Here is a 1,086,322-nt window from a genome sequence, read left to right as displayed (position 1 = left end):
GGGCAACGAGCGGAGCCGCACCTCGGACTCCGGCAGCAAATCCGGCAGCGACAGCCGCTCTGGGGCCAGCCGGGAGCTCAGCCACGGGGCTGACAGGTGAGAGGGGCCCGGGGGGCTCCCCTGCCCTGGGACTGTCCCAGGTGCGTCCCCAGGTGCGCTGCCCTTGTTTCCACACTGCTAATCCAGAGTGTGTGCCTCCTGGGATGTTCGTCCTGCCGGGCATGGGCGGGCAGAGCTGCTCTGGGTGGGGGTCCCTGTCTGTCGGGGGCTGTGCAGGGCCCCCAGCAGGAGTAAGCAAGTGGCCCCTGCCCCCACGAGGTGTGTCCCCAGCAGGGTGGACGCTGACAGCCCGGGTGACTGCCGGCGGGAGCTGAGCCTGGTGTCGGGACTGATGCGCGGGGCCAGGGTCTTCCTCATCAGGGAGGAAGCTCAGCACTTCCTCAAGGAGTAAGTGATGGAGGCAGGTGCTCTTTGGGGCTGTGGGGGCTTCTGGGGGGCAACCTGAGTCCTTCCCTGGCTACCTGGGCCTGCACCCCCGGGATGGGAAGGGGCTGCGGTGACCCCCATCCCTGTGCAGGTGTGGGCTCCTGAACTGTGAGGTGGTGCTGGAGCTGCTGGGCCGGGCGCTGGAGGATCCCAGTGACAGCGTCCGCATGGTGAGCACAGGGGGCTCCCCGGGGAGGGCTGGGGGATGTTTGGGGGCCTGCCTGGCTCAGCCACGCTCCCTGTTCCCACAGAGGTCCATGTGTGCCATCTCTGCCCTCGGCTGCTCCGACCTGCTCTCCCCGGAGCAGATCTTCACCGTGACCCGGCAGCGCCTGCAGCACCTCAGCCAAGGCAGCCCTGGGCCTGTGGCCAACCGAGCAACAAAGGTGACTCTGGGGACAGCCCTGTGCCCAATCCCCAGGGTGGGGGCTCCTGGGATGGGTTTGACAGCCCTTGGGGGACACACAGCTCTTGGGAATGGCTGCGTGTATGTCCCAGAGGGGTGGGATCTTTCCCAGGAGCGGGGAGCCTGGGTGGGGTGATGTTCCCTCTGAGCCCTGGGAGGGGACACTGGGGACAGTCCCTCTGCCTGGGAAAAGGTGCCAGGGCCAAGCCCCTTTCCCGAGCCGCCCTCACTCCGCCCATCCCCTGTCCCAGATGCTGCGGCAGTTCGAGGCCCTGTGCCGGGCCCAGCCCTCCCCGAGGGCCCCACGCCCGCCCTCAGCCCCCTCGGTGGGCTCGGCCGAGGACCTGCTCGTGGACATCCCGGCCCTGGCGCACGAGAGCTTCCTGACCCCCCTGAGCCCGGCCCCGACCCCTGCGGCCCCCACGGCCCCCGCTGAGGAGCCGGGGGTGGGATCGGAGCCCCCCGGGCAGCCCGGGGCCGCGGTGCCGGCCTGTCCCTGTGAGCAGGACGGGGGGAGCAGGCTGGCAGGGCACACGGCGGCCCCCAGCCTGTCCCTGTTCGCCGGCATGGAGCTGGTGGCCCGTCCCGGTGCGGTGCTCCGGCCACACTCGCCGCTGGCGGAGCCACAGACGCCGTCCCAGCCCCAAGATGGGGGGTCGGACATGGAGGGCACCCGGCAGCCATCGGCCTTCGCCTTCCTCAACATGTAGCTGCTGTCGGGCCCCGGGGGCTGGGGGGCTGTGCCCCCCTCCCTGCGGGGCCTGCGCTGTCCTGGTGCCTCAGGGGGACACGGGCTGTGAAATGGCCGCAGGGGCCAGGGCTTCCATCAGGGGACAATGCCCCTCTTGCTGTCTGTGGTGTTCCAGGGCAGGCAGAGGGGTACGACCTCTTGCTCCTCTGAGCCGGACGGGGGTGTGGGACCCGCTGGGACTGAGCTGGGGGTGCTTTGGGGACCCCAGCACGGCCATGAGCGCTCTTGGGTGGCCCCCAGCTCCAGCCTGGGCTCTGTGGGGGTGGGGTGGGAGAAGGCACTGTCCCCATGGGGCCGGGACCCACCAATAAACCCCCACTCGGGTCTGGGAATGTGTGGCTTCTTCCTGCGCCGCTGATGGAGCCTGGCCCATAGCTCCTCCTGGCCCGCAGCCCCACATTTTCCTATAGCCCCATGGCCGCCCAACAGCCCCACAGCTTTCCCCCTACCCCACTGTTCTCCCCCACCCCACGGCCCCTCTAGTAGCCCCATGGTTTCCCCTCTTCCTCCCAGCTCTCCCCTTACCCCAGAACCCCCTAACAGCTCCACTTTTTCCCATGGCCCCCCAGTACTCCCATGACCCCCCCTGCCCCATAGATTCCCCTCTCCAACCCACCTCCCTCAATAGCCCTATGACTCCCCCATCTTCCACGGCTCCCCCCTCCCCATAGCTCCCCACTAGCCCCAGTCCTCCTCTCAGCTCCCCAATATTTCCATTTTCCCCATTTTCCCCCCAAAAACCCCATGACGCCCCCCGCCCACGTGGGCCAAGCCCCGCCCATTTCCCCGCCTTCCGAAGCCACGCCCCTCTCCTTCCTCTCACCCCATTGGCTCACTCCCGCTAATCCCCGCCCCCCTCCGCCAGCCGCGCCCCCGCCTCCATCCCTCCTTGTTCCCGCCCCCTTTTTCCGCCTCAGCCAATCGCGTCTCTTCCCCCGCCCTTCCCTCCCTTCCCATTGGTCGCTGGCCGCCGGCCCCGCCCGGTGGCTGTGGCCGGAGCGCGGCCGTAGGTGAGGGGCTGGGGGGCGTTTAATGGCGGCCGAGCGGGGGCCGGGGGAGCGCAGGGAGTTCCAGGGGGAGCTGGGACAGGGCCAGGGCCTCGCTCTCGGCATCGCCCCCGGAGCGAGGGGGGTCTCACCCGCGTGTGGGTGCGTGGGGCCCATTGCCGTGGTCGTGAGGGGTTGGGATCTGGCGATTTGGGGCGTGGGAGAGCTTGGAGGGTTTGGGGTCTGGGCTGGGGGTCTGCGGGGATTGGGAGTTGGGGGGTTCTGAAAGAGTCTGGGTCATGAGGGGCTTGGGGCCTGGGGATATGGGCTGGGGTCGTGGGGTGCTTGGGCCTAGGTGTTCTGGGGGTCCTGGGGAGGGGTCTGGGGCTTGGGGGGCTCTTGGTGGAGGTCTGGGACTTGGGGGGCTTGGGGCCTGGGGATGGGTGTCCTAGGAGGTCCTGGGGGCATCTGTGCACTGGGAGCTTGGGCTTGCACCTGTGGCTGGGGTTCTGGGCCTTGGCAGTGGGGGAATTTTTGGGGTCTGGGTTTTGGGAGCTTAGAGGAATAGGTGTGCGACCTGGGTGATCCTGAGGAGCTCAGGGATTTGGGAGCTTAGGGGCCAGGGCTTGCCTCTGGGTCATAGGGGGGCTTGGGGCCGTGGGGCTTCAGAGCTAGGGAGTCTGAGCTTCAGGGCTTTGAGGGGCTCGGGGTGCTGTGCTGGGCCTGGGCTCCTGAGCCCTGCTTTCCTGCCGTGAGCCCAGCGGTTTCCATGAGAGCCGTTTGTTTCCCCAGGCTGTGGAGCCAGAGGCATTGCCGAGGGCTTTGGTGGAGCCCTGAGAGGGGAAGCCAGGGCTGCCAGGGGAGCGGGTTTAGGGGCAGTGTGGGTAATAAATGTAAAGAAAAAAGTGATGTGGTCTTTTCCTGGCTTAGCAATGGGGCTGGGGAAATGCAGAGGGGGAAAAGGTGGGAATGTGCTGCCCCGAGCTGGGAGGGGGCCCAGCCCTCCCTGTGCCCCCTGAGAGGGCAGGGACAGTTCCAAATAAACCCTCGGCAGGGATTGGGAGCTGGGTGGGCGGAGGATCCCCTGGGAGCTGCCCAGGTGGTTCTTCAGCATCCCAACCTGATGTGGGGTGAGCTGAACCTCCAGCCTGCACAGATAAGGCCGTTCCGGGCCCGTGTGATCCTCTGGCAGCCGTGGGCTGTGTGGAGTGAAGGAGCCCGGGATGGGGAGCAGGGCTTTTCCCTCCCTTTCGTCCTCTGCTGGAATCCCGGCCCATAAATGGGACAGCAGCTCATGGGCAGCCAGAGTGTTGGGTGAAAGCAGTGAGGAGTTCACCCGGAGCCTCTCCCGGGCTGTGCTTGGGGTTATTTGCCATGTGGCAATTTGGAGGAAGGTGTTTTGTGCTGTTGGAACAGTTCCAGCACCGTGTGCCGGTGTTTGCAGGAGCCAGAGCGCCTGGTTCCGAGGCTGGATGCTCCATGCCTTCCCCTCTCTCTGCGCTGTGCTTCCAGGGCTCCTTCCTTCTGCTCCAGCATGAAGAGCACCCGGAGCTGCTGCTCCGTCCAGAGCTCCGATGTCGCAGACCTGATCCTGACGGGGCTCCCGGCGCCGGTGTCGCGCCGCCCCGGCAGCGCCTCTCCTGCCAAGCTCATGGCGCGCTCCGTGTCCGTGGCTGCCGACAGCAAAGCCAAGAGAAACGCCCCGGTGAGCCCGTGTCCTTCCCCCCGCCTGTGCCAGGGCAGGGAGTGCGTGCCTGGGATTTGGGATGGCTCCGTGCATGCCGTGGTTCCCCCAGCACCAGCCCGGCTTTGTTCTGGCACCGCCCTCGGCGGTCGCTGCTCGTGGTTCTCTGCTCGATGCAGAACAGCAAGTAGGGAGCGTCAGGATTCCTTCTTTTCCCTTCCTTGCCCTTCAGCTCCCTGCACCAGTTTCCGTCTGGAAACTGCCGATTTCCTGGTGTCTCCTGCTGGGATGTCAGGCCCAGCCTGCCCCTCATCGAGCACCCCCTGTTCCTGCCGCTCCTGAGTGGGGGTTCCCCAGAGAATGAGCCCCAGGTGCTTTCTGGGCTCCGTCAGGATCCAGCAGCAGACAGTCTGTGCTCCATGCTGAGTAATCCCTTGGCAGCATTCCCGTGCCCTTGTTCCCGGGAGCTTGTGCTAAGGAACGTGTTCCTGCTGGCTCAGCAGCGCCCGAGCGAGGTGTCATTGCCCGCTGCCTCAAGGAGAGCTTGGCAGCCCTGGGGCAGCGAGAACTCCGTGTCCCGCTGGGTGAGGGGGTGGGGGAGCCTGCCTGTGCTCCTCCTGAACGTGGCTGCTGGATTTATCCCTGCTCTCCGCAGGAGGATGCGGGATCCCGGGCCATGAACAACCTGCGCAGGTCCAACAGCACCACGCAGGTGAACCAGCGGGTGAACAGCTCACACAGGTACAGCTCCAGCCACGGACGTGTGTCCATCCATCCTGTGGGTGCCCCTGGGGGACACCCCACCCCTGTGTCCAACCTCCCTGGTCCTGTGGGGGAACAGGAGCCTTTCCAAAATGTACCCTGAGTTCTGTTGTGCACACCAGGAGTTAAAGCCTGGCCCTGGAAAACCAAGGTCTGGGGCTTTGGTTATTTTTTTGAAGAGGAGGTCCCTTGTTTAGCGTTTCATAGGATCACAGAATGGCCTGGGTAGGAAATGACCTTAAAGTCCCATGCAGGGACACCTTCCACTAGACCACATTGCTCCAAGCCCTGTCTAATCTGGCCTGGGACACTTCTCTGCCAGAGAAGTGCCCAGCTTCTGTGGGCAACCTGTGCCAGGGCCTCAGTGTCATCACAGGGAAGAATTTCTATTCAGGGAAATGAAGTGTATTTCTGTGGCTGTCACAAAAACCATTCCATTTAATTCCAATAGCCCTCATGGACCCACCAAGGCCATAACTGGGCTGTGTGAGGAGACAAAAGCTCTCTGTTCCCAATGCCTTCTGAGTTGGGATTTTCTGTTCTCCTGTTGGTCTGTGCCCATCCCTATCACCACATACCACCCTCAAACCCAAAGCTCTGTGTAAAAAGGAGTTATTTGTGGATTTTGTGGCCGTGTAACAATTCTCCAGCTCCTTTGTCCCCTTGTGTCACACTGGAGTATCCAAGTGCCCTGCATGGCCAGAGCGTGTCCTGTGGCTGTGAGTTATCCCAGAACCCCTGTTCTCTCCTCTCTGCCTTCCCTGGGTCTGGCTAAAGCTCGGAGCAGACAGGAGACTTCCTGGCCTTCTTTGAGAGCGATCCAGGAGGAAGGAAGAAACTGGCAACTCTGAGCAAAACTTCCCCAGAAAAGAAAACCACGTGGAATATCCTGGTGAGGACAGCAGGCTCTGGGAGTGGGTGGGCCAGGCCGGCTCTGTGCTCCTGGTGGTATTTGAGGGGGTGGGTTTAGTAGCCTTATCCCTGCTGACTCTGTGGCAGGATGACCAGCCCCGGGCATTCCCGGGCCCCTCCGGCTCCCACGGCCTCGAGCCGCCCGCGGGCATGAGGAGGAAGGAAGCCACCGTGCTCCTGGCTGCCAACTTCACCGCCAACAACAGGTAGGACAGGGGGTCCTGAGCGGGGGTGGGCAGAACTGCGTGGAGAAAACACCTGGAGAGGGGAAGGTGCTGCTCCTGATGCTCCTGTTCTCGCCACACAAGGAGCAACAAGGGCGCGATGGGCAACTGCGTCACCACCATGGTGCACAACAACTACTCCACTGCTGAGAAGGGCCCTGCTCCCAAGAGCTCCAACCAGGCTCCCAGTTCCCTCAAGTGAGTGTGGGGGCTCTGCAGCTGGGCTGGCCACGGGGTCGTGTGTGGCACAGGACAGGGCTGAGTGGCTTCACCTTCTGTCCCAGCAATGTCGTCAAAGCGACCTCGAACGAGGACGGGGAAGGCAGCAGCAGCTTCGTCAAGTCTCAGAAGAATTTCTCCAGCAACAACATCATGACCCGTAACAACAACAGCAGCAGCAGCAGCAGCATTCCCCGGAGGAGGGAGGTGACCGAGGAGGAGGCCGAGAGGTGAGGGAAGGGGCAGGAGGACGGTGCCAGGAGGAGTGAGGAGCTCCAGGGGAGCTTGTTCTTGTCCTGTGGGATTTCACACGGGGGAAGGGCCACTCTTAGTGCACCTGCAGGTCCCGGTGCTGTGGGGAAGCCGCCTGTGCTCTGCTGCCCCTGGGGCCATGCTGACCCTCCCTCCCTGTCCCCACAGGTTCATCCAGCAGGTGAACCTGGCTGCTGTCACCATCCAGCGCTGGTACCGGCGGCACTCGCAGCGGCACAGGACGGCGGCTGCGGCTCTGGGGCGCCTGATGGCTGCCAAAAGGGAGGTTGGTCCTGTGCCCTGCTCTGTAGCCCAGACCCTCTGACACGCTGTCCCGCTGGCCGCGCAATTCGGTCCCTTTAGTCACCAGACCTGGGCTGTGAGAGTCGAGGGGGTTCTGGCTTTGCATCCAACCAGCCCCTCCATGGTCCAGAGAGCTGGGGAGGGTCCTGTTCCCTCAGAGCGCTGCTGGCTGTGTCCAGGGATTAGCCTGGGCTGGGTTCCAGCCGGAGCTGAGGTCCAAGGGCTCAGCACCACCCGGCTCCAGTTCCCCCAGCCCCCTGCCTGGGAGCAGGCAGACACTGGCAGTAGCAGCACAAGCCTCCCGTAATTGCCATTGTCTGGGCCACACTGGTGGCCGGAGAAGGGATGCCCCATCTCGGCTCATCCTAATGAATCCCTAATGAGGTGGCTTGTTAGAGTGATGACGTTTCACAGCTATTTGTGTTTCTTTGTGTTCAATTATTTATCCCAGTAATGAAAAGCTCCCTTGCTCTTGTATGTGAGTCTATTTTTAAGCCTTGTCTCCTTGGTGGTTGCAGACCCAGATGATGACATAATAATAATAATAATAATAATAATAATAATTGCATTGAGGATCTAAAGAAAATGAGCTGCTCCAAAGTGGAGCTGTGCCAAGGGCTCCTCACCTGCACAGAGGGGAGGATGGAAAGCCTGGATATGGGGTGACTCAGGTGTGGGTGCCCCTCACACTTCTCAGTGGTGGGTGCTGGAGAACTCTCAGTAACACTTGTGATCCTCCTTTCTGGAAGGAAAGGCAGCAGCGGATGGAGGAGGGGAACATCCTGAATTTGCAGGAGAGGAAGGACGAGGAACGCCGGAAGATCCGAGAGGAGAAGGCGCGCCTGGCCCGGCACGCTGCCATCCAGGTAGGGCCAGGGCCAGGCTGTCGTGGCCTGTGTGACACCATTTGTTGGCATCATCTGACGAGGCAGCGAGAGGCCTCTCTGCATCTCCAAGGGCTTGGCATGGGGCAGGATCAGAGCCAGCCTTGGAAATGGAGCGCTCCCTCTGGAGACGGAGGTGCCACAGAGCGGTTTCCTGCTGTGCTCCTGCCAAGCCTTGGCAGCTCGTTCTGAGCTTGAGAAGACAGTGCTGGTTTCCATGTAGTGCTCAGGAAAATGGTGCTGTTGAGACAGGGAGACTCCAGGCTCCTTGGAATGGCTGAGGATGTGCGTGCCCTGGGAATGGGACCCTCCTCAGGAGCAGGGTTCCTCCGGAGAGGGCCGAGTACTGCTCCACGTCCCTTGGCAGGAAGCAACACGTCATTGTCACCCTGCTCTTGCAGCTGGTGGTGCAGATGGGCTTGGCACAGGCTGCAGGAGTTGGCAGTAAAGCTGGGGATGTTTTAAACCCCAAATTTTCTTTGCTCTAATTGGAATCATGTTCCATCGGGGGGGGATTGGGGGAGACACAGCAGTGAGCAGCTGGAGGATGCAAAAACGCTGCCACAGCCTTGCAAACACAGGCTTGTGCCTTCCCAAAACTTCAGGGCATCGATGGCTCCTCTGTCCCTGCAGGAGCTGCACCAGAAAAGAGCCCAAAAGGCCTCGGAGATGCAGCACTCAGCAGAAGAGCTGGTGCTGGTGAAGGAGAGCAGGAGGGTGCCCAAGAAGAAGCCTGGTGCCAAACCTGCCTCAGCCAGGAATGTCAGCCCGGCCAGCAGCCTCACCAAAGCCAACAACACCGGTGAGTCCCTCTGGCGTGCCCCAGAGTTCTGGGAGTGAGGGGAAGGAGGGGACAAGGCGCTGTTTGCTCTGAGGAGCTGCTTCCCAGGGGCTGGCTGGGGCGAGTGTCCGACAGCAGTCTGGTTCCTGTAGAGGCCAATTCCCCCTCGGCAGCCACGGAGCCGGAAGGAAGCGGCCTGGCAGCTCTTGGCTCCGTGCCCTCACAGGACCCCGGGGCAGAGGACAAACTGCAGGTGGGTCTGGCTGTGCCTCCTGGGGGTCCTGACAGCAGCCGCTCTGCCAGCGTGACAGCAGAGCCTTTGCTGGTTTCTGGGGAGACCCAGAAAACTCTCTCACTCTCTCATCTTCTCCTTAGGATATGAGCTCCAGGGAGGTGGCTAACGAGGGCCTGGAGACAGCAGTGACTGCTGGCAGCAGGGCTCCGTCCAAGGTCACGCTCAATGAGCTGCTGGACACACTCCGGCTGCTGGAGGAGGAGCCGGAGCTGCTGCCCCCACCCAAGCTCCTCAAGAAGGACAGATATGCCTGGATGGACAGGGTGAGCCGAGGGATGGGACTGCTGTGTCCATCCTTGGACAGTGATGGCTGCCTGGTGAGCAACGGCTGGGCACTGCCAGGGAAGGTGGTGGAGGAGCTTGGAGTGAGTGATGGAGGAATTTGGAGGTGGAGATGGAGGAGTTTGGAGGTGATAGAGGAATTGTTTGGTGCGTCAAGGGCTTGGACATCTGCAAGGAACAGCAAATCCATGCAAGGGCTGGTGGTGGGACAGGGTTTAGCCCAGAGGATGAGGCTGGTTACTGGGCTGCAGTGGGAGGACTGGGCTCCAGTGGTGGAGAGAAGCCAGCACCTCTTCTCCCGAGCTTTCCCCTGGGTGCTCATTCACCACGGTGAATTCCCAGCAGGAGCCCAGCTCCAATTCCCTGACTGCTGATAACTTGGAGAAGTTTGGGAAGCTGAACCACTCGCCGGGGGTCCCCGAGGATGGGGCTCTGCTCTCAGAGGCCAAGCTCCAAAGCATCATCAGTTTCCTGGATGAGATGGAGAAGTCGGAGCAGGAGAGGCCCAGGTCGGCTGCCTCGGCCACGCAGCGGGAGGTGAGTCCATCTGTGCTGTGGGACTCTGGTGGGAATCATCCCCATCTCCCTGTCCTCACTCCAAGTGGTTCCACCACCTTTTCATCATGCTTTTTCTGCTGTGGCAGGGCTTCCTTTTGGAAGAGGAGCTGGCTCACGTGGAGCAGGTGTCGGCTGTTGCTACGGAGGTGACAAGCTCCATGATGAGGCTGAAGCTGGAAGTGGAGGAGAAGAAGAGAGCCATCAGCCTGCTGCAGACTGCTCTGGTGTGTCAGCCTTGCATGTGGTTCTCGGGGATATGAAGCATGTGATCAGGGTTATCCCTTGATTTTACAGAATCATGGAATTGTTTGGGTTGGAAGGGACCTTAAAGATCATCTAGTGGGGAGCCCCTTCTCCTGGGGCTGAACTCCCTTCTCCTCTGACGGAACTCCAGGGAGGCTGGATGTTCCTGCTGACAGGGGTGGGAAATGTGGGCACCAGGGCTTTGCTTTAGCTCTGTCCCTCATTTTCCTGGCCTGATGGTGATTTCCATGTTGTGGCTGTTTGATCCCTGCTCCCCACAGACTCAGCAGCGGGAGCTGACCGACCGCCACGTCAAACAGACCGAGAAGGAGCTCGGCCACCAGCTCAGGCTGCAGAGGGAGCAGTATGAGGCAGCTATCCAGAGGCACCTGGCCTTCATCGACCAGGTAATCCCTCATCCCAGCTCCTGAAGGCAGAGGCTGAGGTGGCTGCACCTGCCTGATGCCGGCCCCTTCCCCTGCCCAGCTCCTCGATGACAAGAAGGTGCTGAGTGAGAAATGTGAGGCTGTGGTGGCAGAGCTGAAACAAGTGGACCACAAGTATGGCCAGAAGATCACCCAGATGCAGGAGCAGCACGAGCTGGTGAGGGGACAGGGAAGGTGGGGGGACATGTGTGTCCTGATTTTTCTCAAATGGGGCCTCTGCCCGGAGCAGTACAGTCTCTGTCACCTCAGTGGGATCTTGACACTCCAAGGAGCTCTTCCCTGTGCACAGGAGGTCCCTGTCACCACGGAGCTTTGTCCTGGCTCCCCAAAAGGCTCCCGTCCTCTGCTGCCCAGAGCCAGGAGCATGGCATTGACCAAGGGACAGTGTAAGCTCCCAGGCTCTGCTCAGAGAGATCCTTCCCACACATCTGGCACAGGGTGCCCAGAGCAGCTGTGGCTGCCCCATCCCTGAAAGTGTCCAAGGCCAGGTTGGACAGGGCTTGGAGCACCCTGGGCTAGTGGCAGGTGTCCCTGCCCATGGCAGGGGATGGAACTGGAGAAGCTTTAAGGTCCCTTCCAACCCAAACCATTCTGTGATTCCATGATCCCATGTAAGCAGAGCTCTCCCAGGCTGGGGGTGACCGGGGTGTGATGCTGGCACAAACCCAATGCCATGGAGGAATTTTGCTTCCCCTGTGGATGGAGACAGCTCAGCTCGCCCCATGCCAGGCCTGGTAGGAAGGCAGCACCGCTGGGCTTCTCACAGCTCTGCCATCCCGGTGCCTGCTTGTCCTTGACCTTGGAGCTGAGCTCATGCCTGGCCAGACCGTGGGGGTCCCTTGGTCTCCGGAGCAGGCTCCGACCCTGTGGCACGCTCCTGGCCAGTCCCTTGGCATGTCCCTGTCCCTGCCCCTTGAGCTGTGTCTCCTCTCACCACCACGGACTCCTGCCCAGCTCCGCCCTGCCCGTGGCTCCCACAGACACGGCTGTGTGGATTTGCCTCTCCCCCACATTCCCCTTCTCTCTCCATCCCCTCCTTTCTTTCTCCCCAGGTCTGGCGCACTTTGGGCCCCTTTTGTGAGGTAAATGTGGTCTTTGCTCTCTTTTGTGCCTTGCCCTCTGTTCTCGTGCCCTGACCTGCTCTGGCCCTGCTCCACCCCCTGCCAGAGTGCTTTCCGTGGCAGGGAGAGGGAAGGCTGGAGAGGAAAGCACCATCACACAGGGACGGATGGGCTGCCCCGCATGCAGGGACCCTTGGCAGCCCCCAGTTCCCCTTCCCTCTCCGTCGGTGCTCTCATATCTTGGCAGTGAGCACTTTCCCAAGGGGATAGAGGAGAAGGCACTAGGAGAGTGTGTGGCCACTTCTCTGGGCTGGAAGAACACACCTGGCCAGGGCTGTGCCTGTATCCATGCGCAGCTCCACAGCTTCCTTCCCAACAGCCCGGCTCCCAGGCTCCCAGGGCTTTTCTCTCCCAGCTTCTCTGAGGTTTTCCCATTTGCTTCCAAACAGGAGATTAAGAAACTGAAGGAACTCATGAGTGCAACTGAGAAAGTCCGACGGGAGAAGTGGATTGAGGAAAAAACCAAAAAGATCAAAGAAATCACTGTGAAAGGTACGGGCAGGCTCCCTCAGCAGCAGGTGGAGCCGGGACAGCACCAGGGTGGTCCAGGACAGATTGGGAAGAGCTCCTTGGTGTGGGCAGTGTCTGCTCCCTGTTTTTGGTGGAGCAGATGCCAGAGGGCAGGAAAACCCCTCTGTGCTCATCCCCCCTTCTTACCAGCCCCTTTGAGCCGGCCAAGGGCAGCGGGGTGGGATCTGGGCCGAGCCGTGACCGCCCTTCCCGCTGTGCAGGGCTGGAGCCGGAGATCCAGAAGCTCATGGCCAAGCACCGCGAGGACATCCGGCAGCTGAAGCTGCTGCACGAGGCCGAGCTGCTGCAGTCGGACGAGCGGGCAGCCCAGCACTACGGGCGGCAGGCGCAGGAGCTGCGGGGGCTGCTGGAGCGGGAGAAGGAGGAGCAGAGCCAGCGGGAGCGGGAGCGGGCCCGGCAGAGGTGCGTCACTCCGGGCTCAGTGCTGCCTTGGGGCTCACAGCTCTGGGGTGCTGTCCAGCATCAATCTGCTGGTGAGATCCCAAAATCTGGAGCTCCGTGGGGAGCAGCCCCTTTCTTTTCACCGGCCTCAGGTGGGCGATGCCCCTGAGCCAGGAGCGTCCTCTGGCATCATGAAGGGCAGGGTGGAGAAGAGGCCGAGTGCTCAAAGGCACATCCGTGGAGTGTCTGTGCCCCGCAGGTGTGAGCAGCAGCTGGAGCAGGAGGAGCAGGCACTGGAGCTGCAGCGGCGCCGGCTCTATGCCGAGGTGGCCGAGGAGAAGGAGCGGCTGAGCCAGCAAGCAGCCAGGTGAGCAGGCTGGGGGCCTGGGGCTGGCGGCAGCCCTGGGGCCGGGCTCCCATGGGAAGAGGTGCTGGTGTGGATGCTGGGAGCTGTGTCTGTGCAGGCAGCGAGCGGAGGCGGAGGAGCTGCGGCGGCAGCTGGAGGCCAACAGCTCGGCCCTCACCCGGGCGCTGCGGGACGAGTACGCCAAGGAGAAGGAGGAGCAGGAGAGGCGGCACCAGGTCTGGTTCCCCCTCACCTCCAGCCCTTTGGGCACTGGCACCACCAGGCCTCGGACCCCGCCGGGGCAGCGCCAGCAGCTGCTCCCAGCCGGCACAGAATGCTCCCAGGGCTGAGCTGTTGTTTTCCCTTCTCCTCACAGGCAGAACTGAAGGTGCTAAAGGACCAGCTGGAGCTGGAGAAGCAGGCCTGGGAGGCCAACTATGTGAAGAAGGAGGTAATGGCAAGAGCTGTCCTCCGGAGGTGCCACCCACGGGCTCTGAGAGGGATTTGAGGCCGCATTTGCTGTCCCTGTTCCCAGGAAGCCTGGCTGCTCTCTCGGGAGCGGGAGCTGCGGGAGGAGATGAGGAAGGAGAGGGACAAGGAGATCGAGCTGGTGATCCAGCGCCTGGAGGCCGACACGTCCTTGGCCAAGGAGGAGTGTGAGAGGGCAGCAGAGAACAGGTGAGGGGGAAAGGGAGGAGGGAGGGTCCAGGTCCTCCAGGGGCTGGTCCCTTTTCCCTGTCCCCTGGGCATCTCTCCAGTGAGCTCTGGAGCAGTGTTAGTGCAGGAAGGAGCAGCTCACAGGGACAAAGTTTACCTCTCACCTGAGGAAGCAGCCCTGGATCTCCCATGGGGCAGCTGTGCCCTTGCTGCTGTGCCCTGGTCCCTCCTGCAGCAGGAAGGGGGCTGGGATGATCCCTGCAGCAGCGGGATGAGCCAGGCTGCCTGTCCTTCCTGCCGGTAGGATCAAGAGGATCCGAGACAAGTACGAGGTGGAGCTGCAGGAGCTGGAGCGGTCGGAGCGGAAGCTGCAGGAGCGCTGCAATGAGCTCAAGGGGCGGCTGGCCGAGCTGGAAGGGGAGAGCGTCCGGCTGCAGGGCCTGCTGAAGCACAAGGAGCAGGAGGTGGAGGAGATCCGGAAGGTGAGCAAGGAGCAGAGCCAGGGCCCTGCCTGGCCCGTGCCTGGGTGTGCGGGACCAGCTGTCCCAGGGGCACAGAGGCCTGACTGAGGTGATCCGGCAGGAGTTTGCGGACAGGCTGGTGGGGACGGAGGAGGAGAGTTCGCGGCTGAAGGCAGAGATGGCAGAGCTGAGGGCCCGGCAGCAGCTGGAGCTGGACAGGCTGGTGCGGGAGAAGGACCGGGAGCTGGAGGAGGTTCACAGGAGGTGAGGGAGCCCGGGTGTGGTGCAGGAGCTCAGTGCTGCATCCTCAGGAATGGCTTCCAGCCCTGTCCAGGCAAACCGGGCCGAGGAGTCTTGCCCGAGCCGGCTGCTGCTCAGACACCCTGAATCCTCTGTTCCTTGTCGCTGCTGGCCTGCTCTGTGCCATCCTGTCCCCAGGGCTGTTCCTGTCCCTGCCTGCAGAACAGGAGTGCCAGGAGAGGCCAGTGGAGCACAGCTCTGTCTGTGTTCCTCCCTGGCAGGAGCCCTGGCCAGGATCGGTGTCACCTCCTGGGGGCTCTCCGAGGCTCACACACGATACCTGTGATGGCAGCCACAGTGATCTTCTCCAGAGGGGCAGGGCCCAGGGTCAGGGCACAGCCACAGAGGCTGAGGGCAGCTGGGACATCCCTAAAACACTATGATAATTAGGACTTAGGAAGCTAATGTGCCTTTCTTCCTGTAGACCAGTCAGTCCACACTACCCAGCACCCAGCAATGCAATAAAGGTGCTGCCAGGTGTGATGGCACCCGGAGCCCAGCTTTGGCTGGGGGAGAGGGGCTGAGCTCCCGGGGCTGAAAGCCCGGTGTTTGGCCCCCCATGTCCGTGTCAGGGTGAAGGCGGCGGTGCTGAGGAAGGAGGAGAGCATGAGCAGCCTGCGGAAGCAGTACGAGGTGAGTGAGGGCTGCCCCGCCCTGCCCGGCTGCGGCTCTGCCGGGCACCGTGAGCTCTCCCCTGTGCTCCTTTGCAGGCGGCCGTGCAGAGAGCCAACCTCCTGGAATCCCTGCTGGAGCAGCAGCGGCAGCTGGCCACGGAGTGACCGTCCTGCCGGGCAGGGAGCGGGGCTGGGGTCAGGGTCAGGCTCTCCCCTCCCTCTTCCTTCGTTCTCCACAGCCTGGTCCCAGTGCGGTGGCCGTGCTGGGACACTTGGTGGCCTTTAGATGTTTGGGAGTTTTGTTCTGATAATAAATCTCTGCTGGTTTCTACAGCTGTTTCTGTACCTGTGCACGTCAGTGCCAGGGCACGAGTGGCTCCTGCTCGAGGTCTGTGCCCACTCCCACCTTCCCGACCCCATTCGTGCATCCCAAGACCCTCCCTTGCTCCGAGGGTGCCCAGCATCCCTATCTAGGCCTTGCTTCCCGTTCTAAACTGAAATATCCAGTAGGATGCAGGGAGGCAGAGCCAGGGCAGGATGTGATCCCACAGCCTCTGCTACCTGCAGCTTCCTCAACACCCCCTGACAGGGCCGGGAAATGCCTGGGCTGGGCCGGTGGCATCTGTTTCCTCTCGGCCGGGAGCATGCAGCCGCTCTGTTCCCTCCCCCGGGCCGGGGCTCGGAGCGGGGGCCGGCAGATGTTTTCTCAGCAGAGTCCCGGGTGTTTCCCATCCGTCCTGCTGGTCCTTGCGCTCGGCTGGAGCTTCGCCCTGCCCCGTGGCAGCACTGCCAGAGCCCCCACGGTGACATGGAGCCGCAGAGGAACCCTCTGTCACCCCAGGAAGCTGCACAGGGGCTCGGCCACTTCCCGACGCTGGCGTTTGTCCCAGCGCGGGCTCCTGGCTGCAGCTCCCGGGGCCGATGTGATCCCAAGGCAGCCCACGGATGGCCCAGATCCCTGCCCGTGCTTTGGCACTTGATTTGGGTGTTGTGGGGCACGAGCAGTTCCTCCAGCTCCGGGGCAGGGACACAGAGGGTGGCTGGGGTCCTGCACAGCGGAGCCATGCCCGTGCGCTCTCTGTTCCCAGGCTGGAGCGCTCATCCCCGTGTGCCGGGACAGGCCGGGCACGGCGCTTGTTCCGCTGCTGTTGCTTTTCCAAGGGGTGTCCTGAGCGCCGCTTCGGCCCCCGCCCTGCACAGCCCCGCACGGGCCAGCCCGAGCCTGTGCCAGCGGCTGCGGCCCCGGGAGCTCTGGCGTGGCAGAAGGGGGCTCAGCCCCCTCGTTGCCCGTCCAGGAGGGCTTGTGCCTGTGCCCCGTGGATCCGGGGTAGGAGCCAGAGCCCCGTCCGGCATCGCCGCTGCGGGGTGAGCACCCACCCCCGGTGCCCGGGGTGTGCCCGGCGCTGCTCCCGGCGTTGCTCCCGCCGCTCCCCGGGGCTCCGTGTGCTCCCGCATCTTCCCGGCCCCTCCCCGGCATCGCCCGGGCTAATTTCTAGGCCAGTGCCCGGTTCAGGCATGAATAAATCAGCGCCGTTGCATAACGAACATGCTGATTTTCACCGGATGGCTGCGCCCGCGCCCACCGCCCGCACCCCGGGGGTCCCGCGTGCCACGAGCCGTGTCCCCGTCCCTGTCCCCGTCCCTGTCCCCGTCCCTGCCGAGCCGCGGCACGGCGGGCGCTCAGCCAGGCTGGCGGCGACTGTGCGGCCGCTGCGGGCTCTGCCAGAGATCCCCAATTAAGGAGCCCCTCTCCCCCCGGCTCCCCCGGGATTAGCGGGACGAGCGGGGCCCGTTGGCCGCCCCGTGGCCGCGGGGCCGGGAAGGAGGGAATCGCGGCTCAATCTGCTGTCTGCCCGGAAGGGGATTAGCTGCAGCCCCAGACAAATCAGCCGGGAAGCCGGCGCAAGTGGCAGGATCCGAGCAGGGTAATCTCCCTTTGGGAAGGATCTGTAATCTCCCCTGCTAATTGGGGCGGCGGCAGCGGCACTGCCCGGACCGGGAGGGGATGTCAGGGGACCGGTGCCACCCTGTGCCTCTGCCTGGGGTTGGATCAGCCCTGCCACCCGCCCCGACCTCAGGGCTGGACCTGAGGGGCTCCCTTGGGCTTTGGGCCTCGATTCTCCTTTGGGATTTTCTCTTTTACAGCCACATTGGAAATCTGGTGGGAAGCAGGACAAGCGACAGGGGGCACAGGGCGGGCGGTGGGTTTGGGTGACTGTGACAGAGCTCAACCCTCCTCCTGGATGTGTCAGGTGGGGCTACTGGGGGTGTCACCTGGGCAAGGAGGGTGCTGGGGCATGGGCTGCTGCACTCGGTGTCCCAGCTGAACTGGGGATTTCAGGTCTTCTCGAGGAGGGCAGGGTGGCACAGCAGGGCTAGGCCGGCACACACTCCATTCTCATCCCCCTATCCCATCCCTATCCCACTGCCACCCCCAGGCCATCTCTGTCCTTCTTTCCCATCTCATCCTCACTTCCATCCCCCCCAGTCCTCATTCTCATTCCCATTCCCATTCCGTCCCATCCTCATCTTCCTCCCCATCCCACCCTCTCCCAGACACAGGAGGGAAGGAACACTGGGCACTGGAGCTGCCACCCCCAACACAACATCCGGGTGATTTCACCCCCTCCCACTCACCGAAGCCCCCCTGCCCCTTGCCAGTGCCAGGAAGGCCTCAGCTCATCCTTGTCCCACCCACATTGGGACCAGCTGAGCATGTTTGGGATGCTGGGGATGGCTGGGCCCAGTGGGTGCCCGGTGCAGGCGGGTGGGTGCCCGGTGTGGGCTCGGCACAGCTACCCACCCCCGTCCCGCCTGGCCGTGACTCAGCCGGTGCCAGCTCAGACGCACGTGGCCACCCACTCACACAGGACCACGGCCAGTCCAGAGGGCAACAATGGCACCAAAGCTCCGAGAGACCTCAAATGCTCCTGACACACACAGACACTGTACCAGGTCAGTGCCACCTTTGCTCGGCTGCTCTGACACCCAGGAAGGCTCATGGAGGAGCTCAGGGTGTCCCACATGTGGGGTCATGGCCTTTGGGCATCCAGAAGGGACCAGGGACCCAGTGGGGAGGGGAGCAATGGGGTGCACCCCAGCCGGGGGTCTCCAAAATGAGTGACGGGGCATCAGCAGCCCCCTGCTACCCCTGGCAGAGGCACTGGGGGATCATGTGGGACAGAGCTGCTCTGGAGCAGAGAAATGCGGAGGCAAGGGAGAAGGGAGAAGCTGGCTCCAGCGTGTTTATTCTCCCAGCAGCCGGTAATTTTTCCAGGCCTGTATCTATTTGTGGCGACGTGACATGTGCAGCGTGGTGCTGTTCTGTGCAGGCTTGAAGGCTTGTAAAAAATTAATCGTGTACGCAAAATTTGGCTTTAAATATTCAAACTGGTGGTGGGGATGTGCGAGCCCCGTGCTCAGAGTTGAGCCCAGCAAGGGGTGGGACAAGGGCCTGGATGGGGGTTCCCAGGAACGGGACGGGACAGGATGGGACAGGACTGCCCTGCCATGACCCTGGAGGAAAGTCCAACCTGGGTCCCAGGTGGACTCTGTGACCAGTGGCACTCACAGCTTCACCAAGCTCTGGTTGGGAGCTGCCAGGGGTTGTGGGTGAAGCCGTGGGATGTTCCCTGCCAAGGAATTGGGACTCCCAGGTTTTGGAGCATCCTGTGTTTGGAGGGCACACTCCCGTGTGCCAGGGCTGTGGCGTCGAGCAGACGAGGCCGAGCCATGGGCCCCACAAGGGGCAGCCTCCCAGCCCAAAGGGGACCCCACACCACGGGCCTGGCTGGGGGGCTCTGCTCCCCCTCGGGATGGGACTGGGGGGCTGCAGACTGAGGCCGTGTTGGGGCATGGGGGCAGAGATGGGGTGCAGGGTGTGTGGGAGGGGGGCTGGCGGGGGGTTGAGGGGCTGGCTGGGGGCAGAGGTGCTCATCCCGCCCCTGTTTCCCATCCCTGTCCCCATCCCGGGTCCCGGGAAGCCGGCGGTGCCCGGGATGGGTCAGCACCGGAGCAGTTCCTTACTTGAGGGGTCCCAGCCCCGCTCCCGGGGGATCCCGTCCCCACTCTGGGGGGTGGCTGCCCTTGAGTGGTCTCGGCCCTGCTCGGGGGGTCCCGGCCCCGCTCCAGGGTGGCGGCTGCCCCTCGGGGGTCCCGTCCCCGTCCTGGGTGTCCCCACGGACCCTATCCATCCCGGCGGGACCGCGCGGGGGCGGCGGCTGCGCATCCCGGGGGGGGGGGGGGGGAACGTGGGTCCCGGTGCGGTCCCGGGGCTGCGGCTCCGCCACCTGCCGCCCCCGCCCGCCCGGTCCCGCTGCTCGGCGGCGGCGCGGCCCCTCCCCGGGGCACGGGGCGCGGGGCCGCGGGGCCGCCATGGAGGAGGAGCCGCCGCCGCCGCCGCCGTGCCCAGCGCGGGGCCAGCGGCAGCCGGCGGCCGTGGGGCTCCCGCCGCCGCCGCGCCATGGGCCGCTTCCCCGCCGCCGCCGCTGCCATGGCGGCCGCCTTCCTCAGCCCCAGCCTCGCCTTCAGCTCCCACTTCGACCCCGGTAAGTGCCGCAGCCCCGGGGCTGACGGACCCGCACCCCCTCCCGCGCGCCGAGCCTCCCCCGGTGCTCCGCCGTGTGCCCGGCTCGGCTCAGCCCCGCATCAGCTGCCCGCGCTGCCCTCCCGGTGCACCGGGAACGAGCATCCCCGCATCGCGCTGCAGCGCGGACAGAGCATCCCCTGGCCCTCATCACCGGGAATGTGACAGCCGGACCCGACCCGGTGTGGCACCCCTGTGTGATGCTGGGACACCCCGGCGTGGCGGTGGCACATCCCGGCGTGGCAGTGGCACGTCCCGGTGTGGCCGTGGGACACCCCGGTGTGGCGGTGGGACACCCCGGTGTGGCCGTGTGACGTCCCGGTGTGGCCGTGGGACGTCCCGGTGTGGCGGTGGGACGTCCCGGTGTGGCGGTGGGACGCCCCGGCGTGGCGGTGGGACACCCCGGCGTGGCGGTGGGACATCCCGGTGTGGCCGTGGGACACCCCGGTGTGGCGGTGCGGTGGGATCGCTGCCGCAGCCGGGCGGCATTTTGTTCCGCGGACTGGAGCGCGGAGGAATCCCGGGGCTGCGCTGCCTCTGAAGGCATCTCCGGGATTGAAACGGAATAATAACAACAGGGAGGATGGTGATGGTGAGAGGGAGGAAGACGGAGCCGCCGGGGCTGAGCCCCCGCCGCCTGAGACACGCGCCGGCCGGGGAGCCGGGGGCTGAGGGTCCCCGGTCGGGCTGGGGGAGCCGGCGGGGCTCGGTGGGGTGCCGGGGCAAGGCAGCGGCGTTTTGGGGCGCAGGCGTTATGTAAGCGCCGTGTTCCGGCCGCGGCGCAGCTGCAGGAAGATGCTGCAGCCGCGGAGCAGCGCGGGGCTGGCGACTGCGGTGCGTGTTTGGGGCTGCGGCCGCCGCAGCCGCCCCTCACCGCCGCCCCTCGCAGCCTCCTCGGGTCCCTCCCGGTGCGGGGCTGGCACCGCGAGGGCACCGGGACCCCTCGTGGGAGCGTCCGGCGGGCCCGGCGGGCGCTCGGCTCCGGCCCTTTGTTTACCAGCTCGGGATAACGCGTGTCGGGTCTGGCAGCCGAGCGGCGGTGCCGCGGCTCCCGCCGCTGCCGGCGCCTCGTCCGGCACCCCGAAGGCGGCGAAACGGTGCCCGTGCCGGGGGCGGTGGTGCCGGAGGCTCCGGCTGTCGGTGCCGGGCTCCCGCATCCCTCCCCGCTGCCTTCCCGGTCCCTCCTTTCTCCGCTGCTCCCGCTCCCCCGGCTGCGCACGGTCGGAATCCGTGGGGGGATTTGGAAATGAGCCGCACCAGGACTCACCGAACGGGGACTTTGTCCCCAGCCGCTCGTTATTTGCTTCTAAAATCTCGTTATTTGCATCCAAAATGCGGCAGTGCCGGGACGGAGCCGTTTGCCCGGCTCAGCCCTTGAGGGGATTTTGCTTTGGTTTTTGGTGTGGCTCCCGCTCCACGCGAATCCTGCCAGCCTGGGGGTTCTCAGTGCGGGTTTGGTTTAAAAACCCTTCAGCCCTGTTCCCAGCCCTGCCTGTCGCTGTGCTGCCAGGCCCAGGGCTCGGCGCTGCCGTGCAGCTGCCACCCACCAGCTCCGGGAGAGGAATTAGAGGGGGGAACAAACCAGATTCCGGATTTCACGGCTTTGTGGATTTAGTCCATGTGGCAGCAGCTCCTGCCTGTGTGGCATCGTGGCTGCCTGTGCCAGCCTGGCTCCCTTGTTGGGGTTGGCTTGCGCCGGTGAGGAAGTGGGGGAAGCAGTTTGTAGGGCACAATGGCACCTCAGCTGGGACAGGACAGGAGAGGCCCAGGTGCTCTGGTTCTGCTGAGGGGAGCATCTCCTCCTGGGCCCACATTCCCTGGAAATGCATGGCTGGAAGCAACTGCTGTTGAAGCTGGGCCATAGATGGCCTGGTGGCATGGAACAGTGACAGCGGTGTCACCTGGGGTGGAGGTGGCACAGGAATGTGCCAGTGCAGCTGCCCGTGTTCCAGCCTCACCTGCTGCTTTTGCCTTGTCGCAACACCTGTGACAGGCTGTGCCAGCTCTGTCAGGGATTCATTCCCTTCCAGGTGCTGGGGGCTCTGGGGAAGGGGCCCAGCCCCGCAGCCTCGTGGTTCCCATCTTGCTTTCCCCATCCCTGGGCCAGGCCTGGAGCTGGTCCCACACAGAGCACTGGAGCCAGCAGCAGAGCGCGACCAGCGAGAGGCACGGCCACGCTGCCTGCCAATGCAAATCCCACATCTCCTGGGCTTCCCATGGGAATTGGGTGCCCACTCTCCACCCTGGGGAGTCGAGGAAAAGGGAGGGCAGGGGGTCCCCCCAGCCCTGTGGTTTTGGGCCCACCTGGCACCCACTGCCCCAGGCCTCCCAGTGACAACAGCGTGGCGAGTGCTGGTGCTCCATGTCCGGCACCACTGACTGCTCCTGGCACAAGGATGGGAAAGGACTTGGGGGACTGTGGTGGCAAAGGGGCCATAGCAGCCAGAAGGACCCTGGCAACCCAAACTGGGGCCAGGCACCCCCTGGCACCAACCAGGCCATGCAGGGGGAAAGGTGCCTTTAGGACTGAACACGCAAAGGGGGTTTGGGGCAGGGCAGTGGCAGCTCCTCGGGTGGGAGGTGACAGTGGTGGCAGCACCTCACCCGTCTTGCCATATGTTTCCCACTGGGGGATGGCGCTCCGGGCTGGAGGGCAGCAGGAGCTGGGCACACAGGCAGGGGATGTGTGGCACTCCCGGTGCCCACAGGGATGCCCGGATCAGGCAGCAGTGGGGTGGCATGTGGCAAACCCCCTGTCCTGGCACAGGAAATGACGCTGGCCCAGCAGAACAGGGCAGCCAGGCCCCACCTTGCTCAATGAGGGGACAGAGCCAGGATCCTCTTCCCTGAGGGTGCCAATTTGCTCCCTCCTCCTTGCTCTCCCTCCTGCCCCACGCACACGGGCGGGTGTGTTCTGGAACGTTGACACCGATCCCTGTCAAAGCCAATTAGGAGAAATTAATAAGCCAGGGTTGAAAGGGCCCAGCGCTGCCGGGGAGAGCGGGGCTGTGACTCATGGGCTCCCTGCCCGCACTCCCGGCCCTGCCTGGGACACCCTGTGCCAGGGCAGCCCGTGGCTCTGCCCTCCCTGGCGCCGCGTCCTCCCAGCCAGAGCAGGGCTCCGGTGCCCCCCTTGCCGTGCGCCTTCAGCCCAGCCTTGGCACCCCGGTGACAGAGGGGATGTGGGGCAGGAAGGGCACTGCCAGCGTGGTGCCAGGTGTGGGTTAAGCCAAGGGGTCCACATCCAGCAGGGGTCTGTGTTTAGCGGGGTCTTGCCTGGTCCTTGCTGTCTGTAGTCAGGCAGCATCCCAGGTTTTGCCTTGTTGGTGTGACGTCATCTCCATCCCACTGCTGGGCTGGAAGATCCCAGGATTTGGGTCAAAGGGGCAGCTGGGCTGCTCTGGTGCCATGGCTGAGCCTGTTCCCACCCTGTGCTGCACCGATCTGGCAAGTGAAGAGGTGCTGGGGGCCACTGCCTGGGATGGTGGGAGAGTGGGATGCAGGGATGGTGGGATGCAGGGATGGTGGGGTGGTGGGATGCAGGGATGGTGGGATGCAGGGATGGTGGTCCTGGCCATGCGCTGATGCTGCTGCAGGGCTGGGCTTGGCTCCAGATGCTCTCCTGCCCCAGCAAGTGCCCCCTCACATCCCCAGTGGGAATTTCTCCCGGGGCTGGGCTGAACCAGAGGGACCCCACGGGGCTGTGTCGTGGGGCTGGGGGGTGACAGGGGCCCTGGCCTGGAGAGGAGCTGCTCTGTGCTGACTCAGCATGCCCACTGGCAGGAAAATAAATCTCCTGTGGGCATTAATCCCCCTGACAGCCCGGGAAGCACCATCGGAGCGTGGCGCAGCCGTCTCAGGGTGGCCACTGCCATCGTTGCTGTCGGCCAAGCTCTGAGAGCTGCTCCAGGCCCTGATGGCCGGGGATGCTGGGGGGACATGGAGCATCCTGGGATGCCCCAGGGCTGGTGCCAGGCTCATGGTGGAGCTCAGAACTGGCCAAGGGACAGTGAGGATGTGGGGATGGCGGGTTTGGGAGGGCTGAGCACTGGAGTTATGGGAACAGGTCCAGGATTTCCCGCAGAGCCACTGTCCCACAGCCCAGACTGTTGGGGGGATCCCGATTCCCGTCCCTTCCCCTCTGCCAGGAATGTCCACATCCTCCCTGCAGCCTGGTGCCAGCAGCGAGGTTGATGCCGTTTGTTTTAATTACTGGAGTGAAGGAAAATTCCAGTTTGGGCAAACACAGTGAGTGGAACAGCACTGCCCGCCTGGCTGGGCAGGGGGTCCATGAGCTCCCAGGCTCCTGTCCCAGCTGTGCCAGGATGTCCTGCTGCCGGGCCACCACAGCCCGTCACCTTCCCAAAATACCTGTGTGCTTGTGTGCTGCTCACCCGTGCCCTGTGCCCGCCCTCAGCCATCCTTGCTGCCATCCCTATGGCAAAGGAGGGATTTTCCAGTCACCCTGGTCTGTGTGTTCCGTGCCTGAGGGTGACAGGTGATTTGGGCACCACGGACTGACCTGAGGGTGGACATGGGGCACGGAGGTGCCAGGCATCCCCTAACTCAGTGCCCTGAGCATCCTTGATGCCGAGCCCTGCTCCCTGCGGCCCCAGGGGCTGGGGCAGTGGGATCTGGGCTGTGCCAGCTTTTCGGGGCTGTGCTGGTGGGCAGAGCCAGACCCTGAGCCTGGCTTCCTGCCTGTCCCATGGGGCACCCCCTGCCCGTTCGCCCCTCGGCCGCCTCCTGCTCGGGCCCTGCTCCTCCCCGGCCCCGCTCCTGAGCCAGAGCTCCTCGTTTCATAACGGCGCTGAGCGTTTTGGATATAAATAGGCCGCCCCGCTCGTGCTGCCGCTCCCGCTGTTACGTAAACGCTGCTGGGCTCTGCGAGAGCCTCGGCGTGGCCGGTGCCATGTGCCCGGCACTGCCCCTGGCATGGCACTGCCCCTGGCATGGCACTGCCCCTGGCACGGCACTGCCCCCGGCACGGCGTTCCCGGGGTCCGGGGAGGGATCCCTGTCAGGGCAGGGCTGGATGTTCCCCCCGGACACCGAAATCCCTCCCTGTCCCTCAGGACAGCGGGTTTGCCTGGACAGTGTGGGATGGGCCTCACAGCCCCCACTCAGCGCTCAGTTAAAACACCAAGCACGAGAATTCAGTTTCAATAATCAATTTGAGCTTGATTTGCATCTCTTTCATGTTATTCTTTTTTAAATTACAATGTATTATTATAATTCTAACCATTCTATAATCTGGATAGACTATATAATTACATATAAAAATACAATATATGAAATTCCATGTATAATTCTATATATCATTCCATACAGAATACTAATATGCTATATGTAATAATAGTATATTATTACCATATAGTATTAGAATATAGAATATTATTAGAATTGCATAATAATAATTTTATTATCATAATAACATTAGTATTATTTTCCGTGGAAACAGAGGGAATTGTTGGCTCTTGGCTCTGCATCAGGGCAGGCTTTGATGGAGGAACTTGATTTTTTGTCCCTAATCAGGCTGACACGCGTGGTGTGTGCGCAGCAACGCCGGAGCCCGGCCTGTCCCTAGCACAATCCTTGTTTTTATTTCATTGCTTTAGAAAATGATGGATGATTTTCTGTTATTTTCCACCTATTTATTTTTTGCTGCTGTTTCAGCCCAAGATGGTAAAACCAGAATTGAAGGCCAGAATCCATCCTTTTGGTGGAATACGCCACGTTAAAAGATACAGAAGGAGAAGGGATTAGCCAGGCGTGCCTGGCATTCACAATTAACTGATCTATTAATCACCAGAGAGGCTGTCCGGATGGCTCCGGCCCTTCCTGGTGGGAAAAGGTCTCCAGCGATGGGGATAAAGGGTGCTGCTCCCTGCTCCTGCTTTTTGTGAGGGGATGCCTGGATCCTACTGCAAACTGGTGGAGGAGGCTCTGGGTACCACTGCGAGGGGTGCCAGGATCCTGTGGCATCCCAGGGGAGGATGCTGTGGGTACCGGCTCTGTGCCAGCTCCTGGCTGGCACCAGTGGGTACTGCCGGCCCCCACCCTGCTCCGTGGCTGCTTTCGTGGCAGGGGGATCCGGGCTCAGGGGCGCAGCTCAGCGGGGCCATCCTGGTTCTTGCTGGTGCCTCAGTTTCCCCGGAGCTGCGCAGTCCCCAGGCCCAGCCTGCGCTCACACGGCAAATGGCAGCGGGGGGTTTTGTGCCGCCTGGGCGCGTGTGGGTGAGCACAGCGCGCGTCCTGTGGGCTGTGAAATTGCTTCCCTGGAAGCTGCCCATGGACACAGGGATTAACATGATGCCAGGGCCGTGCCTGCACCGGGAGAGCGGATGGGGCTGGGAGCGAGCAGCCTGTGGCCAGAGGGGCCGAGGGACATGAATGGTTGATGCTGCCCAAATCCCATCCCAATCCTGCCCCAATCTTGCCCTGCTCCCTGTTCAAATCCTGCCCGTTCCCTGCCCCAATCCTGCCTGAATCCTGCCCATTCCCTGCCCCGATCTTGCATTGTTCCCTGCCCATATCCTGCCCTTCTCCCTGCCCAAATCCAACCTCTCCCAGCAGGATCTGACATGTTTCCAGCCTGGAGTCCGCGGTGGGCGGCGAGAGGGCAGGGGGGATGTATGGACCATGCTCCCAAGGCTCCAGAGCATCCCTCTCCTCCTGGATGACCCTGCGAGCCCTCCCAGGGCAGCTGGGAATCACCTGTGGGGAAACTGAGGCACGGGCTGTCTTGCGGCAGGTCCTGCAGCGAGGGGCGCGGTGGGAGCGGGGTCCGGGTGTGCCGTGCCCTGTGCCCCGGAGCTGGGGCAGTGCCTGTGCCCGTGGCCTCGCCCGGGCAGGGAGCCCCGAGCTGCCGCCGGCTCTGCGGGAGCCCCGGCTCGGCCCTTCCGCACACGTCAGCCGCCGCCGGCCGGGCGGGCTCCGCCGGGATCGCCGGGATCGCCGGGCGGCCGCAGCATCGCCCCGCCGGCGGCCGGAGGCAGCGGGGCCATGGCCGGCCCGGCGGCCGCGGCCACCCCGGGGACGTGAGTCAGCACAGGCGGGGAGGGACGGGCACGCTCCGGGCGGAGCAGGACCGGCACCGCACCGGGACACTCCGGCCTTTCCCCGTCCCTGCTCGGAGCCGGCGGTGGGGCCGCGACCTGCGCTGGGTGGGCGAGCAACAGGCGGGGGGGGCAGCGCGGGCGGGGCCGCGCCGGCTGCGGGTGCGCGGCGGCTGTCGTGGGGTGGGAGGGCGACCGCTGCACCCCATTGCACCCCGCTGCACCCCACTGCACGCCACTGCATCCCATTACACCCCACTGCATCCCACTGCACCCCGCTGCATCCCATTACACCCCACTGCATCCCGCTGCATCCGGCATCCCCCCTCTTCCTCCGTCGCCCTTCTGCTCCCGGCTGCCAGGGCTGGGTGTGAGGCTGGTGCGGGTGCCCCTGGAGCTGCGGCCTGTCTGCTGCCCCCAGCCCCATCGCCACCGCCCCCCCGCAGTCCCCTCCCGCTGGGCTGGCCGGGGGAGGGCGGGTGGTCCCAGCCACAGCCGGGGTCGCTGGGTGCTGGGTGGCGCTGGGTGGCGGGGGCTGCGAGTGATGCAGCAGTGCTGGGGGATGCACCGAGCTGGCCGTTCTCAGCCTGACTCCTGTGGTGAGGAAGGCCAGGGGAGGGAATGGCTTCGGTGCCAGGGGACCTTGCTCCTGCTGGGAGAGCGGGAGGCAGAGCCTGGGAATGGAGGGCAGGATGTGCTGGGGGCCCTGGTTTCTCTTGAGAGTCCTGGGGTACTTCAGGCTGCACTCAGCCAGCCCTGTGCCCTGGTGCCCCTTGTGTCCTGGTGCTCCCTGCACTCCAGTGCTCCAGCAGCCGCTGCTGCAGGTGCATCTGACCTGGTTTTGGGATAATTTGGCGTCTGAGATGATGCCACACTTCCCATCACTGCACCCAACGCTGTTGTTGTGGGTACAGAGAGGGAAGGTGCCAGTGGGTCATGGCAGTGGTGCTGCTGGTCATGGCTCCCGGGTCACTGGTTGTGCAGGTGGGGAAACAGAGGCAGGAGCAGCTGGGTCTCACTGGCCCGTTGTCTTCTTTGGGAACCTCCAGTTCCCGAGCTGAGGGGCAGCTCAGCTGACGGTCCCCTCGGACAGGCTCCTGTCCCCGTGCTCTGCTCCCCGTTGCCGTTCAAAGGCTCTTTTCAGTGAGTCATTTTCTCTTTTGCTGTCCCACTATCCAGGGAAAATGGTGACGTTGGCGGTACAAAGTGTGTTCACCATGGAAACCAGCTGGAAGGGGGGGCACGCCGCCCCCCGCTCCTCCCAGGTTCGGCTTTGCATCCTGAGCCTCAGAAGATGGCTCTGGAGCTCCTTCCCTGCTCCCTGGCACGGCTGGGCTGTGGGGCCGTGGGCCACTCCCCGCTGTGCCGGGAGCCGGGGTGCTCTGTGCCCACTCCGTGTGGTACCGGGCAGTGCCTGGGAGCAGCGGGTGCTGCCAGTGCCCCCCAGGGCAGCAGAACCTTCCCCAGCCCCCGGTGCCCTTCAGGTGCTGGTCTCAAGGACACACGGGAGCCCGTGGTGGAGCTCTGCAGCAGGGCAGCATGGCCAGGGCACAGGGACAGGGATGCTCCGTGGTCCACGTGCTGGAGCCACGTGTGCGCCACGAGCATCCCCGAGGGGCTTGGCACCGGCTTGGTGACCCAGGGAGGGACCACAGCCCCTGTGGGGGTCTGTGCCCGGGTCACGGTTGAGCACAGGGCACCCGTCCCAGCCGGGCACCGCGGGGCTGTGGGGGTCTCTGGTGACCGGCTCTGCTGGCAGAGCCACGACCTTCTGGCTGCTCCCACCACAACGGCGCCGGTTGTTTGGGCAGGCTCCGGGCGGAATAGTAATGTGGCAGCTGCAGCTGGCAGCGGGGCCTGCTGGGGATGGGCAGCTGCGACGCGGCCACCACCATTGCCACCATGGCCACCGTGTGCCCTGCCGCCCCACGGGACACCGCACAGCTGGAGTGGGGTGGCAGGTGCTGGGATTTGGGGTGTGCTGGTGCCCAGAGGATGCGGTGCCCAGCCAGAGCAGCCATGTCCCTTCCCCATGCCCAGTGGCCCAGTGTGGGGCTCATGGGACCAAATTCTTGTCTTTCCAGCTCCCACAGGTGCAGTGTCCCACCAGCCTTGGGATGCCACCACGCCGTGGCCAAACCCACTGGGGGGCAAACCCAAGGGCTGGAGCTCAGCTGGGTGGGGGTGCCTGGGACCCTTGAGCTGGTACAGCCCCTCTCCACGGGGTGTCATTGCCCCCCTGCATCCATGGGGACCATGCACCCCCCATGCAGGTCCTGCCTGGGCTCTGGGGGGTCCCTCCTGGGCTCCTCACTGAGGGGGGCACACAGACACTGGGACCCCCGCCCGCACCGAGTGCTCCCTGCCAAAGCCTCTGTGAGCCCTGGTGTGCCCCCACATCCCAGGACCCCCACCGAGGCAGGACCCCCAGCACAGCCTGACCCCTCCCTGGTGCCCCCAGCCCCCTGCCCTGACCACCTCGTGTCCCCACAGACGGCACCCCCCTTAGTGAGCTCTCCTGGTCCTCCTCGCTGGCCGTTGTGGCCGTTTCCTTCTCGGGGCTCTTCACCTTCATCTTCCTCATGTTGGCCTGTCTGTGCTGCAAGAAGGGGGACATTGGCTTCAAGGTGAGCTGAGGGGCTGGGGGTGGGTTCTCCAGGCCAGGGCGGGGGGTTCTTCCCAGGGACCTGTCAAGGCATGGAGGTGTCCGGAGGTTCCCGGGGCAGGATGTCCCGGCTCAGGACAGCAGTGCTTGGAGGGAGGGGTTCAGCCCCTCACTGCCTGCCGGGGGCTGCGGGGCTCAGCACACTGGGGGTTGTATCCTGGATGCCAGCTCCTCAGAGCAGGGATCTGTGGGGTTCAGGATCACTGGGGGTCGTATCCTGACCCATCCGTGCTCGCGGCTCCGTGCCGGGCCAGGCCACGCCATGGTTAAGGGCCCGGTCCCACCCGCACGCCCCCGAGGGTGGGAGGCACCCTGACCTCACAGGCACAGAATGTGCCGAGAAAACGCTTTTTCCCTAATTGCTGAGATTTTTGTGGAGGCTTGTGGCGCCCGCGGCGGGAGGGGGTCAGGCTGGGGGGGACACGCCGGGTGTTGTGTAACGTCCCACACCGCTGGAGCACCTCGCCGTGCCGGGGGGGACAGTGACCCCTGGTGCCCCCGCACTGGGTATTTAGGGGCGCGCGGCCCGGCCGGTGTCCCGCAGGACGCGGCGCATGGCACGCGGTGGCACATGGCACACGGTGCGGTGCTGGGGGTGGCGGCAGCGCCATGAGGCACAGCTTGGCAGGGCGAGATGTTCACCGTCGCCTACCTGCTCGCCCGGGCGGCTTTTGGGAGCCGGGGGCTGCCGGGGTGGTACAGACAGGTAACGGGATGGGTGGTGGGGAGCGGGTGCCTTCCCCTGTGGGGGCAGGGTGCTTTGTAGGGCGGGTGGGATTTCGGGGCCCCCATGAGCCCATCGGGGCAGAGAGGTGTGCGGGGCACTGCCAGCAGCGGGGAACCCATGGGGTCAGTTGTCTCCGCTCGGTGTGTCACCCCCTGCACCCCTGAACCAGGAGTTTGAGAACGCTGAGGGGGACGACTACGTGACAGAGCTGTCGGCCCAGGGCTCGCCGGCCCCCCAGCATGGCCCCGAGGTCTATGTCCTGCCCCTCACCAAGGTGTCCCTGCCCATGGCCAAGCAGCCGGGGCGCTCAGGTAAGCCAGGGTGGGGGCAGGGCCCCTGTGTGCCGCCATTGGGGGTCTCTCATCACGGGGCACGGGGTGAGGTGGGGATGCTGGGTCTCCCCTGCTGTGGAGGGACAGCTCCAGCAGAGCCCTGGCAAAGGACAGGCAGCCGAGGTCCCTGGGAAGTGCTGCAGGGTTCCCCTGTGCAAGGGTCCCTTGTCCCTGTCCCCAGGCACGTGTGTGTCCCAGCCTAGGGGAGCAGCGCCGGGGTGGGACAGGACACGGGCACCCTCAGCGGTGACATCCACCAGTCCCGGTCCCGTGTAAACAAGCCTGTGAGTGGGAGAGGAATGTGGGGGGTGCCTGGTTGTGCCCCCTCCGTCCCCTTGTCACTCCCTGCCCAAAGAATGACCACAGTGGGGAGGGCAGAGAGGACCAACAATGGCCCCATTGCTGCCTGCCCTTGGCACGGGCTCCAGAGGGGCTGGACTGTGCCGGGGGGGGCTGGGAAGGGGCTAAATGCCAGCACTGTGCCGGGCTCGGCTCTGCACATCCTGCGGAGGAGAAGGGGCAGGGAGCCAGCTCTGCTGCCATCCCATTTGGGGACACTGATACCCCACGTCCCCTGCTCGTGGGAGGATGCATGGAGAAGAGGATGCCTGGGATGCAGGATTCCTGGGGATGGATGCTCTGGAGCATCCTGGGGTGGCAGAAGGCCTGGCACCAGGTGGCACGGTGAGGACAGCTGGGCTCGGCTGGGACTGGTGGGGAACATAGGCAGGTGGGCAGGGGGATGTGTGGCGGGGGGCAGGGGAACATGCGGGCAGCTGGATGGGCTCTGTTACAGTGCAGCTCCTCAAGTCGGCGGACCTGGGGCGGCAGAGCCTGCTCTACCTGAAGGAGATCGGGCATGGCTGGTTCGGCAAGGTGAGCCCAGGGCCAGGGACCCCCGGACACCCCACCCCGGTGGGACGCGGGGCCCCGGCTGTGCCAGGGGGGCTCGGGGTGTGGATAGAGGGACGAGCCTGTCCCTCGTCCCAGGTGTTCCTGGGGGAGGTGAACTCGGGCATCAGCAGCACCCAGGTGGTGGTGAAGGAGCTGAAGGCGAGTGCCAGCGTGCAGGACCAGATGCAGTTCCTGGAGGAAGCGCAGCCCTACAGGTACCTCTGGGGTCACTCCACAGTGCTGGGAGAGGGGATGCTGTGGGATGGGGGCACATCCACTCCGTGCCACCTTCAGCTGCTGAGCAGAGCTGTGGCTGCCCCTTGGAGGTGCCACCTGAGCTCTGGGGCAGCACAGCTCTGTCCCTACATCGTGGCAGGACCGGGGCCGTGTGGAGCTGCTGGCTGTGGCATGGGGCAGCAGTGAGGTCATGGGCAGAGCTGGGCCAAGGGTGAGGCATGGGGCTGCTCTTGCCCCAGCACAGCTGAACAAATGTCCCTTTGTGACACATCCCGGGCGCTGGGACGTGCTGGTACCCGCTCCCGGCGGCCCCTGTGTCAGCCCCGGTGCAGGCAGAACGATGGTTCCTGGGGGACTGGTGCCATGCCCCTGGCACAGGAAGGGCGATGGTTCCCAGGGTGCTGCCACCAACCCTCCCACCCCAGTCCCAGCACAGGCAGGGCGATGGTGCCCACACGCCCCCGTTGCTGTGCCCCACACAGAGCCCTCCAGCACACCAACCTGCTGCAGTGCCTGGCCCAGTGCGCCGAGGTCACCCCGTACCTGCTGGTGATGGAGTTCTGCCCGCTGGTGAGTCCCAGTTCCCCCAGTGCCCCCGGGGGTGCTGGGCACGGCCGAGCCCCCGCAGCCCAGTGCCGCAGAGGGTGACAGTGGCACTGCCCGCAGGGTGACCTGAAGGGGTACCTGCGGAGCTGCCGGGGGGCCGAGGCCATGACCCCGGACCTGCTGACCCTGCAGAGGATGGCGTGCGAGGTGGCCTGCGGTGTCCTGCATCTGCACAGGAACAACTACATCCACAGGTAGGCTGGCCCGGCGCTCCGGGGAGAGCTGGGGAGGAGTGCGGGGTCTGGATGGGAGGGTTCCCAAGGTGCCGATGTTCCTGCCCCACCACTGCTCCTCCTGCCCAACAATATCCTGGTGCTGAGTGAGTTGCAGACGGAGACTCCAGCATCAGTGATTTTGTTGAGGAGGGGATGCGCTGCCATCGGGGGCCACCGGAGTGTCCCCACCCGAGCCTGGCTCTGCAGGTGAGTCCCCACGAGGGTGCCCCAGTTGTGGGACGGGGACATGGGGCCCCCAGCTGTGCTGGAGAGGGACTCCCTTAGGGCAGCCCGGCCTCGGTGGTCCCTGCTGCAGCGGGGGTCTCGCCCGTGCCCCGGCTGCATGACCCGCCCCGTGCCGGAGCAGCCGCCCGGGAGCCCGGCCCCGTGCCAGGGCTCGCGTTGCCCGGGAACAGCCGCCTTCTGCTTGGCTCGGCGTGTGACGGATGGACGGACGGACAGCGGCGCAGCTGGGGCCGCGCAGGCATTCCTGCTGTGCACTGGCAGCCGCGTAATCGGCACGCCCGGAGCCGGGCAGGGAACGGCCCCGCCGCCGCACGGTCGCCCCAGCCGGGTCCCCGGCGGGTGCCCCCCGAGCTCTCGGTGCCCGTGACAGCTCCGGGTTTGCTTGGCAGTGACCTGGCCCTGCGGAACTGCCTCCTGACCGCCGACCTCACTGTGAAGATCGGGGACTACGGGCTCTCGCACTGCAAGTACAAAGTAAGGCTGGTCGGAGGGAGGAGGGGGCTGGGGGCCGCGCGTCGGGACCCCGCAGTATCCCCACGTACACCCGCCCTGGCACAGACTGTACTGAGCTTTACCCCCACCCCCACATCCTTCCTCCCCAGCCGTGTCGGGGCACCCCTGCGTTTGCTGGGGTGTAGGGGGGTTCAGACCACCTTGTGAGGGACCCTTGGTGCCACCCGGTGTGCCCCTCGAGGACGAAAGAGGGTTTTTTCCCCCTTGAGTGCCCCAGCCCCCACCCAATGGGGTGACACTTCCTGGGCTGGTCTGGACGTGCCCCTCTGCCAGCGATAGCTCCCTGGGGCAGCTGCCAGCACAGCCTGGCGATGCCCACCCGTCCATTTGTCTCTCTGCCCTGCTCCAGTTTGCCCATGGCTCCTGGCAGAGCTGGGATTGCCAAACTGGAGGTCTGGAGGGGCTCGGATGGGGCAGCAGAGGGGCAGAGGTGGGAAGGAGGGGAGGAAACAAGGGACAGTGTGTGCCAGGAGGAGAGTAGGACAGGCTGGGGGCAGATCTGGGGGACTAAGGGGCATGGGGGGCAGTGATGGAGAGTGGGGATGCAAGGGGGGTGGTGCCGAGGCATGGCCGGTCCCTGACGCCATGGATTGACGTTCTCTTCTCGTACTGACCCTGCACACTTGGCAGGACGACTACTTCGTGACGGCCGACCAGCTGTGGGTGCCGCTGCGCTGGATCGCGCCCGAGCTCATCGATGAGGTGCACGGCAACCTGCTTGTGGTGGACCAGACCAAGGCCAGCAATGTCTGGTGAGCAACTCTGGGGGGCACAGGGGCCTGCAGCCTCATGGGATGCATCAGGGTGGTTTTGGGGCCAATGGTCGGGGGCGGGGTGGGGGTCTCCCTGCACCCCCAGCATGGCGCCGTGCCCGCAGGTCGCTGGGCGTCACCATCTGGGAGCTGTTTGAGCTGGGCAGCCAGCCCTACGACCACTACTCCGACCGCCAAGTGCTGGCCTACGCCATCAAGGAGCAGCAGCTGAAGCTGCCCAAGCCCCAGCTGAAGCTGTCGCTGTCGGAGCGCTGGTGAGGAGCCCGAGCCACCCCTCCCCTGCCCCGCGGCGCGGGCGGGGGGCCGGGCTGACGCTGGCCGCTCCCCACGGCAGGTACGAGGTGATGCAGTTCTGCTGGCTGCAGCCTGAGCAGCGCCCCACAGCCGAGGAAGTGCACCTGCTGCTGTCCTACCTGTGCGCCAAGGGGGCCACAGAGGCGGAGGAGGACTTCGAGAAGCGCTGGAATTCCATGAAGCCCAACGGCAGCGCCAGCGGCAGCCACCACGGCCCCGAGCTCTCGTCCTTCCCGCTGCTGGAGCAGTTCTCAGCCGACGGGTTCCCCTCAGACGGGGACGACATCCTCACTGTCATGGAGACCAGCCACGGCCTCAACTTCGAGTACAAGTGGGAGCACACCAAGACCGAGCACTTCCAGGCCCCCCTGGGGTCCCTGAGCCCCAGCAGCGCCGCCCGCTACCACGACCTCTATTACCCGGCCACGACGGCAGGGCTCAGCCTGGGGGTGTCCCCGTCCTGCTACGAGTGCAAGGCGTCCGGCTGCCCCGGGGTGCCGGTGCCCGGCGTGGTGCCCATACTGGGCGCCCACAGCCCCTCGCTGGGCAGCGAGTACTACATCCGCATCGAGGGCCCCGGCGAGGGCAGCGCCGAGCTGGACTACGCCATGTGCACCTACAGCCCGGCGGGCGAGCGCGGGGCCCTGCGCCCCCCGGCCTGCTGGAGAGCCCAGGGCGGCCGCGGCGGCGGCACCTACGACTCCGACGGCAGCCCCACCGTGTCCCTGAGTATGGAGCCGCTGCTGGGCCACGCGCCCGCGGGCGAGGGCTCCTGGGAGTGCGCCGAGTACTGCCCCTACCCCTGCCCCGGCAAGGAGCCGCGGGGCTACGAGCCGACCCCCAGCCACGGGGCCGAGGGCTATCTGCTGGCGGAGGAGCCCCCCCAGCCGGGCAGCCAGGACTGGCCCGTCCCCGCCTTCCAGCCCGGTGTCTTTGTCGACCCGCTGGGCGTCTCGCCGTCGGGGAACTGCGCCTACAGCCCCCCGGGGTACGGGGGGACACCGGGCCCGAGCGGGGTCCCGCCGGACTGCGTGGCGCTGGAGCTGGGCGAGGACAGCCCCCCCAGCGCCCCCCACCCGCCCGGTGCCAGCCCCCCGCCTCAGCGCCATCCCTGGGCCTCCAACAGCTCCTCCAACAACAACATCGGCAGCGGCAGCCCCCGCGAGCCCCCGGCCGGCGACAGCTGGTGCTACCGCCGCATGATCACCTTCCGCGGGCTCATGGCCAAGCCGCTGGGCACAGTGCCCCGCGGGCAGCCCCAGCTCGGGGGGTCCCCGCCGGGACACGACTTCCTCCGCCCGCGGCAGGATCAGCCCCCCGCAATGGCCGGCGGCTCCTCCTCTCCGTGCCGCTCGCCCTCCCCGCGGCGGCAGGCCTGGCACGGCCGTGACTCATCACCCTGCGGCCCCGCGCAGCCCGGCACGCTGGCGGGCAGCCCCGCCGCGCCCTGGGGCCCCGCCGCGGCCCCGACACCTGCGCCGGGGGCCCCGCGCGATGCCCGGCCCGAGGAGAGCTCGGCGGCGGGAAGCCCTGGCCGCAGCCCGCTGTCCCCCGCCGCGCCGGGGCCGGGGGAGGCCGCCCCCACCATGGCTGGCACGGCCGCCCCGAACCCCGGCCCCCCCGGCGAGCCCGGCGCAGATGGCGCCCAGCCCACACCGGAGCCCGCCGAGGCGCCCGCGCCGGTGCCCGCGGAGGCCGTGGCCGAAGGCGGCGCCTGTGCCGCCGGCGACGCCGACCGGACGCCGGACAAGACGTTCTCCAGCAGCAGCTTCCCCAGCGTGGACGAGGGCAGCGACGAGGACACGGCCGAGCTGACCTCCGGCGTCTTCACCGACTTCTCCGGGGAATACACGGAGCGGGCGGAGGCGGCCCCGGCGCTCAGGTCCCTGCAGAAGCAGGTGGGGACGCCGGACTCGCTGGAGTCGCTGGACATCCCCTCCACGGCCAGCTCCTGCGAGGTGCTCAGCCCCGGCGCCTTCGCGCCCGCCGGCCAAGCCCGCGCCCTCGACAGCGGCTACGACACCGAGAACAACGAGTCCCCCGAGTTCGTCCTTAAGGAGCCCCACGAGCCCCGAGAGCCCGAAGCCTTCAGCCAGCTGGGGAAGCCGCCCCCGGGGCTGCCGGGGGGCGAGGGCGAGGCTCCGGGCCCTGAAACGCGGCTGCCCAGTGCCCCGGGGGCCGAGCTGCCCGGCCTGGCCGAGAAGAGCCCCTACCGCGACTCTGCCTATTTCTCCGACTGCGACGCCGAGGCCGAGCGCGGCCACAAGGACGAGGGGGACAGCGATGGGTCCCGCACGCCGGAGGCAGAGGAGGGTCCTCGCTCCCCTACGCAGGACATAGGACGAGGAGAGGACCCGCTGCACCCGCCGGGGGCACCCGGCAGCCCCCCGGCAGCGCCTGGCGTCGCGGTGGCAGTGCCCACACCAGTGGCGGTGGCTTTGGAGGGGGACTGGGTGGGGACAGAGGCCGGGAGCGCGCCGGAGCAGGCACCTGGCACCGAGCAGAGCCCCGCTGGCACGGGGCTGGTGCCGGGCAGCCCCCCGCGCCCTGACACAGACACCTGTCCCCCGGGCTCTGTGACCCCCAAGACTTTCCTCTTGACCCCGGTGCCAGTGAGCCCTGGGGAGCCATCGGCTGTCGGAGGGACCTGCATGCCCGAGAGCGTCCCTGGACTTGGGGGAGCCACAGTGGGGGACAAACAGACTGTGACCCCCGCGCTGGGGCTTGGGGACCTGGGCCTGCCCCTGGAGGGGACTGTGGCGGGCGATGCACCAGGGGGTCCCAGCACGCTGCTGCCTGGGGGCAAATCTCCCCCGGGTCTCTCCCCGCCCCCGGCTGCCCCCGAGCGCCGTGAGGAGCCAGAGGAGGAGGAGGAGGACACAGAAGACAGTGACGAGTCGGACGAGGAGCTGCGCTGCTACAACATCCAGGAGCAGAGCGAGGAGAGCGAGGAGGAGCCGGCAGCTGTGCCCATCGTGGTGGCCGAGAGCCAGAGTGGCCGGAACCTGCGCAGCCTCCTCAAGATGCCCAGCCTGCTGTCCGAGGCCTTCTGCGAGGACCTGGAGCGCAAGAAAAAGGCTGTCTCCTTCTATGATGACGTGACCATCTACCTCTTCGACCAGGTGGGTGCCCTGTGGGGGATAGAGCTGGGTGCTGGGCACGGCCCCACGGCATTTTGGTGGTGAGAGCCATCTCCAGCCGTGCCCCCAGTGAGGTTCCTTCCTGCTGTTTCCCCATCCCCAGGAAAGCCCCACGAGGGAGCTGGCTGAGCAGAGCTTCCCGGAGCCCACCCTGCCTTCAGGGCAGCCCCCCTCGCCTTCGGGGCAGCCCCCTGCCAGTGGCAGCCCCCCCAGCCCCACGGACAGGCTTGGAGCCTCCGACGACTCCTCAGATGGCAACGCCTCGGAAGAGAGTAAGAGACCAGGAGCTCATGGGGCTGGTGGTTGTGGGGTGGTGGGAGAATAGCGGTTGTGGGATGATGGGGAGGCAGTTATCGGGTCATGGGGACAGTGGTTATGGGATGATGGGGGGCCAGTTATGGGGTGATGGGGTCAGAGGTTATGGTGGAACCCTCGCAGTGGGCTCAGCCCCCTCACTCTGTGTCCCAGGTGGTGGCTTTGAGTGGGATGACGACTTCCCGCTGATGCCAGTGAAGCCGTCCTTGGTGGCCTCGCTGCCGGGGACGCCGGCAGAGCCCCCCGCGCCCGTGCCCGCCCTGCCCGCCCTGGTGCCGGCGCAGAAACAGGTGCTGCCCATCCAGTTCTCCCGGTTCACGGTGTCACCCGCCCCGGTGTCCCGGTTCTCCATCACCCACGTCTCCGACTCGGACATGGACTCCATAGGAGGTGAGTCCCCCTCGGGATGCTGCCCTGTGGGTGCCCAGGACTGTCCCTGCTGGGAGCTGCCATGTCCCAGAGCCACGGGACACCCTGTCCTTGTGCCCCGTGGGGACAGTGACCCCTGCGAAGGGCCGGGTGTCCCGCGGGGGGCCAGGACCCTCTCATGGCTCTCTCTGCTCGTTGCAGGCAGCAGCGAAGACGGCGACCGGGAGTGAGCCCGCCGGGACACAGCCGGCATTGCCCCGGCACCAGGGCGGCGCAGGACGGCGGGGCTGGCGCGGGGGCCGCCCGTGGGCTCCCAGACCCCGCCGGGCAGTTTTTAGGCAGATTTTATCGGAAGGAACTCGTTTGCTGCTTCGAGTGGGAGCGGGGCCGGCACGGCCCCCGCGGGGCCAGGCGGTGGGTGACGGTGACGGCCGTGCGCGTGTGCGGGTGGCTGTGAGCGTGCGTGTAAAATAGACACTTATATATATATATATACATATATATATATAAATTATAGCGTTTCAAGGGTAGTGCCCTGACCTTGCTAACATTTGCGGAGTGTCCCCCCCAGTGAAGTTCCCCCTTGGCTTCTTGCCCACATGTGCTCCCCGAGGCGGTTTGTCCCCACACCCCTTCTCCCCCGGGCTGTCCCCTCCCTGTGCCATGCGCTCAGTCTTGCACCTTGTGGCAGCTTGGCTGTCCCACAGCTGTCCCACAGCTGTCCCACAGCTGCCCCACGGCTGCCCCACAGCTGCCCCAGAGGCACTCCACGACATTCCTGACCGAGGGGCCACTGGCTGCTGCCACTCTGGATGTCACTCCCTGTGCCAGAGGTGCCACTGGCTCCCCAGAGTGGTCCCCATGGCTTTGGAGCTCCCCTCCCTTGGTTTGCAGGGATCAGTCCCAGCTGGGGACCCTGGGGACTGGCGGAACCCTTGTCCATTGTAGCAGGGATCCACATGTGGAGGGCTGGTTGTGTGGGGAATATCCCCCACCGGGACCTGCCATCCTGACTATTTTTGTATTTAAACAAAATGATTAAAAAACCCCAACCCCACCCCAAAACCAAAACTTGCTGTTGACTGAACTCACATTGACGCGATTTTAAGTTATTGCTGCCAAAGAGACATATCGGGGAGGGGGGGGGAGGGGGGCGCGCTCATGGTTCTTTGTTCCTTTTTTTTTGTTTGTTTGTTTTTTTATTTTTTTAATTCATTCGAGGCTTAGGATAATTGTGCAATTCCAGCTTCCGGAAGGAAATAGAAGTAAGCGGAGCTGAGCGAAACCTTGAATTCAGGGCTGATTCCTTTTGGGGTCTATAGACCAAACCCTGAGGTGAGAAATGTCCCCCCTGAGCCCCCACCCCTGTCCTGGCTCGTGTGTAGGGGGATGAGGGCACACGGGTGTCCCCGTGCAGGGACACGTGCACAGACAGCGCCCATGTGGGATGGGGCTGGTGCCCGGGGTTCTACTCCGTGCCACAGGATGATCCCACCCTGGGCTGGACACAGCTCTGGCACCAGGACCCACGGGATGAGCGTGTCCCCACCCCAGCCTGGCACTGCGATGGGTCCCAGCCTGGTGCTGGTAGACCTGTCCCCACACTCACCCACCCTTCTCCCACCCCCTCCCACAGCCAGCCCAGCCCAGCCTGGAGCTGTATCCCAGCTGGAGCGCCCTCGGTGCTCAGGAGGCTGCTGTGGGGGGCCAGGGGCTGTTTCTCCATCTGGAGCACAGCCAGGGCCCAAGGAGACCCCAACTCCAGCCCCAGGGTGGCCATGCCACCCCATACCCCCCACTGCTGGTTCCTCCCCCTACTAAGCAATTAGGGCTTTATTTAAGTGTTTTATTTAAGCCCCCACCCCAATTCTCCCAAACTTTTTCCTTACCCTTAACAACAGGGGGGCCACCCCTGCACTGACCTGGGGTGCAGCACCCAGGGGTGCTGCCCATGCAGGACTGGGATGCTCCCGGGATTCCATGCCCACAGCACCCACCCTCCTACCCCGATCCCCCCTTCCCTGCACCCCCCAACACCACAGGGGGGTTTGCTCACCCCCCGCTCCCCCTCGCACCCAGGGGTGCTGGCCCAGCCCCCACCCCACACCCCGGGTTTGGTCTATGGCGCCGCAGGTCCCGGCTCCGGAGGGTGGATGAGGACAGAGCTGTGGCTTGGGTAACTTTTTTAATAGAAAGGCTCTTCTTACATGGTCTATTTTCTCAATACGGGTCATAATTGCTGTATTTTTTATCAGTGCTGATTTCCATACAGCTCCCAGCATGTGTGTCAAATCTCATCGGGCCAATAATAAAGTTTTTAAAATATCTTAAGCCGTTTCCTGCCCCGATCATTGCCCAGCACCCAGGATGGAGCCAGCTCGGGAGGGCCCCGGCCACACTCCGGGGCCAGGCGGGAGCCTCTGGCCAGGGAAAACGCTGCAGGAGGGAGGGCTGGGGGAGGCTGAATCGCTCATAAATTACGTTTTCTCATAAAAAATTATTTCAGGTTACGTCTTGCAGGTGCCACCGAGCCAGGAGGTGCAGCGAAGCCCCCGGGGGCTGGCTGGAGCCAGGGTGGCAGCTTGGGGGGCCCAGGGGGACAGCCCCTGGCACGGGGGTGGAAGAGGACACCGCAGTGGCCGAGGGGACCCCGGGCCTGTCCCCACCCTGGGCTGTGACCACCAGCCCTCTCCCACCCACTGCCCCACATGCCAGCAGAGCCCTTTCCCTCGCCCCTGCCCTGTGTGGCCCCCACCCATCTGCTCCAGCCCTGGGAGAGGAAGAGGAGGCACGGGAGAGGAAAAGGAAGCACATTGTGGAGCAAGGAACCCTCGTGCAGAGCTGGAGCCTGGGCGGTCACAGGAGAAGCTGTTCCTGCAGTGGAGCTGGAAAACCCATTGGAGGGGACACGGGAGAGATGAGCCACCACATCCGACTGGGACCGAGCCCCCTGGGCTGGGGACACTCTGTGCCCGGCCAAGTGCCCAGCCAAGCACCACTGCCCGGGCTGGGGGGACCAGGACGTGCTGCACCAGTGATCAGAAAGTGCAAAATCAGAAATACAACGGAAAAAGCAAAAACTCTGGGTTCAACCCCTCACCCGTGGGAGACACAGTTCCTGCCTGGAAACCCTCTTCTCCCAGTTTTTGGAGCAAGGATGTGACCCTGGTCACTCAGGAGCTGCGGGAAGCGCTGTGGGAGCCACCTTGCTCGTGGGCACCCCCAGCACTAAGCTTAGCAAGTGTGTATATATATATTTATATATATTTATCTCTATCTATCTCTCTCTCTCATGCAGCCCTAGGAATAGAGGAAGAGCAAACAGCCAAGCAAGACGTCCGGATGGGAGCTCCCGTCTGCAGGGAGCAGGGGCACCCCGGCCCCAGGCACCCCAAGGCTCACTCACACACTGCCCTCACCTCCACAAGTGGTTTTTTCCTAGCTTATATTTTACAGCAGTACCGTACTTCCCTACCAGGAAGCTCTGGGACCGGAGCTGACCCCGTCCCAGCGGGGGCTGCAGTGCTGGCACCCACTGCCCTGTCCCAGCCCGGAGCACAGGGTGGGCAGCCGGGGTCTGGTGGGAGCCTGGGAGCTGCCTACAGCTCCCACCATCCCCTGGCTTGCACGGGGTATCCCGGTGTCGTGCCTGGCCTCGGGGTCCCTCCCGTCTGGGCAGGGAGAGCAGGGGGACCGTGTCCCCTCTGCCATTGCTGCCCCACTGGAGTGCTGTGAGCCCACGGAGAGTTGTTCTCCAGCTGAGCCCGTTTCTCCACCCACAGCAAGCTGCTGCTCAGCCTGGGAGCCACCCCAGCTCTGGGACATGCTGCTCTGACTCCGGGAAGTGCTGCCCCCGCGCTTGTTAGCACAGGCAAAGGACAGGTGGCATGGCAGCGCTGTGACCCTCTGCCACCGAGGGAGTCTAGAGAAGAGAGAACTAGGGCACTAGCTTGAGCCTTTGGCTTTCAAAGCAGCAGGATTAATAAATTCCGCCTAAAAATGGAGTCCTGGGAAGCTGGACATGCAGCGGCGAGGATGAGGATGAGGAGGATGAGGAGGTGGCGAGTGCCACATGGGTGCCAGCGCTCCCGGATCAGCTGATGAGCGGAGCCGAGCGGTCATTCGTCACCGTTGGCTTCAGATGGACGTTGGCAAAGGGGTTCCTGTGGAGGAAGAGGAAGAGGAAGGAAGAGTTAACAGGGGGTGGAGGCCTGGAGAGGACAGGGCACCGGCACAGCGAGCGGTGACTGGCGAGACCCTGGGACCAGCAGCGTTTGGGAAGGGGTTAAACTGGAAAAGCTCTGCCTTGTGGAGCCCCCAACCAAGCTGCCCCCACTCCCTGAGCTGCCCCCACTCCTCAGCTCCTCTCCCAACTAAGCTGTGGTGGGTCAGAGATGAGCCGAGCTGCAGTGGGATGTTCTCCTATCTCGCTCTCCTTCGGCCTAAAGCTGGGCATGCCACGGGGGGCCAGGGCTGGTGAGGCTGCTCCAGCCTCCTCCAAGGCTGGACTCAAACAGTTCCCACAGACGGGAGCACTGTGGGATCACCCAGCTCTGCACCGCGCTGCTCTGGGGAGCAGGGGGTTATGGCTTCACCTCCTGGCCACGGGCAGAGCTGGCGGCTCCCTGCAGAGCCCTGTGCTGCCTCTGGAGAAGTTAATATCCAAGAGGAAGAGTGTGGGACACTAAGGACACCTGGATGAGCTCGTCAGAGCCCAGAGAGGCTGACCTTGGGTTTCACCTACCTGGGGTGTCCCCAGCACCCTCCGGCTGCCATTGTCACTTGGCCAGGATGGGGTACAAGGACTGCCTTGGCACGGGGAGCGGTCACAGGAGAAGGAGCCTTACCCCTCTCCAGGTCATCCTCTCTGTCCTCTCCCAGCAGGAGTTAATTCCAGGAGGGTGTGGGCAGCTCTGGGGGTCCTTCTGGCTGCCTGGGGCCATCGGGTCTGAACATGCACCAGGCAAGGAGCCACCAAGGAGCCCCCTGTCCTCCCTGCAGCCCCTCGGTCTTGTCTGCTCCCTCCCCAGGGAGCCACAGAATCCTTCTCCTGTCCCCAGTGGAAGCAATGGCCACAGCCCCCCCCATCAGGCCCCACAGCTGGGCTGCTGGCTGGTCACCCACCGTGGGGGCACAGCCCTGCTCCCCCTGACGTGGGTTCAGGTAAAGTGCTATGGTTACCATGTGCACCTGGACCGAGCAGCTTTGGGATGTCCCCAGAAGCTTTGGAATGTCCTCCCAGAGGAGAAGGAAGATGCTGGGACCTCCACCCCTCTGGGACGGGCACTCACTGTCAGCTCCTGGCCCTCTCTCTGCTACCCCTCACCTCTCCACGTTCACTTTTTCTTTCCTTAAAAGATAAATGACTTTTGCTTAAAAATAGGGTAATTAATTTCACACCTAATTAATGCAGATGCTTAGATCACTTTCCCTCCCAGGAAGCCAAAATAGATTTTCAGGACTGGAGGGAGAGGAAAAGTTGCTTTGATGAGTCACCCGGGGCTCATTTAACTATTTCTGTACTGGCAGAGAAGAGCCACTGGGATGGAGCCTGCAGCTCCAGGGAAACCAGCTCATGGATCAAAGAGAAACGGGGAAGCTCTGCAGTGCCAGCGAGGAGGGTCTCGACTCCTGGGGAGGCTCCTGCATCCCTGGGGCCAGGACGAGGAGGCTCCTGGGACGAGTCTACAACAAAAAAAGCTGCTCAAAAAACTTGCGGTTAGTGCGGACGTGCCCCGCCCCGCTGGAGCGGGCTGGGGACAGCGGCGGACACCGGACACCTACAACCAAAGAGCTGGTTACGGAGAGCGGGGGAAGCGCAGGAGCAGCTCAGCATCCCGGGAAGCGCAGCCGCGGCAGCGGGGCGAGCAGCCGAGCAGCAGAGGCAGCCGGGGAGCCCCGGAGCTCCCGCCAGCGGGACGGGGACAAGCGGTGACTGAGGGAGGGGACGCGCTCGGCCGGGTGCAGCGGGAAGCAGAGCGGTGGCACCGTCCCCGCGCAGCCCCGCGGCCGCACCCGCTGCCCAGCGCACCCAGGGCTCGGCCCCGCGACACCGTCACTTACTAACTACGGGCAGGGGCACCTCAAAACCTGGCCACTTCAACATCGGGGCTGCAAGGGAAACAGAAGGCAGGTTGGAGGACACCGGGACGCTTGATGGGAACAGAAGGTCGTGGTTAAGGAGAGACTTAAGGCCACGAGCCGGTGGCCACCCGGCTCGAGAGCCCGCTGGCCACCCCGCACGCAGCGCCGGCGGGCAGAGGAAACAGGAGGAAAAAGAAGAAAAAGGAGGAAAAGTCGTGTTTATTAAGTCGCTGGTGCTGTGAGGAGGGGAAGGAAGGGCACGGCCAGCCGGGAGCTGTGGGAGTGCAGCGGCCGGGCACGGCGGGGGCTACGGAAGGGAGGGGGCGGCTTCCTTCCCCCCGTGCCGGCCATCGCCGCTTTCCCACCGCCGGGAAAGCGCAGCCGGAGCCTTGGCATGCGGGAGCAGTAGCAGCATCATCCCCTCAGATGCTCAGGGACAAGGCACCCGGCCCTAAAGCAGCTGTCGCTGCTCCCGCTCAGCGAAGCTGTTTAGAGCCGGCGGGGCTGGGCGCGCACAGGCAGCACCCGGCGTCCCCAGGGATGGAGCAGGGAACAAAAACATGGCCTGGGATTGCGCGGTGGGCGATGCAGGCGGTGAGGGCAGCACGCAGGCACGGCAGCCGAAAAAGACACCGAGGCCCAGCTCAATGCAATAAATAAAACTTTTATTCAAACAATAACTCAGTACAGGGCACAATTCTCTCTGGCTTTTAAAAAAAGGTTTTTCAGCACTTTACAATCTCCACACAGGCTTTGCTAGGGCTGGGTTTGTGGTTTTTTCCCCCTCTACATTCAGTCATTCATCGTGAAATATCCTGGGTTAAAAATCCTTAGCAAAATTCGGACATCGATGCAGGAGGGGCTCAGAACAGTGTGCCCGTAGGCGAGGAGATAACCCAAAAACTGGTCCGGGGGGGGTCTATTGCCAGCAATGTCCCAGTAAACAGGCAATGTCAGAGGTCTTAAAAATCACATCAGAAAAAAGCGTGAACAGCTTTGCGGTGGAGACGGCCACGGGCACTGGGAGGGCTACGGCCGGGCTAGTGCGGGAGCGGGACCCCCAGTGCGGGGTGGGAGCCCCCCGGGCACTGCCGAGCCCCCCGCGGGGGCACAGCACTCGCTCAAGCCCGGTTTGGGGATGCGAGCACGTCCTCGGAGCCCCAGCCCTAACGTGAGGTAACAATACCTTGCTACAAAAAATATATATATATATTTATAAAACAACCAGGAGTAACCCTTCCGGGGGGGTTCCCACGGCCGGTGGGACCCCAGCCCAGAAGCAGCCCTTTCCCCGGGGCGGGAGCTCTGTGCCATCCGCTTCTCCCAAAGCCACCGCGGTGGGATGGAAGCGGATCGGGCCGAGGGGGAGGCGCGGGGACGCTGCCCCCTCTCCGGGAACGGCATCCTGGGCGCGGGCATCCCGGATGCTCAGTAACAGTACGGACACCAGAGGCCATGCATATGTGATCCAGTCTGGGAGTTTGGTCCAGGCTCGTGCGGGGCGGCCGGCGCGGCCCCGGGGGGGACAGTGCATCGCTAACATCACACGGGAGGACAAACACCGGGTCCCACTAAGTGACAACTGCACCTGGGCTGCGAGCACAGACCTGGCAGCAGTTTCTGCTCCAAAAAGGCTTCAGAAACAAGGGCACTGTGAACACCAGGGAGGGGTGAGAAGCACCATGGTTTCCTTGAAGATCACAAGAGTTTCAAATCCAAAAGAAGTAGAGTAAGAGAAACGAAAGGGAAGGAAAAAAAAGGGGGGAAAGAAGCAGAAAGCTCTTCCAAGCAGCAAGGGGCCGCCGCGAGCCCAGGTGTCCTCACACCGTTGATACCAAACTGCCACTGCCGCTGCGGAACAAAGCACAGAGATGCCAGAGTGGCCGCGGGCAGCACCGAGCCGGGAGCCCAGCTCCCCTCACGGCACTGCGGGACCCACCACGGACAGGCGGCGAGCTCCACCCAGCCACGGGCTTGAGCTTAGCCCCAAGAGTGAGACGGGGCAGCTTCGAGGCAGAGGGGATGGAGAAGGTGCCGGGGACAGACCCCGGAGTGTGGGCTCTCCGTGGCTTCACTATCCAGGCGTGAGCCCGGAGGAGGTTGGGAGACGCGACTCTCTGGAGGAGCACGAGGTTGGGGACACCAGGGCTGGCCCTGGGACTTGCCCTCCCTGGCTCCCCCCACTCTCACAGGTGAGACCTGGCCCCAACCCAGTCACTGCCAGTCCCCGGGGAGCCTGTGCAGGGACCCCTGCGAGGACACAGCCCCACGGCTTCGCCCACAGCCAACACCAACAGTTCGCAGGGAATGTGACAGGAAGGTGACATCTTACCTGCTGACAGACCTCGTCCCGTAGTCATCGAGACCCTGTGGAGAGGAGGGGAGGAAGCACAGTGAGGGATGTGTGGGCTGTGCCTGCTCAGGTGCCACTGGAGGGTCACATGAACAAACCAAAGTGCATCAGGACCCAGGGCCAAGAGCTGATGCATTTGGAGAGGAAAGGGAGATATGGAGATGGTTGGAGTGGGATTCAGACAGCAGGGAGTGAAGGTCACCACTCTCTGTGGAATTTATCTGGTCAGACATGGAAAAGCGACAGCTGGGAGAGCCCTGCCCTGCCCTGCCCTGCCCAGCCCCTCTGTGGAACAGAGCTCTGGCTGCTGCTGAGATGCTGAGACTGTTGGAAAGGGACTGCACGACTGAGAGACACCAGTGAAATGTTCTGTGGAAAGAGGGGTTGTCTGTATTCACTCCCACCAGAAACCCACAGGGTTTTGGACCATTTTCTCCTTTAGCCGGTGCTGAGCAGGCTTTGCAGGGAGGGACCAAGGGGCAGACGGGACCAGGCCTAGAGAACACCCCTCAAGGACATCCCTCCTTGAGCAAGGGCCTGCCCCGGGATACGACTGGAGCAGCTCTGCTCTCCATGATAAACATGGGACCACTCCAGGGAAGAGGGGGAGTCTCTGGCCTTGGAGCTGGCCATGCACCAGGGATCAGAGAACCACATTCCCACCTGCCCAGGAATGCTCCCAGTCACAAAATACCAACCCCAGCAGCAAATCCTTGCAAACAGCAAGAAGTGGGGCTGTGCTTCCACCCCACTCCCTGCATAGAGGACAGATCCCAGCTGACAAGCACTGTTGAAGGGTCGGTGCTGACTGGCCGTTTCTCTCCCTCCTCATCCTCTCCCCATCTGCCAGCACGTGATGCCAACGCAGCTCACGCCACTGAGCTCATTCTGGTGGGGAGAGCTCCACTACACCAGCAGCTCCTGGGTTAGCTGATCCCATCTGCTCGTGCATCCTCCCTGGCTTGTTATCCAAGAAGCCCTGGGCTTGCTTTGGACACTCTGGAATCCTGTCCAGGATCTGCCCCAGTATCCCCACGGGACCGTCACCGGCTTGAATTGGCATGTGCCAGAGAAAACACTTCCAGCTGCCTGTGAGCAGCCTGTTTCTGGTGGGAGACTCCCATGGAGTCAGCAAGTGTTGTCCTTTGGGGGTTTACGGGGCCATTTTGTGCCACTGGCCCTGCGCCTTGCCCGTTCCTCCCCATCCATCGGCTCCCTGCATCCCTTCACCCCAGGGCAGGTGCTCGGCAGGAGCAGGGCCCAGGCAAGGCACGTGGTCACCAGGCACAAAACAGCCAAATTTCCGTAAATCCCAAGGGAAACATTGCGAGCGTCGGACTTACAGCTGTCGACCTAGTGTAAGGCTTGTAGTGAGCGGAGGGTGCTTGGCAGAGGCCACTGGAATAGTCTTTAATTGCACACCCATAGGGCATTAGGTAGTCCTAAAACAACGAACAGAGGTTGGAGAGCCGCCCTCGGCACCCCCACGCAGCCGCAGCACGGGAGCGCTCCCACTCATCCCATCCCAGCCACCGCAGCAGGGGCTGTGCCCAGGGACTTGCTCCGGCATCCCCCATTCCTAAACCGTCCCCCCGGAGTGGGAGAAGCCGGCGGGAGAAGCTCACCTGGGAGAAGGCGGGCACGGCCACGCTGTACGGCCGCTGCTTGAAGGTGTTGCCGCCCTGTGCCGGGAAGGCCTGGGAGGCCATGCCATAGTCCGGCGGCGGAATGGAGATGTCGTCCTTGTCCAGGAGGTTGCCGGTGCTGCTGCTCTTCCCCTGCTGCAGGCTGGGGGGCCCAGAGCAGAGGCATCAGCTCCATGCAGAAACCCCCAGGCCACCCATCCACTCATTGCAAAAGCCACCCAGAGCCAGCAACCTGTCCACCCCCCCGTGCTGTGAGTTATTCCTCACAAGAATTCCTAATTCCCATCCCAAGCACACAGACTCCCCATCACCCAGCACGATGCTCCTACCTGGTGTGGACCCGCTCGCTGCCATCATTGTCAAGGACCCGTGTGTAGGAGAAAGGAAACCAGCCCCTCCTGAAAGGCAAAGGCGGCGATGAAGCCAAACCCAGGTTTGTCCACGGAGGATCCAGACGAGGCTGCTCCCGAGGACACCCAGCACACTCACATTTTGGTTTTCTCGCTCTCTCCGTAGTGCCAGCCGTCCCGGGCCTCGGGCACCAGCAGCGTGATGAGGTCGCCCTCCTTGAAGCTCAGGAGGGTGCTGTTATCCCCAGCAGCGTGCGAGAAAATCGCCTGCACCCTCGTCCGGCCGTTCCTCTCGAGCCCGGCGGCCATGGAGCTGGAGCGTGGCAGTGTCTTGTTTTCAGCTGGGGGAACAGAGACCAGTGGGTGCCCCAAGTCCTTGACCCCAGGACCATCCCCAGGCACAGGACAGGCCCCGACCCCTCCTTATTTCAGCCCAGGTCCCACTAAAACCTTCAGTGTGACTCACACCTTCCCCCTGAACAAGCAGGATCAGACTTTGGCATCACCCACCAGCCGCAGCAAAGGGAGCAGGTTCCCTGTGCCAGATTCCACATGATGTTCCTCCTGGAAATCCTGTGAAACCCCAGGGCAGAGCCCAGCTCCAGCATTTCCTAACGCCCAGGTCAAGAGGCACGAGCAGCGCTTGGCACTGAAGGGATGCTGTCGGTCACGGTCCCCTTCCCACCAGCACCCCCAATGACCATCCCCACGCGGTCCCCTGCAGCAGGGGCGGCTCCGGGACCCCGGCAGCGAGGCCGGGGCCTCACCTGAGGCGTAGCTGTTTTTCGCTGGCACGTTTTTGCGAACTGGGAGTGTATTGGAGTAAGAGTCACTCAGCTGCTTCTGAGGCTGGGGAGGAGATAAAGATTTGGGCTGTGCTGGCTTCATCTCAGACCAGTGGTTGTACCCATCGCTGTCAGGGCCTGAGACTCCGTTCATCACTGGCACGGCCTCCTGCGCCGACATGCGCTACGGAGAGAGGAGGGGAGGGGGACACGGGAGCGGCGTCATGAGGGCATCCCACTGCAGCTCCAGGGGCATCCCACTGCAGCTCCCCAGTGGGACACAGCTCCAGGGAGAGAGGCAGATCGGAGCTTCATCCTGTTGGGTTTACTTCCCAGCCAAACCAAACTGCTCTGGGGGGAGCAGTGGGGTCACCTCTATGGCATTTTATTGCTCTGAGCTCCCCTGCTGAGCTCCACTGCTCAGCTCGTGCCCCCACATCAGGGGGACACTCTCTTCTGAAGGGTCCTTCATCCCATGGGTCACTCCAGGCCTTTCTCCTGCAGTTACTGGAGTACCTGGGTTCAGTCCCACAGTTCAGGGGCCAGCCTGGACAGGTGAGTCCAGCTTGTGGGTTCCCCAAACAGCCCCTGGGAGCCCCTGCTCTGCCAGAGCTCAGTGACTCCGGTGGGATGAGGCGGGACAGGCTGCCCATCCCCACATCAGGCTCCTTCCCACATCCCAGGATGGCACAGCACGGAGCTGCCCATCCCTGCCATCAGTGACAGTCCATCCAAGGGCAACTTGCCGAGGACAGCGGTGACACCGGCCCGGGCTCATCCCTCTGGCTTTGCTCAGAAGGGCAGGACAGCTTCCACCACAGAGATACTTACTCCTACAAAAGGTGCCAGCTCCGGGGGGACAGGGAGAGGTTTGGCACCAGGGATGGGGTCAGAGATGATGAGGTTGGACTTGGATGTGGACAGAGGGCTGGGCATAATGGTGCCATTGCTGCTGGCAGCCATCTGCTGCATCAGCTGTATGGCGCGGTCCGGGATCTTGTTGGGATCCGAGCAGGATTGCTGCCACAGCGGCAGCTTCTGCGTCAGCATCTCCTTCCCCTGCAAGAGGAAAATGAGGCATGAGGGCACAGGGTGCTCTGTCCCCCTCCCTGGGCAGCACCACATGGATCCAGGGCTGAGCTGATCTGGGATTGATCAATGGCTCTGTGCATGGCATGGGCAAGACAACACACAGGGACATCCTGCTTCAGGATCTGATGGCAGCAGAGCCAGGAAGGTGTCATGAAGAATGGGAAGGAGGGAAGGAAAAGGTAATCCATCTCCCTGTCTCATTGCAAGATTTCCTGTGTGCAGCATCTCCAGGCTGCTGGGAGCTGGGCAGGGAGCCGGGCTCCACGTGGAGCAGGGAAATAAAACCTGCCCGAAAGGTTGGCAGGGCACAGCCGTGCTCCAGGCTGTCCCCACATCCCCAGGGATCAGCTGCTTCTTTTGAGTGCTCAGCCCCAACAGCCTCCAGGCCCCTGCGCTGCATCCCAGCCCCACTGCTCCCTGCCTGCAGGACTGGCAGCCACCTGCTGCCATGCTCCAAGGGGGAAACAGATGGAACCAAACTTGTCTTTGTTCACCCAGAATGTACAAGCATCCCGCTGTGTGACTCAGAGGGGGAAGATGTCCCAACCTCCCCGAGGTCACTCCCCAGTGCAGCAAAGGGTGACCCCATGTCTCTGCTCTGCCTCACCTGGAGACAAAATATGGTCCCGCCTACCAAAACCCCTCCAAATCCCATTTCAAAGCCCCTGCACGTTTCCCCAGCATCAGCCATTGGGTCCAGCCTCATGATCCTGTGGGGCATCCTGCAGGCACCACGGGCAGCAGCAGGCTGGACACCCACCACGTTCTGGACAAGCCACTTCCAAAGTCTCTCCTGCAAAATCCCCCTCCGGTGTGCTGCTGCAGCAAGTTTTTGATTCGTTCCTGCTGACCACCAGCCCTGGGGGGTATTTTCCCCTCCTGCACTACACTCGCCAAGCCAAGCATGGATCCAGCCTGTGGATGCGCCAGGACAGAGCTGACTAATCCCAACTGCCTCTGCTGCTCCAGTGCCAAGCGCGGCGGTGACAGATGGCTGCTGTGAGCCACGGAGGGCGGTGGCGGGGAACAACCAGAACGGAGCACGAGGCTGCGGGAGCAGCACCGGCGCTCCCAGCCCTCGTCTGGATGGATTCTGCTCCAGACCGATGCGGGTGCTGCCGCTTCCCAGGCGGGCAGGGGGCAGCTCCAGCCCTGGTCCAGGAGATGTGGGCAGCCATGGGCAGGGGGGATTTGGAGCAGCTGCTCCTGCTGGGGCATCTTCCCCGGGGTCACCTGCTGGTCCATCACCCCCTCGGTCCCTCGGGCTGCAGGGGCTGCACCAGCCGTGGCTTTTAGGATATCAGTCTGTTCTATGGGATGCAGCTTGAGCCGGGAGCATCCACCCAGCGATGGGGCAGCCAGGACCGGCTCTGGCGGGTCCGACTCACCTTGGCGTGGTAGGTGATGGCGCTCTTGGCCACCGCGCACTGTTTCTCCACCAGGAAGCAGAACCGTCTCCTCTCTTCCGTCAGAGCTGTCTTGTAGCCATCGGAGACGTAGTTTTCCAGCTCCCCTTGCTTGTTGCTGATGGCTTCGATGTACTGGAACAGGGAGAGGAGCAGGGAGGGGGCTGCCGGCACCGCTGCCCACCGAGTGCGGGGCAGGGCGCAGGCGGGGACCCCGGCACGGGACACACACGTGTGCCTGCTCAGCCCCCCCGGCCCGCCCTTACTCATCGGAGCCCCCCACGCAGAGGCGCTGACTCAGCCCGTGGGCTGCACGGGACGAGCTGTACCCAGCGGCCGCCCGCTCACCACCCGGGCTCGGAGGCGCTGGCGGGGGCTGGGGGCTGCCCCGATGGCCCGGGACTGGCAGCGGCCCCCGCAGCCCCCGGCTCGTCCCTGCCAGCGCATGAACCAGTGGCTCCCGGCCCAGGCTGAACGCCTCCGGCACCTCCCCTGCTGCCCGGGCTGTGCCGATCCCTGCCTGCTGCCGGGAAGGGGGGGCTGCAGCGGGCTGGCACGCGGACCCCTCCAACACAGCCACCAGCACCTCTACCGGCAGTGCCTTCAGTCCGTATTTACCACAGGGGACACAGAGATGGTGCCAGCGCAGTGCCACACACTGGCACAGGACCCCCTGGCTGTTCCCTGGTGCCACACCCTGGACTGGCAGACACTGTGGCATTGCCAGTGCCAGCAGCCGGAGGCTCCTCCGCTGGCTCCTGCTCTCCCGACGTGATGGGTGCCAGCACGGCTGTGCCACGCTGGGCTTTGCCAGCACCACACCTGGCCCAGCAGCAGCACCCAGGCCGGGCTGGGGGAACCCGGCTGCTTCGCCCTGTGTGATGGAAAGGTGGCACAGGGGACTCCAGGGACCACAGGGCAGCACCAGCGTCCCTGAACACAGAACACACGAGGTGCCCCCAGCTCCCTGACCTGGCCACTTCCTCCTCCCTTCATCCCTTTGGACGCTCCCAGCTTCCACCTGCGATGTGGCACCAGGAAAGCAGCTCTGAGAGCAGCATCTCTCACCCATCGCTGTCCTGCACTGTGACACCTCCTTGCCACCATCTCTTCCCTAGGACAGTGGCACCACAACGCTAGAAAGCAACGACACCCCCAGCCCAGGCAGGGCTGGACCTGCTTCAGGCAGCCCAAGCTTCTCTGAGACGGGAATTAAACTGGAAATTCAGGGCCCAAAGCAGCTTTGCTGCTTCTTCACAGTTATCAGTTATTTTTAGCATGCTACAATATTTATTAGCAGACACATAAAATGGAGCAAACCAACAAAAGCAGCAAGATTCAGTGACATCCCAGACTTCAAAGGGGGATTATTTTGGGGCTCCCACCCTGCTCTGAGCACCCCCTGAGAGCAAACCCTGTGCAGGGCTCGTGCCGGAGCCAGAAGGTTTTGAGTCTCCCCACATGCACCAACCTGGGCGAGGGAAAGGGGGTCAGTGAGAAACAGATTGAAAACCCAGTTTGCAACCAGCAACCCTGTCTCAAGGAGAATTCTTCCCTCCAGAATGAGAAAATCCAGTGCAAATGCCTGTGGCCAGGAAGAGAAATAAGCGGAGGCAACTGAGCTGATGCCACTGGGCACAGAAGTGGAAGTGATGGAGGTTTTGGCATCACCCTGAAGCAAAGAGACAGGGCACGGCACTTGGAAAGCCGGGCAGCAGCCGGGCTGGGGCCAGCACGGCGCAGGAAGAGGCACAGCAGCGCGGGCACACAAAGCCCCCGGAGGAGTGATGCAGGCGGCCGGAGGAGGATGCGCTCGGGAAGGCGCCGCTCCCGCAGCGGGCTCGGGACGGCAGCACGCCGCCTCCTCCCGGGTATTATTAGCCTGGGAACAGCACAGGGACAGAGCCCAGAGGCACCAGCCCGGCAGCAGTGGTGGGAGCCGGGGGATGGATGCCCCAGTGCCAGCCTGGAGAGCACCCGGCCCCTCCAGCACAGCCCTGCTATGCCCGGGATGGACCAAGTCCCCCTGCCCACACAGCTCCACAAGTTCCTATCCCAGGGGAAGGGGCAGGACAACGCTCCCCCTCCTGCAGAGCCCCATTTCTGGAAGGAAAGCGCAACCCTGACAGCACCTGAAATAGCAGGAGCACAGGAGCACACACAGACCCCGATGCCCAAAACTCATCCTGCTTAATTTACTAACTGGGCCATCAAGAACGAGAAGGTGAGGAGTGAAAAGAGCTCAGCTCCAGCTAATTTGGTTCAGCAGCACGAGGCCCATCCCGCCGCGGTTCCCTGCAGGATCAGCATCCCTGGGTCAGGCAGTGCCATGCCCCGGCACGGCAGGCGGGCACGGCTCCAGCCCAGACACACCACAACACAGGGAGAAACCCTGATCTTAGTACGTGAGAGCTCCGGCTTTCACCAGGATTTAAATACGCAGGTACAAGCCTTATTTACATCCCTGCTCTCAGGCTGGTTTTGCAAGGCTCCTGCTAATTCCTGTGCTCAGGAAAGGCTTGTCTCAGCCAGTCGGAACACGCCGCTCCGCGAGCGCAGAGCCCACGCTCCAAACTTAGTACTCAGAGCTTTATATACTTTATGTAAATATGCTCCGTGTGCCATTGATTTACCCAGAGCCTTGATTTTACACGTTGTTCCATCACAAAATGGCGAGCGACACTCCTTGTTCACGAGGTGGTTTTCAGTTTGGGTTTGCTCAGAATGACAGTGGGCTTTCAGATAACGCCCAGAAAGGCAAATTTAAATAAAAAAAGCCTGTTAAACACGCCAGATGCACGGGGGGAAAGTAACACACAAAGCACAGTGTAAGATCTTGGGACTGCACTCCAAGGAGGAGGAAGCTCTGTCTTACCCAGGCGTGAGGCTTCACCTGCAGCCAGGTACCCACCAGGACCTCAGGGCTGCTGCTCAGGTCCCCCTTCCCCAGGAATGGGGGAAATCTCAGCCACCCCACACTCTGAACCACAGCCAAACACCCTTCTCAGCTTGGCATGACCTGATGCCCTGAAAGGGCTGGGGGAAGGGGCCTCCCTGCCAGGCTCCATGTGCTTGGGCTCAGCAGCCTCCCCAAGACCCCACTGACAAGCACGAACCATTCAAGCTCGGCAGTGTAAATTGAGACCTTGATTGAGGCTGTCAGCTTCAAATTCACATTTTAAGAATCGTCTAAATAAAATTCCCAGTTTGAAGGAGGTAAAAAACAAACCCATTTGTGACCCGAGCAGGCAGGGAGGCAGCCAGCACGGTGGTCGTGCCCAGAGCCAGAGCACACACCAGAGCCACCCAACAGCTCCAGAAAATCTTTTCTGGGTTTCTAGGTTGGAGAGGCCTCAAATAACTCCCCCGTGCCGCCCCCCCCCCCCCGCCTCCCGCAGCCACTTCCAATTCACCGGGAGCCGCTGACCTAATTAGCGGTGTCAGCACACAGCGGCGGCTCTGGCACGGGATGCTGCCGCGGGCCGGGCAGGCGGAGCCGCGGCTCCTGCCCGCTCCCGGGGCACCCCGGACCCCCAGAGCCGGGCACACGAGCGGTGCTGGAGGCACGCCGGGCAGTCCCCGCTGCCAAGCCGAACCGAGTGACCCCCGCGGCTCAGACGGAGAGGCAGGAACGCGAGCAGATGAAAAGGGAGCGGGGCTGCTGCCAAGCCCCAGCTCGAGCGGCCGCTGCCGTCCCGCACAGAAAGCCAGGGCACGGAGCGCTGCCGCCTCCCCAGCGCCGCAGCGACAGCTCGGGGGGTGGAGATCAAAGAGCAGCTGCGAGTGCCAAGCCCCGAGTTGTGTGGAGCACACGCTGCTGTCAGCGCAGGTGGAGCAGCACCGAGCTCCAGCCGTGCCTTTGATAAGCACAGCCTCGCTGGGAAATCAGTTCAGACCTTCCCTCCCAGCCAGGGACGTGCAAACACAGGGAACACGAGCCAAGGGCAACGCTGAGCTCTGCCATAGACATCATCACTACAGATCCTTCTTAGTGTGCTTGGCACTGACCCGCCCGAGCAAAGGACCAGCCCCAGCAAAGGACCAGCCCCAGAGACAAGAGGAGCTGCCTTGGGGTCACCAGCACACCACAGCCGTGAGTTTTGGGACCAGAAAGCCAAGGGGAGCAGGTGGCAGGCACCTTCTACCCAGCAGCAGGAGGGATGCAGAGCAGGCAGGGGCTGTGCCACCACGCCAGCTCCAGCTCTCGTCCCAAGGACGGATTGGCCAGGACCAGCGGCACAGAGCAGGGGGAAAAGACAAAGGAAAGGTCAGGGAAGAGAGAGGACTGTGCTGGATCGATGCAGCAGGCTGAAATACCTGGAAGGGGTAAACACGGAGAGAAGGGAGGATTTGTTTAGGGAATCACGAGGGAGAAAAGCTAGAAAGTAATGGGATAAAATAAAAGTTAGGCTGATCAGCAGGGGAAAGAGCGTCTGAGCCGGGGAACAGACTCAAGGCAAAGCTGCTAAAACCCCACCACAGCACAGAGGCAAAATGAGCCGAACAAGCAGCCAGGGATCCTCAGCCCTGACAGCTTTTCCTCATTCCCAGAAACTGCTCCTTGCGAGGCAGCTGGCAGGCCCTGGAGCAGCCTCGGGGGAGGCTCTGTCCCCTCCTGGCTCCTGCAGCCCCCACACACGACCCAAGTGTGTCACAGAGGGAGGGAGGGAGGGAGGTTGGTGTGTCCAGCCAGGCACAGCAATGCTGGATCTGAGCCCGGGGGTATCAGAGGCTCTTCCACAGCCGGGAAGGAGAGCAGAGCTCGGGATGAGCCCTCACCCAACCTCTCCTGTAATACAGCAAATAAAGCACCAGTCCCACAGCAAGGAATGGCCAGCACTGGTCACCACGGGAGCCCAAACACATTTCCCTGCCTTCTGCAGGGACACGGACCCTGTAAAGCCACAGGAGCCCCCCGGGACCACACAGGCACAGCAGAGCCCTGCACCTTTCCCAGGGAGGGGAAAACCCCCCCTGCCCGGGACAGCACCAGCATCCCCAGCCTGGAGAAGGGACGGCCCCGGCCCCTGATGTGCTGCCCACCAGCCTCTCCCGCTTGGCCGCAGCCAGAGCTCCGTGGGGATGCTGGGACACGGCTGCTGATGGTTATCCAAGGTGATGGCAAACTCAGAGCGGATCCTGGGGAGCCAACCCCAAGAGCCAGGGCACTCCAGGGATGCCGGGCTGCCTTCCTCCCCCAGGAAGGTCTGTCTCCCCTCGTTATGGTCACATCTGCAGCAGCCACAGCCCTGCCCTGCCCTGCTCCTGCCCGGCCCCAGCCACGCTCACATGTGATGTTACATAAAATTCAGAGAGCAAAGCAGCAGGGACTGGCTCCAGCCAGCTCTGCAGGCGCTTCACCTTCTCCTGCCTAAAACATTCCCTCAATACGGGAACAGCCCGGATCAGCAGCTCAGTGCACAGGTTTGGTACCCAAACGCTCATGACACAGCCCTGAGCTGCACAGGCACTTCCAGGGAACACTTCCAGGGATGGGGCAGCCACAGTATCTCTGGGCACCCTGTGCCAGGGCCTCACCCTCCTCACAGGGAATAACTTCTCCCAAATATCCCATCTAACCCTGCCCTCTGGCAGTGGGAAGCCATTCCACCCTGTCCTGTCACTCCAGGCCTTGTCCAAAGTCCATCTCCAGCTCTCTTGGAGCCCCTTTAGATACTGGAAGGGGCTTTTCTTCTATTGCTGGGTTGAGCACATGTCCCCAAACCTGGAGAGAGTGACCTGGAGCTGCTGAGCTTTGAGTCCTTCCCTGTTTGACTTTCACATAAACCTCGTAACCCGGTTTGTGCAAACTCCGCGTCATTTGGAGCTTCCTGACCTACACCTAAAATTATTTCTCCTGATGGGAATATCCCAATGAGGTTTCAATGACAAAAGTTTATAAACCCCCCCAGGTTATTTGGCACAGTGGTACTTAATGCTTAAAATGTTCCCATGGGAGCAGGGGTAGGTGTGGGCAGAGGCTGAGCTCAGCCCCCACTGCCCACCCAGGGTCACCCACTGGCACCTGGGCCAGGCACAGCCTCTCAGGGCAAACACCCAGCCCCAGCACTGCTGAATTACAGCCAGTTTCATCTCAGCACGATGCAGAAATCCAATTGCTCACAGTGCTAATATGATTTGATAAATACTTTGAACCAACATAACTTCATTGCTGAGCTGCTGATTCAATCCAGGTCTCAAACCCATCATGACCTTGATTTCATGGCCTGATCACAACCAGCCTTTAATGAAATTACAGCACTTGAGCTTCCTTGGTGATTGTTTAATCTTAATATTGTTTTCATTCTTCTTCATCAGAGATGTGAAGTGAATGGAATTGGTTTGTTCTCCCGGTTTTCAAAACAGGTCAAGCCCCATCTCAGTCACTCCACAAGGAAGATGAGCCACGTGAGGCAGGCGGCTCTCAACCCTCACTCCTCATGTGGAACAGCAGCTCGGGACTGATCCATAAGGAATAAAAGCCTGGCTTATTGTGACATTCAGCAGCAACAACCCCCAACCACAGCATCGCTCCTGACCAGGACAGACAGGGCTTGGGAGCTGGGAAATCACTGATGGCACTTGGAGCTGATGGTTTAGAGCTACGTGAGTCGTCTGGGCTGCAAACCACGAGGTGTTTTAATTCCTCAGCCACTTAATGCTGCAACACTCATCCTCGTCTGGGAAACTCCATAAAACCAGCACGAGACAGTGGCCAGGTGATGTGGGACTTGCAGACGCGCCTGGACCAGCTCTTTCCATGCAACGAGGGGCTGATGCAGCTCAGGAGAAGCCTCCTGCAAGAGTCTGTGAGCATCACACCTCCTCAACCCCCTGCTGCAGAGCTGCTGCTCCCCAGCCACTGCTGTGTGCAGCCCCTGCTGAACTCCAGTATTTATTTCTGCTCTATAAAGGGGGAACATCTGAATGAAACAGGTGAGGTGTTTGGGCTGCTGCCCTGGGCTCTCTGATTGATCTAGCAGAGTGTGGAGACACAGCCACGCTGGTGCCCTTGCCCAGACAAGGGCTGTCCTCTGCCAAAACCAGAGCCTGGATGGCCCCAAACCTGCTCTCACTTTGACAAATGTTACATAAACCTGGAGGTCCCTGCAGGACAGTCCTGCTGCTTCCACCACGCGTCTCACCCACCCATCTCACTGGCAGGTGATGACAAGATGTGGTCACTCCACAAGTGGTGAAGAGGCAGAACGGAGCAGCTCTGCTTCCCGGAGCATTAAATATGAAGGAAGATGATGACAGAGCATCAGACTCCTGGCTGGCGGCTGCTCCAGCAGCTTCACAGGGATGAGCCTTCAGAAGAGCAAGATGTTATTGCTGCCTTGGAGGAGGTGACACTTCCACCAATAGCAGCTTCTCCCACAGGGAGAGAAGGAACCAGCCACAGCCCATTAGGAGACTCCAGCCAGCCCTGGCTGATGGGTCTGTGGTCCCCAGGCACCAGCCTGGTGCAGCTGTCAGCATTCCAAAACCATCCCCAGGTGCTGGAGCATCTCTGAGGAGACCACCAGGGGTTTGGCAAGTGGCCACAGGGGTGGCTTTGGGCCAGCTCAGCAAACCAGGCTGCTCTGCTTTAACCAGGCTGAGAAAAGCAAAGCCCCACAAAGCTCTGTAGACGCTCCTGAGCCACTCAAACCTGGTTTCAGCTCCTCAAAGCCCCAAACAAGGCTCTCTCCTCAGGCCAGCACCAACACCCACACACTTCCAGGCTGGACCCCAGTTGCTGCAATCCCCCCACTCTCCAATGCCCAGGCAGAAGTAACAGCAGCGTCGGGGGTGGCCCCAAACACTCTTTTTCTGCAGAGGAAACACCAGCTCTGCAGTCAGCAGAGAAGAGAGGGGAACTTCCCTCCCGGCTGCATTCAGCAATTTTAACTTTGTATTTAGATCTAAGGCACGGCAAACCCCCGCCGAGCGCAGCAGAGCAGCCACGGAGTCACGGCATATTCTGACTTGGAACGGGCTCATAGCTCTGTAAGCTCAAAAGCCATCATAAGGCTTTTTCGGAGATAAGCACTTCCTAAATACTTACTGCTGAAAGATTAAAGGGAATGAGCGTCTGATCCCGTTTCCCTGCCCGGAGAGCTGTGCTAACAGGGCTGCCCCACGGATTCCCTCCTCCTCCGGCTCGGGGTGTGGGATGGGGATCCCTGCCCCAGGGTTTGGCAGGACAGGGCTGGCTCTGGCAGCAATTCCCTTCTGTTGTCCCTGTCAGCAGCTCTTGCAGGTGGGGGGAAGAGAGGTTTGATCCCCGTGTCCCCCCACGCCGGGCTCGGGGCCTGACAGGGCTTTTCTCGCTCAGCTGGAATTTCAAAGCTGGGACTTGTGGAGATGCCATGCTCAGAAGTGGTTTCAGCTGCTCAGCCCTGGAGAACACAGCAGAGCCCCCGCCACAGCAGGCTGGACACAGAGGAGTGTGTGCTGGCACCTTCCAGCCCTGCTCTGGCACCTCCCAGCCCCGCTCCGGCTGTGCCGCCCCGGCACCTCCCAGAGCCCTGGCTCCACACAGAACCCACAGGCCAAACCACGGCGGATGACAGCGGCTGCATTCTTCTCCTTCAGTGCTTGTTCTGACCCACAGCACCATTTCCCAAATTTCAGTGCAATTAAGGATGTCACTTCCCCAGCACAAACCTCACTGTAACTCTCTGCTGGAGACTAAATGCCACTAAATGCCATTAAATTGACCCCCACGAGCAAAGTGCCACCAGTGTGCAGATCTCCTTCAGCAGACACAGATCTCTGATGTGTGAAGAAACAACACACACCCCTCTGCCCTGGCGACAAGACGAATTCATCTTCCCCTTTCCAAGCACCACTTGTGCCTCCATTGTTCCGTGGCAGCAGCACTCGACTGTCAGCCAGGGCATGTAGGCGCATCAATTACCCCTGCAAGTCTGCCTGGATCAGCCATGCTCGGGGCAAAGCTCAAAGTGAAGTCTGCAAAGTGCAGAGGACACAAACTCCTGCTGCGGATCCACCGGGGACCCGAGTGGGATCCGCCGGGGACCCGAGTGGGATCCGCCGGGGACCCGAGTGCCACAGCCCCTCGCACTGCCAGGACGTGCCCTGGATGCTCCTCAGTGAGACCCCACCCCGCCTCTCCCTTTGTGGGGAGCTCTGACTCCCCGCCGTGCCCACCCCTCAGCGCAGCCCCCGGAGGGACCCCGGCCCCCGAGCGCGGTGCCCACACGCATCACACCGCGCTGATTCACCGCAGCCGCCCCCAGCGCCGCCCCCGCGGGCGGGGGAAGGGGCACAGGCACGGAAAACACACAAGAAAACAGCCTCCCGGGGACGGTAGATGAGGCACGGCAGGAATTAATGATCCGTTGGGGTCATTCATGAAGGCAAAGGGGAAAAGCAGCGGGAGCGGTGGATGGAGCAGGGTCAGAGAGGGCAGCTCCAGCCGCACTCTGCAGCGTGGCCACGGGAACAGCCCGTTCCCACCGCTGGCTGCCACCCCCTGCCATCCACACCCCCCCAGCCCAGCGGCACCCCTAAAGCTGCCGCGCCCCTTCCTCTAAAGAGAGCAGCAAATCCTTCCCCAGGTGTTTGCCACAGCCCAGCCACCCCACGGGCAGCACCGAACACCCACCCGTGTCCCCCCACCCGCTGCTCGTGCCCCCAGCCCGGGCTCCTACCTGCAGCTCCTTGTCCGAGTACTTCTGCGGGTTCTTGCTGCCCTGGCTCTTCTTGCGAAGTTTCTTCAGCTCTGCCTGGCACTTGTCGAGGGAGTCCCCCTTGCTCCTCTGCTCTGTCTGGTATTTCTTCAGTGCAGCCTGGATGCGACAGGAGAAAGTTCTGAGCTTTGGCCACAGCTCCTGCTGCCAAGGGGTGACAGAAACAAGCAGAGCCCCTGGAAAAGGGGGATCCCCAAGGCCCAGAGAGCAAACAGGGAACAACGCTGTCCTGTGCGTGGTGACATGTGTGACAGTCTGGAACCAGGGGCAGGAGCCGTGGCAGGACACAACGTCCCCGAGCAGGGAGCAGGTGATGGGGGACACCCAAGGATGCCCAAGCCCAGGGTTGTGCCAGACTCACACACACATAACTCACACTCAGGTACCGGGAGTCCAGCTCCACCTTCTGCTCCAGCTGCGTCAGGAGCTCGTTGTGGAAGGACTTGAGCTGCAGAGAGAAAGAAAACACACGGTGCTTGTGGAGGGCTGGCAGAGCCTGCCTGGGGAGCAGCAGATGGCACCAGGGATGGCACTGGAGCGGGGCTGCACAGGCTGAGAGCAGCAAGGGACAGACTCAGAGAGGGCCCAGCAGGGCAGAAGAGGATGCCCAAGCAATGCAGACCCTTCGGAGCTCAGCAAATCCATGTCAGAGGGGCTGGTGTCATCTGGACATGGCATGGAAAAGCACTTGCACCAACAGAGACCCCGGCACACCGGGCTGGGCACTCACCATCTCCTCCAGCTGGTTCTGGATCTGCCTGTGCACCTCTGCCATCTGGAAGAGCACGTCCCCTGCAGAGGCAAGACACAGGAGGGGTTTGAGGCCCCGGGGCTGGGGCAGGCAGCACCCTGCTGGCAAGGAGGGGTCCCCAGCCAGACCCAGGGGGCTCCTGGAGTACCCCCCATGCCCACCTTTGGGGAGCTGCAGTGAGACAATGCTCACCTGAGACACTTGGACAAACAGGGAAACCCTGTGCAGCAGGAAGGGGAGCAAGGATGAGCAGCAGCAGGACCCCAGCACCAGGGGCAGCCCTTGTTCCCCAGGCACAGCACAGGGACAGACACAGCCCTGGCACTCGGTGCAGGTCACAGGACACGGGGCTGAGCCCTGGGGTGCTGCTTGCCTCAAAACCACCAGACCTGTTTGGCCCCAGGGGCTGAGCCAGGGCTGCCACTGTCGTGGGCCGAGGGATCCCCACTGCAGCCAAGGAACCCCAGCTCTGTTCTGCCACTTCCTTCAATTTTTCTTTTCCAGTGCAGGACTCCAGCCCCACACCCAGTGCTGTTCTGGAGGAAGGGCCGTGTCCTGGCTCAGCAGAAGCCCCAGCGTGGCTGGAGCCAGACACACACACGGGAGCATCTTTTAGGAATGGAGCCAGCACTAAGAGCCCTGTCCTGGATCAGAGCGCGCCTTGGGGACAGCCCAGCTGTGTCAGCTCTTTTCAGGGCTGAGTTTGGAAGCTTTCCCTTCCAGCATGGCAGGTTGCAGCTTCCCAAGAGGCTCCCAACCTCTGTGGAGCTGTTTGCAAATGAAAGCCGGCATCTCACTGGGGCAAGGGAACAAGTGGGACCCTCACCCAGCACAGTTGGTGCCAGCCCCAGCTCCAGCCTGGCCCCCCATGTCCCCCCACATGCCTGGGCACGTGGACCATGAGCCACCCGAGGGTCAACACCCCCAGCTGACCAGGAACAACCTGCTTCAACATTTCTTTGCTCTCCTGGCTGGAGCAATTCGTACTTTGCACCATACACCATGTCTCAAGCCCTTCTGCAAACATTAAAATCCGATCCCTTGGCAGGCACCGGCCCCTCTGCCGCAGTGACAGAACCGGCTGTGGCACTGGCTGCTGGCAGGGCCACCATCCCTCTGTGCCCCCTGAGAGAACAGCGATGCCCAGGGCACCCCCACAAAGAGAGAGGTGACCAGATGGCAGAGCCAACAGCTCTGCTCCTTCCCCACAAGGAAACCACGTGCCGAAATTTCCACCGAGCTGGCCGCGACTTTTCCAGCCGGTTCTCCAGGTGCTGAGCCAAGGGGAACACTCACACCCAGCCACCACACACGTCTGCAGCGTCACACGAGAGCAGAGAGGTCCAGGCAAGGGGTCACCACCACAGGAGTGCCAGGAAATCGCTCTGGCTTGGGCTGTGACAGCTCAATGGTGGGAAGTGCCTGAATTCCCACTGTAAGGAGGCCCTGACGTCACACCGAGCTGGCTTTGTCAGGGCTATCAATGCAAGGGTGGCTCTCTCATTATTCCCAAAGCTTGCACCACCCCCCTGTCCCTCTCCCTTCCCGTTTGGCTGGAGTGGGAATCCCTGGAGTGCCGGCATGGGGCTGGCTGGGAGCTCTGGTCACCGTCACTGAGCTCCTGACCCACCCGAGAGCGCGGGGACCGGGGCACCCAGAAATAACATCCATATCCCCAAACCCAGCCCTGGGGACCCCTGCGCTGGGACAAGAGGGCTCTGCCCCCCTCCCACATTCCTTTCCCAGGGAACCGGCCCATTCCCAGCAGCCGGGGCGGCTCATGGTGCGTCTCTCAGCACCGATATCAATCTTTGGGTTCTATTTCTCCTCCACCACCACCCCCTTGGCTCCCATCGGGGCGTTCCAGCCCCACATCAAAGCCAGCAGCGCACTGAGCCTTTCCCACAGCACAGCCTCGCTGTGTGCCAGCCTGGAGAGGGGACACTGCTGTCCCCCCTGTGCTCAGCCCAGCACCACGAGCCCAAGGTGAGCCCCCGGAGCAGCAGGGACGGTGCAGGAAGGCAGCTGGACGCCCGCCTGGAGCCTCATGAGCTTCCTCTGGAGCCTCTCCCCAGCCTCTGCCAGCACTGGAAGCCCAGCTGGGTGGCAGGATTTGAACTAAATCCCCTAAAACCAGCAGCAGCACGGTGTGAATTCCCACAGAGCACCTCTGACACCCCGACAGCCGCACGCCGTGAGCTGCTTCACAAAAACCTACAGACCATGTGAGACTCCGACAGACACCTCGCCCCAAAGCCAACCCAGAGCTGCAGGGATGAAGCTAAACTGTGACTAAGGGATACCACGGCAGCTGGAAAGGCTCAATATCCCAAAACCTGGCTGGGAAAAGAATCCGTGGCACTGTGCCAGGGGTACCACCGTGAAATGCTGGGGGGAGCAGGGCACAGAGCTCAGCGGCACAGGGCACACGCCCTGGCAGCAGCACGGCCGCCCACGCCACGGGCGTTCCGCAGCGGCTGCCAGAGGGATTTGCGAGTTGAACACCTCAACTCCCACTGCGCAGCGGGACAGCAGCTCAGGTCACCCCGTGAGCTGCACCGAGCTGCCAAAACACACATCCTGCAGGTGAAGAACCCCCGGGTGAAGCATCTCACCCACACCCAGAGGTACTAAGAGAGCCGGGGAAGGGCAGGAGGCAGAGCCAGGGTTTCTCCCCTCCCCGCAGGCTGCCGAGCACGCGGGGAGGAGGAGCTGCTGTTTGCGGCTGACTCACAGTATCGTTCTGGGAGCAGAACTATAGGAGCTATTGTGGGCCCTTCCCTTCCACACCCAGCCCACAACAGGCAAACAGGTTGTTCCACATCCCTCCCATCCCTGCTGGCACCACGGGAGCCAGCTGCCCCTCCAGAAGGTGTAGCAGTGGGAACCCAGCTCTTAGGGGGGGTTTGCTTTGGAGTTGCCTGAGACTCAAGGCTGTTTTTTGACCCCCCTCTAAAACAGGATACGGGCCATTTTAAATAAAAATACCAACTATGCATTAATCAAGGAGCCAGATTGCTCAGAGACAGAACATGCTGATGCTGGTGCAGGGCTGGAGCAACCCAGGCTGTCCTGCAAGGGCAGCAGGAGATGGTGGCCAGGGGCCATGGGACCATCTCCCACCAGCCACACCATCACCCACCAGCAGCACCGTGGCTGCCTCAGCTCCCAGGGTCAGGGCTTGGGCACATCCCCTGAAAACCAGCCAGCAATAACCCTGCTCACACAACACCTCGGCGCTGAAGATCGGATGCAGCCAGATTTAAGGCAAAACCAAGTGCAGGGAGAGGTGGCACTCGGGGACACGGTTAATGGTGGACTCGGTCAGCGGCTGGGCTCAGTGATCTCGAGGGCTTTTCCAACCTAAACTATTCCACTGAAAGCTTCTGCAGTGTTTTTGGCTCTTCCCCTCACACCAGCACATCGTGACCCGGGCTCACAGACCCAGGCCAAGCAGCTCCCAGGTGCCAGGGAGAAGCAATTCCAGCCCCGCGCCTCAGCCGGCCGAGGCTCTGATCGGCGAGTGCCGACGTTCCGTGTGACAGCGGGGAAGATCCGTGTGCGGGGAAGATCCGCGTGCAGGGGAAGGAGACGAGTGTGGGGAAACAATCAGCTTCTCCACGCTGACTCATCTCTTTCCTCTCCACAACGGTTTCACTCCTGCCAGCCCCAGAGGACTGGGCGATGTGCTGATAATTCATCAGCGACTCGTCAGCGCTTCGAGCTCAGCGCCGCTCCAGCCCCGCCTGGCACAGCTTAAGGCGTCTTGCATTTGTTTATTAAGAGACCAGGTAAAGCGGAAAGCAGAAGCTTCCCAAGGCACCCCGGCTTGGGTTCCCAGTTCCCAGTAACTGGCTCCCTCAGGCTTGCCACTGACACTTTCACCAGGGGTACATCAGAGACCGGGATGTTCCGTGCCCCCCACGCTCCCCCTGGCTGAGGGCCAGTCCCGGATCTGTACCAGGATGCACAGACCAGTGAGTGTCCAGTGCCCAGCTGCTCTGGCAGGAGCTATACTGGTGGCGCTGGGTTAATTAGCAGAGAACACACCCTCACACGGCCCACCTGGCCCCACGTGATCCGATCCCTCCGGCGCACCGGCGGCTCCAGAAGGGAAGCAAACACCTCCAGGACCTGGAGCTGGCCACACACCCCGCCAAAACCGCTCCTCAAACCTGCCAAGCTCCCCCCATTGCTGATGGACGGCAGAAAGCAGCCCATGGACACACACGGGACCCCTCCATTCCCCCAGAAGGAGGGAGCATCCCTGCAGGATCCTTCCCAGGCACAGTGCCGGGGCACACGGCAGGTGGGAATCCTGGAAGTTGTCACCATCACCAGGGAAGGTGAAACCCAGACGTTACACACATCTGCCACACGTTGGGAGCCCCAGCCAGGCCACATGGTCCTCACAGATGCTCATTTACAACCCTCCACCACCATGTACCAAACACAGGTTGGTGAGAACGAGCCTTGGCCGTCTGCTCCTCATGGGAGGGATGGAGGCAGTGGAAAAGCCCCATCCCGAGGCAGCAGAAGGCTGTGAGAGGACTGCCTTGTATTTCTGCACCCTTAGCAAGCCCATTCCTGCAGCTTCCTTTCTTCCACTGGCACAAAGCTGTCACCCACAAGGTGTTAAGTGCATTGTTAAGCCCAAATTTAAAGGATCGAGCAAAAAGATCTCGGCTCCCAGCCAGGAGCTCACCTGCACAGCAGAGGGACCTCACTGCAGGGACACTCCGCCACAGATCACGGGACAATATTTTCTGGAGTTCTGTGTCATCCTGGGCACTGCTCTGGCTGCTTCCCAGTGGACACCAGCAGCTCCGCTGGTCCCAAACCACACTCAGCCACCACCAGCTCCAGCAGTCCCCGATCCCACTCAGAGCTCCACGCTGACCTTTGGCACCTGTGGGATCTATATCTGCACCTCCACTGCTGCAGGAAGCATCGACCCAAAACAACCACAAATCCAATTAACAGATTAATCCCTGTTCCCAGAGGATCCGGTGCAGCACAAAGCTCCGGGACAGACCTGGAGCTGCAGGGCAGAGCCTGAGCTCAGGGATGCCCCTGGATCCCTGGAAGTGTCCAAGGCCAGGCTGGACAGGGCTTGGAGCACCCTGGGATAGTGGAAGGTGTCCCTGCCCATGGCAGGTGGTGGCACTGGATGAGCTGTAAAGTCCCTTCCCATCCAAGCCATGACGGTGCCACCTCTGATTTTATTGTGGAAATAAAAAGCCATTATGTGCCAGGGGCTCCTTTCAGCTCAACAATGGCTGAGTAATTGCTGCCTGTGCTGCCCTTTCACAGCCTGTGTGTCACCCAGAGCAGCTTCACCCATCCAAGGGGCATTCCAGAAACAACTGCTGAGCAGAATCCACCTCTGGCCCTGGAGGTGTTTCCTGCAGGTGCTGCTCGGCCCCAGCGTCCCGGGGGAAATGTCTCCAGCTCTGCTCACCAGGAGAAAAAAGCCCCTTTCCCTGACTTTGTCATGGCCTAGTTTTCAAGAAGGACAAAAGAAACGACATTTTGAGCAGCATCCAAGGGACCTAAGCAGGAGCTGGACAAGGGCCAAAGTCACCTGAGGACTCGTGCATGAGGCTGGAGCTTCTTGGAAGGGGCTACAAACCACTCCAGGACTGAGCCGGGACAAGCCTTTCCTGGTCAGACACACACTCCTCACACCAGCTCATCTGCCCTAGAGTCACTGCCACAACCATCAAGGGGGTGAAGAACAGCCCAAGGAGCCTCTGTCAAGGACCTGTGGGCACAGACCTAATCCCACCCCTGGACTGGCCAGCAGGGAGCTGCACAGAGCAAAGCGACTCCTCTGCTGCTCCGGGACAACGACAGCTCCACCCTGGACCTGCTCAGAGCATCACTGGGGTTAAGAACACCCCAAAGCCCCGACTCTGCACACCCCAAACCTCAGCAGTGGGGTTCAGACAGCCCCACCAGACACTTGCACCCAAAAACTCAGCCCCCAGAGCCGATTACTGCTCAAGCGCGTGGTTATCGCCACTTCTCCGTTCCCACACGGGATTATCCCGTCTACGCACGGTTCCTAAAATCTGATGGGGAATTCAGGAAAAATGCACAGTGCTAAGCAGCCCCATGGGCAGCCAGCAGCTGAGCCCAGAGCAGTGCTCCAGAGGGCTCCGTGTTCCATGGGACAAACGGGCAGCACCATCAGAGGGCTGGGACACCTCCTGCCCCAGAAAGGCACCAGGAAAGCACCCAGGTTAGGAAAGAGAGGGTGTTGGAGGAAAAACAAGGATCTCAGGTTTTTGTCCATGGAGGCTGGAAACACAAGCTGCAATCCTGACCAGAGCATCCCATGGTCCTGGCTGACATCTTGAAGCAGTTTTCCCTATAAACCAATGGAAGGAAATCCCACTCAGGGAGGGAGCTGGGGGGCACAACATTAATGGAAGCAGCAATTAAGAGAATTCCTGTTTACTGTTCTAAAATGAATTCCCCATCCCTGGCAGTGTCCAAGGCCAGGCTGGATGGGGCTTGGAGCACCCTGGGACAGTGGGAGGTGTCCCTGCCCATGGCAGGGGTGGGACTGGATGGGCTTTAAGGTCCCTTCCAGCCCAAACCGTTTTGAATGAAATAACCCAGAGCTCCTTTCCGGCACTATCGGCATTCCCAGCCCAGGGAGCGATAAGGCAAAGGTGTTCCCAGGAAAAGCTGCACCTCTGGCGAGCACAGCCCCCACGCAGAACATTTCTCAGCCCCTGTTTACACATCTGCTGGGAGGGGGCTGTGTCCCAGCTGTTATCAGCTCCACCGAGCTGCAGCCAGAAATTTTATCTCAACTTTCTCCTGCTCAGAGCAGCTGCCACAGCAAATATCAGCAGGATCAACAGAGCACGGGGCTGAGGAGCAGCTGGAGCCGCCAGGAGCCTGCCTGAGGTGTGTCCACACCAAGAGGGGAAGGAGCAGTGATCTGGAAACATTTTAAACCCCAAAATACTCGAGCCACACATGGGGAGATGGCACTAAGGACATCAAACCCTTGTCCTTTGGCGAGCAACCAGGGCCAGAAGTCGCCAAATCCAGGTTTGAAGTGCAAGCAAACCTGGAGCTGCTCTGGAGAGCCAGCAGGGCGGGGGGTCCCCAAGCTCCAGCCCCCTGATAGGGCTGCCCCAAAGTTCCCTTCCTGGAGGGCAGAGCTGGGTGTCCCTCAGCCCCAGAGAGGCAGCAGCAGCTCCCCGCAGGCTCTGCACAGCCCTCGCGGCGCACACAGGGCTCTTTGTTTTATTTATTAAACAGGAGCAGATTGCTCCAGGCAGCTTTAATCCACGACTCGGTTTCCATAGACACTTACTGCTTTCCCAGCACAACTCCAAGGCAGCAGCAGGGCTGGGGGGAGCGGGGTCTGACACCAAATCCAGAGCCCAGGGGCTGCTCCCCGACTCCTTCAGCCTTTAGAGTCATTCCAGCTCAACCTCCCTACTAATTGCCTGCCCCAGAGAGACGCTTTAATGAGCACTTTGCCATCGCCGCTGAGCCAGAGCTGCGGGAGGGAGGAGGAGGAGGAGGGGGAGGAAGGGTTCACCTGGGACTGCACAGACACGAGAGCAAAGCCCATCTCACTCTGTGAGAGCCTTAACAAAGTGCAGCATCCCAAGGGGAGCGGGAGAATCACCTCGAACCGTGGGGGGAGCCGGGAGGGTCACCTCTGGCTCGAGATGGGAGAACACAGGAGCCATGTCTGGGCAATAGGGAGACTGGGAAAGCAGCTCCCAAAGGATTTACTGGAGAAATAAGTGTGAGAAAGGGGAGGGAGGCACCGAGCGTCACAGCTCGTGACGTTTGCCATCGATTGAGCAAACACAAGTCCCTGGCAGTGGCACAGGGAGGCTCCAGTGCATGCAGGGTACAGTCCCAGCCCCACCACACACGGGGTGACCTCCACCAGCACAGCCCCTGCCCAGTCCAGCCAACCTGCCCCCTCCAGATTCCTCTCTCTCCCTTTCCCCTCCAGAGGCCCCTGATGGGCAGCACAGCCCCACTGCCGGGTCGAAATCTGCTGCTTCTCCTTTGCAAAGGAAGACAAAACCGCCCCTGATGGGCAGCACAGCCCCACTGCCGGGTCGAAATCTGCTGCTTCTCCTTTGCAAAGGAAGACAAAACCACCCCAAAAGCTGCTCTCCAAAAACGCCACGAGCCAAACCCCTGACACTGAGAGTACCAGGGGGTTTTCCAAACTGTATTAACAGTAAATACAGAGACACTTCCACCACTGAGACAAGGCAGGAGCAGCTCCACACTGAGCTTGTTCTCCCCGGCAGCACCAAAGATCCATTTCATTCCTGGCCTGGGAATCTGCAACTCCATTTAGCAGCAAACTGGGGACTTACCCAATTCTTTCGATCCTTGGCTTTCACTGGCCAACTCTCCCATCTTCACCAGAGCATCAAAGTACCCTTTTGCTGCATATGTCATGCCTAAAAAGCACCAAGAAATGGAGGTTACGTTCTCCTTAATGGCTGTTAGAACTTCTGGGGCACTCAGGAGATGCTAGACACTAAAATAGGTATTACCTCAAGGGCCTTAACCCCCCAGGGAAGGACCACACAACAAACAGAGGAAAAGTGAGCAAAGAAAGCTGGAGCAGTGAGATTACAGGGTAATTTAGGATTAAAAAAGGTACATGCAGGACTGTGGTGGTTTTCACTGCAGTGCAAGCATCAGGCTGCTACTGCTGCTCAGAGAAATCACTGCGGAATAATTGAGTATCACAGACTTTCATTATAGTTCAGCCTTGTTTGTTGACATTCCAGCTACACACTTGACTCTAATCAGATAAGCAGGGGGTTTCCTCTAATCACAGAACACGCTGTACAGCCCCAGCTCCAGCCTTCCAACGCTGCCTCTGCTCTGGCTCCTGGGTTCGGCACTTCCTCCAGCTGTCCCCCAGCTCAGGGATCCGAGGGGAAAGGATGACCCAAGCCAAGTTAAAAATTACAGGAAGATCCTTGGCTCCAAAGCGTTTTCACAGCAGAGATGTGAGAAAAACACAAACCCAGTGATCACACTGGGAATCCCAAATGCCGTGGCTGGGGGGAGAGGGCAGCACGGGGTAAACAGATCCACCTCCCAGGTAATTAAAGCTAAGTTATCAGTAGAATACTTCAGAAGAATAAATAAAAAATATAGTCCCAAGGGTGACCCGTTCCCCCATCAGACCCTGCCTCTGCTCCCTTCCCTGCAGGAACCAGCAGGGAAAGCACCCCCAAATCATGAACCCCACTCGGCTGGCACCCCTGGGAGTTGCTGGGAAAGGCTGCTGCCTGTGGGGGTGCCCTGTGCCCCTTCCCCGGGGAGCAGAGTGCAGCGGGCTGGGGTGGACGGGCACTTCCCCGTCACAGCTGGGTGATCCATTAAATCCCAGTTCAAACCAGTGCCCAGCGCTGGCAGGACGCGGCGCCCAGGGCAGCGCCGGCACCCGGGAACGGGGGAGGGCTGAAAGAATCCTCACGGAAACAGCCGGGAGCCTCACCTGGCTCGGGGGAAGGAAAACGCGCTGCAGGCAGGAGCAGGAGCAGCGATCCTTCCCAAAGGTCGGATCCCAAACCCTGGCTCGTAAGAGCATGAGACACCAAAGTGGTTTTCCCCCCACTGGCTGAAGATGATGAGAGACTCTCCCCCACAGGCATTTTCACTGGGATTATTAAAAAATAAAATCCAAGAGGCACGTGCAACTCTGAAGGGAGCAGAGCCCTCCCTGGAAAAACACAGCTCTGGGTTAAGCAAAGCTTAAACCTCCTCAAAACCCAGCTGAGGAGGGCCCAGGCAGTGCACAAAGCCAGTTTAAGTCAAAATAGTCCATTTTGGGGTTTAATCAATTCCTAGCTTCCTTTTGATCACTTAAATCTACACCTCCCTAATGGCTCCCAATAGGATCCTGCATTCCCAATCAAGAGCTGCCATCAAGATTTTTAGGCTTTTTCCTTCGTTCTTCTGGGCAACTTAAACATTTCAATAACACCTCTTTAAAAATCTCAGTTCTCAGTATTTTAAACAAACATTTAAAGACGAACTGTTTGGAGACGTGTTTCGTTACCCTGCTGCCTCCCAACGTTTTCTCCCTGGAATCCCTCCCATATCCACGGCCTTGCACATCCCACCGTGGTCCAAGAACCATCCTCCCCGTTCCCTCCCCACGGGAACAAAGAACTTTTCAACAAAAACCCGAAAATTTTCAACAAAAACCAAAGGTTTCCCAGCTTTCCCCCCTCCGCAGCCTGGCAGCCCCCGGCACTCCAGCACCAACCATGCCAACAGCGCAGTGTCACTTACTTGCTAAGGCTTTTTCATAGGTCTTCCCCATAGAAATGAAATTCCTGAGGCTGGGATTGAACTGCTCCATGATCGTCTAAAGGGAAGAGAACATGGCTGGGATTAGCAGGGATGACGGGAAGTGGAGTGAACAGCTCCATGCTCAGCTCTGTGCTGATAAGCACAAAGAGAGAGCAAAAAATCCTCCCAGCTCCCCAGAAGATGCCCCAAAACCCTCCCCCATCCTGCAGCTTCACTGAGGAGGACCAAGCTGGGTTTGAGCACCACGAGGGACAAGAATGAGGGGGCTCTGCAGTGCCTCAGCACAAGATGCTTCCCCAGGAGAGGAAAGTGAATGCCCCAACCAGAAAAGTATCAGATATGGCAAAAATAACCATAACAACAACTATAAGTGGCTATTTGGGGCAGCCCCAGCCCTCAGACCAACCAGGGAGGTGACCCAAGCTCTGGGGGATGGTGGCAGGTGATGTCCCACTCCTGGGATGGCCACGGAGAGCAGCACCAGCCCAGCCCATCATGGACGAGCAGGAAGGGCTGAAGAGCAGAATTCCAAATGTGCAGCCAGGAGTGAGCCAGAGGGAAGCCACCAGCACCCCCTGAGCTGTGCCAGCCCCGCTGAGGCCACATGCCCGGAGTTACACCTGGGTCCCTCAGCCCTCGGGGGCTCTGCCCACCTGCCCAGAGGGTGGGCTGAACACGGGCAGCGCTGTCTGAGCTTTTCCTGCCTCGCTCCGAGGCCCTCAGTTAAGATAGGGGAAGGAATAATCGGATCAGGGAGAAGAAGAAGGGCTCTTTGTGTGCTTGGCCCCACAGCCACAGCCCGCCCTGCCCGGGCCCTCACCCCGACACCAATCCCAGCCAGCCTGGAAGAGGCACAACCTCCATTCTCTCCTGGGAATCCTCCGGATCAAGTCCAGTTCCAGCCCCAGAGCTGGTCCCAATTCCCTGCCCCACCTTGGGGACACCCTCCCACCAAGGTGCCACCCGAAAATGAGAGTTCAGAGCCTGAATGCCCCCAGGCAGGGATGCACCACGGGCATTCCTGCTGGGAATGGGGGCTCTGCACCCACAGGCTGCTGGCAGAGTCCCACCCCAGGCAGGGGAGGGAAGACAGGCAGACACTTACTGGGAATAAGCTGATTAAGCATCTGTCACCTCATCTGAGGCTGGCCGAACACTATAAAGCTCATTTTCTGCCTGAGGCATTTTTATCCCAGTTCCTGCTGCCCGGCCCTTGAGTCTGACAGCTGAATTCTCTCCACACGTGTGCAGGGCTCAGCCAGAGCCTCCTTGGCTCCAAAAAGCCCTTCCTGGGTCTCTGGGCAGGACCCTGTGTGGGGCACCCATCAGAGGAGTGGCATCAGCCCAGTGCCGGTATTTCAGGAGAAATCCTGTTTATCCTGCCAGGAGCACGAGGCTGGTGGGAGCAGCAGGCTGAGGATGGCTGCAGTGTCCCCAGAGCCTGTCCCCAGCAGCTCCCAGGTCCTCACAGCACCAGCCACAACTGCAAAGGGCAGAAGATGATTGACGAGGCTAATGAGGAGCTGCCCCGCTAATTAAGGCTGCAGGCCAACAACTCAGGGCCCTTGGAAGCTGTTTTGGGTCAGCTCAGAGCAGTTTGGTGGATGTGCTCAGCGTGAAAGGAGAAAATGAATCTGTAGCAACAAGCCAGGAGTTCTCCAGCGTGTAGGAGCCAATTGCACAGGAGTTAATTACCACCGGCGAGGATTGCTCCATCCTGCCCACATCACGTTTAACTCCAGTTGAAAATCTACCTGGGTTATCCCCCAGAGCGGCTGGAGCTGTGGGATCACTGCCCACGGCAGGGACAGGGACACGGACACATCCCCGCTTCTGGCAGATCCCCAGCTGCAGCCTCGACCACACTCCAGCTCAGCCTGAGCTCTCTGAGGCTGAACAATATCTAAGCAGCAGAAATGTTGGCAGAATTTCTGCAGGGAGGAGATTTTTCGGCGGTTTGCAGGTTCAGACCAGTGTTTGTGTACGTGGATGTGCACAGGGATATGTAAATAGTGTGATTTTCTCAGCAGTGCCCGTGTAAACACATCGTCCTGAGCATGAAAACGAGGGAATTAATGATGGAACAGGATCCCCAGACAAAGCATCATCCAGAATTCAGCACATCTTCCCCAAACCAGAGGGAATCAAAGCACAACCCAGCCCTGGCACTGCTCAGGGCAGGTCCTGCTCCCCACCGAGCCAGAAGAGATGTTTTAAAGCAACAAATAGATAAAAGCCCCCAAAGGGTCTCATGGACTGGCTGAAGGAGCGGGAAGGTGACTCTGTGCTGGCCAAGTAAAATTCACCAACCCCCAGGAGGAAGTTTGCTGAAAGTGAATGTTTTTAAAACACTGTCTGGAGCCTCCAACAAAAACAGCCTGGCAGGATGAGAGCAGCGAAAAGGGCTCCTCACTCCAGAGACAAAAATAGCCTTTTCCAAGCCTTCCTCTCACTCCCAGGGTGGGAAGGGAAGGTGACTCCAGAGCCTTCACACCCCCCTCCAGGTGAGAGCCCGAGACCTGCCAAGGAGAAACAGTGGGAAATCAACAGATTTGTGCCATGGAATGGCTCCACAGCATCACCCCTCGCACCCTGGGATGTGCTGGAGCTGCTCCCCTGGCAACACGGGGTTCATCCCCCTCCATGGGGGGACGAGGGGCTCTGGCAGGGCTGTCCTGCAGAGGAGAGGTGAATCCAAGTTTGCAGGACACCATCAGCAAAGCAAATATTCAGCAACATTGTGGCAATGAAAGCAAATCTCATTCTCCCCAGATTTTGCCCCCTCAGCAGCACCCACAAGTTGTTTGCCTTCCACGGGCTGCCTGGGCAGAGTTCAGAAAAACACAGACACAAAACCTGGCAGCCAAGGGTTGAAAGGGCTTTGCTTTGTTCCACTGCGCTGAATTCCCCGGGTAATACCACTCAGCTCTCCGGGATTGGCACGGCTTTATTCAGCTGCCAAAAATGAAACTAATGCAAAGCACAAGGTCTCCAGGACACGGCCCTGCTCTGCTCGGTGGGGGAAGAGGCAACAGAAACAAGGTCCCTTTGCTCCCCTCTGAGCACACTCCAGCTGCAGCCAGGATGCTCCAGTCCCACTGGTTAGCCCGTAAGGAAAAGTTTAGAATCATGGAAAAGAATAAAACATCCCGAGTTGGAAGGAGCTCGCAAGGATCATGGAAGTCCAGCTCCTAAATCCTAAGTTTAAGTCCTACTCAAGCTGGGAGTGGACGTGGCTCAGGCTTCTCCTGCACAACAGCTGAAGGGCGGCATTCCGAACACATCCCTGGAAGTGCTCAAAAACCACATGGATGTGGCACCTGGGGACGTGGCTCAGTGGTGGCCTTGGCAGTGCTGAGGGAATGGTTGGATCTCATGGTCTCAGAGGGCTTTTCCAACCTTCTTAAGGATTTTATGGCTCCCTGCAGGACTGACACTGCACAGGGACCTGGGCCCACCCACGGCTTCCCTGGGTGACCGTGAGGAGCAGGACGGAGGGGCAGCACCCGGGGACTCTCCGCTGCCACTGCCACACTGCAGAAGCAGCTCAGCTCCAAGGAAATTTTGTGCCTAAATGGGTCAGCCCTGCTCCAGGAGCTTCATCATTTCGGTATCAATATTTAATGCCCAGCAAAGCCCAGTGCTGCCTCCTCCATCACAGCTTGTCCTGCCCGGTGCCATCAGGAGCAGCCCTGAGGGTTTCGAGAGCCAAGTTTCTGTCAAGAAGGAGCCCATCTGGACAGGCAAAACCAGGGAAAGAAACAGTCCCCATCTAAAGGCATTTAGATTCTCCTGGCTGTCATGCCAGAGGATGAAGGGACCCAAGTTTCAGGGCAAGAGCTCCGAACATCTTTGTTTCGGGGTCTGGGTTTGAAGAGAACTGGGATGAGGATCCACACAGGGCACAGAGTACCCCAGCACTCCAGGAACACCTGTCAGTACCCTCCAGTGGCCACCCCTGCTAGGCAGGGCCATCCTCAAGTCCTCAGCATTGGGATCTCCACCGAGGAGCCAGAAGGGTCCCCCAGTCCCCTCCCCACAGATGTGGCACCGAGGGGCTCAGCTCGGCCCCGGGCTGTGCTGAAGGAGCTGGAGCAGGAGCTGTTTGCCCTGTGCCCTGCCCTGCAACACGAGCAGCAGCACTGAAACCTTAACCACGAGCAGGCTCAGCACAACAAAGCACTGAGGGCAAAGCCCCATCGCAGGGAGCAGCATCCAGCTGCGGCAGCGCAGGGAGCGGTTTGGGACACCTCCGGCAAGACAGGAGCTGCTGCTTTCCAACACCTCGTAATCCACGTGTCTGCAGGTGTCCCATCTCCAGGGAGGCCGGGAATGCTCTCCCAGTCCACAGGCAAAGGGAATGGAGCAGCATTCCCACCTCAGAGCCCCTGGCAGTGTCAGAGCCGAGCCCACCATGGAGCCCTGGTACCACGGATGGGAGCGGGGCCACCGATCCCTGGAACGCTCAGAGCCCCCGGGGTGCAGCCGACAGATTTCCCACGTCTGGGCTGCAGGAAGCCTCAAGGCAGGGAGCAGAGGGCATGGAACTCGGGGTGGCACAGGCTGGCTCCTGCCTCCTCTGCCACACACATCATCCCTCCACTGCCAACGCACCAAACCAGCCACAGTTTCCCTCCTGAACCACTTGAGGAAGAATTGCTCCCATCCCTCTGGACCTGGAGATAAGGAGCCTGTGATACCACAGTAACATCGATTACAGCCGATGGGGAGCAAAGGACCCTCAGGAATGAGGTCCATGTTTCTGCACGACAATTCAGCTTCGAGTTCGGGGTGTTGTTGAGCAAACACCTCTTCAAATGCAGAGCTACTCGCACACCACTGCCAACCCATCTTCTGCATGAAAAAATGGCTTTAAAATGAAATGGAGGTTGTGCTGTAAATGGCAATAATCTCATCTGGCAGGAGGAGACAGCTCTGTCTTCGGGGGAAGGAAGAATTGCCAGTCCCTGCTTTCTGCAAAAAGACAATCCGGAGCAAGGAATGAGCGGGGAACAGGGAGGGAGCAGAGGGAGCTGCCCGTCCTCGCACCCCAGCTGGCACCCCAAGCCCCGGGGCTCGCAGCAGAGCCCAGCCCGGCAGCTGTGCCGCTACGCCGGGGTCCTGGGAGTGAATCAGCACCAGGGAAGGTGGGATTACGTTGGCGGAAGGTGCCAGCAGCCTCCGTCTCCCTCTGTAATTACTCCCCGTGTGTAGGCAGCTGCCTGTAGTGGCAGCATCGGCTCGGGGGCGGCTGACAGCTCCTCCACCAGCTCATTAGCACAGTCACTCCGAGGGTGAGCGCTGCTTCTGGAGAACGATGACAATGGGCTCCCCGAGCAGAACGCCTCGGGAAAGCCTGCGCGGGAGCGGGTGCCTGGCATGGGGAGCTGCTGCTCCCGCTCCAGCCCCGGCCCCGCTGCTGCCAAAACCCGGGGAGACGGTGGCCGCAGAAGGAGGCAAAGCAAGGGTCGGTCACCCGTCCTGGGTCCCCACGGGCTGGGGCTCAGCGGCATCGTGCCCTTCCTGGGGATTGTCTCCTCCTGCCCATGGCAGTGTTCAGGCTCCTGCACAGGCCAGGAAAGCACGGGGCAAAAAAATACCTGGGTAACGGGGATTGAAGCACTGGGACTGGTTTTGGATTCAGAGACTCCAAAGCTTAAGGAGATCCAGAAGACCCCACTACGTGAGCCCCCAGCTGTCACGCTGGGCTCAGGGGTGCCTGAAGTCCTCAATGGAACCGGGACACACCTGGTTCTTGCAGGCACCACATGCCACACATCTCCAGAGGCCAAGAAAAGCATCGCTGGCTTCAGAGGAGACTTTGCTCTCACAAAGGAACACAGAGCCAGGACCATCCTCCTCCAGCTCCCAGCACCAAGACACTGACTTTGGGTGAACCCACGAGATCTTCACCAGTTCCATCTTCTCATTCCCTGCCTCTGGCTGCTCGCACTGACATCCCAAGGAACTGAAGCGTTCATTAACTGCTGGAGACCTGTGGACTCTTCCCAAGCCCATCTCTGGCTGTCGGGGCCAAGGCACCCCGTGCACCTCCGCCCTTGGGCCAGCCAGGCGCCGATGGAGCCGGCGCTGCCGCTCGCTCCGGGCCGAGGGCTCCGCTCCGGCTCCAGCAAGGGAAGAGCCCAGCCAGCACTCGCCCCTCAGCCCTCGTTTCCTGGGGGGATGGGCTTCACCCAAGCGCAGGTGCTGGGACGGCACAAACTGCCCTGCACGCTCCTGAAGGGCCGTGCCCGGGAGACGGTGACCTGCTCCCCAAACCCGTCATTAGCCCCGTGCTTCGAGGACAACACACCTCAAACAACAACTGAGTCACCGCTGAAGCTGTTCCCAGCCCCTGGCCCCGGCCCCTCTCGCCCTGTTTGCCCAGGTGGCTCCGGGCCCAGCGGTGCTGATGCACAAACACTGGGAGCACCCTCGGTGCCAGCTCTGCCCGAAATCAAGGACAGCCTGCACGGCGGCAAGTCCGGGTCCATGAGCTGCCTGGGATGTCACCAAGATTCAGAGTAGCCAAGATTCTGGGTGCCACGGCACTGCCTGAACAGCTGTTACACCCTAGAATCTCCAAAAACAAGACTTCAGAACTTCACTGCCTTGGTACTTTTTGTGCTACATTCTTCTGTCTTTTTTTTTTTCCCTGCTCTGTGCTCCCAGGTAACTCAATCCAAGCCCTTAAATCACAGGAAATCGTGCAAGCTTCCCAGTTTAACAAACGACATCCTGCGTTACACGTTAGGCTACAGCAGTTTTATTAGTCTTGGTCTCAAGACCCAGCAGAGCAGAAACCGCTTCCTTCGGAGGGAAATTAAACCACGTAAATTATTGCATTTTCTCAGGACACCGGGAGCAGAGCAGAAAGGAAAAACGGAGAGATCCGCGAACTCCGAGAGAGAGATGGGGAAGGCTCTGACGGCTCTGGCTTGTGGCAGAGCAGCGAGCGGCGGCGGCGCGGGGCTGCCCCGCTCCGGGGTGATGCGGGGACAGCGCTGCCCACCCCGCGATCGGACACCCCCACGCGGGCCCCGGTGCCCCGGGGAAGGCCGGGGGTGCCCCCCGCCCCGTGCCCCGGGCTGGCGGGGCCCCTGCGGCCGCTGCCGCCCCGGCCGGCTCCGGGCACACCCGGGGGGCGGCCCCGACGGCGCCTCCGCCCGCGCCCGCTCTGCCCCCGCGCGTCCCGGGGAGCGGAGCGAGGGAAGGGGAAATTCGATAATTAAAATAACTCAGATAACAGGAAAACGCCGAGACGCGGCGCCGGGCACCTGTTGCGGACCCACCTTGTAGACATTCTCGGTGAGGCGGTGCACCTCCTCGGAGCGGGCCATGCCGGGCGGGCCGGGCAGCACCATGGGCGGCGGCGCGGGGTGCGGGGCGAGCGGGGCGGGCGGGCGGAGCCGGGCGCGGGCGCGGGGAAAGCGCGGAGCGGCGGCCGCGCTGCCTTTTATCAGCTCCCGGCGGCCGTGCCCGCCCCGCACCGCCCCGGCCCGCCCCGCACCGCCCCGCGGGGAGGAGCGCCCCGGGCCGGGCTGTGCCGCGCTCCGCGCCCCGGCCCGCCCGTGACGGGAGGGCTGCGAACCCCGCGGGGGCAGGGGGGCTGCATCCCCCGTGCCCCATCCCATACCCCGTTCCCCATCCCTGTTCCCCGTGCCGTACCCCCATTCCACAGCCCATTCACGTCCCATGCCCCTCCTCCACCCCATTCCCCATCCCACACCCCACAACCTACCCTACACTCCTGCCGTGCCTCACCCCACAGCCCACGGCCCCACACTATCCCCATACTTTATCCCACCCCGTATCTCTCGCTGTGCCCCACATCCCTGAGTTGTCCCACACTCCAGCCCCTGCTGTACCCCCACCCTTGTCGTACCCCCCACTCCTGGGGCTGTGCTCCATCCCCAGCTGTGCAGTGGGGACTGGGTGGGTGAGGAGCAGTCGGAAAGGGAAGAGCAGCCGGCGGTTTATGGGGTGTTGGGAAAGAGGGTGCACATTGTCCAGGGAGGCCGAGAGAGCAGGGTTGGGATGAGCCGTCACCACAAGGTACGACTTGGGATTCTCGGGCCAAGGGAGACCAGCCCAGGCAGGAGAAGAGGCAGCCCCTGCCTGCCACTTCGCTGTCTCCAGGCTGTCCCACCACCTGGTCAGCCAGGAGAACCAGGATTCCCATGGGAGGCTCTTGCCAGAGCTCCCGGCTGTCAGCAAAGACATGGATCCCTGTCTTTCGCATCCCTTGGGCCAATGGCAGCGACTTTTGCCCAGGTCCTGAGGGACATGAGGAGCAGGCCCATGCCCTAGAGCCAGTGCCCCCATCCCTGTCCCCTGCCTCGCAGTCCTCCCTGCCGGGACGGCCACTCTCCACACAGCGATCCGTGGTTAAATGGAGCCTCACGGCCGGGCCGTCCCCATGGGCCAAGCCTTCCTCTCCCTCCTCTCTGCTGTGAGAAGCAGTGAAACAGTTAAGCAGCTGAGCATGTTATTTTCCATCCTCTCGATCAATTCCGAGAACAAGGAGCCCAGGTCGATACCTTGGTCCCAAGCCTCTCGCTGCTGTTCCCTTTCCCGCTCTCCCTCCCAGCCCCGGTGACGACCAGGAGGGAACCGAGAGCAGCTGCTCCCTCTGGCTGCATTTGAGTCCCATTTTGGCTTCTCCCTCAGAGGTTCCGCACTCCAAAGCACAGCAAAGAATTTACAGCCCCTGAGAAGGATTTTTCTTGTGTTTCTGGAGTGACCAGTTAACCCTTTCCCACTGGGGCTAAGGAAAGGGAGCAGCTGTGGGAGCAGGACTGCCTGGGAGATGTTCCCAGGGGAATGCCTGGCTGCCTGCATCGCTGCTGGGACACCAAGGTGCCACTTTCCCTGTCCATCCCTCTCCATCCCACGTGGCCAGACCGTGGCCAGCTCTGTTGGGATACCGCTCCCCCAGCCGGACACCAGCAACCTCGCTGGCTTTCCAGTGTCGGTGAAGGATTCAGGATCAAGCATCCAGGAGTAGAGTGCCTCTCCCTGCATCTCCATCACCTTATTTTTAGTTACGTTATGTAAGTTCTTCGCTACGTCATGGATGTGGGGGGTTCTTGCATCTAATTCCAGTGTGACAGCCCAGCAATTCAAACTAGCTGTTCCTCTGGTGAGGAAGATAAAAGGATTTGTAATTTCTGATAATAAAAGAGGCCTTCTGGGACGACCCTCAGAGAATCTCTTGCATCTAGGCCTGCTCTCAGACAGCCGCTCCACTTTCTTCCCATGCTCTGCTTCTCCTTATCCCCTGGAATCCGAGTGCCGAAAACCTTTCTCCCTCATACCTCCCTGCTCCCAGAGAGGCTCCATGCCTGGAAGCAGCCAGGAGTTCATTTCCCCACAGTCAGAGCCACATGGAGCAAATCATCCTTGTCCCTGGCTCTTGCCGTGTCACCACCCCTTGGCTGGCAGCGCCGCCGGGCTGCCCGTGCTGCCCACGGCCCGGAGCTGTGCCCGAGCCCCAGGCAGCGCAGCCGCCCGCAGCTCCCTGGGAATTCTCAGCAGGAAAAACCTGCCGCTGCCTCGTGCCGTAGCGTTTGCTATGATTGCCTTTTTTTTTTTTTTTTTTTTTTTTTCCTGGTTGCTGCTCGCTGCCTTTTTGTCAGGGTGATTCACTCCCCGGGGCTCGGCGGCAGCTGGAGCATGCCCAGGGTAACCATGGTGCCAGAGTCCCCGTGGGTTACCTGAATCCCCGCGGCGCCTTCTCCATGTGCCCTTTTGAAGGCGGGACCATCCAGCACGGGGGCAAAACCCCGTGGGTGCCGTGTGGGGAACCACCACGCCAGACTGGGAACAGCGGTGGGATGAGCAGGCAGCAGCCCCGGGGCTGGCAGCGGCCCCATCCCCGGAGCGATCCCTCCCCGGGGTGACGGCACAGCGGCACACGCGGCACCGGCCACCTCCAGCCCCGGGTGGAGTGAAGTTGCTGTGGCAACAATAACTTATGTAATCCACCCCGCTCGGCTGCAGGTGTGGGGAGGAAATTGTGCTATTTTCGAAGTTTCATTAGGTTCCTTCTTAATTACCAGCGTGGCATCACGCCAGCGCTCCCGGCCGGGCACAGGGACCGAGGGTGGGGACGGGGCAGCGATGGCCGGGACGGTGACAGCCGAGGGCAGTGACAGCCGAGGGCAGTGATGGCCAGGGCAGCAATGGCTGGAGCAGTGGTGTCCGAGGGCAGTGACAGCAGCTGTACCGAGGGACAGTTCGGGCCACCAGCCCCTCCGTGTTCCCAGCTTGTGGACACTCTCCCTGCTCCCGAAATGCCTCCCCGGTGGGTGCGGTGGCTGCCAGGGAGGGACACGGGAGGGAGGTGCCGCAGGGCAGCATAACTGCCCAGGGAGGGGAACGTGGCACTGCAGGGTCACCGAGAGCTGCCACATCCTCAGCGACTCGGGAAGCCTCTGGTGACACGGAGAGAGGAGAAATAAAGGTGGGTTAGAAGCCTTGGTGCATTTGAGTGGGCTGTGTCACTGGCCAGCACAGAGAGGAGGAAGCAGAGGGACCATCATGGTACCAGGGCTGGTTTTTGTCACAGTCCCTGCGAATATGCTTGGAGTTTCCTAAGGAAGATCCAGCTCCAGCTGCTCCGGGTGGTCACTGGGTTCTCCTGGCACTGCCAGAGCAGGAGAGACCAGGCAGGGAGCAGGACGAGGGTGAAGAAGCCGCCTCCATCTCCATCTCACCTGTTTGTCCACTCAGTCCCACTGGCTCCCCGGCAGCCCTTGGCTCTCTGTTCCTCCTCTTTGGTATGTGCTGAAGGGAAAGGCTGAGCCCACCCACCCCTCAGTGCCCTGCACAGCCCGAGCGGGGCAGGTGTGTACCCAAGTGTCACCGTGTTAATGAGATTCCCAGGAATTGCCTGTCCTGTGGTCCCGGGCAGATGGCTTCTCCATCGGAGCCCTGACATCACTGCGAGCACTCCCTGTGCTGTGTCAGGAAGTTTTTATTTCTAAAATAATCTAAATTTTTCTAACATCTGGGGGTCACTGGGGAATCAGCCAGGTGGGTTTGAGCCAAACCAAGCCCCTGCGAGCACAGGACGTGTTTTCTCTGAACACCTCACTCAGTTCCGTCTCCTGCCCTCCTCAGGGGGTCCTCCTCAACCCCAGGCTGTCCCCCCACTTAATTTGAGCACCTCATTAAGGAGCTGGGCCAGCAAACCCCACACGAGTACCCAGGTCCTGGAGCATTCTCCCAAACTCAGCCTCAGCCTCCCCTTTGCAGCGTGGCTGTCGCTCACCAGGATTCCAGCAGGTGCCTCGAACTGACAGTGAGTAGGTTTAGGTTAAATATTGGGAATAAATTCTTCCCCGTGAGGGTGGTGAGACTCTGGCACAGGTTTCCCAGAGAAGCTGTGGCTGCCACATCCCTGGAAGTGTTCCAGGCCAGGTTGGACGGGGCTTGGAGCAACCTGGGCTAGCAGAATGCGTCCCATGAGCTTTAAGGTCCCTTCTAACCCAGCCCACTCCACGATTCTGTCGCTGTTGGCGCTGGTGGAAGCTGGTCCCTGAATCTTCAGAGGGTCAGGACTTAGAAGCTGTCCCTGGGCTGGAGACATCCTGCGTGTGCCAGCAGCTCCCAGCAGTGAAATCCCCCCAAGCGCCACCGGCAAACCGAGCAAAGCCATTTATTGGGGATTAGCCAAGGATGAACAATTCAGGCCCTGATTCTGCAGGGTGGAAGCTGCAGTGCTGGATCCAGCGATTCCCAGCTCCCACCTCACGCCTGGGCGAGTGGGACTCACAAAGTGGGATGGGATGATTTCACTGAGGGGGAAACTGAGGCATGACAAAGTACCTGGCCTCTCATCATCTCAGGGTTTCCCTGATCCCACTGGAAGCAGCATCTGAGCAAGACTCCCAGCAGTGCAAGCTGCTGTTCCCAGGGATTCGCCGACAGTTCTGCTCCCTGATGTGACACCTGTGCCACTCTCTGCCTCGGAGCACCCGGCCCTGCCCACGCTGAGGGCCGCAGAGCCTGGGGACGGGGTCTCATCCCTGGGGGCACCGATGGCAATCCCTAGAGGGACCCCAGGACCTCTCTGCTCCCACTCGCGCATCCCCCGTGGCCGTGGGATGCAGGCGGCAGGGAGGGGGTGTTGGTCGGTGTCCGGGACACTCCTGCTGCCAGCAGCGCTCCTGGAGCTCGGCCCTGGCAACCTCTGGCTCCCCCGTCCCGGCTGGGGGGACAGGCCCTGCCACATGTCCCCTGCGTGTCCCCCGAGCCCGGCCCTGCCCTGCCGGGTGCCATGGGCCGGGCTCGGCCGGCACGGCTGCCGCGCCCGGAGGAGCCTCGGCTCTCCCGGGAGGCTCCCGGGGAGCGCAGGCACAGGGAGGAGCCGGAATGACGGAGGAAACAAGGAGTGGGTGGGAGAACAAAGCGCTGCGGATGCAGAGCTGTGGTGGGGCCTGGGAAGATGGAGGCACCGAGTGGGAATGAGGGATGCAGGGAGGCTGTGGCTGCTGGACCAGGGCAAGGGGCGGCGGGGCTGGCACCGGCCCTGGGACAGTCGTACACATCCGTGCTGCCATCCCTGGGGACTGGGGAGGCTTGGGAGGGCTCCACAGCAAACCCAACCTCTGCCGTGCCCCGCTGGGGGCTGGGGGAGCAGAGCTGGGGGAGCCCCAAAACGCGCCGGGTCCCCGTCGCTGCCGGCCCGAGCCCCTGTCCCTCCTCACCTGCCCCGGCGCCTGTTCCACGAGTGAGTAATGCTGAATTACGGCGCTAAGGAGCTCTCTGGGGATCCTTCGGAATAACAGGAATAGTTTATGCGATTTGCATAATTGGCATGATGGGATTTTGCATCACGTTGCTGAGCTCAGGGAAGCGTCCGGGGCAGAGCCGAGGTGCTGCTGGGGGCTCTGGGCACCTTAGGGGGCTCTGGGCACCTTCCCTTCGTGGGGCTGCCTCCCCCCTGCCCTGCCCTGCCTGGGAAGGACCGGCCAGTCACAGAGGGGTGGCAGAAGGGACAGGATCAGGTCCCACTGCCATCCCCAGCCCGTGTCCCCCTTCTGTCCCTCAAGGTGACCCTGGGCTGGTCGCAGCCCCACAGCCCCCTCGGGCAAGTTTGCCTGTCCCATGGCCACCTCTGATGGCTGTGGCTACCCAGGCCAGCTCCCAGGAAGCAGCGAAACGCTGGATCTCGGGCCTGAAGGACGCGATGCCAAATTCCCACTGCTCCTGTTCCAGCCCCAAGGCCTCCCAGCTCCCTGCACGGCATCTCCAGCCTTCCCACAGGGACGTGGCTCCTCCTGATTCCAAGCACAGCACAGCCCTGGGACTGGTCTCCACTCGTTTCCTCTCTCTCTGATTAATCACGGAGCGTTGGGCTCTGGCTCCCCAGCCCCGGAGCAGCCTGGCATCGCTCTGCTGTGCTGGCTGAGTGGCAGCCACGGGCCGGGGACACAGGCCGGGGACACCCATCACGCAGCAGCGCTGGCCCTCGGGGACACCCGGCGTGGCCACGGCTTCACCCACAACTTGGGGAGCCACATTCCAGCACAGGGCAGGGCAGCCAGGGCTGTTTGGGGCAGCAAAAGTGGTGACACAGGGACAACTGCCAGCTCCCAGTGCTGCTTGCACCCATCTGCCATGGGTCCCATGGCCCCCAGGAGGGGGAATTTTGGCTCCTACGTCAGAGCAGGCCCTGCTGAGGCATTTCAGCCCCTGCCAAGCACCACCATTCACCGGCAGCTCCCGTCTGGCACCACGAGCCAGCAAAGGTCACATTCCCGGCTGCGGCCGCGCTGCGCTCGGACAGACCCGCTTTGTTCCCAGCGCTGCTCTAATTAGGAAATTGCGCTGATTTTTTTTCCCACAGTTGAACTATCAAAACTTGGGCTTGTTCCCTGCCAAAGCCTCTCCTATTGCTCTGCTGGTGACTCAGCGTGACACCAGGGCACTGAAAATATGGAAGAGGGAAGGAGCCAGTGGTTGGTTCCCAGTGTGTCTGAGTGGGCAGTTGGGATGGGGGGAGGGTTGGCACAGCAAGGTTTGGGTGCAGAATGCAGCACCCCAGCGGTGCCCCCAAGTGTGGACAGCACCCAGACCCCTGGGACCCCCATATGGGGCAGGGCAAGCTCAGGGTGTGGATGATGAAGAGGAGGAAGAAGATGAAAGATCCTGACCAAACTGTGCCTGGTCCTGAGGCAGGGTTTGCCAGGGAGGGTGCGGGACAAGGGACACGGTGAGTTCATTCCCAGGGGTGGGAGCTGAGAGGGGACAGGGAGAGCCCCAGGGCCTCTGAGCCCCTCGTGCCAGGAAGCAGCAGGGCCCAGAGGAAAGGCCCATGGATCCGACACCTCCGGGGTTCTCAGCTCCTTGTTTTGCTTTTCCATGGGTGTTCCAGGAAAGATCGGAGGCAGTGGAGCATGACAACGCGTCAGGGGGTGCAGCCGTGTCAGGGGGTGCAGCTGTGTTAGAATGTGCAGCTGTTTGGGGCTGTGCAGCTGTTTGGGGGTGCACTGGCAGCCCCCCATCCCCCAGAGCTGCCATCCAGCTGTGTTGGCATAGAAACTGCCAGGGCTCTGCCACCGCCTCCCGTTACACAATTCCCTCAAAGCCCGGGGAAGAGGCTGCTGAGGAGGGGAGGCAGCTCCCGGCCTTTGCCCTGAACCAGCTTCGTGTCAGCTCCCGGCACACGGACGGGGCGTGGGGGACCAGGGAGGATCCAGCACAGCCCCAGGGAACGGTGCTGGAGCCCAGCGGCTCTGCTGCCTCCTGGACACCAGGGAGTAAGGGTCTATTTAAAGGCATTGCTGCTTGCATAAGGCTGGCTGGAATTCCTGCTCGCCCCCGGTCCCATCCCTCGCTCCCAGGGGTGCGGGATGTAGAACGAAGGCTCTGTGCAGGGCAGCGGTCCTGGCTGGGCAGATCCCATGGGATGGGGCAGTGTCCCCATGGAACAGGAACCATCCCTGTGGAGGGAGTAGGGAATGGGCAGCAACATCTCCCAGCAGAACTGCTCGTTTCCCCCTTCCCCTGCACGGGGCTGGGATCCCACATTGCCACACAAACCACGTTAAAGGCCACGGAGCTGGATCCAGCACTGAGCAGCGTGTTGGGAATAGCAGAGAGATCCAGGAGGAGTGAGGGCTCCGGGAACGCTGAGATTCCCTGTCACTGTCACACGTGCTGTGCCTGCACAGGCAGGTTTGCCCTGGGAATTGTCCGGTGGCCAGAACCTCTCCAGAGCCTCTGGAGAGGGGCCCGGGGCTCCGGGGAGGGCTCCAGGCGCTGCGGGGGCAGCCGAGGCAGGAGCATGAGGTTTGTTCCTGTTCTCCAGGGTTTCATTAACAACGAGCAGCGCTGCCTCCACACTCCTCTAACTCAACATCTGGCCAACTCAAACACAGCTGGAAGAGCTCCGTGCGCAGCCCTCCCGGCGGGAGCTGGCTCCCACCCCACTGCCACAGCTGAGGGGCACGGGGAGTGCTAATTACACACTCCAAACTCGGCACAGCTGCTTTCCCAGGGCCCCGGCAGGGCGGCCCGGCGGGGCTGAGCTGCTGTCGAGGGTCCGCCTGGCGCAGGCAGGGGGGGCCTGGGGCATCCCGCTGCTCCCAGCAGCAGGAGAGACGTAAATCCAGAGTAACAAGGGAGCAGCTGGTGTCCCAGCACGGCTCAGGAACACCGCAGGTGGAGCCTCACCCTGCACCGGGGCTGAGCGTGGGGGTGGTGCTGTGCTGCTCCTGCCAACCGCATCCCCTGTCCCGGTGCCCATTCCAGGGGGGTCGGTCACACACCGGGCTCGGTGTTGGCCGGGGCAGGTGGTTGGGGACGGAAGCACCAAGTCCTCTAGAGGGAGGCAAAACAGGACGGGCCAGTGTGGTCCTTCAGGAGGGAGCCACACGTCCATGAGAGCCCTGAGTCTGGGCACGGACTGGTCATGGATCAGTTTGACAGTTCCAGAGTAATTCTTACAAAAACCCCTCACGTGGCCTCGCTGTAAACCCAAGGATGGGAGGGCAGAGGCAGAGGCTCTCAGAAATCTCAGCCACAGCTGGTTCGGGGCTGTGCCAGGACTGTCCCGGCGCTGTCGGCTCCATCTGAGCCCCCCGGGGCCATCCAGGCACACAGGACCGAACCCGAACGGGATTGTTTGTGCCACACACGGAGCCTGCTCTGAAATTTCCTGCCCACATCTCTCCCAGGGGCAGGAGCAGGGAGGGGAGGGAGGAGGAAGGCAACTCCTGCTCATCCAAAACACTCCCTGTGAAAACACGAGGCTGAAGAGGAGTCGGTGGAACCACTGGAACCAGTTTATTGTCACAGCACAGCACAGAGGTCACGGCCCACTCCCGGCTCTTCCTCCCAAGGAGACCCGGCCCAAGCTGCTGGGGCAGGGATTGGCAGAGGAAGCTGCGGCCAATCTGCTCCAAACTTTCCTGCTGGATCAGTAAATGGCCTCTCCACTGCGGCAACGAATGGAAGGGGCTGCATTAACCCCTTCAGCATCAGCCCCGCTCCCTCTCCACACCCACTTCCACCGGGAGCGCAGGTTCGTCTCTCCCGCTGCCAGGGCGTTCAGCAGAAAGAAAACCAAAGCAGAGGGACTGTGGCACACCCTCCTCATCCCTCTGCCCCCTCCCGCGGCGATGCCAATCCCAGGGAACAGGGTTTTCCCAAAGCACCAGCAGCGGAAGCTGCATTCCCAGGACAGACCCCTTCCAGACCCTCCTGGGAGCGCCCAGTGCTGCTTCCCGTGGATCCACATTAGTCAGGGGCACGTTAAACAACCCGGCACCCGGCTGGCAACGGGCTGAAGGAGCCTTGAAGGAAAAACGCTGCCCAGAAATGCTCCTGCCAGCGCGGCACTGGTGAATCCAAGGCTCTCTCTGGTGGGAATGGGCTGCGTTGCAGCACAGCCAGGACCGAGCAGAGAGAACAAACCACCGTGAGCAGAGCATGATCCTGTCCCTGGGAGGGCTGGGAGCAGGAGCTGGCTGTCCCAATAGCGGCTGGGCTGACCAGACACAGCCTTGGGACCATCCACTGCCCCGGCCAGCTCCAGAGGCAGCAGCTGCTTTGCCAGCACTGTGCCTGGGTTTGTTACAGAACATCACTTAAGAGAAGCAGCAGGATTGCAAATGGGGCATTCCCAGGGCACTCACTGCCTTGGGGACACACGAGGAGGACGAGGGTGCCCTGGCCAATCTTTGGAACACAACAGAGAGCGTGACTCCACCCAGAGCTGCCGCTGGCCCAGCACCACGGGGGAGCACCCCAGTCCCTGGGATCACTTCTTGTCTAGCACCAGATCCCACAGCCCCAGCAACAGCCTCCCAAAGTCTCCAAGGACCCTCTGGTCCTTCTGCTGTCACAGAAATGCAGATTAAGGGTTGTGGCTTCAAGAATGTAATAAATAAAGATCTGCAGTGTCCTGAAGAGCATCTGCAAGCTGGCAGGTGAGCTCTTTCCAAGAGCAGCCAAATCTGCCACCACCTGGCTGCCCAGGCAGCGTTCCAGACCTCCAGCATCCGAGGGAGCTGGCGCTGCTCCGACTGTCCTCAGAGGGGATGGGGCTCCCTCGAGCTGCTCCCGGAGCACTTTGGAGTGGTGATTTCTGGAGCTTCGGGCCCCGTGTCTGGCGCAGCACAAGCCCGAGGAAACGTGTCCGAGCCCCCGAGGAAACGTCCGGCAGGAGCAGCTGGAGCTGAGTCCATGTGATCCATCAGTCCATCTCGGCCAAAGGTGAACTCTGACGCTGGAGCAGAGCCAACAAGGGAGGGATCCTGGCTGCTGACACAGGCAGAAGCTCCTTGCTGGCATCGCAGGCGATTTCTGCCGGCCCAGGGCTGCTCAGCCCCGCAGGGTTCTGGAGCTGGGGCTGAACCGTGGCTGGGGCAAACTCCTCAGCTCACAGCAGATCAGGCTTTGCCCGCCAGAGCCGCTGCAGCAGGAGCAGAGCCGAGCACCCAGGCTGAGCTTGGCCCAAATCAAAGCCCCTTGGGCTGGTTCCGTGTGAGCCAAAGCCGAGCCCAACCCGGAGCTCGTGTGGGAACTCCGCACTCCCGGCTCCGGCGCTGCCCAACGTGCAGCAGGACAGGGACACGGCAGCCCCTCCACAGATGGAGCCAGGAGAGAGGAGGGACAGAGGGACACAGAGTGCTCCACAGGGCTCGTGCTCGCCCAGCCCATGCCCAGCACGAACACCGTCGCTCCGAGCGTGGCATTTCCTGGGATTTGGCCAGAGCAAAGGCACACTGACCTCACCAGAATCAAACCTACAGAGAAAAATTTGGCTTTGGATGTTTTACAGTTGCTGTTTAATCCCGAGACAGCGCAGCTGAGTGAGTTTGGAATTTAAGTTACAAAAAAAGAAAGCACTAGAAAATAATCTTGATACAAGAGCGATAATCAGCTGAGGTTCCCCACCCTGCGCAGGGAATCCTGCTCCACAATCCACCCAGCACAGCTGGGATGCTGCCAAGGCATTGCCTGTTCCCAGCACACGCTGGGAGGGCAAACTGTCCAGGGTGAAAGTTTCGTGGGGGAATCCCCAGCACTGGGAGTTAAGATGCTGCCACCAGCTCTGGCTTTGGCCTGTTCTTGATGGGTGACACCTCTGTGGAAGGAAAAGACACTCGTTATAAAATCAGGGAATGCAAATATCCTGCAGCCATCTCCTGAGGAGGATCCAGGGCTCAGAGTCCACTCTGCAGAGCAGCAAACGCTTGCACAGCACCTGAACTAAGAGAAGTTTGTTATAAATAATCCCACATTCCCATGTGGAAATGCCCCTTTTGCACAGCACTGAAGAATTACAGACTTTCAGAACATGCCCAGCCCAGCAAAGCCACCAGCCCAGGGACAGATCCTGGGCAGGAGCAGGGCCAGCCCTGCCCTCACCCCTGTGACCCCACAGCCCTGGGCCGTGTTTTGTTTGGCCTCGGTGCTGACATCTGAGCCCTGTTTAGGAGTAAACAAGCTCCAAGGAAACCAGCCCCATTCCCCACAACCCAGATTGCTCCTGGGCAGATTCCACACAGCGAAATGGCTTCTTCCAGCTCCTCTTTGCACAAGCACGGAGGTCCAGCTCCTGTGAGCGACCGCTCAGGGCTCTGCTGTCCCAGAAGAGTCTTCACCAGTCTGAGTTTTCAGGTCCTCAGCACCTGATAAACCCCAGTGAGCTCCCTCCCTGCTGGGCAGGACCACCAGGGCCTGTTTGGTCACCTTCTTGGTGAGCTCTCCCACTTCCCAGCTGGATTCCCACACAAGTCCATCCACTGAGGTTCTGGATTGCTCAGGAACACTCAGGGACCGTCAGCTGTGTGGAGCTCGTGGTCTGACATTCCTGGAGCTGTGGGACCCCAGTGATCCTCATCCAGCTGGTTCCAAATCGCTGTGAAGTGAGGTGGGAAGAGCTCCAAGTCATCCCAAGCCTCAGGGAGATCCAGTGCTGTGCAAGGTGAATCCAACATCCACAAATCCCTGCTGCGATGGCAGGATCAGACCTGGGCTGTGGGAGGAAGCCTTGCCTGGCTCAAGCAAGGAAAGAATTCCTTCTGGAGCCTCCTGATGGAACGAGGTGTCTCAGGGCAGGTACAGGATGTGACGAGAACAGCAGATGTCACACAGGGAGCTCCCCAGCAGAATGACCAGACGCCGACGGAACAGAGAGCGGAGCCTCGGGTGCTTCTGGAGCGAGGGCTCGGCTGGGCCTGTCCCCACGCCAGGAGCTGCTATTCCTTCCCATTTCCCAGGACAACACTTACACTGGGAGAGGGTCCCAGAGCATTGCACGGGACAGGAGCATGAGAAGCCACAGCTGAGCAAGGAGAACATACCTGGGACCTTCTCTGGGAGCGGCTCCGAAGGAACTTCTGGAAGCTCCAACTGTTCCTGCAAGGACATTTAAGACAACGTGTCACCCGTGCCACAGACCACGGCTGTGGGCAAAGACTGGGGTGGCAATGTCCCAGATTTCCCCCCAGACTGAGCTCTGAGAGCAGAAAAAGGTACTTTATCTGCTGTTACAAACAGCTTCCTGAAAACGTGGATTTCAATCCCGACACCACCAACCTCACCTGAGTAATAGCATTTAATTCTTCTAGAATGGCATCCTCATCCTCCTCCGTCAGGCTGCCAGCCAGGAGCTCGTCTATTTGCTGTGGAAGAGAGGGAAGGACGTGACATGCCCAGCCTTTGGCACGCTGCACATGCAAGCAGCTCTGTGCAGAGGCAGAGGCTGCTCCCAGCTCCCCCTGCACGCACCCTCTGGTACTCCACAGCATCCTGGGTTTCTCCTATTATCCTTTCCACTTCTTCTATGGACATAACCTGAAGGGAAGAGCCAAAATCCAGGTGTGGGGGGGGCCTGCAGGGAGGCAGCTCAAGCCAGGCCCCTCTGACCTGCCCCAGCCACACGCACCTGGTGCATTTTGTTCAGACACTCATTGCCTATTTTCAGGCCCTCGATGACCTTCATTTCAATCTGGGTGAATTCAATGTCCTGGACCTGGAATGGGAAGCAGAAAGGGAAGAGCCCGTCAGACTTTGGTCAGGCACTGGCACAGGCTGCCCAGGGAATCTCAAAGGGATTTAACAGATGTGTGGATGTGGCAGCTGGGGACAGTGGTGGCCCTGGCAGTGCTGGAGAGCACAGGCTCCATGGGCTCAGAGGGCTCTTCCCACCGAAATAACTCCCTGATTGCTATTCTTAGGCAGACACAGGCTGCCAGGACCACCAGAGAAGCTGCAAGGAAGAATCAGTTGAGCCCCTTCTGTCCTGTCAATGGCACCAGCAGCAGGAAACATCCACACAAAAAGCTCGGCATGGGTGGCTGCACCAGCAGGTCCAACAGCCCTCAAAGTGATTTCACCAGATTTTCCAGCTGTCAGTCCCAGCTGAGACCTCCCCAAACCCAAACACATCCAATTCTGAGATGACAGTGCTGAGACAAGCCCAGGAAGTCCCCAGTGCAGCCATCCCCACTGTGAGTAACGTTTCAGCAATTTCCAAAACACACATTTAACACGGAGCCTGCAGATTCCAAACGCACCACCTCATGTCTCCAGGGAAAAGTCGTGGCACACGTACAATTTTGGACATTTGCCCTTGGACAGAGGGCTAAACACCTGCCAGGACCTGCCAGTTGGAATGGAATTCCACGGGATCCAAGGGGAGCCCCGCCCCGGAACACCCCAAGGCCCTCACTCACCATCCGCTCCAGGTTGCTAATCTGGTTCTCTGTTTTATCCAGAAGCTGCTCCTGGTACCGTTTCTTCTTCAGCAGCAGCATGGCTTTCCTGAGGGACACACAGGGAGGGAAACTCAGCTTGGATGAAGCAAATAAAGCCTAAAAGAACCCCATCAGAGCCACGCTTGTTCTGTGCTTCTGCTAAGAGGGGACAACTTGTGTGCAGCTGAACTGGCAACCCTGAGCTGCTCCTGGGAAGAGCAAGGATGAGCAAATCGGATATTGGGAATAAATCTTTCCACGGGAGGGTGGGCAGGCCCTGGCACAGGGTGCCCAGAGCAGCTGGGGCTGCCCCTGGATCCCTGGCAGTGCCCAAGGCCAGGCTGGACATTGGGGCTGGAGCAGCCTGGGACAGTGGGAGGTGTCCCTGCCATGGCAGGGGGTGGGATGAGATGAACTTTAAGGCTCGCCTCAACCCAAACCTTTCCGAGACTCTGATTCCTCCGACCCAGCGGTGTTTCCTTCCCAGGGACACGCTGGCGGTGGCACCGGCGCTCCCCCCCTCGCCCCCCGGGGACCCCTTTCCCCTCACTCTTTCTTGCCGTCCCGGAGCAGCTGCCGGGCCAGCGCCCGCTCCCGCTCCAGGCCCAGACTCAGCCGCTTCTGGTACTGCCGGAGCTTGTCCCGCTGCTGCTTCAGTTGCTGCGGGAGAGAGGGACACGGAGGGAGCGCGGGAGGGACAGACAGAGGGATGGACGGACAGAGGGACGGACGGACAGAGGGACGGACAAGGGTCACCGCTCAGCCCTGGCAGCTCCAGCGCCCGCTCCAGCAGCGCCGCTCCCCGCCCGGTCTCTCCCCGCCGCCTCACCGACGGCACCGGGGGCCGCTCAGCCCCAGCCGGGCCCCTCCACGGCCGCGGGGACCCGGCAAACCGCACGGGCGCGCCCAGAGCCAGGCCAGGCCGGCCCGGCCCATCCCTCCCGCTCAGCAGCACGGCCCGGCCCGGCCCGGCCCGGCGCCCCCCCGCTCACCAGCACGGCCCGGTCCTGCTCCGTGACGCGGCTCCGCCGTTTCCGCCCGAACAGGTTCCCCATGGCCGCTCCTGCCCGGCCCGGCCCGGCCCGCCCCCGACGGCGGCCGCGAGGGGCCCGGCCCCGCACAACGCGAGCGAGCGCCGCAGAGGCGGGAGCGCGCCGCTGGGGGGCGCTGTGGGGGCGCGCTGGGGCCGGGAATATCGGGAATTACACAGGGAATGGGATAGGAAATGGGATACAGGGAATGGGGTACAGGGAATGGGATACAGGGAATGGGATAGGGAATGGGATAGGGAATGGGGATAGGGAATGGGATATAGGGAATGGGATACAGGGAATGGGGTACAGGGAATGGGATACAGGGAATGGGATAGGGAATGGGATAGGGAATGGGGATAGGGAATGGGATATAGGGAATGGGATACAGGGAATGGGGTACAGGGAATGGGATACAGGGAATGGGATAGGGAATGGGATAGGGAATGGGGATAGGGAATGGGATATAGGGAATGGGATACAGGGAATGGGGATAGGGAATGGGATAGGGAATGGGGATAGGGAATGGGAATATAGGGAATGGGGTACAGGGAATGGGGTACAGGGAATGGGATACAGGGAATGGGGATAGGGAATGGGATATAGGGAATGGGATACAGGGAATGGGGATAGGGAATGGGATAGGGAATGGGATACAGGGAATGGGGTACAAGGAATGGGGTACAGGGAATGGGATACAGGGAATGGGGATAGGGAATGGGATAGGGAATGGGATAGGGAATGGGGATAGGGAATGGGATATAGGGAATGGGATACAGGGAATGGGGTACAGGGAATGGGATACAGGGAACGGGATAGGGAATGGGATAGGGAATGGGGATAGGGAATGGGATATAGGGAATGGGATACAGGGAATGGGGTATAGGGAATGGGATAGGGAATGGAGATGTAGGGAATGGGGTATAGGGAATGGGATACAGGGAATGGGGATAGGGAATGGGATACAGGGAATGGGGATAGGGAATGGGATATAGGGAATGGGATACAGGGAATGGGGTATAGGGAATGGGATACAGGGAATGGGGATAGGGAATGGGATAGGGAATGGGGATAGGGAACGGGATACAGGGAATGGGGTACAGGGAATGGGATACAGGGAATGGGGATAGGGAACGGGATAGGGAATGGGATAGGGAATGGGGATAGGGAATGGGATATAGGGAATGGGATACAGGGAATGGGGTATAGGGAATGGGATAGGGAATGGGGATGTAGGGAATGGGGTATAGGGAATGGGATACAGGGAATGGGGATAGGGAATGGGATATAGGGAATGGGATACAGGGAATGGGGATAGGGAATGGGGTATAGGGAATGGGGATAGGGAATGGGATATAGGGAATGGGATACAGGGAATGGGGATAGGGAATGGGATATAGGGAATGGGGATAGGGAATGGGGTATAGGGAATGGGATAGGGAATGGGGATAGGGAATGGGATATAGGGAATGGGATACAGGGAATGGGGTATAGGGAATGGGATACAGGGAATGGGGATAGGGAATGGGATATAGGGAATGGGATACAGGGAATGGGGTATAGGGAATGGGATACAGGGAATGGGGATAGGGAATGGGATAGGGAATGGGGATAGGGAACGGGATACAGGGAATGGGGTACAGGGAATGGGATACAGGGAATGGGGATAGGGAATGGGATAGGGAATGGGGATAGGGAACGGGATACAGGGAATGGGGTACAGGGAATGGGATACAGGGAATGGGGATGTAGGGAATGGGGATGTAGGGAATGGGATACAGGGAATGGGAATAGGGAACGGGGTACAGGGAATGGGATACAGGGAATGGGGATAGAGAATGGGGATATAGGGAATGGGGATATAGGGAATGAGAATAGGGAATGGGATACAGGGAATGGGATACAGGGAATGGGGATATAGGGAATGGGGATATAGGGAATGGGGATAGGGAATGGGGATATAGGGAATGGGGATATAGGGAATGGGGATGGGGAATGGGGATAGGGAATGGGGATAGGGAATGGGATACAGGGAATGGGATATAGGGAATGGGGATAATCACATAGGGAATGGGATACAGGGAATGGGATACCGGGAATGGGATACAGGGAATAGGGATAGGGAATGGGATATCGGGAATGGGATATAGGGAACGGGATACAGGGAATGGGATATTGGGAATGGGATATAGGGAGTGGGGATAGAGAATGGGGATAATGACACAGGGAATAGGGATATAGGGAATGGGATACAGGGAATGGGATATAGGGAATGGGGATAGGGAATGGGATACAGGGAATGGGATATAGGGAATGGGGATAATAACATAGGGAATGGGGATAATGATACAGGGAATGGGATACAGGGAATGGGATATAGGGAATGGGGATATAGGGAATGGGATACAGGGAATGGGGATAGGGAATGGGATACAGGGAATGGGATACAGGGAATGGGATACAGGGAATGGGGATAGGGAATGGGGATAATGACACAGGGAATGGGATACAGGGAATGGGAATATAGGGAATGGGAATATAGGGAATGGGAGGTATGGGACGGAGGCTGTAGGGGTTGGGGGATACAGGGACACCACCGGTTCTTTCACAGAGTCATGGAATTGTTCAGGTTGGCAAAGCCCTCTGGGCCCACCGAGCCCAACCATTCCCGGCCCTGCCAGGACATCCATTTATCCAACCCAGCCCATTCCTCGGAGCGAGCCAGCGCTCCAGAGCTGGATTTGCACCCTGGGATCGCGGCCTTCCTGCTGCTCCTCGGAGCAGCCACCGGGGCTGGGGCACGCATCTGTCCCCAACACCTCCCCCTGGGACCGGCCTCTTCCCGGGGACACTGACCACTCCCAGAGCCCCGCACCCCAAATCCCACCTGGCTCCTTCCGGGGCCACAGCTGCCCCGGCCCCACAAAACGATCCTCACACCAGGAAGTGTTTCTGCATTTATTTTTTATTAACCATTTATTTGTCTGTAATCATTTTACTCTCACATTACAATCGTGTGGGGGTTTTTATATATTTTTTAAACTTTATTTTTGTAAAATAAATAGAGATAAGTGAACTTTTAAGGTAGGACGCTCTCCAGATCCTTGGTTAAACTCTGTGATTCCATGATTGAATCTCTGCATCAGACCTGTGGAAGCACAGCCCACACACGCTCAGGTAAAAGCCCAACAGCCCCAATTCCTTAAAATCCCACGTCCTGGACGCGGGGCTGCACCGGAGCCTGGCGGAGCAGCCGGGCAGGAGCAGCGGCTCCCACCACGCCCCTTCCCCTCTCGCCAGGTATGTCCTGTTCCTTTCACAAATGCACTGATACGAGTTAAAATTCCATTGTTTTTGAAGCTGTGAATGTTAATGGGTTACGTGAGATCCCAAACGCTGGCCCCACCCTCGCGACAGCCTGGGAGCGGGTCGGGAAGAGGCACAGCTCTGTTAGACCATAATTAACTTTGGGTAACTTAGAAGTGGATTTTTAGGTAGTTTTTAAGTTTAAAGCCTTTGATTCATTATCCTGTGACGTGGCCCTCGGCCTCCCTGACAGGGATGGTGCTTGGGGGGACCCGATATCGACTCCACCGCCGTGGTTTGGGGACTCTCTGCCAAGCCAGAGTCCCGACATGCCTGTGGCACCTTGGGGTGGCCACGGGGCCCCTGCCCGGCGTGGCCCGGGTGCCTCAGCACGCACGGACACGGTGACGAGGGGCAGCAGCAGCAGCGACGGGCCGGACGCTCCGTGGGCAGAGGTGCGGCCGCCGTCAGCACAGGGCCAGAAGGGTTCTGAGCCCTTCCCTCACCACATTCCCTTCAGCACGGCTGGCAGTTTGCTGGGAGCCCGCAGATCCCGTGGGACTGGCTGGAAGCATCAGCAGCAATTCCGGGCCCTCGCAGTGAGTTCTGCGCAGAGTGAGTTCTGCCCCTGGCTGCACCTCTGGGAGGGGACCCGTCCTTCAGCTGTGCTCTCCCTTCCCACACCCGTCTCCACACCCAGCACGGATCCCAAGGGACAAAACATTCATTATTCCGACGTGGAGGGTGCGGAAGATGGAGCAGGCTTTGCCAGGACAGTGACCTGCTGCCTTCCTCCTCCTGGGTGATTCTCTGTGCCCGGGTGCTTCCGTGCCTGGTTCCAAAGGGGCAGATGAGCCACAGCTGTGGCACACGGCGTCTGCAGCTCCAAGTGCCCAAATTCCGGCCCTCACCTCGCGCACAGCAGCTGTGGGGAGCACACAGAGCCCACCCCTGGCTGGGCAGAGCTCCCAGGGCCCAGGCGTGGGTGGGGAGTTCCGTGTGGCACAGGGACATTGGCAGCAGGAGGGGCAGTGCTTGCGGTGCCCCCAGCTCCCCACCAGCGCTGTGGGCTTGGCTGGAACGTGGTGACACCGGTGACTTGCTCCAGGCTCGCTGGGACGTTGGAGATCTTCGTTCTCTTCCTTCCCTTGTCTTCCTCACATGCAGCTTTATGGAGTGGGAACATCCTGCCCTGCTCTTGTCATCTCCCTGAGCCCCTTCCTGCAGGATCCCTGCCTGCCCAGGCCACCAGGTCCCCGTCTGTCCTTGCTTCCAGCGGAGAGGACGCTGCAGGGAGGGAGGAGGAGGAGGTTCATGCAGAGGAGACACTTCCCTGCCTCCCCGGCCCTGCTCAGCAGAGCAGGAGCAGGTACATCCCATGCTCGGGTCGCACTGCCCTGTCCCAGGAATTGGGTTTGGCACAGGGTTGGCAGCAGCTAGAGGGTCCCGTGGAGCTGTAGGTGAGTCCTGATAGTCCTTGAAGAACCCACACTCCAGCAAAACAAGGAACAAAGACTAAAACAAGACCCTTTTCAAGGGCGTTGCCTCATCCAAGTCCTTCCAAGCTCAGGAGCCGTGTTTCTGACAGAGAAGCCAACCACTGGAAACAAAAATAAATGTTCCTTTTCTGTAGCTTTTAGAGGATATAGCTGGAAAACAAAACAAAACCAGGAGATTGTCTCTTCCCCTTGTCAAACCCATCAGTAGCTAAGTCAGAAGAACAAATGTTCAAGTTATGGGGTGCAGCAGCAGCCAACACGAAACATTCAAGTCGATTTCTCTATGTACAGGGAGGCCCTGCCCTGGAGCCGCTCAGGCCGCGCCGGGCGCCGTCATCTGATCCTCTTCTCCACCGAGTACACCGAGATGTAGAAGTCATTGCTGCCGACGGCCAGGTGGGGCTGCGGGAGAGCACAGGGACAAACAGGCACAGTCACAGCGTCACCCCGCCTGGGAGAGCCCCCTGAGGCCACCGAGGCCAACCTGTGACCGATCCCCACCCTGCCAGTCCGGTTGCTCCTCGGACACCTCCAGGGATGGGCACTCCAAGCCTCCCTGGACAGTTCCAAGGCCTGAGCACCCTTTCCATTGACAAATTCCTGCTGCTGTCCACCCTGAGCCTCCCCTGGCCCAGCCTGAGGCCGTTCTCTCTCCTCCTGTCCCTGTTCCCTGGGAGCAGAGCCCGACCCCCCCGGCTGCCCCCTCCTGTCAGGGACTTGTGCAGAGCCACAAGGTCCCCCCTGAGCCTCCTTTGCTCCAGCCTGAGCCCCTTTCCAGCTCCCTCAGCCGCTCCTGGCGCTCCAAACCCTTCCCAGCTCCCTCAGCTGCTCCTGGGGCTCCAGCCCCTTCCCAGCTCCCTCAGCCGCTGCTCTTGTGCCCGACTCCAGGTCCAGGTGTGGAGCAGTGACAGGCACAGGTAGCAGTGACATTCCAGCAGGGACACCCAGCTGCTCCACAGCTCGGCAGGAGTTATGGGCCCATTTCAGCCACAGGGAAAAATTATGGGCACTATTAGTTGCCAACTGCCAACATAATTTCTCTAAATGACTGCAAATCTGCTCGTTAGGAGCTGATGCCTGGGCTGAAAATGAGCATTTCCTGCAGTGAGGGGACCTGGCCCGGCCGGACACGGCTTTGCTTTGCGTGTTTAAAGAGCAAACTGCTCTTCCTATTACATATTAAATATTTGTGAGCTGATCTGCAGGTTTCTAAAATAACTCTTGCAAGTCCCTCCTGTTTTCCCATCCATTCATTGTTTTCTCAGGTTTTCCAGCTCCTCCATTTATTCTCCTCCCTGGGTGAGCAAAGTCCACCAGGCAGATGGGACCTCCCTCCTCCCTGAGCAGCAACCAGATTCTCTCTATAACTACTGCAGAGCCCCTCAGCTGTGAATACTCCAAAATCTCCTTTTGTTCTGCCTCATTCCAGCCTTTATCATCTCAATCCTTTAATTTCTGCAGCTCTCCTGCTTTCCTGACATGCAGCTTTCCCCTGCACAGCACCAGCTTTACGTAAGGCAGTGTGAGAGCAGCCCCAGTGAGACACGGCTGCAGAGCCCAGGCAGGGAATAAACGAGCACATGGAATTTGGGAGTGTGATCCTGCATTTCTCCTGTCACCTCGGACAATTCCTGTGGCCAAGGAGTCCAAGCTGAGCCAGGCTGCAGAGCTGGGATGGGAACTGCACCTCAGCTGGAAGGGCTCAGGTGTCGGAGCCCTGTGCAGCTGCAGGTGTCCCCCACAGACCAGCAGCACCAGTGGCACCACCAGTGTGCTTGTCTGGAGCTGGGCTGGGGGTCGGCTCCGAGCACCGGGCTGGGGCAGCTCCCCTTCCCACTGGGGGGGGTCTCTGTGCCATCCCCTCCTCCCACAAGGACACTGGGACATGCCAACCCCAAATGCCAGCAGGGATACAGACCCAGTGAGGATGGAAGGCCAGGCAGCTGATGGCTCCCACTCTCTGTCCCATGAACCCATCGTAGTACTTGATGTTGTTGATCAGCTCCCCGTTCCCGTTGTAGATCGCAGTGAACTGGTTCATGGAGCCACTGGAAGGGAAGGGACAGAACACGGAGTCACTGGCAATGCTGGGAGGGGACAACACTGCTGCTGCAGCCCCCGGCTGAGCTGTGTGCCAGACCAGAGTGCGGCCACTCCTCTAAGCGGGAGACCATTAAGTGGTGGCCAGAACCACAGTGACCTGTGGTCAGGAAAACACGGAGAGCTGATGCCCAAACACACCCAGGGCATCCCCAACAGGCTCCAGGCCATGGGGCTGTGGAGCAGCTTCTGGTCCTCACTCAGAGCCCAGAAATACAGACACTGAACAGGGGCATCCAGGGTTTCAGTGATGGGTAGAGGGATAAAATTCCTGAGCAGCAAACATGGGAAAGAAGCTGCACTGTTGTGGTGAGGTTAAAAACAGTAAAGTCAACACCACCCCATGAATGATGCCTTTGGAGACAAACCATCCTCTCCAGGGATCATGGAATCATGGAATGGTTGGGGTTGAGAGAGACCTTAAAGCCCACCTTGTTCCACCCCCTGCCATGGGCAGGGACACCTTCCCCTATCCCAGGTGGCTCCAAGCCCTGCCCAACCTGGTCTTGGACACTGCCACGGATCCAGGGGCAGTCACAGCTCCTCTGGGCACCCTGCGCCAGGGCTTCCCCACCCTCTCAGGGAAGAATTTCTCCCCAGTACCCCATCTAACCCTGCCCTCTGGCACTGGGAAGCCATTCCCCCTTGTCCTGGCACTCCAGGCCCTGCTCCGTCCCTCTGATCACCCTGGTGCCTCCTCTGGACTCCCTCCAGCAGCTCCCCGTGCTGGGGCTGCAGGAATGGCAGCAGCACTTACCATGCAAAGAGGTTGGCCTGGGGGTGGATGTCGAGGGCCGTGAGCCCCTTGACGATCTGCAGCACCTTCATGGACTCGGGCATGCGCGGGTCGAAGAACCGCACGTCGCCGTTGACGCTGCCAACACAGTGCCACAGGGTCAGGCTGTGCCCAGCCCGATCCCAAACCCAGGAAGGGGAGCCACAGGGCTGCCCATGAGCCAACCACGTCCACAGGGCACTGGGACAGGGAACGCACAGGGCCGAGTTCCCGCTGGTGCCGTGATTTGATCCCATCCGCAGCACGTTCTGTGCTGAAATAGCAGCTCAGGATGGATCCCACACTGCTGATCCCTCACCGCCTCTGTCGCTCCCAGCCCATCGCTGAGTGTGTCCTCTCTGTCCTGTCACACCCAATACACCCAGCTCCGTGCCAGCCCCGAATTCCTGTGCTTTGCACAGCAGGAAATTGCCTTAGAAACCTCCAGGCAGAGGGGATGTGCTGGTGCCATCCTTTACTCCAAGCGTCTGGACACCAGGATCTCACTCTGCCCTAACATTTGTTTCCCTTGGATTTTGCTGTCAGCTGAAGCAGAGGGAACTGGGAGGAACTGGAAGTGAGGTGTCTCAGCTCCACAACCTGAGCTCCTCTGGGAAGAGCCCAGACCTGCCTTTTGAAGCCCAACATTCCCTCACAGCTCTGCAGCCCTGGGAGCAGCTCCCAGGCTGGAAGGGCTCTGAGGAGAGGGGACCTCAGCCCTGGGCACAGGGACCTGACCCTGGAGCTGCTGGAGGAGCTTATGGAGAGGAAGATTAAAAACTCCAATATGGGAGCTCGACAAATCTGGCGGCTGCATCACATAATCCCCTTTCTGAAAATCTTAATACATTTTTGCTGGCCCATCCTCCACCTCAGGAATGTTCTGAATCCCAGAAAATTATGTTTTGTTTCCATTTTCTAATCAAGAAAAAGAGGCTCTTTGTGTGCAAATGGTGGCTTTGTGACAATAAATTCTGGTCTGCTGTTCCTTAATGGCCAAATCCATTCCTGCTGCTCTGGCTGCAGTATTTACCAGGCAGCAGGAATGGATTTAGGGAATTGCACAGGAATCCTGCCCAGGAACGTGCCCGATAGAGGCACCATCCACCTTCCTCCTCTTGTTCTCTCCCAAATGACCCCACAGAGACGTTGGCAGTAAAGGCCCCCCACCACAAGATATTGTATACCCAGCTCCTGCTTCCCTCCCCTCCTCCCCACACACCTTGTGATTCCAGCACCTTGTTTACTCCCAAACCACACCAACGGCTTCCCAAGGAAAGCTCCACATCCCTTTTTGCCTCCTCTCCACCGAGTTTGGAGCAAGAGTTAATTACTGAAGCAAATGTCAAACTCAGGAGCTTTGCCCTCTCAGCTACTGGAATACCAGGGACAGGATTTAAAGGGAAAACCAAACTGTGGGTAAGGGAGAACATCTCAGGAGCGCAATCCCGTGTACCTGACGCTCATGATGTTACCCTCGGGGTGCTTCTGCAGGTAGGCCTTCACCACCCAGGCCGTGTGCTCTCGGTAGGTCATCACTCGGCTGGGGACAGAGGGACACGTGTGAGCTGAGGAGGACACAGGAGGCCCCCGAGCCCGGGCAGGACGGGCGTTACCATTCACTGAGGGCCATCCTCCTGTCGAACACGCGGATGGAGCCGTCCCCCAGCCCCGCCACGATCAGGGAGCGGTGGGAGTCACAGGACAGGCTGGTGACACAGCTGTCAGCCCCTGTGGGAATGTCCTGCCGAGAGAGCACACAGACACCACGGCGTGGCTGCGGGGCCCTAAACCAAGGTCCTCATCCCCATCCTCACACCCAGCAGCGTGAGGCAGCTCTGGTGCCCCCGAGCCCCACCAGTGACCCTTTGGCCCCTGGCAGCTCTGCAGCCCCGGCACAGCCCCAGAGAAGCCAGGCAGTGCTGTGCCCCCTCCCGTCCCTGCTGTGGCATGGATGACAGGGACATGCAGCATGTCTCATTAGTGACGCCAGACACGGCGTGTGTTGGGGAAGTGACATGGAAAAAGGCAGCTGGAGCTGCAGGGACAGCTGTGCTGGGAACACGCCGGGCACCCATGCTGCCACTTCCCCTTTTTTGCTTCTGGAGGCAAAAGAATTGCTCAGAATAATCCCTGTGCCTGTTGGAGGAAAAACACTTTCAATTAAAACTAGTAAAAAAAGCTGAGCAGCTCTGCAAAAGCAGAAATGACAACCCTGGAATCATGGAAGCGGTTTGGGTTGGGAGGGACCTTAAAGCTCCTCTCATTCCACCCCCTGCCATGGGAACACCTTCCACAGCCCAGGCCCGTGTGCAGGAGCCCCGCCGGAGCTGCAGGAGCTCATTCCACACTTCAGTGCTGTTTGTGCCTCTGTGCAGATTCACCTCTGGAGCCGCTCCAGCCTGGGCTGAGCCGGGAGAGGCACCAGGCCTGGGGCTGCTCCAGCCTCTGCCCACCCCCAGCTCCTCCTTTGAAGCAGCAACACTCAGCAGAAGTGCAAATGAAGCACTTGTTCCTCCAGCTCCAGCCCGAGTGCTTCCAGAGGTGTGGGATTTTGTAGTTCAAGGAGGGAAGCACCTTTATCCGCCTCGATTATTCCTGCTCTTTGTGCTGATTCTCACTTTCCCAGTTACTGAGTCAGGAAGTTCCAATCACTTGAATTTCAACACCCAATCTTTCCAATTAAAAAAAGAAACAACATGTTTTTAGATACTTTCGGTGCAATCATTAATCATCATCATTTAAAAGATTTTCACCTCCTCAATTTTGCTGCTCCCTAATTTGCATAGAAAAAATAATATGTGAAAGTAATTAAGATGAACAGAGGCTTAATTATCCTGCATCGCAGGGTCAAAGTGTCGCAATTAATGTTCATCCAAGGGTAATTAATTTCAAGAAGCTTTGAAAACTCCACTTCCTTTTAATTCCAGCATGGTGCCTCCAGTCTCACCGCCCAGCTGCTTCTCCTTGGAATTTCTGAGAAACTTCCGTGTGACTGTGGCTGACACGAACTCTGGCAGGGCCTTTTCCCTGTTACACGGCACAGAAAGCTGTGGGTGCTTCCACAGGCTTTTACACTATTTCAGTTCCATGTTAATGTGAAATCCAACCTGAATCCCAGTGCCCGCTTCTGCATCCCAGTGCCCGCCTCTGCATCCCAGTGCCCCCCTCTGCATCCCAGTGCCCCCCTCTGCATCCCAGTGCCTGCCTCTGGACTGCACAGCCTCACCTTCCCCGAGCATTGCTGCCCACCCAGAACAGCACAGCAGCTTCCAGGAGAGCCCTGACATGCTCCCTGAGTATCTGCGTGGTTTTACTGATCTTGGAACGTGGCCCTGGGGGAGGGGGCAGGGGGGCAGGGCAGCAGGAGCTCCAGGACCTGGCAGCTCCTCACAGAGCAGGCTCAGGCGCTCTGGGGCACTGGGCCCATGGGAGGTGCTCCGAGAGGGAGAAGGTGCTGGGACAAGCACGCAGGTGTTACCTGTACTTTCATTTCCCGATCCGTGTCCCAGATCCGGATTATCCTCACGTCTCCCGAGGTCATCAGGAGCCCGGTTTCTTGTTCCCAGTCCACCACCATCCCTGCTCCTGAGACACAACAAGGCAGGGATGCAAATCAGCGCCAGCACGGGCAAAGCTGCACTCCTTGGAGCATCAGCTCTCCTGACCTCGTGTTCCAGACACCGTCAGAGGAAACGTAAATTACACACACAGACACCCCACACATCCTCCAGACAGGACTGAATCAGCTGCTCCCAGACTGGAGTCCAAACTGCCTCTGCCCCCTGGTCTGAGTGAGCGCTGAGAGAAGCCGAGCACGGCCGCTCCCTGTGGGAGGGGAGCACAACTTCCAGGAACTGCTGGGGCTGCCAGGGGTCAGCGCAGTGCCCAGCACTCAGGAGAACATTAAATGCTGATCGCAGAGACTCAGCTGGTGCCACCTCACACAGCACGACCTGAGAGCTCCTGGACTGACTCCTTGTTCTGTCAGAAAGATGTGGGAGAGGTTCCTGAAAAAGGAACAGCCAAATCAGGGCTGCAGTAGAGTGAATTTAACAGCTGGTGGGAGCACAAACCAGTTTGCTGCACAGACAGGTAAGGAGGGGGACACCCTGCAGTGACAACAGCTCAAACACCCTCACAAGGAGCTTTTGCTCCTCATCCCTGAGGGCACAGATCAATCTCCAGGGGAAGTCCAGGACAGCATCCCATCCACGCTGCATTAAAAACACAAACAAAAACCTCCGGGAGCACCACAGGAGGGAACCAGAGAAGAACTCCAGGCTTGGTGTCTGTTTCCAGCCCCTCGAGCAGGGCAGAGGCAGCAGCAGCATCCCTGCCTTTCCTTGCAGCATTCCTGCCTCTCAGAGCAGAATTCCTGCCTCAACAGCAGCATCCCTGCCTCCCAGAGCAGTTGTCCACCCTCTCCTCTGTGCCAAAGCGAGTCTCTGGTGCTGAGCAGTGTTTCATAACCACACAACTGGAGTCAGAACCCTCTGCAATGCATCAGGACTGCAGCTCCTGCCCCGAGCACTCAGTGCCTTCAGCACCATCCCCGTGTCTCCACTCCACAACGTGCTTGTCCACAAGGTAAAAACGTGCATTTGTCTGGATTTACTGCCAGGAATTATCCCCAGCAGGAAATTTAAGCCTGCCCCAATATGCTCTTTTGTCACCAAAGTGCCACAAGTACCTTGTACCAGAACATCCATGGTTACAAAGCACAAAGGAAGCAGCAGACATGTCTACGAACACCGAGTTCTCCTCCAGCACGACAGAATGACCTTGTTTTGCACAGCTTCAGAGAAAACATTCTGCCCCTCTCCCCTTCCTAAGCATCACATCCGAGCTGACTCCTGATCTTGCCACATCCATGGAGGAGGTTGCTGTTGTTTATTGACAGTCCCTCACCTCACCGCAGGAAATTCGGGGCTCTGGGCTGATCTGGGAGCTTGGATCTTTGTCTTTAGGCAAATGGATTGTTCCTTCAGATTGCCTGGCAGCTCGCAGGGCTGGAGAGCCCAGGCAAGCAAGCAGGCAGTGATGGAGATGATAAACACCACTCAAGTGTTTGCATTTGTCATCTGTTTACGGCCCATGTGACAGGAGAAACCCGGCAGCTGAGATGGATCTGGCCATTACCACCCCTGATGGAGCTCAACAGGCAAAGAGCTCCGAGGCAGATCCAAAGCTCCCAATTTCCCAGGAACATTCCCCAGTTTGAAGACAAGGTTTCTGTCTGATCAGCACCAAATCCTGCCCAGCTGCGGTTCCAGGGGCTGCTCTGTGCAGGGGGACAGGGAAGAGGAGTTTGGGGACAGAGGTGGCATTTTTGGTGCCTCTCTTGGTGTGCCACGTCTGTCACTGAGGATATTCAGCAATGCCATCTAGAAGGGCAGGGAAAGTCTCATTGAGGGGAGACGCTCTAGAGGGATTGCACAGAGATTCCCATGAGAGACAAGCAGATGGAAAGGACACGGGTTCACCCCCAACCAGGCTGGAGAGAAAGGAGGGAGATGGTCATGGAATCCTGGAATGGTTTGGGTTGGGAGGGACCTTAAAGGTCATCTCATTCCACCCCTGCCATGGGCAGGGACACCTTCCACTACCCCAACGTGGCCCTGGACACTTCCAGGGATGATGCTGGGTATGGGGTGGCTCGAGATCCTGCACCTCCTGCCTTTCTTATTAAAACCTAAATAGTCCAGCTCAGTGATAACTGCTGCTCCCTGGAAGAGAGAAGAGCAGGATCATCCCAAAGCAAGGATCTGCTTGGAGGCTGCAGAGGTGCCCGTGCTGAGCCCTGGGCTGGGGCTCTGCTCCCGCTGCACCCCAGTCATGCCCTGACCAAAAAGGGAACACAACTGGGAACGCTGAACCAGAACTCCAACCTGTCTGAAGAGAAGAAAAGCCCTTGTACAGAAATGTCAGTCACTTGGAAGTGTGTGAGGGGAAGGAAAGCTTCCTCCGACTGTGAAATGTTCCATCCAGAGCTGGCACTCACAGTATGGAACGAGACAGAAATAGCTGAACTATTTCTATGTACAAGCAAAGGTTTGCATGGCAGAGATGATACAGGATTGGCTCATGTTTCCATGCTCAATTCATAGTATTTTGGGATGAGGAGCAAACGGGGGATTGAATACTAATGATCATTTCCTTTTTAATTAACAGAGGTCCTACTCCAGGATGTTACAACTGAGCCTGCAGCCCACCCACCGGGCCTTGGCTCCTGGGCTTGGCACCTGAGCTGCTCCTCAGCCTCTCCTGCCCACAGGTGCTGCTCTGAGCACCTGCCCAGCCCCGGAGCTGGCTCTGAGCTGGCACCCTCACACCTCCTTACAGGACCAAACAGGGCCAGTGCTGTCGCAGCCCCTGACACAGGCCACTGGTGGAATCCTGGTGCTCCCAGAAGCCACGAGCTGCAGAAACCAGCCCTGCACTGCTGCAATGCATCAGGAGCTACGAGCACAATCTTCCCCACAGGAATATTATGTTCTTAGATAATGAGCAACAAATCTTCCACAGCTCAGGGAAAGGAATTTTTAAATGTCTGTGGTGGAGATGTTGTTGTTTCTTGGTTTGGGGTTTTTTGTTTGTTTCTGAGTCTTTTAAAGCCAGCACTGGCAGTTGTGTATGGCTGAGTTTACACACACCAACAGCTGTTCCTGAAGGTGGAACTTCCCATGGCTGTTCCCTCAGGACTGCCCCTGAGCCAGAGATATTTGCCTGGATGAGACAGTTCCATGGATAAATTCCAGTACTAATGTGGTGAAAGCAGCTGCGCTCCCCTGTAACGTCACGGGAACGTGGCCGCTCTGTCCTTGGCATTTCAGTGGAATCAGGAATACCTACATGGAACAAAGTATAAAAGCATCCTGGGTTCTGACTGATCATTTTTTAATCAGGGGCCCTCCTGGTTGGGCAGTGAAGCACATCCCTGCTTTAATTTCCAGGAAGCAGTGGGAGGGTTGGATGACCTCACTCGTCATTAATTTCTACAACATCCTCTCAAAAAGTGTCACCCTCCTCCTGCCAAGGACTCCGCAGTGAGGGACAGCAGGAGCTGGGATGCTGGGAATTCAATTAAAAGAACACAAACCCCTGGAGCTGCGATTTCTCCAATGATTTTATTGCCATAAAATAATCTGCCCAGAACTGCGTCGCTCCCCCCGAAATCCCCACTCCTGAAAGGCATGATGTGGACTCCTGGGAGATGTGGGAAACTTCCCTGCCATTCCCTCTGCCCCTTGGTCTCCAGGATGAGCCTGAGTCTGATCCCTTGACCAGTTCCTGGTGCAGGTTGGAGCTGTCCCCCTGCTCCAGGCCCCATCCAACCTGGCCTGGGACACTTCCAGGGGCAGGGCAATATCTAAACATTGCTGAGGTACTTTGCTGTCAGGAGAGCACTAATTCCATACATTTTTACAGTTCCTCAGAGAGAAGGGGGAATGCTTGTGCTGCCTGTGCCACCAGATGCAGCTGGAGAAGGCTTTTATGGAGCTGCCCTGCCCGTGAGCCGGGGCTGCCATGGCCTGGCAGCAGCGGCATCGATCCGGCTCCGGCATTCCCTCAAACTGCTCCCTGCCCGGCTCACTGAGCGGGAGATTCCCTGCAGCCAAGTCCTGCTAATTTTAGCCTTTGCTGGGGGATTTCGGAGCCAGCCACACATCAGCTCTGCTCAGTCCTGCCCCAGCTCCCACAGCTGCAGAGATTTGCTGAACTCCACTAACGAGCTCTGAATCAGCCCCCGCCAAGAGCTGGGGTGATTAATCAATACAGACACAGCCAGCTCCGATCAGTCAGCAAATATCAATAATTGAGGCACATCCTGAGGTGACGATGTCACCACGAGCAGCCCCGGATGGATCCCCGGGATGCCCTGACACATCCACCACCTGCTCCCTTGGGAAAGGGGGTCAGGATCCAGAGCCATGCAGACCCTGCACAGCCTCTGTGGGTGAAGGCTGGGGACTTCCTTCACCTTCCCTCCACGTGACAGAGTGGAATTTGTGACATTATTAGAGTCCCAGAATCCCAGAGGGGTTTGGGTGGGGCACAGCTCATTCCATTCCACCCCTGCCATGGGCAGGGACACCTTCCCCTATCCCAGGTTGCTCCAAGCCTGTGTCCAGCCTGGCCTTGGACACTGCCAGGGATCCAGGGGCAGCCACAGCTGCTCTGGGCACCCTGTGCCAGGGCCTGCCCACCCTCATAGGGAAGGATGTCTTCCACAGATCCAACCTAAACTTCCCCTCTTTCCTTTTTGGCTGATCTCTGCCAAGGGTCCACAGTTCTGAGGTTCCTGGGAAAGGCTCCTCAGCATCTCCTTTCCACAGGACCTTTACAGCCCAGGTGTGTTCCAAATAAACCCCAGCCAAACCCACAACAGCTTTATGGTGGTTCCCATCTCAAACACTTCTATCCAGGGATGCTTTGAAACCTCCATGGAAAAGAGAGACTCCCAAATCCCCCCACACCTCCTGTGGCTGAGGGAGCTCAGAGAGGCTGACATGAAGATTCCCTTATCCCTTATCCCTGTGCCTGCTCAGGGAGCACAGATTCCTCCCTGCCTCCCTCAGGGCTGTCCCGGACACAGACACAAGGCAGGGCATGGCAGAGGTGGAAGCGAAGCTTCCTGGGAACCACAGGCACCCAGCACTCATCCAGCCACGCCAAAACCCCAAGCAACCCCCAGAGGCGGCCAAGGAGCTCCTGCCCACCCCCCCAGCAGGGAACAGGAACAGCACTCACCTCCCTGCTTGCTTCTGTCCAGATAGATGGACACCCTTCGGGCCAGACCTGTGAGGAGACAGGGAGCAGGGGTTGGTGCTCGGGGTGAGTGGTCAGCCAGAGCAAAAACCAGCTTAAAACAAGGACTAGAAAATTGAAGAAAATTGTTCTCAGATTGAAGAACACGAACGAGAAGCAGCAGCACCCAGAGCAGCACAGGCCTCCCTCACCCACTCCAGCACAGCATTCCTGGGAAGCCAGCAGCCTGTGCGTGGAGCCAGGCTCTGGCTGGCTGACAGCAGCACAGAGCTGACAGCTCGGCAGGAACAAGGAGCCATCCTCTGCCTCAGCTGGGCCCTGCTCTCCAGCACATCGAGGAGAGACAGACGGAAAGGCGAGTAGCTCCTGGGATCTGCACCAACCCGTGGGAGCAGGAGGCTCCTGCCATGGGAGGTCAGGGTTTCTGGGAGGGCAGACAGGGAACCAGCACCCTCAGAGTGCAGACAGCTCATGGGGGCTCCCTTTGCAGAGCTCCTGAACGGGGAGTTCCCCTCAGACATGGACTGGATTTGCCATGAAACCCCCAGACAATGGGAGCAGAGCAGCAAAGGGGCGAGAGGCACCACAGCTCACCCTGGAGAATCACACAATCATGAAATGCAATCCCAGAGAGGTTTGGGTTGGAAGGGACCCTAAAGCCCATCCAGTGCCACCCCTGCCATGGGCAGGGACACCTCCCACTCTCCCAGGCTGCTCCAAGCCCCAATGTCCAGCCTGGCCTTGGGCACTGCCAGGGATCCAGGGGCAGCCACAGCTGCTCTGGGCACCCTGTGCCAGGGCCTGCCCATCCTCTCCTGCACAGGGAGCTCCAGGTGCTCAAGAAGGGACCCAGGCAAGCCCTTCAGAAATCATCTCCTGGGTCCCTTCACAGGCTGGAGAAGGAAAACCCTGCAGGAATCTGCTGGGAGCACTCCAGGAGCTGGGGGGGAACAGCTGGCACTTGGTCATCCTGAGCCAGCTGGGCACACTTGGGCATTTTCCCAAATTCCAGAACCGTGCTGCTTTCAAGGACAAAGCCACTCTGCCCACGGAGCTGTGGCTGTTCCCTTGTCCCAGAGACACCACACTGCTGTGGCACATCTGCTCGTGCTGCTGTGCGAGAGCTCGCACCAGGCCACGGTCCCTGTGCTGCTCCACAGCCTGCAAACATCCTTTTCTATGGAAATTGCCTGAATTCCCAAAGTCTCCTGCTGCGAAAGCACAGCTCCAGAGCACGTCAGGACAATGTTCTTCCTACGCTGCTCAAGAGAAAATGCTGCGTTTCCCCCCTCCTGGAAACCCCAGGAGGCTCAGGAGTTGTGCCTTTCCCTCGGCTCCCTCCACCTCTCACGCTGGAGGTTCCCAGCCCCCGCCTCACACAGGGACCAATCCTGCTTTCAACACACTGATTCTCATTGCAAGGAAATTTCTTCTTGGTGCATCAGTTCTAAACAAGATCAGAAGCAAAACACCTCACACAGAACAAAGAGGGGGCCCAGTGCCGAAATCCAGACCCACCTACCCCGAGTCAGCTCCTCAGAGCAACGAGCTGGGGCCAAGCTGATCCCCAACCCGGCTGTGCCAGCCCAGATCTGACCTCCCAGTGGAAATGTGTGAAAGTTCTGTGCCTGCCCCGGGCTGCTCGGCCTCTCAGGCAGCCCCTGGGTGTGCCACTGTCCATCTCCCATCGCTCAGACAACCCAGGGCTGCTTTTCAAGCTTCCAAAGGATGTATTTAGGTGTTACATATTCCCCTCCCCTTTTCCAAGGGGGCAAATGGCCCAGGAAAGTCATGTTCTGGCTGCTCTCGAGAGCAATTCAGAGGTGAGTGTGACATTGTGACACAGGGGAAAAGCTGGGAGAAGAGGGAAGGAAATCAATAGTAGGAGCAAACAAACTCCAGTAAAACTCCTGAGCTCTGCAGCTTCAAAGATGCATCCTCAGTTTCCTGAGCCAGTGCTGGACCACAGCTGTGGTCTTGGCAGCAGATGACTCTGAAGACTCTCATCTCCACGGGGACTTGCTCCACTTAGCTCTTTTGAAGTGGCTACATTTATTTCTCTCTCCACAAACATATCTGTCCTTCTCTTCTGCCCAATCTGCTGGGAAGGTGGACACCAAAGAAAACGGGCCCCAGACTGCTTCAGTCCATAAGGGAAAGAAAAAGCCAAGGGAAAAAAAAAAAACCAATCCGAAAGAGAACAGATTTAAAAGTTTCCCCAGTCCTGTTTTGGCAGGTGCAACCATGCAGCTCTCAGAGCTCTCTCATCTGAGCCTGTTCTGCAGTGTCAGACCCTGACAATCCTTTCTGGGTGTTAAATCCTGTCCAGAGCGAGGCACAACCAGCACAGGCTCTGCCCTGGCACAGTGCACATGGAAGGGAAGGCAGGACAATGGGACTGGGCTGAGGGAGTTCCAGGGTCAGCATCCTCCCTGCCCAGGATCAGAGGCACGGCCAGGGCAGCCCGGGGGCATTCCCAGCACCAAAAAACAACATCCTGAATCCAAGGATGGGAAACATCAGCCAGCAGCCAGGAAAGCTGGGCTTTGTCAGCACAGAACTACAGAATGACACCACAAAGGGCAACCTGTCACGACTCCTGGGCACGTTGTGCCCGAGCAGAGCTGCTCACAGCAGCCCCTCCTGCTCCTGCTGCCACTGTGAAAGGGCAGGTTCTGCCATTTGCACAGCAGGCTCTGAACTTGCAGCAGCTCCTCATCAGCTCTGGGCACTGCCCTCAGCGAGGCAGAGCCTCGAGTGCCTCAAACACAGCTCCTCTTCCCTGAGAGAAACAGGGACGTGTTAAGGGAAAAACAACACACGCAAGGCAGCCCCAGGAAAATCCAATGAATAGCTGAAAGAGCTGTGTCAGGCTCCTGGGATGAACCACATCAGCTCAGAAATGAGAACTGTCAGCTTTTAAGGTCAGGATGAATGATGATGGTCATCTCATCTGACCTCCTGCACAGCATGGGCCAGGCAGCCTCATCCAGCACTTCCTCCATCAATCCCACAAAGTGCTGATTGAACCACAGCACACACAGAAAAACCTGGAGCCTTGATTAAAAATATTCAAGTGACGGAGAATTGCCATTAGAGCATTAGTACCTGATGGGGTCTGGGAAGGATGGAACATGCACCTCCTGGAATGTTGTAAAATCTCCTTTAATATCCTAAAACCTCCTGTAAAGTCCTAAAACCTCCCGTAATGTCCTGAAACAGATTTCAGGGTTACACAAACTGGTTTTCTGGCTTCATCCCATGTGTGGCTGGATGCCAAGGCTCCTTTTTACACCCTTTTCTGCCCAGTTTTCCTAAAACTCCAAGCAGGCCAATGTCTCACTGTGCTGTCCTTCTGCATGTGCCAGATTTAGACCACACGTTCCTTTGCCACCTCCCGACCCACAATAAACAGGGAAGAGAAGTGCCAAAACTGGAGCTGGGGCTAAAGGAGGTCACGGGTGCCACATGCAAAGCTGCACAAAGGCTGATTTTCACCTTCCCCCCCCAGAAACCTCAGTGGGACCCACCTCGTGTGGTTGGCAGCATGTCTGACAGCCCCTGCCAGGCTGTCACCATCTCTGGGTTCTTCTCCAGGTCTGCAAAGTTCTTCCACACTCTGATGGCACCATCGTCTTGGGGAGCACAGAGAAAGAACACAAAGCAAAGTCACTGCTGGTGCAGCTCCCACAGTTCCTTGTGCACGAGGAACAAGAGGAGAAGCAGAACTGAAGTCACACAGACCCCAAAACTCAGGGTATCGCTTTGAACACTTTTTGTTGGGAGTTGTTTTTCCTCTCTAATTTACATCCAAGAAACCTAAAGCTTTGTTCTACTGGAGCTGTTCTGGAAGAGCTTTTCTCCTCCCCTGAATAACACCTGACATTCAATGTCTCTCCATTTCCCTGACATTCATTTTCTCCAGGATTCATCTCTGTCCTCCTCACGATTGGTGCCGAGAGCCACACAAGTACCCACTCAACACGAAACAGCCCCACAGAAGCAGCAGCAGTGAGGCCCAGCCCATCAGCAGCAAATCTTTCAAGAACATTGTGTATTTTTTTCAATTTGTTTCCCATCTGTGAAACTTCTGTGCTAAGAATCGATAAATTGAAAGAAATATGTCCTAAAGGCCCTCTCAGCTGCCCTTCCCCCTCCCTTAATTACACCCAACCTGTACAGTTGAGCAGGAAGTTGGAGAAGCTGTTGAAAACACTCTGAGTGCCAGGTTTGGAATGGTTCCTTGGGAGAGCAGCAGATCTGACTCACAGCTTTACAGACCAAAGACTGGGCAAGATCTCCTCATGCAACCCCCTCGATGCAACTGGAGAGCTGCTCAGGTGATATATGGGCTAGAGAGAAACTCAGAACCACCTGAGAAGTTCGGTGCTGAAGCTGAGCCCTGCCTGCTCCATGTGGACATAGCACAAGGAACAGAAGTGGAGCTGTCTTTTGGTTGCTGCACAGTTTCAGCTCTGGCCAGCAGCTTGAACCAACTAAAATCACCTTCCTCCAGGTGTGCCACAGGAGGAGGTGACCACGACCTCGCAATGACAAGCAAAAACTCAGCTGGGAAGGGCTTCAGCAAGAGTTGGACTGGTCAGACCTTGGAAAGTCTTTGCAGCCCCTACTTGAGAGATTTCAGTACTGCCAGGAAGAATTTGCAAGTTGATCCTGGAAATGGCCTCCTGAGCTGAGACCAGGCAGGGAGGGGCAGGGAGGGAAGAGTCAGGCTGGGACCAATCCGTGGAGGGGACACAACAAGGTCCAGAACGCTCACCTGGACTGGAATTCTGCCAAGACCCCCCCGTCCTGGCCCCACTGGTGGGACAATGTGTCCTTTACCTGTGGCAGTGAGCAGCAGGGAGCAGTCCTGGCCATTCAGGTACTCCATGGCTGTGATCCGGGTGTACCGAGGGTTCCCGTTGTGGAAATAGTCCAGCTTTTCCCCTTTCTCCCAGTCCCAAAAACTGTGGGAGGAAGAAATAGCACGTGAGTTTTCAGTTCTCTGTGCAAGCTGTAAAGAGAGGCACTCGTTACCCCATTGTACCTCATGGATATCGGCTCAGCCTGGGTTTCTCCTTTGGAGTTTGGCATCATTTGATTAATGACATGTCAGGGAATCATGGAATGGTTTGGACTGGAAGGACCCTAAAGCCCATCCAGTGCCACCCCTGCCATGGCAGGGACACCTCCCACTCTCCCAGGCTGCTCCAAGCCCCAGTGTCCAGCCTGGCCTTGGACACTGCCAGGGATCCAGGGGCAGCCACAGCTGCTCTGGGCACCCTCCCAGGGAAGGATTTCAACACCTCCACCTTCTGAGAGACAACCAGGACAGAGGCCCAGCTGTCCCTGCTGTGACCCCGGGTCCCCAGCCCTCACCAGACACTGTCCCTGCTGTGACCCCGGGTCCCCAGCCCTCACCAGATGCTGTCCTTGTCGGCCACGGCGATGCAGGGGGTGAAGGGGTGGAACTTCACCACGGACGGGACGCCCGGGTTCCTGTTGAGGAAGATCTGATCATCCAGCCGGGAAATGCCTGCGGGACAGGAGGGAGCTCAGCTCACACCTGGGATGTCCCCCAGGGATGGGGCTTGGACAGCCCCAGCTTCCCAGTGCCACGAGTCACGTCCCGCTCATCCTGCCCCAGTTCTCACCAGGACACCCCCAGCACTTCTCTCCTTCCAGGAGCTTCTCAAGCCCCCCAGCTGTCTCAGGTATTGAGGTACAAACCAAGAACTGCGGTGACAAATCCTCCACCCTTCACACTGGCAAGCACAGACAACAAGCACAGCCAAACCCAGGGAAATGCCAGTTTGTGTTGAGGGAAAAACCAACACTATTTCTTCAAAATATAAAATACGAAAATACCTTTTTTTTTCCAATTTAAAATGCAGCATTTCACTGTAGCTTGTGGATTATTTATTTAACCTTCCATTTCAGTTCCCTTAAATTTTAGGTTAAGTTGCAAATGAAAAATGTATTTTCCACGGAGACCTTAAAATGATGGGTAAAGACTTTTCCCATCTTGTCTTCCAAGGAGTTTGCTATTCACAGTGTTGGGACCCCTGACACTGCTGGGTTTTGGCACTCTCTGAATTCATCACACAAACCCCTAAACCCAGGAGAAATCCATTCAGCTCAAGTTTGTTTTAGTATGCATCCATTGAATCTAATTTTCATTAAAAGCTTGTAAGTCTATTTTAATTCTTTTTAATATTTCACATTTTCATTATTTTTTTAATGAATAGTGGCATTTTAGTCACTCAGGTTAAGCAACCAAATATGAACACTGTCTAGAAAGAGATTTAACTTCTCCAGGCAAGCATGAAAAATCCCCTTCTTTGTATTCCAACAGATCTCCCAGGCCATCTCCTGGGCTCCAGGATCATTTCTCTGTTTCTCTGGTTGATGATATTCCGCAGTTTCCCGGCATGAAGCTCCACACTGCATTCACAGGAGCAGCCTCCCAATGGCAGGGCTGAGCCCTGGGCACTTCTCCTTCAGCACACTGCGATTTCCAGCTCTGTGTGCCTCAAAAAGCATCCCTGGGGAGGAGCAGCCCCCATCCCCAGACCTGCTCCCGGGAACGATGCCAGGAGCTCCTGGAATTGTGACTCCCCAGCCTCTGCTGCTCAGGGCACACGGGCAGGGATAATTGAGGAATGCAAATTCCTCAGGAAGCTTCATTAGGTTCCACTTTATTCTAATAAATTCCTGTGCTGAGAGAATTCCAGCCCAAAGCTGCCTCAGAGAGCCCTAAAAAGATGCAATCCCGGGTTCCTGGGGAGCTCCCACTGACGCAGCATGGACCCGAGGCACGCTGGGAGCAGCACACACACCATGCACACAAATATTCCAAATAAATGGGATATAAGGAGTGAACAATAATTTACAGAGCTCAGCAGAGCAGAGAACGTGAGAGACATCCCCGAGGTGTCTCCTGAGCTGGGGGGACAGGTCCAGCAGCCCCAGGGCTGGTCTGCCATGACCATGTCTGTCCCACATCAAACCCTGAGCTTGCAGCTCTGGAGTTTATCCTGCAGCATTCCACCTTCCATCCCTTTAAAAGCAGAACCTGAGCTGGTGACCAGGCCCAGCAGCTGAGAACAGAAAGGTGGGGGAGCACCAGTGACACACCTGCAGCAGCAGCAGCAGCATCGCCTGCCCTGCACTGGGAGGGAACAGGCACCAGTGGGAGCGGCTGCACGGGGTCATCGCTAATTGGGATCATCACTAATTGGAGTTCTACAGTTCAGTGTCCTGAAAAGGGAACCACTCACCCTTCTGGATGATCTTCTGGGCCTGTTTCCTGACGCGGGCGTTGCGCAGGAAGCGCCACTCCCGCTCCTTGCGGATCTGGCTCTCCAGGTCGTGCTCCTCAGGGATCTGCCAGGACAGGAACCCACACAAGCAGAACCAGTGACCACCAGAACTCCAGGAATTAGCTGGGTGCTAATACAGTGTCCGTGGCTCCTGTCCCCTCTGAACACTGCAGGTCTGATCTCGGTACAACACACATTTCTCTCCTAACTCTCCTCAGCAGAGAAGCATCACGTAGCAACCCTGAGATCAAAGAGGGAGCACAGCTCTGGTACAGCCAGCTCAGAACACACTGAAATCTTTCTTTCCTTGCTAATCAAGGGCTGCTGGCCGAGCAGGGCACAGCTACACTCCCAAATCCCTGGGATGCGCAGGTTCCCACCACCATTTACCGGGAACAGCCCGTTTTGGTTCCCTGTTCTGGAAAACGGTGCCCCCGTGTCACCTGCCTTTGATTATACACAAAATTCTCCCCAAAACTGGAGCGTGGCCCTGCAGTCACAGCCACTCTGAGCCATTTGATGATATTTATTCACACCCCACAGCTCCAGGTTTCAGCACTCCATGGCTTCCCCACAAAACCTGTGCTCCAGGCACGAGGCCAGGTCGGGAATCAGCAGCTCCAGCCCGGGATGGAGCAGCCCCAGTGCTGCTCCCACCATGGGTATATTCCCACCCTTGGTCACAGCACAGGATCAAAAGGAATAAACTCCTAAGATCTCACCCCAAATCATGGCAGGAGCTACATGTGAAGTATTTTTCATACTTAAAAAATTATCCAATACTCCCCTGCTCCAGAACCATCCTTGGATCAGGTAAGGAGCTGAGCTACAGGATTCTGATCCAGCTACCTTTGATGCCAGGCGAAGGAGAAAGGAGAAACTCTTGGAGAAGGAAGACAAATGCCCCACAAACAAACCCTATCTCCCCTGAATAAGAAAGTCCTTAAATCATCTGACACTGTTACAAACACTGCCTTCAAACCATGCTATCCTTTGGAAAACAGCTGTTACTAAGCTGGACTTCTGCTTCTTTAAAACAAATAAAAAATAAGAAGCCCACCCTCCACCTCTCCTCCTGGCAAAAAACGCAGCACTTTATTTCAGCACAACACCTATTAGAAAGGCAATGACAAACGACCCCTAATGAAAAGCAATAAACAAACCTGAGCTAAAATACATCAAAGGAGTTTGAGAGGGGAGAGATGACACCTACACCTTAATGAAAATCCAGCTTCGCTGGGAATAAATTAAAGCAAGCGCAGGGAAGAGCCCTTGGAGCACCAGTGCAGAGTTAGAGCATGCAGGGAAAGGCTGTCCTGGGCCCCATACCCACCCCTGTGGGGCTCTGGGGACCATCCTGCCAGGAGGGTCAATGAAAACTGAAGCCCAGCTCTGCTCCCTGCCCCGGACACGCTCCAGTTGCAGGATGGGGACCATGACAAGCCAGCGCTTCCCAGGGCTCCAGCTCCCACCAGACAGGAACCAGTGAGCACCCGAGCCCTCCCAGCAGAGGTTTCCTTCTCTGCCCTGCGTTTCTCCCTCTCCCCGTGGCAGTGGGTGCCAGGAGAGAAGCAGGGAGGACTTGGCACTTGGCTCCAGAGGTAAATCCAGCTTTCCCTGGTTACCACTCCTGCAGCAGTTGCAGGATCTCACTCCTCTCCCAGGACTTCGACCAAGGGCCAAGGCACAGTGCAGCAGCTCCGGCAGGGATTTATCAGGAAGGGCTCCTTATGTAATTCTCACCTTCCAGGATCCTTCCCAGCTCCTGCCTGCATGTTCTGCCAGCCCTGGCAGTAACAGATGCTGGCTCCCGCTCTCCTTGACTCAGGACTTCCTGACAGCTGGCACCGAGGCTTTCCTGCGCCCCGTGGCTCCCAGAACAGCCCTGTGCCACGAGGGACTGCAGGAAGAGGAAAAGCTTTTGCAGAGATCAGAGCCGGGGTAGGGACCTGCTTTTCCTGGCACACGGAGAATTTACAATGCAGCGTTTTCCTTCTCCGTTTATTTGATTAGATAATCAATAAATCAAACCTGGAATGATGGCTTGAAACGGAGCCCCTGATTTACACTGGAAATTAATCCCTCAGTCTTTCCAGCGAAAGCATTCTCAGGGCAAGGTCCATGAAGCAAAACTAAATTCATAAATTAAATATGACTAAGATGCACTCACAGCCATTTTATGTTTATTCATTACAGGAACAGTTGTCTTGTCTTTCCCTGTTTATGAAGGCAGGCAACAGCTCTGAAAAAACGGCTGGAATTAAGCATCAATGTCATCTTTTTCCGTCAGTACTTGGTACACTTTACTCTGCCTTTTTCATGAGGCTGAAGCTCCCAAAAGGCAGCAGCCACCAGCCAGGACTGTTCCTGTCGCTGCAGGAGTAGGGACTGCAGGAACAGGGACTCCATGGAAACTCAGGCAGCACCCGAGCTGTCAGCCTTGATTTCCAGCCAAGAAACTTCAGAGAAAGTTCTCACAGAGGGATTTCTCCCTGGGCCTTCCACACACCAGCCAGTCTAATCCCAGTTACCTGTAATTCCCTGTTAGGACAGGATAACCCCTGCAGAAAACTCCCTCTCCTTGACCTTTCAAAGCTGCTCTGCAGAAGTAACAGGGAAATCAATTCTCTCCTTTGTTTGGTCAGAAAACACAGATTTGGTTCTGTTCAGGCTTCACCCATGGCTGGTGAGGACAGCTCATGGTCAGAAGCTCAGCCCCAGGCAGGGGCAATCCCCAGCCCAAGACACTCAGGGAGCTCCTGCCAGAGCCAGGGCTGTGCCCTGCTCCTGCTCCCTGGGACTCACGGAGCACTCTGGGGCTCCAGGAAACCCCCATTTCCATGCCTCCCCTCCCTGGCTCCTGTGAACTAGCACAGGAATGCTCTGTGTTTTTTACTGCCTCCCCTAAAGCAACTTAGTCTATTTTATGTGCAAGAAGTAGTAGTAAAGCCACCCCTCCAAGAGCTCCCCATGTCCCCACTGCCCCTGCCCGTGCCTGGCTGCCTACTCTGATTTATTTTATTAATAAAGACACCTCTCTTTCCTGGAAAGAGCTTTCCTTAAGGAGCAGACAAATGTTTTTAATAAGAACTAAGAGCTCAAACATCATCTTCCTCCTCTTGTGCTCTGGTCTGGAATCAAGACACTGAAACTCATCTTGAGGAGAAAAAGCCCTGCTTGAAGCTTGGCCAGGCAGCCCAGCCCCACATCCCAGATGTGTCCTAAGGAATTACTCAGTGCTTTCAGCAGAAAGGGAATTTCACAGCAGCTGAGGAAGTGTCAGGCAAACACTTCACTGCTGATTCCCTCTGGAAATCAAGAGCCTGCCCTGTTCTGATATCCTTAAACTTGGGCAATTACCTCACCCCAACACTTGCACATTCCAGGAGAGTGGTGGAGATGGCTCAGCCCCAACTCCCGGATGAGGCAGCACTAAAACCACACAATTTCCTCATTCTCACGATCTCATGGACACAAACATCCGCTGTGGAGAGGCATTAATGGAGCCTGGGCATCGTCCCTGCCGGGCACAGCAATCCCTCCAAGAGATGGAGCACCAAGTCCTGACACCGTTTGGGCTCCCAGAGCACCTGAAGGTTTCCTTTAATGAGGGAGATTTACTGCTTGTCCTGTTTCATACTTAAACGTGAAACCTGAGCTTTGGCTAAAACATTCTGGGAATCTAACAGCTAAAACATTCTGGGAATTTAGCAGCTTCTCTTTCCAGTCACTGATGATCTTTGCCCACCTCTTAAGAGCTCTGGTTTGCGTTTTTCCTGGAACAAGGCTTCAGTTTCTCTCTCACTTCAGGAGATAATTTAGTTACCCAAACAAGTCACTTCTGAAGAGACCTGGATGCAGATTTGTCATTAGAACACTTATTCTCTGCTATAGCACAACTACTTACACTTACAAAAAAAAATGTTAAAACCCAACAATGATGCTCCCCAAGCTTCCCCCAGGCACTTGTGGGCATCCAGCCGCTCTCACTTTGTCCTCTGTAAGTCAAAGGTGTCTGCACTGGAAGCAGAGCACAGCTCCCAAATCCCACCTGAGGACAGTGAGGCAGAGGGTCTGTCCTGCTGCCTCTGGGACACCATGGCCTCCCCCAGGGCAGCCTCCCTCCACCATTTCTCTGCCTCTTTTACCACAGCCAGGAGATTCAGCTGGAATGTCAGAATGAAAACAGCATCTCTTTCTCCAGCCTCTCACTGCCCTTTCTGGAAAAAAGGGCCTTCCTTATTCCATTTACTTATTTTAAAAACCAATTAATTTTAGCTACAATGAAATTTTCCACAGGCAGAGAAGCACAGCATTTCAGATGGAACAACTCTACAGCGCAGCCAGGCAAAACTGGGGGATCTGGATACAGAACCTCTCCTCACGCCTACGCTCTTTGTGGACTGTGCTCCATGGGGAGCAGAGCTCCACCCCTGGGCTCTGTCCCTGGCCATACCCCACTGTCCCACCCTCACTGACCCTTCTGCTCCCTCTGGTCACTTCTTCCCTCTCACTGACAGGCGGTCCCACAGCTCCCCAGAGCAGCACGATCTAAGGAAATCCATCCCTTTGCCTCCCCAGACTGCAGGAAAGGGAAGGGAGAAAGGGCAGGGAGGGCAGGGCCGAGCCCAGGGGCCAGCACAGGCCCCCAGAGTTACCTTCATGACGGGCTGGGCGAAGTACTTGGCGCTCCAGTCGCAGAACCCCGTCTGCACCGCGGCCGAGATGAAGCTCTTGTGTCCCACGGCATCGTCAGCGTCATCGGCTGTCTGCGGGGAGGGGACAGGGCTTACCCACCTGCAGGGCCAGGGACACCCCCAGGACACCCATGCTGACCCAGCCAGGCAGAAAAAACCTCCAACACACTGCCCAGGACAGGAAACTCCGTGCACCCTGCTTTGGGATCAGGTGTGACAGTCACTCTTGGAAAGGTGCACATTCCCTCAGGCGCAGGGATCAGGGCTGGAGCAGCCCCATGGCACCACAGGGAGGTCCCAGGAGGAATTTTGCCACAGTGTCTCAAGGATGTGGCGTGGGGAGCAGCGAGGGTGACTCAGGATGCAGACACAGCTCGTGCCAAGGTGCACGTGGATGAGTGTCTGTCACACAGCACAGGACACCCCACGGGAAAAGGGAAAAGCTGCTCCATTCCCTCAGCTTTCAGCCAGCCTTTCAGAAATACGATCCAGGCTGGTGCTGCCAAAGCCATGAGAAGGGAAGGCATTGCTGCTGCGGCTGCAGCACTTTCTCCTTGTGGTCACAGCTGTCCCTTGTCCCTGCTCTGCTGAGGCTGGAGAGCAGCCCCCAAGGGTCAGGGACTGGCTCTGGGTTATCGCTCAGGCAGACAAATGTTTACAGAAGAGTAAGCCATGGACTCTGATTAGACACATTGCTTAGTGGCAGCAGTGAATAATGCCCTATCAAAAGCTATAAAACACGATTTATCCTGAATAAAATAAATTAATCAATTTTTATTTGGCTGGTTTCAGGAAGCCAATCTGGATTAGCAGCAGCTGGAAGCAAACGAGGGATGCACAGAAATAAACCACAACCAACAGAATGCGGGACAAACCCCAGTGGGGAGAAGCTGTCAGAGCTGACAGGGAGGTCTCCTTACCTGTTCTGGGCCTTTGTCAAACATTTTCCTTGTCCTGGGGAACTGGTGGGAGTGGGGGGTGTACTGGACGCCCACGTTGGTGACGCTGGGGCGCACGGACGCCAGGTCCCGGCTCACCGGCTGCTTGGGCACCTCGTTGGTCAGGCTGGAGCTGCTCGTGCTCGTGGTTGGAGGGGACCCTCTGAGGGACAAAACAGAGGGACAGGCTTTGGGTATCGCTGGACAGGAGACCTTTGCATGTAAATTATGTTATTTTTACTTCGTTTCTTTCTCACAAGATTTGTGTTTCACTGCAGTGCCTCCTCTACAGAAACATCACAGTTCCCACGTCCCCTCCAAAGACCAAACCAACCCCAAACCAAGAGTGAACCCTGATTGTGCCAACTCCAGGCTGAGGGGATGAACCTTAACGTTCTGGGAATCTGTGACGCCTGACTTAAGTCACCCTGACCAGGCACTGCATTTCCACGGGGGGACTGAAGCTTCAAACCATTTGAATTTAAACTGGGCCCTCTGCTCCCACTTGGAATTTTACTGGTGCACACTGGTTACGGGACCAGCAGATCTAACGTGTGGTGTTTTCTCTTGGAGAGGAGCTTTGGGAAATAATCCCATTTTCAGCCCCCAGCTTTGCCCATGCCACTCTCAGTCTCCCTGCAGTTTAGGCAGGGTGTGTTTGCCTAATCAGTTAACCCCGGATTTTATCAGCTCCAAGCGCAGCAGACCCAGCTCAGACGTCAATGGGAATTTGGGCACCACAGCTCAGGGAAGGTAAAAGCAGCCAAAGCCAGCCCTTCCTTTCAGCTCACCTTTACATACCCAGCGGGGCTTGTTACTCTCTGCCCTAAAGGAAAACAGGAGGAAACTCCCCCCCTATTCCCAGAGCTTTCCTTCCTGGACTCCTCACCCCTGCTGACACCAGGAGCCACGTTCCCTGTCCCTGGCACAGTTCCCCAGGATGGGGCCGGGCAGGGAGCACCCACCCCACCCACAGAAGGTGCTGGAAGGCCGGGCTGGACTTACCCCACTTGGTGGATGTGCATCCCCTTGTTGGTGGGGCTGGCGGGGGCCGACTGGGTCAGCGAGGAGGTGTCCAGGATGCGCTGGGGGCGGGCGTTGACCGTGGCCTGGGGAGAACACACGGAGCCTGACCAGCCGGACACGGCCCCGGCACGGCCAGCCCGGGGCAGGGAGGGAGCTCTCTATGGGGTGAGGGGTCAAACAAAGCCCCTGTGCTGCTCCCAACACACGAGGTGCTCTCACTGCTTGGTCAGGCAGAAACACTTACCCGGGAGTGCGTTTGCTGCCTGCAGGGAAATGGCTCTGAGCAACAACCAGCCCTTCCCCGAGCCAGCTGCAGCCAGGACCTACCCCAGCACCCCAAACACAGGACAGGGGGACAGGCTGGGGTCCCCTCAGCTGTCCAGGGCTCCCCACAGCCACCAGCCTTTCCCTCACACACATTCTGAGCTTGGAGCAAAGGCAGCTCAGGGGGGACTCTGTGGCTCTGCACAACTCCCTGACAGGAGCGTGCAGCCAGGGTGGGTCGGGCTCTGCTCCCAGGGAACAACAGGACAAGAGGAAATGGCCTCAAGTTGTGCCAGGAGAGGTTTAGGTTGGATATTGGGGAAAATTTCTTACACCAAAAAGATTGTCCAGCCCTGGCACAGCTGCGCAAGGCAGTGGTGGAGTCCCCATCCCTGGAGGGATTTCAAAGCCATGTGGACGTGGCACTTGGGGACATGGGCCAGTGGTGACCTTGGCAGTGCTGGGGGAATGGCTGGACTGGATGGGCTCAGAGGGCTTTTCCAGCCTAAAGGATTCCGCGATTCTGTGATTCAGCCTCCATCCTTCCATTAAAAACACCTGGACAAAGCAACCTGGGCTGAAGCAAACTTTCCTTTTAAGACTTTTTGATTTCAGAAAGTCTCTAGAGGCCAACACTGAACACTGGGTCCTTGCTGTTTGTTTTGGTGCTCACACAAAGCAGGTTTGGGCATTTTCAAAGGCTCAGGCCGGGAAGGAGAACTGCACCATCCCCATCTGCATCATAAACATAAATCCCAAGCCAGCCGCAGCCTGGGTGAGGCCCAGCAGTGCCTAATGAGCCCGGGGAATGAAGCAGCAGCAGATTCCTTGCAGGAAGGCTGCACGCCTGGGCAGCCCACACACCGGCTGCTCACACCCAGCACAGCCCCAGAGCCAGGAGCCCTTCCGGAGAAACAGATCCACAGCCCTGGCTCGGTGAAAAACCTGAGCAGGACGGTCTGGTCTCGTTTGATAACAACAATCACAGAATCACAGAACAGTGGGGGTGGAAGGGACCTCTGGAGATCATCCAGGTCAACCCCCCTGGCATGGCAGGGCCACCTGGAGCAAGTGACACAGGAACGTGTCCAGGGGGGTTTGGGTTGGATAGGAATTGAGTAGAAATTCTTCCCTGTGAGGGCAGTGAGGCCCTGGCACAGGGTGCCCAGAGCAGCTGTGGCTGCCCCTGGATCCCTGGCAGTGCCCAAGGCCAGGCTGGACATTGGGGCTTGGAGCAGCCTGGGACAGTGGGAGGTGTCCCTGCCATGGCAGGGGTGGCACTGGAGGGAGTTTCATGTCCCAAACCATTCCATGGTTCTGCACTATTTAGTCCCCCACTGCTCTCCAGAGGTGGAAGCCCATTGACAGGTTGCCCAGCTGTTCCCACTGAAGCCCCCAGTCCCAGCCAGGTCCCCCAGACTGCAGCATTCTGCTCAGCTGTGCCAATGGAAGAAAACCTCAGCTGGCCCAGCTCCAAAATGAGGCCTCTCCGTCCCTGAATTTTACAGTAATTAAACCAAAATATTAAACCCCTGGAACATTCAAGTGTTTTACATCACCTGAAGCAGTATTTTTGTTTAAGCAAGAAAAACAATTTTTGTTTGTGTTCACTGATAAAATTCAACCCCCACAGTGGGCAGTGCTTGCACACACTGGAGAGGAGCAGCGCCCACGGCAGCATCCAGCGCTCCCTCCTCCATCCAACAAAGCTGCATCAGCACCAAGGAAAGGTCTCAGGACACAGTTAGCAAAGATCTAATTGTCACTGATTTACATTAGACACCGGCCAGCTCCTGCCTGAGCTCCCAGCAGAGCCTCAAGCTCGGCCGTGGTCCTGCAGCACCGCTCACAGCACAGCCATAACGGGACCAGTAAAGGCCAGGCCAGGATCTGAGCCTTAAAGCCCACTGTGGTGGGCAGTTAACAGCTTGGCTGGTTTGTGTTTTGGGGCTTTTTGTTTCTGTTAGAAAGCCTTGTTAGAAGCCACCCAAGGCAGGTGGTCCTGGCCAAAGCAAAGCCCCCGGCGTGTGCAGCAGCGCCCGAGCCGCGGCACGAGTCCGGGACTGAACACTTTCCTCATGGATCTCACGGCTAAGGCAAAGAAGAACAAATCAGTTTTGTTTGCTGAAGCATCCCCAGATAAAAATCCTTGTAAATGGGAATGCTTCCTGTTTTCCAATGCCGCTGGAAGAGCCGTTGCCTTAGGAAGCAGGGGCAGAGCAGCTGGCCCGGCCACGCAGCGTGAGATGCATGAGACCCATCACGTGAGCTCTGGGACTCGGGTCAGCACCAGCACAGCCAGGCCCCGATTTGTCAGAGTCAACATAGAATTCCTCCCACCAGTCACAACATTCCCTAGGGATATGACAACGGAATGATCACAGTTCTTGATGGCACAGCAGTATCGATACCAGTATCGATACCGATCCACCTCTCTGCTGGCCAGGGAGCAACTCCTGAAAACATTTAAGGCAGGAAACCAGATCTGGTTCCTCTTTATATCCCTTTAACAGTAGGAGCAACATTCCACTTTGCAAAGAGCCTTCCAAACACAGAACTGAAACAGTTTCATGCATCTAGAGCAGAGAGAGGGAAATCTTCCACCTTTTCCTTTCCTTCTTCCCCTCATTTGCCATCTCCAGCCTGTCATTTGTTGTACCCCTGTCTCACCAGGGAAGGGCTGAGCTTGCTGCCCCCACTGCCAGGAGAATTCTCTGTCCCAAACCCAGCCCTTACCACTCATTGGCACGTGCACGTCAAACAAATCAGAGCTCAAGTCAGTCACTATTGTCTCACGAGAAGATGTGGTTTCGAAGCAGAGATCTCTAAGGCATTAAGATGGCAGTGCACAATGCTGGCATCTCTTACTGCAGCCTCAGCTTCGCAGCCCCAGGCTGAGGATCTGGGACTATTCCCTGGAAAGGCCCAGTAAGAGAGTTCCCACTGCAATGGCTCATGGTCTGGATGCTTGAGTGGCCAGAAAGGTTCACACAGAGCTTTCTGTGCCCAGCCAGGGGACGCGCGGGGTGAGAAGATGTCCTGGCGTGGCCTGGCCCGGGCGGGGGGAAGGTGCTGCCCCAGGGGTGGCACCTCCAGGGACATCTTGTCACCCCCAGGATGAGATGGGATGAGGATGGAGGTTTAGGCACCCAGCCTGGGCTGGGGTGAGGAGTGGCAGGGGGTCTGCATGCTGACTCACATGTACTAGTTCACCTGGGTTGGAGAGCCGTTGTGGCTTCAGTCTGCAGGCCAGTCCCACTTGCATTATCTAAATCAGTTTGCAAACGGATAATTTAATGAAGGATACTTAAGGTTTATCCCAGGGACTGATCTAGACAAGTAGACTTCTAAACCAGACCTACTGTCCGAGGTCTGCACCTAATTTATACCCTAAAACAACCCCAGGCCCTCCCCCATTTATTCATTTTACCTGATCGAGATTTCAGAGCAGAGTTTATCATCGTGAAGCATTAAAAGCTCCTTCTGCAAAAGGCAGAGCCCTCCAACGGACCCATCCAGGTCAGTCTGCCTAAGCCTTGTCTAAGCATGAAAAAATCCACATCCAAACACCTGGCAGGCACAGGTGAGCAGGGACAGGCACCTACCTTGTAGGCAATGCTGTTGAGAACCTTCATAGCCAGGTCGGACACGTCGGGATAGGGGTCGGCAGCCAGGTGAAGGAGCACTCTCCAAATTTGGGTATAAACACTGTTGAAGCTCACACCTAAAATAATAAAAAACACAACAAACCCCAAAGCCCTGCAGCACATGACAATCCATCAACTCCAATTCTTTGATCTGATGTGAGAAAATTCATTAGAACTCCAAACAACCCGATGACATCTCAGGGAACATCAAGAGAGGAGCTCAAAAACACCCCACGTGGGCATTTTGTCTCCCTTTTGCCTGTCTGTGAACTCTGCAAGGGCTTGTGAAATCAAAGTGGGAGGAAGCAAAATAAATTAAAGACTCCCTAAATCATCTCCAGTCAAGCTCCTGCATTTCCAGGCTCCTGAAGCAAATCGCCTGGAAAGGCCAAGTGGATAATGTCCGGGTTTCCTGAGCTGAAGTACTTAATGGTATAAACCCACAGTTACTGCATCACATTGTTGTGGTTATTTTTATTGAATTGTTCAGGCCTTTGTACACTCTACAAATTTACTGAATGTTTCAAGCAAAGCTTTAGGAGTTGAGCCTTTGGGAAGCAGCAAGTCCAGCTCAGTCTTTCCTATTGACATTTGTATCAATTCCTCCAATTTGTTATTTAATGAGCATATCAGCTGTTCAGTGTTTCAGCAGAAGGGACTGACAGATTCAAAGTACAAATCAAATTAATAAGCATTTGCAACAACTGACAAAATTCTGTGAACATTTTATTTTGCTGCTTTTGGGCGAGAATTTGTTATTCTGCCTCCGAACCCTGCCGGTGTCTGATCGTGCAACGCCCCGGCTGGGAGTGCAGCCATTTGGACAATGTTAAAGTGGTTGCACTAACAAAAAAAAAGGAGCTAAAACAGAGATTTCAGATGAGTCACAATCAGTGGTAAATGACAGATCAAGCTGTTACTGCTTTTCCTCTCGTGTTTCTGGAGGCATCTAAATATAAAGTTGGGAGGAAAGGGCTCCTTGGTCACCAAGCAGCTCCTCACCTGGCAGAGCCAAACCTGACCCCTAAACCAGAGCAGACTGGGACAGAGCAGTTCTGAGCACTGGCTGAGGGCTGCAACAGGCTGCAGGAGCCCACAGGCAGCCCAGGGGAACCTTCCTGTGCCCCAAGTGCCCAGACTGGGACAAATCACTCTGCAAAGGGCCAAGGCAACGCCCATAACCCAGCTCCTCCCTCTCACCCCACTGCAAAGGGTCTCGCCCTCTCCCTCTCTCACCTGGCATCCAAAGGATGTTCCAAGTGACGTCTGCTTAAATTTGCACCTGGAAATCTCACAAGTGTTTATGAAGGGACCACCTGGACCGTGCTGTTCATGTGCTGGGGGTGACCCACACAGACTCCTGTGGCTGATCCCAACCTTCCCCAGGCAGGCCAGAGCCAGGGCCTGACAAACCAGAGAATCCCACAATGGTTGGGGCTGGGGGGGGACACCTTAAAGCCCATCCAGTTCCACCCCCTGCCATGGGCAGGGACACCTTCCACTATCCCAGGTTATTCCAGCCTGGCCTTGAACACTTCCAGGGATCCAGGGGCAGCCACAGCCTCCAGGGCCTCCCCACCCTCACAGGGGGAGAATTTCTTCCCCAGTATCCCATCTAACTCTGCCCTCTGGCAGTAGGAAGCCATTTCTCCCTGTCCTGGCACTCCAGGCCCTTGTGCAAATCCCCCCTCCAGTTCTCCTGGAGCCCCTTTAGGCACTGGCAAGGCTGTAAAACCTCTAACAATGTAAATGGTTATAAGGCTGTAAATTGTAAAGGCTGTAAACATATATTTATGTAATATTGTATAATATTTATATAATAATATAAATTGCAAAGGCTGTAAATATATAACAATGTTAAATCCTGGAAGCTTCTATTACCAAGGAAAGAAAAACTGGAGGGGGGAAGGATAAAGAACAAGAAGGGAGAGAGGCAAAGTGCTACAAGGTGTGGGAGGAAAAAAGGCTCAGCTCGTGAAGCAGCAGCCAGGTAATGTCTGAGGTGCGCCCAGAGCCGTGCCCAGAGCTCTGCCTCCCACACTCCAGCCTGTTACATAAGGACCAGAGGGAAATCTGGATGCCTTCAATTCTTTAAAGCTCTCAAAAGAGATTAAAAGGAAAGGGAGAGGAGGAAGAGCGAGGGGGGCATCCAGCAGATTTCCCAGGGGCTCTGATAACCACCTCGTTCACAGAGAAAGAAACCCAACGACATTTTTTATACATCTAAGTGTCAGGGAAAACCAAATTTTAAGCAGAACCGTGCCAGTGCAATTCCCCCTTCACCTGGCAGCCTTTGAGGAGAACACAGGGAATTTCTACAGAGGCACTTGGGGCTCAGGGCTGGTGCTCCCAAGGCTGCTCCTTCCCGCTGCCACCGCCCCACTGTAAGTGCTGGTCACGCAGCAGTGACACACCTGACACAGCTCCCTGTCAGAGCCTGAGCTCCAGTCCCTGGGATAAGGGGGGCAGCAGAGGTGGCAGGAGGAGCAGCAGCTCAGTTTCACGTTTAGGACTCCAATGCCCAAACTGTCCCCGAGATGCAAACCAGGAGCCGAGCAGGGGCCGGGCATTAATCGAAGCAGACAGCTCTGTAATTAGTCACACCGACTCCCAGCCAGTTCAGTGCCCCGTGCAGTGTGGACTCATGTTTACAAAATGATCCCTCTCTGCTAAGAATGTCAAAAATAAATTGCCTGCCTTTGCCCCGAGTTTGATTTTCCCTGCACACGTGGGGCTCAATTCACCTGCGAGCCCCAAGGACGGGCTGGGCTCCAGCAGCTCCAGGGAGAGCCTCAGTGGATGCAAACCCGACTGCTGATGGCTTTATTTATTCACTTTGACTTGCCAGGCTGGGACAGGGTTTCTTTCCAATCCCCTGTAAAAATCACTGCAGTGATTTCAAGGCCCGACCTCCACAGATGGGGCAGTTCCACTTCCCACCGGCACGGCAGCAAAAGCAGACCAATGGCTGCTCCAGGGCTGCTGCTCACCTGGCCCCGAGTCAGCTCCTGGGGAGGGCCTGCAACCTGGGATGGGCACGGAGGGACAGGGAATGAAACCTTCAGACAGGCACACAGGGACAGGAGCCTTCGGCTGCAGGGAAATGCAGCTGAAATATTTCAGGCTGAACAGCCCCGAGGACTCAGGGAGCTGCCTCCCCATCAGTGCCAACCACACCTGCTCTGTAAATGTGCATCCCACAAAACCCCCCTCTTCCCAGGAGGGACCCTGGGTGAAGGGGACACCCGAAATCCCCACAGCTCCCTGAGCTCTGCTGGGTGGACAGCCTGGTCCCGGCAGGCACAGCTCAGTCCCTGCACACCTGACCCCTCCCAGGGCCCTGCAGGGGCTCACTCCAACCCCTCAGCAATTCCAGCAGCAGAGCTGGAGCTTTCTGTGCTTCCACACAAGCCAGAAGCAGCTCATGAGAAGGAAGTTCCTCAGAGCAGGTACCCCTGGGCCAGAGCTGGCATCACCAACAGGGAGACAGCCCCTCCGAGCAGCCTGTGCAGCAGGTTTCCACTTCCAAACCCACCCCAATCCCTGTGCCTTGCTGCCGTGCCTGTTACCAGTCACAAACACTGCTGGCTGACCGGCTCCTTCTCGTTATCTCCGTGCATCTAAACACGGAGAGAGTAGGAGGCTCCCCTGCCCCAACACTCTGTTTCCTGCACCTCACTGTCCACCTCCACCTCTACTCTCCCCGTCCTCACTGCAGCAACCTCCGCCCTCACTGGTACTTTGATGCAGATCCTGGGAAATGGCAAACAGTTCTCCACCCCCAGCCTCTCCTGCTGGAAAAGACAACTATTCCCCAGCATTTCATTGCTCCAAGACTTATTTTCCTCCTTCTTTGATCACTCCTTAAGATAATCTTTCCAGTGCAGCTCTCTGTAGGACAAAGGCTTTCATCGTGCAGTTTGGATATGAATAATCAGCCTCGAGGTATGCTAAACCCCATCCCTTTTCCTATCTTAAAACTGAACATTTCCAGGACACCAAGATTAATGAGTGGCTGTATGGAAAAGCAGCAAGGCTCAGCTTCCCTTCCAAAATGATGTCTTTGTTGACTAACCACAAACTGCCTCTTGCCAGCTGGAAAACTGGGCCAGAAATAAATGTCTCTCCTGGTACTGGCCTGTCTGGCCAAGGAGCAGCTGCCAGAGAACACAGAGCTCGGCTGAGAGCGTGTGTTGTTGCATTTGGGGAGCAATAATGGGGACATTTGGCCCACAGTTAGCCAAGGAACTGTTTGTAAAATGGACAAGGAGGAATGGAGAGGTTTTCCTCAAGTTTTTTGGAAGAAGTACGTTGTATGATGCCTCAGTGCCAGTAGAGACTGATCCAGAACAATCCCTCACATGCCAAGTTCCTAAAACAGCCAAGAGGAACAAAGACCTGAGCAGCAGCAGGTTGTGGCTGCCCCCTCCCCGGCAGTGTCCAAGGCCAGCTTGGACAGAGCTTGGAGCAGCCTGGGACAGTGGAAGGTGACCCTGCCCATGGCAGGGGTGGCACTGGATGGGCTTCAGGGTCCCTCCCAACCCAAACCATTCTGGGATTCTGTGATCAGTGAATCAGCTTAGGGAATGCAGAGCACAGAACACAAACTGTGGCCGAAAATTTCTCCTTCACTCTCACAGACTAGATTTCTGCTTCACTTGGAGTCTCCTCACGTGCCCCAAACATCCTTTTCACTGCTCTGGCTGTCTCAGACACGCGGCAGAGGCGTTACTGCAGAGCCAAAGCCCCATTTCCTCTTTCAGAAGACCCAGAGTAGAGCACAACACTCCTTCAGTCACAAGTCTCTGCCCCAGGTGGGCTCTCCCAGCTCCCCTCGCTGGCTGTGGAGCAGCAGCTTGAGGCACGTCAGGACGTGAAGGAACGGGGTTAACCTGGGCTGCAGAGCTGTGGGGGTGGCTGGGGCTGGTGGCATCTCTCCTTGGGGAGCAGGAGACAGGGCTGGAGGATGGTGATGCTTCAGAAGGAATGAGAAAAGCCTGGCTTGCAGCAGGCAAATGGGAAGGTAATGGAATTCTGTGCGAGTCATGAATTTTAAACACTTCTCTAAGCTCTGCGTTTTCAGCTGGGTCTGAGCTCTTTGATGGAACAGGAATGAGAGAGGCCTTGGAGAGCTGCTCTCTCTTTCCAAGGTTCCCCTCACCGTCTCCAGCTCCTCTCCAGAGCCTTTTCCAGCTGTGCTGCACAGCTCTTATGAGACACACACCAGCCATCAAGCAGCCACCAGTGGGAATGGGAAAACTCAAGTCCTACCTCAAGATGGAGAGACATTTCCTAACATCCCTGCCATGCCTCAGAAGATCCAATGTCATTACTGATAATCAAAAGCAAATTAACTGATCAAGTTCCTAATGAACTCATGATTTTAAACTGCCACAGGGGCTCTGTGATTACAATCCCTGAATCTTTCAACTTGGGAGAGCCAAATCACCATTAATTCTCCTAGAAAACAGAGCAGAGAAAATGTTTCTTTGGTCAAGACAGTTCTATCACCCAGGTGATTCCTCCCTGAGTTATTCTCCTTGCACTGATTTGTGAAAACATGGCCCATTTACTGATTACAGAGGAAATATAGAGACTTCCCCCAGCCCTTCCCTGCGCATGCTGCTTTCCCTGGAAGGAGGCCATTCCAAAAGCCAGGTCCTTCTGCATGTGCCTGCGATGTCGTGCCAAAATGGCTCAGACTGTTCAAAAGGCTACAGGTAGTTTAAAGCAAAGCTGTTGTGGCACCCCGCATTTTTGTGCCTGAATTCCTAACAGGATTGTAGTGAGGCTTAGAACTGGAGCCAACAGCTCCCATCCCTCCACTGGAGTGACCCAGCCACACACAACAGCGAGAGAAATTTTTGTGGGGGTAAGATCAGGCAGGAGCCAGGATCCCAACCTTCCCCACAGGCCAGAGGGGGTCCCAGGGAAGGGCAGGAGGGGCTGAGCTCACCTATGAGGGAGTTGAGCGAGGAGTAGGAGCTGACTCGTCTCATCTTGTCGATGGTCTCAAAGGACAGGATGTACTCCTCGTTCTCGGGGCTGCCCAGCGTGCTGCTGGCACTGCTGCTCGTGCTCAGGTTCCCAGGGGAAAATGCAACAGAGCTTCCAGCTGCCGGGACAAAACAGCAGATGCTGGAAGGAGGACTGGCCAGAGAACAATTTTCACCCAGACATAACAGCCCTTTTCTAAATCCTGCCACATTCAGGGAAGGAAACCCCTTACCCAGGGGGCAAAGCCACAATTCCCCTCTTTAATACTGAATGATTAAACACAGAATAGGCAAAAGACTGAGTTAAAAATCCACTTACGCTTGGAAGCTGGAAGGCACATTTTTGGTCCCCAAACACTCAGAAAAATCAATACTAATGACCATAAAATTGCAACTAATTATGAGAGGGCTCCTCATCCAAGCCCTTGGAGCTGGCTAATTTGGGCTGAAGTGCCAGTTCCAGCCTGTGCTGTCCTGCACGTGGTGTTTCCTGGCTGGCACAAGGGGCATGCAAAATGGAAGAACTCTGAAGTGTCTCTTACACTCCTCGTTGAGGCTGAGGTTCTGCAGGGACTTGTTGAGGTTCCTGGCCGTGGTGACAGCGCGGATGTTCCCGTAGGAGCTGACGGAGCGCAGCCGTGGCGTGCAGGGCCCGTCCCGCACCGGGGTCAGGCTCCCGCCCTCTGGGAGGCAAAATGAGCAATTATGGCTGTAACCAAGCCCAGCCACAGCACCGTGGTTATTTCCCAGCAAATAAGTAACTAAAACACCACCAACGTGAACAGAATTTGTAATTCTCTGTCAGGCTAAAAGGGAACAAGGTACAGCAGAGGATCCAGCATGGACCCCGTGTCTCTGCTGTCCAGGCTGGGAGTCTGGGACATCCAACAAGGCCAGGTGAGCTCAGCCTTGCCAGTGCCTCCCAGGGGCTCTGGTGACTCTTCTCTGCAGGTGGTGCTGGGCCACTGCCCAGCCCCTGTGCCAGGACAGTCTGAGGCAGCATTGGCCGGCTCCTCTCTGCTGCTGCTCGTCAGACTCCCCCTGGATTTCCTCATCATCAGGAGCAGTGAAAATTCTGGTTTCCTGACCAAATTTCAGGCCTGATTTCAAGTCATATTTCACCCTGAGCATACACATTCCCACAGCCTCAGAGGAGCTGCTCTGTTCCCCTGCAGAGTGGCTGCACTGTGGTGGGGGGCCAAAGCAGAGCGTCCTGCTTCAGGATTCTTTTGGATAAGGAAAAGCACTGCATAAACTGCACACAGTGTTTATTTCCTGCAGCAAATGGGGAGGAGCTCATTTTCCAGTATGATTCAGTTATTCAGAGAACAGGGAGACTAAACCACTCTGTGCAGAGACAGCACGTGGTCTTGTCTCCAAGATTCTGCAACAGTCCTGTTATCCTTCAGGACTTCCACTGCAGCTTAAATCTGAAGAAAAGGTGAGGTTAGTGACAGACATTTCATTGCTCACATAAAGCCACAGACACAACAAAAGGGATGGGGCCACAGGCTCAGAGCAGAGAGTTCTTCCCTTCCTTGTCTGGCTCTCACGGCAGCAGGGCTGGCTCATGGTGTGCTGGAGCTCTCACCAGGTCAACATGACCCAACTGAACTTTCAGGTGTGATTTGAGAGGGGAAAAAGAAAACAAGCCTGCGTGCTGCCTTGACCAATATCCTTCAGCCTTGAGCTGAAGGGAACCTCTTTGAATGGGGAAGGAGTTTCCTGGTGAGCTACAGCCATGGCTTACGTGGAGACTCAGGGGAGGATGGATTTCTTCCAGTGCAACACCTCACAGGGCTGAACAGACACCAGATCTCCCCACCTTGTCACTCACCATGTCACAACAGGGCTCTTTAATAAATCCCCACCAGCAAGAAGCTCACTGTGTTGGGAAAACTCCTTAAATAATTCTCAAGTACTTTCAGGCCCTACATCTTGTGCCCACCCAAAGCCAAGCCCCCACCTGGAGCAGCTGGGGAAGGTAGAGGGTAATTCTTCTCCTCTTCTATGAACTGCAAGGCCACGGTGCAGAAATTGCTCTCGTACTGAACCACCAGGTGACTCAGGGCCACCACCAGCTCCTGGGGAAAGAGCACAGGAAACATCTCAAGGTTACACAGGTGAGAAGCAAGGGACTGAAGGCAAACACAGACCAGTATCGTTGGTATTACTGGGGGGCCACCCAGGGTGATCATTCTCCCTCAATTCACAAGGGTGAACTGCAGAAAGCCAGAGGACTCTGTCTCACACTTAATTCTCCACAAGCCTTTCCTACCTGGACAGGCTTCCCCCCACTTTTGAGCAGCCTGCTCTAGTGGGAGGCGTTCCTGCCCACGGACAGCAGCAGTTGGGATGAGATGAGCTTTAAGGTCCCTTCCAACCCAAACCATCCTGGGGTCCTGTGACTGATTCTGCCCAGCGTTGTCAAGCTGATGCAGTGTCACAGCCAGCCCTGACCTGGCCCCAGCCCCCAGGACACGGGTGGCTCCCTCAGAGCAGGGGCTGTGCCAGGGCTGGGAGCCCTCAGCCCCCGTGGCACAGCCGGACCCTCCCGGCACTGCCCAGCCCTGCACAGAGCTCAGACCCTCCAGAAGGCACCTCCTGCCTGGCCCCCAGGAACAGCAGACAGGAGACAGAGCTGGCTTTGGCTGATGTCTCTGCGCAGGGATGATCTCCCAAGGAGAGATTTATGAATCTCACCAAGCATTCAGTGTGACACACAGCTCTCTCTTGAATTAAACTGATTAAATGCTGGAACGAGACAACAGAAATGAATCTTTGCCATGCTGGTGACAACTGCCAGGGTGTTGATGTTCCAGTAAAGTAAACACAAGCATGAGGACACTTCAGAACAGCCCTCAAAAACAATCCAGAATGTCAAAAACCATTTAATGTACTATTGATGTACGATGGTGCATCCGAAACTGTAACTCTCCTAAAGCTGGAGAGCTGCTCCGGAGCAGTCTGTGATCCATCCCCGGGGCTCCAAAGGCAGGGAGACTTTTCCCAGAGCTCTCACATTCCCTCCACAACCAAACTCCCTGGAAGTCTGTTGGCTCAGGCCAGCGGTGGCAGGCACAGAGCAGAGCCTGAGCACACCCAGCCCCTCGCCCTGCCCCTACCTTGCGGACCATGGGGCTGCCATCGTTGATGAGCTGGGCCAGCATCATGGCCACGTTGTGGTCGATGGTGGTCGAGTGGTCCGTCCGCTCCGCTGAGTTGCCCACAAAGGTGCCCAGAGCAAAGACTGCAGCACAGCGAACCTGGGGACACAAACAGCCCTGGGTGCTCCCCTCTGCTGCCAGGGGATTTCATTCATCCCCACAAATGGGAGCTCTGGAAACCTGAACTCCTGTGTCAGGTGAGCAGGGAACCTGTGGGGAGCAACAACCCCAGCAGCCTCAGCAAACCGAGTTTTAAGCATTCACACATGCAGGATATGTTTAATGTCCCAGAATACTCAGTGACCTTCCCACGGGTGACTCTTCCAGTCGGTGTTGCCTTGAATATTAATTAACAGGAATAAGGTACACACAGCTCCTGCTGGGATGTGGATCCCTTACAGGAGTGCTGACTACAGTCATCAGGTACAGGCTTATAGGAAGGTAGATGACGGAAAAAAGGAGAAAAATCAGGGAAAACTTTGGAAAGCCACCCCACCTCTGCAGAAACACTGCTCAGAAAGTGGGGAGAATGGGGCCAGGGACGAGAGGAGGAGGATGCAGGACAGAGACTGGATGTGGAGGGGAATCTCATCTCTAATCTCTGCACGTTATCAGAGCCGTTTATCTCAGCTCCCTTCTCCCAGGTGTGTGCACCGGGTCTGACGGGCTCCCTCAGTCACTGCCAGGCCCAGCACAGTCCCTCCTCTTCTGGGAGTGTCACAAAGATAACACACAACCAGTTAAAGATGCATTTTCACAATGAGCAGGGGGAGAAGGGTTTTCATACTTGAACAAAAAGACTAGAGGGTTTTTTGCAACACACAGTGAGTTTTGGGACCACATTTTTAACAATTTCTGATATGCAAGGAAGCAAAAACCATGGCATTTCCTAACTGCAGTGCCCAGACCCCAGGGGTTTGGGGCTCTGTGAACTCCCTCTGCATTTCTTTGGAAGTTCCTCTTGTAGGGCTTGTTTGATTTGCATCACCTTGAAGAAAAAGCAGCAAGATCCTTCTCTGAACCAGACACAAACACAAAGCTCTGGAAGGCCCTGCTTTGTAGGAACTTCTGTCCTTCAGCCAATTCAAGGAGCATTTACCAAAAGAGCTGGATTTTTACCTCTGGGATTGGATCTGAGAGGAGGCTGTAGAGCTTCTCATGGGCGCTGTCTCTCACTCCACACCACCTGGCTGAGTCGAAGTTCTGCCAGATCCTCCCCAGACAAATGGCCACCCACTGCCTCAGGAGCGGGTGGGGATCGTTCAGCTGCTCCAGGCAGATTGCTATCAGGTTCCCTTGCAGGCAGGCTTCCTGCAACACAAACCAAGCTTTTGTTTGGGATGACAGCTTCCCACCTCATCCCCACAGAAGGAGACTATTTCTGAAGGAATCAGGAAGCCAAGAGAAAATAATCATTCAGTGGTTCCAGACAGAATACCAGCAGCATGAAGGGAAAGGCAGCTAGAGCTGATTAAGTAGTTGAGCATTAAAATGTTTTTTGTGATGCATAAAGCTTGGTTTTTCCTCTTTGAAAACATTCCTGGCACCTGCCAGAGCCCCAAGGTTTATGGCTCATTCCACAGACCATTCCCAGCCATCAGGCTGGGACCAGGAACTCTTTCCTTCCCAATCTGCCAGTGGCTGGGGAGGGACTCTTGTCCTTGTCCCCCACTGCCAGGTGCTGGGTACAGAATGTCTTTGTCATATCTCCAGGCCAACTCTTCTGTTAATCCACATAGAAATAACAAAAACCAACGTCCCAGTTCTGTTTCCAAGTTCAGGTTTGGGCTTTAATGCAAGCCAGGACACTTTATCAAAGCAAAGGCATGAGGCAGAGAGAGGTGGGGAGGATGAAGGGAAGAGGCTGCTGGGACTCACCTGCCCAGTGTTGTAGTTGTTCACAATCACAGCCAGGATGAACGCTGTCATCGTCCTGTGCTCAGCCTGAAAACAACACAGACTGAGGGTTCCCCAGAGAACAGGGCAGGGAACAGCTACAGCCCACCCTGGAACGTGGCATTATCCCAAGTGCAGTCTGTGCCATGTTAAAAGAATGAGAAAATTCCAGCTTTCTTTTCCCTTTCTCGGCATCAGCCCTGTTACACCCCAGATACCTCCCCAGCTGCCCACAGGATCCTCCCAACCAGCCTGGCCCTGCTGTGGGGAGACTCCCCAACACCCCTTATGGGAACCCAGCTGCTGCAGAGGGAATTGCCAAAGCTGGGGGGCAATCCCCTGCTCCTGCAGCCATCCTGGAGCCCCCAGCTCCCACCCTCACAGGGACTCTGCTTACAGAACTCCAGGTGAGTTTGTAAAGCCTCGGATGGTTTGGCTCCCTCTGTCACACAGCCCAGCAGTGACTCTCCCAGTACAGCACTGGTGCCACTGGAGGGGGAGGCAGCCCCACGTAGCACCAGAACAGCGGCACATCAGCTAAAACAAGGGAAGCAGCTAAAGAGCTGAATAATTGTGACTTGTCCTTACTGGCATGTAAGGATCCGCCAGGACCGAGAGGAAATACTTGTGTCCATTGTCCTTCACCAGGTCAGCCTGGCACGACTGAAAAGGAAACCAAGAAAACCACAATGAGAACCACAACACACACATTTGCTCCTCCAATGATGTACAAACGTTTCGTTTCCTAACCATTTTTCTCCAATCTTGTTTTCATTTGAGAAGCCAAATAAAGCTCAAGCCCTTCCTGGGGGCTGCCACCCAACAGCCCCACAGGGACGGAGCAGGGAAGCCTCTGCCAGCCCCACAGTGCCACAAACAGCAGCTGGAAATGGGAGCTCCTGCTGCCGGGACGAGTCAAAGGAGCCATCTCTGTGCCACATTAAACCTCCCCATACATTCACATCTCCCACTACACCCAGCCCAGAGTGCAGAGCAGCTCCGGGGCCTTGCCCAGCCCCCGGGGAGCACACGGCAGGATCCTGGGCTGGGCTCAGAGGAAAGCACAGGGCTTTGCTGACACACCAGCTCAGCCTCCAGGCTGACGTTTTGGGGTCACTCCGAGAGGATACACGCGGAGAAAGTGAAAATGGAAGGGAGGAAACCCCGACTTGGCACCAGCTCCCTGTGACACGGCTCTGCCAGAGGCGGGATCATGCATTTTTCATTAGGAGGAGAAGGTGAAGGAAGGAACTAATTGCTGAAAGGGGAGGGGATGGCAAGGCAGAGATGCAAGAGAATATTTTAGTGCTGAAGAGAGTGAGGCTGCTGGTTTTGGCAGACCCAGGAGCAGAGGGCCTGGATTGCTGCCAGGCTGCAGCTACGAGAGGCTTCCCCGACTCCTGTGCCACTGCACGCTCCAGGCTCCCCCTCTGCCTTCCCGGTGTCAGCACTTTGTGCTCCTCACACAGAACCACTCCTCGGCTGTAATGCAGGCACAGGGACACCAGCAGAGGGGAGGCTGCCCAGCTCCACACTCGCTGTGCTGCCTCTGCTGCCCAGTCCCTGGGGCCCACAGAGGGAGGCCATGGCCACAAAGCCAGAGCCGAACCCTCCCTACGGAGATCCTGGGAACAACGTGGGAATCCAGCACCACTGACACCTCCTCTTCACGGAATAAGCAGCTCCACTGTGAATAATAACACAACACGACCAAACCAGGCTGCAGGCTTGGTGTGCAGTTCAGAACTTACAGAAAATACTCTGTTTACAAAGAGCTGCTGCCTGTCCCCTCCCTCAGCAGTGTCCACGGCACTGCCCTGTGGAAGCTGCCCCCTCCTCCCTTCCCACTCCCACCACGTGCTGCTGGAATGAGTGAGTGAAACAGCACAAAGAAACCCAAACTCACCATTGAAGAGTATTTTTGTGTGCTTTGCTGTAAAGCAGAGCCTGCAAACAAGTGAGGCAATGCCAGAGCATGGGAGGGAATGCGTGAGGGGCAGGGGGGTGAGAGCCCTCTTGGAGTGGAGGAGGGCACGACACCACACGGGAATCACACCTGAGCCCCTGACACACAGCTGGGGCTGAGGCACCAGCCTCGGCTGCACCACAGATGAGCTGTTCCAGGAGAGCTCCAAGATGAATAGTTTTCATTTTCTTTGCTTTCCCAAATCCTCTTAGGATGTTAATGAAAATATTGTTATAAAACTAAACCTGACAATGCTGGATCAACAGCAGGAAAAACTTCACAAATTCAGTGCTATTCTCCATCCTGAAATGGAGGAGAGGTACAAAAAAAACCCCCAAAGAGGAAAGATCCGACACCCAGAGCAGTTCAGACATCTACATGGACTTGCAATTGTGCCTGAATTAATGTGTGCACCTCTCCTAATAATTTTATAGTGCTCAACTAATTGCACCCACAAACCACTGAGTCAGAGATACGACTCTACAAATTTATCTGCAATTACTTACCAGCTTAATTACTTATTTGAAACCCCAGCAAGCAGAGCCCTGGCTGAGGCAGCACACTGCTGAGCCCCACAAGCCGGGCAGGGGCAGGAATACTCACACTGTCCACTGCCAGGATCTTGGCCCAGATGAAGACAAGGAGAGGTCTCAGCTCCCGGGCTGAGCTCTGGAGGAGCTTCAGCACGTATGGGAAAATGCCAACGGAGAGGGCCTGGGAGGCAGAGAGCAAATCCCTGTCAGTAAAACCCTGTGAGCAAAACCCTGTGAGCAGCCCCCCCGCTGGCAGCTCAGCCCCCCAGCAGGGCCCAGGCTTTACAGACACAGCTGAGAAATCTGGTAGAAAATAATTTCACACGTTCCCAGTACACAGGGGATTCCTGTGTGTTTGTCTCTTGCTCATTTTGATCTCGAGTGTCACCAGGTACTTTCAGACTCATTTGGTCCATGGAGGCTCTGAGTTAATCCAGCACCAGCTTTCTCTCCTCACAGCCTGGGCTGTTCTATGCTCCACGTCCTCACTTCCCTCAGCTGGGGCCGTTGGCTCTCCCAGGTAAACACGCCACAAAGTTCAGGAATTCCAGCCTTCCCACTGGAAATTAACTCCAGGAGGGAGGTAAAGCAAACCACTAAAATGCCCCGTCACTGAGCTGCTCCACGACCAGCTGATGCCTCATCTTCATCACTTTTATCAACAAACAGCTCCATTTATGGGAGTGCTTTAAACTGCTCCTCTCTTTAATTCTTATTTATGCTCCACACTGTGCTGCCACTTTCCAAACTGCAGAATGCAGCTGCTGCCTGCTCAGAAGAGCTTGTAAAATCCAGACACCAAACAAATAAAGGAGGAGAAGAAAATGATGCAGCCAGTAAGCTGAAAGAACACATAATAAATGTATATGCTTTTTTGGTTATTTGTTTTATATGACAAACCTTCTTACTTGCCCCAGATATTTCCTCCTGCTTTGTCCCTTCCATTATTTTACAATAAACTGTTCCCAAGGAACTCCTCTTTGCTGTACTGGAAATGAACACGGGAATGAATCTGATTAACGCAAACCTCTGTTCTTGTAGGGACACTCGCTCCATTTCCCACACAAACCTGGTCATCTGTCAGCTCTGTGGATTATCCTCCCCACCTCCCTTCCCTAGCTCACCAGCTGTATTCATCACCCCTGCTGAGACAAACGGGAGTGTTCGAGCCCACGTGCAGCTCCCACGCACCAAACTGACAGCCCAGGGCCCCAGGTCCAGGAACCTCCCCAGCAGATCCAGAGCTCGCAGCCGGTGCACCTGGCTCAGCAGCACCTGCAGGGCAGAGGGATGGGGGTTACTGTCCAGGGAAAACACATCCCCAGGCCTGCAGGGCAGAGGGATGGGGGTTACTGTCCAGGGAAAACACATCCCCAGGCCTGCAGGGCAGAGGGATGGGGGTTACTGTCCAGGGAAAACACATCCCCAGGCCTGCAGAGCACAGGGATGGGGGTTACTGTCCAGGGAAAACACATCCCCAGGCCTGCAGAGCACAGGGATGGGGGTTACTGTCCAGGGAAAACACATCCCCAGGCCTGCAGAGCACAGGGATGGGGGTTACTGTCCAGGGAAAACACATCCCCAGGCCTGCAGAGCACAGGGAAGGGCCACTGACAAACCCTGAGTGCGAGGGCTCTGCCAGTGAGGGGTCACACCCTGGGAATGCTCCTTCGTGGAGCTGCTCCCGACACCAGGGAAGCAATCCCTAAGGATTCCAGCTGCCTTTCCCAGCTAAGCTCATGACAGTCCCTGCAGCAGGACCCAAAGGACAGCAAGAGCCCAGCCTCCCACTGCTCCCAACAGCTCAGGAGCACAAGAAGAGGCTTTGCTTTCCTTGGCAAATCAATACCAGAGACTTAAGAGGGAGCAAAAGGTCATGTTGGTCGTTAATAAAAATCTCATTAAAATGGAGTCTGACAACACTAATGAGGTGGTGCTTTACTGGCTTATACCTACCCTGGTGTGAAATATTAACAGATAGACTTGCAGTTCTTAATCTCTTTAACAGATGTAAGATATTGGAATGCAACATTTAATCCTCAGTTTAAATTGAGGAACATCCTTCAGCACGGATCTCAGGGAAAGAGACTCCTTGATTTACCTCCCCAACTCCATCCCCTTCTCAGTGTTTTTGCATGCTGCATATTGAAATTAGATTATTTTTCATGTTTAATATGGAAGAATAACTAAATTACTTGGCTCATGTCTCACACTCTGGATGACTGGTACTGGATACTGAGGTGGTGCAGGAAAAGTCCAGAAGAAAGCAGGGGGATGTGGTAACTACTCCTGTGGTTTCACTCTGCATAGCAGAGCTCAGATCTCAGGACAGGTCACACGAGAAAGGATTTTGGTCATCCTGCCCTAGTTGGCACCAGACTATTCCATAAACCAGCCCAGGAATAACAGGGGCAGCTGTTTGGGATTAAAGCAGGAGCAGAGAGCAGGGCAAGTGAGGCTGGGGCAGGGCTGGGACAGCAACAGGGGCAGGAGGCACAGACGTGGCACAGCTGGGACCCTCCAACCTGCAGAGAAACCAAGGAACTCCAAACTCTGTCAAGAAATGGAACTAACTGAAAAGGCTGTCTGGGTGAAGATACAAACCCCAGCTCCACGCTGCTGCCATCCCACAGGACATTCCCCCAGAGCAATCTGTGTCTGACTTGAAAAGCTGCCTTTTGTCATTGTCCAACCCAAACAAAGCCCTCGGTCTCGCAGGATCTCCCTTTCCCACCTCCCCAGCAGATCTGCACAGTAACCTGAGCCCAAGATGACACACATTCCAGAGCCCTGGATGGGGATGGGGGGGTCAGTGCACAATTCACGGCCTTCTGGTGGATAACGGAAGTGCTCGTGTGCCACCCCACGCACACAGCCCTGCGTCACCGGCATTCGTCTGTCGCCATTCCCAGACCGAAAACGGGGAGTTAATTACATCCACACACGCAAATTAGGGATGAAGCAGGACACAGGGGGATCATTTACATGTAACAGTCCATATTTTAGCAGGCAGCTCCTCACAAAGGCAGGGTGAAGTCAGGGACTGCAGTGATCTCCACAAGCCCTCTGTGCACAGGAGATCCCACAGAGAGGGAACCTCCCCAGGGATCGAGGCCCAGCCAGGCTGTGTGTGCTGCCTGCTCTCTGATGGCTTCTCCGCCTGGGGTCTGAGCATTCCCATGGGGTCAAAGCAAAAGACACCCAAAACGGGTCTGAAACTCCCTCCCGTCCTGGCCTGGATCAGCTGGGCTTGGATTCTAAGTATCCTCAGACCTGTCACCAACCAATCCTATTCCCCTGTACAGTTAATATGCTATAATTGTAACAACAATTACACTGTCCCAGCTCGGTTTTGCTCCAGGCAGGAACGCGGGTTCCTTTGCCAGGTGACCTCTCAGTTCCACTGCAGTCACGCTCCTGCAGAGCCTGCTGGTGCCAAACAACCCATTGGAAAGCAGCAAAGTTGGAGCTGGAGCAAATCCTGCCCACTTCCATTGCAGTGACAGAGACAAACCACACATCTGCTTATCCACCTCATCTCTCAAGGCTTGGGAGACTCAGGAAATTAAAATTTGGTCTTGCAGAGATGGATGGTGCTGTCAGTCACAGACCTCACAGATCCCTGTACAAGGGACTGGGACCACACTCCTTTAAAAGAAAGGCTTTAAACTGCACTGCTGGTAGAGCAGAGCCCACAGGTACCTGGGCCAGGGTTTGTATTTCTGTCAGCACAAACTCCAGGGGAGGGGAGGCCAGAGCAGGTTGACAGATGACAGCTGCAGTCCTGGCCCTGCCATCAAACATCGGCTGAAACGCCGCGTTCTGCTTTTCCTGGATTTACCTCTCCTTTAAACACGTCACCTCTCTCTCGCCTGAGCAGTGCCCACAGAACCCCACATTCCCCTCTGCAGAGCTGCTTCTGTGTTCCTGCAGCAAGGCTTCAGCCCCACATTAAAGAGAACACTTCCCAGGCTGTACCAGGCGGATGAAAAAGCCATTTCCAAACTATTTACGCTGCAGTAACTTCCCCCTTCTGAAAACAGGGAAGATAAAAGTCTCTGCCTGACAGAGCTGGGATACAGAGGAGATGCCAGAGAGACAATGAAGATGTCCTACTCTGAGAGAGGTGGCGACTCCCGAGGCAGCAGAGCCGGACATGGACCAGAGCAGGGGCTTGGCTCAACCAGAGGCACGGGACAGGGCAGGAAAAGCACTTTGGCTTCCTCCACATGGGTCTGGTGAACACAGAGCCAGCTCTCGTTCACCCTGGAGAAGCCCATGGAATTTATGCTCCCGAAGGCCATCGGGTTGGCAGCTCGAGGCTGAGCAGGCAGGGGAGACATGGACACATGGCATGGGCAGGGAGAGACAGGAACACCCCTGGCACAGGCAGGGAGATACACAGACAGCCCTGGCATGGACAGGGACACCCCTGGCACGGGCAGAGACACCCCTGGCACGGGCAGGGAGATACACAGACAGCCCTGGCACGGGCAGGGACACCCCTGGCATGGACAGGGACACCCCTGGCACGGACAGGGACCCCCAGCCCCAGGACTCACCTGCAGGACGATGGGCAGCTGCTCCGGGGGGTTGCGGTTCTCCACGCCCATGGTCAGCCACACCTGGAAGGCCGTGAGCTGCTCGGCGAAGAAGGGGCTGTGCTGGAGGAGCAAAGTGGGAATGCAGGCATGGGTTAACCAACAAGGAGTGAAGCCAAGAGTTTTGACACCTATGGATTTCACTGTTTCCTAAAGCCGTGATTTGTAACTGATGCCCGTTTGCTTGGGGTTTTCTAAATGCAGAAAAACTTCCCAAAGACTGAGCAGACACATGTACCTTTAAATGTGCTAGGAAAAAAGGAGAAGGAAAGAGTAGAGAAACAGGAAAAGTGACCATGGAAGGTCTTAGGGAAGCTGCTCTGTCCCCAGGAGCAGCAGATGGAGCAGCACTGGATTTATCTGCTCTGCAGAGGCCATTCCGCTCCCACGGCAGCACTCGGAGCTGCCTCTGCCCAGTCCAGAGACACAATCCAAGAACAATGAAAATAAATTCCCCATGTCATCCATCACTCTGAGGACGTGGTACAAGCTCGAGGTGAGAATGCACTGACCAAAGCACACAGCGGCTTCCAGGCAGGAATCCCCAGAGAAACAGAAGTCAATGGGGAAGGAGGGAGGGAAGAGACAGAGGAGGGAGAGAAAACCAGCCCAAACCCATCCCTGTATGAGCACTGAGAGCCCCAGGCCCTTCTCCACCAGATTATTGGATTTTCCAGGTCTGAGCAGGCAAGAACACCCCGGGAATATCCAGGAGCGCTTTGTGATGTGCTGCTGACACACACCAGCCCTGAGAGGGCAGCCCAGGGCTGCACCCAGGGCAGGCTGCACTGCCAGCCCCCAGCAGGTCCCTGTGCCTCACCCAGGTGTTCCCAGCCCTGACACCCAGCCCAGCCCTGCCAGGCAGGGAGGAACAGGCTGGCAGTGGCCACAGGGACTGTCCCCTTCTCCCCTTCCCTTCCCTGCTCCCTGGCCAGCACCAGCCAACCTCCCACCAGGCTGGAATCTCGCCCCACTCTGGCTCCCAGCCCCAGCTGCACACTGATGGCTCAACCTGCCTCCATTCCAGCCAAAACACACAATAAACCACATTTGTCAGGCTTGAAAAACAGCTTGTAAATTGTTCCCAGCCTACCCTGAATCGATCTCCAGCTGAGAATGACCACTCGTCTTTGCTGACCTCCTGTCTGATCCCCAGTAAGTCTGTGCCTCTTCCCACCCCAAAACACTCAGAAATCTCCTGAATTTCAGCTCACTTGACAGAGAATGCCCAGCTGAGGGTTAACACTAATAAAAAGGCCTCCAATGATATTGTTAGAGACTGAAAGTAAAAATGAACGTAAGCCAGGAGAAGAAAAAAACGTATTTTTCATGTTCTAAACCAGAGCACAGAGTGAGGAAGGCAAGGGGTGGGAGGATAAAGGCCTCAGGGCATCCTGATCAACCCCCAGCCTGGCAGGAGCCCACAGTTCTCCTCCTGCACTCAGGGCTTTGGAGACAACCTGCAATTACAGCCAGAAAACTTTTGAAGTTTGGTAACACAAACTGCAAAAATGTCACTGAAAATTAGAGAGACATCAGGGTGGAACAGGGACCTGAGCTTATACAGTAATTATTATTTAAAGTTTTCACTTCATGAAATATCAAAGGAGTATCAAGAAAAATCTACTCTGAATAAAGGGATTTAAGGTAAATATATTAAAAATTTTACTTTTCTGCTCTCTGAGATTAAATAAAGCAGAGAAAACCCCCAGTGACTCCAATTAACGGCACTGAGCTTAAGAGAACTCTCTGGACATACCCTCAAACTCTATTTTGTATTTGAAAATAACTCCAATAAGGAGATAATTTTCACACTTAGGCCTTTAATTTCAAAAATCGTGCTGCATGTTGGGACCTTTTGAGTAACAACACCTGGTCAGGTTTGAGCACTGTGGAATGTTCCGAGTCAGGTCTGAGGCACTGCTTTTACTGGCAGCAGTTTCCTGCTCACCCCCTCGGGTGGGCTGGATCATGCAGCAGGGAAGAGTTTGAACTTGATTTCTGTCTGTTCCTCTAAGGGAGAATCACAGAATTCCACACTGGTTTGGGTTGGAGGGACCTTAAAGCTCACCCAGTGCCACCCCTGCCATGGCAGGGACACCTCCCACTGTCCCAGGCTGCTCCAAGCCCCAGCGTCCAACTTCCAGGGATGGGGCAGCCACAGCTTCTCCAGGCAACCTGTGCCAAACATTTACAATTCTTCAAAAACATAAACCCTTAAACTGTACCAGCAGAAGTGATGAGCTGAACTGAGGTGTCAGAGAATGGATGAAACCTGGCCCACGCTTGAGGACACTCCCCAACTTACCCTGAAGGCAGTTCCTTCCTCAATAATTGTGGGTAACTGGGAAAGGCAAATGTCAACAGCAAGGTCCCAGGCTTGCCTGCAGGGAGGGGAGAGAGGAAAGAGAAGGCATTAACAAGTTATCCATAAGGAATAGCAAGGGAAATTGAAATTCTGACCACACAAGAATGTGGACAGTGTTGTCTGACTGGCTTAGAAGTGCTTGATATTCCCTGTTTTCAGGGAGGAATGGGAAAAACACCTGAAGAAATTTTCTGCAGCACTGGAGAATGTCAACCCACATTTGGGCCTTTGAGGTAAGTTTTACTACACAGAAGGAAAATGGTTTAGAGATCAGAGACAACTGCTCTGATCACAAAAGGATTCTGAGGGTCACTCACTGCAGCAGCACACGGAGAAGATGCTGAGCTCGTCACGGTAATTTTAGGTAAGCAGCAGTAATACTGCTACAAAAATGCCCAAAGCAGCCCTGCGAGGTCAGATCTCAAAGGGTTTAAGTGTTATCAGAAAGAACAAACAAAAAATTTGAAAAGAGATTTGAGTAGATTAAAATAAAATCACTTTTTTATGCTTCTAACAACAGGCTGTTGGAAAGCAGTGGAGCCACACAGCCAGCGTTACTCAAACCATTCAAACCTCTGCCAACGTTACTTGAGCCATTCAAACCTCTGCCAGCCTTCTGAACTCAAACCTACTCAACCTTCCAAGGGCTGTTGATTAATGTCAACTGGTGGAAGAGACTCTGCTCAAGTCAAATACTTCAAATGCTTCTCCACCAACTCCAAACCAGCCCTGAAACGACTCTCCAGCCCTTCCAAACCACCCAGCATGCTGCTTCTGCTCTGTCTGCGGAAAACACAAATCCTCCCAGCCAATGGGACACCAACAAACAGGTTTGCCCAAAGTAAAACTTCTCCATTTCCAACCACTGGAACAGCTGCTCCCTCCTCAGAGCCTCAGGGTTACACCCAGGTTGCACACAGGGAACTCACTGGGCTGGCTGAACAGACAATGGCATTAAACACGTGTTACAATAATTACAAGATTCAAACCAAGCCACAAGTGAATGGGAAAGGACTAAACCCCGGAGGGTGGGGAGAGGAAGAGAAGGGAGAACACTGCCACAGTGCTGGTGACAGTGATGGCTGGGGGGAGGAGGAGCAATGACTGACAGCTCTAATATCCCACAGGGAACGGGAAAGGTGGGCACACGGTGGATGTGCTGCCTGGACTCCTATCACACAAACAAGAGATAAATTTGGGAGCAGCAGGGAACCAGGATGGGAGGTGCTGCATCCCACAAGTGATTTGTGAAAGCCAAGCCAGAGATCAGTGCACTCCCTCAGCAGAGACTGCTGTCTGCCAAGTGCTCTGCAAGGTTTGTTTTCACTGCATTTGGGACAAAAAGGGCTCAGCATTCCGTCTTCCCTCCTCACTGCTCTCTCCCGGGAACTCCAGGCCCTCCACCCTGACAGGGTGACACAGTGATGTATCCACGGGGTGACAACCCTGTGAAACACCCCAGTGCTTCAACTGAGTTATGCTATGAAAGAAGGTGTTAAAGAGGGGGTTTTTTAATACCACCTTGAGCTAATTGCTCTGTAGGCACAAAGTTAAAATCTCTCCTTAGCAGGAAGATTGGCTCAGTTAAAGTAAGTGATTTTGCTTATCCCAAAGCCAAGGCAGCACCACAACAGGAATGGTCTGTGGAGGGAACCCCAGCTCAGTCCAATACCCCTTCACTACACTAGGACTGTTTAAATGTTTAATAATTTAACATGAACTCATCAGCTGCCTCTTTGTTTCCCAGAGGTGCTGCAAAGTTTGGACTTCAAGCAAAGAACAGAAGGCAGAGTCCCAGCCCTGCTCAGGGACTGGTTTATTGCCCAAACCCACGAACTGCCAGGCAATGGAAACCCCCAGAAACACTGAGAGAGCAGAAACTCAGCACAGTTAGAGCCTGTGTCTGTCTGCACCCACGGGTACCCATTAGCTGGCAGCTCATGGAGGCTGATTTTCTTACGCTCAAATTTTCGGGGCTGACTCAATGTCTAATGCTTTTAACGCTCACGTCCCATTGTTAATAATGTATTCTTGACGTCTTTCAGCGTTCTCTTCTCCCCTTGGAATGGTGGGCATTACCTGGCACCACACAGGTACCAGGGAACAGGAGTGTTCCTGCCTGGAGGGGCAGCTGAAGGGAGGCTGAGGCCACGTGCAGTCCTGGGGCTCGGGGCAGCTCCTCCTTCTGAACCTCATCTCTGGAGCCATTAAATATTTCCGAGCCCCTCAAGTCTGTTGGACAAGACACCCCACATTTGTTCTGCCAGTCCAGGGCCAGCCATGCCCTGGTGTGATTGAACCCCAGATCCCAGCCCAGATCCCACCTGTGTTGCAGTGATCCCGTCACCTCCCTAAGCTGCTTTGGGCACAGCTGGGAAGCTGCTCAGACACAGCTATTTTTAAAAACCAGTTATTGCTATGAATATTTGGAACAAGTCTGAAATCCTTTTCTTCTCCCAGCACATCCCCCTGCTCCAGCCACAACTTAGAGCACAGGCTTTGCTATTTCCATCCTACATCAAAGTCTCCGTAGTCCGATAATGGGACTTGGAGATGTTAAGACTAACACATAGACACAAAAAATATCTGGTTACAGTGTAATCTGAACTAATCTAATCCTTCAAACGTCAAACAGCCCCAAATACCCCTTCAAACAATCACTTTCTTCTTGCAGAGCCGCCGAGTGTTTCGGCACAGCTCCACGAGCCTCGTTTCCCTGAGGGATGGCTGAGCAGCCCTGATCCATCCTGCACCCTCCCGTGCTGCTCCACCTGGAATTGGGTTGCTGCATTATGGTTTTGTTTTCAGCCAGAATCTCCAGCTCGCTGTATTTGCAGTACATTATGACTCCTTTCAACCCGAATTTCATGGCCTGCAAACACACCACGGTGTTCCTATTAGGGATGGGCTGTAGCTCTTCCAAAGCATAATTAAGGTACTTGGGGTTTAATATATGACCTGTGTCAGGAAATATTTCCAAACACATTATTAGGTCTTTTCAAAGGCCGTGAATAAAAGCAGCTGGCAACAGCAGTAATGCATAAACCCTAATCCATCACAGCAGAGATCAAGGTGCTGACAGAGCTCTGTTCTCATGCACAATAGACAGAGCGACCCGAGCTGAACAGCACAGCCAGCCAATCAATGGATATTAATATTAATGTTAATATTAATCCTGTACTAGAGTACTGCCTGCAGCAGCCAAGACCCTGCAGTGAGAGGCACCACACAAACACAGGCAGCCTGTGCCCCACGGGAAGGGGCTGAGCAGGGAAAATTCAAGAAAGCCAATAAAAGTAGGAAAAACAGAAATAACATGTCAGATTCTGTCCAAGAGGGCACAGCCCCAGAGATCAGCTCTCCTGACTCCAAAGCACACTGCCCTTCTTGGGGAAGGGAAGGGACTGACAGCCCGTGGGTCAAATATTCCCTCCAAAAATGGGAATTCTCACTTTTCCTCAAGTTCCGGCTAGAAAGGATACTGTGATCTCCCAAATGAATTGGCCAGAACACCAACTTGAAAAGATAACACTTGAAAAAGCTGTTTTCAAGAGAGCTAAAGCCAAAGGCAGAGCAGCCTCAGCACCTGTTACACTTGTGCCACATCCCCAACCCAGGAGCCACCCCAGTGTGACCTGGGGAAAACTCCCCAGGCAGGGACAGGGGTAGGTGAAGGAGACAGAGCAGAGGGGGATTTCGTGCCCAAAGGGGCAGTGGGAACCATTCAGGAGGTAAAAATCAATGCTCAAATGACTGTTTGCAGTGTCACTCCCATTCCGTTCACCCCTTGTGATGGCAGCCAGGCTTGCTCCCCAAAACACTGCCTGGGGATCAAAACTCTGGGAAAAGTCTGGATAAAACACCCACCAGAAAACTCTGCTGGATCAGCCCCCCCCCAGAGCCACAGGCCTTGGTTCCACAGGATCCCCACAAGCCCCTGGCTGGAATTTCATCCTTTCCAGCACCCTGTGGCCAACTCCCCTGCCCTCATCTCAACACTGAGCTCATCCAAACTGTAAAATGGGTCGGCAGGTTTCAGATCAGGGATCCATTAGAAAATTCCTGAGTGAAAAGGTGATAGACAAGTGATTATTTTTAGAAAATTTTTAAACGAGCCCTAAATTAGTTTCTAAATCCGTCCTTTCTAAAAGTTCCTAATAACGCACTGAGCCACCTCGGACAAAAGTGGAATTTTCCCCTTTGCTGGATTTGCTGCAAACTGCACGTTTTTTGGAGGGCACTGAATAAAGTGTGTCAATTCCCTGCTCCCTTGCTCTCTACTTCACCAGTGTTTGGGATTGACAAGGAAAAGAGCCCTTTGTGTGACTGTTCTCAAGGAAGTTCTTCTGGTAAATCCTAAAAAGCAGCACCAACGTGCTCTGCTCTGAGGGGCTTCACGAAGGTGTCTCCAGCACCATCCCGCAGCTTCCCAAAGGAATTTCCAGCACCGTTCTGCTCCAGAACCACAATAGGAGCAAAGAAAATGTGTTTCTAGACCCCATTGCACTGAGAGTCTGAGAGAAATAAAAGTCTGAGAGAAATAAAAAATGGGATCCAGGAGCTCCCAGTTTCATTCCTGTGGTTCAACCCATGGATGGCAACACCAGCTCCAAGTCAAATCATATTCCCATAGGAAACCAGAAACACAGGCTTTTAATAGGCTGGCAATAAGAATGAATTACATCCCTATAAGGAACAGAAAATATAGATTTTTAATATGCTGACAAAAAGCAAGCTATAAATAACTCCAGAAATTTACTGGTTTAATTTTGAAACTCCTGCAACACTGTGTCCTATCCTCCTGCACTTGCAAACTGCAGCTGATGGCTGGAGCTCTGCCACATCCAGCAGCAGCTCAGAGTCACCACAGGTGCTCGGGTGGCTTTTCCTGCTCCGCCCTTCCAAGTGTCCCAGCCCCTCAGGTGGCACCAACAGCACAGCTCATCCCATTCACAAATGACTGAAGCGCTTTTCCTCAGAAGCTGCTGACCCAAAGCACTCAGGGACATTGTTTGCAGCATTCAGATTGTTCAGCTGCCCAACTGCTGCCAAGCCCAGCCAAAGGCCCCCCAATTTCCTCCAGGATTTTCAACAATTAAAGCAGCTTTGTGGTACCAGCAAATGCCTTCTCAGTGTCTGCCTGCACCTGCAAAGGCTCCTGGGGCTCCCTGCTGCTAGCCTGGCTCCAGCCCCTACAGAAACCACACCATGGAATCATGGAATGCTTGGGTTGGAAGGGACCTTAAAGCTCATCTCATCCCACCCCCTGCCACGGGCAGGGACACCTCCCACTGTCCCAGGCTGCTCTGAGAATCTGAGCTCCTCAGTGCTGCTGTCAGTGCTACATTCATTCATCATCACCCTCTACATTTGCCTTCCTCCACATTTTTATGGAAGAAACCTACTAAAAGGCTTCTGGAAATGCAGGCAGGTTGAGCCCCCTCAGCTGCCTTTACCTGTCACTCCCTCAGCCTGCAGCAAGGCTCAGTTCTGTCCCCCAGGAGCCCCCTCAGTGCCGCTGCACCACTCTGCACTTGGCCCAGTTTGGTGCTGCTCTATTAATCACAATGAGTAAGAAAATAAAAGCCAGCATTTTTGTTATTACTGTTATTATTATTATTTTTACTATAATTGTTCATGGGACATTGGTTCGATAGGCAGAACTACATTTAAGAGCTTTTTGATAACTGTGCCACCTCCATTTCCATTAATCATCTTAAAAGCAACAGTAAAAGTAGAGGAACTCTACAGCAGGAATTCCTTCTACTTCAGCAGCACAAGTTAAGGACCTTTCCCTCAGGCCTCGGCTCTTCCCACCCTGCACAATCCCAGGGGAGCAGCTTCACTTTGGGAAAATAAAGGCAGCAGATGACCCATCTCTTTGGTATTTGGAGTGAAAGATGGCAGGGCTGGACTGAAGCTTCTGCACCACAGAATTACAGGATAATTATGAATGCCCAGAGCAGAAGCAGCTTTGGAGATGGGTATTAGGCTGCCACAAGCTGTTCCACTCCTGATCCACTGACTGAACCAGGGAAGCGCTGCAGAGATTTAAGTGGAATCATGGAATGGTTTGGGTTGGAAGGCACCCTGAAGTGTCACCCCTGCCACGGGCAGGGACACCTCCCACTATCCCAAAGTGCTCCAAGCCCCAATGTCCAGCCTGGCCTTGGACACTGCCAGGGATCCAGGGGCAGCCACAGCTGCTCTGGGCACCCTGTGCCAGGGCCTGCCCACCCTCCCAGGGGGAATTCCTTCCCAATATCCCAAGTAACCCCGAGCAGTGCCAGCTCTGGAGGCTCCCAGAGCCCAGCACTCACCACATGGCGTGCATGTACGTGGGGGGCAGCCGGGGGCTGCTCACGGGGGTGCAGTTGTAGGACCTCATGATCCTCTCTGCCAGGAGGAAGTTACGGAACAAACTGGCCACGAGCAGGTCCTGCCGGAAGAGCTTCTGGAAAAGATCTGCCAAGAGATTGCAGGAGTCACTACATGCACGTTTCAGCACCTCAGGTAATATGCAAAAAGGGTTTAAGACGTAAAACCATGCTAACAGTTCGTTCCAGTAGCAAGGAATCTCCAGCAGTTCTGCAGGGACATGATGACAACCACGAAAGGGAAGTTCTGCCTTCAGAGCTCCCTCAAAGCACCACAGCTACTCCATTCTACGTTAGCACAATTAAACACTTTCTACCTTGGATTCTTCTTTGCCTTTTCTGGATCAAATCCCCCTTTTGGTGTTTCATTTCAGCTCAGCCTGACTACGTTTTTGGAAAATTACTGAGGGAGAACAGGACCTCTGTGTACTGTTTAATCAAGAACTATCCATCTGTTAAGTGGCAGTTTGGTGTGCTTATGAGAAGCCAAAATGAATCCTAAACGATAGCAAATGTGCTCTCTTCTACAGGGCAGAGAAGAATTGATGCTGTGTGAGCATTAGGAAGAGCAGGGTTGGAGAACTGTTTACAAATTTGGCTGCTTGCGCTCCAGAAGTAGCAATTCAGAGCAGAACAGGGGTAGAGAAATGAGGGATGAAGTTACTCATGGGAAACAAAACTGCCTTACCAGCAAAGAGGAAAGAAAAAGCCTTTATTCATGTTACTAACCAAGGCTGGAAGAAAACAGATTGCTCTGTGCAAATATAGTAAGAAAGAGAATTATTCAAGCTACGACAATTGTGTTAGCACAGAAAAACCCTTTCTGGGTTCTAATGATCAGGTCTCTGCAACACTCTGGGAAAAAGAACAAATAAAAACAAACTAGCTTTCAGATCCATCCTGATCTGTTCTTCCAGTTGCAGGGTTTAATTTTCTCCTCATTTCAGTGTCTCATTGATCTGACTCCTCATGCCCCTCCCCTGCCCCAGCCTCACCTCTGGGCAGGACGTTCCAGGCGATGGTGTCTGTGATGGCTGTGAAGATCCAGTTCAGCTCTCCCAGGGGAGTTCTCCTGTCATTCAGCCTCCCAGGAATCCTACAAGTGGGGGAAATAAAACCCTTAATAAACCCCCCATTGTTCTGGGATACACACATGCACAGCTCTGAGGCTTTGGAGCGAGATCTGGAGAGAAAGGGACTCTTTGCTGTAACATTTCCATGTCACATGGAGACTCTTCAAGGGGTAAATACAGGAACAACAGCCAACACACTCCAGAGAAACACCAGTTTAGCTGGGAGAGTCCTGGGCATTCAGGGATGGTTATGGACAGGGAACTGGGCATGGATCCACACCACAAGGAGCAGTGGGCAGAGGGGATTGGGCCTCGTATGCTGAGACTGGAACTAGAATGTTCTGCCAAGTATTCCCACTTTGGCATTCATTTAAACAGCATAAAACCAGGAGATACAGAACATGAAGGATGCAGAAAAAGCTTTGAAAACTGAATCAGTGCAACAGAACAAGAGATTTAAGGTCATTCTATTCACCCCAGCAAGGAACAACGTTTACATTGGGATAAACACCTAGAAGAGAGAAATCTTGGTGACAACAAATACTTCTCACAAATGGAGGAAGAAAGAAAGAAGAGCACTTCACCACTAGAAGAAAGAGAAGTGATTCAACCCTCATCTCTCCGAGGGTCGAGGCACAGCCAGCTCAGAGGAGCAGGAGCTGCGTGACTCCTCTGAGGAGCAGCCTGAGGACATTCTGCAGTCTGAGACATGCACAGGGTCAGAGAGGACAAACCAATGGTCCCCTCCGGGGTTCACATTTGTTACTCTCAGTACCAACACCCCTGAGCCAACAGCCTGGCTGAAGCACATTCAGTGAAGGAGGAACAGCATTGTTCCACCAGGCTCTCCAGAGCCCAGCGTCTTGTTTTTGTACACTGAAAAAAGTCCTTCAAATTGTTTTCATCCTGAAGCTGAACAAACTTCTCACATGAGAACAAACCAGAGGACCATTAGGCGACCTGATTCCAGTGATGGAAGAGCCCAGGTGACAGCCTGAGACCCAGGATCAACACACCCCATCCCTCAAGGAAGACAAGGGCTGTGAGCAGCTCTTCACTCTCCTCAGCTCCTGCCTCCATCCTGATCAGCTTCTCTAAACACACTTTTGAATGTTTATTTGTTCCTCATAAAAACAAAGACAAGGAAAAAAGAAGGAAAAAACCCACCCAACAAACCGAGGCCTGGGCTGCCTTGTTAATAATCAGACATACAATATAAAATATACAGCCTGGCACCCCTGAGCACTGCTCTTCTCCTCATGAGAAAGTATCAGCAATAGCATGAGGAAGTTTCAGAAACATGCACCAACCTGAGACATCCTATGGATTTAATCCTAATTTAACCCAATTTCCTTTCTGTGACAAGTTTTTAAATATTAGAAGTATCAGGACCAACACAGGAAGCCTTTCTATGGCCACTCACTCTGTGACACATGCAGCAGCACCATTCCTGTGCAGGTTCAGAGGCAGCACATTCTCCTGTATAAATACAGTTCTAAACCAGCTAGAAATTAACATCTTATAAAAAATTCCTGTCTGTCTTGGTATCAGAGGAAAAATACACATCTCTGAAGCAGTGTTTGCTAATGGATCCCCCGGAGCGCGCGCAGGGAACACGAGGCCACAGAGGCTCTGGTGAGGATTCCCCGTCAATATTTGCATTGCAGAACACCCTCTGCAGCAGAGCACAGCTCCCAAGCCAGAGGGGGCTTACTTGGGAACCAAAGGGATCCTTGCTGAGCTTCCCCAGTAAGCCAGACACTCGGCTCACACCACGTGCTGGCAACTTTCACAGCAGTTTTTAGTCAGCAGGAGGAGTTTCTTCATGGAAAGGGTGGTCAGGCACTGGAAGGGGCGGCCTGGGCAGGTTTGGAGTGCCCATCCCTGGAGGTGTCCAAAGAAGGCCTGGATGTGGCACTCAGTGCTCTGGGCTGGTGGCAAGGTGGGGATGGGGCACAGCTTGGACTCAATCTTGGAGGTCTCTTCCAACCTGAGTGGTTCTGTGTGAAACCTCCTGACCCGGCAAGAGCTGGGCAGACAGGACCCACACAGCTCCTGTGCTCAGAGACGTGTGCCCACCACCAAACCCGGGGCTGATCCAGGTGTGCCGTGCCCGGGCTGTGAAACCTTGGCCAAGTCTGAGGACGACAAAGGGCTGGAGGAGCTGCAGTGGCGGCTCCGGAGCGAGGACGTGAGCGCAGCGTTGCCATGAAAACCATCCCTGGGAGCAGGATCCCCGCTCTGCATTCACAACAGGCTGTGCCTGCACTGCCTGAGACCCCGTGACAGAGGTGACAAAGGAGCCACTCCAGCACAGCAAACCTGAGTGAGCACAGAAGGGAACTCCTCACGATCCCATCCTGCAGGGCCCGGCGCTGCCTCAGCTCCAGCAGCGCTGCGGGAGGTTCCAGGGCGCTGGGGCACAGCAGCCCCGTGACACCGGGGCCAGGAGCACCCACTGAGACACAGAAATCACCTCTGACATCTTCCACTGAGTTTTCTAGAAGAAAATCAAGGGGCTGGAAGCTGCCTAACCCAGGTGCAAAGGCAAAACATGAATTATCGTCTTCCACTATAAATAATAAATATTAAATTTAAAAAAGGCTGCAGTATTTCTGAGTTTGGACTAGCACAGGCTTGATTAAGTATCTGCAAAGACACCTCCAGGATGTGGCCCCAGCGCTGCTGCAGGGAGGTCCTGCACAGCACAAGTGTCACTCTGCCTCCCACCACCATCAGTCACTTGTCCAAGAGGCACCAGGGTCGGCCCTGTCTGATCCTGCTGCAAACACCAGCTCTGTTCCTGTAACCCAATGCCTTTCTCCATTAGTTAGGAACCTTGGTGGGCTCTGCCAAGCTGCAATTGCAGCAGCTCTGGCTGCACCAGGCAGGTTGGGTACTTCAGCAGCAATGTTGCACCTTGTTGCAAAGGGAACCTTAACAAGCATTTGGCCTTGTCTGCTTACAGAGCAACAATAATTTTATTTAACCCCAAACCCAGTCAGATCATCACCACGTGGGGACACCTTTTGTCCTCCTGACTTTTGCAAACCAATCATCACTTCCAGTGACTTTGACACAACAAAATCCTCTGAGACCGTGTGCTTGACTTCAAAAAGTCAGCCAAGAGCTGCTGTTTGTGTTAAATTTTGAGGTGGAAGTGCCAAAGGGACGCTTACTCAGTCCCACTCACCCCAACCTGCAGCTCCTGGTCCCCCCAGGCCAGTGCCAGTGATGTCCCCTGAGCCCCTTGGCCACAACAGGCAGCAGGACAGCCTGGCAGAGGAAATCACTGGAAGGGACTGGAGTAGATGGTATTTGATACTGGGATCACCTGGGGAAATGAATTATGCTCCCAATCAGCTGCTCACCTGCGCTCCAACCTCCCATCCTGAAAGAGAGGGCACCAAAGGATTTGTTACAGATTAATTCCTACAGTTTCTCCAGTTCCATCACTTTTGCTGTCTGATCTCTTGGGATTTTCTTTTTCTTCCTCCATCTTTAAACTGGCTCTGACTGAACCATCACCCATCAACACCCAACAGACATGAAAACATTAGCAATTTCCAACCCCTGACATTTGATAATGCTTCAAGTGGAAACAAACATTAATTTCAGTCTCACATTTGTTATTTCTGGTGACTTTTATGGATGTGGTGCTGGTGCACGACAGCCTGGAGCAGGCTCTGCTCCAGATCAGCCCCACCAGGACCTTCCCCACGTCGTGGCATTCAGAGGGGTCCTTTGTCACCAGCCCCGACAGCGAGGGGCCAGAGGGAGCAGGCTCCTCCCCAGGGGCAGTGACACTGAGCTGGGGGCCCAGACACAGCCATTTCCTCAGACTGTCACAGGATCTCTTCCAAGAGGCCCCACCAGAAGCAGGAACAGCTCTTGAGGCTTTTTTTGTTTTCCCCTTCTCGTGGGATTTTTGTTTAGAATTCCCTCCTTCTGCACAATGGGCCCAAGTTAAAGGTCCCAGGAATGCCATGCACCATTCCTGGTCCCCTGAGAGTGGGATTTTGGGAGAGGGAGCCCAATGCAGCAACAGAGGTTAAAGCATCCTTGTACATTCCCGATTCTTGGCACCCAGTTCTGTATTCCCACTACCACAGGTTTATTCCCATAAACCATTCCTTAGGGTTTTTCCCAAACTTTTTAAAAAGCAGGACAAAGCCCAGTTCACGCCACTCAGCAGCCACACCTCCAGCACAGATGACTTGAAGCCTTGGGATCAAACAGAAAAGTCCCCCCAAGGCAGGAGGAACATGGCCAGAGATGCTGCCAACAAAAGGTCTCACGAGGTGGCAGCCAGAAGTTCCCAAATTCCCAATACTCCACCAAAATTCCTTTATACTTCGCTGTCTGGCTCCAGCAAAGATCTTTATTTCTAAGCTAAGGGATTGTTTTGGCTTTATCTCAGAAGATCTGTGATGTAAATGCACATCAGGATCCACCACACGTTCCCTCACCAGGACGTGGGCTGAGCCCGGATAATTGGAAATTGGAGTCCTCTGGAGAAGGTGCAGCTTCATTTAGCCTCAAAGTCTGCAGCTTAATTGCAATAGAAACTCCTTCCCCAATTTTAAAGACAACTGAATTAGAAATTACAATATACACATAGGCAATCCAGGAATTATTCCAGGTCTATCTCGAGACTGTAATAAAAATCTGTGTTTTCTATAATTGATATAAGGAGCAGCTTAAGATGATGAGGTTTAAATATTTGATATCCACAGGAAGCTGCTGCTGGCACCCTTCCCCTGAAGAAGCCTGTAACACACACACACACACACACACACGTGTGCTGTGGCACAGCACAGACCAAGAGCACTGAACAAAAACCTATTTCTGCCAGGAAACCTTTGTTCAAGGAGGAGTTAACACTCAGCAGCACATCCAAGTGCTGTGAGGCTGAGGCTGAGCTGCCTGGCTCAGACCTTCAGCGACCTCACCACTCTTTGATTAGAGATGCTCTTGGAGCAATCGTTAATCAATTAACATACCACAGCCATTGTTTCTGCAGCAGCCTGAGGTGGCCTCAGTCTCCTCCTCATCCCCAAATCTGTGCACACCTCTGGCACTCAGGCACAGCGAGGTCAGCCCCAGGAAGGCTTCCTTCCTGCTTCCCATCTCCTCGAGGCCACAAGAAACCCAAACCCCAGCACATTTTCCCCAGAGCCTTCAAAGAAAGCAACGCCCAGTGTTGAATCCTTTCCCTGAAAACCACTCTGACACCTCTGAGAGACAGGGTCTGCCTCTGCTCTGTCAGTTGCAAGCTGTATTTTTTTTTATTTTGGCCCAATGAGTATCTCCGAAAGACAGCTTTATACAAACTATCTCTTACCTTCCCCAGCTGAGAGGAGATAATTTTTTCCCATCTAAAATTAGCATAATTAAAAACCTTAACACTGCTGATGAACCTGGCTGGCCCAACACACCTGTGTGGAAGGGCTGGCAGCACTGAGGGGCTTTTTGAACCTCAGCTGACTGAAAACATGCACAAATTGCACAGGGAATTGGAGCTGATGTGATCTCACCCCATTACTGATAAGGTGCCACCGGCAGCTCCAGTTCCCCACACCATGCAGCACCTCACCAAATTCCAGGGAAGTCTGGGAACACTTTCAAATTAAGAATTTACACTTCTTATCCAGACTTCTGCTCTCCTAACCCCTTTCAGGACACCCCAATACATACAAAATTTGACTTACTTCTCTATTAAATCCAATGTGACTCCTGGCACCAGCCTGACACTCTTCTGCATGCAGAACCTGGGGAGAGACAGTAAAATAGAACACACTAATTGAGTGTTTAATGACAAGGCTCTGTGGAGAGGATGCAGAAGGAGGGCTCTTTATTGCACTGTTTCTGCTTTAAAATGGTGTTTGGGTAGGAAACTTGGGCATGGCATGATCAGAGCCAAACGAGGCCCTCAGCATTTGTCACCCTCGTGATCCTGTGGCGATTTCAATTGTCAGGTGTCAAAACTGGGCCATTGTAACTGTCAGGGTGACAAGTGTTCCAACACACAGCGGGGGAAAAGGGCTCCCAGGCATCCAGCACAGCCTCCTGGGAGCAGCAGAGCCGGGGAGGATTACGCTGCAGGAATAATGATCAGCGTTGGCCAGGCGTCCCTGAGAGATCTGGCACTGCAGGCAGGGAAGGGAGAAGGCAGGAAAGGGAGAAGGCAGGGAACGGGAGAAGGCAGGGAACGGGAGGAATGCGTCAGGTTCAGACACCTCCGTTATTTAATTAAAAAAACTGCTGACTCCATTTCCTCAGCCTTACAAATCCCACTACTCCAGGAACAGCAGCCCTGGAAATCGCCGAGCCCTGTCAGCAGCGCCTGGAAAATCCCCAAAGCTGCTAAAGCCGGGAGCGTGTGGGAAGGGGGGACGCTGCCGGCCGGATTCCGAGCGCTGCCTCCCTCCTCCAACCCTCCCGGGAACACAGGGCAGCAGTGGGAACACAGCTCCGGGATGGAAACCCAGCAAATCCAACCTGCAATGACTTCCTCCGACAGCGCCGCATTCCCAGCCCGTGTCCCCAGTCCCTCAGGAATCCACTCTCTGCTGTTTAAGGAGGAATTTACCCCTCAGTGTAACCTCAGCTGACATCTGCCCCAACACTGCCCAGTTCTGTGGGACCAGAAGGGCTCCACTGCTCAACAATCCCATCTCCCACATCTCTCCTCACCAGAGGCACATTATCCATGTCCAGAAGGTTTTTCCCCAGGTAAAGGAGAGAACAATTACTTATTAAAGACAAGACATGCAGAGCTCATTTCTGAAATCTTGAGGACCACTCCAGTTTTCCAGTGGCATCCCTTGCCTGAAGGGCATCCATGGGAGCCCAGGAGTGGGACAGGCTCTGGAAAGCTCACGGTCCCCAGGCTGCTTTCCTGATGTGTGCGTCATCCAGCGTAAAAAGCAGCCAGAAAGAACCCAGGAACCTGCAGTGGGATCCCTGTGCAATCTGCTGGAATATAAAATTCTTACGACAGTGCATTACGGAACCACGCAGGGAAATTCCCTCCTAAACAGCCACAGGCAGACTCAGCCTGGCAGAGCCGGGTGCCTGGGATGAGGCTGCAGAGTTTAACCCTTCTGAGGAGAGCAGCACAGCTCTGCACGGTGACATCTGCTGCCTCTAAAGAAGGGTGTCCCTGGAAGTGTCCCAGGCCAGGCTGGACACTGGGGCTTGGAGCACCCTGGGATAGCAGAAGGTGTCCCTGCACATGGCAGGGGGTGGCACTGGATGGGCTTTAAGGTCCTCCCAACCCAAACCCAGAAATGTAGGAAATGGTGCTCAGTATCACGGGAATATTTTGAAACTCAGTGTAGTTTGTTTAAACCAATGTGGGGCAGAGCACTGGATTTGAGTTAACCTCAAAATCTCAAGCAGAAATGCAAAATAAATACATTAGGGAAAAAGCCCACAAAACACTTTAAACAGAACATCAGCAGCCACAGCTCCAGTCCTTTCCTGTGCCCTCCCAGTGCTGGCCGGGCCTTCTGGAGAACAAACTGCACATCTCTAACTCCCGAGGCTGAGCAGCTCCCCAGTGCTTTGTTCCTTGCCGTTTGGGGGTTTTCCAGCACTTTTCAGGATCCCTACCCCTCTTTATGGATGGGACTTCACAGCTCCAAGCCACAAGGCCCTGAAGTCAGCTCAGGCCAGCGCAGCCTTCGCCAGACCTGCGGAACTCCAGCTGTGTGGCTGCAGCTGGTCTGCACCTCCCAGGAGCGATGGAAAGGCAGGCACATGAGTCACCCTGAGCTTCCAGTGGAGCTGCCCGTGCCTTGGACACCGTGAGCCACCGGGATCTGTGTAAAACAGGGCCCCAAACACCCCGAGCGCTGCCCATTTCCTCCCCGGCCACGCCCGCCTCCCGACAGCGCGATCCGCCAGGATTAACAATCCAGCTTAGCTCCCAATTTGCCTCGCACGGAGCTTTATATAGCTACAGGATCTATTTGGAACACGTCAGCTCACAGCAGTCACTACACACAAGGACAATCAGCGTGCACACAGCCAAGTCACACTCCAGGCTCCCGGAATTGCAGGCTGGCATCAGGAGTTCCATGCCCCACATCCCAAGGGCTTGGCTGACCTGTGCTTCTCTTCCCAGCATCAATTTTACTTCCCCTGAAATTAGACAGAAGTGGCTACAGCTGCAGCCCCAATTGATGAGGGATTCTGTCCTCCAGAACAAAATGGGATGGATAAATGTTTATTCAAACCTTCATTTGCCCATAAATTCCATATATGAAACCTCATTAGAGTGCCAGGCTGGAGCTGCACAAATGTCATATTTCAAAAGCAGTTCCACAGGGTTCTTCTGGGTCAGCTCTAGGAAAAGGGCCGAGATGAAGGAAAAGGGAGGTTTTAATGGCAAAGGTATCCGTGTTTACTTTTGGTTCCCAGCTTTAGGACATCAACACACAGCTTGGCTCAAACTCTTAGAATGCAGCAAAGGGTCTGGTTTTGCATTTGTTGTGTTTATTAACATCAGTGAAAACCAATGATCCACAGCAGCACTTACTATTTACAGGATTGCATGGATAAACCCACACCTGCGATAATGCCAATCAACTGGGAACACAGAAGGAGCATAACCTTCATCAGAATAACATTTCTGAGACTGAACACCACACAATCATTGGATTGGAGGTGGGAGGGAATTCTTCACTGTCCAGGAGTTCCCATGGCACCTTCCAGCATTAGCCAGCTGAGGTTGAGGTGTTTAAACCCTTCTCCTGAGCAGTTTTACAAACACCTTTCCTGTCAAACACCCCGAGACACAACTCGGAGAATCTCTCATGCAGGTGTAGCCTGTGGAGAACCTGCCCTGCTCACCCCCTCAGCCATGTTCCCATGGAGATGAGGAACAGAAAATTCCTGAACAGATCACAGTATCCAAAAAAAACCTTTCTTAGCACATCTAACAAACAAAATCCACCAAAAAACCTCTCTTACAGAACTCACATACCCAAACCAGAGCCTGGCCAAAGAACTCACTCAGTTTGCTGCTAATGTGAAACAGAAAGAGTTCAAAGAATTGTAATTTATTACAAATATCTCCAAAGGGCAGTGAGTAACTCTTGGAGCTGTGGTGACAATTTCTCACCACCTCCTGCAGTGTCTGTGGGCTTCTGCCTGTTCAAACCCCGTCCAACAAATGCCCCGAAGTTTTTCCATTCTGGATCAGGCACGAACTTGAGAGGAGCAGCTGGAAGAGCCCCTAGGAATGGACCCTCCGAGCTCTGGGGGCTCCAGACTCCTCCCCAGGCACAGGTCCCTGGTGTTGGGTAGAACACTGCTCTTGGAAAGCTCCTGCTCTCTGGAGCAGCCTTCTCTAACTTTCTGCCTAATTAACTCGGTCTGTCATTCCAGAACATCTTTCCCTGGTTTATCACTCCCTGCCTCTCACTTCAGCACTGTTTAAAGCTCCTGCATTATTTACAGCAACCGCAATATTTGGAATGTGATTTGTGCAAAGGACAGTTTACAGAAAGTTGCACTGCACTGTGTACCATTCCTGCTCTCTGGGGAAGCAGATATTTAATTCCCAGAACAGTAAATCCCTTAATCTGAGCAAACCTAGGTACTGAGCTGGAAACTGAAATGCAGTAAGTAGAAGATAACAATATTTTCACCTTTCTAGCTCTCATTAATAAGCCACTGTCCCCAGCACACAGTTCAAACCCTGCTATTCAGCACTGCAGGGGAGCTCCGGGTCAGGTGAAGCTGCTGGATTTCCAAAGCCCTGCGGTGCCCCAGGCTGTGCAGGAGGGACTGGCACTCACCAGCGCAGCGCGATCTTGATGGGGGTGGTGAGGCAGGAGGTGAAGAGGTCGGCAGGCAGGTCCGGGATCATGGGCAGCAGCTCGTTGGCCTCACACGCTGCCAGCTGGATGCAGTTCTTCATGGAGGGGGGCAGAGGCATCTGGGCAAGGGGGTGGTTGGGGTTAATGGCAGCCACCTGTGGAGAACAAGGGAATTCCCCAGCGGGGAGTCAGGGAAGGTGAGGAAATAACCCAGGAAGAGCTGCCAGTGTTCCCTGGAGCTCTGGGTTTGGAGCTCTTTGTGACTGTGGAAGCACCAGCCACAGCTTTAACTCGTATCTAACAGTACTCAACTGCTAACTCCAAAGTCACTCTAGAAATACCCTGTAGACCAAACCTCAGTCCATAAAGTAAAAATACCCTATAGACCAACATTCCTCTTTTCCAAAAGCACAGGGATTCTCCTATTTAAGATTTTGACTATGAATATGATCTTTGAGACTAATAATTCAGGGAATAAAAACATAATCTTTCCAGCACCTTTCTGAGCCAGGTAAACAAAGTAAACTTCAGCCACCAAAATTTTTTTCCAACATTTTGCATTTTTTTTATTAGGGCAATATATGGAATCAGAAGATCAGAATCCCCCTGGCAGATTAAGGGAACAGCAAACTCCTCTGATCTCCTTGCAGGGAGAAGGGGAACAATTATCCTGATCACTCTGGCAGCCCCTCTGGAGCACCCGTTCCAGCTTTGCTTCACTTTTCATGAATTTGTACAATTGGATAATTTATAATTTTCCAAATGAATTCCCCTCCACGCTCTCATGATGCCGTGAGCACTCTGCTCTCTCCGTTACCAAGGCTTTGCTTTCAATTCCCCACGAGCAGGAACCTCCATCAGGCACCAGGAGTTAATGAAATCTAAGGGCAGAATGAAAAGCTGACACATAACCCTGGAAGTATTTTCATACCCGAATTAACTGGTAGTGTTAACCTGTGCTGCAAGAGCAGCGGTACTAAAGCAGCTGTCCCATGTAACCTCACATATTCCACAAGATGAAAAATCCCAGGGAAGATGGAATTTAATGTTTGTTGAAATAAAGACTGACATCATCACTTGTGCCCATCCCTCTCACTTGGCCAGACTTGCAGAGGTTTTCCTGCACAAGCTCCACCGGAGCAGTGGATCTGCCTCACGGCAGAGTCCCTGGGGCTGCTCCCTCCCAAAGCAGCCTCCAAGGCCTCCTGGAGCTCAGCATGAGCCAAGGGGAAAAGGAAATTGGTGAAGAAAGCAGGGAAAGGGAAGGTGAAGTCAGACCTGTTCAACCTGCTTGGGAACAGAATGAGAAACCAAAACCAAAATGCTGAAGAGAGCATCGTATAAACAAAGGATAAAGGCCCCAAAAATACCCCAGTGGAAGTCACAGGCTGATAGGGAAACTTGGAAAAGGATATTCAGACCACGTTTCTTTGACTTCAAAAGGCATCTATTACCAATTCTATTGATCCCTGTCTGGCAGTTTGATGCTCTTCCCAAGCCACAGACTTGGGAAGTTTCTTATTGCTAGAAAATGTGGAATTATTTTATGGAAAAGAAGGAATAATGAAATGATCTGCAGATCCCAGGCTACCAGACTGTCTTCTTCAGTACAATGGAATTTCCACATGTCAAAGAGTCCCCACTAAAGCATCTCCAGAAACCAGAATTCAGAAGGAAAGGAGTGGCAGGCAGGGACACTTAGCATCTGTTTGGAGGTTGTATTTGTGACAGCCACTTGCCTGATTAATTAATATTCCTTCCTTGAAGTTTTGGGGTTTCTAATCCAGTGTCTTAGAAGCGTGAGAAGTGAACCTTTACAAATGTCCTCTCCCTGTGAGCTGCAGGCAGCAGGGGGGAGGCTGCACAGAACATTCCAACTTCTTCCCTTCCACTTTGCATTTCAGACTTGCTTCAATAAATTTATTGCTAATTCCATTTGCAACCAAAGACAGCTTTTCATTGGGAACACATTCCACACTCTGCAGAACTGGAACCACCAGGACAATCCCTCTGTGGATCAGGTTTTTGTTGTTTCACATTTTCTCATTCACTTCAACAGCACAAAACAGCCCCAGATACCAGAGTTTTGCAACCAAAATAATGATGTCCTGTTCACCTCAGCAGTCATCTCAGCAGAAAAGACCATTAAGGCCCAAATTGATTCTATTAACATTAACATTTAATTAGTGCTTGTATCAAAAATCATTCCAAGTTTAATGGGATAGCAAACTGAACCAGAAAGATCGGAGTGGCAAAGTTATTTGCAAATTAATTTACCTTCCAACATGGTTTTAAACACATTTTTCAGTGTATACAGCAAAGCAAGCTTAAACCTCATTTGTGTTCAGTAAGCCCCAGCAGAGCTGTGCAGCCTGAGCTCTCACCTCCAGCTCCTGCTCTCTCTGTAGTGCAAATTGCTTGAAGGACTTGACAATCAGGCCGGCGTTGGAGCAGTCGTAGACAAAGATGGAAGGACTCCCCATCCAGGTCTGCAGGTCGTAGATGGACAGGGGGATGTACTGGGTGTAGTTCTGCCGGGAGAAAAGCACCACTCCTGTTACCGCGGGGCACAGAAGCACCAGAACCCGAACTGGGTGAGGTAATAAAACACACCCACAAAACGAAACCCCAAAATAAAACCTAGATTGAATTTATTAATGAATACAAATACAGTCAGTGTCTATCAATAATGAGGGCATGAACCCAAGTCAACACAAATGACAAGCAGATTTTACTGTGGCATTATTTGAAACACCCAACTCTAAAAAAAAAAAGCCCAAAACTCTGCCAAGAGTTTTCAGTATCAGATATTTAGAGTTTTGCTACATGCTAACAACTCCAAGCAGCATTTAATAGTCCAATTTTATCCCAAATTTCTGCAACACTGATAAAGGATGCAAAGCAGCTGTCTTTAATTTAACATCAAACATCTTAAACTGAAAACCCCATCAATAAATCAGGATGGATAATTAAGCCCCTGCAGCCCATCAGCGCTACCCCGCCTGAGCCTAACGAGATGCTTCATAATTTTATTACAGCTTTAGCTTCTGTGCAACTTTCCAAATTATCCATTAAAATTAAAACCAACAAAGCTGCCTTCAACAGAGTGAAGTACCCACAGTTCCTTTTCTGTAAATAGGAAGGATCTTGTTCCTTGTCTTCCATCTTAACGCCCCCAAATAACTGGAGGCAAGAGGATAAAAATCAGCCATTTAAAACCAGCTATGAGGAGCCAATCCTGAACTAAGTGAGCTGAAAATATAAACCACAGATCTCTGCCTGCAAAGAGTCACCACCAAATACCCAGTGGCTGCCAGCAAGATCCTTCTCAGCTGCAGGCAGAGGGCAACCTGGTGTTCCTCCAGTCCTGAGCTCGGCCCAAAATCCTCAGGAAAAGCTGTGATGTTCCTATTAACATCAGCAGGATGATGGATGGGATCGTAACTCTCATTTAAATTCAAGAGACTTAAAATAGCTGTAATAAAACCAGTAAACTTTTTACAAAAATCAAATTTTCAAGGACACGTATCAGCATCGATAAAGACAGGAGGGATCATAAACCATGTGTTACATAAGGTAGGGAGGGGTAAGGCATTTCCAAACCCAGCTTTGCCCATATATAACAGTTTGGGTCGTTTCATTAAAATTAATAGGAAAAATTGTTGATAAAAGCCAAAGTTTTAGGGAGGTGGGTGCAGTTTAGGGAGCTGCAAATCACTGCAGGGTGGAATGGGGCACGAACAGCTCGTGCTCAGCACAGCCCTTTCTTAAGGTCACCACTCACGTGGAGCACATTCCAACCCCAGGAAGTTCCACATAAAAAACCTGCTCTGACACATCTCATCACTGACATTTTATGGGCAGGCATTGTTTTACCTTTGTATTTCTACTGCATCTTGCTCCAGCTAAGATTGGATTATAGCTCTGATTAATATTGTGGTATTTGCAACCAGAAGAACTTTATGTTCCAACTCTACCGGGGGGGTCACATAAAACATCACATTTGCTAATGATATGTAAATGAGGCGGTTTGAAGCAAGAAGGGGTGTTAAAGCAGAGCTCTGCAGCACACTTGCTCAGGGTGGTGCTTTGATGCAGCTGCCACGCTGGGCTGGACGCATGGTTTGTTCCCTGGCTTGGGCTTGGAGGAGAAGTCCCTGCTCCAGCACCGCTCCCACCACCCCTCTGTGCCTCCTCAGGGACATGACACAAAGACAGCTCACCTGGAGACTGCCTGTGAGCACATTTCATCCCCAATTGTTTAGTGAACAACTCAGAGGTATTTAAAAAAAAAAGCAGGCCTTCAGAATTTGCAGAGAAGCTCCTTAAAATGCCAGAATAAACATGTCTGAAGTTGGGGGATGTTGATTTTTCATCTTTTTGAAACCACATTGAGATTTTCTCTGGAAACAGTAACTCAACTAGAACATTGCTCCTTACTAATACAGCAGCACTCACAATAAATACATGAAAAATGTTATTGCAGCCTCAACACGTGGCAAAAGGCCAGAAAATGCCAAATGAACCAGTTCCCTGGGACTGTCTCGATTCTCTCTTGGTATGGCCACACTGGACAGTGAGTCAGGGCAGGAACCTACAGTAAATCAGGCACAATTCCGAGTTTCAACGTTCCCTTTCCATCTCTGTGCCAGTAATTTATCGCTTCAGTGCACTGGAGAGAAGCCCCTCGTGCCCCACAGGGCAGGGACAGCCTGGGTGGCCACACAGCCTCAAGAATACAAAGGAAGCAAACTGGGAACCAAACACCTGTGAATATGTCCCAAACCTGGAAAAGTGATGGGAAAATGCGTTCAAACGGAGAGGTACGTATCGGGAAGGAATTCTTCCTGTGAGGGTGGGCAGGCCCTGGCACAGGGTGCCCAGAGCAGCTGTGGCTGCCCCTGGATCCCTGGCAGTGCCCAAGGCCAGGCTGGAGGGGGCTTGGAGCAGCCTGGGACAGTGGGAGGTGTCCCTGCCCATGGCAGGGGTGGCACTGGATGGGCTTTGAGGTCCCTCCAACCCAAAGCAGCCTGTGACTCCACAACTCCAAAACCCAGCTGTGCTCTACCAGAAGCCTTCAGTGCCGTGCTGAGCCGCAGACCCACCTTGTTGAAGACCCAGATCTCGCCGTTGACGGTGGGCCGGGGCACGCCGTGCCCGTTGTAGTGGAACAGCACGCGCTCCTCCTTGGCGTTGCGGCGCAGGGACGTGCACAGCTTCTTCACCTCGTCCACCGTGGGGTCCAGGCTCTGCTTGTACCTGGCCTGGGACACAGCACGGCACAGAGTCATTGCACACAGCCTGTCCCACGGGTGCTGGATGGAAACTGGCTGCTTTGGGAAAAGGGAACACCAAACGTCGACAGTGGGGCTGAACAGACAAAGCGTGTCTGTGGGACTGTCACACACACACCAACAGCACAGGTTGGAGGGAGTTCAGCACAGCTCCCAGCTCCCACCCAGCTCACTCACTTCTAAATTATTAATATTCAAAAAGCCTTAGGAAGGTGAAATCTGTTTAAACATTAGCCAGCCTCAAAAGTAACCCCTCATTTAATCCTCCAATTCGACCTCTACACCTCCAACTGAACAAATTCCCTCTTTTGAAGAGAGAAAATTGTATAGATCGACACCATTCTCAAGACAAAAGGACACAAAAGGCCCAGGAATTGGACATTCACACAGTTGGGTACAAAGGGGGGAAAGTGATGGAGAGCCCTTGGAAACTGCACATTGCCTTGGGAAAAACTGCTGCATTCCCCCAGCTGTGGCTATGGACACCACGTTACCCTTCCCACGAGCACCGAACTCAGAGCACATTGGAGGATGGAGGAAAAATCAAACTGGCAAAAACCCCGATGATTCAAACCCGTTTTAACTTGGCTGAGTTCAAGACACCCAGGTAGGAGCTGGTTTGTCACGCTCAAAAGTGCTTTTTTTTGAAGTAAGGCCAAATAATAACAGAAAGTCTTTCAACTGCCCTTTGAAAGACAAAAGCCTGGTTCTTTCTCTCTTCTCCAGAGCTGCAGAAACTGAAACCCCAGAATCACAATAAAAACCTCCAATGTGATGTACTGAAACAAAGACCCAAGTTTAAGAGCAGGACAAACACACCTCTACAAAACCTGCCATTGGGAGCCTGTTTACAAACCAAACCAGGGCCAAAGTTTGGGATTTTTAGGTTTTTCTCTATGGCAGCCAAAGATAAAAAAGTCTTAAAATGTCACAGTAAAAGAGGATGAAGGACTTAAATTGTTTATCTGAGAAGCCTGAAGAGCAGATACAGTGCTGCTCAATTAACAATCAGAGTCTCCAGCCAGCAGGAGAGGGAACAATGAACGGCAGCATTTAGTGATGGCAACACCCAAGAAAAGCAAGCAAAAGGAGGAAAAATATGAAGCAAGAAGCGGTGATGTGACACCCTCATCCTTTCTGGGAACCTCAGCACTCAGGAAAGCCAAGAGGCTGCATTAATCTTCCCACAGATCCCCCACCTCCTCCTCTCTCCACTCAGGGTAGTGATGAAGACACTGATTTGCAAAAATGTGCCCCTTAAATCCCAGCCTGGCTGCTGGCAGCCTCACCAGTCACCCAAACCGGAGTGCTGGGGAATTTCAGCTTTTTTCCACAGGAGAACAGGCTCATTCCATCCCTCCTCACGTCCCTGGAGCATCAATATTAAACACAGCTTGCAGTTAATGGAGGTGGATTCAGACTCTAAAACTAAAGTCTGTAGATCTCAATTTCCAAACTGCAAACAGATCATTTGGGCCTGGAGAAACACGAGGACAAGGAGCATGGAAAGGAGGGGAGGGAGCCTGTGAATAAAGCACAGTCTGAGTCCTCCTGCCAGCTCAGGACTCAGGTGGGTTTTAGGTATGACAAGAACCAGGTATGTGAGTAACACCCCAGCCCAGGTGCTGCTTTTTTGGTCTTTTTCTTTCCTCCCATCATTATTCCTTTACCTTCCCTGTCAAGGTGCTGATTCCTTCCCCTCCAGTTCCCAGCAGCAGCTTTCCAGCACTAATGAGTGCAAAAGGTAACAGAGCCCAACCAAAACCCGACAGCTCTGTGGGGCTTAACCTCAGCAGCTCCCGTTGTACCACACACACCCCCCCTACACTTTGGGCTGTTTTCCCCCGTTTTTATGAGCCATTGCCCAGCTCCCGAGCGCTGCTGGCCCTGACCACCACGCTGCCCTCCCTGCCTTCCATCAGGTGCTGGTGGCAGGTATTTCCTGCCGTTTGGCAAGGAGCCTGTGCCTCCTGCTGCAATTACAGACAGGACACTCCAGCCTTCAGCTGGGTGATGCATCGGGAGCAGCAGAGCTGTCACAGCCCGGCCGGAGCGCCCTGACGGGCAGGCAGGGAGGTGCTGACAGGGATGGCAGCTGCCCTTCCGTGGGAATGTGATTTCCTGATCACCTCCTGTCTCACTGAACAGCTCCTGTCAAACACAATAACGTGGTGGCCTCATCCAGGACATTCTCATTATTCTGCTCACACAGGCAAAGTTAAAAGTTTTGCTTGTTTATTGCCACACTTCTGTGGAACACTCACTGGTTTATCCAAGCTTGTCCCTGCTCACTTGTGACAGTTAGGATGTTCATTTTTAAGACATTTCACCGTTCAGTGTTGAAACTTCAGGACTGATAAAACACTGTATTGATAAATTTGCGTGAGTTTCAGTAGAAAGAAGTTCTGACACCCAAACCAGGAAAAGAAACCAGTTTGGGGGTGGCACAAAGTGCTTTTATGTGGACATTACCCCTGTTTAATGCTGAAATGGGAAGTGAGATGGTGCCACTCCGAAGCCGTGGTGCCGATCATCCCCTGATGTCCCCACACAGAACGACCTCCCAAATTACTGTCCATTTGTTTCACAAGGGATTTACTTCTTTCAAAGGAAAAATGAACCACCCAGGCGTTCCCTGCTTAGCAGGGCACAGCAGTGACCTCTCCAACACGAGTCTGTCCAGAGGGGAAAAAACCCCTTCAGTGGATTCATCAGCTCCTACCCCACTGGAACATCAGGATGCACTGGCTGCAGAAATTCCCACAGTCCTTGGATTTTGAGCTTAAATTAACGGCTCTGCTTTGGAAACTTCACCTAATTACAGGTTTTCCTTTAATTTTTAATGGGGCCAAGACACACGTCCAACCCTGAGGAGGAGCCCCAGGCAGAGGCCCCTCTCCTGAGGAGCCGGGGCTGCAGCAGCTCCGTGGCTGTGCCAAAGGGCTTTGCTGTCACCTGAGACACCAGAACTGGCTTGTCATCACCTCCCAAACTCGGCTCTGCTCACCCTGCCAGCTGCTGAGTCCAGGAAACTCAGCTCAGGATCAGGTCCCGTGAAAAGGAAGGAATGCAGAGTGCCAGAGGTGACAGTGTGAGAACAGGGGATTGAAGCTGCTGATGTTGCTCAACTCTCAGTGGCAATGGAAAGTTCTGGAAGCCAGGCCAGGCTCCCATCGACACTGGCACGGCCCAGCCCAGCAGGCAAGAGGCTCTTTCGTCAGGGAGATGGATTTCTTCCCCTTGAGACAATATGAGGATAAACCTATTTTCTCATCAAAGCTATGAAACTCCAGTCTTCCTCTTTCATTTTCCTGCAGCCCAGGACCTGAGTCTTTGTTCCAGAAAGACTCCACAAGACTCAGACCACAGCGTGTGTGTGATTCCACGCCAAAACCCCAACCCCCGGCGCAGCAGATACAAAGTGTATGAAAAATGTATGACAAATGTCTCTGCTGGCATCCAGAGCCTGTGCTCTTCACAAGGTATAACATCATCCTCTTCTCATTCAGCAGAACAAATCCTGAAGTCACTCCCCTTTTATCCCTAAGATACCTTACTGAATGTGTTCCAAATTTATCCACAGAAGAAACTACTCCAACATTCAGTATTTTATACTGAAACTGCCTTTTACACCTCCTTGCAGAAGAAGGATGCTCCTACCCAGAATCTATAATGAGATATAAAAGCTTTATTTGGCTGAAGATAGGGTTTTTTTAAACAGCTTCTGGGTGACAAAGAATCCCAAATGCAAATGGCACACACAAGGCACTGCATGTGGTGAGATTCTGTGGTGGGTACAATAAATAAAATAGAGTCACTACAGCTGCAGTGCTTGAGGTTCAGATGCTCCCTCTTGAACTGCCCAGAGCAGCTGGGGCTGCCCCATCCCTGGAAGTGTCCAAGGCCAGGTTGGAGCACCCTGGTTCACTGGAAAGGGCTGGGACTGGATGGTCTGTAAGGTCCCCTCCAACCCAAACCATTCCATGATTCCATACCTGCAGGACATGGACAATCCACTGGACTGGAAGGTTTCCTGTCCTGCAGAACCTCGGAAAGCAGGGCAGGGCAGGATTTCCTGGAGGAACCCAGTCCCACCCCAGTGATCCCAATGCAGAATCCATCACCTCCACATCCTGGGCCGTCCAGCCCATGGCAAAGCCTCCCCACGGTGGATCCCAAATGCTGAGAGGCAGCGAGTGCTGCTCTGCCCTCATCCTTAGCAACACTTTATCCTCACACAGCCAAATCCCAAGGACCATTCCAGGGTGCGGCTGCCACTTGGAGCAGATTTGAATCCCGGTTTCCAAATGCAGAGAAGACGCTAAACCTGTGACGCTGCCATGCACGCAGCCAGCCTACTTCACATGATTTAATTAAAAGGAATCAAAGCAAGCTAATTATTCCAAGAGAGGGTTTTTTGGAACAACGCCCAAATTGGAAAAACTGAAATACAAAGAAGCCTGACAAAGAAGTAAGTGGTTAAAACCCAAGAGGAATTCCACCCGCAGCTTCCAGGGCCAAGGGCAGGCAGGTTCCACACCACCTCTCCTGGCTGTGTGTCTGGAGCCCAGCACACAAACCCATCCCTGCTGCTCAGGGCTCCAGCTCGCTGCTCACCATCCCTGGTGCTCCATGTGCCACACCAATGCCATGGATAAAACCACCCCAGACAGAGATGTTTCTCAGATGCTTGGAACACTAAAAATCCTGGATTAAGTTTTCCTTTAAGAGAAGAGCATAAAATTGAATTAATTCATATTCCACTTTTCCGGAGGCAGCTGCCAGTTTGATGCAACGTGTTCCTGAGAGTGTCTGGAACAAACGGGGGCTCAGACGCATAAAACAGGCACATGTATGTCAAAAATTCACAGCCAGGGTGAACATGTGGTGCCACACAGCAAAGCAACACCACTGTATTTTACTTTTTAAATCTCCTGAACACACTGGAGCATCTAAACAACAAACAGGAACACGGCCAAAAAAAAAAAAAAAAGGAAAATCAAGAATAGGATCAGACAATTTCAGCAAGCTGAGAAGCCCAGAGCCGGTGCAGCCATCCCCAACCCCTGTGGGTGACACAGAGCGAGACCCCCCCCCCAGTTCCCACAGCCCCATCCCATCTCCGGGAACCAAAAAGTATAAACTAAATTAAGTATTGAATTACTGAACATCACCTGTAGATGTTAAATCCCTTTGAAACCACCTGGGTACCAGGAAAGGGGAAAGCAGGAAGAATGACATCAGTGTTTAAAGGAATCCAGAGGAAATCCAGGCTGAGCTCTGTGCTGGGCATGTTGGTGGACTAATAATAAACAAACAGAACCATGAACATCCACTTTGGGGAAGAGCCCATTCAGCATCTCTAATGAGAAGCCAGACTTCTCAAATCAAACCCTTATCTTGTAGAGTTTTCTAAAGAAATCAAAGAGCACGGAGATGAGAGGAAGTATCTTTTTGATATAAGCCCATTTGGATTCCCAGAGGATATTCAGCAAGATCTCAACACAGATTTGGAGGAAAGCCCATATACAAAGACTTGCTGATAAAACAGGCAGGTGGGGGAGAATCCCTAATTTTGTCCATGGAGGGAAGTCTCTGGGAAGCTCCAAGAGGATCTGTTATGCAGCTTGGCTCATCCAGCACATCAACAAACACTCCTGACAGGGAGGGGCAGGAACACTCTGCCGGCTGCTGGCAGAGGCGATCCAGAGGCACTGCAGGCAGACCTTGCCACGGGCAGGGCTCAGCAGAGCTCTGGAAGAGGATTTTCACCACCAGTTGTTTTATACTCACTGATTTCTTTTCCATAACTCCATTACTACAGACTTCTCCCAGTGTTCTGTCTCCATGTGATGCCAGGCTGGCCTGTTTCCAGGCCTGCTGAGGGGGAAGCTGTTCTAGTGAAAAACTACAGACTTCACTCACAAACAAAAATACTTTGTTCTTTGGTTCATCCAAAACGGTGATTAATAACCCAACCCTGCAATTCACTGTGATTTCATTTTAATACTGACTAAACCACAGCTCTTTTCTTGCATCAAAGGAAGATTTAGGATCCTGCATTTACACTGGCTTTGGAGACACATCAAAGGACAGACAGATTTAGAACTGCACATGAACATTTTTGGGTTTGCACAATTCCACAATAAACATCCCCCCCTCCAGGACACAGCGGTGCCAGGACAGGATCCCTCCCCAGGACACAGCGGTGCCAGGACAGGGCTGTCCCCCCCAGACACAGCAGTGCCAGGACAGGGCTGTCCCCCCCCAGGACACAGCGGTGCCAGGACAGGGCTGTCCCCTCCAGGACACAGCGGTGCCAGGACAGGGCTGTCCCCCCCAGACACAGCAGTGCCAGGACAGGGCTGTCCCCTCCAGGACACAGCAGTGCCAGGACAGGGCTGTCCCCCTTCAGGACACAGCGGTGCCAGGACAGGGCTGTCCCCTCCAGGACACAGCAGTGCCAGGACAGGGCTGTCCCCTCCAGGACACAGCAGTGCCAGGACAGGGCTGTCCCCCCCAGACACAGCAGTGCCAGGACAGGGCTGTCCCCTCCAGGACACAGCAGTGCCAGGACAGGGCTGTCCCCTCCAGGACACAGCGGTGCCAGGACAGGGCTGTCCCCTCCAGGACACAGCAGTGCCAGGACAGGGCTGTCCCCTCCAGGACACAGCGGTGCCAGGACAGGATCCCCCCCCCCAGGACACAGCAGTGCCAGGACAGGGCTGTCCCCCCCAGACACAGCAGTGCCAGGACAGGGCTGTCCCCCCCCAGACAGAGCAGTGCCAGGACAGGGCTGTCCCCCCCCAGACAGAGCAGTGCCAGGACAGGGCTGTCCCCCCCAGACACAGCGGTGCCAGGACAGGGCTGTCCCCCCCCAGACACAGCAGTGCCAGGACAGGGCTGTCCCCTCCAGGACACAGCGGTGCCAGGACAGGGCTGTCCCCCCCAGACACAGCGGTGCCAGGACAGGGCTGTCCCCCCCCAGACACAGCGGTGCCAGGACAGGGCTGTCCCCTCCAGGACACAGCGGTGCCAGGACAGGGCTGTCCCCTCCAGGACACAGCAGTGCCAGGACAGGGCTGTCCCCCCCCAGGACACAGCAGTGCCAGGACAGGGCTGTCCCCCCCAGGACACAGCGGTGCCAGGACAGGGCTGTCCCCTCCAGGACACAGCGGTGCCAGGACAGGGCTGTCCCCCCCAGGACACAGCGGTGCCAGGACAGGGCTGTCCCCTCCAGGACACAGCGGTGCCAGGACAGGGCTGTCCCCCTTCAGGACACAGCAGTGCCAGGACAGGGCTGTCCCCCCCAGGACACAGCAGTGCCAGGACAGGATCCCTCCCCAGGACACAGCGGTGCCAGGACAGGGCTGTCCCCTCCAGGACACAGCGGTGCCAGGACAGGGCTGTCCCCCCCAGGACACAGCGGTGCCAGGACAGGGCTGTCCCCTCCAGGACACAGCGGTGCCAGGACAGGGCTGTCCCCCTTCAGGACACAGCAGTGCCAGGACAGGGCTGTCCCCCCCAGGACACAGCAGTGCCAGGACAGGATCCCTCCCCAGGACACAGCGGTGCCAGGACAGGGCTGTCCCCCCCCAGGACACAGCAGTGCCAGGACAGGGCTGTCCCCTCCAGGACACAGCAGTGCCAGGACAGGGCTGTCCCCTCCAGGACACAGCAGTGCCAGGACAGGATCCCTCCCCAGGACACAGCAGTGCCAGGACAGGGCTGTCCCCCCCAGGACACAGCAGTGCCAGGACAGGATCCCTCCCCAGGACACAGCAGTGCCAGGACAGGGCTGTCCCCCCCTCAGGGAGCAGAGACACAAGGTGCAGCACGAGCCTGCTGTGTGATAAGCCCAGAGATAACTGAGCACTGCAAGAAGTGACTGCAGTTCATCCCCACTGTCCATCAATCACAAACCCAATCACCTCAAGCCCAAGCTGATATGGCTACAATAACTCTCAGGTTGGACACATCATTCAAATACAAATTATTCTGAACCATATCCACAGACTCCAAGCTTCTTAATTTCATATTAAAAAAACCCCACCACCTCCTTTTAGGTGTTTTAATTTTAAGCTGCGGGCACATGAAATTACCCTGATGCAAATTCAGGAGGATTAGGCCAAGATAATAAAAACTGCATATTTAAGTACAAGGGAGTGTGCTGGAAATCCCAAATTGACGTTGCAGGCAGCAGCTTAACCTGGTTAACACAGGCCAGGAGAAAACATTACTGATAAAATTATTAGTCATGGCTAACTTGAAAAATATTAATTACAGTGAAGACAAACTATAACTTAGAGATGCTTTAATTTAAATACTAAACTAGGCCAAAGGGAGACTCTTGCCAGTCTGAGGCAAGTCCTCTGCAGGTATTTGGGTGCATTTCAAACCCCTCTCCATCTCCCCTGTGCTAATTCCCTCTGGAGCAGCCCAAGGCTCCTGGGCCAGCTGATGCCAGGACAGGATGGTGGCTGGAGCCAGCTCTGAGCGTGGCACATCCCCTCCCCTGCCTGGAGCCAGCAGAGTGGGGACTTTACCTTTCCTCTGCAGAGTCTCTGACCTTGCTTTCAAGTCCAATGTGAAATGAATTCCAAAGTACCTAATCCTCACTGTGCAGACTCAGGATCCAATAACGCTTCCAAAAAAACGCCTTTGAGCAGTTTGTTCATGAGAACTGATGTTGACAGGGAAGACAAAAATCAGGACAACCAACCTTGAGTTGCTGCTACAATACATCCACGAGACAGGTGTGTTCCTCAGCAGTTACAAGCTGCTTCACACTGCAGGTTTGTGCCTAAGTTCACAGAAATTCCACCCACCAGCCTCCCCTGTTTGGTACAAATCCTTCCCTCTCTGCTCAAATAACCATTCTGAGAGGGCTGTGTAAATAATTGCTTACTTTTAAACAAAGGGAATTGTAAAAGAACTCAAATCTGCTTCTCATATGGCAGATCTGCACCCTCAGCCTGGTGACAGCTCCATGGGTCACATCACAAGGTGCCCTGACAGGATTTTAAGTACAGCCCAGGTCACATCTTTCAAACCTGCTTAGTCAAACAAGGTAACTCCTAAGCATCAGTGTCAGTTTAGTTCCATTCCTTCTCTAGAACCTCCGTTTTAAGAGCTCTTTGAAGTTTCAGGCTGTGCATCTTCTTGTTTCTTAAATATAAACTTGGATATTACTGGGAGCCCAGTTGAGGCTGCAGGACCACAAACTGGTGAATTCTCAGACTGGGTGTCTTTATACCCTGGCCCGAGTGCATTGTGCTCCAGGGAGGAGCTGCAAGGCTGGGGCCCTGCAGGGCAAGAACTTCATCTTCTCAATACTAAATAATTGCTTCGTAATTTCAGTTTTCCTCTGATTGCAAAGTAATTGCTTAATGAAGCAATTTTCTGATTAGAAACACCTTAACGAGTCAGGAGAAGGAAAACCAATCATTCCAAGGTTTATGCTTTGCTAATCTCCACAGGAAAGGAGTTAAAACCAAAGCATCTCGGGCTTTTCTCACTCTGCCTTAGAGGGGAGCAGGAATATAAATAAAATGTCAATCGTTTCCTCTGTTAATCTCCAAGTTTTGCACAAAACTGCTGGTGTCTGTTAGCAAGAAGCTCCCAATGCAGCATCCTTTGCATGTCCCAGTCTCCAACCACTGAATCCCCTCCAGTGGATCCAGGTGCTATTTAGTGGATACAGAGCAGGATGCTGCCAATGGATCTGCAGGAGGCTCCTCCCTGTCCCCCATGCCAGGGATTCACCACTCCCCACCCAACACAAAGACAAGGTGTTTTTAAATAGGTCACCCAGAGCTGGGTGGTAATTACAGAATCATGTTAATCAGCTTTGCCAGGCAGAGCTGCTTTTCTCTTCAAGAGCCTTTTCATATCAGCTCTTTCTTCCCATCTGTCTTGGGGTGACCTTATGATGTGTATCCCATACCGCTGCCTATGCCCAGAAATTAATTTTTGTGCCTTTCTATGCCTCTAAACTGAGCCTGAGAGGGGGAAGGAAAAAACTGAGCAAAACTTTCTCAAAGCAGTTTGCAGCTTGTTCAAGGTCACATAAAGATAGCAGGTTTTTTTTTCCCCCAGCTGCGGCAGGGGAGCGAGGAAGCACCCGGCTTGCTGCTTTCCAGTCAGCTTTTGGCCAGTTGTTTCAGTTTCTTGTTCTCCGGAGAGAGAGACTGAGAGTTGGACTTTGCTTTTCCTTCTCTGGAATTCCGGATTTTCTCCCTTTTCTACTGGACTGCTTGACTGCTGTAACATCAGAGCACATCGGGAGGACTTTCCACCGGGCACAGAGGGCCTGGCCCTGGGCCAAGCCCCAGCTCCGAGGAGACCAAAGGGAGGACTTTAGCAGTTTCCCAGGTTTTTCCTCTACAGCCAAAGATTTTACCATTTAGCATTATTTTCCTTTCCCGTGTGTTTGTTAAATAAATAGTTTTATCTTCTTCACTTTCCTTCGAGGAAAATTTATTTTTTCCCGAACCTGGTGGGGGAAGGGTGGTTGTGCCTTCTCTCAGAGGATATTTTTCTAAATTTGGCCAAACCAGAACACCATCTCAGACAAGCCGACATCAATGGTCACAGAAAAATACCCTCAAAAACACAAATCTTGCTCCCTGCCAATTCTGGCCCCATTTTGATGACAAAGCACAAACCAAAACAGACATGAAGTATAAAACATGTGAAATGATGTTACTGTCAGAAGTGTGGCGAGGAAGTGTGGAAGGCAAGGCTCTGAACACAGGAGTTCAAAATTAGCAGGAGTTCAGATGCTGGGTGATCTCCTTCACTCGAGCACATCCTGCCCACAGAGCTCCTGGCTTGCAGCAGGATGCCAAGACCCACAGCATTTTCCCACTAAACTGACTTTGCAAGTTTGCTGACTTAGTTCCAGAATGCCAGACCCTGCTATCTGCAGTGCATGAACAGCTCAGTTCACAGAACAGCTTAATGCCACTTCCTGGTCTCTGCAGCTTCTGAACACGCTTCCACACAGCAGTTCACGCCTGCAACTATTTTTTTCCTTTTTGTGACTCATGTTTCCAGGAGAATCTCCGAGAAATCAGTATTAAGTACACTACTGCTGCAATATCACAGTTTCCACTTTCAGTGGTGCATTAAAGATTTCTCAGGGTTTTTCTTCTCACTATCAAAAGCATTAAAACATGAGTTGTACGCAGAGCTGCAGCGGGGTACACAGCCGATTCCCAAATCCTCCCTTATCCCTGCTCTAGGAGCCCTTCCATGCCCAGCTGCTCCCAGTGCAGGCAGGCACAGCAGCAGGGTGCTGCTGCAGCTCCGGCTGCAGAGCTCCAGGGATCCCGGCTGCGGCCCAGGAGCTCAGGACTGGCCGCTCCCTGTGCTCGCTCCCGGCAGCAGCAGCAGCACCAAGGAGGTGCCCCAGCTCAGGGGCTTCAGCACAGAAGAGCAGCTGCACTGCAAAGCGTCCTTGGGGCTGCTCTGAACCCAGCCCTGGGCTCGTGCTCTCCCCAGCCGGGCCATGGGTGACGGAGGGCTGGGATGCAGATCACCTGGAGAGCCACCAAAGGGAAAGCTACAACCACTGACCTCATTTTCTCCATATTCCCAAGGCATTAAAAAGTGGGTTTCAGCCTTCACCACAGCTGAAATCTGTGCGATTCTGGCCAAATGACCGGTGCTCCCAGAGGGGTATTTAGTGAAACAGCCCCTGGCTGACAGTGACACTCTGACCACGACAGCTTTTCAGACAGAAGAACAGGAATAACTGAGTTTCACAATTAGACTTGTTGACTGCACTTTTCTTTTTTTCCCCTGAAAAAAACCCTGCTGGTTTATGCTGAAGACAGTTGATCTTTAACAAGACAGCAAAGGATTGATACAGCAGAATTTTGCAGAGCCTGAAATAGCTGCCAAATTCAAGAGGCTGTTGGGAAATGAAAACCAACAAACATAGTCCTCTATGGAAAACCTGGTTTTGTTAAACAAGGTCACACTGTCTTTTTGTTGTTTTTTGTCTTATTATTCATTTTTTCTTACATGTTCCTCCATCTGCAGCTATCTCCTACTGGAGACCAAGTACCAGTTTTCCCATGTTCCCCTTTGGAATTCTACAGTATTTCTTCTGCAGGAGCCATTAGTATTTGCTGTTGTTTCAAAAGAAAAACCCTACAGAAATAAAGGAAAAGTATGACTCACTGAGAGACCAATAATTAGGTCATGTGTTCAATTAGTTTTCATGCTTAAGTAGTTACTCTTTAGGAAATGCTCCCCCTTTGATGTGCAGCAGCAACTTCCCAATTAATTAGGCAGAAAAAAGCAATGAAGGAATGAAACCTCAGACACCGAATCAAAGCCCAGAGATCTCTAATGAGGGGAACAACAGCATCAACAACCGACAACATGCACTAAAAGGTAGAGGCTTTCAGTGATCCATTTCAAGTATCTTGGCTGTACTTCCTTTGAAATTAGGAGAAAACTGTTGGGAAGCAGACTAGAAGAGAGGGAGAAGCAGCCTGTTTGATCAGAAAATCACTGTTTCCTTGAAGGCCCGCTACAAAAGAGGTAATCTATCCATATTGTAGGAGATGTCTCCTCAGAGACCGTCACTCACTGGTGCAGGCAAGAGGCATCACACAACGGGTGAGACTGGATCAGAGAGAAATGGGAAACCCCTTTCTTCAAAACCTGCACAAGGAACAGAAGCAGAACTACCGTGTGCCCATGCCACCCTCAGCAGGGATGCTCCAGCTGCAGGCATTCCCAAACACCAGTACTTGCTTTCAAGCCACCCTTCCCAAAGGCTTTCTAAAAGTTTATTTAATCTTGTCTTCTAGATTTCCCCAGTCCTTTCCCCATCCAGGATTTTCATCCCATTCACAGCTCACAGTTCTCCTTCACCCCAGGGATGCCTGCTCAGGTATAATCCATTCAGCTATAATGAAATCAACTCATTCCAGGAGAGAATTAAAACAGCCCAAATGACTCTCTTAGCAAAAAAGGAGGAAATTGAGAGAAGAAAAAGGGAGGAAAAATTGTAGCACTTGAATTTAAAAATCAATACTGTAATTGACTTTGTTTTATTCAGGCAAGTGGGTGTAAGGGGGAAGATTCTTGGGGATGTGATGTCTCAAGCCCTTGGCCTCGCTGGTGTTGGTTGTTGCACAGAGGGTGCAGGAGCCCTGGAGCTCCTGGTCTGGAAGGGCAGGAGGGGAGTGGTGATGGTAAATCACTGCCTTGCCCGGAGTCAGTCCTACAGAGGCACAAACCTCTCACACTCCATTAAGCTTCTTCTCAGAGGACGCAAAAAACCCCAAATTCCACAGAAGAAGGAAGGCCTCTGTACAAAAGATCCCAGTGAAACAGCTCAGCAGGACCTCAGAACAGCTGGGAGCCACGGAGGAGTTGTGTGTCTGCATCCTTCCCACCTCTCCTAGGAATGGTTATGAACTGCGGGTTTTGGCCTTCCTGGCAGGACTGGGAAAGTTCATCAGTGAATAAAGGACAGGACCGCAAAGAGCACCTGGTGCAGGAGTGCCACAGGGATCTGTGCACCAGGAAAATGCCAACAGAAGCATCAAAATGGGAAGCAAAGGAGGAAAAACTCCTGTGGGTGTTCTGGTCAGTTTAAAGGGAGAACCTGGTCAAAAGCCAGAGCTAACAAAGAGGAAAAAAATCTGTAATTTCATGTATATTTAACAAGCATATACTCCAGACTACTTCATACCAGGTCCTGAGTTATGTAAACTCTGCCTCACCCAAGCCAAGCCTTTGGCTCCGCAGCCCCTTCTCCACGGCACTGCCACAGGGATGGAGGCACAGGGCACTGCATGGCCCAGGGAGGGCTGGGAGCCAGGGCACGAGATGGCCATCAGGAGAACCAGGGGGAACAAAACCTGGCACCCTTCTAAGAAGGCAGGCAGCAATTCCATTCTGAGCTCATCCCACAGGTTCTGTACAGGGATCAGTGCACACGGGGTGCTTCCACACACAGCGCTGGGGCTCAGCTCTGACAATTCCAGCCTGGAGGGTGCAGAGAACTCACTCCTTCCAAGTAGTCCCTGAGCAGCAGAACACCTTCATCCTCCCCACCCAGCTCTGCAGGGCTGCAGCACAGGGCCCAGGGCCCAGCTCCACTGATAAACCGGGACTTGCAGAGCAGTAACTCCTGCTCATAAAAACCCCCACGAGCTCCTGCATCTCCATAAACCATCCCACTGCAGCAGCACTCGGAGTTTGCAGTTCATTAGTCCTGTTTTCAAAGGCTCTTGACTCTTAAGCTAAGGCAAGTCCCTGCCTTTGCAATGGCACAATGTGCAGGGCTGCCAAGAAACAGAATTTACACCCCAACAACGGGGAAGTATTTGCTGCTCCCTGCCAGCACAGCAAAGCCGTGCTCTGGCTGGGCACCTGCTACAGGGCTGCACCTCACACAGGCAGGGTTCTGCAGGGGGTACTGAATGGGGGTCAGCAGCAGAGAAATCCCATTTCAATATGATCAATTCCTTATCTAAATATTTTAAATACAGAGCATGCGGGCAGCCTCCAACAGCAACTCCAAGTATTTTATTCTGGGCAATTCCGTCTCAGCCAAAGGCTCCCCGTTCCCAGTGCTCCCCGGTGATCCAGGCCCTGCCACCAGCCAGCCCAGTTCCACTCAGCTCCTCCAGCCATTTCCAACCTGCCACCCGCAGATTCCCAGACCAGAGGAGCAGTCCCAGGGCAGGTTTTCCCCTCCAGTCAGGCATTACCGGGTCCTGGGCTCTTCACTTTCACTCCCTTTTCTCCTTCCATTCTCAGCTGCTTAAGCAGCCCCTCTGATCCCTGTAATTGAGTCTCTTTCCTGATTACCCTGAGGTTTAACCCCTTCCCTGCCCAGTGAAACTCAAGCCCCAAACCCAAGGGAGTGTTAGTGTAGAGCTGTCTTGGTTTTCCTTCCACTTTTTCACCAGCATCTCAATTATCTCCGCAGTGAATTGCAAGAACTCTTTACTCCTTCAGAGAACTCTTTATCAAGACAGATGGAGCCCACAGCTCTGTCATCTCCTACCCTCTCCCCCAGTACGATCTTCATTTGAGAACTGTGTGAAATGACTGAATATTGCTTAACTGCAGGATTTTGCAGAGGAAACAACAGCTGAAGTGGTTTTTACTCCCGCAGCACACAAATTTATGTAGCTACACAACAATAAAGCAAAGTCTTAAATTTAATCAGAACAAATACTTCAAGCAGTGGCAAGCTGATAAATTATTTAGAAAGGGGCTCAATAAGACCTGGAAGGAAATATCCATCAGCTGTGCAGCCTGGGAGCTTCCAGAAACAAGGAATTTTCATGCTTTACCCCTTTTACAGTTTTCTTTCAGCTAAGGTGTTTGTATTGAGCAAAAAAGGGGATGTTTGATCAGAAGCAGCCAAGGGCTGGCTGGCAGCAATGCTCAGGACTGGTCACACAGGGGTCATCACTGCCACCACCCACTGCCAGCAATTAGCACCACTTGTGATTTCCCAAGGAGGTACCGATGAGGGGCAGCTCCTGTGGAAGGAACTGACAGCCAGGGAATATCGGCTATTTCAGAAGATTTTCATGATTTGCTCTTTTTTCAGACTGCCTGGTTTTTCCCAAATTGTCTTCCTTCCATCCACTCCTCAACCATTCCAAGCCCCCAAGAAACACACAAAACTGGATGTATCAGTATTTATATGAAAGCTCTAGGAAATTCAATAACATTCCTATTGTTCTACTGCAGACAGCACACCAACTTCTCTTTATTACTGCAGAAAGCTCCAGAGCCCTGTGGAGTGCAATAAACCAGGACGTGTTTGCCTTTGCAATGTGTCAGGGGCTGTGGTTTCCTGCAGGAACCAGGGAATCATCCCAGCTCTGGGATTGCCTCCACCAGGCCCACGCAGAGAACCTGCTGCTCCTGACCTGTCCCCCCTCCCCAGTACCAGGGACTGATACAGAGCACAGGAAAGGGCTTGTTTTCACCTTTGCTCCAGGATGCTTTTACTCTCCTGTTTGATTTCAGGCACTTTTTGAATTTTCTGCTAAATTCTTGGGCTGTCGAGATTTAAAAGTTGTCAATGTGCCATGAGGAAAAACGCAGAAGGAAATCCTCTTGTCTTAGCTGTACACTAGTACCTGCCATAAATGCTCCAAGACATAAATACGCTTAGAAACACTTCAGAAAAAAGCCAACCAGGAGCCTGAAGCTCAGAGGAGCAAAGGCTCCGGCAGTGGAGCAGTGACTGCCCAGGTTCCACAGCAGGGAAGCCCCAGGAACAGCCAAACACTCACCCTGGGCTGCCAGTTCTCGTACTGCTTCTGCAGGTTGGCCCCGATGGTCTCCAGAGCTTTCTGAGGCCCCATGGACAGAGGATCTGGGAACAGAACACACAGGAGCATTTCTCACCCCAGCTGCATCACTCAGGTCACTGAGGGATATTTTCGTGCAGGTTCCTTTCATTATCAACTTCAAACCCATAAACACCTTGCTCCTCATGGAATTTACTCGGGGGCAACGCCCAAAAATTCTCCCCAAATTCTTCAGTCCAACAAAAATCCCGTTCCATTACAGACTGTCAAATGTGGAAGATTTCTCTCACTGAGCTGCTAAACACAATTTTGTTTTGAAAGACAGTAGAGGCATTACATTTGTTTCTTTTAATAATGAAATCAGGTTTCTATTGTAAATAATGACAAGAACTCAAATTGGTTAAATATTTGATGACAAACATTTTCTGTTGAGGAATGCAAAATCCTGCTCCATTTGCTTCCCCTGCTTCAGAGATTGTGTGCCATTTGTAATATTTAAGAAGTTAATTTCATTGCTAGATAATTACCACAATCCATACATAGCAGTACAATTCCAGCCCATGTGCTTTATTCAAACACCATGGACATATAATTAAACAATTAACAAGTTTTTTTAAAAAAAACCCTACAAGCTAATATTTTGCTATTTAATATCAATTATTTCAAAAGCACTAAACCAGATCGATGAAGGGGTTTTTTTCCAATTTTTGCAAATATACTTTTGTTAGAAACAAAACGTAAAAAAGTAGGATGAAAGCAGGATTTTGAGAGTTATTTTTCCTTAAGGAATAAGAGCACGTGGAGGGTGCAGCATGACCTGCACAGGGCTCTGCTCAGTGGCCATTTGTCACCAGGGGTGACCAGCTGTGACCCCAGCTCAGGTGTGAACAGCAGCAACTGCACCCCAGAGAGCTCCCCAGACCCTGCACATGTGGCACAGACATTACTGCACCCCCTACTCCCTGCTCCGGAGACTGATGGGAGGAAAAACATCAGATATTTCCCCAATTATCTTTTCCAGAAATTTCAAGTTGGCTGGAAGTGGAAGGAGCACTTGTGTACACAAACACACTGAAAATTTAATTACAAAACTGCATTCAAAATTCTCTTTGCTAATGATAGGCACTAATGACTTTATTTAAATGACTCTGCAATGCTGCTCAGCTCGTGTACCAATGAGACATCAGGGCTGTTCTCTGCACTGCTCTCAGGTACCTGTTTGTGCCTGCTCAGGGCTTTCAGCTGCTTTAAAGCCATCAGCGTTTCTGGGTTAAAAACCTGAGATGCTCTGATTCACAAAGCAGGTAAGGAAAGGTTAGAAAATCTTCAGAAAGTTTTTTAAGAAATGCTGTTTGTGCAGTGATTAATTTGCTCCTGGGGCCTGTCTGAGCCCCAAGCTGAGGATTACAGTGCCCGGCGTGGGACGTGCTGCAGGCTGAACATTCCCAATTCCTAGATAAAAAACAAATCTCTCTGAGAAAGCTTCTGTGTACAAGATAGTTCCTTCTAATATTATTTCAGATTTGTCTCATCTTGATAATTAGACTTTTTTCTCCAAAACCAAGGGAACTTTTAATTTCTTCACAAAAAACCCCCTAGGAATTTAGTGCAATGCTGCATGGAAGTAGCAAACCCAGGTGTTGGAACTGCTGGCAAGACATCCTTGGGAATAATTCCAGGTCTTCTGAATGATTCCAGTTAAAACAGCCCTGGAGCAGCTACCTCAAAACACAGCAAGGTGTTTCACAAACATCACTGCTCTGCTGGGTGAGGCAGAGAAGGGGGATTGAAAGCTTTGCAGAGCCCAGCACTCTGAAGGTGTCTCTGCTCAGAGATTTCCTCAGATATTCATAAATCTAAAATAATTACAGGAAAGCAAAGCAGCTCATTAACAGCTGCTTTTCTCCATGGTATCTCATTTCAGAACACAGCAGGTGAGGGGACCCATGGCAGCTGTCAGAGCTGGACTCTTCATTAACCCAGATAACAATCAGATCCCAGGTTTCCTCCTGCTCAGCCCAGTTTCAAGCCCTGGGAATGCACAACTTCAGGATGAACCCTATGCTGTGACTCGGTGTTTGTGAGACTCAGGGGAGCAGGAGCCTGGAGGCTCTGGGCACTCACCAATCCAGCATTCCAGGCGGGCACAGGGAGTTGTTTTCACCACGTCCGGGGGGTCCACGCCGACATTGAGGCACAAAACTAAGGCAACACTTACAGTCTTCATCTGCAAAGACAGGCAACAACACAGCTCCTGAGGGCAGGAACAGCAGCAACTTCCACTGGGCTCAAACTTCACCACTCCCTGAACTTCTGCAGGGTTTTACCCAACCTCTCTTACCTGCTCTTTCATGTGGACTATTTTAAGCGAGGCCTGACTGATGAAATTTTTCATATTTTTTATTAGAACAGTACTTAGACTCTATGTTACTATTTTTGTTATTATTTCCAGAGCTCATTCTTCTCTTTCTGAGCATGGAAATAGACACCAGTGAACTTCTGCTACTCAAATTAGCCATTGTCCATCTGAAACACATTATTAAAACATGAGACAATGCTATTCAGGGGCCCTGACCAATATTATAATGCAGTGTGTGATCTCTAATATTGAAACTAAAAGAATTACAATGGAAAAACCCCCAAGTGACAAACAAAACCATTAAAAAAATAAACCAACGAACACACACCAAAACAAAGACATTTAGTGCATTTTTTATTTTGTTTTCTTCACGTGTTAGTTTTCCTGGAGAGCCCTGTGAGGAGAAATCCTGGAGTGGCTCCAGCTGCTGCTCCACTTCCCCCTGGCACTGCCCAGGCAGCACTTGGGGTTCTCCCACCTAGGCACCACAAATGCACCCAACCCAAGCACACCCAGCCTCACCTGGGACCCCAAACCTGCATTAAACCAATGACAAACCACCTTGGCCAGCTACAAACACTGCTCAAAAATTATCACATCACATCTTTATGGGTTTTTTCTAGACTCCCCCATGCCAACACCTAAGCCAGAGGAGGAAAACAAAACCAGTGACGAGGCTCTCAGTGATTCCAGGCATTCAGGGCTTGCCTGAAGCAAGGCCACCCACATCCCCACTTCCCCAGGGTGCTCCGTGCAATCCCCAACAGCAGGGGAAAAAAGTCCCAAATTTCACACTTACAGAAAACCCTAGAGCCACATCAATGTGTAATTTATACAGAAACTGGAGCAGCCAGACACCACTCACACCGCAGAGGGGGGACAGGCTCTACACCAGGACAGAAATCCTGCAGTGTTTCCTCACTCCATGGCCATGGCAGGAAACGTGGAATAAAAAATCAGCAAGAACTGTGGTTTATGGCTTCATCCCAAACCATGTTGCTGCTAACAAACCCTGCAATCCTGTAGGAGTTCCTCACACCAGGAATTACCACGGACTAAGCAGCACTCCCCAGCACAGAGATGAGAAGAGGGGCCTGAACAGGAATTCCCTGATCAGGATTTCGAAGGGGCTCCCAGGGAGTGCCCATGGATGGGGGGGAGATGCCCACAGCTGCAGTTCAGCACAGGGACACGTGCTCTAGAGCACTTTATCAGCCTTAAGGACAACCCACAGTAAAAGCAGAGCCACTGGCAGGACCAGGGGCAGCTGCAAGGTGTGGCTCAGTCCTGCAGACCCTTCACCACCCCGAGCAGCTCAGAGTGTAAGAGCACCCAAAACCACCACCCAGAACCACCTGAGCACTGCCCTGCCCACAGGGACACCTTCCCAGCCCCCGCATGCACTGCCAGCTCCCAGGGCCTCGGGAAAGCCAGGGAGCTGCAGGGTGTGCAAGGGCAGGGTGTGCCAGAACCATCACACACTGCCACACACGCACTGAACACCCCCAGGGAAACACAGAAAACTACACACAAAATGACTTATTAGACATAGAAACACATAGATCATTCTTCCAAGAGAAAGCATCCTGCCAAGCAATCTTCTCCATCTCATTTATTTATTGTTTCCCATTTGCAGTCTAATACTGACTTATTTTTCAGTATTTTGCTGGTAACAGCTGATTGGTGGCTTATGCTGAACAGGCTGATATTTATTTTCCATTCCCAGGTTCGGGGTTTTAAATAAGTGCTTCTCCTGGAAAACTGACAGCAAACCCATGAGAGGCACAGGAACTGATCCCAGAGACAAATGGGGTGATTTCCACTCTGCCTCCTCCCCCAAAGAATGTAAAGCATCACACTCCACACCATTTCTAACTGCTAGCAGGGAGCACATCCTGAGACCTACAGCTCATTCCTCTCCCCTCTGACAGCTCCTCCACATCCACCTCCATCCTGAGGGTGAATCAGAGAATGGCCTGGGTGGGCAGGGACCTTAAAGCCCATCCTCTTCCACACCCTGCCATGGGCAGGAACACCTTCTTCCATTCCAGGTGGCTCCAAGCCCCCTCCAGCCTGGCCTGGAACAATTCCAGGGATGGGGCAGCCACAGCTTCCCTGGGCACCCTGTGCCAGGGCCTCACTGCCCTCCCAGGGAGGATTTTTTCCCCAATATCCCACCTAACTCTGCCCTCTGGCAGTCTGAAGCCAATCCCCCTTGTCCTGGCACTCCATCCCTTGTAAAAAGTCTCTCTCCATGTTTCTTGTCAGCTCCTTCAGGCCCTGCAAGGTCCCAGTGAGGTCACCCCAAAGCTTCTCCTCTCCAGGCTGAACACCCCCAGCTCTCGCAGCCTTTCCTCCCAGCAGAGCTGCTCCATCCCTCTGCTCATCCTGGAGCCTCCTCTGGGCTCTCTCCAGCAGCTCCAGGTGCTCCCTGTGCTGGGCCCCAGGGCTGGGGCAGCTCTGCAGGTGGGGCCTCACCTGAGCACAGGGGCACAGGGGCAGAACCCCCCCTGCCCTGCTGCCCACGCTGGGCTCAGCCCAGCTCAGGGGGGCTCTGGGGACCAGTGCATATGACTGATCAAAAAAAAAACCAACCCTGAGCCCAAAAACCTAATAATGCCACTTCTAAACTCTTTTGGAACACACCAGCAGAAACTTCACAGCATATTTAAAGCTTCTTAATACAAGCAGTATGAGGACATTCTCATCTGTCATTAAGACAGTGGAAATTTTCTTTTCCCCATTTCAGGAGTATATCCATCAGAATACATTTCCATGGATTTTTGTTAGAATTAAAAAATGAAGCAGAAGAACATTTGGCAAGTTTGTAAGAAAACCAATATCCAAAATGCTCTGTCAGCAAAGGCTCAAGATCAAACCACAGCAGCTTCTGCTGTGGGCTCTGCACTTTGGAGTGTCATTTGTATGTTAAAAAATGGGATACAACTCCCAAGCTTGTACTGCATCCGATTTAAAGTGATTTAATAACTCCGGGTCAGAACCTGCAATACTTAAATGGCAAAATCCACTCGGTCAAAATGCTCTTCCTGAGACATGATGGCACTGAATTCATCCCAAAGCCCTCAAAAATGGGACTCAGGGCGCAGAGGGAGTTCTGTGTCTGCTCGGAAGAGAAGGTGCATATTAAAGCATTTGACACTAAAATTTACATCTTATGCTAAAGACCTTTCAAAATATTCCTAATTCACCTCTTATTTCATTTAGAGGCCAAACAGATCTGCAGGTGAGTACAGTGCAGTATCTGCAGGTATTTTCAACTAGGAAAGAACCATTATGTTCGGGGTTTGATGGAAAACGTGAAGCTTATCATCCCAGGGAGCCCACCTGATCCCACTGGAGTATCCCTGAAAGTGATTCCAGGCCAGGCTGAGACAGAGACACCCATTTCAGCCTGAGTGAGAAGAGGTCTGTAACTCAGTCATAGAACTGCTTTATATTCTAGTGCAAGTAATACCAAGAACAAGTCAGTGCATTTATGAGAAATTCTGCATTTTGTGGTACATTTCAGGCTGGACGTTTTAGACCCCATTAATATTTGATTTTTACACTGCAATTTGCAAGCTGAAAACTTTCTGCTTAAACATTACCCAGATGAGCATTCAAGTGTCAGAAACCTGCCTGGGTTTATGCCAGTGAGTTCAAATTGCTTCTGGGAGTTAATACAAACACAAGATTAAGTCAGCATTAAACATGAAATATATGCGGCTACGTTATTTTACAGAGATGAGGATGAAGTTACCAACATTAAATACAGACACTGGGACAAATTTCCAAATTCCAAATCCTCATAAGAGTCTCATTTGAAAACCCTCACTGGCCAGGAGGCCCAATCTCCTGCTTGTGCAGGAAATTCATTCCCTTCTTGAAGCCTTTTTGGGACATTTTTCTCTACACACGTTCACAGATTTAATACAAATCTCTTCACCACCGGGCAAACCCAGCGAGGTGTTCCTCAGGTAGCTCCTGACTGTTGGCTCCTTTGGAGATGTGCCACGAAATGTTTCAACAAGGACATCTCCAAAGAGAGCAGGAGCAGCAACATTTAACAAGAGGAAACATTGTTCTCCCTTGAGTTCAGTTCCCTCTGCCACACCAGAAGTTCCTGTTGGCTCTTTGCCAACCTTCCCGATTTAAGTTCCCAGCTGAGAGGTGACAGCTGGTGACATCTGCCCAGGCATCATCCCCAAGGCTCCGGCACCACATCCCGCTGAGGAATGCAGGTCTGAAACCAGCCAGAGAAAAGGCTGAAGGTATTGAACAGGCAAACAAACCTTAACCTTGCACTCAATCACACAACTGCACCCAAAACCAGTGCAAGGCTCCTGAGGGAATGATTCCCAACATATCCCACATGGACACGACTTTCCCCACGCAGGGGAACAGAGCTCCCTGCTGCCTCTTCAGCTCCTGTACCACTTGCAAGGTAAAGCATCTAAAAAGAAGAGCTTTCCGTTTCAAGGAATTTTTTTTAATGTAAAGTTTAAGATAAACAAACTGTTATGTAAAAAAAAAAATCTCTGTGTGCTTCTCCACAGCAATAAAAGCAGTAGAATGCAAAGAACTCCTTCAAGTTAACATTAATAATTCAACAGCTCTGCAGGTTGTCTCCAGCCATCTGTAGCCCAGAGTGGGTTCCTGGTGTGCCAGCCTGCTCTAGATTCCTCGATCAACTCCGCCTGAGGGCTTGTTTTCCTCCTCTAACCTCTGAATTCAGCACTAATACTCTGAACTTTCTTCAGAGCTTTATTGTGCCCAACGTGTTCGTTTGCCCAGTGAAGGCAGCTCCTACACACAGTTCCAGCTCCTCACAAAGCACACTCTGAACTGCTGCCCTCGGTGTTCACTTCAGAAGCACTTCCCAAGCTCGTGGCTGAGTTACTGCTGTCAGTCATGCCCCAGCTATCCACAGCCACTTCCTATTCACCTGCTCTGGGAACAGGGAGCAGCTCCTCTGTGTGACAGCAGTGACATCCACAGACACACTGTGGCCCTCAGAGATCCAAGGTGACCGTGTGTGACCCACTGTGCTCAGGGTTAAAAACGCCAGACTGGGGCAGGCTGATCCTCTCTGTCACAGCGCAGCAGCCCAACAGTGCCTCCCAACCACTCTGGGATGCTTAGAACCAAAATGGTGTTTCCTTCCCTGTCAATCACTTCTCAAAAAAAATGAAAATAACAGAAAGCAAACATTTCACTCCTATGATCTTTGCTTTCTTTATACAACCTGCAAAAGAACCGACAAGAGGCGTCTTCCAGATGTCATTCCCATTTATCTGTGACAAGGGGTTTCCTCCTCGCTCTGTATTTCTGCAGGCTTCTCCTCACCGCTCCACGGCATTCCCACTCCTGTCTAGCACTGGCTTTAAAGGGTGTCCATCTTCCCAGGCACTGACTGAAGCAGCTTCAGATCTTCCTTACAAACCGCTCCTTCAAACCATTCCTAGACGGCCCTCTCAGAGCCTCCGGGAGTCAATAACTTGGGATGCACACGGAGCGTTTGATCAGGAGCCGCCGCCTCGTTTGAGGAATCCCCGAGCCACAGCCCACTGCTGCACGTGCAGGTGACTCCCTCGAACAGGAACTTTCCCCAGCTTACAGGAGAGAGCAGCAGAAAACGATCAGGACAATCCCAAGCCCATAAATTCAAGTGAAGTGTCAGGCTGTGTTTGAAGGCAGCCGGAACAGAACACTGGCCCTGCTTCACAAGGCTCACCCACCCCATCCCTCCGAGGGCTTTCAGCTCCTTCCTGTGGCTGTGTCACGGAGAGGAGAAGGCACAAACCTCGCTGCAGCCTGTGTTCCTGCTGGAGGCTCTGCCAGGCAGAGGGACAGCCACGAACACAGGGCTCCATCCAGACCTGGCTGTTCCCGCAGCCTCCTCCTCTGGGCACTACTCCTGCTCTCCACTCTGCACAGCACTAATTACACTAATTACACCTCCGCTCCATCCCTACCCAACAAGAGCTGGAGGTCACCCTGTCCCGGTTCAGCAAGGATCAATCAATAAATACAAATACAGAAATAACAATACTAGTGAGGCTGCCACTGGCAGAGCCTCTGGGACAAGGAGGTGAAAAGGAACCCTTCAGCCCCCGGGCCTGTCACCCACCACACCCCACACCACGGCCTCACACTGAAGGATGTCATTAACACAAACCCAGCCTTAAGTACTTCATTAGATAATTCGTTGACAGAGGCACCAACAGAGCGTTCTTTAGAGAGGAACAGAGGGACAAGACAAACATCAAATGTACTGGTTTATCAAATCTGGCAGTGCCAGGTAAAGCTCCGAGCCCCAGAGGGATCAACAACCCCTCAGTCACCCAGGCTCTGCCAACAGTCACCTCTGGACAGGCCAGGGGCAGAAGGTCAGCACAGCTCCGAGCTGATGAGCACCAGATCTGAGAGAAAACCACAGCCAAACTCCCCAGAAAACCCACCCAGCCCACGGGCCCTGGACACTTCCATGGATTTCCTGCGCAGGCAGGTAAACTCTGCTTGTCTGAATTAAGCACATTTGTATGCAGTCCTGCTTTAATCTGCATTTCCAGAGAAACCTAATTGTGGATTCCTCTTCTCATAAAAACAGGATTTAATTCTCACTCAGCAAGTTATGAGGCAGCAGGAAAAAAAATGTTGAGGTAAAACTATTACAATCAGCTTTGTTGCTCTCTGCTTATCTTAGAAATCAATATAAATACAGCAAATCTTAATTTAAATATTCTGAATTTAATAGCAACTTGTCAGTAAAACCTGGTGTACTTGGAGTCTTTTTCTTTAAATCAAGTTATATGCTTTGGTTGCTACCGAGGCTGGGAGATTTAATTCAATACACAAAGCATAATTCCAACCCTCTTGTGTTAAAAATATTCTTTAAATAAATAATAGATCAAAGCAGTGTCACTTTGATGGCATATGCAGTCCATGGAAGGGGGAGAGGAAGGATTAAATGTTTTCAGAGCAGCCCTCGTGGAGGAAGGGGCGGGGGACACCAGTGAATTCTCTTATTTTCTCTAGATTTACCACTCATTACTCTGCTGATTTGATTCTCCCCTTATCAGAGCTCTGCCTTCTAAAGAACCTTCAACTTCATATAAACTCTGGGGTTTTTAGAGCAACAAAGCAAGACGAAAAGAAGAGTCATTCCACTCCCAAATCTGTGAATCACTTCCCCTAACTGTAGTAGAGCTCGGATCACTCCCCATGACTCCTCGATGAATAAGGCAAAATCTGCCACTGCCTGGGGCTTTCATGATTCACAGGGGAAAATGCCACAGATTTGCCTGCACTGGGACTGACAGAGCCTTGCTTGGGTCGACCTTGGAGAACTTCTTCATTTAGAGACAGGCTGGGGTGTCTAATGACAGGTAATGGTCCCCAGCCTAGGCTGTGACAAGTTCATTTATCAAATTCAAGGTAACGAGATGTTTTCCACCCTCAGCTCACAGCCAGAGGCACATCCCCTCCAGCCCTCAGGGAACTCCTGCAGCAGCATCCCAAAGGTAAGAGCACACCTGAAGTCCATCAGCCCTGGCTTGTGGAAAAGGGAGGCAAGAGACAAAGGGAGCTGCAGAGAACTGGGGAAGGGGACACAGCCTCACACCGTGGGACTGCAGGGAAGGAGGGGCTGGGCCAGGGGCTGGAGGAGCAGATGGACACTGGGGGCCGTGGGCACTGACAGGGCTGCAGCAGCACTCGGGTCACCGGGGGACAGTGCTGGAAGGCAAGGAAAGAGGAGGAGAGGAAACTTCCTGAAGACAGCTAAAACAAGAAGTAATTAATTTATGATGCCAGAGAGGAAAACAAAGCAGTTCAAGGAACAAAAAGGGGAAAAAATCAACAGCCCACCAGGTTCCACCCTGATGGCACAGGCTGCCAGGTCACCGCCCTCACACCACCACTCCACACTGCTCCATAGGAAAACCCCACAAACCCCAGGTTCCTGGGTTTTCCTCCAGGTGCTCGATTCACTGGACAAACCTGTCACAGCCCAGCTGCCACTTCCAGCCAGGCCATGGGAAAACAGCAGCATGAGTGAGCTGCCCTCCAGCCTCTGCTCACGGACACCAGGTCAAAGCAGATTAGATTTTATGAACTATTTTGCAGGATTAGCCGAACCAAGCTTACTGGGTGGAAATATTTAACAGACATCACCCATGCAGCATTCCAAACCCCATCCTCACCCCCTTCCCTCCCCAGCTGAGGTTCTACATTTGTTATCTCACATTAAGCACTCAGGAGACAGCCAATGACAGCTCGAAAGGGGAATAAAATACAAGACATAAAAAAAACACTGCTGAGATTTAAAAGTAATGAGCTCGAATCAGCTGCTCTTCCTCTCTCAGGTGTCTTTATGTGCTTTTGGTATCTTCCTATGCAGCTGTTCTCAAACAAAAAGTAATTACACACAACAGCAAGCCTGTTCCAAGGATCCCTGATCCAGCTGCCCAGACACAAGCGACACCTGAGCTGCACCACTGGCCCTGGTATGACGTTATTTGGCTCAAGCTGACAGTGAAAGCAAAAGGAGTAAACTGAAAATTCTAGATTTGCTTCTATTTTCTCCTTTTACAAGAGTCAGACTCAGTATCTTGGAGAGTGACCCAGGGCCCAACCCCACTGAGCTCGTTCCCAGAGAGCAGCAGCAACAACCACAACATTCATGGCACAAGAGAGTCCCAGAGGAGGGAACTGCAGCTCCACAGGGGTCAGGGAGCAGGAGCTGGGCTGTGATGTTCAGTACTGATAACAGGCACCTGAAACATTCAACACCAACCACAGAGAACCCCCAATCAACCCCCTGAACTCGAGCTGCTGCTGCACAAGCTATTGATCAGCCCACCCGAGGCAAAGTCATTCCCAAATTAGAAACAGGCAACTCTGCAGATCAGGAAATAAGGGAATAGGAAGCGTCCCAGAGTGGCAGAGGCAACTAAAATAGACAAGCAAGCTCATCACACCTCCACAGTCTACTGGAGAGAGTCTCCTCCTTGCCAGAACCCTTTGGAGCAGAGCACCCAACGTGGTGTCTGTGCTGCCTTTAAATCACACCCAAAATGCCCAGTTCAACCCAGCAATGATCTGCCAAGTCCCATTTTCAGTGCACGATTCTCCTCGTGGGTCAGAACTTCTGAGAAATACAATCCCCACTCTGAGAACACTGAGACTCAGGGACAGCCTGGTCATGCTGCCTCTGCAAAGAAATTACAGCCTGGAGTTTCGGAAAGTTACTCCATCCTATCACAAGGGGATCACAAACGTAACGGAAATCTGGTCACCAGAAAAATTCATAAATATCTATAAACACAAAGGTATGGGTAACACAAGACCTGTGAGACCCAGGGAAGGCTGGAACCCAAAGCAGGTTCCAAGAACAGAACGAGTGGAAATGGTTGCCTAGGACATTTCTTAGGTGCTTTGTTTGCTCTTTACTGAAACCTTTCGGTTGGCACACACATGCAACAGAGGATCCCAGACTCCCAGCTGGGACGTTCCTCTGTCACTCTCAGTGCTGTCAGTTTAACACACACCACGTCCTCAAACACAGGAGAAGCTCCTGCTGTAACACAGGAGTTCCATCTGAAAACTATTTCCCGCCTCCCAAATCCCACAGTCTCTGATTCTCCACACACAAGGACACCTTCATTCCAAATTCCACATGTAGACAGCTCCAGACAGCTGCAATTCCTGCCCCTATTGACCTGGTGCCTGTCCCATGCACCTGCTGGGCTGCAGGGCTCCTCCTGACCTCGTTCATCTCATTGTCTTGCCTAAAACACACCAAGTGCCCAAGTTTCATTTAGAGAGCTTAAATGATGGAGCTGCTCAAAGAGCCCAGTGCCGTGAGCATCGAATCAGTACTTCTGACCCATGTGCAGGTCTGCTTCCCTAACTCCACGTGACTGGGACACAAACTATCGGATCAACACCCAGTGTTTCATCTGACAACAGCTCAGCGCCCTCTGAGCTCTGACTCCCTTTTCACCTGTCCCCCGACTGCTCCTCCTCCAAACCCCATCCTGCCCTGGAGCATTACCCGGTCCTTCATCCTCCAGCTCTGAGCCAAAGACTTGGAGCCTTCGATCTTCTCGCAGTGCCTTTTCTTCATGAAGGCCAGGGGCAAGTTCCAGTCCGTCAGGTCGGACTCATCCTCCTCCCCGAGCCCCAGGAGAGGGGACTGCAGCATCTCAGACTCCATGGGCGGGGAAGCGCCGGGCAACAGGTGAGCAGCGATGTCCAGCCCGGCACCCAGCGGGGCCGGGGGTCCCTCCGGCCGGAGGGGGGGAGGACGGGGCAAGGGCAGCGGGGCGCGGCGCTCCCCGGTGCGCGGGTAAGGACGGACCCGGGGCACGCAGCGCCTTCACCTGGCGCAGGCAGCGGCCCCGGCCGGGCTCGGTGGCGCGGCCCGGGGAGGACCGAGGGGCCGGCGGGGACCGGGCCCGGGGCCTCCCTCGCACCTCTACCCCCGCGGGCCCCGCGCTCCTTGCGGCGGGCACCGCGCCCGGCCCATCGCGGCTCCCTCGCACACCGGCGGGCCGAGGGCGGCTCGGCGAGCTGCGCTCCGGGGGCGGGCGGCAGCGGACGGGACGCGCGTCCCGGGGCGCCGGCGAGCGCGACTCGGCTCAGCACCGCGGCACGGGGGCGGCCATCTTGCCCGGCCCACAATGCCTCGCGGTACGGGCCGCCGCGCGGGACACGCCGCGCCGCGCGCTCCGCCGCGTTGCCCTGGTGACAGCGCGTTGCCATGGTGACGGCGCGTTTCGATGGGGACAGCGCGGGAATCCAGAATCCCAGGATCACCGAGGTTGGAAAAGACCTCCTAGAGCATCGAGTCCAGGCTGTGCCCCATCCCCACCTTGCCACCAGCCCAGAGCACCGAGTGCCAGGTCCGGGCCCTCCCCGGACGCCAGCAGGGAGCAGCCCCACACACAGCGCCCGGCCCGGCTGCCCTCCCCACAGACCCGGTGAGATTCACCTCACATAAAGCTGACAATCGATCCCTGACGCCGAGCTGCTGGCTCGGAGCAGTGGGAGCCTCACACTGGTGTGTCCTGGTGGTCCAAACACACCCAGGCACAGGTACCAATCTGGCCACGCCTGTTCCTGGCCCTCACTTCCATTTGTATCGTGTGGTCATTTTTTCTGGGGCAAAAAAGCAGGAGAGTGGTGAAATTTGACCAGCAGCTGTCTAATTCATGTTCACTCCACGCATGAGGAAAGGCAGGTGAGGTATTTCAGGCATAGATCCTCCTTGCTGTTAAATGGAAGGTTAATGAATATCAAATATTGCTGCTAATGAAGTTCCTCAGTGTTTGCTCCTGGCAGTAATCGAGCCCCACCACATTCATATTTGTAATACTTGAACATGTAAAAATTATTTCAAAGTAGAAATGAAAGAATACACGTGTAATTTGATTTACAGATCCATTAATTTTCATAAACACTTTCTGTGTGTTTACACTCCTGGAATATTTTAAATGCAAAGACCTTTCTTTGCAGTAGATTGGAAGACTGGCAAGTAATGTTTCTTGGGGTGGCCAACATTTGCTTTTGCTCCTTCCCTTTCCTGCGGAGCCGATTCATTGCTTCGTGGTGCTTTGTGCTGATGGCTGATCATAACTGCGTGATTGTTATCAGAATGAGCTGCCAGGCTGCAGAAAATGCTTATGGCTGTGTTTCTGCTAACCTTTAATGAATTCCTCAACAGCAGGCACACAAAATCAGAGAATTACAGAATTCTGGAATGCTTTGGGTTGGAAGGGACCTTAAAAATCTTTTTCCAACCTCCCGCCGTGTCAGGGTCAGAGGTACCAATCCCAACACTCCACCTGAAAAAATCCCAGTCCCTGGAGCGCCCAGGGCGGCAAATCCAGCGCCCGGGGCTGCACAGATGGACCCTAATCCCGGCTCCCGCAGCTCTGGGCAGCGTGTGCCAGGCCCGGCGCCAGCCCTGCCCGAACGTGCTGCGGAGCTGCCGCCAGAAATCCCCGTGAAGGACATAGCTGGCAGCGGGCACAGCGCATCTGCCTCAGTCCCTGCCCGGGCAGGGCGGCTCAGGAGCCTGTTCCCCGCCAGCCAGGCCTGCGAGAGCCGTGTGCTCCCTCATCCCCTCACCACCACGTCCTTCCCGTCACTTCAGGGGCTTCTCTGAGGTGCCTCCACCCTGCCCAGCTCCGCTGCTGGGCTCACCTGCCCAGGCTCCAGGGGACAGGGACAGGGAGGGCTCAGCTGAGCAGGGATGCCTTGGCTGTGGGATGGGAACCATCAGCCCTGCCCTGCTCCATGGGCACAGACAGCACTTCCCACAGGATCTCACTCTGGCCTCTCCACTCCACTGTTCCCGTGGGATCCACCCTCTCCTGTTTATTGCTCCCTTTCCCGGCACTGCTGGCCAGGATTCCCTGCTGCCAGGGCTCCGTGCCAGGGCAGATGTGGTGCCAGTGCTGCCTTCAGGAGCCCCCTTTCCATGCAAAGTCAACCCTGCAGCCCCAGGTTCCGGGCAGAATATGAAATTGCCCCCTTATTCCCAGGGAATCCGAGGACTGGAAACATCATGTCAGGTAAGGCACAGTGAGTTATGCCCTAAACCCAAACTGCAGGGTTATCTTCCAGAAACACACTTGGACACATTCTCCCACCTGTCACTCTTTTTAATGAAAAATCCTCCTATCTCAAGCTCCGTCAATGTCCTTTGTTTTGCCTTATTCAGCCACCTAATTCTAATTCCACTTCTGGGCAGGAAGAAATAAAGATATGGAAAGAAGAATGTTACTCATAAATATCATGAGAGATCTTATCTTTCGCTTTCATTAGTCAAACTCACAGGTCACCAAATGAGTCAGTTGGATGCAAAGGTCTGTTCTTGGAGCCAAAAGGCGCCCAGGCCACCTTTCCTGAGGCTCTGAGGGCAGGTGCTGGTGTCCCCATGTGTGCAGGTGACCACGCTCCTTCCCCACAGCAGCCCCTCAGCCCAGCACTGCTGGCACAGCCACAGCCGGGGGTGTTTTAGGCATTTAGGGGCCAACAACAAGATTTGTTTTAACACTTCAGTCGGGGGAGCTTTACAGCCTAAAGACAGTAGGTAAAATATTTATTAGGAAGAATATCTATTTTTAACTAAGTCTGACTTCAGCTGTATTATTTATGCATGTGCAGCACACAGACTTCCTTCCTTCCTTCCTTCACAGCAAATGTGAGTCGGAGACTCGGGGCTGGGAACGGGAATGGGAGCCTGGGGAGGACGGGATCGGGAGGCAGGTGAGAAGGGGGCGGGTGCTGTTATGTGCCAAATCCAATACACATCAAAACATGATTCACAAAATTGACTCCCCGTCTCGTGAAAGCCTCCCAGTGACCTCCTCTGCGAGACAGAACAGACGCGACTATTCCTGGCTCTCCCAACGCGCTGCCTGCTCACTGCAGGGGAGGAATCGTGTCCTCACACAGGCACCGGCGCTTCCCCGAGCCGGGAGCAGCAGCAATTGGAGCACCGAACCTGTCAGGTGGGGTTTGCTGCGGCGCCTGGTCCCCACCTGCCACAGGTGCTCCCGGAGCAGGGCAGCAGCTCCTGCTGCAGCTCCGGCTTTCCAAGCACAGGGACCGGGGCAGTGGCTGGGGGGAACAGAAAAGTGAGGCTGTCCCCGCCCAGACAAGAACCAGGGTGAGAATCACGGAATCTTTTGGACTGGAGAAGCCCTCAGAGACCATCAAGTCCAACCATTCCCCAGCACTGACCATGTCCCCAGGTGCCACAAGGCCTTTAGATCCCTCCAGGGATGGGGACTCCATCACTGCCTTGCGCAGCTGTGCCAGGGCTGGACAATCCTTTTGGTGTAAGAAATTTTCCGCAATACCCAACCTAAACCTCCCCTGGCACAACTTGAGGCCATTTCCTCTTGTCCTGTTGTTCCCTGGGAGCAGAGCCCGACCCACCCTGGCTGCACGCTCCTGTCAGGGAGTTTTAGGGAGTGAGAAGGTCCCCCCTGAGCCTCCTCTTCCCACGCCAGTTGTTCTGCAGTGCTCCAGCCCCTGATGTGATGGGATGTGCTCTTTTGAGCACAGTCAAACTGCCTTAAAAATATGGGAGACATAAAATGGGTGTAAAGTGGCATCTCAGTTAGCAGCATCCAGTGGGAAGATGACAGGGATTCATGTTCTCTATTCATGTTGAAAAGGCCAGAATAAATACTAGGTCAAAAATCTCTCCTTGCTTTTTTAATGGAAGAAGCACTTTGGCGTCAGGGGGAGTTTTTCACCAAGGACAAAAAGAGAGGGAGAAAAGAGAGGTGATGCAGCTTTTGGAAGCAGAAAATTTGGGAGTTTTATCTGTTCGCTTTGCCTCCACTGAACTATAAAAGGGCAAGTTTCCGGATGACTCAGAAGCTGTAGAGTTTAGTTAATGAGTGTATTTGACACCCTGGGATTCCAGGTAGTACACAAGTTAGAAGTCATTTAGACCGTGAAGCAGCCGCCGCGTTTGACCCCAAAGGCGACTTCAGTTCACAACAAACGTAAAGATTTCTGTGCTCCCGCCGGCACGGGGGAGACTTAAATGACCCCTCCGCAGACTGACAAAAATTGGCTGCTTAATGGAGCTGTTTTTCTCATAAAGCCTGAGCGAAGCTGCGCTCAATACGGTGGGGACGCGATGGATTGGAGAGTTTGGAGGAGCTGTTAATAGAGTTCTCAAAGCGCCCGGCCATCCATCTCCGCGACGCTGCAGCCCCGCAGCTCATCCGTTATCATTATCTCCCTTTGTCTCCTCGCAGGCCGGGTAATTTGCGAGGTGATCGGGCTATGTGTGTTTAACAACACGTGATCGATGTCACCTCGGCAGATATTCTCTGCTTTTCTCATTATTAAGCGCAGAAATGTTTCCTTAAACACCATGTCGCTGTCGCAGATCGGTATCGCCTCTGACTCAGCGACAAAACCACCCCAATGCTCCGGGAATGGGAGCCAGGGAATTCTGCTGGCCTGGTAAAAGCATTCAGCCCAAAAGTCCTGGTTTCTTTTTGCAGCCCCTTGCCAAGGCCACCTTCCCACCGGCCAGACAGGACTTGACACTTCCTTTAGGCTGGGTGGAACGGGCTGGTAAGAAATAATTCAGCATTTTACAGGGATTTCTCATACTGTCTTCACTTGGGGCTTGGGAATCTGGAAGCTATTTCATGGAGCTGCCTGTGGAAATGCCAGCCCAGTGATGCAGAGGCTGCTTTGGAATTGGAACCAGAATCAGAACGGGTTTGGTTTGATGATCTGTGATAAGAGAGGCAACCACCAAGAGATTGGGATCCCACCAGAAGGATCCCAGAATGGAGAAATCCAGCCTGGGTCACTTATGGAGCATTAACCAGTAACGTTGTTTTTGATAAAGGAACCCAAAAATCTCTTCCTACATTTGGGAAATGCAATTACCTGTGGAATCAGTATGAATAAACCATTCCCATTAAATCCATCAGTTGAAACCTTTTCCTCATGCGTGGGGTATCTCAAACCCGGATCCCTGGTGCAGAGTGCCACCCTGATCAACGTCTATATCCTAAGTCTTGGTGGGTTTCATGGCTCGTGCGCTTACTGCTGAGATCCAGCGGGGTGATGAGGCACAGTGTGACCAGTCTGATTACAATTAATGGCAGAGGGATGAACACCCACACAAACTTCTGTCACTTTCGCTGGGGAGTATCCGCCCAGCAGGGAGGTAAAGGCTTTACATGGCCAAACACACACTGTATAAATCTAAATATGAGTTTATAGCAGACTGAGGACTCCCATTCCCCTGCTGATGGAACAGTCAGGCTGTGGCACGGACAACACGCTTACTCCACTTCCCCAAGAGTTCCTGTCCCTGGAAACACTGCAGCAGGGCCAGCAGGCTCTGGATTCACGACTAATTTATTTTGCATTTCCCAAGCAGAAGAGCCTTAGGAAGGCACAGCACGAGGCAATTTTCCCCCAGAGCACCCCTGACAATGTCACCACTGCACAGCCAGGCAGCGCCAGCCCTCAGGAGCGGGGATGGAATTGCAATTCCAGCATGAAAAACCATGAACCAAATGTGCTCCTGCCAGGTGGGCAGGAGCCCAGAGTTCTGCCAGCCCATCTCTCACCCTAACAAGAGCTGTGTTGAGGCTCCCACTGCCATCCCGGGGGGTCAGAGCTGGCTGGACCCCTGCCATCCCCTGCATCTCCAGCTCAGGAAGTGCCAGCTGCACGCAGCAGCCAAAGCGTCTCCAGCTTCACTCAGTGCCTGGAAGCAGCTCCTGGGCCTTTCCAGTCACACTCAGTCTCTCTGCAGCTTCTGGAGCCTCCGACCTTGTACAAGAATCGATGCCCCCCCAGCCCTAATGGAGCCTCTCTGCAAAGAATCTCCGTGTCCTGAGAGACCTTCCCCCACTAAAAGCTGCACGCCAGCTCGGGGTCAGCCCTCACAGCAGCAAACACAGGGAATCCCTGCTGCCTTGGAGTGGTTTTCTCCATCCTGGCTTTAAAACCTTCTGTGCTTTAACTCTGAACCCTCACAGGCATAAACACGAATTGACCCTGGCACAATCAGATCCCTCACCCAGCATGCAGGACCAGAGCTCTGGGCAGTGCTGCCTCTCCAAACCTCACTGTCCCCGCTCCAGCTTCCCCTTGTTTGGGAGCAGAGATCAGCCCAGCTCCCCGATCCCTGATCCCTGTCCCTGTGCTTGCACATCCACCTGTCTGACCCAGGCTGGGCATCCGTGTGCCCCACGTGCACTTGGAACTCCTTCCGGGCTTGTCCTGTCACACATCCATCTCCTCCATCCCAAAGCTGGCCATGGAAGCATTCCCAGTCTCCACAGATGTATTTGGGGTTTGTGTGACAAGGTCTTGGTAGGAGGGGGCTACAGGGGTGACTTACGTGACCCTAGAGGAGCCCAGGCTGGAGCAGGGGCAGAGTGAGAGGAGGAAGGAGCAGCAGAGACATCACGGCATGAACTGCCCAGAGCCCCTGCTCCTCACCCCTCTCTGTCGCTGCGGGGGAGGAAGGAGAGGATTCAGGAGTGATGATGAGTCCAGGAAGAAGGGAAGGGTGAGGGGAAGCTGTTTTAAATTTAGTTTTTATTTCTCATTATCCTACTCTGATTTGATTGGTAACAAACTAATTTCCCCAAGTCCAGTCTGTTTGCCCGTGGTGGTGATTGCTGAGGGATTTCTTCCTGCCCTTATCTTGCCCCACGAGCCTTTTGCTCTATTTTCTCTCCCCCTCAGCTGAGCAGGGAGTGATGGAGCAGCTTTGGGGGCACCCAGCCCAGGTCACCCTACCACAGCCCATTAACAGAACACAACAGAGGGCGTGGGAGAAAAGGAGCAAGAGACTGCAAAATAATAAATAATCATGGAAAAAACTAGGGCACAGCAGTGTCACCGGCTTTTGATGTTTCCTCCTCATCATGCCCTGCCTCTTCTGCCACGAAAAGGGAACACTGCAAGGTGGGAAGAAGCTCCAGAGCAACAGGGACACAGAGCTGTGTCTGTTCAGAAGCACCAGCAGGATTACAGATAAATATTGAAGCTATCAAAGAAGCTTAAGGGATTTAGGAACCCACTCCCCATTATCATCCTCACTGGGGGAGGGGAAGTGATCTCTGCAGACCAACAGCAAACACCAGCACGGTGCTGACTTCTGAAACTCCTCACCCTGGCTGCAAATTCCCCCTCGTTTGCTGGACAGGGGTAAAATGACAAATGTGGGGTTTGTAACACACGGAGTTCCCATTTGTCACCTGTGGGTGCTGCAGAGAGCCCGAGCTCTGCGAGACCCCACAGGCCCGAGCTCTGCAAGACCCCACAGGCAACACTCCCGGCCGGAGCATCCCTGTGCCAGGGCCAGGAGCAGCAGGGCCAGTCCCAGCACCTGGGCAGGATGGGAGGGCCGTGTCCTACAGGGGGGCTGAGATCCATCCCACAGCCGGGGATCCATCTCACAGCCGGGGATCCATCCCACAGCCGGGGATCCATCCCACAGCCGGGGATCCATCCCACAGCCGGGATCCATCCCACAGCCGGGATCCATCTCACAGCCGGAATCCATCCCACAGCCGGGATCCATCCCACAGCCGGGGATCCATCCCACAGCCAGGATCCATCCTACAGCCGGGATCCATCCCACAGCCGGGATCCATCTCACAGCCGGGATCCATCCCACAGCCGGGGATCCATCCCACAGCCGGGATCCATCCCACAGCCGGGATCCATCCCACAGCCGGGGATCCATCCCACAGCCAGGATCCATCCCACAGCCAGGGATCCATCCCACAGCCGGGATCCATCCCACAGCCGGGGATCCATCCCACAGCCGGGATCCATCCCACAGCCGGGGATCCATCCCACAGCCAGGATCCATCCCACAGCCGGGGATCCATCCCACAGCCGGGATCCATCCCACAGCCAGGATCCATCCCACAGCCGGGGATCCATCCCACAGCCGGGATCCATCCCACAGCCGGGATCCATCCCACAGCCGGGGATCCATCCCACAGCCGGGGATCCATCCCACAGCCGGGATCCATCCCACAGCCAGGATCCATCCCACAGCCGGGATCCATCCCACAGCCGGGATCCATCCCACAGCCGGGGATCCATCCCACAGCCGGGGATCCATCCCGCAGCCGGGGATCCATCCCGCAGCCGGGGATCCATCCCGCAGCCGGGATCCATCCCACAGCCGGGATCCATCCCACAGCCGGGGATCCATCCCACAGCCAGGATCCATCCCACAGCTGGCACCTCGCTTTCTCCTACTGCAGGAAAATCCAGACAGAGCTGAAAAACGACTTGAGGGATGGTCTGGGAGGAAAAGCTGCTGGCTTCTCTGACGTGTGTGTGTGCAGACAGGGGGGAATTCCTGCACAAATCAATTCTGAGGCGGCGAGGCGGATGTGGGATGTGGGAAGCTGCCTCCATTCAGCTCCGCTGCCGAGGCGTCACAGCGAACCCTCATTAACTAAACATGACACGGGCGCTGCTCCCGCGCCGCTGCCGGGAAGGAGACGCTCCATCCTCACCGGAGAGGGATGGCTGCGATGGACACCGGCAGCGTCCTCCGCCCCGCGGCTCTCAGCTCCCCCCCACAGCCCCGGGCACACATCCCCCTCGTTCCCTGCTCCTCAGGCATCACCGTCCTCACCCAAAAACCACCCCCAGATGGGCACACGTGGGGCACAGCGAGGACGGGCTGAGGCCTCTCCTGTGCAGACTCAGGCACAGGTTAAAGCTTCACTCCCTACTCAAAAGGCACCGCAGGGGGCAGGAGCCCAACGGGACCCGGGGCACAGCCCAGTGCCAAGCCCGAGCTCCCTCCCGCTCCAGTCCAACCCTGGATTCCTGTGCAGGGAATATCAGCACCATCCCAGGCCCCTTCTGCAGCTCTCCCTGCAATTTTGGCTAATGCCAGCCCGGTCTTCCAGCAGCCAGAATGGTTTCTCTGCTACACTTTTAAGGGGATGCTGCAGTTTTAAACCACAAATTAAATTTTTAATGAAACTTCATAACTGTTGTACCCAAATGTAATGTAATATTGATGGGAACTGTGCATCCAGCTAGCATGAGACTGCCCTAGAAAGCTTTTTAGGATGTTATGCAATATAGAGCTAAATTAATTATTTGTAATGAAAGGATCTGTGTCCCTATAGCATCACAGAGACCTACTGGTACAGAGACCACACTCCCCAGTCTCACTGAGTGTAAATGTCAGGCAATTTAGGCAGAAACTGGCTTGTGAGATGGGAACAATGAAAGCAGGGAAGGGAGAAAGGGAAGAGAGTGAATGTGCGAGAGAGGGAGAGAGAGAGAGGGAGAGAAACAGAGAGGGAGAGATCTGCAAAGAAAGACTGCAGCAAAATGCAGCAAAATTCCCAACTCCTGTCCAAAGTGTGTCTGTCACAGAAGGGAATACTCCATCTCACACTGCACTGGCTGCACCCTGTGCCTGAGCTGCTCTAGTGACAGCTGTACCCTTTAGAAGGCACCAAAGAAAAATACATTTTGCATTTACAGTATTCTCAAACAGAACCATGGAGCAGCTGGGGGCTGGGGGCTGCTTCCCTGTGCCTGCTCCAGCTGCAGAAGGAAAAGGCTTTGGAGATGATGTTGCCCCCCTCACATCTGGGCTCTGCACAGCCACTGGTGTGGTGACCAGAGACCCTGTCCTTGCTGCAGTTTCCCTAAGAACAATTCATTGTATTAAAAAAAAGACAAAACAACCTGGTAGTCTCTGCCCTGTCCTGCTTTGAGCCTGCTGGGGATGGGGTGTGTGGCTGGGGAAGGGGCTGGAGGAGACAATCCCTGAGGAACCTCAGTGACAACACGGGCACAGCCGGCAGCTCCGTGCACAGACAAAGGGAGCTGAGCTTCCTGAAGTGTAGCCATCGATGGTACCCATTTAAAGCTGCCTTCATCCCATAATGGATCGCATCGTTCCCACTCCGCAGAGGAGACTGAAATGCGGAATCAGCATCACCCCACAGGAGATGGTTTATGTACAGCAGACTGCACAAGCAGGAGGGAAAGCTTCCACTGCCTGCTCCCTGGGGCTCCAGCTCCTGGGATTAGAGAGATTTGTCCACTTTAAAAAACTGTCCTTTCTGCATTCGCGATTCTGCTGCTCACGCACAAAGGTTAGTGCGGAGCAGACGGGAGACTCACACCCCTCACCTCTGCACGGGCAGAGGCCACGGGCGGCCAGGGCTGCCAGGAGCACCCTGGGCTGTCCAAAACCATCTTCGTCCATCACAAATACAAATGTGCCTGCTGGCTCCTGTTCAGAGCTAAATCATCTGCGAGGGTCCTTGAGAGCTGTGCTCAGCTCTTTTCAGCTACAGAGCTATAAATCAGCTGCTACTGAGGGCTTGGGAAGAGGCAAAAGAAGAGTTAAAAATAATGGGGGCTCCATTACTCCATTACAGCCACACAGCTCCTAAATCTACAGAAGCAATAACAGATCCTACTGCATGATTCAGTGATTCTGGGCTGGAATCTTGATCATATCTTCTGGTTCTTTCTTTGCATTAGGAGCCACGGGGGTTATTTTGCTTATCTCTTGTAGCGAAGCTTTGTTGTTTTTTCCTATCCAGGCATTTCGTGGTCTCCATCACCATAGTATCCGAGTGTTTATTTTATTGCATTTGTCACCTTGGTCTCATCTCCGCATAATGTGCTATGGATGACAAAAGCTTGCGAGGGAAATTGGTTCAGTGACACACTCAGCTCTGTCAATACCATGCAGATGTGAGCAGGAGTGGGACCGACTCCGCTGCCTCTCATACTGGTTTGTACTGGTGTAATTTTATTGCCTGCAGTAACATTATTTTTGGGTTGTGCTCCTTCCTGTGGCAGAAGGATTAGACCTGCAGGCTTTTCAGCTTTTCCTTTCACCAAAAAGCCCCGAAGCAAACCAGCACAGAAGGGACACTGCTCTGCCCAGTAAACCCCATGGGGTCTGTCCCCTCCTTATCCCCCTCCTGCCCTGTGCCTGGTGCACTGAAATACTGCCCAGCACAGAGAGCCAACAGCAGGGACAGTAACCAGGGCGATAAAGCCAGAAGGAAGAGCCTACTGGAAATGCAGATTTTCCCCCAAAATTTCCTGCAGCAAAGCAGACACTCCAGAGGGGAGCAGTGCCAGAGGTGTGGGCAGCCCCACAGGTGGCTCTGAACTGCACAGGCAGGAGCAGCAGTGAGACCCAGGAGCCTCAGGAAGGCTCCAAGTGACACCCAGGTCTCTTCAGTCGCCCCGAGCACTGGGACAGGTTGGATGGAGATGGCGATGAAGGCACTACAGGATGCCCATGAAGGTGCCCAGAGGTGCTGAGCACCCTGGCACAGCTCTGCCCTCTCAGCCACTTCTGTCCCAGCACTGCCCTGGGTTCCCTGGGCTGGCATAAAGGGCCAGCAGAACATCAGAGAGTTTGCCACCCTGCCATCCTCCTGCTGACAGCCCCAAGCCCCTGGGTTTGGCCATGAAATGCTGCTTTAACTGTACCAGAGCAGAGCTGGATGGGGAAAGAGGCTCCCAAGGGCAGCTGAGCTGCCTTTGAGGAGGAAATACTCCATGCCACGCCAGCGTGTCACAAACCTCCCGTGGCTGGATAAAGACCTGCTACAGGAAAGGCATCAAACCAGTCACAGGTATCGCTGAGAGCAGCTCAGGGAGCTCCAGCCCCAGCGAGGGCTCCTCAGGCCTGCTCCAGGCAGATCAAAGGGGAAAGGACCATGGAGTGGTTGTGTTTTATCTTTTGCAGATCCATGGACTGAAAGCCTTTGTATTTTACTGACCCACTTCACTAATCAAAATTAATTGCTTCATATTTCACAGGATAACTTGGCATTATGTAAATACTCCAGCCATATGTGCTGCTGCAGTGCTGAGCTGAGCTGAGGGGGCCACACTCCTCCATTTACCCCGGCAGGCTGCTTCCAGATCAGGAATTTCCTACCACAATACAATACCCCAGGGAGAAGACAAGGATAAAGTCAACAGGCAGGAGAGGCTCAGGGAGCTGGGACAGTTCCACTCGTGCTCGGGTGCCCCGGCCAAGGGCAGGACGTGGGGAACAAGGGCAGGGGACACTGCTCGCTTGCTGCCCCGGGGCTGAAGGAGAATCGGCCTTGGCTGAGGTGCTGAAGATGACAAAAGTGACAGTTCCAACAGCCACAAGCTATTCCCACCAAGGACAGATCCAGATATTACCTGCAAGGCTCTTTCACTGATTAATAAAGAAGCAAAGCTGCAACTGCTCCCCTGCACTCACAGTGGAGCTGGGCACCGGCACCAGCGGGAGCAGCTGCTCCCCGGGGACACGTGGTGCCTGGGGTCCGTCCGTGCTCCAGCGGCTCCCCCCGGGGCCGGCAGCCCCACGGCTCACCCGTGTCCTCCCCACGGAGCCCCGGGGCGCCCGCGGGTTCCCCTGCTCCACGCGGCACCGACCCACGGGGCTGCCCCGGCCGCTGCTCCCGGAGCGCACCCGGGCACTCGCGGCCACACTCCCGGGACCGCGGGCACCCGCGGGCACCCACGGACTCGCGGGGAGCGCGGGGCGGCCCCTTCCACCCGCGACCCTGCACCGGCAACCCCGCACAGACGTGCACAAGCACAGCGTGCACACACACACGTGTACGCGCACACCCCCGCACACACACCGCACGCTCATCCCCCGCACACGCAGCCCTCACACCCGCACCCCGCACATCCCCGCGCCGCTCCCGGCAGCCCCTCCCCGCGCAGTCTCCTCTGCCCACGCGCGCCGCCCACGCGCGCTCCCGCCCACGGACACACGCGACTCCCGCGCACTCGGGCAGACGGACACACGCGGACACGCGGACACACGGACACCCTCTCAGGCTGACAGAATCACCACCGCACACTCTCACACGCACTCACGCCCCGCTCCCACGCGGGGCCCCCCCGCCGCGGGCCGGGATTCCGCGCTCCGTGACGCCCCGCGCGGCCCCGCCCGGGCGCGATAAAAGCGGCGGCGCCGCAGCGGAGCCGGAGCCGGCCCGGAGCGAGCGGAGCCGAGCGGAGCCATGGCCGCGGGGCCGCCCGGCAGCCGCCGCCTCCTCCTGCCGCTGCTGCTGCTGCTCCTGGGGCCGGCGCTGGGGCCGGCGCTCGGCCAGGGCCTGGGACAGACGCGCTTCATCTGCACCTCGGTGCCGCTGGACGGGGACGTGTGCGCGGCCTCGGCGCTGGGCACCGGCTCGGCCGAGGAGCTGAAGGGCACCGTGCTGCAGCTGCGGGAGACGGTGCTGCAGCAGAAGGAGACCATCATGAACCAGAAGGAGACGATCCGCGAGCTCACGGCCAAGCTGGGCCGCTGCGAGAGCCAGAGCGTGCTGGAGCTGCCCGGCGAGGGAAAGGGCAGGAAGGGCTTCTCCAAGAACACCATGGGCGACCTGTCGCGGCCGGCCGCAGCCGAGACCCTCAGCCAGCTGGGGCAGACGCTGCAGTCCCTGAAAACCCGGCTGGAGAACCTGGAGGTACGCGAGGAGAGCCGGGGAGCCGCACAGCCGGGCACCGGGAGACACGGGGAGCCGGGGCACCCGCGCGTCCCAGCACGGGGAGCGCGGAGCCGGGCACCGGGAGCTGGGTGATCGTCAGGGGAGCCGGGCAACCGGACATCGGACACCGGGAGACCCGCGGAGCCGGGGACGGGCAGCCGCGGAGCAGGGCACCGGGCACCGGGGAACCCGCGGAGCCGCGCACCGGGAGCCGCTGCCCGGTGGTAACAGCCCGCTCCTCTGCTCGCCCCTTGCAGCAGTTCAGCAGGATGAACTCCTCCAGCCAGACCAACAACCTGAAGGACATCCTGCAGAACAAGATCGATGACCTGGAGAAGCAGGTGCTGTCGCGGGTGAACAGCCTGGAGGAGGGCAAGCTCAGCCCCCGCAACGAGTCCGAGGAGCGCGGCAAGATCGAGAGCACCCTCACCTCGCTGCACCAGCGCATCAGCGACCTGGAGAAAGGTACCGGGCGCTGCCCACCCCCGCCCGCCCGCGGGACCCCCGGGCCGGCTCCCGGAGCCCCCCCGCCGCTGGGGACCGGGCGCTGCCGGACGATGCGGAGCCGCTCCCGCGGGCAGATCTGCCGAGCCCGTCCCGGTGCCCACCCCGGGAGCGATCCCTCTCCCCCAGCTCGGCTTTCCCCGTGGCAGGGGTTGGAGCTGGCTGATCGTTAAGGTCCCTCCCAACCCAGACCCTTACTCGGTGACTCCTGAGGCAGCCGGTGCCCGCGGGCTCCGCCGCCGGGGATGCTCCGGCCGCTGCCCGCCCCGGGGATTAGGGAGCCGCGCGGCGCCAGAGGGATTTGCTCCTCGCTGCCGTCTCAAGGCCCGTTACATAACGGGGTGGGGAGGGGGGAACCCCCAAAGGGGCAGAAAGGGGGCCCGGCAGGAGCCCACCGCCCCTGCGCTCCCACAGGCCAGAAGGACAACCGGCCTCCGGACAGGTTCCAGCTCACCTTCCCCCTGCGCACCAACTACATGTACGCCAAGGTGAAGAAGAGCCTGCCCGAGATGTACGCCTTCAGCATCTGCATGTGGATCAAATCCAGCGCCTCCCCCGGCATGGGCACCCCCTTCTCCTACGCTGTGCCCGGGCAGGCGAACGAGCTGGTGCTCATCGAGTGGGGCAACAACCCCATGGAGATCCTCATCAATGACAAGGTACAGCCCCGGGCCGTGGGGAGGGTGCTGGGCAGGGGGGACGGGCTGGGGGCAGCGTGCGGGACCCCCATGTGCACCACCCTGACCCGCTGCCTGCAGGTGGCCAAGCTGCCCTTTGCCATCAACGACGGCAAGTGGCACCACATCTGTGTCACCTGGACCACGCGGGACGGCGTGTGGGAAGCCTACCAGGACGGCACACAGACGGGCAACGGCGAGAACCTGGCCCCCTACCACCCCATCAAGCCCCAGGGCGTCCTGGTCCTGGGCCAGGAGCAGGTGAGGGCTGGGGACGGGTGCGGGGGTCCCTGCTGGGTCGCTGCACCCGAGGGGACGCACGGGGCCACCTGGCCACGTGCCCCCGGTGACGGCGGCTCCTCCGCAGGACACGCTGGGCGGAGGGTTCGACGCCACGCAGGCCTTCGTGGGGGAGCTGGCCCACTTCAACGTGTGGGACCGCAAGCTGAGCCCGGGGGAGGTGTACGGCCTGGCCACCTGCAGCTCCAAGGCACTCGCGGGCAACGTCATCGCCTGGGCCGAGGCCAACATCGACATCTACGGCGGGGCCACCAAGTGGACTTTCGAGGCCTGTCGCCAGCTCAACTAGGGCCACGGACAAGCGAGAGAAACCTCCTCAGCGGGTTCCTTTATTTATTTTTTTTTTCTCCTCCTTTTTTTGCGCAAAAACAACCGAGAACGAAGCCACCCGACTTGTCCCGGGAGCAGGGATGCCCCGGCAGCGGGGTGCCCGCCCCCGGAGCCCCACGACCCTCCGGTTTCTGTCTTGCCAACGTCCTTCAACGCCTGCGTGCCTTGGCCTGGCGCGGCTGCGCCCCCCCCGCCGCCCCCCGGCCCGGCCCCCGCTTCGCCGCCGCTTTCCTTGGGCACCGGCGCCTGAAAAGGCTGCGGGGCCCGACCCAGAGCCCCCTCGGGGCTCCTCTTGGTCCAGCCTGACCCCCGGGAGGGTGGTGCCCCCGGAGCCGGGGGAAGGTTGCAGCCTCCTCCCCAGCTGTGCTCCAACCCGGGCTGGCGACAGCAGCTGGGAGCCCGAGGAGGGCCCGACCCCTCCGTTCCCAGCCCCGGGGAGGAGCCGCCCCCCTTCCCAGGTGAGCCCCGCGCCCCCTCCCCGGCCGGCGCTGCTCCCGAGCACCACAGCCATAGCCCCGGGCTGCGGCGGGCACCGGGCGGGACCCGCGGCGGGACCGCCCCCGGCCCCGCTCCCCGACCTGCCGCACTCAGGTACCCCCGGCCCCGCCGCCTGCAGCCCCCCGAGGCCTCCTACGCGCCGTAGCTGGTGACAAATAGCCTTTACCGTCCCCTCCAGTCCGGCTCCCACTGACAGGTCTGAAGCCTTTCTGCTTTTGATAATACAGTCTCTTGTTTCTCTTACTGTAAAGGGAAGTTTATTACCAATTAAAAAAAAAGGGTATTTTTATGAAGATAAAAAAAAATAGAATTATTAGCGCTCCCTGAGAAAAAAAACGTGCTTTGAGATTCTGTGGGATAAAAAGAGATAAAGAAGCATATTTTGAGATAACAGATGCATTTTGTATGGTTTCCTTTTCTAAACTCCTGGTTTGTACTACAGATTGCAGAAATCACTCCCCAGCCCCCCTCCTGCCCCCTCAGGGCAGCCCTGGGCGGCAGTGGAGGATGAGACAGAGAATTCACCCGGGGCTCCAGAGCCTCACGACCAACTCCAAAGATGCGGCAAAGAGACGGGCGGAGCGGAGGAGTCCGTGCGGAGCCGGGAGCTCCTCCCGGCCGGGGCACAGAGCCGGCCCCGCCTCGGCTGCTCCGCGGACCCGGCACAGGCAGCAGCACCCCCAGAGCGAGACCCCGCACACGGCTCAGGGCAGCAGATCCTCAGCCGTGCTCTTGGTGCAAGAAAAATCCCCAAACCATCGAGAGTTAATTTCAGTTCCTCCCAAGCCCCTGTTCACATCGGCGAGCACAGGCAGAACCTGCTGAGAACAGCGAGACCATGGCACAGGTTTAACCTCCAGCCCCAGGTGCGTTGGATTTGCCAAAAAACCACGAAAGGGTGTGATGTCAACACAGTGTACATAGTGTACAGTAGGGGAGAGAATTAATGTATCTTAATTTGTCATTATTTTGCTAACCAAAGCTGTACATTTTTCCTACTCCTGGCTCTGTCTCCTTTGGGATTTGAAGGGGTTCTGACACCCCGCGCATCTGGCCCGCATCGGCAGTTCTGACAATGCACTGTTTCTACGGATTCTCATGCTTTTTCCATTTTATTGCTGGGATTACATGAATTGTTGACTTTATTTTTACACAATAAAGCGTGAAGAAAGACACCGGCTTCTCTCACATGTGTCTGTTCCCTGAGCAGCCAGTGCTCAGCAGCTTGTCTTTTTCCACAGGAAGGTTTCATGCCTGCATGAGGCAGGAATTTCTGCCCAGTTCCCCTCGGAGCTGGCTCAGGCACTCCCTGAGCCTCTCTGCCAGGCTGTCTCCTTCTCCTGTACCCTCAAACCACGTCTTTCCCTGGTTTATGTAACACATCACACGAACTGATGTATTTTTTCCTCAAGCTGCTGGCTGGAAGTTCCCTCGGGGCCCTGCCAGGCTGGTGCAGGAGACAGTGGCACCCCCGGGGCTCTGCAGGAAATGCTCCCGGTTTGGGCACCACGGCAAAGCCCCGGGACCGGCGGCCTTGGCTCCCTCCCCCCAGCCCCGCTCGTCCCTCGGGAGCTGGGCTGGGCTCCAGGTGCGGTTCCTGGAAGGCAGCGCTCCCGGGGGAATCTGAGCGCGTGGCTCACAGGGTGATGTGGCTGGAGGCCACCCGTGTGCCGCAGACACGGGACAGGCCAGCGCAGGGCCCCCAACGCTGTCCCCGAGTGCTGCAGCTTCCCCCCTCCCGTCCCACACCGGCCACAGAGCAGCCGTGCCACATGAATTGCATCAAAGATACAAGGAGGAAAATCGACATTTACTCCTTGTGACCAGCCCAAACCGACCTCACACAACCGCCCCGTAACGCTCCCATTCCGCTGCAGCTGGGAGCGGGACTTGCGTGGATCCAGCCCGGGGCACGGGCAGGACACGGTGACAGCAGCACCCCCTTCCTTCCTCCAGCAGAGCGAGGACACGGTGACAGCCCCGAGGTGACAGCCCCGAGGGACGCAGCTGGCGGAACTCAGCACAGCCTTCGCCGCTGCCACGTCTGTGGTCAGCGAGTCTCAGCTCCCGGGGGCTGGCGATGGCCACAGGGAGGGTCACAGCAATGGCCACGTGAGGGTCAGTGAGGGTCCTGCGGCCACTTGCGCTGTATCTTCCCAAGAACATCTCCAGTCACTGCAGCCTCTGGTAAAGGTGTCCCTGACTGGTCACCTGCCACCTCCCACACCTCCAGCTGAAAACAGCACCACAGGGTCCCAACCTTCATCCAGCCCCTGCCACCCCCATAAAGCCTCTTCTTTTCCAGAGGAGAGTGTTTGCTCCTGTGGCTGCTCCACGTCCTTTTCAGGATGCCTCAAGCCATAACCATTGGAATGCAGTGAACAGGGCAAGGGAAGGGAGATGCTTCGAGCCAAACTGCAGGGCTGGGACCCGGCGTGTTTTCCACACCAAAAGCCACGGGCAGGAGCAGAGTGATGAGTGCTGGGAGGGGACAGTCGGCATCGGGAATCTTCTGGGGGCAAGAGGAAAGGTGAGACATCAGGATTGTCTCAGGGCAGTTCACTGAGTCCCACGGGGACAGCTGAGTGCGACGTGCCACCCATCCATCACTCACAGAGAGGAGGCAGGGGGCTGCCATGGCTGAGGGGGCAAGACAGGGTGGGCAGCGACAGGGGCACAGAAGGGGTGTTGAGGAGAGTGGTGCAACCACGAGCTGCCCCCTCCCCAGTTCCCCAGACCCCCCTCAAGCGCAGTAGAGATTCAGAGCAGCATCTCTCCAGGCTCACAAAGGCAGCAGCACCGCAGAGCCACCAGCAGCCCCCCCGCCCACCCGTCCCCGGGCACCGCTGCTCCCCAGCCCTCGGAGCAACTCAGCCCTCGCTGGCGACGCAGACGCCGTCCCCTCCCGCCCCCAAAAAGCAGCTGCTCCAAGGACAGGCTGTTGGGTTTCATGTCACTGGGAACAGCCTACATCCTTGCTAGGGGATGCTATTTATACCCAGGGAACGGGTGGCAGCTCCTGCCTCGCTCTCAGCCCCCAGCCGGGCCCTGGCCCTGGGGCGCTGCCACAACACCCTCAGCCCTCCCAGTGCCAAGGCGAGACCCCAGTGCCCACCCGCTGCTGCAGGAGAGGGAATGATCCCCCGGCCAGAGCTTATGCTGCTCTACAACCTGAGCTGCAATAACAAAATGACACTGACAGGCGGTTTTGGTTTTTTCTGGGGTATCTGGCAAACGCTGCTGTGGTGCAAGTGGGGCTGTTCCCCATGCCAAGGCCGTGGGATGTGGGTGATGGCTGAGGGAGCTGCAGGAACCAAGACTCCAGTGGGTAACAAACCTCCCGCCTCATCACCTCCTGGATTCCCCGGGGCTGCAAGGGACCCTCAAACTCCTCTCAGCCCCCCCAAAAGTCAGTGGGTATTAAACCCTCATGGGTGCAGTCAGCTCAAGCAGCGAGAAGAGAGGCAGAGCAGCCCCAGCCAGGGCCATCCCCGTCCCTCCCTGTCCACGTCCCCATCCCAGCTCGGCACTGCAGCAGCTCCAGGCACGACTCGCGTGTCCCAGCGCCGCGGCCGCGGCGGCAGCAGTGCCAGCTCCTGCGGGAAGGAGGGAGGATCCTGGGAGAGGTGAGGAGCAGCCCGGCCCATCAATCACACACCGTCCTGCCATCTCACGCTGCACCAGGAGCTGCTGCTCGGGGCCGGGAGCTGTTTGGTGGCACCAGTCCCTGCGGTGACAGCCAGCCCCGCGAGCGCTGGGATCAGGGAGCGCGTTCCCGCCCCGGCGCACTAAATCCAGGAGCTTTTAGCGCAGCAGAGCAGATGGAGATCTTGGGCTGCGTGAGGACAGGCCCCAGGACTCGGGAGATGGCTCAAAAATACCGACGGGGGCGAGGGAGAGTCCTTAAGGGCAGGACACAGCTGGGATTTACAGCGCTGATCCGGCTCCTCCGGAGACTCACATGGGAGGGAAACGCCGCTCCGGGCACTTTGCATCCTGGTGCCTCCTCTGCGCCCCTCGCTCGGGACAGGTCCTCCGAGGGCTCCAAGGGGTGAGAGGAGGTGATGGGGAAATGAAAAATTAAATCCGCTGTGTTTTACAGCGAAACACCCCCGAAAAACGGAGACAGCGTGTCCTGAAAAGGCCTTTCCCACATCCCTGCCTGCACGGGAGCGCCTGGGGCCGCCTGCGAGCGGAGCTGCCTGCGGCACTGGGATCAGCACCGTCCCAGAGCATCATCACCACGCAGCGCCCGAGGCGTGCGAGGCACTTAATAAATGCCGTTGTTGGGTTAATTAGCAGTGAATGTGTCATGCCGTGCGCCCGGCCCGCGCCGGCGGCAGCGAGCACATGGCTCCAGGAGACCCGGATTAAATATGCATGAGACGGGGAGCGGTGGGAAGAGCCCCCTGAGCAGTGAGGGGCGCTCAGCTCCCCGCCCGGGCAGGGCTGTGCCAGGGAAACCACAGCAACGTCGGGCACGTGGCGGCAGAAATCCCTCTGTGTTCCCTCCAGAGCGGAGCTGATGGGGGGGTTGTACATCCCCCCCTCCCCAGCACGGACCCCAGACAGGGTGGGGCAGCAGCATCCTGAAGGATGACGCTCCTGGGGGCTCAGGCAGCAGCTCCAACCTGAACTCCCCGAGCAGGGGCCGAGGGGCTCAGCCGGCGCTGGGCACTACGGGGAGGGTCCCGGCTGCCAAAGACCACCCGAGGCTCCCCCGGGACCCCAAGCGGCTCCAAGACGCCACGCTGACGCTGGCACGGGAGGAGGAGGAGAGATGGGCAGGGCTGGGGGAACATCCCGGCTCGGGGAGGGGAAGGATCAGATGGATCCCTGCGAGAGGGCAGGGGGGAGCACAGGGACCGGCCGGGGCACTGCAGGCAGCTGGACGCCTACCCGGGCAGCGAGTCAAGGCCGGCAGACCGTTCCGGTCACAGGCGTGAGTCACTGGCTGTGACAGTGTCCCTCAAATGCCACTCGGGAGCCTTTGCTGGCAGAGCATCGGTTCCTACACCCCGAGGCACTGCCCGGGCATCCCGGCCAGCACAGCCGGGACGGGGCTTCCTCGAGCCCTTCCTCCCCCCGGGGAACCCAACCAGACCTGGCCAGGGCCACACGGAACCAGCAATTCCAGAGCAAACGTTGCTTTTCACACCCCGCAGCCTCTCCAAGGTGCTGCTCCCCCAGCCAGGGCTGACTCCAGGCAGCTCCCAGCAGCAGGGAGACCCCATCCCTCCCCCACGGGGGGCTGGGAGCTGCTGGGAACACGGGGCTGCCCCCCCGTTTTTGGTTCTTCTCAGAATCTTTTCACAGCCTTTTCCCGGGCTCCTCCTCCTGCGACTTTCCCAGCTGCTGTCGAACGTCACCTTGACAGCTGCTTCCTCCGTCCTCCCTTTTCATCCCGATGGATTATGGAGGGGCTCGGATCGCAGACTCCGCCAAGGAGTTCTGGGCGGATCCTCCTCTGGCTGGGGATCCCATGAGGGATCCTAACCACATCCCGGGGGCGCAGAGGGGAATAACAACTCCTCTCCCACCGGAGGGTCCCCGAGTAAGCCCCGCTCCGCCCTGGGGGAGCCCGTGGGTGAGCACGGAGCAGAGGAAGACTCTGTCTTCCAAAGCTGATTAAAAATAGATGCAGCATCAAGCTAATTATGCTGATTAATTAGCATTTGTGGAGCAGAGTGGGCACAGGAGGGGGCACACGGGGAGGAGCGGGTGCTGCAGCGGGGTCAGAGCCCGCCCTGTGCTGCCCCAGCACTCCCAGTCCCCCCCGGGGTCCCCTGTGCTGCCCAGGACTGGAGGTACCGGGGCAGCGCATTTGGGGGTCCCCACGCCCCCACTTCCCTCCCTGTCAGCAACAGATGCCAAACTCCACAGCGCTGCTGGAAATTAGGTCAGCGATAGCCTGCAGCAGATTTGAGCATTGCTCATCCTGCCGGGGCTCTGGTGCAAGTGGGAGATGCCACAGGGCAGCCCCACACCAGCGGCCACCCCCGGCCCGGCTGGCAGCGAGGGAAGGAGGGATGGAAAGGTCTGGATCAGCCTCTAAATCCCCTCCTGCCAGGGAGGGGTGAGCAGGGAGGCAGGGCTCCCTCGTGCCGCTGAGTCAGTGCTGGTGGAAGCTGGGGAATGACAGCACCCCCGAACACCCACACACACACCTGGAGTCTCCCCCCAACACCCGATGGGGTGGGAAAACCCCTCAGGGACGCAGCGGTGCTGATTTATTCCTTCTGGAAAGCGGAGCAGGGCCCCAGGTGCCCACAGTGACGGTGCCCACTCCCAGCTCACACCAGCCTTTCCTCTCCAGCCCCCGCAAAGCCTCCCCATGCCCAGGCCCGGGAGGTTTCGTGCACCGGCGTTGGATTTGGGATGGGTTGTGCTCCACAATTGGCAGCGCTTTCGGCTCCCTTCTGCTACCTCCCCAGGCCCCCATATGTTGGTGTCATGAATATTCATGAGCTCTGTGGAAGCATCCAGGGCTGGGAGAGGAGCCCCGGCCCCGGTGGATCCCGGTGCTCCCGGGCTGCCCGATCCCCCGGCATGGCCGGGACCCCACAGCCCCCAGCCCCGCAGCTCGACCCTTTCCCAGCCCCGCCCGCCTCGCACTCCCGACACCCAGGGCCCTTCAAAAGGCTGCAACAGCGGCACCGTCCCAGACACGCTCCTGCTGCGGCTCTGCTCCCCTTTCCATCTGCAATTTCGGGAGCAGCTCCTGCTCCCTTCCCTCGCTGCCGGCGCTGCAGCCGCGCGGGCCCAGCGCAGGCTGGCAGATCCCGGGCAGGAGGATGGGGAACGGCGGCGGCGCGGCGGGGAAAAGGAGCCTATTCCCAGCAAAATGGAACTTATCCACCTGCAGCCGCAGGCGTGAGGAGGCTCCGGGCGGCCGCGGGGACCACACAGAGCTGCCTGACCGGGGGGGCTTCGTCCTCAGGCTCAGAGGGAGTGCCAGGAGACGCCGGGATGTTGTCCCCAAGGGACTGGGATGTCCCTGGCCCCGATGGTGCCCCACGGGCGGGGCAGAGCCCGGCTGCTGCCCTGCTCTGCCTCGGGGCCGCAGCAGTGCAGGCAGGAGCAAGAACCACATCAAATTAATTGGATCCCAGTTTACTGCAAACAAAGAGGAGGCAGGTGACATTTACCTAGCGGAGTAATTGATATCCGAGTAATTTGTTGGAGTAACCTCATTACATGCCAGCTGGATTTCCACACCCTCCCAATCCCACTCATTACAAACAAGGTTTGTGCGTTAATCAGAGCACTTTAATCGCGGTGCTGCCCACCATCCCTCCAGCAAGTTACAAAGCCGCCAGATTTATCACAGACCCTAAACACTCTCCCAAGAACCGCTGGGTATTTTATCAGCAGGCAGTGCTGCTCCTCGGGACAACACCGGACATTTCTCCCTCCAGTGATGGCTCAGGGGCACAGCCGGCTCCTGGCACCACCTCTCCTCCCTTCCCTCTCCCTCCATCCCTGGCCTGGCTGATCACCTCCTCCTCCTCCCCGGCGCAGCCAGGAGCTGTTCCCTCACCAGACGAACGGCTCCAGCCAAAACACGAGCCGGGAGCTGCCGGCAGAGCCTCCCCCGCCCGGCTCGGGGCTCTCCGAGCGCTCCGTGAGCACAACACCACAAACAAATCCCCGCATCCATGCTGGAGCTCCCGGGCAGCAGCGGCGGGCAGTGACCAGCTGGGCTTTGCAAGCAGAGGCACAACGTGCCAGGCAGCCAGTCCAAGAAAAGCAGGAATAAGCGTGTTCCTAAGGAAACATCCTGCATCGAGCCCCCGAGGTGGGAACTAACCCAGGAATTCATCACGGGTTGGTTTCATAGCCTCGATTGGTGTTTTTAAAGCTGATCGGGCTGCCAGGATGGGGACAAGGCACTCCCAGCGTGTCCCCATGGAAGGAACCAGCCCATGTGGGACCCCACAGAGCTCCAGAGCAGCTCCTTGTGTGCCTCTGTCCCGCTCCCCCCAGCCCGGTCCCCCCTGGCCCTGGGTACAGAGGAGAAGGTGCCATAAAATGTGGGTCTTTACTGACCTGCCCAAGAGCTCCTGCACCCTCTGCCCCACCTCCACCTTCCCCTCCGGGGGACACAGCCCCAGCCCGCAGCAGGAGAGATTTGTTGCCCCATGGATCTACCACCTTGCTTTGGGCTGAGCCCTGCACAAGCTGCTCCATCACCCTCATGACACAGCTCATGATCATCTCATTTGCTATTAATTTGCTTGTCAAGAGAAATTCCACTCATTTGCTTTTAATTAATGGGGCCTTAAAATAAAGCTGGGGGGTGGTGGGGCTCTGGCGAGAGGATCAGGGAGGATAAACCAACATCAACAACGGAGGAGCAGTTGGGGTGGAGAACTATCTATAGGACAAAAGGAAGGGAAAAATAATTTTAAAAAAGGACAAAAGGACAAAAAAAAAAGAACAAAGAAACCCTGCAAGGGAGCCATGGTTCCCCAGCTCCCTCTGCACACCCGGGCTCTGCCCAGGAGCCACCACAGCCAAGAGGCCTCAGCTGCCACAGGGGGGGCCAACACTAAAAATGCCCATTTAGAACCAGAGCTGGGGAATGCTCTGAGAGCCAAGGGACACAGCTGCCCCAGCCAGCCCCACAAACACCAAATGCTCTGGGAATGTGGGAAAGGAGCGGGGCTCAGCTGCCTGGGCCCAGCTCCACACCCACTGGGAGCACCCAGACCATGGCTCAGACCTGAAGCTGGACCTGGTTTGAGGAATCAGGAGGGAAACAGCCCCTCCTAAACCCACCCAACCGAGCCAAAGGGAAGAGGAATGAGAGTTGGGGTCAGGGAGGGGGGAAATCCCAATCAAACACTTCCCCCGTCCTCGGCAGGAGTGTCCCGAAATACAAACCCTGAGTCACTGGAGCTCAGACTGCACAGGCAGCACCTACACTGCCACAAGCTCCAGACACGGAGGCGGGAACTCATCCCACCCGGCTTCAGACACCTGTGAGGGAGCTGCTCATCCACAATTCCTCAAAACTCGCAGAACAAACACAGACTTGCATCCTAAAGCATCTCCTCTCCCTTCTCCTGGAACCCCAGATGAACAAGGCAGGTGCAGGGATCCTCCTTCCTGATCTCCAGGTGTCCAAATAAAACAGAGGAAGCAGATGCAGAGAATGTGCAGCAGAACCATTCAGCACCTGGGAGTCAGGAAACCCAACCCCAAACCAATTCTGCGCCAGTTTGTCACCCAGGAGCCATCACTGGGCAGCCACATCCCTGCTCCAGCACCACAGCTCATTCCCCAGCAGCACTGGGGGGGTGACCAAGGCCTGAGACACCTCCAGAGACTCCCAACTAGTCACAGATGGAAACGGTGAAGAGAAAACCCTGCTGGTGACAACAGGAGGATGTACAACCAGTCAGCAGTAAGCAGTTTCCTCTGATTCCCAACAATTTAACACCCAGAAAAGGCAATTTCCAGCAAACAGTTTAGAAAGACAAGCCACGTATGAGTTTATTTCGAAGGACACTCAAGCTCCACTCTCTGAGTTCCTGTTAAGAGGTTTCAAGCATTACAAAGAGATTTTCCCTTCCCAGGGTTATAAACCAATTAGATAAAGACCAAGTTAATCCCTTATTGTGTCCAAAGAGCTACAAGCAGACACCAAACACAGAGATTAGTCCCTTCCTTTGAGCACCCCGCAGCCCAGGCAAACCCCAAGCCGAGGAGCACAGAGCCCCTGGCTCCAGCAGGGCTGCACAGGGGGCTGCCAGGACACTGCAGCACCATCCTCCTCCCAAACCCTCCCCAGGTGACTCAATCCAGAGTCATCTGAGTTTACCTGAACCTGGAACAGAGGAGTTCAGAGCCTCACGCCGAGGGAAGCCGGGGCAGTGATGCAGAGCCACGTGCTTGGACTTTTTATGTTGGTTTTTTTTTTACCTGATTTTTCCTCACCCCCCCGGGCAGAGGCAGCTGGGGGGGGGGCTCAGGCCAGCCTAGGACAGCAGTGTCCCCAGCCCTGGGTCCCTCACGCTCCTGTCGAGGAGCTGGGCTCAGTTCCTTGAGCTTCCACCCAAATCACAGCTTTGGCTGCAGAGCCTCCCCTGACCAGCCCACCCCAAATCTCTCATTGTCAAATGCCAACTAGAAGCACAAAAAAAAAATCACCAACAGCTCAGGGATTCAAAGCACAGACGTTAGATTAAACATGAGGTTAAACCCAGAGCAGGAAGAGCCACAGTCGCACGTGCTGAGGGCTCCCCTCTTCTGCCAGGGCCATCCTGGAGGAGCTCCTCCCCACAGAGCCTCCTCCAGCACAGCTGAGTCAGATAAGGGGCTTCACTCAGCACAGCTGGGGTCAACCTGCAGTGGGAGCGGTGTCACCCAGAATTTGGGACGAGCCAGGGCCCAGCACAGGCCAGAGCAAGCAGAAAACCCAGATGGATTTCCCCGGTGTTCTGCCCATGAGGTCCAGGAAGGAGCTGTTCCCCGCCCACTCTGGCACTTGTGCCTGAATTTGTGACAGGCTTTAGGAGCCTGCCCCCATGCTCAGAGAAGTCGCTGATTTGTGTGGGGTTGGAATGAGGAATGAACTGATCCCTGCTGGCAGCGGTGCTGTGGCTCTGTCTCCACCCTGCTCCCTCGGGACAGGACACTCCCAGGACCAGCTCCAGAGCTGCCCACGGGCCCCAGGGGAGCTGGGTCTATGGCTTCCCCCCTTTTCCCATCCGGGTTTCCAGAGGGACAGCCCAGACCCCGACACAGCAGAGGCAGAACGGGCTGGGTTTTGTCCCCCCCACCCAGAGCAGCTCTAAGAGAAAAGAACTGAAGTTGTACAACAAATTTATGCAAAATTGAGGTTAAAACAGCCCACAGGAGCCTGACCCGAGCACCCCTCCCCAACCCAGGAAAGCATCCTTCCTCCTCTTCAGGCTGGGATCCCACACAGCCACACCCTGATCTCCCAGAGCACGTTCTGCTCCTGCTGCTCTTCAGGAACAGTCAGGAACCACCTGCCAGCCTCAGCCAGGACCCCACACCTTGGGAGAAGCTTTGGCCCTGCAGGCTGGCCGAGGGTCGAGGATGATTTGGGCACAGCAGCTCTTGGCTCTGGGCTCTGCTGGGGCTGCGTCAAAACTCCAGCCTGGGATCTGGGCACTCGCAGTGCTCTGTGCGCCAGGAATGACCTCCCCATCCTCCTGGGATCCTTTCCCCTGAGATGATCCTTCCTTCAGGAAGAGCGGGGCAGCAGGGCTGTTCCCCCCGGAGCTGGAACGGGGCTGCTGCTCCCCAGAGACGTGGGAGGGAACGGGAGAGCCCAGGCTGCAGGGACGGGGAAGCTGCTCCAGAAACAGCAGGAAGGGAGGTGTCCGTGCCCCAGAGGTGTGGCAGGAGACACAGGCCGGCTCTGGGGGGAAATGCCTCAACACCCCTTTGTGAATCGCCCCCTGCAGCTGCCCACGGGCTCCAGGGAGGTGTTGCAAACTCACACGTGAGCCTTTGCTTATACAAAAGATTTTAACAATACTTGAAAACAAACCCTGAGAAATTCACTGCAAGGATTCTCCCTGAGCAGTGGCTGGTGCTGTCCTGAGGGACACAGCCTGGCACAGCTGTCCCTCAGGGTGGCACTGGGCTCCTGCATCCAGCAGGACTCAGCCTCGGTGCAGGAGAGGACCCAGCAAAGAGGAGCTCTGCAGTTTCTTCTGGCACCAGACTAATCCTCCAATTCAGCCTCCTTTTTGCTGCTGGGAACAAAAAAGAGAAAGTAGAAAGTAGGTTTTTTTAAAAAAAAGTAGAAACCAACAGGTACAAACAACTGGCACTTGGTGGCCGAGGAGCTCAGGTACAGAGGGTGTGAGAGACAAGGTCACAACTGGAGTGAGTGTGGGGTTCTGGTGCACTCCCCTCCAAACCAGCCAGAGTGAGCTCCAGCAAACACTGGGGACACCTGGCCTGGCACTCCCAGAGCTGCCCCACGGCCTGGCCATGCTGAGAAGTGCCACCACAGCAGCTGAGAGAGCCCCTTGTCCTGCCCCTGGGTGCACAACTCAAAGAACAAAGGAGCTGAGCAGGATCCAGCACCATCCACGTGTCCTAAGGAATCCACTCACAGAGCTGCCTCAGCCAGCACTAATAATCCCCCACTCCCCCAGTGCCACCATCCCCAGCTCTGCTCCCTCAGAGCCCTGACACACCGGGCTCACCCCGAGCAGCTCTTGGGACAGGGCTCCCTGCTGTCTGCCCAGCCTGGTCCTGGGGCTGAGGGGGCCCAACACTGCTGTGAACCCCACTGGAGAGGCAGCAGAGCCACAGCACGAGGAGCTCCTGCACCTCAGGGGACCTGCCATGGATTTACCCCGACCTGACACCCCCTGGCCCACCTTATGTAAGAGTGGGGGGACTCTGACCCTCCCCAAGACCTGGGGGCCAAAACCAGCTCCCTGCAGGTATTTCTGTTCACCCTCACGTCATACCTGTGGGCGTTAGGGCTTTCTTATGACCAGTGCTGAAAAAAGACCAAATCCCCTCTGCCCTTCCCCAGCTCAGGACACGGCGCTGTCGGAAGCAACGTGTGAGGCAGCGTGGCCACACGGAGCAGAAATCACCTTCTGGAGGCAGCACATGTCCTGATCTCCTCACCCAGCTCACCTTGTTACCCTGCCTGTACCTTTAATGCCATTACTGCAGCTCATTCCACGAGCAGAGCCCCTTTTGCCCACACACCCACCTCTCTGGGCTGGCAGGGAGAGCCTCCAGCCCCTCCAGCGGAGCACAGGGCTGCTTCCGAAGGTACTCCCTGGACCTAATGTCAGCCTGGAACCGAGGAAGAAAATGAGTGAGAAATGGCTGAGCAGCCTGGCTGGTGCCTGCTCTGCTATCCCAGTGTGTCCCATCCACCCTGCTGTCAGCACATCCCACCAGAACACTGCATGGCCCAGTGTTACAGCAAGGCAGGACAGCCTGGGGCCAGGAGAGCACCAACCACATCCCAGGAACTGTTAGACAGCGTTGCTGGGCATTCACTGGGTGTTCCTGCCCCCACCCTGAGGTGTTTGCTCAGCCCTCCAGTGCTGCACGACTCAGCAGCAGACCCTTGATGCCATCACAAGCACATCCCAGGCTCTTGGACAACTTTGAGGACTGGCAGTTGATTTTTACAGTCCTTCAAAGTTTTTTCTCCTTTAGAAACTTCTTTCCCAAACACACTGCTGTGACATTTCCGAGCAGCTGCTGTGCCCACCTCAAAGGCAGAGTGTCTCTCCCCACTTACAAAGCAGGATGTGACCTTCCCAGCTGGAAAAGCTTCACAGTGTCTGGTGATGCTTGGAAATTGGGTTAACACATCCCCGGGGACTGTCCTTGAAGCATTGGCTGCTCTCCCCCCACGCTGCTCCCGAGGAGCCTCTCCTGCAGCCCCGGCAGCCCCCAGGCCCCTCAGCGCGAGCCCCCAGCAGAGGCTGTGCCTGCTGCTGGAACCTGCTCCACAACTGCAGAGCCTCCTGCCAGCTGAGAAGGAGAGAGTTACATAAGGGGTGGTTTGTTTGGGAGATTTTTTTCCCTTCTCTCTATAATTGGACAGTTTCATAACCGAACTGACAAATAACTTTGATCACTCTTCAGGATAAGCGATTACGTGACGGATTTTATAACCAGGGAAGGAGGCTGCTCAATAGTCCCCACGGGGAGACCAAGGAGCAGGAGGCACAGCTACCAACTATTTTTCTAGGGAAGAAAAAGCCCAACCACATTCTTCTGAGAACATCAGCTAATGCTTGATGAGGTAGCAGTTCCCAGGCAGGGCTCACTCCTAACACAGCACTGGAGTCAGCTTAAGGTGGTGATTAACCATGGGCTTATCAATAAAATGGATCACTGTCCTGCAATAATCCTCACAGATTTGGGTTATTTTCAGAGGGGATGAGTGCTGGCTGTGGAATTGGTGCTTTGTCTGTTATCTGAGGGGCTGTGGTGGCCCCTGTGCACAGCAGGCGTGGAGGGGGTGCACCCAGAGGGAGCTGGAGTCTCAGGACACCCGTGACTGCTGTCCAGTCCCAGAGGAGAGGCTGATGCCTTGTCTCATTCTCCTGAGGGCAAGTGTTCAGTGTTTCACAGGACCAGGGCTGGGCCTGGCACGTGGAACGAGGACTGAGTGGGATGTAAATACTGATTGCAGCTGACAAGGGAAGTTCATCCCTCTGCTTCCTCCGAGATCGCTTCTCTCACCTGCACCTCAGCCAGTTCCTTGGCAGCACAACCACACTGTGGGCTGAACACAAACAGACCGCTCCCGCTCCCTGCCTGGATAGCGCTGCATTCCCAGGAGGCACCACATCCCCTAAAGCAGGAGGTCTGAGCTCCCACAGCAGCTGCACTGCACGTGCTGCCCTACACAAACCTCAGCCACAGCCTCAGGAGCTATGGGCAGCTGAGCTCTCACAGACCATTTTATTTCCAGGGCTGCCAGAACTTCCAGACCAGGACCTGATGATCCACAGGTCTCTCCTGACACTGGGAAATCCATAAGCACTGCACCTGTCAGGTCTGCAATTTCTGGAGACATACCACAGCAAAAAGGCCAAGTTAGCCACCCATGGCAGCATTCCCCACAGCCTCCTGCTTCCTGACTCCAGCTCTAGGTGCCCAAGAGCTGAGGCTTTCAGCTCCGCCTGTGCCAAGAGCTGTGGCAGTCACCACACAGAGGAAGCGTGGCAGGGACAAGTCCCATGGAAAGGTTTGAGTGTCCTCATCTTCTGCCACCCCTCCAGAGTAAACACACTCCCCTGTTGGATTTTTCATCTCTCTGTAAGCAAAGTGATAATAATTCATTCCATCACTCTAAGGAAAAGGTCACAGAGAACTGGAAGAGTCTCCGAACATGAGCAAATCCTGGAGATGTCTGGAAGCGAAATGAGGGTGACGAAAAGCTCCGAGACACCTTTTAGATTCCAAAGGGAATGCTTTTCCCTTCCCTTTGAACACGCCGAGCTGCAGAGCTGGCTCGGAGCTCTGCAGAGGCATCTGTCCCTGGCTGGAGCAGGTTACATAAGGAGCTCCACCAGCCTCCTCCGGTCTGGCAGGTGCTGGGGCTGAGACTGGAAACTCCAGCTCTGCTATGGACACCCCAAGGCTCATTTTGCTCCAAGGACTGAGATTTTGGGGTAGTTTTTAAGTAGAGTCTCAGTTCCAGAGAACACTGCAGCTCTGGAGCAGCACCCAGCAGGGTCACCCAGCACTGCCCCGGGCACTGCTCAGGTGGGCACACCCCTGATCCTGCCACAGCAGCGATGCCAATGGGCTCTCCCAGGGCAGTGTTAGGGACAGGGACACCTGGGCAGGCCCTGGCGTCACTTCTGGCTCTGGGCTGTGGAGCCACCAACAGTAGAGTGACCTCGGGGAGAAGGGAAGCACTTGCCAGGCCAGAAGTCCCAAAAGCTTTGAGCTTCTCCTGAGCCTTTCCCCAAGTTCTGCTACGATTTGTAATGAGCCAAGGCTGAGCCTCGGCGGCAGCTGCAGCTCGGTGACGGTGATGCAGTGCTGTCACCTGCTGGCTGGCGGCTCCGTGCGGAGTGCGGCAGCGGGAAAGGCCCAGAGGAGCAGCACTGCGGGCTGTGCTGGGCTCCAAGTGCCCGGGAAAACCGCATTCCCAGCTCCTGGGGATTAACACCACCATCACAGGAGCTGCCTGCAGCAGGAAATCAGTCAGGCTGGGTCTGCAGGCAGGGCTGGGAATGCTGCCGGGCACTGCGTCAGGAGAACGGGCCTGGAAGGACCAGTGAACACCCCCGTGGGCTGGGGGAACAGCCCAGCAGGAGGCTGTCAGCAGCACAGGAGGGGCAAACTGAGGCTCTGGAACACCCCAGGGCTCGGCTGCCCCTGCCCCCGCCTGCCCTCCCCCGGCTGCCCGGCCGTACCTGCCGGATGGGCTCCGGGATGCGGAAGCGGCAGCAGGCCCTGACGAGGCGCACGGCCGTGTCCAGGCTCACCCGGTGGCCCACGGAGACGTAGAGGGGCTTGGAGCTGTTGTTGCAGCTCCGCAGCACCTGGGCAGTCAGAAAAGAGGGATCAGGCACTGAAGAGGCTCACTTGAACACACCCAGAGGGGCAGGGGAATTAGGAGCCAGCCAGACCCCTCAGGTGGGGTGGTGGCTCTGCGTTTGCAGCTCCCAGCCTTCCTGAACATCATCTCCATCCCAGTGTCTCCTCCAGGGACTGTTTGTCCCTTGTGGCCCTTCCCCAAACGCCTCAGGCTGCTCTGGGATGCAGGGAGATGTGCCAGCACAGGCTGACAGCACACACAGGAAGTGTCTTACAGCTGCCTGTTCCTGCTCTGAATCAGACGCTCCCAGACTGATCCTGGGAAGCTGCCAGGGAACTGGCACCTCTCCCAGACTGTGGCTCACAATCCAGGGTGCTGGAGCACCTCAGGTGCCACAGCCACGGATGTGAACGTTCCTGACACCTGAGCTGCCAACTCCCTACAACCACCTGAGCTCTCAGGAAGGGGCCAGCAGTGTCACTGGTCACCTGTCCACAGCTGCCCTCCTGGACGGGATCACTGAGACAGCCCCGCTGTGCAGAGTGACCAGTGGCCAAGTGACAGCTTACCATGCCCAGGACTTTCCCCGAAGTGCCTGTCAGTGGGAATGTCTCTCCTGACCTCTGTAGGGAGCGGACCTAGGGACAAACACACACGAGTCAGGTCATTAGCACATAATTGTATGTGGTGTCCAAATTCCCTTGGGATATTAAAAACCAGAGCTAAATCCCAGCCTGGCCTAACCTGCTCCCTGTGCAGCTCGTCCCTGACCAAGCCATCCACCTGCAGGAGGTTCTTGGCCACTCCAATGCACGGCAGGTCCGTCAGGACTCCCAGGTGACAGGCTGTGCCAAACCCTGCCAACAACCAGCCACTGTAACTGCAGGACACCAGGAACAGGAATCCCAAGGAGCAGCACAGGGACCAGGAGAGCAGGGCTCTCCAGGAACAGCCTACCTCTGGGATGGAGCAGGCCATTCCCATCTACCAGAAGCACCTGAAAAAGCCAAAGCGGAAATGTTATTTCCTGGACACTGAGAGCACTCCAAGGAGCATCCAGGGATGCTGGCTCTGGGAGGAAGGAGAAATCTCTCTTGGTTCTTCACCTCTCCCTTGTAAGGCTCTTCCTGCCTGTGCCTGACCCTAAAGCAGCAGCAGCGTGGGGCTGGCAGCGCCCTGCACACACCGCGGGGCTCCCACTGCCGTGGGAGGCCTGGCTGCTCTCAGCTCCGCATCCCTGCTCCCTGAGGACAGCGAATGGATGCTCCAACACAGCTCTGCCCCTGCCCCTCCCGCCCCACCAGCTCAGGCTCCGGAGGGACAACCCCCTTCCCAGGATTCTGCACCCAGGACACCCCAACTCGGCACAAGGAAAGGACACCACACCTGAGGCTGGAGCTGGGGCTCCTCCTGCTGCAGTCTCTGGACAGCTTCCACCAGGAAGGGGACCTCTCGGAAGGCCAAGAACCCGGCCACGTACGGGGCACTGACGGCCACCATGCGGCAATCCTGGTACAGCACCTGGGGCAGGCACAGACAAAACCTCGGGACGCTGCCCGAGATCCCTGGATGTTCCAGAGGCTCCTCCTCTGGTTCACGCCCCCTCTGCTCACCCCTTTTAAACCCAGGAACCGGTCAAAGAAAACCCCGTGAGGCAGCACAAAAAAATGATTCTTGCCTTGCCCTGCAGAGCACAGCAGGACTTGAGATTCAGTTCATTAAAATCCCAGCAGACAGCATCGAACTTTATTTCTCTGCTCATTAGAGCCTTTACAGTTAAAAATAATTTTTATATCATTTTGAAAGCTGGGAAAGAGACCAAAAATCTTTATTAGTTCAAGTAAAATGACTGTGAGATCCATGACAGGTTTGGAAAAGCTTTCCGATGTCACATCCCATATTATCAGCCAAGAACTCACACACGAGACTCTGCACTGGAGCACTACGAACACCTCTCTCTGCCCACGGGCACCAGCTCCCCTGCACAGACACCGCAGCTGCCTCTGAACCCTGGGAGTTCCCAGCCATCCTACAAAACTCCCGCAATTGGGAGCTGTTTGTATCACACCTTCCTAAACTTCTGCCTAAATCCTTACATAGATTTTTTTTCTGTTTATCTTTCTTGGGAACACACACAGAATCACGGAATGGTTTGGTCGGGAGTGACCGTGTAGCGCAGCCCACACCTTCCACTCGCCCAGGTGGCTCCAAGCCCCGTCCAGCCTGGCCTTGGACTTCAGGGATGGGGCAGCCGCAGCTGCTCTGGGCACCCTGTTCCAGGGCCTCCCCACCCTCACAGGCAGGAATTTCTTTCCAATCTCCCATCTAGCGCTGCCTCAGAGCCCGTGGTTACGGCACGGCCGGACACAGCCCCGGCACGGGGCGCTCCCCGCGGTACCTCGAGAGCCGGGAAGCTGAGCACGACCAGGGAGGCGCAGGCACGGCTGTCGTCGCCCTTGATGTAGGATAAATCCACACCTCCCACTCTCTCCAGCCCGGCAAAACGGGCATCTTCCTGCCACTCCTCGGTGTCCTCCTCCACCACGCTGGCCTTCAGCCGGGCCTGCTCCCTGCGAGACCCCCGGCGCCGCGGTGAGAGCGGGGTCCCCTCCCGGGAGCCGCATCCCCGCGCCCCCGTTCCGCCCGCCACGAACCGCGCCCCGCTCGCTCCCGGGGAGCCCCCAGACCCCAAGCACGGGGCTCTTCCGTGGCTTGTGCGGACGCGGTGCCGGGGGAGCCCCGAGCGGCCCGGTCCCTCCCCCCCCCGTTACCGTTCCCAGCGGCGGCGCCGCCCGGGGGACGCGGCCATGGCGGAGCGGGCCCGCCCGTCCCGCAGCGCCGCCGTCCCCCGGAACGCGCGGCCGAGCGCGGCCGTTCCGGGCCGGGCTTAGCGCCGGGTCCCGGCAGCGGGCGGGGAAGGAGCCGGGAGCGGCCGCGCAGCGGAACTGAACCCCTTTATTGGGGAGGGGGAGAGCAGGGCCCGGCCCGGGACAGGCGGGGGGCCGGGCTTAGCGCAGGGAAGGAGCCCCAGCTGTCAGGGCTCCCGTTTTTCCTTCCTGGCCCCGCCGCAGCGTGGTGCTGGGCAGGAGCCGGTTCTGCATCCCGGTGCTGACAACGCGGCGCCAGGAGAAAGGCAGACTGAGAAACATAAATCCCTGTCCCAGCACGAGGGCACCATGGTTTGTAAAAAAAGTCCTTCATATTCCTCCAGTGGCTCTGGGGCTGTGATGATCCAGGATTCATACGGAGCTGCTGCGTCTCTTTCACCCTCCTCCTCCACGGCCACCTCTCCTCTTCACATCATGTGAACAACAACCCCAAACCCAAAGAACAACCAACAATCCCCAAACGAATGCCCAAAGTTGCAGAAGGCCCGAGGTGGGTGCTGTGGCAGCGACGTTCACTGGCAGTGTCCTGTCCTAACTTTCCCTGTGCTCCCGCTTGAAGAGAGCAGCTGCTTTCCAGGTTGCAGTGGCATGAGAGAGAAGAATCTCATCTGGGAATGTGTCTTCTAGCTCCATAGCTAATTCAGACTCTTTGGCATAAAGGTAAGGCGAGAGTGATTCCTTCAGGCTGGAAGACAGAGCAGAATAGCATTAATAGCTGGGGTACAGCAAACCACCAGTGCCACAATATCAGTGCATTGCACCACCCAAAATACTCAATATACACCATTTAGCAGGTGTATGTGTAGTGAGAAGGGTTAAACAGCCAGTTGGATGCACAGAGCTCAGCCAGGGGAGGCTGCAGGGCAGAGCTGAGCTCTGGGGCTGAGCTGTGCCTGTGCAGAGATAAATGTGCCTATCCCTGAAGGCTGGGCTTGATGATCATGGAGGTTTTTTCCAACCTTAATCAGTTTGTGCTTCTATTACTATTGTATTCAAGTGCCTGCAGAAGTGTTTGTGTTTGTGCCCATGGACAGCAGCTCCTGCTGTGTTCCAGCAGTGTCCCCAAAAGAGCCTGTGTGAGATGGAAGTGACACCTGCCAGAAAAGGGTGTGGATATTCCCAATGCTGCTGGTTGGGCCATGACCCCCAGGACAGGCATGTGCCAAGGGAACTGTTCCCATCATGTGCATGCTCAGAGGCAGAGAAGCTTCGGTTAACAACAGCTCTGGGGGATTTGGGTGTGTAACTCCTACCTCCACTTGGGTCTCAATTCGTCCACAGCTTGGACACGTCTCAGCTTCAGGATGATCATTTCATGGAGCTCTTGCAGGAAGATTTCCAGCCTTGAGTGGACCAGGAAGGTGTGCAGGAGCTTGGCAAGCTCTGGGGTGAGCTCTTCTTTGTAGTCTGGACTGACGTCTGCAAAAGGATCCTAAAAATGCAGCGAGGGGAGAAAAAACCCAAACGCACATTTGAGCAGCTGCAGGCAGAGCAGAGCAGAGCAGAGCAGGTCACACAGAGGGGCTGGGGTTCCATACCCTGCCGAGCCGCAGCAGCTGCTCAGATTTGTGGGCACCCAGGAGCTGCCACAGGGCCACGCTGTGTCTGAGCTGGCACCGCCTGAGGGCCTGGAAGAGAAGCACATCCGTGGCTGTGAGGGATGTCCTTGGAGCCCATCCCCAGCCTGCCCTGCCCAGAGAGAGCTCAGCACGGAGCTCCTCCAGCCCCTCAGCCTGGGTGCAGCCCATCTGCCTTCAATAATCCACTTTTTGATATCACTACAGGGAGTGGGGAAGTGAGAGGGCTCTGTCACACATACTGGGCTTGAATAAGGTCACACTGGCTGGATTTAGCATAAACCAGGGCAGATTTTATCCTGTAAGAATCAGAGCTTTGCCCTCCGGGCTCACCTGCAGCACGTGAGGGTTCGTCTGATCCCCCATCTGCAGGACCTGTTCAATGTAGTCAGTCAGCAGCATCTCAGCGTTCTCACCAGCCATGGCCAGGAAGCCCAGGGTGATCTCAGTGAGGGACAGAGCATCACACACATCACTGTAGGACTGCAGCTCCCCACTGATGATGTTCATCACAGAACTGGGCAGAGCACTCTGAAAACCATGAGGTTGCAGTTAAAATTATTTTAGAGCCATTCCTTTTTCTGTTCAAATTGCTCAAGTCATGGAAGACAACAGAGCCCCAGATTTAGGAAACTGAAATGCTGATCTATCTCCCTTTTCTTTGTAAATCCTGACTGACAACACAAGGCCAGATTGCACATACCCAAGGCATGCTGAGAAATCAGCAGGCAAGCCTTTGGATGGACAAGGCAAGGGACACAAAACCCTTGGAAAGTCAGGGATTTCATGCTTGCCCTGCTTCCTGCAGCGCAGAAACCCACCTGCTCCAGCTTCATCCTGACATCACTGAACAGCTGCTCGTAGTTCCGGTCATGTCTGTACACCAGGGTGGGGATTCCCTGTCAGGAGAGAAAACCATGGATGTGAAGCTCTGGAAAACTGCTCCCACTGCCCTCCAGGCTGCACAGCCCCTGCCTGTCCTACCGTCAGCATGATGAGTGGCTTCCCCTGCAGGAACTTGCTGATCACTTGCTGCTGGATCCTCTCCAGATCAAAGTCCTGCAACGTCTCCCCTCCCTTCTCCATGCTGTACTGACAGTTGGACAGGATCAGAGGGATCAGGTCTCTCTCGACCTCGTAACTGATCAGGTGCAGGTCGGCCACTTCTGAGGGGCTGATCAAGTACCTGCAGGGAGCAAAGGGCTTCTGTTCAGAGGGAGAGGCCTCTGTGGAGCAGGGAAAGCTGATGGTGAGGGAGCAGGAGATGCAGCAGAGCCCAAAGACTGGAAGAGCAGCACACCTGTCATCCTGCTTGGTGTGCCTGTTGACGGAGTGCACGAAGTCGTTGTGCAGCCCGATGAGGTAACTGGCCAGGGCCGTGGAGCACAGGCCCAGCCCCTGCCGCCGCGGCAGCAGCGCCTCCAGCCTGCTGTCCAGGCTCAGCTCAGAATCACAGTACCCTTTAGGCAGCTTAATTTCCCCTGAAATACAGACAAGGAGTGTTTGAGGAGGCCCAGAGCCAGCCCAGGCTGAGCTAGGGCAGGAGAAGGTAGGGAGCCTGAGAAAAGCTGTGCTCTCAGCCTTAGGGACAAACACAAAGGGGAACAAGTTCAGGTGAGAATACTACATGAGGGAAACAAGTTCTTCCCCTTGTACCTAGATTCTTAAAATTCAAAGGCCAAGCTCAGTTTTGAGGATATGCCTCAGCATCACTGATGGGAGGAACCTGTACTGAGAACGAGGAGCAGCGGAGGAGCAGGGCTGGGAAAGAAGCTGCTCACCATTGGTGTCCAGGGAGCTTCTCAGCTTGTTCCAGACAGACAGAAACACATTCACTCTTCTCTCTAACAGGTCCCTCATCACACCTGAGAAACAACAGAAAGATAAATCGATGAAACACCTTTTCCTGGTGAAACTCTGCAATACAGGGATCTTCAGAGCACACCGCTGAACTCCAGGCAACTGCTCAAGAGACTAAACAGACACCAGACACCTTTCTGATGCTATCAAATGGAGTTATTTGCTCAATTTGTTAATATTTTTCCATTATTGTCTGCTCCTGGCCCAGGCCACAAAGATGGATTGGTCCTTGGTCTGATTCTGCATGACCTTTATGTACTTTTCCGTAAGCACTTAAAAACATCAGTAATTGTACTTAAATGCAATAGAAGGAGTTGCCATAAACTTCATGAAAGGAAGGGGAGGACGTTTTTTCCACTCTTTAGGCATACCCTGCTCTAGGGCTGAGCTTAAAATGCCAACATAACCACTGCTGCACTGCGCAGAGCTCCCACCCCTCACAGAAAATCTCCCGTACTTAATTCCCTTTAAAGTCATCTGGTAACTTTTCCAACCATATCCAGGTCTCCAGTTCATTTGGATGAGACTTAAAAAGAAAATGTGAGTTTTCACCTTCGCTTTCAGCTATACAACCCAGCATTTTCTGTTTTATTAATTTTGGCAGAGTCTCCTCACCTGAGTGGGGTTCCCTGAGGAATTCCCTGATGGAGCAGTGTTTGATCTCCGCTGTGTTCTGGAATTGCCTCACCAAGTCTCTCTGCAGAGCCAGAATCTCTGGTAGGAATTTCACCAGCCTCAGCTCAGTTTCCTGGAAGAGGAAAGGGAACCTGTGGGTAAGGCTGTTGGGAAGACTTTTATGGAATTACTTCTTCAATGTTTAAAAGACAACAGTATTTTTCATGTTCATTGTCAAGATCATAGCAAGTACTGAGAATAAAGAAACTGGATAATCCAAACCAATTGCTCCAGGTGACCCAAGCCAGGGCTGGAGGTCCCTTCCCACCCCAACCAGTCTGTGCTTCTGTGCTCTGATCTTTGAGCATCCCAGGCTCTCACCCCTGTGCCACCCCCACCTTCTGCAGGAACTTCCAGAGGAGAGGGACGGTGTCCTTGGCATTCTTTTGCTGCACAACTTGGCCCAGGTTCTCCACTGAAACCCTCTTGCGGCAGCTCCACATCTTGGAGTGGTGTATGTGGCTGTCCCCTGGCAGCTGGGACAGGAATGCAGCTGGGTCCCCATACACTATTTTCACTATGGGGTTGGAAGAGATTCTCTCATCCTCTTGTATCTGTCTGTTTAACTTCAGAAGCTTTTTATCCAAATCCTGCAGTAAAAAAAAAAAAAAAATCAGATATTTTGAAATACCTTAAACTGAGCGAAGCCATTTCTGCTTTTCCAGCTGTACAAAATCATCCCAGAACAATTCCTGTCTCAGACTCCCATTTCCCCAGGTAGGATAAAGGCAGCTGATCCTTAGCCTGCAGCTGTGCCAAGGATGGGTTGGCTTTAGGAACAGCCAGGTGAAAAGTGTACCACAGACAGTACAGCACGTCAGATTTCCAGTGGATTTTGACCTGCTCAGCTACTGACTCTGTACAGCAGATTTCTCACCTTCAGTTCAGGAACAATAATTGTGTTTGCAACAATTTCTTCCCATTTGTTTCTCTTCTCTTTGGTGGAGAGAACATCATCAAACTGCACCAGCCCTGCAATAGGAATATTTCACCTCCCACATCTGCAATATTTCAGTGAAAAGAAAGCACAGATTGACAGGTCCTAGAAGTTAACTGAGTATCTTGGTCCAGCTGGAGAGGGACACCCAAACATCACACACTGATCCAGGTTTCCAGGAGCTTCAGCCAGTCATTCATGTGAAAGATGGGGACATTTATACAACTCCTTCATAATCCCAGAAAGACTGAACAGATTGTCCAAGGTCAGACTATGACAGACTGAAGCTTGGAATACTGACTGGTGCTGTCCCACACTCAAAATACGGGGTATTTACACATAAATCCCTCTGTGCCACGGTGACTCCAGATCCCACCATGAACCCCACTCTGCCATCCCTCTTCTCCCAAAGAACTTCTGGCAGTCACGGAGAGGCAGCACAGAACACAGACTGCCCACAGCACGAGCTGCTGTGCTGGGAGCAGCAGCCCTGCTCGGGAGCTGGAAGCTCTGCCCATCTGTCACAACATTATTTTGTCAATAATTCATTTTCAGAGTTATTGACTGCACCAAACCTTGCAACCCCCATGTACTTGACTGAAAGAAGCTAAGAGCCAAAAATTCTTCCCTCCCTACAGTAAGAAACAAGCTTCAAACTCTCTGTTTTTCTCTTCAGCTCAGCTACTGCTGTTGGAAGTGGTTTATCCGCAAAGTGCCTGCACAGCCACAGCCCTTCAAATACAGCCCCAGGTGTGACAGGCCAGCTGGCTTTTCTTACACTGGCCTGGCTCCTGCTGGGGGGCCTGCAGGAGGCTGCAGAGCACGAGGTGGACAATGTTCATGGTGTCATCCACACTCTTCCCCAAAATCCTTGTCAGCTGTGCCAAGTCCTCCTGGATGTGCTGCTGCAGGAAGCTCACCACATCATCCACTGCCGGCTTGATCATCATCGTCAGGGACTAAAGACAACAAAGGCAAGAGTTGAGCACAGCCAAAAACATCCAGGGAAGCACCAGGCACTGCTCAGTCCTGCCAGGCACCCCCACCTGTGGGATTCCTGCCACCTGGGCCCATCAGGGCAGGGGTGGGTGGATGTGCCTGCATGGAAGTGCAGGAATTAACCAAAATCCCTCCTGGGCAAGGAGGGAGGGAATTTGGGTCTTGCATCTTGACAGACTGCCCTGGTCACTTGGCAATATAATGAAAAGGACCAGCAGCATACAAAAGTTTCCCTACATTTTGTGTGACCACTTGGAAGCATTTTTGGAAGATACCTGAGGGGCTCTGGAGGCTCCCAGCAGCATTGACAGGTGCGTGAGCAAACGGAGCAGCACAAAGACCCCGGGGGACACGCCCCGGTCAGACACTCCTGGGGCTCTTCTGTGCTGAACATCTCCCAGAATGTGGCCAGTTTGAGTTCTGTCTCCATGATTCCTGCAGGAAAGTGTATACATGGTATTTTTTTGCCTTGACAAAACCCACACAAGACACCTCTGATACCCAGCAATGTCTTTTTGACCCATAATGTCTTTGAATGCTGTAAAAGCTGCCGATTCAAAGTGCTACAGGGGAGTGGCAGCTTCCAGCTGGTTTTGTACACAGAAAAGCAAATTTCTGTGGTTTTGCTGCCCAATTACTCGGACATCCCTTCCTAACACCTTCCAGAGAGCAGCATGAAGTGGTTGGTACCTCTGGCCTTTGAAGGCACTGCAGGCAAGTCCTGCATCATTTAGCACTGCAGAGGCATTGAAGCAAAGCATACCTGGATAGCTGGAAGCCCTGCAGGGGTTTGTGCTCGGTGCCTCCAATGGGGGCCCGGCAGTCGGGACAGCGGCTCTTTTCCATGGGAAGGCCACACTGGGAAAAGGAAAAGGAGAACACTGAGTTGCAGAGCAACAGCTTCTCCAGCAGAGAAGGAATGAAACGAAAACCCAAGCTGTAAGTGGTTAATTCAAACCCTGCTACAAACTGGGCCTCTGCCTGATGTTTCCTAATTTATGGTATAAATCTTCAGGGTATTCTAAATTTTACATTACAATGATAAAATGATCAATAATATCGAGTTTAGAAGTGGAACTCTGTGCATCGAAACCTTAAAACCAGTAAACAAAATAGAACAGTTTATTGTTGAAAACTTTGTCTGCTTAAATACCCACCAGTCCCAAATTCTTACCTCTCCCACAGTGCAGGGGTGGCCATTAGGACATTCTGTCAGAAGAGAAACAAACAGAACAGTATTCTAAGACAGATTTATAAAGCCCCTGTTACTCCCTTTCATTGGGACCATCATCCTGGAGCAATAGATATGCTTCAAGATCTAATCAAAACCCCTGACCACCCCAAAGCCCAAAGGACTGACAGACCCACACAGGAAGCCAAGAAATTTTTCAGTGCTGCTTCTCCTTGAGAAACAAGGAATCAAAGCCTGACAGATTGTGCTGCTGAGTGCAGGAACGCTCCCAGCCCCCATGCCCAGCTGCAGGAAGGTCCAGCTGTGGGAAGCAGAGACAAAGCTGGCCAGGAAGGTGGCAGAGTTCTCCTCTCATACCCTGTTCGTGTTGTGCTTGTGCCCCCTCAACCTCCGTGAACAGCTACAGACTGAACAGCACTGGATGTCCTTTGGTGCATCACCCACACAAACTGTCACTACAAATCTGGATTTACCAATGATAACTTGTGCTGAGGAGTGTGTTTGTCCTCACATTTGGAACAGTTTCATTCTCCAAACCCAAGGAATCCCTTCCCCAGCCAGCCAGCAGCACTCACCATACCAGCGCAGAGCGGCCAGTCCCTCCCAGGCCCTCGCCTGAGCCATGATGTCCTCTGGCATTGTGGGCAGAAAAGAGTGCTGAGCAGGGAGAGGGGAAAACAGACACAAATGGATCTGTAAATCAGTTCTTTCCTGTAGCAGTCACTCACTGGTTCCCTGTTCACACTGGGGAACAGAGACATCTGAGAGCAGAGGTCAGGCAGGTGACGCAGATGCAGATTTTCAAATTCTACCTTTGAAAATCCACTCTTAGAACTGTCAATATTGTTGAGACTTGCATGTGCACTCTCCAGCCACGCTGCACTGCATTCCTGATGCAGCCTGGTGTGTACCAGCATGTCTCCTTACACCTTGGGTAGCCAGGAGCAGCAGAGCAGCAGCTCCCTCCCCCCGACTCAGGAGCCAATGCTTTCTGAGCAGGCAGGTCAGCACAGTGAGACCTGCCAGCAGCTTTCAGCCTTGCTCAGCCAAATATCAGCAAAGGTATTTGCTTCACCCTGCTCAGGATGCAGAGGTACCTTGCAAAAATACCAGGCCAGAGCTTGTTGTTGTGCTAATTAACCCCAACAGCACTGAAATAATCACCCCCCAGTACTTCACAGTTCAAGCAGTGAGCTGGAGCATTGCTGTTGAGAAAGGTCCAGCAGAGGATCCGGCAGGCACAGGCAAGAACCAGGGATGTGCTGAACTGCACGTGAGCTCCGTGTCCTTACCTGCATGGTGTGTGGCTGGAAGGCCAGGTTCCTGAGGGGCTGCAGGACAGGGCTGTGCCCGCAGAGCAGCACGGCAGCCACGTGCACAGCCATCTCCACCAGCACCCCGTGCTGGCTGCAGCCCCGCGGCTCCAGGGCCAGGCCGGGCAGGCCGTTCCTCACCAGGGCAACTGCAAAGAGCTGCAGCTCGGGGGAATTCAGCACTTGGGAGCTCTGGATGAACTGAGTCATCGCCTCTGTTTGCTGAAAGCACACATTTGAAAGAGCTAAAGCCAGCAGGACACTGCCCATCCAAGCGAAGAGCAGTGGCAGCTGCTTCCCACGCTGGGTTACCCCGCTTCGAAAACCTCCCCAGACTGCTCAGCTCGGGCCCAGCCCTGGCTGGGGAACAGCAGCAAAAGCTCCTCCACCACTGATTCAGATCCCCTTCATCCTCACCCATGAAGCAGGTTTGTCACAGGCTTCCAAAGGGGAGTGTCCTACCTGCTGCTTGGGATGAAGGCTTGGATCCCTGGCACCGTACAGGGCCGTGACCTCTCGGAAGATGGCCAGGAGCAGGTAGGCAGATTCCAGAGCTGGGGAGCTGCCGGAGGCCTGGAGAAGAACCAAGGATGTGGCAGGGGACAGGCCAGAGCTGTCCCAGCTACAGTGATAGAGTATGCAGGTGGGAAGGTAAAGAAAACGTGTGCTTGAGCACAAACCACAGTGACCTCCCAGCAAAGGCTCCAGGTGCCTCCATGGGAACAGACACTGCCCACAGGGACACCGAGCTGGAGCCATCCAAACCCCAGCAAGGGTCTGCAGGGAGGACTGGGCTGTACCTTCTCGGCCTCGAGCAGCCCCTGGGCCGTGCCCTCGATCATGGCTCGTCCCACGGCGTCGCGCAGGGCCCGGTACCGCTCCCCACACACCAGGTACCGGTCAATGTGGTTGGATTGGCTGTGCTGTACCTGCCAAGGGAACAGCCATGCAGAGCACTGGGGACAATAACCCAGCTGGAGGAGGCAGAAACTCCTCTTCCTCCCAAGCACTGGGGCATTTCAGCCTCCCCAGAGCACCAGCAGCAGACACGGCCACCCAAAGGTGCTGCTGGGACGGACTCCATTCACCAGAAAGCCAAGACAAGTCACCTTCCCAACCACTGCCACTGTGGCCCGTCCCCCAGAGCCACACAACAGTGGGAACACCCCAAAGCAGCACAAAGTGAAAACAAAGAGGAGACCAGAACCATCCCCAGGAGACGCCTCTTCTCTACCTGTTGCAGAATTTCTGCTGGGAACACCCAGCTGAACCGTGGCTCTGTGACCAACTTCTGAGCAAATTCCATCCCGTGCTGGCTGGCAATCCTCCTGACCAGGTACACACGGTGCCAGTCGTTCCTGGCAAGGCTGCAGAACTTCTCCACGTTCTTCAGGTAACGCTGCTTCTCCTTCATCTGCTCTGGCTCTGGAGGGGAAAAAAGAGGTTAAAAAAAAAAAAGAGGCAAAAGCACATTCCACTTTGTAAAACTTCACTGTCTGCACCAGCTGTAGCACCAAGTCCCTTTATTAGTACTGTGTAATTACACAGGAGAACTTCAGAGCCCTCCCTTCCTCAAGTGTTGTCTGGAGCATTTCCTCAGCCAGATTTCAGACAATGATTCATTTCTTCAACAAGGAAGATATAAACTCTTTGATATAAACTCTTAATCCGTTCTAGCTGTGCAGAGCTCTCATTCATATAAAACAATAGGCCTTACAGCAGTCCTGAGACTGAAGCAGCATTTATGCTTTAAAGTTCAATTTAGTGGGCTCTAAATAAATCTCATTTTTAGCATCAGGAGGATAAAATAAATCTCCTTCCACAGGTGTAACTGCCATGCAGCTACACTGGGGTCACCAGCACAGCCTTGCTAGCAGTTACAGAGCCCTTCTAACACCTGGTACAGGGGACAGACACTGACTGACACCCCCAAGGAAAAAGGGACTTGCTGCTCTTGTTCTTGGCCACGCACCAAAACAGGTCCTAGCAGAGCACAGGGCACTGACCGTGTCCAGCCCAGCTGCCCTGCTGGCTTTGCCCTGCATCCAGCATTTCCACCCGGCAGCAGAACAATCCCACTTACTCGTGTGCTGCTGCAAGTCGAAGATCAGCTCTGCAGCTCTGCTCAGGTACAGGCGCACCGCGGCCACGGCCTGCAGGTATTCCACGGAGGATTCCTGAGGAATCTCTCTGCTGCTCACCGGGAGATAGTTCTCTGGAAATCTGTCCTCAGGCAGACTGTTTCTGTGCTCATATCCCAGGCTGTCCTCGGACTTTTCACACATGGAATCCTACAGAGAGGCCGGAACACCGGTGAGTGGCAGAGCCGCCTCGCTGAGCCAGCCCCGCGTCCCCAGGGCACCCACCCTGCCACGAGCACAGCAAACCATCCCTGCACCCTCCAGCCCACTGCTCCCCCTCACCCTAAACCTCTGCCATGTCACCAAACACCATTTATAGGATGTGCCCCAGCTGTCCCACATTCCCCAAGCTTGGCACTGAGCAAGAGCCATGAGCAGGCTGTGAATGACACACGTTCCATGTTCCAAGATGCCAAGCTCCACCTGTGTGTCCCTTAGCAAGAACACAAATGGGGATTTTAACTACAAAGTCACTTTAAAAAAAACTGTACGTAATGAAACCTCTCCCCTGCTGTCACATTTGTTTCAGGTTGTCCAAAGCCCTGAAAGTTATGCAAGGGGAGGAAAGGGAACAATCCAAAAGGCATAATAATTTAAGTTCTGCACAGTAATTTAAGTGTCTGTGGAGACAAGAAGGCAGTTCAGCAGTGGGCTACTGCAATGAGAAAGGCCCTGCCTGCTGCACTCCTGTGCCGGAATTTGAGTCTTAACACTCAGACGCTCCAAGGGAAAGAATTTATGTAACGCTGCAGAGACACACAAACCTTTCCTTGAAAAGCAAGGCTCGTTCCCAAGAGCAGGTTCTGACCAGGTGATTTGATATCAACTCCTTTTGGGCTTTCTAGCTGAACAACTAGTTATGTACACAAGAAACATGCCTCATTTTAGGCAGAAGAATTTCTATTCTTCACTTTTTTTGCTCCTGCAACAGTTTCATGGCCCAGCTCTTACCTCCAAGCAGTTGATAAAAAGCAAGTAGAGCTCTTTTTTGTCATTTTTCTCTAGGAGCTCGTTGTGCTCCACCTGGGACAGGTAGCGCTGCACATCATCTTTCACTTCATTGAAGCTACAGGAGAGAGAGACACCCCCTTACACAGCTGCCATGCTGACAGGACTGCTCCTGCTCTAAATCACAGCAGAGCTACCAGAGACACGTGGGGTCACTCTGGATCCAGCTGCAGGATGGAAAAGCCGTTGTGCCATTTTTTGCAGGTGACATTTGGCTTCACAGCCTGAGCCAGGCTCAGTGAGCATTTCCAGGGCAAAAGGCATCTGATGTGTTTAAACAACTGATTTAGGAGGTGCTCACACCTGAGAAGGGGCTTTTGTGCCCTGCCTGCAAGGGGAGGTGGGAGAGCTGTGGGAATGGGAAGGTCTGTGGAGCAGACACAAGATCAGTCCTGATTAGATCTCCATGAATGAGGAGTTTGGTTTGCTGACCTAGATCAGAGCAACCACTCAGCCACCTTCCAGCACCCAGGCATCCACCCTCAGCACGGGGTTAGTGAGGGACAGCCAGGTAAACCTTGCACAGGCTGCTCACACTGCGCCACAAGCTCCATGCAAGCCAGCCAAGCTGCATGACTAATGCAAAGGGATGAAATCCACCTGTAAGGATTCAAATTCAATGGTGCTCATAGAGGTGAGGAGAACAATCAGATCGGTTTGATGAGGAACAGAGCAGAACCAGGCCCTGGCCTAACCCCCCTCAGCTGTCTGTGCTCACCTGTACTTCAGGAGCAGCTTCAGCATCACAGAGCGGATGATGGGAGTTTCATCCACCTCATCATTAAACGGGGACAGGAATTTTGTGTAGACAGCACAGTGATCTGTGGAGATAAGGGAAGGACAGGTTTGGCAGGTGAGAGAAGGTGGTGACTGATTCAGCTCCATAGGACTGAGTGTCAGGGTGAAGGGAGCTCACCTGAATCTTTCACGAGGCTTCTGTGAACAAAGAGCAGATTCAGGAGCCTCTGGATCACCTCGGGGTCAGGGGGCTCATTGTCTTTGAAGCACATGGTGGTGACCACGTCTATGAAGAAGTTATTGCACCTCTGCCGGAACAGGGCGTTCTTTGCTATGGCAGCTCTGGGAAGGGCAAAAGCAAACACAGAACCACTTCAGCCACGGAGGAATCGAGCAAAAGTCACCAAAGGGAGATACTTTTCCACCTTCTCAATGAGATGATCCTTAAGGTTCCTTCCAACCCAAACCATTCTGTGATTTGCAGGTTTTTACAGAGGCCAAGGCAGTTTTCCCCTTCTTTTGAAACAACAGAACAGACAGGACCTGTTCAGTTCCAGAGGGACTGCAGCAGAGTTCCTTGCCACTCTGCTCGTGTTGACAACCTCAGAGCTGAGAATTTCCTCACAAACCCTCCCCAGCCAACGCTCCCACCTTGCAGAGGGTGGCTGGAGTACCTGAGCTCCTCAGAGACAGTTAACTCCACATCATCCATGGCAACCCTGCAGTAGGGACAGAGCATCTGTGCTGGCACCAGCCACAGGCTGATGCACTTGTGGCAGAACACGTGGTTGCAGGGCAGGCAGACAGGGTCCTTCGGCTCTCCCAGGCAGATGGGACACGGCTCCAGACCATGGCTGTAATCCAAAACCAGCAGTGAACACAGCTGCTTCCATGCTGCCTCCCCAAAAGCCTTGAACAAGATGTTCAGCTGCAGCTAGAGTGAGAGCAGACAATGCACGACAGGCTGGCTCACTGCTCAGCTCAGGGTGCAGAGTCAAAGGGAGTTACTGCTCTTCCTTTGGCTTTCACTCCAGCCCATGCAGCACTGCCAGAAGTGTGCTGGCAACACAGGCAATGTCCCTGCTGGCCCCTGCAGCCTGTCCCAGTGTCAGTACCTGTAGAGCCTGCTGCTGACCTCCTCCTTGCACTGGCACAGCACTGTCATCACTGCAACAAAGGTCAGATGAGACTTCATGTCTGAATCGTGCTGGAAACACTGCAGAGGGAAAGGACAAAGCCCAGTGACTCAGCTCTAACACCTGAGACCAAAACTCCCATGATCAGCAGAAGCAAAGAGGGAAGAGGTGAAATCACAGCTCTGCTCACCTTGGCAAGAAGCAAAGTGTATTTTCTCACTAAGCCCTCGAATTCTGGCATCACAGCGTGGATGCCAAGCAAGACGTGTTCCACGAAGAGTGCCATGGCAAACACCCGGCTCCAGCAGGCTCTGGGGAGGAAAGCAGGATTGCACCACCACAGGGGGAGCTGGGAGCAGGAATGGCACTGCAACCAGGGCAGTCACTGATCTCACTGCTGCTCATGCTCCCCTCCACAGCATTCCTGCACTTCTCACTTGCTTTGCCCTTTGGTTTTCCAAAGGGATTTTTGTCAAGGACAGAACAGATTCCAGCACTTAACCCAGAGGACACAGGGGCCTGGCCTGGAGGCAGCACTGCAGCAGGACCAGCACCACTGCACACACCTTCTCACACCTCTAACTTCTACATCAAAAAAGTAATTTAAAAAATACCAATCACAATTAGCTACACTTTCTTCAAGTAAACTAAACGAGGTCTGTGAGAAACTGGGGTAGCACTCTGGGCTTTCTTCCAAAACACAAGATGCAGTGAAACTCCCCATCTCCTGAGTCTTTATGCACAGAGGATGAAGTGGGGAGATGCTGCTGGTTAACAGGAACCTGAGGAGAGTTTTAAATAACCCCTGAACCCAGATGGAATGCACCAGATGATACTGCCAGATTTAGAGAGAGAATCTACAGGAGATGAGGGAGAAAAAATGCGGTTCTTGCTGCTTGGTATGTAATTGAGGCCAGCAGGAACCTGGAAAGGTTTGCAAAGCCTGAAAAAAGCAGCACCAGAACAGCTTCAGGCTGCTCCAATGCCCCAGTGAACTGCCAGGCAGAGGAGCAGGGCTGTGAGCACAGCTTGGTACCTACTTGAGTTCCCTCAGCAGCTGATGGCACCGACTCGCCCTGCGCTGGGCACCCTCCTCTTTGCAAAGGAACTCAATGGGCATGTGAAGGTTCTTCACTCTCTGCAGCCAGAGCTCAGGGGAGGCTGTCTGCATCTGGCTCTCCAGCTCCTCAGCACACACCATTGCAGCCAGCACGTCCAGAACCTGCACACGCACAGGGCCAAGGGTAACACAACAGTTGCATTTCGGAATTATTTATGGACCTTGGGCTCCCAGTCTGGTTTGCTGCAGCACATGTTCTACTGAATAGTGTCCTACTTGGTTATTTCAAGCTCTGCAGTTCTCATGTTCGTGGCTTGGCTTGTTAGCATGTCCTATTAACTACTGCAAAAGCAGGGCAAACTGTTTTAAAACCTGCTTGTAACAGTAACAGCACAGCAGATCATTCCCAGTTCTGGGGAACCTGAGCCTGTGCTTCCCCCTCTGCTGTCACTGAAATCCAAAGGAGACTGAACGGCAGCTAACTCAGTGCAGTCAGAGCTCCCTGCCAGGGCTGAGGAGCACAAAATGCCTGGGAGTGACTTTACCATCTCTGAGTGTGGAATTCTATATCCTTCCTGCTTCAGGAGGTAGCCAGTCACACTGGGGTGCACAGCCAGGATCCTGGAGAAGTTCTGCAGGCGGCTCTTGAACTGGTTGTATGCCAGGTGGGCCCAGGGCAGGGAGGGCACCAGCTCCTCTCTCCGGGGGGACTTTGCCACCCACTCCTCAATGCAGGACACAAAGGCCATGCGCAGACACTGCAGGGGTGGGAAATGGTGAAAACCAAAGGTGAGAAAGGACTTTCATAATTCATTTTGTACTGGAAATCCCGGCAAAATTCTCTCAAAGACAAGAATCACTTTCCTACAAAGACAGCCTTAAATATGTCAATTTAAGGCACTGCTTTTCTGAGTAAGGTCTGAGTAACCCCAGCAGCCACTCAGTGCCCAGTGGTCTGCTCTGGCCTTCCCCTGCTGCTGGGCTGTCTCAGATGGGGCATTTTCCCCAAGGCAGGACTGATTCAGAAGGACACATTCACAGGCCTCGTACTCTTCTCCCCACCCTAAGGGTTTCCAGGTCCTGCTCTAGACACTGACCTGCAGCTCCTTCTGGGAGGACACACCGATGGTCAAGCCAATAAAGTCTGTGATGTAGCACTGGAAGAGCATCTGCCTTTCTTCCTCAGTCAGAGCAGAGATGAATTTTCCCAGGGCAGTTTTCTGGAAGTAATCCACAAACTTCTCAGCGTGGCCTGGAAAATGAGAATGTAGAGAGAAGTGGATATTGGGAGGAAGCTGGCTTTGACACAGCATCTATCCTAGAGACACTGACACCTAATTAATCACTGAAGCATCCAGCACTCCCCTCATCCAGGGCAGTAAGGAGGGACTCAGGCCAGGCCTTGTCAGCCCAGCACCAGTGTCGTATTTCTGGAATCTCACCTTGTCATTAACTCTTGGAATCTCCACAGCATTTTGAATGCAAGGGCACAGAATAGGTGAGAAAGATGAATGGTGAGAAGCACAAAGAAAAGCTGCCTGCACAGAGCTCTGCTGGCTCACAGGAGCACAGAGGGACTGAAGGTGACTCCAGCTGTGGCTGTAGTTAAGGCAGACATAAAAGCCACACTAGTCGTAATCCACAGTCGAGAAAGGTAGAAAGGTTTTTTTTCTCTATTGCTGTTCTTATACATCTTCACAATTGCTGTGGCCTATTGAGATTGGCTGCTCAGCAAACAATGACAAGGCTGTCTAACAAACAATGACCATTCAGGCAGTAAACAATCAGCTATACAAGCAAAAGTATAGTTGCTACATATTATCCACAAGTTCTCCCTTGTACACTCTCAATGTCTCACAACAAGAACATCTTCTCTCATTGATTACCTTCTTGGCCTTCTCTGTGGGTTTTACTAAAGCTGCAGAATTTCACTGTAATATTCTAACAGGTAAATTCTGACTGGTTTCAGGTCTAATTCTGTGAGATTGTCACTCCAGCTGTCAATCTCCTCATCCAGTGACAAACCAGAGCTCAAAGGGCAGTGGATGGAGATGCTCAAGCCAGGCTCTCACCTTCAGTGTTTTTGATGTACCGAGCCTCCAACCACATCTCTTCCAGGTACTCCTTTATCCTCCAGCTGAAGGGCATCTCATTCCCAACATCAGCAGATACCATCATGTTGTTCTGCACCAGGATTATCTCTGGCTGAGGGCTGGGGGTTTAAAAGGTCATTAATGCACCAGGCTTTTGTCTGGGAAGCACAGTTCAGACAACAGAGGCAAGAGGCTGCAGAAAGCAAACGAGCCCTAGAAGGGGAGGGAACTGCAGGACTCTGATACAGCTCACCCTGCCAGCTGTGGAGCCTTGGCCCTTCCCCAGGCAGCATTCCCTGGGCAGGCTGCGCTGGCAGGACACGGCTGCAGGGGCTGGGTAAGGAGGGGGAACATGCCAAGGGCCAGGGAGCAAAGCCCAGGAGCACTCGGGGCCACAGGCAGGAAGAACAGACTGAACTCAGTGAGCAGTGCCCTGCTGCCCTCGTGGAGCAGCCAACAAACAGAATCCCTCTGCCACAGGGGGTTAGAGCCAGTGCTGGGCTGCTCCCAGTGCTGCCAGCCCAGCCCAGCCCTCCTGCTGCTCCTCCCAGGCTCACCTGTTCTTCCCCACAGCGGCAGGGACACTCAGGAGTTTGGTGTCACTGAAGATGAACATCCACAGGTCTGTCACACACTTTGCTGCCGGCCTGGCCAGCAGCTCCAGGTTGCCATTCCTGTCTATGACAGCAATCAGGAGAGCCAGGAAGGGAGTGATCACCTTCTGGACTCGCTTCCATAGGGTGTTCCTTTGGGGAGAAAGACATGGAGAAACCTGTGAGCAATAACATCAGCAAAGCAGGAGGTGACTGTCCTGAATAACTGCTGACATTTGCATGTGATAGAATCCTAATCTTGCCTTTATGGGAAAAAAATACCACCAACAAAAACCCCCTGCACTTCTCTCACTCCTGGCTCACCTGTACTCCCACTCTTCCTTGTGCATTCCTGTCCCAGTACAGCCCCTTCAGCTCTAAGTCACCCTCTCCCCCAGGAGAGGCTAAAATTGCCTTCTGAGAGTTTCCAGCACAGACTGGAGACTGACACTGCAAATTCTCAGCTTACACAAAGCTGCTCTCTCTGCTGCACAGGTGCCACTTGCAGACTCTTCCTGGAAGGCTGCAGGTGACAAGGCTCTGTCCTCACCTGAAGGTACCTGCCTCCTGCAGAGCACTGAGGTTGGAAGCCTCCCGAAGCACCCAGTTTTTTGGGTGAAGAGAATTTTCTTCTTGCTTCTTCAACAGGCTGGAGAGACGAGCCTTGGTTATCTTCAGGAAAGAGGCTACAAAACAACAGGGAACTTGTATTTTCTCTTCTATTAGCTTGGACCCAAATATGCCACCAAGCACAGCATTTGACAGTTGTTTCAATAATTGGCCGGCTGGGGAAAAAACCAGCCAGCATAGCCAGAGAAAAAGCCACCACTTGAACAGCAGGAAAAACCCCTACATCCATCAACAGACTGGAGCATGGACACACACTCCTGGGAGATGCCCCTTGTCTGCACCATAGCAAGGACCCTTGGGTCCCCAGTGACCTGACTGCCATGTTTTGGTGGTCCCCAGATGCCCAGGGACACTCCCTGCAGCACACACCTTTCAGCTTATCCTCTTTGGAGAAAAGGCCAAGGAGAATCTCAATTCTCTTCCTGCTCCGACTCAGGTCTTCGTTCTGGTCCCGCAGCATCCCCACAGCACTCTGCACACAGGTCCTCAGCAGCACAGTGGTGTCCAGGATCTCACCCTGCCCAGGAAAACGAGGGCATTCCCCTTCAGAGTGCCCCTCCTGTCCCCAGCACACCCCTCTGGTAAGGGTCACAGTGCTCCCTCAAAAGGGCCTGTTGCCTGGCATCCCTGCTCCCGGCTCCCCTCATCTCAGGCTGCAACTCTCAAGAACACGATGCAACCTCCGTGGCCCTTTCAGACTAGCCTGAGACACAGCATTTGTACTGAGGTAAGATTCCTGCAGGGGAAAGATTCAGCACTTTGAGGAAAGAAGTGGAAATAATCACTGTGACCAGGGAAAATCTGCCCTTCCTGGGAAATGCTACATGTCCCTGGTCCTGGGCAGGTCCAGCTGAGGCTGTATGGGGCACACGAGGCAGTGTAAGTGTGGCTGCAGCACAGCGAAACCCTCAGACAGCTCCAGCACACACCTCAGAGCACACACAGCTGGAGTGAGGCTCAGGGCCACAGCTCCCACCTCCAGGGGGAGAAAGGCAACAGAAACTCTTAAACCTGATTTTTAAAAATCAGAAGAATGAAATGACTAAGGAACTATAGGGTCCTTAGAATGGTTTATTTCTTTAGTGATGCTGATTTTGACTGGGCAGTGGGGAGGAGGAATTTGTGTCTGATCAGTAACATTCGTGATGCAAATATTGCTGATAGGTTTCAAGTGAAGGGCAACACAAAAGGTGTGTTGCACCTATGGATGACAGAGCAGAGAGCCACAGTGACAGCTGAGAGGCAAACAAACGTATTCTGAACTGACCTCATGGTGCTCTGGCACTGGTGTTTCAACCTCCATCTCTTCCTGCTGTGCTTCTCCATTCACAGGCAGAGCTGCAGCTAAGGTGTAGAATTTTTATTAGAAAGCAGCAGTGCCCTCCTGCATCAGTCAGATGAGAGTTTATTTTAGCAACTGCATCCCAGAGCAGCAGAACATCTGTCAGAGATGACTGATGTCATTAGCACCTGCATGAGTAGCTGAGATCCACCTCTCAAGCACAGAGACAGCTGCTTGGGCTGTCAGGCTTCATGCAGCAAGAACTGGAAGAAATGTGACACTGAGCTAATGCCTTAAGTTCTCCCTGACTCCTGTCAGGCAGTGTGGTGAAAGGAAAAGGAGTAAGAAAAAGCTCAGGTGAAAGAAAGACCCTTGTCAGTGGTCTCTGCCATGCAGCATCTGCTGCCTCCTGTGCTGGGACAGAGCACTCAGGCTGCTGAGCAGTGCAAATGCCACATTTTTGTCAAAAGAAAAAGGGGAAAATACCAAATTAACTTGCTTGATGACCTGAAGTTGTCATAATGAATTAAATACAAGTTGGGAGCCATGTGGTGATCCCCCCAAAACCAGGTGCTGAGCAGGGGAAGTCATCAGATACATTGTGCCAGTTCCTGTAGTACCAACTCTGGGACCACAGCTCCCCTTTTCCCCAGCACACAGCTCACCTTTGGTTCCACCTGGATCCTCAGAGAACACCTGGCTGATGGTGAGGTTCTGCAGGGCTGTCAAGTCAGAGATCATGTCCTTGGATCTGCGGAGGTCATCTATGTGCACCGACTGCCACAGCCCTACAGGCAGAGAACAACAGGGAATCATTCCCAGCCTGCAGCTCCTTCTTCCAGAAGAGCTTCCCCAGAATTACCTGCCAGCACCATAACCTGTGGGGTTTCATGCAGAGTCCACTAAATCCCACCTCTTGCTGTAAGAGGAGAAAGCACGATGCCCTCAGAACCCCCTGCCCTGCCTGACAGTCCCAAGGTTCTGAGGCTCTCAGAAGCCCCCAGGCCCAGAGGAACCTTGCTGCTGGGAGCAGAACACATCAGCACCTGCTGCAGAGCTGCTGGGGGACAACACAGCCATGGAGTTACCCTTGTGGCTGTGTGCTGCTCTCCAGCTGACTGGAGAGAGGACCTGTATGTCAGCAGGCAAGGCAAGGTGCTCTCACCCAGGACTGCCAGGTACTGATCCCCTGGGGAGTCCTGTGGGACAGGGAAGCAGCTCTGACAACCCACAGGACACATTGAGTCCAGATTTTCATTTAAAGGAAAGTGAGGAAGAGAAATGATTGCCTGAAGGCAGCTGAAGAGTGAGGAGGGGCAGATGGGCACACCCACCTCCATGGAATCCCACGTAGGATGTTCCTCCTTCCAGCCGGGAAAGCTTCATGATAAAGTAGACAAAGACAGAGACCTCTCCCAGGTCTACCTTGTTGATCTCATTAACAACAGTGTACCTGCAACAAAGAGAAAATGCTGCTGGCAGAGCAAAGGCAGACAGAGGTTCATGGCCACAGGTCCCTCCTCAAGAGAGAACACATTTCCTCTCCCAGAACAGACACAGGGGACTCCCACTCCTTCCTCCCAGCTGTGATGCCGAGCTGCCACCTGCAGCTGTGCCCTGAATTACCCCATGAGCCTCAGCTCTTCAGGAGTTCTCAGCCAGGGGCCAGAATTCACACTTCAAAGGGGATTATCTGCTCATTTGACCCAGCTTATCTTATTTTGACTTGGGTTATGGATTATGTGAAACACAATTAGTGCATTTAGATTCATTCTGCTACAGAATAAAGGATTGCACATTCCTGAGTGTGAGATACCCAAACAGCACCAATAACCAAACACGGTGAGGAGCAGCCAGGCAGAACTGAACCACTCCACACCGCACTCACTTGGCTGAGGCGATGAGCTGGGCATCCTGAGAGCCATCTTCAAAGTCTGTCTGAATAATGAGGACTTTATTTCCTGAAGTGGTATCCAGGAAATCCCTGAAGAGTGAAAAGGAATTTAACAGAAGTCACTAAGTGTAAAGACCAAACACTAAAGACCACAGAACCAGTCACTCCACATTAGCTGTAGCTGCTGCAGGAGGAAAGATAAAAACACCAAACCTCATCTCATGTGATGGAGCTGATAAAGTCTGTCCTGAGCCAGCCCACTGCCAGCACAGCCCCCTTTTCCATATGCACCACTCCAAATGCTCTGCCCACACACCTTCCACGCAGCTGCCAGCCTATTCCAAGCAGGAAAACACAGGCCCAGACTCACCGGATGCCCTTCAGGAAGGAGTACTCTGTGTCAAACTGCTGCAGGAACAGAATCTGCGGCCTTTGGGCCCTGCCCTGCACCTCCCTCTCCAGGCAGGCAGCGTCGGCACTGGTGAGCAGCCGGGAGAAGGTGGTGACCTGAGGAAAAAGGGGCAGGAATATAGCACAGACCCACCTGTGCTCCCAGGGGCTGCCAGCCTGCTGCAGAGCTGGACTGCCCCCACCTCTGCACACCCGGGCACCGTGGTGCACGCAGGCGTTGCCATCCTGCAGCCCTGGCAGCAGGAACACAGAGCTGGGCGCAGCTCAGGAGGCTTTGGAGGAGCCCGGGCTCACCTCGGTGAAGGCCGTCTGGGGCCCGGCCCCCGCGTGCACGTGGGCGCGGAGGAAGTCCGCGAAGGACGTGTGCTGCTGCTGCCTGAAGTAGGTGTGGGCCAGGGAGTCTGCCGTGAACACCCCCACGGAGTTGCAGAGGCGGATGACGGCGTCGGGGGTGGCACAGTTGAGCAGGGCCAGCCGCGCCTCCTCCTTGACGCGGGGCAGGAGCTCGGCGGGGCCGCAGGCCGGGCGCAGGCGCTGCGTGCCCTGCAGCACCAGCGAGGCGCAGGTGTTGGCGTGGTAGCCCACGAACACGTCCGCAGGCCTGTACTGCTGCTGGCTGATGAAGTGCTCCTCCGTATTGACCGCCGTGAACTCCTGCACCCACTGCTGCAGCTCCTGCACGGCTTCCCTCTGCCCCTTGTCCAGCATGGTGCTGATGTCCAGGTAGTGCTTCTCCAGCCGGTTGATCAGGGGGATGGGGAAGTGCTTGTACACCACCTCCTTCTCCTCAATGACGATCAGGCGGAACTTGGGGTGCACCCGGCACTTCACCCGGTGGGTGCCCAGCCCCAAATCCACGTACTTCTGCCCAGCCAGGTACACGTAGTACTGGTTGAGGGCATCGTAGAGGCTCTCATAGAGGTTCTGCAAGTTGAGGAGCACAACCATCTGGCCAGTTTCCATGCAGACCTTCACTCGGTTGATGTTCCTGCATATCTGGGTATATTCTTGGTCCTTAGGAAAACTGGAGCCAAAGATAATTTCTGGCTGCTGTCGGGCAGTGAAGAAAGCCTGCTGGAGGATCTGCAGCGCCGCGTAGTTCTCAGTCAACACAAGCAGGTATCTGCAGTCCCCGTCCTCAGCACTGCTGTAAATGTTCTGTCGGATCAGCTCAATCCTACTGATATCATGAGCATGTATCTCTCCTTTTTCTAGCAACTTGGAGGTGAATATTTCCAAGGCATTGACATCATCCTTGCCACCGAAGTTACGGAGAACCACTGCAGCGATGTCCTGAGGTGTGGGCTCACTTTTGGAGCTCTTAGCTAAGGCAAAAAACATCTTTATGAGGCTGTAGTAGTCACGCAGGCCAAAGAACTCCCTGTCTTGGGCCTTGCAAATATTTTCATACGCATCTGCAAAGTGATGGAAATACTGCTCGACCTTCTGCAAAGCCCCTCGTGCTGAGCAGCAAATGCCCTTTGCACTCTCGATGAGCTCCTCTCTGCTGGGGTCCCCACGAGACACAAAGATGCCTCGGTTCATCTTAGCAGGGTCCAAAGCCCAGTTGGAAATCCCGATGAAGCCAACCTTTTTGTGAGGAAGAGGGACATCATCTATGCAGCCATCCTCCAAAAGTGGATGCAAAGTCTTCAAGGGCATTTTGGGAGAGTCTTCTGCCAGCCCAATCTCATCCAAAACCACCACTGATACATACTCCTCCAAGTTCTTCCCTTCTTGGAACCGAGCACAGTGCTTGAAAGTGCCTATGATTCCCTCTGGAGTGGAGAGGGGGCTGCACTGAAAAGACACGAGATGGATCTGCTTCAGGTCCTTGAACAGATCAGAATGAGCTGCTTGGCCCTGCATAGCATCGGCCACGATGGTTTTCGCCAGGGATTTGGAGCTCCCAGGCTTCCCGACAAGAAAAAGAGGGATTTTCAGCTCAATACAGATGACCATCATGAAGACATTTTCCTTCAAGGCCAAGTTCCTTGCGATGGTATCCCGGAGCGGCACCCCACTCAGGAATAAGTCCTGCATCAGGGAGATTTCTTCCAAAATCTTTTTCTGGGTATCGTAAGGCTTTGGGAGGACCTGGCTGATGGCATTCCTGTACGGCTCCTTCCTTTCCAGGGATGCGTGGTAGCAGACCCCAACTGCCAGCACCAAGGACCAGATAACGCTGTTTCTGTCGCCGCTGCCCTTGGGAGCTTTCCTCTCGGCCAGGTACTTCTCCAGCTCCCTCAGCAGCAGCTGGCTGTGCCTGTAAAACCACTTGAACACCTCCATGCAGCGCTCCACGTCCCGCAGGCTGACGAAGCTGCACTCGTCGTCCCTCCGCCTCATGTACTGCTGGGAAGCAAAGAGCACCTCTGTGACCGTCCCCACCTCGTCCCTGGCCATGGGCAGCTGCTCCGCCACGCGCTGCACGATCTGCTGGATGTACATCTTCTCCGTGTGGTTGTTGAGCTGCCCAAAATCCCACACCAGCGGGATCATGCTGGGCGGGAGCGCGTGCACCCGGTACACGAGCTGTCTCAGCGGGATAGATCCCAGCTTCTCCCTGGTGTCATCGGCTTTGACCCGGTAGCCCAGCCCAGCCAGCTCCAGGCGCTGGATCATCCTGTCCGTGTGCTTCCGGTAGGGGTTGCAGGCTGCGATGATCCGCAGGCCAGAGCCAGAGGCCAAAGGCTTCCCCTGCACCGTGCGGTCACACAGAACCTCCTTGATGCTGCTCACGGCCTCCGTCGTGTTGGCTTCATCGAAAAAGAGGACGGTGTCCAACCCGTGCTGCTCCTTGTTGGATTTAGCCAGGGCTTCTGCTTCTCTGATCCTGGCATAGATCATCTCTGCAGTGGTACCTCCATGGACCTTGACAAGCTTCATGTTCTCCACCTCTACTAAGCTTCTGCGTAACTGACACAGGAACTTCACCAGCCTGGTTTTCCCACAGCCTGTTTCTCCCATGATGACGACGGGGATGTTGCACCGGAATCGCATCTCGATAGCCAGGATTTTCAGCACGTTGTCTGTGGTGAGCTCGTACGTCTCGTCGGGGTCAAACACCCAGGGGATCCCCAGCACCATGCAGAGCCTCTCGAGCTTCTCCTCGCGGGGCAGCTCGTCGAAGGGCACGTTGAAGGGAACCCTCTGCAGTACCAAGCCGCGGTACAGCTGGGCAGTCATGATGTCCCGCTTGATGACTTTGCCGTTCAGAGGATTGATGGCATCAATGCGATTCCCGTTCTGCTGGAAATGGAAACCAATGAATGTCATGGACACACGATCCTCATTGAAAAACAAATAGGGATGAGGCTCCGACTCCCACTTCTTCCGGATGCGGAAAGGAAGCAGATCTTCCTCCGCGACGTTCTCCAGGTGGGAGGATTGTCTTCCTGAACTCTGGTCAGAAATGTTCAGGGAGGGCGTCGCAAAATCCCGTGCCATTAAAATCATGAAGCTAACCACAAAGTTCTTGAAACCTTTCAAAGTGTCCTGGACAAAGTTAGGGTTGCAAAAGACAGAAGCTTCACAGTCTCTCAACTGAATGTTGAGAAACCAGGTGAAGTTGCGGAGCTCTGCCCAGGAGGGATCCACAACCCCGCAGTGCAGGAGGAAGAGCTGCAGGCATTCCGCAGGGCTGCCTTCCACCGAGAGCGCCTCGTACTGGAACATGTCCAGGTCACACCCCTGGTCAAACCTCTTCAGGTACTGGAAGGGTCTCTGGAAAGCCTCGCTGCAAAATTCCTCCTTGTCCATTCCTGGGTCCGAAACATCCCCAGAACGGTTCCCAAGTGTCTCCATTTCTAGCACTTCTTTGGGAGACTTGCATGTTATTTTAGGGAACACGTCCAAGAAGTGACACTTCTGGCTTGCTGACATCTGGAGAAGAAAAAAGAAAAGGTCATCACAGAGCTGTAGCCTTGATCTTCATTAGTTTAGTTAATCTGTTCTTAACAGTCTCCTTGCCTAAAACCACAGGCCTGAGGAACAGGAACCAGCCTTTTCCCCTGTGCATCCCTTCTTCCACTTGAAGTGCACCAGTGAATCCTATTCCCTCCTACATTTTCCTTCATGGAATATGAGTCTGGCATCACCTCCAGCCCCTTCTCAGGGCTGCTTCAAAGAAAACGAAACCCAATAAACTGTTATTTATTCCAGTCACTTCGGTTCTTACAGCCGCATATAAACATTCCCCTACTTTAAAACATGCAAATTAGCATGAGGGAGATTAGATTTTGCATTTTTATGTTTCCTATAAATGCTACAGTGGGGGCAGTGAGGCTTGGACTAACAGGCCGTCAGAAATCACCAACCCAAGGAAACCGGACAGGCCTAATTTGCTCTCTGGTGTTAATGTCACTTTGTACAAGAGCAGGGACACCAGCTGTTCTGGGATACAGCACACCCCGAGTGAAACAGGGAACTCCTGTGCTGTGTTTACAGTCACAGGCCCTACAACTCACCACAGCTCATGTACAAAGTGCACACATGTGCAAAGTGACTGAGAAATTCCCAGAAAAGGAGCACTGCTGGTACGTACAGGTCTGGCTGCTTTCTTTGGCACTGGGGACTCCTCCAGGATTTCAATGATGTACAGATGGCACTTCTGCCGTAGCCACATATTGCCATTATTATCTCTCAGGTACTGCAAAACCAGCAGCTTGAAGAGAAACTCTGGAATTCCACGCTGCACCTGTCACAAGAAGAGATACAGAAGCATTTCCTCTTTATTTACCCATCACAACTTCACAGAATCACAGAACAGTTGAGGGTGGGAAGGCTCTCTGTTCAAAGCAGGCCGATGTAGAACAGGCTGCCCAGGGCCACAGTCAGGTTTTTAATGTCTCCAAGGTTAGAGACTCTACAGCTTCTCTGGGCAACTGTTCCAGAGTTCAATTACCTTGATGGTATTTGTGTTACTTACACAATAATTAGAAAACACATGATAGGGAAATGGCTAATCGAGAAACAAGAACTTTAAAGAAAGCTCCTGCAAGGATCCACACAGGACTTGTACGACAAGGCAGCTCTGGGAGGGATGTACTTACTGAGGAGGTGATATCGAAATGGAATATCATGGGCTTTGTCTGGTGTTCTCTCTTCAGAAAAGGCAGGAGGGATTTTAGCACTTTATCTTCATCCACTTCTGGTTCAATTAGTCTGATAGTTTTCAGAAGTTCTGTACAGTCAGGCTGCTCTTCTTGCAGTCTCTCATGCAGCCTCTTCACACACAGAGATTTCCCTGTTATAAAAACCACCACAAGAGTTAAAGCCATCAATATCACATACATCATATTAAGACCATAATAGACAGAAGGAAATAAAATGTTTAAGTATCCCATGCCCTGAAATCCCTGAAGCTTCCTAAAAGGCATTCCAGAAGGAAGTGTAAATCCGGTTTGAGCAGCTGGAGTCCGGAATCCAAGACACTGCTCTTGTTACCCATATGGTTTGTTTTCCTTCCACTGCCTGAGAGAAGCTTTACTCTTTAATAGGACTTGAGTCTATTCTATTTAATGCTGGTTTCTAAAGTCAAACCAGGGGATAAGGTGACTTCCAGCTTTCGCCTCACTGCACTGACCAGTCTGAATCGCTCTTTTTGACCAAGATACTTAAATCTTGGACACAGAACCTGGCAAGGTGAACCCCACTCGGGTTTTGAACTCAGCAGAGCCCACTCTGCATGTGCCACCTTACCCATGCCGGCTCTTTTGGAAGACACCATCCCAACACACATGTGCTCCTTGAACACGGACGCAGCAGAGTTGGAGGGCTGAGCGACTCGGAAGTGGCGCTGCAGGTACTGCTGGATCTCTGCTCGTGACCTCTGGGGAGTCATGTGCACTTTGTAGTGGCTGAAGGCAGAGGGGAGGTAGCTGTTGTCCCGCTCGCAGTTGCACAGGATGATGAGGCGGTAGGAGTTGTTGTAGCGCTGCAGGTGCTGGAACAGCTCCTCTGCCCTGCAGCTGACGTCGTAGCTCAGCTCATCCGCGTAGAGCATGGTGTAAATCTTCTCCCCCCCGTGGCAGGGAATGAGGCACCTCCGCAGGAACAGCCCCACCTGCTCAGCACTGGTCTGGGGCGTGCACAGCAGAACCTCATCGAAGGTGGGAAGGGGCTGCTCGGGGCTGTTCATGTAAATGGCCAGGGCAGAGCTGAGCACCTCAGAGCGAGGGCAGGTGATGAGGTTGGGCTGGCCCACACAGAGCAGGTCCTGGGGGAAATCTCTGGTGATACATTCCCTGCCCCTGCTGGCCAGGTTCTTCAGCCACACGCCCAGTGTGTCAATGTCCAGGCAGTTGGGGAGGAAGGAGCCCATGTTGCTCATGTAGCACTCCCAGATGGACTCCAGCCGGGCACTGAGGTCCTTCTCGCCATCCAGCAGCACTTGGAAGTCAGAAACAGCCTTCCCTGAGCTGGGAGGCCCCTGGCTCCCGAGGGCTCCGAGGACGTCCTGCTCGGTGCAGTCGCGGTTCAGGAAGGAGAGCATCATGAGGGCAGCCTGGCTGGGCGTGCCCCGCCCCAGCTCCGAGCACAGGTACACCAGCTGCTCCGCACTGTAGTAGTTCAGGTAGAAATGCTCAAATCGCTTTGTGTACATGAAGCTTTTCCAGCTCTCCAGGAAACTCTCCATGGTCTTGCAGAGGGCTGGGAGCACAGCTGCCATATCCCCTTGCCCTTCCAGCACTGGGATGGGGCCCAGGGAGAAGTCTATAAGAACACAGGATTCTCTTTCAGGTGAACAATACACCTGGGCAAGCCAGGAGCGGAAAAGCATGTTCCCAGCTGAGTAAAGGTCTATAAAGGCCTGGGCAAGTCTCTGAACATTCGAAAAGACCTGTGTGAGGACAGAGGAGAGAGAAACAAAGCTGGTTTACAAGTTTCAGCCATGAAACCACTGGAAAGCCATTCACTGAAGAGGAAGTCTTTGGTCCCAAGGTGTGTCAGGCTTTGTACGGCAACCACAGGCTCTCTGTGACTTTCTAACAGCAGCATCCCCAGGAAACCAGTAAGGAACTCCCAGCTTGCTACAAAAGTACAGTAATGCTGCCAGCCAGGACAATCCCCAGTGCAGCCAGAGGATAAGGCCACCAGTCCACTGTTCTGCCTCCAGCTTAGTTCTACCCTAACAAGGAACCAAAGGCAGGAACACCCATGTGCCTGTGACCACCACCCCCAGCAACTCCACTGTCAACCACAGCCTTAACAGCTGACACTCAAGGGCAAATCCAGTCCTAACCCCAACACCAGTAACCCACTAGGTTTGGAATCTGACCTCAGAGAACCTCTCCACCACCAGGCCTTGCTCTCCCTTGGCTGACATGAGCATCAGTTTGTTCTGCAGCTCGCGGAGCTCCGCCAGCGAGTACTTCCAGGAGGCCTCGGCATCCCCCGAGCTCCCCGGGAGGGTGAAGCGCAGAACACTGTCCAAGGAGACCTGCCAGAGCAGAAGTTGTCAGCGTGGCTGGGGCTGAGGCTCTGCCCAAGGCCAGGGGAACACTGGGGCAGCAGCCCCCAGGAAGGAGGGGCAGTGGGAGCCTCCCTGGCCGGTTCCAAGCTGAGTGACCTCACCTTCTGGCCATCAGCTGGTGCTCTCAGCACATAGACCCCTCTGCTGTTGATGGCAGCTGCCAGGGACAGCGAGGACAGCTCCACGGAGCCATGGCTCTCCTTCACTGTCTTCAGCCACTCCAGGTGCTGAGCCGAGGCACGCTGTGGGGAGAGGAGACACAGCCCTGCCCTGACTGCTCTGAAATCCAAGACCTCTGGGCTTACACCTGATCAGGACAAACAGCTTGGGCTGGCACAAGAGTTTCACGATGGGGGAGGAAGAAATGAATGAGTACTGGCTTCAGCCTGCTCTTTCTGCACAGCTCTCCCTTACCCACTCCATGGGAGGCTGAACAGAGTCCACAGTGCTACAGAAACAGGCCCTGCTGCAAAAGGGTAAGAGTTCCCAGCCACCCACCTCTACACCACATCAGGCTGGAAAGTTTCAGCAGTGCCCTGGAGAAACCTGTGCTACACCAGTTACAGCTGCTGCAGTGAATTATTGTGCCATAGAAACATCAGATGTTTTTCCTTCCAATAACAAGAGCTGCAGTGATGTCCCCACACAGGTGCCATTTGCCCAGTGCAGTCCAACTTCCAGCCACTCCCGGAAGGCAGAAATGCAGGAGGATGCAGAGGCCCTCCTCCAGCAGAACTCACCAGTTTCTCGGGGAGGGTCTCGTCGCTGTCCAGGGCTCGCCACAGCTTCTGCAAACAGCGCATGAAGTCCTCAAAGCCCGAGTCCTGGCGGAGCTCGTAGAGCAGAGAGGAGTAGCCGTGCACAGTGCCGTGGAAACACGCCACACGGTCCACGTCCATGTCATTCTCCCCCGCTGAGATGGACGCCAGGTCAACGAACACCTTCAGCTCATTTATATCTGAAATGAGGCAAATGCAGCAGGGAACAACAAATGAGGCAGCTTGGGCACCACCCCTCATCACCACCTTCCACAGGAAATGCAGAAGAATGCTTTGAACAGCAGCTCCTGTGCAACTGCCTTCCCCCATCAGCTTTCCCAGGTCATCCATCCATCCATCCATGGACCCCTTGGGCTCTGGTGTCCCCCACAGGCCCCCGGATCCCCAGCCAGGATGGGAGCAGTGCCTGCGGGTGTCTGTGTAGGTCACACAGCTCAGCTGGCAGGCACACAATTCCATCCTCTGAAACAGCTGGCCTGAACTGAGCAGCAGCAGCTACTAAAGCCCTCCAGGCCCAGCCCAGCTCCCAGCAGGGTGGTCACTGTGTGCTGCAGCAGCCTACAGTGCATGGGCACACTTAAAGGGTCTTCACAGCACGTTCCACACCAAAACCCATCAGAGATCTAACTATCAACACCAGAAGCTGCAAAGGCACAAAGCAGATGGGTCAGGGATTCAGTGCTCCTCCTGCCCCCACACAAGCTGCCATCCCTTCTAGTACTCTCTGTCTAACTTCTGGATGAGCAGCACACACCTTTCAGTGCTTCTCTGACCCAGCAGACAAACTCCTTCTGCTGGGCCAGCTCCCTCAGACAGCCCCGGCGGGGCACGGTGATCCCCTGCAGCAGCTTCTTGGCTTGCACGAGCTCAGGGCTGATGGAATCCAGCTTCTGTGTCTTGTAGGATTCAAGCTTCTCTGTCTGGAAAACAAGTGGTACAAACACACACTGAGTCTGGAATTGGGAAATGCCACTGGTTCTGCACCAGGGAAAGGAAAGCCCTCTGCAAAACCACACTCCCACAGAGCAGTATCCTCATCTCTCTTCAAGGAATGACGACACAAAAGCACTTTGAACACCTGATTTTTACCTCAAATAAGCATTTTGGGACAAGGAACGGCTCTTGACAGACTAGGATAGACTTGTGGGAAGATTCAAATTTAGCCACCACCCTGACAGTACAGAGCCAAAGTCAGAGATACTTACTATATGCAACAAGTTTTCCAGGATACTGAAGTCACCGGAGAGGCCTAAACTCTCTTTGACGTGGGCAATGATCTTGGCAGCATCAAAGGTTACATGCATTTCATAGTACTGCTGGATCTGCTGGACTCGCTGGTCAACCCAGTCTCTGTCTTCTTCAGGCCAAAGCCCACAGATGGTGTTCAGCTCCGCTCTGAGATCTTTAGGATGATTTGTGAATTCACGGAAAATCCTATCAACTGCAGAAAGTGTGAGACTTCCTGATCTGAGATCGTCATACAGCATTGCATAGTTGTCAAAGCAAGGGCGGATCACGCTGCTCAAAACATCATCAAGGTCCAACTCAGGAACATTCTCCTCCTCCTCCTCCTCCTCCTCCTCCGGAGAGTCACACACATACTCCTCTCCTGCCTTCTGTGCTGCTTCTTCCCAGAACTGCTGGAAGACCACGCTGTCCTTAAAAGAGTGGATTTTGTGGACAAATTCTTTCAGCTCTGGCCTCAGGCTGTAGAAGGTCTGCAGGGGTTTCTTTCCCACACTCACAACTTGATTCAGTCTTTTTGAGCCAAGATCTTCCAAGTGTTGAAATTCCACTTCACCTACATCCACTGTAAAACAGAGACAGGTCAGAGGGAGATCAGGTGGTACAGCCTAGCCCCAGATCACTTCATCCCATCCCCCAAGCCACAAAATCCTATCAGGCAGGTGGACCCCTGTGAGTGTCATTTGATGCACAAGCACTCACTTGATCCCCCCCAGTGCTCTGGGTTTACTTCTCCCACCCCTCCTCACCCTCACTGTGGGGTTTAGAATCAAACCTGTTCCAAAGCCAAGAGATTTTCAAGGAAAATGCTGTTTTCTGGAGCTGCCACTTTCAGACTGCTCCCCCAGGACTCTACCTTTCACAGACTTCTGCACCTTCCTGCACATGCTCAAGAAGGTTCCTATTGCTTTTTTCTCTCTTCTGAGCAGCGTGACTTCTTCGTGCCTCAACTCCAGCAGCTCTTCCAGGCTTCTCTGGAGCAGTACCTTTTCCTCACCCAGCCGCTGGTGGTGCTCTGAAAGAAAACTCACCTGTAGGCACAGAGCAGACACTTCCCACCCCCTGCACCCCGACTCAGGTTGGGAATTGCAGAGCCACGAACCCCACAGCGACAACACGAACTGGAGCTGGGAGCTCCCTGCCCAGGCCAAGGGGCAGCACTGCAAACTCCTGGAGCATCTCCTGAGCATTCCTAATCCCTGCAGCACCAGCAGAGCAGACCAGCATCACTACAATGATGCTCTAAGCCAACCATGCCCCTTTTGAACTCATCTCTTACTTGTGTCCCAAATGCAGATGAACTGCTTCTTATGCTGGAAAACCTCTTCCAGATGTTTCACAAGGATGTAGCCTTTGTGGATGTCATCGGTGACACTCGTAAGCACAGAGTCTGCTATGGCCATGACATCCTTTGCTTCATCTGTCAGTTTGTCTAGGAGGTTTCTGTTTGTTCCTGTTCCAGAAACAAAGCATGTCAAACCGAGATCAGCCCTGTTTCCCAAAAACAGGCAGAAATCAGGAACTTTTCCATGTCATGGCACAGAGTCCTTCCATTTCCTACTGGATCCCTATCCAAGAGCCTGTGGGCTCACCACACCACCCTCCAACCCCTCACGTCTTTCTGAACAAAACCAGGATCTCAGGACAGGAATTTGGAAACCTTCCATGGAGAGCCCAGACCCAAACCCTGTGGAGCAAACAAAAGCCATTTGGATCCATTCACATGGCCAACTCTCTGGCATTTTTGTGTGGCAATAACTTGTGAGAACTTCCCAGAGAAAAAAGTTATGGTCTACAGATCCTGAGGAAGCTGCAGCAGATTAGCCCAAGAGGAATAGTGGCTCCCTCTTTCTTGGCCTTCCCTCTCCAAACCCAAGCTGAATACTCCAAGCATTGAGATGAGGACTAAAACAAGAGCAGGACAATTTCTCTGTTTGCTGCTCTGCACAGTGACAGCAGTAAGGCAGAGAAAAGCTTCTCAGGGCCTCCTAAAACCCAACTACACACCTACCATTAAAGCTGAAGATATGTTTGATGTCAGGCCACGTGAGCAGGTGGTGCAGAACCTGATCAAAATCCCCCTCAGACTGCCCACCCCTGATGGGCCACGACTTCACAATGACGGCTGACACGAGCTGGCTGAACTGGCCCATGTTGTAGGCAGAAATCATCTCCAGGAGATTGTTCTGCATCTGCCAGGGCACACAGAGAGGGCAGGGATGTGTCAGACTTTGAGATCCCACTGTGTCTGTCTCTCAAAACTGGCACTGACGTCAAGGAGTCACCTCCAGTGCTGAGATGTGTTCCAAAAAAGCCCTATGACACAACCGACACCAGAGGTCATGGTGGAAACACGTTACAAATATTCCTCATGGACCTCATTTTCTGATTTCTTGTTGATAGTTTTTGTTGTTGGTATAACAAACAATCCACAGCAACTCAAGCAACATCCAACGCCCCTTCCACCACAAGGCACATCCCTATGCTATGCAACAGAAATTCCACTTCTCCTTCTCCTCCCTCCCCCAGCAGAGCAAACACAATACCTGGCAAGCTGCAGTGACAGCCTCTATGGCACAGTTCTGGAAGCACCGGCTGATGGAAGAGTCCACCTGTGCGATTTGGGAGTGCTGACAACAGTACACCAAGATCTGGTTCACTGGAGGCTCCTAAAGGGCGAAAGGGAGGTTTCTTATCAACTCAGTTTCCAAAGTCTTTCTCCTGACAGCATCAAGGAGTGCTGCTATCAAGAAAATAAAAGGAACCTGAGCATCAGCCCATTTCTGAGGGTCTGGGAGATGAAACAAATAAATGCTTAAAAAATATTTTAATGATTTCCATTTAAAGTGTGTGTGATTACTTAATATCTACCTCTCCAAGCCAAGCTTACAGCAGAAAATATTTGTTTCCTGATTTCACCATGAAAATCGATGGCTTAATTTGTAACTGCTGTAGAAAGGAGATGAGGAGACACACAGGGTCAGTTTGGAAGGGACTTGCACATGTGGGTATGCATTTGGGAGCCTGAACAGCACCATTTCTGCACAATGAATGAAAAGAGAAGCACCACCTTGGCTTCTCTGAGCCCTTGGGTGCTTACTTTGCACTTGCTGGTTCTTAAAACTACAAAGGTGACAATTGCTCAGAACGTGCCATTTCCTCTGAAGCACCAGGACCTGCAGCCAGGCCACTGACACAATGACGGTGTGGGACACTGTCATGGCCAATTTTTGAGCCTCCAGAACCTGGTTTATAACAGCAATGGCAATTGTTAGGACCAAAGCCACCGTGTTTCCATGTGCTCCTTCTCCAAGGACAGCACAAGCCACTCCATCTGCTCTGAACCACCAGCCAGGACTGCCTGGGGTCTCCTCTACCTGCTGGATTCTTCTCTTCAGATCTGCAAGTAGAGTGCTCCTCCACGTCTGGGTGAACTGCTTGTCTGGAAAGCTGATAGTCACAAACTTATTCCAGGCCTGCAGGGGAGAAGCAAACAAACCCAAACCAATGAGTGCTGAGATTTAATAGAGAAGGAAATGAAAAGAACAATGTAGAAGAGATGCCCCACACGCCTCAGACAGTCTGCAGTCCTTCCAGATGTTTCCATCCCGAGGAAAAGGAACACTCCCAGGGCTGAAAAAAGCAGCTTTTAAGCCCAAGCAGTGTGTAAATGTCTCAGCTACTGAAGGAGACGTTTGGATGAGCCACTTCCACCCTGGTGCTGGGACCTGTCCCAGGGAGGGCTGGGAGCAGCAGCTCAGGCTGGCAGGGGCTGCTCTGAGCTTTGCCTGCTGGAAGGCCTGAGGACAACCAGTGGGACATGCTGGGAGCAAGACAACACCAACTAGGGGCAGCTCCTCACCCCAGAAATGCCTTTAGGAACAGCCAAGGAAAAGCAGGACTGAGGTGAGCTGAGCAGCACCAATTCCAGCCCTTTGCTTCTCAGCCCTGGAGTGTTTCAAACACTGCCCATCCCCATCCCACTCCTTACCCAGCCACAGCTACAGAGCCCAGTAAAGTGTCAGTAGACCCAAGAGCCTGCTTAAGCGACAGTAAAACCCCTTTTTATTCACATTACTAGAAGATGACAAACCCAAAGTTCACAATGGACAGAGAAGGTCACGTGCTCCAGGTACTCCTTCAGTAACTTCTGTTTTAAAGCATTTCTGAACCAGGTTCGAGCGTCCCTCAGAGCTCCACTGAGCAATTCTGCCACTGGAACATCCTGCACAGCATTCCCTGGAACCTGCCCCACACAGAGAAGACAAAAAACATAAACACAGTTCAAGCAGGAGAGCAACAGACAACTGATTTAAATCAGTATTTCTAAAAAGAAAGCCCAACTGCATCCAGAACACACAAATACCCCAGTACTGCTTGAATAAGCAGAGAGAGGCTGGGAGGGTGCAGTGCTTACAGGCAGTTTGTGCTTAAGCTTGTTCAGGAAGTAAAAATAACAAATGTTTAAGGGGAAACAAAACCAGACATAAAACAAAGCTTATCACAGCAAACCTGGAAATCTAACCTTATTTTCAATACGAACCAAACTCATGAGGTGATTCCACAACTCTTTGAAAGTACCACAACCTTGCTTAAGAGTGTGAAGTTCCTCAAGTTGAGACTGGATCTGATCTAAACCCAGTCTGTTGTACCCCACTTTTGGTATTTCTGGGTATCTTGCTCATATCAAGCCAAGAATTCCTTGGTACTCACTGCTGAGGGCCGAAGTTGGGCAACCTTGGCAATCAGGGTGGCAGTGGTGGCAGGGATCAGGAAAAAGTCCATGTTCTTGACGGCCTTGCAGAGCCTCTCGTGCAGGCTGAGGCAGCAGGACAAGCAGCACTGCCAAGAACGGGCTCCCAGAGCTCTGCAGGGCAGCAACACCGAGGGAGAATTAATTTTTTACTCCAAGGAAAAATAAAAAATTAAGAACAAAGTAAAAACCCCACGAAATTCAACACAATGCAGCAGCTCCCTCCCTCAGATGGATTTAAAAAATGGGATAGAAATTCAGGATTCTTTTCTTCACAGAGATATCAAGGCACACAAGCACAACCCCAGGCCTGGTGCAGATGCAGACAATGCTCTCACTAAGGTGCACTGCCCTTACCTGGCTGGGGGCTCATCCAAGGCACACAGCACTGTGTTTAGAAGCTTCTCTACCACCTGAGAGTGGAAAGACAAAAATATTAAACTGTGGGAGAAGCTTTACAGACTGGTTTCTGATTAGCAGTTATTTTTGCTTTTAGCTAAGCTTGAAGCTCTTTGTGCTGTGACATGCTGGCAGCCCCAACCCCCTCAGTGATGGTCAGTTCTGCCAAAAGACACCCAGGAGCCCAGTTTGAGCCTTTATCCCAGAGCTGGGTAAAGCTGCCAGAAGACAAACCTTACAGGTACTCCACAAGAAGTCAACGTTTTCTAATCTGTACGAGACACCTTGAAGAGTAACTAACAAATCACTGGAGAAGTCTTTTATGAACTCAGCCAGGCTCTGCAGGGGCAGCACACAGAGCCAGGACTTGACCAGAGTCACATCAAATTCCATCAAGTACTTCTTTTCTCTCATTCGTTCCAGCAAGGTCGCTCTGGAGGGGAGACAAAACAAAATCTTCAGGATTCCAAGGAACAAAAGGCCACAGAGGAGTCTCCTCCTCACTCCCGTGCTTTTGTCACCGCAGCTCAGGACCAGTGGGGGTCCCCAAGGCCAGGGATGGCAGAGCAGAGCCAAACCACTGAGCACAAGCACTCAAGGAAAATAAACTCCAGATCTTACTCAGACTCTACACAACACGAGCAGCTTTAACTCCTGCCTGCTCCCTGGCTGGCAGAACCAGGGGTTGTGTTTGAGGGGTAACACAGTGCCCAGCTGGGCTACACCCAGTGACCTCTGAGCCACCAGTGCGGCTCTACCCAAATACCCCAAACATCCTCCCTCAGCGTGCTACATTTCATGGTCCTCAAAAATGAGAGAGGAAAAAACCAAAAAAAAAGGAGATGAAGTAAGGTGATCACCCCCAGCTACAGCAGCAAGGCACTGGGTGTAACTGGAGCTCTGGAAAACTCACGCATCTTGCTTCCTCCTGGTGTCAGTAAATGGAAGCCCTTCCAGCCCTGCCCAGACATCTTCTTCCACCAGCTCATGCTCCTGCTGCAGAGGAGCAGCAAAGGAATGCAGAAGGGGAAGGATCCACACCCACTCGTTTACATCACCTTCAATGCACCTCCGGCACAAGTTTGTCAGCTCGACCTTCAAGCTAAATAAAAAAAACCAAAACAAACACACTGAGTGCAAGAACAGCTTTACCCAGGCCTTGAGAATGCCCTAGGGGTAGGGGAGGCTACATCTCAATTTCCTTATGTACCTTCAGTGAACCTCTGGTCATTACTTTAGCTCTGTCTACTCTTCACTGCAGAGTGTACCTGTCCAGGTTTAAGGCCCAGAGCTGCAATGTTCCTGAATCTCTCTGAAGAGACCCTGCTGCTGGAGCACTGGGAAGACCCAAACCTTTATTTACAGTCTTCCCATGAGGCCCCCAGCCCTGTGACACCCACAGAGAGCCAGGCATTCCGGGGACAATTCTGGGCCTTCTTGGTTGGGCTGAAATACTGCAAAGGACTCCAAAAGGAAAAGTAACGGCTGCAGCTGTGCGAGTGAAGAACTCCAAACCCAGTGCCAGGTAAGCAGTCAGGTTACAGTCTGGTAAGCAGGCACTCCAGGGGAAACCAAACAAAAGTGTGGAAAAGAATCCAAATGTGGCATTTAAAGCTAAAGGAGTAAATACACAACGATCCTGATCCCTGGAGTTTGTGAGTATCAACAGCAAAGAGGAAAGAAGCCAGAAACTGCCTGACAGAAAAGGATAACAAATTAGATTATACATAAAGAAAAACCAACAGTTTTAACTCAATCTATGGCTCTGGCAAGCATGACAAGCTGCAATAAGGGAAATCTGTTTGCACAAAAGAAAAATAACAAGAAAGTTGTGTGACTGTGAGAGGGCCCCAGAGAGGCTGGGCAGAACTCCCTGGAGTTTTTCAGAACTGCACTGCAACCTTGCCTGGATGTCAACCCTGCTTCAAGCAGGAGGCTGGAACTGAGACCTCCAAAGATACCTTAAAAGGTAACTTTTTCTCTGGTTCTTTGGCAGTAGAGAGCTGGACTCCTGCTGTTTCATCAAAAGGTGCTACACTGGAGCAACAGCAGCCCCGTCAGTCAGAAGGTACATGGAGCACTTACTTGGCAACTTCTGCAAAAGCCTGCTTGATGTGATGAATCTCATTCTCTACATCTTGTTGTGACACCTGATCCAAGCACAGGAGGCTGCACAGCTCAGCCAGGTCACCTTTAGGTGCTGGAAGTGAAAGCTCCTCAACTACCACGAGAACAGTGAGCCCCAGAGCCAGTTTGCTTTTGATGACTCTGTCCTCCAGAGGTGCTTCTGGCACAAAGAAAGGACGAGATATTTTCTTCATGTATTTTATCAGCAAATCGTGCACCTGGGATAAAGGAGGGAAGAAACAAACCAACCACAGCATTAGTCTCTCTCTTCTGAAGCCATTTTCTTCTGCCAGTTTCAGGGAGGCCACGGGACAGGAAGGAGCAGCCCTGACAACCAAAAAACACAATGTGGCTTTTCTGCCACATTTCCTAATTATGTCAAGCAATAAATTTTGGATCCCAGAAGCCCTGCTGGCATCACTGCTTAGAACAGGATCAGGAGCTTCTCCCAAAAAGCAGGCAGGTCTGGAGCAAGAGATGAGTGCAGAGAAAGTTGGTGACAGAATAACTGGCAGCAAAACTTAAAGGCCAGGCTTAGGAAATCAATATCCAAACACGAAACCCACTCAAGTACGAAGTCACCCCATCACAGCTCTGCTGCTGACCCACACGGGGTCTCAGAACCACACCAAGGTGCACAGGTTGACTGAAGCCCCCAAGGCAGTCGGTGGCTGTCACCCCAGAAGGATCCCCACTGGTTCTGTACCTGAACTTTGACCGGAAATGCAAAATTAACCCAGCAAGGTCAACAGTAAAATTAAAAGTCTGGGTTCGGTAATGGGACGATTTCTGTCTCTGTGAAACAGAAGGGATTACCTGCTGTGCGCTGAAGTTTAACTCTACCCATGGCTTTGGCTTGCCATCAAACACCAGCTGGGCTACTGCAACGGAATGGAACTGTCTCAGCTGGCAGAAGAAGTTCCTCAGGTTGTCATGACTCCAGGTTCCAAGAATGCTGAAGATACTTTCTAACATAACACTGGCAGCTATTTTCTTCCCTTCCACCACTTCCTTGTTTTTATCACCAATAATTGTCTCCCAAAATTTTCTTGTCTGGGCTTTTATCCAGGAAGGATGTGCACACACAATGTCATCGTACTGGTGCCACTCTGGAACAGCAACACAGGCAGAACACAACCATTGGAATCAGGTGCCTTCACTGTTCCAGCTGCCACAGCAATACCCCCACCAGCCCCTTGAGCTCCCAGGTTCAGCCAGCGCTGTCTGACAGGAATGCTGGGCCATGTGACAGCAGGGATCACCCCAAGGTGCAGGTCCAGCCAGCAGAGCTCACCTCCATTGTTGAGCAAGCTCCTTTTTATCATCAAGCAGCGATTCACAGGATGACAGGATTCTGGCTTCTTGTATATGAACTCATAGTCCCCCTTCCCAGAGGTCACCCAGTACTTGTAAGGAATGTATTGATCCAGGATTTCTTTGGTGAGAGTTACAGCACCTTCAATGAGGTATCCGTGTTCTCCCAGATGCCTAGGAAACACAGACACAGCAGAGGCAGGCAAAGGACATGTTAGCTGATCTACAGACTTCCTTTCCCATGCATTGCTCCATTTTTAACAGGAATGGTGACTATTCTTTCACAAGAACGTTTTAGAACAGTTTTCTCCACTGTGAAACCCTCTGCTGCAACCTGCGGGCACAGAGCCACAGCTTGACAGTAACTGAGGCCCCACAGGGCCCCGTTCTCAGAGCAGGGAACACTCACCGGGTGCAGTTCAGCTCACAGATGTTGTCCTCCCAGTTGGTGTAGGGAGGAATGTCCTGAGCTCTGATGAACACTTTATGGATATTGGGGTTGAGTTTGAAGTCTTTGGATAATATTGCATGGAAATACACTGTAACACCCTCATTGCGGCTCACAGAACTGCAGGGAAGAATTAGAAGGGAAATAGAAAGGATTCTGTTGGGGTTTTTTAATTTCACAAATCACTGTAGATCTCAAATCAGATTTGAGCCACCAGCTGACTGTCTGCAAGACCCATAAACTCTGGCAGCAGCTCACTCAGACTGATGTTTGAGCAGGCCTAGTGCAAAGCCCAGTGCAAAAAGGAATAATGGGCAGCAGGAGATGCACTGGCCCAGCAGAGTCACCTGGAATGGCTACACTTCCAACCCCTTCCAGCTCATACACATTACACAAAACACCAAAACAGCTCTTCACACTATTCACCTAAAGCGTTGTGTGTGTGAAGCACGTTGCCCATAAACGCAGGAAGAGAATAATCTCTTCTTCATTCATCAGATGCTCAAGCAGGTTCAAGTACCATGTGTACCACATCACCCAGGACATCACCTGTGCTGCAGCTCCCATTGAACACTGGCTCCCTTGTGCACAGCCACTTCACCTCAGTTTCAAGACAATTCCATTCCCCACTTGTCCAAGGTATGTACTGACCCAATCCCAGCACCTCAACCCCCCACCTCAGTCTGGAGTCTGAGTCCTCCTCACAGCAACTCCTGTTAGTGAAGAACGCTGGGGAGCAGCGGGGCTGTTCTCACCTTTCTTTAATCTTTTCCACAGATTTCTGGTTCCTTTGTTCCGTTTTGTTCTTGGGATTGTTTGCTGCAGCCACAGCACCCTCCTTTTGGGCAGCCTGAGCTCCTTTGCTCAGACTTGTCTTCTCACTCCCGTTAGGCATTTTCTCACTTGGGGTCTTATTTTTCTCTTTTGTGTTTGCATTCTGCAACAGGGAGGCAAACAATGCCCAATGAAACAGGAGACCCCAGGTGTACAACATCTCCTCCTGGTACACCACCAGCTTCATCCTCCTGGAAATACTGATCCCTCACTGAGGGAAGCTGCTGGTTAAGGAAAATAGCACATGACGGAAGAGGAATCCAACCCAAACATGCTGCCAAGCAGTCAGGTCAGTGAGCCCCAGGTCACAGATGATGGGGTATAAAGAAAGAGAACCCCTAGCAACTTCCAGCTCACCAGGCCTGTGTATGAGCAGAGCACAGGCACCTGCAAAGCACAAAATCCCCTTGTCCAAGGGGATCCCAGAGCTCTCCAGAGAACACAGCTGGCTGGAGACACCTCCCAGTCCTGGGGGTAACTGAGCAACCCCTCAGTGAGAACTGGGCTAGAACTGACACCCAGGAGAGCAGAACTTAAATAAGAAACTCCCCACAGTGCTCCCCAGTTCCACCCTGTATCCCTGGGCTCATGCTCCTCAGCCTCACTGACAGCATGAACAAGTCCCAGTGGCAAAGGGAAGCCAGGCCCCTTGGAACACTCACCAGAGTTCACTCACACTCACCTTGCCAGTGGAACTGTTCCCTTTCTGCCTGGGCTCCTTCCCAGCCTGCAGGCTCTGGGCCCCAGGGGAGGCCTTGGTCTCAGGTTTGCTCTGGGGGGCTCCCTTGGCAGGAGGCAGCCTAGAGGGACTCGCTCCCTGCCCTGCTGGCAGCAGTTCCTTGCTGCTGCCCCAGGTCTGGGAATGTGCTGTGGCTTCTGGCAGCTGGCCAGGGGCGTGACTGCCCCGTTCCACATTATCCCTGGCTGTTTCTCTGTGCTCCGTGCTTCCATCCCCAACCTTGTCCCCTGGGGCTGCAGCACTGGGAGCCGGGGGAGCCCCACTGGCTGTGCTGCTCTGCTCTGCAGGGCTCAGCCTCTGTGCTTCCAGGCTGCCAGCTTCCTTCCCCAGCTGGGCCAAATCCCTGTCGCCTTCAGGTGTGTCTCCACTGGCATCAGCAAGTCCATCAGCACCTGGGTTTGCTCCCTCACTGCCGGTGGGTTGGATTTCTCGAGGAACAACACATGTGTCAGGCAACTCTGTGGCTTGAGATGGTGTTGTGCTTTGAGGAGGGAGAGAGTCCTGTTCCCCGGAGATGGACATGTATTTTTTTGCTTTATTCTTCTTCCTTTTCTATTAAAAAAATGAAAAACAAAGAGCACAATGTCTGTTTATTCATTGTCAAAGAGAAACTCTTTGTCACCTCCTCCGCTGCAGCAAGTCCTGACATCTTCCTGCTGCATGGGGCTAACGGAGAACGATCAGGAAGAGGAGGGACAAGACAAACCAGCGAAACGCAAATAACTCTTGAGAACTGTGCAGGTTTAATATTCAAGACTTGCTCAGCAGGAGCACAGAGCAGCGCTGCAGTGTCTAAGCTGACTTGTGTAATTGTGTGCTTTCCCCCAGCACCGCAGCTCTGCACACACAACACAGCGTCAGCAAACACAGCGAGCTGCTCCTGGAGGAAGCCAGGCAGCAGCTCCCCATTGTGGCCAAAGGGATGTGGGGGACGCAGCCCAGCCTCCTCACTTCACAGAAGAGAGCAACAAATCACAGCTGCTCCCCAGCACCCCGTAGGATCCTCACCTTCATCACTGGAGGAGCCACCTCAGCAGAGTCGCCGGCCTCGCGCTGAGCCAAGGGCTCTGCGCTGTCCCCTGGAGCTGTGACATCCTCCAGCAGGAAGGATCCCCTTTCCTCCTCCCGTGTCTCAGCAGAGGAGGGAGATCCACCCGCAGGGTCAGGTGTGGTGTCTGAGGTGTTGGTCAGAGCTCTTGCTCTGTCCATCAGCAACTCGCCCTCTGTCTCCTTTGTTTCAGTGGTGAAAGAAGGCCCAGCAGCGCCTTGTCCCTTCACCTCTGCTCCTGCATCAGGGACTGGAGGGACCTGCACCTCTCTTCTCTCTGCAACAGAGGGAAATTAATTGTTAAACTGGAAACTCACCCCCCAGTGGGATTGCAGGACGGTTTGGGTTGGAAGGCATATTAAAGCTCATCTCCTTCCACTCCTGCCACAGGCAGGGGCACTTTACACTAGACCATCCAGCTCCAAACCCCTGGATGGAGGAGAGAAAAAAAGGTAAAACTTGTGGGTTGAGATAAACACAGAAGGAAAGGAACAGAATGGAAAGGAAAGGAAAATGAGAGAATATCCAAAACAAGTGAAGGGCAGTTGCTCACCACCCACTGACCAATGCCTAGCCAGACCCTGAGCAGTGGCCATCACCCCCCGGCCAAATCCCCCCAGTGTTTCATTCAGCACAATGCCCTGTGCTCTGAACATCCCTCTGGGCACGGGGGCAGCTGTCCTGGCTCTGCCGCCTCCCGGCTCCTCACTGGCCGGGCAGCCTGGGAGGCTGAGAAGTCCTTGGCTTAGTGTAAGCACTGCCCAGCTGCAGCCGAGCTATCAGGGTGTTATCAACGGGAGTCTCATCCTGAATCCAAACACAGCTCTGAACCAGCTCCTGGGAACAACAAACTGTCCCAGCCAGTCAGGACATGAACGCACGGGAGCTGTTTTGTTGTTCCCTGTTCAGCTCCCACCAGCAATGTCACCAATCTCCCTGTACAGCCTCCCGCCCTCTCCAAGGCCCTGCCAGCTGCAGAATAATTAAGGAACCACAGCACTGAGGTACAGCTCCATCCCTGTCCCTCCTGCATTCAGAACACAGCAGCAGTGCTGGCAACCAGCTGCCTGTGCCAGTGCCAGGAGCCCAGGATGAGCAGTGACAGGACAGTGCACATCTCAGCTGGCACAGCCTTCTGGGCTGGCAGTGTGACCACTCCCACTCAGCTGAGTCCTTTCCAGGAAGGCAGAGGAAACTCCCTTTTTATCCTCAGTCTTATCCAGTCCTTAAACAACCTGCGGAAGGGCAGCTCCAGGCCCAGTCAGGCAGCAGAGCAGATCTCTGCCTTCTGCAGGGGTTTCACAGGCTCCTCCACACAGCCTCTACCCCAGTTCTGAGAGCAAAAGCTTTGAACCTCAGCTGCTTTGGATGTTCTTCCTACAGTGTTTCAGAGCCGGAGACCCCAGGTTTGTTACCCTGCCATGCTGGAGTGCAGAGGGATTTGCTAAGAACTGACCCTGTCAGGACTGCAACAGCTTGATTTGCATTTAGTGTGTTCTTCTAGGATCCCACTTCTCCCTGTCAACAAACCAAAAGCCTTTCTCGTGGCCCAGGTCATTCAGTCTTAAACTAAAGGACTGGGAAATACTTCCCCCAGGGTAACAGTGTTGTGTACTTGATTCTGTCTCTGTTCAGAGAGGCAGAATTAGCGTGTTGTCAAACACAATTCAGAGGTGAGTTCTAAATCTAACAACAAGCTGCAAATCGGAAATTCTGTGTCACTAAGGACTCAACCAGTCTTTTAACATAAAAAACAGCACTACTTTGCTGGCGAAAGAGGAACTAGTTAACACTGAAGACCTGAGTGTGGAGACTGTGTGTAGGATGTGTCACCAACTGATGCACTTCTCTGTCCCCCGACAGTCACTGCAAAGTGAAGAAAACTCTCTCTGGTCAGGAATCCCGGGGGAGGTTACGTGAGAGACTGGGAGGGGAGTTTGGGATGAGAGCAGTGTGGAATGACCTGGGCAGAGCAGAGCCCAGAGCCACACAGGCACCAGAGGTGACACAGGCAGACTTTGGTCACTGTGCAGCCCCAGGACAGGCCAGCCCCAGCCCAGCCCTCCCACCCGAGTCCTGGTGCCCAGGGCCGGTGCCGGGAGCCGGCGCGGTGGCCGCACACCTGCGGCAGGAGCCGGGCGGGCCGTCCCCGGCAGCCGAGCGACACCCGCGGCACTGCAGGGTCCGGGTCCCGGCCCCGCGGGAGCCTGGGCGCCCACGGGGGCCACACAGGGACGGGGCAGAGACACAAACACCGACATTCGTGAGGAAACGGAGCCGTGTCACGTCCTTTCCTGCCCGGCTGCGTTTTAGTGCCAGGAAACGACCTGCGACACTCGAGAGCCGGGCTGGGAGCGTGGGGGAACCACAGCGCTTTACAGACAAATAAACCCAAACAGCCGCTCCCCCCGCGCTGAGGCCCCGTGCTCCCATGGACGGCCCGGCACCCCTTCCTCCAACGCCGCCTGCGGCTGCTCCGCCGGGCGAGCCCGGGGCCGGGGCTGGGCCGGGAGCGGGACCGGGGCTGGGCCACGGCCGGAGCTGGGCGGGAAGCAGGGCCGGGGCTGGGCAACGGCCGGAGCTGGGCGGGAAGCGGGGCCACGGCTGGGCCACGGCCGGAGCTGGGCCGGGAGCGGGGCCGCGGCTGGGCCACGGCCGGAGCTGGGCCGGGAGCGGGGCTGCGGCTGGGCCACGGCCGGAGCTGGGCCGCGCCGAGGGTCGCTGCCGGGCCGGGGGTCGCTGCCGGGCCCGGGGGCGGGGCCTCCGTGCAAACAGCGCCGCTCTCGCTCCCCGCCGACTGCCGGCTCCCCGCCCCCTCGGGAGATATGCAAAAGAACCGGGCGGATGGGCCAATGGCGTGGCGAAGCGGCGGCGGTATGCAAATGAGATGCGTTCTGCGATGAAGGGGCGGGGCTAGCGCGGCTCCCGGGCGGCGCCGGGAGGGCCCGGGGGGACTCGAGGGGGACTCGAGGGGACCGCGGGGACACGGGGGGAACACGGGGGGACTCGAGGGGACATGGGGGGGACTCGGGGGGACACGGGGGGACCGGGGGGTAGGAGCGTCCCGAGTGAACGAGGAGGAGATGGGAGGACGTGAGTGCGCGGGGACGCACGGCGGAATTGGGGCGCACCGGCGGGCTGCGGGCGGATCGGGGATCAGGGTGCACCTGGAAATCGGGGCGCACCGAAGCGCTCCGGGGGCACCGGGAGGGTGCAGCGGGGTCCGGAGCCCGTAGCACCGCCTGCCCCAGACCCGCGGCTGCCCCCGCCCCGCGCCGCCCGCACCGGAGCCCCCGCAAGCCCAGGCCCGGTGTCCCGTCCCACCACTCGCCGGCCCCGGCAGCGCGACTCACCGAGGGACCGGGCACCGGCACCCGCAGCGCCCGCACGCCCTTCGGCTCCGTCGCAGTCCCGCTCGGCGAAGTTTCGTTTCTCTGCCGAGCCGCCAACTTTCCTTTCTGCCGTCACGGTCCCCGCCCAGCCCCGGCCCGGCCCGGCCAATCTCGGCCCCGGCCACCGCCCCCGGGCGGCTCTCGACGGCTCCCGCCCCGTCCGGCCCTCCGATGCCGCCGGGCATCCCTCGGGCTCCCCCCCGGTACCCCCCGAGCATCCCCCCACCCATCAGCCCAGTGCAGATGTCCCCCGGCCGGTGCAGGGGCGCACGGCAGGACCTGGCAGCAGGAGCGGGGAGGACAAGTGTGCTGGAGGAAAGCACATTGTGCTGGGCCCGACAATCAAAAGCGGATTCCACACACAAAAGTAGGGACGCGGCTGATCCCGGACCCAACCAGGACCAAGCCAGAGACGGGCTCCCAGCAGCCCTGACCTCCACCTAGTGCTCACACAGGTTTGAGCACACACATATTCCTAAACAAGCAGCCCTTTTTACCCCCATGCCCTGTTTTCCCCCTCCCGGTATCCCCATGGTGCAGCAAGGAACTCACTCAGAGCTGCTCCGGACGGGAACGAACACTCCAGGGCAGGACCCGGCGGCCCTGGCAGGTGTGTGGCTCCCGGGTACCTCTGCTGCCCTTCCCGCACCGCCGGCGGCGGCAGAACTGTGCCGGAACGCGCCCTCGGGCTCGGATCACCCGCACAGCCCCGCCCTGGTTTCAGTTTCGTTTCCCTGGCATGCTCAGCAGCACCCAAAAGATAATTTCCCCTTCCCACACAAAAGGAAAAAGCTTTCCCTCAGGAAGGCTGATACCACACCGAGTCATTAGCAATTTCTGATTTATTACCCTCAGTGCCGGCTGTCGGCCAAGGGCTGTTCAGGGAAACTGAATTCCCGACCCAGCCGCAAGCAGGTGCTGTCCCCGTTGCACAGACGGGCACAGCCTGGTGTCACCGTGCCCGTCCCCTCGGCAGGGCCCAGGCCAGGGGCTGCACCCCAGGGTGCCAGCACAGCCCTGACCCAGGGCAGCGTGGAGCACAACACCCCACAAACAAGGTAAGGATAAAAAGGGTAAGTAGGGATAAAAATCAGTAAGGAGCACAATCCCAGACGTTTTCCCTCTCCCAGCAGCTGGAGGCTGAGCCCCCATGTCCACTTGGAGGGCAGCGCCAGCAGCCCTGAAACAGCTTTGAGGAGAGCACACCCTGTGTCCCCACTGGGGTGGCCCAGAACATGAAAAAGGTCCAGAATTAAAATGCTTAAAAAAATTACATCAGCTCCCTAAAGGAAGGATGGCTTTGCACTGATCCCTGTGACAGGGAACAGTTTTGTCCCACAGCCCGTGTGGGGTTGGGCTGGCGCTGCTCTGTCCATCTCGGTGTGGGACAGGGGGACAGTCCACCCCCACTGCCCAGGAGGCCTGGCTGGGGCAGGCGGCTCCCCTGCAGTGTGTTGATGTCCCTGGGGTGTCACAGGCCGTTCAGCCCAAACTCATCTCACTGGATGAGCCCCGTGCTCTCGGCAGTGCTGGTGAAGGGCTCTGCCCCGCTGCCCCCCAGCTCCGCTCCCTCGCACCGCTCTGCAACAGAAAGGGGGGGAAGCAGAGTCAAGCCAAGGTTCATGTCCTGACTGGCTGGGACAGTTTGTTGTTCCCAGGAGCTGGTTCAGAGCTGTGTTTGGATTCAGGATGAGACTCCCGTTGATAACACCCTGATAGCTCGGCTGCAGCTGGGCAGTGCTTACACTAAGCCAAGGACTTCTCAGCCTCCCAGGCTGCCCGGCCAGTGAGGAGCCGGGAGGCGGCAGAGCCAGGACAGCTGCCCCCGTGCCCAGAGGGATGTTCAGAGCACAGGGCATTGTGCTGAATGAAACACTGGGGGGATTTGGCCGGGGGGTGATGGCCACTGCTCAGGGTCTGGCTAGGCATTGGTCAGTGGGTGGTGAGCAACTGCCCAGTGCATCATTTGCTTTGGAAATTCCTTCATCATTATTATAATTTTCCTTTCCTTTTCTGTCCTATTGAACTGCCTTTATCTCAGCCCAAGAGTTTTACCTTTTCTCTGATTCTGTCCCATCCCTCTGTAGGGGGAGTGCAGGGCTCTGTGATCCTTGAGCTGCTGCTGGGTTAAACCACCAGAGCTCACCATGAATCTCCAAGGCTGGGGAGACCCAACTCTTTTGAGGGGTTCCAGCTCACCCTCCCAGAAGGCCCTGCAACCCCCAGACTGCTGCTCTGTGGCTGGACAGGTCAGATCCCCATGGCTGTCCTCCAGACCCACACTCATCACATCCTGGGAGAGCAGTCCAGAGCCTCACCTGCCTCCTCCCAGCTGGGGAAATGCCGGAATCCTTCTAAGTCTGCAGACAGGAGGACCTGGAGAACAGGGTCCTGAGGGCAGAGAAACCTGGGCTGGGGGAGTGCTTGCCACTTCCCATCCCTCTGGGGCAGATCCCCCAGCCATCCCAGCACAGAGCACCCAGCCCTTCCCAGCGCCCTGCATCCGCAGCCTCCAGCTCTGCGAGATGAGGGTGCTTGACATGATGACAGTGCCACCAGAGGAGAGGCCAGCACAGGCCACGGGGGAAGGCAGCTGGGCTGAGCCCCTCAGCACACACCCTCCCTGGGCCTGGGGTGGGGTGGCCGAGGTCCCACACACCTTCAGGCCACAGAAGGCCAGCGAGAGGCCGTGCCTGCGCAGCTCCTGCAGCAGCTCTGACAGCCCCACCACCACCGTGTAATCAATGCTGCTGACGTGGCAACAGTCCAGGATGACGGAGCGTGGTGGAGATGCTGCTGGAAGAGCATAAGGTCACGTCCCTGATGAGTCCAGAAATGACCAGCCCAGGGGTCACAGCCCGCAGAGCCAGGGCAGGGGCTGGCAGGGGTGGGACAGCTACGCTGTCACCGCTTGCACCCGCAGTCCTTGGGTCTGGGCAGCACTTGCCACCCACATTCTGGGTGATCCAGGCGGTGACAGCTGGGTCCCCAGGACAGGCTGGGAGCACTGTACCTGCCAGAGCTCGGCTGCACACGGAGTCCCGCAGGTGCTCCACGGCTGGGAAGTGCAGGCTGCTCCCCAGCTGCACCAGCAGCACAGCCCCCTCCGACACCTGTGGAGAGAGATGAGCCACAGGAAGCTCAGGGCTGTGACCTTCCCCAGGCAGGGACAACTGCCCGTGTCACTCACTGTCCTCCTGGATGGAGTGGGAGAAGCAGGAGCTGCCATCCCTCAGGGAAAATCCTCCTGCACACACCTCAGTGTCAGCAGGACAGGGGCAGCGATGCCTCCCTCTCCTGCTCTCCAGCCCTAGGATATTCCTTTCCTCCTGCTCTTTGAAAGGGGTCCCTGTGCTGTGCCTGTGGCAGACTGGGGACAGCAAGAACAGCTCAGAAGCATCCTGCACCCCAACACCTCACTGCCCTCAGGAGCCCCCTCCCAGCTCCCTGGTGAGCCTGGCTGGCCCTGCCACATCCAAGGGGAGGGGTGAAGCCCACCTTTATTGGGGGCCTGGCAATGGAGTAGAGCAGGAGAATCCCAGAAACGAGCACCCCGGCCACGATTCCATACTGAACCTCCCAGAAGCAGAGCAGGAATGTCACACAGAGGGGCACAAGGTCCAGCCCTGCAAGAGAGAGAAGCCAGGCTCAGCTGTGGCCACAGGGCCCTCAGTGACAGCGCCAGCTCTGCGGGCAGAGCCGGGCTGCACCCGGGTCGTGAGGAATCCATTCCCTGCAGGCGGCTCGGGGCAGCTTCAGTGGAGCTGCAGGCTGAGCTCTGGGCGGGAGCCCTTGGAAAGGGGCCGTGAACTGCTCCCTTTGCATAACAAAGGACTCAGGCACCGGTGGCGCAGCCACATGATGGGGCACACAGAGACCGTGACGGGGCACACAGAGACCGTGATGGGGCGCTCAGAGACCGTGATGGGGCACACAGAGACCGTGATGGGCCACACAGAGACCGTGATGGGGCACACAGAGACCGTGATGGGACACACAGAGACCGTGATGGGGCGCTCAGAGACCGTGATGGGGCACACAGAGACCGTGATGGGCACACAGAGACAGCGGCGGGAGCCAACCACCCCCAGACATTCGCATGGCTGTGAGGGGATAACAGGACAAAAGCTCACAGGGTCCTTTGTTCTGGGTCCCTCCTCAGAAACGTCCAACTCGAGCTGTTATTTTGTTATTTAGTTATGGCACCATTATTAAGTTCTTTTAAGGATCTGGACGTCTGACACTCTGCTATGGGAAACCTGGGGCAGAGCCGGTGAGGACACCTGGTCTGTGTGAGTGGGGCGGGGGGGGCCGCGAAAGGGCCTCTGTCCCAGCTTGGGGGCTGCGACTGTGACTGCCGGAGTGGCTCCTGGAGGCTGGACCGGGAAGTTTCCTTGACAGGGGGTTGCCCGTTCCCGACCGGTGCCCTCACTCTTAACCCGCCAGAGCGTCCGGAAGATGCCGGCGTCGAACATGGGCACCACGGCCGAGATGATGACGGCGGCCAGCGCCGCTTTGGGGATGTAGTAGAAGAGCGAGGTGAGGTACGCCAGGGACAGCAGGACCAGGGCACCTGCGGGAGGGGGGACCCCTGAGCCACGGGCACCCCGACACCCGGGGGTCCCCGACAGCAGAGCAGCCCAGGGGCAGGGCAGGGTCAGTAGGGCAGGGGCAGGGCTGTACCTGTGACGAGCCCTCCCGCGGGGGTGCAGACCCCTGACTGAGCATTCACTGCCGTCCTGAAATGCAAACCCGCACATCCCAGGCTGTGCAGGGGCCGCGGAACTGGGGGCCGCCCCTGCGCACAGACCCCACCCGGGAGAACCACCCGCCCTATCAGGGAGGAACACGAGCAAGCCCCTGGCTCCCAGCCCGCAGCGGGACCGCACAGCAGGGAGGGAGGTGGCCCTCAGCAGGAGAGAAGGCGGCCACGGGACCCCCGCACAACCCGGCCACCAAGGTGGGCTGCTGGCGAGCAGGACACGAGCTCAGGGACCCACTGGGGTCAGCACAGTCTTCCACCCAAGATCTTGCAGAGCCCTCTCACCACGCAGCCCAGCGAGTGCCCTGCTCCCCCTCCTGCTACCCACCGGCCAAAGCTGCCCGTGATGGGATACGAGGAGACGAAGGAGCCCAGGACATTGGCGACGCCTGAGGAGACGAGGGAGAGGGGCTGGGGAGGCACTGCTGGGTCTGTGTCCCCATCATAACCTTCTCCCTTCCCGATCCCCGGGGCCAGACAGTGCCCACCCAGCCGTGTAAGAGGGACTCAGCCTGCTCTGGAAATTCCTGAGCTGTGAGAACGCCTGGGGCGGGGGCAGCATGCAAGGTAAGGAAGGGAAAACTTCAGGTGGAGGCAGGACTGCTGAGATGGGGGTTTCAGGCAGTTCAGCGGCTGTGGGAGCTGGAGCCCCACCCCTGCCGTCCTGACCGAGCAGCCTCTTACCCAGAGCCAGCAGCTCCTGGTTGGGGTCAATCCTGTAACCACTCTGCGAGGCTGAAAGGAGATGGTGGCGTTGGCCTGAGGCTCCCGCAGGCACAACCTGCCACACGCAGGGAGCAGAACCAGCACTGACCGGGACAGTGTGGGCCCTGTCCTGGCACCCCTCAGGCACAGGAGAACCTCGAGACAACACTCACCTCCTGGGCAAACTTCAGCTGTGCACCTCGCAGGACTTGTCCTGCTATGAACTGGAGCCCAGTCCCCCCCAGTGCCCCAATGGGAACAGCACCTTTCTCAGCACCCTGTGCCCTTGCAGAGACCCCTCCCCAGCACCCCGAGTCCCTGCAGAGACCCCCCTGTGAGCTCAGGGCAGGACCCTGGCGCAGCCCTACCAAAAGCCTTGGCGATGGCGATGGTCTCCAGCAGGCCCATGAGCGGCACCACGGCCAGCCCGACCCCCATGTCCTGGGAGAGAAGGATCCACTCAGGGAGGGCTGGGACCCAGCACACGCAGGAGGGAGCAGAGCAGCCCCTGGGGAGCTGCCAGCACCCACCTCCACCATGCTCTGGAAAGGGACGGTGCCATTGGGCACTGCCAGGGAGAAGTGCGGTGGCCGGAACGCTGGGAGGCCCTGGGGGATGCTGCCCGTGAGCCTGAAGGGCTGGGAGCCCATCACCTGGAAGGAGTAAGCAACCAGGCCAGCAAACAGGACAACAAGAGCATTGCGTGCTGCAAAAGGGGAGAGAGCAACTGTGAAACCTGCCCAGAGCCCAGGCCAGCGGGAGGGAGGGCAAGAGATGGGGATCCAAGCTGCTGAGGACTTCTGAGCCTTAGGAAGGGGCACAGTGGCAGGACCCTTGGGACTTTGTCCTCCCTGACCCACCTCCAGGTCTTGGCTCTTGCCAACCTGGGTTTTACCAGTTTCGGGCTGTGTCTTCCCTGACCCAAAGAGATGAGCCCCCGGGAAGGGACAGGGCAGGGCACAGCTGACACACCTGTGGCAGAGATCCAAACAATCAGGTAGCTGATCCTGACAGCCAGTGGTTCTGCAGGGGCAGCTTGGGGCAGGTGGCTCTTCATGGCCCGGAGCCCTGTCAGCACAGCCAGGCAGGTCAGCCCCAGCACAGCGTCCCCAGCCCTGCAAGAGGCACATCAGTGGGCACCGGGAGAGCTCCCACAAAGCCCCAGGGGAGGGGGGTTGTGTCACAGCGCTGGGCAGAGACCGAGAAACCAGTCCAAGGTGTGACCAAAGAGATGGGGAGTGAAGCAGCAGAGCCCAAGACGCTGCAGCTGCAGGGGAGGGAGCAGGGCAGGGATGGGATAGTGCCGACCTGGTCTCCCGGATCCTCCGCAGCGTCTCATAGACCTGCAGGAAAAACTGCCTCGGGATCCCCTGCAGCCCCAGGATGTTCTGTGCAGGAAGACAAAGCGTGGTCACAGCCCGGCACAGCCCGGCCGTCCCCTGTGACCGCAGCCATTGGCCAATACCGGCTGCCAGCTGCTGGCAGAGGCTCTGATTTGGGTTAACCGCAGAGGAAGTGTGGCAGCCCAGCAGAGCCTCAGGTCCCTGAGAGGCCAGCGAGGGGCTGGTGGGGCTGCAACCCCCCCCAGCTCCCAAAGCTGCGAACCCACCGTGCCAGAGAATCACCCAGTGCCTCCTGCAAGTGACCAAATCCAGTGTCTTGGGTTTACTGGTGTCCTGGATGCCACCAGCTGGTCACCAGCAGAGGGTGTGTTCAGCTTGGTCTGCTCGGAGCAGAGTGCCCAGGAACCCAGCAGGGGGTCCCGTGACCCCTTTGGGGCTCCTTCCTCCGGCACCAAGCACATCGCCCAGCCCGGTGCTAAATATCCCAGTTCCGCAGCACTAGGAGAGAGCTGGCGAGGCATCCAGGACAGGGCAGATCCTACCTTGATCTGGTTGAAGCTAATGGTGATGGAAGCAGCTGATGTAAACCCTTTAATGACAGGGCAGGAAATGAAATCCAGAAGGAATCCTGCATGGGATGGCAGGCAGTGAGCACGCTGTGGCCCCAGTGTGTAGGCACACAGAGCTGTCACAAGTGACAGCAAGACAATCCCAGTGTCCCGGAGAGCAGAGAGGAGGAGGGAAAAATTTCCTAAAAATATATCTGTGTATGGCAAGAGCATCTCACCGAGGTGCAGGAGCCCCATGGCCAGCTGAATGCAGCCAGAGAGGAAGGTGAGGAGAACGGCATAGACGGGCTCGTGGAAGGCGTATGAGGAGACGAGCAGGGACATGATGGCCGTGGGACCCAGCGTCACGTCCTTGGCCGTGCCCAGGAAGCAGTAGACGAAGCAGCCCATGAAGGAGGAATAGAGGCCGTACTGCAGGGGACAGAAGGGACACTGGCACAGCCCTGGGAGCTGGGAGAGGCTAGACACCTCCCGGACTGGGAGGGCTGGGCTGCTCTCGGGTCACTCCAGGGCCCTTGGCACACGCATGGCATCCTGTCCGGGAAATGGGCGACTGCACAGGGTCAGCCCTTGGTCCCCCAGCCCAGCCCAGCTCAGCTCAGCTCAGCCCTGCCCGCCACACTGCCAGGCTGCAGGGGCTCGGGGAGCGGAGGTCCCCGGGTCCCAGCCCCAGGCCCTGGCACCCACCTGCAGCGGCAGCCCGGCCAGCTCGGCGTAGGCCAGCGCCTGGGGCACGGTGGTCAGTCCCACGGCCAGCCCCGCCAGCAGGTCCAGCGGCAGCCACGCCCGGGAGTAGCGCGGGAGCCAGCGCAGGATCGGCAGCGCCGGGCGCGGGCAGCGGGACCCCGGCATGGCCGGGACGCCCCACGGGGCCGCGGCTCCGGTACCGGGCGAGAAGCGGGGCGGGACCCCCGCGGGGCCGGGGCTGCGGGAGCCGCCGGGGCCAGCCCGGTACAGCCACGGCGAGCGCGGCTCCGCCCGCACCGGATCTGAGCGGCCGGGGAGCCTCATGTGACCGGGGTGAGGAGGAGCCGGGGCGGCCGGAGGAGCCGCCGAGCCCCGCTGCCGCTGCCGGTGCCGGTGCCGCGGCCATGCGGCCCTGGGCGCTGGTGCTGCTGCTGGCCGCGCTCCGGACCGGCGGAGCCCCGGCCCCGGCCCGCAATGTGCTGCTGCTCCTGGGTGAGTGCGGCCCGGCCGAGCCCCGGGGCCGGTCCCTGTCCGGGGCTCGGTGCTGAGGCATCCCGCGGCTGGGAGGGAGAGAGGGACGGTCCCGGGCTCCGCTGCATCTTCTCCGCAGCACCGGCCCCGCCCGGGTCACCCGCAGCCCGGGGATGCTCCCGGTGTCATCAGTGTCCCCCGGGCCTTCCCCCGCGGCCGGCCAGGGACACGCCCCGGGCTGACCCCGCTCCGGTCCCGCAGCCGATGACGGCGGCTTTGAGAGCGGCGCCTACAACAACTCGGCCATCCGGACGCCGAACCTGGACGCGCTGGCCCGGCGCGGTTTGGTCTTCCAGAACGCCTTCACCTCCGTGAGCAGCTGCTCCCCGAGCCGGGCCAGCATCCTGACCGGCTTACCTCAGGTAGGGGCACCTGCTTACCCTGGGCCGGGGCTGCCAGCCCACGGCAGATGTCACGGGCACGGCTGGATGTGTTTCGGGGCTGGCTGGCAGCCCTGGCTCGACCGTGCTGTGTCCCCTCACCTGCAGCACCAGAACGGGATGTACGGGCTGCACCAGGACGTGCATCACTTCAACTCCTTTGACGGCGTGCAGAGCCTGCCCCAGCTGCTCAGCCACGCCGGCGTCCGGACAGGTAGGGAGCCGGGACAGGGAGGGAGCACCAAACCCCACTGAGAGACCTTGGTGGCTAAACTGCCCGCGGGCCAGGGAGCACTGCCTGGACCCGTGGCTGTCCCCACAGAGAGGAGACACAGCAGCCACATTCCCCCTCCTCCCACTGCTCCTGGCACAGCACTGCATTCTCACAGGAATAATTGGGAAGAAGCACGTGGGGCCAGAGGCTGTGTACCCCTTCGACTTCGCCTACACAGAGGAGAACAGTTCGGTCCTGCAGGTTGGGAGAAACATCACTCGGATCAAGGCGCTTGTCCGGCGGTTCCTGCAGAGCCAGGACGAGAGGTGAGATGGCCCCCTCATCCCAGGAATGGCTATGAGAGGCACAGGAGAGGAGGGAAACTGGCTTCAGTGAGGATGTGTCCTCATGGTCCAGTTGGTCACAAACAGGAACAGGCCCCTTGTCCCTGAGTCACTCCATATCCAGAAGCCCAGATTAGGTGGGAGTCCTCCTGCTGAGCCCAGCTCGCCCCAGCCCAGGAAGGTCTCCAGGCAGTCCTTTGCTCCACCACCTCCACATCTCCCCTTTCCATCCGTAGGCCTTTCTTCCTCTATGTTGCCTTCCATGACCCCCACCGCTGCGGGCACTCCCAGCCCCAATATGGAGCCTTCTGTGAGAAATTTGGCAATGGAGAGAGCGGGATGGGCTGGATCCCTGACTGGAAGCCACAGATTTACAGCCCGGAGCAAGTGCAGGTGAGAATCTGTGGGTCTGTGTGGGGCTCTATGGGACCGTATGGGAGCTGCATGTGACAGCAGCCTCTGACGGGGCCAGGGCTGGTCCCCACTTTGTCACTGCCGCCAGTGTCACAGCAGGAGCTGGCGAAGGCACAATGGCCTGTGTCAGCCATGTGCCCCTTGCCCTGTCTCCGTTTAGGTCCCCGCCTTTGTCCCCGACACGCCGGCTGCCCGGGCGGACCTGGCTGCCCAGTACACAACCATCGGGCGCATGGACCAAGGTGGGAGCCGCGGGCCAGGCTGGGGCTGATGAACACTGCAGACCCTCCCTCCCCCCTCAGCTCTGCCCCTCCGTCCGCAGGGATCGGGCTGGTCCTGGAGGAGCTGCGCCACGCCGGCCTCCTCAACAGCACCCTGGTGATCTACACCTCCGACAACGGCATCCCCTTCCCCGGCGGCAGGACCAACCTGTACCGCTCGGGCACCGCCGAGCCGCTGCTCCTGTCCTCCCCCGAGCACCCCCAGCGCTGGGGGCAGGTCAGCCAGGCCTTCGCCACCCTCCTGGGTAAGAGCTGAGGGAGGGAGGGAGCACAGCTGTGCCTGGGGGGTGTGGGCTGCTCCCCACCCTCCCTACACCGAAACTCAGGGTCCTGTCCCTGGGGGCAGCCCTGAGCCTTCAGCACTGGCAGGGCCAGTGCAGGGAAGGGAGAGGAGGGAGGACAGAACGGGGTCCCCTGCAGGGACACCATCCCCCGGGACCTTTCTGCACCTCTGGGGCTGAGTTTCCTCCCACAGTGCCTGTCCTTCCTCTCACCCTTTTCCTCCCCTCCAGACCTGACACCAACCATTCTGGACTGGTTCTCCATCCCCTACCCTGCTTACAGCATCTTTGGCACGAGGCGGGTGCAGCTCACTGGAAAGTCTCTCCTGCCAGCCCTGGACTCGGAGCAGCCCTGGGCCACCGCCTTCAGCAGCCAGAGCCACCACGAGGTGACCATGTACTACCCCATGCGAGCCATCCAGCACCAGCACTTCCGCCTCATCCACAACCTCAACTACAAGATGCCCTTCCCCATCGACCAGGACTTCTACGTTTCGCCCACCTTCCAAGACCTGCTCAACCGCACCAGGGCGGGGCAGCCGACCCACTGGAACAAGACCCTGCACCAGTACTACTACCGGGACCGCTGGGAGCTCTTTGACTGCAGCCGTGACCCCACCGAGAGCCAGAACCTGGCCCCCGACCCCCGCTACGCTGACGTCCTCCAGCTGCTCCGTGCGCAGCTCCTCAAGTGGCAGTGGGACACGGGGGACCCCTGGGTGTGCGCCCCCGACGCTGTCCTGGAGGAGAAACTGAGCCCCCAGTGCCGGCCGCTGCACAACGAGCTGTGAGTGCCACCTCTGCCCGGGGACAGTCGTGTGCTCCCGCGGGGCACGAGAGGTCAGAGCGGGATCGCAGATGGGCTGGTCCCAAATCCCGGGCCTGCCCCCTCTGCTGCCAACACCGCCTGGCCCCAGGGCACTGAGGGATTCCTGGTGCCTTGCTCTCAGCCAGAGGAGCCGAAGGGCCAAGCTGGCCCTCAATAAAGCCTCTGGAGGATAAGGCTCCATTTTCACCTGGAGCTGAGAACATCCCTACATCAGCCCCCAGCCTGGGGCCAGCAGGACAGGCCAAGGGCCTCTGTGGCACAGCCAGGGCTGCAGGAACAGCTGGGGACACCCAACGCTCTGGAAAATGGGGTGAAGCCCTCAAGGGGCACAGGGGGGTCCCGCTGGAGACCCACAGGCAGGGATGGAGCTGGAGCATCCCAGCTGGGGCAGGAGGCTGAGCACATTCAGGACCAGAAGAGGGAGGGGACAAGGACACAGCCTGGGGCTGCTCCCAGCAAGCAGCAGCTTTATTGACAGTACTGCCCCCTCACCCCCTGCACAGCCCCCTCAAAACCACAGCCAGGAGACTCCCTGCAGTCTCTGCCCCAGCTACCAGTTCCCCACAGTAACAGGTTTGCTGTCTCACAAGGCACTTGGGTGGTCTTTTTTCCCCTGATGACGATGATGAGGTTTTCCCTGTCCCTGGGGGCTGTGCCAGTCCAGGGCACACCCCTCCATCGATGCCCAGCAGCCAGAGGGGAAACAAGGCCCAGGAGCATGGGAAGAGCAGTGGCAGCACCAGGTACAAGGGATGGGATGGATTTGGCCTCGGATCCCAGGGCCTCTCCCTGTGACCGATGCTGGCTCAGGACCAAGAGATCACAAACTGCTCCCACATGGGCAGCGACACGGGCACTCTCAGCACCTGAGGGGAGAAAGAAGGTGAGAGCCAGCCAGGATGCAGCCCGGGAGTGTCAGAGCCAAGGGGGGTCCTGCCCCTTGCAGAGCCTCAGCCCGGCACAGTCCTGGACCCACAGATCCCCCGGGAAGGGCACCCATGGCCCGTGCTGTGCATCGCTGGGGCCACACCCCGCCAGCTCCTCCGCTGCACTCGGGGCCCCTTCCCAGCCACCACCCCTTCCCAGCGTGGGGACAAGCACTCACCTGGGTGTCACTGCGGTAGGAGAAGTTGCTCACGATGGCGCTGTTGGCCAGGACTTGCCGGGGAGGGCTGGTGACACCCAGCACGGTCACGGCCTCCAGCAGGACCCCGTCGAGGTGGGCGCTCGCCCGCAGCAGTTGGCTGAGCACGGCGTCCTAGGGACAGCAGGGATGTCACCGTGTGCTCCTGGGTCTCAGCCACCCACGTGCACCCAGGGCTTCTCCAGGTGCCCTGCCCCACATGCTGCCCCTCTGCCAGGCACTGAGCAGACACAGGTGCCCCAGGGCCACCAGGACCCCCTGACCAGATCCCCCCGCCAGCAGCTGCCCGTGCTCACGTTTGAGGCCAGGAAGAGGATCTCGGTGTAGTCGCCCCTCTCAAAGGTCTCCCAGCTCTCCCCATCATCCCAGAACAGGTCTCCCCTGGCAAAGCCGTCCGGGGTCAGCGCCACGACCAAGGCCATGCCCTTCCTGCGGGACTGGGCAGTGCTGAACGCGGGCTCCTGGGGCACAGGGCAGGAACAGCTTGGGGCACTGCCACAGCCATGTCCTCAGCCCTGCCAGGCACTGCAGCCACAGCTCCTCTGACATGGTCCTGTCAGCGGTGTGGGCACAGCCACCCTCCCAGGCTGGCCGGACAGGTCACTGTGGTGTCACCACGGAGCAGAGGGGACTCACCTGCAGGGGCAGGATGTGCCCTGCACGGACGTGGACGTTGATGGTGTCCAGGGGCGCTGGCAGGAGGATCCACTGCCCTTTGCTGTGGATGGTGGAGTCCTACACGGGGACAAAGAGAGGGAAGAGCAGGCCCAGGGTGCCACGTGCCAGCGGAGTTCCAGCCCAGTGCCAGAGCCTTCAAATGGCCACCAGCAAAGGCAGGTGAGGCACGAGACCCACACACAGCCCCGGGGGGCTGGTGGGATGCAGGAATGTGCACGAGGTCCCACAGCAAAGCCCCCGTGCAACACAGCAGGAGCACCCACCCCTGCGAGGCTGTACCACGTCCCCGCTGGGAAGTAGCCGCTGACTTTGGTCTGTCCTGCCTCCAGCACAGGGGTGATGAGCAGCCCCCCGCCCCACAGGAGCTGGCGGTCCACGGCCCAGGTGTTGGGGTCTGTGGGGAACCTGGGGAAGGAGGGGAGACCCTGCAGCTGCCAGGAGCCAGGAGACCCTGCAGCCGCCTCCCGCTGAGCCGGCAGGACAGGGCCATCGGCCCTGGCGGGGCTGGCACTCACTCGAGGAACAGGGGCCGTGCCACCGTCTTGCCGGCGCTGTGAGCCCGGTGGAACAGGGTGTAGAGGAAGGGCAGCAGGGAGTAGCGGAGGTGCAGGGCGTTCCTCATGGCAGCCTGGGCAGGTGGGCTGAAGGCGTACGGCTCCTGCGGCTGCAGGGAGGGGAGAGGCCCAAGGGGACGCTCAGACCGCATGGGGAGGAACGGAGGGTGCATTTCAGGGGTGCAGGATGGACCATCCCAGCACTGGGGGCACACGGCCCTGCAGCTGCACCAGCCACCTCCCCGGGCCGGCAGGACAGCCCCTGGCTCGGCCCAGCCCCCTGCCTGGCAGGGTGAGGGCTCCTGGGGCTCACCCGGGTGCCGTGGTCATTGTGGTTCCGCATGAAGGGGTAGAAGGCGCCCAGCTGGGTCCAGCGCACGCACAGCTCCTCGTTCGTGTCGCCCACGAAGCCGCAGATGTCGGCACCCACCAGCGGCACCCCGAAGAGGTTGAAGAGCAGCACCTCTGCAGAGGGCACCGGGGCTCTGCAGCACCAGGGGATGGAGCCCATGGAGAAGCCCCGGCTGCGCGGGCAAGGGGGAAGCAGGGGTGGATGCAGCCCCAGTGCTCCACAGCCTACCTGGTATGGAGTAGTAGAGCTGCTCCCAGTTGCTGCCCACGTCCCCTGTCCAGTGCCCGGCGTAGCGCCCGTGCCCAGCGAAGGTGGAGCGTGAGATGATGAAGGGGCGCTTGCCTCGGATCCTCAGCAGAGCACTGGGGGTGGGATGGGACTGCTCAGCCCCGCCGGCTGGAGAAGGGGCTCAGGGCTCCCCCAGTGCCCTGTGTTACACACCAAACCCTTGCCTACCACCCCCTGCCCATGCTGGGTCTCTCTCCTGGCTCTGCATCCCTCAGGATGTGCGGGAGCTGCAGCAGGAGCCCCGGGCTTACTTGTGGGAGGCGATGGCCTCGGTCAGCCCATACAGGCTGTGCAGGTTGTAGTGGGAGGACAGGTACTGCTGGCTGGAGGCACAGATGGTCCCAGCTTGCAGGCGCCCCCCAAATACTCCTGCACGGGAGAGGTGGAGCTCAGAGCATCCCCCGGGCTCCTCCCGGCTTCCCCACAGCCCTGGGCAGGGCTGGAACCCACTCCTGTACCTGGCACATAGGGGGGATGCTCCAGGTTGTTGTTGGGGCAGCCATCCTGGGAGCCCTCCACGAAGTTCGACGGCTCATTCATGTCCTGGGGAGGGAAGGGGAAGGAAAGGACAGGATGACCTCGCTGCTGCCCCAGGGCCCAGCAGAGGCACGGGGCAGGAGCCAGGGAGCCACAGCCAGCAGCTACAACAGGGCCACTCACAAGCCACATGCCATCGAAGGGCACTTGTTCGTGGAAGTCCTTCACCATGTCGTGCCACCACTCGTGAGTCTCCGGGTTGGTGAAGTCTGGGAAGGCCGTGGGGCCTGGCCAGACCTGCAGGAGGGAGGCAGCAATGGGCAGAGCCCCCAGCCCCACACGCCACCCCACCTTCCACCATGGCCCCCCGAGTGTTTCTCTCCCACTCTCGGGGTCCTGCTCCCATGGCCCCACTCAAGCCCTGCCCCGTGGGCCCTGGGGCTGCTCCCCACACTCACCTTCCCGATCAGGGGCTGCCCCGTGGCGTTTCGGATGAACACCCCTCGCTTCAGGCCCTCGTCGTAGGGCTTGTAGGTGCCCGGGGGCCCTGAGCTGCTGATCCCGGCATCCTGGAAGGGCACAAAGCAACAGCAGGGAACGGCCAGCCCTGCCTTCATCACCACCCTTGGGCAGCTGAAGCCCCAGTGCCAGCCCGCCCATGTAACTCACCACAATCATGATGTACCTCAGCCCACGGCTGTGGAAGTCCCGCACCATCTCTGGGTAGTCCTTAAAGCTTTTCTTGTTGAAGGTGAAATCCCTCTTGGCATCGGCGTAATCCAGGTCGTTCCACTGCACGTCCTGTGGATGGAGGCGCGGGTGCTTGGGGAGGAGCAGGGACCCCACGTGCTGCTGTGGGACCCCCACCCCATGGGGCTTCCATCAGCCCCCACGGCTGCTGCGGGCAGAGGCCCCGGGAGCAGCCCAGACCTACCAGGGGGAAGCGGGCTGCTGTCATGTTGGCCACGACCTGCCGGGTGATGTCGGTGGAGGAGTAGCCCCAGCGGCAGAGGTGGAAGCCCAGGCCCCAGTACGGGGGCATGAAGGGGAACCCTGGAAGCCGGAGGGTGGGTGCTGGCAGGGATGGCCCAGCCTTGTGCCACCCTCACAGCATCCTGGCAAAGCCACCCTGGCAAAGCCACCCCGGCAGCACTCGTGGCTCATCCGTACCAACAACATCCAGGTACTGCCGCACCACACTCTTGGGGTCAGGGCCCAGGAAGATGTAGAAGTCCAGGATCCCCCCAGTCGTGCGCCAGGTCAGGGCTGGGCTGGGCTGCAGGAGCACGTCTGGGGAAGCATGAGTGCCAGGGGAAGAAGCTGAGGACAGGGACAGGGCCAAGCCTGTGCCCGGCGCCTCCACGGGACTCACCCATCGCGTTGCTGTTCAGCAGAAAGACACCGTGGGCTGAGCCATCGTCCTCCATCACCAGGTAGAAAGGGTGGGAGCCATAGAGGTTGACGTGGGGCTGGAGCAGAGCACGGTGTGGTGCCTGTGAGGCTCTGCTGGAGACCCCCACACCCACCTGCCTGCCCCTCGCCTCCAGTCAGGAGCGCTGGCTTCAGGGCAAACCCAGGGCTTGTGGTCCCAAACACTGTCATGTCAGCAGAGTTCTGCCCTGAGCCAGAGCCCTGGAAACAGCGCAGAGCTCCGGGGGGACAAACCTTGCCCTGGGGACAAGGGTCCCATGGGCTTGCCCAGTGGTATGGCCAAGGCCCGGAGCTGAACCAGCACAGACACATCTCCCCAGCCCCAGACAAGACGTGAGAGGCGGCAGGGCCAGCCCCAGGAGCACAGATGAATCTGCCTCCCTCTCCCTCAGCCCCGCTCCGTACCGCGGGTGCCATGTCCCGATTCCAGAGGGTGACCCTGGTCCACGCTGTGTCAAGGACCAGTGGTGTCAGGTGCTCCCCCAGCCCCGAAATGAAATGGGAGGGCAGGGAGGTGGAGATCTGCAGGAACTGGTCTGTGAAGAAGAGGGGTGCGACCGTGGTGTTCAGCCTGCAGAGAGAAAGGGAGACTCCAGCAAGCAGCCGGGAGGGAGGCACGGAGCTGGGGCACCAGTGCTGGGGAGGGACACGGATGCTCATCACCACATGAAGTAAAAACAAGTTTCGGCGGAGCTCTGGGATTCCTGGTTCCCTTCCCAGCCACTGAACTGAAGAGGGAGTCAAAGTAAAGCCCCCTCAGCCACCGAGAGCCACCCCACTGCCGTCACCAGCGTCCCAGGTGAACACCGGTGTCCCTGCACCCACCCCGTGCCCTGTGGGGCCGTGAGGGGTCCCGCTCGCAGGCGCAATCCCTTGGGAAGCGAGGGGGGCAGGAGGGTACTCACAGGACTCTCCCGCCGCGCTGCCGGCACACGACGAGGCCGAAGGGGTCCTGGCTGACCTGCAGCCCGTAGAGCGCGGCGGCGGCTCGGCCGCGCACCCGCGGCGTGGCCAGCGGCACCTCATAGCGCGGCCGGGCCGCGTCCCGGAGCTGCGGGCGGAGAGGGGTCAGCGGGGGAACGGGGGACCCGGGGGGCTCCGGGGGTCCCGGGGCGCACCGTGAAGCGCAGGCGGGCCGGGGTCTCCAGCGCCAGGTCCAGCCGCACCATGTCCACCGCGCCCGGCAGGAAGGCGGCGGCCACGCGGCGCAGCCGGGCGGAGAAGCCGCTCTCGGTGGCCGTCAGGTTCTCGGCCCGGTAGCTGCGGTAGCCGCGGGGGAAGAAGCACCAGGGCGGGCCGGGGCCGCGGGCAGGGCCGGGGCCGGGGCGGTAGCAGCAGCCCCGCGCCTCGCAGCCCGCCCGCGACAGGAGCCGCTCGGGGCCGCAGTCGAAGCGGGCGCCCGGGGCCACCTCGCAGGCGGCAGTGCCGGGGCCCCGCGCCGCGGCCGGGACCGGCAGCGCCGGCAGCGCCAGCAGCGCCAGCAGCGCAGCCGCGACACCCGGGCCCGGCCCCATGGCCCGGCCTGCGGCTCCCGGGCTGCGGCCCCCGGCCGGCCCGGCGCTCGGCACCGGGGACGCACCGGCACCGCCCGGCCGCTTCGCCACCCCGGAGCCGCCCGGCCCCGCCAAGCCCGCTGCTGCCGGGGCTTGGCCAAGAGCCGGGGCGAGAACAAGGCCGGGCCACCCCCGCGCCCGGGAAATCGGGGCTACACCGGCCCCCGGGGCGGGGGAGGGAGGCGGGGCCCAGGAGCTGCTTGGGGCAGCGAAAGTGAAACGTAAACAGAAACATAGCGACACGATTGCAATGGTACATCTTAAATAAACATTATACCCGACAAAGTAAATATTGTACCCTACACCTGGTTATTTTTCTGTATTTATTTATTTACAAAGTCTGCAACCTGTGGAAGAATAAAAAAGATATTACATGTATTTTCTATGTTTCTGTCAGGCTTTCTCCATCTGAGCTTGGACCCCAGCCAGTGACTGAGCCACTGCAGAGCCCTTTGGTGCTGGGGCTGTTCCTCCTGGATCTGCTGCACGATGGTGTTAATGGTCTGCAGCCGAGCCTGCAGTTTCTCCTGCTGGTTCATGCAGGCTTCCTCAGTGTGGCACAGGGCCCTGTACTTCCCTTCCCTCAGTGCCTGCAGCTGCTTCTGGTGCGCCTGGTGGGCCACAAGCTCCAACAGGTTCTGAGAAAAGCAACAAGGGAAGGGGCTGTGACATCAAGAAAAATATGGGTGGGACTCGTGTCAGGTGCTGTGACCATCACATTGGACAAGGGAAGGACAGTGCCGTGAATTCCCCATCATAACAGCCAAACAGCACCCCCAGGCCGGGTGTTGGAGGGGTACAGACATCACAGAATTCCATAAATCAGAGAAATTCCCACATACAGAAGGCAACCCTTCCCAGGACAGGGTTTCAATACATCAAGCAGGTTCTTGGTGAGCCTCCAAAATGTGCTCAGTTAATGTGCTGCTAAAATGCCACACTGAGCACCCAGTTCAGCACGGTGCTGAGACAGTGCTGGCAGCAGAGGAAGCAGCAGGCTCTGTCTGGCTCACATGCTGTAAGGGAGTGGATGTGCTCACCCATCGTTTCTCGTTCTGAAGACATTCTATGTCCAAGATGAGGCTGTCGATCTCAGCCTGGAGCTGGCAAAATTCCTGCTTCTTTTCTGAAAAGGTGTCACTGAGGGACTCTTGGATGGTCTCCAGCTCCTGGATGGTTTGGTTGCATTCATAAATGTTCTAGTAAATGGAAGAGAAGGAAATGGCAGATTTCAGTTTTAGTTCAGCTGCATTCCTGACCATCCTCCCAGAACTCGGTTTTGGGGGATTTTCAATGAATGATTTCCCAAAGCCTGCCCCTTTGCCAGCACGGGGTCTGTGCACGGACACTCCTGCACTCACTGCTGTTCACCACAAGGCCAACCTCAGCTGTGTGAGCTCCTGCAGACCCACTTTCCTTTCTCACCTCCCGGGTTTCCCTGATCTTCTTCTTCAGCTCTTCTTTCCTGCTTTGGAAGTCATTCTTGGTGATGTGTTTCTCATCTACTTTGCTCTGAGCCTCTGCCCGATTCGTTATCGTCTCTCTGTGAGAAACACTCGCCTCCATAGCCCGGATCAACATCTCCTGCTGCTTCAGCAGCTGCCCATAGCGGACCTGCCGTTTGCCAAGACATAAACCAGCCTCAAAATACCAAATGCTTACCAAGAGCACCAAGGGAAGCTGTCTGGGTGGCACATCCCACCAGCATAAGCCAGATACATGTGACACAAGTGCCTGCAAGCCAGATTTGGTCCAAATCCAAACCTGGTTTGCTGTGTGTGGATCTGGAAGGCAGAGGCCTGGATTATCAACTTGTCTACACCAATATTTAAAATGTTAGTCTGGACCTCATTAGCAAGAGCAGAAGCAGAAAAGCAGAAGCATCCTGAGAATGAAGGGGAAGAGCTGCTCTGCCAGGAGAGGGAACACTTCCCTAAACCAGTGATTAAAGTGATGCAATATTTAGTAATCAACATTGCTTATAAAGCAGGGTCACAGAATCAGGTGGCAAACATACTGCAATTTAAATAGATTTCTTGGGAGTGTCCAGATTCTGCTAAGCCTGGCACGGGGAATGCAGGATGTGTGGGCCGCTAGATATGCTCAGTTCAGTCGAGCTGTGGGGGGTTTAGAGTCCTGCCCTGGGCCCTGAAGATGCCACTTCTCCAGCCTGTTTCTCATCTCCTGCCTCATGTTTCAGCCACTCCAAGCCTGAGTACATTGGGTGGCTTCCCCTCCTCAGTCCTCTTTCCCAGTGCCTTACTTGCATCCTACGAATCTCTGTTTTCATGTCATGGATTTCGCCTTGTTCAAACAGAGAATCTGTTGCTTCCCGCATCTCTTTTGCCAGCTGGATCTTTTTCTCCCACAGTAGGATCTGATGCCTTCAGAGAAGAAAGGGGAAGGGAAAGAGAAAGCTAGACCCTGCTCAGTGCAGCACACTCACTGCCAGACACTGCCAGAGTCTTCCCATATGGATCTTGGCAACATCCAGCTCACACACGCTGGAACTGTTAAAGCCAACATCCTCCCAGCTCTTGCTGGTTCCACAGACTGTGTTTCAGACATTCATTAAGGTCCTGTCCCCTTCTCCAGGAAGACTAGAAGTGCATTTGGTGGTGCCAGGTTTGGTGACTGTAGAACAGGAACATGGACAGACACATGGGACTGTGGCACTCTGGTACCTACTCTGCTTCTACCAGGCTGTTCAGGAGCCTTTCCTTCTCCTCAATCAGTTGACTGTGCCTCTCCTGCATCTCCACAGATTCTTTTTCTGCTGCCTAGATTTGGGAAGAACAAAATAATGCAACACTGTCAGGCTGAGAAAGTTTTCCAGGATCACTGCTTGCCTCGATCTGCATGGGAGGCTGAGACCCGGGAATGAGGTTCCAGGTGGTCAGTACCTTGAGAGAGTGCACAAACTCGTTCTCTGTGACAATTTTGCCATTTTGCAGCTCCTCAAAGCTGCTGTTGTTCTTGTTGATCAACACATTCAACTTTATCAAGTCATTTGAGATGTTCTTCATGTGCTGTTTCACGTCCTTCTGTTCTTTTATTTCCTGCTGAATTTCATCTATGGGTGAAAAGGCAAAAGTCTTGGAATTCCCCTGAGTACTGGGTTGAACACAGACAAGTTGAACACAAACTGCTGTCAGAGGTGGCAAGACCTCAGGCAGAGCCACCCACGTGTCCAGCCAAAATGTTTTTCCACAAGCTCAAAAACCAAAAAAAGGTTTTGAAGGAGACTCCTGTGGAAAACAGTTGGGTTTGGCTAAGGAAAGTGCTGTCATGGCTGGGGACATTTACCTACCCATTACTTGCAAACTTTATTTAACAAGTGTAACATTGTCACTCAGGGTCCGACTGTCAGGACAGTAGGATGAATCCTTACAGGAATAATGTATGCAATCAGCAGGAGTGCCTGGGCTGTTGGTATTCCTGCTCACACACAGCCAGGAGCACTCTTTGGGGCAGGTCCAGCTTTTCCCATCTGTAACCCCCCACTCCCTTTTCCCTCCCTTCACAGACGAACATTTTAAGGAAGAATCAGGGAACGACGTACTTTCCATGCGCAGTTTCCTCTGCTGCATGATGATGATCTGTTTCTGTAACATATCCAGGGAGGTTATTTGCTCATCCCGCTCCCGTGTCAGCTTGGCCAGCTCCTTCTGCTCATTGAGCCAGTGCTTCTGCAACGTCATCACCTCAGAACTGCATTCTTCTATCTCCTTGTTCAGCTGGTTGATCTCAAGTTCCAGTGGTCCCAGTTCTTGCCCCTGTACAAGGGCAAAGTTTGGGATAAATCAGGCAGAAGCTGCTGGAGTTGTTGACAACATCTGGACATTCCAAAGCTTGCAGAGGATGTGCCACAGGACTCATTTCCCCATGGGTATCCATCAGGTCTTACACTGCCAGGGACAGATCTGGCAATCATCCACACAGGGCCAACCATCAAACGACTGAAATCTCTCTGCCTGCCCCACTCCCCCCTCCTCAGTGTTGGCACGTTTTCCAACAAGATCCTATTCACTCATTGATGCCATTTGACATTTTCATCAGGTGCAGACAAGTCCCTGCAGGGATCTGTGCCAGGCACACCCTCCTTTCACAATTCCCTTCACTCCATTATGAATTGATAAACACAAACACCTGCATTAACTAATGCAGCTTTTAAATCACAGTGCTGATGCCTGAAAGTTTGAACTACCCAACACTTAACACAGTTACACAGATCAGGGGCATCTCTGGTCATCACAAAGAATAAAATCAAAATTGGGACTGAAATACAGAAATACCTACCCCCTGCTGAGCAAGAAGCATCTCCAGCTTCTTGTTGTACAGGCAGATGATCCCTCCCTTCTTGTCAGCCAGGAGCCTGGACTTTGCAATCTCGCTTTCCTGGCAGGCAATCAGCTCATTCATATTTTTTATTTCCTTGTCCACCTCACAGAGTGTTTTTTCATGAACTGCCAGCCTGCAGCTGGTATTGGTTGCATTCAGAATAATCTGGGCCACATCGTTCTCAACCTTGTAAAAATGCAGCTCCTGGGAATATCAAGAGAGGAAACACATCACTGTCCCCAGCAGCCCCTTGCTGAGTTGTAATGCCACTTGTCCCAGCACAGCAGGCAGGGGATTGAGATTCTACTCCTAGGTCTGTACTAAAAGCCATGAGCTACTTACCCTTTCTGTACCCTTGCTTCTCCATCAATTGGCAGGTAATACAATATTTACCTCTGCCATACAGCTGCAGAAAAGCATTAAGGAGCCTAAATATTCCAGAAGCCTTTAAGAGATCTCACTCATCCCTTCTGCAGTGACCACTTGCCCAGTCTCTAGTTACCTGCCACCAGTACCAGGACATCACGGCATTGTCCCTTCTCCACCACACCTGGCACACACACCCCTCACCTAACAACCAGCACAGCACTCGGTGTGAGCAATGCTGGGCTGAGTTTTTGGATCTTTCTAAGAGATCCAGTTATACACTCCCAGAGAGAGCAACTTCTCATGGATTAAAGAGCTGTGGGTCACGTTGGACTGCTCCTTGGACTGCTCCTCAGAACGGAGAGCCGCCTGCATCCCACTCCACGATGAATTATAGAAATAAAAATTAGTTAAAATTAGACTACAGAAGTACCACATGTCCATTATTTTTCTGCAGTACATAAGAAATGCTAATACTTTATAGTAAATACTCCCAGGATTCATAATTTTGCCCCATTTATTAAGTAAAGAACAGTGTTTTGTGTCAGGTCTTTTTGGCCAAGCTCTCTCACATACACCAGAATCCTGCAATATGATCACAGGGAGAACCAGATTGGAGAGGCAAACTCAGCAGAGCTTCAATGCAGACCTGAAACCAGAACAAAGTCACTGACAAGCCCTGCTGGGGACCCACTGGTGCCCTGCCCTCCCAAGGTGGGGGGATGCCATACCAGGTTGCTTTTTCTGTTCCGAATTTTTTCAGCCAGCTGGAAGAAGTGCTTTGCAGCTTTGTTGGACATCATCTGGTCCTGAAGCTTTGCCATGATTTCACTCTCTAGCTGCTCTTTGACAGAAGTTCCCTTCTCTATGCCCTTCCTGATGGCCAGCAACTCATTCAGGTGAGCGGCTTGGTCCTAAAAGGTTGGAAGACAGAGACAGGATCACTACAACTGTTTGAGGAAGGGTATTCAATTCAAGTATTCAAAAGGATTCATCTTCCATGGACTCTCCTCACCATCTTGGTCCTGCTGAGGGCCTGCTCTGTCTCCTGGAGAACATGAGTGTAGGTGCCAGTTTGAACCTGCAGGGCCTCCTGCTCCAGCAGGCACTGGGCAAGCAGTTTCCTTGTCACACTGGTATCATTCTGGGACCGGTTCAGGAGGGCAACAAGGTTCTCATTCTTCTCCTCCTCTTTCCTGATGGACTTCCCACAGCCATGGATGTCCCCTTCTAGGGACTTGAGGTCACGTCTGTAGTTGCTGGAAGGGCAAAGAAGATGGAAAATCATCACGGGGATTGGTGCTGAACAGCCGCCCACAAATTCCTCTTTTCAAATTCATTACTGCAGCAACAACTGCCCAAGAAGGAAGATCTTTTTAAGGCTCAGCTGCTGTGACAGTGCAGAGTCAGCAGGAGATGGATGGAGACATTAAGATTTAAAAGTAAATGTGTCTAGGAAAATTGATTCCTTTTTTCAGCACTGTCCCAGCCCCCATTCCTACCAGGACGTCACCATATAAAAGCAGATTGTTTGTTCTCAGAGAATCAGTCAAGCTTTAAGGCTCCAGAGCAAATAAACACTTCCTCTGGCAACAACAGGGAGGTTTTCCTGAACATTTCCAAAGGCCTCACAAAACCCTGATAATGAGAGACAAACCCTTCCTGACATCCAGCTCTTTGGAGTAAGAGATGTTGCAAATGTGAGGGAATTCCTTTAGAGGAATAAAACATGATTGAGAAAACTGTAAACAGCTTGAAGAACCCCCCACATTCCGAGGAAGAGATGTGGTTAGGATAAAGAAAACAGCAAAAAAGAACCGTGCTTCTTATCCTTTGCATTTATTACGTATTTTAGAGCAGGAAACTTTTTCTGCCTGACACGCCCTGCCCACACAGTGCTAAACCCGACAGGAGACACACTGGAATCCCCTTCTGGAATCCATCCTGCCCAAATCTGAGGTGTCCTCAGGGCCTGGTTTCAGACCTTACCCCAGCAGCTCCTGACTGACAACATAGGCCTCGTCCCTCTGCTTCATTCCAGCCAAGCTGCTGTTCCAATGGTCCATCAGCCTCTTCTTTTCCATGTTAATAGCCTGGACCTCCAGACCAGCCTGGGGAACAGAGAGGTGGCAGACAGGATTAATCTACACTGTGTTGAAAAAACAAATTCATGTTAAAATACTTTTTTTTTTTTCCTGTTCGTAATGTGCTGAGCAGGATCAGCTCCAACTCTGTGTCTCGTTCATTGTCTCAGCAGCCCACAGAGCACAGGTCTGCAAGAAAAAACTGCTGCAAAGGGCAGGAGGAAGTGATTTACAGGCACTTCTCATGGACAAAGGAAAAGAAAAAAAAAGTCTTCATTCTTCCAAACAGGAACAAACTGTGAAACTCTGTCCCACCTTGTGCACACCACATGAGCATGGGCCAAAGGGGTCAGCCCTGCCAGAGGGAAATATTAACCACAAGGGAAAAGTCCCCTCCTACCTCACTGACTGCCTGCCGGGTCACTTTTGTGTCCTCTGCCTGGGCCACAAGCTGAGCTTCAAACAGAGCAATTTGTTCCTGGAGCTCGTAGACTCTCCTCGTTAACTGGTCCAGGAGAAGGTCCTACAGAGCCAGAGCCAAACAGTCCAGGGTGGGTCATGGAATCTCAGTCTAAACCAACTGTATCCTACAAGAATAATATCAGCTAAAAAAGGAATTAAAACTGGCAACTGGATTAGATTTGAGTCCTACTGAAACTTTCCCATCCATACACAAATGGCTCACGAGTGCAGCAGGCACGACTTGCAAGAGAATGAGACCTTTGCTGGCTGTTTATTATTCCAGTTGCAGCAGTAAATTGATAGCTCGGCTCTGAAGCCACATTCCCTCCTGTCAGCATGGATTATGCTGGGCCCCCTGTCCAGCTACTGGGAATCCTAATAATGTATAGTTGAAAATCCTTTGTTAAAACCCTCCTAAACCCAAACTGTATTTCAACAGTTTGCATGGAATTCTGCATTAGCAATACTGCGTGGATTGTGTCCTGGAAGGCAGCAGAGGGAGCTCCAGCACCGACCGGCTCCACTCATTCCCCAAGTTCACTTTCCATTGTGAAATTCGCTGTGATTGAGAATTATTCTCAAGACCTGTACACATGATATTTCTTCAATAAATATCTTCAATAAATATCTTCCTTCCCTTGAGTGAAGAGTGACTTACTGTTCTAAGCCTTGCAAACCCTCTGGACAGTGCATGTTGCTGTCTGGGGGCAGGCAGGGCTTCTTCTCCTTTTTAGAAAAGCCTCTGGAATTTTTTTTTGTCAATTATTTGAGAAAAATATCCCCACTCATCTTCCGTGACTCAGTCACTCTAGCCTTCCTTCTGACAAGGTGGCACATCCTCCCAGACTCACTGCTGGCACCTGCATTTATTTATTTCAAAGACAGTTTCACTTGGTACCTGTTTTTTCTTTTCCACCTCAGCCTGGATCCTCTCTGCCTCAGCCCTCTTTGCTGACTGTTTCATCAGTAAAACCCTGTGATGCATGTCCTGGTCCATGTTCTGCACATAGAAGAGCTGCAAGGCCAGGTTTTCAATCTGTGTCTGCATTGCAGAAACTGGGGGGACAGGAGATACAATAGTTACAGAGAAGTTTGTTTGTAGGGTACACCTTAAACAGACATAAAAGAGAAAGAAATACAGAAGCTCCCAAAGCAAAACCTCTCACACATCAGCTAAACCAGCCCTCCCCAGCAGAAATATTTACATCAGCTTTGGAGTACGGCTCCACGAGCAAAGCTAAAGATCCTGGCAAGCAATTCCTGGATTCCCAGCTCACAGAATTCCAGGTGTGCCTGTGAAACTTTTCAGTGAGTGCATTATTCCTGATTAATTATTTTGCTGAATTTTTCAATCCAGTGCTTCACTTAAATTCAAATTAATTTCTCCACACAGCCCTAGGATTGGGAAACACCGCCAGGACTGCCTCAGTCACCTTTCTTGCGTTCATCATCTGTGTTGCGACATATTTCCTTGTGAGCATCCCTGAGGCCCTGCAGTTCCTCTTCCAGCTGCTGCCGCACTGCGGCCGCCTGAGAATAGCGCTCGTGGCTCTTCTCCAGTTCCACCTCCAGCTGCCCCAGCTGCTGCTGGGCTCCGTAAAGGATCACCCCGAGCTCTTCCCTCTGCTCTTTGCTGGTCTTCACTGCTGCCCTCTGCGGACACAAGAGGGAAGGAGCTGTCTCCCAGCAGCTCGGACAGGAGGGGCTGTGGGAAGGCAAAGGAGAGGCTCCCTACCAGTTCATGGACGTCTAGGTTCACTTGTTCTATCTGCTTAGTGAGGTAATTCTTCAGGGCAGCCTGGAATCTTGTCATCAGAGGCTGTAAGGAAGGACAGCATTAATAAACTTTAACATATTGTGTAAATAGTGAGAGATGTTACATAGTGGGTATTTGCTGATGCCAAAAAGTGAGAATATTTGAAAGCCAGAACTGTGCCAGAAGAGCTGCATCTGAGAACCCACCCGCTCACTCTTGCTGCAAGGACTTCTCTTTCAGGGGCACTGAGGGATCACATTTACCCTCTGCATTGCTCACTTCTGAACCTACAGCTCTGGGGTTAGGGTTGAGTGACTCAGTCAGCAGCTAATACTTTGGCAAAACTGATTTTCACATGTGCAGCTGAACAGCTGAGCCACTGCTTACAGCTCACCTCATACATTTTAGAGAAACACAAACATCAACTCTGCAAAGAACAACAAGATTTGAAGACTTCTCACATGTTCTGGATCCAAGATGACCAGTTCTGCTTCTTCTGCTGTTTTCCTCCTACTTTTTCTTATCCCATGTTCCTCAGCTCCACGCTGCTGCAACCCCTTGTCCTGTCTTTGGTTGCCATGATCACTCGGGAGCTCAAAGGTCAGCTCTGCATGGTGAGAACTGGCTCGTCCTTTGCTCCCTGGACCCCACCCCAGCATAAAGAAGGAAAAAGATAAAGGAATAGGATTAGATTTTATAGTATTGTGCCTCCAGCTGGATTAACAATGACCAGAAAGGGAGAAAACCAGAGGCTGTGCTTGAGAGATGATCTCAAGTGCAGCTCTTCTGCAAAGGCAGTGGGGGATACCTGGTTCTGCTGCAGGTGCTCCTGAGGGAAGGGACGGGGCTCCTCTGCCTGGAACTGCCTGCTCCACGTCACCCTGCTCAGGAGGACAAGTGGCACGTTCGTTTTCTGGGAAAGTCTCAGGCGATTTTCCCTGAAACATAAAATCCATCACCTTTTCCATCTAACTACCCCTAAACATCTGCTCATTTCTGTCATGAGGCATGAACAATGCAAACAAAGGATCAACACGAGGGCCTGGCTCTAAAGCCAGCACAGAGACGCTCCCAAAATAGAATTAGAGTGAGCCACTCCTGCAGACCCCACAAACAGCTCTGCAGCAAGATCTCTCTATCTGCAGGGGGCAATGACTCTGTTTGCTCCTCCAGAGGAACAGACTCTCCATCGTCATTCCCATTCTCCACTTCCATGGCTGGCACACAGCACAGGTGGAAAGCAGAGCAACAGATTGCCATTTGCATTTCAGGTTAATGCTGTGGTATTTTTTGCCACAGGGCGCAGAAGTTTAATTCAGAAGTTTAATCTCATTTGCAAAGCACTGAGATAGTAAAGATCCTGACAAAACTTCTCCACACCACTCACAGTTTCATGTACTTCTAGTTCACGTCCATTAAAAAAAAAGTCCTTACAGATTTATTAAAGCAATTCTTCCAGCTAGCACAACATGTAGCCAAATTAGTCTCCTTCTTCTTTCTTTCTTTCTTTCTTTCTTTTTAAAGTGACTCTTTTATCCCACATCATCATTTGCCAAATTCAAGTGTTGGGCAGGCCCAATGGAAGAAGAAAACTTGTCACCAAGAAACCTCCAAAAAGAGCCCGAGTATGTGCATCCATGAAATGTGGATAAATCTCTTTTTTCGGTGTCTGCACTGGAAACGTGCAAAGAACTGAGTGAAACACACACAGTTCAAATGCTGCTGACATGGGTCAGTAACTAAATTTACTTTTTAGTGGCTTTTTTGCTTTATATGAGGGCAAGGCTGGAACGATCGCTCTCTTCTTGCTGTTGAAGCTGCTCCCAGGAAGAGGCCGCTCTGCAAAGGAGGCGTGGGAACGGGCTGCCCTGTGAATGTTCCAAAGGGAATCACCTCCAGAGGAAGATGTGATGGAGCTCTGCTTTCATCCCGCTCCGCGGAGCCCAATTCCCCCGCAGACTCCTCTGCCGCGGCACCGGGCGGCTCCTCCATAGCGCCGGGGCTGGGCTGGGCCTGCAACCGGAGAGAGCCTGAGCAGCGGGGCGGGCACGGGACACGCACCGCCGGAGCCGGCAGGTGCCGGGACGGGCCGGACGGTACCGGGCCGGCGGTGGAGGGGACGGGCAGTGCCGAGCAGTGCTGGGCCGCAGTGGAATCCGGACCGGGCAGTACCGAGCCGCGGCGGACAGGACGGGAGGGAAAGAGACGGGAGGTCCCGGGGCGGGACAGGAGGGGAGGGGAGGGGCGGTGCGGGCCGGCGGAGGAGCCCCGGGCGGGCAGTACCAGTACCAGTACCAGTACCAGTACCAGTACCAGTACCAGTACCGGGCCCGGCCCGGCCCGGCCCGGCCCGACTCACCCGCGGCGGCTCCGCCATGTTCCCGTTACCAGGCGACGCATCAACACCCGCTCACGTGACCGCCCGGGCCGCACCACCGCGGTCCGCGGGGGGCGCGGGGGGGCTCGGGCCGCACCAACCCCGGCGCGCGGGGGGGCTCGGGCCACGCTCCGTCCCCGGCCAGCCCCGGTTCCGCCCGCGGGTCCCGGTCCCGGCACCGGGCGGGTCCTGCTGTGCTCTCCCCGCGCCGGGCAGCCCCGGGCCGGGCGGACGGGCGGGGCAGCCGGGCGGGCACAGCCCCGCGGGCCGGGCGGAGCGGGCGGGCGGCGGCAGCGGCCCCGCGCAGGGCCGGGAGCGGCGGCGGCTCCGAGCTCGCCCCGGGCTGGGCAGCGCCGGGAGCTTCCCCGGGCTCGTCTGTGCCGGTAACGCGGGGCCGGGCCGGGCTGGGGGCGGCGGGGGCTGGGGGGCCGGGTGATCGCGTAGCGCTCCCAGCCTGATATCCAACCGGCACCGGGATCCTGCCGGCACCTGGGCAGGTCCGTGTTTGGTCCCGCTCTTTGTCCGCCCTTCCCACGCCGGGGCCCCGCGGAGGGCGGCGGGAGCAGGCGGGAGGACGGGATGCTCCCCTGGGGTCGGGATGCCGCCCTGGGGTCGGGCTGTTCTCCTGGGGTCGGGCTGTTCTCCTGGGGTCGGGCTGCTCCCCTGGGGTCAGGATGCTGCCCCGGGGTCGGGCTGCTCCCCTGGGGTCGGGATGCCGCCCTGGGGTCAGGATGCTGCCCCGGGGTCGGGCTGCTCCCCTGGGGTCGGGATGCCGCCCTGGGGTCGGGATGCTGCCCCGGGGTCGGGATGCTGCCCCTGCGGTCGGGATGCTGCCCTGGGGTCGGGATGCTGCCCCGGGGTCGATGTGCCGCCGGGGGCGCTGGTGGAAATCTAAATAGTTCCTAAACTTTCTCTTCTGTTATTTCGGTGCGGCTCCGTGCAGCTTGGGAGTATTTCAATGTTTTCCTTCCTTTTGGGGAGCTGGTCTTCTCCCAGGTGACCCAAACATCTACCTGAGCTCTGTTACCTGCGGAGAAGGTGGATGGGGATCGTTGGCAGTGGTTTGGTGAGTGGCCTTGGGATGCTGCAGGCAGGGGTTGTGGGGTGGTGTATTGCTCGCTGTGCTGCTGACACTCCGTAAAATAACGCGGCTGCTTCCACTGGGAGATTGGTCTTTTTGGATATCAGGCTGGGAGCTTGTCTTGCACAGGTGTTTTGTTCTTAGTTGCTACTCCGAATAGGAAGAAAAATGAAAGTTCTTTTGAGAGAAAACAGTAGAAGTGTGAGGGCTGGGACAGCTCAGGGTAAAGATCTTGGACTTTGCTGGTGCTTTTGTAGAAGCCTCCTGAGAGTTTGTAGGAGCTTGTTCGTGTCCTGGTGATAACTGGACAGTCTGTGAAAGCTGCTTTTCTGCACTGGATTTGGAGAATATCTGGGTTTGTTCTGGCTGTGTGGGGGCTGTGAGGCTGGAGAGCCGGGATGGGGCAGAGTGTGGCTCTCTGAGTCCATCAGGGAATGAGGGAGGGAAGGGGCTATTCCAGAGTGTCCAAGTGGCAGAGATGATGCGTGGTCTGATGTCTGTCGTACTGAGAACAGAGTTTGCAATCAGCTCATCCACTGAGCTGTGATCCAGGCTCCTGGGGCTTTGAGCTGCTGATTTTTGAGGATTGAGTCCTGAGAATGTTATCAGGACACAGCAACAGGATGTTGGAAATAAAAAGTCATAAAAGCATTTCCTGTGGCCCAAGCAGTGCAGATAAGTGTCATGCAAAGCTGGTAAATTGAGGATGGAGGGACATGTGGCACAGAGTGTCTCAGTGACAGCGTGTGCTGTGGGTGAGTTCGGTGCTGGGGATGGGTGAGTGTTTTGTTTGCTTTTTGTTTGCTTTTTGTTTGCTTTCTGATGCCTGAACAGGTGTGGCTGGGAGCAGCCGGCCCTGACATAGCATTCCCTTTCCCTTTTCATCTCTTGAGTCACAGCCTTGCAGGATTCAGGCTGCTGCCCCTTTTTTACCTGCTCAGCTGAGATGCATCTGAGCGAAATTGGTCCCACTGAAGCGGCTGCATTTGGAGTTGTGGGGATTTTGGCTGTTCCCTTCCCTTTGCTCTGTGCTTCGTGAGCTGCTGCTGCCCCAGCAGGGCAGCAATGAAAGACTTCTTGGTGACCTACATAATTCTTCCCATGAGATGGGATGACTTCAGAGTGGCTCCCTATGGTAAACGTTTTTCCTTGATTTGGCTGGATCCTCTGAACTGGCTCCAGCATAGCAAGGAGTTTGGAAAGCTTTTCTCTTTTTTATTCCCGATGTCGAGGTATTGTAATACAAAGGGAAGGTCGTACAAGGGCCTGTAGAGGAGTAGAGATCAAGTGAGTGACCAGCTGAGAGTGGCACAGCAAATCCACTCGGAGGACTGGGAGGAAGCTGAGTCCTGACTCCAGCCTGCCCTACTCTGGTCGCTCTGTGCTTGAGAGTTCCAAACCCGGCATTTGCTGTTCCCAAGAGGGGAAAGAGGCAGGAATTTGTGCGGTGTCTGAGCCCCACCACCACAGTGACTCTGCACTCCTTAAATATGTAAAATTAAACTCAAGTTATTAAGGGCAAGGAAGAAAACGAGCCTGTTGCATTTTTCTTACCAAAGACATTTCATGCTTTAATGTGGTGCTGCTGTTTGACAGCTCGTGTTTCTCCGCCGTGCCCAGACACGCTGCAAGTCTCACATTTCACTTCCAGAGCCCTGCAGCTCGGCTTATGTTGCTCGTAAAGCTCGGAAAATCTTGCCCAGCGAATGTGCCCTGGGAGGCAGAGCCCACGGAGGGCTCAGCTCAGGGAGCTGTGGGCTGCAGCCGGCCCCGCTCTGGGCTGGGCTCCTCAGTGAGAGGAGCCGGGGTGCTCGCGGTGCCCCCGGTGCCAGCGCGGACCGGGAGATGTGCTGGGTGTGCCAGCCCGTGCCGGAGCCGGCGCTGCCCTCCCGGGCCAGGATACAGGAATCTCGTGCAACCGGCGGCGGCAGCATTTGGTCCAGCAGCAGGTGCCAAGTGAGGTGTGAGCTGCCAAGGCAAACAGGATCCTGTGGATGGGTTCCTGAGGAGGGGAAGGGCATCGCTGCGGGCGGCGAGCAGCCGGTGCCGGTCTGGATGCTGCTGGCTGGAACAGGACAGGCTCTGGGGAAGAGGCTCCGGGGGTGATTTCAGGAATTGGCTCCCCAGCACTTTCTCACTCATGAAGCTGAGAAGTGCTGGCACCAACTGGGAGAGCAGCCAGGGCTGTGTGAACAGACACAGGAGCTGGAGCGAAGATTTTTAGTGGCAACAGTTGATGTGTGGGAGAAGAAAATGTGTGTGTGCTTAATAAATATTGGCACTCAGCAAGAGCTTATCAGCTAACTCAATGCTTCAGCTTCTGGAGAGCTGAGCTGGCTCTGCCACACTGAGAAGAATCCCTTCAGATCAGTGGATAAATATGAAATTCATATGAAAAATGGGGTTTTTTGAATGGTGCTGATTTACTGCTGCCTGAGCTGTGAGATGGTTCCCACTGCCTTCCCAAGCACACAAAAGAGGCAGCAGCAGTTCCTGCCTCTCCCCACGGCCCAGGCCCCACGGATTGCCTGTGCAGATGTTGTCCCACATGGAAAAGGGCTGAGAATAGAGCAAACCCTGCAAATTTGGTCTCTGTTATTTGCTGCTTTGTGTTGTATGAACTCCGGTCTTTTAAGAAGGAGAGGCACTTTCCCAAGCTGAGTTCCAGAGACTTTTGGGGTTGTACCAGTAGACTAGATGACCTTCAGAGGTCCAGTCCACCATCTGGTCCCCACTGGGACTGACTGTGTATCTATTTCTGCAGCCTTTGAAACCCCAGCAATGGAAATGGTCCCTTGAGGTTGGTTCCCTGTTCTGGTGCACCATTGTCCTAGCTACTAGAATGACAAAACCTAGGTATTCCTTGCCACAGTTCAGCTGCCTTACAACTTCTCCCATCCTTCATTGACAGCTCTTCCTTTCTTTGGCAGAGACAGTTCCCATGTGTGAAGACTTTTAATACATTTCCCTCACTTTTATCTTCCCTTGGCAATCTCTTTCCCTGGCCCAGATAACTCCTGTCACCCTCCCTGAAACTGTCCTGTGACTTGCATCTGTTTTTCTTTAATCCTGCAACCAAAGCTACAAAGAATTCCCTGGCCTGTGGGAACAGTGAAAGGATTGAGTTTCCTGGTGATATTTATATATCCCAGTGTGTCTGGCTACTGTCTGCAGCACTGCAGTGGTCTCTGATTTCTGATGTGCAGCTCTTCTGCAAGACGAGTCCAGCAGACTGAATTTCCGAGCTGGCAGGACACCGTATTCCAAACCTTTTGTCTTTTTTTTGGTTTCCTCTTCCCAGCCCTGTGTGGCTGCAGCGCCGTCCATCTGCACATGCAGGCAGTGCTGAACAACAGGTGTTCTGCAGGATCAAAGCAGGATTTCCCTTTAAATTCCTCCGGCTTTCCAGGGAGCAGCTTTTGATCTCTACCTGTCGCTTTGTTCTTCCTGTGCCCCGTGAAAGCTCATTAAGTGGTGCCTCTGCTGGCAGAGACCTCCTGACCCTCCCCTGCCTTCCTGGGAGCGCCCAGAGAGCTGCAGCAGGACATCACACCACCTCTTGTTTCACATGTGCCTTTCTAGCTTCTGTCTCTGTGTTTCCTGAGGAAGCACTCCCTGGCCAGCAGCAGCAGCCAGCTGGTGCCACCTTCCTCCTGTGCATCCGCAGGTTTTTGGGGTTCTGAGGAAGTCGCTGACATGGGTGAAGGTCTGTGCTGCTGTAGCCAGTGTTGTGCTGACAGGTGACCCTGCCCAGGTGTGCTGGAGGCCCAGGTCTCCGGCCAGGTCACTCCGTATCACTGCCCCTGACTCCCCTGACCCTGTTTGGAAACAGCATGTGGTAACTCAGTGTGGGGAAGGAGAAGTTGCACCAGAATTTACTGTCTGTTCTTGCAGGGTGCAATGAGAGGAAAGGTGATTTGCTCCTTAATGTGGTTGAGGCAAATGACTTTCTGCCAGGTGTAACCCAGAGCCTGAAAGCAGGGATTTTGGCAATGTGAACAAGAATGAGTGTAGGGCTCGACTGGTGTTTGTTTTTTGGGGCTGAGACTTGAGGATACATGTTGTGTCTGGTGCTAGAAGGAGGCAGGAGTGTGCAGGACTTGCAAAGTAATTCTCTTATTCTGAACACTTGCTGGTACAGAGCAGGGTTGAGGCTTCTCCATCAAGTCCCAGCGAAGACTGAAATGCAGAAACCGCCTCCGCTGTGATTCGAGCTGACAAATGTGGTGATCGCCAGTTAAACCAATAGTTTGTCCTTTAATGAAGGCTCTGTCAACAGCTTGGCAGTCTCATTTGCAGTCTTCTGCATGTCCCAATCTGTCAGAGGCAGGACAGCTATTTTCCTTCCCTGCAGCCCTCACTCTGCCCTTTGGGAAATGCCCCTTTGCCATTTCTGCCTTCTGCCCTCCTGGGCTGGCTGGATTTGCCATCAAAATCAGGTTAAGGAAATTGGAGCTGTTCAGCATCAGACAGTGCTTGCTTAGGCCCTTCAGTATTTCCTCAGAAGATGCCCCAAGCCAGGGCCTGTGTGCTTTGTTTTCCTCTCTGGCTCTCCTGGCCGTGCTCTGCAGCCCAGCGTGGGACTGGTCCCCAGGAACAGCCCGGGCTGAGCTCTCCCTGTGCTGTCCCAGGCCTGGGAGCATGGCTGTGGGGTGTGCTGAGTCACACTGGCCTGTACACGGCAAGCTGGGCTGTGTAAACACAAAGGAACAAAAGTAGGAGTTTCCTCTCCTTCTGTGGTTTTGGCAGAACAGAAACTGCCGTGGTTCTGGTGCTTCCCAGCTGGGGATGGCTGCAGAGAGCCTGCTCTGCATGGGGGTTGCTTTGTGTGAGACCCTCCTGCTCTTCCAACACATCCTGGTCCATCTGCTGAATGCTTTATAGTTTGGGTGACCCCTCTGGGTCCACTGCAGAGCTCCTCATCATCAGCCCCAGCAAGCAGCACATCTCAATTAAGCACAGAGCTTATTTGGGGGTGAGCTGGGGATCGTGCTCCACAGTTCTGGGAAACTCTGGATGGCTGAAATGTTTGCCTTGAGTTGGTGTGCGACGCTCTGTGTCTGAGGTCTGCCCACCCTGGTGAACACGGGGCTTTCAAGCCTTATCTCTGACAAGGCTCTATTTAACCGTCACTGCTCAGAAGAACCCAAACCAAACTGAAAAACAACCTCACAGAAAAAAAATCCCAACCCCAAAAACCTCAAACACACAGAAATGGCAAGCAAGAGATGAAGTGGGTTTGATTGATGTTGTTTTTGGAGGTGCTGTGGCTGGAGCAGCAGCCCCATGTTCAATGCTGTGGTCTCAGCCATTTCTGTGCTGAAGGAACCTCTGGGATCAGCTCTGGCTCTGTGAAATCCCCGGGTCAGTGACACATCGGGCAGCTCCACACGCTGAGCCGTTCCCTCAGTGGGGGATTTCAGTGACCAGCATTGCTGTTCTGCCTCCTCCCCACAGTAGCTGTTAATGTGGGGTTTTGCTGCCTTCATGTTTCTTCATTGCAGAGAAAAGTGTGCTGGGATTCTCTGCTTCAGCACCTTTGAAGCACGAAGGTGATGTTACAGATCCACAGCGTTTGGGGGCTCTTGCTTGAGGTGTGGATTGATGGGAGACTCGTCCTCAGACAGTGGGTGGCACGTGCTGTGCTGTCGTTATTTTGGTTCTCACTATTTTTTCCCCCTTCTTGGCAGATCTTCTGAATTTGGCTCCTGACTAGAGCTGACAGATGATGGAAACATTTCCCTGGCGATGTCTCTGGGGCGACTCCTCCGTCGAGCCTCTTCAAAAGCGTCCGACCTCCTGACCCTGACTCCCAGCGGCGGTTCCTCCTCCGTGCTCGATGGGGAGATCATCTACTCCAAGAACAATGTCTGTGTCCACCCCCCTGAGCTGCTGCAGGGCATCGGGGAGCACCATCCAGGTGATGGGGTGTTGCAGACACTGCCTACTCTCTCTTTTTCTCTCTCCTGGCTGTTGTTTCTATCAAGTTCTACACTGTGGGCTCTAAGAAATTAAGAGGTGCCAGTGGGGGACAGGGCAAGGCAGTTTTGTGGAAGACTAAGGAAAGCCATCCGCAGGCTGATCCATCAGCTCTTCTTTTAGTAGGAATATTGGTGATATCGCTCCTTTCTCTTCAGGTCCAGCATGGATTTACCTGGTTTAGTAAGTCCTTTTGTACAGTCAGAAGTTGTCATTTGAGACCAGTAACTTCTGTTGCTCGTTCCTGTCCATGAATTTTTCAGGAAATCCAAGTATCCTCTTGTGCCTGTCATTGCTGCAGTGGCCTCAGCAGCCACTGGTAAAGGGAAAATCCAAAAAGCCTGATTGTGGCTGCATGCACTGGAGTAAATGAGAATAAATCCTGCTCTGTCCTTTTATTCTCATCTGTTCCTGTGCTCTTTCATGTTCTCATCAAAGACCTGTGGCTCTTGGCTTAGCTTCACAAAACGAATTATTCTCTGAACACTAACCCTTGCTTTCATTTTTGTGTGGGTGACTTCTTTTTCCATTGGCTTCCCATGAAAACTGTAGCCCTTTAGCTACACTAAGGTAAATATTCTTGAGAAATCAATGTTCAGCTGGCACTTGAAATTGTTTAAAAAACAGTAGAACTTTTTCATGTGGCAACATACTTTATCATTTACTCTTGATTAGTAAATCTGTCCAGGAAATCCAAGTATTTGCATGTCATTTCTCTGTTCAGTTAGGCCAGAGGGAGCTGAGATTGCTCAGAAGCCACATACAGATTTGAAATAATTTGCAGATACTGAATAATGTTGAGCACTCCACAGTTCCTTTGACAGAATTCTGTCCTGGTAAATAAAAGAGTTTGTTTTGCCCATGTGTAGTGGTAGTGAAGTGACAGGAATCACTGAATGGTTTGGGCTGAGAGGGACCTTAAAGATGATCTCCTTCCATCACCCTGCCATGGGCAGGAGCACCTTTCACCAGACCAGGTTGCTCATCCAGCTTGGCCTCGAACATTTCCAGGGATGGAGAGATGGGGAAAGGGAAATTTCAGGGTTCTGCAGTTCCCTTAGAACGACTCCATGTCACAACTGGTGCTCCTGTGCTCTCTCTCAGGCTATTTGTGCTTGTACATGGAGAAGGACGAGCTCCTGGGAACCACGCTGATCCTGGCCTGGGTGCCCAACTCCCGCATCCAGCGGCAGGATGAGGAAGCCCTGCGCTACGTCACCCCCGAGAGCTCCCCCGTGCGCAAAGCGCCCCGAAAGCGCGGCCGCCACGCCCAGGGCTTCGGCAGCGGCCGGCCCGCATCCCCCTCGGAGCAGAGAGGGGCGGTGACCCTCAAGGGGGACGAGATCCTCACAGTGTCCCAGCTCGTGAGGGACGGGGCCCCCTCCTTGGAAGGGGAGAAGCTGTCACAGAGCGGCGCCCGCCGGTCCCCGCAGCCCCCCCGCAGCGACTCAGGGACCCTCTCCACCGTCAGCTCCCAGGAGGAGCAGAACAGGTCGGAGGGCACGGAGGAGGGCCTGGACTGCAGGGAGGACGAGGGCTCCTTGGAGCTGTCTGCTGACGATGTGAGCAGGGACAGCACTTTTGACTCTGATTCTGATGCCTTCTCTTCCCCGTTCTGCCTCTCTCCCATCAGTGAAGCCCTGGGGAAAAGCAGCAGCTCCGTGTTCCTGGACAGTGAAAGCAGGTGAGTGCATCCTTTCTCTGGTTTCTCTGGGTGCTGGGTGCTGAGCTTGGAGATGCTGAAGGGAGTTGAGAAACTTCACAGTGGCATTGAGCTCAATGTCCTGTCTGGCTTCAGACTCCTATGGAATTTACAGGAAACTGTCAGCCAGTTCTGCTTCTGCTCAGTGTACCCTGGCCCCAAACATCCAGGTCTGTGTATGTTCTTTCAGGTGAACTGTCTTGAGCCCTGGAAACAGCATTGCTAAAGTAAACGGGTCCTTTGTTGGCCTCATTTGCTCTGCTGAGGACCTGAGCTTGTTGCTTCTCGTGCAGAGCCACATCAAAGGGCCTGGCTGACTTCCTGAGCCGTGGGCACCCCTCTGGGCCCTGTGTTGACACGAAACCTGCGTGTGGGAGCTTGTTTTGCTGCTGTTCAGAATGTGGTCCTACTTCAGACAGACAAATATTCATTCTTGCGTGTCTCATCTGGGTATTTCAGTCAATGCTTCTCAGTGTCACCTGCAGTAACCGCTACAGGGGGAAAGAGGGCACCTTGGCAAGGGAATAATGAGCAGGAGGACATCTGTATAACTCACTGTTCCCTTACCCAGTGGTTCTGACTTTCTGGACCCTGCCCTGTTGCTGTGTTACTCGTTTCCATCTCAGGGAGGATGGGTGTGCTGCGTTCCTGAAGCACCATGGGGATGATTTTTAGCCTACAACTCAACTTTGAAACTACACCTGAAATGAGGAGAAACGAGTTCTCCTTTGTGTGTGTCAACAATGCACAGACTGCACTGACAATTGGAGAGATTTTGCCTCTATTTTACAGGCTAATCTCAAGTCCAGAGAATGCCAGTAAAAATGAGGTTTGTGAGGAAGTATTCTAATGGATTCAATTCTCTCTGGGTATTTTAAAACCCTTCAGTGAGGTGATGTCAGACTTCGTATCAGCTTTGCATTCAAGATGTGCCCCAGCAGGATGCTGCTGGTTAACTGTGACCCACAGGGTTTGCTGGGCTTGAGCTCTGCAGCACCTGTGCCATGGGTTGAGTGGTGGCTGTCCCATCCCATCCTGTCCCATCCCATCCCAAATAAAGAAGTCCAGCCTTTGTCAGATCAGTGGGTGAGAGACACCCACTGATGACAATGAGTGAAATGCGCATAGCCTGGCATCTTCTGTCCTCATAGAAGGATTGTGAAGCTTAGGGCTCAAGAATATGTTATTATCCCACGGTAGTGGTTGGACGTGGGAAGAGCGAGGGACATGTTCGGAATAACATCTGAACTGCTGAACACCAGGAGGCTGAGCTCATCCTGGGGAAACCCCAGTCCTGGCGTGGGCCACAGCCCACGTGCTGTGCCAGGAATGCTGTGGGCTTGGATTGCTCCCGCAAGGAGCTGGTGCAGGAGGGTCCCAGGCAGCGTCCAGTGAGTCAGGAGTGTTGTGGTTTAACTGTGCTGCAACACTTATGCTCTGAGCTGCAAATAGTGTCAGGAGAGGAAGGAAATACGGTTTATTGCATCTTCTGTGCCTTGTCTGTGAATTCCTGTGGCATTTCCCTGCCCTCTGCTGGCTTTTCCTCACTGCTGCTGGAGCCCAGACAACTCCAGCCAGGCAGAGCCGGCTCTGCACACACAGCTCCGGGGCCTCCTTGGCTTTGCTTTTTTTCTTCTTTTTTAACTCCTGTGGTGCCAGTCTGAAGCCTCACACAGTGCACGTGACACTCATAATTGGCAGCAGATTAATAAAACAGAGCTTTTGTTGTTTGGGACTTCTGACTTGAAAGGGTTTTGTCCAGTGTGTGCATTTTTTGTGCCAATTTGTTCTTCCCCATTGAGCAGCCTTCCATGGAGTCTGCAGGATCTTACAAGCTGTTGAGTGGGAGATTTAGCAAGAATCCTTTGCAAAAGTCTGGTCAAAAAGCATCTCATATTTCCTGTGTTCATCCCTGCATTTTGGGGAACGGGAGATTGTGTTTTGGAAGTCACCACAAACATGGGAACAGCTTCCTTGTTTCTTAAGGATTTTTTTTGGTTTGGGTTTTTCTGCTGGCTGCTTCCCTTCTGAGCCAGAATTGGAGTGGGAACAAAGTTTGTGCTGCTGGCAGATTGTTTGAGCTCTCTTTTCTCCCCACCTCCCAGTCACCACCTCCTCTCTGCCAGGAGGAACGACTCTTTCTGGTTGTTTCCCTCTGCACTGGGGAGCTGCAGCAGAGACAGCTCCGCTCTTCCCTGTGGTTGCTGCAAAAGCTGAAGGAATATGTTGCATTTCAGTCCAGCCAGCTTCCTGTGTGATTAGATATGCTCAGAAATGGAGAAATGGGTCACTGTGGAAGAATTGGGATGTACAGGTACACTTGGATCGGATGAGATCAGGGGCTCGGCGAGCTGCTTGACAGAATCCCTGTGTGACCAGGAGTCACGAGTCCCATCTGTCTCTTGGAGTGTCCCCTGAGGAGGTGGCCTGGCCACCTGGGCATGAGGGAGCCACAAACACTGCAGTGTGTGCAGGATGAGGATGGGGAGGAGGGAGGGAGGTGGGCTGGGGAGCCCTGGAGTTGCACAACGAGTAAGTCAGTTGTAAGTCACCAACTCTCCTGGTAGACCATAAGGAAATGAAAACGTATCCATTGTTTTTTTCCTCTTTGCTTCTCAGTTTGACAGGCTGCCAGGGGTCCCATGCAGCGATCGATGCATCCTCCTCCCGTTTACACAATTCCTGGGGCTGGGAGCAATGGGAGTGTCCCAGCACCAGTGTGCACACTCCTGCTTCTCTTTAGACCAGCCTGGCACACTGCTGCAGAGTGCCCTCATCCCTCAAGGGAAGGTGGCCTTACTGTCCTGGGGCTTGTGTCCTTCTTAACTTTGGGGACCCCTTAGTGCTCCCAACACATGGTTCCTGCAGGAGGCAGCTGGTGTGGGGAGTGCCTGCATTGATGGCAGCTTTGTCAGGGTCTGTGTTTCTGTGGAAAAGGAGGGATTCTGGAAATAAAATCATTCCGTTCTGTCCCTTCCCTCCCCAGTCCCCGTTGTTTGTTGGCTGTCAGGAAACATTTGCCCTGTGGCCTGAAGGACATGAGTTCAGGGCAGCTGCTCTCTGTGCCCAGCTCTGGCTCGCTGCCGCCCTGGGAAATTCCTCTGCTTCCATTTTCCCCATCAGTAAAGTGAAACTAAAAGGCTTTTGTTACATCCAGGCAACCAAACAGCATCTGACACCTCTGTAATGTCCATCCACTGATGCTGCTGGAGTTATTGAACTGACCACGACATCAGATCTATACAATCGGTTGTGGAAGCACTTAGTGCTCTGCGAGTGGGGTTTGGTTTGGGGTGGGGGTTTGTGCTGTTCCAGAGTGATCTCTGGATAACAGGAGCTTTCATGGGCACTCAGGCTGCTGGAGGCTTTTCACTCATCAACTGCGATTGCTGATACCTGACAAGCACCACAACAATGCTGACTAGGAGATACAAACACTGGCCTTGGTTCCTTCACTCACTTCACCCTAGGATGCTGGTCAATACAGTCAAAATTTGGACTGAGGAGCCTCAGTGTTGGAATTGTATGAGTGGAGCTTGGGGCAACATCTGGCCAGAGGCTGGAGCTCCACGAGTGGCCCCACAGGTGCTGGGACAGAGGCCAGCAGTGCTCCCACAGCTCTTGCTGGAAAGGACGAGCAGAAGCGGTGTGATCAAGGTGGAATCAATGCAGGAAGGAAACATCTTTCATGAGACATCAATCGTTTTAGCAGCCAGTAATAAAAATAACGAAACACTGTCATAATGGAGCTGGATGATGGTGAGTTCTCATGTTCTTCAGCAGACATGAATTCATACAGCAGATCGATCACAGACAACCCAGGCAAAGCTCACAGCACGGGGAAAAACTCCTTTGGCGTCGCAGTTGATGCAATTTTTACGGATGTGTTGCACATCCTGTTGTTAAGCCGCTTCTCAGGAGCTCATCAGTAAATGAGCTGCTCCGGGAGCGGGTGGAAGCAGTGCGGGCATTGCATCACCTTGTTTTGGCAGCTCACCTGGAGGGCTGAGAGCCGTTCCGACCTCTGCAGCAAAAACAGGAGACAAAATTGTAAGGGAAATGAGCTGAAATTAGCGTGAACTGGCAGGAGCTCTGGAGTCATCAAGAGATTGGGAATTCATCACTGTTGTAACAGAAGTGATTATATTGGAACCAGGGGAATTGGTCACAGACTTTAAAGTCTCCTGTAACTTCTTGCAGCATCTCAGTTTTGAATGATTTCAGCCTTGGGGAGGAGTGCGGGGGGTGCCTGGTCCAGGCTTCAATTCCCCAGGACTTGCCTGAACTGGTGCCACTTATGATGTAAGACAACGAAGCTTCTAATTCCACTTGTACCCAAACCCATTCCGGGGAAAAAAATACCCGCAAATCCTTTTTCCATCAGAAGGATAGTTCTTTATCCCTTCTGTTTGTGTTGTGGGGTCAGTGTAAGCTTCCCTAAGGCAGGGATGGTCTGTGTGGAGCCGGGCACTGGCAAGCAAAGCTGGCCTGAGCCGTCAGCAGCACTGTGCAATCAATTAAAGTTGTTGCAAAGCTGAGAAGGTTGGACAGATCCAAGAGATTGCAGAGGCATACGGCTCTATCTTGCTTTACATAAATATTTGAATAGCAAGAACATTAATTATAGCAGGTTTGTTTCTTCCCTCTGTTGGGTTGCTGCCAGATTTCATTGGAAGAAAATAGTGACAGCTAACTTGGGATCGGGTATTGCGGCTAAGGGGGTCCGTGAAGCTCTTTATTTGGGGTGTCGGGGAGGGACCAAGAGCGGGTGAGGCCCAAGGGGGAGATCCCACGGCCGCGCAGCGGGAGCGAGGAGGGGATGGGGAGGGTCCCCTCTGCCGCCAGGCTTCTGGGGCGCCGGGCGTTGTCCGGGTGTGCTCAGGAGAGCGAGGAAGGCTGAACTGTGCTTCGGACGCAGCTCCATGGGCAGGGCCGATGTGGCTTTCCGTGGAGCCGTGCCTCGTGGCTGCCCTGGCTTTTTCGTGGCCTGTGACCGCGGGTCGCTACCATGGCCGGTGACCATGACCATCACCACGACTGTGACCGTGGCCGGTGCCCGTGGCCATGACCGTGCCCTTGGCCAGTGCCTGTGACCGTGGCCGTGGCCGTGACCGTGACCGTGACTGTGACTGTGCCCGGGGCCGGGGCCGGGGCCGGGGCCGGTCGGTGGCGCGGCGGGACCGCCAGGGGGCGCGCTGTGCCCAGCGGTGCCCCCCGGGACCCCCGGTCCTGCCCCCCCCTCCCCTCACCGCGGCCAAGGCGGGAGATCCCGGAGCCGTGGAATGGTTTGGGCGCAAAGGGACTTTAAACTCCGTCCAGTGCCACCCCTGCCATGGGCAGGGACACCTCCCACTGTCCCAGGCTGCTCCAAGCCCCCTCCAGCCTGGCCTTGGGCACTGCCAGGGATCCAGGGGCAGCCACAGCTGCTCTGGGCACCCTGTGCCAGGGCCTGCCCACCCTCCCAGGGAAGGATTCCTTCCTAATAGCTAATCTAAATCTACTCTCAGTTTGAAACCAATCCCCCTTGTCCTGGCACTCCATCCCTTGTAAAAAGTCTCTCTCCATGTTTCTTGTCAGCTCCTTCAGGCCCTGCAAGGTCCCAGTGAGGTCACCCCAAAGCTTCTCCTCTCCAGGCTGAACACCCCCAGCTCTCGCAGCCTTTCCTCCCAGCAGAGCTGCTCCATCCCTCTGCTCATCCTGGAGCCTCCTCTGGGCTCTCTCCAGCAGCTCCAGGTGCTCCCTGTGCTGGGCCCCAGGGCTGGGGCAGCTCTGCAGGTGGGGCCTCACCTGAGCACAGGGGCACAGGGGCAGAACCCCCCCTGCCCTGCTGCCCACGCTGGGCTCAGCCCAGCTCAGGGGGGCTCTGGTCCCAGCACACACAGCTGGGGCATGGCCAGTGCTTGCCCACCAGTACCCCCAAGTCCTTCTCCCCAGGGCTGCTTTCACCTTTTCCCTGGATATTGTTGCATTTCTTCTGTTATTTATTTATACAATCGCAATGCCCAGAAATCTGAATGGAGAGCAGAGATAAATGGCACTGGCAGGTATCCACAGCTTTGTGAGGGAAGAATTGCGTTAAGTGAATCAAAATAAAGAGCATGTCCCCTCCAAAGCACCACAGTATATGCAAATAAATCTGCACGGCCTCTGTCTCCTTGGCTCGGGCCTCGCAATTATCCCAGCATTAGGCATTTACAATAACTCTGGAACATGCTTTTAGGCAGTGCTCCTCTTTCCTCTCCCTTTTCTGCTACTTGAAGCAAGCTCTTCCCTTGGGAAATCCTCATTGTCTTGTGGAAACAGTGAAATCCTCCCTGGGTGGTGCTGGCTCAGCTCACGCTGGGGCAGCGGCAGAGTCCGGGGAGTTGGTTAACTTCGCCACTAAAATGTCCCCCTGAAATTCCCAGTTCATTGCTTAGAGCCAGGAATATAAGAACAAAGGTAATCGGCAAGTCTTTCAAGGGAGCAAGTGGTTTGAAGGCTTGATTATAATTAGCATAATTAGGGGAGAATTTTATTTTTGCATGGATTGAACTGAAAGGAAAAAAAAGCAGAATAATCCATTGATTTTAAAAATAAAATAAACACAGGGAAGAAAGGTCCCCTTCTCCAGGCTGGAATGGACTGAAAAGCAAACATTCTTTTTTGGGCTTTTCTGAGAAATCACTTTTTCCATCTAAGGAATTTTTTTTTAAGTGTTGCATTTTGATTGATTTATTAATGAACGTAAGCCCAGGCATGAGGTGCCCGTTCTCCGTATGGATTGTAAAAATCCTCCACTGAGCTTCTGGATCGTTTTCCTCCCTTAAACTGAAGGTAACATTTGCATCCTTGAGCAGTGTCCGCTCGGCTCTAAGTGATTTGTTGTGTTTGGCTGCTGGGAGCTGTGTGTATTTTACTCCTAAGTATCAAACTGCTAGTTCTGCCCCCTCTCTCTCCCTGCAACAAGAAGTCTCAGAGAAAAACAGAAAAACCTTGCTTGGGTTTACCTGAGCAGCTACACCTGTGTGGAAGTGTCAGCTGTGAAAGCAGATTGTTTGTCTCCTAGCTGGAAGTAGAGGTGTATTACATTCCAGACTTTGGGGAAAAGAGATTAAAACACCCATTAGTTCACTACAAACTTCTGGGTTGTTTTTTTTTTTTTTCCCCCATTTACATTCAAAATAATTAACTCAAGAACTCTGGGTTTATTTTGTTTTCCTCGTGCTTTAATTCACAGCACTGGGGGGACCCTCCGGAGGCAGCGGGGCTGTTTTTCTAATGCCCCTTTGCTGGCTGGAATGGCTCAGCTTCCCCTCAGGCCTCGAGGGCTTGGAGGGATGAATTAGGAGCAACAAAGCCCCCAGTGTGGTGAGGCTTTCACCTTTCTCGGGCGCGGGGCAGGACGGCAGCACCAGCACCGCCGTGGGGTGGGGTGGGGTGGGGTGGGTCCCCCCCGACCGCTGCTGTCACCAAGGTCTGGGATGGAGATCCGCGTTCTGCCTCTGCCAGGGAGCTGGGAAGCTCTGGGAAGGCGGGCAGGGCGCTGGGAACACGCACTGCGATAGCCCCGTAAAGCACAACAAATCGGTTTGATCTTTGTTTCTCAAGGACAAACCAATTACGCCCGTCAGAAGGCAAAGCTGCATAATCGGGTTTCTGCGAGTCCCTCGCCGTGTTACAGTGGTTTATTTGTCAGGCTGGTGTTGGCAGGGCCGGTGTTAATTCCCAGCCCGTCCCTGACGGTGAACTTGGTGTTTCAGCCCAAGGTCAGAGGGTGCCTGTGGAGTCCGTGCGCTCCCCGCAGCGCCTGAGCACGGCTCGTGGCCACGGACCCTGTGCTCCGGCCTGGCCGAGGTGAGGGAGGGGCTCCGGCACTTTCTAGATGTAAACAGCCTGTTCTTTGGATGTTGTTAATAACAGGAATGCGAGGAGTGACTAACAACAATGCGCTGACTAGGACAAGCGCTTGGATCTGCTTCCCGGTGCCCTGCTTGAAAGGATACAATTATTTTTCGTAACTGTTTATTTTCCCTTTACAACAAGCTAAGCGAAGCAAGTTTGTCAGAGGCAGTGTGCTCCTAATTTGGTCTCCAGTGACCTCTGCAGCCGTGATTGGCAGCCCGGTGTCAGCAAGGAACTTGTGCCTGTGAGATAGAAATGAGCAGAACAAATGCCGTAGGACAGCCTGGGTTCCCTGGGGGACACGGGCTCAAAAAGGTGAAAGAAGTGCAATTACAGGAGGTTTTCAGCACAGAAAGTTAATTAGCTACTAAATAGCATTTAGTGCAGTTCAACGTGGGGAAATTTATATTTTGAAAGCAAACAGATCAATGGAAAGCCTGTGGAACAAGCTCTTGGAAAGTCCATGTTGACATCTGTGTACTTTGTACTGTAGCAGCCTGAGCAGCTTTTCCCAGGTTTCCCCAACAAACAGGAGGAATTGTTAGATTTGTTTCCCACATGTTTGCAGATGTATAGAAATGCTTCCACATGAGGATGTTTTGACATTTAATTTTAGAAATTCTGGCTAGGCTTTCTAAATCCAGGCTATCCAACACCTTGTTCCCTAGTCACTGTGGTCAGTGGAAATCGATTCTGTTCGGGTTCTCTGAGGCGCAGGAACTTCAAGTTCCAAATGTTTTCAGCCAAAGGGTAGATTTAACACAATTCTTAACCTGGTTACTGGTCTGTGCTGGTCAGAGTGAGGAGCTGGTGTGACGGCAGTGTTTCCCTGTCCGTGGCTGACTCTGTGTGGCCACACTCCATGGGAAGCTGGTGCTGTCCTGAGAGTGTCCTTCCAGCCCTGCTCTCCAGAGTGAGCAGAGACATTTTGACATCTTTTTTTTTAATCCTAAATTACCAATCTGGTTTCCTTTGCATGTCTTTCATGTCACTGAAGTCAGCACGTTTCACAGTCTATAATATATGTATTTTGTCAAGGACACTTTTTTTTATCGGAACAATGGATTTGGGTTCCAGATGCTCAATATTACCTCACTCTGTACAGCCACTGCACTAAATTTTTAGGCATTTCAGGATAGCTTTGAACTTTTGTTGGCAGATTATTTGTTTGAAGCTGTCTGTCTTAGCAGCTGATGCTGCCAGGAGCTGTTTCACCTTGCTGGGAAGAAGAGGAACCCAGAAGGTCAGTGCCTGTGGGGAATAGTGTAGAAACAGAGAAACGCTAACCCCTGGGGAGGAAAAGGGGCATGTAATTCCCATTACATGGATGCTCATACATTATGATGATACTCATTGTCTGTAAATGATGGTCCCAAGCCGGCATGCAGGAATGCTGGGGCTGTGGGAGCTGTTATTAGTGACAGCGTGCGTTAGCGCAGGGGTGATGGAGAGCCAGCTCCAGCAGCAGGGTCTGGCTCTGGCAGGGGGCTCTCTGGGAATCAGGTGGTGCACGCTGACAGCTTGGGTAACTGCCACATCATGGCTGTAGCCTTCAGCCCCTTTCTCTCTCGTAATTATATTTGTCACATCACATCGTAAAATGAGTTATTAGGTCTTTGTTGCTGAAATTGGCTTCCCAGGTAATCGGGGCAGGTCTCTGGAACAGAAATAATAACTGGGTTTAGCTCTCTCTGCACCGTAGGTGTGTTCTAGGGCTTTGGAACTGTGAGTTGGGTCCCACTGCTGTAGGTTGAGTCTCACCTGCAGTGTCTGAGCTCCTTGACTGTGTGAGAGGTCCCATGTGGTGGGAGGGGAATGGTGGCTCCTTAGGGGCTGCAAAGGCTCCAGGAATGTGGATATGGTTGGCTGCTGTAGTTGATTGTTGAGTGGAAAAAGTATATCAGCCCCTGGTCCTGCTCCCTGGCAGGAATGGGATGTGTTTTGAGACAAGAGTGGTGGGACTTGGGTGAGGGCAAAAGGCTGAAGTGGAATCACAGAATCATTTGGGTTGGAAAAGCCCTCAGAGATCGAGTCCAGTCATTCCCCCAGCACTGCCAAAGCCACCACTGACCCATGTCCCCACGTGCCACATCCACATGGCTGTTAAATGCCTGCAGGGGTGGGGACTCCACCACTGCCCTGGGCAGCCTGTTCCAATGTTTGACAGCCCTTTCCATGAAGAATTTTTCCCCAATATCTAACCTGACCCTCCCCTTGCACAACTTGAGGCTGTTTCCCTCTGTCCTGTCCCTTGTTCCCTGGGAGCAGAGCCTGACCCCCAGCTGGCTCCACTCTTCTGTCAAGGAAGAGAAGGTCCCCCCTGAGCCTTCTTTTCCCCAGGCTGAGCCCCCCCAGCTCCCTCAGCTGCTCCTGGGGCTCCAGACTCTTCCCCAGCTCCATTCCCTTCCCTGGACGTGCTCCAGCCCCTCCATGACCTTCTTGGACTGAACATGGCCCAGGGTTTCCTAACCCAGGTTTCGCTAATCCTCCTTGATTTTTTTCCCTGTCCCTTTTATTTCCATGGCCCACTGCACTTGTTGTTTTGCTGACCAGTGCTGTGTACTAGCTGGTGCTGTTTTTCCTGGATCCCACAACCCAAAGTCTCTCTGGAATGTTCCTCTGGCTATTTGCGTTGCAGTGCTTCAGCTCCCTGCTTTTACAGGGTGCTCTGGGATAAATTCCTCATCCAACAGATAGAATAGCCTGACAAACAATAAACTCTTCCCCCTGCATCTGTCTATCTTGAGTGCCTGGTTAGAGGACTCCCCAAACCCCACAAAATTAGCAGAGATCATAGTGCTTATTGTTACTGGCCTACAGAATGATCTCAATATTAAAATTTTGTTTAAAAGTAGTACAGAAATTAGAGTGTTTTCAATTTTTTTTCAATCAATATGTACAGGAAAAAGTAATTTTAGACACAGTGCGGGTTTTTTCCAAATTTCCCCAGTGACTCAGTGAGCACCAGCACGAGGTGGTTCTGTCTCTGCATCTGTCCTGAGTGTGAATGTTTGTGTCCATTGACCCCTGTGAAGGGCAGGGGGGGCACAGGTGTCTCTTTCAGATTTCACCCTCTGCATCAGTGAGAACATTGGAATTCCCCTGGGCCGCACAGGCTGAGACACTCTGCTCACCCTGCCTGGAAAGGGGGAACCCACTGATACAAGATGCTTCCGTGCCTGTGGGATGCGTGTGGGAGCTTGTCACCGGTGGCTGGATGGGAACTGTAAACATTTGTCTTGGAGAAGCATTTCCGGAAGATCCCCCAGTGCCAGGACTGTGCCCGGGCTCTCCTGCCCGCGGGTCTCGGCTGGCTGCTGCTGCAGCTGGGGCAGGTTTGGGTTATGGAGCAGCTGCAAATGCCGTGCTGTGCTGAGGAACTACAGAATGCCCAGGATCAAAGCCACCCTGCCCAGCTCTACTGTAACTCATTTCTTGGCAGTTCTCTGGACACTTCTGCTGGTCATTTCAGGTGATGTTCTTGAAGAATGGACACATGGACCTCTGTGACCAGGACCTGCATGATCCTCACACCAACCCATCCTCCAGCCCACTGCCATACTGACCAGCTCATCTTTGCAAGAGTTTTAGAAAATGGGTTGCCTCTGCTTAGTCTTTGAGTTAGTTTGAGTCATCTCTTCCAGGAAAATCCTGTGTAACCAGCTGTGGCTGTTACGAAGTGTTGCTCCATAAATACCAGCTGCTCCTAGCAGGCAGTCCAGCCCAAGTGTCTTGTACCAGGACTCTTGTTACATCTGCATTAATGTTAGATACTGAATGTTTTAGAAAGTGTTACATTTTGCTGCTTTATCAGAAAGTAATGCTTGATTTTTCATAAAGGCCAGTACAATCTTCATGGAAAAATTCCCAAAGCAGGGGATGGTGTACAGCTGTGCCTGTGGTCCGAGGTATCCTGGTGTCTAACAGTTGGAGTGAGTTTGGATGTGTGGTGTGATCCCTAATGCCACATCCCTTCTGAGTCCTTGTTCTCCGAATGGCCTGAATGTGAGTTCTGCTTCGCTGCTTCCTTTCCAAAAACTGGAGCAGCAGAACTTCATTCCCAGAGAGCCACGAAGCTGCTCCTTTAGCTGTAGTCACCAGCCTTGGTCTCATCCAGACAGTGCTACAGGAGCAGGAATGGGCTCGGGCATCTGAGTCACACATTGGAACGGGCCTTGGTTAAAAATGTAACCAACTCCCTGGGCTGTCCTGAGCCCTGTCTGTCGGAATGCAGTGCCCTGACCCACGGGGAGATGCTGCCCATGAGGCTGGTCCCTGGGGAAGAGGCCCTGGAGCCAGGCGCGGGAGGCACACGGATGTGAAGTGCATGCTGAGTGTGTGATTTCCAGCGTTCAGTGCCCACATTGTTGGATAAGAGGATTAGAAAACACCACATAAAGTGGCCTTGCAGGGGGCTGCTTTGTACCTGCTCCGGGCCTTGTCTGGCAAACCCCGATTTCACAGCAGAGCCCATTCAGAGCCCGCGCCGAGATTGTTCACGTGCATTGGCCTTTTTACGAGCCAAGGGGTCACAGTTTCACATTCACTTAATTCCCAAAGCACTGATATTTTTCTTTTGGGATCGGGGCTGGTGGGGACATGGAGGCTTTTTGAGTCTGAACTCAGTTTGCATTTAAAGCGGGAGATCTGGGGTGGATTGGGAAAGGGTTGGGTTCACCTTCTCTGCTTTGCAGCGGGTTGAAGAGCTCAGGTGTGATTTCCCAATCCTTAACTCTCCCAAGTTTCAAGATTGCAAGTGGAAACCATTTGTCTGGAGTTTATGGACACGAATCCAGGCTTGGCAGGTCCACTTGCAGAGGTGTAATGAGAAACTCGAGTTCAGGGGAAACATCTTTGGATCTCACTGGTCAAAGAGGGAATTTCCCAGATGAGATCCCAGGTCCATGCTGCTGTTGGAATGTGCTCATTCCTCCTGTCCCCATCCTGGTGTGGAGTGGCTGAGCTGGACACTGAGGGGATTGCTTGAGCTTCTTCATTTTGCCTTCTCAGAAGTTGGTGTTTTGAGGAATGGGTTTGGCTCTCCCTAGTTCTGCATGCAAGAACTTTAGGAATAAAGACCAAAACCAGGATGCTTTTTGGGATGGTAGGGAATTAATTGAAATAAAAATAATTTATGCTTCAGAACTCTGACTAAAGGTTTTTAATGTGGAGTAGCTGTGGTTGTTGCATGTACCCACAGCCTCCCATGGCTGATGGAGTTTTTGTCCCCATGCTCTGTCCACAGGGACACGTGTGACAATCGCATGACCTGCTCCACCAGCTCTGCCTCCAGCCTGGACACCAGTGCCCAGTTCCAGGAGAACAATGGGCAAATGCAGAGCACCAGATGGGATGAACAGCAGAAGGTATTTGCCCTCGAGCAGGTGTGTGGTGTCTTCAGAGTTGACCTGGGACAAATGAGATCCCTTCGCCTTTTCTTCAGGTACTGGGTCCTTGTGTGTGAGCTGTGTGAGCCGTGTGTGAGCCATGTCTGAGCTGTGTGAGCCCTGTGTGAGCCCTGTGTGAGCTGTGTGTGAGCTGTGTGTGAGCCGTGTGTGAGCTGTGTGAGCCCTGTGTGAGCCCTGTGTGAGCCCTGTGTGAGCTGTGTGTGAGCTGTGTGTGAGCTGTGTGAGCTGTGTGTGAGCTGTGTGTGAGCTGTGTGTGAGCTGTGTGAGCCCTGTGTGAGCCCTGTGTGAGCCCTGTGTGAGCTGTGTGTGAGCTGTGTGTGAGCCGTGTGTGAGCTGTGTGAGCCCTGTGTGAGCTGTGTGTGAGCTGTGTGTGAGCTGTGTGAGCTGTGTGTGAGCTGTGTGAGCCGTGTGTGAGCCCTGTGTGAGCCCTGTGTGAGCTGTGTGTGAGCTGTGTGAGCCGTGTGTGAGCCCTGTGTGAGCCCTGTGTGAGCTGTGTGTGAGCTGTGTGTGAGCTGTGTGAGCCCTGTGTGAGCCCTGTGTGAGCCCTGTGTGAGCCGTGCGTGAGCTGTGTGAGCTGTGTGAGCCGTGTGTGAGCCCTGTGTGAGCCGTGCGTGAGCTGTGTGTGAGCTGTGTGAGCCCTGTGTGAGCCCTGTGTGAGCTGTGTGTGAGCCGTGTGTGAGCTGTGTGAGCCCTGTGTGAGCCCTGTGTGAGCTGTGTGTGAGCTGTGTGAGCCCTGTGTGAGCCCTGTGTGAGCCCTGTGTGAGCTGTGTGTGAGCTGTGTGAGCTGTGTGTGAGCTGTGTGTGAGCTGTGTGAGCCGTGTGTGAGCTGTATGTGAGCTGTGTGAGCTGTGTGTGAGCTGTGTGTGAGCTGTGTGAGCCGTGTGTGAGCTGTGTGTGAGCTGTGTGAGCTGTGTGTGAGCTGTGTGTGAGCTGTGTGAGCCCTGTGTGAGCCCTGTGTGAGCTGTGAGCTGTGTGTGAGCTGTGTGTGAGCCCTGTGTGAACCCTGTGTGAGCCGTGTGTGAGCTGTGTGAGCCCTGTGTGAGCCGTGTGTGAGCTGTGTGAGCTGTGTGTGAGCTCTGTGAGCTGTGTGAGCTGTGTGTGAGCTGTGTGAGCTGTGTGAGCCGTGTGTGAGCCGTGTGTGAGCTGTGTGAGCTGTGTGTGAGCCGTGTGTGAGCCGTGTGAGCCGTGTGTGAGCCGTGTGTGAGCCGTGTGTGAGCCCTGTGTGAGCCGTGTGTGAGCCGTGTGTGAGCTGTGTGAGCCGTGTGTGAGCCCTGTGTGAGCTGTGTGTGAGCCGTGTGTGAGCTGTGAGCCGTGTGTGAGCTGTGTGTGAGCCCTGTGTGAGCTGTGAGCTCTGTGAGCTGTGTGAGCTGTGTGTGAGCTGTGTGAGCTCTGTGTGAGCTGTGTGAGCTGTGTGTGAGCCGTGTGTGAGCCGTGTGTGAGCCGTGTGTGAGCTGTGTGTGAGCTGTGAGCTCTGTGAGCTGTGTGAGCTGTGTGAGCTGTGTGTGAGCTGTGAGCTCTGTGAGCTGTGTGAGCTGTGTGAGCTGTGTGTGAGCTGTGTGTGAGCTGTGTGTGAGCCGTGTGTGAGCTGTGAGCTCTGTGAGCTGTGTGAGCTGTGTGAGCTGTGTGTGAGCTGTGAGCTCTGTGAGCTGTGTGAGCTGTGTGAGCTGTGTGTGAGCCCTGTGTGAGCTGTGTGTGAGCTCTGTGAGCTGTGTGTGAGCCCTGTGTGAGCTGTGAGCTGTGTGTGAGCTGTGTGTGAGCTCTGTGAGCTGTGTGTGAGCTGTGTGTGAGCTGTGTGAGCCCTGTGTGAGCTGTGAGCTGTGTGAGCTGTGTGAGCCCTGTGTGAGCTGTGAGCTGTGTGTGAGCTGTGTGTGAGCCGTGTGTGAGCTGTGAGCTGTGTGAGCTGTGTGTGAGCTGTGTGAGCTCTGTGTGAGCTGTGTGTGAGCTGTGTGTGAGCTGTGTGTGAGCTGTGAGCTCTGTGAGCTGTGTGAGCTGTGTGAGCTGTGTGTGAGCCCTGTGTGAGCTGTGTGTGAGCTCTGTGAGCTGTGTGTGAGCCCTGTGTGAGCTGTGAGCTGTGTGTGAGCTGTGTGTGAGCTGTGTGTGAGCTCTGTGAGCTGTGTGTGAGCCCTGTGTGAGCTGTGAGCTCTGTGAGCTGTGTGTGAGCTGTGTGTGAGCTGTGTGAGCCCTGTGTGAGCTGTGTGTGAGCCCTGTGTGAGCTGTATGATTTCTGGGAGTTGTGCATGCTCTGTGTTGGGGCTCTAGGGGGAGGTGGTTTCTGCAATTTTACCTGGAAGCCTTTCCAGAACAATTGCCTACAGGAAAGTGAGTGTCAGCCTTCCCAAGGAGAGCCTCTGAATTACAGTTACAGAGCCGAAAGGATTTTATTTTTAGTGAAGGAAAGGTTGCTCTTAGCTGTCATATCAAAAATGCTTCAAATAACCTGGGGATGTGAAAAACATCTTTATCTTTGGTACCTTTGCCTGCCCCTCACCAGGCTCCTCTAGAGTCTTGCTGCTCTCAGCCTCTTCAGTTATCTTTCAAATTACTACAAAATTTATTTCTAATTATTGCAAAAACATTTTTACTCCCTCTTTTTGCTCTCGCTCCCTGTTTCTTTGGACAAAGCTGTGTGTGAGCAAGTCTGCGCATCCCAAGGAGATGACTTGGTGTACTGCCTTAATGTTTCTGGGACAGACTTCCTGTGGTTTTTTCTCCAGGGAAGACAAATTTTAATTCCTTCATGTGAAGGAAGGGTAAAAATAGTGCTGTTACCAGGCACAAGTGGAGAAAATTGTCACTCTGGCCATGTCATACAATCATAAAATGTCTCAATTGGAAGTGACCCGTAAGGATCATTGAGTCCCAGAGATGTAAAACTGCCTCTGTGCCCTGTTTGAAGGGGCAGCTTGGTTGGTGTTGCACTTTGTCACTTGCTTTGCACTGTCTCTCCTCTGAGGCGCCGTGTCCCTGCTGGTCCCTCGCTGTGCTGGGTGGTCCCTGCAGGTTGTTCTCCGTTGTTCCCACAGTGATGAGGCATGTACCTGTGGGCAGCTGGTGGTGGCGAGCAGGGAGAGCCAGTACAAGATCTTCCATTTTCATCACGGTGGCCTGGATAAACTGTCCGAGGTGTTTCAGCAATGGAAGTACTGCACAGAGACCCATCTCAAGGACCAGGTACCTGAGCGAGGCTCTTGGTGTTTCACACTTGGGTTGGTGCACTGGAGAAATGAGGCTTTGAGTTCATGTCACCAGGCCAGGCAGGAAGCTGCCAGGTGCTGGATGTTTAGGATGGAAGTGCAAGCCAGACTCAAGGTCTCTCTTGGACTTGTCTGTCTCCACACATTCCTATTCTACCTGTGGAATATGGGGGAAGATCATCCAGAAGACTTACTTAGGTAGTGATTTTGCTAGACCTGACAGGTCGGCACTGTCCTTTAGGGACAGAAGGTGTCTGGAAATCTGCAGAGATAGGTTGGAAATTGTGTCAGAGCCTTTCATCCATCTTGTGACGTGTAACATTGTGTTTGGAGAATGTTTTGACAAGGCATCTTGCCATATTTTGTTCAGTCTACATACAAATGTGATAAGAGCTCTTTAATTATCTGTTTAAGATATTGTATGTGCTTATTAGAAACAGTGATTTTTAAATTTCCATCCTTCCCACAGAGCCCCCCGCTGCTTTTCTTATTACAGTCGCATGGGCTCACTTTTTGCATTGAGCAACCTTTGATTTTTAAATTAAATGTCAGCTGCAGCCTTGCACTGGGATCCTGAGTGCCCTCAGAGAGCCTGGCAGCACAGTTCCCCGCTCTCCTAACAGCAATCCCTTTGTATATGGCCAATCATATGTAATTTATTGCAGGCATTCCTGGCAGGGGCAAGTTTTGCTGTAAGCAGCATTAATTCAGTTTCAGGTCAGGGATAAGATTGGAGGAGGAATGGAAACTAATTTTTTTTTAAGATGAAGCTGTTTTGTGGTGGATTTTAATTATTCAAATCACTCTTGTTATTGTAATGGTTGGAATTTAAAAAAAAAACCAACAAAACAAAACCTCCCCAAGTGCAGCTCCTCAGTGCTTAATCCTACACGAACCATGCAGAGGTTTCCCTGCTCTGGGCTTCACACTCTGCTGCTCTCCCTGGCTCTTGCTGCAGTTGTGGTTTGTTTTCCCCCATTCAGCAGCTTGCAGATGAGAAAACCTGCATGCAGTTCTCCATCCGCCGCCCCAAGCTGCCCTCCTCAGAGACCCACCCCGAGGAGAACTCGTACAGGCGCCTCGACGTGTCTGCCTGGCTGCACCACCTCAACGAGGCCGGGCAGGTGGAAGAAGAGTACAAGCTGAGGAAGGTGAGGGGCTTTCCTCTGCTCTTTCCTGTGCAGAGTTTGAGTCCCCAGGGGGAACTGCAGGAGTTTGCATTCCTGCCAGGGGCAAGAGCTGGGCATTTGGGAGGATGGAGACTGGTGAGTGAAGCCCTGGCTGGACATCTTGCTGTGGGACTGGAATCTGCTCAGGTAGGAGCGCATTCCAGCAGATTCCCACCTGGGCATGTCCTGTATCACCTGCTCTAGGTGACCCTGCCTTGGCAAGGGAGGTTGGACTGGATATCTCTAGAGGTCCCTTCCAACCCTAACAATTCTGTGATTCTGTGATGGTGGAGCATTTCCCTGACCAAGGAGCTGTCCCACTTCTGCTGCCATTTGAAATCAATAAACCGAAGTGCCCAGTGCCTGCTGTGTTTGCAGAATGTGTGACCGAGTCACAGAGGACACTGGAGCTTGCTGAAAGAACTGAGATGGTTGAAATAGCTGAGATTGTATGAACCGAGATTGCTGTATAAACTGAGATTGCTGTATGAAATAACAGGGCTGAGGGGAGCACTGGGCCCAGGCCCTGAGAGAGAAGTTTGCAGTGCAGTGCAGTCTCCAGGATTTGGGATTAAGCCGTGACATGAGAACGACACGTTAATCATAGAGCCTCTCCGGGGGTGGTTATTGACATTGAAATGAGCCTGATTTGTGTCTGATCTGGGAATAGAGGGCCAGCACTTTCCCTCTAAACATGTGCAAATTGCAGGAGCTTGAATCAAGGCGTCACTTGTCAGGAAAGAACTGCAGAGGCACCAAAGCACAGCAGCAGGCAGTTGCTTGTTGCTGTTTTTGGGAATGCTAAAACTGTACCAGCCATAACTTTTGCTCCTTCTTCCAGGCCATTTTCTTTGGTGGGATTGATATTTCCATCCGTGGGGAGGTGTGGCCCTTTCTGCTGCACTACTATAGCTACGAGTCCACTTCTGAAGAGAGAGAGGCACTGAGGCTGCAGAAGAGGAAAGAATACTTTGAGATCCAGGAGAAAAGGTAACAGACCATCATCATCCTCCCCTGCTCATCTTCCTTGGGCCAGACCTTGCAGTGACACGTCAGTCTCTGCATCCTTTGCATCAGGAGAGTAGAGAAGAGAAGTGGGAGGGATGGTGAAGGAGGCATGTTGGGCACTGCTGACCTCCTGAGGCTCTGGGGCTAATGCCACGGAGCTCAAACATTACCTTCCCTGGGCTCTTGAAACAGGCTCGTCAGTACGACGCAGGGGAACGCCTCACAGGCAAGGCTCGGGTTAGAACACTGAAGGAGGAATAGGGATCTTATATTTCTTTATAAATAAAATGTACATAAAAATAAGGGATGAGAAGGGTTATGTACTTCCAGAAGGTTGATAATGCAAGAATTGGGTGTTGTTAAATGGAGGTGGGTACATTGAAGCTGGAGAGGGATGGTACTGTTAATCAGGAGACAGTCAAACCAGAGTGCTGAGTTCTGGTGTGCTGAGTTCCAAGGAGCAGTGGAGAGCAGAGCCTGATGCTTCTGAAGTGCTCATTGCAGCAAACACGTTGTGTCATCCCATTTATAACCCAAGAGGCTCCTTCCAGTAATCCCTTGGGACAGGCAGTCCGCTGTTCTGGACAGACCTGCTGGTCTGTTTTTCGGGTGCTGAGGAAACTCAGTACACGAATAGCTTTTCTCTGCAAACTAAGACTGAAATGAGGCTTTTTGTTCATTGTGGCAATCACATTCCTCTCTTGGCAACCCTGTGCTGTTGCTGCACGGTTTCCAGGTTGTCCATGACTCCAGATGAGCAGAAGGATTTCTGGCGCCAGGTGCAGTTCACAGTGGACAAGGATGTCGTGAGGACCGACCGCAGCAACCAGTTCTTCCGAGGGGAGGACAACCCAAATGTGGAGACCATGAGGTGAAGTGTCTGATTCCGGTGTCCTAAAAACCATGTCCTGCTCAATATTGAGACAACTTGATCAGCTCCCAGCCCAGGCTGCCTGGGAGTGCTGCACAGCACCCACCATGCCTCTGGAACCAAGGGATGCAACAGCGAGGCCTTCCCCAGTGCTCCCACTGCTGCTGTAGCCGTTCCCTTCTCGATCCTATAACCCTGCTCCCATCCCAGAGCTTCTCTGCACACACAGGCACAGCAAAGGTGCTGTGGTAGGGCTGTAGGCAGGTGGTTGGGTCTGTGGTTCTCTTGATGGGGTAGAGGACAAGCACACCAGAGTCTGCTCCGTGAGAGTGTGACCTGTAGAGGCGTGACCTCAAAAGAGTTGGGTTTCATCCAGCAGTATGGCTTGGAGCTTTATGGATGTGTTGGGCATCATCTCTCCTTTCCCACGGGCCCTTCATTTCTGTCCTCTTAATCTTTTTAAAGTCTCATTTTCTGTTTATATTTTGCTGTCTGTGAATGCCAGACCTTTTCCTGAAGTTTATGCCACAGGACTGGTGTTTGCAGCAGGGCTTCCCTGTCTGTTATAGCACCTCACATGAGGCTCTGTGTCTTTGTCCCTGAGATGATGCTGTCACCTGCCCTCACCTGTCCCACCTCTCTGTTTCTGTCTCTGCTCCAGGAGGATCTTACTGAACTATGCAGTATTTAACCCAACCATTGGATACTCCCAGGGCATGTCTGACCTAGTTGCCCCACTCCTGGCAGAAGTCCTGGATGAGTCGGATACTTTCTGGTGCTTCGTTGGATTGATGCAGAACACAATCTTCATCAGCTCTCCCCGGGACGAGGACATGGAGAAGCAGCTGGTGAGGCTGTGTGCTGGGCAGCCTTCAGCCCTGTCAAGGCTTCTTCTCTCCCCAGTTCCCTGGGCTGGGGCATTCCAGCATGCCAAGTCACACTCCAAAGCCCCTACATCCTTGGGGTGATCCTTGGGATTGTTATGTGCAGGGCCGGGAGCTGGACTTTGATGATCCTTTGTGGGTCAGTTCCAACTCAGGATATTCTAGGATTCTGTGATTCTATTGAAATACCTGGTGGATAGAATTGATCCTGGGTGATTGAGGCACTCCAGAGGCCATTATGTCCATCTTTCTTGTGAAATGGCAGCTGAGAGAGAAGAGCTCTCCAGCTCTCCAGCTCTGGCTGCGCGGAGTGCTGAGGGGAGCCCAAGGTAGGGCCTCAGCTCAGGTTGTCCTTTGCAGCTGTACCTGCGTGAGCTGCTGCGGCTGATGCACCCCCGCTTCCACCAGCACCTGTGTGCCCTGGGAGAGGATGGGCTGCAGATGCTCTTCTGTCACCGCTGGATCCTGCTCTGCTTCAAGCGGGAGTTCCCGGAGGCCGAGGCGCTGCGCATGTGGGAGGCGTGCTGGGCTCACTACCAGGTGAGGCAGCTGCCACGGGCACGGCGCGTCCTGGCTGAGTCCTCGCCCCTCAGTACTGAGGATTTCCAGAAAGGCTCTTAGCAGCAAAGTAGCCAAAAGAAGTTGGGTCTGTGGCTATGGCAGAGGTTTATCTATGTAGCAGGAGGATGGAGCCCTGCTTGCCTCTCCTCCTTGGGGGTGTCCGGGCTTCACAAGGAGGTGTATCAGAAAATGCTGAACACCCACTTCTGAAGTTCAGGCTTCTCTTACACAGCTGGGAAATGCCTTCCCAGAAATCTGCTCTGTGGTGCAAGCACTGGTGCAGACCTTGCTGCCGTGCTGTGAAGGGAAGAGGCTTTGGCTCAGCTGTGGTTCAGAAGTCACCAGTAACTCACGTTCTCACCACTGGGCAGAACTGAAGGGAGCAAAATCTCTCACCAAGGACCCGTTTGCGGAGGGTGGGAGGTGAAGGCAGAGCTCTGCCTCCACCTGCTGTACAGCAGCCCCTCTGTTCCCATTGCAGACAGACTATTTCCACCTCTTTATCTGCGTGGCCATCGTGGTGATTTACGGGGACGACGTCATTGAGCAGCAGCTGGCCACTGACCAGATGCTGCTGCATTTCGGCAACCTGGCCATGCACATGAACGGGGAGCTCGTACTCAGGAAGGTAAATGCCCAGGTGCCCGTGTGGGACAAGGTCCAGAGATGAGTTAGAGTGTTGAGAAAACCAGGGACTGCTGCTTCAGCTTGGCATCTCCTGTATCTTTGTGGCTGGGTGGGATGCTGCTGTTTGCCTGGAAACAAGATTTGCAGCAGGAGGAGGTATTTGTTGAGTGCTTGGGAGGTGACAGTGTGGTTGGGATAACCCTTGTTTGGATAACCTGCTCAGGGAAATGGATATAGAGCTGTTGGGGCCATGTTGGTTCCCTCTTGGCTGGGAGGGACTGGGGCCATGGGATGAGCTGTGGTGTGTGGCAGCCCCTGTGACCTGCCACTGTCCCCAGTGCCCCAGGTAACCCTCAGCTGTTTGGCTGGACATGCCTTTGCTGAGGCGCAGGTAGCCAAGCAGGAGGATTGGGTGGGGGGCCACCTCAGCTCTCCGTGTTGGTCTCCTGGTGAGGAGTGAACGTTTTTCCCCTCTCTCCCCCTAGGCCAGGAGTCTGCTCTATCAGTTCCACCTGCTCCCCCGCATCCCCTGCAGCCTGCACGACCTCTGCAAGCTGTGTGGGACAGGCATGTGGGACAGTGGCTTCATCCCCGCTGTGGAGTGCTCTGGCCACCACCCGGAGTCCGAGAGCTGCCCATACGGGGGGCTGGTGGAAGTGTCTTCTCCTAACCCAGGAAGTGAAGGCAAGAAAGGCCTGAAAACACGGGATGTCTTTGCCTTCCGAAAATAGCTGGGAGGAACAGGGTGCGACTGCGGAAGGGAAGGGCAGGAAGGATGTGCATAGGAAAAAACGTTGAAGAAAAAAATGGAGGAATAGCTTGTCAAGACTCCTGAGAAGACTGAAAGGTGCGGAATGGAAGAGGAATTAAATTGCTCTGTAGGGGAAGTTCCATTGCACGGGTGGTGGAACCTGAGAGAGAGGCATCGACCCAGGAACCGTATTTGGATTTGATTTTGTTAGAAACAAGCTTTTCTAGGTTTTAACAAGGACTTTTTATTCTGCCTCTGGGACTGGACTGGTTAGCAACCAGAACTTTCTTACTTGCTGGTGAGAAACGAGAACACTCTGGGGAGCCAAGGCTACCCAGCAGTGTTGGTGGGCAGGTGGCAGGAGCAGAGCCAAGGCCACTGTCCCCTCACCCAGAGCACACCACGCGCTCTCCGCTTCAACCAAAACGTGCAGCTTCTGGCTTCTTTCTAAAGCCATAAAAGCCATTTTAGTTATAATCTGCCAAAAATAAAACTGCAGACCGTTGGGATTGCAGGAAAGGTGTCTGCTTTGTCAGCAAGGAAGGACTGGTGACCTCAAAGTCTTGTCTCTGGCCTTTTCTGGTTTTATAGGATACTGGCTGGCATGATTTTTTTCCCATTTTTATAGAAAATGGACAGCCCCACATCTCAAAGCACTGCTGCTCTGAGTCAGGGTATTTCACAGGCACCGCCCAAAGTTTCCTTCTTCATGAGATACTGCGAAGCAGTTCTTCCCTGGGACGTAGGTGAGGCCCTGGCACAGGGTGCCCAGAGAAGCTGTGGTTGCCCCTGGATCCCTGGAAGTGTCCCAGGCCAGGCTGGACGGGGCTTAGAGCAACCTGGCCTAGTGGAAGGTGTCCTGCCCATGGCAGGGGTTGGAATGAGATGAGCTTTAAGGTCCCTTCCAACCCAAACCATTCTGTGATTCTCTCACATTACAGCAAAGCTGTTTCTTTATGCTGACAACTGCAGACTTTAATACTTTAGTCTGCTGTTTCCAGTATGTTTCCCATTGTGTTTCCTTTGGCTCTCCTCAATTACTGAATATTCACTGTCCTTGCCTGTCACTGCCACAGCCTGTGGCACATACACTCCGTGTGGGTTTTAGGCTCTTCAGTCAGTGCCAGTGCCCCCCGTTCCACATCCCAAAGTGAAAATGAAACTTGCTTTGTTGCAGTCGTTTTTGATGAGCTCTGTCTGATAAAGGTTTCCCTTGGGGTGTTTTTGAAAGGGCAGCATTTCTCTCCTTGTCTGCTGTAAATTTTGCCAGCCAGAAGTGGAGCTGGGGCCTCGAGCCCTCTTGCCAAAGGTTCTTACCAAATTCCATGGCCTCCAAAGGCGTGTCCTGAGCCAGCGTTTGTGCCAAACAGAGCCAGGGGAGCAGTTTCCTTGTGGGGGTGGAAAAGGAGCTGAGGTGGCAGTGGGCTGTGCCTCCCTGCATCCCTCTGCAGCCTTCCCTGGCTGTCCTGCTCCCTCTCACTCCCTCCACACTGCTTCCCACAGAGCTGCCCTAGGCAGGCTCACTTCGCAGCTCTGCCTTTCAGGAATGTTTGTGTGGAACTACCGTGTCCTCGGGCAGTGCTGGGTGGGTTCCTGCACTTGACAAGCACATTTCTCTCAAAATCCTTCTGCAAAGCCTTACCCACAGCCTGTCCTGGAGCCCCATTCCTGCTGGGAAGTGAGGCTGGAGCTCGGATGCTCTGTGTGAACCAGCACCAGCCAAGAGCACGCAGTGTTCCTGAATGGAAGAAGCCTTGACCCACTGAAGGCAACATGCCAAGGGCTGGCTGTTGAGTGGCAGGAGGACAGTTCAGCTCCCAATTTGTGTGCCTTTAATCCAGAGGACGAAAACTTTCTCCTGGATGAGAGCAGTGGGGAAACCCACTCAGAATGGCACAGCTCTGAGCTGGCCCTGCTGCGGCAGCTCCGAGGCTGCAAGTGTGAGCTGGGGTTTGGCAGGGGACACCTCGTGTAAGGGCTGGGGCTGCTTTGCTCTGGGACGGGGAGTTCATCAAGATTTGTGATGTTTCAGTGATAATAAAAGTTTGTGTGAGGCTTTTGTGTGTCCATTGCTGTGCAGGCTGGGGACAGCACTTGGCAGACACCATTCATTCCCCAGCTTGAGCCACCCCTTTTGCAGCCACTCAGAGAAGTGCTGAGTGCGGGGCCTGCACTGCTGTCCCCAGGCTCTGCTGATGGCAGCCCGAGGACCTGTGGCAGCACTCGATGGCTCCATCCAGATGGAAGCTCCAAGTGGCAGTGGCTGAATTCAGGTCAGAAAAACCACCCGGCAGAAAATGCCAGAAGCATCTTCCTGCAGAGCCAGTCGGTGGCGTGGGGACAGGTGCCAGCTCCCCAGGGGGACAGCAGGAGCCAGATACTGCCTTCTGCCACCTGCCAGCCCCACGTGGGACGGGCATCGCTGTGAGGCCTTGGCAGCACCGTGGCTGCTCCTGGTGCCGGGGCAGCCGGAGCCTCCCAGGAGCCGCGAGCTGTGGGCAGCCCTGCCAGGACTGGGCATGGGGGCAGCCCCTGCTGGGCTCACGGGGTGCTGGGCACAGGGGAACAGCCCCTCCTCATCTCCCCACTCCTGCAGTGGGCTGGGAGGCACCAGCAAACCCCTCCCAGAAGAGCCAGAGCTGGTTTTGCTGCAGCACTCGTTCCCAGCCAGTAAAAGACAATAGGAAGAGATGAAGTAGATAATTTGGAGTGTTATTTTTCCACTATTAAAATGTCATTCAGCAATGTGGAAATCACTCAGGATTCGTTTAGTTAAAGACTCTGCACTGCAGCTTTCCAGCATGTGGAGTAAGCTGGGTTCTGTTTGAAGCAGGGCTCAGCTCTGGGTGTGCATCACTGGGACCAATTGCCTCCCTTGGCCACTCTGCCATGCCTGGTGTGCCCTGAGTGTCGCTCTGCCAGCAGGAGACTTCAGGTGTCTGTCCCTGTGCTCCCCACTGGAGCTCCCCATGCCCCTGGCACACTCTGACCCCACTTTGCCACAGTCAGGGACACAAAGGCGTGGAGCTGGTCCCCAGATGCTCCCAAGGACCAGCAGCACTCACGTCCCAGTGACCCGATTCCAGTCTCAGCCTGTCCATTAGCTTGTGATGCCATTATTTAACTCACACTGGAGATCCACAACCGTCTGAGCTTGTCTGGGGGGCCAGATGGGATCTGTGAAGCCAACCAGAGCCCTCTGGCAGTGCCTGGGATAGCGCTGGAAGCAACCTTGGGATTTTCCTGCAGTGCAAAGATGGCAACGAGTCACACACTGGACAGGGCAGTGTATTTCCAAGGTCCTTCTGGCCTGTCCCCAAGATTTTCCTTTGTGACACTCTTTGCCATCTGAAAAAAAAAAAAAACCCAAGAAACAAAAAAGAAGCCAAGCTTCGGTCCCTACAGAGGAGGAAAGAGGATCCTAGGGACAGTGACCCTCACGTGGCGTCTTCTCGGTCGCCGCCCTGAGCGTTGCATTAGCGGCAGCTGAGCAGCCAAAAATAGCCCCTCGCGAAGGTAAATAGTCAGTGTAAGCCTCTTTAGCCTCAGCCTTGAGCTGACACATCCTCCTGCCTCCCGCTGCCGGGGGGAAGGCGAGCAGGGCGGAACGAAAACGGAGCCCTCTGTCCCTGGTAACGCTACGCTCTGTAATCCCGGTGGGAACCCGATCCTGCGCCTGGAACCCTGAGGAGAGGGGAAGAGAGCAGCCTGACACCTCGAGAGGGAGACTGGGCTGGTCCCAGGACACCTGGGCACGGGGGGAGAGGGGAGAGGTGCCACGCGGTGTCCCGAGGCTGGGAGGGGGCGCGGAACGGGGTCAATGGGTCAGCTTCGTTTGTCCTTGGCACTGAGCACTGACCACACAGGTCTGGCCAAACCGCCCCCTGGAGTTTGCTGCACTGGGGAAATTGTCACCTGGGAGTGGGGCAGGGGCAGGTGAGGGGCTTGGTGCCAACGTCCCAGGGCTGGGTGTGTTTGGATGTGGCTCTTTGGCTGTTTTGTCAAGGGACGCTGCCTGTCAAATGAAAAATTACAGCTCGCAAGAACAAAGAGACTCACCTGCCTAAAAAGAATTTCAAACCCAACGTAGCCTGTCCTCCTAGGCTGGCTGATTAATCCCCGGGTCGCTCCGCTTGGGCCATAAAAATAGACCAGTCCGGCCGGCTGGAGCTCACGGGCACATCCTGCCCCGGGCACAGCCCAGCCCTGCCCGAGCGCGGCGCCCCGGGCTCTGCACGCCCTTTATTTGGCTCATTTGAACACAAACACAGCTCCCAATGTGGTTTCACGGCACCTGGAAGAGCAGCAGAGGCTGGGGCAGCTCCGGCAGAGCCCAGCAGGAGCTGTGCCAGCGGTGCCGGCTCGGACTCGCCGTGGGGCTGCCGGGGCTCTGCAGCGAGGAGCGGCCAGGCTGGCGCTGCCCATCCAGAGCCAGCGGAGCGCGGGTGGGGAAAGCCCTGCTGCAGCAGCACGTGGCTCAGCCCCACACCCAGTCCTTCCCAAAACCACAGGAGTGAGCACGGACACGGCTCAGGCATCCCAGCAAAGGGACCTGGGGTCAGCCAGACTTTGAGTGGTGCTCCTTGCCGACGGTGAGGGATTCTTTGGCAGCCCTCCAGTGCCCCAGTACACCAGGTCCCTCTGAATTCAGCAAGTTCAGGCCCTGCCAAAGCTCCTGCTCCATGTGGCAAAGCAGCAGCAGGAGAAGTAGCAGCCCAAGGACTCTTCCTGGGATTTTTGATTTTGTTTGGCTTGGGTTTGTCTTTCAGAAACCACAAACAAGTTCAGCTTCTTCTGTCTGCAGCCGGGGCTTGACTAACCTTGGCGGTGGCAGAGGCGGCAGGGAGGTGCTGAGGGATGGGCATCTGCCAGAGTCCTCTCTGCTCTCCAGAGGTTTCTGCAGGAGAGACACGGGGGCTGCCACAGAGCCCAGGGACCTGGCAAACACCCCGGCACAGCGATCCTGACGCCTGCATGACCCCGAGCCCTCAGCACTGGGCAGAGCCTGTGCTGTGGATGAAGGCAGAGAGCCCTTTGGTGCTGCTCGTGCTGGGGAGCAAAGGCACCTGCCAGGAGGGCTGCCTGGCCCAAATCGGCTCCAGAAGCTGGGTCCTGGTTTCAGGAACCCAATTTCCACATATTGCAGGTGAGGGTAGGCAGTGAAAAACTTCCAGCCGTGACTGAAAACCCTGGACACAGCCCAAACACCAGCTGGCCTTCAGGCCCTCTGCCAAGGTGATAAAACTGCCCCATGCCGATGCCGACAGCAGCAGGAGCACTGGGAAAACGCTGCCGCCCCTCCCCAGGGATCGGGAACAGCGGAGACAGCACAGTCCGGGCTCTGGAGCAGCCCTATGCCGCGACAGCACCCACCCCGGCCGGGATGCAGCGTGGCCAGGACGGGCTGGGAAAGGAAAGGGTGCGGGAGAGCCGGGGCACCGAACAGGGTGCAGAGCTGGGGGACGCTGCGTCCCCTCCCGCAGGTGTGTGGGGACAGGGCAGGTGTGGCTGCCACAGCCGGAGGGTCACAGCCGCCCTGGCATAAGCTCCAAGGAGCCCGTGCTCAGGGTGGCAGGAAAGGGTTAAGGAGCTGCCGGAGCGGGAATGAGAGCAGGGAATTCAGCTGCTGACGCAGGTAGGATCTGCCGGCGCATCCCCGTGCAGACACAGCAGCGTCACTCTCAGCTCCTGAGCTGCTTCAGAGCGCTCTGGGAGCGGGGAGTGGGCGGCCGAGCCAGCCCCACGCAGGGAGCAGACCGGGGCCCCCCTGGGCTGTCACCCCCCATGGCACTGCCCGGGCCACCCCGGGATGCCCACCCCTGTCCTTGCTGCCACGAGCACGGCCTGACCCAGCCCTTCTCCAGCAAACTGCAGCTGGAAGGACGCTCCGTGCTCCAGGATGGTCACAGGCATCACGGAGCTCTGGGGCAGAGCCGGGCCGGAGCTCTGCCAGGAGAGGGGCACTGTGGGGCAGTCATGAAGGGTCCACACGTGCCAACCTCTCTGGTCCGGAAAAATTGCTTCTCAGCTTTTGGGTCATAAAAAGACTCAGAACAAGCGGGGCTGGAATAGGTGACACAGGAAGAAACAGACAACTGAGACTCAGAGAGGGACAGACAGAGCCCTGAGGAAAGCGAGGGACAGAGAGGACACAGCCCCCAGGTCTGCGCAAATGGCTGCAGCAAGACCTGACCTTGCCAGAGCTGGGATGGTTCTCAAGAGTCCTTGGGATGGGGAGGTTCCCCCGACAAAGGACCATTTCCTACACAGGTGCATCAGTGCTGGCATCTGGGTTCTGCCACATCGTCCCTGCCAGAGCCAGGGAAGTGGCCAGTGTGGGGCCATGGATCCAGTGTGGGGCCGTGGATCTGGGGTGGGGCCGTGGATCTGGGGTGGGGCTGTGGATCTGGGGTGGGGCCGTGGATCCAGTGTGGGGCCGTGGATCTGGGGTGGGGCTGTGGCTCTGGGGTGGGACTGTGGATCTGGGGTGGGGCCGTGGATCTGGTGCGGGGCCATGGATCTGGTGTGGGGCCATGGATCTGGGGTGGGACTGTGGATCCAGTGTGGGGCTGTGGATCTGGGGTGGGGCTGTGGATCCGGTGTGGGGCTGTGGATCCAGTGTGGGGCTGTGGATCTGGTGTGGGGCTGTGGATCCAGTGTGGGGCTGTGGATCTGGGGTGGGGCTGTGGATCTGGGGTGGGGCCGTGGATCCGGTGTGGGGCCGTGGATCTGGGGTGGGGCTGTGGATCCAGTGTGGGGCTGTGGATCCAGTGTGGGGCTGTGGATCTGGGGTGGGGCTGTGGATCTGGGGTGGGGCTGTGGATCCAGTGTGGGGCTGTGGATCCAGTGTGGGGCCGTGGATCTGGTGTGGGACTGTGGATCCAGTGTGGGGCTGTGGATCCAGTGTGGGGCTGTGGATCTGGGGTGGGGCTGTGGATCTGGGGTGGGGCTGTGGATCCAGTGTGGGGCCGTGGATCTGGTGTGGGACTGTGGATCCAGTGTGGGGCCGTGGATCCAGTGTGGGGCCGTGGATCTGGTGTGGGGCCATGGATCTGGGGTGGGGCTGTGGATCCAGTGTGGGGCTGTGGATCCGGTGTGGGGCTGTGGATCTGGTGTCTCCACGGTGTGTGGGACACCAGGGGCAAGAGCAGAACCTGGCAAGGGGCTCTTTGCACCAAGCCCCTGCCAGAGCCACGTGTGCCGCCCTCCAGGAGCCGCTGGGAAGTCAGGCCCGATGGAAATATAATGGGATAATCGATGGCCCATTGTTGCTCGGCTTAATTTAGCTGCTCAGGCAGGGAATGAACAGAGCGAACATACGTAAGCAGGAGCCAAGGCGGGAGATGAATCAGCCCTGCATCTTCTGTGGCACAGGGGACAGGACAGGCACGGGCACCTGCCGGGCCCGGGGCTGAGCCCCCAGACGCCGTGGCAGCGGCCCAGGGCGTGGGGAGGTGGCATTATTGAGATTTACTTTGCTTTGTCTAACGCCAGGTCTGAAATGGCTGCACTGGGCTCAGTGTTACATACCTGCATGGCCAAAACTCACTTGGAAGTTGCAGCAGGAGCAAGGAAGCTGCTGGGTGCGCTGGGACAGGGAGCTGGGTGCTGGGGCCACAGCTTGGGAAGGACACAGCTGATGATGCCAGGGCTCAGGAAGGACACAGCTCCTGCCAGGGCTCCCCTCAGCCACAGCCTAGCTCCCTATTCCAGGAGAGCCTGCCAGCCTGTGCCCAGCCCAGCTCGGAAGGCCCCAGGGGATGCAGTTTGGGGACAGCCCTCCCACCCTCTCCCAGTGCCTGGCCCCAGCTCTGCAGCCTTCACACTTTGCCCGGCAGCTCAGCGGTGCTCACCCTGATACCTGGGGAATCGCCCTTCCTCCTCACCGTCTGTCTTCCTCACATTCCTCCTGGCTGGCTCACACCCGCCCGGCCCAGCAGCTCGGGCTTTGCTCGTGAATCAGCCCCCGTGGGGTGACAGGGCCGTTCCCTGCCCCTCTCTGCATGGATGTGGATGAGTTTGCTGCTCCTTCCCCTCTGCCTGGGCTCCGGCTGCCCCATTCCGCCCCTCGAGACGCCTCCGAGCCCGAGCATCCCCAGGGATGGATTTGCAGTGTGGCTTCAGCCTGGATTTCATTTCCAGGCTGTCAGCCCATGCCAGTCTCTCCTGGTCCCACTGACTCCCGGTCCTGGCATCCGCAGCACCTCCCGTGCCATGCGCTGCCACTGCCACTCCACCGAGGGTGACACTGGATAGCAGCAGCTCTGGATCCCCAGCCCTCAGGAGAGCGCTGCGGATGAAGTCAGCAACGCCCGTCCCGGGCTCTGGGAGCAGTGGGAGCAGTGGGACACAGCCTGGGCAGCAGTGGGCTGGGGGAGACCCAGAGCCCCCTCTCCATGGGGTTGCCCCGGCCCCAGCCCCGATTCCCGGTAGCGGCTCCCCGGGATGCCCCTGCACACGGAGATGCCGCGGGCCCGGCGCCAGCGCCCTCCCCACGCTGCCTTTTATGGCCCTGCTGCAGCCAAAGCCCAAACATGGGCTGCGGGAACGCGGAGCTGGAGCCTCCCCGGGGCTGGCCCTGACGCCGTGAAGGTGCCCCAGACACCCCCAGCTCGGGCAGGCGTGCTCAGGGAGCTGGGACTGAGCAGCGAAGTGCTCCGTGTCGGCAGCACCGCAACTACTGGGGTCCCCAAATTCTGCCCCTTGCAACCCCCATCGCTGCCCCTCGCAGCGCCCATCCTGCCTCGGACAGCCCCGCGCCCCTGCCTCGTGCTCCAACCTGCGCACGGCGTCACCTCACACCCCCTGTCCCCCCCAAACCGTCGTGTCCCTGCAGACCCACCGTGCCCCAGAGCAGCAGGGTTACACCAGCGCTCCTGATGTCCCCTCCAGCATGGGGAGCACAAGGAGTCTGCCTGTGCCGTATTTCCTGGCTGCGGGCAGTAAATCCTCGGGGCTCAGGACAGCCGCTGTGACAGTAATGACAGAGCCCCATGAATCAGCCTTGCCCTGCAATCCCGGCTGCCTGGGCAGAGCATCAGCATCGCCCCGGCACAGGAGATCCCCTCAAAACCCCTCAGCAGCGCCAGTGCTCCTGGGATGGGCATCTCAGCCTCGTGCCCAGTGCCAGGGCAGCTGCAGGGGAGTGGCAGAGCCAGGGCATGTGCTGGGGAGTGAAGGAGCAAGCTCAGGAAGAAAAGCATCTCTCATGCTGCCCAAGAGACAGCTGGAGTTCCCAGAACCTGCTCAGCATCCCCAGGGGAAAGCAGACAGCAAGCAGCAGCCTAAAAATAGCTGCCCAGGGCACACACAGTCGCCTGAGAGAAGGGGAAGTGAAAAGGAAGATGGGCTGCAGTTTTCCAAGGAACAGCCCCCAGCCCTGCTCTCTATCCATCTCCCATGGGTGAATTGCAGTCTTTGCTGCAACGTCTTCACCTGAATGTTCGGCATGAGGAAGCATCCAAGGGTCAGGCACTGACACCCACGGAGCCCAGGACAGTGTCACTGTGGGACAGGAGCACTGTGCCAGGTAGGAGCAGCGCAGGATCCCTGGAGCCCCTTGAGTCCCTTAGCAAATAGTTGGCTGTATATAACCAAATCCAGGTAGTCCAAGGAAGGGCAGAGGTTGGAGGAGCCAGTCTAACCAGTCAGCGACCAGTTGTGTCTCCCAGCTGTGCTCACTCAGCACCTGTGTGGCTGTTCCCAGGCACAGAAACCCAGTGTGAGCAGTGCAGGGCTCGGCCGGAGCCCAGGGCCTGCTCTGCCCTGTCCAACACGTGCAAAGGGCTCACATATCATCAGCCTTTGGGTTTAAAGAATTCATAGGCCATGAAAATGTCTTCCAGGCCCAAGGCTGAGCTTTCTGCCACGGCAGAGGGACCAGTGCTGTGTTTGGGTGCTGAGTCACCCAAATCACGGAATCACTGTGCCCAAGCCCTGCTGATCAGCAGGAGCAGGGGCATGGAGCAGCCCCCACAATGCCTTGAATTGAGGTTCTGCCCTGTAGAGACCAACAGCTTCCTTCCCCCAGGCAAAGCATCCATCTCCTGATGGGTTTAGTGCAGTTCGACCTGGGTTGGACTAAGCGGCTTTGGAGCAGGCAGACCTGGTGACAGCACAACACGTGGCGGGCAGACAGCGTGGCCAGGAAATCTTTCTCAAACCTTTGAAAACAAAAATACTCAGTTTAATCCTCTGAGGGGATGAAGTGCCAGGGCAGTCTGTGGGTTGGTGAAATTGTCTCGCAGTCAGGGCTCAGCAGAACCTGCCGGGGTGCGGGCGGAAGGAAGCCGGAGGGAAGGGCTGAGAGGAGCTGTGCCGCCGCCTCGGCTCAGGTGCAGGGATGGAAACTGCCTGACCGCAGAGCTGAGCACGCTTCCTCCCTCCCCTCACACCAGCGCCCTGCACGCCAGCGGGGCTCAGGCAGGAACCCTGCAGAAACTGGGGCGTCTCTGCCAGATGATGCTTTTTGTGGCCACTGGACACCAGCAGTGGCTCTGCTGGAGGGGAGGAGGGCAGGGGCCGCAGCCTCTCGTTCCTGTGCAGCAGCACTCGGCTGGGTTGGGGCTGCACAGTCTCTCCGTGCACAGCAAAGCTGCCGAATCCAAGCCGGCAGCTCCCAGCTGGCTCCTGAGCAAGGATCCCGCAGCCATTCCTGTAAGGACAGACCCCAGCTCACAGCCCCCCACGGCACAGTACAGCACAACGCCGACCATGGCTGCTCTGCAGCAGCCACAGCTCGTGGTGCCACCAGCCAGGACCCCACATCCCTGGGGATGACGATGGGCCCTAGGGTGTCTCCCAGCCCCCAGAGCCCGAGGGTCCCCGTCTCCAGGGCAGCACCTCCGCAGTGCCCACAGCAGCTCAGCCCAGGGCTCAGCTCTGCTGTGCTGGGTGATTTGTCCACGTGCCAGCTCTGCCGTGTGGCATGCCCGGACCACGAGGCAGGACATGTGCTGACAAGGCCCTCGCTGCCGCTCTTCCCACAGGTCCCCGAGCGGTCCCAGCCCCAGCCCCAGCCGGTAATTATCAGCTCTGTCTGTGGGCGATCACCACTCTCATCATCGCTCTGCCCGGGGAGGGGAGGCCAGGGTGGCACTTTGGATCAGCACGATGTGGCATCAGACTGCTCTTCCAGAGGAGCTGCTCCCAACCTTGGCAGTGCCAGGTGCTGCACAAACAGCTGTGGGAGCAGAGCACAGGCAGAAAAGCTCACAGTACCCCCAGCACAGGTCCCAGCATGAGAGGGCTGCAACTGTCCTCGGCTGTAATCTTAGCAGATCAATCAATCAGTCTCTGTGCTTAAATAGCTTGGCATGACCAGTCCAGTTTCCCCTGCAGCTAGGGAAGGCCTTGTGGATGCTTCTTCATCCCAGGAAGCTTTGCTTGCACGACTGGGAGACAGGAGGGTTTGAGTGTGAGATGAGGTGGCTGTGGATGCTGTGCTCGGCTTTTCCTTGGCTCAGCCCAGCTCCTGCCCAAGAGGGAGAAGTGGCACTGGGTGCCTGGAGGCTCAGCAGGAGGAGTGGGCATGGGGCCATCCCTGCACCTGAGGAGCGTCCTCGCTGCCACCGTGGGCGGGTGCAGCCGTGCCGGGGACACACGCACAGACCCAGTTCTGATGGAGAAAATCTCATCATTGCACTCAGCTGCCAAGGAACAGCATCAGCTTAAGTGATAAGAGAGGGAAGAGGTCCAAGGACAGATCTCTCCAGGGCTGCTTGGATCTGAGGAAGGTGCAGGGCAGGACGGGGCTGGAGCGGGTATCAGGCTCCCCGTGTGGGGAAGCGGTTCCCGTCTCCCTCTGCTCCAGGGGGTGGGAGCACTTCCCGGTGCTCTCTGCCTGCTGTCCCAGGCAGCTTGCATTGCTCTGAGGATGTGGGGCAGGCAGGACCTGCTCCCACCAGCTGTGTGCTGAGCCTTGTGCTGTCACAGCCAGGGACAGAGGGACTTCAGTGCCTCTTTCCTCTGAATTTCTCCCGACTTGCCTGGCTCTAAGAAGATTAAAGACAGATGGTCTCTGAGGCTCCCTCACTGGCACCCATGCTTGAGGTTGTGCGGGGGAAGGCACAGCAGAAAAGAGCCCTGGGGAAGGGGGGTTATTCCCAGCCGAGTGCCCGAGGGATGGAGCATCCTGGGAACCTGCTCTCAGGTGCTGCCCTCCCTGCCCGTGCTAGCTGCAGCTCTGCAGAGCAGGGCTGTCCCTCCTTCCTCCGGGGCTGCCTCATTCATGGTGAGCTCCAGTGCTGAGGGGAGCCCAGCCATGCTCCCAAAGCAGCTGCTCTGGGTAACGCTGCCCCGTGTCCCCTGCGCCTCAGCCCCTCCATCAGCTACGCAAAAACTGCTCCGTTGTGCTGTGCTGAACTGCTGTGGGAGCACTCGGTGAGCTCCTGCAAGTGTCTCCTTCCTGAGGATTCTGCTCACAATCTCCTCTGGCTTGCACTGGCAGCAGCACCAGAAAAAAGCATTCACCTAATGCGGCCCCATGTGCAGCAGCAGCAGCAGCAGCAGCGATGCACTTGTGAAGCCATTTAAATTTCCACGTGATGACCCAGTTCGGGGTGGTTTCGCCTCTGGATTTTCCCACTGCTGCTGCCTCTGGGTGGGTGGTGGCAGCTCCAGACCCTGCTGCTGTGCTGGATTTTAAGGCCACCACACTGAGAGCCTCAGCCTCGAGTGCTCGGGCTCTTCATGGTGCTTTCCTAAGCGTTACAAAATGCTGGCTACTCGGTGCTGAGGACACCCGTGTGTGCTTCATGGCTCTGGATGTTTTACAGAAAGCCTCAAAGGATGAACAGTTTTGCAAAGGGTTTTTTGCTGCTGCCTGTTACACTGGGGGCAGGGCACATGTCACTTCAGCTGCTGCAGTGAAGGTGGTGGGGATGCTCCGGGGGGTTTTAGTGCATGTGTTGGAGTAAATTCCAGCCCAGCTGCCAGACTTGACTCTTCCCTCACCATTTTGAGCCAGCAATCACTGAGCTTCCCCACACCAGCACTGGGGCTGAGCTGCAAGGCAGAGGGGCAGCCTGTATTTAGAAGGAGACAATAATTGCAAGTCAGATTTGCTTGTTCAATACTCTATTGACAGATTTGCCTTGGCAACCTGGAACAGGGTTTCATTGTTCACATCGTACTTCATGGCATCCTATTGATTGGGTGGGTGGGTTTAGGTTTTTGTGGGTTTGCTTTTTTTTGTTGTCTCTTTTTCCAAGCCTACCTACTCATCCTCTTCTTGTCTTTCTCCGGCACAGTGTTGACCTCAGCAAGGGCTGTGTCGTAATCTGTTTTTCAGACTGGCCACAACTTCCAATGCAAGCCAGAGCTGACAAAAGCAGAAGGGCAAATCCTGGAGCCCAGCTGGCCAAGGCTGCGGGCGGCCAGGTAGGGATGAATGGGGCCAGTGCCCTCCCCCCTGCTCCAAGGACATGGCAAAGTCGGTGCCTGGCCCCCTGTGAGAGTGGCCTTGAAGGAAACGCTGTAACTATCCACGAATTAACTTCTGTTATTATTTGGTGCTCAGCCTGGTGTGCTCCTGGCTTTGCAGACGGGGTAGGAACCACCAGCCTTGCTGGGGCAGAGGGGAGGAAAAGGTGAGCACCCAAACTGCAGCCTTGGAATCGCCTTGGTGGAGCTGGAGGATTGCAGCTGGAAAAGAATTGCTGGTTTGAATTGCTAATAATGATACAGACTAATGAGCAACATCAGAAATGATGGCATGTGTAATCAGTGCTGCTTGATGGCAAACACAGAGCGGGGCTGCAGGAGCTGCTGGCGTACGGGGCAAGGGGAAGCGGAGCAGCTTCTTTTGGAGAGGCAGAACCCACCCCAAGCAAGGCACTGCCACAGAGCTGACTCTGGGTCCGGGGTGAGAACTTTATAAATAATGATGAAAAGAATAAACATAGACAGACATCAGCTCTAGGTACATGGAGGGAACGTGGCCAGCAAGTATTTGAGGGGAAATTACCTTGGTATGGTTCCTAGCACCTGCAGGAAGCCCATCTGTCTCTGGCTGTTAGAGGTTTTGTCTTACAGCTGCACCCCAGCAGCCCCACCTCGGGATCACAGGGGGCTGGAGCCCCCACCCCTCCACCTGGGACAGAGTCCTCCTGCCGGGAGCAGCAGCACCCATCGCTCAGGCTCTGCAGAGAAGGAGGAATCTGAATTTTTGGCCAGGAGTGCAGTGACAGGGAGGGTACGCACTGAATGTGTGTCTGTGCCTTGTACCTGCCTGATCCACCGGCAAACCAGCAAGGAACTGCCCAGGGCCAACCCTCTCCTCTCTTGGCTTTAAAGGCAGCGGTTGGCTCCTGTTCCTTTTGGTCAGAACAGGAACCCTTTTCCTTGTCTCATCCCAGCGTTATGCCCCAGCCAGTCAGGAAGAGGCAACAGTTGGAAATGCTTCCCACTTTCCCTATTTAGGCTATTTTATGTGGTTCAAATAAGGTGTCCTCTTTGGGCCTGACAAAGAGAAAGATGTATCAGTTCATGAACTGCTGCTGCCTGAGCAAGGTAAGAGACAGAAAATCACCACCATTACCATCATTATTGTGAATCATGTGCAATCAGCCCCGTAACAGAAAGCAGATGAAGATCCTACACGAACCCGAAGGACGGGAGCTGCTGCTGAGCCATGGGAGCCAGGGGCCAGGCAGTGATTAAAATGCTTTTAATATTGGTTTTCAGTGTTGTTTCACTTTTTTTTTTTTTTTTAATATATATTATATTTCATCAACAGTCTCTCGTACTGCTCCTGAGGCAGGCTCTAAAAGACACCAAGGATGTCTGGTCACATGTTTAAAAAAATATTTAAAAAAAAATTATATATATATATATATATATATATATATATATATATATATATATATATATATATATGTATGCAGCCAGCTCTGCCCTCCTCATCGCCTATTCCTGACTGTGTCCTGGGAAGAGCAGAGCTTTCCCAGCCAGGCTGGATCCGGAGCTGGACGTGCTCTGCAGCTTACCCAGGCTGGGGAGGAATCGCACCAAACCGTGCTCGTCCCTGGGCATTTAGTTTTATTGCGAGCATTAGTGGTTTGTGCTCGGCTTGTCTCCTCTGGCAACAGGAGAAGCTGGAAATGTCAAAGGGGAGGGTTAACAAACTCCGCTGGCATAAATTTCAATGAATGTATGTTTCTTAGGAAAACCGCTAAGTTAAAAAAAAAAAAATTAAATCTTCCCGTGTGTGTTTTCCTTGGGCTGCTGTTCACAATGGATAATAATTCTTACATTAAGCCCCTTCGGCCCTCCAGGGAAATCAAAATTGTAATATCAGTTTGCTTTTTATTGGCTCGGCTCTGCGATCGCGGCGGCTGCGTCTTTGTTAGGGGCTGCGGCGCGGTGACATTCAGCGGTGCCTCCCGGTGTGTCCCCCTCCGGTGCCTCCGCACCTCCGGGCCCGGGCAGGGCCCCCGAGGGTGCGGGCTGCTGCTGGCCGGGGTCGCGGCGGCCGGGCGAGCCCGCGGGCCGGGCTGGGACCGAGCCCGGGGGAACGAGGAACGTGCTCGGGGGACGGGGGTGCTGCCCTACCCGGGCAAAGGAGCCGCTCCGGGCCCGGTGCCGTTCGAGCTCAGCCCCGCCGCTCCCGGCGAAAGTTGCCGGGAGCCCCACGGGCGGCCCGGCCCCGCGGGGACCAATCGCCCTAGGCGAGGGCCGGCGGGACGCCGCGGCCCGGCAGAGCCGGGGGGGAAAAGGGGGACGGTGGCACCGAGATCCCCCGCCCACGCCAGCCCCAGGGACGGCCCCCTTGTCAGCGGGCAAGGAGACTCCGGTTGCTCCGGGGCGCCGGCTCGGGGACACAGCCGGGCACCTGAGAGGACCGAGTCCCGTGAGCCGAGCCCCCCGGGACGGGTCGAGGGTTCCTCGCCGCCTCGGGTATCACCCCACGCGTGCCCGCGGCCCCGCCGTCCTGCCCCGGCCGTGCGGCGCCCGGGGCGCTCCCATAGCGGCGGCGGGAGGCCCGGAGGTGCCGGCCCGCACGGCGGGGGCTGCACGGGGCTCACACCGGGACGGTGTCCGGCCCCGCTCCACCTGTCCGGGGAAAGGTGCCTCCCGCTCCGGCACCGCCACGTTTCCCGGAGCAGCGCAGGGAGCGGCCGGGTGGCCCCGCTGGCAGCCGCGGACACGCGTGTGCTCCAGCCTGCTCCCCGCGATCCGCTCCACGAGGAGGGAGTGCGCGGAGCCGCCCGCACCGGGCTCCCCGAGCGGCCCCGCCGCCGTGCGCGGCTTCCGGCACCGGGCGGGGAAAGCGCCGCCACCTGCCCCGGGCCCGGGCCCGCTGCCGCCGCCGCTGGGTGTCCCCGGGCCGGGCGCTCCACGGCCGCAGGGACCCGCCGGGCAGCGGGGACAGGGCTTCCCCGGCAGGGTCGGGCCCACGGCTGGCGGCAGCGGCTGGGGCCGTGCCGGGGGTGGACGCCGCCGGGCCCGGGGCACCGCGCGACGTGGCGCAGCGTGGGGCCCTCCCGAGGGCTCGTCCTCCCGCGCATCCTCCGGTCGACCCCTGTCCTCTCGGACAGGTCGCGCACCTGCCCCGCGGGCTGTGCCGCCCCCCGCCAGCCCCGTGGGGGCCGTGCTGAGTCACGCGTGGGGCGGGAGCCGGGCTGCCCGCGCCCCCCTCCCCGCGCCGCCGTGCCCGGCCCCCGCCCGCCCCCTCCCCGCCTCGCTCCCCGGCAGGGCTGCGCCAATCCCCCGGCCCCGCCGCTGACGGGCAGCCGGGCCCGGGAGGCGCCGCCTCCCTGACGTCTCGCTCCGGGATTTGCACGGTTGCGGTGCCGCCGCTCAGTGTCTGTCGGGCCGGCGGCGGGAGCTGCCGGAGCCCGAGCCCAGCTCGGCTGCAGCGCGGCCCGGCCCGGCCCCTCCCGGCTGCGGGATGGAGCTGCCGGCGGTGGGCGAGCACGTCTTCGCGGTGGAGAGCATCGAGAAGAAGCGGATCCGAAAGGTGCGGGGGGCGGCGGCGGGGGGCGCCGGGGGCCGGGGGGCGCCGGGGGTGGCGGTTCCCGCTGACGCCGTGTCTTTGCCTCCCGCGCCGCTCAGGGCAGAGTCGAGTACCTGGTGAAATGGAGGGGATGGTCGCCCAAGTGAGTACCGGCACCGGGCGGGGATGGGGCCGGGGATAGGGGTCTGGGAAGGGCCCCAGCCGGGGCGGCGAGCGGGCGGCGAGAGGCGGCGGCGGGGCCCGGCGGTGACGGCGGCGGGAGCCGAGCAGGCGGCGGCTGATGTGCACCAGAAAATGGCTCCTTCCCCCTTTCCCTCCTCGGGAGTCGGGCTCCATATTGCAGAACCGAGCGGGGAGGGGGGGGCAGGAAGGGGGGGGAAAGGGGGAATAACCGCAAAAATCGTCCGCGTCGCCCCGCAGCCCCGAGAGCCGCTGCCGAGGCGGGGGCAGCACCGGCACCGGAGCGAGCGCGGCCGCTGCGGAGCGTTCGGGGCTTGCATGACAGTGCGGGCGGGGGGGCGCGGGGGGGTCCGGGACGCGGCGGCCGGGTCCCTCCTCCGCCCCGCGGCCGCTTTCCTGGGTCCGGGAAAGGGGATTTGGAAAATTTCATCATGACATGCCTGGAATTCCTCCGGAATAATAACTGCGCTAAATAAACAGTACCGTCCCCGCGCCCGCCCCCCCCCCCCGCCCATCCCCCTCCCCGGGACCCCAGCCTCACACCCTGCTCCCATCGGGCCCGGTGCTGCGGGGTGGCTCTGCCCGGGACCCCGGCCCCGCCGGCAGGGCCCCGCGGTGACGGCCGCTCTCCTCCCCTCTCCAAGATATAACACGTGGGAGCCGGAGGAGAACATCCTGGACCCCCGGCTGCTCATCGCCTTCCAGAACAGGTGAGCGGCGAAGGTTGGGGGATGCGGGAGGGGCGGCGGGACCCTCGCTCCGCGCCGCTCCCGCAATTGCAGATGCGTCACGGAGCCGGGGGCCGCGGCGGGGGCGGGCGCGGGCCGGGCCGGGCCGGGGGCGCGGCCGCGGCGGGGCGGGCGGTGCGGGGCCACCGGGCGACGCCTCCGGGTCAAGGTCCCCACGCCGCGCTCCCCCCCCACGCCGCGCCTCGCGGTGCTTCTCCCCGGGATTCGAGGCCGCGAGTCGAGGAGCGAGGAGGCGGCGCTGCTGCTGCTGCTGCGCTTGGACGGGCTTCGGCTTTTTTTTTTTTTTTTTTTTAAGCCTTTTTTTTTTTTTTTTTTTTCCTCTTTCCGCGCATTTATTTCCTGGAGTGTTTTGGCGCAAACTGTGAACTTCAGCCCTTCTCCGCAGCGGGGAGGCAACAGCGGGGAAGGTGCTTGCTGCTTCCACAGGATGCCCGTGCCCCCGGCCCGCTGCCACCTGCGGGACCCCCGGCCCGCGGCTCCGCACCTGCGGGCCCCGGTCCCCTCCCGCTGCCCCCTCCCTGCGCTCCCGTAGGGTCGCTGCCACTGCGGGAGCTGCCGTGCGTGGGGGGGTGGCGCCGGGGGTCCGTGTGCCGCCCTCGGGCCTCGCCGTGACACTGTGTTCCCGCAGGGAGCGGCAGGAGCAGCTGATGGGATACCGCAAGCGGGGGCCCAAGCCAAAGCCGCTGGTCGTGCAGGTAAAGCGCGGGCGCCCAGCCCCACACCCCCGCGCTCTCTGCCGCGGGCCGTCCCCGGGGAGCTGCTTGCAGCGGGTTTCATCATGCTGAGGAGCCTGCGCGCAGCCCGGGCGCCTCGCAACGCCCCGGGGACCCCCAGCGCTGAGCTCAGCGGGTGCCCCAGCCCCCCCTTCCCTCCCCTCTGGGCCGCGGAGCAGACCCGCTGTGCCCGTGCCCGGGTGGCATTAGCAGGCTGCTCGCGGGCTCGGCAGTGGCGGTCCCGCTCGGCCCTCGTTCCCAGACAGCTGATTGAAGGGGGCTTTTCTTCTTTTCATTGCTTCATTAATCTGGAGCAATGCACAGCCTCTAAGTTGGAGTGGGCTGGGGCCGCCTGCTAGAAGACGTGGTGCCCCAGGATGCAGCGTCCCGTAAGGAGAGCTGCTGCAGGGGCGGGGGTTCCACCCGAGCTTTCGGCACCTGCTGGAGCTCTGGCATCTGGTTCTCCAGCCCTGTCTGACCACAGCTTTGGTTTTGCATTGCAGCTTCCCTCCTTTGCCCGCCGCTCGAACATCCTCACGGGCCTGCAGGACCCAGCCGTGGACACCAGGCCCAAGCTGGACCTCAGCTCCTCTGGCAAGAGCCAGCAGCATCAGTATGAACTCAACAGCAAGAAGCACCACCAGTACCAGCCCAATGGCAAGGAGAGCAGCATGAAGCACCAGTCCCACAGCAAAGGGAAGTATTACTACCAGCTGAACAGCAAGAAGCACCACCACTACCAGCCGGACCCCAAGATGTACGAGCCCCATTACCAGCCCAGCAGCAAAGAGCCGCAGGGCCAGGCCTGCTTGGACAATAACAAGACCCCCCTGGTCACCCACCCAGACAAGTGGGCTCATGGCCCAGCCAAAAACTTGCTGGGCCCAGTCAAGAACCTCACAGCAGAGAGCAAAAACGGAGCCGAGAAGAACCTGTCCAGTGGTACTGGGCCACCCCCCCGGGACAGGGTGACCAGCAATGGCCTTGGGGGAAAGATGAAGATCGTGAAGAACAAAAACAAGAACGGGCGCATTGTGATTGTCATGAGCAAGTACATGGAGAACGGCATGCAGGCGGTGAAGATCAAGTCTGGGGAGCCTCCCCGTAAGCGGGCTGCGGAGGAGAGGACTCCTAAGAAGGGTGGGGAGGAGAAGGTTGAGGCTTGGAGGAAGCCAGGGGAGGAGAGGGTGGTGGTCAGCAATGCCCTGAGTAAAGCAGAGGGCGAGAGCCGGCAGCCCCCTGCAGAGCTGGAGGAAGGTCCCCAAAAGACTCCCTTGGCCAAGGAGCTGCCGCTTCCTCCAGCAGAGCAGCCCTTGCAGCTCACTACCAAGCCGGACCTTGTGCCCTGGTCCCTGAGTCCTGTCTGCGAGCACAGCCCTTCCTCCATGGGACTGAACCTGTCCAGCGCCGGCTCGCGGAAGCGCTGCCTGTCGGAGCCGCACGTGGAGCGGGAGCCGGGCAAGAAGCGCCTGACCTCCCGCAGCATCAGTGCCCCCACCTGCCTCAGCCCCCCGGCCCCCGAGCGGCCGGAGCCGCCTGCCCAGCCGGAGGTCATCCTGCTGGACTCAGACCTGGACGAGCCCATAGACTTGCGCTGCGTGAAGCCGCGGGCGGAGGGTGAGCTGGCCCTGGCACAGGTGAAGCCGGAGCTGCCGCCACCACCACCGGCTGAGAAACCGGCCCCGGAGCCTCCACAGCCCCAGGAGGCCACAGAGGAGGAGGAAGAGGAGGAGGCCGAGTCCCTGCAGGAATTCAAGCCCTTCTTTGGGAATATAATTATCACAGATGTGACCGCAAACTGCCTGACTGTGACCTTCAAGGAGTACGTGACGGTGTGAGGTGGGATGGCAGCTGCTCCCCGTGGGAGCTGCCCGCCCATCCCGGGGCCACCGGCCCCACAGCCTCCCTCCAAGGTACTGGTGCCCCTTCCCCGGAGCCCACGTGCCCCTGCCCGCGCCGCGGCGGCCGAGCCCGCCGTCTCCACCGAGGGGACGCCGGGACAGGGCCGGGCACGGTGGCCATCCCTGCCACGTGGGGTGACCTCGCCGCTGCTCCCGCCCCGCAGCTGGGGGCTGCTCCAGGACCTGCAGGCAATGGGACACACAAGGATGGGACCCGCCAGTTACTCAGAGTTATAGTATTATATTTTAACAGTGCTAACTTGTCAAGTGATTCTTGCTCCCGTTTGTACGTGGTGTTATTGAAATGTATTGTTTGAGCTGAAAGCTGGTCGCTCCCTGGCCACGCTAATATATTTATTTGTAGGTATTTATATAATGAAATATAAAGCCTAGATTTATGGAGCCCCTAGATCACCTTATAAACTATATCAAACGACTATTTTCTGTTTTCCTTTTTAACCATTGAGCATTTGTTAGTCTTGGTCCCTTGCCCTCCCCACGACCCGCAGGACCATCCCGTATATATTTTTTGATACTGTACACATGTGGTGTTTCTATGTGCAAAAAAAATCGTTATCTAAAGCTAAACGAGCTATTATAGAAATTGCTGCTATTAGAAATGTCTAAACTATAAGCTTCCAATTATTAATTGCTTGAATGTAAATATTAAATGGAGATGTTGAAAGTGCATTTGATGTTCTGCAGCTAGTGTAGATCGGAGTGCAAAGCCCAGCTGCTGCGAGCTGCCAGCGGCGCATCCTGGTCTGAGGGCTGTGTCACAGGGGAAGAAATGTATCATGCAATCATGGCAAAGGACTATAAACCTTTACAAAAACTACCGGGATTTGGAGTGCGTTTATTACAGCATTACGGATGGCAGGTCCCTGTGTGGGCAGGCTGCAGCTGGGCTGCCCCAGAGCCAGTATCTGCAGGTTAAAAATTGGCTCTGAAATGCAGCGTGTTGAATATAGGTCAGTTTTCACCCCAGGAGTGTTGTGCCCACAGTGCTGAGGGCACTCCGTGTTGTGGGTGGGCAGCGAGGCCACAGGAGCAGTGCCCAGGCAGGGCTGGCCTCCTCCAGAGTGGGCTGTGGGAGCTGTGTGATGGGAACCTGAGAAAGCTGTGGAAGCACAGGCTGGGAAGGTGGTGCAGTGGTGGGTGATGGTTGCCATCCCAGCAGTGCCATCCCAGCAGTGCCATCGCAGTGTTGGAGAGGGTCACAGATAAGCTGAATGTCTCCAAAAAGGAGGATGGTCCAAATTCCACCAAGAAAGCTGCAGGTATCTCTGAACAAGATTAATAATTGCTGGAGTCCACTGAAAATACAGTGCGGGGCTAATTCTTTACGAGAGGGCTTGCAAGCGTGGTGGCTGAGATACAGTGCTCAGTCTCTGTCCCCCCCAGCTACCCCCTGTTACCTCCCCAAACACAGTTGAGTGCCTGGGCAGTGCCACCTTCCAAACCTGGTGCTGGCAAAACTGGCTCTGCTGCCAGCAAAACTGGCTCTGCTGCCAGCCTGTCTCCTCTTGGGCTTTTGGTCAAAGTCGATGTCTACCCCAGCAAAGATCCTAGTTGAAATATTGTTGATGGCACATTGATGTGTGTGTGTGGACCAGAGCAGTGAGCTTGTGAGAAGCAAATGTAATTGGTTTGGGTAAGGTGGACCCTCCAGTGGTACCTGAGCTACCTGAGATGTGGGGTGAGGGGCAGCCCTGTGTCCTGCTGTCACACGGTGTCTCTGTGCCCAGGCATGTGGCAGTGCTGTTCCCACAGCACAAATAACCCCCATCTTGTGTTGCCCACTTCTGGGCCACCCGGCCTTCCCAGGAGCCCCTCCACAAACATAAATTCCAAACTTACCTTGGTAATTGTTCCTGTGTAAATCCTGAGGGTCGTGTGCTACCTGTGGGAAGGTGGGACAGCATCCAGCCAGGTGTGGGTCGCAGTGGGAACCCCTGCATGTGCCATCCAACCCAGGTCTTGCCTACAGCAGTTGTGCCAGAGCGGGAGCACTTTTCCAATGCAGTTTGGATTAAATTGGAGGAAAAGTAAGCAGTGGGTGTGTGGATGCCATTTTCCCAGCTGGAACAGCCAAAGAGGCTTGTATCCAAGTGGGACAGCTGCCTGTGGACACCATTGCTGCAGATGTAGGTTTTGCTCTGGTGTAGCTCAGGTTGCTGCTCCGAGTGTTCGTGGTGGGAATGGCTGCTGGGAGCACTGGAGAGGTGGCTCCACCCCAGCTCTTTGGTTAAACTGGTTGGTGTGGGCAGGGTCAGTGCTGACAGCTCAGTTCTGCCCAGTTTTGGGTGATGCTCTGAAGCCAATGGACACTTGGGCGGTGTCCAGTGCTGGGGTGTTCACCTGCCTGCGCAGAGGCCCCAGTGCCGGTGGTTTGTGCGCCCAGGGCAAGCAGAAATGGTGAACTCTGATTAAAATCAGCATTTGCCTGATAGCTGTGCTGAATGTTAAGAGGGTTTTAATCAACGCTACGTGTCACCAGAGCTCTGTGGGTGATGTGCTGAGGGTGCTGTTGGGGCAGGTGCTAGTGAACCCCGTTCTGTGCCAGGGGGTTCCCAGGGACGGGTTGGTGGGAAGTGTTTCCCTGCCATCCCAGGCTTCACTATCAGAACATACGATCAGAAATGATGCATTTCCCTTGATTAATTAAGCTAATGGTTATCTGAAAACAAAAATGGCATGGAAGAGGAGACGCATGCTCAGAATGCAAAATGTGATTTATGAAAGGGGAAGTGCGGCTCAACAGACAGCTACGGGAGCCAGTGCAGGAGCGGGGCCGGGCCACGGCTCCGGGGCAGGGCGGCTGCCAGGGCACAACTTGCTCTTTGCCAGACAAAGGTAGATGAAACCAATGGGGTTTCTCACAAATAGCAGGTTGTGTCTTTGAACGTGGGCTTGCAGGCTCCAGGCCAGCGCCTGGGCATCGCTGCCGCCGCGAGCCAGCTCGGCAGCTCCCTTCCCTGGGCTGTAGGTGTGCGAGCTCTGGGCAATTAATAACTGCTGCAGGTTTGCAGTTAGCTCAGCTCATTAGCATTTCTGAAAATGGAAGGTGTCGTGTTTCCAGTTTTTAAGGAAACACTGTCCCTCTGAGCGTGCGTTCCTGAGTTCCCTCCCTGCACCCACCACCCCCGGGGCCGCAGAAGCCCCTGAAGCACCGTCTGTGCCGGCAGCAGCCGTGGTTGGTTTGAGGCACCATTTCCCGGAAACCACACAGCCAGATATTTCTTACTCTAATAGTTTGATCATGTTTATCACAACTCCAGCAGCTTCCTGTGCTGTGAAAGGTGTGATAAGTAGTTACGGGTTTAAAAGCTGCGCCCTTCCCTTGCTGGGCTGGTTGGCTGGGAGAGATGAAGTGTTTGGATATGAATTACTTATTCCTGCCACTCTCTTTCCCTAGTAAATGCATCAAACCTAAATGCCTGTTACTGAGCAAATTAATGTGGAGTCCACGGTGACTTCCAATGGTTATCAGAGTGATCCAGGGCGAGATGGAGCGTCACCACGCTCCATTAGGAAGACTGGTGCGCGCTACATTTAATGTATTTCCCAGGAATGTGTTAACCTCTGCTTGGTTTGGATTTATTCCAGACAAACATTTGCTGATGTAAAAGGAGAATTTGTGTTCGTCTTTGAGCCCTTCTGAAAGGGCCTGATGGATCCGTGGCCGAGCACAGAGGAGGGGCTGCAGCTCTGTGCTGATCCTTTCAGGTTCTCCCCTCCCCGTGGCGGTACCAGCATCTGCACCGGCACTGGGCTGGGATCCAGCTCCATCACCAGCAGCTGCCGTGGCCCTGTGTGATTTCAGGAGGTGTCAGTATGATCCCTGCTCCACGGAAAGTGATGGAAACACCATCCCCAGGCAACGACCATGGCACAGTGGCAATGTGGGCCCCAGGGCTGGGTGGAAGGGCTCCGTCCGTGGCATGAGGATGCTGTAATGAAGAGGGATGTTTGATAAACACAAAACATAGAGCTGATGTGTTTTAACCAGTGTAAGGAACAGCCTTGTGGGAACTGGGAGGTCCAGTCTGGGAATGGGTCCAGACTTCAGGTCCAGACTGGGAATGGGAGAGGAGCTTCTCCTTGAGAAGGGCAGAAGGTGGAGGTGGGTGTGTGCAGTGGGAAGTGGAAGATTTCCCTGGCAGTTGGGGCACTCAGTGCTTTTGCTCATACATGGGTGGGGGCAGCTCCTCCAGGCATCCATTGTGTGCATTTTGTGGGATTTTTCCTTTATTCTCCAGTTCTTCTCTCGCTTTGCTATGCAGTGTCAGGAGGTGCCTGTGTGACTTTGCTGAATGTGGTGATCTCAGCATCCGTCCCCCATTGGAGAAGTCAGCAACAAGGTAAAGCATTCACGGCCACATTTTGGGAGGGAAGCCCCTGCCTGGGTTATGTTTTTCTAGGCCTGTCCCCTTGAGCACAGCCATACATGTGTCAGCTGCTATAAACCATTTTACCTAAAGCTGGATCCAGTGGGGCTGATCCAGCAGCCCCTGAGGGGGTGTACTGGGTTTTGGTGGGGTTGCTGTCCCTCTGTGTGGGGGAGCGGCTGTGGGAGGGCAAGACCAAGGTGCAGCCCTCTCACTGAACTGGGACAGCTGGCAAGGGGACGGCAAGGGGATGGAGAAGGGACTTCCCCACTTCAGCCCCAGCCCTGAACTCCCTCATCTCCCCCATCCCACAGGGCTGCCTCTGGTTTGAGCAGTCAAAAAAGCCTGGTAGTAGGAAATCTTCAGTGTCTCCAGAGATAAGATCATTTGGACTCAGCCCAGATTGATGTGAGATCTGTCGGAGACGGCCACAAGGACACAACTCTGTTTATGTTTGCACCAGAAGAGGAAGGCAGCTGCACAGAGCACAGCCCAGACCATCCCCAGGTGCTTCCAGAGCCTTGTGGAGTGGCTCTTGACGGCCGCCTGTGCCTGGGAAAGCTCCTGCCTGCACCCTGAGCTGGGGAGAATCCCATCACAGGCAAACTGAAGCATTTCACACGTTCAGGAGGCCGCTGGGCCAGCAGTGTCTGACCTAGGCATGGTCTGTGGCATGGCCCAGCCTCAGGCAGCAGCAAGGGAGAGCTGTGGTGTGAGCACGAGGTTGGATGGAGACAGGGGCTGAGCTCCCTCACTGCACTCCTGAGTAGGGACCCCCTTGGTTGCTGCAGGGAGTGACAGGAGAGGAGGACAAGTGGGGGAGACGTGATAGAGGGGCCGAGGTGGCTGTGGTCAGGTGTGTGCAGCCTGCTAGGGAAGGAAAAGAGGTTGGTGGTGGGTTGGAAAGGAGATCAGAAAGGGAAGAGGGACCTGGTGGTGCAGCCGCTCGTCGGAGCCATCCCTGGATCTGTGTCAGCACACGGAGTCTCGTGGAGACTGAAGGGGTGTTACTGCATGACAGACCTTTGGGTGCAAATGGGAGAGAAATGAGGGTCTCTGTAATGATGAAAGTTTGGGCCAGGGCCTGTCAGGGCTGAGGGTGGCCGGGGTCTCCTCCCCCCGGTCAGGGAGCCGCTGGTGCCTCCCGTTGCAGGGCGAGATCCCAGGCTCACCCGAGAGCCATTTGCCAGCACCTCCTGAGGTCGTTTCTCAGAGGAGCCGTCAGTTCAGCTGACACCTTGATGTAGTTTAAAGCAAACTGCAAACATGAAGATTTATTTTTATCGAAGGAGCAGGCGTATAAAACATGCTGTGCGACACAGCAGGAAGCACCCTGGGTCCCGCGAGCTGGGACTTGGGCACGCTGGGCTGTGCCGTCCCTGGGCGACCCTGCTGGCAGCAGGCCCTGGGCTTCCAGGGTGGGGAGAGAAGGAAATTTGATCACCGACTGCCAAACCCTCCAGGATTTCCAAACCCTCCAGGGTCCCCAAACCTTCCAAGAGCCCTGTCAAACACAGCACCCTTTCACAAGTAATGGCGCTGGCACCAGGTGGAGGGGCAGGTACTGACCCAGCCAAGTCACCAAGGCTGAGCTTTGCCGGTGCTACAGGCTCTGTCCCAGGAAGCTCCTGAGAAGTGGGGCATGGCCACACTCCCATTTTCCAGGGGGTTTATGCACTGCCATGGCCTGAATGTGGACGCAGCTTCCATAGCATAGAAGTGCTTCAGTCAGAATGTCTTAGTTGGAGGTGAGAAAGGCGATAACCGGAACCTTGCAGAGGTGTTGCTGTTGTGCTGTAGCAGCCGGGGTGAAGACCTGGATATTATTAGAAAATGCATTAAGAGCAACCTGGACGGAGGGTCTGAGCTGATGGAAGCTTTAACAAACGTGTATTTAATTTGGATATAAAGATTGCGCTGAGCAAAGAATTCTGGTTGTGAATTCTTTTGGTTCTGGTTTGGGAATTGGGAAGCCCCTGGGTGCTTCGCCTTTGTCCACAGTAGGGATGAGTCTGGGATGTACAGCACAAGGGATGGTGATGTTTGGTAATGGCTGTGAGATGAGCCACAGAGGGAGCAACCTGCCCTAGGGAAGGGCCCAGGGATTCCGGGTTTGCCCCCTTCCCTGATGCCCAGCAGGGGAAGGTGTCACTTCGTTTATGAAGCACAAGAGTAGGAAAATCAGGATGACTCAAATGTCACACGTTATCCCTTGGCTTCAGCAGCCTAGGGGCAGCTCCTACAGCTGTGAACAGCAAATTAGGACTCAGCGTTTCCCCCCCGCCCGGTGCCGCCGGTGGCCAGGGGGACGAGAGCTCAGCCCGGGGGCAGCCGGTGGGACCGGGCTGCTCCCGGGGATGTTCCGCGGAACCGTGTCACGCCGCGTGGGCATCGTCACGCCAGCCCCGAGGCGGGACCTGTCCGCGGCCGCTGGAGAGAGAACGAGGAAGCGGCGGGGGGCGGCGAACGGGGCTGCGGCAGCGGCGAGGGCGAGTGCGGGCTAAAATGGCCACGCCGGGCTGCGGGCGTGGGCTGTGCCATGCGGGGAGGGCTCATCCCCCGGGCGGCACGCCGGGAAAGGGGCGGCAAACCTCACCGGGGAACGCGGGGAGCGGCAGAGGGGCGGGCAGCCCTCGGCCCCGGCGTTGGGGAGAGCGGTCCCGGCCCCCTGAAAATGCCCTTTGTGATAGGCTGGGCATCGTGCTTCAGAAGATGAGGGTTAGGGGGGTTCCCCCTCTGAATTTCTGGGTCACTGACCTGGTGCCGCCCCATCTCCTGCACCCCGGAGGCGGATGCCCCTTCCCACTGCCCGTGCCTCTGAGGGGAACGGGCTCCCCAAGTTCGGGAAGCTGCTCGGGAAGAAATATTTTATATTTTGTCTGACAGAAAAAAACAATGGAGCGTCAGGTTCTTTTTAGTACCAAATACAAGGTATGGGGAGGGGAGGTTTTTTCGGTATCAAGGAGCCACCGAAGCATCTCAAAACACAAAATAGATGGTTATTTGACATATGCTTGGAAACGTTAATTTTCACACATTAGTATTTCCACACGGCTGAAAAATGAAGGCTGAAGCGTTGTCCCCGCTGTACCCATCCATTTGCCGTGCGGTGCAAGCCAGGCTGTCATTTTAGCATCAGGAATGTGCACTGGATCCAGCCGTGACACTGTCCTTCCTCCGCCTGTGTTCTTTTGGCACATGAAGTCACCAGCAACAGATAAACCAGAGGGATTCATGGTGGGTCGTGCAGAGAAGAGGCTGCGGTGGTCGGACACCAGCGGTGCCTCCCCTCTCCCCGGCGACTGGTGGAATGATGTCTTATCTTGAGTTTAAGGGCTCAACCTGACCCTGAGCCATTTTTAACCCGAGGTGGGAAGAGCCCTCCCTGGGTGTCTCTCTCTGCTTTGAAAAATCTTTCACTGGCTCCACGGTAGCCGATTTCCTGATGTTTTTCCTTTTTGTAGCTCTGCCACCTGAAGCAGACCCACTTTCTCAGGGTTTGATGCTCTGCTGCTTGAAGATGCTTTAACTCTCCGGACTTAGAAATAACTCCTAGAGCAGAACGCTAACAAGAAGGCGTCTAATCTAATGTATTCCATTTCCATATTTTGTGCTGCAAGCAGCAATTTGTGGTTCGGCAGTAGCGGCTGAGCAGGGACGAGCATTATCGCAGGAATTCCTTCCATCTTATGCCTGAGTATGTGACAAAGTCTCGGTCGTGGCATTGTCTCTCTGCTCTCGGGCTGTCAAATTTAACTTTGCTTTCTTTCCTCCTGCCTTTGCCCCGTGTCCCCCGCCCTCCCCCTCCCGCCGCCCACGGTCCCCGTGACTGAGAATGGCTGCTGGTGCCACGTCCCAAGCGCTGGGAGATCAGGACGCAGAGCTGGGGGGTGGCACAGGGGCCGTGAACAGCAGCACCCCCGTGTCGTGGGCTACGAGCGGCCAGCACAGCCCGCTGAGAGCTGGAGCTCCACGGGGCGAGGAACCTGCGTGGGGGCACCTGGGACCGCGTCCTGCGAGGGGCTCAGCCTCAGAAGGGGCTGCGATGAGCGGGGAGGTTGTTGCAGAGAACCAGCCCGGCAGCCGCCTGGTGGGGGGCTAAGGGGCTTAGCCATCCCTGGGGGGTCCCGGGACCTTCCCCCACCGGGGCAGGGTGAGCTCCCGAACTGTCCCCGTTTCCCTGCTCCCGGAGAGGAACCATGGCAGGAGGAGCCGAGGAGCCAAGGCTGAACCTGCCGGGGGGACGGGGCCCCCCCGCCAGCACCCGGTTTGCGGTCAGGGATCGCTCTGTCCCCGTACACATTCAACACTGCCCGAGGAGTTGAACAACAAACCTCCGCGGCAAGAACCGCCGCGTACAGCCGCTCTCTCGGTGCCACCGGGAGCTGTGCCACTTGGCGGGCGGGGGACAGGGACGGGCACAGGGACAGGGACGGCACCGCCACCGGTGAGGGTTCCCCGTGTGTGCAGGCGACCGAAGGCAGAGGGGGGCGGCGGTACTGCTCGGTGTGTGGCACTGGTGAGCCCGCTTTCGCGTGGAACAGCCTCCGGTAGCTGAGAAGAGACATTGAAATATTGGAGAGGAGTCGGGGAGACACGGAGGGATGGCGGGGGGCGCGGGGAGCCCCAGAGTGAGCCGCGGGGGTGCCCGGCCTCCCGAAGGGAAGGTTAAGGACATCTTGATCAGCCCGTAAAGCTCTCTCAGGGAAGAAATTCAGAGGCTCGGCTGAGCTTTCATCCACTAAATGCAGACACGGCAGGATCCAGCGGCTGAGTCCGCACCAGCAGGAGCTGGAGCTGGAATGCGGTGCCATTTTCACCGCGTCAGAAAAAAAACATCCAGGTGGGAGGGCAGAACCCGGTTTGCCTGGCATGGCTGGGAGAGAATTCCTGGATCCAGCCCCAGGTTGCTGCGGCAAAAGTCAGAGAGGGGGTGATCCAGAGCCTGTGGGACAGGGGCGGGTGGTGGGGGCTTATAGTGGTCCCCCAGTCTTAAGCACCTTTTTTTTATGCACCTCATGGTCCGCTGTACCCTGCTGGGTTTGTGCCTTTATCAGTGGCTTTTATAAGCTGAATCCCTTCTCTCCAGGGCGCTGCCCGCACACCACCACACACGGGCACCTCGGGGGCGGGGAGGGGGCTGCGGCGTGGGGCTTCCCCTTCCCCGAGTGTCAGACGGCAGCCGCGGGGAAGAGAAGCCGAGGTGGGACCCCCACCCCGCCTGGGGCCCCGCAGCGCTGTTTGTTGCTGGACTGAGCAGAGGGGTCAGCGGGGACAGGGAGAAGGAGATGGGGAAACAGAGATGGTGGGGGGCCCGGAAGCTAGGTAGGGAGGAGGGAGATTCTCCCGGGAGAAGATGGAACGGAGCAGGGCAGAGATCAGGGATCCGCCCCGAGTCGGTGCAGCACCGGGGGCTTCGCAAATCCCGGCGTCGAGGGGAGCCGCAGCGAGAAGCCAGGGTGCTGGAGGGGGCCACCAGGGTGGCTGCTGGCGACGTCAGCTGGCGTCCAGCGCCGGAGGCAGGATAAGCACTCCCCCCCCCGCCCCCGTTAAAGACAAGGCGAGGGGCCGATCCCGGGGACACCAGCCGGCTGCGTCCCGCCGCGGGAGGAAACGTGCCGCGGTCCCGGCAGAGGCAGGAGGAAAACGAAACGGGCCTGAGGAAGCGGGGGAGAGCGGCACCCCGGCGCGTCTGGGGCAGGGTGCGGCCCGACCAGGCAGGGGATGCCCGGACCGGTTCGGCCCAGCTCGGGCGGGGCTTCCATCCGCATTGCCGCAGTGACGGGCGGCGGAGCGCGGCCGGGCCGGCGGGCTCGGCGCGGCGCTGCATTGCAGCACTGCAGGAGCCCCCTCCTTCCCCGCTCCCTTCTCCGCCCTCCGCCGCCGTTCGGCTCCGGAGGCCCAGCCCGGGGCACGCACCGGCCCCGCCGCGCTCCGCTCCCACTCCCACGGGGCATCAGTCGCCGTCGCGCCGGGGTCTCCCGCGTAGTGCCACATCCGACCGCCTCCCTCGACCCGGGAATGCGGCCGTGGGAGAGGGACGTGCACCCACCGGCGGGGTTCCCTGGTTGGTGTCAACCCGGCGCTCATCAACCCCGCTCTGGTGGAGGGACCGGCCGCCCCCGTCGGGGCATTCGCTGTCCTGTCTGCCCGTCCCCGCGCCGCCAGTGCTGTCCCGCGGTTCGTCCCTCCGTACCCCTGCCACCCTCCCCGGCGGTCTGGCCATGCCGTCAGCCCCGACGGGGCGCCCGGCCTCTCGTGGGCCAACCACTGTCCCCACGGGTTTCCCGCGAGGGCGTTTGGGGTGGTCCCGCGGGGAGCCGGGACCGCCATCGAGACCGGGCAAGGCTGAATGGTGCTGTGCCGGTCGGCACGGCCCCGCGACGGACCCTCCCCGATGGGACTGTCCCCTCGGTCGTCAGGGCACTTGCGCTGCCCATGGGGTGGAAGGAGGTGACCGGCCCCGCGTCCCCGGTCCATCGGGAAGGGAAGCCGGGGAGCGCGCTCCGGCGTCCTCCGCTTGGGGACAGCGGCCCGGAACTCGGTGCCAGCCCCGCGTGGCAGGGTCCTGCATGGACTCGGGCAGTCACGACCCTCGTGTGCTGCGTGCGCGGGGCGCGAATGGGAGCGAGGCGATCCCGGTGGGAAGGTGCCGGCGGTGGCCGCGCGTCCCGGGACCAGCCCCGCTGCCAGGTGCGGCGCGGCGGGGGTGGGAGGGAACGGGGACACGGGTCGCGGGGGGCGTCCGCCCCGGCACAACGGGGGCCCGTTCCCAAGGCTCCCGCTCTGTCTCTGCTTTGGGAAAACGCCAGCACGGTAACAAAATGGCGGGGAAAGGGTGGGATTGTCACGGCGAGCCCTGCGGCGTAGCCTGGCCATCCCCGGCCCCGCCCGCCCGGGCTCGGGGCGCCCGTCCCGGCGGAGGGCAGAGGGGCGGGGGGTCCCCTGGGCTGTGCCGCCGCCCGGCCCCGCCGCCCGGCTGAGCTCTGGTGGAGAAGCAGCTGCAGAAAATGGCTGCTCGGCGGAGCCCGCTGAATCCTGCCATGGGGGGGGGGGGGGACGGCGAGGAAGCGGCGCAGCCCTCCCCGTCGCCCCCCCCCCCCCGGGGAGCCCCGGGGCAGGCGGCGCGGGGCACGGTCGGAGGTTCCGCAGGGCGGCGGGACCGGAGCGGAGCCCGCGGTGCCCGGTATGTGGCCTCACCTGCGGCACGCGGGGGGCGCAGCGCAGCCAGCCCCGATCGCGCCCGGCCCGTGGCGCCGTGCACGTGCCCGCAGCCCCCGCCCGGTGCCCGCCGAGGCAGCGGCGACTCCGAGCCCGGGGGAGCGCGGCAGAGGGGCGGCCGGTCATCCCCCGCAGCCCGACACGCCGGAGGAGCACCAGCCCCGCAGCCGCTCCCGCAGCGCCCGGTTTTGCTTTCGGTTTAAAATAAAATAAAAATAAAATATAAAAAAGTAATCGGGCCGTGGGCACGCGGCACCGTGCGGCCACGACTTGGTCACGCACCGGCTCCGCGGCGAAGCCGCAACGAAAACTCGACTCCTTGGCCCCGCACCGTGTCGCCGTCCCCCGCCCGTCACGGCGGCTGCCCTCCGGAGCCTGCCCGCAGGGCAGGAGCGGACACGCGTGGGAGCGCGGCTGTCGCCTGCGCTGCCGGAGGTTCCCTCCCCGTCGGTGGTTTTCGCGGGTGTCTGTGGGGTGAGGGGATGTCCCAAAAACGGGATTGTGGAAGCCAAGACGGGGAGATCCTTTCCCCACCGGAGAGCGGGAGAACCTTCCCCCGCGGCCGGTCCGCACCGTGGCGGCTGGACACGGGAACGCGCTTTGCCCTGCCGTGGGTGCGCGCATCGCGGGTGGCGCCCGCGTGCGCGGAAGCCGCCGTCTTCGCCGCGCGCGGTGCAAAGGGCGCCGCTGCCTTCTGTGAATACCTCGCCCAGCGTTGCCCCCCCGGCCGCCCTCCTCCGCAAAGCCCCCCAGATCTTTGTGCCTCAGATCGGGGTCACCCCCGTCCGTGCAGCGCCGCGGCTGCCCGTTCCCCCCTTGCCCACGCAAGGTCCCGCTCCGTGGAGCAACGGGACCGCCCCGTCCCGCCGGCCGTCTCGGCCCGCGGTCCCGCCGAGTGCTCTGCCGCGAGTGGGACAGACACGGTCGGCTTCCTCCGTGACTCGCGTTGCGGAGACAGAGGACCGGTGGTCCCGCCACACTTCGGGAGTGCCGTGGGCTCCCAAGTGCCGTCGGTGTCCACGGAAGACCCGCGGCGAGATGGAGGGTCGGGAAGGGGCAGCGAGGCGGGACCGGGCGGGGTGAGGGGCGCTGGGTCCCGTCGGGGGTCTCCGGTGCCCGCGGGGCGTCCCCGCTCGGTGCCCGCGGGGGTCCCGGCCGGGGGCGGGGGGGCCGTTCCCCCGCCAGAGCCGTTGCTGCGATACGGGCGGGCCAATCAGCGCTCACCAGCTCACCCGGGCCCCGGCACCGCTTCCTTATATGGTGCGCGCCGTCCGCGGGGCGCCGCGCGCATCACCATATAAGGGCATGGAGCTAAATACAGCGCCTACCTTGGGCCGGTGGGCGGGGCCGGTGGGCGGGGTCTCGGCGCGGGCGGGGCCGGGCCGCGCCCCCCGCCCCACCGGGCCCGGGCCCGCCGCTGCCGCCGAGCCCCTCCCGCCCCGGGGAAGCCGCGGCCGGTCATTAAGCGGAATGCAAATGAGCAGCGCTTCACCTCTAATTGCTTTTGTTAAAAGCGGAGTCGCGGGGCCGCGCGCGAGCGGGCGACGACGGCGGGGACGGGCAGGGACGGAGCCGGGACAGATCCGGACTGGGTGAAAGACAGGAGAAGCGGCAGCCGCGGGCGGCTCGATTCACACTCTGCATCATTTGTCACATCCCAGCTCAGTTCCACCCCCCGGCGGGGCCGTGGCCACTGGGCCGCGCACCGCGTTCTGTCCCGCCCTGGCGGGGCCCTCGCGTGGCCACTGCCCACTCGTGACGCTCCTTTGGCCGCTGCGGGGACAGATCCGTCCTTCTGCCGTCCTTGCGCGATCAGCAGCCGGCGGGACGGAGACGAGCCGGCTAGACGGGGTGCAGGAATACCCCGCAACATTCCCGTTTCCTCGCCCCACGCCGTATTCGAGCCGGTTCCTCCCTCTCCCCATCCGCAAACAGATCGTGTTTATGTTCCTACAAATAATGAGCAAATTCAGAACCCCCGGGAACAAAAGGTCTTTTGTGCGGAGCGCTCGGAGCCTGGAGCGGGCGATAAACGGCGCTCCCCGGCCCCCCGCCCCCGGGAGCGGCGCTTTCCCCGCCCGGGCGGTTCGAGGAGACCCGCGGAACTGCAGCGCCGGGGCTGACGAGGGGCTCCGGGTATGTGACGGCACGCCTGGAACACGGAGAGCGGGCGCTTTGCCGTCGGGGCTCTCCGTGGGCGCTCCCCGCATGGGACCGCGGGGGGATTCCGCCGTTCAGTGTCGCCAGAGCGGGGGGCTCAGGGCACGCCGCCCCAAAGAACCGATGGCTACAGGACACGCGTGGGCCTCTCCCACGAGCTAAGCCGATGCGGGAGACTCCCCTGCGTTCGTGGGTCTGTGCTCCTGGAAAGAACGGCGGCTTCTCTCCGTGCGTGGGGACCGCAGAGGGAAAAAACCCCGCGCTTCGCCCCGGGGCTTGGCACGGCTCCCGGGGGCTCCTGCGGGCGCTCCGCCCTGCTGAACCGGCGGTGCGGGGGGGCTGCCCGGGGCGGAGGGGGCGGCAGTGCCCCCCTGGGGTGGCGGGAACGCCGCCGGTTGCGCAGAGGCGGCAGCCGCCATTTCCAGGAGGACGGTGCCACCTATGGAAAGCACCTGGAATTCACCGGGCCGGCGAGGACGCGCCGGGAAGTGCAGCGTTTCTGTGCGGCACCGTCGGGACGAGGCCGGCCCGCGCCCGTCGCTTCCCGGGCGGGGCCATGGAGCATCAGAGGGGGTTTGGCCGCCATGGTCCTCAGTACCGACTGCCCGGGGGAGGATGTGCGGCTCGGTCCCGGGGCGGCGGCGGGACCAGACCCGGGACGGGCGCTGAGCTGCATCTCCCCGGGCCGGTCGTTTCGCCGACTGGCCAAAGCCTCCGTAACCGAGCAATAACGATCGAAAGGGCGGAGAGAAGTTCTTCTGCCCAGGTGCTCACTGGAGTCCCCGAAGCCGGGATCCTCTCGCTCCCTCTGTGTCCGTCCACGCCGAGATCCCTCCGCAGCTCCGCCAGCCCCCTTCGGTCCCTGGAGCTAAAGGGCAGCAACCGTACCCGGTGCCGTCCCAGGCGTTGGCCGGGCCTGAGCCATGTCCACGGGGGCACGCTGCCTCCTGTCACCACGTCGCCTCCGGAGCCGCCGGGGAAGCCCTGCCCCGTCATGAATTCGATGTCAAACACCTCGACACGAAAACTTACTCTCACGGGAATTTCCGGGGTCTTGTGGGCCGTCGGCATCGCCGCTGCATGGACACACCCGAGATCTCTCCTCCTCGGACCGGATACCCCCGCGCTACCCGGCAGCAACCCCGGCGGCACTGTGGGATACCGGTGTCGCAGGTCGGAGCAACTCCCCAGTTGTCCCCGAGCTGCTCGGAAACGAAAAGGCAGCGTCTCGGGGGCCGGGCTGGGCCCCCCTCTCGGACAGGACCGTGAGCCGGCGGTACCGGTGGTGCCAAGGGGTCCCGGGTCCTCGCCCCCCCCCGTCGGCACAGCCCGGTACAGGTCCGTGGGGCAGTGAAGTTCCGATGCTCCTCCCGGCTCCTTTCAGCTACCGGTGGAGAGAATAGGTTTCCTGCACGGCTCGGGAACGGAACCGAACCGGGAGAAACCCGCAGCCGAACCGGGCGGCTGGGTTGACCGGGAATCCGGGGCTGGCCTCCCCGTGTGCGCAGGGGAGTGTCCACGCAAGCAGGGAGCTCGCGTGGAAAGTGGCTCCGGGGCGCGCTCTGCCCTGCGCGGCGGTACCTCGGTACCTCCGCGGCTGCAGGATACCTCTCCTGGGACCCCAGGGCCAGCCCGGTCGGGGGATCGATTCGGGGGCGGGCAAGCTTTGGGGTTCTGCCGGGGGGCCACTCCCTTTGCCCCCGCTCCCTTCCGCGGTCCCAGAGTGGGGGCCGTGCTCGGATCGCCCAGGAGATGGGGACACTCTGGGGCGCGACCATGTCATAAAGGGGTCTCTTAGGCGCACCGGCATCCTCGGCCACCCGGGGAACCGGCTCGGGTCGGGCTGGGAGCTGTGATGGATCCTGTCGTCCTGGACGCGGGTGGCCGTGAGACGGAGCAGCTTCTGAAGCACGGCCACCAGAGCACACGGGAGTCGCGGGGAACTGCCCCGCTGCGATGCGGGGATCGATGGTGCCGGCGGTTGGGTTGGAGCCAGGTCAGCCCCGCCGGCCCCCTTCTCCCGGCTCAGCCACTCTCGGACACGCGCGCTCGCCCCGGTGCCGCCACGCGCGACCCCGAAAGGGGCTCCAGAGCCTCGGTTTCGTTGCAAAACTCACTGCCGTGGAAGCCCCCGCACAGCGAGAACGGAGGGGGGAGCCGGCCACTTTGCTCCCCAGCAGCCCTCTGAGCCCCGAGGAACTCATCGCACGAGTGCGGGCTGGAGGAGCGTAGACCCCGCAACCGAGAGGATGGTTTGGGGTCAAATGCGTGGAAACGGGGTTTACCGCGGCGGCACACACTCTCGCCGGTCCGGAGCTGTCCCGTTGTCGGCTCCGAGTCCCGGGATCCCAGAACCGGGCCCCGGGCCGGCGTGGGTGACGGGAGCCGCGGGGATGAGCGGCCCGAGCCGGCCGAGAGCCCGTGGGGCGCCCAGGCAGCTCCTGCCGTTGACCCCGGGAGCGTGGAGGGCTGCCCGTGCCCCGGCTCAGCTCCTGCTCCCGGTGGCTTGGTTGTGCGGGGGGGCCCCGCAGTGCCGCCGGCTCCGGGCGCGGGGGTCTCCGGACACCCTTCGGGAGCGGCAGGAACTGCCCGGGTACAGTCCCGCCCGCCGCTGCCTCGTCCCGCACGGCTGCAGTAGCTCCGTCCCACTTCTCCTTCCGGGCCAAGACCCCCACGAGTGGCCGCAGCCCCGGCCCTGGCTCATCCATGCGCGGGGGCTTCGGGTGGTTCCCACGCGACGGCGGTCGCTCCGCGCTGCTTTCCCCGCTCCGTTCTCGTTTGCATCTCGCCTTATCCCTGCCCCCCCCCCCCCCCCCCCCCCCGCACCTCAGCCGGGCGCAGCCCCGGCCCCGCGCGGGTTCCGCGTGGGTTCCGGCGGGAGGATGAAACTATTTCTCCGCTGATGCCCTCGTGGGAGGCAGCCGGAACCTCAGCTTCTCCCCTCTGCACCCCTACGCGCGGCCGCGGGGCTCCTCCGCGCCGCCGCGCAGTTCCGCGCTGGCGACGGGGCAAAGGCAGCTGCTCAGTCGGGAGCTACGCGGCCCCTCAGGGCTCCCGTGTGGCGTCGGTACCGGGCGGCACGACCTCGGATCCGCGATTCCAACCTGCACCGGGGACACCGGCAGCCAAGGTGCCGGGCAACTTGCTCGGGCTGCGGCAGCCCCACGGCCACGGGAATGGGCGCCGCTGCGCCAGCACCCGTCGTGCCAGGGGGACACGATCAGCTTCCGACCCACAGCCCCGCGCCCCCCGCCGGGCCTTGCGCCCGCTGCCGCCAGGTTTGTCCTCTACGAGGCACCTTCCCAGGAACGGGATCCAGTGAGCCGCGCCCACGCCAATTCACGAGTCGCCCCGCCACCAGCCTTAATTAACAACGATTAATTCGACATTAACGAAAAACTTCCCGGGACGCGGCTCGCCGGGGCCCGGGAGACCGCGGAGGTTGCGCTTTCCCCCGGCCCGGCTACGCCACGCAGAACCCGCGTGTCGCGGCGGCTCCCGTGGCCGCGGGGTTTCAAGCGCGGTGTGGGATTACACGGGAGCCGCGGAGTGGGAATCTTCCGCCTCCTCCCGGGAGCGCGGTTTCACTTTGGCCGGGGGCGGTGGGAGGAGAGATCTGCCCACGGAGACACACGACTCCCGAGTCCCGCGTGGAGCCGTGGGGTCTAGTTTTCGGCGGTCCCCGCGGGGTCCCAAAGCCCTACCCGTGTCCGCCGTTGGAGCTCCCTGCCCGCCCGGGTGACGCGGCGGCAGGCAGGATCCTCGGGAAGCAGCACTCCTCGGGATGGGAACAACGCCGGTGCCCTCCGGTCTCGGCCCCCCCCGGGCGGCTTCCCCTGCCGGCGAAAGGGAAGGGTCTCGTAGCCCCAGCCCCAGGCCGATGCGGCCGTGGTCTCATTCACTGGAGGGCAGGCGCAGCTAGATTCCCGGGGACACTCCCTCCGTGGGTTTCCCACGCATGAACGTGGCGGCCGCGGAGGCCCGCTGCTCCATGGCTTCGAGGTCCTTAGCGGAGGAGAGACCGACGTGGGGACCAGAGGGGAAGATCCACGAGAGGCTTCGTCTGGTCTCGTCCGTCGTGAACGGGGCCGCAGGAGCCCACTCAGCACCGCGCGTCCCACTCTCGGGGCAGCCCGGAGCGGCGGCGCTGCCCACGGACACGGAAAGCGCTTCACTCCGCGGGACCGGGCTGAAGGGCTGCCCGGCCCTCCCGGAGCCTCCCACCGACGGCGCGGGGGGCGGATTGGGACCCTGCCCAATTGCGAGTGAGAACGGGTCGCGTGGGACCTCCTGTCTCCCAGAGGCTGCACCGGTTTCCCGCGACTCGCACGTGTCTCGTTCTTCCGTGGCCGCCTCGGGGAGAAGGCGATGTCTCCCTACGCGGTGCCGCGGGGCGAGAGGCAGAGCCGGGGAGGGGAGCCGGTGGGAGTACCGGCTGGCAGCCTCCCCGGTACCGGCTGGCAGCCTCGCAGTGCAACCACGTTCCTACGCCAGTTTGCGGGCAGGTAATGCGGGAGATGCACCGAATCCTGCGTGGGGCCGCCTCGCTGGTCCCGGGTCACCTCTCCTCCCCCCTGGGATCGCAGCCGGGGGCTTGCCGGCACAGCGAAACCGGCGGCCACCGTGCCCCATTCTGTCGGTCGTGTCCGCGTCGCCGGGCAGGATTCGCGTTCCCGCAGTGGCAGCGGCGGCGCCGAGCGGCACGCGCGACCGCGTCTGACCGCGGACGGCTCCGCGGGCTCCGCCGGTACCGGGACGGGCGTTTTGTGCGGGAGCGCTTCCACCCCTGACACCGCTCTCTTTGTCCGACCACCGGTAGGCGGGCCGGGCCGCGGAACCCCCCCCCCCCCCAGTCCGCACCGTCCGGGTGCCGCGGAACCTCCCGGCCCGTCCCCGGCGCTGCGAAACCCCATCCCACCCCTTCCCTGTGCCGCGGGGCCCCTTTGTGCTCCGCGCCCCCTCCCGCCCGAGCGGGGCCGTCCCCCCGAGCGGGGCGTGGCCGGGGGGCGTGGCCGGGGCGTGGCCGGGGGGGCGTGTCCCGGGCGGCCCCGCCCCGGCCCATCGGGACGCGGGGCACGTCGGCGGGCGGGGCGCGGCGGGGCCAATGCGGCGCGGGCGGAATATTCCACCCGGCTCCGGCGGCGGGCGGGGGGGGGCGCGGTGACGTCAGCGGGCGGAGTATTATGGTCTGGGCTGCGCCGGGGCCGCCCCTGCGCTGCGAGCGGCCGCGTAAACATGGAGCTCTCGGCCGTCGGGGAGCGCGTCTTCGCGGCCGAGGCCCTGCTCAAGCGCCGCATCCGCAAAGTAGGTGCACCCCCGCCGCCCCCCCGCCGCGCCCCCGGCCCCCCGCACCCCGGCCCCGGCCCGCTGGGGGCGGCCCTGCCTCCCCCCGCCGCGGGGCGGGCTCCGCTCCGCCGCTCCCGCCCTCCGCGCCCCGCGCCTGGGGGGGGGGGGGGCAGTGTTAAATCCGCCCCTGGGGGGGTGTGCGTGTTAAATCCGCGTTATTTTTCATTGTTGCATCCCCCCCACTGCCCCCCCGCCCCCTGTTCCGCTTCCTGCTTGGGGCGTTGCGGGGGGACCTTTGTTGCGGGGCGGTTTGTCGCGGTTTGTCGCGGTTTTCGCTCCACGCATATTTATTTTCCTCGCTTCCCATCCGCAGGGCCGCATGGAATATCTGGTCAAATGGAAGGGCTGGTCGCAGAAGTAAGTCGCCCGTGGGGGCCGCGGGGGGCTGCAGCAGGGGCCAGGGGCATGCTGGCTGCACCCCCTGCTCCCCCTTTGTGCCAGAACGGGAACCAGGGCGCTCCCTTTATGCCCCTATTTTTAATTTTATTTGTCTTGTCCCCTCCTGGCTCCTTATTCTGTTCCCTCTCTCTGTCCTGCCTTCTCCCCAGGTACAGCACTTGGGAACCTGAGGAGAACATCCTGGATGCCCGGCTGCTCGCAGCCTTCGAGGAGAGGTACAAGGCCTTTACTAGCTGTAGCAGTTGTACTTGTAAATATGTTGCTGTCTTGTAGCTATGCTGAATTGAAGCTTTGGTTCTTTTAACACCTCTAGGGAGCGAGAAATGGAGCTTTACGGGCCCAAAAAGCGAGGCCCCAAGCCCAAAACCTTCCTGCTAAAGGTAAGGAGGCCAGAGCCTGCGCGAGAGGGCTGCGTGTCAGAGCAGGGGTCCCTCTCTGGCCCCCTCGGAGGATGCTCCCCTCAAAGGTGGCCTCTTGTAAGTTGTAATTACACAGCCGGATGGCAGGATAATAAAGTCACCGGGTGATTTATCTTCTTTGCAGGCCCAGGCAAAAGCCAAAGCCAAAACCTATGAATTCCGCAGTGACTCTTCCAGGGGGATCCGGGTGCCGTATCCTGGCAGGTCCCCCCAGGAGCTGGGCTCCACGTCCCGGGCTAGGGAAGGACTGAGAAACATAGCCCTGGCCCCCCAGGGCAGCTCCAGCACCAGCACCCCCAAGGGAGACGGCATCCGGGACCGGGTGATCCGCGTGGAAGAGAAACCTGGAGAGACCCCCAAAAAGAGAGGCCCAAAGCCCAGGAAAGAGCTTTACAAGGACCTTGCAGAGACTCTGGATGCCTCCAAGAGGAAACTGGGGGACTCGGGGGACAAGGTGGGGGACTACGTGAAGGTCAGGAAGATGGAGGAGGCGGCGGCGGGGGTGGCCAAGTTTGGCTCGGGACACAGCGTGATCCAGCTGGCCCGGCGGCAGGAGCCCGACCTGCCCGGCGCCCTGCCCGGCCCCAACCGCGCCGAGGCGGGGGCCGAGACCTTCCCCCCGCGCCTCGCCAAGCACCGTGCGGACTTTCTGGACCCCAAGGGGCAGGGGGGGCTGGACCCTGGCGGGCCCAAGCTCCTGCACGGCGCCGTGAGCCCAGGGGCCGTGGGCAGCCTGTACCGTGACGGCGTGGGGGGCCCAGCGGGGCGGCCCTCCCTCATCGCCAGGATCCCCGTCTCCAGGATCCTGGGGGACCCCGAGGAGGAGTCCTGGAGCCCCTCTCTCAACAACCTGGAGAAGGTGGTGGTAACTGATGTGACCTCTAACTTTTTGACCGTCACCATCAAGGAGAGCAGCACGGACCAAGGATTCTTTAAGGAGAAGCGATGAGTTTGGTGGAGGTGGTGCTGGGGTTTTCTTCAGTCAGATCCAGACAAAAGCTTGGTAGAGCTTGGTGGGCCTCTCTCTTTTTTTTTTTTTTATGCTCCTTTTTTTTTTTTTCTTTTAAATTTTTTTTTTCTTTTTTTTTTTTTTTCTTTTCTTTTTGGTCCTGGAGAGAATTTAGAAACTGTCCTAAATTCATTAACTCATTCTTTTGTTTTGTTTTTTTTTCACGTCTTACATTTCGTTGGAAAGATTATCTCTAGAGTTATATTTTCTATTAGATGTAAATATGTTATTTAAGAAAAAATGCTTATATATATATCTATATATATATATTTCAACTCTGAGTTGTTTTATTTAAATGGAGACAACAGTGACTGCTCAGTTGCTCCTAGAAAGGACAATAAAACTGAGAACTAACGAGTTCACGCATCTGCCGCAGGAGCCGGTGTACATAACAGTGTTCATAGCTAAGTATGTGCTGGGTTTTTTTAACTATTATTTTTCATATGATGCTATGGATGGTGGAGGGGGACGTGTTGCTCCCTCGGAGGGCGAAGTGCCCAGATTTCTTGATTGTGATTTAAGGTGTTGCTTGTACAATCAAGTGTGCTGTGTCCAGAACTGTTGCCCTTGACAGTTGACGTGAGCACTTGAATTCACAGTGTTGTTGGGGATGGGGTGTTTCCAGTCTAACAAAAAAAGTCATGTTGCTACAAAGTCGGGGCGGGGAAAAGCAGAAATCCATAAAAAGGCTAAAAGTGTTGGAGTATTAACTTGAATTCCCTTTTCTTGCGGAGGAGAGGAGGTTTGTGTGTGTAAGGTTCCTGAGGGGTGATACTGAAATGCACTTTAATAGAGTTGTTGTAGCAGTTGTGGGAGATGGGACTGAGCTGAGTATATCTGTTTTCATTTTGTCTGGTCGCTTGATTCTGTTCCCCCACCCACTAAAAACAAAAAAAACCCCAACAAAACCCCCCTCTGTTTACATTCCTGAAATGCCAGAGAGGTTGGGGAGGGAGCATCTCACTGCCCATATTTAGTTAGTTTATTCTGCTATAGAAAGTGGATTATTATTATTATTTTTATTCCCAATCACAGTTCACTTCAGACTTGTTGGAAGACTCCTGATAAAGTGTTTTGTAATATCCATATCCCTGACAAATCCCAGGGTCATCTTTATGCATTCAGAGACAATAAATATTTCCCTTTCCTTGCACTGGTTAAACAATAGCCAAGAGGCAAAATACTCCCGTGCGGAGCAGCCCCGCCGACTTGGGTGGATTTTGTGCTGGACTGGCCTGTGGGATTCCTCCCAGGGCTGGGATCTGGAGCTGAGATTCCTCCCTGGCTGGGGCAGGGAGGGTCTCGGGGCTCTGGACTTTCCCCGCTGGTTGGGGGGCTGGGGGTGCAGCTCCCGCTCCACTGCTCCCCCAGCTCGGCCACAGCTGGACCCGGGGAGGGACCCTCGGCCTGGGTGTGGCTTGGCTGAGGTGGAGCAGGTGGCCCTGTCCTCGAGCCTTGCTCTGGCCATCAGTCGGATGGGAAGCACAAGCCTGGCAGTGCCTGAGGGCTGGGACTGAGCCAGGGCCCCTGGTCCCTGAGCTCCTGAAGGCCCCTGGCTCAGGGAGCTCGCATCGGGTGAGGGAAGGGGCTGGGCAAGGGGCATCTCTGTGCTGCAGGGCCCATTGGTGGCTTCACCTTGCCCAGTTCCCTTCCCCAGCCTTTTGGGACCCATGAGGTGCCTGGCAGGATGCTGGATTGGCTGTGCAAAGGGAGCCATCGTGTCTGACAGTTCCCAGTTTGATTTTCCTTTTTTCTTTTTTTCTTTTCTTTTTTTTTTTAAAAGGCATATTTTGTAAAATTGAGATTTTTAACTTGGTTTGTACGAAGAGCTGATGTGCTGGTTCCGGTGCTGACATGGGACGCGGGTGTTGTTGGAGGATGAGGAGGGGGTTGAGCTGTTTGTGCTCCTGCTGCTGCCAAGGCTGGAGGATCCTTCCCTTTGCAAAGAGCCTGGAGCCGCTCCTGCCCCGTCGGGGCTTGGCTCCAGCCCCGTGTCCGTGTGTCCCGACACACACCTGGAGCAAACCGTACCTGTGGGTGTATCTGTGTGTCTGTACATAGCGACGTGTACCCTGCGTGTGTGTGCGTGTGCGGGTGTGTGTGTGTGGATTATTTAAATCTAAGACTTGTACAAAAACGATTTGGCTAAATCTCAGTCTCAGAAGTGAAGCTTAACTACGTGTCTTCTGCCAGCCGTGAATGTCCACATGAGACCTGCTTTTTATGTCAGTTTAAATATATACTTTGTAAATAGAAACGTGTCTGGCTTCCCTTTGTGGCCCTGGGGTGCCTGGGAGCATCGTGGGGTGTGCGGTGGGTGGGGGGCCCTGCAGCCCCTTCCCTCCCGACAGCCACGGCCGTGCGGGGCTGGGGCCGGGACCCGACGGGGCGGGGGGAGGCGGAGGCTCCCCGGACGCAGATGTCGCCAGTCTGGGCGCCCCCCCGGGGGTCCTGTGGTGCCCGGAGGGGGCGGTGGCGGCCGCTGTGAGCCGCTCCGGTCCAAGGAACGATGCGCCGGGGCCGCCGCTACGACGACGCCCCGGTACCGGGCCGGGCCCCGGCGCTGCCCCGGCCCGCGGCGCTCCGCCCTTCCGAGGGGGCGCGGGTCGGGGCGCGGCGGCCCCTGCCCGTCGAGCCCGGCCTTTGTGTGCAGACCCGTCCCGGCCGCATAGGCGGGGGTGGGGGGCTTAATGGGTTTTTTAAACCGTGTCCTCATTAACCTCCTTTTTCTGCTCGGGCGGGTGGGGCGCGGACCCCGCGCCGCGGGAGCTGCCAGCGCCGGGAGGAGCGGGAGGAAGGGCCGCACAATGGCGCCTTTCTCCCCCGGCCCGGCGGGGGGGGCCCGTTCACACGGGCCGCGGGGCCCCGCGGGCGGCCGGGGGTGGGGCCGGGCCGGGGGCGTTGGGCTGGCGGGGCTCAGCTCCCGCCCGACGGCAGCGCCGACGGCAGCGCCGGGGGCCGCCGCCCGCGCCCTTCCGCGGCCGCGCAGCGCCCTCCGCAGGCCAGGCCGGCCCCGCGCGGCTCCGGGCCCGTCCCCGTTCCGGTCCCGGTGCCGCAGGTGCGGGCGGAGGCACCTGAGCTCCGCCCGCGGTGCAGGCGCAGCTCCAACCGCGGCGGAGCCCGGGGCCGGGTGGGGCTGCGTCCGGCACGGAGCCCCGGAGGGAAAGCGGTGGGGTTTCCCCGCTCCGGTTCCCCGGCTCCAGTTCCAGCCTCGCACATCCCCGTCCCGGGGCCCCGCCGCATCCCGGGGCGGGAATACGGTGCCCCGGAGAGGGGGCGGCCCCAGGCGGTGCTGGGGGTAGGGAGGGGGACGGGAGCGCTCCCGGAGCACGGACCACACGAGGCTGAAAAGTTTAAAAAAATATTTATTGATATGCTAAAAAAGAACAGTGGAAAAGTCATACAAAAACCCCCACCCGACGCAACCATTTCCTAGTGTTTTCCTGCAAATAAATTAAAAGCAGCCTAGAGCTGGGGGGCTACACTAGCGTTAGTGTCCAGGAACACTGGAAAACTGCGCAAGGAACGCGAGCGAGGGGCCGGGAAGGACCGGGACGCTGCGTGGGGAGCTGGTCCTTCTCCCATAACACTCATGCTTTCCCAGGGCAATAACATCTCCGACTTTTGTTCTCAGAAAATAACAGCAAACAAACAGCTGCAGTTTAAAGCAATTATAAGTGTCATACAGGACCGATTTGGCTCTCTCTTTAATTAAAATGTACAAATCAGAGCAGTGACTGGCACAAGTTACAAGAACAATTGTTTGTTTTCACCTATCTCAAATTTCTGTCAGTAAAACCTTTCTCCTGGCTCTGGAGCCCTTCACACACAGCTCAGAAACTCAACACAAACCAAACCTCTAAACTATCTCCATCCCTCCGTGTACTCCTGGATTTTTTTGGTACAAAATATATATATAAAAATAGACTCAGTTTCTCAGGAAGATGGCTGAATCGGCCACCTCTTCCAGTCCAATGGAAAACAACAAGGATGCTTAACCAGATTACGCCTGGGGAAAATATCCATTCACTATACAAATACCGCAGGACTTTTCACATCGGAAACGCCTTAGAAAATGACAAGTGACAAACCTTTAATTGCCTGTCTGACACCCGGCTGAATATGCCAACCCATAGCAGCAAACTCAAAAGAAAAAGGAATAAAAAAAGGTAGAACGTGAATCCTAGTGGTACACAGCCAGGGTCTGCACCAACCAGGGGTCTTCCAACCCCTGTCCAAAGATTCCAGTCAATTACTCACAGAATGTGTCTTTGGGAGGCAAACCCCAGCAGGAACCGTGCACTCAAATCCCCCAGCGCTGCTGGGAGAGCCGAGATTCTGGAACACCAAGTGAGAAAGGGGCTGGGGAAGAAATTCAAGGTGAGATGGCCAGAAAAAAATCCTGGATTATCATTTTCACCATCGTTAGACCTTTGGAATTGAACCCGCTGGTGAGCAAAAGGCACAATAGCAAGTGGTGACAGCAGAGTCCTGTGCTGCTGGAGGGGACATGCCTGGAAGGGTGGGTGATGGAGGGAGCTGCCCAGTGTTGGGATACATGTCCCCTCTGCCCAAGCAGGAGGCAGGAGCCAGGCTCCGCATGGAGAAACCTGCAGGAGCTTAGACAGTGGCTCAGGAGGGAGCAGCCGGCTCGGAGCCAGTGTGCAGCAGCCCTTCACCTGCTGTCACAGCTCATCTCCTGCCGCCACCCTCTGGGCCTGGCCCCTTCTTGGAGTGTCTTCAGATGTTCTTCTCCCCCTTGGAGAAACCAATCCACACATCCTATTGCTGCAGGCAAGAGTATCCCTGCAAGGCCAGCTTCCCCTCTGTGGGCATCGCTCAGCAGGGCTCTGCATGACAGCTGCGTGTCCCACCGGGGACCAGGACACCTCTCCCATCAGTGTCACCGTGCCCCCAAGACCCTGTGACCACCCTGCTTTGCATAGGCACAAACCTGTGGAGGGACCGCTGTCACAGACTAGGCTGAGATAAGGACGGTCCAAAAGGCACATCGTCGATCAGTTTGGGTTTGGAAAGGCCAAGTAGCAAACATTTGGTGTGTGGGTGAGAGCATCACCCCCATGCTCCCAGATTCCTTGATTCTTCTCCCAAAGCTCTCGTACCCCCAGCACAAGAGCACAGCACAGAGCATGCCCGGGGCACTGGTTTCTGCTGACACAGGCCAGTGCTTCCTTGGAGCTCGTTTGGCAAAGTTACAGTAGAAGGTAAACTGCACAGACTGGGACATTTTGGCATCACCTGAGAATGATCCCACTGCCAGCCAGCGGCAGCAGCCGTGACCATGGGGGGCTGCCGCATCAGGGGGGTCAGAAGTACGTGTACCCCCAGTTTGGTCAGGATCCACACTCCTGTGTATGAAGACACTGTGAGTGGCCCTGCCTGTGGCTAAGGGAAATGCCTACCCTGGTGCCAGGTCAGTCACCTGGTGGCCCCCTACACAGTGGCCTGCTGGAGGGGCCCACCAGCAGAGCGACATCTGAACCACCCGGGGGAGTGGGCAGCCGCCAGCTGTTCATCACCTCTGAGAAAAAGACTCAGCATCAACAGAACTAAAATGACCTCGAATGCTACTAAACTCTGCCTGAACTGCTGCTAATTTTGGCTTGTAGGAGAAATCTGCAGTAGGGAAAATGCTGCAGTGAAAAAGCCATTATTGGGTGCAATTACAAGCCAAAAGGAGCACCCCAGCTGCTGGGACGGCCAGGGGAAGGTGAACAGCTGCTCAGGTGCTCTGGTTCCTTGGGGAACAGCAGCCTGAGGTACCCACTGGCCTTAGCCCTTCTCCCTCTCCTCTCCTTTCCTTTCCCACCACTCCAGACCACCTGTGCGGTGGCCTCGACCAGCTTCTGAGCATTCTGGAGAAAACCATGGATGATCAGCGTGAGTCTAACCCAGGGAGCAGCCAAGGCTGATTCGGCCGTTCAGTGGTGAGGAGGGCTCAGCCAAACTGCGGCACTGACCTCACAGACACCCGGCAGTCCCAGCACCGAACTACCTGCTGCTGGAAGGGTTCACACGTTCTGCCCAGCGCCGAGCTCTCGGTTGCAGCGTGGCTTTGGGACATCCTGTTCATGTAGTGCACGATGGAGCTCTGCCAGCTGATGGCCTGGCTGGGGCTCACCGAGCCGCTCTTCATCATGTTGGGCAGGTTTTCCACGTTCTGCAAGGCTTAAAAAATATACCCCAGCTCAGTCCCTAGGAGTGCCTGGAACCTGCTGAGCGGGAGGTGGAGATGCTGGCAATGCCAGGATGAGGCAGAGGAGCGGCGTGTGGGCTCCCTGGGCTGCCCAGAAATTCACGTTCCTCTGAAGTCAAGCCACTGCAGAGAAGCTGGTGGATCTTGCTGGCTCTCAAGGCAGGACTTTCCTCCAGCAGGAAGGAGACACCCTCCAATAAAAGCACCTCTGCCACCTGTTCTGTTAGTGGCATCCAGGACCTACCCTATCTTAGACTGGGGTTATTCCCCTCCCTCATGAAAAAAAAATAAATTCCTTAAGAAAAAATGTAAACAATATTTCCCTATCAGCTGGAAACCCCAAGAGAAACGTTGTGGGTTTCCCATCATTGGAAATGACCTCGCCCAGGGGGGTGGCTGGGCTGAGCGTACCCTGAAAAACCCCCGAATGCACCTGCCCCCCCACAGCCTCAAGGGCTGGGAGCAGCAGCTGCCTCATTTGGATTGACTTGCAGTTCCCCATGGCTCATAGACAGATCCACAGGAAGCCCAGAAGAGAATCTCCTGGTCCTCTCCCAGGTATAAGACTGTCCCATGGCAGCTCCGCACCTCCCCAAGGCCAGCAAGCTGCAGACCTTGGCATCTGCTGTTTCAAAGCAAAGAGACCTACGTGCAGTGAAGCCTGGCTCAAAACTGGCCAGCCTGACACTCCTGGCAGCACCAGTGCCCCCGCTCACAGAGAATGGCATCGACCACCCTCACATGGGGCACGGCTCCAGAAGAGGATGGAGAGGAGCCAGGACCCGCTGGCAGTTTGGAGCAGGTTTCACTGCGTATTTGTCCAGCCTTTCCAGACACAAGTTCCAGCAGGTCTCATGAGGTCTCCACGTTCACTTGAAGAAAAAAAAACCTGATGGAAGAGCTGGGCAAAGGTGAGGGTGAGGCTGAAGGACCCTCTCCCTCCTCTCATGCTCCTGGGCTCAGTACTGCCGCAGGTTGAAAAACCCGACGCTGGTGGGGGACTCCTTGACTGTCACTGTGATCAGGTTAGCGGTAACATCGGTGACAAAGACGTGCTCAATCAGGCTGCGGGTGGGTTTCCAGTCCTGGCTGGTCTGGATGGAGACAGACATGTTCTGACCCGCAGCTGGGAGGGAAGCTGAATCCCGGTCCGAATCCGAGCTGGTGTCCTCGCCTGTGCTCACTTCAGACAGGGCGGCTGGTTTGCGGCTCTCTGTGGCCGCACGTCCCTCTTGAGCACCAGCTGAGCCACCTTTGGCCAAGTCCCTGTCACCTGCCCGGTGTGCCTGCTTCTTGCTCTTGCCGCCGTCCCCCCCTGGGAGCGTCCCAGCACTGGCAGCGTTCAGCCCAGCCCCCACCGCGCCGCCCTTGGCACCGCCGGCACCCGCAGTGGCCGTGCTGCCACCAGAGCCCTTGGCCAGGGAGCCGCAGAGGTGCCGGGGGAGGCTGCTCCCGCTGGCCACGCTCGGCCCGTTTTTGACACTCTGCAGGTTCAGAGCCTGGAGGTTCAGCTCCTGGCTGGAGGCTGGCTGGATGCCGGCCCCAGACGAGCTTGACGGCGTCTTGCTGCCGTTGGGCAGCGTTTGGCCTCCCGCAGCAAACGCCGATTTCTGGTCCCCTCCGGCGCTGCTGCCAGGAGCCTTTGCAGTTTTGGGTGCCTGTACGTTCAGCCCCAGATCCCCAGAGCCTTTCTGGCTCCTTATTTTCAAGTCCAGCCCTAAGCTGCCCTTACTGGCTGCCTGTGCCTTCAGCGCCAGCCTGCCCAGCGCCGAGCTCTCGGCTGCAGTGTGGCTTTGGGACATCCTGTTCATGTAGTGCACGATGGAGCTCTGCCAGCTGATGGCCTGGCTGGGGCTCGCCGAGCCGCTCTTCATGTTGGGCAGGTTTTCCACTGATGACCCCCCCGAACTGAGCCCAGCCAAGGTGCCCGGTGGATCCTTCAGCACAGCCATACCTGAGCCCTGCATGCTGTGCTGGGGCTGCAGCTTCCCCACCAGCTTGGCACTGCCCCCCACCTCCTTCCGGGACGTTTTCAGCACCTTTGTCAGGTTCACGGTCCTTCGAGCTGCTTTCTGCTCTGGGGGAAGAGGTTTCCGCCCACGCTTCTTCCTGGAAGTGTCTTTCATGTCGGGCTTGGCCACCAGGATCTGAGCTTTCTTCTGTGGCACCGGGTGCGTCTCTCTGCTGCGAGGACCTCTCTTTGCTTCCAGATCACTTTCATCCTCTTCATCGGAGGAGGAGGAGGAAGAGGAGGATGTGGAAGAAGAGGAGCTACTTGACTTAGTTTTCGCAGGCATCTCTGGTTCCTGCAAAGCAACAGAGACAGGGAGAGTTAACAGCAATGACCAAGGAATGGTTACGGGCACTGCAAACCCTTCAGGGCAGCCTGGCCGGGGCCTCAGACACACACAGGTTCTTTCTCCGTGTAGCTGATCTTCAGGGATCCCTTAGCTGATGTGAGGAGCTGTGTGCTTGAGGCCACCCCCACGCCCAGTGCCCTCCAAGGCCAGAGCCCTTCCCGTGCTGCCACAGCTGTGGGTTCCAATCACTGCTGGGACTCACCACGTGTTTCCTGGGCCTGCCCCGCGGCCGCTTGCCCCTCTTCCGATTCTGCACTTCTTTTTCGTGTTCCCTGGAGAAAACAAGGATTAAGGACAAGGTTTACAGGGAAGAAAAAAATCTGGGGGAACTGAGGCAGCCGGGTAGGGACCGGAGAGCATCCCTGTCTGCATCAGCAACATCCCTGCAGCTTCCAGCAGCCAGTGATGGACCACATGGTGTTACTCATCCTAGATCTGTGCCTTTTCCAATTCCCAGTGAGCTTTGCCATTTTTCTGGCACAAGGGGATCAGGCGAAGGGAAGGATCTGTCCTGGCCCTGCTAAGCCTTGCTTTGGTTATGCCCCTGCAGTGCTGAGCTTCCATGCTGAGTGTGGGAAAAGCAAACGCATTCCCTGGAAGCTCAGTGAGTCCTCTCCTTTGCTGGACTCCTTCCACCTCTCCTGCACCTCCTGGTCTGGCCATGGTGGCCCAGCTGGAGGCTGGGGTACAGGGATGGTTCAGGTCACTGTACTTGCTTCCTAGTTCTGTTTAAATGGGATGGTGTTAAGATGTAACACATCCAGCTGATTAAACACCATCCTGTCTGCACTCAACACCAGATCCTATTCTTGAAAAAATGGATCCAGAAACCAGTTATAATTGAATCCTCTAATAAACTTTAATGATTTTAATTTTTATGAAGTCAAAATACTTGGCAGCACTATGTCTGCCATAGCCAGCTGGCTACTCCTCTGCTCCACGTGTGATTCCTGGGATGCAACGGCTGTGGAAGGATTGCTGTTCTCAGCCCGGCTCCGGGCAGGAACCATGGGCCTGACTGAGGAAAGACACCATTTTGTTCTGCCATCCAGGCTGTTCAGCCTGGAGAAGGCTCTAAGGAGACTTCAGAGCACCTTCCAGTACTTAAAGAGGCTCCAAGAGAGCTGGAGAGGGACTTTGAGCAAGGGCCTGGAATGACAGGACACAGGGAATGGCTTCCAGCTTCCTGAGGGCAGGGTTAGATGGGGTACTAAGAAGAGATTCTTCCCTGTGAGGGTGGGGAGGCCCTGGCACAGGGTGCCCAGAGAAGCTGCAGCTGCCCTATCCACAGTAATGTCCAAGGCCAGGTTGGACAGGACTTGGAGCAACCTGGTCTAGTGGAAATGATGGGGTGGATTGGGAAGAGCTTTAAGATCCTTCCCAATCCAAACCATTCTCTATGATTTTCTCCCAGATATTATTTCTCTCACCCTCCCAGAGCTTCACCCTCCAGACGTTTGCTTTAATGCCTCATAAGCCCAGGCACCACCTCCCCCCAGGGGTTGCTCACCCCCCAAGCACAGCCAAGGCCCCAGAGCGCTGGATGGGGACCTCGAGCCCCAGGTCTGTGCCGGGCGCTGCCACATTCCCCGGGCGCACCCAGAGCACAACTGGGCCATAAACCCTCGGTGTTTGTCTGGCCAGGGCAGAGCTTTTCCAGGTAGACCTGGACCGTGACTCCAGGGACAAACAAAAGGGCCTGGCCACAAAGGGCCCCGCCAGCTCCAGGCTGTTGTTTCCAACAACTTCCACCACACGTGCAGCCAATTAGAAGTTAATTGACTTTACAGTTTGCTTAGAAATATTTAGAGTTTGCTCACTTCTTTTGGAAAGCCAGGAGCAGCCGGGGGTCCAGGATGTTCTCCTCAGGCTCCCAGCTGTTGTGCCTGCAACAGAGGACATGGACTGGGTGAGAGTGGGGGGCCGGGCCCCCCCCCGCCGCTCCGGCACCGCCGCGGCACCGGGGGGTTCACCCAAGGACAACCGGGCCTGGCACGGACCGGGGCATGCCCGTACCGGGGGCCGGCACAGCCGGGGGGTGGGCAGGGGAGAGAGGCCGGGGGAGGGAGATCGGGAAGGGGGCGGCCACGCCGCCGCGGGGCGAGGCGAGCCCCGCGCATCCCGGGGGAGCTCCGGTTTCAGCAGAGCGGGCGAGGGGCGCGGGGCCGGCACAGACGGGGGGGTTGCGGCGACTCCAGGGGGGATTGGACCGACCCGGGGGGGAGCGGAGCCCCACGCGGTGGCGGGGAGGGCCCGGCCGCGGCCGCGCTTATTTGTAAACAAAAGGAGCGGCACGACCCAAACAAAAGCGGCCGGGCGGGCGGTACCCGCGCCCCGCACCGCAGCCCGCTCCGCACCGCGTGGTTCCGCGATCCGCGCAGCCCTGCACCGCACCGCGCCCCGCACCGCCCCGCTCACTTGGAGGACCAGCCTCGCCACTTGACCAGGTACTCCAGCTTGCCCTGCGGAGAGAGACGGGGAGAGAGGCGCGTTAGCGGCGGCGGGGGGTGCGGAGGGGTGCGGGGAGGGCGGGGGGTGCGGGGGCGGCGGGTCCCACCTTGCGGAGCCGCTTGCTGAGGATGCACTCGGCGGCGAAGACCTGCTCTCCCACGCTGCTCAGCTCCTCCATGGCCCCGGCCGCGCGCACACCCCCGCGCACTCACACACAAGGGGAGCCCCCGGGCGCGCCCCCGACGGCGGCCGCGCGCGCTCCCACCCCCCCCCCCCCCCCCCAGATCCACGCGCGCCCCCCGGCACAATACGGCGGAGGGGCGGGGGGGGTCCCCAAATTCCCCGCCGGCCAATGGGGAGCAGGGGGCGGGGCGATCCGGCGCGGGGGGTGGGGGGAGGCATTGTCTGTGTGCGACCCCTCCTCTTCCTCCCGCGCGGGGGCGGCCGCTGCCCGGCCGGAGCGGGGACAATGGGGTGGCCCGGCCCGGGGCTTTGTTTCCCCGGGCAGCGCAGGGGGGGTTCCCCGGCCGGCCCCGCGGGGGATCCCCCCGGTCCGACCCCGCGAGGGATTCCTGCTGCGAGGACCCGGGCTCCGACTCTCGCGTCCGGGGTCCCTTCTGGGGACAAAGCACCCTGGGGCTGGGGCAGCCAGCGCTGGTCCCCGCCGGGCCGGAACAGGCGGCAGCAGTACCGGCACGTTTTAGTTCTAAAATAGTTGATTATAATAGAATAAAAGATTTCCCAGGGGGGTGGGCCGGTTGTGACCCTCGCGCGGTGCCGGCTCGCAGCTCGGTACCGCCCGGCCCACGATCTCTCCCGAGCCGCACTACCGGGGGTGCGGCGGCACCGACCGCGCCGGCACCGCACGCACCGAGGCGTGCAGGGCTGCGTGAGGAGCTGCTGCACGGCGGTTGTGCGCTGTGGGCGTGGAAGGATGAAATATGGTGCTTTACAGGCATGGAAGAAGATGAGTCAGCACCTCAGGGAGTTTTCCTCCGCGGGCCCGGAGCCTGCCGTTAACCGTGCGGGAGCCGCAGGGATATGAATTGCCGTCGCCCCGGCGCCTGGGTGCCCGCGGCGCGCAGGGACTGAGCAGGAGCCGGACGGGCCATGGGGTGTCCTGCGTGGGGCCTCGCCCGCACCCCGGGCACTGCCGTCTCCGGTAAGCGATGCCGGGTTTAGCGATGCCGGGTTTAGCGATGCCGGGTTTCGTGATGCTGGGTTTAGAAAAGCATTTGGAGCTGCAGCGGGTGCGTTGCGCTGTCCCCGCTGCGGGGGAATGTCACCACGGGGACCCTCTGTATGAGGGAATGAGAAACCGGACTGACTCGGGCTCTGCGGGATGTGGACGTGCCTGGGGTGCTGGGTCGATGCCAGGGGGTTGTCCTGGGCCGGGCGCTGTCACCTTTCATTGTTTTCTTTGACAATTACCGCCGCCGTTCGCTGACGAGAAGAGCTGTAGGAGCATTTTTTTAGCCGAAGGTGACACAGAATTGTAACACAGCGCCGCACTTTTTGTTTGAGTTCATTTACCTTCTGCCAGCTCGGCTCTTTGTGTGCGACACCTCTTAGATTTTAGAAAAAGCCCGGTGTGACCTCCCATTCCTGTGTGCCTGAGCCGTGCACAGACAGCCCGGCATCACCGTGGCGTGGGTGCAGCCCAGGGCATGAGGAGCCGGTGGGGCCCTCCTGGCTGCAGGGATGCGGCTCTGAGAGATGACCCCTGCCGGGAATGAGCCCTGATTCGGGTGATGCTGGGTGAGCTCCTCTCCCTGCTGCCCCTCAGTGCTGCTGTTCCTGTGCTCCCCACGAGGATGCAGGGCTAGGGTCGCTGTTCTCTCCCTTGCCGGGGCCGGGAAGGGAAGGCCGTGTGAGTGGAGAGGCTCCATCCGCTGCCTGCTGAGCTGGCGAGGGACTGGGGGTCAGAAGTGGGAGCAGCCTATGACATTCGTGCCTCTTTAGGGACCACAGCGTTTGTGGGGCTGTGCCATCAGCATTGTCCCTGGTCCCTTGTGGGGTCTCTGAATGATCTCTAATGCTGCTCAGCCCCCATGCCACGTGTCCTGTTCCTGCTGAGGGTGAAAAGGACTGTGCTGCTCTCTGGGCTGGAAATCTCCTTTTTCCTCCCAGGGGTTTACTAAAAACTGATCCTGGGCAGTCCCTGGGCTGCCGTGGGCTCCATGCTTTTTACCTCTGGCAGAGTGGGGTATCCCCAGGGCTTCTGGGATGTCCTGTTTCCACTTGGTCAGCCAGAGGAGACCATCCCAGCCATGGAGCTTCCCTGGGCATTGCTGGCCGGAGCCGCCGCAGGGGCTGCACCAGCTGGGGCTGCTGACTGGGGCAGGACGAGATGCCCCCCACTGCTTCCAAAGCTGTGGCTCCACCTGCGAGTGCCTTTTTGATAAATTCAGTGTTTCCCATCCCCGACAGGGACTTCACCTTTCTGGAGAAACTCAGGAATATGCAGTGAACAGCTTGGCCCCGTGTTCCTGCTGAGCAAAGTGACAGCGGGGCCAATAAATTCACCAATCACCACGAAAACTGTTGTCATTTTAAAAATGAGAGTCAGACCCCTGAACTAATCTGATGGAACATGATTTTGTAGCTTTTCCCAAGTACGCCAGGCATCCCAGGAATGCCGTGCATCCTGTGTTACGTCTGTAGCAGGGGCTGTCAGGCTGAAGTGGGGGTTTGGTGTCGGAGGAAGGGACAGGGAACTGAGTCCCCTTTGCCTGTTGAGGGGGAAGGGGCTGTGCTGCTCCCTGGACTGGAAATCTGTATTCTATACCCAGGGGTTTACTGGGAGCTAGTTCTGGGCACCCCTGGGCTGCTGTGGGCTCTGTGCTTTCTGCCCATCCTGTCAGGCCGAGTGAAGGACGTGGCTGCTTTCTGGGGGCTTGTGGAGCCCTGGCCCGGTAGGTCCAGGGTGGGGGTCAAGGTCCAGGGTTGGGATCAAGGCCGTGGGTGTTCCCACAGGGCCCCTGGCCTCTGTTTTGGTGCTGAACCCCCCCCAGAGCAGGTGCATTCCCTCCAGCTCCGTGGGACCCCCATGCCAGAGGTGACGGGGGTGCCTGAGGAGGGGTGTGATGTCCCTGACTTCAGAGGGTGAGGCTGGGGCCAGCCCAGGGAACAGCTGGGCCATGGTGGCCATGTTTGTTGTGGGCAAATGGTGGCTGTTTTTCCCAAGGCATCAGCCAATCAGAGCCAATCTGTGTCAGCAGCACAGAGATCTGCATATCATTTGGGTACTGCAGCCGGCTATGGAGCTGTGCAGCTTCCAGGATGGGGTGGCCGGGGACCACATCGGGTCTGGGTCCTGTGGCCGTGTGCGGGAGCCATAGGGGCACGTGCCATCCCCAGACCAGGCATTTTGTGAGGCAGCAGTGTCCCCACACACCATGTGCCATAAATAAATACGTGTCCTTGTATGTTTGTTGTTATGTTCCCATCCCGGAGTGGTTGGGACCCCTGGGCAGCGAGCAGCTTCCCAGTGCAGGAAAAAGAAAAGGAAGCAAATGGTGTGGAAATGCATGGCAAATTGGGATGCAATACACAGCGGGGCTCTCCCTGCTGCGTGACCCCCAGCCCGAGGAGGGGGGCGGTGGGGAATGAATTACGTGGGGATGGGAGGGTGGGAGGAGACGCAGGGATCAGGCAGCGACTGTGTCCGGGCAAGGCCGGGCTGGGCTTTGGCCTTTGTCATTGGGAAATGTTTGGTGAAAATGCCGTGCACTGCCAATGCACAAGGTATGAGGAGCAACGGGAAGGGCTGGGAAAGGCTCAAAGGACATGCAAAATTTGACAGTTTTGGGTTTTCCTTGGAAGAGGCCGGGCTAGAGATGGCTCCTGGGCTGGGGAGCAGGGAGCAGGAGCCGCTTTAGGTTCTGTGTGTCTGTGGGGTTAAAACTCGCACCCACTGCGGGAAGGATCCGTCTCATCTGTCTGGCCTGGGACATCGAAGCATCCATCAGCCCGGGGCACGTTGTCAGGGGCACGAGGGGATCGTGAGATTTCGGTGTGTGACGTGCATCCCTTGGAGCATCCCTTGGAGCATCCCTTGGAGCATCCCTGCGCGTTGTGGTGCAGCCAGAGCCGCAGTGGGTGCTGGGGAGTGCCCCGGGCCCGGCGGCAGCCGGGGGTGGTTCCCTCAGGACCGAGGAGCAGATCCCTCCCCGCGGGAGCCACCGGGGCACTGATGGCCCCGGGGCAGCGGCCGGCGCTGGGCGAGGGGCTGGTGGCCGCGGGTTTGGGGAGATGCTCCGGGCCGGGGTTTTACCGTGAGCTGCTTCCCCCGCCCGCGCCGGGAGCTCGGGGCGCTGCTCGGGAGCCCTCGGCCGCCGGCTGCCGGTACTGCACCGGCACAGCGCCGCTGGGGACACCGCTGGGGCGGGGGGCGGCGGGACGGAGCAACAGGAGCGGGTCTTGGGCCAGCGAGGGGGATCCCCCAGCTCCCCCGTGCCCAGAAGCACCGGGCTCGGAGGATGATCCGTGCTGGAAGTGCAGCTGGATCAACACCGTGTCCAGCGCGTTGCATTCGGCTGCCCCGAGTGAAAACAGCCGCACCTCGGTGCGTCTCATGGCAAACCCTGTGACTGAAGGGCAATGGAAACCTTCCTGCAGGGATATGTCAGGGTTCAACCTTTCTCCAGGATGGTCCCTTCCTCACCATGGATTTTTCTGGCAGAGCTCTGTCTCACCCAAATGCTGCTGGTTGAGTCAGGAACTCAATTCCTGTTCCCAGTTGAGGAAAAATCAGCTCTCAGATGAGGATTTGTGTCAGGAGGTTGGTCACTACAAACTCCATGTTCCCTGTGTGAGTCTGGGAACCAGACTGGGACCAGCCCTCTGAGCACCGCAGCTTCTCAGCACTTAGAGGCTTATAAAAAAGAGGGAGAGGGACGTTTTAAATGGGCAGAGAGTGATAGGACAGGGAAGTGGTTTTAAACTTCAGAGAGGAGAGATTCAGGTTAAATGTTAGGAGGAAATTCTCGTCTGTGAGGGTGGGGAGGCCCTGGCCCAGGTGCCCAGGGAAGCTGTGGTTGCCCCATCCCTGAAGCATCCAAGGCCAGGCTGGACAGGGTTTGGAGCAACCTGGGATAAGTGGAAGGTGTCCATAAGTGGAAGGTGTCCCTGCCCATGGCAGGGGGTGGAATGAGAATGGGCTTTAAGGTCCCTTCCAACCTAAACCATTCCATGGGTTTGTGATCCTGCTCTGTACCTGCTGGGCACCCTGGGCATGAGGACACTCAGAGCCTGGTTCCAGTGGGTTCTGAGCTCTGCAGGCTCTGCCAGGATCTCCAGGATAGCAACTTCCCAACAGAGCTGGCTGCCTCTGCCCGTAGAATGTGCATGGCTGTGCTGACCTGCATGGGAACTCCCAAGGTCAGCAGCAGGATAACTGGGAGGGTTTCTGTGCACTCCTACCATTAATACCAATTTCAATGGCGTGCACAGCGCTGGCCATGCTCCCCTTTCAGAGCCTCCCTGCTCCTGCTGCCGCCCTGACCCCCACCCCAGCACAGTTTCAAGCCAAACATTTTCTTCCTGTTTTTCTGAGGGTGCGGCTCTTGTTTCATCTCCTTGGGTGAAGCCGATGCAGTGAGCGAGTCTCTATGGCAACAGATGTTTATCGAGCCCCTGAGATGAGGCACAGGGTTGGGGAAAGGCACCACAGCATCTGGGAGGGGTCTGGGGGTGCTGGAATGCCCCCCTGGAGGGGCCGGAATGGGGGCTGCTGGATGGGGGGTGTCTTGCTCCCTGTCCCCTAAGCCCCAGCCTGGCTGAGGGACCCTGCGCTGCTTCCTGCAGAGGGAGGTTTGGATTTGTACAGGGGCTTTTGCCTCAGCTCTGCTGTGGAGAGGTCCCGGGAGCCTGGCACAATCGGCCCAGGCTCTGCCAGCCCCGGCTCAGGAACTGCAGGGCTGGGAGTTTGCTGTAAGCTGGGGGGTCCTGGCCCTGGCACTGCCACATTCCCTGTCTCTCCAAAATACACCAACTCCCCTCCCAGAGCTCCCAGGAGCTGACTCGGCTGCAGTTGGGGCGGGTCTCAGCAGTTCTGCCATGGAGCAGCGCAGCCAGGCCCATCCTGGCTGCAGATTTGCTGCTCAGGGGTGCATAGGTGGCATTTCCCAGTTCTGTCCACAGCCAAAAGCACAGGCTGGTGCTGAGGGCACCCGGGGCTCTTGGGGCAGGAGTTGGAAGTGCTGATTGACTTTGGGATGCTGCCGAGGCTTCCGGGCTGGGGGTGCCATGGCCAGCCCTGCTCTGTGGCCAGCAGAGACGAATGGGGCCTCCCTGTCTCCTCCGCAGGTCCAGGCTGAGCGTGAGTGAGGCTTTCAGGGGAGGCTCCCAGCACACTCTGGACACCGTTTTAATTAGTTTAGATACTCAGCATGTATCAGCTGCCTCTGCTCCAAAGCCACCTTGGAGCTGTTCTGCCTCCCGCAGCTGCGGTGATGCAAACGTGGGGTGACCGTGTCAGGGTCAGGCTGTGCCTCAGTGCCGCCTTCCACAGCGCTGCATCCTGGCCTCACCCCAAAGCCTGGGAGAGGCGTCTCCCCCGGGGACTCAGTCATGCCGGAGGAGCGCGGGTCAGTAATTTAGAGAGGTTTTGGGAATTCTGTCCAATTCCCTGAGCCTGGGACTGGTTGTCTTTGTGAGCCATGTCCTTTCCCATCTTGCCACGTGTTCTGGTAGAGTTGCCTGGAGCTTGGGGGCTGCCAGAACAGGAGAGCACAGCGCTGCTGGTGCTCGTTTCAGGTCTCTGCAGCCTGTAGGTATTGGCTGGAGGCGCGCCGTGCTGGAAGTGCCAGGGAATCAGATTGGGAGTTACTTGTTCTGGTGGTTCTCTGGACAAATTTGCACTGTGAAAGCAAGTGACAAACTCTGGTCGTGCAGCCACACACAGGCACGTGCAGAGCCACGAACAGTGAAGGATTCACCCTTCGTGGTTGCTCATGCCACGGTCCAGACCTGGCTGCACACAGAGGACAGAGGGGACAGGACGGGGGCAGTGGCAGGGTCCAAGAGGGTGCCCACCCCTTCTCTTCAGCCCAGCGCATGCCCTGGGTGCTGTCAATGCTGACCCGGGGCAGGAAGAACACAGAGCCCTGCCTGAGGTGTGAAGCCCCTGCTGTGCCCCGCAGGGAGTGGCCTCAGGGGGCTCCACGGACAGACGAAACCCGGGGAGACCACTCCCAAACGGGGCACGTGTTTGCCTGGGTAAGAGTCCTTCCGGGGGTCCTTGGGGTCAGTTACCTGGTGGGGGTTAGAAAACTCCTCCCCAGCATCCCAGAACGAGAGCGAGTCCCAGCATCAGCGGCAGCTTCATGGCGGGATGGAGAGGAGAATCCGAACCTGCCGTGCCGAGAGGAGGGTGAGTGCCAGCCCTGCCCCGGGGCAGCTCCCGCCGCTGGGCCGTGGGACGGGTCACTGCCACCTCCTGCCACCCGTTCTGCTCCCCCCACCCGGCCGGGGAGCAGCTCCGCCCCCGGGGACACGGTGACCTCTGCCCGGTCACCGAGCGCGGGGGCCCGAGCGGCGGAGGGGGTGGGGGGGCACGGGCCGGTGCCCCGGAGCCGCCGCCAGGTGGCGCTGTTCCCGCGGGAATCCCGGCGGAGCGGAGCGGCGCGCTCCCGGTGGCGCTCCCGGTGGCGCTCCCGGTGCCGCTCCCGGTGCGCTCCCGGTGCCGCTCCCGGTGCGCTCTCGGTGCCGCTCCCGGTGCGCTCTCGGTGCCGCTCCCGGTGCCGCTCCCGGTGCCCCTCCCGGTGCCGCTCCCGGTGCCGCTCCCGGTGCCGCTCCCGGTGCGCTCTCGGTGCCGCTCCCGGTGCGCTCCCGGTGCCGCTCCCGGTGGCGCTCCCGGTGGCGCTCCCGGTGCCGCTCCCGGTGCCGCTCCCGGTGCCCCTCCCGGTGCCCCTCCCGGTGCCGCTCCCGGTGCCGCTCCCGGTGCGCTCTCGGTGCCGCTCCCGGTGCGCTCCCGGTGCCGCTCCCGGTGCCGCTCCCGGTGCCGCTCCCGGTGCGCTCCCGGTGCCGCTCCCGGTGCGTTTCCGGTGCCGTTCCCGGTGCCCATCCCGGTGTGCTCCCGGTGCCCATTGCCAGTTCTGGTGTCTGTTGCTGTTCCTAGCGCCCACTGTCACCGCTGGTGCCCACCACCATTCCCGCTGCCCACCATCTCTCCCGCTGCTCACCATTGTTCCCAGTGTCGTCCGATTCATGCAGCATGGGCTTGGTAACCTCCAGAGAGCCGTCGTGGGGTTCGGGGGTGATGCCCAGCAGCTCGCAGAGGAGGGCGTAGACATTAACACTTTCAAAGGGCTCCACCACCAGCTCCTTCTTGAAGGCTGGTCCCACGGCACGGAAGATGGTTTTCATGTTCATGGCCTCATTGTCGAAACCGTGTTCCCCTTTATTGAACTGGACCTTGTACCTCTGTGGGGGAGAGTGAGGATGTGAGCATCCCAACCCCTCTGCCCCCCACATGCCCCCACCTCTCCCACCTCATGCACCACATTCTGCAGCTGCAGGGTTTGATGGTCTGGTTGGTTCCTTTCAGTTTTGGAAGTTGATCTGTTAGTGTTAAACTCTGCAGAAGCTGGCGGTGCCCCCAGGCACTACTCTCAAGCAACTGCATCCTGCAAGTTCCCTCCACATTTTTTTGTCCTGAGGTGCTTCCAATGGCAAGCTGCCTGCTGGCCTTGATGCTGGGCCTTCCCTTAAGTCAGGCTAGGAGAGGGTCCTGCAGTGGATATCTGTATTCATGCAAGTCCTACTCCAGGGTTTCTGGACTTCTCAACAACAGAGGAGGTCTTTACACAAAGAGCTGGAATTTCTGTCTGTGTGTAGGGAGACCAGCTGGCACAAAGGCCTAAAGCTGGGTGGGTGCTGGGGTGCTGTGAGAGGGAGAGGAGTGAGAGGCACATCCCAAAGGACAGTAGGATATGCCTGTGCATACATCTTACCCCGTGGATCACGTAGCCTGGATCGCTGTACAGCAGAAGTGGGGTGATCCGGGAATGGTTGGCATAGTGAAATCTCTTTGGAAACTCTTCTTTCTTGTAAACGTGCAGTTTTGGATGGGCATTTTTCAGGACTGAGTACACGTGCTCTAATTTCCCTTCTTTGGGCACCAGGAGTCCATTTGGTCCATAATCTAAGAGTTCGAAGTCGAGGTCTTTAAATGTGAAGTTGGTCATGTTCCCGATGTGAATCTCGTCTTCTTTTATGACGGTCTCCATGCCGTGGTCAGATGTGATGATGAGGTTGAGGTTTGATTCCAGGCCGCTTTCCCGGATGCGCTGCCTCAAGTAACCGACGGTTCTGTCCACCTGCTTGATCATGTCCTTCCTCTGTGTGGATTCAGGGCCAAACTTGTGTCCTGAGGAGTCTGGCTCCCCGAAGTAGAGCGTGATGAAGTCGAGGTTCTCCACTGTGAACCATTCCATGACGGTGTCGATGCTCTGCCTCCAGTTCGTTTCGTTGCTGTAGTTGAACAATGCAGGTTCCACCAACTTCCTGTGCACTTCTTCCCCTTGGTACTTTGCTTTTGTTCCAGGGAAGTGGATAGAGCCTGTCTTCAAACCCTGCGAGTGGAGGCATTCCATAAACTCACCCGAACTCTCCCGGCAGCGTCCTTCCATCTGTCAGTGCAGCCACCTCCTAACACTATCAGTTCATTCAGTCCCAAATATCTACCTCTGCCTCTAATAAGGTTTTCTTGCTCATTGCCAATTAAAAGTGATTAATTGAAAGCACTGCCCTTGCACCTGGTTCTTCACTGTGTTTTAACACCAGTTGAAACTTTGGAACCAGTGCCTCATTTGCACCTCGCATGGACCCTCTGGCTTTTGACCATCAAGACATTAAGGCATGTTGTATTGAAGTCAGAGGAGCCAATTTGGTGGGTAAATGTGGGCAAAGGTCTTGGGCTGGGTTTCATGTCCTGCTTCAAAGCCAGATTCAGAGCCTGCTGGACTTGCTGCAGTTCCCGGGGAAGAGGGAGCTGGCCCCTAACGCTGCCACCCAACTGCCCTGGATGTGCCTCGGGGTGTATGGAACTCCCAGGCTCAGGATGTTCCCTGAGGAACTGGCTGAGGCTTCTTTAAACAGGAACAGGATAACCTGCTTTATTAATGTCTTAATAAAGCTGAAATGCATCTATTATTTTTTGCTATTTTTAGTAGAACGATCATAATTATTCCTGCCAGTGTCTGGGGATTTCAGTTTTTTGCTGGTCTAATTAGCCTGACGTTCATAGGGAGGCTGGGAACTCATGGCCACTAGGGATCGTGGCTTGCCTGTAGCTTTTCCTGGAGGATGGCAGCTTGGATGGGTCTGTGCAGGGTCTGTGCGTGCGAGGAGGTGCTGCACTTGCCTGTCTCTGGGCAGTGATCCAGATGGGGAGGCTGCCGTTGTCCCACCAGCTGCTTATGCCTTGTGTGGTGTAGTAGGGCAGTTTCACACCTGTTTTGGTGTCGAACCACATGTTATGGATCACCCCGTGGTTCTCCAGGTATCGTCCTGTGGGAGAGGTGAGAGGAGGGGGTGAGCCAGGCTGTGCTGGGAGGGTCTCGCTCCCACACTGGCTGATGGGCTGCCTTTGGGCAGAGGGGACCTTTGGCCTCCCTTTCCTCTTTGCCCCTTCCTACCCTTGCCCTCCACCAGGTGGGGTCCCGGGGCGGGGAGGGAGATGCTGGGGGAACGCTGCTGTGGGTTAGTTGGTGTCTGCTGGGTCTCGCCTGGACCCAGCCAGGCACTGGTGCCACCGGCAGTTGCAGGCCGGTCCCTGCAGGGGCCCATAAACCCGGGCGGGTTCCCGTTAATCTCGTGTTTATCTCATCACGAGGTGTTCAGCTTTCGATGTCGCTCGCAATCTGCGAGGTCAGTGAGCAGAAGTTTCCGTTAGAAGGGAGAGATGCATTTTGACTCTTACATTTTGTGCTATTTTTATTATTCTGGTCCTGAAGAGTGAGCAGTCCCTTCTGTGTGATATCCCCATCCTCCCTCGTATTGACGCTGCCTCCCTGCTTTTGCCCATCAGCAGATTTCATTAGCATGCTCCACTCTTTCATGCCAAGGTTATTAATTAAAATCTTAAATAAGATTAGCTCCAAAATCGATTCTTCAGGAATTCCCCTGGTGCCCTTCCTCCAGCTTGACAGTCTTCTCTCAGCATCCACTCTGTCTTCTTCCCGTAGCCTCTCACTTCCCCGCATTACAGATTTTGTTCTAATCTTTATCTTCTCCATCTTAACTAATGATTTCCCATGTAGCACTGTATCAAATGCACTACTGAAGTCCAGAAGGATTAAATTTAGAACATCTCCCTTGTTTAAAAAATAATTTATCTTATCAAAGGAGGCTATCAGGTTGCTATTTACCTTTGATAAATACAGGTTCTGTTCATGGAATCCCAGAATGGTTTGAGCTGGGAGGGACCTTAAAAACCGTCCCATTCCACCTCTCTACCATGGGACACCTTCCACCATACCAGGCTGACTCCAAGCCCCATCCAGCCTGGCCTTGGACATTTTCAGGGATGGGGCAGCCACAGCTTCTCTAGGAAATCTGTGCCTCACCACCCTACAGGGAAGAATTTCCTTGTGTCTAGTTTAAATCTACCATTTCTGCAGCTCTTGCCTTGTCTCTACTCTAAAGCTCCGTGTGCTGCTGGGTCTGGATGTCTCCTGACCTCGTGTCTTTCACTGACCCATAAGCCTTGACTTTGCCCTTCCCCAGCCCCCGTGCAGCTCCAGCGGCCCGTGGCCGGGACACTCACCGGTCAGCAGCGTGAAGTGGCACGGGCTGGTGAGGGTGATGAAGGCAGGAGTCATGTACTTGGCCTTCACCCCGTCTGCAGCCATCGTGTCGAGGTTGGGGGTGTCCACGTCCTGGTCGTAGTTCCACCGAAAGCCGTCAAAGGACACCAGGAGGAGTTTGCTGCGGTTGGGCTCCTGCTGCAGGGGGATGCATCTTCCTAAGGAGAGGGCAGCAAAGAGGAGCCCCAGTGACAGGAGCATCTTCATGCCCTTGAAGTGGAATAGCCCAGGTGTCTGGAGAGCTCACATAAATACATGCAGGATGGGACTAAGTTCGGTCCTTATCTAATCTTGCAGTTGCTGATCAGGTGTGTGACTTCAGCCAGAGTTTGGTATCAGAAAAAGTGTCTCTTGTTTGTCTTTCTGCAGTAGATTCTCTTAAAGTTCCTTCTGGGTCAAATGCCAAATCTGCCTCTTCCCTCAGCGGTGGTGGTGCTGTTTTGGTGTGTGTGAACAGGGAGGATTGCTGCTGTGGCAGGAGGCTGGGAACTGCCTCCACAGCCCCCCATCCCTCTTGTGGTGTCCTTTCCCCACTCCTGGCTCTCAGTGCCCTGCTCTGTGGTCAACAGTTCAGCCTTAGAAGGCAACTCACGCCCCAGGGCTGCTTGTCCGCCTTGTGATGGGGGCTCAGAGGCTCAGGGATGAGCTTGGATTTACCCAGGGTTTTCCAGTGTGGCTTTGTTGAGCTGCTCACTGGAGAAGGAGGCTCCTCCTTGGATCCTGACCATGCACCAACCCCCAGAGCTGTTCCTGAGGGTGAGTCCAGGTCTGAACCCGCTGTGTCCCATCAGCTCAGCTCTCACTGCCTGGGCTCTGCTGCTCACCACAGGTGATTCTCATCTGCTCGTGCACTGCTGAGCTTTGCTGTATCAGCTTCCCATTGTATCAGTATCTGCTGGTTTATGGTTTGTCTGGGGTTTAGTCATTGCTGACGACTCATTTCTCAGCAAAACTGAGTTTAAGGCTTTTGTAGAGCTATGTAACAGAGGCTGCCTTAGTTCCCTGGGCTCTGAACTCACAACCTTTATGTCTTTGCTAATCTGCCTCTGCTCAGGTTGCAGATTTATTCCTTGGTTCTTTGCTTCCTAATTGCCTGCCACCCTCTCCTCACCCAGCAGAGCCATTTCCACCTGGATTTCCTAACCCTGTCTGGGGTCATTCCTTGGTGTTTCTCCCCAAGGCTGAGCTGGGTAGACGAGTCTCAGGCACATGGGTTTATTCTTCCTGGATGGAATGACAGCCTCTCTGTAGTCCTGAGCATCTCGAGTATTCCCATCTGGACTGATTCGTCAGGGTGCATTGGTGTCTCTTCCAGTGTGGGTATTTCCCCGGTGTGACATGGGATAATCCTGCAAGGGCACTGCGAGAGGTCCAGGTGATCCCAACAGGGGCCTCACGGCTGACACCAGCTGGGAGCACAGCCTTAGGTGTTTGCAGATAGTGGAAATGCCGGGATGGATCCTGCCCTGAGCCCCCAGCCCTGAGATCCAAGCCCTGAGCCGAGTCTCCTGCTAACGGAGGGCGTGGAGTGGGTGCTGGACTAACGGCACCCCAGCACTCCAGTCCCTCAGCTCAGTGGGCCTCTCTGCCAGCCCAGTACCCTCCTCTCCCAGCCTGATGCTGATGTTTACTCAAGGAACTATTTTTTATCAGCATTTGCTGCCCTGGGTCTGATACTGTCCTTCAGCGAGGACAGAGGCTCCTGGCAACACCGAGGGTTTAAAGGGCTCATGATAAAGATGTTATTGCTTGCCAAGCTCATGGAAAGTCCTGAATATTCAGCGTGTTGTTCTGGGGTGGGTCACCAAGTCCCTGTGCCGCTGCTAACAGTGAGGGGAAGGTCCTGATAACGTATCATGTTCATCTGCTCCACTGGGAGGGAAGAGACAAGCGAGAAGGAAGCACCACGCTAATCTCTGAGGAATATTTGATGTCAGGAGTGTTTCAAGGCACATTTTGATATTGGTATCTGAGGAGCACGAGGCACAGATAAAGAACATCACCTTTGGCCAGACTGCCTGGGGACGCTGCGAGCTCCAGCTAAAAGGGCTGATTTTGCACTAACAACACCCCAGGCACTGGTTCTGTGCACGGATGTGCCCAAGGGGCTGTGGCTGCTCTGGGCCCACCATATCTCTGCTCAGCATCCTCTGCAGCACCGGCTCCATGCTGGCAGCACCAATCCTGCATCCTTGGAAACACTCCTGAGAACAGGCAGTGAGCTGCGAGGGCACCACGAGCTGTCAGCCCTGTCCCTGCAAAGGCGTGCTGGGGCTGACACTGTCCATCCTGCACTTGTCCACCAATTAGCTCTGTGAAGACTGATGAAGGGGCTGAAAACAGAGAACACGAGCCCAGGGAAATCTCTTGCCAGTGGAACTGTCCTGCTTGGTGGCCCAGCCTGTTTCCTGCCTTTGGAAAAACTGACGTGCTGAGCACCCCATGGGCAACCCTGCGGCTCCCTACGGCGTGCGGATGGCACGGGCAGTGCTGGGGCAAGTGGCCACTGAGCACCAAGGACTGGATAAGCTCATCAGTGTTACTAAAACCACACTGCCAGGACCGTGTGGTTAAAGCCTAATGCTGCCCCGTGAGCAGAACCAGGAATGCTGTAGCTGTGGGGGTCGGTGTGTGGAGCTGTGCGGGATGGGATGCACCTGGGCAGGTGAGTGGCGTGATGGACATGCACCAAGGAGCAGGGCAGCACTGGCAGGGTGTTGGGTGGAACCAGGAGCAGCCCTGGACTTGGCCCGAGCCCTGAAGCAGATGGAGGGAGGAAGATGCTCCAGCCAAGCAGCTTGGAAAGGCTGGAAAAGAGGAAGGAGGCGGGAAAAGAAGCTTTGAGTGCTGTGGGGGGCTCTTTGGGCAGGACCTGGATGCTGGTACCAGCAGGCAGGAGTTTGAGTCTTACCCCTGAGAAGCTGCTGCCTTGGTGCCTGCGGGAGCCGATGTGGGAGCTGTGGGGTGTCCTGGCGGGTCTGGCCGCGGAGCTGGACTCGGTCTCCAGCGTGGGGGTGACTGCAGAGACCCCCGAAATGGCCCCTTTCCCTCAGCCCCTGCAGTAAAGGGTCGGGCAGCACTCGCGGGGCCGTGGCACCCTGCGCGGAAGCCGCTACGGGCCGGAGCCGCGGGGCCGCCGGGCGCGGGGGGCTCGGAAGGACCCCGGGAGGGACCCCAAGAGGGACCCCAAGAGGGACCCCCGACCCCCCAAGCGCGGCCAGGCCGGGCCGGCAGAGGGCGCTCCGCGGCCGCGGCGGGGTCGGGCGGGGCCGGGGGGTCCCGGGAGCGGCGGGGCGGGGATGGACAGGGGATGGACCGGGGATGGACAGGGGATGGACCGGGGATGGACAGGGGATGGACCGGGGATGGACCGGGGATGGACCGGGGATGGACAGGGGATGGACCGGGGATGGACCGGGGATGGACAGGGGATGGACCGGGGATGGACAGGGGATGGACCGGGGATGGACCGGGGATGGACAGGGGATGGACCGGGGATGGACAGGGGATGGACCGGGGATGGACCGGGGATGGACAGGGGATGGACCGGGGATGGACAGGGGATGGACAGGGGGTGGACCGGGGATGGACAGGGGATGGACCAGGGATGGACCGGGGATGGACAGGGGATGGACCGGGGATGGACAGGGGATGGACCGGGGATGGACCGGGGATGGACAGGGGATGGACCGGGGATGGACCGGGGGATGGACCGGGGATGGACCGGCGATGGACCGGCGATGGACAGGGGATGGACCGGGAATGGACCGGGGGATGGACCGGGGATGGACCGGCGATAGAGGGGGGATGGACCGGGGATGGACAGGGGATGGACAGGGGATGGACCGGGAATGGACAGGGGATGGACAGGGGATGGACCGGCGATGGAGGGGGGATGGACCGGGGATGGACAGGGGATGGACCAGGGGATGGACCAGGGATGGACAGGGAATGGAAGGGGGATGGACAGGGAATGGAAGGGGGATGGACCGGGGATGGACAGGGGATGGACCGGGGATGGACAAGGAATGGAAGGGGGATGGACCGGGGATGGACCGGGGATGGAGTACGTGTCCAGGGCAACAGGAGGGCCAAGAGCACTTCCCGGGATCAGGGGTGGGATTTCACCCCGCTGGGAGAAGGGGGCCCACCCCGGGAGCGATCTCGCGGGACAGCTGCTTTCCTTCCCCTCCCAGGCGTGCACTGAAGCTCTGCCTCGAGCACTGCCCCGGGCTGCAGCGCTCTGAGTCAGCTCTGCCTCCGTGCCTGCTCTGCATCCCCGAGGACTCTCTTCAGGCTGCTCCTCCCTGCTGGCTCGGGGTGGTCGGGCTCTGGCCATCAAATTTGGGCGAATGTGGGAAGGGAGTAGCAGTGGTCAGGACTGAGGGCCACAGCCTTGGAGCGCGGAGCTGGTGTTCAGCACTGGGGTCGGGCTGGCTGGAGGAGCGGGGGGGTTCTGATGGAGCCCGGGGAGGGTCTCATCTCTGAGGCTGAGTCACAGGCAGCGTTGTGAGAAGCCCAAAGGTTCTGCCCACTTGCTGTCTGCCTTCCCCAGCGCTCAATTTGCTCGGGAGTTGAAAATCAAGACACTCTCTCTCTCTCTCTCTCTCTCTCTCTCTCTCTCTCTCTCGGAAGCCACGTGTGGGGACTCAGCCGTGCCCTGGCACCACCTGGGTGGCTCCAGGCTTGCTGGGCTGGGGGGACACTGGGGCATCGCTCAAGGCTGGGGCTGGGCAAGCCCTGATTCAGCAGCAGCTCTGCTTAGCTGGGCTGGTGCAGCCCCGTCTCGGGAGAGTGACCTCTTCACCGCTTAGAGTGACCTCGTCCCATGCAGGGGTCCTTGGGGAGTGATCTGGCCAGCACTCAGGGTGAGGAGAGGGACAAAAAGATGCGAGCAGGGAGGAAAACTCTGTTGCTGTCTGCAGCCAAGCGATGTCCCTGGATGATGGTGAGGGGGTCTGGTCCCTTCCCTTCACTGCCAGCAGTGGTCCCATTGCCTGGTCACTGCTACTGAATACTCACGGCGATTCCCAGGGCTCAGCCTGAGCCTCCTCAGCAGCCCATGGCCTGGGCTCCTCTTTTTGCTCCTTGGTGGGGTCTGAGGCCTGTGGAGCAGAGCAGGGTCAGCCTTGTGGCTGCAGCCTGGCTCTGCTCTCCACCTGGGACCTTTCCTCTGCAGCTTGGTTAATCCTGGCATCGACCGCTCCATCTGGGCCCGCAGCTCTTCCTCAGCTTTCTTAGCTAATGGCTGTGTCTGCCTCCCATTGATCCTCAGCTGCAGAGCTCATTGATTAAGTACATTTCTTATTACACTTAATGGTATTTTACTCCTCTCTGTGCTTCCCTTGTGCCCAGTGCTTACCCTGTGCCTGCCAGGAGGAGAATTCCTCTGCCCAGAGAAATCCTCCTCCATGCTGGCCCTGCTCTCCTCCCACCAGCCACCACCATGGCTGTCCTTTCTGCTGCTCTCCCTGCCTGCCTCTTCCTCTTGGGCCAGGGCAGTGCCTCTGCCTGCTCTCTTCCCGTTCTTTGCTCCCTGGTCCCTGCTCCCATGCAGGGCTGATTTTCTCCCATGCAAAGCAGCTGCGGTTCCTTTGAGTGGCACAGCCCTGCCAGGGTGAGAGGCACTGCCCAGGGCACTGTGTTCTCCCCTCACCGACACCTCCATGCTCACCACATGCTCCTTGCTCCATGCCTCACCTCCTTTCAACTCTCTTGCATGCATCATTCAAAAGCCATAACATTATTGGGCATAAAATATTTACTTAACTGAGCTTTTTGCAAATATTCCCCTCCATTATTTTCCCTCCTTTTGGGAGCAGACACTGCTTCTCCTGTGCTCTCAAATGGCTTCTCTTAAATAATACAGCAAGAACGTACGAACACCCAGTAGCCTTTTTCTTTGTCCTGAACTACCCATAAATGTAACAGTGTCACCAATCCATTATGGCCACACCAGGACTGTGGTCAGGAGTGCCCAGCAGCGCAGGCCCTGCCTGTGGAATCACCTCGCTGCTGGGCGTGGGACAGGCAGGGAAGGTGCTCCAGGAGAGAGCAGAAATACAGGAGAAGGTCTGACATGATGCATACTATTAATAGTAATTTTAAAATGTTCCTTTCAGAAGGGACAGCTGAAGCTTGGCAGAGTGCAGGAATGAGCACTCCCAGTCTGATCCCTACTAGGATGCTGGGACAAATGCTTGAAACGAAATTCTCTCCAGCAGGGAAGTGGCTGGTTCCGGGGAGGCCAGCCTGGGACACGGGGTCCTGAGAGACACGTCCTATTGCGGGCAGCAGGGTGGGCAGATCCTAAAGAACGGGATATGGAACTTCAGGAGCCCCCTGGAGCCATCCCGTCTGCAGAGGCTCAGCGGGTCTCTGCTGTTCTGGGCAAAGGCTTGTGGTGTGCTTGGGCTTTTGCTTCTGTTTCCTTCTGACGAGGGGGAGTGGTTTTGAGCTGAAAGAGAGCAGATTTGGGTCAGGTGTTGGACAAAACTTCCCTGTGAGGGTGGTGAGGCTCCTGGGAGGCAGGAGCTGGGAAGCAGGGATGGAGCCTGGGAGCTCTGAGCTGCAGCCAGGGCCAGGCTGGGGCAGCTCAGCACACACAGTGCTGATGCTCCGTCATTCCCTCTCCCACGGGAGCCGGCTGTGAGCATCCCTGGCTCTGCCTGGGGCTGCGCTGGCCCTGGAGTCAGGTCACCCTGGCTTGGGACCTGCCTCTGTGTCACCGAGCACCGTTTAAGCGCTGCCTGTTCCAGCCAGGCAAACAGCCTTTTCCCTGTAATGCCGGCAATCCCTGCTCCTGCGGAGCCGTTAATTGATTTCCCTTCCCGGCGCTCCCGCCCGTGGCTGTGCTGACACTCGCCTGCCTGCGCTCCCGTCAGCGCCTGCGACAGCCAGATCCTGAAATTATTGATAAACACTCATTGGGGCTGGAGCCTGGGAAATTGCCAGCAACCCCAGCGGGTTTCTCTCTTGCCAGCATCATTTTTCTTGATGACAGCATGTTCCGAACTTCAGCAGGGAGGGGACAGGGCCTCCTGGTAACTTTTTTTTTTGTTTTATGCATTGGTAGTTTTAAAAGATCCCTGCAAAGAGCAGAGTGGAGACGCTGGGGAGCAAATGCCTGTGATTATCTCTGTCCTCCACCCAGCCCCACAGAGAGCTGCGCTGGGCTGGGTACTGCTCAGAGCTCTGCTCTCACCGGTCAGCCCTGCTCCTTCATCCCACTCAGTGCCTCTCTAGGCTTAGGAATTCTTAATTCCAACCTCATAGATCCCTGTTTCTTCCTCCAAGTCCTCTGCTCCTGCAGGCTGTTACCCCGTGCCATGGCATCTGCATGGGCAAGGACATCAGGCTGTGGTCCGAGCCGGGAGAATAGCTGGTGCGGGCACAGCAGCAGGAGCAGAACATCCCTGTCCAGAGCCAGGACAGTCCTCATCACCGTGGAGCCTGAGTCTGCTCTGCCAGAGGGCAAAAGTCACCTTTCACCCCTCCCTCAGCTGGCCCGATCCCAACCAGCCCTGTGGAATTGTGCCGGCGTGGTGTTGGTGCTCTGTCCCCGCTCACACAGATGTGTGTGGCACCTTGGGTCTCTCGCTGTGACTCGTTCTGGAGCTTGGAGCATTTTTCTCTCTGCAAGCTCTGCTAATTAGTGGGAGATTGTGGATCAGGGACAGAGGGAAGTGTCCTTCTGTGGTTCTGGCACCAGAAATAATTGAGCCATTTTTCACCTATGGCCAATCTAATTCTGTCCACATCTTGATTTTTCTCTAATAGCTTGGGGATGGATTCACAGCCATGTCCAGAGCTTTTCAGTAATCGCCTGGATTTCGTACTCTGTTGCTAGCTGGTCGCTGGTTTCTTTTTAGTTTGTGCTTCAGCTCCTCCAGATGAGGGAGGAGCTCATTTGAGCCAAGCTGTGTTTGCCTCTGTGCCAATATTTCCCAGCCTCTGCTGGGCAGCCCAGCCCCGGGGCGGGGGAGCAGTGGCTGCAGGACACGGGGCCAGCAGAGACCTGGGCATGGGCACTGCCAGCGGCGTGGGGCGGCTCCGGTGAAGCGGCTGATGCTGCTCAGTGCCTGAGGAGCGCATGCCGGCGCAGCCCGGCGATCCCGAACCAGCAAAGCAGTTGTCATGGAAATTAGGAAGGCCGGTGGTCTGAACAGCAGAGTCGGGCTGGGAGCAGCTCTCAGGAGGTGGCCAGGGCTCCGGGGTACCCCTGTCCCCTCACGCCAGCGCTGTGCCGGTGCCGTGCCGGGGCCGGGGTTTGCCGTGTCAGCTGCCGGCCAGGCTGGGAAAGTGAAGATGTTCACGGCAAACTGAAAGGTGTGATTTATCAGTGCTGGTCCCCAGAGGCTGAGGGCCTGTCAGGCACCAAAAAATCCCATCCATCATAGTGCGGGAGTGAGCTGCCTTTTTTTTTTTTTTTTTTTTTTTTTTTTTTTTTTTTTTTTTGGCCGTTTTATTTCTCTGTGAGTGCTGGAGCTGTGAGGGGGAGCAGTGTGAAAGCCAACCCTGGGCATGGGGGCAGGGGCTGGGGAGCCATGGGGATGGATGTTGCCGCTCTCCTTCCTGTGCATTATGGAAACCTCTCCCCTCTGCTGTGCTTTTTGGGGGCTGCAGCCTGTGTGAGGTCTCCACACTCTGCACAAAAAAGGGGCTCAGCCATCCCCCCCAGCTTCTCCCTGTGTCCCCCGTTTGTCCCCGTCTGTCTGTACATGTGTGTGTGCATCTGTGTGCAGATCTGATTGTTCGCTTCTTCATAACATTTTCTTCTCCCAATGTTTATGGGCCATGGGATTGGAAGTGAAGCATCTACTTAATTGCTGTCAGGCAAGGAGACGGGTTATAAAGTTGCCAAGGGAAAAAATAGCTCACTCTGGGGTAGATGCAGGGGAGCAGGGCTGATGAGGAGGGGGCGGAAGGCTGGGAGTGGGAAGAGATGAGGAGAGAGAAAGAACAGGAAGGGATCAGCAGGCAGCGAAGGAGCTGGCTCAGGAAAGGAGCTGCAGGAGAAAGGCCAGACAGAGGTGTGCTGGGCAAGAGTCAGCTCCCCTTCGGAGTCTTCTGTGTCCCCCAGGATGGTGGCATTTGCCTTCTCGTGTCATGAGTGTGGCTCCTGGAGCACTTTACGGAGGGAAAATTGGAAGCAGGAAGCCCTCCCTGTCCTGCCCATCCTCCCCACTGCCAGAGCCTCCCACCTGCCGCCACTCCAGTTCCAGGTCCTTTGCTTGCAGCCCTCTTCATCTGCATCTCTTTCTTGTTTGCTTCATTATCTCCCAGTCTAGCCCTGCACCATGTCATCCTCATTGCACGGCTCCTCCCTCTCCCCGGTCACCACATTACTCCATCAAGGACTCCCTTTCCCATCTTTTAGTCTCAGCGCCGCACATAAAAGCGCTCTGATGGCCATGGCGTGATAGCAAAGACAGAACTTAATTTCACAGCATTTTCATATAATGCTCCATAAAACTGAACAAATTTGCTGGAGTCCAAATCCATCTCATTATGCAGAGTCATTGGAAGGGAGCTTTTCCATTCGGGGCCTCAGCGCTCAGTGAGGGGATGGTACAGAAGAAGGGAAAAATAATTAATTAGGTGCTGCTCTGGATCAAAGATCCTGCATCGCAAGGCACGTTAAATAAATGCCTGGCTCATGAATAAAAGCTGCACTGAGCCCCACACAGAAAATCTTCAGTGAAGCTGAAGGTGTATAGAGAGATCTTTGGCCTGAGACTGTGCCCCAGGAAGAAAAGATGGAGCAGGGCAGGAAAGGGAAGATGGATCTGGGCATGGAGGAGATGGATCACGGAGTGCTCACCCAGGCCGGGGGAACGGGAAGCCTTGAGGAAGCACGAAGTGTGGCTTTATTCCTTGGCATTCCCCCAGTGTCCTGGGGTGGGAAGGAGTGCTGGCTGGAGCTGCCCTGCCCCGATCGATGGCAGTGCTGCTTTCCACGGCAGGACAGTGCAGGGCAGGTGGATTAAAATTGCAGCAGCCAAGGGAGAGGAGAGAGCTCGCTTCACTTCACACTGTTAATTAATCTCCGAGCCAATGAGGATGCTCTCATCTGGTCTTTACTTAATCCATAACCCAGAAATCCTCAAATTATGTCATTTGTTCAATACAGATGAAATTAATTACTCTGGGAAATAGGCAACAAGTTGCATTTCTGATGCTCCTTATCACGTAATCAGATCTACAGCGAGCTCAGTGCAGCCGCAGTGGCAGCAGCGGGATCACCTGCAGCTGCCGGGAGACGCTGAGCAGCATCAGCTATAAACCTGTCACCAGGAACCATGGGCTGGCTCCTACCAGGAGCTGGGGGGGCTGGGAGGCTCTGGGATGGCCGGGGATGCAGAGCCTGGGCAGTGATGGAGGTGCCGAGGAGCCTCCACCCAGGGCTTAACCCCCCCCCCTCAGCCCCCTGCTCCTTCCCTATTTATTGCCTCTTACTGGGGTTGCAGACGCAGCTTGCAGGGCTTCCTGGGGGACCCAGAGGGAAGGACTCCCCTGCAGCCCTCCCAGAGCCCTGTCCACTTCCCTGAGGGCTCTGTGCCTGCAGCTTGTGTCCCCCCACCCCATGACTTTGAGGCAGCGAGGGGCAGGTCCTCACCTGGATGGATCAGAAGAGCTGGGCACAGAATTACAGTGATTTACTCATTAGTGCCATTATTGTGGGGACGTGCTGCTTGGGGCTCAGCACAACCAGGGAGCTTGTGGAGAGCACTAAAGGTGATTCCCAGAGGTGTTAGAGCCACACTTGCAGTCCAGGTGTGCTCCCTCCCCTCGGTGCTCTGCTGTGCCCGTGGCCAGTGGCTCCGAGCATCCCAGAAGGGCTTCAATGACAGGCCCCAGCCAGGAACGGGCTCAGGTGGCAGAACGAGTCCCTGGGCTGGGCTGCCTGTGCTGGGGGACCCCTCACCCCCTCTCCCTGGTCAGCTGGGGGGTTGTGGGGATCCCTGACCCTTTCCTGGGGGGAAAGCTTTGCTGTAAGTGCTTAAGGCAGGTACCAGCTCACACACAACTAACACAGAAAGAGCTGTTGTAACAAAAAATCCATAGTGGTTGTTTGCTGAAATGAATTGCTGTAATGAATTGAAAAATATGACAAGCTGATCAAGGCAGCTATTGGGAGGCGTCAGGGGCCTCAGCCCAGCTCTGCAGCTCGCCTGGGTCACCCAACACGGCGGAATCCTTTCAGAGAAGAGAAAAACGTAGTTTCTCTCTGTCCTATCAATTTAAATAAATTACCTATTACATTAGCTGCACTTAAAACAAAGCAAGAAATCAATCCCCTGCCTCAGCTGCTCTAAAAACCTTGGTTTGCACCACGAGTCCCGTAATTGTCAGAGGTCCCCATGCTGGGAGTGTCTGGCGGTGAGGGGCTGTGTGTGGGGCAGTATGGGGGGCACGGACCAGCACGGCCACAGCAGTGCAGCTACCCTGAGGGACCTCCCAGGTGAGCGTGGGCAGCCCGGTGCCAGCCTGGCAGCAGTGCCGAGGCTGGGCCGACTGCCGGGATCTCCCCACGCATCCCTGGGGATTGACACCTCAGAGCACCCGGAGCCCCAGGGCAGGTGGGTGGTTTGATGCTGGATCCCACCACCCCTGGTTTGCTTCTCTGAGTGGGTGAGCAGAGCCAGAGCCCTGCCCTCAGGCAGAGTGGGGTGGAGGCAGGGATGGGGACAAGCGGTGGGGATGGATGCAGGAAGCAAGCAGGAGGCAGAGATGCAGGCAGGGATGTGGGGATGGATGTAGGAAGCAGGAATGTGGGCAGGGAGCCCTGTGGGGAGCTGGGCAGGGCAGAATCCCAGAAGGCAGGGCAGATTCAGGAGCAGCCTTTCAGACATGGCTGTTTCCTTTGTTTTTTTCCTGCTGAAACTGCTGCCTTGTGCAAAGCTGCTCGAGCTCCTCAGATAAATTAGCATCCAGGGGATTGTTTTCCTCTACATTTTGTGCAGTTGCATAAGAGGGAGGAACAGAGGAGCCCAAGGAGCAGATTGCTTTGTAGAAGCATGAAACAACTGCAGCCGGAGCTGCTGCCTCTCCTGCTGCCAGAGCTCAACACCTTCAGCTGGATGAGGCTCCAGGGTAGGAGCTGGATGTAGCTGGGTCCTGTGGGTCAGCATGGGCAGGACAGGGAGACCAGGGGCTCTTCCCAGCATGGCTGGTCATCTCCGAGCTGTTCCCAGGTGTCCCGGTTCGCAGCAGCAGCAGTGCCTGCAGACAGCCCAGCCCCATCCCTTCTGCCCGGAGCAGGCCCCTGCCCACTGCTGCTGGTCTCTGCCTCCACCTCCCAGGAGACTGAGAGGCCCCTTTGCAGGCACACCCGAGGAACTTCCAGATACGTCGGTGTAGGAGCTCTGGGGGCTTCCCAGCGGGTGCCATTCCCAGGACGAGGAGGAGGAGGAGGAGGAGGAGGAGGAGGGTATCAGTATCCACTCAGCTGCCTCCCCCTGGCTTGACCCCACTGAACTTACCGATCCCAGCGTGAGGAATGTGTGAGGTGATCAATGTATCTCAGCCCTGCCGGTGGAGGCGCGGGCTGAGGCTTTGGTTTAACCCTTCCCACCCCCCAGCGCGGGTCCCTGCGCTCCCCAGGGCTCAGGGGCTCCTGCCTTGGTCCTGCTGGCCAGGCTGGGCTGCAGACGGGTGGCTCCTGAATTGCATTATTCCCTGCTGAGCCTGGCCCATCCCATCCTGCCTTTGGGTGACCTCCCTGGAGGATTTTCCTGTGCCTGAACAGCGGGAGAGATGCTGATGGCTCCTCAGGCAGCACCTCCGTGCCGTGGCCTCCCCGGCCCGTCCCAGATGGGTCCAGTCCAGCGTAGGCTTGGCTCAACCTCTCTACACTCAGCACTATTGCTTCCCGTAAAACTCCAGAGAGGAGCTGGAAACGAGCAGGGGCGGGATGAAAGACCCGACGAGGCTCACACTTGCAGGAGGGCGCAGACACTTGGGGAGGGGGGAGAGAGGGACGGGGCTGCAGAGCTGCCGGCGATGCTGGGGAGAGGAGCGGGGGGGAGGACGGAGCTGCGGAGCGCCGGGGGAGCGTGGCTGGAAGTGCTTTCATAACCCTCAGCCAGAGTGATTTTCTGAGGCATAAGTGATGGAGGTAAATAGGATTATCTCACAAAAGAGACCAGTGAAATAATAAACATCCTCATCCAGCACCGCCCCGGTAAATGAGCGGGGGTGCGAGGGAGCAGCCCCGCCGCCCGGGAGGAGCGGGAGCGGCGCCCGCGGTGCCCGTTCCGGAGGACGGGGCTGAACACGAGCCCTGGGCACGTGGGTTCGCTGCTTTTTGGGACCTGGCCCGGCTCTCCGGCTCCTGTAAGTGCAAAGCGGCGTCCGCGCCGGGCTGAGCGGTGTGAGGGGGTGTTTTGGGGTGACATGAGCTGATGTCCTGCGGAGGGCTCGGTGGGGTGGGCGCTCAGCAGCCCGCAGGGACCTGCAGGTGCCACCGCCGAGGTGCTGGGGGTGCTGGGGCGGGTGAGTGTGGGTAGCAAACGCGTGGCGCTCAGCACGGGGAAGCAGAAGGTCCCAGGCTCGCACGGGATGTGACACGCGTGGGCGGAGGCAGCGGGTCCCCAGACCGGATCCCTCGAGGGCAGGGGCCCGGCCGTGCCCTGCCAGCTGCCACCGAAGGCTCTGCCCTCGCCTGCCGCGGCACTTTCTTCCTGTGTGCCAGAGCCCGGGGAGTGCCCGGCCCCGCTGACAGAGCATCGTGCGGCAGTGGCAGGTCTGTGGGGAGGGGGAGCAGAGTGCTGGGAGGCCCCTCCAGCGGGCAGGGGACAACAGCCCAGGGCTGACTGGGAGAAGCGGTGATGGCAGGGTCCGAGGGGGGCGGTGGCCACAGGCAGGGGACGCTGCCCCGCTGCTTCTGCGCTCCACAGGGATCTCCTCGGGACACTGCAGGACTGAAGGCACAAAAGTCTCCCTTGACTTTGTGACGGTGACAGGCTGAGTCTCCTCGGGCAGGGAGAGGCTCTTTAGCTACATTAACAATCTGAGATCTGATGGGAAAGATGAAATAACTCAGCCTCCTCCCCACCACTCACTTGAGACTCTGACAGAATCGCCACGATTAGGAAAATTCACCTCGAAGCTTCATCTGTAAAGGACCAAACCATAAGGAAATATTTGGCCCAGAGGCAGGCAGAAGAGGAATTTCATCTGCCTCTCATGTTTCATCATTTGCCTTCTCTGGCTCCTATCTTGGCAGCCCCAGTATTTTGCTTTGTCTCCTTCAGGTGACTAATCATTAGACTAATTAGTTGCTAATCAATGTTTAATTAAAATGTAGCTGTTAATTACTGGAGGTGGTACCACAGGTTGACTATGAGGTGTTATGGAAATATTTTTAAGGGCAGTTCACAGGGCACTGGTCCTCCTTCCTCGGCTTGGGGGTGTCCCAGGGTCCCCTCCCCTGGGATGCTGCTCTGGGATTGGGATGGGAGCTGCAGGTGGAACACACCTGGAGCCGATTCCGTCACCTGGGACGCGCTCGTGGTGCGGGTGGCTCCGGAGCATCCCTGACACTTTCCCATGTAGCAGCTGGGGATGGAGGTGCCTGGGCAGCTCTGGGCCGGGTGGAATGTGGAGGACATCCCTGGGATGGAATGGGAAGCAGCCAAAGCAGGATCCTGATGCCCTGCCCAGGGCTGCGAGCCCCTCGCTTTGGGAGCTGTATGAGCATTTGGGATGCTGGTGAGCATCTGGCCAAAATCCCAGTGCGGGGTGCAGCTCCCACTCCAGTTCTCCCTGCTCAGCCTCCGCCTGCTCCCATAAGGCCCTCTGAGAGCTGAGGCCAGGAGGGATGGAGACAGAGGCTTCATTACATGCAAGAGCCAGGAGGTTCTCCGTGCCCAAGCCATCAGAAAGCGCCGGTAAATGTTCCATCGGCGGTGGTATGTAGGTCACCCAGGTGTGCTGCCTCCAGGTACCGGCTCATTTCAGCCCTCGGTGGGGAGCCTGCGTCTGCTCATTAACTCTGCAGCTCTTCTCCCTCCCTGTGCCTTCTGAGCCAGGGCTGATGTGCCTGGCTGGGGCAGGGGCTGCTCACGGGGCTGGGGGCTTTGTGCCAGCTGGGGAGGGGAGGGCTGGGAGTACCATGTTTTGTTCAAGGGCTCTGAACCCCTTACAGCTCCATAGGGTGGGCACCTGAGGGAGAGGCAGGGACCCCCATGCACGAGCTGTGTCCCCTCCTCGGGGCGGTGCTGACCGGTGGGGCAGGTGCTTTACAGATGCTGTGCTTGTGCCAGTGCCACCGTTTACATTCTCCCTGCTGCTTACATCCCTTATTTCACTTTACTTGTGATTTTATGGCTCATTTTAATGTCTTGAGAGCAGACCCACAGGATAACAAGGTCTGGTGCTGCAGAGGGTCCTGTGGCAGACACAGTGTCTCCATCCAGCTGGAGACACTGGAGCACAGCGAATGTGCCTCTGTCTGGGTCAGGCAGTGGCGTGTCCCTCACCTGGGGAGGGGCAGGGGGACTTGCTGAGGCAGAGAAGTTGGGTGGCTGAACGGGGCTGATGCTGTAGGGCTCATGGGAGAGCCGGCTCCCGGCATCTGTGCTCAGCATATCCCTTCTTGCTCCTGAAAACTGGCATCTCTTTGGGGGGCTACTGCACCTGATAAGGTCCCTGTCACCCAGAGAGCATTTGCTGTGGGGCTCAGAGAAGCCCCAGAGCTCTGGAACAAGGCATTGGAGAGTCTTTGCCCTGGTCAGGACAATATCCCTTCCCCAGCTGTCCCTGGGCGATGCCTGTACCTCCCTCCAGCTGTGGCTGGACATGTGTCACTCCCCACCTTGGCTGTGCCAGAGTGCTGGCTGGGGGATGCGAGGGTTCACGTGTGCCTTGGTTTGCTCGATGGCACGGGATATGTTTTTTGGGGAAAAAAATCTTTTTTTCCCCCCCTGCTAGTTAGAGGAGGATGCTGACAGCGGCCCAGGGGTGGGGTGGTTCGGGTGGTGACAATGCAAGGAACAAGCTATGTTTAGAAATAATTGCTTTGTCTTTCACAGAGGTATTAGTGCCTCCATGCTGGCAGCTGCAGGAATTAGCTGGAAGTTTTGGTGACACAAATACAGAAGCAAAATTATTGTTACTTATCATCACTTCATGCATGTGAGGGGAAAGAGACGTTATCAGGGCAGAGAGAGGGAAACAGTGAAGCAGAGGGGCTGCAGCTGGGGATCTCCAGCACAAGGCTGGCACATCCTTGGGGGAGCCCAGCCCTGGAGGCTCTTGCTTCACCAGAGAAATGCTGGTTTTATGCCAAGGGTCTGCGCCCATCCCTGGGACAGTCACAGGGGACCTGCAGCTCCAGCAGTGTGGAATGGCACATCCTGCAGCTGGTTTGGCCCAAGGGGAGGGGCATTGTGGACAATGGCTTGGCGGGGGGGGGGGGGGGGGGAGCTGGGTAGGTGGGCTCCTGAAGGGGGGCTTGGGGGGCTGGAGACACCCAGCCCCTGTTGGCTGCTGTGGGGCTGGAGGGGCAGGCAGGGGGCACTTAGGGGCTGTTGGGAAGTGATCCCTTATTTGCCCTAACAGAAGCCTGGCATACCAGGATGCAGGGAGAGGAGAATTTTACCACAGCGAACCTTCACCTTGGCTGTGCATCCCTGTGGTGCTGCTCACCCGGGTCAGTCCTGAGCACCTTCTGCATTGCAGGAGGATCCCAGCTCCTCTTTGGATGGAAGAGCAAACTGGGGGGTTCAGAAGTGGCACCGTTATAGCTGTTCACGTGGGACTGGGTGACGGTGTCAGGTCACAAGCCAGGGCCCCACGGGATGTGGAGCAGCAGCTCTGTGTGGAAGCGATGGTGGATGGTAACAGGAGGATCCTCCCGCAGAGGAGCAGCAGAGCCCCTTGGGAGGCTGCTCTCCGTGGATGGCGGAGCTGTTGCTCCATCGGGAGCCCCCGAGGATGCGACCGCGGCTCCGGCGTCGCTCCGCTCTCCCAGTGTTTGTTTCTCCCTGGCTCCGGGAGCGCGGCTCCCGCTGGCAGCATCCTACCCTGTCCCTGCCCGTCCCTTGGCGGCCCGGCTGCCTCCGAAAAGTAAAGTTGAATGTTTGGAAGGAACAGATCTCTGATGAAACAAGGCCATTCATGCTTTCAGATATTAAATTCCATGCAGAATATTAAATAATTTCCTCTTCAATGATCCCAGTAAATTTAATTAGCTCTTGTTCCCCCAATAGAGTTGTTGCTGCCATCCTGATGTGTGGATGCGGGGGGGAGTGAAGGGGAATGCCGCTGCCTTCCTGGGCCTTCGCAGCTCTGTCCCCAACATCACCTCCCTGCTCCAAGCCAGAGCTCCTTTGGAGCGAGATCCCAGCTCCAGCTGCTTCTGTGGGGAGGAGGGAGCTGGGTGTGGAAGCCTCTTTCTCTCTGGTCTGCTTGGAGCTGCTCTGCCTGGAGGGAGCAGGGCCTGGGAAGGAATCTGGGGAAAATCCGTGGTGTTTTGGGTGATTGTCCAGAGCCTTTTCTGTAGCTGCGTGGGAGCTGGGTCTGAGAGGGAAGATGGGAATCACACAAGTAGTTGGCTTTCAGGAGACATGATTGCTGTGTGATTGTGGCATTGTTGGGGGTTTTTTCTGTGTGTGTGATGTCTGTTTTGTTTTTGCAAGTTTTAGAACATCAGAGCAAAGAGGAAAGAAAAAATCTCTTTGCAATGGAAGCAGCTAATAGTGGGTTATAAATGTGTCCCTGGCACGGTTCATTAGCTGCCATGACATATTGAGGGCTGGGAGCGGTGTGATACTAGCAAATCAATTCCAAATTTCATCTGAGAAGGAATGTGGGGAGGCCAGATCATGCAACATGTTACCAAATATTCCTTCCCAGCCAGAATGGAGCTGCTCCTCTCTCTGGGTGCTGCTCCTGCTGGGCTGCGGTGCAGAATGCAAAATAAATAAATAACCAAGGATCTAATTTACTGATGATTAATTTGCATAATTAGTGCTGTGTCAAATCACTTCACCGAGGTGCAAGGCACACTCTTCTGAGGTGTTTGCATGGACATCTTCGCAGGTTTCCCCAAGCTCACCTTATTTCACATTTAACAGTCTCCCGAGGCTGTCACATTGGTGTTGATGGGATTTCACAGGGTCAAAGTGGATGTGAGAGCTGGGGGTCTGCAGGGCCAAACCCCTGCCAGCCTTCCCATGCCCCATCCTGTTGCTGGAGCACTGCCCTGCCCTGGAAATATGTGTGGCCGTGGGTGGCCGTAGTCCTGGAGCCAGGGATGAGCTCAGCCCGAGCTCTGCTGTGGGCACACACCTGCCGGCCCCGGCCAGTGCCAACTCCCTGGAGAGGGGCAGTGAGGTGATGGCTGAACCCCGGCCATTCCGTATCCACCTGCTGCTCCCTTGGCTGCTCCAGGGATGCTTTGGGAAGGGGCTCAGGGTGGGCAGCCAGGGATGAGGTTTTGGCCAGGGGATCAATGCAGCGATGGGGCCCGAGGCGGTGCCTGGGAGAGGGGAGCAGTGGCTGAGCGCCTGGCAGCACCCAATGCCGTGTGTCCCTCACTTTTCCAAGGGCTTTGCCTCTTTGCAGGGTGATTTCTGTCCTCAAGTGCTGCTGATGCTGCAGCTCTCATCACTTGGCATCAGGGCAGTCCCAGCAGTGGGACTGGCAGCGCTTCCCCCATCCACCTCCTGCTCTGGGCAGGGACCTGAGGCCCGAGCGCAGGGCTGGCTTCAGGCTCATTCCCTCCCCTGGAGCAGGGGAAGCAGCTGCGGAATGCCAGCAGGTGAATTGTCCATCGATGCCATAAACACTTGGAGTGCTCTAAAGCACGCAGCGCTGCGGGCAGCCCCGGTCACATCCCTGCTCCTGCTCCCTGTAATGGATATCAGATTGTTCTCCCAATCTTGGCGTTGTTTCAATAATTGACTGATGTAGCGCAATGTTCACTGATTTAATAAGTTTGTTAGTGTAATAGAGGCTCAGGATTTTGCTGTTAATGTGCAGTGACAATTGCATTGTAGATTTGCTCATTATGTTACATAACTTAGCCATGAAATCTATCGGAAATTATATTTAAAAAAGCATTATCGCAGAACCCATCAGTGTGGCTCTCCCAGCTCCACCCACGGTGCTTTGCAGTCTGAGCGTGTCTGTTCAGTGCCTCGCTGGGACTGCACGTTCCGCTTTGGCTTTTTTGGGTCAGGGCATCTGACACTTGCCAGAAAAACAACCCTGGGTCTTGCCTTGTCATCCCACCTTCTCCATTGCGGCCAAGGGTGGTGCAGGTACCCGGTGTTTTGGCAGCTCTCTGGGGAGAGCTCCAGCTGGCACCGTGCCCCTGGCCCTCCGGTGGGACAGGCACTGGCAGGTGAAGCTCTTGGCAGGTCCAATCTTAAGCTGCTGGGGCTGTGTCAGAGCTGAACATGCTCTGCAAACGTCCCCTTTTTGGGCAGAGTCACGAGGAGGGGCCGGACATGCTTTGGGCACCTCAAAGTTGAGGATCCCTGAGAGCCATGGGGGAGGATGGGGGGGAGGGGGGCTGTTGCCTCATTGCCTCGTGTCTCTCCCTGGTACTGAGTGGCCTCTGTTGCCTTGTGGAGGAGATCCCAGAACTGGATGCCCTGACAGGGACATGATGCTCAGCCCTGGGGACTGAGGGGATCCCCAGAGCTGGGGCTGTGGGGCTCCACATTCCAGAAACTGTGTTCAGGAGAAAACCCACATGGAGCCACAGTGGGTCTTGTCATCTCTGTACTCCAGCCATAGTTCCGAGGAAAACCTCGTCTTCCTTAAAGATAAAAAAATCCCAGCAGCAGTAATTTAAACAACTCTGACTGCCTCCAAATGAAGGCCCTGATGGCAAACAGGCTGTGAAATCGGCTAAGAAAAAAAGGAAAAACATATTTTTCCCAGAGTAATACTTGTTCCCACGGTTCACAAACAGCCTTGCAGGGGTTTGATCCCTTGTGCTGTTTCCAATGGCTGCTTTTCCCTCCGCTGCCGCTCTCGTGCATCCTCAGCCATTATCCCCCGCCTGCTCCTCCTCCTCCTCTCCCACGGCCGGGCAGGACACTCCTACACTTGCCCTTCTGGAGATCCCCGGGCAGGTTCCCCCGGTGGGTTCCTCTCTGGGTGGTTCCCTGCCCGGGTGTCCCCGCGTAGATGCCGGGGCTCGGGCCTTCTCCGGCGGGTTGCCTAGCAATCCCGGCATCCCGATCCCAGCAATCCCGGCATCCCGATCCCACTCCGCCGCCGCTCCGCGCGCGCACCTCCCGCTTGCAAGGCTGCACCTCCCAAGTGGGAACGGGTTTGCGTTTCTGGGAACGGAGTCAGCCGGGACCCAGCTCGGAGGCTTGGGATGCAGGGGAGATTTTGCAGAGCTGAGTTCTCCTGCATTCCCAGCTCCTCGTTCTCCAAATCTGCTGCCTAAAGCATCTTCAGCCTCAGTGAAGCGTGAGCAAGCGGCACAGCGGGGCAGAGCCGAGAGCAGGCCTGGCTGCCTTTGTCGGGAGAACAAGGGCTGCTGCGCTCGGCTGCGGGGCCGCCGCGGCCCTGTGGGCTAAAAATACACCCGTGGATCATACAAAATAGATGTGGGGATGGGTGAGGCGCAGTCCGTGTGTTCCTGGTCCTCACTCACGTGGTGGCTCGTCATAGCCCTGATGGTTTTCTCCAGAGTGGTCTTCAGAGCCCTCGGGAGGGAAGGGGAGCTGTATGAGGGGAGGGGAGCAGTGCCTGGTTCGGGAGGCTGCGGGTGGGCTCTGCAGGAGACTGAGAAAGTCTCAGAGATGACTCTGTGCTAAACTCATAGGAGATAACTTCCTGCTCAGGCAGGCTCTAGATATTCCAGATATTTCTCAGGAAATAGAGCTTGGGTAGCTTCACCACAGTCTTAACTATTGGGAAGCACAAATAAATCATTTGAGCCAGGAAGAGGTGCTGAGCCCCATCCAGGAACGCCAGCAGGAGCTGTCACTGCACTGTGACATCCCCTAAGCCGGCGGGATTCAGGGGGCTTGGCTGCCCACTGTGAGGGACCCGCTGCCAGAACGGCCACTGCTCATGGCTCTTTCTGAGATGGAACCTCCCGGCAGCGAGCCCAGGAAAGGGCAGAGCAGGACCGCTGACAGCCGGGGTCTGCTCAGTCCGATAGCGCAGGTCTGCGCCGCTCCGCTGGCTTCCCGGGGGAGGAGATGAGCAGCAGGAGAACGAGAGACAGCCATGAATGCCAGAGGTCTGCTCTTGCATAACACCCCAGGAAGCTTGCAGCTGCGGTGGGAATGCCCGGATCACTGCCCAGAGATCCTTAAATGGGATTGAGAGGGAAGAAAGGGTAAGGGGCTGAGACACGCACGGAGCTTTAGTGAGTCTGGGGGATGCTACAAACCTACATGCTGTGGGCTCCCGGCACTGCCTTGTGTTTCCCAGTGTTTGCAGTGAGGAATGGAAATCCTCTTCCCCCCTGCCGCTGCCGTCCTGCCAGGGGCTGCCGTGAGCCTGGGCATCCCGCTCAGTGCCCGGGTATCCCACCCAGTGTCCAGGTGGATGCACAGTGATGGAATCGGTGTCCCTGATCCGGCTTGTCCAGGGGGCTTTGCTCCTCACCAGTCGCGGGGCCGCAGTGCCCGGTGTTGCTTGAGGACAAGGAGGGATTACGAGAATCCCCCGGGGCAGCCCGCTCCGTGCCGGCGCCGCTGCTGGAGGCTCATTTTTGGGGGAGAAACAGACAAAACCCGGCTCTTTTGGTGGCGCAGCGGTGGGAGCGCGTGCGGAGCGGCCGCCGGGCACGGTGCGGGGGGGGGGGGGGGCCGAGGGTCCCGACCCCCCCATCGCGCTCGGGTCTCCCCGCAGAGGGAGGGGACCTCGGGCGGGGGGCGGCAGCCGCGGGGCGGGGCCGGGGGCGGGCGCGCGCGCTCGGTGGCTCCGGTGGCGCGGGCGCAGCCGCGTGCGAGGCGGCCCGGTGAGCGCAGCCCGGAGAGCCCCGACCCAGCCCGGAGAGCCCGACCCGCCGCCGGGCTGCCCCGGTCGCCGCTGCTCGGGAGATGCCGCTCGGCGGGCGGGGACCCGCGGCCGCCCTGCGCCGCCGCGGCGGGGACGTCTGAGCGCGTGAGTTACCGGGGGCGGCGGCACCGTCGCACCCCCGCCCGGCGGCACCGGGGAGGGGGGCGGGGGGGCGGTGAAGTTCCGCCGGGGCGGCTCTGGGGAGGGATGTCCACCGAGAGCCGCCCCGGGAGTCACAGCGGCAGCCCCGGGGCGGCGCTGCCGGAGCGCATCCCGGAGGAAGGCTGGCGGCTCCGGGCGGAGCGGGGGAGGCCGGGCTGGCAGCGTCCACCCCGGCACCAGGCGGTCCCCGCGGCGCTCCGGGACCGGCTTCTGTGGCGGCGGTGCTGGAGCCCGTGAGGGTTCGGTGGCTAAGCCGGTCCGATCAAGGGGCAACGCGCGATGTGTGAGGGGCCCCATTAAGTTTGTGTTAAGGATTCGTCCTGCCCCTCAATTAGGGGCAGCTGCTAACAGAAACCTGGCGCTAATTGTCATTACAGCCTCCAGGTGAAGGTAAATTGTAGGAAAAAGTTGGGTGAGGTGAGGTGGAGTCTGGATAAAGGACGAGAAAGAGAGGGTCCCGCTTGGGCTGGGTGAGCTGTGGGGCAGTCAGGCAAGCAAGGCAGCTTTCCCTGGGCTTTTCTTCTCCTGAATCCCTGCCTGTCTCCAGGAATTTCATTGCAAGACGGGCTTCCAGTGCAGGTATGTGCAGGGCTTGTGCGTGGGGAGGGGCGGACGGATGGCCAAGGCCCCTCGGGGGTCACCTGGGTTATGTGTGTGGTGTGTGTAAACGCCCAGTGCCGTTTTCCATGTGGAAATGCCCAGTGCCGTTCTCCAGCCGTTATCCTGGTCCCCAGAGGTGTGCGTGCCAGGAGCTGCACAGCGCTTGCAGCGTCACCTCCGAGGGCATCAGGACAGAGCTGAAGTAAACAGCCACGGCGTGGGGGTCGGGGCAGGGGTGTGGGGCAGGCCCTGCACGGGCAGTGAGTGCCCGGAGTTGGGGGCACAGACCTATCCATTCGGTGGGAGCAGCCTGGCAAGGCGTTGGCAGTGCTCGTGTGTGCAGGCGGAGGGATGGGGGGAGCAGGGATTTCTCGGCTTCTCACTCCAGTGAGCGTGACATTAACAATCCCGGCTATTTTCGGCTGCCTTTGGTGAAGGTTTGGCATTCACTCACTGCCTCCAGAGATGCCTGGCACTGGGGCAGGGCAGCTTTGGCTGCTGCGTTCTGTCCTGGGGGACACAGCCCGTTGGGGAATGCCGTGTTCTTTTTCCCTTCTAATGTGCCCATCGTTTTCTGGGATGTCCAGGGCTTGTGGTTCAGCTCTCAGTGTTCTGGGGCTGCATCCTGCTGCCCAGTGGTGTTTGCAATCTGGTGATATCCAGACCCGGAGGCCTGGCCATGCTGGGTACAGTGCAGAGATGAAGGCATTCTGCTTCCCAAACAGCTTCCTGTTTTCAGGCTAAAATGGTTGAGGCATGATAAAGCCTCACAAAGCAAGAAATTAAGGCTGTTTTTCTGGATAACAGATGGAGAAAGAGCCTGGAGTTGATAATTTTTGGGGAGGGGGGGGCTGATTGCAGTGGCTGGGGCTGGCAGGGCTGCCTGGACCTGGCTGTTGGTTGTAGCTCATTCCTGGCTGCAGGGAGAGGTGCCAAGGCTCTGTTTGCTGTTTCACAGAAAATACTGAAGAATTTTTATTTCTCCCCCTCCTTTGGAGTGATGTGTGTGATTGTTTGGCACCGCAGAGAGCCCTGGCTGCGGCCACAGCAGCGTGTGAACCTCTGCTGAATGCTTTTGGGGACAGAGGCGGGGAAGCCCCAGCCTGGCAGTGGCAGCTCTTGCTCCTCCCTGGCAGTTTGGGCACCGTGTGGGGACAGGCAGTGCAGAGCTGAGGTGCTGAGGGAGCCGTCGCTGACACAGGGCTGTGGCAGTGCCTTTCCTGTCCTTTCCTGCTGCTCCTGGGCAGCCTGGGAGGTTTTAGGATACCGACCCTTGCTCTGTGTGATGTCCCCTTTGGCAAACCACCACTTCTAGCTTTCCTCAGCCAGTGGTGCACTCTCCATACGCTCTGCACTTGTGCAGTCCCTCTGTGACAAGGGCTGGGATTTTTCTCTTTCCCACTTGCGCTGTTTCTCCATCTCCCATCACCAGAACATGTCGTCCTGAATTACCAGGATGACATCCCAGGCACTGGGATGGCTGGGCAGCCTCTACTGGTGGCAGAGCCTGTCTCTCTGTGCAGCTGCTGCTTTGCCACCCTGCCCTGCACAGCAGGATTTCTCTTTCCCACCCAGGATGGGACAGTTTAGTTCTTCTGCCACCGTGGCTGAGGGGAATCTCCCCAGCTGGAGGGGAGTGCATTAGTGGGGCTTGAGCCAGCTGGCTTCAGGCACTGGGGGGGGTGAGGGTCCCCCCAGTGCTGCTCTCCAGCAGCTTGGGCCAAACTGCTCCTTTGGTGCATAAAGGTTTTCAGCTGTGCATTTCTTGAATTAGTTTGTCGGCACAGCTCTCAGCTGCTCAGCTGACGGTGGATAAATCCCTCTGAAGGTTGTTGAGATAATAAAAGGCATGAGGGAAGTTCCGTAATTTATTTGAGTCCTCTTTTAATTTACAGCCTTACAGGGTGAGAGCTCAGTGGATAATGAGTCCTTATGGCTGATCTGCTCCTTTCCAAGGGCCGTGGCAGAGAAAGGGGAGCTGGGGGGGAGGTTTGAGCCGGGGGAAGGTGGAGGGGGTTGTGCTGGAGGTGCTGCAGTCATGGAGCTGCGGCTGAAGCCATGTGGTGCTGGGAGCCTGGAGCTCCTTGGGCATCACCACAGAGCTGCCGCCAGTCGAGAGCTCTTCCACTGGGATGCTCCATCCCTGGCTGGGCTGGGATGCTCGGTGCTGCTGGCAGCAGCTTCTCCTTCCTCCCTCCTCTCGCTGTACAGGCAGCGGCTGCTGTTGGTGCTGTTCCAGTGCTTTCTGCTGGAATTGTTTGAGGTATTTTGGGATGTACGTTCCTGCAAATTAATTGACAGGCTGGGATACCAGATGAGGAAGCAAAATCACCTTCTCTGTCATTTCATTAGTTATTGAGATTACAGTTGTTTTGAACCTCTAATAAACCAGTCTGAAGGCAGTTCTCCCCTTCGCTCCGCTCGCATGCAGATGCTCCAGGCATCCCTGTCTCTTCCCGACTGGACTAGATTGAATTTCTAATGGGTAGAAACGCGCACAGGAACGCAGGATCCCTTTTCCTGTTCCATTATCCACTGTGGATGTGTCTCCTCCTCCTGCTACCCTCATCACCTGGGAGGTTCAGAGGCTGAGAGGACGGACCCTGAATGGGAGGAAGGGGATCCAGAGGGTTTCCTTGATGGGCAGAGCTGGTTTCTCCCAGTGTTTTGCTGTTGGTTTTCCCGAAGGTGGAAGAAGCACATGCTCCCGTGGGCTCTGCCAGACTGCTCACATTTCCCCTCTGGGATGCTTTTCTACCTGGGGGAAGAAAAAAACCAAACCAAAAACCAGCTCTTTTTGGGTCTGGGCTGGTGCTGGTGTGAGGGTGTGTGGGATGCTGTGCCAGGGGTGGGGATGGGGACTTCCAAGCCCCAGCAGGTTCCCTCCTCTCCTGCCTGTGCCACAGTGCCTGCTGTGCCTCTGGTGCTCAGCGCTGCCGAGGCAGGAGGTGGGGCTAAAATGGCATTTACATATATAAGAGGACCTGGACTAGTGGATTTTGAATGGAGCCACTGTTGCTCCCTCTGGGCAGTCTGATGGATTTGGGGGTTCCTGAAAGTGGGAATCTGGGCAGCAGCCTGAGAGCTGTAATCTGCCAAAGTTATCGGAGGGACCTGTGAGCGTGTCCGGAGAAACGGGGCAATTGAGGCTGAGGAAGTCACTGCAGCTGGAATTTATGGAAGTGATAAAACAACTTTTGACAACAGGCTCAGCTCCCGGCAGCTCCTCCGCAGCAAGAGAGAATATTTTCCTCCTGTTGGATCGATAAACAATTAATTCTAAAGCAGGAGCTGGAGCAAAAGGGAGAGTTTTCCAGGCTTCTAAACTCTTAATCAAGCTCTGGGTGAAACACAGATGTGAGAATCTGAGACCTGCTGATAAAATCTTGACCTTGATAACAGGTTCCTCAGTTCCTGGGCCATGGATGATACTTCCTTGGCTGAATAAATCCTCTTGTAAATATAGAGCTTGTTCCCAGATATTTATACTTCCAACATGTCTAATGTAGCTTTACTTAATAATCTGCTTCAAAACGCTGACTTTCCCCCCCACATTTTAATTGAATTCTAATTTCCATTCAGAATCAGCTTAAATTAAATGAGTTTAAAAATATAGTAAATAATACTTGTAATTCGCTTACTCGTACCATAAGCTGTGAAAATAAAGACTCAAATAACCCTTTAAAGCGGCTCATGGTGCAGCCCTTTCCTTAGCAGAAAACCCAGCATCCTTTGGCTAAATGTGATCGTTTTGGGATTTGTGCCCAGCCGGGCTCAGGGAGCTCTCAGTGCTGTGTTCTCTGGGGCTCAGACTCTGTGGGGGCAGAAGGGGAGAGCTGGGGGTGCTGGCACTGCTGTCCTGTGTCTGGGTTTGGGAGGTCCCCGGTCACTGCTGACAAACCTTTGGCTCTGGCAGATCCTCCAGCAGCCTTTGCTGCCATGGCTGATGGAAATGGGGGTTTCAGTGGGACTTCCCCAAACAGTGCTGGGGTGCAGCCACTGGTGGGTGTGCTCCAGCACGGTCTGTTTGTGGGCTGGGAGGGTCTGTTCACTCTCCAGAGATTACTGGGGTTGTCCAAGAGTCTGTTTTGCAGGAAGAAGGGTTTAAGGACCTCTCAGAACCCATGCTTTGGGTTGTGGGCAGTGATGGCAGCTCTGCGCCGGATGGGGCAGCGAGGGGTGCGAGCTGCTGGGGATGGACGCTGGTTCGGCTGCCTTCTGGCCCTGGGATGGTGATCCTTGAGGTCGGGGTGTCACTGCCCTGGTGCCTGAGTCCCTCTCTGGCAGGATCAGGACTGCAGGGCTCTGTGTGCAGGTGTTTAGCATGCAGGGTGGTGGATGATGCTGGAGAACATCCCCCTGCGCCGAGGGGGCCATGGCCAGCCCAGGGCACCTGCTGCAGCCACCCAGATCCAGGATACAGCCTCAGCCGGGTGCACAGGATGCTCCTGTGGGCAGTGCTGTGGTGGGAAGCACTGTGCTGGCATGGCATGGTGTGGCAGCAGCACTGGTGGGGCTCTCCCTGTGCCCCCTCCACAAGAACAGGGCTTGGGGTGCAGCCACCAGAGCCCCCCCGAGCCATGAGCAGGTGGGGGCTGCCTGGGAGGGCTCTCACCAGCAGATCCATCTGGGAAGGTGCTTCACAGACTGTGCAAATCCCGGCGTGGAGAGAGGCCGAAATTGTTCCATGCATAGCCAGTTTTTTTTTTTTTTTTAAATAAAGCTCTCTCCAGTATATTCAAGGAGTAATTAGGAATCCTGAGCTGGCTGGATCTCGATCTTTATAGCAACACAGCTGATAAAGCATGATTCAGGGACCTCGTTAGCTTTTTTTAAAGAAGTTTTTATTTAACTTCCGTGAAGTTGCCATGGTTACCCCTGTGCATGGCTTCCCTGCCTCTCCTGCCTTGAGTGCAGCTGCCAGTGTTGAGAATTAAACATCTACATTTGGAGCAGCCGTGGCCTCCCCCCACTGCCCTCCTGGGGTTTGGGAACCTTGTCCCTTTGCCCACCCTGGAAAAGGCTCCTGTTTGATGTGGTAAAGCTCAGCCTGGGTTGTCCAAGAGCTTTTTTTCTGGAGCAGGCTGGGAAGGGGGCTGCTCTGTTGGTGTCACTGGTGACATGCAATGTGCCACGGTCACACACTGCTGTGCACCAGCACAGCCTGGGATGCTCCCACTGAGTGACAAAACTGCCGTGGGGCATGGGAGGCACTGGGGCTGCTGGGAGGGTGGTGGGAGGCACTGGGAGCAGGGGCCAGTGCCCTGAGTCCCGTCTCACCATGGTTTGGCTGACAGGGCCTCGCTGTCCAGGAGCCAGTGCAGGCAGGGGGTTTAATGAGTCCCAACTGAGCTGCCCCTGGTCCAGCGCTGGGAGGTCACAGATGCGGGCACAGGGAGCCCAGGCGGGGCACAAGATCAGCCCATTTCTGTCACAGTGGCCATGATGTAAGATACTGACAGAGTGGGTTGTGACTGTGTGCCTTGAGCTGGGCAAACCCCAGGAACTGGGGAACCAGGGAGGCAGCAGCTGCCCCCCCCCAGCCCAGTTCTGGGTGCTGGGGGGATGCTGGAGGCTCCAGAAGGGACAGTGCACGCTTGAGCAGTTGTTGGATGGCAAGGTGAAGCTGTGCTGCGTCCTGCCAGTGCAGGGCTGTGAGCTCTGCTGGCAGCAGTACCGGGGCTGGTGGTGCCTGGTGCTGCTGCTGCTGCACCGCTTCCCATCCCCGTGGCTCCAGCCAGGTAATGGGGACCTTGTGCTGGGCCAGCCGTGGTGGCCATCTGTCCAGGCAGGGCTGGACTCTGTCCTCATTCTGTCAAAGTTTTGTCAAGCTTCCCCCCCCCCCGCTCCTCTCGGCGTTTTCAGCAGTGGAGGGTGGGAGGGTGTGTGGGAAGTGAAGCCGCACCAGAAATAATCCTGCGCGTCCGGGGTGCGAGCGGCACCGTGGGGAGGCTCTGCTCCCCCTGCCCGCCGGTGCCTCACTGGGGTCACAAAGTCCCCAGGCTGAGGGGAGCAGCTTTTATTTGTTTGTCTCCCTGTCTTCCTCCTCCTCCCTTCCTTCATTTCTCTTTTCCGTTCTCCATTTTCTTTCCCGATGAAAGATTTTCTTGCAGTGTCAAGGCAATGTGACCTGCTTCCGTAATAAAGAGGAGGCTTATTAGAATTAAAGCCCAACAGTGTTAAAAAAGCAATCTTTGCAAGATTGAGGCCATGAGGGAATTGTAAATTCTCAGCAAAGACCTCATTTAAAGACTGGGATGAAAACACATGCGCATGCATGCACCGAGGCCTGGTACTGTGAGGGCACATCTGGTTCAAGAAGAATTTTGGGGACGATGAGGGATTGGAGCAGTGCTTGAGTCCTCATGGCTTTGCTCGAGATCCTCCTGCTGGTTGGGCACGGTGGTGGCTGTGCTGGCTCCGTGAATATCGCTTGAGTTTGGATTTGTTTTCCTTGTTCTCCGGGGATACCCTCCCCGTAGCCCCCCCTCTCCTGCATCCCCGCTCAGCCCCTCCTGGCGCAGCCGCCCACCTGCCGCGGGGTGGGAGCGATGGCAGCCGGTGAGTCAGGCTGCCCGGGCTCTCCCCGGCTCAGCGCAGCCCTCTTCCAGCTGCTCACCACAGAAATTTCCCTCGGGGTGAGATGGGTGCTGGGTCAGTGCCGGAGTCGGTGGGGAAAGCCGTGATGGGGTGGCCCTCCCTGGGGCGAGGTGTGCCGGCTTCGTGCCCCCGTGCCCTGGTGCTGGCTGTGGGTGCTGCGTGCCGGGGGTGCCCCTGCACAGGCAGGTAAGGGCTCCCGGTGCTCCCCAGGGCAGATGGTGCCACGGCTTTGGCCTCATCTTGCGCAGGGCGCTTTTTCCTCCCGCCCATCCCTTTGGACGGGACCTCTCGTCAGTGCCCAGGGAGCAGCCGAGCGCGCCGCGGTGCCGGGGAGAAGGGCTGCAGTGGGCAGCAGGTGAAGAGACCCCACTCCCCTCCCTCCCTCCTTCTCCTGTTTTTTTCTTCGCGGCTGCATCCCCGTGGCTGCGGGGAGCGAGTGCGGAGCGACAGAGCTGTCGGAAGGCGCGGAGCCCCCGCTGTCGGAGCGGCAGCGGTCCCCGCTGGTCCCCGCGGTGGTCTGTTGTCATGATTTGCTGTTATCTGTGTAATTAGAGAGCCGGCTCTCCTGGCGGGGCTCGGCGGCCGCGCTGGCTCCGAGTGCCGCGCACACCTGCGGTGCAGCAGAATGAGGAGATCGGAGCAGGGAAGGGAGGGCTGACACGTGTGTCCAGCGGCTCACGGCCTGAGGCCGGGCTGCGGGAGCCTTCAGTGCCCGGCCAAGGAGAGGGGCCAGCTGGGGGCCTCGGGGCTCCTGTTCAGTGATGCCCAAGGTCAGCGGAGGCTCTCGGTGACGTGAATCCTTAGAGACGGTGGAGCCAAGTGGCCTGAGCGTGGTGCTCCAGGGACAGAGCTGCCATCTCCTCGGGTTCGTGTCCTGGGGCCCGTGGCTGAGGCTCCCTCACTGCCTGGCCTGCCAGGTCCCTAGCGAGCCCTGCTGTGGGCACCTACAGAAGCCAGAGGGACAAACACACATGTGCCAGGATCGGGACATCAAAGATTCTTTCCCCCAGGTCCCCCTCAGGTCTGGGGGGGCAGACAGGGTGGGTCCCTGGGTGGCTGTGCTGTGCTGCCGGGGTGAATGGTGGTGGCTCAGCTGTTGTCTTTGTTGTCAGTCCTGCTCCAGGATATTTATAGGGAGCCCGAGCTATGCCCAGCCCTGCGCTGCCCTGTGCCGCTGCTCCTCGGCACCTCCACACCTTGCAGAGGGGTCTCTTACAGGGGTTCCTTCCTGAGGGGGTTGGAGCAGGTCCCTGCCCTGCTGCCTGTGGCCTGGAGAAAGGCAGGGCTGGCACTGCTACCTCTCCCTAACGTGCCATTAACGTAATGTCGTGTCCAGGAGCCTTTCCTGCAGGATAAATGGCCTTTCCATCCAGAGCCTGCGTGAATTACGCTGACGTTTTGCTCCTGAGTAGATGTGTGTAGGGGAGCTGGGTATTGGATTGGTGAGAGGCAAGAGAAGCAATCTCTGGGAGGCCATCAATTTGGATTAGGCTTTGTGGACTGGGATGGAGGGTAATCACCATCCTTCATTTCAGAGCGGTAAGAAACAAGTCAGCTTCTTTATGGATCATTATAGCTGCAGCAGGAATTGCTTCCACCTCGGCCATGGCACGGATCTCTGCTGGGCACAGGGGGTGGAAGAGGGTGTAAAGCCAAAGGAGGGAGCTGGCTGTGGCTTCGGAAGGATGAGCCGGACTCCAGCCTGGCTGGGTGCTGCTGCCACGTTCCTTCCTGGATGAGATAGATGGCCCTGCTAGGGGTGCTTATCTCTGCCTCCCGCAGCTGGAGTCGGTTGAGGCAAGGTGAATGGTGGGAGCCTGGGTGGGAGTCAGTGAGGGAGCAAACACTCCCCAGGAAATGGGTCTGGGTCTGTCTGGAGGTGGGATCACATCTATTCCCCTTGCAGTGCCTCTGGCCTCAGCTGAGCTTCCACCAGCAGCGTCTGCCAGTGCAGACTCTGATGGGTGTTGGAGTTGCTTGTGGGCCTCAGCATTGTCCCCTGGCACGGCAGCATGATGGGGACCGGCCGCTGCCCGGCTCCACAGGCACCACATTCCCCCATGCCGGCTGTGGCACGGGGAGTGTTGGCACAGCATCCCGCAATCCTAGCCCGGGGAGGGTCCCAGCCAGTGCCCGGCTCTGTTGGTGCCGTGTCCCTCGTCCCAGCCTGCCGTGGCAGGAGTTGCAGCGCGTTCCCGGCCCGCTGACAGCAGCGCTCCCAGGCATCCTCCGCCCACGCACGCCCACGCGCAGCAGCGATGAAAGGCTCAGCCCGTAAACAGGGGAGAGGAGGAGGAGGGATGGGATGGGATGGGATGGAAATGGGGCAGCGGCCGAGGTGGGGGAGCACGTGTGTGGAGCTGAACCAGCCGAGCCGAGTTGGTGGGGTCGGTGCTCTGCCGCCGCCTGGGGTGGGAGCTGCTCGGGGCCAGCGGGGAGTAGAGATCCGCTTTGGCCTCGCCGAGCGAAGGCCTCCCCTCCCTCCCTTTTGTTTGTATTTTTCTTTTCTTCTTCTTCTTTTTTTTTTTTTTTTATATCTGAGTGCCTCATTTTCCAGAAGCTGTCATTTTACATAAACCTCTCAGCGAGGTACATCCATTCCCACTGCCAAAATCTCCATATCAAACACTTGTACCACGCCGCTGAACTGACAGCCCTGCCTGTACACGCTCCGTGCCTTTACAAAGGGATGCTGCGTCGGGGAAGGATATAAATACACGCGTTGGAATGACATGCAGCGTGCTCGCTCGCCAGCTCGTGCTGCCCTGCTCTCTTGCTGCCCAGCTAAAATTTATCTGAAGCCTCGGCACAGGTACCCACAGGCCCCTGGTGGCACCCCAGCACCCACAGCCCCCGGCAGCACCGGCACTGGGGTGGGTGGCAGGATGCCGGTGGGCAGCTGCCGCGCCGGCGCTGTGCTGCTGCTGTGGTGGGCACAGGGCTGGGGTGTTGCATGCACTGAGCTGTGGGTTTGGGGGACAGGAGCCCCCCAGCAGTGATTCCTGCAGCCCCTGTGCGTGGGAAGCCTTTGCTGGTGCTGAGTCTCGGAGCTGTGTGGGGTTCCTGCTGCCCAGGTGCCTGCAGGATGCTCCATCCCGTCAGGCTGAGGGACTGGCGCGGCACAGGGGGCTGGTGGGCCCCAGGGTAACCCACGGGCTGTGGTGCAGCAGGAGTGCGGCTGCTTGGCTTGAAACTCTCTCTGTGCTTCACATCCTGTTTCAATGGGAGTAGGGACAGAGTGTGTTAAGCAATCCAACTGCTTCCTTTTCAAATGAAATTATTTTCTTCTGGATGAAATTCAAATCCAACCCCAAATCCCTGTTTCTTTGCAAAGGAGAAGGAAGGAAATGCAAAACATGCTCCCCACCCCCCAAGTCTATCAGTCTTGCAGCTGATGAGCAGAACCATTCCTGCTTGTCCTGGGATTCCCTCCCTCGTTGTCGCAAGGACGTCGCTGTTGTCGGCGATGGCGCCGTAGCCGTGTGCTGTCACACTGGCTGTGGGCATCGGCTGTTCCCCAGGATGGCACGTGGCTGTCCGGGGAGGCGGTGGAATGCTGGAGTGCTTATTGGGGAGGCAGTGGAATGCTGGAGCAAGTCCTGGGGGAGCACTGAGAGCTCCCGTGGTCCCTTGCTCCCCTGGGGCCACCGCAGTCCATGGGCACCTGGCCCTGCCGGGGTGTGTTGGTCGGTGACGTGGCTGTCACTGGCAGGGCTGTACCCGTCACCTGTAACACTGTGCTGGTGGTTTCTGCTGCTCTTCCAGATGAGGACCTTGATGTGGGAAAGATGAGGCCTTTTTTTTTTTAATGTAATTCCATTAAAGTGGTTTTTAATTGAGTTCATTTTGGCAAGTTTGATGATAAATTTTTCAGCACCTCAACTGGGAGAGACAGGTCTGTGCTCAGCTCTCCTGCTTTCCATACCAGGGAAGCTCCAGGATGTGAGATGTTTCTGGGCTGAGCTGTTTCTATCCTCAGGAATCCTCTGAGATCTCTGGCCCCAGCTAAGGCAATGCTGGCACTGGTATGGGGGAGTGTGTTGTGTGTGTCCCCAAAGCTCCTGTCCCCCAGCTCTGCTGCTGGGGGGTGTGGTGATGCTCTAGGTCAGGTCTCTGGAGACCCCAGCCTGGCTGGAGCAGAGGGTTTGCTATGCTCCAGCTGGGGAAGGTGCATGGGGGCTGATGGGATGCAGTTGTGTTGCCCCAGCCGTGCGTGGGGAGGGCACAACTGCAGCCAGACATATCACGATGCCCAGGGAAGGGGTGGGTGGGTGGGTGGGTGAGCTGCCTCTGCTCTGCCTTGTGCCACGGCTCCTTCCAGCCAGGATGAATCAGCCTTCCCAAGGACCTGTGAGCAATCTGCCACCACTGTGGCCTTGGGTCCCCAAGGAGTCACAGCCCTCCCTGGGCAGGGAGCCATGAGGTGAGGGCAGCGGCAGTGCCAGCTGCGATGGCATCTGCTGCTCTCGCTGGCAGAAGGCACAGACCTCAAGGTTTGTGTCCCCAAACTGCTCTTAGCAGAAAGAAGTGCACCATGCTGGTGATGCTCCTGGCACCAACGTGCAGCTGGCAGCTGCCGGGGGCTGTGCCATCCCTGAGGGGCTGCTGCACCCTTGGGGACCCACTGTAGGCTTGGGCGGTCCCCACAGCCAGGGGCTGGGATTCCCTTTTCCCAGGATGGAGGGAACTATCCGGGCTGGGCCCCTGGCTCCAGTGCATGGCTCAGCCCAGAGCCCCGTGGTTGCCCTGAGGGGAGGTGAAGGTCCAGCCCTTGGCTCTGTCCGTGCGGGCAGGGCCTGCCAGGATCTGCTCCTGGGCCTCTGCCCGCTCCCCTGCTGCCAGTGGCAGCTGCTGAGCCCAGCCGGAGCAGCCCCTGGTGCCAGCTGCCTCTGGGCCACCTTCCCTCTTCCCTGCTTAGTCCGGAGGCTTTTCCCTTCCACCTGCGCGTGCTCCTGCGGGAGCGCTGGCGTGGGAGGGCGGGAGGGCGCAGGGATGGGGATTTGGCTGGAGCTGGGTAGGGGCTCAGTCGGGCTGTGGGCGATGGAGGGAAATTGGGCTCTGCTGGCAAAGTTTCTGCCCGTTCATCATGGGCGAAGGGATGTTTTGGTACGTGCTGATTAACTGCCTCCTCCCGATGTGCCACGGCAAGATAAAATATGAAGGACTGCATTCTTTGACTTAAAATTTAATTAAAACTATATATCAAAAACGTGAGACCCCAGGCTTAATAAAACCTGATAAAATTATACTAATACACTTCAATTTCAATCCAAGGCTTCCTGATGGAAGAGCGTGAGAGGCTGAGCCTGTAACTAGATTAGAAACACCTCCTATGCAATATTTATGGTGCTGTCCTGCTTGAGATGCATGGCCGCCGAGGAAGGCTCTGACACCGTGATGAAGAGGAGTTGTCAGCTTGGCTTATGCGTAAATAGGAGAGAGGGCGAGATCGTACGGGCTGTTCCTCGTGGGGGGAGAGTGACTTGGGCAGAGGATGAGCTCGTGGAGGGAGGGAGACAGGGAGGGAAGGAGGGATGCTGCTCCCCCCAAGCTGCTGTGCCCTGGGGATGATCCCTGTCTGTGGCACCAGCGGCCCAGCAGCTGTGGGCTGGGGCGAATTGAGGGGTGGCTTCTGCCCATGCGGCTCCTGACAGCTGCCAGTGGCTGTGGCCACTTCACCTTTACAGGTGATTTATTGAGTGAGGATTAGCGGCTCAGAGCCATTGCCCAAACAAGCTGGTTTGTTCCGTGTGTGGGAGTGTGGCTGTGCCAGCAGGAACAGTGGCCACCAAGCTGCTGGGGGGCAGCCCGTGGTGGGCTGCCTCTGCTCCAGGCAGGAATCAGCAGGAGCACCCAGTTCCCCACATGGTCCTCTCGAGCAGGGTCCCTCTGGTACAACCCGGAGCATCATTGCTGTTGGAGCCTTTCCCTGCTGGCCCGTATCCCCAAATTTCACTTTTGGGTGGAAATGCGCTGGATTTGTGTCTGCAGAGATGTTGGTGACGGGGGGGGGGGGGGTGTCACCCTAAGCTGTTCAGAGGGGTCTGGGGTCATCAGCAGGGCTCAGTGTGGCACGGGCGGCTGCGGTGCCACCTCGCCCCAGCGGGAAGCGGCTCGGGCAGACTGTTAATGTGGAGCATAAATCCTGGTGGCGACAGGGGAGGTCAGAGCAGGGAGGCAGGAGCAGTAAAGCATTGCAGGCAGAGAGGCCCCGTCCTTAGAGGAGAACCCAGGGCTCATTACTGAGCACAGGGAAATGGGAACACAGCAGGTTTTGGGGGCCAGGAGCTCAGTCTGCAGTGATGCAGCCAGTGGGGCAGGGGCCTTTCTGCCACCTTCGCTGCCTTGGGTCCTGCCTGAACCCCTCATTGACTTGGATGAGGTCAGTATGCAGCCTGGGCTTGGACAGGATGCTGAACACGGGGTGCCAGAGTCATCTGTTGGGGCCGGGGGTGCAGCCCAGGGCTGGGGGTTGCCGGGGCCCGGCGCTGCCCCAGCGATCTGTGCCCATCTCCTGCAGCTGCCCCCACTGTTCCCCCCTTTTCTCTCCCTTCCAGGTGAGCGAGCACGCGTCCCCCTGGAGCGCTGACGTGCTCTGGTGCTTCTCCAAGGCTGTGGCAGCAATTCCAGCAGCCAGTGGCCTGGCATGACCCCGGGAGCTGGAAGAAGGGGGGTGAGGTGGGCACTGAGCTGGCGTGGAGCCCCTTCCCAGGCAGGAGGGGACCCAACAGGCAGCAGTATCAGCTCTGCCAGCTATGAGCTCCCTGCCCCCTTGCCTGCTCTCCAGATCCCTGGGGAACTGGAAGTAAGGCCAGAGCAAAAGGTGAAGGGATGGGGTTTGTGTGCTGGTGCCCATCCATGCCACCTCCCCACATCCCTCCTTGCCCAGGCTGTGCCGGGGTTCGTCCCTCACGCTGCCCCTCTCCCAGCCCTGCAGGGCCACTGCTCCCTGCTCTGTGGAGCTGTATTTTCAGAGACTGTGGGGGATGTCGTGTGTGTAAAATTAGCGCTGCCTTGTTAGTGCTTCTCAGGCTAATTCGGAGTGAAATGCTTTAGCAGCGGTGGGCTGATTCTATCAGGAGAACAAGAACTAATTAAATTCACTCTGACCATCAAGCAGTAAATTATTTATACCCAGACAGATGCAATCTAATCTGTAGCGTCCAGCCCCACTGAACCGGCAGCCTCCTTGGTTCGGGGTGAGGAGCAGATTAGGCAACAGAGGGGGAGCTGGGAAGGGCAGAGCAAGGGTTGCCAGAGAAGGCAATTTTTTTTTTCCCGTTTGGGGCCAGTGCTGCAGCAGGACCCCTCCACTGGCACTGTGGCCCCTGGGCCTGCCTGGGGAACTCCCGAGCATGGGGGCCTTTGGGGCTGGGAGCTGGAAGGAGATGGGGTGTCCTCCAGCAGCTGCCCATCCTGGGGAGCTGGCACAGACCCACACTGTCGCTTGGGGAGGTGGTTTACCAATGTCAGCAGGGAGATGTGGGAGTCCTCCTCCTCCTTCACCTCCTCCTCCTCCCAGGAGGAAGGCCAGGCACAGTGCAGAGGTCCTCACCTCTGATTTTGCACCACTGTACTGTGGTTCCTGTGCTGCCGTGTGATCTCCATCACCCCCCTCCCTGTGCCTCCCCAGGCCCAGTGCTCACAGCCGGCTCAGCTCAGGGCAGGTATGAGCCGTTATCATCTCTGCAGGGTTTGTTTTTTGGTGATCTGACCCGGTGCCTGATTAGAGCATTCCTGCCGCACAGTGGAACCACAGCTTCCTCTGCCTACGAGCCGCAGTTCACTCTAATTGCGATTGAGCCGAGATCCCTCTTCTCTCCAATCGAAAGGGAAGAGTGAAAAATCATTTGCTAATCCTCTTGGGGGTTGTAAAGGATTCCAGCAGCCTGGGAAACAGCTCTGCTTGGGGCTGGGAAAATGGTGTGGTAAAAATGATCTGGTTGTTATTTATGTTAGAGGGACAGAAAGAAGGAATTCCAGAGCAGCCGGAACAGAACAGAGCATCACGAGGATGGTCCTTGTCCCCTTGGGAACGGAGATTTCCATTCTGTCCTCGGGCAGGCATGGTGCTGGGAGGACTGGTTTGACTGGGAAGAGTTTGGCTCTGTTCAGGGTAAGAGCCTCTGGAAACGTCAGGGTCACTGGTGGGTGCCCATGGGACCAGGCAGGGTGGGCAGTGCTGGGCAGTGCTGGGTGTTCTCCAGCTGCAGCTTCCCAGCGGGCAGGAGCACCTCTGGTGGGATGCCTGGGAGCTGCCCCACAGAGAGAGGGATGGATCCCTGGTGCAGGGATTGGGCTCTCGCTGCGTTTATCGAGGTGTTTAAGGATAAATCGGCTGTAACCAGTCTGTGTCCATAGGGGCTGAGCTCCTCCGGGCCGGAGCAGAGCTTGTGCTGCCCCGTAATTCCTGCCGGGAGGAGGCAGCGCAGGCAGGCTCCAGGGCTTCTGCCGTGTTCGCATGGAGCACGCAGGCACTCGGAACCACAATGCGTTCATTTTTCCATCATGCTGGAGGTGCAGGCTCCGATGTCAGGCGTGGCCGAGCCCCGGCAGCAGCGCAGGGGAGCCGGCAGCGTGCTCGGCTCCGCTCCGCTCCAGCTGTGCCGCGGTCTGGGGACGGGCGAGCCCAACCGGTGTTTGCATTTGCACCGGTGATTAATCTCTGTAGCAGGGGAGGGAACTCCTGTTATGAATCAGGCTCATAACTCCCGGCGCACACATTTCCAAAGCCCCGCTGAACTATTAATCCACCCGGCTCCCTGGGGTAGGGAGGACGGAGGGGGAAATGTCACCTTGTGGCAGGAGAGCTGTGATAGGCAGCTAAGTCAGCAGCTCCGTCTTGGAGATGGCTCCTGGTCTCCAGATCCCACCGATGGACCATGTGGCCTCGCGATTGATTTAAAAAGGAGAGGGAAAAAAAAAAAAAAGGTAACTGCTTCACTCTGGCTTTGCTGATGCTGAGAGGACAGATTTGCCTGCTGGCAGCTCTGCCATTAACTGGATGAGCTATTCAAGTGTGGGTTATGGATTTGGGATCAGCCTGACTGTGCTGGAGAAGAGACACGGTGCTGAGCCCAGATGGATGCGTGGCCCAGGATGGGGCTGGGGGGAGCTGACATGCTCTTTTCAGGAGCGGCAGAAGGTGGGATGGAGGAGCCCTCCCTGGGAGCAGATAACCTTGGAAGGGTGAGAAGCTCTCCCAACTCTGGCCAGGTCCCTCCTGGCTGCATGAGAGAAATTCATGGGTGTGGGGAACACGTGCTGCAGCCCCCAGCAGCAGAAGGGCTGGAAATGGAGCAGGGGAAGGGAGATGGGAATTGGGTAACAGGAGGTTCCTTCCACTGGGAGGGAGGGAGGAATTGGGAATTTCCCAGCAGCGCTGGGAGAGGAGCCATGCTTTCAGAGTCTGGAAGTGACTTCCAGGATGCAAATATCCCTTTCCAGCCCCAAAGCTGCCACAAGAATCCTCACTGCTGCTGCAGGCAGCTGGCACTCATGGCCCTGGCATCCCTGGGCTGCTGTGGCAGTGCGAGAGTGAGCTGGACCCTCTGGCAGCCAGCGAGGAGAGGGACTGGGATTTTGGTTTTGGCTCATGAGGATCACTTGGACATTGAGCAGCAGAAGATGAGGCAGTCAGAAGTTGCTCCCAACTGCTTCATTTGGGCAGGATACGAGTGCTCACAGCCTGGGATGCGCCCACAGTCCCAGCGTTGCTGTCTCCTTCCTCCTGGGTGGATCTGGCTCGGCAGTGCCAGTGCAGTGCAGGAAACACAAGCATTTTGATATTTTTTATTTTTATTTTCCATTTTTGCCACAGTTCCACAGCCCCTCTGTCGCACTCCTTGTTAAGCTGTTAAATCACTCCATTTATTTAGCACGAGCATTGCTGAGAGCTCATTTTTATCTTGGTGAAAACCAGACTTGCTCATGGGCACATAATGAAATTGTATAAATATACCCTTAGCTGGGAATCTAATTTATTTTTCCTGTTCATTATGGGGTAGAAGGCCATTATGAGATGTAGAACTTTTTTTTTTCCCAGTGCTGGAATTGAAGGGCTGGTGTGGGCACTTTTTATACTGATGATTTTGCCCTGATTCAATTTGAAGCTGGTTAGAGCTCAAATACTGAAGCGTAATTGACAGAGATCGGTGTGGGTTGCCATGCTAATGTCCTGGCTGTGGCTCTGTGGCAACGCCGGACCAAGGCCGGGTGGAATCTGCGGCCGGTGGAGCATGGCCGGGCACCGCGTGTCCGAGATGGGAGTGGAGATTCCCCTGAGCTGGGATCGCGGGGAGCAGTGGTGGCCCAGCCCCAGGGCAGCAGGAAATGAGCCCGTCCCTTTGTCCATCAGCGGGATTGATTTTCGACAGTATTGATACTGCTATAAAGTCCTGTTTATGGAGCTATAATTAAGCGGGGCCATTTAGCCGGCAGTGTTAAGTGCTGAGCAGATTTATGGCACGGCTCAGCCTTCGGCAGGGTTATATTTCAGCACGAAGCACACCAGGTTTTTATGTGTTCTGCGATTGTGTTCGTGTCACAGTGATTAGTATAATGGGGGCTTCCGGGGTCGTGTTGCCAAGCTGAGGAAACAGCAATTATGGGCCGCTGCAGTATCAACTTAATTGCATCCATTTGCGAGCGACATGGGCCCGGGTGCACAGGAGCAGCTGGCGGGGCGAGCCCTGGCACCCCACATCCACTGGCCCTGGCCAGCCCCCGGCACCCGGGGGTGGGACCTGCTGGGGCTCTGAGGGTCTGTCACTGGGCAGAGCGGAGAGTGTCTCCTGTCCAGGCACTGGGACACGCTCAGCTGAACCGAAACCAGCGCTGCTGGGATGCTGCTGGGTTCAGGGTCCCTGGTGCTGGGGCAATGCTTGGGAGAGCCAGGGGAAATGTGCTTCTCCAGGAGCTGGCGGTGCTTCAGCGGCATCGCCCAGGGCTGTGTGATCTCCCTGTGTTTCAGCCTCAGTCCATCGTCCATTTGCCGCGGGCAAGCAGCGGTGTGGCCACGCAGCTGCAGCACCCTGGGTTCTCCCATGGCTTCTCCCCGCATCTGGGGGATGGGCAGGCCAAGCTCTGCAGCAGAGGGGAGTGTGGGACAAAGCGATCCAAGGGCGAAAGGGCCAGCAGTGGATTTGCAGTGGTGCAATTAGAGCTCACCTTGGTGTGCACTTGGCAGCCTTTCCTTTGAACTCTCTCCCCTGACGGCTTTCCCGAGATCTGGAGATTTCCCAGGTCAGCCCTTCGCCATAGGGAGGTCCTGCAGAGCAGTTACAGGTACCCAGGGAAGGCTGGGAGTGAGCCTCCCCTGAGCATCAGGAATTCCTGTGCCCCTGGGCAGGCTCCATCCGTTAGCAGGACTTGGGGATGCTGGGGCTGGCACAGACAGGGCCTGGGGGTGCCAGGGCTGGCCAGCACCTTGTGCAGTTGTGCCACCAGCAGCGTGCCATGAGCATGCTGCAGCGGCTGGAGAGAGGCAGCTCCATGGGAGCTGGGCAGGGTGCGCGTGAGTGTCCTGCTGCGGAACACCGGTCCCTGGGCTGCTGGCCTGGAGGCAGTGGAGCATCATGTGGGGCTCATGGATGCACTGCCACAAGTGCATCAAGGATCACAAGATCTCTTTTCTAGGTGAAACCAGGGCTGAGAGGGCATCTTCCTTGCTCTTGCCCTTGCTTTTTTCCAATTCATTGCAGGAATTAGATGGACTTTTGCCGACTAAGAGGTGTTAAATGGCTCTAAATACTCTTCACACTGCAATATCTCCACCACAGCGTTTAATCGAGTGCCACAGAAAGGCCTATAAATAAACGTAATGCGCCTGTGCCAGTTCCCTCCCACGGCATCTCGGAGCTCGCAAGAAAGTCGGCAAGAGGCTTGTGCTCGGACTGCAGCTCCTGCCTTCCCCTCCCATTCCTGTCCTCCTCTCCCCTCTCCACCCATGCCCTTCATTCCCCATTCCTACCCTTTCCTTTTTACCCTTTTTCCCCCATCTGAGAGTGAGGAGATCGAGCCCTGGAGCCTGGGCGTGTTGAACCACTCGCCACCCCACTGGAATGCAGCTGCAGGAGTGAGGATGGGAGGTCTGGAAGCAGAAGCCCAGTCCTGGCCCACAGGGCCCATGGAGACAGGACTGGGAAGCTCCTTGCAGTTGTCCCCCCGTTGTCCCTGGGGGCCACATCCTGCAGCGCTGGGCTTGGCGGGTGCTTGGGCTGGACGCTGCACCCGTGGGCACCCTGGCATCAGCCAGCACAGCCAGGAGCAAGTGCAGGTGTAGAGAATGAGCAGCGGGGAGGATACGGAGCATTTCAAGGCTGTTTATGCTGTTCTTGCATCTGTACACGAGTCCTTTGTGGTTGGAGATCTGCATACACCAAACCAGATGGATTTCCCACCAGGCTGCCTTAAATCTCCGGCATCTCAGCCCTTTAGTCCAAGCAGACAAAATGGGGGGGCTTTAGCTGTTGCAAAAGGCACTGTATCTGTTGCTTTGGGGCTGCTGCTGCACGGCAGTGCCTCCTGAGAAGCACTGTGAAATTCCTTCCACGTTCACTTCCCAGAGCCTTTATTACAGAAAATAAACAATCTTAAGGAAAGGGAGGAGTGGGCAGAGGGCACTCCTTGGCAGATCTGGGTGCTCCTTGGCATCCCTGTGGCAGCAGGGCAGGGGACAGAGCTGGCTACGTGTCTAGGGCTGTCCCTTTTGGCACTCCCTGACTGGGCTGCTCTGTGTCCCCAGGTGGGCACTGGGGGGACTGTGGGGTGCCTGGGGCACCCCTGTGCCGGCACCCTCTCTCCGAGGGAGCCCTGGGGCCTCGCTGAGGATCCTCAGCCAAACAGGATCCCTAAATAGGCTCCTCAGCCTGTCAGTTGACTGCCTCTTCAGTGCTGATGAGCCACTCTGGTGTTACTATTTAAAATCCTAATTGCTTTAATCAGCTCGCCTTTAGCCACCGCAGCCAGTGAGTCCAGGGGCTGAGAGCGCTCCCACTCGCCTTCCGCCCGCAGCCCCCCGCGCTCGCCAGCACAGCTGTGGCCAGGCACTGCGCGAGCGCCCAGTGTCCGTGTGGGCACCCAGCACCAACCCCGCAGGTGCCCGGCATCCCTGTGGGCACCCGGCATCCCTGTGGCTCTGTGCTGGCACATGCTGGTGGCACAGCTGGTAGGACAGCGGTGAGACAGCGGTGGGGCGACTGCAGAGCTGAGCACAAGTCCCCTGGGCAGGGGGAGGACAAGAACTTCAATGGATGAGGAGAAGAGGAGCTGCTGTTACCATGGGCTGACAGATGCCAGCACTTTAATGAGCTGGGAATTCCCATGTCCTCTCCCTGTGCTCGCCTTCATCACCATGAATTCTCTTCCAGGGTAAAAGCAGCTTCCTCCTTGGGTTTCAGTGCCCACCAGCCCACTCCTGCCTCCCCGGCTCCTCCAAGCACAGCCTCGGGGTGTTCCTTGCATCCTGAACAGGTGCGGGGTGCAGGGGCGCGGGGCAGAACTCTCCTGGGGCTGCACTCGCAGCCAACCTCGCTGGGATGGTGGGAGATGCCGGATTAAAATAGCGCGGCGCTTCCCTGGCGAGGGAGCCTTGCGGCAAAGACACCCACGCGGCTGCGCCGGGGAGGACGAGGAGGAGGAGGATGCTGCTGATCGGCGCCTGACACCGGCTGCGCTGGGCAGGGGCAGGAGATGCAGAGACCCAAATCTGTGGGTGCAGCGCTGCCGCTGAGGAACTCCTCCTGGCCGTCCTTGCCCCTCTCTGGTTCCCCTCGCAGGTGTGTGGCACAAGGGCATCCCCAGGGCTGGTTCCCTTCCTCGGCACGAGGCTTTGCACTGGCAGGAAGCTCGGCTGGGCCGGAGGGACCTGGCAGAGGAGGGGCAGGGATGCCGGGGTGCTGAGCACTGGCAGGGGCTGCAGGCCGGGAGGAAATGAGCAGGAAGCTGCCCGCTGTGGCCGGTGGTGCCGAGCTCCCTGCCGGGGCTGGCAGGCTCGCCACTGCGGCTCCTCCACTCCTGCCAAGCCTGGCACCAGGGAAGGCGTTTGCCAGGGGCCAGTGCTGGCACCCCGGGTGTGAGTGCCAGCTCTCAGGGACCGGCTGCCCCTCGCCTTCTGTTGTGCCATAACTTGGCTTCTCTGGGGCACCACGTCCCACCTGCAGCCCCTCTGCCTGTGCCAAGTGAGCCCTGGTCCCCACCCCACTGGGTGCATGGCTGCTCCACCTCCTGCCCCCCACCTCCCCCTGTGCTGGGTCTGGGGGCAGACTGGTGTCCCCAGCCCTGGGAGCACCTCTCCCTCAGGGCTTGGGGCCCCCACACCCATCCCTGTGCCTCGGCAGCCTGCCCACCACCGGCATTCCCAGTGATGGATGGGTGACATGCGGCAGCGGCCCCGGGGCTGTGTTGTCCCAGAATATTCCTGGATGAGCAGAAAACCTCATACAGGGGATTGTTCAACTCGCAGCAGCCTTCCTGGGGAGTGAGGACATCTCTGCATTTATTCAAGGACATCCCTTCTCAATTAAATCCCTGCATGGGCTAAACAAGCGGGCTGCTGAGATCAAAGGGGTTTTTTTTTTCCACTCTTTTTTTCCCCCAAATCGTTTAAATGATGCAGTGGAGGGAGTGTGGTGTGTTTGCCTTCCACACGCCTGGTGGGGAGGAGAAACTGCCATTAAATTCCCATAAAGGTGTTTCCCTGTGCTAATGTGGAACTGGAGGCGTTTGGAAGTGGTAGCCGTGGGGTGATGGCACCGGGTGGCTGCAGTGGTCGTGGGCGAGTCCAGAGATGCGGGATTGTTGGGGTGGGATTGCCCACCTGGAGCCGTGTGGCCAGTCACCGGTTCGCCGCAGCCCCGGTCGCAGGGTGCAGCACCCGCCGACACCGGAGGCTCTGGGGGGCTCAGCCCTGCGTGGCCGTGGGCCGGGGCTGCAGCCCGGGTGTCCCCCCGCTCCGCCTCGGGCTCCTCAGGGATTGATGGTGTCGTTAAAGCGTCAGGCTGGCCCGGGGCCGGCCCGGCTGCCGGCTGGGATTTATGGTGGAATCTGCCTCGGTGAAGGTTTTATCACCGCTGTTAAAGAGCCGAGCGTGTGCCGGGGGCCGAGCAGGGGGGGTCTGCTCTGCCGATCATTGCTACTGATGGGGTCACTTTCCTGGGCCACCCTCAGGTGGGGCAGTGCCACCAAGGATGTGGTGGGACGCTGCGGCTGCCTGGGGCGGCCGTCCCTGCGCCGGTGCGGCAGCGCTGTGGGACTGTGCTGGGTGGGAGCCCCGACCCCGCGGGGTCAGCCCTCCCTGCAGCGGCGTGTGGGACACTGGACAAGGTTTTTGGGTGTGCAGCGCTGTTCAGCCGTGCACAGCCCTGGGGCCTGGCTGCGCCCCTCGGAGCCGTCCGGGTCTGACCACTGCCCACCCGCGGTCTGACCTCCTCCCGCTTCCTCTGCCGTGGATCCGTCAGTTAAGAAATCGATCCTTTGCCATGAGCCCGGTCTCCTTTTTTCTTTTAAATGGTGTCACTCTGCTATTTCCTGGCCTCTCTAATAGATTTTTGTATAATCACTACAGTGCGCTTTTAAAGAGCGATAGATCACGTTCATTGCTTTTCCCCGTGATTAATTTCCCATAATAGTCCTCTGTAACACCAAGGCAAAGAGAGGAGAGCAAAGAAAACCCCCACATTATCCACTTTGTGCTCCAAGTATAAATGAATTAGATTTAATTTTTGTTTAATTGTTTCCATAGCTCAGCCTCTACTAACTTTGCAGGATAATTTATTTTGCAGTCTTGGGGAAAAGAAGGAAAGAAGGTCCCTGTGCCGCGCTTTGCCCGCAGCAGCCGTTAATTACAGCTGATTGCCTCCGCTGCCTGATGGAGCCGTGGATTGGAGGGTCCTGTCACACCCCAGGGCCATGGCGGGTGGGCTGAGAAGAGCCGAGCTGGGCATGTGGGATGTTCCCATGTGTCTTCACATCCAGGGAGTGTGATGTCAGAGTGGTGCGTTCCTCTCCCTGTAAGGGACCTTGGCTTCTGGGAATCGTATCCTGTATCCCCTGCCTGGTGTCTGGACAGCAGGGAGAGGAGGCTCTGGGAATCACTTCGCAGCATCCAGCATCCTCCACTCTTGCCAGCCCATAGCCACTGAAACCGGGCCCGTCCTGCCCCAGCAGAGCATGGGAAGAGCAGTGGGACGGAGCCACCGCGTCCCCCTCCCGCGCGCCCATTAATCACTGACTGCGGGGGCATTGGGCCCTGCTTAAAATGCGCCGGCAGTGCCGAGGTGAGAGCAGGAGCTCGAGAGAGCCGCGGCTAATCTGCTCCCCCGGAGACGGGCTACCTTCGGCCTGTTAATCAGTTGCAGTAATTACAATCCCAACTTTACATGTGGAATGTTAATTAAAGGACGGGGCATGGGGATCTGCAGCCTGGCAGCGAGTGGTGTGCCTGGTGGTGAGGGGTTGGGGGGACTGGGGGTCATGAGGCACCCCCCACACCTCAGGCTCATCTGCTGCTCCCTTCACTGAGCATGGAGATGGGGACAGGTGCTGGGGCGATGCCGGGTGGGGGGCAGGCAGGCTGTGGTTGCTGGCGTTTGGCACGGCCTCTGCTTTGCGGTTCTGTGGCGGCTGCTGCTTGCCTCTAAAATTGCTTTGCTGATATGGATGGATGGATGGATGGATGGATTTGTTGGGAAACAGGATCATGCAGCTGGAGCTCCACTGCCCTCCCCGCTTCCTGCCCTGGCCCTGATTTCCCCATAACCTCCCTGAGCCTCTCCTTCTCTGGGCTGAGAGCCCGCCTCCCTCCCACTGTGTCTCTGACCTGTGCTCCAGCCTCTGAGCATCGCCACGGGCTTCTGCAAGATTCGCTCCTGCGTATTCATCCCATCTGCACTGGGGAGCCCAAAGCTGGACACGGGATCCAGACACGGCCTTGTGGGGGGCGATGACAGAGCTGGCCAGGGTCACACTGCTGGCCTGTCCCTCGGTCCCAGAAGCGTGTTCCTGCCTGCACACCCATGGGCAGCTCAGCTCTGGGAACAGGGCTCAGCAATTTACTTCCTGAGCTTCACGGGGTCCCCCTGAGCAGCTCCACTCCCTGTCATACCCATCCTCCTCACTGGGGAGGAGACCCTCACAGGTCCTGCACTGGCTCATGCCCTCGCGGGGTGCTGGTGCCTGTGCCAGGAGCTGGTGGGTGCTGCATGGGGCAGCAGGAGCCTGGGGTGCTGTGTGGATCCTGCAGGCAGAGCCCCGATTCCTGGTCTCTGCCTGGTCCCTGTCCTGTCCCTGCCTCTGCAGAGCCCCGTGCCATGAGGCTTTGAGCAGCATCGTCTGACCGACACTGAGCTGCGCTTGTCCCTTCGCTGTCCCCAAGGAATATGCGCTGTGCTGTCAGCCTGAGGCCCCTCCAGCTGCTGCATTGGTGCCCTTGGCTGCACTCTCCTGGCCCAGGGGGCCGGGGAGCCCTGGGGGTCGGGGCTGCCAAGAAGATCCTGTGGGTGCTTTGCATGGCTGAGAGCCTGGGTGCAAGACAAGAGCGGATCCCAGCTGAGCCCCCACTGAGCTGGAGGTGGTGGGTGTTCCTCACCTATCCCTGCGGATGGTGCAGGTGTTTTTTGGAGGAGGGATGGTGGGGAGAACCTGGCTGGCAGCCGGTGGAGGTGGAGACCAGCCCCAGCATGGCCGGGGGAGTCATTAAAACCCCGGTCAGCAGCGGGGAGCGGCGCTGAGCAATCTGCTGGGGCGTCAGTGCCCTGGATTATTGCTGTGAGCAGCTGAAGGAGAGCAGAGAAGAGGCGTGAGCTGAGAGGAATGACAAAGAGGAGAAGGAGAGGAAGAGGCCCTGGAGGAGGAGGAGGAGGGGGAGGCTGGATCAGTGCCGCAGGCAGTGCAGGGTGCTCCAGCAGTGATGCTCTGCTGTCCCGGCAACTGCCTGGTCCCTCCTCCCTGGGCAGGGTGTCCTGATGTGTGTCCTGTTGGCCCCAGGTGCCCTGTCCCTTGGCAGCCCCCTCCCCGCAGTTCCTGGGGCTGCCAGGCTCCTTTCTTGTGTTGCTTTTGTTTTCCCGACAGAGAGGTGGAGTTCTCAGGTCACTCAGATCCTGCTGTCACTTTCCCATGGGGTCTTAACCAGGTTCACTAAAGCTCCGCTGTCTCTTCAGCTATGCTGGCCATAAATCTGGGGAGGTCTCACTGGGCTGGTGCCAGTCTTTAGATGATCTGGCTTTTTGAAATAAGAAATGCTCTTCCTGGCATTTCTAACTCCCTCCCATCAGCGGCGGTGTTGGAAAGGGCAGGGGGGAGGACGCGTGCGCTGCGGCGGCGGCTCCAAGACGGTGCCGGGAGCTGCGGCCGTGCGGTGGCCGGGGGGGCTGGCAGGTGCAGAGCCCTGCACGGGGCTGGCTTCAGGGGCTTGGGTGAGTCCTGGGGGTGCCATCCCAGAGCCTTCGCCGCGAGGAGCCTCGGCAGCATGGATGCTGCACCCAGGTAAGGGGACAAGGGACTGGCTCTTCCCAGAGTGGAGCACCGTGCCAGGCAGGCACTGCCATGGCAGAGCTGGGCACTACAGCTGGTGATGGCCCGTTTTGCCAGCGCACCTGGCCAGTGCTGCACTGAGGAGGAGCTGTGCTGGTGGTCGGTGTTTCTCCAAGAGGAGCCACGTTGTGTATTTGTTCTCCAGGCTTGGGATGAAGGACGATTCCTCAGGACCTTGCTGGCCTGGAGTGGGACAGGGTGTGAGTGTGGCTGGAGCTGCTGTTGTGCTGGGGGCAGTCAGGGCGCAGGAGTCCACCTCAAGCCAGGAGGAGGAATTCCCGTTCCCTGGCACCTGGCCCTGCATGGTTTCCAGTCAGTGGCCGATGGTGAGGGACAGGGTTTGAGATTCTGAATGAGAGGAGGAGCAGGATGGATCTGATGGACCCATCCCCAGGGAGTCCAGTGTCACCCCGAGAGCCCAGAGTGTGTGTGCAGGCAGGGCTCTGTGGCGGGGAGGCTGCTGGAATTGGGAGCAGGGACCGTGTGTGGCTGTGGTGGTTTTGGCCTCTCCCTGCCCTACCATGGCAGCAGCAGCTGCTTGTGGGGAGACCTGGAAGAGCCCAGTCTGGATCCACTGCTGTCCTCTTGAACTGTGTGAATCTGCTGTTGCCTCTGGTTGACCCCCCAGGCCCTTTCCTCCCATCTTGGAGCTCCTTGGATCTGCTTTGTGGTCTTTCTCTCTGCCCCTTGTTCCTCAGGTACTGCTCGCAGCCACATTTTGGTCCCACAGGAGGTGGCTCCTGGAGGCCGGAGCGCTGGTCCCAGAGCTTCTGCCAGCACAGATCCCACCTTGGGATCTTCATCCATGCTTCTGTGCTAGAAAGTGCTGGCATTTCTCCATGCAGCGACTTTCTCCTGACAAAGCCCCAGCTGGATCACCGTGAGAGACACACTGAGGATCTCTGTGTTTCCCCCGTGTGCTCCCTGACTGGTGGCAGGATCCCTGCTGCGGGAGTGAAGCCTCCTGCCACCTCCCTTGGTCCCCATCCCCTGTGGGGACAGGCTGCTCGTGGGGATCCTGTGGATGCTCCTCCTCCTGGCTGAGGACAGAGCTGGGAGCCTGCAGCAGCAGCAGCTCACAGGGGGCGAGCCAGTGGGATATTCCCAGCTCTCAGCTCTGGCACATGGGACTGGCACCACTGCAGGCTGCCCTCCCTGGGTGCTGTGGACGTGGCGTGGCTCTCTGGGCGGTGGGCTGGTGCCATGGGGTGGCCGGTGTGGGAGCCGATGGCTCTGGTGTCACACAGCAGAACCCAGCCCCACGTTCTGGGCAGCCCCTTCCTGCAGCAGCACCAGATGCTTTCCCTGCAGTTTGAGTTTTCCCATCTCATTCATTTTAGAGATTAATTAAAGTGTTTCCCCTCCCTCTCTCCCAACCAACCTCCCTCCCTCCCTCTCTTTTCCCTGTTCCATACAGCTGCACATGGATTTTAGGGTCATGCTTGTTTACATCAGTTATATTTACATTAATGGGTGTTTTTTTTAGGAAAAACAGCAGAAATCCCATAAGAACAAATATTCTTTGTGTCCCACAAGTGGTCCTGCAGCCCCTCTGGGGTGAGGACGCCCTGGGCAGCCTGTCTTGCACCCCCCCAGAAGGTCTGCGTGGAGAGCTCTGCCATGGGCACACAGCATCTTTTGGGTACCGCTGTGAAGCGACCTCCAGTGCTTACAAGGTGGTTGGGTGGGTTTTCCATGTGCCCCTGGGTCCCATGCCTGGAGGTGGCAGCCAGGTCAGCTGCCTGTGTTTGCCAGGGATAATCCCCCATCCTGGCGCAGGGATGCTGCTAAACTGCCTTTGATGGGGCGGGCAGTGGGCTCGTTCTTTCATCAGGAGGTTGGATGAGGGAGAGCGTTAAGAAGAAGAAAGAGAAAGGGGAGGAGGAACGATAATTATTTTTTCCAATGGCTCTGAGCTGCTGGATGTCTTTAAAGTTCCCTTTGTGTTCCCGTGGGTCAGGCCGGGCAGAGCTGGCCCGGAGCTGCGTGGCGCGGCCGCCTTTGTCGGTGGGGCTGCGGTCTCGGCTATTAACCAGGATACGGAGACCCAGAGCCTCAGATCTTCCGTGTGGCTGGTGGGAGGAATGTGCAGGGCTGCCTTATCACGCTCATTTAACTGGTTAATACATCTTCAGAGCAAATAATGCGGGCTGGGGGTGAACTGCTTAACCAACCTCATTACTATTGTGCATTTAGCAGCTTGGAGAAAGATAATACCTTTCAGGTTTGACCCAATTTTAGTTTTTGTTGTCATAACCATGGAAAATCGACCTTCAGAGACCCTCAGCAGTGAGCCTGAATAGGAAGTGATTTACAGCAAAAGTGCTGTGTGGAATGCTTAATGCACTTGTGCAAGAAAACAGACTGCGACCAGCTCCTGGCATGCCTTTGCCACAGCGAGGGCTGCCCCGGCTCCTGGCACCCCTGTCCCTGCTGCAGGCGCTGCGGGCACTGCCCTGGCTGTGGGCACACCCTCCACGTGGGATGGGGCCCGTGCTGGCGCAGCTGTCCTGGGGCTGTGCTCGCCTGCACAGCGCTGTGTTTCCCTCACTGCGCTGCCGGGTGCTCCTCGGGTCAGCGGGGCCAGGGCTGGCCTGGGCACCACTGTGGCCAGGGCCGGAGCTGCTCACTGTGGTGGTGAGGGGCCCTGTGGTCCGTGTGCACCCTGTGGTCAGTGTGCACCCCGTGGTCAGTATAGGGCCCTGTGGTCAGTGTGCACCCCATGGTCAGTATAGGACCCCGTGGTCAGTGTGCACCCTGTGGTCCGTGTGCACCCTGTGGTCCGTGTGCACCCCGTGGTCAGTATAGGACCCCGTGGTCAGTGTGCACCCTGTGGTCAGTGTGCACCCCGTGGTCAGTATAGGGCCCTGTGGTCAGTGTGCACCCCACAATCCCCATGCACCCCTGAGCACCTCTTGGCCTGGGTGTGCTCAGCCTGGCCAAGCGTGCCAGGGCCCGGCTGTGCGATGCTGATTTTGGCCTTGGCCAGACTCTGCCACCACCGCCAGCCCGTGGCTTTTCGGCTGGTGGCCCTCGTCACCCAGTTTGTGCCGTGGGAGCAGTGACAGCCCTGACGCCACGGTGACAGCCCTGACGCTGCGCCGGCAGCGTTCCCACGGGTGAGATGTCACCCGCACCCGGCGGGGGTGGTTCCCATCGCCTTGGTTTTGTCTGTGGCAGGCAGAGACTTTCCCAGCTCCAGCAGTGGGGGTGCGTGGGACCTTCCTCTCGCTCATATGGGGAAGAGGGTGGCAGGGAGGTGACAAGCCTTCCTCCCCTTTCCCTGAGGCAGCTGCAAGTGTGGCTCTGCCACCCAAGCCTGTCTCTGTGCTGCTGCTGCTGCTGCTGTGGTGTGTGGGTGGTCCCTGTGGCACGGGATGCAGCTGACAGCAGCGCCTGCGGCTGGGGGAGTGCTGGGAGCGGGTGATGCCCACAGGGAGTGGGTGATACCCGTGGGCTGCAGGTGATGCCTGTGGGTTTCAGGCTCCCCCAGTACATCCCTGGGGCCCGAGGAGTGCTGGGAGCAGATGGTGCCCACAGCATGCAAGCTTCCCCAGCCCCCAGCTCAGCCCCAGCACCAAGGAGCTCTGCTCACTCCCGTGGGAGCTATGGGCAGGAGCGGGGTCCTGCCAGCCGGGGGGGCAGTGGGGCTGCAGCAGTGGGGGCATGCTTTCCTCCCTCCCCTCCCCAGGGCTGCATCAGGGTTGGGGCACGACGAGGGCAGGCAATGCTAGATCACTGTAATTCTGCTGTTTAGCAGCTGAAGGAGAAGCTGCTCCCTCAGCGCAAGAGTTGAAACTCTTTAGCCTTCCTCTGTGTCACCTCCATGGCCATGGATACCTCCGGGTGTGACGTAAGTGAGACCCGGGGAAAAAACATCTTCTGTTTAGCATCAAAATCCTATTACCGAGCGCCGTGTTCTGCTGCACAGATATCAGCCGTGGCGCAGATAAGTGGGAAATAGCTCCTGGTTGGGCTGGAGCAGGAGCTGTATCTTGGGCTGCACAGGTGCCGAGTGCTGCTTCAGAGAGTTTGCTGCTGAAAGAAAATTGCTCTCCCCACTCCTCTGCAATCCAGGGAGAAGCACTGCGGGCACCTGCCTCCCGAGCTCCTGCTGAGCCCTGCTGAGGGGCATTTCTGTGACACCCCTCTGCCACGGTGGGGTCTGACAGAAGGCACTGGGCTGGGACCAGAACCGGCGTCCTTCTGGGAGCATGGAGGCAGCGGCAGAGGCTCAGCCTCCCAAAAATGAGCCGGTACAGCCCTGGTCCTGTCTTTTTGCAGCAGCCGCCAGGCTGGCCCAGGGATTGCGGATGCTGTGGGCAGCTGCATCATCTTTCCATCGCCTCCCTGAGGTGCTGCTGGCTTTGATAAAACCTCTCAGCCTTCCAGGGGTTGGCTTGTTGATCTAATCGCTGTGGTTTGGTGTGCAGTAAAAGCCCGGTGGCTCCTGAGGGAGATGCCCTGTAGGGATCAGCAATCCACTTTCCCATCCCTCCTGGGGATGGAGCAATTTCCCAGTGGCAGGGTGCTGCAGGGACGCTGCCGACAGTGAGGGATGCTGCTGCTGCTGAGGGATGCTGCTGGGCTCCCAACACCACTGGGGGACATGCCAACCCCCGTCCTGCACTCACATGGGTTTGCTTTAGAAAATAGAAGGTGCTGAAAAATTCCTGCTGTGTTCAGTTTGTTTCAGCGATGCAATTGGGTTTTTCCAGTGTTTGTCTTATCCTCCACTTGCTGCACATGACTGGAGGGGTTCGGTCTGGGGCAAACCCCACAATGTGAGTCCCTGCTGAGCCCCCAGCTCCACCGTGGTTCCTGGTCACACATGAACCACAGCGGGGAGGGAAGAGGGACTGGTGGCAGAGCCTGCAGAAGGGGACAGCAAGGGGGGTTTAGGGAACCGGCTGTGACGGACCAGCATTAAAGAGGCTGGGATGGAAGGGCTGGGGAGTGACACTGCTGAGCTCTAGCTGTGCCTGCTGATCAGGAGCAGAGCCTAATGAGCAGGACTAATGAAGCAGGAGGGGAATTCCAGCAAGTCTGGAGTGTGCCTGTGATGTTCACTGCATCTCTGTCCCCAAATCTGTGGTCTGTCCCCAAATCAGTGACGGGGCCCATCGCAAGGATGGCACCCACTCCCAGCAGCATGCTTGGTGTGCTGGGTGGCTGCAGCCTGCTCCTGGGGCCAGCATCCCAGCGCCTCTGTAGGCTGCCTGTTGGATTTTTAGTGGCTCTGCACTGCTGGGAAGCCCATCCCTGTCTGGGTACTGCACTGCTGGGGTTATTGGAATGTGCTGGGATGTCCTGGCCAGCAGCCTGCCCCAGGGATTGCTGCAGAGCCAGCCTGGGGGGCCCGGCTCCCTTCCCTCCTCCCTCTTGGCCATGGCTGGTTCAGCGTCAGGAGGGGGATTCGCAGCCACACCACGGCAGGCAGGTCTTGTCTTCCTCTTCTCCTTGGTTTTTAATGAGCCAACCTTGGAGGACCTTGAGCGCCACTCCTGCAGCTCTGCTGTGACTTATCTCCCGGCTTCTGCCCCTGTTCCGCCGAGGGGATAAATCTCGGCTCCCGGTGTGGAGCCGGTGCTCTGAGCCCATCCCACCGCACGGTGCAGGCGTCGTAACTCACAGCAGGCAGGGGGGCTGCCTGGCCGAGGTGCCAGGGGGACGTCACTGCTCTGTGCTGTGATGGATGGGCTGCCCGGGGGAACAGGGAAAAAGTCCCATTACAATGGGGGACAAGCTGTTAAATTATCTCCTGTTCAACCTGGGTCGGGGAAAAGCAAACGTGGAGCTGGTGGCGGCCTTCAGAGAGCCTTCGGGGGAACAGGTGGGTTGGAGACTTCTTTCCTTTAGGAAGAAGTCCTTGCCTTTCCTTGTCTCCATCCCATGCACTCACCTGAGGCTGGCGCCGGTGCTCTCAGCGAGGCAGGACCAGCCCCAGCATTTTCTGTGTCAGTGCAGAGACTGGGACATGTCCCACTGGGGACCGTGAGCTGGGGACCTGCCCCATGCAGCCAAACCTTGCTCCCCGGCCGAGCACGCTTCCCTCTCTTTAGGGGCTTTACCGCTGGGCAGGGTCCTGCCTCTGCATGTCAGGGGCTGCTCCAGAGCTGCTCCCCAGCCGTGAGATAATTGTGCTGTTAAAGGAGTGGGCCAAGCACGTGTGAGCCCCCGGAGCTGTGGCGTTCTGAGGCGCCGAGCTCTGCCACGTCCTCCTCCATTATTAGCGGCAGTGCCTACACAGGGACGGGACTGGAGCCTCTCCCTCTCTCTTTCAGGCTGAGAAACTGCTGCTGTGAGACCCTGACGGCTCTTCCTGACGGCTTGGAGGGGTGAACACGAGTGTGAGCTCCCACCTGCCACCACACCTGAGGCACCTGCTCTTGGTCTTCAGGTACGTTGTTCCCACCCAGCAGTCCAGGTAGGGGAGGGTATGGAGATATTTTTTGATTGAGGATGAAGATGCTGCTTCCCGTGGCTGTGCCTGGGGCAGCAGCTCACAATCAGCCCACCAGGGACTTTGCACCAGCACTGGGTACAGGTCCTGTGTCCAGACTCTTGTGTGATGACCTGGCAAAGGGGAGCGTTGCTGGGAGAAGCCCCGTCTGCTCTAATCCTCGTGGGATATGGCGTGGGGGGGCTGGTCCTACCCATTGACCAGTCCCAGTCCTGCTCACTGTGGGAGCGTGGAGGTCCTGGAGCACAGGGGACCTTGGTGGTGCCCCTGCATGGGAAGGGGAGTGTGTGCCCATGATGCACGCACAGCCCTGCACGTCGCTTCTGGCACCGACCGTGCTGCAAACTCCCCTCAGGGCTGTGTGTGGCTCCGTGTGGTCTGGGCTGAACCCGTCCCCGTCAGTTCACGTTACACAGACTGGAACCCCCCTCGCGCTGACGCCGGTCTGCACTGGGAGCTCGCACCAGCTTGAGGAGGAGCTAAAATTTAAAACTCTCGAAGGCAGTGGGACTCTCTCCTCCAGACGAGGAATTTTCCCTGTTTGTTCCCAGCACTGCAAGCACCCACAGGTTCAGCAGGTGCTCAGAGAGTCATGGCCACGCTGTGGCAGCCACGGTGACCCGGGACTGGGCTCTGTTTGGGGCTGTTCTGCCACAGAATTTGTCTTCCAGTGCCATCTCCACCAATTGCTGTGCCGAGGAGACCCCCCAGAGTCGGGACCACTCTTCTCCCACTGGCATAAGCCGAGGGGAGTGCCTGGGCAGGAAGAGTGCCCATGGGGCCGTGCAGGGCTCCCAGTGTGGGGGGCTGTGTGTACCCCCCTTGCCGTGCTGCTCACAGTACGCTGGCTCCTCCGCTCTGCCCCAGCCCTAGGTGCCTGCTCGGGAATCACGAAATGGGAGCGAGAGTTTGAGGCTTCTTGTCCCTTGCTGGGGTATAGGTTGTCCAGAATGTGGGATTAGAGCGGCGTGCAGATGGATTTCCCAGCTGCATTAATCAGTTCAGAGGCAGCAAAGGCAGCTGAGCTCTGTGCATCACCTTGAAGCTCTTTTTTTTGTCTTTAGAAAACTTTGGGTGGATGTTATTGCTCATGAAAGCAAGGGGCTGATCATGCTGGGAAGGAGCAGGCGTAGTGTGGGCTGGCACTATTATGCAAGCTTCCCACATGCCGCTCTGCCAGTGCACTCCGTTCCAGAACAACAGCACGCGTCCGCGTGCCAGCCCCGAGCCCACCCCCGGGTCTGCCGGAGCACCGTGGTCCCGCTCTGCCCACATTGCCCTTGCCACAGGCCCTGCCTGCGCAGTGCTCCTGCCTCCTGCCACCTGCTCTGCCCAGAGCCAGCAGCCCTACGAGTGGGCAGTTTTGGGGTGAAGGGGTGCCCACTCCTTCCCAGCCCCACAGCACTGTGGAACCAGCTATTGTGAGCGTCCTGGCCAAAGTGGGAGCAATGGGAGTTTCTCCCAGGACCTTGCACTGCACTGGGGCATGTCTGACTCCTGGGGCTGGGACTGCTGCTTTTCAGGAGACGGCAGACAGGTTGTCACCCCGGCCATAGTGCGCATCGTGCCCTAGCATCAGGAGGGCTGTGCCCATCCCAGGGGAGGCACCTTGTCTGCAGGGCTGGTTGCAGCCACTGCTGCCAGCGCCTGCTCTGGGCACCAGGGCAGAAGTGGGCTCACTCGAGCTCAGGCCACCAAGCCTCTTCCCCATCCAGCTTTTCTCCCCGCTGCTTTCCTCCTGCTCCCCTGGAGTCTGGCTGGGTCCTGGGTGCAGCTGGGGCTGCCGGCCATGGAACGTGTGGGTGCTGGTGCTGAGCTTGGGGCTCACTGGGCTGGTGGGGAGCAGCCTGGAGCAGGGAGGAACGTGCCAATGCAGAGCCCCTGCAGCGACTCTCCCCATCATCCCCAAGCCCGCCGGAGCCCCCCCCGGGAGGAGAGTGCTCCTTCAAGGAAGACTTGGAGATGAGCAATGGAAAACATCTGACAGGGGAGCCCTTGAGGCGCTTTTGTTCCAGCGAGTGGGAGTGTGAGATCCGCTCAGACATGAAAGGCTGCGCAGCTCCGTCCCCAAAGTCACGGCGAAGAGGAGGATGGGGGGTGTGTGGCTGCACCGGGAGGTCATCCCGGGAACGACTGGCACCGGGATCCCCGCTGCCTCCCTCCCTCCCCTTCCAGCAACTAAATTAGGTCACACTTGAAAGTCAGTTTCTTGGCTGTGGATTTAATTTAGCTTTTCCAGGCTAGTTATCATATAATAAATTCCAGGAGATTTATAGAAAACATGCCCAGGGAGGCTTAGCCAGTGTGTAACAAGATTTGTGCCTCTTTCCTGCTGTTGAGCAGCTCTGGCGAGCGCAGTGCCGCCAGCAGCTGTGCAGGCAGGGCTGGCAGCCCCGTGGGAGCTCCCAGGGAGACAGGGCAGCCCCAGAAGTGGGGTGGCCATCACCCCACAGCTGTCTGGGGCACGGGAGGGTCCCAAATGCAGCTGTCCTCTGCCCTGGCTCCCCAACAGCCATAAATCACCCGGAGCAGGCGCATTCCTGCGGCCGTTCATCGCTTATCTCCTCACCTTGGCTCAACGTGGGCAATGCCAAGCGCAAGCCCATCGCAGCAGTGCCGGTGCGTGCCCAGAGGCAGCGCGGTGCTGGGCAGTCGGAGGGGAGCGATTGGGGTCACCCAGTGCCTTTCTGCTTGAGGTATGACGGTGTGTGGGATGTCCCTGCTGGGGGGGTACCTTGTGCCCTCCCTGCCCTGGCTCCCGGGGCACAGGGACCACTAGACAGAGCTAAAATCGGCGTCTCTTGGCTCTCCTCACTGCTGGGGCAGGTTTTCCACCACACTGGGAAAGGCTGAGCAGGGAAAGGCACTGGAGTCCGGAGGGATTTGTGGCAATGGCAGCACACGGCAGCGCAGTGCTGGGAGCCGGCGGCTCGGCACGGAGGGCACTGCCAGCGCTCCTGCTCCGCTCCCTGCTAACGCTGCCCAATTAGTGTCTTATTAGTCACTCCGTGTGTTAAAGCATTAGAAACAATTAAGGGTGAGAAGAGTTTCCAGATGTAGCGGCAAGCGCTGGAGCTGGGAGCTGGCAGCTCCGCTGGCTGCTCCCGTATGGAAGGGATCTTGCACACAGCGGGACTCGCTGCGGGGCCACGGGGCCAGCGTGGCACAGGGTCCCGGGGCCATTGGGATGCAGGGGACCCCTGCGGGGCAGCCCTAGGGGCAGTGCCCACCTCTGCTGTCAGCAGTGCAGCTGGGGGCACACAGAGGTGGGACGGAGCCACAGCAGGGGTTGGTGGATGTGGGAGGTAGCTGCTGGGATGCCCATGGATGAGGGGCACAGACGGGCGTGCTCCCTGGGACTGGGTTTGCAAATGAGCTGAAGTCACGTATTTATTTACTGCTGGAGCTGGGTGTGAGTCAGCCCCTCCGTGCCCCCAGCCGGTGCTGGCAGCCCTGCGCCATCCTGGCGAGAAACCGGGGCTGGGGAAGCGCCTGGATGTGAGCAGCAATACAGGAGCATCTGGGACATGGCATGTGGGGGACAACTGCCTCGACAGAGATAGCGCCGTGTTGTGACACTTTTAGGTGCGGGAGAAGTAGAACAAGCAGAGACGAATGTGACTTCAGAGCCCGAATGCAAGTGACTTCAGTTCCCCAGAAATAATCCCTGGGCGGTGCAGGGGGAGGGGACCTGGAGCTGCGGTTCCTGGGGGTGTCGGGGTGCTCCTGTGACTTGCTCCCCACATCAAGGTAGGCTACACTCACCGTTGCCCCACCCCATGGTACTGGAGAGGCCACCAGCCAGGGGTCACAGAGGTGGTGGTGGCTCTGGCCAGCACAAGGCAGTCTCTCTCCAGCACCAAACATCTCACCCTGTGACGAGCAGTCTGGGAGGGTTCCCTGTCAGCTCTTGGAGCCCTTGGGTGCCCTCGTGGTGTGGAGAGTGTGGGGGGCATCAGTGGGCACTGATGCTGTGGTCCCCCCTCGCTGAGCCAAGGCTGAATGAGCACTGTGAGACGCTGGTGTGCAGCAGGGCGGTGGCGAGGGGCACAGCGGCCTTCAGTGCATTGAAATAATTTCTCTGCTGCTCTCCCCAGGGCGAGGAGCAGTGCGTGGACAGATGGTGGTTTTGAGTGACCTTGTAGCTCTGAGCGGTTCCCTTGGCTGCTGAGTAACGGCGGGAGCCACGGGAAGCGGCAGCGGTGCCACAACCTGCTCACGCCAGTGGGAGCCTGTTGGGGAGCCAGGACTGGGAGGGATGTGGAGTGAACCAGGGGATGGAGCCAGAGCCCGGCAGCCCTAACGTGATGGCTGCAGGGAAATTCAATGTGCACTGTGATCCCCAGCTCCCCTTGGCCGTGGGAGGAGCGTGGTGCACCCAGTGAGGCTGTTCTGGGGCTCCCAGCAGTTCCTCAGCCTATGTCCCTGGCTCTTTGCCTTGGCAGCAGGATCGCTCCTGTGTGCTCCTTGTGCTCTTCCTTGGGAAGGGCCTGAGTTTTCCCCAGGAGCTGAGGCAGCAGTGCCCGCAGCTGGCACGGTGGGGCCACTGCCGTGGTGTGTGGGGACACACTGGGGAGTCCACGTTGTGCCCAGGAGGGCAGCAGGTAGAAAGGCTTTTGCCATGTGAAGTTTCTTTCAGAGCTGTGATCCAGGGCTGTGGTCCTGAGGGGACAGATCCAAGGGAGGGGAAAACTGCACTGCAAGGTGCAGCTTTGCTGTCGAAGAGTCACCCTGGGCAGGCTCAGCTCCTCTGGCACCCTTGCAGCCTCCTACGAACTCCGTGCGGGCTGCAGCACCGAGAGGTGTCCTAAATTGGGGAAGGAACAAGGAGCTCTTGGCACTCGCCTGGAGCATCATTTGCATTCCGGCGCAGCTCCCCGCTGCGAGGGAGGCGGGGGCCCGGCAGCCGCGGGGTGAGGAGCGGGGCCGCTCGCCAGCTCCGGCTGTCGGAGCATCCCGTGGGACCGCTGCGGAGGGGGCTGTGACTCGGGGATCACCGTGCACCAGGTTTCTTGTTTTCATTCTTTGACTGAACTTTGTGTCCAAGTTCTCTGTCCACGATTTGTGCCTTTGCTTCTTCCAAACGGGAATTGCCATCTCGCTTTGGGGCCGGTGCCCCGTGATGTGATACCTGATGAACCACAGTGGGGCTGGTTGTGTTCCCATCTCTTTTGTGCTCTCTGGGGATGGAGAAGGCGCATGGACTGTGAGGAGCAGCCGGGGCCAGGCAGTGCCCACAGATGGCTTCAGGCAGCCTGTGGCAGTGTCCCGTGGGGCGGGATGCTGGCCCCTGCCCTGGGGCTCGCGGGAGCAGATCCGGCTGGGATCCTCTCTAAGACAAGATGTGACGAGGGCAGGGCGAGGGGAGCAGCGGAGCATGTGGGGGTCTCGTGGGCCCCCGAGCGCAGCAGGTCGGGGTGCAGGACCCCGAAGTGTTCTGGAGTCACTGGAGGGAGTGAGTTGGACGAAGGGCTCCCGCTGTGTCTGGCGTGTCCGGGTGTGGCGGGAGCGTTGTGCAGAAGAGCAGGACGTGGGTGCCCTGCAGCGACTCGGGGGGACGGAGAGCTGTCCTCCCGGAGTGCCCCGCACCGGCGGCAGCGACCCCGGGCAGGAGATGGGGGCGGCTGCGGCCGGGGAGCTCCGCGCCGGGGATGGGGCGGGGTGGGATGGGGCAGGGTGGGATGGGGCAGGGTGGGATGAGCTCCGGGGGCTCTGCCCCTTGTGCCGCGGGCGCAGCCGGGCGCTGCCGGTGCTCAGCTGTGGCGCGTCACCCACCGCGCCGGTGCCAGGCTGCCGCGCAGCATCTGAGCAGCTCTGGTTACTTAACATGCAGCAAGTGTTGTACTCAGAGAAATTTAGACGTAATTTTTTTGTGCTTGCATGTAAATGTGGGTAGGTGCTGTCCTGATTGATGGCAATTAGCATTTTCTAACGGTAACAGATGTTCGGATTGCCAAGAGGCTGGTACCTAACGCCCACACTGCCATCTGTTCTGCTGGGCACTGCCTGGGGAAGCGGCACCAGCGCTGCGGACCTGCGGGGCCGTGCTGGGGTGTGTTTAACAGCAGTGTACAGGGGGGGTTTATTATGTCGGTTTTTTTTTTCTGGGGGAAAATAATAATAATAAAGACGTTTTCAGGTTTATAAATAGTACACTGTTTATTATGGGATGGAGACTTTCCATCTGATCAGCAGCCTGGATTGCTGCACCGTTAACGAAACAGTCTGGACAGCGTGGGGAGCAGGCTTGCAGGGGATGCAGTAGGAAGGGGCTCTAGTGGAGAGGCCAGTGGGTGTTCATGGGCAAACCCCCATCCTCTGCTGGCTCTCCATGGTGGGCAGTCGCTGCTTGTGGGGGCAAGGGCTGCTCTGCTGTGGGCATCACTTGTCAGCTCTGGGACGAAAGCAGTGAACCGTCTGTGTGGTGTTTAAAGGCATTTAAAGATGTGTTTTAGGAAGAGACCCAGAGCCCCGAGCCCAGTCCCACTGTCTGGGCCATCCTACCACAGCCGCTTTCCTTCACCCAGTGCCTGTTCCTCCTCATTTCCTCCTGCCTCCCTTTATCTGCGGCCTTTTACACCCACTTTCCTTGTGCCAACCTTGTCCTTTGGCATGACCGGCTCCTCCCAGTGCCCATTCCCTATGTATTTATAGAGAAGCTTTGACTGGGCTCAGACCAGCTCCTCTGTCCTGTTTATTCCATGTGCTCCTGGAGCAGCTCTCCATCCCCTGGCAGCCCTCCCTGCTCCCCCAGCCTGACCCTCCCAGACAGGGTCATCCCGTGGCATGGATCCAGAGCCAGCCAAGCCAGCACAGCCGCCCTCCCCCAGAGCTTCCTGTGCCAGGCAGCCCGGGAGCACACTCACTCTCACACACTCACTCTCACACACTCACGCTCACACACTCACGCCCACACACTCACACGCTCACACACTCTCACACACTCACACTCACACACTCACTCTCACACGCTCACTCACACGCTCACACTCACTCTCCTCCCAGATGCTGGAGCTGGTGACTCAGAGTCAGCCCGTGGCTGAGTAATGCACCGAGATGTGTCTCCATGTGGTTCCCAGGTTGGAGCAGATGCTCCCATGTTCAGTGTTTTGGACTTTGTGCTGCTCAGTCTCAGGGCCTGCCAGCCCCCTCCGGGCTGACCCCTCCTCCTGCCCCCCCCACCCCACTGGGTTGCTGCTGCTGGCCCAGGCACTCACATTCCCAACTTACTGTGGTGTGAGCTGCATTAGGTACAGGCAGATCTTGCCTGTTTGTCGTGTGTTTCCACCTTGGTTTTTCCATGAGCTCCTGATGGGGGGAGCTTGGGGATCTTTCCCTGCCCTGACTCCTCTCGTCTCCATTCTGTGCTTTCCAGTGCTGTGGCCCAGCGCAGCTTGACGTGATGTGTTGGGCCAGTTCTGGGGGGTTTCTGGGATGGAGGGTTCCTTGATTCCTCTGGTTTGAACTCATGGGATATTTTGAGTTTTGCTCCTGCTGTGGAGCCTGTAGCTTCAGTTCCTGTTCCTCGGCTCTGTCTCACAGCCTGCACACCAGTGAATTATCACACTCATCCTTCACCAAAGTGAATTTCTCCACCAGTTTTCAGGCAACACCCAGGTTGGCTTCATCTCCACCTATCCATGGTATGGAGCAGCCTTGGGAATGCTCGGTGGTGTCGCTGTGGGACCAGCTGCTCCTCCCCTGGCGCTTGCTGCATGTCCCCGGCTGAGGCTGACTGGTGGCCAGTGATGCTCTCACCAGGGCTTGGTGGGGCCAGAGGGATCAGCTGCTGGTACCAGGAGCAGTCCCTGGGATCTGCATGTGCCAAACCTGTGCATGGGGCCATTGCTGGACACCAGCAGCAGAGCCCTGGTCCTGCCCTCACTGTGGTCACTGTGTCCCCCGGCCGTGCACGCTGTGGCCAGCACGAAGCTGTTTCCATGACACGCGATCAGCTCTTCCGTGGGCATTGCTAACACGGCTCTGGAAGGACCCTGGCGTTCTGCCAGCTGCTCCGTGAGCTGCTGCATGGGGAACCCGCTCCTTGCAGGTGGGAATTTTCTGATGCAGCTCAGCACCCAGGACAGGACCCGGCTCACGGCGGGAAGCAGTGTTCCCTGGTTACACCATGGATTTCTCAGCACTCGGCCATTGCCCGGCTGCAGCAGCAGGAAGGGTGGTGATTGCATGACAAAAGGTGAACTAGATGGGAAGTGCTCTCAGGAGAGCAACCACAAGTTCACTGAGGTTTGGTTTGGAGGCTTTTCTGTGTTTTCTCTTTGCCTCTCCCATTCCCAATTTTCATTTTACAAACAGGAGTCAATCGTGGCATGCACAAAGGGAATACTGGGAGCCTGGGCTGGCTGCCGCACTGCTGAGCCCTGTGGGAACAAATCCTGTCCTTGGCAGCTCCAGCTCAGGGAGGCTGAGCTGGGTTGGAGCTGCTGAGCCCTGGGACCCCCACCCTGGGCAGCCTTGGTGGGATGGTGAGGTTTGGCCCTGCTGCAGCTCCAGGAGACCTGAGGCAGTTCCCCCTGCCCTTTACAGGACATGCTGTCCCTGGTACATGACCAGGTAGGGGCATGGGAGTCACCACTCTGGGCAGAGGAGCTTTCAGGCGGATTTGGGGTGAGCCAAAGATTCGTGCTCGTGTGAGAGGTTCAGCCCTCGCTGCAGTGCTGGCACCAGGGCACCTGGTGATGCCTGGGAGGTGTGTGTGGGCTGGGGACAGGGATTTGGGCTGGCGACGGGATGAGGGGCTCAAGTGCAGACAGGCTTCTCCCCCACACTTTTTTTTTGTTGGAAAACAAGTCTGCTTCGTCTTTGTTTCTTCCCCTCGCTTTTCAAATTCATCTGGGAAAACTTCCCTGGGTGCTCGCAGAGGTGTCACCAGCCCGACAGCTTGTGCTGCTCTAATAAAATGGCTCCGTAGCACAGGGTTTGATCTATTTTTAAAGCGAGCTCAGCGCTGTCTCCTCCCGCCCTCCCACTGGCAGCGAAGCAGAGCCCGAAGGCTCCTGGGATGGAGGGATGGAGCTCTCCTGGGAGCGTGGCAGCGGCGGCGGGAGCCCAGAGCTTGTGCCACAGCTGTGCCAACAGCAGTGGCCGTGCCCGGGCTGCCTGTCCCCATCTCTGCTCCCCGTGGCCGGGAAATGCTCTGGGGAGCAGGACAGGGCTCCCTGCGCTGCTGTGTCAGGGAGAGGAGCTCTCTGCGTGGTTTTTATTCCTCCAAGCGGTGATTGTGCTGTATAAATTAACATACGGAAACTTCGCTCCACTTGGAAGTTTGGTATTTTCTGCTTGTTTGATGCCCTGTTATTAAAACTCAATTTCTACGAATAACATCCTTTAAATAGAATTCGTCTTCCAGCGATGACTCATCGCAGAGCAGCAGCTCCTCGCAGGAGAAGGCAGCGCGAGGGCAGGTCTGGCACTTGCAGCCTTGGGAATCCCCAGATCAGTGCCCGGGGCTTTGCTGCGTGCAGGGGAAGCCGCCCCGGTTGCTCTGTCTGCTGCCCATCCTGCTGCGTCCGCCCGCTCCAGCTGCCGCCAGTGCCCACGGGCTCGGCCCGGGGATCGGATCCCCGGTGCGTTCTGGGGTGTCCCGGGAGCCCGCAGACCCGGAGTGGCGGGAGGGACCGCGCTGTCCCGGCTGCCCACGGCCTGTGCCGCGGTGCCGCTCTCTCCTGCCCGGGCTGTTCCCTGGCACTGGCGGGGACAGGCCGGGGATGAGGTGAGCTCCCAGAGCAGGAGGCTGCAGGGACCGAGGGTATGATGGATCACCGCACAGGCTGTGTCACGCCTTGCCGGGCAGTGGCCGGGGGAATCCAGCAGCAGGATGTGCGGCGTGGTGAGATCTGCCCACATGTGTGCCCGTTCTGCTGGCACTGGCTCCGCCTGCGCTGGTTCCCTTGATGGAGCTTCTTAGAGAGGTGACAGGGACAGGAATAGGTGTGGGAATTGTGTCGGGGAGAGGAGGTAGGTTTTAGGCGTTCACTAGGTGGGGGGCCGGATGAAGTCCGGATGGAGTCTGGATGGCGGCGGGATGGACGCACCGGGGCTGAGGGGTTCCTCTCCAGAGCTGTTTCACCAGCACAGCAGCATACCTGCACATGGCAGGTTTCCCCCAGGGAGGAAGAGGAGAGCACAAGCCAATCTCCCAGCCCTGGCAGTGTCAGGCTGGGCAGCTCCAAGTGGTCCTGGGCTCCTGCAAAAATGAGTTTTCTCCGTGCTCTTGCCTCCTCCCTGGGACGCCGCTCGCTCCGGTTCAAGGGTTCCTGCCAGGATTATTATTCTTTCAGGTCTGACATCTGTTAAGGTGACAGCAGCCAGGGAGAGGGAAGGGATTGGAACAAATTTCTCATAAAAAGTAGCTAAGTTGATGAAACCATTACGGTGCCTGCATCCGGCACTCCATCATCGTGACACACCGGGGACAGGGACAGGCGCTGCCGTGGGCTGAGCCTTCCCCCGAGAGGGCGGGGCCAGCTGTCTGCCCCGCCGCTCCCTGTCCCTGGGTGAGCCCCCGCTCCGGTCTGTTCCCTCTCCCGTCCCGCAGCCCGGGCATCCCACATTTGATCATTTCTCGATGCTGGTGCTGCTGTTCCATGCGAGGGTCCTAGAGCGGCGTTGGGACCCCCAGCCCTGTGGCAGAGCTGGGGCTGGGGCAGATGGGGCAACCAGTGGAGAGAAAACGCTGAGTGCTGGATTCCCAGAGCAGTTCCTGCTGCGGAGCATCCAGGAGTTGCAGGCGGGGCTGGGATTAGCCCAGCGAGGCCGGGGCCTGTTTGCCGCCAAGGTGATGGGTGTTGGTGGTCAGGATGGATCACCCGTGGTTCTTGGGTGCGGCATCTGCTGGGCTGAACATGGCGAGACTCTGTTTGCTGGCTCTGGCCTATGTCCAGCCAGGCTCCCTGGGCTTTAAATCCTGCCAGTGCCTTTTCCTGCAGAGGTGCTGCTCCAAGGACCATGAAGAGCCAAGAGAACTCAGAAAAGGCAGCTAATCTCCAGTCCATGTCTCAGAAATGGTTTTAATCCCTTTTCCACCCCCACAGCCTCCTTCATTCTCAGCTAGAAGTGGTCACTCCTGTTAAGTGCTCGCTCCTGGGCCGAGTACTGAGCTGGTGCAGGAGGCGCTGGGATGTGGAAGGAAAACCCTTTTTCCTGGAGGCGTTGAGCTATTCCTTACCGTGACCTAGATGTCAGTTTAATGCTCCGACTAGTCCCAAGACTCACATATGAAGTTGCCCAGGGGAAGAGGATATTTCAGGAACACAGAAGCTGCTCAGCAGTGGTAAAGTGCACGAGCTTTCCCTGGCAGGAGCCGTGCTGAGCCTCCGTCTGCTCGTGCCCGCCATGCCAGCCATGGAGCGGTGCCCCCTCTCCTCGGGGAGTGAGCACAGTGCCCGGGCAGTGGGAGGGTCGGTGGTGCTCTGGCACACGATGGCAGTGCCGTGCAGGGCCCGCGGTGCTCCGGGGCCGGGGCTGGAGCGCGAACGGGAGCTGCTGGTGCTGCCTGCCCGGCGTGCAGCCATTGTGCCCAGAGCAGGAACAGTCCCAGCTCCATCCCAGGGCTCCTCAGCAGAGGCTGGGTGTGGGCTGCCAGAAGGAACACGGCGCAGGTGGAGGATGTCCAGTGCCGTGCTGGGTAAATCTGGGTTTGCACACTTGCCCGTCACTGTCTCCCTGCCCATACCCGGGTGCTTGTGTTCCCCCTTTCTCCCTCGCTCCCCATGCTCCTCTGTGCCCACTCGATTTGGAAGCTTTCCTGGGGCTCTGCCAGGGGTGGTCCTGCTGGGTCCCCCCGCTCCATCCTGCTGCCACCGCAGCCTTTGTGGCACAAAGTTGATGCTTCCATCTTGTGTTCCCCCGCACCTGTGAGTTCCCCTGTGGATGATTTAGAGCTGAAAGCCTGGGCTCTGGCACTGGGAGAGGGTTCCCGAGATAAAATAATCTCTGCCAGCAGCTGAAGTGACAGAAGCCCCATTAACAGCAGCATATGCCTGGGAACACCCATGCTGCGCGGGAGGACGATGCGGAGTGGGGGGAGCACGGGAGCAGCAGCCCACAGGAAGGGGGGGATGTGGGAGCTGGTAATTACTCTGCTGCCATTGGGATGCGCCTTGCTAATTTACAGTGTTAGTGGAATCAGGATGTGATGCTTCCTCCTGAGCCTGGGCAGGGCTGTCCCCTGGTGCAGGCAGCCGTAATTATCCACATTTAACTGAGGGCTTCTAAAATGTATTTGTCTTGCAGCATGTGAGTGTAATTGCTGTGAATTAAATACGAATGCAGTTGTGGCTGGAGCAGGACCTCGTCTGACAGGGAGCACATGGAGCTGGGACTCCCTGGGCTGCTCCCTGGCCGTCCGTGCTGGCAGGGAGGGAGACTGCTGCCAGTTGGAGCTGGGAAGGATTTGGGGGGTTTCTGGGCATCACCATAGCCCGGGCACAGACCTTCCCTCCCTTGCTCTCCTGGCTGGAAGTCTGTGCTGACTGGATGGATGTGCTGATGGTAGGAGCCCAGCAGCCTGTGAGTATCCCCGGGGATTTGCTGGTTCAGCCCCGCTCCTAGCACTGGGGCTGGGGGCTGCCTGGGTTTGTTTGCCTTGACGTGTGCGTTTGTGGACACCAGTGATGCATGGTCGGCGCTGGGCCATTCCTCGGGTGCAGGGCTCTGTGCTGAGGGGTCTGTCCTGGGGTCCTGCTATCCTGCTGCTCTGGGCTGCAGCCAAACCCCCCTCCCCTCCACACTGGTAGCCCCATGGCCGGGGGGCTCGGGCGCTGCGGAGCTCCGGGGCAGGGTGGGGAGCAAAGCCTGGGCACTGCTTGGTGACCTCTCAGGGCCACCAGGTGCCTCTGGGTTTGGGGTGCTCTGTGGGACACCTGCTCTGGGGCTCCCCAGTTCTCGCTGCCCCACCTCCTGAAGGCAAGCTCCCAGGTGGGTTTTCAGGCACTTGGATCTTTGCTCTCTGAGGGGCCATTTCCTTGCCTGGAGTGGTGGTGACAAACGTGAGACTTGGACCTGCTGAGCCTGGAGGAAGCGGCGCTGGGGTGACAATGGTGTCAGCTGTCCCCTTGGCCCAGGCACGGCTTGCTGGCTGTCACAGGGGTTTGGGGACCATCCTGTTTGGTGGGGAGCCGGCAGGAGGGGAGTGGGGGCAGCTGGGCACTCTCCGTGGCTGTCAGCCCCAGCCCCAGGGCAGGATGCTGAGTGTCCCCCTTCCCCGTGGGGCTGACTGTGGCTGTACCCCTCTTATGGCTGGGGTGAAGGGCTGCCCATGGGTGATGAAGGGCAAATGTGTGCTGGCACCACGCTTGGGGCCTGTGCTGGAAAAACACTGGTGGCATGGGAAACGTGCAGGAAAGAGCTACAGAAATGGTTCATGGGCTGGAACAGCTGCTCTGCTGTGGGAGACAGAGCCTAAGTAGGTTGAACTTTTCATCCAAGAGAAGTTTAAGAGGTGGCTTTGTGATGTGGGTTGTTTTAGCTTGTGATTAAGAGATGTCTTTGGGTACAGAGCGCTCTAATTTAGCAGGGAAAAGACATAAGATCCAGGCTCTGAAAGCTCCAGTAAGACAAATTCTGACTGGAAACGAAGTGCATATTTTTATCAGGGAAGGTAATTAACCACTGGAACAGCTTAAGCCTGTGGGGGTTTCTCTGTTGCTTGCTATCTGTGAATCAAACACGGGTATTTCTCTGGGAGGAAGGCAGTGAACGGGATGAACACAGGACTGGAGCCTTTGGCCTGTGTTCCAGGAATGCATTCGCCAGGTATAAGGGCCCTTCTGGCCCTGGGCTGTATCATTTAGTGTTGGTACATGAGGGTACTTTGAAATCTGGGTTGTACAGGAGAGATGAGCACTAAAGGATTTGAAAAGGGAATTGGGAGAGCTGGTCTCTGTGGAGAAGAGGTCTTGTGTTCTCTGGGGATTTTTAGAAGGAGGTGACAGAGCGCTAAAGTTGCCCTAAAGTCAGGCACCTTCCCTCTCTCCTCAGTTCTGGCCCCGTCCCAGTTTGGTATCTGCAGAAAACAAAAGAAAACTTTCTCTTCTTAATGGTGAAAATCCTACTCTCCAAAGCCAGGCCTGTTTGGGGTTTTCCAGCCTGTTATTTGTACCCATGCTGTAATGCCTCTGGCACTGCTCAGCATTATTTATCCACACTGTGTGACAGGGCAGCAGAAACTTTCCCAAAGTTAAAGCAAGCCATGTTCCTCCTGTGCTGGGGACTGGACAGCTTCAGGGGGAATGAAGTGAGGTGGGGGTGTCTGTGACACACCAGCATTGGCTTGTGCAGCCCCTAACCCTGAGCTGGGTCACCACGGGCACACGGATCCGTCTGTCCCGCAGCTCTGGGTGCGCTGGGCTCGGCCGCAGCCCCGGGGCCCCAGCCATGGGCAGCACGGTGTCCGAGCAGGTAGGACGTGGGCTCAGCGTGCGCTGGAGGGTTCCCAGGCCCGTCCATCTGCTCCTCTGCGGCAGCGGGAAGTTTGCTGGCCAGGGCCAGCCTGCTCGGGAACCTTCTGTCTGGTCCGCGGTGCTGGGGCCGTGGGCAGGAGCTGCCTGTGCCCCGCGGCTGCCAGGGCCGCAGCTGGCACCCGGCAGGGCGCCGGGGGCTGACCGCGCGCCCGGGGCAGGAGCATCCTCTCCCGTGGACAAGGGCTGCAAATAGCCACTGAGTCAGACTCTGGAATGGGACCATCTTCCCAGGTACCATCGTTTTCCAAATAATTCTGAACCTTTCCTCTGCTCAGAGACTGGAGCCTGTGTCAGTGCAGTGCCGCAGGACAGGGGTGTTGAGTGGGATTTCCGTCATTCCTCAGAGAGACGGGGACTCACCATGTCCCCTCTCCCTGCTCCCAGCGCTCACCCAGCACCTGTGTGTTGCTGTGGGCTCCGTGCCAGGGCTGAGGCAGCACGAGTTGTGCTGGTCTTGGTGTTTCTGAGCCTGGAGAACTCCTGTGAAGGCAGAGCTGGTCCCTGCCACGGAGCAGTTCTGTCACACGGTGTCTGAGGAAAGTGGGCAGCGTGGCAGGGCTGGCAGGGCAGCACTGTGCCTGGCTTGCTGAGGTGTTACCCCCACATATCTGTGCCGCTGCCTGTCCCCTTCATCCTGGATGCAGCTGCTGGTGGGACTGGGGGCACTGTCCTTCCTGGCTGGGGAAAAGGGAGGAAATGGGGGATGTGGCATGGGAAGGGTTAATGCAGAAAGATTTTTACCCCGTGGCATAAACAGCACCGAATGCATGTTTGCCTTCATTTGCATATTGAAACATATCCTAAAGGCCCCTCTTTTGGAAAGTTCTGTTTTTTACTCCATCTTCCTATAGAAGGGAGGAAATTATTCATAATTAAAAAGTAATAATAATGCGGAATGAAGGAACCCAGCTGTATAATACCCAGCACAAAAGGGGGAGCGTGGGGAATCTATTTTTAATGGTTTCCACAGCAACTGTGATTTTGTTTACAGTGATTTTCCTCCTGTGCTGTGAGGCTGTTCCCAATTTACATTTTTAAGGAGCTCTTGCATGGGAGGCCCATCACTGGAGGGTGCTCTGGCACTTGGGGAGGACGTTGAGACAAGAAGATGTGGCCGGGGAGAGGCTGCTCACGGGATGGGTGTGATGAGCCCGACGCGCAGAGCCAGCACCTGCCCAGGCATCGCGCCCTGGCTGCCGACGTCCCACTGTGTGCGGGGGCTGTGGGACACAAAGGGCTGGCAAAACACAGCTGGGGACAGTCAGAGCTGCCTCTGGGAGCGGATGGTGGCCCCGGCGGCTGCCCATGGACACCCGCCTGCCTCTGGGCATGACCAGCAGCAGGGTTCCCGTGGGGAGGCTGTGGCTGTGCTGGTGCTGGTGCTGGTGCTGGTGCTGGTGCTGGTGCTGGTGCTGGTGCTGGTGCTGGAGGGGCTGTGCCGGGTCCCTGGTGTCTCTGATCCGATCTGTTCACTCGGAACACCCCGGGGAGGGTTGGTTCTCCTGCTGCACAGGGATGTGGGTGCTGGGGAGAGGAGGACAGCGCTCCCTGCTCCACTCGTGCCGCCTCCACCTGCCCGGCCAGGCCGTGGAAGAGTCCTGTGCGGGGCTTGGAGTGCAGCTGGGGTTTCCTTAGCACTGTGGGCTCTGGAGCCAGCCCAGGCATCACTGCTGTGAGGGATGGAGCAGAGGAGAGGCTGATACTGAGGAGCTTTCTGGCAGACACCGGCACAAGATCCAGGAGCTGGAAATTGAACCTCACCTGAGAGGTGCTGGTTTGTAATGAGGGCTAATGGAGCAATGGAGCAATTTGCTGGGAGCTCCTTGCATTTCCTGGCCTGCTCTGGGGCTCCCAAAAGCAGACACAGAGTTCACTGCAAGTATTCCAGCTGCTGCAGGAACAGCCCAGCGCTCCCGGGATGGAGGATGAAGGGGGTTTGTCCATGACTCTTCCTGGAGTTTGTGGAGGGTGCTCTTCCTCTGAGAGGATGAAGAGGCTCTCCTGATGAGGGTGCTCCTGATTTATTTTTATTTTTTTAGCTTCCCTCCTCCTTTTCCCCCAGGAGTGGGTGTGAACGTTCTCCCGTTGTGCCAATTTCTGGGTGTGTGTCCCTGCTGTGCTTCAGGACAGGGACAGCACACCAGCCCTGAGGACCCTGGGCAGGGACTGGCTTTGGCTCTGCTCTCACCCTGTGTGGGACAGTGTCCTGGTGTCCCTTGGGACCAGAGCTCTCCCCCTTCCCTGGGTCCCTCCCCAGGCAGCCGCATGGAGTTGCTTTAATGACAGGCTCCTTCTCAGCGGTGGAACAGGGCTCTGAGTACCAGGGCCTGAGGTGTCGTCTGGGCTTGAGCACCCAAAGGAAAGTGACCTGGAGTCGATGGTGTTTTAGGGCTCACTGGGAGTTAGGGTGATCCCAGCCAGGCTGCTCAGGGGATGCTGGCCCCTTCCATCTGCGTGATGGGAAGCTGCTGCCTGGAGATCTGCTCCTTTCATGAACCAATAAGAGGTTTTTATCACCTGTTCCAGCTAATTTTCTGTGGTTTGTAATGGCTTTGGGAAGCAGGCAATTGCAGCGATTGCATTCCATGTGTAGCATTAAAGGGAATTGAGGGGACTGTTTGTTAATTAGCTGTACTTGTGTGGAACCTGAAACATATTAACCTTCACAGAATCCCAAACTATTAGGGATGAAGAAGGGATTTAATGATGGGAGAAGCAGAAAAACAAAAAGCAATTAGGGCTCTTTTTCCCAGCATTGCGGGTGTGTTGGAGGGGGATGACTGGCACAGCCCAGCGGGCTCAGAGTCAGGGGGAGGTGGGAGGGACCCTCAGGTGCTGAGATGGGATGAGTGGGGATGAGAGCTGTGTGCAGGAGCAACCTCCTCAGGCAGCAAGAGGATGATCAGGGAGACGAGGACACCCATTTAACCTCCTGATGCCTCTCATCTCCCTCATTTTCATGTTTGCATCATCTGAGTTAGGACTCAAGTGCTCCTTCCATTTAAAATTCCTGGAGGTGCTCTGGGATGCAGCTGGGGAACAGCCCTGTGGTGCAGCTGCTGGCTCAGCACCCTGAGGCTGTTGCAGAGGGGCTCCAGCCCCCAGAGGCTGCACTTGGAGGGAGGGGGTGATGGTGATCCCGGCCTGAGCAGCAGGACTGAGTGGTGGCCGGGCTGGGAGAGCTGGATCTGGAGCTGCTGGAAAGTATAAATAGTGTTTCCATGGCAACCGTTCAACATAAACTCTTTTTTCCCTGATTGTGGAGCTGACGAAGTTGGGATCAGCCCTGGCTGCTCCCCCCCGTGGCAAAACCCTTCAGGTGTTGGTTATTTTTCATCCCTCGGTGCAGGAGCTGGCGGTGGTGGCACCGTGTGCCGGGGCCAGAGCAGGGCTAGAAGGGCCGTGGTGGCTCCTCGTGCCTGGGAGCCTGGGCCGGAGGTCTGGAGGTGGGCACTGGCTCCTCCAAGGACGTTTAACCTGTCCCTGCTCCGGCTGCACAGGAGTGGCACAGGCTTCTTGCCCACCCCCCCTGCCCGGTGGGTGCTGGGGGCTCAGTAACTGGGTGTCCTACGGCCCTTGAGGGGCCTTGAGAAGCCTGGAAGCACTTGGGGAGCCCCAGTGCTACACATCTGATGGGAGCCTCTGATGCCACCTCCTCTGCTCAGCACCTCCAGATCCCTCTCCCCGAGGATAGCCCCGGTTCTCCCTGTCTGTCACTGCCTCTCCCTGGGGACAGCCCGGGATTTTCCCATCCAGCGATTCCTCTCCCTGGGGACAGCCCTGGTTTTTCCCATCTGTGTGCAGTAGTAGCACATGCTGTGACCACCATGGCACCTCCTGCCCAAAACTGTCAAAGCCTGTCTGGGCACATGGAGCCCTGGAGACAGCCCCAGTTTCCTGCTGGGAGCCCTGGTGCCTTTCCCAGTGATCGTTAATACCCATCAGCACCGTGCAAACAAACTCCCTGCTCCATTTATTCTACCCAGCTCCCGATTTAATTAGGTTTTCCAGTTTTCTGCTTGTCCTGGGCCGATCACTCCTTAAAACAGTGGAGAATTAATTTGCACCTGCTGTCAGAAAACGTCTCTCCCCAGTTAGAAAAATAATTAAGCCATCATCACACATCGGGGGTAATGAATCACTGAGCTCAGTTCCCTTCACAGGTCGTTTGTTTCCTTCCACGCTGGCAAAGAAGGTGCAAACTAAATGTGAGCAGCTGCCAAGTAATCCCCCTCCCTTACTGTCCAGTTTCATTTGAGCTCCATGGATGTTCCAGCTCAGCTGGGCCATGGCCTTTTGAAAAGGTCCTGAGCAGGAGGGTGAGTGGTTTCCCAGTAGCTCCAGGGATGAGAAAACCTGGGTTTGCTCCATCACACTGCCTGGGGGGCCCGTGTCAGCTGGTGTGGCATGGAAGGTGGTGGAAGGGAAAGGGGTGATGTGGCAGGGGCTGGGCCACTGTCACCCCCAGCCCATGGGTCCTTGTGGTCCCTGTGTGGGGTCAGCACGGGGGAGCTCAGGTTTGGTAAATATGTTTTAGTGGTTGAGTCTGGACATGCCGTAACACCAGGGAGGAATTGATCCAGTGTGGAACTGCCGTGTGCTTGCATGATGTGACAAAATTAATGGCTTGGGTGTAAATGTGCCCCCAGATTTGGACTCGGGAAGAATTTGCCTCTCGATCAGCTTGGCCAAGAGCTGCTGGAGGCTTTGTCCTTTCACCCAGTGCAGGTGGGTTCTGCTCACGGTGGTCAAATGGGGACTTCAGTGACTTATTTCAAGGACCTCTGCCCTGTCTCCCCTCCTGGGCCATGTCCCCTTTAGTCCCTGGCAGGGGCTCATGTGCCAGGTGTGTGGGGCTGCTGTGGTCGGATGCTTCTGCACATCCTGTACAGCTTGTGAGAGAGGCAACAAGGAGACACCACATGCTTGGAGAGATCCCAGATCTCTGCAGATGTCTGGAGCAGTGGCAAGGCTGCATTTGCCTCCTCTCTTTGACAGACATGAGTTTATTTCTCCTTGGGGGTTCCCGTGGGCACCGGGAATGTCTGAGCCAGGAGCTGCTGGGCACGGGAGGCTGCCTCGCCTTGGGGTAAGGCAGAGATTCCAGAGGATGCAGCACAGACGGCACCTTTCCTCCTGTCCCCTTTTCGCAGAGCCAGGCTGGCGCTTCCCCCTCTTTGCAGTAAATTGATCTGTCACTTCGCATATGGGAAGCGTTTGGGGGAGCGAGAGTGGGACGGTGTCGTCCAGGTGGGAAGGGGTGGGGTGAGCTCCACGCAGCCGCTCTGGGTGACACAGGCCTGGGGATGGCTCCTCCTGCCCTTTCCCTCCTAACAGCCCGGCTGTGGGGCTCCAGGTCCCCAGGAACACAGTAGGGACGAACATGCCTGCAGGCAGGGCCAGCAGATTCCTTCCTGGTAACTGATGGCCCGTCTGCTGTGCCGCAAGTCTTCCTCCACACCGCGGTTCCCGAATGCTGGGGCTACTCGAGGAGCGTTCCTAAGGGGACACGTCCTCGGTCGGTCGGTCGAGGCTGGTGCACATCGTGCCTTTGTGCTGCTGCCGAGTGCAGGTGGCTGCGCAGCGCCGGGAGCTCCTGTTGTCGGTGTGGTGAGCAGGGCTGGAACTTTCACCTCTGCCTCCGCCGGCCCGGGCTCACACCTGCTCCCATGATCGCCCCGTGCCCACTTCAGTGCCAGCTGATTAAATTAAAGTCCTAGTGAGTTTGAATAATTTTCCCTGTGAAATGTGGCAGATGGCCTCCATTAGGCGTCTGCTCCCAGCATCTGCCAGGATGTGATCAACCCCTCTTTGGAAAATGCACAAAAGGGATTGGAAGTGGAGAGACCTGGGAATGGGAGCCCATTCCTTCATCCATGAGGGGAGAATCAAATACTCCTGTGGAAGCAGCCAGTGTTCTGGAGGAGCAGCATCCACACGTTCCTCCAGCCCCTCTGGCTGCCACCCTACCTGGGGAGGGGGCTGCTGTTCCTGTCCCACCAGCCCAGCTCACCCTGGGGGCAGAAGTGGATTATGATGGCCTGGCCTGGGTTGTGCTCTGTCAGAGCAGATCCAGGTGGGCCCACAGGGCACTGCTCCTCCTCAGCTGGGCAGTCGGAGCAGCTCTCGGGGAGCATTCCAGCCTTGGGCATCCCAGGAGGTTTGCACTGTTCCAGGCCAGGCTCTGAAACCCGTGCTCACCTTTCCTGTGCGTCCTGGGACCTGTCCTGGGTGTGCGTATCCACGGTGTGGCTGTGCCCGGGCTGGGACCCCGGTATGGGGCACGGGCGGGGGAATGCGGGGCCGGGGGGATGCGGGGCCAGGGGGATGCGGGGCCGGGGGTCTCAGCTTCGGGGGCTGCGGGGCCGGCGGCCGGGAGGGGGTGCTGGGGGTCCGCCCGTGCTGGGGGCTGCGGGGGACCCCGAGAGTGACCCCCGAGAGTGACCCCGAGGGTGACCCCCGAGTGGCCCCGAGAGTGACCCCCGAGAGTGACCCCCAAGTGGCCCCGAGAGTGACCCCCGAGTGACCCCGAGAGTGACCCGAGAGTGACCCCGAGAGTGACCCCGAGGGTGACCCCGAGGGTGACCCCTGAGTGACCCTGAGAGTGACCCCCGAGAGTGACCCCCGAGTGGCCCCGAGAGTGACCCCCGAGAGTGACCCCGAGTGTGACCCCCGAGTGACCCCGAGAGTGACCCCTGAGAGTGACCCGAGAGTGACCCCGAGAGTGACCCCGAGTGTGACCCCCGAGAGTGACCCCGAGAGTGACCCCCGAGAGTGACCCCGAGAGTGACCCGAGAGTGACCCCGAGTGTGACCCCGAGAGGGACCCGAGAGTGACCCCGAGAGTGACCTGCGAGTGACCCCGAGAGTGACCCCAAGTGTGACCCCAAGTGTGACCCCGAGAGTGACCCCGAGTGTGACCCTGGGGAGCTGCAGGGGGACACTCAAGTGTGACCTCTGTGTGTGCCACTGGGGCGTGACCCCCGTGTGTGACTTCCGTGGGCTGGGGCACAGTGGGGACCCCGCAGGGACCCCCTGGCAGGAGGGAGGAGGAGGCTGCGCTGGGTATTCGCCAGCTCCAGGCAGGCAGGGACGCTGCTCCACCCAAGATGGATATGGATGAAGGTTTCCCTCCAAAACAGCTTTACAAAGCAGAAAAGGCACCAAAGCTGCACTGGAGCCGCTGCAGGACAGCTCCGGGATGCAGCCAGGGGTGTGCAGTGGAGGGGATCCCACTGTCCCCCTGCCTGCAGGCCAGGCGAGCTCCCCAGCTCCGCAGAGGGAAGGCTCAGCCCAGCTCCAGTTCAAATGCAGCAGAAGGTAGCAGTAAGGCTCAGCTCCCTGCCCCAGAGCCTGCAGCGGGATGGGATCCTGCAGACTGTGTGTGGGAACGGGAACCACGGTGAGGAGGAGGAGGTGCTGTTGGCTGTGAGCTGGCAGATAATCCAGGGGAGAGCCGTGGGTGGGTGTGCTGAGCACCCACAGTGGGACAGGGAGGTGGGAGGATCCCTGGGACCCTGTCGTGGTGCAGAAGGGAGCTCAGAGCTCAGTCTGTGCTTCCACTGTGGGGCCCCACTGCATCCCCCCATGCTGGTATATGTGCCCTGGTTACAGAGGTGTTCTCCTTCTTGCTCATTTAGCCATTGTTGTGTTCTTTTAATTAAATTAGCATCTTTTAATACATTTGGTCCTGCCATCACAGCTTAATGTCTCTGCAGCTGCAGGGAGCTCAGAGCAGCTCCAGGGCTCATGGTGGGGAGCACAGCCCAGCTGGGGGGGTGCTGGGATGAGCTGGCATCACTGAGAGCTGACCGTTCTGGGGTTCCTGGGTCCCATCTGTCATCTCCTGCAGTTTCCTGGGGCCTATCAGGAGTGGGAGCACAGGGAGATCCATCCTCACCAGTTACTTGATATCCCTGGAAGCAGGGGAAGGGGATGGACGTGTCCCTGGAGGGGACTGGGCATCTCAGGGCAGCCTTGGTGCTTGTCTGCTGCCTGCAGACTGTCAGGACCTGCCCATCTTCTGCCAGACATGCTGCCCATCATGGTGGTCAGGCAGGCTCATGTCTCCTGTCCTTCCTCATCCTCCAGAGACAATGTCCTGGTGCTCAGCACCAGTGGTCTGCACTGCTGCCTCCCCTGCCAGGGCCAGGCAGGCCCCTGTGCCCTGTGACAGATTCACCAGCCTCTCTGATATTTTCACACAAGTCAGTTCTCTTCCTTAAGTGACCTTTGAGTCAGTGGCAGCTGAGTGACAGTTGGCCAGCAGGGAATGGGGGGCCCTGGCAGGACCAGGCTTCATCCTGCAGGCCTCCCCTTGGTGAGCTGCAGCCCTGCCTCGGGGACTGGCACACTCCGGAGAGTTGGGGAGCACGTGGGCACTGCAGGTCCAGGCACCCTGGGGAGGTGGGCAGCGATGGGTCACCTGGAGAGGCGATGGGTGCTTTTGCCTGAGGACCCCGAGTGGGCTCCCTGGGCTGTCCCCACGTCTCAGGGCTTCGGTGTGGTGCTGGAGGTGCTGCAGCAGTGCTCGTGTGGATGCTGTGGGTGGGATGGTCCCAGCAGCATCCCAGCAGGGAGAGGAGCTGGCCCGTCCCTGGCCGTGCCGCAGTGAGGGGCTGCCGTTGTCACTTTGTCCTGCGTGTTTGCTGCAGTTGTCTCCCGGCTCAGCTCGGGGGGGCCTGCGAGAGGCCCCCGCGGTCACCCTGCCTTGCTGAAGTGCGGCAAAACACCTCAATTGTTAGTCGGGGCTTGTCAGCTGCATCGCAGGAGCAGCGGATAAAGTGTTCCAGAGAAGAAGATAATTGAAAATCAAAAAAGACTTTGTTAATTTGATTAGGCAGAGCCATAGTTGAATTGTTCTTCATCAAAAGAGATTTAATTTTGACATGCAATTAAATCCTTCTGCGGTGCTGGTGCCCTGTGTGTTCCCAGCAATGGAGTGGCCGGGCAGGGCATCTGCAGGGCAAGGCGGGGCTGAGCCGGGGGCAGCGGGGCAGGGGACGAAGGGGGTGAGGGTGCCTGACAGGCGTGACAGGAGCGCCGGGATGAGAAGGGTCTGGTGTGGCCAGTGCTGCTCATTTACATGACTTGGAGTTGTCATTTAAGTGCTTTAACTAATTGCATTAGTGCAGAGACAGCTCTGTGCCCGCTCCCTCCCTGGGGCTGTCCCCTTGCCCTGCCAGCCCTCATTTCCCAGTGCTGAAGTCCCGGCATGCGGGGCTCCGTTGGTGGGGAAAGGGTCTTTGCTGGCCGCTGGGTTTGGTGCAGCAGAAGAGGAGCTCTGCCGCAGGATCGGCACCTCGGGCCAGGCAGGAGCTCCCTCCCACACAGGCAGCACTGGCACCGGGGCCCCTATGAGCTCCAGCGTCCTTCTCGCCAGCTGCCCCCCGTGCTGATAAGGCAGAGGATTATCGGTGTTGCCAGGCTGAGGTGCCATAATCCATCCCCACTGCGCTGGCAGGGACGGCGGCCGGCTGGAAATCCCGCAGTCGGGGTTGTGGATTTAGATCTGTTAGTGAGAGTTGGAGCTCAGTGGGATGTGACAGAGCGTTAAAACCTGTGAAAGAATGTCTTGAGTGGCTCCTCGGGAAGGAGCAGAGAGAGGCCTTGCTGTGAGGAAGAGCTTCAGGAGGAGTCGCGGGAGGTCTGTGTGCTGCAGCCACGGCATCGCGGCCGTTCTGCCCCGGCAGCGGGACCCGGCGGAGGCGGAGGCGTGGGTGTGGAGTCCGGGACTCATTGGTGCTGCAGCGCGCCGGGCCTGGGCTCTCTCTGAGGCCCTGCTGCCTTTGTAGTGCTGCCGGCAGGGCTGGCCCAGCTCTGCTCAGAGCTGTGGGCTGGTTTGACATGGGGCACCCGCCGAGCCGAGCCCTGTCCTTCCCCTCCCTGGCTTCCCGTTAGCCTTGCAGAGTGATGCCAGGCTCAGTGCTGCCCTTGCCAGGGAACGTCTCTGAAGTCTCGGTGTTGGCAAATCCTGTGGTGCCACGAGCTGCCCCCACACCCTGCCTGCACCTCTGCTCGGCTCAGCACCGTTGGCGAGGCTGGGAGCTCTTGGCACCAGGGGCTTTAGGCTGCGCTGAGCTCATGCTGCTTAGACTGGAGGGAGCCACATGGAGATTCTCTCTTACAGCCTCTCTCTTCCCATTGCCTGCCCAGGGAGCCCAGCTCAGAGGCGTCAGGCTTGGCGATGCAGGAGGGTTTTTAATCCCTGTGCTAATGGGCTGTTGGAGGTGCCTGGCACAAGCTCTGCACTGGTGCCCCAGGCTGGCAGTGGCTCTTTGCTGGTTGTTCCTGGGCAGTGAAGGTCCAAGGTCCTGGGGGGCTGCCCTTCCCTTGAGGAGATGGGCCAGGGATGAGCCACAGGGCCAGTGTAAATCAGGTTCCCTGCTCTGGGGCATGAGGTGGCCAGTCCTGCCCATGGCTGCTCTCCTCTCCACTTGTTGCCATCCCCTTTGTCTTGGTCTTGGGTCTCCATCCCAACTCCTGCATTGCCGTCCGCCTGGCTCCCCCAGCCTGCTGGAGCTTCTGCTACACGTGTCCGTATTTCCCACTGTCTTCCATGTTGACTGGCCCAGCTCCATACAATTAACCATTCACCAAGCTCTCCTGCCTGTGGTCATCTGTGTCTTCTACTCACCCTTCTTGGGAAGAGGGAGTTTTCCTTTGGATTCTTCCATCCCATGCTCCAAATGGACCCACTGGGGGCTGCTCGGTGTCAGCTGGGGAGGTGGCAGGGCTGAGTCCTCCTCCAGCATCGCCAGGGTGCTCAGGGCAGTGTGAGATATGGGGGGTCCCTGGGGACTCCTCTGTGCCTTCCTGATGGGGCCGGGCGCTTGGCCAGCAGGTGCTGCTGCAGCCTGGGCATCCTTGGCTGCTGGCGAGGCTACTGGATGTTTCCAGCTGTGGACTGTGTGCCCAGCCTGTCTCCTGAGGGCTGTGCAAGGGAATCGGGTATTGATCTGCCTCATCCCTCTCACTTGGCTCCCTGGGGCTCTCTGCCAGCCCCCGCGCTGAGGTGGGTGACTTGGGCAGTGGCAGATGTGACACACAACCCTCCTGCACTGCCTGGCTGCTCCAGGCGCAGATGACAAATTTCGGGCTTCTCTAATTGCCTTTGAAAGTGTGAACCGAGTGCCAGAGGCACCACACGAGGGCTAGAAACCCCCACCGCCTGCAGCAGCCGGAGAGCCTCTGCCTCCTGGAGCTGTTGGGAGGATCAGAGCGATGCGGGATGTGGTGAGTCCGTGAGCAGGGCAGCCCCGAGGAGCCCTGGAGGCTGGGAACACCAGTGAGCTCTGGCACAGGGGAGTGTGCCGTGCTTAAAACAGCACCAGCAGCTTGTACACAAACAGGACTCGGGTGTTTGTGGGAGGGATGGCAGCACAACTTTGTGCTGTGTTTGCCTTGACTTTCATCCCTGTCCTTGTGAGCGATGGTCCCCACATCCTCATCCTCACGAGTGGTGGTCTCCATTCAGCGAGGGGCAGGTCGTGGAGCTGATGCCACATCTGGGTGATGTGCTGTGGCTTCGCCTTTGCCCTGAGCTGTGGGGACCCTCGGTGGCTGCAGCATCAGCTCAGATGGATGTTCGTCCCCACAGCATCGGGACAGGAAGATAAAGGGGAGCGGGGGGGGCATCCCTCATCCTGGCCCCGGGCAAGGGCAGGTCCGGAGCAGCCGTGGCTACCCACGGAGCGGGTGCAGGAGCCCCGTGCAGTGCTCACCGCTTCCATCTTGGCTTGTTGCCTTATTTGTTCTCCTCTAATTGAGCAAATGCGCTGTCGGCAGCGCGGCTCAGCCAGCATCGACTTGATTAGGGGAAGGCATCGATACCACGCTGCGCGGCAGGAGGCTCAGGCTGACACTGTCAGACTAACCGAGTCTTAAAGTTGCACTTTATTCATGATGTTTTGATTTCTCTTGCTCTGGGGACTCCGACTTTGATAGATTATGATGCGGTACCAGAACAACCTGATCCACCAGCGCAACTTCTTTCCAAAATAGGCATTTGCCACCAGAGCCCAGAGTTTTCTTGATTTTTTAGAGTGAAAAATGATAGCATAAAGAAATCTTGAGCTTTGCACAGTTCAGTCATCCAGAATTAGCAACTAGAAGGCTGGTTTTTGTGCTGATGGGGGCCGTTGGAGGCAGTTTACGCTGATCTGATTCCTGGGTGCGTTTTGCTGCTGCGGCAGTGCCGGCAGGAGCTGTTTGCCCTCCCAAGTTGGAGTTTCTGCTTGCCAGTTCCCAAATCCTTCTGTTCCAAGTGAGCACCCACTCCAGTGCTGTGTTGTGCTGCTGTTCCATCCTGGGGTCTCTTCGTGCACCCCTGCTGTCCCGGTCCTCCTTGCGCTTGGGAATTTTACAGGTAGAAGTGCAGGTGTAGACCCCTCGCTGATCCCCCCTGCCAGGGCGCCAGAGGATCTGGTTCCTGGGAACACCGTACCTGACATGCCAGTGATACACATCACAGGGTGTATTTTCTCTTACACACTTCTTGTGTGTGACTGTGCCAGGGGTGCTGGGTGCTCATCGGCCCAGCACGAAGTAAAACCCCTGGCAGGACTGGGGGGCCTGGGCTGTGTCTCGCTGCCTTGTCCTGGGACTTCTGCCGTTACTTTGCAGCTGCAGCCTTTTCTTGGCTTTTTCATGAACTTTGTGGGGAGAGGGACAAGTGCTGGACACTGTGTGTGGCTGCCAGGGTGGGCAGGGGCTCAGTGGGAGAGTGGAGACCAGGGGCACCCACAACTTCCAGCCCTGCTCTGGCTGCTTACCAGCCACAGGAGCTGTGAAGCATCAGGGTTGTAGAACACTTCTTTTTTTCCAGTGTGTCAAAACAGCATTTTTCCTCTGCCTTGTTCTCGGAAATGTTTGAACTGTTTTTGCTAAAACTTCCCTGAAAATTTCAGCCTGAGGCAGATGCTCAATATGGGAAACATCAGAGTGAAAAGCCTTGCGCTGCAGAAAGACAGAGGCGAGGGATAATGGGGCTCTGGCTGGACCCGCAGCCGGCAGCGCTGGGCAGCCGCGGTGTTTACAGAGAGCTCGGGGAGTCTCTGAGGAGAGCCAGCATTGCTTGCATATTAAACCAGGAATTGCAATTACCAACAGAAACGGGCATTTTTATAACAGTTTTATTGGGGTCTTAATGAACAAATAAAGAAGTGGAGAAATCTGCACATGCGTTTGCGAGATATAAAACTGACTGAATCGAGATGAAGCAGCTCTCATCTGCTGGGTGGGGAAAACAAAACTGCCAAGAAGGGAAAGGAGAGGGACAGGAGAGTGGGAAGAATGCTGAAGCATGTGATCTGGGAACAGGGACGCCCCGGTAAGTGGTTGTAAGTCGTTCCTATGACCCCAGTAAGAGGTATAAGGTGGCTCAGCAGAGCTGTCTGTCGTCCTCCCTCTGCACTGCGCTGAGGGAATTTGCAGGGATTTCAGAAGGCGTATTGGAAAAGAAATTGGAAGCTGGAGAAAGGTAGAAAAGTGTGGATTTGGCCCCAGAATCAGTACAGGCAGGGGGTGCTGCACTGCCAGCATTTGGGCACCAAGCACTGGCTTTGTGTCACACGGAGTCTAAGGGTCCCCCACACAGAGCTTGGGGGTGCTGAGGGCAGCTTGGAAAACCAGCGGGATGTCCCCAGGTATTCTGGGCTAAGAAACACCTGTGTTAAGAGCAGCTTATGTGGTGCTGAGGGTGATGAGGTGCCTCAGTCGCTGTCAGAGAGGGGAGCTGACAGGAGAGGCAGTGCAGAGATGTGCCAGGTGCCGGTGGGGAGCGGGAGAGCCGCTGCCGGGACCAGCTGGGAGGGCAGAGCCGCAGCCAGCGCGTGGTGGATGGAGCTGCTGTGCTTGTCCCCCTCCCTGCTCCTGGTCTGTGGAGAGCCACAGAGCTTTGGAAACTGCTCCAGAGCATTTCCATGTCTTGGGGGCGTCCTGTGCTGCTGGTCCCCTGTTCTCCCCGCTGAGATTCCTGGGGCACAGCAGACCCTCTCTTTCTTGTCGGCACAAGTGGCTCCAACGGGGCTCCTGCCAAACACTTCGCGGGATGATTTATGATGCTCCTTTAGCTCACTTCGAACTCTGGCTTCTCCTTCTCTTCAGTAGAATTTAACTTGTTTGCCTGGAATATTAATAATTAAACATCAAGGAATTGCATCCCAAGCAGCCTCCTCAGAAGCGTGTTTGTGATTGTTTTCAAGCGCCCAGCGCTGAGTTGGGGCGGCTCTTTGATGGGATTTTGCTGCTTTCAAACCGCTGACACCAGTAACCCCATAAATTAGCAGCTGATGGAGGGAAATCTCCTGGCTGCGGCTGTGGGTTTTTATGGTTTGATTTGTTAATAGGAGTTTTGGGTCACGGCCAGAATCCCTTACCCAGCTCAGGGAAGGGTTTGCCCCACGGTGTGGTGGCGACGCCGGGCTGTGCCGCGTGGGGCTGCGCTGGCGGGAGCCGGCACCTGGCTGCTGTCGGTGCCAGGGGCGTGCGGGGCTGCGTGTGCTCACCCTGTGCCCATGGGTCTGCGACTGGCAGGTGGGAGGAGGCAAACTGGGCAGTGGGACAGGGCTCTGCCGGAGCGGCAGTGGGACATCCCGCATGGATGGGGGTGTCTGGTGCAGGTGGAGGCTGCAGCCTATGAGTGGTGGAGTTGCAGTGATGGAGTTTGCCTGTGATGGTCTCAGCTGGATAGGGGGATTCTGCCTTCTTTCCCTTCCCTCACGTGCTTCTGGTGTGAGAGGGCAGCTTCTCGGGTGTCCGTATCGCTCTCCTTCCCTGCAGAGCAGTGTGAAACAGGGCAGGGTGGCATTCACTGCCTGGCAGGTGGAAGGGGCAGGACCCAGCCCTGTCCCTCCTGCCAGGACACACAGTGTTGTGAGCTCAAGGAGGTTGTGGTGCTCGGCATGGAGGGGTTCACCTGCTCCACAGATGTGTGCCTATGGTCTCTGCCCGCAGCAGAAGCAGCTGCTATCCAGGAATCGTCTTTTCTAACACCAAATGTGTTTCTGAGAGCGTGGCCAAGGCAGGAGCTTTCTTCCTTGTGTCCTGGCTGGGCTCCTGCAGTACCGGGGATGTGGAGCTCCTGCCTGTGGCTGCTGGTGTCCGGAGAGCCTCAGGCTCCCTGCTGCAGAGGAGAAGGCCAAGTGGGATCCCTGCAAGTAGAAGGAACCTGTGCTTCCGAACTGCAGGGCAGAGATGCTACTGCAGGAAAGGAGCTAATGGCACTACTGTGTATTTGTGTTGAGCCTGGGCAGCATCCAGTGCTGGGGTGCAGAGTCCCCAAGCAAGGGAGTCCTGTGTGTGAAGGCACCGTGGGGAGGGGTCTGGGGTCCTCATGGCAGGGGCAGTGCTAAGAGCCAGGCTGGCTGCTTCAGCCCTGCCCAGCCTGTCCTGCTCTCCCACCCTTGGCATGGCTGCTGGAGGGGTCCTGGAGAGGCCAGGTGCTCTGGGGTCCCTCTCCTGCGCTGTCCCCGGGGCCGAGGGTCCGCACCCGCCCGTCGTCCATCGTGCTCCCACCCCTTGCTGTGGAACTGAAGCCTCATTTATTCTGAAGGGAAAAGAATTCACATCTCACTGACCAACAGGAACCCAAATACAAATAAATTTCTCTCAAAGTGCAGTCGTTGGAGAAAACTAAAGGCCGTTAGTCAGGCTGACATCACAGGAGCTGCATTCCCTCTGACAACCCGCACAGCCTTATGTTTTATTCACTAGGCCTGAAAAATACCTTCCCGAAGAGGGGGCCCATAAATAAACCAGCGTGATGAATATTACACAGGATAAAAACTGATAAAGCTGGGCTCCAACCAGGAGCTGCACGACGAGGTTAAAAAAGCACAGGGGTTCATTACATCTGATCCAGCGTGATGGGCCAGGGGCTGGGTGTTGGGATGGGAAGGGGAAGCATTTGTGGTGATACTTCTGGATCCTGGGAGAGAGGGGAGTTAGAATAGGCCAAGCCAGCCTGCCCCTCACCACGTGGGAGAGGCAGCACGAGCAGGCTGGGAGCATTGCAGGGTTGGGGATGTCTCGGCAGCACCTACAAACGTCCTTTGAAAAGTTCCTCCGCTCTTCCTCAGAAACACCAGGCTGGACCCCATGAGGAGCATAGCAGCCCCCTGCCCTGCTCCTCCCCACCGTGCAGGAGGCAGGAACCTTGAAATATGAGCACTTAGCTTTTTATTACCCCATTTAATTGCTGCCTGACAGCCTAATCCAGCATTAAAAACACCAGAGCTCAGGGGAATTCACCATTGTTATTCAACATGTATCTCTCTCCGTGCTCAGAGGTCCCATCTGCTGCCTCCTTCCACCCACTTGCTCCTGGGACACACAGGTCAATCCTTGGTCCTGCTGGTGGGGATTTCTTCCTGGCAGAAGTGGTGGGTGACAGGAAGGGGGATCAAGAAGGGGGAACAAGGAAGGGGCTGGTGCTGGCAGGGCCCGTGGACAGTGGGGAGAGAGGGCTGAGGCTGTTGGAGTGAACCTGGGCCGGTGTCAGGGAACCGTGGTGCTCACAGGCAGTGCAGCTGGAATAGGAACACCCATGGCTCTCCTTGGCGCTGCACATGTGAAAAACAGTTAGGGAAATCACTTTTCCTTCCTGCCAGCACTTAACCCAAACTTCGCCACCGCAGCAGCGGAGGGGCCGATCACCACAGCTTTGGAGAGGCCAGTGAGTTATAGTAATGGACACTCTGCAAACTGTCTGTGCTGCCCATAAATCCATACCCTCCTGGAAGTGCAGATGGTCCATAATCGTCCATCATCCCAAGTGAGCGCAGCCGTGCCAGGGTGGGTTTCTCCTCAGAGGCTGCTGTTTCTGCAAGCTCAACGGAACTGCGGCGCGAGCTCTCCGTACGGAACGGAGCGCGAGCAGCCCCGCACCACCGGGGCTGGGGAGAACGAGCAATAGGTGTCCCGGGGGCTGGGGCTGGTGCAGGCACAGAGGGGAAGGTGGCAGGGCCGGGGGGTGAGCCCTGCTTGCTCTAGTTCTGGCAAGCACAGTGTGATCCCCGGTGGGGTGGGGGTTCAGGGGCTGTCCAAAGGCTGCTGGCCCTCTGCTCGCTGCACTGGTGCTGGGGCACGAGCATCAGTACAAATTTCAGCCGTGGTGCCTGTGGTTCCTTCTGACTCCACCTGGGAATAATGCCAGCCCTGGCTCCTGCCACACTGCCCCCAACCCAGTGGTTCAGGCTCTGTCCCAAGGCAGTGGTCTTTGCCTTGGGGTACAGGAACTGGCCCCTCCTGAGCCATGGACTGGCAGAGCCTGGTCAGCCCAGTGGGATTTTGTTGCTGTGGCAGCCTGGCTGGTGCCTGCTGTGTCAGCAGGGTCCTCAACAGCATTTGGGACCTGCTGGCATTGCCCACTTCAAAGCAGGTCCCCAACCACCTCCCTGGGGACTTGTCCTTCCCATGAGCCCAGGATGCCACGCCAGCTCTGAGCTTGTTGTCCCCAGTCCTGGGACTCCTTGCTGCTCCCAACCTCTGCCTGGGTCTGAAATGCTGTCCCTGTCCCTATCCCTTCCACTGTGCCACCTGGCTCTGGACTCTCGCCGGAGGGGACCTGCATCAATGGATCGATGCCGACAGCCATGGCACAGGGAGCTGGTGGTACCCAGCCCTAATGCTAAATGTCTGGATTGACTCTCCCACTGGAGTCAGTCCCGGCTTGGTTAAGGTGATTTTATTTGGTACTTAGCATCTGAAATGTGCATGTCTGTGCTGGGGGATGCTGGTGGCTGTGATGTGCTTGCTTGCAGTTCACAGGGGTTCCCTGTGCTGGGGACCTTGCCCCTAGTGTGACAGCTGTCACCAACCCCTTTCCATGGGGCTATTCAGCCCCATGCCAGCAGTCCTGAGGTGGGCAGGAGAGAAGGAGGATGTGGAGCTCAGAGTTGCTTTGGTGTTGCGGGGAGCTGAGCACGAGCAGCCGCCCCTGCCTCGCCAAGAGCCCGTACTCACCAGAACGCCCTGGCACGGCCTTCAAGCGCCTCCTTTGACATTTTTGCATCTTGCTTATGGTACCAGGGCCTGCCGAGGTTGGCACGTGGCAGGCAGCTGGCGGGAGCACTGGGCACGCTGTAATTGGGTTGGAGCTCTTGCTGCCAGTGTGGGGGAGGTCTCTTTCCTTGAGTAATGACCTGGAATTCGATCACGCGGCTTTCATTAGATTGTGAGACTGGAAGCGTAACTGTGCAGGATCAAAGAGAAGCCGGCACTGCCGCGAACCAGGACCTGCAGGGCTGAGGGAGAGGAGCCACCCTGGGAGGTGAAAATACCCTGAGCAGGCTGCTGAGGGACTCCAGCTCCTAGTGATGGAGCCACTCTCATGCAGCCCTGATGCCTCAATGGCTGCTGAAGGACAACAGGCTCCTCTGCCAAGCTGCCACCAGCCTCTGGGGCTACTCAGTACCTGTGCCATCAGCCAGGACCTCACTACCAGGACTTGGACCTGCTGGAGTTTAGTCAGCCAGAGGGAAGGTCCTGGACACAGCCTGTTCCAGCACATCCTGGGGAGTGCAGGGGGTCCCAGCAGGGCTGGTGCTGGCAGCAGCACCAGGTGCCACAGCAGCCCCGCTCACACAGGCGCTGGGGCTGCTGAGGGCAGGGCTGGGACCGGGCAGGATGGGCAGGGACAGCAATTGCTGCAGTGATTAATGGCGCACTGGCAGAGCTGACAGCTCATGGTGCCCGCGATGGCAGGGAGCAGCTGGATCCTCTGCTCCCAACAGGCTGCTCTGGGCCCCCTGGTTCAGGGCCGTGCCTCACCACGGGCTCTGGGTGCCGGCCGGGCTGCGGGAGCCGTGCTGGCTGCTCGGGCCCTGGCGCTTCTCCCCGCTCCGGCCGCTCCTGCAGCGGGGAGGGCTTGCAGCCCGTTCGGACATTCTGTCAGCATCGCCGGGTTTATTAAGCTAATAAAGCAACGTTAAGTACCCGCACAGTGGAGCCCCCTGAGGTCTTCTTATGTGCAGAGAGGAGCCGGGGGATCCCGGAGCCTCGGCGCCGATGATTGCTCTGTCACGCTAATGGATGGAGAGGCGCAGGTAGCACTGCGCCAGGCTACTGCGGGGCGGCCGCTGCGGCACCGAGAGCGCCGGGTGTGCGGCTGCCTCTCCTCAGGAGCCTTCTCTGCCGTGCTCAGGCACTCCATCAAGCCCCTTGGTGCCCCTCTGCACTCTCTTGGGAGCTTCGGGCCCTCAAGGGGCTGCGCAGTCAGGGGATACTGGTGGCATCTCCCTCAACCATCCCTGGTGCCTGTGGCTGCCCAGTGCTGGAATAGAGCAGGGAGATCGTTGCCTCACCCTGTGCCTGGGGCTTTACACCCTTCCTGGCCCTGGGGAGCTGCTTTTTTTTAAAACCAAGCAGATTTTTAAAACCTAGCCACAGGTTGGTGGAGAAACATCTGATCCTGAGTACCTCATGCTCCCATGGGGTTTGCGAGGGGCCCAGAGCGCCCTGGGATCACCCTGGGATCACCCTGGGATCACCCTGGGATCATGATGGCTCGCAGCATTCCCGGTGCTGCTGTGCGTTCTTGTGGGTGCTGGTTGCAGGCAGTGCTCCGGCAGCATACAAAGCAGGCCCTGTGTAATAGATAATAATTAATAGACTGCTCTGGTGGCAAGCTAGGTAAGTAGATAAATAATTTTAATTATCCTTGGGGAGGCTGTAAAATTCGCACACAGCCCTTTATTAAACTCTCTGTTTACAGCAGTCATTTATATTATGTGTCATTTTGCATAAAACCCCCTTGGGGCCGAATAACGCCATGTAACACCATCCCTGGCACCGCTGCTCCTCGGGAGCCGTGAGGGCAAGTGCAGGGAGCAGGGACCGGGGGGACACGGACACCCCAGCCACAGGGCAGCTCTGGGTCTCCCAGGACCTCTTGATGCGCTCACCTGAAGCTGAGAAGCCAGGTGCTACACCCCAGTCCTGCCAAGTTCTGCTCCCCTGGGGATCCCTGGGGGGTCCCCCAGACCCCAGCTCTTTCCCAGAGGAGTTGATGGTTTTGTGCTGATGGCAGGGTATTTTTTCCTCCTTTTTTGCGCATGTCTCTCAAAAGAACCATAAATTCCAAGCTGTGAAATCCCGCTGTGTCAGCAGTCTGCAAAATGAAGTGATATTAAACGTGACAAAAGTCTCTCTAATTCACCCTGGCCAGTTCCTGCTTCCCTCCCCGAAGCTGTAATTGAGAAGTGGAAGAATGGAGATTCCTGTTGTCCCTGCCTGGAATCCACTGAGCCATTTGGGCCTGCGAATCTTATTAATTAAGGATTATTTACAAATAACTCTGCTCGGGCCGCGCCGCACACGCTGCCCTGTGCACACGTGTGTTCCCCCTCCTGTCACATGCATGTTCACATGTGCTCCCCGAGCCCTCAGCTCCAGAGCATCTGCTCATCGCTCCAGCTCCCGAAGGGCTTCAGGGATGGTTTTGCTGGGGCAGGGGGATGCAGGAGCGAGCTGTTACCCTCACTGTGACCCTCGATGTGACCCCCACGTGCCCCTCACCATGGCAGCAGAGCCACTGCTCGCTTGCCGCAGTGACCTCGCTGGCAGAGCACCGCACTCCACGTACTGATCCTGTTTCCAGTGGCAGATTATGGCAGAGTCCCTGCCAGCATCAGGATGAGTCTTTGGGGATTTGAAGTCACTTTTGCAGGAGCAGTGTGTATTTCTCTGCTCCTGGATGGATTCTCTGAGGGTGTTTTCAGTGCTGGAGGGGCTGAGTGATGCTGCTCTGCCACCAAAACTGGCCAGGCTTTGCCCCGGTGCCCTTTGCTCACCTGGCCAAGGGGACGTGTGACCAGGATGCCCTGTAGCCCCTATCTGTGCCAGGCAGGCTGTGAGGAGAGGGTTTGTGTTCTCAGGAGCAGCAGCTTCCCTGGTGAGCACTGGCAGGTGGCTGGGTGGCCACTGGCCCACGGAGCAGCTGCCTGGTCAGCACATGCAGAGGGTCAGCAGAGCATCCCGGCAGCAAGGAGCGGGGGCTGTCACCAGCCCCGGGAAGCTGCTGGGGACCTCTCCTGCACTGCAGCAGGTGCTGTCACCCCGGTGCTGTCCATGCTCGCCCCGCTCCAGGCACGACGAGAGGCGAAACTGCGGAAGGTCGTCAAATCATTGTAGAGTTTAATATCCCCACAATGGGGCTGACATTTGTGTCGTTAATTCTAAAACACTTTATTTCTTCTCTGTTAAGTGAGACTCATTTTCAACAAGAGGAATAACTCTTCCTCCCTAACTGTGGACTCGTGTTTGATCGTTTCCTTCCCCATTTGGTTTTTGTTCCTGTCCTGGGAAGGTCAGTAAGATGGCAGGACAGAGCACTGTGCCGTGCCGGTGTTCCCTGTCCAGGTGATCCTGGTGTATCCCCACAGACAGGCAGCTCTCACTTTCTCTCCTCTGGAGTACACAGAGACCCGTGCTGCCCATGGGCAAGGTACAGGGAGTGGTTTGGGGACCTGGAGCAGGGGTTATTTGGGGACTCGGAGCAGGAAGGAGCATTCCCCCACCGTGCTGGGCCAGGGCTATCAGTTTTTTTAGCAGTCGATGGTATTGATGCCATGCTAGCTGGGGAGGCCACTGGAGGGCTGTTCTTCCAAATCATTACATTTAGAGCTGAACTATCCCCTTTTCATATAAATCCTGACAAATAAAGATAAAACAGGGTCTTTCCCATAGAGCTGCAGCCCAGAGTCAGGATTGGCACTGTTTGGGGCGCCCGTGTCTTGGGATGGGCAAGGCCGGGAGCAGACGTGCCAGAGGCAGGAAAACTGCTCTAGAAGGACTGTCACTTTTGGGTCCCCTCTGCTGCATCTCTCAGTGGGATGGGAGACCTCCCAGTGGTCTTTCCATGCTTAACATCCAGGGGGCACGGATAGACCCTAAATGTGACCATCCTGATGGCATCAGTGGGAGCAGGAGCACCCCAAGGCATCTGGGGAGCAGGACGTGCCTGTTTCCCTGGGGCTGGCATCCCCGCCCCTCCTGGTGCACACTGTGTCCTTTGGAGCTGGGCACGCAGAGCTGCTCCTGCCTGGGCACAGAGCTGAGGGCACCCACAGAGCACAGCGGCTGCAGATGGGCTCAGCAGAGAGGGGGCTCTTTCCATTTACTTCTGTAGTTTTTCATTTCAAGATGAAATTAAGCCACATAAAGAAAACCCCGACCTTTTTTTACAGCACTGCATCAGTACATCCCTTGAGGGGAAAACACTCACATGGAGGTTTTTTTGCACTTTGCTTGTCCTCGTGTCTCCGCTCGGCACTTTCAGAATGCTCGCCCCTGGCCAATTACCCGCGCACTGAGTTTGGTGCTTCGGGGTTTGTTTCTTTTCTTGCTATTGTTTCCAATCAATTTCACAGTAGGTTTGTGGTTGGGATAAAAGCCTCCCCTGCTCTCCACTCGCCTGGCTGCGTTTTGTGTCTCTGTGTCCCTGCTGATGCCACCCCAGGGTGAGCAGGGTGGGTGGGTGCTCCTCGTCCATGGCTCACCTACCTCTGCTCCAGGGCTCACCCCATGCCCAGGCTCCCTGCAGCCAGCCCCAATACCCTTGATCTTCTGTCGCAGTCTTGTCCTGCTCAGCTGCTCCATGTTCCTACAGGCTCCTCCAGCTGCTCTGGTCCCCCTGTCCCCACTGGCTCCATCCCAGGCATTCTCCTAGCTCCACATCCTGGTGTCATCCCAGAGTGGATCTGTCTCCTTGTGCCTTGTCCCACCAGGTTCTCACGGAGAGGTTGAGCCACAGGTTAATTTACAGCATGTGGGGAGCACGGAGGGGAAGAGTGTCTGCCCACTAAATAAGTCATGAAGCCAGATCCCAACAGCACAATTAGAATCCTCTGTTAATGATTATTTATGGGGCTGGGAATGCTTATTTAACCTGACTATATTAAATATTAAACCAAATTATAATATTTATACCGGTATTTACAACAAGAGGGGGCGGCGGGTGGCTGGGGCAGCGGCAGGTGAGTGAGTGAGGTGTGTCCAGTGCCAAAGGGGCTGTGGGCGGCACTCAGGGGTCGTGGGGACCAGAGGAGCAGTCATGGCTCTGTCCCTTACCCCAGCCTAGCCATAGCCTTTAATGTAAATGTCAGGAACACTGCTGGAGGAAGGGGAAGGACTTTTGGGTGGGAGATGGTGTCCTCTAAGAAAGAGAAATATCAGTCATCAACTGGGACAGTAGAAGCCAAGGGAACCCCTCAGCTGGTGTGGGGTCAGAGGGACGTGCTGTACCCAGAGCAGTGCTTTGCTGCTTTTTTTCCCCTTGGAGTTGGAGGTGACAGCTGGGCCTTGGGGTCTCCACTTGGGGCTCTCGCTCTCCCCACTTGGGGCTGCCAGCTGCCTGTGCCCGGTGGCTGCCACATGCTGGAATGCAGCTCCTTACGGCAGAGCCGTGGTTCCAGTGCCACTGGCCCTCGAAGCTGTAGGAGTTCAGAGCAGATCCCTCTGTGCTCCCGAGCTGCTGTGATTGCTGGTTCCGCAGCCCATTGCAGATAAAATGATGATTAAGGGGTCCCACCCTATAAGCAGACAACCATGTTGACCTTATTTAGGCTCCTAATCAATTTGCCCCTGGTGTGATTAATTGAGATGCTTGCCATTGATTTTCTGTGAGACAGGAGTGGCTGAGGTGGGATTCAGTGGGATGCCTGCAGGGAGATCTCTGCGGCGGGTGTGCAAGGCTGAGCTATGGAGTTGTCAGCCAGGCAGGCTTATCCCAGCTCTCCTCGGCCGTGGCTCCCAGGGAAGCCTCCCTGCTGCTGCCCATGGGAGGTGCGAGGGCTGGTCGTGGAGCTCCAGGTGGGCTTTGCACTCCCTGGGAGCCCTCCTGCATCCCAGGGACCTGGGAAGGATGATGTGCTCTTCTGAGTGAGCCGATAGCTTGGGAAAGAGTCCCCACAGCCAGTGCCACTGTCAAAGCCTCTGCAAGGGGTAGTGTGACACCTCCCTGAGTGTCCCCGATGGAGGTGCTGTGGGATCACCAAGCAGCACAACCCCATGTGAGCTGCTGGAGAGGGAAAGGCCCTGACCGGAGCCACCAGCTGGGGATGAAGGACCTACAGCACGGATGATTGGAAAGGATTTTCTAGCTAAATTGCTGAGCAGATGGATTTACTCTGGACTGGTCCTTGTGGACTCTGGAACGTTTTCTCTTCTGTCACAGTTCCTTTTTATGACCTGCCATTTGCTCCAGCAAGCAAGAAGTGAGCCCTTGGCATCCAGCTCCTGCTCCGGCTGCAGTTCAGGAACGCAGCGGCTTCACTGCCGGGAGCCACGGCTCCTTTTCAGGAAAGCGCTGGGGCCTGGCAGGATGCCCCTGCCCACTCTGACTCCCCAGGCACGTGGGGGCTGACAGGGCCCGGAGGGGTGGGAAGGGGCAGCACCGGCTGGGGCAGAGGAGCTGGCAGCTGCTGGCTCTGGGGGATGCTGTGCCAGAGATACGGCCGCGGGTTTATAATGAATGGCGATAGTCATTACAGTGACCACCTGCAGCGGGTGCACATCTGGCAGGGCTCCAGATGGGAGTCCGTGGCACAGGGGAAGAGTGAAGCCCCATCCTGGCTTGGCAGGATCCTCTGTGGTGGCAGCATGGGCAGCAGGACAGTGGTGACTCCAGGGAGGGGACTGGGTTTTCCCCTCGCTCTGGCGTCAGAGCTTCCATGCAGTGATTCCGTCATTGGCACTTCCACATGGTGATTCCACTGGCTCTTTTGGCTTCTATTGTCCCAGCTGATGACTGATATTTCTCTTTCTTAGAAGAAGGGGGAGGACGACACCATCTTCCACCCAAAGCCCTTCCCCTTCCTCCAGCAGCGTTTCTGCCATTTACATTAAAGGCTATAACGGGTTGGAGTAAATGGAGCAGGTTTGCAATTAGTTTTCCAAGTACTTATCTCATTAAAGTAAATGAATTATTGATTTAGTGACACTCATGCTTTTAGTGAGCGGCACAGTGCCATCCCTGCTCTGTTGCTGGCTCCCTGCAGCCGGCCCTTGCACGCCTGCTCCCGTGAGCACACGTGTATGGGCACGTGGGCAGCGAGTGACCGCTCTGCCTCCTCCTTGGCTTTGGAGCCAAGGCAGCCAATGCTGGGCATGACTCACGTCCGTGGGAGCAGGAACGTGGCAACGTGAGGGACCCTGTTGAGGTGTGGCTGGGAGCAGAGCCTGCGCGGCGGGATGGGCTGGGGCCCTGCTGGCTGAGGGCTATGGCCTGGAATGCTGCTGTGGACATGGCAGCTGTGCCGGGACACCTCCTGCCAACCCATCCGCGCTCTGCAGTGGGAGGGAGGAAGGCAGCTCACCCGTGCCACCGACGCTTGGCTCGCTCGGGGTCTGTTAGTGCAGCACAAGGCTGGCGTGGGGCTGCCAGGCAGTGTGAGGGGACCGGAGCTGCCTGTGGCTCCTCCAGCCATCCCGACACTTGCAAGGGCATGGAACAGGATGTGGGGGGGTTACTCAGGACTAGCAATGTCTGGCAGAGTGTGGATGCAGGAGGATGAAGCACTGATGGGCTGTGCTGGAGCCAAATACTCATGGCTGAACCTGCCACCCCCAGCTAGCTGCTGATTCAGCGCGTTTGCGCCTCTCTGTACAGAGATTTAATCTCTCCTGTAAGATAAAATACTCCTTTAATGGAAACCTGCCTGCTCTGAGCTGCCCCTTGCCACTGCCCGGGCAGGAAAGGCTGCACTGTCCTGCTGAGGCTGTCGATGCTGGCAGCACAGCCGGACACGCTCCCGTGTAGCTCCTGTGTCCCGTGTTGAGGGGGCTGGGATGAGGGGCTGTGGGAGGGATGCCAGTGGGATGAGCCAGGAGTGCCAGACTCCTCCGGTGGTGCCTGCTGTGCCAGCCGGTGCCACGTGGCTCTGCCGGTGGGTTCCATGAACGACTCAGGCGCTGGAAGTGCTTTGATCTCCTCGCCGGCAAGAAGGAGGTGGTGATGCCACAGGAGCCGCAGTCACCGGGTGGGAGGAGGTGCCAGTGACCAGCAGAAATTGCAGGAAGGATTTCGGCTGGGAGGTTCACAGCTGTTGCTCAGGCAGAGTTTGGTGGCCAGCGATGCTGGCAGGGGCTGTGCCGAGTGTCGCAGTGCCGCACGCTCACCTCTGCCCCCGAGGGACCCGCACGGGAGCTGGTGCTCAGCCCTGTGCCGGGCCCCTGCCGGGCCCCACAGCCATATCAGGGAGGGGCTTCCCAAAGTGGGGACAGCGCCATGTGTTGGTCCTGTCCCCAGGATGGGACTGCTCTTTCCAGACCTGAGCTGCTGGTTGGAGGACTCTCCTGAGCAGTCCTAGAGCTGTCCTGGTGGTGGTCCCTTACCCGTCCCACCAGGGCTCCTCTGGGCGCTGCCCGAGCATCTCGTGTCTCAGCTCTTGGCCAGCAGTGTGGATCGGCCCTGGCTTGGCCACGGGCAGAGAGGGACAGTGGGGAAACGTCTCCTGAGAGCTGCTGTGCCGGAGCCAGCCTCTGCCCCAGCCCCAGCCCCAGCCCCTGCCCCTCCTGCCCCTGCCTCCAACGCTGCTGGGAACGGGATGTTTTATATTCCTTAGCTGAAAAAAAAATCCCTTCTCATTTAATTAAAAATGTTGACATTGTGCCTGGCCATCCCACCCGCCGGAGAAGGTGGTTATAAATTAAACATTAAACCTTTAATGGCCCATAAAGAAATATTCGCTGCTGTTCTTTATATGGGGATATAAATAGAGAGGGCTGTGGGGGGAAGGGTGGGACATTATTGTTCCTCAGCCAGATAATCTTTGCTAATGAATTTAATTAAAAGAAAAATTAATTTAGGATTTTTGGTGGAGGGAACAGGGTTAAAATGTACTTTGAGAAACTACTAAGAAGTTTCCCAGCAGATCAGAACCAGGCCTGCCTCAGGTTGCAGCATGGGGATAAGGAGTTTTGAGGCACAGCTTTCATGGGATCCGTGCAGCTGGGTGACACAGGTTGCATTTCTTGTGCAGACCCCATGGTTCACATCCGGGTGGTTTTAGCTGGGTTGGGATCACCTGTTCTGGCAGCGGGTCTCTTTGAGCCTTTGCGAGGTTTCAGGTAGAGCCAGTCAGCCCGGACCTCTGCCAGAAAAGCAGACTGGAGCAAGAACCCCCCAGTAATGCCCAGAGCTGCTCCTGCCTGCCTCCCATCAGTGCTCTGCCAGGGATTTCCCTCTCCCACTCTGGCACATACAGACAGGGAGGCTCTGGCTGAGCATCCTGCTCCCTGCAGTGCTGGGACCACCAGAGATTTCTGCCTGGGCTGGAGCCGGGCTTGGCGATTCCCTGTCTGTGCCAACAAGCATGGCACATCCCAACTGAGGCGCATCCCGGCTGCCGGGCCCCCATGTTGCTGTGGGGAGCTTCTCAGAAGGCGCCTTCCTTGGGAAATGCGTTTGGGAAATGCGGCGTTACCCATCGCTGAGCCTCCCCCAGGAGTGTGCGGCGTCAATTATTCATTGCAGAACAGGCAGACTGGGCTCCCAGCACTCCCAGCACTCCCAGCACTCCCAGCCCCGCTGCCAGAGTGCTCTGGGCCTGCTGTGCCGTCTCCTGATCCCAGCCGGGATCCTGATGGGCGCTTCCTTGGCGAAGCTGTGGAAGAGCTCAGGAGCGGTGGCTGGGGGGCAGGCGGCTCTGCCAGGCCTGCAGGTGCAGGGCTGTCACCACGCTGCCGGGAACCAGGGAGTTCCCAACCATCTTTTTTAGGACACCCACGTCCCACAGCTGGGTCTGCCCTGGCCTGGGGGGAGGGGAGACCCCCAGCCTGGCGAATGCATCGTGCTGGGTGAGAGTGTTTGGAGGGTTTTTATCATAAGAGTGCTAATGGAAGTCAGCACCAGCCTAATGAGCTGTACTCCTCCATGAATCTGATTCATTGAGGCAGGAATTACCATAATTGATTATCCTGCTGCGCGGCTGAGAACCGTGTTTGCTAACACGAGTGCCTGGGAGCAGTCTCTGTGCTTCCTGAGCTGCCACCAGAGCGGCCTCCGGACCCTCCGTGGGCCATGTGCTTGCTGGGATCAGCCGTGAGCCTGGAGCAGCGTCCAGGCACGGGACCCACGCTCAGCACCCTCATCTTGGGGTGCTGCTCCTGCAGTGGGGGCTGAGCATTGCAGCTCCGTGATGGGAGCAGAGCTGTTGGGCAGGTGGGACTCAGCACTTTCAGGCCTCCAAAGCAGCGGGTACAGACACACACAGCCCCCCCTCATTTGTTAACCACTCCCGGCATGTATCAGCCATTCTCATTATTTCTGAGGGTCTAACATGATTGATGAATGTTTGCGTTGGCCATGCTGTGAAAGCCAATTAGTTGAAGTGCAGCTTTCAGGAAGTTTTCTTTGAAATTTGGCTTAATTTCCAAGAAGTGCCCAGAGCCAGGACAGCAGCGGAGCCGTGTGCTGCAGGGATCGCTCTCACAGGAGCGTGTCACTGTGCTGGGGTGGGCAGAAGGTTTGGGACGCACCAACCCAGGCGTGCAGCCAGTGCTTCGATGACAGCTGTGCCCTGTCCCACCCCGTGGGGGTGTGTGGGGCTGTGCTTGCAGGGCTCTGGGGGAGTCGAGGGAGGGGCCCGTGGTCTGCAGGAGTTGGGTTGGGTTCGAGGTGCACTGGTGGAGCTGAAGGGCGTGGGGGGGTTCCTGTGCCCATCACCCTGGGCATGGTGCTGGTGGGCTCCATGGGCTGAGCCCCTGGCCTGGCCACCAGCTCCTGACCAGCATAGACTTCCCAGTGCCCGGGGAATAACACTCACGTCCGTGCTCATATCCCAGCGTTGTGCCGTCGATGAACAGACGGCATTGACTGTAACAGGTTAGTGATGATGATCATTGATTTTCATTCTTACTCTTCTTCCCTGTCTTTTCTAGAGAGCCCAGTGCAAGCGCCGCAGGAGGAGCTGGGCTGAATAAAAGGTATGGAGGGTTCGGATCCCAGTGGCTGCATTGGGCTCTGCCTTGGCTGCTCCCGGGGTCCCTCCTGCACGCTAAACCTGCATGTGTGGGGCTGGCAATGGGTGCTTGACGTGGGGCCAGCCAGAGCAGGGCAGCACCCTCAGCCTGTGGCACAGGGATCAGGCAGGGGCTGGTGGGCACAGAGCCATGCACGGGGGAGGGACAGGAGGAAGGCTGCCCACTCCCCTCTGCCAGTGGCCCCTGGCTCCCCCCGGTGTTGAGCCCCCACGCAGGTGTGACGTGAAGACGTGAATCCTGCGTGAGGAGAGCTGAGACTGACGTGCCTGTGAGTGTCTGTGTGTGCTGACTTGCTGTCTGTCCATACTCTGTGCGACTCCCTGGAGAAGACAGGGACCCTGTCCTTACTGGGGGCAAAGAGCAGCCCACAGCCCCATTCTGGCCCTGACCTGGCAGTTGCCCACCGCAGATGTTTGTCCCCAGGGTTCTGGGAGGCATCACAGCAGCTCACAGTGTCCCCAGGCTGAGGCAGGTCATGTGTGATGTGTGTGGAAGGTGGGCCAGACCAGATGCCCTCTGCCAGCCTGGTGCCCACTGGTCAGGTGTGGATGGCTCCTTCCTGTCCTACCCTCACGTTGCTGGACTTCACAGCAGTGGGAGGATCCCATCACGGAGGCGACTCCACATCCCTCCAAGGTCTGTCCACTGAGTGCAGTACAACCCATGCTCCCCCGTCAAAGCCAGTGGAGCAGAGGAGCAAAGAAAGCTGAGGGGCTGGAGAGGATGAGTCTGGTGCATCCATTGCTCTGGGCCCTGGCATGGGCTGGGGGTGCCAGTGGGACCAGGGGATGATGGGGGCCAAGGCAGCGGCACTGTGCTACAGGAGCTGCCAACATGCAACACAATGAAGAGGTGTCTGGCAGGGGAACGCTCCCGTCCTTGGCACATGCAGGACAAGGATGGAGGTCACCTGCTGGGAGGGGACTGGGGTCTCGAAGGGTCCTGAGATCCCGTGGGAAATGTGGAAAAAGGGCTACTAGAAGGAGCAGAAAGGCTGGGTGGGAGCAGCGCTTGCAGGCAGCGTGAGCCAGGATGAATGGGACGAAGGCGGGGCTGTGGTTGTGAGCCTGGGGGGCATGTGCTGGTCAGCCACAGCGGGGAGGGCTGTGCGGCCGGGGCTGCCCCCACCTCCGGCACCCGTGTCTTTACTGATGTCTTGGTGGTTTGCTTCCTGTACTGAGGCGAGGACTTTGCTCCCTCCCAGTGTCCTGCTGTGTGTGGGGTCGGAGGTCACACGTCAGTCCTGGGGCTGCGGGGGACTGCGGGTGCCAGAACGCACTGGGCTGTGGCCACTGGTTGTGTCTGGAGAGCTGTGTCCACGGGGGAGGGGAGGGCAGTGGGGTGGGTGTCCTGTGGCTCAGCTGCCCCGTGCCCAGTCTGGGTGGGAGGTTTGGGATGTGCCACAGGGGCTCTGGGCTCTGTTTGTGCAGCTGTGGGGGCCTGCAATGGGAGAGGGTGGAATGGTGCTGGGAAGAAAGCTGGGGAGGTGCTCCTGCTGCTGCCTCTGCCCTGGCTCCAGGACAGTTCTGCGCCCTGCCCACTGACCCCCCAGGTTTTGTCTGCTGGTGATGGAGGGGTTCCATTCTGCTGCACTGGGCCCCTCTGTCTGTCCCATACAACAGGGCTGGGGGGTCTGGCAGTCTGGGGGGGACCCCAAGTCGCAGCTGGCGCTGCATTTACAGGGCACAGAGAGAGAGAAAAGGGTTTGGATCACTGAGATATAAGAGGGAGCAGGGAGCCCCCCGCCCCAGCTGCCTGCAGTGGTGCCTCTGCTGCTTTATCACCCTCTCCTGGTGCTGAATTATTGAGAGTGTTGCTCTCGTTTATTGCCGTGCTGGAGGAGAGCTGCCTCCAGCCTGGTGCTGCTCTGAATATGATTATGGGGCTGGAGATGTCAGAACCAGCTGGGCCACGGAGACCAATCTGCTGCCCCCCTCACTCCTCTGCTTCCCTTATCCTTATTTATTCCCTCACTACCATGCCTGGTTCAGTGCTCATGGTCCCCTTGCTCCTTCCACCGCACCATGCCCCTGGAGGACAGAGATTTAGTGCCTGAGGAGCAGCATTGCCTGGCTGCCGAGCCTGCACTGTGTGCCAGGGGCAGCTGGGGTTTGTGTCCAGGACCCCCTGACTTATCCCCATGGGCCACTCCATGGCCAGCTCTTCACTGTGTCCCCTGTCCGGTCCTGCTGCTCTGTCCCGGGGTTCTGCTGGGGGGGCAGTGCTGAGGCTCAAAGAACGAGTGGCTGCCCTGGCATTGGTGGGGATTTCTGGGTGCCCTCTCGTGCAGGCCATGGTGGCCACATCCCGGGCTGCATGGACTGTCCCCATTGCTCCCCACTGCACACGGGGGCTGGTGGCTGCTGGCTCTGTCCCCCTCGGGCCACTGCTCGGCTGCTCCCAAAAAAGGGGGGGACGCTGGGCCTCCCAGGACAGATTATCGCAGCCGGACCACGGCTGAGCATCCCTGCCTGCCAGGACCAGCGATGGGAGCAGGGGGTTATGGAACCCTCTGCGGCCGGTGGGGGCCGAGAGCCGGCTGGCACCTCGGAGGTTAACTGTGAGCGGCGGATTCCCTTATTGACAGGGTAGCTTGAAAAATGCTGAGGCAGGACATCGGCTCCTCGGAGTGTCAGCGGGAGCCCACGCTGCGCCAGCGAGCGCCCACACTGCCGCTGCCGTGGCCCCCAACGCCCAGCCTGGTCCCGGACCCTCTCCCCAGCACCCCTCTCGCCCCTGGGGCTGGCGTCCCCGCACACGCTTGTCTTTCCCTTTGCTCCTCGAAGGCACTGGAGAGGATTTAATTTTTTTCTTCCTCTCGCATTTTTCCCTGGGGTGGATAAGACACTGCCCGCCGGGGCTACCCCGCGGCTGCCGTCCGGCCCCTGCCCTCCGAAGCAGCATGTCGGAGGCCGGACGCCGGCTCTGAGCCGCGGCGAGCGCTCACGCCGCGAGGGAGGGAAGTGAGCGCGCAGGGCTCCGGGACCGCCGGCCCTCGGCGCTGGAGCCCGACAGCCGGAGGGGACAGAGCCCACCCACGAGGAGCGGTGGCCAGTGCAGCCCGCGTCGGGAGCAGCCCATCGCCCTCCCACCGACCCCCGCAGAGCGCCTCAGCCCCCGCCGCTGACATGATGATGTATTTTTGGGTAGGTACCGCCGCCAAGGGTGGGCACTTCCCTCCCTATCTGCTGAGGCTTCGCTCAGGATTGGGGTGGTTTTGCACCGTTGCCGCTCCCTGGCTGTGCCACTGTCCAGGGAGAGCTTCCCCCTCTGGTCAGCCACTCACTGCCCACGGCTGGCAGCAGCAGGCAGGGGATGGGCTGCAGTGCTGGAGACAGGCCTGGCATTGGGAAGGAACAGGGCAGCGGACAGGACTCCCTGCCTGGACACTGTGGCCTTGTCCCTGCTGAGGGCACCCCCAGCTGCCCTCCTGCCTCTGCACTGCTCTGTCCAAGCCCCCTGTGGTGCTGGCCATAGGCAAAAGCTGCCTCCTCTGCCCAGCACCAAACCCTTGCCCCAGCTGTACTTTGGTGGTCACTGGTGGGCTCCGGCGCCTGCCCAGGGGCTGTCCTGGGAGGGGGCACGTGTCTGTGGTGATAGTGGGACATTCAGGTGATGGGTCTGTGCGGAGCAGCAGCCCCCTCTCACGGGGTCTGCGCCCCATGTGTGCCCACCCAGGATCTTGACAGATGCTTGTGGGGCAGCCCCCATATTTGATCCCAGGCCTGAAATTCCTGGGGCTACAGAGGGAAACCTACCGTGGGGACCCTGAGCCCCCTGAGATCCCCTTGTGGACCCCAAAGTCTCTCCACAGCAGTCCCTGCTCAGGGGTTTTGAGGCTTGGGGGGACTGCCCCGACTGAGCCCAGAGTGAGGCATGGCTGGGGAGTGGGCTGGGTGCAGGGGGCTCAGCTCTCCCTGCACTAGTGGAGCACACAGGCCATGGCTGGAGGGGGGACAGGCTGAGACCTACCCGGCCATCTCAAGAGCTTTGTGCAGAGATGGAGAGCGAGGGACGTGACAGGGTCTGTCCAGGCCCTTTGCTTGGGGCCAGGACAATGAATGTGGATGTGAGCCCCGGTCTGGGTGCAGCTGGGACAGTGAGCAGAGGGGAAGGGGCTGGAGCCAGCAGTCCCCCATGGAGCTACACTTCCTCCTCAGAGCTGCAAGAGCTGGGCTGTATCAGGCTCTACACCATCCAAGGGTCTTCCCATGGCATCCCAGCCCACCACCTGGGGCTGAAAGCACCAGCTCCTTCCACCTGCTCCGTCCCGCTTCCTCAGAGATGGAGAGGGGCTGGGGGCTGCAGCAGTCTGATGGGGGTTACATGCTCCAGGGAGTTGTGCTTCCCTGGATTTGGGAGCAGGGAACAGAGTGAGCAGAGGCAGAGAAAGGGGGATGCGCGGCAAGGAGCTTATGGGGAGGAGGAAGAGGATAATGCGAATTCATTGTTTCTCAGGGAAGCAGCTTTCAGGTGTAAGGTGCTTTGTCATGAGGGATGTCGGTGCTGCCACGGCTCCAGAGCCTGTCGAGGCTGCCAGAGCCTCCTGCCTCGGTGCTAACTCTGCTCAGGGACTTAATGACCCACCACAGCTGCGAGAGCAAAGCAGAGCTTCTGCTCCCGGCTCTGTTGGTGCCGTGGGGCTTTGCAGAGCACGGCCAAGCAGGCACAGACAGCGTGGGGTGCCCGTGCCCATGGGAGCTCCAGGCACAGCTTCCCACACCGCACTGGCTCTGGGGCAGTGGCACTCCAGGGTCTCTGTTCCCTGTCCCATGTGGTGCACAGAGCCAGCCAGCCTGGGATGGCTGGTCCTGGCACCGCACGGTGGCATCCCCAGCTCTGCTGGGAAGGGCAGGGCGAGGGCTGTGCTCCTGGCAGAGCAGTGAGCGTCTTTTCTTGGCATCGTGGGCGTCTCTCTGTCGTGGTGTGGGAGGAAGCGGAGGGTCTGGTATCCCTGCATGGCACGAGCGCTGTGGTGGCCAGCAGCAGCCAGTGGCTCAGTCATCAACACCTCAGTGGGCTGAGATGCCAAAGCAAAATGTCTTTAAATGAACAGAGAAATAATTTAATTCCACAGAAATTAAGAGTGTGTGGGGCAGGGGAAGGAGGAGTCTGTAAATACTCTGATTTATAAAGTTTGCCCTGGGTCACAGCGCCTGTTTAACACTAAGATCCTGTTTGTGCATTTAAAAAATCTTATTATGAGGATGAAGTGTTTGCTTCTGGAGTGCCTCCAGCCTGGTGCTCCCCCGTGCCCACCTCACTTCTCACCTGTCTGCTGCTCAGATGGGTCCCAGCCCACACTGGCAGTGCCACACGCACCCCTGCTTGGGGTGGCTTGGACCCCCTCCTGTTGTGTCCCATGTGCTGGCACCCTAGGGGCTGCTGCTAAAGCCCCCCGGCAGCCTGTGAGGCACAGCCACCTGCCAGTTCAGAGGGCTCATTTTCTTGGGAACCCTTTGTCAGGCAGTGGAGCGGGTCTCAGGGAAGAGGGGGGCTCTGGGAATGCGGCATTTCACGTTCCTGGTCTGCAGTTGCTCCTTCCTTGCATCATCCTCCATCAGTCCTGTGTCACCCTCCATCATTCCTTCCTCCTTCTTGTGCTGTGCTGGGCCTCGTGGTGGTGGTGGCCCCAGCCTTGGTGGTGGCTCTGGCCCCAGCGGTGGTGGCCGTGGCCCCAGTGACCCTGCAAGCACAGTACAGCCGTTTCCCCTGCTGTGGCCCCCCGGCGCTGCCCACCCAGCCTGTAAGCTCGAGGTGCTCAGCAGCAGCTGCTCTGCCACGGTGCTGTTGCTGCAGTTTAATTCTCATTAAATCCAGGGAGCCTAATTGCCATTTCATGTAAATATTTTGTCAAGTGAAAGGGCTTCAGGAAGGGTGGTGCAGGCAGAGGCGAGGAGCCAGGCACAGTGACAGGCTCTGGCTCATCCTGCCCAGCCAGGAGTGTGAGCTGTGTCCCAGTGGGAGCTGCCGTGTCTCCTGCAAGGAGCCAGAGTGCAGATGTGACTGGCTGCTGGAGGTACCTGTGCCCCAGTTGTTCGTGCTGGTTGATGGGGGACACGGGACGGCTACAAACAGGTGCCATTTTGTGGAGAGCACCAAGGGTCCCATCCAGGTTTTTTTCCCTGGATCCCATTAAACTTCCATGTGCTTTCCCTGCATTCCTGCTCCCCTCCTACTGCCACAGCTGCTGTCTCAGATACTGGCTGTGGTTTGGTCACAGTCCCCTCCTCACCTGGTGAGGTCATACCTGGGTGCTCCATCTTTGGGAATTCAGAGCAGGCAGTGTCTCCAGTGACCTCTGAGAGCTGCTGGAGGAGGAGGAGGAGGAAGAATCAGGGAAAGATGGAGAGGTTTAGCAGGGTGCCAAGGAGGCTTGTCAGTCCCTTCTCACTGTCCTAGTCTGTTCCCCATGCTGGGGCCATCCCTATGTCTGAGGTACTGGTGACGTGGGACCTTCCTTGCCGCATGGATGTTCCTTGTCACACAGCAGTGTGTGTCTGTCAGTGCCTTCATCTAATTGCTTGATGTCTATGAATAACTACTAATGAGCTTTTAATTAATGAATGCCACGGCTTGGGGGCATTTTGGAGTGGGTGGGAGGAGAGGATTAGGTTGGTACCGCTGTCCCTGGGTGCTGGTGGGCCACCAGCACTGCACTCGCAGGATGACCCCAGGGAGGCTGGAGCACCTGATCTCACTGGTCCAACCTCAACAGCCCTCGTGGCAGAGCTTGTGTCTTGCCTGATCTGCAGCCCTCCTTGGCAGCTCTCCTGAGCGTCAGCATCTGGCTTTGCCCTGTAGGAGTGTGCTGCAGGGACCACGGAATCCTATTAAACACTGGACACTGGCAGCCCCTGGGACCCCCAGTTCCCCCATGGCTGTGCATTGTGCCCCCACAGCAGGTCCATGGGCACTGCATCATCCCTCTCTGCTGGGAGAGGATAGCCGCAGGTCCCGGTGGTGCCAGGCACTGGATTTCCCATTGCATCCTGTGGGTCAGAATCCGGACATGGAGCTGAGACAGCCCTGGGCTGGCAGCAGCTCTGACGTGTGCTCAGGGCTCAGTGCAGCATGTGCAGGGCCCTTGGCACCTGGATGTGCCGCAGCCGTGCTGCACTGCCGACCTGCCTGACACCGCCTGCTCCGCTGGGCTGGGGGGACGGGGCTCCGGGCACACCTCTGCACCTTGTTCCTGGTAGATAGTTTCCAAATGCTGGAGTGTGCCTTGGAGGGGAGCTGAGCTTTTCTGGCATTTCCTGAGGAGCCGGCAGCACCGCACTGGCTGCCTTGGGCACCTCCCAACAGCTCTCGGCTGCGCGGCAGGGACATCCTGGGGGCCTGGAGCAGCCAGATGTGCTGCGCTGTCCCTGGCAATTCCCGCAGTGGTTTGGGGGGTGCATGCCCACCAGTGCTCCCAGTGCAGGCTTTGTCTCTTGGCTCCAGCACCAGAACAGTGGCCAAGACCACTCCTGTCCCAGTGCCATGTTGTTCTCACTCTTCCAGAAAACAAAACCAAGGAGCCCTGAAGGCTTCATTTTAAATAAATAAAAAACTGAGAATTGTGCTGATTTGAAGGAAAGGCAGCCCCATCCTGCACGGGGGAGCGCAGCGCCAGCCCAGCCCCGAAGGGCAGAGAGAGATGTGCTGAGAACTGCAGCCCTGTGCGACTTCAGCCTTTGATCGTATATCTCACACGTGCCCTTTGCTTTCCCTCTGCTGATATTTATTAGGTTTAATTTTACTGGGACACGGCTGTAAGTGAGACAGATGGAATGGGGTCTGTGCGCCTGGTGAACACATCTTAATTAAACAGATAAATAAACTTTCATTCCAGGAGGCTTCAGTTTCGGAGGTGCTCCTCTGGGGCTGCGGCTCTGCGGGGCTGGGCACAGCCCTGGTGCCACCACCAGTGCTGGTGGCTGGGACTGTGGCACAGTGTCACCGGGAGCAGCAGAGTGAGGAAAACCAGCCAGTGGTGGCCAGCGAGGTGTTCCCCACTGGAGCTGACTGGGGGGGTTTGTGGCGCTCTGCCCGGCCAGTGTCCCCCGGGGCTCCCCACTGCAGAGGGGCATCTCTGCAGCCAGGCACACGTTGGTGATGGCGAGAGGAGGGAGAAAGGAGACTCCAACATTCCTCAGCTCCCAGAGCTCTGCCCATTTCGCTGCTGGCTCAGGACAGTGCCAGCACTTGTGGTGCTGCCACCGGCCAGGAATGCCTTTGAGTCACCCTGGCCGGAGCCGGCGCAGGGAAGGATGGGCAGATTACCTCATCCTGGAGCCAGTTCCCGCCTCACGTGGTTTGCTTAGTTGGGCACCGCAAGGCCAGTGTGCCAGGCAGTGCCCTGCCGTTGTCACCTCCAGGAGCTGCAGTGGAGCCAGGCCGGCCCAGGGCCTTTGGAGCTGCCTGTTGGCTTGCTCAAGGTGTCCCTTGCCCTGTGCCAGGGTCTGTGTGGTTCTTGGGTGCGTGCAGGTTCCTGGGGGAGCCCCTCTCCCCTCAGCTGTGCGAAGGGCTGTGGGAGGACACACTTGTCCCTTTCAGAGCTGTCCCACATCCTTCCCCAGGTGCTGGAGTGCACAGGAGAGTGCGGCACCAGGGGCATGGGGGTCCCTGGGAAGGGGAGCTGGAGACTAGCAGGAGTGTGGGGTCTGAGCACCACGGTATGCTGAAGGGGCCACTGCATCTGTCATGGTCTTTGGAGCTGGAGGGGGACACCATGGTGGGACACCCACAGGGAGCAGTGCCCAGGGATGCTGTAGGCAGCAGATGTCACTGCTGGACCTTTTTGACGTCCGGTACCACAAGGTGGTGGTGGTGACAAAGCCTCCCCCTGGCCTGGCATCCCCTCCCCGGTTTGGCAGCTTGTGGTCCCTTTGGAGTGTAGTCCCCCCAAGTCTCAGGACCCCCTGGGAGGGGCTACCACCCCCTTGGCCCCAGGCACCTCTTTCTCAGGATGGCTCTTCCTGAGTTGTTTGCAGCAGGTTTTCCCTGTGGCTCTGGGCTGGCCATGCCACACACTGCTGCTCTGGAGTGTCTGCAGCAGAAGTGGTAACTGCTGCGAGTGTACCAGGACACTGCAGCATGTCACTCTGCCTGGGGATACTGTGGAAAATCCCAGCTCCAAACGGCTGGTCGTGTGCTGGAGGCTCCGGCAGAGACGGAGCATCAGCAGCTGCTGGCACAGCCCTGCCTTTGTGCATCACATTTGGCCAAGATGGAAACTGAGCTGAGCCCAGGTTTTGTTTCCCACATGCCCCAGCACAATGCCATCCTGGCAGCCTTGGCACTGCCATGGCTCCAGAGCCGGGCAGGATGCAGCGCCAAGGCATGGGGCACCAGGGGAGGACCCCCATGGCAGTGCCGGGGCTGCTGCGGGGCCCTGAGGGTGGAGGTGCGAAGCGGGACAGGGACCCGAGCAAACACGTGCGTGCGCCCACGCCGGCTGTCCCTCGCGGGCACTGGCACGTAGGCTATTGCCATGGCAGCTGTGACAGCCGTGAGTGTGGTGTGGATGCGTCAGGGCTGCTGGCAGCACCGCAGGCCCCCTGGGAACACCAAAACACCTCTTGAACTCTGCCAGGGCTGACCCCTGCCCACCAGCGGGTGGTTCTTGGGGCAGAGGGTCCCCATCACTCTGGGGAGCGCAGGGAAGCCCCCGCCAGTGCCAGCCACCCCAAGGCACAGGGCTCCCCGCAGCCCTCCGTGCCTGTGGGACTGGCAGGCGGGTGAGGGGCTCACAGGGCCCTGCCTGGGACTCTCACACTTTGGCAGGGTTGAGCACCGGGGCATGCAGGCAGCGGTGAGGCTGCGGTTCGTCCGGCAGGGAGTGCTGCGGGCTGCCAGCCCTGCCCGCGGTGGCGCAGGCCGTGGCGGCGCGGGGCTGTGGGGCCGTGAGGGGCTGTGGGGCCGTGAGGGGCTGTGATGCCGTGAGGGGCTGTGGGGCCGTGAGGGGCTGTGATGCCGTGAGGGGCTGTGGGGCTGTGAGGGGCTGTGATGCCGTGAGGGGCTGTGGGGCCGTGAGGGGCTGTGATGCCGTGAGGGGCTGTGGGGCCGTGAGGGGCTGTGATGCCGTGAGGGGCTGTGGGGCTGTGAGGGGCTGTGATGCCGTGAGGGGCTGTGGGGCTGTGAGGGACTGTGGGGCTGTGGGGCGCTGTGGGGCCGTGAGGGGCTGTGGGGCTGTGAGGGGCTGTGATGCCGTGAGGGGCTGTGGGGCGCTGTGGGGCCGTGAGGGGCTGCGGGCGGGCGCGGGCCGGTGGCTCCGGGGAGGCGGAGCTGGGGCTGCTGCATGGCTCCCGCGGCCCCGGCAGCCGCGGCGGCTCCCGGCGAGAGCGTGTGCACGTGTGCGGCGGTGTGTGCATGGGGGAGCCCCCGGCAGCCCTGCCACCACCGCGGGGGCTGCCGGCTGGAGCTGCCGCTGCTCGGCACGGCTTCCCGCGGCACCCGTGCTGCACCACCGAAACTCCTGGTAAGACCCTTCCTCCCCTGGGAGCCAGCACCGGGAAGAGAGACGGCTCTGCCCGCTCGGCCCCATCCTGCCCGGCTGCTTCCCCAGCGTATGGCCGGGGTGGCGAGGGTGGCGGGGAAGCCATCTGCGAGCGGCGGCGGTGGAGGGGTTAAGTGCGGGATCAGCTGTTCTCATGTCATTACGGATTCTCTTCATTTTATACAGAGCTCTGTTTGATGTCTGAATGCACAGGGGACTCCCCCTCCTCCTCCAACTCCCACCCCTTTTATTTCGCTCCCGAGCCCTCTCTCCTTCCTCCTCCCCTTCCTTTCTCTCCCGCTCCGCTCTGGCTCACGCACACCCTTTGCAGACCGTGCGCTCAGTGCCAGTGTCTAATGGCCCCGAAGTGAAGAGCCAAGCGCTGCTCCGGCGGCGGCGCGGCCGGCCTGTCGCAGATGAACCCTCCTAACTAGCGCCGAGGGGTCGGGAGGGACGGCGAGGAGGGGAGAGCCCGAGGGGCCAGCCGGGAAGACGAGGATAGCGGTGGATAGCAGTGTGCGGAAGAGGACGGACCCGCGAACAGCTCCACGGCTACCTGTCGACACATGCTGTGCTCCATGGCTAACTCGGGCTGCCTCCTTGTCTCCAACTCAGGCATGCTTCCTCACTCTCTCCCCTGTCCTCCAGCCTTCCTCTACCTCCAACAGGTAAGCCACCCTCTCCGGGGGATTTTTTTGCTTTCCGGTTCACACGTGTTTCTGGCTGGTTCCCTCTTGGCAGAGGGTAAGAGCTTGACAGCTTCGTCCCAGTGTCCCCACTCCAGCCCCATGGCACTCGGAGTTGTGCCGCTTTGGTGGTTCCTCCTCGGCTGTAGCTTTTGGGGGTTTCTCTGGTTTCCCCGCCGTGGTGGCGGGAGCACAGCCAGGGCAGAGGCGCGGGCAGTGCGGCAGGCAGAGCTGCCGGCGCGGGTCCAGCGCTTCCCCGCCTCGGCGCTGCTGCCACTTGGCGATGATGGATGCTCGGATAAAGGAATGAGGCTCCTGCGTGGCCTGAGCAGCCTCCAGAGAGAAGGGAAGGTGATGAGCTTATGCGTGCACACGTGTGTGCACGTATGTGTGTGTGTGCTCACACTGCGCGTGTCCACAGCTGGGCCGCACGGCCGGGCGTGCGTGGGTTTGTCCCGCTGTCACAGGAAGGTGCTGCAGAGGGACTGGGAGGACGTGGTGCCAGGCAGGTGCCAGGCTTGTGCAGCCCGGATGGAGGGTGCTGAAGCCGTCAGTTTAGTCCTTCACCAGGGCCAAGGTTTTGCTGTCCCACAGGGCTGCCCTGATTCCTGCACTGGACCCTGAGTGCCAGGTTTCTGGGCCCATCATCCCAGGGGAAACGCAGCTTGGGAGAGGCAGCATCTTCTTCACATGCCTCTGTGCTGCGTCGGAAATCCCGTCTCCCAGCCAGGAAAACCACTCCATTTGTGCTTTCAGGAGTTTAAAAATTCATGGCATCCTCCCTGCACTTGGCGTGGCCAGCGTGGTTCACCCAGCGGTGAGGACGGGCACATAGGTGCCAACCCTCTGCCCCAGTGTGAAAGGCTGTGGAGTGTTTGGTCCCTTGGGATGTCTGTGGCCCATGTCCGAGTGGGGTCGTGGCCAGAGCGTGGCCAGTGGCGGTGGGGATGGCGAGGCCCAGGGTCACTCTCTCCCTCACTGAGTGTGGGGCTGGGGAAGCTGGTGCTGGTTATACAAGCGTGGGCATGGAGGGCGTGGGGGCTGCAGCAGGGGCTGCTGAGGTGGGCACTTGATTTATTGCACCCTCCTGCAGGCAGAGCCTGGGGAGAGCCAGCGCTGCGCTGGATCTTGGTCTTGTCCTCCCAAAGCTGCACCAAGGTCCCTGTGGCTGCTGCACATCTGACACTGAGCAAAAAACTGTCCCTGAACCCCCACCTGTCCAGGGAATGGATTCTGTCCCTATGAAGGGAGCACATGGATGCTTTGCACTGGCAGACAGTGCAGGGCCCAGAGCGCCTCTTGCAGCATGGGAGATGTCCCTCTCCAGCTGGGATCCACTTGTCCCTGGCCACAGGAGGGGCTCAGCTGGGCTTCTCTCGTGCCCTGCAGAGTACTCTGGTATGGATTGGCCTGGGTCTGGTGGCAATGGGAGCATGGTGGGCAGACAGGTGCTCCCAGTGCCCACAGGGCTGGGCAGAGCAGAGCTGGGGGTCCCTGGGAAGCAGCAACTTTCCTGGAAGCGTGGCTCTGCACCTGGCAACTCCCAGTTCCCCCATCACCCTGCCTGGTCTGATTTGACCATTGTGTTCCGCATATCTTCCTCCCTGCTCTCCCAGAAGCCTCCTGCTCCTTGGCAGCAGCTCTGGACTTGCAAGCCAGGAGGAGGGTTTTATTACAGGATTTGGAGTTGGATTTTCACCCGGCTGATGAGCACGATGGAGGTGAAAATCTCCATCCTCTTCCTCGGGTTTATCCCGTGCTGAGGTTCTTCACCCGGCACTTGGGGACAAGTGTTCCCAGTGCAGGTCACAACGAGGTGTCAGGGAGAGGGACGTCACTGGCAGTCATCACATGGGGCAGGGGCACGGGGCAAGCGCTGCTGATGGTCCCTCAATGGGTGTGCCTGGCACCTGCTTTAGCTCTGAATTTGCTCTGGATTTTAGGTGTGTCCACCTGTGCCACCTGCACCCTAGGAGCACACAGGGAGTGCTTCTGCCTGTGGGCACGTGCTCTGGCCAGCTGGCTTGGCTCACCTGTGTGTAGCAGGGACACCTGAGAGGGCTCAACTGACTCTCCCTGAGTCTCCATGGGGTCTGGGGGGACTTGGTTTTGACCCCCTGGGTTACAGGTCCCTATCCAAACCCTGTATGGGTTTGTAGGGAGGCACCTGGGGTGGATGCATACCATGATAGCGCCTGAGCCAGTGACCAGGAGTGAGTCTGCTGGGCTGGCTGGTCGGTCAAGAGCTGGGGCATGCCAGGGTCTGCATGCAGTAACTGCCCTCATCCCCTTCAGACAGTGCTCTCCCTACCAGGAGCCTGTGGCTGGATTGGTTCCCGAGGATGCTGCTTGTGTTTCGTAGCTCCCAGCCCCGGCGTTCTCAGCTGTGTTGGGATTTGAAGGAATGACCAAGTAATGAAGCTCTCAGCAAAAACTTCAGTTCTTCCAGCACCAGGGGAGGTTCAGCAGTGCCAGGGCCTCTTCCAGGTGCTGTGGGTGCCTCTCAGCTCACTCTGCTCCACTCCCCCCATGTGTCCTCCCCTTGCTGGCCGCAGGAGCCATGGTCCATGGCGTTCTGGGTTGTGCAGCCACTCTGTGTCCAGAAGCTCCCCCTGGCACTGCTGTGCTCCAAGAGCAGGGCTTCTGGAGGGCTGGAGGGCAGGGGCCACAGGAGGGTGGGTGCATGTCTGCAGCAGAGCTGCCTGGGCCAGTGGAAGCACTGTGTCCTTCGGTGGGGCTTGGCAGGGACATTTGTCTCTTGCTCAGTGAGGATCTGGGTGTGGAAGGACACTTTGGTGGCTTCATTTTGTTAACAGGGGAACCAGTCACTTCTTGAAACACATCTCTGCTGTTGTGAGTGAGCAAGTGATGGCTGCAGGACAAGGCTCGGTGCTCACCCTGAACTCTGAGGCTCTGGGTCTCAGCATCAGTGCTCTACCCCAGCATGGCCCTGGTGCAGCCCCAGCCATGTGCAGGCCTGACCCCAGCGCAGGCTGGTGTACAGGTGTGCTGAACCCCGCTGCAGTGCTGCCCCTGAGATGCTCCTCGCCGGGAACATCCCCGGTGCTCACAGTCACACCATGGCACAGGAGACTTGGCTGAGCAGCGCCTGGTCCGCCGGGAAACAGCCTCTGCAAATCCTGCTTGGAAAATTCCTTTCCAAAAGGGCTGCTGCCAAGTTTAGCATGTTATATTTTTAGGGAGCAGGTCTATTCCGAGCAGTGTTGTCGCGTGTTGCAGCAGCGGGTTCGTTTCAAACCGGGTTTCTCCCCCTGCTCGTGCGTCGCACGGATGCGAGACCTGGCACAGTGGCCCCCAGCTCTGGCCATGCTGTGGCAGCTGCCCCGCTCAGAGAGGACAGGCCTTAAAGCCCCAAAAACATGTTTTCTGGTTTGGGTTTTTTTATATTGAAAACACTGACATTAATTTTAGCTTTGCAAAGCTGCTTTTCCCACAATAGCTGTGATTTTGGCCCACACTGCCTGGCAATGCTCTTTTTATAGGTATATTCCTATTTTTGTGCTGTAGTGATGGGTGAATGAGTAGATTAAATTAGATTTAGTATCTGTCATTCTTTAAAGCATCACATGTAGTGGGGGGGGGGTGTAACAAAGAAGGCTAATTAGGAGAGCGGGTGCAGGCCACCCCCACCAGCTCCACCACCCCCGGCCCTGGGGCTGCCCCCGCTCAGAGGCCAGCATTGAAATAGGAAAATGCTTTTGAAACATGACTTTCCTGTACAGCCCCCAGGCCAGGCCAGCTCCATGGTCTGCAGCCAGGGCTGGGCAGGGTGCTGGGCGTTGCAGCTGGGCACGCCAGGCATCTCCAGGACATTCAGGGTCACTTGGCTGCCTGGCTGCTCTCTCCACGGGGATGGGGGCTCCTGTGTATGGGGGCTCTGTGTCTGTGGAATACTGGGCTTCCATGGAGGAGCCGGGAGCACCAAGGGCACTGTTGCCCCTCCAGGAAGGGTGTTAGTCACTTTGGTGCAGCTGGTTTTTGTAGGCAGATGTGGGGCTGGGTGCCGGGAGGGTGTGGGAAGTCGTGGGGAAGTGCCAGTGTTGGGAAGGCTGGGAAGGGTGCCTGGGCACAGGAGAGAACTAAATGTCCAAGGAAGGAGCTGGGTCTTCCCAGTACTGGTGTGAGCCTAGCAGTGTGTGGTCAGGGGCTCTGCAGTCCTGGCCATGCTGTGGCTACTGACTCAGTGACATGCCAGTACCACTGAGCAGGCTGGGAGCTGCAGGCTGGGAACTGTGGGCTGCTGCAGGGTTCACCCCTCCACTGCCCATGGGCAACCACAGCAGGGCTTAACCTCCCTTTGGCGTTCCAGTGGCCAGGAGAGAGCAGGTGTGCCCCCTCACTCCCTGGAGCGTCCCAGCAGGTGAAGAGTTTGTGGTGGCCACCACAGTGCTGTGGGCATTGCCTGCCGGGGGTCAGGTGCAGTTCCCAAATTCCATACAAGCCCTGCTGTGCCCAGCCAGGATCCACACCTGGGTTCCAGGCTGGAGTTCCCCGGAATGAACTCTGGGCCCTGACTCTGTGCTGGGGTCCTCGAAGGGAGCAGCAGAGGGACCATCCCTGTGCATGCCTGAAGTCACTGGCCATGGAGCCGAGCAGTCCCACACTGTGGGATCCCACATCTGTCTCCCCCATCCCTGGCTGCATCCACTTGGCATCTCCCCACTGCGGCGCTGGCCACAGCCTTCAAACAGCTCCTGTGGAAAATCAAAACTGGGGAGAGAAGAGTGGGAGCAGGCGACAGTGGCAGCTTATTTGTGATCTGCATTGTGTGGGGAGCCCTTAATTAGAGGTAATTAGACTAATTAACTTGCAAATGAGAAACTCGTCTTTTTCTCCTTTTCTTGTACAAGAAAAAATAGAAAAGACGAGCAACAAGATAAATATTGAGGCTAATTACATTGTACCTGCCGTAGAGCCCCTCCAGCCCATGGGATGCCTCTCTCCCCACCAGCCTGGCATTGTGTGCTGTCCCTGGCCAGGTGCCCTGCGGTGGCTGTCCCCACTCAGGGCTGGTCACACTGCCAGGCATGTGTGCCCACGTCCCTGCTGGCAGAAAGGGGCCATCCGCCACCCTCAGTGCACCCAGCAAGGATGCGGTGTGGGGACAGGAGCCGGTGGGGACAGTGGCCTCCATGGCATCAGCTATTGCCAGGGCCCAGTGGCCAGGCCCTGGCAATGGCCAGTGCCACTGAGGGCATGGCTCCAGCATCATACCTGGCACACTCCCTGCCAAAGCCATCCCATCCCACCCCAGGACTGGAGCAGGGGCATCCCCTCTGTGGCACCACGAGCTGCCCGGCTGTTCTCCAGCTTCTCCCTCGTGGCATCTCTGGTTTCCCCTCACTCTGTGCCGCACACCCCAGGGGCTTTGTTAGCACAACCCGGTTCAAATGTCTGATTAGTCTTTAGGAGATCGAGGGGTCAATTTTCCACAGCTCCTTCCTCTCCATTTAACTAATTTAACTGCACAATTGTTACAAATTTCATTTTATTATAGCGCTGCTTCTCAGTCCAATTGAATTACCAAAATCTCATTTTCTCAGAAGTGCTGAATATGTAATTAGAGGAAAAATTATGCTCCTGGCTGCCTATTAGAGAGGGCTGCGTGCAAGCACTGTCCGGGCATGCACATCGGTCCGTGGTGCCACGAGTGCCCACACTGTCTGGGCGAGCAAGTGCCACATGCAGCTGTGCCAGAGCCCCAGCATGGTGACAATGGTGTGACAGAGTCTGTGGGTGGGCCCTGGGGTGTGAGGGGCTCTGCAGGTGCAGGGCCGGGGTTCAGCTGGGTTCCTGGAGCCCTGTGAGCTGTGGGGCCAGACGTGGGGATGGCAGTGGAGCTGGTGTGGGTCTTGTGGGAAGTATGAGGCCAGTGGATGTGGCCATTCATCCCACTGCTCACAGTGTCTGGAGCTGTCTCCATGCAGCTCAGCTCTGGCAGCTCCACGTGTGGGTTCTAGAGCCCCAGCCCTTTCCAGGGGGGAACGCAGCAGCTGCCCCCAGGCCCACTGGAGCAGCAGACTGGTCGCCCCTGAGCCATGCGATCTATGGGCACCCACATCTGATGCTCTGGTGCCTGCAGAGCTCAGGAGGATGTTGATGAGGACTCAGGTTGCCTCCAGCCCATCCCTGGGCTCTGCAGCTTAGCTTGTGCCTCGTATGCCACCTGTCACAATCTTTTGGTGGCCACTGGGGACCAAACACTGCTGGGAATCCCAGCCAACACTGCGTACACCAGCTGTGACTTGCTCCGGTGTGCCTGGAGGAAGAGCTGTGCCAGGGACACCACCAAGGACTCCTACAGGTGTGCCCGGCACTGCTGGCAGTTCCAGGAGCTGCCATGGGTGAGCCCAGGCCCCACTGGCGATGTCAGGCCCTGCTCAGGAGGGAGCCAGAGGGCTGTGCGTCCCGGAGCTCTGTTCCTCCCACTGCCATGCCTGATCCTGCCATGTCCCCGGCGGTGACACAGCCGTCAGTCCCTCCCGGGGCAGTGGCACCGGTACATGGCGAGCTGGGAGCTGCCGGCCGTGCGGGCGGGGGTGGCCGGGAGCCCCCCCAAGCACCCCCGTCTCGCCTTGGTTACACAACATTATCATTTCATAATACTCTGAAATATACATGAAGTTGGCTGAATGCAGATGAAATTGCACCATTTACTTCATGAATATTTCATGAAGCCTCATCTCCGAAGTTTCCAGCTGGCAGAACCAGGAGCTGGGGCCGGACCGTGGCCCCTTCTGCCCCGTGCTGGAGGTGACAGGGACACATGTGCTGCTGTGTGCCCGGGCCAGCGTCTTGTCTCATCCCCGTTCCTGGACGTCACATGGCCGCCACCGCTCCGCCTGTCCTCCCCAGGCTCCCATGGTCACAGGGGCAGCAGCATCCCTGGCTCTGTTAGCTGGGGCTCAGGGGGACCAAGGGCAGGAGCAGGGAAGGGGGATGCAGAGTGCCGGGACAGTGTGTGGCAGCCAGAAAGATGGTGTTTCCCGTGCCAACAGGCTGCTCTGCTTCCCCCCGCTGCTCCTCCTTCTCCTCCCCCTCAGGTCCTGCCTGCTCACTGGAGCACTCCTTTCCCACCGCAGCATCCCTGGCAGATGCCATTACCAACCTCTCACCCCTCCCTGTGCTTCGGTGATGAAGACGTTCAGTGCAGCAGCTGCTACCACTGGTCTCTGCAGCTCCTCACCCCTTCACTGCTTCCTCCAGAGGGTCCATCCCCATCGTGCCCCCCAGCTCTCTGTGGGATCACTGTGGCCCTCCTTTGCAGATAAGCGACCCACCACGATCTCCTGACATCCCCACGGTGGGCGGGGCTCGTCCCTCCTGGGGCACCCTGACCGCGCTGCCCCGCAGCCAGAACCTCTGCGGCCGGTGCCTGCACAGGGCTGGGCACTGCTTTGTATGGATGGCACAGCTTTTGGGGTAATGAAATATTTACAGGTCAGTGGTTTTGTGAGAAATGACAGGGATCAGTCAATTCCTTTTCAGGGAGTAATTTTCTTCCCCTTCATGGCCTCTGTTCCATGTTGACAGTCATTAGCATGAGCGAGCGGCCGGATCGAAGGGGGAGCGTTGCATCTGTCACGCAGATGAGTCGTGCTGGGCACGGTGATGCCTGCGTGGGCCCAGGATGCTGGGGGCTACCTTGGGCCATACCAGGACCCTTCTGCGTCCACTGGGGCATTTCTTGAATCTGTCTCTGCTGCTCAGCACAGTGCCACACCGCCCTGCACCAGGGCAGTGGGCATAAGGGCAGATGGTCTTGTCAGTCTCCCTGGCTGCTGCTCGCTCCAGTTTCCTGCTGGTGGTCACAGCGGGTCCCCCACAGGAGGCACTGGGAATTGCTGAGCACCCTTCCCTGTGCTCAGCAGTGACCTCAGGCTCCGTCATGATGTGGCAAGGGTGTGCCCTGGCATTAGCAAGCATGCAGGAGCCATTCCAGGTCACAGCAAAGTCCTTTCTGCCCTCCCTGCCCTGCCTGCAGGATATGCTTACTGAGGCTCTGCAGCTTGCAGGAGCACCTGGGGGGACTCTGTGGATGCTGTGGTGCTGTGGGCCCCTCTTTTTCTCCCACAGCAGGTGTCTGGTTCCCAGTGGGAGGAGCAGGACAGCCACAGGCAGTGGGGAGCACTATCAGGGTGGGGAGGTGTGTAGTGACAGGACTGTATTCCCTCTCCAGTTGTTCCGCCACTCCACATGTGGCTTCAAGCCCAGCTGTACTATGTGCCATGACCTAATGGTGCCGTGACCAAGCAGGGTCAACTGCAACTGGGCAGTGCCATGCCATGACCAGGCAGTGCTGTGCCATGACCAGGCAGTGTTGTGCTGTGCCGCCCCTGCACCATCAGTACTGCCCAGTACAGGAAGGGCACAGCCGTGGGCACAATCAGCTGGTGGGAGTTGCCCTGGGCTGGAGATGGGACTGGGGTCGGGCCAAGACAGCAGGATGGCAATGAGGCTTGGAGGAAACGGGGCACGTCCGTGGCGGCTGCAGTGGCAGCAGGGGACAGGTGCTGGTGGGCAGCCGATAACTGCAGGCACTCGGATGCGGCGCTGTCACATGGAGCTGGCAGGACGCCGGTCATGGCCGAGGTTTGGTGGTCCATCGCAAGTGCTCGTGACTGGCAGCTGCCTCGTCGTTAGTGCAGGGCTCTGCACTCGGCTGATTGCTCTGACCCGTCCTCTGCATCCAGGGGCTCCTGGCATGTTATTTTCTTAAAAAGAAGCAAATGTGGGAAACGGCGTTGTCAGCCCCAAGCTGACAGGCACAATCACCAAAATGCGGTGTCGGCAGGAACTGGCCCCACGCGCTAAATGACTTGAAAGGAAATGGCCTGGATTGTGCTGAGGAGGCAGAGTGTGGGGGGAGAAAGCAAGTGGAGCAAACAAAAAAACTCCATTAATTAAAGAAACTCGTTAATGAGGGACATTTAATCAGCTAAAGATGATATCTACCCCTCGCCTGCTGCGGCAGCCACTGCACAGGGCTGGTGGTGCGAGACTGAGCCGTGGGCAGGGCGGGGGACACTGGGCAGAGGACACCATATGGGGGACACTGCACAGGGGAAACCAGGCAGGGGAGCTTGGGCTCCCTGTCCCAGCCTCTCCACTGCCATCCCCGGGGCAGGGGTGTTTCAGCACAGGGTTGTGCCACGGTCCTGCTGGTACCTGCCTGAGCAGGTGGGCAGCAGAGGTGCAGGGGTACTGCTTGTGCCCCCTGTGTTGTGTTAAATGCTGCCAGCTTTGCTCCAGGCTTAGGCACTGAACTGATCTGTCTCGTTTTAAATGAGGCCAAGGGCTGTTAAGGATCAGAATTTCTTTTATTGCAAGTGTCAAAAGCACCGTGTGGGAGTGTCCCTGCACCCCAGGAGGGAGGGATGTCTATCAGAGACCCTGTCCCTGGCACCCCCAGGCCAGCACTGTGCCACGGGCTCCCCACATGGCCAGGCACCCCAAGCTGGGAGCACCCAGAGTACTTCTCCTGGACCCCCTGGGTGCTCAGTGCAGGGGGACACCCCAGAAGGGGCTCCAGCCACTTTCCGGCAGGAACAGAGGGACCCTCAGTGCTTGGGGCTGCCCAGGGATGGGGCTGTTCAGTGGTGCAGGCAACATGGGCTGTGGAACTGAGCAGCGAGATGTCAATGGGCATCACACAGCCAAACCTGTCAGCGTTCCCTTCCCCATGGGACCCTCACCCACTGCAGCCCCGATCGAGCAGCTCTGTCCCCAGTGGGGGTGGCCAGGCACTGGGAGTGGACGGGAGGCGCTGGAAGCCATGGATCTGTGTCTCTGCAGCACCCGCAGCCCCAGCACCATGAGCAGCAACCAGGGGAACCTAATGGTCCCTGAAAGAAATAATACCCGGGCTGACAGGCACTGCGACAGTCCTAATTAATAACTGATACAAACGTGGCTGTTGGGACAGGCTGACAAGATGCCGGGAGGGCCCAGGACCTGAGCAGGTGGGGACAGTCCCTGCATTCTGTCTGCCCACTGACATCCTGGTCCCTGCGTGTTGGTGGCTGGTCCTGGCTGTAGTGACAGCAAGGATGTGTCCAGTGCAGAGCAGGCAGGAGGGATGGGGGCTGCTCCTGCTTCTGCACATGCAGGCAAGGAGGGATGGGCACAGGGCATCAGGGATTCAGGCAGGGAGTGAGGCACACGGGGCGCTGGGGATGCAGGCAGGTACTGGGAGTGTGACCACCGTGACTGTTGGTGTCTGCCTGCTCCCTGGAGAGGAGCTGGGTGCCGAGACCCAGGTGAGCACAGGATGGAGCCCTGCAGCCTGCCAGGTGGGATTAGCACCTGCAGTGTGGGCAGGAGTGGTGTGGGCAGTTCCCGGCTGCCCGTCCCGGGGCAGTGCCGTCAACGGGCTCGGCCCCTGCAGCGTGACAGCCCCGGCCCACGCAGGCAGGTGCATCGGGCTGGCGCGTCCCCGAGCAGCTGAGTCAGCGCGGGCAGGCGCTGCCGGTGCTGCCGATGCTGCTGATGACTTGCAGATCTGCAGCGGGGCTATTCCCGCTGGGTTTCCGTGTGTCCCCGGTGCGGCCCTGCTGCCACCCTCACAGGCACGACAGCCCTGCGGGCTGGGGATGGCAGCTGCCAGCGCGTCCCCCCTGCCACCCCCACCATCCTTCCCCAGCATAAATCGGCGACACACACAGTTAAAGAGCTTGTCTCTGCGGGCTGAGCCACAGATGGATTTCACAGGCCAGAGGCTGCTGCAGCACGTTGTAAAGCATCCAAGGGGCTGCGGGCGCTGCCCCACGCAGCCCTGGGACTGCTGCTGGGGGCTGCAGCTGTGCCGGCCACAGGTGCAGCACACACGTGTGCGAGCGGGGAGAGGCCATGGGTGTGCGCTGGGCTGTGAAGATGGGCAGTTGGTGGCTGGGTGGGTGTGCAGACAAGGTGCAACCTGGGACCCCCACACTGCACTCCCAGCCCCACGCAAACCCCAGCAGCCCTTGGCACTTGTCGTGGGTGCAGCTCACCCCATTTGACCAAGGCGGCCAAGCCAGCTGCGTTAGAGCAAAGGGCCTAATCAAATATTTAGCAGTTAATTGATTCCTGCCTGGTATTTGCCAAGGGGCCATCAGCATCCCTCCCTGATGCCCTTCCCAGCCTGCCCAGCCAGTGCCGGTGCTGTGCAGCTCCCGGCATGATGCTGCTGGCCGGGCTCTGCTTTGCCCTGTTCTGGGCTCCAAAAGGGGGCCTGCCCAGGTCTCCCTTCCGAAGGAGAGGGATATTCCAGCTTCAGGAGTTAAACCCTACATGGAGGCCTCCATCCTCCTACCCAAGCCCCAGCGCACTGGGCAGGCAGGGCGTAGGAGCGGGAGAGGATGGGGCTCAGCTGCTGGCAATGTGACCCCAAAGCCACCACAGCACAGAGACAGTTTGAGGGCGACACCATAGGCTGGGGTGTAGTGGGGTGAGTGGGCCTGGGTCTGGCTGTGGAGATCAGAACCCCATCCCGGGGCAAGTGGCAGCCCAGGTATGCCAGCAGCTGAGGGGGATGGTGCCGCTGTCTTGGCAGGGTAACCAGGACGCCACGGCTCCACCAGACGCGATGGCTCAACCCTACCCCCCGGCCCAGTACCCCCCGCCCCCCCAGAACGGGATCCCCGCAGAGTACGCACCACCACACCCCCACCCCACGCAGGACTACTCGGGGCAGAGCACAGTACCGGAGCACGCCATGACCCTCTACACACCAGCACAGAGCCACACCGAGCAGCCAGGCACCGACGCCAGCACACAGTCCATAGCAGGGACACAGACGGTACCGGTAAGGCTCGGGGGCATGGGTGGGCTGAGGGCAGTGCCAGGGGCACTGAGGGGAGCTGGGACAGTCGTGCTGCGGGGGACCGCGGCAGTGCTAGAGCTGCCAGGAGGGTCCTAGGACTACCAAAGTCCCACAGGGTATCAGGCTGGGTGTTCCTACCATCACTCCCCCTCTCAGCCCTCCCATCATTTCTAATTACTTGTAATCCACTTGCTTGGCTCTGCTCTACAAGATCGTGGCAATTACAGGGCTGGAATGCACACCAGGAAGGTGCTGAGCTCAGCACTTTACAGCCTTTCCACATGGTCCCGAGTGCAGCGTCTGCACCCCCACCCCGAGCATCCCCATAGCCCCACCATCATCCCCTGGCTCACCAGGGTGGAGGGACACCCGTGGGGTACTGCCCAGAACCTGGGGGACCACAGGGTCCAGGGTACCCCTGGGGGCAGGCAGGGCCAGGCGCAGGGCAGGGGGACATTCCCACCGGGGACACAGGGCTGGCATGGCCAGGGGCTGATGGCAGCGGTGCCTCCCACAGCAGACAGACGAGGCGGCACAGACAGACAGCCAGCAGCTACACTCCTCAGACAACACAGAGAAGCAGCAGCCCAAGAGGTTACACGTCTCCAACATTCCCTTTCGATTCCGGGACCCTGACCTGCGGCAAATGTTTGGGGTGAGTATGGCTCCATCCAGCCATCACATCCCTGCTCCCTGCTCAGTGCTGCCCCGTGGCACCATCGGGACCTTGGCACTGCCACCTCCCAAGGGCCTATCCTGCCCAGCCCCTGTGTGTGGAGCGAGGAGTGACACAGAGCCCTTGTCCCCCCCCCTTCCCAGCCCTCATTAGGACTCAAAGCAGTGCCAGCTAAGGAAATTTTGTATGACACTCCCTAAGTCCTGTCAGAGCGGGAGCCATGGGAGGGACAAGGGCTTTCCCCTGCATGACCCTGGGGGTCCCCAGGTGTGGCCTCCAAGGCAGCCCTCTGCCCATCCCTGGCACAGAGCCCCATGCCAGCAGCTCTGGGTGCAGGGCTGGGGGCTTTGCAGGAACTCATCCCTCTATTCTCTCCACTTGCAGCAATTCGGGAAAATTCTGGATGTGGAGATCATTTTCAATGAGCGGGGCTCCAAGGTGGGTGATGCCCATGGCCAGCACCGTACAGTGAGTTCCGGGGAGGGTGTCAGTGGAGCCAGGTTGCCCAGCAGTGCTGTAACCTGCTCTCCCCTCCTCTCCTGTCCCATGGGACCCTGGCAGGCAGCGCCCCATCGGGGCAGCCCTGGCACCAACTGGGGAGGTCATGTGGGTCCCTGCACCCGGCACCGGAGGGAGGAGAGGGCTCGCTCTGTCCCGCCATGGGCAGCTCGTGTCCCTCTGTGTCTGGATGTCTCTGTTGTATCTTCCCCGCTTTCTGTGCCCCTCTCCCAGACTCTTCTCCCAGCTTGTGGGTGATTCTTGGGCCTCAGCCGGGACCCCTGGCCCCTGCGGGGACCCCAGTCTGGGCTCTTCATCTCTGCACTGTGGCAGCCTCACCTCCTGCGCCAGCTCTCCTGATTCACCCCCTCTCTCTCTCTGTCCCCACACCCTCTCTCTGTCTCTCTCTGTCTCTTTCTTTCTCCTTTTCTCCTCTGCTCACAGGGTTTTGGGTTTGTAACTTTTGAAACTAGCACAGATGCCGACCGGGCACGGGAGAAGCTGAATGGCACCATCGTAGAGGGCCGGAAGATTGAGGTGCTCAGATAAGTGTGCTAGTGCCGTGCCATGCCTGCGTGTGCGTGTCCCCTGCCCGGGCTATGGGACGCTTGGGGGCAGCTCCGGGTCCCGGGTGCCCTAGGTAGCTGGGCCCGGCGCGTGCATGTGTCCCTGAATGTGGCACGGGAGCATGTGTGTCGGCTGCCGGGAAGGTCGTCGCTTGGCACAAGGAGTGTCTGGCCCAGAGGAACCTCTCAGGTGCACAGAGAGCCGGGGTGTCAGCTGGGGCTGCATTCTGCCTGATACAGACAAGTCTGGCAGACCCCCGTGCCCACAGCGCCGCGCAGCCACCCCATGCTCTGCAGGGAGCTTTGGGGCTCTGCCCCGCATGCCGTCCCCACCTGCTCTGTGCTGGGAGGGAGGATCCACCCGGGGCTCCGCACCTGCAGTGCCAGCAGCTGCCCAGCCCTGGAGGCTTTGATTTCTCCAAGCTTAGCACAGGGTTCAGGCTCTGCCCATTTGCCGGCAGCTCCTTGCTGGTGGCCTGGCGAGTGGTGGGAAGCAGGGTGGCACATGGCAGAGGGAGTGGGACAAAATGTCCCCAGCAGTGCTGATGGCAGAGAGGGAGCCTGGCAGGGCTCAGCAATGCTCCATGGACAAGGAAAACATCATCCAACCAAACGGGGCAGGAGCTCACAGGCAGCATGTTGCGGCTCAGCCTGAGCATGGCACCGCAGCTCTCGGGGCACCAGCCACGAGCCTGACCCACGCTCGTAGCTGGAGCACGGAGGCCTGGGCTGGCTGGAGGCACAGGCAGATCTGTGTACAGCGGAGCGGCTGCAGGCAGAGACTTGTCTCGTCTCTCTGGTGCAGCCAGCATCCTTTGCTCCGGCATCCGAAGCAGCAGCAACACGCGCTGAGCACAGCCGAACAGGCCCTGGACCACGGCCTCACCAGCTCCACGTCCCTCAGGCACTGAGCCCCCATCCCTCTCTCTCCAGGTGAACAATGCCACGGCCCGTGTCATGACCAACAAGAAGGTGGCCAACCCCTACACCAATGGTAAGGGCCAGCGTCCAGAGAGCAGGGGCTACAGCAGGCAGGGGCACTTCCAGGCACCGGCACTGGCTGCCATGAAGCTCTGGCAGTGAATGCCCTCCACGGCTGCAGGCAAATGGGAGAGCAGCTGCTCCTGCCCAGTGCAGGAGTGCAGCCCCCTGTGCCCTCCTCCTGCCTGGGGACAGGGCTGTTGTCCCTCAGAGCACCATGGAGACAGTGCCCTGTCCTCACCAGCTCTCCCTGCCCACAGGCTGGAAGCTGAACCCGGTGGTGGGAGCAGTCTACGGCCCCGAATTCTACGCAGGTAATGTCAGGCTGCAGCAGTACCTCCTGCGGGTTCCTCCCAAATGTCAGCTCTGTGCTGTGTCTGCCACTGCTCTGTGCAGTGAGCAGCCCCTGGCCCCTGGCCCTGTCCTTCGCTCCTGCCTGGAGAGTTCCCCCTATCCTATCCCCTTGCCCAGCATCCCCACAGGGCCATGTCCCTGCCAGGCTGAGGGTACAGGGGGGGTGGGCTCTGCCACAGATGCCCTGTGGGGGCTGTGTGGACCTGCTGTGGAAAGCCCACAGGTGTCCCCTCCGTCCTGCAGTAACGGGGTTCCCATACCCCACCACGGGAACGGCCGTGGCCTACCGAGGGGCACACCTACGGGGTCGAGGACGTGCCGTCTACAACACCTTCCGGGCCGCGCCGCCGCCACCGCCCATCCCCACCTACGGCGCGTGAGTACCCGTGGGGGCTGCCCGTGTGCTGCTCCGGCTCTGCATTGGCATCGCCGGGCTCTCGCACGTTGGGACCAGGCTGCAGCTCCTGCAGCAGCTGCCTGGCCACAGGCTCTGTCCCAGCCCCAGACTGCTGCCTTCAGGGTGACCCCTCTCACCAGCTTCCTGTGCACCTGTGCACAGCCAGGATGGTTGGTTTAAAGGAAGCTCTCTCCTGGCACATGCAGCTGTGATGGCACTGGCCACAGACACAGCCATGGCCATCTGTGGCCACTTGGCTGCTCCCAGCAGAGATCCTGCCCTGGGATCCTCCTCTGGCACGCCCTGCCCTTGGCTGTGCCCTCTGCTTGTCCCCAGGTCCCTGCCCAGAATCCAGACATGCCTTTGGGGCCTGGACAGCCACTCCTTGCCAGTCAGCTGCAGTGCTGAGGCAGCCCCCCCCCCAGTCACTGCCCTTACCCCACTTGACTCGTCCAGGGGCACTTGCTGGGCTCTGATGCCTCTGCCTCATTTCCAGGGTCGTCTACCAGGATGGGTTCTACGGAGCTGAGATCTACGTAAGTGACACTGTGTCCAGGGCTGGGCCATGGCGGGGACCCCATGCCAGCGCAGGGGGCAAGCGGCATCACGCGGCTCCGTGGTGGGCTCTGCCCCCCCAGCCCCTTCCCCTGGGAGGCAGCAAGAGCATGAACAGAGTACAGCTCCTCCAGAACGATGTGGGTGGCACACACCACACAGGAGCCTGTGCCCAGTGCTGTGCCCCTGCCAGCCCCCTTGCAGGGCTGGTACCATGCAGGATTTACGGCCTCAGTGCCTTACACCTGCGTTTAACCTCCATGTCTGAGGAGCCAGCAGCGATATTTCAGGCGGGCACTGAAGGATTTATCTAACGTGACACCTCATTAAAGCGAGCGGGGAGGTGACATTCTCTTCTCTGGAAATTTAATTTTTTAAGGTTAATGTTTGTGAAAGCCCCTGGGGAATGGTAATGAGGCTGGTGCATGCCCAGCGGCATTGGCACCAGCTCCCCGTGGGCCCCACCACTACTCTGTGCAGTGCCATGGGGCACCCAGCTGCCACCAACCCCACCCCCCAGTGGGTGCAGCCCCTTGACCAGTCTCTCCTCCCTGCAGGGGGGCTACGCTGCCTACAGGTACGCCCAGCCCGCAGCAGCAGCAGCCGCGTACAGCGACAGGTAAGCACCAGGCATCGCGCCTGGGGAGCTCCGTGTCACCCCCTGCACTGCCCACTCTGACAGCCCCAGCTTTTGTGTGCTGTGGGACAGGTCAGAGGCAGGCATGGGGAGGGCGTCCTGCCAACAGGGACCCCTTGCTCCCCTCAGGGCTAGGCTGGAAAGGGTTGGCACCACTGCAGGGGGAGCAGGGAGATCCTGGGGGGCTCCCAGGTGCAGCTGGGAGGGAGGGCTCTGAGGGGAGACAGGACCCCAGCTGTTGTCACTAACACCCACTGCTGTGTTTGCTTCTAGTTATGGCAGAGTGTACGCAGCAGCAGACCCCTACCACCACACCATCGGCCCCGCCGCCACGTACAGCATTGGCACCATGGTAAGAGCAGCCCCTCGGCCTTCCTCTGCTTCCCGGGGGGCTGCAGACAGCCCAGGGAGGGGTCTGGCACAGCAGCCACAGAGCCCGTGGGGCGCAGGGCAGGTGCGGGGGCTGTGGGAGGGGAGTGGGAATGGCGTGGCCCCTGCCTGGCTCTGTCTGCAGGAGAGGAAACTCCCACCCTGCACCTCTGCCCCACCGTCCCCTCACTCCCTGCACAGTCCTGCCCATGCACGCCACTTCCCACGCCACCCTAACCCTAACCCTGCCCCCCACACCAGCTGCCTGGTCAGGTTCCAGGACCCCCTCTCTCATCCCAGTGCAGGACAGTGTCCCCAGGGCCTCGCGTGCAGCCACACACGGGGAGCACTGCAGCCCCTCACGCACCACAGCTCTTGGCCAGCTCTGACAGCATCAAAGATGAAAAATTGCACTCACGGCTGGGATCTCAAAGCCAGCCTGCCTTTTTCTGCCTTTTTTTACTCCCTTGGCACCCCCAGCCCTGGGCAGCTGCTAGTGAGGGACCACGGGCACTACATCCTAGGGGTTTTCAGCTCAGTGCCACAGCAGGGATGGGGGCAGGCTCCTTGGCAGGCATGGCACAGCAGTGACACATTGGAGGCATATGGCAGCCCCTGGGGCTGTATGGCAGCCCCAGGGCAGTACCCACGGCTGCCACAGAGCCCGGGCAGCACTGGGCACCTTGGCCCTGCCTGCCCCTCACATCCCAAGGACAGCAGCAATTTGGTGTCATTTGAAAGAGGAAAAAAAAGAAGAGAAAAAAGAGAAGATCTAGGCTTTGGCTATCTCTGAATACTGATTGGCTTTTTTTTCATCTTTGATGTTGCAGGCTAGTCTATACCGAGGAGGGTACAGCCGCTTCACTCCCTACTAGCAAGACAGACCCAGCCCCCCCACCACTGCCCCCGATGCTCACTAGCACCAAACCAAACCAGGCAGACAGAGCCGAGGCCGAGCCTGCGGAGGACCCGCGGGTGCTGCCCGGGTGGCCGGGGCTGGCGCCGGGCTCTGTGGGGCCACAGCACCCCACACCCATAGGGTTACCTCAGCCGCTCCGTCCTGCCGCCTGCCCGCCTCTCCTGCACCATCTGCCTGCCCCAGGGACCGCGGGGAGTGGGGCCAGCCCTCAGCCCCAACAGCACCCTGTTCCCACAGCCGGGGTGTGGGGTCCCCCCTCTGCCCTGGCTGGGGTGCAGAGGGCTCATCCCCCCGCGAGGCAGGCGGGGGTGCTCAGCCTGCAGGGATGCTTGCTCCACAGGCGCTGGGGCTCGGGGTGACAGCAGGCCCCCAAGCAGCCCCTCTGCCCCCATAGGAGAGAGAGGAGCCAGCTGGGGTTGGTGCCAGCTCTGGGGACTGACGAGGCTGGGGTGGGTTCAGGATCCCGGGGCAGCCCCCCGGGCAGGAGCGCTGCTCTGGCCTGACCGTGCTGCTCTGCGGAGCTGAGTGTGGTGGGCTGGGCTGGGTGCGGGCCGGGGGGCCGGGATGGTGCCCGTGTGCCCCCTGGCCAGCAGCTCAGCCTGAGTGCTCCAGCGAAAGACCTGCCTCTCTTGTTTCTGTTGTAGTGAACCCGTGGCCGTTTCCTTCTGGGACCAGGAAGGGCAAAAATATCCACACACACACAAAAAAAGAACCCCAAAATATAAAAATTAAAAGCAAAGCAACAAAAATTTAAAAAAAAAACCCAACAAAAAAAAACCAACAAAAAAAACAAAGCCAAGCGGCAGCAGCCAAGTGAGTCCCAACTGTCCACACACACCGAGTGCGCGAGTCCCAGAGGAGCCGCGGCGAGCACCGGCGGTCGGATGCGCCGGAGGGACCCCCAGCGCCCCGGCCCCACAGCCCAGCAGGGAGGGAGCCGGTGCAGGCAGGCGTGAGGGTCTGCAGGGGTCCACGGGGCCCTCACCCGCCCAGGTGCAGGGCCTGGGCACCACGTCTTCCTTTCCCTGGTGCAGCAGCGCTGGGGGTGCCGGCAGAGCGCTGCGCCCTGCCCGGCTCGTGGGACCGGGTGGCGGGGTGGGGACCTGGCTTTGTGCCACCCGAGCCCCGGCGCTGACGGCCATCAGCGTGTCAAGTGTGCGAGGCCTCAGCTCCAGCGCGGAGCTGGGGCGGCGGCGCGGTGCTGAGGTATTGCAGGGGACGAGCCTCTGCCTTTTAAAGGGAACTTTTGTTAAGAGGAGCTTGCAACTCGCTTGTGACCCCTTCCCCTTCTTCCTCCCTCCATCCTTGCCACCCGCGCTCCCACCCTGCCCGGAGCAGCCCTGACCAAAGCTGGGCCAGGCACTGCCCCAGTCCCACTCCCGCTTGCTTTGTGGCACGGGACACGCTCATGGCCACCTGTCCCTGCCTGAGGCGGCGGGATGCCCCCAGCCCGGGGTGTGGGGTCTCGGCCACTGCATCATCCACAAGGGACCCACCCAAGCCGCAAGGCTGGGCTGCAGGCACACTGGGTGCGGTGCCCAGTGGCACGGGGCACTGCGGAGCCCATCCCGGGGTGCAGCGTCGTCCCGCGCCGTTACGGCTCTGCCACTCCTCGAACCTCACTTTATAGTCTGCAGACGCCCCCGACGCCCCAGCGATGAGCTCCCCCTTTTCTATTCCCAGTGTACATAGCCCTGGCCCCCGCCCCCCTGTACAAAGCTCCGTCCATCGCTGTACTGGCTTCTCCCTTACAGCACCCCTGCGCCGCCCCGGCGTGCGGGCTGGCGCCGGCCCGTCCTGTATGCTTCAAAGTGTGACCATTCTAATAAACAGTACTATTATTATTATTACTATTATTATTATTACAAGGATTATTATTATTATTATTATTGAAATTATTAATAAAGATTTCTTTCTTCAACCAGGGCGACTCAGGTTTTGACTGGTTGCGCTGCAGGGGCGCGGGGCCGTGGCTGCTACAGTGGATCTGGCCATGCTGGGCAGGGGGCCACAGCCTGTGGGCAAGTGGGGGACCCTTGGGGCTCCCAGCCTCGCCATGGTGAGGGAGCAGGGTGCTGCATGAGGAGCCCTCTCCTGGCTGGGCCAAGCCCTTCATTCTTCAAGCCATCAGGTAATATGTTCCTGAGCACCTTCCCCGCCTCAGGAGCAGCAGCTCCACTGCTGACATTGGTGTCCCTGGCAGAGCTTGCATTGTTTGGGGACAGGGCTTGGGACCCCACTGCAGGAGCACTTGCCTGCTCCTGCCTGCTAATTGCTTGCTCACCAGACTGTGAGAAAATAATAGCTGCTATAAATTTTCTCTCCTCCTCACAAGATGCTCAGGGGAGGCAGCGCAGGCTGGTGGCGCTGGGCTGGGTCCACGTTAATGAGCACAGCGGCCACCCATGCTGGGCTGCTCCTCGGGGCTGCTGCAGAGCCCCTGCTGGCAGCTCCCCATCAGGCTGAGCTCTGAGGGGAGGGGGTGTGGCTGGGCATCTTGGGATCTTAGGGCAAGTATCCCCAGCCTGTGGGCAGACAGCTTGAGGCAGTGAGAGCTACAGGAGCTGGTGGGGTTCTCAGGGCAGGTACCCCAGTCTGGGGCCACACATGTTGGGGGTCCCTGCCAGCCACTTGCAGGGTCCTGGCCAGCACCCAGTGGGCCCCCAAAGTGAGGGCTGAGCACAACCACAGGGGTGGGAGAAGAGGGACTCACCAGCCCAGGGTGATGAAAGGCAGCCTCCATCCTCTGTGTCCCCCACCCAGAGCCCACCCACCACACGGAGGAGACATGGCACAAGCTGCACCACAGTTGCTTTAATGCCCATCTGAGCTGGTGCCGCTGCCTGGCGCAGAATAGACCAGCACGAGGCGGCCCCAGCGGTCAGGGTCCACAGGCAGCTCATCCTGCAGTATTGGCTCCACCAGCAGCTCCAGCCGGCAGGACTCTCCAGGCGCTGGGCGCAGCACCGACAGCCCCACAGCACGGAACAGGCAGCCCTGGGCCAGCCCCAGCAGCTGCGGTGCTGTCTGGCCCAGGCGGCACTGGGCACCCTGGCTCAGGACACGGAACCATCTGGCACGGCCGGGCGGGAAGGACCAGCGCAGGGTGAGGCTGAGCGAGAGCTGCTCAGGCTCAGGGCCCTCCTGCCACCAGAGCTGCGAGGCCAGCACGTTGCGCACCTGCGCTGGGGAGGCTGCCATGCTGGCCATGTCCAGCACCTGCGAGGGAACCACAGGACTGGTCAGGGTCAGGGCAGGCACCCACCCACCTTCCCAGCACAAGGGTGGCACCAGGGCAGGTGTCTCCACCCAGCAGTGGCAGGCACTCACCCGGACCTCCCCGAGGAGGCAGGTGAAGGACGTCTCCTCCAGGCTGGGCTGCTGGCGGGACACAATCACAGAGAGGTCTCGTAGGCTGCAGTCCTGCAGCTCCAGCTCATAGCACCTGAGAGGGAAGAGGCAGAGCAGGAATGGTGCCAGGGAGCCCTGGCATCCCATGCCTGCCTGTGGACGCACGATGTAGGCAGGGCACTCACCGGCTGGTCCAGCCATGGGAGCCACGGTGGCAGGCGGCGAGCAGCTTGGCGAGGCCGGGTGGCGGTGCCGGCAGGAACCGGGGGTAGTGCCGGCCGTTGGGCTCTGCCAGAGGGACCCAGGTCAGGGGGCGAGGGACTGAGCTGGTCCCACACTCCACAGCAGATGCTCACTGCAGAGAGCACAGGGGGACAGGGTCCTCACCGGGCAGGGAGGTGGGGTTGCCCTCAAGGCAGATCCCTGAGTCCCAGGTGGTGACCTCCAGTGCCACTGTGAAGTCATCAGGCTGTGGCCCCTCCAGCTTGTAGAGCAGGGTCAGGAAGAGCTTGGGAGGGGCCGGCATCTGCAAAGAGAAGAGGCTGATGACCCCAAATCCACCCAGAGAGAGACAGAGACAGAGAGACAAAGAGAACGTGCATTGGGTTAGGTGTGCTGGGCAGTGTGGGCAGAGCCTGGGCATGCATGCCACAAGGCCCCAGGGCCACACAGCTCGGGCCATGCAGGCCATGTCATGCCGACATGGTGCCAGCCCAGTGCCAAGGAGGGGGCAAAGGGCTTCGCCCCAACTCACCGGACAGCCACACGCTCCTCGCCGGGGGGGATGGTCCCCTGCAGCTGCAGGGAGCTGCCCCCGCACCAGGCGTCCTGCAGGCAGCAGCTGGTGCTCAGCCTGCCCTGGAGTTCTGGGTACAGTGGCTGGATGTCCTGCGCGCTCAGGTCATACCAGGGCCCAGACTCTTCATCCTACAGCACAGGGAGAGCTGAGCTGGGGGAGCCGAGAGCAGGGACACCCCTGCTCAGCCCAGCCCAGTCCAACCAGAGCAGAGTTGTCACCCTGCACCCACCTTCCCATCCAGGAACGTGCTGGTGCCCATGCCCAGGCTGAAGGAGGTGGTGAGGGGCAGTGTGCAAATGCTGTGCGTGGGCAGGTATTCAGCCAGCGAGCCCCAGAACCTGGAGGCAAAGGTGGGAATCAGGGCAGAGAGCCGTGTTATGGTCGCTGCCCTGCACGGCCTCAGGTATTGCCTTGGCTAGGGCAGAATGGGGCCAGCTGGCTCCTGGCCAGCAGCCATGGTGTCCTGACAGCCACAGTGTCCCGGTAGCTGTGTACCACCACCCCAGGGCACTCCTAGCCCCGTTCCTCCCCCAACACCCGCCCTGCTGCCCTCACCTGTTCTCATTCTGCAGGAAGTTTTCCTTCCCCAGGTGCTCATAGACCCAGCCAGGAGCGAAGATGGCTGCGGAGAGGCCATACTGCCGGATCAGGCGCAGGGACTGCAGAAATGAGTGGTGAGCAGCGTGGGCCAGGCCACGTAGTCACCTTGCCACCTGTCCTGTCTCTGTTCCCCCCAGGTTCCACTGGCCCCGTGGTGGGGCAGGACACCACAGGGATGTGCTGCACCATCTCCCTCTCCAGGGATGGCAGCACTGGGATCCTCCAGCTCCCTCTTCATGCACAGCCAGCAGCTCTGGGATCCCTCACTCCTCACCAGTTCATCCCCAGGTTAGCAGCCCAGGGCCATCAGTGGGAGCTCAGAGCCCTGTACCGAGGCAGGTCCAGGGTCACACTCTGGCCCAGCCTTGTCACACCCACCTTGTCAGTGTCAAAGCCACCACCAATCACATCCCCACGGGCAAAGACATCAACGCCGACATAGATGTCGTTTTGGCGTGGCCCGGCAAGTTGTTGCGTGCGCTGCAGCTGCTCCTCCTTCCAGTTGTAGTTGGTGAACAGCCCATCACAGGCATCAAAGAACATCCTGGGGACAATGGTCAGAGTGGCAGGGTAGACACTGTGGCCGCACACGACCTTACCAAGGGCCAGGCAGGTTGTGCCTGACCGCTGCCATGCTGAGTTTGGGGTGGGCTCATGCCCCCTGCTCGGAACAGTTTTGCCAGCCTCACCTATTCTCATCGTTCAGCTCATTCTGCCACTTCAGAGTGCCATCCTTCAGGATGCTGTCATACCAGATCACCAGTCCTCCTGGCACGGCGCTGTGCACCTGTGCTGTCAGGTCCCGCAGGAAGAGCGGCAGGTTCCCCACCGCTGCCGCCTGTCAGGAGAGAGCAGGCATAGGTGGGTGAGGGCACAGGGTGGGGGGCTCCCCATGGGAACAGCACAAAGGCAGAGAGGTGGGCAGGGAGAGGCAGAGAGGTGGGCAGGGAGAGGCAGGGAGGTGGGCAGGGAGAGGCAGGGAGGTGAGCAGGGCCCCCATGACTCACGCTCAGCGTGTTCTCTATGTTGACCAGCCAGCCATCGAAGCGGTAGTGCTGGGCAATGCGGGCCAGCTGCTCGGCCACGGCGCCGTAGGCCTCCTCCCCACCGGCCAGGAACGCCTCACACAGCTTCTCCCCATCTGTCCACTCCGTGATGAATGTGCCTGGGGAGGCAGTGAGGGCAGCGTCAGCCGCATGTCCTGGTGAATCCACCTCACTCCTGGGGCTGGCCCAGGCTCAGCCCTGCCCTCACCCAGCACAGGGACGCCGTTCCGGTGTGCTGCATTGGTCCAGACCACGGGCGGGATGGTGACAGTGTGGTGGCTGAAGTAGACAAAGATGTCGATGTAGCGCCAGTGGTAGAAGACATAGGGGTTGCGTGTGGCCGAGCCCTGGATGAACCTGCAGAGAGGGAAGAGGGTTGGGCAGTGCAGGAAGGATGCCGAGGGATGCTGTTGGGCAGGGTAGGAGCCTGACTCACAGCCGGGAGCTGGGCAGAGCTGTGGCACTGAGCCACCTCTGAACATCCCAACCCAAGCAAGGCTCCCCAAGCACTGGTGCCAAGAGCCAAACACCCCATCCCTGCTCACCTGCGGCTGAGCCGGCAGGAGATGTGTCAGGCAGAAACAGAAGTGCCTCGAGGTTTGAGACATTGAGCTCCTCTGTCACACCTCCCTTCGTAGCTCCTTGTCACACCTAGCACGTACCTGTCCTCCAAGTAGCCGCCACGCATGTCATGGCACACCAGTGTCCGGGGCCTCCTGCTGTGGAGTGGGGGCTGGCGCTTGGCCAGAGGCACGGCTGACACGTTGAACTCGTCATTGCTGTTGGGCTGCCAGGCCAGCAGTTCCTCCAGTCCGGACAAGAAGAAGCTGATGGGCTCCGTCGTCTTCGTGTCGAAGTACCTTGCTAGGAACGATGGGGAGACAGGACAGGGTCAGCCGTGAGCACTGCCGTGCAGCTCGGTACCGCGCCGACACCGTGCCCATCCCGGCGGGCCCTCCTCACGGTGCCTCACCTGGCAGGGGCTGCGGGCGGTCGCTGATGGTGTCGTGCAGGACAGTAGTTCCCTGGATGTCCGCCGCCGGCTGGAAGCTGCCCCGGGAGGTGGGTGAGGGCCGGGCTGGGCCAGCACCGCGGCCAGCGCCAACCGGGCCCTGCCAGCCCCGGCACCGGTCCCCATCACGGTCCCGGTCCCGATCCCCATCCAGGTCCCGGTCCCGATCCCCATCCCGGTCCTGGTGCCGGGCCCCGTCCCCGTCCCCATCCCGATCCCGGACACGATCGCGGCCTCGGCCCCGGTCGCCGCCATCCACCTCCGCCGCCGCCGCCCGGCCCGCTCCGCCTCCGCCGGCCCCTCCGCCCCGGCCCCGGCCTCGGTTCCCGTCCTCCTCCCGCGCCGCGCGGGCCCCTCCGGCGCCTCCGCCATGGCGCTGCCGCCGCCGCCGCCGCCGCTGCCGCACTGACGGCGCCGCCGCCGCCGCCGGGCCCGGCTCTCCCGGGGGCGCGGCCCCGGAGCTCCGCCCGCCCCGGCCCCGCACCGCCCCCGGCCCCGCCCGCGCCCGTGCCCCGGAGTGGGACGTGTCCTGGGACGGGCCGCGTGTGGTGGGATAAGGACGTGTGTGCTGGGATGGGACATGTGTCCCGAGATGGGCTGAGTGTCCTGGGACAGGGCCACGTATCTTGGGATGGATTTTGTGTCCATGGATGGAACGTGTGCCCTGGGAAGGGCTGCATGTCCCGGGAAGAAACTACAGGCCTCTGAATAGATTGTGTGTCCTGGGCTAGAACATGTGTCCCAGAATGGGAATCCGTGTGCTGAGATGCAACCTGTGTCTATACCAGGCCCTGCTGTGCAGTCTGGGCTGGAGATGGTACCTGGGCCCAGGGGCCAGTGTGGCCAAGGAGCTTTGCCCATGCCATCAGACAGGGCTAGGGCCCTGGGCTGATGCCCCCACCCCACAGGCACAGCAGTGAATGGCCTGACCAGCCTCACTTGGCCCCCCACCATCCACCTTCTCCCCACATGTGGGGCCAGGGCTCTATTTAAGGTCATCTTCAGTCCCCCCAGCCTGTTCCCCTCCCTCCTGTGCTTGGGGTGCTGGTTTCCAGCTGCAGCCCTGCTCAGCCCAGCCACGGACGCACCAATCCAGACCCTGACACCCAGCTTCATCCCAGACCTATCTCCTCTCTGAGGATGTGCCAGATAACCTGGACTCCTGACAACCCTGCCACCCTTCCCAGCCTGTCCCGTTCCCAGGCTGACAGTTCTGTCACTGCACTCAGCTCCTGGCCCTTGGGGCACAGCTGGCCCCTGCAGTGCCTGGCACAGGTCTCCCGGCTCTCCAGGGACAGTTTGTTCTTCCCTCTCCACCCCAGCTCAGCAGCACCATGCCAGCCCACAGCTCTCGGGGAGCCCCTGCACCCCTGGAACAGAAGCCTGCCCTGAGTCCCTCCACACAGACAAAGCAAGAGGACACTGAGGGTGTGAGCAAGGCTGGAAATGTGGGGTGTTTAATGTGGCACGAGCTGAATGGGGGGGTCAGCATGCTGGCCCACACTACTGCTGCATCTACGCAAACATGAGGCCTGGCCAGCAGATAACCTAATGGAAGAGGAAGTGGCTGAGGCTGAAGGCCCCCCGCCCAGGGCTGCTGGTGGGGAGCGAGCCCTTCCTGAGCAGAGGCTGCGGCGAGCAGTGACGGGATCTGCAGAGGGAAGTGACGCTGTTCACTCCCCGCCGGGGTACCCAGCCCCCCACTGCAACACCTGCACTGCGGAAGGAAAGAGGACCCGTAGTGGTTTGTTGCCTTTCCTGATGGCGCTGAGCACCTTCTGCCCATTCCAGCCGGGGAGCACGGCCTGGTGCGAGGAGGAACACGGTGCAAGTGTCTGCCCGTCCTCACACCGGGGCACCAGCAGTCACACCAGGTTCTGCTGGTGCCAGCTCAGCCAGTGCCATGACAGGCTGTGCCTGGCAAACCCAGCTCTGGAGTGGGGAGAGGGGCTGAGCCCCCTGCCCACCCCAGGTGAGCAGCTGCTGCCTGTTCACTAATGTGGCAGGGGCTTAAAATTGCTCCAACTCTTCCAGCTGTGTCTGGTTGGCCTTGAGGCGCTGGAGTGAGGGAATTCACACGCTGGTGCAGCTGCTGGGGGTAATGGCACTAGGGTGACTAACAGCATAATAGGCGTGGCACTCCTGGGATGAGAGGGACAGGGGCTCCTTGGCCACCTGGCCTGGCACATGAGGAGCAGGAGGGGCCTGGTGCTCAGGGGTCCCCACTGTACTTGATGAGGTGGCCGCTGAAGGTGATGTAAGTGTCGTACTCATCGCTGAAAACAGCGTTCTCACGCTCGCCCTTGTAGAGCCGCACCCAGACCTCATCCTGCTCCTTCAGCTCCAGCATGACGCTCTGGCTCTGCATGATGCTGCGGTCGCTCACCTGGGCGTAGAGGATCACCACCTCCGCCCCGTTGCGCATGATGTGCAGGTACGTCTCCTTCTGGTTCCAGGTGTGCACATTGAGGCTGAAGTAGTAAATCCCGGGGATGTAGCAGTAAAACTTGCCCGTGAACATGTTGAAGTGGTCGTAGAGGTTGACAAACTCCGTGTCGAAGATGAGGGTCTGGTAGTAGTCGTTACTGTGCAGGGGTTTCTTGCGGCCCACGGAGAAGGCGGCGTAGTGGCTCTTGCAGCGCTCCCCGGGGGCGCCCATGCTGCCCTTCTGTCCCTTGGGCCCTGCATGGCCCCTGCTCCCGGCCACCCCTGTCTTGCCGAACTTGCCCTGCATGCCACGCTCACCGCGGTCCCCCTTCTCTCCTGGGCAGAGCAGGAGGGAGAGTTGGGCTGTCAGGCAGGCGCCAGCACTGAACCCAGCGCCCTGAAAGCCCCTTCCCCAGAGACGGATAGGGGGAGCAGGGACCCACCAGTCCTGCGCCTGCCCCTCCCCAGGCTCTGATGCTGCTGCCCAGAGGCCACCAGAGCAGGGGCTGTTCACACCCCAGTGTGGCTCCTGCCCTCTGTCTGTGCAGGGCATGGGACCACTGGCACCACCCCAGTTTCTCACTCCCAGTCTGTGCAAGAGCTGGCACTGTGAGCCAGCACAGCACTGGAATTGGGGCAATGCCGACAACACAGCGTAGGGTCCTGCCAGCCCTCACCTTTCAGGATGGTCATGTTGATCTGAGGCAAGGGCTGGTACTGGGGGTAGAAGCGCTTTTCGGGTGGGGGGCAGCAGCGGACACAGCGGGGCTGTGGGCGCAGCTCCTCCTGGGCACCGTCAGCCTTCTGCTCCTGTGTGGCCCTGGCAAGGCAGAAAGCAAAGCACAACAGGGAGCTATGGTGGGGCGGGGGCCCTCTGCGGTGTCAGGGCTGCCCTGGCCCCTGCTGCAGAGCACCCTGGCTCTGGGGTCCCCTCACCTGGCAGCTTGGTGCTGGGATGGGGCCTCATTGGGGTCTGTCCACCATCGTTGGTCAGGGATGGAGCTGGTCTGGCTCCCCACAGGGCAGGGCAGCAGGAAGATGAACAGGACACCATGCACCCACAGCCCCTCCATGCCTTGGCAGTGCCCTGTGAGGTGCCAGGGACAGCTGAGGGGGACAGGCATGCGGAAATGCCCAGCCCAGCCATGCCCCAAGCTTTCCTGGGACACTGCATAGCCCCAGGCTTCCAGCTGGGCTGTGAGACACAGTGTCACCCCAGTGAGCACCTCGGGAGACCCACGTTGGGGCAGTTAGGGGGCTCTGGGCTCACCAACATGAGGCTGCAGCCTTGCAGCCCCTGAACCCTGGCACATACGGTAGAGGAGATTACCTTGGGAGCTGAGAGTGGAGCAGAGCAGCAGCCTCTGACCGGCCAAGTCCTGGACCAAGCACTGCTGCTCCTGCTCAGCCTGACTTCAGCTGCCTCCCATGGATGCCCAAGAGCAGCAATTTAGGGTGTCAGCACCTGAAAAATTACAGACAGCTCAAGATGCCATGGGGCAAATACCAGGGTGCAACCCTGCCTGTGTGTGGGACCCCAGCTGGGCCCAGAGAGGGTGTCTGCACCCCACTCCTGCGAGAGGCTCCAGTGCCCTGGGGGCTGCCAGCCGACGGGTTTGCAAGGGGACAAGACCCTCTCCTCCAGAAAGAGGAATGTGGGCTGGCAGCCCTACCTGGGAGCTGGCTGCCACAGGGAGAAACCTTTCTGAGAGCCCACATCCTGTATGGGGCCAAAACCAATATTTGCAGTGGTGGTGGGACTGTGGCCCAGCCCGGGCACTTTGTGGCCCCTCCCCACATTATCAAAACCGTATCTGCTGGAGACGTGGGGCCGGGCACGCAGCACCTTGCCCTTTGGCCCCGAGACACCAGGACAGCCTTGGCCAAACAGGGGTGTAGCACTGCCCAGAGCTGGGCATCCCGTGGCAGCAGGGTCAGAGGTGGTGCTGGGTCACGGAGCCTGCCGGGATGGGGATGGCTGCTACGCAGGCTCCTGTCCCAGCCAGGTGCCTCCCTGGGTCGGGATATGGGTGTGGCATTTGCTGTTCTCCCCTCCCAAACACCTCCCATGGCACCGCCTGGCTCTGCCAGCATGCCAGAGCACCGGTCCCAAGGCGCAAAGGGCCCTCACAGCCCTGTCCTGTGTTCTGCAGCTGAGCCAGGCCATTAATGATTTTGAGGCAGAATCCTGTTGTTTTGGTGAACGCCTGCTCTCAGAGCCCCGGGGTCGCCAGTCAGTGATGGGTGGCTGTCACCGTTGTCCCCAGGTGTGGGGTCTGGGGACCGCCGCAGCGGGTGCGGAGGGCGTTTGAGGCCGGGGCGGATGCCTGGATTATGAGTCACTGGAGCTGGGAGGGGGCGGAGGGATCGGGAAAGGTTCCAAAGGGCTTTTCCTGCTGCTCAAACCCTCTGCCGAGGGCCTGGCCTTCATACACTTCCGGGTGCCTCTGTCTCTCCATCTCTCACCCCGTTGTTTCGTGCTGCCAGGTGTGGAGGGAGACATGGAGGAGGCCAGCCAGGGGCTTGTGAGCAGCTGTCACCCAGGGGAGCCTTGGCCCTGGCTCTGCTCACCCTGTCTGGCCTCCGGCTGCACCAGACGCACAGCACTGGACATGGCACGGGCCAGCCGGGGGTTTGGGAAGCCTGTGGCGTTCCCTCAGCTCTGGGACCATCAAACCAGGCTTTCCTCTGGGACATGGAGCAGGCTTGGCCCTGGGGAAAACAGAGTGTCACAGGGAACTGCTCTAGGAGGAGAAACCCTTCACCAGGAAGTTCCCATGGTGGAAGGCAGTGCTTCCCAGGCTGCTGGGAGCAGAGGCGAGTGTGCGGTGGGTGCAGGGTGCTGTCAGCAGCACACGGGGTTCGCTGGGCCCCCGGTGTGTCCCCCCTGCACCCCTCGGGTGTGCTGGGCGGGAGGTGCCCGCCTGCGCACAGGCACACACGGCCCTGCCGAAGGACGCGGGTTTTCCATCGGGGTTGGATGCTCTCCAGGAGCAGTCAGAGATTTAAACTCAGTGGCTGCAGAAGCCTTGGGACTGCAATCGAAACATCCCAAAATACATTCCAGGTGGAGATAAAGGCTAGGATGAAACGGAACAAGCCCTAGGGGAGGGATGAGGGGCTTGGGGCGGTGTGGAGGCAGCAGGACCTGCCTTCCCATCTCACCCTCTCCCTTCAGGATGGTGGATACCAACTTCCCTGCACCACAACCACTGTGCCTCTGGGGTCCTGCTGGTGGGCCAGGTCCCCCAGTTTCTGCTGCAGATGCTGGAATGGTTGCAGAGACCTTTTTTTTTCCCTGGAGCAGGGCAGACCCGGCAGGCAGCAGAGCAGGGGCTGCATGGGGCAGATGTGGGGAAGGACCATGGGGTAGTTGCAGCCCTCCAGCTCCTGTAGCACCAGCAAGACGTTGTGCTGGGGACCCCAACGGCCACTGTGACCCCCACAGAGATGCCGAAGGTGGCCCGGCATGGGCTTGATGTGTTCGTAGCGATGGGTTTTTTGGGAACGCAGGTGGGGCAGGGCTGGGGGGGATCTGTGTCCTCCCAGAGCCGCCGTGGGTCGGGCTGTGCCCTCAGACTCCTGTGAGGCTCAGCCGTGTGGTCCCCACTGCTCCTTCGCAGGCAGGGCAAGGGCCTCACTCGACTGGGGGGGCACAGGGACCGGTCCGCCTCGCTGATCGTGAGCCAGGACACCGAGCCCCTGGCGAGGCGGAGCCGCCTCCCGGTGCCTGGGCACCGCGCCCGCAGAAGGGCGCACAGCGCGCTGCAGCTCCGGGCCGGATCGTCAGGGCTGCGGCGCCCTCCCAAAGCTGCCCCCCACCTACCTCTGGGGCAGGGCCTCTCCCTCCGCGGCGCTGCCTTTGCTGCCCTAGAGCATCGCCCGGGTCAGCGCGGAGCCTGCCCACGGCCGATCGCTGCCTCCCGCTCCGGAGCCGCCTCTCCTCGCTCGGCCCGGGCGGAAATACACTTTTTAGAAGCGCAAGAGGCAGCGAGGCGCGGGACGAGGCTCGCAGCCCTCCCCCGCCAGATGTGCGCCCGCGGCCGCCTTAACTATGTGCGCTCCCGGAGCGGCCGCCTCAGCCGTTTGTGCTCCGGGGCCGCGGACGGGCAGCGGAGGCGGCACGTGCCAGCGGCTCCGCAGAGCCGGTGCGGGGCCCGGGATCCCGGAGGGTGCAGCGGGCCCCGGCACAGGACCTTGCCCCATGCTGGCAGCGCCGAGGCCGTTCCCAGCCCCGAGGGCACCACGGCCAGCACAGCCCCACCGGGCTCCAGCCTTTGACAGCCGGACACGCACACGGGTCCGAACGCCCGGGGCTAGGTCTACCCTGCTGCCCCACCCCGAGCGGCGGCGGGACATAGGGGGCAACCAGGACAAGGACAGAATGTGTTGCGGGCTGGGGCAGGGCAGCACTGGGGTCATGCCTGCCGGGCAACCGGGCTGTGCCCACCCCGCAGAGCCGGCTCGGCCCCCGCACTGCCCCCGCCGCTGGGCTCCGGCCGCGCGAGCGCGACGCCCGGCTCCGGCGGGCCCTGCTCAGCGCGGACCACAGCTCCCGGCAGACCCCGCGGCGCAGCGGGAGGGGCGGTGGAGTGCGGTGACGCGCGGAGTCTCCTGGGATTTGTAGTTTCTGCGGCAGACGTGGAGGTCTGGCCGCTCCCAGGCGCGGCGGCGGCGCGCGGGGCCGCCGGGAGCTGTAGGCGGCGGCGGCGGCGGCTGCGCGCGGGGGAGGCGGCGCCGCGGTGAGCGGGGACACGGGCGGGGGGCGCCGGGCCGGGCCGGCGGGCGGGGGGCTCCACCGGGCGGGGGCACCGCGGACCTCGAGCACGCTGCCCGGGCCGCAGCGGCGGGGTCTTCGGGGCCGTGCCCCGCGCGGAGGTCCCGGGGGCGCGGAGGACCTCAGGGCCCCGCTCAGTCGGGCGATGTCTCGGCTGCCCGACAGCTCGCCCGGGGAAGGGGCGCGGGGGTCCTCGAGGGGAGCGTCCCGTGTCCATGTCCGGGGGTGTTGGAGGGTCCCCGTGTCCATGCCCGGGGGTGTTGGAGGGTCCCCGTGTCCGTGCCCGGGTGTGTCCGTGACCGTGCCCCGACGTTTTGAGGGTTCCCCGTGGCCGTGCTCAGAGCGGGCGCTGGGGTCCCTACAAACGCGGTGGGGGTCAGTGCACCGAGAGGGGTCCCCGGGGCTCTGCCGAGGGCCACGCTCCGGGATCCCGACAGGGCAAGAAGCGCTCCCGTCCCCCCGATCCGTGGGCTCCGTGCCTGTGCCCCCCCGGAGCTCCCCTGTCCGGGGCCGGCCCCCCACGCTCAATGCCGCCTCTGTTTGCCACTCGGGCTGCTGAAAGGCACATTGAGACCCTGCGGGATGGGCCCTTTGTAGAAAGCCGTGGGATGGCAGCTGGGGATCTCTGCCCCGGGCTGCATGGCACGGGGTGAGCACGGGTCCAGTCCCGGGTGGCTGCTAGCCGCCCGGAGTGCCCGTCTGCGGGAGCCCGGGTCGCTGCCACGTCCTCTGTGCTGCAGGGAGGGAGGTGGCAGCGAGGGGCATTGTCGGCACCCCGGGCCCATGGGTGGGCACAGCCCAGGGTGGGCTCACGATGCTCACATACGTGGAGGACACGCTGTGAGCCTGGGCAGGGATGAGGGGCTCCTGTGTCTGTAAGGCTGGGCAGGTCAGGGTGTGTGTCCCTTGGACCTGGGCGCTGCTCTTCCTGCTCAGGTGTGGGCATCCTGCTTGGGCGGAGCTGCCACGTGTCTCCCAGTGTCCCTGTGTGCCTGGGGACGAGCTCATGCCTCATCAGTGGGGTCGGTTCCTGGGGCTGTGGGAGCTGGGCCAGGCTGCCCAGACACTCTGGAGGGAGTAAGAGTCATCCTTGCCACCCGAGGGGAACCCACTTCCTCCCAGGACTCTGTGGGGACGTGCCCCAGGACACCGTGACACGGGGCTCACCTTGAGCCAGATGCCTCAGCTTGCTGCCTGAGCTGCAGTGACCATGGGACAGGTAGAGGTGCTGGGCAGGTCATGCAATCCTGCCAGTATGCTGGGGCTCCTGGTCAGGGGGTGCAGAGGGAGCCAGGTGAGAGGAGCTGAGAGTGATTCCAGCAGCAAACAGCCCCTGGGCATGCTGGCTCTTACCTGCATGAGGTGGGAGCACCTTCTGCTGCAGGAGAGGGGATGGGGCCCCTCGTGGCTGTGTTCTGCTGTCCCTCGAGCTCAGTCAGCACCAAATCCAGCTCTTTGACCTTCTCTCTCCCCTCTTGCCACCAGGTTCTCCTCGCCCCCACTCTGATGCCAGTCCCGCCCTGCCATGAGTCTATGAGCCCCCTCCGGATCAGCGTGGGTGGTCTGCCCGTCCTCGCGTCCATGACCAAGGGTGCTGACCCCCGCTTCCGACTGCGCTGGAAGGCCATTGTGCTGTCCTCAGCCTGCGTGGGGTTTGTGCTGCTGCTCTTCTGCCTGCACCGTTCCTCCCCAGCACGGCATGGCCCCCCCAGCCCTCGCACCTGGCAGCTTGGCCTGCAGACAGGGGACCGCTACAATGACACCTACCCGCTGTCCCCCCCCCAGAGAAACCCTGAGGGCGTGCGCTACCGCATCGGCGTCATTGCAGACCTGGACACGCAGTCCCGGGGCTCCCAGGAGCACACCTGGTTCAGTTACCTGAAGAAGGGCTACCTGGTGCTGTCAGACAGTGGGGACAGAGTGACAGTGGAGTGGGACAAGGATGAGAGCATGCTGCAGTCCCACCTGGCTGAGAAGGGCCGGGGCATGGAGCTCTCAGAGCTGGTGGTTTTCAATGGGAAGCTGTACGCAGTGGACGACCGGACAGGTGTGGTCTACCAGATCGAGGGCAACAAGGTGGTGCCCTGGGTGATCCTCCCGGATGGGGATGGTACTGTGGGGAAAGGTGAGCTCCCATCCTGCCCCGTGGAGCCCTTGGCTCTTTTCAGCTTGGTGGGGTGGGGTGCCCCTTTCCTGTGACCTCTGAGCCTGGCCAAGACAGGGCAATTCCTGCCAAAGGACCAGCTGGCTGCAAGGGGGACACTGTGCTCAGCACCAGGCTCTGGGGTGTAGGGTTTGGGGTATGTGGGACAGTCTGATGACCCCGTGCTGAGTGAGCCCCCCTCACGCCATTCTTTCCACCACAGGCTTCAAGGCAGAGTGGCTGGCAGTGAAGGACGAGCACCTGTATGTGGGAGGACTGGGCAAGGAGTGGACCACCACGACAGGGGAGGTGGTGAACGAGAACCCCCAGTGGGTGAAGGTCATTGGCTACAAGGGTGATGTGAGCCACGAGAACTGGGTGACAAACTACAACACGCTGAGGGCTGCAGCGGGGATCCGGCCCCCAGGTATAGAGCAGGGCAACCTCCTGCCACCCCATATCCCACACCAGAGCTGTAGTCAGCTCCCCAAGGATACTGGCACTGGGTGAGATTTGAAGGCCGCTGGAGGCCAGAGATCTCCCCTTGTCCTGGTCATTTTCCTCTGCTGCCTGTGCCAGGAGCAGCTGAAGGGTGGCTCAGCCGGCATTGGGCCTGGCAGCCGGGCTCCCAGGCAGAGTGGGGTGTGCTGGGTGCCCCTGCCTGGCTCTGGGAGGAATTGGGAGGCTGCTGCCAGGCAGTGGGGCAGGAGAAGGCAGAAGAGTTCATAGGGGATGCCTGTGCAGGGCTGTGGGGTGTTTTGGAGGGCAAGGGAGAGGGTCCCGCCCCAGCGTGGCTGGTGCCCCTGTGGCCTGTGTGGTCACACTCCACTTCCTGCCGCAGGGTACCTGATCCATGAGTCGGCCTCCTGGAGCGACACGCTGCAGCGCTGGTTCTTCCTGCCGCGCCGCGCCAGCCACGAGCGCTACAGCGAGAAGGCGGATGAGCAGCGAGGCACCAACCTGCTGCTGAGTTCCACCCAGGACTTTGGGGATGTGACAGTGGGGCGTGTGGGCGAAGTGGTTCCCACCCACGGCTTCTCCTCCTTCAAGTTCATCCCGGACACGGATGACCAGATCATCGTGGCGCTAAAATCAGAAGAGGACAATGGCAAGATCTCCAGCTACATCATGGCCTTCACACTGGACGGGCGCTTCCTCCTGCCCGAGACCAGGATTGGAAGTGTGAAGTACGAGGGCATTGAGTTTATTTAACAGACAGCTGGACCGAGTGGAGGCGTGCGGGCGGCTGAGGGGTGTGGGCAGGCTGTGCTAGGCTGCTCCCAGCCCGGGGTCCGTGAGGGATGTCAGGCAGCGCTCCCAGCTCTGTCCTTGGCCCTGGGCTCTTCTGTAAAGTGTTGGCTGAGCTGCAGCAGGTGTGGTGCAAGTGTTTCGGCAGTGGCACCTGGTGGCAAGGGACCGCCACCACAGGGTGCTCCCGCCCCGGGGACAGTGTCCACATCCTGGAGTGCTGGTGCCCAGGCCGGCCCCGCTGCAGCCCTTAGCGCCCAGCCCTGAATTGCGACAGAACCATCTGCAGTGGCTCTGGTGATGTCTGCGCTCTGGGTTTGCAGCTGAGCCCCAGCTCTACTGCTCTGCCTTGTGTGCCACGAGGCTCCCTGGGTAGAGGGGGAGGGTGTGCAGCCAGAGTGGGTCAGACTTGGGGAATTTCATCAGGCTTTTTCTCCAGAAGCTGGTTTTCCTTCCCTTTTCCCTTAAGCTGGGTGAGGTGATTGCTGGCATGACACTTCTGTTTCAGAGAAAAGTCTCCCATGGGAGGGGACAGTGTCTGTGTCCCTGTGCTCCTGTGACCGCAGGGGATGCGGTGGTTCCCTCACTGCTGTGGTTCCAGCACAGTGGCTGTGCCTATGGGGCAGGGGGAGCAACTGTGGGTGATGGGGCCACCAGCTGTGGCCAGATGTAATGTGGGCCCATCCCAGTGCCATTCCCAGGCCGCACCCACGGAGGTGTGTGTGTGCTGGCCCTGTGTCTTCTCCAAGCCCTGGCTGCACATGGCTCTGGCCCCAGAAATGCCTCTGGCCCCAGAAATGCCTCCAGCCCCAGAACTGTAGCTCTGGGAAGAGCTGAGCCCCATACAGGAACCGCTGGGAGCTGGCAGCAGTGCAGCTGTGCTGTCCAAGGGCTGCCGTGCTCGGTGCAGGAGCAGAGCCAGGAGCCAGTTGTGCTTCCCAGAGCCGGCAGCAGCTGAGAAGCATTGACAGCAGCCCAGGGCTTTGGCCAGGGAGCCCTCCCCATGCTCGCCAGCATGTTGTGAAATCGCAGCTGCAGCCTGTGGCCCCCAGGAGGAACTTGCATGGTTTCAGGAGCCAGAAGTGTCAAAGGGGCATCTGCTGGCCCCAGGACCCTCCTGACCCGTCTGACGAGGGGGCTGCAGCTCCTGGCCTGCCAGCGCTCCCTGGCTCAGCCCTACCCTGCCCCAGGTCATAGGGCAGCATATCCTCACACCAGGACCAGTGTTTGGCTCTGTAGTGTCCCCAGTTTGGTCCCCTTTAACACTGTCCCTGGGGCAGGTCTGCCAGCAAGTAGGGCTTCAGAGAGCTGGGCCTGGCCACCGTGGTTTGGGGGGTCCTTGTGCCCCCTGTATCCCTCTGTCATGCCCTGGCACTGCTGTGCTGTGCCATGCTCAGGGAGGGAGAGGGCCTGTTGGTGCAGCAGTCAGGCTGTGGTTTGGTGGAAGGATCCACAGAGTGGCTGGGGCCCTCCCATGAACCCAGCCAGGCTGCTCCCCCCATCCCTGTTTACAGTGTCAGCACCTCCATGAGCCATGCAGAACGTGAACGAGGCCAGACATGTGTTTTCATTTAGCCCAGACAATGACTCGGCCTGGGCTGCGAGCGGATGCGCTTGTCTCTAGACGTGGACCTGTCCCCAGTGCTGTGGGGACAGTGACCTGGCTTTGGCCCCTGCACGTGGCCTCGGGATCGTGCAGCACCCGGCCCAGGGCACCCAGGATGCATTTGCAGCCCACACTGGGTGCCAGCTGGCCACAGTCCATGACAGCCACTCAACCATCGCTTGGCAGTCTCTCCTGGCCTCACTCACCCTCCTAGCCCAGCGCTGGCAGCTCCACAGCACCTGTTACGGCCCCAGGGCTGTGCCAGTGGCTGTCCCTGCTACCTGGTCCCTTCTTGTCCTCTGGGCTGAAGCATCCCTGGGCCCCTGCTCTCAGCATTGCGCTGCCCTCAGAGCAGCAGCACCACTGCTTCAGGCAGCTGGACCAGCAGGGATCCTGCTGCTGTTGAGCCCCACGGTGGAGTTGGTGACCTGGAGCCCCATCTCCAGGTGTCATCCAGCATCCCAGCGCTGTCAGTGCTGTCACCTCCCACGTGTTCCCTGCAGGCTCAGCCAGGGTTTGGGCCAAGTCCAGCTGCCCAGTTCTGCTGTTCCTCATCCTGGAGGCCGAGCATCTCTATTCCTTCCCTCTACTGTGAGTATCCGTGGCAGTGCTGTGGCAAGAGGCTGGCTCAGGAGCAGCTTCTGTGACCATGGTGGTGGCTGTCCCTGCCAACACATGCCCATGACAACTGGCCCAGCTGTGCCTGAAAGCTGTGTCCCTGCCCATTCCACGGGGACAAAGGCACTGCTGGGGAGGTGGAGCACACTCAGCAGCCATCCAGGCACAGAGTATGGGTACAGTGACAGCAGCAGCATCTCGGCACCTCCACGATGACACAATGTGTGGGTTTTGACTGGGATAGAGTCTGTTTTTTCCATCTTAGATGGTGTAGGGCAGTGTTTTAGATTTGTGCTGGGAACAATGTTGATAACAGGGATGTTTTTGTTACTGCTGAGCAGCATTTGCACAGCTTGAGGCCTGTTCTGCTCTTCAACCCACCAGTGAGGGGCTGAGGGGGGGCACAAGGAGTCGGGAGGGGACACAGCTCACCCAAGGGATATTCCACACCGTATGGCATCATGCTCGGCATGTAGAGCTGGGGGAAGAAGGAGGAAGGAGGGGACATTCAGAGTGATGTTGTTTGTCTTCCCAAGTCACCATCACGTGCTGGAGCCTCGTTGCTCTGGGGATGGCTGAGTACCTGCCTGCCATGGGGAGCGTGAAGGAATTCCCTGCTTTGCTTATGTGTGGCTTTTGCTTCACCCGTAAAACTGCCTTTCTCTCAGCCAGCAGTTTTCTCCCTTTCACCTTCCCAGTTCTCTCACCGACCCGCTGGGAGGAATGAGCCAACAGCAGTTGGGGGCTGAGCTGCCCACCAGGGTTAAACCCCATCATGCATCCAGGACAGAGACAAGGTGGGTTTTTGGAGCTGTGCTCCAGGGCAGGAGCTGCTACCTAGGGGGAGAGGCCCGAGGGCACAGGACCCCCACTGGGAGCAGGAATCAGGCAGGGGAACTCCGGTGTGGGACAAGCTGGGCTGGAGGGGCCGAAGGTGGGGAGGAATTCTCGGGCACAGCCAGAACTGCTGCCTGTCCGGCCATCCACTGCTCTACTTGGCGTGGGCGGGGGCAGCTACGGAGTGGGGGTTTCGGGTCCGTGGGCGGGGGTCCAGGAGCGATGGGGCCGGGGGCGGCCGGGATGCGCCGGGGCGGGGGCGGCCGGTGCCCGCGGCGGGGGCCGTGCCGGGGCGGGGGCAGCGGTCGCGGCGGAGCCGCATCCCGCGGAGGGCGGGCGCAGCCGGGCTGGCCCCGCGCCACGCGGAGGAGGAGCAGAAGATCTCCGGAGCACGTTAAAGAGCGAGGCCGAGCGCGGCGGGGAGGAAGCGAACGGCTCCGTGAAGGCAACGGAGCGGCGGCCGCAGAGCGCCCGCCCCGGCCGGACCCAAGTTCCCGGCGGCGGCTCGGCCGGGCCCGGCGGTGGGTGCGGGATCGGGGCTGGGCGGCCGCGCCCGCAGCCCCGCACCATGCCCGCCGCGCTGCCCAGCCTGCTGGCCTGGCTGGCGGTGTTGCTGCTCGGCAGGGCCCGCCCGGCCGACGCCTGCAGCTGCTCGCCCATCCACCCGCAACAGGCCTTCTGCAACGCGGACGTAGGTGAGCGCCGCGGGGAACCCCGCCCCGAGCCCCCCGAGCCCCCGCCCGGCCCCGCCCGCGCCAACTTCCCGGCGGGGGAAGGACCGGAAAGTTGGCGCGGGGCGGGCGGGGAGCGGGCAGAGCCCCCCGACCCCCGGCACCTGCCCGCAGCGCCGGCCCGGCCCGGGGGTGTGTCGGCGGGTGCGGATGCGCGGCCGGGCGCGGTCCCTCCGTCCGGGCTGTGCCCGTCCCACCCCGCACCTCCTCCCACCGTCTCGGGGGGGCTCCCGCGCCCAGCACCGCTCCCCGGGGCGGCTTCGCCGCTGCGAGGGGCGAGCGGAGCGCGGCTACGCTGGGGCCGGGTCCCCACTGGCCGCCGCCCGGTGAATGACACGGGTGGGCCCGGCCTCCCCCGACTCTGATGACACCGCGGAGGTACGTGGCAGCGCGGGGCTGGGGCCCGGGGGCGGCCGGGACCCTCCGAGCGCGGCCACGGCACCGGCCCGGAGCCCAGAGAACCCCCCCATGCCCGGCAGCCACCGCCACGGCTCGGTCACCCCTGTCTGCGCCTTATTTCCAGGCATTTCCTTTCCCCCGTCCCACTTTGTTCGGCTTGGATGCTGCTGAAAGGGAGGGCTTGGCAGCGCCGGGATCTGGATTCCTCTTTCTATGAATAATGCCCTTATTAAATTTTAACATATGAACTGAACAGGCCGGCCCCAGTTCCCGGCGCTTTCCTTCGTGGGCCCGTTCCCAGGCTCAGCTGGAGAGGTAACATTCCCAAACACTGAGGCAGCCCCAACCTCTGGATGGCCCTGCCCTGTCCCCTGCTCCAGATTCAGGATGTTCCTCACAGGCTTCCCTTCCAGACCCCACTCCCAGCGTCTTTCCTCTGTGAGGGCAACTCCCGCAGCACTTGACTGCTGCCTCGCGTGCCCAGCCTCACCATGAGGCATGTTGGGGACAGGGAGGTTTTGAGACAAAATGGAGCACAGGGTTTTAGGAGCTGCTGCTGGAGCTAGTGTCCCTGGTCCACAGGATGCCCTGTGCCTGCTCTGGCAGTGCAGCTGTGGCTTCCCATCACACTCCTGTCAGGATCAGCTTTCGGGGCACTCGTGACTCACTGCCCATCGTGGGGTGCCGGCTCAGCCCTGACTCAGCTGCTGAGTCACTGTCTGTCTTGGAGGCCCTGGCTGTCTCCACCGTCCCCTGGGAGGGCACTGCCTCGCTGAGCTTTGGTCTCCAGCTGCCCGGATGCTCTCAGCAGGTGCCTGTCCTGCAGGCACCCAGAGCCTGTCCTGCCAAAGCAGCGTCCTCCCAGCCACGCTGCTGGCAGTGCTGGCACCTTCTGGCTCCCAGCCCAAGTCCCTTGTGTGGCTCGTCTGTGTCAGATGTGCTCCGTGTGGGCCTAAGTGAAAACAGTGCTTGGAGACAGAGCAGGGCATGACCTGGGATGATCCTGTGTTCCCTGGCCTTTTGCTGCTTCGTATCTTCCTCCTGGATGCTCTCTGGAGTTGGGCTGCTCCTCAGCCAGTTCCATCCCAGCAGGTGTGTGGAGCCCACGAAGAACCTGGGGCACCTGGTGCTGCTGGGACCTTTCCAGCTGCTGTGGCTGGAGGGACCTGTGTCCAGGCTGGGCCCTTGACAGAAATGTGGTGGTGTGGGGATTGCTGATGCCCTGCAGTGCTGGGCAGGCGCACCCAAGGTGAACGATGGGCCCCAAGGCTCATGCTCAACCCTCAGGATAGGGTATCAGGGTGAGCACAGTGTGGGGTCCTGGTCCTGGGATCCCCTCTCCATAGCATGGGCAGCGCCTGCCACATCCCCATGGCCCCTCTGGCCTTGCACCTGCCCCTGCACTTGCTCTCCCATGGAGTGAGACTGGAGCAGCCACAGCCCAGGGCTTGCACTTTTAGCTGGTGCAAGGGGAGGCAGATGCAACTCTGCATTGGGTGGGGGGTGCCCGAGGGGCTGGGGGTCATAGAGGGGCTGGGGTTGTGTCACTGGGGCTGGTGACTTAGAACCTGCCAGCCTGCGCTAGCATGTCCTGGCTCATGAGATGAGCAGGGGTTTTCTGCAGGGCCCAAGGGCTTGGGGCTGCCTTGTCCACCATCCCTCCCTGAGGCTGTGCCCAGGCACTGGGGCCTGGTGGCTGCTCTGCTGGGCTGCTCTGCTGCAGGGGATGCTCAGCTGCCCAGTGGCACCACAGCCACACCAGGGGCCATAGCAGGAAACCCAGTTTCTGCTTCACCTCCTCTGGAGCAGCGTGGGGATGCGTGATGCTGAGCCCTTCTAGGCAAAGCCGTGGCAGCAGGGCCTCGATGGGGCAGGGGAGAGCAGGGGCTCGGTGCTGCCAGGGGCAGTGGCAATTGGGATGCAGCCCCTGACGGCATTGCACTGATCCCAGTCGTCCCAGTGCTTGGTTCCTCGGGACAGGCACGGCGAGTGTGGGGGCTGCCAGCAGCCAGCAGGGGCCGGGCACAGGAGGGGATGCGCGGGGCAGTGGCGGGAGCTGTCCCTGCAAACCCCGCCGCGCCTGCCGGGGCCGGGCAGCTGCCGGTGCCCGGTGCCGCCCTGCCGAGCGCGGCTGCCGGAGCCGTTCCGTGCGGCTGGCGCAGAGGGGCCGTGGGCTGACGTGGGGGCTGCCGCTGATTGGGCTCCATCTGCTCCCGTCACGGCCGGGATGACGCAGCGGCCATGGCAGCGCTCAGCCCGTGGCTCCCGCGCAGGCCGGCGGGCCAGCGGACCCGGCGCTGCCTCTCGCCGCCCCGCGGGCACTGCTGGGCACAGGGAGCCGCCGTGGCCTCCGCTTCCTCCCCGCTGCGGGGCTGCCCTGCTCAGCCCTGCAGCCTCAGCATCTTCAAACCACTGTGCCGGGGTGGGGTGCCTGCCGCTGCAGCTGCTGGCGTGCAGGCAGGCACTGGGATGCGAGCAAGCGCCTGCCTTGCCAGGCAGGGCTGGGGTGCAGGAGTCCCTCCCAGGGCGGTTTGCCATCTCCCCAGCTCTGCCGGCCTCAAGCAGGGCTGGAGTGACCGCGGGGCTGCCCTCACCAAGGGGTCAGGTGCCTGGGCTGGCAGTGCCAGGCAGGCAGCAGGCAGTGCTGGCACTGGCAGAAAGCCCCTCTGCTGCCAGCAGCCCTGGAGAAGGGAGCTTTGTTCCCTGGGCATCCAGCCCAGCAGTGGCCCCTGTGGTCTGAGGGCACTGGCGCTTCCCAGGCAGCTGCGGGTGGGTGTGGGCAGGGTGGCATGGTGGGGTTTGGGGTGGGATGGCAGAGGAAGGGGCGGCCGTTCTGCAAGTCTTGGGCCAGAAGGGGGGGCCCATGGCCAAGGGTCCTTGTGATGCCCTTCTTCCCATGGGGCACAGGCGAGCACAGTGGTGCCCTGAGGTGGGGTAGCCCTACATGGGGCCAGGGAGGACAAACCCCAACACTGGCAAGCCCAGAGAGGCAACCTGGCAGTTTTGTGGCACTGGGTGACTGTGTGTCCCCAGCTTTGCTTCTGGAGCTGCACTGTGGCCCTGGTCCACCCTGGCTGATCTGTGCCATCACTCAGCAAGGGGAAGTGGTGCAGGGTCCTGGGTCCTAGAGTGGGACCCTTCCTCATGGCACTATGGCACCTGCCGGTGCAGTGGGGCTGATGCTGGTGCCAGAGGGCAGCAAGGGGACCTGCTTACCTCAGAGGGTCTCTGTCCCTGCAGGGTCCAGAGTCCTCACTGTGCAGAGGCCACAGTGGCAGCCCTGGGGACCAGCACAGGAGATGTCAGCAGTGGGGGTCCCACTCTGCCAGGGGACCCTCTGCTCCCACGGAGCACCTTCTCACTCAGCCTGCCTGGGGAAGGAGCATTTCCAGCATGTCTCTGGTCGGACTTGGTCAGCCAGTGCCAACGGTGTGCTGTGCCTGCCATGCACCCCAGGAGCCTTGGCTCAGCTTCACAGAGGGTCTGGGCTCCCTGGCTGGTGGGTGGCAAGGCCAACGGGGACATTGTCATTTGGGGAGGTCTGAATACTGGTCCTTGGGCACCCAGGGGTTTCCCCCATCCCTCGCCCAGCCTCCTCGTCCCAGGCTCTGCTCAGGGCTCCCTCCGCTGCCCTGGTTCCTGGCGGGCGTGGAGCAGCTTGGCTGCGCTGTGGGGTCTTGGCGGAGAAAGCGCAGCGCAGTCGTCCCCTCCACAAAGCTGCACTGTTCAGAACAAATCCACCCAGAATCGGGCTGCATTTTTGTCAAGTGATTCATCAGCACGTGAATGGAAAAGGCTGGAGCCCACTGAGGCAGTAACCATTCCCCGCACGGGAGCCACGGGGCCGGCACTGGTTGCACCTGGGCTACACTGGTGGCACACAGGGCTTGGCACACAGGACACGTGGGTGGCTGCAGGGGCGAGGGGTGGCCTGTGTCTGTGGTGACCCCAGCACACTGCTGACGGAGGAGCGGGCACTGTCGCCAGGCATGGCTGAGGTGCTGCCACCATCCCTGGACAGCACAGCCCTTCCCAAGGGATGGGAGCAGCTGGGAAAGCCCCCAGGGCAGCCGCTGCTTCCTCCAGCCCCGCACCAGTGAGCACTGCCAGTGACTGGGGATGGCCATTTTGGGAATCCTCTTCCCTGGTCCCTGCTCATGTTGGTGCCACTCTCAACTTTCCAGAGTAAACTCTGCTGGCACTTGCTGGTGCCCACGTGGGACCGTGCCCCCCGACCTTCAGCTTAAATAGCCTGTCCGCATGCCCCCACACCCCGCGGTATTTATAGAGCACGGTCACATTCCCTCTCCTGGCCATGCCAGGTGGGAGAGGCTCCTCTGTGCCAGGCAGTGGGGTGACCTCTGCATGTCCCCAGCTGCTCCCAGCCCAACACCTTTCAGCGGGGACATGAGCCAGGATGAACTCTGTGAGAGTGCCCAGCTCCCTGTCCCCTGCCCCACAGCGCTTGACAGGCTGGCAGAGCATGGGGGAGCCCTGCAGGGTGGGGAGCTGCCCTTCCTGTTGGATGGGGGTACCCCTGGCAGAGCAGGGAGCCCTGCCAGCCCCTGCCCTGCAGCCAGGCCCCCTCCATACTCTCAGAGTGCTGAGCAGAAGCTCTAGCTTTGGAACTGCCATTGTCCCCTTCACCATCAGCATCCCCGGTGCTGCCTGGGAGCTTCAGTCCCTGCACTGGTGGAGGGAGCTGGGCACGACTGGGGGCTGCAGGTCTCAGTGCAGGGACCCAGGCAACCTGCACAGCATGGCACTGAGCCAGCCCATGTCCCAGCCGGTGAGTAAGGTTGAGCTGGCTGCCCGCCCTGCCGGCCCAGCCGCCTGCAGGTCACTGCCACGTGCCGAGCACTCACATGCCGGACCGTGTATCCTGGGAGCAGCATGATCACAGGGACCCTGCCACAGCAGAGCTGTCCCCTGGCTCACAGTGCCATAGCCTCACGAGCCCTGGGGCCAGGTGATCCTGTTGTGAACTCTCCTTGTCACCTGCCTTGAGGGTGCTGCTGCAATGCTGCTGGTCATTGTCCTGCATGTGCCAGAGCCCCATCCCTTTGGGGACAGAGGGTGACAGCCGGCTCTGTGGGCAGCCAGGTGGGCAGTGGGGTCTGCTGCGGACAGCAGTCCCCTGTGAAGGTGGGAGACCCTGTGAGATGCAGGGGCTAAGTGGGACTGGTAACCCCCACTTATCTCACTTCTCCCTTCCAGTGATCCGAGCCAAGGCTGTCTCTGCGAAAGAGGTGGATTCGGGGAACGATATATACGGGAATCCAATCAAGCGCATCCAGTATGAAATCAAGCAGATCAAGGTGACGGGGCATATCAGGTCAGGAGGCTGGGGGGATGGGGCGGCCCCTTCACCAGCCACTCACTCCTGCCTCTGCTTCCCAGATGTTCAAGGGCCCCGACCAGGACATAGAGTTCATCTACACGGCTCCATCCACTGCCGTGTGTGGCCGGCTGCTGGACACCGGCGGGAAGAAGGAGTATCTCATCGCAGGTGAGCGCTGCGGGGGAGTGCTCTCAGGGGCTGTCGCGACAGTGCTGGCCCTGATGCCTCATGTGCCCTGCAAGATGCCTGATGTGTGTGCCTGCTCCCTGGGCACATTCTCCCTTTGCCCCTCCTGCTCCTGCCATCAGTCCTCAGGGAACCCCCCGGCTGTGTCCTGGCTGTGCTCTGCAGCCCCAGGCCATGGCGGGGGCAGCTGGGGGACAAGCCTCTGCTTCCCGGAGGCCACGAGGGACAGTGAACAGTGAGGGGCTCCAGGCACCATGACTCAACGTGGGGTCCCGAGGTGCTGGGGAGACCCCCTTGAGTGGTCTGTCTGGCCTCTCCCCAGGCAAGTCAGAGGGCAATGGCAAGATGCACATCACGCTCTGTGACTTGGTGTCCACCTGGGACTCGCTGACCCCAACCCAGAAGAAGAGCCTAAACCAGCGGTACCAGATGGGCTGCGAGTGCAAGGTGAGCAACCAGGCTGCCTCCCACATGCCCCACACCCCATACCAGAGAGGGTCTGCAGCCTCCAGACAGGGGTGGGCTCCACAGTGAGATGCTCTTCCCTGTCCTTCAAGGACGACATTGTGCAGGGACACAGCACATGGCTGGGCACAGGAAGGGCAGCCCAGCCTCTGCCTTCCTCTGGCTGGGAACCAAGGCCAGCCCTAGGACTGGCAACCAGGGGTTCTCCAGTTCCCCTGCATTGGGGTTGCATCCCCACCATGCCCCACAGGGCAGGGTCAGCCTGGCATCACTGTCCAGAGCTGGGGGGATGGATGAAGCAGAGCTGTGCAAGACCCCCAACCCAGCTGCCCCATGCTGCTTCCCTGCATCCCAGTGCTCCCTTGGGTTGGTGGGTGACAGTCTCTGTTCTGCACAGATCTCGCGCTGCCTCTCCATCCCCTGCTTCGTCTCCTCCTCGGATGAGTGTCTCTGGACAGACTGGGCGATGGAGAAGAACAACGTGGATGGGCGGCAGGCGAAGCACTACGCCTGCATCAAGAGGAGCGACGGCTCATGCGCCTGGTACCGCGGCATGGCCCCCCCCAAGCAAGAGTTTCTCGACATCGAGGACCCCTAAGCCAAACGAGCGCATTCCAGTAGCCAGTAGAAAAAACCTGCGAGATGTTAGACTGGTCCACGCTGATATCAAATCCTGGAGACAGCATGAAAATCCGCTCGGCCGCAGGGGGCCCTGGTGGCTGCCACATGTGTGTGGGGGACAGGGATGGGGACCCGCTCTGTTGCAGGCTTCTGGCAGCCCGCAGCCGCACTCGGCATCCTTCGCTTGTGGCAGGGCTGAGCAGGGTGTGGGGACCTCCCTGCCAGGGTCACGATCCCCCAGCCATGCTTGGCCCTGGCAGCTGTGAAGGAATCAAGCCCTTGTGAGTGGTGGGAGCTGCCCTGGCTGCGTAGCAGGTCTACCAGTGCCCCGCTGCGGGAGCTTCCCCCACAGCTCTGGCTACAGAGCCCTCCCCACCGCAGCACCTGGCGACCCCGCTGTCCCCCTCCCCACCCACCACCCACCTCCCCTTTCAGGGTGCCAGAAGGGTACCCCTCTGGGCAGGGGCTCTGGGGGGCTTTACCATGTGGCAGAAACCCCGGCAAGGGGCTCCAGGCCTTTCACAGGGCCAGACGACTCCTGCGCAGGTGCCTTGTCCCAGAAAGCTGGAGGGGCATGTTAGCGTATCTGGGGTGACCCCTGACATGCACCCGGCACTGTTTCCCCTCTCTCCACATACTCCTCTCTCCAGTGGGCTCCGTTCTGCTGCATCCTCCTACAGATCCTTCTGCAGATGCCACCATTGGACAGGCTTGGCCTGGAACCCTTGGCAGGGCACCAGGGGCCGGAGCTCTGGCTGCATGGGCACAGGCTGTCCATCACCGCCTCGTGCAGCTCTGGGCCACACTATGGCCCTCAGCACCACTGCAGCCAGGCGAGCTCCCTTCTCTGCAGTGTTGGGAATGGAGCCTGGAACTGGCAGCAGGGCAGCTGCAGGAAAACCTGTCCCCTCCGGTGACCCCCTCACACCCCTCTGCCCTAAGTTCTCTGAGCCATCCCCATGCCACAGCGATGCTGGCGGGTGCCGCGGAGCTGCCCCACCGCGACGCCCGCGGCACCGGCACGGGCACCCATGGCTTTGGGAGCGCGCCGGGAATGCTCCCTGCAGCCCTGTGCCGGCGGCGTTTTCATGCTGTGCATCCCTGTAAGGTTTGAGATGTCGTACTGGACCAGTCTGGGCAATTTCAACATATTAAAGAGAAAAATTAAAAAGAAAGAAAAAGAAAAACCCCCCCCAACCTTTCCTCAGTCCCGACCGCGCATCCCGGGCGCTCTGTATGGCTGTACCCGTTGTGCTCCTGTCGCTGCTGCTCCTCTGTCTTTGACTTCAATATCGCCACTTGTTTTGCCGCCGGCTCTGTCGTCCCTGTGCCGTAATTTCCGTCTCTTCGTCCGGTGCTGGAGCCGCCCCGGTACCCGCAGAGGGTCCGTGCCGGGAGCTCCACGGCAAGGGGGAAGAGGGGCGTGGACCGCTGCTCCGGTTCGGCCCTGCGGCGGCTCGGCCGGGATCCCCCCGGGCCCCGCCTCCCCTCCGGACCCAACCGGACCCAACCGGGCTCCCCCGTCCCTCCTCAGCTGCGGAGAGGAGCGATCCCCGCGGGGCCGCCGGAGGGAAAGCACGAGACAGGGAGGGGAAGAGCTGCTGCGGGGCCGCCTTCAGATGCCGGCGGGACCGGCAGCAGACGGGAGTGGGACCGGGGCGGGGCCGTGACTCAGGGGCGGGCGGGGGCCGGGGCTGGGGCCAGAGGAGACGGGACCGGGGCACGAAGGGGCCGCGCCCCAGCGCATCGTGGCCGGTCCCGCGTGGAAACGTCTCTTCGTGGGACCGTCCGCTGCGGGAGCGGCGTCACCGGCCGCCTTTGCCCCGGCAGTCGCGTCCTGCCCCCGTCCGCGCCGGGACTCGCGGCGGGCGGGCGGGCGGAGCTCGTCTCTCCGTTGGCTCTTCCGAACAAGGGGGCGGAGCGGACGCGGCTCGGGCCGAGCCGAGCGAGCCACCGCGGCCGCGCAGAGGCGGAGCGGAGCCGCCCCGCAGGGCCGGCGCGGAAGGGGTTTGTGCCGGCGGCGGGCGAGTGGCGGTGCGGCGACACGTGCGTGCGGCGGGACCCGGATGGTGAGCGCTGCCGGGACCGGGCGGGACGGGCCTGGGGACGCTGGGACCTGCGCCCCGGTTCCGCCGCGCTCCTCTGCCCTGCCGACGGGGCCGCCCGTGGGGAGCGGAGCGCCGGGACCGGCAAGGCCGCATATGGCGGCGGCCGGGCCGGGGCCGCGCGGCGACGGCGCTCGGAGCCGCGGGTGGCGGCGGGCGGTGGGTGGGCCAGCCGCTGAGGGGGCCGCGGCGGGTGGCGGCGGGGCCGTGGAGGCGGCCGGTTGCTCTGAGAGCCGGAGCGCGGCGGGGAGGGCCGTGCCGGGCCTGTGCCCTCCGCTCAATCGCCCCTTCCCTCCCTCTCTGCAGCCGCGGCCGCCGGGCCCGCCGAGCCGGCCGCCCACGGCGATGATCGCGGAGAAGCTGCGGGAGGCGCTGGAGCCGGGGCGGCGGGAGGCGGCGGCGGAGCTGGGCCGGCCGCTGGCCGCCGCCGCCCGCTCCGTGCTGCAGCAGCGCATCGAGTTCGCGCCCGCCCGCCGCGGCCTGGCCGGGCAGCTGGAGCACCTGCGGGACAAGTACGAGCACATCGGGGCCGAGGCCCTCGGCCGCCCTGTCGGCATCACCGGCAGCCTTCCGGAGAGGCCGCAGAACCCCCAAGGTAAGTGGAGAGAGTGAAGGGAGCCTCCCCGTGCTCCTACCCCTGGCTGACCCTCTGTTCCCCACAGGCCACAGCCGTGCCCTGCCAGCGGCCGCGGGTGATGGCATCCCCGCGCCGCAGAAGGTGCTCTTCCCAGCCCAGCGCCTCTCCATGAAGTGGGAGCGGGTCCACCGTGTGGGCGCCGGGCTGAGTAACCTGGGGAACACCTGCTTCCTGAACTCGGCGCTGCAGTGCCTGACGTACACGCCGCCACTCACCAACTACCTGCTCTCCCGGGAACACGGACGCACCTGTGAGTGGGGACCCCGGTTCAGGGGGCCGGGAGGGAGGAGCAGTGTCTGTCTGCCTGTCCTGCTCACAGTGCTGCGGTCGGCACCTCTGTGCCTGGCTCTGGTGAGGGAGTGCAGATATCAGGATGCACCTTCCCTGCTCTGCTCCTTTCTGCCTGTTTCTCTGTCAAGAGTTGGTTCCTGGGTCCTACTCACTTTTCCTGGCTGTAGCAGTGTTCCTATCTTGGCATCTTTGTCTCTGGGGAGACTGTCTCTGCTGGGTGTAGCCAGGACTAAGATGAGCCCAATGGGGCCTGCTGGCTTCTTGGGGGCTGGGCTGGGGGGTCCTGAATAGCCCGTGACTGTGGGGACTGCAGAAGAGCAGTGTGGCAGGCCCTGCTCTGAGCTGTCACCACAGGGAACACACAGGGCTTGCAGTCCCATCCATCGGACTGCCAGTGGGATCTGCCCCTTAGGGCCAACATACGGGCTTGTCCAGTGCATACCTGGGACCTGTTTTCTATCCACGTGAATGCTGTCTCATCTGGGGAGCTGCCGTGGCTGGTCCTGTGGTGGGCTGTACCAGCTGGGATGGCATGGGCTGGTCCCCATGTCCTGGACCATTGAGCTCAAAGGGAAAACTGAGCATGGCTGAGCTGTGTTGGACCAGAGATCCCCTGTACTGCCTCCATCTCTCCTGGGTTTGTCCCCAACATCATATCATCTCTCCTGCTCCAGGTGCCCATGGAAGCTTCTGCATGATGTGCACTATGCAAAACCACACGATACAGGCTTTTGCCAACAGCGGCAATGCAATAAAGCCACTCTCCATCATCCGAGACCTCAAGAGTAAGGAGGGCTGCCCCCCCACCCATGGCTAATGTGGGAGCAGAACTATTGGGATTGGGGCATGTTTTGGCAAACAGCTCCACTGAGACGACTCATGGAGCCTCAGGGTGCCTGGAGACTTCTTGGGCTGCCAGGGGCTTCCTCTGTGACATGAGTCTGACATCTGGTTTGGGTTGAGGGGACTCGAACCCCAGAGTCCTTGCCCCAGGGAGGGCAGGGAGGGATGGCGTCTGTTGCAGCACGTGCTAAGTCCTCCCTCTCTTGCAGAGATTTCCCATAACTTGCGCTTCGGCAGGCAGGAGGATGCACACGAGTTCCTGCGTTACACCATCGATGCCATGCAGAAGGCCTGCCTGAATGGCTACACCAAGTATGTGGGGCCTGATGGCCCATCACTGCTCTTTGCTGTTCCCTTGCTGGTCCCCTGCACTCACGGGAGTGGACTGTGGAATGAACATGTGCCCCAGGTCAGCCTTATTGTGGGGAGGTTCTGACTCCAGGGGCCTTGGGTGTGGGGTCCAGCTCTCTGCCCCTCAGGGACATGGCTCTGGGCTGTTGTTCACCTTCTGCTGACTCCTCCACCTCAGCATAGCTCCAGTGCTGCCCTCAAATCCTGAGGCTGCTACAGGTTGGGATCGCGTCCCAGTTGCTGAGGGATACAGGCCTACTTCCTAGCTCAGCCCCAGCCCTGTGGCTGTGGAAGGGCAGCTTCCCCCAGGCCCTTTGTCCTGGGAAGCACTGCCTCTGCTCTCAGCACCTGGCTCTGAGCTCCAACCAGGAGCTTCTGCTTCTTTGAGAGGAAGGTGTGTGTCGGAGCCTGGTGTCATCCCTCGGCTGCGACACAGAGAGAGCAGCTTGGCAGGGGCTGCGGCTTCCCGCTGCTCCTGGAGCTCCACAGCCTGGCTGCTGGCCAGAACGTGGAGGGGGGCTGTCCTGAGGGGTCCGACGGGGGTGGCTGTTGCAGTGTGAGATCTGGTGCTGCTGTCTCTGTGTAGGTTGGATCGCCAGACCCAGGCCACAACTCTGGTTCACCAGATCTTCGGTGGTTACCTGCGGTCCCGTGGTGAGTACTGGCACTCTGGGCGTGGGCCTGGGCAGCAAGACCCTTTGGAAAATGGCTTAGCACGTGTAACTTACCCAGAGCCACAGTCGGTCAGTCCTGCAGTACTTGTGGGTCGTGACCCCTGTGGTGGCAATGGGAAAAGCCATTGACTGTGGGACCCAAGTGGTGGGTCCCCAGCTCATTGCCACCAGCAAAGGGACCCGTGTTCCCAGCTATCTGACAACATCTGCTTCCCAACACGTAGTGGATTTGCCAGCCCTCCTTCCCGCAAGGCCGTGAATCCTGGTGCTCACATCCCAGAGCCCAAACCTGGAATGGGGGGACACTGCAGCTGTCTGTGCTGGGGTGTGGCAGGTGCTGGTGTTGTGCCACGGTGTGCTCATGGCTCTTCGTATTGCAGTGAAATGTTTGGAGTGCAAGACTGTCTCGGATACCTATGACCCTTACTTGGACGTGACACTGGAGGTCGAGGTACTGCTGCAGGGTTGGGGATGGGAGTCTCTGCTCTTGAGGGGGAGGTTCCTGCTCTGAGGCTCCTTAACCTGCAGTCACAGTGCTGGCAGGAGGGAAGCAGCTCCTGCTGTTGCGCTTCCTTCCCTGTCTCACGGAGCAGTGCCTGTTGCCCAAGTGTGAGCCACGACTCCTCCATGCAGGCTCGGCAGTGCTGGGGGGCAGAGCAGCCACCACACCGGGGGCAGGCTCAGGACTTTGGGGGAGCCTGCAGCCCTGTGCTGTGTGCCAGTGCCTGGGGCAGGGAGTGGGGCTGTGGTGTGGACAGGCCGCTCATGCCCTGACGTCCACCCTGTCCTTGCAGCGAGCCGCAAACATCGTGCGGGCCTTGGAGCTGTTTGTGAAGCCAGAGCAGCTGGGTGGGGACAACGCTTACAGGTGTAGCATGTGAGTGTGGGGTGCTGGGGGCAGGATGGTGTCCACTGGTGTGCTGGTGAGAAGGCTGCCACAATGTGGGAGGGCTTCTGTACCTGCTCTGTGGCTAAACCATGAGGTACAGGGCCATGGAAGCCTGTGATGAAGCCTGCTGCTCCTCAGCTCTCTCGTCTTCAAAGGAAGACCTGGGCCAGCGGGCATGGCCATGAGGAGGTGTCTGGAGCAGTACCTGGTGTCAGCAGCACCATTCCCATCGAGTTGGCCATTACTGTGTGGCCAGGGTGGGCAATTGTCTGGATGTTGGAACAGCTTGAATAGCTTGAGCTTTTCCTGGGCAGGTGCAGGAAGAAAGTGTCAGCCAGCAAACGCTTCACCATCCACCGAGCCTCCAATGTTCTCACGATTTCACTGAAACGCTTTGGCAGTTGCGGCTCTTCAGGTGGAAGGAAAATCACCAAGGTGAGTACTCAGCAATCCACCAAGGTGAGTACTCAGCAATCCACAGCCAGGGCTGTGTCCTGGCCCAAGGTCCTGCCCCCCGAGCAGGTCCTGGTGCAGTCCTGCAGCCATTCCCCACTGCTCTCTGTGGGGGAAGTTGGGCTCATCCTGGCATCTTCCTCACCGCAGTCTCTGCCTAAGGAGGACGCATCCCCTCAAGAGAGAGATGGGACTCGTAGCACAGCAGAGCTGCTCTTGCTCTGGCAAGAAAGCCATGCCAGCTCCTGAGACATCTTCTTTCCACAGGATGTGGGATACCCTGAGTTCTTGGACATCCGCCCTTACATGTCTGAGCCCAAGGGTGATCCTGTCACGTATGGACTCTATGCGGTGCTGGTGCACTCTGGGTACAGCTGCAACGCAGGGCACTACTTCTGCTATGTGAAGGTGAGCCTGGGATGCTCTCTTGGCACCTTGTCTGGGCTGGGGCCTGGTAGGTGCTTGTGGGTCCCTGTAGGGTGCAGAGGGGAGGGTGCTTGGCAGGGTGGGTGGTGTGGAGGTGTGGCGCACTGGACATGGGGCACAAACTGTGCCCCACTGCAGGAAACGTGAAGGTCTGCCCTGACAGAGCCCCTGGGGCAGCTGTGGGTTTTGGGGAGAGGAGCTCTGATGACGGGTGCTGTTCCTGCTGCTCTGCAGGCCAGGAGGGTCCCTGGCCAGAGCCTGACCCTGTTCTCCTTGGACACAGCCTGACCACATTCTGTCTTCTCCTTCCACAGGCCAGCAATGGGCAGTGGTATCGAATGAATGACCATGAGGTCCACCCCAGCAACATCAAGGTGGTTCTCAACCAGCAGGCCTATGTGCTGTTCTACCTGAGGTAAGAGAGCAGCCTGTGCCTCCTGGCCTGCCTGCCCCAGCCAAGCAGCCCCAACGCCCCGTGCATGTGCTGGCTCGGGGAGGGGGTGGCAGGGAGTGGTTTGCTGTAGCACCTCACCTCCTCAGAGCCTCCAGCTCCCCTCCCTCGTGTGTGTCTGCTGCTCACCCCCACCCCCACGGCTGATGCCTGTGCTTTGCCCTCCCCAGGCTCAGCTGCCCCAGGAAGAGCTCAGCAGGGCCCATGGCCAAGGCTGCCTTCAGCCTGCCCAGCTGCACTGGCAGTGACTCGAAGCAAATGAAGAAAACTGCAATTAACGGGACCCTGTCTGTGCCACCATTGGGCCCGGTGAGTCCTGAAGGTTGGTGCTCCCAGGAGCTGCTGCTCCGTGGGCACGGGGGGCTGCAGCCATGCCGGGAGATGGATGTGCGGGAGGGTGTTGTACAGGAGGGATCCTGATCCTGCTGAACCTGGGGATCCTGGCTGGACATGGGGAGGGCAGTATCACTGTATCTGTGGCTCCTTGACTTTCCTCACTGAACTTCTCTCTTTCTCCTTGTCTAGAAACAAGACAAGCTGCTGGGGAAGGGGCTGCCAGGCCCAGGTGATGTTGGAGTCCCTGTTGCCCGCAGCTCTCCTGGGATGGGGTCAAAGCTGACAAACGGAATTGCTCTGTCAAAGCTACTCCCTCAGATCCCATCATCCAAACTGCCCCACAAAGCCACCCACGAGGCCACACCCCTGGCCTATGACACAGTCCAGAGGCCCAAGAAGCTGCAGATACCTGGCATGCCCAGAGCAGGCTTCCATGTCACCAGCACCGTAAGCGGGGCCAAAGCAGGGCTGCCCACACAGGGCCCAGACAACGAGAAGCCACCTACCTCATCCAAGCTGCTGAAGTCCAGTCAGGAGCCCAGTGGCTGTGGGGCGATGACCAGGACCCTGAAGAAGGATTCCCATGGCAGCGAAGTAGGGCAGCTGGCCAAGGACACCCACAAGGCCAAGAGCAATTCCAGCAGCTTCTGCACCTCTCAGGGAAGGGACTCTGGCACCCACCTCCCTGCTGGCCCTGGCACCAAGCTGGCTGTCCCTAAAGACTCTGACCTGGCTGCCCTCAAAAGCTCCAGGACAGCCACTGTGAAACCCTCCCCGCTGGGCAGCGCCGCACAGGAGTGGGGCAGCACCACGTCACCGCTGCTGGCCAAGAAACCAGTGCTCTCAACCAAAAAGGTGAGTCTGAGCTTCTGCCCAGAGACTCCGCTCGACATCCTGTGCCTTCTGAACTGAGGCTGTGTAGGGCTACTGCTGACCAGGGGCGGGCGGGGAGAGCCCTCCCAGCTCCTGACCCAGGGCTATGGTGGCTGCTCTGCCCCGACTCTGGGTCGAGGTGTGGGGCCACGCCCTGCTGTTGTCCACGTCTCTGAGTGATGCAGGGGATGGCTCCTGCCCCCTTGCCTGGGACAGAGGGGTGACTGTGCCAGTCCCTGCAGTGGGGTGGCCTTGGCACCTTCTTGGGGTCACGTGTCCCCTGGGGCCAGTGGCAGGGGGTGATGCCACAGCAGGAGGGTGTGGGCGTGCCTCCTCCACAGGCAGTGTGTGGGCTCAGGAGAGTGCACTGGGGTCTTTAAATTTCTTTCCTTCCTCTTTTCCTTTGTTCTTCTAACTGAACACACTTCTGATTCTCCCACCCCCCACTTCCCTGCCCCTGTCTATGTCTGTTCTCCTCCCCTTTCTCTGGGCTCCCCTTTTTCTCTCGGCTCATGGAAACCTCTGCGTTAGACCACCAAGTTTTTATTTATGTCAATAACTGCAGGGCAAACCCTCTCAGAAGGTGAGCGTGAGTGACCACCAAGCACAACCCCAGCCTTCAGACACCACCCCTCCTGCCTCCACTCCTAGGCCTCTGGGCAAGTCCAGGTAAGCAGTGCCATTGCTGCCAGGCTCCCACATGGCAGGAAGGCCAGTGACAGCTTTGGGTGCTCCATGGGGTATCTGTGTGGCCTTGCATCTGATTCCGATTTTGTGGACGAGATGGCAGCAGCTGGATGTTGTGCTTCTGCACCTCAGGGGAAGGAGGAAGAGAGGGACTTCTGGGCTTTTAGATCAGCATCTTTTCCTGTCCTTCAGCCTGTCCTCATCTGTTCTTGAACTACCGAATCCTGAAAAGTCTGCCTTCAGCTTCGTGCTCAACTTGCCCACTCAGCTCCCAGCCTCCCTGCTGACCCATGGTTCCACTGCCCACACTTCACACCACCTTCTTCCTGGCAGCAGGGACACGGGATCTGGCCAGGTAGAACCAGAGGGTTCCTTCAGAAAGAAGCGTCGGAAGAGGAAGCATCGTAGCACAGACAGGAGCCCTTGTGCTGTGGCTGTGAAGGACATGGATGAAGTCTCCAGTCCCCCCAAGAAGGAGAGAATTGTTTCTCCAGAGGGCTTCAAGGACAAAGACTCCAGGCCCCCCAAGAAGGAGAGCATTGGCTCTCAGAAGGACTTCATTGATAAAGACTCCAGGTCCCCCAGGAAGAAAATTGTCTCTCCAGGGGACTTGATGTCCTTCATGGGGAAGGAGGTGGCAGACAAGGGTCTCAGCCATGGTCCGGTCTGTCAGGACATGAAGAGTGGGCCCAAGCAACATACGCCAGAGCTCAGTATTGACCTGGGCATGGAGCCAACTTTCCCCCTCAAGAGGAAGAAGAAGAAAAAGAAGAATAGGAGCAAAGACAGGCCATTGAAGAAGACAGAGGAGTGCAGCTCTGGGATGCTGTCTTCGGATAGGTGAGGGACGAGGGGCATGTGAGAGCCTGAGGTCAGGCTCCCTGCACTGTGGTCAGGGGCTTCTCATCTTTCTGCAGGTGGGATGCACCTCAGCAGGGGTCTGGCTGAAGCACCCACTTGCTGGGGGTGGGCTCACCCCTCCCTGAGTGCAGTGCGGGTGTCCCTGGGCCCCATTGCCCTGAGACATTGCCTGAGACTCTCCCACTCTGCTCTGGCTGGAGTGAGCTGACTCTGCTGCCTTCCCCAGCTCCAGGACAACTGAGCCAGAGCCCTGTGAGACACATCAGAGTGTGGAGGCTGGAGAGCACAAGCACCGCAAGCGCAAGTGGATGGAAAGCCTCAGCAGCCTGGCTGCCAACACTGTCCCTGCCACCACCACCAGCAGTCCAGGTCTGACCTTGTGCCCTGTCTGGTGCCTGGCAGGGTCAAGCCAGCTGCTTGTCTGCCCTAGAACCCCCTTGGAGCACTGCTGTGCCATCCCCAGTGCTTGCTGGTCCCACAGCTGCCCGGCGGTGCCTGTGGTCCTGCCCCCTGTCCTGGGCTGCCCTGTCCCAGGCCTGCCTGCTGCTCCTGGGGGGAGCCTGGGAGCCCTTGCCTGTGCCCTGGAGGAGGAAGTGGGGACAGGCTCCTTGATTTATCCCCAGGGCTGGCACTTGTGTGCCCAAACACCCTCACCGATCAGGACCCTGTCTGTCCAAACAGTGTCTCCTGGGATGAGATCTGCCTTGGAGAGGAGGGGCATGGTAGTTCCCCGTGGCCCATTCTCACCCTGCCTGTTTCCGCAGTTGCAGCAGGCGCCAGTGACAAACAGACTGGGGATGAGAGACGCTCCCTGGCTGCCCTGAGCCCTGTGGCTGGCAATTGGGCTGGCACTGCCCCTGAGAGCCAGGGGTCCAGCGTGGTAGGCCAGCTGCTCCAGAATTCCTTGGACAAGGCTTATGGCAAACAAGGTAATCCTGGTTCACCTGGATGGGCAAACAGCCGTGCAGCCCCCCTGCTGCAAGCCCTGGATGGGGGCAGAGCCCTCTGAGCTCCCCCATCCCAGTGCAGGCAGGGGTGCTCCTGGAACCAGGCAGGGGTGCTCCTGGAACCAGGCAGGTGCACCCAGCCATGGGCCTGTCGGGGGTGGCACAGGGTGGGGAGCTGGAGCACGGGGCTCCAGCCTTGGGCCTGGGGGTGGCCTGGTGCAAGGGGGTGCAGTGGGGCTCAGCCTGGTGCTTCTGCTGACTTGGCTGCTCTGCAGTCTTGACCTGGCAGGGTGAGATTTCGGCCGTGAGCCAGGATGCCATTCGGGACACAGCACTGGCCCAAAGCAAGACCATCATTGATGAGTGGGACGAGGAGTTTGACAAAGGAAAGGTGGGTGCTGGCCACATGCTGGGCTGGGGCAGGTGGGAGGAGGCTGGGGCCTCTGCACTCTGACCCGAGTGCTGTCCTGCCTCTGCACAGGTAAAGAAAATTAAGAAGATGAAGCAGGAGCGGAGGAGAGACTCAAATCCATTCCAGAAGTTGCAGAACAAGCGCAACTTCTGGTTGATGTCACATCCTGCCAAGATGGCCAGCCTGGGCCACCGGCTCTCAGGTAAGCAAGCCAGGGGCACAGCGAGCTGGGGGGGCAGAGAGAGGGGGTGGCAGCCTGGTGGGGGCTGACACTGCTCTTTGCCTCACAGGTTGAGATCTGCATCCCCGACTGCTCAGGGAGCAGTCCCAGATCAAGGACCTGGGACAGCACCGTCCTGGGAGCTGTTGGTGGACCGTGCTCAGAGTGGAGGGAATGCAGCCGCAGCCCTGGGGTTGTGCCTTTTCGTTCAGGGAGCTGCTTTTCCAGCTGCAGAGGAGCCTGCCCACACTGCCTTGCCTCCAGCCTGCCTCGGCCAGGCTCCTCATCAGCTTCTCCGTGCCTCTTCCCCTCCTTCCCCCAGCCTGCACCTGTGGGGGCTCCTGGCAAGTGCCTCAAGCCTGTCCCTGTCGCTCCATATTCCGGTGCCTCCCCTTCCCAGCGTTACCGACCCTCACCTTCCCCTACTTCTCTCACTCCCTGACCCCCATCCCCTGAACGAGCTGCATTGAAAGCCTCCCCTGCGCCCCCCGCCGGCCCGGCCCCGCGCTGGCGCGGGGGGCACCGGGGGGATCCCTGCGGGGCCGGAGCGCTGCCGCCGGGGCTACGGGCATTGAAGGACTGAATGGAATAAATGCCGGTCTTTGTCAATGGGCCGTGCTCGGCTGCGACCGCGAGGGGCGAGCGGGGGGGGGGGGGGCACCGGCGCGGGGGGGGCACCGCGCGGGGGCGGGGCCGGCGCGGCTCCGCCCCTCCCGTGTCACGTGGTGCCGGCCGTGGCGGCTGCGGCGCGCTCGTCACGCGGGCGGGGCTGGAGCGGCGGCGGCGGCGGGATGGAGGAGGAGGAGGGCGGCGGCTGCGGTCAGTGCGGGCCGGGGGCGGGCGGGGGGGCTCTGGGACACCCACCTGGCCCGGGACGAGGCGCCGGGGTAGTCCGTGGTCCGCGGTGGGCGGGGGCGATTCTCCCGGGCGGGCGCGTTCGGGCCGGGCCGCTCCCAGGTGCGGGACCGGGGGCGGTGGCTCCCGGACGGGCGGGGACTTGGCGGCGGCGGGACCTGCGCCCGCAAGTGACAGAGCGGCCGCGGCCTTCGCGGCATCGTGCGTGCGGCGGCGGAGGAAGCGCCGGAGGAACTGGCCCCTGGTGCCTGCCGGCAGCGCGGGGGGCGGGCGAGCTGCGGGGCTGCCCTCCCCGGAGCGCCGGCACTGCCGTGCGAGCTCCGTGACTCGCTGCCCGCACACCTTCCGCTCGCACTTTGCTCAGGTGCTCCCACGGCACTGCCGAGTCCCGGCCCCGCAGAGCTCAGGACAGGTTCGCCTCGATGGCGCCTGCTGAATGTCACAACCCCCCGGGTTCGGGAGCCCCCGGCGTATGCCCTTGACCCGCTCCCAGGGCGGGCCGTGGTGGCTCAGGGGTTGCAAGATCTCCCCTCTCGTGCCCGTGCATTTTCATTTTCCTCCCGCTTCCCTCCGTCCTCCGTGCCCGCAGAGCGTTCCCTCCCGGTGATGAAGACCGGGACTGTGCAGGGAGACCCTGCCTGTGCCTGCTCTGTCCCAGGCCGGTGGTTTTGCCTTGAGCGGGGTCTTTGCTGAGGGGAGACTGGAATCTGGGTGAGATCTGAGGCTACGGCCCCAGTGCTGGAGCCGTGCTGGTGACCATTCTTCCTGGGAGCAGCTGGTGCCAGCGAAGTGCCACTGCCGGCAGTGCTGGTTCACGGGTCGGTTTCCTGCCCAGCTGTGCGACGCAGCCGATGAGGAGCTGCTGTTCCACCCCAGAAATGACTGTGCTTGGCTGCGAGGACTTCAGTGTGTAAGATAAGGAAGGTGCCAGCGGCTGCGGCCTGGCTCGGGTGTTGTCAGATACAACCCATTAGCAGGAGAGCGCTGTGAGCAGCCTCTCGTTGCTACTCAGAATCACCTGGAAGACATCCCGGGTCATCTGTCAGCTTCAGAAATGACCCGCTCATCCCGCCGTGGGGGATGCAGGGAGTGGCACAGCCACCTCCAACCCCCGCCACTGTTCCTGTGCTGAGCGCAGCACAACCCATAGCTGCCCTGAAGCCCCTACGCTGAGTTGGTTTAGCAAAGGACATTCTGCCGAGGCTGTAGCATGGTGGGAGCCGACGGGGATTCTCTTTCTGGTGGGATTGTGCTGACGCCAGTGTCTGCCCCACGGCTCATGGCCTCTCTTCAGCCGTCTGCCTCAGCAGAGACCAAATCCCGGGGCAAGCAGCTGGCAGCACAGATGTGTGCTCCCCCTGCTCCTGCCAGGGTGTGGGGCTGCACTCCCACCCCCTTCCCAGCATCTCACCCTGGGGACAGCGGCAAGACTGAACCCATCCCAGACCGGAACTGACCGAGAGCAGTGGTGTGGGTCAAGCGCCTCTGGACCGTGGGGAGGAGGTATCTTGGCAGGGAACCGTCCTGGCTGCTCCTGCCTTGCCAAGCTGTAGCACCGGTGAGAGGATGTGGGGAGCACAGTCCCGTCCTAGCACCGTGTCCTGAGCTGGGCCCTGTCACGGCTCAGGCCTGGCCCCAGGGAGAGGGGGAGTGGGCAGTGCTGGTAATCCTGCTGCACCCAGGGGATTACCGCTGACTCTGGCCTGGGGATTAAGGGATTTCTCTAAGCAGGGTTGATGCAGCCTGTAGCAAAGCAGCTTGTGCCTGGGGGGGCCTCGCTGTCTGGGGCAGGATGGGTGTGTGATGGCAGGGTGGGCTGAGCAAGGTGTGGGGGATCCCCAGAGGAGGGTGGGCTGAGAGGAGGGTGGGCTGCCAGGTTGCAGCAGGCTGGCTCACCCGGGTAGTCCCTGCCCTCCTTGCCACCAGGCTGCAAAGTCCTGTTTTGCCAGCGGGTGCTGACAGCCCTTTGGGACAGGCTTAGCTGTTTCGGAGGCATCCTGGTACCATGGCATGCCCCTCTGTGCCAGGGAACACTGCTGGGGGAGCTGCTGCTGATGCCCCAGCCCCTTTCCTTGCACAGTGTGGGGTGAGCCTGGGCAAGTTGCTGGGCCCAGCTTGGGGAGCAACTCTTCCACAGAGCTCAGGAGTGGATTCCCGGGTCAAAGGCAGAGAGATAGTGCAAGGGGTAGCACCAGGCTTGGAGAGCAGAGCCAGGGGCTCAGGCAGAGGCAGTTGTCCAGTTCCTCTCCTGAGGTTTTGGGGCAGAGAACAATGAGCCCTGCTGCTGACACTTGCAATCGTGTCAGGGCTGTGGCTATGGTTTGTAAACGCCCCACCTCACCCGGACAGGGTGCAAGGACAGAGCCAGGCATCCGGGTCACTCTGTGTGGGAGATGCCACCTGGCCCTGCCTCATCCCAGTCAGAGCACCCCCGTGCCTGTGTCACACCGGGGGTTCTCCAGATGCCAGTCCAGGCCCAGACCAGTACAGCACATGCCCAGCTCAGCCTCCCCTGTGCCCCCAGCTCCCTTCGCTGCCCTTTTGCCTCCCGGTGATGTAGCAACCACTGCTCTGGTCCCCCAGGAAAAGGGAAGTGGTGTTGAAAGCAGAAGGTCAGTCACAGCAGTGAGTGCCTGGCTGCCCTCGCAGCCCCATCAGCTGCCCTTCTCCACTGTCTCTCCTCCTCTCTGCAGTCACACTGCTCCCAGGATCAGGGACTGCTCCTGCCTGCCAGGGTGCCCTTCCCCACTGCCCACCCCATCTGGGCTTCTGCCTGCCCCGCTCAAGTTACTCCTGGCTCAGCGATCCCAGGGGTTGGGTGAGCAGAGCTGTCGAGCTGCTCCTGCCCTGACAGGCCCTGGGGTTTGTTACTCATGACCATGCCCTGTGCTCAAGATCACTCCTGCTTTGAGGAAAGGAGCTGTCAGTCCGGTTTGGGTTTGCTCGGCGCCTGTGGGGTTGGAGGGTGGGAGGGTTGCGCATTTCCCCAGCTCCACAGCTGTCCCCCAGCCTGGGATCCCAGGACAAGACCCCTCGGTTCCTGCTGCAGGAGCCCCCCACACACCAGGGCCACAGCAGAGAGGGCAGTTTCTCTGGGGCATGACCAGGGCTTGCTGTCTGCTCGTGCTGGCTGGCTGAGCCTGTCAGGCTGGGTCAGGGTTGGGACCCAGGCCCTGCGCCCCAGGAGCGGGGGCCGTGGGGGCACCCCCACGCTCGCACCGCCGCGCTTCTCCGGGTGCACCTTCCCGCATGCAGCGCTCGTTGCTACGCGACCGCCAGCTCCTGATGCTTAATGCTCTAATACGGAGGGATAAAACCACTCTAAAAATACCCCGCTGCCGGCCCCCCGCGGGGGCAAGGGGACTGCCGGGGGGCAAGCAGCCTGGGCAGGGGGGCTGCTGGGGAGTTCCTAAACTCCTCGTCCTCTGAGTGGCTTTGAGCCGCCCGCTGGGGCTCCGGCAGTGGCACGGACTGGTGTGCCGGTGCGGCGAGGATTGGCTGGGGCTGGCGCGTGGGCTTCTGCGGCTGGAGCTCCCCTACCAGAGCCAGCTCCAGCCAGAACCGCGAGTGCTCCGGCTCCCCTGCTTGCACCCTGCCCCACAGTACTGAGGAGCTGCCCCAGGTACTGGGTACCTGCTTAGTACGGGGGAGCCCACTGCTCAGCCACGTGCACCTGCCTGGCCTCTGTCTGCTCCTGCCTGACCTCTGCCTGTCCCTGCCTTGCCTTCCTGGAGCTGGTGGCATCCTGCATGGGACCCCCGCAGCATGGGGACAGTCAGCGAGCTCTGCGCCTCCAGTTTCCAGGCATTCCTCTGCCCCTCGGTGGCTGCCAAGGCAGGTAGGCACTGCGTGCCCCCCTCCCCTCTGTGCCGCGGGGTTCCCATCCCCCAGTAGACATGGCGGTGCCCATGGCTCCGGCTCCATATGGCTCCGGCTCCATATGGCTCCTGCTGACAGCAGCACAAAGTGTCCTCGCTGTCTCACCGCCTCCTTCCTCTGCCGGCCTTCCCAGGCTCCGGCCTCTACAAGCACTGAGCCCCTGCAGGATGGACGGGCACCGGGCCCCTTGCCTGGCATTGCCCTGTGCTGGAGCTGGTGTGGCGCTGGGACGGGGTTGTTCAGGAGCCAGTGATGGCGGCTGGGAGGTTGCAGGCAGTGCAGCATGGCCATGGCATGTCCTGCCCTCCCCCAGAGGATGTGTGAGCGCTCACAAGTGCCTGTGGCTACAGAGGGGAGGGTGGCACTCTCCAAAGGGAATTTTGTGTGGGAAAGCCCAGCTCCTGCTGCGTTGTGGATGTGCTGAAGGTCAGCCCCCTGTGTGAGCTGCTGCTGTCTGCTGGTTCCTGCCCAGCAGGGGGGCTGCACAGTGGGGCAGGGGGTTGCGGGACCTCCTCAGCCAGCCCTGTGGCCGAGCAGCTGGGGCTCTGCTCCTCTCAAGGCCTGGCACCGTAAGCAGTGCCGAGAGCAGGTGAGATGCCTGCCTGGCTGCATTCCTTGCACCTGCACAGTGCCTGTGGACATGGTTGAGCCAGTGCTCACCCAGCCATGCCAGAGGCTGGGGGTCTGTGTGTGGGAATGGTGGAGCCTCAAGCCACTAGGAGCGAGGCAGTGGCTGTAGAGGGAGTTCCCTGATGGGCTCTGGGTCAGGGAAGCGGGGCTGATGGCGTGATGGGGAGGGCTGCACAAAAGCAGGAGAGTGTTCTGGGCGCAGGGTTCAGCAGCCTAGGGGGGCCTGTCCTGGAGCTGCCTCCGAAACCCTCCTCCTGATGCACCTCAGCTGTCGGTGGGGAAGGATGGGGCTGACGTAACCCAGGGTGCGCACGCGGCCATGGTGAAAACAGGATGTGGTATGAGGAGACAGGCAGGATGTTTCTGGGGGCCCCATGGGACCCCACCAAGGGCACCAGTGGGTAGCGGCACCCGCAAGCAGCATGCAGAGACCCTGGGCTCATCCCCGTGGTCTGCCTGACCCCAGGGCTGTTGCCCCTCTGGTGTGGTACAGCGTGGGCCGGCAGCAGGGCTGGCAGCTGCTGCTGCAGCTCAGGGGACCAAAGGACACCCCGAGGCTTCTGAAGCCCACTCTCCCTTACTCCGTAGCTGTCATTCTGGGTGCCGTGTCTCCATCTCGTGCTGCTGAGCAGGATTTAGCTGAGTCAAAGCAGCCGAGGCTGACACAGCCTCTCCAGGCGACTGATGGGGGCAGGGACGTGCTGGGGTCGTTCCTGCTGCGCGCACGGCCCCGCAGTGCCCGGACCCTCCACACGGGGGTCCTGCACGGAGCAATGGGGTCCCTACAGACACCCCGTAGTAAGGGGGTGAGACAGTGGGGAGCAACATCCCGTGGGGACTGGCATGGCTCCTAGCCCTTCTCCTGATCCCAGTTCTTGTCCCAGCCAGCTGTGGGAGATGCCATGGAGGGGAGCAGGCACCAGTGGTCCCCACAGCCAGCACAGGCCCTGGACCTGCAGTGGGGAGGTCTGGCAGAGATGGGGGGAGCTGCAGGGCTGGGGGTCTGCTGGCGTGTGGGGGCCCAGCTGCTGGAGGGGAAGGGTGGGGACCCCGGCACTGCGCAGTGAGCTCAAGATGTACCCGGTCGAGTGTCCTGGCAGGCCCCGAGGAAGGAAGGGCTGGGCCAGCCCAGGGCCTGCCTGGCTGGGACCCCAGCACATCGCGTCCACCGGCCCTGAGCCAAGGAAGGGGAGCAGGGCCCTGGAGCCCCATTTCCCACCCAGCCGGGAGCACAGGCGTTAAGGTGCTGGCGGCTCTGGCTCATGGCGGCAGGAACAGGGTGTTGCTGGTCCTGGCTCTCGGCGAGGCCGCGGTGACGCCCAAGAGGCCCCGGAACTCGTTGGTACCGCGGCCCTGAGTCACCGCGGAAGCACCGGGGGTGCAGGTGTCCGCACCCGGCACGGCAGCGCTGCTGCAGAGCCCCTGGCAGCTCGGGCACGGCCAGCGGGGCCGGGGGAAGACCCTGGCAGGATGGTGCTCAGGGCAGAGGGCAACGGTGAGCCGGGCCGGGGCGCGGAGGGCCGGGGAGGGGGGGCGGTGGCTCCGTGTCTGCCCCGTTTCCCTGCCGCCAGCCCTGCTGCGGGCCCCGGGCAGCGGTAGGACAGGGGACGGGGCAAGCAGGGCCCTGCGCCGCGGGGCCTTGCCTGGGCGAGGTGCGGAGGGGGCATGTACCGCGACTGCTTCCGAGGCCCCAGTGAGCCCAGAGCCCGAGACAGACGGACGAATCCTGCTGGCGGCCCTTGCCGCCCGTGGGCAGGTTCCTGCAGGAGCTGTGGGAACCCCCAGCTTCCTGTGCAGGTGGGGAGGCGCTGGGATCAACCGTGCTGGGATCCCGCAGTGTGGTGGGTCGCTGTGTGACTTCTGTGCCAGGCTGAAGCCAGGGGAAGCGTCTGTTCCAGCCTCCCGCCCCCGGCACTGCTCTGCCTGCGGCCAGGCTCACTGGGGCTCTACAGGGCAGTTGCTGTGCAGAGCCAGCGAAGGGTTAATGCCGCCTTCCTTCCCCAGAAAAGCTCCTGCGTCTGGGGTTTCTCTTCCTCTGGCTGCTGCTGACATGGCTGGGCTGCTTGTCACGAGTGCTCAGCCTCCACCGGGGAGGGACCTTCCGGGGCTCTGGAACAGCCCCACCGCCGTCCCTGCTGCCCTGCAGTGTCTCGTCCTGCACCACGCCTATCCCGGGGCCACCGGGACCCCCGCTGGAACCCCTACCCACTCCCAGGTGGGCAGGAAGAGGCAGAGCTGAGGCCAGCTCCAGCCCTAGCACGAATTTGACTTTCCCTGCGGCCAGGTGGGGGGGTCCGGCAGCTGGACAAGAGGGTCCTGCAGCTAGGCAGGAGGGTCCTTTGGCGCATGCAGCAGCCCAGGGGTTTGGGGGGTTTCTGTGTCTTATGGGGGTGTGACGCAGCTCATCCCTCCTGCAGCAAGCATGGGCTTGCTGGGAGCCTTGGGGCCTGGCAGTGTGGGGCTGGTGCCAGTGGGAATGGCGCTGGGGCATGTGGAAGGGGCTGGGATGCATCAGCACAGCTCTGGTACTGTAAGTAACTTTTAACCTGGTGCCACGAGCCGACTTGTCTGGTTCAGGCTTCCTGACATGGGAGACTGAAAGTATTGGGAAGTGTTGGCATCGTGTCTGAGGGACAGTGTCGCAAGCCGAGGCGCCTCAGCCTTGGCAACAAGGAGTTGTGAAGGAGGAAGCTTGTCAGACCCCAGAGCAGAGCCGGGGAAGTGCTGAGCTCAGAGATTCAGGGTGCAGGGTCGCTGTCACCCAGGGAGCTCCCACTAAGGCAGCAGCACTGTGGGGAGAATCGATGCACAGCTGAGGACGGTGCTGGTCCAAAGGCACGTGGTGTCTGGGCAGTGGCATGGGGCAGTGACTGCGCTGGGAACACTCTGGTGAGTCTGGGCTGGTGGCAGCGGTGGCTGGGAGCCTGTGTGTACATGGTGGCACATGGGACCTCAGTGGGTCAAAGGGTAATGCTTGGGGCAGGGGAGGATGGTGACAGCCCTACAGACAACCTGTTCCCAGCACCCCAGGGCGGGTGGTGGGGGTGACACAAGAGCTGAGCTGGCAGATCCTGCTGCCACCTCCCTTGGGGACAGCGCTCTAGAGGGATGGTGCTTTGGTGTCCTTGCGGGCGACCTTGGTACAACACACAGAACCCACTGGCAGAGGTGGGAGGCATGGGCATAGTAGGAGGGCTCAGAGCACTCTTGAAAGGGGCAGGTGACCTTGGGGACTGGAGAGAACAGGAATGGGATACCTTGTCACCGTGAAGCAAGGAGGTCACGTGCCAAGGAGCACTAGGAATGTTCCTGGAGCAAGGGGACCATGTGGCGGCCCTGGGCTCGAGCCTCAGAGATGGTGTTGGAGAGGGGGTGTCTGGCTCCCCAGGGTGACAGCAAGGTGTAGATGTCACGGTGTGCAGGTGAGATCTGTCTGGAGGATGCACCAGCTCCAGGCTCTGCCCCAGAATAGTGAATCTGCTGTAGAGGGAGCTGCAAGGATGGCCAGGAACTGGTTTATGTTTGGGGCTGACCTGATGCAGCAGAACAACCTGCAGGGCTGCAGGTCGATGTGGAGCCTGTGCTGCAAGGCACAGCAGAGCTGCCCAGCCATGGCACGGACCAGAATGGGCACCCACTGAAGCCCGGTTGGGGTAGAGCAGAGTGAAATGGCACCTGGGGGAGCAGCAGGGCCAGGGCTGGCAGAAGCAGTGCTTCTGGAGGTGATCCGGGGCCGTGTTGGTTCTCACTCTGCAGCTGCCATAGTTTGAATGAGCAGATGCCCTGGCCCTCAAATTCCTTTCATGCCATTGGTGCCACTTGGCCTCTGTGTGGGGCTTGCAATGCTGCTTGCCAGCCCAGCTCCTCCTGCTACCTGGCACCTCCACGTTCTGCCTCCACCCAGCCCACATCTGCTGGCTGGGAGCTGGCTCATCACCAGGAGCCTGGTGGGCCTGATTCCCAGGACCACACATGCTGACCTGATCGTGTCTCTGCTCAGTGCCCAGTGACCTGACCCCAGAGGAGTGCCAGGAGCTGGAGAACATCCGCCGCCGAAAGCAGGAGCTGCTGGCTGACATACAGGTGTGATGCCAAGGGGCCCACACAATCCCCCTGTCCCAGAGACAGCAGTCTGGGTGGCAGGGGACAGTGTCCCTGCCCACGTCACTAGCAGGGTCCCTGGAGCCCCATCCAGGATCCCTCGTGTTGCTGCCCCACAGCTCTGCCTCCGAGGGGCTCTGGGGACAGGGAGAGGGTCCCAGCTGGGGTGTGATCCCAAGTGGCAGCCAGCCATCCTTGCCCTGCCAAAGCAGCCATGTCTTTTCCTGTGCCCTGCAGAGCTCCAGGCTGTGCAGTTGTGCCATTCCCTGGGGCACCAGTGTCTGTGCCAGCCCTTGGCTGGCACGGGCAGTGACCATGTCTCTGGGCCAGGCCACTGCCCTGGCAAGTGCCTGTGAGGTCGGGGCTCATCTGGGACACTGTCAGTCGTGTCCCTGATTAAGGCAGCAGAGGCTAATTACTGCCATATGCTGGGCATGATCTGAAGGGATTAGGGGTAATTTTGTTAACCTCCGAATCTCTTCCTTCCTGCATGCTGGGAACACGGCAATGCTGCAGGGATTAGCCGCAGGGAGCAGCCAGCCCCACCACCAGTGCCCTCCGAGCGGGTTCAGCCCCTGGGCAGCGCTTGGGGGTGGGGGGAAGAAGGGAGGGAAGGAAGGAGGGGCTGCAGGGCCTCTTGGGGGAATGGGGTTGTCTCCAGGGCTGGGGGCTGGGGGGTTTGTGGGGGAGGCACCTCCTTGTCTCAGTGCCCCCTCTCCCCACAGCGCCTGAAGGATGAGATAGCAGAAGTGACGAATGAGATTGAGAACCTGGGCTCCACGGAGGAGAGGTGAGTCCCCAGCGCCATGGAGCCCCCTCGGGCTCGCCTACGCTGTGCAGGAGCCAAGGGCAGCTGAGCCCTGGCCCACGAGTACTGGTGTGAGCAGCTTTCCCAGGCTCTCTGAGCTCCTGGGAGCGGGATCCCAGGCTGATCTGCTGCTCCCAGGTCTATTTTTCCAAGCCCCAGCCCCTCTGTCTGGCCACAGCCACGGGCGGGTTTTGTTATTCTGAGCTGGTGCAGTCAGTGCCAGCCAGGATTAGGGGAGTCCCGGCAGCCGGTGGGAGCGGACTCCCAGCACCATTCCCAGTTACCCACTGGGGCATGAAGACTGTCCCCTTCTGCCAGCCCCACCGCTCTCCCCAGAGCCCTGCCACAGCCAGCCTGCCCAAGCCTCTCCGTGTCTGAGTGACCTGACAGATGCTGTGCCTGCACCCCCTCTGCTCAGGGTGACCCCCAAGGATGCGGTACGGCAGCCCCGCTCTGTTCTGGGGCCTGACAGGCCGAGGGCAGCCCCAGGCCATGGCGTGGGGCAGACACAGAGCAGTGTGTTGGCTTTGCCCTGCATGGGTCCAGCATGGGGGACTGGCTCTCCTCGGTCCAGGCTGATCCTCCCCACAGTGCACTGCCCCAGGGGCTGGACAGAGGCAGTGGGGCCCTGCTGGATGCTCAGAGCTGCTTCATGCCTTGCAGGAAAAACATGCAGAGGAACAAGCAGGTGGCCATGGGCAGGAAGAAGTTCAACATGGATCCCAAGAAGGTAGTGTGGGATGGGGAGCAGGGCTGGTTACCAGCCTCTGGGGGTGTGCAGGGCTCTGCCACCTCCCAGTCTAGGTTCCCGGCGCTGGGGCAGAGCCAGCAGCCGGGGCAGGGACTGACAGTCAGGGGGCAGGCTGGCGGGGGCAGACACAGACCTCGAAACACCTCTCTTGCACCACTCCAGGGAATCCAGTTCCTGATCGAGAACGACCTGCTGAAGAACACATGCGAGGACATCGCTCAGTTCCTGTACAAGGGAGAGGGCCTCAACAAGACAGCCATTGGCGACTACCTGGGCGAGAGGTGCTCTGGGCTCAGGTTTCCTGGGGGTGTTCTGGGCTCCTGTCCTGCCACCTGAGAGATCTGACGCTGCAGCGCTGAGCTCACAGGGCAGCCGCGTGGGGGTACCTGGGGTGCTGGGGGGATTCAATTCACGGCTGGCACTTGCAAGTGGCTGATTTGTGCAGACCAGACCAGGGCTCAAGCAGGGGGCAGCTGCAGCTTTCCCCCATGAATGAGTAGAGTCTGGAGTAGGGCAGGGACAGTGGAGCCACTCAGCAGTCACAGGATTGCTGATCATGCATCCCTCGTGCTCTGGCTTTGTTCCCACAGGGATGAGTTCAACATCCAAGTCCTGCATGCCTTCGTGGAGCTGCATGAATTCACTGACCTCAACCTTGTGCAGGCCCTGCGGTGAGTAAGGGCTGGGAGCTGAGCGTGGTCCATTGGGGGTGGTGGGGGACCATGGAGCCCCCAAATCAGCGCCACGACTCGCTCTCTCTCCACAGGCAGTTCCTGTGGAGCTTCCGGCTGCCGGGGGAGGCGCAGAAGATTGACCGGATGATGGAGGCCTTTGCCCAGCGGTACTGCCAGTGCAACCCTGGTGTCTTCCAGTCCACAGGTGAGCACCCATCCCAGATGGTCTCCCTGGCATCCTGCCCCACAGTTGACTTTCCCCTCTGCCCCTGCAGACACCTGCTACGTGCTGTCCTTTGCCATCATCATGCTGAACACGAGCCTGCACAATCCCAACGTGAAGGACAAGCCCACGGCAGAGCGATTCATCGCCATGAACCGCGGCATCAATGATGGAGGGGACCTGCCTGAGGAGCTGCTCCAGGTGAGGGCCAGGGTGTGGAAGGGCCAGGGCCAGGGCTGCAAAGCTGGCCCAGAGCAGGGCCCACCACAGGGCTCCAGGGCAGAGCACAGCTGATTCCGTATCACTGTACTAGAATCTGTACGAGAGCATCAAGAATGAGCCCTTCAAAATCCCTGAGGATGATGGCAACGACCTCACCCACACCTTCTTCAACCCCGACCGGGAGGGCTGGCTCCTGAAGCTCGGTGAGTGCCAGCAGCAAGGGAGGGCAGGCTGTCCCCAGGGCACAATGCCCCTGGGCTTCCCACACCTCTTCTGCTGGCCTGGCTCTTCAGAGCTTGATGAGGCTGCAGAGAGGCACAGCCTTCATAGGAAAGGCATCTGTACATCCAGCCCTCCATCTTCCCTTGGCTGGGCAGCGGGAGCAGACTCAGAGCTGATGAGGCCCTGCAGAGCGGCTGGGTGGGTGTCCTGGGGGATTCTGCCTCTAGGCTGGGCAAGCCCCTGGGGTGCAGAGCTGGTACCAGGGTCTGGTGTCAGAGCACAGAGACCTCGAGGCCCTTCAGGTCGCTGAGTCACAGCAGGGTGTGTCGGAGCAGGCCCCGGGAGTGAGCGGCGAGCTGCCCCAGGCTGCGTGTGTCCCCCCTCCATACCACAGACAGCCCCTGCCTCACCTTCTCACAGCATTATCACCTCCGCATCCCGGCTCCACATGCAGGCAGCATGCATGGCATCCCTGCTGCACCGCCCGGCTCCACAGCCGGAGCCCTCCACGCCCTGGCTCCTGTGGCTTCTCTTCTTGGCACCTCTGGGGAATCCTCTGCCTGGGTTTAGCGAGGGGGGATGGGTGCTGGCAGGATCAGGTCCAGTGGGGCGTTTCCCCGGGGTTCTGGCTGGGGTCAGAACTCCTGGTACATGGCCATCCCCTTGGGAGGAGAGAGCTCCCTTCCCTGGGCTGGGGGAACGCAGGACAGCCCCAGGCTCTCCTGTCCCTGACTGGAGGGGCCCTGTGCACCCAAGTTCAGGTTGGCACCACGAGTGGGGTGGCAGAGAGGCAGCAAAGTGGCCATGGACCCCATGGGGGGCAGGCAAGGACCCTGCCGGTCAGCCATGGGGTGGATGGAACCAGGCCCTGTGCCCAGCAGCCAAGGAGCCCCATCCCACAGAGCCACAGTGAGCCAGGGCAGTCAAGCCCCCACGGCCCTGCCGCTGGCCCAACCCCTCACAGCTTCCCTGCTGCAGCCCGGCCCCACTGACCTGCAGGGCAAGGGGGGGCTTTGGGGTTCCTCTTTTTATTTTTTTCCCTTTTTTTTTTTTTTTTAATTTTCTTTTCTCCCTCATTTATATGTTTCCATGATTTTGGCTCTTCCTTTCCTTGCCCCCAACTCCAGGAGGTACGTACCCCTCTTCCCTGCTCTGCTCACACTGCTGGGGCTTCGTTCCTTTGCGTTTTTAATTGCTGGTGATGAGTCTCATTGCTGCTGCTGCTGCTGCTAACCCCACACCGCCCAGGGACCTCGCCTGCTGCAGGACAGCCCCTCTCCACCTCCAGGCAGGGATGTGGGGTGCCGGCCCTGCCGATGCCGCACGCTCCCCAAGGCCTGCGGCCCCCTCTGCCACCCCGGTGGAGGACGGGGCCACAGTGGCACCTTGCCACCTGCCCGGCTGTGCATCGCCATGTCCGCAGACAGCTCAGCCTGGCCAATGGGTCTTCGCCTCCGGTGCCACAAGGGATGGGGACAGGCTTGGGGTCTCCTCGAGAGGGGCCCCAGCCTGTGCACGGGTGGTTAGGGTGTGCCAAGTGCATGGAACTGGATGGGAGCAGGCAGGATCTGTCTGCGTGGTACCCTGTGCTGTGCTAAGGGCTCACAGCAGTCCCCAGGAGTGCACCAGCACTGCTCCAATGCCTGCACCCCGAGGTGTCTGGGAGCAGTGGTGCTGGCCCTCAGAACTGCTGTGGGGCAGGGACAGGGGTGGGCTGCCAGCTGGCCCAGGGGAGCAGGGGCCACAGGGCCTTCCTGGCAGGGGAAGGAGAGGAGCTGGACCCCGAGTGTACACCGTGGCTCCTTGTATCCATGCTGGATCCAGCCTGCAAGGGTGGGTGCTCGTCCCGCATTCAGCACTGCTGCAATGGCTGCGGTGGAGGGGAGCTGGGCCCGGGGGTGAGCGGGGCGTATGCCCAGGGACCAGCTTCTCCCACTGTGGTGGCAGCTGTGGAGCTCGGCCATGGCCTTGGGTCCTGCCTTGCCTGGGCTCCAGGACGAGGGGGACCATGGTCAGTGTGGACAGAAAGTCTCTGTGTCCTCCCAGGGAGGTGCCTGGCCGCAGTTTCCTCTAGCTGTGCTGAATCTGTGTTTGGGTGGGAACGGCCACAGCACTCCCAGCCTGGCACTCCCGCCCTCGCCTCCATCCTCATCCGTCCGCTTCCTGCTCTGGCTCTGGCTCGGTGCGGTGTGTGCTGCCTGCTGCTGCTGCCCGCCGCTGCCTGGCTCTGCTTGGCTCTGTGTGTCTGCCCGGGCCCTGTGCTGCTGCTGGAGCCTGTGTGTCCATGCGGCTCCCGCGCTGCCGAGCTGCCGTGTGCCCGGCTGTGCTCTGCAGGGCTGTGCCCGACTGTCCCTCTCTGCTCCCAGGAGGCAGGGTGAAGACGTGGAAGCGGCGCTGGTTCATCCTGACCGACAACTGCCTTTACTACTTCGAGTACACAACGGTGAGTGGGCTCCGTGCAGGGTGAGCTGAGCTGGGGCAGGGAGGGGGCTGGACTGGGGGTGTCCACCCCACTGCTAAACTTCTGCTTGGCCGCTCCAGGATAAGGAGCCCCGTGGTATCATCCCCCTGGAGAACCTGAGCATCCGTGAGGTGGAGGACTCAAAGAAGCCCGTGAGTGCTGTGGCAGTGTCCTCTGGGGTTTGGGGGCAGCTTTGGCTTGGGCAGAAGAAGCTGGGAGGTGTTTCAGGACCCTGAAATGTCCTGAGGAGAGACAGGGGGCCCCAGAGTGGTCACTGCCTTGACCATCACAGTGGCTGGGTGCAGATCTGGGGCTGGTCACCGCAGGGGCACATGGGGGCCAGGGGGTGACCATCACAATGGGTCTGTCCCTCTCTGCCATGCCAGGGTGGCTGTGCCAGGGGTGCGTAGCTCTGCCTTTTCCCTCCCAGTCTGGGGTCCCCTTTGGAAGTGGGGGCTGTCTCTGAGTGGTCTCTCCTTCCCAGAACTGCTTTGAGCTCTACATCCCTGACAACAAGGACCAGGTGATCAAGGCCTGCAAGACGGAGGCAGATGGGCGTGTGGTGGAGGGGAACCACACCGTGTATCGCATCTCTGCCCCCACGCCTGAGGAGAAGGAGGAGTGGATCAAGTGCATCAAGTGAGTGCTTGGAGGAGCATGAGGGGGCAGGGGCACAGCAGGGACCTACCTGCTGCCCTCGAAGGGGACAGTGCTTCCCAGGGCATCCTGCAAGGATGGGGGAAGAAAACTTTCCCAGGGATATAAAGGGACCTGCCCAAGGCCAGGCCTGGCAGGTCACACCCATCACTGCAGCAGTTTGGCCTGACCCCAGCCCTTGTTCCCCTGCCAGGGCAGCCATCAGCCGGGACCCCTTCTACGAGATGCTGGCTGCCAGGAAGAAGAAGGTCTCCTCCACCAAGAGGCACTAGCAGCCAGAGTGGCCCTGCAAGGCCAGCGTGCCCCTGTAGCGGACCAAGTGTCCCCCCATCATGGGGGCCTGTGGGGCAGGGGCCACGCTGCAGGCTGGCCCTCGAGGCCCAGGGCCCAGCTTCAGCTTCGCCATTTCTTTACTGTGGGGGGAGGGAAGGGGCACAGGCATCTCAGTGTTTCTGGCCCCCCATCACTGCCGCATTGCTGGACAGCATCTTCACAGGCTCAAGCTGGAACACAGCACCCCTGTGCCCCCCTGGGAGCCCTGGCCTCAGCACTATGGGCACCCTCCCTGCCTCTGACCCCCAGGAAGCCTGTGGCCACATGGCACTGGGTCCCCCCAGCACCCATGTTCAGACGCTCTTGGGATGTCCTGTCAGGAGGGGGAGCAGCTCTTGGTGAGCAGCTGGCAGTTTTGGGGTGCCACAGGTGCTGGGGTGCAGAGTGCCAGCCCCAGGGATGCCCTGCAGAGATACGGCTCCCAGCCCTCGTTGTAGCGGGCCTGGGTCTGTCCCACGCTGCTGCCTTGGACCCTCCCAGCCGCCCCCTGCACTGGAATGGTCCCCACAGACACAGGAGGCACGAAGGGTAGGGACTGTCACCGCTGTGTTGAGCAGTGGTGCCACACAGGGCAGAGATGTGCCCTCACCCAGCCGTGGGGGTTGTGGCTTGGATGTGGGGGCACTGGGTGGCATTGCCCCAGCGCATCCTTGTGTCACAGCCCTCGTGCCAAGGTAGCATGGTGCCAGGGTGGGGCACGCCCAGAGCTGGAGCCTGCCCTTGGCATGGCTGCTGGTGGGGATCTGGCTGGGTGGGGGCTGTGGCCCCCACCTCTCTGCCTCACAATCGCCTGTGTCTTGTCCTGTCCCCATCGCCACGCACGGTCTGGAGGCGTCTGGATCAGTATTAGTCTATTTATCAGAGGTGTAAATACTCCTGTATAGTTTTCTCCTTGTAGATTATTTTGTATGTGGGTGGTTCAGTGCAGAGGCCTCACAGGAGTGGGGCGGGGGGGCAGGATTTTTTATTCTAACCTTTTTTTTTTTTTTTTTTTTAATTTGCCATGGCCTTGTAAACTAGTGCTGAAGATCAGCAGCAAATAAACACTTCCACCGCGCTTCGCGTGGCCTCCTGTGCTCTGTGCAGCTTGGGGCGGGCACGAGTCCCCTGCCACCGTCAGCCCCTGCCCTGTGCCCAGCCTTGGACTGGGCTCGTGCTCCTCCCAGTCCGAGGTCTCAGTGTGCTGGGGGTGTTTGTGAGCCTTGTGCCTTCGCCAGCTGTCCCTGACCATCAGGACAGTGCCTGGGGTACCTCACTGCAGAACACAGGGTAGCTGTTCCAGGATGGGACAACTCTTGGTCCTGCATCCTGCTGAGGGCACCAAGCTTGGCTGGGCAGGGGTGTGGTTGCCCACCACAGTGGCATTCACTGCACCGTGGAGGACCTGGGACGATGGGGGTGGTGGGGTACCCTCGGGTACCTTGTTCTGCAGCGGGGCTGAGGGATTCATACCCAGCTGGTAGCAGGTTGAATGGGATCAAAGCCAAGTTGGGGCTGAGGGCAAGCTGGGAGTGCTAAGCCTGTGCCAGCTGTGTTGCTGCCTTCAGGGCTGGAGGGGGGGTTGTCCAGTCATGCACACTCGTGCCATGGTGGGGATCTGCCAGAGCATTCCCTGCTGCAGTCCCTGCCCATCCTGTGCCTCGGATGGTGCAGCCTTTGGCACTGCAGCCTGAGTCTGGCCAGGGTGGGCAAACAGCCCTTGCTGAGGGGTGGGGACACTGGGGCATGTGGAGGGGGAAGGGCAGCCCTGCAGTTGGGCTGGCGCCGGGGCCCGTTGGGCTGGTGCAGGGTCGGTTGGGGCACAGACCGTCGGTTCAACTGCTGAGACTGTCGGTTGGGGTGCAGACAGTGGCTGGAGGCTGTTGGAGGGTTGAGGGGTGCAGCAGGGAAGCAGTAGAGCCAGGTAAGATTGGGGTGAGCCAGGGCAGTGATGGGGCCAGTCAGGGATGGAGCAGGTCAGAGGGTGGTAGGGCCGGGTGGTGATGGACCAGGCAGTGATGGGGTAGGCTTGGGGCCACTGGGGCCAGGCAGGGATGGGACTGGCAGCCTCCCCTAAGACTGCATGTGCAGAGGGAAGGCTGAGGGCAGTGGAGGGGTGAGATGGCCAGTGTCAGGAGGTCAGGGTGTGGGGTCTGCACAGCCCCTGGCTGAGCAGGGTTTTGCCCACTGGACCACCCCAGGTGCTGGGGAGCTGCAGCCGAGCCCGGTGCTGGCACGATGTCAGCCACACAAGACGAGCGGTTAGGCGTCCTCGAGAGCTTGGCCACAGTGCTGCTGCGTGTCCGGCCAGACAAGTGGGACAAGTTTATGGGCAGCGAGGAGACTTCAGTCATGCTGGACAAGTTCTTCAAGCAGCCGGAAATGCTGGAGCTGGTGCTGGGGCTGAGCCCTGCTGGGCAGCCCCTGCCCGCTACCTGCTTCCCACCCACCCTAAAGGGCAAGGGAATGTACTTTGTGAAGAAGAAGGGGGAGAACATCACCGGGGAGAACTGTCGGAGCAGTCTGCTGGTGGGAGACATTGCCCCCTCACCCGTGGAGCAGCTCATCACTGTGGTGCTGGAGGTGGGTTGCCCATGCAGGCACAGGCTGAGCAGGGTGAGCTGGGCTCCCTGGGTACACTGCTGCACTGGGACCCCCGCTGTGGGCTGCTCTAGCCAAACTGCCAGGTGGGCTCCAAAATAAACTAAAATTCATAGAAGAAACTTGCCCCAGGCACTCACCCTGACCTTGAGGCGGCTCCCATTCTTTGTTGAACGAGCCCCACAAGGACAAGAGCTGGGTCAAGGTCACCAGCCCGGTTTTCTCCTGGCCCCAACTGGATCACTTCCTCTCTGCAATTTTAGAAACTCATAATAATGCCCACTTACCTCTACCCTGCAGCTGGGAAATGTCTAAGTGGATTTCTCTCAAACTTCCCATAAATATTCCTGCTGCCAGTCCAGAGCAACCGAAAGCTGCATCAGCTCCAGGAGCACCCACTATTCCCCCTCAGTGCTCGGGGCTTCAGCCCCTGACTCCGCTAGATGCACTCACTCTGCCACTTCCAGCATTTCCCAGCCCACAAGGACTGGAAGCCCAGAGCAAGGGGCCTTTTGGTCACACTGATGAGAGAAACATCAGCAAAGCCCATCCGTAGCCAACAGAGCCGTGACTGCGCTGAGACTGTGCTTCAGCGGGCAGCAAGAGGGAACACTGGGGTGCCCACTGCCCTGTGTACGGGAGCTCATCACCAAGTGCCTGACCTAGCCCTGTCTCCCAGGTTGTGTCCCCTCTGCTCCTGAGCCAGAATGAGGGCTGGCCCAGGATGGTGGTGGAGGATGTCATGCGGCACACTCACCAGCTGCAGAACAAGATGTTCATGATGAGTGGGAAGATACAGGGAAAGCCGCTGCTCCCACTGCCCGAGCACCTGGTCAGCTGGGATGACTCAGGCGCCGTTCTGGACTGGTGGGTGCTGCTGGCACCACTTGGTGCCACAAAAGCCTGGCAGGGGCCCAGGACAGCATAAATCACTCGGGGAGGGAGGGGAGCTGGGACCCTGGCTCGGTCCCTGCACAGCCCTGGGCACAGCCATCCCCTGCAGCAGAGGATGTTTGAGGGGCTCATGCCAGGCATCTGCACTGGCAGAGATGGCCACAAGCAAGCATGAGGGGCTTCTCTAGGGCTGTTTGGGGTTCCCATGGGGCATAACCCACCTGCCTTTCAGCCTGGTGGGGCCCATAGACGGCTCAGTGCTGCACTCCATCGAGACCGTCGTCATCGAGTGGTTCCAGCAGGTTGAAGAGATCTTTAGCCAGAACTCAGCGCAGCCACTGCTGGAGGGGCTGCACCCCCTGCCCAGGGTCGAGTTTGAATTCTGGCAGACCAGGATGACCAACTTGGAGTGCATCAATAACCAGGTACTCTTTCACCCAAGGTGGCCACATGTCCTCATGCTGAGCCCCCCATGCTGAGCCGCCCCTGCTGATCTGACGCCTCTTCCCTGCCAGCTGTTCTCACCCCAAGTGACAGTGCTGGTCAAGACACTGGAGAAGGCTGACAGCTGCTACTGGCCGTCGTTGCAGAACATGTTCAGGGCCGTCAGTGGTGGTGAGGTCCCACGACATGGTGGTGGCTGCCTCCAACAAGGCGTCCTCATCCCAACACAGAGTTTCTCCATGTCCTAGGTCTGGAGGAAGCCAATGATGTCAGCATCCACCTGCAACCGCTGCAGACGCTGCTGGAGGAGATGGAGCAAGCGGATTACTCCCAGGTAAGTGATATGTGGCAAAATAACCAGGCACAGCCTGGTGGCCCCATCTGGGCAACAGCAGAGCCCCAGAGGCTTCAGGGGGAACACATCCCCCTCGCTCTGCCACGGCCGTGCACTGATGAGGCTCTGCTCCCACAGCTGCGCTCCTTCATGCCCAAGGTGCTGTGCACCGTCTGCCTGCTCCGGGCTCACTGCGTGCACTACCACTCACCTGCCCACATAGCCCATGTCCTGCAGGAGATCTGCAACCTCTTCATCAGCCAGGTACAGCCCCAGGGCCAGCACTGACCCAGCCCTGTCCCCTCCAGTTGTCTCTCTGGGGCAGATGTGGAGAGTCCAGTTACGGTGACGCAGAGACACCCCAGACAAGGGAACAGCAGAGCCCCCCATAGGGCTGGGGAGAGTCTGGGGCAGGCACGGGCTGCAGGCGACCACCAGCAAGTCCGTGGGGGTGAAGGGGGCAGGAGGAGCCTCCGCATCCTCCTGACAATGGCCTCTGCCTGTGTCTGTCTGTCCCAGACCTGTAAATACCTGAGCCCGGAGGACTTGCTGAAGGGGCTGCAAGGAGAACCCCAGGAGACCCTGGAAGGAATCAAACTAGCCATCTCCACCATGGAGAAGTTCTTCCAGTCTTACAGCACTTACTGCTCTGACCTCATGCCCACGTTGTTCCCGGTGGGTGCAGGGATGGTGCAGGAACATCTGACCCCCTCCACACCAGCACCAGGCTGACAGCCCCTCTCCCCTCTCAGGAGCAGCCAGAGGTCTGGGAGTTTCCACCCCCCCACATCTTTTGGAGGATGGACACCTTCTTGCAGAGGCTTAAGACCATCAAGGTGACAGCACAGAATTTCAGGGCACAGTGGTAGCCTCAGTCAGGCCTTCCCTGCCCCGGGGATCCTGGGGTGGGAGTGGCACAGGGTGAACTCAGCCGCAGCCTGGGGTGGGCTGGGGCCGCTGGCACAGTGGGGCATCACTGGGAGATCAGTGGCACCATTCCCAGCACAGTTTCCCCCCCGACCCTGAGCCCCCATGGCAGGATGGGCACACCCCAGCCGGGCCGGGGAGCATCCCTGTGAGGATGCTCCTCAGGACTGCTGAGCTGGCAGGGTGCAGCCCTGTGCTGGTGCTGCAGCTCTGCACCTGCAGCCTGGGACAGGGGAAGACAGGTAAAAGGGGCTTTGTGCTTGCCAGGAGCTGTTCCAGGCAGCCATCGACTTTCTGAAGCTGGAGAAGACAGTGCTGGGAGGGGTGCGAGGAAACTTCCTTGGGAGCTGGGTGTTGCAGATCTCTGAGGAGGTCTGTGAAGCCACCAAAGCTTTTGCCGAATGCAAATATGATCCCTTGGATCCCGACGAAGAGGTGAGCAGATGCTGGAGTGGAAATGTAATGGATGCAGGAATGAAGGTGTTAACACTGGCTAAGTGAAAATAAAAAATCTCTTGTGAGAACACACTGCAGAGGGACTGTCCCACAGCAGCACAGGGCTGGCTCTGGAGCGGGTCATGGGGCTCTGGACCCTCTGGGTTCAGCAAATTTTTCCTGAAGGACTTGGGAAGGAGGCACAGGGGCTGTGCCACTTTAAACCATTTTGCTCTCACTGGCAGCAATGGAACAGAGACTTTGCAGAGTTCCAGAAGAAGGTTGAGGATGCAAACAAGCAGCTGGCTGCCATCTTCTGCCAGGGCTTTGATGACTGTAACCGCCTGTCAGCTGCCATCAAGGTACCTGTGCCCCAGCTCAGCAGCCTGGCACGCAGCTCCCACAGGGACTCGGGGTCTCCCCCGTTCTGGGACTGCTCCAGGGTGCAGGACCCAGCGCCTGCCTCTCTCTCCTGCAGCTGGTGCACATGTTTGCCTCCGTGCTGGAGCGACCCCTGATCAGGGCTGAGGCTTCCCCCTGTCACTTGGCCCTGCTGGGAATGTTCGAGGACGAACTGGAGAGCGTGAAGGCGCTGTATGACACCCGGACCGTGTCCCCACCACCCCCCGGGGGGGCCCCAGCCATCCACAAGAACCTGCCGCCCGTGGCCGGGCAGCTGAAGCGGGCTCTGGAGCTGCAGCAGCGGCTGGAGGGGCCACACAAGGACTTGTTGGCCATCGACCACCCGTAGGTGCAGGTCCCCTGTCATCCCGCGGGGACACAGGGCAGCAGGGGGGCAGGATCCGGCCTGGAGCGGGTCCCCTCCCACGCCCTGCTGCAGCAGCTGCTGCTTTATTGTGGCTCCGACAGTGCCATGGTGGGTGCTGAGGCTGAGCTGGTGTCCGAGAAGTACGAGGAAATGATGGGGCTGCTGCAAAGTTACAGCAAGAGGATCTACGAGGAATGGGCATCCGGACCCGGCGAGGAATGCCACTTCAGCCTGGAGCAGCCCCTGCTTCAGAGGGACCCCGAGTCTGCCCTCCTCAGCGTGAACTTCAGCAGAGAGGTCGGTGCTGGCACGGGGAGCACCAGCAATCCCTCACCCCGGTGTGAGCCCCGCGCTCTCGGGGGCTGCCTGAGGTGCAGGCGGGGCTGCTAACGAGCCCCATCCCGGCTGTGGCGTCTCGCAGCTCTCTGCCGTCCTGCGGGAGGTGAAGTACCTGCATATCCAGCAGCAGCAGGACATCCCAAGCAATGCTGAGAGCCTCTTCGCCCAAAATGAGACTTTTCAAAAGATAGGGGACAACTTGGAGCTCATCGTGGGCTGGTACAATGAGGCAGGTTCTGAAGGGGACACAACCCAACTACTTTTCCACGCCCTGAACCTCAGCCGGGCTGAAAGGGACTGGGGGGAGTTTGGGTACCACTGGCACATCACTGGCACCTCAGGTCCGTGCCCATCCTGTGGCTAAGCCAAGCTGTGGCTGCTGCTGTCCACCTCCTGCCCCCCACCACTGTGTTGGGTCCCTGCTCCAGCTGAGCACCCACCTGTGGATGTGTTGGCTCCAGGTGAAGCAGCGGCTGATGCCAGTGGAGGAGCCGCTGCTGGCAGGGGAGCTGGGGGCCCTGGACGTCCGTCTGGCCAGCGCTGAGACGTCTCTGTTCTGGAACCATGAAGGTACAAACCCCCACCTTGGCCATCCAAGATGAGGATCCTCCTTGTGCGTTTTGGGGGCCCCTGGTCCCCAGCACCAACTGACCTCCCACTGCCCTGGGGGTGTCTCCACAATGTGCTTGTGTGCCCATTTCCCTCCCAGGTGTCATGGAATACATCCAGGAGATGAGGGAGACCCTGCATGACCTGCAGAGACGGGTCCAGAGAGCGAAGCTGAACCTAGAGAACATCACCCAGCTGATGGAGGTAATGTTTGCTGGCACTTCACAAGCATCTTACCAGGACACGTCTAGCTAGGATTGTCCTTTCCCTGGCTCAGCAGACCAGCCCTGTTCTCTCCTCCCTGCAGGACTGTTCAGCCACTCCCTTGTTTGGAAGAAAGGACAACAAGGCAACCGCGCTCCTGGACCTGGATGGGAAAGAAAATGCCTTAGCTCAGCGCCGCACTGCCATCGAGAATACAGGTGTGAGGATCCAGGAGATGGTGAAGGTGAGAATGGCCCTGGAGCACTGGATGGCTCACAGGCACATGAGGAAGGGCTTGCCAGCAATGTCAGGAGCCGATGCCTTTGCTGGGTGTTCACTGACAAACGCCGGCTGGTTTTCCCGTGGCAGGAGAACGCAGCTCTGTTCAAGGCTGACTTGTCCTCGCAGACGTGGGTGGCCTATGTGGGACACATAGACAGAATCGTGTTGGATGGGCTCTGCAGACTCGTTCACAAATCCCTGCAGCTGCTGCTCACCAACATGGTCCCTGACGTAGGTCCCGGTGCTCTGGCACTGGGTGTCCCTGTGCTGGGCTCGGGGTGTCCCACCGCTCACGGTCAGTTTGGTCAGTGGCCAAACGTGACTGTCCCTGTGCTCCCTGCAGCTTGCGGGGCTGTGGGACATGAAGCCCCACACCAGGCACTGACCTGTTTCAGGCCCAGGTGTCCCCACTGTTCGAGGTGAAGATGGACCTGTGCGAGGGCCAGGTGCAGTACCAGCCCTCACTGGAGGTGGGGAGCGGCGACAGCTTCTTGGTGCTGGTGGAGGGGCTGCTCGGGGACACGGAGGCGGTGGCAGCCTCCATGCCACGGCTGCTGGAGGGGGCGGTCAGTTACAAGGTGAGTCCCTCACAGGCAGCAGCTCCCAGCTCAGCAGGAAGTGGGTGAGGGTGGCCAGTGTCCCCAGCCCGTCCCTGAGCTCTGCCTGTCCCTTCAGACTGCGCTGGAGGAGCAGGCAGATCTCGTGAGACTGCAGGAGAAGCTGATGTCACTGGTGGTCAGCACCATGGCAGAAGGTGAAGAATTCAGTGCCAGCTTTGAGGAGCACTCCCACCTATGGGAGGAGAGCCCCGAGGACTTCCTGCAGCGCTTCCTCATCTTGGGCAGTGTCCCTGGCCCTGAAGAGATGGAGACAGAGCCAGAGAAGCCCCTGGCGCCTGGGATACCACCCCTCCAGCTCTTTCAACAGGAGGTGTGGGATGGGTGCCTTGAGATGTGCTGGGTGCTTGGGGTGCCCTAGAGGACATTGGGGGCCCAGGGGGGCACCAGCCACAGACAATGACCCACTCTCATCCCCAGATTGACACACTCGAAGCACTGTATGAAGAGGTGTTGGGGTTTGCCGAAACCAAGGTGTTTGGCGGGTGGCTGCAGAGTGACTGCCGCCCCTTCAAGAAGGCGCTGCTGGCTGCCATCAAGGGCCAGAGCCTGGTGCTCCGGCAGTACCTTGCCCACCACATCACCTCCAGGTAAGGCCTGGTGAGCCCTGGTGCAGGGATGGGGTGCTGCCGGTGAATGAAGCCCAGCTTAGCTGTGGCACAAGCACCACTGTGTGCCAGGGCAGGGCTGGCCCTGGGAGACAGAGCCCTGAAAGCGCAGGTGAAGGTTCCAGGGGTGAGTCTCTGGGGGGTCATGCCCCGCAGAATGAGCCCTGAGCCCCAGGGACCCCTGGTGAATGCCATTGTCCTCCCAGTCTACAGGAGTTGCAGGATTTCATCCAAGAGTCCACTGCCGGCTTGAGTAAGCCTCTGGAGGAGGGAGACTATGAAGCACTGGTGGAGGTGATGGGGCACCTGGCGAGGGTCAGGGAGAGGCAGGAGGTGACTGACAGCATGTTTGAGCCCTTGAAGGAGACAGTTGCGCTGCTCAAGACTTACGGGGACAAGATGCCAGAGGAGATCCACCTGCAGCTCCAGGTAGGCTGCCTAGGGTGTGGGGGTCTGGGCAGGGGCTTACAGGGGCCAGGCTGGTGACCCCACATGGTGTCCACTGCAGAACCTGCCTGAGCTCTGGGACAACAACAAGAGGCTGTGCCTGCGGGTCGCAGAGAATGCGGCACCCCTGCAAGCCGCTGAGGCCACCATCCTCCGCCAGAAGTGCCAGGACTTTGAGGTGCCTGCCTGGGGGCTGCGGGCAGGGAGGCAGCTGCTCGGCAGCTCCAGGGAGACTCTGCTGCTCTCCCAGCTGCCAGATCCTGGCTGCCCCCACGAGCCCCATCCTCCCACACAGGTCCAGCAGCTCGCCTTCCGGGACACTTTCCAGGGAAATGCCCCTTTTTCGTACGCAGACCCAGACCCCTACAAGTCACTGAACAGGGTAAGAAGGCAAGGACACCAGGGCCACTGCTGTCCCCACTGGCACTGCCAGGCCACACCTGACACTGGATGCTGGGGAGGGGCAGCCGCTCCAGCTCTGGCTCCAGCTCCCAGGCTGACGGGGGGGGGTCTGGGTGTGCAGCAGGGACAGAGCTGCTGGAGTAGAGACATGTCCCTGGCTGAGACCTTTTCTTTTCCTCCATCCAGCAACATGAGAGCATCGCAGCCATGGAGAGGGACATGGCAGACCTGGCCACCTCAGCTGCACTGTTTGAGGTGTCGCTCCCAGAGTACAAACAGCTTAAAACGTGTCGCAGGGAGCTGTGCCTGCTGAAGGAGCTCTGGGACATGGTCACCCTGGTACGTGCTGTGGCCTAGGAGCCAGGGCACAGTGCCCAACGCTGCTTCCAGGCAAGGGCTGGACAGCAGGCTGCTCTTGGCTGGCATGGGCACCTAGCACAGGCACCTGGTGCCAGCTGGGCATTGCCAGCCAAAGGTGCAGAGCTGTTGCAGCTTCTCAGAGAGCTCATTGCCATCAGAGGGAGGATGAGACATGGGGCAGGTTGTCACACTTAGAGCAGGTCTGCATGGCGTGTGCATGCGTGGGGGGCCCGGTGGGCACACAGGGCGTGCGGGCACTGGGTATGCTGCTCTTCTTCCTGGGCAGGAACGCTTCTGCTAATCACATGTTGTGAAAATGTATCCTGGGTCCAGGTGAACTTGAGCATCTCCACCTGGAATACAACCAGGTGGTCAGACCTCAACATTGAGGATATGGATATTGAGTGCAAGAAATTTGCTAAAGACATCCGGAGTTTGGATAAGGAGGTGAAGAGCTGGGACGCGTTCACAGGGCTGGAGAGCAGCATGAAGAACATGATGACATCCCTGCGCGCCGTGAGCGAGCTGCAGAACCCAGCCATCAGGGACCGGCACTGGCAGGAACTTGTGCAGACAACCAAGGTGCTCCCAAGTCCTCCTGCCCATCCTTGGCCCAGGAGGCTCCAGCCCCTGGCCTGGGAGGCTCCCAAGATCCACATCCAGCAAGGGAAGGGTGCCATTAGGTTTAAATCTGGCCATATGCAAGTGTTTGTGTAGGGTCTCTAAATGCGGGTGTTAATGAGCTCGTTTGGGTGTGCTGCTGGACTGGCTCTCTGTGGAGGGGAGCCCACGGCCCAACCACGCTGGTTCTGCTCCAGGTGCAATTCACCATGTCTGAGGATACCACCCTCGCGGATCTGCTGCAGCTGAACCTACACAAGTTTGAGGAGGAGGTTCGCGGCATTGTGGACAAAGCGACAAAGGAGGCTGGGATGGAGAAGGTAAACGGGGCCCACCTCCTCCCCTGCTTTGCTGAGACCTCTGTGCCAATGTGACTCTGTGGCTGTCAAGGGCTTGTGTTCCAGTTCCTGGGGCTGGAGTCCACAGGGAGCACACAGAGCTTGTGGAGCTCATGCCTGGAGCAGGCGTTCCTCTATCCTCCTGCTTCCCCACAGGGGCTGGACCCAGCACCATGGCACCCAGCTCATCCTTGTGCCCCAACTGCAGGTGCTGAATGCCCTGGACACTACTTGGGCAACACTGGAGTTCGAGTATGAGCCCCACAGCAGGACCCAGCTCCCACTGCTCAAGATGGATGAGGTGCTCATTGAGACGCTGGAGGACAACCAAATGCAGCTGCAGAACGTGTTGGCCTCCAAGTACCGAGCCTTCTTCCTTCAGAGGGCACAGGACTGGCAGCAGAAGCTGTCAACCACTGACACTGTTATCAACACCTGGTTTGAGGTACAGAGGAAGTGGAGTCACCTGGAAACAATCTTCATAGCATCCGAAGACACACGCCGTCAACTGCCAGAGGATTCAAAGAAATTTGATACCATTGACGAAGATTTCCGAGTGCGCAACCCATTCCCCCTCCCATCTTCCCTGTAGCTCTCTGCCGGTTTGGGTTGGCTAAAGTGTTTTTCCTCTTCAGGAACTAATGACTGATGCAGTAAAAACTCCCAATGTGATCGAATGCACCAACAAGCCCGGGCTGCACACGCGGCTGGAAGCGCTGCAGGACAGGCAAGGGTCAAGTCATTCTGGTGAAGCATTTTGGGGGGCCAAAGGAAGGGGTTGATTCCTCCAAAGCATCAGCAAGACAAGGGCTGAGCAAAGAGTAAAACCCATATGTGGGGGTTAATGGCAGGTCTTTCTGTTTTCTGCCAGGCTGGCGGTCTGTGAGAAGGCCTTGGCTGAATACCTTGAGACCAAAAGACTGGCTTTTCCCCGCTTCTATTTTGTCTCCTCTGCGGACCTACTGGATATTTTATCGAAGGGGACCGAGCCCCTTGAGGTATAGGCTGTGTGTGAGCATGGGGGTGAGTCCTGTGCCATTTCCCTGCTAACTTGTTCAAGCAGTTTTAGAACATTTTTCACTCTTATGCACAGAATACCATCCCTGATCCCCCTTCCTGGGCGTGCAGTGCCCAGGGAGCACCCAGGTGTAGATCCAATTGCTGATCACACCTCTGCACGTGACAGGGGTCCTGACAGTGGCTGTGCCTCTGTTCTCAGGTGTCCCGGCACTTGACGAAGCTGTTCGACAGTTTGGCCAAGCTGAAGTTCCAGGAGAGCTCAGACCAAAAGCCTCAGAAGGTGGCCCACGGGATGTTCAGCCGGGACGGGGAGTATGTGCCCTTCAATGCAGACTGTGACCTGTCTGGCCAGGTCAGCTGAGCTTCGTGGAGACTCTGCATGCTGAGGCAGGGGGCAGGTTGAGGATGGGCATGAGCCTTTTGCTGGTTGTGCTCTAACAGCGTGGCGGGAGTATAAAAATGCAATTACAAAGATTTTTGGCCAAAAACCCCAGAAACGGGACCTGCATTGTAGGTACAGAACAGCACAGTCATGTGAACCTGCTCAGCCTCACAGTCCCTGGAGGGTTGCAGGGTGGTTACCCCTCAGCTCTTTGCCCTCAGACCACCCCCCATCACATCCCCTGGGATGTGCCCTGTGGGACCAGCACCAGACTCTCTCCTGTGGCGTACTGAGATGCAGGGAGAGGTTTGCGCAGCCTGAGCGGACATGGGCTGGGAGCTGCTCGCTCAGCCCTGCTGGATGTGACCCTCCAGGTCGAGGTGTGGCTGAACCGGCTGCTGGAGCGCATGCGCTCGACGCTGCGAGACCTCATCCCCCAGGCCCTGGGCACTTATGAGGAGAAGCCGCGGGAGCAGTGGGTGTTTGACTACCCAGCACAGGTGGGTGCTGCTGCCCGGGGCCAGGCTGAGCCAGGTCTGAGAGGGACAGGAGGAGGAGACAGAGAGCCCTGGGAGGCACAGGCGCCCACCCTGAGCCATTGCAGGTTCCTCCTTATGGCCCTGTTGCCCCCATGGTTTGCTGCAGGTCGCTCTGACGTGCACCCAGATTGCCTGGACCTCAGAGGTCGGTGTTGCCTTTGCCAGTCTGGAGAAAGGTTACGAGAATGCCCTGAAAGATTATAACAAAAAGCAGGTTGGCATCATCTCGACCTGACCTGGAGCTGGCCCGAGCCTCTCTGCCAGGACGGGGGTCACTGAGAGGTGTGTCCATTATTTCTGTCCTTCTGCAGATCGCTCGGCTGAATGCCCTGATTTCCCTGCTCCTTGGGAACCTGAGTGCTGGAGACAGAATGAAGATCATGACAATTTGTACTATTGATGTCCATGCAAGGGACGTTGTGGCCAAAATGATCCAAACAAAGGTATTTGGTACTAGACGGTATTTTTGCTGCACCATCTCTCAGAACTTTGGAGCACAGATTTCCTGTCATTCTATTATTTTCGGGCTGGGCACCTCGGTTGGTGGGTGTGGACTGGGCTGGGCCGTGAGGAGGGACGGTCCTCACCCGCCCCAGCACGGCACCAGGACCTGTTTGCACACTCTCCTTGTGCTGGGAGGTGGCGAATGGTCCTGAGGCACGGGTGTGTCGGTGTCCCAGCGGGCCAAGGTGGGCAGTGCCAGTGCCCACCTGCCCTCCACAGCCAGCTGCTCCGCAGGTGGAGACCTCCCAGGCATTCGCCTGGCAGTCCCAGCTCCGGCACCGCTGGGATGACGGGGAGAAGCACTGCTACGCCAACATCTGCGACGCTCAGCTCCTGTATGCCTACGAGTACCTGGGGAACACCCCCCGGCTGGTCATCACCCCCCTGACAGACAGGTTGGGGCTTGGCTCCCCACGCCTCCCAATGCCCATGGCACAGTGGCCATGCACAGCCCGGGCCCCGCTCAGCCCCAGTGCCCTCCCTCCACAGGTGCTACATCACCCTGACACAGTCCCTTCACCTCTACATGGGGGGGGCCCCCGCTGGCCCCGCAGGCACCGGGAAGACAGAGACCACCAAGGACCTGGGCCGGGCAGTGGGGATTATGGTCTACGTGTTCAACTGCTCCGAGCAGATGGACTACAAGGTAGGGCACGGGACAACAGGACAGTACCACCGAGGTGAGAACCATGGGCTGTCCAAGACAAGGGGGCCCCGGTTTTGGGTCTATGGGAGCCCAGGGGAGCCTCAGCAAGGGGGCTTTATCACTGTGGGGAATTTCCCTAGGGAAGAGCACAATCCATAAAGCACGAGCAGCTCTCAGCACTCGAGTTTTGTCTACAAATCCCCCCCCCCATTGCGGCTGCCGTGAGGGATCGCAGTGCCTGAGCTCTGTCCTGCTGCTCTGTTTCTCTCCAGTCCTGTGGGAACATCTACAAAGGACTTGCCCAGACAGGCGCCTGGGGCTGCTTCGATGAGTTCAATCGCATCTTGGTGGAGGTCCTGTCTGTCATTGCGGTGCAGGTGTGTGCTGAACCCACAACCCAGTGGCACTGGGTGCCAAAGAGACTTCCCAGCTCCTGTCCTGGATGCTGCCCCAGTTAGACCTGACTCACAGGACAGTTTGCTACTGTTCTCTCTACTGTGTCCTGTTTGGACACAGGGTGGCGGGTGGAAGCACAGCAGTGCAGGGGATTTGGGCCCAGCTGTGTCCCATCCTGGTGACTGTCACCCCCCGGCTCTGGGATAGGGAGCTGGGGTGATTAAGAAGGAGCTGGTTTAAGGCCAGCTCTCCTGCTGCTGTGGCTTCAGCAAGATCTCAGTGTTATTCCTGGCACAGCCGAATCCTCAGGCTCACCTTGGGGAGTGGTGAGGGCCAGCCAGAGCACTGGGCAGGGAGCAGGGAACTGCCAGCACCAACACCTCTGCTCACCTGGCAGGTAAAATGTATTCAAGATGCAATCCGTGCCAAGAAGAAAAGGTTCAACTTCCTCGGGGAGACCATCTCCCTGGTCCCGTCAGTTGGGCTGTTCATCACCATGAACCCCGGTTACGCCGGGCGCACAGAGCTGCCGGAGAATCTAAAAGCTCTGTTCAGGTGAGTCAGTGTCATTGCAGCACTCACCCTCCTGCCGGCACCCCTGTGCCACGTCCACACTGTGACCTAAGCCAAGGGCGTTAGTGTGCACTGGTGGCCTGGTGTGAGGGAGCCCTTGGCACCACGGGACAGTCCTGTCACTCCCCAGAGGTGGCCAGGCGGGGTGAGCTGGGCTGCTAGGCAAGGGGAGAGGATGCTCGGGTGGGTTGCCACCCTCAACTAAAAATCCAGTTGAAAGTAGGACAAAAAGGTGGTGAAGCAGTGGAAGGGGAGGCACAGGGATGCTGCGGGACCCCTGTCCTTGGAGAAACTCAACCTGTGTCTGCACAAGGGCTAGTGTGCCCCAGTCTGGTGGGGCATGAGCCCCGCCTGGAGAAGGAATCTGGGCAGGGGACCCCAGCAAGTGTAACTGCAGCAACTGACTGTTGTTTACGCTGGAAACCTGGGGGCAAAGCCTGGGAGCTGTAGGAGGGTGAGGACATGGTAAGGGGCCCTGACAGCTGTTGCTGCTCCTCTCTAGACCCTGCGCTATGGTGGTCCCTGATTTTGAACTGATCTGCGAAATCATGCTCGTGGCAGAGGGATTTCTTGATGCCAGGCTCCTGGCAAGAAAGTTCATCACTCTCTACACACTCTGCAAAGAGCTGCTGTCAAAACAGGTAATTAACAATATTACACAGTGCTGTGAGAGGAAAGAGTCCATTTGATCATCAAACCTGACACAGTGTAGTGGGATTGCTGGTGGTGATACACGGAGTGACAGCTCTGCACAGCTCAGGTCCATGGCTGGACAAGATCCACTTCTACCTGGTGCATCATATGGCACCTTTCTGCCTTAAGGAAGGAATCAAGAAGCCCAAAAGTAGAATAGCATGGAATTAGAATTAGAATTAGAATTAGAATTAGAATTAAGCCAGTTAAGGCGAGAGCATTCAGATATTATTCATCACATTTATAGTGATTGACACTATAAATGTGTCTCCAAGAAGGAAGTCAGATTCTCAGTTCCAAACCACCCCCATGACTGACAGAGGCTTCTCCTGTAAACAAGCTCACTTTAGGTCCAGTCCACTGGGTGCCATGTGGATGACCTGGCTGGGGGCCGATGGACAGGGTGTTCTCTGCAGTGTTGTTTGAAGCAGTTCTCCCTCACCAAAGGGAAATGGTGATTCTCTGCTTCCTGTCACAGGACCACTACGACTGGGGCCTGCGGGCCATCAAGTCCGTGCTGGTGGTGGCAGGCTCCTTGAAGAGGGGGGACCCTGGCTCTGCAGAGGACCAGGTTCTGATGAGAGCTTTACGAGACTTCAATATACCCAAGATCGTGACAGATGACTTGCCTGTGTTCTTGGGGCTGATTGGAGACCTGTTTCCAGCACTCGATGTTCCCAGGAAGAGGGACCTCAGCTTTGAGAAGGTGCAAGCTCAGGCGTGGCAGCCTCGCCAGAGATGTCCCAGTCCTGGCAGGATCCAGAGGCCGATGGTCTATTCAGCACTTCTGGGGTGGCCGGCTCATCTCCAGGGTCTTTCCAAGGCTGCTGGTGGTCAGTGCCTGCTCTCCCTCCCAGGTCATCCGTGAGTCTGTGCTGGAGCTGAAGCTGCAGGCAGAGGAGAATTTCGTGCTGAAGGTGGTACAGCTGGAGGAACTGCTACAAGTGCGACACTCTGTCTTCGTCGTCGGCAACGCCGGCTGCGGCAAGTCCCAGGTAGTGGCCAAACCAGCCTGAGGACATGGGGCCCCTCTGGCCTCAGCCAAGCATATCCCATGGCCTCCCACAGCTTGTTGGTGAGGGCCGTGCAGACCCCAGCTCTGCCAGCAGTGTTTGGGTGGAGGACAGCAGTGCAGCCATGGCCATGCCAGGCCCTCAGGCACTGTGTGTGCCAGACTGAGCCCGTGCAGCAGAGCAGGTTTGGGAGGCACAGCTCCTCCACAGCCCTCAGGGGCTGCCCAAGACACCCATGAGCAGAGCAGAGACAAAGACAGAGCAGACGGGCACGCTCTCACGACTGATCCTGTGCATGCTGTGGTGCTGGCAGGATGACAGGACAGTGCTGGCTGGCAGGGCCTGGGCTTCCACAATGCCCTGTCCTCTGCAGAGGAGGTCAGGTGCTTTCCCAGAAGCAGTCCAGGTGGGAGCAGGGCTCCATGCCCCCCACTGCAGGCAGAGGCTGCCGAAGGCTGCGGTTGCCCTGGTGGGATCAGCACCTGTGGCTGCACCATCCCCTCTCCACAGGTGCTGAAGTCCCTCAACAAGACATACCAAAGGCTGAAGAGGAGGCCAGTCACTGTGGACCTCGACCCCAAGGCTGTGACCTGCGATGAGCTGTTCGGGATCATTCATCCAGCCACACGGGAATGGAAGGATGGTGAGACACCAATGCTGTGAGCTCAGTTTATGGGATGTGAGATGCAATGGGAAGACTTTTCCTTGGGGCTCTTTCCTGGAGTGGGAGGGAGAAGGAATATGTTTCATGGGAGCACCAATCCCACGTGTCCTCCAGCAAATGGCTGTGTGTGGAGAGGAACAACCCGTGTCTCTCTGTGGGGCAGGTCTGTTCTCCACAGCAATGCGTGACCTGGCCAACATCACACATGATGGGCCCAAATGGATCATCCTTGATGGAGACATTGATCCAATGTGGATCGAGTCCCTGAACACAGTCATGGATGACAATAAGGTTGGTGCTATCACACCCCAGGGGCTTTGCTCGCTTGTCTTGGGGGGACCAACTCCAGGCATCCCCACAATGAGCCACTTCCCCCAGGTTCTCACCTTGGCCAGCAATGAGCGCATCCCCCTCACTCCCACCATGCGGCTCATCTTCGAGATCAGCCACCTGCGGACGGCCACGCCGGCCACTGTGTCCCGGGCCGGAATCCTCTACATCAACCCCACAGACCTGGGCTGGAACCCGTGAGCCAGGGAGGGAGAAGGATGGGATGAGATGGGATGGCATGGCATGGCATGGCATGGCACGGGATGGGACGAGATGGGATGGGCGCTGGCCCCCACATGCTCGCTGCAGCCCTGCTTGTCTCTCCCACAGCATTGTGGCCAGCTGGATCGAGACAAGGACAGTGAAGTCTGAGAAGGCTGCTCTGATGATCCTCTTTGACAAGTACCTGCCACCATGCCTGGAGAAGCTCAAGTCTGGGTTCAAGACAATCACCCCTGTTCCTGAGGTCACGGCCATACAGACAGTTCTGTCCCTGCTAGAATGTTTCCTGACACCAAAAAATGTCCCACCAGACTCACCCCGGGAGCAGTACGAGCTCTTCTTCGTCTTCGCCTGTACCTGGGCCTTCGGTGGGGCCTTGTTCCAGGACCAGGTACAGCCACGGGACTGCCCGGCACCTGCCACCCCTCTCTGCATCCCATCATGTGGCTGGTGTCTGACTGTCTCTGTTTTGTCCTCCAGCTGGTGGATCACCGCCAGCAGTTCAGCAAGTGGTGGCTGACGGAATTTAAAACCATCAAGTTTCCTAATCAGGGGACAATTTTTGACTATTACATTGATCCAAAAACAAAGAAATTCAGTCCCTGGGATGAAAGAGTGCCAGAGTTCGAGCTCGACCCCGACGTTCCCTTACAGGTATTTCCCACAAGCTCTATGTTTATATGGTTTATTTGACTATCACTCCACAGTCTTCCCCTCAGCAATGCCTGGAGCATCATCAGGATTTGGACTGGTAGCACTCAGCAAACCCGATGGCTTCCTAAACTTCTCTTTACCCCACAGAAGCCTCAGCAAGGGCTGCGAGTTCCGTCTCCTTTACCTTCAGATTAACCTGCAGCTTCAGAGAGTCTCACAAAATAGTTGTGACTATTGCCTGAGTGCAAAATGTCCTTTAGTACTCAATTTGTGTTTCCTGCAATGGCATCTTGGGGGTGTTATATGAGCTGCCAGGGAAAAGGGTGAGGAGCTGTGGCTGTTTGGCGGTTTCAGGAACTGTTGTTCTGTGTAATAACTTGGTTTTGGTCAGAAAGTCTTTAGAATAATAGAGCACCCAAGACCTTTTGCTTTAGAGAGGGACCAGGTTTGCATGCAGAGAGCATTGTCTGTTGGAGCTGCCAGGAACACTGCGCAGGGCTCTGGCACGCTGCCTGCTGCCCCGACAGGGTCCTGCCTCTGCCAATGCCAGGGCAAGTGCAGGGACTGACAGTGCCTCTCCGCAGGCTGCCATGGTGCACACCACAGAGACCATTCGCCTCCGCTACTTCCTGGACCTGCTGATGGAAAAGCAGCGGCCGGTGATGCTGGTGGGGAACGCAGGGACGGGAAAGTCAGTCCTGATGTGGGACAAGCTGGAAGCACTCGGCACAGATGAATATCTGGTGCGGTCTGTGCCCCTCAACTTCTACACAACCTCAGCCATGCTGCAGGGTAAGGCTGGCAGAGCCAGCAACCAGCCCCGCACTGGGCTGTGCCGCAGGGTCCTGCAGTGCTGACCCCCCACCCACCTACTCCTCCCATTGCAGCCGTCCTTGAGAAACCCCTGGAGAAGAAGTCAGGGAGAATTTTTGGCCCACCTGGCACCAGAAGGCTGATCTACTTCATTGATGACATGAACATGCCAGAGGTGGACAAGTATGGCACTGTGGCACCACACACGCTTATCCGGCAGCACCTGGACCACGGGCACTGGTGAGTGCTGGAGGGGCACAGTATGATGGGGGAACCTATCCCCACCCCTGGGGAAAGTGTCACGGTGCTGGTCCCTGCACAGGTACGACAGGAACAAACTGACCCTGAAGGACATTCGCAACTGCCAGTACGTGGCCTGCATGAACCCGACCGCGGGGTCCTTCACCATCGACTCACGGCTGCAGGTGTGCAGGACCCGGGGGCAGGGCTCTGCCGGCCACATTCACTCTCCTGGCACCAAAGCCCAGAGGGTGGAACGAGGCAGGGGACCCTGCAGTGCCAGTTGGCTGCGTCAGCCCCTGTGGGGCAAAGTGCCCACCTCAATTTCTGCCCCTTTCTGCAGCGCCACTTCTGCGTCCTCGCTGTGTGCTTTCCCAGCCGGGAGGCTCTGCACACCGTGTATGGCACCATCCTGGAGCAGCACCTGGCCCGGCAGACCATTCCACCACTCCTCCGGAAGATGCAGCCCCAGCTGGTAGCAGCAGCGCTGGGTGAGCCTTTGCCACACTGGGGTGGGACAAGCCCTTGGGGAATGTCTGTTGGGGAGCCGAGCCAGGCTCAGGGGACTCCGGGGACCTGGAGCCTGCTCACCCCCCTGTCCTGCCAACAGCCCTGCACCAGAAGGTTGCCTCCAACTTTCTGCCAACAGCCATCAAATTCCACTACATTTTCAACCTGCGGGACCTCTCCAACATATTCCAGGTAGTGGGAGAGCCGTTTCTTCTAAAATATCCTTATTCCTCCCTTTCCTCATCCCACATCCTTGCAGCATACCATGTCCCTGAAAAGGGCCTTGGCCTCTTCCCAGAGCAAACCTTTGCAATCAGCTCAGAGCAGTACTAAAATAACCCTGAGGACTGCGGGATTTGTTTTTCAGGGGCTCCTCTTCTCCACCCCCGAATGCCTGAAAAGCCCTGTGGACTTGGTGCGGCTCTGGCTTCACGAAGCAGAGAGGGTGTATGGAGACAAGCTTGTCGATGAACAGGATCAGTACAGCTTCAAGAAGCTGCTGGCAGACATCTGCAAAGCCTCCTTTCAAGTAAGTCGTGCTGAAAAGTAGAGTGCTCCAGCCCAGTGGTGCCCCCCAGGCGCCCCACGGCTGGAATTGCCTCTCCCAGGACCTCAGTGAAGACGCGGTGTTCGCCAAGCCCAACATCTACTGCCACTTTGCCCAGGGCATGGATGAGTCCAAGTACATGCCAGTGGCAAGCTGGGCAGCTCTGAGTGATCTGCTCGGGGAAGCCCTGGACAGCTACAATGAGGTGAATGCAGCGATGAATCTGGTGAGTGCCCATGGCAGGCAGCTCTGCCCTGGAAAGATGGGAATGTGGCATTGCACTGCTTGGTTGGGTTGGTGCATTATGGGGCACTCACTGCTCTTTCCGCCCTGATCCAGAACACCAAACCTTCCCCTCCTGTTTTCTTCAGGTGCTCTTCGAAGATGCAGTGTCTCACATTTGCAGAATTAGCCGGATCTTGGAGTCTCCTCGGGGCAATGCACTACTGGTGGGGGTGGGAGGCAGCGGAAAGCAGAGCCTGGCACGGCTGGCAGCTCACATCAGCAACCTGGGCGTGTTCCAGATCACGCTGAGGAAAGGCTACAGCATCCCAGACCTGAAGGTGGGAGCAGCTTTGGACCCTGTCTCAGTGCCACCTGCTTGGGGATGGGTCCTGCACCTGCAGCGACAGTGCCTGGGGTGGGCTGACGAGGCTCTGCTCTCCTTGCCACACTGCATTTGCATGCCAGGATCCACTCGCAGGTGACACCCCGTGGGTCCTGCCCCAAGGAGCCACTGTGCTTCCCCAGCCAGGCATAGGCAGGAGCTACTGGTGACAGCAGGCGTGGTGGTGTGGGCAGCCCTGGTGCTGGACCTGTGCCTGGGCAGAGCATCTGGCACCAGCTCCTTCCCAAAGGCTCCCTTCCAGCTCTCTGGGGCAGCCCAGGGCTGCTCCAAACTGGTTGCTTTGGAGAACACTCATGAGGGTTGAACTGCAGGGTGACAGTTTCTCTCTGTCCCAGCTGGACCTCGCCTCCCAGTACATCAAAGCAGCTGTGAAGGGCGTCCCTACCGTGTTCCTGATGACAGACTCCCAGGTGGCTGAAGAATCATTCCTGGTTGTGATCAACGATTTCTTGGCGTCTGGGGAGGTGCAAGGCCTCTTTCAGGATACTGACCTGGAAACCATCATCAGTGCCATGAGGCCTCAAGTGAAGTCTCTTGGATTGGAGGACACAAAGGAAAACTGCTGGAAATTATTTATAGAAAAAGTCAGGCGCCAGTTAAGGGTGGGTGTTTGCTCCCCTGATTGGTTTGTCTGTGCCCCTGATTTGCCTGATCCAAAACCTCTTTGCAACAGGCCACGGAAACACCAAGGTTTCTCCCCAGGATGGTGGGTTTGAACAAAAGGTTTTCAGAGACTCCCCAGGTGCCCTCAGCCCCAGAGGTGCAGGGCAGAACAGCCCTGTATTGACCTCCCTGGGGGCAGAGGGGGGTCAGTAGCTTCCACAGCCACACACCACGCTAGGCACTCACAGGGACACCCACATGAGCACTGTGCTCAGCTGCTGACTGCAGCCACCAAAGGGGAGCCCAGTTCCAGCCGTGGTGAGAGGCACAGGGTGCACAACCACAGACCACCTCCTGCCTACTGGGAGTTAATGGGAAGGCAGCAAATCTCTGGTCTGCAGAGAATCCTTGCAGGCATGTGGAGCCCCCGGAGACACTCCCCCCACCCCAACAGTGGGGACACCCCACTCAGCCACTGCCGTTCTGCCCCAGGTTGTCCTCTGCTTCTCCCCTGTGGGCTCAACCCTGCGTGTGCGGGCCAGGAGGTTCCCTGCTGTAGTAAACTGCACAGCCATCGACTGGTTCCACGAGTGGCCGGAGGATGCTCTCGTGTCCGTCAGCAGCAGGTTCCTGGAGGAAACGCCAGACATCGAGGTGAGCCGAGACCCCAGCACAGCTGCTGTCCTAAGGCACTGGGGATCCTGGGCTGCACTGGGCAATGAACTGCACCTCTGCTGCTCTCCGTGCTTAGTGTGCCCAGGGATGGGGGTCTGGCGTGACCCAGGGGGCTGGGAACAGCAAGCTGGGAATAGGTCTGGGATAAGTTTACAGCTGGTTCCGGTGTCAGAGCCTGCAGCCCTGCGCTGTGCTGGTGAGGACAAACCTTCCCTTTCCATTCTGTCCTTAAAACACCCCCACAGGCAACAGCCTAGGGACAGCAGCTCCTCCCCACACAGGGATGTCAGGGACTCAGAGCTGGGCATGGGAACCAGCACCAGTGTCTCAGCCCTGCATAGTGCTGCTGATGAAAAGGGTCACTTTGCTCCGGCCTCTGGGGCTGGACACAGAGACAACATTGCAGGAGGGCTCAGTGCAGCCACTGCATGTCACTGCAGCTGCCCGCTGCAGCAGGTCCCTGTCTGTGCTCTCTGTGCAGCCAGAGGTCAAGGCCTCCATCAGCCGGTTCATGTCCTTCGTCCACACAAGCTCAAAGGAGATGTCCAAGACCTACCTGGCCGTGGAGAGACGCTATAATTATACCACGCCAAAGACCTTCCTGGAGCTGATAAAGCTCTACCAAAACCTGCTGGCGAGTAAAAGGAGCAATCTCTCTGCCAACATCGAGAGGCTGGAGAAGGGGCTGACAAAGCTGCGGAGCACAGCATCACAGGTGGCTGCCCATAGCCTTTCTCGTGCATCATGCCTGTAGTAGGTCTGGCACAGAGGGAGACAGCAGGCACATCCCTGCAGGATGGTCACAGTGTCTGTCCCCAAGCCATACCAAGACACTGCTGCTCCACCAGGCAGGGCTTGGCAGGATCAGCCCTTTTATCTGCTCTGTTTCTTCCCTCATTGAGGTGGACGACCTGAAAGCCATGCTGGCACTCCAGGAGATAGAGCTGAAGCAGAAGAACGAGGACACAGACAAGCTGATCCATGTGGTGGGTGTTGAGACAGAGAAGGTCAGCAAGGAGAAAGCCATTGCTGATGAGGAGGAGCTGAAGGTCGAGGCCATCAACAAGGTGCAAAGTGCTGAGCTGGTGTCCAACGTGGGACAGGGCAGCGTGAGCTCTGTGGTTACAGCCACTCACCCCATCCCATGTCCTCCCTCCCCAGATGGTGGCTGAGAAGCAACGAGCCTGTGCAGCTGACCTGGCAGAGGCAGAGGTGGTGCTCTCCGCTGCCCGCGAGGCCCTCGACACACTCAACAAGGTGGGTGACCTGTCAGTGGGAAGCAGGTGCCCAGCTAGTGCTGGCAGCCCTGGGCTGGGGTGGTGCTCAGTGGCCCTGCGGTCCCTTCCCAGTACAACCTGACGGAGCTGAAGTCCTTTGGGGCCCCACCACCAGAGGTAGTGAATGTGATGGCAGCTGTGTTGATTCTGACGGCCGAAAAAGGCAAGATTCCGAAGGACAAGAGCTGGACAGCAGGAAAAGTCAAGATAGGAAAAGCGGACACTTTCCTCGCAAGCTTAAAAAACTTTGATGGGGAAAACATCCCTGAGCCCTGTCTCAAGGCATTTGAGTGAGTCCACGGCTGGTTCCTGCCCCTTCACAGCCTCTGCCATGTGCTGCCCTGAGCAGGGAGGCCAGGGGGGACCCTCACCTGGGAGCACAGCAGGCTTTGGGGACAGGAGTGGGAGCCAGGTGTTGGCACTTCTCTCCCACCCTGCCACCCAGAGGCAACCCAAGTCCCGGGAGGAGCGGGATGGGCCGTCGGCAATGCCATAGCGCGGCGTGTGCTCCCGTTCCAGGCCATACCGGACAGACCCCGGGTTTAACCCAGAGTTCATCAAGTCCAAGTCAACGGCCGCAGCAGGACTGTGCTCCTGGTGCCTCAACATGGTCCGCTTCTACGAGGTGCACTGCACGGTGAAGCCCAAGAGACAGGCGGTGGCTGATGCTGATGCCGAGCTGGCAGAGGCACAGCAGAGGCTCAGTCGCATTAAGAGCAAAATTGTCGTAAGTGTGTGTCCCCACAGCCCCCAGCCACAAGCCCCAGTCACCAAATAAACAAAAGCACTTAATGAACCCAGAGCCCAGCCCAAGAACTGTGCTGGGATGGGGCTGCTGTGGAGCTCCGGGACCATGGAGCCTCCCATCTGGGCAGGGAATAACTCTGGGGCTGTTCTCTTCCAAAGACCCTGAATGCAAATCTGGCGACTCTCACTGCTCAGTTTGAGAAAGCCACAGCAGAAAAGATCAAATGCCAGCAGGAGGCTGATGAAACCAACAAAGTAATCACCTTGGCAAACAGGTACCATGCAAACGCGGGCTCCAAAGCATCAGGGCAGGCTGCTGCTCCCTGGCATCGCCTGGTGCCCGTGACACCAGGGCCATGGGAGCAGCAGAGCCCCCATATCCTCCCCAAATTAAAAAATTCTGAGATGAATTGGGCAGATATTCATGGGGGGAGGCAGCCATGGAGATGTTTGGTGACAACGCCCCAGGTCACCATGGCTGAGTCCCCAAGCACCCCCTGCCCGGGTCACAGCACCACAGCAGCCACCATCCCCTCTGACCCCCTAGGCTCGTTGGGGGCCTGGCGTCCGAAAACGTCCGCTGGGCTGAGTCAGTGGAGCAGCTCAGAGAGCAGGAGAAGACACTGTGCGGGGACGTGCTGCTGGTCTCCGCCTTCGTGTCCTACATCGGATACTTTACCAAGAAGTACAGGGCTGAGCTGATGGATCAGCACTGGATCCCCTTCCTCAACGGGCTGACGGTGAGAGGCCACAGGTTCCACCCCAGAGTGCCTGGGGCCCCTTCCCCCATGCCCACCAGCACCAGGAGCTCCCACCCCTCTGCGGCCAGGCACCCAGCAGCTCCTCCCTGCAGGTGCCCATCCCCATCACCTCTGGCCTGGACACCCTCAGCCTCCTCACAGACTCTGCCGATGTGGCTGCCTGGAACAACCAGGGGCTGCCCAGCGACCGCACCTCTACCGAGAATGCTGCCATCCTCTGCAGCACCCAGCGGTGGCCACTGCTCGTGGACGCCCAGCTGCAGGGCAGCAAGTGGATCAAGAACAAATTTGGAGAGGACTTGCAGATCGTCCGCCTGGGCCAGCGAAGGTGGGCCAGGGGCTGTGGGGTGGGCACAGGCTCGAGCTGCACCAGCCCCCCTTTCCCTGCCATTGAAGGGTGCAGAGTCAGGGCAATCACGTCCCCCATCAGACCCAGGGCACCCAAGGGCAGCAGTGCTGATGGTGTACCTGACACCTCCAAAAGCTCTGTGGCGGCCGGGAATGGCAGAGCACAACTGGGTCCCAATAGGGCACAGTGGGTGGAAAGCACCCCATGAGCCCCCCACAGCAGCCCAAGCCCCCCACAGTGCACAGGCCTGCCACACAAACCTCCCCTCTCCCCTCTCAGATACCTGGACATCATTGCCCAGGCAGTCTCTGAAGGACAGACACTGCTGATCGAGGACATCGGTGAGACGGTGGAGGCAGTGCTGGACCCGCTGCTGAGCAGGACCACCGCCAAGGGCAGGTCGGCACATCCCAACGCTGAGGGGTTTCACCTGCCCCAAGCAGCCACTACTGCCCCAAAATGCTGGTAGATGCACCTTCACTGTGGGCAGCTTGGGAGCCTGATCCTTCTTTTGCTTTGGCCATACCCCGCAGTGTTCTCCAGAATGTCCCACGGAGGACACCTGTACTGAATGTGGTCTTTCTGACTGTTTTGGTCCTTGGCATCCAGTTCATTTAGTGATTTAAGAGCACGCTCCTTGGGACATCTGCCATAGCTCATGATAAGCCGGAAGGGGAACTGGACCCCAGAGGCCATGGGGGGCTGTGGCAAGGCAGTCTCCTGCTCCTGTTCCTCTATCCTTGCCCTGCCAGGTCTGGTTTGGTACTTCTGCCCTTGCTGTGCCTCTTCCCAACCAAAGAAATTCATCCCAAGCAGTCAGGAACAGCACACAGGCTGAGGGCATCTGTCTGTGATGAGTTACCGCCCAGTGTGTGGGGATTAATTTGTTTAATTAACCAAACAGATACATTAGAATTGGAGATAAAGAAGTCGAGTATAACCAGCAGTTCCGCCTAATCCTGCACACCCGATGTTTTAACCCGCACTACAAGCCAGAGGTGCAGGCTCAGTGCACTCTCATCAACTTCTTGGTGACACGGGAGGGCCTGGAGGACCAGCTCCTGGCTGCTGTGGTAGCCCGGGAGCGGCCGGACCTGGAGACCCTGAAGGTACAGACCTGGCTGCTGGCTAGAGGGGTGGGAGAGGCCGAGGCACTGCAGAGGTTTTGGGGCAAGGGAGCATGAGAGCTCCCCTCCGTGTGCTCACTGCTGTGTGCCAAGAGCCAAGGAAGTCATGGCCAGACCCTGTAGCTGCAGGTCCCCCACTGCCCCCCGCAGCCAGCACTGCCTGGGCACGCTCATCACTTCACCCTGCGGGTGATGGTGGGTCCCAGGAGGGGCCACATCCACCTTCCCCTCGCACCAGCACACACTGGTGGCCGTATGACAGAGTGACTGGTGCCAGCACCTTGTCATGATCTCTTGAGTGACACATCCCTGGGTGCTGCTGTCGCAGGCAAACCTGACCAAGAGCCAGAACGAGTTCAAGATCAAGCTGAAGGAGCTGGAGGACTCACTGCTTGCCCGGCTGTCGGCAGCTGGGGGAGATTTCCTGCGGGACACAGCGCTGGTGGAGAACCTGGAGATAACAAAGCGCACAGCCAAGGAAATTGAGGAAAAAGTAAACATGCTCCCTGGAGCTGGTGTCGCAGGCAGAGGGACAGCTCGGCTGGGCACCCAGCAGGAGGGTGGGCACTGCTTTGATGTATGACGGGGTTCTGGTAACACCCAGCCCCCTGCACCTCCAGGTAAATGAAGCTAAAGTCACTGAAGTACAAATAAACGTTGCGAGAGAACACTACCGGCCGGCAGCAGAGCGCGCATCCCTCCTGTACTTCATCCTGAGTGACCTTAACAAGATCAACCCCATCTACCAGTTCTCTCTCAAGGTAGATGGGGAGTGAGGAGGGAGAGAGATGTCTGCAGGTGGGACAGAGCTGGGGGAGCACGGAGATCCAGTGTTTCAGCTTTCATGCTGATGCCTGCTGGGATCTTCCTCAGGCCTTCAACGGGGTCTTCGAGAAAGCCATCCAACGTGCGACTCCCAGCGATGACACCCGGCAGAGGGTGATCAACCTGACGGACCAGATCACCTATCAAGTCTACGTGTACACTGCACAGGGCCTCTTTGAGAAAGACAAACTCATCTTCCTGGCCCAGGTTGCCTTCCAGGTAATCCCTGCAAATGTCTGGAGCTCCTGCTGTACAACAGGCATTCATGTGGGTTTAGACAGGTTGCTCTCTTACTCTGGTGCTGCTGTTGGATGCTCCTAGCCTCTCGCCCCTCATGCCGGGGCTGTGGGCATTGGGTGGCTGGGATGCTGCACTCCCAACTTCCAGGTCCTGGCCATCAAGAAAGAAGTGAACCCAGCAGAGCTGGACTTCCTCCTGCGCTTCCCTTCCAAGGCTGGTGCCACATCCCCCGTGGACTTCCTGCAGCACCAGGGCTGGGGTGCCATCAAGGTGGGTCTGTGCAGTCCCCCACTGTGCCAAGGCAATGCCAGCACAGCCCCTGGTGCAGCAGGTCCAGGGTCACCTGCAGGGTGAGGGTGAGCAGAGCCTAGGAGTGATTTAATCCTCTGCGGGACCTGAAGGCACTTTCAGAAATGGAAGAGTTCAGGAGCCTGGAGAGCGACATTGAGGGCTCGGCAAAGCGATGGAAAAGGTTTGTGGAGATGGAGGCACCAGAGAATGAGGTGTTCCCCATGGACTGGAAGAACAAATCAGCCCTGCAGAAGCTGTGTGTGCTGCGATGCCTGCGCCCTGACAGGATGACCTATGCCATCAGGTATGCTGATGCCCAGCACAGAGCTCTCCTGCAAGAGCCCCAGAGTGTCACCACACCAGCTGCAACCAGTGACTGTTCCCAGCTCACAGGATGATTCTATTTTTCTGTAGGAAATTTGTGGAAGAGAAGATGGGAAGCAAGTACGTGAAGGGAAGGAGCATTGACCTCTCTGAGGTATACAAGGAGAGCAGCCCCTCCACGCCCCTGTTCTTCATTCTCTCCCCCGGCGTCGACCCGCTGAAGGATGTGGAGGCACTGGGTGAGGCATTGCCCACCCCAGACTGGCACCAGTCCTGACGGCCATAAGCTGCTGCGGGGCCAAGAGGCCAGAACCGCACAGCCCCAGCTCAGTACTGATGCTGATAATGACAGCACACATTCCCCTCCCAGGTACAAGGCTGAATTTCACCATTGATAACGGGAAGATCCACAATGTATCACTAGGGCAAGGCCAGGAGGTCGTGGCAGAGCACGCCATGGAGGTGGCAGCTGCAGAGGGCCACTGGGTCATCCTGCAGGTGGGTGGGGGACAGTGGGGCGCACCACAGGTGCACAGCCCTGATGGCAACCGGGCACACCAGGGCACAAAGTCCTGCCAGCATCCGGGCACACCATGCATGGTCACCCCATCCCTGGTGGTGGCAGTGACACTGCCTGGGCTAGCTGGCTGTACCCAGCCCAGGTGCTGTTGTGTTGCACTGCACCTTCTCCCTGTGGAGCCACAGTAGGAATCTGGGGGGGAGGTGAGATTCACAAGGTCCAGAGGGTTTCTTTTGCAGAACATCCACCTAGTGGCCCGGTGGCTGGGCACACTGGAGAAGCTGGTGGAGCAGCACAGCCTAGCCAGCCACCCCGAGTACCGACTGTTCATGAGCGCCGAGCCGGCCCCCACCCCCGAGTCGCACATCATCCCGCAGGGGCTGCTGGACAACTCCATCAAGATCACCAGCGAGCCGCCGACAGGCATGCGCGCCAACCTGCACGGAGCCCTCGACCTCTTCTCCCAGGTACCCACAGCTGCCTCCTCGGGACCACTCTGGGCAGCGTGTGCAGCTCATCCCCTCCCAGGGTTCCACAGGCTGAGCACCTTGGGGGTGTCACTGCTGCCAGGGACACTGCACCCAGAGCCGGCCTCTGCCAGCACAGCCTCCTGGAGTGCCCAGAGCCCCCCTCTGCCAGGGGTTTAGGGGTAACCAGAGCTGCCCAAGGGTTTCCAACACAAGGAAGTGCCAGGTTGCCAGTGCCTTTCCTGAGGCAGAACCTGGAGCTGCTGCAGCTTTGCCATGAACAAGCTGCCTCAGCCATCAGCAGGGCATTGGGGTGTGAAATCCAAATTCTTTCATAAACAAATGAGTGCAAAAATTACCAACTAGAAAATCATTAAAATACAACTGTATGCCTCTTTTTTTCTAATAAACACCTTCAGTTCTCTTTTGCCTATGAATGTTCTCCACTAGAGGGGCATCTGATAGTAATATTCACCTGCAACCCACCCTCACTATTCCTCCACAGGAGACACTGGAGCAGTGCAGCAAAGAAACCGAGTTCAGGTGCATCCTGTTTGCGCTTTGCTACTTCCATGCCGCGGTGGCCGAGCGGCGCAGGTTCGGTACCCAGGGCTGGAACAGGCCGTACCCCTTCAACAATGGCGACCTGACCGTCTCTGTTAATGTCCTGCACAACTACCTGGAGGCCAACCCCAAGGTGAGGGATCACAAAGTGACCGCTCCTCAGCACAGCACACACTGCAACAATTGGCCTTTCTTAGAACATTCACCAGTTTGCAGCACAAACACCGTCTCATGAAGAAGCCCAGGGCCAGGAGCAGTTCCTCCCCTGCTCCCTGCACACTCAGGCAGGGGAAGGGGATGAGTACTCAGCCCAACTGAGCTGGGTGGGAGAGGCATCAGGCACCAGCCAGGACAAGTGCCTGCCCTGGCCCATGCGCCTGCCCTGACCCGTGCCTTGCTGATTGGTGGGTGGTTCCACTAAAAAGCAAAGCCCGCCCCAAGAATGCAGGTGCAGTGAGCAGGGCTGAAGTCTCACCTTTAGACCTGCCCTCACAGACATGATCAGTGCTGGTTGGAAAAAAGACAGGATTCAAACCACAGATGACTGTGTTCATACTGGAACAAGGAGAAATCTGTGGGTGATCAATAGACACCACTCTTCCTAAGCTTCCGTGGGTCCAGGGACTGTCACCTCCCTGCACACTGGACAGGTCAATCCTGGAGCCATCATTCCGTGGCCCTGCAGTTGCATGGGGAACTCCTCGGGAGTCCCAGCTCGAGCTTCTCCCTACAGGTACCATGGGATGACCTCCGGTACCTCTTTGGTGAGATCATGTACGGGGGGCACATCACTGATGACTGGGACCGCCGGCTGTGCCGCACATACCTGAGCGAGTACGTCCAGCCCGAAATGCTGGATGGGGACGTGTCCTTGGCTCCAGGGTTTATGATCCCTCCCCGCTTGGATTACGAGGTAAGAAACATTGCAATTTGCTCTGGATAAGTGCACGAGTCCAAGTTCCCTCTTGCCCACCAAGGGGAATGTAGGGAAAGAGTGTCAATCCCCTGGAAATGTGCAGAATTGCTGCAAAAGTAATTCCTGTGGTTGAGACGGAAAGGGAAAAACTTGGCTGAGACACAAGTTAAAAAAGAGCCTCTGTGCGCACAGAGGCAGGTGCTGCGAAGGGCCCCGAGAGTGGTGACGGGTTTTCAAGGTTGCAGGGAACTTTGGGCTCCTTTGCCTGTACTTCCAAGCTAACGCTGCCCCTGACCCTGCGCTCAGGCCTACCACCAGTACATTGACGACAACCTGCCAGGCGAGAGCCCCCACCTGTATGGCCTGCACCCCAACGCAGAGATGGGCTTCCTGACCGTCACCTCGGAGAGGCTCTTCCGCACAGTGCTGGAACTGCAGCCCAAGGAATCCGACGCTGCCGGAGGCTCAGGTACCTCCCGAGAGGAACAGGCAAGTCAAGCCCTGTCTCTTTATGGTAGAAATTAACTGATTTTTTTAAGGTGGGGGAAGTAATTACAGTGGGAGAAAAACCTCTTAAGGGTGACAACTGAGAGGCTAGAGAGAGGGGACACAGACACAGGCCCAGAGACAAATGAGAGAGCAGGCCCCATAGCAGCAAGGCAGGGATAGCTGAGGGAGGTGACTCCAGCCCAGCCAGGCTGTGCTCACCGGCCTGGGGATGGCGGCGCACACGGCACTGCGGCAGCCGGCAGCACAGTCAGGAACCTCACGCCCTGATGGGGCCAAGATGCCCCACTGGCAACATGTGGCCTACGTGGGGCTCCTCAGCAGATGGAGCTGGCTGAGGAACCTCCACTCATGATAGCAACTACAAAAAACAAAGATTTAAAATAAATTTTTTAAAAAATCATCCTCCTGACTGCCTGGATTTTACACTTGAATTTCACAGCCTCCATGGCCTCAGGTCTCTTACCCTGGCTATCAAAAAAGAACTACAGCTTTTTAAGACCCAAGAGCAGTTAGTAACAGAATGGAGCATTAGTAACAGAGGAGGAGGTACAAAGAAACACCAGGGCAGAAAAAGAAAAAATCTTACCAACATCATTAAATGTGAACCTGCAGCATTTTTCTCTGGGTAAGAGCCGTTTATGGCATTCTCATTTCAGGTGAAGTCAGTCCTGGATGAAATCCTTGGGCAGCTGCCAGAGCCGTTCAACATGGAGGACATGATGGCAAAGGCAAAGGAAAAAACCCCATACACTGTTGTAGCCCTCCAGGAATGTGAAAGGATGAACATCCTGACCCATGAGATCAGGCGCTCGCTGAAGGAGCTGGACCTGGGACTGCAGGTACACAGCATGCAGCTGCCTGGATGATCTCCCAGTACTTCCAAAGTACTCTTTGCCTTTGCTGCAGCTCTCACCCATCAAGCTGTGCCAGCTGCAGCTGGGCAGCCCCAGCCTTCTGCTCCCTGAGCCCACACACAGCCCTCTGCATGTCCCACCACTGGCTGCAGGTGACACTGCCTGGACTTTTCTCTTTTTCAAAGGGAGAGCTGACAATTACATCCGAGATGGAAGAGCTGGCAAATGCTCTCTTCTATGACAGCGTTCCAGAATCGTGGACACGTTACGCCTATCCCTCCCTCCTCAGCCTGGCAAGCTGGTATGCGGACCTGCTCCTGCGGATCAGGGTGAGCAGAGCGTGTGTGGCAGTCAGAGCTTGGGGCGCGAGCAGGTACCCCAGAGACCAGGACTCTCCCCACCAGTGCCCTGGTTTATTGGTATCTGGTTTATTTCTCAGTATCGATTTAACCAGCCTGAAGTACCTGAAAAGGGCTGTTACCCCAGGCATGGGAGCACAGGTCTGACCAGGGTTCCCATTACAGTACACCACTGTAGGAAAAGAGCATCAGCTCCCCCCCCATTACAACTCTGGGTGTTCCATAAAAAAAAATGAATAAAACTGGCTTTGTTAAAAAATAACAGCATTATTTTCTGCACTGTGAATTCAGGGTTTCAGCTTCATTGCTGCAGGGGAATCTGCTGTTTATTCCTCCCACACCACTTCCAGCCGGTCCCCACTCTGCAAGATCAGCTGAAGCTTGGGTTAGGCACAGCAAAGCATCAGCTCTGTCACAGTGTCCTGCAGCTCACAGCACACCCTCCACCCCAAAGGACTCTGCTGGTTTATTTTCCAGGAACTGGAAGTCTGGTCAACAGATTTTGTGCTGCCTGCAACAGTGTGGCTAGCGGGATTCTTCAATCCCCAGTCCTTCCTCACAGCCATCATGCAGTCCACAGCCAGGAAAAAGCAGTGGCCACTGGATAAGATGTGTCTGGCAGTGGATGTGACCAAGAAAATCCGTGAGGACATAACATTTCCCCCTAGAGAAGGCTCCTACGTGCACGGGCTCTTCATGGAAGGTAAAAACTGCATCTCTGAGATGTTTCAGACATGCAGCAGGCCTAGCTCAGCCCTTCTCCCTCGTGCAGCCGAGCAGTGCTGGCACTCACTGGCTGGTCTGCTCTGCCCCGCGCTGGAGGCAGCTCAGAGCAGGGAGCCCGGGCCCCACCTGGCTCCAGGCTCGGCCGCCAGCTGAGGGCAGCACTGCCCGGACCACGCCGCCTTTCCAAACCAGACACTCGTGTTTAGCAATTCAGGCTCCAGCTCACAAGCCCCAGGGCTCCCGGAGCTACAGGGCTCTAGTGATTACGTATGTCACATTCTCCTCTGATGCTCGAGTAAGACAAATTGAGAAACTCAAAGCCATAGTAATTACTGCTAATGAGAGGGAAGGAGGCAGTTCAGCAGAGCAGCTGAGGGGTCCACTTGGACAAAAGCAGAGAGCACATGGGACAACATGTGATAGATGCCACCACGGCCAGTTACCCTAAACTCTGTAATTCCCATATAAAGCCGTGCTGAAGGGAGGGGTGGGGACAGAATTTATTCAGACATCCCACACACAGTAAGGCAAATGCAGTCCTGGGTCACAGTGAGATGAGAACATGTCAGACCTAACCACTGCTGAGCCACTCTACCCAACCTTAACCTTTGAGCTCCCACCCATCAGTAGTTCTGCACAAAGCCCCTCCAGCGAGAAGCCCCGGGGAAGGTGTCAGGGTGCCCTGACGGCGCTGTCACGTTGCAGGTGCGCGCTGGGACGTCCCCTCGGGGTCGATCGCCGACGCGCGGATGAAGGAGCTGACGCCTGCGATGCCGGTCATCCTGCTCAGAGCCATCCCCGTGGACCGCATGGACACCAGCAACATCTACGAATGTCCTGTCTATAAGACACGGACGCGAGGGCCCACCTACGTCTGGACCTTCAACCTGAAGACAAAAGAAAAAGCTGCCAAGTGGGTCCTGGCTGGTGTGGCTCTGCTCCTAGAGGCCTAGACTTCAATGACAATGGAAAACAGCAATACTTTTACTTGTAAAAACCTCCAAGTTGTGTAACTCAGTCTTTTTGATTGTACCAGAACCATTTTAGCAAAGTATCAATAAAACCAGTGCTGGAAGCGCTGCCCTGTGGAGCCTGCTCTCACAGCACACAGGGTTCTCAGGGCGGATACTGGTTTTCCACTGGCGGTTTCTGACGTGGTGCTGGTGGGGAGCCAGACCACCGTGGGAAGCCAGACAGAACAACTGCACACAAGTGCCTGACTCCTTTCCCTCTCCTGGCTCTCCATCTTCCCACAGCTCTTTGTGTGATGGCTCAGTGTGAACTGAGCAGAAACTCCCCACACTCCTGCACGGAGCATGGAGTGACTGGCTGCAGCAGATGGGCGAAGAAAAGTGCAGGTGTGGTCCAGTTCACCCACACCCAACCTGCACCGCCCAGAGAAGGTCCAGCTGCAAACAGTTTCCTCTCTGAAGTATGTTATTTCTGTTTCTAGGGTACGGAACCTACTCAGCCCTCTCTTCACAACAAATAATTTGTATCAGCAGTAACACACATTAAGGTGAGTAGATTTGCCAAGGCTGGTCCCTTTGGCATAAAACAATTCACCAAAATCCCACCCTGTGAAATATTTACACAATTACTTCTGAAGTACAGTTACATGAAACTTCCCTCACAGCTCACAGTCAGACGAGACCCAAGGGCAGGCACAGAGACCAGCTCATTTCTTTATAGAGCAGCAGTATTTATAATCAGTTACGACTGAGTTTCACGCTTACTGACAACTTTTTTCAGGTGCCAGAAACCCTGTTTGTGGCACTGCCAGATCAGAAACCCCACCAGTGACACAGGGCAGCCCCACCCTGCACTCCCACACATTTTTACCTGGCTTCCAACTACCTTCTTTGCAGGATGTTATGGTTCAAGCCTCCCACTTCCATCCCAAACCCGCATCAGCACTAAAAGTCTTCTCTTGCCCCTCCACAACTCATGAAAGACACTTGTAACATATCTGAATGTGAAGGAACCAGGCACACCCTGCTGAGGGGGAGGCCAGAGTTAGGTAAGTAAAAGGGATATGGGAACACGCAGCATCCTGGGCACACGAACAGTGATGCCAACTGCACAGACTGTGCATGGCACAGGAACAGGCCAGAGCGATGTCCTGAAGCTCACAAGGGCTCGAGTCATGGGGCAGTTGAACAGCCAGGAAACCCAGGACACCACAAAACAGAAAAGCAAAACCAACTGCCCGTGTTAACTACAGAGACAAAGCAAAGCCCTGACTGGATACAAAAACAAAACATCTTAAGTATTCCAGCAATGCTTTCTATTGGCTGGTCAAGATAACACAAACACAGTCTCTCTCTACAAAACTCTGAAAGAGACATTTCAGAAATGGGATTTTTATTTCCATGCATGGAAAATACCCCTGTATGGGTTCTTTGTCAGTGGCCCTTCCAGAAATTCTAGTAGATGAAACCCAGTCTGGACCTGAGCACTGATCCCAGTCCATGGCAGCCAGTACCCCAGAGGAACTAAGAAGTGCCTAGTTTTCCCCACATCATCTGCATGTCCATCGTCTTTCTTTCATGACAGAGCACTGCAGCTATTCACTGCAGTCACTTCAATATAATTCCCCATAAGGCAGCAAACTCACCCAAAGCAGCAAATTTTCTTCTTTCAAAAGAAATTCTTGATCAGAGGTGTCACCAGCTTCACCCACAGCTTCACATAACGATTTGGCTGCTCAAACGTTGATGTTGAGACCACTCCTGAGCAGAGGTAAAGCTGCTCTTGCTCCTGAACAGGGAAAGAAACATCATCTCAGTAAATCCCAAGTGTCAAATTATATAATGGTCTTTCAGAGAAGCAAATTCTCAGATAAAGCTGACCAGGGATCTTGCCACAAGTATGCATCATTTCTCGTCAAGAATTTGCAATTTAAACTCTACAGAGAACAAGGGTAGAGGGTTTTGCCTTTTTGTGCCCCACAGTTGCAAGAGTTGAGCTTCAGTTTCAGAAAACTCCTCAACTCCAGGCTGTAACTGCCAGAAAAGGAAACCTCACCCAACCCTCCTGGGACTGGCTCACACGGCTCTTTCTAGACACAGCTCAGGCGCCGCGTTTGCAGATGAATGTGCAGTCGTGATCTCAGCTAAATTACCAGAAACACTCGGGCCCCCACAGCGTGCACCCAACTGCTGAGGGAGGAAATGAACCACCCTGCTGATAACATGCTCACAGCACGTGAGAGCAACGCTTTGGTCACAGGTAAGCAGGGTTTTTAGCACAGACAGTCAGATTTCAGGATCTGCAGGCAAACAAGGAGCAGAACAGCTCCTGGAAGTTCATTCATCATCTTTTTTTATAATTGAAGCTGTCACAAACAGCAGAAAATACTCTGCACTATTTAAATTCAGGGTGGAACAGGGAAGCAGGAAACAAGTACTGGAAAGTAACACCAAAAAGCTGAACCAACAACAGAAGCAAGACATTCATCTGCCAATTCACTCCAAGAGCTATCATCAGCCCTGCTGTGAGGATTCTGCTCCACGACCATCCAATATGCTGAGGTCCGAGCGCTGGAGGCAAGGCCAGTTCCCTGAATCAATCTCAGTTCATTCAGAGAAGCACCCAAAGACACGCAGACCACTCACATTTCTTCCCAAATCTCAGCACACATTTTTAAAATGGAACTGAACATTACACAGGCAAAGTGATTTCATGGCAGCATCCCAGGAACGGATTAAGTCTTCTAAAAAAGACCACAGAAAGTAAACACCCAGTCCATCTCAGAATCAGCTTCCAGCAATCGGGAATGGTTTAAAGCCCTTTGAATGAGATCACTGCAGCCCTGTGTGAGAAAATTCCTTTGTGTCACATTTCCATTGATTTTCCCCTTCCATTAGAAACAAGCAGAGGCAAGATATGAATTGAAATACTCAAGCAACTCTTCCAGTAATAGAATTGGTTTTGATTAGATACACTCTGACTCATCCCAGAGAAGAGCCCTGATGCAAGAGGGCAATTCCCATTGATCTTGCAGACAACTCTGCCAGCACCTGCCTCACACAGTGCATTTCTGAGGTCTCCAAGTCCCACAGAGGCACCAAACTGATCTGCTTTGAAACAGAACACTGTAGGAGAAATGACTTGGGATGCTCAGTTCCAGCAGAAGATTCAGTCAAGACAGCTGGAGAACCAGGCAGGATTCAGAGCAGCAGCAGAAGTGCTGAGCATTCCAAGCTGCCTAATTAAAACAAAAACAGCACAAAAAAACCCTGGGACATTGAATATCAAGTCACTTAAAAACGTTTGTGTCAAGATTATACAATGTTATATTATTTGTCAAGATAAGAATTTTGTCACAGAGCTTCACGGGCAACCCAGCCAGTCCAGAAACCCTCTTCCAGTCCAAGCTCAGACATTCCAAGGGCCCGGCCTCCTTACCCCAGAACCTATCACGCCCTGGGCAATGCCCAAATGTTGGGGTTAAGGCTCAGAGGTGCAGCGTGGCTGGTGAGCAGAGGAGCCAGCAGATCCTCCAAACGCTCTCTGCGCATCCAGCCCTGAGCACTCCCAGTACCCGAGGTCACTGGGGACATGCATTCCTTCCCGTTAGGGCCTCATTTCCCAGCACTGGGTACTTGCAGCAGGCAGCTCATCAATAGTCACTTCACTGACAGCTCCTCAGGACTCCCCATGCTCCAGCACCTTTTGAGTTATTGTAGCTGGAGGTTTTTATTGCCGCTGCGTCATCAGCATTCCCTGTGTGACCCAGAAGTACAACATCCCCACTGCATCCCCAGAATCTGTCGCTTACCTGATGGAGCTGCTGCTGCAAGGCTTTATTTTCTGTCACTATCGCAACCTGAGCTTCCAAGTCTCGATGAACTGATCGATATCCAAAATTTGGAGAGCCAATCAGGGTCAGGCAGGGCAGGTCACTCCCTGCCAGGTACAGCCAGAGGCCTGCAGGAAAAATGAGGAAGAGAGGCAGTGTGACAGCTGAGGGAACAGCCAGGCTGGGCTCACACGGTCCCTTCACTCAGAGTGAATTAAATGCACTAAAGGTGGATTACAGATTCTGTGCAGGACCTCGAGAGCAGAGAGCAGCCCACCAGGGCCTGCAGGGCTGCAACGCTGCGCGCGGGGTGCCCTGGCACAGCCCAGATCCAGGCGTTCTGACTGGGAGTGCAGCACCCCCAGTGCGCCCCACAACAACCCAGAGCAAGTCCCTGCCACTGCATTAGAGGCTGTTTTGCACCACAGTGAGTTCAGAAACGCTGAGAGAAGGCAAACAGGTTTTCAGTGAAGAAACCAGCCCCAAAGCCCCAGGCAGACAGGCTAGGTCTGTCCAGCCTGTCCCAGGGCCAGTGACCAACCCCCATCCCGGGACATGAGGAGGCATCTCCCAGCTCTGGCAGGTGAATTCACATGCCACTGAGAAGAGACGCAGAAGAGAAGTGCAAATTATTTCACTCCCTCACTTCCAGAGGAGCCACCAGGGATGAGATCAGACTCTTGCCAGGGCACCTGGCCCCCGCCGCCACTCACCAGCACAGCTCCCACAGCTCTGCCAGCACAGAGAGCAGGCGGGACAGAGCCCAGGACAGGTTTTCAAGGGAAAGATGAAAATATCACATTATTCTCAAGCACATCACTGCAGCAGGGCAAGAAGGAACAGCCACAGGAGAGTCAGGACTGCTGCCAAGGAGAGGCTGCACGGCCACTCTGCACAAATGGAGCCAGAAAGCCTTTGCTCTCCTCAGCACAGCCCTGGGTGAGTCCCTGGTAGAGGCTTATCCCCGTGGCTGGTCACATACAGACTGCAACAAAGAACCCGTAGCATAAAAACCACCTCGGCCTTAAAATAGCAGCAGGTTTCCTAACTCAGCCCCAGAGCAGTTCCAAGAATGCCTTGAGTAAGATGCTGCCGATTCACTGCCAGTTCCTGTAACCTCCTCCCCGCCCCCACAGCACACACTCACAGAGCTGGCACTGCCCTAAAGCCACGGCACCTCCAGCCCCCGCGGGCTCACCCCGCCACAGAGGGGCTGAACAGCCCACCACGGGCTCTGGGAGCCACAGGAAAGCACCCACATGGCACCGAGTTTTGGCACGTTCTGCCACCAAACAGAACCCTGCCAGGGGCTGTCTGGTGCCTGACCAGCCAAAGGCTGGACCTCTGCCCAAGCAGCAGCCATGACGAACAAGTTCCTCGCCTTCTCAAGTGTCCTGTGGCAGTCCCACAGCCTTTACAGGTCTCTGGTTTCACAGCCATCTGGCAGGATCTGCTCAAACAGTGACTCACCTTTCCAGCAAGGGGAAGCGCAGTTTCCCAGCACCAGTCAATAGCAGTAACAGGGTTTATCTCGCAGCACACAGCCACCTACCTGCCCAGCTCCCTGCCACAGGAACCTGCTTGGAAGGCACTCTGATCCCAAGGGATGTACCCATGTCACCCTCAACACCACACCCAGGAAAGCGGCAGGTAGGCTTTGGGATGTCACAGCAGGACAGCTGCTGGCAGTCCTGCTCACACGTGCATCCCATCTGTGCAGTGCTCTGCTATACCTGCATGGTGCTGAATGCACCCAGGAGAGACAACCCTGGGAACACCACTGGACACTGTGCATGCAGATAGGAACATTTTACGGGGAGTGGGGGGGGGCATGCAGCACAGCCACAGTGTTTGGGGTATGTCAGCGAGATGCCATGGGAGACTAAAGGGTGTCTCATGTCGCAGCCCAGAGAGGAAGCACCAACAGGTACTATTTGCTGCTGGGGATCCCATGTCCTTAGTCAGGAGCTAGGCTCCATGTGCTCCTTGTGCACATGCCCTTCACATCTCCAAGGCTTCCTCCCTTCCCTCTTCTGTCCTTGTCCTCTCTGCCACACCACGTGACTCCTGCAGAAGGAAACGAGGTGAATCCAACATGTGCCAAGGGCAGAGCACGCCAGAGGAGGAGCTGCACGCTGATCCTCCCAGCACTCTGAAGGGGAGTGGAAACAAGGCAGCAAATGTCTCCAACTGTCCCTCCTGCTAGGCAAGGGAGCGGCTGAACTCCCAGCCCTGCATCCCTCTCCAAGCGAACACCCGACAGTATAGAGCCCAAAGCGCTGTCCCACGAGGCCCGGCTGGCCCAAAGAGGACCAAGTGCACTTCGGTAGCTGGGAAAAGCAGCCCTTGTTTCTGGGCTCAACTTACGCCAAACCACATCCCCCTGGGACTTAGCAGTGTCCAACAAAGGCAGAACCTGGGAACCACAGGTCGCTCAAGACACAGGACATCCCAGGCAGGCAGGCAGGGACCTCTCTTGTGGTGACCTGCATGAGATAAGGGTTTTCCCTGCATTCCTGATCGTGCTGGGGAGGGGCATGACACCCTGAGATCTGTTTGTTATTTCAACACAGAGGCAGCCAGTAGCACCCAGGAATTTTCAAGAGTCAAGAGAAGGCCGACTCTGCAGCTTTCCCTCCCCACCACCTCTGAGCCTCCCTCTGAGCACCCCTGCGAGAAGCAGGGAGATGGAGCCATTCCCACTAACAGCTCTCTTCAAAACAGGAATGGCTGGAGCCCCAGTGTTCCAATCACAGCCCAAATGCTCCAGCCAGAGCACCCTGCTGAGCTTGTGAGAGCTGGGCATAGTGTACTCAGCAGGAATCCAGGGTGTCCCAGAGAAGACCTTGAGGGCAGCGTTCATTAACTCGCTGCGTATTAGTCCATATTCCTTCCTCAGCCCCTTGCCCTCTGGCTGCCCTGACTCCCATAAGCACATGCTGCAGTTCCTCATGCACTGCATCCCCTGTGTGCTGTGAGCTGGTGCAAATCCCCCAACACTCACATCGTCCCACGCAGACCTGCTGCTTGGGAAGGCCCCGGGAGCAGCTCCCCTCCAGCACCTGCCTCAGATACCGCTCCAGGGTCCCCAACGGAGTCGGCACTTCTGACTGCTGAAACCAGCCCAAGGGATACAAGAAACTGCACCACGGCACTGACTGCATCATAAACACATCCAGATGCTTCCCTCCCTTCACATCACATTTCCCATCCAGGCAGTGCTTCAGTGCCACCATAGGGACAGCTCTTACATCATCCCTGTGACTGTATCAAACCAGAAATCCAAAGGCAAGGCATCCCCCAAGCGATCCAAACCCTCCAAGTTTACACAAGTAAGTTGTTTGAACTTTGGAGGAGTTTTGAAGGTTAAGCCCAAACTGGCACCCAGCCAGCCCCTCACTCCTTTCGCAATCCAAACGCGCAACTCTCACGCACCTCTGAACAAGCCCCCTTGCGATAAGGGCATCTTACCTTTGGCGTGGAACGTCCACCCGGCGCGGGAGTACTCCTGCAGCTGCACCCTCTCCTGCTGCTGCAGGCAGCAGACCTCGCTGTAAAACTGATGTTCAATGTAAACGTAGGCAGCAGGGATGGCACCTGCCACCCCTTTGGCACCAAAAAACCCATTGACCTCTGGCGAGGCCAGGAGGATCCGGTACTCAGCCCTTGTGCCCAGGATGAGGTCCATGTAGGCCTGTGTCAGGTTGAAGTAGCCAGTGGTGAGGTATATCCTGGCATCCCGCTCCGCCTCGGTCAGCAGTGTCTCTGTGACCATCTCATCTATTTGAATCCCAAAAGGTTTCATTTGGATTAAGGGATAGATCCAGGTGTCAGGTTCTGGTTTCAGACTCCCAGATGCTTGAGAGCCTTGCTGGGATATCAGGGAGCTGCCTGCCTGGCTGCTGTGGAAAGTCTTTGCATGAAGGAGCTCCTGCCGTGTCCGGGCAGAGTTGATGACCTCCATGACCCTCCGGTTGGCAATCTCGCAGTAAGCCACTTTGTCTCCTGCAGGAAAAATCAGAGAGATGGTGTCTGAGACCTACAGGCACAGAGCTATGTGTCATCTACTACACACCAGGAAAAACTACTGACAAGACACGGATACAGCAGCAAATAGGAGCCAACACAGAGTGCACATAACTCTTCTGTCTTAAGGCCCAAACCAGCCGTTTCAAGGTGAGCAGAGCTACATTACAGAAGAGAAATGCTCAGCAACTGGCAGCAGCTGGAAAAATCCTCTGAGAAGGGAAAGGACAAGGGCAAGGCTACACTGACAACCAAGAATGAGCTGGAACACACAAATAAACTCCCACCCCCAGCCTGAACTTACATCACCCAGCAGTGCAAGGCCAGGACAAAAACTGATGACGCAATCAGCCTGGCACATCACTGCCCTTCTCTGCCCACTTTTACGCTTGTTCCCAGTCTTCCTGAACCAATTCCCATTTGATTCCCAGAACAAACTCTACTACAAGAGATTCATTGCCAACAATAGCAGCATATTCATGAACCCTTCAGAACGTGCACACCCAGAGCACCTGGAATTGCAGCTGCTAATATCAGAAAAACTTCTCTAAGGAATGAAGTTCTTGTTTAAGGCCAAAAGCAGCACATTTACGAGGCAGCACTAAGACGGTTGCAGAGTTACTTCCAGCCTCTGCACACCCTGCCAGATTAGCCTGTGACAGCCATTGTGCTGGGAAAACTACAACAGACCCAGTCCTGAAACTCAAGTAATCTTGATTTTAATACTGGATGGCATAAAACAGGACACTCCCTGTGTGAAGAATGGTCAGACACCCAGCATTTCCCAAATGGATGGAGTCCAAGTCATCCTTAAACCCTGGCTGTCACTCGTCTCCTCTGGATCCCATCACCCAACCAGGTGAGACAGCTCCCTCCTACCTTGGTACGGGTGCACCATTCCCTCCATCATCTGGACGGTATCATCCTGCTGTAACTGCAGGGACACATCTCCAATCGCGTCCACGAGCTCCGTGAAGAAGTCTGCGATCTCAGGGGAGTCCCGCAGCAACACATAGCGGTCCTGACGATTGGTGAAGTACAGATCACTCAGGTTTGCACTGAAGAGAAGGGGAAGAGCCGGGTTCAGAGCATGGGCACAAGATTCTCAACCTCCCAGCCCAGGCTACAGGCCACACTCTGGGATAGCTGCACCAAAGCACAAATTGGCCCTTTCCTTTGCAACCTCAAAAGATTTTTCCCTTTAAGAAAGACTCTCTCATCTGAGAACCTCATGTGGAAGAACTGTGGTTGCTCTCCCACCTTAGAAGAGCATTGATAGGATCATGATGGAGTCCGTATGTTCAGACAACTCTGGCAGCACAGACACCCAGCCTAAACCCCAGCGAAACGATCCGCACCAAGGCTGGACGTAGCAGACTCACCCACTCAGGATCACATTGTCATCAAAGAGATAGACCTTGATGTGCTGCAGCCCAATGGTTTCATTGAAACGCTCTGGAATCAGGAGCCGGAGAAGTCCACGCAGGTTTGGGGTGTGGAAGAGGGACACACGGACTTGCTCAGGAAATCGCTGCAGCAACGGGATCAGCATTGTCCGAGAATTCTTCCTGCCTGGGACAGAAAGGGAGTTTCACACAAAGATCACACAGACAGGACACAGCATGACACAGGTCTTCAGCCGGTTACAGGGTGAGCACCCATCCCATCCACTGGCACTTCACATGTTTTCCCTTTTCTCTTTGTTTTTTATATCACTTTCATTTGCACTATGTCAATACTGAAACTGACATCCAGAATCAGTCACAGGGCAGGTCTGACACTTTTCAAGCTTCTTAACCAAGCCTCACCAGCACCAGTAACATGTCTACAAGAGTCACTGCAGATGATCACATGTTCCTGATTTAGTGTGCTGCTGCTTCCAACAATTCCCATTCTCCTTTCAAAATGAAAATGTAAGCGAGCATGAGGGGTAAGGGCAAATGCACTAACAAATGAACCAAGCAAGACTGCACAAGTTGCACAGAGCAGCTTGGCCCTTCTTGCTCCTACTCCCTAATTTTGGAAGAAAAGCTGCTCAGCTTGAAGATTTTCTGGGAATATGCAGCTCTGGAATATAAAAGGCTGAATACTGAAACGTACATACTTTAAGCAAGTAGATCCAATTGGCCAAGACACCTATTCTGAAAAGAACTGTCTCTCTAGCCTAACAGTAAAATCAGGCTCTGACAAAAGCAAAAAGTGGCAATTCCTACCCCGGGAACCCCTGGTGTAGTCAAGGAGAATGGAAACTCTGAGGTCGGGTGAGCCTTTTGCTTGCAGTGATTTCTCCAGTGTTTCTTCTAAGCAATCCACCTGCAGAGAGAGTTCTCTCTTCATTACAAAAGGAAATACACTTTCCAAGGGAAGTGCTCAGCCGCAGGAGACCATGGCCAAGACAGCTCCCACGCCCTGGTGCGAGTCCTTCCTCCTTGTGCCAAGCACAGCCAGTTCAGCCTTTGCATCTGCCAGCCTGGCAGCCTCTGTCAGCCTAAAGCCACAGATCAAAGGGCCTCAGTTTTACATATCCACATTCTTCAGGCCTCCCAAAAGCAAGTAAAGTTAGCAGAAAAAGTCCCAATATCATTCCCAAATAACAGACTCCCATCACCAAAGACTAACTTTGGTAGGAATTCACTGCAGTTTTATTCTTTAACGACAAGGTTGTTTGTCACATACAAATTCAAATCCTGCGTGCAAGCCCAGACAAAGTTGGGCACAAATCCTGTGCAGGCTCCGTCTACCTTTACCCTGCCAGGGCATTTGCTTCCTAACACCAGAACCTGGCCAAGACCAGGCTTCTCCCTAAAGCCCTTGGGCAAAAATGCTTTTGTTTCCAGAGGAAAGAACAAAAAAAGGCAAATACCATGAAGCAAAGTTGACCTCGGTCTCAAATGCAGAAAATCAATCCTTCATCTGTTTCCTGCACCTGGAGCACCACACACAGCACTACACACCTATAGCTCAAATCCTGCTCAAGAAAAATGCCAGGGAAAAATAGATTTCCGTGACCTGAGTTTTACAAAGCCCCCCTGAGCACTACGAACACCAGGCCAGTCCCTTCTGAGAGGCCCAGGCTAACTATTCCCTGAAGAAGTGCAGCAGTTCCTTGGCTCCATACCAGACCTAAACCAGAAGCGCCACGTGCCTCCCTTCCACATCCCTCCCCTGCATTCCCTTCCTGGCCTTCCCAAACCCTTCCAACACTCACCAGCTCCTGCTCAAGGAGTCCTGTTCCAAGGTACAATGAGGCCATCACCACCCGCTGTTTGGCTGCTTTTATCTGCACCTGGGAGTAGCAATAAACAAGCTCAATTTCACACAGGGTGTCTGGCCCTGAGGAGCCATCAGCCCAGACGTGGCGGTGCTGCACTCCCTGGGGAGGATGCCTTCAGCCACATCTCTGCACTGGCTCCCTGGCCTTGAGGGAGGAAAGGGTAAAACATGGATAGTGACGACATAAAACATACAGGGCTCTGTGGAGCCACAGCAGCACCATTGCTGCATCTAAAATTCAAGGAAGAAACTAGTGCTTTCTGGGAAACTGAGGAACTCATTCCCTGCAGCTAAACCTATTCCATACGAGAGCAGTTACCAGGCAGCAGCTGCAAAACTGGGATTGTATCAAAATCATTCCACAACTTGGAGCCCACGCCTTACCTTCAGGAGTTCATAGAATTCCGCTGGGGATGAAAGCACCTTGACATGCGAGCTGGAGATCCCAAACTCTGGGACCAGATTCCTGATCCACTGGAACCTGTGCGCTCCTTCTGGACAGAGCGAACACGGTGGGGCTGTGATCACTGGAATAGGAGGGGTGAGCAGTGGGGCCAGAAGCAGCCATGATGACCTGTGCAAAGAAAGATTGAGAAATTATAGTGAAACCTTTGCTCCCCAGAAAGCCTCCAAGCAGGTAAAGGCAGAGCTGCAACCAGGGCCAATACATGGCATGGATCCACAATGGCAAGAATGCCCTTCCCTTTCCATAATCTGATCTGGATCACCAAAAACAAATGTGGGAACAGAAAAATGCAGGCAAAAGGTGGGAGAACAGATCTAAACAGCACCAACTCCTTTCCTGAGCTGGCATGGAGATGAGGGAAAACAACTCCTTCATCAGGACAACATGGGAGGGGAAGGAGGCCGGGAGCTGCAGAAAATGAGAGTGGGGACACTCAGGTGTCTGGCAGTGCTGTGGTGGTACCACCTGTACCTGTAACCAGCCACTTCTGAATTATCTCCATCACACACGCATCAGCTTGGACACGACCAAAACTCCCTTCATGCCAGGCTTTGTTCTCAGCTGGGCTAGAGTTGTTCCCGTTTCAGGTTTAAAGATCACATTGCTTTAAAGCAAAAAATGCCTCCATCCCTCAATCTTATCCAGAAATAGATCTACAGCACACAAGGTGCCCAAGTGCAAGCCCCAGCAAAGGCAGAGCAGTTGCACCCCAAGAATGACCCACAAAAGGAGCGACTATGTCCCAGCAGGAATACGCCAAGAGCCACAACAGGGATCCATCCCTCTCTAGCAATGCCACCGGCACTCCGCAGAAGTACAAGAGAGGGTCACAACTTCCCCTGCAAACCTCACAAAAGCTGTGAGGGAAACATCAGGAAGCTCATTCTTCAAAAAGAAATTTCAGAACAAGTTTAATTTCTCTGAAGTCACTTCGGGAAGAAACCAGCTTAGTGCCAGCATCACGCAGGGGGTGACAGGAAGCAAGCAGCAACTTCTCCTCTCCGGAGGTTTCACACATGCAAATTCATCCAGTCATAGAACGACCCCTCCCGCAGGAGTCTGTTTGCATGACAAAACCACATTTCAACACAATTAGCAGCAGCAGCTCCCATGAGATCCAGGAATCCATGAGCAAGGGACTGAACTGCATCCCTGAACCCGACAGGAACCGTTCCATTCTGCAAACCCCCCTCATGGGAGCCAGGCTCCTTGGGATGGAACTGGGGTGGCTGGTCTTACCCTGAGGACCACCAGGTCCTCAGGCCAGCAGGCAGCCACCATCCTGTGGCCCATCCTGATGATTCCATGGCCACCACACACCAAGAAGAAACTTGATCACAACCTTTACCAGAATTTGTTACAAGGAACTTTCGGCTTTTTACCACAATTCAGAGTCCAAATGACCACAGATTCCAGGAAGATGATTTCACTCATCTGGTTCATGATACAACCCTGGATCTTCACAAGGTTTCCTAACATCCTTACAAGGAAACCAGTTCATAGTGGAGTTTCCTGGAAAATCCACGAGTTTGTCACTGACTATTCATCAACACCAAAATCTGAGTCAGTCGGTGCAGGAATTCCTGGGATGGTGGGTTGTAACAGATCATGTGGACTGGGTTCAGTCTGAATAGCCAGAAGTGACAGAGACCACCAGCACAGGCTATTAAAAACAACGCAAATAGTGCAAAAAAATTAAAGCAGAGCAGAAACGCAAGACATACCACTTTCCACGCACATTCTCATAAGTCTCTACAGAACCTGAGCACAACCTTCACACACCTTTGCTCACCTCAAGCCTCACAGGCCACACACAGAGAGCAGATTCCCACTGTTCCATCAGTGCAAGGGAGCACGGCACAGAGAGCTACAGGAATTCACCCTGAATCCAAAAACACAGGGTTTTAAAACCCAGCAAATGCTCAACCCACAGAGCAGTGGCACAGCCAGGCTCTAGCCTAGCCCCGTAGGTCACAAACAACATCCTCTGGAATTATTCCCAGGGAGGAAGCAGTGGCAAATTTTATGTATTTTACAATAACAATCAACAGAGATGAATATCGTCCTCATTATCCCATTGGTCAATCCAATTACACTTCCAGAAGCCAGACGAGCGGCCAAGCAGACACTTTCCAGAAACATGATTCCCAGAAGCCATTTTCTGGCAAGGACTATTGGAATTGTGAGTCCAACTGCACCTGCCTCCCTGCCCGTGACCCTGCACCTGCCTGCCTGGGGCAGCTCCGAGGGCAGCTCTGAAGGCTGCAGGGCAGTGATGGTTGTGCTTGGAGCATCTCGGCTCTGATTGGAATATGAACCTGCAGCACCAGTACTATTTGGTTTGAGCCTTCAGATTAATTCTGTATAGGTCCATTTATCCCCACTAATTCCATCCTCCAGATTTTTCACTCCTTAAGTAATTTACAGTGTGTCTACAGTGACACACTGAAATTCTGAATTTTACACCTTATTCAGTGTTGAGAAACTATGGCTTTTAGAATTATCAAATAAATCCGTGTTTTGCTCCAGCTACAGAGCCACCGGTACAGCAACTGGCTCCCAGAGCAGCAGCTTCTACCCACCAGTGACTGACATCAGCTCAGTGACCACCCGAGTACAACCACTCCTTGCAACCACGCACACATAACTATCAGAAACCATGTAATATTATGAAGAAATCATCAAAATTCCACATTGTGACAAACCAGGTTTCAGAGGAACAGAAAATGGACTCAGGGGGAGCCCTTTCCATGTATTCCACATCACTGAGTTAACCAGAAAGAGAAAACGGAATCAAAAGGAACTACCTCAGAACAAAAAGTTGAACCTAAATAGAAACAACGGGTTTTTTTGGGGTTTGTTCTAGTTTTTAAAATGTAGGTTTGGTACAGAAACTCACAATGGAGCTGAAACTCTTATTCACTGTAAAACCTCATCTGCAGAGCCAGAGGTGAAGTGAAACTGCGGGACATAGTGCTGTCCTTTCACTCACACACACATCGCCACATGGGGGGATCTACAGCGCTGCTTTGAACTCAGTGATTGTTTTCCAGGGCTCGGCCTAATTTATCTGCCCTAAAAACACTGATGAGGCCAAAAGAGAAGTGTGGAAAGAACTCCCTTGGCGTGAACAAGAACACAAAGCAGACTGACCATCCACCTCCTCCAGTACCGCAGTGACAGCCACGGGTCACTGCCGCCAGTCACAGTCACCGGTGACAGCCACGGGTCACTGCCGCCGGGCAAGCGTGTCCTACCCCTCATGTCTCTCCGCCGGACGCAGCCCCGGCACAGACGGGACTGGCACCTGTTTCGGCCCCAGCCCGCGGGGGGACCTCGCCGTCCGCGACCCCGGCCCGAGCGGGTTATGCCGAACACCCAAACCCCGCCGGTGCCGCCCCGAGGGCTGAGCTGCACCTGTGACAGCCGAGGGGAGCCGGGCCTTGGGAAAAGGAGATGTCGGCCAGCGCCTGATGACAGGGGGAGACAAGGAAATAGGAAATGAAGGGGAAATAACGCTCAGCTGTTGCCCTAAGAGCGATCGGACAGTGGGGCGAGCTAAAGGGGGCTGCGGGAGCAGAGCCGAACCCGCCTCCGACCCCGGCCTGGGGGTACCGGGCCGCCCCTTTACCCCTACGCAGCTTTTCCAAGGGGCTGGGCCGGGCCGGAAAGGGGAAGCGGCGAGCGGGGGGTGCCCCGATAACGCGACACCGACTGCGGGGGCGGCCGAGGGCTCCCGCTGCCTCCCAGCCGCGGGGAGAGCCGGCGGGAGCCCGGCCGCTCCTTACCTGCGGGTGCGGCGGTCGCGACCGCGGGAGAGGCGGTCGGAGAGGCGGCCGAGCAGCGCGGTCAGGCCGAGGCGGCCCCGTGGCAGCCAGGCCGAGAACCGCCGCCACAGCGCCGCGCCGCCCGCCGCCATCGCCCGCGCCTTCCGCTTCCGCGCTGCCATGGCGACACCGCCTTCCGCTTCCGCGCCGCTGCCCGCCCCGCCCGGGCCCGACCCGCGCCTACCGGGCCCCCGGCCCGGGCACGCGGCGTGTCCGCCGTTCCCCGCCATCCCGCCCGGCCTGCGAGCGCGGAGTCCGCAGCGGGCGGACGGCCGGGAAGGGTCCGGGAGGAGCTCAGGAAGGGTTCGGTGTCCGGCGGTGCCGGGCCGCGGCTGCCCTGGTCCCGCACACGTGGGACGGGCTAACGCGGAGCCACATCGCCGCCTCGGCGATGTTACCCTCCCGGTCTCTCTTCTCCCCCCGGGGCGAGCCCCGGCCCGGCCGAACGGCTCCGAAGGGACGTACACGGCTCTTGCCCGCGGCGGAACCGGCGTTCGCCGCCCCGCAGACGGGGCGAGGCGGAGCCCGGGGACCGCGGGTCCCCCCGCCGGGTCTCCATACGGGGAGCCGGTCCCGCCGGGAGACCCCGGAGCCGCGTCGTGCTCCCAGCCCGTCCGTCCCCCGCTATCCCCTGCCCGCCCCGGCAGCGCTCCGGGGCTCGTTTGCATTTCAGAGCAGCCGGTTCGCCGGAGCGGCTTCCCAGAACTGCCGCACTGGGTTGGTCTCTGCCGGGCAGTGGCCGCTCCTCCGGGGCAAATTAAACTGTTTAAAATAAACCCACGGACAGAGCTCGGGTTGTGTGCGAGCTCGGAACAAACAATTGCCAAACGGGTGGGGAGGGGAGCTCCGGCGCCGCTCCTCCCGCCGGGCACCGTCCCCACCGGGGCTCTGGCTGCGGGCCCGGGGCGGGGCGGAGGGGTGAGGAAGCCCCTAGGGCAGAGCCCCGGGGGAGCTGCCAGGGGCAGCGGGCCTCCGCCGTGCCGGGCTCCCCACCAGCCCACCTGGCCCCGCAGACCGGCCAAAGCACCAACTGTACGGAGTGTCCGGGGGCTCCCGGAGCCACCGCCGCCCGAAGCGGGGCTCGGGCGCGGAGATCGAGCAGCTGCGGAGCCGGTAGCCGCTGCACAACCCCGCAAGCGGATTCCCCCTGGTGGTCTCCAGACCGAGGGTCCCCCGTGGGTCCCCCAAGGAGGCGCGGCCGGGGCTGGCGGCAGCCTAGCACGTTGGCCTGGAAATCAGGGCTGGCAACGTCGGAATGTGGGACCTGCTGCCCCACGGCACGGTGGCAGCCCCCGCTCCGTGTAACCCCTCAGTGTCCCTTCTCCCCTAGTGTGCCCCCCCCCCGGTGTACCCCCCATCAGCCGAGCCCAAACTCCTCATCAGGGCCCCGGCAGAGGCGCGGGACGGCGAAGGCCCCCGGGGGGGCCGGACCGGGGCTCTCCCTTTCTCTGCAGGCCGAGGGGCGGGGGTAGCCGCCCTGCCCAGAAAGGGCTGTCGGGGCCGGGGCCGGAGCTGGAAGGGCCGGGGCTGGGGCCGGTGGGGCCAGGCCGGGGGCCCGGGGCTGGCAGAGCAGGGGCTGGCGAGGCGCCGGGGGGCCGGGCCGGGCCGGGCCGGGCGGGGCGCGGGCGGTGCCGCCGCGTTACAAGAAGCCGCGCAGTTCCAGGAACCCGAGGGCGGGCGTTGCGCCTGCTATAAGAGGCCGCCCCGGGCCGCTTCGGCAGCTTCGCCGCCGCGCACCGGCCCCGCTCTGCCGCCAAGACCGGCTCCCGCGCCCCAGGTACGGCCGCGGGAGGGAGTCCCGGAGGGGAAGGGGGGACAGCCGGGGATGCCGGGACCTTCGGGGGGGCGATCGCCGAGGACCGGGAATGCCGGTGCTGCCCAGGGAAGGGGATCGCCGGGCATGTTGGTGCCCCAGCGGGGCGATAACCGGCGGCCTGGGGTAACGATGTGTCCCCGGGAGTGAGAGAGCAGGAGACCATCAGAAGCGGTGCTCCTAGAGAGGGGAGAGAGCGGGAGACCGCAGGTGTGCCAGTGCTCCCGGGAAGGAAGAGCTGGGGACGGGGGGTGCCGGTGCCGCGGGAGGACAGTAGCCGGGAACGGGGGCTGCCGGCTTCCCTGTGAAGGAAGAGCCAGGGATGGGAGCTGCCGGTTCCCGGGAAGAAAGAGCTGGGGAGGGGGGCTGCCGGTTTTTCTGGGAGATGAGAGCTGGGGAAGGGGATTGCCGGGGACCGGGAGCGCTGTTGCTGCGGGAGGATAACAGCCAGGGACCGGGGGTGCAGGTGTTCCCGGGAAGGGAGAGTCGGGGACCGGAGTGCCGGGGCTCACCGCTCCCTCTGCCGCAGGTGATGGTGTAGCAGCGGCTGCTGCTGGCAGCAGCATCCAGAGCACACGAAGCTGGCTCCCTGCGCCATGGTCACCCACAGCAAGTTCCCCGCCGCCGGGATGAGCCGCCCCCTCGACACCAGCCTGCGCCTCAAGACGTTCAGCTCCAAGAGCGAGTACCAGCTGGTGGTGAACACCGTACGCAAGCTGCAGGAGAGCGGCTTCTACTGGAGCACGGTGACAGGTGGCGAGGCCAACCTGCTGCTGAGCACTGAGCCGGCTGGCACCTTCCTCATCAGGGACAGCTCAGACCAGAGGCACTTCTTCACCCTCAGCGTCAAGACGGAGTCGGGCACCAAGAACCTGCGCATCCAGTGCGAGGGCGGCAGCTTCTCCCTGCAGAGTGATCCCCACAGCAGCCAGCCCGTGCCCCGCTTTGACTGCGTGCTCAAGCTGGTCCATCACTACATGCCGCCCACACCCTGTGCCGTCCCCGAGCAGCCGGAGGGGGCCCTGCACCCCAAGCGCACCTACTACATCTACTCAGGTGGCGAGAAGATCCCCCTGGTGCTGAGCCGCCCGCTCTCCTCTAGTGTCTCCACCCTGCAGCACCTCTGCCGCAAGACCGTCAACGGGCACCTGGACTCCTATGAGAAGATGACTCAGCTGCCGGCCCCCATCAAGGAGTTCCTGGACCAGTACGATGCCCCTCTCTAAGGGGCCAGCAGAGCATGGTCACATGCTACAAGCACAAGAACAGGGGACAAGGCACAATGCCTCAGCGGCACAGGAGCTGGCAGGGCATGCCAAGCCTCTCCGTCCAGGAAGGAGAGAGGGGGAACTGGGGCAAGCTGCCACGGGCTCAGGGCTGTGGCCAGCATAGCTGGGCACCCTTGGTGCTGAGGGGACTCCCCAAGCAAGCGTGACACCTCCTCTCCAAAGGGAAGGAGATGGCTCCAACCAGACTGTGGATACTACAGTGAACCCATTGGCAAAGCCCCTGTGGGCTTGGGCAGCCAGGACAGCTCCCGCAGCACGGGGGAACGTGCGCCCTGCCAGCCCCATCCTGGGGGTGTCCTGGCGAGAGCCCCTTCCACCCTCAGAAATGGAAAGCACTGGAGTCCAGGAGTGCCTGATCGCTTTTCCTCAGTTTTAAGGGGAAGGTGTTTTTCGCCCGTACTGTACCTCTTGCTGCCTCCTTGTAGGTGGAAGCTCCTTTCACACCAAGCCCCAGACTAAGAGGTCAATGCCTTTGTCCCCACGTTGCCATTTTCCAGGGGACTAAGCCTTAATATCGTCCCTGCCCCGCGGTCTGGGTTAGCGCACATCCACTGGTGATGCTGCACAATGATGGTCCTGCTGATGTGCTGTGAAGCTGGAGGAGAAGCGTCGCGTCCCGATGCTGCTGAGTCCCACACAACCGCATCTGCAAGGATCACCTCGAGGACCCCGGGCCGTTACTCCCTAGAGTCACACCCACCTCTGCCCAGCCACTCCCACAGACCCCGGCTATGCTGCTCTGTAGGGCACCAATTCCCGCAGGAACGCAGCAGGATGATCCCCTGGAGCGTGTCATCTCGTGAGTGCTTTTCTGCGTCTGCCCAGAGAAGTGGTTGGGTTTTCTGGCTTTTTTTAATTTTTATTCTTATTTTTTTAACCAAAGGGATGTTTACAGGCCAACATGAATCACTGTCTTTTATAAAGATTCCATCTTCACCTCCAGCCTTGAGGGCTGAGCAAAACGATGCTTGAAAATTCAACCAAAACCAAACTCAGATGAAACTTTGCACATATTTATATTTATATTCAGAAAGAAAATGTTTCCATAATTTATAATAAAGAGCACTATTTTTTAATGAAAAACGTCAGATCTGATTTGATTTCTCTCTTGCACCCCTGGGGCCACTTGGCCCCGGCACAATGCTGGGATGTGTTTACACCACGTAAGCGCCGTTTCCTGGAGCTGCTGTCCATGCCGGGTGATCCCGCCGCGGTGACTCAGCCCGGCGTGCGTAAACTCTGCCCCAGCACTCAGGTATGTCTGAGCCCTTCGACGTTGCTCTGCCAGCCAAGCCATGAGGATGGGATCTGCTCCCGGCTCGCACACATAGCGCAACTACGGGACAGCAGACATGGCCCTGGGCACAGGAGAAGCCGAGCTGGTGGCCAAGGCTGGCCTGTGGCACAGCCCCAGTGCAGTGTTTGTGAAGTGCCGAGCGAGTCCTGCCTTCCCCCAGACCTGTTTTGGCGCACGCCAGGGTGAGGAGCTGCAGGAACTGAGAGGCATGGGTAGGAACGGGTCTTCAGGAGCTCCCTCTCGGAGTGTAGAGGGCTCAGGATAAGGGGTGCCATGATCCTGCTCACCCCCACAGCACAGAGAGAAAAGCGAAATCCCAGCCAGGCACAGATGCCCGAGGGACAGGAGAGGATTCAATTCTCCTGGGGATGTCGTTGCCCCCAGAAGTGCCTGGTCCCTGTTGCTGGGGGCATGGGCAATAAACCTGCAGCTCCATTTGGCTGGTGTGCAGTATGGTGCCTTGCTGAAGAGCTGCATCCAGGGATGTGGGTGATCCTTTAGGAGCGGGTCAGCCCCCCAGAGCCCCCGGCTGTGAGGAGCAGGCTGTGCCCAGGTGCGCTGTGCCCAGGCCCCAGTCTGCATCTCCACGCTGTCAGCATTATGCCTGGCATCATGCACAGTGCTCCCGCCCACCCCGGGGAACCCCGGCTGCTGGGAAAAGAATTTCCTCAGGAATCAGCCCGGACCAGAGGGATGGTGAGTGTGCCGGTCCAGGCTGTGGGCATGGCACAGTCCCAGTGACTATTTTGGGGCCGCTATGTGGGGCTGTGGCACACGGGCTGCCAGGAAGTGCCGTGGCCTGCCCAGGCACCCGCTACAGCTATGCAAGGAATGTCCACGCGCACGGGTGGCTGCCCGCCAGGCCCTGCTGAGGCACACCCCTGACTTTAGGGCTCCCGGCAGCACCGGTGACTCCCAGCCCCGTGCCAGTGATGGGGGGGGAGCAGTGCTGTAGGCACAGCAGCCCCCAGCTGGCAGGAGCATCACCTTGCAGAGTATCACCACTCCCATGCAGGATGAGGCAAATGAGAGGATGGGAAAAGAGGGTCCTGGGGGTTTATGAGCACACCCAGCCCTCCTAACAGAGCAAGGGGTTCACAGCACCCCATGGTGGGGCAGAGTGGGAAGCTGCCCCCAGGGACGGCAGCCAGGCTGCCCACAGTGACCCTGTCCAAGTCCCCCCAGCCAGAGCCCAGCCTTCCCATCTCTGTGGGAACAGCCCCAGCTTCTTCGCTTCCCAGAAGGGCCCTGGCATTGCCGACCAAGGGCCTCTTCCCTCACGGTGCTGCAACCCGCGGCTGAGTCGAGAATCCGGGAAGTTCCGCCAGCCCCACGGGTTTCTTGGAATAAAGCCAAGCTCGCGGCAGCAGTGACGCAGCGGCCGGCGGGCAAATCCCTGCTGAAGGTTTCACAAACCTCTCACTGCTCCAGAGCAGCTGAGCGGACTTGGCCCTGCGTTTCATAAGCAGCCTATCAAGCATGTCCCACAGCCAGTTCCCCTCTGCCCTTCACCAGGGCCAGGGCAGCTGAGCTTCCCCTGGGAGGGTTCCTGGATGGGGAAGATGTTACCAGGGTGATCAGACCCTGACACCGTGTGATGGTGCCAGGAGCCAGACCAGAATTTGCACAGGGCTCCAGAAACAGGGCTGGGACGTTGGGGTCCTGCACCTCTCCACACCCCAGATCTCCTGGGGCTGGGCACCAAGCAGCACCAGCAGAACTCAGTGCAGCTGTAAGCATAGCATGTCCCCAGTGCCATCAGCTCTCCATGCTGTGAAGGTGGCCATGCAGAGCAGGGTGAGAGCACCAGGCCCAGGGAGAGCCTGACAAGGTGCTGGGGTACAGAAGGGTGGTCAGGCAGGGACAGGCTGCTGCCCCACAGCCCCTGCCTGACCACCTGTCCTGCCTCAGCCTGGCCTCCCCATGGGGTGCAGGGTAGCCACCAGTGCTTCCCATCACACTGCTGGCTCATTACTGGCACAAGAAGGAAGTGTCCGCTGGGATGGTGAACCTCAACCCTGTTGGGTCAGGGGTGCAGGAAACCTGCTCTGGTGTGTACCAGCCTCTGCAGAGCCAAAACAGGAAACCACTGCAGCCGGTGATTGCTGCGGGCAGCGAGCCCCAGCACAGCAGCAGAGGGCTCGGCCAGCACCACAGCTCTGTTGTGGCTACACCAACCATGCAGAAAACCCAACTGGTCACAGACCAGTGAAGGCTCCCCAGCCCCACACCAGGACCCCAAGGAAGGTGGCAGTGGACACAGCACCAGAGGTCACTGGGCGGCAGAGCCAGGCAGGGAGCTTGCTGTGAACACACCGACCTTGTGGCACTCCCCTCACGCACTTCTTCCTGCTTGGCTCTGCAGCACCAGGACATTCCCACATCTACCACTACATTTCCCAGTAGAATGCAGGAAAGGGCTGTGCAGCAGCTGGGGACTTACTGTAAATGGCACCACCTGCTCCTTACGTGGCAATTCCTCTGCAGGCCAGGGCCACGGGGACGGTTGGGAACAGGGACTGGGACATCTGCTCCCCGTGTGCTGCCGGGAAGCACAAGCATGAGCTCTGTGGCAGAGCCCAGGGCTGGCACTGGTGGTCCCAGATGCAGGCCCAGGACAAGAGACAGCTGCTTGCGCTGGAGGAGGAGCAGGGCTGCAGCTCTATGTCCCCAGAGCCCCTCAGTTCCACAGCTGCCCCTCATCTTGGGCCTCTGCACTCTGTACTGCTTGAAGTCCCTGTCCTGGTAGCAGCTCAGCTGCCGGTGACCTGGCCCCAAGCCTTGGTGTATGGGGGAACCATGGGGGCTGGCTTGGCCCTGGCTCTCCCTGGACCAGGCAGGGCTACTAGCAGGCAGGGAGCAGGGGGTGGCAGCAGGACCCTGTGCCCAGGCCAGGAAGTATTTCGGGTTGCAGCTGAGCCCAGCAGGCTGTGTACATCCCCATGGAAACCCTACTTTGTTGCCGCTTCCCTAGCCAGACCCGCGGCCAGCTCCAGGGAGCCAGCAGCTGCAGATTCCTCACTCCTTCCATCAGCAGCTATGCGAGCTGCTCTGCCCCAGCCCCCCCGGCCTCAGCTCTCTGCTCCCTGGCAGAGACCCGGGCCCAGGGCTATGCTGCTCCTGCACCTGCACTCACAGGGAGCAGTGATGTGCCAACCACTGGCTATGGTCACTCCAGCACGTCATGGGAGGTCCCTGTGGGTGCTCTGGCAGCAGGCTGCCAGCTGCCTGGGGTGTGCTTGCCCAGCACAGTGCAGAGTCCTCAGATGACCCTGGCAGAGCAGCCATGGGCAGGTGCCAAACCCTAGCCCTGGAGCATCCCTTGGCCTCACATCCGTCCTGGCCTCAGCCGCGGCACAGGAGCCAGCAGTGGCAGAGCCACACATGTGGCTGGGGATGGAGCTCCCCAGTGTGGGACCCTGTGTCTGCAATCCAGCCCTGCCCTCCTTGCCTGCCCCCTCCTCACCAGTGCACAATGCTGGAGGGCCTGAAGGTCCCCACCAGCCTGGCAGCCATCAGCAGAGAGCAACTCGAGCCACACCAGCTGGGTGAGGGGTGATGGGTGCCAGTGGCGCCACTTGGGCGACGATGGGGTGTGTGGCTGGCAGAGGGCACAGCTGGAGCAGATGCTCCCCAGAAGGACCCAGGAGCCCTGTCTCAGCATTTAATGAGTGGGAACAGGAGCACTTTACTGTAATTCCAGTAATTACATTGTTCATCCTTGGCAGCCGACACCAGTTGGTGTCCAGCGCCATGGGATCACGATAAGCCACCTGGCAAGGAGGCTTGGCAACACGCTGTGCTGCCGGGCAGCCAGCCAGGGCAGGGCAGGGAAGGGCTGCGGAGCAAGGTGTGAGGTACGGTAAGGGCCCGCCCCGGGAGTTCCCGTCACTGGCGCGCAGGTGGCGGCCAGGAGGGCCCGAGTGTCCAGGGTTGACTGCTGAGACCACACAGCCGGGGATCCCCAGCCCGCTGAGGTCCTGGCAGGATCCTAGCAGCCACCCATCATTGTGGCATCCCCAGAACCCAGCGGTCCTGCTGGGCGCTGAGCTAGAGCTGCCGGCAGTGGGATGTTCCAGCCACACGCACAGTGGGGGTTTGGGACAGCAAGGTGCCAGCAGGCTGGAGGGGAGTCCCCACCCACCAGGTGCAGGAGGGGGCAGGGGAAGGAGAGGAGGCTGCCTGTCACCCCCAAGGACCTGGTGTCCCACCCTGCCAGCACCACTGCAGCTTCCAGGCAGGCAGGTGCTGCCCCTGGGTCTTTCCTGCCATCGCCCACCCACCCCGGCCCAGCTGCGGCATCCCCGGGTGGTCCTCACTGGTGCTCGGGGCCAGTCAGGAGCAGGGACAGTTGGCACCCCAGGGACAGAGTGGGAGCCCTGCTGAGTCATCACTTCACTGTTCTCGTTTTTCCATGGTGCTGTTGTGCATTTGCTGGAAGCCAGCTCAGAGCCATGACTAATCTGTTCTCAAAACAAGCACAAAGCAAGCGCGAGGTTTGTGCAAAGCCACGGGGAGGAGGCGGAATCACAGTGCGGGGCTGAGCTGGGAAGGCAAGATGCTGGAGCAGCTGGGAATGCCCAGCCACGGAGCAGCCCTGCAGGCAGCACCCTCCTGTGTAGGGGGTGGGCACAGCAGAGGTGAGCAGGAGCACTGAGGACCCCCAACTTTCCCTTGCTACAGCGGGGCTGGAAGTGCAGGCAGCGTGCCGGGACAGGCTGCAGCCGGCAGGGCAGGCAGGTGTGGACCATCAGCATGCAGAACCCCATGTGCCATGGCCAGAGTTGGGGCTCTCACATGGGTTGTTTTGCCCTGTGGGGAAGCCACCGGAGGGGGAGGCCAGGGAGGAAGCAGAGGAGTTTGTTCTGGCCAGAACCGGGCATCCATTGATTTGCTGTTATTAAAACCAGAGCTGCTGTCGGGAACTCCACAGCCTGGCTGCCCTCGCCTGCTTCCTGGAAAAGGCTGTCCCGTGTGCCCTCACCAGCGGGAGATGGGGCCCCCAAAGCACCTGGCAACAGCAATGGCCTGTACTGCGTTTGGGTGGCAGCCGGGGCACCGAGCCGAGGATTCAGTTTTGCCTTTGGTGCCCACCGCTCTGCTGCCCAGCAGTTGGCTCCCAGTCGGCCACTGTGCCTCCAGCCCTCCTCAGCACCCCCGGTGCTGCCTGCGGTGCTCAGGGCAGCCCTGTCACCCCACAGCGGGTGGCAGGACAGAGCAGTGGCACCCTGCTGAACAGAGCGTTTACTGGAGAGGCAAAGTCATCGCTTCCAGTGGGGGATGAATCACCCCTGTCAGGAATTCTGCCCGGGGGCTTTTCTGTAAGAGCATGGAATTTCAACACTGGCCGCCCGTGCCCTCCCGGGTCCCCCCTTCTTGCACAACCTCTCGCCGGGGTTGCTGTTCCCAGCCCCGGCTTTGCAGCCACAGCAACCCCTGCGAGGCACGGGGGTCCCAGCGCAGGGGGTCCCTGCGCACAGTGGGGACAGGGCAGGGACCAGGCCAGGTTCGCAGCGTGGAGCAGCTGCCCACCCACAGAGCTGCGCACCCCGGTGCCCCACAAAGCTGCCCCTGTCGCGAGTGGGTCCCCTGGGACCAAGGGCTCCCCAGTGCCGCCCATGCTCAGCAGTGCCTGTCGCCAGGTTTGGAGCCTCCAGCTGCACTGGCACCCACGAGCGAGCGGGTGTAGACGGAGAGGGGAACTAGAGAGCTGCAGTGGGGGCTCTGACAGAGCATCTTCCCTCTGCTACGACCAGGCACATCCCACCCCCATTAGGGCTGACGGTGTGTGGGGAATGCTGGCAGGGTGGAGGCATGGGGCTGCAGATGGAGGGGCAGCTCCTGGTAGACCCCTGCCAGCTGCCACCGTCACCGTCCTGGTGCTGTCTTGCTGTGGGGGGACACCACTGGCCCAGGGGCTGCCCCACCATGGGCCAGGCTACTGGAGAGAAGGCGAGAAGGGAGCCAGAGCTTTCCCAGCAGACTGTGGTGACCCGAGAAGCCCTGCAGCCATGCTGGGACTGGGGATTCTCTCAGTTTCCACACACAGCAGAAACTCTGTGAGAACTGAGTGAGAGCAGAGGTGTTTCTGGATAAGGGGGAAGCACATTCAGAGCAGGAACTGAAATATCACCTTTGAGACTTGTGGCTCCTCTCAGCCTGGCGCAGCACAGATGGGCTGTGCCGGCTCCCAAACAAACCCCAACAACTTCAACCCCTGCCTTATTTGTTGCATTTTTTCATTACAAACCAGAAGAGTGTCATTTCAATAAAACAGCCTGTATTTTACCCTCCTTGTCTCAGGGTACAGACAACTGATTTCCGGACAGAAAGGATTTTGGTCTTTTTTGGTAGTACCTCCGTCATAGTGGCAGGACTGGCATGTGGGCCCTTTGCACTGAAGCTGTGGAAGCTGCTTTTATTTTTTGCTTTGCACTTTCTGCCATTCCTGGAAATAGCTGAAGTGGCCGCTCTGACCTGCCTGGTGGGAAGCAGCCACAGCCCCCTTGTCCCACTCAGCCCCTGCCCCTCTGCACCGTGCCAGGATGTTCCACTCCCAGAGGGGCTCCCAGGACACACAAGCTGAAGTCCCATGCACCAAGATCGAGCAGCTCCATCCCAGCCCCACACATCAGCTCCAGGCTGATTTATAGAAATCCAGTGGCTGGGGCTGACGGTGCCTCCTGCCAAACCTCATTAACGGCTGGCCCGGGAGAAGACAAACAGCTCATGCAGCAACAAGGAAATCCTTGTTTAAGCATTTCTGGCTGTGCAAGGCCCTTCACCCCATACCCAGGGGAGAAGGAGGAAGAGGAGGAGGTGAGGAGGAGGTGCAGGCTACAAGCCCCAAGTTGGCACCACCCTGGCAGCCAGGAGAGCCAGGAAGGAGACACAAGGGGACATATCAGGGTCTGCACAGGGAGGGATTCCCCAGAATGGGATGCAAGGTGGGGGAAAGCAGTAAGCTACATGGGCATGATGGGGGCAGAGGGCTCCCACTCTGCCGCAGGACCCTGCCTGCCCCTCAATGCCCCCTGCTCCCACCAACACGAGGTTCCCTGCACAAAGTGCTGGCCATGGGTGCAGTGAGCTCCGGGCACACCAGGCAGCGTGGGAGGCCGTGGGAGTCAGAACCAATGTGCCTGTCCACAGTGGGCACGGGACACCAGCACAGCTGGCCTGCGGACCTGGCACCAGCAAGCTCCAGAGCAGCATCAGTGACCTGCATCTGCTTGCCCCACGTGTGGCTCAGGATCTATTTCATCATCTGGAGAAAAGCATTTACTGCCAATAAACGGGCTAATTAATTCTCCTCAAAGACCTCTCAATTATTCATCTCGGGCCACAGAGAAAACAACTAGAGCACTTACCTCAGCCCTGGCTCAGCCAGTGTAGCAGCTGGTGGCCGGCAGGGCACGGCGGGGACGGCCCGGCACAGCTCTCGGCACGGACCCGCAGTGCCTGGCCATCCCCGGGTCTGCCCACCCGGCCGGAGCGTCCCTGCGGAGCGCTGGAGCAGGGCTGTGGAGCCGGCACAGCCACCAGTCCTTAGCCGTGATCGGCTCCAGCGCTCTCTCAGGGTACTACCAGAGCTCCCCCAGCACCAGGGCTCTCCCAGGGACCCCCGGCTGCTCCCTCCCCACAGCCCCATGGCAGCCCGCACTGGAGTACCCCGTGCAGAGGGGCTTTTCCCCCGACGGTTCTCCAGCTCCTTGGCCCTTGGGATGTTCCCTCTGCTCCGCAGAACAGGGCCAGCCCCTGTTCAGGTGCACCCTGAGAAGGGAAACCCTCGGCATGGGGGGCACGATGGGCTGGGGGGGCCCTTCCCGGCACGGCCGGAACCCACGGGGGCTGCGGCCACAAAGGCCCTCCGGGGCCAGTCTCTCCCACCTGCTCCCGGTGCGCGGCGGGTCAGGCTGCCCCGCACTGGCGCCTCCGGGACCCCGGGGAGCGGGGCCATCGCCGCCCGGGGCCAGGCGGGCAGAGTCCCCCGCAGGCCCCCGGAGCCGCCGAGCCGGGCCGGGCGAGCAGAACCCGGCGGGTCCCGGGCTCGGAGACGCCCGTCGGGCGGGCAACGCGCCGCCGGCCGAGCCGGGAAGGGTTAAGGGCGGTCGGCGCCCCCCCGGCGCGGAGGCCGGGCCTGTCGGGAAGCCGGGATCTCTGCGGCGGTTTTACTGGAAAAGTCGCTGCCGGTGGAGGGGGGGCACCCGCGGCCTCGCAGGCTGGGGACGGGGCACCGGCCGGGACCACGCGGACACCGGGCTCCGGCTCCGGCACCGGCCCGCGCGGGGCTCCGACGGAGACTCCCCGGAGCAGCCCGCGGCTCCCGCACCGGACACGGCCCCGGCAGCCCCGGGACTGTGTCCGTCGGGGGTCTGTCCCGGGCCGAAGCTCGGCCGGTGCCGTGCGCGAGCGGCGGCCGCCGTGTGCCGCAGCTCGGGACATGTCACCGGCACCGGGACCCCGGGAGTGCGACGGGTGGGGGCCCGACCCGACCCGACCCGACCCGGCTGAGCCTGGAGCCGGCGCTCCCGGGAATCGCCCTGCCGCTCCCGGCAGCAGGAAACTGCTCGGCTCCGTGGCTCAGCCCCTCGGGGGCGACGGATGGCGGCTGCCCCGGCCCAGGTGGGACCGGGACCCTCCAGAACAGGCAGCGCCAGAGCCGCCCCACTGGGACGAGCCATGGAGCCCAAAGGGCACACAGGGTGAGCACCATGGACAGTGTGGCCGCAGGGCTAAGGCAGCCCGACAGGAAAACACCCCGAGCTCATGGTGAGCATGCTATGGTCTCTGCCAGGTCCTGAGTCAGCCCTTGGCACTCAGCACAAGACCCCCAGGGCATTGCCTGGGCCACTGACAGCTCCATGGCCGCAGCCACCGGCTCTGCTGGGAGGCTGGGAGCAGAGCCCATTGCCAGCCTTTCCCAGGACAACCATGTGTGCCAGAGGCAGAGGGCTCAGCTACAGCACCGTGCTCCCCTCATCCTGCAGCCCCTCCTGAGCCTCCTGCAGCCGGGATGTGCCAGGGCTCAGCCCTGGGGACGTGCAGACCAAGCAGCTGGGCCTGGCAGGCCTGGGATGGGGCTGCCGGTGGGGCTGGTAGCAGGGGGGGCCCAGCTCCGGGAATCGGCCCCAGTGGTTGCCAGGCCTGTGGTAGGGAGGGGGGAAACCCGATCCTCCGCGGTGGGATCTGGGCTCCACTCCCGGCTCCCCAGCCAGGCCTCAGCTGCTAATTTTAGCCCTGGGGAGGCACAACTAGAGCAGGAGCTGAGCCCAGCAGGGCAGGGGCTTAGCCCACCACAGGAGCTGGTGTGGGCAGGTGGTGACTGCAGTCCTATGGTGCAGTGTGGTCCTGGGTGAGCCCCCCACTAGTCCCCAGCTGCCAGCCAAGCCCCTGGCCAGGCACTGGCACTGCCCACTCTCTGCCCAGCTCCCGTGGCCTGAGTTCAGCCACTCCACATACAAGGCACAAGCACTTCCATGGGCCCGGTGCTGGCCCCACCAAACCCCACCGTGGCCCTGCTGGGCCCCATGCAGATGGGGGAGCTCTGTGGGTGCTGGTAGCAAGGGAGGACCCCCAAGGCAGGTCCCAGCCTAAAGTCCCAGGGAAAGGCACAGGGCTGAAAGACAAGGGGCTCTGTGGAAGACACCCACCCACACTGTGAGTCCCCCAGAAGTTGTGGCTGCTGCCCAGTGAAGGAGCCCCTGCTTGGCTGCAGACCCTGACTGGGCTGGGGGGGCTGCCCTTCAGCTTTGGGCACAGCAGGGCAGTCGACCACCCCATCAGGTGCTGTGGGAGTGGACGGGTGAGTGGCTAGGAAGGCTGTGCTGAGGGATGCTCCATCCATCCAGACCTTCCAAGCAGAGAAAGTGGCTCCAAAGCCTGCCCTGCCCTACAGCAGCAGCCCCAGGTGGAGGGGGGGATCCCTGGCCTAGGGCCCCACAGCTGCTCTTCCCCCAGCCCTTCACCTGCAGTGTGACCGGCTGCACTGCCCAGCGCTTACTGGAAGAGGAAGCTGCCGGGAAGGCGGTGTGTGTGGCGGGGCAGCTTTGGGGAGGCTCAGCTGGGCTCAGCAGCCGGCACAGCTCAGCTGTCCATGCTCCCAGGTCCAGGGCCAGTAACGGGAAGCGTCTGCTCTCAGTGACGGTAAATCAGATCGGGGAGATTAGAGGCCTTTTTGCCTAATCATGAGCAGCTTGAAGTTGGAGGACAAGTTCCTGGAACAAAGAGGAAATGGAGGCAGTAAATAAAGAAAAACTGTTAACATGTGGCCCTGTGTGTGAAAAACGTTTCATGAAGGACTGTTTATGGCTCACTCATCTGCGGGGCTGACAGCGCGGGGGGGTGACAGGGGATAGTGAGGGAGGGGGCTCCATGGACAAGGGCAGGGGTATGGGCAGAGTGGGCACCAGTGGGGCGGCTGCAGGGGGCTCAGGATAGGGGACCTGGGGCAGCCAAGGCTGGGGGGGCATGTGGCAGAGGGGGGAGAAGGCAGCAGCGTTACAGCAGCCATAGCACAGGCGGCTGGAGCACAGCACACGCGTTAGAGGGCAGGGGCTGGGCAGCATGTGCCCCTGAGGGGAACATGCCCCTTAATGTGCCTGCCCTATTGATTCCCTGCAAATGCTAGGAGAGGTGCTGGGTGCTGCAGAGCTGTGCCCCCCACCGTGGTAGCAGCAGGGAGAATGATCCAGCTGGTCCAGCCCAACGGGGGGAGGTGAGGGGGTCTCGCTACTGCTTTGGGCTCATGCCCTCCTGCTGGGGGGCAGTGGGGATTTCTGCCAAGAGGCTGGTGGGTCCCCTCAGAGCAGGCAGGGAGTGCCGAGATCTGTGGAGCTGCCCAAAGATCCCAGAGCACCGCTGCAGCGCCAGCCCACCTGCGGTGCCACCGGACTGCACATCGGCTGCCAGGGAAGGCGCAGCCAGGGCCAGAGCCAATTCCCAGCGGCCAGACGACCCCGTGCCAGCCTTGTTGGCAGGGGGAGCAGCGTGGCGGGAGCAATTCCTGCTCAGCCATGGAAAGACTCTGGAGGATCCCCCTGGCGCTCCCTTCCATCGGACACCCAGGATGGGGATCTTGGCAAAGCGAGGGGCCGTGGGACAGTGCAGGGCCGGGGCAGCCCCCACCCGTGTTCCCAGCGCCAGCGTGTTGGGGGATGGGGGGATTGCAGGGACGGCGCCTCTGCAGGGGCTGCGCCGCCGAGGCGCGGAACGTGCGCGGGGCCCATGCAGGAGCCGCTGCCCTGTTCCTGCCCCGTGTGTCCGGGCCCCATTCCCGGCATGGGCGATCCCACCCCCGCCCGGGAGCGCTTGCGGGGGGCGGTCCCGCCGATGCGGGCGGCGCTGCGGCGGGGGCGGCTGCCGGGCCCGGGGGGGCGCAGCCGCGGGGTCCCGCCGCTTGCCGTGGACCTGCGGAGCGACACGGTGGCCCGGCCGTGCGCGGGGATGCGCCGCGCCATAGCCCGCGCCGCCGTGGGCGACGCCGACTACAGGGAGGACCCGGCACTGAACGGTGGGCGGAGGGGACGGGCCTCGCACGGGGTCCCTGTCTGCAAGCCCCCGACCCGGGGGCAGCAGGATGGGGAGGCCGGAGCGGGGCTGCGGGGGCAGCCGGGACCTGTGGGGTCCCCAAGCCCCTGGCCCCCAGGACATCCGTGTCCCCTTGCAGAGCTGCAGCGCCGGGCCGCGGGGACTCTGGGGACGGAATCGGCTCTGTTCGTGCCCACGGCCACCATGGCCAACCTCATCGCCGGTGAGTCCGGGGCTGCACCCGCAGACCCCCGTGCCCCCAGGCTGTGGGCTGCTGCCCTTGGCCCCCTCCCTCACGGCCCTTCTCTCCCAGTGATATGCCACTGCCAGCGCAGGGGGGCTCAGCTGTTCCTGGGCCAGGACACCCACCTGCACCTCTCCGAGCACGGCGGGGCCGCGCAGCTGCGTGCCGCGGGCAGCCACGGTGGGCACGCAGCGCTGCCGGCAGGGCTCGCAGGGCAGGAGGGCGGCCGCGTGCTGCCCTCCTCTGGCTGCCAGAGCATCTCCTGGATTGTCCCAAGCCACGGGCTGCGACACGAGTGAGGGCTGTACACACCCGATGGAGGGGACAGAGGGGCAGAGGCCTGGAGCCCCCGTGCACCACCACTGTCCCCTGTCAGCTCCAAGCTCTCTCCTGCCCTGGGCACAGGTCGCCGGTGTCCACTCCCAGGCACCGCCAGATCTGCCGAATGGCACATTCGACCTGGACCAGCTGGAGCTGACCATCTGTGAGGCGCACAGCAGCCAGTACCACACGCGTCCTGAGCTCATCTGTCTGGAGAACACGCACATCTCGGCGGGGGGGCCGGGCACCGCCCTTCACCTATCGCAGGCAGGTGAGAGCCCACAGATGGTGCTGGCACAATCCTGCCTGGCATGGGCAGCTGGGCCCTGCACTTGGGGACACTGGAGCTCAGAGCGTGGCTCATGGTGGCACCAGATGCCCCCGGGGTCCCTCCCAAACCAGCTGCCCCTCTGACTCCCAGGTCCGTGGGCTTGCAGACCGTTACGGGCTGCGAGTGCACATGGACGGCGCACGACTGATGAATGCAGCAGTGGCCCAGGGTGTGGAGCCAGCTCAGATTGCCCAGCACTGTGACTGTGTGACCCTCTGCTTCTCCAAGGTCTGCTTGTGTGGGAGGGGTCCCCAAGGCTGGCAGGGACCAGCACAAGCTGCAGCCTGCCCCTTGTTTGCAGGTGTTGGGCTAAGAACACATGTGGCAGGCTGGGCCTGTACCCAGGAGGGGCAGCTGCCCCTGGGACAGCTGGGGTGACCCCGTTGTGGGCTCTGCGGGGCCTGGGTGCCCCGTCTGGTGCAGTGCTGGCAGGGTGCAGGGAGTTTGTCGCTGAGGCCTGGTGTGTGCGGCAGCTGCTGGGCGGGGGGATGCGGCAGGTGGGAGTGCTGGCAGCCGCTGCCCACCTTGGGCTGCAGCACACGGAGGTGATGCTGCGCAGAGACCACAACAATGCCCAGCACTTTGTGGAAGGTACCTCAGGGCCCCTTACTGTGCTGGGATGTAACAGCACACCTGGCACTGCCCAGCAATACCACGGTACTAGTGGCTTGGGCACCGTCCCTAGATGGCCACACTGGGTCTCCAGGCAGGTGAGGATGCTGCTGGGATCCTCACCTGGCTGGAGTGCCAGGATCATGCCATGACTGTCCCCGTGCTGCACTCAGTGACGCTGGTACCACATGGGGGGAGAAAGGGCTCCCCTTCATCCAGAACCTGGAGCAGGGCTGGGGCAGGTAGCCTCTTCCAGATAGCTGGGGCAGTGGGCTTGCATCACCTCGGCCTCCCACAGGTATCCATGTGCTGAACTCTCCCCTCTGGTCCATCAACCTGGCAGCGGTGAAGACCAACATTGCAATGGTAAATGTCCAGGGGACCTGGCCCTCCCCCGCTGAGCTCTGCGACCGCCTTTGTGCCATCAGCGCGGAGGTGGCTGAGACCGGGCAGGCTGTCAGCGTCTTGCTACTCCCCTGGTCAGCACAGACTGTGCGTGCTGTCTGGCACCGCAACATCTCGGCCGTGACACTGAGCTCACAAGGAGAAAGCTGGAATTTGTGGCCAGGAAGTGCCAGGAGGAATTGGCCTTGGGACTGCATCCGATGCCTCAAGGCACCGGGGGAGCCTGAGCACTCTGCCAGCCCCGCAGCTGCAGCAGTTAAGCAGCCCAAAGGACTGCTGCTGGGAACACATCTGGAGCCCCTTTGTCCTCCAGATGAGTTCCCAGCCATCTGAAACTCAATATCAGCCCTCACAGGCAGCCTGAAAAACCAATGTGAGCCCAGCCTAGTGGAGACCCCAGCTCTCGAGGCAGTCAGTGCACAAAATAAACGTGTTTTGGCGGTCCTGTAGCTGTGTTCTCTCAAATGTGCTCTTTTCCTGGCTCTGCAGCAGGGACATCATCATGGCCACGGTCCCCATGGAGGGACAAATGCTCGTGAGGACATGGAAGCATCTCAGCCACAGGACCAGGGTTGCTGCACAGCAATGCCAAGGTTTGTGTCTGGCCAGGACTGTCCCAGGAGCTCGAGCCCAGCCTGACCCAGATGGCTCTGTCACTCCCATTCCCAGAGGCTTATGTCATTCTGTCCCACAGCGGCAGGTGGGCTCCCCAGGCTTCCCCTGTCATGTTCTGGGTCAGCAAGTCCCAGAACTCTGCACTGGAAGAAGGGATTCTCTCAGCAGCAGTTGCACTGGGTGTGCACCCACTGGCTCCCTGGGAAGCACTACCCCAGGCAGCAGTAATTCCCATTTTATTTCATACTGCCAGTGTGCAGTTTAAAGGACACTGAGGGAACAAACTTCATGATCCAGCTGCCCAGACAGAGCCTTGCAGCCCTCAGTCCCTTGCGCTCCAGCGGGCAGGAACACTGCAGGGAAGGGGCACCAGCCTAGGCTGGGCTGAGTGGAGAGGGCACGGTGGAGGTCTGAGACAGTGGTCACCCCATGTTGGAGCGAGGAGGCAGCAGGCAGGGGGATACCAGACGCCTGTTGCCACCACGCAGGTCCACAGTCCCCATCTGTTTACTCCTGACATGCCCTTATGCTCTTGAAATCATGTTCAGAATCACCTGGGATGAGGAGCCAAACCCTGTGAGCAGCCCCTGACCCCACACCTCCCTGCAGGGAGGTGGCAGCCAGCCCTAAGCCCACCTGATCTGCCTTGGCACAGCCCTCCTACCTACCTGAGTGAGGATGTAGTTGTCCTCTGACAGCTTCTCAATGATGTCAAAGTGATCCACACCAGCCAGATCCAGCAGAGAGACAGACCAGCCGGCTGCACGCAGGGCCTGTGGAGAGAGCAGTGCTGGCAGGATGAACCCCAAACTCCACCTGCCCTGAACAGAGCAGCAGGAATAATGTCTTGGCAAGGACTGCTGTCCTGCAGTGAGCCAGAAACTGCTCTGGTTCAGCACAGCTCTTCATCCCAGTTGGGCAAGTTGTTGAGGGCTGGCTGGAGCAGTGTCCCCACCAGAGCCAGGCAGGGTGCTGCTCACCTGGCCATGCTCCTGTGACTGCCTGGTGCTCACCTGTCTGTACTCCTGCAACTGCCTGGTGCTCACCTGGCTGTACTCCTGTGATTGCCTGCGAAACTCTGGGGAGTCATGCTGGGCCACAGCCATGAGCACCTCACAGGCTGCTGGCACTGCCGGGGTGACATGTCTCATGGGGCTGTTCCTCTGGGCCACTTCCCTGCAGGAGTCACCCCGGTGGCAGCTGATGCAGCCCTTCACTCCAGGAGCACCCGTGCCCTCAGCTGGACTCACCAGCTGGGGCAGGCATAGGAGCAGAGTGGCTGCAGAGCCACTGACGTTCGGCTGCCTGTGCTCTGCCCCCATGGCTGTCCCCACAGCATGTGGGCTCACCGGCTCATGTTAAGAACATCATTCACATAGGTGTGCAGGATGGGCTCCAGGTCGTACACGCCGCTCACCAGCACCGCTCCTGGAGGCAGAGGCACTGGCAGGTGAGGAGCTGCACCCTGGGTGGCTCCCACAGCCCTGGGGACCTCATAATCAGCTGGGGCTCCACAGCCCCGCAGCCTTGTCCCAGGTGTGGAGATCAGTTCCCCTCCAGACCCTGTTCTGGGACATGGCAGCACTACCTTTGATTTCTGGCACCTCTTGGAATTCTGTCCAGTCTGTGGACAGCACCATGGCCGCCAGGTGGGCCCCTGCTGAGTGTCCGCACAAGTAAACGCCTCTGAAAGGAGGAAGCAGTGAGCCAGCAGGAGAGAGTGACTGAGATGGACACCTAGAGACACTTTGCTCTGTGCAGAGGAGGCGGCACAGCCCAAATGTGTCAGCTCAGATGTTTCCCAATCCATCAGCTGCTGCCTTGTGCAGTGACAGGGGATTGTGGCCACAGGCACTGCCCAGTGCTTGGACCAAGGCGCCAAAGCCTTTGCCCCACCACAGGCCTTGTTTGCCCTCAGCCACTCTCACGAACCAACCCCCGAGCCGGGAGCTGCCCACCTGATCCTGGGGTACTGCTCCACCAGGAAGACGAGGCTGCGGCGCACCTGCTGCACCATGGCGTCCATGTGGCCTAGGCAGAGGGCAAAGGGCAGGGTTGGAGGGCACCGGGCTGCGCAGGCAGCTGCAGCCTCTGCAGGACAGCACCTACCTTCAGGGGCTGTGTCGTACCCCACCGCCACCACTGCCACCCCCTGCGACACCAGCGGCGGGGCTGCAAAGCCCGAGTCGTCCTTACTGGTGGAGAGAGATGCTGACAGGCTGTGGGTGCCGGGGGCTGCAAGGCCAACTGGGGACTGGCCAGACCCCATGTACACAGAGCAAGTCCCAGAGTCAGGAGAAGGGGTCAGTAAGAGTTGGTGAGGGGGTCCCTTTCCGAGGAATCCCTCACTGACAGCCCACCTTACCTCAAGCACTGCCAGTATCCGCCATGGATGTAGACCAGAACCGGGAAGGCTGTGCAGCACAGTGGGGGATCAGCAGGGTGTCCACCCTGCCCACTCCCGGCCCCGCCATCCCCGTCACTGACTTTCACAAGGGTCCGTGGGAAAATAGATGTCCAGCTTCTCCCCGTCCCCGTTGCCATAGGGGACGTGCAGCAAGGTCTGCGCGCTGGCCCGGGCCCGTTCGGTTCCTGCGGGGGAAGGCGGTGGAGCACGGGGCCGTGGCACCGAGCGCAGCCCCTCTCCCGGTGCCCCACGTTCCCCACCTGCCGCCGTCACCGCGAGGTGGGCGCCGATGATGGTGTCCCGGTCGAGGCGGGGGGACCAGCGACTGGGAGAGTACTGGTCCTCCAGCGCCTGCGGGGAGGCAACGGGGCTGCGGCGGGGGCAGCGCCGCCGGGGCGGCGGGGTCCAGGGGAAAGCCCCTACCCCGCCGCTCGGACGAGAACCGCGCTCTGCCCACCCTCGAGCCCTGCCTCGGGGCCCCTACCTCCATGGACATATCCCGCCACCCGCCCATGCTGCGGCCGCTCCGGTGCCGCTCCCGGTGCCGGCCCCGCGCCCCCCCCCCCCCACAAGGGGCGGGGCCAGGCGGGGGCGGGGCCAGGCGGGGGCGGGGCCAGCCCGCTCCCATTGGCCGCCCCGGAGGCGAGGCCCGAGCGCGGGGGCGGGGCCGGAGCGCGGGGCGCGGCAGGGCCCGGGGGCGGGGCCGCCTCCCATTGGCCACTCGGGATCGGGGGCGGAGCCGCCGGGCAGAGGAAAATAAAAATTTTGGCGCCCTTGACCCCATTGGGCAGCGCTGCCGCGCGCCGGCGCAGCCCCTTTCGCGATTGGCTAGCGCGGCGGCGCGTGGGTGCGAGGCCTCCTCCGATTGGCTGGCGCGTCCGCACCGGAGCGGCGCGCGCGGGCTCGGGCCGGCAGTCCGCCATGAACTGTCTGACGGTGCCCGGTGTCCACCCCGGCTCCCCCAGCCGGCCCCGCGGGCAGATACAGGTAGGCACCGCTGCTGTGTATCGGGCTGGGGGATAGATACGGGGACGGTACTGCCCCGGGCACGGCCTGGGAGGCGAATATAGGTGCCGCCCCAGGTCACCGGGCTGAGGGGGCTGCGGGGCCAGGGGGCTGCACCGACACTTGGGTGGAGCCGGGGCTTCCCGTTGACCCGCTGTTCTGACCCCACCGTTCTGCCCCTAGGTGATCTTCGGACCCATGTTCTCCGGAAAGAGGTAGGCCCGGAGCGGGGGGCGCAGGGCGGGGCCCGGGGTCACGGGAATGCGGCGGGCCGAGGCTGAGGCCCGCTGACACCGTGTCTTGCAGCACGGAGCTCATGCGGCGAGTGCGACGGTTCCAGCTCGCCCAGTACCGGTGCCTGCTGGTGAAGTATGCCAAGGACACGCGCTACAGCTCTTCCGGGGTCTCCACACATGACAAGTGCGTTCCCGGGGCAGGAGGACACCCCATTTCCACGGGGCTGCCTGGCCTGTCCAGCTCACTCCTTCCCTGCCCACAGGAGTACCATGGAGGCCCTGCCCGCCGGGCTCCTCCAGGACGTTTACCAGGAGGCGCTGGGTGCTGCCGTCATCGGCATCGATGAGGGACAGTTCGTAAGTGCATGGCTGGGGTGTGTTGGCTGGGCTCTGCGGGACACAGAATCCTCCGTACACCCTATGCAGACCAAGGTCTGTGTCCTTTGCAGGAGGGGGTGGAAAGTAATGCCCTGGGGCAGTTTGATCCATGTAGCCTGTGCTTGTAGTCAAACTCTCCTTCCCTATAGTCCCTGCAGACAGAGGACGGTGGGACTGGAGCTCATTTCACAGACGGGGCACATGGCTCTGATTTTCCTTGTTCCTGGTGCTGCTGTCTGGGCATGCGCTGTGGGATCTGGAGCCAAGTGCTGCCCCCCATCCCTCTTTATGTTGTGCCTGTACCCCCTCCAGTTCCCAGACATTGTGGAGTTCTGTGAGACAATGGCCAATGCTGGGAAAACCGTCATTGTTGCTGCTCTGGATGGGACTTTCCAGAGAAAGGTAAAATAGTCATTTTGGTACAGCAGCTGCTTTGGGACCCTCGTGGAACCCACCCAGCAACATCTTCTTGCTGTCTTGCACAGGCCTTTGGGAGCATCCTGAACCTGGTGCCACTGGCAGAGAGCGTGGTGAAGCTGAACGCTGTGTGCATGGAGTGCTTCCGGGAGGCCTCCTACACCAAGAGGCTGGGAGCAGAACGGGAGGTGAGTCCCCTTGGAACAGAAACTGTTTCACCTTGCCAGTCCTGCTGGTACAGAGACTCCCTCTGGGGAGCTGGGCTCCACAGTCACTCTCCAAATTTCCCTGCCAGGTTGAAGTGATTGGAGGAGCTGACAAGTACCACTCCGTGTGCCGAGCCTGCTACTTCCGAAAGCGACCCCAGCAGGCTGGGCCAGAGAACAAAGAGAACATGCCCCTGGGCCTGAGGCAGCTGGAGACAGCTGCACCTCAAAAAATCTTCACTTGACTGCTGGGAAAACGGAGGGGAAGGGAGCTCAGTGCTGTGGCTCCCAGGCACCGGCTCTGCCTCTCTCTACTTTAGCAAACTGTTCAGTGCCTCAGCCCTCCCTACCCAACCTCCGCTGCTCCCCACACCAAGCACCACAACTGAGGATCTACCAGGCCTGATGCTGGGGGAAGCTGAAGCAAAAGCCTGGCTAGAGTGAGTTCCCATCTCAGAACAAGGAGAGGGACGAACACAGTTACTGATGCTGCCACACGCAGGCCCTGGGGCACTGCACGTCAAGCCAGGCCACAGTGCTTCCGCCACTCGCTGTGGCTCTGGCCAGCTCTCCCTGTGGTCTATGTGTGCTCAGGCTGGCACTGGTGCCTGTGAATGCAGCCCTTCTGTCTCGTGCACTGTTGCTAAATTCCAGGTTTCTCAAGACAATGTACAGCCATTAGTATTTTAAATGCAATTTTTAGTTTCCTTTCCTAACAGCCTGAGGTAACTTGTCCATTGTCACAGAGCTGTGGCACAGCTTTTAAACTGACATGTGGCAGCCCAGCCCTGGGCAGGCCCTCGACCTCTCTGCCAGCACACTCGCTTGTGTTACTGCCTTGTCAATTATTGAAACACAAGAAGGTGAAGGAAGGCCAGTCAGCCTAGCAGCTGACTCTTCTGAGGTGTTGAACTTCAAAGGGCTGTGTTCTAGCAGGCTGTGACAGAGTCCTTTGGAGAAACTGGTCCCAGGGAGAGCCTCCTCCAAATTCAGGGCAGTTTTTCTCAGGTTCAAGGCTGGTGCTGCAACTTTGGTGCTATGTTACCTGTGAGGGGTTTGGAGGCTCAGAGTTTCATCTATCAAGATTTGGACGATTATTCCAGGGAAGATCCAGCTGCTTGGCAAAGGGGCTCTCCTCTGAGGAGCTGCTTCTCCACCCTAGTCATGTCTCTTGCTCCTTCCTCAGCTTTCCAGAATTCTCAAGGCTGACTCTTACTCTGCTCTAAGCTGACTGAAGGATCCTCTTCCCTCTTTGTTTGACTCAGATTCTGGAATGTTGTTGCTTCCTTATTCCCTGTAAAAGTGGTTTTTCCTGGAAGCCAGCATCCACAGGCTCTGAGCAGTAGCTCTTTGCCCAGGCCAGACCTCTGCATCCGAGTGCAGGGTTGCTGTTTGCCTGTCTCCTGGAAGGCTCCAAGAGCTGCCTGAACTCCCCCTGCTGCCCCCACATTACAGGTGAGAATAATTGTACTCACAAGCGCTCGATTGCCAGCCCTGGGCTTTTCCCCCAGGGCTGAGGAAAGTGGTGCTGCTGCTGCTGCTTTAGGTTAATAAATAACTTAATGAACCTGTGTGTCTGTGTGTGTTTTCTACCAGAGCATTCTGCTAGGTCTTCCTGGCCCTGACCAGTGAGACAGCGTGGGCTGGTCACGGCAGCGGTCACAGGGCGCGAGGACTGCACACAGGCCTGGTGTTGGAGCTCTGCTCAGACCAGGGAGCACGAGGAGGGTGGCCTAAAAATAGCCACCAGCATGAGTGTGCTGTTTGCAGTGCAGCAGTTGGCAGGGGCTGCACTGCCCCACCTGGCACCCCCAGCTCTCAACGGGGAGAAGGCAGGAGCCTTTTCTGCTCCCCCAGAGACAAAAGGCACGTGACGGCTCACATGGTGGCTTGGTGAAAAAGTTTATTCCAAGCATACAGTGACAACTGCTGGAACACTGGCCCCAGCAGTGACAGCCCACATGGCTGCTGGGAACAGCTTTACCACAGCACAGCAGCAAACAACCTGAGACAACGGCCCCACAGGCAGCTGGTGTGGCCGGAGGGAGCCGTGGGCAGGGTGCAGGAGCACAGCCTTGCAGCAGCAAGGGCAGCACTCAGGGGGAGGCATGCAAGGGAAAGAAAGTGCTCCAGCACTTTCCTCAGCTGGAGCAGCCAGGGCCCTGCTGAGGGATCTCAGCACTCACTGCTCCCACAGATCCCAAGCCGCATCATCCAAGCACCAGCAGCTGTAGTGCAGGCTGGAGGAAGGCACAGCACGGCATTAGAGGCAAGAGAAAAGGGGGCTTTGGCAATAGCTCACCCAGAAGCAGTCAATGGGGGAAGGCACGGGAAGCCAGCACAGGCAGGAGCTGGGCCTGGCTGTGCTATGGCAGCGAGAGACGGCACTTGGGGGAACGCAGCCAGCAGGGCTGAAAGGCACTGGAGATAGGATGGACCAGGGCAACAGTCACAGGGGCAGAGCCTGGCCAGGTTCAGGGGCTGTGAACCACACCCCACCACCAAGGCACCACAGCAAAAGCAGAGGTTCATCCATGCCAGGGCCGCCCACACACCCAACTTCCCTCAGCTGCAGTGTTCACCCAGCAGCTGCAAATCATCGTGTGCCAAATCACCCACGGCACACCGGCCTCTGGACCCTCCAGTGAGGATCTCAGCTCCAGGACCAGGCCCAGGCCCCTCCTACACCCCATGAGGAGGCCCAGTCACCTTCAAACAAAGCAGCCATCACCCTCCTGCCCCACTGTCCCCTCCAAGTCACAGATCCCTCCCTCCCACCCCGCGGAAGGAATTGCACTGGTACAGCCGTCCCGCGGGTGCCAGCCAGGGCTCAGTACACTGGTGGTGGCTGATACCCCTCTGGGGCTTCCGCTGTGTGTGTGAAGGGTGGCTGCTGGTAGCTCTCATGGCTGATGTTGGGATAGCTGGAGTAGGGAGTCGAAACCTCCGGGCTGGGGTCGGCATAGCTTTGAGCAAAGTCCTCCACCCCCATTTTGTACCTCTTGTAAGCGAAGGTGAGCAGGAGTCCCTGCAGAGAGAAGGGGGCAACAGCATTAAGGCCATTCCAGGCTGTGGAATGCAGGGGGCCCCTTTGTGCTCCCCTTAAGTGGGGCAGGGTGGTTCACTTACCCAGGAGAAGATAGAGAAGAAGCTGAAGGTGATGGCAGCACGGGCAGAGTCCGCCCCGATGTACACATCCTCGGCCCGTGTCCAGGACCACTGGTTGGTCAAGAAACAGAAGCCGATGAACCATAGGAAGGTCCAGAGACCTGTGGGGGGAAGTGGCATGAGGGCCAGGGCTGGTTCTGCTGCTTCTGGGCAGTCCCAGGGCCAGACCCAGCTCCACCGTGCAGGCTGGCTCAGGCACCCGGCCAGGGGCAGCCACTCCTCGAGGCACTCAGCAGAAGCAGCAGCGCGTGGCCCGCGGGCAGCACGCCAGACGGGAGTGACTCCCTTCGCCAGGCACCGGCAGCCACGTCACGGGACAAGGCGGCCATTGTGGCAGCGGCAGCAGGCACAGCCCTGCCCCGCGCCCCTGGTACCTGAGAAGCCGAGGTCGGCCAGGACCAGGTACTTGCGGTCGGTAGTGTTGCTGATCTGGGGGAAGTAGACGTCCACCATGAAGAAGAAGATGCAGGCGAGGAAGGCGAGGACGCCGATGCCGATGCCGTAGCGACAGGCGTCCTCGTTGTGGTTGAAGATGCAGAAGAGCTTGGGGTCCTCGGCCTCGCTCGTGTAGCCATCCCCGATCAGGCAGGCGAACACGATCAAGGCGAAGACCTGCGGGGCGGAGCCGATGTCCGGTGGGCGGCACCGAAGCCGGGGGGGCCCTCTTCGGGGGCTGCCCGTCCCGGCGGGCGAGGGGCACCGGCTTGCGGCAGGGGGACGCCGTCCCGGCGGGGCTCTCCCGTCCCGTCCCGCCCCGACTCACCGCGCTGACGATCCGCGCCAGCACCTGCGGCTGCTGCACGAAGCGGACCAGGTCGAAGGCACCGCCGGCCTTGGCCGCCCCGTAGGCGCCTCCGCCGCCCTCCATCGCGCTCCGCCGCCGCTCCTGCGCGGCACCGCCCCGGGAGGGCCGGCCCTGGCGGTCCGGCGGCGCCGGGGCGGGGCGGGGCTGGCCTGGCCCAGTGGGACAGGGCTCCCCCGCCCGGGCATAGAGCACCGCGCTGGTCCCGCGCCTTATCCCGGTGCCCCGCTCCGTCCCTCCTTCCGCCCCTGTGTAACGGGGAACGGGGAGTGCCAGCCCCACGCCTCAGCCGCCGACGGGTCCCGGTGAGCGCGGCCGAGGGGAAACGGGGGCTTTTGGGGGGCTCCCGCCGCCCCCACCCGGTACCGGGAGGCGGCAAGAGGGACGGGACGGACAGGGCTCGGTAGCCCCCGCCGTCCCCGCGGGTCCGCACCCACGCGAGCCACGGCCCGGACAGCAGGCGGCGGGAGCCCCGGGGAGCGTTCCGTCGGCTCCCGGTATCGGGCGAGCGGGGCCTGAGGGGGAGCCCCGGGGCGGCCACCTGCCCCAAGCAGCCTTAGCCCGCCCCGGGGGAGGCTGCGGAGCCCGAGGGCGGTGAAGGAGGGAGAGCAGGGGAGGAAGGAGACAGCACTGGGCAGGGGAACACGGTGCGGGGCACGGGGGTGTTTGCCCCGATGTGTCCTCTTAGGGCCAGTCCGGGCCCTTCCCAAGCCGAGCTCCGGGACTGGTGCTCGGAAGCTCCGTGCCTGCCCCGGAGGGTCCCGGGACGGCGGGCGGAACCCGCTCGGCGGCGGTACCGCCCTATCCGCCCTCTCTTCCTTCCTGACGCCGAGTTGGGCTGGACCCAGGGTTAGTCCCAGTTTAGCCCCGCAGACGTCGCGCTCACCGCTGCCCCCGACCTCGCACGCAGCGGCTCCGGCTCCATCCCAGTCCCGCAGGCCGGCAGCGCTCGGGAGCCGCGGAAACCGGGGGAGCCGCGGAAACCGGGGGCTGGCGGGGGCCGGCACCAGTGGCGCCCGTCTGCTCACCGTGGCAGGGCCCGTGTAGGAGGGACCCGCTCGGGCCCGCAGGATGTCCCAGCCGCCCTCCATCACTCTCCACGTCCCCGAGGGCACCGAGAGCGATGGGTGAGTGTGACCTGACCCCGCCCGCTGCCCTGCCGTGCCCTGAGTCCTGCATCCCAGGGGCACGAGGCTACGACCCCACGCCCTGCAGGCACCAGGTGTCCGTGCCACCATGTCCCTGTGTCCCTGCAGCCAGGAGCCCAGTCCAGACAACGAGAGAGCCCTGCACACCTCATTCCACCAGCTCATCCTGGAGCAGAGCAGCTTGATCGAGGCAGGTCTGGAGCTGGAGTTGCAGGAGAGGGACAGAGGTAAAGCTCTGCAGCCTCAGCCAGGGCAGGTTGGGGACAATGTGTGTGCCCAGGGCCATCTCCCGGCCCTGACTCTGCTTGGGCCAGCGGTGTCACATGTCAGTGCTGTGGCCAAAGCATTCGTAGGAGCCTGCTGATGCCTTGACCAGTGCAGAGCAGGGCAGTCCAGGGCAGACCAAATCTTGGGGACACAGAAAGCATCCCTGGAGAAGGGGGTACTCTGGGAAAAGCACACACCAGGGCACACACCTAGCCTCTGTGCTGGAGCAGAGCAGCAGGGAAACAGGGATGAGCCATGGGCTCTCTGCATTCTCTGCCTTCCCCCTCCCAGAGTCTCCAGCCTGCTTGGCTACTCCAGATGCCTGTGCTGGAGCCTGGCCAGAGCCTGGGCAAGGTGAGGAGCACCCCAGCTACTCCTCTGCCTCCCTGCAGATCTTGGCCAGCATGCCTAGCCGCACCATCGGTAGGTGCCACCCACTTTCCCACCCTTCCCCAGGTCCCAGAGCCCCTTGGAGAGCTCTTGCGCCTGCCTGGTCCCCCACGGCCGCCCGAGCCCTGCTCTGCTCTGATCCACAGGACGCAACCTTGGGGCCATCATCTCCCAGTACTGCAACCGCACGGCCCGGCTGCGGCGCCGGAGCAGCCGCCCACCCCTGCAGCAGCTCTGCCGCGCGGCGCGGCCCAGCCTGCGCCAGTATGACCTGGAGACTGACCCCACCAGGGCCACGCTGGAAGGTGAGGGTCCCCCAGTGTGTGAGAAGGCAGTGCTGGCCACTGTCCCTACGCTGGGTTAGGGACAGGCATGCTGTGACCTGGCCAGCCGTGTCCCACTGAGCCCCTTGTGCCGCAGACAAGCGGCGCCTGCTGGTAAAGGAGCTGCTGAGCGTCTCACCCAGCCAGTGCAGCCACATGCTGCTCACCATGCCCCTCAGCCTGGCGGAGAAACGCATCCTCCGGTAGGACCCCATCCATCAGCACCAGCGAGGCAGGACTCCCACAGCCGGAGCTGTGCCAGGACCTGTGGTACCCTCTGACACCCCTCTCTTCTGGGCAGGCGGCAACTGAGCAGGCAGAGGGACCCACTGAGGCAGCGCACCCATCACAGGGCCCCCTTCTCACCCTGTGGTTGGTCCAAGGTCTACGTCATCCTTGTAAGTCAGGGGCACAGGTCTGCACAGAGGCTGTGAGGGCTCCAGTGCAGGCTCCAGCCCCACTGCTCTCCCCATTTTCCTTTTCCCAGGGCTGCCGAGGTCTCTGGTACAGGATCCTCTCCCTGCTCCGCACTGCACAACCCTGGCACTATGCCCTGAAGCAGATTGGGGGCCGCTTTGGTTCCAGTGTCCTCTCCTACTTCCTCTTCCTCAAGATGCTCCTTATGTTCAACTTCTTTTCATTCCTCATCCTCCTGGCCTTCGTGGTCCTGCAGGCTGTGTACCCCCCTGCATCAGTCAGCCCCCAGCCCTTCACCGGCCTCGAGCTCCTCACAGGAGGAGTAAGCATGGCCCAGGCAACCCCAGATCAGGGGCTGCTCCAAGCCTGGGGGGCAGCCCCACTTTCCCACTGCAATAATACCCCAGCCCAAGGCTCTGTGTCCCTGAGGCTGGCACAGAGGTGCCAGGCTAAGCAGGAAGCTGCGGGCCCCATGGTGTGCTTTCCTGCAGGGCTACTTCACGCACTCGCTGCTGTACTACGGCTACTACAGGAACGTCACCCTAAACGACCCCTGCACCTCCAGTCCTAAGGGCAGCGTGTGCCCCCTCGCAGCCCCCCTGTTCCCGTACAACTTGCCACTGGCCTACCTGTTCAGCATTGGGGTCTCCTTCCTTGTCACCTGCATCCTGCTGGTGTACAGGTGGGTCAGCAGCACCTGTGGCGCTGCCAGCCTTCCCCTTCACCCAGCCCCAATCCCTGATGCCCTTCACCTCACTGCAGTGTGTCCCGCTCTTTTCGGGAGAGCGTGAGAAGCTCTATGGGGGACTTGGCCATCAAAGTCTTCTGCGCCTGGGACTTCAAGGTGATCCAGAGGCGCTCGGTGAAGCTGCAGTGTGAGAACATCTGCACCCAGCTGAAGGTGAGGAGCTGGGCAATGCAAAACATCCCAGACCCCAACCTTGCACCAGTGCTTTGTCCATCACCCCTCGGGGTCCTGCCACGGTGCAGTGGGATGAAACCTTGCTCTGGACCCAAAGCGGATTTGGCAGCTCTGCCACTGCTCTCTTCAGGAGCTGCTGGTGGAGCACCGCTCCCGCTCCCGCTCCCGGAGCCGCTGCCAGTGCCTGGGGCACTGCATCGTGATATTGCTGGCCTGGGTCCTGGCACTGGGCTGTGTGTCGGGCTGCGTGCTGGCTGTGCACTACTTCTCGGAGCACATGCACATGGTGAGTGCCTGGGGTCGGAGGGACAGGGCTGGGATACTGGGGGGAGAGGCAGGGACAGCCCCACTGCAGCTCTGCTCCTGGCCTGGGCATTTGCTGCTCTCCCCAAGGACACCACACCTGGCTGCCAACAGCTGTGCACTCACCCCAGTACCTGCTCACCAGGTTCAGCAGGAGCAACAAGCACAGGGCAGTGGCAGATGGCAGCAAGAAGCCATTCTCCTGGTCCTGCCCCTTGTGGTGTCCCTCCTCAATGCGTTGATGCCCCGCCTGTTCAACTTGCTGGCGATGTGGGAGAAGCAGGACTCCCCGGTGACACAGGTCTACGTGGCAATCATCAGGTGGGCTGGCTGGGGCCCTGGTGGATGGAGCGTGCTGCACGTGCGCCTATGGCAGGCAGGGAGGCTTTGGGGCCAGGCACCCCATCTTTGGGGCTTGGCCCCTCCACCCCCTGGGCTCAGGAGCTTCTGGCACTGTTCCTGCTCCCCAGGAACCTCATCCTGAAGACGATGGTTCTCATCCTGCTGTGCTCCCAGTGGCTCAGCCGGAGTGTTACCTGCTCAGCAGAGGAGGTCAGCACCACTGCCCCAGAGCCATGGAGGGCTGGGCTGAGCTTGGGGTTGTGCAGGGAGCTGGTGGCTTCTTCTTTACTAGATATCAGGGAGAAATTCTTCCTCGTGAGGGTGGTGAGGGCTCTGGCACAGGCTCCCAGAGAAGCTCTGGGTATCCCCGGAACTGTTAAAGGCCAGGTTGGACAGGACTCAGAGCATCCTGGTCTAGTGGAAGGGTGTCTCTGCCCAGAGCAGGATGGGGAAAGAGATGAGCTTTAGGGTTCCTCCCAACCCAAGCTATTCTGTGATTCTGTGCCACACTTGATTGTCTCCCCAGTGCTGGGAGACGTGTGTGGGGCAGGACCTGTATCGCTTCATGGTGATGGATTTCATATTCACCTTGCTGGACATGCTCTTCGGGGAGCTGATCTGGAGGTAACGTGGCCCCCCACCTGTGTGGCATCCCTGCATGGTCCCAGCTCTCCGGTGCACCCAGGCTCTGCTGCCATCAGAGGGGAAGGTGGGGTGTGAGGTCCCCCCAGGCAGTGTGGGAGCAGAGTTCCACTTCTACCCAGGCTAATCCTGGAAAAGAAGCTGAAGACAAAGCAGAGGCCAGAGTTTGATATCGCCCGAAACGTGCTGGAGCTGATCTATGGGCAGACCCTGACCTGGTGAGATGTTTCTGCCTTCTGTGGCTCCTTCCTCTGCTGGCAAATGACCTGCAGTTCCCAGGAGCCCTGTGGGTGCTGTAGCTGTGCCCACCTCTGTCTCTCCTGAGGCTCAGACCCAGGCAAGCTCATCTTTCCCCTGCTCCCAGGCTGGGTATTCTCTTCGCTCCGCTCCTGCCAGCTGTGCAGATGCTGAAGCTGCTGCTGTTGTTCTATATCAAAAAGGTGTGATTCCCCCAGCCCTGCAACTCCCCATGGGGTGAAACTGCAGTGACGCTGTGCCCTGTCACCATCAGCCTCTGCTGCAGCAGTGGTGCCACATGAAGCGGCCTCGTGCTGGTGGGACTGAGTGGGGGTTTCTGGGGATAGGATGTCCCCGAGCTCGCTTGGCTCCCAGTGGGTGGGAGGAAGGGGACAGCAGGGTGTGGACTGCCCTCCAGGAGTTGGCAGCCCGCAGGACTGCTCCCTGTCCACAGACCAGCCTGATGTGGAACTGCCAGTCCCCCAGCAAGCCCTGGCAAGCATCACGCATGAACACCATGTTCATCACTCTGCTGTGCTTCCCCTCCTTCCTGGGTGCAGCTGCATTCCTCTCCTACACCATCTGGTCGTGAGTACCCACGAGGCCACGGCTCAGGGCACAGGACCCCTGGCTGCCTGAAGAAGGAGGGGTTGGGGAGACCATGGCCCCTGTCCCTGGCATCCCCCAGCTGCAGACTATGAGGTGCCGCCCCAGGCAAGGGATGTGCTTCCCGTCTACTGGCCTGTGCTCACTTCTTCCAGCTGTTCCTGGTGCAGGATGCAGGGATGAGGACCCCCTTGTCCAGCCCTGGGGATGCTGGGGACAGTGAGGCTGGGTCCCTGGAGGGCTGAGACAGGCAGTGCCCTGGGCTGGGGGCAGCAGTTGCTGGGCTGCTCATTGCTCTGAACGCCCTGTTGGTCTGCTTGCTCAGGGTGCAGCCATCAGAAACCTGCGGTCCCTTCCGGGGGCTGGAAACCATCTACAAGTCAGGGAAGAGGTGGGTGCTAGTGCTGGAGAAGTCCAACCCCAACATCACCTGGTTTGCCTGGGTCTACCAGCACCTGTTGGAGAACACCTGGCTCCTGTTCTTCATATCCGTGGCCCTGATGTGAGTATGGACCCGAGCCCAAGGCTGAACCCTGGGCCCTCGCTTTGAGGGTCCTGCTGCCACAGCCCTGAGTGGGGCTGGGAGCCAAGGTGTCACTCCGCAGCCCTGTGGCCCATCCCAGTGCCAGGAGCACAGTGTCCCTCAGCTTCCTGCCTGGCTGCCACCATCCCATCCTGCTGTCATTGCAGAGCTGTGATCTACTTCAACATCCAGGTGGTAAGAGGCCGCCAGAGGATCATCCGCCTGCTCCAGGAGCAGATTGCCAAGGTGCGTGAGCACTGCCCCTGCCCATCTCGGCTGCTTCATAAGCCTGGTCCAGCCCCAGGACTGCTGGTTCGGGCTCTGGCCCCATCAGCACCGCCACTGAGCCACCCCACTGCTGCTCACTGCACTGTCTGTGACGTTGCAGGAAGGGGAAGATAAGATATTTCTCATTGAGAAGCTTCACTGCGTTTACAAGCAGAGAGACAGATGCTCCTGAGTCCCAGGTGAGGCCAGCGTGAAGGGCAGTGGGGCGGGGCTGCCAGGGCACCCAGAGCTCAGCCGGGTGCACAGATGTTCCTCTGCCTGTCCCAAGGTATGCACGGTCCTTGGTGTTGCTGTGACCCAGGGACAGGGAAGGGGATGGAGGCAGGTCTGGGACAAGGAGGGAGATGACACTTAAGAGTCTCCTCTCCCACATGGGATCTTAGGGACTCTGTCCTCTTAGTGTCAAGCCCCACAGGAAGGAATGGGATGGAATGGACTCTGCTTGCAGCTGGGACTGAATCTGTCCACCACAACACAGCGCTGGAAGCTGGGGGACAATGGAGTGCTGAGGAAGATCCTCCCTTCTTGCCATGGTCAAGGACCCATTGGGGCATGTCACTGGGAATGCTGCATCAAAAGGATGCAGGTGCTCCTGCTGCCTGGAGCTGCTGGGGTGCAGTAGGTACAGGACCAGGGCTGCTGTCACAGCAGGGCACAGCTCCGTGCAGGACTGCCTCCCAGCACAGCCCTGCTCCATGGCTGGTCACTACTTGCAGAGAAAAGCTCTTCAGCTCTCCCTCCTGCCAGTGTGCCCTGCACTGTTTTCAGAATCCTTTGGGGACCCAGCTCCAGCCCAGTGCGAGAGCAGCTGGCTGATTCCGGTCCCACAAACAAGGTCACGGGGCCACCCCCAGCAGCCCTGCACCCACTGCACTGGCTGGTGGGACAGACTTGGAAGAACCACTGTGATGCTGAGTACTGGGCTGGGCAGGGACCGTGTGGGCTCAAGGTGACCTGGCCCATTAAAGTGCTGCTGTGCAGGAGTGCTCTGGCTGATGTCTGGACCTGTTGGGCTGGAAGCGGGCAGGTGGGGTTGGTGTGTCAGCGGTGCTTGTGGTGGTGACTCAGCAGCAGTGTCAGGGTGTGCTCAGGCTTCTTGGCACCGCAGGGATGCCTGGGGCAGAGCTCAGTTCAGCCCACACTGCTGGAGCAAAGGCCACTGCCACCCCACTTGCCACTCACCATCACGGTGCAGTATCTGCAGCCCCCAGCACCAAGAGCCACTCCTCTCCATGTCATACTGTTGGCAGCTCCAGGCCCTGCTATGGCAGCTGCCCTGGTGCCACAGCACTGACAGGCCCAGGGTAGGGTGTGCTGTGGCGTGTGCCAGGCGCGGGCAGCCACCCCTACCCTATGACTTGGCACCAGGGCTGCCGGGTGAGGCAGCTGCCTGCCCAGCTGGGCTGGGCCAGGCCATCAGCGTGGGCACAGGGCAAGTTACCAGCACGGACAGACACTGCTTAGTGGTGTGGGCACAGGGCAGGTTCTCTATACAGCCCCATCTCTTCCTGGGGTGCATTAGGAAAAGCATTGCTAGGAAGTCAAGGGAGGTGATCCTGCCCCTCTGCTCAGCCCTGGTGAGGCTACAGCTGGAGTGCTGTCTCCAGCTCTGGGCCCCTCAGGACAAGAGGGACATGGAACTCCTGGAGCAGGTCCAGCAGAGGCTACAGAGATGATGAAGGGACTGAAGCATCTCTCTAATGAGGACAGGCTCAGGGAGCTGGGCCTGTTCAGACTTGAGGAGAGACAACTGTCAGGCGGCCTCATGGTCTGTCAGCAGGGAGGTGTCAGAGGATGGACCAGGCACTGCTCCATGGTGCCCAGCAATGGGCAAAGAGCAACAGGCAAACTGATGCACAGAAGTTCCACCTGAATATGATCCTGATGGGTCCCCTCCAACTTAGCACATTCTATAATGTTCTATTAGAAAGAACTTCCCTGTGTGGGTGACTGCAGACTGGAACAAATTGCCCACAGAGGGTGTGGTATCTTCCTCACTGGAGATAGTCCAGAACTGTCTGGATGCAATCCTGTGTCATGTCCTCTGGGATGACCCGGCTTGACTAGAGAGACTGGACCAGATGAACCACTGTGGTCCCTTCTTCCAATTTCACCCATTCTGAGATTGCCTGAGCCCAAGTGAGCGCTGGAGAGCAGCTGTGGGCTGGCACTTGCTACAGCTTGTGAGACATCCCTGACTGAAGCACCCCAGTCACTGGCCTTGGCCTAGCTCCTGACACCCACCCAGGTCACCTAGTCCTTCCGCACCTTCCCCCAGCTCACCCCCACACCTTCCCCCAGGTCACCCCACTGTGCCTGGGCTGGCATGAGGCCCACATGCACTCAGTCTTAAACCCAGGGAGTCTTACCCACCCCTGCCGTGCTTAGCTCAGCTCAGGTGCTGCTGCAGCCTCCAGCCCCACTGCAGGAGCCTCTCCTGTGCCCAGAAGTGCCAGCACAATCTGGCCTCTGCTTGTCCCTTCCCCAAAAGCCCAGGTTTTCCCCCTGAGCACAGGGCAGCCACCAGTCTAGACAGTTTGGTGGGAGTTTTACTGTGAAGTCCCACAGGGATCCAGTCCATCAACAGCCCAAGGCACTGTCCTGGGCTCTGCTCCCAGCCCCAGGCAGGGCAGCTGCTCCTTCGCCACCTCCTTCCGTGACAGCAGTCCTGGGCTGCCACCTGGCAGGGCTGGGGTCAGGAGGGGTCTTTGAGAGCGGTCCGAAGCCACTGCAGGACATCGGCCAGGCCGGTGCCATCGCGGGCACTGGTCTCCAGCATCGTGATGGGCTGTGTAGCACAGGACACGATGTCCTCCATGCGGAACAGTGACTTCATCTCCACCAGCGACATGTAGCAGGGCAGATCACTGCAATGGGGAGAGGGGGGGCTGCATCAGCCAACCACGATGGCTCCCCTGCCCGGCCCAGCCCTGGCTCAGGGGTCTCCAGCCTGGGAAGTGCAGCAAAGCACAGCTGCTGCTCCCTGGCACCCCCACCCTCCGGGTAACCCTCTTCCTCACATCTTGTTGAAGAGGACCAGGACGGGCACAGAGGCGAGTGGCGCTGCAGAAAGGACAGAGAGCAGCTGGATGCAGGACGAGGAGACCTGGGTGGGGTTGGAGGCATCCACCACGAACTGGAGGGAAGAAGGCAAAGCGGGGTGCGGGTGTGCCGAGAGCAACCCCGGGCCGGGCTGGGCCAGAGCAGACGCGGAGGAGGGAAATCCCACCACGAGGCGAAACCGAGGGGACCGACCGACCCCAGCCCCGGAAGGCCCTCTCCCCGCGTCCGCGTTCATCCCTCGGGACGGTGGCCCCGGGACGGGTTCCCAGTGCTGCTCACCAGGAGAGCGCTGCACTCGCTGTAGTAGCTGGGCCAGATGGGGCCCAAGCAGCCGCCCAGCTCCCGCACCGTCACCTTCCGCGGCAGCCGCAGGTCCGTCAGGTTGGTGCCCACCTGCGGGACAGGCGCCCGGCTGGGTGCGGCCGTGCCCCGGAGCCCCTCGGCCGTCCCGGTGCCCCTCGGCCCCGCCGGGCCCCACCTACCGTGGGCAGCGTGGCCGGGGGCTCGCCCAGCTCCGCGGGCTCCTCGGCGCTCAACTGTGCCTCGCGTTAAGGACACGGCGGCTCCAGGAACGGGACGGGGACCCGGCCCGCCCCTCGCTGGTCCGTCCCTCCCCGCCTCCCCGGTGCCCCCGTGCCCTACGGATATGGCGCAGCCGCCGCACCAGGAGGCTCTTCCCGCCGCCCGCCGCCCCCAACAGCAGGAACGTGGGCGGGGAGCGCCCCGCGGCCATCGCGGAGCCGCCCCGCGGAAACGGCACCGCCCCGGCGGAAGCCGGAAGCGGAAGGGCCGCGGCGGGGCGGGGGCCGGACCGGGCCGGAGCGAGCGGGCCGGGCCGGTGGCGGGCGGACACCATGGGGCGCGGCGGCGGCACCTTCGAGCGGCTCCTCGGTACCGACGCGGCTCCCTCGGCGGGCGGGACGGGAACCGGGTCGGGGCGCACCGCTCGGCCGGGTCGAGGTCCGCAGCGCTCGGCCCCGGGAGCAGGCGGGCCCAGAGCACGGCACTGGCTGGGCCGGGTTGGGTCACGGTGCCGCAGCCCAGTGCCGCCCGGGAGGAGCGGCAGCGGCGGGGCCGAGGTTACCGAGCGCCCCGGGGTGTCTGAAGTGGGAGGGTTGGTGCTTTCTGGGTGAAATCGGGGGTTTATCCCCGAGCCTCGGGGCAGCGCCACGCCCCGAGCGCTCCCAGGGACGCGTCGGTGGCGGAGCGGAGCCGCGGGGAGCAGCGGGGGGAGCAGCGCGGCTCACGGCGGCCTGATGGGTTTGTTCATTGCAGATAAGGCCACGAGCCAGCTCCTGCTGGAGACAGACTGGGAATCCATCCTGCAGATCTGCGACATGATCCGTCAGGGAGACACCCAGTGAGTGCTCCTGGGCTTTCGGACGTGCTGTGGGCACAGCTCTCCTGCCTGCCTGCACAAGGAAGGAGACCCTTCGAGGGTCTCGGACCTGGCAGCCCGTGGTAGCACATGTCTCATTATACGCTTCTGTAAGAGCATCAGAGGGGCTGTAGAGCACATCCTGATGTGCTGGTGTGCTTCCCGGACCCTGGGAGCTGCCGATTACCCCTGGCCTGAAACTCAAGCTTGAATGTGCTGATTCCTTCCCAGTTTTACTCAGTGAATCATGTACCTCTGAGTTAACTGAGCCCTCATGTCAGGGTGGGGATTGGTGGGTTGTCAGCAGCAGGTGGGATCTCCCCTCAGATCCTTGATCCCCTGAGAACATATCTCCTCTTCCCCTCCCCAGAGCGAAATATGCCGTCAATGCCATCAAGAAAAAAGTGAATGACAAGAATCCCCACGTGGCCCTGTACGCGCTGGAGGTAACGGCACCTGGCTGGGAGCACTGCAGGGGCTTCTTACTACCTGCCTTCAGACTGCACAGGTTACTGCAGCACAGCATGGAGCCAGCCTCTTCCTGACTCTGGCACAGAGGTTTTGGGATGATCAGCCCAGGGCCTTCATGCTTTAGTTCCACCTCGGCTTTGGAACAGGCAAAGCTGAGACTGGGGCTGCTGTCCCTGGGGTTGGTTTCCACAGAGCAGAGTCCCCCAGCCCCGCATGGAGGTGAAGGACAGCTGGCTCACAGTGCAGGGAGTGGATTGACATGGCCCCAACACACCTCATTGCTTAAGTAGTGCCCCATGTTCAGCCTGTAATGTGTACTGGGACCTCCACAAGTTGCAGGGGAGGCAGGAAGCTGTGGGCTGATGTTGCCTTGGCCCTTGCAGGTCATGGAGTCGGTGGTTAAAAACTGTGGCCAAACAGTCCATGACGAGGTGGCCAATAAACAGACCATGGAGGAGCTGAAGGAAATACTCAAGGTAAATAGGTTTATTTTACTATCTTTTTTTTTTTTTTTTTCCTGTGGAAAAGCAGCAGCAGCAGGAAGAAATGTGTGTGTCGTCTCTTGTATTCCCTTTGGGTAAGGAGCAGAAGGGAAACTGGAAATGCGCTTTAGAAAAGAGCAAACTGTCATGTGGTGTGAAGGGGTGGATGTAGACAGTGAAGGAGGGCTTCTGAGAAGAGGAAATGTGGTGGGAGCAGAGGTTTGTCTGTACTGTGAAATGGCAGGAAAGTGCTGCAGAGGCCTGGGCCATTCCATGGTAAAGGCTCCTGGATACAACACTTGAGTTGGGACAGCAAAGGAAACCGGGTGATAGCCTGGCTCCTGTACCAAGGACCTGGGCAGTGGCGAGGTGAATTCCCTCTTGTGGAACAATGTGAGACACATAGGCAGGTAAAGCAACAAAGGAGAAACCAACTGGAGCTTCCTCTGTGTCACGGCCATTTCATTGGCATGTCAAGTTGTTCAGGAGCTCTGCAGGATGTGACCATGGCTGCTGGCACTGACAGGTTGTTGTTACAAGCTATCACCAGTCTGATACCTGCTGGAGCTTCATGTGTCCTTGGACTGGGGAATTCTATGAGTGAAGTGGAAATGAGAACTGTCTCCAGCTCCCAACTCAGAACAGCAATGCCCAGACAAGAGCTTGTTAGCATCATACTGTTCCTTCCTTACAGCTGCTGTCTTCCACCAGAAATAAACAAACAGGTGACCCAGATCCTTGGAGGATGAGCTGTGTGAGTCCTGTCACCTTGCACACCGAGCAGGGTGTCTCTCCTGCCACCTTCCTGCTAGGGCTGACTCAGTCTCCATGCAGGATCTTCTCCTGAGGCAGGAACACTGCCATAGCATGACACCTAGGTGTGGTAGCATAGCTGCTCCGAGGGCTGAGGACATCGGATCAGATCCAGGGATTTTGTGGTTTTCTCAGTCCTTGCCTGCCTCAGGAGTTTCACAACTGCCCCATTCTCCTCCCACACTTGGAACTTTGCTGCTTGTGAACACCTGATGCTGATAAAACAGTCCACGTTCTGATGAGGTTCAGGGCTGTGACATATATGGAATGCAGGATTTTGCCAATTGTTCTAGAAGTTGGAGTTCCAGGAATTGTCAGTAAGTGATGCTGTGTGGGCCAAGGTCTTGGCTAAAATCAGAGCTTGACAGTGCTCCTATGCTTCCTGGGGATTTCTGGAACAGCCAGTCATGTGGATGTGATCACTTGGTCAGCTGACGACATAGAGGCTCCGAGGCTGGCTGAGGTCAGAACAGGCTTGCCAACTTTTCTCCAGTTCCTTGAAGTGTGATGCAGTTGCCCCTGCCTCCAAAGGGCAGCTGTCCCAGCTGTCCTCGCTGTGTCACATCCTGAGATGGCTTTGAGTACTCCTGAACTGGAGGTGCTGGCACCCTCCAGGCACCCCCCACCACTGTCAGTGGGCAGGCAAGGCGGGCTGTGCTGTACTGGGCAGCTGGGGGTCCCATGGTGTTCTGAGTGTGGGGTGGGCAGCTCTTGTGTGGGGGTGGACAGAGCTGCTGGGCAGGCCCCAGAGCCACTGGGCATTTGCTCTAAGCATCAAGGCCACAGCTCTGTTCAGTTGGTCTGTGCTGCTTTGAAGGACGTTTTGTTGTTTGTGCTGGAGGGGGCTGCTGAAGGGGTCTGTCCTCTGTGCTGTGCATTGTCCTTACTGCAGATTTCTGACAGCTCTTACCTCTCCTGAGTACTCTAAAGTCTGTCTTTCCTGAGTGGTATTTCTGGCTTCTCTTCAGGGGGTTCACACCATCCTTTGGGTTTCAGAGGCATTTTCTCAGATGTTTTTTTCTCCTCCTTCCTGTGCAGAGGCAAGTGGAGACAAGTGTCCGCAGTAAGATCCTATACCTCATCCAGGCCTGGGCTCATGCCTTCCGCAATGAGCCCAAGTACAAGGTGGTGCAGGACACCTATCAGATAATGAAGGTTGAAGGTGAGGACTGTTGTCACAGGTGAGGGGACACCTGATGAAGCAGCTCTGCTCTGCAGGAGCCTTGGCAGTTCCCTGCCTGATGCGAGCAAAATCCGGACTTGCAGCACTGAGCTCTTCCTTGGTTCCCAATACCCAATGAACCCCTCAGGGTGACTAAATCCCGCTGCAGAGATGGGACAGTCCCGTGGTCCCAGGACCAGGGCTGCCTTGCTGTGGGCCTCCAGCATACCCAGCGCCTCAGGGCTGGCAGGAAGACCTGAAAAGCAGGAACTGCAACTTTTCTTGGGGAGACTGGCAGCAAGTCATCGTGTCCTCTGGGAAGGGATTTGCTGTGGGGCAGTTCCTTCCTCACAGGCTTTTGTTCCTGCTCCCAGGATGGGTCCACGCTCCCACTTTCTGACAGTGTTAGTGTGACATTTTCCCTTCTGTCCCAGGACAGCAAGGGCAGGGACACGCTGCTGCCTCTGCTTCCTGCTGTGCACCAGAAACTCTGCAGGCAGTGGCAGAAGCTTGGAGGGTCAGTCCCCCATCCTGAGCTGGTGCTGCCAAACTCTGGCCCTTCAAGGACTGAGACTCATAGCCTTGCCTGCCCATCCAGTGGGCTTTTTATCCCCCTCAGTTCAATGTACTGAGAAATAATAAGCCTTATCCAGAGGCCTGTGATGTCCCTTGTGGCAGTGTAAGGGAAACAATTGGCCCTTGACCAGTACCTCTCTCTGACACACCATGGCTGAGGGGTGCCTGCTGGTGTGTCAGAGGGAGGTACTGGTCAAGACAAGAGGTGGTGCTGACCTCGCACCCGTAGCATGAGCTTGCAGGCACCGTGGCCTCCCTGTGCCAGAGGACTCCTCTCACAACGGGACTCCGTTTCCTCTCCTGCAGGTCACGTCTTCCCGGAGTTCAAGGAGAGCGACGCCATGTTCGCTGCCGAGAGGGTGAGCTCTGTGGTGGGGGGGAGCAGCTGGCACTGTGGGACAGACCTGTTTCCCCATCCCCTTCCTGCCAAACCTGCAGGTCTTGCATTCCTCCGTTTTGTGTGGATTGGAGGCCTTGCTGGGAGAACTGACCAGGACAGGGAGTCAGACCCATCATTCCTCCTGCTCACTGGCCCTACAGCAGCTTGGCAGGCTGGACGTGGCAGCAGGGCACTGCTGAAGTGATTGCTGTGCAGATGCTTTCCTAGCAAATCTTGTACTGACTGGGAAAGCATCACAATCTCTAAGGAACATGAGATAACTTCTGGGGATTAATATTTCCTGTGGAGCTGCAAATGCCTCCAGTCTCCCTCGTGAGGCATGAGAGCCTTGTTAGCCATCAGAGCTCCTGAAAGGCTCAGTGCAGACACACTCCTCCCTCCTTATGCAATTTCCCTTGACCCTGACAGGCTCCAGACTGGGTGGATGCAGAGGAGTGTCACAGGTGCCGAGTGCAGTTTGGCGTTGTGACGCGGAAGGTGGGTGCTGCTCCTGCTCCTCTGGGTTCCCTGCTCTACACAGCCCTTGGGACTTGCAGAACTCCCTGCAGGACTTGCTGTGTGGAAGTGTGTTGGGGACAGACCATGTTTCCTGGCTGCTGGCAGGGAAATGCCAGGAGTGTCTGAGTGATGTTGGCTAAAGGAGAAGGAATGTCTTGCCACCACACTCATGTCTCTCGTCCTTCACAGCACCACTGCCGGGCCTGCGGGCAGATCTTCTGTGGGAAATGCTCCTCCAAATATTCCACCATCCCCAAGTTCGGGATTGAGAAGGAAGTGAGAGTCTGTGAGCCCTGCTATGAGCATCTCAACAAGTCAGTACCCTTCGTGGTGGGTTTCTTTGCCTGTGACAGGTGGGACCGTGAGGGAGGAAGCATGGTGTGGAGCTAGCTCCTTGCAGAGCACAACGAGGGCTCCCCAGGCTGTGCAGGCTGGGCTGGGCCCTCTTCCTTCCTGGGAGTGGGGTTTGCCACTGGAACATTGTGCAGAACTGGGCTCTGGTGCAGAGGAAGGAGCATTCAGTCCATACTGTTACCTGTCACTACAGGAAAACTGAGGGTAAAGCTGCTGCCACCTCTGAACTGCCCCCTGAGTACCTGACCAGCCCCCTCTCTCAGCAGTCCCAGGTGAGTGGCTGCCCCATAGGTGATCTGGTGATCCCGACCTGTTTGTTTATTCCATTACTGACCACCTCCTCGTCTTTCCACTTCCAGCTGCCTCCAAAGCGCGATGAGACAGCTCTGCAAGAGGAAGAGGAACTCCAGCTGGCTATTGCCTTGTCTCAGTCAGAGGCTGAGGAGAAGGAGAGAATGGTTTGTTCCCTGCTGGGATCTGAGAGGGGTTGTTGCTCTTCGGCCCAGCTATGCTGGGCCATAAGAGATCTCTGGACATGTCCTGATGTGAGCGAGGCTCAAAGCCTGTGGAATGAGAGGGTGAAAGCAGAGCCAGGCACAGGCTGTGTTGTGGTTGGTTTGGAGAAGCCTGGACTCTATCTGAGTTGGCAATTTTCTCTTTTGCAGAGGCAGAAAACAACCTACTCCATGTACCCTAAGGCTGAGCCCACTCCTGTCACATCATCGGCTCCCCCAGCCAGCACGCTCTACTCCCCGCCTGTGGTATGTCCGTGGCAGCTCCTGTACATGAAGTGGCTGGACACAGGCCACTTCCTGAGCCCGAGTCTGCCCTGCTTGTGTCCAATTTAATCCCCATTCTGAGGGAAAATATTTGCTCCATTCAACCCCTTGCTCATTCACTGTGTTTTGAGCAAGAAGATGTGTTCTCAGCTGGCACTTACTTGCCTCCACTGCCTCCCAGCTTGTGTCCCCTTTGAGGCTCTCACTGTTGCTCAGCACTGGTGGTCATACATGGCCAGGTCCGAGCTGAACATCTGTGTGGGACCTGGGGATCTCTGATTTTGCTGAACTGCATTTCTCCGTTTGTCTCTTTCCAGAATTCCTCTGCTCCCTTGGCCGAGGACATTGACCCAGAGGTAAGAATCCTGGTTCTGCTAGTCTGCAGCACAGGCTTGCTGCTGCAAGTCAGTGATGCTCATCTTCCTTCTCTTCCTGGCAGCTGGCTCGGTACCTGAACCGTAACTACTGGGAGAAGAAACAGGAGGAGGTTCGCAAAAGCCCCACGCCGTCAGCACCCCTGTCCCTGACGGAGCCAGCTGTGCAGCCTGGGGAAGCCCACCCTGCCCCTCTTGGGGTGGTTGAGGTAAGAGGGCACCCGGGCCTGGGTCTGGCACCTACCGAGGGGCAAGAAGCACCCTACTCTTTGGCTCTGCAAGCTGGCTGCTGTCTCTTGGCACTGGGAGGTCCCAGCTGACAAGGCTGCCCCATCCTTCCTTCCAGCAGCAGTACCAGAACGGTGAGTCCGAGGAGAACCACGAGCAGTTCCTGAAGGCACTGCAGAACGCGGTCACCACGTTTGTCAACCGCATGAAGAGCAACCACATGCGAGGCCGCAGCATCACCAACGACTCTGCCGTGTTGTCCCTCTTCCAGTCCATCAACAACATGCACCCGCAGCTGCTGGAGCTGCTCAACCAGCTGGACGAGCGCAGGCGTGCGTGGGAGCTGGGGGAGCTGCTGGCCCTGGGCGTGGGTGGGCAGCAGCCAGGGCTTCCACCGTGTCAGGGTTCAGCATTCCCATGACACAGTCTCACTGGAGAGAAGCTAGTGTGGAGTGCAGAGACAGTCTGAGTGCTCTGTCCCCATGTTCCTGAGGCTGTCCCTTCCCTCCCCAGTGTACTATGAAGGCCTGCAGGACAAACTGGCCCAGATCCGGGATGCGCGTGGGGCTCTGAACGCGCTGCGGGAGGAGCACCAGGAGAAGCTGCGCCGTGCAGCGGAGGAGGCGGAGCGGCAGCGCCAGATCCAGCTGGCACAGAAGCTGGAGATCATGAGGCAGAAGAAGCAGGTGAGGCAGGGAAGCATGTCCAGGGTGTTCCAGGCCTGCCTGCACCGTGGCCCAGCTCAGGGCTGGCAGGGATGGCTTCCCTGGAAGGAGGGGTTGTGTGGTGGTATGGCTCCCAGCCACCACAGCCCTGTTCCCACAGGAGTACCTGGAGATGCAGCGTCAGTTGGCCATCCAGCGACTGCAGGAGCAGGAGAAGGAGAGGCAGCTGCGCCTGGAGCAGCAGAAGCAGACCATCCAGATGAGAGCCCAGATGCCAGCTTTCTCACTGCCTTATGCCCAGGTACAGCTGCTGGGGTAGGCACCCCCCTGTCAGGTTCCAGGAACTGTGGCCTTAAACTGGCTTTCCTCCTCCCACCAGCTCCAGGCCATGCCCGCAGCCAGTGGGGTGATCTACCAGCCCTCTGGGCCCACCAGCTTCCCTGGCACCTTCAGCCCAGCTGGCTCCGTGGAGGGCTCTCCCATGCACAGCGTGTACATGAACCAGGCTGCACAAGGGGGAACTGGGCCCTACACGGCCATGCCCGTCACCGGGACTGGTACGTTGGGCAGCTCAGCCTGTGGGGGTAGGGGTGAGCCCAAGGCAGTTGCTCCAACCTCTGCTCTCTCCACCCAGATCCCAGCATGGTGAATGCCTACATGTACCAGCCAGGCGCCAGCGGTGGGCAGGGGCCTCAGCAGGGGCCGGCGGTGCCCACCACTACTCCTGCATATTCATCCTACCAGCCCACACCCACACAGGGCTACCAGGCAAGTGAGGCAGCGCAGCCTGCAGCCAACTGGGACAAGGCCTGGGGTGTTCTGTGGGGCTGGGCAATGTACCCCAACTCGGCAATGGGATCTCTGAGCAGGAGGGAGGAGGGGCTGGTTGGTTCCAGATCTCCAGATCTGCTGCTCTTGCTGTGGAAGTGGGCTGGAGTCAGATCCAGTTCTGGGCACAAGGGCCTTGTTTGGAGATGTGAGCCATTGCTGCCTGTGCCACCTCTCACCAGCCTCTCCCCACAGACTGCAGCCTCACAGTCGCAGAGCATCCCAGCCATCTCCCAGGCACCCCAGTCGGGCACCATGGGCTACATGGGCAGCCAGTCTGTCTCCATGGGCTACCAGCCCTACAGCATGCAGGTGAGCGCTCCCTGCTTGGGCATGGGGGGACAAGCCATGAGTGGGCTCCAGCCCATGGAGCCATCCTCAGGGAGGTCTGGTGGAGGCTGGGGGCTGTCACCACTGCCCTGTGGGTACTGCCGCCACTGCCCTGTGGGTACTGCATGTACCCCAGCCCCTCTGACACCCACTCCCTTGTTCCCATAGGGTCTCATGTCTGCCCTGCCAGGCCAGGATACAGCTCTGAGCAGCCTGCCAGCCCAGCAGTCCTACCTGCCTGGGCAGCAGCCTCTCTACCAACAGGTGAGTGCTACCAGCCCAGGGTGTCAGGACCCAGTGGGGCATCTGTGCTAACGAAGCTGTTTCCTCTGTTCCAGGTGGCCCCAGCTGGGGGGCCCCCCCAGCAGCAGCCCCCACCAGCACCTGCCCCCGGGCAACAGCCCCCAGGCAGCGGAGAGGCCCAGCTCATCTCGTTTGACTGATTGTGGCCACAGGGCACAGGGGTCTCGGGGGTCCTGTGGGTCCAGTGTAACACTACTCTTCATCCGAAATCACTCTGTACTTCGACTACTCGTCCTGTCCCCCGGCCCCATGTCCCAGGGGCAGCGGGGCCATAGGCTCCTACTACCGGCTTTGGGGACCAAGGGGCAGGGGTGCAGCCCCCCCTGCCCTGCAGCCTGCCCTGCAGCCTGGGGTAGCAGCCCCCCGGCTCACCCACTCACCCGCAGCTGGTGGCCCCTGGGGCCAGGTGAGAGCTCGGCCTGTCCCTGTCGTTGCCCGGGGGCTTGTGGCTCAGGCCCCAAGGGTGCAGCGCTCCAGCCCTGCCCGGTCCCCGGCGCCAGCTCTGACCCATCCCTGCTGAGCCCCGCTCCCCGCAGCGCCCTCACGGGCCCGGGGCCCTTCGTTGGGCCGGGCCTGTCCCCGTCCCCGCCCCTCGCAGGGGAGACCGAGCGCTACCGGTGACAATAAAGCGTTGGAACGAAGTGCGGCCTCGTGTGCTGGGCGGGGGCGGGCATCCCGCCAGCGGCCGGCGCCTGTGGCTGCCAAGGGGTGGCGGCAGCTCCAGGGTGCGGATCCCTTCGTACTTGCCCTCGCAGTACCGGCCAGCTTCAGCTCCATTTCAGTTTTGGCCACATAAGTTTCCTCTCTACAGAGTCTAGAATGTTTCTATGCTGTAGATGCATAGTCCTAAATTATTAAGCTTTATGGAGCCTTAGAGTGAATTACTGCAATTAGTGAAAGTCAAAAAGGTAAAATGACAAGGATTTCAGACTTTGTTTTTGTTTGTTTTAGGTTGCACTCATGCTTCAATTTTACCATTAACCATGGTGTACAGTGTAGAAATATAACCAATTCTCCTTCCAAGCATTCTGGAGAGGAAGTAATTTCTGTTCCTTCGTAAATGAAATTTTTTCTACTCTTTTTTAGAACTGATAATTATAAATAGTAATGGATTTATTATGATCGATCTCGCTTTTCTATTCTGCCCGATTTTGCCTACAACTCCCACTGCAGATCGGTTTGCCCTACCTCTATCACTATTGGCTCTCTATCGGTACCGGGCGCCGCCCACCCCGGCCCGAGCGGCGGCGCGGGGCCCGCCGGGAGGCCGGGGCGGAGCGTTCGGTGTCCTGGGGCCGCCATGCTGCCCGCCGCGCTGCCCGCCGCCCGCCGGGCGCTGCTGCCGCCGCTGCTGCCGCCGCCGCTGCTGCCGCCGCTGCTGCCGCCGTGCCCCGTGCTCCGCGGGCCCCCCGCCGGGCTGCGGGCACTCGGCACCAGCCCCGCGCGGCGCTCGGAGGCGCTGGCCGGGGCGCCGCTGGACACGGCCGCCAAGGAGTACTCGCCCAAGGTGCGGCAGCTGGTGCGGGACATCGCGGGGCTGACGCTGCTGGAGGTGGCCGATCTCAACGCGCTGCTCAAGGTGGGTGCGGGGGCGGCCCGGCCTGACCCGGCTCATCCCGGCTCGTCCCGGCCCGGCCGCGTGCGCCGCCTGACCGGCCGCTGGTGCCGCTGCTCTTCCCGCAGGAGACGCTGAAGATCCCGGACGTGGGGGTGATGCCCGCGGCGGCCGCCGCCTCCCTCCTGCCCGCCCAGGCGGCTCCGCAGGTACCGGGCGCTCCGGGAGGGGCGGGAGCGGGGCCCCAGGGACCACACGCGCGGTGGCGGGCGAGGCCGGTGGGCTCGGCCGCGGGACTTCACCGTGCTCCGGCTGCTTCCAGGAGGAGGAGGAGGTGGTCCCGCTCAAGAAAGAGAAGACTCATTTTACTGTCCGGCTGACGGAGCTGAAGGCCACTGACAAGGTGAAGCTGATCAAGGAGGTGAAGAATTTCGTGCCAGGAGTGAACCTCGTACAGGTGAGGAGGTGCTGCCCCAGGCTGTGGTGTGTTGCCCCCAGGTCCAGCAACCTCAGCTCTCTGTTCAAAAGGAGCCTGTATTTGTGTGTTCAGAAGCACAGTCTGCCTGCGTGCATCTCAGTGCAGCGACGTGGGGAACAGGATTTGGTTGTGCCTTTGTCTGGCATTTTCCCTTGTCAGGAGGAGGCTCAGAGCAAAGGACTCAGAGACGTCCATGCCCGCCTTAGCTTCTCCAGACCTGAGAGCTGCTGTGAGCTTTCTTGCAGAGCTCGGGAATAACCAGCATCCCACACTACAGCTGGATTTGGCTTGCCTTTCCCAAGGCCAATGTATTTCTGAAGTTAAATGAGCTTCTCTAATTCACACATCTTGCAATCCAGGCTTCCAGCTCTTTTCATTTTATAGGTGATGCTGCTTCTTTCCTGGGAGGATACGGGCCTCAGCCCTGGGCAGTGTCTGAGCTCAGGCCCTTGACCTGGGATGTGGGCTCAGCATGCTGGGTGATGAAGCTGCTACTGCTGAAGCATGTAACATGCTGCACCTCTCCACAGGGTGATCCTTCCATGTCTTGGGGTCAACAGTAGCACTTTCCAGTATTCCCGCTGCAACGTTGGGCATTGCAGTGTCTGCTCCAGTTGTAGCCCAGGGGAGCAGAAGTATTTGCAAATAATCTTCTGACCCATTCTTATTGCTGCATTGCAAAGCCAGCAGAGAAAGTCAGTGGCACAGGTACAAGTTTGGCTGTCCCACGGGGATAATTACCTGACTGTCAGTGTGGTTCCTCTGGAAGTTGTTAATCTATTATCGGTCCCAAGCAAACATGAAAATACCAAACTCTGTAATGGACACAATCAGCAGATAATTAACTGGGGAGCTGATGCTAAATGAGCTTTGCTTTGCATGTGGCACCTGTTGGATGAGCTGTTTGTAGGTGCCAGTTGTTGCAGGCAAACTCAGGTGTGATGTACCCATGCCCGACACTTCGGGTGAAACACAGACACAACACAAAGTTGTGGAGGTTCTACCTGCAGAGGCTGTGTTCAAAGTAGAGACAAAGCACTTTTATTGTAAATTTTACTGCCATCCAGTCGAGGTGTTTTTAACGAGGTTTGCAGGGAGATCTGCCCTGCCTGTAGAGTTGCTGATAGAATGGAGGGAAGCACAGCTAGTGATTACTTTGGGCACTGCTGGGACCCAAACATCAGTCCTGTGGCAGCAACTGTTCGGTGAGACAGGTGCGTGATCAGCACATGCCAAACCAAGGCTGGCTGCACCTCAGGAAGCTCACTGGGAGCTGCTCAGCAGATGCTGACCCTCTGTCACCACCAGCCCTGGGCTCCACCTGGATTGGGAACACACTGCGTCTGCCCCATGGTTGCTGCTACATGGGTCCCACTTGGCTTGGGCTCCGCTCTTGTTCCCACTGAACACCAGGAACAGCTGCTTCTCTTGACCAGGGCTGCTGTAGAATGGAGTTACACCTTGGTGAGCAGGGTTCAGAAATGAATAACCTGTGTTGTGTTTCCTGTCCTCATCGCAGTGAGCCTGAACAGGCTCCTGTCCAAATCCTGTCCTGGTGAGCAAAGGCATTTGTGCCCTGCCGAGCACCGCCCGCATATCTGTGCCTTCTAACCCCAGCAAAAAAAGCATTTTTCTGCCACCACAGATATATAGGCATTGAACCCAGCAGGAATCAAAAGGACAAAACCTTTCTGCCAGCACAGCGACCAGTCCGGTGGGTGCTAAAGCCCCGCAGTGCTGTGGCAGAGAGCTGCTGCGTGTAAGAGCAGCAGGGGCTTGTCCTCCTGGGCTCGCTTCCTTCTCTATAGTAGCACTGCAGTAAATTCTTTAAATTAGCTCAATAGTTTTTCACCTTGCCTTAAGTATTGCAGTGCTGCTTAGTACCAGTAGTTTTGCTTTAAAAGTCCCTAAAATGTCAAAATACTGTGTTGTCAAGTAGTCTGTGCTGGGGCTCTGTTTTAGCCAGTGCAGCTATGTCCAAACCCTGTACTGGCCTCCCCTCCTGCTGGTACAAGTATGTGAACCAAAACATTGGCCCCGAGCAGAGCCAGCCCAGCGCCAGGCGGACGCTGCCTCAGCAGGTCACCGCATGGGCTCTGCCTGCACCCACACCCACGCAGGCCAGGGTGCACATCAGGGAGCACCACGCACGTGGTGGAAGGAATTGAAGAGCAGTGAATCGCTGGAAAAGGTTTCCCAGCAGACGTGCTGTCGCTTGCGGTCAGGTTTAGCTGCCTTCTGGTGGGATGTGCCATAGTTCAAGTGTAAGTCTTGGGGTTTGTACTGGTCAGTGAGTTTCCATGGTTGGCTTAAGCAGAGGTCAGGATCATGGCTCTAAATCCAATAATCCAGTTAGTGAAAGCCAGTTTACAAGCCTCGTACTTTGTCCCTTGCAGGCAAAGAAGCTGGTGGAGTCCCTTCCGCAGGAGATCAAGGCGAACGCCTCCAAGGAGGAAGCAGAGAAGATCAAAGCAGCACTAGAGGCAGCAGGAGGGACTGTTGTTCTGGAGTAGTCTCACCACGGAGAGACTGGTGCTACAGCTGCTGCCCAAGCCGGGCTCCGGACCTTTCCGAGTGCATGTGGCACAGTGGGAGTACTCTCCCGAAGAATGCTGTGTGGTTTGGCAGAGCTGCTACTTCCTGCCATCACCATGAACTCTACCTTATAAATATCAAAAAAAACCTGTAAAATGATTCATCTTTCTCAAATGCTGATTAACCCCATGCTCCCCATTTCATGGAATCAGAATGGCTTAGGGTGGAAGGGAAAGATCATCGCATTCCAGCCCCTTGCTATGGGCAGGGACACCTTCCACTAGGCCAGGTTGCTCCAAGCCCTGTCCGACTTGGCCTTGAACACTTCCAGGGATGGGGCAGCTATGGCTTCTCTGGGCAACCTGTGCCAGGGCCTCACCATCCTCACGGCCAAAAATTTCTTTTTAATATCTAGTCTAAACCTACTCTTGAGTTTGAAGCCATTCCCCCTTGTCCTGTCACTACATGCTCTTGTAAATAGTCTGTCCATCTTTCTTGTGGGCTCCCTTCAGGTACTGGAAGTTTGCACCAGCACATCACCCACCTCCTTACACTGCCTTTTGCTGATGGTCTTACCTCTGCTAACTATTAACAAGAAGAACCCACTTCCACAGGTTCTGGAGGTGCATGAGGGGTGGGAAAGAGTATTCTGGAGCTGCTGATTATCCCTGCGCTCCGCGTGTGCACGCTGGTAACGCTGCCGTTTGTACCTGTGCATCCCCCACCTCTTCACCCTGCGTTTTGCTGATGGCTTCATCTCCCCATTAATTACCCCTGTTAACTATTAACGGGACGAAGCCACTTCCATGGGCTGGAAATAGAGATGTGTATGGGGTGGCAAGGAGGACTCGAGCCTGCGGTTGCCGCGTTCGCCGCAGGCTCGGAGATGCGAGCCCCGGGCCCGCCCCACTCCCTTCCGGTACCGGGAGGGGGCGTGGTTTAACGGAAGGGGGCGTGGCCTCGGTCCGGTGAGGGCGTGGCTTCTGGCAGAAGCAGCGCCCATGGCGGAGCGGCGCGTTTCGCGCTGGTACTTCGGCGGCCTCGCGTCGTCCGGGGCCGCCTGCTGCACCCACCCCTTGGATCTGCTGAAGGTGAAGAGGGGACACGCCGGGGCGCGGCTGTGACGGCGTGGGGAGGCGCTTCAGGGGGATGGAGGGCGAGTGTGGGAAGCGCGACGCGGCTGTGAATGATTGCGGTGGTTTGGGGGGAGGCTGTGAGGGGTTGGGGAGACGGTTTTGGGGGCTTGGTAGTTGTGAGGGGTTGGGGGGACGGTTAGGGGGACTGGTACTGGTTGTGAGGGTCCCGGAGAGGGTGTGACAGGATGAGGAGAGGGTTAGGGGGATTTGGGACTGGCTGTAGGGGTCCTGGAGAGGCTGCGATGGAGTGAGGAGTAGGTCTGAGGGTCCCGGAGCGGCTTTGGGGGGTTGGAAGTGGCTGTGAGGGGGGAGGGAGGCGCTCCGAGGGTCCCTGGAGCGGCTGTGGGACCGGCTGTGAGGGACTGGGCTGCAGCGGGGGAGTGGCTGTGAGGGGACGGGGAGCGGGTCTGAGAGTCCCGGAGTGGCTGTGGGACCAGCTCTGAGGGACCTGGCTGTGGGGGGTGCGGCTGTGGGGGAGAGGAGAGCAGCTGCGAGGGTCCCAGAGCAGCTTTGAGGGGATGGTGAATGGGCCGGGGGGAACTGGGAGTGACTGTGAGGGTCCCGGGATGGCTGCGAGGGGATGAGGAGCTGCTCTGAGGATCCCGGAGTAGCTGAAGGACTGGCTCTGAGGCACTGGGGAACGGCTGCCTGAGGAGGGGAGGGAGTGGCTGTGAGGGTCCTGGAGCCACTTTGAGGGGATGGGGAGCTGCTCTGGGGTTCTGGGAAGCAGGCCTGAGGGTCCTGGAACAGCTGTGAAGGGATAGGGAATGGCTGTGAGGGTCCCAGAGCAACGGAGGGAGCTGGAAAACAGCTGTAGAGGTCTGAGGAAACGGCTGCTGGGGGTCACTTCTGAGGAGCTGATTCGTGGCTGTGCAGGAACATGGCCCTGGGCCCAGGGACAGGGCTGAGGGGTCACAAGACCCAGCCCAGGGGCATGGGCAGGTGTGTGGGTGAGGGATCTGGGGAGCTCGGGGTGCCAGCTCTAGGAGCTGTGGAGGGCGCCTTGCCCAGCCCTGCCTGGATATGGCAGTGGCTCTGGGGCTGGCAGTGTTGGACACTGGCCCACTGGGCTCTGAGCCCTCCGGCCAAGATGTCACCTAGGCGCCACAGATGACCTGGCATGCCTGCTCCCGCACAAAGCACGCCGTGCGCAGCCCTGTGCTGCCAGCACCCACGGATGGGGCAAGTGCCAGCGCTGCCCAGAGCCTTGTGTGCTGGCCAAGTGGCGACGAGCCTGGCAGTGGAGCAGGCTGTGGGTGGGGAGGGAAGAGCCAGCCCAGGACAGGGCCTGCCCTTCCCGGGGCCATGCCTGTGGGTGAGGCTGGGACAGACACCCCCTTCCCACCCCATGGCATGGAGGGAGGGGAACATGTTCCAGGCATAGGCCCAGGAGAGGAGCCAGCCCTGGCAGGGGGGTGCCGCCTCCCCAGTGCTCGGCCTGTTGCCTCGGCCAGCTGGCCCCGTCTGCCCAGTGGAGGTGGCTGCCAGCCCGTGGGAGCTTGTGTGGGATGCCATGGCAAGGCGCTAAGAAAGGGAATTAGTCTGACACCTGCGTCTAGGTCTGTCTCTGAGCCAGCATGATGGCTGTGACGTTTGGGCTGCATCCCCATGCTGTCCTGTGTGGATGTGCAGCCCCTGCATTCCTGCAGCTGCGAGCAGCACAGCCTATCTGGCTGGTTTTCCCAGAGGGTTCACGCCTGAATATTGAATACAGACCTGCCTTTGGCCAAGAGTCCCCCTACAGCAGAGGCTGGCGCCAGGCCTGGGGAGGCACAAGAGGCCTCAGGGTCTGGCAGGGCAGGGGACGAAGGGCACTTCACTGCACCTCTGGACCTTGGCCCCAGTGAGAGGCCCTGGCCAGCCTGCCTGGAGAGTGCTTGTGCCCTTAGGCCAACTCCGTGCAGCCACGGGCCACCCACGGGCTGCTGGTCCTGCAGCAACCAGCAGTGACCACAGCCTGGCCAGCCCCTCCCATGCCTGCCTGCCTGCCCTTCCTGCAGCCCTGAGACTGCAGGCAGTGGGCCATGTCCCTGCATGGCTCTGCCTGCCCTGCCCACTTCTTCTGCCCCATGCTGCTAACAGCCACAAGCTCTGGTCCCTGACGTCCAAAATCCACCTGTGGGGATTGCAAGCAGGCCCCTGCACCCCTGCTGCTGTCCCATGTGGAAGACAGTGGCTGTTCCCAGCGTCCTGCAGTGTGTCCCATGACCCAGCTGTGCCACGGCTTCTGTAGTGGGAGCTGGGCCTGGTCCCCTGACAGCAGCCCTTTGCTCTCCTTATCTCCTGGGGCCTTTGACCCACATGTGGTCTCTGCAGCACTCGGAGCATGCTCCAGCACCAGCCGATACAGCTCCCCTGTCCCAGCCAGATTCCCTGCCTGTTGCCATTGCCCCTGGTGATGGTAAGAAGCATTGGGCTGCCACAGGCGGAAAGGGGAGTGCCTGGCCAGCTCTGGGGTTCTCTTCCTGCCTGTGTGATTCCTGCATTCCTGGGGAGAAGGGGAAGTGGCCTGCTGCCTTGCGTGGCCATGACTTCATCAGCCCAGCTGCATTCCTTTGACCAAACCCACACTGGGGACTTGCTCACTCACGTACTGCTGGACACACACACACCTTCCACCAGCACAGCACCCCCCTGCCTCACGGTGGCTCAGAAGAGCAGGCGCCACCTTCACCTTGGGGCCGGCTGTTGAGGGCAGGGCCTGGGAGGTGCTGCAGGCAGGTGCCTGGGCACTCCTCTTTCCCTCACTGCCTCCACCCCTCTGGTGCCAGGCTGGGCCAGTCTGGTGTGGGGTGTCCAGAGCTATTGCTGTTGGCTCAGGTGTGGGGAGCCCGGAGCTATTGCTGTTGACTCCTGTGCAAGTGCTGTTAACCTGACACATGCTCAAATCCACACCTGCTCCCTGCTCAGTGTGCTCCCATCCCTACCCAGCCTGGCGCTGGGCTGACGCTGCTGCGCTCTGCCCCAGGTCCACCTGCAGACGCAGCAGGAGGTGAAGATGCGGATGATGGGGATGGCAATGCATGTGATCCGCACCGACGGCTTCCTGGCTCTCTACAATGGGCTCAGTGCCTCGCTGTGCCGGCAGGTGAGTGCACAGAGCTCCTGCCGCACGTGCTGCAGCTGACCAGCTGCCCTGTGCCAGGGACACAGTCGCTCATTTCCCCCTCATCCAGATGACGTATTCCTTGACTCGCTTTGGCATCTATGAGACCGCGAAGAACTACCTGGGCCAGGGCAACCAGGGGCCTCCCCCTTTCTACCAGAAAGTGCTGTTGGCTGCAGCAGGAGGTGAGCCAGGCAGTGGGGCCCTTGGCTCTGGCTCCCTCAGGATGGGTAAGACCCTGATCCAACTCTTCTTTGGCCACAGGTTTCACTGGTGGGTTTGTGGGGACCCCAGCGGACATGGTGAATGTCAGGTCAGTTCTGTCTGCACGACCAGGGCTTTTGGCCTGTGCATGACGGCATTTGGGGTGGTGGGTGGTGCTGGGGTGCTCCCGACATCTCTCCTGGCCAGCCTGCCCCACAGTCAGTGAGCCAGGAGCTCTGTGCCCAGGGTGGCCAGAGCTGTTCTGCCTTTTGGTGACAGCCCCCAGCCGTGTGTGACCCTCAGGGGGAGTGGGACTGGGGGCAACTTTCTTGGCCCTTTGTAAACGGGCAACACAGTTCCACTGCCCAGGGCTGGGGTCCCCAGTGCTGCAGGGGACAGTGGATACCGGCTCCCCCTCACCTGCGGTGCTCTGCCTTCTAGGATGCAGAACGACATGAAGCAGCCGCCGGCTCAGCGGCGCAAGTGAGTGAGGGGCCAGGGCGAGGGGCGCTGGGGCAGAGGGGTGGGAGGCCCGGAGGGGCCGTGGGACAGCGCGGAGTGGCCGGACGGGACCGGCGCTCCGGGCTCCGCGTGGCCGCGGGGGGGCAGCACCGCACCGGCGGCACGGCCCGAGCGCCCGGACCGGGGCGGTGGGGTCGGGGCCGGGGCCGGGGCCGCCGTCCCGGGAGCCGCCGGTGCCCGGGGGGAGCGGCGGGGCTGCCGCCGTGCTGGGGAGCCTCGGGCCCTGACCCCTTCCCCTCTCGCTCCTTCCAGTTATTCCCATGCCCTGGATGGCATGTACCGTGTCCTCCGGGAAGGTGAGGCCGTGCCAGCCGCGTGGGTGAGCCTGCTCCAGCGCCCTAGCAGGCAGGGCTTACCCCGGAAGTTCGCTCAGCCGGGGCAGGGAGAGGGGCCGGGGGATGCCCTTGGGGCTGGGGGAGCCCAGGGGAGTGGAGGGTCTGGCGCCTCCCCATCGTCTGGCTGGGGCAGGGGCTGAGCAAAGTCTGGCAGGGCCTGGCAGCCTGCACACGCTTGGTGGGAAAGGGTGACCTGCTCGGAGCTGCAACAGAAAAGCGCAGGAGGGTGGAGCAGGTGGAACAGGGGATGAGCAGAGGCAGGGAGGAGGTCACGCTGTTTTGAAGGACTCCCTACTCCTGCAGCCTGTTTGCTATGGTGTGCTTCAAGCAGAGCTGTGTGAGGAGCTGGGGACACAGACTGGGCATGGAAGGAGGCTCCAGGGGGAATGGAGTGTGAGTGATGGCAGAGAACTGTGCTGATCCAAATCTGTCTGTCTACAGAGGGCCTGAAGAAACTCTTCTCAGGAGCATCGGTGGCATCCTGCCGCGGGGCCCTTGTTACTGTTGGGCAGGTAGGACAGCTCTGCTGGGCAGTAGGTGACTGGGTTAGGGACTAGGATGGTCCCTGCTGTGGCAAAGAAGGGGGAACATGTCACTGATTCACCATGTCTCTGCAGCTTTCCTGTTATGACCAGGCCAAGCAGCTGGTTCTCGCAACTGGATTGCTGTCAGACAACATCTTCACTCACTTCCTGTCCAGCTTCATTGCTGTGAGTAGGGCCGGGGCTGTGGGGGCAGAGCTGGGGCTGGGTTTGCCTGCAGCCAGGTTCAGAGTGTCAGGCTGGGGCTGCCAGAGCTGCCACTCTGGGCTCGGTGGAGCAAGGCCGGGCACAGTGGCTCCAGGAGGCTCCTGGCCTGGGGTCGGGTCCCAGTGTGGCTCTGAGTCACTCCAGTGACCACAGCAGTTGCTGGTACCAAGTTCTCCTGACTTGGCTGACTCTGCAGGGTGGATGTGCCACATTCCTGTGCCAGCCCCTGGATGTGCTCAAGACCCGCCTCATGAACTCCCACGGAGAGTACCGGGTGAGTCACCCACCTTGCCCACCTTGCTGCTGCCTGTCCTCCTGTCTCTGTATGCCAGCCTCTGGCTCCCAGCCCCTCCCACTTTATCTCTCACCCTCTCACTTCAGGGTGTCACCCACTGTGCCATGGAAACTGCCAAGCTCGGACCTCTCGCCTTCTACAAGGTACCTGGCTGGGGGTGCATGGCATGGGGCAGGCTGGCCCGAGCTGGGAGCAGAGGTTCTGGTCCAGAACAGTCCTGGGGCGGGGGGCCTTTCAGGCTCTGCTGTGGCAGCCCAGCTGCTTCCTGCATCAGGCCTTTGTCTGCTCAGCCCGGGCTTGGCCCCAAGGTATTGCAAGCCCTGGCCTCGATGGGACTCAGCCTGAGTCCAGGCACCACAGCTGTGGCCGTTGCACCCATGGAGCTCCCAAACAGCAGTGCAGGTGCTAGCACTGATGTGGGGAGCACAGGGGTTAGCACATGGTGCTGAGACCTGTGTGCACTGTGATGGCCATGATGTGACAGCACCTGCTCTGCAGCCCACAATATGTGCCTGGCTAGTGCTGACCCACACCTGCCCACGTGTGCTGCTGCCAGGGTTGAGCTGCTGAACAACCAGTGGCAGGCACACACTGACTTTCCCCCTTCTTGCTGTCCCCTTCCAGGGCTTCGTTCCTGCTGCTGTCCGGCTCATTCCTCAGACCATTCTCACCTTTGTCTTCCTGGAGCAGCTGCGCAAATATTTTGGGATCAAAGTGACCACCTGAATCAGAGGGACCAGACCCTGCCTTGCCCCAGGGGGGAGAGCGTGTGGGTCACTCCCAAGATCCCAGAACCCCTCTCTGCTCTCTGGGGCCAGTGCCATTCCCCCTCCTCTCGACTCCACTCCTGTGCCTTGCCAGCACCTGTGGCCAACCCCCACCCTGCAAATTTGTCTCTCCTCTCACCCCCATTCTCAGCATCTCCACCTCTGCACTACTGCTTTTGGGGGTTTTTGTAGGTTTTTTTTTTCTGTCTTCCCACTGCCCTACTGGCCCTGAGTTCTGTCCTTGCCCCCTCCCCAGCCTTGTCCCTGATGTGCCCCAGAAGCAGGACTGTGCTGTCTCAGGGAGTAGGGAGATCAAATGCCTGGCTCTGTACCTCATCTCAGAGCCCATGGGGCTGGGGGGGCTGCTGACCCTGTGGCTGTGGGGCTGGGGCTTGGGGCAGTATGTGAGGCCATGCCCTCCTTCTGCCTTTAGCCCCCGTGCTCCTCCCTAACCCCAGCACAGCTTGGACCTCCTGCCCTGCTCCTGGCTTCCCACCCTCTGCTTCTGCTTGGCCAAAACTCCCCAGCACTGCTGGCTGCTGGGCTTTTCAGGGATTGTGCCTCATACCAATGATGGTGGGGCACAGGGCCTGGCTCTGGCAGGGCCTGGCAATGGCTGCTCGGGGACCCAGCACTCACTCACCACAGTGCGCCTACACCACACTGCATCTGGCCTCTGTGGGGGCATCCCCTCCCACCACTCTGCGGCTTCACTCACTTCGGGGCTGGGCAGACCCCCACCCCTCACAGCCCCTCACCCCACACTTCCCCAGTGTGTGTGAGCACCAGCCCCTCCACCATGTGCAGCCCTGTGTGTGCTGGCCCCAAGGAATCAAAGAACTGGAATATCTGAGACCTTAATGTATAATAAAGAGTGAATGTGCACAGGGCCTGCTGTCCTGTTAGGAGGGGAGAGATGCCACACCCCCTTTCATTGCTGAGGGCTTGGGCTGGGAGCTGAGCCCCCCAGAGCTGAGGGAGGGTAGCAAGGCTTGGCCCCCGGCGCTATGCCAGGTAGGGGGTCTTCACCTCTCTCCGTGCCCAGCACCCCTGGCCCTGTGTGCAGAGGGAGCTGTGGGCAGACTCCACCGCCAGGCCTGCGCCAAGCTGTGCCCGGTCTTAGCTGGACAGCAGCTCCAGGGTAGGGCTGTGCCGAGGGCGCCTGTCACCTCTGCGGGAGCTGCCTCCTGGACGTGACACTAATTGGGCTCCGGCAGACTGAACAGAGGCAGACTGGCACAGCAGAGCAGTGAAAGCTCGTCACCTTAACAAGGCCTAATGATGCTAACTGGCATCACCACCCTGGGCCTATGCCCAGCCCCAGCAGAGGCCATGGGCAGATGAGCGCTCAGGGAGCTGGGCCTTCTCCTCACAGGTAGCTGGGGGCTGCCCTGCCAGGCTGTGCTTCTTCATCCCCCAGGTCCCTGCACTGCTTCTGGGGCTAATGGGTGCTGCTGTGTGTCATGCAAAGGGCCAGCATGGAGCAGGAAAGTGATGGAGCCCCATGGCCCCCCAGCAGCATAGAGCCCTGCTCAGGCCCGTGATGGCCGGTGGCAAGGGCATTCCAGCTGGGCTGTGGTCCCACCAGCTCCGCCAGCCCTGCACTCCTGGTGCGTGCATACCCTCTCACCACATCCCTTGTGGCAGCTGAACTGCAGCAGTCACACTGCTAGGACAGCATGTGCCAGACACAGCCGCAAGCACAGCGCCCACAGCTGCAGTGCGAGGGCGCTGCTTATCTCTTGGCCATCAGAGAGCGTGGGGCTGGCAGCAGCAGCCTGCGGCCGTCTCTGTGCTGGCTTCCCCCTGGTCCCGCCCTGCCCTCTGCCAGGGCCCCAGCAGCTGCCTGCAGGGGCTCCCCCAGGACACGTCTCTGCCCCCAGGAGGTAGGGCTGGGAGCTGCCAGTCCTCCCCCAAAGCCCCCATCCTAGCCTGGAAGGGTGCCGGGGCCATCTCCAGCGGGGCAGTCGTGGGTCTGATCCCCGTGCAATGGCAAGACACTCGCTGGGCTCCTCTGCCCACACCCACGGGGACCTCCAGCCAGCGGCGGCGGCGCAGAGTGGGACCCCGACGGAGGCAGCTGTGGGGGCTCCGGGGAGCCGGGGCTGGGCTGAGTGAACTACCGGCGTACATGCTGCCTGCACCAGTGCTGCCACGGCCGGCATGGCCGACAAGTCCTGCATGGTCCAAGGTAAATGTGTTCGTGCCGGGAGGCCGGGACAGGTCACCCCCCAGCCGGGGGCTCCCCCTGATCCCTCTTCAGCCCCAGCCAGGCGGTCCCGGTGCGTTGCTCTTTCTGGGCTGTGTTTACCTGCAGCGGGACAGCGGCGGCAAACACCGACCCGTCACCGCCGGCGGCGGCCGGAGCGCGGGTGTCGAGGCGGCTCGCGGCGGCGCGGCCGAGATCCGTCCGGGTCGCTGAGGGTCCGAGCAGCCCGCGATCCCGCGGTGGAGCCGCCAGCTCGGGGCACGGCAGGAACGGGCGGCGCGCTGGGACCGGGGAAACCTCCCGGGGAACGGACCCCCGGCCCGTTCCCTCGGGGCTGGCTCGGTCTAGTTGCCCCCGCCGCTCCGCCCGTCCCCGCCGCCGAGACGAGCCGGTGCCCGGGAGTGGGGCGGAGAAGCCGGCGACGGGTGACCAAGCGGCAGGGACATCGTGGCGCTCCCGCACCTCCCGGGACCGACCGCCGATGATGCGGGGGGCAGCGCCGAGCACTCGGGCGGGGCTGGGGCACCGGACTGTGCCCCCCTCGTGCTGGCGGGAGGAGCGGGGCGGCGGGACCCGGCTCCGCGCCCGTGGTCCCTCCCCCCGAGCCGGTCCCTCCCCCTGAGCCGCCGCAGCCGCTGCCGTCGCGGCTCCGCGAAAGTTTTCGCCAAGCGCGCTGGACCCGGTCCCCGCCGGTCCCGAGATGCGTTCGGGAGCCGCCGCGAGCCCAGCCCCGACAGGTACGGGGAAGGGAGGGAGGAGGGCAGGGAGCGCCCATAGCCGCGGTCTCGGAGCTCGGGATGTCGCACGCCCCGTCGCGGGGATGTGGATTCGAGTGACGACTGCGCGACCCCGGGGCCACGAGTTGAGCCCCGGGACCCAGAGCAGCAGCTCCCAGAGCCGCCCCGATGCTGGGCGCCGGCCGCGGGGAAAATGAACCCCTCGGTGACGGGTGTTCTGGGCCTGAGATCCCAGCAGGGCTGTGCCCGCTTCCCGTCCGAGCGCTGCCGCTGGCGTCCCTGAGCAGGGGCTCTGCCGTCAGGCTCACAACACCCCTGGGCTCTGCCCTGGCTGTGGTGAGCCCTCGGCCAGTGATACCAGCTGAACTCCGTCGCTTTGGAAGTAATTCCCGGAGCAGCCCTTAGTCGGGGTAGGACGCGCGTGGTCTCCCTGCTGTGGGCACAGCAGTGCCCGTAGGTCTCCTGCCCAGGGGCCGAAGCAGGGGACACTTTTGCCAGTTCCCAGCTCTCCCCAAGCTCTCTGGGTGTTACGGGGGCCTGGTGCGAGTGCCCTTTGTGACTCTGTCCCGAGCTCTGCTGTGTCAACACGGTGTTGGTAAATGGCTTTGTTTAACCAGGACATGTCGGGTATGTGACCTTGCCGTCCTCCTGGTTGCAAGTGCATCTCCAAAGCTGCTGCAGGTCCCCTTTGCCCGGCGCTGCACTTCCCTCGGGGTGGTGAGGGAAGCAGGGACCGCGGGGGTCAGCCTGCTCCCCTCACAGAGAACGGGCTGAGGACGGAGCATCTGCTCTGCTCAGCCCTTGCCGTGCATCCCGCGGCACAGCACCCTGCCCCATGCAGCGCCTGACGCGGGTGTCCTGACCCACACAAATTCAGTGATTGCCCCTGTGATTTTGTCTGTGCATCAGTAGGAAAATTTAGGGCCTGCAGGACCCCTCGTCGGCATGTTAGTGCTGCCCCAGCTGTCAGCTCCTGTGCTTCCCACCAATCCTTTCCGCACACTGCGGTGCATATTTTTTTTTATGTTCTGTTGCCTAGAGAGGGGAAAAGAGAAAAGGCTGAACGGAGAATAGGCAAAATGCGGATTAAAAATAGTTAATGAAAAAATGTGACCACAAACCCTGATCAGCAGCACAAGGCTAAAACCAGCCACTGAGCACAGTATCTCCATGCACCTCGCTGTGCCAGGCAGGGTCAGGGGAAGCCGGACACAGGGGAGATGGGATGGCTGCTCAGCTCCGTCCCCCTGTGCTCCACCACTGCATCCTGCTTTGTCCTGCATCCTCATGGCCAGAGATCTGTCCTTGTTTATCTACCCCAGCACTGGGGTCCAGTGCACATGCCTGTGCACAGCAAGTGCCAGTGGACGGCTGGACATGTGTGCCCCCTGCAGCACCCCCTGCCTTGCTGGGGCTGGTGTCTGGCTGTACCCGGGGCTGCAGATCTGCTGGTCTGGGGAGGCGGGTGTGGAGCTCCCAGTGCAGGGGAGTGTGCGTACTAGCCTGTCTGCACTGACCTTTTCCTAGGCTTTTCCCAGCCCTGTGCCTCCCCCGTGACATGCTAACCACACGTGTCACACCGTGCCTCTTGTGCCTTCCTTCTGTGTTTCATAGGTTTTCATGCAACGTGATGAACAAAAACACCCCTTTCCTTGAGCCAGGGATGAGGTGCTGTGTGGCTCAGCATCCCCTTGCCAGAGGCAGCTGGGCAGCAAGGTCATTTGGCTGCTGCCAGGCTGTATCATGGTCCGTCTTTGGTGCAGGGCAGCTGTGCAGGTGTCCCCTGACCATGCCTTGTGGTGACTGGGTGGTAGCGGAGGTGATGCTAAGAGCATTTGTCCTCTTTGCATCCTGTGCTGCTGTTGACAAAAACACTGTCAGGGCTGGTTTGGATTTTCTTGGTCCAAGGTGATGCAGAATCCAACATCACTGGTGCCTGGTGACGTGGGCTCTCTCCATGTGCCGCTGCTCGGGGCTTCCATGTAGCAATCATGTAACTCTGTGCAAACAAGCCACAGTCTTGCAGCACAGGGACTGTTCCAGGCTGCTCAGCTGCTCCTCTGCTGCCAAAGCTCCTTGTACTCAGTTCTCAAGGAAAGAATGGAGAAGGGGAGTAGGAAACATCCTCAAGCTTTGGGCACGGACACAGGGCAGGGACAGTGCAGGACAGACCTCCTGGGCCTCCCTGCCACGACCATCTCCCCTAGCCTTGCCCCACTTGCTGTGGTCCTACGTGGAAAGTGGAGCAGCATCTGCAGGGCCAGGCTGGCATTGGCATTGCATCAGCTCTGGCCCAGCACTGTCCCCTCCCCTGCCAAGTGCCAAAGCCCCTGCCGTGCTGGCATGTAGCTCCAAGCTCCAAGCCAAGCCAGCCGTGGAAAGCACTGCATTAGCGCACGGGGGGCTAATCCCTGTGTGCAGAGGCCACACAGCCCCCACAGCTGCCTCCAAGCCAACAGGACTGTGCTGGTTGCAGGGCTGTGCTCACAGGAGCCCAGGTGCCCACCCCACCAGAGAGGCAGGAGTCCTGCGGGACCAGGGTCTGGGGGGCTGCACCAGCCTCAGAGCACTTGTGCAGGGCTGTGGCTGTGCTGAGGTGCTCCCAGGTCACGTTGCAGATGCCCATGAGTGTCCCATGGAGACTTTACCAAGCCACTGATCCACGTGACTATCAGCTGCAGTGATCCCAGATGTGGAGCTCATTCTCTCACACGTGCAATGGCAGCAAAGCCAGAGGGGCTGGGGTGGCAAAATCCGCAGGGGAAACTGACCACGGTGGCATGAGGAGAGAGTCTGTTCCTAGGCAGGGCTGGGCATTCAGCCAGCTGTGAGGGTCCATGCTGGTACAGAGCTGCTGCAGGGTGGCATGGAGGCTGCACACCCACCAGTGTGGAGCAAAATCCCAACACAAGCCTTTTTCCATCCGTTCCCTATGTCTTGGTGCAATGCCATGGCAGCAGTGCACCCAGGTCCTCAATTTGCCCTACACCCTGCCCGGGCTGGCCCCCACCTCCTGGGGCCAATGGCAGCTGCCATGAGCTGCAGGTCAGCTGGGGCCACAGGGGCACCAGTCAAGGGGAATGGGGGTCCTTGCTTTGCCCCTGTGGCTGCAGGGGTTGGCACTGCTGTCTTGGGAAAGGCAAATGCAGACACCAGCAACAGCCCTGCTCCCACCACCCTGAGGACATATGATGGTGCCTGTGTCTGTCCCCTCTGGCCCCCAGTGCTGGGGCTACCAGCAGTGGTGTTGCACGTAGCCATCCCAGTGCTGGCTCCTTGTTCCTGCTCTCCTGGCACAAGGTCTCTTCTTCATGGCTATGGCTCCAAGTGGAGCCATACTGGGTGTTTAGAGCCTGGGCTCCATGGGGGTCAGCAGCCACAATGAACTGTGACATAGGAACATGCCACATTGTCCAATACCAGCATGGGGCAAAAGTCCCCTGGACACCCACTGTCATGCACTGCAGCCCCTCACTGGCCAGGCACCCTCCACCCACTGCCCATGAGCTGGTGTGGTGGGGGATCCCCCAAAGCCTGGAACCAGCTGGGGATGAGGTGCCAGGGCAGGGAATGTGGCACCGGGAGCCAGCTGGGCACAGCAGAGTGAGAGGAGGTGGTGAGGATGTGGGGCCAGGTCCCTTGTTCAGTGCTGCCTCTGGCACCCAGGCTCAGCTGAGAGGGGCTGCAGCACGACCAGCTGGTAGAGCCTCTACCCCAAGCACTGCAGGCACTGCTGCTGGGCAGTGCCAGCTCTGGGGAGGTGCTTGTGCTGCCTGTGGTCCCATCCACCCCAGATCCTGCTGTTCCACTACACAGAGCCACTGCTCCCTCTCTGCCATTGCCCACTGGCACCAGACCAGGGAGAACCTGGTCCACAGCTACTCCTGCATGCCCACATCTCTGCTGGAAACAGCCCCCTCCCTGTCTGCAGGACCCCTCGTCCTGTGGGTAGCGGGGATCCGGCATGGTGCCATGGTTGTGCAGCACCACAGGCAGCTGGGGCAAAGGGCCTGGGCAGGGTGAGGGGGAAGACCCGTGCTGGGGCGAGGAGCATGACTGGCCCCTGTGCCAGGACCCCTCACCCAGTGCAGTCTGCCCGGCTTGGCCACAGTGGGGCCAGGGCTGGGGAGTGGCTGCCAGATGGGGGGAGTCCAGGGCAGAGGCCTCCCTGCTGCTAAATCCCACTGCAGCAACTAAAAATAGCGACACCTCTGCCCCAAAGTTGCTCCCTGGCTACGCAGAGGGGCTGGCAGCAAGTCAGTGTGACCCATGGACCGGGAGGAGCATTCCCAACCAGGGCAGGGACTGATGCTTGGCCAGGGACAGGCACTGGGATCTTCCCCTGGGACTGGGACATGGGTGGCAGTGGGATGGGACAGGTAGGGATGATGTGGGGCTAGAGGGGGGCACAGGGATGGTGGGATCAGGCTAGCAGGGGGACAAGGACAGGGACGCTGGCATGGGGGTGTGGGAGGAAAGAGACAAGGTTCCTGAGGTGGGATGAGAGGGGGACTAGTACCGGGATGCTGGTGGGGCAACAGTGTTGCTGGAGTGGGGCTGGGGTGATGACAAAAACAGGGATCCTGGAATGGTCGGGTGGCTAGTGGGCACCCAACAAAGGTCCCTCTTCACAGAGCCCACCCAGTGAGAACTGTCCCAGGAGACAGTTCCCTCTGTCCTGGGACTGGCTAAATAAGGCCATCGCAGGTCCTGCTCCCCGAGCCGCATCTGGAGCCCCATGCGCTGATTAATGAGCTTCTCCGGCAGCCACTTGCGACATGGCAAGTGGGTCTGCACGGATGGAGGAAACACGACTTTCCCAGGGATAAAAATAGGCACAGGCAGAGCAGCGAGCCCTGGGAGCAGAACTGATTGGGGAGCACGACACTCTGGCTGGTGCCCGGGGGAGCCCAGGGGCTGGGGGTGATGCCGTAGTGCCTGTGGTGGCACTGGCACTGCTGTCCATCCCATCCCCCCCAGCTCAGCTGCCCTTACCCCACACAGCCGTGCCATGACATGGGGCTGCTGCCAGAATGGGCCCTTGTGGGAAGAGCCGAAATCCTGCTCAGGAGCCCCATAACCGGCTTAGGGGGATGGAGGGAATTATGGCACCTCGTGAGCCACGGTCTGTGGGGCAAGGCCCCACGTCACTGGCTGGAGCTGGGGGTGATGGACCCACAGGGGCACAGCCCAGCTGAGCTTGTCCTAGAGCCACAGCAGCCCCACAAGCCAGGATCCCTGTGGGTTAATGACCAGTGTCCCCATCCCTGCTGGCTCCCATGCTGTCAGTGGCCCCCTGCCCACTGCCATCCACAGTGGGTGCTGCTGCCAGACCATGGCTGGGTGTTAGAGGCCCAGGCATGAGAGACCATGGAGACAGGGAGAGCCTAGGTGCCAGCCTCTGCCTGAGAGGATGCTCAGGTGTGAGGAGGGGTCCCTTCTGCCATGGGCATCCTGCATTCTCAGAACTTAGCAATGATGCAGAGCCGGGTCCCAGCAGCACTGTGGGGAAGCACCAGCCCAGGTTTTCCGTGGGGGTCTGAAGGCAGCACTGCTGCTGCACTCCAGCCACACAGGGGCTGAAATTGGCTTGGTGAGCAGAGGGCCTGCACAGTCACTGTCCCAGTGCCATCCCGGGGAGGATAATACAGGTGCTTGGTGTGAAAATGAGAGAACAAATAGCTGAATGCGGACACCAAGCAGGGTCGGGTGAGGACGGGGACAGGAGTGTGGCACCATGACCGGTGCTGGCTCTGTGCCTGAGTGGCCCCCTCCAGCCACACCTGCCACCAGCCCCGTGTCCCCCAGCTCTGTCCCAGGAGTCCCTGTGACTGGGCATCTTGCACAGGGTTGCCCACATGCCAGGGCCATCACCGCCAGGGTGGAGAAGCTGCTGAGGGCCAGTAGAAAGCCGTGTGCCCTGTGCTGTGTCCCATGCATGTGGTCCAGAGGAGGGATGTCCCAGCCACGTCTTCTCACCCTCCTGGTGCTGCTGCTCTGTTGCCAGGTAAGGGTGGGCTGTCCCACATGAGGGTGCTCTGCCCCATGCTCAGCCCGCTACCCACGCAGGACTACCACTGATCCACCCCATCCCACTGCAGCCCCTCACTGTGGCATGTGGTACAGCAGCTGATGCCCCTTTCTGCCTGCCCTGCTATCACATGGCATGGCATGGCATGGTAGCCTGCACTCGCCTGTGGCTGTCCCCAAGCCAGGGTCACTGCCTGGCACAGCATAGTGGCCCCTATGAGCAGGACACGTGATGGGTGATGCTCCCCGGTGTCCCCAGGGTCCCTCTGCCCAGATCACAGATAATGTTGTTGAGAGATGGAAGGAATACAGCGAAGAGTGCCAGCGCAACATGAGCCGCCTGCCTGCGCCCACAGGTCAGTGCCTGCGGGGGGGTCCAGTGGGGTTCTGGTGGGATGGGATGGGGACAGGGTCCTATTGAGATGGGAATGGGGAGGCAGAGCCGATGCAGTGTCCCAGCAGGATGGGGCACAGAGCAGAGGGGCCAGTGGAGATCCTGGCACCCAGAGAGAGGGTGGGACCAAAGCGCCACCAGCTCCTGTCCTTCTGCAGAGCTGGTCTGTAACCGCACCTTCGACAAGTTCTCATGCTGGCCCGACACAATGCCAAACAGCACAGCCAGCGTGCCCTGCCCCTGGTTCCTGCCCTGGTACGAGAAAGGTAACAGCTGGGAGGCACATGTGCGCATGCACCTATGTGGTGTGTCCACACGTGTGTGCCCCTGTGTGGTGTGTGCCCATGCTGTGTGTCCACACGTGTGTGCCCCTGTGTGGTGTGTGCGTGTGCTACTGCAGGTGGTCACACCTGGGCCAGTGCACGCTGCCTGCGGGGGCGATGGGGCTGGCATACCCCACCATCCCCTCCCCTCACAGTGAAGCACAGACATGTCTTCAAGACCTGTGGGCCAGATGGACAGTGGGTGACAGGGCCACGGGGACAGTCCCTGCGTGATGCCACGCAGTGTGAGCAGGATGACGAGGACCTAAAGGCGCAGGTGGGCAGACCTGGGCAACAGGGGTGTGGGAGTCCCTGCCTGCCCCCCTGCCTGCCCCCCTGTCTGCCCCTGCCCTCACTCGCTCCCTCCTCTTCCAGGAAAAATTTGCCAAGACCTATGGCAGCTTCAAGGTGATGTACACTGTGGGCTACTCTGTGTCCCTGTGTGCACTGCTGCTTGCCCTGGCCCTGCTGCTGGGCTTCAGGTGGGAGTTCGGGCATGGCTGTCCACAGGGTGGGCAGGTGGAGGCGGGGGGTCCGTGCGCAGGCATTGACAATGGCCCCCACATCTGCAGCAAGCTGCACTGCATGAGGAACTACATCCACATGAACCTCTTCGCCTCCTTCATCCTGAAGGGTGTCTCTGTGCTGGTCATCGACGCCCTGCTCAAGACCCACTATAGTGACAAGATCGACGGCTACAACGTGCAAGTCTGGCTGAGCGACGAGGTCAGTGCGCACTGGCAGGGACAGGGACAGGCAGTGCTGGTGGCGCTGGGGGTTGGCTGGTCTGGGGGCACTGGTGAGACTGGGGTCTGGTGGCACTGGTAGGGCTGGGGGCACAGGCACACACACAGAGGCAGTGCTGCAGCCCTGACCCCTGCCCACAGGCAGCTGCAGGCTGCCGGGCAGCCACGGTCTTCATGCAGTACGGCATCGTGGCCAACTACTGCTGGCTGCTGGTGGAAGGCATCTACCTGCATAACCTGCTGGTGGTAGCCGTCTTCTCCGAGAGGAGCTACTTCACCCTCTACCTGTGCATCGGCTGGGGTGAGTGTGGGTGGGCTGGCCCCCTGACCCTGTCCCCCACTGTGCCTCACCTGTCCTCTGCCCACATCCCCTCAGGGGCGCCCATGCTGTTCCTCATTCCCTGGGTCATCGTGAAGTTCCTCTACGAAAACATACAGTGAGTACCAGCTCCTGCTGCTGGCTGGAGGGGGGCACAGGGCACAGGTAGGTTCATGTGAAACTGTAGGGATGTTGTGATGGCCCTGGCGAGACTCCACACCATTGCCCGTGCAAGGAGCAGGGTGCTAGGCTTTAGTGCTGGTTTGGTTCAGGCTGCCAATGCCATGCCAGATTCCAGCAGCTGCCTGGTCAAGGGGCTTCCTGGCAGTCCCCATCCCTCCACTCTGCAGGTGCTGGTCCACAAACAACAATATGGGCTTCTGGTGGATCCTTCGCTTCCCTGTGTTTCTGGCCATCCTGGTGAGCCCACTGCAGCCCCTTTTTGGCATCTCTCTCACAGGCCCAAGATGGCTGTGAGAGGGGCTTCTGAGGGCAGGGGGACAGAGCTGTCCTGTCAGCCCCTGCCTCTGGCCCTGCCTGTGCTCCTGATGGCTCATGCCATTACATTGCAGATCAACTTCTTCATCTTCATCCGCATCATTCAGATCCTTGTTTCCAAGCTCCGTGCACACCAGATGCGCTACACTGACTACAAGTTCAGGTGGGTGCTGGATGTGGCTCGCCCTGCGTTCCCACGGTGCACACGCATGCGTGTCCACCTGGTGACCCCATCCCACAGGCTGGCCAAGTCCACACTGACACTGATCCCGCTGCTGGGCATCCACGAGGTGGTCTTCGCCTTCATCACAGATGAGCACGCCCAGGGTACGCTGCGCTACGTCAAGCTCTTCTTCGACCTCTTCCTGAGCTCCTTCCAGGTGAGCCCAGCCCTCGCAGGATCAGCCCTCCATGGGAAGACTCAGTCTCAGGAGGGACTAGACTGAGGTCTGGTTATACACCTCACGCCTCTCCTCCCTCTTCCCAGGGGATGCTGGTGGCCATTCTCTACTGCTTTGTCAACAAGGAGGTGAGCAGGACAGCGGGGGCACGGGCAGCAGGGGCATGGGGTCACACTGACAGCTGCTGCCCGCAGGTGCAGGCAGAGCTGCTGAAGCGGTGGCAGCGCTGGAAGCTGGGGAAGGACCTGGCTGAGGAGTACAAGCACACCTACAGCCATGCACCCAGTGCCCGCAATGGCACTGGCAGCACCTGCGAGAAGCACCAGCTGGTGAGTGGCTGCGCCAACGGGCTGGGGCGCAGCCTGGCCCCCCACCCCAGCTCCCAACACCCCGAGAGGTGTGGGCGCAGCACTGGCGAGCACCTCGCTCTGGGGGGCCATCACCACTGCTATGAATTTCCTGAGACCACGGCTGAGAGCCACTTCTGAGCCAGCAGGCAGGTGGGAGGGCTGTGCTGAGCCGCTGGGATGCCGCCGTCCCCTGCCCTGTCCTCCCCAGGTGCTGGTGAGGGTGCTGCACTGGACACACGGACAATGGACACAATGAGGCAGGCAAATGGGACCTGGACCCCTGGAAGGGGGAACTGTGGCGTCAGGGGGATCTGTCGGGGTGGGAGTTTGTCCTGTGGTGCTGCCCTCGTGCGCCTTCGAGTCCCTGTGCACAGTGCTGTAATTTATCTGTCATATCTGTAAATAGGTGTGGGCCCGTGCCGGGCTGCAGGGCCAGCTCCGTGTGTGCCTCTCTGTGGGCTGTGGGGACTGGGGACATTGGACATGTGTGGACTATGCTCCCAAGCACCCCCACAGATGATGGCCACAGCCATGGATGGGGAGCTGAGTCACCTGGCAGGAATGGGCTGCACCAGAAGACAGCCCCACTGCCTGCCCCACTGCCTGCCCCACGGTGCCACACCAGTGAGTGGGGCAGACATGCAGCAGCAGCCGCTGCAGCGCTGCCGGTCGGGACTCCGGCTCCCCCAGCACGCGCTTTCCTCTGGCCGCTAATCGGCTCTGTCCTCTCGCTGCCAGGAGCCCTTAATTAAATCATTTGGCTCTGCCCGCGGCACCCCCGCTCTCCCGGTCGCTGGCCCAGGCCATGGCCGGGCAGCAGCCGCCGGCAGCGCTGAATTCGGTGAGCAGCAGTGGGGTGTGGGGCTGCAAGACCCCTGTGCCGGCAGGCCGGGCTGGCCGGGGCGGGGTCACAGCGGTGCCCTAAGAGGCTTGTGCTGCGCACATGAGCGCTAAGCCCGGATGCCGCAGCTTTGGGAACCACAGTCGCCTGGTGTGTGGAGATTAGGCCGGTGCTGCTCCCCGGCTGGATTCACCCTGCCCGAGGGGTGGCGGCGGGACGGACAGCCGCCCTGCCATGACCCCCACCGCCCACGGACCTGGCCATGGGCACTGTCCGTCATCCATCACCCCGCCCCGCCTGGCCCCGAGCGGGTGACGGTCCCCGGTTGTCCAAGCCCCGCGCATAGCCCGGCACAAGGGCACGTGCTGAGCAGGGGGTGAGAGTTGGAGCTGTGCCCCGGCAGCCGCACACAGTAAACAGCAGCACCGCGCAGGCGGCCGCTCCTCGGTAAATCCCACCCTGTCGCAGCATCACCCGCACCACATGGCCGCGGCCCTGCCACCCACGCCAGCCGTCAGGAGCCACGCTGTCTGCTGCGGGCGGTGGGGTCCTAGAGCACAGCGAGGCATCAGCAGGGCTGGCGTGGCACGGGGAAGGAAGCCATGGCCCAGGCCACGCAGAGCTTGGCTCCGGCAGCAGAGCTCAGCCCAGCACACAGTAGTTTTCCTCTGTTTACTCGACAACTTGCTGTCTGCTCCGGCCGAGCAGGACCCGGCGCCCAAGAGCCAGTGCAGTGCTGGCAGCGGGGATGGGAGCAGCAGAGACAGGGGACAGAGGGTCTGGGCTGCGGGGCTCGGGGTTGCGGGGCAGTGGCAGCAGCACCGTGGGGCCGTCAGGACACAGGGACAGTGGCAGAACGGGTGAGGGGGGGGAAGCACAGGGTTGGAGGTCTGCCCAGGCCCCCAAGTGCAGGGATGGGGACAGGAATGGAGAGAGGGACAGGGATTATTACCCTGCTCACAGCCACGGTGCCAGAGCGGCCCAGGCAGCCCCCGCAGAGCAACCGGCCCTACAGCCGCTGCCGTCACTGCGGCCTTCCTGACATGGTAACGAGCCTAATTGAGGCTAATTGCTGGAGCACGAAGCAGTTTCTGGGAAGGTAAATATGGTCATGGCATGGGGCCGTGCCCTGCACCTGTTGCTCCAACGTTGCTGTGGCAACACCCTACTGTGGACCCTCCAACACCCCACTGGGGCCAGGCTGGCCCCCAGACCTTGCCCAGCAAGGGTGGCCCTATGCATGCCACATAACGATGGGGACCCTTCAGGGACCCCAAGCCAGCCCCAGCCCATGGGGTGTCCCTGTGGAAATGTCCTGTGTCCCCTGGTGCTGAGGGGCAACCCCCAGCACTGCCCCATGTCCCACAACCCCTGTCGCCCAACAGCCCTAAGGAGGGACGATGCCTGCCGGTGCCCAGGAGCCCCGTGCAAGCACACGATGTCTGCCCGCACCAGGGCACGTCCCACAGCACCTGTGCCAGCCAGGTGTGTCCCAGAGCTGGGTACTGCCTGTGCTGCAGGGCTGAGTCCGCAGCCCTGTGCCCTGGTCACCCCCAACTCCCACAGAGCCACATGCTCTGGCCAGCAGCACCCCGATAACCACGAAAACAGACCCCCCCCCCCCCCAGGACGGCTGGGTCGGGAGGCAACACCTCTCCTGGGATCTCCCTGGAAGTGGGGCTGGCCCCAGCCCAAGGACACAGCTCTCGCGGGACTGCGGCGCCATCCCTTCCCATCACTGCAGAGCTGCTGGAACAGCACCCCTACCTGCCGTGGCCCGGCACTGCCAGCAGCGGTGTCACCCGGGTCCATCGGGCCAGCACTCGGGGGCACCCCCACCCCGAGGAACAGCTCAGGCAGCACAGCCTGCGCACATGTGCACACACGTACACTACACACGCGCACATGTGCACACACACACTCGCGTGTACACGCACACACACAGGCAGGCGCCCGATGGGAGCTGCTCGTTCCTGGTATCCAGTGGGATGAAGGCGCTGACAGCAGCCTGGCCAGGCTCGCAGGATGGTTTGGGTGGGAAGGGACCTTTAAAGGTCCCCTGGCCCAGCCCCCGCAGTGAGCAGGGATACCTGTACCAAACCAGGTTGCTCAGAGCCCCGTCCAGCCTGGCGCTGATGTTTCCAGGGATGGAACACCCAAGCACCCCCTGCCTTTCCAGGCAGCCCATACCAGTACCTCACTGCCCTAAGCAAAGAGACTCCTCTACAGAGACTGTGCAGCCATGGTGCCAGTCCCTGGCTGTGGAGTTTGTTCCAAGGCATGGAATGGGGCTGAAACAGTTCCTCACCCCCAAACTGGTGGCCTGGGCAGTGCCTTCCCGACACAGCCAGGTACCGCAGGCAGTCCCCCCCATCTCAGCACAGCCGGGCACCCCTAGGCCAGTGCCTTACAGGAAAGCTCCCACTTTATCAAGGGAATTGAGCACCACAAATTGGTCTCCTAAGTCGATTCTGCCTGCTGCCAGGCCTCTTCCCACCACCTAATTTGATGACAAACACGTTCCTCTCCTCCTCCCACCCTTTAATCTAATGAAGAGCACTGTGTCCAAGGCACAGGGAAATAAACCCTGATGAGGTCGGTTTTTATAGGTAAACAGCCTGATTTCTCTGGCCTGTGGCCTCACTTCTCACAACCCTAACACCCATCACCTCCCTGTACCGCCTCACCATCCTTGCCCTGCAATTTGGCATCAGTCTTTATAAAAATCACCTGCTTATAGAATGTTTTTTGTACATTTCATTAGAGCTTGAGCGGCTGCCTTGCCTCTGGCTTTACTGTGCCTGAGTACAGAGGAAAACAAGGCAGAGGTTGGTGGGGCTTGTGGCCAGGGGGCATGTGGGGGTCCTGCAGACCTGGGACGGCCCCAGATGGATGCCCAGACAGGGGAGACAGTGCTGGGCTCCATGGCAGCTGAACAGAAGCCTGCCTGGACAAAGGACACAGCCCTGAACATGCTCAGGGCTTCGAGCCAGGGCAGCTCCACTGGCCTGTCAGGCTTCCTGAACACACTACAGGGCCCATCAAAGGAGAGGAGCCATGACAGTGACAACCATCACTCCCTGTGCCCCACTGCCTGCAGCTGCAGGGATGCGGGGCCTGGGGTGCCTGGGAGGCAATAGGCGGCTGAGTTCCCATCTTGCTGCACCAGAGCCAAGCAGCAAGAATGTTTTGGTGATGGGAGGTAAACAGGGTCATGGCAAGTGTCAAGACGCACTCGAGCAGAAATTCTAGCAATGCTAAGTATAGCCTAAATGCCATTAAAGCAGGAGAGGGAAGAGGATACAAGGGTATTAATAGTCTCAGCATTTAAATCCTAGGTGCAGCGACAATTCCTGGGATGCTGGCTGCCTGGAGCACTGCCCAAGACCAAGGGCACTGTACTGCCGACACACCGCACCTGCCCACAGGGAAATCAACAGCCCCAGCAAGGGCAAGGCCAAGGCCCCTTTGCAAAAAATAAACACAGCTCCTGCTCTCTGCCCCTTGTCTATGCCCCAGAGCTGGGCCAGGCTGCAGCACCACACCAAGGCAGCCCCAAAAGGACACCAGCGTTTATTTACAACACTCCTCAAGTGACATACCACAGAAAGGAAAGGGTACAGTACAACTCAAGGACTCAACAAAGGAAAGGTACCGGCAGCCCCAAGTCCCTGCAGCCTTCCCACGGCCATGGTACTGGGCAGGCCTGGCAGCCCCATCCCCGCCAGCTCGGAGCACAGGCGGGCAGGGGGCTGCCACCCCTTCCCACGGAGCAGCCCAGCAGCTCAGGTGGATGAAGATGACACAGTCACTCTCCCTGGCTCAGGCAAAGGTACAGGAACCATCCAAGCAGTGGCCAGGAGTGAGTGGCTTAAGGAAGCACCCCTGGCGCAGTTCCACCACCTATGGCCACCCAGAGTGAGCTGAAGGGCCAGGTCTCTTCCAAGGGTGTGTATCTGGAAAATGGTGTTAGTACAAAACTGCAGTGTTGTCAGGGCAAGGAGCTCCTGAGCCTTGTTCCATGCAGCCCCACGGCTGCCCCCACGGCCACTGTCTCCTGTGAGGCTGCTGGGGCACTGAGGCCAGGGGGCCGCAGGTGGCCCAGGTCACTCTGAGCACCTCTCAGGAGTCTGGGGCTGGTGCTGACACTCCACCTCTCTTCATCTGTAGGGACCAGGCCTGATCTAAGCAGGCAGAAAATCTGGCCTCAGATGTGAGCCCACATGCTCTGGAAGCAAGCAGCCCAGGTAGCAACTTGCGGCCACAGTGGAACTGGGAGGAGCCTGGCTATGGTCGTCCCAGCCTCAGGTGCATAGCAGGGCTGGACAGGGGTTGCCCCTGTGTCTGGAGGCACAGGAACAGACTCGACTGTGCCTCCTGCCCTTGGCCAGCCCTAGCAGCTGTGGAGCTTCGGTGCACAGGGGAAAGCGAGATCCAGGGCTGCCCGATCCAACAGCAACAGCGCATCTGCCTTGGCCCTGCCCAGCCTAACACAGAGAGCAGCAACAGGAGGGGAACAGGGGATCGGGTTGCTCAGCATGAAGTGGGGAAGGACAGTTTGAGGCCATAGAAAGCTATGAGCGGGGGGCTGGAATCCTTTGCAACAGGCTCTGGGCAGTCTCGGTGAGCCCCTGAGCATCCTCGACCTCAGGCAGCTTCAGAGCCAGCCCCAAAGCTGACTGGCTCTCCCGCAGGCTTTTAGGAGGACAGACCAGAGGAGGAAATCAACACAAAATCTCAAATTAAATCTGCTTGAGGACCTCAGGAGAGCAGCTGACCCACAGGGAGGACCCGCTTTAGGACTTCTTTGCATCCTGTGTGTTCCTCCTCTTCAGATCACCCAGGTCGACGGGTTTAAACGCTGCAAGGAAGACACAAGAGACTATGAAGGCAGAGGCAGCACAGCTCCCGCCCGGCACGCGCAATCCCCGGGCCGGCACAGCCGGCGCAGTGTCCTTGTCCCCCGCACCTTTCAGACTGGGGTTCGGCATCTTCTCCACGTACTCCTCGACCAGGCCGCGCTCGGAGCCCATCTGGCTGCGCAGGTCGCGCTCCACGCACTGCCAGGCTGCAGGGACAGGGACAGGGGCCGCTCGCCTCGGCCGCCCCGAGCCTTCCGCGCCCCCCACCCAGCGGCCACCGCCCCGCTCACCCTCGTAGATGAAGCGCACGTTCTCCTCGTGGGCCGGCGTGAAGATCTCGCTGCCGGCACCGGGGGAGCGCGGGCCGCCGCTGCGCTTTCCGTTGTACACCACTCGGGACACGGGGGAGCTGCAAGCGGAGCGCGGGGAGAGAACTGAGCCGGGCCCGGGGCCGCGCTGGGCCCGGGGCCGGGCGGGGCTCACCTGGCCATGGCGGCAGCGGCGCTCGGCGGGGCTCGGCGGGGCCGGAAGGGGCTCGGCGGGGCCGCGGGAGGAAGGCGAGGCCGGGATAGGCCGCGCGGCGCCCCCCGCCCGTCGCCGGGCAACGCGCGCCCCTCACCTGGGCCCTCCCGCCTGCGCGAGCGGGACCAGACGGAAGCGCCGCAGCGCGCAGGCGCAGCCCCGCCCCCTCCGGCGCTGGCCACACCCCCCTCCCGCGCAGGCCCCGCGCACGGCACCGCCCCCGCCCCGCCCCGCCCGGCCCGGCCCCGGCCCGGCCCGGCCCCGGCCCATGCCCGGCGGAGGCGGTAACCAAGATGCTTTATTGGAAAAGTACAAAGTGGTTCCCGATTCGCAGTACCGAGCGCCACTGCCCGGCCGCCGCCCAAGTCCAGCCCGGGCGCAGCCCCGGCCCTCGGGCAGGCCGCAGCCCCGCCGCCCCGGCCCCGAGGCCCTCGGGGCCGCTTCTCGCCATGCCCGCCTCAGCGCAGCGCCGTGGCTCCGAAGAGCTGCACCAGGTCCTCGTATTCGGGGTCGATGAGGTCCGAGGGTTTCTCCCCATCATCAGTGGTGGCCTCCAGGCTGGCCCCAAGGGACAGGAGGTACCTGCAGGACGCGGAGCTGAGGCGCCAGGCCGGGCAGCCCTGGTCCCGTCGCCTCCCTCTCCAGGAGTGGCACGGCCCGAACAGCCCCAGGGGCAGCGCAGGGACCGGGTACGCCCCAAAGGAGCCACAGCTCCAGCCCTGTGCTGTCCATCTTCAGGCTTTGCAGCACTGGCAGGCCCTCACAACACCTTACCTGGCTATGTCAGCATAGCCGTCGCTGCAGGCCATGTGCAGGGGTGTCCACCCGTTCTCATCTCTCTGGTGGATGTCAGCGCCGTATTTCACCAGGAGCTTGACGCAGTCCAGGTTTCCCGTCAGCACGGCTTCATGGAGGGCTGCCATGCCTGAAGGGAGAGGAGGTGTTAGCGCCCTGGCCTGGGGAAGGGCTCTGCATCCTGAACTCACAAGTTGTGCATAGCTCAGGAAAGGGGTCCAGGAACTCTCCTTCTCAGGGAGAGGACTGTGGGGAAAGAAACGAAGACTGAGGAAGCCAGAGGAACTGCTGTGGGTTCCTGTTGCCCTTCTGCAGCATGAATACCCTGTCTGGGATGGTGCAGCACCCACTGGCCTGGCTAGGCAGGACAGAGGGAGGGAGGAGGAGCTGCCCCTTAGAGCAGCTGCTCCGAGTCCTGACCAGGACTCACATGGAGACACGAGGAAAGTCTCTGGCATCCTGCTCTGCCTGAGTTTTGGACACTCCTCACTAATAAAGAATCAGTATGGACAGAAGGAAGCCCGGGGTCATTTGAGCCTCTGTCTCCATGGCCATGTAAGAGCAGAAGCTGAATCCAAGCACAAGAAAAGGACAAATCTAGGCTCTTTATTTGCCTGTAGTGATCAAGGCATTCCATAAACAGTTGCTGATGAGGCTGTGCAAACAGAACACAAAGCTTTCCCCGTGAGTCCCCGGAGTCAGGCATACAAGAGGGAGCAGTGCCTGTGAGAAACAGGCAGAGCCAGAACAAATGCAGACCCCCCAGTCTGGGGAAAGGGCAGGAGTCCAGAGCTCACAGACTGGCCTGTGCTTGCTGCTGCTCTTTGAGGTCCCACCACACTACAGGTGCTCAATTGTGCCTTACAGGGACCCAGTGGCCAAGCTCCCCCTTCCTACAGCATGTGCTATGCTGTTGATGGGAGATGATGGGGCCCTGGCCTGGGGTTCTCAGGCCCTGCTGGGCACTGCTTCCTGGTAGGGAGGGACCTGGCTTGCTCCAGCCCTGCTGAAGGTGGCCCACAGCCCTGCTCCAGTGTCCCTCACAGCCCCACCAAGCTGTGCCGTTGCTCTGCCCCAGCTCTGCTGACCAGCAGCACTCACCAGAAGGGTAGATGGTGTCCAGTGTCACCTTCCTGGCTCGTATGAACCTGCCCACCTGCTCCAGGTCCCCCTGTTTGATGTGGTCCTGAAAGACGATGTCGTCGGGGAAGTGTACAGTGCGCGAGGCCCTCAGACGCGGGGTGTACCGGCAGTACCGGGGCACCGACAAGGGGCAATAGTCCCTCATGCTCACAGGAGCCTTCAGGCACAGCGGCATGGGGGGGTGCTCAGCACTCAGCCCGGCCCCTCACTGCACTGCTGTCTCCTCTTCTGCCTGTCAGGAGCCCTCGTCGCTGCAGATCTGTGCTGGCCCCCACACTGCTGTGCTCCTGCCGCACCCACGCCTGTGTCAGTGTCCTCTTGCCACGGGGAAGTGGCAGCCACCGTGCTCTCCTGCGCTCCCTGAGTCACATGCAGGAGGTGGCACCTGGCACTTGCAGCTCATCTACAGGCCTTTGGCCCAGGACTGATGACTCTCTAGGAGCACCACGTTATAAAGACTCCCCTGGGCTATTTTGGGGACATGCAGCTCATGCTATTTGCCATGATGCTTCGTAATCGAGCTGACCAGGCCTGGAGCTTCCCACTTTTGGGCAGAAGTTGGTGTCTCATCTTACCACCCACCTGTTGATGTGCCCATCCGAGGGGTCAAATCTACTCTTGCATGGATAGCCCCTCAGAGGAGCCTGGAAGCAACTTCCCAACATCAAGCCCTTCTGGGGGAAGGGGCACAGGTACAATCAGCAACCCAGGGAACCGGCCACTTGTGTCCCCAGCTGACTAGTGCAGTGTGGATGTGCCAGGGCTGTGGTCACAAACACATCCAGAGCTGTCACCCTCCTGTAGCTTCAGGGGACAACTTGAAAGGAGCAGGAGGAGCTGTGCAGCCCAGCACAGCTGTGACAGCACACAGCCCAGCATGGAAGCACAACCTGCATGTCAGATGTCCCCTGTGCCCTTGTGAGGACAGAGGTGCTGCTGGTGATCCCAAGACAGGTGCAGAACCAAAAGCTTGCACTGCTGGTCCCTGGTGTTCCTTGTTCCTTGAGAGAGGGAAGCAGCCGCTGCTGAGGGCAGGCTACTGCAAGCAGCCTTGGAGGAATAGCAGAATAGCACCACCACCAGACACCTCCTGCCTCCGATACTCTTCACTCCAGCTCTACTGTCGTGACCCAAAAGAGAACCATCTGCCACAGAGGAATCATTCAGGTCCATCAAGGGTTTAAGCAACCACTGTTTTTTTCCCCCATCAGTTTGGGCATGTCAGATACATAAGCATTTTGTGCTCTGTCTGCTGCTAGGGATTATCCAGGCAGGTGTGCCAGAAAAAATCCATATGCTGCTTTAGGAGTCAGGGATTTCACTCTGCCACTCCTGCTGCAGACTCTTGCCCTGATCCTGGCAGCACAGTCAGCCGCACACCTTAGAACTCCTGCACTTATTTATCTGCTGGCAAATGCATCAATCTCTTGGCTGAGTGTCTGCTTGTTAGATCAGCCTGAACACAGCACTGGGCATCCAAGCTCAGCGCTGGAGACAGAACACTTCCAGCCTGCTTCCTTGGAACAGCAATTAGGCATGTACCTGAGATGGCTGCTAAACTCCTGCTCTGCCACAGGGAGCCTTGGGCTAGGAGAGGCCCCTCCTCTAAGCTGAGCACAGTGGGTCTCAGCGCAGGAACAGAGGAGAACCACTGCAGGGCTCAGACTTGGTCACACTTCAACTGGCTTTACAAAATGGACCTGAGTCAAATTCTAGACAGCATCTTCCAGTGGAACTTTACTAGTGAAATTCCCTTCCTCCCCACCCCAAATGGCCACTGCTGCACCCCAACAAACTGCTGGGTTTGTTGGGGTGCAGCAGTGGCCATTGCCCACCTTCAGTCATGTGGGGGCACAGCCCTGGAGGGAGGTGTCTTCAAAGATCCTCCTCCACATAACTGCAAGTAAAGGTCTCAGACACTCCTGGCTGCTGTTCTGGCAGGGACAACCCTTCCTGATCCCTTGGTGAATGGGTGCCTGCTCAGCCCCAGCCCTGGTGCTGCTGTGCCCAAAGCTTGGAGACACCACATCAGGACTCTGCTGGGGTTCTGCTCTCAGGGAGCCACAGAAGAAGGCTGGAGCTGGAGACAGAGACAAGTGTTGTCCAACACCCCCGTGCCACTGCTCCAGCACACACCCCACTCACTGAGGCACGCCCAGTTGTCCTCTAGCCTCACCATGCCCTCCCTGTGACATTTATAGCATATTTTCTAACCCAAATACCTTCAGCAGCAAGCAGCAGATTTGGAAATAGCAGTGTGGCTCATGGGGTCATGTGAGCCTTACTAGCAGAGCCACAGCAGCCCTGGCATGTCCTGATTCACTGCTCCAGAGCAATGTCCCCCTCAGCCCAGCCAGCTGGCCAAGGGGCTGTGCACTCTCAGAGCCAAACCACGGCCCGCTCACTCCTAACAAAGCACCTGCACAAGCCCAGGACACGAGCATTGGGAAGTTCTCTGCCTTTACCAATTATGCGGAGAAAGTGATACACACCCTGTTGCAGCAGAGCCTCTTGAGAATCACCCTACAACTCTGATCTCCCCTTCCAGGGTAGGTTCAAATATTCTACACTCTGATAAAGACAAAGAGACATAATAGTATTAAAATCTCAACTTTATTTGGCCATCAAATTCAGTACCAATGTTATTGTAGCAGAATGCTAAGAACCAGCCTGATGCAGCTCAGGCCTGTGAGGCACTCCCTCAGTCACATTCCCAAACTCGAGTAATTGCAAATGTCCTGTGAGATCTGTTTATCAGGCCCTCCCCCACCACCCACCTCCTGGGTCAACCCACTCAAAATAATTCATGGAAAGGGATCGCAAGTTTTGTCTTTGATCAAAAGGATGTCAACACAGCTGGTGAGCCAGCAGCCACCTCCACCCTCAGAGCCTGCCACAGCCAGTGCATACAGTATTCCACCCCTCCAGGAGTTTGGAATAGTCATCTCCAAGTGTCTTGAAGGAGAGGGGAAAGGAAACATCTGGCTAGCATGAAGAGAAGCACCTTCACATACACCTTTCCCCAGGAAGCCATCAGCCCTCTGCCCCTACATATATTGAAGGCCAGGCCCAGGGAAGAACAGCTGATGCCATTAAGGACCCTGCCAGGTGCAGAAATCAATTAGGGGCTTTAGTTCTAAAAGAAAGAGAAAAAGCTGTCTTGGAAGATGTTAGTGGCAAGGCTCCAGATTGTCAGGCCACTGAACTCCTGGTACCACCTCACAACCTCCTGTTGCCCAGAAGAACAGAATTCTCCAGACAAAAGCTGTGTACGAAAAAGTACATCACAATAGAAAAAAAGAGCCCAGCTGGCTGGGCTGGCTCCCTAGTGACAGTTCCCTTTTCAAAAGCCAAAAGAAAGAAAAGGTAAGTGTACAGACAAGTGAGGGTAAAGCGTTACTTTAGAAGCCAATCCCTGGATTTCCAGTCATTTACCTTCTGCTTTAAATCTTAATGGGTTTCTGACTCACGAGGCTGCATTACAGCAGTCAATTTAGTGTCTGATTTTTTGGATGATGTAATCAGTCTTCTCTTTACAATTCATCCTTTTGGAGTTTCTGCTCATCCTCATCACCATCCTCGAGTTCCGTTTCTTCATCTGTCTCCAGGTCCTCTAGATCCTGTGGAGGTTACAGACAGCTCCTGGTTTCTGGCACACGAGGCAGATCCAGAACCGAGCACTGAGCAGCCACCCTTGTCTGGTCACTGCTCTCTGCTGCCATACTAACAAAACATCCAGAGACTGCTATCAAGAGCTTCAGACTCAGGACATTAAGGATTAGGAACCCCTGGAAGCTGGTACCTGTACACGTGTAATAGCCTCCACACCACCCGCAGCAGATGAGAGCTTCCAACTAGATACACAGATACGTGGCATTGATCACATAGCCCAGTTCCAAGTGCTGAGTGGAAGTTCTCTAGGGAACAAGCCCTGAGTGCCCCAGCAGTGCACAACCACAGCACTGCTACTTCACACTCACACAGTGCTCTCCAGTGGGCCCATTGCAGGCCCACTGCCAGCCAGGCTGCACCTGAACAGATCACACTGCTGTGGGCACTTTGTTCACCAGCAATATCCTCTCCTGACATGTAACAACACAGGATCTTATTTAGGACTGAGGATTCAGGCACAGAACCAGCTCTGACCCATGCTCGCTGTTCCCAAAGGCCCAAAGTACTCCATCCACATTACTCACATCATCAGCTGCCGCCCCATCCTGACCTCCACTCTCCAGGAATTTTTTGAAGCCTTCTAGTGTCCTCTCCCCATTATAGTCAATTACCTACAGAGGGAAAACATAAGGATGCTGGTTATGGGTACTACAGACCCACACCCCTGGAGAGGAGAATTCTCTTTCTGAGCAACAGTGAACATGCCAAGCAAAAGGGAATTTAAAAATTCACCTTCACCCATATGAGACGAAGGAAAACAGCTCAGCCACTAGACTTCAGAGATCACTGCGAGGAAAGAATAGCCTGCAGATGAGCACACTGTCCTCTATGCTCCCTCTTTTCCCCATCCCCACTTCCCACTCCCCCCCAAACTCTTTCCCTGCAGCCCAGACCCCACAAAGGGTCTTTGGTGTCCTGTAGACTTGTTGTGTTCCATCCCGACAGAGTGCAGATCCCTCCCAAAGGCCTTGTCCAAAACAACTCGAGCAAGCAGCTGAGCATTCCCGTGCTCCCTGGCTACGTGACTGCACGAGCCTGGCTGCCAGCTTACATTTCTGCCAGAGCCTGCAGGGAAGAACTTGAGTGTGGGGAAGCTGTGGATTTTCACTGCCTCCACTTCATTAGCTGTTGAGTCCATCTTGGCAATGACAATGTTCTCATGGTCCCTGTAAGTTTCTCCCAGCTTGTCCCAGATTGGAGCCAGCTGCTTGCAGTGACCACACCATGGGGCATCTGTTAATTACAGAGAGAGAGTTGCACCAACAACCTAACGAGGTACCACTCCTCCCCAACCAGACAGCTCTCACACATCTTTGCAACCAAGGCACTGCCTTTGGGGGGGGGCCCAGACTCTACAAAAGGCTTTTCCCCTACTTCTGGTCACACAGTGCTTTGGCAATCCTTTCATACTAGTTACTTGGAATCAGCTGTAGGAAGATACTCACAGAACTCCACAAAGACATTCTTATTCTCATCAAAAGCAACTTCTTCAAAGTTCTTCCCAACCAGAACTTTGACAGGCTGCTTGTCCCAGTCCTCAGGAAGATCCTGACTCATTAGGTGGGGCTGGAATAAAAAGTGAAATTCAGACATACTGTTTGCTACATAGCTACTTGGACTGAACATGCAATCACGTATCCTGAAAACCCAGGTTTAACCACCCCCACTGGTGCCTCAGTCACAGGCTGTGAGCAAGCAGATGAATTGGTCACTTCCTCTTCTTCCCCAGAGAGTCTCCTTCCCACCCTGACCCAGCAGGAATAGCAGGTACTGTTGTGCAGAGAGAATGGCAACAGAGCTCTGCAGGAAGGAAGCAGCACTCCTGACAGCCCCATTCCCAGAGGACTGGGCTTTGCTGCACCCACACTGCTGGGTGAGCCGCACACAGCCCCTCCAGCAGACAGGAGCTGACAACCCTTTTCCCTGTGCCACAGAATTCACACCTTCCACAGGCTGCTGGCAGAAAGAGCAACTGGATAAACAGCACAGTGCCCACAGGGGGAGTACAACTGCTTGGCCATGTCCAACTCCCTTTACTTGGCTCGCTCTCCTACAGCCTCCAGGTCCCAGCAGCTTTGCCTTTCGTTTCTAATCACAAAGCCCATGGGATGTTCCTTGCAGAAGATGGACGGGCTTCTCCACCTGGCTCTCCAGCCCCTCACAGGGAGCATTTCTGTTCCCTCTCAGCTACCTTGTTCACCACCAGTACTGTTTATCCACATACCTTGATCTTGCCTGCCAGGAACTTGTTACAGAACTCTTTGATCTTGTCTGCTGTGAGCTCATCAGATTCAGGTTTGTATTTGGTCATTTCTTCCTCCAGAGTGATCAAACGTACAGCTGGGCACTCTTCCTTCTTTAGGCCAAAGAACTCCAAAATCCTCTGGTTGTCACTGTGGTCACTGTCTATGAAGATGAACAGGATCTTGGGAGGAAAAAAGTGAAAGGTAGGAGGTGAACATGAGTACCTTGTGGCTATTGACACTCCACACACTCACACCAAGTGTAGCTGAACTGGGGTCTCTTCCTGCCCTGTCCCAGAATAGAGAGCTGGCTTAAAGTCCTCCTCCACAGCTGCTCCACAGATAAAGACAGTGCTACACTTCTCTGCAGGAAGTGGTCTCAGCTCATGATCCAAGAAATCCATCTCACCTTCCCTTTGAAGTTCCCAGCTGCACTCTTGAAGTTGTCCAGCTTCCCTTGATAGTCAGACACACTTTTTGGTAGGAAAAGCAGAATATGAGTCTTGATCTCTCCTCCAAATATTTTAGGAGCAGTCTGGGGAGTAAAAAATAAACTTTATTTTTGGAAAAGAGGCAAATCAGTATCCAGACCAGTTTAACTCTGCTATGCTGACCAGCCCACAGCAGCCTCCAATACTGCAGGACTGCTCTGAGGTGTGAGCTTGCTCACACCTCCTTTATTTCTTCCCACTCCTCCATACCCCCAGTGTCAGCTCCACAATAAAACAGGACTATGGAATCTTACAACTAGACCTTTGCTATATTCTTGCAGCAGCCATGGGAAGGGCCTTGTCAGATATCTAAAGACCCACCTGCTCAGTGAACTCTATGACCAGAGGCAATGAATTAGACTTGATGAAGTTCAGCAGATTATCTTTTGTGAGATCCCCTTCAAAGTTGTTTTGGCCTTCATCAAACTGCAAGAACAGACATTCTTCATTAGAACACTTGCGTCCCGCACAAATCTCCAGTCACTGCCCCAGCAGATCTCAGCTGCACTCATTCAGAGCAGACTCCCATCTCAACAAGGTAACCACATGCCCACATAAAATCTGGATCAAGGTGTCTATCTTCCTAGCAAACAAAGCTTTAAATCACCCCCCAGCAGAAGGTAAGCAGCAACAACAGCCAGGTTTAATCTCAGCCTTGCTCTGCACCACTGTGAAACCATTTGTGATGCAAGTCAGCAAGAAGGACCCTGAGCAGCTGTCTCCAGCCTTGCAGCAGCTTCTCCTCTGCAGCAATCAGTGGTCAGAGCAGACACTGCAGCCAGACAGTACTGGGAACATCTGACAGCAAAGCCTGCAGCACTAACTTCCTTGGCTCTGGGGGGTTCGTTCCAGTCTCCGTTGTTAAGAGACAACAGCACATCACACCAGAGGTGCCAGGTCCTGTTTTACAGGGCCATCACCTGTATCACCCCTGACCAGGATTCCCAGAACCCTCTGGCAGCCTGTAACAGGAACAGCTGCAGATGGCCCATCAAGGTTAGAGGGAGGATGTGCAAAAGGGCACAGCAGTGCCCTGGCAAGGCCATACTTGAGGTGCTGACAGAAGGAGGAGAGTGGACTCAGATAACCTTCTGTTAGGAGAGGCACACCAGCCTCAATGGAAAAGGCAAGGAAAACACTTAGCATCAGAAAATAACTTTGCAAACACTTTGAGAAGCTCTGCAGAGCACTTCAGCACCATCAGGACAGCTGTGCGAGTCTGGACAACTCACACAGAGTAAGAGAAGAACAATGAGCCAAACGCTCTCAGTTTAGACCCAACTAATGGTACAGAGCTGAGCCAAAGCCCAAAGCCAAAATAGGCCATCAAGTTCTCCCGCCCTTTTCTCTTTGGTTTAGAGTAGACATATCCAAGAGCTCCCATGGCACTGCCATGCCATTGCACAGGAACAGGGAGGAGCCCCGATGGCTGGACAGATCTAGGCTGCTTCTCCCATAGAGCCATGCACTCCTGCCCCAGCCCAGTGCAGGAACCACCTGGCACATCACAGTCACTCCCATTCCCAACACACATGAAAGGCTGCCAGGCCCAGAGCTCTGCCCAGCCCAGCACTACCCAGAGTGGGGCAGACAAAGCTATTCATGCAATAGGGTACAGCTACCAAATGAGACAAGAACAAATATTCCTCCCTTCCCATCCCCATTTTGCTAATGCATTTTGAGCTCATTAGGCCAGGTATTCCCTCAGCCACACTGACCTGAGGGGCTCTGACTCAGAATTTAAGTCTACAAGCTTCTATCGCCATGAAAATAACTACAATGTCAGAGGCATAGGAGAATAAAACAATTATTTCAGGTGAACAAAAAGAAAGTCTTGTGTTAGGTTAGGCTGGGCAGAGTCATGATTGATGAGATTACAGGTTTACTAAGTCTGAACCCAAAGCACTTAGACCTGCCTCACACCACCTCTGGGTGAGGAGCCACCAAGCCTAAAGAACCTCTCTTTGTCTGCTCAAACCTGAAAGTTCATCCCAGTGACAGGGATTTTCAGGCCTCCATTAGTACATTTATTTGTGATTCTGTAGGTAGTCAGCATCCCTCTGTACATAATCCACTGCCCCAGTCCAGTCAGCTGGAACTGCAAATCCTCTTAGGAGCTTCTTTGCGATCCCTGCACTGCAGAACCCACAACAGTGAGACAGAACAGCTCTTGGACACAGCAGTGAGTGACAGCAGCAGAGGCCAACAATGAGCAACAAAAAGCAACTCTGCTAAGACACAACCAAATAGCACCATGACAGCCAGAGAGCTCATCTACTGTTCTCTTTGGCCTGTCCAAGACTGTGTGACTATTGCTGCACTGCAGAGAGTTGAGGAACAGGGAAGTGAGCGAAGGAACAACCTGCACTCAAAGCCCAGCAGCTCTGGGAAAAGAGCACAGGGCTGGGAGACTGACACAGCTGCACACTGTGGCTCCCTGAGACTCCCCCACAAAGAGGCCATAGTCTCTGCTCTTCCTCCCCAGGCTCTGAGGCCCAAGATCAGCTACACTGAAGCATGGGGCCTTTGCTGTTTTGTCCAGGGCTGACCTTGTTGGAATGTGACTAATTAAAGAAAAGGGAAGAGACAGCAGACCCCAGCATGGTGCTCAGGCCTAGTACCAGCCAGTACCTTCTTGAAGAGGATGACGCTGTCCTTACTAATCTGGTACTTGCCGAAGACATCAACACTGGAGGAAATCCCAAAAGGAATATCATCCACAGCTTCTGCTGCCAACAGGAACTCCTTTGCTGCCTCTGATGTCAAATCCTGGAGAGTAAAGAACGGGGTCTCAGAGGGCCCACATCACCTGAAGCATTCACATCCCAGGGCTCAGCCCAAAGAACTGGAAGATCAAGTAAGGCAGGACAGCAAGTATTGCACAAGGCACAGAGGAAGCCGGGAAGGCCCTGGACACACACAAGAGCATCTCCAATGGAAACACAAACACTACCTTGAAGAAACCAACCACCACCACTTCACTGGAGTCCACCAGTGCCTCCGCAGCAGCCACATCAGTCAGGGTGGCAGCAGCTGGGCCCGTGCGCTTCCTCAGCCAGCTGATGATGTCATCCGCTTCCCTGCCAGCTACACCAGGAGATAAAAAGGAGTCACTTTCCCCTCCAACTAAGTTCAAGACCACAAAACCCTCAAGCTTTGAGAGAGACCTTTCAGCAGCTGGTCAAGAGATCAGCAAGACTCAAGATAACGTTTACGCAACTCATTCCCTTTCACTCATGGTGCAATTAAGCTAATCCCTAATTGATAAGTCACGGTACAAGGGGCTCCCAGGAATCCATTCTTGTCTCACCTCCTGCCCCTATCCTTAAACTTTGATCAGCAATGCAGCACTTCTCCAAGATCTCAGTATTAGTTATGTTACTACATCACCTTTTCCTTCCAACATCTTTATTCTGGATGTTACCCTCTGTTACCCAGCACTGTGTGGCCTGGCTTAGCTGAATTCTGTCTTAGCCTTCCTTGCAGCTCTCTCACACCCTGTGTTGCCACCCTCACCCAATGGCCCAGGCCTGTTTCCAGTTCTGGGCACTGCACTACCTGAGCCAAGTCAGGGCACACAACAAACCAAGCTCAGGCCACTTTGCTTTCCTACACAAAAGCAATTTCCTCCACTCAAGCTCACCTTAGGGATCTCACCAGAGGGAGGACACTAAAGGTTGGCTTGTTCCACATCAGCCCAGCACCATTCCCAGGTTACTGTTACAGTGGACCTTGTCCAGCCACAGCAGCACAGCTCGAGCACGGGGCCATGTGCTGGGACCCAGCGCCACGTTGCTGCCCTCTGCACCCTGGCGGCGCATCCAGACCCAGTTCACCCGTGTCCTGCCCCTCCTCACCCGTGTACTCCTTGGGCGCGGCTTTGTCGCCGTTCTTGAAGAACTTGATGGTGGGATACCCGCGTACGCCGAACTGCTGCGCCAGCTCCGACTCCTCCGTGGCGTCCACCTTGGCCAGCCGGATTTCCGAGCCCTCGGCCTTCAGCTTCGCCGCCGCCTTCGCATACTCGGGCGCCAGCGCTTTGCAGTGCCCGCACCACGGGGCGTCTGCGGGATGGGGCGTCAGCGCCGGCCGGGCCTCCCCGACTCCACTCCCGGGCGGACCGAGGCCCTCTCGGACTCACGGAGCCCCGGGGGTGGGGCGGGCCACGGGGCCGCGCAGACCCCGCGCCCCAGCCCAGCCCAACACACGCCCGGGGGACCCCGTCCCTCAGCGCGTCTCCCCGGCCCGACCCCTCCGTCTCCCAGCCGCGCCCTCGGCCCCCGCCCGCCCGTTCCCCCCGGCCCGGCCCCGCCGCGCTCACAGAACTCGACGAGCAGGTATCGGTGCTCGGCCAGCGCCTGCTCGAAGGAGTTGGCGCGCAGCACCAGGACGCCATCCTCCTCCTCTTCCTCGGCGGCGGCGCGGGCGGGCAGCAGCAGGGCCAGGCAGAGCAGCGAGAACAGCGCACGCACACCCGCCATGACTGATGGCGGCGCTCGGGACGAGCCAAGGTAGGCGCGCGGCCGCAGCGCCGCCTCCCCTTATAAACCCGCCCCCGGCGGCCGCTGCCGCGCGGTATTGGCCGCGCCGCCCACCTCCCATTGGCCGAGGCCGCCACGGCGGCCGCTCCGCGCCTTCCATTGGCTGGCGCTCCGGGCACGCCCCTCTCCCGCCGTCTCGGGTTGGCCGTCGGCCCCGCTCCCCGCCCGCGGGCCACCATTGGCCCCTTTCCCCGCAACGCCGCCCGTGATTGGCCAGCGCCGCCGTCTCGCGTGGCCCCCGCCCTCGAACGTGGCACTCGGGAAGCGCCGCCGGGCGGCACCGCGCGTGCGCGCGGCCACGAGCGCGTGGTGCATTCTGACTGGGCCGCGCGCCCCACGTGACCAGGGCAGCGCGCGAGGCTCGGCCCGGCCCGGCCCGGCCCGGTGCAGCCGCGGTGTGGTCCCGGTCGCTTCCGTCCGTTCCCCCTCTCCTTGGAGCTCCCCCTTATGAGCGACCTTCACCTCAGGCACCGCCCGGCAGCTACTCGGGGTCACGGCGGCAGCGCTGCCCCCTCCCGACCCTGGCTGGCTGTCCCCTGGCGCTGGGCTCCGACCGGGCCGGGCACCGGGCCGGCTGCGGCTTGGGACGGTCCCGTTTCGCTTTGTTGTAACCTCTCCAGTCCCGGAGATGGGCCAGGGGAGCTCAGGCAGCGCTGGCGTCCCCGCGCCCTCACAGAGAAGGCAGCAGCGCGGGGACTCCTCGTGCCCCCCGGGCCGAGCAGGGCCCGTTGAGGCTCCAGATCAGAGCTCGCGGTTCCGTGCGGAGCCTCTGCAGAGAGCCGGCACAGAGCGGCCTGGTGACCGTGCCAGAGGATCCCTTCGCTCGGGTCTGCCTGCACTGCCCCGCTACTGCCGAGGGTCCCAACTGCTGCTGGTGTGCGCTGGGTAGGGAAGAGCCCCTGGGCGCTGCCCGTGCCCGAGTACCGGCGCCAGTGCTCCGGGGGCTCCTGCGCACGCAGGTGACGCGCTGGAACGGGGGCAGACTCCGGGCTTCCGGCCGCGCCCTGGGGATTGATTGCCAGCTCGGGGCTGCTGCAAAGCCGCTGCTCTTTGCTCTAGGCAGGGGCCGCGCCCGGCGCCCCGGGCCACTGGTGCGAGGAGCAGGGAGCTCACCAATTCCCCGTGGAGAATCCGACTGCCTCGAGTGCTGCCAGGAGCTGTTGCCCGTTCAGGAGCTGCGGCCGCTGCTGAACCAGACGCTTTTGTCGGGCCCGGGGAGAGTTCTGCGAGGTTTTGGAACGCAAAGCTGAGCACCCGGTGAAGGCACAGAGGCCACCCAGGGGCGGACAGACATAGGCACGTTTGTCTGCCAGGGAGGGAATCAGCGGCTGTGTTAGTCCAGGCCACCTCGGAGCCATTGCCCGGAGAGCCCCGGCTCCTTGCTCTGCCAGAGGGGACCTGCATCCGTGTCTCTGCTGAGAGGGCCAACCTTGCCCGGGGTAGTCCTGCATTAGCACTCTTGCTCCGACCTGGCTGCTGCACTCACAGAGCTGTGGTGTCAGAGGGAGCTGCTGCAGCACTGGAAAAGGAGAACGGCCTGGACTGCTGCTGCACAACTTCTGGCCAAGATTCCTGAGGTGCATCACCTGGAAGGGGCCAAGGCTTTACCTTGGGAGCCACAATTCATGCAAATGATCTGTCCCACCCAGCCTGTGACTGGAGCCACCTGTACCCAAGTGCACTCATGAGCGTACGCCAGGCAGGAGAGCCTGCATGTCAGCCCGCAGCGGGAAGATGTGCCAGAGAACTGAGGCAGAGAATCCTCAGAGTTGAATTATAGCACATAGCACAGCCGTCCTGCCCCTCCAAGCCTCCTACCATGGTACAAACGATCTAACAGAAGCTTCGACACCTTGGGTGTGGAAACTCTTGCCAAAGCACTAGGGTTGCATCAGCTGGGTGCTCATCTAGCCCTGCCCGCAGAGTGGCTGTTAGGGGCCAGCACAGGGGGGCCTTTGTTCACACTATCAGGCACATCTGGGGTCGATCTAACTGACTCACTGGGAGTGAGGCCTGTTCCCTGCTCCAGTCCCCACTCTGGCCTCCACGGCCCCACACTGTGCAGAGGGCTGGTGGGTCGTAGCTGGACACTGCTCTCCATAGTGAGCAGCATGTGCCTGCTGGAGTGGGCACTGGCCACATGCCAGCTCCTGCCTGGCCCAGACTGTTGCCTAAAGCCCTTGTCCTTTCCAAGTCCCATCATCTCCTTTAGCAGCTTTCCAAGGCCCGAGGACAGGGCCTGTGCTGTGAACTCCAAATACAAGAGGGAGCCTATGGAGTTCTTGGTTACCTTCGCGAGTCTTTGACTAGGAGCAAAGCCGAGCCCCCTCCTCCAGGTTCTCTCATGCCATGGATTCTGTAAAGAGCTTTTCATGGCTACACTTTTCTTATCCTTAACACAAACATGCCACATGCTCTGTAAACATCCGCAGGCTCTTATCACGCTGACTCTCCTGGATTGTGTTCTCTGATCACCTCCCTCATTCCTGTGACTGCAGAGGAATTTCCCTATGCGTGTGCAGCTGGAGCAGTCAATGTTGTGGGTTCAAAGCCCACCTGCTCCTCTGCTGGCAAGAGACCCCACTTGGAAATCCCTATTTTCACTGCCCCACACACTCCCACCCCTCACACTGTGGGCAGGGCAAATAGCAAGGGACAGATTCTGCACACATATTGCCATGGGGCCTCTCCTCCTCTGGCAAAGGCTGTCCCAGATCCTGTTCCACATTCTAGCAAGCCCACAGATCCTGGTCTTCTCCTGCTCTAGGTGTTTGCAAAAATCCTATTTGGCCACTTCCTGCCAAAGATCCAGCATGGACAGTACACAGTCAGTTCAAAGATTTTATTTAACTGTCATAAAAGGAGAAGCAGACGATGATTCCAAACCTGTTAACCTGGGTCTAGGACTTACAGACAATATGCACCAAATCAAATTAACAAAAAATTCTCTAGGGGCAGGGCAGGGGGAGTTAGAGGCAAAGACGTAGCTACGAGAAAGCCACATGTACTTGGTCCCAGTTCTAACCTCAACGTGGTAGATCCAAATCGGAGGGCTGCAGAGGTGGCACATGCCTGCCCAGCCCCCCAGCTCTTGCAGGGGGCCCCTGGGGCTTCTTTGCCCCAAGAGCCACAGCTGTGCAGCCAAGAGTGGAGGCCAGCATGCTGCGGATCTGCGGCAGGCATGGGGGGCCGAGTGTCAAGGCAATAACTACTGACAGGCCAGGCACAGATTTTAAAGGCAGAACAGATACATAAGGCATTAACCGCTTCGGAAAACACTTGTCCATCGCAAGCTCTGTTGATCGCATCAGGAGCAGCTGCACAGACAGACTCGTCCATCCTCAGCCCAACACAGCCAGGAGGGCAGGTGCTGTCCTGGAATTTCAGTGCTTTGCAGCTACCTGGGCTGCAATGAGAAGTGCGAGGTGATGGCAACATTGGTGACCCCTGCACCGCCCTGCCCTTCAGCCCCCTCTGTGCCACAAGGGCACCCAGAGAGCTCGCGGCTCTGCGCAGGCAAGGCTGGGGTCCAGCCAGGCCGGTGCTTGGGGTGCCAGGAAGGGCGGCCAGGTGTCACCCAGGATGTCACACCCTCTCCCCTCTGGAGATGTCCCATCTCAGGTGAGGAAGGAACCAGCAGCGAAGTGGGAAGTTGTGAATCTTTCCTAATAACCCATGAGGGGCGTGACCAAGCTGAGCCCATGCCAACAGACGGGGAGGGCAGGTGGCGTTTAAAAAGTGTAACAGGGGCAGGGTTCCCTCCCTAGAGGATACATGTTACACATTTAAGGCATCATGGTTACAGGGAACATCCACAAATGAAGCTGCCCAGGACACTGATGGGGCGGAAAGGGCAGGCAGACACCACTTCAGCCAATATACTGATTTGACAGCTGCCTGGCACCAAAATTCTTCAGCTACTTGGAAGCAGTAGCTACCCTGAGCTGTGCGCAGGAAAGCCAAGCACGGGATCCTAACAGGAGTTCCTCCCCTTTGGCACCTCCTGGATAAAGGAAGGTGGGAAGCAAGAAAGGGCCTGGCGAGGGAGTGGGCACTCCCCTCAGTGCTGGGGCAGCACAGCCCCAGGACGGGCAGCTGGAGACCAGATGCAGACAGCACGGTTTGGTCAATGCACTCAGCAATTCTCCAGGGAGGGGGCACATAAAAAACTGAGCTCTCTGGTCAAATGATAACGGGGGTGACAGGTAAGAGGGTTCCAATGTCAGCACTTTGGTACAGGGGGGGTATTCTACGGTAGCCACTGTCTGATTCACGCTCTCTGGGGTTTGGCCTCGGGAAGGGCTAGTCCTTCCAATCCTTCTTGATAGTCAGGTTCCACTCCCAGGACAGGTGGTCAGTCTTATCATCATCTGTGAACTTGGATTTGATGTTGTAGCTGCCCCGGGCCAGCATGCCCTTTGGGGCCTCTTCCATGGGGGTCAGAAACTCGTACTCCTCTGCTCGGGGGCCATAGCTCCCAACCATGTATTCGGTCTTGTCAACTAAAACGACAAAAAGAGGTGTATGGAGGCTGTTCAGGAGCCTCCCCTGCATCTGGGACAAGGCTGAAGCAAAGGAAGGGTCTGTTACTGTTACAACAATCTGTAGAACAGCTGTAACTGGAATCTCATCCAGTTCAGAGCTCCCTTCCCTCCAGGAATGGGCCCTTCCTGTGGGCAGTGACCCCACAGCGCTGGCAATGCTGTCAGCTGTGACCTGCTTCCTGCCACGCTCAGGGGGAAAACGTGCTCAGGAGGGATCAGGATCACACACTGTGCAGCCAGGACCACGGGCTGCCCCACCACTGCAGGCCCAGAGGCCTTCACAGAGCTCCATGGGCCCAGTGGCAATGAGGACTGTCCCCTCCCATGAGGAGCTGCTGGGCAGCCCCTGTCACAGCAGCAAAATGAGCAGGAAGTCCTCATTCACACAAAGCAGCACCAAGTTACAGAGAAGCACTTACTTTTCACACCTTTCCGGAACGTGTGCTGGATGTACTTCAACCCTGACACAATCTCCCTGTTTACCTGCAGAGAGAGGAGCAGGGACTGAGCAGGACATCTCCATTTACACTGCCCACCCCACCTGCAGGAAGAGCCCATTCCTTCAGCATAACCCCACTTTCAGGGCACAGGCACTCCCCAAGCTGGGACCGCAGCAGTCTGATGTTCTGTTCATTCCATTTCCAGATCGGAATCCTTACCCTAAAGGAGATTTTTATCCGATATTCCACGCCCTCCTTCAGCACAAATGCTTGCTTCTTGTAGCTTTCCAGATCACCTACAGAGACAGGAAAGGGTTGCTCAGAGCTCTTCCGTGCTGTGCTCTGGGATGAATTTCCATGGCATGAGGCAGCTGGGGCAGGAGCTGCAGGAGCAGGGAATGGCCCTAGCTGCAGGGCCCTCTATGCTGCTGCAGCCAGGCAAGAAATGCCCTCTGACAGGACACTGCAGCACAACTATGCAATTAATTCCAAAGAGTTTCTTTGCAGATGTTTGCCCCAAGGCTGTCACCATTTCAAAGCTGCCATGAATGTCACCATGCAGGCTGGAAGAATCTGCCTGCCCCATCTGGCCCCTCACACCTCTACAAAACACCCAGGTGCCAGGGAACTGCTGCTGGGCTCCAGGTACAGAACCCAGGGCCCAAGCACCGTGCACTGCCTCCAGCACTTCTGACACAGGAAGGCTCACGCACCTTGCCAGCAGCACCCCTGCCAGCTCTGTGCAGGAGCAGGGCTGGAATTCCCTCCCACCTCACCTGTCAGGTCCAGTTCCAGGGGGCCCGGAGCAGTAGTGCAGACCAAGGTCAGCTTGGTCACCACAACATTTGGAGCATTGGGATCTAGAGACAAGAGAAAAAGCTGTTAAACACCCATCCCTGACACTGGCCAACACAGCTCCTTTTCCCTCCAGGGAACTTCTTGAAAGCACACGAAACCCAGCAAAACCAGCCTCTGACTCTGTAAGGGTCAGAGCTTCCACTGCACCAGGCCCAGCCCACAGTCCTCCACAAAGGCAGAGTGCCACCCCCACCCCTCCGTCCCTGAGCCCTACACTGCAGGCAGCGATGGGCATGGGGCAGCGCAGACACAGCTCTGTGCTCTGGGCTGTGCTCCTGCACAAACACAGAGCTGGGAGAACAGCTCCCAGGTGGGAGCAGAGGCAAGGCCAGAGAGGACCAACACATCCCAGGGCTCACCTGCACTCACGGTGACGGCGCCCAGCAGTGCCTCCTTGTACTTGCGCAGGCTCTCATCGTCCTTGTCCAGCTCCTGGATCTCCTGGATGCTCTTCTGGGCAGGTGGCTTATAGTTGACAGAGTGTTCATCCTCCTCGTTCTCAGCTGCAATCTGGGCCAGCTGCTCTGCTGTTGGCTCCTGCTCCGCCATCCTCACACACGTGACCCACACTGAAGCAGAGAGGAGAAGTGTGAGTGCCCTAACCAACCACACCAGCAGCAGAGTTCCCCAGAACTGCTCTGCTGTGACTCCACAGGCTCCCACTTCACTGGGGCCCTTTACACTGTCCCCTGGGAGACACAACCCTGCCAAGGGCCCCCAGCCCCCCTCCAGAGACCAGGTCTCATCTTCATTTCGCAGAGGCCCAGGCAAGAGTGAGGAAAAATTCAATCTCAGTGCTTTGCTTGTAAGGTAAATACCCCAAAGCCATAGGGAAGACATTCTCCTCCACAAGATCAACTAGGTGCCCAGAATAAACCCAGTTCTGCTCTCCACAACAGGATTCCAGCCAAGAATAGGCCTCTGTCTCACCACTGGCATGAATGCTGGGAGCTTCTGCTGGGATCTGGTGCTCACATTTTGTAACTCAGTCAGGTCAGTGCTCTGTGACAGGTGCCTTGGCAGAGTGGGATGAGACACCTGGCTCAGCCCTTTGCAAGGATCTGTGGCACACACAGCTGGGGACACAGGCAATGAAGGAAACAAGATGTGGAGCCTGGCTCGGCTGCCGAGGACTCTGCCCAGGAAATGCCCAGCTGCACCAAGGGCAAAGGTGATGCCAACACTCCATTAAAATCCTCAGTAAAAGCCAATGACATATTCAGGAATTCTTGGTGTTCCACAGGGCACATTGTCTGAAGGGTTATCCTATGGCAAGTATCAACTTGGACTCTCTAAAGACTCAGAACACTCTGGCACAGCTTTAGAATGGCACTGGGGGATGATGAGACACCACGCAGGCTCTGGCCCAGTGTGGCACAAGCATCTGAGCCAGGAGCTTTTCCTGCTGTACCTATACATCTGCAGCTCCCATGGCTGCTGGCACCACCCCTGCACAGCACAGCAAACAGCTGGCCCTTCCACATGGCATCCTCCAACATCCTCACACTGAATGATGTGGAATTTTGTCTTCACAAGGACATTTAGTCTTACGTCACAGATGGACAACTGATGAGATTTCATGCTAGTGTCTCCCTATCAATCCCAGTCCCTTGCTTCTCCCAAACAGCTGCCGGGCTTGAGGACTCCCAGAAGCGGTGAGCAAACGCTCACTCACACACCCTGCATCCTGCCTGATCCCCTCCTCATGTCCTTCGGCTTGCCTCTGGGCTAGATTATACCTCCTATGGACCGAGTTTGTTCTAACCCTCACACCTTGCTCTGAGAATATCTGTGGCTCCCAGGAGTGGAAGTGACAGAATTTCAGCTTTACAGAACCAAAGTCCCAAGTCCTAGACTTGTGGTGACTCCCAAATTCTGTGATTGAGCCTTCTGTGAGAGCACAGTAATCACACACCTGGCAGAGGATCCACTAGCATCCACACATATATCTCCAACAGTGGTGGGTACACTTCTGTGCATGAGCATCCACAGGCCCCCTCCACCTTCCAATTTTCAGACCAAGCAGAGACAAAATCTCTCACAGATAGCCAGAACAGTGACGGCAGGAGCCACGAGGCAGCCTCTGCTCCAGCACCTGAAGCTCTTGGAGCCAGTGCTCTGTGAACAACAGCACCAGCCCCAGCACAGCTCCCATGGCTGGAAGACAGCTGCAGTGACTGGGAACAGCCTTGGTGTTCACAGCCCCGACTGCCAGCAGCTGCTCACCTCCAAGATCCAGAATCCTCTCCTGGGCAGTTTGGAAATGCACTACTTTAGTGTCAGTGTAGAGCTGCCACTCCTCGACAGCTGACCGCCCCCCCCCCCCCCCCCACATGGTGACAGTTTTCTCCCAGGCATCATTAACCCCATCTCCACCAGACCAATGAGGAACCCCTCACACAAACTGGTATTCAGCAACAACCATGCCATACAGGACACAGAAAAAAGCCCAAAGCAACCAAAATCCCAAATGCCCAGCTCTTTGGTCACGTTCCTGTGCTCCAGCCTGACTTCTGTGATCCAGGCTAAAGAATCATGTGTACTGCCACATAGATTAATTGGACCCACCCCAACCCTCTCAGGATGTCTAAGGTGAGAGGAGCTCACCAGAACTGAAAACACCCCTGGGGATCAGCACCAGCATGATTCCAGTCAGCACTGCAGGCCAGGCTGGGCTTGGCGCTGGGGAAACAGCCCTCACCTTTTCCATCAGCTTACCCGCAGGTCCTGGGGATCCCACTGCTCTGTGGGACAGCACAGCCCCCTGGGAAATGCCACGGTTGCAGGAAGGGACCCCAGCCTGTGCCGGAAGCAGAGTACAGGAGGGCTCCTGGATCTTCAGAAACAGACCCTGGCTCCCTGCAGATCCTCAGGATCAGCCTGTAGAAGGCAGCAGGAGGCTGAATCCCCACTTGGGAATTCACAGTCTGCCTTCACTGCTCCCTCAAGGCAGCAGTTTCTTCCGGATTCTCAGCATGTTTTGTGCAGGACAGAGCAGCTGCAGTAGCAAACGCAAGAGCCCCACCTCCTGCCAGGCAGAAACACTAGCGGGAATATCCCTGCTCGTGTCCAGGCGGACAGTGGGAGCCGTTGACTCCATACCCCAGAATCCCGATCCCATGGCACCAGCAAACCCAGCATTAGTCAGAGTATCTTCAGATGGGCTAATCAGCTTCCGACATCCATCAGGCCTCAGCGCAGCCGTGCACACGCAGCAGCGCCAGTTCCAGCAGTCCCCACCCTTCCTTCTTTCCGCGCGCAGGAAAGCCTGCACAGCCATCCAGAGAACTCGGCTGGAATGTGACCCAGCAATAGGCGTTTCTGCAGGGCCCTGTCCCAGTCTGCTCTGCCAGGACGGGGAGCCAGAACAGCCCGACCCGGCCTGGCTGCTCCACATGGACAGCTCAGATGGTTCCCAGGGCAGCACAGGGGAGTGGGGGGACACCAGTAGCACAGACGGGACAGGAGCCTAGCTGACACTTCCTGAGGCCAGGCACTACCAGGGCAAATCCAGGTACCACTGCTGCACCAGTTGCTTTGTAAGAGCATCTGAGGGAATTCTCATCGCACCTGATCCCCTCTGCTGTCTCACAGCCCCAGGTGGGAAGGACTCGGGGAACAGGAGGACACATTTGCTGCCCAGTGGGCAGTTTGAGGATGGAGGATTTGTTTTTTCTTTTTGCTCTGACATATCCCTGACCTGTCATTCACCTACATGGGTGAGCTGTGCAGAGCCAGACTGAGGGCTCACAAACAAGTCCAGAAGCATAAGGGCTACTGGCAGCGCTGCACCAGGGATGCAAACCAGCACCGTGGGTACCTGGAGCCCAGACTGTGACCCATCTGTGTGTGTCAGCAGCCGAACCCAGAGCAGTTAAACTGTTCCCACTCTGCAGTCGTGGAAGCTCTTCCACACTGGAAGAATGCTCGGACAACGGGAGCAACAGAGTGGACCCGGAACCCTCACGGGAACAAGCGCGGTCGAGGGCTTTTCTCACCACAAACAAACGACGGTCACGGCTCTCAGACCGGCTGCCGGGAAAGCGCCGCCGCTCCCGGTGGGGGCATGGTGGCGGGGGAGCGCAGGAATCGCGGCTTCTGTGCAAACCCTCCGACGGGGCTCGAAGCGCACCCGGCCAGCGGCGCTCGGGGTGGAAGGGCCCTCCCTTGACACGGAACAGCCCAACTCTGGTACAGCGTCTCCCGGTTCCTCATTTCGTGCCGACCGACCGTATGCGCCAGAGGCACCGCCGACCCCCGGACGTGTCGGGCCCAGCGATCCCGTCCATCGTCCCTCAGACCGAGCACCGGGTAAAGCCCGCTGGGAACTGCCCCGGCCCCTCAGGGGAACGCGGGCCGCCCGGGCCGCCCGCGCTCCGCCCTCGCCCCACGCGCTCCGCTCCGGGACGGCCCCGCCGGGGGCGGCGGCTCCCTCGGCCTTCGGAAGGTCGCGCAAGGGCACCCGGAGCCCCGCGGCGCCTCTCGGCCCCGACCGGCCCTTCCTGCGGCTCGGAGCCAGCGCGACGCGCCCGGCCCAGCCCTTCCCGCCGTACCTTACGCCCCACCCGCCCGGTCCCTCCGCTCCCGCCGGGTCCCGCCGTACCGGTCTCGCTCACTCCACGCTGCGCTGCCAACGCCGCGGATCCGCCCAGGCCCCGCGCGCCCCCGCACTTCCGGGACACGCCCGGCACTTCCCGTTACTCACCGCCGCGCCGCCGCCGCGCTTCCGGCCGCGCACCGCGCGCTGATTGGCCCGGGAGCGCGCGCGCGCGGGCGGGGCGGACCGGACCGGATGGGCGGGACCGAGGCGGAGCGGGGCAAGACCGGCAGGGCGGGGCAGAGAGGGATCGGGACCAGGAGAGCGGTCCGGGACCAAGAACGAGATCAGCGGGGCAGAACGGGACCGGGACCGGCGGGGCGGGACAGGTACACGGCAGAGCATCACGGTATGTGCGGGAGCGGATGGGGCGCGGGGCCCAGCGCGGCAAGGCATCAGCCACAGCTCTAGACATGGTTCTATTTTATTATGGCAAAGGTGAAAAAGCCACCTTGGCCCAACAGGCAACCAGAAAAATTTATCCCAAAAATAACTCGGTACAAAACAGGTCTGCTGAGAATTAAAAAAAACCTTTACAGGAGTTAAAACCTATCCCAGAACGTAAAAGTAAAACAAATCCCATCCTCGGTAGTAGTAGCCACAGCCGCAGCCCCTGCCGGGAGTGTGGAGCAAGATTGGAGTCCTTCCCTGCGCCCACTGCTGCCGCTTTAGCTGGTGTCCATCTGGAAGAGAGGGGAGGAACTGTCACCATGTGCCTTGCAGCAGCCCTGGCACCCTGTAGCACCCCTCTGCACCCAAGCCCAACCACTTCTTTGCAGGCAGCCTGGCCCTGATGAACCCTCAAGCGCTGCAGGACAGGCATAGGCGGGTCCAAGCCATAGCACACCGTGCTGAGCAGGACAGCACACCACCCCCCTGCACTGCTCCAAGGCTTTTTCTAGAATCCTGTTTATCCCACTTCTTCCATGCTCTTGCCCTGACTTATCCCGGTCCTGAACCACCGACTTCGCTGTTGCGGTGTCCTTGTGGCCTCAGCTCTGTTGGGATCCTGACTCGGCTGCGCCACAGGCTGAGCAAGTTCCAGGTACAGCTGCAACCTGCCCATGGCTCCCCAGGCTGGGGCTCATTTCTGCCACCAACACTGCACCCTCCCCCCAGCAGCACACCACACACAGTTTTTCCACATGAGATTTTCCTTTCTGTTTTCTCATTCCTGCAACCTATCAGCTCTGTGGGTTTTGTTCTGCAGCTGCTGTTCATAGTGGCTGTTCCAGCTACAGAGCCTGGCAAGAGCAGAGGCTATTCCTCAGCCACCAGTAACAGGTGACAAAGTGCTCTGGAAAGCGAAGCTGAGGCCTAAGCCAAGGCACAGCTCAGCTTCAGAGAGAGACTGCTTCAGTCCAAGGACCTGGAAAATGTTTTCCCTTTTCTGCCAGCTCCAGACTGCCAGTGCTTTCTAGGATGAGATGCTGTGGGGAGCCCATGACAGTGCCCAAGCAGCACTTACCCTGGCATTGTAAGCATCCAGCTGTGCATCTAGTTCTTCTGCAGAGAGCTGCTGTTTGGAAGTTCTTCCAGCTCCTCTGCCTCTCCCTCTGTTCCCGCCACGAGTCCCTCGCCTGTTGCCTCCACCTCCAAATCCCCCCGAGACCCCGCGGTTTCTGGTCATGCCACCTCTGTTTACACTGTGAGTTTTAAAAGCAACTGTTTTAGTGCCGTCAGCGAACCCAAACAGGACCCACGTTCCCCATCAGGGAGGGGTCCTGCACCTTCCCGCCCCACTGCTCGGGGCAGGGGCTCCCCCACCTCTGTGCTGGTCTCCGCTGCGTGTCGATCTGTGACGTCACCAGCTGGATGTTCATGGGGCGCCCTGAAGGGAGGGAGAGCAGCCGTGAGTCTGCGCAGGACACGCAAGGTGGGAGGGAGCGACACGGATGTGCGGGAGAAACGGGCACGCAGGCAGGGACACGGATGCGCAGGTTGCTCCACTCCAGCGCTGGAAACAGGCCATGGAGATGGGCCACACAGACTCACCATCCAAGGGGACCCCGTTGTACTGCTTCATTGCCTTCAGCGCATCAGCCTTCCTCTCAAAATGCACATCTGCCGTTCCTAGACTGCGACCAGATCTGTCATAGTGCACAGCTGCCTTCTTCAAGGTCCCAAACTCCGCAAATAGCTCCTGAGAATGAGAGGGAAAGGAGCATGCCCATCCATCAATGCTGCAAACACTGCAGCTCCCCACACAGACACACTTGGCCAGCACCAGTGCTTTTCCAACCACCACAGACAATCTGGAAAAAGAGCTAATGGCAGAGGGGAGCACAGCCCATCAGGAAGATTTCAGGGAGTTGTCGTAAGTGGCAAAACCAAGCAGGACTCTGCATTCATGTCCTGCAGAAGGCACATTTACAGCCAGTGAAGCAGATTCAAGGAATGCTGAAACCTGTTTCTTTTCCAGTGGAACTGGGGGACTTTGTTGAAGATGAGTCAAAGTGGCAACTATTGAAAATACTCCAGACCCCAGACACCTTTCTCACAGAGAATGACCATGGGAGTGCAGGGATCCACAAGACGATGACACTTTTGCTGCACTGAACTTGTGCCCATTAGGAACATACCCCAAAAATGGAGACCAACAAAGTCCTCTGCTGCGGTCTGTCCTTTGCTGCCACAAAGGTTGGAAATAAACAGGCAGCAACAGAGCCACCAATTTTGTTTCTCAGGTGCTACATTTGGGAAGCTAATGAGGTTACTGCACAGCCTGTGTCAAGCTGCTCCTGAGTCACAGCAGGGCTCCCAGCAGGGCTGGTGGAAGAGAGCTGCAAAGGCCACCTGGCAGATGCTTTCTGGATGGAATGTGGCAAGCAAGGCTGTGTCAGCTCTGCTCAGAGTCTGAGGTCAGCTGCTCCTGCCTCAGAGGACACAAAGAGCAACGCTGTGCAGCTCCTTCGTGACCAGAGCTCCTCTGGCCTCTCGCACCACATAAAGAGGCATTAGCACAGGAACAAAACCAATCCCACATCTGAGGCAACACTAAGTTACGGGGCTGGGGGCCAAAGCCATTGAGTCAGCCCTGCTGTTAAACAAATGCAGTGGGAGCTTGTGCAGCAGCAGGAAGGTGAGTCCTGGCTGCACACAAAGCGCAGGGGCCGAGTTTTACACACTGCGGCCTCACTGCAACAAACAGGAACTTATTTAAACCCAATCTGAACTTACACAAGGAAAAGAGGTGGTGTGCAGCACACTACCCAGTGAGTAGGTGACCTGACAGAGCTCCTTTCCAATTCCCCAGGCACAGCCAGATTGGTGCGTGGAGAGGCTGGAATGAATGAACCGATGAAGAAAGTCTGACAGCAGTGGTTTGGTTTTCCCTGGTGAGGACACAAGAGCCAGGGGCCAGGGTGATGGCAGCACTCTGTGGCGTAGGAGTGCCTGCCAGGGACACACGTGGCACTCAATTCCTGCACAGCTCAGAGCCCACTCATGACCCTGTGACACCCCTCGGCCGGGTGGGAGCCCCCCTCAGCCTCCAGCCCTGAGGCAGATGCACCAAGCACCCAACTGCAGGCACTGTGGGCTCTGACCAGCCCAAACGGGGCATGGCCACAACAGGTGGAGGACAGTACACCAAGACAGCAGCACAGGGGAGCTGTTCCCCTGACAAATAACTGCCTGGTTACACTGATGGGTGCATCCGTGGGAACCCCTCAACACCCAACAGAATGTGATTTGACAAAGCACCAGAGCCCATGGCACCGTTAGGCTACAGCTGCATAGAGTAGGAGCTCACAGAGTTCACAGTAAATTCTCCAATCACAGCTTGATCCAGCACAGTCCCAGCATCGTTCCCCGTTCCCGTGCACCGCGGCAGTCACTTACAAAGCACCTATAAACCGGGTCTTCCAGCCCCCTCCAGACCACCACGATCGCGGCAAAGCAGGCACACGTAGTACAAACCCCATCACTGGGGATTCACCCGGGAATCCTTGACCCCGGGCGCAAGCGGAGCACGGCCGGCAGAGTTCCCGCGGGCACCCGACCTGGGCGCAGTGAATGAGGTCCCCGCTCCCCCGCGACGCCTCCCCGAGCCCCACCTGGATGTCCGCATCCGAAACGCCGAAGTCCAGGTTGGACACGAGCAGCTTTCCACCGGTCTCCACGCCGGCCCCCGCCCCGAAACCGCTGTCGAACAGGTCGTGCTGCCACTTCTCGGGGAGTTGCTTCGGCTGCAATGAGACCGGGACCTCGCTGACCGGCGCCAGGGCCTCGCAGCCCGCGGCCGCGCCGGGAGTGGACAAAGGGCCGCCCGCGTCCGCGTCCCTGCCCCGCGCGGACCCTCCACCCCAGCCCGCCGCGCCGCCGCGGCCCAAGTCCCGCCTGCCCGGTCCGTACCCGGCTGTAGGGCGCGGGCCGGTTCCTGCCGCCGCCCCGGGCCATCACCGGCCGGTTCCGCACGGGGCCACCGCCCGCGCGCCCGCCGCCCACGCCGCCTCGGCCGGGCCCGCCCCCTCGTGCGGTGCCGCCGCGGCCCCGGCCGCCCCGGCCACCCCGGCTGGCCCCACGCTGGCTCCGGTTCAGCTTAATGATGTCGTCCAGGGACATGTCCATCTTGTCGGCCATGATGGCGGCACCGCTCCCACCCGCACTTCCGGCCGCGCTGCGCCCGCGCCGGAAGCGGAACGGGCGGGGCGGGGGCGCGGCGCGGCGGGGGCGCGCAGCCCTGTGGGGCGGGCAGCACTTCCGGCGGGACCGCACCGGGACCGGGACCGGAACATGCGGGTGCGCGTGCGGAGCTGGCACGGGGTCGCGTCCTGGCTGTGGGTGGCGAACGACGAGAACTGCGGGATCTGCCGGATGGCCTTCAACGGCTGCTGCCCCGACTGTGAGTGCGGGACCGGCACCGACACCGGTTACTGCGCACCGGGCGGGGCTGACGGTGTGTCCGTGCCACAGGTAAGGTTCCCGGCGACGACTGCCCGTTGGTGTGGGGGCAGTGCTCGCACTGCTTCCACATGCACTGCATCCTCAAGTGGCTGAACTCGCAGCAGGTGCAGCAGCACTGTCCCATGTGCCGCCAGGAGTGGAAGTTCCGGGAGTGAGGGCGGCACCGGGCACGGGGACGGGCCAGCCCCGGCCTGCTCAATAAATGTGTGGGCGCCAGTCGCGTGTCCGTGTCTGTGTCCGGTGTCCCGCGCTCGGGGTCGGTGCACGGAGTGGGGGGCGGGAAGTGCCTCCGCCGGGCGCCCCGCGGGCTCCGCCGCCCCAGAAGCCCGGGCCGGGCCGGGCCGGGCCGGGCCGGGCCGCTGCGGCTGCGGCGAGGGCGAGCGAGGCGGGGCCCCCGCCCGGCTGTAAAGGCGGTGGCGGCAGCCCCGGGCGCGCTGCTCGTCCTGTGCCGCCCCGGCGAGCCCTTGTACCTGTAGACGACCCGGCCTCACCACTCCTCGGTGGCCAGAGCCTCGGGGCTACTCTCTGGCCTGTGTCGCTCGCCGCCCACCAGCCACTCCGACACTGACGAACCCGATCTCGCTGTACTGCTGCCCAGCTCGGCCCACTCCCCCTTCGGGGCTCTGCACCGCGGTGAGTACCGGGGCCGCCCCAGGGGCTTGGGCTACTCCCTGCGGGACGCTGGGCACGGTTCGTGCTCCCACCACAGGTACTGGGGCCCCTTCACCCCCGCGGTGCTCTGCAGCTAGCAGCAGGAGCAGGATGCCCACCCTGGCAGGTGTTGGGCAAGCTGGGGGCTCCCCATGTCTGCTAGCCAGCCCAGTGCTGCCACAGACCCCAGTCCCTGTGACGGTGTCTCCCACAGGTGCTGTGCGTGATGGATATGGCCACTGAGCTGCCAGGAACTCGTGACGCTCTCTGGCGTAAGGCGGGCATGACTATGTCCTCGTATCTCATGGAGTGAGCCAGTGCTGGTGGCTCTGTGGTGACAATAAACATGCTTGGGATGGCTCTGTCTTGTCTGTCCTCGGGTAGGGAAGTGGAGTGGGGGAGCCCACCCAGATCTGGGTAGCTCTGGGCTGCTGAGCCCCCCACTCCCTCCTGTGGTGCTGAGGCTGCTCAGATACCCAGCAGAACAAAATCCCTCAGGCTCAGGGACAGCCCAGCGCCTGTGGGGACTGCAGGGCACAGTGCAGGGAGAGCAGGGGCCAAGGGGCTGTGCTGGACAGCAAGTGACTGCAGGCATGGCATCTGTGTCCCTGTCTCCCCACAAACAGAAAGGCCCTGCTCCCCCTTGTGCTGCAGGAGACCTGGCACAGCCTCTGCCCAGCCCTGGGGCAGCTCTGGCAGCAGGATACAGACTTGGTGATGAGAGTGGAATGGCAGCAGCCCCCCCACCACCAGCTGTTCCCTAGGAGGGACACCCCTGGAGAGGTACCTAGGGTGGCCACCTCCTCCACAGAGGTGAGTCCAGGAGCACAGCACCCAGTCTGGCTGCAGTCCCCATCCTGGTGGGGGTGCCCAGGGCCCTGCCTGGCCCCAGTGGCTACCAAGCTCATTAGGAAAGAAGCCAAGGAGTCCCCCTATCCCAGCAGCGGCCCTGGCTGCAGCTTTGACACACCATGGACGTAACCTGCTGTGCCATCCTTGGCACAGCCCAGCCCAGGTAGAGACTGCTGCTGCCTGTGCCTGCCCAGGAACCTCAGTGGGCACTGGGGCCACCAGCTGCTGCAGGGGACACAGCCAGGGTCCCCACCATGGAGGATGTCAGCACAGTGCCATAAGACCCTGCTGCAGCTTGACTCCACCCCCAGTCCTGGTGCTGAGCTCCTGCCTGGAGCCACCATATGGACCCTGGGGGTGACCCCCAGTCCTGCTTGGGGCAGGGGCTTTGGGGGTCTGGGCCGAATCTGTTGCTCCCCTCAGCAGGGTTCATGGATGCTGTTACAGGTGCCTGCTACAAATGCTCAAGGGAATGCCAGGCACTCTGTAATCTGCATCCAAGGGGGGGATGCTGTGTGATGGGTGCAGGAACCACTCTTGATCTTCTGTGCCTGGAGGGGGAAAAAAACCCCACCAAAAAAACCAAAGAAAGAGCACACAACCAACAAACCACAGAAACCAAACAAAGTCACAAAATTCAGGCCATTTCCTCTTGTTGTCCCCCCATTTTAACTCTACAGTCAGTTATGCCCAGGGGTTCACAGGTTGTCAGTAAACAGCTCACCAGAAGGGCCCAGAGGCACTGGGAGAAAGGAACATTGTATGCCAAAGCTTTCAGAATAAACTCAGCAGCAGCTCTCGAGGCCTTGAGGAACAGAGCACCTCCACTGCACCATGGCTGAACCAGTGGAGCTGACGTCTCCACACGCCCAGCAAGAGCAGCAATAAAATGCTTCTGTCATTTTTTAGTAACAGTGGTACCTGCCTGTGTCCTGGAGGCGGCTCAGCAGCGCGCTCAGCGCAGGGCCCCTGCGTCACCGAGGTTGAGCTGTTTGTCCTTAAGGACAAACTCCTCTGCAGTGCCTGTGGGAGGGGGCCACACGCTGCAGCGGGGGAATTTGTGCACACAGCTGGCAGAGCCCAGGAAGGGGCCAACAGCTCTGAGTTGTGGCTGCTCTGGGGCTGAGGAGCCATTGTGCCAGCCCCAGCTGCTGGAGCTGCAGAGATGCAGTGGGAGCGTGGTGCACCCACTCAGTACCAGTGCAGGGGGGTTGCAGCACATGTTCCCTATGCCCCCTTTCTGCTACCTGGGCTCAAGCCCCAAAAAGACCAATGCACAACTCTTCAACATTTTATTAATGATCAGCAATAAAAGTTTACAAGAGAGAGGACACCAGACACAGCCTGGAAGGACCATCTGGCACAGTGCAGTGAGCTGCTCAGGATATCCACCACAGTACCCTGGAATGTAAGAGGCAAAAGGGGCTCACAGCTCAGGACCCATCCTCCCAGCCATGCACCTCCCCTTAGAGGCCATCAGAAAACAACCCTAAAACTTCACCTGGCCAGGTCCCACCCTCAGGTAAGCCATCGGGCACAAGGTGGGCTCTGGCAGCAGCAGCAAGTGGGTCTCTGAGTACAGTCCACATGAGGCATCGGGTCCTGCTGCCTCGCAAATGGAGAGCCTTTGGGAAAAGGCCCCAGGATTCCTATGCCTCATGTGGAGCAACACCTCCACCTAGCACGCCAGCACCACCTACCCCTGCAGCAGCTGCCACCTGCAGCCTGTCACTGGGGCAGCAAAGGATTTGCCTTTATCCAGCTCAACCCAGAGTAGCTCTGGGTCTGTGCAGGGGCAGGAGCTGAGGAGAGGCAGCACAGTGAACCCTAGAGCCCAGCACCACCTCTGGCAGCCAGCCCCTTGTTCCTAAGCAAAAGCTGCAGGAGGAACTACATGAGCCCTGTCTTGCCCCCGAGGCTGCTCGCTGTCTGTCCAGCCACCCACACCACTGCCCAAGGGGCTGCTCTGGAATGCAGACCCCAGTCAGGACAGCAGAGTCTGGCAGGGCAAGGGGGCATGGGCAGCTCCTCCACTTCCCTCCTACTAAGAGCCAGAAATGGCAGAAGGTAAAAGCACATCAACATGTTAAAACATTAGTTATAATTAAAACCTTTTTTTTTTGTCAAATCTCCTCCTGGGAAAGGGGTCGGGGACTGATTAACGGAGATAAAACTAGGCAGCGGAATCCCAACTCGTTTTGTCTGCATAATTAGTGCAGGAAGAGCTAGGACAGCAGAGGGTAGGACAGCACATCCTGAGTGCCAGCAGTGCTGCCCCCCCTTCAGGGGTCCTTTCCTGAAAAGCTGTTGCTCTCCTGGAGGGTGAAGTTGCAGCGCTCTGTGGACCACACGTTCACGCTCTGCAGCCTAGTGCTTCTCCTCCTCCAGCCTTCTCATGGCCTCCAGCACAGCCAGCTCTTTTGCTTCTTTCTTCTGGTTGCGAGCTTCAAACTCCAGCCTGCAAAAATCACACAATGCTGTGAGATTCTCATTCATCCTTACCTCTTGTAGACAAAAGCACCTGGAGCAGAAGAGCACTGCCTTCTCCTATGCTGCTCTGTTCTGAGAGCACTTCAGAAACCACTCAGGATCCCCGGACTCCTCCAGAGCCTCTCCCAGAGCTTTCCATGGCTGTTGCCATCACTGCAGTCCTGAGCTCCCACACTGGTCCCACCCTACTTCTTTCTCCCTCTGTGGAAGAAGTTGCTATTCCATTCTTGGGCTGTCCTGGGTGTTGTAACACCAAAATCAAATTTATCACTGATGTAAGCCAAGGTGCTGAAGGTGAAGGACTCAGGCCTAAAGAAAAAAGACCAAAGCTCTGAGAGAAGCAACATGCTCTTTGCCCCAGGATACAGCAAGGAAATTTATCATTATAGGAGAAATCCAATAAATGTGCCACGTAGCACATTCTGACACAGCAGAGTTAAGCTGTTCCTTTCCCTGTACAGACTGGTACAACCACAGTTAAAGTCTCCCCAAGCTATGAAAGAGGAGGAACAAGTTTTCTGACCCTTTGCCTTTAGATAACCCCTTCTCTCCCTATTTGGTCCCATTAATCAGTCCCCAGACATTCTGGATGGAATGGTATGCGACAGAACCAGGAGACAAAGAAATCCAACCTGTTCTTGATGATTCTTTGCACAATTAGATCTGTGGTGAGATTGCTGCCACTGTCCACCAGCTGGAAAATGCCACGTTGCTTCGGTTCCTGCAGACAGACATAACACTGGGCTGTGAAAACATGTGGGACCTGGGTGTGCAGCTCAGCAGTGACAGCTGAGCTGAGTTGTGGCAAGTCCCGTGGTGGCCAGACAGGCAGGATGCACAGCGATCTCCTCGGAGGCAAAACAAACACTTGCTGAAAGCAAAGCCCCACATACACAGGAGCTGCCCAGGACTGGAAGAGAGCAAAGCACACAGGATTTCTCACCCTGCCATGAAGGCACAGAAACAGGCAGAGTAAAACAATGCCTGGAAGAGTGGAGCTGTCGGGAATGATTTACTGACTGCTCCATGTAGCTACCCTCAGGGGTCGATGAAAAGCTGCATCATCTGCCAAAGCCCTGCCCAGGTAGCCTCCTCTGAAATACACCTTCTCAGTCCAGGAACACAACCAGAGCCAGGCTCTGTATATCAAATGCTGACAAAGCAGCTGGTACTTTACCTCATATGGATCAGAACCGTCCTTGTCTGGCACTACCTCAGTCATCCCATGGCAAACAAGTGTTACCTGGAGAAGGACACAAAAGTCACTGACAAGATCCAAAAGCTGACAGGGACATTTCCTGCCACTACTCCCACAGAGCACAGCCTGGAGATCAGCAAAGCCACCCTCCTGCACCAGCGTGGCAGTCCCTCTGTAACTCACTGAGCAGGACACTCCCTCCTTGCACCCCTGTGTCATCCTGCACCACTTTAGCTCCCCACACACATCACACACCAGCATCTTCGTGTCCATCAGTATGCAAGGACTCACCCTGAAGTGATCCAACAGATCAGCAGTGACAGCGTAGGGAGCTCCAATCACCACTTCTGAGACATACTAAAAAAGGAACCAGGTAGGGTCCAGATTTGAAAAAAAACCCTATCAAACAAAAACCCAAAACCCAATCCCAAGCCAGAAACCAGCTGCTTCTTAAAGAGACCTGAGCATGTCACCTGGCTATAGACTCAGAAGTTCAAGTAAGGGAACAGGGAAGTGCGTTCAGCAGCAGCTGCTTGTAACACAGTAGCTTTTTGTTCCCCTACAGAATGTCCTTTCTGTGCCTACAGAGCAAATCTAGAAGTTAATTGCTCCAGGCACACATTTCTGAGGCTCCCCATGATTTTGTCCCAGGAATTTTCTCCCCTGCTGCAGGAAGCAGAGTTTTCTACTGGCATATGTCTGTCTACACAGAGCCACACAGCTCCCTACATGGCCCGGTCCAGCCCTGTCCCTGCTGGCAGAGCAGCTGGATGGGTCACCAGCTTGGATCAGCCAGGATAGCACAGGAGCCCAGCAGAGCCTCCCAAGAGTTCATCAGCACCTCTGGCAGCCTCAAGTGATTCATCTTGTCTGTCTTCTCAGGGCGCACCAAGGAACTCATGCAAGATCACTGAGCACAAGTGAGCACCACCAGGCTCCAGGCAATTTCTGGAACCGCGCAGAGACACCCACTCACCCTGCAGGCCAGGACACTGAGGGTTCGCTCATGGATGTTCATGATGGGATAGTTCTTCCCTTTGTAGCGATTCACCTCCTACGGCAAAGCACCAGTCACAGTCAGAAGAGAGACAGAGCACAACTCCTTTCCCTCTTGCTCTCTCCCAAAATGAAATTCCCGTATTGGTCAATACATCCCTGTCCTGTCTCCCGGAGCACAGCCTGCCTGGTTCAGAGAACAGGGCCAAGCAGCTCTGCCTTTGGACAGGTTCTACACGAACCTGATCAAAGTGCAGCCCAGCAATGATATAGGGTTTCTCTGCCAACTGGTGAACCTTCTCCAGGAAATCTACATGACCAACATCTGCAGATCTGTTTAAGGAACTGAAGCGCACATGGAAAACAGAGGAAGGAAGACAGAAAGAGTGTCACTCAAAAACGACAGTGGGAGATGGGAATCCCTAGGATTTTATTCTTGCACTACTAATTAATTGCCTATTTCCAAGAACAGTTGCTGCCTCCCTCCTCAGGTTCCACCGGTTCTGGGCAAAAGCCAGAGATTTTTTTAGCTCCACCTTACATGGACTCAGCTTTGCCTCTATCCAGAATTTCTACTTGTTCCAGATGTAAAAGCCTCAAAGCCTGCCCCAGGAATGGAGTGTCAGCTCCAGATGCTCTGTTACAGTCTCTCGGTCTATGGCAGCCAGTCTTCACCACAATCATTAGAGTGTTGAGAGTATCCAACTGTTGTCTTGAAATCCAATAGCCACAGATTGCTCCACAGAGGAGCTACAGCTTCCTTCTCAGCATCCTGTGACTTAGAAACTGCCAGGAAGAACTCACTCCTGACTCCTCCCTCATGTGCAGCTACAGAAAAGGAAAAAAAAACCGAGGCAAATATCCAGTCTGGTGCCTCCCAACATGAGAACATCAAACAAAGACCACTGCTGCAACCAAAGAGAGTCAAGGATACGGAACAGGTCAAAGGCTCCAGCCACATAGATGATGGTGTCTCCCGGCTGTGGCTCCTTCCCTGATGCAAACTGGATGATCTTCTGGGACGTCTGCAAGAACTGCGAGACGCCAGTCCAGGGACTATGACCTTTGGGCCCCTGTGAAAACATACACCAGACACAGCTTCTTTCCAGGCTCTGTGAGGGGGTTTGGAGAACACAGAACACAGTGCTGCGCAATTTGCTCATCTGAATTTCCTGGCAACTGTAACAACTCCCAGCACCTTGGACTTTCTACATTCCTGGCATCAAGTATTTAGGCAATTTCACAAAAGCCCTTTATGCTCTGTCTAAATCATCCCCTCAGCAGCCAGCTCAGGAGATGCCAAGAGGAAAGCTCAGGAAGGAGGAAGACAACAGGGCAGGTTTGGATTTCCATGAGAAGCAAGACATGCTCGGGAGACAACACGCGACCAACCTACAGTCTGCCAAGCCTCAGGGCACCTGTCTGGCCCCTCAGCTCTGAGGACAGAGCTCGGTCCCCACCACGTGGTAGTTGTGCAAACAGCCACCAAGTCACCTGCTGTGCTCCCCAAAGCTGCTCCACGGGACTTGGCAGGACACAGACACTGCAGCTGAGGCCAGAGCAGGCCCTGCAAAGGGCAGCACGCAGACAGCTCAGCTGGCGGGGTCATGTAGGGTACCCAATGCCCTGATCCATTCTACCCAGATCCAAGCTCCAGGAAACAGTTGTGCTGGAGCAATATGTCCCATAACACCTGCTCAAGACCCCCAAAATAGTGGGGAACTAAGGATGATTCATACAGGTCAGCAAACCCCCGTGAGTAAAAAAGGCCTGCTCAAGCTGCTGGTGCAGCTCATTAAGCAGGGACAATCCAGCTGCCAAGGAAATAAACAGGGCTGATGACCCTTTAGAAGCAGTGCGAGCTGCAAGCTGGACCCAGCAGCTGCAATGCTGAGAGGGCTGCGCTGCCTTCGAGCTCTGCAACACAGTGTGGCCACGTGCCTGCTGTGTCAATACCTCCCAGACCCAATACACCACCTTCAAAACAACACAAGCACTGAGAGGAGCATCCACAGAGGCTGTCCCTGGGCTGGAACCACAGGCACTCGGGTCCCAAGGGAAGTGGCAGGAAGTAATTTACAACAAGGAAGGAATCCAGCACAGGCTCAGTGGGGACAGCAGCCCTGTGGTCCCACGGAAGGACAGCTCATGCACTGCCCTGTGCCACACCTGCCCATCACAACCACCGCAGGTGCTGCCGTATGGGGACGGCAGACATTCACCGAGACGTTACTGCTACATGTGGGAGGACAAACAAGCCTGCAACAGGCCAGAAAGCACACTGGGAATCCTTCTCAGGTAGGACAACAACCAGACGTCCACGACCAGAACTCACATTACCTTCCCAAAGTTGTCAGTGTGCTTCCGATAGTCTAGGTCCTCATCCTGAAGGGAGATAAAGAGTCAAAATGTTTAAGCACTTGCACAGCTCATCCAACCAAGATATGCTTGTGTGTGGGAAGTGCTGGGAAGGCCAGGTTCAAAAACGCACACCAGGCATCTGGGGCACTGAATGCTGACAAACTGGTTAATACCTAAACCAGAGTCCTGTCCCGGCATGAGTCAGAGGAAATGTGTCCTTATCTGATCCCAGCTTGGCACCACCAGCAAAGGTGGTGGTTCTTGCCCAACCTGCAACCCCTCGAGTGCTGCACAGCTGCATCCTCCCTCAGCCTGGCAAGCCCCTGACAGGACAGCATCCCTTCTCCTGCTAAAGACCCTCATGAGAGCCAGGCTTAGGTCTCTGCAGCAGCCAGCAGCACTGGGCAGATCTCGGTGTGAACTCACGTGTTACAGCTAAGCCAATTTAACAGCTCAGCACACCAAAACATCTCCCTTTGTCCCCGAATTCACCTGTGGGTCGCTTGTTCCTGCAGTTATCCAGGTGATTCTATTCACAGATTCCTTCATTACTCAGTAAATTCGACTCATTACCTGACATAAAACCACCTATTTTACTCTTCCCTGGTTAGGTTAGCTCCCAACCAGCAAGTGAGCTGAGGAGACTCAAGAAAGGTCTGATCAGACTAGAGACAGCAGAAAGCAGAAACGTGAAGCTCAGTGGGAAGGGAGAGGAGTTTCCAATTCTGGCAGCACCTGGCTGACACATCAATGTGCCTGCACTGTGTTGTTCCACCCTGGGAGAAGTCACGGGCTTGCCTGCAGTTCCCTAACATTCCTGAGGCCCACACTGATCGTGAGGCATCAGAATCTTTGTTCCATCACACTGTGATCTCAGACATGTTGAAGCAAACATAAGCAGGTTGTTTTGCTGCCACTGCCCGCTCTCCATGCACCTGGGAGCAAGGCGCAGGAGCTCCACTCCTCCACTCTACTCCGTTTGGGGCAGCAGAAGGGAAGAGGTGGCACATGCCCTGTACTCCACCTCCCACCCAAAGCCCTCTGACTCACTATGTTGCTGTGGTGAGCCTTAGTCATGAGCAGCATGCGGCCAACAAGGTCAGTGGTGGACACGCCCTGAGTGCGTTTGCATTCCCTGCGGGAGACAAGCAAAGGATGAAGCAGAAGCCACAGGAGTGTATGCCTCTGTCTTCCCACCATTACCACGGGAATGCCTGTGACACCTGATCAATCCAAACCAGGGGCTGTCCTGAACAAGCCTTCCTTCTCAAGTACAGCATTTATTTGCTGAGCCTCTGCATCGTCCTCACGCCACAGCAACTGCTCATGTGAACAACGCTTCCCTCACTCAGACCTCCCAACAGAGCCAACTCCCAGTGAGGCTTTAAAACCAGAACCAGCATCTGCCAGGAACCAGACAGCCCCACTGGGCAGGACTGTCTGCCCCACTTCCCTGAAGCCAAAATGCTGGGAGCAACTGACGCTCTGACACACATACAGCCAAGTTCAGGTGTGATCTGAAGATAGGTATGTTTCATCTGACTTCCCTTCAGGGCACAAATTCCCCAAAACTTTGCCCAAAACAAGATAAACAGGTAAGCAGCAAGAGGTTACCTGTATCGCCCTGCTGTCTTTACTTCCTCATAGGTGTCCTTGCCATCGATAGTTAAGGTGATGTCATCTGCAGAGAGAAAAAAGCCTCAGAACTGTACCCAAGCTCTCCTGCACAAAAGCAGCAGCTGTGCAGGTCCCACACACCTAGGGTCGGACTGGAGCTCTGCAATCCAAATCCCTGTGCATACACAGGGGACATGTCCTGCGTCCACAAAATGCCAGGGGTTTTTAAGACTACAATGTCTGTGAAGACAAGGATATTCCTGGATACTAAATACCATTACAGCAGTGGGCACAGCTGATTATTGTCTGAATGACAATAAACAGGCACTATCCATATCGATGTTAAAAAGCACCTTTTAGCTCTTCTAGGACTGGTTTTAACCATTGGTTCACATTACAAGTTTTCAGTCAATGAAACAGTTCATCCAATGGAAAGTTCTTCCTCTCAGTGATGGCACTTCCACAGCGACATCCAGGGACCCCTCTACAGAGGCAATTCCGGTTCATCCCTGGCACATGGCTCCCAACTCTCTCTGCAGAAACACCTCTCACGTACTTTTGGTGGTGGTACAAAGCCTTCACAAGCAAAAGCTAAGCTGTTTTCCCTTTGCCAAAACAGTGAGAGGGCAGCCCACAAGCGCACCCACAGTCAGGTGGCTCAGTCCTGCTCAGTTCTCCTAAAACCCAACACCCTCCCCTCAGAGCACAGGAACAGGAGGGCACACACTGCCAGCACAGCTTGGCATGCCAGGAGAGGCACAAACAGCAGGATTGCTGTCACCTTCCCAGATAAGCTCAGCTATTTCCAAACTCAGCTTTTGCACAAACACAACCTGGCAAAACTGCCGGTGCAGGCGTGTTGCTCAGGAGAAGCACGGAATGACGTGGCAGAGGGGATGAATGCAAGCAGTTGGAGCAGAGGCCACAAGCACTCCTCTACTGTCATAACCCCTCACCAAGCCCTGTAAGGGGTCACGTACACCAAACACGTTCAGGGCAGGCAATGAAGTTAATGAGGAATTTGATAACCACTCCATCCACGTGAAAAAAGCAAATTTATCTTCTAAAGATTAAGGATTTATTTACATTTAGTGAAATACTTGGCTTATCAATAGCAGGTGGCTGGGATCAGATGAGAGATACACGAAATGAGTGCAAAGACTACTCCTGGTCAAACTAACAAAATTCCTTCAGAGGAGCAGGGAGGAAGGGCTGAGGCTTAATGAGCATCGGCAGCAGCCCAGGAAGGGACAGAGTCCCACAGCAAGTACGTTTCCTCAGAACACTGGTTCTCTCCAGCAACTGTACACCAAAAAGCGTTCACAGTAAGAACTAGGTCTCTGGCCACATGGTCAGCTGAGCCACTGAACAGCTTATCAGCTGGATAAAGAGAGAAGCTTTTCAGATCTAACCTTGTCCCAGGATAAGTAGATATAGACATGATTGTATTTCTGCATGCTTACTTTTTCAATAGTGTTTTTCACACTTAAGTTTTATAAATGGCTTTCCCCTTTGCACAAATTTCTGCTGGTACTAAGGGCAACCTCGGGATAATTTTAAACAACATATTTCACTTTTGTAAGTTAAAACCAAGGGCCCTGGCCACTCTCAAGATTCTGAGCACACTGACATGTTTCTCCAGACCACGAGACCAGGAGCAGCTGTGCTGCCCAGTGCAGGCACTGGGAAGGCAGACCTGTATCACGGAGTAACCCCGACCCCCAGTGCAGGTGTTGAGAAGGCAGAGCTCTGCACACACCAGGTATCCTCGACCCCCGTGCCAGCCGGGACAGTGCTCGGTTTGCAGCAGGGCACCAGGAGCACACAGCCCTGAGGCCCCCCGGGACTCCCGACCGCCGCCGCTTCCCGCTCCCGGGGCTGCTCTTGCTCCCGGGGCTCCTCCCAGGGCGGCACCACCGGTTTCCAAGAGTGCGTGCCCTCCTCCTTGGGCACAGCCACTGCCTCAAACACCACTTACCCCCATGCACACAGAAGTCACAGCTGTACTTGTCCAGGGTTTCCAGTGTGGTGACATAAGGAGCTCCAGGAGCAATCTCATCAACCCACTTGATGGCTTGCACCATTTTGTACCTCTCCTCCTGTGTAAAGACGGGGGGACCCTTGTGCTTGGCAATCTCCTCTGGGGGAGAAACAAAATTCCAGTTAGAAGCACGTCCTGCAGCTACAGTGACTCTCAGTCACAGCTGCCTCACTCATTTCATGGGCAGGTGAATTTCACTGCAGGCTTATCCTCAGCTTGGGATCACTCCAAGGTAGCAAAGGAAGCCCCAGATAGATCAGAAAATAATTTCACCCAGTTGCATTTCCTAAGTGCTTAACAAGGGCCCTGGAATTCACTCAGAGGGCAAAAGGTCTCAGTGCTTCCCTGTACCCAGATACTTGTACCTGAGGGGATGAGCTGGGCATCCTAGTATCCCCCATGGGGAAATTTCCCTCTTAAACAGTAACTTCATACTATGCTTGGTTCATACTAGAAATTCTGCATATATAAACCCATTTGAAAATATATCTTCACATGCAAGAACTTGTTTCTGGCACTTAACTTCCAGATAGCCTTGAAATGAGTTTTCTCCACACAGTAACTTGTTTTGAAACGTAAGTTCTGCAGCTCCTACCAGCAAAACCAGACTGATTTTCAGCAGTTTCAACTGTTTTTATAGCACAGAATGCAGATCAACCCTCAGAGCCTGCAACATCTGACCCACCTAATCCTCAGTCCAAAAGTGTGACAGGGGTAACTCCACTCCCAGAGAAGGGACGTTTTTCTCTTGGAAGCTACTGCTCCTGGAGCAGATGGAGGAAGAAGCCTGACCCTATCAGGAGCTCTTGGTTCTCTTGGGGCTAATGCTGCTGGCCAATTTGAGGGGCTACACGAGATGAAACCTGGTAAAACCTCTTACCATCCGTGTGGACCCCAACGATCAAGTAATCGCCCATGGCCCGCGCCTGGCGCAGCTGGTTGGAGTGGCCATAGTGCACCATGTCGTAGCTGGAAAGAGAAGGGCCGGGTCAGCCCGGGTACACCGGGACGTGCTTCCTTGGAAGCTGCGGACAATCTGCCCCAGGCTTTGGGGCTGAAGGTCTCTGTGCTGCCGGGCAGGGCTGTGCCGGTACAGCCCGGTCACCAAGGCCCGCAGCAGCGCTTCCTCCCACCGCAGTGAGCCGGTCCTGGTGCGGCAGGTGCCGGCTGCAGCCCGGGGGGGAACCGACCGGCCCCACCGAGGCCCGTTAGACGGCCGAGCCCAAGGGCGCTCCCGGCTCCGGAGCGGTCCCGTTCGCTCCTGCTCGCCCGGTGCTCTGCGCGGAGAGCGTCGCTCTCCCCCGGGCCCGGGCCCGTCCCGCCGCGGTGACAGAGGAGGCGGAGGCACCAGCGTAGCCAACACGGTTTATTTCTGCGGCGCCACGACATCACCCGGCCCCGCGCCCGCCCCACTCACCATCCATCGCACCAGACGCGCACGGGCCGCTGGCCGCCGCCGCCGCCGCCGCCGCCCGCCGCGGCCCCGCCGCCGCCCGCCGCCCCGTTGCGCAGCATGGCCGCACTGTCACCGGCGGCGCCGCCCCGCCCCGCCCCGCGCTCAGCGGCTCTTCCTGCGCCGGGCGCCCTTGGCGCAGCCGCGGCCGAGCCACCCCCCGGGGCGCCCGACCGCCGCCTCCGCCCGCTCCCGGGGCTCCTCCTGCTCCCGGGGCTCCTCCCGGGGCGGCGCCACCGGTTTCCGCGAGTGCGTGCCCTCCTCCTCGGGGCGCAGCGGCTCGGCCAACGCGAAGATGGGGTCCCGCGCCCTGCGGAAGGAAAGAGAGGGCGGCGGTGGGCGCTGGAGGTGGCCCCGGGCCGGGGGCTCCCACCGCAGAGAGCCCGGGCCACTCACCGGTCGTAGCGCGGAATTTCCAGCCCCAGCTCCGCCATCAGCAGCCGCATCACGTCGTCGCAGCGGCCATGCAGCTTCAGGGCGGCCAGGTCGTCCTTCGGAGTCCACTGCGAGCGACAGCAGAGCCGGCTGCAGGCAGCTCCCCGGGGTGGCAGCGGGGGGCTCCTGCCCGGGGCCTGGCAGGGGCTCGGCCCCACACATCTGCAGCCCCTTGGCTCGCACCTGGCCAACCCAGCCCCAAGGGCTTTAGCTCACCTGCAGGTTCACAATATACAGCTTGGGTCGGCGTGGGGGGGGCTTGCTCATGCACCAGAGCCGTGGATACTTTTTCAAAACCTGCCACAAAGCACAGAGGATCAGCACGGCCACAGGCACACGCAGCTGTGAACCGTATCAGCGAGAGGAAAAGGAATGTATTACCAGGAGGGGAAAGAGGGAGGAAGAGAGACTATCACAGATGTTGGGCGAATCCTGACACCAGAGTTTACAGTTGTCTGTTTGGGAGGAGACTGCTCAGCACCAAGGTGTATCACCAAGAGGGAATGCTGCTAACAATCTTCACCGAGTCTCTAAAGTTACCTTTAAGCTGGAACCCAGACAAAGAATCACATCTGCTTTGCTTGCAGCTTCTGTTGCTGCTTCCCAGTTCAGGGGCTGTCTCAATGTCCCCTTCTCCCCAAAGTGGACGATTGTATCTCTCAACTGTGCCCCACACTTGTGGCACATCCTGCCCGTGTGATGCCTGTGCAGGGCTGTGCGCTCCGTCACATCAAACACTCGCACGTACTCTCTGTTGGGTGTACAGGAAGTGCAGACCTGGTGCAGGATGAAAGCAGAAACCTCGTCACATCATCACCCTCCCACCCACGAGAGGCCAGGAGCAAGCCTGTTCTCTTGGAAGAAAAGCATTTTTGGGGACAACACAGAAGTTGTAGACAGAAGCATCAGGGATCAGATGCTAACTTGGAAAACCTTAAGTTTTTTTTGAAAACCAGCAAGTGGAGCCACAGGCAGCTTTTGGCTACATGCTGGGAGGGATTTCAGAGAAGGGCTGAGGAAGAGGTCAGAAGCAAAAGGCTCCAGCAAATACAGAGAAAGAGCTACAGAGTTTGATTTGGTACTTTCTGAGTAGTTCACCCCAAACCTGATGTTCTGAAGACAAGAACTGCACAGAGGCCAAGCCCTTGTACTAATTCCTCATGAGCTAGTGGAAGATCAAGAGTTTACATTCTCTTTTTGTGAGGCCACTTAACAGTGACTTTTTCCTGCTCTGGCCACTCACCTCTATGTACATGTTCCCATGAAGCTCAGATATTGCAGCTCGGGGTAACCCGCTCCGCAGGTGCAGCCCATCACAGTTCTGAGACACCACATGCTGCACCTTGAAGGGAACAAAACACTGAGCTCCCACAGACTGCACAGGTAACACTCCAAGCAGGTGATGCACGTGTCCCAAATCGCACCAACAGCCTGTACATCAGAGCAGGACCCACAGAGGAAGAGCATGGTGAGCAGACCTTTGTGAAAGCTAAATGGAAAGCCCCCTCCTGCTAAACAGGAGGGCTTTCTAGGGCTGGCTGATTCGTGACCAGTTCCCCAGACCAGCCTCACCAGATACAAACACAACATGTTAAAGAAAAGGCACCAGGGGAAAAACTGCCAGAGCTGCAGCCTGCAGCTCACTAAGGAAGGCTTGGACACATCTTCCTACATGGATGTGCAGCCACTTAAGCCAAAAACATAGTCAGGCAATCTCCTGAAAAGCTTTCTCTTCCCTGCTGGGTTTATCATTCTTAGGCAGAGGAACATGAGTAAGGTGAGGAAAAATTATCTTACCAGGTTGTGCTTGTGCAGGCAGGCAATGCCCATATGAGTGAGCGTGGGCTCTGCCTCACTCAGGTCTGCAGCCCTGACAAGAAGCAAGGGGGAAAAAAAAAAAAGCTGGAATTGCCATTAACCTCTTCCAGTATCAGCTTTCTGTCACACAGTTCAGAATTTGGCTCCTCACCTGATGCTCCTGCCCTTCTGCAGCAGTGTCCAAATGCCGTTGGGGCCTCTGTAGTCTGGGATTGAAGCTGCCTGTCACCGGGAGAGAAAACCAGGCCTGATGGGGGGGGGTTGTCACAGTTCTTGTACATAAACACAACCAACCCAGGCCCACCCAGGACAACCGCAGACATCTCCATCCATGGCTGCTTTTTCATTCACTCCGAGTTTTCCAGCGTAGTTGTTCCTGAACACAGGGAAACCTCCTCATATGTTTTATCTCTCTCTTCTACCTTTCAGCTCTCATTTTCACCTCTACTGTTAGTTTTCTCCAATTTTACCGTTATGGAATCCCTCCAGAACTCTTTTTCACCCTTGATTCTTCCCATTTCCCTCCACAGAACTTCATTCTTGAGCCTTTTCTTATTTTCCCTAGACTCTGGTTTTCTCACACTCGGCATCTCTAGCAAATATGCAGGTGACATGAGCACTCAGCCCCCTGCCCTGAGCCATGCTCCATGTCAGCAGAGAATGGAGTGACATTCCCATGTCACACAAAGGTGACAGATGTCACGTTAAAAGAGGTAGAACCAGACTGCTGCTTTGCCCCAGGCGGCTGCAACGAAATAATTCTCAACTGCTGTTTGTAAATTCTAATAATCCCCAGCTGTCCCTGCATGTCCGATAACACATATAACATTCCTGATCCAAGTGGCTTAAGGTTTTACACCAAGTCATTGAAGAGGCTTGAGTGAGGCAAGACCAGCATCCTCTTGCTCAGGCTGCACATCCTGCATGTGGTCAGAGGCAATGCAGCCACAGGATCTCATGGGCAGTAGGAGTGACCCCAGGATGCAGCCTGGAAACTGCTGGCCGCAGGACTCATGCAGCATCCCGGGCTCGTCACGCATGTCCTGTGGTCATTCAGGAACCAGGCAACAGTCCGGCCAATACCGCCCCCTGAAGGGGCTCCAGCTGCTGCCCCCCAAACTCACCGTGCTGATCCCAGCGCCTGTGTAGATGACGAGGTGCCTGGCGCTCCGCACGGCTGCTGCCAGCTCAGCCACCTTTCTCTTCAGCTCCTCTGGTTCATCACACACCTGAGAAACACACCTCAGCAGGTTCAGACAGATCAGAAATACACTACACCACTGAGTCAGAAAGAACGGGGATCTCCCCAAAAGTTTGACTGGCCAACCAGGAAAAGCAACACAAACATTATCAACAGTGGTTTCCAAATGAAAAGAACATGGGCATTGTTCATGGAAGGATGACGGGAAAAAGCTTCCTGGAGACCAGAAGCTGCTGACCCACCCGACGTGCCCACACAGCCACACGCGCCTGGCAGCACGGCTGACCGGAGATAAACACAGGGCAGTCCCCGGAGGGCAGACGCGTTCCCGGTACCGGGACACAGCGGTTGTTCACCGAGGCCTGCCGTGGCTTCAGAGCTCGGCAGCATCGAGCCCGGCGACCTCCGCCCCGCCTCTCCGCGGCCGGGGCCGCTCCCTGCCATCACCGACACGGCTTCCCCGGTCCCGCCGCCCACCTCTTCTTGCCGCCGCCGCAGCCGCTCGCGCCGCTTGCGGCGCCGCTCCAGCTCCCTGACGATGTCCTCGCTCTCACTCAGCACCTGGCACTCCTCGGGGCTCCGCTCCGCCGGCGGCTTCCTCCAGATGCGGGATACCTGCCCGGTGCACACGCGTGGTCACGGCGGCCCGCAGCGGCGAGGTGGAACGGGTCGGGCCGCGTCGTACCATACCTGTCTCCGGCGGTCCCGCTGCTCCTCCTGCTGCAGGATCTCGGCGCGCGCCGCCGCTTTCCGCTCGGAGCGGCTCAGGCTGCCGCCCGCCGCCATCGCCCCGGACCCGCCGCGCCTCCGCCGCCACCGGGCTCAGCTCCGCCGCTTCCGCCTTCCGGTCAGAGCGCGCGCGCCGCTTCCGGCACCGCCCCCGCGCGCGGCAGCGCCCCCTGGTGCCGGGCGGCCCCCCAAGGACGCGCAGGCGGCGGCTGTTGAAGCGGTTTATTGTCGCGTACAAAGGCGGCGGACACTGTACAGAATAAATAACGGCAATAACTTAGCAATAAATACCGCCTGCACCGAGCCCGGAGCCCTCTGGGTGACCCTTCTGTCCGCCAGCCCCGGCTCCGGCCGGGAGCGACTGTACACAATTCACAAGATACACAAATCCCGGGGGTGCCGGGGACGCTCCCCAGTCGGGCTGGCGCAGGACCCCTCCCCAGTCCCCCGGAACGGCACCAGGAAAAGGAGAAAGGAAACACGACACCCTTCACAGCAGGAAACCAAACGGACGAGCACCTCAGGAACAAGAATTGTCACACTTCAGAACACTATATACGAGAGAGAAGTCAGCGTGACGGCTCGGGCAAGGGTCGCCTCGCACGGGCACAGGAAGCCGGCTGGCAGGACACAGGACCCCCCGGAGCAGGACGGGAGACTCCTTGGACACTGCGGAAATACATCACTCGGGGTCCTACACTTCACTGAGAACAAAACCATAAGGAAGCAACGCTCAGGGGACCGTGGCCTCGCTGACATCCAGCCCGGCACCCGCAGAGCTTGTTTACCACACCGGCACCCTTCAGTCACGGCCTTGCACCTGCTCCTCCCTACACGACCTGTCCTCATTGAACACACAGGCCACTCGAAGCAGACCCGGGCTCCGAGCAAGGAGGGACAGTGCAGGGGAGGGGGAACGACGTCTGGTGCAAGTCAGCGCTGCTGCCAGCCCTGTTCTGCCTCACGACAGAGCAGCACCAGCCCGTGACCAGCAGCAGCACGGCTGCCACCTGGCAGGTGGGAAAGGACTGGACACTACCTGCCACAGAGCACAACAAAAAGCAAGTTCTCCATGGCTGCAGAGTTGCCCATCGTTGCCTGCTGTGTTGATGGGGCTCTCCTCACACCAGAGGCTCCAGTTGCGGAACCAAGCTCCTAACCAGCCCCATACACACATTGCCCGCTCCTCCAGCCCAGATCAGGACTCAGCTGTGTTCTGAAGGGCTCTGGCTGATTCAGTCTCAGGCTGGGTCTAGGAGGGGCAGGGTTGGGACTGACACCCCAGAACAACTGGATGCCTCTGTATTTTGTAAAATCTCACCTCTTCCAGTCACCACACAACCAGCTGGAAGACCAGAGCCTGCTGACTGCTGCGCAATGTGTGGCCTGTGTGGCAAATGGCTGGAAGTGGCACATCAGACACTTCAGTTAAGAGAAGACAAAGTCCAGGGCTGGAAGGGGGAAGTCTTGAGGCAATGTTCTAACCTACTCCTCCTTTGGGAAATTTACTGGGAAAAGCATCCCAAACAACTCCCTAAACTCCCAATCAATCAGAGCAAAGCTTGTCTCAGGAAAATACCTGCTCCTCTCCTGCCACACTGCAGTTTTTCTCAGGCTGACCTGCTCCTCCGCTCAGGGGACAGCAGTATCAGTTCAGCGATGAGAAACATCCCCAAAACCTATCTAGGATGGCCATACCTCCCCACGAGACTGTGGCTTCACTTGTGTTATCCCAATCTGCCCCTTCCACTCAGATCTTCAGCAGCCAAGAGATCACATGGGCTTCCCCCTCATGTCCTGCTTCTCTGCAACTCAGTAAATCAGCTCCAGTCTTTGGGAAAGGGAGAGGAGAGTCAAAGTTTTTGTGGAAACAGAGCCTGGCCACAAACAGCTTCTCAGCTCTGTCACAGCTGTGAGTCTGAGCACTCTACTAACCCCCTGAGAAGCTGCCCCAGGAAGGACAGTGATCCTGCCACAGCTCACTGGCCAGCCATGCGTAGACACCAGGGACTAGCCAGTCCCATGTTGCCCCTCTTGTCGCAGACTTGCCCCTCTTGTTCAGGTGAGCCATAAGCACGACACAAGTTCTGACCACAGGATCTAATTCTAGAGATAAATCCCACCAGTCTTTTCCTGGACAAGCCTCCCTCATGTTACTTCTCTGATAGCTTTGCTGCATGAAGGGAAGTGCAGCATTTTTCCTCTCCAGATAACCAAGTTCACCTGGTGTTGGCTGCTCAGCAGGAGCTGCCTGTGCTCCTGCTGCACACCTCTGGGCAGGCATCGCTACCTCGCTGCACCAGCCAGCCATTCTTGTCTTCAAAAACAGCAGCACCTTTGCCTGTGCACCAGAACCCTTCTGGAGAATTCAGAGAGATTCCAACTCAATCTCTCAGTCGAGTTTAAGGAAAACAACAACAGTGTGAAATGACAGCACATGGCAAAGGCACCAGCACACCAGAGCGCTGCACGAGAGCTTGGGGAGCAGAGCGCCCAACACAAGGGGACATGACAGAAACTAGCAAGGTCAAGAATAAGTCACTTTTGGTACAATTGCAAAAAGATATCAAACAGGACTTGCCTCTTTTTTTGTCTTTTTCTAAGTTTTATAAATAAAGTCTGATAACTCTTTATAAAAACTAACCTCAGAGCCACAAACAGTTTGCGGGAGGTTCATGAGAAACTTTAAAATTATTTATTTATTAACTTTTAACTAGCAAAGTCTCTGAGAATATTTCCCCACTCATATGGTGAAATATTCTCGCCTTCTCAGGTAAAAAAGCTGACTATAAATACGCTCTCTCTTCTGTCCAATTTTAAACTTAGATAATTTAATAACTCTTAAAATGATGTTTCTCTCTTTAAATAAAGGGCTATTTAACCACATAAACTGGTTGTGTAAACCATCACACTAGAGACACTTGATACCCTCAATACACGGGAACAACTAGTGATTTTGGTCTTGTTCAGTGCAACACATTAGGCACAAAACCGGCCTGCAGTCAACACAGTACCACTGCTCCCTTCTTCCCTCCCAGGGTGCTGGGGCCTGCAGGGCCTCAGGACCACAGCGACAGGACACAGCAGCATCGTCCTTCCCACCACTGCCAGTTTACACAGCTAACGTCATGGACGTCTGGGGGAAACCCACGGTTAGGGCACAGAGGCACACCTAGAAAGGAATAAAAACCTATGACACAGAACACCCCAACTGTAACTACAGGTACCAAAGGAGACAAAAGCAGCAGGTTCAGGCGCCAAGATGCACCACCTGGAAGAGTCATGAAATAAAGCCTTTGGAAGTGACCGAAAATTAGGGTTCCCAGCCCCCAGGAAGAGAGCTTTCCTCGGACCACCCCTCCACCCTTCCATCAGCCACGCTGCACAGACTTTCTTTGGGTAGAAAACCAAAATCTCACAGTCTGTCCCCAGGGCACCCAAGGGCTACAGACTGCTGGGTGGGAAGCTCTGTCTGCACAGGACAAGGGATGCATCACCACTGCTCATATCAATCTGGACACAACAAAATAAACTGGAGCAATCAGCGGGCCAGTCCTGGGCCAAGTCAAAGGAACCCGGACCCATGTGGGGAGGGCTTGTGCTTTGGGGATTCCAGGCTGGTTTTGTGCCTAACTGCCCTGCACAGACAAGCTCAGGCAATGCTCGCTTCACTAAGACCGGGAGTCCGTTTTGGATTTCACTATTGTGATGACACTAGTAGTAGCAACCTTGCCAGGGACGAGGGGCCCCATACTGGAAGTGAGAGGCCCCCGTGCAGGGGTCACGGGGCTCCGGGCCACGGTTCTGGCGAAGTTCTGGAGAGCCTCGTATTTGGAGCGGAGAGCATCGAGTTCCATTTTCATGCTGGCGTTCTCTGAGGCCAGCTTCTCCACTTCTTGCTGCAGCTCTGCCTTCTGCTTCTCCAGTTCCTCCTTCTGGGTAACGCGCTTCACTCTGCAGCTGGCTGCGTAACCCCGGTTCTTCAGCGTGCGCCGACGCTGCTTCAGCTGGATGATCTCCTCTTTTGACAGGCCCCGTAAATGCTGGTTCAGCTCTCGCACAGACATGGTCACCAGCTCCTCATCTGTCAAGCTGGTCCCATTCTCACCTGGCTCCCTCTTCACCTGGGAGAGAAGACAGCACACACTTGTGAAACCTGAGATGGATACCTATGCCCATCCCTGCACCCCTTTCCTCCACCTGCCGCATTACCTTCAAGGCCTTGTTTCCTTTGTTGGGGGTCGTCATAACACGACAGCCTTGTCAGTTAGGTTCTGGAAGGGAAGGAAGGTCAAATTAGCACCCAGGACACAGCAGAGCCCACGGCATTCCTCTGGCAGGGTCCAGCAGCAATGCCTCATGGTGCTGCTCCACATCCTGGTCCCCACTCACCCGCTCCTTGGAAGACACTCAACAAGCAGCCAGCTGAGCTGGACTAACAAGCAGCAGACTCTGTCCCTGAGCAGAAACTGCTGCCCTTCCACACCCCTGCTCCCATGGAGACTTTGTGGCAATGCTGGTTTTTCATTTATGGTGGGGAAAATTAAAAAACTAGGAGGAGTCAGAATACATGGAAGCCACATTTTTAAAAATAGCCTTGCAAGCAGCAGGCAGGGTCCAGAGCATGGCTGCTCCAGGTCAGTCATGCTGACTCAGCAGGCTGGCACTCTGCACCGCTTGCTCCCAGCCTTATCCTTGTCACTCCCAAGCAGGGCAGGTTACCTTAACATGCCCTTCCAACAGGTGCCCAAGCACAGCTCAGAAGCTCCCCAGTCCTACCAGACTCCAGATGCCCCCAAGGATGCAGCCAGTATAGTTCAGTAAGACATAACCCTAGGCAAGGGGTACAGGGGAAGCCTTGGACACACCGGAATTCCATCACAGATTTGGGCTGATGTCTCAGCAGACTTCACCTCTCCCGGTTACACAAAACTGACCCCAGTTGTAGGTCTCTTCTGTGAGAAAGTACCTGTCAATCCCTGGCTCAGAACCACCTTCTTCCTCCTTATCTTCAGAGCCAACGTGTGCTCAGAAGAAAACAAAGATTAAAGGTGCTGAAAAACAGAGGAGAGCAGACTCCTTCCCTGCCACGGAAGACAAGACTTCAGAACTGGTAAGAGCAATTCCCAGGCCTGCTTTACAGAAACTTATATGCCGGCTCCTGCTTCTGTCCCCACATACCTCCTCCCCTCAGGCTTTTCAGTTCAGAGGGCTACTACACTGCCCAAGGAATTGATCCACACAGAAACTACCTGACAGACATGGCTGTGCCTTGAGCAGCCCAAACTGCACTCCCCTCTCAGCCCATTCTGCACCCCCTCAGCCCTGGCCAGTATTCCTGTGCAGCCTACAGGTGCCTCTGTCCCTTTCATCTTGCAGGTTTCAAACAACAATTTTGTTTGTCCCTGCCTTACTCCCAGCAGGACTGATGTCCAGTTACAGACCAGAACGAAATGCACACATCAGCAAATATGTCTTTGTGCTCTTCCAGCAGCTGTGGCACAGGCTCCCTACAGCGCCTCTACAACCTACGGGAGGTGAACAGGGCTAGTAGTCCCCAGAACACCAGCAGAGATATTCCTGAAGCCTGCAGCCTGCCAGGAGCCGGGCTATTTATACCTAGAGGACAATGCTCCTTCCAACAAGATGTCTGCTACACCCGACCACACTGGCATAGACACGGTCATTTTGCTGCCCAGGGAAGGCAGCTGCAATGAGGCAGGACAGGCAGCATCTGAGCAACTGCTTCACAAAATCAGTTCTTCCCGTCTTGCCAGACTGCTGTTTATTCCTTCTGTTCCGATGTGGTAAACAACACGTCTGCTAGGAAAAGGGGAGAGGTACGTGAAGAGCTGGAGAGACCAATAGCATGCCTCTGCAGCACTTTTGTGCCCCATCCTCTTGTGAGTGGAAGGAGTCAAGGGCAGGTATGGTCAGTGGGACCACGGGAATTTGCTTGCCTTGTGGCACTAAAGAATTTACTGCTGCTTGGCAAGCACACAGGCTGCCTTCATTACAGCAGACCCAAAACAAAACAAACAGGGCACATGCATGCTACATCAGGCAGGGCACTGGGAAGAGTGCTCCTCAGCAGGCTGGGGAGTGGCTGGTGCTGGCAGAGCTAGACACAGCAGAGGCAGCTACTCATTCCTGCCTCTGCACTCTCTAACACAACACCCTCTCAGGCAGAAGCCTCTCACAAGAGCCATCAGAGCTGCAACAGGACTGTCCCCAGAAACCTGGTGATCCCATCTCTCCAAGGCACAGCAACACACAAGGCAGTCAGTAGAATGGGAAAAACAACCCAAAGAGTTGTTGGCTGTTTCCTGGGCCCTGTTTTAATCGGGCTGTTTGGCAGCTCACAAAGAGGACACCCAGAGAACTGGTGACATAACAGAGACCAAACTTCGCCTTACTCTCCAGACTGCTGATGGATCAACTTTTGATAGCTTCCTGAAGAAAGATCACACTGAAAAGTGCCAAACACTACGGCTGCAATGAAGAAACTGCAGTCTCGACACATTTCCCCAGAGCTCAAAAGGCCTGAACTCAGCACAAGCACAGCCAATTCTCCCCTCAGCTCAGCGGCAGCACACAGGAGCTGACAGCACCGCGCATGATTCAACACAGGCCCTTCTCCACGCTCCTGATGCAGAACCCTGCCACGAGCCCCGTGTAAACACGGTGACGTCACCCGCGCTGGCGGGCAGGCCTGGTGGGAGGCCCGTGGGCAGAGCAAGGGCTGTGCTCCCCACGGGCTCCACAGCACTGGCAGGCAGAGGAGTGGGGTTTGTCAGCAGCGATGGGGCACACTGCACGAGAACACTCTCTCCCAGCGTGAATTTCACACTCTGTTTATTTGCTTACTGGCAAATTAGCTCACACAGTCTCATCCAATGACTCCCCAAATTACCTATGTAGCCAAGAGAGTGCCTCTCCTGTGTTCCCCACCCTGGGAGTCCCCTGGTGAGCTCATCCAACCCTGAGCATTTCCACAGCAATTTTTCCCTCAAGGAATCTGCCCACCCAGCTGGTTTTAACTCTGCTCACACTGCTAAAGGAAAGGGCCAGCTCTGAGAGATCCCTTCCCACCCTTGGCAGTGCCCTCCTCCGACCACACAGCTCAAACCTCACATATCCCGGACAGCCAGAGACGTCCCCAAGCTCTGAACAGCGTGACCGACCCGTGCACAACACACACACACACAGACCCTCCTTGTTGGTCAAACGTTGCAGTCCCGCGGGAGCAGAAACCCACTCCACTCGGGGGACATTGCAGTGCCAAGTATCGGGCAGCCCCTACGGAACAGGGGCCAGAACCTCCCACCCGCACATCTCCAGCTACCAAGTAGACCGAGGACAGGGTACCGACTGCAGGCAGCGGAGCTGTCCTGCCTGGGGCCGAGCCTCTACTCTGGGAACTGGGCGAGACGCCCCGATGGCACCTCACCCTCCCGGCCCTCTGGTCCTCGGGAGAAGAATCACAGACCACGGCGGCTGACCGGCGGGAGGGGGGGTGCCCGAGGCCCTGCCGGGGCCAGGTCGCACCCGTACCGGCGGAGCCTGAGCGCCTGAAGGTGCGGCGGGGTTGAGAAGGGTAGGCTCGGCCTGAGGGCAGCCGGCCTGCAACACGATCGGGGCAGTCGGCAACCGCGGGAGGGAGGGGCCAGATGCATCCGTGATGCCTACGGGTGGACCCGGGAGGCGGCGGGCGGGGCCGGGGACAGGCCCCGGGCCAGCGCCCCGCGCACCTGTTGCTCGGCCGCTAAGCGAGGCGCGGACGGGGCGGGGCGGGGCGGGGGCTGGGCGGCACCGGGCAGGCGCGACCCCGAAGCCCCGCCGTGAGTCAGCGATGGCGGCCCCTTGAGGCACCTGCCGACCCCGCGGCGGCCCCAGCCACCATCCCGGGCCCGCCGCGCCCGCCCCGCCCCGGCCCGCCCCCTGGGACCGGCCCGCCCCGCCCCGCCCGATGCCAGGGCCGCGCCCGCCCTCGCAGCCGGTGGCGCTCACCTCCTGCCGGAGCCACCGGGCCGGGCCGGGCCGGGCCGGGCGGGGCGGGGAGGCCGCGCTGGGAGGGACCGGGACTCACAAGCCGCCACCGCCGCCGCCGCCGCTCACGGACTCGTCACGTGATATTTGGGTCACGTGGCTCCATTCATGAAGCGCCCGGCGCAACCGCCCCGGGCCTTAAGGGGGCCGCGCGCTCTCCCCGGGGGTAACGAGGAGAGGCTGCGACCCCCCTGGCCCGGCTCGGCTCGGCTCGGCTCGGCTCGGCTCGGTTCGGCTCGGCCCGGCTCGGCTCGGCGCTGTCTCCTTCCGCCGCCGCGGTCGAGTTCCCGTCCCGGAGCGAGCGCTGCCGCTCCACCAAAGTACTGGGTCGGCCGCGGATCGGCTCCCGCCATCTCTGGCAGCAGTCTTCGGCCTCCTGCGGGTCTCCCCGGTGCACATTGCGCGTTTCAGAGCGCGCGGTCCCTCAGCCCGCACCGGTGGGGTCCTTAGCACCCTTGGAGCTGCGCCCGCAGTCCCTCCGAGCCGCCGGCTCCGACAGCGCAGGCCCTGCCGCGGCTCTCTCGGCGCGGGGCCGTGTGCGGCGAGCCCTGGCTGCAGCGTTAGGGCCGGGGCCGCTACCCTGCTCTGAAGCGCTGCTTTCCCAGGTCACTGGGAAAGCAGCCGGGCTCGCTCGAGGTATCTTCCCACCCGTTTTGCTACAACTCCGGGTCCATGACACACACACTGGTGCCTACTGTGTTTGCTGCCATGCTACAGGCAAAGCAGGGAGGACAAGATGAGCATACCAGAGAAGGGCGAGGGGCAAGTGGAAGGTGCCACAATAAAATGGGCAGACGGGTTAAGGAGAAACCATGCTCCGTAGGAGAGCAGAAGGAGCTTAGCTAGGCTCGGATCCAGCAGCAGCACTACTGCTCTCTGCTCTGTGCACAGGCGATGTGACCACAAGCCTTGCAGGGCCCTTGTAGCCCCCGATAGGCTGGTTTCCATCTGCTGTGGTGGCCAGCTCAGTTACAGGTCTATAACCACCTAGGAAGTTAATCTATAGCTCTGTCTCTCTGGGAGTACCCAGGGGCAACCTCTACATCTCCCTGCAGAAGGGCTCAATCTCAGGCATCCATTCCATTATGCATCCCACTTTTTCAGCCAAGTGGGAACTCTTTCTACAACACTACTTTGCATTTTTGTGTCAGCCAGTACTTCATCTGTCTGACTTCCAGCTTGGCCTGTCTGCTGTGCAGGTATTACAGATCCTGAGCAGGAAAGGGAGGAACATATGGCACCCAAGGACTCCTGACCTAGTGGCCACCGCCAGTGGCAAGAGATACACCCAGTCAAAATAGCTGGGATTAGCCACAGCTCTCATCAGAGAAGCAGTTTTTTATGTAAAGAGGGAAGAGGAGTAACCATCTGTCACACTTATAGGGTCATACCTTGCTAGCAGCCAAAAGCCTAACACTAAAAATGCTTTACCGTCACCAGCACCTCAGAGACAGAAGGAAATGTAAACACTCACTACCCCTCCAGCTGCCAAACCACCCAAGCAAGGCCAGCAGTAAAGGAGGGGCAGTGAGAGGCCATGGTTCCCCAAACCAGACTGAGCAGAGAGAAGGGGTGGCCGCTGGAGAGAAAAGGAGCATGGTCCACTGTTCACGCCATATGTCTCTCAAAGTGGTGGGAGATCAGGCAGAGGCATTGGGTCCATTCCAAGAAGTGACTTTGGGCCCAGCCCCTGATGTACCACGCAGCATGGTGTTTGTGTGGCAGCATCTGCTCTAGCTAATAACAACAGTGGCAGGACATAAGGTCTGACAGCAGATGCAAGATAGGGCCAGAGGGGATCAAACCTTTGAAACAAAAAGTTCTGAAACATCTTTAAAAAATTTTCTGCATGGGGCACACAAACACTGCTTGAGTCCTGGAAGTACCCAAATTCTTCTTCTGGACAAATGATTTCCTTGACAAAGCTCTGATGAGACTATCTCCCCAGCCCAAGAAAACAGCAGTGCCAGGGACAGCTCACACCAACCCCACTACAGGTTAAAGACCCTCTGCTACAGCACTGCCCCACAGCTGTTGTAAGCCACAAGCCTGGTACAGGGGACACCAACATTCAGAGTGAATGCTTTTCCTTAGACAAAAGAGAAATAACACAGAGGACACTAACAGTTGTGGCTTAGGAATGGTATTCCTCATATTAGTGTTCCCACTGAAATACTCAAAACCACACACTGCTCACTCACTCCCCTCCTGTCCCTCTCCCCCTGTGGCAGGCTGGAGAGGAGAACTGGAGGCACAAAAGGTAAAGATCATGGTTTGCGATACGAACAATTTACTGGAAACAGTAATGAGATAAGAAAATGAATAATAACAGCAACAATATTAAAAAGAGTGTAGAAGAGACGTGAATGATTCATACATGATTGCTCACCACGCGTAACATAATGTTACCCCCACTGCTCATTTCATGCAACCAACCAGAAAGGACTCCTTCTCCCCATCCCTCTTCAGCCCCTCTCCCCTGCCACAAACCCTCCCCTCTCAACTTCTCCCCCTAGCCTTTGCCCATGTACATGATGTATAGAATAACCAGGGTCCTGGCTGTGCCATTCCTGGCTACTGCAAAAATTAACCCTGTCCTGGCCGCAACCAGGACACTGATATTCAGCACTGCCAGAATACAGTAGTCCGGTCAGTTCTTCTTGCTCTTGTGGGTGAACAGACTAACTTTGCTAGCAGATGCCACAGACAGAGAGGGAGACTCCAGCTTCACCTTGTCCAGCAAAGTTTTCTTTATGGCTGCCGGGGAAATCTTCTCTTGGTCTGCCAAATGCTGCAGCTCCCTACAATGGGGTAGTAGGAGAGGCAGACATAGTAAAAAGAAGATGGGGAGGTTGGGGGACAAGTTTTGCAAGCTTTTTAGGACTTCCTAGGTGCCCACCTTGTCCGGATACAGGAAGCCTCCACAGCATTGATGAGGAGTGAGCGAAAGCCACCACTCTCCAGGAAGTGCAGGGCATGGATAGTGGCTCCCCCGGGCGAGCAGACATTGTCCTTCAGCTGACCGGGATGCTGCTCAGATTCTAACAGCATTTTGGCAGCACCCTGTAGCAAGGAAAACACCTGCCAGAGCTCTGGCTGAGGAAGCCACTGTCACACACTCCTGTTCTCCACTGCACAGAGCAGCACCAACATTCACAGCAGGCAAACCTAGGCTCCTGCACGCTGCCAAAACACTTTCCAGAGCTGATGAAGCCTGCAAAGGAGCAGAGTTTCCCAGGCCCCAGCTCCCACACCACCACGAGTGCCAGCAGATTGCTGTAGCTACTTCCTACAGCCCCCACCAGGAACCTGTGTGCAGTCAAACCAAACATGTTCTTTAAAGTAGATTCTGTGAGAGGACCAAGATAATTTCAAACTGTGATGTGAAGATTCCTCTGCACAGAGCAAGCACAGACTCAGATTTGTTATGAAGGAGGTAATACTGACCAGCAAAGCCTGTGCTCCAAGTCGAACTGCCAGCCTCCGGGGAAGGCCCATCTTTACTCCTCCATCCGCAAGAGCATCCAGGGCAGTGAATGCCTGAGACCAGAGAGGAAGAAGGTGACTGAAAGACTCTGCTCCAGGACTGGTAAGTCTCAGGGAGGAGAGAATCCAGGGCTTCAGGATCGTGCTGTGACTCTTATGGACTTGACAAAAGCCTCCCCCTTTACTGCATGGATGCCATGCCAGGCTTCCCTCCCACTAGTTCCAGCTCTGGAGTGGGGGGAATGGGAGAAATTCTGCTTCTGCATCATGCAAACTGCAGGCCCAAGTTTTGCAACATGGACATGTGGACACCGCACGCTGGCTATGGACTTCAGACTCATCTGACTGGTAACAAAATTTACATGCTGTCCCAAACTGGACACATGGACTACATATCCCATTGCAAATGTGGGTGATAGGAAAAACAAAAAATGACAAGCTGAAGTTGCACAGACTTTTTGGCAGGCAAAGCCAACTGCTCTCCCCAAGACTGCCACTAGCTGAGGAAATAGCACGTACATACGCAGGGCCACTGCCACTGAGTCCCGTTACAGCATCAATGAGATCCTCTTCCACCTCAGTGCAGAAGCCCACACTGGCCATCAGTTGTTCCAAGAGCTTCCCATCTTCCACATCCGCATGAGTTCCAGTGGCATAGACCGTAGCACCTTCCCGGACAATCACAGGGGTGTTGGTCATGCACCTGATCACTTTTGGTGTGGGGCAGAAGGTAGAGAGTTTCTTAGGGCAGAAAATCATTGGAGATAGAAAGTAAAAAAAGAAAGAAGGGAGAAAAATGAGCTTTAGTGCATATTTTTCATCAATGGACTGTCCAGGAAACAGTATCTCAAAGGCCTCAATCCCAGATCAACCCACAGATCTCCAAAACAGCTCCTGCAGACACTTAGCATAAGATCTGCAGAAATTCAGGGCAGATGACCCACTGCTGTTGAAACATTATCGGACAGCAACTCATGTGAGGAAAGAGCTGGATAAAACCTCTAATAGCATTTTCTGATGAAGACAGCAAAGGTGACTGAAAACAACAAGTTGGCTGCTGCTGCTGCGTGACTTTAGTCCTGAGTAGCACAAGTAACATCTGTTCCTTGCATCGGCTCCTGGGGGCCAGAGGAGTGGAAGCAGCTCATGGCCGGCCTTGCACGGCCCGGTCCCCTCTCACCTTCTCGATAGAGCTGATGGTGACGCCGGCCGCGCAGGAGACCACGATGTGCCGGGCCTCGATGTCGGGGCCCACCTCCTCCAGGATGAAGGGGATGATGGGTGGCTTCACGGCCAGGAAGAGGACATCGCTGCTCTTCACCGTGTCCTTGTTGCTCACCGTGAAGTTCACTCCCATTTTCTGCAGCGGTTTGGAGAGAAACGGGACCGCTCAGGCCCGGGGCGGTCCGGGAGGGGAGCGCCGCCACCCGGCCCTCGCTACCCGGCCGCACTCACCCGCAGCCCGCTCACGGTCGGCAGGTCAGTGTCCGGGGAGCTCGCCGTGATCTTGTGCGCAGCCAGGACCCCTGCGAACGACACAGCGTGTCAGCCCGAGGGATCGGCAACACCCGCCCCGTGCCCACCTAACCCCATGAAGCCCCCGGGCCAGGGCGAAGGCGAACTGCCCCGCGCCCACCTGCCGCCGTGAAGCCGCGGGCCAGGGCGAAGGCAAGCTGCCCCGCGCCGATGAACCCCACGCTCATGGCCCGTGCCGTGCGGCCCCACCAGACCCAGACCCAGACCCGGACCCGGACCCGCCGCCGTCCACGTGGCCGCGCCCGCACGGAGGCGAGGCGGCGCGGGGGACGTCGGCGCGCAGCCAATCGGCGGGCGGTGGGACGGGGCAGCGCCGGCCCTCCGACCACTCAGCGCTCGGGGGCGGGGACAATGGCGCAGCCCTCGCCAGCTATTGGGGCAACCGACCCTGAGTGTTGCATCATTCGCCGCCTGCGGGGCCGACGGGAGCAGTCGGGAGCCGTCGGCCGCCCCGCCCCGCCCAGCCCGCCCCGCCCCGCCCAGCCCGCCCCGCCCCGCCCCGCTCCCGCCCCGCCCCGCCCCGCTCCCGGCCCGCTCCCGCCCCGCTCCCGGCCCGCCCCGCCCCGCCCCGCCCCGCCCCGCTCCCGGCCCGGCCCGCCCCACCCCGCCTTACGCCGCCAGGCGGCGCTGTGCTCCCGGCGGAGCCCTGTGGGAGAGTCGGGCGGGAGCGGGGCGGGACGGGAGCGGGACGGGAGCGGGCCGGGAGCGGGGCGGGAGCGGGCCGGGAGCGGGGCGGGGCGGGGCGGGGCGGGGCGGGCCGGGACGGGAGCGGAGCGGGGCGGGCCGGGCCGGGCCGGGCCGGGAGCGGGACGGGAGCGGGGCGGGGCGGGAGCGGAGCGGAGCGGGACGGGAGCGGGGCGGGGCGGGAGCGGGGCGGGGCGGGGCGGGAGCGGAGCGGGCCGGGCCGGGCCGGGCCGGGCAGCGCCGACAGCCGCTTGCTGGCGTTGCCGCGCCAGCACCGCCCTCCGTGAGCCCGGTCACCCCCGGCCACCCTCCCCGCGGAGAGGGGGACCCCCGCGGGGCCAGGGCGCAGCGGGCGCCAGAAGAGACTCTTGGTCCCCGTGTGCTGGCTCTGCTCGGGTCTCCTCCCCGCCACTTCTCCGCCTCGGCCGGCCCGGGACGCTCCGGTGCGCAGTCCCGCCTCCCTGGGCGGGCCCATACGCGACCCTGCCGGTCCTGCGGGGAGCGGTGTTGCGGAGAGCGGCCCAGCGGCCGCTGGTCCCAGAGCGGCGGTACCTCGTGCTTTGGGATTGCCCGTAGGTTTCCCGAGGGATTTCCCTGCACGTGAACGGGGAGGGAGTTTCCGTCGCCCGATTCCCATCCGGGCCCGGGCGCAGTGCGGCCTCCCGCCGTGCCCCGAGGACCGAGGGTGGCCTCCATCAGAGCCTTGCGGTCTTGGGCTGTGGAGAGACCGGGCCGGTGTGGAGTGTTCCTGTAAAACCCAGGCAGCAGGCAGTGCTTTTTTTCCTAAATATCATATTACCTCACTGGTTTCATTTTTACTTTTTTCTTGCTCCTTTATTGACAGAAATAAATCTCAGTGGGGTTTTTTTGATGATAAATGTTCCTAAATGCTGTCTTTTGGGGATACCAAACCTCAGGCTTCCAAAAGAGAAGGGAAAAACCAAACCCAACCCATTAACGATTCAGATTTTAATCTAGCCAGGCTGGAATCCTCTGGGTGCTGTCTAGACTGGCTGCAGCCACAAGTCCGTAATTAAGGAACACACATACATCCTAACATTAGTTTACCAAAAAAGGTTGGGAATGGTTGGCGACTGGGGAAACCTGGTTCATGGTGAGCTACTTGATCATCATCTATTTATTAAAGGGGTCAATACACTCTGGAAATGAAGGGGGTTTGGTGAACTGAATCATGACAGAGCTGTTTGGTAAATCCTGCTGAGCAGATATCAGATGTTCTCTGTCCTGGATTGGGCAATCTCATAGTTTCCAATGGTTGGGGAGTGTTTTAACCACTGAAGCATGAGGTTTTGATTTTTTTTTAAATTTTTTTTCTTCTCCTAAAAGAGAGGATTGTTGTCCACACAATCTTTTTTTGCCATTTTGACCATGTTCACATTTTTTGCTCAGTCTTTGGCTGGCAGATGAGAAAGCTAAATCTGAACACACTGTTCTTGGCAATGACTTGTGTTTCCACTCTTCCAGTCAGTGGGATCATGATTTCCATGTTGAATTTGCTTTCCCCTTATTGTGAAGGCACTCAGTTTTGCCCTCATTGTTTCCCAGGTACTGGTTTCTCTCTGGCCCTTTGTCCCTGGCTCAGTGTAAGATGCATCAACTCATGGCAGTGGCAGATTTTACCATGTTTCTGCTCTTGCTCCTACTTGGTGCAAAATCTTCCCAGCAGGAAGCCAGCAGTGCCTGGCTCAGCCATATGCTATCAGCCAAGGAGCTTTCCAACAGCTGCCACTGCCTGAGTGACTGGCAGTGTCATCCTGGGGGACAAGCACCCCCGTGCTTGTGTGCTCCTGCCTCTGCTGACCCCCTTCCCCAGTCCTCCCAGCCTCCCAGAGCCACACCAGAGCCTGCAGGAAGGACTTTCCTCACGCCATGTTCCTGGGCTCGTTGGATTGAATTTTATAACAAAAGCCATGGTGCTTCACAGGCACCTGTTTGGTTTTAGTGATCTGTAATAACAACAAAAAAGTAATTTTCAAGTGTGACACAGCTTAATTTATCCACATTGGTGGGTTTAAGAGGAATACATCATAAATGCTCAAGGTCCCTTTGTATGCAGTGGCTCTTTGTAAATTGACTCCTCCAACAAAAGTTGATTTCCTTTTCCAAGTCAGCATTTTGTACTTGTACAACCCGTAATTTGTTTGGGTGGCAAGAAATAAAGCTCCTGGTTTATATTGATGGCGGGATAGCCTTGGGTCTTGCCCTACCAGCCTCCTGTTGGACCACATCTTCCAGATTTCCTGCCCTTCACTGGAACTCGCAGAAGAGAAAACCCCCTTGGAAGGCTGTTCCTTTGTGCTGGATCCCAATTCTTGTCCCATTTCCTGGCTAATGCTCCCCACTGCTAAGGGCTGGTCCTTGCTCAGAATTATTCAACATAATCTGTCCCAACAAGTTTTCCCTTTGGTTTTCAAACCCCACACAAAGCACTGATGAAAAGTAAGATTCCTTCCTTATTCCTGAGTCATTCTGTTGCAAAGAATCCACTCAGATGTCTTGCTGTCTTGTGTCTGTACTTTTTTGGGTCTGTGTTCAGGCTTTGTACATCAAAATAAAGTGAGCTCTGCTTTCATGCAGAAAGGGCTGCGTCTGCTGCAATGAAAGTGTGGAGAGGAGGGTGACAGCACACACATCTCAGGAGATGTAAGCGTACATCTGCCATTCAGCTTTATTTTATTTTGGATAAAAAATAAATCTTGATTCTGACAGGCAGCTACTGGAGATTTTAATCAAAGTACTCAAGTCTGCATGAGCTGCACAAGCACTTGGACACTCTGCCTTCTCCCTGGAACAAATGAAGATTTCTATGGAGCCTGAAATCTGAGCTGAGAAGTGTGGAACTTCAAAGTGGATGTTTAGTCAGGGATGCGTCTGAGACATTCGGCTACTTGGTGATGCAGAGTGCTCAGGAATCCTGTGCCTGAGCTGCTCTGGGGTACTGTATGCAAGTTCTGTCATGTCCCGTCTTGTCCATGCCCCCTCCCTGCCTGGTTTGGTCTCTTGTGCAGCACCGTGAGATCAATTAGTCTCTGCCTCCCCTTTCACACTCCCTCAGAACTTATCTTCAAGCCTCCAGAAAAAAACCCTTGACACCAGTGTAAAGAAATGGTGGCCCATTAATCAAGACAGAGCATGTGCCAAGCTACTTTCTGTGCTGCTCAAGTGAGGATGGCAGGTCACACACAGTCACTTTGCAGGTTGGCTCTGCTCTGCAACCTGATTCTCAGCAGTAGAGCCCCAACTTTACAAATTTTCATTTCTGTAGTGACTCAGTTTTTGCTAAATAGGAATATCCTAGGCCTCCTCCAAGGTGTACACTTGAGGATATTCCTTTTCCGTGCTAGACAGCAAAGGAGATGAAGGGGAAAGACTGGTAACCTTCAAAATACTCTTATGGCTATGATGTTCTTCTCAGAAACACCCAGACCGAACTGCCCACACTTGCAGGCATTCCACATCTCACCACACAGCCCAAAGTAACCCAAACTCCGAGGGATTGATTTTCATCTTCTGGTGTTCCTTCATGCAGCTTTTAACTTTTCCACTTCCTGAGTAGTCACTTGGTTACCATTAAGCACTGGTTAACAGTTTCAAAATCCTTGGTGTCTTTCCTAATATTTGGCTCAATAACCTGCTAGCCAGCAGCCTCACTGCTGTGGCTACAAGCATTCCTGCTGTCTGCAGATGCATGTAGAGCTGTGTCATTCCTTTGTGCTGGCACCAGGAAGGAAGGTGAAGCAGAACCATGGGGGAGTTGGGCTGTGCTTTGCATCGGCTGCAGCCCACCTGCTCCAGGTCATTAATTTTTTAGTGTAGTCAGTCCTCACCTTGATGTTGGTGCTGTGCGCATGCCTGCCCAGCACCTCCCTGCCCCTTGCCCCATCCCTCTGCATCTTCAGTGGTTCACAGCACTGGGATGCCTCCACAGAGGCCAACCCACAATTCAGAGGTGTGAGACAAAGCGGATGCGCTGGGAGTATGCCAGGTCCAAGACATAGAGCAGCAGGTTGACATAGGTGAAGATGGCAATCACCAGCTGGCTGTCCCAGGGGCACTTCCCCTTGGCGCAGAGGCCAGGGCGTCGTGGGGAGCCATACTTGCTGTCAAAGCAGAACACTGGCCAGATGACCGCAGCACTCATGTAGAGCAGCACAGCCCCAAAGGTGTAGATGACCACAGAACGCTCAAAAGGGAACCACAGCAAGGCAGTCTTACCTGTGACACTGAAGGCCACTACCACCACTGTCACCACAAAGCAAAAGCTGTAGACAGCCACACACCACTGTGTCGCCACGTATTTACCATATTGGCTGTCGTTCACCAGTGCCCCAAAGATGATGCAGGCCACAAAGGCCTGAACGATTTTCAAGAGCCCAGAGATAGTAGCCATGTAGCTGGTGACTTGTCCTGGTTTTGCCCTGGTTAAGAACACCTCAGTGGCATACGCGACAAACAGAAGGCCCGCAAAGACGCTGGCTGCAATGCGGAAATCTCTCACCTCACAGCCGATGGGGTAACAGCCCACCTGGACGAAGTAGAGCGGGTAGATCACTGCAGCTGTGATGGACATGAGTGTGGCAAGCATGGCAAAAGCAGCAGTAAAGTTTCCCCAGGAGAGACTCAGGCAGCTGTGCAGGTGTGTGAACTCACAGGTGATGATGAACACAGTGATGGCAAAGCAGAAGGTCCAGACAAACATGCAGAAGGTGCCATATGCGGCACTGAACCCCCCTTGGTGGGCAACCAGGCTGAATGTGGTACATCCGAAGGTCATCTGCAGCAATCGAGCTATTCCTACAGGGGAAGTCACAGCAGCTGTGTTCAGATATGGCCCTCCCGTGCTCTCCATTATCTTTCCGGTCCAGCAGACAATGCACTCAATGCCTTCTCAAATGTCCTTTCTGGCTCTTGCACCTTTGCCCTGAGGCACACCTGGTCCCAGCTCAGTGGAGTGGCAGCTCAAATCTCGCTGGTCTCTGCCGGCATCAGTGGGAGCTGCCTCTGACGCTGCATCTCTGGCAGCTCTCTGCACAGACCTGCGGCTGCAGGGAGGTGACTGGCTGGCTCTGCCCACTGGCTGTAAGCTCAGGGTGCTGCTGTTCGCTCTCTGCTTCCTCAGGTCTGAAACCTGCCTCTGTGCTGTCCTTTGGCTGTCTCCTTTCCCGTAGGATGGTGCTTTCCCTGGAGGCTGACATTTATTCCATTTTCGTTCCGCAGCTGTAGCTTTATGCTGCACCGTTCACAGGAACCTGGAGTATAAATAGGGGTTTTATTAATAGTTCTGGAATGAGTCCTGCCCCCACTCAGCTGTTGGGAGCGGGTGTTATTTAACACTGAAGCTGCGAGCTCCATCAAAGGCTCTTGATTATCCTTCTGCTGTTCTTTTAGAAACTCTGGGGTCACTGGAATGCTGCCGTTCTCCACACAACCCCCTGCGCTGAGGGGAGGTGGCTGGCTGTGGCAGTGGGCTGTGATACGGCCGTGCTGCAGGAACAAGAGCTCAGTTCTGCAGACCCAAGAGCCCCTGAGAGGGGGCACAAGCCCAAAGGCAGCACAAACCCTATAAAAGAAAGGATTTAGGCCAGAGGCTGAATAAAAGCTGACTCACTTTGCTGCAGTTGATCTGGAGCAGTGATACATTTACCTGCTGTACTTTGTGTGACAGCTTGTGGCTGTGAAGGTTTACAGCACCCGTCCTCAACATTTCCTTAAACTCTTCCCTGTCTCTCTTTTAAATTTATGTGGAAATCAGTTTTTCTTGTATCTCTGAATGCAACAACCAAATACAATTGTTTTTTAAAAAATTGCTTTGATATTCTTAGCTCTGTTTTGGAACACAGATTTCAATAAATAGTGTCAAACCCTCCCTCCTGTGAGATCAAAGCTTTCACAATGAGCCATTCCTGGTATATAGTGCTCCCCAGACTTCACCTCTCCCCACAAGTGTCTTAATTCTATCTCCAAAAGCCCCAGACAAAATTGCTGATGTAGTTTCAGAATGGGACTGGGTGAATGTTTCCACCACAACATAGTAGAAAAATTCCTCCCTTACCCCACAAGCAGCATTGCTGACTCCTCACCTGCAGTGGTCATCCCAGTTTGGAAGCAGAAAAAATTACTGATGGAATGGCTCACATGAGGACAGTACAAATTTTTGGCTGTAACGATAAAACGATAAAACGTGCCTACCTTCAGCTTTGTCACCATCTTGTAACCTCAGTGTCTCTTTCATTCATCTCAAGTACTTTCCATTTTCCTTAGAAAGGCCTCTGGTGCTAAAAGTACAAAAGCCTGCATTCATTTGGGGTGGAAGTTGCACAATTAACATCACAATAACCAGGAAATGCAGCAGGACAGCTGAGGAACTCCAGGTGAACAGGTTCTCATCCTGAAATCTTGCCTTTCCTGACTCTCTATTAATCCTTCACTTCTAGCAGGCCTCATTGGCAGTGGGTCACTTTCTGTATTGTGGCACTTTCTGGTGCATCACTTCCCCTCTGCCCAGGGACCAGGAGAAAGCACAGGGACACCCCATGTCATGGCCTACCTGAGGACACATCACCCCATCAGTGACACCGGGGCTCAAGGCAGAGCTGGTCCTGCTGCTCAGCTTCTGCTTTCCCATGGGAAGCGGTGCCCCTCTGAAGAGCCCTCAGCACCAGTCAGTGCTGGCAGAGGGCAAAGGTCCCCAAAATCACACTGGCGGAGCAGTGCACCAGACAGACCACGGCCACTTTTCCCTCAGAAATAAAGAACCTCATCTAGTCAAAAGATCACAGAATACAAACACATGGCACTGAATTCTTCCAGTCTTGCGCTTTTGTCACTGGCTTCTGCACGGCAGAAAAGAGATGAAAAACATAATCAGGACAATTCTACTTTTATATCCAAGTCATTAAAATATAGAGGATATCAGTAATTTCCGAACTGATCATAGGGAAACTGCACTGACGTTTTCCTGTTCTTCAGTTTCACTGGGAGCACCAGTCATTTTCTCTGTAGTTTTTCTTTATCTTCAATCTGTGTTAATTCCAATCATGCACAGGAAGACAGATGATTGTGGTGGTCTGTGTGTGGTCCTGCCCGAAAAGGAACCAAAGGGCTACAGTTTACTTACCCAAAACAAGGGATCTCACAAGCAGCACCACTGTTCTAACCTGGCAAGGTCTGTCTTGAAAGTACAGGGAATTTTTCTAAAATCAGGCCCAAACTCTCTGTGGCCTATATGCTGTGTAACCATGTACACAACTGCAGGCACACACAGTTGGTCCCAGGACCTCGTGCAGTAGGGATGTGCAGCTGTGCTCCTTGTGCAGGTCTCCCCACACCCCCACACTGTGCTGCAGGGTAAAGCTCTGCTCCAGCCACCCACATGCTCCCACCCAAGGAACGGTCTCCTCTCCAGCCTCAGTTATGCATTCTCAATCCCTCCCTTGTTCTCCTCCCACTACTATCAAAGGGGATTCTCTCTGCTGAGGTGGGTGTGTTCCCAAGTGACTAGAAGAGAAATATGTTGGTGCTTGTCTTCTCTGCCTTTTCTGCTCCAAATGCTTCTGATGCTCTGATCAAACATTTCCCTCACTGGAAGAGAGGCCTTTGCAGCAAAACCAGATCTCCCTCCACCTTACAACGCAATGCCCTGGACAACCTGGGGAATCACAGGCAAGCCAAAAATGCTGTGAAAGTCTGCAAACATCAGGTGCTGGGTGAAAGTCTCTGTAGTTAAACCTTATATTACAACCTCTTCATCAGAGAAACAATGACAAGGAACACTGCAATGGGAACACAGAAATCTAATGAATACAAAACGTCAACACCACCCTTAGCCCTCTCCCAGGCACAAGTGACCATCAGGATAACCCATTCAAATGAGCAGCATATACAACTTTACAAAGACATAGGTATAGTTCTCTGGTCAGCCCTTATAAATAGCATTTTACATATTAAAATAAATATGTCCACGTTGCCAAAGTACCAAGAGGTTTCTTCGTTATTAAAAAAAAATATGTTACAATATCATTTATATTTCTTGCTTAGTTTAAAAAAGTAATAAAAAAGTCATTTTATAAAATAATATGAATAAATTGAGTACAAGAGTGTCCATCCCTAGCACATGTCCTGGGCCTGTATATTGTGACTCAGCATGAGATGCTAACCTCCAGGAAGTAATGTAATCATTTCTTCACTTCTAGTTGGACAGAAGAAATCCAGTGCTTGCTTTTTTCACCACTTGTAATGAGTCTATGATGTAAAATTCATGGCAAGGGAAGATGTCCCAGATCTGGGGAAGGTTCTCATTGCTGCTATTTATGGCTTTGCTTTGCTACTCCCTGTATCCGACTGCCTTGTGTAACACAGGAAGAGGATGTGACTGGCTGAAACTTAGCCCAGGAGTTTGGAGGGAACAAGTTCCAGCCAAACAGTGTAAGCAAGAAATTGCTGCTTGCCTGGTTTTTTGTTTTTTTTTTTCTTTTTGTTCTTGACACACCATAAGCGTGCAAGAGTGTGGGAGCATGTGAGTGCACAGGTGTGAGTGTGCATGGGTATGAGCATGCATCTGCCTGCAGAAACGTTAAGGAAGAAGATTAGAAAGTTTGGGAGAAGGGCTGAGAGTCTCTCTCTCCCCTCCTGATCTAATCTCTGCCCCTCTGATGAGCCCTCCCTAGTTACCACTGCTGAGCATCCCCAGGAGTTTACTGGGCTCCAGGCCCTGCTGCTGTGCCATCTTCTGAACATCGAAACCCATGTGCATGAGGAACTGGATCACATTCATCTCCTGCCCTGTGAACTGGTCCCTGATTGTGGGGCACGAGGGGTTGCAGTGAGGCCATGGACAGCTGTCAATCAGGTGAATTGGGCAGCCTTTCAGAGGAGCCTTCCCATTTTTGTTGCTCTCATGGAGGCTCCGATCCCAACAGTGCAGGGCACGGGGTAATGATGTCCCCTTCACCTGGATGTCAGTCCAGTGACTGAAAAGACAAACCGTACAGATCACATTAGAGGGGTCCGGCTGCCAGGACAGGTTCATTCCCAAGCTGCATCCCCGTTCACCTCTCACAGGATCTGCACAAGCACTTACTTGCGTGTGATGATCTCGTGGGACAAACAGGCAGGAGCAAAGCTCGCTCTAAAGGAAAAAACAGAAACGTGGATATGTCTTGAAGGACAAAGTAAATCCCGCTGAATCAAACCTTCCAGACTAGGGAGAGGGTGGAATTTTACACAAAAATGAAAAAGGCAAGATTCTTGATGTAGATGAACTAACAGTCACCAAATTTACAACACTCCTTTTTCAGCAGAGGTCTGCGAACACTAGGACACTGGATAAGAATGTCTCTTAGAAACAAATGAGACAGGTTTTTCTCAATGAAACACTTACGTCACATCCTTCAAGGTGTTTCTCAGCTCTCTACCCAAATTCTGGATGTAGAGCCACTGCCCTTCCTGAACAGGCTGGCCAGTTAGGTGTACGTTGTCTACAGTAAGCTGGGCCTCATCGAAGAGCCACTGGACAACAAAGACTGGGCCTAGAAAGACAAAAATTTCAGAAAAGGGATTGCTCCAAGTTAGTTACAGATACAGAGGAAACCCTAAGTCCATTTGATCTCTCTCCTTTGGTACTTACATCGAAGAGTGGGGTAAATCTTATATCCAAAAAAGCAATTCCATTCCTCTCCCTCTTTAAACTGCAGTTTACAGCGTTCAGGAACAATGCCATTCCAGTATCTAGAAGACAAAGCAATAACAGAATGGGAGGCACAGGGCAATCCTAACAATGTATCCTCTCCATATCCTAGTTTCTGTTCGGATTAGAATTTCAACTGACAGAACAGCTCTCACAGCAGCACTGTCCCATCAACACATTTTAGAGCATCTACAACTGTACATGTTCTTTCGCACATCTAGACTTTCCATTATTGTCTTTTCCAATAAAATACTTGAAAAACCACTGATGTAGACAATACTCCTTAAGTATCAAAGTGAAGGAACACAGAGGAGGAGGAGATCTTTTCCACACTCTAACCTCTTAAAGTAGTGTACTTTAGAGCATCTGACTGTACCTTATTCCTCTTCTAATGGCTTCTGTTGGAGCACATGTTATGGTATCAATACAGTCGGTTCTGCGATACTGTTTGTTATCTAGGAACCATCCAGAGTCTGCCAAGCCTCGAACCTGAATCCCTTGATAACCCATCTCCTCCAGCTGCTCTGCCACTCGATCCACATTCAGGAGCACTCCTGTCCCTCCAGCACTGCAACAACAACATCAACACTGCAATCAACACTGTAACACTGCTAGCAAGGTGTTACAGACCTTGCTAGCAGACAAACCTTCTTCAGCACTGACATGCTATAAAGACCTTCATCTACCCACAAAAGAGCTATCCAACCATTCACCACAAACTTGGTAGACACCACATTATTTCCTGGCTTTGCAAAACTCAGAAATAAAGCTAGTGCTGAGTAATAATCTGGTAGCTCAGAAGTAAAGTCCTGTTGTTACTCTCTTTCCTGGGAGATACATGTGCTCTGTATCATTTCCAAGGGGGTTGGCAGCTCAGAAACTAAAAGCATCTGAAGTGAGACAAATTCACTCCTTGCAACTTCTCTATTACGCTCCCATGTAATATACACTGAGTGTACCAGAGCTTTGTGCAACACAGGATGATCCAGAGCACCTGTGTGAGACAAGTTTGGTTTTTATTTTGGTGTCCTGAAACAATTCACAGGAGGTGTGTGTCTTATGATGTCGGCCAACAGGAACCAGCATTCTTGATGCACAGAAGAACGCAAAACTTTGTTATCATTTTCTCAGTTTTCTCTTAAGTGGACCAGAAGCTGATGAAGTAATATTGTATCATCCTCTGTTGACCACTTACAGGAGAAAACTGACCGGAGATACAGGGTTTGCTGTGTTAGTGTTACTGTACTCCTAGAAGAAATGTTTCAGGAACTGCTGAGACCTCCTCCCTTAACAGCTTTCTGCTGTGGAAAGCTCTCTTCACCAAACGGAATCTTGTGGATACCTACCTGCTCCCCGCTAGCAGCAACACTTTCGCAGTGCTCAGACCTTTTCCCACCAGCTCCTTTATAACCTCCTGTATGATCAGTGCTCCCATGAAGGCATATTCATCTGGAAGACAGCTCAGTGTCAAAAAAATTCCTTCCTGTCCAGGCTCAGACTTTTACTTCCTCTCCAAAAATGTTTAAGAACCTTCCAAAGGGATTACGAATCTAAACTCAGGCTCATTTTATCCACCTATACCAAATACACCTAACAAGAGGTTCTCCCCCACCCCATACAAAATGTGCTGCCCTGAAAGAGAACAGAGTGAATCGAATACTCAATTACACAAGCACCTTCCTATGGCAGTGCTTAGAAATGAGTAAACTTGGAAAAGGAAAACAAGAAGGAAGGTACTGGAGGAACACACATCTTCCTACCACCTGGAACCTCAGTTCCAACTTACTGCTTCCCCGTTTTCCCAATTCATCAAGCCAATTCAGAGAAGCAATGCTTCACAAGATGTTACGCATACACAGACACTGCTTCCTTGGCATCACCGTGGTTGCTGGTGTGTAACTGCTCCAAAGGAACAGCTCCAAGGAGCTGGGATGAGGTGAAAAGGTCCCTTACTGTGACACCACCAGAATGACATCTGATGGTAATGCAGCATGTATTAAGATGAATTATGCTGTTTCCCAAAGAAACCTGCAGACAGCTTTAGCTTGACACATGATGGCTCCTGCCTAAGGCAAAACATCCTTCTGATAAAAGTCTGACACTAAATTCACAGTCCTGCCTCTCAGGTCAGCCATGCAAAAGTTACATGCAACAGTCCATGGTCCCTCAGCTACAGCAATTAATTTGCTGCGTGCTGGAACCTGGAGATTCATCTAAAAGGAATTTTGTTCCTCTAATCCTTACATACTGCATCAGTGTAACATCTCTGCAAGCAGTGGCTCTGAACTATGTCAAAACAGCCTGAGCTAAAGAGATCAGGATGTTTTATCTGGAAGTAGCTTGATATTCTTTCCTGCCCTTCAGCAAGAAAAAGCCTGTTTCTCGTCCACGTGGTTTCACAGAAGTCTGGCCACATCCTTTAATGTGTGATGTCTGGGGCAGCAACGGCCCATCAGCAACACTCACTTTTCTCAGACTTGGAAGAGGCACCACTCCAAACATCACTTGAGCAATATGGGATGAATCTGTAAGAGAGAGCTGTGTGAGTCCGGCTGTGCCTCTGACACGCACAACAGGGTGAGGATGGGGTCACCTAGCTGGAAGAAAATAAAATCCTGGGAAGGGGAAAAGGGAAGAGTTTCTGTCCAATTTGACAACTTACCTTCCTGCACACCAAGTGACAACTATAACTGTCTTGAATTTTCTCCTGAACACTGGTAGTTTTACTGAATTAAATCAATAAATAACGTGTCTTTTATCAATCTAATTGAAGCACTAAGCTCAGTGGATGGAACGATGAACCACGACTTTGCTCTCAGCTATTCTGCCAACACAGTGGATGCCCTGTCACAGGGCAACTCTCTGTGCTTCAGTTTTTCACATGGAAAATGAGAAGAATCTAGTCAGTGCAGTGTAAATGCTGACTGCAACCATTGGAGGTTTTTGCAGGAATTAACTTCTCATGTCTCTGTCTTGCAGAAGATAAATTAACATCCCTTCTGTGTAGATGCATATATAAACTAGTCTCTCTCATTTCTCTTCTTTGAACTAGGAGAGCTGCTCCACATTCTTCTCAAATTGTCAGATGCGTAACACACTATCAGCCCACCGCTCATGACGGATTCAGCACTGCAGCTGTTTGAGAAGGCTCTCTAAGGTATCCCCAGTTTTTCTCCATTAGATCACCCCAAAACTCCAAGGAGATTGAACTTAAGTTTCTCTGGACCTTGTCAGCCCTACATATTAGAGAGTTGAACTGCAGCAAATGAGGAAACACACAATTTCCTTTTCCAAGTATTAGTCTTAACTTGTCTCTGCAGCACTCTTGCTAGCCTAAAAGGCAGGAGATGCTGTTTAAGTATAAAGCTATTTCCCTCCGTTGTCCCTCCTTACACCATGTTTGCATTCCACCAGTGGGGATTTTCTTCTGGCTGAGAGGACAGGATTCCAGTTCCTGCAGATGGGCACAAAGAAACAAGAAACATACAGATGACAGTCTGTGATTTCAGAGGAATCGTGGGAGCCTCATGCAAGACCTCTGACCACACAGAAAACAAACATCCATGATGAAAAACATTGGCAAGGGAAGTGGAAGGAACATTTCTAAATTTGCCCTTAGGCAGATTTGACATTAAGAATTTGATTCGTGCTACAGATGAAGCCTGTCTAGAAGCTTCTTGTAGTACAGAAGAGACCTGTGATGCCTATTTAAGTACCTCCCCAGAATACAAATCCTAGCAGGTAAATTCCAATATACTCAATTAGATGATCTGTGTGAGTGACGGAGGTTTGGCTACCTAGGAGGCTGCAGCGTGAGAAGAGAGCGAAGAGAGCAGCACCCATTCCCGGCGATGCCTGTGCACCCAAACGCCTGCCCGTGCCCGCGGCACGGGATCTTCACGGGGCAGCAACCAGGCACCTTCCAGGGCGGTGGTGACAGCGGGCGCTACCTCAGCCCGGTCCCAGCCCCTCGGGGTTGCCCAACGGGGTGGAGGGGACGACTTACCCACGCGGGTCGCGGGCCACTCCCGGGAGCTCATCAGCCGCCGCATGGTGTCGTAGCGGGTGTCGCAGTTCTCCCTGTTGAAGCAGTACCACCCTCCTGGCGAGAGGACAGGGGTCAGCCGCCCCGAAGGGCCGGGGGCTCGCGGGCGAGGGACGGCGGCCCGCAGGGGCCGGGGCACCGAGGGCAGCCTCGGGTCGCCGCCCCGCTCGTGGCCGCCGTTGCGGAAGTCGGGGGCGCCGGCGCTCACCTTCCAGGAACAGCAGCCACCGCCGACTGCCTTTGGACTCCTTCAGGTAGTAGCTGCGGGCACAGACAAGGGGCAATGCCTAAGCGGGAGCCGGGCCCGGCCGCAAGGCTCTGGAGCCAGTCGGGCCGGGGCGCCGGGACCACGCCGAGGCGACGGGCGGCGGGCAGGGGCGGCGGCTCTGGCGGCGGCGCCGCTCGCGTCCGCCCGGGGAAACGCCGGGGCCGCCGCCCGGGAGGCGCTCGCTGCACCTGTCGCCGCCGGTGCCACGCGCCGCCGCGCGGTGGCGCCGCAGCCCTCGGGGCCGGGGCCGCGGGGAACGGCGGCAGCCGCGCGGGGCAGCCCCGGGGCGCCTGGAGGGGCCGGCGCGGCGCGGGGACTCACCCGGCCGGGCTGCCGTCGTTGCAGGTGACCGAGGCGTTGTGCAGGAGGTGCAGGCGCAAGTCGTGCGGCAGTGCCTGGGCCGAGCAGGGGTACAGCGACTGCGCCAGGCTCTTGATCTGCGCCATGAAGCTGTCCATGTTGCCCTCCACGGCGGTGAAGTCCAGCGGGAAACTCTCGGCTGCCGCCGCCGCCGCCTCGCCGCGCTCGCGGACCGCCGGGCCTCGCCGCCGCCAGCCCTTCCTGCCCTCGCCGCCGGGCCCGGCGTGCAGCAGCCCCAACAGCAGCAGGAGGTGCACCGCTGCCGTGCCCATCGCCGCCCGCCGCCACCCGCCGCTCGCCGCGGCGGCAGCAGCCAGTCCCCGGCGGCGGGCAGCGCCGCCCGCGCTCCGCCGCGCCCCGCCGCGCCACCCGCGGGGACGGGGGTCGGCGGCGGGCGGAGAGGGTAGCGCCGGCGGCGCGGGCTCGGTGGCGCGGCTGCCGGCACAGGAGCCCGCCACCCGCTCCCAGGCGGCGAGCATGACAGAGGGGCACGGAGTGCGCGGGGAGCGCGCCGGGGGCGCCGCCAGCCCGGGCGCCGCGTGGGGCAGCAGCCGGCCAGCCCCCGCCCTGCCCTGCCCTCCGCCCCCTCGGAGCGAGGCGGAGGGAGCGGGGGGTCTGCGCCGCGCCACACCGGCACGGTGGGCCGCTCCGTCGGGGCGCGCCCCGCGCTCGACGGCGACGCCATCGCCGCCCCTGCCGGCGCCGGGGCCGCGGCGGTGGCGGCGGCGCCCGACAGCCTCGCCCGCAGGGCGGCGGGGGCCCGGGGCGGCCTCTCTCCGGGGCCGGGGGGGCGGTCGGGCCGCCCGAGCGCGAGGCTCCGCACGTGGCAGCCCCCGTGGCGGCGCCCCAGGCCCGCGCCGCGCCCCCCGTCCCGCCCCTCTCCCCCCACAGCCCCGACGGCAGCTCCTCCCCGGCTCCGCGTGGGCGGCACTGCCCGCCCCGCCCCGGGACGTGCCACCGCCGCTTCACCGGCGCAGCTCGGCTCCGCGCCCCCCGATCGCTCTTGTGCGGGATCCCCCACGCTGGCCGGGGGATGGCCCGCGGTGCCGGACTCCGGCCTGGCCCTGGCCCCCAGAGCGCAGCGGGAAGCGGTCGTTTGGTCCCAGACATCGGCGTTCGGTCTGATTAGCTTCCGCGGCTGACCGGGGCCGGCGGCGGGTCGTCCCCGGCCGGAGGATGCTGCTGCCGGGAACAGGAGGGGACGTGGAGGCCCCGGGCGTGCCGGAGTCACGGCAGGCCGGAGGCGGGGGTTCCGGCCCCCTTGCTGCCCCCAGCCCTGGCGCGGCTTTCCCGGGGGTCGAAGCCTCCGCGCCGTAGAGGCTTCGCCCTGTTGCTCTCGGCAGCTCGCGAGGTTTACCGCCGGCCGCTCTCCCACGGGGCCCGGACGTTTCCAGGAATTGCAAGAAAAATCCTGGAGAAAAAGCCGTGTTGTCACCAGAGTGCCGGTCATCTGAGAGAGGGGAAATTCCTTGGAAATGGCCTTATCGCAGACCTCGGAGTTAAAAACCGGGGAAAAAACAGAGAAAATGCTACGCTTTGAATACTTCATTTAAATACGAAATAGGACAACTCACACTCCTCGACAGCCTTCCAGAAAGGAGCAGGAAGACTGTCTTAACTGGGAAGTATAATCTATCTGGGATCAGAAAAGGTGAAAAGAGTATAATCTTAAAATAGCACGTGGAAGGTTTTTTTGTCAAGCTGGAATTAGGGCTGTCCAACTGCTGCAACTACATTTTTTACCTTACTGTGTTTGGACTTTCTGAATGTAGACTCAGCTCTATGTTTCCTACACACGTAGCATGTGGTTTTGGTTTGCTTGCCATGTTGGGTTTTTTATCTTTCAGTTACTCTTACGTACTCTCAGTTCTTGCTCTGTTCTCACTCAGATTTTTACCTCCAAATGTTATATTTAAGTGCTAATACTGACAACAGTATCTTTGAAGCCAAGAAAAGCTACTCAATTGACTGTGCACCTCCTCAAGTGCACGATATGCACTCCCTGACAGGTTTTTGGTCCCAGCACATTTCTGCATCATTGTATCTTTCTGTACACTGGCCTAAACCTCCCTTCCTCACTGTCCGTGCCAGGTCCAAGCAATGGATCACTGAGACTAGTTACAACAAGTTAAGGAACTCATCAGTTGGCCTGAGCAGAGCTTCATCTGGAAACTGGCTCAGTTAGTGCAAAGTCTGAAGCAGAAAGTCCTCAGAGTGTTCCAGGATCCCTGGAAGATTTGGCATAAACAACTTCAGGACCTCATAGTCCACTAGGTATAGCAAGAAAACAGGAGGGGTAAGATTGCTGAACTCCATCCTTCACAGTAAAGCTGCCGTGCCTCCCATTGCCAGGCTTGCATTCCTCCTGGTGTCCCTGCTCTTTCTCTCCATGGAGGGCTGAGTTCCTGCACTCTGTAATGCCTTGCTTGGTAACCAGCTGGCTGCAATAAGGGGCAACCAATTCTGATGCACCAGGGAGGAACCTTATGGCAGAGAGGAATGCATGTTAAAGTTGCAGATCTTTGTCCTAAGAAGTGAAGCAAAGAACTTTAAGTTTTGCCTGGCTTGGCTTTACTGAGCCCTCTTCAGCTTTCTGACCTCTGGTTCAGGTCACTCAGGGGAGGGTTCATTCAGAGCACTCCTACTACGCTTCCAAAGTTCAGTAAAATGTTGTATTACTTGTCATGGCCGAGCAAGGGGCTATGAGGAAGAATGTAAGGCTGTAGGTCTGGTATAACAGCCTTTCTAACTTCTAAACATTTAAATATGGTACCGTTCAACTCCTTGACGTACTGAACTTGAGTGAACATCAAAGTGACACAGATTTTGGAGAATTTTGTAATACTTCAGCATGAGAGGTTCACTGAGTTTTAATCTTTTGATAAGACCCTCCCTACATTGAATAGATTGGCCTCAGTACAAAAAGAAGCTCAGAGAAAGCTGAAAGAATTGGAGTCCTGCTCCAAGCACTGGAGATTTGGCATTTTTATTGGTAGGAAGGAGGTATGTAGGAGGCAAGCAAGAGACTTGTAGTGATTGGAAATAATGTTAAGGGAGATACAGTTTCCATTTAATACCTTTGAAAGTGAAATGTCCTGCATAATGTGCTCCACTATGTCCCAAGATATGTTCAGTATATTGGACTATCCTATACAAAAGCTTATGAGACAGTTCTGAATTCCCTCGTACCCTGCCAGGACTAAGGCAGTCCCAGCACTTGCCCTTTAGATGTTTCCCAAGGAAACCCAGGAACCAAGAGGGTTACACCTGGGTCCTGTGTAAGGACTCGTACCACAGGTATGGTTCCCCTTCACAGCCACCTCTCATTCCTTATTTGAGCCACTCTGCAGTCCTGGCTCAGACCAAGCTCCCTGGCTCATTGCTTGGGTCTTGTGTTGATCAGAAGTATGTGTGTGGTGTAAGTTACCCCATACAGCACCACTCACCGACAGAATCCTGCTTTTACACAGTCATGCTACTGCTGCCTCCTCTGACCCCGAGGCCAGGGGTTGTAAAGAACTCGAGGAGAGCAGCAGAGCCCTCTTAAAGCCTGCGTACAGATGTCGTGTGCTGAGTGATGCTCGGGTAGGAACCACCTCTTGAACATCCCCAGGACACTCTGTGGTCAGCGATGTTGCTACAGGCAGCAGGAAACACTCCAGAATCATTGTTACTGTGATAAGTGGCTTGCTCTGCATCATATTTTGGAGCTCATTACTACATATTTCTAGATGTTCACAGCTAATTTCCTATTAATTTTGAAAGAAGAAAGAAAAAAATAAAAGCAGGTGAGGTTTTGCTGCTTTATGAAGAAGCAAATATGAGTTATTCCCTGTATGCCTGTGACAATGCAGATGCAGACAGTGCCAGGGCTATGTATTGAATGCAAAGCACCAGCTGCCTGAAAAGTGGGATTAGGGAAGATCATTCTGCAGCATGTTCACTGTAATTACCAAAGAAATGCAATTTATGACAAATTTTTGGAGGATGTTTGGCTGGGGCTCACCTGGTAGATTTGCAGGCATCCTCCAGCCTGACAGGGCTCAGGACTTACTGCTTCAGACTTTGCACTAACTGACTAACTGACCAATTTCCAGATGAAGCTCTGGTCAGAGCCAAAATCTGATATAAGGGTGTTTTCAGCCATTCCCAAATGGTTACTCTTTCTTTGTGGCACTTTAATGGACTCCAGGTTGTAGTCACCTCCCCCTTTTCTCTCCTGATGCTTCTAATTTCAGATAAATGTTTGAGATTAGAAGTGGCTCTGGGTATGAAATGTGACCCTTCACCTCCGTGCAACTTTGTGATTATGCCATACCATTAACAACCAGAATCACTTCTAATCCCACAATTTGGAAATGTTCAGATCAAATTACATTGGTGTCTTTTTAACAGGAACAACGTTTCTTTAAGGGAAGTGTCACTTCCAGATGCAAAAAAGGAAACAGCTGCCTGCTTCAGACATCAAATAGGAGCTACACCCATCCAGAAATGAGATCAATTTTGGACTATGAAACTCAAAATGTGTCTTTCAAATTGGAATGGCTGCTCTGCCTGAGCAGGGGGATAGTCACTGCAGTTAACAAAGGCATCTTAATTGCTTCTTCTCCTCCAGAAAAAAGTATTAATTAGTGGAAGAATGGGATATCTTCATTATGTGTGAGATAGTTGCAGAGCTTTGGATCTCTCCCTATTTTAAAGACTAAGAAGTACTTGAATATCATAGATATTTGTTGCACCCTATTTTAGACGAAAGTGTGTCAGCTTTCAGAAAATCTTGCCCTTAAGTCCTTACACCTCTCCACGTATATTTACAGCAAAAGGAATTTGAAAAGGTTGGGAACTGTATATCCTGAACACTGTAGCTCTATAAATATGATGGCAATGATACTGCCCAATGGAATGAACAACACGTAAAGACATTTTAAAGCATTGTTTTAAACATTATTCACCTGGACATCCTTTATTACTATCTCTACATCTCACTGAACAGTTACGGTGTTGGGTGGACTTACGAATCCACATGCATAAGCAAGGGGATGTCTCTCCATCATTAAAATTCTCATTTTCATCCCTTCTCTCACGCCGCTGATATGGTAAACACAAGCAAGTGTAATCTTCTATGAAAGTGTCTTTCCTTGAAAGGATCTTTTTCCTTTTTAAGACAAGCAAACCAGACATTTTTGTGGGTGCTGGGGGTAGAAGTGGAGACTTAAGCTTAACATATAGGATAAATATAGAAGAAGTAGAGAAAAGAGAAAGTATCTGGCGCGTGGTTACAACTTAGGCTAAATAAATTCCAGTGGTTACTCAAACTAAAAGTTTTGGGGTTTGTTTTTTTTTTTGGTGGGTTGTTTTGTTTTGTTTTTATGATAGCAAACTAAACAGACTGTCATCGAATCTGAGAGCGCCTTTGATGCAGAGGCCGTGCTGAGACTGAAGAGGAAACCCATAAATGAAATAAAGTCTCTGGGAAATTGTGTGTTGTGAAATGTACGATAATTTCGGTTCCTTGGCTGCAGCCATCTCTCCTGACCAGCTGAGTTTGCAGCACTGACCGCGAGGTTCCAAGTCAACTTTTTTCTCTTTTTGCCAGAAGAAATGGCTTTCAGGGGCAGCAGGATGCTGTGCTTTGTCTGACCAACGGCGCCCCGATTGTGACACTGCCTGGACGCTCCTGAGGCACTGAGAAGGCGCCAGGATGCGCCCCGCTCCCCTGTGAAATGCGGGGTTCGCCAGGGCTGCTATTTGGCCCAGAAGAACCTTCCCAGTACGCGCAGGGATCTTCGGTATCACTGCTCAGGAGAGAGACAGGGATCCACCAGCCCAAGGGATTTCTGGCCACCAGCGCTGCCTGGGGATGTCCGGGCCGGCCGGCCCTCGGTTCGGGGTCCCCGCCTGCGCTGCCGGGCAGGATCCCGGTTCAACGAGAAAATGTTTTATTTCCCTGGAGGAGGTGACTGATGCCGACATTGGAAACCCAAGGGACAACACAAGCGCAGTCAGGCACAGCGGGACGCGTGACTGCTCCCCCTCCCGCTCCCCGCGGAGCTGCCGAGACGACGGCGGCTCCGGAGCCGCCCCCACCCCGGCCCAGCGGGCAGGGCCGGGGGTCGCCCCCGCCCAGTGCCGGGGGAGCAGCCCGAGCCGCCCACCGTATGCCCTGTCCAAGGGCCGCTGCTGCCGCCAGCCCCCCCTCACGCCCAGGAAACCGCACCCGCCGCGGGCGGACCGCTCCGCCCCGGCCTCAGAGCCGCCTGCCCGTCCCGCCGCGGGCCGGCTCCGCCAGGCCGGGACTCGCCCGCAACAGCTCGCTTCCGCAGCCGCCGGGCCGGGGCGGGCCCGCAGCAGGACGGCCCCGGGCCGACTCCGCCCCGACCGTGCGGGGCTGGCACGGCAGCGGAAGATGGCGGCGGCGGGTGGGGGAGGCGCTGCGGTGTCGGTGCTGGCGCCCAGCGGGCGGCGGGTCACGGTGCGGGTGGGGCCCGGCACGGTCCTGCTCCAGGTGGGTCCGCGGCGGGGTGGGGGGTGAGGGGAAGATGGTGGCAGGGCCGCGGGCTGGCTGTGACGCCTCTCTTCTTTCCGCAGGTCCTCGAGGAGGTCTGCAGGAAGCAGGGTGGCAGCCCCGGCGAGTACGGCCTGAAGTGAGTGCCGCCGTGGGGCCGGGGCCGGGCCCCGGTCCGGCTGCCTGCGGCCGTGGGAGAGGCCCCGCCCGCGGCCGCTCTCCGTGCCGGGCCTGGCGCTGCCGGAGCCCGCGCTCCGCCCGCGGGGTGTCCAGGGCCTGGCGGAGTCCGCAGCGGGCGGTGGGGGTGGGTGCGAGGGGTCGGGGCACACACTAAACTCTGTTCAGGTCGGTTCCTCCCGGTGTCCCTATGCCACGTTCCTTTCGCTGCTGGGACAGACGGCGAGGCCCCATGTCGCTGCCATGGGACACCTCATCCAGGTCACAGACTGGCAACGCCTGTCTCCCCTCTTACCTGGGGGTCTGACCCTCTGCTTTTATGGTGTCTTAATTGAGAGGTCATTTATTTGTCATTTGTCTGAATAGCACTAAAAAAGGAGAGTACTTTGGTATTTCACTAGGCTCGGTTATGTAGTCGGTTGCTGTTTATCTCTTTAAAACATGTAAAGGAAGAACATAGATTTGGATATCTTCTCTGTAACCTCTACAAACTGCAGCTGTTCTGGTGTGCAGAAGAGCTTTTGTTGATGGTGCTTTTATATTTACCAATTGTTCATTATTGAACCATTTTTTATGGCTTCTAGTCAGTCTCCTGGGAATTCTCTTGCACAATACCTGAACTTTGTATTGCTCATAGGCTCTGTTCCCCTTCAGGTTTCAGAGGAATGTTTTGGACCTGTCCTTGCAGTGGAGATTTGCTAGGCTGCCCAACAATGCCAAACTGGAGATGGTGCCAGTCACTAACAGAGCAGGAGTTGGAACCACGGTATGTTCATTTATGCAATGTGACCTGATCTGTTCATTTATCAGTTGTGCTGATATGATCCCATCAGATCTAATGAGCAAGGACACAGGTTGGTGTGGCCATGCTTGTGTCAGAGACCTGCCGAAGACTGGTTGAAGTGCAGTGGAAAATGGTAATTAAGTACCTGAAAGTCTTTGCTTAGAGTCTGCATGAGCATGGGGTACCAGCTGTGCTGGAGGACGGGATGGTTTGGGGAACTGAAAAACTAGTAGTCATGGATAGCTAAGAAGTTAAACATCAGTGATTACTAACTCAGTTCCCTTTCCTAACTTCTGTTTCAGTTGCTGTTGTCCAGCTCTGGATTTTGACTAAATCTCAGACTCTTACAGAATCTTCTTTTACTGCTTTCCTAGCATTGGTGTTCGTGGCGTGTTTACACAGCTTTAGAGCCTTTCATTACATGTTCTGAGTTCAGCAGTGGCCAAATGTCCCTATTTAGTATCATTTGCAAAGGGCTTATGGATGCTGTTTTCTCTAGAAATTATGGCCATGTTTAGGAGTGTAAAAATCTTCTGTACGTATCCCTGTGGCTGGAGGCATAACTTTTCAAGCGATGCATAGATGTTATTGAGTGTGAACTTTTCATGTTGTAAAAATGATGTGTGGTCTTACTTAAGTAGCCTGGGAATGAAAACTTGTCTATCACTAACAGTCATCTTGCTATTTATTAACTTCCTCATAGGGAGTTTCTCAAGTTTCATCGAAGTTGCAGGTCTGTTGGTGCTGATCTCTTAATGTCTGTCAGCCAAGCAGTGTTAGAGGTGTTTGTTATAGGCAGTTGCTCTAACTGGCACAGAGAGAAACTGCTAAGTTGAAAAGTGAACTTTGTGGTGTGAGAAGGCTTTGGAATCTCTGCTCTAGTTCACTGTGTAACGTAGTTTTGGGGGTTGCTGATGTTCATATTTTTCTCTGTAAAACCCCTCTGTTCTTTGTTTTGGCACTAATGCCTTTTTTTCTAACTTTGAGGTAGAAAGACATTTGTGCTTCAAATGACATCTTTACTTAAAAAAATACCACAAACCAGTAGCATCTGCTTAAAATTTTCAGTGAAATGTTGTGGTGGAATGGAGTTTGTCTTCCAGAGAAGAGTGTTTCTCTTGAAATGGTGCAGTGACGACTATCTGACATTTGCATCCAGTTTGGGAGGTACTGAAGGAAAACAGTGATTTTTATTTGTTTTCCCTGAAGTTACATTATGAGAAAGGGCAAGAAGGACTGTGCACTGTAGGAGAGGGGTTATAGTGTGGAATAGTTACTTTAGATCACAAAAGAGAAGAGCTAGTAGAAGCATAAGTTGTTACTATTCAGTTGCAGTTCAGCAGAACAATCTACAGAAGTGAGGCTTCCCTAGGAGTGCTGGCTGCTGTGTCATGGAGGTGAGAAGATGCAGCAAATGCACACGTGAAGAGCAGAGTCTAAACAGAATCCCTGCCCCACAAACTTGAGCAGATTTAAGAAGAATTCCCTGCGACAGGGAGTATGTGTTAAAAAATAGGGAATTTTATAACAGCTAGGTGACTGTGACTGGGGTGTAGTGGCAGTGGTGATGCACTCAGTCATGCTGGCTGGGTGCAGTAATGTTGGGATGAATTTGATTCTGTGTCTTTTGTTATTGTATGTTCTATTAAGATTATGTTTGTAGAAGTAGGTGTGCTTTCCTGTAGTGACAGCAGTTACCCTAGAGACAGAATACAGGTTTTGATAAATCATGAGTTCGTTCAGCAAATCTGATGTTTTAAAAATAGAAAGCTTTTGGATTTGCCTTTGCATGTGGAAAACATTGTTTCCTGTAAGACAGTTCTTTAGTGAAAAATTGAACAAATTCCCTTTGTGATGGCAGGTGATGCAGGAGCACTATCAGTACAGCTCTGGTGTTAAAGTTGTCAGCCTCTTGTTTAAATATTTGTAAACTTAGACAATAATTTGCACTGGTCGCTATTATTTTATGTAGCCCCTGGGGTTTTCGAAGAGACTTTTCTAATGGACTGAATAAGACTTTCGTGACATGTTTAGCTTTGAACTGTTGCCCAAAACCTGATGCAACTGGTAGTCTGAATTTCTGGGCTGGTTTCTTACAGAATGGTGATGTCAGCTGTCATCGCTCTGCTGTAGCTGAGAATAATCTAAGGCTTGTCTTCCGTGTAGGAGAAACCATGAGGTTGTGTTAATGGTGGGATGAAACGACATTGTACTGTCGGCTCATTGTTAATTATGCCACTGTTTCCTTTATGTAGAAAAATTCCTGTCTCCAGCAGATCAGCATTTGCAGTCCTGTGAGGACTGGTGGGAGCCAGGGCAGATGACAAACATATTCCTCCATGCAAATCACAGTAGATTGCTGGAATGTGTCTCTATCCCATCTCTCTGTAGCCCCTGCCCTCATGCTTGCACACACATCTTACACTCAGTGAGAGGCTACACTGAGAGTGTTAGGGACACATGAAAACACAGAATGAAAGAAAGTGGCTTTGGCTGTCTTGGGCTAATGTCCTTCTCAGGCTTTGGAATAAGACCAGTTTTTGTGGACTTCTGAAGACTAAAGTTGACTGGAGAAACCAGGTTCTATCTAGTGGCTACAGGATTTTCTATGATTTTTCTTTAGACACGTGAGCTAATTGGGAAAACATTCTGAAAAAGGCAGAATATTCTCTAAAAGGTAAAGATAACACTTAAAGTGCTCTGCCATTCTCTATTGCTTGGTCAGCTGCTAGACTTTTCCCTTGGGACAATCAGGAGTTTGAAGGATCAACCCCAGCATGTGTTCACTTTAGAAATGCCTCGGATTTTTTTCCTTTTTTTTGGGTGGGGGGGAGAGGTCGGGAAGCAATTCTCTGAAGTTTATGTGGCACCTGCTAATGAATGTGGGTATTCGCATTCCAGGTTGGAAAAGACCTGTTAAAATCAGCAGCTGGCTGGCCCTTGCATTTTTCTGCAGGTGTTCAAGAATTTGATAATTTAACATCCAGAATTATCGTTGAGATTTTTTGCTACTTCACTCTTAAATTGTATGTCAAAATTTGGTGGTTAGGAAGCATTAGTGAGTTGCAAATTACAAGTGTCATTTCTTTGGACTTGTAACGGTTATTTAGGCCTTCAGTAATGCAGGGATAGATGGGGACTGTGTTCATTGTTTCTGTGTGTGGATGTGCAAGTAAACTGTTTTGTCCCAGGGAAGTTGTTCTGGAAAGGGATGCTGAAGTGGACAAAGCTCTGTGTTGGTGTTTTAGATGGTGCAGCTGCATCAGTCATGTCTGGGTTATTGGAATTTGTTTTATGTAGCTGTGAAGACCCTTACTGTAAAGTTCTGTCTGGTATAAAACAGAACACCTCCGTTGCTCATGATGACACATTATGTGGGATGTTTGCATTGGCTTTTCTCTGAATATGTTCCAGTTCAAGATGTGGTAGGGGAGAGGGACCCATGAAAGCTGATTAGTATTCCAGGACGGGCTCTGCCATGCTCAGGAGCTGTTCATCCCAACGAACAGGAATTCAGGCCAGAATGTTTGCATGGATGAACAAGGACCACTGAAATATTTTCAAAAGTTGTGAAGAAAAATAAGTTTTCATTCAATTTTCAGATGAATTCAGTGTGGTGTTCCTATAGGTTCGGATAGCATTACAGCTGGAGGATGGCTCCCGTTTGCAAGACAGCTTCCTCTGCCAACAGACCTTGTGGGAACTTCTCAACCATTTTGCAAAGATCAGGTGAGCAGTGCAGTGAGAAAATACTTGTTTGGATGGATCTCTGCATGGCGCTAATTGTTACGGTGACCCAGCTAAATCCTTCAGATTTGTAGAATTTGCGTTTATTTGACTGGGATTTCTCCTTTATAACAGAGATGTTTGCATTTTCCTTGCTCTTTCAGATTTCTTTCAGACACTCCATAGTTTCATTACTATTTTTTAATCTGGGAGTAGCACTCCTGATTCAGGGCATAAACTGGTAACAAACTCCTAAAGCTGTGAAGATACTGGGATATGTTGCACCACCTTCCTTTCACACAAACCTGTTTGAAGTCAAGTTACTGCCAGAGGTGAGGTGTTAGCCTGGATGATCTTGATCCCCAGTATTTCTGTGCTGCCATTCCCTGTAGTGTAGTGGGTTCTTATGGGTTGCTGTTGCTTTTGAGGCTTGCTGTTGTGCATGTTCTTCAAGGAAATCTGGAGCTCTCAGCAGGTTAACGTGGACTCTTCAAAAGACTGATTAGATCCTGTTTAAATGGAAGAATTTCTGGTTCTACATTTATTGAATATGTACATGGGTTAGAAATCTTACTGTTTTAGTGCAGTCTACATCGAGTGCTACCTCTTGTCTTTAGTTTTGATTTTAAAAGGCTGTATTGTTTTGAAATGTCAAGCTAATAAACTTTTCTCAAAGAAAGGCACTTCTTTCCTATTTCTCATGGTTTGGAAGAGGAAGCCTTGGAGCTGTGACAACCATTCCGTTTTTAATCATGGACCAGGTCTACAATGTGACATTTATTCCTAAGCGAAGGAACAGTATTCATGTAAATGCTAGCAATGAAAGAATTAGTTTTCTTTTAATCGAGGAAAGAGGTAGGACAAAAACCACAGGTATAATTTTCCTGAGTGTTTTAAGTCCCCTCTTGTCCCTTGGTACACCCTGTGTGCCCTCTGTGAGGAGAGGAGTGCCTGTTGCAGTTTGGGGACTGGTAGACTGGTGGGGGGTGGTAATTACTGACAGTGACAAATAACCTGTGTGTGGCTTTCTCACATATTAGTTGATTATTTCTTTGGTTTAAATTTTGAGCTTTTTATATAATTGGTTACGGGTCATTGTATTACTACTCGTTAATATACATGTTGCTCTTCTTAAGCTTCTAGCTGCTGCAGTGTGCTAAGCATTCATAACTTCAGAACACAGCTGCTCTTTTCTGCCCTCTGGGAGCTGAGTTCAGATGTTTGGATGGACTTCGCAAACTTGATTAAGTTCAACAGGCAGCAAAGGTGCTGTGTGTGATTTAGTCACAGGACAAGCTTGGTCTACAGCTATCCATATGGATTTCATGGTCTGAGTTGCTGTTCAGTGTATTTTGATTCAGTTGGCTAACTAGTCAGCTAATTGTTGATGTTTGCTGAATCCTTCCTTGGACTTTCCAACTGGAGATGTTTTCCTGGAATGCTCAGCTGCTCTAAGTGCGTGAGGGGAAGTATTCTAAATCCACTGGAATTTCCCCTGGGTTTCCAGCATCAATCTTGGCTAATTGGGTCTGAAGAAGGTCTGGAAGCTATTGTAGGGCTGCTCCTCCTCTCAGCGTGCGGCAGTCCTTGCACAAGATGTTTACAGGCCCTGTCAGATCACTACATGAAGGAATCTAATCTGCTTGCCGTTCCCCCTCTGAAGAGCAGCACATCAAAGAGAGGACAGTATGTTTGATGTGTGTGCTTGCCTCAGTGGGTGCATGTAATGGATTAGCAGCAGCTGGAGGAGGAGCCTGCTGCTTCCAAGAGTTAGACAAAAATAAGTCTCTGGGGATCTTTGCCTGGAGTCTGTGCTGCAGAGGCTGGTTGAGGGCACAGTGTTGTCTGCCCTATGAGTGTGAAGCCTGCATTTCTATCTCCCACTCTTGCCTGCCTTGCAGCTTCAGCAGCTTTATGGGCTGTTGTCCATAGAGCAATTGCACTTTGGGCACTTAAGAGACATCTTTGATAGTCATTATGATTCAGCAGCTTTATGGGCTGTTGTCCATAGAGCAATTGCACTTTGGGCACTTAAGAGACATCTTTGATAGCCATTATGATTCAGCAGCTTTATGGGCTGTTGTCCATAGAACAATTGCACTTTGGGCACTTAAGAGACATCTTTGATAGTCATTATGATTCTTCACTGCTTCTATGGGGTCATTCATTCGGTTCAGATATTTTCCATACGTTTTTCGAAGATTCTTCAAAGAGTTGCTTGGATTGAAGTGGAAAGCAGTTTTTGGAAAAGTGAGTGAAACTAGATTCTGTAAGTCAAGCTGGCTTCCTCTCCTATTGATCTTTGGTGAGGACGTGTTCCATTGTGCCTCAGATTTTCTTCCCCTAGCTGGTTGTCATCCACCTTTCCTGACAGACAGCAGCTTGAGGTTCAAGCTTTTATTCCCTGGGCTGTTCTGTCTGCCTTTTCTGTGATTCTGTACTGTTTCTCTGTGTCTCATCAGTCCTATATCTTTTGTGCACCGTTATTGAGGATTCCTTGAGGTATACAGCTAATCTTAATTGGAAGCAAAACCTATTGAAAATAAGGTGGGGATGAGTATCTCTCCTGGATTGTCTGGAGAAGTCTGAGTGCAATAACCTGCTATGGTGTGCTAAGGGCAGTCTCTGGTGGTCTTTTGTTCCAGTTCTCCAGTTGAGAAAAGATTTTTTTTTTTCTGCCTTTCATCATCAGGCATTGATCTTGGGAATTTCCTCAGGTACTGCTGCCAGAGGAACAGTGGAGATTGGAGCCTGGGTCTTATATCACAAGACAATCTTCTTTTGTATGAGAAACTTAATCTCTTGGTTCCTGCAGAGCATTGTGTAGTGCTTTTTGTCCCTGAAAGAGAATAACTAATTGTAGAATCAGAGATGGAGGCAGACCTATTCTAGTATTGGTTTGGTTGCTCACCTTGAGTCAGAGAGTTAACTGTATTTCATAATCTGAAGTTTGCATATAGTATTTTGGATGCTCTGGTGTCTGTTGCTTTCTGCACAATGGGATTTGTTGTAGTGGCTGGAAGAAGTGTTCTGAAATAGTGGTCTTACAGTCTTGGTACTATAAACTCCTTGGAATATGTTGCAACTGGTCTGGAAGTAGTTCTCAGCTGCTGACTTTCCTAAAATAGACCTGACCCTCAGGACTGGTTTCATAGCTTGCTCTATTTGGATTTGCTCTACCTCTGGGTTTCATTGTGACTCACCTTGTCCCATACCACTGTGCTTTGCAAGCTTTTAACCATTTGATCAAGATGGCATATAGACTGCTACAATTAAACCAAACAGACCTCGCAGTTCTGGTTTGTCCTTAACAGGTTTGCTCCCTCACATCCTTCAGCTGGAAATCCTTGATGTCCTCTGGCTCTTGAGAATTACTCAAAGATTGAGTATCATAATTTTCCGGTGGCTGTCTCGATCCTGAGTGGCTTCTGGTTTCACTTACTCATTGTGGCTGAGTTTTGAGTCTAAGTGTAAATGTCCTTGATGAATTTTCATGGACTTTAATGGCTATTTCCCTTCATTTTCTACTTCATAGGCTGGTTACCTCCCTCTCAGTTCAGTTTCTTTTGTCACTTATGCTGGGCTAAATATATATGTGTTACAGTATGGTGTAATACTTTGATTGTATATATATTCTTCTAATCAGCTGCTCTAGGAAACATTTTGGACGTAGCAGAAAGACTGAGATAATGTTGACAAAGCTGTTGTTGTTAAGTAGCTGTGAAAATGATGACACTCATTTGAAGGTTAATTGGAACCACTGCATTGAGAGCAGAAGACCTGTTTGGTTATGCAGACTCTGGTCTTCTGCTGGGCAAGCAGGTTGCTAAAGTACAAAGGGTTATTTCCTTGTTACCAGAACAGAAGAATGTTATCCGTGTCCTAAGGTGGTCTTTCCCTGCTGGCTGGGTATATTGCATGCCTGTTTGTGGAGTTCTCAGCTCTTCTAGCAGCAGCAGTCAGTGTGGCCACAGCACAGACAGACCATGTAATGTACAGTCACTTCAGAACCAGACGCTTGATTGACTGAGTGGATTTCAACTGTTACTTAAGGGATCCTTTTCCTACATAAATCCTTGAGATAACTTTGTTTCTGGTAATACTGCATCCAAAATAGAAATGTTTAAATCATGTGATGCTGAAGGCACAATGTTTTAAGTGGTGGGACTCTGTTCATTAAACTCCTTTCCAGGAAAAGTCAGAATGCAGCCAGCATTGATCACTGACATCGTGTTCTTAGAGTTATATCCTGATCCATGCCCCAGGTACGATGCTCACAAATTTAGGGACAAGATAGAGAATGTACCCTGAATGTACAAGTATAGGTGTAAGTGATGTACTAGATAGAAGCAGTCTGAGTTTCTGCTTAAATTTTGTGACACTTGATGAATGCTAAGTTGATCAATGTTTTGCAGATGTATTTAGGAGGAAGTGCGGCTATTACTGCTACTGGGGAATTACAAACAATGCAGAGTAGTGTGAAGTAGAAATACCTTTCCAAAACTTCTAATTTTCAGTGAAAACTACTGGATTTTTTTTTCAGGCTGCCAGGGTCCTGCAGGTTTTGGTTTTTCCTGTGAAGTTCACTGCAGGGACTAAAATCTGGTGGCTGAAGAGACAGCTAAGTGGAAGTGTTCACATAACGCTGTAAGTCAGTCATTTGCAAAGCTCCTTAGATGTTCAATAACGAACACTTGGTGTAGTCAGGCATAAAATGGCAAGCTGACTTTGGGAACTGGCTCCAGAGGCCTCAGGAGGTGAGCAAGGATGTGTCACGTTCCTGGGCTGCCGGGTGGATTTCCTTAGCTGCCTTGCAGAGAGGTGGCTTCTCTTTGACTCACAGGTGATGGGTGATGGTTTCCTGGTGGAGTGAGTGGAAAGCCATTCCCCCCACCAACCCCCCCTGCAACTGGATTGTAGAGAGCAGTAAGATGAAGGAAGTTTACCATGAGGAGGAGTTTCATCTGTTTTGTGTTTGATGAAAAACCGTTACAGTACGGATGGTACATACAGCTCTTTACCAAGGGATATCCTGGTGCAACTGCCAGGACAGGGAGTTTGAGACAGAATGTGCTAAGAAGAGCTACTGGGATGTAGGGAGAAGGATAAATCTCATCCGTTCTCATTGTGTGGATGGGGAGTATCCTGGGCAACATTCTCACCTTTTGTAGTTTTCCAGGCTGAGTTAGGCTGAAATGTCTGAATCTGAAACTTCTGAAAAAATGCTTGTGAGAATTCAGCCAGGTATATCTTTCCAAACCAGCACTGTCTTAGGGTGGGCGGTGTTTTCCTGGTCACCTCTTACCGTTGGTAAGCGGTGCTTGGGGTGAGAAGCAAAGTATTCTCCATCTCATGTTTTACCACATTCTTCTCTACCACATTCAGTTTGAGTTTCACTTTGCTGAAGGTGGAGACCAACATGACAGAGTTTCTTCTCATGTTGAATCTAATGCTCTCACTGATTCCAGTGCTTCAGCATAATGTACTGGTTAATTCTGTAAGGCTTTTTACTTTTCTGTAGACATCTGAGGTTTTCATGCTGAAAGTGTCAATCATTTTTTTTTTCCCCTTTTGAAATCACATCATCTTGGCTGGTTGAGAACTGAGACTTGCTGTGATTGTCCTTCCCCTGTCTGTTTTTTGTGTTCGATCAAGCGAATACATAATAAAGCTTCTCTTACTGGAATACCTCAGAATTGCTTATCTAGAGGAAAATGGAAAGAGTAGCATCTTACTGTTTTTTCCCCATCTCAGTGATAAGGGTCCTTCACTTATGTCTTCCTCTGCAGATGGTCTGTTGGGACTTCGCGTCATGGCTCGTGTGTATCCTACATCACCGAAGTGCTTAAATATGGGTTGATTTTCACTTTGTCTACAGTGGCAGTCTTTCATTTGGCTTTACTTTGTTCATGGTCTCCAGAATCTGAAAGTCTGTGCTCTTTGTTTTTGTTTGTTTGTTTACTTTCTCTTTTCTTTTTTTAAAATGATACTAAGACAGGCAAGTTCTTTGTCCTTAGTTGATCTGCTTTAGAACACTATTTCATTTTGTTTGTTGCTGTGCATATGTGAAAAGAAATGGACCTCTCCCCAGTGAAACTTCAGTCTAAACTGTAATGAGGTCTTTAACTTGCATTAAAAAGAGCAAGTATAACTAAGTAATGTTTCAGATTGGGTACTGAGGCACAAAAACAGTGATGAGCTTAAATTTATCTAGTAAGATCAGCTAATTTCATAATTTACTTTACTTATTTCTTTTTTTCTTTTAAACTTTTAGGCTGTGTTTAAGAAAAAGTGAATGCATTGAAGCAAATTGTTTACCTAATGTCTAATAGTGATTCTGTGAACTATGAGGTGGTTATTGCTGGAGAAACATAGGTGACAGTGTTGCCAGCTGATTTCACTTTATACTGTTACTCTGCACTGGTTTTGGAGAGGGTAGTCTGTTCTGCAGATGCTGCAGTGTTTTGCTCTTTCTTGCAGGGAGTTGATGGAACAGCATGGTGAATTGTCTCCAGTCTGTATTTACATGCGAGATGAGGTAAGTCTGCAAAGGCCTCTCAACTGTCTCATGTCCCTAAAACATAAGAAAACTTAGCTATGCTTTCCGACCTGGAAAGTGTTTCTTTTGAACTTTCTTGAGGGGGAAAATAGAAAAATGTTGGTCTTTTCAAAGCATGACGTGTCTGTATGGAAAAAAGCTCTGTTGGCACATAACTTTGCGCCGCTGAGACCTCTGAGCCCATAAAATGAGCTCAATGACCTATTTGTGCTTTTCTTTCCAACTTCTTTTAAAACTTGAGTCAAAACAGTGTTTTCATTTTAATAAATATTTGCTTTTCTCTGTTTTGATCTTTTGCTATTAATGTTTTGTTAGATATTTTGTATGGGGATATTATGGAATTTGCTCTCCCTAGCTGTCCCCTTTACTTCCCACTGACCTCTGTGGACAGATTGTCTTTATTCTGGAATAGGTCATTGCAGACGGACAGGAGGTGTATGTAAGGAAATCGTCTGTCTTGCAGCTCTGAGATGTTGCCTATTGTTCAACTTCTGACATAAAAGTAGCTTTGCTGTAGTTGGATCCCATTTGGATGTGTGTATGAGATGGAAATATATACAGGTCATCTTCCATTGAGATGTTCTAATAAGCTGTGAATTTGGTAAAACAGTGCAGGTTGAAATAGATGGATTCAGGTCTGATTTCCAGCTGCAGGAGTGTGTTTTCACCTGTTTCTTGTATTGTGTGGTGTTTCTTTGGATACAGGCTTCTTTCTGTCAAGAGCTTTACATGCTCTCCTGGGGAATCAGAGGCCATAATTACTCTCCTCTGATTTTGTTGCAGATATCAGGAAAAGATGCCCTGGAGAAGACAACACTGAAATCACTTGGCCTGACTGGAGGCAATGCCATTGTCAGGTTGGGAGAAGCAAAGCTCGGTTTCTTTATTTTTCCTTTCCACTCTGTTGCTGAATTTATTTTGTTTCAAGTACCAAAAGAGGAAGGGATAAAAAAAGAAAGTCACAAAAGAAGATTCCAAACGAAAACATCGCGGCACTCAGAAATTATTGCATTTGCCTGTTTATCTCAAACTGCTGCCCAGATGTGCTTCTCACAGCAGCAGATGCTGGCACTGACCAGTCACGTGCAGATTAAAAGAGCTTGTTTGTTTGTTTCTTTTTTTTTCTTCCTCATTTGAGTGGAACAGACAATTCAAAGTTAAAAGTCTCTCTGAGAGGGCCATCAGCTACCACTTCGTTCTTCCCTGCTCTGGATCTCAGGCACTTAACTTCCAGCCCCTGCAGGCCCTGCTGGCTGTTGGGGGGTGAGCTGGGGTCAGAGACAGCCTTTCTGTGATCTCCTGGCCAGCTCCTTGGAGTATATACAGGAGGCAGGAGTGATTAGAAGCTATGCTTTACAACTGACTGCTGTTTTTCTCTGGAAGGCAGTTTTCTTCTAGAGGAGCGGGTCCCTGTTCTGTTATTTTGCACAACCCCCTGACCCTCTACCCCACACTTCACAGCAACTGGACCTTGTTCTCTGTAGGCATCTGGAAGAAGAAAGTTGTTAAATCAGGGTGTATTTAAGTCAGCTGTTGTCTTTGTGTTGTGGACACACTAAGAACAAGGAGGACAGTACTTTTAGGATTATGATTTTATTTTTATTCCTTTTGGTGTCTTCAAGAGTTGTCATGAAGAAATGCAGTTCATCTGGTGGAGAGGAAGCTGTGGGTGCCACGGTACCTTGTAATGAGCCAACAGTGAGGCGAGGCTCTATGGAGGAAGCAGTGGATGTGCCCCTACCTCAAGCACACACATTTCCAAAGGACTTGGACCACAGGGATGTGGCCATATCTTTAAACAGCTGCACACACAAGCAAGACTCGATCAAAGAATCTCATGCTAGCTTCGAGGAGCTGTGGCTTTCCCCAGAGCCTGAGCCTACCCCATTTGCCCCTTTTTTTGGAGATGGAGAGCATCTGGGGCACTCTCCTGTAGCTGTACCGTCTTCAAAGCTGCCAACAACTTTTTCCAGCCCTGGAGGCCCTTCTAAGCCAAAGAAGTCTAAGAACAGCCAAGAACTGCAAAAGGAGCAAGAACAGGTAAGGGAAAATGTGTTTGCAATTTGGGCAACAAGGGCTTTTTTTTTATCCTGCCTTGCCTGAGGCTGCGCTCCCATGAGGAAAAAGATGTTTCCAGATTTAGGACTTTTTCCCCTTGTTACAGGATTAGGTGCCTTGATGACATACAGTTCTGCCTGAGTTCAAAAAGGAAGTAGGAAATATAAAGGATGTGAGTTGAAGAATTTGCTGTCCAAAGGCAAGCAAAACTTTGAATCTTTAGGTATCTTGATGAATAGTTCAAATAGAGGCAACACAGCTGCATTAAATCACAGTCCAGAAGATCCTACACCTCAGTCTCTCAAGATTTCAGGAACAAATGCCCACTTTGTTACCTGAGCCCTGTGACTTAATTTTCTTAGTATTGCAGATGAAGCAGAAACATTCCATCCTTTTCCTTCTGTATTTCTGCTTGCTTATAGAAGTGTTTTCTGTCTTAATCTAAAATATCCTGCTTCTTAAATAGTCTGCCTCTCTCTTAACTATTTTCTAGAAAGATAAATTGCACATCTCACCATTGCTGGTGTCTCTGAAGTAAAACCGTTTGTTAAAATTAAAAGAGCTTGAGCCATGTTGAGATTCCAGAATTGATGGCTGAAGAGTGCTGTGATGCCATCCCAGAGTGACCTGGGAATGATGTGAAATGTGCTTTCTGTAGGTTAGCTGTATGAAATTGAATGCCTTCAGGAAGGTTGGGTATGTCTGGCAAGTAGCCTAGCATGAAGTACAGGAGCCATTCAGTTAATAACTTACTCCTTGTTATTATGCACTGAGAGTTTCCCATTCTGGATTATCAGTGAGCAGCTCTTTTCTTGCTTCTTTGGCTCATCACTGCGGCTGGCTTTCATGTTCAGAGATCCCCTTTGTTGTTTCTGACTCTTTGGTACCTCCTAGAGTTGGACGTTTGAATCTCCTCTGGTCTGATCCAGCCAGGATTGAACAGTAGGAGGCTATAAGTAGAAAGGATGCCTGGGGAGCTTCAAAGGGAGCTTAGTCCAGGAGGAATTTAGCAAGACGGTGGATGCTTTCATGGTGATGTAGAGACTCTACCTTAGTTGACTTCTTTGTGGTTGCAGTCTATTTTTGATGAGTTCTGAATTGTTTAGGAACAGAAGCCAGACCCTGGAAGGACTCTGGAGCAGTTATGAACTGCACAAGTAGCAGAAAGAGGCCATGCCAACCTGCAGTGGTGAATATTTCAGTGTATTAGAAACACGTTTGGGTCTGTCTCATCAGTGTTATTTAACCTTTTGGAGCAGACCCTGAGCATGGAGAATTAAACAGTAGGCTGGGTGATTTGTCCAGTCTCATGTGTTGCTTGCTTCAGTTGCCCTCTCATGTATGAGGGATTTGGAAAGGAGGAGTTTCCACTGTGTCTGGCTAGGGAGGAGAAGTGCAAGGGTTTGTGGTAGTATCCTTCACCAGTCTTGCTGCCCACACTTCTCTGTGCACTGGTGGGAGAGGCAGAACTCCATCATTTCACTGACTTCACAGCCTGATGTGGAGCTGTGCTTTTTGAGCATGGGCTGAGTGGTGGTGACTGAAAGATTCACATGAACCAATGTCTTTCTCAGAATCACAGTCCAGTTCAAACCACTTCTGGAGCCAGCCGCCCTTCCTGTCTGAGAGCAGCTTTTGAAGCAGCTGCAGATTCTGTTGGGGGAGTTGTGTCCTTGTGTTAAACAGCATGTGATTTTGACGGCTGCTTTCAAGCCCTTTGATCTCTGGTACTTTTGCTGCTGATTGATTACATTTTGTTCCCTCCTCCACTCCTGCCATCTTCCACTCTCCTCCCAGCGGCAACAGCCAAGTAGGGCTAGCCACATGGCATCTGCTTTTTGTCCCTTTTCAGTCCTGAGGAAAAAAAACCCAAAACAAAACAAATTATTTTTAAACATCAAAGGTCCATTTTTGTAAAAGAATCTTCCCATTAATGCTTTGCCTGTGTGTGGTTTTTGAAGCTGAAGAGAGGCTGGATAAAATCTGTGCCAGCATCCCTTCGTTTCTTGGGCTAAAGATGGTTTACAGACAGCTGCAAGCTGACTTTGATGTCAGAATGTTAATTATTAGAAGGTAACTTTAAACCGGATTCACCATGAGATTAGAGCTCCCAGAGGTGGTGGGGAGGAAGTGGGTCTCTGGGGAGAGCTTGCTGCTGTGGAAAGCACAATAGCCACTATTTCACTTAAATCAGAAGAGTTTTCCTCAGCTTACCTGCTTCCTTGGGTCCAGGATGGTGACCACAGAGTGAACTGTATTCTTCCTGACACCTGGCTTTGTCACATAGACTGCACTTATGTAGATGCCGCTGTGAACATACGGCTTCAGCCTCATGGTGAAAAGTGCCTAACATCTCGGCTTTGGTAGAAGAATAGACTTTGAAGAAGGGGGGTGCCAAACCATAGCACAGCATCTTTAGCTCCTGGAAGAAGTAGGACAGAATTATCACAGCTTGCTTTCCTCCAGTTTACATAATGGAAAGTAGAATGTCCATGTGGTGGCCATTTATTGTTACAGGAGATGGTTATCTTTCATCACAGTTGCAGAAAACACCGTCTGTGCAGTGGGCTGGGAAGTGGGTTAGTATTCCTGGAGCCTCTTTTGTAATCATTGTGGGAAGTTAGTTTATGGATTTTGTCTGCGCTTTAGGACTGTTGGAGCCCACAGCAATGAAGAGGAGTGAACACTTAGGACTGGAATATGTGTCTGCCTTGTGCCATCTCGTGGTTCCCAGTGCCTTGGCAGATGCCATTAGCTGTCACCATAATTTGGATGGGGGCTGGCCCTTTCCCTGGGGAATCCCACTGCTGTTGGGATTAACTAAAGTCCTTTTTGGAGCCAATACTAAATGGTAACTTTAGGATTTGCTAATGCAGACTCTTGAATTCTCTCCATTGTATCCCAGCACCCTTCACAACATGCCATAGGATATGCCTCCTCAGTCTTTTGGGTTTGGGTTTTTTCAGAAGACGTCTATTTTCACTTCATATTTAGAATGAAATGAAACTCAAGCCTGTTTGAGGAGATTAAAGTATACCTGGTTCTTGGGGAGGTCTGATTAATTCTCCTCTGGCCTCTGATGTAGATGTGTCCTAACTGGAGCAGCAGTGGGCAGTGGTCGGGATCACGCTGCAGCCTGCTCCTTCCCAGCAGATGGTCCTGGGCACTTGGGGTCCTTCCTGCAGCGCTGGGCACCCCCCACCCCGTCCGGGGCCTGGGGAAAGCTGCAATCAGGCTCCTTTACCCGCTCGTTAGGGCTGACCCCGCTCAACTTTCTAAAAGTAGCCAAAGGTCCCACCCACATAACCTCGATCTTTTAATTTCTCAAATTACCCTTTAGTGCCCACAAGTAGGGTGAACATTGCCTTGTAATTTGTGTTGTGCTTTAGACAATTGAGAAGACTCCTGTTCCCAAGTGGCCAGTGCCTGGGGGAGGGGTGAGTGGATGGAGGGAGGACATCTGAGTGTTAATTAGGATTGGAAAGAGTGTTTGAGGGAATGAGGGGAGAAGAAATGGACAGCAGGTTCATTCGAAGAGCCTGTGGCCTTTTTAAGATGGCAGCTGACGAGGAAGAAATGCTGGATTAACTACTGAAATTGTTGTTCCTGTGAGCCTCTTCAGCCACGAGCTGTGTCCTCCCTGCATCTCCTGTAGCCTTCAGTATGCTGTTCTCTATGTTTGCAAGCTTTGTTCCTTTAAACAGTTTTGGAATTTAGAAAGTTTGACTTGTTTGAGAGCCAGGAGGTGTAACTGCCTCTCATGTGCTTGACTCTGGTTGTGGTTTGTATTCATAGGCAGGCACAGCTGCTGCTTTGGGTGCAAGAGAGAGTAGCCAGCATGTAACCTTTCCTGAGGAGGGATCCATTAAGGTCCTGCTGCCTGCAGAGGTGGCAAATGCTCTTGATCTAAGTGGTTGGGGCTCCGGTTTAGGTTTTTTAGGGCATTTTGGGTCTTGGTATTAGCCTGGTTTGTTTTGGTTTTTTCATAACTGCAACAACAGTTCTAGTCTAGGCCCAGTTGTACTGGAAGGTTTGCCGTCATGACGTCCAGCTCTGCACTCTCGAGGCCAGGGGAGCAGGCAGCCAGGTTCTCTGTGCCCGGATGGGTAGGTGAGAGGGGTGTCTGTGTGCAGCTTGGGGTGCCTGCCCTCAGCTCTGGTGTGTAGGGAAAGTTGCCGGTAAATGTATTAAGTGCCTTTATTGCAGCTGATGCCTACAGAGAACTGCTCTCCTGCATCTGTGTGCTCTGGTTGCAGCAAAGGCTGATCTCAGGGTGAAGTACTTCGTAAGTGCAAAACAAAAGGGTTTTGCTGTTTAAGGGATCTTTTTGCATGCCAGAAACCAGGGTAAAATTTTGAAAGGTGTGTAATGAAACCCTGCAGTGGTTTAGTTGGGAGAGCTGAACAGGTCAAAAACTGCCTTACCAAAGCAAAGAATTGCTCTCTGGAGTACAGAGAAATGGAGTGGGCCCTGGCTGGTGACTAGCAACCATTCATTTGCTACTTCTGTAGCAAAAGAATGTGAACTCAACACAAGACATAACACAAGCCAAGAGTGCATGGCAGATGGAAAAACTTCAAAGGGGTCTATAGTCTCTAGAACGAAGGATAGCACCTGTGTAAATTGAGTGCTGCCTGTAGAATGGTAAGGAAATGGTTACATACTGAGGGAGGTTTGGAGTAGAGCAGAGAGAGGTCAGGTAGGGTTTTGGGACTGAAGTAATTTCTGAATACTTGTAACAAGCTTGTAACTAGCTAGAAGCCTGGTTGAACTGCAAAATACCGTAATATTGTAAGTGAAGAGATTCCACAAGCACTCCCTGCAACGGAGTTCCCCCTCTCTTTGGACTGCCAAAGTTACTACCCTGAGTTTCCTGGACTGACAGTGGAGATGAGCCATCTGCTCACCTGGCAATATAGATTCCTGCTGCTGTTGGTGGGGATTGTGTCCACAGCTGTATCAGCTGTAAAGAATGACAACACTGACAACTTCTGTATCGTTAGTCTGATATTAGTGACAGGAATTGCGCACTAGTGATTGTATTTCAGTTTGCAAATACTGTCCTATTACTCTTTTTCAGGAACCTTATAGGATAAGCAAAGCAATGCATTTAAAACTAATTGAAACTCTTTTTCTTCTGTAGCTTGTAGAGCGTGAGCCCCTTGTGTGTCACCTAGACCTACTGGAACAGCTTCCTGATGGCCCAGAAGAGCTTCCTGATGAATTTTTTGAAGTCACAGTGGATGATGTACGGAAACGTTTGGCACAGCTGCAGAGTGAGAGGCAAGTTCCCTTTCTGCTGTGAGTGAGATTTGCTGTGTTCTGTTGTTGAGCAGAGTGACAGTGATCAAGAGAGCTTGTTGCATTTTTGGCCAGTAAGAAACACCTTATATTTTAAGTAACAGAATTAACCTTTTATTAGACACACACACACACACACACACACATACACACACGTAGAAATTATAGGAAGCTGACTAACAATGTACTGCACTGTTCAAGTAGCTTGGTTTCAAATATTCATGATTTTACTTTATTGAACTTCAGTTCAATAAAAACCCAGATGAAGATAAACTGGCCTTCCTGTCACAGCAGCATTTTGCTATCTGTATGTTCCTTAAAGAAATGAATTTCATTAATGTATTTAGTTTCAAGTGGGTCAAAGCATTCCTTTAGACATTACAATAACTCTCCAAGACTGTGGAACAGTCTCCTTTATGCTATAGCCAAGTCCAAGTTGAACTTTTTACTTGGAGTTGATTTTTTTTTCCACAGGCCACTGAGTACACAGAAAAATGGCCTGAAAATTGCTCTGCTGCTTGTGGGTCTGGAGTATTTAGTGGTGCAAATGTAGAGTCATTTGGTTGGGGATTACTGGAATACAGGCCCCCCAAAAAAGACACAGTTTCCAAATTTGCTGATGCTTTTCCCCTTACAGCCAGGGATAAAAATAAAGGCAAGTTACACATTAGTTCCTTGGATACAAAGAAAAGGTGCTAAAGCTGAACATGGGATCTGTTGGGTCTAAGCTAGTTTCTTTACTTACAGGAAAATGTGTAAGTATTTTCTTACATTTACTGTTTCATCTTAAATACAAGTAAACTTTCATTTTGTACCCATTCTTCCTTTTAATAGCAGTCTAAAATGTCAGTTCTTGAATGATCTGAAACTTTTCATTTTAATTTTGTTTTCCTGTTGCTAATTAATACTTACTAATTTTTTGTGCCAGCATTGTTTTTCAAGCTCAGTAGCTCTTCTGCCTCTGTGGAGTAATCATGTCCAACCTTAGTCTCTACTTTATTGGATTAATAAGTCTATCTCTTCTTGAGTAGTTTAAGCAGACCTTCTCCTCCTTTTCTTAGGATCTTTTCTTGCGTCTGCTGTCGTGAGCTTACTTCTAAACTTGTACAATAAAAGTAATTTTATATAGTATTGTTGCTGATGCTCAGTAGTTTCAGGAGGTGGGGAAGATGCTGTTGTACATGCATGGACCAGTTGAGCAGTTCTCATCAGCCCTGCTTGGGCCTTCTGCTATCTTAATAAAGTAAAAATATATCGTAAAACTACAGACAACTTGCCTTCTTCCCATGTCTGTAGGAAATGCCTGGAAGAAGCTCCACTGATGACAAAGTCTTTGAAGGAGTCCCAGCTGAAGGAGAAGTTGAAGCGTTACCCAAAGGTAATATTTGTTCATTTTCCAATCCCTCTGGCTAGTCCAGACTTGGGGATTGAGTAACTTGAGATTCAGTTGTGATCAACAGGCTCGTAAGCTACTTATAGGAAGATTTTTCAAATTCCCATCCCTATTAATTGTCTGTGGGACTTGAATAACAGTTGTGCCATGTGAAAACAGCTGTACTGTAGTGTGGTTGAGTGACAGGCAGTATAGTTGCTTCTGTTCTGTTCCAGATGTCTCAAAACCTTTCTGTTGTGCACACATCAATCTGTATGACTGAGCCTTCCTACCTGCCTCTCTGTAGACATTTTGTTAGAATCCCATTGAAAGTTGAACGATTAGATGTTACAAGTTGGATTTATTTTACTCTGTAAATATGATCCTTGTGCAGTTCTCAAGTTAAGTGCTTTCTGACCGAGCTGGAAATACAAAGGTCAGAGGTATGTCAGGCGGATTCCTACTGCTGTGGACAGTTTAGGATGCCAGTAAACTGTCTCCACCTGTCCATGAGGGACTGTCTTTGTCGTTTGTGCATCATTTAGCACAGGGAGCTCCTGCTCTCTGAGCAAGTGCTGCTGCATTTTACATCATAGTGCTTTGACAGATGAGCTCTTTTGCCCCTTTTGAAAGCCAGACAGCCCTTATTCCGTGAGAAGCTGCATAGCGCTGTTAGCCAGGTTGCTTTTCTATCCCTGTAAACACCTCGGATCTCCCCATTTAAAAAAAAAAAACAACAAAAAACCAACTTGCAGATTCTAAGCCAGGGACAGGTGTTACACAGCAGTGATAAACCACTGGCTTAATGTGCTTTGTATTTGTTTTAGGTGGTGTTGAGAGTTCATTTTCCAGACCGCCATGTTCTGCAGGGGGTCTTTCATCCCACTGAAACTGGTAAGACTGATCACCCCCTCAGCCTGTGCAGCTGTAACTCATGGCTCCCACCATGATGAGAGAGTGTGTCTGAACAGGTCTTTCTGCTGCCTGGGAAAGTAAAGCTGCTCTGAAAAGACAGCAGTAGGTAGTTACACTGTCCTTGTAGGGCCCCTGAATGGACTAAGAAGGGAGTCTGGTCTAATTAAATTAGCTAAGGGCTACTTGGTGGAGGTGGCAAAATACTCGTCCTCAGGAAGCTGTCCCACTTGCTGTCCCCTAGTTTGTGTCTAAATGATGTGTTACTGGGATGCATTTGGACACTTCCTCTGTGTTAATGCTTAAAACGTTTTTGGGGGGAAAACACCATCCCCTTCCCCGATACAAAACAAATGCCAAAAAGTAGGAAGGAGAAAAAAAAACTTTACCAACTGTACTAAGAGAGGATGTACCTTTCTGGCTCTGGCTGTTCACAAAAGGCAATCAGACCATGTACCAAGTGGCTCTTACTGTTAGTACTGGAGATCCTCTTATTCTCAGCTGTCAGCCATGTCTACCTGCACAAACTTTTTGATAGTTTTATAGGCATCCTTAGATTTTTCCAAGGGACCAGTATGTCTAAGTGATTTGTTTTGTTTGTTTGTTTTGTCTACAAGAAATTTGTAATAGCAACTGTGTACTTTTGAGGAAAAGGCAATCTCCATACCTTGTAGAGGGCAGTTCTGCTGTTACAAGTTAGCCTTCTTGCCCAACATTTGAAGAACCAAATTTAATTCCGCAAACCTTTCTCTCCTTTTTCCGCAGTTGGCATTTTGAGAGACTTTGTAAGAAGCCACCTTGCTGATGCAGAAGTGCCATTTTACTTGTGTGAGTGCTGTTGGTAATATCTGGCCTTAATTTACAAAGCCTATTTCTAGCTGTGGTATGTTGGTGCCTGAGATACGACCTGGGAAGGAGCGCTTTCCCTAAACACAGCTTCACAGTGCAAAGAAGGCGTAACCTGCTTCCTTAGCCATGTTATGCTTCTGCCTAAGAAGCAGCCTCTGTGGGCATATATGAATTGTGTCATCCCTTCAGAGGGCAGGGATCCCTCCCATACCTGTATTTGCTGTTCTGGTTGCTAGGTGGTCCTGTTTTATAACTTGTTTTTTAACTTCAGTTGTTGCACCTCCCAGAACCGTCTTGAACGATGAAAGTCTGACGCTGTTTGAGGTAAGGACTCACACATGGGCTCTGATTCTCTCTGGTTTGTTCTTCCCTTAACCCTGCCTCAGACTTCAGTTAACTTTTAAAAGAAGCTGTGTAATGCTGTGATCCCTGTAGGCTTCTGCTCAGCCCAGCCAAGGCTAGTGGAACCAGGTGTTTTGGAGCACAAGCTCTTCACCAGAAGAGGTCCACCTTGTGCAGCAATAGGCAGAGGCACACTGGGGGCAGGGGTGGGGATTCACATTGTTTGGTACACTCTCCGTGCCCTACAGAGTTGGAACTGTATTTAACCTGGAATGTTATTGCGAGAGCTGAGCTGAGGTGAGTGTGCTCTATCTGTAGCTGGGCTTGGATAGTAAGAGAGATGAGACTTGATGTGGACAGGGAACTGTTTTCAATTTCTACAGTGGGAGCTAGAGGCCGTATTAGACAAAAATTGGACCTTTTTGAAATCAGTATGTGAGAGTCGATGTACATTGAGGAATATACATTCTCTTTGTGTAATTTTTCTCTGAAAATACTGAAATACAGGTTTTCAAATTCAGATTCCTGGAGATTTTTTTGCAAGTGACAGATAATGTGATCTTGAAGTCCCTGGCCAGAGATTATTGGCTGTGTAGATCGCACATGTGTTACGAGTGATCGAGTCACTTTGCCCCAAACTCACACTGTTTAAAATGTTTAAAATGTTCTGTCATTCAGAACTGCATGGACCATTCCAGACTGATGCGCCGGAGATCCTTCAGAGTAAAGGCTCACACAGCGGCAGTGAGAATTCTTGTTTGATGCCTCTGAGGGAGCAGAAGGGCTGGGGTGGGGAGAGGGAGGGACTTTTCAGGCAGCATGGTGAAGCAGTAGGGATTAGCATGCCTCTGAAGTTGTTTGCAATGGAGTTTTCCAAGTTCCACAACTTCCTGACCAGGCCATGTGGAAGAAATACACGTGCAGCTGCTTTTAGATGATTGAATGTTCAGACCTGTATCTGCCTCCTGTTCGTCCAGCCTCTGATGCTGGTTCTGGTTTCCCTTGTTAACTTTGGTCTGTCTTCCAAAATGTTTGAAATCCTCCACTTACCTCTGTTTACCCCTTGCCTGCCTCCCCCGCCCTGCAGTACTGTTCTTTTATTTTCTCTTTCTCAGTGCACATCTCGTGTTTCTCTGGATGTCTCCTGAAACATGACCTTTTCAGTAAAACACCACAGGAATAATTGCATCTCATTGTCTTTGAAATAAGAAACCTTATGGCAAGAATTTAGTTTAATTTACCGCGTTAAAGCCTTTGTTCTGTACCTGGCACCGTTACTGGTGCTTGTATGTGTGGCAATTTCCCGGTTTCCTAGTTGTGACGTTTACTGTGAAATTCATTCCTCGTGGCAGCTTCCTGAAACATAAAATCATGTTAAAATCTTGCTCTTTAAAGACTTGGAGGTGCCTTACAGCCCAGTCTTAGGGACTTCATTAGAAAGCACAGCTTTGTGAAGAACCTGGTCGATTTTGGTGTCGAAAACCTCCAGTCTGCAGTGGCTTTCCTTGGACTGCAGTGCTTGGTGTGGCGCATGGCAAAGGTGCAAAGCCTTGACATTGATACAGAACTGGGACTGTTCAAGATGGTGTGCTCGAAAGCTGAAAATTCTTTGCAAATGGACTGTTTTAAGGAAGGGATTTTTTCTCATTTCTCATATCCTCTGTCACCACGAAGGAGAAATAACGTCTAACTAAGATAAAGGGTGTCAAATCCAAACTTGACTTAAGATACATTTTTATTCATGCCACATGTAATCACACCATAGTCAAATTAAACTAGGGGTTATGTTGAGAATTTGGGTATAATTGAAGTGAAATGGAGTTTTAAACACAATCTTAACTATACAGAACCAGTACAATTGCAAAATGCGGAAAGCAAGTAAAATGTCACACTTAGAATATTTTTTAGGGATTGTAACATGATATTATGAAGAGATTATTATCACATTAGTTAACAATTAAATGACTTTGCATTTTTGGCTTACCCAGCTGGCTCAACATAGGTGAATGTGACGATGTGCAGGCAAAATAATTTGAGCTTCATACGCAGCTCAGTGAGCTCTTGTGTTGATCATTATGGCTTTGGAGCAAAGTCTTAAGGTGATGAAATTATCAGCTCATTACTGATGAATGAATAGCAGTCAAATCCAAAATGACCTCCTTCCCAAAAGCAAAGTATTCAGAACAAAATAGAGAACATCTGTGTATGGACCAGGGTTTATGTGAATAACATGCAGATCTGGTCTCACATCTTCAAAAGGAACTGGTTAAAGTGGAGAGAAGGGGAATGAGGTTCATCAGAGGTCCGCAATGTCTCCTGTCCAGAGAAAGACTGAGTAGGTTAGGACTTGCCAGTCTGTAAAAGATGTGACTGGAAAAGGAATAATGTGCCAAGGAGAAGCTGGAATGCCTTCAGTTCTTGTTCTCAAGTATGAGTGAGTGGCATCAAGAGAAGCAAGTAGGAGCTAGAATAGATGGAAGAAGGTAGCTGTTCGTGTGTCAGAAAACTGAGGCGTTGAATTCCTTGTCACAGGGTGCTATATACTAAAAGCATATACTGATTTGAGAGAAATTTGGACAAGTTCAAGGAAGATATTTAGTAAGTGTGTCTTAATATATAGGAGCCTCCTCAGGAAGCTTCTAAACTGAAAATCGTTGCTAGCTAATCACTTATAAGCAAGGATACTCCTCTCTGTTCATCTGGTTTTTGTTCACTGTTAGGATACTGGCTGGATTGAATGGACTTCTGCTCTGCCTATGGTTCTTCTGTCCTTGGGAGAGCTGTGTTTAGTGCCAGTGGCTGTGTAGCCTATGTCCCTTGCTTGGGGCCCTTCAGCCCTTTCAGGTCATGGTCTGTTATGGCAGGAATGATTCTGTGTGTTTATAAATATTTTATTTGGATGAAGCATCAAACAGGAAGAAAACGATTCCTGCAGAGAACTTGTCATACTGTTCTGGTTACCTGAACTGCTGTCAAAGACCACAGAGCTCTGACCTGTGAGGATGGTGCCTTATCCCAGTTTGGGCTGGCTGATGCTGGGAGAAACTTTGCTGCCGTTAACCAGTGTAAATCCTTATTCCTCTTTAACTTTCACCATGTTAGTGCAGGCCCTGTGCCATAATTTTCCTGCTTGGGTAAGTTTTCCCTTCGGCTGGGGTCCGGGTGCCTGGAAGAAAGGGGCTGAAGAACCTTTCTTCTCTGGACAGAAACAGGTGTGGAAATCACTCCAGCTGTTGTGTCCATGCCCACTGTGTCATTGTTGGATGCCCTGTTTAGAGGCAGAGGCATCTGTTCCCAGTGAGGCTGCACTGCCTGAGCCTCGGGGCTCTCAGTAAAAATAACCCTGGCCTAGACCAGGAATGAAAGAGGTAATGTTTGTGGTGCTGGGGTAGGAGGGGCAGTGCTGGGAGTGGGACCTGCTCACTGCTTCTCACCTGAGGTTGTGGCCTTCGAAGCTGAGAAGTCTTCCGTCTGGGAAGAGGTTTGTGTGGGCCAAGGGTCTCCATTGGCTGCAAGACCGAGAGTGTAGAGCAGGCTGCAGTGCCTGACTGTGCCCTGGATGGGACTAGGCTCTGTGCAGGGAGGGTTGTGGAGATTGTTCCCTTTTCATTTATCCTGTGGTCTGTGGAAGGGAAACATCTTGTATTTTAGTCAGAGCTCCCCTTCTGTTCCCTGATCTGGAAGGAGGGAGGTGAAAAGACAAAGCTGCTCTGTAAAAGATAGGAGGGAAGTTGTTAAGGTACTTTGTAAAATAATGTGGCTTTGGGGCTGGGGAAAGAGGAGCTTTGCTCTAAGGTGACCTGGCAGTGCCCAGCACCCCTGTAGTGAGAAGGCTTGTTCTGGAATAACAGTGTTGTGGTGCATAGGATGCGAATGTGAACGAAGTGCTGTGGAGTGTGCAGTTCTTCTGGACCTCATCGGAAAAAGAGAGCTCGGGTAAAGTAACGGTATAACTAATTGCTCAAGTTTTTTGATGTATCTTTGTTGGGTTTGGAGGATGTGTGAAAGGTTCGGGAGGAAGTTTGTCTTTAGTGGTAATACATCTCTTTAAGGGTTCAGGCTGTATCATGCAACTGCCAAAATTTGCCACTTTTGCCCCAAATGCTGCATGTCAGTCATGTTAGCAGTGGCCTCTTGGGATGCTTGGCACCTGATGTGCTCCCCTTGCAGAGATGCCTGCACATAACCTGACTCTTGATTTTTCCAAGGCAGGTACTACTGTGGTGTATCTAGCCATTCTGGATTTTTTTTCAACATTTAATTTTTGTGTTATCCCAGGTCCTAAGTTAGCAGTAGGCTATCCTCTGCTCTAGAGACTACTTTGGTGTTGTTGGTAAGGAAAAATGGATGATGTCTGAGGCAGTCATGTGAGCACATTGGAGCATTCAAATATTTATAAATTACTGAAATTTGTGCTGAAGCCAATAACAGGAGTGACTACAGATGGTGGAGTACCATATTACCAATACTTCTGCTCTTTCCACCATCTCCCTCCGTTCACGCTGACAAGCTTGGCACCACATTCGTTACATTTGATCGCTTACAATGAAGGGAGAACCTTTACGCTGCAAGCAAAACCAGGAAAAAAGACAAATGTTGTTGACTTGTTTGCCAAGATACTTGGACCGAAAGAACTGTCTGAAGTGAATTTTCCCAAAATCTGTGTGTATTTACAGTATAGTGAACACACAGATTGGCAGCAGTGTGGTGTTTTTGGAACCCATAAAGACTTCAAGGCATTACTTTGATTTTTTTGTTGTTGCTGTTTTTGCTGGCGGCCTTCTCCTCATGTCCCTTGAAGTGTTTTGTAATGTTTTGCTCTCCAGAGCTGATCAACCGCAGACTTCCCTGTTGTAGCACTTGGCTTTGGGTTCCTTATAGCTCCAGTGGCTTGTTTGTGTTTTTTCTAGGCTGTCTGAGCTTTTCAGAGTTGCTTCTTAGCTTCTTTTACTCCCAGAAACAGGCAGTTTGTAGTGTGTATCTGGGGTGGGTTATTGGAAAAAAAAATCATTGATTGCTGAGTTAATACTAGGAAAGAGTTAGCAGAAAGTAGGAGTACCAGTCACTGGAAAAGTCGAGGCAGCAGAGAGGGCAGGAGGCCATCCTCTGTCTACAGAGGAGCTGAAGGAATCCACAGGCTTCCACATAAATATTTCGGTCTTCTAGTCAGATCTTAGAGTGCAGTGGGTGTTTCCTCTGTCGCATACCATGAGGCAGAAATCCAGATGAGCTGTTTGTTCCTTTCTTTGCCTTTGGTTCTCTTTCCATATCCTATTTGTTAATGCCAGTTTGGGCAGTATGTCTGGCATGCTTGTTCAGTGAACCTGACTACGGCTAAGGCAGTACGAAGCCTTCTCTTTTTGGCAAGAGTCTGAATGCAATTTCAGAAAAAATTACTTCATCAGAGTCAGTCCATCAGAGGCATTTCCTGTGGCAGGCCTTGTGGTTATTGCACTCACTAGCAAAGAAAATTGCAATTAATACTGAAATTCATCCAGCACAGAGGATGGCATTCACCTAAAAGTCTTAGTCTTCTCCATCCAGGATTTTATCATCTGACTGCATTTGGCAGCAATCTCACCTTCTCTTTGTGGTGAGGTCTGTTACTTACGCTTGCAGAGACTGCCCATGCTTGCCTCATGATGATGGCTTTGAGGACAGCTGGGTTCTTTGGTTCCAGTGAGAGGTTCCTTGCACAACTGAATTCGGAGTGGAAATCCTGCCCAAAATGTTCACTGCTACTGTCAGTTTTGAAGGCCAGATCTTTCTGATCTCAGCTATCAAGGTCTCAATGAGTGCTCCTTTATACCTGGATTCCTTCATAAGTAGCCTTCTCAGAACAGTGTTTTCAAATCTTATCTTTGCCTTATGAATTTTAAAGGTCCCCTGCCTTAGCTGGATCAGACCCTCCCCATGTTGGCCACGGAATATCCGTCTCCTCTGGCAGTTGAAGTCCACATTGGGCAGCTTTGTTCTCAGGTTATAAACAACATGAACCACTTGATCTGCCGCTTTCACCATGACTGTGGTGTTTATTTCTGTTTCAGCAATGCTGTGCAGTCGTGCTGGAGAAACTTTTGATCCACCGGCTTTCCAGTTGAATTTTCCAAGAGTTAGTTTATGTGTTTGGGGTGTGTGTACTATGCAGTATTTCATGTTGGTAGCTTGGGTTTCTCCTTCCATGCGTGTGTTCCTTTGAAGTGCTTATTTTCTTATTCATCTTCCTAACATCAGTCTAACAGCAGACCTGTGGCACTCTGATCTTCTCAGATTGTGTAACGGAAAGAATGCTGCTCCTTCTGGCAGCTGCGAGTTCCCTTCAACAGCAGCTTCTGCCTGGTCTGACAGCATCGCTCTGTCAGGGAAGAGAACAACTGCCCGGGAATAATGTACATCATCTACAATGCTCTGTTCTAGGATTTTTTTGCACATGTATGTCTGAGAAAGAGGAAGTATTGAGATGTTATTTGGGGAGGGTTCTGCCTGAACTATTTTCTGTGTTCTAGAGAACAAGTTACTAAAACATGTAGTAGAACAAAGCGGAAATGTTTCTCTGCTGTATCATAGCTGGATTCACAAGGGACTGTTGTTCTAATGTGGATATTTTTATCATGGAATGTGAGATGCAGCAGCCCCAGTGTGCCACTCCACAGCCATGATGCTGTGCTGTCACAAACCACGCTCACCACCACAGTGTCCGAGTAACTGTTCGCTATCTCTGAGTAAAACCGGAGTTACTCAGCTGCATAGTTTCAGACTAAATGTGGCTTTATGAGTAACAGGCTGGTACCACTTCAGATCTCTGAAATAGAAAGTTTTCATTTAAACTTCTGCAACTGTAACTAAGTAAATGGATGAAGCTGTGTTACATCTTTTTAAAATCTGAGGAACAGTTCATTTGGCATGATGCTTATTAAATGAGGAGGTAATAGGCAGGACATTGACTTTCTTTTCTCCTTGCCTCAGTGACTTTTTAATCCCTTCAGAAGAAAGCTGTCCTGTGATTATGATCTTTGATGGGGCTCTGGAGACTTACGTGCTTAGTTCTCATTTCTGCTGCTGCCATCCTGTGTGACCTTGAATAAGTTATTTAATCTCTTTAGGTCTCAATTTTTTGTCTGTATAAAAAAGAAAAGCCCCAAAAAACTGAAACAAAAAAGGAAAGCCACAAAAAACTGAAACAAAAAAGGAAAGCCACAAAAAAACCAACCCACAAACTCAAAATACTTTTATTTACATCGCATCTATGTAATTGCACAATGGAACACTATTTTCAGTTGAATTTCTAGGTGTTGGTGTAGTAAATCTGACTGTATGTTGTAAATATGCCTTGCGCAGTGTGATTTGAACATTATAATTCAATAGATTAATAGCATCTATTTCCCCAGTCAGAATGGCAGTTTCTTTGGCTGGAAATCAAAGCAGCAAGGAAGAGAAATGCTGGGTGTTGGAGTGTAGTAACTGGCTGTTGGCTCAGTCCTATTGTAGTAATTTTCTGCATATAAGTGAGTGGAGCTTTTTGAGTTACTTGTTTCAAACATCCTTTGATTCTTTTGGTCAGTCTGGCAGGCTCAGTGTGATTCTAAAAGTTCTCAAAATCTGTTCTGATTGACAGATGTTCTTGTAAGAACCCTATGCAGTGAAGTGAAGAACTGCAAAGTCGTTCTTCTAGAAATTGGCAGATACATTAGAACAACTGCAGACATTAGAACAGCTGACTTGAGAATACAGTTTTTCGGTGATGGTCTGTCTATGTTGGAGTGAAAGCTCCTCTGGATTCAGGCCCAGAGGGAAGCCAAAGCACAGGGGTTGAATTAAAACCTTTAGACAAGTTGAGATACGTGAAGCCACACCAAAGTGAAATAGAAATATAGATTTTTTTTAACTTTTAGTAGAAATATATGCTGAGTGCCTTAAACATTAAAAAGCTGCAGCAGAGACCTTAAACACAGTTCTTGCTGCAGCAGTGTTACCTTTTCACAGAATCCTTTACTTTAGACAAAATATAGATAGAATTACACTGTTCACATTTTTTAGATAGTGTGTTCACATAAACAGTAAGAACTGATAGAAACTGTATACGCAAATCTGTGTAATACCTATGTAACACTTGTGTAAGACTTACGACTGTTAGACCAGGATAAGTTAGAAAAAGGAAAACTAGAATCGTGTATTATTCTTACTGGTCAATTAGCAAATATAATCCACACTTCTGTAAGAAAAAATATATAGAGCATATAGAAGAAGCAGCTGTTTTCTGCCTGCTGTTTGTTGTTGCTGCTTGTCTTTATCATGTAACCCCCTTCGAACTCTGCCTTCAAGAAAGCTGTGAGACTATGAAATAAAGAACTTAGCAGAACAGCAGCCTCCTCTGCTCTCTTACCCTAGTCCGAGGAAGGGTACCCCGTCAAAAGCTCAACATGTCTAGTGTTTGATCGTTACATTCTTAGGCGTGTTAGAGAATGCTAAAGGCATTGACTTTGGCCTCATATGTTTTCCTGGACAGAATCTATTAAAACCTTCTCATCTTTATGCTAAGACAGTCCTTGAACAGTGGGATCATTCTACTGGCCTGCCTTTATTTTTTAATGTGAAATTGCTGCTGATTTAAATACTTACAGATGATAAAAACTCTGTGACAGCATTAGGTCCTGCCAGTGACTGGCTAGAGAATTCCTGGGTGAGGTGTAGCTAGCTGCCTTCTGTGCTGAACCCTCAGGGAGTGCTGGGATTGGGGTGGTACCTGACAGTTCCACACAAAAGAAGCTAGACCAAGTGTTCTGTGCATGAGCCAGTAGTCTGTTTGAATTGAAGAAAAATAACTTACTGGATGGAGGTTTGGCAAGAGGGAACTCTGTGTTGGCTGACCCCTAGGAAAGGATAAGGATGCAGGGAAAGGAGCCATGGGAAGGACATTACAGTCTGTGTACTTGAGGGCTGCCATCTAGCTCCTTTAAGTTTCTTTCAATTAAGATTTTGAACTGAAACATTTGGACTGATGTTTTGCCAGCAGTGGGAAATGGTTGTGGACGTGGATCCTGAAACTGAGAACTATGGTTATTTGACGACCTGTGAGTAAATAGGGTAGAGGTTTATATTGGGGCACAGTCTGTCTGTGTGTTTGTTGGTCGAGTGAGTCTGTCTAGCTCTTGGTCTGTGTTTCTCACTCTCTTTCTCTCTTTGTGCCTCACACAGGCCCTGCCATGAATTTTCTCTGACCCCTTGGGGCCATTCCCACATGCGGCTTTGATGTGTGTGCCCAGAGCTTGATTGACAAGGAAGTTTCAGTGGCAGCAGCAGAGAAACGAAGAGAAAAGGGCAGGGCTTTGAACTAAAGGGCTTTGAGCTCCGAGTTTTTGTGCTTACTTATCTCCTTCAGAATGTTAATTATTTACCAAGATAATTGGTTGGGAGGCAAAAAAAAGAGAGGGGAGGTTATTAAAAAATTCCAACACTAACACACTACAAAAACCTCATTTTCAATCTTGCAGCTGGCATGAAAAGGATGTTGTGTGTAAAAGGGCTTGAGTGTATGTGTGTTGGGGGGGGCCCTTTTTAAGGCACCCATTTCCTAAATAGACGAATGCTGTGGAAACATCAAAGCTCTTGTGAGAGTTTTTTCTAGGGTTTCTAAACCACGTCTGGTACTTTTCAATTAAAAAAGTTTATGGAGAGCTGTCTTTGTGACTGGAGCAGGCAACCTTAGGCCCTGTTGACTGGGGAACGAATTGTTAAAAGACCTGATAAAGAATTATTTTGCTAAAATGTCAGTTCAAAGATGTGAGTTCGCCTGAGGGCTTTAGCAGGAGCTGAGTCTTGGAGTAGAGCGATAAATGTCTCCTGTTTCAGCCTAGCGTGATGTGCTTGGCTGTGCTGCATCAGACAGTCTCCTATAGCCTCTGGATTAATGTCCAAAAAATGTGTAATACCATATGATGATCTAAAGCTTGTAGGCAGGAAGAGAGGTGAAGCTATTTCATTTTGCCTTCAGTTAATACAATTTTACTAGTCTCCATGTTAGGCAGCAGTCCATAGCCTCCTCTGTGAAGATCAGGGTTCTGTTGAGTTCCGGTAATTGCTGTGCTGGATTGGGTCCAAGGACCATCATTCCAGTATCCAGATTGGGCTGATGGTGGCAACAGAGGCTCAGGAAAACTCCAGAGCAGTCAGTCTGCCCTGCACAGTTCCCAAGTATGCATGAGTGGAGCAGTGATTTGCTTTTATCTGGTTATTTATTTATTGGATCAGTGTGACAAGTTTAGTGTTACTATTTTGCCAGGGAGAATGTAGATCATTAATTAACATTTGCTGTACAGTTTCTGGCTATAGTGGTACTTGCCTCTTTTACACCACGATGACTAGGTTTCTTTACCCGTCTCTTAGTACAAGGCTTCCTAAAAGCTTAACAGAATTGTTTCAGCTAGTTATTCTTTATAAGGCATTATACTGGCATATAATGCAGGTAATAAATACAATGGTTATTTTTTCAGAATCCTTTCTGGTACAGCTGGTTATGCCATCTCACATTAATCTTCTGCGTATCATACCCTTTTCAAAATCTAAGCCTGAGCTTGCAGTAGTGTCTGTTTTTAGCATGAAATTTAATAACTTTGACTCTCTTGCTCTGCATTTCCCTTGGGAGCACTTGGATGGACCACTGGATGTGGTGGTGTAGTGCTTTGTAATGTATCACTGAGTTTTTTTGAAGGTGTGGTGTGACACTGTGGTCACTGTAGGTGGCAGAGTAGGTAGGTCCCTCCTTTATACCTACAGGTGCATTTGTGATTCCTTAGTTGAACCGGGGGTGTGTGAGTCCAATTTTACAGTTTTTCTGGTGCCCAGAAAAGGACCGAAAGATAATGAAGGGACCTGCATCTGACATACGGGGAGAGGCCAAGAGATAGTCAAGGTTGTTCAGCCTGGAAGAAAGAAGCTCTGGGGGGTCAATGTGTGTAGTAAAATAGATGTGAAACAGCAAGGGATATGGGCCAGAGTTCTTAGTAGTGCCCTGTAAAAGGACAAGAGGAAATGGACACAAATTACAGGAACTTCTATTGAAATAAAAGGAAAAAAAAATAACCACCAAACCCACTGGATAGAAAAAGAAATTTGAATATGGCAATTGTACTGATAAGTAGGAACTAGGAATTCAGGTTGGATTCATGAAAGGAAATACTTCATCCTGGAAAGGTGGTGAAACTAGATAAATTTCAACTAGAGACAGGGTGTAAATGTAATACAGTGGTATAGAATAGATTTTGGGAGGGCATAGCTGGATTTTTCTTTTCTTGCTGTCAGCCACTCAGGTCTTAGAAGATTCTTCATCATATTCATGTTATCTGCTCAGCAGTGCAGAATGTGGGTGCAATACAATGGCCTGGGATATGGGGACAGAGGAGAAGGCATGGCAGGGCGTTGCTGCAGTGAGCACTTGCTGTAGAGGTCTCATCACCTGTTTGGTAGAACAGATCATAAAATTTTCCTTCATGTTGTACTCTGAGTGGCCTGTGCTCTGCACAAGTTTAGGTTTTCCTGAATTACAGATGGTTCAGTGGCCTTGGCTTGAACTACATGAACTTGTCTGTAGCTGTCTAACCTGCCTTTAATGTTCACAGTGAACTGTGAAAGCATCTATAGACAGTGATACCTTCTTATCCCCTTTTGCTGCAGGCTAAACTTTTTCCAACTGCTGTCATTCATTTTGGATCTGAGGAGTGCAGGGGTGAGTGCGTTTCCTCTCTCCTTCAGCTGACTGTATAGTTCCTGTAGTAGACCCAGTATTACATCCTTACTGGCAGAGTTCCTCTGACAAAAGAAACTGCAGTCCTTGAGAATGCTGGCAAATGTCCCCATTTTGACTGGCTAAAGCTCTTCAGAGCTGGTTTGGTCAGTTAGCTTTAGCACAGATGTAGACATTGTACCTTTTTTGTGGGATTTGATAGGCTGGGGAGTAGGCATTGTCTGCTGTGGGATCAAGAATGATAGAAGAATGACTCTGTAGGAAAAAAAAATCCTGCTGTTCAGAATGTTAATTAGACAAATGTCTATGAAATGCTTTTGCAGACCTCCTGTGGTAGTGGACTGGCTGGAGATGGTAGAACAGATCTTTGGTTCTTTGGCATCTCTGGTTTATGCTTAGAATTCCTGTTTCTCCCAGAGACCAAAGTATGCTCTGACTTCACAGAAAAGTTTCTAAGATGCAGTGAGCGCTGAAAGAAAATGTCAAGATCTTGAGGTTTGAATGATGAAATAGAACACCTCTGAATTGTGAAAGAAACTGGCATGGTTTAGTAATGTCCTGTGTCATTTGGGGGAAGGTGATGTAGGTTTACTGAAGTATACAGCAGGTACTTTTTGAGCTGAGAGCTATGTGATATTGTGGTGATTGATGTCTCTGTTACCAAATAAGTGATTTGGTTTCACTTCTAAACAGCTTGTTACCTGAAATCGGACCTGCTGAGCTCTGCAGTTTCTCCTTCTGCAGCTGATTTATTAGTAGCCAGGTATGTTGGGGCTGAATAGAGTTGCAAATGCCTTAGTATTTCAGGAATGGGAAGCATGAAACGAGCCCATCTTACTACAAAGAAATGTGCTTTAAAGATACTAAGACTTCCTTCTCTCCAGAAACAATCATACTGTCATACTTGACTTCACAGCTTTGTGAGTCCTTCGCAAAGTAGGATTTCAGTGACTTAAGTAAATACTAGTGCTTCTGTATTGGAAAAAGAAGAGCCTTTTCAATCTAACTTTAAAAGTTTAAAGGTGGTGGTGGTACAGGGGGCTATTATGAAAAATGAAGTTTAATTCTACTTGCTTATTTCCTTTCTCAGATGTTTGTCCAGATCCTTAGTTCCTTCTGCTTCATCAACTTTAGCATCAGTGGCTCCATCCCTATCTGAACCAGAAGCGGGAAGTGACAAGAAGACTATTGAGCAACCAGAAGCAGCCAGCACCCAGGGAGCTCCACAAGTATTGAGAAAGGCCCCTGGGAAAATACCCAAATGGCTGAAGCTTCCAGGTATCAATGAATCAGAGGAGAAGAGCTCTGCTCATTCTGAGCTGCCCCAAAAGGCAGTCTCCTCTCTGCCAAACGTGTTGTATATTGGTGGTATTGTTGCAGATGTCAGTTTATGCTTGCAGGACATTTGGTTCTTGTCAGTCACAAATTTGTTTGTGACTTGAACCTCAGCCTTCACTGGAGAAGTATCTGAATGCGGACTCTGAACATTGGGAAGTCTGATGCCTAAACCATATGCTTGCAGCATTTTAAACTGTGTTCTGGGCTTGATGTGCTGAGCTCTTATCCCTGCCAGTGTAGTTCAAATACTAATAGGCAGGATATTCTACATACCCATGTAATCTGGGCCCATGTAATCCGTTATATCTTTGACATAACTTTCCTTTTGCTGCTGTAGTCTGTTTTAGTACTTTTATTTCTCTTGAATTTTTTAGTTGGTCTTTCTTTTTTTAATCTTCACTGCAAACCAGTAGTGGTTTTCCATAATTAAGATTGCAACCAGGTGTCCATTATGACTTTTCTCTTGTTTTATCCTGGTCAGAAAACTGCAACCTTGTTTTTAGTCCCAGAACAAATGGCTTATGTGTGTATTTTAGACAAGACTTTATACAAAATATGAAGTAATTAGAAGAAGAATTCCTGAATTAAACAATTGGCAATATTCACTTTTTGATGCAGTGGCAAAGATGGGGGGTGGGGGGGGAGAGGGAAGAGAAAAAAAAGGGAGGAAAAAAAAAAAAAGAGACAGTCAGCTCCTTTAACGACAACAAACCTAGTAATTCTTATATGGAGTCACCTGGCTAATAATGCCAGATGTTAACTTCCTGGATGAGAATGTTAGTATTTGTTTCTGGAAGATAGTGTGGGGCTATCAGTTCCAGCAAGCAGAGGGTAAGGTGTGAAGGCTGCAAACAGTGGGCCAGTGTGTTTCCCTGCTGTGGCTGGTCTGGCTTAGATTGGTGCTGAGATGCTGATGCAGTGGGAAACAGGATCTTCACTGCTTCCCATTTCCATACTGGAGTATGTTTGAAGCATTGCACTTGAAATAGTTTTGTTTCCCAAGATTATCTGGATAAAGTACAAAATATCATCTCACCTACCTGTGCAGGTTTCCCATTTAACAGCTGGTATGAAAGGTCAATAGTATACTCTAAGCCACATGTTAAGAAAATGAAGGATGAAGTTCCCTGCTCTGAAAGTTGTGATGTATTTACCATTTCATCTCCCCAGGTGCTCTCTTGTGGTCCCCAATGCTGCCTGAGCACAGCAGTGACTAGAACCCTCAGCTACCAGATCATGTTATTGAGAAATGAGTAAGTGCTAATTACATGTTATGTGTTTTAATGGTACCATGTTTATTTTGTAGGTGGAAAGAGATGAAGCATCCTGGGTTGCTGGATCACCGAGCTATCAGCTGTGCCCTTTTCTCCACAAACTCACTAAGGATGTGTAAGATGTGTTGGTGGCCCTGGAGAGATCTAATCTGTATGAACATTAGTTATAAAGAGAGAATGGCTATTTCAGATGTCAGTTGCACCTGGTGGAGGAGTGGAAGGCCTGTTTGTGGTCTTTGTGACTACAGAAGCAAGGTTAGAGGTTAAATTTAAGGTTTCTTGCATGCAAATAATAAGAATAGAGAATTAAGGGGGACATGATTCCTATATACTTTCTGCAAAGGACTTTGTTCCTATCTGTATTTTTAAATTCAACTCCTCCCAGTTCCACCTTCAGAGATGACTTGAGTCTAGCTGCCAGTATTCTAGCAGCAAGATACAATCTGGTTCAGCTTTACCTATAATTATTAAGTGGTGCCTAGAACAAGACTTTTTCTGCTTCTTAGCGAGGAGGGTTAGTGCTGCTGATAATGCTGGACATAGATGGCTGGAAAATGAATGAAGAGGAAGCATTTAAGTCACTTAAACCAGTTCAGATCAGCCTTTCCTGTGAAGCTCTTGGGCTGCTGCACTTGTATTGTGTTCAGTTGCCAGAATCTTGTCAACAAGGAATACAAGTTCATGGAATGCCTGTTGAGCATGTTTCTGCCCTAAGCTCTAGTTTTATTTTCACTGTGTATAACTACCATCAGTAATTAATTACAGCAAGGAAGAAACCATCCACTTAAAGGGTCTCTTCAAATGACAGTTGATTGGTGGCCTGAGTATTCCCAGAGCAGGGTAGCTGTGCTCTGCACCGCAGTTAGTGTACAGGGAAAAGGCCCAGTCCGGATCTTTGTCTCCTGCAGACATCGTAAGGGGATGATTATTGGTTAGAATTGCCCTTATGCTGGAGATGAACTCTGTAGTGGCACGGCAGTCATGGTGCTGGGTTTTATTTGAAGTCTTCTCCACGGATCAGTGGTCTGCGGAGAGCTGGGCTTCCATGGTACAGTAATACCGTGTTTTCCATTTTCCTTGTTTCCTCCCTGCACTACGTGTGCATCTGCACAATTTGTAGATGTAATAAAGCAGAGTGGCCATGGGAGCCCTTTTGGTCAGTCCCTTTGATAGTTTCTTGCCCTGGCACTTGGTATGTCTGTCAGTTCACAGGAACCTGCTCTCTTTTCAATACGCCTGTCATGACTCGTTCCCTTCCTCCCATTTTTTTTCAACAAAGCAAAATGGAGCTTTGTACCATCTGAATGAGCTTCAAAGTGGCTAGAAAGGGCACCCTGGGTTCCTGGCACTTGTCATTGTCTCCCTGCCTGGACAACATTTCCCTTCAGGTCTAATTACTTCCAAATGCTCACAGAGATGCTTTGAAGAAACTTGGAGGGAGGGGGAGGCATGAAAGAAAGGTGGAAGAGGAAAAAGGAGACTCAAAGCAGAAGGAGCAAAGAATGCTTTAGCAAAAAAGTTGATTGATTTCTTATATGACACCCAAAGGTAAACAGGGAACGTGTGTGGCCACTGGCAGTGGGAATGGGAGAGCACTGTGTACAGCTCCTGTACTAAATCCTCCCTGTGGAAAGCAAGCCCTTCTGCCACTTGACAGCCTATAAAAGACATACCACAGCAGACCTGAAAAACCATTCAAATAATAAAGTTTATTACTCTTTAGAGGATTAAGTGTGGGCTGAGCCTGTACTCCATAGGACTGTCAGTATCTTCGTTCAGGTGCTGTTATCAGGCTTATTCATGTCACACAAATCAGAGGTAGACGGTAGCTAGAGCTGCCTTGTTGAATTTATACAGGATATCCCTGTGGAGAAACCAAGAGCTATTGCTAATGATAAGCAGTGAAATACCTGTGCTGGTGTTTTTTGTTCCCAGGATTAGAATATGCAGAAGCAGTGTGGTTGGGAGGAAGTTGCAGTGTGCCTTCAGATGTGCTAGTCCTTATTTTTCTGAAGGGCACAGGTGACATCAAATAGTACAATCTGCTTAGCTGATTTGCTTAAGTGTTTTAGTTCTGTCAGTTTTTGTAAAGGGTTAGCACCATAACTATCCCCTGCAAGCACCTGACATGGGAAAACAAGTTTAGGGACACAAGCAACAATACCAGTATTCCTGGGGCAGTTTCATGGGTTAAGTGTAGGGGCTTTACATTGCTGACTGTTCCCTCAGGCAGTTCTGCCCATGCTCCTCCCTTGTGTAACTCAGCTGTGCATCAAACCCAATTTAACCACAAGAATGAAAAATTGCTACCTTCAATAGCTAGACAAGAGGTCTTATTCCCCTTCCCTATACAAAGAGTTACTTTTAGCTGCTGCTGCTATTCAATTGCTGCTTTACTGTGGATGTCCACATCAGCAGTTCTCTTCTCTGTGTTGTCAGGGAAGGGAACTTGAGCCTTTTTAGGGCAGCGACTTTAGGACTGCTGTTTCAGTTGGAGGCAGAGATGAGGATCTGAAACTGGAAAAGGCAAGAAAGCAGGAGTGAATTCTTTAAGGGGGTAAGATGCCCCCACATTTAAAACTGTGGCCTCTTCGCTAAGGTACTTGCTACAAGGATTCCTGCCCTACTGCAGAACAGTACCTGCAGATACCTGATGAGCTGGTTTTGTTTCAGTATTGCTTCTGCTATAGTAGGTGAACTCATCCCTAGGGTTTTAGGACATTCAACGGTAGTATCACTTGCTTTTACTTTTGTAATTGCCTTTTTTTAACCAATGATTGTGGGGCTGAAGGCTGAACTAGGTCAGTTCCTTCATTGCACGTGTTGTACAGCTGAACAGTTGTCTCAGCTGAGAAGCTGCAGTGCTGAGAGCTGGGGACTGCTTAAGCTGGTACTGTTACCAGAATATGTACTAAAACTGCATTTTTGTGGGGTTTCCAAGTGGCTGGTGTCCTGAGGGATGACCCTGATAGCTCCTAGCTCAAAGTGTACAGTGACCTACTGAGCCTCTGCCTGTCACAGCTGTTCCTGAGAAAAGGACTGCTAGCTATGGCTGATCCTACAGCCTGCAGAGTGCCAGCGGCAGGAGCGTGCAGGCCCCAAGCCACACCACCATCAGCTGTGCTCTGTGCAGCCAGCCATGCGTTTCCCAGCAAAGCCAGTTGGGTTGTGTGGGTCCTGCCCACATGTGTAAGGTTTCTTATTTCACAGTGGCCCCCCTGCTGCTAGAGGGGCCAGGCTGTCCCATGATGTGGGATTCTCACACATGCTGTTTGTTTTTTGTCCTTTTTTCCTTTCGTCCTACAAAGATTTAGGGAAGAGGGTGGGTGAGGGGGAAACGCTGCAAGTCTTTGAAGCGACTTGACTTTTGATGATGAATTGCAGCAAAGAGCCTACACAAGGAGGGGAGACTTGTTTTTAACTTACTGATGTTTCTTTGTGAGAACAAATTTATAGCAGAGGGGGAGCAGCCTCTGAGGAGAATACTGAATGGTTAAAAGGTTTCAAGTATTCTTTGATGTCACAGCCCTGGAGAAATACTGGAAGGTAGTGACGGACAGACACTGTTTATTTATAAAATAAAGATCAGTTGCCTGCTCTTGGCGAGAGCCTGTGAATGAGCTCCTGTTAATGACCTATTCATTAGAAAGGCTTGGAGCTGCACCTAGAGTTGCTGTCACAGCTGCCTGCTGAGGCAGTGAGATCCTGAAGGCTGGATGGTATTTCCAGCCTTTAAGTCTTTCCATGCATCTCTGTGAAGCAGCACCTCATTCTCATGTTAGATGAGAAAGCAACAGCATCTTACCATGCTGTGAAGTACAGGCCTCTGTTACCGGGAGTAGGGCAGCAAGATTGAAACCAGGTATGTGCTCAGCGGAACAAAACAAGCCTGTGGCAGCCTCTTCTCAAAAACGTTATCTGACAGCATCGTTCCTTTGGGCTGTGTTGTGCTTGGTAAAGGAGAGAGGAAACAGAAGCAAAATGGCAGACGAAGAAAGAGCTGAGACTGTTCATCCCAGAGTTGGACTCTGAGGCCGAGACACATGTTCGCTGTCAGGTCAGGACTGTCTGCTGACAGGTGACATGTGCTTCAGAAAGCCTCTAGAAATCCAGAAGCTGTAAGGAAAGAGCAGCAAGCCAGTCAGGACACAGACTGGGTTCTCAAAACAGCACCCGAAAGGATGAGGATTAGGCTGTTTCAGCTCACATCCTCATCCTGCTCCCATGCAGTTCAGGCCGAGAGTTACATACCAGCTGTGGCAACACTTTCTCCAGCTGCTCAGTATCCACCTTCTTCAGGTCCTCTGCCTGAGCTTGCCGAGCTGCTCGAGCCGCCGCTTCTGCAGCCCAAGTGAAAGAAAGGGAAGAGCAGTGAGACGGGTCTGGGAGCTGTCACCTGGGGCGTCTCGTCCGGGGGGCTGGGCTGGTGTCCTGGGAGGAGGGAGGTGGCCCAGCGCCCCGGAAGAGTCCGGGAAGCTGCGTCAGGACTCCAGCTGTGCAGGAGGCAGCAGAGCTGAAGCAGGACGGGATGAGTCGAAGGTTGGCCAGGTGCTCGGGGAGGAGGCGGGAGCCTATCGCCCTAAGGCTGGGGCGGGGGATTGGCCCTGCGCGCTGACCTCGGACGAAGACCTTCAGCAACTCGGCCACCAGCAGCTGCGCGTCGGCATTAACTGCAACGACACGGCGCTTAGGGAAGGCGGGGACTAGGCCCAAGCGGCCCGGACCCGCCCGCCGCCGCAGCCTCGGTACCTCGGGTCCTCCCGTCCCGGAAATGGAGGCGGAGAAGCCGGTCCACGGTGTCCTGCGCGGAGAGAGGAACGGATGAGCGGAGCCGCGCTCGCCGCTCGGGCCAGCGCCCCTCGCCCGGAGCGGCCGCACCTTCCTGAAGCCGCCGGTGCGGCCGTCCCGCTCCTCCATGTCCCGCGCACTGCTGGCCCCGCCTCCCGGAGGCGCGCGGCGGGCGGGAACGCGCGCGGCCAGGGAGCAGTTCCGGCGGGAACGCACGCGGCCAGGGAGCAGTTCCGGCGGGAACGCGCGCGGCCTGGGTGCAGTTCCGGCGGGAACCCGCGCGGCCATGGAGCAGTTCGGGCGCGAATACGCGCGGCTTTGCGCGGCGGTAGGCGCGGCCCCGCAGGAGGCCGTGCTGCGGCGCCTGCGGGAGCCCAACGGGGCGCGGGGCCGCCTGGACCTGGCGGCGCAGAGCCTCTCGCTGCAGACGTGCAGCGCGCTGGGCCGGCTGCTGCCCGGCGCCGCGCCCTTCGCCGCGCTGGCGCTCGGCGACTGCGGCTTGAGCGAGGAAGGTGCGCGCGAGGCCGCAGCGGCTGCCCGAAGCGGGGCCGCCCTCGCCGCCCTCTCAGGCTGGGCCGGCGGGCCCGCTCTCCCTCCGGCGGCGAGCGAGGCGCGGTGGCGGGGCGGGAGGTCGCTCGTATCTCAGGCCCGCGAAGGTGCTCGGTCCGTGACCATGCGGCTGGTCACGCACCGCTCGGTTCTCCCTCCGGCGGCGAGGGCAGCTCTGCTGTTGGCCGTGGACGGATGGGACAGTCCGGCTGGTTAAAGTAGCTGGCAGTGAGGGGGCCCCATGGGCAGCACATCCGTGTCCGCAGAGCTTGTCTAGACGTGGGCTTTTTTCAGGGCTGAGGCAGGTAGGTGTACAAACTGATTTGTAGTTCTCTGCCCGGACACCTCTTTGAGAGTGTATAAATAGTCTCCTGCCCTGAAAGCTCAGGCTCACTTATTCCAGCAGCAGTGGCAGTTTACCAAATAATTTGTTTATCACAGCCACGTCTCCTGAGCTAGCTGTTTAACAAGATGATACGCTGGGATGAGTAGAGGGTTTCACAGATGAAATAAACAGCTTTTTTTTTTTCTACTCAGGTGTAAGACTTCTGTTGCATGGTCTTTGCTCCAACACCACAGTAAAATCTTTGGATCTGAAGGTGAGTCTGTTCAAACAGAATTAAGACTGTTCTGTGGTGGAGAAGGAAAAAGGAGCACAGGCTTAATCAGAAATAGAACTGGACCGTCCTGGTGCAGGATTATTCAACAAGATGCATACTTCTGTAAAGTTTTTGTTCTCAAGTGACTCATTCCTTGACTTGTTAACACCATGTCACAATTTTCCAAAGTTACTTTGCAGATCATCTTTATCCATTTTTATTTAGTTACTATATTTTGATAGGAAGTTATTGCTGTGTATCTTTTGTCAGTTGCTGATTGGGCAGATGAGGCGTGTATAGGCTGTTTTGGGGGTTTCTGTATTGATCAGTGAGTTACTAGCTGTTTTACTTGTGTTTCTGTAGAGTTTATCTCGCTTGCCAATGTCTTTCGATTAGCCTGGGCTTTGAACTAAGCATCTGCCTTCAGATGTGATTGTCACTCTACTGGGAGTGACTTTCTGTCTGTATTCCTCTGGCATACAGCTATTCCCTTGAATTTACAGTCACAAACAGCATCACTGAAGTCACAAACTTCATCACAGCTTCCTTTCTCATTTGTGCTAGCGTTAACAGAGCCCTTTTTGGTGAAGTGTGTTACAATAGTTATGCTTATCTAGAATCACCATTTTCCGTCCCATCATGGCCCGTGCTGATCCTGTGCAATCTTGTGATTTTTGCAAGCTCTCAGTCATGGTGCCCTCACAGGACAAGTCGTGTGTATAGATCCACTGTTCCTCCAGGGTTTTTCGTTTTGTGGAAGGCTGATTGATAGTGAAACAAATGTTGTTTGGACCATCTTTGCCCAACTGAAGTTGGCATTACAGCTGGGATGCATCTGGTGGTGTTTGTGGTGTAGGTGGACTGGGACAGGCTTAGCCTACTGATCACCTGGGACTTCTGTTTCAGGGAAATAACCTGCGAACCATGGGAGCTGAGGCTTTGGGAAAACTTCTTAGGGAGAACAAATCCATCAGGAGGTAAAAAAATATATATACCTCTCTTTGTGCTATTCTTGCCGGATGGAGCACAACATTTGAAAAGGGTTGAGGGTGTTTTTTGTTGGGGTAGGAGGAATGCCAAGTGGTACAATTTCTTGTGAGGGGTGGGACAAGTAAAGGCATGAAAAGTGGAGGTGCTCTTTCGGAGGACGCTGGGCCCTGGCAGCATCCTGCTCTCTGAAATTGAGTCCACGCACGGAGCTGGATGTTTGACCGGGCATACCGTGATCCAAATATCATTCAAGTTCATGCAGCAGTCTGTTTACTCCACGAACACCATTCCTGTCTGATTTCCCTAGCCTAACCTTAGAATGGAACAGCCTTGGCATGTGGGAGGAGGGCTTCTCCTTTTTCTGCCAAGGACTGAGAGCAAACAACTTTCTTCGGCGTCTGGATCTGCGCAATAACCAGATTAACCATCAAGGGGCTGAAGAGCTGGCCATGGCACTGACACAAAATACCAGCCTTCAGGAGCTGGGTAAGAGTTCTTTGCCCACGTACATATATGCATGAAAACACCATGTGTATCTTCAGGTTTCTTGCTTCAGTTTCTTCCAACTGGTTGGTGTCATTCCCAATTCCTATCAGTCTGGAATGCTTTGCCGACTTTGTGCAGGGAGAAGTCACAACTCCATGGCCTTTGGAGACTGGTAACTATAATTGGAATCTCTGGAACCAAACCTGCAGATGAAGAATTGTGTACTTGGAGTAGAACAGTCTTTAGTGGAGGAGGAAGGGTTTTCATTCCTATTTGTGGTTGGTGTTGGTATGCCTCATGACAGACTCTTAATACTTACTTCACACTCGTTTTGTCCTTATATGGAATTTTGGTGGAGTTTCCTTCAGGAAAATGTAGCTTTTGTTGCCAATTCTTTCTCATCCACAGGTCTTGTCTGTGGAAGGAAGGCTTGTGAGAGCCAAATGTGAGGCCCAGATTTGTGTAGATTTTCAACTGTCATGGCTTCCTGCAGTTTCCTAAAGATTTATCTTGCCTTTCTTTCTTTGTCAATTTCCCTCCCTCTCATTCATCTTCAAAGGGGACACAGTATTCACCTGTGTTTTTGCTAAGACCATCTGGGATTAGTTAACCGTGCTTGTAGATATATAAAGAGCATGGGTTCTCTTGAGCCCTGTGGTTTTCAGCAGATGTGTGACTACCGTGGTGAAAGTTTGCTTTCTGTATAGATTTGCGATGGAATAACATTGGGCTTCTGGGTGGCCGAGCTTTGCTGAACTGCCTGCACAGCAACAAGACCCTGAAGAGGCTCGAGCTGGCAGGGAATAATGTTCCTGGTGACATCCTGAAAGCTGTGGGTAAGTATGATGTGTGCACAGTAATGAATCACTTAACTCCTTTCCCAGTTCAGCACTTGGGGGATATAGGGCACTTGCTGCTTCAGAAGAGAGCTAACCCTCTTTTCCTCCCTTTCTCAACAGCATTTCCACAGTGCTCTATGTCACCTCCTCTTGTCCTTTAGTGAGGGCTAGTCAAGTTGGAAGTGTCGCTTTCACCAGCAAGAGCAAAAAAATAATTTGGATTGAGTTATTAGAGATTGCTGTGCCACATGAATGTGGGAGAATTTGAGACTTTTCCTCATAGTTTGCCTCTGATGAGCCAAGTTTTGATGTGGCTTATGCAGCACATCATGTCATTGTCCTGCCCACAGCAGAGCTGAGCATCTTTCCTGAGGCTGGGGTGTTGATTACCCCACACACACTGCTCTCGTTGATCCCATCCCAGCTTGTGATGTAAGGTGGGACTCTCTCTACGCGGGCCAGCATGAGAAGGGCAACTGTCTTGGTGCTTCTGATAGCCAGTTGTCATCCTGAGTGCTGTCTCTTCCAGCAGTGCTTGCTGTGCTGTTGCTTTAGAAACTTGTGCATGCTCTCCTGCTCTCTCTGCATCAGAACAAGCCTTGAATCACAACCAAGACCGTGAGGCTATCCTGAGTGAGGCCCAGAACCAAATGAACATCCTCAGCAAGGAGGTTTTGAGTCTGAAGGATGAGAAGAACAAGCAGGTCAGCAGATGTTGGCGGTTCAAATGGGGTAGCTGGAATCCTTTGCTTTCCCTTGAGGTCCCCACAGAACACTCAGTGACAGTATTATTGTGCACCTGAAGTTGCATTTGCATTTTTATGGGCAGGCACACAGCATAGTTTAGTACATTGGGTCCTTCCTCTGAGCTAGGTTGCCTAGGAATCAAGTGACAGTATGGGTATGGACACATCCCTGCTGAACACATTCTGGATTCTGGAGGAGTTTTGGTTATTTGTGCTTTAGTTTCATCTTTTGCAATTGGTTTGATACTTTCCAAGTGGTGTAAACCTAGAGATTTGTTTTTCCATCTGACACCTGAGGATGCAGAGTCCCTATAGCTGATGACCTTATTCAGGTGTGCTGATAAACCCATCAGACTTCCAGTTTGTTTCCAGTAGAATGGCTTGACATGTCTTCAGCTGTTGCTGGCAAGAGAAGAATGAGAAATGTAAGTGCTTGTAGCTGATGCAATTCATTTTCTCACAGAATTTTGCCTTCTTCACAGTTCATGGATTTTGTGGATGCTGTAGACAAGCACAAAGAAGAAAAAGCCAGGAGTGAGAAGTGAGTTGGATTTCTAAATGTCTTCTGCTCTTTGATGGCAGAATTGAGCTCTCTCCATTTCCTGGCAGAAATTACCCACTTTTTTTTTTTTTCCTTTTATTTCCCTCCCAAATGCAGAATGTCTGTAGCACGAATCAGCCAGCTGCAGGATGCATTGGATGAGCAGTACTCCATTATGAATTCACTGAAAACCAAGTATGGAGGAGGAGAACCTTTGCCTTCCCACTATTTGTGCTGTATAAGCAGTGCCGAGCAGAGCTTCTAAGAAGGGGGATAATCGTGTAGGGTAGCTGACTTATTATTTTGGTTAGTTCTGCAGTAATATCCAGAAATTACAGTCAGATAAAGCCTTTGAGTTTGCCACACTAGATAGTTAACCTGCTTTTAAGTAAAATTACAGTGTATTGGTGTAAGACAAAGTGAATTACAGAAGGTGGGAAGAAGGAAAAAGGATTCTGCAGATGGGAAGAGGGCATGTTCCTTGCATGGTTTACAGCCTGGCAGGAATCGGTACCTGCTTTCCCTGGCAACTGGCAGTGTTCTCTGGGAACCGCTGCAGGTATTGAGGAGCCTGGCTTGGGAGGAATGAGGAAGAGCTGCTCAGAAGAAATGTTAGGTTATGCAGAGCCATATGCACATGGCAGTGGTTAGACTTCAAACTGCTGAGCCTGCCTACTTTAGTTCTGCCAGGTAAAGGCAGTGTTACTATGCCATGCAGTGATGTGGACATGTCCCTCTTGGACAGAATAAGCAAATTGCTTCTGCTACTCATGTTTAAAAATCTGTCTCTAATTTTAAACAACTTTGCAGTGGTATAAAATAGCTGGCTTTGTTCTGTGAGAGCAGGCAAATCCTGGAGGGGTCTGGGTGGGGAGAATGGCTTGTGGAAGACAGTGCAGGGCAAATGCAATGGGCACCAGAACACTGGGCCCTGAGAAGCCCCAGGTCACTGTTTGTAGATGCTGCTGCATACAAAGGTCAATGGTGTCCTTTTCCCAGAAGCAAAAAAAATGCCTCATTTAGTTAGCCTGATTTCATCCACTGCCAGATGGATATTAGCACCTTGTACCAGGTGGCATAGAGAGCTTGCTGCAGTGTCTGCCTTGGAAAAGACTCTGGAAAGTGCTTCTCTTTATAGGCTGCAGATGACTGAAGCTGCCCTGGCTCTGTCTGAACAGAAGGTGCACAACCTGGGAGAGCTGCTGAATGCCATGAAACAGGAACAAAACTGTGTGGCTGAGTGCCACTTCAGGGAGCTCCAGCAACAAAAGCAGGTGAGCTGGATGAGTCCTAGTTATGTTTGAGAGCAGGGCTATAGGTCATAACTGGTTTGTGTAAATTTGGGGCATGCTGGATGGAATAGGGAAGCATGATTTTTACCACTAGTGGGTTAGCTAAAGCCACCATGACAAAAAATTCTTGTGTAAATTAGGTAGATGGGTGCCAGGTGTGAAGAGGAGTCGTGGTGTTTATGGGGTAGGTTGGATTTAGCTGGGTGTGATATGGTTGGTAGTGCAAGAACTGGGGTGAGTACAGGTTTTTAATTTTGATTCTGTTTGCAGGAAGGTGCTGATCGGGAAGGCAGGCTTTTGCATGACTTGTCTGCTGCCAGTGAGAAAAATCTGCTGCTGAGAAACCAGGTAGGAAACCAAGTCCAAGTCTGAGAAGTGGCACTTGAACATATGTAACATCTGCTGCATATATATGGTCTCTACTTTGATCCTTGGTTGTGTGTGTCTTTGTTGTCCTGTACAGCCAACTTTCTCTGCTAACAGGAAAAGAAAAACCTTTGTGGTGGTAATTTCCTTGTGTAGGTGGATGAGTTGGAGAGGAAGTGCAAAGTTCAGCAGGATCAGCTGTTCCAGGTAAAACAAGACTTGACCAACACAACAGCGGAGCTGAAGCTGCGGGCTGTGGAGGCTGAAGGTGAGTGGAGGAGTAGAAACAGCTTGTGGACACCTGTGGTTGGGATCGCTGTTCCTGAGTCAACAGCACAGACAGCCGAGGAGAAAGGGTTTGCAGAGATGGTGAAAAAGTATGAGTACAGCTGTGTGGCAGGAATGCCAGAATTGTGATATGCCTGCTTTTAATCTGCAGAACGTCTGGAAACGGAGAAGAGAAGATTTAAACAAAGCCTTGAAGACATGGAATCCCTTCGGGTAAAAGAGGTAAGGATGGGGTTTCTGCAGCATCCCGGTTAGTCTTTCTTTGGTCCTGACCTACATCACCACTGGAGATCATTGCTGTCATATGCTCTTAAAAAAGTTAAAAAGTTAGTGGGCTCAGATTTGTTGTGGGAATAATGGGCCATTTTTTCAAGCAAAGCCTGGCTGAAGAGATCACAAGACTTTCTACCAGCTAGTAAGATTTTCTAGCTTTCGAGAGTATGGGCCAGAGTGGTATGTGATGCTACAAGAGGGGCTGGGAGGCTGGCCTTTGTGTTGGTCTGTGCAGAGAGGTAGTTACAAATACAGAATCTTTTCCTGCTTCTGAAATGAATACACTTTAATGTTTTAATCGCTTATGGACAAGCAGTCCTTTAACGGGGCTCAGCATGCTAGTTCCTTTTCTGCTATGTTTCAAGGGGGGTTGTGTCTGAGTGTGGACAGGCCAACAGACTACAATCAATTCTCTTTGCAGTGTTTACTGAGGTCTGAAATCTCTCCAAAATAAAATTATACTAATAGATTTCTCTGAATATATCGAAATCTTTTAAGAAAAGACACAGGCCAGGAAGATTTTACCAACCTTACAGCTAGAAAATGAATCTGTTGTGTTTTGTACCACTTGACAATGAGAGCTTGGACTTTATCTTCCTTGTGGCCTGGGAGGGATCTCTGTCTAAAAATTCCCAGTTTCTAGAGGGCAGATTGTATCTGTATTACAGTTTCCTAGTGGAGTTCTGGGAGAGGTAAGAACTTTCCTTTGGTGGTAGGTGGTGGTTCAGTGAGAGGATGCTTCACTATCATGATGAGTGGTCCTGCTGCTTGCTGTGCCTGGAGATGGGAATGGTTTTCTGTCACTTGCTTAAATGGTTTCTGCTGCTTTGCAGGTGGATCGTATGACACAGCACATGGAGGCCAGTGAACGTTCCATGCACAACAGGATCCAGAGGCTGGAGGCCATCAGGATATCTCTGGAGGAGGTGAGAAAAAGTGCTCTAGGCACGTTTGAACACTCATATAGTGGTGCAAAGAGAAGGCTGCCAGGAAGGCTTTGTGGAGTCTTCCACTGCTGACCTTTGTAAAGATTGTCATGTGCTGTAAGGAGGAACAGAAAACAGCAGCATACCAGCTGAAATTATTTTTACTGCTTTGAGCTAAGGAAAAAGGTTCCAAGGAGAAACTTGTAAATTCAGATTGGACAAAAATAAGGATTCTGTTGAACATGGTTAGAGTGTTACCAAGATTGGAATTCACAGGTTTCCCATGTTGTCCCAAGTAGAGTAGCATGTTTATTCATATATATTTCCCCAGCTAGATCCAGCACTGCTCTTTCCTACTGCCTTGTTTTGGAAAGCTTTACCCATTACTTGTCCTCATATAACTGAAATTCACACTGAGCTTAAATAGCAGCCTTGGAGTGAGGAGAGGTTTGTCATCTTGGTTTGCTTTTGCTGCCCCTGAGTGAGGAGAGCTGTGTCATATTGTAGCCTGTGACCGGAAGCTGCTAATGTTTTCTGGTCAGTGTTACAGCAGTGCAGCTTCTCTGGAATGATTTTCCATGTTTCTGTGGCAGGAGCTGAGCCAAGTCAAAGCAGCTGCACTAACTGAGCGAGGTCAGGCAGAGGAGGAGTTAATAAAAGTCCGGAGTCAGGCACGCTTGGAGGAGGTAAGGACAAGACCTGTGGGAAGGAAGTGGTTTGGCTACCTACTCTATATTTTAGTCTTGGGGAGCTGCTAAGTAACTCCTCTCTGGGTTTCACTGACTCACAAATGGTGTGATTGCTGAGGAAGGAGTCCTGAAAAGTCTGATTTTAATTGTCTTCAGTAGTAACAGAACTGATGTGGATATTGTCATGGCAGATTTAATTTAAGTTGCCAACATCTGAAGCCAGCAGATGGATGTTGATCATTCTTTTTAATGGCAACTCTCATGGGGTGCTCCTGTTTCTCTGAACTCTGAGAAATTTCTTCAGGTGGGTACTGCTGCTGGATAAATAAAGTCACTAGTATTGAACTCTGTGAAAATGGCAATGAAGTTAATATCCTGTGAAAGAGAACAAGAGATGATGGAAATACACAAAAACTATTAGAATATTTACTTACTTTTTACATCACAAAAGAAAATGCTTCACTGAGTTATAGACATAGAAATTTGATGTGTGGGACCCAGCAGTTGCTTAGCTGCATACAGTGGTGCTGCAGAGCCATTTGAGGTATGGAGGAAGTGAAGGTAGAGCATTGGTTGTAAACACTGGTGGTGGCATCGGTGCATCTGGCAAGGACTTGTCTCAGTTTCTCATTTGAGTGTTTCAGTCTGTCAGTGTTCTCTCTGGCAAGAGGAAGCAGCTTGGGGTCACTCCTGAGTGCAAGGAGCAGGGCTGTGTCCTGTGCTTGTCAGTGCCAGTTGACTCAATAAAGGATTCACTGTATTAGGAACAAAGAGGGGAGAATCCCTTCACAGGAATGAAATGGGACTGTTTAATTTTCATTTTCCTTTGTGTCTTACAGCAGCAACGACTAGAGCACCTAAAAGAGAAGCTGCGGCTGATGACTGAGTCAAGGGATGAAGCTCAGAACTGCTGCCTTAAGCAAAAAGAAATGGTTGCTGAGGCCCAGGCCAAAGCCAAACAGTTGAGCCTGTATGCTGATGGACTCAGGAGGAGGCTGGATGAACTTCAGCAGGTAGCTGGGACTGGAGTAGATATAGTCACGACAGGGCCAGAACAAGTTGCTGAAGTTGTTTGGTTGTTCATGGGTTTGTCTTTGTGTGTCAGGACCTGGACAGTAAGGAAGAGGAGAAAGTGACAGAGCTAAATAAGGTGAAAGTGGAATTACAGGAGCAGATTGGGCACTTGGAGGCTGAACGCGCAGCCCAGGATGGGCTGAGAGAGAAGATTGCAGCTCTGGAAAGACAACTGAAAGGTGATGGATCCTTTCATGCTTCTCAAATGGTAATGCTGAGTTAGCCTGCATTGGGCCTGGAACTGAGCTGTGCTCACAGGTAGTGACAGCAGTGTTTCCTGCCTGTGTATACACCTATGAGTTGTACTCTCCATCCAGGGAGATACAGGGATTCCTGTCCTCATTTTATAGAGACCAAGACTCAGATGACCACCCAAAGCTGCACAGCCAGCAAGATGTTTGGATTTCCTGCACAGTGAAGTGTGCATGCTGGCTGTGCAAAACCTCCCATGTTGACTTAACGCAGCTTCTCTTTTGTCCCTGTTGACCATGCCACTTCCGTTGCCTTTGGCTTGTTCTTATTTATTCTAGGGATACCCTGATTTTCTTTTCTAATGCTGTTTTTCACAGCCCTATCCAGTAATCACCGTGAAGCACTGCTGGACAAAGAGGGTGAGATCTCTCTGCTGCTGGAGAAGCTGAGAATGAAGGAGGCCGAGATCTCCAGGGTGAGGGAAGAGGAGGCGCAGCGAGCAAGTTTCTTGCAGAATGCCATCATGGCATATGTGCAAGGATCTCCCTTGGGAACCCACAGTTCTAGAAAGTGAGAGCGTGGCTTAAAGGATCCAAATACCTGCTGTCAGGGAAAGGGTGACCAACTCAGGTAGAACTCCTTCTTCCTAAATGGGACAGTTTTATCAGAGTGGGGTGACACAAAGGCTTGCAAACAGAAAAACGCTCTCGCTGTTCAGAAACCTTCCTGACAGCGTAAAGGAGAGGAGGAAACAGCTGTTCAGGCTCGTGGGTCTGAGTCCATGATGTGGAGCCCCTTCCCCTGCACTGCCATAGCCTATCGGCTCAGGGGGTTACTCATTACTGGGGGAGGGGTTGTGTGTTCCCTGGCAGGGTCCTGCTGCAGCATTTGTTTGGGTGCCAGGGCTGTTCACAGAGAAATGTGATAAAATGTGACAGGAGTGTTTATAGTTCCCTGTGGGCCAGAGCGATTTGCTTTGCTAATGGGATCCTGAAACTGCTGGAAACACCAGATATTACCCACCTGTGCTTTTTCACCCAGTGTTTGCAGGCAGAAGCAGAGTCTGACAGGGCCCTCTCTGGCTTGTTTACCCCTCCCTGCTGTGGCTCTCACTGTATTGGTGGGCAGTAGACACACATTCAGCATAGACAGAAACAGCTGTACGGAAGGGCTTCGGGTGCAGTGCTGTTCATGTCTTTGTGGGACATGAAAAGCTGGGCTTTGGCCGTGCTTCTACTTACACAACACTGAGTGTCAGGGAAAGGGTGAGTGGGTGATTAGCTGTCAACATCTGTGCTTCTTCACTGTGAACTGCAGCCCTTAGGTGAAGATGTTGTGGCCAGTATTGCAACAGGATTTAGTTTCACTGGCAAATGGCAAGACTGTTCTCCTGGCTTCTCAGGCTCCTAGAACTGAGTGCTATGGCCTTAACCTGGAGAGGAGCAATGCTTCTGGCGTGACACTGGGGAGTTGCTCAGAGCACAAAGGGGAGAAGGTGGTTCCTCTCCTGACAGCACAAGTCCTTGCAAGGGTTACGAGAGTCTGAATTGGAGAAAGCAGGAGCTGCTGTCAGGCCAGCAGTCTTAAGAGCCTTGAGGGAGAACCTTGTGAGTCTGGGGTGGGAACGTATCTTAGAGTACGTATTTTAAGAAACACCTGGAAAATGAAAGTTTCTGTGTGGACTGGTTGCTTTGTGTTCATGATTTTTTATTTTGGGTTTTGCTCTGCTTTTTTAATAAAGAACTTTTGCATTTTGCTATTAACACTGGAGAGTGGCAAACTGAATGTTTGGCTGATGTGGAGGGTGGGGCCTTCTGCTGTGTTACTTTCCTGAAGACCCTGTCAGCCTGTCCTGGAGCTAAAAGGCTGTTACAGATGGATAAGATGGGTATGGGTTTGGTTCTGGACTAAGATAAAAGCAAAGAAGCTGGGAAGCTGTTCCCTAGTCACAACGAAGACAGCCTGTGGCGGTAGCTACTTTGTGGCTGCTAGGCAGTGCTGCAGACCCGCAGGTAAGGGAAAAGCAAAGCCTGTTGTTTTCAGACAGGGCCACTAGTGTGGGCACCTCTGTTCCCGGCAGGATACCTTGGGGAGCTGGGGGGAGCCAAAAGCCATCTTCCTGCAGGATTTTTGCTACTCCATCTTTGTTCCTCAGCAGCTCTGGGCAGATGACGGTGAACTGTGCAGCTACAACGTAACCAGGTTTTAAAGCTTTGTCCTCGCGCCGGTGGGCCCAATGCGGTAACCGGCCCTGAGCAGCACCCGCCGCCTCTTTCACGGGGCGGGGCCGCCGCTTCTCTGTCCCACCGCCCGCGGCGGAGCCGCGTCTGGCCCCGGGAGAGCGGCGGGGGCGGGGCCGGCGGGAGGCACGGGCCCTGCCCCCGATGCACGGCTCGGCTCGGCTCGGCCCCGCTCCGCTCGGCTCTGCACGGCTCGGCTCCACTCGGTTCGGCCCCGCCCCACCCCGCGGGCGGTCACTGCGGCGCAGTCGCGGCGCCGCCATCGCGGGCAGATGCAGGCGATCAAGTGTGTGGTGGTGGGCGACGGGTGAGTGCGGGAGGGGCCGCCCCGGCCGCGCCCCGGCCCCCGCAGCCCCGCACCAAACGGGCCCGGCGGCGCCGAGGGAAGGAGGGAGGGCTGGCCCGGGCCTGCGTCCCGGGAGAGCTGCTCCGCCGGCGGGAGGCCCTGCGTCAGGCGGCGAGGCTCGGTCCGGCCTGGATTGACGAGGGCGTGGCTCGGGTGGGGCTGGGCCGGGGGCGGCGGGAGCGGGGCCGGCGGGAGACTGGGGCCTTGCCGCGGCCCGCGCAACCCTGCCCTGCTCCTTTCATAGTTCATGAACTTGGGTGCTGCCTGGGTAGCAAACAGGCTTCTCTTGGGTTTTACATCTGCCTCCTTGTTGTTTTATTTAGGTGCCGGTATTTCGCTATTTTTCACTGTACGTGCTTGATTCATGACAGAGTCCTCCCGAAAATCTTGATGTTTGCAGGTTTCGTATGTCCTTTTGTTGATCCGAGGAGAAATGCATTGCTCTTTCTGATTTCACCATGTGCTCCTTGTCACCCTTTTTGCTTTTTTCTTTAGGCTCTTCCTAAATGCCTTTTTCTGGGAACACATCTGCCTGCAAGATGCAGGCATGCACTAGATTTATGCTGCTTTGTAACTTTCCTAGCTCATCGTGCGTATTTTTCTTCACAATTCCAGTTTACTTTTCTGATCACATCAGCAAGAACAGAGCTGAGGTACTCAGACCTAAATGTGAACTGGTCTTAGGCAGGGACTAGACTTCCCCTTTCTCGTGTGTGCCACCCCCTCAAATACATGTTTGTGGTGAGGCCTTCCAGGTTCCAGCCTGTGTGGGGGCTAAAGAAGGGAGTAGGAGAAAGCCAGCCACCCAAACAACACAGCCTTATTGCAGCGGGGAGAGGAATGACTGGGAGCAGAGGATGTTGGAAAGGGAGTTCAGCTGAAGGTTTGCTGTCTTGTGTTTTGCCTTAAGACCAAGTCAACAGTGCAGACTAAATGAAGTTGGAAACACATAGATACACAGTTTTTGTGAATTACAAGCTTCCCTGTTTGGTGGGAGAGAGAAGTCAGTTCAGGAGGAAAGTTGGACGAGTCAGCAGACAGAACTTCTCTCTTCTCAGACCGAGGGGACCTAATCCAGAGGAGAAGTTGTAATAGTGGTCCGTCGTCTCTGTGCTTTCTGTCATCCTGGTGTGTGCAGGAGACTGTCGACTCTGTTCCTCTCGTCTGACGTCTTTTCTTACGTCAGTCTGGTTGCAGAATTGGGTAGGGGATACCCAACTCTGCTAGCTATTCAGCTTCACCCAGGCACCTCACAGCCAGCTTTCCCTGGCATTGGCACTCACGATCTTTTTCTGGAAGGTTGTCTGCAGTTCACAACTTTCTCGATGGTAAAGAGGTTGCTCACACTGCTGGTACTCCTCCATTCTTACAGCGAAGCTTTCCATTAGGAAATCTGCAGGACTGGTTAAAGTCTGTATGCTTACGCTATTGCCAGCCAGGCCTGGCCTGGCCCTTGCCAGCTGCCACTGCTGGGCTGACCAGTCCTGCCAACCTCCAACAAAGCCCTGAGCTGGTATTTTCATCCTTCTTCGCTAATCTTTTTCCAAACCTTCAGTGGTCAGTTTTAAAGTCCAGTATTGTTTATGGATACTTATTTTTTTCCCCTTTGTATTTATTGATAGTGAATTCCTATCTGAGGAGCTTGCAGAATTCTGCATTGTTGTGTGTTTTTTAACCTCACTGTTTTTCCATTTTGCTGAATTACTATGCATCTGTTGAGCCTAGCACACAACCCTAATTTATTGCCTCTCTTGGTTCATGAAACAACTATATTTTGACTGATGTCTTGCTGAGGGCTGAATGGGTAGGGAAAAGGAGTGGGAGAGAGTAGGGTCAGGAAGTGCTCGGGCAAGGTGCACCTTTTGAGTTCAGGCCGTGTCTGTGACAACTAGGGAGTTCTAGCCTGCAACAGGTTTGTTTTCTCACACGGTAACTTTTTATCTAACCTTGTGTTTTCCGTGGGGGAAGGGTGAGTTTTACTGCCTTAATGCTCCGTGCTGTACCCTTCTTTATGCTTGTCACTCTTACCCTCTGCAGAGCTGTAGGGAAGACCTGCTTGCTGATCAGTTACACCACAAATGCCTTTCCTGGAGAATACATTCCCACCGTGTAAGTAATGGCCTTGGGCTTCAGTTGCTTTTTGATTCGTATGCACGTGTGTGTAAAAGTTGGGTTTGTATGTGAGGAGGTGGCTGTTGCAAATCAGACTATGAACTTCACAGGTGAGGATGATGCTGTGGCTTTGTGTGTGAGGAAGGCATATTGTCCCCACTGGAACTGTGCTGCAATATCCTTTCCTGATTCACTGCCCCTTTGAATTCCGTATAGAGATTTGAAGGTCACCACAAAATTGTCACTGATGGGGACTCCTCCTTGGCAGGTTCGATAATTATTCTGCCAATGTGATGGTAGATGGAAAGCCAGTGAACCTGGGCCTCTGGGATACAGCAGGGCAAGAAGACTATGACCGACTGCGGCCACTTTCCTACCCACAAACGGTGAGTGCTGGGCTTGGACTGGCTTGTGACTGCTCCCTCTCAGAGACAGGGAGGCATCCAAGGACAGGCATGCTTCTTCCCTTTGAGGAAAGTCTGAGTTCTTGCAGCTGCACCCATAATTCGGTTGTTTAAGAAGTATCACATCTGATTTTTCCTAAGAGATTGTCCTTTTCTAGTCCCTGCTTTGTAATGGTCTTTGAAGAGTTATGGGTGCCCCAGGGAGGCTCAAGTAAAAGGAATGCTGTAGGGCTGCTGTGCAAGTGTAGCCAGTTCCATATTCCCATTCTCTCTCAGCAGGACAGATCCCCGGCTGCACTAGGAGTGTTTCTGGGTGTAGCAGTTCCTAAGCAGCTGTGCTGCTGGTGAAACCCTTAGCGCTGTTAAGATGTTTGAGGCCTCAGGCTCTTAACATGCAGAGCCCAGCACTGTGGAAAAAGATGTAATCATACACTCAAGGTCTATTCCTTCCCTCTCTGAATTAGTTTAACACTCTTAATGGGGAAGAATTTCTTAAAGCCACAGCAGTCCTTGCTTGTGGAAGGAGGTTGTCCTTTCTCAGGCTCCCTCTGCAGCCTCCCTCCACTGTCTCTAGCTTTTTCTTTCTGCACAGCTGACCCTCTTGTTTCTGCACAGGATGTTTTCTTGATCTGCTTCTCCCTTGTGAGTCCAGCCTCCTTTGAGAATGTCAGAGCTAAGGTAAAGTATTCTCCTCCTAGGTGAAACAGTAGAAGGGAAGAACTAGTGACACTCCCTGCCCCACCCAGCACCACACCCTACAAGCCCAAAACTTCAAGCAGTAATGTTTTGGTGAGGGAAAATCATAGTCTGCAGGTTTTAAGCAGGGCCTACTTTTTATTCATGACTTCTTTGGCTAAGTTACTGCCTTTCTGAATCTGTGTTTTAAGATAAGGGATGTCTTAGAAGCTAAAATAGAGTTAAGGGCAGCGCTGTGTGCAGAGCTAGCTGGCAATGTCTGTCATGATTCTTTGTCTCGGTGCCTTCATTATTACATCTGCACTAGTCTCTTTTTGCAGAGCATATTAGAACTGTAGGCAGCAGTATCCTGTTCAGGTGTTGCCACCATGTCAGTAGTAAACCTCTCGTTGCCAGTAGTAGGAATGCATCCTCATGGTTATGGCCACTCATGTAACTACTTTTCTTATCATGCCTCTCTGTTTCAGTGGTACCCTGAGGTCCGACACCATTGCCCAAATACACCTATTATCCTGGTGGGCACCAAGCTGGACTTGAGGGATGATAAGGACACCATTGAAAGGTTACGTGATAAGAAACTGGCCCCCATCACCTACCCCCAAGGCTTGGCCATGGCTCGGGAGATCGGTGAGTCTCATGAGCAGATGTCGGTGGCACTGAACTTTGTGAGGGGGTGAGGGACAGCGTATGGTGGTAGAACTGGAGTGGTTGAGCTGGAGCTCTCTTTCCCCAGGGTCGGTAAAGTACCTCGAATGCTCTGCCCTGACACAGCGGGGCTTGAAGACGGTGTTTGATGAAGCCATCCGGGCTGTGCTCTGCCCACCGCCTGTGAAGAAGCCTGGCAAAAAGTGTACCATGTTTTGAGGGCTGTGGCCTAGGTGTTGGCTCAGCATGCTGTCATCCTCTGACAGATTGCATATTAAGCTGGGTGTTTCTGAAGGGGGCTGGGATGTGTAGGGCCCTTCATCATGTACGAAGTCAGTGTTTTTTAAATGTCTCTTTGATTTAACGTCAGTGTTGATGTGAAGGGGCAGTGGGGGCAGGAGACCAGCTGGGGACTATACAGCCCCCAGGGGAGGTACAACGGGGAAGGCAAGGTAGCTCCTTCGGGCAACAGGCTGTTTTGGCTCTCCTGAACTCCAAGTGGAAGGGGCTGAGACATCCATCCTGTTCTGGAAACACCTGTTTTCAACCTGCAGGTGAAACAGGTGGTGAAGATCCTGGTGGGAGCGGGGAGGGAGCTGATTTCAATGGTGCTGAAAGACAAGAATAGCTGGGAGGGTGGTAGAGTCTCCTTGCCCAGCCTGCTGTGGCTAACAGTTAACAAACTGGTGCTCTAGCAGAATGTTCCTGAGACTGTTAAAGAAATCATAACCAGCCCTGGAAGGGGTCAACGTAAATGAGAAGCTGAAAAACTAATCATTAGGTGCTTTATTGGGTACTAGCCAAACTCTGTGAGTGAAACAGCTCTGTGCAATCAATGCATTTGCCTTTTTGTGTGCACACCCTAGGACAGCATGGTGCTGCTCCCCCCCATTAGTCTTTAGCAGGGCCTCCCCCCAAAATCCAGTCTCTGCAGAGCAGGGCTGGGGTTGTTGCCTCTATTTTTTTTTTTCTACTAAAGACAGCAAAGGAAGCAATGAGGAGTCTGCTAACTTCTTTCCCTTCCCACTGAAAATACAGACAGACTCTGTGGATTTGGATGGAACAGGGAGAGCTTCTGAAGGGTTGTGGGGGGGGAACAGGGTTGGAAGAGAGGTCCAATTTCTAATCATCATGTAGAGTGACAAGATAAAACCTTATTTGGTGCAATAAACATTCTCCATGAAGGCGTATGTGAGCTTTATTATATAGCAGCCTTGCAAAGCTGATTTTCTGCCTCACCTCTAATACAGTCTTCAGCCCTGCTGCCCCTCCAGCAAGAGGTCTGTGTCATTGTTTACAATCCATTGTTTACTATCCAGTTTACATCTATGCAGTACTCATATGTAAACTGAGGCCAGGTGTGAAATGCAGGTGTCATCTTAGGAGACAAGAAAGCCTCCGTCGATCATCAGTGAGCTGCCAGTTGTCATAGCACTCTTGTCACTCAGCAGGAAGAGAATGCTGTTCACCACATCATCCACCTCTGCAATCAAACACAGAGAACATCTGATGGCCACCTCAAATTGTACCAGAAAAACAAGCACCTAAAAAGGTCTGCCTTTGACCTCTACAGGTAATTAGAGCAGGAAAGTGTTTCTGCCTTCAAACTGTGCTTGATGAAGTGTCCAGGACAGTGTGGCTGAAAGCTGGACATCAAAGTGTCCTTGTGATCAAATGATGCTTAGGTCACAGCAAACACCCAGTCAGGTTTATGAGCAATAGGCTAAGTTCATTTCACTTGTCCCAAGATGAGGAGGCTGTAGAAGCAAGGAGGAGGGTTGATTCTCACCCTGTCCTGATCAAATACTTCAGGAGTTCAGCCAAAATGCACTCAGCAGAGCTGCCACTTGGCCCAAAAATCAGCAAAGTACTTCTGGCTCTGATGTCAGTGAGAAGGAAGGCTTGGAGAAAACACAAGAGCACAGCCTGGGAGCAGACCTACATCACTGACCTGCGAACTTTCCCAGGGGAATCCGATTAATCATGGCAGCAGATTTCTGAGGATCACTCCAGTTAATTCTCCCCATGTCAGTCATAACCACAGTGGGGTTCACAGTGTTCACCCTAATCTGGGACCAGGAGGAACAAACAAGCTAACCCAGCTGCTGTGGTTGTGCTCAGGTTCAGCTTTCACACTTTTTTCTCACAGACTCCTACCTTGTGGGGTCCCAGTTCCATTGCCATTACTTTGCTCAGCATATCCAAAGCACTTTTTGTGGAACCTTTAAGAGAAGGGAAGAACAGGAGGTATTTAACTACATAGCACCTGGTCTGGAACACGCGGGTATTCCACTACCCAGAACTGGCAGCGGGCAGCTTGGTGACTATGGGTCTTCAGCTGATCAAAACTGAGAGAGGCACTGCTAAAGCTGCACACACTTACAGTAAACAGCATGATCCCTCAGTGCACGCTTTGATGCCTGGCTGGAGACATTCACAATAGCCCCTGCCACCTGCTGTGCAATCATCTGTTGAGCAACTATCTGGGAGGGGGTAGGAGAGAAAAAAAAAGAGGAATGTCAGAATCCTAAAAAGAGAAATCATTACTTCACTCCACAGGACTCTCACTGGGCTAGTATGGTAGACCAAAGAACAAAAACGTCTGGAGGAAGCAAGTCCTCACTGCCTCCTGCTTACAAGAGAGTCAAAGCAAGAGCCCGTGAAGGGGCTGTACATGTAGGTTGTCGGGTTGACTTTGGACTGCAGTCCTTTCAGCCCCGACAGTGGACACATATCCCTGCTATGTACAACAATTTAGTCACTGCTTTTCATGGAGGCAGCTGCAGCAACTGTTCTTCCTCACCTGGGAAACATGAAGCACAGCCCCAAAATTCACATCAAGAGACCTACAAATAAATCAAATTTAAGTTACAGAGTGGTTGTAGCCCAGCCCAGAGAACTGTTTTGGGAGGCAGCAAAGGACAAGTGCTGCTGGTCTCTTGGAAACACTGGTGATAGTCTAGGACATGGACAGAAATGCAAAGTGTAGGAGGAGCCAGAATGGTCAGGTGTGAATGCAATGCACTTTCCATTGGCTGCAAGCCTGTCAGCGTGTGGGGAGGTGCAGGCATCAGGCACATTTCGAACAGGACTCTGCTCTTACACAGCCTAATGGAATTCCTGTGTCAAAGTTTAAACAGAGCCCTGGGTGTGAGCCAGGGCAGATGACTCTTAGGTCAAGCAAACCCTTCACATAGATTTATACAGCAAAGCTGCTGTAATAGAGGCAGCATTTCTTCTGTTTGCTACATTGTGCTTGCTTAGTCAGGCTTCCGCCTGCCACTTCTGCTGATTGATCTTAGTAGAATCTATACATTTTATGTTCTAGTCACAAACCTTTATTATAGATTCTCAACAGCCATTTTCAACATAGGGACACAGCATGACCCAGTTTCTCAGAAGGACGTGGACTCAACATAGGCTGTATCCTAAAGCATACTCACAACAAAACTACAGAGCTTTTCAGAGAAAAAAGATGTCATGTTATTGTAGTTAGCAAATTTAATTTCCCACCGTTACTGGTTTTTGCTTCCTTACCTGGCTTTGTTGTCCCTATTTCTGAATTGTCTTAGCAACAACTACCTTTCAATTTAACCAAGCTGGAACTAGACTGGAAGCTCTGAGCTTGATGAGCAGCAAAGGCACTCTCCTCCCGTGCCAGTGGGATGGTGGGTGCAGCCCACCATTCTGGAGGTGACACTGTAGGTTCTGGCTACTTACAAATGGATGTAAGAGCCAGTGCTTGGTTTCCTTTTGCTGTTTAAGGAGTGAAAGGTGATGTTATAAAAAATGAAAAGACAGTAAAGAAAAAGGACATACGCAGTAACAAATCGACCAACACGGGGCATTGCTAAAAGTGTGCATGTCAGCCTGTCTGGTGTCTGTGCATCAGCTGCTGTCTTTGTTCTTTCCAGCTACTTCCCCTCTAATAACACCCTTTTCTGGAAAGCTCTGCCGCCGTTTTTGACGTTCACAGCTTTGGGACGCCGTGGCGGGCATACTCGGCCCCAGAGCTTCCCGTGGAGCTGCGGTCACGTGCGGGAGCCGCCTGGGAGGCCGGGGCCGAACACTCACCGCTGCAGGGCCGACCGCGTCACCTCCAGGAACGGCTGCAGCTCCGCCACCGCCGCGTTGTTAACCAGCAGCTCGAACGGCCCCGCCGCGCCCACCGCCGCCTCCACAGCCTCCCAGTCAGCCAAGTCCAGGCAAAGGGTCTCGATGCCCGGGCACTGCGGCGAGGGCGGCCGCCGTGGGCGGGAAGCCGCGAGGGAGCCCGGGGGCCCGGTGCGGGGTTATTGGGGCGGGGGAGGGGGGCAGGAGGAGGGGGTCCGGTACCTCCCGCGTGAGGCTCTCCAAGTCCGCCGCCGTTCGGCTCAGCGCGGTCACGCGGGCCCCGGCCCTGCTCAGCGCCACGGCCACGGCGCGACCGATCCCTGGGGGGAGACGGCGTCAGACTCGCCCCGGCCCGACCCCCGCCCCCGGCCCTCCGCCCGCGGTAACCTTTGCCGGCCCCAGTCACCAGGGCCCTCCGACCGCGGAAGCTGAGATACGACTCCATGGCTCGGCTGGACTGTGGCCGGGGCGGAGTCCGGGGGCGGGGCGACCCGACAGGGCGGGAGAGCAGCGCGATCTTTCCTCGCCTCCGGGGCCGGACGCTGCCCGTCGTGCAGGGAACGCAGCACGAAGCCCTCTCCAGGCGCATCCAGCAAGACGCACACAGAGGTGAAGTTTCTTGGCTCTCACTCTTGACAGGACTAGCTTTGAGCGACCACAGAAACCCAGGCTGATGAAAAAGACCTGCCAGCTCTGCCCCCTCGAAGTTGCTGATGAAGATGACAGCTAAAATCCTCATTATCTCAATTCTTTGAGTATACTTTGTTAATCAGCATCTGCAAGGACTCTTCTCATTCTTATCTGTTCTCCACATCCCAGTCATCGAGCTTACTTGCTTTTTGGCCCTTGGCGTCACATGAGCCTAACAGGAGGGTGTAGTTTTCTGGATTAGTGGGTTTATGGTCCATTTTTGAAACAGAGCACATGTGAAGAAATATGAAAGAACACAGCCTTTCACATATTTAAATATTTATTTTATAGAATCACTTTGTGTATGAAAAAGTAGTTTGATGAAAAAGCTGCATCCTGATAGATCCACACAGCTTACTGTAATCTCAAGAAACCTTGGAACGGGCCTGAACACACTGAACAGTTTCCTATTGCCCTGCAAGAGAACACGGTCCTTTTTAAGTTCCATACACACCGTCCCAGCTTTGAAGGCACTGCCTCTTTGGCACACCTAGTGTGACCTGTAACCACAATGTGAAACTTCTACCGTTTAGTTTTGCTGCCATCAATATAAAGTGTTGTAATTTTTTAACTGCAGTTTGCCACAATTGCTGCCCAGTCCATGCTGTCTGTGTCATCTTACAAGAGGCTGCTTCCAGTGGAAGGGGAAGAAAAGTTCCAACAGAAGAGTTCAGAAGAAGTGCTTGAAGACAAAATCACCTCAAGAGCTCCCGAAGTTTCACAGTTTTCTGCTACAGGATTTTAAAACCAAGAACCTAACAAGTGTTTTAAAAAAAATTATATGGATACCAGGAATCTCCAGAACTATTAATGACAAATCATTAAACCACAGGATGCCTCACTTCTAGTTAGCAGAAGACCTAATAAAGAGGTAGAACCTGCTACTCCATAAATCCTCCTCTGTGACAGGCACAGCTGTAACACTGACAGCCCATTAGGGAACAGCCAGTGTGCTAGCTGGGCTTTGATCTAGTTCCCTGCCGCATTCTTATTTCTATACCTCATAGTCACCTTAGTACACATGGCAGAAAGGAGAAATACAAGAATGAGCTGCAGGACTGTGTAAGTAGCAGTCAGCTTGTTTGCTCCTCAGTGGAGCTAACTAAAATCATGCAAAGAAGGCAATGTACTGAGGTAAACACGGAAAGGTTTGTTAAAATGCAGGGAACATGGTATATTTTAGGAGGCTGACACCTGTGCTAAGTGGCATACTTGAATACACTACAGGCATTTGCCAGGTTAAGTAAGTACCTGAAGCCCACAGTACAGCTGAGCACAGCCATTTACAAACCTGAAACTTCTGCTAGGTCCACAATCAAGCCAGTAATCACAGTTCCAGATCATACAATGGCATTCTATTATCCTTCCCTTAATTTGGCCTCAAACTCTAGCATTAAACCAGAAAGTATTTTTTGAAGAGTCTGCAAGAGTAAACAGTGGTTTTGAAAAGGTTTTTTTTTTTTTTTATGGTATTCTCCAGGTCAGATAAGGTTTGCACATGGCCAAAGTCTGGGCTAACAAAAAAGTAGACATATGGTGCCCCATTCATTCCACTTTCAAAACTAAATTTACTTTCTTTAAAAAGCAGCAGCAGATGATACTGCTAGAGCACTGAACTGCTTGTGAGTGTGCAGTCTCCTTTTAGTAACTGCATGAACTATTTGTTGAAATATTAAGGAGTAAAAACAAACAGTGATCTTTATGGTAATTAAAAGATTATCTGAAGAAGCTGGAGTAACCATGGTCATACAATTAAAGGTCCTCAAATGATACCATCAGAACCTTCCTCAGTGCACTGCAGCTATCTAGCATTCCTCCCCCCATCACACAGCTTCAGAAACAGGGTGTGTTTTGCCAGCAAAAGCTTCTCCAGCTCATGCGACAACTACTGGCCAAGTGGGAGGAACAATTACCATCTTGTCAGGCAAATATTTCTTCAATATCAAATATCAAGAGAATAGATCATACTCATCAACCATTGCAAATCAGCTGGCATGCGAGCCAGGTCTGACAATTACCTCCACAGGAGGTACACATGGATGACAGGAGAATGTGCATTGTAAGCAACTTGTCCAGTCCTGAGTAAGCTTACCCTCACACAGGGTTTTCTCATGACAAAGGCTTTCAGCCTTGTTTACCCTAGTAATTCCAGGATTTCTGTATTCTGGCCCACTGGAGTTTTAATCTGGCAGGCCACAGAAGCCCTTAAGTAATTCTGTTCCCAAGAAAGATGACTGAAAACTTTGCCTCTCTTGTCACCATGGGGACTACAGTCTGCTCTAGCACTCCAGCTTCAAGACAGTGGCTTCTAAAAACCCCTAAGGGTAGTAAGAACAGTCTCACTCCCAGTACTGTATTTACCTCAGATGTGCCCAAGCACAGGTTCACATGACACCAGATGAAAGTGTAAAGTGACTCATACACACAGGACTGTGGTCATCTTATGAAGAGCCACTAGACAAAAGAACAAAGATTCTTCTTGGAATGTCCCAGGCTGCAGCTGAACAAACCACATCTGACTGCTTTTCTAAACAGAAACTGTCTACCTCCTTTGTAGATACCACTGGTTGTCTCCCAGAAGAATAAAACCACCAAAAAACTCCACAACTCCTGTCTTATGCAAACTAGCTAAGACATAGGTGTCAGTGGCTGGTCAAGAATTATGACATCTTCTTAGCAGGGCACCAAATAGTGTCAGGATAAAGCAGACAATGGACAGATTTAAATCTATATAGGAAAAAAAAAAAAAAAAAGACAGCATTAGATTGGAATTCTCCATACACAGAACATACTAGCATTGAATGTGCAGCAGTCTGACGGAGCAGAGGGTGGGTTTACCTGCTTTTGGCACAGTAACAAGAGCTGACATGAGAAAATAACCCCATTAGTGGGTCTGATCATCTTACAGATGACAAACATGAACAAGGTAGGGAGATCTTGTTTTGGAAGTGGACACTCACCGGGTTGGATCTTGCTGAAGGCCAAACACTCCTCCCACACTCACGACATTGTGTTTGTTCTCAGGGTCACCGTAACTCAGGGTTACCTGTAAAAATAAGTAAGTATTCAGAACTTTTAACACTAAGGCAGAAAACCAGAGTGGAAAGAGCAGGGTGTGAATGTGGTACCAAGAAAGTCTCCAAAGATGCTGTCTAATCTGAACATGGATCACATTTGGAGGACAGCAGTTAGTTCTGATGTAAGGAATGTTGGTGCTGAATGGCACTAATGGCAATGGGGGAGAATACACAGAAGATCTGAAACTTGCATTGCCCTGAAGAACAAGATGAGTTTGAATTGTAAGCTTTGTAAGGACATTAATCCTGCTACTGTCTGTACCTTCGCTAAATAATACGTTCATCCTCACCAGACATTGCCTGAAGTCTGCAATAGCAATGTTTTAGCACAGGGGAAAAATATAAACATTTGCATGTTAAATGGCATGGAAAGGACTGTCATGTTTCAAATCTGGAACAAAATTTAGATCTTTGGAACACCCAATGAGTGCTGTTCCTCCACACAAGCACTGCATTAAGAATTTTTCAGGTGTCAGGTACAAGAAGACTTATGTTTTCTTTATAATTGTACATTTCCTGGGTTTTGGGGTAGCTGTCATCATCTCATGGAACCAATGACCATCAGTGAAACAATGTATTCATGCTACAGTCACATTCACTAAGATGAAGGAGATGACATCACGGTGGAATCTGGCCCCAAGCGTACATTTCTGCTGCCTAATACAATTGCCAGAAAAATATAACCACGCAGCGTTGCAGGGGCAAAACCACACTCCTGTTTACTTAGGGTGCCAAGCAATGTGATGCAGGCAACGCTGCTGGATGGCCTTGTGGCTCCATCTGCTGCCCAGGAGGTAAAATGTATCCCAGCAATTAAAAAGTAACTTGATTTTTCAGAAGCAACTTTAAGTTTCTTGAGATTCAGACAAATTATTCTTAAAAATGATCAAACATTTAATTATGTCTTAGCTATTGAATAAGTACTTACTATAGCTGCCTTTTTGAACAGCATTAATTAAGACTGAAACTTTGTTAGGCAAAACAAGGAAGACTATTTAGCAAACTTTTACACTTTCTGCTACTGCTACATGCAAAAAGTCAGGGTTTAGAAGGAGATGGGGAACACCCTACTTAGGCTTCATGTAGCAGAATGTGTCCCCAAAGGAGGGGACAGCTATATGACCAGTTGGCTAGGGTGAAAGTGCGCTTTTTACCTAAATGAAGGAATTAAGCAGGACACAGCTCTGAGTGAGTCTGTAGATATCCTTCTTTGCTGAAGAGTGCTAAGTCTATGCAGAGTATTCTTTCTGATCCGACTAAGGTGTATTTATAAGGATGGGACATGAGGTGTAGTCCTACCTGCTGCAGCACAGACTCGCCTTGTAGTCTCTGCAGATTTTCCAGGTGGGAATGGAACAACGGGCTGTGTAGCAGCTTTACCTCCAGCAGCCCCTCGATGATGTAGCCAATAGTGCAGTCATCGGGAAGACGCACTCTTTCTGCAGTACTGATGAAATTGCCCAGGCTGTGACAGAGAGCATAGGAGACAAGCCAAAATATGTTTTAAAGCCTCCCAAACATGTATTGATGGAGCTCAGCTAGGAACAGTGCTTACCTGGCCCAGGGACTCATCTTCAGGGCAAGACCTCGGCTGATACAGAACCCAGCTCCACCTGTGGCAAACCAGAATTTCACAGTTGTCTTCTGAAGAGCAAAAAGAAAAAACACACAATAGTTACTGATAATCAGCTTTTTTCATTTGGCTGCGCAGGGAAGGGAACTCAAGGTTCTATCTGATATCACATAATACATCTGAGTCAGAACAAGGCTACAGATGAATCCCGATTTGTTTAGGCTGCTGAAAGTGCAGCTAGCTGTTCTCTCAAATGAAACTATCTTGAAACAGCCAGCAGGTGAACCATCAAATGACCCTAAGGGAGTTATGGAAAACGATAGCCCCACTTCTACCCAATTCCATCTGTCCCCTGTTCATTTTAACTAAGGGTCATAGCCAGCTCATGTTACTGGGATATCAAAGGTGATCCATATATATTGGCTCCATGTCCGAGGAGACTATTTTGTTGTGCAGAGTCTTCCCTAACAAGCTGCTTTATTATAACTGACTTTCTGGCCAGTGGATTGATATATCTTTAGAACTGCCAGTGTAGGCAACCTGATTAGGACTTTTTCCTTAGCACATGTATCTTGTGATTGAGATACGTTTGCTTCCAGTTCTTGAAAACTTAGCAACCACTTTATATTGGAAATGTTTTATCTATCCAGAAAGCTTTTGTCACCCCTCTCAGGTTGGTTCAAGATGATGACAATATGTGTGATACTGCACCCAAAACAAATAAAAAAACCCCTTGAACTCCCACCCAAACTCCCAAGCCCTAAAACAAGGAACACTGCCTCCAGAGCCACTAAAGGAAAAGTAACAGTCAAGGTGGGGAGGTCCTGCTAAGCTCAGAATGAGGCAGATCGCAGCATACATGAATAAAGGAACAGAAACAGCAATCCAGGAGACAGCCTCCATTGTGCATACATATGCATACAACACTGGAGTGAAGGTGCATTTAACCCAGCACCCTGCCTCTGAAAATGACCATCACCAGGTTCATTTCTTGCAGACTAAATCACTCGGGTTTATGGGGGAATCCTATGAATTTTCAAGGTTTTAAAGGCTCAGAAGGTTGAGATGTCTCTCAGACAAACTGCAAAGTTTGCTTACTGATCCATCACTTTGGACATGGTCAGCTGCTTCGATGGGATGGTCCAGGCTCGGTCGCCCCACATAGACGTCCTGGCTGTGTGAGAAGGCAGACAAGAGATGCAGGAGAGTCCGAGGGTTCACATAGTTGTCATCATCCACATGGCAAAACCATCTTCAAACAAAACAAAGCAAGAAGCCATAGGGACAAAGAAATGAATTACAGGTTTACAACTGAGTCTTAAGTCTTTCAGGCTTGGAGCAGAAAGTATTTCTTGTTGTCCCAAATTACAGAATGGGAAAGATGAAAGCACCCACAGATGCTAAGTCTGCAAAGAGGCTGAAATCAATAACCCCTTTAGATTATAATCCTTTCCACCTTTCAGAAAATGCTTGTTTATAAACACTGCTTCATGCTGTGCTCCCTTTCTTCCCCTCATCCCTACATTTCAGCTAATACTGCATTCCTTACTGGAACAGAGATGGTTACTCAAGTTTCCTGTAAGCACAGAACTGGAAGAAACAAAGTCAATCAGAACAATGTGTTTCACTTACTTTTGCCCAGATTCCAGGAATTTATCATATTCCACAGACATCTTGCAGCAGAGAGCTTGCCGGGTATGGACAGCGGAACAGTTGGTGTTGATCATATGATCCCCTAGAAGAATAAAGATCAGCCCTTTCAGGTTTGAGAAGCATGCATAGTCAAAAAAAGACTACAAAAGAAGTGCACATTTGGCACTAGTACTGTACATCTGAGGTGCACATGGTGCACACATGGAGAAGAAACTGCAGGACAGGCAGGGCTCACAGGTTATCCATCTGGCCTGCAAGCTGCAGAGGTCATAAAATTGTGTGAGTGCATAAAAACAAGTGAGGGTATATAAATAGTGTTATGAGATGTGTGCAAAGGAAATACCTACTATAACTTTGGGCCATGTAAACTTAAGCTTACTAACAAGAAGAAAGGGTGTACAAAGGTGAACCCAGTATTCTAGAAGTTCCAGGCATCTTGTCTAGGTGGCAAGTAGGGAGAAATTTTCTCCATTTTCTCCATCTTAACTTCCCTAATTGCTTGTACAGCATGAAATAGGGACTTCTATAGAAAGTATGAAAGAAGCAAAACCCAGTTATAACAGACAGTATGCACCTATGCTGCTACACAGCTCACCTGCTTTCAGGCGTAGCTCCCGATCCTCCCAGTCTGTGAATATAAACGTCTGTGGGAGACAAAAATGGTGTGTCCACGTTTAAGAACTTCAGATTCTAATTTTAAATTTGCTCTGTTTCAGTCAGAATTCGGAATGTTTTGTCTGTCTTGGTCGTTTGTTTGAGAGTATCCACTGGAATGGGGGAGGGAGTAGCAGAGAGACCCCTAGCAACTTCAACCCCTGCCTCATTTGTTACGTTCTTTCATTACAAACCAGAAGAGTGTCATTTCAATAAAGCAGCCTGTATTTTACCCTCCTTGTCTCAGGGTACAGACAACTGATTGCCAGACAGAAAGGATTTTGGTCTTTTTTGGTAGTACCTCCTTTCTCTGGCTAGGAATCATCCACAGCTGTCAAGCAGGTTAAGAAGAAAGAATGCAAGTCAGAGTGGGAAGTGGCAGGTTGTTAACACTGTCTTGTTCCAACTGCTGGACAAAATCCCATTAATATACTTGAATAGACTGAAATTCTGAAACAAGGGAACAATTTTTATGTTCTATAGAAAAACTTAGGTGGCTGAACTACTTAGTCCAAAGTATCGGCTTAGATGCATCATCACCAGGAATCTTGCACTATCATGTAGCACTTTCCACAGTCACACAAGAATCAGCAAGCTATGTTTGCTTGGACTACCGATCCCATATTGCAGGCAACTGGCGTGTTCAGCAACGAACTCTTTTGGAAGCGTGTTCACACCAACCGTTTATATAAGACGGCCTTCCACAGTCTTAGAAAGAAAGCCGCTTTTAACACAAGCAAGAAACTCCGTGAGAGTGCAGCAGCTGCCCTGGAAAGCGCAGGGCCGAGGCTCCCGGCTGCCTATCCCTGCCCGCTGGCCAAGTCTCACCTGTCCCCTCGCCTGGGAGATCCAGGTTTGGAGGAGCAAGTCCAGGCGGCTCTTATGGTACTTCCTCGTGGTCTTCACCGCAATAAAGATGTCCTTCAGCTCTAGGCTCTCCCTGGCCGAGCTGCCGGCGGCCCCGAGGCGGCCCCTCCGCGAGAGCTGCGGGCTACCCGCGAGGCCTCCGCCACGGCCGCCGGCCCCGGGCCCGCCGCCCGGCGCTCCGGCAGAGCCTTCGGGGCCCGCACGGTGCTGCGGGGGCGCGCTGGGACCAGCGGCGGGCGGCGGGCGGGGCACGGCGGGGCGCTGCCCCCGCGGCAGCAGCAAGAGCAGGAGGGCGGCGGCGCCCAGAGACAGCAGGACCCCCACCCTGCGCAGCCCCAGGCAAGGACCGTTCATGCTGCAGCCCCGCGGGCCCCCGCCGCAGGGCGCGGCCACCTCATGGCCCCGCACTCTGGGACGTGGCGGTAGCCCCGCGAGGGAGCACCCGGAGGTCGTCGCGCCGCCGCCGCCGCCGCCGCGGGGCCGAGTGGGGCCGCGGCCCCTTTAAGAGCTTCACCTGTCGGCCGCGGCCTGGCCGCGACGCGCGGCCCGGAAACGGAAGCGGAAGCGGAGTGGGAGGGGCGGGCGGCCGGAAGCGGCGGCGTGAGGGGAGGATGCCGCTGCCCGTCCAGGTCTTTAACTTGCAGGTATGGGGCAGCTGTGTCCCGCCCGCCCGGCCTGCCGGGCCGGGCCGCGCTCTGCCGCGCTCCCACGCGAGGTCTGGGACCTCGGCCCGACCGCGGCCTCCGTGGGCGCCGTGAGGCCTCCGCCTTGGGCTCCACGGGCAGGGAGCGGCTCTCGGCTGGCCCTGGGCCCTCGCTCGCCCTTCCGTCGGGTCCGTCTGTGTCGCTTCCGCTGCCCTTCGCGAGAAGCAGCGCTCAGCCGAGCATCCTCCGGCACCCGTGGCGTCCCCCGCCGCTGCAGTGGCCCCGTGTTTGATTCCCGCGTTCTACGTGCCGTAGGCAGGGCTAGAGTAGTCGCGGAGGGTACGGTGAGGTGGCCGAAGAGGAGGGACTGAGAGTCTGCAGTGCAGGGGAGAGCCCCAGGACCGCCGAGTGGGTCGGTTACACTAGGTACCCGCGAAGGCTAGCTTTTGCAAATTTTAGCAGTAGTAATTCTGTGTCAGGGCACGAGGCTTTGGGAAGTGAGGAGAGGATGAGGGACAGTTCAACATCCAACTCAGCTCCTTCATTAGTGACAGATCTGTACTGCACGCCCTCCAGCAATAGGTCACACCTCTTCCTTCCGAGTACAGCAGGAAACTTCAGCTCAGGCACCAGTTTATCTATTTGTGTGAGGCCTGGTGAGGTACCCTCAATGGAGTACCCGTTGGTACTCTGTTGGCACTCCCGTCAGGAAATCTTGGGGAGTGGTTGTTATATTATTTGCTTTGTGAGTAGTTTTTAAGCCAACCTTACATCTTCCTTCCAAAATAAAGAGCTTGAAAGTGTCTGAGTTTGCTTGTCCTACTGGGACTTCCAGACCACTTGTATTTTTCCTTGTCTGGGAATTAAGTGAGAAACGCAGAGTGTAGACTCCCAGCTTAGCAAGACACAAGTTGTTCTGTTCCACCAGCTGGAACTGCAGTTACCTTTGTAATGCTGTGTTCTAAGGAGTCTGTAATTGAGTTTTTACTATGGTAGGCAAACACAGCCTAAACAATCTAACCTTGGCACTTAGTGTTTGTGATATAAGAAAAGATAGAAGATAGATAAAAGTGGAAAAAGTAATGGTCTCAGCATATGGTGAGTTATCTGTTTGTATGTACAGTTTTCCTGAGTGGTGATCTAGACAATCAAAATTTCCTTTGTGCCCTCCCTCCCTGTCCTTCATGGAAAGGTTATTAAACTAGGAAACAAATGTTTTTATGCTTCACTTGCTTCTTACTTCAGATTTTGGGAGATTTCAGTGTTGAGGTATGTATTTGGTGTGTACCAGTTTGTGAAAGAATAAGACCCTCAGACTGTGAGTGAGTATAATTTTTAGAGATAGGAAATCTGGATCTGCCCTGTGCTTTCTCACAAAAAAACCCCAACCAAACAAGCTATCAACCCAGTCAAAAAAACCCCCCTCAATCTTTGATTTCTTAACAGACAGTAAAATCAGTAAAAATATGGAAATAATCTGATGTGTGGGGGGGCAAGGTGGTTGGCACTTCTTTTGTGAGATCCACTTTTGCAATTTACACCAAATCAAGTGTTGCTTGTGTTATATGTGCACAAAATTAGTATTCCATAAGAAGACATTCAGCTAAGTTTTCCTCACTTTAAATGGGTAATTCCTAGGAGGACTGTTCAGCACACTTTGACTAGGAGGAGACAAAGAATTCCGTGCTAGCAGACCAGTTTAGTTTGTGGAATGGGATAGCAAGCTAGTCTTACCTGGAATACATGCAGGGGCTGTAATGATGCAGCTGTGCTGAAGTCACTGCATAGGTGTGAGTCCTTATGGCTCAAAGCAGTGCAGGATATACTGGGAGAATAAAATTTTCTTGTTTCTGCAAAAGAGGCTCTATCTAAGTAACTGGACTTGAAAACTACAGTAGGATAGTTCAACTAATGGCAAATCTCTGCAGTGCTGACAAATTGTTCCTTGGCATGTTGGAAACTCTGAAATTGCCATTCTGCATTCTGTTCTTTATGGTTTTTAATACTTCTAAGAAGTCTAACAGTTTTTGCCTTTTTTGCCCCCCTAAAATATTACTTCTAAGCATTAAAGCAATTTTGAAAGGTTGTGGTGAGTTTTTTGGTACGTTTTGTCTTTCGGAACTTCTTGAGCTGAGTGTTAACACCTGCTCTTGCTCAGGGAAGGGAAATGGAATGCATGCCACAGATACTTTGTAGAATCAGATTTATTGACCCCTTCACTGTTTTGCTTGATAATTTACCAACCCAAATAAACTGCTCTGTGTGAATGCTAAGCCATGCTGCTGCTTGCGTTAGACCAAGCATCATGCTAACTGTTGGTGTTGCTAGAGAAAAATCCTAAGCATATCAAAAGACTGAGGAGTGCTTTTTAATTTTTAAAATTTAACATGTATTTAAGCAAGTCTTTAATAAATTGAATCACATAGTTATTTCCTGCTCAAATGTAATAAGCTACTTTTGACCTAATTTTGATATTTTAGGGTGCAGTGGAGCCCATGCAGATTGACGTAGATCCACAAGAAGATCAGCAAAATTCACCTGATATCAACTATGTAGTGGAGAACCCCACACTGGTACGTGCTGCTGAGGGCTGTGGGTACATTTCTTGTGTGTGGTCTCTTCCTTTAAGAATTTTGAAAAAATCCCTTCTGAAAAATCTTAAAGCTGATTAGTCTTAACAAAAGGTGTCACAACTGAAATTTTAAAAAAGTAAATTGTAATGTACTGCATATTTCTGAGGAAATCCTAATGTTTGAAGAAAGCAGATATGGACTAATCTTACTGATTTTTTACTTGAGTCATGTTGCCCTCCTTGAGGGGGTCAGGTCTGTAGGAAAACCTGTCCAGGTCACAGTGTAGTAGCCTGATGTAGCGTGTCCATTTTCACCTTCTGAGACCAGGTTTTGTTGGCAGGATTTGGAGCAGTATGCATCCAGCTACAGTGGGCTGATGCGGATTGAGCGGCTGCAGTTCATTGCTGATCACTGCCCACAGCTGCGGGTGGAAGCTCTTAAGATGGCTCTGTCATTTGTCCAAAGAACTTTCAATGTTGATGTGTATGAAGAAATCCACAGAAAGCTGTCTGAGGCCACAAGGTACTAAGAGGTCATGGGACCCTGGGGAGCTTTCCTGACAGAGTTAAGATTGATGTGCCACAGTGGAGGACTTTGTATGTAATACCAGCATGTACCTTAAACAAATTGTCTTTGCCCTTAGAATTTAATAGCAGTAAAATGTGTGTTCATGCTTTTTTAAAAGATAAAGCACAGGAGACATTATCTCATTCTGAAATCTCTGTGCTTTAAAAAGCTGCAGGTAGATATTGAGGTGAGTTTAGTCCTTGCAACTGCCTCAGATATTAATGAACATGTTTGTTTTTCCTTGGGTAGATTATGGAGATGTGTTCTAGATGCTTTTGTTTTCATAAGTTAAAACTTAATTTAACTCTTTGCCTTATTTTGGTTTGGTTTTTTTTCTTCTCTCCATGTTCTCCCCCCCACCCCCGGTTTGCTGTTAAGGATAACCTTTGATATCTCGCTTATCCATCCACGCTTCCCTTCTTTGCGTTATTTTTGTTGCTATGCTTATTTGATGATTTCTTGTCTGTTTTGCGTGGGGAGACTTTATCATGTGTGTGACAGTATGCTTATCCTAAGATCATTAGAATAATTTTGTGAAGTATTTGTAAACATCTGTGATGCTCGTGTTACTGTTTTGCACTGGAGATTTTAGCAATATGTTTCTTTTTTCCCCACTACCCTTATTTTCTCTTTGGTCTATTTTGTGTATGCAGTACTGTTTGTTAGGGTAACAATGCCAGGCACATAGCAGACCTCTGTTTCGAAGTGTTTTCAGCCTAATAGCTTCATTCAAATACTTTCCTTTCAGAGAACTGCAAAATACACCTGATGCTGTCCCTGATAGTGGAATTGAACCCCCTCCTCTTGACACAGCTTGGGTTGAAGCTACACGCAAAAAAGCTCTTCTTAAACTGGAGAAACTCGATACAGATCTGAAAAATTACAAAGGGAACTCCATCAAGGAGAGTATCAGGTGAGATGCAGAAGGCTCTGCTGGAGCAAGGAAGAGCATTTTGCTCCTCCATGCACTTAACATGGGATGTGCTCTTAGGTCAGTGTGTTGAGTTACTTGTTTAGAACAAGCTGACTTTGTTCCTCTCTGAGCATACAGTTCATTGATGTTTTAATTCCCATCCTCCAGGAGAGGCCATGATGACTTAGGTGATCATTACCTGGACTGTGGAGACCTCAGTAATGCTCTCAAGTGTTACTCACGAGCCCGTGATTACTGCACCAGTGCTAAACATGTCATCAACATGTGTCTCAATGTTATCAAGGTAGGAAGATTTGCAGGCAATGGTACTTGGTGTCTTTGTGATACCTGCTGCGAAGTCACTCCCCCGTACTCGGCTCCTGTGTCCGCAATGATGCGGCTTATCTAAGGAATGCCATTTATCCATGCCTACTCCACACTGTTTCTGGCTCTCTACAGGTCAGTGTCTACCTCCAGAATTGGTCTCATGTTCTGAGCTATGTAAGCAAGGCTGAGTCTACACCAGAAATTGCAGAAGTAAGCTCCTGCTCTGTAGCTTGCATGAGTTTTCCCTTTGTTTTCTGTTTCCAAAATTTGTAAAGTGATTTCTTCTTTTCCCCTGTTATGACTTCTCCCATAATATGTATGTACAAAATCTGACTCAAGGTCAAAACGGATACTTCCCTGTCCTCAGTTTTACCATATTTCCCTCTTGCCATTGAGATTTACACGTTAATTACCAGGGTGAAATATTTTGGGGATGATTGTAAGCAAAATAGCTTTCATACTGTTTGCTAACTACTGCTTTGTTTTATGCTTTAGCAAAGAGGAGAAAGAGATAGCCAGACACAAGCAATTCTCACCAAACTGAAATGTGCAGCAGGTGAGTGAGTCTTTCAGCTTCCTGTATGGCCTGTCTTTCTACCTGTCCATAGGGCTCTTGCGTTTATTTTTTCTCTCATATTTGACAGACTTCGTATTTTCACACCAGACATGCAAAATTTAATGAAGCTGGTGAGATAGAACTGCTGGCTGGTTTTTGCCATCTCTTTCCTCTCCCTGAGTTTCTTCAGAGAGGATACCTGTGTGAGTCAATGTAGTTCAAAGGATGCTTGATACAGTCTGAGGATCTTCTTTTTCTTCAGTAGTAAAGGCACTAGCAGCCATGTGGGGGCCTCTCCTACTCTCCAGATTTTTCAATTCTCCCTAGTCTGTATACTATCATAAAAAAAGGACTAACTTTTTCTGGTTCCTAGGCTTGGCTGAACTAGCTGCCCGGAAGTACAAACAGGCAGCAAAGTGCTTCTTGTTGGCATCATTTGATCACTGTGATTTCCCTGAGGTGAGGACCAAGAGGGCGCTGTGTGCAGGTCTTGGAGGGGATGTAATTCTTCTAAGTATTAGGTTGTAAAATTCAGATATTGTAGTTATTCTTGCAGCATTCCTGTATAGTTTGGTGGTGCTGTGAACTATGCTGGTTGGCTGGGGTTTTTTTTGTTGTTGTTGTGTTGGGGTTTTTTTGTTTGTTTGTTTGTTTTTAAAGTCTCTGTTCTTGGCCTCTCTAAATGTTCTACTCTAGATCACATAAGAGTTACCTGTGAGATCTATAATTCTGTGTTGCTCAATCAACCAAAACCTCTTGAAATTGGTGTCTACTCTCTTAGCAGTGTTACTGCTCTGGCCCTGTCACCCCGCACACTGGGTGAGAGCAAGCTGAGTGCTTCCGCTGCATTTGATAAGGACTAATCTTGTCGCTGAATGAAAGAAAGGCCTGGGGTAGAAGACTTAATGCCACCCTTACGCCATTTTGCTAGTCAGTGACAGCTCTCTCTCTCTCTCTCTCTGTAGCTATTATCTCCCAGCAACGTGGCTGTGTATGGTGGGCTCTGTGCCCTTGCTACATTTGACCGTCAGGAACTGCAACGAAATGTTATCTCCAGTAGGTGAGTGATGCCTTGAGGGGTTTGTATGTACTGGACATCTTTTGGAACGTGGGACTTTGGCTAAGAGTGGATTCTGGCAGGAGTATTTCTCATACAGGAGAGAAAGAATCACTGAGCCTTAGTTTGGCTTTAGCATTAAGTGGTGTTTCACTGTCTAAAACACAGTGGTTAATCACAGCTAAAATTTTCTTAGTATAAGTTTCCCGTCCAGGTTAAATCCAGCATCTGCATAGCCCAGTTGTCTGTCTCCATCAGTAGTTCATATTAGATATTAAATCGAGGGACACAGCCCTCTGTCAAAGGCAGCTGTTAGGATAATTTGCCTTCATGTTGCTCCTTGTTCTGGTGTTAATCATTAAAACAATTTAGTAATTATTAGTACACCTTGGACTGTAATCTAACTATGACATATAGAAGGTTAAGAGAATTATAGTCTTTGAAAGAAAGTGCATATTTGTGTGTCAAAGATTGAATTGCAATGACACTGAATTCCTAGCAGCTAGATGTACAGAAGCAGTAATTTTAAATTGCTGTGGAAAAGGGGTTGTTACCCTTTTTTGTGGGCTGAAACATAGGGTGAGATCCCAAGGTTTAAAAATCTGTGATGGAGAATTGGGAGTGTGCTGAGTAAGAGTGTACATCCCTAAGATTTACCACACTCGCAATAGGTTGTTTCTCTGAGAAATTTGCATGCTTGACGTGTCTATGGCATGCTGTACTTAATGAAGGCTGTGCTTTGAAAGGGGACAAAAAGCTGGCCAGCACAGACTACAGTGCAAGCACAGATATGGCATTTGTTTGCTGGTGATGTATCCTGATTTTGACCTATTCATATTCATTATTTTGTTTTGTGTGGACAGACACTTCTACTACTTGGTTCGTCAGAAGTCTTTTGTCTTCCTTCATCACAGCTCTGATGCTGTGCTCTATCTCTCTGTGTTCCAGGCTCCCAGCCCTGCTGAAAATGGGCTGTCTGGTCTGTTAGAGGGTAAATTCTTGGAATCTTTGAATGGTAGTGAGAGTTTTTAACCTTGCGACTTGGGAGTGATGGGGTTATGGGATATTTAAGTGGTGAGTTCCAATGTCTGATCACTGCCATCTTTATCTGTAGCTCCTTCAAATTGTTTTTGGAGCTGGAGCCACAGGTTCGTGACATCATCTTCAAGTTTTATGAGTCTAAATATGCTTCATGCCTGAAGATGCTGGATGAGATGAAGGTGAGTTGCAGGAGAGCAGAGCAGAGCAGACCCTAAACTTCCCTTTGCCTAGCCTTTTGTGAGAAGCAGTGATTGTCAAAAGTAGATACTATATGTTCAGCTCTTCTGTCTCCTGACATGGTGCATGGAAATTGGGAGTAATTTATTAGTAGAGAGAAATGATAAATATTTTAAATGTATTGCTAGTTCTTTTATTCATTCTTGTTTTATCATACTGTCTTGCTGTAGTGTAATATTCTTAAGGTTTAAGTGTATATGCATAAATGTTTCAGAACACAGGAATAATGTATTTTTCCAGATTGCTTCTCAGCTTCTGATTATTGCTTTATTGTTTTGCACAGGACAACCTGCTGCTAGATATGTACCTTGCACCTCATGTCAGGACACTTTATACCCAGATTCGAAATCGTGCCCTTATCCAGGTAATTATTCCTGTCATCCCAGAGGTGGATGAACAGGGAGATAGGCCATCTCTTTGCAGTTGCTTTTCCCTTCGTTTCTCAGAAGGTGGAGAGTGCCCTTGGCAATTGAGTATTTTCTTCTTCTTAGTACTTCAGCCCCTACGTGTCAGCAGACATGCGCAAGATGGCCACTGCTTTTAACACCACAGTGGCTGCTCTGGAAGATGAACTCACTCAGCTGATCCTGGAGGGACTGATCAATGCCAGAATAGACTCGCACAGTAAGGTGAGTGCATTTCAGCCATGGATTATAGACTGAACAGGTTTACTAAGATTAGAAACTCTCCATTCCTGAGACACTTGGAAGGCGCATTCATCTCTTGGGCCTGGTGTGTTCAGTAGGGGTGAGCTGTGTGTGACCTCAGGCTCCATAATGCCTTAGCTGTTTTCCTGATGTGGGACCCTGGCACAGCTCCCATTTACAGTTCTCTGTATTGGTTACAGATTCTGTATGCTCGAGATGTAGATCAGCGCAGTACAACTTTTGAGAAGTCTTTACTAATGGGCAAAGAGTTTCAGCGCCGTGCCAAAGCAATGATCCTGCGAGCTGCAGTCCTGCGCAACCAGATACATGTCAAGGTATGGGCGTGTTAAATAGGGACTTAAAGGCAATGTTATGATTTTTTTTTTTTTTTTAACTAAAACTAAAAGTTGGTGAACTGAAGATTCTGGAAGGGAATGAAGCTATCGTGTTCCTGATTGGACAAATTCTTACAATAGTAAATACTAAATGTATGAGGTGTTTCTAGCCGGTACGTTAACCTGCTTGTAGAACTCAGAATCTCCTTTGAAGTTTATATGGTTGGGTTAATTCTGAATAATTCCTTTGGTCCAGTCCTTGATAGACGTATCTTTTACTTTCTCAACAAAGACTGTTTGAAGTAATTTTTTCAGCAGAGGAAGTAAAAAATGCATTAGGTCGTTAGGAGTATTCCTTCTGGGTTGCAGTTTGAAAAGGATGACTTTAAGGAGAATAGACCATCTGCACAGAATGTGTTAATTTCTATAGTATATTAATCCCTGTGATTACTAAATTCCAGACAGGATTCAATTTCTGGGGCCAACAGCCCCAGTACATAGTAAATAAGAGCGGCTTAAAAGTTCTGGTTTGACTTTTTTAGGAAAAGTTTTTGTGAACTGTCAAAGTTGTTAACACAAAATCATCATTAATGAACCTGGGGGTATGCTCTCCCCCTGCTGCCATCCTGCTAAGCTTCACCTGTGCTTCATTTTGTCTCTCAGGAAGCAGGCTGCAGAATATTTACACATCACTAACTAGGATGTGTTTTGGTCTTGTTGCAGTCTCCTCCGAGGGAAGGTAGCCAAGGGGAGCTCACTCCAGCTAACAGCCAATCCAGAATGAGCACCAACATGTGAAAAACTTCGTGCACTACCAAAAGAAATGGTCCCTCAGGACTGTACCCAGTGTCTCACCCACTAACTGCTGAGCTTCACAAACTGTCCCTATCTCCCTCCCTTCTTGCTCGGGTTGAGAGAGTCAGGGTTGGTTTGGTGGTGGATAATATGAATATTCCAATAACTTCAATTCTCTTGAAAAGAAATTATTTTTAAAAACAGCATCCCTGCAAATGGATCATCATTTCAGTTTTGGTAGAAACCCTTCATTCTCCTTCCACCACTCCATAAAGAGCTGTCAGGTTATTCATACAGATGCTGAGTTGAGAGTTTTTCAGCTGCTATTAGTTTTCTTGTTTCAAAGCTGCAAAAATAGTTAGTTGAATGGACAGGCATGATATAAGATGAGTTTTGCTGGCCTGAAAGTATTGCCTTGATTTTGAGCAATGCTGAGCTTTCTGTTTTCAAATAAACTTACAAGTGCATTGCTCTCAATTATGGAGCTAGAGTTCTGATGGGGGACGAGATTTCCTTTGAGAAACTCTTGGAGAATTTTCACCTGCACCAGAAAATATGACATTGCTTCCATGCATTCAGTCACACGTCTTTATTTTAGGGTTTTATGTTTACCTGCAGCCAGGTTCTCTCTCTCTCTCTCTCTCTCTCTCTCTCTCTCTCTCTCTCTCTCTCTCTCTCTTCCCCTTCCCCCCCCCCCCCCCGCCTCTGGTTTCTATTTTCAAAGAACTGTTTCCTGATGTGTTTCCCACTTGTGTGTGACCTAGCTTTGGGGTCCAGTGTTATCATAGCAGTAAATCTCTACTTCATGCAAATATTGCTGCTTGCCCAGTCTTACTGCCATAGTGTGTGATGGCTTCCCCACATGTGCAACAGTTGTTTTGGGTAGAATGGATAAATGCCATAAAACACCACTCAAGTCTAGTGGAAGCGCTAAAAAGAGTCAGTCTAGGTGCCCACTCTCCAGGTGCATTTATTCTGCTTTTCCTTTTATAAAGGGGTTAAAGGTGGCAGCCCAGGGTGTTAGTGTGTGTGTGTGTGTTCTTCCTGTGTTCATGAAAGGAGATATGCACTGAATTTTCTGAAGTCAACTGCAGCCTTGTATTCATCCAATCCATAAGGCAAACTGAGAATTTTACTCCAGCCCTGACTGGTCTGGCAACTGACTACAGATGTTACTGTTAATGTGTTCATGCTTTTTTAAAAAAAATGAGTTGTTATATCTAGTGCATTAAATAGCAGGATTTAAAAGCTTCTGAGTATTTGGAGTTTTATGTTAAAGTTGGGTTTTAGGTATTTCGATCTCAAGCCATTGATTTTTTGCTAAGCTTCATTATGTTTCCTAGGGCCATTGTGTTTTGCTTTCCGATCTGGTTGGAGATGTAGCTTGGATGAACTGTGAAGAAAATGCAGTTTGAAGGAACATTCGAACAGCAAAATTCCTGTAGCAACAGTGGTCTCTCCTGGCTTTCCATGCTTTTTATGACTTAGGTGCTGAAAATGGAACCAGTAGTTTCTGTGAGGTCTTTGGTTACATTTGGCATGGAAAAATGCTCCCATTTCTGAGGGAAGAACTTGGTGTCAGGCATCACTGATGGCCAGTTTAGTGAGAAAGGCAAGTTGAGTCCTTGGGTAAATTGCTGTACATCCTTATAAGAAATGCAGGGAAAGTATTGTAATGCTTTCTGTTTGTGCTGAAGGAAAGCTTTTCAGTCCTAAAATGCTACTTGTTTTCTTCCCCAAATGGGCCAGTATTACTATTTATAAGGAAAAGATCTTACACTCTGCTCTTTAGAAGATGGTTTTGCATCCCAGTGAAGTGCACCATGCCAGTCTGTGCTTCCACTCTCGGGATTTTTTTTGACTGACATCTGTCCCTTACTGGAGGATTTCTGCTGCAGGGCTCCTCAGTGGTCAGTGATGTCTTGAGCTGACTAGAGTCTCTGTTCTTCCAGACACCATCCCTAAGCAGCCACAAGGGGCCCCACAAGGTGGCAACAGCAGTTTCCAGCTCTGGCTGTGGCCCGAGGCCATTCCTTAGCATGGGCAGCGGTGGTAAGTTTTCATCCACCCAGAAAAAATGCTTGCAGCCTCTTTGGGAGTGATCAAGCATTTCTCTTTTATTGCATTGGCATCGTGGATGCTTTGTGCAGAATTACTGGCGTATAACTGTCTCCTTTAGCCTGTGAAAGAAGCTGCTGTTGCTTTAGGATCTTTTAGATGGGAGTCAGGGCTGTCCAAGCACATTTCTTCTAGACATTGTCCAACACCCGCCTCAGTCCTAACTGCTTGCAAGTCCCAAAGCCCACAAAATACAACACGATATGGATATAGTTCTAGGTAAATTGCATTCATAAGCAGTTTCCCCCAGTAAAAATTATTCTTACCTTAAATTCTATGTAATTTCGCAAGCAATAAATGGGAAAATAGTGACCCACATAGAATGAATTTTCAGTGATTCCCTGTGACCACCAAGGTCATTCCGTGGATGAAGTTTTGTGAGATGTGTAGCATGTTGGTATGTCTAAGATATGATCAGAGGAACTAATTCATATGGATTTCATGAACTTGTGCAGCACCTTTTTGTTAAGGAAATGCCAGTGGTAGGTCATGACAGGTTCCTCATGCAGTGCAAATCCTGCTTTCTTTACATGACCTTGCTAGGAATAAAGGAAAAACAGTTGGAAAGAACCTTGTTCTTTTGGCCAAGGCAGTTTTAATTAGCACAATCACTTTTAGTGGTAATGTAGAAACTGCCATTATGAGATTTGTGTTAGAGTAGTTGGGGGTGATTGGTAATTATCTGCCCAGAACTTGTCAAGCACAGTGGTCTGTGCTACCAGGTTTTGCAGGGGGAGGTCTGTAAGAGGTGGTTATGGACCATGACTGGTGCAGCGTCGTCTGTGAGCTGCTATTGGCTGAAAGGTGTCAGTGGGTGAGGGAGGAAAATACCAGCTTGGTCTTTGCCCCAAGCCATGTGGGTGTGATCTGTACATCTCTCCTGGGACTCTGCAGCAATTTCTCAGCATTGTTCCATCCTCTGGATAGCTCCCAAAACTGCCGCTGAATAAGGTATTACTTCTGATACGTGCAATGCAATATAAACTTTCAGAAAAAAATAAACGAGGAAACTTTAATAATAGCATAATTAATAATAAAAGCAGAGCAACAATGCTTCTGACTAAGACCTATTGTGTATCAGTAGAAAGTGCTTGTCAAGCACTGACTTATTTTTCTTTTAAAGTCTCAGCCAACTTAATTTGACTATTTGAGATTCTTCTGCCATCTTCTTCATTACTCTTTATATGATGCAGATAGCAGTGGGGCAGCAGTGTGCTGCACAGGACAGTGCTCTTAGTATTTTTTATACCACCTGCTTGTGACAGCTGAGGCTGAGACAAGTCAATGTTTCACTTCTCCGGTATTTCATCAGCTCTGAATTTGCAGTAGGGTGAAAAACGCCACACTGGTGTGGAACTGACTTCTGCTTCCTCTCATGCTGTTAGGGAATAGGGAAAGGATTACTGTCTACTTTGCAAATGAGTTTTGTACTTAAACAAATGTTGTTTTGGCTTCTGTGTTCCTATGGATCTCTGAACTCCATTCAACATTTCATAGGGTTCCTATGTAGCTTTAGATTCTCTCTAGGATAACTTGATCAGGCTAAATTAATTAGAAGGAGAAGAGAAACTGGCTACTAGGATATGTCAAGCTCTAAGAGAAAATGTACAAGATTCAGTTAAGTAGAAGCTTGGTAAATTCATAATGCAGTTAAGTTTCTTGACAGCAAATAAGTAATTCAAGCTTAGGCTTCAGTAGAGCTATTAAACCTACAGACTGAAGGGCAGCTGCATTAGCAAGAGATGGTCTAATCCAAATAAGAACTCAAGTGGCAGGACCTGAAAAATCTGGCTTAGGTGGTAGATCAGGTTGGATATTGTTTTTGTCCCTGACCCTACGGGTACTACTGTTTCACTTATCTAAGCCTTCAACGCTAGCTTTGACTATTGTACTTCCTGTGCCTGTAGTCGATATAACTGTGAACCCTCTGCACATAAAGTTTGTACCCCCTAAATACGTACTGAAATCTCGGAGTTTCAGTCTTTGTTTTGATGCACTTTTTGTCTTTAAAATTTTTAAAAATATTTTTCTCATATCTCACTTCATAACCTATTTGTCAGAGAAAGGCAATTTGCTTTCTTTTTTGTCAGGTGAAATACCCCAACTTTTTCTTGTGTGCCTCTGAAAATAATTTAGATAATGAGAATCCATTTCCCCTCAAACCTGAAGACTGAGCATCATTTTCAGCATCATTCTACACTCAGGGTACTGCCTTTTCCTCCCCCTACTCCATTAAAACTAAATTGTGTGTATCTCCTTAAGGGCCTGTGAAACAGAAACAAAATAGGTCATAACCTTGCCAAGGTGGCAGACTACAATTTTTTGATTAAACAGGATGATTAGTATATATTGCCTAGCCTGAAAGTAATCCCTTGTTCATGCAGGTGTGCCCAATGTGAACAGTAATTGGCTTGGCTTTGCTCATGTTGTAATTGGGCCTCCAAGTTCACAATCACTGGTTAGTGAGCCATGGATCATCTGGACAACTTTGCCTTAGTAACTGCAAGGTTGGCATCTTCTAGCATGGCTGTTGAAAGTTCAGGTTGAAACTTTTGTCCATTAGCATGGTGATTTGTAGCTGGATGCACAGAGGTGGGTCTGTGTTGCAGTGCCAAACTGAGCCATTTTCCTGCCCTTGTCAGGAGTGTGGCAGCCTCCAGCCATGCCATGGACAGGAGCGAACAATATAAGGTCTGTCTGCTTTCTCCATTGTGCTTGTTAAGAAATGCCTTGGGATGGAGGAAGGGACAAATATATCTTAAATACTAATTCTTTATAGAAGGGTGTCCACTTAACATTCTCAAGCATAAGACCTCTCTTGAATTTTAGGAGCCTTAAGCCAGCTTGATTGTTCCTTCACACTGGCGATTCTGTGATGAGACTGTATTTGTGAGAGGAAGGTGTGATCTAAAATCTCTCTGTGTGGGTAAGAAGATAAGCCAAATCTCTCACTCAGCCCCAGTTCTCATGTGTTGGAACTGGCTGTTTCACCTTTTTGGACTTTGTAAATTTTCTCTGGCACAGTGAGCAGGAGAATGACTGAGCTTTCTGATATTTTTGGGAAACTGTAAATGGGAAGAGATCAGTTAAACAGTTTGAAATTCTAGGATAATGAATATTTAGCTTTTTTACTAGAAGAGGGGGGAATAGACCAGAGAACTCAAAATACTTGACAGCTTTAGCATGTATGCCTATGCAAGGGAAGAAGTGGACTATTTCCACAGGAGGTGGGAGAGGTGGTTTCAAGTTCCCATCTTTAAAAAAGGCATGTGTAGACCTGCATCTGGTTTTGTCACACCTCTCAGAATTTATCAGGTGGAAAAGACAAATGATAACATAATGAAGTAGGAGACCTTGAGCAGGGAAATGTTCATGGACTTGGTTCCAACTTCCCACATATTTTTAGACAACCCTCTCTGTTAAAATAGAGATTTCATCCTCCCCCAACCTTTAGCTCATGGAAGACAGTTAAGTTTCATCATACTGTAAGAAACTAGTAATTGTTAATGTGGATATATCAAGATCTTACAGTTTTCCAAGTACTGCTGCATTCCTTCTGCATTGAAAATGTGGCCTACTAAAACGCTAACAGATATGACACATTTTCTGTTAGTGAGGAAGTCACTGACATTGCTATTTTTTGCATGCCAGAAGGCTGTTCTAATACAATAAATTTAGTCCCCAGTATTAAAAACAGAACATGAAGGGTTAATGAGCATACAGGAGGCAGAGTGTAATGGGAGCTTACAGAAACTGCCCTCACCCAAAAATGCAGCATTTTCAGTCTTTAAAATACAGCATGAGGCATTTAATTGCATTTCTTTTATTTCAAATGCAGGATAATTCCCTGAGTAAGCAGTTTTTTACTTAAGTAAAACTTTTCCAGAACGTAATCATGTGGAACAAGTTCACGCAGCTGACAGTGAGCTGGAGATGACACATTCTTTGGCCCAGGGAAGTAGTGGTCTGGCAGGAACTCTTGGACTGTTCATTTCCAAAGCTTCACCCTGTACTGTCACCAGCCTCCTTCAGCACTGCTGTCTCCCCCACCTCTGCATCTCCTCTCTGACTGATCTCTGCGGTTTGAATTCCTCTTTGACTGTGCTGCCATGAAAGGGATTTTTCGTACTTGGTCTTAAAAAGTAATCCATGACCTGAAAAAGCAAAAGGGGGAAAAAAACCCAAACCAATATCCTGAAATGAGATGGCGACAGTGGTAAACAGAATACCTAATTTCTTATAAAGAATGGGTCCTCACAGACTGGAAACTGAATCCTGAGGCTTTGGAAGCAGGAAAAATAACATACAGAGAAGGAAGAGCAGTCTTTTAAAATGGTACCATAAACTTTTAGACAGCTATGTATGTCGATTTTAACACTTACCTACACCCCATAACGTAAAGATTAAAGTAATGAATATACATGGCAGATGAGAATGTTTGCTTGATGCCTGGTAAGGCTAGATACACTTACCTGGACAATCTGCTGTCTCCTTGAATGCTCTTTTCTTACAGCATCCTCGGCACATATTAAACACACATTTATTACCCTGGGTTGGGATAGCAGTATAAAGAAGCTTGTGTCAGTGAAAATGAAAATTATTACTGTTTACTATAATAAGTAGCAATACAGCTCTGCACTTTCAGATCTTCGGGAAAAAAAACATGTACTCAGCCTAATGAATATGACAGCATTGATGTCATATTGGGGGCTATCGACTGTTTGCACATAAAGAACAAAAAAACTCCAACCAACCAAAAAACAATCCACATTCAACTTGTGCAACCCCCATAGCCTGTTGGGCAGCCTGAGTTACCCACTACAAGCAGGCACAAACCATAAACCCTTTGCAACAAGCATGAGCACATTTGGTGCTCGTGAGCTTGCTCTAGTTCCCTGCAACATGAAACACAGTGCCTGACATGTGCCACTATTTCCAGCTATGCCTAAAATATGTTACAACTAGAATTACTTCCCTACTTGCATCTTAAAATATACCTGTGTATTAATTAAAGTATAATGTATGATCCTTAGGGGACAGCAGCAGCTGAGTCTTGGCTAACTGATGATGTGGCTATACGAGCCTTGGTCTCTGGGGTGCTTTGCTCACACACATTTTAGAAAGAGGGGTGATGTTGAGCGTGGCTCCCTCCACCCCAGTTAAAAAATCCTACATGTTTAGGGAGGCTTTAGTTGAATTCCTTCTCCTTCTTCTTCTCCACACCCCCCCCACCCCATTTCATGACATAGCTCAGACATGCATAATCTAGGGGAAGAAAATAAATTACAGGCCTAGCTGGAAGATTTCAAGGGCTGCCTGCAACATTACAGTGATGCAAGAGCAAAACAAAAATAAGTCTAAGCCCTGCTGCAGACAATCCTGGTTTATGCACCAAGCAACACCTGGATTAGCTATGAAACAGGATGGCTTTGAAAGCAGCCCAGCCCAGTGCTCAATGTTTTCCCTATAATGAACACAGCAAAAAACCCCCTATTTTCTTCAGTAGCTGCAGCTTCAAATTGAGCCCCAGCTGGCTTCCACTGCTGCACTGCAGTAACAGTGTTACAACAGGGAGCAACATCACATGCTTGTGTTGCAGGCTCCCCCACCCTCGAGGTGTAATGCTAATTTTTAAGCTGGAACACAAAATTACTTGCATCTTACACCCTGCTTTACAGGTATCTTAGCAGCAATAAATACACTCTGCTCACACAGCTCAGCAACACCACCCTGTCAAGCAAACAGCTATGTTCCTCAAGGGAAAAAATAAACAAAAGCAAAAGCAACCCTTTGCAAATATCCAGTATTTGAAATTTCAATACAGAACCTGTAAACCAGCTGCCTCATTTCACATTGCTAATAGTGAAAGCCAATGTTAATCTGCTGCAGAGGCAGAACAGAGGATGAGAAGGTGCTTATGCTTGTTTTGATAAAGGCAGAGATCCAAACACAACACAAACCAGAGCTGCACATACTGCCTGACACTTACAACAGGCTGTACTGGGATGACAGTTAAAGTATTTTTATTAGTACATTAAGAACCACACCAGTTATTCAAATTTTCACTTTGCAGAAAAACTCCACTCACCACTAACCATAGTAAGAGAGGGTTTGTTTTTCATTTCACAGTAAAATACACATCATACATGTGTGGAAGTTTGGAGATTTGTTTCCAAGATATCTTGGGAAGTTCAATTAACTCACTCAACTGTCTTAACAATAAACACCCTCCGCAGCAGTAAGACTGCACTTTTTTTGGAAAGGAAGGCAAATTCTCTCAAAGAACCTATATATGTTAGCGATTTTTGTGCAGCACCTTCAACCTCAGAGATTGGTTACAGTTAATGGTTAAAAAGCTTTTGCCCAAGTATGGACTTTCCTCCCCCCACACACACTTATCAGCAGGACTTGACATGCACCTGGCGTGACTGGGCACTGGCAGGGACCCACCTCAGGATTTTGAATAACGAATAGAATCATAGAATAGTTTGGGTTGGAAGGAGCCCTTAGAGGTCATCTACTTCAACCCCCTACAAAAAGAGCAGGGGCATTTTCAACTAGATCAGGTTGCTCAGAGCCCTGTCCAACCTGACCTTGAATTTTTCCAGGAATGGGGCATCCACAACCTCTCTGGGCAACCCGGGCCACTGCCTCACTACAAAAAATGACTTCTCATCTAAGGTATATCTAGTCTGAATCTACTCTTTTACTTTAAACCCATCACCCCTTGTCCTACTGCAACAGGCCCTGCTGAAAAGTCCATCGCTGTCTTTAAATCCCCTTTAGGCACTGGAAGGGGCAGTGAGGCTCCCCAGAGCCTTCTCTTCTCCAGGATGAACACCTCCCACTCTCTCAGCCTGTCTCCGTGTCAGAGGGGCTCCATCCCCTGATCATCTTTGTAGCCTCCTCTGGGCCTGCCCTAACAGCTCCATGTTGGTCTCCGGCACCAAGGGCCCCAGAGCTGGATGCAGTATGCCAGGTGGGGGGTCTCACAAGAGCAGAGTAAAGGCACAGAATCCCCCCAACCCTTGACCTGCTGCCCACGCGGCTTTTGATGCAGCCTAAAACACAGGTGGTTTCCGGGCTGTGAGTGCACATTGCTGAGTCATGACCAGCCTCTCATTCACCAGCATGCCAAAGTCCTTCTGGGCAGAGCTGCCCTCCATCTGTTCATCCCCCAGGCTGGATTTGATACCCAGATTGCCCTGACCCAAGTGCAGAATCTTGCGCTTGGCCTTGTTAAACCTCAGAGGTTCCCACAGGCCACTGCTTGAGCTTGTCCAGGTCCCTCTGGATGGCCCACTCCACTCAGCTTGGTGTCATATGCAAATATGCTGAGGGCACTCTTGATCCCACTGTCCACATCATTGATGGAGACACTGAACAGTGCTGGTCCCAATACAAACTCCTGAGGGACACCACTTGTCACTTATCTTCATCCAGACATTGCACGATTGACCCCTGCGTGGTCATTTAAATTCCATTTAACGGAAATGCTTTTATGGACACTTGTACTGACTTACCTTAGGGTTTCCACACTGATCACATTTTGCATATTTGGCTGAGAGAGAGAGAGAAAGCTGCTTTCAGCAATGGTATTTTTATGTGGAAGAAGTTAAAAAAAAAAAATCAGGACCAGACAAAGCCTGGTGCTTTTCTAGCCAGAGAGTCTTTTTGAAATAAAAATACAGTACCTCAAATAACAATCCTAAGGTAAAGATACTTTGAATTTTTAAGTGCCTCTAAGATAAATCCAAACATAGAGAATTTTAATCCTTGAGTCAAGCATAAAACAGGAGGACATCAGCTTGAAATTCATACAAAATTTCCATTTCAAATGCTAGTGACAGCTGCAATTCAGTTTGTAAACAATTTTAATCTTTAAAAGATGCTTAGAGAGAATCAGTGACCTACTACTTTGATCCTTGTTTCCTTTACTAGTGAACATTATTTGAACCACATTGCCTGCTATTGAAATTTCCCAACAATTCCCCCTCTTTTTCAAGAATTTTCTACAAATACACAAGCAAGGAAAATTCTTAGTAGCAGTTTATGTCAAAGGTGGTATCAGCAACTCTCCATACATTTATGTCAATAAATGGAACTTACGTTTTAAAGATGGATCAAAGCTTTTATTTGGATTTCTTAACTTCTTTTTTTGTTTATTCTTGGACAGAAGCTCAGAATTTCCATCTTCCTCTTCTTCCAGAGCACGTTTTCCTCTCACACCTTTCTCAGTTCCACTGTCTCCATTCTCCCTGCATCTCTCCTTTGGCCTGAAACAGTGACTTTCATTGTAAGGTGGCTGGAGGGAAGAAGTAGCTGTTCCCTGACCATTATTTTGGTTTACAGAAATCTGGGTAAACCATAAACCTTTCTGTCATGGCTACAAGGAAGTGTCATTGCCCTTAGAAGTGGGATAGAAAAAACTAACTTGTTTGGTTAACGCTGGCAGTTAACAGCAGACACACTATCAGATATATCAGTTGGAAAGCCAATTAAAGTTGGCCAGTGTAATTAGGCACCTCTTATTCCTAGGTTTTACTTAAGCATTTTTTAAAGTATTTACTTAAGTATTAATCTTGACACACTTGTTCTCTTCTTCAGCCCAATTTTCAGCAGAAGGGGAATAAGCTATCTGAAAAACTTGTCCATACATTACAAGCATTCTTTATAGAACACAAATTAGTTCTCATCTTTGCTACCACAGCAGTTACCAGCAACATTCATGTTGCATGTAACAATAAAGCACTGTCAGGTAGCATATTCAGTGCACATCAGGTTCTTGTTCTGAGCTGCAGTGGGATTCCTGATTTTTACTTTCCAGAGAGAGAGAGAAATTTGAGGAGGATCCAAAGGAGAAGATGCAAACAGTGAGCAACATCCCCACAAACAACGCAATAACTAGGAAAAAACCAAACTAGAGCAAAAATAATCCAAAGTCTTAACTTTTTTTTTTTTTTTTTTTTTTAAATGAATGTAAGCTCCTAGAACAGAATCAATGTCTGATACTGATGGTATGGGTGGGAAAGGCCTATGCGTACCTGTAAGTATCAAAATAGGTAACTCACCCTGGCCTGATGTATGGCTGACAGATCCAGTGGAAAAAAGGCAATCCTTCTTTTGGCTTTTCTCCTTCTTTCTGATTAGCTATTTCTTCCTGCAGCATAGAGTTACAGTCAGTTTTCCTGGAGTTGTCAGGAAATACACTAAACAACACTTCAAACTCCAGGAAATCACAAACTGAAATTTAAGCTAACAATTACTGGCAGTTACATACAGGCAAAAAAACCATCTACTAAGACAGATGAACTGAAGCACATTTGTAACTCCTAAATCAACTTTATCCCATGTAAAGTTGTCCAGGCTTAAAGGGGATGCTACTGCAGTAAGCTACCAATATCAAGGTTAGTAAGGCACAAAGCGGCAGAGAAGTGATTAATGGATGTCAACTGCACGACATACTTGGTACATTCCCACCAAGTGCAGGCAGTGCTGTTCTGGGAAATTAGGGCCTATCTTGGTACCTGGCATCGCAGTTTCAGCTCCCTGTTGACATCTACAATACCCTCTAGAGTCTTCACTTTTGCTAATTCTTCACGCAGCTGCTGGTGAACTTGAAGCCTGAGGCAAATCCCAAACATCAAGTTATATTCAGACTGAGATCAACTAAAAATAACTTTATAAAAGCATTTTACACACTTTCCCCAATGCATTTGCCTTTGGTAGAAGCTTATATTCTTCCTTGTAAGTCCAGAGAAAAGCACACATATCTCTCTTCTAGATAAATACTTGGCAGACAACCAAGGTACTTTGACATAAGCTAACACGAATGTACATTGCATCAGCTGCCTCTCAGTAACTGCCCACAGCTATGCTCTTATTCCACAATATATGCAACAGCGCTTTGCCTCACAATGAACAAGAAGATAGTTAACTTGTGTTTGCCATGAAGTGTGTGTATGCATATGGGCAATTTCCACATGGCCACTGGTGTGCTGTGAGCTCATGCCCTGGCTGATCTTGTGGCAACTCGTTCATTCCCCATGCGCCGTTTCCCAGATATGAAGTGAAGGGTAAAGGCCTCGGCCCACACCCTCTCCAGCCAGATCCAGGAAAGAAAACCTTGCAGCATACTCATTCTGGCCAAACAAATCCTTGTCCAGAAAACTCAGACACTTACTAAGCAGAATGAGCCCTGAAAACATTAGGAGTTCTATGGAGATACTCACGTGTGATGCCAGAGCTTGAAGAGATGAGCCCTAACATAAGACAATGGACAAGGGTACTTCCTCACTATCTCCAGATACTCCTCAGCCATCTCCCACACCAATGGGTTCCGGCCCTCAAACAAAGCTGGGTTATGAAGATTACCTTCTAGGGAACAAAAAGAAATACTCAAACTTTCATTTCAGGATTGAAAAAAAGGCCAAAATCTCTGCTCTGCAGTTTGATAATCTCTTTTGTGATTCTGCAGCCACAGACACATCACCCACATACTCACAAGAGGAACACAGGGTCCTTGAAAGTCTAGCCTGACCTCAGGATACCGTATTTCAGTATACAACTCCTAATTGCACCAAACAGCTCATACCTAATTACAGTTTCTAGAAAGGCATGTAACCTTGACACAAAGACAGTAGACCAATTAGTAAAGAGAGAAATCACTGCTTTTGTTGCCCAGTGGTTAAATACTAATATGACAGGTGTCTTGCCTTATGCCTGTACTGATATTTGTCTGGCCTAAGTTCACAGATACAGCTTCTCACTGTTCTTTTCTCTACTGGCTTCACAAGCCTTTTGTTAACCAGTATTTTCTAAAACCAAGATTCTACAACCCCTCTTTAACTGTGTGAGTGATTAGAAGCTCTTTCTGATGCCTATCCTAGTTCTTCCTCTAGGAAGTTATGTCAATTCTTTCTTGTCCCAACCCAACACGAACCACCTGCAGGAATATTAATCTGCAGATGCACTTAGTTCATCGAGAACTATTCAAAAACTGTTCCACTGATTAACCGATGCCACAAAAATATTCCAGAACAACAGGAGCCCCATATGCCTTTGTCAAGTAATTAGATTTGAGCTGTCTAGTCAATGGTACTGCAAGTCCAACATAACAATTCTTACAAATTTTAAGTGATTCCTGGTCCTGGTATGAGATGGCCAGTTTAAGAGGAGGGAGAATGTCCACTCAGTTGTCAAGCACAGCTGTTCACCAAGTCAATCTGATATAAATTTTTAATAAACATATATGGGGCTGCTAAGAGAAAAAGAAACAATTTGTAGTCCCATCTGTTATGAGTAAAAGTTCATTTTCTTTACCTGCACTCATGACGCCATGTACTCCTGTCTTACGGATACATTCTTCCACATCTCTGAGACACTGGATGTTTCCATTTGCAAATACAGGGATGTTTACAGCTTTTCTATACCAGCGAATAAAACAGATGCATAAAATTGAGAATTAGAGTCAACCCAGAAATTCTCCTCCTGTCACACAAATTTGTTTGCTCTTCAATGCCACTGTACACTCTGCTTCAAATCCAAAGTGTTAGCAGGAATCCACTAAGACTGGTACTGCTCACTAACCTTACAGCTTGAATGTGCTCCCAAGATGCCACACCAGCAAGTGGTCCTTTCTGTTCTTTAGTACGGCCATGCACAGTCAGCAGCTGGAACACAAAATTACATTTACTTTCCACGTGTATGAACTACTGGAATAAATCCACGGACAAAAACTTTCATTCACCCCCTACGCTGCCACTGAGTTCCTGCTGCTATTTCAACAGTGCACAGAGTTTAGCAACACAGAAAGATGTCAGCAGTTTACCTACTGTGGCATGGTCTTAGGCTCCTTTCATCTTGCTACTCCATGGCATGATATGATTGTATCACGGGAGAACCTACAGATTTCCTTTTGCACTGGATTCCATTTGTGATTTGCTTTAGAACTTGTGATATATTGATCTAGCTTTCTCCTCAGTAGAAGGTCCAAATACTGTCAATACTGTCTCTAACTACATACCATCTCTTCCAATTTAACTGGAGTTAAATCCTAGAAGGCTGCCTATTTCTTGTAGTGATACCTTTCGATACCCTTTTTTTCCTACAGTACTGTGGATTTCATGCATTCACACTGCCTCCTGCAGCACTATGTGAAGATTGAGATGCTCAACCACAGTGAAGGACGCTGCACAGTGCAGTGATTACAAGAGACTCTGATGTCATCATGTCTTCTGTACCACACTACTGACCTGTGGCCTAGGACTGCAAACACACAGAATCTGTCTGCGTCCTGCTTGCTCTGTCTGCAAAATAATGCAGCCTATTCATCTCCACAGTATACCAAGAACTGGTCATCAGATACTTTAAACAAAGATACGTGGCCAATGCAAGAGTAGAGGGAGCAGCTGCCTTCTTACCTGGCAGCCAGCTTTCTCCAGCATCTGTGCATACTTCACTGTCTTGTCAATGTCTGGGAAAACGCGGATTTTGCATGTGATGGGAACAGAGAGCTTCTCGTTAGCCAGTAAAACTGAGAAAGATTGAAAAGACAGGTAAGTGGGCTGCACAATGCTATGAAAAGTGTCTGCTCTCCTCAAGATCTGATACTGGGTGTGGTATGGAAAAAGCCTGAGAAGCTAATGCTATGCAGTTCTCCCAGCTTAAAAAATCAGCAGTGTCCTCTGCAATCCTTATTGCATAGTTTAATCACATAACAATAACACAAACATGAAGCACAAAATCTGCATCCCAACAAGGTGCCATAAAATAGTCACCCATTTAATAGCCGTAACATTTCCACTGCATCAAGCCTTCACTTTCAAAGACGACCCCCTCACAATTTAATTATTGATACAAGTTCATTATCATCACAGGCTATTGTACTCCTCCAACATTTAACATTTGCTTGTCTACCTTTCCTACAAAAAGTGCTTCACTTCTTTGCAAATTATCACCCAAATAATCATAAGTAGAGTCTTATCCATGGCACACAGAGGCTTATCAAGTGAGGTAGGCTGTGGATGCAATCAAGTAGTAAATGTAGGTTATAGAGTCAGGGTGAAATCTAGAACAACATGTTAAACTCCCAGTCTTACACAGTTCATGGAATCACAAAAATACTAAAAAGAGAACTAACAAAGAGAGCCAACAGGAAAACACTGAGTAATGGTGTGACTGAAATTCTCTTCTCTTCCAGAGCTTGGACGTACAATGTAGGAAGGTCTTCTAATCCAAATCCTACGAGCTCTAATGATAGGTACTTCCTATCACCCTTTCAAAGGAGCAAGCAAGGTGTATACAGTTGCGAGCAGAAAAGAGTGTTCCACCATTTTAAAGGCGGCGGGGGAAAGAAGTAGGAAGAGGACAGCCTAAGACAGCTCTCTTACTAGACAGCCTGGGTTCTCACCCAACTTGATGATCTGGGTTCTCTTCATACCTTGAGGCTGTTCTGATTTGCATATTTCTCAACAGTCACATTACATGCTGGGCAAGGAAGCACTGTCTATCTTCCAGGCTCTCAGCAGTGTCTTTGTGCCAAACATCACTCAAAATTCCCCAGACTACCAGGGATGCAAACAGAAATAAGACTCTCTATCTGCATGGTTCCAGCACTTGCTTTGAAGTGGGGTGAAGGCACATTCTCAGTTCTACAAAATGACCAAAACCTTGCTTTGTATATCAGTTCCAAATGTACTTCTTAAAAAAATATGATACTGTTCACAACAGCTATGGATAGCCTGAAAACAACCTAAACAATTAGGAGAAGAAAGGCATAATTTGCTATGCTGTGGACAGAAAGAATACATGGAGTTGATCAGAAAGGGGCAACTGTGAGGGGCAACTGTGGCTTCAAGCAGAAACATGACTCTTGGCACCTGAGAACTTCAAAGTTAAAAAGTAAGGCACTGGGACTTCTACTGTTTCTAGCGTTGGAGAGCCACTAAGCTATCATATGAGACTGGAACTTAGTTGACTCTCTTTCACCTGCAGTCTGTTTCAGGTACGAAAGTCTTTTAGCAGATCTGGTATGAGTTTGCAGTGGGATACCACCAAGTATCTTGACGGTGCCACTGGAATACCTTAAGAAATTAAAAAAAAAAGGAAAAAAAAAAAAAGAATGCAACCACCCCTTCAAAACCCAAGCACAACTCTGCCCAAAGAAACATGATGCACCTCCTTTTCCCCAAAATCCCTAACCTCCTCTCAATAATTAGTTCATCCTATTCCCTCTCTAAATACTTACTCATTCTCTGAAGAAGATCCCACTCCTCTTGCAGAAATGCTCCATAGTGACCTATGATAAAATAGCATATGACAGACTTGTGCAGAAGAGTAAGATCCTGAAGCACAGTTTTCATAAACACTCACAAAGAAAGATCCAGACACTCATACGCCTCACTGGTAGAAATAGAGTTGCTCTGTCCTGCCCCAACTGGAAGAGTCGGATCATTCTGTTCACCCTAGATTTACAGGACAGACCAGGACAAGAAATCCCCATGCCCTACTTTCACTGGTACTCCCAAAGGCTGATATGTTGACACTGGCAGCTCAAAGTCCAACTTTGAAGGGTTTATACCAGATATTTAATAAATCCCATTAGGATAAAAGATGATCAGACTGAAAGATCTATTTGCACCACTGATCATTTCCTATTAGTCTTTGAAAGATATTTTAGAAGAACAATGGGCAGTTACTGAACAAATCTTTTCTCAACACCTTAACTGATACAAACTTTTCAAACACTGGTTCTGGTTTTCAAACATGCGGTATCTAAGGAATTCAGCAGGTGTCATCCTCTTCTACACTATTGTGAAAAAACTCTGTGCAAGAACCAGGGAAATAGGAGATCCTAAGTGTCTGAATGATGTAATTTTAAGTGCAGTTTTTCAGAAACAGGCTGTTTGAGCAACTGAAATCAGAAAGAAAATCAAGCTCTTACTAAAGATACTGTTTCTGAAGGATATTCTAGACACAGGAGCTGTCACTTAAGAGAAATTTGAATTAATTATACTTAATTTTTGGTTTAGGTACTACAAAGCGTTACCTGCTACCCTATTGGGTGTAACTGACTTCAGCAGTACTGCAGCCCCACCCCAAGGCTTGGTTTGGGCCTCTTGATATTTTACTGCCAACATTCACATTTGAAAAACCATTTGCCATTTCTCTGCTTATCCAGGGTTCAGATTTGCACGTACCTCTCTTTGCAATCATCTGGGGGCAACCCAAATTTAGGTCTATGGCATCACAGTAATCCTGAGCCAACAGTGCTGCTTGGACAAACACTTCAGGATCATTGGCACAGAACTGTGAAAACCAAAGAGAAGTGGAATAATCAGGCAATAGCTTTCTTCAAATACTGACAGCATGTTACGATGTAGTTATGAAGCAACTACCTGCTACAAAAAACAGGCAAATATGCACAGTTAATAATACCAAACACTATTTCTCAAAATGAAGAAAGGAAGCCATGTGATGTAATCCTTTTGGACTTCAGTAAAGCATTTGATACTGTTTCTCACAGGATCGTTCTGGACAAAATGTCCAGGCCACAGCTGGATAAACACATAGTGTGATGGGTGAACAACTGGCTCATGAGTGAAGGGCAGAGGGTTATAGGGACTGGGATGACATTAGGCTGGTGACCGGTCATGACTAGGTTCCGCAGGGCTCCATCTTAGGCCCAGAGCTCTTTAACAGCTTCATAAATGACTTGTAGCCTTGCTGAGGATACTAAATTGGGAGGAGCTGTAAACTCCCTGGAAGGCACAGAGGCCCTGCAGAGACCTTGACAATCAGAGCGCTAGGCAATCACCAACCATATGAAGTTTAATAAAGACAAGCAGCATATTTTGAACCCGGGACAGGGTGACTCTGTATGTACGGACAGACTGGGGAACAAGAGGCTGGAGAACAGCACTGCAGAAAGGGACCTGGGGGTCCTGGTTGACCGCAAGTTGAATATGCTCAGTCAGCAGTGCCCTGGCAGCCAGGAGAGCCAGCTGTGTCCCGGGGGCATGAGGTCCAGCATCACCAGCTGGGCCGGAGAAGGGATTGTCCCACTCTGCTCTGCACTGGGGCTGCATCACCTCAAGTCCTGGGGACAGTCTGGGACACCACAATATAAGAAAGATCCAAAGCTATTAAAGAGTGTCCAAAGAAGCCTACAAAGATGGTGAAGGGTCTCGAGGGGCCATCTGAGGAGTGGCTGAGGTCACTTGGCATGTTCAGCCTAGAGAAGAGGAGATGGAGTTATAGACATAGAAGTCTATAACTTCCTCACAAGGGGCAGCAGAGGGACAGCTCCGATCTCTGCTCTCTGTGACCAGTGACAGGACCTGAGGGAACCTCTGGGGCTGTGTCAGGGGAGGTGTTGGCTAGATATCAGGAAAAGTTTCTTCCCTGAGGGTGGTCAGGCACTGAAACAGGCTCTCCACGGCAGTGATCATGGCCCTAAACCTGCCAGAGCTCAAGGTGCATTTGGACAACACTGGTGGGATTCTGGTGGCTGTTCTGTGCAGGAGCTGGACTCTGTGAATCCCTTACAACTGAGGATATTCTATGATTCTATGAAAAAAAACCAAACAAAATCTGTGACACTTACCAGCTAAAGATCCTCAATCTTCAAATGATAAAATGAGAAAGATGAGCATTCAAGAGGCAAAGAAATATCAGATGAATATTTTACATGTGATACCCAAGAATAACTGGAAACAACTCTCAAAATCCTCTTCAGAACAAACAGCTGTAGAATTTCAATAGGGAAAGGTGGTGCTTAAGGAAAGAGTTACCCATAATGTCACTGGGTCTGGAGACAGCTCAATATTTTTAGATACCAATAAGCACCACTGCCTCTAAAATGAATTCCCATTAGCATGGAATGTGAAAGAGACACATGGGCTATAGTAAAATGCTCAGTCTAAATGGAATGTAATTAATATTACATTTAAAGCACAGTCTAAAAAGAAAATTAATAAAATAAGTTGATTTGAAGCTTCTTTTTTGAAGAGGACAGACTGTTCTTCTCATTTATGCTTTTAAACAGATTTTCTAAAACTCATTTTGAACAAAAACCAATGACATCACATGTAAACTCTTTACATAAACTTGAAACAAAATTTAAACTCTTTAATACTTCTGAGCAGAAGGTGTTACTTAAACCCTAAAGCCCTCCATAAATTATGACCGACACCAACTAATATTTGCTTTCTCTAAGATGACTGAAACTATGGAAAGCTTCCAACCATGCCATGAGAGATGTTAGTGCAGTAAACAAATCTTCAGAGCAGGCTAAGCTCAGATGTACCTCTGCCTAATCTAATTCTGAAACTCTGTGACCAAATCTGTAAGGACTGCTGCACAAGATCAATCCAAAGATTAGTTAGTTCTGTACTTTATGTCCAATAGTGGCCTGTGGGAAGAAGGGCAACACAGCAAGCTCACAGCAACTGATCCTCTTCAGGTAATGTCACCCACGACACACAGCTTACTGAGCTGAAGATCTGTGACATAGCTTTCTATGATTACTTGAATTTCTGCCACTTGTATTTTTCTGTGTCAAAAGAAACTACCTCCTCCAGAAGAATGTACAAGATGCTGAGATTAGCTCAGTTGGTTAGAGCATGGTGCTAATAACACTAAAGTTATGAGTTCTATCCCTGTATAGGCAACTCACTTAAGAGTTGGACTTGATGTACCTTGTGGGTCCCTTCCAACTCAGAATATTCTGTGATTCTGTGAAAGCTGTACTGAGACAGATCAAAGGTCAGCACCAAGATGTCTAGGGAACAGCAGACGCTTAAAGACTTTGGAAGCAGAAGGTGTGTTTGTTGCACCTAAAGACCCTCAAATGTTTTCTTTCATTCGCTTTCTAAACTCACGTAATCTTCCAGAATCCAGTATATCCCACAGTAGTGAATTCTGCAGTTTATAACTACCACTACGCTTCCTTGTTTCCCATCCATCATCTTCAAGCCAGTAATACTTCCACAGGCTTCTCTTATCTCTCCCCTCAGTCAAGGGAGACACTTCTTTTCCAGGGTAAAGAGTCCTCATCCATTTAACTGATCCACATGTGGAAATCAGTAATTCCTTTGCTCATGACAGCTGTCTTTCCCAGCATTATTCTTCAGCTCCACAAGCCACTTCCCTCTTTGGGATAGAGTGAAGTACCCAAACATCACAAAGTAGTCCAGAAGCAGAAGCAACACATGCTTTGAAGTCTGTCCTATGTTCCTTGCATCCTTCCTCTATAGCTAAACACTGAGCTCAGGGTTTCAGAGAACTACTCAAAAAGCTGTGATCCTCGTTGAGTGGTACCAGATCTGGGACACACCCTGACTCTACAAGACCAACTGTAATCTGTCTCTAAAGATGAGGTGCAGGGGACTGAAACCCTGTGAGAAGTCCAGTGCTCCAGGCCCCTGTGGTTACGACAGCAAATCCTATGCTAAATATGGGACAAATAGAAAAACACACATCTTTGTGAGCTAAGTACTGTCAGCGGTATTTAGATGAAGAAAATGAGATTTCAGTCATCCTATATAACCACGTTAAAATGTGGACGAGACTGACTACCTTCAACTCATGCACATTTGGAAAACGCCTGGATTTGTTAGCACGAGTGGGGTGGATGGCCCGGGTGCGTTTGGCAATGCTGACTTGCGTCCTCAGCATTACCCAAGAACGGCACCGCACGGTGAGCGCAGCGAAGCTCCTCCCGGCGGCAGCCGCCGCTCCTGGCGATGGGGCTGGCAGGGCGAGCCGGGGCGGGGGCCGCGCTCACCTGCACGATGAGCGGGCGGTCCTCGGGACAGGCCTCGCCATAGAGATTCTCGCGGCGGTAGTTGGCGTCCCTGAGGAAGACCTGGGCGTGCAGCATCGGTGTGTAGCAGAGCTGGGCGCCGTGGCGGCGGCTCAGCAGCCTCCAGGCCAGCTCGCTCTGGTCCACCATGGGCGCCACCACGTAATGGGCGCTCCGCAGCGTCTCCCTCCAGAAGGCTTCCCCGCGCAGCTTCGGCATCTCCCGCCTGCTCACCCGTGCAGCGTTGCGGCAGCTCCCGCCCCGCGCCGCCGCACCGGGGCTCGCGGGCTTCCGCTGGGCCCGTGCCGGGCACCGGCGCAGCCGGACGGTGCCACCGCCATCTCGCTCCGGCCGGCTCAGCGGTGCAGCCGCGCGCCGTCCCCGCCAGAAACGTCGGCTCTGCCAGCAAGGGGCCGCGAGCGGGAGAGACGCAGCAGCCGCAGGGCCCTGCGCTGCCCGGGGCGGCCGCAGCGCCTGAGGGGCGGCTGCCGTGGCGCGGTGCTGGGCGGTCTCCCCCCAGCTGCCGTGGCCGCGCAGGGAGCCCCGGCAGGCGGCCGGTGCGGTCCTCGTGCAGCACGGCCCGGGCAGCAGCTGCCGTCCGTTGTCCCCGAGCCCAGAGCGCGAAGCCCGAAGGGGGCGGCTTTGGGCACTTCGGCCTCTGCCGCCGCAGTGCGGAGAGGAAGCGCCGTGACTGAGCATTTCAAGAGCTCAGGCTAAGTGAGAGGCCTGTCCTGTCCTGTCTCTGGTGTCGGATGGTCGGGGCGGAGAGGTGAAAATGGTCCACCTGACTGAACCAAATATAACGGCATCCATGACAAAATCGTTCATTCTGCATCATTTTATAAAGCTACTGACCATCACCAGGATGAGCACAGTGGAGGATTTCTGCTTCTCTTGGCCACTACCTTCCAGAGTATCAAAAATGCTGCATCTCTACTCCAGTCAAAACAGCAGTGTAACTTGAGTTACAGGACTTCTTTTCTTCAAAAGAGAAAACTCTCACAAAATCATATAACAAAGCACCAGAGCCTAAGCAGGGTTATTATGTACACTCCAATTGCTCAGTAAGCCTGTTAAGAGTCTGTCCATTGACAAGCCTTCACAGCTCAACTTCACTGTGAAAGCCCGTATTTCCCCCTCTCTCCACCTTTCTAGCACGCATGGCTGTGATGAACTTGCTGCAATAAATAATTAAGTTTCAAGCTTCTAATTATTTTTTACCATCTTTCATTACCTCTCAGCAGCCTAAAGAACGCGGTTGCTATTTGAAATATACAGCCTCCACCGCTATCAGCACTCACTTTTCCTCTGCTCAGCTGCTCCAGGAGGTTTTTTTTCCTTTCTTTTGACCCTGATTGGCAGGTGTGATGTCTGGTAACTTACTTAAATCCAGAAGAAACAAACACCTGCTTCCTATTCTACCTTACATCTTTTGGGTTTTACTCCATCTCCATCTCAGCACCAGTGAACTTTGCTTTCCGGTAGTGCTATTTAAAAGTAACCAGTTCTATTAAACTGTGGCACTTCTTGCATTTTTTTAACTAGTATCTTCAGCAAGAGAGGTGTATTTCTTTGCCTTCAGGAAAGGAAAATAATAGCTTTAATACTGATGACAACATATGCTATGTGCCATACATTCTTGAACTCTTCCTATTGCAGATTTAAGGTATATGGTCCATCATTTCAAAACAGCAATGTTCATTTGGGAGCCTTAACAGTTCCCCCATCAGAGAACTCTTCTTTAGTCTTGAGATTAAGATCAGCATGGTTTTAGCCTGTGAGAAGCTAGCTGAAAAGGATGGAATGTATCAGCTGACAAGAATCCCCACTTCAGTTTCACAGAGAAGGGTAGGTGCAGGGGGCTTCTCTTCTGCCCTTGTCTTCTCAAAATAAGAAACTGCAATATTGGATTTTGCCTTCTGATATTATTCTACCTCTGTCTAATGTGATGGGCTACTGAGAAACAACAAGCAATACCAGCGCTAATAAGGTTTTTATTTTTGGCACACTGTGTTCAGCAGCCAGTTATAATGGGTTACATGGCAGCAGCTCATAATTAGATAATTATGGGGAAAAAAAGCCCTAAACAAAACAACTTGCTGCTTTTCAAATAACAACCACAAGAACATTGACAGCATATAAGCTGTAAGTAATTCTTAAGCAACTTCTATGACTAAAACAGTATCTTCAAGCTCTGCTTAGATGAAACCATATATATTTGTTTATACAGGGAACTCATCAAACTCCTGCTTCAACAGATGGGACAGCATTAGTCCTTGCTCCCTCCACACAGCCCATTCAGATAAGTTACACACTTTAGCACAGAACTATTGTACCTGTTTAAGTTTAATCACTCCTTTCTTTTTCCTTCCAGTTTTAAATATAATCAACACAAGTAGGACTCTTTCACCTTTTTTTTTTCAGGCTCACTACAACTGCCAGTAGTTAAACCAAACCAACTAGTCCCCATTTGTTTTGTTTCATATAGTACCCTACGCCAGTAGGTGCAGTGACAGTGTGCAGTAGATGTAATGAAGTCCCATGGTCCACACACTGTTCACACAGCCACTCCAGTATCAGTATCCAGTATCCCTCGCACATCACACTCCTTCTGTTACTGTCTAACACTCAGACATCATACCTAAAACTTCAGAGCATATACACCCATTGCCTATCCAACTCTCAGAGGGACCCTGAGATAGACACCATTGTCCCATTTTACAGATGGGAAAACTGAGGCAGGAATATTAATGGCTTGTCCAATATGGCAAATAAAAGCCCATCTAAGAGTTTCCACTTCAATACTGTGGTTGTATCTAAGGTACCAAAATCATGGCAACAAGAAGCCATGCTTCAGAATACTAAGCCTTCTCCACAGACTACAAATCAGGTATGTCAGCAGCAGTTTTTGCTTTATACCATGAAGGGAGAGATTCCAGGTGAAACATGAGATTAAGAAATGGTGGTAGAAAATAATTCAAAAGCCAACCAGTGATGAATTCTGTTTAATACTAGGAAAGCCAAAAAGACATGCTTCAGACCAAAAAGTATTAACTAGAAGGGGGGAAAAAAAAAAAAAAAAAAAAAGAAAAAATGAACAAGACATTTCAAAATGGTTTAAGCTGACAGTATGTTGTTTTATTTCAGATTTCACAAAAGAAATACTTTATAAAACTAAAACCAGTTAACCCAGCCACTATCAACAGAGGGTGGTAAAAGCAAAAGACACTAGGTCAGAACCTGCAGTGAAGAGCCATCTGTTCCTGTCACTGGAATGCTCATGTATCCTGTCAACTACCAGGATACTTCACTGGGGGATGAAGATGGAGAGAGCCAGGGTTTTACAGCAGTTCTGAGAAGCACATTAGCTCCTCCTAGTTGGTGCTTTGTTGCTACCCAGGTCTCCTCTGTATCATAAGTGTAGCAAGGATTTACTGATTTCGGAAATGACAGATCCAGCATAGCAAAGGCAAGAAATTTTTCAATTGAATTTTATGCAAATTTCCTTCAAAAAGGTACTGTATTTTAAAATCAGACCATCAAACTGATTACTTAGCTAACTTATGTGGGATTTCCAGTCTCATTACTGAAAGGAAAATGAATACACAAGGCTTAAGCAAGTCTTGTGCTAAATAAAATATATAGGGGCTTTGGGTAGATCCTTGTATGTTTGCCTGAGCTTTGATTATGGGAGAGCAGGGGCGGGAGGATTTTTTCAGTTACTGTAAAGGAATTCTATTCCCTGCCCTCCCCATTCCAAATTTTTCATTGGGTGGCGAGACTGGAGGTGAGAGGGAGTAAGGTAAAGCACTAATCTTAATGCTTTACTAAGGTTCTGATACAGCAGGCCACAGAACCTTGCACAAATATAAACAAAGTACCTGCCTAGGGACAGCTTTTCCTGCTTTTATCATGCCCAAGTTAAGGCTGTTCAATACAGCGACATCTGTCAAACTATCCACCCTATCCCCCCAGGCCCCTCTCTCCTTTGAAGAGTACATGATGGCAAGAATCCTTCCTTCTACCTATTCCTTTCTGAAAAGGGCAGGGCAGTGGGAGAAAGAAAAAAACAAAAAAAAAAACCCAAGAAACCAGATTATTTCAGAGATGCATTTTGGTTTAACAAATGGGCAACTTTCCCTTGTAGAATAAACCTTCCCCTCCAAAAAGGGATGTTTCTTTTCTCCTATAACCCACGATAAATTAAAACCAAGTAAGAAGTCTCTGGTTTGACACAATAAATACTTAGAATATAGCAAATTAAAAAATATAGTTACAAAACCCTCAGTGGAATTCTCTTTCTGACCTAAACTGCAGACAGATTCTTCACAGACAAAAAGTATCTCCAAAATCAGCTGCAGCTCCTCTCCTCTCCCTGTTCACTAGGCTTGGTCAACAAGTGCTATCACATACCCTTTGGAATACTGTTAAGACAAAAACAATATAAAGCACAAGAAATCTACTCCTAAATTTGTTTTTTATACTGCCAAGGGTGTAGGAAGCAACCATCTGTGGGGAACCCTCATTGCAGTGCACAGTGACAGTGTCACAGCACTACAGTTAACATGGACAGGGAGACTAGGGGGAAAAACAGCCATAGGAAAGGAAGGAGATAGAACCCATAAAAGTTGGGAAAGGAAAAGATAAGCAAGAAAGAGACAGAAAAAGACCAGTTGAGTCCAGCTGGACTTCCCAGTTCTGGCAGCAGAGCAGATGAGATGTTGAACAACAGGAAGAGTTCCTTGGGGTCTGTCATAACATAGGAATGTTGTTGGCATTTTCTTCGTCATTGACAGTGAGTAAGGAGAAGTTAACCCTCTCTGACACTGACACGTGGCTCTGCCAGTGAGCTGTGGATGATCCCAATAATTGATTCAACACCATCTCCCTCCAGCAAAGTGCGGTGATCCCCTTCAATAACATGGACAGATACTTTTCCATCGCATACCTGCATAAGTATGAAAAAGAAAAACTTTTCATTCACAATTTACAACCAGCTAATCACCTAGCCACTTTGGGTTAGTCAGTCTTCTAAGTTACTAATAATTTAGACCACTGCCTCTGTCAAACTCAGTTAAAAATAGCACCAGTTTTACTCTGACACGTTTTCACAGACCAGCTGTGGGGCACTGTTTGGAACCAGTGTTTTAAAGCACAATAGTTTGACAGCCTGACAGGTGGTCCACTCAAATATAAACTAGGAGGAAGTCAACCAACCTAGTACCAAAAGATTAATTTACCTGCAATATCAAAGAATGAATGATAAAAGTAGCTACTTCCAAGCCCTTAAGTAAACCAAATAAACACCCCCTGCATCTTTCTACCACCACCAGGAATCTTCCTTTAAGGTCATTATGTAACTTTAATAACATATAAGTTAGCCTGGAATCAATAATGACTAAATTAGATGTCTGAAGGGATAAGGAAATGCCAGAAGCAGGAAGGGAATTCTGAAAATCACTTCCTTTTCCCCTGATATTTGCACCAATTTAACCCTTGTATGTAAGCAGGGGCTAAAGAACAGTGACCTTATCTGGACTACAGGCCAAACCCTGATTTTTTTTTTAGCCCACAAGAAACCCACTTCTAACTACTACCTTCTCAGTGAAAAAAATGCAACTGAGAAAAAGCTGTCTTTGTCAGAAGAATGACACTTGCTCTTCAGAAGGGTGCCCTCATTCAGTGAACTAACTTTAGGGCCTACAGTGAAAAGAGACTGTAAGATGCTCTCTTTTAACATTGTTATTATCCAAAGTCATTCTAGAGAGCTGCAAGAATCGGCTATAGAAAACACTTATCCTATATACAGGCAAGACTTTCTGGCCCTCACTACCCACAGAAAATGCCTGGAACCAATCATCTCATTTGCTTTTGGAGACTTCTAATTCTTGGTAGAGCATTACAGCTGCAGAACGATAATTTCTGTCAGGTTGGTTTTGTCCTTTTTTCCTCAGTACAGATGATTTCCCATGCTTTTCTTTGTCTTCCCCAAGTATCAAGAGAAACTCAACAATCACCAGTGGGCCTGAGACTGACCTCTGAGAGTTTATAGTCTCTACCTAGACCTTCCTCATATTCATTGTGAGATTTTGCCCGCATCAGTGTCACGTTCCCATGATACTTGGAGTCTGGTATATACTTGTCAGCAGCCTTCAGTTTATGGTAAAATGAAGTAGCAGCAAAGCTGAGTGCTTCACGATTGATGTTTGTATGAATCTCAGTTATTAGGTCTACAGCAGCATTCACACGAGCCTCCAGATCTTTCAGGGGCAGAAGAATCTCCAGCAGCTGGAAATAGAAACATTTTTTTTCCCACATTAGTCTCAATAGCTGAGAATCCCATCTACATTAAAAAAAACCCACACCCCTCTTGCGCAATATAAAGACATATAGAAACAGTACCTTATTGTATTCAGTGCCCGTAAATTGCTGAACAAAGGCACACAATGCTTCAGTCTCCAGTGCAGCCTCATTACCTTGGGTCAGTTTGGCTCTGTAGCTCTAGAAAGGAGAAGAATACAATGTGAATGTGCGAGGGATGTGCCTGACTTAAAAGTCAGATAAAAACAATTAGAGAACCAAAGGTGCGAACTGGGAAAAAAAGGAAGGGGGGAAATCCCTTGAGGACAGACTAGAAAGAAAATCTACAGGTAATTGCCAAGAGCCTAGTGTTCTCTAAAGTACAACAAAAATTAAAGGGAAGCCTTAAGCAAGGTTTCCTCACACCACTACAAGAGGATCTTGACTTGCAGACACCAGGATCTTCCAGAAGACATACTAATATTATAATTTATCATAGCAAGAACAACATTTGTGCCTGAGCTCTTGCCACTTAATGAAGACCACCTCTCATGTGCTACTACCCTTCAGCCATCTCTAAGCAGCCACTATCTACAGTTGTCTTCCAAAATCCCTGTGAAGAAAAGTCTGTCGGCTTTTCAGATTGCACATATCTACAATAGTAAGCTCCGAGAAAAATGAGCCCTGATGAGAGATGATGGTCCCCAGAAAGAAGATTCTCTTTGTGCCCCTTACCTGGGTATATGCTGCCACAAAGGAATGAGACCCATCAAAAAGGAATAAACTGTTGAATGCATGGGAAGCATTTTGTTGTGCTTGCAGTTGGGAGCACATTTCAAAGGCTACACAGGCACCAAAAGAGTATCCAGCAATGCGGTAAGGTCCTTCAGACTGTATCTGCTTCATGCAATCAATGTAATAGGCTGCCAGGCTTTGGATGCTGTCCAAGGGAGCGGCTAGAACATGGAAGTGAGTTAGAAACAGACTGGTGAAAAGACACTGGCAGAGACAAATATGTTTTCATGCACTCAGAAACAACCCTGATGGAAACATCCAGGTTACTTTGCAGGTAAATTACTAAATTATGGTTAACAACTTGCACTTAGGACAAGTAGTGGTAATATTCCTGCTTTCCAAGGACAGGTTGAATAGGATGCTTTGACTTTTGCACACAAACTCTTCAATCTAATCTATTATTCCTCTTGATACCTGGGGATGTTTGACATGACCCTATACAGACTAATAGGCCTGATACTTGTTCTTCCAAGTTTAATAGTTTAGAAACAAAGCCCTCTCTATAAGCAACTACAGTTCAGAATGTTGTGTGTGCAAATTCAAGATGAAGAACTGACATACCTTTTGTGCACTGGAGCCCATAGCAGGGCATGTGAAGTCTGGAGGCCAGAGTGTAGAAAACTGCAATGGATCCTTCAATGGGGTGAACAAGGAAAAGAGGGCGCTCCATGCTCTGAACATCATTGAGACGAGTAATAGTTGGCCCTTCTGGGTTCACCAGTAAGTTGTTCAGATCTAGTTTTGGAGGTTCGCCTGGGCCTGTCTTCATCAGTGGGGATGACTTCAGCTCTTTGAAGGAAAGCACACCAGACAAACGCAATTACTTTCAGTGTCAGTCTTGGTCATGTAGCCATAGTCCTAACAGACAACCTCAGGGCTGCTCTAAATTAGCCTGCTGCCTCACTACATCATCAGGTCACAGACAAAGGGATCTTCCAACTGTCAATTGCTCTGCAGCACCTGCATATGCTTTTAAGCTTCCTGTAAGCATGACACTACATTGTTTATTCCCCAGATAAGTAAAAGGTCTCAAATTGCATCCTACAGAGAGCTGCATAAGAGTACTCATGCATGCAGCTGCTAGCCGAGCAAGAAAGCAGCTTTCACACTTGCTCGTACATCCCGCCCCAGAAATGATGGGCCTGTCCCAGTGGTCAATACACTTCTGTGACATGTCTGTCACTTAAGGGCTACTCAATTATAACTTTATTTCATGATCTGATAGGGGTTTATGTCACTAGAGATGAAAGCAATGGACTGGGAGTTTATTTGGACTCAGGTGACTGGTAGCAACCCTAATCCAGACACTCTACCCTCTGCTGTCCTGGACTTGGAAGAAAGTTCACGCAGCTTGTTGATCGTAAGGAGTCGAATTTCTCTCATGGTCATAACGATGTCATAGTCTCTCTCCAGCATCTGGCGCACCTCCACACCCATCAAGGAATCCAAGCCCAAGTCAGCCAAGGAACTCTCAGCATTCAGACTACTCACATCACGGACCCCTGCGAACAAAACAGCATACTAGCAAAAGGCCAATTTCTTTTCAGGTTTAGGCCTCTCTAGCAGCCTTCTCCACTTTCTTCCTTCTCCTAAAATCTCAATGAACTGCAGCTACAGAGCTGCAGTTTACCTTCCAGGATCGTCTAATACTTTCATAAGTCACCTCTTCTACAACCCCCACCTTGTCATATGGGATCTAGTATTTAGAGTACATATTAAATGTGCACAGATTTATGGCAGGGGATACATCAGGCCCAACTAAATAGCTGTGAATATTTTCACATCAGCTCTAGACCAAATATAGAACAGCCAGTCAGCTAGACAGATTTCACACACTGGAGGCTCTAACTGGAACTGCAGTCCTAGACCTAATGCAACTAATCCTCAGCTACAATGGGATGAAAGTTATGTCAATGATGGTTGATTTCAACACTTGATGTCTATCACACTGGAGGAGGAGATGATATGTTTAGGCTTCATTGCCTTTTCCCCTTTAATTTTCATGCTGTTCAATCTCTCACCCTTTCCTTACCCGTAAAAGGCCTCTCATAATAAGACCTGCATCTACAGCTTTTTGTCCACTCCTCCACCTTGTGCTGTGCCAAGCTGCCACCCTTCCCACTATTAGGCTTCTTTACTAGCTCATCCCTTTGTTGCTTTCATACTCTGTTTCTTCCAAACTAACCCTATAGCTGATGCGATTTCCCAGACACTTTCCTATGACTTCTAAAAGCCACATCTGCTCTGAGAGGTCAGATTTGCTGTCAGTGAGCTGCAAACAACTCCTTAAGTAACACTCAGGAGATTGTGTTTCATTATCGGTACCTTTTTTGGTAGAAAACAAAGGATCAATAGTCAGTTCTGTCTGCAAAAGAAACAACTGACGTGGGACATAGGTGGAGTTGACAGCGATTATTCGCTACCCGCACAAAAATAAGAGATGCAATGGTAAAAGAAAGCGGGTTCAAGACAGACAGAAGGACGTGATACTTGCAATGCATAGTTAAGCTATGGTTATAGATGTTCACATGAGATGACAGCTGGTAAGTGAATACACTACCAGTTAAGACACTAAGTAGAGAAAAGCTACTTTTTGCAGCATGGGGACATACCAAGGTGAATGTTTGAAAGCTGGAATAGTACTCAGAAAGTTAGTTATGTATTTGTTCTATTATGTGCTGCCCCAGAATTTTGCTGTTGGGGGCTGTTCCTGTTGATTCTCCATTTGGAGAAAGGTACCAGTTTACTCTAAATAAAACCCAAGCCACTGGAGTATATATGCATACCTATGTAAACACAGTAACAGAGAAAAACCCATACAAGAAACAAAGTCATTATTTGAGAGAAGGAGCAGTGTTAAGAAAAAAAAAAAAAGAAATCAGTCTCACAACAGTAACATACCCACACCACAGGAGATCGGGAAGAGATGCTGAACAGAGCACTACTGCTTTCCAAAAGTTTGGAGAGACTAGACACTGACCAGTGACAGCACTTACCCAGGATGTGAGCAACAGCTTCTACAAGATCCCGCTGACTACCTCCTTCAGCTTTCACTGAGACCTTCTCTGCTAGGACAAAACTGGACATGACAGGATGAGGTTGATTCAGGAAGACATCGAGCACCTCCAGGCATGAGCTGATTTGTTGCGGAATCGTTCCCCCCACCACAATGTCTTTGTTTCCCATTGTCTTCAGCAAGATACCCACATCACCAATGGCTCCCCACTGGATTGCCAGGCCTGGAGGAGAAATTAGAAGAACACACTAAGCAGCTAACTAAAGGACATGGCAGCAACAAGAGTGAGTTAATAAAAAAGGGACTTAATAAGCAGCTATGCTAAGGCTCGCATTTCCTTTGTACTGTTAAATGGTCAGTATTCATTCACACATGAATGACTGGGGGAAACATCTAGGAGCGGAAAACAGCCTTCAACGTACTTTATCAGTCCAGATAAGTGCACAAGTTTCTGGTGGGCTGGTCTTCATCTGGATGTTTGGCGAGACAGTTTATACTGTGCAATGAGTAAAGTCATCTTACCTGGGAGTCCATCCTTATGTCGCTGCTCACAGATACGCTCCATGGTAGAATTGGCAAAGCCATAATTACTTTGCCCAGCATTTCCTCTTCCACAGCTTACAGAGGAGAACACAACAAAATAGTCCAGGTCTGGACACTTCTTACGAGTCACCCTTGGAGCAGAGCAGGAGAGAGAAACCTCATCAGAAAAACCTGCTGATTGTACTACCACCCAAGGCTAGTGCAAGACTAAAATGACTAAGTTCGATCAGTTCTGTGACCTTAAAAGCAGTTCTTATTTGTCCCTTCTACAGACACTTACCAATCCAAATGAAGGGTGCCTGAATACTTGGGCTTGTTGACCTCCCAGAATAATTCTGGGCTCTGATTTTCAATCATGCCATCTCTAAGGACCTATGGGGAGCAGGGAGAGGGATTGAAAGAGAAAGTGTAGTTTCAGTATCTCCAGTTTCTCTGTTTAATATGCCACATGGCTTGAGAGATGAGAGGATATCACTGCGCAATGTTATTTTTGTAACTTCACAGTACAGACATATCCCAAACATCCCAAAATATGACAACACAGCTTTTGCCAAGTCTGCTTTTTTCAGTATTTTTTCAGTATTGACACTGCAGAAGTTCTACATGGGATTTTTCTTGTCCACAGGGGTCTAGGGCAACATCTGTGTTACCACAGAACTGAACTTGCTGGCCAAACACTGTTGCTTCTCAGGTCAAGGGAATAGACCCATAAGCCTTTAGTCACCAGGTAAGACCAAAGCATAGTGTCCTTTGAAAGGCAGAGAACTTTACTAAAATTGTATGAAGCCTGACTGCCTTCAGTAAAAAAGTCACTTGAATGGATGCTGCCTCTTAGAAGTCCTAAGCATTTTTGTCACTCACCACAGCCAAATTAAAGATGCCTCCAACTGGTCCAAGCTGCAAAGCTTCTTCTATCAATAGCTGTGTTCCTTCTAGTGTTCCAATATCACTGGTAGATACCAACACTTCGATTCCCAGTGCCTTCCACTCTTCAACACGTTTAGCCTGGTAGCCTAGAAAAAATAAAGGTGGACAGTGCCTGGGATGAAGCATCCCAACGATAAGGCTTTGGTTAACCTGCTCCTTTATGCTTTTCTGACTAGATAGGGACTCAATAACTAAATAATTCCTAATTCAGCTATAAGACAAAAATTGGACAAAATCTGAACAGTAACTAGAAATCATTTGAAATTCAGAAATATTCTAAATAGATAAAAGTGGAGAACAGCATTGGGAGACCCTAAGGGTTTGGGTGGTGGTAGGGGGAAGGAAGGAAAAGCATAACTGTGTAGAGAAATGAACAAAAATTTGGGTACTGAGATAGGAAAGATTGGCTAGATTAGAGCAAAACAACAGATTATAGCAGCACAGCCAGAACTTGAGAAGAAGTATTTGATCTATATGTTTGTACACACAAGTGGTGTGATTGTGAACTTGCCAAAAGAAAGAAGAAACCTGTAGAGACAGAGAGAAGCTGTGTTATGACTGAATTTGTATGGGGAAATACTGAAGACTATCACTGATAAGAAATCTCAGTGCTGCCGCTGTAATCAAACTAACACCTTAAATCTGAGTAAAAATGTTTATGGATGTAATCAGATAGTAAGGTCCATCTTTACAAATGAGCTATCTAAGGAGCAAGAGTGAGCATCCACACATGTAACTTGAGGGACAAAGTATCTTTAACAAGGAGTTTTTAGGCCCTTCCTTGTGGCATGTGATCCAACACGCTACAGCTAGTGGACAAGTCTGTGAGGTAGCCAGACCGCAGAGGGCACTAAGGTAAAAGAAAGGCTACAGAAAAAAATCCTGTGTAATAGAGAAAATGGGTTGATAGAATTAGGAAACATAAAAGGGGGAAAGTAGTAGTTGGAAAAAAAGGTCAAGCTAAAAGATAGTTCCTCCTTTACAATAAAGGAGACAACAGCTTGTTTGAAGTGAGATAATACAGGAAAGAAAAGAAAAGAGATCAAGACGTTATTAGTCACCAACAGGACACTTAAAAATGGAGAGAAACTACAAACTGAGGTCTCTTGAAAGGCAATCATGCTCCCTGTCCCCTTACAATTTTTGCTTACCAGTTCGTATGCCAGAACGCGACGTCAGTATAATTTTCTGTGCTCCTCTCTCAACTAGCCACTGTGCCAACTCAAGCCCAAATCCTCCTAGGCCCCCTGTGATGATGTAAGACTTGGTAGGTAGACAGGAGGTTCGGGAGATTGCAGAGATTTTAACTGGTTCAGACTTTCTTAAAGAATACTCCTTTTCCTCTTCTTGGACCTTCCCCCCACAAAAAAAAACCCCAACCAACCAAAAAAGCCACAAACAAAAAAACAAATAACACACACAAAGAAAACAAGAAAACAAGAAAAAAAAAAGTAGTTACAATCAGATACATAATGCATCTCTGTATCTCTTATCTCTCCATGCTATGCTCCTCCAGCCAATGTGAATGAAACTTGCAGCAGCAGTGCCAGACTTGACAGTTACAATTGTGACAGCGTCAGCAGTAAAAACCGACCCTGTGCTGCCTTACTCATACAACTTAAACTTGAAATGGATAAAAGTATCCAATCGTCACCAGAGGACGGCCAGATGCATCAGAGAACCAAAATCATTATCTCATTACCTTGATCATAACTTTGCCAATATGTTTTCCTTGTGCCATGAATCTGAAGGCAGCTTCTACCTCTTCTTTGCTGAAGACTGTACTCCTCAGGGGCTTTACTACACCATCTTTTATGCCTTTCTTCAACAACTCTGATACTAGTTCCCACTCCTGGTTTCCCTCATCAAATATTGAATCTAGTAGGATCCCATGAAATGCCACATTCTTGAGGAAGAGAGACATCCCTAGAAAAAGCAATTTGGTTATGACCTGATGCTGCTGACATTTCAAAATGGAGCCTATCCTCTGCTTCAGAAACATTTCTGGGAAGTTCACAGGAGTAAAGCAATCAAATGCTTGAATTCTACATTTTCCAAACTCATTCTTGCATATACTCTCCAAATGCTATATTCATTATGTTATTCTCTTACAAGCAGACCAGTTTCACAGAAACTCCACTCCCAAAAATTGTGTGTTGAGAGGACAAGCTATATCATGGTCAGTCTGATATTAAAAAGGACATTTTTTTTGTCTAGTGACAACTGAGTTAGAGCCACAGGGGAGCTAGAATCCTACATACATCATGTCTATCTCCACAGGAGACTCTTCCTCATAGCAAGATTTTACAACATGATAGGATCTTTTGAAATTTAATTAGAATAAGGAAGCAGACTGTCGACGCTATATGCAATCATTCTATAACAGGAGAACAGAGCTGTAATTTTTCACTAACACACCACCTTATAACATTCAAAAATTTTTTCCCACCCAAGAGAAACCAGGTTAATCTTGCCCTGTGCCTTCAAAATTGGTAGATGCTGTTGACTACCTTGAGGGACAAGAGGCCTTGCAGAGGGGTCTGGATAGACTGGAACACTGAGCAATCATCAATCATACAAAGTTTAGCAAATGCCAATTGTGCACCTGAGACCAAGTAACACCAGATACAAGTATAAATTTTGGGGAGGCTGGAGAGCTGCCATGCAGAAAGGGACCCAAGGGTGCTGGGCAGCAGCTAGAACCTAAATGAGAGGCATTTCCTGATGGCCCATCTTACCAAGATGACTGTTGTTAGACAGATCAAATTTGCCTATTTCCAAGAAGCGCCCATGTCGAGCAAGACAACGCAAACTGGCTTGGAGCTTCTCTTCCGCCAAGGAATTTAACACGAGGTTGACACCTGCAATGAAAGAAGAAGCAGCTACTTAAACTCAACTCTGCTGAGAGCCTAACTCTGTCTTCAAGTGACTCATATTGTCTTTAGAATGTAAAACTGCATAACGTGGCATAGCTGACAAAAAAAGTAAAAATATTTCTTGAACTCCACCTTTTCCATTGGTAACTCGAAGTATATGCTGCTCAAAGGTAGTATCCCTGGAGCTGGAAAAGCTATTAGCATCTAGCTGTGGGAATCTTGCTTGGAGATACTCACGTTTCTCAGTGGAACCTGGAAGTAGAAGACAGGTTGAAAGATGTCACTAATTTAATTTTTATGATGAAACAGCCCATTTTCTGCTGCACATCTTTCCCCCAAGGACTGTAAGTAAGCCTGAGAAGCCATCTCCAAGATTTCAGTCTCTCAAGGTGTCAGACCTTAGGACAAAGGCTGTCTGGTTACTCCTGCACATTTATGAGATAGAGCAAGGACCAGAAACAGATCAGAGCCTTTCAAAGGACAGGCATTGGATTCATATTACTAAATTTAAAATGAGAAAGCCATGATCTTCTTCCATACCTTTGATTATATAGTGTACAGAGGTAGATAAATTTGACCGTGCTGTGGAATTTTCAAGTACAGAGTCAGTAGCTGTATTTACCATGTATCCTGTTCTCAGCCTGGAAACTAGATCAAAGCTACAGCAGATCATATTGGGGGAATAAGTATATACCTAAAAAATATGTATATACTTATATACATATATATATATGTGTGCATACACATGCTTCCTCTATTTATTATCTACAATCTATTTCTCCCCATGACTTTGGGCCCTCAGTACTCACCTACAGTAGCAAAGACACGGCAGCCCATGCTCAGGGCAATGGCAATGGCTGCTTGGCCCACACCTCCTGAGCCAGAGTGAATAAGGATACTCTCACCCTTCTTCATACCACCTCGAACCACCAAAGCATAATAAGCAGTGGCATAAACCACAGGCACTGAAGCTGCTTCTTCTAGAGTCCTAAGGAGCAAAGCAGAAGAGATATCTTTAGCCTTGGAAAAGGCTACTAGATTCTCCTGATGAAATTTGCATAAGAAAGTGTAAGAAAGTTGCATTAAGAAAGTGTAAGTGGTTGTCAATCATACAGCAGACTACCACAGCTGCCAAGCACAGCCGAGTTTCATCATTCCGCAAAACTATTTCACTAACTAACCAGTAACATAACCAACACTGAAATCCCAGTGTATACTGAAACACATGAAGCTAAGAGCGCAAAAAAAGATGAGAGCCTTGTGCAAGCCACTGTACAAAAACTAGTGCTGAACTCCTGCAGTGAATCTAACCCAAAATCCTACAGTCGCTTGGGACACTACAGCCCTGTCACCATTTCCCAGAGGAGAATCTACCCATTGTACAGCACCCAGGTTTGATCAGGGCTGTCATCAGCCTCAGGCAGGAAGGCAAATCTTAACCAGAAAACAGAAGCTGACCTACCAGTTTTCAGGCACCTCCCATAGAAACTTCTTGTCACAGTCTACCACTGTGGCCAGCCCCTTTGCTGGCAGCAATCCCATCACTCTTCTTCCAGCCAGGTCCCGTCCTGAGAACTCCATGCCCAGCATGCATTGCTGCAAAGCCCAGTTACCTGAAAGAACATTAACACCTTTTACAAAAAAAAAAAAAAAATTCTCTTCTAAAATTCCTTTACTAGAGCAGCAGTCCCTGAAAGTCTAAACCCCAGAGACCTGAAGAGTGCTGGGATTTTTCTATTCTGTACACAGTTCATAAGTTGCCATAGTTAGTCTCACTCCAAGAATGGCAAAAAAGGACTTGGTCTCATTAAATCTTAAGTATTTATCCTTGATGATATTGCTTTAGTTTCCAGTTTTCATCTGAGAAATTTCAGGAAAACATCTTGTTTCAGAGGCAATTCTGTCCCTCTGAAAAAGAATGATACATAAACTAGCAAAGGATGATCACCACAAAAATATGTAGTGAATAAGTCACATTTTAGGCAGACACTTATGTCAGTTAGAGAATCATAGAACAGTTTGTGTTGGAAGGGACCTTAAAGATCATCTTCTTCCAACCTTCTGCCATGGGCAGGGGCACCTTCCATTATGCCAGGTGGTTCAGTCATGAAGGGAAACGCAGCCCTACTCAAATCACCCATAAGAATCTCTCAATGAACTTAATTTTTACAGGTTCCACCCCCTCTCTTTTAAATATATTTTTAAAACCATTTCATAGACATTACACTAATTCTTAAATCGCTATGAAGCAAGATAATACCACCTCCATTTTGGAAACAGGCAATTACTTCATTGTGCATTTTTTTCCCCTGATATCCAAGCATGTCCAACAGCATGGCAGCACAAAACTTCAACATTCTCACCTTGGTGTTTACCATGCCCATCTCTGGAACCTCCATCAACTTGTTTTACCTCACACTTGGTATCTATGCAATGCAGCAGGCATTCTCAGAGCACGGTTTACTAATTGTGCCATATGAAAAAAATGGAACTGTAACTGGAAGTAGAACTTGGAAGCTTTTGGTGTACAGCCCTGAAGGAGGGCTGTACTTCCTTCTCAAAAGCATGCTTTCTGGCATACACTCTAGCCAATGCATAACTAACATTCAAGAGATTAATTCTAGAACAACAATACATAAATACATTTCCTTCTAGTGTAACTAACTCACCAGGGATAGCATCTGGAGAAAGCTTCCCCGTGGCCAGCATAATGTCCCGGAAGTTGAGAGATGCATAATAGACTTTGCAAAGTAAAATATTGGGATTAGCTGTGTGGAAGTGTCGAAGTGGGGAGACAATCCAACGAAGAGATGAGAGATCTCCACGAGTCAGCACATTTACATAGGCATATTCTGTCAGCTCCTGAGGTTGTGCTGCAGAAGAAGGAACAATAAGAACTTCCACACATTAACAAAGGTACATGCCTTCCAAAATGACTAAATTGCTTGTGTAATTTATACCTCCTCCTCAATTTGCTATCTAGAAAGCCCTTTCTTGCTTTGCAATACTACTGATGCCCTAAATAGCCTATCCCTCCTCCTGGCACCACAATGTGCTACTGTTCACTTTGAGCTGGAGTAGAAGAAAACAAAATTGTTCATTAAAAATAATAATAAAAGGTAACTATAGGAACAATAGCTACTTATTTTCTATTCAAAGTTCATTCAGATTCAAGGCCTTGCAAGTGATCCTCAGATCTCAAAGGATGTACCTTGCTGCAATGGGAGATGCCTGAAGGAGCCCCACTTCCCATCACGATACACATTCATCACCAGGTCCTTCTGAACAATCTTCTGCATCTCCAGGGAAGAAAGACTCGTAGGCGGGACAGCAGATGAAGGGTTCAAGTTGGAAATGAACACACACCTGAAGACGAGAGTTGTCATTTTGTTTGTTTTGCTATAAGCCTGAGAAGCAGCTAACACAAATATCTCATCTCCCAAATGTGATTCAAGGGCATGCTTACGTACCTGATTCGGTGGCCTTCTGCTTCAAGGCGAAGGCAGTTCACCATTCCCAAAATTCCCGAGTTCGCACAACTGGTGGCAGTCAACCACACAGGCTGCTCTGATGGATCAGCCAAGACCTCCTACAGGACAAACCCCAAACTGTTTTACTAGGAACCATGAAGAAAATAGCCCTCATGTCCTTGGCAGAGATTAGTAAGTTCTATTTTATTAAAAGTAACTGAACATACGCACACACACACACACATACTCTTCTTTTAACACTAGTAAATGTCTCATTTAGAAAGTATAATGATTTGGCAATTCAGATACCTAGGACACAAGAGTTCTCACCTTTAAGGATTCAACCCACTTATAGTTCATCTCATCTACTGGCAGAAAAACGGGTGTTTTGACAGGGGTTTGCCGACGACACAGGTAAATAACTGAGCCAAAGAATGACTTCTTCATAGCAACAAGATTCAATGAAGCTTTGCTGAATAAGTCCTCCCACTGTGCCTGTCAAATCAGGTAAAGCAACAAATTAACAGCAAAGTCAAAAGTCAGAGTTTCTTGCTTTTTCTTGAAAACTTGCTCTGTATTGTCTTAGTACAAATATATGTTGGATTAACATAACAGTGTTTTATCCATATCTAGACTACTCCTTCTTCCCTAAAGGATCTTCCAAAAATGGGAGTACAAGTATCTCAAAGTCCTGGTTAAGGAACCAGTCTTAGCACACTAGCAGGTGTGCAAAAACCAGAGCAGTGACCATGCCATCAAATCCCATAGGGCATTTGAATGTGTCTACCCTATTTCACATAAGTGCTGTCTGCATGGAGATGGGGAGAAGCAAGGGAAGAAGCACCCATATATCTAAGTTACACTGAAATGGCATTTCAGAAAAATAAAAGAATGAAAACGCATGTATGGCATATCCAGAAACATTTAAGGATCTACTATCTGAATGAAATAAAGATGACTGCAGGCTCTCAGAAAAGCATCCATTTGCTTTTTGTATGCCAGGCACAGACCAGAAGAAGGTTTTTACAGTGTGATCCCTTATATCAAGGACAAGAGACACTGTATCTAGAAAACTTTGAGAACTGTATTAAGTCCTGCCCACTCTTGCCTGGCTTGCATCATTTTCTTCAGAGAAAGTGCATTCAACTGAAATGTATCTTCTCCCAGGGATTTGCCAATACCAGGCTACTGATACTAATGACAGATCTATGTTTTTTGTTATCAATGCCAGTAGCATCTCAGTGTCTTTTCTTTATCCCCCTGTTTATCAGGAAAGATGCTGAGAACTTAATCTTTCTTCTCAAATCCCCTGGAAAAATGTCTGCAGGAAGTAAAGGGCTAGAATCCATGTAATTGCAAAATTCAAAATCCAACTACCCCACTCCAGAATTATAAACAAAACCCAAACTATTAGAAGTGCTACTCTCTTCTTGTTCTAAAAGAAGAGAGCTGAGAGGCTGCATCCCCTTGAATCAGGAAAAACAGTAAGTTCTGTAGAGGCGCAGTTTTCCATTACTGCTCGGTCTAACCGTTGCCAAGAGAAGATGATGTCCCAGTTTCCACCCTTACCCTTGCCACTCCCTCTCCTCCTCTTGTGCAAGCTTTGGCCTTAGTTCACCTGCATGATATACCAGTTTGAAGATACAGGTGCTCTTCTCTCCCTCCTGCAACTTTCTCAGGGCTTATTTTACTGTATCTCATTATGGGATCAGATAATGTAGGGACAGGGAAAGGAAAAAAAGAGGAAAAGAAAAATACAAGAGAAAAAGCCTTCCTTCCGGGAGCACTTTAATGTTAGAAGAAATTAACTAGCTTGTAAAATCTCACTCCCAGCAGTAGTATCACAAGTAAGAGAGATATTCTGATACCAAAGCATTTCAGGATCCTACAGTGATAAAGCTGTATCCCATCCAACGATGCAGCATGTGATTTTAAGTATAAAGAACTTGTCCTGGCCAGTGTTTTCATACAGATTAGACAGATATACAAAAGACAATGAATTATTTTCAGTGCATTAAGAAAGGCTTTCCTGACTGAACCTACAGTTTACTCTCTCAACCTAATATGTAGTAATTTGCAAGTCCTCTCTTCTGAAGACGTGCTTATTAGACATTTCTGCAGAAAGCCTCAATGGAAAGGCATGCAAGCAACGCCTACTCAACATTCACCATCAGAGCATCTGCAAGCAGCAGACTCAGACTATCATGAAAGTATCTGTCCTTCCAGGAGGCTTACCTGATTCAGGAAGCTGTTTTTCTGCTGCAGATCTGGGCTTGTAAGGAAACCAACAATTTCTCCAAGAGTTTCTCCCTTAAGAAGGGTGTGCAGCAAAACAAACCCTCCTTCTTTCACAGCAACTGCCAAATTAGAGAGTATTTCAGTGGTATTCACTAAAACACTTGTTGAACAGTTGTACACCACTAGGTCAGCATTGTTCAGATTTCCAGAGGGAAGGCTAGATGGATCCCACTGGCTAGAGACAACACCAGCATCTTGTAGCTCTGTTTCAATAGCTGAAAGGTTTTCCAGGACACGGTCAGTGGCAATGTAGTCCACCTGCAACAGGGGCTGAGTATTCAGAATACTTTTCACACGAGAGAACAGTTGTCCACTTCCTGCGTTAACCTGTGAGAAAAAGGAGGGGAAGGAAAAGGAGAGACCAAATCAAAATATGAAATGATATCCAGAATTATAACTGGAAAAACAGCAGCATGTAAGCAGGTTACTGGAAGGCCTAGAAACGCTAGGTATGGTCCCATCCCAGGCATCCAACCAACCTCTACTATCTTCATCCTATGACTGATCATGTTCTCCAATGCCACATCCAGGCAAGTCTTCAACTCTGCAGAATCTAGCAATCCACTGAGAAGAGGGTCATTTTGGAAGTGCATTTTCTCTCGAATCACAACCTGTTGCAGTTCAGAATGGAGGTTTCCATTCAGTTCCAGACGGCAGATTTCAGCAAGGATATGCTGAAGGCCCTTCTGTGTGGGTGAGGACTCTGTAGCAGCCACTGCAGTTTCTAGTCCAGGGATGATTAATTTGACCCCATGCACTGCCACCTTAGACTGTAAGTTCTGGATCAGACCTACGGAATAGAAGGGGAAATGAAAGGAAGAGTCAAGATTTTCCAAGAATTTTTCTTTTCCTCTTTGCCTCCATTTGCTACACCACCTGACCAGCATCACAAATTACAGCAACCTACATCAGTAGCCCAGCCACACAGATACACTGCAGCCTCTGTACATTCACATGATTATGTATTGTGCAGTAGTTGCATTCCCCAAACAAGTATGCTTTGTAGCAAAATAAACTAAACCACCACAGTTACCTGTATTAAGACTGACTGAAAGAGGGCAACTAACAGAAAACTTGTGATTGATTTAGGGAGCTGTGGAGGAAAATTTTAAGTTTCTGCAGATACAAAAATACTAAAATGCTTTTTTGCTTTATAAACTCATGGCAAATAGTTCATCCTGACTGAGGATCAGGAACAGGATTACAAAAAACAAAATACTCTCACCACAACCTAGGAAAAAAACCCTCTGGGAACAGTATTTGGATGCTGCAGGGGAAAACTAAGGAAAAAAGAAGAAAAAAAAAGGAAAATCTTTACAATCTATTGCCAAATCTAAGGATAAGGATGAAGACACTTCACCAACATAGAATAAAAAAAATTACTGTCTCAAGATGAAGCAAAATTCACGACTAGAGTAAAAATAAAAAAAACCCCACTAGATAACTTTTTTCTCTTTGATGAAAAGGCACTTAAGGTGATGAGTTTAGTGGATGCCTCTCCACCCAAAACCACTGTATTTAGCTACCAGTTTCACAACAGACTGAACTGCTCCTATTCTATTCTCATAGCAAACAATTGTTTTGATGTGTGCCTCACTAAATCATTTTCCCTGTTTGGATATGTGCCCACAATCAAATGGGAACAAGCATGTCACCTTGCCTATCTTGGCAGTTCACAGGGAAAAACAAAACAAGGTTAAAGACTCAAGTAAGCTCTCCTGTCAGTGTCTAAAGCAACTAGATTGGGTTTCTCCTTAAAGATGATTTGTTCCCCTCTGCTTGCAGAAGGGGTTATGCCATCTGACACTACATCTGACTGTTATAGAAGGGTTGATGTCCCTCTTCATGGCTTTTTACTCTTCCCCACATTCTAGAGATCTCAGGCAGAACTAGCTTTTAGCTTCTAGCAATCATACAGAGAATCCTTGCTGAAGTCTTCTACAGAGACCAACACTTAATATCTCAGATGTTCTGAAGTAGTACAAACAGCTTCTCTCAGACTTGTCTCAGTGCTACACTACCTTTGCAGCGCTCCAGATAGGCATGAAGATGGGCACTGGAAGACAAACAGCTACTCTCAGTGTAGGGCACAAAGCAGAATTTTTCCAGGGTGGGAGATGTCCGTTCCTGTTGTCGTCGTGGTGCCACAGAAGCATGAAGACCGTTGATCTGAACACCTCCTGCTTTAAGGCTATCAAGGCAGTGGTCCACAACAACTTCAAAAGCTGAAAGTCAGGAAAGAAATGTAGGTTACAAAACAGAAAAATATTTTGTTCAAGGTGATCTGATGAACAGTGCTAGATGAGGCTGTTACACAGAGATGTTACAGAGTTGCAGAATAGCCTAGAGACTAAGAGGGCCCCCCCCAAGTCCATCCTACTACTTCAGAATTCACACATTCACCCTGTAATCAGAACGGCAGTCAAAACAACCAGCAAAAGTTCAAGCATGAGAGACATCACCTTCTATATTGTCCAGGTATTGGCACACCTGCTCTTGATGCAGCACTGGATCAATACAGACTGAGCGAATCCTCGTGGGTAAGCGTAGACTGCGGCCAGTCTCAGCTAAGATCAGCACGTGTAGCAGAGTGTCAAGGAAGGTCACCCAGTTTCCATTCCACAGAACTTTCCCTGCACTTGCTGCAGAAGAGGAAGAGAAAGCCTCACTATTTCATCACTCATCAGATGCTAGAATGTCACTGCTTATTAAATGACAAGTTTGGTGTATGTACCCAGCTTCCCCTGTAAACTCCAATAGTCAGTTCTACATTGGAGATAACAGCTTTCTCAATGCTCTGTTAGAACTCTTGGTTGTTCTCCCTTATCACACAAAGTATAATTACCTCACAAGACACAGTCAGGTGAACTGTTAATACAAATGGAATTAAAAGATCAAATAGTCATCATTACAATATCCAGGCTCACTGTGCTTCTTTTGAAAGGAAATTCACCTTCACTGTTGCATTCTAGAACACCCTGGAAAGTTGGTCCATAATTATATCCACGCAGATGCAGCTCTTGATAAATGTCTTCTTTCAAGAGTCCAGACTTTGAGCTCCTCTCTAGAGTCCGAAAGCCATCTGGCTGGTTAAGGAAATTCTTCTGAGCAGTGTTTTCCAGGAGGGAAATCTTCCCTGAAGGGCACAGTAACAAGAATAACAATCATTATCATTGTTTATAAATAATGGATTTTACTAAGACCATGTATACACTTACACTTCCTTCACTTACCACTCACAGCCAGATTCCCATTTCCTGACACCTCAAAGCAGCGTGAAGCAGGCAGGAGTCTTACTTCCAGCTGTACTGATCCTGCAAGAAATATTGAGAAAGACAGGACATTAAGGTCATTTATTTCTACCATCCTGAAGCAGAACTTTTTCTTTCACTATCTCTAGACTCACTGCTCACAACACATTATAAAGATGACCATAATATGTACTACTTGACTGTATGAATCCATTCCTTTGCTCAGTCACGCTGTACTCTTCTTCATAGTCTCTCTCCTGCATTCCTCCTCATTTTTCCAATGCATTCCTTTCCTCCCACTCCCTCCATCTTCACCACACAGTTGTGCAGTTATACCAGCACTCTTCACTCACCCTTTTTGGGAAGGATAGTTGCCTGATGAATTGTGACATCTTCAAACATAACAGCCATTTGCTCCATGGCTGTGCCAAGAGACCGTGCCAGTGTTCGCCAAGCCAGCACTAGGTACCCAGTTGCTGGATACAAAACTCTGCCATCAATGCAGTGACCAATCAAGTAGTGGTCAGGAGAGTCGGGACTCACATCTGTCAAAGAATAAAGAGCAGAATAAAAATAATAAAAGCACTCTAATAGAGAGGTCTTTCCCTCTCAGTGTCTAGAAGAGGTTCTAGTTTCCCCAACTATCCTGCCTGACAACATGCAGCTCTTAAAATTAGTCTAAAGCAACAGAGATTCCTGGTCTGTTCATGTTCTCTCATCCCATTTCAGAAACAGATACAGGTTTTTTTCAATCCAAACCAAACATTTAAACTTCAGAGGATGGCTTCAAGGATGGTGTTTTGAGTATCCTTTTCTTAGTTTTACAAAAGGAAACACACAGGTAAAGCAGCAAAGTGACAAATAATAAACCCCAAACCAGCAACACACCAATATTGTAGACTGAAGCAGATGCAGAGCCTTTGGAACCTGCTGGAAAGTCTTCAGCTTTTGGAACATCCCAGTCCTGACTGTGGTCCCATTTGATGCATGGAGAAATAAGGGGTGTTCCCACAGGGACAGGGTATTCCACAGGTGGGAACAAGTTATTTCCAAGAACACTTATGCTAGAAAGACAAAAAGAATCAAGACAGTGGGGGAAAGGATGGGAAGAAAAAGTAGGGAAAAAAACTGGTTATAATACTTAAGAGGTCAGGCATACCATATAACACTTAACTGGTCTCAGACTCCACGTCTGAGATGTACCATGAACACTTACTGCAGCCAAATTTGTAATTAGCAGTCTACAAGATGCAAAGTTTATTTCCAAAAGCTAGTTCCAGATTCCTAGGCCTTTAAAACGGGACTTGTCTTTAGAAGGCACCTTCCCAGCCCAAGCAGTCTCTAACCCAAGGGAACACATCACAAGTGAGCATGCTATGTATGTAAAGCACAAATGTACAGCCCATTGTTTTTCAAGGTTTCTTGAAGGAGTATTTGAATTCATGTGAAGACATGCATACTAGAGAAGAGACCTGCATTCCCTTCCATTCTCCCACTCACCCTCCTCCCCTAGTCTCCTTACCCAGTTAAATGAATCTTTCCAATCTGTGTTAGGAAGAACTCCAGATTATTTTTGTGTTCTTTCTTCATCAAAGGTAGAATGGTGCAAGTTGGTTTCAAAGTTCTCCTCAAGATAGCCTGGTCAAGTAGAATCCATAAGTCACCAGTGGAAGGTATTACTTACTACTTTGCCTCTGAATTTTTCTCTATAGGTCTCAAACCACTTACGTATCTGTGCCAAGAGTTCTGTGCTAGCTGCCGGAACATACACCACTTTAACAGGGAAGAGTACCCTTCCAGCAACCCAAGTTGTTGCACATCTGGTAAAGCAGAACCTACAGAATATTAACGTAATTCTGCCAAAACACAAATATCCATTTCCCAAGCAGACTGTGAAGTGAAATCAAAACCTGCACTTGAACTGCAAAGTCACCTTCTCATGCCTCCCACTTGCACACACTCCCTTCCCAGGAGCAGCACCTTCTAGTCTGAAGTATCTGAGTGCATTTTTCAAGCAAAAGCTATTAGACCGAAAAACTCAGCCTTGAACGCCTGAGCCGATTTTTATCTTCTCTTCAGTTTGATCCCATGATCTTTACATGAGAAAAGAAAGAAAAGCCAGAACACTCTCAAGCCCAGACAATGAAGTCTTAGTCACTTGTGTTAGAGTCCAAAATCGGTCAATGATTTCAACATGAGGCATATAGTCTCTTTTTTCGAGAAAAATATCTGCCCAGTTTAAAAACTGTACTCTGATTCTCCCTTCAAGTCACTTTCAAAGCATAAGACTAACATGATGTAGTAAAAATACACTGGATTGAAACTCAGAAGCTCTGTATAACTATTAATCTTGATTCATGAGTAACTACTATTCTTCCTAAGACCTCTCTTGCATGCTACAGACCAAATAATAAAGACCAGTCCTTGAGACTTAAGGGACAGAGACAAGACCACACCACTGATCCTGTGGAGCAAGTATTTCCCAATGCACCTCATGTTCTGCATTCTCTACTATGGAGCTAATTCCACGAGGATCAATTTTCATAGGGTAGGGAGAAACGAGTAATGATCTGATCTCATTAGGGAAAGAAGTTGAAGAAAGCAAGCTCCTGTGGTCTCAGACTACTTGGTCTAGGAGAAGAGGGGAAAACACCACTGCTGTCCACCACCTTTTAAGACAAAACCTCAACCCAAATGCAGTGTACAGTTCGTAACAGATTTTTTTCATAGAGAAGGCCTGTCAAGTCTTTTGACTGTCTTGCGCCTCTGTAATTTTTGCACACACTCTCCATTAGATCCAAGCAATAAAATGCCTTCCTTACTCATTATGCAGTCCAGAAAGCTGACTATAAGCTATCTGAAGTGCATAGGAAGAAATAACTGAAGTAGTGTGAATGTCTGGGTGAGAAAGTGGTAGTGTGTAACGAATTTCTTATTTTTATTTTTAACATTAACATACACCACCCCCTAAAAAACCACAAAGAAACAAACAAAAAACCAAACATTAAAACTAGGAAAAGCTCAGAAGTACTAAAGAAAGCAAATGTTCTCAGAACTACAGTAAAAAAGAAGCTGAAGTCTGCAGTCTTCCCTAGTCCTCAGACCATCAGCCTCCTTGCAGCAGCATGATACCATCAATATAGTGTCATACTGAAACAATCAAATACAATACCTGTAAAAGAGCATGAGGAGCAATCTCTACTACAATGGCATTCTCTGGAATATGCTTCAGACCTTCGTGGAACAGCACTGGACTCACTAGGTTGTTCACATGGTACTCTGCAGAGGAATTCCTAGCCAGATCACTTTGCCACTGAGATTCAGGTATAGATGTACTGATCCATCGTGCTGAGCGAGGTTTAGGGTGTGGAATGACCTACAGACAGTCAAGAAAGAAGGACAGGAGAAAGAGTTACAAGTAATAGAGAACAATACAATAGGCAAAAGCAAGCAGTTTCTCCTTTTCGCAAGTCATTTCTCCCAGCTTGATTGCTCAGGATATCCTTCTGCTTCAGGCCACATGATTTCAAACATTAGATCTCACAGAAGTCTATATGCTCTTCAAGAGATTTCCTCTTCCTTCTGAAGAAAGGAGCCCCCTTAAGCTCAACATCATCTATAGTCAGCCTAGGTGCCAGAGCATAAGTCATGCAAGCCACAGTTTGGCAATATTACCTTTTTCAGCGCATTGAGCAGTGCTGGTGCAATAGATGCCATGTAATAGGAGTGGAATGCGACGCCAGCACTGCGCACCTCCTTTGCGAACACACCATCTTTCTTCAGTGTGGCTACAAACTCATTCACAGAGTCCTAAGAAGAGGAACACCAGTGAACTAAGAGAAAAGCTCACAAAATACCTGGGATCTGTACGAGCCACTGTACTCCCTCCATACCCTTCATCAGCTGCCATTTAAAGGGAGCCATAACTGGGATGAGGTTATTGCCCTTCTCAGTCCTATAATTTATCCTCCTCTATGCCCATGGATGTAAGAGATATTTTATTACTAGCTTACTGAGGCACTAACATCACTTCCTCTCAGAGTATTTGAGTGTGTAAGTTTATAAATTCTCTCCACCAACTTCAATCCAGCTCCCCTTTGCAAGCAGCTGAACGCTAATTAAGCTTCAGGCTTTCTTCAAACCTGAACTTCACAGGTCCCACTCACAATCCTGGTATGTACTGTATCAGTTCCATGCTCACCAGAGGCCCCGAAACAGTGACAGTGTCCTCAGAGTTGTGACAGGCTGGTACCACATTTGGAGGACAGCGTTGTTTACATTCCTCCCATGTCAGACCTGCAAAAGGAAGACCACAGGACAACAGAAGTGTTTCTAGGTATGAGTCTCATAAGAGGAAGCAATCTTAACTGCATAGTCACTGTGCTCAATTCAGCACTTTGCAAAATTGGGAAGGACTTGCAAGAGACAGATGGGTGTCTCCCCCTTCCCCCAAAAACAATTCTGCAAAAGCTAAGAATATTTACCCTAGAGCTTTAACATGACATTTATCACAGTTATGCTTAACACAAGGACAGAAGGCCAAATCTTTGCACCATCCCATTAATGAATGGGGTGGGGGTAACCCCCACACTTTAAAAGAAGCTACAGAATTGGTTGTTCTGTCTCATGTTGCCCTTAGTTTCCAGAAGTCAAGCTCATGTGTTCTCTCCCCTGTACTAGCCTGGATTGCTGAGAGATGCAAAATATCCATAGAAATCAGTAACTCTAGTGGCATGCTAGGTTAACACATGAAGCATTTGGTCATACATTACACAGATACAAGTCACAGGAAGAACTTGAACTCAACATCAGATTATCAAAAAACATACTGTATGCAGCACTCCAAATTCCGCGATCAAAGTGTCATTTATTTAATCTCAAGGGCAAAAAAAGCTAAATTAGATAGATAGTCCTTTGTAGCCTTACTTAAATTAAGAAATCTGGCATTATAACAAGTGATCTAGTCCAATATACTGCATTATACCTGCAACAGCTTTTCTCCTAAGTGCTCCAGGTTTTAATTGACCACTACGCCCATTAAGAAGCAGAAGAACAACAGTGCTACAAATAATAATTTTACTTTAAACATGTAAGTCACTTTGAAGCCGCACCACAAAGCAAAACTGCTGGGTCCAAAATTTTACCCAACAATGGGCAAAACTATGACTTACACAAACACAAAGCAAAGCTTGTTCAGGAGAAAGCTTATTCCTAAGTGCTATTACGCTACAGTAAATTCCACTAGCCAGCTGCCCACTACATAATAGCAGCTTACTGTTTTCACATTTCATTACTCTTGCAGACAATCAGAAGTCTCCTTTATTAAAAAAAATACTAAAATATATATATATATATATATATATATATACACACGCATCTGTGTGTGTATGATATATATCTATCAAGAGCCAAAAAACTCAGTGCTTTACATTTTCACCTTGTTTCAAGGTGATTATTTATCAGGCATGTAATTGGTCACCTGACAACAAATCCCTCCATTTCCACTTAAATTTTGGATGGATTACCAAAATCCTGATGTATTCCAGGACAGAGATCACTACCACCTATCAACTTAAATATTTAATAACCTGTTCTACATCAGAAGAAAACAAAGAAGCAACAGTGGCCAAGATTTTACAGACATAATAGTTTCAGACACCAATTTTTATCCCAATGGCATACAACAGAAATCAGATGCACTTTCCTGTATCACTCTTTTGGTAAGGGTGTACCTACCAACAGCAGCCATTCCTCCCGGTGGCAATTTGGCCTCTTTAACACATCGTCCCCGCCAATAAGCAGCAAGAATGGCTTCTTCATGACTTAAGGAGTTGTCTGCATAGCCACAAGCTAGTTCTCCCACTGAGTGGCCCAAAATCCCGTCGGGTTGCAGACCTGCAGCCTTCAGCATATCAATCTGAGCAATCTGCAAGCAGAAGTAAGATTACTGATTCCATGCCAGAGTAAGCAGGTGCCAGGCCTCAAAGGTACACAGCAGTAGCAAGTACGTAATGAACTTTTTGGTACAGATATTCTTGGCATCACTACTTTTTTTTTCCCCCAATAACTGCAGCTCCATCCTCCTTTCAAAGCAATCCCAAGAATCATCATACAACTCCAGTATTGTCTGGGCCTCTTCACAATGTAGCTCTCCACTAAAAAAGTATTTCCAACAACATGAGACTACCAAGAATGTGTCTGTACAAAGTAAGAGGCAAGATCAGCTTTCCAGATCACTTTAAAAGCATGGCCTCTAGTTTATTAAGAAACCATGAATCTCACGTTGACACTCAGAATCAAGAAGACACTTCATTCAGCTTGACTTAGTTCATTTGCAGAACAAATTTTAGAAGACATTAAATGGAACCTTGCTCCTTAGCACAAACATTTGCATAAAACTTAAAGACATTCCTTAGTCTCTTAAAAGATGAAACTGTGCCACACACACACAAATACAAAAATCAGTTCAGACCAATATTAGTCCAAACATCTTGTAAGAAAAAAGCAGTAAGGCCAAGAATGTCTGTATCAAAAGGTTTGTTATGTACTTGTAAGTGGCAAAGCCCAAAACTGTCAAGGGCACAACACAGTCCCTCCTTTCAGAGAGGTATTTCTAACAGTTGCCACTTACTGATTACACAAAACAAGCTTCCATTAATCGGTATAAAGTGTTACCAGCCAAACAGACACATTAGCAGAAGGTGCTTATGTGGATTGAGTCCACGATCCCCCTCCACTAGTCCTTTGAGTCTTGCCTGAATAGCAGCTAGTCCAACAAATGCATGGACAGTGTCATCAAAAGTGTTCTCATCTGCTTGCAGCAGCAGGTCTGAGACCTTCAGGCCTGTGCCCTTCAAAGCCTCATCTGAGCGCAATATAGACTGGTGAAACAGATCCAACTTCATAAGGCTCAGGCCCATGCCTTTCCACTGTGTTCCCATGCCTGCAGGAAAGGCAAGGAGAAAGTGAGCTTTAGTAATATTCTGAAACAGGAGTAGAAATGACACACTTCCTCTGGCACTTAAAGAATTCTGAGAGCAAAGCACTGTACGTTTCTAACGTTCTCTAAATTAGGCACCACTTTATTTTGCTGGCCTTCGCTACAGTCAGAAGACAGTTAAGTTGGAAGGTTTTAATAAAATACAGAACGCTCCTAGACATGTCACAGAGTTGCAAAATATTTCCTCATGCTACACCGTAAAATAGCATTAGAGCACAGAACACAGTTGCTCAAGCCCCAGATCTACAGAGGAATGGAAAAGCCTGGACCCAATGCTGCACACCTACCTGAGCATATGTACCAGAGAGGTCTACCAGATGCTTGAACTTGCTGAACCTCTTTTATGTCACTTTCAGTGCCAACCAGTGTGTAGCCCCTGTAGGGCATGGAGGACACAGGAACTGCAGAGATATCGCTGAGCAGGCTTACAAATGGGCTGCATCCTCCATGTTTTCTGCTCTCTTGAATTAGTGTTTCCACAGCTTCCTGAGTTCTGCCAGAAATTTGAACCAGTCTTGGCATGTTACAAGTCTCCAGAGGCTGGCATTTGTCCTTATTTGGCCTCAGAATGACATGAGCGTTAGCACCTCCAAAGCCAAAAGAGTTGATACTGACAAGGCCACCTTTCACTGGTGTTGGTTTACAAACTACCTCCAAAGTGCCATCTTGTAAGGCAGGAATATCTGGATTTGGGGTATTGAAATGAAGATTTGGAGCCCACAGCCCATGTTCCAGAGAGAGAATGACCTGAAAGAAAAACAGAGTATCCTGTGCTCCACATGGTCTCATGACAAACATTCTTCTGTTGTTATTCTTTTACTACAAATGACCACGTAGCATATTCTGAAGCAGTTGTCTATGTTTGGATAAAGGGACATTTCAGAGAATAGCATTGTTGATGTTACTGAGGTAGCAACTGCTTCACCTAGGCAAATTTTAAGACCATGCAGGAAGTCAGCAGAAGTTGAGCCTTAGGTTTAGCTTCCAGACTCTTTCTAACTGGCAAGCCATGCAGTCTTGCAGGAAAAGCAGCCTAGGTACTAAGACTATCACATCATCTTTTTCCCCTTTCAGATCCCATCCATTTATCACATTCCACTTCATCCCTCCCCAGTCACACAGAGTCACAAATCCTCTTCCTTATCAAAACAAAATGCTTCTATTTCTTGCTTTGCTGCAAAAGAATCAAGCTGAAGCACTAGTAAAGAAGTCTGCTTGCTGCTTTACACCCATTTGTTGTCTTCTTGATTCAAAAAAGCAGAAACAGCAGACTGGTCAGAACTGGCAGCCAAAGGAAAGTACCGAAACAACATGAGGAACAAAGTAGCTGTGCCAAAAAAAAAACAAGAGCTCCCTTCTCTTAGTATCTTCTCTCGACATACAGCTCATGACACCAAACCCACATTCATCTGTGGAACAAGCCCAGCAAATTGCAGACTACAAGGTCCACTGCAAACGGAGTGTGCTCTGTGTGTTTGACAGTTCCTTCACCACTCCAGAATGGTGAGAGACATACTGGCTTGGGAACTGTTCTTCCAAGTTGACTATCAGACACTGCAGCTTACCTGGGAGAACAACCAGTATAAATACATGATTTCAACTCACAGCCAACACGTTTAAAGCTGTAGTCTAAGTATTTTCATGCATACTGTCCTACACCTCCGATACTACGCGCTTTAAATGTGCTGTTGCTTTACACTGATACATACTGTACTTTAAGTTTTTCATGGTTTCTACCTAGGTTTGAGAGCACAGTACAGTGAGCATACCACCAGTGCCACCAAAAAGTTTTCTCTTTGCTGCACAGCAAGTGATTAGACAGACTGAGTAATTCAAAGACGCAAGTGATTTTTTTCCCTTCCTTACCAGAATTTGCCTGAAGAGGCCTTGGCAAGCCTTAGTTTCATTCCTACCTACCCATATGATTAATGGATTCTCTTCAAGTCTGAAATCTGATATTTTCAAGATCCAATTTCCTGACACCTCACTTAGGAGTATTTTATGGAATTCCAGAAGAAAACATTTACACAAACTGCAGATTCCCTGAGACAGTTACTGTCTAAGAAACACTGGGTTTGGTGCAGAGGTGGGGGGCAACTGTACCTCAAAGTTATGATCCTGTCCTGATGGATCACAGAACCACACTAAACAAACTGTTCGTTACATACAACACAGTATGGATTGAGAAGCTTATTTTATGACTAAGTTATCATTCCTTCTATGAAGAATGTGTCAGTCAGAGATAAAAGCGCTAAAAAACCCTAAACTTTTCTCTACAGAGAGACAGACACTGCTATCGTCATGCAGATGAGGCTATTCACAGTATTGTATTGGGTCACAAGTAACCACTTCTACAATTCTAGCAGTGGCAGTGTACGTGATTTTAGTTTGCATGGTCTGTGGCAATAGGCTTAACAAGCAAGTGTGAACATTAGCTGCAGTTTAGCAGCTGGAGCCAATAGATGACCATCTGCCTACAGCAGTAGTTAGCAAGCTGGTTGCTAAGACAGTTATTCATGCTGGTAGCCTCATCCCAAAGAACTCACCTGGCTTCTCGCCATCCTAAGAGAGAAGAGGAAGAGATGATACATCCCTGACAGAAAGCCAGAAGGATCAGCTGCTCTTTTGGCACTGAAAGCCTACACTGCCTCTCATCTTTGGTCATTGTCAACTAAACATCCAATCCCTCTACGTGTATGTGCCTCAAACCCAAATGACTTGCAGCAGAGTTCTGTTGGAAGGTCCAGTGTAAGGATTGACAAAGTAATCAGTAAGGATAACAAAAGAATCCCAAAGCCCTTATTCTGACCAGAGCTATGCTCCTATAGAATTCGGTAGGAAGCGGGAACTGAAGTGTGTATGCACACAGCAGAGGGCCACCTGAGCATTCAGTAGTTTGCAGGACAGCCACCTGAGCTTTTAAAAATATTTGCATGTGAAGCAAGTCGTTAAGGAGAAACACCTGAGTTCTTATCACTATCAGTGAACATTTTACCCTGAATCAATGCAGATTTTCCCTAAACCAACCAAACAAAACCCCACACACTGGTGTTCCCCACCTTCCCTAATTTTTCTTCTCAAGCTCCCTGTTACCTTGGCTAATGCAGCAAGCCCTGAGGCAGGCTCTGGATGACCCATATTTGACTTGGTTGATCCAATCAACAGTGGCTCCCTTTCACACTCACAGAAGACATTTACAATGCCATTTACTTCCTGTGGATCTCCAACCTAGTATGAAGAGAATCAGAATGGCTATTAGCCAGCACTTCCAAAACACACCCCAAAAGAGAAATCTGAAAGATTATGGTGTTTGGGCAAAATCCAAAAGTAGTGAAGCAGAACATATTCTTCTAACTAGTAGAAGGCAAAAAGACTTCACTTTGGGAAAAAGAATAATTTAATGGAAAAGTGTGGCAAGTGATGCAAGGGAAGAAAACACTCAATCTCTTAGGGACCATGCTGACCTTGGTGCCTGTCCCATGGGCTTCAACATACTCCACTTCTTCAGGTTTGATACCACATTCCCTGTACAAAGATCTGACCAACTGCTGCTGCATCTCTCCAGATGGGAATGTCACACCTAGGATCAAAATTGCCGTCAATTTCAGTCTCCTATCAAGTGTTTCCTGTTCTGATTTTAGCATCCTTTCATTCACTTTGAGCTGCCAAGTTCCCCCCCCCCCCCCTCCCCCCCCCAAAAAACCCTCAAACTAAAGGCCTTTTCACCATGTCCTTAGCACCAAACATTAAGCCTCTCAGGCTCTTTGCAAGAAGAGCAGAGGAACCAGAAATTAACCTAGGGTGGAAAGATAGTGGTTAACAGAATACTAGAAGATGTCTAGGTTAAGCAAAACATGTAAAGCTTGGTGTCTCCACAGCTGGAGAGCAGGAGAAGCTGGACAACAGCAGGGTAAGAGCTTTACAGTTATAACACTGTACCTACATTTCTACCATCAGTGCAGAAGTTACTGTGGAGATGTCCTGAGGAATGCTAAACTAGCAAGAGAACATTGCTGTTACTTCAGTAGAAACCACCACTTCTCTCCTTTAACTTCTTTTAAAAATAGGGTCCTGAACTTTGCATTATCAAAACCAGAAAATGAAAAAAAAAAAAACCCCAAATACAAAAAAACATTCACACATCTAAAGAAGAACCCTACAACAGACCACTTTTTATGACAAAGACTCTAAACTGAACAATTATGTAGGTACCTCACTTTTCAGCAGCTCAAGACCTACCTTGCTCCTTAAAGCCATCAGTGTTAATTCCAGCATTTACTATTGTGGCATAGATCCTCTTTGCCATCGATCTCTTGGTCAAAAGAACAACAACAGCAGCTTCAGAGCGACAATATCCATTTCCTGAGAGCAGAGAGAGAGAGAGTCACAACTTCTGCTCTGCTGTGTAAAATGTTGCCAAACACCATGCAGTAAGATTACCACTTACAATAGACTGTTTCGAGAATATGACATATCTATTTCTTTTAAAGAAAAATTTCCTGTCCTAGAAAGACACAGTGCTCATCACAAATGACAACAGAAATTTTCCATCAAGAGACAGCTATTTTTTCTCCCCAGAGGAAGAGGGATGAACCATATGGTGCCAGTTTCTTCCCCACAGCTAGTTTTCCAGGTTTAATGGAACACGCAACATAAATCAGGTCCAGGGTATGTCCCAAACAGTGCACCCTGGAACAACTTTGCTGTATTGAAAGAGTAGCTGGTCACAGACCGTACAGTAAGTTACTCTCATACACCATAAGCTTTTCTACTTACACCTTACCTGAAACATCAAAAGCCTTGCAGGCACCATCAGGACTAAGCATACCCAGTTTCATGAACTGCACAGATGTGTTGGGTTTCAGTAGGAGGTTGACTCCTCCTACTAGGGCTGCACTGCACTGCCCATGACGAATTGCCTTATAAGCGTTTTCCAGAGCAACAAGACTAGAGGAGCAGGCTGTGTCAATAGTTAGGCTTGGTCCTTAAGAAACATAAGGAAAAAAAAAAACAAAACCAAAAACCACCTTAATTTCCTAGATTCTTCTCCAAAGACTACAGGACAGGGTTACAAGAAACATACTGAAAACAACGTTAAATAAGAGCTGCTTCAGAACATAGCAGATAAACCTGATGCAATGGGAGACTAGAACCACCATCTCTGCCTACTTACAAGGTAAGGCATGAGAAAGGTGGGAAAAAATTATGAACAGATTTGCTTTAAGGGCATTTTTAAAAATTCTGTCTCTCCACCAAAAAGAGAACACAGCTTTACAGGCAGGTCCCATCTAATTACACATTCTCATCAATAAAAATCCTTTGCCCTTCCTGGTGCTACCCTTGCCATTCTCTCTGTTCTCTGCTGCAATTCAGATCAATTTCCACCTCTCCATTCCCTTCAATACTGTACATGGATTGAATCATACCTATGCCTTCAATCACATCATTTTTGTGGCTCTCCTACTTCTTACACTTTACTCAAAAGAAAGCCAACTGCTACAGTCAGTAGGAGTTCATGTCTGGTCTAGCCAACTTCCACATATCTTGATGACAAATAGCAGTCTAAAGGCCAGAAAGGACCAAAGCCTTTTTGTAAGTGCTTCCTGACATCACCATCCCTCAGATGAACACCAGCTATGTCCAGCAGCAGCAGCTGAGTTATAAAGCCTTACAGAGAGTCTTATCATACAGTCACCATATATTTTTACTTCTCATATGCCTCCTTAGAATAGTTACACGCTATTTTCTCTTTCCAAAAGGGATCTATGCCATCATATCCATCCCAGTCCTCTACAGCAACTGTGCTACAATCGTGTTGAAATTGCAATTGCTGATCAGCATCAACAGGTTTGGGGGGCACTTACCTGTTAAATCATAGAAGTAGGAAATCCTGTTGGCAAGCATAGCACGCTGACAGCCAGTCATACTGTATCCCAAAAGCTCTTCTGGATCTTGGCTAAGGGCTTCGGCAGCTTCTGACCCACTGGCACCAATCCATACACCTGTGTCTGTGCCACGGAGGGTGGCCGGATTAATACCTATGGGGATTGGAAGGTAGATTACAGTAAACATAATGAGGGGCAAACTGCGGAGATACCAGGTACACTGGTACCAGTTCAACCAAAACTACTTCTTGTCCCTTTCCGGCAGCATTGTTCCCTTACCTTTAATAACCTTTTATCTGTTTCAACTGCCAACCTTACATGTCTTACTTCGGAGTCCATCAGAAGTTTGGTATTGGCTTTTGGCCAGAACATACTGTGCCCTGACACAGGTTTTCAGCCTAGCTGGGCATTGTTAGAGTCTTGTGTAAAAAAAGTGCACGGACTATGAAAAGTACAAACGCTGACAAGAGAAGCTAACAGCTAACTACCAGTACAGAGAAATGGAGCAGACTGAAGGGGAGAAAAATCATAGCATCTGGAACGTCATGTGAGCACATCAATATCTATCTCCAGCCCAGATCTGGAGTACAAGACAGAAATGAGAATTCTTAAGCACAAAAATAGCCAGCAACCAGAACAAAAAGCAACTTTGCTCTAAAAAAACACCACACAGCAAGGTCAACTGTCAGAAATCTCTGCTGTTTCTTCTCTCTGCTTCAGGTGTCCTGGAGATAGACAGAATATTCAATCTCCAGACAGAGTCTCAGAAGCAGAGAGAAGCAGAGAAGCAAAAGTTAATTTCAGTAAGTCACAGAATGTTAAAAGTTGGAAGGGACTTTAAAAGACCATCTGGTCCCAACCCCCACTGCCACAGGCAGGGACATCTTACACTAGACCAGACTGCTCAAGACCTTATCCAAAATGGCCTTGAACACTGCCAGGGTTGGGGCATCCACAACCTCCCTGGGCAACCTGTCCCAATATCTCACCACCCATACAATAAAGAATTTCCTCCTCATATCTAACTGAAATTTGCCCTCTTTCAATTTGTAGCTAGTCAGTACTAGTGAGCTGGTTCCAACTTTTTCCCCATGTGCTTATGTTCTGACATGAAACTGATTAACACGAAGAATAAATTTCTTGGATCAGTGGATAAGTAACTCAAAATCCCAAAATACTGGCAGCAGTAGAAGAGAGAGAGGCTCCTGTTTCTGAAAGCACACTTCCTAGGAAAACCTTCTAAAAAACCAGATCAAATGCTACAGGTTTTCCAAGAATCCGGCCAATAGACAGAAATACATCAGGCCATCTGTCATTCTTTTACATCACAGATGAGAATTCTAATCAAGTCATCCTTCTTTTCCTCTTACAAAGGAATTATTATGGAATGTTAGGGTAGAGCAGAACATAGAAAAGCTCCAGAACTGTTGACTGTTAAAGTGATTCTGTCATACCATATGATGCAGGTACAGATTTGCTGACAGTCAGCAACGATCTCCTGGTTTGCATTCTAGAGAAAACAGCTTTATTCTAACCCTTATACTGGGATCTGGAAACCTCTGTACCATGTCTTGGGTCTCCTCTCTAATGTGATGGCTTTCCCTTGTTAGAGTTCTCATCGCACAGGTGTACAGCTGCACCTATTACACAGAGACAATACAGCTTAATTCTTCCTCTTCAGTCATTCATCTACTTACCTCCATCCAAAATTGCTTCATAAGAAACTTCCAACAGCAAGCGAAGTTGAGGATCCATTGTATGAGCTTGTTTGGGGTGAACCCCAAAAAAAGATGCATCAAATTTGCTTATGTCCTTGAGCTTTCCATTTCTCTTAGGCAGTCCATAAATTCCTGTGAGGGAAAATTTGACACCGAGTCACAAAACACATCAATGGTGAAGCAGCTACAAGCTGAGACACAGTACAGAAATGACCGCAGCTGATTTTCAATTACATATGAAACCTCACTCCCCTGCGCAGTACCCAGAGGGGTTGCATGACTATCTACCAACCTGCCTCACCTGGAAACGAGAATGCTGTATTAGCAAAAATAATTGTAACTTTTAGGACTCTCCTGGATATAGCAGCAAAAGACATCTATCTAGTTTAACTATTTTTGCTTTGGCAAGTGGTACCAAGCACATATAGTCTAAATCAGTGGTTCCGGTCAGTCACCATTTAGAAGAGAAACAAAAGCTGCTTTTGACTTCTGCAAATCACTAGCTTGAATTGGGTAGATATGTGCCAAACACTTCAAAAGGACAATCAGACAAAAAGGAACATTGTAAAAAGTCATAAACCACACAATTGGAATCCCTGTGCTACTTCTGGACCCAGCAAAATGTCAGAGCTGTCTTACTGTCACAGCTATCAAGAGCAGGTATAGGATTAATGTTGCCTAGCTGCTCTGTCAGAATGCTCCTGTATTTGAAAGTAAGCTACATATTCTTTATTAGCTGCTACTGCATAGGACATAACATTATAAAATGGATTGCGTGAGACCTTCATGAAAGTACTCTGTTACAGAATTTCTTGATGATTTATCAGAAGTTAATTTGGGTCTGGCAGGGTTTCGATCTCATAAAATCTCTTTTCATAGGATAATTCCTCTAAAACACTCAGAACTCAGGGCTCCAAAAAGAGGGACAATAAGCACTCACCTGGTTTCCACCTCCGATCATCCTCTGTGACCATATCCACTCCATTAAGCAGGTTCTCCCAAAACTCTTGCAAGTTCTCAGATTCTGGCAGCTTTCCTGCTATGCCTGCAATCACCACGTCCTCCATCTCTTAACTTCACCCTGTTGCTGAGATCCACAAAGCAGTAAGGCTAGTAAGATTTCACACAGAGGAAAGTATATGTGCCTTGTCCTCCTGACATGTTGTGACAAACAAACGTATTTGCAGGAACACCCACACAGGAACAGCCCATGGAATCTCTACTACTAAAAAAAAAAAAAAAAAACAAAAAACAAAAAACTCCCAACTAATCAAATGGACCATAAGATCCATGCGATTGATAAGGATGAAAAAAAATGATCCTGAAGGAGCATCAGGCTCTGAGAACCACCAGTTTCTACATGACAACCAGAAAATGAGTAAGTCTACCTCTACTAAATGCAGAGCCTCTCTGAAGTCAGCAGAGAGGAAAGATTAACATGCTGGAGCAGAGGTGGGTGGAGAAATTATGAAATACACATAGTAAAATACATAATTACAAGGCAAACCTAACAGGTAGCAAAACAAGTTCTACAATCATTCCAAAGTTAAATCCTAACTTAAGAATCAATAATCAAAAGATTTGTTGGACGTGAAAAAAAAACCCCAAACAAACAAAACTACAAAATTGCACAAAACCACCCCCTCCAAAATAAACAACACAACCCCTAACCACCCCCAATTAACTCTGAGCAAACAAAAACCTGACGAGAAACCCAAACCGTACCAACCAACAAAAAACCAAACAACTGCCCCCCCCCCCCCCCCCCCCAGCAGAGAAAACCCACAAAAAGCACAAAGATTACAGTACAACTTAGCATAATTTTAAATGTCAACACCAAAGAAGTAAGTTCTACATCTAGAGTGTTTCCTAACTGGACCTGCACTGCCACATGTTTAGAGAACTGTGAATGTGGAACTGACTACACATGATAGAGGCTGGTGCTTTAAGATAAGATTTGGCAGAACAGATCTGGAATACAGACAGGATGAGAAACTTCAGCTGTTGTCCCAAGAACTTTGCATTCACGACCCCAGTCTCAAATATCACAAGAGAGCATCATGCTGCATAACACAGCATGGCAGGCCACCTGTATCAGACCACAGCACCATATACTACACCCCTTTATTTTCTATTACAGTAAAAATATATTAACAACTGAGTAGAGAGGAAGCAAGTTAACTTGATGTTTCAGCTAAATTCAAATTATAATTTCAGATCCTAAGTAGACAAGTTAAAGGAGTAGGGGAAATACCCATATATATGGTAGGGTTTTTTAAATTTAAAAATTAAATAAAAGTATGGCTGCAGGAACCAGAGATAGTATGCATTAACAGTACTTTCTTAAATAATCCTTCAGGTAAGTAGAGGCAAAATATGCTTTTATGTGTGGGATTTTAAACAAGTAAAAAACACAGAGAAAACTAGGCATTCAAACAACTACAAGTCTGCCTTGACAACTTTGAAGGAAAAAGTTTGCTATGAAAGAGCTGAAGTTTGACTTCCATCATGTATCCTACATTCCATCCTACATAGTGGCATGCAGGCCCATTGCTTAAGTGCCACTGGTGGTTTATCATCTTCTCCAAAATACAGCACTAATGGGTACTCTCTGATGAGCACTTAATGGCTGTTTTTCCTACCCAAGATGTTTCATTTGGGCATTCTTTTGCAGCCTCTTTCGGGACTTCCTGATGCTTTTGAGCAAGAAACAGGCCCCTCTTCCATCCACACATTACATTGCTCAGGCAAGGTAACACTTTCCCATAGCTGCATGAGATTGCTGGGGTGTGCAGAAGGAAAGCAGAGCCCTCTGCACAGCTGAGGTGTAGCTCTGCCAGAACATAACACCACAGAGGCTGCCTGATTTATTCACCCTTCTTTCCTTCAGCAGTAATCTTGATTCAGATCTGTGGAGTAACTGTGGAATTATGCAACACCTAACACTGAAGCAGAAGGGATTATTACTTCACCCAGTCCATTCCTTCTGGGACGAGAAACAGAAGTGCTCTGAAAAGGACATCTTAGATTTCTAGGTCTTGTACTAAACACCCAAACAACAGAAGGTCTATTCCACTCTCGTTCATTTAAGAAAGGAAACACTAAGGGCCACGTTGAGCAAGGCCCTTACTGAGAAACTAGTCCCCAAAACTTAAGTTGGTATTAACAGGCCCAGTTCACTCAGTGCTGAAGAGAAACCTCGCAGTTTTTCCGCTCACACAAAACTAGTAAGTCAGTTTTACTACTGGCCTCACCACTGTACCTGTAAAAACCAACCAAGGGCCACAACTCTACTACACTTTCAGCATTTCTGTGCTGGGGCAGGGAAAGAGAGATCTTGGGCACAAAGTTTACAATTTAAGCTTAAGATATGAGACATTAAAATGACAGTTGCTCCTTCCCATCTCATATATCTTTCCCTGGAGTATCACGAAAACTCTATCCAGGTACAACCAATTGATGAAATGTTCCTTTGAGACAGTGAAGTAATGAAATTCATCAGCAAAACAATTTTTGCCAACTTGTTATGAATGTAGTTGAGCAAGACTATGTCAAAGGTGGAGAAAAAGATGCTGCAGTAATCAAAATCAGAAGAACAAGAGCCACAAATTAAAAGATTTTAATACACAAAGAACCAGAAGAAAGATTTAGACTTGCCACAAAGAGTTCCAAATGCATACATCTAAGATAAAATACAAATTATGGATTAAGCAGCAGACAGCAGAGAGGATCTGCTGTTGAACAAGAGTGGTCAGAAGAAAAGTCATTAATATTAAGCCACCCCTGATTAAACAGTGATTAAAGTAGCTGTTACAGCTACCAACAATGTTTTCGGTCTTCCTTGACAGAGAATAAGCAGGTAAACCATTTTAAAGTTGATTGACTTTGCCCCCAAATGGTGTACTGCATTATTATTTTACTTTATTAGAGACTTGTTTTCTGTAGAGCATTTTTTGACTATACAGTAACACAGTACATTGACAGATTTTCAAGTATAGGGCATAGCACAGATCAAGAAAGAACATTTATTTCTACAGCTGCTTTAATGGAGATTAGACTACAGCAAACATACAAACAGACCACTTCTGCTACCTTTGATGAGCAAAGTGTTCAAAAGCAACAGGTCAAAACAGGAGACGAAGATAAAGAGGGACAAACAGGAGTCTTCCATTTCTTAAGGCTGTATTTGCTGAATCCATCTAATATCCTAACATCCTTCTTCCTCAGTTTATGACACGCTTTTGCTTAAATTGAGTTGTGTGAATTTTCCTCAGACAACTTGTGTTTTTAATTGAGTGGAGAGAAGCAAACACACCACAGTCAGCCTTCCCTCTCTCTGCCAAAATAGCAGTGCAGTAGACACCTCAGTTAAGCCTAAACTACCATCTCACTGGATTTGCACAATATTTTTTAGCAATTCTACTGTGCTGCTGACTCATTCAGTTAGTGACTAGTAATAACTAACAATCCTTTCTGGTATCAAAGCGACTCTTAAGTTGAAATACTGTTTTCTATTGCATTTAAAACATTTGTTTTTCAGTCCCTCACTAATTTGCCACAAAAAATTAATCAAAAAAGTATTAATCATCATTTTCCACCATCCCTGGCAGATGTACAACTTTTTTACAATACTTTTATCTACTGTTTCCATACAGAAATAACCCTCTGACCATTAAGCATGTAAGCTTACAAAGGGAAAGAAAAGCCAAAAAATCCCAAACCAAAACCCACAAACAAACAAACAAGCATGTGAAGGTAAAATCTGATTTCTTCGCCCGCTCATACCTGACTTGCTAACCACTGAACACAAACTTACTCTGCTGTAACTTGTTCACTAGGGTTTAGTGAAGGAAGGAAGGGGAGAAGGAGGGAGAAACAGCTGATCGCAAAGAAATGACAAATAACCCCATAATCTTGTTTTGCCTGATGCACATTTCCTTTTCCTAGACAGGAGCAATATATTTATTTCATTGTTATTTTGATAGCTGTCATCGTAGTGGGACAGAACCCTTAAAGTCAGCTCTGCTACTGTTTCTAGGCAGACTAAATCTTCTTTTTTTTGGGGGCTCTCATTGTAAAATGAAATACTCATGACTCCTCCATAGCTTTCTTCAGCACAGATATTAACGAAAGGACTGTTTTCTTTGTTTTTCATATGATTATATCACAACTCAGGTTTCCTAATCGCTGACTATCATTTCTAGAATTTGTAATAAAAAACTGTCCTTACACAGAAACTTCTCTTATGAAGAGCTATAATGCTTGCCTCCAAAAGCCCCTTCACAGAATAGAGGCAAACACAGTCCAGATTTCATTTTTTTAAAGCATTTGGCTACCATCAATCTGTATGTTACAGATTGAGTTTAACAAAGACCTTTCAAATGCCTCTGTTTCAGGTCTGTATTTGTCCTGTCGACCACAACACAAATGAAAAACAGTAGAGTGTGCTCATATTTAAAACGCACTACTTAGTTGGAAACACAATCTGGTTCAAAGCTGTTACTGGAGAAAATGTAAGTTAGACTTTGCTCACGGAATCAACACAGCTTGGTTGATTCCCAAGTGGTCAGAAACTACCTGTATAAAAATCTAAGTCCCAAGTATGACTATATCATGTTTGCAAAAAGATCTGTTCATAACTGCCCTCATTCTCTGAATTCACCCATTAAATGTAGCTTTTCACAATGTACTATTATTTTCAGTTTGTTTCAAGAAGGGTAGAGGCTGCAGGAAAAGCCGAACCCTTTGCTCATGTAGCCTGAGGTTTCTTCTCCCATTTTTTAAGACAAGACATGCTCCAAAGCCCCCAAAGGTGGTCCAATGGAGTATGCAAGTTAACTTAGACAGCCTTAGTACTGCCTTTTTAAATTTAAGCATCCAAATAAAGCTTTTGGCTAGGAAAATATGCATTCAGTATCTTATAGGGCCGTATACCAGGGAAAGAATGTGGAATAAGAACCAAACAGGTACAAAAACAGCCAAAGAGAGATGATCACGGTCCTGACAGAATCGCATCATCAAATCCATACTGGTGTACGATCACCAGGGTACCTCGTGTGGGCCGCTGGTTTATACCAGTGGGAAGTGGGAAAAAATAGTTTAGCAGCATACACGGCACGCTTTTTCAGATGGATTCCCAGAACCTATTGGCCAGTCTTCTTTCACAATAGCGAGCGCCGATCTCGTCTTGTACAAGCTTCTTCAGCTTGCCACGACCGTGCCTTCGCGCTAACCCGGGACGGCGTGGAGAGCGCAGCGCCGTCGTCCCGCTGCCCGGGCAGAGCGGCCCGTCCAGCCCCGGCGCCCACCCGAGGCAGTGCGGTGCTCGGCGCCCGAGCTGCGGCAGCACGAGGCCGCCGAGGCCGCCCAGCCCCGCGGCGGAGGCTGCTCGCTCCGCGGCGGGCGCGGCCCCTCGCGCAGCCGCTGCCGCCGGGCGCGCGCCAGGACTGCGGGCAGCGGGGCCCGGCTGCGTCCCCGATCCCGCTCGGCCCGACGGCGAGGGGTCGCGGCTGTGGCGGCGGCACGGTCCCCGCCCGCCGCCAAGATGGCCGAGCGCCAGCACCACAATGCAGCCACCTTGCCGGGCGGGCGGAGCAGGAGGCTGCGGCACGGAACCAGCTGCTGGCGTGGGGGGGGACTCTCCCCAGAACGGCCGCGCTGGGCCACGGGAGAGCGGTCCGCAGCAACAGGGCGCGGCGACGGCGGGGCCGGGGAGCAGAACCTTTCGGTCCTGGGGACCGAGCCCGCGGGGCCCAGCCGAGCCCGCGGAGCCTCATCGCCCACCCGGCGAGGAGGGCAAGATGGAGCCTCCCCGGCGCACCCGCGGGGAGCAGCGGCCCGCGGAGCCTGGAGCAGAAGCTGCCGCTCTCCTGACCGCGCCGCACCCGCTGTCCCGCCGATACCTGCACAGGTGCGGATGGCTTCGTGTAAGTAGGACTCTGTCGTCAGCTCAGCGCGGGGTCGGGATGCTGCGGGGCGGGCGCTCCGGGTGGACGCTGCGGCGACCAGTGCCGAGCTGCGCACGACCGATACTCCACTCTCTCCTCACTACCTCCCTCTAGCTCCCACCGCTATTTAAGCAGTCGCCACCTCCGGCGGCCACGCCACATGGGCTGACAGTTTACTCCTCGCCGCAGTCCAATGAGAGCCGGGGCAGGGCCGCCCCGTGTCGGACCCGGGGTGATGCCAATCCCTACCCGCCGGAGCCGCTCCACGGGAGGAGGGGACTCTGGCTAGGCCGAGGCGGACACAGGCGGGCCCCCGTGCCCGCGGCACTGGGCCAAGCTCTCGCGCCCCGCTCCGCCCCGTACTGGAGGCCGTGGAAGGCCGGGAGCGCCTGGCTTTGGGCTGGCCGGGCCGGGGACGAGGCAGCGCCGAACCCCGGGGGCGCGGACCTTTTCGTGTCCCTCTCCCACCTCCCCGCGGGTAGGTATACTGTGGAGGGTACGGCCGCGTCGCGCCGGCACCGTGGCTCGGCGATTGACGCGGAGGATCGGCGGGCGCCGGTCCAAGCGCGGTCGGATGGTGCAGGGCCCGCGCGCGCCCGCGGCGCACAAAGGGAAGGGACGCGGGGCCGAACGCGCAATCCCGGGACGGCACCCAATACGGAGGCGGGGACACGTGGGCGGGGGCGCGGCCCTGCCAATCGCGGGGCCCGCGCGGTGTTGCTAAGCGATAAGGCGATGTGGTGAGGGCTGAGGGGTGGCTGGGCCGCCGGCTGAGCGAGCAGCGCCCGTCCTCGCTCTGCCGGCGGCGGCGGTCGTTCACCCCGGCGGAGCGCGGTCCCGGGGTTACCACAGGGCAGCAGGCACGCCGGCCAGGGATGCGCTGCCCCGTGCCCAGGCCCGTCGCGCCGCCCTGACTGGCTGCAGCAGAGCGAGTCCGGAGGCGGGGGGCGGGCGCCAGAGATTCCCTCCCCGCCGTGCCCCTCGTACGCCTCCCTTCCCACCGACGGAACGGGGCGGATCGCTCTGCGTGTGGGCACCTTTCATCCACTTTCCCTGTAACTTGCACTCCTTCGGTTAAACCCGAACAGTGGCGAATTTGAATTTTCTTCTGTATTGCCTACGACTGCCACTCCAAAACAAAAAAGCCTTTCGGTCGACAAATATGGGCTTGAACACGGGGATACAAGAAAGTCCCTCCCCCGCCTTGTCTCTCGTCCGTGACTTGAACTGGCTCTGGGCAGAGGCCCCGCTCCCGGTAGCGCTTGCACTGCCACTTCGCAATACCGCTCCATTTAGACCTTCTCGGGGCAGACCTTTTGCTTTTATCTATATATTCCTCAACAGGTTTTTAACCCTTAGGTAAGAACAACAATAAATAATGTCCTCTTTTACCTTTTCAGTACTCTGTGATCTGCCTGGATTCTCTTCTTCATAGACATTCCTTTCTTTGTACAATTCAATAGTATCCACAGTAGTACCTTGCTGCCACTCTTCTCATCTGGTTCTTAAGAATCAATGCCCAATTTGTTAAATATTTTGGTCATAAGAGAAAATATACGAGAATTTTCCTGCTATATTTAGTACACCTGTATTTAGCACAACCTCCCCGTGCAGGATCCAAGCAATATGTTAACGTTACTTATTATTATGCATATTTTGTTAATTTTCATACTTACTCGCTATGTTCTTAGAACTACTCTGAAACAAATGTACTGAACTACTTATTTTTTTCTGCCACAAGTAAAATAAAGTGAAACAACCCAGCTATCATCTTTCCTTACCTACAGTTGACTTAAGGAAACCTGTTTCTCAGGGAAACTGAATAAATTAAAGCTGCGTTACTGGCAAGAGGTCTGCATGAACAGGCATGCCAGGTGACATGGGAGGGGAGTAAGTGGGACACCACACCAAACAACCACAAAAAAAAGAGAAAAAAAAAACCCAGAAAACCCTCAAACAAGCAAACAAACCAAAAAAAAAAGCCATGAAAACCTGCATACAAACCTACACAGAAGCATTTCTGAAATCTACAGCCCATCACTTTACACCCACGGTGTAAGGAATAAAGAGAAATGTTTTCCAGGTTCAGATGCAGTATTACAAAGATCATGGAACAAACTGCTCTTCTACACTGCTTTTGACATGTGCACAGAATCTCATACCACCGAACCATTGTGCATCTCCATAGGTCAATATTAAACATGGAAACAACAAATTTTTTTTCAGGATGATCTATAGCTATTATAAAAATTGGAATTTACACATTGAGTTCTAGAAATAACCAGAGTGCTTTAACTGGTGTGATCTGGGCCAAAATTCCTGTAGTTGTTAGAAACCACTATGCTTTGTGCTACAGAAAGAGCTCATTCAGGGCCTGGTTCAAGGGAGTGCATCATGTTGTCCTGGCTCATGAACAATGTTGAATCAAATGACAGGATTTTCAAGTAATGAAAAGATTTAGAAAGAAGCTCACAAGGTCTCTCAGACCTTATATTGGCTTAGTAACATCTCATGAAATTTCTTGCAGATTTAGCATCCGATTATAATATCACTGTACCTTTGCACTAAAGCAAAACATTTTCAGCAGGTAGTAAAAAATAATTATTCATATTCTCAAACGGATTACCACCACATTATCAGGTGCTGAAGAGAGCACCTCTTTGCAAAGTGTATCAGGAAAGCATTTCTATAATAAAATGCTCCAGGAAAAAAAGACGCTCATGGGTAAGTAGCTCTCTTCCTTCGTTTATCCTTTTTAGATTTTATATGTTTAGCAGTAACTGAGAAGTATTATTCACTACAGTGAATACCACTTGCAGAATCACAGAATCTCTTAGATTGGAAGGTACCTCTTGAGATCACCTAGTCCAAGCCCTCAACTGAAGGGTCAGCTGGAACAGGCTGGCCAGGCCCACGTCCATTTGGGTTTTGAGTATCTCCATAGACAGACTCCATAACTCATCTGGGCAATCTCTTCCAGTGCTTGACCATCCCCACAATAAAAAGTTTTTTCTTGAATTTTTCACGTGCATTTCCTTTACTTACAGGAAAGTTCATCTCTGTACTATCCCAGGACAGCTCAGCATTACTGGAAATGCTACAAAAATACACTGATTACTTGTTTTAGTGTCCTAGCATGTTCATTACTACATAGCTATATCCTTTTTTACATCACAACTTGTTCAAGTTTTCTTTTAGTTTCATCTGTTTTAAGACTTACTTCTTACAATGCGTCTGTATGATTCTGAGTATATGATTCTAAGCCATTAGCAGTGTTTCTCACTGCTTTAAAGTCCATACAATCTCTTGTCAAGGGAAAATACAATCACTGGTGTGACAGTAGAAATTTAATTTTATACTCTTTCATGCTCTCAACAAGTGGAAAGAGCTACAGAAGATGAGAAATAATACAGACTCAGATGTAATCTTTTTAAACCCCTTTCTTTCAAGTAGAGAGAAAGCTGCACTGTTGGGGTCCCTCCCCTGCCATGGAGCCCTGGGAGAGGGGCCCTGAGGGCACAGACACGGGGTTTCCCTGTCCCTGCTCAGCCTCGTTCCCATTGGTTGGTTTGTGTTCCCTGCGCGGGCAGAAGGACCCTTGGTCCCGTGACTGGAACAGTTCCTGGGCAGAGCCCCGGCCATGCGGCTGGAGAAATAAACATCTCTGAAACATCTAGCAAGAATCTGTCTGTCCATATATATTTCCTTTCCACGGGACTCCTGGTTTGGTATATGCATGTTGCAGTATCTCCACTGCAACAAATGGTGGAGAATTGAGAGCAGAACGATCCCCGATCCCTAAGCGACTGATTTGTGTGAGTAAACCCTGGAAACTTTGGATTCCTCTTCTTGGTTTTGCTTTGCTATTCCGTATCTAAACTATGGAGGAACGGTGGGAAGACTCTTGGCTCTCAGAGCCGCATATGGACATTTATCTTAAACTTAAAATGATTCTTGAACAACGATTTGTGAATTTTAGCTTGATTCAAGCTCAAAAAGAACTGAAACACTTCCTGGCATGGTTGTTTAAGAACTTTTTCTATGTTTCTTGGGATTTAATTCTTACCAAGGGCTTTTGGAAAACCGTTTGGACACAGTTAATATTGGAGTCAAAATATATGCCGATGGAAGAATATTTTCGTGAATATTATTTAGTTACCGAGACTGTTGAGCAATGTCAGCTGTGTCCTGGCGAAGGGAAGCCTGGCGCAGGGACCGTGCGGCCCAGGCCACGTGCACTGAGCGCTCTGCGAGCAGCAGCGAGGCAGTTCCCGCGTGCGGGTGGAGCCACGCGAGCCGCAGTGTCGGTGGCGGAGCGGGGAGCGGCGGGACCCGGCAGTGCCCGTCCGGTCCCGCGCAGCGCGTGGTGGAGCGAGCCCCGGGAACGCCCGGCCGAGAGGGGCGGCGCGCGGGCGGCGTCTGGCGGCGGTGGCGGTGGAGCGGAGCCGCGCCCAGCCGAGACGCGCGCTGGAGCGGAGCGCGGGGGGGGTCGTCGCTCGGGGGCCCGGCCGAGACGTGGGTGCAGCGCCCGGCATCGGCAGCGAAGCTGCGACCGGAGGAGGCGACGCACGGAGAACTGAGCGGCGCGGCCCGGCCCGGCCCGCGCGGCCCCGAACGCGACCCCGGGAAGAGCGCGCAGGCACCAGCAGCCCCGATAATTCCACCACGGGAGCGACCGAAAGAGAGCAAAGACGCAGCGAGACAGAAAACAGCAGCCACTCGGAAAAAGGAAAAGATCATAGTGACTAAGATCTTGGGGATAGTAAAATGGTATAATGTTAAGCAAAATTATGGTTTTATAACAAGGTGTGACAACCAGCAGGACATATTCGTGCATAGAACTGCTATTAAAAAGAATAACCCTGAAAAATGCATCCCAAGCTTGGGAGATGGAGAAGTCGTGGAATTCAAAATTGTTCTAGGGAGAAAAGGGTTACAAGCATCGCAAGTCACTGGGCCTGATGGTGTTCCTGTAAAAGGCAGTATATATGCAAAAAATCGTAGTCATGTTAGACAATATCTCCATTGTAAGCCCTCCCTACAGTCTCCCTTTCCTAATCCCACCTTTCCCTTTTACCCTATGTCCTATTACCCCCAGTGTATTCCCAATCCGTTTTTTCACCCATGGTTTCCCTCACAAAACCATGCTTTTGCCAATTGTTTCCCCAAAAATCCCTTTCCAATGCCGAGTGGGGGATGAAAAGGGGGAGGGAAGAAGTTAAACCCTCTCCTGCCTCAGTTTCCCCACAAAGCATGCTCAGAGTTCTGTCTGCCTTCTGTCAGCCCTAAGATGTTCCACAGAATCTGTTTGGACATTTAAAGACTCAGGAGGGTGGCTTGTTTTGTCTTGAAACTGTTCTTGTTATGTTTATCCAGTTGTTTTCATTCTCCTTTTATTAAAATAAAACGGGTGAGGTGTTGGGGTCCCTCCCCCGCCGTGTAGCCCTGGGAGAGGGGCCCTGAGGGCACAGGCACGGGGCTTCCCTGCCCCTGCTCAGCCTCGTTCCCATTGGTTGGTTTGTGTTCCCTGCGCGGGCAAAGGAGCCTTGGTCCCGTGACTGGAACAGTTCCTCAGCAGAGCTCCGGCCATGCGGCTGGAGAAATAAACATCTCTGAAACATCTAGCAAGAATCTGTCTGTCCATATATATTTCCTTTCCACGGGACTCCTGGTTTGGTATATGCATGTTGCAGTATCCCCACTGCAACACTGCACAGGATTAACGGTTGCATTGTTAATTAGAAGAAGACAGATTGAGGCATCCCACTTCTAAACTTAAATCACATCTACAGTTTCTCAACAAAATATCTGCTAAAGTCCTGCAAGCCCTGCCTGAAGGCACAAGGCTTTACCTATGTGTTAAGTGGGCATTTCTAAATCCATTATGCAAGAAAATCTTAACATATATAATTAAAATAAATCAGTATTAACAGTGAAGACTGTAATCTCATAACATACACAGATTAACCCTTTATTTTAGGCTTCACTGTATGAAACGGGGTATTTGTTCTCTTTTCTGGCTGCAAATATCTTGACATACAAAACTGAGCCTGATAATTAGATCAGATATAGAGACGTCAAAGTAAGTTGATAGCAAGTGTGAACCTGCAACATGCTGCCAACATAGAAATCAGTCTTTAATATTATAATTGCAGATTTTTGCCATGCTACGAGAGATTTTTGGTTTTAATAGATGAGCACAAGATAAACTCCTGGGTTTTAACTTCTGCTGAACTTCCAGCCTTGTTCCTCTGACTGTCAAATCTTCAGCTGACATTTCAAATTTATCCTTGGCTTTGACATTTTGCTGAGATTCTTCAGATTGCTGAGTTGAATGTACAACTTCAAACTCCACTGCTCAAAAAACAGACAGAAAAATACTTTGTAGTTATGTTTGTATTCAATTATGAGATTGCATAGTTGAAGAGAGCTGGTTTACTCTTTTCCACTAAATATACTGCTGCCATAGTGCCACATTGTCAAAATCTTATATTACCAGGACCATTTCTGTACATAGGAGACCCAGAACAGTCCATTGAGGCTTGCCATACTGATGGTATAACACAGCATCTTTTGCTCATTCCTCGCTTCATCTGTACATGTTTATTCTCCATTAGCATCAGACTGCTTAAGAGAGGAAGACAGCTGGAAGGTCAGTGTAACGGTTCAAGTCAAGCACTACCTATCTGTTCAGCTGTTTTAAAACATCACATTTTACAAGTTTACCCTTCTCTCAATTGTGAGAAAATGTGTTTGGATATGCATGATATAAAAGGCTCAGAGGTAACTCTGTTGGCTTGACAAAGCTGCAGTACTACCATTATCTTTTGGGTCTTTTTTCAATCTTCTCTCACTTAGAAAAGCATTTAGTATGTACATCTTTGGTTTTGTTGTCTAAAATATCTATCTTTCCAGAAAGGACTAACTCAAAAAGAAACATCTTTGTTGGGAAGTAGTGGGACTGGTCCTAATACTAGTCAGAGTCCACCCTGCAGTTCTCACATAATTCTCCAAAAACTATTGTCTCCAACTAACTGAACTTCAGTCTTATCACAGGTTTCTTTAGGTAAGATAAGTGGAACTGGTCAATCACATTATTCACTGTAAACTATAGGTAATATTTACAGATGTTTGGCTCCAGCCACTTAATCCTTATTTTTCAAGGCATTGAGACTTTAACTTCAGCTTTTCTATGGAGAGCCAAAATGGACAGCAGAAGTAGTCATAATAAACTTGCAATAACACATGCTACAGTATTCTGTACTAGTTTAATTTTGTAAGCATCATAGGCTGCAGTCCCAGATACTACTCAATCACAGCAAGAATAAAAGGTGCACCAGTCGACAAAGATCAGTTACTAGTAGGAGAAGGTAAATTTTCGAAGTCAACTGAACATGGTAGAAAGTCTAAACAAAATTCTACATCAAAGGAAATACAACGTGTTCCTGAATTATGGAATGAATTGATCGATTGAAGATTTATAGCTCTATGCAAAGTATGACACTGTGGCTAGTGTCAAAACACGACACTTTTCAAAATAATTTTTATACAGAGGCTTAGCTTGAACCAGCTGTTCACTCGTGTGTGTGATCTCTGCACTGAAGCAGTTTGGTGGCATTTGTTATCACAGGTGACAAAAGTTCAGTGGACTCTTTGAGCTGTGGATGCGAAATCCTGTTGTCCAGCTTGCCACCTAGTGGCTTCCTACAGGTGTAGAAGGTATGGAAGAGGATGCTTGAGCCCATGAAGATCGTTGGGTGTATTTTCCTGCCTGGGAAATGGACTTTAAAGTACCTCTACCACATCTGGCAGATAAGAAAGCAGAATTTCACAACATCAACCATTTAGAAAAGTGCAGGCAGCAGTGTCTGGAAGGTATTGCTTCAAAGATTACTTTCTTGAACAGGAACAGCAGCAGAATGATAACAGGAATGAGCAGATCCACAGATAGCACACAACTAACTCTGCTTACAGTCTGTTTTTTTTTAATACTCGCTCAGTTTTCAAGGGCCTTCTGTATTCACCCAAGGGGATGACTTTCAGAAATTAACGTGGGAGGCCCTAATTCTGTAAATCCAAAGGCAAAGTAACCAAGGACCAGTGCATCACATGCATCCCTTCCTGTGAAGACTTCTGTATGCTTCTCTCCTGTCATTAGTAGAGAAACTATAGTTGTAACTAGTAAAGGCTACTTAGTTAGGTGTTTGGAACAACACCACAGAACACAAGCATTCTATATGGCTACTTTTAAGTTTTGGACCATCAAAAATGTGTGCTAACAGAAATTTAAAACCAACCACTGCAAACTTGTAAGGTTAGTTCCAAAAATTAGGAAAAGATAACAAATCAATACCCCAGAATTAGAAATGGCTACTTTTAAGTTTTGGACCATCAAAAATATGTGCTAACAGAAATTTAAAACCAACCACTGCAAACTTTTAAGGTTAGTTCCAAAAATTAGGAAAAGATAACAAATCAATACCCCAGAATTAGAAATACTATTTAAAGTGAAATATCCTAAGAGAATACTGAATGAAGACCTTACTGTGTTCTGGTTCTGCTTGGGACTGCTCACATCTGTGAAGGACCTTGAATAAGATTGGCATGAATATGCACTGTGCAGCAAAACTTAAATGCAGTAGCTTGGTTTGCACACCAATGAAAAAACACACCGAATTTACAAGCCTGCAACTTACTTTCAAAAGTGACCTTGGTAACCAGAGCTAGCAAGATCATAGCTAACCACCTAAACTGCTTTTGAAAATGGCACTAAATATTTAGTGTATTGAAATGCTTAACGTGTCTTCTATTTGATGTGTGTTAACTTCAGCCAGAAATTAACATTCATAGATTTGTTTTTTTCTCAGGATGAAAGGATGATATGTAGACATTTTGTATAGACAAACTGAAATTTCCCCAGATGGAAGTTTCATTTAAGAAATTTGTCACTAGATATTTGCTTATGTCCAACAGTGCTTTTGAAGGAACACCAACTCAAACAAGTTCCTATTCAGGAGAAGAACATAGTAAATGAAGGAAATGTAACTAGGGGATTAGTTAATATTTGTGAAACACTTCAAAGATGAAGTTTTATGTAACGCAGAAAAGAGATCATGAGTCTTTCTCTGATTGGAGCTGGAATGAAGCCAGAGCACTGTTTCTGTTTGTTAATATTTTACCAGATTCTTTCTTTGGCCAGCTTTTTACCCACATGGATTGCTCTTAGAACTGTCAGTGATGTCAAAGCTGTTGAAATTCTGTCTAGTGTGGAAACACTTAAGATAACTTTTGATCCATGAAGTGTGGAATTTCAGACGACAGAGCTTTGCAAGTAACAATGAGAATTACAGTACAAGAAACTCCCCTATCTAAGCTCAAGTAGTAAATCAAAAAAGTTACTTTACCTCAAAGCAGCTCACTCCTGTTCTTTTTTAGGCTACAATGTAAACCCAAGTTATTAAACCCAGGACACAGTTCTGAGTATCTGTGGAGGTGGGGTTTCTCAAAAATGTGGGATGTGAAAATACAAAGTTTCATCTACACTAAATATGTATAAGTCAAATGACTAGCGGGGACATAGCTTGCCTTACACCCTTATTCCCCCTGCACCGACCCCAGCCTCTGCTGACCCAAGGATAGCTAATTGGAGCTGATAAGGAGCTTTTCACACAGTAGCACACAGCACCTTTCACAGTACTGGCTTCATGCTAAATGCAGTATTACAGCTGAACTTCAGTAGGTGATATTTGCTTTTTCCCCCCCCTCTGAAAAACTAGTATCTTCAATAGCAAGTAATAACTTTATTAAGATAAGTAGAAGAAAATTAGTTTCCATTTTCTAAATGTTTTACAAAGCTTCCCCTCCTCCTCCTTAGCATTTGCTCTAAAATCAAAAAAGGCCCTATAGCCCACAGATGAATGAAGAAAACTTGCAGCATGTACAGAAGCTAATCAGCTGGCTGTACATGTGTGCCATGATTTTCAGAGGAAAGCATAAAACTCTTCTGATAAACAACTTTCCTTTGAGGGTGGCTTGTCATCAGCATTCAAGGTGCATATGATGTGGATCACCAATCAAAACCTCCCACCTGCTCTCAACCTCTGGGATAGAGCATTTAAAAAGTAAAGAAATACAGAGGTGTATTTCTTACTTGTACAGCCTATGTATCCCATGTAGCCTTTTAATATCATCAAGGCTTGTACCTGTCTACCTCTAGGAGGTTCTTTTTCTTTCAATGATACTGAACAATAAAAATACCTGAAGGAGGGACCCATGTTCCTTCTAAACACCTTCCTTCTACTTATCTGCAGAATTAACACACAAGCTATTAAATCAGTCTAATTTCTACTGTACAAACTGAAAATTAGCAGCTAGAGTAAGAAGAGAGAAAATTAAAATATCTCATAGCCTTTTGACTTGCTTGGAAGCTTACACAAGGTCTGAATTTGATGGTGAAATGAATAAAGTGTATGACAGTCCACTTCAGTAATCAAGACGTAGTCATTAACTCTTCAAACCACACTGAGTCATTGCATTGTGTAATATGTTGGAAATACAGCAAATTTCAGGGCTTACTTGACATGCCAACCACTTTGAGTGCCAGTAGGCTGTTTTGTACATTAAAAAAAAATGAACGAAACTGTTCAACAGGTTCAGAAAAATCATTTTCATGCTACAATTTTCTGTTTCACCAGAAATTCCAACAAAACACATTTACTGGTGTTATCAACTTGGAAAGAGTTGAACTTGGGGAAAAAAGTTTGAATAAGCAAACTAACTTGCGTGCTTTGTTGCAAATAATTTTTTGTCACTGAGCTGCCAAGCCTCTGTGTACGTCACTTGTACCTGAAAGCCCAGTTCTGAGTTACTCTGTCTCAATGACAGTTCTATCCATTGTAACAATGTATTTGACCAACGTATTAAATTCAAGTGAGTGGTTTTAAACAGGAAGATTGAATTAATTTCCATACCTCAAGCATGAAAAACAATGCAAGCCTCTGCTAAAAATCAGAAGCAGAACTTTAAAAATTGTCTACAATGCTTCTAAGGCGATGTTGTTCCAAAAAAGAACGATTTTGCTTTTTTTTTTTTTCTGAAATGCAGAATTCAGTCCAGTAGAATTAAGGATACCTTTTCCTGAGGGAGAAAGCTAAGCAGCAAAAAAGAGTGTTTAAAAATTGTATTCTTGCAATGCAGTATTTCAGGGCCTGCATGTTTGAGTAAGAAGTCCACTCTGGTGCTCCACATACAAATCTGGATGCAGATATCAAAGTAAACTTGGTCTCAGGAAAATATTACCCCTTATTGATGTTTCACTCGTTTCACGTTGGCAGTATCATCTGTCCCTTTTGCTATTTTCTAGATCCCCAAAAATCTACATTAAGTTTTGCAACAGTGGCTCGAAATTTCTAGACATTAAGAAACTCATGTCCTTGTAAGGCTGCCAGAGCTGTTGCATCACACATACAACAGCATGAAACTGCATGGCACTATCAGTAATGTTTCAAAGACATCCTTTTGCTTATCCTGTCAATATAGGCCTGACCTGAAATACTCTTCCTATTTCAGTCCCAGCCTCACAAAAAAAGCACATGAATCATGAGTGTCAGCACTATGTCCATTCCAGTCCTCCAGGTCTGTCAATGCATATTACTTTGTCCCTGCAATGCACTGCTGTTGTGAATAAATACACTTATAATCCACTCTTCATTTTGAAAGCCCTTTTAAGTATTATTTTTTCTTGTGAGCTACTAAAGATGGTTCATTGCCTCCATAAACTGGTTTAAAAATAGATGTAACATAGGCTGGATAGGACCTGTGGGTGAAATGTCACAGTGCTTATCACTCCCTGCTCAGAACACAACCTGTGTCCATTGACACTTTTCACTGTCTACCTCTAAGAATCTGGTTCTGTCTTCTCCAAAATCCCTCACTGGGTAGCTAAAAAGCAGCAATCAGGTCACTCACCGACTCTCTTCTACACTGAACAACCCAGTTCTCTAAACCTCTTCTCATGTAATGTGTTCCTGTGCCCCAGTCATTTAGTGGCTCTCCACTGGACTCTAGTTTGTCAATCTTTTGTACAGGAGGGTCCAAAGCAAAGTGGTCTCACAGGTACCAAACAGAGGAGAACTAATCACTTCCCTTGATCCAGTGATTGCATTCTTGTTCCTGCAGTCTGTATGTGATTAACAGCATATGAATATCTACGTACAGATCATTTGAAAAGTCTAAATGGCTGCCATATTACTGCACAGATACTGTCAGATCTCAGGAATAATGACAATGATAAAAAAAATAATATTAAGGCAAAAAGCCCAAGCAATTCACATAAGGCCTACAGCATTTTGAAAAATAACTTATTGAAAGCTACACCTCTAATTTAAAAAAAACAACAAAAAACACCTTTACTGGAACATTCTGGAGAAATGTTTGTGTGTCTGTTTATAAAGATCTTTTATAAAGAAAAGTCTAAAATCACTCTAGGGAACATACTCTGCTATTAGCTATCCCTAAAATTTTTCCATTATAATGTAAGTCCATTATTTTTTGTCCTATCTACAGCAGGTGTTAGTTTCCCAAAGTTTTGCCAATGAAGGATTACTTGATGAACAGACCAGTAATTTGAGATATGTAACATTAATCTGCAATACACTGCTCAGCATAATAGCTGCCATTAAAAAGTTCCTTAACAACTTGCCTGTAAAGAGGCTACACTTTACTGCACGTATCTTACAAATAGTGCTCTTGCTAAAATTTCCAAGAACATGTGGTGATTTTTGTAGAAGCATAACACTAACTCATGTTCAGTCTATGACCTAGTTTCTACCTTTTCCTGTCATCCTAACCCTGATGCTGTCTCACATGTAAGGACTGGACACTGTCTTACATATAAAAATTTGTGCTTGCTTCTATTTTTTTCCTGTTCCAACTTGTTGCACTGGACTATAAAATTCTAGGGAATCCCCACAGCATATACCATCATTATGCCTGTGATGTCACCTTTTAGGTCTTAGCACTCTAAGCAGTATTGTAGCTATTAACCGGTAAAAGAAATAACAATTAAGCAATTAAACAAGAATTCGCAAATTACAATTTGATCTAACAGTCACTTGGCAACACATGAAGTGTGCAGTTCTCAAGCAGACACTTTCATATTTGCCCCAGCTAAGTTTTAGACCATGTCAAAACAGAATTTGCATTTTCCAGGAGTACTTAGTAAAAATGAAGAAGTATTTGCAATGATGGCATTTAAACCAGAGCTATATAGACATTCCTCTTAATTCTTTCTTTTGCTGGCAACAGTGAAATTCCCTTCAAGTAACTCATTTAGATTCTGATGACAGGACTGTTAACAACAGTAGCAGTATGTGAAAGAATTAGTGAATGGTGACAGAATCCACTGTACTTCCACTCTTCCAGAAGAGTCAAATACTGTGACTACTTTACAAAGCAGGCTTACCCTGGCTGGTGTTCTTTCGAGGACTGAGTATAGAAAGGCTTGATCCCGTATCTAAAATTTGACAAACACCTTGGCAGAAATTATGTGCTCTAGATGAAGAAAGCTGGACCTGCTGGACTTGACTAGGACTCTGACTGAGCAGCTGAACAATCTTTGAGGATGTATCTGCCTTTGTTGCTGAGGATGTATCTGGCCCATGATTTCCCATACAGAAATCTAGCCGAACCTGTTCAAATTCAAAGGCGATCTTACAGACATATATACTTTTCACACCAAAGACATCAGAAAATTGGTTAAATTTCAAAGTGGCATCTTGGACTTGGAAAAATAGAAGGTTTCAGCAAGAGGCAAGACAAAAATTATTATTTTTAATTTTGAAAGGTTGTACAAGAAGATTAATTACAACATCATGGCAGTGATTGAGAAACCCTAGTTTATTTAGTGTTAACAAATACTATTTTGTACAGGAACAATGCATAATTTTAAAAAGACATAGGTTTTTCAGTCTTCCAGGAGATGACTGTTTAGCAATTCAGATTGAAAAATCCAAATGAAGGTGAATTACATTGATCATAAAACTGCACTGTACCTCAGCGGATGGTACTTCTGTTTCTTCCCCACAGCTGCTTGGAGCTTCTTCTTCCTTTAAGCTAGGGCAGGCAATAAGAGAAGAGAACCTCGAAGGATGCTGTTGCCTTGCATACCGCAGCTCCTAATGTGAAATATTACATTAACACAAGAAACTCATGGTCCCTGAAACTAAATACCCTTATAGCTCAGTTTGCTGTTACACTGCTAGATTTAAAAGAATGAATTACGAATTATGTTCCCTTCAGTTCAACAGGGCCAAACTACCCTTCTAATAAACCTAGTATCAAATCTGTTTAAAATTCACATTTCCTGGTGCTGTTACTATCACCTTGCTTGTTGCTCAATCTTATATTGTCAGGGTTCTTCTTCACTTTTGTATTTTCTTATGATTAAATTACATAAGAAAAGCTCCAAAAAATAAAGCAGCTGTGGAAAAGTAAATTGTCAGCAGCTAAAATAAACTAATTTACCTCTCAAAGTTTCACCAACTTTCAACTTGTAGTAACTTAAGTGAGATTTGATGAAAAGCAAACTGCTTCAGCTCTGTCAAAGGAGATGCAAATAAACATCAAAGTCTTTTGCTATGTATTTAAGCCTAAAGAAATAAAATGTGAGCCCATTACGTAAAGTAACTGACAGTGAAATTCCTGTAACTCTGACAGTAATAAATTATCTTGGTTTTTTGTAAGGATGAAGATCTTGGAACGCGGGAGCAAATGTAGCCTGGCTGGTAAGAGTAATCACTTAGAATAAAAACACCCAAACTAGAATACTAGTAGTCTTTGGAAGGTCAGCCTGGAGCTCAGCTTTAGTGTAGGAGCTGAAGCCTCAGGAGGTATGTTCTGGACAAAGAGCAGCCTGGAATGAGAGTACGGAACAGCCTGGATGTAAGAAGAGCTATCCTTTCTAGTCTGGAAAAATGATGACTCAAAAGTTCCAGAGGTGGAAGGATACTCAGTGACAGCCACTTCAGCTAGGACCTCCAAGCAACCCATCAGCTGAAGAGATTGAACTACTGCTCCCAGAGTTTAGCTTGCCATCTGGAAACTCACAGTCAAATTCTACCTCACCAAGCGCCATAGTCATACTGTATTTTTTAAATCTATCTTACAAAAGCAAGAATCATCTTTAATGATTTTTAACAGAACATGGGAGACACAAGATGTGTAGAAAAATACAAACACAGTATCTTTATCTTGCTCATTGAAAATAAGGCAAGAGTAGACTGGGATGGATGGATATGAATATTCATTGGTCTTAATTTGAGAGTCAGCTAAGTTCTAAGATGAGCTGTGAAAGAAAGAATAATTAAAGAGGTAGAAAAGGAAAAAAAATGTGGTTTTTAATTGTGGCAGCTTTGCCCAGATCTGGAAATCACATTTATATATGTTTGGTATAAGCATTTGGCTAATCTTTTTCAAACCTCAGTTCCAGCAGTGAAGAGATGAAACAAGCAAGTTACAGGACATGAAATAAGCAGCTTGTTTAAAAACAAGGTCTACTCAAATGGATTGCTGAACCCTAATTTCCTTTGTAAAAATTGCTTCCAGTGTTAACGTTTAATAAACAGGTCACTATTTCTGAAACAGTGAACTGAAAGTTCAAGTGAACAAAGGACGCCAAGCTTGTCACTTTAGGCTAATAAGAGGATCACAAGCATCTGGAAAAAACTGTACATCCATAAGCATGCTGAGGCATTCCACAATAAGTTCATTTGTTGGCAGACCACATTCCAGGCACCCTGCACACTGTAACAGCTGCCTCACCTATTCTCTTTAGAAACCCCACAAGAGGGAGGTCAGAATCATATGCTTAGGACTGTCACCTAGGACTGGAGTTGAAGTTTTCACTTTGGAGTTTAACTTCAAAAGAAGTTAAAGATTTCCTGCTCCAGAAGCAGCCCATCCCACTGTCCCACAAGATGTAGTATTGATATGCTAGTGAGGCTATGTACTTGATGTTCTCTAATTCTTTTCTCTGAGAACCCTCCTCACGCTACAACAAGATGCTAATACTTCTTGTGGCAGTGCTGCTGTAACAGCTCTTGATCAGGTCCTCAGACTGTCAATGAAGAGTTGAAAAACAGTGCTGCATTCTTGTTTTGTCACAGAACTCAAATAATTTGAATCTTCTCAGTCTCCCAGTGCAGATGGCTGTGTCATACTATGGTATGTCCTAACTCATATTTTTGATGCACTCACTAATACTTTTGACATCAAAAGAACTTGATTAGATAAATTTGATAAAATATACCAGAATCTCCAGCTCACATTGCACTTATCTGACTGACCTGTTACAGTCCTCAATTTCTGTTGTCGTAGACTATCTGCTCTATCTGAGGAAGAATAAGTCTCCATTAGCTCTGGAAAGATACAGCAGATGGCATTCTCAGTTTATCTCTGTCAGATAGATGTTTACAATGCTTGCTCACATGGCAATCTTTAAAACTTCTTCACTGACTAATGGGCAGTAAAGAAGAACAGGGACTTATTTTCACTCAAGCAATCAGTTCAAATTTGGTTATAATTGACTCTAGCAGCACAGTCTTTTGGACTTCAGGCAACCTTTGTCTACCAGACAGGAGTGCCCCTCCTGTTGGATACCTTCTGCTAGGAAGAAGCTAAGAGAAATTCAAGTACCTGTGGTGGGATGTCCAAATGCAGTGTTCATCCCTGCCAGGTTCCCTTAGAACATATTCAAAAATGTTCCCATAGATTCAGTCTGACAAATTCACCTTAGCCAAGGAATATATGTATTCATTTTCTTTCCCAAATAATATGCCTCTTCTGGGTGAAATACTCCTGCATATTTTGGATGCTTGGAGAGCCTTTTCCTTTCAGACTCAAATGTGTGAGCCCTCCAAAAAAGTACTACTTGTTTTTACTACTATTCTTTATCCAAGGGAATAGCAATCCTGTGCAGAAGCTGCATAACTGTTTGCCTAAAGACCAGATTGCCTAAAGACCATTGAACTTGACCCTGTCAGTACTTGTTCTCAAATTTAATTGCTGGATGACCTTTGCACTTCAAACTTGTACAGTATTTTCTTAGATCTACTAACCCAGAAGTTTTTGTAATTAGTCCAGCTAACATCCCTGATGGGTACAGTCACATGGCTAATCTGTAGTGCTGTTTTACTTCACAGGAGAAGAAATATATCTGGTTGTTTTGGCATAACTAAATTGCCAAAACGATTGGGCCAGCCGAGTCACTTAACCTTCCTTTACCTAATTGGTAGCATTTACTCGAAGCAACAGAGGTAAATATGCTTTTTCTTTTTTTCTTTTCTTTAGCATCATTCTTAACTGTAAGAAAAATAAAATATTAATTAGAATTTACTTACACTGGCTCTTTTTTAAGAAACTCACTTTTGTCATTCAAACTGTCTGGCCAGATGGTTCATATACTTCATAGTATACCTAGGCCAACCAGATAACTTTTGAAGAATTAGTGATAATTGCAAGCTAAAAGCCCCACAGGATGGCATGCTTAACACAAAGGCATAGTTATTCCATCTTTTTAGAATGTGTCTATGTATGAAAATGTCTAAGACATTTTTAGAATGTATTGAGATGACAAAATTTTCAAGTAGATAGCTGAAAGTTGTGATTTCTTAGTGCAATATGACAACACGGTGGGATTATATCCCGTATGGTTTCATATTATCTAGAGATAATTCTACAGATTTTACTAGGTGAAAAGAGAAACATTTAACTTCAATCTCTTACATATTCCTGAATGAACTTTAGTAATCCACAAAAAGGCTCTGGTCTAGGCTCTCAAAACTTTTTTTGATTTCAATTAAGACAGGTAGGAATACATAAAGGGAGAATTAAAAATAAACAGAGGACATTAGCTTAAATTCAGCTGATTTTCTCCCCCAAAGGCAGAGGAGACTGTAGTTTCAAACTAATATGCTGGAGGCTGACTGTTTGGAAAGCAGCTCAGCAGATAAGAAACAAGAGACCTGGGGAACTATGAGTTGAACATGAGGCAGCAATGCATTCACGAAGCCTTCAGCTAACAGCATACTCAACTGCACCAAAAAAAGTACTGCCAGCAGGCCAAGGGAGGTGATGATTTCCTCTACCAAGCACTGGTGCAACCACATTTAGAGTATTGTGTCCACTTTTGGGCTCCCCAGCATGAGAAAGACATGAACATAATGCAGCAGCCACAAACAGCAAACCAGCAAACAAACAGCCACAAAGATGATCAGGGAATTGGAACATCTGACGTAGAAGGAGAGGCTGGGGCAGCTGGCCTTGCTGGCCTCCAGAAGAGATAGATCAAGAGTGATCTTTTCAACATGTATAAGCATCTGATGAGGATGGTGGAAGGAGATAAAGATGACTGAGTTGGAGTCTTCTCAGCAGTATACAGTGGAAGACCAAGTGACAATGGGCAAAAGGTAAGTACAGGACACCTCACTTAAGTATAAGGGGAAAGAATACCCCAACCAAATGCCAACCTTCTTTATTGAGAGAGTGACCAAACACCGTAACAACTTGCCCAGAGTGGTTCCCAGAGGAAGTGTTTCCCCAGCTAAACTTGGTTAATAATTCTGCTGCAGTTTTATACCTCAGAGCAACAACCTCACCCTTTCTGAAAGAACATTGTTCACTGCCCTCAAAACTACGATGACAATCAACCGTTCTGACTCAATCCTCACAGGAACAAATCTGCTGATGAATTAAGTACATAGTGAAATCCTGATTATCAAAGTTACTGGGAGGTCTACCACTAACTACTAGGGAAACCAGGATTTATTCATTAGTCTCTCTGATAAATGTTGCAATTTAACTATTAAATGTTGTATTTTAATTACAAAATATATGACAGGTTAACTATACAGCCTGCTTTCATATATGGAAAAGGTGCTATTATAGTCATTTGGACATGGGTGCTTTAAAATCCCACCACTGTATTTGGAAATATCCTCACTGATTAATCATTTTAATGTTTATGTTAGAACACAGTGCAAGTCCTTCAAATGGCCTTTCTTGCTTAGTTAAAACTAAGCCTTAATAAATTTGTAATTTAGGATTGCATTTATGCTGCATAAACACGTGTATTTCTGAAATACCTTGGCTGAAGATCATGTTTTAAAATATTACTTTTGAAGTCCCAAACCCTTTAAACTTATAGGGAACCATCTGCCTTATGGCCTAATGGTGTTTCCCAGGGCTCAATTTTAGGGTCAATTCTCTCCAGTCTTTGATCAACGACCTGGACAGGAGTTGAGTGTACACTAAGTTTGCTGATGATACTAAATGAGAAGGACTCATCGATTCCCTTGTGGGTAGAGAGACCTTACAAAGAGATCTTGATAGACTGGAATGCTTGGCAATCACCAACCGCATGAAATTTAATGGAAGCAAAAGAGCTGGATTCTGTACCTGGGACTACAGTCATGGATGTCTGTATACACTGTGGGACAAGAGGCTGAAGTGCAGCCCTGAAGAAAGGGATCTGGGGGTTTTGATTGTTGGCAAGCTCAGCACGAGTCAACAGTGTATCCTGGTGGCCAGAAGTGCCAGCTGTGTCCTCAGTATGTTAAGCATAGTACAGCCAAACAGCCAAAAGGAGTGAATGTCCCACTATGCTCAGCATTGGTATGGCCTTACCTCAAGTACTGTGTGCATTTTTAGGCTCCACAATATGAGAAGAATATAGAAATATTAGAATGTGTCCAAAGGAGGGCAACAAAGATGGTGAAAAGACTAGATGGCTAGATTTATGAGGAGTGTCTGAGGATACTTGGCTTGTTCAGCTTAAAAAAGAGGAGGCTGGTGGATGACCTCATTGCTCTCTATAACTTCCTTCCATGATGGGGGAGCAGAGTAGGAGGTGCTGATCTTTGGTTTTGGTGTCTGGTGATAGCATGTGGAAGAATGGCTTAAATCTTCATCAAGGGAAATTCAGACAATTCTTCCCTGAGAGGGTGGTCAAGCAGTGGAACAAACTCCCCAGGGCATGCTCACGGCCCCAAGCCTGTCTGTGTTCAAAAAGCATTTGGGATAATGCCCTTAAGATAAATGGCTTAACTTCTAGATTGTCCTGTGTGACATCAAATTCAAAGATCCTCATGGGTTCCTTCCAGCTCCGGATGTGCAATCATTCTAAGGAACCTTCCAAAGATAGATTTGAGCTAAACTCAGTAAGAGTAATTGAAATGCAGAATTTTAAGGTAAGTTATATTCATGGAATTATAACTGGCTTAATGGCTCATTATCGCTAGATTTCAGAGAGCATATAATTACCTGTGATGAGAGTCTGTGCTGTAGATGATTTAGAACTGATAGCTGACACTGTGTTCTTTTGACAAGTTCTCTTGGAAGAAGACTACCAATACAGATTGTGCAGTGTTTAGAGCTAACAGGATGCCAAAGTCCTATAAAAGAAAGAATATACTGAGGAAGGCATTCTTTGTTGTTATTTTGTCATCAATATTACATTTCCAGCAAGTGTTTACAGCAGGTATAAATGAACCACAGAACACGGGCCTTCTCATTGCAGATGGTTTCAATGCTATGCAGAAATGGGCCTTGTGGTTTTTTCCTTGCTTCATTGCCAGAAGAACTATGCATGGAACTCAAATATCCACAGTGAAATCTTTTTACATTATATATACTCTTAATTCAAGTTTACTCTACAGTAAGCTTATTCTGCTTTCTCTTCCACTTTCCTAAAGCATTAGTTTTTATTCCAAGAGATACAGTATGTCTTTTCTGCTCATAAACAAAGTCTTAAAGTTCAAGTTCCAGTTCGCACACTGACATCTAGGCACCTCATCTAAGATGTTTATCAACAGAAGTCACCACATACAGACTCTATCTAAGTGTATCATCATGTGCATTAAAATTGTTTTACAATTACTCATTGGTATGTTTCCTCTTCCACACATAAGCTAGTTAGAAGCGTACTACATACAGACTCATTGTTCTATCTTAGCATCTCCTATCACAGGATAATCTTACTTGCAAGGATTAGTACCACAGTCTCACATGAGCTATGCAGATCAGGGATCAGTCAGGTCCAGCACCTTGTTTTTATAACAAAGCCTCGCTTTCTCCAGCTCAAAGGATGAACTGATTCCCCTGTTTTATTCCAAATATATATGCTAGCACTTTTCTTTAGAATAAATTTACCTTCTTTTAACAGCATTCCAAGTTCTGCCCTGAGTCTGTTTCCCATTTCAATCAGCTGCTGCTTTTCTTGGCTCAGAATTGAGATTTTTCTTGCTGCTTCCTTGAGTTTATTTTGCATTCCTCGTAGAGTGCGTTTGACACAATACTGACAACCAACACCAGTACCTACATCAGGTAACTGTTGTCCAAAATCTACCATGTTTTCTTCAAGAGCTTTGGGTTCTGGCTCCTGAATAAAACAGACAGTGCTTATAATGAATATTTTGAAAGTGAGGTCTGTAGGTTCAGAGATCTGTACAAATACGCATGAGAAGCCAGTTGAGGAAAACGCGTGAAGTTGAAGACTACGGCCCATTTTTTAGGGTCCATTTTCAAGATTATGTTAGCAGTATAGGGCAAATTAAACTGCGGAGCAAAACACTGTAACAGCCTGAGACATTCCCACAGATATTGTTAACTATCAGTATAAAATAATACACATAACTGTATAACTGTAAACTAAAGAACATTTAATTTTAAGATAAAATGTGGAAAAAGCCTCTTTATACCAAATAGCAATCTGCTACAAATCCTTCTTTTTTTAGCCATTGTGCACATACAAACATAAGGGGTAGATATGACTTAAAACATTTACTGAAAAGTAAAGATTCTACAATCTGTTTTGTCTCTGCCAACCTGAGTCCACCTGCAGATATATATTATGGTAAGGTATATACCCAAAAGACCACATCCTTGTTTTTCAAGACCTATATACTGTCTTCTTTCAGTCCCCACAGAGGAGACTTTTTGATATCCATTTAAATAGTCATCATTCACTGAACAGTTATCTCCCTATAAACATTTTACATTTCACACATTGCCACAAGTATCTAAATGTATCATGTGCATTAAAATTGTTTTATAATTACTCATTGGTATGTTTACTCTTCTACATGTAAACCAGTTAGAAGCGTACTACACTAACTGTGCAATCCGAATCAGTTTTCGACTAAATCGCTCTAAACACTACAATTCAAGAAGTACACATTGAAAGCTATTGTCCATACTGAGAAAAAACCAAACCATTGTTGCCTTATTGTACCATGCAACTCCCATGCTCTTATTTCTTTGGATAGTTTCATCATGAAAAGGAAGGCTCTTGAAAACATACAGGAAAAGCATGCAGGCCTACAAACATTATGGGGGAGAAAGGTAGAGAAATTAGTGCAGGACTAGAGTCTAAAAATACTAAGACAGCAAAGTAAAAGGAAAAAGGAACACCACTTTGACATGCATCTATTTGTATAAAAGGAATTAATACAAGTAGCCACAAATTCTTACAGTCTTGCCTTCCCCAGTGCAATTGACATACTAAGGCTTAACATAAAGAGAGGTGAAGGCAATGACCAGTTATGGCACCACTCGTTCTCACACTGTGGACCACCTTCACCAGATCAAAAGGCAAAACCACATCACCCGCCTGGGGCATGGGATGCCACTTGCTTAAACTTTTATTTTTCCTGAACTTTCCAGAAAAAGATTCCACAGCATTGCACACAAGTTTGGGTTTGGTTTGTTTTTTTTTTTTTCAGGTGACAGACTGTAAGCTGTAGAGTTAGGAGTGGAACTCAGAAATCTTTTTACCTTTAGATCTGTGCAAAATTCTGCAGTACTAAGGAGAGAAAACACTGAAAAAATGGGTACTAAGGAAGAGTGGAAGGAAAAACTCTCCTCAGAGCTGGTACAAAATAAAAATACACACACACTCAAAAGTTTACATGCTCTTTTTACTAGTTTCCACAATAAACTTTCCTCTTCTTCTTTAGCATTGGAGTCTATAATTTCTAGATTATGGTTACAGAAACTGTTATATTAAATGGAAAATAGAAAACTAAAACTATGGCTCTCTTTACTGACTTCACACATGCACCCCTATGTTTAGTCACCATTATTGCTCAACAGATTCTGAACTCCCTGAGGTAGAAACATTTTTGCCTGTAATTCTTCATGGCCTTAACTACATCCTTAGCATGCAATTAATAAATGTAAGAAGCACAGAAAAAGTGCAGAAAAGTGCTAAAGATAAGCACTTGTGAAATCCAGTAAGAAATTAAAATGAAGTTTTGCCCATTGTTTTTAAGATATTTTCAGGGCTGCTTCCAGCTCAGTCTATGTCTAAGAAGTCTTGTTATGTACTGAGAAAGAAAATATAAAGCAGACAGCAGAAATAGGCAGGAAACAATACTTCAACTTCAGTGAAGACAGCATCAACTACAATTCCAGCATTTTATTCCCTTGAAGTTTTGGCCTGCATATCCCCTATTTGCTACGTGTCTATACATATAAAGCATAAGTAATTCAGCACTTCACAATGAAGGTGCAAATCACTGCCTGAAATTGTTCCTGTTCTCATATCCAGCCATGAGCATTCAATTATAATTCAGCATCATGAAGCAAAAGATTAACCTCTGGAACAGAGAAAGTTCATATCTTACAGTCTCCAAGGCAAAGTCACTCTCAATTTTTTTTTTTAAGGCTCTATCCTCACTTACAGAAATGCAAAGAAAATCAGAATGCACCTTGGACAGTAGTTTGTAAAACATTTTCTGCAGCAACAACAAAACCAAATTGGTATAAAATGTAATTTTCACCTAATTCTGGAAGTGGCCAAAGAGAAAAAATAAATCTGCCCTGTCTGTACTGGCACACAACTTTCTAAACATAATTTGACAGCATGAACAAACAATTCCCTTCTATATTTAGCAAAGAGATAAAACTGCGATTAAACATGATCTGTGCATGGTTGGTTATGCATGTTTCCACACAAGGTTCACAAGAGTCCTAAGTTTTATTTAAATATTGATATTGTTTCAGCTTTTAAAGCTCTTAGCTTTTCAATCAGGACCTTTCATGCTTATTTATTACTTAGCTATTATTTCAATTTTCTTGAACTTAGATTGTTACTGGTGAGTCCTAACAGTAAGATTAAAGCATGATAATATACTGGTAGATGATACCAGTAGATCTTACAGATGACTTGACAATTGGAAAACCCTGATTTTTAAAAATTGTTTTTTAAACTATCTTACTTCAGACTCTGTTTACTACACCATGAAGTTGCTGGGAGACAGGAAGAGGAGAACATACAGTGACTTACTCCTTACATAGTACTAGATATTTGTCCCAGTTTTCAATTCCGTTATTATTTTTCCCAAGAGATGCCATTGCCACTTGAATGCTCATATTGTTCTTACCCTTTAAAATAACACAGTGGGAATGATGTTTGTAAGCCCTTGAACAGAGCAAAATATGCTCCCACACCCAGTGGGTTTTTCCTTAGTAGTGAGCACTCCAAGACAGCACTGGAGCTTGGTACTTTCTCCTGGTCATACCACGTTGCACTTGGTATTTTAAAAAAAAGGCTAAAATGTGGATTTACAATGGAAATTGAGAGGTGACACACAGTAGCTTAAGCACTTGCAAGTGGGAAAAAAACCCATCAAAACTGGCTTGCAAGATCAGAAATTACTTGTGCCAAGGGATGACTAGTCAAAATTTATTGCCTTGAAAGAATAAGCGTAAGTTCAGCTGAAAAAATCTTTGCTGGCTCTCATCTAACCAATCACATAAGCACATATTAGTTCAGTTTATAATATTTATTCACACAAAAGTAATACACTATGTATTTAATTACACACACGCATACATATACTTTTAGGTAGTTTAAACCTCATCACACCTTTTCTGTGTCCGGGTTTACCATACAATCCAACTTAGTTGAGCTGACTTTGACGTTGCTCAGCATGGTTCCAGTTGAAACTTTGTTTGTGCTCAATGAACCTAAAAGAAGAGTATAATATGAATGTATATGTATTCATAGAGAGTTTCGGTTTTCATAGCAAGAGCTCCTTCAGAACACTGTCTCATGCATATAAATATATAGTTACAGAATCATAGGGCCACAGAATTATTTAGGTTGGAAAAGACCTTTAATATCATCAAGTGAAACCAGTAAGCTAACACTGCCGAGTCCACCACTAAAACATGTCTTCAAATGCCCAGGCGTACATGCCTTTTAAGCACCTCCAGGGATGATGACTCAACCATCTCCCTGGGCAGCCTGTGCTTGAATAAGCCTTCCCAAAAAGAAATTTTTCCTAATATCCAATCCAAACCTCCACTGGCATAACTTGAGGTCATTTCTGTTGTCCTATTGCTTATTAGTAGGAAAGAGAGACTGATCCCCACCTCACAACTTCCTTTCAGGTAGTTGTAGGTAGTGGTAAGTTCCCCCTGAACCTCCTTTTGTATACCACTTCAGTGCATATTCTGTGAACAGATACACTGTAAACTCCCATGGCAGGGGGGTTTGGACTAGGAGATCCGTTCCAATCCAAACCATTCTGTGATTCTACATACTGGTTTCACTATCAGGAATTCTGTCATAACTTGTAATATACATATATTTGCTTCACTCTTGCAAAATATATACACAGTTGCTTTTCTAGTGGTAATTTTGTAGTGACTTATAATGTGTGTGTGTATTTGTTTCTACTAATAATTGTTTTGTAGTAATTTGTAATACAGAATCTCAGACTACTGTGTGCTTGTGTACTGTGCAATCTTGAGAACCCCACAGTAATGATTTTTACACACTCATGGATTGGGTAGCCCTTATAGGTTGTGGCTGTGACTGCTAAACTTCCTTAACTGAATTTAAAGTTCTTCATCAAGAGTTGTCACCTTGTTCTGCAAGCTGTCTGTTTTCTGTTAGAGGAAGAGAGGACAACATCTGCTCATCAAGACTCTCCATTTCTTTCCTCATTTGTGTAATAGCATTCCGAAGACTGGCATTCTGTTCCTGCAGCTTTTTTATTTCCAAGGCAGGAATATCTTTGTACAGAGAACTTTTATCATCATACTGAAATATCTGGAAAATAAAAGTAGAAGACAAAAAGAACCCTTCATTAATAAGCGACACATATTCTCTCCACACCACCACACATACAGATCCTCATACTTTCAACCCATGAACATACGTGGGAGAAAAGTACTATAGACGGAGAAGAAATATATTTGTTTATTGAGGATTTTCCAGGGAAAAAAGTGCTGTACTGAGAACATTATAGGAGGAGGCACAGATGGGGAGGACCACGGTGCCAGAGCTGGCTGTGTTTTATAACTGTTGTTCTGCAGGTGTCGTTTATCTCTCTTCCATGCGTAGGTAACCCCTCTCCTTAAGGAACCTGCGGGCCCAATAGCAGTAATAGCAGTCTCCTTTCTGACCTGTCGAATTCTTGAAAGCGTCATCGGAGATCATCTGTTGACAATAACATTGTCCTGGTTTAAAAGACAGATATTTGCCAAGGAAGATGGGAATCTCCCTGGAATGGAAAGATCACCCCCTCCCTCCAAATTATTACGACTTCGAAATTATGGGGCTTCCAGGCACAGATATGGAAAAAGGAATAACAGTTCTTTAGTAGACTATATATCTATATAACAAGACAAAACAACAGCAACGACTAAAAGATAACCCAGTAACAGCCTTTTCCCGCCCATCAAGCAATTTCCCCTTTGGTGTAGTTACGACGATAACCGACAGGGGGCGCTGTTGGCTCGTGTCGAGGCGGAGAGGATGCAGTGACTCCCCCGGGCCTTCAAGTGCAAGATCAGGACCTCCCTGGTGATGGTGGCAGCTCAAATGAGAGAGAGGGAAGAAGGATTGACTCCCCCAGGCACCCACGCGATCAGTGATCGGTCTTCGACACGGCTAACGGCAGCCGGTACACCCTGGGAAGGGAGGCAGGGCTTTACCACGATGTCGCACTACCGTACAAAGAGGTCCGACGGCCGTGCTGCTCCGGCTTCAGGCGGTCCTCTATGCGGTGGTTCCGGAGAGGGGCGGAGGGAATGACTTCCCCAGGCACCCACGTGGACTGTGCTGGTCTCCCTCGGCGCTGGCAGACGGCGAAATCCCAGTCAATGGAGGAGCCGGGACTCCCTTTCTCTCTTGCAAGCAACGGACACACAAGCCGGCGGCAGGCAGATCTCCACGGCAGTGTTGAAAAACCGCTGCGCGGGAGAGGTCCAAAGCGAAGAAAAGCCACACGACCGTCTCTGCTCCCAACCGGGCAAAGACTGCCCACCCCCAGCTAAGAAACTGCCAAAATAACTCTGCTCCCCCGCCCACCCCGCTCCCCCAGAACCACTACGACCGTATGCCAAGGCCACGTCTCTTGTCGCTGGATCGCTATCCATTCACCATCTCCCTGACAACAAATGGGAAGAAAATTCCCGGGGGGCTGTGTGGGGGGGGGGGGAGTGTGTGGGGTGTGGGAAACAAACAAATAAATAAATAAATAAAGGGGAAAAAAACCCACCCCCCCCAAACAAAACAAACAAAAAACCCCAAAACCAAAACAAACAAAAAACCAAACCAAAACAAACCCCAAACAAACAAACAAAAAAAACCTAAGCCCCAACAAACATAAAGAAGCTGGATGTCCTCCGCTAAACCAAAAAATGGGAAGGAGTGTATGGACTACACCCAGATAACCTGGGCAATGGACATTATCTAGAAAACACAGACATTGATTTGAAAACACGTTTCCTGGTCACTTGAAATTCCAGCACAATCTTCAGGAAAAAATACCTAGTAGGACCAATGGGATATAAAGACGGGGATATTAGGGCCCCGATATTATTTACTTTTGCTGTTTCTTCATTCAAAGTATGTCTGCAAAGATTTTTAAATGTTTTGTTTGACCAATGGTAATGTATTATAACTGTGGTTTCATCAAAACAGAGAATGTAGAATTTAGATTCTACCCCTGTAAAAATCTTCTTTCACTGACAGAAACATGTGTCATCATCCATTTAAGAAATGCAGATACTATTTGATACAGGAATATTAGAAAGCCATGCAATAGGAGAATATACACTCCTACAGTCACTAAACAAATCCTAATTCACAAGCCGTCCAAATATGATGTTTTTCACATGGAAAAGATCGTGAAATGTCTTTCGAGTATTTGTATCTAAATGTTGCTAACATGTTTCTTGATGTTTAACCCTAAGCTTAAATTGTTGCAAAGCAGCAGTTCTGCCTTTTCAGAGGGCATGCCAATCCATGAGGTGCTTAAGACACTTCAGCAAAATAATGCAGTCTCAACATTTATGCCTTGCACAGCCTCAAACACTACTCCGTTTCCATCTTCTCCATCATTCCCCACTTCCTTCAGCCCCCTTATTTTCCCAGTCGTACGTTTGTTCTGCAAGTGTGATCTGAGAGCGTCATCTGGAATGCCAATGCCCTTCAAATTAAATTTCCATGGCATAAAGACAACAGCTGCCCTGCAGCTTCTTTCTCCTGCCCTAACAGTACAGGCTACACAGAAATGAGAATAATCACTATTCTGCTTTTGCAATCTCTCCGAGGCTGTTAAGGAGAGTCAGGGAGAGGCACTAGTAGGTAGCAATGCAACACCCATGAATTTTGGGACCCAGGACTACATCTCAACCTGCAACATAACACATGAACCATCACAGTTTAAACCAGAAATGCAACTGTTCCAGATTTTTGTAAGTGGAAATGGGTCTAGAGAGAAAACCCTAAAAACCCTAATAAATCAGAATTACTTGAACCTCTCTTTCCTTTTCTGTGCACTTGTATGATATTATTAGCATGCTCTAGTCCAACAAACATGACCTAAATACTAAAATATAAGTTATAAGCAAGATTTTCCAGGCTGGTGTGTTTCACATCTCAGTTGCTTATTGTAAGGCCAAGGATGTCTACTGCAACATTTCTAGCACACTCCTGGGGTCTCAGACCAATTTGAAGAAAGGACCTGTATACTGAAGATACTATACTAGGGTATATTTAAATTTTAATCTTTCTTGCGTCGGTCATCTGGACCAGAGGCTAGCCAGCACACTATTCCTTCCGTATGAGGACTCATTGACAAAAACGTCTTAGTCACTTTTCTTCTTCTGTTTGTTTACACTTCATTTTTTACGGAAAAGGTTCTAGACTAGAATAATAGACTTTTAAATTTTGTTATTTAGTTTTTTAAACACTGGCCCTTCCCATAAAAAGGAAAAAAGAGCGAAAAGGTTTTGCTGAGATGGGTACTGCTTATCCTACATGCCGAAAGTGAAAAAGCTGGAGTTTTTTAAAAACAGAAAGAAAAGAGTGACAATGAAGACAGTCTTGCCAACCACAGTTGAACAGAACAGTGAATAGAAAGAAGAATATAAAGAATATAAAGAAGAATCCCTGCCCTGATTCTCTTGGTATCTCAACGACCAATTAGCAGATCAGTCCAGTTTGAAATGAAATGGGAAAAACTACTTGCTCCATAGCAAGTTTTTGCTAGCACTCTACTTTTATCTATAATAAAAATTGTCTTCAGGAAGCATCTTTCTGAATACAACACTTTCTGCATTCAGGAACTACTAGGCTTGCTTAGCACTGCTTTTTCTTAGCAAGCTTTGGTAACATGCTCTGAACTGGTCACTGGTGAGCACCTGTAGCTGCCTAGTAGAGTGCACTGCAGCATACTCTTTTCAGTCTTTTACCAAAAAGTTTTCTACTCCTAATTTGTTATCCTTCAGCATGACTTCAAACCAGCATTATGTTTGCAATTTTGAATGGCTTTTTAAAATATATGCATTTTAATAGGTAGCAATGAAAGGAAAACTAGTTAGTGATACTAAAATACAAGACATTATTTTAAAAAGCTGGCATATTAGTATTTTGAAACGTTGCCTTGAAATTTTAACTTTACAACTTTAAAATCTACCTTGAACTGCAACTGACATAGAACCTCAGGAATGAAGCTCCTGACATTAATTCTTCCCATTTGATTGCCATGATGGTACAGTATGTTGTCACATTTTGGAGCAACTGTCTATATCCAGCTTGCTCCTTTTGCCAGTGAGTAATGAATGAGAGCCATAATTAAGACCATGACACCTAATCCATGTGTATTCCAGGCTAGATATGTCTGTATTTTGAATGAAACATATGAAACAGATGAACTGCTTACAGTAAGTCCAGTGGGAACAAGGCCCATAAGGCTGTTATCTTAGAATGAATTAATCTGTGTCTACTATTAAGTGTTGTCTAACCTGTTTCTCCCCTTCAGGTGAAATACTGTGATTAAACCATGCTTGTATTGTCTGTTCTCTCTCAACAGTCAAAGCAGAAAGCACAGTCTTCATGCAACCTGTAGTCTGTTTTCTGTAGATCAGCTTCAATCTAGGATGGAGGGAAAGGAGGGGCGGCAAAGGATGTCAGTAGCTCAAGGACAAAGGGATGGAGAAAAGAAAAGGAAAGGTAAGGACGGGAAAGGAAAACGAAAAGGGAAGTAAAAAGAAAAAGAAGGAAATCAAAGATACTTTAAATCATAGCACAGGGACTTAAGCACATCCCTTTTGGCTCTGTCAAAAACTGCCTTAACAGATGAATAATTTAGCTTCATTGTCTTACCTTCTTTATGTGAAATGGAACATGCTGATTTATCTCTCACATGTGTTCACATGCTACAGTTATTGATGCCTATGAATCACTTTGGAAAGACAATGATAAAATAGAACACTAGAGTAAATGCCAGCATTCTGAACTTCAGAAACAAGTGTTTCCTCTGTACCTGTGAGTTCACAGGGCAACCGGGCATTGAGAATTGTTAGACCATTGTGCAATAGTCTCAAAACAATAAACATGTATTTAATTTTTCAGAAGCAGAAGTTTGTACACTACACAAAATAGGGGGTTTTTTCCATACAAAAATACCCAAGAGTTCTCCAGGACTAATATTGTTCCCTTGATAGAATTTAAGTGGTACTCTGATCTGAAATTCTTTCTGTCCTGGGGCTGCTCTAAGAGAGATCTTTTGCTACAATGGCAAAGGAAAAGCATATCTCAAGACGACTTGATTATGTGGAAAGGGAAAAAAGGCCACTATTAGAGAGTGTTCATGGAAATTAATCTGGCCTCTGATCAAATACATGGGATGAACTGCTGTGCATAATTCGGAATTACTGTTTTACAGATATTTGAAAGAAGGCTAAAGACATACTTCCCTGAGAAACACCATGGTGGAAAGACTCCATAGCTTCTATGCAATAGATGATTTCTTAAACAGTGTTAGTTTGAAATTCGTACCTCCTCTCTTGATGAAGATAGTCTGTGTGTTAGATCCTCTGATTTCTGATATGAATTACATTCAGCTTTCTCACAGAGCTGCTGCCAGTTCAGTTCTGTTTGCATTTTACTCTGTTTAGGAATCCATTCTCGATCAGCTGCCAGAGACAGTTGTTCTTCATACCTATGATACACAGAGAAAAGCTGTTGATTTCAGCAGAATAAATACTAAGGAGGTTTTGTGGATATTTTTGTTGTTTGTTTGGGTCTGGTTTTGTTTTGTTTAATCCAGCTTTGTTTATTGTCCTCATCTTCTTTCCTTGTTCTATTTTACAAATTATCTATTTTATTTTATTCTATTCTACTCTCAGCATTTTACAGAACAAAAGCATTTTTACTGCTTAGAGCTCAGTAGTCTCTGAGGGTCTATCTATATGTGTATTTAGAATCAGCTTTGGAGGTCACCACAACTCAAGTGGCATAAACTGCCTTCAATACCAATACTGCTCTCAGTACTTCCATCCAAAGCATGTTTCCGTTTTGCTGATATCAGAAATGAGATACAGAAGAGCTAGGAATTAAAATTGCTGCATTGTCGGGGCAACATTTCTAGGCTAAAAGGCTGCTGCATTTACATACCTTGAAAACACAGTGTAGAAAGAGAAGAGATAGAGGGCGCAAGTATTAGAAACTGAAACAGTATTAGTTCTCTGATCAAGAACTCAGGTCAGAAAACTGCAAAGATCAAAGGTTTCTTCTGAAGTGCCATCAGAGTTTAAACTGCATGATACAGAGTAAGCAACATGTGCAAATTTACATTTAATAAGGATACATGCAGTTGTGTTTCTTTTGCTCTTGCTGAGTGAACAGCAGTTGGTCATGCATTCTTTATAGTCAAGACTGCAATAGACAAAGTGGTTTTAGATCCATTACTACAGCAGTGTCCTTTAAAGAACGCCCAAGACAAGTAAACCAAACCAGAAACTAAACTCCAATCGTGCAATATTCAAGATGCAGGAATCCATGGATACCTCTAATGGCCAGGTAACCTTTTGCTACCCTAAAGGTAAAGTTTATAGGCAGAAATAATTTATTTTATTACACAAAAACCAACACAGCTAGAAAAAGATGGCAAACTTCTAGGCATACAAGCCCTCTTCCTGAAAGTTTGCCTGTTTTTCTCAATGGTATTGAGTTGGTTAAATGTGAGGGGTTTTTTCGCCTCTACCTATATAATATGGTTTGTCAAATTATTAAGGGATCAATTACAACAGCACTGAAGCAAGTGGACATGGGCATCAGAGAAGAATCCAAGTAATGCTGGATGATGATTAGTGAAGACTGCACATACAGAGAATAGAGATTTTTGAAGAGTGAATTTCTCATTACTAGCCCTGGAAGGATGACAGAGGTCTTTCAAATACCCATATACAGTTCTTGGTTGCATAGGAGAAAAACCAGTCACTATGAACACTATGAATGCATACCACAAATACCCATGCTTCCTGCTATCCTGGAAACAGTGCAACACATAGGTGGAAGAAAACAGCAAAAACAACAGTCATCTTTTCATGTGTTTCACACAGGAATTACTTTAGATTATAATACACTCATTCATTCTGTGAGTAAAGGGTAACAGCTTAAAATAAGTTACCTTAACTTCATGGGACAGAACTAAGTAACCCTTTTCAACTGTCTGCTTGTGAAACTCACATTCTCTCTTTTTAATTTCCGCATCAAATTCAGGAAGCACTTCCTACAAAGGGAGTAACAGATGGGTAACACTACAACAATGGTACTGATGGAAACACTGGATTGTCTCAGACCTTTCAAACACTGTACGAGGAGTTTAACAATTGTATAATCTTTCTCCATTCTAATAAGAATCAGAATGTGCTGAATGAAACCTATCATTTGGTCTGCGGTAGGTCCCCTAAGATGACTTGTACAGCAAAGGGGAATTTAAGGAAACACATCAGCCAGACAGTATCCTTTGCAAAAAAAGATAAGATTTCATAACCACTGGGAAGAGAGGAGAGAAAAAACCCCTTGTTTTACAAAACCCCCCACCATCTTACAGGTATGAAAGTTCAATTCCTTTGCAGCCATCTGAGCACCTGTAATATGTCAAAGACTATGCATTGCAGAAATAACTGAACTTTATTTTAATTTCTAGAGGAGCAGAAAGATGTTATATCTCCCCAGTGCTAAAAGTTATGGATATTTTTTATTTATTTATTTTTTAAAACTTTTTTGAATATAAAATAAAAAATCTTAACAGAAGTTAAATGTAGATTCTAAGCACATGAATAAAGGGATATTGATTATTAGGTACAATCTACTGTAAGTTGCACGCAACTTATATAACAGATATGGATCTAGTGGTGATAAAAATGTAACTGTTTCCCTCTGGTTTTGCAGAATGGCCATAGAAACAGCATAAGAAGTAGGCAGTAAGAAATCACATGAAAAAATTTTAAAGGTACATCATAGAGACATCTATTCACTAGTCTAAGCTTTTTGTTTAAGTTAAGCAAAACAATTCAGTACTATTAGAAGCGAGAGTTTTGGCTGCAGTCAAGAGGCCTTTAAAGTGTATACTTGCAGAACTACTAAAGAGTTAAGAAACTAGAGCCTCACTGAAAAGTTGCTAGAAAAATACTACCACGTTTTCCACTCTGAAGATGAAGTGACAAGAGGGCTGCTGGGAGAAAGGATACTGTGGGAAAGACTTCTTCCCTTCCTCCCCACCTTGCTCCCCTTATAGCCATTGAATTTGAATTTAAAGGAAAGGAATAAAAACAGTCATATTGTTTGTCATACTTGGGAAAACAAGAATCTGTTGTTAGAAGACTTTACAGTTCAATCCCAAGTATGAACAGTACTACAGAATGGACATTCTACTGTGAAATTCTTCCAAAGTAACATTGCAAGTTATTCCAAAACATGGAAATTAAAGACACCAGTAAAGATACCACTGAAGAAGTGTCAAATTGTTGCTTCATCTATGTTTTGTAAGTGTATGAGAAGCTCTTCATAAAGAAGCCACGGATTTTCCAGGAAACAAAATGGTTGCAGTGAGCTGCCATCCAGTGGCTAAATGATAAAGTATTTTTTAAAGTGTTTGAGAGAAACTACTTTGATGAATTAAATTGATAAATCACAACTGAAAACAAGAGAATGAGATCACAAGGGATTTTGCCTCATTGATACAAAATCATGTTAGTTTAGGGGGAATAACTGCAGGAGATCCAGTGGCAAGCATGGAAGATGTGCTTCTTTAGTTGTAAGCATAAACAATGGAGATAACTTTTTTCTTCTCCAGTATGAAATCATGAGTATTAGATGAGCAGCCTTATGCTTGTGGACAGCAGCTAATCAGCTTTATCGTTACAGTTCACCACACAATACACCGTAACTTCCAAACCAAGCCAGTTACCAAATATCGTTCAGGTTCTCATGCTTCTTCAGGTAGGTTCATAAACTGTCTTTGGGAAGCCCATGGGAAAGAGAGTCCTGGATGAAGATTCGTTATTTTAGCAGGACTACTATATTGAGGGCAGCGAGACCTGGATTGGCAGGTGTTGGGTAGAAGATGCAACTGCCTAACAATATCCCTTCCATTAATATTACATATTGGTTCGGTCAACAGGCCAAAAATTAAGTGTTCTAAGGACTAAACACATTCATACGTAAATTAGTAAAAGTAATTCCAATATCAAATACATTTTTATACACAAACAAAGAAGGAAAGTTTTGCTATTCTTTAAAGTTTGTTATATAGAAAGAGGTGGTATAATGCCTCCCTAGGGTATCACAGTTGAAGACCAAATTTCACTGTTAGTAAGATGATCCTTTTACGGTGAAATGATAGGAATATAAGAAGGAGAAGGGGAAAAAAAGCGCCTTGTAATTAGGAGTATGATAAACAGTGTACATTTATCCATCTTGCCTAAGGCTACCTCTGCTTTCTAGATGCTGACCTTTCCTGTAGTTTCAAGGTTAACGAATTTAGCAGTGTGCTTATGACAAAAAATAATCTTACACAATCTCACATTACTAAGCATATTCTTAGCAGTTCCTTACAAGGGGCAGCTGTCAAACAAGCATAGCAACAGCTACTACACAAGCACGGCATAATTTTCTAAACTGTAATTACAAATGTAATCCATTTTTAGAGGACCAAAACAATAAGCAAAAAAAAAACCACAAAAAACCCCCAAACTTATACAACTACAGCAATGTTAAACCACAACATGCTAATTAAAAAAGATAAAATTGAAAAAATGATTGCTAGATGGGACTGCAGCAACACAACATCACTTGTCCAACATTCTTATACCAGTTTCCGACATCAGTGTCTTCCAGTTCTTGAATCTTTTGCTCCATGTGAAGTTTCAGGTTCACATAATCCTCATGCAGATGATCTATGTGGCTATTCCTAGAGCTATAAACAAAAATCAAAAATAAATTTACATTAAAAAGCATGAGGGATCCACACATGAAAGTTTTTGAATGATAACACATAAGTATTAAGAGAAGATGTTATAATTTCCTAAAGAAACCGTCAACATAACATCTTTTTCTCATAATTTAGTGGAAACCAATTATAACAGTATATGTTATTTCCCAAAACAATCCTTCAAAAGGTTAGTTGCATACAGAATATAGAGGATCTGCTAAAAAGTAGTGCAAGACCTCCACTGAAGTATGAGTTCCTCCTCCACTCAAAAATGTCTGTTACATAAGAAAAAATTGCAAAACAACGGCTGACTAGCAGATATCTGATCTTTTAGATACATTTAAAAAATAGAAGCTGCTCTGTATCTTTTCCACTCCTCTCCCAGTACTTTTAATTGCTATCAACAAAAAAGTTTCTCTGAGATCCAGTGGGAGAATACCAGTAACGTCAGGATTTCAAACAAATCTGAGGAGCTGATACTGGTACCAAGACCAGTTAAGTTCTCTAATGGTACACTGAACCTTTTAAGCTCTGTATTAATCCCTGCAAGACTTAACAGGTTTGCTGCAGCCTGTCACACAGCCAAACAAACCTAGATTGCTATCATGCTGTTCTGCAACCTTCTATTTACTTTCAACTCTATATTACCATATTTTTATGTAGCTGAATGACCATTGCATTTGATTAGATAAGACTGATCATATAATACTTACAGAGACAAAACTCTGAACTAGAACTGGAGAGTCACAAACAACCAAACGCATATTCACTTTCATATTCTGCTAGATTTTGCTTTTAAATTTACACTTCACCTGAATTAATCTGAATCCTATAGCCAGCACTTATGCATACAAACCAAGTCTATCAGAAGTGCTGTCTCAGTGTAGTCTAGACATGCATTTTTACACCTCTCTTGTTCATCCCAAAACTCTTAAGGGCAAGGCAGATCAGAAGAATGATTGCTGTACTGTGATCAGTATCCAGCTCAGCCTGGCAAAGAAATTTAAGAGACTCAGACTCCTTCTTCCATTCCCAAAGGATATGCTCCATGTAAAATTCCTGAACTGGCTTTAAATGAATTTGCATATACACCACACTAACATCAGGCATTTAGTAACCTTGATAAATTCAGTGTCTTGCCCAGATCACCCAAAGTAACTAAAAAAAGTCATTTAAAATTTAGCCAGCCATCTCTACATTATAAATGTAGTTTGATCCAGAACCGTTTACAGCACTTTACAACAATTACCATTTTAAGCAGAGAATAATCCCAAAGAGACTGTTACTTCCAAAGACAGTATTTCCATTAAACAAGAATCATGTGCAGATGGAACTCAGGAAACAAGCATTTATTCCCTTCACCCTGCAAGCTGCACACATATTTCTCTTCAAGATATGTATGATGAGTCAAGTCACAGTTCAGCCTTCTTTTTTATTAACAATATTAACTGCTGTGTCCGATTTGTCTGCTTTTAGTTTAAAAAGAAAATAAACAACAGAGAGCCTGTGCTTTTACAGGCAAACCCTTTACTTGCTTCACATCCATTTCTTCCTGTTGTTTATTCTCCCTATTTGCCTCATATCTAATTATAAATTCTGTAGAAGAAAAAAACCAACATTGTTTTTAAGAAGTATGGGTGCTTTAAAAAAAATTGTTATTTCTGCTCAGCTCTCTACAGAGATTTGGGAAAATCTCTGGAGTCAATACAGCTTCTCTCACTGTAGAGAATTATTCTGTGTCACTGATTACAGATAATCCCTTCTGAATAAGCAGGGATGCAGAGAACAAATTAGACAAGCATGCCTTTCAAATAGCAGCTCTTGGAACTCTTTAAACGAAAGAGAGATTTTCAAACCAGCAAATGCTATGCAAAATCTCTATGCTAAAGGATGTCACAATTTAAATAATGTTTTTCTTCACAAACAAACTAGACAACTCTAGTTCTCTAGGATCAAAAAATGAGTCTCTGATCACTGGAAGTGAGAAGCATAAAAAAATTCAAGCTTGCGCTTCCCACGTATACCGAGGAAGAAACCCTGCTAAAGGACACAATCATCTGATGGTCTTTTAATTTTGCTGGCCAAGATTTCACATATATCCCTAAGTCAATTAAAATAATGTTTTCTCTTCATATTCTGATTCTTGCTGGCAATGTTCAAATCATGCTACCATGCACAGATAGTTGTAAGTACTATCTTCTTCATTTGGGTAAGGAGAAGTAGATGATTTTTTAAAAAGTCACTATCGTGGATATTCATGGACAGTACTGCCTCCCTGCCTATAAAATGCAACACTAAGAAAGATCTGCTCTTTCTGTATCACACTTCCAGCTACAGTTGCTCCAAACGTACCAGGTGGCTACCACAGTTAAAAAGATTAACTAAATCTGAAGTGCACAGAGGGAGAAAAAGGCAATCGAGTGTCGGCAAAAGAAAACACTGCCAACCGAACAGACGGCTGGCCGGAAGCAGATCCCACAAGGAAGGATTCCATGGAGGGCCCGGAGGGTCAGATGTTCTGAGGCAGAAGAGCAGATGACAGGCAGACTGTCGAGTTCAAATCCGTTAGACGAAGGCAGTAGAGAGCAGCACAAGAGAATGCTTTGGACTCAGGGACAGCACAAGAGAGGACACTTAGCAGGAAGGGTGCAGAAAGACAGTGGGTCCCCAGAGAGAGAAGAGGGGAAGAGGGCGCGAGATGCGCAAGGCGACGCGTGGGGAGCTCCGAAGGACAACCTGCGGCACAATGGGATGCTGTGCGACCGCACTGCCTTCTGGTGGAGAAGTCCAGTCGCGACTGGCCTCCTGACGACATGAACCTCCACGTCCCTCCGCTCACGGCTGTAGGCCCCGTCTCTCTCTCGAGCCGCGGCGGGCGGGGCCGTGTCGAGAGGCGGGCCCGTCTCCATGGGGCCCGCGGCGCCACCGTTAGGCCTCTGCCGCTCCGCCCACTCTCGACTGCGAGCCGCCTCGTCTCCGGCCCTCGCTCAGGGAGGCAGCGCCAGCCCCCGTCTGTCTCCTCTCCTGCTCAACTAGCCGGCGCTTCTCGGTTCCTCGCATTGCATTCACTTGCAGGCACCCGGCAGCGTATTCTCGCCTCCTCCCCGTTCCATCCTCACTACTCTGACACAGCAGCCCCTTCTCTGCATCGTGTGAGCACGGGCATGCTCCTTTGCACCCCCGGTCTTATTTAGTAAGAGACCCTTCTCCCAAAACACAGCTACTACTTGTCCCATGCTCTCAGATCTCACTCTCTTATTCACTTGTCTTCCTATACATTTTGTTTATCCAGCTCTTCAATATTAAACAACTTCTCCTTAGCACAGATTAGGAAGGAGACTCTTGGCCCTTTTCAAGTACAGCTGTTACGGATGTGAACAAACTTCCCATTCTCTCTGAACTCCCACTGCATCATGTGAAAACCTTTAAAAAGCTTGTAAAACAAACTCAGGCCAACTGCAACACGAGGTCATGCAGCACAGATAAATAAGTTCTGCTACCAAGGCACTTAATTATTAAAAACTTGTCTTGGTTTGAAAGACAGGTGTCTGCTAAGGAAGGCAGGAGCCTCCCTTGGAATGGCAGATGCAACCCCCCTTCCCTCCGAGTTATTATAATTTTGAAATCAAGGGGCTTTTAGGCAAAGATATGGGAAATAGGAATAACAGTTCTTTACTATTATATATCTATATGTGTATAACCAGTCAAACAAACAGCAATAACTATGGCAGTGACAGCAAACAATCACAAACCCAGTCCCAGCCTTTCGGCTGTCGGGCCCTTTCCCCTCGGGTGCAGTTCCGCTCGCAGCCGGCAGGGGCGCTGGCGGCTCCCGGTGAGCAGGGCAGGTGCGATGGTTCCCCCGCGGCTGCAGGGGGCGCTCCGGAGCGAGCTCGGGGAGCACACGGTAATGGCGGCCTGGGATCCCGGGAAGGGATGGGACAAAGGCTTCACAAACCCCTGGGCAGCCGATCCCGGTGTCCGGCTGGACCCTCGGGAACAGCAGGCTGGAACAGCAGGCTGGAACAGCAGGCTGGAACGCCAGGGACGAGCACAAATCCCGGGTGGCAGACGACATGTATCCAAACTGCGGAGCTGCGGTGGGAGCCCCCCCGGAGGTCTGGGCAGGCTGGGCGAGCACGGCTACAGCGCAGCGAAGGCTCGAAGCACCGGGGGTGACAGGGTGGCCACAGCTCGGCTCCCAGCGGGGCAGGGAAGGCGGGCTTGGGATCCCAGGGTTTCTCTGGCAGAAGGAATAAAAGCAGCCGAAGAAGCAGCCTCTCTCTCTGTCCAAACGCCGGGAACTGACTGCCCACCAACCCAAGTGAAAAGAGTAATCAGATGCACCCCAGCCCTGTAGCCAGGCCTTCTGTTTTTCTTAACTATCCAGCAATTTGTCCCCCTAGCAACACCTATGGGGAAAACTCCTTTAACAGAAAGAACCCCAGGAGAACTCCTAAAACCACAACAACACTGTATCCATCAACTAAACCGCATTACACTGTCTGGGTGAGACAGAGGAAGATGTAACACATGAAGCAGGCCTAAAGCATGATTTTCCCTTAGTCACTCTAGATGACTTGCTTGTCTGGAAGTCATGAGGCAAACTTCCTGTAATGTTGTCACTTTTCTGTTTTTCTAGATCATATAAACAGCTTTTGCCTTCCAGAAACTTGAATGTTGCACCCAAATGATATCTGAAGTACACTAATTTAGAGAAGATAGAGTATTATCAGTAGTTCTTATAGATCTTTCCTCGTGTCATCAGAAGAGAATCGTGTGTCCTCGCCCCACAGTGGTTAAAGAAAGAAGGGGTTTATTTTCAGCAGTAACTAATAATGAAAATTAGAATCAGAACGAACAATTTGACTTTTGAAATAAAGCAAGTTCCATTTAGCTAATTATAATTTCAGAATACTGCAATTATTAAAGGGATTTAGTTCATTTATTTATATGAATCACCTCTGGTTTAAAATACAATGGTGAAAACCGGCTTCAAAAGATTTTCTACATCTGAATACACAAAAATTATAGCGCAAGTCCCAGCATAATTTATATTCTGCAGTGGGCCCTTCAGAGCACTCATCAGAATCAACACATAATAGGCAAATGTCTAAATCCATACACCATTCTCACTGCTGACATTCCTTACATCTTTATATTAGGCATTGCCTAACCTATCAACCGCATTATCTTTTGCAATCCTTCCTCCCCTCTGCCCCTCCTTTCAAATTAGCTGTCATCGTCTCCAGTGTACCTTCAAACAGCCCCTAGTCACGTAGTTAAGTGCGTTAGTTCCCCAAATGAGTAACTGATGACTTCCAGTGACTTAATAGTGCCCCGAACAGATAAACTTTGATGGTGAGTAAAAAAGATTACAGTCTATATACAATGTCAGTTTGGGGATTGATGTTGAAACCTGAATACACCTAGTCTGCAAGTGAATGGCCTGAATTCAGATAACGGTGGACAGCCAAAAACTGGTTTAGTCTTTAAGATTAGCAATGTTGGTCTTACTCTCTGTATGTTATCTACTCAAAATAAACCACATGGCCTTGCTCATCTTCACACATTACTGCAATGAATCCTTAAGCATGTACAAATGGGTACTAAAGTTCAGCAAATTGAACCAAAAGCCAGTGCAAACATAATGTGCAAGGGAAAGAAAAAACTTCTAAGTCATTAAAAGAGCTTCAGTTCCTGCCTTGGTATTACATGATTTCAGCAAGTAGGTTCTAAAATATTGGAAGCTACAAACCTGTGCAATACCATAGTTCTCAAAAGACAATATTGTATCCTACCTATCCTCTTCTAGTTAGAACCCTGTGTATCTCCACATAGGTTATAGGAATCATAGAATCTTTTAGATTGGGAAAGACTTTTTTCAGGATCATCGTGTCCAACTGTTAACCTCCAGGGATGGTGACTCCACCACTTCCCTGGACATGCCATTCCAATGCTTGGCAACCCTTTTGGAGAAGAGATTTTTCCTAATATCCAATCTAAAGTTCCCCGGCACAACTTGAGGCCATCTCCTCTTGTTCTGTCACTTGTTACCTGGGAGAAAAGACCGACCCCCACCTTGGTACAACCTCCTTTCAGGTAGTTGTACAGAGTGATAAGGTGTCCCCTGAGCCTCCTTTTCTCCAGGCTGAGTCTCTCCAGCTCCCTCAGCTACTGTCCATCAGACTTGTGTTCCAGACCCTTCCCTAGCTCCGCTGCCCTTCTCTGGACATGCTCCAGCCCCTCAATGTCTGTCTTGTCGTGAGGGGCCAAAAACCGAACACAGGATTTAAAGTGTGGCCTCACCAGTGCCAAGCACATGGGGCCAGTCACTGCCCTACATACTGGACTGTGTGCTAGAAGCACACAAAAGAGTGGAGCACCGACTCCTGAATTTCTTCAGCCCCAGATAGCCTTAGGAGTGCTACTTTCTGTACTGCACTTGAGAATCCCACCACAAGTTTCATGTATGCTAAATAGCAATATCAACACACACTCAGTTTTATAATCCAGCCTTTGTATGACTCGCAGTTGAGTCACAAGAGATTAACGCAGAAAGCTCATTCCATCCTGATGTAAAAGGAGGGGTATGTTATGAAAGCATATTTGCAGGGAGTGCTCCCTTGGTAAAGGATAAGAAGGGAAGCCTGTAAGTTGTCTACGGAATGCACAATATCACACTCAAAATTACCAAGAAGAAAACAACGAAGCAAGGAAGCTAGTAAGAGTAATTCTCATGGGAGGAAACAATGAAGAAACTGTGATCGCTCCCGGGAAAACAGAAACGGCAGCACAGAACAAACCTCAACCGCAGAAACCCATTCATACGTTGTAGTCCACTGCTCAGGTCCTGCTCCTCCGGACAGCCAGTGCAGCATCCACGCCGGCAGAACCCAGCCGTGCCTTGCACTCTACGCAAGCAGCGCAAAGCTCGTGATGATGCCTTGTGAGGCCCCGGGGCCCCTGCGCGGAAGAACCTGTAGCGGAGGGAAAGAGTCACCGTGGCGGCGATAGGACCCAGGGGGCGCCCCGTGTGGCAGGGCGGGGCGAGCAGCCACAGACCCACCGCGCGGGAGCGCTCCCCAGCCGGCGGGACCAGACGGGCTGGGGCGGGTCTGCGTCGGCACACGGGGACAGCGGGCTGCGGTCCGGCGCGAGCAGGGGCATCCTCACGCTGAGGCGCGGGACGTGACTCAGGTACTGAGGCGGAGCCATCGTGCGTGATGTTGCGGGATGCTTGCCTGGCCCAGGGGGACGAACGCCGTGGGGAGCGCGGGGTGGGGGGTCCGGAGCCGGGTGAGCCGAATCCAGAGCGCCGGGCTGACCGAGGGCGCTTCTCTCCGTGGGGCTCTCCGGGCCACCGGATGCGCCCGAGCGCCGCCCAAGCTTTGGGCAAGCGCGGCATAGGAGTCCCGGGTTCATCACTCGCCCAGAAGCTGCGCTGGGCGCCCGTGGGGCGGTGAGCACCACGCCAACTGTCCTCGCACCCGTTGGCACCACCCCACGACGGTCGGCGGGGCGCCATCCCGCCGGCTGCGTTTTTCCCCGCGCATGGGGCCAGGCGGGCGCACCTCTGCCTCGGGAAACCCGCGTTGCCGTATGGATCGCCCAACGTCCTCATCGGCATCGGTCTGAAGCGCTGTCCGGGCGCTGAGCGGTGCTGGCCACCGAGCCCCGCTCAGCCTGCTAGGAGAGAGCGCTGCCCCCGGCTTCCCCTCTGGCAGCCGGGTCACGCCTAGGCGCGTAGTGCCGCCGGCCCGAGGGGGCACACCGGTGGCTCGTGGGACACCCGCGAGCTCGGGCTTTGTTCCCCACATTCATGGCCTCAGACTGTTACTGGGCGCCGAGGGTCTCCGTGAAAGCCTCGCCTCCGTGGTCCCTTCGCTACTGCTCACCTCCTATTTGAGTGTCGAGCCCCGGGAGGTGAATTTCGGAATTATTTGTCACAGCAGTGACCGTTCAGGTCCGTCAGAGCGAGCGACGCGCAGTCTGAGGGACAGTCCCCTCATAAGGACATCGTCGCAGCCCCGGGCATGAACTCCGTTACTCGGTTCAGCAAGCACACTAGGAACCGTGGGGCGCCGGGGCGCGGAATCGCGCGGCGTCTCCCTGGTCTGCGTGAGCATCGGCTGCGGCGGCGACCCAAGCGCTCCGCGGGAGTCGTCTCGGCCGAGGGCTGCGCCGGCTACGTGCCCGCCCCGGAGCGCCGCGCGAGCGGTCGTGGCCGTGCCGACGCCGCGACCGCCACCATTGTTTTCCCAACCCCGCTCCCCCGCCGCGCGGCGGCCGCCGCAGCCCCTCTCCATCTCTTGGGAAAGAGCCCTTTTCTGATGTTGCTCGCAATCCGCCTGGAGGGGTCTGCGGCTTGCCTTCTAAGCAATTCTGTGGAGAGAAGAAAAAGCGCTCAAAGGTGGAGTTGAATTCCAGCAATTCAGCTTCCTCACAGGCGCAGACCGTTAGCACTGGTGGAAATTCACTCCCCTTGGGCAGCGGATTTGCATGCTTTTGGGGTAAAGCAATTGGAAAACCGTTCAATTTAGGATGTCACAGAGTAAAGTCATGTACGGCTTTGCAGTGTGTATTTCAGAGGAAGCGGTGCGGCAGTCAGCCGTTTTAAAATGCAAACCAGAATCTATTAGTAGAATACACCTCTTGTGGTTCAGTCAGAAGTATAACTCAGAGTATATTATAGAAATAAGAAGGTGGCATTTTAAATTGAGACTGAAGTGGCAATTCACATATCTCAGTGTATGACACCCTATTATGCAGCTGCACTGCCCAAAGTGGTTGTGTAAAATGACACCTCTGAGCCAGACATCTTTCCTCACTATATTCAGCTACATGTGCTCACCTAGCTTGAGATACAGTGCATGTGCATGTGAGCACTTCATGTATTAGGGTAGTTCCATGGTATTCTGCAAAAATAAACACAGATGCCCAGCTGGTGACAGGACTAGACCCTTAATTAGTATTTATCTAGCTCCATCACTTTTTGGTTTCATACTAAACAATATAAGGACACTTCTCCACTGTAAGCAATTGGCAAGCATTTCTGTTTTTCTAAAGCTTCAACACATTGCAAAGACATCATAGCTGCAGGGCTGAAATTAATTTTCATTATACATGAAAACGCATTGTAAGTTGTTCCTAACTGGAGTTGGGATTCTGCAACTTGTATCTTTGAAAGCACATGGAAAACAGTCAGATAATTGCAATGCAACTGAAGGCATGTCTCTTTTATGTGAACACAGAAAGGGCATGTGCTCTTTGGTGTTAAGGTGCTGCTGTGATGCTGACATTGATGAACTTATGGTAATGGATGTGGTGTAAAAAAACCCACAGACATTTAGCAAAATAAATCCACTTCTCCAGAAACTGGGCATTTAATATAGATACAGTTACTCTGGAGGTCGACAATGCTGTTGTAATAGGAGTAGTATATTTGTTTTCCCAAATAATATAAAGAGCGGCACTCTAACATTTTCATGATATAAAATAAAACAGGCAAATAAATAGTCACAACTTTCCCTGTAGAGCACTTTACCTAGATAATGGAATTTAGACTGGTTAGTATTATCTGCTACACATAAAATTGCAGTGTGAATTTATTGTCACTGTGGTCTGCTAATAACTTGTGATGAATGTTACTCACTGTGCTGCAGCAGTGAACAGTTAAGATGTTTTGAGGCTAAATGGGGACTGGAGATTGGTTAATAGACAAGAGCTGGTATGGAACATCACTTGCAGCTACAGACAGCACAGAATTAAACTAGGAGTTCTGAGAAGGAGATGAGAGAATGGGGAAAACTGGCAAACCCTTAGGAAAGGCAGCAGATCCGGAAAACTGTCTCTGTTGAAACGGAGGGGGCCAAAATGGGACAGTAGCAGTCACTGTGGGGCCTTGCAGGGAGGACAGGAGGTCAGGATAGGCATTGGTAAGTATGGCAATGATTTTGTAGGGAACAGAAGTTTGCAGCAGCCTGTGTAATGAATATATAATTCAACTGGCTGATACTTAAGCAGGTAAGCCACAAGAAATGCACTAGTGGGCTTTACCAGTGGCCCATCTAAATGGCTTTATGAGGTACTTGAGTTGTAATAAAATTTGATTTAAAGATATATGCATCTGTACTTTAGAGAATCAGGAAGGAGTTAAAGTCATGCTGAATAGGCAGATGTCAGTGATGTCAATAAAAAGCATAGTTGTTTTAGATGTAGAGGGCTATCATAAGGGTCTGGAGAATATTAAAATAAAAATATTTTTTCAGGAATCATTTCCTGCAAAATTTCAGTAGAGCTGGTTAGTTTTAGGATTCTTCACTTAAAACCAAGAATAACATGCATATTTTGTTTAGTCTGCTTAGATTTTAATACCCTTGGGCAAATACAGGAGGTTTATGACTCCTATTAACACAGTATTAAGCAGCCTGTGCTTTTCAATGTATTCATACCCCCAACACCCTATGACGAGAGAATCATTATTTTCTTTGTTTCACAGATAAGAAAAGTGAAGGAGGATGTCTGCGTTGCTCAGTTTAGATCATCTTCCTTATTTTGTAATTATACAGTTCTCAAACAGGTGGGGTTCCAGACTGAGGTCCTCACTGAACTGGGTTCCCTACTTGGAAACTTATGTTCTGTTTTTGACAATAATCTTTTATTTGTATCACAGAAATTCAAGGTCGTCTTGATTTCAACCATAGTTAGCAGAAATTAATTATTCTTGAGAATTCTTGCAATTAATTCCTCTTGAGAACAGGAAGTTCTCAAGCTATATAGGTCAGCCTACATGTTCATAAATGTCCTTCCTACCCATACTGCTGACCAAGAAGTACAGCTACATTGCCAATAAGAGTATTGGCTAAACACGAATAATAGATTCTTGCCATTTCTAACTATGCTCTCCTCTTATATACATCATCCCAGAAACCACACCATCACACCACCCACAATGCTACCTGCAGTCACCTAATACTTCCTCCTAACTGAGTCTATATTAGTTTCCATGACAACAAGAAGATAATATCAGGAAGATGAAACCCCACAGATTTAACTACATTTGCTGCCTTTGTTTTACACATTACCAAACCAAGAACCCATTCATGACAGAAGGAATCTGGAATAAATACTGACAATACTATCATGTTTGTTGTGGAGATATGAAACTGAGCCACAGCCAGTTAAATGTAATTCTTTGCTTCTAAATAGGGCTGAGCTAACAAAAGCAGAAAGCAAAGCAAGCTGTTGCAATAGTTAGGCAGTAGCCTCCTATCTTAGCAGGCTTTGACAGCATCCCAGCACTGTAGTGAAATCCTAAGTAAAAATTTTGCCTGTGCTGAACCACAAGCCTGCCTTTTCTAAAGGTGGTAGCCCTTGTTGGTACATTTCACACAGGAACCTCTGCACTACTTCCTTATTATTTCTTGAGGTGAATACAGTCTTAGCCTAGTGAGGCACACCACAACAGGATGAAGTGCATCCTTGCTGTGTTTATGGAGACAGGCTTAACTTAGTTCTGGTTAATGGTCTTTTAATTTTGATGTGTTAACATGAACAACTAATGGACAAAACCAGACGAATAACATTGATTGTAGAATCATAGAATGGTTTGGGCTGGAAGGAACCTCCAAGTTCATCTCGTTCCAACCCCCTGCTGTGGGCAGAACACCTTCCATTAGACCAGGCCTGGAACTCTTCCAGGGATGGGACAGCCACAGCTTCTCTGGGCAACCTTTGCCAGGGCCTCATTACCCTCACACTAAAGAATTTCTTCCTAGTACCAGACCTAAACCTACTGTCAGTTTGAAGCCATTCCCCCTTGTTCTATCATTACATGCCTTTGTAACGAGTCCCTCTCCAGCCTTCTTGTAGCTACTTCAGGCACTGGGAAAGTGCAATAAGGTTTCCCCAGAGCATCCTCTTCTGCAGGCTGAACAGTCTGAATTCTCTCAGCCATTCCCTTTAAGAGAGCTGTTTTTGATGCATGTGTGGGTGAAATGTGAACCACCCTTAAAAGGATGGCACTTGATCTGGTGTGCTGGTTTGTGGTGATTTTTAGCCAAATGTGGTAGTAGACATGACGTAAAGAAGAGTAAATGGATATTACTGTGTGTTTCCCTGTAGGCTTATTTTTATGAAGTGCTGGAAAGTAGGCCAGGTTCCCTCACATCAGCAAGTCGAGCTCTTTCATCCCAGCAGAACATAAAACCGTTTTAGAGACTGTTCCTCATGGCAAAGCTGGTAAGTTCCGTAAGGCACGTGGAACAGAATATGTCTCTTACAGGCTGACTTGCTCTGCTGGGCATGGAAGAGCTCAAGAATAGCCAGAAAGGAGAGTATTTTCCTATCGTGGGAGAACCGGGCTCCGGCAACCCCGGTTGCGAGCGCTGGGCGGGGGTGCGGCCCCGCCCGCGCCGCGCGCGCAACTCGCGGGCAGCGCCCGCCCCCCCCGCCCAAGTCACGTCCTGCACGTCTCAGTGCGGCTGCCGCCCGCGCGCGCCCTGCTGGGGCATCGCAGCGCGGGGTCACGCGGGGCCGCGGGCTCCTGCAGCCCCTGCTCCGAGGGTCGGAGTGGGGGCGGGGGAACCGGGTCTTCCTCCGAGCCGCGTCCGCACCAGGCTCGGTGCGCCGGCTGCCGAGTTGACTTCTATTCCCCCCGAAAAGCTTGGACAGTTCTCTTCTGGAAGGAATAAGCGTGCTGCCAAGTAGTTCTTAACGGTGTTCCTTCTCAAAGCCACTCGCCGCTTCATATGGCGTGGATGTAGTTTGCTATCGGGGTTCAGTACTGTAGGTCTGCAGAGGCTGCCCTTAAAAACAACTTTGCTATAGACGCAGTAAAGGAGACTGCCCCAGCCTGTGCGAAGAGCTGAACGCCATAAGGCACTGAATGTCCCCATCCAGCACTCTGTAAGCAGTCTGGAGACATTTCCAGTTGCTGTTTTTCAACAAAGCATGCTCATATATTATTACTAACTTCGTGTTGCATTAGAAGGGTAATGGAAACGAACAGAAACTGCCCAACCCTTCCCCCAACATTTTAAACCTTCACTCCAAACGAAATGTTCTGACAACTTGGAAGTAGTGCGAGTGATAATGTCTCCTACCCCCTGGAGTCCTTCAATTTTACATCTTATTTCTGTTCTTTATACATTTGAGCCGAGATACTTCCATCAGCATTACCTCTGTTATCATTAATATTACAGAGTTGCCACTGTCACAAGGATTACCCTTTGTGCATCTACTCCGTGCTGTCTGGTTATTGCTTTAAAAAAATAAGTCCTTATCTGAAGAATGCTTTATACCTTGTGTCAAACAAAAGCTACTGGGAAAAAGAGTTTTGAAGGGTGGACAGATCCCAGTGTTGGGAGTCTTGGCAGAGATGCATCTTAAGACTTTTATTTAGCAACTCAAAGCCTGCTGCAGGAATTGCTGAGTCTACCAAGCTGTGCATTTTTACGAACTCTCACAGCAATCAGCAAACGAGCCACAAACACCTCGATGACTAGTTCTGTGGAGGTATTCTGTTTCCCTTCTTGTTAAAACATTTTAAGTTCAAGTTGTTTGGACTTTAAACAAATTGTTTTCTGTTTATATTTGATTTCCAGAAAAGAAGAGGTGAAGCCAATACTGTGAGGCTTACTGTGCCCATACAGGCCAGGGCATTAGAACAGCCATAGTCATGGCCAGATTTATTTCTGTATCATGTATATAAAGTTGTTTCTTCCAAGAAGTGGGAGTGCTGGTCTAAATACCATAGTAAGTACATCCATACCGGCCTATTAAGAATCACGCATCTGGTGCTCAGTTGTCTAGACAAGTCTGCATCAGATTGTTGTGTCATATATAGTCTGGTTCTGAAATGGAGCTGTGAGAATTACGTAGTTCCCAACTTACAACAATCGCTATCCAGGCTTATATTGTTGAAAGCAGAAGCATTCTTTACTCATGTGCAACTATGGTTGCACTCCTCTTTTAGATACCACTGAAGAGAAACACTGACACAATCAATTGCACATTAAAGAAATGGCCAATTTTTGTACATGTAAGATTTAATGAGTAAGATCCTTATTTGAAGGTCACCTTAACATTTTCAAGACTTGTGTAGAACACAGATCCTACAAAAACCTAGCTGTTGTGATGCAGTAACTCCCTGTGCTCCTCACATACAGGGACACTTTATGTGCCTTTTCAGCGTCTTATTTACCCCACAATCTCTCACTTTTAAAACCTGGCAGCATTACTGCCTAGAAACATAATATTACCATGACAAAATATTTTTAGATGCAAAGGTGCTTATGGCTGCATATAGAAAATGTGAAAAATGTGATTCATCAAATATTACTTTTTCTTACTGATCACATAATAGCAACAATGGAAAGTATTTGCTTCAGGCGGGCAGTTGTACTGAGCACTGCTGGAGTTAATAATTTCCAGCATCCACAAAAATGGCTCGTGGAGATTTTCATTGCAGTTTAGCTTACGAACTTACCTGATGTGTGAAAAATGATAGCTCATCATCATCTCAAAAGGATCTATCTTTTCAAGACAGCAGCGTATCAGGGCTGTACTGTTGTCCTCGGTGGGAAATAAAAAATCTGGGTGATTAGTCCACCATTTCACAGAACACTTGTGATGCACCAAGCCTCCTAAGCGAATAGGCCAGGAGCTTCATGTAACAAGGTCTTTTTATATAAAAAGTCCTGCAGACTTTAATGCAGTAATTATTACATATTTGCAAAAGTCAAATAGACCCCTGAGCTGCTGTAATGGCTTCAGTTTTTCGATGAAACAGTGATTTATTTGGCTGAAATCCAGTTCTGACTTTGAGAGCTGTGAGGGGACATTCATTTAAAACTCAGCTGTGTGCATCTCATTTTCATGTATTTTTGCAAGCTCTGTAAGAACTGAACTCAAACAAGGAATAGTTAAAATTGCACTGCATCCTCAAGACTTATTTAAAGTAGTTCCATGCCTTAGTTTTAATGGTAGTGCAATTTTAGACACTAATTGCTTTTTGTTTCTTAGGGAACACACAAGCTGCTTCATCATGGGAGCTGTAGTAGCTGACGATGGTCCATCTGGTGTTAAAGCCCCTGATGGAGGCTGGGGCTGGGCTGTCCTTTTTGGCTGTTTTATCATCACAGGATTCTCCTATGCCTTTCCTAAGGCAGTTAGCGTCTTCTTTAAAGAACTTATCCGGGAATTTGGCATTGGATATAGTGACACTGCATGGATTTCCTCCATTCTGCTGGCCATGCTTTATGGAACAGGTGAGTAGTTATCTGGTTTTGAAACCGTACTGTGTCATACAATTAAGTTTGTAACACAGCCATTTACAGTGTGTATCATGACTGCATATCATTCCTTGTGTGCAAGTAAGGCATTCCAAAGAAGAATTACTATTAATCACTTAAACCAAACAGTTATTTAAGCCCATCCAGCTTGGATTTAAAATTACGTGTCTTTAACTCAGTAGCTGCTGAAGATGATGAAAAAGAAAAATCACAAGGCACTCTGAAGACAAAAAAGATTGAAGTATTTGACTACAGAGGAAAGGACATTTTTCCTGATTGGCTTGACTGTATGGACAGAGTACAGAACAAGTCAGAATCATTGAGGAAACACCTTAGACCTTTAAGATCATTGATTCCAACCATGAACCTAACATTTTGAAGTCCACCAAAGAAATACAAAGTGTCATAAAATCAGTTGCAAAAGTTGGTTTATCTTAGCAACTGTAACTTGCTTTTCTTGCCTAGGTCCACTTTGTAGTGTATGCGTCAATCGCTTTGGTTGTCGCCCTGTCATGCTGGTGGGTGGCCTTTTTGCCTCAATGGGGATGGTGATAGCTTCCTTCTGCACAAGCATCATTCAGATCTATCTAACTGCAGGTGTGATTACCGGTAAGTAGTACGCATTGCTGAAAATGAGTTAACTTATGTCTTAGCTTTAGGCTGAAATTTTGTGTAAGTGAAAAATACCTGAAGTATCAGGATCACCCAACTGGGCTTTTATAAAGATGGCAGATAAATGTGGAAAAAAAATGTCATTTATTTCTGTTATGAATGTTTAATAGTGTGAAGTGTAATCATAAAGTACAAGAATACTATGGGGGTAGAATGCTTTGTGTTATCTTGGGATTCTTTTGTCCATTTTGAATAAAACTATTTTCTCTTAAGTTATGAGTCAGAAAAATTGTAATTAGAATATCTTTAACAGTGATACTGTAGGCCAGTATTAATTTTTACATACCTTCTGCTACAGGTTTGGGTTTGGCACTAAACTTTCAGCCTTCACTCATCATGTTAAACCGTTACTTTGACAAACGCCGGCCCTTAGCCAATGGGCTATCTGCTGCTGGGAGTCCAGTGTTTCTTTGTGCTCTCTCACCGTTGGGGCAGATACTACAACATGAGTACGGTTGGAGAGGAGGATTTCTTATCCTGGGTGGGATGCTGCTCAACTGCTGTGTATGCGGAGCATTAATGAGACCTTTGGAGCCACCCAAAAAGTCTGAAGCTACCAAAGAGCCAGCTGAGAAGAAAGTAAAGAAAAAACTTCTGGATTTCAGTGTGTTTAAAGACGGTGGTTTTGTAATCTATGCTCTAGCAGCATCTATCATGGTGCTTGGCCTCTTTGTTCCCCCGGTTTTTGTTGTGAGTTATGCCAAGGATTTAGGGTCTCAAGACACCAAAGCAGCTTTTCTTCTGACTATTCTGGGATTCATTGATATCTTTGCTCGGCCGATCTGTGGAATGGTAGCTGGTCTTAAATGGGTTAGACCACGCTGTGTCTACCTCTTCAGTTTTGCTATGATTTTTAATGGCTTTACAGATCTTATGGGTTCTATGTCTGTTGATTATGGTGGACTGGTGGTCTTTTGTATTTTCTTTGGCATTTCTTATGGAATGGTAGGTGCTCTTCAGTTTGAAGTTCTCATGGCTATTGTTGGTACGCAGAAGTTTTCCAGTGCTATCGGTTTAGTGCTCCTGGCAGAAGCTATGGCTGTTCTGATTGGTCCACCGTCAGCAGGCAAGTATGCCATTTAGTTCAGAATTTAAAATTGTGTGCATTGCATCCATTTACACAAAACGTAAGGGAGCAGAAGAAAAGATGTGAGTCACTCGAGAAATGCAGATTGTTGCTAGTGCTGCACATGCTTCAAAGGCTTTCTGCAGTTACACTCTGAAATATCCGAGAAGGGGTGGAATGAACCTTTTCCCTCTTGGATCTATTTCAGGATTGGTTAAATTGCCATCTGGAGATGCTATTTCTCCTCTGAAGGCCTGCACTGAACTTCTTATTGGTAGATAGCTGACTGGGATTCAGAACATGAAACCTGTCAAGTTTCTTTGGGAAATACTAGGATACATTCTCGATATGGTAGACTTGGAGGAGGAAAGAAAACATCTGAAGGAAGAAAAAAAAATCTTACAAGGAGGACTATAAAACTGGAGTGATTTAAGGAAGGTAGAGTGCTTCTATTGCACGTCTGACAACCCAAGAATAAGGGGACATGACAAAATAGTCAAATTCATTAATTTGAAGTCAAAAGTGCAAATTAATTACCAATCAAAGAACATACATTTTACAGACCCTGAACTGAAACACACTTTCCCTCCCAAAACCCACCAGGTCACTGCCATGAAATGTCTACTGTTTATACCAGACACTAAAAACATCAAGTATTTTTACTGTGACAGAACGTCCTTCATGGGAAAACCAGTACTATGCACTCTGATCTTCAGGTTCGGAGAGGCACTTCCTTCATATCCTCCCACTTGTTCTTTCACATTCACCAAGTCCCTCGAAAATTCACCCTTACCAGTGTCAGAATCAGTCAATTACTCCAGACTATTACTCTGACTATTGAATAAGATTTGCATTTAAAGCAGACAGTGCACTGCCCATGTAGAAAGGTAAACGAGATTGGGAGCAAGAGGATAATGATGACCAGATCATGATACAGATGATACAGATCCCAGCCATGGATGCACACATTTTTATCTGAAACACAAAGTGCTTGTTTGATGTCTTGCATCTGAGGGCGAGGCTGATTTTATTTCAGATGAACTGCATGCCTCTGTGTGTGCAGGGGGAATACGTGTTTCGGGATGTCATGTAAAGTCAGTGACTGTTAAACTGAACCGAAATAACTGACAAATATTTTGTTACAAACTTGTTAAAATTCTATTTCAAAAAACTTGGTTAGATAATCACAGTGATTCTAGAGAGGAGAGTCAAAATATTTTTAAAAAGCAGAAAAATATTCACTGCAACATAATCACTTTTTTTTAATTACCTGGAATGTTGCCTTTTTCAGGAAAACTCCTGGATGCAACGGGGAGGTACATGTTTGTTTTCATTATTGCTGGAATTGAAGTTACCACCTCAGCCCTTGTATTGGCCTTGGGAAATTTCTTCTGCATTAAGAAAAAATCAGAAGAACCACATACAAAAGAAGAAGCAGCAGAAAGAGAGGAATTAAACAAATCTGAAAACAAATCTCCTGAAGATGCCAAGGTGGACTCTATTGAAGTGGAGCAGTTTCTGAAAGATGAGCCTGAAAAAAACGGTGAAGTTGTAACTAACCCAGAAACATGCGTGTGAGCATGACAAGGAACCGCAAAGTGTTTAGAAAAGAAAGATTTTCAACGCTATTTATTTTAGAAACAGAAATAGTTTAGGGCTGGGCCATCAGCTTTAGTAACCGGGGGCTAGTCAGCTCATCAAGTTTCTTTGGAAGCTGATTAGCTAGACAACATCTTACTGGAAAATTAGCTTTATCAGTAATAGGTGGAGCATTGTGGTTATACATTTTATGTGAACTAAAAAGCTTTTATGAACACAAGTAGGCTCTTGCTATGCATCACCAGAAACTGCTCACTTGGAAGCTATAGGAAACATATATTCTAAGAAAAGTGGAATTATATGTATGTTCTCAGACTATTGATGAAATCGCTGTGTTGTGTGGCTAAACATAATTTCCCTGTGTTCTCAGTGAAGGGAAAAGAGCTTGAGATGGATAAAAATCTCAGGAACTTAAAGGTCTCCATTAGGTTTTTGAATTTCTTACCTTTTTAGACTTTTTAGAGCAATTGGCTCAGCCCTAACTTAATTTTGATAATATCTGTAACTTTGATTTATGTAAATGCATTTCTGCCTAAACCTGTAACCTTTGCAATTATCATCTGGAAAGCCTGTTTTTGGAAAGGCACATTACAGATAGTGTCCTCAGCAGATCACACAAGTGGTATTCTGAGGTGGTACTAAAAGAAAAAAAATGAGCAGAATGGATCCTGACAAACCGTAAGCAAACAAAATTAGCCCACAATTCCACATGCTGTTTTCAGTAAAATTTTCCTAGAGCACTGAAAAATATTACAACTAATATGGAGAAGATGATTAGGTTTAGTAGAACAAGGAGAAGATGATTATTAGGTTTATTAGAATATTCTGAAGAAGTGTCCCTTTTGCTTATAAAAGAAATGGTGCAAGTTTCCAGATGACCTATAGAGTGGGTAGACTTAGGGAGGAAACATGAGTCATCCATAAAATGCAATGTTAGCATCACAGGAAGGTTTTAACATGTTTGGTTTTGATTTTTTTTCTTCCCCATTTATCTCACTTCCCTGCCTTTTGCATAATCTATGGAAGTTCGAAGTGCCATTCAAAGTGCTGGTTGAGGAAACATGATGGAACTGTTCATCATATTTATGACAGCATGGTACTGAATAGAAAAGGAAGGCAAAAGGAAGGCATTCTATTTCTTTTTTCACCCAAAACCACTCCAGAAATGTAGTTTTTTTTAATACAAAACCATGCTAACTGCAGCCCACCTCTCAGACCTGCTTATAAAAGACTGTCTAGGTTTTGTAACTGCAGTCACAATCTTTAAAGCAGACTAACTGTAACAGTTTTCTTAGTAGTAGCAAAGCAATATTGGCTTTCAAGTGCCAAAATTGTTCCGCTTAATAACTGAAAACTAAAAGACCCTAATCCCTTAAAACCCTGTATCCCCTTTAAATTAACATCATTGTTTCATACTTTACCATTTTTAACAGAAACAAAGTGCCAAAACCATGAACCATTCTCTAACGAAATATCTCAGATACCGGCTTCCATATTTGTAGTTTCTTTAAAATGATTTTGCATTGTTAGGACAACCTTGCACAGAAATTGGAAAGTTAGAATAGTAACTTTTAAAAGAAATGGATGCTTCACAGAATAAACTGTTTGTTTTTATATCCTATGTAGTGTGTTATTTTAAAATCTTGTATTAATTTAGTGGCAGCGATTGTAGTGAATGACATTTCCCAGCTGTAAAAACTTACTCACTGAACTTAGCTCCAGTTTGCTAAAGACTAAATCGGTACTTGAAACACAACACTGGTAGCTCCAGAAGGCAAGAGAAAAATGGAATCCACAGAGTGATTTATTATATCCTTGGAGGCTGCTTCAGATGATACATGAAGGCCTGATACAGCTTTCAGACTGGAGGTCCCTGTTGTTTCAAAAAGCAAAAACTAGAAACCTTTCCAAAGGTGAATTCAGATTCTCAAACAGCCACTTTTGTCTTACTGTGTGTTTTGATCACTGGATTTCTTTGCTAGATAATGCTATACGCTGTTATCACAGACCTAAGTGATTATTCCTTTGACCTCAGGTTTTGGCACAATTTTAAGTTTCTGTACATTCTGCAAATTGTCTAGACTGCTTTATATGTGTCAGAATGTCATTTGTGTGTATCATACTGACTTTCCAGACTAGGTTTCATTTTCCATACATAATACTTCTACAGTTAAGCTGGAAACAGGAAGTTTTATGTTACAATTTTACATGTTTCGAGACAGAAGAGGAAGTTAGGAAGACAAGGAGACACGTTTCAACAAGAAACCATAAATAATCTCGTAAGTAAAACTAGTGTTCACAGAAAGGCTGCATTTGCCTATACAAGTTATTTTCTTCAACTCAAAGATCAATTACTCTGACTGGGACTGCCAGTGCTCTTGCGCTGTTTTCAGCACAGACCTACCAATGGATTGCAGTCTTTATGACAGCACGAGCTGCTTACTGAATGAGAGTGGTCAAATTACAGAACTCCTTTATTGACTGTGAGAAAAAAAAGGGTTAGAATTTAATTCGCTAAGCAGCTTAAAAAGCCACATGAGCAGTATAAAATCTTTTACTGTTTTCATTAATCACAAGAAGCATCAATACAAAGGTGACAAACTCCCAATGCAGCTCTCTTAGCAACATCAAAATTGGCAGGCTTGAGAGTACTTCAGAGTTCTAGAGCCAGTTAAGCTCCTTGCTCCCATTCTGTCCCATTCAAGGGTAACACCCAAGTGTGTGCTAGCCCTCCAGTCCTCTTTCTATTTAGCTGCCTTTATCTTCTTGGAAAGAGATTTGTTATACTGATGGGAAGGAAACCTCCATGCCAGATCCCTAGGCTGCTGGCCACTATACTAGACTGTGCTGAAGCATGTACCCAACTGTTCCTATCCAACATGGCCACAAAGGCCTTCACACTGACCTCCTGTTTTATAGAACTCTTCCCTTCCTCCCCAATGTGTTGAAAAACCAAAACCAACCAAAACCAAACCTCACAAGCAGCTAGTCCTTAGATTCCCAGCACTGTCCAGCCAGGCTCCTTATTAATTTAACTCTGCTTATTGTAAATATTTAAATAGATTGACAAATATAAATACATATATATATATTTTGTATATTTAGAAGCAAGGAATTGATTTAAAATTCCTCCAGTTATTTTGGTACTGTATCTCTTTAATCTCAATACCACTGAGATGCCCTTAAGAGCAGTCTGCGAGATGTGCTCTTCCATATATTTTGAGGATGCATATGGGTCAAAGACATAAAGCATTGCTAAGGAGCCATTAACTGCCCAGGGTCACAGATGGAACAGTTTCAGGCAACATCTACCCAGATGAATCTTCGTTCAACCTTCACCTGATTAAAATTTTGTGATTTGAAAAAAGGGAAGAGGAAAAGGAAGGGAGTGTAAGTAATTATGCAACTGAATTGCCAAGCATCCAAACATTATGGTCTACTCCTGCATCATATGCTATTGAAACAAATGTAATTTCTTTAGACACACAGTTCATATATATATATGAATATATAAGAAGCCTGGAAAGTAAACAATCAAAAATCTGAAAGACAGTTTTCAGAGATTATTTCTCTGAAAGTAGTGAATGGTCTTTTACCCTGCAGGCTAGCAACATTTTTAAAGCCTTTTGGATCTTCATACATTCTATAAATTGTGTGCTATAGGATTTATGGTTAAAATATGGTATGATTGATCATGTAATGGATCTTAGGCCCTTATTTTCCTGATGCAAGGCGAAGAAATGTGTATAAATGCCAGTAACACAGAGAGACTATATGAACAAGTATACATGTGTTTGTACATATGTATTTACGTATGTGTATATATATAGATAGATATGTAAAACATGCAAAATACTCATAGGAGTAGATTAGGGACAGTTTGCCCATTTATTAGACAATGAGCAGTTACAATTATATTCTTCCTCCTATACAAAGATAAGGTTTTTTTGAAATTTTTTGAAAATTCTAAATGAAATATTTTGTAGCTATTTGGAGCCTAGAAGACCTCAGCAGAATTACAAGTCCTAAAGTGATTCAGCTATCTGTTTAAAGCTAAGTTAAGACTTCAGAAGGTATGAAGGTATGGTGTAAAGGACTGGAGAGATCTTGTGCTAGTATTAAATTGCATCCACACAAATGTGTATTAGGCAATGTAGAATCATTCTCTAAAAAGAAATGAGAACATTCCCCTAATTGAGCAACCAAACTTCAAACCGAAAAAGCAAAATTCATATATGCACCTGTGGTAACATCCCAAAGAAAATGTTTAGTTTGGTAGACAATCATAAACAGAAGAATTTCAGAATGCACTCTTACATTACACTGTTACAGCGGTAAGTACTGACCTGTGTACGTGCGTCCATGTCTCTTTGTCACACTTGTCTTTAGGATTATGGGAATACACTTCAGTTTTGTGTGGGATGACATTTTGTTTCTTGTTAATGCACTTTAATGTAATGTGTACATTTATACTTAGGTTTTTTAAAATGCTTTTCTAGTAAACTGCTGCAAATGTAGTGAATAAATAAAGTTGTCAAAAACTGTGGGTCTGAGAAAATAACATCAGAAAAAATTAACACCCCAATTGGAAATTTGGCTTCATTTGCACATGCTTAAACAGCTACACAGAGACAACAGTGTTTATAGAGAAGAGGTGACACTTAGCTCACAGGCAGCCAGAATTTAATGTGGGCAAGGGGACTGTTTTTGCCATGACTCATAGTTTGGCCAATTCCAAAATGGGTATGTGCTCCTGCTGTAAATGATCCTGAAGAGTATTTGAAAGCATCATCTAATTTAAAGTAACAGCTATTAATTTTGTGCTGTGCAAAAAATATTAATGTTCTCCTCTGAATAGTGCTCCAGGTTTTGTTTGCAGGTAAAGTTTTATGAACTGTCATGACTTACAAAGCCCAAAATAGTTTGAATACCGACATGCCAGCAAGCTGTCTTTACTGTCAAATGATGCTCTTTAGAACTTGAAAGCTCCTGAGAAAACACAGCATAAGAATACATTTATGTTGTGGTTTTTTTGATCCTATGGTACCTCAGCTAGGACTGGCTCCTCAAGGTACACTCTCAAGGCTACACCCAAGTGAATCAAAATTACAAGCTCTTCAATGTAGCAAGACCTACCTTTTGTGATCTAGAAGACTGACACCTACTTGCGCTTAATTCTAAGTATCTCTGGCAAGAAATTGTTGAGAAATCTCTCTAAGCTCAGCTTCAGAAGTTTCTCTGTATATCTACACTGAAAAGGTCATAGGTCTAGCTTACATTAACCCCCACGTTTGAATAGATACATGATTACCTTTTTTATATGCTAGTTCAGTTAAACTGGCAAGACTTAAGGTGTAATCAAATACTTCGCCACCCCAACGGCCAGATCAAGTCATATGCCGCTACAGGAAGTAATGTTACGGGGTGGACTGAAGTGACAGAACTTACTAGCGTGTAGTCAGCCCACCCTTGTGACAGAAAACCAGAGTTTATCTTTGCCTCTGGTTCTCTTTGAGTCTGAAAGAAGGAAGTAGGGCCATTCGCTGTAGGGGAAAATGGACTCGACCCAAGCTGCACAGCTGTTGTTCCCTGCTGCCGGACCTGTTGAAGGAAGGTGATCCACCGACACTGAAAGAGTAAACAACCTTGACTATGACAGGGGCACTGCATATGAGAAGCAACAGCTTTGGAATGGATTGTTTTAGCAGCTTTCTCAATGCTTCTGAGATAGAGCTCATCTTTGTGCGAGTAGGAGAAAAGGTGTATCTACTAAAAAGCATTAAAATGCTTATGCTCTTAAAAGCATTTTGCTAGTGACACAGTCTGTGAGATCAGCAGTCCTGTATTTGTCTGAGAAAGTATGGCAAATTAGAGACAGAGTAAAAAGCTACTTACCTCTAGTTATACACTGTAGTTCCTTGACTGATCTCTCTATTTGCTTCGTCATGTCAGCAGCATTTCAGCTGGCAGCCTTCCTCACTAATCCCAGATGAATACCTCAGGTGCATTAAGAAAGGATAGCCCTTGCTTTTCTGACTTTTCATCTACTACTCTTTTAACAGTTTAAAACCTTTCACAGTAAAACTCTGAACGCGATGAAGAAGTATACCCAGATTTTAGTATTTAAAATTTTTAAATACCAAAAGACTTTTTCAGTCTTGTTGAAAAATATGCCTTAAGATCCATTGTTCACATGTCAGACAAACTTAAAATACGTTTTTTTGCCAGTGAGAGCAGAGAAACATTCGCTGTTTGGGGTCTTCTAAGAAAAAAAAATCTGTGCACGACCTCAAATTACTCTGGTTTACCCTTTCCTTAAGAATTAAGGGAAATATAAGAAGCTCTGTCCTGCCTTTGTGCCTGTAATACTTGCAGGTCTGAACCAAGCTGAGGACTGTAATTAAGCAAATTTTTTTCTTGTTATGCTCAGGACTACGTATTTTCTTCCTAGCGCATAATGTACCAAATGAATTCCTGTTTTGTTCCACATCCCACCCCAAGCATTCTGGATTGGCCACAGCAAAGACACTGTAGACTAGGGCTTTAGGATGATCTGCACCCTTTCTCCCTTTTTCCATATTCTTCGTCCATTAGGCATATATATATATATATATACACACACACACACATACCTGAGACCTAGATCTTAAGCATTTTGAATCAAGAATTGTCCAAAATGTGATTAACAAAGAACACTTTTTTTTAAGGCCTATTTTTGTAGATTCTGCATGTACAGTTCTCCTCTCATTTTCTATTATCCCTCTGCCTGCAGCATGTAATGGTTTTGACAGAAGAAACACAGCATATTAGTCTTAACAATATTAAGCAAGAAAAAACTCCACCAACATCTAAGAAGTAGTCGTAAAGTGTTAATACTGTGCAAATATCTGCTGATAAAGTCAGTACGCTTTTGCTGTGAAACACACTCTTACTGAAGATCAGGCCTCTGAGCACTCTCCCAGTACAAAAGTACTGAACGATGCACAGTCACTTAAACCTAGACATATACATGTACAGTCAGTAACTGTCACTTGAATGAACCAGAAGGAAATGTACTGGTTTTAATAACAAAGTACTGTATTCTTTCACAGTAAAACCTTTTTATTATTAACCTATCTCATCCAGTGAGCTGTAGAAGCTACTTTGCTGTTGGATTAAGTTCATGACGGATTATACTTTCTCACAGTCTCAAAGCTTAAATTTTGATTTCTGACCAGATGGCTTAGCACTATTAAAAAACCAGCAGCATTATTTGTTTTTACTTGTTTTTTTTGTACACATGAAGTGCAGCTTTTGTAAAGCAAAAGGTAAAGAACAAAACAAACACCTTTTTATTTAATTCTTTTACAAAGAGAAAATAAATATTCTTGAAATCAACACATATGCTGCTCTAGCCCATGCTGGACTCAAGGGTCTATGACATGAGGAAACAAAGACAAATAGTTGTGCTTATGATATTTTTTCCCCACTGGAGAATAACAATGAGTTCTACATGCCTTCCTCCAAGAGATATTTGGAATATTTTAATGAAGTTAATGTGAAATACATGAACTGGAATGTTTTCTCTCAATATCTCTCTTGAAGCAGAGGATTTCTTTTCAATTTTTTAAAAAATACTTGTACCACAAAAAACTCAAGGACTCTGTAACCATTCAAGATTATGTAAAACAGCAGCACAGGCGGTACTTTCCACATAAAAGCACTCACACAGTTCTAAATGAAAACTATGAGAATAAATTAAAATATCCCTCCAACTTTTAAAGGCCTGCTAAAAAGAAAACACAGAGGGTTCCTGAAGGTGCACCTACCCTCAGATTATAATAGACTTTTGAGAATCACATAGCAAAAGCCAGAATTTTATTATACAGGGCACAGTGGGTAAAGCTCACTATTTTTCTTGCTTTTATCCTAGCTCCCATAACTGATCGAATCTCAATTCCCTTACTAAACGTCCTTATCAATACCATGCATTACTTGATAAGCAAAAGCATTTGTACAAAATGAAAAACTTATGGAAGAAAAAGAAGTATCCAAACAAAAACATTTACCTTTAAATTGACAAAAAGACATGCTTTCTGTGAGCAAAGCAATTAATGCTTTCTCTTTCTTCCTGTATACCCCAGGATTGTAACTACCAAACTCTTTCACTGAAAGTTTTGGTATCAAGACAGTATCTTCAAATGTTTGCAACTGACAATATTCTTTGTAGGTACAGAAACCCCTTAAAAAAAGGAAAAAAGAAAAGAAAAAAAAAAGTTGCATCAGGTAAAGGGTAAGGATTCATTTTAAGTCAGTAAGTTACACCAAAGAAGAACAGAAGTTATTATGAATGTATTTACACAACTGTTGAAGTACACAAATACAGTGGTAGTACAAATGAAGTGCTTTGAGATACTGGTTTTCAATACACAGGTTTATATAGACAGTCTAACTATTTTCTGCATGATGGAATTTAACTATTTAAAGAACAAAAACTGCCCACAAGTGAGTACAATTCTAGAAGTCTGCAGTCAACTTTTAAGTATAGTACAGCAATCTAATGATCCAGATACAGAGAAAATAAAAAGGCTGCTTTTGTAAGTCCCTCAAACATCACACTATTAACCACAGATATTTACAAGGAAAGCACAGTGAAGTGTAAAACTGCTCAAACGGTAGTGCACATGCCTAAAATACCAGAGTTTATAGTAACTGAGGAAATCATTCTCTTATGCAAATTTATCAATCGATCAGATTCTCAAGTTTTTCCACTATACTCTCCCCAAGCACACATTTCCCCAGTCTGACCCAGAGTACACACAAGCAAGTAGCCAATGTTATGAAAACATCCAAAGAAGAATGATAATACTTAGTATGTGGACTATTGAGGGCCAAAAAAGAATTTGTAAACACCCATACAATAAAAACTACTCTCCATAAAAATCTGAAGACCAATACACCTTTAAAAATTGTCTCCAAGCAGGGAAGATTTTCTCAAAATACCTAACTGTTCAAACAAAATCTCTGTATATACTTCCATTTCCAACACAGAACTTCCCATCATTTCAGTCATAATAGTTCTGGTACTGTTCCAACTACTGTAAGGACAGAATACGTACTTTTGTGAGACCATTTACAGTAACAATATGAAGAATTTTCCATAGTCCATAACCAACAGGAGCCAACAACACCTGCAACCACCTGAGCACATTGAGTCATTCATGCCTAGCTAATGATTCTGGGCATACTCCGTCAAATATAGTTAAGAATTAAATATGATACGCACCTGAATTGTAAAAATTCTCAGGATTTCACAGCAAGAATACGTTGCTAGTTTGGGGGGCGTTTTTTTGGTTTTTTGTTTAAGAATTCCTTTTTTGAGTCTTGGCATGTAACAGAAGGCCAAAATCAATGTATTTATTTATTTATAAACATGTGGATACTGAATGAAACATGCAAATTCACTGAAGACTCAGCAGCAATGTCTATTTTGCACTTGTAACAGCCTCCAAGCTAACCAGCCTCAGAGAAGAGGAAACAAAATTTTTGCAGTAAAAAACAATGTTTGAAAGTATCCATTCACCCAAACTAAACAAAGAGACAGAACAAATTTTCTAATTCTAAATCCCTCAAATGCCAGTCTTTCACTTTGTCCTTCACGTTCTTTACAAAAAAGAAATCCATCATGACAATCTCTACTATACTTAAGACTCTCCTGCAGGGTATTAAGTTTTCCTCTGTTACGAAACAGAATGAGTATTAAAGATTCCTTTGTGTTACACAGAAAGTTAAATGTCCAGTGTGAATGAAGACAGCAAACAGTAAAATAAACTTCTAACAGTTTTAAAAAATTCATGAGAAAACCGACTCAGAATGGGACAATACATGAAAGTAAACAATTTAAATAACATCAGATGGTTTTGATTCATTTACATATTCCCTGGCAGACTAATCTTTTAAACAAGAAATTTCAAGTCATCATCTTTAGTTCAGGTTTGTTTATATTCTACATTTTTAAATCAGACAAAAGCAAGAGTTCTTTACAGATAAGTAAGCCAATAATTTTAGCAAAATGATACAAAAAACTTTCTTAAACCAAGTAAAAGATTTATAGTTACAGTAGAATAATAAAAAGGGAGTAAAGTCTGCCGCCTGTGGAGGGAAAACTGAAATGGCCATCCAGTAACAGGCGGTGAACTCTGTAAACCATCTTTCTTTTCCAGCCCTGTTACCACAGGGTTCTCTTAAGGTCATTGGGTTTCTGGCAAAAGCATCCTGTAATGGCAGCTGCTGGAGTCTCTGCATGTTCCTCCAAGGGCCTTTTAGGTCACATGGAGAACTCCAATTTCCGCTCTAGTTTAGGGTATTTTTGCTAGTAAAGCCATTGGTAACATGGGAGATCAGCCATGCATTATCTGCCTTCCATGGCAAAATAATTTTCATCGGTGCACAGCAGACTGGAGAACACTGGTAGTTACCCGAGCAGGAATCTACCAAAGCCAAAAAACAAGACAACATCAGCACATATCCTTCTAGTTAACATACGAGTGTCTCACAAGGTACTTTTAAACTATTAATTGCCAGAATTTAAGTATGTGAATTTAAAATCCAATGAGCAATACAATGTTTCACACCCACCTGTAGCTACACAAATGCCCCTAATATTTTCCTCTTTTATTAGAATTTAACATGGAAAATGCACCTTTCCAGCCAGAGGGGATGTTTTGAAGAAAATTAGACAGAGCACAAACATGCACAGAAGAAAGAACCAACCAGATGAAAACACTATGAATGCACAGTAATAGACTCAATGGATAATTAATTTTAAACAAATATTAAGAAGGTGAAAAAGAAATTCATTATTTTCAATAGCTTTTCACTTTCCATGGGACATTGTGTTAAAAGATAATTCTTGTATTTCCATAGCTTGACCTACTGAAGTAAGAGTGTAGCATTATTTCAGTACCATTTTCACCACGAAAATGAAAAACAACCATACATCTCTGCAATTTAAGAAGCAAGAAACATCTAAGTAGCTGGATCAGTATTCAGTATTCGTTTCAGTTGTAAACAGCTACAAATACTAAGGCATACAGTATATAGGCCAACTAATGCAGGCACAACCCAGACCAGAATCTGCACGTCTCCTGTACACAGGCTTTTCAATGCAAAGCTCTACGTTTGCTTTTTTTGCATTTATTTTTGTATCTGGTTTTTTTTACTAAGATCTGATAACTGGTCTTTAAAGTGTTAAGCTGCCATTTACAGTTGGATCTTTTTAATGTTATAAACTGTTCACGAAGCAGCTTGTGCAGAGTCAGCCAAGCACACAAAGCAGGAGAGTAACAGAAGAGGAATAGCAGGATTCTTCACCAACTAGAGATACAGGATTAATGCAAGCTTAGGCTTTATAGGGAAAGTGAGACAGCAGACAAGAGTTATACAACAGAATTTATTAAGGAACAGAAAAATCTCACAGCCTTTTTTTAATAAGTAGCAAAGCAAAGAAGCTCCTGAAATATTTAAGAAAAGCATCCCTCAGCCACTAAGGTTCAGATTCCAACTGAAAGCTGTTATTTTTCATACGAAACCTATTATTGCCAAAAGCAGAACAGCCTAAAAAGCCAAAAGCTGCACACAGAAAGGCAGAAACTTCTACTGCACCAAACAGTGGAAAGGACTTAGTAATACCCAAATTCAAGTCTGTCTACCTCTGAGATGCTCATGGTCAACTATTCTTGTTAGTACGTGAACATTTTTTTAAATACAGATCTGAACAGATCTGAGTACTTTTAAAATTAGAGCTCATAAGGCATGGAGAAGAATATAAAACAGTGAAAAATGGATATGGCTGTAGTAGAACATTCCATTCATGACAAGACAAGACAGAGCCTCATTTGAGTAATATTGTCAATTAACTCTTCATACGTGTATTTTGCTTTTATGATTCTGAGCAGATCTGGTTTTTAATGGATGACATACTCCTGTATCAACATCCTTGGAAAGACATGTATCTCAAACAGCTAAAATTTAGACTTGGTTATTTTACTGTTGATACTTGAACAATTTGAGGGACCTTTTAGGTTACTATTACTGTCAATTCTGCTTAAGAGTCCAAGTGGAACAGCAGCAATAACTCAGCTTTTGGAAGGACATTTACTTTTAAGTTAGAGAAAAATCAATGCTTCATCAAGCATCTGACCGGAAGGCACAGATACAACTATGAGATCACATGAGTAGGAGGAGCGGTCAGATGTTTCCAAAGAGTTTTTTCCCCACCCCATCCAAAGCTTTGGTGTCCAATGAGAAGCACTCACCCAGTGCTGCCTTCCAACGAAAGGAGACGAGCAGCTACTTGCCATGGTGTTCGAAAGGAATGCTATTCTGAGGTAGGGGAAAAGACAGCAATTTGTAACAGTTCCACTGCCCCAATATATAAAGATGTCGAACAAACATCCAAACTGAGCTTGCAGTAGCAACTCTATCTTTTGAGAAGCTCTGATTTCAGATTTCTAGAAGACATTTCCATCATGTTAAGAGACACGTAAAAGAAACAAATCATTAATCCTCAAAGGAAGATGACAGGGTCAGAAGAACAACGCAGAGTATGATGCCTATTAAGATGTACACGTGGAGAAAGATTTGCGGATGAGGAAATGGAGAATGCAGAAGCACTGAAGTATGGCACAACATTTAAGTTATTCAATGCCAGTGTTGGCTGTAGTCTTCTAAAAACGTCTCCCATCAAAGAGATTTAGTAAAACATTTCTTTGTGCAGCATTTCAATCTTTTCTTCCAACTACAGAGAGAATACCTCTATTACCAATAGGAATTTGCAACAGCTCTGACTGTTGGGTGCTGAACATGCTACATTCAAGAAAAAAAAATTAAAGAACTTACTGCGTAGCCATGAGCAGTCAGACTGAACCTTTTGTAGAAGGAAATGAAGACTACTCACCTGTAACTAGACTCTTGAGATGATCACTGCTTTCAGGATGCAGTCTGTGCATGTGGACCGACAGAGCTGATTCACAGTAGTTTTTACTAGAATACTCATTACCTCATTTACTACCTCCTTTACTATGTCTCTTTAATGTTTAAAAAGTCTGTAAAGGAGACTTAGGGAACAATTCTCTTAAGAGAGCTTAAGAGCAGAAGGATCTTTTAACAGCTGGTATGATTTTCTGTCCAACACAGATCACCGCCCTTCATTACACACACATGTAATTTAGACTTGCTTTAGACTGGAATACACCACTTAGAAATGAATCCAGTGTTGATGCAGAGGCAGAGAGGAGAGATGATCTACTTATTTTAGAAGTTGTTTCAGTAGGTAACTACCTTCACTTAAACCTCTGTTTTGCCTTTCCTTACATGTTAGCGGTTTTAATTTTAAGCAATAGCTTCTTCACATGTTTTCTCCTTTAATTCCTGTTAAAGTCATTGTATCTCAAACATGACACCAACTCACTCAAGACATTTTCTTAGCTTTCAGACAAACTGAAAGTAGTAGATTTGAACCTCTTGCATTGGACAATCTGTTTTCCCAATCCACCTCGCTAATGACACAGAGAAACATCTCCGCTTCTGTTCGTTCCTGTATCATACATGGATTCAAGGAGGAAATTGTGCCCTTTCATTATGAAACCACACTAACCTCTCCAACATTACACCTGCCCCCTCAGTCATTACTTACCACAGATATAGTTCCCCCATATAGGAAAATGGCCTCCACTCCTTCATCCTAACCAGAATTTGGAGTACTGCAGGAATACACATTTGAATAGACTATGCTTGACCGCTCAGCTCCCACTAATGTTCATCGCTGTGAACTCACAACTTGCAGGTTTTTCACTGTTGCGTTCACTTCATATAATCCAGAAAAGAACAACATGTGCCACAGAATTTACGTAACTGCATTAGAAACACTTAAGTTTCATGAACCATTTCATAGACATGGTAGCTGTTACTCCAGTAAACACTCATTACTTAGCGTTAGAAACAGCATGTCTTTTTAAGGAGAATGACTTAGGTGCTATGTGGACACTATCTTGGATGTGGGGAATAAATGACACCTATTTTGCTATGCTTACAAATTACCATTTTTCCACAAGCGTTAAATTTCTCTGAGAATGCCTGGTTTTCGTAACAGAATTTTGGTTCCTATTATTTGCATCCACAGCCTTAGGTTTTCAGTTTCAGTCTGACCTGATCAGAATTCAACTTGGAAAAAAAGAAAGATAAACATGTGGAGTAGTCATCTTTAAGAAGAACTCTACTTAGAGGCAAGTAGCTTTCCTTGTTTGAGTAACCTCTGCACATTTCACCGTCCAGAGTTTAACAAGCAGCAGCCTTTCCTCTAGATGAATAGAGGTGGAGATTACAGATGCACCGTTGCATTACCAAACCAAGGCATACAAATAAATAAAGTAACAAAACTAATTCATCAAGTTATAAATAAGAACTCTAACAAACGTAGTTCTTAACAGAAAACATCTGTAGATGTGCATGGCAAACTCTAAAAGTTGCTTTCTACCAGGAGTATAGCTTAAGCACTTCCTGAAAAAAGGACCTGTGGCAGTATACTTCCTTAAGACTTACTAAGGAAACTAGCACACTTGGAATGGACATGAACAAACAATTGCTACTCTTTATGGTTCTCTTGAAAAGAAGTGATACGGATGACTTTCTGTATTCTTACATCTATCCAATCAAAATTCTCTTTAATGACTTTGCCACATAACTTGAATACTTTAGGTTTTCCTAAGAACAAGGTATAAAGATAATTGGAAACTCATGGCTATAATTGGTAACTTGGCTAAGATCTAAGGATAAATTTTGATTACAGAAGAGCTACTCTAATATTATGGAGACTGTAACAGCAGACGCTATCGACACCTGCAACTTGCACCATCTTGCCTTCTAGAGAGCGAGAACTGAGAAAACGAAAAGTGAATTTTCTCTAACAAGCTCAAGTGGAAGTGTTACAAGCTGAAGTCTGAGTAAAGTGTTTCAGCTACACCACCCAGGTTGCAGAAGGTGAAGGCAGGGATTGGGAAAATGAAGAACCATCCACTGTGGAAGAAGAGGGGGTTTGAGACTGTTTAAGGAACCTGAAAGTGCACAAGTCCGTGGGACCTGATGACATACATCCATGGGTCCTATGGCAACCAGCTGAGTAAGGGACTACACCACTATCCATCATATTTGAGATGTCACAGCAGTCCAGCGTAGTTCCTTCTGACTGGAAAAGGGGAAACACAACCCCCAGTTTTATAAAGGAAAGATGACACAGGGAACTACAGGCCAGTCTCACCTCAGCGCCTAGCAAAATCATGTAACAGATCCTCTTGGAAACTATGTTAAGGCACATGGAGAATAAGCAGGTGACTGGTGTCAGATGACACGGCTTCACTAAAGTTAAATCGCACCTGACAAATTCGGCAACCTCCTACAGTGGAGTTAAGCAGTGGTGGATGAGGGAAAAGCAACAGACATCACCCACCTGGACTTGTGCAAAGCACTGAACACTGTCTCACATGATATCCTTATCTCTAAACTTCAGAGACACAGATTTGACACATGGACCACTCAGAGGATAAGGAACTGGATGGATGGTTGCACTCAAAGAATTGTGGTTAATGAGTCGATGTCCAAGCGGAAAGCAGTGACGAGCGGTGTTTGTTCCTCAGGGGTCAGTATTGGGACCAGCGCTGTTCAACATCTTTGTCAGCAAAATGGACAGTGGGATCAAGTGTACCCTCAGCAAATTTGCTGACAACAAGCTGTGTGGTGCAGTTGACATGCCGGAGGGAAGGGATGCCATCCAGAGAGACCTCAACAGGCTTGAGAAGTGGGTCCATGGGAGCCTCACGCAGTTCAACAAGGTCAGGTGCAAGGTCCGGCATACACATCAGGTCAATGTCAAGCATAAGTACAGGCTGGCTGGAGAATGGATCAAGACTAGCTCTGGGGAGAAAGACTAGGGGGTCTTCACGGATTAGAAGCTCAACGTGAGCCAGCAACATGCGCCTGCAGCCCAGAAAGCCAACCGTGTCCTGGGCTGCATCAAAAGAAAAGTGACCAGCAACTCAAGAGAGGGGATTCTTGCCCTCTATTCTGCTCTTGTGAGACCCCACCTGAAGTACTGTGCCTAGGTCTGGGGCCCCTGATGCAAGAACAGCACTGACAATGTTAGAATGAGTCCAGAGGAGAGCCACTAAGTTGATGATGGGGCTGCAGCATCTCTCCTACGCAAACAGGCTGAGAGAGTTGGGGCTGTTCAGTCTGGAGAAGAAAAGACTTTGGGGAGAACTGAGAGTAGCCTTGCAGTACCTAAAGGGGGCTTACAAGAAGGCTGCAGAGGGGCTGTTCACATAGCACGTAAAAAGCGCATGTAGTGATAGGACAAGGGTGAGTGGCCTTAACCTGAAGGAGGGAAAAATTATATTTTAGGAAGACATTCTTTACTATAAAGGGCAGTGAGGCATTGGAACAGGTTGCCCAGAGAGGTCGTGGACTCCCCACCCCTGGAGATGTTCAAGGCCAGGCTGAATGGGGTTCTGAGTAACCTGGCCTACTGGAAGGTTCTCTGCCCATGGCAGGGGAGTTGGAACGAGGCAATCTTTAAGCTCCCTTCCAATCTAACCCATTTCCCACTGCAAATCTCTCTTGCCTTCCAATTCCAACAGGCCTACGGGAATCTGTTCAAATTATACTAGAGTCACACACAGTTATTTGGTCACCACAAATAGATACCAGCACTGCTTCACTGTCTTAAGAACTAAATGAATACAGCAGGCAACAAATGATTAGTTCTGACAAACTCAAGAGAAGATCCCAACTAGGCCGCTGTTGGGATTGTAAAGAAGTCAACCAAGCGATCCTATACTTGAAGCAGAGTGTTAAAAAAGGCAGGTATGGAATGCGTCATTAAGCCAGACCGTACCGTTGGCCCTCATCACAAATTAGGTATCTGGATGTTTAAAGACTACACAGAGAACTGGCAACTGCCCTCACAGTATTCACACTTTACAGGCTAGGCAGAACCAAAATGTATCTACAAGCCCACTTGTACTACTCGTATCTTGAAATGCTTAGAAAAGTGTCACCTGCGCACTGAGCGACGTGTCACGAACATAACAAAAAAATTAAAGATACACTTTCATGTAACACAATTAAGCAGCATCACTGCATTTCTGTCTGTTACTGCTATTACTTGTATATCTGACTGGTAACAGAGAAAGTATCTGAAATTTTCTCAGAATGCCACAGACCTTTTCCAGAAAACCATATTTACATTCAAGCAAATGTTCAGGGAGAACTCTGCATCACAGCCTCACAGAATACCCAAGGTCAAAAAGGAGCCCTGGAAATCATGTAGCCCAATCTCACTACCCACAGCACAGTCAACTAGACCAGGCTACTCAGGACAATGTCCAATTGGGCTCCAAGTACTTTGGAAAAGGGAGACTCCACAATCGTTTTGGGCAACCTGTTACAGTCCATGCCCACCTTCATAGTAAAAAAGTTTCTTCATCCGTCTAAATGGAATTTCCTATATTTCAATTTGTGCCCACTGTCCATTGCCCATTCACTGGATATTGCTGCGAACAGTCCAGTTGCACCTTCTTTACATTCTTCTAACAGGTATTTAGGCAAATTTACAAGATCCATAACTATGCACAACTCTACCCTCTTTGTTCTCATACTATTTAAAAATACTTCAACATGAGAATTTCTGGTGGCAAGAATAGCAGTTCAGTGAGCAATTTAAGATGGTGAAATTTGTCACCAACCCAATACAGAAAACCTCACCTACTCCCTATTCTTGTCCAGCCATTTCTGCTCCTGAACCGTTCATCCCTCATGCAAGCACAAGTACCTGCGCAGCTCCATGGTGAAACAACTCATTCAGCTTGAAAGCCCACAAAATGCCACTTTGCTTTTATCACAACGGAATTGTTTCTTCCACCCAGTTCACTCTCAGTCTTCGTTAGAGATACCGACTTGGCCCTCATCTAAAAAACTGTTCTTTCTGGCAGTCAGATTTCGTACGTAAGACCATGTATTATCCAAAACCAATAAACTCTGCCAATTAAATGATGACGCCAAAAGTAACCGAGTTAATTTTTGTCAATGTGCTCTGTCAATGAGGAACGAGTCCCTGGCAAAAATTATGCAGTTAGAACTCCTGCACAGTAGTGAGGCACAATGGAAAAACCCCTAGGTCATTGCACCAGTCCCCGTAACACACTGCTTTCCCAGAAATGTTGCAGAATGTCTATAATTTGGCTGATTTCCATTCTGTAAGTAAGACTGAAAGCAAATTGTACAAAGCCAGGCCACACGCTGTTTGGGACAAGACCGTGAATATGCTGAGGAAGGAATGTTTCAGCTATAGTACAGAGTTAGAAACACATCTAACATCGTCAGTCCTAAAAAGAAAGATTCCTAAAATGTCTTTGTTAAGTCACTGTGACCAGTAAGGATGATTTCAGCGCTGACTACGAATCATTATCATTTATCCTCCTGCCATTCTCTTCAAATGAGCCTTCTGCAACGTATCCATCATCCATGTATGCAGCCTCTTATCAGCTCTGAATTAAGAGCACTGCACTACAACATTTCTTCACTACTGCACCTTCTGTTCTTCACCAAATGGATCTTGCCTTTTCTGCACCAATATTCTCTGCTCTGTTGATTTGGAAACAGGATTCACTACTGCCTCTTACTCTGCTTCTTCACTGGTAACGGATACAAGAAACCCAATGAGCCAAGGAGCTAAATCCCATAATTGTAGGTTAAAATGCTGCATCTCTATAATTTTGCATCCTCTCACTGCTGTCAAGGTAAAAATAAAAATTTCTACACCCCGCATCATTCAGGCTAAATGTCAAGCATTTATATGAATGAACATCATCTGCAAAAACAGTGCAAAATCCCATCAATTACCTGGAAAGTTCTTTTGGCAAATTAACTTTATCAAATTGCCCTCATTTTTTTCAATACACAGAGTTTTTTTTTTTTTTTTACCTGCGAAGTCGACATGCGAGAGGTATCTTGTCGGCCTGTTAAATCAGACGAGGAGATATTGACTGGGGCACCACGATGCAATCTCATACTCACTTTCCTTTCTCGTTCCATGCCAGATACTGGCCGAGGAGAGGTGTTGGCTGTGAGAAAAATTGCATTAGATTCTCATAATAAGAAATGCCATTTTAACACGGTCACTGGAAAAATTACGCTCTTGCTGTTTGCACATAAAAATCCCAGAGAACCAAACAAGAGGAATCGAGGCCATTGTTTGACATTTCACAGAAATTCAAGCATCAACTGGCAGGCAATGAGTGTATGCAATTACCTTCAATCTACTAAAAAAGCAAGGGAGAAAAAAACCAAACCAAAAAACTAAACCCTGCCCAGAGACAAACTGCAAATCAGAGTAGTCTACGAGGTACACTTACCCAGGTACGTGCTTACTTACCAGCATGTGAAGTTGGGGTAAGGGGAGTAGGAGGAGCTACGTCTTGCGTTCCTCTTAGCCTGCCAGAAGCAGTGGAGGGTAATCCACGTACAGCTGGATTTCGTGTATGTCTTAATCTTTCCTCTCGTTCTCGCCTTTCATGTTCAGCATCTTCAGCTGCTCTGCTTGCACCCTACAGGTGGTCAAGAGTAGTGAACAACTTGGGGGATTACGGAGCTTACAGCTGTACGTTTGGATAAAAATGCTGAAAAGAAAGAACTGGACAATACATGAACTGAAGTTCGATAGGCATTAACTATTTCGGTAAAATTTCTTGAGAACTGACATAAATTTTGATCACACAGGCTGCTCGGATAGTCTTCAAAATGCTAATGTACACACATACTGTTACGGCAGCTGGACACCTCCTCAACAGTTGCAAATGACCCATGTTAAAGATCAAGGTGGGAGAAAGTAGTAATTCCACAGTCTAGCCTGGTGACTGCCCTAAAGGATCTGTCTAAGAAGCCTTTCACATTAAAAACCTTGCAACTTTAACTTAGCTGTCATTCAAGCCTTATAGCATGGATTCCATATCTCCTCCCTTTCCTCGCTTCCTGATCTTTTTGTCTACACAGTAGAGCTGCCAGGAGGAAAAATGGAAGACAATCTTACAGTATCAGTTAAGATACTCAAAACTGACAACGTAGTAAAAAACCCAACCAAAACCGTTAAAAATTCAAAGTTTTAGAAAGCTATGTGAGCTACTCACAAATTTCAGCATGTTCCAGTCAAAGACATAGTCATAGGAGAACCCCTGCCGATGAAAGAGGTTTCTGAATAATTGCCTCAGATAGGAGTAGTCCGGCTTGTCATCAAAACGCAAAGAACGGCAGAAATTCAAGTACGTGGCAAATTCAGCTGTAATTAAAGAAAGCCTGTTTTTTATCTTCAGCTTCACATTGGCTTTTTATAATTCTGAGTCGAAAAAAAACCCAAACCACCCCAAACCTGAAAAGAAGGCAATCTCCTAAGCATAAGAAAAAGAATAATTATCTAATGCTAGAAATCTACCAAAGGGAACACTATAACCCATCTATCATGTCAACCTTGAAAAATAAATTATTTTTCTACCACCGAGCAGGCAAAGATCTCATTCGTCAACAGCAGAGAGGACGCAACAGTACAGTTCTTTAACCAACAGCTGGTGGGGGAGAAAAGATTTAAAACTTTGCCTGGAGTATACCGAACACAATTTATTGTGGGACAAGGAAGAGCATTTCTTTGTTAAGCCACATAGAGATTCATGTCCGCTACGTCACAAAACACGCAAAGACTAAGGGACTCATTAATCTCCCAGGTAAATCATGCCACATTTTTAATTTACAACAGTCTGAACACTTGTTTTTAAATGGCAAGCAAAATATTAGTTACAAAACAAAAAAGTGAATACTGTAGTGAATTCAGCGCACGAGAGAAAACAGCAGTATCAAAATACCAGCTTTTGACTTTAAGTCTTCCCAGATGAAATAAGAGATTAATTTATATTAAGAAAGAAATTCTAACAAATGGCACAAGAGAAGCTGATTAGTCTTCCCTGCCTGTAAACCCCAGAGAAAACACGTAGTTCATGAACGTAAAGGAACACGCATGAAACAACACTCGAAACACATCAAAAATGATGCGTTTTCATACAACCCAAACAAAAACTATAGTTCTTGTCATTGTAACTAGTTGCCGAAGCAAAGAAGGTGGAAAGAAGAGACCGAACTCTTAGTGAAATGAAAACATTCTCTGATGACAGCTAGTGCTACTAAGTTTTAAAACAGATTTAAGTATCATTTTACAGGACTCAAAAATGGCTTATTATTGTTTTGGTGTAAATAACAAACTGAGAAACGCAACCACTTTGAGGCATGATGCTAGGATACAGGAAGGTTTCTTTTGCCTCTCACAATTCTCATCCATCAGCAGGCCAAACCAGATGAACCTGGGATGGTAATTCTCAAGTGAAATAACTGCAGTAGGTAAGAGGTGCATCTGACTATACAATCCAATTTATTCAAGAAACAGTACCCACACAGATAGAGAAACAGGCAGTTTGCTAAAAGCTATTTGTCTGTTACAAATTATCCAGCCAACACGCACACAAAAAATACAGTGCAAATCAGATGGACCATGCTACCCTTCCACTCGAGGGCATTTCAACAGTTAAGACAAGGAATCTTTAGAAATGCTCTACGAACACAAAGATCTCAGTCTTCAGCATAGTATTTTTACCACAGATGTGGCAAAATCATGAGGGGTAAGGAAGGGGGGGGGGGGGGGCGGGGAGGAGATGGTGAAAAAGACTGGTAGAATTTAACGTAAAGAAAGGAGAAGTACTGCTAAAACATGACCACTTAGGCCTAGTGTTATAGAGGAGTAACTTACAAGGATATCCTTTACACAAAACCTCAATGGGTGTAGACATTTTCTTTTCACTGATACGTTCGTATTTCTGCCTCTTTGTTGCTGCTTTCAGTCCCTGCCAGGGGAGGGAGCCCAGGTTAAAATACATCAGTACATAGCCCAAGGACTCCAAGTCATCTCTGCGAGATTGCTCTACAACAGCATAAAAAAGTGAACTCATTAGGTTTTATTTTCTACTGGAAAAACAAAAGTCTGTGCAACAACACTGTTATAAAAACCCTTACAAGAACAAAAGACAGCTGAGAGTTACTACGCCCACGATAAGCTCATTCAGTACAAGAAAAGCCTATTATCCTTGCATTTATTAAAAAATGTGCTAATTCCTGAGCATTACAAACTGACTGAATTCCACCTAATCAAGACATGCAAGGCCATGCATGCTGCACTCTTAGCGTCAAAAATAGGGACTCTACAAAGCAACATCGCCTCTACAAAGCAACATCTACTTGCACTAAAATCACACGCATCAACACATTTGAAGTTTCAATTTATTGCTTTCCCCAGCTCACCGATTCCAAGATGAGTGTTGATGGATGCATAACGGGCAGTTCCTGTCAAGTTTTTATTTTCACGATATGGAATATGTTGGTGAGTTCGAGCATCTCGATACTTCTTTGCTAGTCCAAAGTCTATTATGTAGACAAGATTGCCTTTCTTCCCCAGGCCCATTAAGAAGTTATCTGGCTTCACATCTCGGTGGATGAAGTTCTTAGAGTGAATATATTCAATTCGACTAATCTAAATGCAGACCACAAAAAAAAATCATTGTCAAGAGACTAAGCATACACCTTTTTCTGACAAAAACACTAGCAATTCTGTCTTAATAATGAAAGAGGCAACCCCCCTTTTTACTGTAAGATAGAAGGGCATTAAAAAGAACATAATTTAGAAGACAACAGACAAACCTTCTTTCCAGCTCCTTGCCCGTGTCTATTCTACATCTGTTTCCAAAAACTTTCCTGGGGAAATTTCTTAAACTTTGAGCAGTGCAACACCTGGTTTGCAAACAGCGCAGGTCCAGTTCTTAAAGAACTGGTAATCGCTTTTGATGGGATAGCTTGGATTTACAGAAACAGAAGTAATTTTGAACCTTCTCTCTATTAATACAGCTTATTCACCTCTAAATTACAGAAATAAAATGTATATAATCTATGAAAAATGTTTCAATATCCCAGCATATTGCATCATCAAGATAACAAAGCCGTTTCCTACCATTTGGTCAGCAAGTAATAGGACTGTCTTGAGACTAAATTTCCTTGAACAAAAATTGAAGAGATCTTCAAGACTCGGTCCCAACAACTCCATCACCATAACGTTGTAGTCCCCTTCAGCTCCGCACCACTTAATTGTGGGAATACCCACTAGAAAAAAATAAAACGTTTATTCAGTATAACAATTTGATTTATACAGTTCATACACACAAATCTTCAAGGCTCTTAAGGTGAATTCTAAGAGGGTCATTACTGTGAATGTTTCCATTTACAGTGAAGTTTAATACTTTATGCTGCCTTCAGACACTCCAAAATTAAATGTTTGATAACTTCCAACAGAATCAATACAAAATTACAGCAATAGAGGTCTAAAAATAGCCTTTTTCCTCTTCCCCAGAAACCTTTCAGGCTTTGTACTTACATTGTAAATCTAAAATATTGAGCATCTTTGTTGGATTTGAACCCTAAGCATTTTACCAATAGTAATACTCGTGTAGTCTCTAAGATGCAATAAGGCACAAATTGGAAGTCTGAAAATAAAGACCCTGACAAACCACTAGATATTATTACTGAAAAAGGCCTTAGAAATTAACTTAGTTTCAAAGCCTACAAAATCACCACGATATACCTGTCTCTTTCATCAAAATTTGCAATGATTTTCCACGCTTCCTTCATATTCTTGTCTTTCCTTCAGTTCCGTGGTATTTGTTGTTTGGTGAATCTCTACCAAAGTAGCATTGTTTACGAGATGCATTATTCATTCAGTTTGACAGTATGATAATTAGCCCAAATTTATGGAGGAACTCAGGAACCTTATTTCACACAGAAATATAGAAATGCTCAAATTATTTTGAAATAAACCTGCATGTAGGTAGCCGTATTCAGATTTCCAAATGCCTTACTCTGAGTTAGTTCTATTCTAGTTTTGGTGTGAAATGCCGTAATTCACCCAGTTTCAAGGAAGCATGTTACTCTACGAAGACAATTCCAGCTACACGCAGGTGGCAACTGAATGAGGCAGGAATTAAAAAAATAACTAAATGCAAATACACGTTATTATCCATTTCTAGAGGTCTTATTACCGTACTTGGCATTTCAGATACGGTGTGGAATGTACTCTTTATGAAAAGCATAGCCTCCTTTAGGAAGAATTCAAGGGACTACGAAACAAAGACAAAACTTAACTACACCGGGTTTATGTCCCAGAACTGCATGGGAATCTTACGTTTCTGGAATTCCAAAATATATGAATAAATTACTGTAGCAGAGCAACACATGGTAGCTATGAAGTTGCTTCACTCCTATTCTCCACTACTAATGCCATTTTGCCTTTGAACTCTTTCAGCAAGGAAATATTTTTAACTCAGAAGAAAGAATACTAACATGTACAACAAAAATTAACCTGAATTTAAAATGTTTATAATTGTGCTACCATAATAAGCAAGTCAGGTGAAATGGTCCCAAGCAGTGGTTACCATCTTTCACTGATCCATGAGAATCAGAAATAAATCACTGTTCTGGGACAAAACTTTGTTTCACATTGCACAAGGTCCTCCCATTTTAGTATTTCGGGAGCCACGAGAAACTTTGGGAGGATCCTACTGGTTATCATGAAGCGTGGTAGCCATGGATTTAGAACTGCTCCTCTACAACCCTTGCAGAACTGAAATGCTGTTCTTCACCTGCCCTGCTACCTTTCCCACCTTCTCCTTATTTGTCAAAAGAGATCCTTAACATTAACTACCAGGTGGCAGATACATCCAAGATGTAAAACCAGTAAAATCTTTGAAGAAGGAAAATAGTTTGCTTGCCTCCACCCTGCATCATTTTGTAGATTTTACTCTCAATGTGGAGCTGAGGATGTTTGGTTTTCACACATTCCAACTTAATTGCAACCTCCTCTCCGGCAGCAATATCAGTTCCTAAAACCAGAAGAATTTAAACATCAGTCAAAATATTTTTAAGATGCATTTCCTTTGCTAAGACCGAAACAAAACAAACATCAACAAACTACTTCTCAATGGCAAACATCCAGAGATTAAGTACTTTCAGCCACGATTATCTAAAAATTCTTCTGAAACCTCAGAGGTACTCTCCAACAGACTAGGATTTTAAGAGACAACTATTAGACACTGTAGCACAAGAAGCCAAAATTGCTGCTATCCCATTAATAAAAACAAAAAAACCCCCCAACCAAAACAACAAAACTAAACCAAGTTCATCTTCTCACGGATGTCTTTCCACTTCCAGTTTGCAGTGGAAATGCTCAGAATTAACATGTACAAATGCAGCACATAGCCCCCCCCCAACGGAAGAAACGCTAGGCATTCAAATCACCTCCTCTTATGCCTTGGAAATAGAGACTATTTCCAATAAATAATAGAAAAATATGACTTTCCTAGATCTCAACATACTCTGGCTGTACCCTGACACCTCATTTTACTTGGCTGGAAGGCAGATTATCTAGAATAAAGAATCTGTAGTCCCAAAAAGCTTTCTTTAAATGTCATTAAATTCTTGTTTCAGGAATCAAGTGACTGAAAAAATGGCTTACCTGTTCACTTTCAAAGTATATAGGGAGAAACTGACATTCTTTAAAAGAAAGTCAAGAAAATACACTCTCTCACAGCCAAGCAACTTACAAACTACAGGAAAAAAAGGAAATGGCAAAAGGAAATGTGTGACGCTTCACAGACATAATGCCAAGTCTCTCTACTTTCAGAATTTGGCTCTTTTCTGCATTACCTCGTGGTTCAGGATCACGTGAAGAACATCACCCACTGTTTGATCTGATCCCCACTTAAAAGCGTAACCTGAGGTTCACTAGCTGCTTTGGTTTTTTGAGAAACAGCAAACAATCTTTCTGTACTCACTTTTTCCATGATCAGGATTGCATATACTTTTACCCTACCTCACTTTCCTTTAACTCTCTTCAGAGTTCAAAACTCTTGTCATTCCTTGTGTAAATAATTTTTAATTACTGCATATTATTTCCCATTTCTCTTATCTGTACCTTTGTCAGTTCCATAATGCCCTTTTTGGGAGTCACACAAAGCAATTAAGACACATATGCATAATTATGTATTTTTCTGCCTACCTATTTTTTCCCCTGTGTTTTCCTTTGACCATTACAGCGTACTGATCTAGCTTTTATACTTGCAAAATCCTGTTCCTGTGATTAAGGAGCTACTTCAGTGCTTTAGAGGCTTTTATCTATAAAGTCAGGAAAACTAAGGCTACAAAGACATGCTAACATCCCACACCTCAAAGCAGACATGACCATTCACTTTGCCAGGAGCCGATACTGCACGGAACCAATCTGAGCTCACACAAGACTATGTGTCTTCTTTAACATTAATAAAATGTCTTTCCATTTGCACGCACACGTGGGTATCAAGGTGGTGTTGCTGGAACACTGCGCCTACTTGAGTGGAGACCCCAGTAGGTATTTATTAGGCATTTCACAATGCACCTTAAAAATTGACAAAACATATGAAGCTCACTCTAGATACAACTCAAGGTACTCAACTGGAAAACGCAAAAGAAAAATAAGGCTGTACATATATCTGTCTCATATGACTCTTTTTTTATCTAGCATAATAGGTGACAGAATCCTGGATTGTTACTTTGGTCACAATACAGTCGCAGTAATTGAAAGCTCTTCAATATGTAATCTAGTATTTTTCACATTTCATTCATGTATTATTTTGCTGGACTTTAAATTAATCACGGTGAACTTCAACCCAGAGATGTGAAAGCACGTATCAGCAATACGAGGAGGAAGGACTTATCTTAATACTGACCTCCCCACCTCAAATGAAAATCTTGATTTTGAACCACACATCTCCTGACTTTTCTCCCTTGTTCTCCCGAGTTCCACAGGAGCCAAAATCAGGGAGGGTGTGGACTGAAGACGGTATTAACTGATGCGTAATCAGCAGCAATGGGGTTATTTTGGGGTTCTGGCTGGTTTGGCTTTTTTAAAAAACTTTTCTGATCCAAAACAAACACAAACTTCTGCCTGCATATAATGAAAGACGTTATCATTCTATGGACGGCTGCAGACTTCTGTGGTTGATTAACACAAAACCAGTGCAGGAGGATCAAGACTTGTGTTATCAGGATCAAGTTCTGCTCAACACATTATTAAACTGTTACTTCACAGACTGTGGTCTCGATTCCCTAGGTCACTTCTTAGCGTACTTGCTCTTCCCAAGAAGTCTTTACTACCTAAGAAAGCCAAGATCCTCAGCCTGACCACTTCTGTGTAAGCCCTCTCCTTCGAGACAAGAGATTTCACACTAAAATAATGCAATTAATATTTTTGAGTCCAGCAGAACCAATGTGAGTGGCATAAAAATGGAAATCGTTTTGCCAAGCAATCCACTGCTTCTCCCCAAGTAGGGACTTATGTCTACACCTCAATCCCGAGACAAAGTTTCTGAAATTTCACAGCGCCCTGTATTTCACCAAAAGCTTAGCTTCCTTTAAGGAATATGCAATAATATTTGAGAGGCAGCAATTCTATGAAAGGAATCACTAATTAAAAGAAGTGTTAACAAGCAGTATAATGAGAAGTCACCATTTATAAGTGAAAGACTAAAGTTGTGAAAGTATTTTCTTTTAAAATGTAAAATTCCAATTTACTTGTAATTGCAAAGTCCTCTTCCCTAAGGAAGGCCCTGGAAATTATTTTAATTAGTTTACAACCCAAAACTCATTCTTAAGAAAAATGTATACCTAACACAAGAAACCATGAAAACACTGCGACTGCTCTGTCTTCGTGACCCATTCCTACTTGACCTTGTGGTTTGGGCAACAAAACAAATGCTTACTCTGAGCCACTCACCCCTGTCCACCTTTCATACTATTTAGAATATCTGTGCATCAATTTCTTTCGTATCTTCCTCTGGAAGGTAACATAAGTAAACTCCTTAATTTTATTTTCTTTAAGTTGTCCATCCTCATTTATTTACAATAGTGCCTTACACGTCAAAATCCTGTCCCACAGACCTCCATTCCAAATCCCAGAAGACAAATTTTGAGGTACGAAGGAGAAGAGAAAGAATGTGAAAGAACTATGCTACTAACAGTGGTGTTGGCTCCTTATTCCAAAGTAGGGAAAAAGAGGAAGGGTGGGAAAAGGGAGGAGGTCCCTCCCCTCTACTCTGGAATGTCTTCAACACCCTGGTAGCTGCATTTAAGACAAAACCTGAGGACTGGAAACAGGCAAAAATAGTCAAGTCTTCCTTTTCAAAGCATAAAACTCCACTGGGAATGTATGCTGAAGTAATCTACAAATTCACTGAGGCCTATCAGAAGGCACGTGTACTTAAAAATAAATAATGACTTCTGAAATAATTTTAGAAATTATTTTAAGACACTTATGACTACTGCACAGTCTGAACAACTGAGCAGAAACCGAATTTAAAAAAAAAAAACTGACCACACTTCATTATCACAAAAAACATTGTTTTCAAACATCTGTTCTACCAGATAGTGGTAGGCAAACCAAACGGGACTCTACAAAGGGCTTCAGTTCTTGAAAGGCAGTAATTTCCCCTGGAAAAATAAACCCATGCCACCAGCTGGATCTTCCATTCGCATACTTCCGTGCTGGTTACTGGCTCACGCATGGCCTTTGCAGTAAGCCCTGAAAGTAAATTCACGATGGTTATTTAGAAATAAAATTTAGAAATAAAAAAACCCGTAAAACCCAGAGAATTTACTGCGCAAAATTCAGTACTGCATTAATATTTACGCTAGCATACAGAGAACTATTACTTTCTGTGCAACTTCACCAGTGTGAGCTGCATGCACAGAGATAAAAGCGACACATAAACCTTTATTTTACTTGCACTTTAAATTAATACTATAATACCAACTCATTTATCTGAGCAGTAGTCAGAAGTTAAAATTTTTCAAATCATCTGACTTTTCAGATTTTAACTGCTGCCTTAATTACCCCCCAAAATCCCAACGGAAGCCAACAAGGATTTTTACACAAGCTTTACCACAATCTCGGTCACGTCTTTGATCTTCTAAACATGCACTGCAGAGAGGAAGAATCATGTTCTGTGTCTCTAGACAACCACATACCTTCAGTTAGAAATGTGTATTTTTCATCAGGCATATTATCTGTATTATGGATAACCAGTACTTCATTATCTGTAGACAAGCAGCTTTAGCTAACGAATTATTTTGGAATGCCAGCTGTGCACTGCAAGACGAAGCACTGCCGTCTAGAAAAACAACCTCCAGCTCTCATACTGCATGCACTGCCAAACATACCACATAAGCTAGCAAGTGACATTATTTTTATCTTCCACAAATAAACAGTCAATAAACCTTAGCCCCCGCAAGTTCCACCTTCCTCCCCTTCTTGATTTGCATTTCTAAATTAACACAATTTTCAAAAGCAGAGTACTTGTGTCTATGGGATGGGACATAACATTCATACTTCTTTGGATTTAACCCAATTCATACAGCTTGAGAGTTTGCAGAATACGTATTTTAAAAATACCTTCTTTCAAAACTTGTTGTACCCACTACTTGTGCTTGTCATAAGCATTAGCGGTAGGCTATTATGCTAGAGAGCTAAAATAATGGACTGGCAAAGACAATTCCAATCCTGTACGTTTTACAACTGCGTAGCAATCACGATTAGGCGACGGTCAAGCAACAGGATCAGCCGAACTATGAGGATTATTTTAAGGATTTAAAAGTTTTTTTACTGCAACCTAATCACCTGTAGTTGTGTAAGTTTTTTTTTAGGCCTCACAGGAGAAAGAATCATCCTTCCGACAATTTTTCCTAGTCCACTGCAGCGATATTTAACCCTGGTACACGTTTCTTTCCCAAAACGTTTTTCCGAATGTGGTGGGTTGTGGGGTTTTTAGGGTTTATGTATTTTTGGGGTTTTTTTCTTCCTTGTTCTTAAATGAGGCGATTTTTACCCTTATGCCCGTCTGACAGACGCGAACGGTGCCCAAGGTCAACAATGAGAAGAGGCAGCCGAGTAAACCAGAATTCCCGATTTCCGCACTGTCCAAATTAGGACATGATGTCAACGAAATATTAAATTACTGCTGCTGTGCTCCTAGCCGAGGTACTTGCCCGACCCGGCTAGGCCCCCGATGTTCTCGACAGAGCCACAAAACGGCCAGCTAAGTCCCCTGCGAGCCATCCTCCTTACCCAGGTAGATATCCCCGAAGGAGCCGCTCCCGATCTTCCGGCCGAGCCGGTACCGGTTCCCAACCCTCAGCTCCATGGCGACAGCTCGGCTCGTCCGCGACCCGGTTCTGCTGCTCTGCCCGGCCCGCTGGCTCTCGTTCTGACGCCTCACAGTCCTGCGGTTCCGGATGCCATCGCGGCTTTGGTCTCGCCGCTCGATACTAGCGAGACAGGCAAGACCGTCGCCGCAGCTCCCGAGCAAGATGGACACGGATCCCCGACACCACCGGCCCGTCAGCCCCTCCGGCCCCGAGCCACCATACTGCGTGACCTCACTTCCCCAGCGCCGGAGGCGGAGCGCGCTGCTGCAGGGACGGGCGCGGCGGGCGGGGCCCGGCTGCGGTCCCACCTCCTGCGCCTGCGTGTAGCCGGTCTCTCAGCGTTCGGTTCGGGCGGAGTCGGGCGCCGGTTTCTGCCCCATCGCATCGGGCCGTCCCAGCCGCCTACCGGGCGGCGAGTGAGGCCCGCAGCCTTCCGGGTGTGTGTGTCGTCGTCCTCCCCGCGGCCATCGGTCACCGCAGTGGAGATGAGCTCCGGATGCGCTGCGTTCCGAGGAGTGCCCATTTGACTGGGGGGGGCGAGGGGGGGAGGCGGCGGCCAGGGACAAAGTCTGAGACATAACCCCGCAAATTTCAAGGGAATTTCACGCTGGCTCTGCGTGAGATGATGTTGTAACTGACCACTCCTGAGAAGGAAACGTAAGGTGTGGTCCTGGAGTGGAGGGAGGGAGGGAGGGAGGAGGACGAGATGCATGCCGTTTTCATCCAGGGGATGGCCTAAAAGTGCACTGCCTGCCTACCCCTCCTGCTCAGCAGCCATGCTCCGTCTCCTTCTCAAGAATCTAGGGGTCAGTATGTTATCAACTGCTACTACGACTAACAAAATCAATTTGCTTTGCAATTATAAGTGCATCTCGAGGTTTTTTTTTTCACACGGGCATGCCCCAGAACCCATAACAGAGGGTCATGTGGAGTTGATTGGAAGGCACTGAGATTCTCTGGGGTACATTATGCAACAGCTTTTTGGCCCTGGCCTTGGTGCCTGCTGACAATCACCCCTGTCATTGTAGGGGGGAACCTTGGGTGTTTTGTTAGCTCCTGGCAGGGTTTTGGGGGCTTTGTGGTTTATAGGGGGTACTACAGACATTGTAGGGTCGGCCTGTTGGGCTCTTGGAGGCTTGTGAGGGGTTTTGGAGGGCCTATAGTGGCCTTGCAGGATTTAGGGGATCCTACAGGCTTTTAGGGGGCCTATAAAAGCCCCCAAACTATATTTAACCCCCCACAAACCTGCTTTAGAAAGCAGGAACATCTAAACTGTTCCCCTCGGCCCCTAAAATATTTCAACACCCCAAAACCAATCCTAAAACCACTGAAGTTATCCCAGCAACCCCAAGTCCTCACTAAATCTCTCCGAGCCACCCCTAGAGGAAGATGACAGCCCTTTTCCATAGGAAGGAAAGCCCAGAGCCTGCATGTTTCAGGGGCAGACAACAGGCTGTGCAGGGGAGGGAACGACCAGCAGGACCTTTCTCCACCTCACCCCCCATTTCCAAGGTGCAGCAGCACCAGGTGTGACCAGTGAGGATGAGGAGGGGGTGGGTCCTGCCAGAGGCTGCTTTCAGGGCCTTACCTGGGCACACCCGTGCAGGGAGCTGCTAGATGAAAGGGGCCAATGGGGACATCCCGAGCGTCTCTCCAGGAACCATGGCTGGACCATCTTGTAGGGACTGGGGAGCAGCTGGATGCACCTGGGCACAGAGCACTGGTTCCAGAAAATGCCAAAGGAAAAGCCCTTGTGCCAAGGGGCTGCACCTGAGCAGGTAGGGCAGCATGTGGGGTCCCAGGGAGTATCTTTAGCCTTTCCCCTTTCATCTTGTCAGTCCTCCCCAGTGCCTCCTTGGAAAGCAGCCCCGAGCTGCTGTCACCGATGCCGAAATAATCCTCAACCTCGGGGAGCACCCACGGGGGCGGGGCCATGGCTGGGCCACGCCCACAGCACACCAAGCCACGCACACGTGCATGTAAGCCATGCCCACCCCTGCCCCAAGCCCCGCCCACCATGCCCCAAGCCATGCACACCCCGCATAAAGCCCCGCCCAGACCCGCACCAAAACCCACGCCTACTCTGCCCCGAACCCACGCCCACAACATCCTAAGCCCCCGCTCACCCCTGCACTATAGCCACGCCCACACCGCTGGAACCCCCGCCCACATCACATGAAGCCACGCCCACGCATCGCTAAGCCCCGCCCACACCGCCCAAAGCCCCACCCACCCCACCTGAACCCCGCCCATTCCCCTTTAGCCCCGCCCACGCCGCCGGAAGCCCTGCCCACACGCCCCTCTAGCCCCCGCCCCCTCTAGGCCCTGCCCCCACCTGCCACGGTGAAGCGTCCATGTAATTAAGGAGGTTAATTAAGCAAGGCACGGCCACGCTGAGGTGGGGGCGGGGCAGGTGGGGCGGGGCCTTCCCCGGAGGGGGCGGGGCCACCTCTGGCTGTGGCCGCCCCGCCCTCTCCGTGACGCCATCGGGGTGAGCCAAGGTGGGGGAGGGGCGGGGGAGGCTATGGGGGGGGGAGGGGCCCTGGACAAAGCAGGGGCAGTCGAGTGCTGAGAGTGGGGGAGGGGCGGCCCCAAAAAAACCCAAAAAGAATCCCAAAATTCCCACGAAACCCAGAATCGCCCCAAAATCCTCTCAGGGCCCCCTAAAAAACCCCAAAAAATTATCCCAAATCCCCCAAATTTCCCCAAATTTCCCTAAAATCACCCAAAAAACCCCAAAATATCCCCCAAAAAGCCTCAAAATTCACCAAATTCCCCCAAAAAACCCTAACATCCCCTCCAGACCCCCCAAAAATCCCGAAAAAGCCCCAAATTTCCCCAAAATCCCCTCAGGGCCACCAGAAAACCCCGAAAAACCCCCCAAAAACCCAAAATCCCCTCAGGACCCCCCCAAAAATCCTCAAATTCCCAAAAGTTCCCCCAAAATCTCCCCAAATTTCCCCAGAATCCCCAAAAAACCAAAAATCCCCTCAGGACCCAAAAAAAACCTCCAAAAAAGCCCCAAAATTCACCAAAAGCCCCAAATTTTCCCCCCCCGATTCCTCATCGTTCCCCTCACCCCCCCCCCCCCAAACTCTTTCAGGACCCTCCGAGCCCCCCCAAAAATCCCAAAATCCCCCCGGTGCCTCCGCTCCGCGCGCCTCCCACGTCACCGTCGGGCCTCTCACGTGACTGCTCCCCGTGCACGTGACCGCGCAGCCACGTGACCCCCTCCCTGGACCCCGCCTTCTCTGCGCTGATTGGCGGAAGCGCCTCGGCCCCGCCTCTTCAGCGGGGGTCTCGCTTCCCATTGGTTAAAACGCGGCTGGCCCTGCATTCTCTGCGCTGATTGGTTGAGGAGCGGGGTTTGGGCAGGGGGCGGGGCCTGGGAGCAGCTCCGCCCAGGGCGCAGCCGAGGCGCTCCCAGTTCGGACCAGTTTGGGTCCAGTTTGGACCAGTACAGACCACTTTGGGGCCATTTCGGACCAGTTCAGACCCCCTAATGTGGGGCTGGGACCCACGGTGTGGTCAGTGACCCCTGCTGTGGTCAGAGGCTCCGGCCAATAGGTGTGGTCAGTCTGGTCAGCAGTCAGCACTCCGGCCAGCCTGGGTGGGTCAGTGACCACAGCTGTGGTCAGTGCTCAGGCCAGCCCAGGTGTGCTCAGCGGTCAGTGCTCAGGCCAGCACGTGGCCCACAGGCACCTTGCAGGGCTGGCCACCGGCTGCAGGGGGCACCACGATGGCCGCAGGGGTGGCGCTGTCGTCGTCGTCGCCGCTGCCGTTGGGGGGCAGCCCTGGGGGGGGAGGGGAGGGGAGTTCTAGAACGTTCTGGGGGGCACTGGGGGGTTCTATGGGTCCCATTGGGATCTATGGGGCGCTGTGGGGGTCCCACTGAGTTCTGTGGGGTTCTAGAAGGTTCTATGGGCGCTGTGGGGCTCCAGAAGGTTCTGTGGGGTCCTATGGTGCGCTACAAGGTTCTATGGGGCTCCAGAAAGTTCTGTGGGGTCCCATTGGATTCTATGGGGCTCTGAGGGGTTCTAGAAGGTTCTATGGGGTCCCATTGGTTTCTATGGGGCTCCAGAAGGTTCTGTGGGGCACGGTGGGATTCTATGGGGTCCCACTGGGTTCTCTGGGGCTCCAGAAAGTTCTACAGGGTTCCATTTGGTTCTACAGGGCTCCATGGGGCTCCAGAAGGTTCTGTGGGGCCCAGTTGGGTTCTATGAGGGTCTAGAAGGTTCTCTGGGGCTCCAGAAGGTTCTGGGGGGCTCTATGGGATCCCATTGGGTTCCATGGTGATCCAGAAAGTTCTGTGGGGTCCCATTGGGTTCTATGGGGTTCTAGGGGGTTCATTGGGGGCCTATGGGGCACTGTGGGGCTGCAGAAGGTTCTATGGGACTCTAGATGGTTCTGTCGGGGTCTGTGGGGGTCTATGGGGTCCCATTGGGTTCTGTGGGGGTCTATGGAGCTCTGTGGGGTCCCATTGGGTTCTATGGGGTTCTAGAAGGTTCTGTGGGGCACTGTGGGCATCTATTGGGTCCCATTGGGCTCTGTGGGGCTCTCTGGGGCTTCAGAAGGGTCTGGGGGGCTCTGTGGGAATCTAGAAGGCTCTGTGGGGTCCTGTGGGGCATTATGGGGCTCCAGAAGGTTCTATGGGGTCCCACTGGGTCATATGGTGTTCTAGGAGGTTCTATGGGGCACTGTAGGGCTCCAGAAGGTTCTATGGGGTTCTACAGGGGTCTATGGGGCTCTGTGAGGTCCTATGGGGTTCCAGAAGGTTCTGGGGGGCTCTATAGGGTTCCAGAAGGTTCTGTGAGGTCCCACTGGGCTCTTTGGTGCTCTAGAAGGTTCTGTGAGGCACTGTGGGGCCCCATTAGGTTCTATGGAGCTCTGTGGGGGTCTAGAAAGTTCTGTGGGGTCCCATTGGGTTCTATGGGGCTCTGGGGGGCTCCAGAAGGGACTGGGGGGCTCTGTGGGGTTCTGTAAGGTTCTATGAAGTACTATGGGGCTCTACGGGGTCCTAGAAGACGCTGTGAGGCCCCATTGGGCGCTGTGGGGCTCTAGAAGGTTCTATGCCGGTCTTTGGGGCTCCAGAAGATTCTATGGGATTCTATGGGGTCCCATTGGGTTCTATGAGGCTCTAGAAGGTTCTCAGGGGTTCTATGGGGCTCTGTGGCGCTCCAGAATGTTCTATGGGGTCCCATTGGGTTCTGTGGGGCTCTATGGGGCACTGTGGAGTTCTAGAAGGTTCTATGGGGCGCTGTGAGTTTCTATGGGGCTCCAGAAGGTTGTGTGGGGTCCCATTCGGTTCTATGGGGTCCCATTGGGTTCTATGCGGCGCTGTGGGGCTCTAGAAGGTTCTTTGGGGGTCTGGAAGATTCTATGGGGCTCTGTGGGGTCCCATTGTGTTCTATGGGGCTCTAGAAGGCCCTATGAGGTTCCATTGGGTACTGTGGGACTCTGTCGGTCTCCAGGAAATTCTGGGGGGGGTCCCATTGGGTTCTATGGGTTTCCAGAATGTGCTGTGGGGCTCCAGAAGGATGTGTGGGGGTCAATGGGGTCCCATTGGGTTCTATGGGGCTCTAGAAGGTTCTGTGGGACTCTGTGGGGCTGCTATGGGGCACTGTGGGGCTCAAGAAGACTCCGTGGGGTCCTATTGGGTTCTCTGGAGCTCTGGAAGATTCTATGGGGATCTATGGGGCACTGTGGGGCTCCAGAAGGTTCTGTGGGGCGCTGTGGAACTCTGTAGGGTTCTAGAAGGTTCTATGGGGTTCATAGAATCCCCCTGAAATAACCCAAAAAATACCCCCAAAAATACCCCAAACCCCCAAAAACAACCCAAAAAACCACCCCAAAAATGGGCAAAACCAGCCCAGAACTGCTGATGAACACTGAGGGAGGAGTCAGATGATAAAAAAACCCCCACCCCCCCCAAAAAATACCCCCAAAATACCCCTCAAAAAACCCAAATACACCCCAAAAAACCCCCAAAACCCCCCAAATAAAAACCAAAAAAGCCCCAAATAATACCCCCAAAAATACAAAAAAACCCCCCAAAAAACCCTAAAAAAATACCCCAAAACCCCCCCAACCCCCCCCCAAAGAAACCCCAAAAATACCCCCCAAAAAACCCAAAAAAACCAGAAAAAAACCCCCAACCCCCCCAAAATACCCCCAAAATAAGCCCCCCAAAAATACCCCCCAAATAATCCAAAAACCACCCAAAAAACCCCGAAATAAACAAAAAAAAAAAAAAAAAATCCCCCAAACCCCCAAAAATACCCCAATAATCACCAAAAAAACCACCCCAAAAATGGGCAAAACCAGCCCAAAATGGCGGATGGACACTCGGGGAGGGGCCGATGACAAAAAAACCCCAAAAAGCCCCCCCAAAATACTCTGAAAATACCCCCAAAATAACCCAAAAATACCCCACAAAAAAACCCAAAGAAACCCCCTCAAAAACCCCAACCCCCCCACCCAAAAGAACCCCGAAACCCCAAAAAAATACCCCCAAAAATCACCCAAAAAACCACACCAAAAATGGGCAAAACCAGCCCAAAATGGCGGACGGACACTGAGGGAGGGGCCGAGGAGGGGCCGGGTGACAAAAACCCCCCCAAAATCCCCCCAAAAAACAAACAAACCCCATAGAAACCCCCCAAAATAACCCCAAAAACGGGCAAAACCCACCCAAAATGGCAGACGGACACTGAGGGAGGGGCCGAGGAGGGGCCGGGTGACAAAAAAACCTCCAAAAATACCCTAAAAAAAACCCCCCCAAAACCCCCCCAAAAAACAAAAAAAGCCCTCAAACCCCAAAAAACCCCCATTTCCCCCAAATAACCCCCAAATCCCTGGCGGGGGGCGGGGCCTCGCCTGTCTGCAGCAGCCCCAAGCTGCTGTCGCCAATGCCGAAATAATCCTCAACCTAGGGGAGCACCCCTGGGGGCGGGGCCATGGCTGGGCCACGCCCACAGCACCCCAAGCCCTGCCCATTCAGTCACAAAGCCACACCTACATGTCCCATTAGCCCCGCCCACCCCATCCAAGCTACGCATTCTGTACCTAAGCCCCCACCTGCCTAAGCCACGCCCATGTCACCAGAAAGCCACGCCCACCCCACCCGAAGCCACGCCCACCCTCTGCCTAAGCCTTGCTAAGCCCCACCTACTCCTGACCAAAACCACGCCCACTCCGGACATAAACCACGCCCATAGTGACATAAGCTCCGCCCATGATGCCCCTTAGCCACACCCACACCCCCCATTAGCCCCATCCACCCAGACTAAACCCACCCAAAATGGCGGACGGACACTGAGGGAGGGGCCGAGGAGGGGCCAGGTGACAAAAAAACCCTCAAAAATCCCCCCAAAAAACCAAAAAAAGCCCTAAAACCCCCAAAGCCCCCAAATCCCCCCAAAATCCCCAGCGGGGGGCAGGGCCTCACCTGTCTGCAGCAGCCCCTAGCTGCTGTTGCCAATGCTGAAATAATCCTCAACCTCAGGGAGCACCCCTGGGGGCGGGGCCACAGCTGGGCCATGCCCACAGCAGCCCAAGCCCCGCCCATTCAGTCACAAAGCCACACCCATGTGTCCCACTATCCCCACCCACCCCACCTAAGCCCCAAACCCAATCTGTACCTAAGCCCCACCCACGTATCCATTTAGCCCTACCCACATTGCAATTAGGATTCTCTCTCTCTGCAGGAAAATTTTAGGATAGCCACAAATTGAGAAAAATTTGATTTTTTTTCTTCTTTTTCTCAGAAGGCAATCAACCTTCTGGTCTGGCTATTCTTTACTTCTCCCTATGAAGTAAAATCTAAAAAGACACACACATGATATTTATGGAAGGACCTCGCAATGAATTAGGAAAAATTATTACTCAGAAGATAAAACAGAAACAAGACTGTCTACACTGTATGAATTAAACATACATGAATTAGGACACAGAGCCTTCCATTCTTTAGTAACAGAACTGATGCTGTCCTGAAAATGACATTAATGAATTAGACTAGTATATGAAAACCTTCTGCATCTGCTCTAGAGGTTGGAATGAGGATGTTAAATGAGGCAGCAGACAACAAGGATGTGCTGCTGAGGGAAGCTGAATATCACTTCTGTGCTTGTGGAGTTCTGCAGTTTGGATGAAGGTCACAGGTTATCTCCAGCTACATGAAAATGAGTGATAAATACACACTGTTGGTCTTAGACTGAAAGCAGTACTAGGCAAAGAGAGTCAAAATATGGAATATTACTCAAAATCATCCCCTGGTTTTCTAAAGATCATAATCTTCTATTAGAAGACAGTTTGTTACCTTCTAATATTAAATCTATAATAGTAAAAGCACCTCAATCTTGTAGAAGTATCTAAGATACACAGATTAAGTAAGGTATATGCAGTGAGAGCACCCTAAAAACATCACAAGAGGAGTGACAATTTCTGGGATAGTAATGACATGAACAAGTATCTAAACGTTAAGTCTGAGTGAATAAGAGAATTTTTCAACTAATGGATCAGGGAAAATGTGAAAGGATGAGATATGTGATTAAAGATCATAGTGTATTCGGTTAACACAGGTGGAAAATATATTACTTTGATTCTGTATTACAACACATTTTAATTGATTTGTGTGTAGCTTTAGTTTTATACATGCACAATTTTTTAGAACACATCTTTAGACTGGGACAAACAATAAAGGAAATCCATTGTATGACTTTACATTGATCCCAGCATCACTCACTGGAATATCTTAACATTTCCTGCACAGATTCCCATTTGTTAAGATGACAACCTTGAGAAGAAGGAAACCTGTAACTGCCATTCAGAGAAGGTCTAAAAATTTAATTGCTGTTTGAACACAAAGGAGCTTTGACATGCTGTGGTTTATTGAAACACTCCTGCAGTTATAGACACATCTTTAACCACCCTACCCTCTCCCTCTTCCTCCATCCACCACTGATTGATGCAACTGGAAGATTCAGTAACTGCAGAGCAAAGTCCTGCTTACTTCCAGCTCTCCTGCCCCAGCAAATGCTCAGCTCTTCTGGGAAGATGGAGCTATGCCATAAACACATTGCACCTGAAAGGAGATGAAACCTTCCCTTCAAAGACACATGTGACCAGGTGTGACCAATGTGACTTAATTCTCACAACTATATTAAATATTCAGTACATCTGATATTCTGTTGTCAACACACAAAATACAGTTTAATTATGATAAGCCATACTGGAATCATTTACAATACATAAACGTGAAAAAACAGCATTAAATTATTTCTTGTTCCATGTGGAAAAATATACACCTTCCAACCTCCCAAGAAAATAAGACAAGGCACAATAAATTCTGGTAATTCTCTTTCTTCTGACTTTTCAGTTCCATCACAGCTCTCAAAACTAAGATTTATGTGCTATTTTGCATCTGTATCTGTTGTTGATTTTCCGCCCCTACAGGGATATAGGTGAATAAGTTTGGACAGGAAACGGTATCCCTCAAGCCAAACTGAAAGGTTTATAAAGTTGCTAATAAAAGTTTGGGTCAGGGCCTAAATATCAATCATCTGCTCATTGTCTTTTTAAACGAGCTCAGGCATTTTCCCAACTGTTCCCAGCAGGTCTCTGCCACTATTTTAAACTAAGATTTCAGCCATTTTTTTTCCCCTGTGTTGACCTCAATAATTTTTCTTTCTCCCCCCCTTTACCTGCCAAAGGCATCCATCAGGATTTTGCCAAAGGCTATCTGCTTTTGAAATTGAGAGGAATTCACTAATCGTGAGTGTCAAATCCACAGTAAATGCCATCGCCATATGGTGTACGCTGCTTTTGGGAATTATCTCAAAAGGCCTAGCTGTGAGAAGGCCGGCTGTATGTCAGGAGGGTTTTACTGCTAACTTTCATAACTCATGTCAGGTCTTTCAGTTTCTGTATTCATTGGCTTCAGTGAGTGCAACTGTTTCCTGAATTTATAAAAATGTTGTCAAGATCCCTTGATCTTGCTTCCTCTGTCTCTCTCACACAAACACATCCAAACACATTTATATACACAGTGGAATAGCATGCACAGAGGCATGCAAATCTAGCAAAAGAGAAGCTTGTAAATAAATAGCATGTCATTCTGCTTACTCAATAAATTTCTTTGGGTGTTAAACTCATGATAAACATATCATAAGCCCTGATGAAGGCTTTACAGCCTGTCCCATCACACCATCCTGAGTGTAACTCTGCAATGCATAGGAAGACATAAGTTTGAAAAACAGAGCAGAAATAGCTCCCATAAGGGCAAGGTGCTGACATAGCTGAAACATAACTAACTGGAGAGCATTTATTTTCACTAAAGAAGGAAGTATCAGTGACACATCTCTGTGCCTGTGGAGGTGTACTGCACATTCAAAGCAAAAAGAAATCTACCTTCTTTAAAAAATTGGCCATTAATACATAAATACGTCTGTGTTGAAATCCCTCAGACGGTACCATTCTTAACAAGAACTACACACAAGACTAAGAAATTCTGCAGAGAAACACGCTTTTGTGATCCAAAGAGGCAAGGAGAAAGAAAACCACATATGAAGAGTTTAACATACCCACTTAGTGATAGAAAAAGAATTATTACAAAAATAAATGTCAGTCCCCTTGAAACACTTGAGTCAGCTCTCTCAACTTTCTCTGATGCTGTAGGAAGGTGTGAATGTCCTCCATGTCTCACATCATCCCCACCAGCCACACAGGAATGTCTCCAATGCACCTCAGAGTGTTTCAAGGACTACTCCCCTCTAATTTATGTATAGTCTGTTAACATCCTCTTGGAGCAAACAGAAATACTACTTTTAAAAGACATTTATACTTCAGAAACATGTGCCCCGACACAACAAAAAACCCAGATTTTAATACTGCCCCAAGGCAGAATTCATCCATCTTTAAGGCTTCTATTATGTATTTCCTGGTTAGTAATACAAAAAACTGCTGGCAGTATCACATCGAAATGAAAGTGGCAGAATCAGAAAAACTACTGAAAAGTTTACCTTTATAGGAAAGCTTCAGTCTTGGGATATTTTGTTTTGATGTTCCAGTGACTGGAAGGAACAGCATCACTAAAGACAGCAGGCTGCAGGCATGTGGCACTTGCAAAGCTCTCATTCTGCTCTCCTCTTCTGTATCTTCTTTTGTACTATGGTGAAATATCTCCCCACTTTTCAAACAATCCAAGTTTTATCTGGAAGAAAAAAAGAAAACATCTGTAGATCTGCTTTACTGCATAAGCAACAATTCTGTAAGTAAGCCAGACCTATTTTTAAAGAGCACCTCAGTTAATTTCTTTGCTATGAAAGTATTTTTCCTCTAGTACAAGTAAATATGTTTTGTTTCTTTAATACTAAATTTACACATTTTGTCATTGGAAAAATATGTAGACTTTTCAGACACCAGTGTCTAGCCTAGCTAAAGTTTAAGCACAAATTAAATTCATGCAGTATCCATAAAAAGAACATTTGACATTCAAAAGTTCATTCCCTCACCTAGAGATGCCCTTGTATTTTACCCCCAAAAGTTTCCCTGCCTGTGCACAACTGATTGCTATAGTTTACTTCAAAATCTTGATGCTTTCCACTACAGGTCACCTCAAGTTTACTTCAAAAGTTTTCCCTACCTGTCCATTACTGATTATCTCAATTTTTACCTCAAATAAGTCATTCTCTACCTACAGACACTGGATAGTAAATCATACAAAGATCTAAAACTCTGCACAAGAAACAGCAGAAGGTTTTCCATGAATAACACAAGTTCCTTTTTTCCCTCCTCTGCCTAGGACTGCTACCAGGAGACAGGAGAGTTTGTTATCAACACTTGAACCTCCCAAGCATTGTTATTTCTCAGAGAACTGGGCCAGCACTGAGCTACTCCCATGCGCCTGCAGGGCTCTGGGGAGGGGCAAGACAACGTCCCACTCCTGCCTGGAGAAATTTCAACACCCTAAAAAGTCATTTCCCTTCTCTCTCTCTGACCCACGGCCAAAGCAGCTGTGTAGAACAACATGGACTACTCATGGAAGGGATGATTCAGTTGTGGGAAAAACACTAAAGAAAGACTATCACCCCAAATTTCAGGGTGAAAACACACTGCTTGTTAACAGGAGCACACAAACTCATTTAAACCAGAGAGGAAACTGCACACCAGGAAAAGAGCTGGAAGATATGCTCTGCCTTGATTGATAATTCCAAAGGAAATTCCCCACGGATCATAGGCAATTACCTATCATTTTACCTCCATAATCACTGGATTTCTGACTTGGGTTTCTGTGGAAGTGTCTCACAGATGCCTTGAGGGGTCAGGGGCTTGGTTGGATTCTTTGGGGTTAGTCCTGACAGGCCCAGGCCAAACCCACCCACCTGCATCGCTGCTCCACCCCGAAGTTGCATGAAATACTGAGAACAGTTTATAAATACTCCCCTTCCCTGTCCTTCCTTACACATCCATGGAGGAAATGTACTCTATCCACTGTTCCCAAGAGCATCTCTCCAGCCCACATCCCAGTTTTCACAAACACAAACCAAACAGACCTAAGACAACTATTCCATCAGTGCCTGCAATTCTCAGCTCCCTGTTCCCTGCCACTCACACAGCAATCTCACCTCAGCCCAGAGACTCCCTATCCCCAAAGGGAAACACAACCTGACAGGGCACAGCTCTGGCACCACATTTCCCCTTGTTCCTGGAAAGTCCTAGGTAAATCCAGTCCCTCAGACCTTGCATCCCTGAACACCAGGAGAGCTGGAGTTTTACCCAGATCCCAGCACCCTGCACAGCTGCACTGAAACGAGCACAGGCTGATTGCTCCACCCAGCACCATCCCTCATTTTCCTCCCATTGCTCCCCAAGCATCCCCAAACCACCCTGTGTCTGTGCCGGGGCCAGGGCCTGCCCCAAGCCCAACCAGAGGCTGTCACCCAGCCCTGCACCAGCTGCCACCCCTGGGAGAGCTGGGAATGCACTGAGAGCTCGGCTCCCCAGTCCTCAGACACACAAATAATGCCCAACCTGCCCCTCTGGGCACAGCCAAACACCACAACTCCATCATCCCCAAGGAACTCTGGCAGTCGCCTCTTCACCTCTGCCCTTTTCCAAAAGACACAGGTAGGACTGGGCTGTCAGAAATGGTATTCCCTAGGCAGTTCATCCCAGCAGAGAGGAGAAGAGGAACCCTGTGTCCCTCTGACTGACCCCACAGCATGGGCAGGACCAGCTGGGTTTTTTGTATTCTAAATTTTAAAATGAACTGAAGAACCTGAAAGGCAAAAAACAACACACACATAAGGTTAGAGCTGGTCAACACACACACAGACAGACACACCCCTTCTTCAGCTTACACTCTGACTGCAGCCCTTACTAGAAACACTCCCCCCTAAAGAAGATGCTTTAACATCTTCCATCTGCTGCTCCTTGATGTGGAACAGTAGATCCTGGGAAAATTGGTAGCATCAGTGACCATAGGGATCAAAATTTGCCTCAGGGACCTGCAAGACAGCATGAGGCAGTCTGCAAGAAGCTGACAGCTAGGAGTTATCCCCACACCAGGCCCATAAACTTTCTACCCAAAAGCCCATAGACAAGAGAGGAGAGTTTTAAAACTGTTCAAACTAGCCATGACTGAATGTGCCAGGGCAGGGCAGCTCCAAGCATAAGTGGCACATGGACATACAGTGCATCAAATATAAGCAAAGATGACATGAAGACTTGAGATAACGCTTCAGAAGATAAATTCTTGAGACCAGGATGCTTTGAGGCAACGGAAGCTACGAAACTACTGCAGTGAGGAGGGTCTAGTACACTTCATACAGAAGTCCAAGGGAATGGCACATGAAAAAAAGATACTACCAAAACTGAGAGGGAAGATGGAGAGGAACATCTTGTATACTTCTTCTGGTCTCAAAAAGCAAAACCATAAAGATGCCAGAATAAGCCCGATCCAGGAAAGTATGCAAGTGCTCCTGCTGCCGATATGGCCCATAACGATGCCTGTAAAGCATTGAGACATCACAAAGCCCTATGGCACTGAAGACAACGGACACAAACCACATAACAGACACAAACTGAAACGGCCCAGCAGTTTTACCTGATGGACCCAAGATTCCTAGTGCAAGATGAGCCAGAGGCCGATGACGCCGAAGGAAAGAAGGCTCTACGGCAGTAGTACGTGACAGTGAAATGTAAACTCCTTATGAGAAGTTAGTGCCAAAGCTGGTAAGAGGATGCATGCTCAAGAAGCGCAGTAGGCCTAGAGAAGGAGGCAACGACTGCCAGGTGATACAAAGGGATCTCTAGAGAATGATTCTGCTGCCAAAGGCAGAAGTGACGTCACAAAACATGACCGACCGACAAATGGCCAAGATGCAAGATGCCCGCGTGCTATGCTCAAAAGTGCTCAAAAGCATGGCTACACTGAAGAGTAGGCAAAATTTAGACCATGGCAATCATGCCAGACCCGAAGGCAGGCTCCTCGGGTGAAAAGATGGACAATGACAAATCCAATGATGCGAAGCTCACGAGAACAAGGAGATGGGTTGGAACTGCCCGGCCCGGCAAAGGCTCAAGTGATGCTGAAGAGAAACCCTCTCTCCCTTAACCTCCAAGGGGCCCGGCCCACTACAGCCCTCTCCTCTCAGCTAACTTCAAATTGCCTCCTGTGATTCCAAAGGTTTTGCCTTCTCCCAACCAACAGTCCCCACACTTAGCTCTCTGAAGACCAGCAGACGAAATCCATCCTTGACAGAAAAGAATGCTTCAGCACCGTGGATGTCAATACATGGCCCAAAGTCCACTTGGGCGGCTGCAAAAGATAGAGAATAATGACAAAATTCAGACTGTGATGACACGTCCCAGAAGTGACCCCTTGCACAATGCCCCTCTCCCTCATAACTGCCGAGGCTCATTGCTTACCGAGCATTTCCAAACTTAGGCTCTGCACCTACTTGTGGTACCTAAGACAACAAAACAGAAACTGCGACTATTGCCCTCCAGAAGAATAATGCGCGGTCTCCCTCTGCACCACTGGCCCAGGCTCACCTCAAATCTCCATCTGACTCCGGAGGTGGCCCGGATGATACCTGCAAAGCGAAAAGGGACACGCTTCGCATGCTGCCACGTACCTCTCACCTATCAGTCGCCCCACCTAAATGCCAACTCACCTGCTCGCCTCTGTCCCTTGGCATGCCCAGGGCAGCAGCAGCACCTGCAGAGAAGCAAAGCAAAAAAACATGCTGAGAGACTGAAACCACAGCCTCCCCACTCCAACTGAAGTACACCACACCTATACCTTAAGCTTGCACCCACCTGGCCTCCAGCATCCCAGGGCCAGGACACCTTCCCAGTGGACCACCTAAAATGCACAAACAAAAATGGATGCTTAGAGCTGCACCAGAAACTGATACCCAAGCAGTAACAACTCATTCTGTCCACCAGTCACCGCTCACCTCGCTCCATCGACCTTGACCACTGATATTCAGCATTACTTCCTACAAATAAAGATGAAGAACAAAGCTGTAACACAGTCACCATTTACACTTGCCCTGCAAAGACAAACGGTGACTGACCTTCCTGTGGGAACCACCTCACCTGGTATGGGGCACTCTGCCACAGATTCAATCCATCTGCATCTGAAAGAAAGTTATGACAAAAGTCAAAGTACTGCATGAGGACTTACCAGCTCCAGACATCTTGTGTCAATCTAGAAATACCATCTTGAGTCCAACTAATCCCTACATTACAAATGTCAAGTCCCTAGGACTTATCCTATTACACCTACACCCAGACTATGTAGCAGGGCAAAGCAGCCCCGGGCTAAACACACAGACACCTGTGACACAGGAGATGACAAACAAGGGGATGCAACAAGGAGAGGAAACTCTCAGCAAGAAGAATTACCAATGAGATGACCTAGATGAGGCCGATGAGGCTCAAAGAACTCTGGCAGAAAAAGACCCTAACAGAAGGATTTATGCCAAGAACCGCAAAGATGGATGCCCGAGAATCGTACGGTTGGAATCCTCTACCTGTCCTCGCATTCTCCCAAGTCCTAATCTGTTATAAGGGATCATTGCAGTGCACAGCTGTCAATACAGCTCAGAACAAGACTGTAAAAGGTGTCTGACTCAATAGTGCTAAAGAGAGATGCGATTCCAACGCGTATCCGAGCTTGCAAGTCAAAGGTTCAAGGGTACCAACGTCGGGCCAAGGAACGCAAAGGAGATGCTAAGGATGATGCCCAGCATTTCTGATAAGCCCCTCAAAGGGGTAAGGCAAAAGACATGTGACACAAGATGCCCAAGAGACACAGAACACACAATAGACAAGTGACACAACACGCACCAGGACTGCTCTGCCCTGCACACCTCAGCATTGTGATCAAAAGCGACACTTTCCCTTTACGTGGCCTAAGGGGCCCTCTCGTGGACATCCCCATCTCCAAAGCTAATTCAAAAATCCCTCCCACCAAGTCCTGACCCAGCACCCCACTCTCATCCCCCTCCCTGAGGTGTAGCCCTCAACTTAGCTCTTGGATATCCAGGGATGCAAATCCTCATCAGGTGCAAAAGAAAGCCACCTCATCATCTGGGAAGTTCCTGCCCTCAGAGGGCTGTTCTCTCTCAGTCTACTGCAATAAAGAAAACCAAACATCGGTGCCTGAACTCAGCAGCACATCAGCCAAAACCCGACAATTCCACTACTCACCGGCTCCTGAGAACGCCCCGGTCCTCGGCTCACACGCTGGGGCCGCACTCCGAGGCGGACGCCGCCGTCGCAGGGTATCCCTGGGTTAAGAGGGGACAAGGTGATGTGGCATTGCTGAAACTTGAGTGGCCCCTCGCTCCTCCCTCCCTCCCCGACTCGCCACAACTCCTCAGCCATTGCCAAAGGCTGCCCAGATGGCACCTTCAAACAGAAAAGGTACAGGCTTCATCACAGAGCCCTGTAATACTTCTGGAAGCCTCACAGGGGCAGCTCAAGGGTGACAAACTGGCTCCATCAGCTGGTCCATGAGGGGGTTCAGCCCCTGCAGGCATAATACAAGTGGGCCACATAAAACACACAAACGGATGCTTAGACAATGCATGCTTTGAGCTGCCCCAGAATTTGGCACCCAAGCAATAACTGGTTGCATCCACTGGTCACTGCTTACCTCACTCACTTGACCTTGACTGCTGATATCCAGGTTTAGTTCCTAAAAATAAAGACAAAGAACAGTCCTGCAACATAACCAAAATGAAACACCACCCCTGAAAAGCTGAATGGTGACCAACCTTCCCAGGGGAGAAGGGGCAAAACAAAATGGAAAGGCACATGCCGATGTAGTGTCCAAAAGTGTTGCATTGCCGAGGTAGGTTCCACCTGAAAGTGCTCAACTGTGACCTCTTTCTGCAAGGGTGTCTGTCATGTTGGAGTAGTGATTTGAATGCTGCAGACCACCTGTAAAACACAAAAAAACCCCAAAGGCTACTTAGTTTCATCACTAATACAACAACTCCAGTAGCATCCAGTTCTGTGCTGGAATCAATACTCATCCAGCTCATGGTCCCCCCGGTGCCAATACCCTGCTGTGCCAAGTGCTTCGCATCTTCAAAATGAAAATCCGAACAGTGAGGTAAACATAGAGCCCAAAGTCAGGCCGTAGCTTGGACTTCAGGCACCCACCCACCTCATTGCTGTACTCCTCTGGTCTCCTGCGTTCATATCAGGTTTACATGCTCTCCCTCTGCAAAAGAATTATTTGTCAAAGTTACCCAGACAGACAGGGAAAGCTTAGCCTTTCCCAAGTTCTCATTCCTCAAAGCAAACTGCCTAGGATCCCACAACAGCGGGCCTTAGAACAAACTACTATGAAACTCCAAGACACCACCGCACCACTGCCACGTCTCTACTGAACACCACACAGACTGGCCACAGTCACTCCATCCGAGGCGTGGCTCAGGTGGCTGAGCAAAGCAAAAGGCTCCCTGTAAAGTCTCCTTTCTTCTCCACCTACCCCCCCCCAGGACTACTCTACAGGGCAGAGCAATTCCAGGCTAGACACAAACTCAAACAACACATTATACTACAAACAGTGTGACACGAGGATGATAAAAAAAGCTCTCGGCAAGAAGAACGATGGCAAGGACAGAGACGACGCCAAAAGAGACAACTGATGGTATGGCAATGGTAGATGAAACAGGCTTTAAGGAGCAGAAGAAAAGAGTGTAACAGTGACCTGTTCTAAGAACTGTCAGTCACAATGATCAAGATGGCTGTGAGAGACAAGGCCACATTTAGAATGCTCCCATATCCTGACAATCTTACAAGCCCCAGGACATTACAGCTCACAGCTGCAAAGGATGGATGGCAGTACAGCCAGGAACAAGGCCTCAAAAGAGATCCGACTCAATGCTTTCAAGATGTGATTCCAAGATGTGGCCAAGCCCACTGGTAAAAGAACAAGTGATATTGGCATCCTACCGAGAAGTACAAAAGTTCAAGAAGCTAGAGATAATGGCCAATGCTTATGATGAGCCCCTTAAGGATAAAAGGCAGAGAGATCTGATCCAAGGGAAGCCAAAGACAGAACACACACTGGACAAGACAACACACACTGGAACTGCTCTGCACTGCACAACCTACAGTTGCAGTCAAAAGTAGGGCTGCTCCCTTTAGCTTACCTAAGAAGCCCCTTGGAGAGCATCCTTTTTCCCTACACTAATTTTTAAATCTCTCCCAGGAATTTCCAACCCACTAGCCTGCTATCATCCCATCTCCAGGCCCTGGCCCCCAACTTAGCTTTCAGATGACCAGTGATGTGAATCCACACTGGATGCAAAAGGAGTCCACCTCAGCCATCTCCAAAGGCACTGTGATCACCAGGTTGGCCTCTTAGTCAGCTATGACAAAGAAAACCAAAATCAATGCACCGGTGTAGTGCCATACAAGCCAAATCCCAACAAGTCAGCAACTAACTGGGACCCTGCTCCCGCTCCCACTCATACATGCGGTCCTTAACTTACCTATCAGAAGCCTCCATCTCTGATGTCATCTCTGACCCAGGGTAGCTCCCTCTTACAGCACAATGAATTTGCTGAACAAATTTGGAGTGTCATACTGACACAATCTGGAATTTCAGGAAGTTACAATGCTTCTAAAAAAAACAAGGCAAAGAAAAAAAAAAAAAATTACAAAAAGCACCTTATCAACCCTGAACACTCCATCCAAAAGTCATGAACCATGCACTCAATGCTATCTTCTTCACAGTATCTTCAAAGCCTCTATTGTTTTTGATGCTAAAAGTACCTGCTGAAAAGAAAGCTGAGAAAACCTGAAAGACCCCCCTGCCCCCTTCATGGAAATAAGAAGACACCCTTACCCCAACAAACCCCACAGAAAGAATGGGCCTCTTTTACCCAGGGCTGGGGTTAATATACCCCTGGCCGGGCCCGCCTCTTGTTCCCACAATGCCCGGGAAAAGGGAGGAGGCAATTTTACCATAAGGGATAAAAGCACTGGGAGGAGCTGCAGCTGTTTGGCTGCTCTGACTTAAAGGCCAGGTGAGTAAAGGGCTCTGTAGATGCCTTCTGTTTTACTGCAGCCACACCTGCTAAAAGAGTAGATAACAGGTAAGAGAAAAAGCTTCTTATCTTAGCAGCATAGACAGATGAGTTGGGTAATTCCTTGTTAATTTGTGTAATTGTTCATTAGTCATTCTTGGGTAGTATGCTGTAGGCAACTAAGTAGGCAAGAGAAGAACAGTAATAGTATAAGTGGTAGAACTCCCACTGGGGCCTCTAGTTAGGGCCATATACATCATGAATAAGAACAAGAAAAATAATGGACTCTTGGACAGCATTAGGTTATATATGTGCCTTGTGAGAGATTTGGTGCCAGGGTATGGGTAGAAGTGCAGATTTAAACCCTTAAAATGCTGAAAAAGGGGAGTTTGCGTCAACTGAACCCCTTAAAATGAGGGAATAGGAGGTGTTTGCCTCTACTTAAACCAATACTATTGTAATGAATGGGTTCTCCTCTCTGAATCCCCTGAAATACTGGAAAAAGTGGGGTTTTCCTTAAGTCTCTTAAATGATGGAAAAAGGGGGATTTCTCCTTCAATTTAAACCCTCAAAAAGGAGGGACAATAGGCCATTACCCTTCCTTTAAACCTTAGGATGATGAAAATGGGGGAATTATGCTCAATTCAAACCCATAACATAGCATTGTCAAAGTTATCTTCTTCCATTTAAACTAGAAAATAATGGAAACTAGGGGTTCCCTGTCAAGCAATACCCCTAAGAGCATGGAAAAGGCAGGGTTTTCTTCAATTAGTACCCTTAAAATTGCAGAGGAAGGGGATTCCCCCTCAATTTAAACACAGTAATGAAGAAGGAAGATTGTCCTTTTGTTTAAACCCCTTTTCTCCTGGTGAACCTCCTTTTTTCTGGGGGCACTGGGTTAGGACTGATGAGGTGAAAGGGGAAAGTTGAATGTTTCCCCCTGAGACCCCATGTGCTGCCCTGCCTCCTTAGGTGCTGCCCCTAAGGAGAAAATACCCATTTTGGTAGCACAGATCCCATGTTGACAGTATTGCATCTCTGCCCACATAAGATGTTTGAAAACTGGGATTTTGCAATTTGATATTCTGAAACTGGGCTATTTTGATTTTTTTGCAACTTGATTTTCTAGTAATTTAAAATGAATTTTTTTGGTATTTTGGAACTTGGTCCTCTGGTACTTTGAAACTAGATACTCTGGTATTGTAAAACTGGATTACTATTGTATTTTGTAACTTGGTATTCCAGTATTAGATGTAATTTCCTCAGGAAAAACACTTAGATCACTGCATCACTTTTTTGTTTTAGGCTCACCAGTCAGCCGGGCTATCCAAGTCCATCCTCCCCAGCGGGGAAAGCAGGAGCACGTGCAGACATGGAGAATTTCTGGGAGAGCCCTGGAGAAGAAAGAAGGCTCTAGCTTCACAGATCTGTGTCCATAATCCATCCTGTCGGCTGCTCCTGTTTGATCCTGGTGCATTTGTCCTCTTGGATTCAACCTGAGCAGCACTAATTGCTGGCAATTAAGCAGCCTTTGGTATTTCTTTTCCATGAAACCTCTCCATCCTGCCCTTCAATCCTGTTGCAAACATGGGGAAAACCCAAAACTCTGGGTCCCCCCCCCTCCCCCCCCTTCTCTTCACTTTGCCGCCTCTCTTCCTGCAGGTTTTGGACTATCCAGGCTTGCATGTGGATTAGACACCCTGTAAACTCAGCTCCAGGTGGGATTGCAGCAATGTTGGAAGCACCAGGGATTCTCCCAAGGTTTGGTGTGAGGAGCTGCATCTTGGGAGGGGCTGGGATTTTGTGCAGTCTCTCACAGACTTAGAAAACAGCAAGAAAATCCTTGCTAGCAGCATTTCTCTATCTGCAGAGTCCTTAGAGCAGGCTGGTATGGCCAGAGCTGGCACTCAGAAACAGTGACTAAATCCTGTTTTCAGGGCTTGAGGAAGAGAGCGAGTCCTGTGTGTTTGGGCTCACAAAGAGAAACAGAAGTGCTGCGTTTTGCTGGACCTAAATTAAAGCCCAAGTGCCGTGTTTTGATGCCCAAAGCGGGCTCTTCGGGCCAGGGCGAGTCTGTGTCTCTGAGCTCCGAGTCCTGCCTTAGGCACAGCCCGAAGTCGGGCTCCCCGGCCCCATGCAGAGCTCGGGAGCAGCGACTCAGCGCCGCGTCCGGGGCTGGCGGCAGAGCCCGGGGCCGCGTCGTGGGGCCCAAGGCGGGCTCCGGGAGGGGCTCAGGGCTGAGAGCGGAGCCCGGCCCGGCGCATCGGGCCCGGCTCGGGATCCCGGGGCTGCCCGGGCGCCGGCACAGCCCCGGCTCCCCGCGGAGAGCCGGCCGGAGCAGGAGCGGCAGCGCCGGGCTCGGCCCCAGCGCCCGTCCCGGAGCGGCTCCTCCCGGTCCCGATCCCAGCCCCAATGCCGCCGGGGGAGAGGCGGCACCGCCCGGGACCCGCAGCGGCCGCCGGCAGGACCCGGAGCCCCGGTCCCGGGAGCGGCCCTGGTGCGGCCCCGGTGCGCGGGGCGGGTCCGGCCCGGGAGAGAGGGGCGGGGCCCCGAGCGATGGTGCCGCCCCCGTGCCGGGCAGGGCGGGCCCCGGGGCCGGGGCTCTGGGGCGGGGCCGGGGCTCTGGGGCGGGGCCGGGGCTCTGGGGCGGGGCCGGGGCTCTGGGGCGGGGCCGAGCGGGGTCGGGGGCGCGGCTTCAGGGGCGGCCCCGGGCCCGGCTCAGGTGCGGGGTGGGCCCGGCTCAGGTGCGCGGGGCGGGGCCGAGGTGACTGAACCCTCGGAAATCGCCCCTCGCCGCCATTTTCTCCCTCAGAGCTCGGGGAGGCTGTGGCCGTGCCGGGCTCCCCCGGCGTCGCCCAGGTGAGGCTCCCGCTCCCCCTCTTTCTCCTGCCCTTATACTCCTCCTTCCCCCGCTTGTCTCCGCTTTCCTATCCCCCCAGTTTCTTTCTCTCTCCCCCACACCCTCCCTTTCTCTCCCAGCCTCCCTCCTGCCCTCTCCCCAGCGCCTCCCCCCCTCTCTCCCTGCTCCCCTGCGCATCCCCGATCCCCCCAGCCCTCCTTTCTCCCCTCTTCCCAACCCGACTCCCCTCTCTTCCCCCTCTCTCCCTCATCTGTCCATTATTCTTTCCCCTCCTTGTTCTCCCCTATTATCCATAGGAAGGAAAGCCCGGTGTCCCAGTGTGTCAGGTGCAGAGGATGAGCTGTCCAGGGAATGAGCAGCAAATCCTTTCTGCACCTGCCCTCACCCTGGGACCGGCAACAACCCCAGGTGGGAGCTGTGAGGATGATGAGGGGGCAGAGCAGCCCCAGGTGTGAGCTGTGATGGTGAGGAGAGGGCGGCTCCTGCCGGGGGCTGTTTTAGGAGGGGTTTCCTCAGCTCCCTTTTGCATGGTGATGCTGGAGGAGAGGGCTCGTGGTGGGCTTCTGGGGGGGGTCTCTCACGGAAGGACGGTGAGAGCGTCTCCCAGGGTCTGGGGGAGCACTTGGATGTGGAGCGTTGCTTAAAGGAGGTGCTAAGAGACGAACCTTTGTGCCAGGCAGCAGCAGGTGAGCCACGGTGTGGATTTGCAAGGGGGGGGGGCGGTCTTTCTCCTTTTCTCTTTTGATTTCATCTTGCCACACCTTCCCCAAGTGCCCCCAGAAAAAATGGGGGTTATGAGGGCAGAAAGAGTTTAAATTGAGGGCAGAAGCTCATCTTCTCTTATTGTCTGTGTTTGAACTGGTTGGAATCCCCCTTCACTTATGATTTTAAGGGTATTGATTGAAGGAAAACCTGCCTTTTCTGCGGTGTTAGGAGTATCAATTGACCGGGAATCCACGCGTTCCATTTGAAATGGAAGGGGAGGGCACGGATGTTTCCATTTTATGGGTTTGAATTGAGGGTAATTCCCCCCCCCCCGCCCCGTTTTCATTGTCCTGAGGTTTACGTTGAGGAGGAAGCCCCGTTGTCCCTGCTTTTTAATGGTTTTAATTGAGGTAAAAATCGCCCTTTCCCCATCATTTGAGGGATTTGAGGAAAGCCCCTCTCTTTTGATATTTTAGAAGATTAAATTGAAGGGGCGAACCCCTTTATTTGCCATTGTATTGGCTTAAATGGAGGTAAACGCCCCCTGTTGCCTCAGTTCCAGGGGTTAAATTGAAGGAAACTCCAGCTTTTCCAGCATTTGAAGGGTTTAGGTGGGGCCGTGCTGCTGCATTTGAGGGCGCTTCTGGCCGTGCCCCGGCACCGAATGTCTTGCGCGGGAGCACTCCCGGCCCCCGGGGAATTTCTGAGGAGGAATGGCAGTTTGGGGGCTGGGCTGCTGACAGGGCCCGACGGAGCCGCGCTGGTCGGAGCCGTGTGGAACCGAGCCGGCCCTGGCTGTGCTGCCCGCTGCGTGCGCTCCGTGCGCGGGGCTCGGGCGCCGCCGGGTGCCCCTCGGCCCGGTGCCTGGCTTTTGTCCGGTGAGGGTATGCTTAGACATTCAAGGTTACTGGAGAAATCACAACTGTGGAACTTAAGCAATAGTGGGCGCGTTTCCCTCAGAGAGCTGCGGCAGCGGTTCCATCTCTGCCCTCTGGCTGCAGACTCAGCGCTGCGCTCACTGCTGTCAGGCGGGGGCAGTGGAGGAGTGGTTTGTGAGGTCAGTGAGAAATTTGCTTTGTTTCAGTGCAAAGCTGAGCTTGCCCAGAGACAAGGGTGTCGCTTTGTACAGTTTAGGACAGGGGGACTGGAAAACCAGTGGCTAAGTCTTGAAATATCAGGATCTGTATCAGCATGCCTGCGTTTCGTGGTAATCACTTGTAACTGGTAGATGGTTCAGAGGTTCAAGACAGTTTATCTGCTGTGTTGACCAGTGTGTTTTGTTATCTTTTGATGCGTAGGATGGTGCTAGGTTTGGATGGCTTAATCTAAGTTTCAGCTGGCACTGGGAGTACTGTATAGAAGTATTTTACACACCTTTTTGGTCAATGGTTAGTCTTTTCTTTGTGCTGCAAAAATAAGGTTTCTAGTATGGCTTAATTTATAATGCAACCATTTACCAAATTGATGTCGGTGCTGTGGATTACTTTTTATCTTTCTGATTTTTGTCAGCAAATCCATTTTGTTGTTACAATAGGCTTGTAAGGTCTGGGGTTTTTGCGTCAGGTAGAACTGGACTTCTATGGCTCAGAATTGAGACAACCATTGAAGCTTTTTCTTGCTGAAACTTCTCTTTTTCGTTCACTTGCCACTCTAACACTTTCAGCGATACAATCACCATGTGGCACCAGCCCAGATAACCATACAAAATTAGTCATACAGTGTTTGTCTTTCTTTTTACTACCAGTGCTGTAGCTTGTAATTCTTTGGCTGGTACACTTCCTAGTCTTTCTTTTATCACTTGTGCTCTTGTTTCAACATTTCGAGCTATTGCCCTGTATTTCTAGAAATGCAGGAGTATTCATTATAACCAATTTTGCTGTAGGGTGCGATATCACCAGGATTGGCATGGCTTGGCCTTTGGTATTTAAATCTCGTCTTTGCAAGCAGGCAGAGCTTGGGGGATTGAGGGACAAAGGGAACTGGTTTAATCCCTCCCTCAGGCAGGAGGAGTTTCTGTGGCCTATCTCTTTCTTTAGCAGTGCTAATATGTATCTCCTGAAGTGGTTCTCTTGATTGCAACACCCACACACAGAGGTAATTCACATATAGGAACAGAATTTTCTAAAGGGAAGTTAAAGCATCTGAGCGAACTCTGTGGCTATCGCAGAAAAATCCAGGAACATTTCTTTTTGGTGGGGAGTAGATAGAGCATCTGCTTTTGTAATTACAGTTTGATTCACTGGTTATCAGTTTTCAGGGGTTTCACCTTCTAGAGGGAATTTGGTATTTTGCTGAAGGCAGCCACTCCTACAAACTGCCCTTTATTTATGTGTGAATGCATTTGGGACGGTTGTAGCGAGAGGGTTTTGTGTCAGGATTTGGTTTTGTGAATCAATTTTTAAACGCTGGCTTCTGCTTGCCTCTTTGATTAGTCAAACAGAAGAGTTGTAAGTAGAATGCGTTCTAAATATGCTGCTTCTTAATGATATCCCAACAGATTTTAGCCGTGTCAGAGATAACACTTTTTATTAGAGTTAGTTTCACCAATTCTAATTTTATTTTTCTAAAACTTGAGTTTAGTTTTTGGCTTTTGTAGGGAGTAGAAGGTGCGATCAGAAGTGTTGAAATGCAGGAATGTGGGGAAGCTGGCTCATGGGTCATCTAGCCCTTAGGATGTGTGGCCTTTGCTTGCTGTAAAGGAGTGTTGTTAGGTTGATGGGTTGGTTGATTTGGTTTTTTTTGTGAGGCGTTTGAATTGCTGCTTTCCCCCCCTACCACTCGGAAAGCAGGTTTTGGCACTTGGAAACTCAAGGCAGTTGTTACCTGTTTCTCTCCTAAACAATTTCCTAGTACATTTGGAGTTTCTTTTGGCAGCGGTCTTAAACGCCTTAAGATCTGCCTCTGCAGAGGCTGGGATGCTTGCGTCTGCACGGCTGTGTTGTGCTTGCAAGCAGCCGGTTTGTGTAGCAGCAGCAGAGGTATTTTTAGCTGACTGCACAGGGACAATATGTTCCCCTCTTTTCATAATATTCATTCATAATATTCATTTGACTACGCCAAAATGTTATGAATGGATGATGTGGGTTTAAAGAAGTCCCTGCCTTTTGCCCAGGCCTCTGGTAGCAGGCAGTCACGTTACGGAGGTGGCCAGCACACCAAGAGCCGCTCTCATTCGTAAGTTCTTTAATGATGGCCGATTTGGTCTATTATAGAATGAATTATTTATTTAATGGACACAAAACTAACAGACATGAGACTTAAAAGAGACTATTACTACACAGGAGTAAGACAAAAGGGACCACTAGTATTATATGCACAGGGTTAAATGTACCATTAAATTTTCAGCTAGCTAAGAAATAGAAGAACTTAGGATCCAATGTTCCTTACCACCAAATTGTTGAAGGGGCACGCATTGAAATCCTTTCCCTCAATTTCTGGAAAAATGACCACGAAGTTGCGTCCGGGCTTCAGGGAGAAATTGTCTTGCCTGTTCCCAGGGAGCGTGTAAGAGACTTCTGCCTCCTTGACAACCTGTACTACTTTTACAGTGTGAAACCAGGCCTTTTGGTCACCTCTGTTTCTTTATCTCTTCCCACAACTCTTAAGCTGGCAGACCTTTTGGTGCCAGGAGATGATACCTGCTGGGCCTTGCCTGCCTGAGTTGTCTCTCCTGTCTGCACCAGCCACCTGTGGTAGGGAGAGGGGTGATATGCCCTGCCCCTGGGCTAAGTATGGATCTAAACGGGGCTGGGTGTTAGTTTTGGGAAGAGGCGTTTTTCATTTAGGCTGCCAAAATAAACACCTGTAAAATCTTAGCTCTGCGTTCTGTGTAACATGTTTCTATTTCATATTTATGTAATCACAAAAAGCAAGGAAAGAGTAAATGTGACTGGTTCCCACTATTGCAATGTGAAGGTTTTTGAAAGGCTGGTGTATTTAAGTTCTATTTTTCCGCTCCAAGCTTGGCTTTTTCCCTCCTTTTTCAGTGTCTGCTGCATTGGGTGTCCCAAGGAAGGCTGGATTCCTCAGCAGGAGTCTTAGGAATTGGTGCTAATTCTGCTTTTTCTGAAGGTATATCCAAATATGCTACCAAAATGGCTGTTTTCTCCGCTGAAAAGCTTTCCCTCTATGACATCAATGCATGCATGTGTTTTAATCATGTAGCCAGATGTACTAAGAATTGTACTTTCAATGCAAACACCTGCAGTAGGTTTCTGTTTGGTTTGTGTCCGTGAGAGGTGAGATTTGTGCTGGAGAGGTGCTCTTGAGTACAAAGGATGGAGTAAATCCGCTCCCTGGATGTGCAGTGAAGGACTGACTTGCAGGGAAGGGGAGCATTTAGAAACTGCATCAATATTGCCCTGAAATTCTGGGTAGTTGGAGTTGGCTTGGGCCTGTCAGGGTGAGCCATAAGCAACCCGAGCAAGCCCCTGAAGCCTCAATGGATGTTTGAAACACTTCCACAGAAAGCCAAAGCAGTAACGATTCCAGAGGAGAAGTTATAGGTGATTGCTTATGATCAGTGGGGAATTTCCTTGGCAATTATTAACCTTGGACATAGGGCATTTTGGAGGTGGAATTCCAGTTTCAGCCACAGGCACCTGGACAAGAAGGAGAGTTCTTTGCCAGAGGAAGGGAAGTATTCTTTTGCTAGTTAGTGCTATTAGTGAAGTGATCAGAACAAAAGAATGACTTCTTTTGGGATAGGCTTATTTATTATATGGATGATAAGCAAGTAAGAGGAATGAACTACATGGATAAGAAGCAGTAACAGAAATCAAGGTAGAAAGGCAATGCATCAAATCATTATTATGTATTCTAGTAGGGATTAGGAAGGGATACAACAGCAGTTACCCTAAAACGTTACTGTCATCCTGCTCTGTACTTGAGCTGGGGAGTCCCATTGCAGAGAAAGACCAGAGAAACCCTCCTGGTAACCCTTAGGGAATGATCCAGACTTGCTCCAAGTTGGTCTCACTTGGATATTGTTTCTTGTACAAGGGTATGTGATCACGTGTTTTGCTTTTCTTTTTTGTGACCTGGGGCTCTGTCACACCCGTCCACTGGCCAGGAGTCCAGGTATGTTGAGCACACAGCTCCTGTTTTCCTAAAATTGCAAATCTGGATTTGGAAAGACATATGTCTTTGGAAGTGAACATAGAGTTCAGCTTGAGTTGATGTAGTGATTGATTTAGGTTCAGCTTAAAAAAGGCCCTACCAACATTTTATTCTATCTAATCCCTGCTTTCCCCTGCATTTTAGTTCTTGCCTCTTGGCCCACTCTGTTTCATGGGTCTGTACATCATAAACCACTTACCTATGTGCTTTCTGGCCTATTGAAGAAACTAAATTAACAACTAACATAAAATATAGGTGGGGATCTTTTTGGTGCCTTAATGGGGTTGTGTTGAGATGCAGCAGTAGGAGTGTGGCTGGAGTGCCAGAGGTGCCGGCAGCAGGTGCCAGGTAACTGTGGGGAAGCCGCTGCGGTGGGTGCCCGGGGCCCTGTGCTGTCCCGGGCTGGTGGTGGGCGGGGTCTCCCTGGGCTGCTTTAGGAATGCAGAGCAGCTCATTTGTCAAGGCGTTTGGCATAAATTTCAGGAGCAGTTCAGGATGTGCAACTGCACCTGATTCTGTTGGGGAGATGGTGGCAATGAGTTTGTTGCTTCAAATCAGATCTCTTCTTGAGAGACATGGTGTGCTTCTGGGCAGGTTTTCACCGTGAAAGGGCCTGCGAGTTTCTGATCTGCTGAGCTCTGCTGTGACACTTTGTGCCTCAAACCATGGTGAGCGGCACTGGAGTGCTGGTGATTACTGAGTCCAAACAGTGGTGCGCTTCTGGGGGGTGCTTTGCTGTGTCCAGGCTGGCATTGGTGGAGGGAGGAGGAAAGGATTTGGGTGTGGAATGTTCAGTCTTCGTGGGACAGAGAGGGTGAACTCTGACTGCCTGGAGGCTGCAGATGGGGCTTTGAAGGGATAAGAGGCACACGGTGCTGCAAGGAGAGATGGTGCCTCTTGTGCTGCGAATGGCCCTTCCTGACACCCCTTGCTCAGTTGTAAAACTTTCTTTTCTTTGATGCGTTTCCAGCAGCGTTTTTGTGCTTTCGCATTGCCTCGTTGCCGTGGATAGAACCCAAAGTGGCTGCAGAGCTGCCTTCCGTTGCAGCCGAGTTGTGAAAGGAAAAACGATCTGCATACATGTGTGTGCAGAAGCGCTGCATTGTCCGGTGCCTTTGGCTCTAAGGCACCCTAAAGGAATCTCTTAGCGAGGACCCTGAGTAACTTTGGCCTTTCTGGGGGTGTGACGAGCGCCTGTAAAATAACAAGCCTCTGTTTCTATGTTCCCTTTCCTGCAGGTACCTTGGAGTGAGTGCTGTGACCCCTACCTCTGAGGTTGGAGTGGGCCTTGGGATGAGGCGAAGTGCCTTGCATAACCCATATTCCCGGAGCACCCTTTTGTTGGAAGGTTTGTGTTATGTTTGGTGCTGTTGTCCATCTCGCCTGTGTTTCCTGTTCCCGTGGCTGTTGGAGCCCTTTTACGGGGCTCTATGTTCAAAGGCACAGCAGTATTTTCCAGCTCTTGGTATTGGTTCTTGAGATTTTTAAATTCTCTTTGGCTTTTTGGAGCGCATTCGGTTTTTCTTTTTGTGCTTTGTAGTTCAGGATACAGAAGGTGTATTGACCCTCCCACGGCAAGCGGCGAGAGTGCACAGTGGTTAATTGGATTAGTTGTTGTCCAAGAAATCGTGAGTTAAATCTGTTTGTTTCTGTTGGCAGACGGTGAGAATTTGTTTCTGCTGTGTCTGTGTGGCTCCGGCCATGCTTGTGGAGATGAAAAAGAAGCCCTTGGGTCGCTCTGGACTTGTGACGGGAAACGCATGTTTGGAGAAGCCCCCTGTGGATAAACTGCTGCCGTTCTCTTGTAGCTCTGCGGCAGCGCTGAGTTTGGCATTGAGTGGTTGAAGGGTTTGCGAGAGCAGAGCGAGGAATGGACAAGTGAGGAGTGTCTGCTTGTGTTTAAGGGAGGCTGAACCCAGCAGTGAGCCCAAAGCCCGTGCCCATAATGAGCAGTAGTAATTGTATCTTGTTTTCCTCTCGAGGTCACTGCCCAGTGCGGGACAAGAACTGAAACAAAACTTGTTGGGGCCTCGGCAGAGAGAGAGAAGCGACAAATGGTGTTGGAAGAGTTGGCATGAGTAGCTGTGAGATCATGATCTTAGCAGCCTCCGAATGAATCGGTAAAGGGAAGCCACATTGTTATATGGAAAAGCCTGTGGTGGGACATGTGATCAAGGTTACTTGATGAAGGATTTCTGGAAACCCTGAATTCTGTCAGTGTTAAATGTTTTATTCTGGGGTCCAAGCAAAGCATCTGGAAGCGGTCCCTGAAGGCTTACCCGCAAGGTAAGTGAGGAGCTGAGGGATATGGGAAGGCAAACTTTGAGCGATGTGTGTTTTGGTTTCCGGAGGAGCTGTGGATTCCTGTCTTGCAAAATGTGCCCGGATTTCTGTGTCTCAGCTGGCCTTGGTGTTAGAGGAGAGGAATAAGGGTGTCAGCAAAGGCAGGGCAGGCTGCTCTGCAGGTCAGCAGTTGATTGTGACTTTGTTTCCTGGTTCTGCTTGGGATTGTGGTGGAGCATGCCCTGATGATCTTTGTGATATCCCTTGAGTGTCTTGATTGAAGTAAAAGCATCGTTGCCCTCTGTGCCTTCCCTAATTGCGGGGTCCGTATCTTTTCTGTTGGGGCTGGCTAATTAGCATCTAGAAGGGGCAGAGGCAATGCAGCCCAAAGTGTGCTTCCACGACATATGCGGGCAGGCGTTTTTGCGAGCTTCACGGGGCTCGTGGTATCAGAGGCTTATTTCAAAAGTGCTTCAAAGGAGAACGTTGTGATGTAACGATTGACGCTGTCCCCCCTCAAGCTGGTGCTGACCCCTGACTCTGGCTCCATTCCGCTTCATGCCCTCGGTTTTGTGCTGCCAACCCCGCTTCTGTCCCAACACCCCTGAGCGCTGTCCACAGGAGAGCCGATGTGCTCCCCCAAAGTCTCTTGGCCGGGGTGGTTCTGGCAGCGCTTATGCAGTTTTATGCTTTGGGCACTTGTTTTGAGCTTTGCCTCGTCGTGCTTTTTGCAGGGTGTTCTTACTGGGAAAAGTGACGGTGCCCCGAGGGTTGGGTGCTGTGCGGTGCCGCTTGATTGAGTTTCGCCTCTGGCTGCCCCTCGGTTCATTGTTCTTGCCCCTTTCCCCTGTGTTTGTCTGGCCTGTTGGCCTTAAAGCGCTTGGCTGCGTGCTTTTCTGGCCTCTTGAGGAAAAGACAACACCAGCTCCCACAAATAATGACTTGTTTGGGTTTTTGCTGCTTTGCCATGAGGAGCTATGCGTTGTTTGGGTCTGACGTATTGTAGCAAGGGGGCTGTTGAAGAGCGGGGCTGCTGAGCGGCATCGTTGGCCTGCGTCACTTTTCCCTTTCTGTGCCGTAGTGAGATGTGGGGTGTGACGAGGCTGAGGGCTGGGGTCTGAAGGCCTCACGGAGCTTGACTTATAAACAGTAAAAATCCACCCCTGAGGAGCTGCGGTCACAGTGAAAGCCACAGGGCTAGCTAAGAAGATACTCAATGAAAGGAAATGTTCTTGGTATGGAACATCAAGAGGGGTGTGCCAAGAGGAAACTTGCATATCATATGTAACTAATTGCTTGTCTAGCTCACTGTATTGCTGTTTGAGTGGTCACTGTTTTTTAGACTGCCCTGTCGTTGTTTGCTAAGCAGCCAATCCTCATGAGCTGCAGTCATTGTGAAGAAGTATAAGAGTAATAGCTGAGAATAATCCAGATTCTCATTCTTTTTGCTTCTTATGGCTTTGGATTACAATTAGCGGGTGTCGTGTGTCTGTCTCTGCTGCGACAGTGAGATGACCATGAGAGAACTGCACAGCAGCAGGTCTCTCTCTGAGGGCCTTATTCCCGAAGCACCCTTTTGTTGGAAGGTTTGAGTTATGTTCAGTGCTGTTGTCTATCTTGCCTGTGTTTTCTGTTCCCATGGCTGTTGTAGTCCTTTTAGGGGGCTCTATGTTCAAAGGCACAGCTGTATTTTCCAGCTTATGGTATCGATTCTTGTTGGTTTTTTAATCTTTTATTTGGCTTTTCGGAGCGGGATTATTTTTTTGGTACCTTTTTGCTTTGCAGGTATCGTACAGGCCGTCTCTGGAGTCAGATGAAGGTTTGCGGTGAGCTGGGGCAGCGTTGTGGAGGAGCCCTGGGTGATTGCTCTTCTGGAGGGCAATAGTCTTGTTTTCTGTTTTGTTGTCTTAGGTACCCTGAGCAGGTGCGGAGCTGAAGTTTGGAAACAGCCAGTCAGTGATGAGCTTTGGCAGTTCCGAGGGAGGGGGCGTTGCAGAAGGGGTCACTTTTGGGACGTCTCATCGCAGTCTGAATTTTCTTCATGAATTTTTGCCGCCTCCAAAGCGGACTGCGGGGAGTGTACCGATTTTCACAGTGCCCATGCGTTCTTTTCCACTGAGGATGGATTTTGTCTGCTCATCTTCCAAAAGCCAAGTGTTGGGACCAGTGGCTGAGAGATGGGAGAGACCTTTGGAATTGTGGGAGGCAATTTGAAGTTAGCTTAGAGGAGAGGGCTGTAGCAGGACGGGCCCCTCGGAAGTAAAGGGAGAGGGTTTCCCCTCAGCATCACCAGACCCTTTGCCAAGCAGGGCAGTTCCCACCCATCCCTGTGTTTTTGCAAGCTTTGTGTCATCGGCCTTCTCTGAGTCTCGGTGTCATCACGGATCTTTTTGCCTGAGGATCCTACTTTTGGGTTCACAGCAGTTGCCAAGGTCACCTGGCAGTCGTCATTGCTGCTGTCTCTAGGCCTGCCGAGCTTCTCAAGCATCCTGTTAACAGCTTTGGCACTTGGGCACTCCTAAGGAGTTCGGTTTCACTGTCACGTGCTGTTGCCATAGAGCTGCCTTTCCTTCGGCCTCATTGGCCTCTGGCCCATCTTGCAGTGGCAGTCTTGGGTCCATCAGGTGAAACTGTTGGGCAGTTTCAACTTCTCTCTGTGTCATTTAGTTTGTGTCGATGTTGCATAGTTTGTGTCCATCGTTTTGTGTGTCACAGGGCTTTGTTATGTCTCGATGCTTTATTGTTCTGGCATCGTTCTGGGCCGCATCAGCAGCAGGGGTCTCTGCTCGCGTACTTTCCCGGATCGGGCTTAGTCTGGCATCTTTACATTTTTGCTTTTTGAGACCAGAAGAAGTACACAAGATATTCTCATCCATCTTCCTTCTCACTTTTGATAGTGCCTTTTTTTCACGTGCCATTCCCTTGGACTTCTCTTTGGAGAGACGTGACTGCGGTGGTTCTGTAGGTTCCGCTGCCTCAAAGCGTATCGGGCTTGAGAATTAATCTTCTGGAGATTTATTTCAAGACCTTGCATCATCTTTGTTTATATTGGGCGCACCACCTTGTTCGTGTGCCGCTTAGGGTCGGAGCTGCCCTGCTCCGGCACGTAGGGTCATGGTTAAGTAGAAGAGTTATAAAACTTAGTGGTTCATCTCTTTTCTATGGGTTTTTGGGTAGAAAACTTACAGGCCCAGTGTGGGAATAACTCCTAGCCCTCTGTGTCTCGTTGACTGCCTCACATTGTCTCGCAGGTCCCCGAGGCGGCTTCGGATCTCTGCGGTCACTGACGCTACCGATTTTCCCAGAGCGCACCATTCGACGTCGAGGAGCGGCATCCAGAAGCTGTGTTGAAGCATCTTCATGGGTAGAATGTTTTGAGTAAGGGCTGCAGTCAGGGTGTAAGCTGAAGGGTGTGTGACTGTGTGTGTGTGTGACTGTGTCTGTCTGCCTGCGAGAAGAGTGCGGGTGTGGAATGGTTCTAACCTTGTGTGTGGGAGTTTTGCCTTTCAGGCTTTTCAACTACTTTTTAAACTTAGAGTAAGAACAACCCAGCTGCGGTGTCTAGGGATTTTTTCCCTCCTCCCTGGGCTTTTTTAATCTGGGACCCGGCTGGTCTGTGAGGTGACGTTCATTGCCAGGGTTTGGGTGCCGACTGTGCTGGGGCTGGGGATTTGTCAGGCGGGATGATTTTGGGGCTCCCGGGAACCGCGTTCCCATGGGGCGCTCTTGAGACAAGAGCGAGGGTGGGTTTGTGTGTAAGCTGAAGGAGGTGTGTGGTGGATGAGTGTTTTGTTCTCCACGTGCTGCTGTTGTTTTGGGTTTCCTGGAACAATAAAATGCAATGAATTTTCCAGAAATAGAACAATTGTTACATTGTACTGATATGGGGTTGGCTTGTGTTGCTCTGCATTCGTGTTTGCCACTGCACTTGCACATATTGCTCTATATGTAAATTGGACTTTGACCAGTGTGCATATGGATTGTATTTGTACTTGTGCTTGTGTACATTGTTGTTTCTACTTGCTTTGCTGAAGTGTAAATAAAAAACCCTCACTCAATCAAGTTGAGTAAACCCTAATAAAGATACCCCCACCTCCCCCCCCTTTTGGTTGCTCTCTTCCTTTGTTGTGGTTTAGTATTTTTTTCACTGTATTTCTTGCTTTGCTGCTCTGCTTTGCTTTACTTTTCAGTCTGTTCCTCACTTGACTTTTTCTAACTCTTTATCTTTTCTCACTGTTTAACGGTTTCTGGATGTCTCTGTCACTCTATTTCTCAGTTTGTCTTTTTCTCTTCAACACTAATTCTCTTTTAAACTCGATTTCTTTTTCTCTCAAACCCTATTCTTCTGTTTCTCTATTCCTTTTTCTATTTTTCTTTCTTTCTCTCTGACTTTGACTTTTGAACTACCTTTCTCACCTTCCTTCCTTTGTTCATTTTTACCTTTCTACCTTTGTTTGTTTCTGTAGCAGCTTGGAAAAGAACAAACAGAGACCACTGTTTCTTCAGGCAGGATCTCTCTTTATTACACAAGCCCCAGTATTTCTGTGTTTCTATTTTGGGAAAGTTGTAAGAGAGTTTTGGGAATGAGCACAGGGAAAGACAAAACAGATCCATACCCACAGACTGGTCAGGGCAGACTTTCTGCCCCTTCTAGGCCACTGACTCAAACATGAAACCTCCCAGCTTTCTGGGAGGTGAAGGAAAAACAGTCACACCTGGTGCTTCTACCTGTAGTCATTTGCCTGGTCTGCATCTTTCCCAAGAGAACAGAAGGCCCTTATCAAAGTGAAGATTAATGTAACAAGTTGCTCTTCTACACAGGGCTCTCGTTAAGGCTGGAATGGCTGCTGCCAGCCTCTGCCCTTTCTGCCTCTCCAACTTCCTCCCTTTGTTCATTTCTACCTTTTTAACTTTCTACCTTTGTTTGTTTCTGACTCTCTACCTTTCTATTTTTTGCCTTTGTTGCTTTCTACCTTTCTAAATTTCTAACTTGACATGTTTGTTTGTTTCTACCATTTGAACTTTCTATCTTTCCATCTTTCTTCATTTCTAACTTTCTACATTTCTACCTTTGTTCATTTCTACGTTTCTACCTTTCTACATTTGTTCATTTCTACCCTTCTAACCTTGTGCCTTTCTACCTTTTTTGTTTCTACTGTTATGACTTTGTACCACCTTTCTAAGTTTTCTCTCTTTTTACCTTTGTTCATTTTTACCTTTGGTAGTTCCTAACTTTCTACATCTCTGACTTTCTATCTTTGTTTCTACTTTTCTGACTTTCTACATTTCGAACTCTCTACTTTTCTTGTTTCTACCTTTCTACATTCCTACCATTTTTGTGTCTACCTTTCTAACTTTCTACCTTTGTTTCTAACTTTCTAGATTCATCCCTTTCTGCCTTTGTACCTTTGAAACTTTATACCTTTGTTTTTCTCCCCATTTTTACCTTTCTAACTTTGTTTCTAACACTCTACGTTTCTAACTTTGTGCGTTTCTAAATTTGTTTTTTACTTTCTAACTTTTACCTTTCTAACTTTGTTTAGAGAAGTTCCCTCAGGCCCAGAGGGAAGCCAAAGCATTAGGTGTGAATTAAAACCTTTGGACAAGCTGACATCCATGAAGCCACACCAAAATGAAATAGAAATACGGATTTTTAGCTTTTAGTAGAAATATATGCTAAGTGCCTTAAACACAAAAAAGTGGTAGCAGAGATCTTAAACACAGCTCTTGCTGCAGCAGTGTTACCTTTTCACAGAATTCTTTAGACAAAATCTAGATAGAATGACACTGTTCACATTTTTTAGATGGAGTGTTCACGTAAACAGTAAGAGCTGATCGAAACTGTATATGCAAATCTGTGTAATACAGATGTAACACTTGTGTGAGGCTTACGACTGTTAGAATTAGACCAGGATGGGTTAAGAAAAAGAAAACTAGAATCGTGTGTTAATCTTACTGGTCAATTAACAAATAGAATCCACACTTCTGTAAGAAAAAATATAGTGTATGGAGCATATAGAAGAAGCTGGTTTTGCCTGCTGCTGCTGCTTGGCTTTATCATGTAACCCCATTCGAGCTCTGCCTTCAAGACAGCTGTGAGACCGTGAAATAAAGAACTCAGCAGAGCAGCAGCCTCCTCTGCTCTTTCACCCTGGTCCGAGAAGGAAGGGTACCCTGTCAAAGGCTCAACATTTGCCTTTCTGAGCTTGTTTCTAAATCTCTACCTTTCTAATTTTGTTTCTAATTTTTTTTTTGTTTCTAACTTTGTTTGTTTTTAACTTTCTACCTTTGGAAATTTGTTTGTTTCTTGTATTTTACCTCTTTGTTTGTTTCTAAATTTCTGCTGTTGTAACTTTGTTTCTAACTTTCTACTTTTTAAATTTCATTTGTTTTTAACTTTTTACCATTCCTCCCAGGGAGGGATATGTGCAGAATACTAAAACCTGTTAAGTTCTTCACTTTTACATCTCTAGGCAAATGCTACTGATTTAGATGTAAATTCATTTTGAAATGAGCCAGCCCTCTCTCTCTACTCTGTCGCATACAGGAATATAAGAAGCTGGGAATAGAGATCAGCAAGTTTTGCGAATAATGAGCCGGCGTTTTTCTGTAGGAAGGAAAGAAGCAAGTGCCTGGCCCCAGGAGCCGAGACGCTCGGGCTGCAGGAGCTGCAGAGCGCCCAGAGCCGGCTTTTCCCTCTGCTCTGTCCCTGCCCCCGGGCTGAGCTGGGCGGCGCTGCTGCCGCCCGGTGCCGGCTGAGCCGAGAGGGCGGCGGCCTCGGTGGCTACCGAGCGTGGCAAGGGCAAGGAGCGGGAGCGAGCGGGGCTGGGTCTGTCAGCGGAGGGGAGGGGCGAAGGGCGGTTCGGAGCGCCGAGGGACACGGCCGTGCGTGAGCGGGGCCACAGCTATGGAAAGGAGTGGGCGCCGTGCGGGACGGTGACCGCGACGAATGACAGGGTGGGGGGCGGCCCGGCGGGGCCGGTTTTGCCGGGCAGCAGAGGCGCGGTCGCAGCACGACCCGGGCGGGGAGCACCGGGCGGGCACGGTCGGAATCGAGCCGCCCGCGTGCCGCTCTCAAGGAGGCGGCTCGGAAAGGAAGGCGCAGTTCCGCGCTCTCGGGATGGCGTTGAGTGACGTTTTTATTAGAACCTGCCAGGACCTTGCAGAGGGTGGTTCACACTTCCGCCACACTCAAGATGGCAGACGCACTAGGCCCCTTTGAGAGGTGTCCCTGCCGATGCCTGCCGCCGGTCGCGGAGCAGTCGCCCGCCTCCGGCGCCGCTGACCCCACCAGCCGTGTCCGTGCACCGGGAAGCACCGCGGAGAATCGCGCGGAAAGCGCGGGGCCGGCGTCGGAGTCCGGGCCGGATTCAGGCAGCCGAATAGGCAGAAGCCCTTGTGAGGGGCGGCGGGGCCCTTAAGTGTACCACACTAAAGATGGCGGCTCGACCGGAAGTGGCTTCTGCCAGCACCCAAGATGGCGGCGAAGAGCGGAAGTTTCATCACCGCCACACCAAAGATGGCGGTGGTGTACACTGTTTTCTGACCTTCTCAGTATGGCGGCAGGGAAGCCTTCCCCCCCCCCCCCTCCCCTCCCCCCCCCCCCCAGCTGCGTCTATTCGGCTGCCTGAACGCGACGCCGACGCCAGCCCAGCGCTTGCACGCAATTTTCTGAGGCGTTTCCCGCTATGCGGACACCGACTGTGGGGTCAGCGGCGCCTGGGGCAGGCGGGAGCATTCAGGCAGCCAAATAGACGGAGCGGGGGGGGGGGGGGGGGGGGGGTGTCTTTCCGGCCGCCATCTTGAGAAGGTCGAATAGCCACTGACCCGATCGCCACATTGGCGCGGTACCGGCGACTTCTGCCCTTCCTCGCCGGGAGCGGCAATGGCGGGGAGCCCGGGGAGCAATGCGGCCGGGCCGGGGGCACCGGCGCGGGTGCTCCGGGCTCGGAGGTGAGCGGGGAACGGGGACAGCCCCGAGCGGATGGTGGGGGCCGCGGGGGATCGGTATTCCGGCCCAGGGATGGGTGTCCCGGCCCAGGGATGGGTGTCCAGGCACAGGGATGGGTTCCTGGACTATCTAATAATATTATATAACGATCATACAAGGAGATCTATATAAAAAAAATCCTCCATGGTCATCCTTCTCCCAGCCCCTCTGTGTTTTCAGGATCTTGGGGGAAGAGTTTGGGTCTGGACAAGGCTCTTGGGCACAGGGTGGGATTCTTGGGGTGCAGGGCCAGGATTTGGACTCGATGCTCCCTGCGGGTCCCTCCCAGCCCAGGAAATGCTGCGATCCTGTGCCTTTGAGGGTGAAATAAAGGGCACCGGTGGGGTTTGTGCCCGCTGTGTTCACGGCCCCGCCGGCTCAGGGCGGGTTCAAGGCGCAGCTGCCCCGAGCCAGCGGGACCGGCCGGGGCTGCTCGCTCCCGGTGCTGCCGCCTTGTGGGGAGAGCCCGGCACTGCAGCCCGCACAGGCGCTGGACCACGGGATCGGCGTGGAACAGCAGCGCAGGGAGTGCTGAGGCAGCGCAGGGAATGCTGCGGTCCCAGGGAATGCTGCGGTCCCAGGGAAGGCTGAGGCGTCCCCTGCTCGGGGCACTCGGCAGCAAATCCCTGATGTTGAGCAGAAAAAGGAAAGTTCTGGGTTAGTGGGAGGAGGTTTCTGGAATGGAGCTGGGACAGGTGCTGATCCACGCATGGAATCACGGGGTGGTTTGGCTTGGAAGGGACCACCAAGATCCTTTACACTCTGTTTGTTGTCTGATTCCACAGCAAAGAACATCCAGAACTGCCACCTCACCCTCACGGACAGCAGGAATGTCTTCCACAGCTCTTGTTTTGGAATGGGAATGGCTGTTGGGAGCTCTGGCAGGACCAGGTAAGAAGAGAAATGGGATCATTCTGGCTGCTGCTGGAGGTGGTTTTCTGCTTTCAGGCTGTTCTTCTCATTGATCCTTTCACAGCAGTGTTCTAGGGCACATTTGAGGGTAATTCCAGGAATTTCAAACCAGATAAAAACTGGTGGGGCAGAAATGTGAACCTGATCCATTTCTGGTAATTCCAAGCTTCTCCCACAACACCGTTCCAGGGGAAAGCTGATGAAAGGGTAAAGATGCAGAGGAATAAGTGCTGTAAACCCCCCTGGCGCTCTGACAGAGCAAACCTTGCAGTACTCCCAGCAGATCTCTTGGAGAAAGTGTGGGATCGCAAGGTTTTCCGGGAAAGCAAAACAGGGGCGGAGATGAGGGAATAGGCTTCCAGTTCTTCCTTTAGCTGAAAGCCTGGGGGAATTGAGAGGGGCCACAAGAACTGTTTGTGTAGGAAAATGGGAGTTTGGGGGCTGAATCTGAGTTTCCCTCTGGGGCGTTTTTGAGGGAAAAGCTGAGGTGCTGTTTAAGGGAGAGAATGCACATTTTTGGGATGGAAAAGGTTTGATCAATATTGTAGAGGAAGTAAAATGTTGGGGGTAAAAGTGGATGCAATCTGGAGGGGACAGAAGGAATATTTTGGAGGCAAAATGGGGAACTCAGTAGTGGACAGAAGGGGAACATTTTGGGGGCAACACTTGACAAACTCTCTGGGGTGGAGAACGAAGACATTGAGGGAAAAATGAGGTGATGAGCAGTGGGCACGTAGGGAAGGTCGTGGGGGTAAATGTTGAGAAAAGCCCCATGGCATTCAAGAAATCCTTGGAAGCAGGAGTGAGGAATTCAGTGGTGGAAAGATAGGGGAATTTTGCGGGGGTAATACTTTAAAAGATCTAAGAGTTGAGAGTGTGTGTTTTTAGGTAAAAAAGATGTCTTGTTGAAGTTGGGCGTCTGGATTGTGGCATTTATGGATCACAGGGTGTTTTTCCTGAAAGTAGAAGATAAAGAAGACTCCCAAAGCCTCGGTAGCTGTGTTAAGAAATCCCTCGCAGGGAAGAAAGGTACCTAAACCTCCTAGAAGTAGGGACTAATTAGCATGGGAAGGGAAAAACCCACCCCCAGTGGGAGAGAGCACGCCGGGTAAGGGAAGAGAAGGATGCCCTTAAGAAGAAGCAGGGAAGGTGAATTTCTCGGTTTGCTGAAATGTATCAAAAAGTTTGGAATCTGGGTCTGTGTGGAGGCCGGGATTTTCTCGGCCATATGCAGAGCCCAGCACTAGGAATAGAGTAATTCCAGGCTTTCCAACGCCAAAAATGCAGTACCAGAGAGTTCTGTTATCCCGAGGACTTGGGGGATATTTGGCAAAAATTTCCGGGGGCCCAGGCTGGACCGAGCTTTTAACGCTCCCCGGATTCACGGGATCGGGGATTCCAGCGTGCCCTGCACGGTTTTTTTCAGGGAAGTCCCAAATCCGTGTGAGCACAAAGCAGAATCCCCTGGGAGCTGTGAAGGCAACGGGATATTTCTTGGGAATTTTGAAGGATTGGGTGAGTCCTCAGTGTTAGGTTGGAATGAACGCAAATTGTCCGGGAGTTGCTGGTTTAGGGATGGCCGGATCTGGGTTTGGATTTGTGGGCACCGAGTGTTCCTTGTGTCACTTTTAGGTCTGGATTGGTGGGAATTGTCAGAGAAAAGAGAAGGCAATTGAAATGTGGAGCTCCATTCTTGGAGAAATGATCAGGATGGGAGAGGAAAGGCTGTGGAGCTGCTGGGAGCTCCTGGAGAACGAAAGGATCTGAGGTCTGGAGGCAAAAGCTGTGGAACAAAGCCTGAAAAGGGTGCGGGGTGGGGCGGGAGGGGGAGGAGGGCACCGTGGGGGGGGTGAAAGAGGGAAAGAATCCCTGCTCCGGGAATCCAGCAGGGACCAGGACAGGATCATTTTCCATCCACTGCTCTCAGTGTAATCCTACTGAGGACGGTCAAAGGGAAGTGATTCATTTGTTCTTAGGTTTGGAATGAAAGGTGCTCTTGCAGAGGGGAATATTCACCTGTTAAAATTCTGTTGGATACAGGAAAAGAGGGAGGAAGCAAGCAGCTGGGGAATGAACGGGTGGATTTTTTGGTGGATACAGGGAAAGACACGGGAAGGGGCTCTTAAGTAAAATACACCTCACGGGCAGCACCAGGAGAAGCCTCAACTGCCCTTTTTTTCCAAGCTCTGACATTCCAGAGGAGTAAGCAGTGGTCAGCCCATCACTTTCTGTATTCCTTGGATGCCCAGTGCTTTGTTGGGAAGAGATAATATTTGGAAATGAACAAATCCGGGGATGTAATTTCCTGATAGTAAAGCCCCAGAGACCGTGGTTTTGATATCCTTCCAGCACCCAAACGCAACAGAGGGAATCCTGGCGGAGCTGGAAATCGCTGTCGCTCCGTCGGTGGAATTCCTGGAAAATGGAAAGCAGCAGAAGCAGCAAGAACAGAGTTGGAAGCAGGCTCCAGCCGGGTAAGGCAGACACCAAATCCTTTGGAACTGGGCAGGGGTGGGAAGAATTAATTCTTACATTCGTAGCCCATGGATTCCTGAGCAGGATCCTGGCAGGGAAGACTGCAGGGATCAGACTGGGGACTGATCCCAGCTGGGGGCAGCGAGCCTTGGAATTGGCTGAAGGGAAGAAAGAGGGATCCTTTGAGCACAAGGATCAGCTGTCAAATGCGGAGATGGCATCAGACAATTCCTCGGGAGGGTTTAGTTCCTGGGCCAAATCGATCTCCTGCCTTGTGAAGGAGCTCAGAGATCTGGGAAGAGCCCAAGCAACGCAGGGAATGCAGTGGCAGATAAAACTGCCGGGGAACGGTGGGGAAAAGCATCCGAACAGGGGGCCTCGTTTTGTACAGGAACGGTACAAAAAATTGTCCGAAAGAATAGGAATGGAATGGGATTTTACGTATTCCTCGGAGGCCACAATCCAGTGGGAAGGCTGAGAGAAGGAAGCAAAGCCTAAAAAGGCAAATGAGCCTAATCTGCCCAAAGCCTCCAATGGCCACATTCCCTGGCATTGCTGAGGACTTCAGCCAAGCTCCAGGCAAAAGGTGAGCCGCTATGGAATCCTTTCTGGGAGACCATATCCAGCTGGGACCCTTCCTGGAGAAGGCCATGGGATATGGGTTATCCCAGGTCCAGAGAATATGTCATTTCCTTGGAAAAACACTTGGATCACTGCATCACTTTCTTGTTTTAGGCTCACCAGTCAGCCGGGCTATCCAAGTCCATCCTCCCCAGCGGGGGGAGCGGGAGCACGTCCGGCCATGGAGAATTTCTGGGAGAGCCCGGGAGAAGAAAGAAGGCTCCAGCTTCACAGATCTGTGTCATAACCCATCCTGTCGGCCGCTCCTGTTTGATCCTGGTGCATTTGTCCTCTTGGATTCAACCTGAGCAGCGCTAATTGCTGGGAATGAAGCAGCCTTTGGTACTTCTTTTCCACAAAACCTCTCCATCCTGCCCTTGAATCCTGTTGCAAACACGGGGAAAACCCAAAACTCCGTTTTTTCCCCTCTCCCCTTCACTTTGCCTCCTCTTTTCTTGCAGGCTTTGGGCTATCCAGGCTTGCATGTGGATTAGGCAGAGCACCCTGTAAGCTCAGCTCCAGGTGGGATTGCAGCGGTGTTGGAAGCACCAGGGATTCTCCCAAGGTTTGGTGTGAGGAGCTGCATCTTGGGAGGGGCTGGGATTTTGTGCAGTTCTGGGGGTTTTTTTTCCTGTTTGCCTTTTGGGCTGCCTCAGAGAAAAGGCTGAAAACCGAAGGAGCTGAGGGGGGGGTTCCCAAATTCCTTTCCAGCCCTTCAGAGGAGGCACAAAGCCACGTGCAGCTGAGGAGAGGGATGTGAGGAGAATGGCAATAATGGAGCCTTGGGACTCTGCACTTCATTCTTTTCACGTGTTTGGAGGTGCAGGAAATGCCAAACCCCACAGGAATTCTGCGTCTGTAACATCGGGTGCAACCTCTTGAAACCCAAGTGCTCAGAGTGGGGTTTTCCCAAGGGTAAATCCCGATGTGACATGGCAAGGCTTCAGTGAGGATTTCCAGGCTTGACTGCACAGCTTTTGGGAAAGCTCAGTAGCCAAACAAGAGCAGATTTCTGTCGGATTTGGATCAAACGTGGCGTTTAAATCTGGGACAGCTCAGCTCCCCGGGGTGGGAAAGTGCTTGGAGTAGCCGAGAGCTGAGCCGTTGTTGAGAATTCCAAGCGTTGTGTCCTTACGCTCCTTAATACAGCGTTTAAATAATTGATCCTGAATGGAGCCAGTATCAGAGGGATTTGTTAGAGGGGCAGGGATGTTTTTTCACGTGGCAGTGTGTCGGGATAGTCAAGACTCCTTACGTCAGAATTAATTGGTCTTCCTTCTTTTCCCTTTTGTTCTTTCTAGATTGTGGCTGAGTGGGGAGAATATTTGGGATAAAGAAGCGAAATGCCCGAGGGAAGCTTCGTGTTCCCGTGGGGATGCTTTAGGCGCGTGCAGCTTCTGAGCTGCACCGAAAGTTGAGGCTCCCCCAGAAGCCTTCCGAAGCTGGAAGGGCCGGGGAAGGGAATTCCAGGAGAGGTGTGGGAAGCGCTTTCTGCCAGGTCTGGACAGCACCGAGGTGGGAATGACTTCAAAGTGTTCCTTGTCCCTGTCCTGTTCCCAGCCCAGGACAAAGTTGGTGTTCCCTGAGCGGCTGCGGTTCCCTGGATGTGGCAGGAGGAGGTCTCTGCCGGGGAGTGGGAGAAATGTCCCTGCCCGGTGCCGTGTCCTTGGCGGGCAGAGAGCGCCGATCGTGGCAAGGGGGGTTTGTGAGTGTGGAATCAATCCTAGCTCCTTTTTAAGGGGGTGTTTTAATGAGTCATCAGCAGGGACCACTTTTAGCCAGCTTTAGTTAAGTTCCTTTTGCACAGGTTTCATGTGGCTTTGATGGTGAAATCACCAAACCCTGAAGTTTGCCAAATTACCCCTGAAAAGCTTTAATGAACCAATCCTGAGGGAACTGGGGATTGCATATCTGGGATCTTATGGCCCTTTGAGGCCATGTTGGGTTTACCCCCTGATTTTGGTGCCGAGGGAAACTCCAAGTTAAGAATAATCCAAATATGAAGCACTTCTCACAAAACTCAGCTTTGCAAACCTTTATTTGGGCTAAAAAAGAAAAGATGGGAATGCCCTTGGCAGAAGAGCAGCTGTGAGGCACAGCAGGCTTCAAATGCCTGTCAGCAGGCGCTCCAGGAGAAACGGCTGCTGGCTCCGGGCATCCTGGGCTTTCCAGGCAGGTTTTGTACTGGATTGCAAGGCAGTTCTCCTGCCTCTGGGGGGTGGCACCTGCATCCCACTGGAAAGGGAAAATGTGGAGAGAGCGGCAAGCGGGAAGACGGTTGCTGATGTGTGTCCTTGGATTGCAGTTCCTCCCGGTGGGTCTATGCTGCTGGAAGTTTGAAGGAGATCAGTCCTGGAGTACGTGTGGGTTCACCTGTGGGGTTTGGGAGCGACGCTGGACATGAAATTCCAGGGATGTTCCCCTTGCTGGAGTGAGAAGCAGTGGAAGCACTTTGCTGTGTGCTTCTTCATCGCCTTCACCTCGGTCCCCTGGGGCTCCAGGTAATCCCCTCTCACCTTTGCTTTTCCAAGGGTCTCTAAATGAGGGCTTGAGCTTTGGTGCAGCTCCCTTTACAGGGAAGATCTGTTCCAGGAAAGGTCTCCTGGTCTGGACCGATGGCGTTGCAGGAAGAGCAGGAAACCCCAGAGCTCCTGTGGCTCCCTCATCTGATTTGCCTGCAGGCAGCAAGGATCATTCCCAAGTGTCATCCCCTGGCTCCGTGACTCGGGGAGGTTGTGTTCCCCCAAAGGCCAGGGGCCGCTTTGTGTTGCAGCTCACAAAAAGTCCAGCTCGGTGGTGCTGGGTTTGGTTTCTGTGTGCAATGAAGGCACTAAAAAATTCCCCTCCTTCACTGGCACAGCCCTGGAGTGGGAGCAGATTCCCCTTATCCCGGAGTTATCCCGCTCCTGCCCTGGATCCCTGCGGTGCCGTGTGTTCTCCAAGCTCACAGCACTGCTGGCTCTAAACAAGAAAAACAATCCCTGTTCCTTCTCTTCTCCGTCCTTGATGTTCCCAGGCCCTGCATCTCCCTGGCTATTCCCTGTGTGAGTCTTCATCTCCATCCCACCTTATCCCGATCAAGTAAGGGTCTGAGACGTGTTTAGCAGCAAATGCATTCTTGTAAAGAAAGCCAAGAGCAAGGAGCGTCCAGATGCAGAGAAGTCTTTAGAAAAGCATTCCAGACGTGCAAATGAGGGATGTGTCTTCCTGCATGTCCTGTTGTTTTTTCTCTGTCAGGTTTTGGAAGGGTTTTCTCTCAGTGATTTCCTGCGATCCGGGTGCGTCCCTTCCTTTGTCCAAATCCAGTGCCAGAGGATCGAATAACTGACGAGTCGGGTCTGGGATGAAAACGGTTCTCCTAAAATGAGGGAAACAATGCTAGAAGAGAAATGAGCATCCTTTTAATGCCTGGAATAAAAATGCTGGAAAAGGGCACTTTTTATTTGATATGGTGTCTTTCTCTTTTTTTTTTCCATGGCTAAAACTGCACAGTGAGCAATCAGAGCAGAAATACGAAATGCAGGAGTCTTGGATTCCACAGTGGGATTAACTTCCCTTTTCTGCTCTCTTTCAGGACAGGAAAAAACCACTGAACTCGCCCCATCTTTGGGACCAAGAGCTTTGGTGTTGGAGTAGGCAAAGCCAGCTAGGGCCCCCCTTGTCCTGCCCATGGTGTGGGTCAGGGACAGGCTCCTCTTCTCCTCTGGGCTGGGATGAACTGCCTAGGGAATGCTCTTTCTGACAGGCCGGTCCTAGCCCCGGCTACTGGAAATGGGCAGAGGTGAAGAGGCAAGTGCCAGAGTTCCTTGGGGATGATGGAATTGTGGTGTTTGGCTATGCCCAGAGGGGCAGGTTGGGCATTTCTGTGTGTGTGAGGACCGGTTTGGGTGCTGGGGAGCCCGGGGAGCCGAGCTCTCAGTGCATTCCCAGCTCTCCCAGGGGTGGGAGCTGGTGCAGGGCTGGGTGACAGCCTCTGGTCGGGCTCGGGGCAGGCCCTGGCCCTGGCACAGACACGCTGGGGTGGTTTGGGGCCGCTTGGGGAGCCGTGGGAGGCAAATGAGGGATGGTGCTGGGCGGAGCGATCGGCCTGCGCTCGTGTCAGCGCAGCCGTGCAGGGCACTGGGATCTGGGTAAAACACCGGCTCTCCTGGCGTTCAGGGATGCAAGGTCTGAGGGACTGGATTTACTTGGGACTTTCCAGGACAGCAGGAAGAAGAGGAAATGTGGTGCCAGAGGTGCGTCCCATCCGGTTGCATTTCCCTCTTTTCCCATTTCCATTTCCTCCTCAGTGCAGGTGTCCCCTGCAGCCCATGAGCACGGGGCCGGTGACAACTCCCTGTCTGTAGAGGGATTCCTTATGGAACAAGGGCAGATGACACTTGTGTGAGGCTTACGACTGTTAGAATTAGACCAGGATGGGTTAAGAAAAAGAAAACTAGAATGGTGTGTTAATCTTACTGGTCAATTAACAAATTGAATCCACACTTCTGTAAGAAAAAATACAGTGTATGGAGCATATAGAAGAAGCTGGTTTTGCCTGCTGCTGCTGCTGCTGCTTGGCTTTATCATGTAACCCCATTCGAACTCTGCCTTCAAGACAGCTGTGAGACCGTGAAATAAAGAACTCAGCAGAGCAGCAGCCTCCTCTGCTCTTTCACCCTGGTCCGAGAAGGAAGGGTACCCTGTCAAAGGCTCAACACTTGCCTTTCTGAGTTTGTTTCTAAATTTCTACCTTTCTAATTTTGTTTCTAATTTTTTTTTTTTGTTTCTAACTTTGTTTGGTTTTAACTTTCGACCTTTGGAAATTTGTTTGTTTCTTGTATTTTACCTCTTTGTTTGTTTCTAAATTTCTGCCGTTGTAACTTTGTTTCGAACTTTCTACTTTTTAAGTTTCATTTGTTTTTAACTTTTTCCATTCCTCCCAGCGAGGGATGTGTGCAGAATACTAAAACCTGTTAAGTTCTTCACTTTTACATCTATAGGCAAGTGCTACTGATTTAGATGTAAATTGATTTTGAAATGAGCCAGCCCTCTCTCTCTACTCTGTCGCATACAGGAATATAAGAAGCTGGGAATAGAGATCAGCAAGTTTTGAGAATAACGAGCCGGCGTTTTTCTGTAGGAAGGAAAGAAGCAAGTGCCTGGCCCCAGGAGCCGAGACGCTCGGGCTGCAGGAGCTGCAGAGCACCCAGAGGCGGCTTTTGCCTCTGCTCTGTCCCTGCCCCCGGGCTGAGCTGGGCGGCGCTGCTGCCGCCTGGTGGCGAGAGCGCGGCACTGCCGCCCCCGACACGGCGCCCCGGCGCTGCTGCCGCCCGGTGCCGGCTGAGCCGAGAGGGCGGGCGGCGGCCTCGGTGGCTGCCGAGCGTGGCAAGGGCAAGGAGCGGGAGCGAGCGGGGCTGGGTCTGTCAGCGGAGGGGAGGGGCGAAGGACGGTTCGGAGCGCCGAGGGACACGGCCGTGCATGAGCGGGGCCACAGCTATGGAAAGGAGTGGGCGCCGTGCGGGGGCGGTGACCGCGACGAATGACAGCGCGGGGGGGCGGGGCCGGTTTTGCCGGGCAGCAGAGGCGCGGTCGCAGCGCGACGCGGGGGGGGGGGGGGGGGCACCGGGCGGGCACGGTCGGAATGGAGCCGCCCGCGTGCCGCTCTCAAGGAGGCGGCTCGGAAAGGAAGGCGCAGTTGGGCGCTCTCGGGACGGCGTTAAGTGACGTTTTTATTAGAACCTGCCAGGACCTTGCAGAGGGTGGTTTACACTTCCGCCACACTCAAGATGGCGGACGCACTAGGCCCCTTTGAGAGGTGTCCCTGCCGATGCCTGCCGCCGGTCGCGGAGCAGTCGCCCGCCTCCGGTGCCGCTGACCCCACCAGCCGTGTCCTCGCGCCGGGAAGCACCGCGGAGAATCGCGCGGAAAGCGCGGGGCCGGCGTCGGAGTTCGGGCCGGATTCAGGCAGCCGAATAGACAGAAGCCCTTGTGAGGGGCGGCGGGGGCCCTTAAGTGTACCACACTAAAGATGGCGGCTCGACCGGAAGTGGCTTCTGCCAGCACCCAAGATGGCGGCGAAGGGCGGAAGTTTCGTCACCGCCACACTAAAGATGGCGGTCGTGTGCACTGTTTTCTGACCTTCTCAATATGGCGGCAGGGAAGCCCCCCCCCCCCCCCCCCCCCAGCTGCGTCTATTCGGCTGCCTGAACGCGACGCCGACGCCGACGCCAGCCCAGCGCTTGCACGCAATTTTCTGAGGCGTTTCCCGCTATGCGGACGCCGACTGTGGGGTCGGCGGCGCCTGGGGCAGGCGGGAGCATTCAGGCAGCCAAATAGACGGAGCGGGGTCCTTCGGCCGCCATCTTGAGAAGGTCGAATAGCCACTGACGCAATCGCCACATTGGTGCGGTACCGGTGACTTCCGTCCTTCTTCACCAGGAGCGGCAATGGCGGGGAGCCCGGGGAGCAGCGCGGCCGGGCCGGGGGCACCAGCGCGGCCGGGCCGGGGGCACCGGCGCGGGTGCTCCGGGCTCGGAGGTGAGCGGGGAACGGGGACAGCCCCGAGCGGACGGTGGGGGCCGCGGGGGATCGGTATTCCGGCCCAGGGATGGGTGTCCCGGCACAGGGATGGGTGTCCAGGCACAGGGATGGGTTCCTGGACTATCTAATAATATTATATAACGATCATACAAGGAGATCTATATAAAAAATCCTCCATTGTCATCCTTCTCCCAGCCCCTCTGTGTTTTCAGGATCTTGGGGGAAGAGTTTGGGTCTGGACAAGGCTCTCGGGCACAGGGTGGGATTCTTGGGGTGCAGGGCCAGGATTTGGACTCGATGCTCCCTGTGGGTCCCTTCCAGCCCAGGAAATGCTGCGATCCTGTGCCTTTGAGGGTGAAATAAAGGGGATCGGTGGGGTTTGTGCCCGCTGTGTTCACGGCCCCGCCGGCTCAGGGCGGGTTCAAGGCGCAGCTGCCCCGAGCCAGCGGGACCGGCCGGGGCTGCTCGCTCCCGGTGCTGCCGCCTTGTGGGGAGAGCCCGGCACTGCAGCCCGCACAGGCGCTGGACCACGGGATCGGCGTGGAACAGCAGCGCAGGGAGTGCTGAGGCAGCGCAGGGAATGCTGCGGTCCCAGGGAAGGCTGAGGCGTCCCCTGCCCGAGGCACTCGGCAGCAAATCCCTGATGTTGAGCAGCAAAAGGAAAGTTCTGGGTTAATGGGAGGAGGTTTCTGAAATGGAGCTGGGACAGGTGCTGATCCACGCATGGAATCACGGGCTGGTTTGGTTTGGAAGGGACCACCAAGATCCTTTACACTCTGTTTGTTGTCTGGTTCCACAGCAAAGAACATCCAGAACTGCCACCTCACCCTCACGGACAGCAGGAATGTCTTCCACAGCTCTTGTTTTGGAATGGGAATGGCTGTTGGGAGCTCTGGCAGGACCAGGTAAGAAGAGAAATGGGATCATTCTGGCTGCTGCTGGAGGTGGTTTTCTGCTTTCAGGCTGTTCTTCTCATTGATCCTTTCACAGCAGTGTTCTAGGGCACATTTGAGGGTAATTCCAGGAATTTCAAACCAGATAAAAACTGGTGGGGCAGAAATGTGAACCTGATCCATTTCTGGTAATTCCAAGCTTCTCCCACAACACCGTTCCAGGGGAAAGCTGATGAAAGGGTAAAGATGCAGAGGAACAAGTGCTGTAAACCCCCCATGCGCTCTTGACAGAGCAAACCTTGCAGTACTCCCAGCAGATCTCTTGGAGAAAGTGTGGGATCGCAAGGTTTTCCGGGAAAGCAAAACAGGGGCGGAGATGAGGGAATAGGCTTCCAGTTCTTCCTTTAGCTGAAAGCCTGGGGGAATTGAGAGGGGCCACAAGAACTGTTTGTGTAGGAAAATGGGAGTTTGGGGGCTGAATCTGAGTTTCTCTCTGGGGCGTTTTTGAGGGAAAAGCTGAGGTGCTGTTTAAGGGAGAGAGTGCACATTTTTGGGATGGAAAAGGTTTGATCAATATTGTAGAGGAAGTAAAATGTTGGGGGTAAAAGTGGATGCAATCTGGAGGGGACAGAAGGAATATTTTGGAGGCAAAATGGGGAACTCAGTAGTGGACAGATGGGGAACATTTTGGGGGCAACACTTGACAAACTCTCTGGGGTGGAGAACGAAGACATTGAGGGAAAAATGAGGTGATGAGCAGTGGGCACGTAGGGAAGGTCGTGGGGGTAAATGTTGAGAAAAGCCCCGTGGCATTCAAGAAATCCTTGGAAGCAGGAGTGAGGAATTCAGTGGTGGAAAGATAGAGGAATTTTGCGGGGGTAAAACTTCCAAAGATCTAAGAGTTGAGAGTGAGTGTTTTTAGGTAAAAAGGATGTCTTGTTGAAGTTGGGCGTCTGGATTGTGGCATTTGTGGATCACAGGGTGTTTTTGCAGAAAGTAGGAGAAAAAGAAGACTCCCAAAGCCTCGGTAGCTGTGTTAAGAAATCCCTCGCAGGGAAGAAAGGTACCTAAACCTCCTAGAAGTAGGGACTAATTAGCACGGGAAGGGGAAAACCCACCCCCAGTGGGAGAGAGCACGCCGGGTAAGGGAAGAGAAGGATGCCCTTAAGAAGAAGCAGGGAAGGTGAATTTCTTGGTTTGCTGAAATGTATCAAAAAGTTTGGAATCTGGGTCTGTGTGGAGGCCGGGATTTTCTCGGCCATATGCAGAGCCCAGCATTAGGAATAAAGTTTTGATATCCTTCCAGCACCCAAACGCAACAGAGGGAATCCTGGAGGAGGTGGAAAATGCTGTCGCTCCGTCGGTGGAATTCCTGGGAAATGGAAAGCAGCAGAAGCAGCAAGAACAGAGTTGGAAGCAGGCTCCAGCCGGGTAAGGCAGACATCAAATCCTTTGGAATTAGAAGTGGGCAGGGGTGGGAAGAATTAATTCTTACATTCGTAGCCCATGGATTCCTGAGCAGGATCCTGGCAGGGAAGACTGCAGGGATCAGACTGGGGACTGATCCCAGCTGGGGGCATGAGCCTTGGAATTGGCTGAAGGGAAGAAAGAGGGATCCTTTGAGCACAAGGATCAGCTGTCAAATGTGGAGATGGCATCAGACAATTCCTCGGGAGGGTTTAGTTCCTGGGCCAAATCGATCTCCTGCCTTGTGAAGGAGCTCAGAGACCTGGGAAGAGCCCAAGCAACGCAGGGAATGCAGTGGCAGATAAAACTGCCGGGGAACGGTGGGGAAAAGCATCGAACAGGGGGCCTCGTTTTGTACAGGAACGGTACAAAAAAATGTCCAAAAGAGCAGGAATCCAATGGGATTTTACGTATTCCTCGGAGACCACAATCCAGTGGGAAGGCTGAGAGAAGGAAGCAAAGCCTAAAAAGGCAAATGAGCCAAATCCTGCCCAAAGCCTCCAATGGCCACATTCCCTGGCATTGCTGAGGACTTCAGCCGAGCTCCAGGCAAAAGGTGAGCCCCTATGGAATCCTTTCTGGGAGACCATATCCAGCTGGGACCCTTCCTGGAGAAGGCCATGGGATATGGGTTATCCCAGGTCCAGAGAATATGTCATTTCCTTGGAAAAACACTTGGATCACTGCATCACTTTCTTGTTTTAGGCTCACCAGTCAGCCGGGCTATCCAAGTCCATCCTCCCCAGCGGGGGGAGCGGGAGCACGTCCGGCCATGGAGAATTTCTGGGAGAGCCCGGGAGAAGAAAGAAGGCTCCAGCTTCACAGATCTGTGTCATAACCCATCCTGTCGGCCGCTCCTGTTTGATCCTGGTGCATTTGTCCTCTTGGATTCAACCTGAGCAGCGCTAATTGCTGGGAATGAAGCAGCCTTTGGTACTTCTTTTCCACAAAACCTCTCCATCCTGCCCTTGAATCCTGTTGCAAACACGAGGAAAACCCAAAACTCCGTTTTTTCCCCTCTCCCCTTCACTTTGCCTCCTCTTTTCTTGCAGGCTTTGGGCTATCCAGGCTTGCATGTGGATTAGGCAGAGCACCCTGTAAGCTCAGCTCCAGGTGGGATTGCAGCGGTGTTGGAAGCACCAGGGATTCTCCCAAGGTTTGGTGTGAGGAGCTGCATCTTGGGAGGGGCTGGGATTTTGTGCAGTTCTGGGGGTTTTTTTTCCTGTTTACCTTTTGGGCTGCCTCAGAGAAAAGGCTGAAAACCGAAGGAGCTGAGGGGGGGGTTCCCAAATTCCTTTCCAGCCCTTCAGAGGAGGCACAAAGCCACGTGCAGCTGAGGAGAGGGATGTGAGGAGAATGGCAATAATGGAGCCTTGGGACTCTGCACTTCATTCTTTTCACGTGTTTGGAGGTGCAGGAAATGCCAAACCCCACAGGAATTCTGCGTCTGTAACATCGGGTGCAACCTCTTGAAACCCAAGTGCTCAGAGTGGGGTTTTCCCAAGGGTAAATCCCGATGTGACATGGCAAGGCTTCAGTGAGGATTTCCAGGCTTGACTGCACAGCTTTTGGGAAAGCTCAGTAGCCAAACAAGAGCAGATTTCTGTCGGATTTGGATCAAACGTGGCGTTTAAATCTGGGACAGCTCAGCTCCCCGGGGTGGGAAAGTGCTTGGAGTAGCCGAGAGCTGAGCCGTTGTTGAGAATTCCAAGCGTTGTGTCCTTACGCTCCTTAATACAGCGTTTAAATAATTGATCCTGAATGGAGCCAGTATCAGAGGGATTTGTTAGAGGGGCAGGGATGTTTTTTCACGTGGCAGTGTGTCGGGATAGTCAAGACTCCTTACGTCAGAATTAATTGGTCTTCCTTCTTTTCCCTTTTGTTCTTTCTAGATTGTGGCTGAGTGGGGAGAATATTTGGGATAAAGAAGCGAAATGCCCGAGGGAAGCTTCGTGTTCCCGTGGGGATGCTTTAGGCGCGTGCAGCTTCTGAGCTGCACCGAAAGTTGAGGCTCCCCCAGAAGCCTTCCGAAGCTGGAAGGGCCGGGGAAGGGAATTCCAGGAGAGGTGTGGGAAGCGCTTTCTGCCAGGTCTGGACAGCACCGAGGTGGGAATGACTTCAAAGTGTTCCTTGTCCCTGTCCTGTTCCCAGCCCAGGACAAAGTTGGTGTTCCCTGAGCGGCTGCGGTTCCCTGGATGTGGCAGGAGGAGGTCTCTGCCGGGGAGTGGGAGAAATGTCCCTGCCCGGTGCCGTGTCCTTGGCGGGCAGAGAGCGCCGATCGTGGCAAGGGGGGTTTGTGAGTGTGGAATCAATCCTAGCTCCTTTTTAAGGGGGTGTTTTAATGAGTCATCAGCAGGGACCACTTTTAGCCAGCTTTAGTTAAGTTCCTTTTGCACAGGTTTCATGTGGCTTTGATGGTGAAATCACCAAACCCTGAAGTTTGCCAAATTACCCCTGAAAAGCTTTAATGAACCAATCCTGAGGGAACTGGAGATTAGATATCTGGGATCTTATGGCCCTTTGAGGCCATGTTGGGTTTACCCCCTGATTTTGGTGCCGAGGGAAACTCCAAGTTAAGAATAATCCAAATATGAAGCACTTCTCACAAAACTCAGCTTTGCAAACCTTTATTTGGGCTAAAAAAGAAAAGATGGGAATGCCCTTGGCAGAAGAGCAGCTGTGAGGCACAGCAGGCTTCAAATGCCTGTCAGCAGGCGCTCCAGGAGAAACGGCTGCTGGCTCCGGGCATCCTGGGCTTTCCAGGCAGGTTTTGTACTGGATTGCAAGGCAGTTCTCCTGCCTCTGGGGGGTGGCACCTGCATCCCACTGGAAAGGGAAAATGTGGAGAGAGCGGCAAGCGGGAAGACGGTTGCTGATGTGTGTCCTTGGATTGCAGTTCCTCCCGGTGGGTCTGTGCTGCTGGAAGTTTGAAGGAGATCAGTCCTGGAGTACGTGTGGGTTCACCTGTGGGGTTTGGGAGCGACGCTGGACATGAAATTCCAGGGATGTTCCCCTTGCTGGAGTGAGAAGCAGTGGAAGCACTTTGCTGTGTGCTTCTTCATCGCCTTCACCTCGGTCCCCTGGGGCTCCAGGTAATCCCCTCTCACCTTTGCTTTTCCAAGGGTCTCTAAATGAGGGCTTGAGCTTTGGTGCAGCTCCCTTTACAGGGAAGATCTGTTCCAGGAAAGGTCTCCTGGTCTGGACCGATGGCGTTGCAGGAAGAGCAGGAAACCCCAGAGCTCCTGTGGCTCCCTCATCTGATTTGCCTGCAGGCAGCAAGGATCATTCCCAAGTGTCATCTCCTGGCTCCGTGACTCGGGGAGGTTGTGTTCCCCCAAAGGCCAGGGGCCGCTTTGTGTTGCAGCTCACGGAAGTCCAGCTCGGTGGTGCTGGGTTTGGTTTCTGTGTGCAATGAAGGCACTAAAAAATTCCCCTCCTTCACTGGCACAGCCCTGGAGTGGGAGCAGATTCCCCTTATCCCGGAGTTATCCCGCTCCTGCCCTGGATCCCTGCGGTGCCGTGTGTTCTCCAAGCTCACAGCACTGCTGGCTCTAAACAAGAAAAACAATCCCTGTTCCTTCTCTTCTCCGTCCTTGATGTTCCCAGGCCCTGCATCTCCCTGGCTATTCCCTGTGTGAGTCTTCATCTCCATCCCACCTTATCCCGATCAAGTAAGGGTCTGAGACGTGTTTAGCAGCAAATGCATTCTTGTAAAGAAAGCCAAGAGCAAGGAGCGTCCAGATGCAGAGAAGTCTTTAGAAAAGCATTCCAGACGTGCAAATGAGGGATGTGTCTTCCTGCATGTCCTGTTGTTTTTTCTCTGTCAGGTTTTGGAAGGGTTTTCTCTCAGTGATTTCCTGCGATCCGGGTGCGTCCCTTCCTTTGTCCAAATCCAGTGCCAGAGGATCGAATAACTGACGAGTCGGGTCTGGGATGAAAACGGTTCTCCTAAAATGAGGGAAACAATGCTAGAAGAGAAATGAGCATCCTTTTAATGCCTGGAATAAAAATGCTGGAAAAGGGCACTTTTTATTTGATATGGTGTCTTTCTCTTTTTTTTTTCCATGGCTAAAACTGCACAGTGAGCAATCAGAGCAGAAATACGAAATGCAGGAGTCTTGGATTCCACAGTGGGATTAACTTCCCTTTTCTGCTCTCTTTCAGGACAGGAAAAAACCACTGAACTCGCCCCATCTTTGGGACCAAGAGCTTTGGTGTTGGAGTAGGCAAAGCCAGCTAGGGCCCCCCTTGTCCTGCCCATGGTGTGGGTCAGGGACAGGCTCCTCTTCTCCTCTGGGCTGGGATGAACTGCCTAGGGAATGCTCTTTCTGACAGGCCGGTCCTAGCCCCGGCTACTGGAAATGGGCAGAGGTGAAGAGGCAAGTGCCAGAGTTCCTTGGGGATGATGGAATTGTGGTGTTTGGCTATGCCCAGAGGGGCAGGTTGGGCATTTCTGTGTGTGTGAGGACCGGTTTGGGTGCTGGGGAGCCCGGGGAGCCGAGCTCTCAGTGCATTCCCAGCTCTCCCAGGGGTGGGAGCTGGTGCAGGGCTGGGTGACAGCCTCTGGTCGGGCTCGGGGCAGGCCCTGGCCCCGGCACAGACACGCTGGGGTGGTTTGGGGCCGCTTGGGGAGCCGTGGGAGGCAAATGAGGGATGGTGCTGGGCGGAGCGATCGGCCTGCGCTCGTGTCAGCGCAGCCGTGCAGGGCACTGGGATCTGGGTAAAACACCAGCTCTCCTGGCGTTCAGGGAGGCAAGGTCTGTATTTATCCATACATATTTATCCCTATATTTATCCATATGTTTATCCATGGATTATCCATCTATGTTTATCCATATACATTTATCCATATATTTATCCACGTATTTCCCCCTGTATTTATCCTTGTATTTATCCCTATATTTCCCCATGTATTTCCCCATGTATTTTATGAACACTCAAGTGCCATATCCATGTATTTTATGAGCACTTCCAGGGTTGGTGACTCCACCACTGCCCTGGGCAGCTGTTCCAGCGCTGGACAACCCTTCCCATGCTGGGCCAGGAGATGGATTCTGGAAATCCAGACTCCGAGGAGCAGGGGATTAAGGCAGCATTGGATTCCTTTATTCTCCCAGAAGGATAAAGGAGATTTATCCCCAGACGAACCAGAGGTGATCACCCTGAGGTCATCAGTGGGATTTCTTCCTTACTCCCACAAATACCCACTGGGGTGACAGAGTTCCCTACAAGGGCGGTGTTGGAAGGAGCTGCTGGAATGTTTTGCTGTTCATTGGGATCCACAGGATGTTTGGTGTCTCTCAGAGCTGTTCCAGGCTCTCCACAGACCCAAACACACTTCTCCTCAGAGTAGAGAGGTTTCCCAGAGTGCTGGTTTTTAATTTCAGATGCTGGGATAACGACACGGCTTCAGGAGGCAGGAGACTCGTTGTGCTGTGCCTCAGTCCAGGCAGGGACAACCCCCAGCTAATAAAAACCTCTTTAAAGCACAAAAAGTCCCATTAAACTGATATTATAAAGGCTGCAAATTGAAGCAGGCCTCAATCAGAAAGCAACAGAATTTAATTCCCCCCCCCTTGCCTATGTGCATGATGATCTCCTTCCTAATTGCCCATCCACGCTTTTCCCACAGAAGGGCTGTCCCGAGGTTGGAGATGGTTCCAGCTTTATGGAGCTTTGATCTTTATCTGGTTTTACTTTTTACAGAGCACAGAACCCGAGAGTGGCAACTGCTTTCCTCTTGTTCCTCCTGTGGCAGTGAACTGCTCTTCCCAAGGACGGCTGCAGGAATTCTCAGGCAGCAGAACGTATGGAATGCCAGGCACGCTACAGAATTCCAGTGGGAGCAGCAGGAACTTCTGTTCTTTACTGGCAGGGCTGTGCCATGAAGGGGAGCTCAGAGATATTGGTCAGCTCAGGGAATGAGCCTGGCTCATGGTAAGGAAATTCACTGTGCAGTTACTTTGGGCCCTTTCTCCTCCTTCTCCTTCTCCTTCTCCTTCTCCTTCTCCTTCTCCTTCTCCTTCTCCTTCTCCTTCTCCTTCTCCTTCTCCTTCTCCTTCTCCTTCTCCTTCTCCTCCTTCTCCTTCTTCTTCTCCCTCTCTTCCCAACACCAGTTCCAGACCTCAGTATAATCCATGTTCCCACAGCCTGACCTTGCAGTTTTCCCAGCTTAGCAGCCCCAGCAACACTTGCAGCCTCTCTGTCTGGACTTTGTCTTGCTGAAATCTCCCTTTGTTGATCCTTTGCTGCCTCACCTTTTATCCAGCAATAACGTGCAGTGGGTGGAAGCTTCTCAGAATTCCCTCCCTGTTCCACTGGAAACATTCCCGAGTGGAAGCAGCTGCACTGCCCATCAGCACTTCCTTGCTTTTAGGGGTGGTTGAGGCATGAAGGATGCAACAAATGGAGTTGGCTCCAAGGGGATGAAATGCTCCCCGTGAGGCTGCTCAGAGAGCTGGAGCTGAGGAATCCGGGTGGGAATCACTGCAGGAAAAAGGAAGGAAAAGAGAGCGGAGGAACAGGGATGCAATTCTAACCTCTCCAAGGACTGGCATGGGCACATTCACCATCACCATTTAATCTAGACACGATTTCTTCTTTGCCTCTGGCTGCCAGGAGCAGGATGAGCAGTTTAATGAGTTTAAATAGTGAATAGTTTAATTAGCTGGAAGAGACTGGATCAATAGCTGCTTAAACAAACAACTGGCTCCCTGTTTCCAAGCTTGGATGTAGTTTTGGAAGGTTCCTGGCAATTTGGCAGGGATTAGTGATGCTGAGAATGTGCTTTTTTGTGGGTTTGGGGCTTTTACTCCTGTTCACGTGGCTGCTTTTTCTTGTTGCGTGGAAAACAGGAGGGAAAGAGCAACCACGGGAGGAATTCCACTCTTGCTGCTTCAAGGGATGGATCAGGAAGGGAACAGGCTGCAGGGAATTTGGAGTGCAAACTGAGATCTCGCCGATATTTTCGGCTCAGTCAGTCCATTGGTGCTTGGTGGCTGTTTAGGCCACGTGCAAGGTGAACGATGGTGCACATCGCAGAGCTGCTGGTGGCTCCTTCCCCTGCCCGGCTGTCAGTCACCCTGCAGGGTGCTGGAGCAGCGTGCCAGAGGCCACGGATCCTATGGATCCCATGGATCCCAGGGGCGTGATCAGGAGCCTGAGCCTGCTGGCCACTCCTTGCTCTCTCTTATCCTGACTTTTCAGCTCTGCAGCGAATCCAGCTCGAGCTTTTCAACCCTTAGAAACCCAGGGAACTTTCATGTCTGCTCTCAGATCTGGGATTTAAATCCAGCCCTTATCAAAGCACCCCGTGACCAGGCAGGCCCTGAATCCCAGCAGGGATCTGATAAAGAGGGACCTGACATCCTAAAGAAACCCTTTGAAATCCTGCTGGGATTGATTTGTATCCATAATGGAGCCCAGAGCTCTCTGCCAGGGAGAGATGAAGCTGCTCCTTTGCTTTATCATGCTCAGGCCCTTCCCAGCTTCGAGGGAAATTCACTCCCTCTTCAAGCCCCAAAATCATGGAAAAGTTCCTTTGTATCCTTCTCTCCACAGCCCCTACGTGGATTAATCAACTTTTTATTTGATATGGTGTCATTCTCCTTTTTTTTCCCATGGATAAAACTGCACGGTGAGCAATCAGAGCAGAAATATGAAATGCAGGAGTCTTGGATTCTACAGTGGGATTAACTTCCCTTTTCTGCTCTCTTTCAGGACAGGAAAAACCACTGAACTCGCCCCATCTTTGGGACCAAGAGCTTTGGTGTTGGAGTAGGCAAAGCCAGCTAGGGCTCCCCTTGTCCTGCCCATGGTGTGGGTCAGGGACAGGCTCCTCTTCTCCTCTGGGCTGGGATGAACTGCCTAGGGAATGCTCTTTCTGACAGGCCGGTCCTAGCCCCGGCTACTGGAAATGGGCAGAGGTGAAGAGGCAAGTGCCAGAGTTCCTTGGGGATGATGGAATTGTGGTGTTTGGCTGTGCCCAGAGGGGCAGGTTGGGCATTTCTGTGTGTGTGAGGACCGGTTTGGGTGCTGGGGAGCCCGGGGAGCCGAGCTCTCAGTGCATTCCCAGCTCTCCCAGGGGTGGGAGCTGGTGCAGGGCTGGGTGACAGCCTCTGGTCGGGCTCGGGGCAGGCCCTGGCCCCGGCACAGACACGCTGGGGTGGTTTGGGGACGCCTGGGGAGCCGTGGGAGGCAAATGAGGGATGGTGCTGGGCGGAGCGATCGGCCTGCGCTCGTGTCAGCGCAGCTGTGCAGGGCACTGGGATCTGGGTAAAACACCAGCTCTCCTGGTGTTCAGGGATGCAAGGTCTGAGGGACTGGATTTACTTGGGCCTTTCCAGGACAGCAGGAACAAGAGGAGGTGTGGTGCCAGAGGTGCGTCCCATCCGGTTGCATTTCCCTCTTTCCCATTTCCATTTCCTCCTCAGTGCAGGTGTCCCCTGCAGCCCATGA

The 1,086,322-nt window shown here is 54.4% G+C and overlaps 61 protein-coding genes and 11 long non-coding RNA genes across 174 annotated transcripts in view; 35 read left to right on the top strand and 37 right to left on the bottom strand.

Annotated features, from left to right (window-relative positions):
* TEPSIN (TEPSIN adaptor related protein complex 4 accessory protein) overlaps positions 1-1,975 on the top strand; it is a 3,990-nt gene extending 2,015 nt beyond the window's left edge. Inside the window, exons 9-13 of one of the 2 annotated variants that reach the window (XM_048323901.1) lie at positions 1-96; positions 334-447; positions 578-656; positions 738-872; positions 1,144-1,975. The exon at positions 1-96 is cut by the window's left edge and continues 76 nt beyond it. In XM_048323901.1, the coding sequence (XP_048179858.1) occupies positions 1-96; positions 334-447; positions 578-656; positions 738-872; positions 1,144-1,602 (883 nt within the window). In that variant the 3' untranslated portion in view covers positions 1,603-1,975. Of the gene's footprint in view, positions 97-330; positions 448-577; positions 657-737; positions 873-1,143 lie in introns of both variants that reach the window. The other variant, XM_048323900.1, reaches the window with a different exon arrangement.
* A 397-nt stretch (positions 1,976-2,372) lies between these two features.
* On the top strand, positions 2,373-15,216 carry CEP131 (centrosomal protein 131). Of its 6 annotated transcripts, none has more exons than XM_048323896.1 (27): positions 2,373-2,653; positions 4,142-4,334; positions 4,969-5,054; positions 5,853-5,967; positions 6,075-6,193; positions 6,296-6,409; positions 6,496-6,660; positions 6,851-6,968; positions 7,735-7,851; positions 8,503-8,671; positions 8,824-8,903; positions 9,026-9,208; positions 9,570-9,764; positions 9,872-10,009; positions 10,310-10,435; positions 10,515-10,631; positions 11,527-11,556; positions 11,985-12,087; positions 12,327-12,528; positions 12,767-12,874; positions 12,972-13,089; positions 13,230-13,304; positions 13,389-13,531; positions 13,815-13,992; positions 14,093-14,235; positions 14,844-14,904; positions 14,982-15,216. In XM_048323896.1, exons 1-27 carry the CDS (start codon positions 2,388-2,390, stop codon positions 15,048-15,050), a joined length of 3,531 nt encoding a protein of 1,176 aa, XP_048179853.1. In that variant the 5' UTR covers positions 2,373-2,387; the 3' UTR covers positions 15,051-15,216. The 6 variants fall into 6 exon arrangements, 5 of the variants coding, with proteins under 5 accessions (XP_048179853.1, XP_048179852.1, XP_048179851.1 ...); XM_048323895.1 differs by having other exon boundaries at positions 8,803-8,903; positions 9,573-9,764; XM_048323894.1 differs by having other exon boundaries at positions 8,803-8,903.
* Positions 15,217-19,309: 4,093 nt separating this feature from the next.
* On the top strand, positions 19,310-41,857 carry AATK (apoptosis associated tyrosine kinase). Of its 11 annotated transcripts, none has more exons than XM_048323856.1 (14): positions 19,310-19,432; positions 29,021-29,154; positions 30,089-30,230; positions 31,048-31,127; positions 31,242-31,360; positions 31,865-31,952; positions 32,049-32,182; positions 32,839-32,923; positions 33,575-33,714; positions 33,840-33,989; positions 34,070-37,151; positions 37,273-37,441; positions 37,638-37,874; positions 38,055-40,184. In XM_048323856.1, the coding sequence occupies exons 1-14, from the start codon at positions 19,348-19,350 to the stop codon at positions 38,081-38,083; spliced, it is 4,674 nt and encodes a 1,557-aa protein (XP_048179813.1). In that variant the 5' UTR covers positions 19,310-19,347; the 3' UTR covers positions 38,084-40,184. The 11 variants fall into 11 exon arrangements, 8 of the variants coding, with proteins under 8 accessions (XP_048179813.1, XP_048179814.1, XP_048179817.1 ...); XM_048323857.1 differs by having other exon boundaries at positions 19,311-19,432; positions 33,593-33,714; XM_048323860.1 differs by lacking the exon at positions 19,310-19,432 and adding an exon at positions 26,561-26,635.
* BAIAP2 (BAR/IMD domain containing adaptor protein 2) lies at positions 40,020-79,761 on the bottom strand. 8 transcript variants are annotated; one of them, XM_048323865.1, is made up of 16 exons: positions 79,649-79,761; positions 72,336-72,411; positions 70,394-70,480; positions 62,001-62,062; positions 61,647-61,718; positions 61,232-61,369; positions 51,552-51,704; positions 49,903-50,130; positions 49,054-49,255; positions 48,426-48,627; positions 48,266-48,334; positions 47,916-48,078; positions 47,634-47,732; positions 46,270-46,304; positions 43,917-43,964; positions 40,020-42,016 (listed from the first exon to the last, which is right to left on the bottom strand). In XM_048323865.1, the coding sequence occupies exons 1-15, from the start codon at positions 79,718-79,720 to the stop codon at positions 43,937-43,939; spliced, it is 1,686 nt and encodes a 561-aa protein (XP_048179822.1). In that variant the 5' UTR covers positions 79,721-79,761; the 3' UTR covers positions 40,020-42,016; positions 43,917-43,936. The 8 variants fall into 8 exon arrangements, with proteins under 8 accessions (XP_048179822.1, XP_048179820.1, XP_048179826.1 ...); XM_048323863.1 differs by lacking the exon at positions 43,917-43,964; XM_048323869.1 differs by lacking the exon at positions 47,634-47,732.
* A 10,880-nt stretch (positions 79,762-90,641) lies between these two features.
* Positions 90,642-94,659, bottom strand: CHMP6 (charged multivesicular body protein 6). The gene is made up of 8 exons (XM_048323968.1): positions 94,567-94,659; positions 94,125-94,234; positions 93,554-93,641; positions 92,764-92,850; positions 92,607-92,672; positions 92,420-92,500; positions 92,180-92,234; positions 90,642-90,957 (listed from the first exon to the last, which is right to left on the bottom strand). The coding sequence occupies exons 1-8, from the start codon at positions 94,627-94,629 to the stop codon at positions 90,905-90,907; spliced, it is 603 nt and encodes a 200-aa protein (XP_048179925.1). The 5' UTR covers positions 94,630-94,659; the 3' UTR covers positions 90,642-90,904.
* A 2,893-nt stretch (positions 94,660-97,552) lies between these two features.
* RPTOR (regulatory associated protein of MTOR complex 1) lies at positions 97,553-201,321 on the bottom strand. Of its 2 annotated transcripts, XM_048323528.1 has the most exons (36): positions 200,779-201,321; positions 190,487-190,589; positions 188,345-188,427; positions 171,867-172,025; positions 169,146-169,292; positions 166,741-166,916; positions 162,643-162,702; positions 156,854-156,954; positions 155,802-155,946; positions 149,422-149,497; positions 147,075-147,176; positions 143,704-143,787; positions 142,583-142,693; positions 140,602-140,676; positions 139,996-140,061; positions 139,237-139,428; positions 138,076-138,216; positions 136,917-137,034; positions 135,493-135,633; positions 134,911-135,069; positions 128,913-129,031; positions 128,507-128,575; positions 125,023-125,126; positions 124,000-124,180; positions 123,041-123,151; positions 118,341-118,446; positions 116,482-116,596; positions 115,903-116,027; positions 114,588-114,692; positions 111,040-111,087; positions 105,767-105,873; positions 103,902-104,029; positions 103,742-103,828; positions 102,268-102,384; positions 101,329-101,458; positions 97,553-99,812 (listed from the first exon to the last, which is right to left on the bottom strand). In XM_048323528.1, exons 1-36 carry the CDS (start codon positions 200,938-200,940, stop codon positions 99,744-99,746), a joined length of 4,122 nt encoding a protein of 1,373 aa, XP_048179485.1. In that variant the 5' UTR covers positions 200,941-201,321; the 3' UTR covers positions 97,553-99,743. The 2 variants fall into 2 exon arrangements, with proteins under 2 accessions (XP_048179485.1, XP_048179486.1); XM_048323529.1 differs by lacking the exon at positions 128,507-128,575 and having other exon boundaries at positions 200,779-201,319.
* Positions 201,322-214,270: 12,949 nt separating this feature from the next.
* NPTX1 (neuronal pentraxin 1) lies at positions 214,271-218,249 on the top strand. 3 transcript variants are annotated; one of them, XR_007207592.1, is made up of 6 exons: positions 214,271-214,744; positions 215,023-215,230; positions 215,684-215,928; positions 216,028-216,207; positions 216,314-217,270; positions 217,517-218,249. XR_007207592.1 is itself a non-coding variant. In XM_048323963.1 (5 exons), the coding sequence occupies exons 1-5, from the start codon at positions 214,295-214,297 to the stop codon at positions 216,533-216,535; spliced, it is 1,305 nt and encodes a 434-aa protein (XP_048179920.1). In that variant the 5' UTR covers positions 214,271-214,294; the 3' UTR covers positions 216,536-218,249. The 3 variants fall into 3 exon arrangements, 1 of the variants encoding a protein (XP_048179920.1); XR_007207593.1 differs by having other exon boundaries at positions 216,314-217,940; positions 218,104-218,249; XM_048323963.1 differs by having other exon boundaries at positions 216,314-218,249.
* Positions 218,250-226,546: 8,297 nt separating this feature from the next.
* Positions 226,547-235,991, bottom strand: ENDOV (endonuclease V). Of its 6 annotated transcripts, none has more exons than XM_048323461.1 (9): positions 235,873-235,991; positions 235,500-235,671; positions 234,488-234,622; positions 234,059-234,098; positions 233,846-233,958; positions 233,671-233,739; positions 232,977-233,105; positions 229,793-229,878; positions 226,547-228,809 (listed from the first exon to the last, which is right to left on the bottom strand). In XM_048323461.1, the coding sequence occupies exons 1-9, from the start codon at positions 235,908-235,910 to the stop codon at positions 228,779-228,781; spliced, it is 813 nt and encodes a 270-aa protein (XP_048179418.1). In that variant the 5' UTR covers positions 235,911-235,991; the 3' UTR covers positions 226,547-228,778. The 6 variants fall into 6 exon arrangements, with proteins under 6 accessions (XP_048179418.1, XP_048179419.1, XP_048179417.1 ...); XM_048323462.1 differs by having other exon boundaries at positions 226,547-228,806; XM_048323460.1 differs by having other exon boundaries at positions 226,547-229,878.
* A 47-nt stretch (positions 235,992-236,038) lies between these two features.
* Positions 236,039-282,765, bottom strand: RNF213 (ring finger protein 213). 4 transcript variants are annotated; one of them, XM_048323447.1, is made up of 66 exons: positions 282,636-282,765; positions 278,652-278,968; positions 277,587-278,195; positions 276,826-277,007; positions 276,032-276,190; positions 275,603-275,796; positions 275,125-275,417; positions 274,267-274,526; positions 273,095-273,283; positions 272,416-272,614; positions 272,140-272,195; positions 271,743-271,896; positions 271,123-271,275; positions 270,407-270,505; positions 269,576-269,698; positions 269,041-269,221; positions 268,309-268,482; positions 267,886-268,044; positions 266,990-267,594; positions 266,539-266,704; positions 265,746-265,963; positions 265,107-265,247; positions 264,811-264,972; positions 263,232-264,372; positions 262,583-262,776; positions 262,075-262,227; positions 257,823-261,413; positions 257,488-257,624; positions 257,112-257,207; positions 256,558-256,676; positions 255,889-256,011; positions 255,209-255,285; positions 254,311-254,458; positions 253,862-253,997; positions 253,276-253,464; positions 252,698-252,837; positions 251,723-251,877; positions 251,171-251,383; positions 250,606-250,787; positions 249,756-249,876; positions 249,545-249,645; positions 249,104-249,283; positions 248,608-248,771; positions 248,410-248,512; positions 247,635-247,749; positions 246,626-246,833; positions 245,777-245,967; positions 245,343-245,471; positions 245,005-245,115; positions 244,522-244,764; positions 243,805-243,886; positions 243,212-243,246; positions 242,801-242,895; positions 242,313-242,472; positions 241,817-241,997; positions 240,979-241,073; positions 240,440-240,691; positions 240,042-240,174; positions 239,348-239,431; positions 238,867-239,047; positions 238,551-238,752; positions 238,388-238,465; positions 237,900-238,097; positions 237,528-237,617; positions 237,243-237,421; positions 236,039-236,674 (listed from the first exon to the last, which is right to left on the bottom strand). In XM_048323447.1, the coding sequence occupies exons 2-66, from the start codon at positions 278,850-278,852 to the stop codon at positions 236,521-236,523; spliced, it is 15,336 nt and encodes a 5,111-aa protein (XP_048179404.1). In that variant the 5' UTR covers positions 278,853-278,968; positions 282,636-282,765; the 3' UTR covers positions 236,039-236,520. The 4 variants fall into 4 exon arrangements, with proteins under 4 accessions (XP_048179404.1, XP_048179403.1, XP_048179405.1 ...); XM_048323446.1 differs by lacking the exon at positions 282,636-282,765 and adding an exon at positions 282,045-282,135; XM_048323448.1 differs by lacking the exons at positions 251,171-251,383; positions 282,636-282,765 and adding an exon at positions 282,045-282,135.
* A 142-nt stretch (positions 282,766-282,907) lies between these two features.
* Positions 282,908-290,392, bottom strand: SLC26A11 (solute carrier family 26 member 11). 4 transcript variants are annotated; one of them, XM_048323457.1, is made up of 16 exons: positions 290,150-290,390; positions 289,681-289,894; positions 289,436-289,521; positions 288,859-288,938; positions 288,523-288,665; positions 288,081-288,256; positions 287,919-287,991; positions 287,530-287,580; positions 287,174-287,234; positions 286,767-286,822; positions 286,516-286,656; positions 285,582-285,709; positions 285,097-285,196; positions 284,743-284,879; positions 284,402-284,474; positions 282,908-283,664 (listed from the first exon to the last, which is right to left on the bottom strand). In XM_048323457.1, the coding sequence occupies exons 1-16, from the start codon at positions 290,312-290,314 to the stop codon at positions 283,582-283,584; spliced, it is 1,767 nt and encodes a 588-aa protein (XP_048179414.1). In that variant the 5' UTR covers positions 290,315-290,390; the 3' UTR covers positions 282,908-283,581. The 4 variants fall into 4 exon arrangements, with proteins under 4 accessions (XP_048179414.1, XP_048179415.1, XP_048179412.1 ...); XM_048323458.1 differs by having other exon boundaries at positions 284,743-284,876; positions 289,681-289,873; positions 290,150-290,388; XM_048323455.1 differs by having other exon boundaries at positions 284,402-284,876; positions 290,150-290,392.
* A 123-nt stretch (positions 290,393-290,515) lies between these two features.
* Positions 290,516-293,596, top strand: SGSH (N-sulfoglucosamine sulfohydrolase). Its single transcript, XM_048323459.1, has 8 exons — positions 290,516-290,641; positions 290,882-291,042; positions 291,169-291,274; positions 291,450-291,600; positions 291,855-292,011; positions 292,193-292,274; positions 292,355-292,558; positions 292,826-293,596. Exons 1-8 carry the CDS (start codon positions 290,554-290,556, stop codon positions 293,383-293,385), a joined length of 1,509 nt encoding a protein of 502 aa, XP_048179416.1. The 5' UTR covers positions 290,516-290,553; the 3' UTR covers positions 293,386-293,596.
* A 265-nt stretch (positions 293,597-293,861) lies between these two features.
* GAA (alpha glucosidase) lies at positions 293,862-299,876 on the bottom strand. The gene is made up of 19 exons (XM_048323454.1): positions 299,466-299,876; positions 299,253-299,398; positions 298,753-298,918; positions 298,289-298,385; positions 298,087-298,206; positions 297,851-297,969; positions 297,586-297,717; positions 297,375-297,485; positions 297,100-297,213; positions 296,898-296,982; positions 296,691-296,808; positions 296,380-296,513; positions 296,113-296,264; positions 295,761-295,909; positions 295,509-295,650; positions 295,204-295,302; positions 294,864-295,028; positions 294,529-294,681; positions 293,862-294,289 (listed from the first exon to the last, which is right to left on the bottom strand). The coding sequence occupies exons 1-19, from the start codon at positions 299,859-299,861 to the stop codon at positions 294,230-294,232; spliced, it is 2,658 nt and encodes an 885-aa protein (XP_048179411.1). The 5' UTR covers positions 299,862-299,876; the 3' UTR covers positions 293,862-294,229.
* A 333-nt stretch (positions 299,877-300,209) lies between these two features.
* CCDC40 (coiled-coil domain containing 40) lies at positions 300,210-311,368 on the bottom strand. 4 transcript variants are annotated; one of them, XM_048323450.1, is made up of 19 exons: positions 311,269-311,367; positions 310,803-310,922; positions 309,718-309,847; positions 309,371-309,549; positions 308,889-308,972; positions 308,587-308,806; positions 308,052-308,209; positions 307,092-307,214; positions 306,597-306,718; positions 305,623-305,866; positions 305,339-305,521; positions 304,200-304,445; positions 303,463-303,676; positions 302,804-302,973; positions 302,589-302,680; positions 302,164-302,284; positions 301,326-301,514; positions 300,941-301,099; positions 300,210-300,538 (listed from the first exon to the last, which is right to left on the bottom strand). In XM_048323450.1, the coding sequence occupies exons 1-19, from the start codon at positions 311,284-311,286 to the stop codon at positions 300,224-300,226; spliced, it is 3,087 nt and encodes a 1,028-aa protein (XP_048179407.1). In that variant the 5' UTR covers positions 311,287-311,367; the 3' UTR covers positions 300,210-300,223. The 4 variants fall into 4 exon arrangements, with proteins under 4 accessions (XP_048179407.1, XP_048179408.1, XP_048179410.1 ...); XM_048323451.1 differs by having other exon boundaries at positions 309,718-309,790; XM_048323453.1 differs by lacking the exon at positions 301,326-301,514 and having other exon boundaries at positions 311,269-311,368.
* A 211-nt stretch (positions 311,369-311,579) lies between these two features.
* Positions 311,580-342,919, top strand: TBC1D16 (TBC1 domain family member 16). Of its 7 annotated transcripts, XM_048323891.1 has the most exons (14): positions 311,580-311,669; positions 312,230-312,352; positions 318,058-318,287; positions 319,451-319,838; positions 319,980-320,030; positions 333,178-333,375; positions 336,364-336,511; positions 337,518-337,685; positions 338,545-338,693; positions 339,448-339,582; positions 340,244-340,430; positions 340,827-341,006; positions 341,509-341,655; positions 342,140-342,919. In XM_048323891.1, the coding sequence occupies exons 3-14, from the start codon at positions 318,116-318,118 to the stop codon at positions 342,383-342,385; spliced, it is 2,169 nt and encodes a 722-aa protein (XP_048179848.1). In that variant the 5' UTR covers positions 311,580-311,669; positions 312,230-312,352; positions 318,058-318,115; the 3' UTR covers positions 342,386-342,919. The 7 variants fall into 7 exon arrangements, with proteins under 7 accessions (XP_048179848.1, XP_048179847.1, XP_048179842.1 ...); XM_048323890.1 differs by having other exon boundaries at positions 319,451-320,030; positions 337,521-337,685; XM_048323885.1 differs by having other exon boundaries at positions 319,451-320,030.
* Positions 342,920-359,177: 16,258 nt separating this feature from the next.
* Positions 359,178-363,743, top strand: CBX4 (chromobox 4). Of its 2 annotated transcripts, XM_048323730.1 has the most exons (5): positions 359,178-359,365; positions 359,461-359,504; positions 360,187-360,252; positions 360,920-360,986; positions 361,508-363,743. In XM_048323730.1, the coding sequence occupies exons 1-5, from the start codon at positions 359,297-359,299 to the stop codon at positions 362,840-362,842; spliced, it is 1,581 nt and encodes a 526-aa protein (XP_048179687.1). In that variant the 5' UTR covers positions 359,178-359,296; the 3' UTR covers positions 362,843-363,743. The 2 variants fall into 2 exon arrangements, with proteins under 2 accessions (XP_048179687.1, XP_048179688.1); XM_048323731.1 differs by lacking the exons at positions 359,178-359,365; positions 359,461-359,504; positions 360,187-360,252; positions 360,920-360,986 and adding an exon at positions 361,018-361,393.
* Positions 363,744-381,856: 18,113 nt separating this feature from the next.
* On the top strand, positions 381,857-385,623 carry CBX8 (chromobox 8). Of its 2 annotated transcripts, none has more exons than XM_048323733.1 (5): positions 381,857-381,981; positions 382,337-382,380; positions 382,572-382,637; positions 382,736-382,802; positions 382,966-385,623. In XM_048323733.1, exons 1-5 carry the CDS (start codon positions 381,913-381,915, stop codon positions 383,788-383,790), a joined length of 1,071 nt encoding a protein of 356 aa, XP_048179690.1. In that variant the 5' UTR covers positions 381,857-381,912; the 3' UTR covers positions 383,791-385,623. The 2 variants fall into 2 exon arrangements, with proteins under 2 accessions (XP_048179690.1, XP_048179689.1); XM_048323732.1 differs by having other exon boundaries at positions 382,712-382,802.
* A 1,572-nt stretch (positions 385,624-387,195) lies between these two features.
* On the bottom strand, positions 387,196-395,087 carry CBX2 (chromobox 2). Its single transcript, XM_048323797.1, has 5 exons — positions 394,985-395,087; positions 394,846-394,889; positions 394,248-394,313; positions 392,630-392,699; positions 387,196-392,373 (listed from the first exon to the last, which is right to left on the bottom strand). Exons 1-5 carry the CDS (start codon positions 395,054-395,056, stop codon positions 391,027-391,029), a joined length of 1,599 nt encoding a protein of 532 aa, XP_048179754.1. The 5' UTR covers positions 395,057-395,087; the 3' UTR covers positions 387,196-391,026.
* Positions 394,851-535,365, top strand: RBFOX3 (RNA binding fox-1 homolog 3). Of its 15 annotated transcripts, none has more exons than XM_048323806.1 (15): positions 394,851-394,874; positions 460,856-460,971; positions 504,398-504,442; positions 515,314-515,650; positions 527,223-527,474; positions 528,010-528,147; positions 528,553-528,606; positions 529,111-529,203; positions 530,166-530,226; positions 530,474-530,527; positions 530,811-530,943; positions 531,461-531,500; positions 532,077-532,138; positions 532,430-532,508; positions 533,356-535,365. In XM_048323806.1, the coding sequence occupies exons 4-15, from the start codon at positions 515,549-515,551 to the stop codon at positions 533,398-533,400; spliced, it is 1,113 nt and encodes a 370-aa protein (XP_048179763.1). In that variant the 5' UTR covers positions 394,851-394,874; positions 460,856-460,971; positions 504,398-504,442; positions 515,314-515,548; the 3' UTR covers positions 533,401-535,365. The 15 variants fall into 15 exon arrangements, with proteins under 15 accessions (XP_048179763.1, XP_048179766.1, XP_048179769.1 ...); XM_048323809.1 differs by lacking the exon at positions 394,851-394,874 and adding an exon at positions 395,772-396,040 and having other exon boundaries at positions 528,013-528,147; XM_048323815.1 differs by lacking the exon at positions 394,851-394,874 and adding an exon at positions 395,780-396,040 and having other exon boundaries at positions 515,631-515,650.
* Positions 401,224-406,898, bottom strand: ENPP7 (ectonucleotide pyrophosphatase/phosphodiesterase 7). Its single transcript, XM_048323819.1, has 6 exons — positions 406,652-406,898; positions 405,248-405,393; positions 403,836-404,456; positions 403,092-403,305; positions 402,136-402,234; positions 401,224-401,741 (listed from the first exon to the last, which is right to left on the bottom strand). The coding sequence occupies exons 1-5, from the start codon at positions 406,896-406,898 to the stop codon at positions 402,146-402,148; spliced, it is 1,317 nt and encodes a 438-aa protein (XP_048179776.1). The 3' UTR covers positions 401,224-401,741; positions 402,136-402,145.
* LOC125335864 lies at positions 425,615-428,467 on the bottom strand. Of its 2 annotated transcripts, none has more exons than XR_007207569.1 (2): positions 428,065-428,467; positions 425,615-427,982 (listed from the first exon to the last, which is right to left on the bottom strand). It is a non-coding gene; the product is annotated as an uncharacterized LOC125335864 (long non-coding RNA). The 2 variants fall into 2 exon arrangements; XR_007207568.1 differs by having other exon boundaries at positions 428,069-428,467.
* Positions 535,366-536,238: 873 nt separating the features above from the next.
* ENGASE (endo-beta-N-acetylglucosaminidase) lies at positions 536,239-540,624 on the bottom strand. Its single transcript, XM_048324145.1, has 14 exons — positions 540,512-540,624; positions 540,214-540,290; positions 539,903-540,104; positions 539,449-539,597; positions 539,202-539,359; positions 538,884-539,032; positions 538,573-538,738; positions 538,150-538,253; positions 537,824-537,932; positions 537,550-537,722; positions 537,183-537,337; positions 536,981-537,083; positions 536,775-536,889; positions 536,239-536,663 (listed from the first exon to the last, which is right to left on the bottom strand). The coding sequence occupies exons 1-14, from the start codon at positions 540,622-540,624 to the stop codon at positions 536,259-536,261; spliced, it is 2,178 nt and encodes a 725-aa protein (XP_048180102.1). The 3' UTR covers positions 536,239-536,258.
* Positions 540,625-541,681: 1,057 nt separating this feature from the next.
* On the bottom strand, positions 541,682-546,673 carry C1QTNF1 (C1q and TNF related 1). 2 transcript variants are annotated; one of them, XM_048323818.1, is made up of 5 exons: positions 546,506-546,673; positions 544,010-544,144; positions 543,616-543,786; positions 543,357-543,499; positions 541,682-543,015 (listed from the first exon to the last, which is right to left on the bottom strand). In XM_048323818.1, exons 3-5 carry the CDS (start codon positions 543,750-543,752, stop codon positions 542,465-542,467), a joined length of 831 nt encoding a protein of 276 aa, XP_048179775.1. In that variant the 5' UTR covers positions 543,753-543,786; positions 544,010-544,144; positions 546,506-546,673; the 3' UTR covers positions 541,682-542,464. The 2 variants fall into 2 exon arrangements, with proteins under 2 accessions (XP_048179775.1, XP_048179774.1); XM_048323817.1 differs by having other exon boundaries at positions 543,616-543,766; positions 546,506-546,671.
* Positions 546,674-547,386: 713 nt separating this feature from the next.
* Positions 547,387-553,411, top strand: CANT1 (calcium activated nucleotidase 1). Of its 2 annotated transcripts, XM_048323799.1 has the most exons (4): positions 547,387-547,421; positions 548,942-549,581; positions 549,823-550,026; positions 550,441-553,411. In XM_048323799.1, the coding sequence occupies exons 2-4, from the start codon at positions 548,963-548,965 to the stop codon at positions 550,809-550,811; spliced, it is 1,194 nt and encodes a 397-aa protein (XP_048179756.1). In that variant the 5' UTR covers positions 547,387-547,421; positions 548,942-548,962; the 3' UTR covers positions 550,812-553,411. The 2 variants fall into 2 exon arrangements, with proteins under 2 accessions (XP_048179756.1, XP_048179755.1); XM_048323798.1 differs by lacking the exon at positions 547,387-547,421 and having other exon boundaries at positions 547,689-549,581.
* Positions 553,412-554,287: 876 nt separating this feature from the next.
* On the top strand, positions 554,288-562,965 carry TIMP2 (TIMP metallopeptidase inhibitor 2). The gene is made up of 5 exons (XM_048323539.1): positions 554,288-554,603; positions 560,256-560,356; positions 560,439-560,547; positions 560,888-561,012; positions 561,428-562,965. Exons 1-5 carry the CDS (start codon positions 554,477-554,479, stop codon positions 561,626-561,628), a joined length of 663 nt encoding a protein of 220 aa, XP_048179496.1. The 5' UTR covers positions 554,288-554,476; the 3' UTR covers positions 561,629-562,965.
* On the top strand, positions 554,632-555,291 carry LOC125335712. The gene is made up of 2 exons (XR_007207525.1): positions 554,632-555,017; positions 555,163-555,291. It is a non-coding gene; the product is annotated as an uncharacterized LOC125335712 (long non-coding RNA).
* Positions 562,966-564,156: 1,191 nt separating the features above from the next.
* USP36 (ubiquitin specific peptidase 36) lies at positions 564,157-573,716 on the top strand. Of its 2 annotated transcripts, none has more exons than XM_048323538.1 (19): positions 564,157-564,351; positions 564,419-564,643; positions 565,359-565,469; positions 565,737-565,839; positions 566,465-566,532; positions 566,933-567,003; positions 567,347-567,429; positions 567,756-567,876; positions 568,162-568,302; positions 568,635-568,735; positions 568,942-569,080; positions 569,297-569,962; positions 570,546-570,649; positions 571,001-571,507; positions 571,755-571,897; positions 572,293-572,457; positions 572,751-572,866; positions 572,957-573,089; positions 573,178-573,716. In XM_048323538.1, the coding sequence occupies exons 2-19, from the start codon at positions 564,502-564,504 to the stop codon at positions 573,180-573,182; spliced, it is 2,919 nt and encodes a 972-aa protein (XP_048179495.1). In that variant the 5' UTR covers positions 564,157-564,351; positions 564,419-564,501; the 3' UTR covers positions 573,183-573,716. The 2 variants fall into 2 exon arrangements, with proteins under 2 accessions (XP_048179495.1, XP_048179494.1); XM_048323537.1 differs by having other exon boundaries at positions 564,159-564,351; positions 570,860-571,507.
* A 175-nt stretch (positions 573,717-573,891) lies between these two features.
* Positions 573,892-589,979, top strand: CYTH1 (cytohesin 1). Of its 6 annotated transcripts, none has more exons than XM_048323767.1 (13): positions 573,892-573,926; positions 582,472-582,554; positions 583,298-583,362; positions 584,044-584,110; positions 584,294-584,412; positions 584,722-584,802; positions 584,898-585,010; positions 585,081-585,229; positions 585,342-585,454; positions 587,837-587,915; positions 588,014-588,085; positions 588,418-588,572; positions 588,784-589,979. In XM_048323767.1, exons 1-13 carry the CDS (start codon positions 573,899-573,901, stop codon positions 588,860-588,862), a joined length of 1,203 nt encoding a protein of 400 aa, XP_048179724.1. In that variant the 5' UTR covers positions 573,892-573,898; the 3' UTR covers positions 588,863-589,979. The 6 variants fall into 6 exon arrangements, with proteins under 6 accessions (XP_048179724.1, XP_048179721.1, XP_048179722.1 ...); XM_048323764.1 differs by lacking the exon at positions 573,892-573,926 and adding an exon at positions 575,815-577,800 and having other exon boundaries at positions 584,722-584,799; positions 584,895-585,010; XM_048323765.1 differs by lacking the exon at positions 573,892-573,926 and adding an exon at positions 575,816-577,800 and having other exon boundaries at positions 585,342-585,453; positions 587,839-587,915.
* Positions 589,980-590,934: 955 nt separating this feature from the next.
* On the top strand, positions 590,935-623,721 carry DNAH17 (dynein axonemal heavy chain 17). The gene is made up of 80 exons (XM_048323762.1): positions 590,935-591,485; positions 592,183-592,370; positions 592,630-592,822; positions 592,913-593,012; positions 593,090-593,175; positions 593,314-593,439; positions 593,695-593,850; positions 593,928-594,011; positions 594,370-594,537; positions 594,783-594,899; positions 595,016-595,284; positions 595,408-595,603; positions 595,728-595,874; positions 596,107-596,215; positions 596,355-596,458; positions 596,562-596,702; positions 596,828-596,971; positions 597,136-597,318; positions 597,416-597,670; positions 597,778-597,947; positions 598,172-598,394; positions 598,474-598,590; positions 598,708-598,794; positions 599,001-599,153; positions 599,508-599,756; positions 599,993-600,115; positions 600,342-600,689; positions 600,769-600,860; positions 601,005-601,131; positions 601,353-601,505; positions 601,910-602,035; positions 602,181-602,288; positions 602,386-602,517; positions 602,813-602,973; positions 603,068-603,224; positions 603,497-603,601; positions 604,018-604,175; positions 604,696-604,834; positions 605,365-605,592; positions 605,744-605,881; positions 606,410-606,542; positions 606,727-606,854; positions 606,942-607,090; positions 607,224-607,506; positions 607,596-607,769; positions 608,354-608,561; positions 608,657-608,822; positions 608,905-609,007; positions 609,166-609,313; positions 609,433-609,524; positions 609,700-609,861; positions 609,941-610,105; positions 610,251-610,442; positions 610,843-611,109; positions 611,603-611,764; positions 612,267-612,500; positions 612,688-612,852; positions 612,947-613,042; positions 613,135-613,352; positions 613,582-613,789; positions 613,969-614,084; positions 614,357-614,549; positions 614,663-614,898; positions 615,199-615,318; positions 615,824-616,028; positions 616,375-616,539; positions 616,667-616,807; positions 616,920-617,090; positions 617,259-617,381; positions 617,513-617,706; positions 617,817-617,965; positions 618,097-618,224; positions 618,486-618,713; positions 619,219-619,410; positions 620,011-620,190; positions 620,500-620,682; positions 621,360-621,542; positions 621,743-621,886; positions 622,394-622,619; positions 623,348-623,721. The coding sequence occupies exons 1-80, from the start codon at positions 591,141-591,143 to the stop codon at positions 623,593-623,595; spliced, it is 13,383 nt and encodes a 4,460-aa protein (XP_048179719.1). The 5' UTR covers positions 590,935-591,140; the 3' UTR covers positions 623,596-623,721.
* PGS1 (phosphatidylglycerophosphate synthase 1) lies at positions 623,119-639,160 on the bottom strand. Its single transcript, XM_048324144.1, has 10 exons — positions 639,000-639,160; positions 635,130-635,319; positions 634,681-634,758; positions 633,686-633,785; positions 632,855-633,044; positions 632,352-632,530; positions 630,918-631,451; positions 627,426-627,574; positions 625,260-625,402; positions 623,119-623,529 (listed from the first exon to the last, which is right to left on the bottom strand). Exons 1-9 carry the CDS (start codon positions 639,158-639,160, stop codon positions 625,283-625,285), a joined length of 1,701 nt encoding a protein of 566 aa, XP_048180101.1. The 3' UTR covers positions 623,119-623,529; positions 625,260-625,282.
* Positions 639,161-640,735: 1,575 nt separating this feature from the next.
* Positions 640,736-643,223, top strand: SOCS3 (suppressor of cytokine signaling 3). The gene is made up of 2 exons (XM_048324063.1): positions 640,736-640,815; positions 641,381-643,223. The coding sequence occupies exon 2, from the start codon at positions 641,448-641,450 to the stop codon at positions 642,075-642,077; it is 630 nt and encodes a 209-aa protein (XP_048180020.1). The 5' UTR covers positions 640,736-640,815; positions 641,381-641,447; the 3' UTR covers positions 642,078-643,223.
* Positions 643,224-654,361: 11,138 nt separating this feature from the next.
* Positions 654,362-657,328, top strand: LOC125335939 (probable low-specificity L-threonine aldolase 2). The gene is given in 9 exon segments (XM_048323966.1): positions 654,362-654,949; positions 655,106-655,189; positions 655,280-655,374; positions 655,616-655,765; positions 655,767-655,802; positions 655,953-656,089; positions 656,260-656,453; positions 656,773-656,994; positions 656,997-657,328. Coding segments are annotated over 9 exon segments (1,314 nt in total). The 5' UTR covers positions 654,362-654,663; the 3' UTR covers positions 657,107-657,328.
* A 385-nt stretch (positions 657,329-657,713) lies between these two features.
* On the bottom strand, positions 657,714-660,472 carry AFMID (arylformamidase). 2 transcript variants are annotated; one of them, XM_048323964.1, is made up of 11 exons: positions 660,386-660,472; positions 660,162-660,252; positions 659,982-660,086; positions 659,860-659,908; positions 659,604-659,689; positions 659,453-659,525; positions 659,083-659,180; positions 658,844-658,922; positions 658,541-658,670; positions 658,163-658,267; positions 657,714-658,048 (listed from the first exon to the last, which is right to left on the bottom strand). In XM_048323964.1, exons 1-11 carry the CDS (start codon positions 660,413-660,415, stop codon positions 658,019-658,021), a joined length of 876 nt encoding a protein of 291 aa, XP_048179921.1. In that variant the 5' UTR covers positions 660,416-660,472; the 3' UTR covers positions 657,714-658,018. The 2 variants fall into 2 exon arrangements, with proteins under 2 accessions (XP_048179921.1, XP_048179922.1); XM_048323965.1 differs by lacking the exon at positions 658,541-658,670.
* A 314-nt stretch (positions 660,473-660,786) lies between these two features.
* TK1 (thymidine kinase 1) lies at positions 660,787-663,710 on the top strand. The gene is made up of 7 exons (XM_048324091.1): positions 660,787-660,888; positions 661,090-661,121; positions 661,213-661,326; positions 661,406-661,499; positions 661,833-661,922; positions 662,006-662,125; positions 662,233-663,710. Exons 1-7 carry the CDS (start codon positions 660,823-660,825, stop codon positions 662,386-662,388), a joined length of 672 nt encoding a protein of 223 aa, XP_048180048.1. The 5' UTR covers positions 660,787-660,822; the 3' UTR covers positions 662,389-663,710.
* Positions 663,711-664,026: 316 nt separating this feature from the next.
* On the bottom strand, positions 664,027-666,209 carry SYNGR2 (synaptogyrin 2). Its single transcript, XM_048323833.1, has 4 exons — positions 666,075-666,209; positions 665,686-665,923; positions 665,273-665,412; positions 664,027-665,171 (listed from the first exon to the last, which is right to left on the bottom strand). Exons 1-4 carry the CDS (start codon positions 666,177-666,179, stop codon positions 664,974-664,976), a joined length of 681 nt encoding a protein of 226 aa, XP_048179790.1. The 5' UTR covers positions 666,180-666,209; the 3' UTR covers positions 664,027-664,973.
* A 39-nt stretch (positions 666,210-666,248) lies between these two features.
* On the top strand, positions 666,249-673,087 carry TMC6 (transmembrane channel like 6). 6 transcript variants are annotated; one of them, XM_048323829.1, is made up of 21 exons: positions 666,249-666,418; positions 667,161-667,240; positions 667,370-667,488; positions 667,820-667,951; positions 668,065-668,223; positions 668,339-668,444; positions 668,543-668,639; positions 668,729-668,980; positions 669,150-669,340; positions 669,421-669,559; positions 669,711-669,866; positions 670,029-670,204; positions 670,354-670,435; positions 670,752-670,849; positions 670,990-671,085; positions 671,193-671,307; positions 671,559-671,692; positions 672,036-672,212; positions 672,401-672,479; positions 672,622-672,700; positions 672,922-673,087. In XM_048323829.1, the coding sequence occupies exons 2-20, from the start codon at positions 667,185-667,187 to the stop codon at positions 672,691-672,693; spliced, it is 2,436 nt and encodes an 811-aa protein (XP_048179786.1). In that variant the 5' UTR covers positions 666,249-666,418; positions 667,161-667,184; the 3' UTR covers positions 672,694-672,700; positions 672,922-673,087. The 6 variants fall into 6 exon arrangements, with proteins under 6 accessions (XP_048179786.1, XP_048179784.1, XP_048179783.1 ...); XM_048323827.1 differs by having other exon boundaries at positions 667,150-667,240; XM_048323826.1 differs by having other exon boundaries at positions 667,024-667,240.
* A 1,965-nt stretch (positions 673,088-675,052) lies between these two features.
* ARL16 (ADP ribosylation factor like GTPase 16) lies at positions 675,053-676,353 on the bottom strand. Its single transcript, XM_048323702.1, has 5 exons — positions 676,233-676,353; positions 676,067-676,122; positions 675,864-675,977; positions 675,542-675,657; positions 675,053-675,388 (listed from the first exon to the last, which is right to left on the bottom strand). The coding sequence occupies exons 1-5, from the start codon at positions 676,315-676,317 to the stop codon at positions 675,217-675,219; spliced, it is 543 nt and encodes a 180-aa protein (XP_048179659.1). The 5' UTR covers positions 676,318-676,353; the 3' UTR covers positions 675,053-675,216.
* Positions 676,354-676,367: 14 nt separating this feature from the next.
* Positions 676,368-685,866, top strand: HGS (hepatocyte growth factor-regulated tyrosine kinase substrate). Of its 2 annotated transcripts, none has more exons than XM_048323700.1 (21): positions 676,368-676,475; positions 676,860-676,944; positions 677,333-677,408; positions 677,817-677,909; positions 679,767-679,890; positions 680,773-680,825; positions 681,275-681,343; positions 681,554-681,678; positions 681,912-681,990; positions 682,078-682,176; positions 682,384-682,479; positions 682,815-682,853; positions 682,937-683,080; positions 683,221-683,431; positions 683,613-683,785; positions 683,925-684,065; positions 684,144-684,321; positions 684,399-684,532; positions 684,788-684,904; positions 685,091-685,186; positions 685,261-685,866. In XM_048323700.1, the coding sequence occupies exons 1-21, from the start codon at positions 676,439-676,441 to the stop codon at positions 685,363-685,365; spliced, it is 2,274 nt and encodes a 757-aa protein (XP_048179657.1). In that variant the 5' UTR covers positions 676,368-676,438; the 3' UTR covers positions 685,366-685,866. The 2 variants fall into 2 exon arrangements, with proteins under 2 accessions (XP_048179657.1, XP_048179656.1); XM_048323699.1 differs by having other exon boundaries at positions 683,218-683,431.
* A 644-nt stretch (positions 685,867-686,510) lies between these two features.
* Positions 686,511-689,952, top strand: MRPL12 (mitochondrial ribosomal protein L12). The gene is made up of 4 exons (XM_048323701.1): positions 686,511-686,804; positions 686,909-686,989; positions 687,103-687,237; positions 689,655-689,952. Exons 1-4 carry the CDS (start codon positions 686,526-686,528, stop codon positions 689,769-689,771), a joined length of 612 nt encoding a protein of 203 aa, XP_048179658.1. The 5' UTR covers positions 686,511-686,525; the 3' UTR covers positions 689,772-689,952.
* Positions 689,953-690,757: 805 nt separating this feature from the next.
* Positions 690,758-697,792, top strand: SLC25A10 (solute carrier family 25 member 10). Its single transcript, XM_048323925.1, has 11 exons — positions 690,758-690,884; positions 693,898-694,017; positions 694,106-694,220; positions 694,300-694,348; positions 694,681-694,722; positions 695,014-695,057; positions 695,538-695,608; positions 695,714-695,806; positions 696,042-696,119; positions 696,227-696,283; positions 696,765-697,792. Exons 1-11 carry the CDS (start codon positions 690,795-690,797, stop codon positions 696,864-696,866), a joined length of 861 nt encoding a protein of 286 aa, XP_048179882.1. The 5' UTR covers positions 690,758-690,794; the 3' UTR covers positions 696,867-697,792.
* Positions 697,793-698,789: 997 nt separating this feature from the next.
* GCGR (glucagon receptor) lies at positions 698,790-709,349 on the top strand. 4 transcript variants are annotated; one of them, XM_048323921.1, is made up of 14 exons: positions 698,798-699,098; positions 705,702-705,860; positions 706,143-706,239; positions 706,436-706,543; positions 706,756-706,877; positions 706,976-707,082; positions 707,173-707,326; positions 707,488-707,647; positions 707,723-707,783; positions 708,016-708,085; positions 708,238-708,326; positions 708,405-708,543; positions 708,651-708,692; positions 708,759-709,349. In XM_048323921.1, the coding sequence occupies exons 1-14, from the start codon at positions 699,039-699,041 to the stop codon at positions 709,050-709,052; spliced, it is 1,662 nt and encodes a 553-aa protein (XP_048179878.1). In that variant the 5' UTR covers positions 698,798-699,038; the 3' UTR covers positions 709,053-709,349. The 4 variants fall into 4 exon arrangements, with proteins under 4 accessions (XP_048179877.1, XP_048179878.1, XP_048179880.1 ...); XM_048323920.1 differs by having other exon boundaries at positions 698,790-699,098; positions 708,238-708,543; XM_048323922.1 differs by lacking the exon at positions 698,798-699,098 and adding an exon at positions 699,719-699,853 and having other exon boundaries at positions 708,238-708,543.
* A 3,963-nt stretch (positions 709,350-713,312) lies between these two features.
* On the bottom strand, positions 713,313-715,258 carry MCRIP1 (MAPK regulated corepressor interacting protein 1). Its single transcript, XM_048324008.1, has 4 exons — positions 715,101-715,258; positions 714,908-715,026; positions 714,725-714,823; positions 713,313-714,616 (listed from the first exon to the last, which is right to left on the bottom strand). Exons 1-4 carry the CDS (start codon positions 715,106-715,108, stop codon positions 714,552-714,554), a joined length of 291 nt encoding a protein of 96 aa, XP_048179965.1. The 5' UTR covers positions 715,109-715,258; the 3' UTR covers positions 713,313-714,551.
* A 299-nt stretch (positions 715,259-715,557) lies between these two features.
* Positions 715,558-717,409, bottom strand: PPP1R27 (protein phosphatase 1 regulatory subunit 27). 2 transcript variants are annotated; one of them, XM_048323875.1, is made up of 3 exons: positions 717,036-717,409; positions 715,914-716,064; positions 715,558-715,721 (listed from the first exon to the last, which is right to left on the bottom strand). In XM_048323875.1, exons 1-3 carry the CDS (start codon positions 717,250-717,252, stop codon positions 715,598-715,600), a joined length of 492 nt encoding a protein of 163 aa, XP_048179832.1. In that variant the 5' UTR covers positions 717,253-717,409; the 3' UTR covers positions 715,558-715,597. The 2 variants fall into 2 exon arrangements, with proteins under 2 accessions (XP_048179832.1, XP_048179831.1); XM_048323874.1 differs by lacking the exon at positions 717,036-717,409 and having other exon boundaries at positions 715,914-716,992.
* Positions 717,410-719,671: 2,262 nt separating this feature from the next.
* Positions 719,672-728,004, bottom strand: P4HB (prolyl 4-hydroxylase subunit beta). The gene is made up of 11 exons (XM_048323873.1): positions 727,805-728,004; positions 727,341-727,547; positions 726,437-726,570; positions 726,115-726,252; positions 723,805-723,909; positions 723,402-723,527; positions 722,974-723,174; positions 722,195-722,315; positions 721,801-721,982; positions 721,274-721,360; positions 719,672-720,697 (listed from the first exon to the last, which is right to left on the bottom strand). The coding sequence occupies exons 1-11, from the start codon at positions 727,962-727,964 to the stop codon at positions 720,611-720,613; spliced, it is 1,548 nt and encodes a 515-aa protein (XP_048179830.1). The 5' UTR covers positions 727,965-728,004; the 3' UTR covers positions 719,672-720,610.
* A 2,847-nt stretch (positions 728,005-730,851) lies between these two features.
* On the bottom strand, positions 730,852-738,575 carry ARHGDIA (Rho GDP dissociation inhibitor alpha). Of its 3 annotated transcripts, XM_048323823.1 has the most exons (7): positions 738,470-738,533; positions 736,585-736,746; positions 734,226-734,435; positions 733,785-733,868; positions 733,228-733,304; positions 732,988-733,051; positions 730,852-732,526 (listed from the first exon to the last, which is right to left on the bottom strand). In XM_048323823.1, exons 3-7 carry the CDS (start codon positions 734,413-734,415, stop codon positions 732,327-732,329), a joined length of 615 nt encoding a protein of 204 aa, XP_048179780.1. In that variant the 5' UTR covers positions 734,416-734,435; positions 736,585-736,746; positions 738,470-738,533; the 3' UTR covers positions 730,852-732,326. The 3 variants fall into 3 exon arrangements, with proteins under 3 accessions (XP_048179780.1, XP_048179779.1, XP_048179781.1); XM_048323822.1 differs by lacking the exon at positions 736,585-736,746 and having other exon boundaries at positions 738,470-738,575; XM_048323824.1 differs by lacking the exon at positions 736,585-736,746 and having other exon boundaries at positions 738,420-738,486.
* Positions 738,576-738,668: 93 nt separating this feature from the next.
* Positions 738,669-742,014, top strand: LOC125335921. The gene is made up of 2 exons (XR_007207588.1): positions 738,669-738,812; positions 739,674-742,014. It is a non-coding gene; the product is annotated as an uncharacterized LOC125335921 (long non-coding RNA).
* Positions 738,870-743,083, bottom strand: ALYREF (Aly/REF export factor). Its single transcript, XM_048323938.1, has 6 exons — positions 742,820-743,083; positions 742,522-742,653; positions 740,459-740,606; positions 740,231-740,294; positions 739,932-740,109; positions 738,870-739,146 (listed from the first exon to the last, which is right to left on the bottom strand). The coding sequence occupies exons 1-6, from the start codon at positions 743,045-743,047 to the stop codon at positions 739,132-739,134; spliced, it is 765 nt and encodes a 254-aa protein (XP_048179895.1). The 5' UTR covers positions 743,048-743,083; the 3' UTR covers positions 738,870-739,131.
* Positions 743,084-743,119: 36 nt separating this feature from the next.
* ANAPC11 (anaphase promoting complex subunit 11) lies at positions 743,120-743,587 on the top strand. Of its 2 annotated transcripts, none has more exons than XM_048323940.1 (2): positions 743,120-743,380; positions 743,473-743,587. In XM_048323940.1, the coding sequence occupies exons 1-2, from the start codon at positions 743,201-743,203 to the stop codon at positions 743,524-743,526; spliced, it is 234 nt and encodes a 77-aa protein (XP_048179897.1). In that variant the 5' UTR covers positions 743,120-743,200; the 3' UTR covers positions 743,527-743,587. The 2 variants fall into 2 exon arrangements, with proteins under 2 accessions (XP_048179897.1, XP_048179896.1); XM_048323939.1 differs by having other exon boundaries at positions 743,127-743,309; positions 743,381-743,587.
* A 2,565-nt stretch (positions 743,588-746,152) lies between these two features.
* PCYT2 (phosphate cytidylyltransferase 2, ethanolamine) lies at positions 746,153-757,113 on the bottom strand. Of its 2 annotated transcripts, XM_048323476.1 has the most exons (13): positions 756,995-757,113; positions 756,458-756,546; positions 755,515-755,676; positions 753,534-753,600; positions 752,970-753,054; positions 751,899-751,943; positions 750,493-750,631; positions 749,801-749,883; positions 749,539-749,616; positions 748,854-748,919; positions 748,542-748,607; positions 747,997-748,085; positions 746,153-747,332 (listed from the first exon to the last, which is right to left on the bottom strand). In XM_048323476.1, exons 1-13 carry the CDS (start codon positions 757,090-757,092, stop codon positions 747,242-747,244), a joined length of 1,158 nt encoding a protein of 385 aa, XP_048179433.1. In that variant the 5' UTR covers positions 757,093-757,113; the 3' UTR covers positions 746,153-747,241. The 2 variants fall into 2 exon arrangements, with proteins under 2 accessions (XP_048179433.1, XP_048179434.1); XM_048323477.1 differs by lacking the exon at positions 751,899-751,943.
* A 1-nt stretch (position 757,114) lies between these two features.
* Positions 757,115-769,305, bottom strand: SIRT7 (sirtuin 7). The gene is given in 15 exon segments (XM_048323478.1): positions 757,115-757,340; positions 757,427-757,533; positions 757,682-757,762; positions 758,006-758,242; positions 758,709-758,807; positions 759,263-759,335; positions 759,435-759,505; positions 760,408-760,512; positions 760,962-761,099; positions 761,175-761,341; positions 761,344-761,439; positions 761,442-761,463; positions 764,942-765,337; positions 765,426-765,487; positions 769,224-769,305. Coding segments are annotated over 14 exon segments (1,833 nt in total). The 5' UTR covers positions 765,462-765,487; positions 769,224-769,305; the 3' UTR covers positions 757,115-757,135.
* Positions 769,306-771,535: 2,230 nt separating this feature from the next.
* On the bottom strand, positions 771,536-774,547 carry PYCR1 (pyrroline-5-carboxylate reductase 1). Its single transcript, XM_048324041.1, has 7 exons — positions 774,385-774,547; positions 774,204-774,274; positions 773,929-774,108; positions 773,268-773,489; positions 772,710-772,802; positions 772,162-772,325; positions 771,536-772,063 (listed from the first exon to the last, which is right to left on the bottom strand). The coding sequence occupies exons 1-7, from the start codon at positions 774,449-774,451 to the stop codon at positions 771,913-771,915; spliced, it is 948 nt and encodes a 315-aa protein (XP_048179998.1). The 5' UTR covers positions 774,452-774,547; the 3' UTR covers positions 771,536-771,912.
* Positions 774,548-777,633: 3,086 nt separating this feature from the next.
* MYADML2 (myeloid associated differentiation marker like 2) lies at positions 777,634-782,590 on the bottom strand. The gene has a single exon (XM_048323755.1). It carries the CDS (start codon positions 779,836-779,838, stop codon positions 778,933-778,935), a length of 906 nt encoding a protein of 301 aa, XP_048179712.1. The 5' UTR covers positions 779,839-782,590; the 3' UTR covers positions 777,634-778,932.
* A 177-nt stretch (positions 782,591-782,767) lies between these two features.
* Positions 782,768-789,634, bottom strand: NOTUM (notum, palmitoleoyl-protein carboxylesterase). The gene is made up of 11 exons (XM_048323747.1): positions 789,309-789,634; positions 788,928-788,980; positions 788,681-788,776; positions 788,068-788,128; positions 787,141-787,199; positions 786,021-786,123; positions 785,051-785,242; positions 784,615-784,715; positions 784,369-784,516; positions 784,069-784,116; positions 782,768-783,958 (listed from the first exon to the last, which is right to left on the bottom strand). The coding sequence occupies exons 1-11, from the start codon at positions 789,617-789,619 to the stop codon at positions 783,652-783,654; spliced, it is 1,479 nt and encodes a 492-aa protein (XP_048179704.1). The 5' UTR covers positions 789,620-789,634; the 3' UTR covers positions 782,768-783,651.
* A 691-nt stretch (positions 789,635-790,325) lies between these two features.
* LOC125335838 lies at positions 790,326-794,827 on the top strand. The gene is made up of 2 exons (XR_007207562.1): positions 790,326-790,998; positions 793,743-794,827. It is a non-coding gene; the product is annotated as an uncharacterized LOC125335838 (long non-coding RNA).
* A 911-nt stretch (positions 794,828-795,738) lies between these two features.
* ASPSCR1 (ASPSCR1 tether for SLC2A4, UBX domain containing) lies at positions 795,739-835,904 on the top strand. Of its 3 annotated transcripts, XM_048323743.1 has the most exons (17): positions 795,739-795,852; positions 795,936-795,991; positions 796,684-796,795; positions 800,442-800,542; positions 807,020-807,077; positions 807,882-807,955; positions 808,721-809,138; positions 814,300-814,439; positions 815,754-815,835; positions 816,657-816,723; positions 817,507-817,569; positions 817,862-817,914; positions 818,611-818,676; positions 829,603-829,654; positions 830,366-830,435; positions 830,763-830,950; positions 832,317-835,904. In XM_048323743.1, the coding sequence occupies exons 1-17, from the start codon at positions 795,754-795,756 to the stop codon at positions 832,328-832,330; spliced, it is 1,713 nt and encodes a 570-aa protein (XP_048179700.1). In that variant the 5' UTR covers positions 795,739-795,753; the 3' UTR covers positions 832,331-835,904. The 3 variants fall into 3 exon arrangements, with proteins under 3 accessions (XP_048179700.1, XP_048179701.1, XP_048179702.1); XM_048323744.1 differs by lacking the exon at positions 818,611-818,676; XM_048323745.1 differs by lacking the exons at positions 795,739-795,852; positions 795,936-795,991; positions 796,684-796,795; positions 800,442-800,542 and adding an exon at positions 800,733-800,871.
* Positions 833,974-837,246, bottom strand: CENPX (centromere protein X). Of its 2 annotated transcripts, XM_048323761.1 has the most exons (6): positions 837,163-837,246; positions 837,034-837,085; positions 836,901-836,954; positions 836,536-836,624; positions 836,090-836,400; positions 833,974-834,801 (listed from the first exon to the last, which is right to left on the bottom strand). In XM_048323761.1, the coding sequence occupies exons 1-5, from the start codon at positions 837,199-837,201 to the stop codon at positions 836,386-836,388; spliced, it is 249 nt and encodes an 82-aa protein (XP_048179718.1). In that variant the 5' UTR covers positions 837,202-837,246; the 3' UTR covers positions 833,974-834,801; positions 836,090-836,385. The 2 variants fall into 2 exon arrangements, with proteins under 2 accessions (XP_048179718.1, XP_048179717.1); XM_048323760.1 differs by lacking the exons at positions 833,974-834,801; positions 836,090-836,400; positions 836,536-836,624 and having other exon boundaries at positions 836,673-836,954.
* On the top strand, positions 836,938-848,685 carry LRRC45 (leucine rich repeat containing 45). 4 transcript variants are annotated; one of them, XM_048323742.1, is made up of 17 exons: positions 836,938-837,400; positions 838,159-838,220; positions 839,127-839,197; positions 839,518-839,696; positions 840,404-840,532; positions 841,127-841,239; positions 841,764-841,822; positions 841,940-842,017; positions 842,961-843,096; positions 843,385-843,462; positions 843,637-843,748; positions 843,920-843,990; positions 844,875-844,967; positions 845,561-845,653; positions 846,496-846,669; positions 846,762-846,909; positions 847,300-848,685. In XM_048323742.1, the coding sequence occupies exons 1-17, from the start codon at positions 837,106-837,108 to the stop codon at positions 847,494-847,496; spliced, it is 2,088 nt and encodes a 695-aa protein (XP_048179699.1). In that variant the 5' UTR covers positions 836,938-837,105; the 3' UTR covers positions 847,497-848,685. The 4 variants fall into 4 exon arrangements, with proteins under 4 accessions (XP_048179699.1, XP_048179697.1, XP_048179696.1 ...); XM_048323740.1 differs by having other exon boundaries at positions 837,268-837,584; positions 846,499-846,669; XM_048323739.1 differs by having other exon boundaries at positions 837,268-837,584.
* Positions 848,686-849,306: 621 nt separating this feature from the next.
* Positions 849,307-854,549, top strand: RAC3 (Rac family small GTPase 3). 3 transcript variants are annotated; one of them, XM_048323757.1, is made up of 7 exons: positions 849,388-849,469; positions 849,832-849,908; positions 851,546-851,617; positions 851,889-852,006; positions 852,640-852,702; positions 853,188-853,347; positions 853,454-854,549. In XM_048323757.1, exons 4-7 carry the CDS (start codon positions 851,914-851,916, stop codon positions 853,582-853,584), a joined length of 447 nt encoding a protein of 148 aa, XP_048179714.1. In that variant the 5' UTR covers positions 849,388-849,469; positions 849,832-849,908; positions 851,546-851,617; positions 851,889-851,913; the 3' UTR covers positions 853,585-854,549. The 3 variants fall into 3 exon arrangements, with proteins under 3 accessions (XP_048179716.1, XP_048179713.1, XP_048179714.1); XM_048323759.1 differs by lacking the exon at positions 849,832-849,908 and having other exon boundaries at positions 849,307-849,469; XM_048323756.1 differs by lacking the exon at positions 849,832-849,908 and having other exon boundaries at positions 849,363-849,448.
* Positions 854,546-858,330, bottom strand: DCXR (dicarbonyl and L-xylulose reductase). 2 transcript variants are annotated; one of them, XM_048323753.1, is made up of 8 exons: positions 857,866-858,330; positions 857,701-857,798; positions 857,440-857,594; positions 856,169-856,211; positions 855,749-855,848; positions 855,523-855,587; positions 855,317-855,434; positions 854,546-854,848 (listed from the first exon to the last, which is right to left on the bottom strand). In XM_048323753.1, the coding sequence occupies exons 1-8, from the start codon at positions 858,215-858,217 to the stop codon at positions 854,745-854,747; spliced, it is 1,035 nt and encodes a 344-aa protein (XP_048179710.1). In that variant the 5' UTR covers positions 858,218-858,330; the 3' UTR covers positions 854,546-854,744. The 2 variants fall into 2 exon arrangements, with proteins under 2 accessions (XP_048179710.1, XP_048179711.1); XM_048323754.1 differs by lacking the exon at positions 855,317-855,434 and having other exon boundaries at positions 854,705-854,848.
* Positions 858,331-858,430: 100 nt separating this feature from the next.
* Positions 858,431-866,507, bottom strand: RFNG (RFNG O-fucosylpeptide 3-beta-N-acetylglucosaminyltransferase). The gene is made up of 8 exons (XM_048323752.1): positions 865,954-866,507; positions 865,067-865,115; positions 864,451-864,553; positions 863,917-864,070; positions 862,801-862,889; positions 862,545-862,710; positions 861,129-861,214; positions 858,431-860,895 (listed from the first exon to the last, which is right to left on the bottom strand). The coding sequence occupies exons 1-8, from the start codon at positions 866,344-866,346 to the stop codon at positions 860,829-860,831; spliced, it is 1,107 nt and encodes a 368-aa protein (XP_048179709.1). The 5' UTR covers positions 866,347-866,507; the 3' UTR covers positions 858,431-860,828.
* Positions 866,508-866,529: 22 nt separating this feature from the next.
* Positions 866,530-876,935, top strand: GPS1 (G protein pathway suppressor 1). 2 transcript variants are annotated; one of them, XM_048323748.1, is made up of 14 exons: positions 866,530-866,636; positions 869,117-869,209; positions 869,550-869,731; positions 870,525-870,689; positions 870,858-870,993; positions 871,149-871,226; positions 871,512-871,572; positions 871,946-872,031; positions 872,538-872,632; positions 873,744-873,849; positions 874,191-874,271; positions 874,399-874,536; positions 874,755-874,889; positions 875,613-876,935. In XM_048323748.1, exons 1-14 carry the CDS (start codon positions 866,604-866,606, stop codon positions 875,685-875,687), a joined length of 1,464 nt encoding a protein of 487 aa, XP_048179705.1. In that variant the 5' UTR covers positions 866,530-866,603; the 3' UTR covers positions 875,688-876,935. The 2 variants fall into 2 exon arrangements, with proteins under 2 accessions (XP_048179705.1, XP_048179706.1); XM_048323749.1 differs by lacking the exon at positions 866,530-866,636 and adding an exon at positions 867,035-867,297.
* Positions 876,936-881,595: 4,660 nt separating this feature from the next.
* On the bottom strand, positions 881,596-896,940 carry DUS1L (dihydrouridine synthase 1 like). Of its 2 annotated transcripts, none has more exons than XM_048323751.1 (13): positions 896,590-896,940; positions 893,003-893,111; positions 892,051-892,101; positions 890,225-890,277; positions 889,392-889,474; positions 889,125-889,228; positions 888,035-888,179; positions 887,330-887,426; positions 886,874-886,962; positions 885,912-886,078; positions 885,326-885,363; positions 882,275-882,350; positions 881,596-881,956 (listed from the first exon to the last, which is right to left on the bottom strand). In XM_048323751.1, exons 1-13 carry the CDS (start codon positions 896,824-896,826, stop codon positions 881,805-881,807), a joined length of 1,401 nt encoding a protein of 466 aa, XP_048179708.1. In that variant the 5' UTR covers positions 896,827-896,940; the 3' UTR covers positions 881,596-881,804. The 2 variants fall into 2 exon arrangements, with proteins under 2 accessions (XP_048179708.1, XP_048179707.1); XM_048323750.1 differs by having other exon boundaries at positions 890,225-890,337; positions 896,590-896,939.
* LOC125335837 lies at positions 890,276-892,432 on the top strand. Its single transcript, XR_007207561.1, has 2 exons — positions 890,276-890,359; positions 891,004-892,432. It is a non-coding gene; the product is annotated as an uncharacterized LOC125335837 (long non-coding RNA).
* A 2,783-nt stretch (positions 896,941-899,723) lies between the features above and the next one.
* On the bottom strand, positions 899,724-941,677 carry FASN (fatty acid synthase). Its single transcript, XM_048323704.1, has 43 exons — positions 941,589-941,677; positions 935,627-935,773; positions 934,666-934,818; positions 932,948-933,121; positions 931,867-932,067; positions 931,323-931,445; positions 930,548-930,663; positions 930,177-930,311; positions 927,371-927,830; positions 926,839-927,026; positions 925,820-926,009; positions 924,285-924,379; positions 923,759-923,893; positions 923,256-923,459; positions 921,606-921,721; positions 920,972-921,147; positions 920,437-920,628; positions 920,066-920,146; positions 919,786-919,968; positions 919,295-919,474; positions 918,854-919,057; positions 917,312-917,622; positions 916,770-917,159; positions 914,865-915,029; positions 914,535-914,653; positions 914,276-914,430; positions 913,734-913,937; positions 912,527-912,677; positions 911,874-912,052; positions 911,197-911,316; positions 910,927-911,049; positions 909,891-910,114; positions 909,340-909,541; positions 908,123-908,274; positions 907,542-907,633; positions 907,241-907,392; positions 906,699-906,941; positions 905,016-905,204; positions 904,264-904,491; positions 903,643-903,863; positions 903,010-903,108; positions 902,644-902,895; positions 899,724-901,555 (listed from the first exon to the last, which is right to left on the bottom strand). Exons 2-43 carry the CDS (start codon positions 935,751-935,753, stop codon positions 901,418-901,420), a joined length of 7,542 nt encoding a protein of 2,513 aa, XP_048179661.1. The 5' UTR covers positions 935,754-935,773; positions 941,589-941,677; the 3' UTR covers positions 899,724-901,417.
* Positions 941,678-947,583: 5,906 nt separating this feature from the next.
* On the bottom strand, positions 947,584-989,073 carry CCDC57 (coiled-coil domain containing 57). Its single transcript, XM_048323705.1, is given in 12 exon segments — positions 947,584-947,987; positions 955,096-955,321; positions 955,685-955,807; positions 961,950-962,080; positions 962,838-963,066; positions 966,556-966,656; positions 967,560-967,746; positions 971,952-972,039; positions 972,041-972,081; positions 972,988-973,150; positions 977,309-977,413; positions 984,235-989,073. Coding segments are annotated over 12 exon segments (2,442 nt in total). The 5' UTR covers positions 985,059-989,073; the 3' UTR covers positions 947,584-947,763.
* On the top strand, positions 984,528-997,682 carry SLC16A3 (solute carrier family 16 member 3). Of its 2 annotated transcripts, none has more exons than XM_048323706.1 (5): positions 984,528-984,628; positions 992,456-992,700; positions 993,190-993,333; positions 993,695-994,462; positions 995,754-997,682. In XM_048323706.1, the coding sequence occupies exons 2-5, from the start codon at positions 992,478-992,480 to the stop codon at positions 996,038-996,040; spliced, it is 1,422 nt and encodes a 473-aa protein (XP_048179663.1). In that variant the 5' UTR covers positions 984,528-984,628; positions 992,456-992,477; the 3' UTR covers positions 996,041-997,682. The 2 variants fall into 2 exon arrangements, with proteins under 2 accessions (XP_048179663.1, XP_048179664.1); XM_048323707.1 differs by lacking the exon at positions 984,528-984,628 and adding an exon at positions 990,650-991,186.
* Positions 997,683-1,003,901: 6,219 nt separating this feature from the next.
* Positions 1,003,902-1,026,718, bottom strand: CSNK1D (casein kinase 1 delta). Of its 5 annotated transcripts, none has more exons than XM_048323709.1 (10): positions 1,026,384-1,026,549; positions 1,021,000-1,021,110; positions 1,019,190-1,019,338; positions 1,018,487-1,018,715; positions 1,017,939-1,018,109; positions 1,016,278-1,016,426; positions 1,015,527-1,015,698; positions 1,015,076-1,015,215; positions 1,008,358-1,008,424; positions 1,004,378-1,006,530 (listed from the first exon to the last, which is right to left on the bottom strand). In XM_048323709.1, exons 1-9 carry the CDS (start codon positions 1,026,457-1,026,459, stop codon positions 1,008,392-1,008,394), a joined length of 1,230 nt encoding a protein of 409 aa, XP_048179666.1. In that variant the 5' UTR covers positions 1,026,460-1,026,549; the 3' UTR covers positions 1,004,378-1,006,530; positions 1,008,358-1,008,391. The 5 variants fall into 5 exon arrangements, 4 of the variants coding, with proteins under 4 accessions (XP_048179665.1, XP_048179666.1, XP_048179669.1 ...); XR_007207549.1 differs by having other exon boundaries at positions 1,006,498-1,006,530; positions 1,008,358-1,014,786; XM_048323708.1 differs by lacking the exons at positions 1,004,378-1,006,530; positions 1,008,358-1,008,424 and adding an exon at positions 1,003,902-1,004,282.
* Positions 1,026,719-1,026,763: 45 nt separating this feature from the next.
* Positions 1,026,764-1,035,731, top strand: LOC125335804. Its single transcript, XR_007207550.1, has 3 exons — positions 1,026,764-1,027,269; positions 1,028,070-1,028,241; positions 1,035,234-1,035,731. It is a non-coding gene; the product is annotated as an uncharacterized LOC125335804 (long non-coding RNA).
* On the top strand, positions 1,030,505-1,031,123 carry LOC125335806. Its single transcript, XR_007207552.1, has 3 exons — positions 1,030,505-1,030,547; positions 1,031,038-1,031,077; positions 1,031,108-1,031,123. It is a non-coding gene; the product is annotated as an uncharacterized LOC125335806 (long non-coding RNA).
* On the bottom strand, positions 1,035,287-1,039,280 carry LOC125335805. Its single transcript, XR_007207551.1, has 2 exons — positions 1,038,707-1,039,280; positions 1,035,287-1,037,672 (listed from the first exon to the last, which is right to left on the bottom strand). It is a non-coding gene; the product is annotated as an uncharacterized LOC125335805 (long non-coding RNA).
* Positions 1,039,281-1,043,335: 4,055 nt separating this feature from the next.
* Positions 1,043,336-1,044,099, bottom strand: LOC125336047. Its single transcript, XR_007207635.1, has 4 exons — positions 1,044,042-1,044,099; positions 1,043,752-1,043,917; positions 1,043,631-1,043,672; positions 1,043,336-1,043,504 (listed from the first exon to the last, which is right to left on the bottom strand). It is a non-coding gene; the product is annotated as an uncharacterized LOC125336047 (long non-coding RNA).
* Positions 1,044,100-1,044,158: 59 nt separating this feature from the next.
* Positions 1,044,159-1,045,550, bottom strand: LOC125336048. Its single transcript, XR_007207636.1, has 3 exons — positions 1,045,483-1,045,550; positions 1,045,310-1,045,359; positions 1,044,159-1,044,203 (listed from the first exon to the last, which is right to left on the bottom strand). It is a non-coding gene; the product is annotated as an uncharacterized LOC125336048 (long non-coding RNA).
* Positions 1,045,551-1,048,783: 3,233 nt separating this feature from the next.
* On the top strand, positions 1,048,784-1,061,112 carry LOC125336058. Its single transcript, XR_007207637.1, has 3 exons — positions 1,048,784-1,048,878; positions 1,055,941-1,056,050; positions 1,060,237-1,061,112. It is a non-coding gene; the product is annotated as an uncharacterized LOC125336058 (long non-coding RNA).
* The last annotated feature ends 25,210 nt before the right edge of the window (positions 1,061,113-1,086,322 follow it).

This window comes from Corvus hawaiiensis, chromosome 19 (genome assembly GCF_020740725.1).
Source record: "Corvus hawaiiensis isolate bCorHaw1 chromosome 19, bCorHaw1.pri.cur, whole genome shotgun sequence".
NCBI classification, from domain to species: domain Eukaryota; kingdom Metazoa; phylum Chordata; class Aves; order Passeriformes; family Corvidae; genus Corvus; species Corvus hawaiiensis.
This window is presented reverse-complemented; position numbering and strand designations above follow the sequence as displayed.

Coding starts and splice junctions, on each gene's coding strand:
- USP36 (XM_048323537.1), top strand. CDS start 564,502: ATGAAGTGGGAGCGGGTCCACCGTGTGGGCGCCGGGCTGAGTAACCTG. Junction 568,736..568,941: donor TATGTGCTGTTCTACCTGAG/GTAAGAGAGCAG, acceptor TGCCCTCCCCAG/GCTCAGCTGCCCCAGGAAGA. Junction 569,963..570,545: donor CAGTGCTCTCAACCAAAAAG/GTGAGTCTGAGC, acceptor CAATAACTGCAG/GGCAAACCCTCTCAGAAGGT.
- AFMID (XM_048323964.1), bottom strand. CDS start 660,415: ATGGGCGGGTGGCGGGATATGTCCATGGAG. Junction 660,253..660,385: donor GGCGGGATATGTCCATGGAG/GTAGGGGCCCCG, acceptor GCCTCCCCGCAG/GCGCTGGAGGACCAGTACTC. Junction 658,923..659,082: donor AGAGGTGCCAGAAATCAAAG/GTAGTGCTGCCA, acceptor CTCTGCCTCCAG/GAGCGGTGCTGGTGAGCGGC.
- ANAPC11 (XM_048323939.1), top strand. CDS start 743,201: ATGCGGGTGCGCGTGCGGAGCTGGCACGGGGTCGCGTCCTGGCTGTGG. Junction 743,310..743,380: donor CAACGGCTGCTGCCCCGACT/GTGAGTGCGGGA, acceptor TCCGTGCCACAG/GTAAGGTTCCCGGCGACGAC.
- SLC26A11 (XM_048323455.1), bottom strand. CDS start 290,314: ATGCCGGGGTCCCGCTGCCCGCGCCCGGCGCTGCCGATCCTGCGCTGG. Junction 286,657..286,766: donor CGCGGGAGGGCTCGTCACAG/GTACAGCCCTGC, acceptor CCCCTCCCGCAG/GTGCCCTGGTCCTGCTGTCC. Junction 283,665..284,401: donor CCCCAGCTGGGAGGAGGCAG/GTGAGGCTCTGG, acceptor TTTCTGTTGCAG/AGCGGTGCGAGGGAGCGGAG.
- ALYREF (XM_048323938.1), bottom strand. CDS start 743,047: ATGGCCGACAAGATGGACATGTCCCTGGACGACATCATTAAGCTGAAC. Junction 740,607..742,521: donor TTTCGGATGCGGACATCCAG/GTGGGGCTCGGG, acceptor TCTCATTCTCAG/GAGCTATTTGCGGAGTTTGG. Junction 740,295..740,458: donor CAACGGGGTCCCCTTGGATG/GTGAGTCTGTGT, acceptor CCCTCCCTTCAG/GGCGCCCCATGAACATCCAG.
- SLC25A10 (XM_048323925.1), top strand. CDS start 690,795: ATGGCGGAGCGGCGCGTTTCGCGCTGGTACTTCGGCGGCCTCGCGTCG. Junction 694,723..695,013: donor CCGCCGGCTCAGCGGCGCAA/GTGAGTGAGGGG, acceptor CGCTCCTTCCAG/TTATTCCCATGCCCTGGATG. Junction 696,284..696,764: donor GACCTCTCGCCTTCTACAAG/GTACCTGGCTGG, acceptor GTCCCCTTCCAG/GGCTTCGTTCCTGCTGCTGT.
- SOCS3 (XM_048324063.1), top strand. CDS start 641,448: ATGGTCACCCACAGCAAGTTCCCCGCCGCCGGGATGAGCCGCCCCCTC.
- PGS1 (XM_048324144.1), bottom strand. CDS start 639,160: ATGGCAGCGCGGAAGCGGAAGGCGCGGGCGATGGCGGCGGGCGGCGCG. Junction 627,575..630,917: donor GTGGACGTTCCACGCCAAAG/GTAAGATGCCCT, acceptor TTTTTCCTGCAG/GCCTCTGGCTGTACCTGGCA. Junction 625,403..627,425: donor TGCAGCAGCAGCTCCATCAG/GTAAGCGACAGA, acceptor TTCCCTGTTCAG/GAGCAAGAGCAGCTTTACCT.
- CBX8 (XM_048323732.1), top strand. CDS start 381,913: ATGGAGCTCTCGGCCGTCGGGGAGCGCGTCTTCGCGGCCGAGGCCCTG. Junction 381,982..382,336: donor TCAAGCGCCGCATCCGCAAA/GTAGGTGCACCC, acceptor TCCCATCCGCAG/GGCCGCATGGAATATCTGGT. Junction 382,381..382,571: donor TGGAAGGGCTGGTCGCAGAA/GTAAGTCGCCCG, acceptor CCTTCTCCCCAG/GTACAGCACTTGGGAACCTG.
- NPTX1 (XM_048323963.1), top strand. CDS start 214,295: ATGGCCGCGGGGCCGCCCGGCAGCCGCCGCCTCCTCCTGCCGCTGCTG. Junction 214,745..215,022: donor CCCGGCTGGAGAACCTGGAG/GTACGCGAGGAG, acceptor CGCCCCTTGCAG/CAGTTCAGCAGGATGAACTC. Junction 215,929..216,027: donor AGATCCTCATCAATGACAAG/GTACAGCCCCGG, acceptor CGCTGCCTGCAG/GTGGCCAAGCTGCCCTTTGC.
- LRRC45 (XM_048323742.1), top strand. CDS start 837,106: ATGAGCGGAGCCGCGCTCGCCGCTCGGGCCAGCGCCCCTCGCCCGGAG. Junction 844,968..845,560: donor TCAGGATATCTCTGGAGGAG/GTGAGAAAAAGT, acceptor TTTCTGTGGCAG/GAGCTGAGCCAAGTCAAAGC. Junction 845,654..846,495: donor GTCAGGCACGCTTGGAGGAG/GTAAGGACAAGA, acceptor TGTGTCTTACAG/CAGCAACGACTAGAGCACCT.
- CCDC40 (XM_048323450.1), bottom strand. Junction 309,848..310,802: donor CATCACATCTTCCTCTGGAG/GTGATTCCCTTT, acceptor TTTATGTTTCAG/GGAAAATCGCCTGAGACTTT. Junction 308,210..308,586: donor AGATGATGAACGCAAGAAAG/GTGACTGAGGCA, acceptor CTGTCCCCCCAG/TTTCTGCAATGCAGACACAG.
- CBX2 (XM_048323797.1), bottom strand. CDS start 395,056: ATGGAGGAGCTGAGCAGCGTGGGAGAGCAGGTCTTCGCCGCCGAGTGC. Junction 394,314..394,845: donor TGGCGAGGCTGGTCCTCCAA/GTGAGCGGGGCG, acceptor CCTCTGTTGCAG/GCACAACAGCTGGGAGCCTG. Junction 392,374..392,629: donor GCAGGCCCAGGAAACACGTG/GTGAGTCCCAGC, acceptor GTTGCTTTGCAG/GAACCAGAGATGCCTGCGAA.
- ARHGDIA (XM_048323822.1), bottom strand. CDS start 734,415: ATGGCGGAGCAGGAGCCAACAGCAGAGCAGCTGGCCCAGATTGCAGCT. Junction 733,869..734,225: donor CGCCGTCACCGTGAGTGCAG/GTGAGCCCTGGG, acceptor TCTTGTCTCTAG/ATCCCAATGCTCCAAATGTT. Junction 733,305..733,784: donor CCTGGAACTGGACCTGACAG/GTGAGGTGGGAG, acceptor CTGTCTCTGTAG/GTGATCTGGAAAGCTACAAG.
- MYADML2 (XM_048323755.1), bottom strand. CDS start 779,838: ATGGAGAGCACGGGAGGGCCATATCTGAACACAGCTGCTGTGACTTCC.
- DNAH17 (XM_048323762.1), top strand. CDS start 591,141: ATGTCAGCCACACAAGACGAGCGGTTAGGCGTCCTCGAGAGCTTGGCC. Junction 597,671..597,777: donor TCCAGCTCTTTCAACAGGAG/GTGTGGGATGGG, acceptor TCTCATCCCCAG/ATTGACACACTCGAAGCACT. Junction 613,043..613,134: donor CCCTCGACACACTCAACAAG/GTGGGTGACCTG, acceptor GTCCCTTCCCAG/TACAACCTGACGGAGCTGAA.
- C1QTNF1 (XM_048323818.1), bottom strand. CDS start 543,752: ATGGAGGGGCTGTGGGTGCATGGTGTCCTGTTCATCTTCCTGCTGCCC. Junction 543,500..543,615: donor TCCCAGCACCAAGCTGCCAG/GTGAGGGGACCC, acceptor CTGCCTTGCCAG/GGCCACACAGGAGCAGAAGG. Junction 543,016..543,356: donor CAACATGACCATCCTGAAAG/GTGAGGGCTGGC, acceptor TGCTCTGCCCAG/GAGAGAAGGGGGACCGCGGT.
- SGSH (XM_048323459.1), top strand. CDS start 290,554: ATGCGGCCCTGGGCGCTGGTGCTGCTGCTGGCCGCGCTCCGGACCGGC. Junction 291,275..291,449: donor CCACGCCGGCGTCCGGACAG/GTAGGGAGCCGG, acceptor GCATTCTCACAG/GAATAATTGGGAAGAAGCAC. Junction 292,012..292,192: donor ACAGCCCGGAGCAAGTGCAG/GTGAGAATCTGT, acceptor GTCTCCGTTTAG/GTCCCCGCCTTTGTCCCCGA.
- CSNK1D (XM_048323712.1), bottom strand. CDS start 1,026,459: ATGGAGCTGAGGGTTGGGAACCGGTACCGGCTCGGCCGGAAGATCGGG. Junction 1,021,111..1,026,383: donor CTTCGGGGATATCTACCTGG/GTAAGGAGGATG, acceptor TTCTGGTTTTAG/GAACTGATATTGCTGCCGGA. Junction 1,015,699..1,016,277: donor ACTGGAACATGCTGAAATTT/GTGAGTAGCTCA, acceptor GACCACCTGTAG/GGTGCAAGCAGAGCAGCTGA.
- PYCR1 (XM_048324041.1), bottom strand. CDS start 774,451: ATGAGCGTGGGGTTCATCGGCGCGGGGCAGCTTGCCTTCGCCCTGGCC. Junction 774,109..774,203: donor CGACCGTGAGCGGGCTGCGG/GTGAGTGCGGCC, acceptor AAACCGCTGCAG/AAAATGGGAGTGAACTTCAC. Junction 773,490..773,928: donor CCATCAGCTCTATCGAGAAG/GTGAGAGGGGAC, acceptor TTCTGCCCTAAG/AAACTCTCTACCTTCTGCCC.
- RFNG (XM_048323752.1), bottom strand. CDS start 866,346: ATGAACGGTCCTTGCCTGGGGCTGCGCAGGGTGGGGGTCCTGCTGTCT. Junction 864,554..865,066: donor GGAGCTACGCCTGAAAGCAG/GTGAGCTGTGTA, acceptor TTATTCTTCTAG/GGGATCATATGATCAACACC. Junction 864,071..864,450: donor TTCCTGGAATCTGGGCAAAA/GTAAGTGAAACA, acceptor TTTTGTTTGAAG/ATGGTTTTGCCATGTGGATG.
- SLC16A3 (XM_048323706.1), top strand. CDS start 992,478: ATGGGAGCTGTAGTAGCTGACGATGGTCCATCTGGTGTTAAAGCCCCT. Junction 992,701..993,189: donor GGCCATGCTTTATGGAACAG/GTGAGTAGTTAT, acceptor TTTCTTGCCTAG/GTCCACTTTGTAGTGTATGC. Junction 993,334..993,694: donor AACTGCAGGTGTGATTACCG/GTAAGTAGTACG, acceptor CTTCTGCTACAG/GTTTGGGTTTGGCACTAAAC.
- GPS1 (XM_048323749.1), top strand. CDS start 867,145: ATGAGGGACAGTTCAACATCCAACTCAGCTCCTTCATTAGTGACAGAT. Junction 870,994..871,148: donor TGTGTCTCAATGTTATCAAG/GTAGGAAGATTT, acceptor GGCTCTCTACAG/GTCAGTGTCTACCTCCAGAA. Junction 871,573..871,945: donor CAAACTGAAATGTGCAGCAG/GTGAGTGAGTCT, acceptor TCTGGTTCCTAG/GCTTGGCTGAACTAGCTGCC.
- CENPX (XM_048323760.1), bottom strand. CDS start 837,201: ATGGAGGAGCGGGACGGCCGCACCGGCGGCTTCAGGAAG. Junction 837,086..837,162: donor GCACCGGCGGCTTCAGGAAG/GTGCGGCCGCTC, acceptor CTCTCCGCGCAG/GACACCGTGGACCGGCTTCT. Junction 836,955..837,033: donor CCGGGACGGGAGGACCCGAG/GTACCGAGGCTG, acceptor GTGTCGTTGCAG/TTAATGCCGACGCGCAGCTG.
- ENGASE (XM_048324145.1), bottom strand. CDS start 540,624: ATGGCGGAGGCGCCGGAGGGGCCCGCGCGGCGCGGGAGGAGGACGGGA. Junction 539,598..539,902: donor GGCGGCTACTTGGAGGACAG/GTACGTGCTAGG, acceptor CCCTCTCTGCAG/GTTCATCCAGGGCTCGGCCA. Junction 539,033..539,201: donor ACATAGAGAACACGCTGAGC/GTGAGTCATGGG, acceptor CTCTCCTGACAG/GCGGCAGCGGTGGGGAACCT.
- PCYT2 (XM_048323476.1), bottom strand. CDS start 757,092: ATGCTGCGCAACGGGGCGGCGGGCGGCGGCGGGGCCGCGGCGGGCGGC. Junction 753,055..753,533: donor AAGACAGCAGGGCGATACAG/GTAACCTCTTGC, acceptor TGTCTCCCGCAG/GGAATGCAAACGCACTCAGG. Junction 749,884..750,492: donor TGGAGCCTTTGACCTGTTCC/GTATCCTTGACT, acceptor ACAGATCTGCAG/ATGTTGGTCATGTAGATTTC.
- BAIAP2 (XM_048323863.1), bottom strand. CDS start 79,720: ATGGTGCTGCCCGGCCCGCCCGGCATGGCCCGCTCCGAGGAGGTGCAC. Junction 48,335..48,425: donor GAGAGCGAGAAAACCAAAAT/GTGAGTGTGCTG, acceptor TTTGCCTTTCAG/GAGGGGCTGGTTTCCTTTCT. Junction 42,017..46,269: donor GGGACGAGGTCTGTCAGCAG/GTAAGATGTCAC, acceptor CTTCCTCCACAG/GAACCCCTTTGCCAACGTCC.
- MRPL12 (XM_048323701.1), top strand. CDS start 686,526: ATGCTGCCCGCCGCGCTGCCCGCCGCCCGCCGGGCGCTGCTGCCGCCG. Junction 686,805..686,908: donor ATCTCAACGCGCTGCTCAAG/GTGGGTGCGGGG, acceptor CTCTTCCCGCAG/GAGACGCTGAAGATCCCGGA. Junction 686,990..687,102: donor CCGCCCAGGCGGCTCCGCAG/GTACCGGGCGCT, acceptor GGCTGCTTCCAG/GAGGAGGAGGAGGTGGTCCC.
- DCXR (XM_048323753.1), bottom strand. CDS start 858,217: ATGAGGATTTTAGCTGTCATCTTCATCAGCAACTTCGAGGGGGCAGAG. Junction 855,849..856,168: donor CTGTGCTTCATGTTTCCCAG/GTGAGGAAGAAC, acceptor ACCCCCTCCCAG/ATAGTTGCTCAACAGATGAT. Junction 855,588..855,748: donor GAGGGATCATGCTGTTTACT/GTAAGTGTGTGC, acceptor CTTCTCTTAAAG/GTTCCACAAAAAGTGCTTTG.
- TMC6 (XM_048323829.1), top strand. CDS start 667,185: ATGTCCCAGCCGCCCTCCATCACTCTCCACGTCCCCGAGGGCACCGAG. Junction 668,640..668,728: donor CCAAGGTCTACGTCATCCTT/GTAAGTCAGGGG, acceptor TCCTTTTCCCAG/GGCTGCCGAGGTCTCTGGTA. Junction 670,205..670,353: donor GTCTACGTGGCAATCATCAG/GTGGGCTGGCTG, acceptor CCTGCTCCCCAG/GAACCTCATCCTGAAGACGA.
- RBFOX3 (XM_048323806.1), top strand. CDS start 515,549: ATGCTGTGCTCCATGGCTAACTCGGGCTGCCTCCTTGTCTCCAACTCA. Junction 530,944..531,460: donor CCCATCCCCACCTACGGCGC/GTGAGTACCCGT, acceptor CCTCATTTCCAG/GGTCGTCTACCAGGATGGGT. Junction 532,139..532,429: donor GCAGCCGCGTACAGCGACAG/GTAAGCACCAGG, acceptor GTTTGCTTCTAG/TTATGGCAGAGTGTACGCAG.
- FASN (XM_048323704.1), bottom strand. CDS start 935,753: ATGGAGGACGTGGTGATTGCAGGCATAGCAGGAAAGCTGCCAGAATCT. Junction 912,678..913,733: donor TTCTCCAGATGCTATCCCTG/GTGAGTTAGTTA, acceptor ATGTTCTTTCAG/GTAACTGGGCTTTGCAGCAA. Junction 909,542..909,890: donor TTGGCAAAGTTATGATCAAG/GTAATGAGATAA, acceptor TGTGGGGGGAAG/GTCCAAGAAGAGGAAAAGGA.
- SYNGR2 (XM_048323833.1), bottom strand. CDS start 666,179: ATGGAGGGCGGCGGAGGCGCCTACGGGGCGGCCAAGGCCGGCGGTGCC. Junction 665,924..666,074: donor TGGCGCGGATCGTCAGCGCG/GTGAGTCGGGGC, acceptor TCCGCCCCGCAG/GTCTTCGCCTTGATCGTGTT. Junction 665,413..665,685: donor GGCCGACCTCGGCTTCTCAG/GTACCAGGGGCG, acceptor TTCCCCCCACAG/GTCTCTGGACCTTCCTATGG.
- GAA (XM_048323454.1), bottom strand. CDS start 299,861: ATGGGGCCGGGCCCGGGTGTCGCGGCTGCGCTGCTGGCGCTGCTGGCG. Junction 298,919..299,252: donor CAGCGCGGCGGGAGAGTCCT/GTGAGTACCCTC, acceptor TTCTCTCTGCAG/GCTGAACACCACGGTCGCAC. Junction 295,910..296,112: donor ACAATGACCACGGCACCCGG/GTGAGCCCCAGG, acceptor CCCTCCCTGCAG/CCGCAGGAGCCGTACGCCTT.
- RPTOR (XM_048323528.1), bottom strand. CDS start 200,940: ATGGAGTCTGAGATGCTGCAGTCCCCTCTCCTGGGGCTCGGGGAGGAG. Junction 129,032..134,910: donor CTCGCTCAACTCCCTCATAG/GTGAGCTCAGCC, acceptor TTATTATTTTAG/GTGTGAGCTTCAACAGTGTT. Junction 128,576..128,912: donor TCAACAGCATTGCCTACAAG/GTAGGTGCCTGT, acceptor AAACTGATTTAG/ATAATGCAAGTGGGACTGGC.
- CYTH1 (XM_048323764.1), top strand. CDS start 577,728: ATGGGGACAGTCAGCGAGCTCTGCGCCTCCAGTTTCCAGGCATTCCTC. Junction 587,916..588,013: donor ACTACTTCGAGTACACAACG/GTGAGTGGGCTC, acceptor TGGCCGCTCCAG/GATAAGGAGCCCCGTGGTAT. Junction 588,086..588,417: donor TGGAGGACTCAAAGAAGCCC/GTGAGTGCTGTG, acceptor TCTCCTTCCCAG/AACTGCTTTGAGCTCTACAT.
- CANT1 (XM_048323798.1), top strand. CDS start 548,849: ATGGGGCCCCTCGTGGCTGTGTTCTGCTGTCCCTCGAGCTCAGTCAGC. Junction 549,582..549,822: donor GGATGGTACTGTGGGGAAAG/GTGAGCTCCCAT, acceptor TTTCCACCACAG/GCTTCAAGGCAGAGTGGCTG. Junction 550,027..550,440: donor AGCGGGGATCCGGCCCCCAG/GTATAGAGCAGG, acceptor TTCCTGCCGCAG/GGTACCTGATCCATGAGTCG.
- CHMP6 (XM_048323968.1), bottom strand. CDS start 94,629: ATGGGGAACCTGTTCGGGCGGAAACGGCGGAGCCGCGTCACGGAGCAG. Junction 93,642..94,124: donor CTCCGGGACGGCAAGAAAGA/GTGAGGGGAAAG, acceptor TGTGTCCCTCAG/GAAAGCCATGCTGCTGCTGA. Junction 92,501..92,606: donor ATGCTGTGGAGTACCAGAGG/GTGCGTGCAGGG, acceptor TCTCTTCCACAG/CAAATAGACGAGCTCCTGGC.
- GCGR (XM_048323920.1), top strand. CDS start 699,039: ATGCTGCCTGCACCAGTGCTGCCACGGCCGGCATGGCCGACAAGTCCT. Junction 707,784..708,015: donor TTCCTCTACGAAAACATACA/GTGAGTACCAGC, acceptor TCCACTCTGCAG/GTGCTGGTCCACAAACAACA. Junction 708,693..708,758: donor ACTGCTTTGTCAACAAGGAG/GTGAGCAGGACA, acceptor TGCTGCCCGCAG/GTGCAGGCAGAGCTGCTGAA.
- ASPSCR1 (XM_048323743.1), top strand. CDS start 795,754: ATGGCGGCGGCGGGTGGGGGAGGCGCTGCGGTGTCGGTGCTGGCGCCC. Junction 807,956..808,720: donor GGAGGCAATGCCATTGTCAG/GTTGGGAGAAGC, acceptor GGTGTCTTCAAG/AGTTGTCATGAAGAAATGCA. Junction 818,677..829,602: donor TAAAGGCTCACACAGCGGCA/GTGAGAATTCTT, acceptor CTTTTGCTGCAG/GCTAAACTTTTTCCAACTGC.
- MCRIP1 (XM_048324008.1), bottom strand. Junction 714,824..714,907: donor CGTGCGCTTCATCTACGAGG/GTGAGCGGGGCG, acceptor CTGTCCCTGCAG/CCTGGCAGTGCGTGGAGCGC. Junction 714,617..714,724: donor GCCGAACCCCAGTCTGAAAG/GTGCGGGGGACA, acceptor TCTTCCTTGCAG/CGTTTAAACCCGTCGACCTG.
- AATK (XM_048323856.1), top strand. CDS start 19,348: ATGGGCCGCTTCCCCGCCGCCGCCGCTGCCATGGCGGCCGCCTTCCTC. Junction 31,361..31,864: donor GAGGAAGCGCAGCCCTACAG/GTACCTCTGGGG, acceptor TGCCCCACACAG/AGCCCTCCAGCACACCAACC. Junction 32,183..32,838: donor AGGAACAACTACATCCACAG/GTAGGCTGGCCC, acceptor TTTGCTTGGCAG/TGACCTGGCCCTGCGGAACT.
- CBX4 (XM_048323730.1), top strand. CDS start 359,297: ATGGAGCTGCCGGCGGTGGGCGAGCACGTCTTCGCGGTGGAGAGCATC. Junction 359,505..360,186: donor TGGAGGGGATGGTCGCCCAA/GTGAGTACCGGC, acceptor CCCCTCTCCAAG/ATATAACACGTGGGAGCCGG. Junction 360,253..360,919: donor CTCATCGCCTTCCAGAACAG/GTGAGCGGCGAA, acceptor GTGTTCCCGCAG/GGAGCGGCAGGAGCAGCTGA.
- TK1 (XM_048324091.1), top strand. CDS start 660,823: ATGAACTGTCTGACGGTGCCCGGTGTCCACCCCGGCTCCCCCAGCCGG. Junction 661,122..661,212: donor CCCATGTTCTCCGGAAAGAG/GTAGGCCCGGAG, acceptor CGTGTCTTGCAG/CACGGAGCTCATGCGGCGAG. Junction 662,126..662,232: donor GGCTGGGAGCAGAACGGGAG/GTGAGTCCCCTT, acceptor TTTCCCTGCCAG/GTTGAAGTGATTGGAGGAGC.
- P4HB (XM_048323873.1), bottom strand. CDS start 727,964: ATGGCGGGTGTGCGTGCGCTGTTCTCGCTGCTCTGCCTGGCCCTGCTG. Junction 726,571..727,340: donor CGCGCCCAAGGAGTACACGG/GTGAGGAGGGGC, acceptor CTCCTGGTGTAG/CTGGCAGGGAAGCGGATGAC. Junction 723,175..723,401: donor CTGGGAACTTCAAAGGGAAG/GTGAGATGGATT, acceptor TTTCCTCCCAAG/ATCCTGTTCATCTTCATAGA.
- RNF213 (XM_048323447.1), bottom strand. CDS start 278,852: ATGGACAGAGCAAGAGCTCTGACCAACACCTCAGACACCACACCTGAC. Junction 274,527..275,124: donor TAAACTTCAGCGCACAGCAG/GTAATCCCTTCT, acceptor CCTTTATCCCAG/GTGCACGATTTGCTGATAAA. Junction 237,422..237,527: donor AGCTGCTGCGGCTCGGCAGG/GTATGGAACCCC, acceptor CTGCATTTTTAG/GATCCTTTTGCAGACGTCAG.
- ENPP7 (XM_048323819.1), bottom strand. CDS start 406,898: ATGAAGATGCTCCTGTCACTGGGGCTCCTCTTTGCTGCCCTCTCCTTA. Junction 404,457..405,247: donor GGATCACTGCCCAGAGACAG/GCAAGTGCAGCA, acceptor CTCCACTCGCAG/GGTTTGAAGACAGGCTCTAT. Junction 403,306..403,835: donor CAGGCTACGTGATCCACGGG/GTAAGATGTATG, acceptor TCTCCCCCACAG/AGGTACAAGGTCCAGTTCAA.
- TBC1D16 (XM_048323888.1), top strand. CDS start 318,116: ATGTCTCTGGGGCGACTCCTCCGTCGAGCCTCTTCAAAAGCGTCCGAC. Junction 337,686..338,544: donor AAGAGTACAAGCTGAGGAAG/GTGAGGGGCTTT, acceptor TCCTTCTTCCAG/GCCATTTTCTTTGGTGGGAT. Junction 340,431..340,826: donor AGGACATGGAGAAGCAGCTG/GTGAGGCTGTGT, acceptor TGTCCTTTGCAG/CTGTACCTGCGTGAGCTGCT.
- ARL16 (XM_048323702.1), bottom strand. CDS start 676,317: ATGGCCGCGGGGCGCTCCCCGCCCACGTTCCTGCTGTTGGGGGCGGCG. Junction 675,978..676,066: donor CCCCGGCCACGCTGCCCACG/GTAGGTGGGGCC, acceptor CCTGTCCCGCAG/GTGGGCACCAACCTGACGGA. Junction 675,658..675,863: donor GCGAGTGCAGCGCTCTCCTG/GTGAGCAGCACT, acceptor TCTTCCCTCCAG/TTCGTGGTGGATGCCTCCAA.
- NOTUM (XM_048323747.1), bottom strand. CDS start 789,619: ATGGGCACGGCAGCGGTGCACCTCCTGCTGCTGTTGGGGCTGCTGCAC. Junction 788,129..788,680: donor GTGGCCCGCGACCCGCGTGG/GTAAGTCGTCCC, acceptor GCCCATCTGCAG/GAACTGGAATCCTGTCCTCT. Junction 784,716..785,050: donor GCCATTAGAAGAGGAATAAG/GTACAGTCAGAT, acceptor TTTGTCTTCTAG/ATACTGGAATGGCATTGTTC.
- DUS1L (XM_048323750.1), bottom strand. CDS start 896,826: ATGCCGAAGCTGCGCGGGGAAGCCTTCTGGAGGGAGACGCTGCGGAGC. Junction 889,475..890,224: donor TGGAGAAAGCTGGCTGCCAG/GTAAGAAGGCAG, acceptor TTTGTGTTCCAG/CTGCTGACTGTGCATGGCCG. Junction 886,079..886,873: donor CAGCCATACATCAGGCCAGG/GTGAGTTACCTA, acceptor TCACTGTTTCAG/GCCAAAGGAGAGATGCAGGG.
- ENDOV (XM_048323460.1), bottom strand. CDS start 235,910: ATGGCCGCGTCCCCCGGGCGGCGCCGCCGCTGGGAACG. Junction 234,623..235,499: donor TCAGCTTCCCGGCTCTCGAG/GTACCGCGGGGA, acceptor TGCCTGCCCCAG/GTGCTGTACCAGGATTGCCG. Junction 233,740..233,845: donor ACGAGCTGCACAGGGAGCAG/GTTAGGCCAGGC, acceptor GTTTGTCCCTAG/GTCCGCTCCCTACAGAGGTC.
- TIMP2 (XM_048323539.1), top strand. CDS start 554,477: ATGCCCGCCGCGCTGCCCAGCCTGCTGGCCTGGCTGGCGGTGTTGCTG. Junction 554,604..560,255: donor CTTCTGCAACGCGGACGTAG/GTGAGCGCCGCG, acceptor TCTCCCTTCCAG/TGATCCGAGCCAAGGCTGTC. Junction 560,357..560,438: donor ATGAAATCAAGCAGATCAAG/GTGACGGGGCAT, acceptor TCTGCTTCCCAG/ATGTTCAAGGGCCCCGACCA.
- PPP1R27 (XM_048323874.1), bottom strand. CDS start 716,392: ATGCCAGAGACTTTCCTCGTGTCTCCATGTGAGTCCTGGTCAGGACTC. Junction 715,722..715,913: donor GGCTATGCTGACATAGCCAG/GTAAGGTGTTGT, acceptor CGCGTCCTGCAG/GTACCTCCTGTCCCTTGGGG.
- RAC3 (XM_048323759.1), top strand. CDS start 849,435: ATGCAGGCGATCAAGTGTGTGGTGGTGGGCGACGG. Junction 852,007..852,639: donor CACTTTCCTACCCACAAACG/GTGAGTGCTGGG, acceptor GTTTCTGCACAG/GATGTTTTCTTGATCTGCTT. Junction 853,348..853,453: donor GGCCATGGCTCGGGAGATCG/GTGAGTCTCATG, acceptor CTCTTTCCCCAG/GGTCGGTAAAGTACCTCGAA.
- CEP131 (XM_048323894.1), top strand. CDS start 2,388: ATGACGCCCCCCGCCCACGTGGGCCAAGCCCCGCCCATTTCCCCGCCT. Junction 13,305..13,388: donor CCAACTATGTGAAGAAGGAG/GTAATGGCAAGA, acceptor CCCTGTTCCCAG/GAAGCCTGGCTGCTCTCTCG. Junction 14,236..14,843: donor CTGGAGGAGGTTCACAGGAG/GTGAGGGAGCCC, acceptor TGTCCGTGTCAG/GGTGAAGGCGGCGGTGCTGA.
- HGS (XM_048323699.1), top strand. CDS start 676,439: ATGGGGCGCGGCGGCGGCACCTTCGAGCGGCTCCTCG. Junction 679,891..680,772: donor TCAGATAATGAAGGTTGAAG/GTGAGGACTGTT, acceptor CCTCTCCTGCAG/GTCACGTCTTCCCGGAGTTC. Junction 684,322..684,398: donor CATGCCCGTCACCGGGACTG/GTACGTTGGGCA, acceptor CTCTCCACCCAG/ATCCCAGCATGGTGAATGCC.